The sequence below is a fragment of the Grus americana genome, chromosome 4 (assembly GCF_028858705.1).
Source record: "Grus americana isolate bGruAme1 chromosome 4, bGruAme1.mat, whole genome shotgun sequence".
In the NCBI taxonomy this organism is placed as follows: Eukaryota; Metazoa; Chordata; class Aves; order Gruiformes; family Gruidae; genus Grus; species Grus americana.
Genome location: NC_072855.1, coordinates 12,030,432 through 12,978,649, shown reverse-complemented (window position 1 = coordinate 12,978,649; position 948,218 = coordinate 12,030,432). Strand labels below are relative to the sequence as shown.

Below are 948,218 nucleotides of genomic sequence, written 5' to 3'. Positions count from 1 at the left end.
GATCGCTGTTTTGTGATGTGATGCTGGTACAGTCCAATGGCTTGCCTATACAGAACACAGCAGAGAAAAAGGGTGTATGCCACGTGCTGTCCATACATGGAGTGGCTGTAGTGCTGTCAGTATCTGCTTTCTGGAAAGTAGATAAGCCACAAATTCCAAGCTTCACCCTCAGAAATACTGAAAGTAGTTGAGGAAATCTGTTAAAGATGCTGATAATGCTGAGGAAGGATCAGAACAAGGAGAAAAGTAGGAATAGCCATAAAGGATGATACTCACAGAAAGCCATGAAGAAGTGAGACAGAGAAATTAAGTGGATCTTTAGGTCTGATGGAAAGATTATTGGTTCCTTACAAACCCTAGACAAGCAGTCTGCCTGTCTCATCTTTCTTGTCTGTTTTTTTTTCCCTAACACCCTTAGCATGTAGCTTCCTATTTCAGCTTTTCTTCATTCCCTGCCTTCATTCCCTGCTGCCTACCATCTCTGAAAGTTGTGCTTGATTAATGATTGATCACAAAATCACAAAATTGATAAGAAAAGGTTGAGAAAAGTCCATTGCTAGCAGGTCTCATTAATAACTGAGTAAAATATATTGGACTCAAGATTTCTGAAACAAGTTCCTTCTTGTATTAGGACCCATTTACCCCAAATAACAGTTCTTAGACCTTTTGCAAGCAAATTTTGAAGATAGTCCACAGTGAAAATGAATTTTGTTGTGATTTTCTCAGCTTGAACAGCTGTCAAAAAGCCCCACTGCTAGCACAGATGGGTCAAGACTAAACAGCATGTGCAGCACAAGAGAAGAGCATGCGAGCTTACATGGAGCTTGTTTGCATCATGACTGATGTTGGCTGTAAGTACTGTCCCACTTTGACAAAAAACCCAACCTTTTTCATGCTTTGGCCTGACTTAGGCTATTGCAGTCTGGTCGGTTTTAATTGTAGTGCCACCTACTGGGTTGGGTTTTGTTTTTAACTCAACTTAGGAGTATTCAGCATCTATTGCTTGACTTGGTTGGCGGTCACAGATGTTCAGTAAAAAACAGTTTTGTTCCTGAGCAGTCCTCTTCATATCAAATGATCGTTTGCTCTTCACATAAATACCAGGTTTGAATATGATTTGATGATAAGTGATGCTTATCCTGAATTCTAAAACATTAACCAGCTGCTGCTTTTCAACTTGATGTGGTTAAAAATGACTCTAACCTCTAATTTCTGTGGACTAGTGATAGAATCAGGTAGTCCGGATATAATTCCCAGTTCCTCTAGTCATGCGCTTTGTGGTGTTGTGCAGTTATTTAACCTCATTTCCACATTTCTACAACTACAAATTAAGGGTAGTAATCTTTCAGTACCTTACAAGAAAGTTGTTTAGAGAGCATGAGGGAATTTCTGTGATATTTTGAAAATTCAAAATGTCAACTGAATGATAAGTCTCTTTTTTATTATTAACATTGCACTTGTAGTAAAGAAACTTGTAATCCCTTGAGATGAAAAATGCCATAAATGCAAGATTTGTGCTTGAAAAGTCAAATGAAAAATTAAGGCATTTCTGTTTCTCTAAAAAAAAAAAAAAAAAAAGCTAGTTCTATCTCCTAATGCTAAGATATAGTCTATTGATATTCAACCAGCAAACAGAATGCCAAATGCCATTACATGTGTGTTTCAAATATGAACTGTATTATTAATGTTTTGAGGGTAAAAGCAAAAGGGTATCGTATCTTCTCTGATCAGGTATATTATATGTCATCCTGATCAGAATCAGATATTGAGCTATGGTGGGAGTAAGTGGAAAAAAAATACCAAAAAATATCTTTGTAAATATTCTAGCAGTGACCTTTCAAGCCAGTTACCAGGAAACACCTAAATCAAATTAAAAAAATGTTAATTTAGCTGTAAGACTGTTACTCAACTATTCAGCAGTGAAGACAAACTTGTTATTCATACCTGTGCCCTTTAGAAAAGATCTCAGATAAGACCACTTAGCCATAGTATTCCATAGTCTGTTGTGGAAAGATGTGCAGTGCAGAATTAAGAGACTGATCCATGTGTATAAAATAATAAAAAAATTTCCTCTGTAAGGATTATTGAGGCTGAGGATCAGCTATACCTTGGATCCATTTCAGACAGAGGACAGGAAAGATTAATCATCACTTGAATCCAGAAACTTTAAATCATGAAATGCAGGTTGGGGTGTGGGAGGGAGATAATGTTACTTTCTTTTAATTAGAGCAGTACTAACATGGTTAATCTGAACGTTCAGAATTTATAATTTTTAATGCAAACATTTTAAGAAATCTCTCCCAAGAGAGAATATGTAATACCGACTTTCTGCCTAGTTTCTCCTTAGGCTGAAAATACAGAATCATACATCTTGCTCTGATTATAAAGAGTACTTTTTGAGTTCCCATAGCTTTTTGCTAACTAGTTTGAAAGGTACATTTTGTAACTATCTTGTTGCCTGGAGAATGCTTTGGCTGTGTTGGAAATCTAATAGCTATAGCCACAGGGCTCTGAAGAGAGCTAATTAGAGCAATTTAGAATAACAAAAGTTCTGTTCCTGGGAGGACACTGAAGAGATCCTTCCCAAAAGCAGCATGCCACAATTTCAGAGACAATTTATTGCAATATTCCTGCATAAGTTATCTAGTATCCCGAGGATTTACAAATCTGGCTATCTATTATGGTTTGTTCTCTTAGCCCTTATGTTATCAGGGGTACTCATGTATGTCTTGTAACATTCCTGGAGATAGAAAAATGGAAAAAATCTGTCAATCAATCATTGTCTATCTTACTTTAGTCTAGTTACCAGTCAGAACCAAGCTTTTCAAATGCACAAGAAGCAATCTTCTGTCATACTGACACGGCTTTCCACCTTGAGACAAATTTATTGAGCTTTGAGAGAAGAGTTTTCAAATCAATTGTGATTCTCTTAGTGTGGTGTCACAGATTTTCTTAATATTTTTCCTAAAAATGAATGGTTGCCTTTCAACTTACCAGAACAAGTTGATAGAAGAGGAGGTCAGCTCTCTTTTGTCACATTCAGATTTGCCAAGAAGACAGCAGTTCTTGGTATCTGTTTCTGTACAAAGGCTATCAATGGAAGTGCTGTTATTGGAATGGTGTTTTGACATTCAGATCTACATTTTTCTTTCTTTCTTAATTTTTTCTTTAAGATTTGATGAATTACTTGCTGTGGGCCTGTTCCTGCTGCCCTTGTGTACAACTGATTTGTATTAGTCAAAGGGAATGTTGTATGGTGAAGGACTGCCAAGCCACGTGCTAGGCAAATAGGCTGCCAGTAACGCTGTAAAAGCCTGAGGCCTGGCTATTTATTGCTCAAGTGTGACTTGTGCAAATGTTTCTTCGTTGCTTTTTACATAGTTTTTCTGATGACTGACAGGATATTGAACGGCACGGTTGGTTGGGCCAGTGCACAGAGCTGTGTTTAGGCATGATGTTTTAGTGCTCCGATTCACAGTTCAATCTCATAGGCAGGCTGTTCTTCGTGCACCCAGCTGGCTAACAAAGGAGGAATGCTCATTCCACTGACGTTGTGCAAGGATATTGAAAAGCTATGAATACAAGAAGCATAAAGCGAAATTTAAAAGAATTATCATTTAAAAGGATTATCTTCTGCTTTTATTAAACTCCTTGTGTTTCTCTGCGTAATTAATGAGTGGGTGAACACTCCTGTGGGACCATTGCTGTGCTTCATTCAATCCTAATCTAGCAAGGTGGGTCTGGCCAGAATGGGGACAAAGAGTTCAGCTAAAAATAGCTGGAGTGGGAGGGAATAAAAAGCTTCCAAAAGTCTGATTGCCACATGAGTATGATCTACCTAACAACTTTTTGGTGCTTTATGTAGAGGTCGCAATCTCTGAAACTGGACTTAAACCTGTCCCTGAAATGAGTGCTTCACATTTTGTTCCCTTTCCACAAGCATCTGTGAAGGCACAACTTTAACCCTGTTACCGGAGCTCATATCATCATTAAAGTTAGGCTGGTGAAATTGTTTTGACAGATTTTCTTCAAAATCAGTTGGGTTCTGTCGCTGATATCTGTGGTATAACCCCAGATTTTGGAGCTTATTTGTATGTAAAACCTGTGCACAGCAGGTACAGACAGAACTGAATGAAAGCCCTTGTTTTACATCCATAGTACTTGCAGCTTGTTCAGAAAGGAAGAGCGTGGCTGCCTTTAAGTTTTCTAATAGTTGTCACCCAAAATACTTTCACTGCTGTTTTAAAGGTCACCTCAGATTTATGAATCACTTCAGGTTAATGTGTTATTAATCAGTCAGAAACCAGTTGAAAATTACTGGTCCGGTACTGTGAATGCTGTTGTGCTAGATGTTTATGGAATAAAATACCAGGAAGGGAATCTGTACTTCCATGCTATGTGTTAAACAGGAATTCTGCTGCTGTAGCTGAAACCACGTAATCTTTCCCTCTGGCTCCATTACCAGCTCCTGCTCTCTGCACTGTATTCTGGTCTGACTGGATAAGCTGCTTCTCATTGCCTTTACAGCCCATTGTTGGTCCTTTGATTTTGCCCAGGCCTACACTGTCCTTTCTTTTTCCCTTTTTACCTTCTGCTTCTCACTTTCTATCATATCTGCTGTGTCTGGAGTGGAAGAGCCTCTTTACCACACTGCTTACTCACTCGTTCTCGGGTTTTGCTAAAGCTATACTTGCTTAAGATCTCATCATGATTTGTGATCAAGAACACCTTCACCTTTTGGATATTAAACGTTGCTTCAACAGCACCATGTTCATTTCCAGAGATGGTGTGATTAGTATCCCCTGCTCCTGTTCATGGTATTAGTGTTGGTTGATATTTAGGCTTATGCTATGGGGTACAGCATTAAGGTACAGCATTAATCCCTGCCCCCCCTGTGGCTTGTCTTTTAATTCATCTTTATTATTGAACAAAGCAGACTCTTCCATTTCAAAGAGCTTATAGCTTTTTATGATTAGTGCTGTCTGTAGTTTATTAGACTGCCTTTTTCTGCTTGCTTAATTTGTATTTTAAGTCTGTTTTTAAAATGATATTTCTATTGTGTCTTTTAAAATATGTTTATTACTTTTCTATGACTCCCCAAGTGCCTTGGCTGGCAAAGTCTTAATGAATAAAATTTCTGTCATGTTATAACTATAGAAATCCACTCCCTCCTTGGAATGGGGTGTGCAAGTTTGAAGAAGCTGAGGAAAATGAGAAGTATAGTTATCTTGGAGTTATTTTAAGTAAAATGGGATAAATACAGAGGAGAAATATTTGTAAAATTAATTTGCAGTTATGAACTGTAATGAGTTGATCCTCCTAATTGTACATTATGCATGTAAACCAAAGGGTATATCTGTACTATTATTACAATGGTGTTTGTGGACAGATCCCCTCAGGCTAACTTTGTAGAAGTTGAATGCTGATGGTAGTGTGGAAGAACCAAAGAATTCTATATATGCTTGAAAGCCAGCTTGAGTATCACCGTACGTTGTCATGCTAATTAGCTCTGAGCTGCTTTTACTTCTGGAAAGCAACTAGTATCTGAGGCAGCTTGTCTCTCATACAGCTCTATACTACTCTGCAGACACATTAGCGACTGTCTACGCATTGATTTGACAGCTTTTCTGTTATTTGGAACAGAAGGAACTGCTTTGGACTGCTGGTTGTTGTTTTTCAATAACAATTGTTAATGCCTTAGTGCAACACCAAGTGTATTAAAGATGTGCAAACAAGAAGCTGAGGCTTCAGAGATGCCTCTCAGAGCTGTAAAATAGATGCTGCACTCTTCTGCCAGAAGACGGCATGACAGACTCAGAGGATCTGTTCTCATGGTTCTTCACGTTGCAAATAACCGTGTTTCAGAGCCAGTTTTTCAGTAAACTCCAGCTAAACTATGTAGATCGTGTAAGCAGTTGGCCAGCACAGCTCAAGCAAGGTCAAGCAAGAGCATAGCACAGGAAATATTTATGCATTAATGGCAATTTCCTTGTTACAGCTCATGGTTTGTAAGGAATAAATTCCCAGTTGGGGCAATTCGGAGGCAGCAAGGAAATTTACCTAGCTTTTTACTTCTCACATATTACCTGCCTTTATAAGGGCTCTGCAGTTCACTAGGTAAGTGCAAAATGCTGATGAAGTTAGGTGATGACTTAAGGCAATCTCAGCTTTTCAGGCAGAGTCACTGCATGGGAGAGACAGGATACATTTATCTTCCTTTGTTTGCACAATGTGTTGACCCCGGCCAGCAACGGAGCACCACCAGCTGCTTGCTTATGTCCTCCCACAGCAGGAATGGAGGAGAGAATCAGAAGGGCAGAAGCGAGAAAAACTCATGGGTCAAGATAAAGACAGTTTAATAGGTGAAGGAAAAAAAAATCAAAAAAACCCATCAATTGATGCAGTCACCACCTCTCACCAACAGACTGATGCCCAGCCGGCCTCTGAGCAATGCCTGCCTTGGAAAGTCCCTCCCCAGTTTTATTGCTGAGCATGACCTATGACATGGAATAACCCTTTGGTCGGTTTGGGTCAGCTGTCCCAGCCATGTCTCCTCCCAACCTCCTGTTTGCCCCCGCCTGTTTGCTTAGGGGGGCAGAGTGAAAACCATAGAAGACCTTGGTGCTTTGCAAGCATTGTTCAGCAATAGCTAAAACATCAGTGTGTTATCAACACTGTTTTAGTCATAAATTTAAACCACAGCATCATACAGGTTGCTGTGAAGAAAATTAACTCCATCCCAACCAGACCCAGTACACACAATAATAGGTAGGCCTGACCCTACACAGTGCTAACTATAAATACCACTTGACTGTGTTTGCATCTTCTCATTTTCTTTAGTTAGTGTTAATGGTATGTATACAGTTGACATAGAAAAATACCAGTATCTTAAACTCCAAATAAGTTTTATGAAAGCTATAAGCAAAAATTTTCAAATGGAATGGCTGAAATTGTGCATCTGATCTCTATTTATGCACATAAATATTTTGGTCTTCAGACATGTACTTCACTTGTCATTCCAGAAAATTTGTAGTAGTCTGATCACTCTAAGACTGCATTGTGCAGGGCTTGTATATTCATAATTTTTTGCTTGCATTTTGTGATATATTTTTATTGTATATTTAGGTGAAATTCTAGTTCAGGTAAATCTGCAACCTAAATAGATATAAGCCTCTGATTTAGAGAAACTTATTCCTATAGGACCATCTCTGTTTTCTTCTAGAAAAGTCTGTGCCCTGTGGTGAAATCTCACTCTGCTTAGGGACTTTCTGGAATGTCATTTCTAGCATTCCTCCTGTTTTTATGTGAAATTTGTTACAGTTCTTTCTGGAAGAGATACTTGGAGCAGAGAAGCTGAGATGACATGTAATGTGGGATGGAGGTGGTAATAGGCTGGAAACAGTAATACGTTATAAAACCAAGAAGTGTTTTGACCTACAAAGGGTCAAGGGATAAGTTGAGCATCAGGCTTTGTTTTGTTTGGCCAGTGATATGACTGTGGAACTTTTGTATCTGTCATTTGGGATGGCAGCAGAGTTGTCTGTTTTTTCCACCATGGAAGTTACAAAGCGAGTGATTCAGGTGCTAAATATGTCTAGTCCTGTTGTAGATACCCCACATACCCCACTTGGCCTCCAGCAGCTGGTCCGGAAGTGCATGAGCCTTAATAAGTCTTATTTTGTTTCCACCAGCCCCATGCTGATGTCTTATTTAAAATGTTTTTAGGTATCTATTTTTAGGTACCTGAATCACTCTTCAAACAGCAGTTCTAGCAAATATGTCTACAAAAATCCTGTAAGCTGCAGTTCTACACCTAGTATATCAGCTATACCATTGCAGCTGGTGTACAAGCTCCTCTGTGCATGTCAAAAGAAGACCCTATTAAAGATATTTAAGGCCCAGCAAGTTGCTTTCTGTCTCACAGTCAGTATGCAGCTTTACATCATTGGGGCTTGTCTGCCTGTGTATCCCCTATGTTTGTGTGTCTGCTTGACTCTTGGCAAAATTATTTATGCCCTTTCTAGTCTGCCTTCCAAAATCATCTTGAGGCCTTTCTTTGGCTCAGTCTTCTGGCTTTCAGTCTGTTTTCCCTGGCTCTGCTCTCATCTGCTTCACCCAGTATTATTATGACTCTTGTCAGTGGTTTACCCAGCTATTTCAGGAGATACCCTGTCTTTTGACTCTTGTGTTTTGTGCTCTGTCTTGTAAACTGGCCAGAAATGTGAGGGTCACCGTAACCTTGATTTGAGGCATCTGAGTGCATCCCTATGTCTCCTGTTGAATTCCTAACTATATGTTGAATTCCTAACTATTTACTAACATATTCTTCTTGCTTTGAACCCAAAGACAACCTCAGGAGACAGGCTTTTAAACCAAACCATTGGCCTAAGAGGGCTTGGGATGCTCCTTAAAAGTTTGTTTGATAGCAAGCTCCTTAAGAATTTGCTATTTCTGTATCAGATCATCTTTCTTTGGCAAGATTCGTGATGAGCCAAGTGCTCTTTGCTTATTCTTGATGTTCCTTGGCCTCTCTAGTGTACATTGGTGCCAAAGATGAAGTGTGTATATAGTACATACAGAAATACGTGTAATGGTCAGGCTAACATAGTGTCAGGATACTACCATGTCTGATGAGCATATTGATGGGTATCACAGACTGAACTGAACAATTAAAATTTATTTCCTTGTTTAGAAAGCATGTAGTGCTAGTAATGGCATTACAAAGATCTCTTTTCAGCCATGTCACAGTAGGTGCATTTGTTCCTGCTTGTTAAAAAAAAAAAAAGTTCATCTATATGGTTTAACCATAAATACTTACCTCGTGCTCGGACCATATTGAAAATAAACCCCATTGTATTTTACAAGAAATGCTGCCCCATATGCCACAAAGAAGTGGCAGCCAGCATACAGCATCTTGGAAAGATATCCTATTATTTTTCTAAAGTTCTGAAGTGAAAAGAACATACCTGTGAAAATATTTAAGTAATATATTCTTCTTATACTGTACCTTGTGTTCTGTAAATGCCTCTGAAAATCAATAAAAACAAATTGTACCTAATGTATTTGTGTTTTGCAAGGAGGGCAGGCCTTTTCCCCTGATTTATTAATGTTTGGGAAAAAGTCCTTGCACATAAAAATCCTATATTAAAAATAGTAATTCATGATGTTTTAATATCTTTTTCCCCTAGATAAAGAAGAGTAGGAAGTATAAGAGTGATTGTTTTTTACTGCTATGAGAATATTTCTATTTTTTGACAGTAACTGGCATCAAGAATAACAATACAAAAAATATAAGCCATACTGAGTATTCCTCCTCTGATGTTTTATGTCTACTCAGAGAAGATAGGGTACAGACAATTGTTCAGCTGCAGTAAAGTTCTCATTTTTATTGTGCAGAGCTAAATTTATCCTTGCTGTAATTTTTCTGAAATCAGCAGAGTTACTTCTGCTAGGCATGAGAGTGACCTGCTGTGATTGTATTGCTGTTCTAGGAGAGACTACACTCGAGCAGAGTTTCTTCCCTTCAGTTAAATACGCACATGCATGTAAATTGTGTTTAGCTCTGCAACTGTTTGTATGATTATAGCCAGCACAGACAGAAGAGCACTGTAACTTGAATCTGTGGCTTTTGGGTAGATGAGATAAGCTTTTGTCATTTCAGAGGAAGGATGCTGTTCCATATCACGTACTTCATCTGAAATGCTTCACCACATACCTGATTAGGCAGAAGCCTTCTTTAGAAACAAATTGGGGTATGTACTCGTGAGATGTTCAGGCTCGATATCCAGAAATCAAGGGAGGTAGGGGTGGGGAAGGAGCTTTGATATTTTAATAAATAAGTTTCTAGCATTGTATGAGAGTATTTTGTGGTTATAAACGAAACAGGTGGTGCAAAAAAAAAAAAAGGCTGATAGGACTTTTTCCAAAGCTTCTATTTTAATGAAATAAATGTTTCTGAAAGGAATAGAGGAATATAAGGTTTACACAGAAGTAGGACCAAACTGAGATTGACATCCAGTTTCTATTTTGAGATTATCCATTTTCTCCCTATTAAGCTGTACAGACCCAAATTGAGCAAGTTCTCTGTAAACTGAAGATTCATAATTCACTCCCAACATTTCATGTTTCATTCTCCTTTGTATTGATGTGAAAATCTGCATTTTTAATAGAGCTGATTCTTTTTTTTCCCCTCCTCCCTTGGAAATATCATGTGTCCAGAAATGTATACGGTTCATTTCTATGCCTGTTATTTTTATTTATTTTTAATGCATTCTCTCACTCTGATCAGTAGCATATGTATGGTACAGGTTGCCATGGTAAATATGAATTTTTTATTAACGTCGTAAATATGAATTTAAAACATGAGAAGCTGGTAACTGAGATGTTAACAGCGCTTTGGAGATTTTCCTGCTCCTGAGGTGATAGAAATTATATTTGGGGTTAAAAATGTGAAAAGCAACATGTCTCGGGAAGGAGGTCCTGTAGTGAACAGCACAGCAGCCTAAGGGCACAGAAATGTAGGATATTTGGACTGTGAAGCAAAGACAATAGGAGGTCAGACATAAGCTGCTGAAAGTTAGTACTAGCGATGACATGGAACCAAGGTTCAAGTTTTAACCTCCTTCCTTACATTTCTGGACCATTTGTAGTCAGCTCTTAGCATCCGAGTATGACCAATTGGCTCAGCTGAATCCAACATAAAAGGGAGAGTGTGAAGAGACATGGTTAGTTTTGAGGCAGGGAGCAGCACAGGGCTGGCCTCCCGAAGTTTCAGTTATGACTTTGTATCGAACTGTGCTAAACAAGGAATTTTAGGCAAATTTTTGAAAACTCCCTGTTACCCAAATTTCATTGAGCTCAATGGGAGTTACCTGCCAGGAAGTTCTTGAGAATTCACCTTTCTAGCCATCTCATATCTCTGAAACTCATGTCCTTCAGCCTCTGTTAGATTGTTTGTGAAATGAGTCCAATGCTGCTTGCTTTCTTGGGAGGTGAGGAATCAGAAGTATTTTTGGTGGTAGTTCTGTCCAATGGAGAATTTTTTTTCTGCATAACCTGTGATGCCTAGTGAATTTCTGTTCATCCATCAAGTCCCTAGTGTTATGACTGAGTGTTAATTTTTCACTGTGTATTCATTTTGGAGCAGAAACTTATGAGTTTGCTGTCTTGCCCTGGGACTTTGACTCGTATTTGGTGCTGTCACTGAAGAGTGATTTTAGAAGTAGTTCCATGATGAGAGGTACTATCTTTCAGCTGGTATGTTAAATTGAGGTCGCTTCTGTCAATGGCCCTCTTAAAAATCACCTCTGTGTCTTGTCAGACATTCCATTTCCCAGTGAAATTAATTCGAAAAATCAAGGACTGTGTCTGAGATATTATGAAGCCCGTAATGGCGGCTCTGTTTGCCCCGTCTTTGTGGCGCTACTGGTATTTCACTTACTATTTTTGTCAGGACTTATAATGTAAAACTCAATTTCACTCCGTTCTATATCACAAAGCAGCATATGTCACACTAACTTCACTGAGCAGAGTAAGATTACTACATGAAACCTTATATCATCTTGTGATATATATACACGCAAGATTACTCAGAAAATAACTTGTCACCACTGTAGACACTTCATGGTTGCTGGAAAAAACACTCCATACTGAAGGTCACATGTATATATACACTGGTTTAACAGCTCTATTCACCCTTTGCTAGAACAGTGCTGCTAGCAGAATAACAGGACGCTAGTAAAGCTTCATACTTCCAAGGAAAGCTTTCTGATCACTTCTGTTTAAAGGACCAAAGTTCCTTATATTAAAAGGAAACAGAACTTTGTAACTATGTTATTTTGTGAAAATAAAAGCACTCTCAACTCTGTTTAACCTTGGACACCATTAAGACTCAAAATGTGTCACAAATTGTGCTATATAGCACATCATAGTGATTGCAGCATTAGATTTGATACTTCAAGATTGTTAATTCCTTGGTTTGAATCATGTTGGGGATATTTTTTTTAATGCAGATAAACAATTCAAGTAGTTCAGTGTCTCTGATTCAGCTGAGATGTTAAAAAGCATAGTCCTCACAGATTCTTTGTAGACTGAAATCTTGTAACTCATTCACAAGAACAGTACTTAGATAAGCTGATTTTGGGTGCACGTCCCTCCTCCATACCCCTGTTGACCGTACTGTATGCTTTTCTGCTTGATGCATTTCAGTAGTGATTTCAAAGGTAAGAAGGCTTCCTTTCTGCTACTTTTATGAAAAGCCACTTACATTTTGCTGATTTGTAACCTGTTGAAATATAACCTTTACTATTAGTATCCTGTGCCTTTGCGGTGGCTCCCAAAAGCCCAGGTCTTTCTGTTTCACCTTTTATTCACACTTATTATGTGTGTAGAATGAAAGTTCATTTTGGCTGTGTGACACTGGTTGATTTCTTGTCTTAAAACGTTTCACAAAACAGTAAGTTTCTTTTAGTTTTGTGGGATGTATTCAATAAGAAGAGACAACGTTTCACATTCTTCTTTTGTCAGTACACAAAAAATTATGTCCTGAGTGACTTGACTTCTAACAGACCCACATTCAGTTTTTCACAAGGTTCTGATCTGGCTTTGCGTTAATTGATTTATTTAATGTTTCCAGCAATATCTTACGACAGAAGAATGTTATATGTGACCCAGTAGTGTTGTGCTCTTTGTAGTCCACAAATCAATAAATGCACTTAAAAAACTAAACTCCAAAAACATTAATTATAGATATAGGCAAAGGTCACTCTGTCAAATTCCTCTCCCTATCCGATTTCTAAATACAGAAATTATAAAGCAGCATGCAATTTGTGAAGTCTAGTGACAATGTTTATTTTTGTATATAAATTAGACTGTAAGGGTTCTATTCTGGAAATAGAATGGAAAAAATTCAGTGAGCAGAATTCCCTGCCTGCTTTATAGAAATGGAGGTCTCTCCTAGCATGTTAGGTAAAAACAACAAATCCAGAAACATCATTGTGCTCACTGTCAGTATCTCCATGTGGAATTACTTCTTCATTGTAAAATGGCAGCAGAGTCTCTCAGCACTTTTACAGTAACCAAGCTGGGACTTAAATTGGTAGTCTACCACTTTCATTTAAATTCTAGCAATTATATAAAATAAATAGATAGACACCTTTTGATATTTTTTCAAGCCCTGAACATTGAATTAAAATGTGGAACTTCCTAATTATGTCAAATAATGCTGTCATGAAGAGTTCACTTGAAAGCAATTCAGACATTACAGCGAAGGGTATGGCTTAGCTTATTATTTCTTTCACTTAACTTGAGTTCTAATGTGATATTGCTTTAATAGCTTTGTTGCCATTTTACATGTTTTACAGGCTTTCCTTCACAGAAATTTTAGTCACCATATTTAATTTAGGAATCTTTCCGTAATGAAATTAGTATTTAGAAAAGTTGGCAACCTTGTAGGCAAAATTCTATGTTTATTCTCAGGACAGATGCAGCATAGATAAGAAGAATGTAGTGCTAGCAGAATAACTATAATAAGAATAATAATTGTTAGACAGGTATGGTCATCTGGATCAAGCTGCATCAATTAAAGTCATCACTACAGCCCCTGGAAATGGCAGTGCTGTGTCCTATGCTCTGCATTGTGCAGGTGCGCTCCAACCATGTCCTGGCAAAGTCAGCTGAGACAGCCAGCTTTGCATTGAAGGAAAGGAGAAGCATTTACTTGTTTCTTGTACTAGCAAAGGGTTGAGGGCAGTAGCCTATGGCAAGGGTTAGTAACAAGCCACTGTAAATTATTGATACCTGTCCTAGCATGCTTCCTTGCAACATGAGTGTGAATCATGACCTGAACTTCCGTTTCTCTTGGTCAATGATACTTCAGTCTTACTTTGGAATAGAAGAAAAACTTCTAGCATTACAAATATGCTCATTTTTTCCAGAAGTTTGCAGTCTGGGTTGTCTATACCAGTGTAATTTGATTGCAAAACACTTTTATTGTGAGTTAATAAAACTGAACACTTCTGCCTTATTTTAAGAAGTTGCTGAAAATTACACTGAGCTGTGGTCTATGGGGGTTTGAGGTCTTTCCACAGTAGGTAAAGGGATTTGTGCTAACTAACATGTAAAAACCCTAACAGTTATATGGTATGTACGAAGCCTGTTTTTGTATAGCAGACATAATTTTGTTTGTTTTTAAGGAAACATTTACAAGTAATTATCGTGCTTTTTTAAATCATAGAATCATAGAATTGTTTTGGTTGGAAAAGACCTTTAAGATCATTAAGTCCAACCATTAACCTAGCACTGCCAAGGCCACCACTAAACCATGTCCCTAAGCACCACATTTACGCGTCTTTTAAATACCTCCAGGGATGGTGACTCAACAACTTCCCTGGGCAGCCTGTTCCAAAATGTTAGCTTCTGCACAAGAAGTGGTCTACCTGCTTTGTCAATTTTGGTTTGACTTAAAAGGGCACTATTGAACCAGGATTTGAATCAGTGCTAGTCTCTTTAGATGTTGATGAAACGTGGGTAGACCTGCTATCCAAGGTGGATAACGGGACAGCTATACTCCAGCTAGAGGTTAGCACACCTGATGCAGAGCATCAAATCGGTAAATGTGTGATGTGGTGCAAAATCAGCCAGTGTAGCTCCAGCCACGACTGGTATGGTTTAAGGTGAGCTTTGACCTTGTCCTGAAGAAATGAGGAGGACTTACACATTCTGGCTTGTTGACTTTCATGCAAGGGGAATAACTTCCAGCCGAGAGATGGCAACATGCAGTTATAGGGCAGAGACATTGCCTAAGGCAGTGTGAGGGCAGTAACTACTCCAGACACCTGCTAAAAATCTAGTTTATATTTGTTAGTTTTGTACCATAAAAATGTAGATATAAACTCATAAACTCAAAGAAGCAGATGCAAACTACACAGGTGTAAGCCAGCTTAGATATAACACAAGAATGTCATAATATTAATGCATAATACTTCAAAATATCATTCATTAAGCCCATGCAAATCACAGAGAGAGTTGGGAGAAAGAAGGGGTACTACATTACAAAAATTACTAAGCTCCACTGTCTAAATCAACTAAGGCATTGGAAAGAATAAATGTCATGGAAAGTCAATAAGACGTGGCTCCTGGGTAACCCATGTTATTTTAAATGTCATGCTCTGTACTAAATAGTGACCCATTTTGTACATGTTACTGAATCTTCCTGGGAAATTATCTAGATTAAACTAATGCCTGTGAAAGGAGCAGTCACTCCCTGGCCATCCATTTCTGATTTTTTGATTCTTTAAATATTGATACCCCTGTAAGGGGTCTAAGAGAAAAAATGGCTCATAAACTAAAGGTGACCTGAATGCCTAGTAAAGATCTATGGCAAAGAAACCAAAGGTATCAAATGCCATATGAATTCTGAGACAGGAATGTTATGTACAGAGGCAGACACATTTGCAGCTCTTAAGTATAGTTCAGGTCTGAAAGAGGGTTTCATATGTACTTAAAATTTTCCAGGAAGTATTTCACTGAAGTTATATTTATGCTAAAATAAACATCTTTAATTTATTGAGCTGAATACTATAGTGTTTTCCAGTTTTTCCTCTCCCTAAACTCTGCTTGCGTCCTCAAAATAACACAGATGGTTTTGATTGTCAAATAATTAGTTGTTAACTTTGAATTCCAGATTGTTTTCTAGAGGAAAGTTGTTCTTCTGGTTCTGTCAGAACAAACAACATCAGATTGTATATGTGCTGGTGTCTACTCTTCTTTCATGTTAGTCTTGCACTCAGTGCAATCAACGGCTCAGTCTAACACACACTGAAAGCAGTAGGAGGCATTCTACTGATTAACAGGAGTTGGTCTTCTCAAAAAAAAAAAAAAAAATCATCCTCTCAGATCAGAATCTGGCATCCAGTTTCCTTTCTACAATTTTAAATATCTTTCCTGACTATTTTGTGAACATGAGAGAGATTTTAACCATCTTTAAGTCTGCAACAGGAGTTGAAGAAGCAGAAATATTTTGTCTTGTTTCTGTTCTAACCAGATACGTGCTTGATTATAGTGTTCTCCTGCATGACGCCATAGAAGAGATCTGGCAGTTAATAACTCTATTGTGAAAGCTGTGTACTTTGGCTGTAGATAGCATTCCATGTGGAAAATTGGCACAGCAGGTGTCAGCACAGGATACTCAGAATTCTTCCTCCCTCTGCTACCGAATCAGGCACAGGAAACGTTGTCAGGATTTTGTGGTTTCGTGTTCCACTGTGCTGTTTTTCATTCTCATTACTCCTGTTTTACCTCCTATCCAGCCTTCCACAAGTTTCTTAACTGAATGAGGATCTACAAAAATGCAAAAGGAGGACTATGTGATCTGCAGGCTTGGTAGTGTCACCTAGTTACTGAAGAGATTATGGAGCAAGTCATGTTGGAAGCTACTTCCTAGACATTTGAAGAGCAAGAAGATAATTGAGAACAGCACCGATTTATTGGGACAAATGATGCCTGACCAATTCATTATGTTCTAGAATGAAATGAGTGCTCTGTGGTTGAAGGAATAGCTGTGGATGTTGTTTACCTTGACAAGGCTTCTGACATGGTCTCCCATACCACCTTCGTAGCTAAACTGGTGAGACATGGGTGAGGTAGTGGATGAAAAATTGGACTGTTGTCTCAAAGAGGAGCGATCAGTGGTTTGGAATAAAACTGGCAGGCAACTACAAGTGATCTTCCTCAGTGATCGGTACTGGGGCTGATACTGTTGAACATCTTCATCAGCATGAAGGGGCAACATGCACCCTCACAAGTTCATGAATGATGCCAAATTGTGTGTGTGGGAGGGGAACAGTTGATATGCTAGAATGGAGCAGAACTTCCATACAGAGGGACCTCAACAAGTGGGAGGAATGGGCTGGTAGAAACCTCATAATGTTCACAATGCAAATGCACTGTTCTGCCAAGACTGATTAGTACAGGCTGGGGGCCAACTGGCTAGAAAGCAGCTCTGCAGAAAGCCCTGGAGGGTCCTGGTGGGCAATGAGGTGATCATGAGTCGACAGGAACACCCTCAGAGCAATGAAAGCCAATTGCAAACTGGGCTGCCTTGTCAAGACTGTAGCCCACAGGTCAGTTGTTTATTCCCCTCTATTCATTACTTACAAGACCCTATGTGTTCAGTTTTGACCTCCTGTGCAAGACAGAGATGAATAAAAAGTGGAGCAAGTCCGGGAGGGAGTAAGATGGTTAGGGAATGGCAGGATAGGAAAATTAAGGAAAGTTAAGGCAGCGCAAAGAAAGTTGAGAGTGCTGTGCTTGTTTACCCTGGACAAGTAAAGGCTAAGGGAGGATCTAACTGCAGTCTTCCACTCCCTTGAGGAGGGATATAGAGAGGATGGATCCAGAACTGCACAGCAAAAGAACAAGATACAAGGATACAAGTTGCTACATAGAAAATTCAAAGGCATTAGGAAAATTTCTTACATATAAGGTAGTTTTATTTCACAATGAGAGTGCTTAAGTACTGGAACAGGTTGCTCAGAAGTTGTGGAGTCTCCATCCTTGCAGATGCAGTAACTTGTTAAGTCCCTGAGCAACTGATTTCACTTTGGAACTCACTATGTTTTGAGGAGGAGATTGGGCTTTTCAATCTTCAGAGGTCTTTTCCAACCTAAACTATTAGGTAATTATCCCAGTCTGTAATCAGTCTTCACCTCTGGACACAACATCCTTCTGAAATGTAGGAGAGGTGTAATGAGGAAATAGGAAAGAAGTGTGAGGGTTGGAAGTTATTCTGTGGGCTTTCGTAGAAGATTTTTTAGATCTTAGGTTAGTTCTTGAGTCAGCTCTGCTCCTGATTTCCATGGGTGTATCGATCCTTAGAAGTATTGCAGAGCTCTGTTAATGCCTGAATAGCAGTATGGTCCAGCATATGGGACACAAGACTGCCACTCTGAGCTTGACTTGACAAGCTTGATAGTCTGGATTTGACTGTCCTGCTGAGTTGATAATGTACAAGTCACTAGTTTGTTTTCTTCTCCCATTCCTTCCCTATTTAGACTGCAAACTTTTTGGATCAGGAATTGATTTTTTTACTAGCTGTTTAGCATACAGCATGCCGGGACCTCATATTGGGTAGGTCTGGAAGTGCTATTTTTTTAAAAACACCATCTGAGGTGAACAATGCTGTAAAAATGAAAAGTGTTACAGCTGGAATTTCCCTCAGACTAAATTCGTTGTCTAACACTGAGAGAAAATGAAAGTGCTCAATGCTGTACTGCTCTCAGTAAGAGACTTAAACCTTGTATTATGAATGGAAATGTTAGCAACGGTGACTGGAGATGGGGGTTGAATTACAGTAATTTGGGAGGAGAGAGACTGAAGAGTCTTGTTACAATTAATGGGTCAAGACAAGGGAGAAGAATCTATTTGCTCGTAAGACTCTGCTTGTCCCCTGGCTCCCTTCTCTTTCATCCTCCCAAAATAAAAATAAAGGCATGGGCCTTTATTTGGGGCTGAAATCCTTATGCAACTTGGTGGAAGACCTTGTGTTGATTCTGTAGTGTTAATTCACGCAGGGTACTGTGAACCCTTGACTTCAAATTAATGTTGATGTAAAGTGCTCACAGGATTTATGAGCTAGAATTAAGAAAAATAACTGATGTGGACTGCTGCCATAGGCTCTTGAGACTCTCTTGTAGCCAACTTTGCTGCCACTAGAGTCGTTTCTGGCAAAGTACTGCAGCTTCCTTTCCTTCCTTTTCCAAAATAGAAGGAAATGCCTGTTCTGATGTGCAGCTTCTTACAAAGACAGCTGGGGCAACTGTTAGGGAGTTCAGAAACCCAGTGAATAGTTCTAGTTATGTTGCCACCCATGAGGCAGTAGAAGAGCAGCCATAAAGCCCACTCCCGCGGCAGATTAACTCACTCTCCAGCTGCCACACAGGTGATTTAGTAGCTCTGTGGTACTACTTTCTCCTAGGCTGTGCAACTGTGGGTGCAACTGGGACATGACAGGGGGCCTCAGCAGTTACATGCGTAATAGCCTCCCTGGCTCACACACACACAATGGCTGTCATTGGATGAGGGAACTGGGAACTGTGTCTGCTGATTTCCTTTCCTTTCCCAAACTAAAAGCCTACCTCTGAGACAGCTCAGGATGGGGCTGAAGCTTTTAAAAATATTTGTTCCTAGCAATTATTTGTCAGAATTCACCCTTTCCTAAAAAAAAAAAAAAAAAAAGAAAAGAAAAAAGAATTCTTACCTACTGAGAGTATAAAGCTGTGATTTAAATTACTCTGGAGGTGGTATTTCTAAAATAAATACTAGTCTTAGGTTTATATTAACTTGTCCTTTGTTCAGTTTTGCTCTGATAGAGCTACTACGAACATGCAGCAGGTGACTTGGAAGGCTTTGAATTTTATTTTGTTATTGCTCCTGCTTGTCTCATTATTCCTCATGAAGTTCCAGGATGTCATCTGTGAGTAATTTGTAATTATATGCAACTAGAAAGGTAATGCTGGTCTTGCAGATAAATCACAGGACTTGATGGCAGGAGATGTAGGTTATCAGCTTCATTAACTGTGTGGCCTCCAGCAAGTCACTGGATTTTGGTGTGTCAGGGTACCTATCTGCTTACGTGGGCTCAGAAGCACTGTCAAGTACAACAGAGACTCAATATTTATATAGATATGGTGAACTTTTAATGGACTGTTGTGTGAAAGTTAATGATATGATTTTGTAAGTCTCAGCCCAAAATTTAGAGCTCACCCGGGTAGCATGTTTCTGGTGAAAACATTGCTGCTCTTAGGTCTGTTGTTTGGAAACTGAATTAAAGTGCGTGCAAGGGAGGAAAAATAGCAACAATGCCTGAATTCTGTGAAGAGATATTCCATAATGCAGCTTCTGCCTTTATGTTGTAGCAACATTGCTATCTGTAGTAACAATAGCTGTTTTTATGATGGTCAGTATTACAGTGTAGTTTCAGAAGAGGAACTTAAATCCTTCTGAAATTAATAGGCTATAATCTGAGTACCTTGACTAAATACATAGTTGAGAGGAGATCTCTTCCAATAGCAAATTTTTTGACAGAAAATTCTTGACCTGTGATAATCCTGGGAAAACTGATCTAAAGCTTAATTCTGTACACAAAATAAATTAATATATGGCCAGAAGTAACCTGATGTCTTTATCAAAGACAGCATTCCTGTTGATTAAGGATTAAGGATTTTTTGGTTGGTTCATTCTGTTGTAGATTACGATAACTGGGAAACAGCTAAGTAAAGACAGACTATTATAAAGCTTTATCTATCATTTTTCCTTTTTTTTGTTGAAACACATTTGTGATAACGTAGCTTATTGTTATGTTGGCTGAATATCTATGCACGTACTTCTGTAAAATTTGGTTGGACTTTTATGAGGTAGTGTATTTTTATGTGATGAAGAGAGGGAGATAAAGTGATAAAGCAAGCCAGAAAGATCAGTTGAACTATACTGATCTCAAACTGTATGCTGGAGTCACAGGTCCATTTAACTGCAGTATGGAGAATTCTGATTCCTGAACACATTTTCTTTGGTGTGATGATTTTTAAATAAACCTTTAAAGTTACTGTAGTTTCAAAGGATTTTGTAGTTTTCTTAAAAGTATATAGAGCTAATGGATTGACTTATAGCATAGAAAAGGCTGAGTAAAATTTTTTCCTTAAGCTTATGATTCTGGTACCTTTACATGCCTGTCCTTCTGGTTCATTGAAATATGTGTTGATAAAAGTTGGATTTGAGAGCAGATACTAACCTTAGTGTCCTTGACATATTCACACTCTACAAGGATGACTCCTTACTCCTGTTTTTGACAAGTGGTCTAATTTCAGTGGAACTTGTCACAAGACTCAAGATTTTTGATGGGTTTAAGGGCTTTTAGATCGATTCTAAAATAGTGCACTTAACTTGCCTGTATAGTTTGACATCAATACGGTTCTAAGCTTTGACATAGAATAGCACAGCTGTGTGCTGTTAATCAGATGCTGTGCCCCACTCCATGTGTTTGCTTGTGATTCCTGTGCCTCCCTTTAATTGTTTGATTAACTAATGGCAGGTGTTATTGGTGTTTGTAAGTGCTTTGAAATCCACATATGAATGGTGTCATAAAAATGAAAAGTTGTTCTTTGGCAATGCCAGGACAAATGGGCATTGCTTTGAATGGCCCATGGAGTTATCCTCAGTCACTCCCTTATCATTACTTGGCTTTATGAAAAAATAAATAAAACAATGGGGTATGACTGAGCTCATTAAAAACATACTTTGTTATTAAGCATCCTATAAAGTACATACTATAATATCAATTACTGGCTTCAGCAGTTTTGGGAAATGGGAGCATCAAAGTATATGAAAGCCAATATGCACCAATGGTATAGTCATTGATTTTCATAGGACTATGGGAGTCAAAAATGGAAATTGATATTGCAGTGATGTCCTGGGTAATTGACCATTTAAGTGATTCGGTAGTAGTCCTGTAGGTAAGGGAAGAGGTGCCCTTCTTTGGTGCCTGTTCCATATTAATGAGTTTTCTACTTAGTCTTTTATGCTTATTTCGTTTATAGTAGAGCTCGAAGTACCTGATCTTGACTTGAGAGTACTTGGCATCTTGTAGGATCAGGAATTGTGCCTGCCGAAGCTTGCTGCATTTAATTTAATTGTATCATTTTATTCACTGTTACTCACTCCATCTATCCCAAGGGGAACATAGAGAAAGAAAAAGAGAGAGTGCCAGTAAACTGTAATAGGAGAAAGAAGGAACTAATTTTAAACTGCTTTGAAACATACTTTCTGTAAACAGTGTTGTCCTTCCAAGTGGCAAAGAGTTTAACTATTGAGAAGAACTGCAATAAACTTAGGTTTTCTTCCAATGGCATAACATAGCGTATTGATAACACCTACTTACAAGCACTGTCTAAAATGGGTTTTCTAACCTAGGAAAATTGTCAAGTGAATAGGACCCAAAAAACCCAGAAATCCTTATTATGATCATAATTTATAGTGAGGGTCATACAGAGGGTTAATAAAAGACTTAATAGATACTTGAGTAAAAGGCAAATCAGCAATTATAGTCCAGTAGGTTGCTTATGATCATTGCCTTTAACTATCCATTAGACCTTCTAATGATACTGTCAGCTGTAATATGTAAATCTTATAACTATACCGTCTTTGTAACATGTTACAGTCATTTAGCCTTTATAAAATATTTATAAATGGAACCTTATTATAAGTGTAGCCCATATTTTGTGTCTTTGGTTTCCACTCTGCGGCATGCTGCTTATTGTGCAGTTCAATATTGTCTTATTGCTTCTTTGTATTCCCCCATCTGCCTGTATGTAAGAAAAGAGGATTTTTATTTAGATTAGTATCCCCATGCTACTGTGGAATTGTGCAAATGTGTTTAATTACACACACACAAATATTATAAATGGCTTTGGAAAGATCAGGTCAGGAAATGCCAGAACGAATGTTACCATTCTGTCCCAAGAGAGGCACATGCCACCTGATGTGAAGGGCTCCCATCTCACAACATATGAAATTAGGAGTTAAGCCTCTGTGTGATGTTGTACATGAAACAGAGTTCCTCCTCTTCCTCCTGTGCCATGACATCCTACCATGTGGCAGGACCAGTATGATGCTATGGGTAGAAGGAAGATCCAAACTCAGTGTCATTGGTGGATTCACTGTTAGCCTACTTGGAAGCAGGACAGTATTTTTGAAGCAGATTTCCTAGCTGTCAATACTTATTGCACGTTTTTTTGCATCATAGAGCAGTTGCAGTTTGGATGAGCTAGATTGCTTTCAGAGGAAAGTAAACCAGAAGATCCACTGCAGGTATGTACCAAATATGCCCCAATCTCTCTCTAATAATGACGAGTGAAACCATGACTTGCCCTCAGCACCATGAAGTTCTCCAGCATGAATTGAATGCACAGCAAGAAAAGGCTCTTGAACATTTGAGAGTTTGTGCAGCACCCAGAAAGTACTTCTAGTGCTATATAAAGGCCCATGTGGCAAGTATGCCTTGATGTTTGCTGCTGTTGACCACCTTGAAATTTGCTCCTTTTTTGTTTTCTGGGACAACTCCTACCTCAAAATTATTTTCTTTCTTTATATCTCGTGTTGCAATCTGTCTTTGCTGAACCTAGTTCTGAACAGAACTTTGGTCTCTTTTACAGTGTCTCTTTTTTTCCCATCTTATTATTTTGGCCCACTCCCCGCTGTCTTTCCAGGTGGAAATGTTTTAGTGCTTCAGCCTCCTGGAAGATCCAAGAAGGTACATGCTGCGGCCCCAGGAATATAATGATGTTTATTATCTTGTAATGTGAGAAAGCCAAAAACCTCTTCAGTGGCAGAACAAAGAGCTTGCTAACCTCAGGATAGCTTCTAGGTGCAAGGGGACTGGCAGTCAGTGGTGTACAAAATGCTGGAAGATGAAGGTTCTCTTGATAACAGTAACTACACTTTTGGGGAGACGCAGTGGATGTACCCCTGCTAAGGAGATCCAAACAGCTTTTCAGGTGGGACTATACCTCTGAGGCTGCCGTCCACTTGGATCCTTGTGCCCTGTGTCCTGGGAGCATCATGCAGGTGTCCTGGAGGGGAACTCAAGCCTCTAATGCCATTCCAGGGAAAGCTGAAGCCCATGTATGACTCCCATGAAAAGCTGTCAGCATCGAGGGATATTTCTTTTACCCGCTCTCTGCTGTGGCCAGTATCAACAGTCTCTTGTGTCAGATTTAATGTTTTCATTTTAGGTAAGCATAGGTCTGCACAGCAACACTAAGGATAGCACCTCCTCCCCACGAAAACAAGGACAAGTGCAGGCTGGGTTTGTTTCAGAAATCAAGCCAAGGGTTAATCTTGATCTGCTGTTACATTAGAAAACTACAAAGTTTTCTGTTTCCGTTAATATTTTACCTTTAATTTCAACTTCATTCTAATAAAGGCAAACCATGAGAACAGTACCAACCTTAATGTTAGTATATAAACTGTGTATGTATTTTAGGTGACTAGCTGTAATTAAGACTTGGCTTGTTTTCTTCCTCTTTTTTGGCCTGTGTGATAACGAACAAACAATTCTGATGAGTTATTTATCAAACTTGCTTATAATGATAAAGTAGAATAAAACCCAGGTAATTTAAAATAATTTTAAAAGTGAAATTAAACATATTTTCTTGTTAAGATATATTTTTTAAACATACCTTTCAAACATGAGTATATTCTAAGCCCTGACTTTAGTAAAAAATAATTTTAGTTATTTTTATGCATTAAAAGTCATTATATTGTTGTCAATATTTTCAGTAATCAAACCACAGCAGTCACTGCGTAAGTGTTTGAAACCATAGGTTACTGAGGCTATAATACAGGATTCAATTTTTCTGCAGATACAAAAAAATGCTCTCTTATTTTGGCCTTTTCAAATAGTTTAGTTCAATAATTATTTAACTCCAAGCTGAGAAACTGACCTGTGCTGAAAAAGCAGAAAAACTTGGTTTTCTCTCCCAAACTGTTGATAGGATGAGAGGATGAGATCTACTAATTAAGCACTTAGAGACAACAGCTATAAGAGACAATCAGATTAGTTTGCTAATTTTAGATTAGTAAAGCCTTCTTTATCAATTAGAAAAATTTGAAAAGAAAATGTGAGTTGACAAACATCTTCAGGTATACAGCAGACTGAAGATTTTTACTTATGAAATAGCTTCAAATGATGCGCTGTGAATTTGGCATGAATTAGAATTTTTAATCTTAATTCAGTTTGACAGAAGTTACACAGAAGCAGACATTTAACAAACAAGACAGATGCTATTCACAAGAGTCTGACTCTAAGACCCTGAAGAGTCAAAATATTTGTGTATTACTCAAACAAGGTCTTAAATCAATTTATTTTTGTCAGCAAAGAGAAAATAATAATGCATGCCACCAATGAAAATTAACTAAGTAAAAAATACAATTGCAAAACAGAAGTAATGATTATTTAAGGTTTTCTACTTGGTAATTCAAATTATCATTAAAATCTGTGACTATCAGCATAGCTACAAATTACCAGTAATTCAAAGGCAAGCAGCATAACTTTCTTTGCTCTTCAGACAGTCTCAGTATTCAAAGACAGAAATTTCTGTGGCAAGATGGGAAACAGAAGAAAGATTCTGTGGAAGGAGACTGACAATTATGTTTTCAGTAATTCCTCAGTGGTAAAATGCTTACTCAGCAGTTAAAGCTGAATTGAAATGTTCTTATATATATTGAAATGCTAAGTTACTCTACAGGAAACCCCATTCATTGCAGTGTCCTGTTCAGTAATGTGGTGGTTAGTCAGTCTAAGACTACAGATGGTCTTTTGCTTTTTTAGTTTCTTCTTGCTTGCTCCTGGTAACACTTTCTCTGTATTTTTAACTGTAAGTAGATAAAAATAAACTGACCACCATAAGGAAATTGAGCCAACAAAAGCAGTTTACATTTGGATATGCACTTAATGGAGAAACAACAACAAAAGCCCTCAGAAGACCATTAATTTGGGCTGAAAAGGCTGAGCTATATTTTTAATTGCGACACTTTTAAATTCCGTGCTGTTACTTCAGGTTTTTTCTCAATGGATTTAAATGGTATGCGATGAATAAAATATTGATCGGTGGTTTCAGATGACAGATGCTTCTAAATCTGAACAAACATAACTAATATGAAATTCAAATTCTGATCAAACAAAAAATTAATATGAATTTCATATTTTCTTGCTTTTAATAAGCACAGATGTCTTGCCAGTGGCTCAGGCTCTGTCAGGCATCACTGCATCACGTTTTGTGGGCTCAGACATAAAGGTATAGAGTTCTTTCTATGTATGTGCCTTGCATGCAGAATCAAACTGGTTGATATTCAGGCATAACTGATGTTGATTTTCTCGAATGGCGATTGTGGTCTTTTCCAGTACAATATGCGTTTAGTAATTTAGGACCAGAAGGGTCCTCGCTCATCAGTGAATCGTGTCCCCCGGTCTTGCAGGCAATTTGATCATATAATCCCTTTAACAGACTGATGCAGCTCTGTGCTTCTTACTGCTTGACAATGGGTAAAAAAAGATAAAATTGCTGATACTTCTTTTATCTTCTCCCAGGTTACTGAAGATAAATAATGAAGTATCAGTTTAGTGCACAGTGAAGTATATGAACACAACAATTGCCATGTAGGTCAAAATAGTCTGTGTCTAGTCTAGTATCCTAGGTTTGACAATGTCCTGTTCCACAGTGAGGTTTAAGAAACTCTTTTCTGAATCATTGCACAGCAACCTTCCTCTGGGGGAGGTATTTTTGTAGTGGCTGTCAGTGAGAAATCCACCCAAATGTGAGGTTTCTTTTTTTTTTTTAACTCCTGCAGTATAACTTGTGTGTTCATCCTGTTTATATAAACATTTAAGTTTTGCTTTTAATGCCTTATAGTGATGAATTTCAGAGGTTAACCTGACAATTTTTATATTTTAAATATTTCTGCCTTTTACCTTCACTACTTCACTGAGTGAAGGTATACCAAACCCTGATGACTGTGGCTATACCATTGATTATTTTATATATCTCCATCATATGTCTTCTTGTTGGCATCTTGCTGAAGCACTTAGTTTCTTCCATTGTCTTTGAAAATAAGATGCCTAGAACTACATGCACTATATTTCAGCTGAAGGCATACTAATGACTAGAATAAAATGGCATGCTCACATTATTTTTATTCTTTTCTGTATCATTCCATTACAGAAAATAAGGCTGAGAATCTCAAGAAATCATCTTTTCCTCTCCTTCTCCCATTATCCTAACACAGTTTGCCTCTTTATTTGCAGTTGTGTGTTGATCAGAAGCTTTTGTATTCAATCTGTTTACAGTAGTGTTCCTGTCTCTTTCCTGAAAGGTTCTAATTAATTTAGAATTTATCAGTGTCTAAGTAAATCAGACAGGATTAATGTATAGTGTCTGGATGTATCTGTAACTATGTCTGGATTAAAATCCTCATGTGATGGATTGCTGAGCGGACTGGTGAAAGCACACAATGCCTTTCAGTTCTCAAGCAGTTTGATATGGTAATGGCCAAAAATTCTCATCAATGTGAATGGAGTTTGTGGTGGTGTCATCTTGGCACTTTTTTCATAATTGGTATGTTATTAGGAAATCTTCATCCAAAGGCCAAGGCTGGCATGAAGTAGAGCCTTTGTGGGTGTCTCTGAGAGGTGGGCCGGAGTGAAAAGGAGTGAAAAAGCTGACGCTGCTGCTCACTCTGCATTATTAATTCTAAAAAGGCCCTGGGGAAGGGCAGGGAAGTGGGTTTTTTGTTGGGGTTTTTTTTTGGTCAATCGGAGACTTAAATGATATTTCTGCCTCCCCAAAGTGATGTCCTGAGTGTCTTTTGCTCCTTGGGTCAATGAGTCAGACAACTGTGTTATATCATTCCTGTAATAACCCAACCAAACTCAGCCTAAAGATGTGCTGGTGACTGTGGCCATGGCCAAAGGATCCAGCAGTAATAATACATTCTGGTTAGGAGGCACCTGAGGATTGTAGCTTCATTAGCTGCAACTAGCATGAATATGCAACAAGCTGAAATATGCCCAAGAGCGCAGGATGAGAAAAATCTGAAGAAAATTACCATTTACATCCCATTGCCTCAAAACACTTAAAATGGACAATAAATATATGTCTGTACAGGAGCAATACAGTGTACAGCCTATTACCTGGTTGAGTCCTGATGTGCATATAGATACGGAAATCTCATTTCATGGCAAGAATGTACACAGCGTATTCAAAGAGTGAAACAAACACAACACACTGGGTACATGAATTATCAATATATGAGTAGTTACCTGTCATTTTAGCTTGATTGATATAGATAGTAGACATGTAGTAGATTGATATATCTGGTACATGTACATATATATTAGATGCAGGAATAAAATAAAAAAATCTTTGCCTAGTATATGTCTGAAATCTTATTAATTGCACAAATTTTATCTAGACAGCACTATGTGTGATGGAAAAAGAATTTATTCTTTCCAGAATTTTCATGTGCAAAGCAATAAAAAATCTGGGGGTTTATCACATACTTTCTGTGATTATAAAATGATCTTCACCTATTGCATGAGTCAACCTGTCATCACAAGTCTTACCAGAGATCATCAACTATTACTTACAAGTTCAGCATTCATCCTCAGTGTTCTCTCCTTATAGTAATAGTCCGTGCAAGACTCATCCTAGACGTATGCCGTTAGAAAGACAATACTCTGTCTCAGTACCGGACTTGTTCAGAACTGCCACTGATCACCATTATTAATCATGTCTGTCTCATCTGGAGGACCTGAAGAGGACCAGGGCTTTTCTGTGTTTAATGTTGCATAAGACCGGTAGGAAAGTGCCTGGCTTCTCCAGCCTAAGGTTGAAGTTGCCAAGGGAGAAGTGGAGAAGCATATAAATATCCAAAACAAATGATCATTAGATGTGTAGAGTACACACACGCATGTATCAGGGCACACACTTTTGCTAGTTTAAGTAGAGAAACCAGCCATTTAGTTTAGTTACATCTTGCATCATTTCTTCTAGGCATCATGGCAGAGGTGGGTAATGATAAAAAAGGAACAACAGGTGCAACTGCTCTAACCTGGCAGGCATTTAAATCTCTGTCAGATAGAGAAATTCTAGAATCATAAAACACTCATATTGAAAGAGACCTCCAGAGGTTATCAGTGCCATTCCCTTGTCTCAGTCTTCTCTGGGTTTGAATCCACAGGAGACCTGGCTATACTGACAGTCCTCATACAAATTGAGATTCGTTCTCTCATTGCTCTTAACTTCATGTACTCTCTTCATCTTAATTATGTGAAACATAGGTGCCCGAACTAGTAATTTTTCATGATGCTGGAAGATTGATCTGGCACACTGAATAAGCAAAATGCTGCTCTCTTTCTGCATTTCTCCCACTTTTTGCATGGTTCATCTTTAGATTGGCTCACTGCACAGCAAATGTTGTAGCCACAGTTTCTAGTGATATATTTAAAAATTCTAATTCAGTCTTGCTACTGCTCAATATGTCTGCAAACTGTCAAATTGATCATAGCATTCTCATCACTCAGCGGTCTTCTGCATAAGGCCAACATGTTGCAGCACTTGAGCAGCTTTCATCTTCTCAAACTACTTGTTTCTGCTTATATATATTCTGCATGGAACTCAGAATTTATCAGTGTTTTTATAAGAAGGAAATAAAATCTCAGGAGAATTTTTTTTTTTCTATTTTGTTTATTATGTCTTCTGTTGTGATGATAAAATACAGAATCAGCTATTCCTTATATTGGGGAACAGGGATATAAAAATAATGTTCATCTGAAGTTTATAGGAAAAGTTTTAAATGATTTTTCCATTTTAAATGCATGTTCGGTTTTTCTGTGGTGTATGATTGAGTTATTACGTTCCTCTTTTCCTTATCATAGAGTGTGAGGTTCTTGAGATGTTACAGACTCTGGTAGTTATTTGGCTAGTTTGATAATGCCATCTGCTGCATTTCCACTTTTTTTCCTACATGGACCTAGTGTACCTCCAATAAAGTTGCTTTTGATTTCAGTAGGTACCATTGCGATGAGACTTGTCTCTCTGATTTTGAAACTGCTGAAAATGATGTGCTTTTATTCAGAGATTTGAAAGGACAACAGTATGCTATAAATAGACCAAAGAAGAGAGCCACTACCAGATGCAACCATAATGTGAAGGAAGGGATGTTGCTGGATGACTGCTTCTGTATCATCTGACTAACATCACGTGCTCCTCTTGGTCCACTGCTTTCCCCATAGCCACAGTAGCAGATCTACCTTTGTGAAGTCTAGGGAGAGAGAAAGGAGTCAGTTAGCATGCCCAAAACCAGTCTCCCAGTGAGAAGCTCCTTGCTTTAGGGTCAGATGCGGAGCTATTAGGAATATTTCCGCCCCCCGCCCCCTTTTTTTTCCCCTGCAGCTATGTCTATTCTATTTTTCTAGACAGTGATGTGTTTTTGCAGATAGGTGTACCACTTGTGGTTTAACCTTCCTTTGTCCTTGGAGCAGCATCAAGAAATTTGTCAGGGTCATTTAGTGACAATAAATAATAACAGCCTGCTTTCCTAGGGCAATGACACAGCCAGGTCTGGTTTCACCAATAGTAATGCTTAAATCACCTGAATTTGAAATGGAGTAGAGCTACCAGAACTATCACTTTCCTGCACGTTTTGTGAGAAGAGGTTGGCTGGTGAAGGAGGCGTAACCTGTTAGTGCTGGAATACCTTTGATTCAAATATGTTCAGGCATCAGTGTCAATCCAACTTGAGTATTAGGTTTTCTAAATGCTAGTAATTGTAGAAGAACATATTTTAAAATAGGGAGAGTCACTAAATGGTGGTTTATTTTGCTTGTAATTGATCATTGGAAGGCTGTGTCTGGGAATAACTGGATTCTCTGTCACTTTTTCCTTAATTGCTCCTTTCTAAACTGGATAGCCTTTTGAATACAGCTTCTAAATAAGGCACAAGAAATAATCGGTGAAATTGTGAAGGATCTTAATGGCCTTACAAACTATTGAAAATTATAATATTTATATTATAATTTAAAATATTTATTTATAATTAATTTATTTGTAAAGAAGAGTTTCTATTGCAGGAGCTCAAAGTAGATACCTCAGGCTCCCTGAGAATCCTGTGCTTATCACCTCTCACGTACTTAAGACAGATATAGCACTTGTATCCTTACGTTTGATCCATTTTTCAAACTCATAGAAATCAGGTACATCATGATACTTTCGGAATGTAAATATTTAATACAGACTTCTTCCAGGAGATGGAACCTTATTGATTCTGATCTTAATCTTTGCAACTTTATCATTCGTCTGACTGAAATTTGAAAGCTATCCTGTGTGTTTTTTTGAGTTCTCTTTGAATTTATGCTGAACGACTTGACTAAACCCCAGATCACTAGGACTGTAATTTATGTAACTCAGTTTCTCAGCCTCTTTCTATCTCCTCATTGAAACACTGTGGTTTATTTCATTATTGAAACAGACTGCACTCCGTAACTCACTATTCAGTCTTTGAACAGGTAAGCTAAGGGTCTATGCGTGAATGAAGGGAAAAATTCTGAACTTCTTACACAGATGCTCTAATTCAAATAGCAAAGCCAACATTTTTCAGAAGGTGTAGTCATTAAATAGAGTAAAATCAAAGCTTCCAACACTCTTTATATGTTGAGATTGTACGTTAGGATAATAAAAGCTTCAGTAATGAGGATCGATTGAATGAAGTCATATGCACACCATAAGTAACAGAACATTCACCACCATTCTAATGAGAGGGCACTTGATTTTAGTAGAATGTGCTTTCTTTCTATGAAATTAATTATACATGTTTTTCACATTTTAGATCTAGAATATTTAACAAGTAGCAGCTACACCTCACTTCTGTTCAGGTGAGTATTAATTATACGGTAGAGACCATAATTTCTGGTATTATCAGTTGTTGACAAGACTTTGCCCAAATCAATCTGGAACAGACTTTGCACCTTATTATAAAGCAAAGGAGCAGGTAGGGGCCATAAGATGTTTTATAACAGCAGGCAATATAGAGAAGCTTGGTGCACAGCAAAAGCTCCAAAACTGAAGTTGTCACCCTGCATGGTGCTAGACCTTCGTGCTTTTACACCAAGGTTCTTGGGAACCAGATGTTCCCAAGATGTGGCTGATTTGCTTGTCTTGCAAAAAGTAAATTCTGTTCCATGAAATTAATGGGAATAGGACAATGATTTGCTTGTCTTGCAAAAGTGAATTCTGTTTCATGAAATTAATGGGAATAGGACCTAATTCTGGTAGTTATTTGGATAGTTTCATAATGCTGTCTGAAAGTAGTGGAAAATGACATGTAAATAATTGAATTTCACATGCCTGTGTTGTTATTTTGTTGTTGCTCCATATCCGAGTGTAGCTTCATAGAGATAGAAAGGTGTGCTTGCTGCTGCTCTCTCCGTTTATAGTTAAGCTACTTTGCATTTAAAAAGTTAAAATGGTGATACAAACAAAGCAAAGAGATATAAATAGAGCACTGTCTCTCAATATCCAGTAACAGATGTTTGGGGAAAAATAAAAGAAACAGGGCATATACTGAATAATCTTTACCTGGTGCCATCCAACCTTTCTGTAAATGACAACTTAGTCATGATGTTTCATCTGTACCATGATTCTCAAAAGCCTTGATGCACCATTACCTCTCTCTAATGTCTCTTTATAGTTCTGGCTTCCACAACATCTCATGTGGAATTTCATTATGTTAAGAAGTGTTCCATTTTGTATGTTTTAGACCTGCTGCATGCTGAATTCATGAGCTACTTTCTCCCTACCAATTATTTCACAGAACTATACTGTACTCCTCTTCAGTCATCCTTCATCCAGGCTCAAGAGTCTGACTAGCCTCTTCTCACACAGATGTTGCTCATACTTCCAGTCATCATTGTTGCACATTTCCTTCTTCTGGTTCTATTATGTCCTTTCTGAGATGGGAACATCACCACTCCACACAGTATTTAAAGTGTAGGCACAGCGTATATATGTACAATACTGAAAAATATCTTTGCATCTGTTCTCAATTTCTTTTCTAATAATGTGGCCATCCTAGGGGAAAAGAATGTTTGAATACCTTGTCATGACATTTACAAGGTCTTTACAAGGCATTTATATCACAGTCAACTGTGCAGTTCATCCAGGAAGAGGAGACCTTACCTCTTCGATCTCTTCTAATGCACCCTTTCTTGGTCTTAAAGAGTTTCAGATGACAGCTCCCAAATGGCCAGATTCTCTTCCCTGGATATGACTGGCTCTGGAGCAGATACTTCTTTGACCAATACTTCCTTGAGTCCTTTCACTTCTGAGCCTCACAAACAGCTACTGCTGGCTGCTTGCCTGGTGTAACTGCTGCTCCCCGTGTTAAGTATGCAAAGGTGCTTCCCAGCTTACGTGTGCCTGTGGTCTCTCCTTCTCCATTGCTTTGTTTATCTGGCTCCTCCTACTGCTTTCACATGCATGGCGTGCCATGTTTTTCCTTCACTACCTGCTCCCCTTTCAGGGTCTTCCACTTCTACATTACTTTGCTTGTATTATTTTTCCCCTTCTCATCTTTTTTCCAAATCAATGGAGAAGCATTTAATGAGATGGGAGGTTGGAGGTCTGTGGCCCATTTTGTCAAGCAGCATACAAACTTGATAGAAAAGGTAATCTTAGTTCATGAGAGCTTACTATATAAGTTAAAGGTAATGGGGGGCTATGACAAGGGAAATGGAGCAGAGCAGTGAACTGTAAAAACTAGAGGTAGTCACAATGGCACTAAAAGTAGACATAGGCCCAAGTCTAACCTAGAGACCTATAGTACTGAAATGTGGTGTGGAAGGAATAGTCCTTGTGTTTATAATAGGCAGAATCAAACCTTTGATTCGGATAACACTAAGCACTAAGGTAAGAAAGTGTTAAAGTTGAGACAACATTTTCTTGTGTCTGAGACCCATGTTCAAGTGAAGACTTTAAAAAAAAGTCTCTGCAGCTAAAGCAATAAAAATACTAAATAGAAACACTAACTAAAAACACTAAATACACTGTAAGGTTAATAATGAGCACTCCCTATCATAGTGTTATATTCATGGTTTTATGCACAGGAAGTCTTTTGTACCCATGACATGATAAAAAGTTATTATTGATAGATGAATTGTCTGCTTAAAAAAGGTACAAAATATTCCACTACTAACAAACTTCTACCTAAGATATACTTTTCTCCTCATAGTTTTTATAGCGTCTTAACGTAAGGTGCTATCTTAGACCTGTAAGGGTTTTTGAGAATAATAAATGAAAGTTGCTATAGATATAATACAAGAGTGCTTAAGAATGACTTTTAAATGGTTTGGTGAAGTAAATACTGGAACAGCAATCAAAATTCTATCAGACAAGGTAATGGAGGGTAAAGAAGCTGGCAAGCAGAGTGACTGGAAAACTAAATGATAATATAAGCCTAAAGCGTAGAAGAGCTCTGAAAAACTCTATGCAAATGGGCCAGGATACTAATGTGTACATGAAGGACTGTAGCTTGAAAAGAGTAAAAGGAATATCTGGTTGAAAAGGGGTCAAGGAAGAGCTGAGCCAAAGCTGTTACTGAGTGCTTTTGCTCTGGACGCGTGGCATCCATGCAGCTGAGGACTAAATTCCCATTTGTGGTGTTTTGATTTAAAATAAGGCCTATACACATACAAAATATGGCTGGTAATGGTCATCTGGTGAACCTCTTGGCTGCAAACCAGGATCAGCTGTACTGCAGCCATTCTCACAAAGCCTTGTTGTACTGGTCCTTAAAAACCTGCATGGAGATCTGCGGTCACCAGAGGCATTCTTTTCCAAGTGCTGGCAATTCACCTTAGGGAACTTTTCCTGATACCTCACCTTAACATTTCTTTCTGCACTTTGGACCCTTTACTTCTAGCCACATCCTCAGCTGACAAGAATGAGATCTTGCTGCCATATTAGCTTGAATCTCAGGCTTCACTTCTCTGCTCCCATAGTCTTCCCTAATGCCTGTATGATACCCTTGGGCTCTAGTCTGGAGTGACCTGCTCACCTCAGTAGACAGGGAACTCAGGTTGTTGACAAAATGGTATGGGTGCCATATTTCTGTCTAAGGTATTTTGCACAGAAATATTTGCACATTGGCCTGATAGCTACTAGTAGCTACTATTTTAGTTGATAACCTGGACATCTAGCAGCCAACCACAAGTGTATGATCCTCCATATTAAGCCTGGAAGAAAATCCTGGCTTGAAAAGGTGAACGCATCTTAGAGAAATCCATGGGAATACAACCTGGGGGGAAACATTCATAGCTGGTGAATTCCAGTTTGAATGTGTTTAGTCTAAAGTGTTCTGACAATGGAGTGCTTACTTCTAGTTATTTGAGAAATGCATAATAAAAACAGCAGAGATGCAATTTCAGTTCTCAATGGAACAATCACTGAGAAAGTTGTTCCCAATGCTTTTCTAGAACTAGACAAGTGTTCCCAGGTTTCTTTAGCAATAAAAAGTACTCTAAAAAGAAAGCTTAGCATGACAGTCCAGCCACTTGACAATGTATCCTGAGTGAATCAGTATATCCCATGCGTATCACAGGCGAATCCTGTGGGGGTGTTATAGATTTGATGTGTATTGATGATCTGGCTGCCATTGAATACAGTAAAACAGCAGATGCTATGTTGAAATTTTGATTGAGGAGAAGGCTGTTTTTAAGTATCTCATCCAATGTGGTTCCTTGAGGATTTGGAAGGAAGGATGTTCAGACAACGTGGCAGATGTACTGGTCAGTGCTACAGCTGTACTTGGTCTATAACCAAGCCTAAGCTTCTCAGCACATGTGGTGTTTGGAACAATTAACTCTGCTGAATTCAAAATGGATAAGAATTTGATGTAATTTGCTCTATTTTTAGCCAGTTGGATAGTACCACACATTATTTATTTTTGATTAGCTTAGTCAATGCACAGGGCTAGTAAATGTTAAACATTAATATTAATCATACAGCAGTGCCACTTGCAGGCTCTCTGCATTCTGATCTTTAGCCAGAAGTGCAGGTGTGCAAATGAGGAATGTTTTGGCTTTAAGAGCCAGACCTTTCTGCCTCTCACACCTGCACATATTTGGAAAATAAACATAGCCAACAATAACTGTTCTCCAATATTATTGTCCAAGGATTCCCTACCCAAACACATGTGAGACATGCACACATATGTAAAAGAAGCAGATGCTGTTCTGAGAAGTGTAAAGCATACATATTGCACAGAAGTTGATGCGATCTACTCATGCTCATCAGAACAGCAGCTTGCAGGAGGTATTTGATTACCTGCAAAGTCTGGCCCTGGCTCAGTAGACTGGTATATGATTATCTGCAAAGCCTCATCTTGCTCCCACTGAGGTCAATGACAATGTTCTCATCTTGTTGTCTTTAATGCGTCATCTCTTGGCAATATTTAGATTATAGTTCACATAAATGAACTTCCGATTACAATATTTGCATATATCTCCTTTCTTGTTTGCTTGTGTGAAAGGAGACATTTTAACCTTTCCACCTGCCTTTCTTCTGTTATTTTGGTTGTTGTTTTTTGGTGGGTTTTTTTGGTTATCTTCTTGTAGGTTCATATTTTTTTAACCCTCAAAATTACAGGGTCAAAGTAACTACAGGAGTAAGTGGTATGTTGCTCTACTGATTTCAGTGAAGTTATAACTGCAATTTAAAATCTGCATGGCTTTGTGTCTTCAAATGCAAAATCTAGCATTAATAATCTCAGGTTTTGTAGGAATACCTATTTTGAACACTGCTGCTTGTGCTATATTTTTGAAGATGTTGGTTAGAATGAAATAGGAATTTGGGAAGGTGTATTTTTAAAAAGAATCAGTCACACAGGGGATAAAATTCCCTGAAAGTTGCACAGACCCTCATGAAAGCTCTGCTGCTGAAAAGCAAGGCCCTCTTGTAGTAGAGGATACACAGATGCCTAATATGTATCTTCTGGAGTTCAAAGAGAAGATAAGAAGATCAAAAGTGGTAAGGAACATTCGTAATCAGTAAATGTTTTATGAAGAGAAGTTGGATCCTGACTTGCCCCTCCAGGGAGCTCCCAAAGGAAAAAGCAAGTGTGAGTGTGAATCTCTTGCTGGTGTCCAGGGAGACAAGTGATTTGGGAAGGAGTTAGTGCAGTTACTGTTAGAGTTTCAGCTGTGTAAGTCAGCATAAAGCACAGCAACCTTGGTAACATAGCTGGGGAAGGCACAAGTGAACTTGTTTAGAGCTAGTTTGGTTGTTTCTTTTAACAGTAGATGTGAATCTGGCTTAATATGTAAAACTTGGGGAAATCACAATTACAAGACGATGACGGGGAATACTGGCAGAACTATTTAAAGTGAATTTACATCATGAAGGGAAAGAAACTTTTCAGAAAGATTGAAAGGATATCTAACTAACTGGAAATAATGGGACCGAGTCAAAGCAAAACTGTTAGGAAACGTATCTCATTTGCATGGTGGCTCTAATGGAGTTGCATTTTCTTACATGTGAGCTCATTTAAGGCATACATCCACCTAAAAAGATCACTGTAGGCTTGGTTTGCATGGTAGTAAGTCTATCTAAGGTTCAGAAACAACATTTATAGTAGGAGAAGAAATAAGTGAATGGCAGTAACTGTTAAGACATGATTAAATGATATATATGTGTCAGAGGTGGTTAACTTCTGAATGGCTAGAGGCTACTTTTATTCTCTAGTAGGTGTTTGGTGACCAGAACTAGCACCTGTATTTCTGTGGCATTCCATGACCAGTCCTAGATTAGCAATCTCTGTATAACCCACACACAGAAATGCCCTTTAACTTGGCTGGTCTGTTGACCTGATGGCATTCCTGGAATCCAGGTATCTCTAACGTTTCAGCCCTGCAAGACCTAGAAACCTCAGATTACTAAGTGGCCATTCCTTTCAACTGTGCTACAAATGGGTTTCCAACCTAGGTTAGGGGTCACAGCATGAATAAGACTTTAGGGTAAACTGGAAATAAAAAGTCCAGATCACAAATACGACAGCTTACCTTGGGGCATCATTAGTATGGGAAATACTACTGTGAAGTCAATCCTTCTCCTTTGAAATGCTAATGCTTTGTGAATGCAATGGACATGAAGTTGGGATTTTCTCCATATTTAACCCTTTTAAAAAAATGTACAAAAGTGTTTTGTTTCAAGGGATGCAAAGGAAGATTCCTAGTTAAATCAGTGGATCCACTTGCATGACTTAAGTTAAATGTGTGCTCAAGGTCTGTGCTGATTTGTGAGCCTTGGTATAGGACCTTCCTTTCTTGCTGTTCTTTGTCATTGCAAAGTCAGTAATGTATTCAACATTTTTTCCATAATTTGTAATCCAACAGTGATAAGCACCGTGTCAAATGCTGCTGTAGTGACTGATCAAACTAATGAAGTCCAGGGGCTATGTGCAATATTCCACAGCTTGACAAGGATTTAGACTTTTTTTGGAGATGGGGGAGACTCGGCCAATATAAAAAAAGATCAGATCTGCACCCTATTCACAGTAATACTCATATCCCTAGGAATAACTGCTAATACAGCTAAGATGGAAAACCTAGAAAATGAAGGTGCTTTGGTGAAGGTGAAAATGAAGGTGCCCTCATAGCAGCCTTCCAGTACATGAAGGGGGCCTACAAGAAAGCTGGAGAGGGACTGTTTACAAGGGCATGGAGTGACAGGACAAGGGGTGATGGCTTTGAACTGAAAAAGGGTAGATTTAGATTAGATATAAGGAAAAAATTCTTCATTATGAGTGTGGTGAGGCACTGGAACAGGCTGCCCAGAGAAGCTGTGGATGCCCCCTCCCTGGAAGTGTTCAAGGCCAGGTTGGATGGGGCTTTGGGCAACCTGGTCTAGTGGAGGGCGTCCCTGCCCGCAGCAGGGGGGTTGGAACTAGATGGCCTTTAAGGTCCCTTCCAACCCAAACCATTCTATGATTCTATGAAAATAAAGTGGTAGAAATAAACTGAGGATGAGAAAAATTCTGCACCAAGCCAGCTACAACTGAATATCTTCACTAGTATTTTTTTTCTGCTGACAACAGAGACCCCATGAGAAGTCTTTTTTTTTTTTCTTTTTTCTCTTCTTCCCAAAACAGAAGATTTGTGTCCTCTGATGCAGTTCTATGCAGGCTAAAACTACAAAATCACTGCTGGAAAATTGCAGGAACAATGATTTATTCCTGGGTTGAAAGCTGAACAAGGGAAAACACATAAACACTGCACTATAGGCATAAAGGGTGATTATTTTTGCCACATGAAATAGTTTTAAAATTCATGGGAAAAAGTAATTTTTGACAGTATGGTGTAGGTGGTTTAGGTCTTATAAAATAGCTGTGGACGGTATGTTTGCTATTCAGACTGCTATCTTTGCTCTACCATTCAGGTATTTTTAATGACTTTTCTTGAATAGGACTTAGAGTAGTTATGTTTATTGATGGGTGAATTTATATGATTACAGCAAACTAAAATTGCAGAATCTTTACAATAGCAGAAACAAATCTGCAGCCTTAGTGTATTTTTCTTGAGCAAGTTGTCTTGGGAGAAAAGCCCTGATCATTCTGTTTGATTGATTTTTTTTTTTCCCCAGTTGTATTTAGTTTAAGTATTTTGGTGGAAAAATGTACTGCTTTTCTGGGTGCTACACTCTGAAGCTTATATGAAATTAGAGTGAAGTATGGGAATTTAGCAGTAGGTTTGTCACTAAAATACATACAAAAGTCATTCTCTGTTTCTTTGTCAGTTTTTACAGTTTAGGTGATGCAAATTCAAATTTCATATGCTCTTTCATGAGCCTTAAGCAGATTTGTTTTGTTAGATGTTTCTAATGCCCATCTTTCCCAGATTTCTGCTTCCATCTTCTGTAGATCAGGGACACAGAATTAACAACTAAAGATGGAAAAAAAAAATCCTAGTTAAGGTCCTTTTTTCTTAAAAATTATTTCCCAAGTATCATTTCAAAACCAGACGAAATCAGCTCAGGTCCTGTAATATAATAACCACTAAAAGCTTTTGCAAGTTTAGTCAGGCAGGAGAAGATGGTGAGAAAATCATGCTACCTTTCTGGCATAGCACTGCAAAAGAAAAACTAAAATGTTGAAAAATCATGAGAATGTCTTAAAGAGTGTGACATTAAAATGAAATTCTTGACTCCACTTTCTTTGTCTTCCAATATCTTGAGTCTAGAGGATTAATTTATTCTGTGTTTTCTGTCTTTGAAAACATGAGGACTATCACACTTCCTAAATGCCAACACTGAGATTTTTATGCAGTCTTCTGATTCCAACAGCTGGAGCTCTAAGAAAAACATTGTGACTCTATAAGCTGCTGTATAAACTTTATATATTGTTTCCTATGGATACCCATTTGCTCTTATTTACCTCGCAGACAGTACTTATTCCCAGTTTCCAAGTGAATAATATAGCAGGCATACGGAAAAACATACAAGTTTCCCAGACTTCTCTGCTTTTTGATAATCCCAAAGAAAATTGAAACAGCCACTCATGCCAGATTTCTAAAGGCAAATTCATTTTCTAAAGCATTTGGGCTCTTAGCTCCCATTGATCTTCGTAAAAGTCAGGAGCCAAAAGTATTGAAAATGCCTACCTGCATCTTTACAGATTTAGGCTCTTTCAAGATTCTGGATCAAAGGGAACTCCAGGGTAGGTAGAACTCCAGTTGTTTGGGATCGGAGAGAAACTATTGCATAGGAAAGAAAAAAGAGATAGAGAAGTGCTTTTCTTTTAGATATTTTTTCATTCTGTCTGTTTATAAGAGGTACTGGTAATGGAATTTATAGAGGGCTGTTCAAAACAGTTTGATATTTAAGCATCAGTTTGGGTTTTTTTCCAAGTTAGTTAGGTCATCCTCTATTCATAGGACAATACTAAAAGGTACCTTTTTCTTGATATAAGTAACCTGGCTTGGTGCCTAAAACAAGACTTTAAGGTATTAAAAATATAGGTTTTTATTGTTTTACTAGCTCAAGTGCAGAGCAAGAATGATTTAAAAGAAATTAATGTTTAAATGTAGAAATAGAATTGATAAGGGGAGCCTTGGAAAGTGCGAAGTCCTTTGTATTTCTCCAGCTTGTGATTCCAATGCCCTCCAGCCTTTTACTTACACAAAACATCTGCCTTTGGCTGTTCCATTTTTCAGGAACAATAGCTTGTAGGAGAGGAATTTCTGCCAGTTGTCTTTTATGTTTCTATTACTTTAATTTTCACTGTTACCCACACAACTTTTTTTGAAAATGGTCTTCTCCAAAATGTGGGAAAGGCAGGTTCCCTGGCATCTGATAGTCCACATTTTTCACAGTACTACATTACTTTCAGTAACTTGCTTTTTTGGGGAAAGGGGAGGAAGACTGATCTTTATCTGTTCAGCTAGACCATGCAAATCTGTATTGCAAACAAACAAGAAGAAAAAAGACATGAAAAAGAATAAGCGAGCTCAGAGAAAAGTACTACATAAACAAAATCCATGTACTATTCTGTTAATTATTTTAAGCATCTATTCCTGAAGGTTGTTACTTTAAGAAAATCTGTTTCACAGATTGAAAGTAGCGTGGTCTTCTATGATGTTTTAGTTGAATATGTCTTCTACACAAAACTCTCTCATTTTTGTTGATTTGGATTTGAACCAGCCACTGCTATATCTGCAGACCTCAGCCATGAGACAAAATTTAGCAAACTCCTTGGAAAACTTAGAGCAAAATCCTTCCCCACCCCTTCAAATAGGCACACAAGACCACACAGTGAGTACCCAGTCCCACACCAACTTAAACTTGTATGCTTGCAATAGAAAGGATTTGCTCTGTTTGTCAAAACCTATTAACCATAAATTGGAGCCTACTCCCATCTGCATTCCTCGCTAAGCTCTTCCCATGAAGAGTTCGAGAGGATCGAGGTAGCTGTAAACATGCTGTACTCATTTCCCACTAAACGTTTACCAGATGGGAAGGTCTCCTATTAGAAAATGGCGCCTTCAGGGATCCTTTGCAAAAGTCCAAAAGACTGATTTAGAATGGATTTGGTTTAGTTGAGCTTAATATTTATTTATTTTTCTGATACCGTTTTCTCAGAAACACAACCATATTAGCAAACTGATTAATAAAATGACACTGGTAAAAATGCTGGTAAGATTAGATCAGAATGGTCAGACATTAACAGTATTTGAAAATAAAAGGAACTGCATATGTGTACCTATATAAAGCTGAATGTAAACCTGAGAATGACATCCTTCACACCACATTTTACTTACCTAAATACCCAAATCTTTCCCAGCTTTCCATGTTTTTTCAAATAAGCTTCATGAAATTTTAGGACAGAAAAAGCATGAGTGCAAAGCTATTCTGTGAAAAACAAACTCCCACAGTCTAGCTAACCACATAAAAGAAAAAGCTCTTCTTGTTCTGTTTTGAGGTCTTAAGGTGTAGACAATTAATCCAACTCTTACGTTTTCAGAACTCTCCCCATTAATTATTGGTGAGAAATTATGAAGGCTGAAGACAGATAATCTTACAATAGCCACCACAACATTATGCTTCACCATATGTTTTCTATTTCAGACTAAGCCACTGTTTCAGGCTCTGTGGCATAACAAATTTATACAAGTTAGTTGTATTTTTGTTTTGTTGTTTGGTTGGTTTTTTTTTTGTTTTGTTTTGTTTTTCTGATTGATGGAAGATAAAACTTTAGGGGCTCAAGGCAGCTTGTATTCGTTGTCAGACTGTTTTGTAAGTGACAGTAATTTTACAACTTTTTTCTGTTTTGTTTTATGAGCTAGAACTAGAGAAAATTATAGCATATATTTACCTACTTACTAGTAGAAATCCTGCAAGGTGCTGAGCTGTTCAGTTACTTTCACTGAATTAAATGAGCGCTGAAGATGCTCAAAGGATGAGGTTTCTAGACAACCTCAGTGACTTCTTGTTTCTGGGCTACTGGCCTATAGAAGGGTGGGTGGCTGTGTCAGTTTTCTCTGCATACATGCTGTTTGCTAACTTGATACTGGTAAAATTAGAAGCTATTTAGCTTTTCCTCAAATCATGTACAGCTCTTCCAATTCTTTTTTCATAGGTGTATGTCAGTTAGTGTGCTCATACCTGAACACAGCTCTCTCTAATCATCAGAGATAATACACTATACTGAAATCCACTCTTTTATATTGTTCAAATTTGAATAGGATAATTGAACATGTACTTTGTAGCTTAGTCAGTCCTTCACAGAACAAAGGCAGCTACTCACTTTTTTGACTTCAGAACTGTCCACAGAAGGAGAGTTTTGTTTTTCTAGTGACAAGTATTGCTGCCTATTAATTAGGCTTTCTTCTGTGGGCATCTGGGCTAGCTGCTGGCAGCAATGTATCAGTGAATTAATGTGGACAAACAATCTGACATCTGCTTGATTTTTTTATTCTCTCAAATGGAACAACAATTGAGAAAAGTGTTAAGACAGCTAGATTTGTTGACTATAGAAAGATTTTTTTTTGTAATTGTAGTAATACAAATAGAAATTATTTTAGATCCCAAGAGGCCTAGCTAAATAAAAACTCTGCTGTTTGGCATAAAGGAAATCAGGGTATGGCATTATGTGTAATAATTTGTGTTTAACACAGAAGAAAGCATTTGTTTTTTATTAATTGGGTAACAAGGCAATAAAGCTTTGCCATTTATTAATTTGTTAGCTTAGAATGTGGTCAGAGTGAGTAATAAGGCTATTTTGGAGTCAGGCATTTTGATAAGACGTGTGTGAGATTGAGCTGTTTTCATTCATGAGCATTTTGTCTAAAACCCTGCAGGTCACTGTGCTCTTAATGATGTTGTTAACATAAACACAATGTAAATGGAAATTGTTTTGTATCTAATTAATAGAATAAGGTATCCTAAATGCATCTTGATACATTCATTTAAATCAACCTTTAAAAGAGGTAAACAATCTATGAAGAGCATGCTTAAATGGGTAATTCTTTTGTGATTTTCTACCGTGTTGTGCATCTGCGGTCATCTTGTGTTATCAACCTAAGAATGCTGTGAGTATGAAACATATAACAAACTGTTATCAATATTTTTATTTGCAAGAGTACTTCTTATGTCCAGTAGCAAAAGGAATATTAGTGTTGCATCTCGGTTTCTGCTCAAGCAGAACTTGCGGCTTTCTGTAGTACTTTCAGTGTTTGATCAGAAATGAACCTGGAAAAAATAATGTAGGTTAATTGAAGTCTTTTTAATCTTAATCTAATCTGACAGTCAATAAAAATGTGAGTAGACTTTATTAGTACAGCAGTAATAATTCTGCCATTAACAGGAAGAAACTTGCCTTGGATTTACAATGCACTAATTCTTTTTCAAGCTTTTTCTATTTCTATTCTGGGACTAGAGGAGCTCAGAGGTGTCTGATACGAGGTTATTTGTCTTTTTGTCTGCCTGTGTGTATTTGCTGAGCCAGAGTTTATAGGAGACATAAAAGGTGACAAAAATTTAGGGAAACCTCTTTGTTTTAGGAATCCTTAAACTCACTCTAAACTAGGTTTTTGGCATCCCTTAAGAAGTTCCAGTTAAACAAGCTTTGAAACTGGGAAAGCCCTTCGCTTCTCAGAGTTGGTCTCTTACATTGCTTGGCTTGCTTGGGCTTTCTAGACAAAATTATACTCACTGATCTGTAAATCAGCTTCTTTCCTTATTAACATACTTGATGTTATCAAACCTAGGAAAATCGGTAGCAATTCTATTCTCTTCTGTTTGCGTTTCAGCTGGAATAGCCACAACAGAGTAAGAAGCAATTAAATATTCTGGTCATGCTTTGGACTAGAAGCATGTTATTTTGATTCTCCTTTGCATAACCAAACATTTCTGTGAAGCTGGATCAACCTTTGTTTTCTCTTTGTGAAGCACCTACCTAACACAATTGGACCCTGATCTGTGATGTGGTGTCCTGACTTTGGACAAAACAAACATAAGGTTTTACCTCTTAGGTGATTTAGCTATAGGACTTTGACATTAATGGAAGTTATATAATGAAACTTCCTTTCTAGTTTTGCACACCTCAGCCTTCTCATCCCATCTGCTCAGTACTCATATTTTGAAACTATACTGTCATTTAAGTGTTCACAGTAGTGATATAATGCAATACGGGTATTGTTGCTACCATATCCCTAGTCTAGAGTTACATTTTATTATTGTGAATTACTGATACATTAAATATGCATTATTTATTAGGAGATTCAGTAAGTGTGTATTAATCTGGCTGATGTAAAACCAGCTTCCACAGCCGTTGAAGAAGTGGCCAGGTAAAAGCCTTTCACTTAGTGGCAAAAGTTTATCTATCCTGAAAATGCCTGTCGCAGAGACAAGAGATGGTGCAAATATTTTCATAGCATTGCCCATACATCTGTCTTGGCGATGTTAATCTCTAAAAGAGGAAAATAGAGAAGTTATGTTGTTTCCATTTAATTCTTGACCTTTTAAGAGCCCGATACCAAGGGATTCGTTTAGTGACAAGCACAGTGGTAGGTTGAGTGATTCACCCCCATGTACTCAAATCTCACAATTCATACAGAGAAATAAGAATTACATCCATTTCTCTCTGCTTTAGCATCCTTACAGTGAGACTTTTAATTGACTGGCCTAAGAATAAAAGGCCTGTGCAATTAGTCTTTGTCATGGACTAATCAGTTGGGTTGTGTGTCTGTCCATCCACCTTGGTGAACCTATAAGACAATTTCAACTAAACTGGCAAACAGGGGGAGGTCACAAAACTAAATGGCAAGTTTTGGGCAGACGAGGAGGACTTTATTAGGGATTTGTTAGGTTCCTGTGAAGATACATGGGAAAGAATTCTGACAGTAGGAAAAGATTCAAGCAGACCATGGGATGCCAGGCTGGAGGAAACCAGGCTTCATTAGTTCTAGAACTACTGCTTGTTTGTCTTTTTCAGTCTCATTGTGAGAAATGTCAGTTCCTGACAGCTTGACTCTTAGGAATGTGGGTGTTATGGTCTCTTGTCTTACCTGCTGCTCACTGGGAGCCCACTGTCAAACACAGGGGTGAATGCAAAATGGGTCAGCATGGCAAAGTCCGACTGCATTCATTCAGATGAAGTGTTGGTGTTTGAATGCCAGTTTTAATCTCCTAGGGACTCAGGCCCTTCCATCTACTCTAAGTATTTTTAGGATATTCTACAAATGTTGAGTAATCTTCACAATTTCATGGGAGATAGGCCATGATGTCAGAATCAATAACCTTCACTTCCCAATAATGGACAAATAACCCTTCAAGTTGGTCAGTAAGATTGTGGTCAGTCAGTGTTTTCTTAACAATTCAGCATTGCATTCTTATCCTGTTCCCTTTTGTGCAGAGGTGCAAAAGATGGAAGGTGACATGCTCAACATGCATGTGTTACCCGAGCAGGAATGACTTTCCACCCATGTTTTTTTCTGTGAGCGGTTGAATCACTGACTAATTTCTGCACCCCTGAAGAACATGTCCAGACAGCAATGATTCAAACAAGCGTTTGACCACCACCTTCCACTGAGACCAGTTTGCAAGAGTCAAGGGGGTTTTGTCTGGAAAACGAGCTTTCTGCTCACTGAAAACCAGGTGGTTTTGTCCCCTTACAAGGGTTGTGTTTCAGAGGAGTAAGACGCTGTGGAGAAACTGACTGCATGCAAAGATCATTCTGGTGTCACACTCGCGTTTCACTTCCTTTAGACAGCTCCCTGTAGCTTCTCCTAGGCCTTCCGAGCTTTCTGTATTGTCTCCAGAAATCAGGGTTTGGGGGGAAAAAAAAAAATTACTTGCTTTTTACACAAGATGTAAAGTGCTTCAGGAATGAATTTAATATACAGCCCCTTCAAGAGTCTCGGGGCAGCTTCTGGTGACCTGAGCCAGGTGGTGCTGCCTGCCTGAGTTCCTGCCGGCTGCCTGGGCTCCTGCTGCCTTGCTGGAACTAATTTTTACATGAATTTGGGATGACCAGGTTACTTTAGGTCATTATGGTAGTCATCTTAGGCCTGTAAATGGTATAGTTAAACCACTGGATACTATTTTGTCTATTAATCTTCCTAGAAAAGCCTTCGTAATCCTAATTTTCTAGGCCATTAGGGTAAAGGCAGATTACAACTAAAGCTGGTTTACTAACTCTACTCACCTTGGGTTTGCCCAGCCTAGATCTCTTCTGTTAGGTGTCAAGTAACGTGTCTGCCTGCAGCTGGAGTCATTATTTCCCTCGCTGGTCTTTCAAGCGTGTTTTCTGACATTTAGGCCTGAGCAACCTTATCTTACTGTGCAGTTAGATTCAGCTTCAGAGTTGGCCCTGGACTCCGCAGCAGGTTGGACCAGGAATCCTCTGGAGGTCCCTGCCAACCTCAATTACCCTGTGATTCTAACCTGCTCCCTCTCACAGCGTCAAACCGCTTCACAAGCACTAATTTATTCACAGTTACACAGCACGCTGCAGTGGAGCAGGAAGAGCATCCATCTGTGATGCCTAAATCCCCTTCCACCTCTTCACCCGTCTGTTTCGAGTTGTGCCACGCTGCACAGCCCCAGTTGTTGCCCCTCCTGGCCGTGACCACATTGCCCTGAGCACTTCCTGGTGCTGCCGTGGATCCGTCACAAGTCCCCACAGTGGGCAGTACTGGCTTAGCGATGGCTCTGGGCTAAGCAGGTGAGGAGCGTGGTGCCTCCTAGGAGCTGAGGGGCAGAAGAAAGGATGGGCTCCCAATCCTCACGGAACCGCTTCTCCTCTTCATCACAAGAATCGCATTTTTGCACCTGCTTCATTTGTTCCTCGGCTTCCAGCTGCTGACAGACCATTCTGACTCTTTCACTGCAGCCTCCTGGGACTCTCGGCCAGACCGGGCCACCCCCTGTGCCGCCAGAGGCGGGGGTTGCGTGCTTGCCCCCAGCGACTCTCGGCCCGTAGCGCACCCGCCCCGGGGAGCTGCGTGCATTTTGCTCCGAGCGCTCTCGAAAAGCCTCTTCCCGGAGCTCAGCGGGAAACTTCGCAAGCAGCGGGCTCTGCCGATGCCGGGTCGTTCCCAGCTCTCCGGGACAGACCTGTCCCCGCGGCTGCCCGCCCCGTGCCGCGGGCGGGTGTGCCCGTGACCCCGCGTGTGTCCCTGTGTGCAGGAGCCACCCCCCCCCCCCGCCCGGCGTTTCGGCGCGGGCCAGCAGATGGCGGCGCCGCCCCGGCTGGGCGCGCAGCCCCGCGCACGCCGCTGCCGCGCGAGCCCCGCTCCGGTTACAACCCTCCCCCGCCCCCGCCCTCCGCGGCGGTGTCTCCCTCCCCGCCACCTCCCCGCCTGTCACTACCACGCCGGAGAGCCACCATGGCGCACGGCGGGCCACGCGTGTCCGCCGCTGCCGCTCCGCGCGGGGCCGCCCGCCTGCCGCTGCTACTGCTGCTGCTGCTGCCGCCGCTGCTGGGCGCCGCCGCCGCGCTGCGCTGCGCGGAGTCCTGCGGCCGCCCGCGCCCCGGAGCCCTGACCCGCGGGGCGCGCAGCCCGCCGGAGCCGCGGCGCGGCGGCGGGGCGGCGGCGGGGGGCAGCCGCTCCAGGAGAGCATCCTCGGCGGCTGGCCGGGAGCAGGTCTCCCTCATCAGCACCTCCTTCGTGCTCAAAGGGGACGCGTCTCACAACCAGGCGATGGTGCACTGGACGGGCGAGAACAGCAGCGTGAGTGCGAGGGGCAGTGCGGGCGGGGCGGGGGGGGGGGGGTCCCTGCCCTTACCCCTGCCCTTACCCCTGCCCTTACAATTGTTTTGCTCCCCCAACTTGCGGGGCGCAGCCTGCCGCTGCCGCTTGCGCTCCGCCGGGCTCGGGGCGGTCGGAGCGCCCTGCTCTCGCCGCCCGCTGCCCGGCCGGGGGTGCGGGGGTCCCCGCGGGCCGCGCTCGGGGCGAGCAGCGCCCTGACGGCCGCTGAGGTGCCGCCGGGAGGCGAAGAGCCGTCGGGGTCGAGCCGACCCCGCGCACCCTCCGCCACTTCCCCAGAAGTTTGGAAAGTTTGCGAGCGCGCATCTTGCGGAGGGGCCGGGTGCGCGGTGTGTGCCGCGCTGCGAGGAAGACGAGGAGGAGGAGGAAGGCTTGGCCCCGGAGCGGCGAGGCGGTGTTCGTGTGCGATCGGCGTGCCCCCGGGGCTGTGCGAGGGTCTGCGGGCAAAGGAGAGGCAGGGGGCGAGCTGCGGCGCGGGGATTATCTCCTCCAGCCCCACGTAAAGTCCCAGATTGAATTGTCGAGGTTTAATCGATTCACCTCGACTCAGTCATTCCCGTGTCATCTTCTCCGCGCCGCGCTCTGCCTCCTCAAGCGCCGGGGAAAGAAAGACCCAAACCAAAAATCAAATAAAACGCAGCCCCTAGCTCGTAGTGGCTGTGAGCGGCGGGGCGGGGGGATGTGAGCGGGGCGGCCCCGCGGGGAATCCGCCCGGCGGGCGCGGAGCCTCCGCCGCGGCGCGGGCGGTGCGCGGGGAGGGCTGGGGCCGGGCGGGCTTCCCCCCGCCACGGCTCGGGGCTTCACCCCGCCGGGGGCGTGCGGGGGATTCCCGCAAAGGTCTGGGAATAGCAGCAATCCTCTCCGAGGATTTTTACAGCTTCATCGATGGATAAAAATCGCACACTGGGACCGGTGTTACTGCGTTAGAGCATCGGTGTTCACAACTTTTCGTAAAGTGCCTTGCCTTTATTATTTAATTATCTCTTTTAGACAGCAGCTCTCATGGTGAGCACCCATAATCTATTTTTAACTCATTTTCAATTTCAGCAAGTCTTCATTTCTTTATGTATCGACCCTTTAATGGTTGTGTACTTACACGGGTGGTTTCAGGGATTTGCTGCTTCTGATTTATCCTTCACTGAAACGTTATATCATAACAGCGGGTGTCGTAGGTAAATATTACATAGCACCTTGCACCGTCTGTGTAACTTCATAGGCAGGGAAGTACCATTATGAAGGCTCAAGATCAACTTTCTCCTGGAGGATTTTAGTGTTTCTGGAAAACTCTTGAGTGTTTTTACTACAGTTCAGCTAAGCTCCGACTCTGCTTGAACTTTGTGAATTTAGCATAAAGTTTACTTAAACTTGGCTCAGTTCAGAGAGCTTGTGTTGTACTTCTCATAAGTGTGTGAATTATCATCCTTTCTCTAGGCTCTCAAGTCCTGATTTTTGCCTGTTTTGCTAGGGAGTCACCCGGGATGTGGAGCTGCTCAGGCTCCACGGGTGAGGATGCAGTGATTCCCTTGAGCGTGCTGAGCGCTTGTGTTAATGCTCTTGTATAATCAGGTGTCAGAGTTGGAGTCAGCATCATAAAGCTTAACACTTTCAAAGGCAGTTTTTGATTCGCTCAGGAAGGAAGTGTAAGATGATGGCCATTTTCTGTAAAGAGAAAATGTTGCAAATCAGCAGCATCAGCTATTCTGATTCTGTCCTTCCTCCATTTCTCTGCTGTTAGACTGCTGCTGGTTTTTGTGGACAATGCTTGGAGGCTGTTAGGACTACTTCCTTGAAGAATTCAGTATTAAAAAGTTGGCATAAGTTCATTTTTTGACATAAAAGGCAAGTAACAGCTTTCATGCAAAGCGCTCTGCACTCTAAACCGAATATAGTAGAACCTTGCTAATCCACATTTATGACTAGTGGTCTCTCCTCGCCTCTCTGCAAAGATTTAATAACAGATGCTGCAGTGAGGGCTTGTATTGCTAAAATGTTATTATTTTTTCATAGTATGCTACAGTTCACTTAGTAGAATACTACCAAGTAGTCTCTTCAAAAGCAAAGATAAATGGCAACTGTCAGAATAAATGAAAGTGGTTTCAGTCTTTGCTGCAACTTCTTAATTCTTTTTTGTTTGCTTAGTTACTATCTACTAATTCAGTATTGCAGAATGACACTGTCATCATGAATGCCTGCAGACATTCTCTACCGTATTTACACATTCAATAAAAAATACTTTTGCAGAGTTACTTAAAAAGTACGTTGCTTACTCTGCCTACCATCAGATGATTACTGTCAAGCAAGACTGGATTTGAACGAGTGAGCTGGTATGAAAGACTCTTTGCTTTGAAAGACCCAAATGAGAGCAGCCAGTCTTTTTGCACTGGGTGTTTCACAGTTTTGTCAGCATTTTTTTACACCTTCTTTTCTTGTTAGCTTTGTTTTATTGCATGCTTCTGGTAGAAGAGCTGATTTTAACAAAGGCTTCCAGAGAAAAATGATTTGTAAAAGACAGTCTGTAGAATCTTTTTTTTTTTTTTTTTTGAAAGAAGTGAAAGAAATACATTAAGCCCAATGGAAGCAGGATGGGCTTAAAGGGTTTGGAGAGAATTTTGCTGCCTATGTGTATGTGAGATTTGAACGATTGAAAATAAGTACCTGATCCAAAATATATTTAAGGAAGTCTTGAATGTTTGTTTGTTTATATATGCCTGTATGTATTTATTTATTTATTTTACTCTGGGTTAAGTGATTGGAGGTAGGAATGCTAAGATCCAGTGCTTCTCAAACCTGGCACCTCACCTGCGTTCTTAAATCTGTGGCAAATCTTGCCTTGCCTCAGAAGCATGGGCTTGAGCCCTGAAGCGCTGTTCTGTCCCAAGCACGTTGCAGTCAAGGGGAGGAGGTCATTCCTAACGCTGGCGTTTTGGATCAGGCCCTGCCAACCTCAGGAGGCTCTAAGCAATCTCGAAGTGTCACCACGCACATTTGGCACCTCATTGGAGGTACTCAGCACTTTGTAAACCAAGGAGCTAAACTAGTTCCTTTACCCTTTACAGCTGCATGGCTGAAAATTTGACAGTGACGAGCTCCAGATGACCATATATCCTCTTAAACACCTCACCCAGTAAAATAAATGAAGAAGAAATATGCAGTAGGATTATTCCTTTGAGCTCTGTGATGGAGAGACAAATAACCATAAAAGCAGAGGGGGCAGCTGCTTCTCTGAGGGATGTTCACCTGCATGAAAAGTTCACTGAAAGTGCTACCATGGAGTACTCACGTGTGTGGATCAAGGGCAAATAAATAAATTTGAAAGGGGCAGAGGTTAGGCTGATGTGCACATGGAGCTTTAAAAAATTTATTTACATGTTGTAAATCCTCCTGTGCTGCAATAATAGGAGCATGTGATTTTTGGTTGCGTGAGATGTCTTGAAAGAAACTAAGGCAGCTATAAATTAAATTGTTCCTCTCTTGCCCCGTCTTTTCTGTACTGTAGAAGTCTGACACGTATTTTATTATCCTCTCATAATGCCGTTAGTTTTGTGAATTAGGGAAACGGTGGATTTGATAGCACAGCAGAGTATATGGTTGTACTCATTCTAAAGTGAGTTTGAGTAACTGACATCATGGTACACTTTCTTGCTTTGTCAAGAGAGAGCTGTGCACAGAGGTATGTAAATTGCTTCCTGTTTTGTGTCCTCATTACTTTTGTTTTGTATTCTAATAATTAATTATTTATAAATTCCATAAATGGTAAGCCTGTCCCCGACCTTCCTTGACAGTGGGATGCACAGTTAAAACCATCACTAGTGATGCAAGTCTTGCAAAGCTAGTCCTTGTAACATCAAGAGTGTTTCTGGTTAGTGAATTCCTACAATTAGTATTTCTGCTCTCTGTCCCTTATGCCCACAGAAATCTGTTGTGCACTATTACTTTCAAACAAAGGCTCATGCAAGTGGAACTAATTTCCTTTCCAGTCTTAAAATATCATAAACTGAAGACATGACAGGTGGGTGGTGCAGCGCACCATTTACTCTGGTAAGGGCTCGTGATTGACATTTGCGTAACTGATAAATAACATGGAGTTGTGCATCGGAATATGTACAGGTAGTGTGCTTACAGAATTGCCAATTACTGCGTTAAGCTGAATATGTATGTTCCCAGATTTACTAAAAATACAGTACCCTTTGTGATTTGGGGAAAAATATTCAATTGATGACAGCTTTTAAAAAACCTACTTTTCCTTAGAAGAGACCTTGTAGTCATCCCAGGAGCTTTTTTTGTGCTAGGTAAACAACTTTCTTTGAAAAACTGTATTCTTTTTGACCCTCCTAGAGAATTCCCATTGTGCATTAATACTAGCTGATTTAAAAAAAAAAATCAAAGCCAAAACAGAAATATGGGAAGAATGAGACTCGTATTCACCATTGATTTTGATTCATGGGCTGCTCTTCATGCTGTGTGCAGACTGCTGAAGTGTTGTGAACAGGACTTCAGCCAACTAGTTCTAAGTCTGCAATTTCATGGTGCCAGTATTTCCTTTTTTTTTTGTTTGTTGTCAAAATATTAAGTCCATGCAGGCACTTATTTGTCCAGTAAGTTGATGTCATGATCCCTCATAAACATGTAACTCTTTGTTATGGGAAATAAACAAAAATATACACACTTTTCCCCCTTTCCCCCCCGATTTAATATTTAGTGGCGGCTTATCAGAAAGGAAGGTTTATTGCACATCTACAGAAATTGCTACACACAAAAACTTCGACTGATACAGACTTCTCTGTGTCTGATATACAGATACTTTGTTTAATTTAAAAAATATTACTCTTTGCAGTACAGTTTCACCATGTATGATTTGTAGGGCCCAGCGATCACTAAAGGTATTCTTCTGGCAGATATTTTATTTAATTGGTTTTCTGTTTTGTTCAGTTTGCAATAAATTATGCTGAGGGGATCTATAAAAAGCCTTGACTTCAATATTACTGTAGCAGTATCTGTAACGGTAAATGTAATTATCTATCCAAACTGGGCAAAAGTCCATTTGTGGTAGGGTTTTGGTGCTGTTGCTCAAGAGTAGCCAGACTACTTTTTATGAAACTAAAGGGAGCATGAGGTCAAAAATCCTAACGGCTCAGACCTTTGATAAATGGCAGATATATTGCAAAGTGAAAGGCAGATTTCCCATAGGGAGTTTTTGTTTTTTTTTTTTTAAATTCCTTAAGATGATAGTGCGATAAAAAACAAACAGAAACCAAACCCAGTAATCATATTTGAATGGAACAGCCAAATCCCACACGGAAAACAGAATTATTTTAATCTGACTGAAGTAACTTTGGAGTTTAGCATTTTTTTTTACATTTTTTTTTCATGATTTAAAGTTTATGGCTTACTTCATTTATTTGTTTCTACCAGTCTCTGTTTTCCCTCTCTTCCCGCCCTACAGCTTGCTTGTCAAGTCACTGCCTGCTGAGCTCTGTCCACATTTCAGCAAATTCCAGCTGCTAAAGAAAAGAGAGACTCTTGTTGTCCCCCGAATAAACACTTAAAATTGATAGATACTTTAATTAGTAAGTGTGTGTTTCAAACACGCTTGAAAGTCCTCCTCCATGCACAGCACTCCACACCTGCAGCCATGCCTGGTTTTACTTGGTTTGCTGGTTTAACTGGCGTTACCTGGTTTGCTTAGCAGCAAGCTACTAGCAGCCTTAGCTTGCGTGGTTTAAATCTAGGAGGGAAATTTAGCAATGAACACTAAAGACAGACACCGGATTGAAATCCTGTCTCTGATGCTGCTGATATATTACCTGTGCATGATAAACCAAATCTGGCTTAATGACAATCATTAGATATGTGTTTAGTCTGTTGATAGCAGGTTCACATATCACAGTGGGAGCATAATGCATTCTTCCCAGGCTTGACAGTGTTAGGAATTTACTGATACAGATCTTTGGAGAAAGAAATGAGGACATCCCTTTTGATTTTATTAAAATTCAAGAGACTAGTAGATTCTTTTTGAAAGAACAGAAGGGGAAAATGATGAGCTTTTCAGAAAAACAGTAATTGTTCTGCTAAAATGGAAAGTTTTGTGAGGTGCGTACTGATTTATGAATTTAAAACATGAAACTGCCCAGATTACACAAGTTTTTATGCCAAGCCCTTTGCATGTCCAAATAAAATATTTGATGGTCCTGTCAATTAAGACCAAAGGATGATAGCATAAGGAGAGATAATCTGCAGTACAATCCAAGTGGGATTCTTCTAGGTTCTGAAAGCACAACTTCATTTAAGCAAAAGCTGGAAGTATAGGTTGAAAGTAGTGTGCAGTATATGACTGCTTCTTGTAGGAATGGATGAAACTTGATGACCTGCAACATTCCTTCAGCATTTTTATTCTCATAGTCTCACATTCTTTACCAAACATTCCCACCTCTAACCCCCGCCCCAGTAATTATAATTTAAAACTCTAACAAATCACCAGTGACAAAACCACTTTTGAAAGAAATAATGGATGGGATCCTTTGCTGTGCCTTACTTCAGCGATCAAGTCTAAGCTTGGACTTCTGCAGTAGGAAGGAGGTGGAGATGGTCCCTGGGTCGATCTCTCCCCTGACAATAACAGCCATGCTTGAGAAGGCTTGGATGAGTTGGCTTTTGAAAGCATGTATCTCTCTCCACTTATTGCAGAGGGGCCTAGATGACTAACTTTGATGAAACACAGTATTTATTTAAAGTTATCTCTAACCCAAATATCTGGAGTTTGTTGCTGCTGCAGTTATTTCCTTCCTTACTTATTGTAGCATGGCTGCTGGAGTTCCAATTATGGATTAAAAATCTGTTGTGGTGGGTATTGCACAACCCCAATGCAAAAATGCAGGTGCAGCTCTGAGGATTTTATAATTACAGTTTTACCTCCATACATCCCTGAGAAACAGAATTGTATGCTTAAAGGACGTACATTGATAGAAATTACACAAAGGTCTAAGTTTCAGTCCAAGGGCTGCTCCAACAGCTGTTTAAGTATTTTTTTGCTACTGACTTGTTGTATTCATAAATAAGCAGTCATGGGGGCAGGGCCTGCAATTTCCCCTCCGAGTCGAGAGTTTAGAAACACGCCCCCTCTTTGTGTATGTATGTAGGTATGTTTTTCTGTCTCTCTCTTGTCCAAACCAGTAGATCTGCAATGCGCTAAGAAAAAGTGGAACAGTTTTAGCAGTAAGGGTTGTGAGTCTCCGTTCTGGCAGGAGATGTGTATTTCAGGTCTTTGTGCAGAAGGGGGAATTAGACCCTTCTGCTGGGTGAGCGCTCTAACCCCAGTGCTGTTGTGCAAGTGTGAGGAGGGCACTGTCACCTCCCACGAGAAGCCGTGTTTCAAAGGGAGTTGCCACCGTGCACTGTGAAATGCTGAGTGCTGTAGGAGAGTGCTGGCACATCTGCCGTGTTTGGTAAGATGAGTGGAGAAGTGCCGTGTTTATAGGTCCTGTTGGATTTTGTCAGCCCTGGGTGAGGCTGCTGTGGAAAGAGAGATGCCGAGGCACTGCTGTCTTGCAGGACTGAGAGCGTGCGTGACGCCCTTGGCAGAGCCGGTGACGCTCTGCGCAGCCCCATCAACATGCCTGCGAGCTCTGAAGCAGTGCTGTGGTATTCATGGCGATGCCTCGGGGAAATTTGAGGCTTGGTCAGAGGCAGAGTGTGGGGTTTGAATGAACGGCTCATGAGTTAAATTGATGCTCAATAGGAGTACGGAGGAACTTTGCCAGTTACCTCACCAGTATCTTCTGAAATAGCACTTGCATTACATAGGTGATTTTGTGCCTCAGTTTCTTACCTGCAATGTGGCAATAACAGTACTTCCCTAGCTCTTCAGGTTGCTGTTGTTCTAAATAAGCTGTGCACTTTGATATTAAAGTAGTGGTTTTCACCATAACACCTAAAAGAAGCAGGACCATAGCAAATCACATCTATGGTTTCTTTGTTCCTTTGACTGTTTCACAGTACAGTCTAGGAATTAGAGAAGAAAAGGCTCTCACAGGTCGTGCAAAGTTCTCTGCTTGTTCTGATGTTTGTTTTGATCAGGGCTCCTTTTAATGTGTAGTCCAGTTTAATTTAAATGCCTAGACTCTGGCACTTCAAGATCATTGAACAGACTGAAGATTATGTGACCAAAACCATTTTCAGTGAAAGTTAATCTGTATTTAGCAGGATTTTTTCTGCCCTCGTTTACCAGTATACTGAAATAACTGTGCTTCTTTCTCAGTGTTTATACCTTTCCTACTCTTGTAGACTAGTAATTATTTCTGAATAACATTAATTTTCACCTTTAAAATTTTCTTTTATACCTCACTTTTGCTAGCTCTTTAGTTGCACCATCTGGATAGGGCAGAACCTACATATAATAGTATGTACCTACTGTGTATTTGACCGGCACATTTTAAGAAATGTGCATACACACAGAGGTTATTGTTCATTTCTGGCTTCCCTCTAATCTCGCTAATGTCCTCGTGATTATCTGTGTTTTCTGAAAAGAAAACTACAGAACAGTAAATAGTTGGGGTTTTTTTGAAGATAAGTCATAAAAAACATTTAAATAATTTGGTCATTAGCAAAAAAGATAATTTCTGTGGTTTCTGTGCAGTAACATTATTAAAAGTTTGTTCTAGTAGATGAAGTAGATGTATTTAATGGTTTTTTTCCCCATGCGGTTTATGAAATTTGTTTCTTTCATGGTCTTTGGAAGCTCATTGGAGATAGGGTAAAACTGCGTGAAGTGTCGTAGAAGCATGTTTGCAAGCACCAACAACTGTGATGTGTCCTTATTGCTACTGAGCAGTAGGCCCATGTTTACTGGCCAGCGTGTTCAGTTTTAGCAGATGGTAGGCTACACTGTGAAAACACATTTTTGATCACTGTTACTGTCTCTTCTCTGCTCCCCAGACTGAAAGTGCCACAGGGGAAGAGCAGTCTTCCCCCCTCACGTGTACGAGCAAGATGTGCTGTACTGGGGCTCTGCTCTGAGTTGGTGGCATTTAGCTGCTTCTGTAACACCAATAAATAACAATGATGATGACTGAGGATTGAGCTGTTCCAGCTGTAAATTCTAGCAGTGTGTAGCTTGGCCTCCCTAACTGAGCTATTTTATGGAAAAGTTGCTTCTCTCAGGTACTGAAGAACAGCCTGTTCATGGTTAGTGCATTCCCATGCTTGCCTCCACCAGCAATTGCCACTGCAAGACAGGTGCCCGAGGGGATGGAGCTGGAGGGTGAGTGGAATATGTTGGAATCACTGTTTGAGCTTTGGGCAGTGTTTCACAGTGTTAAATGTGACTTATTTTGAAGAAATAGTTGTTCATTGAAAACACAATTGTATTAGGGGATGGTAGGTTGCCATAAAAATCCTCCAGGGTCTAAGTTCAATAAGATATTTTTCCTGTGTTTGCTAGCAGAAAAATACCTTGTAGCTTGCTCTTTTCAGAGTATTGGAACCGCCTGTGAGTCTAAGGCATCTAAATCTGCAGCAGTACTCATTAAATCTTGTCATTCATGGAAAGCAGAATATTCTTTTCTCAGTTCTTCTTTTATGCTCCCAGGCATTGTGTTGGGTGTTCAGCATAAGCAGGTATCAGTGTTAACATAGGTAAAGAGTATAACCCTGAGGGAACTCATGAACCCCTTTTGTATGGACAGCTCTTTTCTATCCATGGTTTTTGAGGGGCTCCATGGATGAGGCATAAAACCGGAAATGAAACGAAAGCAACACGTGCGAGCAACAGGTGGATTACTTTCTGGGTGCCTAGAGGTCTTTACCAATCCATTACCCCCACAAAGCAATGGGGACCCATCGGGATGTAGTGTGTGTACACAGTGCTCCAACATTCAGCCTGTTAGAGAGCTCATGAGGTGAACTCCAGGGAGATTTGTAGCAGCAAATGCCTGGAGATACCCAGGGACCTGGTTGGTGGTGCTGGAGACTCGTAACTATGTGCAGTTGGATGGCACAGAAACGCTAACGCTCTTTTGCCCAACTCCCCTCAACCTGCAGTGATCTCTCCAGTGGGAAAAGAAGTCAAAATCGAATGACTGGGATCTGCTATGTGTTTGTGTGTTTGTACTTACAGGGTCTAATCTCGATGATTCTGAACTAAATAAATCCCGATATCCTACTCCACACGGGTTGGTACTAACATACTTCTGTCTGTAAGTTCCCAGCTGGTTTTTAGAGTGATCCCACTGTGCTCTTTCTGAGCACTTTGTGGGGCCCTGTTGAGACTAGTAAGGTGTCATATTAGATTTGGCTGCTACGTATTGGCTTGCAGATATTCTACGTGAACATCATTCCTTCTGGCCTCTCTCATTTTTGTCTTGTGAACTGCACAAGTTTAATTGGCATGTATAGGACTTTGGAGTCTTGGGTATTGCAGTATTTCATGTGGTTAGAGCATAGAAGCAAGCAGGCATATGAACTAAAAAGCTTTCCTCTCCCAGGCTCAGATGCTCCCACACAGGCACTAGAACTTCATCAGACTTGCAGCTTTTGATTTAGAGGGCTGTTGCTTATTTTGCTAAGTTGTTTGGCTTTTAATCAGTGGTTTCCTATGTTCCCCTGCCTGTTACACAACCACATAATGGCAAGCAGGTCAAAAGGTCTCAGCCGCCTTGAGAGCAGTCTTGAAACACGTTCTTTGCCCTGAGTGAGAAGTACAAACTGATTAGAAACTGTACAAAACCTCTATGTTGGTTTCGGAGTGGGAGCTGTGTCCTGAGCACCAGTGACAGGCTACAGAGGACTGACGGCGAACTCCCTGCTTACCCTTGACTGTGCCGGTGCTGGGGGTAGAGAATTGGGAAGCTGTTACTGTCGGTGGTCCTGAGCTTTTCTTTCCACTGGATGAGGGAGGCCAATACAGTCAACTGTTCTTTTTGAGGTTTCCCAGCCCGATAGGAAAAACAAATATGAAAGAATCCAGAGTTATTTTTTCCTCTCTTATATGTGACATCCACCAAGGTGCTGCTGAGCAAATGCAGGAGGGAGGAGGATGTGTGGATGGAGCAAAAGTGCCCATATTTTTGGAGCAAGCAGCCAACTATTAATGTTTTAAATTTCTCTTGGGTCACAGATATTATTATTAAACTCTGTCTAAAACCACTGTAAAGAAGAGAAGCACGGAAGTATGTTGCACATCAGCTGAACAGCATTTTTGTAGCTCTGTGAAACTCACTTTGTGATTCACTGATTAAACTGTTGGCTCCCACCAGCTTGTGCGAAGGAAGATGCAGAAGGAATGCATTCCTCTGCATATAGGCTGAATTGGGCACCTCTGCTTAAAAATTGTAAGATGTAGCTCAGTGAACACATTTTCAGTTCAAAATTAGATACATATGTTCATCCGCATGCAGCATCTCTCAAGGGCTACTGTGCAGAGCACTGAGGGCCACTCACAAGATCTCCTTTTCCTTCCTTCCTTCCTTCTCTTCCAACTGCTTTGAAACAGATGGTTTTTTATAAAGTGGGCTACATTTAGAAGGCTTTGAACCTTGGTATTCCTTTTAATAATCTCATTGTTCCTGGAGAACAGCAATTTTTAAATTCATTGTATAAGCACCTTGTGCCCTATGTTCCATTTCTTTCTTTAAAAAACCTTTGGGATGGAGGAGGAAGATGACTGGTATCACACTACCACATATAATCAGTGTGAGAGCTAGGTAGTTAGCTGGTGAATTATCAGTATAAAATAGTTGGTTTTAGTTTAGCTAACTGCAGAAAAGCCACTTCTTAAACTGACACAAGCTGGCACAACCTAAGGATTGAAAGAAAGGCAAGCTTCTTTGTCAGCGAGTGGACTTGGTTCGGCTTGGTCAGTCTGCAAGCATGCAGGAATGTTTGAGCTGCTTTCGTGTGTGCTACTGAGGCAAGAGATGTTTTATGAACATTAGAGCTGCGTGAAAAGAAGACCCTCCGCTTCCTGTTTGAATCAATGTCCATGTTATTGTGAGGGATTACATCTTGGCTCTAATGTTTGTGACCACGAAGAGACTGTTCCTGACGATGGGAATGTAAGGCTAGAGAAGGATATAATCTTTATTTTGTTTGCAGAAACTGCCAGCAAGTCTGGTTATTGCATTGCTGTATTTTGTGAAGTATATTGAGGCTCCCTGAGGGAGCAGGGCTCAGTCCAGCATGATGTTTCACAGGGGTCGGTAGCTCAGAAGTCAAGCCCATTGAGATGAGAGCACTGAAATTCACATTTAGGCATAGACTGTGTGCCAGGAAATAATATAAAGAGTTCATAGTCTTTGATCCACAGTCTGTTGTACGTGGAGGGTTTGCAGAAAATATGCAAGCTTTTTATTTTTGTAGCAACTAAATAGACTTGTATTTATTAACTGAACCTGATTGTCACAGTCACTATGACTCAGTGAGAAACTCTGCTGCCCTTCAGGCAACTTCTACATCTGTCCTTTGTTTCTGTTACTTTTCTGTCTGCTTTTTTGTATGTGTCTCATTCCTCCTGCCTCTTTTCTTTGTGTGTCTCCTTTGTTATTCTCCTTTCATTTCCTTCTCTGTATTGAATCACCTTTCTCACCCCTGAGAGCTTAAATAGCATCATCTTCCCTGTTCCATCTGGAAAAAAAAAATCTTCAAAGCCATGGTTATAATGACGCAGACATGTCATCAGTTTGGAGTTGCCATTCCAGTGAATATAGATGTGCACACTTGGTCACATGTCTGCAGGCTTGGACAGACAGCGCGGCATTGCTTAAGGAAATCTCGTGCTCATGGCAGTATCTGTAGCTCTAGAGGACAGCAGTAGCAAATGTTGAAAAAAAACATTGTCCCCAAAATACATCATCTAAATTGAAACTGGCCCAGGAGCAGTGTCTTTCACCTCATGCCCCCCGCCTACAGCTGTGAAGTAATCTCTTAAACTCACCTAGGGTGAGTTTTAGATTGGGGATGTGAAGTGAAATTCTGTGCCAAACTTCTGGGTGAATTTAATTGATCATAACTAGAAATGAAAGACTCAAAATCCCATTTCCAGTCATCGAGTTCTGTAATCTGCACATGCCATCTAATAAGAATTTGTATACTGCCCATCACTGGAATTACTCTGCAGCTCATCCAGGTTTAATTGAAAAATAATCATGATCTAGTCAGTGTTAGATTTAATGCATAAATGAGGTATTGTGAGCAAAATGCAACTTCTGAAACATCTATTACTGTAGGTTTTATTGTCTGGATTAAGTTCAGATATTAGTGCCTGTCATTCTGATATTTGGGTGGTGTCATCCAGATACGTGACTTTGCCAAGTATGCCTCGTGATTATGTTTTGCAACCTATAGACAATGAATTCTTTTTCCTTTAAATGAAAGGAAATATTTGCAAACCGTTACTTATTTCGGGAATTTAAATGAAAGAAGCTTCTTTTGAAAACAAACGCAAGCTGAGGAAAGCAAAGACAGCAAATGAGCGCGAAGCTGTTGTAGGAGGGAAACTCTGCAGCTCTTACACGCAAGCTCCGTGGCTTTAGCTGAGCCCTGAAAACACGGGAGTCAAAAGCAGGGAAGTGCTAAGGTCTTGGTGTCTGGCATAGCTTGTTTCTCTGACGCAAATGCACTTGCTGTGCAGTCACTACAGTTCATGGACTGAAAGAAGATGAACAGATTTAAAGTGCTTTTATCTAACATGAAATTGATACTGTCTTATGGGAATGACTTCTAAGAAGAACATCAGGATGGCTGTACTAGGCTAGACCCGTGGATATCTAGGGAAGAGCATCAGACTCTGATGAATATTTTGTGATCCTTCACCAGACAGCTTTTCTGGCCAACAGCAATTTGTGACTCAGGGGTAACTGTAAAAGCTTTTCAGGTGCAAGAAACATACCTTGTTTATAAACATGAAAATGAGAGGGAAGGTGAGCTTATGTACTTAAATGCAGCAGTTAGCCGAAATTGCTAGTACTGGATTTCTGTTGATTGCATCATCCTTTCCCCATACGTAAATGAGTTCAAATTTTGGGGTATGTTCTCTGAGTGATTTAAATTTTGTGCCTCTGTAGCTACATTTTATAATTGCAAAACTATTTCTTACTACATTGATTTAAATAGTATTTAAATTCCAACAAATTATTATATAAAATAACAAGTAGACCTATCAACACATAATTTTCTTCTTTTCTACAGCAAGTTTCTCACCAGTTTGGGAAGTTTAAAGGATGCTGTTTTTCTTGGGTAAATGTTGTTTCTAGAAAGAAAGATGCATGGCAAAAGTAGGTTTTAGATGTCTTTTTGTTTTTATGGAATTTATTAAAGCATCTTTTCAGAAGTGTTGGATGATGGTACAATCATATGGAAAAAATACTAAGTATCCTGAATGTTTTCCTTGGTTATTTAAAATTGAATAAATGTTCATTAAATGGACAACCTCATCTGAGCCAGGATTAATTTTAAATTCAAGCCATTATTCTCTTGGTACATAACCAATACAGTATATGTTCTAATCAACAAGTGAGTCTCATTTTTAATTTATGAAAGTTTACCTGAGAGTATTCAAATGTCTCCTCCTTTCCAAGTATTAAAAAAATGCCTTTGATGTCTCAGCGTTTGACTTTAAAACAGCTGATCGTCTGGTGTGCTGTATAATAAAGTTGTTTTGATACATACAAGAAATGCTGCTTGTTCCTTCCAAGTTTGCATGGCATAATTAAGCCAGGTTTTTTTTTCAGTAAAAATTGGTGATTCTGTTAAAATAAAAATCAATCCTTTTCTCTTAAGTTACTTTAAGGCCAATTACTAAACAGGCATAATCAAGTTTCTTTGGTTTTAAGAAGTGCTAAAGGTGAATTTTGAAAATCTTCTTGCTCATTCTTATTTACAAATAGTTCATGATTTTAAAATAAAGATTTCTAGTGCTCTCTTTTCATTTTTAATATTGGACTGAAGGATATCAATAAAAACATTCAATTATAGTCGACTGTCTGTAGGCTCCATGGGAACCCGAGCTGTGATTAGATTTCTCAGCTAGAGCAGAGCAGCACCATTTCATTGACTTTAATTTCACCCATTATGGAAGGATTCTTAACTTTGATTTGTCTCACAGTTAGTGGAGTGTTCACAGTAATGGAAAAGAGGAGGTGCAGGAACCTACAAAATGGAGAAAAGTAAACAGAAACAGGTAATATTACAAGAATGGTAATTTAAAAGTTGAATTCCATGCTGTTCTTTCTTACTATTTTTCCTCTTCGATTTTTTTCCCTAAACATTTCTATATTATCAAGTTTATCTAGGAAAAGCAAGCTTGTCAGGTCAAGCAGAGGTTTGTTGGTTTTTGCCTTTCCTTGTCTTCTCGCTCTCTCCTAGTCCTCTAACCTTCCTTTCCAGGGACTGGTTACTTTAATCTTTCCAGGTGCTGTACTGGTTTGTTCAGCATCACTAGGGTCAGCATGTTACATATGAAAGGCACATCAGCTGAGGGAAACTAATATCCTGATCAACTTACTATCACTACAGATAGAGGGAAACCAGCTGGCATGAGTGAATTGATTTCTGCATCAATCTCCTCGCACAGGCAATCAATTCAACAGAGAGAAACGAGACCTGAGTCCTCATCACTTTCCTGTTGTAGAAGGCTCCCTATATTGGAGTCTCATTCTTCCAAACTCAGTGCTGCGCTCCGCTGGCCCTTAGCTATGAGAGCAATGGTACTTCGTACAGCATTGCTGAGCCCAAAGCCTGTCCAAGGCAGCGGCAGGCTTCAGTGTGTTTCGGACCAGATCCTTGGGCTAGTGCTGCAACCGTACTAGTCACAGTATTAGTTAACAGGTATTTAAGCCCCAAAAGCATTAGGAGGGGTCTCTTATCTCTCATTGCTAACAGCACAAGGCTCATCCTGATAACAAAGCAGGACCAATTTTATTTGTAACTTTTTAGTATACTCAGTGGATTTTTGTACTTTCTGGACCATGCATGCTAATAATTCTGAGGAATGACACCCAGGTTTAGTACGCATTGTTAGTACATCTACATGGGGAAAAACCCCATGGTGCTTTCACTCTTCTCCCTCACTTTTTTGGTGAAGGAACAGTAGTGCAGCAAAGCAGGTCTGTTCTGTAATAAAAATTTTCAGGGCACTATAATGTATAACTTAGGTAATGGCTTAAATAGTCAAGTTAAGGAGAAAATAATTAGAAGGCTAATTTGGATTCACCCTTCCCTATTACCGCTTAAAGATGTTGACTGTAGAGTTCTGTTACTGCTTCATTTAGCTTGACTATTGCAATGACCTAACTCCTTGTGTGTCAGGCTGATCTTGTTCAGATATGAAGTAGGGTTTTTGTGTCACTGGATCAGAGCATGTAGCACTTTGGGCTTTTCTGATACCGTAGAATTAGGAGCAAATAAGCTGATGGTGGCTTACACAAGGGAACGGACTTGCTCTGCTTTGGTCCCAAAGGTGTCATTGATTCTAGTTGCATTACACGGCCAAATGGTTGTATATGGTGTCAGAGGGGCTAAGAAAAGATTGTCACAGGGCAGTGTTTATGTCACGAATTGTGACATTTACTTGTTGATGGGATAGTATAATGTCAGCATGTCATGGTGCGAATGTCATCATTTTGTGATGTGACAAATTGTCCCTAAGGAGAGACTTTTTAAGAGACCTTAATGGGTATTGGAAAAATGAATAGGTTTAGACTGATTTTATTTGTGTCATATTTAGGAACAATCACAAGTTTAGAAAGCAAAGCTTGTGGCAATTTGTATCACTTTTCATTCTTGAAGGATCTTTGCTAATGTCACAAACTTTAGTCATTATATACATGATGCTTCCTTAGCAGGCAAATCTGTTGACTCATCATGCTTCAAGGCAGCTCCAGAGATGACAATTCTTCAGTAGCTAAAGTGTTTAATTGGACCATTCTCCATTTGTAGCAGACTGGATCTTCTTATTTTAACCACAGAATAGTAGGAGAATTTGGAAAGTTTCCAGTCTGTCAAAACTTAAGTGCAATAGGAAGTGAGATAATTTTGTTTGTATTTATTCTGTCCTTCATTCAAACCTTGTTAGAGGCAATTGTGAAGCATACTAAGCAGTGCTGCTTATACCTTATCTACAAGGGAAATTCAGCTGGGATGGCTGTGCTTCGCTAACACAACTACACCAGACCAGAAGTATTGCAGGTGTTCCTGGGCAGTTCCCCCTGCATACCTGAGACGTACTGTAAGAAATCCAAGGAGAGGATGTTTGGTAGTTTCCAGAAGACATTTTAATAAAATTAAGACATGTAACTTGCACAAAAATCAGAGCCTTTGGGAATGTTGATCAGTTTTCTTAAATATGAAGGGAATATCCTGGCGAGAACTGAAGGCTGCAGCTTTTTCTGTGGAAAGAGTAGGTTTCTGCTTCCATAGAAATGGACTCAATGGAAAAATTTGTCCAAGCACAGAATAATGAAATCATAGATTTGCTCTTCAGGTGAGGCGTTTCTGGATTTAATGATGAAATCAGGTCTTAGACAGGCCGAGTCATACATCAGGGTGGTGGCAGCATGCAGGCTTATTCTGTCAAACATGGGTCAGAAAAGCAATATGTCGTAGCGCTAGCGGGCAGTATCCTGCCCTCTCTTCCTGCAGAGCTGTGTGCTCATTCTAAGCTGGACTTCAGGTGAGTGATTCTGTATGAAACTACTTTCCATTAGATTTGGAAAAAGTTCTGATGAAATCTGTGCTTTCCAAGTTCTCAACTTTGTGTTTGCATAGAAATTCAGTTTTGTTTATGTGCTGTATGTGAAACTATATATGCAGGGGGTTTCAGGCACTTACTCTGCCTGTATTGTTTGTAGATTTAATGCAGAAGTTTGAGCTGCTGTTCTTTGAAAACACAGATAAATATAAATAAATATAGTGTGTCCTCCGGTAAAATTTTCTAAGTGAGGCCGCCATAGGGAGTCCCTGGACAACTCCTCCCCGGAGTCAGCTTTAACCATGGCACTGCTGTCAGAGAACTCTGCTCATGCAGACTCTTCTTGCTATACCTGGCCAGTATTGAGCTAATGCTCTGTGATTACACCAGGTTGTAACTTGCTGCTAAGGAAGAGCAATTGAATAAAGAAAAAACATAGTGTTTGATGGAAATAGAACAGTGTTGAACAAACTTTGAACAGCTTTCTAATGAGAGATATTTGGACATCAGGTACTTTTTTCAAACCATTTGGTCTGGAACAGATTCAAAGCCAGTCTTTCTCCTGAGCAAATTCCTAAAGTAGGACATTTTTGCTCACATTACCAACACCGTAAGCCTCCGTTTCCGTAGTTTCTGTGTCAGTTCAAAGATGGACTCCAGGTGAGTTGTGATTTCTCTACAGAGGACTGTCAGTGGTTGCAACATGATGTGGTTCCTGCAGAAATGGCAAATGAGGCAAGTCTTGTTGGTTTTGCATCTCTAGGGCTTCAAGAGAACCACTTCTGGTTCGCGGGGCTGCCAGAGGCTTTCTCTTCAACCTTGAGCAGGTAACTTGAATCTTTCTATATCTAAATGTCACGTACGGAAGTCTTGTTCCGCCTTTTTGGTTATAAGGGCAACATCAAAGATCATGAAGTGTTTGGATACTTTGGAAATTGGTGTGATCGTGTTACCATAAGCAAACAGAAGGGAAAAGAGAGACGAGCTACACAGGAAAGTTATTTTTCTGATGTTAGTCTCATGTAAGAGAATCTCATTTTACAGTCGCTTATCCAGAGCTTTCATGTGGCTTTACATCCTACATGATATTGCTTTTTAAATGCTGTCCTGTAAAAACAGTAGAGCCTTATGAATGATTTTTCATTTACATATATTTTTAATGCCTGATACTTGCATTAGTGAAATATGCTTCTTACCAAGCTGCTTTTTATTTTGAAATATATTATTTTCTTTCATAATAACATCGACTTTAAAAATCATTGGGAAATTTTACCTTCTTTAAAGAATGTTTGGGATTTTTAAAATTCTTTTTCTCAACTATTTTTTTTTATTTTAATTTGGTAAGAGTTAGTTATAAATTTCTTAGAATCATTGCATACATAATAATTTGAAATGTGTCTGGCATTAGTTCTGTAAAAACAATCTGGATGTTCTCTGATCTGGATCTACAAAGCCATAAAATATATATGGCACTGTATTAAGTTTTATAATGCTCATTACTTCAATGTTGTACCTGTTGGGTAGAAAATCACTGAAGCGGATGAAGAGTATTGCTCTTTGAGCAGCAGAAATATTAGAAGTGCTTTTACATGGCCCTTTCTAGATACGAGTTTGACTGCAGGGTTCAGCAAAGAAATAATTAGTATTTAAACTGTTTGCAAAGCAATATGACTATTCCTCCAGAGCAGAAGAATTACAAATCAGTGGAGCGCTGCAGAATTTTTCTTTGGGCTAAAATAATTGCCATATGAGGTCTTCAGGATATAATGAGGGATATCTGTGGTCTAGCAAAGTGAGCTTAAAGCTTGATATAGTAGGACCCTGTTTTAATTCCTGAATCTTTCACATGACTGTTATTGTAATTTGGGGCAATGGTCTTTGTTCCTGTTCCAGTTGTTAGAGCTGTATTAGCAACGTAATCTGTGTGTCTTTAAAATTAACTGTGCCCTCATATTTAGTTACTTTCAGGGTCAATTGCTAAGCTACTAGGACAACAGATTTAACCTACCTGCTTTGTAATCACTGTAATCGGTCCTCTGGAAGGCCTGGGATCTACATGCATGTTGTACACTGTCGACTATTGTACTCCAGCAGTGAGCTCCAAAAAGTTAAATATTTAGATAGTGTTAGCTAACCTTCTGCGTATAATTATAACCCTAATAAACCTCAATATTTGTCTTGATATCTTTCTGGTTTTCAAAGGGATTTTTATTCATGATATGTAGAAAATGCATTTATTTATTGGGCATTGCATTAGCATTGCTAATAGTCATAATGTGTTTAGTTTCAAAGGATACTTGCTTTGAAATTTACTGCACAATAGTGGACGTGCCACCGTTCACTTGGGAGTGTCTAGGAGAAAGTCATGCTTTAATTTTAGAATATGTCATCGGAGCGTTCCACTTTGATTACTGAAGCGCCAGTTGTTTGGTTTCAGTAGAGACGTACAGGACATGAAACAGTCCTGTAAGTATCATGGTACAAAGCCATAAGAAAACATGGAAGTTTGTGGGGGGTGTATAATCCCCAGCTCAGTTTGACATAATGAGAGCTTGTTGTCTAGGTTTTGGATATAAGCCACTTCTGAGTGTAAAAAGTGCTATGCATGCCCCATTTATGTTCACCGGACTATTGTACGGGTTTAGATGCTTTGTAGTATGCTGATTTTGCATTCTCCCAGGTTATAGCCCTCTTAAAACAAACCCTTCAAAAGCAGGGTTATTTCTAAGCTGGCTCATTCCCTGTACCAGTGCACAGTGCAGCTCTGCAACCATTGTACTGTCACAAGGACGTGAGGGGCTGAGAACATGTGGCCAGAGCAGTAGGGAAACGGGAACTTTGGGAAGTAGCTTCACTGCTGAATCAGTGTATTGTGAAACAAATTCCTTAACGTGTAGTTTGCTACCTGTTTCTCTGGGTAGAAGTGCTGTCTTAAGCAGCCACAGGGTATTTCCAGGCCCGTAGAAACCCTCTCAGCTGCTGTCATTGTAGTTGTTTGTGGAGAACTGAACTGGAGAATTGATCCTGATAAGAAGAACCTGGACAGCTGGGTTAGACTATTTTCTTTAACATCTGATTTAAATCTGCCTTGCTTCAGTTTATTCTTTCCCTATCCACTAGGGATAAGGAGAAAAGTTTACTCCCTGTCTCTTTTCATCAAGCTTTAATATATCTGAAAGCCTTTATTATGCTTCTCTTACGTCTTGCGTTCTTTAGATTTAATAACCTCAGCTTCGTCATCCTTTCCTTGTTGCTCACTTGGTGCTGCTTTTCTAGACCTCTCATCATTTTTATTGCGTTCTTCCAGGCTCTTTCCAATTAATCCACATTACTCCTGCGATGCTCTGGCACGAGCACTCTCTTCCAACTGAGGTCTTCAGGCTGGAGTAGAAGTTTCCTCTCAGAGACTCACAGTCTGCATGTGTCTTGCAGCCTCTTTATGTACTACCTTACGGTGCCATGCTGCTATAGAAAAGGCAGACATTACTGTCTCATGATTCATTAACACTCACAGCTTTTCTTTTGCTGAGTGTACTTTGCTCTTGCCTATTCTGATTATGCGCACGTTGGTATTTATGATCATTGACTGCCGTTGTTCTTGCTGAATGGCACCCGGCCGTTTTTGATCATTTTTCCAATTTGTGAAGGTCACTTTGAGTTCTCATCCCATACCTCAGTCTGCATGTTTCAGCTTGGTGTCATCCTTAGCTTTAATAAGCATAGCCACTTCACACAGACTAAGGACGTGTTTCCTTGCAAACCTGCTTGGTAGAGAGGGTATCTGTTGCCTCTCTGTTATCCCTAAGGCCTGCTATATAAGGGAATTAGATAATTTTGATGGTATTTGCTTTTGAGAATTTCAAATTGGACTTCCCCCATTGCTTGCACACAGTTTATTTAGTGATAGCTTCTAGAATTTTCCTGGGAATTGAATCTACACTGACTAGTTGGTGCTTTCCAGACTCCTCCTATCCCTTGTCCTCTTTTAATGAAAATAAGTTCAATGTCCGTCCTTTCGCAGTCATCTGGTATGCACCCCAATTTCCATGAATTCTTTAAGAAGTGAGTGAAACAATCTCAAAAGTAATGGCAGTGTTTGAGAATCCGAGGATGATGTTCATCTCCACCTTATCTACTAGTATGCTACTGTGGCCTTGTTCTTTGTTAAAATACCACCTAAATTCTTCTTTCACCTTTCTCCGCCTCCAGGCACCCGTTACTTTTCGATGCATTTCACTTAGCTTTGCCCCCACAGCTCTTGGGCGACGTTGTGGTAAAGCAGATGAGTGAACTGATTTGGGTAAGAATAGCTCTGTAGTCAGTCTCCACAATATCTTTCCTTCTCATGCTTTGCATGTCACCCCCTTTCCCCCATCCCTTAACCCCCACCGCCATGTTGGGGGAACCAACGTGGAGAAGTCTATATCCAGAAGTGACTAGCAGGAAATTTTGGGACAGGTTGTGTCCTGCTGCATTCCTTTCCCAAAACAGGTCTTCGGGGTAGCTTTGTTCACTTCATTGGTAAACTCCGTGAGTTGAATTATTTTTCTTGCTGGTCAAAATAATGTACAAAGACAGGAATCTTTTAGAAAAATACAGATGTCTATATTTCTGTGGCTTTTGTCTCACATGGCAAACTCTGCTTTGAATTAGTGCATCTGCTTCAAGGCCTGCATAGTGTCGTTGGGTTTTGCATGCCATTGCCTGGGTATTCTTCCACAGTGGCATATGGGCACACAGCATATGGCCTCCCACGCCTCCTCCCACCTCTGCCTCACTGCACTTCTACTGCTGGGCATTCCCTTGGTCTTCCGTAATTTGTTTTTTCTTTATTTCTTCTTTTTATTCTCCTGACACTGCTGTCATTTTCTTTTTCTCCCCCTCTGCATCCTTAGTTCTTCAATCTGCATGAGCTTCATAATACATTTCTGGATTATAGACATTTAGAGGTAAATTTTGTATGAGCAAAATACACAGATGGTAAAAATAAGTTCTATTAAAATCAGGGAAGGATCAGCAGCTCTGTGTGTGTGTGTATATATACTTATTTGTGTCTCACTTGAAATACTTTATAGGTTAATCTCATTTATATTCTCCCCAGAAAAATCATTGAAATGTTTACAAATAATGACCTCTGTTGCCTTGCTTGTATGTTTATTTTCCCTGTCACTTTGCCCATGTGACCGATGTGAAATCTGTGCTTCTGGAACTGTACCTTATATGTCACTTTTAGTATAATTTTGATTTTGATCTTGGAGTAGGGCATATAGGTGCTAGGGTAAAGCAGGTAATAATATTCAGCAGATGTTAATGCATTAAACATAGGAGTTCAGAGGCAAGCTTCTCACTTTTATTATTATTACTGCACAGCTTTTAAGTGTCCCTGTGCCTTCCTAGGCAGATATCTGGAATTTATTGAGTAAATTCCTTCTGGGTGTTTACAGGAAGAAGTGACAAATGTGATTTGATAACATTGACAATTACATGATTCCCTTCCTGCTGGTGAATCTAAAACAACTTTTGAGAGCAATATGAAATTAAGTTATGACCAAGGCCAGCCAGTGTGAGTTACAGTAAAACCAAGCATTTGGTTAAACTCTCAGAGTTGCAGAATTTCTTACAGACATTCAGGCAACAGAAGAAGAATATCAGAATGTTAATGAGCTTTATGTCTACAAGAATTAAACTGATTTTTCAGATAAACAGAAGTGCATAGCTTGCTGAACAGAACAAAGAAAAACCATTGCTGGTGGTCATACCAAGCCATCGCTACGGACAGTGTGATGAAGCTGTTGATGAAAGTCTTTTGCAGAGTAACCAGTGGTACAGGGATTACTAGTGAGTGAAGTGTGTCTGCTGTGTACACAGGAATACTGTGGTGATTACACACAACATTAGGTGACTGCTTCTGCTGCAGTTCACGTGTAGCAAAATGCCTCACTGTCTTATGTGCTCTACATTGCAAGTTGAGTAGGTTTCATAGGCTACTAATGGCACTTATGTGGGTAGAAGAAGACTGAAAATGGGCAGGGCTTGCCACTAAGCATGAGGAAGCTGAAAACCTGAAGGTATGGAATTCCTACATGTATTTCCCATGTATTTCTACAGCGGTCAGTGCAGCTGTATCAGCAGTTGTGAACGCTGTCCTGGGGGACCTGTGTTGTAAAGCAGCACTAAGAGCTGTAATAGGAGAATTACCAGTGATAGGATCCAAAGGCTTCACTAACCAAGGGCTGTGCAAAGCCAGTGTTCTTCAGGAGAGTGCTGAAGGAAGGCGTAGCATGCCAGAAGAGAGAGGTCTTGGGTCTTCAAAAGACATCCTAAAATATTTGGTGTTAGGTGGTTTCACTGAATATTAAATAGGGCTCTGAATTTGACATTGTTACTGCTTGGACTGTTTTTTAATACGGTCAGTGAGTTTTTGGACCTCATGGTATTCTTGTTGTAGGAAGAAACAAAGGTGGAGTTTGTAGATGTGTACAAAGGCTCTGAAAATAATGTGGGAGAACTTTGGAAACAAAGAACAGAGGAGATTGTGCCAGTGGGAGTTGCCATTGCAATTTTAAGTCTGCCACCTCTCTGAGAGCCAGGAAGTTGAGCTCTGAGCAGGGTCATGTTGAAAGTGTGAGTATCTTTAGAGATGTGGGAGTTCTGTGATGGGGAAAAGTGATACTGCGTTGTGGCCATCAGGCTCAATTTTTCACTTTGGCTTTACTAGAGCCGGATTTGATTTTTGAACAAGTCCTGTAATCAATCTCTTTCTTGACAATCTACCTTTTATTTCCTTTTTTGATCCTTTTTGTCTATTCAGATAAAACTTCAGGGAAAAGGCAGTTTCTTACCAGGCATTTTTTCAGCACAAAGCACAGATGAATCCCAAATTTGAATAGAGTTTTGAAGTTCTACCATGTGGAGAGAGGAGTTCACCAAAAGCAGAATTGATGCACATTATTTTGTCTGCTGAGCCGTAGCAGATCTTTAGGAAAGTTTACAGAGAGAGCATTGGCTCCACTTGTCTAATAATCTATGCTTCAGTAGTTTGTGATCTCCACATATGTTCTGCTTCAGGCTAGATAATTAGCATTGCCAGTGGTTATTGCTTTCTGTGTGATAACTCATATCTGTCCTGGATTAGAGGATGATAAGCTTTTGTTCCATCTAAGGGTTGCTGTGCATCCTCATGCCACTTGCATATATACTACTTAAACAGTAATAATCTCTTTCCAGACTTTCTTGCTCTTGCTTTTCCGTGCTAGTGAGCATCTTTAAGGATTTGAGAGAGAGTGAGTGATAACACTTCACTGTGGGATGAGGACTGTTAAGAGGAGGTCACGCTGTATCATGCCACAGTATTTCTTTATCTTTAACTTGGGCAGGCAAGACTTCCTGTCACCTAAGGAGCATATTTTAAACTTCCAGGGTGGGAAAAAATGCCTGTGCCTTTGCTTGCTGAGTTAGAGACATGTCATACGGGACAACAGCTGTTGGTCCATATCAGCACACAGCAGATTAGCCTGTACAGTTTCTGGTAACTTGATGGTGGCTTGCAGAGAGCTTGTTTGAACCTGATGCTCTCTGCATCAGGACAGCAGCAGTGGCTTGGAGTGGGCACAGGTATGGCTCTATGCTCCCAGTTTTCTTGGGAGAAATGTTTACTGTCACAGGATCCAATTGTGACTAACTAAGGGAACAAGTGGGGAGGAGGAGGCCGTTATCATAATTTCTAATTGTAAATACTCCTACAGTTTGTCCTTACTCTGTTCTGAATCTGAGTCAATAAGGAATAAGCCATGAGGAATAAGCAGAAGTTATAAGACATACAATGTAACTGAGTCCCAAAATGTTTACGAGATCACACTTTGATTTTTAAACAATGGCTTAAACAGACAGTTTGTTGATAGTAGGACATTTCTTGAGGTTGAAAATGATTTATGATTTATACAGTAATTGAAGTGGCAGTTGCTTCATCACACTTAAGTTTATTGATTCCATTAGTACATTGACCTCCTTTCTGCTGAACCACCAGTTTGAGTGTCTGTGCTGCGTGGGATAAATTAAAAGGAAAAGATGCCATTTTCCTAACTATGCAGGACCCAGTTTTCTGCAATAAATAAAGAAATGAAAGCAAACAAACTAGTGGAAAAAGAAAAATCACAGGAGAAATGATGCTTTGAATCTCTTTAGATTCAATGGATTTTTCAAAGCAACTTTATGTTTCTCAGAGGATGCCTTTTCTGCAGGTCAGTGGTAGATGCTGAGTTTGCTTGCTCTGTTAAAGTGGCCAACATCCGTATTCCAGCAGTTTGAATAAGCAGAAAGCCTGAAGAATATGAAAACTATCACATGAATGGGAGAACAAGGCCAGCTGGAAAGTGATTTCTGTATGATTCCCCTTTGTGTACTCTACATGTTAAATAATAGTTTCTGCACTTTTATTTCCCCCCAGAAAGATCACTCATAGTTGGGCAATGCTCAAAGCTGCAAAATAAAAATGTGGAGCATTGGCATGGGAACTCGACGGGAGCTGAAAGACAGAAATCGCAGAAAGACAGAAATCTCTCTTTGCTTATGCTCTGTTGGGGCAGCAGCTCCCTTCTCCTCTGGCCTCTTCAGAGCAAGCTGCCTTCTGCTGCAGTCTCGCTCAGTCCTACTTCACCTTTGGGAAGATCACAGCTTTCCGCACCAAACAGTGCCTGTAAGAGCAGGAGCTGCTACCTTGCCAGGAGCAAGTGATCCTCCATCTCTCTCTGCCCTCCCTGAATTCCTGGCGTTGTTTAGCTTGTGGCAGTTCCCCTGGACAGGGTGGTATGAAAGCTGGTGGTCTGCCATGGCACTGAGTGCTCATCTAGTCCGAGCATGGCACTAAGGAATGAACATTTTGGCTTTTGTTGTGTGTCCCTTAGATTTGATAGGTTTTCTGCCTTCTCCCCTTAATCACTGATGAAAGTCAGCCAGACTAAAAGGACATGTTTTGCTCTTTGTAGCTGGGAAACAGAACAAAACAAAGTAAAGATTTGGCCCTTGGGATAATTGAAATGAGAATAACCCATCATTCTGTGTCTGGTGGAGGGATAGTTAATATTTTTACCATTGATAGTATATGCTGGGCTAATGGATGTAAAGCTTCAAAAGCACCTGTAGGATATTCTCACCATTTAATCATGCAATTCTGAAAAATAAAAGACTTTGATTACAACCAAGGCTCCATATAACATTATCAAGCTAACATTTAAGGTCTCTTAGCAGTAGTTAGATACCGGTAGAAGAGGTATTTAGTAAAGTCATCTTAGGAGCACCATATTTTTAACAGCATGATTTGTGCCTGGATTACCACAAAGTGAGTTTTGAGGTGATTCCAGGAGCACCTTTTCATGGGAATTGGCCCAGCTATGCCGTGAGCCTGGACAGGCTGAATGGGAGAAATAGAAATTGGGAACTGTCGTGCTCTTTCCCAAAGGTTTTTCAAGCAGATTTGTTTTCATCCTATTGCAAGATGGAAACTTTTGGATGCAGAGCCTGATTCATAGACCAAAGGGATTGCATAGCCTTCCATTTGTAAAATTGCAATGTGAGTTGGGCCATATGGCACAGAAGCAGAACAAGGGGATTGTGAAGGGTTTTCTCCAGGGATCCAACTCTCTTTCTTTGCCTGCAGTGGAGTTATTACCATTTTATGGTGCGGACATGCTCAGATGCTGCACTGAGAAGTGCAGTATAGTAATTCAAACTGGACTGAACTAATTTCTTCTATATGACAATGAAGTCTCTGGCCATATTATGAGGTTGGCCTCTTGTCATCTTTTCTGATTGTGGTACTCTAAATTTGGACCATCTGTGTGGGGTTGTATTAGTGTTGCTCAGAAGTTTACAAGCTTTCTAACAGCCAAGTGGAAAGGGCATTTCTCATTATTGAACTGATGGCTGAGACATTAAATGCTTGTTGTTATGTTCACAAATGACTGTACAGGTTTTTGGCAAAACCAAGGAGTCAGATTCACTCATGAGGAATAAGGTCTTATTACAGTATGTCCAAGGGGGTTGTATAAACCCAGGTTGAACCACTGGGTCTTTCATGTGAAACAAGGAGTAGGTTTTAGGTAAATGATAGCATTGGCATAATATTTAACAGCCCCCTTTTTTGTGTTTTGTTTTCATCAGTTTGATTAAAGAAGAAAACAGGATCTAATTTAATTTCCCTTCCTCCTCCCTGTAAAAATCTGTTTTACTGGCAAATTAGAGTGATGAGAATTTCTGAAAATTTTATCAAGCAAATACTTTCCATCTGACAAGGCTGAAACTCCAAAGTTGCCAGGAAACCAGAAAGCTAGTGTGATGTTAATTAGAGGAGATGGTCTGGCTCTTGCTTTTGCCATCTAACTCCATTTTTCTATCCTTGCATCATTTCACAGAGAAAGCCCAGTAACTATTTTAGGTTCAGTAGCCAGCTGATTGTCTTGTCTTTTATATTACATAGTATGAATAAAAAAAGAGTTTATTTGCAGAAGAAGTATCATGAAATATTTGTCTGTGCTACCTATGAAAATAAAATACACTTTAGATTTTATGTGGCCTGAGCTTAAATGAGAAAAAGGGGAATGGTGACCAAAAGAGTGGCTGAGCGCATAAAAACTGCAAGAAATACCTTCCATAAGCTCACTGTTATTATTTTATTAGAATGATGATTAGGAACCAGTATGAATACTTTGAATACAGAAAAGGTTATGCTTCCCACCTCCTGATTTAAGGAGATGCATAAGGATTAAATTAAATATGCCTGTAATTTACTGTATTGCATGCATTCAGCATACTTGCTCTTTGACAAGTATCCAGCTCTGTTCAGTGCCAGCTACTTTGTAATGAAGTAATAGATGAGGCTGGAAGGAGGCTGCACAGCATCCTCTGGTTGAGCTTTTGCTGGTGGGTAAAGAGGTTTAAGGGGGGCGGATGCAGAATAAGCAAGAGGAGGCAGGATGCTATAGCAGCATGGATGCTGGGAGGGTGCTTGAACTGCTTGTTGTAGACATTATTTATCCCTTTTCCTTAAAGCATCGTTGGTTAAAGTGCATAAATGGTAATTAAAGCAGTGGATTTAGTGTCTACAGTTATGGTGTAGATACTTGTCTCAAATGAAATGATCCACTATCTCCCTGACTAGGGATTTGTAGGACAGAATTTTTAGAAGTGGTAGTTTTGGATGCATCCATGTTGGCTTTGTTGCAAGCCTGAATATTAGTTACTTTTGTGTCATTTAGCTGTCATTGCAGTGGCCTCGTTTCTTGTGAGCTTTATAAACATCTGCTGTCAAAAAAAGAGAAAGAATTAAGATGTAAGTATGAATTTAAGTTAAAGCTTCCTTAGTCCTGCGATCACAGGGAGTGACTACATTCATTGATCCAGAGTGTGGGTGTATTAGGACTGCATCTTCTACATGGAGAATTAAACCAGATATTAGGGATGAGTTTAACCATCCTGTAGAACAACTGTGGAATAGTCTAAGTTTAGACTGTGCCATAAAATGTATCCATTTTTTCCTGAAGTATTTATATGGAATTTCTTGAGAATTTTGATTAGATGCTTGGCTTAAATGTAATCTTTTAAGTCATAGTACAAGCGATCCTTTGTGTTTGATGATGCATGTCATAGTTCTAGATCAGCAGAAGCCTTACCAAACTGGCCGGTCTCTGGGATCTTGAGCTGCTGCTGTGAATCTGTAAAATGGCAATAACGATGGTTCCTTATGTTCATAGATTTATCCTGAGAATTAATTCATTAACGTGGTGATGGGAGGTCTACAAGCATGTGGTGGGAGTGTTGGTATAGGGTATGGTTACATACATACTCTATCCATTGGATTCCATGGAACGCATAGTGATACTTCTGAGGATTTCTGAAGTTTGGTACTATGGACTGCACTGAGATGAGGGCAAAAGTGGAATCTGAAGTTCCTGTTTTTCTTCAAGACTATCTGTTCACATGACTCCTCCTTTGGAACCTGAGACTTTGTTCTTTCCAGCCATGGTCCAAGTTAAAACAAAAGTGAAATAATGTTTCCCATCGTCTCCCAGTAGGGACTGGGCATGCATTGGATACATGCCTATGCCTTGATTATATTATAAAATACATGTAATGGCAATAGCTCTGGTTTGTGTTAGAGAGCTCAGTCCTGCAGTGTGCCACTCCTGCCACTTATCAATGCCATTGCCATGGTTTAGAGTGTTCAGTGTGTCCCTTTGGACTATGTAACCAAGCTGAAATACATTGCAGTGCTCAGTAGTTATATTTTCATTACACTGTTTTTTCCTTTCCCTCTCCTTTGTTAACTGTTCCCTTTGCCTGGCTTTGGGCTCTGAATATTCTCAGGTCCATAACTGATTCTAGGTTGTTAACGAAGTTTTCAACTACCTGTCTACTTTGTATTCCGTAATGGGAAGCCTTCTATGTAGTAGTAGAAACTTTCAATCTGTGAAGATCTGGTGGGCCAAGAAGACTTTTTGCAGCCAAATTAATTTTTAATGGTGCATGATTCAGTCTCTAGCAGCTTACATGTCAGAGTGTATGAGTCTTACCCTTTGTCCCATCCATAATGCATTTCCCTTTGGCAGTCACTGTCTGTGCATCTTTTTTTTTTTTATTGATTTTTTGATTTAGGACCCTGAAATGCACCGGTGCTGCTTCATTAAGTTTTATTTAGTAAGAGGATCATGTTGGTGATCAGTTAGCTGGTGAACGCTGACAGTTCAGTGAAACTACATACATCCCTGGTGCGCCGTCACGTGTATGATGCTGCTATTCTGTCTGCTGACATACTCCAAAACAGAGGCAGTTTTAAGAAATTTTCCTAATTTTCACATTTAGTGTGGAATAACGTAAAGCGCTGTATCAGTCAGAACATGGAGCAGGAGCCGGCACTCCTGGGTCCAGTTTTCCAGGGAGATTTGTGAGATGCTAGGAGTGCAGACTTTGGGATGCTTGTGCTGGCTGTCCTGCTGATTTGTTATTGCTGTTTCTTATTTGTGTTGCCACAGCGTTGAAACATCCCAAGCAGGCAGCTGAACATCTTTGTTCTATATGTGCTTTGTACACACAACAAAAAATGTGGAACACTTTACAGATTCGTATGAATAAAATTAATTTTCTAAAATTTATGCTTAAATTTTTAGATGAACTTGACTTTTTTTTTTTCCCCCCAGAAGTGATACACTGCTTTTTCACTCTTACAAAGACTAAGGGCCTAGCTCTTATGGAAATAAATTAAGATAGTAAAACAAAGAGTTTTAGAAATGGTTAATTAGAATAATATATTTACAGCTATTTAATTATTTCAAATATTTAAGATTTTTGGATACCCATTTTGAGTTGAGGTTTTTTTTTTTTCTTAAAAGGATCATTTGAAAGGACTGAGAACACAATATTTTCTGAAAATTAAGTCTAGTTAAGGTTGCTTAAAATGGAGATGAGTGCAAGTCAGCTCACCAGTCACTTTTGAAAATGTTGAGGAGCCTAATTTCTATCTACTTCTAAATGTTGAGGACCCTAATTTGAGGTCCCTGTTTGGAAACACTGATGCCTTTTTTTTTCTAGCTTCATTTAATCTCTCTGTACAGGGGGCTGAAAGATATAGACCTCATCAAGTTGCTGTCAGAGTTAATACTTTTGAAAGACTCCACATACTTTACAAATTACACCTCTAAAGCATTAATTTGTTTATTGTTGGGGCCCCTGGTGGAGACATACTTTGCATTTCTGTGTCGATATTTCTTTAAAATGAGCACAATGGTATTATTTTATATTAATCTATATTTTTTCTGTGGGGAATTGAAACCAGTTGATGGAGGTAGGAAATTCTGATGAGCTCCCCCTTTGCAGGTTTTGTAGCTTAAGAGTTCCCTCTGCCAATTGCTGTTTCTTTAAGCTGAAATTTTAAGCTGTTTCCCTCTCTTGTTTTGATGCCTACTTCGTAAAATATTCCGATTAACATCACATTTGTGTCCAGCATTATATCTGGTGCTGCTGTGTAGCTGAGAGGTACAGGCATTTCAACCCAGAGCGAGTTTCTGGCTTGTATTCATATTCAAATTTTGGTATCATCTATCTATGAAATTATTCATCAGATTCCTGTGTGAATGCTTTTAATGGTTTAATGTGTTCAGCTGATAACAAACTGCATGCTCAAATGTAATGTTGCTCTTTTTAGACTTGATTAGACTCTATCCTTGATTGTGATTTAGTGGCTGTTCACAAGCTTGTTCGCTCTCGCTGTTGCATATTAAGTACTGAAGTATCCAGCCAGGTCTGCCAAAGTCATTCAAGGGACCATGGTTTCTCAAGGGAGATGAAAAGCCCTAAGTAGGCTAGCGTTCTGATTCGGGACTTGGATTGTATTTGATTGTTTTTGATCACCAAAGATTTTGTCCGTGAATCCCTCTGGAAATGTTTTAAGTGCTCAAAGACTTGTCTCAGTGCTGGATTTTACTCTCCTAAAATGCCATCTAAACAATCAAACAAAATCCTTTTTAAAGCAATTAGCACAAGCAATAGCAGTCAAAACAATTCCAAATAAAAGTTTTACTCACCTTCTCCTTTTCATTTCCCAAATGCCTATTGTCTGAGCTATTGTGCCAGAAATGATTAGAAGTCAGCTATTTATCATATGCTTTGTGCATCATCTCTAACATCTCGTATTTTTCTATCGTGGGTACTTGCACGGCCCCAGTTACCATAATCTCTGCTTTTTAGCATAGGTTATTTTTCACTGTGCCCTTACAGAAGTACCGATAGACCTAATTCACAAACAGGAAGATGTGGGGATTTTCACAAGAAGTCCTATGTTAATACCATTACCAAAGAGTCCCTTTTCCCATAAGTATCTAGTCTTCTCTGTTTAAATTAGGAGAGGATTAATAAAAGTGTGATAGTGATACACTAGTTAGGAGGTTGTTTAAGCTAGGCTTGAAGTTAATACGATATGCTTGAACAGCACAGTGAGAGATGAAATGTCAGTAGTTTTCTGGACAAAGGGTGAGATGAGGGAAGATGCCCACTGGGCAGTGGGAATGTGGGATCACAGAAGTATGTTGATGTATTCTAGTGATGTGCTCCTCACCTTTGGCTAATGCATCTTCTATGAGCCGTAGTGAACTTGCGTTCTCTGAGAAAATATCTGTAAGAATAAATCAGCTTTTAAAGTGTATGTTGATGATACCTTACCCTCAGGTGATGTTGAGAGTAGCCTGTCAGCAATGGCATGTTTTAAACCAGAGCTGATTTCCACAGCCTTCATTAACTGTTGCTTTTCTAAAGAAAGAAATAGTCTGAGGATTTGCCAGTGCTTTTTTATACCAGCGAGTCTGTACTGACTTCAATGAAAGTATTTCTGGTTTACTCCTGCTAGCTGAGAGGAGGTTAGATGCCAGTGCCTCCCCTTTTCTTTCTTGTGTCTGGCTGTGGTTAATGTATCTGCTGCAAGATTACTGCAAGATGATGGTTTCATTGTCGTTGAAATATGAACATGAATGGAGTGCTTTTGAACTGTGTTTTATTTGTTTATTAAGCAAAATATGTTGGTTATTAAAAAAAAAAGAACAAAATAGATTTATCGCCTAGAATAGAATAGAATAGGAATAGACTGTTTCAGTTGGAAGTGATCTACAGCGATCATCTAGTCCAACTGCCCAACCACTTCAGAGCTGACCAAAACTTAAAGCATGTTGTTACAGGCATTGTCCAAATGCCTCTTAAACACAGACAGGCAGCCCCTGCCCAGGGCTCTCCCAGCCTCATGCCAAGGCTGTGAGTCCCATGTCTCCCCAGCAGCCTGGAGAGACCCATCCTGGGGCAGCCATGTCACCAACCCCACCACCAGCCTGCTGCCCACTGTGACATGGCTGCTATATTGTTGGGGCTGGTGCCAGGAGCAGATAGCTCAAAAATGGCACTGGCCAGGTGTTATTTTGATTCCTTATCGTTATGTTGATATCCTTGTAGAAAGTCGCAAATCTCTCTGGCTGAGTGGCTGAGGACAGGAGTGTGCCATGGTCCAGTCCCGTTGTCTTTGGGGCCTCTGGTCCTGGAAGGCAAAGGAAGAGCAGCCACTGACTGTTGCACCACAGGCAACCCCTGCCTCCCTGCCTGTGGCCCAGCCGCCCCTTCCCTGCGCTCTTCCTGCCCTCTCACATCAGCCTTTGCTAACTTCTGCCGTCTCCTCCAGCCTCGGCTGGCTCACCGTGCAGCCCTTCCCATACCCTCCCTGGGCCGGCCGTGTCACCAACCCCCTGTGGCACGGCCTCTGCCCATGTTCTGCCTGCTGTGACAGAGCCGCCACAGAACCGGTGGGAGGGAGGTGCCAGGGGCTGATGGCAGGCAGGGAAAAAGGGCTGTTGCTCTTCAGATTGACTCAAATGCAGTGGGACAGATGATAACTCAGGCCTGTGAGGAAAATGGCCAACACGAACAGCCCAGTGTTGCTCCTGTCTCTGTGGGGACAGCCTCATGCCTGGGCTGCCGCCACATCCCAGCCGCTCATTGCTCCCATCCCATCCTTTTTAGATCAGCCAGGTGGGGTACACAAAGGCCTCTGAAATTGCACTAAATACTTATTTTAATTCCAGTTGTAATGCCTGGAACTCCACCGGCTCCATCTATTGACAGGTTGCTCACACCTGGCTGCACACCTGTGCTTGGGAAAGACACTGAGCTCACTAGCCTTTTATTAAACACGTTTAGAGATTAAATGCAGAAAGTTGGACACGAAAGAATGATTTGCTGTGATAAGTAATGTAAATGCCAGTTATCAGGGAAAAGCCATAGGAAAGACGCAATTTCGAGCCCTGGTAAAGAGGTGCAATCGACTTGTTTTGAAAGTAGTCTTACAAGGAGGCAGGTTCTTGTACTGTGCTTTAAAACACTTGCAAAGATGAAAACCTCCAACATGCCTGTTCCTGTCCAAGTGGCTCTTTTGTGCTTGTATTCAACCCCATGCCTTCATCACTGCCTGCTAAAAGTCCTTCATTTTTCCATGGGGAAATAATCACCAGCTGAAGTGGATCAAGAATTACTTTTACGTGGATCATACTCAGCAACAAGTTTAATTACAGCTGAAGTGGCAGATATTCCCCTTGTGACACATCCTCCCTTTATTGGCACCAGAAGAAACATTTAGCAGTGGAGGAACTCCGCACTTCTGGGAGAATAGTCTGCTTTTCTGCTGCTCTGACCAGGTGACTCTTAACGTTAGCCCAGCTGCCCCCTTCATCATCCTTTCAGGAGAGAAGCAATATATATCTTGTGATTTAATGCATATCCAGCACAAGGACTGGGTATGGGATTTTAAAATCAGCAAAATATTCTCCAAGCTTAAATTGTGTGATAGTATTTATTAAGGCAGCAACTCTGGATTTTGTTAAGATTTAATGTAGACATTTTTATTACTTATTAATCAAATTCCAGATATGTCAGGAACATGATTTAATTCCTTCTTAATGATCCTCTAAATTCAAATATTGGAACTCTTTAAAACAAGCTAAGTATTTTTTCACGAGCTTGATGAAGCTGATTAAGAATTACCTGCAATAAGTTGTTTTAGTTCCAGTGTAGACTATCTGTTTAATAAAATAAATTACCACCTCAGGGGAGTGTGAAGAGAAACACTGGAACATACTAATGGCCCTTTGTAGCGGCTTAACTCTGCTCTTTGTTGTGAATTTTACCTTTCACTTCAAATGGAGGAAGGTGAGGGAAACACCCAGTGTCCATCTTGGATAAACAGTGCACAGAGAATGCAGAAACATTTTTTCTCTATGTTGTCTATAACATGTTTGTTCAGCATTGCTATGAAGTCCTAGTTGTCTTGCTAAAATCAAAAGTCTTCTGCCAAAGGCAAGGACAGGTTAAACTAAGTGAGCTGAAAAACAGCTGTTCTACTCACTGGCAGTACTTTATTGTCTGTGTCTTGTTAGCTTTTTGTTGGATTTGGCTCAGTTCCTTGAGAAACAATCCCATCTCTTGAAGAAATAAACCTCATGTTACCACCTTAAAATAATATGAAAAGTACTTGATTCTTCTTACTCCATTCCTCTCATCTTCTTTTCTCTTTAAGCTGTGTTGTTTGGCCCTTTTTCTGTCGGCCCCTTTCTGTTCTGAACCTGATACCTGTGATATTTTTCATTGCCTTATCCCCTAAAAACTCAAGCATATCACAGTGCTTGCCAGAAGCCATTCAAGCAAAACATTACCAGTTTATGAAATACCTTTAATTAATATGCATATACTTAGGAGAAATAGGTGGTGTTAAAGACTGTTCAGCCAAACCAAGCATTGTGCTGTTGTTTTTATCTACCGATCTCCCCTCGTTCATTTGCCTGAATCTCTGTTGAACCGTAACATTGAGCTGCGAGTCCTTCAGAGGGTGGGAGATTCGGGTAGTTTGCCAGGGGCTGGGCCCCACCCTACCTTCTGGAGCCTGGGAAATAATAGACGGAGCTAGGGAAACAATGTGGATCCAATTTGAAGTCCACGAAGCGAGGACATATCAGAAATGCACGGCTTTTTAACCCACTTTCTCATGCCTGGCTCTTGCTGGTGTCCTTGAGAGCACAGTGAACAAGAGAGCACAGTGATCAAACATGACACACAACATGAACTACCTCAGCTAAGCACGGTGGCGCAGGGGCGGGCAGCGTTATGGCCTTAAATTTGAATTTTCCATGGTTTTGCAATAGATGGAGTGTAACTGTGTTGGTGCTGATTCACATGTGCATATTATGCATGCTGAGAGGGAATGCACCAGGGCTTCCCCGATGCTCTGTGTGGCTCTGGCCTCCAGGAGAGCAGGGTAGGGCTAGCAAGCAGCGGCGCTTTGCAAGCTTATGTTCCAGCAGCTGTTCACGGCCACCTCTTCTGCACGGCACCCAGATCACAGATTTATTAGTTGTTATTAATTGTCCTTCTTATTATTGTAAAATACAGGGCAAAAAATATACTGAACAGTAACTGTGGGGTTTTTTTCCTCTTGGGTGCTGGAGTTGGGTGCATCTCCTAATGTAAGTTGCACATTGTAGGAGTGTAGAGTAAGTAAAGTGTCCTCTGGAAGTTCATTGCTGGAGAAACTGAATGTAATTGCCTTGGAGAAGTGGATATATTCATTTCAGGACCTTGCTTATTAAGCTTCCATACGGAAGGAAAGAGAGCTTTCCATGCATGATCCTTTTCATGCAGATCAAAAACCTCTCCACAGCTGTCTTTTCTAACTGTTAGTTCTGTGCTAGAAGCTCACAGAGAACTGTGCATTTGCATGATGAGAAGGCTTTGGTTAGGCAGAGGCACCATAAGTGAGGTCATCTGTTTTCATGTCCAGCCCTTCACCCTGACTGTCTTTGCAGCCTTAAATAAATCATTTAGGCCAACTTTTTTTTAATTTTGATGTCAGAAGTTGGACATCCAAATTTGTAGTTAAGCACGTAAGTAGGACTGCTCTGATTTTTATAGACACTGACTCCCACGGTGTCTCTATGTGTTATATTGTGTTATATTGTGTGGGGGTTTGCAGCATTACCGAAAACTAAATGTGGATTTAGGAGCATAACATAAGACAGCCAAGTTTGAGTATGTCGGCCTTGGCCTACGCAAGCTTGATATTTTGCCCCTCTGTTAAGCTAACCTAGTAAGGCTTACCTGGCTGAAGGGGACGCCAGGAGGACTGATGGACAGTGAGTTTTCTGAGTATGGAAGTGTTTTGATCAACCAGTAGCTGATACTTTCAGGTTTATGAATAAAGACAGTTATTGTTACAATATAAGGAGGGAGATTTATTCAGATACATTGCCCAAACGTAGCGCCGTTGTCCTGCAAATGTAGCAATCATCTAATACATTTCTGAATATCAAGACTGGGCTGTTAAACACAACCTGGTTTGATCCACCCTCCACTAGAACAGATGAACTGCAGTTTCTTAACGAGCAGTTAGATAGCTTCTTAGAGACATGTGCAATATCATACCGGTGAGATAAGGGCTCCTTTGTGATACTGTAGATTCATAAGCATGCTGGCTCCATGGGCTGGGGCAAAATGTTTGAGCACTTTATTAAAAAATAAAAATTCCACTGTTTTGGTAAAGTTTTGGGGCCACATTCGAATCTCGTTTTCATCACATATCTCTGGCACAGAGAACAGAGGAGCTTACAGCTACACTGGGGGCTAACTTCCTTTTCATCACGTGGGGACCAAAGCACAGAGTTCTGCTTTTAAATCCCTCTGGTCCAGGTTTACGGTGGTAAGGACACGTTAATCTGGCTTCGTAATATAAAGGGAGTGAGTTTCGTGGCATACTTTAAAGGGCTAGATTTGCTGGTAGTAAGTGCAGTTGCAGCTTTCAACTTGTTTCAGAGTTAAACTCCAGAGCGTGCGTGTTAAAAAGGAAGTTCCCAGTGAATGTAATATTGTTTGCAGGCAGAAGCGTCTTCAAGTCTAGTATCCCTCTCCCTTCCATTTTGTGAGTGCTGTGACAACTCTGCCCCTTTTGGGGACAGACCAAAGTCTGCTGCAACTTTGTGTGGAACGTGTATCAAAGCCCACTTTTGTCTTGCTGAATTCAATGGGAATTTTGTCTTTAAGTGTAGTGGCAGCCCCACTGGATTCCTTCTGTTATAATTTATTCTTTAAGGAGTTTATGTCCAGAAGTACTGACTGCCTCTTGCTTCCAGTGACTTAAACATGAGCTGACTGCTTATCACCCTCGGAAGGTGGGGTTCTTCCCTGCAGAAGATTCCAGTTTAAACAGACAGACATTGCTCACAAACAATTTTTTCCCTTGGCTCCTGATAAGACTGCCTTAAGTCAGGCTTGGTTTGGTTTGGTGTGCTCTGATACAGAGGTGTGACAGTACTTTTCACGTAATTGGGTTAACTGTGAAAGTGTTGTCTATTTTGATTAACATGGTGCAGTTTTTCTTTAACAGGTAGAGAACCAGTACAGACACAGAATCATTTTGACTGCCAGAAAAACGTTCTTCAAGCAAATGAGTTTATCAAATACTTGATCAATCTTTCAAAATCCAGCTGTTGAGCAGAATCAGCACAGGCAAGTGTGTTTTCTGCGGTTTTAAGCAATGAATCAGAAAGGATCTTGACTTTTAAGAAATGCACTGCCTGTGTTGTTTTTTCTCTCTGAAGCCATGAGGCTGCTTTGCTCCAATTTGGATTCAAGCGTCTTGTGCAGCGCAGGGCTGTGTGCGGTACACAACTGCTGGAATTGTTTCTTTTTTTAACTAAGAGATTGGCAGCCACTTGGATGAGTCACAATCATGAGCCTAATTTTAGCTGATATAGATGTATTGGGAGAATCTACCAGAGACAGTTGCATCTCAAGAGTTGAGAGAGGTGAAGTGAATTTAGTTTTGGAGCTTCTTAGAAATCAGCTTTTTATTTCTTCTCTTGTGGTTTTGTACAGTCATATTATATGACCTTTCTGTTGGAATTCACCTAATTCCTTCACCTTCTAAGAGTTTATCAGAAGGAGACAATCTAGAGTGACAACATCAATACTTTGACTGATGCTTGTTTGGTATGTGCTTGACTTGTGTTTGTGTTTTGAACATAATGAAGTCCAGAGCTTAAGCTGTCTGTAGTGTCCCAGTTCATTTGTTAATTTATCCATATGTAGCCTCTGCTGGTTTCCTCTAGCTGACGTGGGAAATAGTTTCCAGGAAGGTGTGGTAGTAAGTCGTTTGAGAGGAGTTTAGTATATGCAGTCAGAGCCCTCCAGTCATTCAGGCTGCATAATCTGGCTGCCAGCACTCATGCCACTGTTTAGGGGCTGCTATTGTCATTTTAAGGCAGTAAAGGTATTCTGTTGAATACGACCTTTTGTTCTGTTGGTTCACCTGTATCAAAGTATTGCAGCCTCTGGCAGGAGCTGGTTCCTAATTCTGGCAGCCCGTTAGGAACGCAAACGTGAGCAGTGGTGCCTGCCTTTAAATGCTGTGTACGTGAGAAAGAAAAGGTGTGTGCTTTTTAATTCATCTTGCTGTTCCCTAATGCATTATTCCTGTTTCCTGTGAGACAAAGGTGTCAGACTGGATTGTGCAAGGAGGTGGAAGCCAAGTTGTCATTTACTGCTCGTGTTCAGAAAGCAGCCATTAGTAGTACCCAAGTCCCTCCTCTGCTTTGTGTTCTCCTCAGCCTCTGTGTGCACCTAGGTAGTAAACTACCATATGTTGTTTATAGAGAATGCAAAGGCAGTGTATCATTTTCCACTTAATCAGGATGTTCTTAATCGGGAAATTGCCCAGAGAACTAATTAAAGCCAAATGTACTCAATAACTACTGTTGAAGAGACATGGTAATTTTGCTTAGCAGGAACATCCTCAGGTGATTTACAGGTACCTGGGCCACGTCTCATTTTTAAACTGAATATGGCCTGGTTTCTCCTAGGAGACCTCTTACTTTTGTCTGAGTTATGATGCAGGGAGTGTCTGTACAAACAACTTCTCTCACTGAAGCTCTATCTTTTGTAGACCAGGTAGGCAGAGTGTCCCCCCAGTTGTTTCTGTGTCTCTGGGCAGAGCCGCTTCTTCCATTACCCCGAGGAGTCTTGGGCTGTGCGCTGGTGGTGGTGATGGTGATGGCCCCATTTAAGCTTTGCTAATGCTGAGCATAAACACCTCCTGGCCCTGGACACGTGTTCTTGATTTGTGCTGCTTCTTGTGTTGTCCTGGCAAACTATTTGTTCAGCTGTGCAGTAGCTAAATCTGAATACTGATCTGGCTGAAAAATAACCCAGAGAAAAGGGGGAAAAAAAGAAAATAAGAGAGCTGTCTCATCCAAATCGATTTTCTGGCCTGGTTCGCGATGTGGCTGCACAAACAGCTGTATAAGCACAAAGAAGGGAGTGGTGGGAATAAGTGGGTGAGGTCAGGGAGAAGGGAGGCTATTTAAGCCAGCGCTGCTGCCAAAGCATTACTTGCCTAAGTACTTGTCAGCTCCTCCATTTTCTTGAACATTTCCTCACATCTGCTCTGTCACAGTAAACTCTTATGGTTGTTACCACTTCTGCATAATAACATAACAGCTGTACTGATTCAGACAAAGACTTCATCTAGCCCAATATCCTGTCTCCAACAGTGGCCATAACAAGCAGACCCACGGGGTAAGAAGGGGACAAGCGTGTCTGACACTTGTTCTAATGTTCTTGAACTAATGTTCTCTCAGCCTCAAGCAATGCTTAGCTTAGGGGATTTCTTGAACCTGATATGGTTCATTTACACAGTAACTCTCTATGGATCTTTCAAGAACTTTCAAGTCAAGAACTCCTCTGAAGGCCATGTAAAATGCTTGCATTCATGACATCTTTTGGCATGGAGTCCCACAGTTTTCCTACTTGGGATAATCACGAAGTCCATAGACACAACATACCTATAGTACCAACCTGAATGGGGCTGGGACCATGTTTGCCCAGAGGACTGTCACTCCTCTGCTGAATGCACGCACCCTCCAAAACAGGGAGCTCCAACTGCTTCTCCTGTTTGGAGTGGTCCCTGGCCCAACGAAGCTCTCAGGACGTGTCTTAGGGGCTGTTAGCTGCTCTGGCATGAGCCAGGTAAGTGTGGCCCCCCTCAATGGCTCCCAGCACGGGCAGGTGAGTTCCAGTGCTCAGAGGTGATCCCTGGTGTGCTTTTAATTCACAGAAGGAGGTGCAGCCATGATGCCTTCAGTGAAGCATGTATGGACTAATATCATTGGGGTATTCTAGATCAGCATTTTTAACCTCTGAGGATTTCGGGGAGATGATAGTTTCCTAGAGGAGATGATAGTGCTTATTTAGTGTGCTTAAATGGATAATTGCATTGAGTCAGGTTTAATGCTCAGTCCAGTCATCTCTGACCTATTGTATTTTTTTATGAATGCATCTTTTTACATAGACTCCCTTATGTAACAGATAAAAATTTTGGAGAAAAGACTGCCTTGAAGAATTGGAAGTATCATGAAGTTGGTAACACCTGCTAGTTACTGCTCAGCAAAGATGAAATGTTTTGGTTGTCTCAGTCCAGTATATGAAAGAAAGATGTGAAATGTCCCTTTCCAGAAGCCAGTGAAGGGTAACTAAGTTCTCTGTTGGTGCACTGAGTTGAAAAGCCCAGGAAGGAGCAGTCGAGATGCACATTATATGCTCTCCTCTGAAGTGGACAGGTTGAGTTCATATCTGAAAGCAGACCAGCCAGTGGAAAAGCTTGCAGCCTGCATCAGTTTTGTGGGCAAATGAAAGTTTTTTACATCCTAATGCTTGTCTAATTCCATTGGGATTCATGCCAGACTATAAACTGGATGACTCTGGATACCATCATTTTCTGTGCGCATCGGTGCTTTGTCAAGCACAGTCAGTGTTGCACAAGTCAGTGAGTTGTCTGAGAAGAGTGAATCTGCTGAGACAAGGCCGTGTTGACTAACTAGGGCAAATTTTAAATGTTTGTTTAGAATGTGTTTGATGGAGATTATAATTGTTGCTAGAACGTACACACCCGTTTACTGGGATGAGAGGGAAAACTCTCCATCTCTTTTCACCTGACATTCATTGTGTTTCTCACAGCAATCCGTGCTTAGGCCTACCACGCAGTCCTGGTTGATGCAGTGTTTCCTGAGCCACCTGAATTTTTGTCAATGAGGAACACACAGGCAGAGAATAAAATTACCTAGTATTCATATGCACATTAAAATCTTTTTATGAATGGGCTGTACATTCCTTTCTCCTGCCCCCTTGGGACGTGATTCCCCCTTTGTAAGATATTCACAATTTATGTAAATGATTGTGATTGCCAAACTAATCAAACCAAGGACAAAAGCAATCACAGACGCTCATCTAGCATCCAGCTTCCTGACTCCAGCCCCCACATTAGCTTCTACTTCATTAAAATATATATGACCCAATTCAAGAGCTAATTTGGACGAAACCATTAGGCTTATGTCCTCGTCACTGGTAAAAGTCTGAGGTTCATTTTCACACATGAGTGAGCAGTTGCAGCTTTAAGATGCATGAAGGTTATCACTATGTATGTGCATATGAAAAGGAGAGGGAAAGTAGCAGACAGGGAACATACTCTTATTATTTCTGTAACGGCATCATTTTATTTGTGCTCTACCTGTGGAACACTAGGCAGGATATAAAAATATGTGGATGAGTTAGTTAAACACATGAAAAGAAAATTGAGCCTCTGAGAAAGGAGAGTGGCAGGATGCTCATGTTGCATTTGCTAATGCAAAACTTGGTGGTTGTCTCAGGGTAGTCCCTGGTGGAAGATGTCTGGCCTGATCTCCAGAGGTGTTTGGACCAAGCCCAGAGAATCTCTACACACTCTGCAAAGTTTTTTGGATTGGTTTGGTTTGTTTTGTTTGTTTGTTTGTTTTTTCATATTGGATAGCTCTTTTAAATGCCTTAACTTAAAAGAAGACCTTAGCAAGCAGACTTTGCAAAAATACTTAAAAGATCTTCAGATTCAGAATCTCAAGATATTTTTTAATTCGGGAAATCCAAGTAATTTATCCCAGTAATTTCCCAGTCTTGGAAAGGATGCCATGACTAGATTGTGTCAGTAATATCTACCGGCATGTGTGGCTGGCAGGGGTTTCTTCCCTGGAGCCACTGTCTGGGGTATCAAGTGACTCTCCGGACGGATGGATGAGTCACTAGAATCTCTGTTTTGTTTGTGCATTTTATCAGAGATCATCAGGCAACCGTCAGTATGATTGACTAACTCCGCGCCAAGTGTCAGGCAAAAGTAGCTGAAGTGAAGTAACACAAGTGACAGCTAAAGAATAAGCAACAATCTGTCTTTTCAAATGAGTTGCTCTGTTGGCAATTTGACAAATTGTATGGTGTAACTGAAAGTTCTAGTTAATGTGTTACATTACTTCATTTCAAAATATTCTGTTACGAATTGCTTATATTTAAATTCTGCCAGATAGAATGCTTAATGATATCAGTACAAATACAATAAAATTGACATAAAAATGCTGAGACAGTGCAAGTCGTCTGAGATTTATTCCTAAATATACTTGCAAAGTGCTGTTTCAGCATTTTTAAAAATAATTTGACATTTTTGTTTTCTACAAAATGGAATGTAGTAGGAGAGTTCTCAATATAAATGGACAAGAAGGAGAAAAGGTGGGACTGGAAACAATTTGTTTGACCATAGAAAACCTCCTGCAAACTTTTTCTCAGCAGATTTATTTGGGTGCTATACTACCTGATTGATCTAATTTGTCTGCCTTGCATGGGTAATTCATGTTTTTCCCATCCTAAGAAAACCTGACTTCTTTTTTGTTTGAGTTTGATCAAAATTTCTCTGGTTCCATGATATAAGGATGACATTTTAATGGGACATGTAAATAAGGAGTATCTCCATGAACTCCAGTTTTGTTGCACAAATATACGCCAGGAATGTTGGAAGAATATTATTCCAAACTTTTGTTTTTCCTGGCTGGTTAATGCCTTGGGAAAGCTCGCAGCTCTTGTGATCATCAGTGTTTCCCCATGTTTTTTGAAATTACTCTCATTCTATAAGAAAATGTGACTCATGATTAATTGAGCAGTGGCTGTATTAATTTATTGTGACCATACTTCAAGGTCTTATAATTTGTTTCTCACAGTCTGGCCAGTAAGTGTCTTGTGCATGGCTAGCTAGCGATATTGCTTGTAAAAAGCTTTACTGGAAAAATTAAAGTGTGATTTTAAACAATGGCCGTTTTACTGGTATATGTCCCTATGGGGATATCATTATTCTACAATGATCTGTTTTTTTTCCTTTTTTCCCAGACTGATAAATCAAATTTATGACTAATTTGAAATATTCTCCTCTGATTCCAGAGTAAGCATCCCCACATGAAGAGCTATTTGCAAGCGATCAAGCGGCCATATTTTTAATACTTGCTGTGAAGGTGCTTTAAATGTCTTTATTTTATTCTGCGTTGCAAAGGACTAGGAGTGTACATTGTCAGCTACCATGCTTGACTGAGAGTGCTAAGTCAATCACATGTGATCATTAAAAATGTCCACTGTCCATTAAATCACTAATATTCTGTCTTGGGCTAAGATTGTTTGGATGTTTGCAGCAGGTTACAAGACATAGGTGCTTTAGGTTTCCTGTCATGCTTGTTGTCTGATACAGTGTGAAGACACACAGTTTCTGTTGGCAGGTGCAGATTGTAGATTAAGCGCCAGTTGTACAGCAGTATGTCTCCTGTTTGTCTTCGTCACTGCTACCTCTCATGCGGTGGTGAAGATTTGTCTGGGAGTCTCCGTGAGAACAGCAGACAGCAGGAACAGATTTTCATTACTATCTCTTCTTTTAGGAGACCTTACAAACAGGAAAGGTATTATTTGCACATGGCATTCCTCAAGTTTTAATCTCATCCCTCGTAATGATACCTGCATGGTTGTTGCGAAGAAGCGTAGATTGCGGTTACCATCATTATGTTGAGGCTTGGGGCTATCATCGCAGAATATAGGGGAAAGCTACTTGCTAGTTGCTCTGTTGAAAGCAAGGCAGCATCTTCACAGTGTCACTCTGGTGGGGCTGGTACTCTTCCTGCTGATGTGAAGGCTGTCCCTCATGTTTTGGTCTGATTTAAGCAGCACTGACATCAAGATATGTTACTGTCTTCTAGTGTAGCTGATGTGACCAAGTTTCTTCCTCAAAATGGGTTGATACTGGAATTCAGATGGGGGCTAGGTGGTTACAGGCTAACATAGATGGGAAGGAGCAGAGACCATTAAAATAGAAGATTACCAGCAAGTTATTGCAGAGAGTATAACCACTGCTTGCCCTGAAGGTATTTATCTGTTCTCTAATAGCTGAATTTGCAATGACATCTTAGTGCCTGTGGCAACTGGCGCCATAAGAACTTTTTCTTTCAGATGCAGGCTTTGTATCTAAACCTTTCAAAGGCTGCGGTACCCGCAGAAGCTAGTGTATGTGTGCTGGAAGCACCGAGACTTGTGCTAACTCCAGCAGACTCTGCCGCAGCTGCAGCGAGGCTGGTCGGTGCCTGCATGGCCAGTGGCCCCTTGCTGCATTGTCTGACTTGGGACTACCTGCTGTGCAGCTGGGGAGGCAATTTCGGAGTGGAGCGGAGGGGAAGGGGAAGGGGGTGCTCTAAAGCTGTTTCCTCTCCCCTGCCCACCAGCCATCCCCATTCCTGTGCAGGGTTCTCCAACGATAAGAAGCTCGGGTTTTTTTGGAGGTCATATACCTGCTGGTGTCATTCCAGAAAGTGTTAGATATGACAGTGCTTTTGAGATCCATCATGATGAGCTGTAGGTGGAATCTCTTGGCAAGAGTTTAAAAAAGAAAAAAACACAATTGCACTAACCTCCTTCTCCTCCCCAATTTCAAACAACTTGGATGTTGGCATTTTCTTTTCCATTTTCAGAAGGATGAACACTAACCAGAGGTGATGATAATGGTTGATGGGTTTACTTTTGTTATGTGAGTCTTGTATTATCCTTTTGTTCTGTGATTTATGGTTAAAATGAAATTGCCAACAGTTCTGAGAATGCAGGGGAGGGTTGGCTAACATACATATTGAAATAAAAAAATAAACAGATGAAAAAAATTACATTCTTTCTTAGTGAGTATATTTCTTTCAGGCTAATTTCTCTAAGGAAGATAATAAAGTTATCTAAATTCAAACAACTGTATTTAAAATATTTTATTACTTTGTTGGCTCCCTTTTTTACTATATACCCCCAGACTTTTGAAACACAGAGGTCATCTTCTTAAAGAACCCCCACCATTGCCTTGGTTTGCAAATTAGGTCCTTGAAATATCAGCTGTACATATTTTGCATTTAATAAATTAATTTATTAAGGAAGCAAGGAATTGATTATTCAATTACTGTGGATCAGGCACCAAACATCCTAGTATGTTAGATGAAGCATGAAGCTGATCAATAAAATTCTATTTCATCAGCATTTCTTAGCAGTGAACTAGCTGCTTGGGAACAAACGAAAGCACACACATGCAAACCCCTCTCTCTCTCAAATGTTTTCAGATGATGACTGAAACACAAATGTCCTGTGCATTAATAGATCTATGTATAATCAGGGAATTTGTTATGTATGAAATGCAATTTGCATTTTTCATTTCATTCCTGGAAAAAGTTATATACATGTTTGTTTGTATTTTATACGTCTGAGTGAGATATCTGGATCACATGAGTAAGAAACACGTTGTAAAATCTACACGCAGAAAAATTTTGTGTATCTTAACATTAAAACTGTGCTGAACGCTGGCAACAGTCCAGAATCAAAACTGTCATGGTTTGTATGTGTCTGCCTGTTTCCTTCTTCTTAAAGATCCTTTAAATCTTTTCTTGAGAGCAGGCTTTTCCAGATAGTTTATAGTGGGGGCTGCCAAGCTCTTCTCATAGTGGACATATTAGAGGCCGTGCAAAACAAAACAAGTCTTTTCACTGGGAATTTATGTGCAGTGATTGCTGAACACTTTGACTACTTTTTTTTGGGGGGGTGCCAAAAACGTTCCTGTTGCAGTTGGTGGAATGGATGATGTCTTACTATGTACTGCATAAGAATGACAACATATATCTATTTTGGGATGCAGGCAATAGAATATGACCCTGTCACCTTAACATCAACTTCCTTAATGTTTCTCCACTTGGATTCTAAATATGCAAGCATCAGGCCACTGCTTGCCATTGTAACTGTCTACAAAATAACGATTGTGCTGGGTGGTAGTGTAAGTATTGCGCTTATGTTTGCATATTTGTTTAATAATCTTTAATTTGGATTCTCCAGGTCAAGTTCTGCACTCTTCTAGGTAAGTCTCAGACCTTTGCTCTTTGACAAATATTGAATGTGGTTTGCATAGTGCTGAAATTAAGGAGATGACACTGCTCTTACTCTGCTGGCTTCAGTGGAGTTCCTTTCCATGTACACTTGAATGACTAAGATCAGAGTCAGGCCATTGGTGTTTGGAGCCCTATTTTTTCCTTTTTTGTTTACTAGAATCCATCTAATGATATTCAGCTGCTCGAAGAATTTCTAGGGAGGCAAAGTATGTGTTGCTTGGTGGTTTGGGAGTCTTTCTTATCTTTGAACAGTTTTATTTTGAAAATAAAACTGTGCAAGCTAATTTTAATGCATTTTGCAAAACTCTGCTTATGATCTATGGTTTGTGTTCCTGGTACACTGTCTTCCAGCCTGAGATCTCCCGGCTAGTCCTGGGAGATGTTATAACAGCAGAAGAATCTTTATCCCTCTGTCTATGAACCTGTAAAAACTACTACCACCACAAATCTACACAGGTGAAGAAAGCAAAGCAAGTTAAACTCAAGGCAGGTTTATGTCCCTCTTCAGCCAAACACTTCAGCATGCATTCAAGTACAGACTTGGGTTTAATCCATTTTTAGTCAACAAGTCACTTAAGCGCATGACTAAGTTCCATTGCATTACCGTGAGAGGTGAGCGTGGGCGTACATGCTTTGCTGACTTCGAGTCTATTCCACACGTAAGTGCAAGAGTCTGGTAGTGTTGTGTGTGTGACGTTTGTGCCATGGTAGCTAGGTATAAAGCCACAGACTAAGGGTGAATCATCAACATCACCACAGCAACAAATTTCTTAATGCTCAAAACCTTTGTCTCTTGTGAGACAGAATCTCACAACCTTGGTAGAGCGATAAGGAGGTTTTTACTGGAACGAACCAAGCAGGGAGGCTTACATGTGCTGAAGTTCAACCAGCAACCCTGCTTTGCTTTGCACAGGAGATCTCAGTTTGGATTTCAAGCCCTGTGGTTGCCTCCTGGAGGCTGCCCTGCTGCCCTCATGCACTTGCAGAAAGCTGCAGCTATCCCTGCACTGATGGACGTGCGACAAGAGGGGCACCGAGCACCCTGCTGCTCCCTGGCACCTGCCTGCAGTCTAGAAAGCAGCAGACTTTGTTAAACCCACAAACATTTGTGTATGAGCAGCAGCTACATCTAACTGTGCCATGTAGGGCCATCCATGAAATTAAATTATTTGATATACTAGATACTCAACTGGTGAGATTCAGTACCTGAATTAATTACACGATGTAAACCAGCCAAGGGGAGGACCCATCTTCCTGCGTGTGTTTTCCATTCAGAGAGTTTGCTCACTGAAGCAGATATCTGAAGTCCTTTTTTTTTAATAACAACATAAATTGATTATTTTGAGAGAATGCAAATGTTCAGAATGAACTATTTTTAACCTGTTTTGGGATTTGAATGATTGTACCAGAAACTGGGGCTTGTATTCCTTCCAGTCTCCAGCAGGGCAATGAACTTTCTAGAATGAATTTTGTGTTGTCCTATTCTCCTCCTATTCTGGGTACAAATATTTCTGTGAGGACTTTGAAGAGGAAAGATACTTTTTGATTCTTTGCATAGTGATCTGTAGTCAGTCTGAGATTCCTTATGGGATATAGTTTGTCAAACACCTGCCAGTCATGTAATATTCTCCGCTTTGTTGAATTCTCAAAAAAGGCACAGAATTCTGTTTTCAACTTGGTGCTTTAAAGTGATTTAATAACCACCATGAGTCAAATGTTTTACAAGGCTTTTTGGCTTAGGTATGCTTTTCTTGATATGGATGAAGGTACTTGAAGCTGAACCGAGATTAAGGGTCAGAAGAGGGGTTACGATGAGATGACCATCATGGGAGTCCTTTTTTTTCCTCCATAGTATTTATTTTGATAATAGAGCTCTTGACAGTGGCAGAGAAGAGATTCATGGCTGTTTGCAAGCAGGAAGGCCTTGCAGGCATAGGAAGGTTGGGTGCCTGTATGAAGAATTGGCCAGTATTCTTTCATTTGTTGTGATAATTATGGTTTGAGGTTTTTTCTGTTGCTGAAAAGCAGCAGGAGGAAGATAATATTAAAAACTACACTGAGAAGATACCACAATGACGATACCTCAGTTGCTGGCTCTTGCAGCTGTATGCTTTCTGTTGTTCTCTACCTCACCAAGTTTATTTGGAGGTAGTAGAGACACTTCTAAATTAAAAAAAACCCAACAGCAACCAAACAACAAACTGAAAGAATTTTTTGTTGAATGGGGGGAGACAGAAGACAAATGTCTGCCCAGCTCATCTCTGTCTTTGCTTAATGACACTCTTTGTCCTGGCGGTTATCTTGTGGATCTGACTAGGCTCATTTCCCAAAATTTATATCCATCTATAATCGGAAGTTAATGTGGTAGAGTGATTCCAGTTCTGTTTCTGTGCTCTCTTAATTAAATTACTTGAGACAGGTTGAGGTGAATAGAGCCAGTGCTATCCAGAATTTGTAACCTTTCTGCTTGCAGGAAATAAGTGCTATTCTGTGGGTTTCCCCCTCAAGAATAAGAAGTTTCTTTCTTGGATGAAAGTCGTTCATTTTAATGGTTTACATTTACATCAGTCTCTGTTAAACTTTTATACTAAGATTTCGTGCCAGAAGAGTGCCAGCTAGTGCTGAGAAGCCTTTCCAAATGCTCTGCCCAGCTCTTCCAAACATACACTGTTTTTAATATGATACATTCGTCGGGGTTTACTGACTTAACAGGCTTCAGCTGGCTTTGGCCTGGCAGTACTTCTACAATGTAAGTGTTAAGCACATGTCAGCTCTGCATTTTAGTTCTGGGAACAAGATTTTATCCAACTTGCAAAGTCTTAGGCTTTGCTTGCTGACTATATTTATAGTTGATATTTTGAATTTTTAAGTGCTGGATGCATTACACAATGTGGTTGCCCTCCATGACTAAGTATTTGTAAAATTTGCTATCTATCATAGCGAGTTTTTTAACTGGTAAAAGAAGGAATACTTTCATTCCTGAGAACACTCTCTTCTATGTTAATGGATGTGAAATAAAGGGTGGAAAAATCTGTGCGGTATAAATCTGTTAATAAAAAATGCACAGGAGAGTTACAGAACATATAAGAGGACATTTTCCCTGGGTAATATAGCCTGTAGCTTGTTACTCTGCAAAGCAGATGATGTGTTAACTTGTATAGCTCAAGAGAAACACTTCCATTGTAGTTTTTGATCATTTGAACCAGTCAAGACCCTTATGACTGCTGGGTCTTGAAGAAATAGGTGACTTTTTTGTCTTGAATTAGCCATTACATTTCTACTTCAGCAATATTTAAGTACACTATAAACTCTCAGAGCTTTCATTCCTCTTTTGAGGTACACATAGTCATTTTTTTGAAGCAGAGTAGTCCTTTTCAGTCACAATATAAGGATTGCTGAATAGTTCACATTGAATTCCTGAAATACACGTTTCTAGGTATTTTCCTGGAGATTAGGCAAAAGTAATATAACATTATGGTTTTCTTTTCAGTCCACATGATTAATTTTTTCTCATGATATGGATACAACCCAAGATTTATCAGTTTCAATTTATCAGGTCAATAATGGCCTTCTCTCCAGATGTAATATATTCAGCTCAACAGACAGCAGCCTTTTAACATTTCTGTCTTCTAAATTGCTATTTACGTGGAGAAGACAAGTCAGTGGAATCAGCTGGATTCACATTTTCCCAGGTCTTCAGAATGGGAGACACCAGAGGAAAATAAACTTCTGAGTGCCTTCTGGGTCTAATCGGCGGAGATGGGTTATTCTCTGCCTACACTAATATATCATAAGATATTCTTTGCTGTCCACAAGCTAATAAATTGTACCATCTGCTATCACGGGAGTGTAAAATATGATCTCAAGAATTTGATATCCTTTTATATTGAGGGCTAGATAAGACATGGGTTCTTTATTTACCGTGAGGATTCAGAAATAGTTTCATATTTAATGGCAGCTATTGATTTACTAGGTTTTTTATTCTGTCCTGAGGGGTTGGAAAGAGGAGTGCTTTTACTCATGCATAAAGTAACAGCAAACAAAATTTTCAAATCCCAGGCACATCTAAAGGTACATCTCTAAATCAGCATAATCTAATCGGTAGTCTTTGGACGACTACTACTTCTTTCTTTCTGTTTCCCTGAGAGGAGTCAGAGGAGATGGGGATTGGCTCCTCCTGTACATGGAAAGTCACTCAGATGTGTCACTCCTGCATCAGCCCAGCCTATGAGAAGACCCCCAAAGCTGGGATGTGTAGTCCCTCTTACGTATGAGGTTTTATCACTCCCTCTTAACTAACTGACACACTCTGTATCAGTGCCAGGCACCCGTAGCCTCTGATAACTTTCATAACTTTCATGGTCTTCATCGCTTGGCAACAAGTGACTTATTTAGATAAATGCTTTCCAGCTTTAGGATGAAGCTTTCAGCATTTTAGCCTTTATTTCAGAGACTCGATCATAGACTTCAGTGCGGCATTCTGGAGCAGTCTTTCAGATGCATCATCTCTTCGGCCGTTCTTACCTCCCCTCCCTCCTTGTCCTGTCCCTCTCATCTGCAGTCCCCTGAGCAGTTACAGCTGCTGTTCTTGTCCTCTCCTGAGTCAGCTGTAGTGAATACTGCTGAATGAACACACAGCCATAATTCCTCTCCATCCCCATATTTTACTCTGTTTTCCAGAGCTACCTCAGAAAGCAGGGATGATCTGAACATCCCTGTGTAGGTACATTAGAAGTGTGTATTACTGTCTTCCAGAGTTCCAGCATCTCCACACTGTTGTGCCTCTGCCTGTGTTTAGGCCATTATATTGAAGTAATGTTCATTTTTAAGCTTCAGAATACGGTGATATCTTTGTTGTATGCTTTTGCTCCTTACCACATAGATGGTGTCACTAACAGTACTTTTGATACTGTTGGGATTTCTGACTGCAAAGACACCTTTCCATAGACAACCTACCTGGTTCAGTCTTTTAAGGTGGAGAGCACAGGTTTTTTATATCTACATTTGCTAACGCAGCATTTGTGTTGTACAAGTAATAGTGCAGGCCTGGCTTGATTCATTGAAGTAGCAGATTTCATGTGTTCTTTGATGTGCTAATGCTAAGTATTGTCTACTTCCTTATCTTTTTATGTTTTGATATGCAAGGTGACAAGGTAAGTTGAAAAAAATGAATTGATAGAAAATGTTAATTTTTTGAACAAATAATTTAACGGACTAACTCTTTCATGCTTATTACCAAAAAAGGAATACTTCAAATATATTAATCAAATTCTATGTGAACTTTGCAAAACAAACAGTTGATTTTCTTTCACTGAGTGTTGACGGTTTCCTGTAGCTTTGCTTACCTCATTGAAAGTATCTGCTTTGTGATGTACCTGAACTCTATAAACCTCACTGGGAATTTGGTCCATTCATGGAAGACAATTTATTAGGCAGCCTGGTGTATTCTTAGAAAGAAAACTTGAAGATGTCTATGAAGGATTTGGTATGTATTGAATGAGTACATGATTTGTGTACTGCAGAAAGAGGAACTGATTTATCTTGTGATTTCTTGCCTATACAAAAACTTGCGATATGTTAACAAGGTTGAGATATTGTTGCTAGCACATGTTGGAGGAAAGCCAAGCTCTGTTTGTATTTGGCTTCAATTCTAGTAAGTAATTTTTGATTATTTCAATTAAATTATTCAGTTTGTGTAATTCCATAATGCCTTGATAACACAGAGGCCTGTGCTGCACACCTGCAGTGTCAGCTTCACAGGAAAGCTACTATTTGGGAGGAACATAATAGAAAATAGTAGAATAAAAAAAGAGTAGAATATAAACTTGCTGGCTTCACCTTGTGGTTAGACCAAGAGTTTTACAGTGTGCTTGTTCTCTAATACCTCCCTGGTTTACACATTTTGTCAACACTCAAATAAAGATAACATTTTGGAAGAATAAGTGATCAATTTCTACCAAAAATAGCAGTTCGGGACATCTCATATTTCTTGGTCTCATGTTGGGAGTGCTGGCTGCACTTGAGGCAAGCCTGCAGCTTTTCTCCACACCATTTCAGGTCTGTGGTCTCTGTCATTCGGGATCTAGTACCATCCAAATACAAAGGCACATGGCCCAGGATGAAGCAATATCTAAAATACCAGTTTCAGAACATGAGCACGAGTTCTCTCTGTTCTTCAGTAACATCGAGGTCTTTCAGTGGTGCCTGCTCATTCAAAATAACCCTTTTCCTCTTTAAGGAACAGAATTACACCATTGCCATAACGCTCCTGCTGGGTTTGCTGACTGGTGTCCTTGTAAGAGTTGTGGCTGGAAATGCAGCTTCTTCTGCCTTGGGTGGTGAAAGAAATTGTACTTCCTAGTGCAGATACTGCATAGCTGTCCAGAATGGAAATTTTTAAAGGGAGGAATTTTCTAGTGAGTCATAGATATTAATGTAGATACTGATTTTTTTTCTGGCTGTCTCTAGTAATTATCTGATAGGGAACTACCCAACCAGAAGGCCAGGCTGCTGCTTTCTAGGCTTAAGATACTTTCATTGTTGGAATCTAAATATAAAGCTGCAATCAATAGGACGATCAGTTTTCTGCAAGCAAAGGGAGCATAGCGTATGTAATAATCACTTTGTGTATATGTAGCTTGTTGAAGTGATTACAAAAATGATGGCATCAGCCTTTTTATTAGAGCAGCTGGATTAGTTAGGGCTTCGGCTTGCAATATGATCTCAGAGATAGCAGATAAAGCAGCTGTTAGGGAAGTTTTGCTTATTCCCATTTACAAGAAGCTAGTGCTTGTACTTGTTTATTTTCCAGTGTGAGGAAAAGGCTGAGAGCATAAAGCCACTAAGTGGCCAGAAATGATACCAGTCCATTACAGTTTTCATGGTTCGTATTTTTTTACTGTGCTGTAAGTAGTTAATCCGAGCCACCCATGGAAACACACATAAACCACGTGCCTCCCGTGCTATAGTGGATGCTACTGTTTGCCTTCATCCTTCCCGAGTGATATATTGGTCCCGATCCTGTAGCCTTCTCCTGTGTTGAACAGTCCTTCCTTGTGCATAATCCTGGCTCAGCAGGACCCTCTCTGGAAGTAAAACTTTGTTTGTGGGAGAACCTGAAGAGTCAGGTTGTGATTTCTGTTTTAACTTCACAGGTGCATGGATTTCTACTGCTTATTGATCAAAGGCAGTAGAAATAAATATACGCATGTCAGGATTAAGACATACAGACACCATGCAAGTCTTCATTTCTTTGGGCATATATGATTTGAAGGGTAGATTTTAAGTTTATTTGGGTTTTGGGGTGGGTGGTGTGGTTTGGTTTTTTTTTTTTTTTTTAATTTACCTTCTTAAATCCTCTCTGGGCTTTGAAGTAGACATAGCTTCATTTTCAAAGGCACTCAATAGTGGGTCTCCTGACATCAGATGCTGAGTACTTTCAAAGATTTATAGGTAGAGATTTAGAAATCAAATTTAGTTTCCAATGAAGTATGAAGCTCAAGATGTTTTATTAAGTTTTGTTGGAAAAAAAGCAAGAGTATTGGTATGTATTCCTATCAAGGTCATTATTTCTTTGCATTCACAAGCATATGAATGAAACATTCCTTTTTCTGCTTGTGGTGATGATTTTTATTGATGCTTCACCTAGAAAAAGTTTTCCCCGAAACGTAGTTTGCATTTGGAGTTAAACAGCAGGCTTCGGCAAATTTCTTTTGACAAGGACTTTAATATTTGGCATCCAGCCACTGAAAATACACAATCCTTGCTGCTTCGCTCAAAGCTGCATTGTTCCTCGAGAGCAGAGCTATCGTACAACATCATGGAAAATGAAGGGATTGTAGAGGCAGCTTGGTTAACAGCTTTGCAGATTAAAACGGCAAGGCTTTAAAATATGTCTGAAATTAAAAGGAAGCATTCACGTACTGGTGAGATGTGTTTGTGTAGACTCCTGTTTGCCATATGTGTCTTCATAGTCATATGCCTTGAGCTAAATGTAGACAGGTAGGGCTGTATCCGATCTGTATAGGAACAATAGTCCACTGTCAAATTTGCTTCAATAAAAATGTCCTGCTGTTGGCATTATTAATTAAAACTAGGAGGCTTCCCTTAACAGTTACGGCACTCGGCGGAAGAAAGGTGATCTTAAAAATAGCTTGGACCTAACCCGTATAAATTCTTTCATAGCTCAGCATCAACATCTTGAACTGCATTAGGGTTAACAGGGCAGTCATACGGTCTGAAAAATTGTTATGTTGTGCTCCTTGTGGATAGCTGCTTTCTCCATTGCTTGTGACTCTTAAGTGATCCACAGCTGCTCCGTGTAAAAATCAATACAGTAATCCAGTCTGGAGGTCCTAAGGTGTAGCAGCAGTGGCAATTATGCTTTGACAATAGACTTCTAAAGTGTGTGGTGTGGCTTCATTGCAGTGAATAACTTTAAATATACTGCCAGTTTTCTGAGGCTCCTCTGATCAGGGCTGAGCTGGAGCAGAGATCTTAAGACAGCTGCTCTATCTGAGCAGTCCAAGCAAATAGGTCTTAATGGTGGCAGCTAGCGTGGTAATGAAAATCTGTTACACCTATTGCTTGCTGTAGCAGAGCTTTGGACACCACAAAAGGTTGTCTTCAGATAAGATAGGGGATTAGGATTAGTTTAAGGCGGACAGAGCAGATGGTTAAAGAAAATTAGCTGCTCTGTATTTCAGGGGAACGGCAAAGATTTCAGATTACTTTGTGCTGCCTTTGTTGCTTATTTTATTGTAGACATTTGCAAAGAGTACTTTGGATGTGTGCATACCAATAAAGAAACTTGTAGTTTATGCAAACAAGGAGTCTGGCTTGCACATTTATCTGAGATAAAGAAGATATTTAAGCTGTTAAGGAAATGAAAACATAATGATAGAAATAAGCCCATATATATATGGCATTATTGTATTTGGTCTTCTGCCAGATACAGCCCTCTGAGTTGTAGTGTTTTGCTGTCTTTATTATAGAGATGTGGCCACTGAGACAGTTGGTCAGAGTTGGAAGTTACTTAAATCAGAATGCAATATTGCCTGTTGAGGCTTGCAGTTGTAGGGGACTCTACCTTCATTGATCAGATCAAGATGGATGGCTGCGAAATTGGATCTCCAGCCTTGCTGAGCCACATTGGAGTGTGAAGGATGCAGGCAGGGGAATTATGCTCTGGTTCGGCCATACCGCTCCAGCTGTAGCCCCAGGGCTGCTGCTGCCATCCCAGCGGTCTCTCGTTTGGCTGAAGCCTAACTGCCTCGCCCTTAAAGAATTTAAGATAAAGGAATGTGTGTTCTAGTCTGAAGAAAAAAATGTTTCTAGCTGCCAGTGCAGTGTGTGTAGCAGGCCTTTTCTGCTTGAAGTTGGCTTCAGGTTCATATGGGAATTAAAAAGGTCAATCTCTTGCAAAGTAACCGACAAGACGATGTAAGTTGCTCAAACAGACATCCCTCTGTTTCTCTGAAGCATAATCTATCAATCATTTCTCAGCCTCTTTCTTTGCTGTCATGAGATGATAGCAAATTAATTGTAGGTCTGTACATCAAACTTTTAAGTGCCTGTGTGTGCTTCTCTGCAAAAATAGGTTTCAAATGGCTTGGAAATTGTAATGCTAGTGAGCACTCTCCTTCACCCATAACACTTTGTGTCTTTATAAAGTCATGAATAAGTATTAAACTTGGTTTTAAAAATGGATTTTTAAAAATTAATGATTGGTAACAGAGAAAGATGGATCTTAAGTGGGCTTCCCTACAAAAAATTCAACCCCCTGCTAAGGCCCCAAACCTCTTCATTGCCCAGGTTCTCTAGCAAGCTGTCCTTATCAATGGGAAGAAAGCTTCTATGGAATTGATTCGCTCAACAGTGTAGTAGAGGTGTCCAAAACAGGTCAAAATGCAATATCGCTTGCTGTTTTTGAAAGGGCAACAAGCTGTAGTGAGTTTGTGTGTCTCGCTGCAGCAAACAGGGATCTTGACTGCCTGTGCGCTTGCCGTAGGATTGACCTACAGAGCCACATAAAAGGGCATGGTTGTAGTTTCACAGCAAAGTAAGCCTTAAAAATCCCTTTCTTTATTGCTTAAACTGATGAGAGGACCAGAACCTTTTGCAGGGCTTTTTGTAAATCCAGTTCTGTAAAGTATCTAGGTCAGGAGCTAGAGGTGCCACCACCTGTTTTTTTCAAAGCTATAGTACGTTTGGAAACTCTTTAATAAAGTTAGATTGCTATAAGGAATCCAGTGGGTTTCTAGAGCACTCATTGAATTTCACCTTTAAAACTCAACTTCCAGCCGGGTAACTGAGGATTGTCAGCTGGTGCCTTCATCTCAACTTAGGCTGACATGAAAGTTTTGAGAAAAAGCAAAGAAAAAATTCTGTGTTCTCTTTATCCTATTCACATGCCTCTTGAGCTCTTCTCATTTAGTTCACTTCCTTCATTACATTGCAAAATTGAGCTTAACTGTCTGTCATTTAGCAGTGTAGGGCACCTGGCTGCGTGGCTTCGTTCTGCTGCTAATGAGGGTATTGACCACCGTGCTGATGAGACCATGGCCGCTGGTGCGTTGCCCACGGTGAGCGCATCCAGCAGAGCAGGAGATGCCGGTAGCAAGAGAGGGAGCAAAGTGGCAAGGCCAGAAGTGAGGTTAACTCCATGGAGCTGAGCCCTGGGCGCAGCGACTTTGCTTGGGTTGTGCAGAAACAAGACACCAAATGCATGCTTGTTAGGGCAGAAAACATGTCCTCCTGAAAGCTGCACCTTTGTGTGAAAGGACTCTTTGGGAGTACATATACTTTGGAAGTGACCGTACCTTTTTTTTGCTGTCATGAAGTGATACTTCTTGCTCTGGAAGTCAGTTTAACGAATCAGCTGTCTGTACGACTCTTCAGAAGATGAATCCTGCTGATATCAAAACACATGAATTCTGGTTCTTGTTTAGATGTAGGCAGAGACCTTGTGAAATTTTAAAAAATTACCTGTTCTTAGCCTGCAGTTACTACAGGTGCCTAAACGCCTTTAAAATCTGCCGTGTAGCTTCTCTACTCTAGATATTCCTTCAGTAAAATGAAAAGATAATCAGGATTAATTCACTAATGGAAGATGTGTGGCAGTTGGGCAGTGTGCTGAGAGCAAAAAGTAACTTCCAAGAATCCAGGAAATCCAGGAAATGTAAAATGCTCCTAATGCCTTTATAAGCCCAATATGAAATACATAGGTCTGACATGCTGGAGGTAGTAACCAAGAAGAGGTTGTTCCACACACCCTCTAAAGAAACAACATCCCCTTAATGGTAGAACTCTGGGGCCCTTCTTTGCAGAAAGCAGACTGACAGTATTTGTAGGTTAAATGAAATGAATTAGCAAACAAGTAATTATATTTGCATGTAACCTTGTTAAGATAATATCCTGTCCATCTTAAACCTGTCATATTAGACATATTTAATCTTTGTGACACATGGAGTGGTATATTATGTTTGACAGCTCCTAAAGGAAGGAGGAAGAGAGCCTGTAATTGGAATGCTGCCGTTGGATAATAATGATGAGCACTTCTCATCTTCAAAGGGTTTTCAGCCTCTCTAGCTAATCCACACATCCGCCGAGTGGGGAAGGTAAGTTTTATCCTTTTTTTACAGATGGGGAAACTGAGATGGAAAAAGAATCACTGGATTAGAACTTAAAGTGCCTAGATGCTACTAGTGCTGTGTAAAACCAAAATTAATGTAATTTGTGCACTCAAAACGAAGTAAATGCATTGTTAAGATTTAGATTACATACATTACATCAATCATCCTGATATTTGGCCCTTCAAATATGAAGTCAGTCTCATGCACTACCAATACACTACCAATGCACTACCCTGCACTACCATTACCACTACCAACACTACCAGTGTTCCCTAGTAATCATATTACTGTTGAGTTCAATAATCTTTACAAGTAAAATGTGCAGAGTTTCTGAATGTTCGCACTTAGAAGTGAAGTTCTGACCCTGAAAGCCTTCCGAGTATAGAATCAATTTTGTAATTAGTGGAATTTCAGACTCAGAAAACTGGGAGAGTATCACCCATTGCACTGGCAAAACTCTCACTGGAGTGTGCAGCTTCCTGAGCAGTTTTACTTGCTGGATTGGCATGTTAAAGCAATTTGAGTTTACTGGTTATTAAAATGGTAAAACTAAGTCAGTTGCTGAAGTGGATGTTTTCTTCTGTTCTTAACCCCCCTTTTTATTATAAGTGATTGCTTTTGGTGTTAAACAGATACAAGGTGATTTAAAAATAACATTTTATTTTGGTTTTAAGTATGTAACTTACATTATTAAACTGGAAAATGTTGTAAAAAATTAAGTTTGCCTACTACTGTTCATGCGTTATACTGGAATGTCTTTTATATAAACACCAAAAAGTGGGTCAATTATTACACATATTATTCGTCCCTGTGTGATTCTGTTGTCCCAATGGCTAGTGAGTATCAAATACACATTAGAGATTTTTACAAAAAGTCTTTATTTCATGAAAAAATAAATACTAAATTATTTTCTCCTCATTTTCAATTTAGTAAAGCTTCCCGCTTCCCCGATGTCACCAAATTTTAATGTACATATGAGCCATAAACTGAACCATATTATAGTCTTCCATTGGAATCCAATGGATGAACTTTCTACAGCTGGTGAACAGACATGAAAATATTCTGATTGATGGCATTTTTAATTACTATCTGGAGAATGCTTCATATATTTAAAAAAATGCAAGCAAAAATTGCAACATTTAAAAACTTCATTAATAAAAAAAGAAATACTACGTTTTCGTTTTCACTGGTAGTCTTCCCTCTTCACTTATTTTTGGGCTGTAGTGCTGCCCGGTCAGTTTGCGAGTAGGCACCCCTTTTGTGTCCTTTCCCTTGTGTATTTTCTGGGGAAATCCCTACATGCACTTGTTAGTTCCCAATAAAAGAAAACGTTTTCACTTAGTCTTTACCTGAGTTCTATTGGCTGAAATGACAATGCTGTAAAAATCAATGCACAGAAAGCCAGATCATTACTGAGTCTTCCCTTGAACAGTTCATAGAGACAGCAAGCTCAGGAAAACAGCCTGAGTAAACTACGTCGTGATTGATTTCAGGTACATCTGATGGAGTATAATTGTCTACCCATTCATTTCTTTTCATTCTCCTCTCCACATGCTTCCTCTTTTGGGATCAAATAATCAGTGGCAATAATCACTAGCAGCAAGAATTAAAAAAGAAAATACATAGACATGATCCTCCATCAGTTTTGGCTGCAAAACCAAATAGTGGTAACTTCGTATTTCATTTATGAATTCCCATATTCCACTATAATATCAGTAGCATATTTGGGAAAGCTCTGACTCCACTTTATATTAACTTAATAAAAATGCACACTTTGGTTTATATTGATGGTTTTGCTGTTAGTGGCATTGAGACTAGGTTTGCAAGTGTGTCAACATCATCACCAATATCTCCTCCCTTTTAATTTCTTTTAAAACGTGCAAGAGAATCAATACTGTGAAGGGTTAGGTTCCCAACATTTCTAGGTGGTTGGCTTTTTTTTGCTGTGTTGGGGTTTTTTTTTCTTAGTTTTTAAATTGACATTTATGGCACTCAAAATGGAGACTCTCCAATTCAGAAAATACGACTCTAACTGGCCTTTTTGAACAGAGTATTAATTGTGGAATGTGGTCTGATACCTACTCAATATAAATCCAGACTATTAAATTGGTATTAATAAACTTCCTTCAATAGGAGTCTCAATTAAAAGAAATTTAGATTTTACTCATATCCTTAACCTTGTAAATTTAGATCAGCACAAACTCCACTGCAAACTCTTAATATGAGAAGAAATTGTTCTTCTGTGATTATATGCCACAGGACATAAATCTGTTTTATAAAATCATACTCAAAATATTATTCTAAAAAATTATTTAATACATTGATATTTTTTGTTTCAGGCACAAACAAGTATCTAAAAACTACCTAAGCAAATTGTTTTGGAATGATTTAAAAAAAAATATTGTAATAATACTGTCATCTTACCTGTGTATAGTTACAGCATGTCTGTGTATTGCTGTACTGCACTGAAAGGAGCTGTTGTCATGAACGCAGACCTTTTTTTTGGTTTATCGTGTGCTCCTTGCTGAAACTGCTTTCCTACCATTGAGGAAATCATCTGAGCACTGTGATTTCTTGTGAACGTGTGCTCTAACATGATAAGTTACTTTTCAGTTTTGTTTAGTCCTAAATTCCTCTCTAAAATAATGCCTTTGTCAGAGCATCCTGGGGTTCTATACTTGCAACTTCTCAATGTTTTAAAAGTATCAAATTTAGTAGTGAAATACTCTTTTTTTTTTTCTTTTTTCTGCCAGACCCGTAAACTCAATTTGAAATGTGAGAGTTATGTTCCTCCTTTTTCTGTGTGCACGTGTGTGTGCGCTTAAATCTGTCTCCAGTAAGAGATAAGCTTCTTCAGGCAGAAGGTTCATTGACTGTCATCAGAAAACAAAAAGTCCACTTTTTTCAGATTATGCCTTCAGTGACATCACCGTCCTCACCCGCTGAAGGCAGTGGGACTGTGCAGTGAGAACAAGGCTATGAGGAATGAAAGCAGTAGTATTTTGTTTTGTTCAGGTATGTCTCTGCAAGGAGCAGATGCCGTGGAAAAGAAGGTGTCATTTTATTTTTAATCTCTTCAGAACAGAACAATACTTTTGAGTATCTAAAAAGTAATGTCTGCTTACATTTTTATAGGTAGATCATTATATGCTTTCTAGCTATTCAAACAGTTTCTCTTTTTGCGCTCAATTTTAGGTATGCTAAATTCTTCCCTTCTTTTCTTTTTACTTTTCATGTAGTTAATCATCAACTACATTCATGTTTCCTTCTCTTTCCTTCAGCTCAACCCTCTCAGGTTTAGCTTGCTTTGTTATTTCACTGCCAGTGAGTCCCTCCAGTTCTGATCATGTTTTGTTACCCTCGGTGAGAGCTCTCCAGCTTATCTACATCTCTCAAATAACACTGTGCATACAAGTGCTGGTTAGCCAACTAGATCTGTGTTAATACAGCCTGCTAAGAAGGGATTTAAACATTTTCAGTTGTGTTAATATGTTAATACAGGTAAATTTGATCAGTAGGGTACTGGTAAATACATTTCTTTATTACACAAACTTTTATATATTCTCATGCTGTTTCAGCTGTGATTTTAAGGGAGTGCTATTTACTTCGGTCATTCTAGATGAATTCTTACATTCATTTCAAAAACGCATAGGAGGATGTTACGGTAGAGAAGGCCCTATCCGCACTGAGACCTTCACAGAGAGTGAAGTTTTATGGGAAACAACAATGAATTGGTTTCTGATAAGGATTATAATTGCATTAATTAATTACTTAATTGTATTAATTTTTGAATACAAACTGATATTGTGAGTCTCTTCATTGTCTCAAAATGTACTTTCATTAATTAAGCAGGATAGCCTAAGGCTAAACCCCTGGTTTAAAATAAAGGAAAACATTTGAGTCTGATATGTGGACCTGAGATCGGTATCTATATTCTCCTTGTATTCTCTCTGGTCTTGTATTTCAGGGCAGTTCAGATGTATTGGTATAGTCTATGAAACTGTACAGCAAGAAAAAACTGTGGAATTTGACTCTGAATCCAAGATAAAATTCCACGCACAATTCTATCTCTATACTTAGTGAGCCCGCAGCCTATTTTTTATTATATTTTATTTATTATTACTGAAGTGTTTCTACAAGTAAGTCTCCTGGGATTAACTTTTTTTTTTTTTTTTAAGCTGTCAGTATGTCAGAAATAAACCTTCTGGCATTGGAGAAGAGGAGCTTTGAGGTGTGGTTCTCCAAGTAGAGATTTTGGGACATGATAAACCCCTTTTAGTTACATATCCATAATCAAATATCCAGTTAAATTCCTGGGAGAAAGACTCTCAGATAAATGTAACAGCTGATGCTGCATTGTATGTGAGTAACTCACAGGTCTGTTCCAACTGCATGTTAAAGCACAGGGACACACACTTCTGATTGCATCTGCTTCCAAGAACAAAATTACACGTTGTTCCTCATCAATAATATTCTTTTAAAAATAGTACAAGGATGAAGACAAAACCTGGACCATCTCTTATAATGATATTCTGGACCATTAGAGATACTACAGGCTTCTGATCTTGGTGTGAAAATAGTGAGCGAATCATAGAATCATAGAATGGTTTTGGTTGGAAGGTGCCTTAAAGATCATCTAGTTCCAACCCCCCTTCACTAGACCAGGTTGCCCAAAGCCCCATCCAACCTGGCCTTGAACACTTCCAGGGGTGGGGTATCCACAGCTTCTATGGGCAACCTGTTCCAGTGCCTGACCACCCTCACAGGGGAGAATTTCTTCCTAATATCCAATCTAAATCAACCCTCCTTCAGCTTAAGGCCATTACCCCTTGTCCTGTCACTCCATGCCCTTGTAAACAGTCCCTCTCCAGCTTTCCTGTAGGCCCCTGGAAGGCTGCTATAAGGTCTTCCCAGAGCCTTCTCTTCTCCAGGCTGAACAACCCCAACTCTCACAGCCTGTCCTCATAGGACAGGTGCTCCAGCCCTCTGACCATTTTTGTGGCCCTCCTCTGGACTCGGTCCAACAGCTCCATGTCCTTTTTATGTTGGGGTCCCCAGAGCTGGACGCAGTACTTCAACTGTGGAAACTGTATGTCAGGAAGGCAGTGAAGTCTTCCTCAATACTCTCCTGCACGCTTTCTCTTTATTTAGTTGGATTTGGGTCTATACCTCTGTGTTTTAACTCCTGTCCAACGTAATATATTTGTTTCTAGTTATGCTGCTCTTCAAACCATTGTAGATCTCCAGGCTGTTTGTAGAGGTGATGGCTTAATACATTAACACAGAATATCAATCACAATAGTTGTTTGTTGCTGAAAATACAGAATCTTGTGCTGTTCATAGACAGGAAAGACTACTTTGTGTCTACAGAACTTGAAAGACTGAGACTCAATTTCTTTCTCTTTCACAGGTTTTCTGTGCAACCATGGGCAAGTCTTTTAGGCTCATAAAAGCACTTGGGTCCTAGTACTTGCTTCTTGTGCTATTTATTTCACCTCTACCCTTTAATTTTTTTAAATTGTAAAATACCTTACAGGAGTAGTGCAAGTGTTGGACAATATCTCTGTTCCAGTGTTATTAATGACAGACGTGGTGGTTAGAGTACCTTCTACCAAAGCAAGAGATGCAGGTTTGACTTTAGGACCAGTATCTACTGGATAACTGTTTTCTCATTTATATTAATATACAGAGTTGTGAATAACTGGGAGTAGTCAATGACGGAAAGAAATCTGAGAATAGTGAATGTAAGTACATAACTGCAGAATTAACTCCTCTGCCAGGAAGCTTTGCATTTTCCTTGTTGCTTCCAGTGATTTAAACTTACCAAATACAACTTGTTCTGTACAACTTTCAGTGAAAAGAGGAAGAGAAACTGGTTTGAATGGGAGCCATTGGGATGGAGTGCTCTCCTCAGAGTCCTTGGGAAAATGCTTTTGGGAAGTCTGCCTATTGATAGAGCCAAAAAGAAAGCATAGGGGGGCTGTAACGACAGCAGTGAGGTTGGAAGCAAACAAAGACATTACTGGAGGGTAATGCGGGAGAACTGAAGTGCAAGATACCGAGGCAACCTGTCAGAAGAATTGTTCTCTTGCTGCCACGATGATTGTACGTACTAGACAAAGGGATGGAAGACTAAAACTGAGTCACCTGTGAGGAAGACAAAAAAGGCACAAATCTGGCAGAGTTGATATTTCTAAATTTAGATGCTAAGGCAATATTCTAGCTATAGAAGGCGAGAGGAGGCTTAATATGTATGGCAATGGACCCCATTGCTTTGTAGTGGCAGAGTAGAGATGTCTCTGGGTGGAAGGGAAACCTTCCTATAAGCCCTCCATCCAGATTGTTGCTAGAGCCAGTTGTCAAGAGAAACTGAGTCCTCAGATTTTGGGCTGTTTCCCAGCTGCAGTGGAGGTGCAGCTTGGAGCAGCTTCCCCAGTTGGCAGGTGTGCACGTGCACCTGAGCCTCTTACGCTTGTCAGCTCTGAGTACGGCAGAGCTGTCGGGCAGCTTGGCTAGGCTGGGACTAGCAGGACAGATCTTTGTAGGGGAAATATGTGTGGTTCTTACACGTGGGAAACTACTACTATGAAAACTGCCTTCAAACAAGAGGCATTGCTACTACAAAGCCACTATTCTTGTCACCAGTTTTAAAGACGCTGCTCAAAACTCCCAGTTCCTTTCTTGGTGCTTTGTTTTTTCCCCTTCTCTGCCAAGGTTGTTTACGTTTCATTGCTGTCTATGGCTTGTAGGCTATTTAGTCTCTATAAAGGACCTGTAGCAGAAAAAGGTCTAATCATGTGAGATACTCAGTTCTTGTTAGTGCAGCTGCCATCTGTGGGAAGGGAATTCTGCATGGGTGGCTGTAGGTGCGAATTGAAAAAAATGGGGAGGTGGTGAAGAAATCGAAGATGTTGTGAATGTGAACAGAGAAATTGGATTGTTGAACATTTCTCGTCCTGCAGCATAACATAATTATTGATGAAAGTTTTACTCTGCAGAAAATCTGTTTTGAGCTTCATGCATGTGAGCTTTTCCATTTGGCATGCAGGTTTAAGTGATGTGGAGAAATGCAGTCTCTTTTAGAAAGCAGCCGTTGATAACAATGGCACTAACCTGGAATTTGTTTCTATTTCCCGTGAGTTTGGCAGAACAGGCTAGAAAAGCACTGAGTATCCTTTGCTACTCTCATGATGAAGAGAACTGATGGTTTGCACTGCGCTTTGAGTTCCTCCACTCCGCATAATAGATTATCTGTTGCTTTTTCAGGAAGAAGTTACAATAATTGTATTGATTGTCTTTCATTTGACTCTTGACTGAGAGGAATAAAAAGCTTCAGGATTATTGATTTAGTTTTGCACTCAAGTATTTTACTTTTGTTTTCACTTCCCATAGGACCTAATCCCAAGGCCATTTAGGCAGTTGTGTAAGGCCTTAATGCAGTAGAGATAATGCAGTTTTGCTCTGCAGAAGCCTGAATCAGCAGAGAGCCCATGCGTCCATCTCCTTGCTCAGGCATTTATATCGTCTGAGAATAACCCTAAAATGAATTAAGAGAAGTTTAAACAAATGGATTTGTTTATTCTGCCTTTTTAGGAACTAGTCTTTTCTCTTAAGCACTTGAATGACTTCTAGATAGATCCTTGCTGTATCTCTCCCTGTCAGTGACCAACACCAGAGGGACAGGATTTAGCGCTAGAGATTTTCAAGTGCCAAGCACACCTTGATCTTGTTGCTACTGAAATGCTGTATCTGTCATCGCAGAAACGGTCAGCGCATCGTGCTTTGGAACATCCATGAGTAGGAGTTAGGCAATGTTGTTATAGTCAGCACTTAAATTTTAGTGTTTAAATGTTATTTTCTTCTCCTTACACCCTGTTTTGCATCCCCAAATAAATTGGAGCTTAGAGAAAACCAATCCAAACAATTCTGTAGGAGAGGCTGTTCAACTCCATGCTAACTACAGAGATGATGCCCGGCTCAGAGGCTGGAACTGAGAATCCTTTTTTCCAGTCTCTCAGTGCTTTAGTGTTTGTAAAAATAGTCTCCCATAAATGTTTTGTATTTTATGGTTAATACTTATTTCTCCAGTTCCTTTACTTGGAAAAATAATTATATAAACCCACAAATATAAACAAAACTTGGTCGGGCACAAATATTTAGGAACAAAATGCAGTAAAGCAAACACATAATACAATATAAGCACAGAAACATGCCATTCAATGGAACAAGTAAAACTTATTTCATGGATCAGGGTCTGCTGAGCTTAAAGGCCTTGTGGTTCAAAGACCCCATATAGAATCAACACAACTTCTATATCTGGCAGCTTGTGCACTGTGCCTATATATGTAATGCTAGCGCGTGCAGGAGGAGAGGAGTGGGGCACATGAATTGATTGTGTATATAGCACAGTTCCTGTGTTTGCTGTATCATTATTAAAATCACACAATCCTGTAATAATGTAAGTTTGTCTTAGACTTCTTGGCTGCATTTTTTCCATCACTTTCAAATGTTTTTACAAGAGTTACATTGGTGCTATATCCCTCTGCCACCTCATTTTCTCGATGTTGCAGGTAAGGCATATTAAAAACTAGGAAATGCTTTGGGACAAAAAGACGTGTGCATTTAAAATTGTTTTACTATATTAAATTCAGCTTCCACTCCACTCTGAAATAGTGCCTTATGCACACCAGAATTTTAGGAAGGCAATTAAGTCTGGGTCAGGTTTGTTCTCTTGGACAAAGTTGTTTCTCCTGGGATGGTTGGTAGCTAATAACAGAGTCTGGTTTTACAGTCTTAGTTTTGACTTACTGGATGACCTTGGCAGATCTTTTCTGTGTCTTGTCCTCATTTGTAAGATAAAGATAAGAAAGCAGAGATCCATTGCACGATGCTCTGACATCTCTCGATGAAAAATGCTCTGCTATTTCCAAGTTCTTGTTATCATCCTAGTGTGGTCATTGGTATACTGTTTCCTTGAGAACGTTAAGCCCTTCTCCAACCTGTTCTCCTTTTTTTCCTCAAAAAAAAAAAAATATATATATGTACACACCTTACATCCAGGAACTTTCTAGCACTTTATAAACATCAGAGGATAACATTATCTCTGTTTTACAGACGTAGCAACAGAGAATCTGTAAAGAGTAAGATCCTTCTTGGAGATTATACATTTTGCTCAGTGGTCCAGGTTCCTGTCTCCCAGCAGCTTTAATCGCTAGACAACTTTGCTACCCTTTGTAGGAGAGAGACGGATGAAAAAGCCATCTGCTGCTTGTGGTTGCTAGGGAGTCGCATGCTGCCCCCAGGTTAGGCTGATCCGCTTTCTCTCACATTTGTACTTGTTTGGGCTGATCCACTTTCTCTCACATTTGTACTTGTTTGGACCACCGCTCTGTACTGAGCTAAAGTTGATTTAGCTCTTGCTTTTTCCCTCCCACTCCCCGGTATGGCAACTGGACAATTCAAGGTGGGCTGCATGAATTTAAACGTATAACCTCTGAATATATGCATGCAGAAAGGGAGAGTAACTGTAGATTTTGTAACGTGTTGCTCTTCTACTTGCATGTTGTCTAAAGCTTGCAACACAGATGAGGGAGAAAACTGCTTTTAGTGAAGAATACTCACATCCGAGACACTGGCAGAATACTGAGGTTTATATAAATCTGTTCATTATGGCTCTGTGGGGAATTTCCAAGTGTATTAGCATTTTTAGGTCCTCTTATCAGCACTTCAAAGATAAAGTGGTGCGAGATGAACACTTCTCCCTTAGCGCACCGGGTTTTACATACACTGTGCACCCAAAATAGGTAGAAAAGTCTAAAAGGGGATTTACAAGCAGATGTTTAAAAATGCATTGAATGATTTTTTTCATATGGTTTTTAATTATAGTTTGTCAAATGGCTTCTCGTAGGAGCATAATCACAAGGCAGATAATCACTGATGGTTTATTTAAAGAAGAAAGAAAAGAAGAAAAGGCAGGCTGGCTAGTGTTTTTGTGAGGTAGTGCCGGTGGGGGCTCTGTGTGTCTCCATCATGTTTATCTCCCTGCTCACTGTCGTCATGGAAGCTCAGAGCCAACTGGGAGATCCTGCTCTGCACGGGACTGGATTACTGACCCTAATGCATGGAAAATTGAATGTATTAAGCGGCAGCCGCATTTTCAACCCTAAGGACTTCACAAGGAATTTGAAACAAAAGGCCAGAGCCCTCTGAGGAGATTTTCATCGCAGGGGGGAGTCTCATTTTTAAAAAACAAATTAGCATCACCATAGAGAAGCAACTTCCAATGACCAAAAATTAGAATACAAAATGAAAGATTTTTTTCATTGTCCTGGGCGCTGCTTTCCATCTTTTTTTTTGCCAGTGGAAGGAGCGCTCTTGTCATAGATGGTGAGGTGAGCTAAGCTCTGACCTCAATGCAGTTGGTTGCACTCACATTGGAAGTGGGAAAACTAGCGACATCAGAATGTCTTACCAGTCCATGGGTGAAAGATAAAAGAGGCTCATTCTTTTACAGAGGGTTAACAACAGAGGTCTGTTAATTTTTATGTATATAAATTCACTAAAGGTCCATGAAAGGAGAAGTCTACAGGAGTTAATCTAGCAGGGAGAGATAGGGGTTGGTTTTTTTTTCTCCTTTTCCTCCTGATGGCAAATAAAGGATTTCACAGACTAATAATAAAAGATAGTCAGAATTCTGAAAAGACCTGTGAAAGAAGGCTCAAGAGCTCTAAAAGCTTGGCTTGCACGTACTTGCATGTGGAAAATGTGGATGTCATATCCCTCAGAAGACAGCCAGGAGCTGTAGGGAGAGGGCAAAAAGGTTTGCATTTGGAAATGTAAAGGGTGGAATTGTGAGAGGTCAGGCATGGACAGTCTCCATGTGTCTCCTTAACTCCAGTTTGCTGCCTTGTCCCACAGATTTGTGTTGCAGCAACTGGGCGTTGAGTTGCACGGTGAGGTTATGGCAGCTGTGTGTCTGTGCGTGAGAGATGGATGGTACAGGGCAAGCCTGGGAGGCCTGTTTGGCCATTTTGCTCCCTGGGGTGATGGCAGAATAGCTCCTGCCAGGGAAGTCTGTGGGCACCATGTGCTGAATTAATGCAAAACGCGTTTCACTTACCTTTTCCTATGATAGATGCTGTCCTCTGAGTGCAGCGTACGTCTTTTGAACTCCTCTAAGGAGTTGTTTTAGCCTCGTTGCAAATGGTAGCCGATTTATAAGCTAACAAGCTTATATTGATGAGTGTTTTCTCTTTAAGCCTGGCTATCCAAACGTAATAATACTCTGCAGATTTTTTCCCTGAAGGGTGCCTGTGTAGCCTGTCACTTCAGAGGATATGCACTAAGACTGAAACAACGCTTCATTATAAAGAATAAGCAGATTTTAATGATAGCTGTTGTCGTGTGAGATTTTGCAAGTGAAGCATGCATTTTTGGTGCAACCAAACCAAGAGCAGACCCAGCAGTACCGTCACTGCTTTTTGACTTTTTGCTGTAGAAAAATACTAAAAATACCCACGGTTATGTGGTTTTATATGCAAAACACTTTATAAATATTAAATAATTAGTCCTCACGAAATATATACTCAGAGCCAAACTTGTGCCAAGGCCTCTCCTCACCTCTCAGGTTGTTTCTTAGTTTCTGTTATCCCAAAGTAATTCATGGAGTGCTCCATGTTGATTTGTTTTTTGATGGTATAGTACCTGATAAAATTGTGGTATAGGAATGAAATAGGTAACTACCCAACTTATTTTAAAGGATTATATGCTACAGCATCCTTCAGTATATTTGTGTATGAGTCTATATGTGGGTATGTCTCTTAGTACAATTAACAATACTGACACAGCAGTTTCACCACTGAAAGCTCTGGTTTTGGAGACTGTGTAGAACACAACAGGAACCTTTTAGTGTAAAGATGGCCACAAAATATCCTTTTTCTGCTCTGTACACTGAACACTTAAAGGGGACGCTTGTCGAGAACAGCAGCTTTATTTTTGCAGCACAAGTGAAGTGTTTTGTCCTGGTTTATGCATTTTACTCTGAGGAGTGAGTTGTGGCGCCTGTGATGTGACTTCGCACCGTCTCAATTTGGTAGGCGTTGGGTGACATACACTACAGCCAACAGGGGCTCAGGCAGAGGCACAGAACACCCTGGCGTGATTTTGATAAAGAAAGATGCTGAATCACTGTCTGCCCTGAAGAACTCTCCTCCAGCAAAACAGTAAGATTAAATGACAGTAACTTCTCAACTGTTCACTTTTTTTTTAGTGTCTACTAGCATAAGCATACAGTAATAGTGGAAAGTGGGATAGCCAAAACACTGCACAGGGTGAGATAGTAAGGGTGAATCATGCCAGGAGAGAGAATGAAGCAGAGATCTTTTCTCCAGTGCCAAAGCTATAAGAGAACATGGGGGAAAAAATGAAACAGCCCCCCTCTCCCCCAAAAGCCCCACGCTGTGATTAACATAGCAAAAAAGCAGAGCTGCTGGCATTCCTGTATGTGAATGAGGAGGAGACAGCGGTGACAAATGGCCACGCAACAGCCCCCCAGACATTTGCAGCTGATTAGAAGCACCACAGACGAGCAGCTGTCATGCCAATGAAATATTATGGAATTGAAATGAACTTACAGCTGCTTGGGGTGCCACCCCTCATACTTCACTTTTATCACTGCTGCTCCAGGCTCCCACTCTTTACCTAGTCAATGAGTCTATCTCCCTGCACGCATCCTATTTAATTAGGTTCACTTTAAATCAAAATGGGGTTCAGTTTCTGCAAACCCATGTTCTATAAGGTAGTGAGGGATGGAGCAGACTCAAACTGTTTTTCCCCAAGCACAGCTGAGACTGGGTGGGTTATCACTGGTGCAAGTGAGATACTGATCAGCTAATGGCTACAGAAGTTTGGAGACCAAAGCTTTCAAAAAATTCTGGTATCTCTCTGCTTTCTGCTCTTCATTTGTCTCGACCTTCTTTTCCATGCTCTTTTTCCCCTAGCCCTGTACAGAAATCTTGTTAATGTTTTGTTCAGCTAACAGGTTAAGGTTGCAAATAAGGGAAATACTTCTCCTGAAGTAGCTTTATCCTTAAAAATATATAACTATATACTTAAAATGCTGAGTCTTGGTATAACGTGTAAAATATATTTGCAGATCATTTAGCTCAAGCCATGGTGCGAAAGGTAATTCTAGTTGACTGCTGGGAAATAGGAAGTGTAGCCTCTCATTTTCTGCTTTCAGTGCTGAGCTATTCATGGAATCTGCAACTTTTTTTTCTCTTTTTGGTCTCTATTATTTTCCATTATTCTGTAGATTTAGCTGCTTCTAAATCCAAAGGAATACTCTGGATTTAAAATATTGCCTGCAGGAGCAGAAAGACTGTTTTCCTGTAGGATGAATGTTTTGCTCTTGAGTCTATTAATTATGGCCTTTTCTTTCAACGGGAATAATTGTGTTATTAATAGTCTTTTCATGAACAGAAGAAAGGCCTCTTTGGAAGGAGAATGCTCTTGCTTCACAAAAGGTTTCTGATAGCCTTAAGGTGGATTTATCTGGTGGAGCCTTGGCTAACCTTCATATTAAACAGACAGAAGCAGTTTAGGGAATTTGGGGATGAAGCAAATTAGAAAATAAATTAAAAGCATTATAGCTCAATAGTATAAATTAATGCGGCTGCCGTAAGCTTTATCCTGAGAGAGTTGTCAATATCTGCAAAGCTCCTGCTATGGGGAAGAAAATTAATGTGTACTTTAACATTTGTGTTTTGCCCCACAAGAAGCAATTTGAAAGAGTCCCCTGTAGCTTTGATGGCTTTCCTTATCTTAGCTCCTTCCACACCAGTGCCTTGGGTGTGCTCTGGGGACTGCAGAGTGAAGGGGCTAACAGCCCATCCCAGGCAAAGCGTGTTGTGAGTACAAGCTGTGCAAAACAGATGATGATGACAACACTGATGTCCAGGCTTCCCTCTGCAGCCGCTTCTCTGGGCTCCCCAGTGTGCAGGTTGTGGCTGGCTTGGTCCAGCAATTTCTCTGTCTTGCAGATGAACGGTTTGGGGCTAGAGGCATCAGCTGAGTCTGCATCCACGGAACAAAAGTCTCTTCTGTTCCGCTATGGTTTTTGTTGGTGTTGGTGGGAGAAGAGCACTAACTTCCCTCCCATATCCCAGCCCTCAGCAGTGCCATTCCCTCTGCAGCAGCAATTTGTGTCTGCTCTTGTCAACAGAGATTTTAGAATTGTCTCTTTCCTCCCTGACACCTGGGTGGAGGCTCTACCAAGAGATCAGAGAGGGTGGTGGCACATCTCTTTACTTACGGAACAGAGAGAGGAGTGCTGCTTGTCCTAAACCAACATGAGACAAACCTCCCAAAGCAGAAAAGAGCAAGATAGCAAGAACTCTGTCTTCAGCATGGACGGAGTCATTCAGAGTGGTTACATGAGAATTGAGGATAATAGAGAAAACATGTTCATTTGCTGATTAAAAATAAGATTTTGTATGGTATTTGTGTTCTCTGGTACTCTTAATATAAACAGGAATTGAAAACTGTTGTTGCTGTTGTATTTATATTCTAGTTGTGCTGAGCACTCTTAGTCAGATCTGGTCCGTGGTGTTCTGAGAACTGTGCAAACACATAGTAACTAAGAAGTTATGTTCCAGGGAGTTTGTGATCTTAATCAAAATAAGCTGTTTCAAAGCATATGGAGGGATGGAAGATGGTGAGGGCAACCATGATATGGCCCGTGGCTGGCTAGGCAAAATTCAGTCCCTGCAAAGGTAAGCAGGAGATGGTGTCTGGTCACAGTTAACTGTTGACCTCTAAGAGAAATGGATTTTAGAGTGGAACCTTTTCAGCTGGTCCTGAGCCAGCGTTCCTAGGGTTAGATGTGTCAGAGAGAGAGTCTGAGGTGCCAGAGGACAAATGGCTTTTTGAGGTTGCCATTATTGGTATGTTGGAGCATGCTGGAGTGAGACAAGTAGTGGAAATGCTTACTGCAGGGAACAAGGGAGGTGTCTTTGAATGTGAGCCAATGGAGAAACTTCAGTGATGACAGCGATGTGTCAGGGCTTTATGATGGTCCTCATGGAGATCAGGTGGGTGCTATGCAAATGGGAAGCATGCAACCTGGATGCATGGAGGATGCTGATATCTATGAGGAGATATCCTAGAGACCTCATTCCATGGCTGTAGATAAGATACAAGATATTTTTCTAAATTGTAGCTTGCTGGCTCTTTTCAGGAGGTTTTGTGTTTCTTAATTTTTAATAAAAAAACCCCATACTTGCTGTCTTTAATACATGCTACTACTCTTTAAACTTGAATTCTAATCCTAACACTGTGAAATAGATTATAGCGTGCTTCTGGCAGAACATGACTTGCCTCCAGAGCAAACAAGGAAACTCATAATCTTGAAAATCTGACCTTTGCTTAATTTCTTCTTACTTGTTCTCAGTATGTGTTTCTCCTGTAGTCTTCTCTTTATTTAAACCATGAGAGAGTAAGAATGTTAGCTTTGTCTTTCTGCCGCCTTTAAGCTACTCAGTGAACTTTGGATGCCTTGTAATTGTCTGCATAAGGAGAAGGGTCTGGGCAAGGAAGATGATGAATTGCACGTATGCGGAGGAAGATGTAACAGAGTATGTGGACTGAAGATGAAGTAGAAAATTCTGATCAAATGAAGGCTCACTTAGGCATAACTCTGCATCTGGTATGGAGCCTAAACTTCTTGCAGCCTCTGCTACAGAACTAGAAAAATACTGTCTAGGCAATTTGTTTGAGCTCCAAACATTACGAATGGAGTAAGGAGGCCTAACATGTGACAGCAAGTGCTAATATCTTTATTCTGCTGCACCTGAGACCCTGACATTCCCCTTCTAGTGCTGCTGAAAATGCAGGTCAATTAATAGGAGCAGAGTTCTCATTTTTGATCCTGTATTTAATTCCCTGAAGCTATTATTGCCTTGAGGGAGTCAGGGAAAAGTGGAGAAGATAATTAGACTTGACCTTGTGCTGTGGACTTGTGCAAACTGTTGGATTTAGCAATGAACACTGTCAAAGCTTGGTTAGAAAGCGGGGCGGGGGGGACACGACACACAAAACACATTGTAAAGCATGTTGCTGAATATGCAAGAGAATAAAAATTGAAATGGGAAGGACAAGAGGGAAGCTGTAAACAAATACTGAGGCCAACTCTAAGTGCGATGCTGTCAGGAGTTAATGTATTTTTCTTTTTTGTTGTCAGAACATCAGTGATAATCAGACGAAATGGTGTGTACTGCAGAGAAACAATTAAGTTGGGCCTTCACAGCCTAAATGATTAAAAAAAAAGAAAGGAAAAAACGAGAAATTACACTCAGGGAACATGTTATAACAGAACTTGTGATGTCTAAGCAGCAGCCGTACATCAAATAGATGGAGCAGAGTAACTGATTCTGATCAGCTTTACTTTTCCTTTCCCATTTCTCACTGCACATTCTCTCACATTATCCTACTATTAGCATTACCGGCTTCCATTTTGGTGTGGATTACAATGGCTTGAATAAGTCTTTTTTGGAAACCATCTGGCCTTAGACATCAAAGAACAGCTGTGGATAGAGCTGGCTTTTAATGTAGCTAAAGTTCACATCTCTGTGTAAAATAAAATGGAGCAGTGCCCACGTTGATGCTGACATGGTGACACTGAGCCTTGGGGAATTCCGTTCCTCATTTTCGGTTTCTTTGCCTTCAGCCGCTCCCCCCCATTAGGGATTCTGGGCCAAATCCTCTTCACCTTGCTCACGTGAAAATAGTTTTTGATATCAGTAGGATTCTTCGCTTGCATCTTTAGACCATGCAGCCTGTGTCCTAAATGTAGGCATTGTTCAGCAAGTAGGGGTGAAAGGAAGAGAAGGTGATGTGACACCCAAGATAATCAGAAATTTTGCTAAAAGCTTTTTTTTGTTTGAGTCTTTGCGGCACTGGAAATCCAAAGTCAAAAGCAGTTCAGCAAAATGACACAAGCCAGAAAACGCTTCAAAGGGTGCAACTGTAGGGCTGGATTCTGCTCTTATTTCTAGTGGTGTAAATCTAGAGCAATGTGGATATCTTCCAGATTTATGTAGCTGTCACAAACTGTGCCCAACCTAGGAAATGCAACTGATCGTTGTTTTGAAGACCAGGCTGGGTGCAGGAGGGAGAATTTGAAAACTTGACATGATTTATGAAAATGTATTAATTTTCTGAATTCCTAGGACTTAGCAGTAGCATTACAGCTCAGCTGGAGCTGTAATGTGAAGTCAGAAAATTTCAAAGGCAGCATTAACAGGCAGACTGCTTCCAAGAACGGGCATGTGGTTGTTGCATTCCCTGTGCGTGGGTCCACAGAAAGGAGAACAGTGCCACGACCCTTTCGTTTCCTTTCCTTCCTACCCCTGGGGCTTCGGCACGGCAGGCGATGCTGAGCTGGCTCAGCCCCACTGTGCAAGGAGGAAAGCAGCGCATAAAAAGATTCATCATCTTCATACCCTCTTCTGGCTTTTGAGGATCCAAATAGAAGCTGGGAATGACCTGGCTTGCTGATCATCCCTTTCTACTTCAGTTTCTGTAAGTAGAAGTACCTGTGGCCCCTGTGCACTGTGAAGCAAACAGAATTGTGTTTGTGTTACTGCTCTAGTAATGGGCTGCACTGTCAAAACAGAGCAAATGGGGAGTGAGCAATGAGAGAGGAAACTAATCCCCTGTTTATACCAAATCATCTTCCATAGCTCGCCCTGAGAGGAGCAAAGAGAAAGGGAAGGCGAGGGAAGAGGGTGCTGCAAAAACATGTTTCAATTACTTTTTGAAGAAGTAACTGTAAATGTTCCTCTTTAAAATTTGCTAAGCTTCATTGATTTAACATTGCGCTCAACATGGGAATTTTCCTCCTGAGCAGCTAGGTTACATTACACCTGACCTCTTTCCTGCTCTTTCTTTTATTTTTCAAGAGTGACTTTTTAATAATGATTTGCAAAACAAAATGAGATTTGCTTTTGTAAGTGCTCTCTCTCCTTTCCTGTATTCTTTGGCCATTGAAGTAATTGCTTGTAGGAGACAAATATATTAATGTTAGGGAAGAAAATCTCTAAGTATAGCGTATCCAATCTCATATCCTTATCCTGAGCAGATTTATTTTTAAGATAAAGTGCCCTTGCATACAGTCTCACATTTAACAAAATGCTGTGACTTATAAATATTCCAGTGAACATTAAATGAAATAGGTATTAGGCAGGACGAGTTCTAATATTTTGTACTTCCACCATGGAGTCTCTGAAACTTAATCCAAACTCTGCTTCCCTTGGGCTACCAAGGTAATGAGGAGCAGAAAAAAAGGGGGAAAAAAAAAGAAAAAAATCCCCAGCAAACTGTAGGGTAAAAGATTATTACAGAAGGGAATGAAATGCTAAAAGGAGAGGTTAAAATCACTGCCCAGCCACACTGTAGGTTTGTACTTGGATTACCCAATGAGAGCACAATGAGAGGAGTGTATAGGATGTCTGTAAGTGTGATGTAAATTAAATGAGTATCATCCTACATCTAATGGTGCTTTAGATACATTGGTTAAAGATTATACACAAGATATATTTTGGTATTATAACTAATGCATAGGTGAATTATCTGAATTGCAGGCAGGTTAAACGATGTGCCATGGCTACTGGGCCAGTCGCAGAGCTGGGATTAACTTTCGGTAACCTCAGAGTGAGGGACTGCGTTGTCCAGCTGTGCCAAGAGCAGAGCTGGGAACGGAGGGTCTCTACCCACAATGTTCATCTGGATAAAATTACAGGTCGCATACAATGTTCTGGTCAATTAAGGTAAAAAATTACCCTCTGATTGCTGAAGATTTTTGTCACTCTCTTCTGTTTCAGTTGTTCTTCTATATATCTGAAGTGTGGGTTACCTGAAGGTGGGGGGACTTTCTCTGGCCTCTTCACTAGGAGTGACATTGGTGCTGTGATGTGCCCCTGTGGCACATCTGTGGCCCTGTGGTTGAGACAGCAGCCAGCAAATGGTATTAAAGGAGTATTCATGAGCTAATTTGATCCTGAGGAGCTAGATTTCATACTTGTCCGCCTCTTTCAGAAAGGAACAGGTTGTGATTCTGAATTTCCTTTGAGAGGCTTCATTTCTCTTCTGGAGACTTCACCATCCATGGATGTGTTCGAAGTTGACTTTTCTCCCCAGGCAAGAATTTGCTTTGTTAATGTCTCCCCAGGAGTCTTGCTTCTGAAGGTGAGGGAAGGATAGATACCTGCTCTAGCTATTCCAGGCTCTTTGCTGTTATTTAACAGATGAATTTCCAGATTCAGGCTTTCTGGGAATTGAGTCTCATTTCTCCTTGCATCATAGTTCTTCAGAGGGCTCAAACACACCATAGGTGTTGTTGCTTAACCAGTTACTGTAAATCTGCTAAGCCATGGTGACCTTCTGTGAGTACCTGATCATTTTGTGACCACCTACGACAGTGTTACAGTGTTGGTGGATAAGGGGAGAGCAACTGATGTCATCTACGTGGACTTGTGCAAAGCTCTGGGGTCCCCAGTACAAGAAAGACATGGAGCTGTTGGAGTGAGTCCAGAGGAGGCCACGAAGATGATCAGAGGGCTGGAGCACCTCTCCTATGAGGACAGGCTGAGAGAGTTGGGGGTTTTCAGCCTGGAGAAGAGAAGGCTCTGGGGAGACCTTATAGCAGCCTCCCAGTACCTGAAGGGGCCTACGAGAAAATTGGAGAGGGACTGTTTACATGGGCATGTAGTGACAGGCCAAGAGGTAATGGCCTTAAGCTGAAGGAGGGTAGATTTAGATTAGATACTAGGAAAAAATTCTCTATGAGGATGGTGAGGCACTGGAACAGGTTGCCCAGAGAAGCTGTGGATGCCCGATCCCTGGAAGTGTGCAAGGCCAGGTTGGATGAGGCTTTGGGCAACCTGGTCTAGTGGAGGGTGTCCCTGCCCATGGCAGGGGAGTTGGGACTAGGTGATCTTGAAGGTCCCTTCCAACCCAAACCATTCTATGATTCTGTGAGTCTCAGCCCTTAGGTATGCTCCAGTTGCTTCACAGAGAATTCCAGAGAGATCTCTGATTTAGCTGACTGCCCTTGCTTGCTATCTGCTGTCTTTGTTTTTCATTGATGTATTAGTAGTCCAAAGTCAGAAATATGCTTGAAGCATTAAATCAGTTGCTAGTACTGGAGAAGACTTGGGTTTTGTTCATCTTAAGATTCAGTTTACTGTCTTCTTTTTTTTTTTTTTTAAATCTGAATGTATATTACTTGATAATTTGATTGGCACTGCAGCAACAGAGGCCGGCCAGTCCCTCATTGCCTGTTGTGCCCTCTGGTTTGAATAGTAACAGCACATTTTCGTGCTGACTTTAGATGAATTGGCTCCTGCCTGTGTGTGCCGGGTAATGTCCTTTCATATTCTTGGCATTGGTAATGAATAGGATTTTGAACACAGCTTGCAGATGTTAAGGCTTATTGTAGGCAAAACCCTCACAATAAACTTTAAGCTTCTAATATGTGCCTAAAAGCCAAAGAGGGTGTCAGAATGACGATACTAATTCAGTTGCTATTGGTTGCTTGCTAGATCTCTAATTGCCTGTACAAACACATAAATGTATTTAGTGATCGGTGGCGACTTTGTAGTTCCTAGATTTTTTTTTCCCCTGTCCTTTTGTCCATACATAACAGAAGTTTGTCAGTCTGCTTTTAAACCTGCATTTGTCTTTTAAATCCTGAATATCTTCTTGAGCGTTAGTGGTGTTCTTGCATATTAATTAAGATCAAAGTCTGACGTGGTTTTTTTTTCCCTGAAGTAACAAAATAGCTCTGTTACTGATACGGTGGTTTACTGTATGAAATCCTAAAAAAAAAACCCCAAACCAAAAACCAAGCCAAACAAAAAAACCTGAAAAAACCCCCCCAAACCCTAAGACCCTACTAAAATGTCTATTGCCTGAAGACAGTCAAAGTATTTGCCACCTTGTGATTTATTAGTTTGCAAAACCAGAAACTGAAAAAACCTTTGCAGTGTCAAAACTGTCAACTTCTTATTTTAATAGGGTGTATTTCTGAATAGTAACACAAATTATAAACAACTAACAACTAACAAATCTCTTTTTTTGAGGAATTATTGCGATTTGCAGATCCTATTTGATTTTTACAGCAGAGTGTAATGCTATTGAAAAGCCGGATTTAACACAGATGGTTAAGAAGGATTCTGCGTGTTGGGTATTTTTGACTTTTTTTAAATTTTTTTTTTTACTGCAAGAGGGATGTTTATTTCAGCTGTGGATTTAATCCTTCCTTCAAAGCGAACTGGAGGATAAAGTGAATGCCAGCGCAGCACCGTGGGTTTCTACTGTACTTTTGCTCTTTGTTCCTGCAGTGCTAAACAAGTTTCTGTTAATGTGGTGGTGCAGGTGAAAATGCTGGGACTTCATTAACAGTCCTGCTGATGAAGTGTGAGCCAGAATAAAGTCCAGTTCCTCCTCTGTTCGCTGAGTTAGATTTGCAGGACAAGCAGAAGCAGAAAGCAGCATGCCCTGCTTGTGTTATTCCGCTGAACAGATTTCATCCACTGAACAGATTTCACTCAGACTCTACATGGGCAGTAGAGTAAAAGAAAAATAGCAATAAAAATGTGAAATCTTTATGCAGTCACATTTCTGAGTAAAACCAAACACCTGAGACCTTCAAAGTGAGACTTTGCAGGCAAATTACAATGGGTCATCTGTGCTGTAGCCAAAATATACTGAGAAAAATAACTCCAGAATGACACATTAACAAGGAAAAGGTAAGGAAATGAGCACATCGTTTTACCTTGTAGGCTGTGTAATTCAGCACAGTGTCAGAGAAGGGGGTCAGACTCCGACACAAGTGCGTGTGTTTGAACCGATGCCTGGTTTGGTACCACTTTAACTCCAGCACGCGTGAGACGGATGATCTTGTGGCTGAAGACCTCGTCCAGGTCTTACAAATAAATCTGAATGAATAATAATGATTTTTCCAATTTCCTGGATAAAATGAATTAAAAAAACTGGAGACCAAATAAAATTTTTAAACCAGGTTACAGCCATTGATATTTTTTCCTGCCCTTTGGTCCCTATGTTCATGTGAGAGTAAATTCAGTGACGTGTGGGTACTGTTGCAGTGGGATGGTGTGAACAGACAGGCAGTGACAAGAGAGTCCCATCTGAATAGAAAGTAGCCAGCTCACTGAAGAGTTACAGATGATAAAGAAAACCTGGTTTTGTTCTGCCTTTCATAATCTCTCTGGTAGAGCTCTTTTCTAAACAGTGTTTTACATAAAACAATTTAACTCATATTAAAGAGAGTACCTCAACATGTTTTTTTGGCAGAGATGAACAAATAAAACCTTTTTTCAACAATGGGAAGTACATTTAACACTTCACTGTTCTTAAGTATCATAACACGCAAGAAGATGAAAACCGGGAGAAAATCAGAGTCAGATGAAGATGGTAACAACAGAAATTCTTTAAAAGCTGGTGTTTCTTGTCTGTTGGTAATGCAATCAATATATTTTCTAAAAGCTTTAAGGCAGTCAGAGTTTCATTAAATAGTAGTGTAGCTTTGAAATTCTCTTTCATACCTGGGTAGAGCAACATTAAATTGAGAGACAGCATCATAAAATTTGCTTTGACTGATGAAAGGAAAGGGGTGGTTGTCTGTGCCCAGTCCTTTTTTTTCTCCAAGAGAGCTTGCTAGGTGCAAATCATTTGAGACAGAAATCAGATTCTGCATCCATATTATCTTCCTAGAGAGATCTTCGCAGATCTGACCAGCGCTTTCCCTTTTTCCCTAGGAGTCACCAAAATCTTTACTGGTTTTCACTCTATTGTATATACTGGAGGCTTTGCTAATTTCCCATGGCAGACTTCAGATGATGTGTAAAACTTAGGTTGTGAACACTGGTGGTAATTAAAGATCCATGGTATGTATGTTCTAGGTTGTTAACTTGGCTATCTGGGCAAAATTCCAGCTTGGGTAATTATGTGCTGTCTCGCTGACTTCTGTCAGCAGGTTCCGCTGGGTAAGGTGTTGTATTCAAGTCTTCTCCTACATGAGTGTGTGGTGTTAGTTGCTCAGTCTCCTGGGCCTGTGATTCTAGGACCTGATTCCTTATTTCCTTTGGAAAAATCACTAATGATTTTACATGTATATCTTGTCGCCCCGTAAAAGCATCCAGTTCTGAGAGCACATCCTCAACACTTACCAAAAATCAAGTCCTTTCAGTATTTCTTGTTAAATGAAGCATGTGAAATCACCAGTTATTTTGGAAAATTTAAGCTTTCAGCAGAAATCCAGCAATTTCTGGGTAGGTTTTGTTCAATGGTAAATTTCAATGCATTTACCAAACCGCCCCCGTCCCCCCAGACTCCCTTTTTGACAAAATACCGCCTCCTTCCCCCAGTAATGCTGAATTTCCCTGAGAATACATGTATCTTTCTGTCAGAGAAGAATCGGGGAGACCTGCAGTTCACGCTGTCTTTATCGGAAAGGAGTTAATTAGTAGGAGAGAATTCTCATTGCTATTATCTTAATGTATTCATATATTTATAAATATTGACATTATGTTCCGCTGTGTTGCCTGAGTGTTAGGTGAAAGCTTTTGAATATCTAAATCATTAATCTGTAACAGATTCCAGTTTGAGGAAAATGCTGCTACTTTTTCTTCCATCAAATGCTTTGTGAGAACTGTATTTTGTCAAGTGCCTGCTCTGCTGTGTGTTACTGCTACGTACCAAATTCCTGACGACACTGAAGACGTAGTTCTATCAGCATCTTAAGCTACTCAGTTAGAACAGAGGACTAAATATAGCTCTGGTCATTTTTATTTTAAAAATTGAGTTTTATAGTAAGAAGACACTCCAGTAATGTATCCCGAGGGATTAATGTGATGAAGTTAATATAGCAGAGAATTTATGTCTTTTAACATCACCTGCAGCAAACTGTGTTGTCACCAAAAACATGCTGCCATTGTGGAAATAACCTCCTCGGGCATAATTTCTATGGTTTCTTGAGTAACAGGAGTGGAACTTCAGAATGAAAATTTCCCAAAACATAGGATAGATATTAATGGGATTAGATATATATATCTCTCATGCCTCTGAGAAGAGGATACCTAGGGACAGCTTCGCCATCTGTAAATCTGATGCTGGTATTATTGACTGCTTACACAGACTTTGCTTTCCGGTGTCAGGAAGAATCATAGAAGTGAATGTCAAGGATTCTGAGATGCCAAATAAGCAGAATTTTTCCCCCTTTTCAGGTACATTTTTTCCTGTTAAAGAGGGGAAAAAAAGAGGATACAGAATGTCATCATATCTAATCAAGAAACCTCTGCGCTCTCAAGGTGGGACTAGCAACAGTTCAGGGACATTCTTGGTCCTTTGCTGCTAACAAGAACATAAAAACTTCATACAAACTTTGTCACCAAGAAAACCATTGGTGGTTAAGCATTAGGAGAGGTGCCCAGACAAGTTGTGGGACCCCCACCCTTGGAGATACTCAGAGTTTGGCTGGGTACAACCTTCAGCAGTCTGCTCTAACTTGGAAGTTGACCCTGATTTCAGCAGGTTGTTGGAGCAGATGACCTCCAGAGATCCTTTCCCTTTTATTCTGTGATTCTAAATATGCATCCAGATATTTGGAGATGAATTTATGACTTGTTATTCCACTATCTTTACTAAATTTTATATGACAGATCTGTCTGCATGCCATTACAGCAGGTGGAGATGTTAAATTTGACTTCGGCTGGAATTAGTACAAGTCCTGAGTCGCTGTAGTCCTGTTCCAGTGCCCATTAACTTAGACCTTTTATAACTCTAACTCATTTCTGTACTTTCTCTAATCCATTTATACATGTGACATCTATAACAGTGTGTGGGAGGCAGTTCCACAGTATCACTGCATGAAAACCCCCACTATTCTGTAGCCTAAAAGTATATCTACTTTTTTATTTGCATTCCTTCCCATTGCCTTGCCTGTGCAGTTTGATAGGAGTTTGTCAGACCATTTATATGAAGCAGAAACAGTAAAAAAACTGCCTCTTGAATAAAAGAGCTTAGTACGTAACACTGGATCAGGAACTGTCAACCATGACAGAAGATGAAAGTGTTGAAATTGAAATAAGCATCCTGGGCAGTGTATGTCTACCTCATCCTCAACGCAAATACGCCTCGGTTGTGATAGTAAAACATTCTGCATGCAGAAGTTACAGCCTCTTCTAAGAGTGGGACTGGTGTGCAATGGATTATTTCTCAAAACTTGCTGGCTAGCAGCAAGCCCTCGGCTGGTTTAAGAGCATCCTTCTGCCCCAGCTGAGGAGCTTGCCCGGCAGTCTCATCACTCCTGAGAGAAGCCAGATTTGAGCCAGTGACCCAGAGGTGAAAAGCTCTGTATCCCATTAGCTGTTCTCTGGGGGATGTTCAGTATTTCCAATTTTAACTGTTCAAGGATTCCTGCATTTTCTGTGGTGGCTGCATTTGGCAGAAGGGAACCCTTGATGAGAAATGAGATCAGACCCATTCCCCTGAGGTTTCCTCCCTCACCCTCTCCACTTCTGGCTCGGCAGTTTGCATAGTGAAGAAATCAGTTATTTACTAATGTTTTACAGTAGTTGAGCAGAAAAATGTCACAACATCTCTCTGATACAGTCTTTAGCTCCACATCATGCAAGACACTGCTTTGAAATGGCTGGAAATACGCATGACTGCAGCAAGCAGGAAAATTGTAGCTAAAACAGCTTTGCAATCAAGTCGAGATGACTATATATGAGTATTGCCTCATATTTGCACCTCTTCTATTTTGAGAGCAGTATGTTTGCTACTTGTAGGCCAGGCTCTTCTTGTAGGTTTTATTAGTGTGAGGAAGAGAATGTAGCTGTTCGGGTCTATCCTTTGTGGTTCTCACTGTTTTACGATCTCTAGCTGTGTAACCCTTTTTGTTACTGGCAGGTGCTGCTGAGGTTTGTTAGTGCAGAGTCGAGTGGGACTAACTTCTGAACTGGCTGTAACAGCTAGAAATCTGATCAGTTATAAAAAGTGGAGTAATTCTCTTTATCTTAGTATTTTCTGCTCTGAGACAGTGGTTCTGCTTCCAGTGCGTTGCTAAAGGCAACCCAGAAGCTGCCTTTAAACCCAAACTTGTAGGCAGTACCAACAGCAAGCTGGCACGTGGACGCGCAGGTCTCATCAGAGTGCATCTTTCTGGACCTGCCGGGCTATGGAACCTGCTCTACCTTGCCCGCAAGGCAGTTTGCAGGTGGGAATGAAGTGCCTTGTGTCTGTAGCCACTTTGCAGCCTGCTCTGTAGAGCACCTAGCCGACGACGTGACCTCCCTGGGAGATGGAGAGTGTGGCATCTCCGAGTCTATGCAAGAGACTATTTGTTTCGATAAAAATAATGTTGGCTGTAATAAGCAAATAGTGAACTTTCCCATGAGTCTAATTCTTTTTCCCTGGAGGCTATACAGTATAGGAAATTACTTTTATTTCAGGCATTTCTGCCTTGAATGATGAGTGAGAATGGGTGATTTGAAAGAGCGTAAGATAAAAAATGAACAGCAATATTGAGAGATATATATATATTTAACGAACCAGCTGAATTAATTCTGTTCAGGTGCTCCTGAGTATGGCCACATTCAGCAGCCTGTTAGAAGGAAACCAAGCAAGACATCTCTCACTATGTATGGAGAATTGATTTGAGCCGATCGCCTGGAATGTGGGAATCTGCCACTATAGCCATGATGCCACCAGTGGAGCCGGATGGCATTCCTTGTGGAGCCTGACAGGATGCCTCCGTGCAGTGTCGCTCTGCCAGCTGTCTCTCTTCCATGGACTGTAGCACAGTCCATTTAGAATCAATTTTGTTTTTATTCTTTGATGAGTGTTTAATAACCATTTCCAAATCTCTGCACAGTTGGAAAGTGACATTGTCAAGAACAGGTGCAGCCAGCTGAAATTATGTGGTAATGCTTGTTGTAACAGCACTGGGAAGAAGTAAAGCGGAAAAGTTTTATTTCCTTCAGGGCAGAGTTGGCTAAATGGAATTGAGATATCCTGGGATAAAATAATTACCCTCTTAGTTTTGGTTTGCTTTCCATCCTGAGAGAAACAGGATGGCATTTTCAGCTAGGAATAAAAAGTCATATATTCTCATCCCAGCCTTGATATCAGCTTGCTGCATGACATTTGAAAAGTCACATGGACAAAATTTTCAGTTTAGTTGTTCTGCAACCAGGCGTTTATATAAGCCACCTAGTTTCTTAAAGTAAACCCACAATTCTGCTTTTTGTTTTGGACACTCGACGTTCCCAGCACTTGCTATTTGGGTGATTAACTGTATTTTGATACAGGCATTCGGGACTGAACATTTCAGCTTTATTTTTGCTGTAGGAACTCTCTGGGATGCAAGGAAAATTAGTGGAACGTAGAGGCGTGCAGCATCATCTGAAATAATTTCTTTTATTTCTTAGTTTCTTCCTTGTTAAATTGGAGACAATAATTCATATCTCATCGAGTTGTTTTGAGGCTTTTAATCAATTAGAGTTGGGTACTGCGAGATATTGAACGTCGTCAGCTCTGATGGATATTAATAGATGGGCATGCAGAGCACCTGGTGCAAGCAGGGATCTTAATATTTGCTATTGCTCTGAGATCTTTGCTTTGAGATGCTATTCAAGCTAGCAACCCACTGCACTGGCAGCAGGGACTAGCTGTTTGTGGCAATGCTCTTTTATTCATGATATGTTTTACCGCTTTTTCTCTGGTCTTTTCCACTGAGTGCTTCATATAAATGTTTTGTTGAACTCTGTGAGTGCTCAAAATCCTCCCTTCTTGCAACTCTGCACTACCCTTTTCTCTGTTTTCTTTTTCTGATACTCTACCTTTTTGCTTTGCTTCCTCAGTGCAGCAAAACAGCAGGCATAGCAATCTCTGGCCTTCAGAGCAAAAGGATTACAAGGGTTAGATGTTGTAAAAGTATACGTTGAATGAATAATTCCCCTTAGAAAATAAGTTTGGTGACTAAGGGGAAGTAGCTGGGGAGGAAGGGAAAACAAGCAAAGGGTTTACTTAAAATTGTTGTTCCCTGTTGAATCCTTGTTAGAGCAAACAGCTGATGTCTGTGGAAACTCTCTAACCTCCTTGCCTTAACCATGAACCTCCTCTTCATTGCTTTAGCTCCCTTTTTGCTAATAGAGGGGTTAACTCAGTAGATGGCAGTCTCTTTCCTCCGAGTCAGCGCAGAGAGGCAGTGAGCCGGAACTGCAAGGCGGTTCTGCAGATGTCCTCTTTTGGAGAAGATACAAAACCCACACCCTGGTCAACAGGTCAGTCAGGATCGCTGCACAGATTTCATGAAAGTAGATGTGTTCTCCCCCGGTAGGCTGTAACTCTCATGATTACATCTCATCTTTCCAAGTTAACAGTTGCTATTTTTATTATACCATAAAATTTGGAAATGATACAGATGTGAGATCCAAGCTTTGTCTCACTAAAGGTAGCTTTACATGACTGTGGGGCAGTGGAGCTGCTCTTCATTCACACATGGAAGTGGAAGGGGGGGCCAATCCCAACATGTCTTCTTTAACAAGGTGTTTGTCCAAGAACATGAGCAAAGGCCCATGAAGGTAAGTAACATGGGTAAAACCCAGATGACAGATGACGTATGAGGAGGTGTGCTGTTCCCGAGTGCACACAGAGACAGATGTCCTCATGGAATAGACGCTCCTTTTTTTTTGTTTCATTCACATTGCAATAGTTGCAGTGAAGACCGGCACTATGTTTAGTATAACGTCAAAAAATTATTAGTATTTTGTTACTAATACTTAATGGTTAATATTTTACTAAAATATTTGAGGAAAAAATGAAATTTGGTACACATTGCTAGATTTCTTGTTAAAATATTGAAAACTTTAAGTCCTAAATTAATTAATTAGACTTAAAAAGTCATTCATGAGACTTAAAAAGAATCCAAAATGTATTTTGAAGTTGAGGGGTTTTGGCTTCTGAGTGAGGTTCTGCATGGTTTGACTTACTCCAAAAGAAACCAGAGTGCTTTTAAACACTGCTTTGTGTTGGCTGCATGTTAGCTTGAGGAGGCAAGTCAACTTCCAGCCTCAGACACCATCATATGGTGGCAGAAACTCAGTGCTGGAGTTTCCAGATGAGGGTCAAATAGTAGGCTAGATATGAAGATAAAAACTTTGGGGTTTTTTAATTTTTTAAACTTTATTCTCATCAGCGAGCACAGTGACTAGAGCATCAATGTGCCTGTGAGACAGTGAATCCATTACTAAGTGGGCAGCTGCCTGTTACACCAGCTGGAGTTTGTTTAGACCTTTAGCTTTCAGTGCGCTGCAGCAGTGAGACTTGGAGGTCAAATATATGTGGATGATCCTTGCCTCTCTTCCATTAGTACAGAAGAACATACAGGCCTGAATGGATCAGTTATCAAGTTCACTCTAAAATGTTCTTGCTTATTATATCTTTTGCCCTCTGAGCTAAAAAAACCCCATAATTAAAAAAATTAGCTATTAATAGCTCTAATTTTGGAGCCTCTGAATACGTTTTGGTTAAGTATTTTGCACCCTGGATTTTGACATACTGTACACTGCCATAGTATTACTACAACACCTGCTTCAAATTCTTCTTTCTCCTACCTGTCAGTGCATCATTTCATGCTCCACTAAGTGGTGCGAATAGCAAAACCATCTGTTCATTACTCATGTAGCCATTGTGTGAAATATGAATGAAACATCTCATGTCTGAAAGAGTCATTGTCAACTGAGTCCAGCTGGTATGGCCGTATTCTGCCCAGAATCCAGAGTCCAGTTGCTTCCTTCAGTTGTTATGCTTAGTTTCAGCTCAGTATTTGTTCAAGGAAATATCTAATCCGTGATTCAAAATCTTGTGTTTATTCGCTTTCTCCCCCTTGAAGCGTACGTTAGGGTTGAGATCCTTGCTAGGACATTAACTGTGGCATGAGGTCATTCTTCGATTTTATCCTTGTAGGCACAGATAAGTGAATAATATATGTGTGTATACCTACAAATGAAGGAAAGAGATGAATTCGTTATGTATTACGGGAAGTTAATGAATGTTTTCAAGAACCCATTTTTTTTCCTCACGCTGCCTTTACTGAAATAACTTCCATCAAAAGTTTTCTCCACCAGGTCTAGAGTTCCATTTCCGTCAAAGCTATTTGTACTGTTCGTTCTTTTGGCAGAAAGAATTGTTCCTTGGGAAGCCATCATTGTCAGTACTGCACAGATCAGATGGCAATGGCTTCTAAAATAGCAGGTTAATATCCCTATCTGACAGGATTAACTGCTTAACAGTGATTCTTGCTTTTACAGCTATCGGGGTAAGTGATGTCATATGCAATGATAAAGATGTGACATTGTTCAGCTTGCCTTTTGGAGAATGATTAAATGACACGCTTAAATCCTTTGTGGCCTCACAGGTTTGATGGTACTGAGTGATACAGTGGAACAGAACAGCTATACCTTAAGTGAGGAACAATGGCTAAGTGACGTATCTAAAATTTAGTTTATACTTACAGGTTGCAGGCAGAAGGAACAGCACGTGCTATTTTCATTTGTAACTAACAAGCTGATATATTGTAAAACCTGTCTCTGGTGTAAGCTTTCCCACACTTCTCATGAAGGCAGTCATCCCTTTGGGGTGGAAAAGACAGGATGACAACACATTCGGTAAAACCTGAACCTGCATCATCTCTTTAGACTTCAGGGTAAGATTCTGTTTGTGAATTTAAATATCTGAATAGAGTTGTCTACGTGTGAAGCCGGAGTCTAAGCTTCTGTTATAAAGTCAGTAAAGATCTCATTATAAGAGTCTAAAGCTATTCAGCTTCTAAAGCAGTGCAGTCTGGGGCTGCTCAGCTAACCAAATGTAAGTGCCTATTTTAGGATGAGCTGAGCAGCTGACATGGACTCCGTTGACTGTAATGAATGCTCAGGTGACTTCACGTGTGAACGTGTCATGGTTTAGCCCCAGCGGTCAGCTGAGCATCACATGGCTGCTCACTCACCCCCCTTCGCCCAGTGGGATGGGGAGGAGAATCAGAATGGGACAATGCAATTTGCTCACTGCCGACCCGATGTCCAGCCCGTCCCCCGAGCAGCGACTCCTCCTCCCCAGCCTTTAAATCAGGACCATGATGTCATGGTATGGAATATCGCCTTGGCTAGTTTGGGTCAGCTGAGCTGTAGGATTTTGAGGCTGTCATAGGACCTCATGAAGTTTAACAAGGCCAAGTGCAAGGTCCTGCACATGGGTTGAGGCAATCCCAAGCACAACGACAGTCTGGGCAGAGAATGCATTGAGAGCAGCCCTGAGAAGGACATGGGGGTGTTGGTGGACAAGAAGCTCAACATGAGCTGGCAATGTACGCTTGCAGTTCGGAAAGCCAACCGTGTCCTGGGCTGCATCAAAAGAAGTGTGACCAGGAGGACGAGGGAGGTGATTCTGCCCCTCTACTCTGCTCTTGTGAGACCCCACCTGGAGTACTGCGTCCAGCTCTGGGGGCCCAGTACAAGAGAGACATGGAGCTGTTGGAGTGAGTCCAGAGGAGGGCCATGAAGATGAAGAGAGGGCTGGAGCGCCTCTCCTATGAGGACAGGCTGAGAGAGTTGGGGTTGTTCAGCCTGGAGAAGAGAAGGCTCCAGGGAGACCTTATAGCAGCCTTCCAGTACCTGAAGGGGCCTACAGCAAAGCTGGAGAGGGACTGTTTACACTGGCATGTAGTGACAGGACAAGAGATAATGGTTTTAAACTGAAGGAGGGTAGATTTAGATTAGATATTAGGAAGAAATTCTTCACTGTGAGGGTGGTGAGGCACTGGAACATTTTTGCCCAGAGAAGTTGTGGATGCCTCATCCCTGGAAGTGTTCAAGGCCAGGTTGGATGGGGCTTTGGGCAACCTGGTCTAGTGGAGGGTGTCCCTGCCCATGGCAGGGAGGTTGGAGCTAGATGATCTTGAAGGTCCCTTCCAACCCAAACCATTCTATGATTCTGTGATTCTATAACCTCAACAATAAATGTAGGTACTGAAACAGAGGTTGATGTCTAAATATCTTTGAGGATTTGGGCCTTGGCATTGCGCACTGGTTGCTGACATCATACTGAAAAAAAGTGTTTGGAGTGGTAGTTTGGTCTGCTTCCATATTTTTTATTGGTAGCATAGAATTAAATAGTTGTGTTGAATGATATTAATCTTTCATACTAGGATATTGCAGAAGACAGTGCTGGGAGAGCTTTCAAGTGCTAAAATGGCCATCCCATCTCCAAAGTCAGGATCATCTGTACCGGTACATTTGGAGGAGGTGGAACTTGGCTGGTAGGTGCTGGGAGAACGCACTCATCACTCTCACGCTGATAGTCTCACTAATCTGAGTTCTGTTACAGGTGTTGAAGGAGCTTCTATTCATGTTTAAGTTTTTCTCCACTATGGAGGTAGGAAAAGAGTGCTCACTCTGTCTTTGGTGTTTCCAGTCTTTTGGCTGTTAATCTGTAATCCCTTAGTATTTTTCTCTTGAGTATCATGTATTATTTCACATAGAAAAATGACATCATCAACGAAAAATATTAGTAGCATGAGCATTCTTAGACTGGATTTCAATGTAAGATGATTTTCTTTTAAAATGAGAAGTTGTAGCTGTCTGGCATAAACCATCAAGAGCACAAGCCATCAAGAGCAAAAAATGTGATTCTTTAGTCTCTCTGTTGCATAGATTTAAGAGACCCCTGTAACAGGAAGTTAACCCTTATATAATCAGGCATCTAACGCTTTACAGTAGGATAAACTATAACCTGCAGATCTGTATTATGTGCAGTTTCCAAGCTTGTAGGATGTGAGCAGGTTTGGGTCAGCCCTAACGCTACAAAATGACTCAAAGTTCAGAAATCTGGAAAGCTGCCGGTGTTTGCTTTGCTTAATAAAGCAAACTGTAAGTCAAACATTTAATCACAGCATTCTGGTAACAGGGGGCCTGTTTTAATACAGCTCTTTTATTGGCCTCTTTGTAGTTCAGAAATAATAAAGGCGATCCTGGTGGATAAGGTGTTTTCAATGCAAGTCTCATGTGGAACCTTTATTTTCAGATGCAGGCCTTGTATAACAATATGAATCACCAACATGAGAGCGGTTCTGATCTATGGTGGGTTTTCCAGTAGGGAAATAACCTGCTGAGTTTATTAATGTTTGTCTAATTTACATCATTAGGGTCATTTTTTTAAATAGCCCTGTCTGTTTGCTTTATTACCGGCGCGAGCGTTGGGAGGAGGGATGCCAGAGCATGGGCGCTGCTCCTTTCTGAGCAGAGTGGAAAGCTGAGCCTTGTGTCCTCCCAGGCGCTCCCTAAGCTGAGAAAATCTTTGAGGCTTTGAGCCTTGGAGGCCTGCACCCCACCGCAGCCATCTGTGTTTCAGTGTGGTTATTCTTGTTCCTCAAGAGACCTTTATGACAGCAGAAGAGCAGGACAGGAGAAGAGGGCTTGTGTGCTCAGCAAGGAGACAACATGACCCTCGTTTCAAGATTTTAAAGGGGAGTCTGTGCCATCTCTCGTCTACAGGTGTTGCACATACCAATTAGCAGAGGGGGATTTTTGCAGCTGTTTGTGTGCTGATTGTTTGGCAGTGCCTGCAGAATTCACTGGGGTTGTCCTTGTGCTGCTTGTGGTGGAGAGGATGCTCAGCAGTGGTGCTGGGAGTGCTGTGGGGTTTCTGAAAGGCTTGTCCAGCTCCTCTGAAGTACCCTGTCCTCTGAGGGATGGAAGATGGTTTTTGTGTATCATTGCAGGAGACAATATTGTGTCTGTTACTACCACTGTGAGCAGTAACACAGGTGAGTATTTAGTTGAAAAGATTGGTCTGCAGGTCAGACTGAAATTCTGGGTTTTTTTCTCCTTGTTCATTCTGTAAAGGGGAATAAATGAAAGGAAAAGGTAATACTGCAATTGAAGTGTAGCAGACTGAGTTTTGATCCTTGTCTTCCAGTGAAAATCTGGAATCTCTGGTATGCTGGTTACTCTGGGTTTACTATGATGCGATTGGAATTTGGTCAAACTGCTATAATTTTTGTGAACTGTTTTTAATTGATACGTGTCTGTGTATCTACAGATACATAGGCAATATGTGGACAGTTGCCTGTACCTGACTAATATTGTACTTCATTGTAGTAGTAGCAGAGCTAATTGAGTTCCACAGTTTCCGCAACTGAATCCTTTTTACCTGAGTGGAAAAAATTTAAGGCGTTGTCCAGTCTGAGCCGTAGCGCCTGTCGAGTTTGCCAGCGAGAAGCAGTGAGGTGCTCTGTCCTGTAGTGCAGCCAGCCAGGCAGGTAAAGCAGAGGCAGAGATGTGGAAAAATCCTGATCTTTGCCATTTCTGAGTTTATAACCTTTAAACTTAACTCTCTCAGTAGTAGAGCATTATACAGATTCCTTGGAGAAGAGTGTTTGAATGACTGATAGTTCTTGTGTAAATATATTGCAGAATTTAAGATTTTGAGATTATTTGGATTTTGGATAAAAAGGAACTCTGAAAGAGCTGTTTAATCTGGTACACTGACTGTACTACTTGGTTCTGTATTAGACTGTAAAGAAGAAGTTACGTGCAATGTATTTTCTTCTTTTTCCTGGGTAGGAAATTTTTTTCTTCTCTTTGTGTGGACAGCTGCTCAGCTTCAGGTAAAAAATGTTATAGTTTATGGGACTGCCAGCTGGAGCCAATTAAAATCTAATGGAGCAGAGTTGGCACTAAAATATCCTTTTCTGCCCTAGCAATGTAGAGTTTTTGTTCTGCTGCTTATACGTGATTTAAAAAGGTTTACAATGTTGTTAAGAAACAAATTTACTTACCATTTTGCAAACCAAGACATGTTTGAATTTAAAATCTGACACAGAAATATTACGCTTTGGGTCCTTTAATGAAGTCATAGTTCCACTGAGTGTGAAGAGTTGTGATGCAGGGACTTTCCCCACCTGACATTCTCCCCTAAATATATGAATGGAAGCAGAGAGCTAAATGACTTGTTTTGGTCACACCAAGGATCTGCTATATCCCTAGAAAAAAATGTGGGTCTTAAAACAGATGATCTGTCTTTTAGTTCTGACTGCCTCAAGCAAAAGAAACCTAGGACAAGACTAGGAACTTGAGTTAGTATTGGAGAGTGAAAATCATTATTGAGAGTAACGTGGACAAAGGGAGATGTGCATGTGATGTGCTAGAGGGACAGAACAGACAGTAAGAGCTCAGCAAAAAGAATTGATTTTTGGAAAAAGAATTTAGTTCATTTGAACTGGAAGGAGCTGTTGTTTGTTCTTGAGAGATATGATTCAGACTAGTCTCTGTGCAAACCTAAAGGCTTAAAAGGTGTTTTTGGCCTTTCCAAAATGACGTATTTGCAGAGATTGAATTGAGACTTTTTGAGTTAGTTTTGAAGGTTGGGAGAATATTTTTTCTCCAAAATATACAAATTTCACCAACACTGTATGAAACATGGCTGGTGTAGGCAATATTTCTATCTAGGAAACCTTTATATTTCTTTACTTTGTGGTAATTGAAATGCATTTCACTTCATGTTTTCAGTGAGAACACTTGATCGGTTAGTGACCGAGGTTCCTCTGATAAACAGGAACTCAATTGCTTGTGATTGTTTCTCCACGTTCTTAAAGATTGCTCAGAGCACAACAGATACCCTGATAACAGGTACAAAAGTAATCCTGTAGATGCATGAAGAAGGAAAGAGGTGATTCATAAGGAATAAACCTGGAGCATATTATCCTGTGGTTTCCACAAACAAACAGGGTGTGCATTTGAAAGAGTGAGAAATGTGAATAATGGGCATTGGAAAGTGTGATAAACTTAGGCCTGATTTATCTATTTTGCTATTCATGGGGCTGATCTAAGCTGCTTTTAAGCATTCTGCCGTTTATTCAAAGATTCATGCATTCACAGACTGGTCAACATGACTGATTTTAATCATGAGCTGGCCAGTTTTAACCCAAAAATGGGTTGTTCCATGTATGTGTTCATACATGTTGTGGGTGGTCAAGTTGGTCTAGAAGGCAGGCAGAAAAGAGGATTGGGAGAACAATAAAAGAGCATGAGAAAAAATTGAGTTTAGAGGTACTTGTATGGAACAGATTATACAAAGCCTGAAAAACCTGTATATTTGATGAGGTGCTTCAAAATGTCAAAGGTGGGTCACAAAATCAAGGGTGCACCTAGTGTAATGGTAACTACAAACAGTTGATGTTTGTCCTGCTTTGACTTATCACGGTGTTTTAGTGATTCCTGGGTGACCAGTCTTTTCATGGATGAAGATCAGTTTGTGTTGATGAGCATTTACTGTTGGACCACTCGGAGGTGAAGATGCAGATCTGAGAGAGGACTGTCCTCAGAGAAATGAGACTTGGCCCAGGCCTTATTTGTTCCTAATTTTCATTTCCCCTTAATTTTCCTTTTCTAAAGCCTTTAGGAACCATTTCTATGTGTTTTTTGTGAAAATAAGTTAATGAAATTACAGGTAATTTCTTAGAGCTTTACACAGCTAAAACTAGGTAGTTCCCCTCCTTATGATATATTTGGCTCCCCTCACTACTGAAACCAAAGAATCAAACAGAACTGGAGATTGTACAGCTGTAGGGTGGTCCTTGGGCATAGGACTGAGATAGACTTTCCAGAAACCATTAGAGATCCTGCACAGGTGGTGTTATTATGCCTGTATCACAGCCAGAGCACTTCTGTCTGTGAACTTGTCAATGTGTCACTTATAATGGGCATTAAATTTAATATTTGGAGAGACACACAACTTCATAATATTAATAACAGCTTCATAATGTTAAAGAGAAAGATATAACCTAATTGGAGAATGAATGTAGATTTTTTTTTTTTGGCTGCTCTTCAGGCAGGAGATTTATTAGAAGCACTGTAGTACTCCAGTTCCTACTCCATCTCCTCTCCCCCAGCTTACAGTAAGTTACTCCATTTGCCTCTCTCTCTTAGTACTCTTGAAATGGCATCTTTTAATGTACTTGGGTTTTAGAGAACATTGTGGAGGAGAAGGAAAAAGAAACCAATGCAAACCAGAATATGGATGATTCATAGTAGAAACTATTGAGGTTGTAAAAAAAAAAAAAAAAAAAAAAAAAACAAAACACCAAAAAAACCCACCCCAACCAAACAAAAAAAACCCCTAGTAGGGATTCTGATGAGTTGGCATATCTCCTTCCACATCGATAAATTTGTCACTGGTGAAAGTGGTTTTTTCCCTTCACAGTTGTATGATTTATGCTGGACCTTTTGTACTGCATACGTGGACCTATTGCTCATACTCAAACAGTAGAAGACGAACTCTGACTAATAGATCTCAGTGACTATCCCGCAATTTATGCAGGATTAGTATTTTAAAAGGGTAGTGTGCATGATTTAAGTAGGATTTGAGTATATAGCCGTGGTTTGTCCTTTGCTGTCAGCAAAGGCATGCTAAGTTCATTTCTTTAAAGAAGCTCCAGGCCAAATGTCAGGAAAAATTAAATCAAGCAGTAATGTAGTCCCGTAGGGAAAGTGTATTTCAATTGTGAGGTATTCATGGATATAATATGTCGTCCCATAGTCTGTGACTGTTGGGTGTACTTACAGGCAACGTGGCTTGGTAATTGCTACTTGTTAAGAAATTTGGCTATGATAAAAAATGACCAGCCAGGGAGAGAGACAGTTTTGTTAATTTTATTTATGAGACTTTCATCAAAATTGGAAGGATGTGTGTAGGTGGCGGCAAATACTCTGTGATACAGCGTCTTTAATAAACATTGGTTTTGTCTTCCAGCAAGGAGATACCATAATCTGTTAGAGCTTTGGCTTCTGCAGTGTGAGAAACAAGTTGGACACAAGCCCCTTATTTTGCTCAGCCACCAACATTTTGCTACCCAATTCGCCCTTCCTGAGGGCAAGTGTAAGCAAATTTTGCATCTTTCCAACAGATGTGGGACAAAGCTAGGTTTGTCGGATCAGCCTGGATCCAAACCTGGAAAGAATTAACTCCACCCTCTGTAGTCTTGTTTTCATAAAGATTTTCTTTTTTCTTTTTTTTTTTTTTCCTCCTGGCATATTCTAAATAAAATAAACCAGACCCTCAGAGTTCGGATAATTCTTTAGTGCAGATACCTGACCCAGGAGCAAGATTGGGTCATAATTAGAGGCCTGGCAAGCTGAGATGGAGCCACAAACTGCCTTTCTGTGAGACACCTCCCTGCCCATGCTGTTGTATTAGCTTATTCTCTAAGCTCTTCAGGGGGCATAGAGGCTTGCAGTGGTTTTCTTTATTGTCTTTAATTACAGATGGGTTAACTTTGTGGTATCAGTAGCCATAAGCACTGATGTATAGTATTCAAATGTCCACGTCATTCTCAGCCCTGCTATTTGATTACTGTGAAGCATTATATGTGGAGCACACATAGAATTTAGGAAGAGCATCTTTTCAGATGCAAATGGACGTTTAAATCAGAAGAAGCCAACACACATTTGATAGCAGCATCCTTCCAGAATGAAAAGATTTATCAGCTATCGAATCGTTAAGGAACAATAGACCCGCTCCCTCAGCGGGCCAAAATCATTGTATTGCTTTGGGCTTTAGTGAGCCTCTGACATTAATGATCTAGGCCAGTGTTGTTCCTGTATCTGAGGAAGACAGTAATGAGGCAGCGTTTCATGGATTTATTTTAAGGACATGAGAAATAGAAGGGGCCAGATTCTGCTTCAGTTTGTGCCACTCTAAGTCCGGAAGAGATGAATTAAATACTCGAAGTAATTTTATGGAGAGCACTTGTGTTATTCCACAGTAACACTTCCCTAGCCAGAAGCTTAAAACCAGTGACAGAACAAGATTGAATCATACAAATTTCTGAATAGTGCCATTGTGTGCTAGCACAATGCACGAGACGTTCTGGGTAAGGAAATGGGTTGCACGGAGTTTTGAATAGGAAAAAACGCTCATGCAGTTAACCCCTTGGAGTCTGCAAACCTGGGGAGGTGTCACGTGAGCTGTAGGCAGGAACATTAAGGGTGGGCTGTCACCAGACAGGCTCATCTGGCCCTTGCACATCTGGCAAGCCAGTCCTTCTGGGGAACATTTTGTTATTCATGGTCTATCTGCAAAATAGTTCTTTTCACGTCAGATTCAGCTTTGGTTTTTACTTTTTTGTGTGGATTTGTTGAATTAAAAGACCCATCTAAAGGAAGACAAAGGTTTTGTTGTATCCTTTAGCATGCATTCTTCTTGTATGTCGTAGAAAGATCATGAATTATTTGGGGTCTGTTGGAACTAAAGTACTTTGGGAGAGAGTTAACCAATGCCCCTTCACTGGAAGGGAGGTTGGTTGATAGATCAAAGCGCATCTTTCCCATAATAGTGAGCAAAAGATTTTAACTGAGCTGTCCTTATGACCATAAAGAGATGATCTCTTTTCCTGGGGAGTCAAGGCTGATTTTGAATTCATTGAATCTTTCCAAAGTGCATTTCATTATGGTGGCTTTCCTTTGTAATGTTGCTGGAACGCTTGGCTTGGCTTGGTTTTAGTAGTTTTCCCCAGGTCATTCTGGAGTCCAAGCTAAATCATACTGTGTCACCCACAGGCATCTGTTTTAACCATTTAGATTTCTAATGAAGATGCTACGTAAACCCGAAGTTACTAAGAGCATGGAAGCATGTCTATTGATGAATTTCTTGTATAAATGCTTTTCCAAATATTGGTACTGTTTGTTTAGACCAATGCCTGGTGTTCACAGCTCTTGGGTGAATAAGCATTTATTCCCATTCTGTATTCCCTAGGTTTTCCTTTATCTTGTTTCCTACCAATTTTCCTGTTGTCTTTAGTATTACTGCCCACAGTAGTTTGCTCCTTTGGTTTGTCTCGTTTCCACTTATTTCCCCCTTTGTGCATTGGAACCAGTAATTACTCAGTTGTTCCTAGCTTTTTTCCTTGTCCCCTCATTTTTTTTTTCCACGCTTTCTCTCTTTTTGTTTATTGGGAGGTTCTTTCCTCCATCTTGGTTATATTTTATGCAGGTAGTTCAAGTGTATTTCCCTGTTCTACCTTGATTATGTTGGACATGGTGCTTGTAGTAGCTGTTCCCTCTTGTACAGTTGTTCCGCAATACCTGCAGGTATTTCCTCACTCTTTAGAGACTCATTCATTGCCTGTTGGCCCTGGCTGAGGCTCTGAGAGATGGGAGCTCTCACTGAAGCTATTAAAAAAGGTTTGTTAAGAGGCAAAGAAAAGAATATTCTGCAATTGGTAAATGAAGCAATCTTTGTTGAAGAAGATTGAAGACAGTTGGCAGTTGTGATTCCTACCCACTCTTCTTTGGCAAAGCAATTTATGTAGATGTTGTGAAATGGCATTCTAGGTACGCTGGCCGTCTTGGAGTGACGGAGATCTCCCCTGCACGTACCGTCTGCTCCTGGCCTGGCTTTGCTTGTGGGAGGTGAGGAGAGCACAGCCCAGAGCCAACCTGTGCTGCAGATGGCAGTGAGAGCTGAACCAGCTCCTCTCACATCAGTGAGGTCTAGCTGTCCAGGCCTGCAGCTTCCTATTTCTTTCCAATGATCCTTTGAAAAGTGTGGTTAAAATTTTCAGACTCATTTATGTAGTTTGGTGCATAATGATAAACATGCTCTTTTACAGAAGCCATTTGTAGCACAATGGTTATGTTGCACTTTTATTTCTGAAGGCTTCAGGGATTCTTTCTGGGCCATATGACTCACAACTTTGAAGTCACTGAGCAAAGGGTCAAGCCCTTCTTCACTCAATAGATGCTTTCAGCTCCAAGTGCTACTAGTACATTCAGGGCTAAAAATCTTGTCTATTGAAACAGCTGTAGCTTCAAAATGTCGTGAAGCTGCATTAACGCTTCATTTCCTGCAGTGAATCATTTTGCTTGTGAAAGTATAAGAGCTAGGGACATTTGTAAAAAAAACCCAAAAAACAGACCCTACAAACAACCAGAAAGAAACAAACCCTCTGTGCTCTGGAATGGATCTTTCTTTTTTTTTTTTTCTTTTTTTTTTTTTTTTTCCATTGGATAACTTTATCCTATCACAGCAGTAAAATGCAACGATATGGAATAATTATGTGTTCCTAAGCCTTTCCAATTGATCTACTGTTGAGCAAATATATCCAGTAAATTCACCTGAGCGACTTTGGACAGCAAAACACAAGGACATTATGAATAAAAGAAACACCTATTTGCCTGATATAATGGAGTGTTGTGACCACAGGAACATCATTGTCAATCTCTATTCTGGATTAGAGTAGGTTTGTTGTCTGAAAAATGGGTGTATGGTTCAGAAGGTGACTGCAAAAATGACTTGTGGGGCTTCATATTTATTTCCTCCCTCTACTTTCTGGTTTTAAAAATTAATTTTGGATTGGAAAATCAAGCTGTTTTCCTCCTGTTACTGTAAGCAGGAAGGAGATTTTTTTCGGAGAGAAACAAAACGGCAGTTTTGCTGGGTGAGGAAACAGGAAAAATAAAGCCTAGCTGTCTTCTCTTGATGGGCTTTCTGGTACTACTTATATTTAAAATATAACTTAGTTTTAAAAATATTCAGATTTAAGGGAACAGATACTTGGAAAAAAGACTGTGCCATTATTAATTATTTGCTTCTATCGGTAGCTGCATTTTGAAGCAGCACAGTCTTCTCTGGGCTGTATTAGCACTGTGAACAATGAAAACAGAAAAATGCAATGTCATAGATAAAAAGTATACTCATTAGTATTCCCCTATTTTCCTCCAAGTATTCATCTTCTGCATTTGTCAGCCATACTTTAAAATACGAGGTAAAAATTGTTTAAATGTTTGTCAAATGGGGATGTAGGAGTTAGGAAATGCTGTAATGAGAAGTTACCTCAATACATGAGATAATATATATGCTATGTAATACACACGGTTTGATATTATTAAGACATTATTGCAGAATTAACAGATTTCAAAAAGGCACTATGTAACAGCCAACAATTATGATATATTGCAAATAAGGTCATCTGGTTATACAGCTAGAAGTAATAAATTTATACTGCTCATGATTGTTTTTCTATATCCATTTATCCTTTGGTGGCATTTGAATTTTTTTCTTTGTGTCCTAGAACAACAAAAGGACTTACTGTAAAAGCTCAGGAACAACGAAAATAGAAGGAAAACTGAGAGAAGAGGCAAAGAGCATTGCAGAGGATGGGTAGCAGAGGAGAATGCTCCTTCAAAAATATATTTTGATGTATTTTAATTTCAAGAATATAATTTTAATGGGAAACTGTAACCTGCCAAGATACAGAGTTGCTTAGACAAAGAGAAAAGGAAACAGTTTGTGCTTTCAGTTTTTACGCTGTTTGAAAATTTCAACAGAAAGCTTTAAATTTTCTGGGTTTATAATTAAGTGTTTGAATTTTAAATACCATTTCCATCTAGCTGCCTCCCTCTTTTTGATTTCACTACTGAGAAATGAGAAGATGTGGAAAGATTGGGGAAAAGGAGAAAAACAACTGTGAAGGAAAAAGAGAGACCTATAAGTTTTGTCAAAATAATTAAACAAAATCTCCCAACCTGTCTTCCAAAATGTTTTTTTTCTCCTCCATGTTTTTAATTACAGAGAAGTCCAATTTTGTCTACAAACACCTAATTTGAAAAAAAAAAAAAATTGACTAGTTCTACTTGTTAAATTATTATGGTAGAAGTGGGATCATCTAGCATGTTTGTGAATGGTGTGACAACTATAACCACACCAGGAATAATTTTTGAGTAGAGGGATCTTCAATCCAAGTGTCAAAGACATGGCAAGATGAAGTGGCTGGAAACCGAAGCTAGACAAATTCAAGCAGAAGGTAGAAGCACAGGTTTTTAGCAGGGGTGTGTGTGGGCGTTATCCATAGGAATGTCTCATCAGGGAATGCTGCTCTGTCTCCATGACTTGATGTCTCTCAGTGGTAGGATGGCTTTGTAAAAGGTGTACTGGAAGATTTCTGGAATTTATATGCTCCCTTCTCTCAGAGGTGAAGTCAGATGAGATATGACAGCAGTCCTTCTGGTCTTGAAGTCAGAATCTATGAAATGTATTTTCAGGCAGCTTTGTGAGTCTCTCCTCTATGGCTCTGAGATTCATCCTACATGCTGAGCCGGAGGAACCAGAAGCCTTGCAGAGAAAGGTTTATCTGACTGTTTGAAGGCGACAGTTCAGAAGACCCGCATAATCTAGTACAGCATGTGGTGCAGTCAGGGCTGCCATGCCATCTTCTGTGAACCATTTGACAGCTGTGTGTGTTGGCTTCTAAATGCATACAGCTGGGACACCCTCGTGGCTCCTCTGCATGTGCTTCTCTCCTCTCTATTCTAATTCCTGCCTCATCCCCAGCCAGCTGGTAAACACACAGCAATGTCTTGACATCCTCCCTGTCACCTGAAGAAGGTATTGCTCATATTGCTGCTACCCACTTCTTGAAGAAGTCTTCATTTGGGGAAAGGAATTTTTGAGCCCAACAGAGAGAGGAGCCTGCCTTATGCTAGGGTCATCTGTAGGTGGCTCCAGCTCCTGGTTTGCCCAAACTTGTGCTGCGTGATGGAGCAGCCCCGGTAACGTGCTGTCTGTCCAAGTCTTCCCAAGGACAGGGGAAAGGGAGTTGGTTAGAGCTGAGATGGTGACTTTGTGCCTGCTTGAGACTTGCTCTTGGGAGGAGACAGGAAACCTGTTAGTGGCTGAATTTTTGCTATCCCAGTGGACAAGAGGAAAGTAGCATCAGGTTAAATTTCATGCTCAAAAAAAAAAAAAAAAAATCATTAGTTAAATCTTGATGCATCAGAAGGTTTGTGCAGGGTTAGCTGGTATTAATACTGGGCCATTAGGAGTTAATTTTTTTTCCCAGAGTCTCAGAAAGGAGTGGAATCAGAGCCAGGATTTGAAGCCAGCAGTTGAAGCCAGGTCCTGTGGTTGGACAATGAGGCTCGGCTCTCTTTTCATGGGGTATGGAGCAGCTGGGTAGAAACATCTATTATTTGCAATACACATATTCAGAATATCTGCACAATTAAATTGTAGCATTGATCCTTCAGCAGTTGCATTTCAGACCTCTGTGGACTAGAGGATTCAGACCTTAGTAGATTTTATGTTTCCTAAATTGATTTTGTAATTATGTTTTCACTATTTCAAATTTTCCCCCTGAAATACTGACATTTGATATACTTTCTCCATCTGTCTCTGTCTGGATTCGAATGGTTCGTGAGGTAAATTTAATCTCTCTATTGCATCGTTAGATTCAACAGCTTGTCAGCATTTCCATCCTGAGCTGCGTTATGGAGGCCTTTGTAACTCATCTGTGTACTAGTGAAATTTGGGCTTAAATGACTAAGATGTGAGTGGTTTTTCCCCCTGTTGCTTATGGGTGATTAAAATAAATTGGTATGGAATGCATTTTTAAGTTTGAGGAAGACCTAATGTTTAGACAGGGAATTGCTTAGGACGTTGTTTTTTGCTGCTTACACTTAGATAAAGCCTATCTCATTAGTGCAGTTTGCAGTTATTGTTAATTAGTCCACGTAAAACAAAGCGAGGAGATTGCCTAATTCTCTTCTAAATCTCACCTTTTTTTTTAAACTGGTGTTACTCCAGCATCTCTAATAGGATTACTGTAGATTTACAGTTAATGACTACTATGACATGCTGAATAATGCTCTCCAAGTCAAATGTGTTCCTTGCGATCTTCAGTTGCACTGAGTAGTATCTTGGGTCAAACAAGGGTATACTCATTCCCCATGTGTACTTCGGACACTTATATTTTATTCCAGGTATTTACTGCTGTAAGCACTGTATGCCTGGAGGGCGCCAATTTACACAGCTGTGTGTCCTCTTACATGCAGTTCATTTCAGCTATTTGCCGCATCGACAAGTGGTGAGGCAAAACGTTGACCCAGGGCTTGTGGCAGCGTGAGGGCTGAACTTTGTGCTGGCGCCTAACTCAAGATACCCTCACTTGGAATAACTTCTGACTTTTGCTGTGATCGACCTTATTTGTACCATCTCATTCCTCTTTTCAAATCTAGGTATGTGCAGCGTGGATGTTAAGGAAATTAAATCAGCTGTTGAAGTCACAGCTTAGCGACCCTGCCTTGTGCGTGTAGTTCCATGCGTGCCCAAAGATCCACGTATGTGGTTACTCGATGTGAGATTAATTCACCAGGAATGAGTAGGACAGAGGTAAGGGTTATGAAGACAAGCAAGCAAATGTGGTCACTTAACGAGTTTTGAAATAAATCGCTGCCTGTACTAAGTACGTCTGGGAGAGATCTGTGGTGTGCTGAGATGGGCAGAGCCTTTGCACGTCGATGCAGATTGCACGGTATTTTCTGTTAAGACTGACGTAGAAGTGGCAATGCAGGACCATTAGAAATTGAAAATATAAGTAAAACTTTTTATATGCTTCCATTCACAATGCAGACAGTAGAGACCTAAAGGGAAGCCTCCTTCTTTTTCCCAGAGGGATTTTATGAGAGTAGCATTAATGAGGATTAAAAAGCCAAACACTTGCTCTAGAGGAAGTGGGAGCCAGCCTGTAAATCCCGTTCTGCTGTCTCTGTTTCACCGCTGCCTGTGCGTCGTGCGGCTGGTTGTACCAGTGTAGCTGCTGGAAGGAAAGAGTTACAAAATCTTCTTAACCTGATCACGGTCTTAACTCTGCTGGCCGATGATGCCCAGCTTAGAATCTCTTTTTGGTGGCTCTAACTGTTAAGTTTATAGCAACATATACTCTTCTTAGTGCTCTTGGCAATTTGCTGGGCTGTTTATCACTGAGAAGTGACCTGTGTTACACCAGTGCTGTATGTAGGACAGTCTGGTGCCCCTCTAGGTAATAGGTGCTGGATGATCAAGGCTAATAAAACACCTTCTCTGGAGACTCCTGCAGACTTGAGAAGTTGATGGTCAGCAATTGCATTCTGAAGCTGCATTTATTTACTTGCGTTGTGCTTCCTTCTGTTTGCTTACAAAATCAATCTTCCGTATTCAGTGTCAGATGAAGTGTTGACTCATCTGAAATCATCGAGGCCAGCATTTGACTCCAGATCTCCCCAGAGCAGAGGAAAGCATGAGGACTGGAAAGGACTAGGGATAGTTACTAGTGTCTGTACAGGAGCTGAAGATGAGCTCTCCCTTTCCACTCCAATTCCATGGGATGCTTATTCAGGAATAGTCCTGATTGTGTCAGAAATGTTTACTGTATATACTTTTGGTCTTACTCAAGCATAAATAATACTTTTTCTTCAGTTGTCAGGGTCAGTTGCATGCACACAGTGTAATCCAGTATTTGGAGGAGTAGGAAAACCCTCCAACGTGCTTCTGGCTTTTCAACAGTTTTAAGCTTTGAAAAATTACCTTAACTTTTGGCAGAAGTCTGGTATGAAGGGTCTGAGTAGAAAGTAACAATTATTGCATATTTACTGTCGTTGTTTCTGTGTTTGTTCAGTGCTAGTTTGGCAGTAAGTAATGTGCCGGGGTTTTCTTAATGTTTATTTTATTACATTGCAGTACACAGAGTAGTTGCAAAAGTACACTTGTTTGTTTTAAATTTCAGATGGGGGGTTCTCACTTTATTGGTAAGATGGGATACTTGTCAAAATAAGAAACTATAGGCTGGGACGACAAACGCAATCTTCATTTTGCTTACAGTGGTACAGCCAATGCCTTGTGTCTCTCTTGAGCTCACGCACATCTACTGGATCGATGACATTGCACTCGTGTACAAAACTGGTGAAGAAAAAGGGGTGCTGAGTTCAGTGGTGGTCTTCCAGATTTGCCGAGGTATCAATAGGTTTGATTGCCACACTCCTTTTATTGAACTCACTGAATTTACAGGTAATTATGCATGCAGAATAGAGCGTGCTATGTAGGAGCTTTGTGCTTGACTCGTTCTGTTGTACGAGGGAGTGAAAACTAGTGGCTGAATTAAAACAACCAAACCTCTGAAGAGGTCTTCAGTAACTTAAATTAAAATTAGTAAACTTGTAGTGTAGGCCTGCCTTATGCTGTGCATTTTGTCAGTCAAATGAGTGGCATCTTTGCATGTTTAACAGGTAAACTGGGTGAAAGAACGTGCCTCCTTAAAGTATAAAGCAGAGAAGCAGAAAGCTGTATTGGTGCTGTTGTCTCAGTTCAGCTGTAGTCTCTCCCTACAGACTGAGAATGTTATTGCATGACCTCCTGGTGACAGCAGTTATCATTAAAATAGTTAAATTCAATATGGCTCAAATCAAGATAGAGATTTTATGCAATAGTCACACAGAGGGTCTCTGCTGCTGCTATAACTGTTTACGACTAAATAGCTTTATATTTTAGATGACAACAAATCCAACTGTTCTGACCAAAAAACCTTCTAGAAATACAAAAACTATGGATATGACATATTAAAAGTGACCAACGCCTTAAATATAAGTAACTCGAATACAGCTTATATGTGCATGGAACAGACTGGTGCCAAAAACCCCAAAGCTGCGCAAGCCTTATCTTAGTTTCTTACTTGAGTTGTTTTCCTATTTTATCGTGAAGGCTGACATATTTTTGTCATTAATATCTCTGTAGTACCAAAATATTTCAGATAACAAGTTCTAACTCGATTTGTGGAACTTGACTGTATGTATTTCTTGGCATTGCCACTTTGGGTGAAGACTAGACTGCAGATAGGTCCAAATGAATGAAAAGGTATTAACTGTCCATTAATATTAACTTTGCATATGGATACTGCTGGGGAGTCCACTGACAGCTGTGGCTCCTGGGGCTTGTGGTGGAATAGGAAACTCATACCAAGAGATCCTCTAGTTTGGTTTAGCCTCGGGCAGAAGGGAGTAATATTTCTGAGGTCTGCTGGATTGCTGCCAGAAAGTGGAGCTGGGCTCAGTGCAGCATCGGGTGCGACAGACATCATTGTCAAAATCTTTCTTGCGCACTCAGGAGAGGTTTGAAAGAGCTCAGAGACCGACACGGAGGTGGACTCGGTAAAGGACTTGCCAATGGGGCAGTGGGGGGAGGCTTTTGCTTTCTTTGTATGCACTTCTAATTTGTCCTACTTCATTCGTCGGTATCAGTATGAGCTTACATTTATTTTGTATTTGATATGATGGAGCAAATCTTTTCAGCTTTTTAAGACTTTATGCAGCTTTCTTTAGGCATCTTATTTCTAAATGTATGCTTTTTGTCTGTGACAAATGCTGGGAGCTGGCAGCCTATAGGGAGAGGTAGCAGGAGGTGGGGGAGTTCAGTAAAGACAAGAATTTGCCTTCAGTGTGGAGAGAAAGATCAATAATACCTTTGATCACTGCATTTTTGTAAATGATTTGACACAGATCACTGGTGACTGGAGCATGCTAAAACCATGTGGTGACTTCACACAGACGATCAATACATAAATGCAAGGCAGACAAGAACGGCACGAGTAACTGGTTTTCTTGAATGTTTGGCTGCTTCTCGCCAAGTGCAATATATAGATGGCTTTTAGGGATTGATGGATGAACATAATTTTTGTGGTCTCACGTGTGGGAGCTTAAGCTACAATGATAAAATCCCATTTAATATTTTTTCTTTAGTGAAGGTCCAGCAAGGTTAGCTGTACTAGCAAGAACCAACTGTAGTCTCACCAGGGCTGGTGTACTTCTAGCTCATCAGTGGTGAGAGATAGGAGGATAGTCAGAACTCATCATTTTCAGTTCATTTTGACCCCTCCATTAGATTTCTTTTGTATTTAGTGGTCTGCAAGTGCCATCCTTGCCATTTTTTCAGGGTGCATGTGAGGGTGAGTGATGCTGAGAGGTGAAAATGAACTGTTCCATCTTCCCCCCTACACACTTTCTTCTCTCTCTCTTTTCTTTCTCATCAATTTTACTATTATTAATTAATCTATTTTCCTTTTATTAATTCTCCTTTCATTGCTATACGATGCCAAGGAATAGCATTATATTGAAGGCTTTTGGGAATTTGCTTAAAGAGTTAGGGAGTCTGACATGGTGAATACGCAGACAGAAGATGTGCATGTAGCAGACGTTTCTTCTTCTGCCGGTGAGCCCAGCTCCTGAGCTTTTGTATATATCAGAAGTCCAAACTCAGATCTGACTTGGCAGAGAGCCCCTAACTTGGGAGTAGGCTGACTTAAAACCTCAGGACAGAAATCTTCCTGGTTTCCTATCACCAACAGCTTTGAAACATAAATAAGTTAGTATTGATTTTGTGTGTGTGCATGAATGGGTGCTTACCTACATACTTCCTTCCCCCACCAACCAAGTATTTTAGAATTTTCTGTAAATTTTCTTTCGTTGTATTTCGTCCAAGGCCTTTCTGCCATTTCCAGCACATACAGGACGCTGTGGAATAAAAATCCATGTAGAGGTAAGCACCTTAAACCAGCAGTCTGCTCTTTACCTGCCATGTCGGCAGACGCACAGACCATGTGAAGGCACTCTAGTTTGAGGAGAAAGGCAGCTTCAGAGGAGAGGCAGTGTTTGAGAAATAAAACTCAATGCTTTCAAGGACTGGGGCAGAGGTTGGATGCCATTTGGGTTTTTCTTCAGCTTATTCGTTCTAAAATTTTAAATTTTAGGTCAAAACCATGTTTCTCACAGAACTCCAGCTACTTCAAAGTCATTTTGCCTGCAAAAGTTTCACAGCTTGGGCTGAAGTTGCTGAGACGATGGAAGCTGCTTGTGGGCTTTGAGATCTCGTGGGGTGTTCTAACCAAAAGGCTCTTGTTCATTAAAAATTGAAGTGGAGAGTTAAAAGCAAGCCATGGGAAAGAACGTGTAATGCTTTTTAAAAGTCTAGGCATTTCATGCTTCCTAAATTTTTTAAATTAGTGCATTTTATTGTGATTTTCCCAATGTCAAAAAATACCATGAAGTATTCAGAACAACTCATTTTACTATTTTTGTAATTAGTTATTTTTATGTTTGTGGCATCTACCTGTTCCACCATAAATTAGTACCTTGTCCGTTACAGACACGGATCGAGAAAGCACTGTGATTGAATAGCTTTGCAGCCTAAAGATACAAGTATTAGCAGTAGGCGAAGGAAATACTAGTGTCTCCCTTTTGCAGATAGGAGGTATGGGCATGGGGAAATTCAGTGATTTGGACTTACATATTCTGCATCTGCTCAAGGTCTGGATCCCCAGGAACAGAGCACACATTTTACAAAATCTCTGAAAACATGAATCTGTTTTATACGACTGGGTCTGCCATTGAACAGGTCAGAATTATTTAAAAATCATGCAGAAGGTAGTCTCCCCAAAAACCTGCCGGTATTCTAACCCCCATTTTGCTGAAAGGAGAACCGAGAGAAGTGAATTGGGCTTTCTGTGGCGTTCCCAAGCCAGACATCCCAAAGAGGGATTGTAAGGCTAATGTAGGAATTCTCTTGCTTTCACAGTAGTTCCTGCTCAACTGTCACCTCTGAGATACAATCAGAATCACATTCTTCAGTATTAAAAGCCACTGCTTAGTTAGAAGGCAGGTATGTGAAAGACTGCAAGCTGCTATATGCTTACACGTGATCAAAGCAGCTATAAAATTCCACCACTATTCTAAATAAAAAAATGAATTTGTATCTGTTCGTGTTGCGTTTGTCCAGGTTCAGACCATGAAAACATTACGCAGGACCCAAATTCCAGCCTTAGAACTGAACCACATAGCATTGTAATCTGATAAATAATATATTTTTATTATAATTTATATTTCTATTTGTTTGTATTTATTCCTATCTGTATGCAAAAAACAATCTTTTTTTTACTCTTAGCTTTGTTAATACTTTAATTGATCTCAAAGTCAGATTTTTATACATGTTCTACTTGCTAATATTTCACTGAGTTGGTTTTAAGGCAAATGATATCTACCTTTTTGAGAGCGATTTTCTTTTTTAGTTAATCATCTTTGTATATCCAGGAATTGTCTGAATGCTGCTACTTGCACTAAACATTTAGTTCATTTTCTTCCTTATTATAAAACCAATTTCTGTAACAAGATTGTGATTTATTTCAACAGTACAAAAATGTTCTGTATCGTTATCAAAGTAACCACCTGGAGTGCTATAAGTAATGCACATACATGGAACAAAACTCTGCTCTTTATTACAGATTTTTGAATTCAAAGTAGCAGCATGTCAATTTAAAATAACTATTGACTTCAGTAGAGTTGCTCAAGATTTATACTTGTGTAATTGAGAGCAAAATGCAGCTTCATGTATAAATCGTCTAATAATGCAGCACTATTGTGTGAGATGTAAATCTAAACTTTATTGCTGTCTAATAAATTATCGAGTAAGCACTGTAATTAAACTACAAACCAGTTCATTAGATGCAGGCAGTATCACTAGATTGGTTCTAATATAAGCTAGGTAGTTGCAGAATGTGAGTAGCTGATTGTGAATATTATTCCTGTGACAGCAACAGTTAATTCAAATAATGATGGAACTTTAATAGATGAGGTCGTGTGACAGAATTAGCAAAAGCAGATTTGCTGAATAATTGGTTCTTTCTTGGTACAGTAAGTCATTGATTTCTATTCTCTTCCTTCTCCTCCTTGCTCTTACAGCTGTAATCATCAATCTGATCATATGTGCGTAATGCCCTGAGACTTTGGCTACAGCCGTAGCACCAGTTCAGTGCCTATCGGAACACTGCAAGCCTGGCAGAAGAAATGCCAGACCGAATCCGTCCCCAGGCCAGCAGGCGCGGGGTCCAGGAGGTGCGGGTTGTGAAATAAACCCAGAGGAGGCACTCGGCTGGGACTAACAACCGACTGCACTGTGCTGGGGCAGCTAGGGGGTTCTGCCACAAGCCTGCTGAGCTGTGCAACCTGCTCCTCAGTTTGGTGGTTTTTTTTTTTTTTTTTTTTAAATGAAGTTGCAGCCTAATGTAGTGCTTTCCAAGTGTAAATTGCTGTGCCTGCACTGCAGATTTGATGTAGTTGTTGTTTTCTTCATTCACTTTTCCTTGACTTGATCTGTTGCTAAAAAAATCAGTCAAGCTATTTTACTCTCAGATCAAACAGTATTTCATGCTGTCCTTTTCTCTTACAGTGTGAATACTCGTACATCTTTATATACACGAGCCATTGCAAAATGTGTGCATGCGTATGAGCTCATGAATGTATACATCTGTAAGAACGCATGTGATACAGTGTTTTCACAGCTATAATGCCATAGGTGCTCAGCAAATGCTTTCAGGATGCGTAGTGTGATCCAGTACATAATCCTGTTTGATGTATTTTTTTAATAGCACCAGACTTTGGGTTGTACTGCCAGATTCAAATTGATAGTCGTTGTTGTAATAGCCATTTTAAGGAGAAATGAAAGAGATGAGCTAAAACACTGGAGGCAGTTGGTTAAAATGCGGCTCAATAGGCAGGTGTCCAAAGATCAGATGTAGCTCCAGACTCTGTATTAGGATAAATTAATTTTCTTATAATGTTTCTCAGAAAGTTTAGAGTTGGTGCTATATTTAGTACCTCAAGGGCCTTGCTTTCATTTTGGTTTTGCATGCTGAAGGCTTTGATTGGACCTGTGTGTTAACTTGCCGTCAGTTCAAGGAAGCGTTACATAGAATCATCAATACGCGTTTTCCTGTGCCTTGACTACCTGCCATATTCTGCAGCAGACCCGGGGGGGGAATAACAGCTCCCTGCTGCCGATGCCCCTGCAGCCTCTACGCTCCTCTCACGCAGATTCTGTTTTTTAATGCTGTGTAACTGCATTTAGGAGTTCAGTAATTTGGGACATCTACTATGCAAACTCTGACAGTGCTGAAACAAGGCTCCTGAATAATTCTTAAAAATAACATTTTTCATAGGTCTCTGTACGCTGGAGTTGCGGGTACTGACTGTGCAGGTACACAGAAAACTGATCCTTGTCTACGTGCTCTGCATCATATCCTCGCTGTTGTTACATCTTCTGGATTCAGGCATGATTCCGCTTGGATTCTAGAATTTTGGGTTAACCTTTTGGCTTCTAATTTCGTAGAATAATGAAATATTGACCCCAACTATGGACTTAAATGTCCACACAGCTTGCAGAGAGATAGACATGATTTAGATAATATACACATTTTTGGTTCCTCTTTTGCTAGCATGCAATTTTTTAATGGATTCCGGAGAGCTGAGAAAGTCAGGCTTTTTGATTTGCAGTCCATAGGACTCTTGCAGATGCTTTGCAAATAGTTTTATACTCCAAGAACTCTGGACTGATCTTCTGCCAAAATCCAGGAGATATTCTTCTGCTTTTTCTGATAAAGCTTGGTATCCTGTCAACCAGGATCTAGACAAGCATAATGAAATATGTGCTGCTCTATTATAATCTTTAGCAATTGGATGACATTTAAAATAATTTCCAAATGGTAAGCTCAGTTGTGGTTCATCATTATGGTCCTTGTCTTACAGAGAGACAAGATTAGGTACAACAGATTAGCAGCTCAAAACCTTGTTTAAATATTATAAAATCTGAATACTTTCTAAATCTGTAACGTTATGCCTTGATTCTGAAAAGAATTAGGCATATATTAGTTATATTTTGTGCAGACTTCTGTCATTCTTCCTTTCCACCTGAGGAAGGTTTTTAAATGACAGTGATTTTTGTTTCATAATCGTTTGTAATATACCCCAGACTCAGCTTTGACTCTGGACACTTGTGTTGATAAAGCATAAATAGCTGTTTACATAGGTGCTAAATAACTAACAAACATTTCATTTTCCAACTTCTCCCTTACAGACCTTTCCTTACCCATGCTGACTATATCTCCAGTTGAGAAATGCTGCCGGGTACCACTGGCACGGTACTTTGATAGTTTACATAGAGGCGTTGGAGTTCTTGGTTCCAAATTCTCTTCATGTTTCAGCTGTTCTAGAAAAGAGCAGATGTTCACGTTCCTTGTGAAAATCACAGATTTGCCCACACTTTCTCTAGGTTTAGTCTTTGCCTTCTGGAACGATAACAAATGTAAATTTACGGAGAAGTAGCTCTGGCACCAGTCACTTTTTCCTGTATTGTCAGTACTTGTAGACCAGGAATCCACAGACTCTTGTAAAAATACGTATCTTTCCTGGTTTGTTTGCAGGTATACCAATTTAAAATTGTAGATTTGCTGCTCGTACTATTGAAATCGTGCAATGGCGTGTTATACACAAACCTTACAGCAAATCACTAACAGGCAGTTCCTGAAGGATTTTTAAATTTTAATTCAACATTTCCTGGCTGGATTAGCTTTCATCTCCTATGTTAGTGTAATGAAGGTTCTCCTATAAAGTTGTATATAAAATAATATGATTTAAAGAATAGTGTGGATACTTGCTGTTTGACTCTGATAATTATTACGGTTGTTAATCCTTAAAGATCCAAGAAGCTATGTGAAACTAAATGGGTATTTTAGAGCTCTGCTATGTTTATCTAACAGTTTAAGTACTTCTAAATTTAGTTTGAAATTTACTTTTATTTAAGAATGGGTAAAAAGAAATGGATGTGTTTAAATGGATGCATATTCTTCTGTGCACAACTGTATATTGTTTTAAAACCAGCTACATCAATTTTATTTGCATTTGAATGTTTACTCATGGAAATTAAACCTACCTGAGTCAGATTTATTTTTCAAGGGCAACTGTATGGGGTTCAATACTGCAGTTTGAAATTACATTGTGTATGGTATGGACACAACTGAGTATGGAATGACTCTAATTGGAAGGTAAAGCAAATTGATTTAAACTGCCTGTAGGGATGCTTAATATAAGTGCCCAGACAGTACGGTTGGTAAGTGGTAACTTCTTAAGTGATTGTAGCTCCGTGACTCTCAGTGAAGTGCTCATATCTTCAGGAGAAACTTAGGGCTCAGACTTGTAATCAGTTTATTACAGCTTAATAAATTACCCTGCATCGTCTGAGGCACAGCAGTGAAAGACCAGCAACATAATCTACCTTAAATCTCGGTGTAAGAGGTTTGAGCTGCATGGGATTACCTGGCTGTGGGCTAAAAATGTGCAGAAGGATAACAGAGTTGTGGTAACATGAACTTGAGATGATAATGAATAGTGCCTAGGGTAAGTGTTTCTGTGTTTTTCCTAGTGCGTTAAAAAACTCAGTGGATTACAGCCACCGTTTTGTAAATGAAGAATCTGTAGTAGAATTTTTCCTGTGGTACTCTCCAAATCCCAGAAATGAATTACATAGATATTTATTTGATTTTTTTCTTTGCAAATTCCATTAAGCCTGTGTTTAGAAGCTTAAATTATACCCCTTGATGTTTTAAAAAATGTTGAACTTTCTAGGGCTCCATTCATTGTAATCAAATCACTGGAAGTTGCTATGGGTTGAGCGCTTTGTAAAAACAAGCCGTGTGTTTAGGCTCTTAATAAAATGTGTGACCCTACTTTTAGCACCCTCAGGATATGATCCAAAGTCTATTACAATAATAAGATACCTTCCATTTATCTTAAAGGTATTAACTCGATCTGTAATTGATTCTGAGCTGTTGCTGCATATTTGAAAATACCTCATACTGCAATGGAAGGGCTTCTAGAGAGGTATTCATGTACAGCGATCACCTCGGTGTAGCTGTACAAAACAAACCAGTGGCTCAGGTTAGAAAGAATTGTTCAGGGGCTGAAGTCTGTACAATGCAGGTCAGCAGGTGAAAATGCAGACTCTGTGTAATTGGTAGCATTTCTGTTATTTACAGATGTAACGTCTCCTATGAATTCTTCTAAAAGATAAAAGATGTTAAAACCCAATATTTTGTCTTGGGCTCCTCTCTGTGAGGTGAAACTGCTCCCAACTCACCTTCTGTTTCCCAGCAGTGTCAAAAAGTAGCCTACAATACGTTTGTTCACACAGTGCTTAATTTGAAAAAGTAAAAGGAATCAGGACGTCAGGACTGCAGGCATTCTCCCATTGACTTGAATCCAGTCATTCTGGTTACATACAGCCCAAGCTGGTGTACAGTGTTGTTATTTTCCCAGTTGGCTGGGTGGTATGAAGTAGGCATGAAGATCTTAGTATAATTCTTCCTGTATGTGCATTTATCTTGCCTTACAAAGCCGTGGCAGCCTGGCGGTGCCGCACTGGCTGTGGGAGCCAAGCCAAGCTCTCTTCTGTTGAAGACCCTTCAGGTGAGCTTGAAGGCTCACGGTTGGGTGTGCTGGACCCGCTCTGTTGATAGCCTGAGGACAGCAGACACTGTCACTCTGTCATCTCTGTCCATCTGGGTCTGGGGTGTCCTATTTGTCCGTGTATGGGGAAGCAAGGAAGTAGAAATCTAGAGCACTCTTTTGAGACTTCAGCAATTTAGGGCAGTGCTCAGGTTTTATGTTTCTTTGATTAAACTTCTTTCCAAATCCAAGTACTATGTGTGTAAAATTAAGATATATATATATAAAATCAAGATGAAGTTACAAGCTGGAATGATATTTTTTTAAGAAATTAACCAAGATAGCATCTTGAATGTCATGTAATAGAATATTTTATATTAATGCATTTAAATAGTCAAACTCAGATATGATCAGACAATTAATGAGATTACATTTGATGTAAATTTCAATTCATTATTACTGTCACCATGTTCTCAGACTCTGTAATAACATCTGTGTAGCGTGCTAGTTCAAAAGGATACCTCTGCCATGGAACGCATTGAGTGAGCACGCACAGTTGGGAAGTGTCTTGGAATGAGTCAGAATTGTGATTTTAATATTGAAAGATTTCTGTGATATTGCAGTGATCTGTAGATATTAAGACTGAAACAGTAGCTAATTAGAGGCAAGCCTCTCTGTCTTATGAAAAACAATTTAGGTAACAATCCCAGCCTGGTTAAAGGAGAGGTGTTGGGTGTGTGTTTTTTCTTTTTTTTCTTTCCAGGTTTCACTTGCTGCCAGTAATTTTTGAGCAGAAATACCAGACTGACCAAGCTTCATTCTAACTTTTCCAGAGGCGAATATCATCTCAGGGGAAAAAAAAAAACAACCATATAAACAATATAAGACATTTCTTTTTCTGAGGTTAACAAATAAGGAAGAGATGATAGAAGCTTAAAGAACTAATAGTTTCTAATCAATCCTTTACTTAGGTTTTTCCTCTTTTCACTTGTAAAAGTAATTTTGACTTGAGGAGCCTCCACATATATTTTACCTCCAGCTCAGGTCTTCTCTGACCTTATTTTAGAAGCCAGAAATGTGCTTGCATTTTCTTTAGTGGCATCTGTTTTCCTCCTCTTCCAAGGGATACTTTTTATGTTAGCATTTCAGTCTACAGGAAAAAGGGTCCAAGACATTACCTGAAAGCACAGGTTTAAGAGTGTGTGCTGCAAATGTCATTATGTGATTCTGTTCACTGGAAGTCAGTGTCTGTCATCTTTCCAAAAGGTTGATGGGCTTGTTTTAATACTATTTTAAACTAAATTACAGTAGGAGAATGGTTATAAAAACCCATGTGAGTGTTGAAAGTGTAGAGGAGCCCTTTCAGGCCAGTGCCTGTCAACAAAGTGAAGAGAAATAGGACTGCACCTGACCTGTTTCCTTTCACCATTTCTCGTCCTAGTTTTTCAGCAGCAAATTCGAGGCTGAAGCCGCTCAGTGGCACTGTACGCTGCTGTTGCTCTCCTGACAAGCCTGTTCCAGTACTATCCAGGTATGAAAAAGCCTTTGAACCCTTTAATAGACGTGGCTGAGAGTGACTTTTTCTGGTAATTCTTTTGCATGTTTTCTTATTCAGAAAGGGTGACAACTGCTTCTTTCCTAGAAGCTGAGATCTGAAATTGAGTAGCTTTAGTAGCTGTCTTTCATCATTCTGCTAGGAGGAAGAGGTCAGGCCACTTAAAGATGATGAAGACTGATGTATCACAGACAGGGTCAGAAGCAGAATTTGCTTCATTCTCATAGAATTATGTTAACGCTTGAAGGGCTGGATTTTGCTCCAACTTCTACTCTGTAGGCAGTATTTTCAGCTGACTTTCATGGAGCAGTTCACAGAAAGTGTCTACTGTCAAGCTGAATACATCACCTTAATCACTGATTATATAAATCTGTTCTTTCCCACCTATCATGACTTTGTGAACAACTATCCTACATTTCCCTTCTTCAGAGTTTTAGTTTTCTTTTCCATTCACTGTAGTTACTGAGTTGCATAAAAAGTCTTTCTTGTAGCCAAAGTAGGAATCATCGTAAAATTTCCTACAGTGCATCATGTGTCCATCGAAATCAGCAAATTCAGTTTTGTGAAGTCCATGGCATGGAGTCTGTGCTAAAACCTTTACTGATGGGAGGTTGGTCAACAGGCCCTTCTCAAATCTCTGGTAGAGAGAGCAGTTGGCAAGGTTGTGGTCAGGTAGTGACCGTGGACCCAGTGCTTGGCCAAACCCAGGTTTTGCCAAGAATCATCAAAGTTTCGGAAGGTTGCTGCCATATGATAACTGAGTAGTGACCTACATTATTGCTTAGTCTTTGCATGCAAAGTCTTTTGAAGCTAGTGACTTAAAAAGGTATGTCCTGTAATGTCCATGTGCAAGACCAGGTTGAAATGTATTGCTGGTCTGATACAGAAAGGCTGATGTTACTACAGCTTTACCAATTCCATGGCTGTTGAGACATTGTTGGTCTTTAACATCATTAATGTGCCATGTTTAATAAAAGTAACTACTTCTGTTCCAGTCTGATATCTTGACCTAGATCTGACAGTCTCAGTCATCTATCATACAGGAGTTTCCCATCTCCTCTTGTTGACAGGTCCTGCGCCTTTGTTCCAGACAGAGTTGCGCTCTCCTCTGATGCAAATGTACAGCCACTTGCCAGATAGCATGTCTACCCCATAAAAAAGATTAATTAATTCCAGAAGTCCCTCTCCAGATTTAATTAGTGACTCTCTTAACCAATTTGTACTGGCAGTATCTTTCTTATCCATTTGCTTCTAAAAAGGTTCATAAACTAACAGTGTAGTTGACAGTGAATCGACAGCGAATGCATAGAAAGATGAGTCGATGCAGGTCCGGAAGGTCCAAATAGTGGCACAGTGTTCTTGTTACAAAGATTTAATTGTTGAAATCAGTAAATGAAACTGGAGCTTTCAAACTGAATGTGGCTGCTACCTAGAACAGTTTAATCCTTTGCTTCCACTAACATGGTAGTGAAAGGGTATAGAAAGCTCATTTGCAATGTTCATATTCAGTGGTTCATAATGAACCATAGTGCAACAAATTTTGGGCTTCCATCTGAGGTGGTAATTTTCATGACTTCTGATCATGGTTGTATCAGAGATTCTGTCTCAGGGGTATGGAAATAGTTTGTCGTTAATCCCTATATATGTAGGATGGAGTTTTCAAAACTGTCTAGTATAATGTGCTCCCATTGGGGCACCAAAGGTAGTTTTACCTCTGACTTCGGTGAGAGTAGAATTACGTGCCTACTCTACGTGCTTTTAACAATTCAGTTCCCTAGTTGTTTTAGATTTGGATACACTTATCCCTGGCAAATGCACTTTGCTTAATAAAGTTCCTTCTGGACTTGGTTCTTGTCTGTATCCCATGACCAGTATACACTCGCTAATACAGAATTACAAACTTGTAAGTCATTTCACCTGACCTGACTTTGAGTCAGGCAGTGTCTTTGTACTCTCACTTTTACTATTTGATAATATTTTTGCCTTACTTGAGCAAAGACTCTTAAAACATTTCAAGTCTTAAAGTGTAAAGAGATTGGAAAAAGGTTTCTTCTTGAACATCCCATTATCCAAAGAAAACATAGAGGGAATAGTTACAGTACCGTGAGACTCTGAGAGTAATTTAATGGCAAGACTTCTGCTGTATAAAAAAACTTGACTGAGTATCGTCTTGCATTGAATAACCCAGTAGGTGAGATCATCATTTAGGTAGTCACAGAAATGACTGGACATAGCTGTGTCTCTCCTTGTTATTCTCTCCTTCGTTCTCTGCCATTCTTTTCCTCTAGGTCTTCCTATTCAAATTCACCATGCAGAACAGCCGCCCTGGGCCAGCTCCTGCTGAGCCAGGCTGATGGGAGAGCGCAGATTTTTGTTACTTTTCTGTGATAGTTTGAGGGTGGATGTTGGACATAATGAACCCAGACACACACACACACACACAAATAAAATAACATACTAAACCCAAAACAGAGCCTGAACACTTTTGAGGAGAGTGGGATGGTGTTCTGTGAAAATGCAATTGCTGTGTATTCCATCTGTGCCGGCATCCGAGAGGAGTGGTTATTAGAGCAGGACCCAGAGCATCACACCTGCAGTCCAGTCTCTGTGGGATCAGTAATTACGTGTTAATTAACAAGTCTGGAATGAGTGAGAGTTTGCATGTCAGCAGATAATCTGTATAGTGACTAATAAGCTGCAGAATGTTTTCAATTAGCAGGCTTGAAAAGGAAATCCCAGTGAGTGTTTTGCTTGGTTGGGAAAGGACTGAATGAATGCACTCCGTTGTTAGGACCCTCAAAACAGGAACGTGGCAGATTTAAAAACTACATTGTAAAGATTAAGATCTGTGAAACACACATGCTTAAGTTACTTGCTACTGCTGTGCACTGATGAAATCGTACAGAGTAAACTTCACTGAAATAAAAATTTTTCACTTGATTAAATAAGAACAAACATGGGAAAATTCCACTCTTAGATAGATTTGTTAAGGCATTATTTTTATGACAAGTTTTTTAATGGACTAAAGTAGGGACAACTCCAAAATCTGTTCACTTGGGATGGAAACAAATGTTGCATTCTTTCTCTGACACCGATTCTGGGAATCATTGACTACTCTCCACCTCTGTTCAGCTTTTCACTGTGATCTCAGGTGTTAGATTCCCTCCATTATATGTTTACATAGTAAAGTAAGGAGAAAAATTATTTCCCAGTGACCTGGCTTGTCTATTTTGACTTGACTTTTTCTGTTGTGTCCATATTTGCACTCAGGGGCAACATTTGGAGAGGTAATTTCTAGAAGTGTTTGAGCAATGTTATCTTCCCCCCCCCACCCCCCACCCCCCGCCCCGGATGGTATCACAAGGGCAGGCAATCTGGGACCTTATTTCTTAATTAGCTACAAGTAAGTAGAGCTCATACAAGGAAAGAATGATTAAAATTTGTTTGAGATGTTACAAGTTATAAAAGTGGTCTATAAAACTTTTCCATTAGATTGGACAACTTAAGAGCTTCAAGATATATAGTGTATAATTTTGAACAACTTTCAGGCACTGCAGATGGATCAGAACTGGTCAAGTTAACCTAAAGGCATGACTTTCAAGTTAATTCTTTGATAAGTGAGCTGTATTTAAAATTATAGTCAGACAGAAGACGTACGCTGTGATGGCCTTGGTGTATTGAGAATTACTGTTATAGAGGTATGCTCAGAATATGAGTGATTTTCAGACTTGTGAATATCCAGGACTACCTGGCTCTGGCTCCATGTTGCGCAGCTGCTTTTAATGTTTTCTTCTACTGAGGATGCTTTTTTGGGAAAGAAACGCTGATAGAGAGACCTGCTTTGTCCATTCCTCACCTGCCATGGCTCATCTTCAGCTGCTCCCAAGCAGGATTGGAGCTGTGCGGAGCCCACCTTGCCTGGGCTGAGCTATAGGAGCCAGAGTCCACACTCCACTCCTGTACTATTGCCACATCATATATCTCTGATAATGAACATTTTGCAGCAAGTGAGAGGTTTTTTTATGATCTTGGAACAAGTGTAGCTTGGATATGAATAATGTCAACAGTTGTAGCTTTTCTTAATAATCATCGGTCTTCAGGTTGGCAGTGAGCTGTTGGCATGTCTAAAGTGCAGAACACAGAATCCATCCTTTTCATCCCGGGTGATACCTCTTATCCCACAGAAACCACTGAACTTCTACTTGTAGTGTTCAAGGCTTGAGTTGCCCTCTGTGGACCTACTGTTAACTTCAGAGGCACTGCTATTTTCTTCTCCCCTATCCCTCTGTGTTGGGTTTGCGTGGCAGGGTTTTGGTGGCGGGGGGGCTACAGGGGTGGCTTCTGTGAGAAGCTGCTAGAAGCTCCCCCTGTGTCTGATAGAGCCAATGCCAGCCGGCTCCAAGACGGGCCCGCCGCTGGCCAAGGCCAAGCCAATCAGCACCTCTGTGATAACATATTTAAGAAGTAGAAAAACACTTAGAGAGGGAGAACTTTTGCAGCCGGAGAGAGGAGTGAGAAGATGTAAGAAACTCTGCAGACACCAAGGTCAGTGCAGATGGAGGGGGAGGAGGAGCTCCAGGCGCCGGAGCAGAGATCCCCCTGCAGCCCGTGGTGAAGGCCGTGGTGAAGCAGGCTGTCCCCCTGCAGCCCATGGAGGAAGGATGAGGGGGTGTAGCGATTCCACCTGCAGCCCGTGGAGGACCCCACGCCGGAGCAGGTGGAGACACCTGAAGGAGGCTGCGGCCCGTGGGAAGCCCACGCTGGAGCAAGTTCCAGGCCGGACCGGTGGACCCGTGAAGAGGGGAGCCCACGCCAGGGCAGGTTTGCTGGCAGGACTTGTGACCCCGTGGGGGACCCCACGCTGGAGCAGTGTGCTCCTGAAGGTCTGCACCCCGTGAGAGGGACTCCATGCTGGAGCAGGGGAATGATGAGAGGAGTCCTCCCCCTAAGGATGAAGAAGCGGCAGAAACACCGTGAGATGAACTGACCGTAACCCCCACTCCCCGTCCCCCTGTGCCGCTGAGGGGGGGAAGGTTGAAGCCGGGAGTGAAGTTGAGCCCGGGAAGATGGGAGGGGTGGGGGGAAGTGTTTTTAAGAGTTGATTTTATTTTCTCATTCCTCTACTCTGTTTTGCCTAGTAATAAATTAGATGAATTCCCTCTCTAAGTTTGGTCTGTTTTGCTCGTGACAACAATTAGTGAGTGATCTCTCCCTGTCCTTATCTCGACCTACAAGCATTTCATTATGCCTTTTCTCCCCTGTTTAGTGAATAAGGGGAGTGAGAGAGCGGCTCTGGTGGGCACCTGGCCCCCAGCCAGGGTCAACCCACCACACCCTCGGATCGCTGCTGCTGCTGTGCTTAGGGAAGCAGGGCAAAGGCACATGGAAGGCACTATGTCATTTCTACGTGGTGAGATGTAGCAGAGTTGGGCTGGTCACTTTTAAAGTCCAGATGCTGCAAGAAGTTTCCCCAGTTTCTCTTCTGTGTTTTCCTGCAGATCCCTTCCTGGCTGCTACACTGCACTGATGCTGGATGTAAGAGATCATGATACCATCTAAGGCATCATCTCCTTCATGGAGCTAAATTTTTTATTATCTTGTAATTAATTTGTAAGGTTCTCTCTAGTACCTGTTATGAAATTGAATTGGATGTACAGATTTGGCCAAGCTCCTTCTAGAGCAGGCAGGCATTCTGCCATGTCAGATAAACTACGATCCTTGACTTCAAGCCTTTTTAATTCTCACGGGGCTTATTAGTGCTCACCTCCATCAACTGCATACTAGCAGGTTATTGTTAATTAAATGAATCTAGTTCAAGATCTTCCCCTCCTCCCACCAATTTCTAAAGGATACCTGAGCTTGTATCTCACTCAGATCAGCCTGCAGATTTTTTTAGCCTTCTCCTGTCATGTTAAAACCAGGATTGGTTGGAGCCTAAAAAATGGCATACATTTTTCACTCTGAAAACAGTGTGTATCTAGAATTATGTTCTCACAGGTAATTGAAGTTGCAGTTGTTGTCCCAGCCACCTCTTTTCACACTGTCAGGGAAGAGAGGCACCATGGAAGACTACTAATATCTCAGATCAACTGTTGGTGTTTCTAACACGTGCAGACCACTGTGTTTTATAAATGTGAAGAGTTTTAAATACATTAGAGTGACTGTAAATTGGTTGACATCAGAAGTTTCTTTGTATAGAAAATGGCATTGCGGTCGTCTCATGTTAATCCTTCTGGTTTTCCATCAGTATGACAGCTGTCCTTAGGTTATTGTTTGTAAAGTGATGCCAAGTCACATTATTCCTCCCTAACATGGCTTGTTCCAGATTGAATTAATCTAATACTATTTTAAAAGTAATTTTCCCTCCTACTTTTGGGTACATGTAGAAATGATCTAATTACATGGGATTCCTCTTAGAAGGTACTGGGTGCATTCCTGCCTCCCCTGCAATTTGACAGGTCATGCTATACAAAGTGCTAAAATAAAAATGCCAGTGAAGCAATAGCGGCAGTTGCCAGCACATTGTGTTTGACACTGCTGTACCACCGAACGAATGGACAGAACTTTTAAATTACTATGAGATAAAAACACATTGGAGTGTAAAGGACTTGACTTAGACTTTCAGATGTTCAACTAACCTCATGGAAGTCGTTTAACTTCTCTTACCCATTTGTCTCTGTTTGCCGTCACCTGTGTGATTTACAGTTTCTAGAAGTTCCTCTCAAGAATGTCTCTGAAATGCTGTGAGACACCTGGATGCCAAAGAACTATAAATATTAGCAAATACACTTCTAATTCTTAGAGCATTTGTACTGCTATGTGAACTCGGGTCACCACCATAGCTTTAAAAACAGGCGCTCAAACCGTGCAATCTCAAATGAGAAGTAGTTTTAAAAAGCTGATGCTTTTCCCAAGGTCTGTAAAATCAGGTAGGACCAAACAAAAGCCAATGTCCTTAATTCATCTCCCTGTAATTTCTGCAGTGTTAATGCCTCTTGTCCTGGCTGTCAGCGTGGAGGCTGGTGGAAGTGATGTGGGATTCCTGAGCCGAGGTGGTTGGCCAAAATCCCATCAGGCTGTCTGCTGCCTGAGAGCGCGTTACCCCAGCCAGGCTGGGGTGGCACCTTGAGCCTGCTGGGTTTTTAACGAGGCATCGCGAGTCAGACACTTTACTGTTAAAAGTGCAGAGTTTGGGCTATTTAATTATTTGTTAGCCGTAAGAATCTGAGGATTCATGAACTGTCTCTTTTGAGGAATGCAGTGATTTCATCAGATGAATGTTTAAAGCGGGGCTAAGATAGTAGCCAACCACAGCAGAAAAATATTTTTTTCCTTTGAGATAACCTCTTAAATACATACATATTTAAAACCATTTTATCTTCTCTGTCTAATTCTAAGCACCCCTTCTGTCAGCATCAGACAGAAATAAAAAGAAAAAACCCTCGGTGGATGCCTTTATTTTTGTGTGAAACGTGTCAGATGATAAGCAAAATGTAGCTGGGTATTTATTTTACTTTTCATGTGCCCTGCAAACTGTGGAAGGCAGCAAGAGATAGATAGAGCAGCAACAGCCTGATAAGCATGGCTTTTCCCTTTTTTTGCCGGCTTTCTGTTTATACTGCCTTTAAGCGAACACTGGGCTAGAGACCAAGTGTCTTTACTCATCTGGGAGATTTCAGAACTGCTGGGAATAAACTGGTGCAAAAAGCAACTCCTTGATTACAAGATCTGTAGGTAAATGTTACTCTGCAATAATCGCCACTTCCCCTCCATCTCCTCCACAGCACATTCTGTTCTAGCAGTGCCTAACAAACAATAATAGCAAAAATAAAGCGTATTTTTTTACACTGGTTATTTTCTGTCTCCTTACTGAAAAGGACACATAATGGAATGAATCTGGCTTCCCATCTGTTGCTAGGTGCAATTCAAAGTGGCAGTTTTGACCTATAAAGATTTGGCTGGTTTGCGTCATGCTTACCCTAGAGACAGCCTCTCCCCTTTAATTTCTCCGTGTCTCCATTTTCCATCTGTGAAAAATCAGGATAACACTACTTTTCTACTTCACAGGGATTTTACAAGGACACATTTATTAACAGGCACAAGAATAGGCTCGGTACTAGACATCACACAAATATCTATGTCTGAAAACTTGCTGCCACCTTAGTCCCACTGAATCCCAGTTGGTTGACCTTCATTATGTGACAGAAGGTGATGCATTGTTCTAGGCTTTATTATGGATAGCCAGCTTCTAATCTTGTCATTTTTAAACACATGCTTAACATGATACTTGCAAGTTGCCCAGCTGAATTTGGGGTTTCCCATTAAATAGATTGGGACATCCCAGTGGTATAAAGTTAGAAGTATGTTTATATGTTGCAGTTTTGGGTCCCAAATAAAATAAGGGGCACAGGGGACCACAAATTTTTGGGTTGGAGGAGGTATATGTAGGATACTTACTTGAGAACAGTTTCCTCAGAGCACATATATCTAGAGTTGTGGTTGCCTGTTGTATTAGAAGTAGTTCTTCAGTTAGCTTCATAAATCAGTAGTTCTCAGGCACATTTTTGCAGTCACATGCAGGTCAGGTTTAAGCAGTTCAACATGCCTATTTGAGAGGAGACCTCTCCAGGGCATGTTGGTTGATAAAAGCAATATTTTAGACCTGTACTAAATTATGGACTCAGTCCTGCAAGAGTTTGGGAGATGGGTTAGGGGCATTTTAAGGAGCCTTGGCTTTACAGCAGCAACCCTTTGGTCCAGACTTACAGCATTTCATGCCTGTCCTATTTCCAGTGTGACTGTGGGAATGACAAGATTCAAGCTCAGCAGTGGTAGTAGTTCTGCAACTGAACAGTGGACAGGGCAGCAGCGTTTCTTCTGGGTGTTTACATGACATGGTCCATCAAGCTAGATGGATGAACTTCCTCACTGGTGTGGCTCTTGTATTGGAAAAAGTGGGATCTGTCCCTACCAGACCGTTATAACCCTTGGTAAAATATTCGACTTTTATTTCCCTGCTGTGCTAAGCATGGATAGGACAAATACTACCGTGATGCTAGCCCTTGGTGCGGATTTTGGTGGCTAATTCCCAAGCTCACAGAGACAGACAAGACGCAGGCTGTGCCAAAGTAGCACGTGGGGAAACTTATAAGGTCTATTAAAGATTATTGCCATATTTTATGTTTTCCAGCATATTACATCCAAATATTCTATTTTTTCATAATATCTTCATAACATTAATGAAATTTGACCTTGTTTGGTATGATACTGTTCTCTTAAAACTCCATTGCATTATGTATGTATGCATATACACACTTTGTAGAAGATGCAAAGTCTTCTGCAGAAGAGAGCTCCATGAGCTAAAAAAAAAATCAGAGCTGCCACTCTACCTGAGTAACTCCACTTTATTCTTTGTGATTTTGACAAATGTAGGATTTTACCCTTTTCAGGTCTAGCTACCCTTTAGGAATCTTGTTTTAAAAATTAAATAAAATTAAACTGCAGCAGAGTGGTGGTTTTTTTTTTCCCAACCTGTGTTTAGGAACATGTTAACAAACTGCACATAAGTGACAAATGAAAATTTAGCTTAAAGTGTATTCATTTTAGTTAACAAAACCCACAAGCCCCTTCATTTGAACATCAGTGATGTGGAAGCTGCAGTCTTGAGGTTTGGCAGTGATACAGCTTTTGAGAACTGGAAATAAGAATATCGGGCAAAGATAGAGACAGGGCCTCATCCTGCAAGGCTTTACTCATTTGAATAGCTCTTCTTGTTTCCTTAGGGCATGTAGCACTGCGTTCCAGTGGAAAGTCTCTTAATATTGCTCAAAGAGCGGGGTCAGGAGGAGGTGACTTCTCTCGGCGTAGGAGGGAGCAGGAACGTTGAGCTGTGCTGAGCCTCCTTGCGCTCCTCCCGCTCAGCCCGAGGAGCAGTGCTTCCATTTGACCATGTGAGCTATCGCACGGCACCTCGTTAGGATGGGATGATGGCTTTATGGGGGGAACGAGTCATAAAAAAGCTTCCTTTGGTTAAAAATGAGCAGTTTCATTTTAGTGCGATGACAGCCTGATACTGAGGATTGAATTTTTGTGTTCAAGCAAGTTTTGTGTGTGTGCAGGCAAGAGAATGGAACTCTGGACACACGTGGCTAGAAAGCAGCAGCTGCAGGGGGTAAAATAAAAAGAAAACACAAAACCCACTGCGATATTTTTATTTTTTAAAATTCTGATGGTTTTATTCCCCTGTCAGCTCAATGGGCATCTCTTTAAGTAGCAAAACCCTTGTGCAGAAGTCCTCTCCCTGAATCTCACTTAGAAAAGTGATCACTTGCAACTATGGATAAGCAAAGTACCAAGGATGAAGGTATCAGATGAGTTTTTTACTGCTAGTTGTAAAGGAAACAATTAATGTATTGCAGAGTCCTGTATCTTGTCATCAAGGAAACACAGTCTACAGAAAGTTTCTGTCTTATCCATTCCAGTGGAAAAAACCTAATGTGGGCAACCATGTCAAAAAACCTCCACGTAAACATAATACCAGTGTTTGTTTAAAAATCCTTTCATGTGAACATCCCTAAGTGCTTTTCAGATGGGGAAACTGGAACACAAATTAATGATGTGGTATTTCTGGCTCCCTATTAGAATATATTTATTTCATCTTTCTTTTGTATCTTGTTACCTAGGAAGCCAAGCTTGTTTCTTGCTACACTTCATACCACAGTAGTGCCCCCACCCTGCCCTGGTCCTGAGGTCTCCAGATGCTACTGCAATGTAAATAATGCATATCAGCAGGTCACCTGGTGAGGCGGGACAAAGGGAACATAGCCCAGGCTCCAGGGCATGTTTTCCTGGCCGCTAGACCATATTGGTTTTCATCATTGACATTGTATTGATTTCCAAAGGCAACGCCACAAAGAGGCAGCCATGCATTTGCTGAAAACAGGGCCAGCATAACAGTTACTAGATTTGGAAGCATAGTGCATGCATAGCTTACCCAAAAAAGTACGTGATTATCTATGGTCAATCATGGGCTAATATGTCTGTCACTGGATAACCACAGATATGCACCATCAAAAACAATATCTAAATTCTTCAGTACTAAAATGACAGACTTTTATCTGACAAGTCAGCATAAACATGAGAAGAAGTCAGCATATACATGAGAAGATATCTGACAACCTTTTATTAATTGCTGTTTATTTTTTTGTGATGGCAGCCAGTAGAGGGCAGTGGTAGATGTCTATATATTAGAGAGCTGTGCATTCCCATTCCATAAGAGCCCAAATAAACCCACACAACTTGATGTGACTTGCTGCCAAGAATATATTCCTCACTACAGTGCTTTAACTACCAATAGTATAAGTCTACTTGAGCTACCAGCAAGTGGATTTGGTTCTTGAGCAGATATTGTAGACTTCATGCTTTAGGTCAGGACATCTTCATCGAACTCCATTGACAACCAGAATGAAAATTCTTCTGATAAACTATTTTCTGCTGAAATAGCAAATAATATTTGCAGATAATGCATTGGGATATCCATGCATCCATAACTGGGATATCCAAATGGGATATCCATATTTAGAGATTAGGTAGAGAAGGGAAAAAGTGTTACATACTTCATACAGTTTAGCCGCCTTGATTGTAGATGGACCTAAATTGAGATACTGCTGTCCTCATTTACTAAGTTGTTTAGGTGCAGCTGTTGTCTGTGATGTCCCTGCTTGCTGAGATGGTGTCATGTACATCTAATATACAGATGTGCTACCTACAAGGCAGGGACTAATTTAAAAGGGGTGTTTGGTGTTGTGAGAGGGCCAGTAAATGGATTGATTGACTGTATGGTCCCAAATTTTCATATGAGACACTGCGGCCCTGAGCCCTGGCCCATTCTCTGCTATCTATATATTTAATATATTTTTATGTGATGGCTCTGTTTGTCCCATTCTTTTTAAAATAACTGTCACAGTGGTGCCCAGGCTGTGATCAGAGCCCCTGGGCGTTATTGTGTAATAACAGTAATGTAATTTCCACCTTTAAAGCCTGTCATGAACTCATCATGTTCTTCTATGAAATATCTGTCTTTTAAATGGTGTTCATTGTTACTCCTCATAAAGACCGCAGGAGGAACGTTGACTTGCCATTGAGAATATTGAATCTTAAAGCAAACAGATTGGTTATGGCCATTTTGGGGTGTTTTGGTGCCTTTGTATTCTTCAGGTTAAAGTGCTATTTATTCTTAGTGCTGTTGACCTGATTTTAATCCTAGCTAATGCCTTGCAGCCCTTGAATGGAATATATTGAGTAGAAAAATAAATTCAGTCTTACAGGATGATGTTATAAGAGCAGTTTAAAAAGGTCAAAGATGGAATTTATTTTCTCTGTGTTGCTGGAACTCCTGTGTTTGAGTGTTTAGAAACTTGATATGCCTTTATAGCAAGTGAATAAATCAGAGAAAAGCTAGAGCCTTATATTGGCAGTTCCTGAATACCTTGCTGAGTAGCTTCTCCTTGGAGGTAAATCAGGGAGAGGAAAAAGGTGTTGAATGTCTTCAGCTATTTGTGGATGTAGAACAGATCGGAGCAGGATGGAATAGAATCCATCCACGAATTAAGTCACCACAAGTGGTTTTCAGTCACTGCACAGTTTCTGCACATACTAGAATAATAAAGAATGGGGGTGGCTGTATCAGAGGTCATAAGAAAAAACTGAAGTGTGTTAAATGTTCACATCTGTCAATCCTGCTCTTTTGGAGTAGATGGAAAATAGCTGAAGAAATCATGATGCGTGTCCCAAATGACTCTACGCATGATCTGGGAAATCTCCAGGGATGGTATTTGATTCTGAACACACACTATTTTTTCTCATCAGTCATCAAATTGGCATTGCACACTGCTATTAAGCTATTACCCAGCTTTTGTGAAACACACAGAGTCATTGCAACAAGATAAAGCCCTAAGTGAAAACCTCGGTGGCTCACAACAAGCACTCGTTGAACAAAGCAAAATTCATACTACTGTTTGCTTCTGCTGATGTTCAGGGGCATGTGCATTTAATACACTAATGTAGCAGCAACTGTAATAAAAATGGAAGTAACAGAGAGTCAAAAGACATGAAAATATTTCATGAAAGCAACTAATGACAGTTAGGATTTTGTAGATTGCTCCCTGGAACGGTAAGATCTGTTGAGCACTTGGATGTGAGTCCTGTAACTTGATCAGGGCGCGTGGAGCTACGCTCACAGGAGAGGGGAAGAGGCTTCCTAGTTAATACAGTACAATTTGTTAAAAGGATAATTGGTGATTATATTAATTTATTGACAAATGCTTTCAACTGTACCAAAGTAGCAATTCACTTGTGGTTTTAAACAAAATGCTGATGACTGATGATAAGTATTTTTATTGTTTTGGAGACATTAAAGACCGTAGGTTTAGTATAATCTGACTGTGACATCCATTGAATTTTGTGGAACAGGCACAGAAAATGTTTCCCTACTTCAAGGGGAAAATACTTTGGCTTTTTCTCTAGTGCTTGTGATGTTTAAGTAACTAAAAATACTTTTGTTTTTCACTTTCTAAATGTGTATCATTTATCTTGTGCTGTTTTTCACTCAAACTAAATTGAATTTCAGTTTTATCCATTCTTCTCAGGAAGAGAAAGAGGAAGCTTATTTTAAATATATTTTTCATGTAGTCTTCAAAAAGTGTTTAAAATAATTGGTACAAAGTTTTAGAAAACATTTGTTCTCAAGTCATATTTTTTGTTAGCTCCAAATTCTTCCCAGTGTGAAGTCACAGGGGTCAGTAGAGTTAATCCATGCAAATGTTTTTGCCCAATGTCATTTTTGGTAACTTAATTTATGCTTAATTGTTCAACATAATTACAAAGAGTACTTCAGTGATGGTTTATGAGAAATAGTCTCAATGAACCATTGCTAACACCGTGGCTCCACAAATAAAATGTTGCATCACAGTCTGCTAGTTCTGGCATCCATTTATTTGTTAAGTAAATAAAAGGTGATGTGAGTAGATTTGGTACCGAACTCAACCTGCAAAAAAGAATAATTTCCCCCAACCACATCAAGATTTCTTGCTCCTTGTATGATTTCCCTGCACCGAGTGTAATAGGCTGGTATATTCCTGCTTGGTATCTGTGGACTACGGATGGGCTATAATAATGACACAGCACTGGGCACTGTTATAATCATATTGGAGAACCTGCTGCCGAAGGGTTGCATTTTTGTAGTGCATGTGTTGCAGGGGGGCTGTATGATGTAACTTGGGCACAAGCATCTATTACGAAAAACCATGCTGGCTTAAATTGATAGTGCAACTTGGAACACTAAGGAGGATGACACCACCAGCAGACGTGGAGCTTCATAAAAACTGATCTTCACGCTATTGTTAAAAATAACACAACAAAAGCTCGACACTGAATCGTAATGAATGAGATCTTTGCATTAATTCAGAGAATGTAATATGATTCTGTAGACCTTTTCAGGTGGCTGGAGTAACTTTCCGCTGCGGCTGTGAAAGGACGAGTCCAATTACTGGTGTAATACTCCTTTTCTGAAGTGCCAAATAGCTATTCAGTTCCTTGGGCCTGTGCTGTCCAGTGAAAAAGATATGAAAAAAGTGCTAACAATATTTCTATGTAAATGGTGGTATCTATTAATATAAAATTAACAGGAGTAATTCATACCTGCTCCATAGTTATCTGGAAATATACCTGTATATTAGGATGTAAACTTGCAGTAGATTTGTATTCTCTTGTCAGCTGGTCACAATATTTTCCTCTACTTCTCTGTGTTGCACACAGATTTCTGACGTTCCTTTCAAGCCATTTCATTAAATATTTGATCTAGTTAGTCTTCTGTAAGTACTAGCAGCCTAGAGCAGGATTCTCGTCTATTTTCATTTGCCAAAGTCTGGAGTATCTGTTCTCAGCTGAATTATTCTAGACTTGTGTGGTAAAGGAGATCACCATCTGGTCCCTACCAGTAAACATGAACTGCAGTCTCCCATTTGATTCATGTGTGTTGGTCTCATTATCCTTAATGGCTGTTGCACACATATATTAGGAGAATAGACCCTATTAGGAACCATCTAAGAAGTGAAATGAAAATGATAATCACTTTGTCTTGGATGAGGTATTGTATTTATTCTATGGGATTTTAAAGGATATTTTAGTGTTTAAATTATCTGGTGCATTAGAGAATGGTTTAGATAGGCTTTGGTTGATTGACAGTGGTGGGTATATTTTAGAAAATTATTATACGCATTGGGACTTTAATTTTGCTATGAATTCTATTATTTTTGGAGATGTAAATTGCTGTCTCTCCCATGAGACAGAAATAGCATGCTGCTTATTTGATTTTTAGCAATAATTAAAATGATGTGTTAAATTAGGCTCAGGAAGTGTCGTGAAACAGGACAAACCTACTTGTGCGTGAGAGAGTTCAGGGTCTTTGGCAAAGTCGTGATTTTTTGTAGTAAAATAAACTGGGTACCTTGTGGTTCGTATCCTAGAAGTCGCCCTTCTCCATGCGTCATCACGTAAGAAGGCCGAGTAGTCTGGCAGAGAGGCAAGGCAGCAGAGCCATTCACAGAGGGTGAGGGTGGTTGCTCTCCAAATGAGAATTAAACCAATTGAAGAACAGATGAGTGGACTCAGCTATTGCCTTGCCTTACACTTAGCTGACACAGATGAGTGTAATTTTGAATGCCGTCGATCCTTTAATTTTCACGTGTTGCCATTCAGATCAGACGAGGCTGGGACTGAAGCGGTAAGTACCTACGTAAGGTAGGTACTTATTTCTCGAGAGAGAATTCCCTGCCAGCTGAATAGTGCAGAGATCTGCAGGTTACATCTCGCTTTTCAGATCCTCGGGCTTTGCGGTAGGGCTGTAGGAGGGAATAAGGTTAAAAGAAAGTTCATAGGGTCTCCTTGTTGTTTGGACTTCATGGCTTCCTACCAGCAGCCCCAATGTAGTTAAGGCTGTTATTTTCTCCCCTTAGAGAAGAGAAGTCACAAGAAAAGTAAAGTGACGTTTGTTACATCTGATGGGAAGCAAATTGAGTGCAGCGGAGTGGGTGATCTTTATTGAGGACTAGGTGGCAATGTCACATATCACCCTCTGCGCAGAGCCTGGCAAGCGTAAAGATCCTCTTTCCTTCCTAACCGGAGCAGGGGACGGTTGTCACGCTAGATGGATGGAGTGGGTGTGAGAGGACTCGGGGAGTTCTTTTATGCCTGTAATTGAGGAGAATCTGAGATAATTTGTTAATCTCCAAGGGATGGCAAAGAAAGTTTTATCAGTCAGCTGGTCGACAGCTTTGTTCAGAGGAAGAAAAAAACTTAAGTGTGGGTACTATCAGAGCAGAGTAAGTTGTTTCAAAGAGGGGTGGGTGTGTTTGTGCACGTGCATTCCTTAAATGCTTGAAGCACAAGGTGTTTGTCTGAAGCACGGGGCTGGGATTTGGAATAGTATTCAAATAATTTCTTAAGTTCCAGCAAAGACAAATATAAATCTACTACAGAATTCAGACTTAAATTAGTTTCTGTTATACTACATTGTCTGCAGATGCACTATGTATAATGTTGTAAAAATGGAAATGCTTTGCAATTTAACCATGCCACTTCTTACTGAGGCCATCCAGTGCTTTGAGACCACTTATTATCCAGACACTGGAAGTAGCATCAAGAATAGATTCCTAGCATTGATTTTGAATTTCTTTCCATTTTTGTCATGGGCCTTACAGGTATGATCTTATCTCAAAAGGCTTGTGTTTAATTACAAATTGCTTACATGTTCTTTAATCCTACAGGTGACAATGTGTAGTCATAATTTAGGATGCTACAATTCAGCTATGGTAGGAAACTACAATCTTTGGGGCCTCAGACTATAATTCTCAGTGTTTTGAGAGTGTAAGCACAAGTTAGCAATGTGATATTCAAATTCTGTGGGATTAGGCATCTCTCTAGGCAAAACTCTGAACATGACTGTAAACCAAACACTGACAGGGAGAATGCAAAACTTGCAATGCTGCATGAAAGCTACTGCGTGATTCCTATAGTCTCTATTGCCAGCTAGCACTTGGTTTTTTTCCAAAGGCAGGGATAGAAAATGGCTAGTAATGGGTGACTGCCAAATAAACATAAATTTCAACATTACTGAGGCTTATAATATTCAAACCAAAAAAAGTAGAATAGTATTCCCTCCAAAACATTATTTATAACATTAACTGGTGTATTGATTGGATATCCTCTCAACCAGTGTTTTTATTGACTTTATGTTCTTACTGTTCATCATAGTACTTATTCCTTTCCTCGTTCCTTCCCCTTTTTCACATTTTGAGGCGAAAATGTCATTTCATCTCAACAACAATGGGACTCGATGATTTTCACATCCATAAAAAATAAAAAAGCCTGCGAGGTTCCCCAGCTCCTCTACATTCTCTATTCGGTTTTTTCTTTATCGCTTTCCCCACCCTCCTGTGCCTGCATCTTGATGACAGCTTCCTTGTCAAATCATAAAGTCTTCCTGCTGTCAGAGAAACTCCTTATTTCTGGCTTCTATTATGTGGAACAATTTCTTCACATCTCTCCACCTCATCAACTCACCTTATTGACTGTCCCTTGTGCTTCACATTTTGTCTAAGAACGTATTTTTCTCCCTTGTCCCTGTCTGTATCTTAATTTCTTTGTCATTCTGCTCTGTCTTGGTATTACAGTCATTAATTGTATAATTTCAAGGTAAAAAACAACAAGGGCACAGTTTGTTTGAAAAACTCGGTGTAAGATGAAGTTGTATAATATTTGCTTTATTCCGTTAATTCCCCAGGCTGCTTCTCTCCCTGCAGAAATGTCTCTGGAAATGTTCCCTATCAGTTCCCAGCTCTGTCATGCCAAATTGCATTGTGAGGTTGGCTTCTCTGTGTTGAATGTGGTTATGTAGAAGGGGAGGGCAAGAAGCCTTATTTGTCTACTATTTCTTTTAGACCAAGTGAGAATCATTCCTTTGCAAAACCATAAGCAAGTATTATGCGGCCATTTGCTGTGTAGCACATGGAAGGAAAAGCCATCACAGGAAAATATCTTGATCGGGAAATACTGATAGTATTTTTCTAGAGCTGAAACTTTAATACACTGTGTTACTAATATATCTTGCACCAAAACAGTGCTATTGACTCCTGTTTCACGTTAGTTTGCATGAAGACTTTGGAAATACTTGCAGAATTGAATGTGAGTAGAATGAATTTAAGTGTTTCTTGTGATTATTCCCTGTTTCCACAGTACAAAATAATGACGTGTGTGGGCTGTGAGTATCATCAGGTGCATGGTAGGTTTACATCCCCTTTGGACAGCCACCCATGGCCATCGACAGCGTGTCCGCAGGCAAGGTCTCTGTGACAAAGTACTGTTGGGTGGAGGCAAGGCTGGCAGCTAAGGTAGCTGTGCCAGTAACAGCTTGGGTAAGGAGCAGAAAGTGGTTTTGCCAAAAGAGTTGATATAGAGCTGAAGGGAAATTTGATCTGGAATAACCCCTGCTGACAAAAACCAGGTTTGTCGCTTTGAACCACATCTTCACCATGAGCAATTCTTTGCTGTAATACAGCAGTATAGCTGTAGTGGCAAAACTTTCCCTATACAGATGTGGCCAAAGAGGCCAGGGTCTGCCCCATCCCTACCTGAGCTTGCCCTGTCTGTTAGCACCCTCACCTGTCCTAGCTGTGCTGTAACCAAGAGCATTACTTTTCTGTCACATGAAATGGCTTCGTGTTAAGGAATTGTGCTGTCCTGTGGGCAAGCTGCATTTCAGACAGCGTCTTGGCACAGAGAAGCTGTCTCTGGTCTCGGGGAGTGATGTTTTCTTCTGCTTTTGAGTATATCATATGTTTTTCACAAATGAATTTCTTAGTCTGAATGTGATGCCATGGTGCATGGATCAATACTGTTCCTCTGTGGCAAGGTATGCAGAATGCCAAATGTGTTCGGCAGTCTGTTATTATAAGGCAACTTACCAGAGCCAAGAAGTCTGCAACCACCACTTTCATTAAGGGTAATTATCCTTGAGCAGCTGGGATAGGAGAAGGAGCCTGAATGGTAATTAGCTGCAATTGTTAGGAGATGCATTTTCAGGTTCCTATACCATTTTTCTCTCTGTTTAAAGAACAGACTGAGGGAATTGTGATAAATCCTGAGTCCTTGCTGTTGGAGAGGAGCTAGCTGCCTACTGATCAGCTCAAATTAGGATGTTCTTTGCATGTCCATGTGGTCTTGCTGCAGTGAGAAATCATCCTGCACTTGGATGGTTTGGGTCTGTGCGGCAACAGTAACATTTTCCTATCTGTTTTCTCAACAGATGTATTGCTTTATTGTTGAGTTTTATGTTGTAATAAATTAAAGTGGCAACTATTGCAGATCTGTTTCAATTCAGCTTTGTTATACAGGTAGAGAGATATGTATGCATGTCACCAGTGAACAGAATTACCAGACTGGTAGAAACAGACAGTTACAACCTCAGTCACAGATAAGATTGATGTGTTTCCATCCATCAACCTTTTCAAAATGTACATTTTCAGTAGAAGTTTGGTGCTAGATTTAAATGGAAGAATAACTTTTTATTTTTAAAACTTTTTTTTCCTGCAACCTTCTTTGCTATTATGTTTTGGTGTCAGTAAATAGCATTGGAAGAGCTTGACAAGTAGTATGTCCTTGCTGCAGTGTCTTTTCATGAAATGAGAGAATTTGTAAAGGGGGAAAAAGAATTAGTAAAGCTTTTATCATGCAGCACAGATCTGCTAGACACTTGATCGCCCCTGCTCTGTCCTTGGATAATAACAGCCATCCTTATCTGGTAATGTTCATCTTCAAAACTTTTCACAAGCATTAGTTAATGAACTCTTGGAGCATTATTTACCCATTAAAATGAGGTGGCATGATGGAAAACTGAAGTAAAGATGTTAGGTTGTACGTACTTTTTCTGTATTGTATTTCTGTGTAGGAAATACTACTTCTTGTTAGTTTGGAAATAAAAATAAAGGTCGACAACTTGCTCCTGTGCTTTGCAAAGGACCCCTGGGGAATTGTGTCTGTGAACCAAGGGCATTCAGCATGTCTGTGCTAGATGCTGGGCCCTGGTAGGATTTGTCCTGGATGTACAGTTGTCTTTTCTGGTTGCCCAATTATATTTTCTGTGACTGGCATTTATAGTGTGCTATATAGAATAATTATTGATTTCTTTTCAAATTGTGTGTGAGAATAAACGATAACAATCTCTCTCTGTAAAGCAGACATAAGTTTCATAATATTACAGATTTTACTGTATATCCTTAGAAATGCCTTTTTTTCCTGCTACTTCAGACTTCTTTCTGTGAGTTATGGTTTTTCTGCTTTCTGTTGGAAATCTAAAACAATGGTTTCACCCCCTCCTCCCATTCTCGCAGAATTTCAACGTATGCTATTTATGACAGGATTGAGAAACACCGATGCATTGCATCGGTGGGAGTGGAAAGGACTCCAGCAGAGACGGAAGTGTTTGAGGAGCCAGGCACAGGTCTGAGTTTTGCTGTATGCCTTGAGGGGAGTTTTTTTCAGAAAGCCTTTGTGGAAGTCTCCACTGTTCTCTGGAGGGGAAGCCATGCTGATCTGTCCATTAATCAGTAGCAGAAGTTTTTATCGCCAGGTACATTTATTTGACACTTTTCCTCTGCAAACCACAAAGTCCAGCAGTTCATGGTCTGTGGTAAGTGTGCTTTGTTGGTACTGTTTTGGCTGTTGCTTCTTTGTATAGAAAAGAATGTGGTACAAAGGCTTGGTTACAGTGAGGCCTAACAGAGAAGAGCTCAGGGGATAGAGTAGAGATGTCCTGAGCTTAAAATAATGATCCACTGATAAATATCAGAATCTATCCAAATACCTTCCTTTGCTTCCTCTCCAAATACCTACTTTTCCTACTCTTCTCCTTGGCCTCTTCCTTTTTTTTGGCTAATCTTCCTGTCCAGCAGCTATTTGGTTGTAGGTTGTGTGAAGTTACAACTTCATAATTGAAATTCGCCCATTTGTTGGCTACATATAGGCCCCCTGGTGCCTTGTTAAGTGCTCCGTTACCAGTGAATGTTCTTAATTATGTTCTGGAAGACGTTGTTCAAGTCACAAGTAATTTACTCAAGGTTTGGGCCCAGCAGGTAAACATTTTCAAATTAATTTAGGTTGCTAAACAGAAGCCACTTAGATCTCTTGAATGCTGATAACTTGCCCTTCCTACTGAATTCAGTGGAAGAAGAGATTATTTACCACATTTGAAATCAGGCTGATTGCTGGTTAAATGACAGGATCGGCTTTTACTAGTCTCCCAGTTTGGAATATGTTGACTATGATTTGAATAGAGAGAGAGGTGTCTATGAAGTGTCTGACTTGCATATTTAGAAGGGACATTGGGCATGTGCTAATGAAAACAGTTGCCTATAAATTACTAGGAACACCATCTGATCATAAATGACTAAACAAAGATTTGTTGTTCTCTATCTTACCAGTTTTACATAAAATAAGACAATAAAGCTGTCTTAAGAATCTCTATTATTCCTTTGTGCATGCAGGTATGTACTATAGCAAATGCTCTAAATATTGTAGATACTGGAGGTATTTATAGGTGAATGATTTTTCTTTTATCCTTTTATATAAGGACATAACTTTGTTTTTATAGATCTTCACTTAATGTAAATCTTTTTTTTTTTTCCCATTCATTGAAAGCCATAGAGTCTTTCTATTTCTTTGCTGTCATTATCATCATCAGCTTTGTCCTTGTGCCCTTACTAATGAATGACAGCCATTAGAAACCTAGAGTCAGCAAAATTTATACAGTACTATGTGCAGCATGAAGGGCAGGGCTCCCAGGGCTGCACTGCTGATGGACCCGGAGTTTTACAACAGCAGACTTCTATCTTGACCAGAACTAGACAAATAATGGGAGAAGGTGTTGCTCCCCATATCCAGTTGTAAATCAATCAATCAATAAATAAACCTAGCAAACGAGCAAACTAAAAAACCTCTGAACAGATATAAAGCTCCTTTAGCCTAGCTTAAATAATTCCATGAATTTTGAGTGAGAAGAGCATGCCCATGTCCTGCTGACCAATAAAGAACTGGAAGGTGAGGAGTTTGACATGAGCACGGCCTCAGTTTCTGATGCAAACACACATCAATTATGATGATGCCTGAATTTCCAGAATCTTAATTTCAGTAGGGTCTGTTGGCAGAAGCATAGCTTGTATTAAAAATGGTCATGGTGCTTTATGTAGCAAACGTCAACCTGGGCATGGGGGTTTTTGTAGCTGGAATTGGGGACTCCTGTTGTTGTATCTTGAAGTTCATGTAGTTTGGTTTTTATTCACTCCCACTGTTGATAATCTGTCCACCTTTGGGAAAACGTTAGCTGTTTTAATCTGAGCTAATAGTGCTGAATATCAATACTTTTTAGTGCTATACTTTGGTTTCCATCTGTGACTTTGTTAGTATAGAACTTCTGACTTCAGCGTAGCAATCTTAATCATAGAAAACTATTGAGCTTGCAGAAAAGCTGTCAACAACAGAATTTAATTTTATAAATAGCTGTAATGCTATACTTGTTAAGATTTCTTTGGGAAAATATCACTTCAATACACATCTGCACCCATCCACCCATAAAAAAAAATATGATTTTTTTTAGCTAGATAAAGCCAAAAAATTACTGTCAAATGTCATGCAGGTTGTTCTGTCAGGGTTTATGAAGTAAAATCTATCTATTTGTAAGTGAATTTACAATAAAAATCCAGATTTTCATCAATGAATCTTGCTCAAAATACTGTACATGGAGGGGAGGGACTGGAGACATCAAACCCTGGGGAAGCATACAAGAAATGCAACCCCTGACTGACATCTCCTGCAAGCAAGGGAGGTGTCTGAGGCATCTGACAGGAAAGCCATATGTGGATGGACTAACTTAGTCACCAGGAGGTGGGTGGTACTGAAAATGGATTTGTGAGACTGGTTGTGTGTATTGAGATCATACAGGTTGTGTGGGTATTTGAAAGCTGGGTGTTTGTGGAAACTGACAGGCTCCTATTGGAAGAACACACAAATAACGCGGATTTGGGCTACTTTGGATAGAAAAGCAAGTGAGTGCTTAGCAAAAAAGGGTACTGGGTGCTTGAGGGGTGCGTGGTAGAGCTGGGTTTGGAAGAACATGGGACTGCTAAGTCAGCACAGTAGACCCTCAGCCTGATGGCGCTGCTTCCATGTTCCTGTGGCCATTGGTAGGAAGTATTAGGCAGCTGGAGGGGATGTCCTGGCTGCCCTTTCTGCAGTGGAGGCTGTGGCTGGAAGTTCTTGCCATGCACTTGCCGTGCTTAGCGAGACTGAACTATGGGTCAGAACTGGTCTGGGGTGAGGAGTGGTGAAGGACCTCTCTTCTGAGAAGTGAGCAGCCCACCAGGTTTCCCCAGGTAAGTGGGCCGCACATACAGAGGTTCTGCGTAAGTACCAGTAAGCATTTGGATACATGGTTAAAATGAAAAAAATACCTTAGTAGTGGTGAGAAAGACAAAAGCTGCAGACATTGTGGATGTAGTGGTTGAAACAGTTATCAAATTGGAAACTGATTGATCTATCTTTGTAATAGAGACTTCAGCCTCTTTATTTTTAACATCTGAGATGCTCTCTTTAGTTCTCTTTCTAGGGAGAATAAAAAGATGATGTGCCTCAGTCAGGTTCTTCTGCCCTGCTGTCCTCCCAGGTCAATATAGATAAGAATTTCTTTCCGCTTTCCCAGCCACTGCTGAAATCTGTTTTATAAATAGTTGCCAACTTTTTCCCCTGCATCTGAAGTTCCATTTGCTTCTGCACAGCCAGCCATGATGTAGCTACCTCCCTGTGTGCCAGATGACTTCCTCAGTTGTTTTTCCCCCAGAGAATTCCCACTCTTTCTCCTCCACTTGCTGGAGGATGTAAGGATGTGCCTCCGCATTTCCTAAGTGACCTAGATCAAAAGGGACAGAGTTGACAAGAGTTATGGTAGCTTCCTCTTCAGCCTATTCTTCCTACTTGCCTGCTGATGTCCACATGCTTTCCTCCTCTGCCCATCTTTTTAGTAATTTCAATAGGAGAGTGTTTCATATAATATTCATACATTGATATCAAAGGGTTTATTGGAATTCAAGAAGCAGCAATTGCTGCTATGTATCAGCAGTAATTAACATTCTTTAAATCCTTGGTCTTCATCCATAACAATACAACATCAAAGACCCTGAAGATAAAGGGGCAGTTGCAGCTAATGGTGCAGAGATGGTTTTCACCAGGTCACATATCTACATTTGTTTAGTAAGAGTTTGAAAGCAAAATTAGAAGTTCTTTTATTTTTATTACTTACAGGAATCCAACTACTTCAGTCTATCACGTATGCAGAAGGTGTGTAAACCTGTCCAGTAGTATGAGCAAGAGCAAAGAGATCGTGGTTAGGCAGCAGAAGAGCTCTTTGAAGACTTCTGCGATTTGAGGGTCTGGGTTTATTCTGCCAGTCCTTCAGAGCTGATACCCCGCTGCTGTGTAGTGAAGCATGCCAGGGTGTTACCATACTTTCCTCCCTGCATCCCTGTGGGATGGTTCATCTTCTCCTTCCTTTCAGAGAATCCAGAGATGGTTTTTGATGTATGAACTCCTCCATGTTTTTAATCACCAAGAATATTCTAACAGCTTCTTAATGACTACGTGAAAGCTTTCTTTTTCTAAAAAAAAAAAAAAAAAAAGTATATTCCATTTTTCCCCCCTGCTGTCCTTAAGCCACGAGGTGCTGTTATTTGCCTGTGAGCAGAAAGGACCTTTCCCACCCTTGTTGCCTGAATAGTTAAATAAGGGGGGAACATATATTTAAAGAGGCCAAAAATAATCTGTGATGTGGGGAGGCAGCCTGTCCTGTGTTGGCTGGTGTCTGGAAGAGATGGCAAAAGTCTCTGTGTTAACATCTTGCTGGTGTCATTCAGACTCAAAGCCTGGAGTAAACGGTTTATCATCTCCCATCCCAAGCTACTTGCACTGAGGGCAGTTCTAATCTTGACTCTGGTTATTGGAACGGCACACTTTGTATAGTTGTTCAAATTCCTCTTCATTTATTGTATGAAGGTTAGTGAACCAGTCTGAAGTATTACATGTTTCACTGCTGTATCCATAGTTTTAGCCCATTTATTCTGTTCCACTCCATACTTGGACAAGATAGCAGGCCTTTCAGACCAGCTTATAGGAACTGATGGGGCCTCAGAAAAAGTATTTTTCTTGAACAAAACAAAACAAACATGCCCTGAAAAGCCCTGTACAACAACAAAATAACCCAGCTGATAGCCATATCTGAATAGCTGCAGATACTGAGGTCTGACTGAATATCTGCATGGCACACTCCCCATCAAAAACCCTATGCCATATTATGGAAACTTCCCCATACTGTTTTGGGTGACCTTACTGAGAAACACAGTCCTGTAAAACCTGCAAACAGAAGCAAATTATTAACTAGATGAGTAGACTGAACTGCTATTGAACTACTCCAGGCTCAGCAGCCTTAGTTTCCTTTGGTAGATATATTGATGAGCCAACACTAATTCCTCAAGCTGTTTATGCTTCATGTTGTCAGAAGACCAATCTAATACTTTTTCACTCCCTTCAGATGGCTGAGAGAATACTAAACTGCATTTGTCTTTCCAAGTTAGAATTACACTGAAAACCCTGTATTCAGCTAGTTTCAGCTGCTGCCATAGTGTTTCAATCTCCCCAGCTGTACCCACTGATCACTTGCACTAGTTTCCCTTACCCAGCCTTTATCTTTATCCACCTGGCATCAAGCATTGCTAGAAACAGCATTCTCAGCTGGAGCTTTTTAGCCTAAAAACACTCTTCCAGGTTCATTGCAGCAATATCCTTAGGGACATGACTTGATTATGCTACATGGAGCTTGTCTGAACCACCAAACAGAGCAATTGATCACTTAGTAAGGATGCTAAAAAGTCTCAGAATGAAAGAGGACCGCTTGGGAGAGGCATCTGGTAGGACCACCTTGAACAGCACTCAAAAGTCAGTTTGTTCTGTTAATATGCTAGGAATTCTTATGATGCTGTCATTAAAGGGTGAACTTTCTTTTTACTACAGCAGTATTAGAAATACTGGTTTTTAAATGTTTATATGCATATATTTATAGAGCGAGCAGAGACTTCTCATTCCACTGCAAGTAAATTTTTTTGCTTTATTGCAGAGGCTGGTGATGAGTTATGACTAATTTTTAACTTTTGGAAAAGTAAAGAAAAAAAATCTCAATTTATTCCCAATTCAGGAGTTTTACCCCACTTGCTTAAGGGCCTTGTATCAGACCACACTGTGTTTTTTGCAGCCTTCAGTGTCTCCCTGTGTCTAGCAACAGGTATCTGGGCAACTCCTCATGTAGGTTGCTTTATTAATTGCCACTGGTTACCCTTCTGCGTCAGCCACTTCTTGGTTCCCTAGCATGACTTGACCCTGCGGTTCAATCTCTGGTGTTCTTTGCCTTCACGTTATCTCTAAATGTCAGCTGGTCGGGGACTTGCCTTGTAAATGATCTTTCTCATCTGATCCTCAGGATACTAGCGACTAGCTTGCACGTGGACCTTTTCCAATTTTTTTTATCCACTTCCCTAGCAGTCATTGCTTGAATTGTTACATCTGGTGTGAAATAGTTGCCCTGAGGCTGAGAATTAGAGCTGATATCTTTAAGAAAACTCCAGCTTCGGTGTCTGCTTTATAAGTCTGCATACAACTTGGTCTGTAGGCTTGTGCAGTGTGTTTGCATTGCTCACCAGTGCATTAGGAAGCTCCCTTGCTAATTGTTTGCAAACTGACTTTTTACAGACAATCTCTTATGTCTCACATCTGGGCACAGAACTCTGGCTGGGATGCCCTTGCCAGGTCTGGCACAGCTGGCTTCACTTCACTTGAGCTGTCTCTTAAGACAACTGGCACGAGGAAAACTGCATGAAAGTATTTGCAGCGCATACAAATCGGCATACAGAATTACTCCTCCTGTCTGCTTTCTGGCTTGCCATCTCTTCCGATGTTTCAGAAAGCTGGTCTTTCCTGCCTCCTCCCCTGCTTGGAAGTGCTGTAAGCTTGCATAGCTATCTCTAAGACCCGCTGAGAAACCGCAAGCAAAAGAGTTTGGTAACACTACTGACAATTCTGATAGATACACCGCAGCTTTTTCTTTAGCATTTTCAAATATGAAAGCAATAATTCCAAAATTTAAGTATAGAGATGCTTGATTTTATCAACACGATCAGTAAACTCAGTCTCATGTGGAAATGCTTTTGCTATCTGAATCTGCTGGCAGCACTTGTCATTATTATTTTGAAAGATCAGAACTTTTGATCATAAAAATGTACAATTTCAGCAGACACAGGTAGGATGCAACTATTCGTTATCTACTGTTTAGGTAACCACTGTCTTGTTACTCAGCTTTGATGCTATAAGATACAGGTCCACGGGGTGTTTTGGCTGGGTAGGTATGGTTTTACTTGGCAGATGCAGATGGCTTGTTGTTTTTGTTCACCCAGAAGTGACACAGCACGTTATACTGGTAATCAGAGCCAATATGGTACGGGAAAAGTGAAGAATTTCAGAATGTAAAAGGAATGAAAGGGAAGAAGAGTAACTTTTGTGCAAGGCTACTGTTTACTCAAAAATGTGATCTCTCCATGCTTTGTATTGCACAGGTGAAAAGGCAAAGGGGCAAGTCAGCTTTGGGCTTGTGTTGGTATAATTCCATGGCAGAATAACAATATTTTCCCGTTATATGAAGAGATCGCAATCAAGTTGCATCCTTATTATATACAAATACATATAACCACATCACATTGGAAAACCTGCACTTCAGAAAACTAGCTTTAGCAGATGAGTGAAATAAATAAACCAGGAGAGGACAGAATTCTGGGTATTGGTGGTAATTGCATCATTAGCAGTAATCCCAATTGCCCAGCCATTAGGACAGACTTCTTGTGTCAGGCAGATGAGATGCATAAAGCAGTTTTGTAACAAGAGAGATGGCGCCTTTTACACTCCTAAAAACAAACTAGCCAAGGATGGAGCGTAGTCTGGTCAAATTGCACCATATGCTCGTGGGTTGTACTGAACCCCACTGCAGAAAACCTGAAAATCGGCCGGGCGTCTGTGCCTCAGCAAAGGCAGAGTAGGTGTTTGGATAGCAGGCTGATGGTGGTTACAAAATCGCTGCGATGTTCTGCCAGGTGCCATCCTAACACGGCTCAGGGCCAAGCCTGAACAAGCTTCCTGGCCCCGCATTCCCACGTGTAACTGTGGCTCCTGCTGCTTAAGGACGCAGCTTGTCTGCATAGCCTGCCAGCATCTCCTCGCTGCTGCAGTGGGCAGAGGCTTCCCGCCACGCTGGAGCAGAGCATGGGGCTGGAGCCAGCCCTGTCTGCTGTCACCTTGGCCAGTGGCGTACCCCGGGTTGGGAAGGCAGGGTGGGCACGTGCTCCCGGCACTGGTGGAGACTGGGGATGAAGGCAGGCGCTATGAGCGTGGGGGTTCCTCTGCTCTTATGGCCAAATGCAGTTTAGCCTACACTTCCCAGAAGCTGAAATATGACCCAGCTCTTCTGAAACAATTTAGCTTTGAAAAGCTGCACATCCTGCCCGCAGTCCTTCAGCTTCAGAGAGCAGGTCTCATTGGTTTGGGATGCTTTGGCAGCACGTATGACCTTGGACTTAGCTTAGTTTTCCTGTTTGCAACAGAGATGCTGTATGCATAATATACAGAGAAGAAAACCCAAATGTGAATGTGGTTTCACATTCACTGTGCATCTTAGTGAAATTCCTCTTCTCAGCTCAGAAGCTAGCTCCTGCTTACGGGGTTCTCACTGGGGGAAGGACAGGAGGCAATTAGTAGAGATCAGATTCCCATGACTTAGATATTAGGACCTCTCTCTTGACATAGTTTGCCAACATCTTCACAAGGGGATTTGGTTCATGTGTTAAAAAAAGCACGCTTGTTGTCCATACCCAGTTATATACCATTCTTTTGAAGTGTCCTTTTTAAACTGGTAGATTTTAGTGCACACAGAGGCCAGTGATTTGTATCTGTCACGCCGTACAGGAGCAGGGGACGGTGGTCTGAAGATCCTGCTTGCTTACAGACCTGAAGGAGCTGTTCAGTTTTGGTTTGGTTTTTTTTTTGTTTTTTTTTTTTTTTTTACTCATTGCATGCTTATAAGTCCTAATTATTTTTTAATTCATTGAAACAATACACTCAAACACATTTCTCAGTATTGCATTGCCTGGAGCTGTTAGATACTATTACAGAGTAATTAGGTAGTTAAGACACTGTTAAAGCATGTGTAGAATTTGAAAGGTGTTTTTTTACTCGTAAGGCTTTTTATATATATATCCACACACACACACTGCTGAAGGGGGGAAACCGACAACAAAAAAGGGAAATTCCACTAAGGAACACAAACCAACATTTAAGTGAAAGTGAAGACTTTGGCTTAAGCTCAAAAATTCAAGGAAATTCAGACTTAAGGCTGAAAATCCATGTTGATAATCAGCCCTGATTTTTATTTCTTTCTTTATTTTTACAGTAATGAGAATGGAGGCTGGAGTTGTCAGCCCTTTAGCTTTAGCCCAGAATCCAATTCTAACTCGGACACTTAATATTGAAGAAGAAGAAAAAGAAATCAGTTTCTTGTAAAACAGTTGTAAATCAGTTTTTCTTTTAACATGCCAGTGTACTATTTCCATAGAGAGGAGAAGGTCTTGAAAGCTATTCTTCCAGGTAACAATTTCTCCAGCCTGGCATGCTAAGATGTAAGCATGAACACGGTCTCTCAACAGCAGCAAATGTTCATAAGGAGCATACCTGGATCACCATGCAGGTAGAGGAGCGATGTGGAAGCAGAGAGGTTGCAGTATTCTGCAAACTGTAGGTGATCAAAAATCATAGAACCGTAGAATGGTTTGGGTTGGAAGGGACCTCAGAGATCATCTAGTTCCAACCCCCCCTGCCATGGGCAGGGACACCCTCCACTAGACCAGGTTGCCCAAAGCCCCATCCAGCCTGGCCTTGAACACTTCCAGGGATGGGGCATCCACAACCTCTCGGCAACCTGTTCCAGTGCCTCACCACTCTAACAGTAAAGAATTTCTTCCTAACATCTAATCTAAATTGACCCTCCTTTAGCTTAAACCCATTACCCCTTGTCCTGTTACTACACTAAAATCAGGAGGTTAAACTCATTCAGAAATCAGTAAGCATCTTACCGAGTGCATACATATGTGTATATATTCCTTCTATGTGATCAGTGTATTATATACGATCAGTGTAAATATAATCATATAATCAGTGGGTATGATATTTTTATCAGTGTTTACTTTCTAACCTCTGAACAGCTAGATTTACTTGCTGAAGTATTTTGAACTTTTCTTTGAGCTTAAATATTATGACATGACCAGTCAGAATTTAAAAAATAAATAATTTTTCTGTACTAAGTGTTTAGTTACAATAAAATCCTAAAATTTAAAAATAGTAGTTATAAATTATTGATGCTGAATTCTTTTCCATTTGGAAAGGTCACTTAAAACTTCTCTCTGATTTGCATTTTATTGATTGGGAACTGTAGTATTTACAAGAACTTGGGTGAAATGGGAGGCAGAGATGAAAAACTTGCATTTGTTTTGGAAGCCTAAAGAGGACTCACTAGTCTGTCTCGCTGTTTGGCTAAACAGTGTTTCCCACAGATGTGATGAGACCTCTTCCTACTATTTCAGTTTATTTTAGATGCTGAGCACACTCAGTGTCTACACAGGGGATGAAAATCTCAACCCTTTGAATGCGAAGTACTTGAAATCATGCAGAACAGCTAGTGCACATTGATCACTCATCTCATCCCGGATGGCCACGATCAAACCCTTTTCCCCAGGAGAGACGGCTTTCCCTGCCGGGCCCCAGTGCTTCCCATTTCAGTTGTGAACTGATGCTCTGATGGGAATATCTTTAATGCAAGTTCCTCTCAAGTCCTCATTGACTGGAGTCAGGGTTATTGGCATCCACTGCCTTTGAGATGGAAAATAAATCTCATGATCTAGAACTCAAAGAGAATGTCCTTTGGATTTCCCTTGAGAGGACTAATCCCTATTTTTAATTAGGAGGCAAAACTTTAAAAAGAGGATTTTATTAGGCCTCATGTGCCATGAAGTAAAAGAGCAATTTGCACAGCAACAGCTTTGTATTCCAGTGGTAGTGAAAGAAATGCTTGAAACGGGCATAAAGGTTGGGCAGAGACATGTTTCAAGTGCATTAAACGTCTTTTAGCAAAATGTTGCTGACATGCTGTGTTGGTGGTGTTTTGTTTTTTTTAAAATGTACATATCCCTCTAAAGAAAGAACAGGCTATATTTAAAAAAGAAAAGAGATCTACTAGCTACATTGCTAGGAGGGCTATTACCTGTTGCTGACTTCTTTCCATTTTTATTGAAGGCCATACAGCTTTCATATTGTGAATGTATTTGGGGAAACTGCCGTGCAGATCAGAGTAATTTCAGGATGTTTGGAGTTTCAATTCGCTCTATGCTCCAGCATGTTGGGGTTTTTTTTGGTCAAATAATATTAATACATTTCATTGGGAAAGAAATGTCAGAAACATCACCATTTCCATTGACGCTAACATCCCTGCGTGATGCTATAAACAAACTGATACCCGCAGTTCTCTTGCAGTACTAAGTGGTCTTGAGTGATGTTCTTCCTTCGCCCTCGATCCCGCTCCAGCATCGCATCTTTTATAGCCCCTGCAGATGTGCGTGGCTGCTGTGAGCTGGATGCAGGCTGGTCGTACTGCGACCACAGACATGCTCTGATAGTTTTTGGTTTTTTATGTAGAAGATGCATGCCTCTCGAGGATTTTTGTGGGTAAAGAAGTTCAGCTGCTGGAAAATGAAGGATAGTCATGCCAAGGACAAACCAAAGTAGCTTTGTCATCTTGCAGCATTCAGCTTTTTATTTGCAGAGGAAAATACTATATTGTGGTTTTGGTTAGTCTGGATCTGCGGGTTGGAAGGTTGACTTGAACTTCTCAAAGTCCCTGCTGTGGATAAGCATCCTGCTAAAGCTGGTCTTTTTTCCTCTTAAATGTAGTTGTAGTGAATTCTTAACTTTGGAGCTTGCAATCTTTCTGCCAAACTTGTTGCATGGGTGGTGAACTTTCAGCTGTGAAATTCTGAATGAAGGGTGATGCAAATCCTGAGCTAATTTCACCACATTTTTCTCCTGCCACTGAAAAAAAGGATGACAGACTTGCCTTACAGCGTCTCTTATGAGTTGTTCGGATTCTACATCCCCTTCTGCACCCCACAATACAGAGTAAGCAGTCAGGACTGATTTTACCTTAACAGGAAATATCTGTGTTTCCAGGGGAAAGGAGAATTTACTTAAATTCTTTGGCAACTCCAAGTAATTCATGGCATAAAACATCCCGTGTAGATCTGACAGCTGAACCGTGTATCAGAGAAACACAATTAAATGTAATAAAGTGTAGATTTGAATCACAGTTTGGCCTGAATGTAACCCTGAAGTAAGTGTCTTATATTAATATATTTACAATTGATATCAATCATTGCAATTAGTAATTACATTAATGAGACAGAAGCAAAATAGTAACCTTATTAAAATTCTCATTTCAATAATGTAATATGACTCAGGCATTTGAAATGAAAATGGATGCACGTTGATTAAATTTGAAAAATCATTTTTTTTGAGTCTGTTTTTCAAAAAAACCTCCTTATAGCTTGATTTGTCACTCAGCTTTACAGTTACCTGTAGTGGAAATGCAGAGCTCCATTAAAATAAATGGAGATCAGGAGAAAGAATAGCTGGAAGATCTAGTCTGGTAGCAGACTTCTGCTGGAGCAGGTTTGGTTACATTTGTCTCTGGGGTTATGTGTCTTGCAATTTAAATATTATTTTGCATAACCTAAAGTCATTAGGGATTAGGAATATTTATGATAACCATAAAATGTGTGATGATACTATCTGATGTAGTATTCATAGCATCAGGTGTGGTAAATAAGTAGTAAGGAAAATACTGAGGTTTCAGTTTTTCCTGAGCTTTTCCCTACTTTTCTAATCAAAACAGCACTATAAAATAGAAGCACTTAATTTTGTATTGCTGTTATGATATTTCTGCTAACTCAGAGTACAAATGCTCCTCACCACATCTTAGCTAAGAAATGCACATTTTAAAAATAGATTCTTAGTAGTTTCTACAGTGTTCTGTATTCTCCTGCCAGGAATCCTTTGTTCTGATCCTAATTATTTTCAAGCTGCAATCATGTAAGACATAATTTCTTCCCTGTGAGTGTGGTGAGGCACTGGCACAGGTTGCCCAGAGAAGCTGTGGATGCCCCCTGGATCCCTGGCAGTGTTCAAGGCCAGGTTGGATGGGGCTTTGGGCAACCTGGTCTAGTGGAGGGTGTCCCTGCCCATGGCAGGGGGGTTGGAACCAGATGATCTTTAAGGCCCCTTCCAACTCAAACTATTCTATGGTTCTGTAATGATAATGAAAGATATTTGGTCCTCTAAGAAAAATTCATAAGCAAGAGAGTAGAAAATTATTTCAGTGCTGTCTTGGACTTTGCAAGCTTAACAATGTGACCCATCTCATGACTGAAATATTTGCAAAACCACTTTGTCTCACAGATTCTTTTCTAGCTTTTCATCTTAGACAGCCTCTCCATCTTTTTTTTTCTCTCCATTTGAGACTTTTTTAATTGCTACAAGACCTAGTGCACAAAAGCCTCATCTGAATGCATCGTGCAGAATCTTCCTGGGGGTAGCAGAAATGTCTGTCCTGGGTTTTTTAGTTTTCATTTTAAACTCCTACTTCAGTAATTAAAGGCTCCCTTCTGTTTATATCGTAGGGATTGCATACAAAGAAATTAATCAGCTTCTGTCTGTCAGTTGTAAACCTGTCTTTTCTGTTACTAAAAATATGTTTTCTGTAGTGGCAAATGCTGTGGTTGCCTGCTCCTGTTGGCTGCCTACATTTGGTAAGTGTGGAGTTGCAAAATTCTACGTAAACTGGGATCTTTGAGCTGCTGCCTTTGGTTCTTTGCTATCGGGAAAGAACCATTACTGCTTGGGTTTGGAGAGATTTCCCTTCCAGCTCCCTATTCTGGTGTTTACAGTGTTCAGCTTTAAAGGATTTTCTTTTATTTTTTTTCCTGTAATTATATACTTTCTTTGGCTAGTCAAACTTCTGAGAAGGCCCAGTGAATGCTGCTTTTCCATTTCACCGCTGGCCACAATATTTGATTTTGAGGTTATTCTTTTAGAGAGGTGTTGTGTTATGTTCAGGCTGTTACCGTGCTGAAATAATTGCTTATGGAACAAGAAAGAAACCTGTACCGAGTCTTTGGGAGTTTCTGACTCCTTCTCTCCTTCCTTCTCTCCTTCCTTCTCTCCTTCCTTCTCTCCTTCCTTCTCTCCTTCCTTCTCTCCTTCCTTCTCTCCTTCCTTCTCTCCTTCCTTCTCTCCTTCCTTCTCTCCTTCCTTCTCTCCTTCCTTCTCTCCTTCCTTCTCTCCTTCCTTCTCTCCTTCCTTCTCTCCTTCCTTCTCTCCTTCTCCAATCAGATCCATACAGGTAGAACTTTATATTTTTCTCTTTACCTATCTTGTGCCAAACTTTAGGTTCACTGTCTTCTCAGAAAACCTTTGCATTTAAATAGCTCCAGATAAATCAAAAGCAGTATATACAGAACGATTGTAGAGGAGACACAGGGCTCCATACCACTCTTCAAACTAACCATCCTGACTGTCTTCCCTGTCATTCCTATTCATTTTCACATGCCCTCAGATCGCTTTCATCCTTCCACATGTTTGAAAATCAGTTCTTTCCTTTGTTTCGTCACAACAGTTCTGAACTCCCAACCTGTTTTTAGAGGCACATCATTGTTTTCTTGGGCGTAGGACAATTTTCCTTACCCTTGATTGGACTTTCATCGCTAACTGGGATTTTGACAGACAGGAGGAATTGTAATTGTTTTCTTGCCTTTCTTTTGCCGGTGGTTTAGAAGAAAAATTTCCAACTCATTGCGCAAGGCTAGTACCTGTATGTACCTCATACTGGTGTTCCATATAAATTTGGTCTTATTACTGCAGCCTTTCATTTCCTGATAGCTCCTGCAAGTCATTCCTTCACAGGAGATGTTTTGGTACCTTAAACTTTATTTACCTCTGGATATCGTGCCTGCAGACTTACCAAAGTAAGACGCTGACTGATTAAAAGTAGTCTTTTTGTATTCCAGTTGAAGAATTCACCATCTGTGATCTGTAATTAGACTTCTTACTAATTAGATATAACAAAGCTGCATAATGCCAAGTTTGAGGAAAAAATTATTAGAAATCCAATGTAATATATGGCTGATTGTTTTTATTGCAGAAATGTAAATAAAATGTTCCTCTCATGTCCTGGGCATCCATAGTTTCCTACCCCTGTAGGTTTAAAAAATTTCTTTCAGTCATTCATGACACTACTTTGGTTGCTATAGTGATACCAATTTCCTGTCTCGAATTATTGTACTTCAGAGGTACATGAGGCCTTTTCATCTTTTTTTTTTTCCTTCTTCTTTTTTCTTATTTCTTCCCGTTTCAGTCTTTGATTTTACAGATGCTCTTACTCAAGGACTGGAATTCCTATATTGTTGGTCTGTTTTTTTCCACTGTCTGATGGAAACCAGAATAAATATATACCTTTCCCCCATAGGACTAATGAAGATTCCTGCTGCTTTATTGGTACCCTTGCTGAACATTGCTCTATATCAAAGCCTTACAAAACTTATATTTAGTTTTGTTATGGGTCACTAAGCTAGAGAAGAACATTTTGTTCACCTTGACCAAATCAAGAGCAGCTGCACCCAACCAAGTGGAATTTACACACTTATGAAAGGCAGCTTGTCAGCCATGATAGATGTTAGGTTAGGTGAGATGCTACTAAAATCCAGTATGAGAAGTCCAGTTGGGCCAAGCCTCCATAATGTGACTTAATGGTGACTGAACCCCAACCTAGATAGTTTGCTCTGTCTGTGTCATATGTAATAGAAAGAAACCATAAAGCAGTATTAGCTGATCAATATTCCCGTTGTTTCTCTACATATGACAAAGTTCATGTGAATTTGGTGTAAGGATCAAGCTCTTTCTGTGGGGTTGTCACTGTGTTGGGCGCCTCTGTATTGCTTCATGCTCTTTGAGGGCTGCTCTGACCAGAGGTGTGTGTGTGCTTGGCCTGTTAGTCTTTTAATGGAATATTCCCGTTGATTATGTGGTCTAATTCCCTTTGCATTTTGTTCTCCTTCCCACGCTACGGCATTGCCGCCATGACCTTGATCATCAGCATATATGGAATTTGGTACACTTTGTGACACCTGTAGCCCTAAGCAGCCTCAGTTCAAAGGTCTGTATTGCTACATGCCTTTCTGCTCAGGAATCGCTCGTATAGATGAATGATGCCATTTCTGATACAGATCACATCCTGAAAACTCTATGGATTCAGACAAACTGCTAGAGTTTCGAAGCAGCGGGAAAAAATCGTTGAGGAATAAGGTAAAAAGGAAAAGATTCCAAGTGTGACTACTGGATTTCCAAACAGGCAAAAACTGTGCGGGGGGAAAAAACATTCAAGAAAGTTAGGAAAAGGAAGGGATCTGTGTGGCTGGAAGCAAGTGATATGTTTGTATTTTAGTGGGTAATACATGCTAAAACTGAAGGAGAAATGGGAACTGAAGAAGAGGGATGTGCGTGGATCCCAAGATGAATTCATATCCCGTGGAATTATACACTAATTAAGCTGCGTGGCAACGATGTTTGTATAACTGAGAAGGGATGCACAATATACTCTTCTTTATTGATGTCTTTCTTGTCTATACAGGATATTCTACCCTATTTTCTTTCTAATTTAGGCTCTCCTGCGATTTCTGTCCCTTGAGTGGCTGTCTAGCATGGTGGATTTATGCTGTTTGTTCACCAACATTCCTACTTTTCTGAATTTTGTCCTACATGCATTTAGCATAATCTTCATTTGCACTTCTACTTGCTGCCTGCTTGTTTCGCTTTTTCTCTCAGGCCATTAGTTCAGTTCTATTTTCTTGTGAGGGGAAAAAAAAAATTCTTTCTGTGGTAGAACTAATTAAGTCTCTTATAGTAAAATCGTCTTCTCCAGGGTACTCCAGAATTACTTTACTATCATTCCCTTGAAATATGTGATGCTATGGATTGGTGACAGAAAAAAAAACCTGGCTTCTCATGCTCCTTTTCCAGACCATGGAAGTTTCTGTGGGTGAGCTGGTTGGCAGCACGTGGGTCCCAAAACAGTACCTGCACCACACCATTAGCAGCTATTTGCTTTGGCAGCCAGAAACTTACCCTATGGTGGTGTTGGTTTTATTTGTGCTACTGTTCTTGGGTAGCAGCTTCTTGCTTCACTATCTGTTTTTAGCTGCCTGTGTGTGGGCATAAAACCCATGTGAGGATCACTCTACTGTGGTTCTAATAGCAGAAAATAGATGTATTTTCATCTCTCAAAAGATCTTTAGATCTTTTCAAACAGAAGTGAACTGTGATTGTGCAGGGTGAAAAGGGTCTTGTGCTTTTTAACTTCTATATGATGACACAAGGGACAACTGCATTTCTTTCTTTTTTTTCTGTTCCTTTTATTGACGCTGGGAATTCAAGGCTTGTCTGGCTCAGGGGAATCCACAGGATTTATCTTTTCTCGCTTTATTTTGTACTTATTTGACTTCATACCAGTGATTAGTTTAAAAGTATTCTTGTTAGCTTTTTAACATTAATTGAATTGTGGTGCTATCTCTCCAACTCAGCTGCGGGTGTATGCTATAACCACCTCTCAGAGCCTGGAAGAATATTGTAGAACAAGCTAGGAAGAGCAGGTCAACCAACATCTGAAAATTTTTAAACTTTTAATTTTTTTCTTGCTTTTTAAATTTGATGTGGGAATAGCAAACCTAGATAAAAAATGATGTAAAATGAGTATTTCCCTAGTTGCAGGCAAGATAACAAGTCAGGTCCAAGGTCAAGCCAGGAGATCCAAGCAATGATTCAGGAACATCAGGGAATGGTAGTGGGAACAGGCACACCCATGGCATAGCTCAGGCCAGGACCCTGTGCTGGAGCTGAAATGAAGATCCCAGGGCTGTGGACAAGAGCATGCATGGGTTGGGGCCCAAGGTGAAGCTGCCCAGGGCAAATAAGGCCTATTGGTGCTCTCAAGACCCTGACAAATTTAACTTTCTTAAAGCATTTACTGGGAGAATCTTCTGGCCAGAGTCACTGTGACAAGTTAGAAGTGCCCAGTAGAGCTGAAACATGGATGATGCTGACTGTGGTAAGAATGAGCATGAGAAACTCATCAGGCGATGAGTGAATGCTGGCTTTCAAATGGAGCAATTATGAGGAAGAATGGAGAGGAGTTAATATCATTGCAACAGCAGGGTGGATGAAACCCACAGAGACCTGTGATTCCAGTTCATGCCCTCTCTTACCAAGACTTCTTGTACAGTAGAGGAGCCTGGTAAGGTAAGAGGAGAGGTATATTTCTTACTCTGAAAATAAACAATGGACTTACATCACACTCGCTACAAAAGCCTGGCTTTCCGAAATCTTTTTGTGCTTTTGATTTGTGAAAGGAACTGCAGGTGATATTCAGGTCCTATTAATATCAAAATACCTGATTTCAGACAGAAATCAAGTACTTAAATAATTTAAATTGCTGGCATTATAATTTCCGTAAAAGATATGGATGCAAAAGGAGATGACAGTGAAGAACCAAGGTAAAAAAATCAGATTCTTAATGCTATCTGACTAATAGTAAAAATATTTGGTTTCCTGAGTCGTTTGTCTTTCAAAAAGAAGACTCTTGTGGTAGGGGTATTTTTTACACAATGCACTTGGCCTTCTGCCAACAGATGAGTGCTCCAGATTGATACTAATGAAAGAAATATTAATGCACCGTAGCATGTCAATTATCTTGAAAAGGTCTGCAGCAACCATTTATCACTTAAATTTCACATCTTATAGCTGGGGACCAAATTGTGTTACATGTTAGAATAGTTCTGCCAAATTTGATCCATCATTAACTTTCATTTGTTGATAATTCGAACATGAATTTTTATTTAAGTTATGCATCTTTGTCAACTTGATGGAAATGTCCTGAATTGTCATGTTGTCATAGATGAGTGATGCTGTTTCCCAGTTGAGACTCTCTATTCTGAAATGACTTTAAGGATATATACCCCAGGAAAAAATCCTGAGGCCAGGGACTTTGTTGCATTTGGGAAGGGGGTGGGGGTGGGCAGGAAAAGAGGAAAGAAAACAAAACAAAAAAAGACTTCTATGACTTAAAGTGGATTTTCAGTTACTGAATCATGCACAGAAACTTAGCCTTTTTTTTTTCTTTCTTCTTTAACCTCATCAGTATGATGGCTTTCATTGTTAGAGTTGCCAGGCTTCCAAGCAAAACAGAATAGTTATAAAGGGGAAAGGTAACACCAGAATAAATTTTATTTATCTGCTAGGTGGGTTTCAGTGGATTGGGGGACATATCTCAGGGGCAAGAAGGCAAATGAATCTGCTGTAGAGGATGTGATGCAGTCATGGGTCTCAGCACTAAGCAACGTTAACATTAATTGCCTCGGACTTCAGGTAAAGGCAGCTCCCGGAGGGGTTTGACCAAGGAGAGTCAGCACAGAAGCATCCCCCATTATAATACTGGGGGAAATCCTTTGGCTAAAGTAGCTAGTTGGGCTTGTGCAGAATGGGATGGATGCTCCTCTTGACTAGTATGGGGTAACACGTGGTAGGCTGTGGAAGTATGTATTCTTCTGTGTAATATTGGACCATTGCAAAGCTCATCAACTTCTTTTTCCCTGTACGAGGGATACTTTTTCCCCTTGTCTTTTTAGAAAGCAAACAGACAGCAGCTTAGACTTGTGTTGTTTTTTTTAAAGCTCTAAAATAAGACTCTTCGTGGCATGCAGAATTCTGGCTGGAGGAAGCTTGGAAAAGTCTCATACATAGCGGGTTTTAATCATAGTTTCATATACTTCTGTAATGTGCTCAGATACTGTTTTGAAGAGTGTGGTATAAGGGGCTTGTTTTGAATAAACAGAATGGGAATCAAATAAAATGTACTTAAGCAGCCAGTAGATAGTTTAACAAGCTCAGGTGACACCTTCAAATCATACAAATTAAAACCAGAGCGAAAGAGACAGCAGAGGGTTAGACACTCATCGTAACAATATGAAACACCTTGGAAATGGAAGCAAAGCCTTGGCATTGGGAAGAAACAAATTTGTTTTCTTTTTGGAAAAGCTGCATCTGATCAGTATTCTCACCTACATTTAAATGGACAGTACAAATGAATTCTTCATGCAAAGCTCAGGATTGCTGCATATGTTGTATTTGTGCCTGTGTTTGATTTAATTTACTCTTCCGAGCATTTGTAGCAGTATAAAGGCCTTAAGTAGCCTTTCTTATCACTTGATACAGTGATCAGATCCTTGCATTATAAGTCATGAGATCATGGCCTTAGCCATTTCTCCATTGTCCGGAGTATTGGGAGGTTGGTGTAGGCTTTGGATAATGTACCTCATCCAGGATATGCTTGGAGTGCAGTTTAAAGACCCTTGAATCACCATACGAGCTCCCCAGGTTTCTGGAAAGGCTAAGTAGCTCAGTTTGTGAACACAAAATATCTCTGTTCTGTTTCTAGGCAAAACTTGGGCAAGAAGCAGCAAAAATGAGTTGTTGCTGCACCTCAGTAGATAAACCTTAGCGTGCTCTGCAGAGAGCTACATCCATAACCCTGTACAGTTAATTGGCAGCTTGAATAATTTGACCACGTCTGGGCATAATTGACAGAGCTGCCAGCATTTTGCACCTTTGTCACGTTGTCCCAGCCTTACAGTGGCCAGTAGTTGGTTGTCACTATGTCTAGGAATTGTTCTGACCCCAGAACCATTCATGTGGCTCCAGGGCGTGCGGTTATTTCATGCTGCAGTGTGTGACGTCCCGGTGTCTGTCAAAGGCCGTCGTGCTGGGAACAGAGTGGAGACGGTTGTATTTCTCGAGTACCATGCTAGAGGAAAACCTGACTGTATGGTTTTATGGTGGTACCTATTTAGGGAACTGTGGTACTTCGAGGGAGTTTTTTTCTGCTTCCCTTGGCTTTTAAAACAGAGGGGCAGTGATATTAATGCTGGCTGTGTTCAGAGAGAGCGCTGCTGAGATGCAGGCTCAGTTACGGTGCTGTCACAAACGCACAAATGTCAAGTCGCCTACGCTACCGGGTGTTAACATCCCTGGACACTTAATGTATCTGTTCCTAATTTTATGTTGCTTTAAAAGCACCATGATTCACAAAAAAGCACCCCAAGTAATATTTCAATTTGCTTGTTTTGCAGCAAGTGCAGTAGCGCTCTGACAATGGACATATGAACATCTCTTTCTACCTAACAGCAGTATAAAGATTTCTGATACGTGTATCTTTCAAAGTAAACAGTAAGAAAAGCTTTCAAATTTTCTTAATAGTTTGTTATTTTCTGGGTTGTGTCTAAATGATTCTAGAGCCTATCTTACAGTTTTTGTTTGCATTTTATGCATATTTTATACATCTTTTTGGATTTCCTGATATTTACTGTTTATTACTTCTTAATGTTAGTATCGCACCTACTTAATCACCTCATCTACTTAATAGCGTTTTGAGTTGTGCTTCATGTTTAGATTTGTCAGAAAAACAAATGTGTGGATCATCAAAAAAACCCCACAACAAACAAACTGTTAAAATACTTTCTCCCCGGCCCTTTGCAAGAATTTAAAAAAAATATAAACATCAGCCAATGTATGCATATTGCAGGACTTTGTAGTAGTGTATAGCCCGAGGCACTACGTTGGTATTGAATCGAGAATGGAGATGCTCCTTTAGTCCATGTATGTCTCTGAAACAGAGAGGATTTGAGTCTGGCAGTCACAGTTTAAGGAAGAACTTTAGGATTTTTTTTGTAATGATGATGCATATATTTCATTTAAAGTAACTAGGGAAAGTTTTGGTGAAGCTTAGTTACTTACTAGCAAAAAACTATGTGATCCTAACATGAAAAACTCCATAGTAGGAGTAAGACTGTCTTTATACTGACATGCCACTTTGCTCATCACCGGATTACCTGATGTAACTCAGTCACCTTCATTCTTGGTGTACTACAGAAACCAGCTGGATGCAGAAACTGGTGTTTTTGGAGGACAAGTTCTGGTCAGTCACCTTAGCAGTGAGGCACAGGGGAATCGTTGTGGAATTTATTTTACTCAAAATAATCTCTGAAAAGGAATAATTTATATTTCATTTGTTAGAGACTTTCTGCTTATTTGGAACCTAAAGTAAATTTCGCAATGGAAGTGGTCCTTGGGGAAAACAAGAGTTACAACAAAACATCGTTACATCAAGCTGTTGCTTCCTGTACTCTGTGGAGGTTATGCTCTCTCCCCTTACACATGCTCATGGTTCACGTAAGTTTGTTATTGCCTCAGAGCGTTGCCATTTCTGTCTTTGCAGATTTTAAGAAAAAAGAAATTGAGATGCCAGGGATCTTCGTTATCAGCTTATAACACTGTTAAATTGGATTGCGTAATGGTGTCCCAGGCTGACAGTGTGTCTTGACGTTTTCCACTGAACGGCAAATAACCTGGGTGGTATCTGAAATACACGGCTGGATTTTGTGACGCTGTGTGCTCCAGGCTGGGCTGGTCAGAATTGTACATGTACAGCTCTGCTGAATCGAGGGTGGCTGGGGTGCGAATTCACCCACGCTTCTGGCTCCGCAGCGCGAGCCGATCGCTGTGAGGCTGTTGCTCTGTCCTCTGCCTGCCTTAGGTACAAGAAATTTGACTGCTGGAGCTGCATAGCAGTGAACAGGCTCTGACCACCTTCAGGTGCCCGTGACCGGGGTCTCCTCGGTGCACAGTCCTGGGGGAAGGTTTTCCTGCAGGCTCGGGGCACGGCTCTGCGTGCTCTCTTCCCCTTAGTCCCTGGGCTGTGCCAGCCCGCAGGACAGGAGCGTGCTGGCCGGCACACTGTTGCTCTTGTCCTCTCTGGGAGCCTGTTGCTTCTCCCAGGTCAGTGTGCATCAGAAATAAGAGTCCGGCTTTGTGATCGTTAATCCCAGACCAGGCACTCCTCCATCATCCAGCAGCCCAAGTGTGATCTGGAGCGGTGCTGTCAAATTAGCCCGGCAGCGCAGCGTGAAATCTGTGCTGGCTCCGTGCCTGATGCTGGAAGACAGATGTTACCTGATCCATAGGGGTGATTGGAACGGTGCAGGCGGATAATACCTGAGCCAACATAAAGCTTGACAATAGAAAATTAACTTTTCAGTGTTTGCTTGTCAGATTTGAACTGTCAGGATGAGTTAATACTGAAGCAGTGCTTTGGTGTTTTTTCTAAGAGCCCTTGGGGTAGTTCTGCTGTAGCGTCCAACTCCAGCCTAACTCCGATTCAGCAGCTGTTTATGTAAAGCCGGTGGTGAAACTCTGAAAGAAAATAAGTGGTTAAATGTCCTTGACTACTTTTGAAACCTTACCATGAGAGAGGTTTGCACGCAGCGAGCGGTGTAGCTCTTCCTAAGCAGCAACTGGACTTGGCTCATCTTAATTTTAGATTTAAGGTGAGCAGTCTGAGCCTGGGTACCGGTGTGCTGTCTGTATGCAGTGCCTTTAAATGAAACCAACTGCAGGTGAAGCACAATTAAACACATTGCTGAATACTTTATCTTTCTATCCTAGTTTTAATTTTTTTTAATTTTACTATTATTTTGAGCTTGTTCCTATATATTTTTTTTCCCCGCAGTGGGAGTAGGGGATTACAGTAAAATGACTTTTTCCTTCACGTTATCAGCAACACAATCTGCTATTTTAAGGGTAATGTTTTTAGTCTAGCAATGTATTAGGTATGTTCATAAAAGAAAGGAATGCTTGGAAATACATCTTTCCACCTAAAGAAAAAAACAGCAGAAGTGCTTATTATACTGATTTTGTGAGGAAAATCTGGTTGTAAATTGGTGCAAATCATATGCACAATTTTAAGAGGTGTTTAATAGTTTTCAGCTAGTTAATACTGTCACTTCCAAATCCTGATCAGCTGCAATGAAGCATCATTTCAACAGATGATAATTTTACAGTCTGCAGCATAAGTTGCTAGAAAGTCATCTCTGTGAGATAAATGTCCATAGCAGGCTCTCACTGGTGCAGATAATTTTTGTAAATTTTAAGGCTTGTTCTTTACAAAATTAGTTCATTTCCTAGGCTGAAACTACAGTGACTATCAGAACATTGTCTTAAGGATATAAATTGGTCTTAAACGATGAGTTGAGGAAGGAGTCCTTTTCATGGTGTGCTGTACTATTGCAAGGTTATAACCATTAAGGGAGACTTCTTGCTTTAACATATCTGGCATTTTCCTCTTGGAGACAGGCTATTGTCAGCTTTTTTTCTAGTGTGACTTACAGTACTTTGAGGTTACCAGATGTTACAGTGGTAGAATATATCATATTATTTGAGATTCTTTTAAAATATAATCTATAGATATGCTGAATGACTTGTGGACAGATGAGTTCTTAAAGATTTGGGTTTTTTTTCAAGCCACCACTGCTTTCTGTTTTTAAAGAAATAGTCTGGTTCAGAAAAGGAGATGCAGCTTTAACAAGGTACAGGGGGTTTGATATATTCATGTAGAATCTAATGGGACTTATTCTGATGCATCACAATGGACTGTATAAGTGATCACATTCATGTAACAGGAAGTATTCATATAACACTGACTGAGTCTGTAGAGAAGGAAAGAAAAAAGAATCAAACTAGCCAATTTTGGTTTTGTGAGAAGAATTTTATTCTAACTGCAACTGCCATTCTTATTCTTTTCCACCGAGACGTTCTTCAAAGCAGAAATTCATCAGTGTAATGAACATACAGTCACCCTTCTGGGGATGAGAATTAGATGCTGAAATGAAGTGTCTGTTTTTGTTTGGGTTTTGTTGGTTGTTTTTCTTTGTTTGTTTTTTGTTTTTTTTTTTTTTTTAAAAAAACCCACCAAACACACAAAAAACCTCCATGACACCTCTGATATTTACAGAAGCATGACAGAAACAACCTCACAGATTATCCAGTTACAGTTTAATACTATAAATAGATTTAAAATATTGGGTGCTTCCAAGGTGCTACAGGCATATATAAGATCATTTACAAAATTCTTGTGTGGGTTGTAAAAGAAATCTTAGTTGAGCATCAATTAAATGGCACTCTTCTTTATTACATTAACTTTCAGTCATGTTTGAAGAATTGACTCCTGCAGTAGGAATATCAGAATTAAAAAAAACGACTAACAAAACCCCCTTGTTGCAATGCATTTTTTTCTTTAATTCTAAATTGCAGCTGATCAATGACGTTCCCAATGAAGGGAATAAAAGTTCGTTTGGAACAAATTGCTGCTGTCTAGGTCAGGAACACAGTTGTCCTTTAGAAAATGAGCTTTAGGACTTGAGACCTAATTTGATGAATGCTTGATATGTGCCCGGGTGGTTTGCTGAATCATGGTTTCTGTGCTGGAAGTACAGGGTTGGCTTCTCCTAATTGATTCCCCTTTGGGCTGTTGCAGAACGTTGGGTGGATGGGATTCTGATTCTGGGAATCCTGCACACTTGGAGCTTTTTTTTGTTGAGAGAACGTCTTGTGCAGTATGGAACTATGTGAACTTGCCTGTCCCTTCTGTGGCACAACTAATATATTAAACTGCTTTTGTTGAATAGAAGCCTGTGTTTCCATGCTTCCTAAAGGTCATGATTTCTGTCCCCCTTGAGCACCCTGCACAGGGTGGTAGGAAAGGGTCATTTTAAGTTTATGATGAGTATTTGAGAAAGTCACCATTCAGGCTTGGAAAATGTTGCTCATGCAGCTGAACAAGTCCATGCTTGTTGCAGTGAGCTGTGGCCACTTGCTACAGCTGCATTGCTTTTCTTGATTTTTTTTTCTTAAGCTATGGGTCTTCTTGCTCTGAAAGGTTCTGAAGTCTCCTCTGTGTGTTTGTGTGCAGTTTAACAATAAAAATACTTTGTGTGTGGCTTTGCTGGTGGTGTGGGTTTTTTTTTTTTATTAGCAGTGTTGATTAAGACAGTGATTCATGACATTTTTGGCCATTAGCCACCATTGTGGTTTTCAAAATACACCATTATTTTCTTTCTTTCCTCATAGCGGGCTACTAGCCCAGACTCCTTCCACTTCTGCAGCAGCAGGATGGATTTAACAGAAATCTCTCTGGGCTCAAAAAGAAAAGTGACTCATCTCCTCTTGCTCATCCACTCATGTACCTCTTAATAAAAAGAAGTTTGTTTAATCATTTTGTTGTGAATATAGGGTATAGATTCAGTCTCATCTCTGCAGCCTGTTAAATTTTTCGTTTAAGCAAAGGTGTTCAAAAGAGTTAATGTTATCTTAGAGCCAAGCGAGTGCTCAGGGCAGATCCCGCTCACCCATCCTGCTATAGCAGCCCTGCTGCCCGGCCTGGCTGCTCCACCTCATTGCGGTAGGAGATGTGAAAGACATGCTTTGCAGCTACAGCCCTGGTCGCTCTGGGAAACCAGGCACCCTAGCTAAAAATAGTCTCCTCTAAGTTAGCAGCTTTGCTTGTGAATGCACAGGCATGAGAAGCTGATTTGGGTAATAAGAGACTCCATGGTAGACCGGGGCTATCTGGGAAGAGACAGACAGGAGAAAGACAGAGATGACAAAGACATAGTGGTTTTATTCCTAGCATCGCCAGTCTATGGAGTGCTTGATGTTGCATCCTTTAATTTTGCTAACCACTGTGTATTTCCGTAAGACCTCAGTCAAGGTCAGAATTCCATCCCACTAAATGCTTTACACATGTATGAGAGAAAGTGTTTGTCTCAAAGACCACACAGTTTTAGCAAACTAAGGACTATGTGAGGAAAACAAAGAATTGCCGTATCTTTACTCTGCTGATGGGGAGTATAGGTGAAGGACGCTTCCTTAAGAGGCTGAAAATTTACCATCAGAGGAACTTGATCTGAATTTTCTGTGTTCTGAATGTGAGCCTCCAGACCAATTCCCCTCTTCTCCCTATTCTGTTTGACCTGGCTTCTTCCCCCTCCCTCTGCAAAGCTTTCTGTAACCCCACTTCTTTTCACTTGTGCAGCTCAATGGAACTCATCCTGCTGCCAGGGGGAATTCCTCTGCTGTGGGGTGAAGCTGTACTCATCAGCGTTTCATTTGCCAGTGGAACCAGCTCGTTATGTCAGCTATGTAAGATTTTCAGCTAGATCATCTGTGGTACAAGGAGGAAAATAAAGATTGGGGTAGGGAGATGCAATAGATAAAGTCTTAAGTGGTCAGAATTTAAATCTTAAATTGCCAATTGCATGGCTGGCTAGAAAAAGGAAATGTGGGAAGAAAAAAAGAGGCAGTAAACATGATGATTAAGTGGATCTTAGTCAGAGTAAATTATAGCATTCCTGAATGAAAGTCTTCTCTTTAACAGAGAAATCATTAAATGTTAAACTCACACTATTATTTGCGTTTCATTGGGTAGACTTCCATGTGCAGAAATATCCATTTTAATTAGTGTTGAAAAGAAGTCTCGTGTACAGAGCACTGCCTAGTAGGTATTTTTATACTCTCTCTCAGTGAACTCATTTTATATGATGATGATTTCCTCTAATTTTTAATTAACATGTCTAAGTTAGAGTTGGGGAAAATGATCAGTGTTTCATTAACTGCCTCACACTTGGAGATCTATGCAAACCTAATTGATATGGTTGCTACAGGGTACTTTGTCAAAACGAGCCATCCTGCCACTACCTTTCTCCCCTTGCTTTTCAGTGATATGAACTTGAGCGAAAGGCATGCTGCAACAGCATATAGTTTTACCTCTAAAATGACAGCATATGATGTGGCGTTATATTTCAATGCAATGTTTCATCCAGAATATTTCAAAAGATTTTACAGACAGTGTAATGGAAGATCATTTGTTTATCACTGGTATCTAGTGCCCCGCCTTTGCAAAGAGTGTATATAACAGTGCTTAATAAAAGAAGTGAGAGTATTTCTTGCTCCTACTCTGTGGAGAATTATTGGCTCAACTCTAAACATCACAATTAAAAATATACTTGCTAGTCTGTAACAAATACCCCATAATTCATAATGTTTAATATCACAAATTATTAAAGCCTATTGTTGATATTTATTGATTTATTTAACCATATATACAAATGAATTCTAGTATCTCACTGGAAAAAGTGGTTGAGATGTGTGAAGGCAGGATGGTCTAGTGGTAAACAGTTATGAAGCCTCGGCTCTGGTCCCAGCTCTGCCACTAACCTGCTAAATGGCTGTGACCACATCACTGAGTACAACTGTTGGTGTACTAAAGAAACTCATTTTTGGGGAGGAAGGGACTATCATTAGTCATACTCATTAGTAAGTGAATAATTCATACTAAAATTCATATTTCTGCAGCAAAAGAGGTGTCAAACACTGGAACAGGCTGCCCGGGGAAGTGTCACCATCCCTGGAGGTATTTAAAAAACGTGTAGACGTGGTGCTTAGGGACATGGTTTAGTGGTGGACTTGGCAGTGCTAGGTTAATGGTTGGACTTGATGATCTTAAAGGTCTTTTTCAACCTAAATGATTCTATGATTCTAAATGTTTTTCAAGGGGTCTAGATTAAGCTATAGTTACTGTAGCTATAGGGTTTCTGTTGCCATACTGTGATAATGAGAAAGGATATGAAAACAGGAAAGGTAAAAAAGAGCTGAAACCTAGCAATGTACTCAATACTCTGCCCATGAATTATGCCATGAAACGGAGTTAGAGATTGTAAAATCTGAGTAGAAATGCTATCTCTGAACTTGCTTTATCTCGGAAAAACCAAGACCTTTTACCGTCTGCTTATCATACGTGAGAAGAGCTAACTGCAATAGCAGCAGTAGAGTTGATACATTATAAATTATTCAAATATGTTTTTATGGAAGGCATTATTAAAAGGAGAATAAAAACTTTGTTTCCTTTACCAAGTGGTGAAAGTGGTTACAGTAAGAAAATATACTTGGTTTCCTCTAAAGTTTTTGACTTAGAAATTTGATCAAGAAGTCTTTTGTCTTTATCTCACGTGAATATCCTATTTTAAGGCACATGAGATTAATTTAAAAACAGTTCATGTGACATAGAATTGCAAAATAATTGAGGTTGGAAGGGACATCTGGAGGTCATCTGGTCCAGGTTCCTACTTAAAGTAGGGCTTATATTAAAAGTGAGATGAAGTTGTTAAGGGCCTGGTCCAGGCACGTTTTGAGATCTCCAAGGATAGAAATTCCTCAGCCTCACTGGGTGACCAGTCCTACTACTTAACTGAAAATATTTTTCCTTTTATATCCCACTGAATTTACCTTTCAGCTTGTGGTTTTTCTTCTCTTCTTAGACTCTGAGAAGAGTCTGTCTCTTTTTTTCTCTTTAGGTAGTGGAAGATGCTGCCTTAGTCTTCTCTTCTCCACTAGACAAATGGAGCTCCCTTACTTTTCCTGTCATGTGCTTCAGCTCTCTCACCATGATGCTCTATGGGACTCACTCCAGTCTGTTAATCTTGGTTGCAGCTGGATCCCCCAAATGAACACAATATTCTAGATTTTGTATGGAGTTGCTGAATGATAAATATCATTGGTAGGATCCTGACAACTATCTGGATGTAAGGGGACTTAGTTTATATGCCAAACTTGCCACGTGAAGTTGAATGCAACCTGGAAGGATGAGATACCTAAATCTTTACCTTTACACCTTATATTCCAGTTCTGAGAAAAAAGGGATAGGAGAGAAACTCAGTTTAAAAGAAGAGAGGAGGGTAGAGAGTGCTCGATTGTAATGGTGATATTAAGTACAAATTCCAAAGCTTAATTTTCCTGGAGGGGTGACAAAAGAGCGAGTTATGGAGAGATGAGTGAGAGTATGTCTTTTGATTGGAGCAAGTACATTGCGAGCCCTCAAGCTAACTGAAACACTGGAGCCACTTTAGTGCTAAGCATGATGTAATGCAGCGAACAGTTTTCTTTTTTAACTGTTTCCAGTTCTACAATTAGAATTGTAGCCTATTGCATGATAAGAATAAAATTTATTTTTCCTGGTAGGCTTTTTAGTGTTGGGTAAATATGACAGTCGGAACACATGGTGTTTCCTTAAAAGCTGTGAATTCAAATGATGGCTTAGTGTTGAAAAATGGATCTTGGGTGTTTACAATCCAAGGCAGGTCTGTCAGCTACAGAAGTCAGAGCGTGTTTTCCACCAGCTAGAATAGCCCATTTGGGGCAAGTGCAGTGCCAGAAAAAAAAAAGAAATCTTAATTCACAATTTTGTGAAAGCTCATTACCTTAGTTTCTAGGTTTTAGTTCTGAGTCCAATGCTAGCCTTATATTCCGTATTTTCAATCACTGAGGTGGACACTGACATGAGTTTTGCTGTTAAGTTTGTAGATGACATGAATACTGCTAAAATAATGAAGGTTGTTGCAAGGATAATCTGAAATGGCCGATCAGAGGATGAAGTTCCAGCAATATTCATTGTAATACAGCCAGATGAATAGCAGTACATTGGGAAAAAAAAACCCCAAAAAACCAGCTATAAGACTCTGAGGGTGGAAGGCTGCTTTGGGAAGTAGCAACCCAGAAGTCAATGTAAGGTTATTGGGGGTAGCTTGCTCAACATGTACTTAAACTGAATTGGTATGGCAAAGAGGGCTCATGAGGTTTGTTCTTGATGCTGAAATTCCTATCTGTATTTGTTAAATGAACTTGGAAGATTGTTCTCTCTTTCATATTTTTTTTTTCCTGGCTGCAGACTTTTTCTTGACAAACTTGCTCTTTCTTCTGCAGAAAATCAGTTTAATTCTACTGGCAATTAGCCCAGGGAAGCAGAGACTAGTTAGAATAATTGTTGCTGGAGGTGTAGGTGGAGGTCTACAAAGCCTAAGGCTAAACAAGAGGAGACATTAGAAAAAGCTCTTTGGAGTCTGAGAGATGAATAATGTCTGGGCTTGGAAAGTTCTGGGATTCTTGGGGAGAACGTGGTGGTGTGGATGAAAAAATGCTGATTATTTTTGTATGTATCTGCATTCATTTAACCCCCCCCTCTGCATACCCTAATTTTATTAACCATGTTTGCCAAGTAGCCTTTCCCCTTTAGGGAAAAAAGAACAAAACGTTTAACGTAGCTCTCCAGCAGCAGCACCGTGCTGGCTTATCCCAGAATCACTGTTCATAGAAACCTGTGAAGAGGCTGCTGTAAGCTAACGTAAAGGGTCTATCAAGTACAAGTCTGAAAATTAACTTGCCTTTGCCTCTGGTAGCTGCTGTTGTTCAGATCTGGTGCCCTCGCCTCAGAAGCATCAATTCTAGAGGACATACTCTGAAGATCAGGGTTGAGGGGTGGGGAGAGGACCCACAAAAAATGATCCAGATGCTGGAAAATAAGCTTTATGAGGTGAGTTGTAGGGAGGCCGGTCGTTAATCTTACCAAAGAGAAAAGGTCAAGAGGTAATGTGATTGCTGTGTATAAGTACTTATATATGGAGAATACATTTGTCAGCAGGGGCCTTTTAATCTCCTATACAAGGACATGACAAGATCCCATAGCTAAAGATCGAAGGTAGACAAATTTAGTCTAGAAAAAAGTCATCATTACCCAGCTGTCTGCATAAATAAACACAGGGACTCTTTACTAGAGTGATGCACTTTAAGCATGTTTCTGAGTTACATGGTTTTGGGTCTGGAAGGGAAGAAGGAGAGGAAACTGAACAGGAAAGACCAGGTGATCCCTTCTAGCTTTGGACTTTGTATCTGAGATGCCTTCAGTTTATTCCTTTCATTCGAAGGCCATTTGAGTGTTCACTATGGCTGCAAATCTCAAGCAATATGATAATTATCTGACACCTCAGAGCATCAATCTGCAGGAGGTCAGGAGAGATCCCTTTTCCTCCTGGAGACGTGCTTGGCTCTACTCGCAGTCCCACCTGCCCAAGTGCGCCCCACAACAAGCGTTTACCTTGTAGCCTTTATCCACTTGGATTCATTATGAATTTAGGCAGAAAACACTTAGCTTTTGCGATCGTTATCTGCCATTACCTGCTATGAGGACCATTATACTTTACTGTATTGAAGGAATTAAGGCTGTAGTTGTGATTCCTCTAAGAAATATCTATTTCCATGGATTTGCAGCTCAATTCTAAGCATTCTGGGTAGGAAATATTTAGCTACAGGCAGTTATTTAAAATTTTATTTTCGACACTAAAGGAAAAGGACAGAAATAAAAAATTAAACAGCACCATCTTCTGAAACTATAAAACAAAAAGATTGTCTTGGAGGCTTACTGATTTTTTTCCCCTCTTTTTACTTTTGTCCATCCCCCCACCCCGCTTCCAGCTGAAGTGTGCTGGACCCTTTCTCTAGTCTGTTAGTGTGAAGAAACCATGGGAGTTACTGCAAAGCTGAATGGTAATTAATTATTAAAGACAGATCCAGAGGAATGTATCTATAATGCATTGATTTGTGGGGGGAGGAGTATGAGAGTTGCTTTTTCTTTTTTCTTTTTTTTTTTTTTTTAAAGAAAAGGAAGACTTAGCAGCTAGTCTTGATTTTTGACACCAATCCAGTTTACAAAGTTCAGACTAGGCTTCTTATTAGTCATAATGCCGCTTCTAGGTACAGTGAGTTAGTTATTCAGTTTGCAGATCTCTCAGTCCTTGTTCACATTAGCCAGTCATGCACAGCCACAGACCATTAGTATTCTTTGCTGTGAAAAAATAAAAAAAAAAAAAAGGGAAGGACAACCTTGGGTACCAGGACATTAAAACCAAAACAAAGACTTGCCTGAGCTGTGATCAGAGACCCTGCACGTTTCCCTAAGCTATTTCTTTTAAGGCACTGAGGAGTAAATATTTCTTAGGGACTGACAGTTCTCCAAATAGCTTAACCCGCTGAGAAAATGGACACTGCTTGAGTTGGAGAGGAACCAAAGAACTGAACTGATGTTTTTGAGCATCTGTTTTCCCCTTCCTGGTTGATGCATTTCCCTGGTAGCACATTTACTGTATTTTTATTTTATTCATAGGGAACTTTCCAGGTATCTGATGATTCCTATTTTTTCACTGTAGTCCTCTGTCCGCTACTCTGGACCTCTTCTTTCTTTTGTTCAACAATTTTTGATCATCATCCTGTTGTGCCTTAGTTAATTAGCGCATCTAATTTAAGAGCAGTGTGTTATGTCTCCTCCCTGAAAAATAAACTTGAGGCTGCTTGTGTCCTGATTTGGGGAAGGGAGAGGGAAGCTACAAAAAAAAAAAAAAATACTGCTTCAGGTAAATTGCTGTCTGTTTGTTGTCACAGAGATTAAAGGATGCTTTCACCTTCTTTGGACCAGGGAATATGGAGGGGACTTGATTTCTCTCCCTGCTGATAGGGAATCAATGCCCTTGAAATTGCATAGGTTCTCTGAGCTGGGTGGTTTGTGAATATAGGTAGGAAAGCTCTGGACTGAGTTAACATCTCCCAGCACTAAACTTTAACATTTATAATTTCTTTCTTCATATAGCAGTAATAACGATGCTGTATTAATTAACTAATATTGTAATGTGTTATGCTTGCTCATTTTAAGTCTCTGAAAGAAAGCCTGAGCCATTTTGATCCGTATTTTTCCTGTATGGTGCACAAGAGTTTTCATCTGGATATCATTCACACGTCTGACTGTTGAAAGTCAAATTGTAGCTGAAATAAACTTTTGTTTCCTTATTTTTGACACTGCTCTTCCTGAAGAAATGTCAGTGTTCTCCCATTGGGAGAAAGAGAGTTCATTGAAGAATTGGCAGGGAAAACAGAAGGTGGTTTTTTTTTGGTTTTTTGGTTTTTTTTTTTTTTTTTCTTTCCCCTAAGCTTTGATCAGCTTTTGACATGCTTCTGTCTTCAGGAGGTGGCTGAGTAATCTTGAACGGATGTTTTATTCATTTTATTGTGTCTACAAAATAAAATTCTATAAGCTATTTCTTGGGCTGGATTTAAAGTGTCTTTTCCCTTCTACTTGCTGTTGAAAAATACAGGCCTATTGCGCTATCTAAGAAGATAATGGGATTGGGAGAAGTTGGAATATTCTTTCTGTGCTGACAAAAGATATTATTTTGTTTCAAAGAGGGGAAATTAAAGGAGTTGAATGTTCGTTTAGATGTATTGGTGATATGTTTTTCTTATGGCCTTTAATCTTGTAAAATTCTTGCAAAATACAGTTTGTTTGTTTTTTAAAAAGAACAAATACATGTAGGTGATCATGGATTCACATAATAGGTCTGAGGTCATTTCCAGTAGTCTACCTCTGCTCACTTTCTCCTCTACAGTGTGAGTGAACTTTTACTTTAATAAATGTTTATTTAGAGATATCTTCAGAAGTGTAAGTTCCCCCTATAGGATGAAAGAGCTTGCATCATTAAGTACAGCCTTGGCTGTTCTCTTTGAGTAGTCTCTTGTCCCTTATAACTTGACATTTAAAGTCATAAATTTGTACAACTACGTGCATTTTGTGGAAAATACAGCATGGTTGTTTCTCCTATGCACAGGATGTATGAGACTTTTGCGAATACTGGTTTTATCAAAATTGGATCCTTCCCTTCATGAAATAAATTTCAAGATCTGATTTGTTTTTAATATGTTTAGAATGGGCTTAATCCAGATTCCCATTGGTTTAAATAGACTTTGGATCAGACTCAAAATAAATGCATGGGTATGGAAGGATGAGGAGAGAGCAAGAAAAACACCCATTAGCTAACAACATCGAGCTGAAAAATCGCTCTTGGGTTTGGGCTGTATCCTCTGCAATCTGGTTATTAGTGCTATTCTGTCATGGCATCAGTTAAACCCCAAACTCCAAATTCAAGGAAAACTATTTGCAAGAATTAAAAGGTTCAGATTTTTCTCTTTGTTTTGGGATAAGGTAATTTCCATAAGAAAAAAACCTTTTGACTTGTAAACAGAGAAGGCTATGCTGTAAGATTCAGAAATAGAATATAGAGACAGGCATTTACAATACAAATATAGAACAAACTCATTAGGGTTAATATAAATAGCAGTTCCAGAGAGATACTCAATATGATGAAGGACAACAGTAAGGGTTATGTACGCTGTACAGAAGTTTTAGCTGTTTAATAGTATTGAGTTCTGTAATAAAGTACCATGGTATGAAACACATCATAATTGTACATGCCATTTTGAAGAAACGAAATGTGGTTTTTTAATACTTACAAAAGCTAGTCTGCTGCCCCTTCTGAGACAATATATAGTTGCGTTTTTTCTAACTCTCTTCAGATTTCCATTTATTCCTTGGTGGAAAGGCTAGGAAGGGGAAAAATTAATTTTTCCCATATTGAAAATGTTGACTTTTTGGCACAGTTTATCTTACATGCCAGATAGAACATCACCTGTGGTATAGAAGCACATAACTGTACTTCAGACCTCCTGGCTCTGCAAAGTGTTGGTGCATTGCTGTAAGTCATTGGTACCGGTGTTAGGGTGAATGCATGCAAGACTTGAGTCTGGGAGCATCATGTATTTGAAAAGAAGATCCTTAAGGTTAGTGGTGCACAGAATTTATGTTGTGTTTGTTGATGCTGCTCCTTGGTTTTTCCTCTTTTTATATGTTGTTTTCTGCTCTTCCTGGACTACTTCTGCAACTCGTTTAAGCATGGATTCATCCAGTCTTTCTGAGAGGGTCAAGCTGGAAGTGTAGGTCCTCAGCATGATAAATTGAGAGGAAAAAAAGTACTCCCAAAGGACTATTCAGATCTAGATAGGCAAAACTGATCTCCAGAGGTATCTGTCTCTGTCCCTAGGGACTGGTACATCCAGGGATACATCAGAGTGATACATCTCTGCCTCCATTTCCCAACTGTAAAACAGACAGTACCACTGCCTTATGTTAAGGGCATGTGAGAAGCCTGCAATTACTACATTTGTACAGAAAAGAGCCGTGAGAAGGAGTGTTAGAGATAACTGTTCAGAAGTGTTCTAAGCATGAATTAAAAATATTTTTCTTCAAAGTCTGGTGCTGCTTAACCGTTGTACCTATCCTTGTATCTGTGAAGACAGAAGAGAGTAGTTCTCGCAACATAAAGACAGAAGTTCTTAACGTATTTCTAAAACAATCTGGGATCACAGAGGAGAGACCAAGCATGAAAAACATTGGTCTCTAAGGGGGAGAATTTCACATTAAGAGTTTGTTACTGAAACTGCTTTGTAGCCCTAACTACAGCCTGCTAAATGCTGACACACAAAAACTGTCTCCAAAGAATCTGTCGAATGCCTAAGTCTTTGCTGGAGTAAAATAAAGAAATATAGACCTCATTTATCAGGCCCTACAATCTTTTCCTGCTTGTATCTACTTGATCTGAAGGTCATTTAAAATGTATTAGAGGTTTAAGATTGGAATGCGAGGCTAATTTGAAACCTGGTTGTAAGATGACTGATTGTGTTAATATTCTTCATACTGGTTAAACTAAAGCATAGTGTCCATGTGACAGGATGGCATTAGCTAGGGATCCAGAATGACGTGGCTTTGCCTGGTGAAATAGCTATTTCTTTTCACAGATAATGCTGTATTATTCCACTTAGCTTTAATGGCCCCATGGCTCTTAAAGTAATGAACACCTTGGGCAGAGGCTGGGTGAGGAAATACAAAAAGCTGGTGAAAACTCAGTGCTCACAGATTGGAAACCTCCTGGTTTGGCTTTGATCTGAATGTGGAGAACTCTCCAGCACTCCCCCGGCCCCTTCCAATGTTTTCTCTGACATATTTGGCCCCTGACCAATTTTCCCAACTGCTCCCAAGCCCTTTCTAATAGTCTCCTAACCCAGTTGGATGTTCCCTCAGCTCCTTTACGCCCTTTCCATTGGCACGGATGTGAAGTTCTGCTGCTTCAGGGATAATGCTGAAGATAAATGTGCTTTCATCCTTCTTCCTCTCAAAGGGGGTCCTTCCCAGAATTTTACAGTAGTTGGATTCTGTTAATGTCATTTGCGGTGTTCCAAATTTATTCTGAACATGGCCACAGGGAGCAGATGGGCTTGGCGTTTGAGTGGGAATGGTCCCCTTTCACGCCACACTGGGAGCGGTGTGTTGGTACTTCTGCTGAAATTAATTATTTTAGCAAGATGAGTAGAGATGAAACAATTAAAATGAAAGGCAGATGTAGAGACACCAACGTCCACCCAGCAAAACGAGAGCGAGGGGGTGGCATTGGGCCTGGTCTGTCCCTGTGCGAAGCTGCAGAGCAAACAGTCCTCCCTCCGAGAGGCACCTGAGAGCATCCCCTGGGCGGGTGACCGTGCTGGGGGACTGGAGGGCTGTTTTAGACAGCACTTGACGTAACAGGCCCAGACCTGTTTTGTGTTATTCCTGTTTTACTAGGCAACCTCCTGACTTTCTCCCCCTCCCTCTGTCCAGGCCCGATTTTCTCTTTGGAATAAGGGGCGTTAAAGTACCCCTGAGCATGTTAATACCGTTCAATGCAATGCACGCTCCATATCAAAAAGGTGCGAAAACAAGTTTTGCATCTGCCTTTGCTATGTCTCTGGTCTTCTGACTAAAATATTAATCAGCATCACTCTGTCACAATAATCTGCCTTGATCTCTAGCATGTTTGTCCCGGTGGCACGCCTGTCAGGTAGGAGTGTGCTGTTGTCCCCTTCTGTAGATCACGTGGCCATGTTTATCTTTCTTATTTATAAAGAACAAATTCAGGTACCTACAATATTCAGGAAATATGAAGTCCAACCCTTATTCATGATAAGAAGGATATTAAAGATTGCAACTCTTTGGCTGATCTTGATGCAGTGTCAAAGTCTTTGCTCCCATATACAGTCTTATAAAGCCCCTTTATGATAGGCAGTTAGGTCTTATTTGAACACCATAAGCCATTCTCAGAGATAATTAAATGTAATTTTGAGGTCATTGTAGGTGGATGCAACTTCTGATAAAGATGATGTTATCAGGTACAATGATATTTAATCATTCTGGGTCTGGTGAAGACGGAGCAGCTGTGAGGGAGTGTAACCAGTATGAACATATCTGCCAACAGCGCTGCGTCAAATGAACAGTTTTCCCAGCTTGTGGTATCCTCTACAGATGTTTCCGTATGTCTTGCATAATAATGTCTTTTTTGAAATAAAGAGTGTAATTATTTTTATATGGTAATGTTAAAGGAAAGAAAAAAAGCTCTGGCTTTGTAAAAAGATTTAGTGATGCAGATTGGAAGCTCACTTTCAATTTTTATATCTTACTATTGGGCAGTAACACTGCATGACAGACTGGGAATATTTCACAAACAGCACTTAAAATTTGATGTTTCTTTTCTGGTAGTGAATAGCTATATAACAGTGATGACCAAGGTGAATTGCCTATCCCTAACACTGGATTCCTGAAATATCTAGAAGAGAGTAAGGATGTTTTACATATGTCTTCTCTGGATGTCAGCTCTGCTTCCTCTTGAATTTTCATGGAAATGGAAAAAATATTCAGAGAATAGGTTTGCTTCTGCAGGAAGGATTGGTAATTCAATTTAGAATACATTATTAGAGGAGATAAGTAAAGCTAGTCTATGTTTCAAAAAAATTTACAATTAGGAGTCAAGGCAGACTAGGAAAAAATATTCTTGCTTCATGCTTTAGAAATTTATTCTCTTGGCATGTTTGCATATGTGGTTTTAAGAGCTTATCAAATGCCATGTTAAATATTTAAACCTAAAAAATACTCTGGTTGTGTAGAAAAGGGCAATGGCAGAGAACTGGAGGTTTCTGTGTCAGAGATGACATTGTTTTTGACTCTTAGAAAAAGAACAGGAAGGTTAATGGAACAAGTAGTTAAAATGTTAGATGCTGTTTCCCAAGCTGGAGATTTAATCTAGAATTTTGGGCCCTGTAATTCTGTGCTTTCAAATTGAGCTCCCATTTGCATGAGCGAGCTCCGCATCTGCAGCGTGCCCAGAAATCTTAGAGCTGCATTCATTGATTGAGTAGCAACATGAATATGTTAAAGCAGCAGCAATTCAGATTGGTTGACCAATTTTACATATGCTTTGATTTTTGAAGACTAAACATGAAAAGTTACAAACACAATATTCTCTATTGTGCTGATGGGTCAGGCTACCACCTAGAAGCTTGTCCAAGCAGCCAACTGCTAAAACCAGAAATAACAGCCCAACTGCCTGAGCGGCAAATTGCTGAAGGCTGGAAAATATATTTGGGAAGCATCTTTATATGCTTCCTCTATTCTTATACTTTTATATCTTTTGTTTGCCACTGTTGGAGACAGGTTACTGATCTAGATGGATCTATGGTATGAACCAGTATGGCTACTTCAGCCATATGGCTATCTTTCTCTCTGTCAAAAATGATTGAAATCAGTCAGTGGATTTAGAACTATAAGGTAGGGATGAGCAGCCAAAAGCATATATGTGCAGTGTACCTGCAGTGCCATCACATAAACATAATTTTCTTAGGGAGCTTGTGCTGAAAATCTGACATCAGCTGTTGATGATGTGAAGACTTCTCTTTTTCTGAACTTGGATTGTAGGGTCCTGGAGGCAGTAGGTTGTCTCTTTGTTCTGTGTTTGTACAGTGCTAACAGAATATAATCCTGTTCTGTGCTAGATAGTGGATTAAATATATTAGATGTCCTAAAGTTACTCTTCTGTATAAATGTTTGCAGGGTCAATGTGTAAAGTACTGTATTTAACACTGTTTTGAATCCGGAAGCAATCGCAGCCACCACTTTCAAGACTATGCACTTATTCAGCTCTTGTGGATAGAAATACCTCTTAGAGAACAGGAATTGAGCCATTATTGTGTCTTGCCTTGAATTATGAATAAATTCACTGTACAGAATTATTACTAATGCTTAAGACAAGAGCACTGGTCCGGTCAGTGACTTCATACAGTGTACGTTCTCTCTTCTTCCAGTACAATTTAGTTGGATGAACTATAAATCTAATTCTTTAAGTGTTTCATGTTAAGTCATGGGTTGCTTTTATGAACTTTATTACCAGAGGGGAGTAGAAGCTTATACAGTGACTTCTTAATAGCTTTAGTAATGGTCTAAATGTCTCCTTTTTCACCTTTCATCATAATGCTGCAACAGAGTAAACCTACATGCTCTTTTTCCTTTTACAGTTCTCCCAGTGTAATCAAATTCTTATGAAGTTGTTAATAGTAATATGGCAGTTGGTCCATACAGTAGACCTGGGGTAATATACCTTCATGTTAATAATCTCTTGGTTTTTACTTTTCTCTTAAGAGTCTTTGTTTTAAATAATGAATGTGAAAAATAATGTCGATCTCAGCATGATAATTGAAGAGCCTGCTTCTGCAAAAGTGGAAATGGCTGGAGGGATTGTGGCAGTAGATGGTTGCCTATAATTTGTTAGGGAGATTTTGATTATTAGTTGTCAAGAAAGTTTTGGAAGTACAGGGGTTGGTGGTGATGAATTAATAGGCTGTACCTTGAACATCTTGATCTCCCTGAAATAGTTACAGTTTACAATGAAATAGTTATAGTTTAATAGCTGAAAAGGTGAGTTAGGCTGTGTTCTTGAACAAAACAGCAGCTTGTGTTCCAGCCATACAGAGTATTAAGTGCCAGTTCAGGTGACTCTTATTAACACTTCTCTTGATTTCAGTGTGTTCATTCGCATGAATTAAATTAAGCAGATGCTAAAAAGTTTGCAGGAACTTGAGTCTGTCTGAGCAGTATATTTTCCTGGTAGCTCTGGCTGCCTAGAAGTATTTACAGTGTGCTCTCACCTTCTAATAAACATGGGAAAACACAATTTGCAATCATACATTTTAAAGTATGAGTGTGTTGCTATTAAACTTCTGAGTAGGTGCAAAAAAATGCCCCCCAAACCAACAAGCTATTACTAAGTGGTAGGGGTCAAATAAAGCTTAATCCATGAGAATCTCCATGTAGATAGCAAAAGAGAGATCTGTGTTGAGAATGGTCCATGAAAGAAAACATCATCATGGAGTGAGGCGGGGGTGTGTGGGGGGGAAGGAATTTTTTCCGTAAGTCAGTTTTTATCAGAAAGGGAAGGATCTTAGCAAATCCTTCACAGGAAAGGAGAAAAAAAAAAACCCAGACCCAACCCAAAGATACAATATAAACACCAGGGAAAGTGATTGATCTAGAATTCATTCCTTTTTCCTTTCTCACCCCTCTTAGGTGACATGGTGATGAAAAGAGAGGATTAAAATGGACTTCTTTAAAGCCAAAATTTTATTAGGAAATGATTAAAAGCACATTGTTGTATCTCTTAAAGTGAAGGTTTGCTCTTTTTGGTCCAGCCTTGCTGCACAGCATTTTCAGAAGAGAGCAAGAGAAAAGGTGGGGCGGGGGGGGGGGGGGAATTTAGATCATTCTAATTTTAATTATTCATGGACAATAATATCTGAGGAATTTTCCATTTGTTTTCCCTGTCTGTGACTCACTGAAAACTGAAGAGAGGTCTGTATCCAGAAAGATATTTTGGGTCAGAAACTGCTACAACTCTTTTGTTTGGAGAACAGTTTTGAGCTGTAACTACCATAACAGTGAGAATCCACCCAGGCAGGAGCTAAGTTATGGAAGCAGGGGAGTGGCATGGGAGAATCAAAATTCTCTCTGTGCACCCCCAGCCCCCCCCAAAAAAGGTGGGGGGATGATGAAAAAATAGAGGTAGAGAAATTTCTGAACTTCCAGATCTCCCACTCTGGACAAAATAATAACACACAAAAAAGGTACATTTATTTTGGCTGTCCATGACTGAAGGTAGTATGAGCTGGTTAAGGATCATACCCTCGATCATTGCTCAGTTGCTGTTGTGCTTCAAGCTTCTCTCTATCTACAGGCCACCCAAGTGCTTTCACTAGGACGGCCGTGTGTATGAACCATTGGCTTCCATCCAACCTGTAAAATGCTTGTAATTATGGCATCTCGTTGAAATGAAATCAGTGAAACAGGGCTCTGCTCTTACAAATGACGCACAGAATCCAGAGAACCTGAAGACCTTTATGTTTTTATTGTGAAATGATTCCTCCTGTTCTTTGGATCTGTTTATTAATTGAGAAAAATCACTTTTCTGGTTAGTGGGATCATTATTTAGCATGAAAAGATGCCCATGGTCCAGAAAACAATGCTGTAAAATTTGTTAAATAGCTGACCTACATTTTTCAGATATTGAGTTGAAATCCACTGGCATAGTTGAAATAGCGGTCAGCCCCCCGGCAGCCTCGTACTTCTTAGGTTGCGACAGGAATCTGCTAACGGTGTTTAAGAATTCAAAAATGGTCCATTATGGTTTTGTTTTTACTGCTAAGTTGTTCTTCCTACTTCTGAAATGCAAAAATAAGGTATTTTAGTTTTTGAACGAATTTACCAGTCAGATTGAAAAATACTGATATCTGTTTCTCAGACCTGTGACTCAGATTAAGGCACCAATCCTGGGGTGTAAATAAGACATCTTGCTGCATATGGCTGCTCCTCAATGCAATTTGCAATTACCCGAAAGCCATTCGTTTGAAGTGTGTGGAACAACGGTAACTCTGTGAGTTGGTGTGTGCATCCCCTAGATGAGCTACAGCTACCAAGCAGTACAGTGAGCCCACTCCTTGTTCCTGCAAGTCTTTAACGCTTGGGGCGGGCGCTGAGTTACCTTCCAGATAAGCCATCTCTGTGCTTTCTTTATACTTCCGTAGAAGTTAAGTTCAAAGCAGGTGGACTGAGGACAACCCAATAGGATCTTCTATGTGCAATAATAACCAGGTTAATTCAGGAATGAAATGTTGGGCTTACCCTGTGGCAGAGTGGCTCCGATGTACATCGCTGAAAATATCTGAACTTAAAAAGTTATGGTCGTATGGTGTACAGGGATGAAAAAAGTTGGCTTACTAAGTTCAGGATTCAGTCTTTGGTTCTGCATGAATGTAAAGAAACAAAGCGTAATCTCTTACATCTTTTGATAATTTCTTTTTATTTTCGTATGCCAAATATGCATTCTTGTATCTCTTAGGAAAAACTCCTAGGTCAAATTTATGGCCTAAAAGGAATTTCAATTGTTCAGAAAAGCACAGTCTGAAACTTTTTCCTTAATAATTGGAGCCAATAGATGCTCCCAGTAGTGAAGTTTCTTTCTTTTTCTCCTTAATTGCAAGCACCAGCAGAAAGCTGTAGTTAAGACACTGACAATAGAATAAATAGCTGACCTGATGGAGCGTGCTTGGGCTGTAGCCAGGAATCTCATCAGTACATATTCTCTGCTTTGGGAAATGGTTCTTTCTCTTGGCTTTGTAAGTCTTGTAGTAACCTATTTGAAAGTAAAAGGTTTTGGGTATTTTCTTCCTTTATTTTAAATCAAGCCTTTATTTTTATAAATCAACAAATTCCAACAAAGTGGTCTGGTAGATTGTGACTCTTCTGAGAATAGGAGAGATTAATACTATTTGTGAATTATGGGTTGGTTCTGCTTTTACTTATGTCAATATACATCCAGCAATACATGTTGTGAATTTGTTAGGCTTAGATAATCCTGAGTGAGAATGGTATTATAGCTCAGTTCTGCAAAACGTTGTGTTATTTCCAAAATGCCGTGTACATAAGGCCTGTGGTCTGGAATGCTGTTCTCTCACAAGCTCCAGCTTACAGAGACTGCGGCGTAAATGTATCATCAGCATGTTAATTATCTGAATAATCGAAGTGAATGCCTACAGTTGCTGTTTGCTGGAGACCTCATCTGGTGGTCAGGAGCAGAGGAAGTGCCAGCTAAATAACAGCATGCTCCAAGCTGTTGGAGACTGACGTTGACCCTGTGTTAAAAAAAGCCAGCAGCTGTGCGAGGAACCAGAGGTTCTTCCCATTCTACCTCTGTGGGGTTGCTATGGGAACGTGGGTATAAGAACCACTAATATGGACTGGCAGCAAGTGAAGGAAATCTGGTTTAAATGATCTAAATATAAAACATAGCATTCAGCTGGATACACCAGTCCTGGTGCTTTGCATTGTCTGACCAGTGAATTTGTTGGATGTTGAGCAAATGGGAAGTGGTGCTTGCTGACTCTTCTCATAAGATGGAGACGTTTTGTGGATGAAACTTGTTTGTGTATTTTGTTGGCTGTTGGTGATGTACATGAGTAATTTACAGAGCACAGAGCTGGTTCTTGAAGGAAAAGAAACTGATGTTTCTAGGAACGACAAATGACAGACGTGAAAGTTGCATTTCTGATCTTGTAGGGAAGACTAGAGCTCACTTTCTGCCTGAATTTGGTATATGGATAATCAAAGTTTATCATTATTGTTTAACACTTTGGATTAAAAAAAAAAAAAATTGTCTCTAGACATCCAAGAGAGTTGTCTCCTAAATTTAAACTAGCAACCGGATTGGTTCTCCCTGCTGAGAAAGTCATACAGATAGCTTGGGGGCTGTCATGTGGTGGGGGGATTTATATGACTATTCCAACTCCACTGCTCATTGAAATGGGCAATCTTTCACAAAGTCACCAGTTTGCAGAAAACTTCGAGTGCTGAAATCACTCTTCTCAGAAAGAGAAAGGAAAAAAAAACCCAGTCCCAAAGCAAAACTGGTAAGAGGTAAAAATAAAGTGAACTACAATTCAGATTTTCAGAAGCCTCACTTTTTGTGTTCACCAGAATAATACTGCTCATGATCTACTTCTGTTTCTTATAGCAGTTTACATATATTTATTCTCATTTTCTTTTTAGGTGATCCTGATTCTTACCAAGTATTATCATACTGACATGGGGAAAGTACTGGAGAGCTCTCTGTGGAGGTAAGTTCTTCAGCTTTTCCTATAATCTTCCCCACTCTGTTCTCAGAATGGATCCATCTCTTTTCCCTTTTCAAACTGATGCTGAGTTGAGCTGGTAGTTAAGTGATGCTAATATAGCAAGATTATCCAGGATGTCATCAGCTCTTACTCCTTCTCTTAAATGCAGTTCCTGCAGTTCAATAAGAAAGAGTTTGAAATGAGTTTTAACAGTAGAGACAACGATAGAGAGTATAAGGTACATTCCTCATGCCGCTTTGCAAGATGCCATTCTTTTCCTTTTCTTAGAAATTTTGCATCAAATTTGCTTAAAATCTTGAAAATACTTACTGTGTTGAGAGGTGTCTGTTGGGAGCTCCTACTGCTCTTGAGATTGGCAAATAAACCTGATTTGGAAGCAGTCATGATTGGATGAAAAACAATACCAGTCCAGGTTATACTGTGTCTGATGACAACTGGGAATATGTAGTAATCCGACTAAATTTCTAAATTGATTCTCATTTCCTTAACATTCGTGAATTAAGATATCAATACGCTTGTTGCCTGTGTGTGCACAAATTGCATGCTCAGGTGTATATCAACACAAAACCAGGGCTAGGGTAAGCCTATGTTACACAAGTCACACTGGTTATATTCTCGTGTTAATTTTGTTCTGCTAAGTGGGCTTTTTGTGCTCTAATTTTGTGTGTATCTGTATAAATCTTCTACTACAAATTTTTGCTAGACCCATTATGTACACTTCAAAAGTGCAGCTATGTCACTGTTATCAATAAAGAGATTATTGCTCCAATGTTTGCTATGCTAGTTTTGGCAGGTTATCTGTAGCAGTAGAAATATTCTTGAAATATTCTGCTGGGATATCTAAATAGTAGTTATAAATGACAGGAGACTTATTTGAGGAGTCTTATGTGAAATTCTTATGTAGCCCATAAGCTTCAAGTCTAGAAACAAATGAGTTATCTCATACCTTGTGACTTAGGTACTTGTAAACTTCATACTGTCCCAAGAGCTTGTATGGGGACTCAACCTTCAACTGTAAGGAGCTTTACAGAGACAGTCCAAGAAAAGGAGTGGGAATGGGAAAGGTCTGTGACCAGGACGTGCTGCACACCAGCCTTGTTACTTGTTCTGAAGGAGGCTGCATTGCTTGAACTTTGTGGGATTTCTCATAGTGACAGCGTATCTTTGCAAGACCTTGTTCTCATACTAGAAGCTGAGTAGTGCAGTCTGCCAGGGGCAGTGGTCCGTGCAGCACAAGGGTATTTTCAAGTAAAAAAGAAACTTCTAGTCATAAAAAGGGGGTGTTCAGGAAAGAGAGTAAGATCAAAGGGAGGCTGCTTAATATTGGCTCAGGACTGGCCTTTTTAGGGCTATGACGGTTCATTTGTAATTATCCTTTAAAGTTACAAGATGCGAAATTAATTGCACATTTGTTTCTCTTTTAATTTTTGTCCAACATCTTGTGCAAAGAAGACAACCAAATGGCAATTTGGATACTCCCATAATTGCGTAAGCACACATTGCTTTCCTGTTATATGCCCCTGGCCTGTGCAACATGTGCAATATGTTTCAAGTTTTGCTATCCATGTTTCAGTGTAATCTATCATAAGAAGTCTTTTAAACTTACTCAGTTAAACTCTTCAAAATAAACTCTCTGCTCTTTCAAAATAAACATAAAACAGACTTCAGATAATGTTGCTTTCTTTTGAGAACATAAACACTTTAAACAAGGTCATTCAGACCTTGCTGACAGCTGGTGTAAAGAAGAGCTAGTGTGAACTGCATTCAAATAAAATTGATGCTAGCGTGCATCATAGGGAAATCAGGCCCTTTCACTTGCAAGTAATAGATGTACCAGATGCTTTGGTTGTTTATAAAACTAGGATGGAAGATGGAAAAGCTGAAAGGAGGCAAGTGCTCAAGATTAGCACTTGGGCCAGGGGTGGTAGCTGATCCATCCCTAGATACGTTCTGCTCTGGACTCACCTCTTCCTCTGCCCACTGCGCTGTAGAAGCGACACGTGCGGTCATCAGACTGGGGGAGTTACAAAGTGCCTGGATCTGGAAAAGTACAAATGATACCAACTGGTGCGAAAATAGCAAATTGTGCCTCTCTCTGCCGTGATGTAGCTCATTATTTGTCCTAAACAAAGTGAAAATAAATGCTGTCCGTGAAGTCAGGGAGCTTTTGTGGTTTTCCTCTGTGTAAGATGGTTGGGTGTAAATTGGTGAGACTCCACATTTGCTGATGGAGCTGGGATGATGCGCTAACATTGGCGGCCTGCCCAGAATGCACAATGTATATATTTTTAAACCTTTTTGTTTTATTCTCTTTTGCATTCCTCTCATTTGCATCAGAACAAATAAACAGTAAAACAGGTGTGAAAAATGTTACAGGGCTTTTTCGTCAGTGGACAAAAGCCATTAATCTTTGTGAGGTTTCTGTGCCCTAGTGGGAATGGATCCTGTCCAGTTATTTCCTGAATCAGTCCAATGTTTTTCTTCTTCCTGTCTTGCCCAGCTAGATAATACCAGACACTTCATATTCTCTAAGTCTCTAAGTGAAAATAAACTTGTTTTATAACCTGATCAGTCCTCACCAGGTTAATTTTTTAATGTTGTTAATCCGCTTTTATCTTGCCAATCCGTAAATATTATCCTAGCTTGGTATTTATTGGTTCTTTTATTTCTTGAAATAGATCTTTCTTTTCTTCTTCTAAAACATATTTCCTATTCATCTTTCCTTTTTATTTTTTTTCCTCCCATCACTCAAAATAATTGTTTTTTCCCTTGCTTAGTGGAACAGGGAATGAGAAGGGAAGGGTGACTCCGTGGTCCAGCGATACTTACTTGTTCTTAGTAACCTTGGAGTTGCAGTCTGATTTTTAAGAGTAACACAAACGGTGGGGACAAACACCAGTCAGAGGTACATGTCCAGCGGGGACTTCATACAAAGAAGATAGAGGTTATTTTAGTAGTAGATGTACGTGACGAATTTCTGTGCCTCTGCAGAGTGGTGTTAATTGGTGTAGGTAATTTATGCCTTCCAACACAGGTCAGGTTACACAATTGGGAGGCCTAAATTTTAATTACCTTGGAATCTTTTCATTGTTGAATAAACAGGGAAAATGGTGCTGGATAATGAAAGTCTTAACAACCTTTTACTAGTAGCAGCCTTGTCAGGTGGAAGGCATAAATCTCGGTGGAAGCATGTAGTTAGGAAACACCAGAGTGTGCTTCTCTAGTCAGCTCTTTCTGATACTTTGCTAATTTGCTTATTAAGTAATTGTTAAAGTTGGGATAAATTGTATAGTTATTTGACTCAAAATAAGGTAGGGAAATAAACAGAGATGACATCGATTGCCCCTTGAATATAAAGTAAAATAAGTTATTGACAAGGAACAGAGGAGTGTTTTTTTCAGGTTTATTTTTAGAGTTTCTAAACTGCAGTATGTATTGGGAATACAGGTTGGTGGTTGTGTTAGGCCTCATTACCATAATGAAAAAACTGATACTGTGACTAAAACTTAAAATTCAAGTACTGAAATTGTCTTCACAAATTGTGCATATATTGAAGATATTTTGCATACTAGCGCTGTTCTGTCAGAGTCCACACACATCTTTATTCAGCATGTTTACAGTATGAAGGACCAGCATCAAACAGACCATTTAGGATAACAGATACTCGAGTATGTATTCTTATATGCTTTATGGACCAGTTTGTGCATAAATATATAGCTGCACGTATTTTACAACCTTAGGTGCCTGCTTGCATATGTTGCGTGCCTGCAGCTTTAGATGTATATACTTGAATCTTACAATCAAATATTTTAACTTTGAATTGGTAGCCACTAACAAATTAATACTTATACTTATCTGCACATCTGAGTTAATTAGTCCTAATATTTCTTGAAAATATATATATATAATTTTTATTATGATTACATTTTATACATGAGACACCTGAGATGGTAACTGCTGAAGGTTATGCAGTGACTCAGCACTCTGTGGCCATGGAATTGGCTTCCAACCCAGTGCTTAGGCTGGCTCAGAGTCCTGTTTCTGGTATGCATACAGCCTTCCTCTTCTTAACTTGATCTAAGCAATGAATAATAGATGCTGATGATTGCTAATAAAGTTTTGATTGCATATTATCAAGCTCTAATGATATGGTAGTGCTAATGCGACTTGCTGTGTAATTGCCATTGTTCCCAATGGCATCACCATGTTGTTATTGCTTTGCCACAGCAAAACAAACGGCATTATTTGATGTTAACTGCACTGTGAAATCCTCTCAGCATTGCATGCTGAACCGCAAGTAGGCCTGTTCTCAGAGATGTTGGGATATTTTGCCCCATGTTGTCAATAATGAACTGCTAAATGAAGAAACAGACTTCTCCGACTGCTTAAATATGGTTGGATGCCCTATAGCTGAGCATCCTTGGACCCCCTACTCCAAACGCAGCCTGAGGAGGGAGCAAAGTCACAGCACTGTGCGAGGGTGTTCTGAGTCCAGGTCAGTGGCCGGGCAGCTGGAGGTGGGACCAGTTGGGTGAGCCTCATGGACAGCATGAGACTTGGCAACCCTCAGGGAGTCAGAAAAATCCTCTCTCTGGTGGCACGGCTGTTTCTGTCTGCCCCTACAAAAAGTCACGTATTCAGGGCAAGACTCGGTTGTACAAGCCCACTGGCCATCAGTAGCGATCAACGCACAGTGACCACATGGTGCTTTGGGCATTTACACAGAGGTGCATGCCTACACTAAGGTTAAAATCCTGAAAGAGCAGGAGATTCTCTTCAGGCAGATGCAGTGAACAACATACTACTCAGGAAAGTTAAATTTCCAGACTCTGTGTGACTCACAGAGTGCAAGAAAACAAGTTTCCAAACTTTTTGGACTTGTAGGTGCAACTCATTTCACCTGTTTCCTCAATTTAATTTAAAAAGCAAACAAAAAACACCCAATATAGAGTCTGCTGCCCCAGTGAAATTCTTTCTTGGCATGAAGTGCTGCTTACTAAGTGAGCAACTGTATTCTGCAGCAACTTGCACTTCCAGATGGTCTTATATTGTGGTTCTGCTTTGAAAAGTGACTTTGTAGAAATGGCCCCAAGGGATGAAGTTATTGAGCCTATGATTTCCATATCAAATTTGCTCTCTTTCCAAGTAAAAACAAAAAAGGAAAAAACAAACAAAAAAATAAATGGCTTTCTAATTATTAGCCCAGCAAACTCAGCTTGGGATCTAATGTCTAGCTGTGCTTTCTCTGGCTAATGCATCATCCTGAGTAATGCAAGTTCTGCAATCAAAATAGACTGTCCTCAGTTATACCTGTGCAGCTCTTTTGTCCTCATATTATATCCTTGTTTACACCCATTCCACTGTGAAAAGGTTTTGGGCAGTGCTGTTGAAAAGGCAGTCCTACAATTAGAATTTTATTTCTTTTATTGAACAACAGATTTTTATGCTCTCTTTGATCATATTTCCATATTCACCTAATAGCATTACAAAGACTTTCATTATCTTTGCTGCAATTTCTGTCTTGCTAATAATCTACAGTGCATCATTATGAGTTGAATTGTGCAGGAAAGTCTCTATTTTAAATTTATTTTGGGCATTTAAAACAAGCTGTAAAACCACAGTTAGAAAGTGAATGTAGTGGATTTCGTCCCAACAGCAATATTTTATTATGGGTGTCATGTAAGGAAAAAAAATACGTAAAAGACAAAGGAAATGAAAAGAACATGTCTTGACAAACCTTGGAATGTGCAAGATACTGAAGAGATGGTTATTGATGTTTTTGATGGGCAGTGGTATTGATTTAGGGACCTAAGGGGTGCCGATGTTGCAGTGTGTTTCTATGGTGTGTGCTCTAGCGGACACACGACCCACCATAGTCTTTCCTAAGACCAAGACCCGTCGCATTGGCAATAACCTTGCTGTTACCTTAGTGCTGCGCTCATCCTGTCACGTGTTTTGGCTGTAGCTTTTGGCTATTCAATAAAGGAATGAACTTTGGTCATGGATGTTGGGAACCATTCTCTGAGTTGTGACCTGTAGACCCCTCTGAAGGAGATGTCTTTTAAATGGCTCTCCAGGGCACAGACCTTAGTTTAAGGAGATCCTTTTATGTCTGTGTTACCATAATAACATTTTAAAAATTTTTTTATATCTAGTATGTATGAAGGTCTGAACTGAAAAAAAAAAAAAATCCCACAAGCAAGTAAAAGCTACCAAAGAAGTCTATCCAAAATTCTTTACTGAATATCTGTTGCTCACAGATGAGAGCACTGTGTCATAACTACTTTTCCAAGTCTTCAACAACTCGGGGTGGTGATGATGATTTCAAATGTTTATGTTTCTACCCTAGTTTGTGAATACACAAAGAATATATGACATAAGGATTAAGATCCAGTTGGAAAGCTGTGATTTATATAGTTAGGAAGAGGCTCTTGCTTGCAGTGCACTTGTGTTTGTTGGAGTGGGTTGTAGCATGGCTGCTGAGCATGTTAAATGTATCTGAGAGCATGGGAATTTAGCTACCTTACAGGTTGATTTCTACTTTTTTTTTTTCTCCTGGAAAAGGAGTTAAGTCATTGTGAGATATAACTCATAATGAGTGAGTCCATTTATTAAGAAAGAATAACAATTTAAAATAAATGGTTTAAGAATTTTGTTCTATTGTTTGAGTAACTTGAACCTAAGTCATAGAATTTCTGATTGCTTTAACTGGAACCTGGTATCATAAACAATTTTTATAGGCACAGACTGTGTGGGAAATATAGCACAGGTTCTTGTTTTAAGTAGTTTCCTTTTGGCTGGGACTGATGGTACTAGAATAAGCAATCTTTCCTACCCAAACCCCATCCAGGTCGGTCGCAGTAGGAAGTTCAGCAAAGCCACTTCACTGGCGTTTCCTCGGATCTGTCATGGTGTCTTATTGCATAAGCCTCCCTACAAGAAATGATCATCTTTCTTGCTAGCCTCAGCAGACAGGTTTAAGATGAGAAATAGAGAAACAATGTCCTTCTCTGCATTAGTCATCTGTGGGCTTTGCGATTTTGTGTGTGTGTTGCTTTTGCCCTCCCTCCCAGCATAAGAGAGGGAAGCTTGCCTTGGCACTTGCCACGATCCGCTTCTATATGATCAAACCAAGAACTGCAATCTCAGAGCTTTTATTGTGGCATGATTCCTCTGTACTAAATTCATATAAAAAGAGTTGAGCCATCGTTTTTTAGCTAATCAGAAGTACTTTGCTGCATTGTCATCCATTAACTCCCACTGTCAGCAGGCCAGCACAGCGGGGAGGCGCGGGGCCCGTAACCTAGGGGCAGATGGAATGACACTATATATATTTTAAGCAATGTTACTTTTGCCACTGTGCAAAAAGGAATAAATAAGAAACCACAATCAAAGCAGCTAGTTTCATTGCTCATCACATTTTTATGGTGATGAATGAGGTATAAAAACCTGAATAGGTATATTTTTAAAAACTGACAAGGGCGCAGTCATGGCTTAGCGGAGCATCTGGTGAAGCAGATATGACATTGCACTCAGCAACTAGTGACACTACTGGTTCCACCTTCAGCCTACTGTGTGACCTTGTTTGAAGAATGTACCGTTCCTGCTTGGTCTTTGCCTGATTTGTTTCTTTGACATATAAGTAATTTGGAGAATTGATTGTACAAGCACAGTGGGACCCCAGTCAGTGTTGGAGCTGTAGTGCTGCATTAATACACGTGATACAAATGAACTGTAATGCTTAGGGATATTTTGTGTTTTGTCTCCTTGAAGTTTTTGGTTAGAGCCTGAGAAGGATAGGAGACCATCAGAGAGCACTGACATACCATGACAGCCATCCGAAAACACCCATAGTCTTGCTACAAGGCAACTAATGACAAAGTGCCTTTTCTCTCTGCTATTTTGCAAATGCTGTTTTGCAACCCCCCCGTCGCTTCTCTTAGCACTGGGCACCTTGTGTCGCTGATGCGGTATGTGGCATGCGAGCAGCTTTGCTTGCTCATAGCATGTGTGGTTTGCTCTAGCACATCCCCTGCTAACTGATTGCAAATTAATTTGGTTGTTGGGGCTGAATGAATGAACAGCTGCATAGTTAATTATGCAGAATAGTATAGAAAAATGTAGTGTTAATGTTTTATGCTCTCATTATCCCTGCAGTATGGAATATATTTTTCAGTGTGAAAATAACAAAGGCAGTATTTCCCACATAACTTATTTATTAGGAACTTTGCATTGTTAGGCAGCTGTCTCTGCTATAACTTTGAAGGGATTGGGACAACTAAAAATTCCATACAGGCTAGTTTTTAAAATGGAAATACAATACTGAAGAACTTGGGAGTGTGAGTAGTTTACAAAAATTAAACCCATCTTACAGTAGGATTCAAATGTCATAATTCTTTTTGGTGTTCTGAAATATGGAAGGTTAGTTGAGAGATTTTTCCTTTGTTTTCCTGCCATCTCATTGAACAGGTGCATTAATCAATTAGTCAGTTGAAGCTCTGTTCCAGCTACTTCTGGGTTTTTTGGTTTTGTTGTTGGTTTTGTTTTCGTATGATATTTTATTCCTTCCTACTTCTGCTCCTCTCTTTCCACTTTGGCATTATTCCTTCCTGTTGTATAGAGGGAATGCAATATAAGGATAGCAACTTATTTTTCTTTGGCAAATAGCCATTCTTGAGCTAACCTTCAAAATAAGATATTTAGCTTTCTCATTCATTTCCCCTTCTAGTGGCCTTTTCTTTCTAGCTTTTGCCCTCCCTCTTTCATGGGGCTGGGTTTGTGTCTCTCTCAGGCCTGACTTTTCCAGTCCAGACTGAAGAAGCTGCTTTTTGGATGACATATTAAGTGTCTACCAAAAGTTTTTGCATTTTTACCTAACATGTCAGCTCCAGGGCTGGCTTTTGAGGCTGTTCCAGAGCTGATGTCCTCCTGAGGGCAGCAGGGCTTTCCCCCGTAGTTGCTTTGACAGACTGTAGGTATTTCCATGACCTGCGAGCACATTTGATCCCAATTTTCTATCATAGGATCTGAAATTGTAATTTCAGTCGGGGGGAGGAGGATATACCTATTATCGCCTATTTGTTGAAAAGCACCCCATCTTTTTTTTTTTTCCCCCCGAGTCTGGTATGTACTTTCTTGGCCAAATGAATATTGTTTTTCTTGAAGAGGGTGCATGCAGTTCCAATCATGCCTCTTGATAAGCTGACATTGCAGTATCAGTGAAATACAGCCACCTCTGGGCAAAAGCCAGGGAAACAAGTAAAGCAGACACGCAGTAAAGTGTGCTTTCTTAATATCAAAAAGATTAAAATTTCAGCTCAAGAGCGTCTACATCATTCAACCTTTTGATATCCAGTCTTTCAAGATTTCCTTTCTGGCAGGAAGAGGATGTATGGACGTGCTTTCCGTACGATTCAGATAGTTTTCTGTAACACTGATCCGTCCTTAGGATTGCTGGCTGTTCTGAAGACTTCAACATAAAATGTTAACACATGGGAGAGAAAATGATTTTACATTTTACTCTCTTCCAAGAATTTGGAGACTTATCACTGTTTTATCTTAATTCTTACCATATGCTGTCCACTCCTTAATTTTGTAATGTCTCTTTGGGATAGAATTTAAAAATAAAGTTGTGCTGTTCTGAAGTACACTGGCTAGAGTTTGAGATTTCTCTCCCTTTACCCTACCCCTAGGCAGTGTTTGTGCTAAATACTGGTGCCTTAGTTTCAGTAGTTTTTAATTTGCTTTTTCTTCAGCCTGACTTGTAAAATTAGAAAAATAATATTATTTTACTTTTTAGCCTAATTTAAAAATAATTGGAAGGAAGATATGCATGTGATAGAGTTTTGTATGTGTGATGATTTTGGGTGCACAATACTTAAACTCTGCGTGCTATTTTGGTGCAATTTTCAGCTTAGTTCAGACTGCTCTGTGCTAATGGGAAGGATGCATCAGTAAAATATTATTCCTCTGCACTGTGAGAGGGCAGTGCTTCAATATGGCCTCAGGTGAATATATGAATCTGTCGGTATTCCAGAGTGGAAAGCATCCAAGAAGCACATTTAAATAAAATTAAAGAGGGAAAGAAAGTTAATTATTTAAAGATCAGAAAAGCACGTTACAAGTATGCTGTATAAAGCACCCTGACTTTGTATCTATCACAGCGTTACCTTAATAGGCCTCAGTTAGAGGAGACCTTGACTCCTTGCGTAAATATACTTCAGGTACGACATCTCTTAACGTGCACTGGTATGTGAAATGCAGAGTTGTTTTCCAAAAACTTCATGCTGATAATTGGACGTAGCTTCTTAAAAAGCATGTTAACATTTGTAAAGTACTTCAATATGTAAATATGATTAAATATTTTTCTCCTGATTTCCATGTTAACTGGAAGTCTTGGTCTTTGTACTTCCAAATGGTTGAATTTTTATACAAATTGTTGAGATTTCATCTTGAGAATTGATACACGCAGATGTTGTTATTTCTTTTTTCTTTAGCATGTTTGGTAGGGCAGGGAATAGGACATAAATTTTCTGATTCTCAGTTAACCACTTGCATGTCTGCTTTACTGGGAAGTTTCTTCCGCATTGCACGCATTCAGAGAATAATTTTGTTTGCAAGGGAGCTCTGGTGGTCATCCAGTACAACCCCTGCTCAAAGCAGGGCTTGCTGCAGAAGTTAATCAGGTCTTTCATGGCCTCATCCTGTTCAGTTCTGAAAATCTTCCAGGCTGGAGATTCCACAGCTTCGCGAGGCGCCCTCTGCCCATGCTTTGCTGCTCTCAACATGAGTGATTATGTCAACTGGAGTTTCCCCATCTTGCAGCTTGTGCCTCCATCTGTCGCCTTTTCACTGTGTACCCTGGTCCTGCCTGGTTCCCAGACTAACCAAACCCAGCTCCCTCAGCTGTTCCCTGTACGTCATGTGCTCCAGTTCCCTCACCGTGTCAGTGACCCTCCACTGGACTCCAGGTTGCTGATCTCTGTCTTCCATGAAGTGACACAAAATTATTTTATCCCATTTGTAGACGTGGGATGATTTCTCCTCAGGGGGTCCCTCTCTGCTGCTCTCCCCACATAAAACAGGCTGCGCTTGGGTGAATGGTTTAGAATTGTTACCTTATGAACATGAAAATAAGTGTGAAAATCCCTAAATGCTGAAATTGTTAACAGTGGAAATTAAGTTTTTAAAAAACTACTTAGCCACCCAAGTCACTTCATTATCTCTTGGGAAAGATAACATTGGTCTTGTTTGCATTGAACCTCTTGGCGCGCGAACAGTGGGGATGCCAGCGTTAACTTTTTGTCCTCACTTTTGTTACGCAGTGTGAATTCTTGATGGGTTTTGATTTAGTTGCTACTACATTATTTATGACATCTCTTGGCTGCAGCTGCTGTAATCCACAAACCAAAGCCAAGCCTATTGTTTCTAGTCATAGAATTGTAGTTTGTTGTGGAGCAACTCCCAGGTAATTAGGCAGGATGTGCTGTAATTGGCTGTAACATGGGCTCTTCTAAATAGAGCATTAATCAGACTGAATGACAGGTTAAAGTATTTTTTTTTCTTTTGAAGATTTGTCTACCACAAGTAAATATTATTGTAGCCACAAACATTAGGAAGATTAATTTTGCCAGGAAAGGAAAGAGAATTATATTCTGTTTGTTTTTTAAGGATCCTTCACTTAGAAGAGAGTCCTTTTAAGTGAGAATATTGAAATATGCAAAGCAGAGTTTTTGTGGGCAAGAATTCATGTACTAATCCTGGGATGTGGGTACGGCTAAAGTATTATTCAAAGAGTGGACTTCATACAGCAGTTTTTACTGCTATTGGATTTACAAAGCTTTGGATATTTTTGGGTCATTTTTAGCTTGACCTGTACTTTCATGCATGTATAGTCTTGAATGACAGGGTTTCAAGAGTCAAAAGTAGACACCTGAAATCACTGGAGTAAAAACTGCTGATTGCTTTAAAAAGTGATTATGAACTGAGAAGAAATTGTAAGAGGTGCAATTTGGTGGATTTCTTATCTCTTGGCATCTTCCTATCGAAGCTGGATTCTTTTGTAGAGTATGCGATGGATACAAGCAAACTGGAAACAATGCAAAGGAAATGGGATGAAATTCAGCATTAGCTCTGAAAATCAGAATATACAGTAGCCACTCTAAAATCTATGAGAAGCTAATGGTTTTGCTTCAATTCATGCAGCAAGCTTATGAAACAATCCTTGCCAGAACATTTAGGACCAGGGATGGGAAACAAAAGGGAGTCAAATTGCATTTGTTGCATTGAAGGTTGTTCCCCTGGACATGCTGTTTTGCCATGGTGTTTTGTTAGGAGAGAAATGAAAGAATGAAAGGTCAAAGCTTTGCTCTTTTATGACTCTGTCCTGTTTTGAATCTATATGTTCAGTTTGATTGGCTAGTTGGGAATGGTGTTTGTGAAGAGGCTCAAGTCTGCTCTCTTGCAGGTGGCGAAGAAAAGTGAATTACTGTGTTACATGTTACAAAGCAAGTGTGGGGATGATGCTGAGGCAGACCCTAGATCAGATAGGGATTCTTCCAGTTTTTGTTTTGCTCCAGAGTGCTGCATATTCGGTATTTAATTTTCCTTTGCACCCTCTCTGTAAAATTCCCTTGAGAAGTAGCAGCTGTTGTTGCTGCCGTGCTCACAGTGAGCTGGATTTCCCCGTCAACAAGTCACAGAGTGATTTCACTGCCAGAAAACAGTTACTCCAGAAGTAGTGAATTGTGTGGTATCACCCTTGGGGACAAGCTAACCTGCATGGTCCTCCACCTTCTCTCCTTGAAAACAAACCATACTTTAGGACACAAATGCATGTGCTCTACCGGGGGACGAGGCACTAAATTGGTGTAAAGAGCATTAGTGCTTTTGGAAGCAGTGGGGCCATGATGATTTGCACAGGTTACAAGTCAGGTCCTACAACTAACAATAGACTTCAACTGCCGTTTATACCAATTGTGGATTTTTTAGAGCAAATATTTGTGGAGTGCAGTGTTATTTATTATGGAAGTAGTAATCATCTGTTCCCATTCTTTCCCCCCCCACTCTGCTTGGTGGCCTCTGAGGAGGCTTCCACAGATGAAGCCCTGCAGCAGAAAAGGGGTTAAACTTGAGCTCAACAGCAGGGATTTTCTCATCTTGACAGTTTGCACAGCAATTTTTTTTTGCATCACAAAGCATTTTAATCTAGGCAGAAATTGCGTGATCTTACCTTGGGGTGGGAGGAGGGCAATGTTGATTGTGTACAGGTTAGATTATTCGGAGTAAAAACTGTAGGATTGAAAGGCCTTGGGCTTTCTCCATGCATCTGATGATGATTGTGTTGGTTTGGACATTAAAGTGGAGAGAATTGATGCGTTAAAACTAAGTCTCCTCATCCCTTTGTTCTCAGCTTCCTGACATATTCTTTGCTCTGTCACAAGCAAGGATCCTTGTTGAGCCTCATCCCTTATCACTCATTTTTTTCTCTTAGTGTAATGGGCAGAAGATTTTGAGGAGGCACACTGGAGGCCAAGTGGCTCTGGAGTGGATTCTTGGCTCCTGGTTTCCTTCTGTGTTTGATAGCAAATGGCAAGAGTCCCAGTGTTGAACTGAATCCTCCCCGAACCAGGCTTAACTCAATCCTGCCTAGGCAGCTGAATGGTAGAAAGGCGATACTTTCTACCTGTTCCAGTTTGCTTACAATGCCTGGCTTAGCTCCGTGTTGAAAACAAGCAAATAGATCAGTCCCACCTCTGCTTAAAGATATCATAGAATGGTTTGGGTTGGAAGGGACCTCAAAGATCATCTATTTCCAACCCCCCTGCCATGGGCAGGGACACCCTCCACTAGACCAGGCTGCTCAATATGAATATTAAAAGGTAAGCACAAGAGATCTGATTGCCCCCAGCTGTCTGGGGCCACTGCTCAGAATTTGGTCAGTGGTAGGGCCAATGCTTGGCGTGACATCTGATGCTTTCGTATTTTATTGTAAAATTAGTATATGACTCACACCGAGTCTTGTAAGGCTCACCAAAGCTGTTATCAGTGCTCCATTCAATGTAAATGTACCTTAAGTTGCTCACTGTATTTGTTCAAATGCTAAATAAACACAAGTATTTCCATAAATAGTAAGTAATTACTGATAACCTGCCTAATTTTCAGAGGATGGGTGTTCAATACTTTCTAGTTACCAAGTTCTTCCCTCTAAGTACTCGGAATGGGAGTTACCCAAAATTTTTGTCATCTTTGAAATTAAATGAGATGTCCATAAAAAATCCCACTTGATGAACAAAGAAAATGTACTGTTCACCAAGTTTTGTGTTTTGGTTACTGAGCACAGAATTCTTGGGATCTGGTAAGGATGACAACTGTTTTGTTTATGCAATAGAACATGAAGTATCACAAAAAAAGAAATCTAGAAGTTGAACTGGTTTTGTTGATTTTCCACTTTGTTTTTCACATCTCTACCAAAATTTTGCCTAAGCTCTTCTCTTTATAAATTAGTCTAGGAGTTTTTTGAACTGATGTATTCTGCTTCATAGATTCTTTTCTGTATTGTATTCTGGGAGTTTGCTATCTTTTTCAATTGAAGTTTCCTGATACTGGCTAATTCACAGATCTTTTAAATTTAATTAACACTGAGTAATTGTAACTGCCTGGAGTTTAGCAGTGATCAGTGTCAGCCTTGCTTCTAGTCAACATTTTAACTAAACACTTACTTGGCAGTAAATACAAATTATTGCTGATTACAGCTATGGGTGACAAAAAAAATTTGACAAAGTTATGAGGACTGGACTGACAGAAGAGCTTTAAGTTGGCCCATTAAAACCAAGTTCAGCTTAATGGAATGCTGTTTATCTGGGAATAAAAAATGTGGGATATAATGTACAAAATATGTTGGCAGATGGTGGAAAATTGTGACGGTAAAAAGGCTGAGAGGATCAGAGAGGTGACCTCCATGGCTGTGTCTTGGGTGATGATGAACTTCATGTAAACTGCACTCATGAGCAGGGAGAAGAGCAATATCTAGCTTTCTGTGCACGTTGCTGTAAGGGTGATGCTGAAATATGTCAGGGCCTCTTGCCCATATGTTCAGATGCATGTAGAAAAGTGAAAGAGAGTCATGGGAACGTTGGAAAGCTGGAGAAGATGGCCTGCTGTGAGAGATACACAGAGTTCAGCCTTTCAGCTTATCAAAGGGAAGTAAAGGGCTTTTTAATATAATGGTTAAGTGTGTAAGAGGGCTTGATGTTTGCTCTGCTCAACCCTAGGTGACCCTGGCTGTAGCCAGTACGCTGCAGGGAAATGATGGCTGTGTCTATTTATTTGTTTCCTCTTTCTGGTATCCCCTATCTTATCTGTTTTGACCAAAAATACCTTTCTGACTCCTTGCTCCTTAGCCAAACAGATTTCTCTAAACTACTTTCTAGTAGTTTTCCTTGAAAAAAGAAAGGGAGGCAGAAACTGCTCTGTTGGATGGGCATGTTTGTTCTCTCATTGTTTTTGCAGGGGCGGGAGGATAGAGGGAAGGAAGGCCAAACACTAGTAAGAGGCGAATAAGAAAATAACTACATGGAAGTCATCGCTATTCTTTACAAACAGCTTTCTAACATTTTGACATGCCAAAAATGCCTTTTAAAGAACATTAACTTAGTTTATAAATTTCATCCCACCTAAAAATTAAGAGCACGTAGCACTAATTGTGCATTGGAAGAGTTGGTCGTCTCAGTCTGATTGCTCACAGCAAAGTTGTTAAAATGATGAGAAGCCCCACCAGAGTCGGTGCCAATTTATGTTCCCGTAGGCAGCTGCAGCAGAAGGACCAGGGAACTGCTACAAACGTAGCTGTGAAATACGCTCTTCTCCTTGGATGTGGGTGATTCAGATCAGAGCTTCAGCCATTAGCATGATCATTGGTTTTATTTATTTTTTGTCTGTTTAGTTTCATCAATATTAAGTTTTGAAACTCTGAAACGTTAGTCGATCTGTTTACAGACCATGCGAAGTAAGAGAACATCACCACCTCTGTGCATAGAGACAGGAGGGAATCCAGACTCAAGCGTGGGTGATGCTCACTGAGAGCCTGTGTAATTAAAGTGTCTTAGCAAAGTGCAACACGTACAGACTGTTTCTGTGTGCGTTCAGGTGCCTGTGCACCTTCAGGCTTTGGGATTTCCTTCTGACAGCAGAGGCAAGGATGATATTCCTGTTTTGTTTGCTTCTCAGCCACATATTCTGTCACTTTGAATGGGAATGGTTTCCTAAGAGAGTATTAATTAAAAGGAAACAAGATATTTTAAATTGAAAGGTTATCAGCAAATGCTGCATGAATGAAAACATTAAATGAGTGAATCTCCCACGTCTTCTGTGTCACTGCTGCTAATAGAAGCAATCCCCAGAAGGAGACGAAATGCCCAATAGCTTAGATTGGTAGCATTTAGGAGAGGGGTTGGTACTTGAAGGGAGAACAAATGCCTTATATGATTCAGAAACACTATAAATTAGTAAATGTGGATTTTGTTAAGGTTTAAAAAGGGATATTATGAAATGATGTTAGATGCTTGGATGTGGGGCATTTCTCTGAGTGGAGATTGTATGTTTTCAGTAGATTTTAATGGTCAATTTGAGTAGCATCTGTGCTGGGTAAACAGTCTTCTCTAATTTGAAAAATTATTCGAGTTTGTTCTGAACTGCACTGTTACATTTAGATGGATTGAAAATTATTATAATTTAAAATAAATGGGCAAGAAGGGGAAAAATAAATCAAGATGAATTCTCTACTGGAGGATAAGGTTTTGAAAACCCCTACTATAAATACTCTCCAAAACACCTTGTACATGCAGAGAAAGCTTTTTAGGAGATTATTGTTTTAGGAAAATCTTTTACATTTTTCCCCTTCTTGCCATTCATTTTTTTCCCTTTTTTCTATCAGATGAGGAGTGAGGGAAGGTGACAATAAACTCACTGAGTATGATGAGAGTCAGAGTAGTGTCATGCAATTTTAGCAATATTAGAGTCCTCCTCAGCTACACATTCATTATTTTCAGCCCTGTATTCTTCGAATTGGGATAAGGAGCCATTGGGTCCTTACGAGTCAGCTCCGAGCACCTTCTGCTTTAGGAGGAAGATAAGGAGGAAAAATAGATTCTTCAAATAACATAACCTCCATTTAAATCCTGTGGAAGTTATATTAAAAGGAGAATCACTCCCTGGAAAGCTTTTGGAATGTGAGAATTGAATTTAACAGGCTAAGCTTTCCATGATAATAATTGCACAGCTAAGGATGATGCAAATTTAATGGTTCTAATCAGATGAGGTGAAAGAAAGCAAACATTAGGTTTATGCTTTAATTTGTGATTTGCTCTACTGTTGATTCTTCCATGCAAGAAGAAAGGTGTGTTGTTCCCCCCCCCCCGCCCCCCCTTCCTTTTTTTAATCTAGAAAGCTTTGGGAAATATTAATGAAATTGAGTGCTCTTCATTAACATAAACTGATTCCAGCTTAAATGATAACATTTTACAACATTTAAATTAAAATATTTTGCTGAAAATTATAATCTAGAGAACAACCATAGTAGGTCACAACAGAGTAATGAGCTGGACAGTCCTTCGTCTCATACCAAATACATATGAACTGTAAGAAAAGGACACAATCTGTAGAGGAGTTTCACAGAATCACATAATGATTGGAGGTGGAAGGAACCTCTCAAAATCATCTAGTCCAAGCCCCTGCTGAAAGTACGGTTGACCATAGCAGGTTGCCTGGACCATGCTCAGCTGGGTTTTGAATATCTCCAAGGATGGAGACTCCAAAAGCTCTCTGGGCAACCTGTGCCACTGTTTGACCCTCTTCGTGTTAAAAGGTCCTCTTCTGATGTTTAAATGGAATTTCCTGTGTTTCAATGGGTACCCATTGCCTCTTGTCCTGTCACTGGGCATCACAGAGAAGAATCTGGATCAGTTTTCTTTACAACCCGCTCATCAGGTATTTATACACACTAATAAGGTTCCCCCTGAGTCTTTTCTTCACCAGGATAAATACTCCCAGCTCTCTCAGTCTCTCCTCCCTCAATGTCCCTTATGTGCCAGATGCTCCAGTCCCTTAACCACCCTCAAGGCCCTTAGCTGACTTGCTTCAGTATGTCTATGTCTCTCTTGTACTGGGGAGACCAGAACTGGACCCAGCACTGCAGACTGACTCACCAGTACGGAGTGGGAAGGATCACCTCCCTCGACTTGTTGGCCATGCTCTTCCTAATGCAGCGCAGGAGGCTGTCGCCCTTCTTTGCTGCAAGGGCACATGGCCGGCTCATCTTCAAAAGGTTGTTCACCCCTTGTTGAGTTTCATGAGATTCCTGTCAGCCCATTTCTCCAGCCCGTGAAGTTCCCTCTGAATAGCAGCACAGCCATCTGATGTTTCAGTCATTCCTCCCAGTTTTGTATCATCTGCAAACTTGCTGAGGTTACAGTCTGTGCCATCATACAGGTCATTAATGAATACATTAAGCAGTATTTGCCCCAGTGTTAACCCACTGGGGTCCATTGCTAGTGCCTCACCTCCAGCTGGACTTCATGCTGCTGATGACAACCTGCTGAACCTAGGATTTCAGCCTACCTCACTATCCACTTATCTAGCCCATTCTTCATCAATTTGTCAACTAGGATGTTGTGGGTGATGGTGTCAAAAGCCTTGCTAAAGTCAAAATAAACATGACTTTCCCCTTCATAAACCCATGCTGATTACTCCCAAACCTTCTTGTTCCTATATGTAGAAAGGGGTTTCAGGATTATTTGCTCCATCCTTCCTAGGGATGACGGTGAGGTGGACGTGCCTGTAGGTTTGGGGTTTTTTTCCCCCACATCTGGGGTTCCTCTTTTTTTTTTTTCTTTAAATTTTGGCACATTATTTTACCACGACTGTGGGTTATGATGAAACACCTCCTTCACTTTATCCAGTAAGCTTTTGATTTTATGGACACTACAGTTTTTGGTCCTTGAAGAGACGTCATTTCATTCCTTCACTTGCCCTTGTCTGTCTGTAGGTATATTTCTTGTGCTTCCCTTGTGTCCTGTTAGGGATAGGTAGAGCAGTATTGAACGCGGTGTTAAAGGTAAGGGCACAACGAAGGGGCTAATACAGTGCTACACTGGTATTTTCTGTTTTGTTCTCTGTTGCTTTCCTAAACATTTCTGAATGTGTTTGGTTTTTTTAATTGCTGTTGAGTGGCAGATTGATGTTTTCATGGTAGTCTGTATCATACCACTCAGGTACCTTTATGGAACGGTAGTAATTTGTGCAAAAGCCCTTGTATGTAATGTTAGAATATACCTTTAAATTTAATCTACTATAAATTTCTTTTGCCATTTTAATGACCAGTCACTCGGTATCATGGGTTTCATCTGCAACTTTTCATACTTACTGTCTTACTTGATATTTACTTGTCTTCATATTACTCCTTTGAATGGTGTAGTGTTATCAGCAGACTTTTGTCACTGTTTGCCCCGTTCCTGTGATTATATGTTAAATAGGATTGACCAAAGTACCTTGTAGGACTGCTTTAACTTTTCTCAATAGCAAAAATGAATCAAGCCTTATGTTTCCTGGGTTTAGAATAATTATCCCTCCAAGTGAAGACCTGTCCTCTCATCCTCTTATCCTCTAGCGATATTGTTTCTTGAGCACATTCTGTGGGCGTGCTTTCTGAAAGATTTTTAGAGTAGGCTGGTTGAACTTTCATTTTTATATATTAATTGATTCTGTTAAAAAATGAGGACGTTAATGAGTCATCCATTCCCTCTCCAAAGTCACATGGACTCTTGCTTGGTACCTCTTATTTCTCTGTGTGTCAAATTACAGAATTGGAATAGTTTTCACTAATTTGCCTAGTGCTGGCATCACAATTTACTGCCCTGAAGTACCTCTCTAAATTGCTCTTGGAGACCTTTAAAAAATTGGAATCTGTATTTGCAATGTCCATTTCTCTAATACAAACATTATTTTAAATGAGAAGACGCTCTGTGCAATTAATGGCTTAGTGATTTCATCCTTGAGTTCCTTTAGAACATTTGGATGAATACCATCTGGTTTGGGCAGATGAGTAGCATTGATTTGTGTAAAATGTCTTTCACTGACACTTTAATATGAGACGTATCTTAATACAGCAGCAGCAGAGAGGAGCTCTGACGTGGGAACCTTTCAAAATCAGCTCCAGGATGAACAAAGATGCAAAACATTAGTTTGCTTTCTCTGCTGTGACTTTGTCTCTGGATGCTCTTTTCTCCCCTTCCTCATGTATTGGCTCCACAGATTGCTGTGGCAGGCTCTGCATCTTTTGGTAGGTTGACAGAAGATTTATTATTACAGTGTAAAGTTTTTCAAGTTGTGTTTCAAAGTTGGGGTTTTTTTATTTTATTTTATTTTTGGCCTATTGCATTGTAGCAGCACCAGAAAACTTAGAGATGTGCTTGTAGATGAACAGCTTAAAAAAAAAAAAAAAAAAAAAAAGCTGCTGTTTCCACACATCTTCTCATGCTCATTTCATAATCCCTTATTATCTCCCCTAAAAGCTTTTCTGCTAACAGCTCTCTATCTTTCCTTTCCATAAGCGACTGTGGCACCAGCTTGTTAAAGTTTTCTGTCTTTCTTCAAGTAACATTTCTTTTCAATCATGCCTTTTTTTTTTTTTCTTCTTCTTCTTTGGTCCACTTTAGGTAGTATGCACTTGCATTGAAATTCAATCTCTTGCCTTTAAAAAGACATTTTTGATATTTTACCAATATCGTTGCTTCTTTCAGCTTTCTTTTTTTAATCAAGCTTCCTCCTTTTTGTGCAAGAATCCCGTTGAACCCGCTCCCATTGTGGATATTTTGGCTTCCTTGCTTATGCACAGATGTTGAATCTACGTCCACGCTGATGACGGTTGTGGAGTGACTCACTGACAGCCCTGCTGAGACGCGATGAAGAGTTGCTTCCCCTCGGAGTTTCCTGGCTAGCTGCTCGCGAAGCAGGGTCTGAAAATTTGCTCTTGGCATCGTGCCCCGATATAACATTTAAGCAATCTATGTGGGGTCATTGAAATCTGCCATTACTGCTGTGTTTCCTGATCTTTCGGTCGTTGAGTTCACAAAGCAAATCGGAGTCACTGCTCCCATCCGGGCCAGTCCCTTGGGGGTGTGCTAAGTACTGCATACTGCACCCCCAGCCCCGTGTGGGACTGAACTTCCAGTCCACAGGGACTGCGTGGTACTTCATACAGTTAACTTCTTTATTGGATTTAATTTGAAGCATTTCCTGATGGATAGCACCCTTGCTAGCTACTCTGTTTTTTCTGTATTCTTTTCCCCCCTGTCCAGATTTAAGCAATCTACTAATTTCTTAGATATCTAACATTTAAATAGAAGGACATTTACCTACTTTATTCTCTGGTTTGATTTTCTATTTTTTTCATGCTTGCTTAAACTGCTTTTAATCATCTGCTATTTCAGATTTGCTAACGTCTCTCCTGTTCTTTGCTTAAGAATACAGTTTTTTGACTCCTTTCTCAAAAAGGTGCATTTTCCCAAACTGCATGCTTTTCTGTGCCTTTCAGCATTCTTTTTCTATATGTCTCTTCTTAATTTGCTTTCTTATCATGTGGCTATCAACATTATTGACTTTAAATCTACTAGTAAGTTGAAAGATGAGATGAAGAAATCTGCATTTTTTTTCTCTTAAAAAGAAAAAGCAAGTGATGCTAAATATTATCACATACATTAAATTTTTTTACTATCAATATATTTTGGGGGGTTCTTTTATTTTCTCTTTTTCCTGTGACTGTGAGTTTACGCATTAGAGATGTCAAAAATGAGGCAGCACTACATTTCTTTTTAGGGAAGGGGGTCCTTAACTCAAAAGCATTCCTGCCTTTCTCCCTCACTCCAGCAGCTTCCCTGGGAAAATTCTCACTAAGAGCGAGGAAGCCTTTGTAAAATCCTTGGCCATGTGTTTTGTGTACATTTGTCATCTGGGCTTTTCCTTTTTTCTTTTTTTTTCTTTCTTCTTTTTCTTTTAGTTATACATATTTGGTATAAAACCAAGTTGAAACTAACCAGAATTCAGAGGCTTTGGCTGTTCTGGTGAATAAAAACAAAGATAGCGCACATGAATAAAACAGCTTTGCGTGTCTGCAGCAGCTTCCCACACTCCTTCCATCTAGCAGCCAACACTTTCCGTTGGCTTTTCAATTAAAGCTCTATGCATAGGGATGGATTTGCATCGTTTAAAATAAAACCGCTGTTTAATGCCTCATAGACATTACCTCCAGAACATTAGTATTCGTTAATTTTTATGGCTAGAAGCATCTTAGTAATCTGGATTGTAGTTCATCTCACTGCCACTTGTGCGTGTAATAGATGCTGCCTGTCCGTGATTTGAGCAGCGATGTTTGGTAGTCCTTTCTTTGCCGTCTCTGCCTCTTGCTTCGGCCTTCCCCTTTACAGGGAGACATCTCTGATGTTCTTTCACCCGAGGAGAGATCTCTCCCCATCTTCCCCACCCATTTTTTCAGGGTGTTTTAAAATATAAGCAGAAATGTTAGTAACAGGAGATCAGCATTTCTAAGAATAAATACAATTCTTCATTGTTTCTAAGAGCGTAATTGTGGATCAAATTTCCTAGAAATTTCTTAATGCATTTCCAAACATGTTTTCATATATTTTGAAGAAAAGGGCTTTTGTTTGTTTTAGCGGTAGTAAAACTCTGTCCATGACCTTCCTGTACAGCGGAAGGTCCTTTCCTTGCTAAGGAGCCCATTACAAGAACAAGTCTTTATATCAGACCTGTCAGAAAAAGAGAAGGAGGAAGGCTTATCCCGTGTCCCTGCATATCTTTCATCAGGTGTATTCTGTGTCTGAGGAAGAGGAGAGGATAGTAGGAGGTGAAAACTTGCTAAATAAAGAGAGGTGGGAGGAATTCCTAGGAGACTATTTCATCCTTTCTCTCGTTCTCTGTAGAAAATACTAATATACAAAATATAAATAAATGCTGCATGCCAGCTAAACACTGTATGAAGGCTTATACCATCATTAGATTGTCAGCTTGTGTATGTTAACTCAACTGTGTGCATTTAGGGGTATATGGTTGCACAAAGTGGCTACTTGGGAATGTGAAGTGCTTTGTAAGCAAGGACTGATTGTCCGTCACTTGGGATTTTGCACTGTTCCTCATCATCAGGACCAAAACAAGGTCTAAGCACCAAGGAGTCCTTTGTAATTGGCTTTTACTGCCAGTGTCAATGGTTTAGGATGGGACTTCAGGATGTGCCAGGCACATACAGAAAATGAACTTGTCTGCCACGAGGTGGAAATCTGTCATTCAGCAGTGGAACCGTAATCACGTCAAGCTGTGACCTTGTTGGATCCCATCACCAAGCGAGCAGGGCTAGGCCAGGCTTCCCTACTGCGATGTCAAACCCAGAGCTATGTGCTAAGTGTAGTAGGGAGTAGAGGTGGCCACTGAGTAACTGATACTGTTCCTCTGAGTGATGAAAACTGATGCCAGTGCTGTGTTTTTGATAAGGTGCTAAATAAAATCATTATCTTTCATTATTAGCAAGCCAATCTTTATAAAAGGAGAGGACTTAACCCCATTATCCTGGACACACTTCAACTGCTACATGCATGTTTTTCAGACTTTGTAGAGGTGTTGATCACAGGTAATGGTGATGTGATACTCTATGTGTTGGTATATGTGCATTTCTATATTCAGATATTAATACCATTTAGAAGAAATTCATTGTACTATCAAGCAGAGGAAATACCAAGTACTGTAGAGCGCGACACTAACAACAAAAAAAAGGCACGAATAGAAGGAATGGCTGGGAATTGAAGCAAGACAAATTCAAATTAGAAATCAGGCACACATTTTTAATTGGAAACATAATTATATCCTGAAACAAACCAACCAGAGTAAGTGATAGATTCCTCTAGTCAAGATTGGGTGGTTTTTGGGAAGACCTGCATTGGTCAGACAAGAGTTACTGTCCTCTCGTGTAGCTGTGCTTGAGTGAAATGCTCTGACCGGTTTTATGCAGCAGGTCAGGCCAGAGGCTCTAACGCTTCTTTCCAGATTAAAATTAAGTGAATCTAAATACTAACAGCGTGAGGCAGCTGTATCTAAAACTGGAAAACAGCAACCTTGTTACAAGGTAGAGAGGAAGGCTCATGTTAAATTCCTAGTTTAATTTCCTAATTTCTGGCTCTATTTGTGGTATGATTTTTTTTTTTTTAATTTTTTTCCCTTCTCATAGGCATGTTCTTTACCTGTGTTGGCAAAGAATCTGAATGTAGAACAGCTTTACAAGTTGGGATCTAACTGCATTTTTTAATGTACTTTTGTCATTGGTTGGATTGGGGGATACTAAGATGTTTTCATTTTCCAATGGAGAGGAAGGAGCAGCAATTTAAAACAGAATTTCTTTTCCTTCCTGTTTTTGGCACATTTGACCCTTTTCGCATGTAGACATAGGACTATTTTTCTCAGTGCTTTTTCTATTGAGTTCTGGGGCCTGTATCCTTCTATTGGTCATTATTTTGTGGCTTCTATATCGTCCACGAGCTTGGAATAGAAAATTAGAGAATGTGAATGAGAAATTTCCAGTGGCCTTACACTGGAGGAGGCAGCTTATCCATTTCCTACCCTGGCTGTTGCATCAGCCTTAACGTCAGAAGGAAGAAGCAGCATGCCAGCAAAGGGGGGACGGGCAATGCTGGAAGAACTGAACTGTGCCAGCCTCTGAGGAAATTGTAATGATTGTCCTTGTATTCTAGCAAACTCTGACTTTGTTTGTATGTCTTGGGGGAATGAAGGGAAATAAGGTTTGAACAGGCATTTTAAACTGTTTTTCTGTTCCTTCTTGTAACACTCACTGTTCTGCCTGACAGTATGTTGGCAGCCAGGGACTGCTGGCATCCCCTGGAGGGGGAGGAGGAATCCTGCCTTGAGATTACATGGACACGATCAACTTTCAACAGTTGCAGGATCTAAGCCACCCTAAGCTGCTGTTGCCATCCATCTTCTTCGTTTAAAAAATTTGCTTTTGAATACGTTTCCTTAAAGCTGCAGGAAGACATCATATAGCTCTTAGTACAATAGTATGCAAGATTTTATGTATGTGGTACTCTGGGAGACTATGAAATATATAGGATCTCTCGGAGGGTGTCTGGTTTTTGGTTTTGTTTGTTTTTTTTCTCTGTTTTTTTTTTTTTGTTGTTGTTTTTTCTGTGGGGCTTTTTTCCTTCCTTTTTCCACAGGAAGTAACAATACCTTTCCAGCTGTTTTCCCAAATTGTAAATAGGTTTGGAAGCTTCCTATGAAGTCATCAGTCACCTAGTTACTACACATAAATGTGTTCCTAAATGTAACAGGTTTCAGATTTCTGGCTGAATTCCTCTTTGCCTGTGTCAGAAAAGCCCCAAAAACTACAAACAGCTGGAGCTAAACAGACATAATCATTCTCTGGAAGTGCCTTTACTGTGTATGGCAAATGGACCGCAGTTACTTAACTACTTCTTAGGTTTGTCTGTGTATTTTTGTGAAGACTGTACACAACATTAAGGAAGTTATAAATTTTAAATTGCCTTTTTGCTACTTTCTTACAGTCAGAGTAATTTGGAGTTGGGGAACTTATTAATAGGGGCTTGAATCCATTTGTTCTGCCTAGCAGAAACTATCTAAAATATTTAGCAGTGCTAGTAGAAACAAAGAGGAAAGCAAGGGAAATACAGATACTTAAGCTTTAATGAGCAGAGTTGTAACTAACTCCAGTTCCTTTTTTTCTCCTCCATATAAGTTTTATTTTTTAGAGGAAGAGCTCCCCTCTAAATGCATTGAGTGACTGTGAGCCCCAGACATTCCTAGTAACTTAAATGCCTAAATTAGGTAGGTAGTTGCCTGAGGTCATACGTATAGCTAATGGAGATGAGTAGAGGCGTCCAGAGGATGCTTGGGAAGATAGAAGTGATGACCTGACCATGGCAGTTACCTTTTTCTGACCATTGATTTCTGCAAGGTGAATATTAATTGGGATGTATCTGGATCATAAGAGACCCATTGGGAAAGGAGAAATCAGTAGGTACCAGCTCTCCAATGCTCTTGTTTTGGAATCAGAGGTGATGGGGATACATTTAGGGGAAAGCAGGAAACAAAAATAGAACATGAACAATTCTGGGGAAGTAGGATCCATGAAGTTCAGCTGGTGCCTTGTCGAGCACGAAACAGTAAAGAAGGTGTGAGGGATACAGTAGGGGAATGACTCAGTCAATGAGTGAGAAAAACAGCAGCAGATCAAATTAATCTCTTCAGAATACCTTTCAGATGATGCTTATGTCTGGTTCATTCCCATCACCTGGTCCATGCAGGACATTTCTGGAGCAGGGAAAGATTTGCTGATGGTATGTTGTATACTTGGAGGTCTTGCTAGGTAGCTGATGATAACCACAACTGTAGTCTTTTTGATGCAACAGGGATGCTGCTGCCATTGCTTCTTGCCTTGTTCAGCGAGTTGCTGGATTTTTTTTCTTTCCAAGAAGTAGTAGTATACAAAAGACATGGACACTGCTATCCTCCCCAACAAATTCCTGGCTGGGTAGGGAGACTTCCTTTTCTTATGGAAAGAAACAGCTTAGTGTGCCATCTCCATCTGCTGGTTGAGCAGATTGGCAACAGGAGTATCTGAACTGGTTTCAGAAGAAAGAGAACTAACACATTGGAAAATATGAGTATGAAAGTAGAAAGTGTAATGTATACTTTAACTCTTATTGAAAAATGGAATTTAATCAACAATATATTAAAAATTGCAGCTGGATGATTTAAATAAGCATTTATATTTTCATGGCAGGGGTATAATTACATATTATTTGATAAATTGTGTAAGATATTACTGTGGAATATAACTTGACTGATACAGGTATATCAGTATATACTACTGAAAATATGGTAAAATACCTTCTTCAAGTAAAGATCTGTATCATGGTTTGTTTTAAAATTTAACCATGTGTAAAGCAATTATATACATTGTATATTTTGCAAACTCTGTGTGTTTAGTTTCTGACAATGTGTTTGATAATTTCATTGTTATCCTTAGGGTGTAAATTACTTAATTGCTAATGGAAATATTCAGCCCACCTGAAAAAATGTATTACCGAAGTAATTCTATTAAATATTTTCTGTTCTGTACAGAGCAGAGGAAGTTCTCATTTTTAAACTGGTTGTCATTGAAGCATTCACTTCCTGTTGCTACACTTCATCATTTGAAATGTGCTTAGAGGAGGAACTTAGGAAATGTATTTTCCTTTTCAGACTTTAGTACATAAAATAGTCTGAGTGGCATGCTGATAACCTTCAGGGCAAAGGGATTTCTTCTGTGTACATTCAAGGCTTTCCTGGAGCAAACTAGAAACCTTGAAAAGGGTAGAGGTGAGCTCTACCAGCTGGCAAGTTTTCTTGGCAGGTTGACTTCACTAAAATAGTGTATTAACGAAGTCATGATCTGTAACTTTGGAGTTCAATCATTAAAAGGTGCATATTTACATATTTTTAAATTTGTGTGTGTGTATTGCAAGTACGTTCCTAAGTTTAGCATTTGGATCTTCAGCATAACATTATATGGATGTAGTTTCCCTGCTGTTGTTTTAATCTATATTCAAAGCTAAAAAAGGTAAAGCTTGTGTAAGCACTATCCTTTCCTTATTTCTAAGGAGTATGATTATCTTGATATCGATCTATTCCTTTATTCAAGTGTGGCTTTTTGTATACACACGTATATGTAACTACAGAGAGAGGTAGACTGAGGCGTGGATTTCTCAGCTGCACATTTCAGTGAAAAGAGAACCAAAGTGACACAAGAGCAATTACTGTCATCATCTTCTGATGTCTCTGTTTAGGGTCATGGTTTTGCATCTGGATATCATAGTGACTTTTTGATGGAAAAACAGTGTGGCTTCATCTTTACTGAATCCATTGATTTGAAAACAGTGAGAGTCCAGCAGGTTTCAAGCACAGGCAACGCATATTAACTGCACATCTGAGGACAGAATTAATGTAATTTTTTTTTTTAACTAGAGGACTAAATTAAAAAAAAATCAAACCAAAGCAAAACAGTAGGGGTGTTTTAGTATTTTGGAAAATGTTTGAGGTATAGGCCAAACTGTTGCTAACTGTAAGTAAGGAGCAAATTAAAAAGTTATTGTGGTAGGTAGAAACTGAAAATAAACCTTGTGCTTTGCTTTACATTCCTTCTCTTCCAGAGTGGCAGGCAATGTGGTCAGTATTATGTAACTGCAACATGTGACATTAATATTTCAGTATAACTAGAATACAAAAACTTCATACAATAAGGAAATGTTAAGTGTTTGGACCTGAAATCACCGATGCTTAGTTTTCAGTGTATTACCTATGAGTAGTTCTTCCAAAAGCAGCAGGATATGGGAAGGAATTGGTGTTAACCTGATCGGCTATTCATTCGTTAGGTAAGTTCCTCTGTGCAATCTTTGCCAGTTTGTAAACTGTGACTGGCAAGAATATATATATCCAGTATCAAAAGGAATTGCCCTTTTCTTGAAGTCTCCTACAGCTGGCTGGCTGATACACATCCTTTTACCCCATTTGAGTTTCTCTCCTGTGAGACAAGGAGTTAGTTTTGCCTTCATGACAAATATTTTCTCTCAGTAAGCACACCTTTGATTAAGAGACCATTTCTGTCTTAAAAAAATTCAGCCCAAATAGAGTGTGAATAACTAGCATCAGCTGCCCGACGTTTCCATTTCGTCCTATTAGAATATGCAGTACGTACCCTGGTACTGAAAGCAAGAGAGTAGAATACATCAATGCACTTTGAAGAGTAATAACAGTCAACCTTTTCATATAACAGTTGATTGTATATTCTCTGATAACATATCACTACTAAGAACTTCAAAACCTGTTATTTGTTGCTGCCTGGATTGGTGGAAAATATTTTAGCAATGCTAAAGCCTATGAATGTTGGGTCAATGGACCTATTAGTGGCATTTTGTGCTAGCTCCCGCTTCAGAGCCACTCACCAATATTCCTTCTTCAACCTTGTCTACAGGAAATTTAATTAAAAAATGAGAGCTTGTTTTGTTGTTCCAACATTTCAAATGCAAAGAGCAGAAAATACACTCAAAGGGATCTGAAAGGATATCCTGGTATGTCTGCCACAGAAATGTCTGGTTATGATGTCTTTTTGGGAAAGTAAAATTCATTCTTGCAATACTCCTCGTGCTTTTGAAGTCTTAAGCCATTCTTCAAGCCATAGATTATTTGAACAAATGATCCATGTCTCTTTAGTGGGCCCTTCCTACAGGGGTGATTGCACTGAACATTTTTTTTCCTTTGTCTTGGGTTTATTTCAAGTGAGGATAGTGAGTTCTGGTGATGTCTAAAAGAGTCTAACCATAGATCATATACTAAAGAACCACCATATTTTCTATATTATATGCCAGGTGCTTTTTATAAACTCTTCTGAAGGGGAAGATCTACCCCAAATCAAGATTGCAGCTGATGTTGCACCCTTGCATGATATCTGGTGTTGTCTTGGCTGAGCAGGCCAGAGGCAGGATTCCCACCTTTGGAAATGGTGACTAGAATGAAGCCTCAGCTCTGAGAATGAGAATTCACCAGAGGATAACTGTGTTATGTAGCTGAGTTGTGGACCTGATGTAAATGGAGGGGTGATGTGGAAGGAAAGGAGCTTTCCCAAGGGTCCTTTATGCTGCTGGATTTCTTCCTCCATTCAGTGTCAGAACTGAGAGTACAATGCTCAAGTTACTCTTCTTATTGCTGTCTTTCCTTGGAAGAAGTATGTTTGAAACTATTGTTATTATATCTTTAGCCTGGGAACTTGGGGACCTGGACCTCCTACAAGATGAGAGAGACTTCTGTGTCAATGTATTACAGAGTGCAATGGAGGAAGCAGGTGTCAGGATGAAGCTGAGCTAAAGGCATCTCCAAGGACATCTCCAAAGGTGGCTTAAGGAGAGTTGGCATGGGACAGAGGTAGTGCAAGAAGTCTCTTGACATCAAATGAACACAAATTCCCTTTGTAGGGAGTGGAAACGGATTTGTTTGTGTGTGGTCTAGTCTCTGACACTTCGTTAACCACAGTTTAAAGCTCATGGGAAGGGGTAAGCGAGCTGTAGAAGCAAGATCAGAGAATCACAGGCATGTTGGCTGGAAGTGACTTTTGGAGCTCATGTAGTGCAGCCTCCTGAGATCTTTGCACAGCTGCTGATGGTGAAATTGCCCAATGCAGAGGTGAGGGATTATTGCTGACCTATCTGTGGGGCTGGGTATTTAGCTTATACATATGCATATGTTTTAGCATTTTCTTATTTTAGTGCTGTTTCTTTTCCTTGTAATAAAGGTGCCTTATAAAGGGCTTATGAGAGGGATCAAGCCGCTGAGGTATACTCATGTAAATAAGAACCCGTGGATGTTTGCATCCTTCCACCTTTGTTGCTTACAACAATGCTCTAAACAAGAATTTCAGGACTTGGCTCCAGACATTTGACTTTGAATGAAACTAGATTTTGGGAGGAGTTTTTCTGGAAGGGACAATGGCAGTATTTCACCAACGCATGTTAGGTGAAGACAGACTGGTTTTAGTCTGTCCATATAAGTAATAGAAGTGCATATATGAAGTGATAAGGGAAATATGGAAATGGAAATCAGGCTTGCATACTTACAGGGCACTCCAGGATTTATTATGTATAATATACATTTATCCCTTAATGTTATTTTGAAGAAAAAGAATAGCTGAGAACTCCCTCTTGCCCTGTTTCCAAAATACCTTATGGAATCTGAAGGATAAATATTTAAGAAACACGTAGTGGTCTTGAAATAAGAGAGAATCATAGTGTTGGGAAGTAAAGGCTGCCTTTTATCTGCAGAAGTGCTTCAGCAGAGGTCATGGCAGGAACCGTTTCTCAGCTCAATGCTGTTTGGAAGGACCACCTTGAGCAGAGGGAGGGTGCAGCCTCCGTTGCTGTTGCCCGTTGAACCACTAACATCTAGTGTGTGATTGCCAACAAGGCTGTCAATTAGTGCTATTTGTGTTGGTAGTTTTTGTGAGTCTAATTAACTTTTTCAAGCCATTCATACTGCTTTCCTTGGTCTTGCTGGGTTATTTAATGTTACCCACAGTCTGTGAGAAGACATTTATGCTTAGGCTGCACTGGAACCAAATCAGATGGTTTAATGTCTATACCTTGTTGAAAACTGATGCTTGTGGCTTAGGAGTATGTGGATAGAAATAAACACTAACAGCATCTAGGAATAATCATTTGGTTTTTTCATTTTTAGCTGAGGATTTTTGCACACAGATGACACTTACAGGAATTAATAAGCCCATCTGCTCTCCCAGCATTTGTTCACCAACTCAAATAAACCAATATTACAAGCAACTAGAGATAGATGATGGGCTATGTCTTTGAAGATGTGAGCTTGCCTCCATCAGGTCTGATGAGTTTTATTTTAATTTCTATTATCTAAAGATTTGTCTGGGGGTGGTGTAAGCAGATGTCTGTGTTTCCGTATGTACTGGAGTAGGGACTAGGGCTGAGAATTTCCAGGATATAAAAGTGAGATCTTGGGGCAGGGGGAACGGTGCAAGCTGTTAGTCTTCTGCTTCCTACTATAGTTCAGGATTTTTCTTCGTTATTGAAGGGATCCCCGCGCTGACAGGAGTGCTCAGCTGAGTGCTCTGGCGTGTTGCCATTTAGTAACTTTCATTTGAGTCTCATCTGCAAAGTAATACTAATTTTTCAAATAAATGTTTTAAAGCTGCAGGATGTTCCCACACTTAAAGAAACCCCAGAGGGGTCATCTGTTTCCTCTTTCCTGCTACAGCAGGGGAGATTATTTCCACCTCTTTCTTTCGATGCTGGTTTTTCCAACAGTACTTATTGTCCCTAGCTATTCAGTAACCTATGTACACAGCACTGCCAGTCACAAGTAACTCAGTAACTCAGCGTTGCAAGTCATAAGCAGAATGAAATATTTCCCACCCTGTATTTAGCTATACAGTACTGGATGGAAAGAAAAAATGTTATTTTGCTTTAGGAAGTGGTAAACCTTTATGCTCCATATATTAACTTGCTGTGTATTCAGAACTTGATATATTCTGGCTTTATGTCCTTTATAGAACCAAGTGTAAAATTCTTATTCCATAGAAAGTTGTTACAGTAAGAGGCAAAAAGCCTGCTTAGTTGAACTTTGAGGAAAGATACCACAGAAATACAAATATCCATTGGTGTTTTGCTTATGCACAATTTAAAAATGAATAAAGGAACTAGAAAGTGTATAAAGTTTCTTGTTTGAACATGTTTTTTTTTTAGATGAACTAAAAGTTCCCATTACGCTTGTTTTTTCTAAGTAGTGATCTCTCCAAAATAAACAATTTTACCCTGAATCCAAATGCAGTTTGTGAACATCCTTTCTTACTGCTAAAAGCCAGGGAGCCAGTATTGAATCCTTAAACACTGCCTCTTTGAGGGCTTAGGGCACCTTCAGAGTGTGGGCTTGAGCCCAGAGATTTGTCTCCTCTATTTTCAGATTTGAGAACCTTTAAAAATTCCAGGGTTTTGCCTTGTTCTCAGCAGTTCTTCTATTGCTTAGGCTTATTTTGTGGAAATGAGTCAATGGAGCAAATTTTTCCTTCCTTCCTTTCTCTCTCCTTCCTTCCTCCCTTCTTCCTCATTTATGAATACTGCTTTTGCTGTCAGGGCACAAGAGAGTTTCTTTAAGGAAATTTATTGCTGAAATAAGGGAAGAAAATGAAATTCTGCTGGCTGCCGCTTAAGACTTATGGACAAAGAACATACGGACAATAATTACTTTTGAAGTCTCCCTGGAAAATATAAAATCTCTTGCTATTAACTAAACTGCCTTTAAAACGAAAGAAGGCATGTGCAAAGCCTGCACAATTTTTTCGTGTGTGTCCATGCGTAATTCTCTGTAGATTTTTCATTTCAGGTTTACATTTGCAATATTCTGCATCTCTTTCCTCTTCTCCCTTTAAAGAACTTCTCACGCCTGTTTAGACACAGACAACATGCCTTGTAATTCAGAATTCCACTACTGAGAGTGTTTGTTTATTTTTCATTTGATTATTATGTTTTATTATCATATTGCATGGGCATCTTGGTTAGCTAAGTATGCGTGTGTTGGTCTGATTAATTTAAAGTTGGAGCATGTGTGTTAATATAGGGAGTTCTTCTTTCGCAATGACTTTTCTGGTAGCTTGCAGTCTATTTGTACTTTCTTTGGTAATATTTCCCAGAGGTGGGATTTAAGGAAGGAAATGGAGCAAATCTAGATTCAGACTTTGCTTTTGGATCTCCTCTCTCTAGAGGATCAGAACAAATCCCTGAATTTAATGATGCACTCGAATGTAATGAAAATTTGGATATTAATCATCACTGGGAACCTGTGTTCTGTGCTCATTAAATAGGCAATTTTGGTGAGTGCTCCTCATTCCCTTATGAGATACTAGAACAGCAGGTAGAGACCAAGCAACATCAGGTCATAATGCAAATTTTCTTTGAGGTAGAGCAGTGCATATTGCATTAGTTTTCAATGAAACCTCAGATTCCACTTTTACTGATGTCACTTTAACATCATAAATATGCAAAATGGCTTTATCAGATGCAATATGGGTTTTTCTTCACTTTTGTTAGTGAAAGTCTGGACTACTTAGACCAGTTGTTTGAGTTGACGTGTGAATTAGATTGAGAAACAGATTTCAAGAGTGAAGAATAACAATTCAAGTGGTATTAGAAATAAGTGACTGCTGAAATTTTCTTGTCTTACTAGTGAAGTATACGTTTTTTTAATTAATTATATTTGTATACAAGGATGCAACATGACCTAAATCTTTGGGGTCATACAGGACTCTCAGCAATGTTGTCTATCCGATGCATTCAGAAGTCAGAAACAAGCTTGACTTAACAAATTATGAATTCTTTTTGCTTGTCTTCTGGCATTTTTGCCTTTAGGACCTGTATTTTGAAGGTTTTTTCTACTTTCATAAAGAACAGAAGTTTTCTTCTGCAATGCTTTAAAAAAAAAAAAAAGCTGGAATTTTTGGGTGATTATGTCTCTCCCTGAAAGGAAAAAGATCATTTAAAGGAAAAAAAAAAAAAATTATGTCTCAGGATGATACTCAGATTCGTCTCAAGGTTCCACAGTATGAAGCAGAAGGTAATTCCCACGGCTCGACCTTGTCTTGTCTGTTCCCTGGACAGGGTTCCCTTCCCTCTCCATAATGCCCCACACCTGGTGCAGCCATGGTACGTTGACTTACGGCATAGGTATTTCCTGTTCCGGTGGGTTCTTACACAGCAGGGCTGTGGGAAGACATTTGGAATCCAGCTACAACTCACGCTCCAGGTCGCTTCACCTGCCTCCATCCTCCCTCCTGACCCCAACTAGCTCTGGCCTTGTAACGTGTCCTGGTACGGGGCTGTCACATGCATGGAGACAGCAAGGACTTGCGATTTTTAAACGCTGAGGGCTACATACGGATTGTGTCGCTGAGCCTTTCTGTAGAAATACAGTATTGGTGTGATGGCTCTTCCACCATGCAAAAGTCTAGTTTTTTACATTCTGCATGGACACCTGGGATTCCACCGAGATATTGTTTGGTTCACATTATAGGAAGCAAATAACTGATTGAAAAATTATTTGAGATCCATGTGTTGCATGAGACAACAAAACAAAAAAAAAGAAACCAAAAACCTGAGGGAGCAAAGCAAATACTACAGTGAGTTTAAATTGTCTCTTCCCAAACCACTTTAAAGTTGGAAAAGCAATATCTATGCTAACCTATAAGAATGCAACTGAAGCTGTGTAATATCTGAAATGGTGTGCCAGAGGTAAAATTGCATTTTTAGAATACAAGTATGAAGTCACAAATGCGTATATTTTTAAACATGCAAAACCGCCCTAGATTAGGAGCAAGCAATATGATTCACGCCACTGAATTCCCTGTAAACTTTGTGAAGTATCACATGGGCAGGGTTTGCTCAAGTGGATCTGGGGTGGAATCTTGTTTTTGTTCATTCACCAGGCAGGTGTGATGTTCTAGGTTCAGGACACTGCAGTGCCCTGCAATGGCTGATCAGCTGCATGTGTGTAAGGCTTGCAATCCCAAATCCAGAACTCAGCAAGGATGTAAAGGACCGTATTTTTAGATGCATTCCCATATACAGTATATTATGTAATAAGTTTTAAGACTGTGTTTATAAAGATAGGTTATTTCAAAAGTTTAAAAAATGTAAATCAGAATAGAATGTCATTTTTAATACATATTCTGTACTAGCTAATGTTATTTTAAAGCAGACTGAGTATGTATACATTTTATATATGTATGTTCTTTTTATAGAACAAAAATGCAGTTTAAAGTAACTTGAATTTTTAAAGACTAATTACCATGTTTGTAATCAATTGTGCATTAGAACATCATGTATTAATACACTCTATGTTATACATTAAAAATGAAGCCTCTGAAGAAGATTTTAACTGCTCATTGTTTGTTACTGATCTTATGCAGTGTTACTTGGATATTCTTACCTTCAAACGCTGAATGGGAAGTGGTGGAATGGAATAGCGTTAATTCACCAGCAGCATTTTCTAATTGTGTGCATCTTTTGGCTCTTTTGATTTAAAGAAGTAACATTTGTTGTGGAAATATTAGCTATGTGTTTATGTTTGTTGTGGGTGCTAAGTAGCTCTCCTTCCAAGACTGGTCTGAGCTTGCAAAACTATCTGTGCATTCTTATACTAATGAATTTAATATTAGATTTTATACAATCTGCTTAACAAAACCCAAATGGAGTAGACTACTGAAGATATCCTTCCAAATCGTCTTGTCTTTTGCAGTTTCAGACTGATCTATATAATTTATAGTAAATGAGTATCTGCAATTACTTGCTCAGTTTGCATTCCTTCCTAAATGCCATCTTCTTGTTTGCTTGGTTTGTATGCAGGAGAGGACTTGGGGAGACAGTAGCCTTATTTATTTTAATGTCATAATAACATATTTTAGTTTACTTGGGTACATCAGCAAATGTACATTCATGCCATAGAAGGAAAAAACTGAAACCTCTTTTTTTAGTATTTAGCATGAGTTGGTTTAGTTAAGTCTAGGTTTTAAAAACTGATATCTTCTGCCCTGTAAACCCATTTGTCCGTAATTTACTAACTACAAAAGCCTGTTATTTGCTTGTCCTTCCCGTCCTGTGCTGACTGACTGGTTTGAATTTCAGGAGTAAACCAATTTGTGAGCAACGGTTTGTTCCATTCTGGCTTTAAGGCTTAATGAGACTGTAATGTATCCAGGCTGAGGTTTCTGTTTGATCTTGTAATAGTAGGAAACAGACAAGTAGATTGCACTAATCATTAACGATTGCGAATACATTTGTTTCTCTCTAGTCTGACAGAATGACTCTTTAATGCATGGGTTGGAGTCGAGCATGTGGTAAGACCAGAAGGGTTACATTATCTTACTTATGTAATGTCACTAGCAAAAAAAATACATAGTTGCTGATGGAGAAGGTTGGCCATCTTTCATGTCTCTCTCCGTAGGACTTGAAAATAGGTCAGTACTGTTTAGAATACCAGGATATTTTTATTGGGAACCTCCTCCTCCTGTGAGCTCCTCTGCAGGTGTGGCAGAGCTGATCCTAATGCTCGTGGAGGAAGCAGGATGCTTTCAGTCAAGCCCTGTGGGAATTAATAGTCTAGAACATTGTGCTGGAACTGGTGGGACATTCGTCCTGTGCAATGAAAGATCACCTTTAACGTAGTGACTCTGGTGCTTTTTGGATTAATTCCTGGACTCAGTCCTTTTGTTCTCTCATAGGTGTTGGGGTGAGTTATCTGTCCTGCCAGAACAGTCTGAAATGAATATACTTCCTTTAGGAAAATCGCAAAATTAAATTAAGCTTTAAAGAAACCACAGAATCCCTTTTGAATATTTGACTTAAGCCTTCACTTTTTTTCTCCCACCCACCCCCACAGCTTGGCCCAACATGGGACAGAATCAGAACTGAGGAATGGAAACCAGAGTTGGGAGGGCAGCCCTGAGCTACAAGTTGGGTTTTTGAATGGTGGCCAATCATGGGAGAAAGCCAGACTGGAAAACTTGCAGAGGTGTTAAAGGCTCAGGGTCCACAGACCTGTGGCTCACTGATCTAAGCTAGAAAAAACTGCTGATCTCAAAAGGTAATGCAAAATGTGTCGTAAAAATCAGGATGATGAAGTAATATATGCGGTGAAATGGGAAACAATCTTAGACTTTTCAAAAACATCTGGATGTTCTGGGGTGGTTTTTTGTTGTTGTTTTTAAGTTAAATAGGACTTAAAAAATCTGCAGCATATGGGAGCTGCAAATTCCCACCATGTGTTGCTGCTAACTGTAAGGATGTATGGTTTGTGCAGCAATTTTTATTGTTTGTAAAGTGTCCATGTGATTTAGCTGCTCGCTTTGCTTTCCCCCGCCCCAGTGAGTGAAGGCTGTCGGCTCATGGCGGGAGAGAGCATTAGAGCCGTTGCAGGTGACGCTGTGGTGATCTGGACATGGACATAGATCCCAGCAGAAACAGACCCTGGGAGCCTAAAAGTTTCCAGTGTAACTTGACTGCCCAGCTCGATTTCCACAGCCCCTGTCAGCAGCACTTAACTGTGGTGCTGATAAGTACTATAAATTGTCATGGATGTTGTGTAGAGCCAGATCCTGATGGTGTTGCATTAGATTTGATCATGGGAATATGCATTTTCTTAGAAACAGTTCTGATATTAAAAAATGATCTTTCCTTGCACCAACATTTGGCTGGCAGCTATATAGACACTTCCCAGTAACAACACAGACGGCTTTATTTGCTTTTGGAAGGTTTTGCTGCCTGAGTTCATGCTCCTTCTCTGCCTTTCTCCACCTGATTTTTTTTCTAAAATAGGACTAGATGAAGGCACAGTGGGTTTTGCAAGCAACTTTATGCTTTTTGGTGACAAAACATATCAGGAAGTCAAGTGTCTTTTCCTGGCACATCAACATTTACTGACTGGAAGAAACTGTGTGCGGGGAGTATCCAAACATTTACCTGTAGAAGAATGGCTGTGGCAACTGTGCTGTATTTTATAACTGATAAAGTTAAAATCATTTTGGTGGTTTTTTTGAACCTAAGGAAGTGATTTAGTTGAGGAAAAGAAAAGACATTTTCTGGTGTGTTTGAAGAAACTCATATTGTTGTGGTTTAACCGCAGCTGCTTGCTCACCCCTTTCTCCCTTCCTAAGGGGATGGGGAGGAGAATGGAAAAAAAACCCTGTGGGTTGAGATAAAGACAGTTTAATAGGATAACACAAGAAGAGAATTATAATAATAGTAATAACAACAACAATAGCAAGAATAATAATCCAAGTGATGCACAAATGCAATTGCTCACCACATACGGAAAGAAAAAAAAAACAGTCCGATGCGCAGTCTGTTTCCGAGCAGCAATCCCGCCTCCCGGCTAATTTCCCCAGTTACATTCGGAGCATGACGCTGTATGGTAGGGAATATCCTTCTGGCCAGCCTGGGTCAGCTGTCCTGGCTGTGCTCTCCCAGCTTCTGCACCTGGCAGGGCCTGGGAAGCTGAAAAGCCCTTGACTTAGTGTAGGCATCACAGCTACCTGGCAACAACTAAAACATCAGTGTGTTATCAACATTGTTCTCATACTAAATCCAAAACACAGCACCGTACCAGCTACTAGAAAGAAAATTAACTCTGTCTCAGCTGAAACCAGGACACGCATGCATGCTATGCTTAAATTCTAGTGCAACAATTTCAGCAAGTTTAACAGCTGGGAATGTTTTCCTTGGGACACAACGTTCCCTGGGGACGCACAGAGCAGGCCCTCACAGCTGAGACAGGGTGTAGCAAGTTGAAGGGAGTTCAAGATGAGGTGATCTGGTTTTCAGGAGTGAGACCTTAGCAATAGGCAAGCTTCTTTCTTTGAAGCTTTGTCAGTTTTTGAAATGCTGGAATAGCTTCACAGTTCGGAGTGTGTTATGCACATCTTGATGGTGCAGTGAAAATAGTAGAAGATGCCAGATGGGCGATAAGATATTCTGGGCAGATGACAGGGACTGTGACTAAGACTTGTGGAGGTCCAGCCATAATGGAGACCTTCAGTAACAGATGCTGTATAATTTTCTAGTGCAAATGCAATGCAGAGTATCTCCCTGTAACTCTGAGTATTAGCATCCTGTTGAGTAGGCAGATGGTTCTGGAAACCACCAAATGAAGGCATTAGCTACCTGTTGTACATGCTAGTCTTTGCTAGTAATGATGGTTTATTAGTCTTAGAAACATGGCATACGTTTTCTTTGTTGTTTCTTTTGAAAAATTTCTTTGTATGTGATGACTAATGTTTTCTTTGCTTGGAGTTTTCATTGAGATTGTTTTTTTTCACTGCTTTATAAGGCACGAAAGGTTGTTAAATAGCCTGCAAAACAGTCTGCTGAGTTAAGAGATGTATCACAGGATTGCACCTAGCCCTGAATAATGAAGACTAATCAGATGAGAACAAAATGCAGTCTATTTTTTGCCTTGTATTCTGGGAGATAGAATAGATGGATAATCTTCTAGTTCAGGCATAAATCCTGGGTTTGGCTCTGCTATAAATTTCATACATGGTGCTCTCAAAGGCTATTCAAGGGGCTTTGTCTAGGCATCTACAGAAGATCTGGATGGCCAATTTTGTGCATTTAGGAAACATGAGGCTTCAAGGTCAATCATGGCTCTGGGAAAGTGATTCCCTGGGCTGGGTACACACCTCCCATCACTGACAGCTTAAGTGGTACACAGGTACTGCATTTCTCAAATCCCATGCAAAGTGCTTACTTTTGTGCAATCCTATCTTTTTGGGCATTGTTCTCGGTTTATAATCGTTATAGTCTCAGTACAATTACAGTGTCTACCAGGGCCACTCAGAAAATGTTACCTATCTTTCACGTTATACTTTGACACGCTGAAACTTGATACAAAAGCCATGGAAGCAGCAGATTTGCTATCAAGATATGAGCTGTACTTCACAGGGTTTCAGGCCCAAAGGAACCACTTCAGGATTTAGTTCTAATTTTCTTTAGAGAAAATCATAGAAAAAGATTATTTTTTGTTATACTCGTACTCCTGTGTTAAGACTAAAGCATTTTTGTCTTCTGGAGACTAAATTCTTTGTGCTAGATTGCAGGAGAGATCATGAAAGCTCCAATAGTTGATACTCTTGGAATGGTAAGGAATTTATTAGGTATGATTACATGAGTCCATCAGAAAAGAAAATGAACTCAGCATCATTTTTCTAGCTTTATCTTTTGTTTGTGCGTAATCTCTGATGCTGCAGAAGAAGCTAAATGGAGTTCTTTCCTTTTCTGCCTTTGGAGTAAGTCTAGGAAGCTGCATGGGAGGGAGAAGGTGTTATTTCTTTGTTTTTGACCTGAGTAGGTGATTTTGGAAGCCCTAAAATACGACAATTCAATAAAATGCTTTTCTTAACGGAGAACAGAAGTCATTCTGACTGTTTCGGGAGAAAGGCAAGAAACGCTTTTCCTGTGACCTGTGAAGGAAGAGACATGACAGACAGAAGTTTTGGAGTCTGTTTACCTTTATAGTCTTTCTGTCCCTGAAAGTCAAAACATGATCTTTTCTGTCTAGCCCAACAAAGCACGTTAACTGCAGAGAATTTCTCCAAGAATCTGCGGGGGAAAAAATGAAAAAGAAGAGGAGAAATATATTCTAGAACAATAGCACAATTTTCTTTTAAAGACTTCAAGCAATGCAGAGTCCCCTGGTAAAATATTTCAATTTGATTTTCCCAGCTGTGAAAGTAATCAAAAGCTTCTTTCAAGGTTTAACTTGCTAATGAGATCCAGTGACTGGAAGTTAGTTATGCCATTGTCTGCATGATTAACTATTTCCATCCTGTTATCAGATAGCTTTTATGTGTGAAAATACCTGTGCGTGGTGATGAAGTCAGCCTATAACATTCTCTTTGATGAGCTGAATATGTTGAGCTTCTTAAGTCTCACATCATAAATCATGTTTTCGAGGCTTGAGTCATTTTTGTGGCCCTCCTTTGAATGTTTTCCAGTATTTCCACATGTTTCTTAAATTGTGGATGCTATGCTGGCATTCTGTCAGAGGTCTCATGAATAATATAAAAAGAAGTGAGATGATTTCTATTTGCCTAACCTTTATTTGATTCCCCTTCCCAAGAATGTCATAGATGCTTTTCACTAAGAGTCTTTGAAGAGTTTATCCTGAAGTTCTCGTCCTTCTCTTTCCCCTAGCTTCTCTCTCTTTTTTTTTTCTTTCTTTTCTTAGTCTCACTTCCACCAAAGCTCTTCTCCAAGTTCCCAAAGTGGGTGGCTGCCATGGCAGTGACCAACTGATAGCCATGATACTCTGAAGTATCTTTTTCCGTAATTCTGTAGGAAACATAGGCTCTTATTTTAAGAACTTTGACAAGCATCTAAACTAAATTCCTTAAGTAGGCAAGTCAAGTACAATCCTGAAGTTCCTACTGGGCACATAAATACTCCATTCTTAATTCTCTTTCTATTGCCTTGCATTTGCTTCTATTAAAATGAATTTTGTTAGATTCTCCTTGTAGGCAGCAACTCAGATCGCTTCTCAGACACTACATTTTCTTTCCTTACCTTTGAGAAGCTGTCTCACCTACTGCTGTTACCACAGGAAGTCTTATATTTTTGATAAAAATAGCTTCAGATGAAGAATGAATCCCTTACGGCTCCAGTAAATGAGGAGTTGTCGGTATCAAGAACGTTTTGAGACCTGTGAGTATTCTACAATTGAATCCAACTGAAGTACACTCTGTTAATTCCACATCATCATTTTTTAATTGAGATGTCATGTTGTACTAAGTCAAATGCCATGGAGAAATCAAGTGCACTATAGCATACAATTGCCTTTGTCTACCAGACCTGTTATCTCTTTACAAAAAGACAATAGATTTGTTTTACAAGACCAACCTTCCATTAAACTAACTGATTGACATTAATTAGATTTTTAGCCTCTAATTCTTTGTTGATGAAATTCCAAATTAATCACTCCTTTTACTGAATGCTAAATAACTATTCTAGAGGTCTGTGGCCCATCTCTTTTATCCTTGTTTAAATATTGGATCTCCTTTGGCAGTCCTTTATTTCTCTGGAATTTCCCCAGTTTTCAAAGGTTTGTTTAAAAATTAATACTAGCAATTCAGGGAAGCTCCTCAGCATGTCCTTTTAACACTCAGGGGTATGTGTTATCCAGGCTGCTGATTTGAACGTTGTTTAATTTTAGCAGATGTTGCCTAACATCCTTCTTTATCGCATATGGCAAACTTTCTATTCTGTCCACAACTTTGCATGAGGTGAATGCATCCTCCTGCTTCATTCTGAATACAGAACAGAAAAACAAATATATTTGAGGATTTCTGTGCACTTTACATCATCCTTTGCAGTTTTATCACTCATCTCTTGCAGATCTCCCGTATCTTTTCTTCCCACTATTATCTTTTATGCCTTGTCATTCAGTTACTTTTCTTCAACCTTATACATCCACATACTCTCTTTTTTCCATGTGAGTTTTGTATGTTCTAGTTTCTTTACTATTTTCATTGCTAATTCCATGTCTCATTTTAAGGAGAATACTTTCTTGGCCTTTTTTTTGTGTGCATCTGGGTAATAATGGCTTCTTGGGAATTCAGAAGTTTTTACTTGTAAAGACTCCCTCATATTTTGTTAAAACTTACAACTTAAATTTATTTTGGTGATTTTCAGTTTTCATGCCAACTGGTGCTTTAAATTTTGGAAAAATGATCCTCCAGAGTTTTCAAATTTCCTGTAAAATACGTGCTTGTGCTTTTAGATAGAATTTGTTTTTCTGTATGGAGGTGTTTTGCACAAGGTAAGTGCAGTGAAGTCACAATTATGAGTATCGCCGTCTGATGTTGAGCATATTTTGTTTAAATAGTGTTTCACATTCAGGTATCTGAAACAGATCGTGGGTGATGAACCTGGAGTTTTTGGAGTTCTGACACACTGATTTTGTCAGTGGATGAAGGCAAATATTTGTCTTTGCTAGAACTTCCTTTACTTTTCCCAGCAGAGCTGAGCAAATCGGCTGGTGCAGAGCCCGCAGAGAGCTGCGCCTCTGTGCCAGCGTGGAGGCTCCGTGCTGTCAGCGAATTCCAGCAGCTGGTATCTGCAAATATGACATCCTTTTAACGATACTCAGTGGTATTTACACAATATCACAGTGAAAACCATTCATTCAGACCCTCTCGTGTATGAGCTGTTAATGCAACATGCTAGATCTCCTGCTTGCTGTCCCTTCTGTGTTACAACTGCAATGGTATTAATATTACTTCCTACTATCCCAGTGTTTGCGGAGGTGTGGTTTTGGATCTTGTTAAGCTGTACTGGCTCCCTTTGGCATCTTCCATGTGCTGTCCTGGTACCTGCTGCTGCCCTCAGCACTGTTTCGTCTGCTTGTCAGCAAAGATCTCTCTAGCCCCACAGGTTTAGATTTACATTTAAGAAATGCTATAGAGGGAAAGCATTTACCCTGAAGCGGTTGATGCCTGGTGTGAACCCAAGACAGATTGCATGGCCACCCTGCAGCAGAGTCTGTTCATGATGGGGCTCCGATCACTCTTCTTTCTGTCTCCTCTGGTGTGCAAGGAGCCCAGGTAGGCTCAGGATGCTGCCACGGCATGAGAGCTGTGTGCAGGGAGGTTTGGTGGGGCTGATTGGGAAATCTGCTCCTCGGAGAAAGGATGTCTGTTGAGATTTTGTAAGAAGCAGGAAGGAGCAGAAGAGGGGCTGATAGTTGAGGGTGGAGGGTACATCTGAACCAGGGAAGCTCATGTGCACAGAGCAGCTTGGTCTCACAAATCTTCCTGTAACTCCAACTGGATGGCTTCCAATATCTGAGCTGTAGTTACGTATCTTTAATACCTATTTCATGTAGAAGTGGCTCACATAGCTGCATGTTACTCTTGGCACCAAGAGAATGGTTGGGGATACAACGTAGAGTTTGAAATGTAGAGACTTAAGATCAGTGCAGACTTCATGTCCTAAGCGTGACTGCCTCCTTCAAAATCTGACAGGTTTACCCCGATATTTTCTATTCATCTCATCCACCTCTGCAGATTTTGGCTCCGAGTCCTGTGCTTTCTTCCCTTGCTCATTAGTAGTCCTGCATCCTCGACTGCTCTGAGTACTGTGGTAAAGATGACTTTATCATGAATGCAATTACAAATGTTCTTTATGGTTTGTTTGACCCTTTTAAATCACTTTAATCACTTCCCTTCCCTGAGTTGCTGGCTGCTGACAGATGGACTTTGTTTTCTAGCTGTCACTGAATGTATGGAGACTAAATAACCTTGTACTTCAACCACATCTTCAATGCTTGAATCTCTAATAGAAAATTGATTGATCAACTGATTGATAAAATCCAGCTAAGAATTCACTGAAGTGCTTGTGGATACCAAAGAGGAGAGGAAAAAATGGAAAAGCTATTTATTCTAGTTAACTCACTAAAAAACAATTTTAGGAAACAATGCCTGCCTTGGTGGTGTGGAAACCTACAGATATAGTCAAAATAGCTTTATATAATGTTTCTCATTTTATTAGAGAGGGAGTTTCTGATTTGCCAGAGGGACTCACTTTGCAGTGTTTTTGCTATACAAGTAAGGTAGAAGAAGAAAATTAAAACTTAGAGTCCTGGCAGCTTGAATGTAAAGTGTACCACCAGTGGTCTTTGTTCTCCTTGCAGCCCCGAGCACAGAAAGTCTCCCATGCTGTTTTATTTCTTGCCTCAATGCATATATTTGAAGTAACGCTGAGAGTCAAAGTCAGTGGTAAAATTCAGTGTGTGAATTCAGGGAGTGAAATGGAAAGAAGCTGCAAGACATCAGCCCTGTGATTCTAAATCTGATTGATTTTATCTCCTTCTTCATATGCTAAAGTTCTGGAGCAGCTTTTGCCCTTGCCTCCTGCTTCCTCCCCAGGAATGAGAGAGAGGTTGTTTTGACCTGTAAATGCTTCGGAGTTGGAGTATATGTGCGTGCATGGATAATTCAGTCATTTTCTACAACTCTTTGTGCAACACATAATATGCTGCAGTAGATTCCTTGGGTTAAATCTGGTCCTGCAGCTAACCTTTTATTTAAAAAAAAACCCCAAACCAAACAAAAACCACCACCATCACCCACAAACAAAAAAGCCCCAAACGAAAACAACAACCAAAACCCCCCAAACCAATCAAGCTCTTCTTTCTTCAGTAATTTCTTTCAGTTGTTAGAAGTGTAAACCAACCACTCTTTGCTTGTCTGATTTTAAAGCCTGAGTGTAAGAATAGTCTTTAAGGGATGTAAACATTCATTTCCCTGAGATGCCAAACTTTGAAAAAAATCAAATGATACCAGTGTAAATAGCAGCTCTTTCAAGTTTAGTTAATTATTTCATTGCCTAGATGAGGCAGTGGAATAATTAACTAAATAATATGCTTGATTTCCAAACTCAGATGGCTTCCTCAGGTATCTAAACCTTCCAGTATTTCCTCTCCATCTGTCAAATTTTCTGCTTTCCCTATAGCCTTTTCTGACAGGATATATAATGACCTTGTGCATTTTCAGTGCAAAACTTTCTCCGTGTTGCCGTTTAAATCTTCAGAGCCACCCAAGTTAATAAAATGTAGTATATAATTAAATACGGGAGTAAATGCAAACCTGATCATTTACTATTTAGTTCACTTTAAAATTTTATTTTTCAGTGAGCTACAAGATTTTCCCCTACATTGCAGTAAGTGCTAGACTCTTATCTTTGAATTGAGGCATTTTCCCCACAGCACGTGGCGCTCGCACGCAGCGAGGTTGTTCCCCGTGTGCAGGGCTGTGGTATGGACAGCAAGGAACACTCGCTAACTTGAGCTGTGATTCACTCCTAGCCCTAAACAGGGTTGTTATTATCTCACTTTGGCATCTTTTGCAGATGTACTTTACAGATCAGACATAAAAGATATATATGTGAGGGGTGTACAGGACATTTTCTTCCTAAAAATCTTTGATTCCTCCTCTCCTTTTAGAACAGAACAGGGCTACTGCTGTTACTCAAGTGCTGCGTTGAGTGGCAAAGCAGCTCATGCAGTCCAGCTGCTTCCCATCCCAAAATGCCTTCACGGCCCTCCTGGTTGCTTCCGATATGCCCGGCTATTGGAAAACCAGGAGTGATGTTGTGCTGTTTCGACTAACCTTAATTTAAAAAAGAGGGAAATCTTTTTGAAATTAAAGACTATATTTCTACCAAACGATCTTGGATTTTCTAAAAGAAGCATTACTGTATTTTTATAGCTATATCACAAGTATGAAATAGGATTAGATTTAATACAGAGAGACTGTGATCTCTTCAAAGAGTTTGTCTCATTATGCTTCTGTGTACCATGAGCTATATATTGTCAAGTGAGTATATTGTGTCATGGAAGTTACAAGTTCAGTTCAGGATGACTTAGCTCAAATTGCTGCAAACTGAATAGTTCTGGTTCAAGGCTCTTATAAGCTCCTCAAGTCTGAATGTTCTAGCTCAAGATATTTATATCTCCTGTCTGTGAAGGCCAGGGTAGTTTGTTCTGCAAGAAGAACAGCTTGAGACTTCTTTTCTCCTTTTCTATTTATTTCATAATGTATTTGCTTGGTGTTTCTTTTTTTTCTCTAGGTTTTTCTCACTTCTGCACACTCATGATACTGTTAAATAAGCAAGTCACACACTCATGACTTCTGTTCAGTATGGGTGAAAAAGAACATACACAAACATCTAGAAGCTGAAACTAAAACTTGAATATCCAACTTTAATTTGACCTAACTTGTATATGCAAGAAGATAATGTGTCAGTTTTTAGCATTTACTACTTATTGTATTATAAAATAGATCATGCTCTAAAAAGTTAAGATTGTCAGAAACATCATACATTTATAGCAGGCATTCAGGGCAATATAAAATTTCATTCATAGACAAGAGAAAACGAGTCAGTCTGGGAAACTTTTACATTCTTTGAAGTTACATTCTGCAGACCTTTAAAATAGCATTCATTTCTTACAATTAAAAACCTAACTGATATGGATATTTAATAGAGGAAATTATATTTAATATTTGGAATGCATTAGTAATTACTGATTATTTTAACAAGAAAATTTGAAGCAATGTTCAGGTTAACCTTGGAGAGTTGGTATAATGTGAGAGTCGGGGAGTCGTACTGGGGGGGATGGGAGAGCCCCTGGGAGGCTGTGCAGCAGCACGGGGCTGCAGATGCTCTCTATAGGCACCACGGATCCTCTGCGGTACCCGCAGCTGGTGCCTGGTGCCGGGGCATAACAGAAACCCTGCACCAGAACCACAAGTTCCCTGTGCCAGGGCGGAGCAGTCACAATCCCAAACTAATTTTGGGCAAGCTGCTGGGTACTCTTACTGTCTTTATACATCTTCTACTGGTGAAACCTATAAAATCCGTTTTGACTCACTTCAGCTACCTGTGGAGACAGAGCAAGCAGAAGAAAACACCTTTTGCAGGTGCCCCCTGGGAAAGCAGCTGTAGGAGGGAGGGAGCAGGGTTGCTGGGTGTACTGATGCCAGGGATGCTCAGGCACACAGACTTCGTGGGAACCTTCTCCTAAAACATTGTGTTTTCCTTGTGTGTAGGTCAGACTCCTGCCTATCTGATTTCCTTGAAAAAAACCCTGGCTTTTCTGTTTAAAATTTCAGTCTTTTTGGAGTTTCTTAGTTCGGCTCATTTGTCTGAGATTCCTGCTTTACAGACGGCGCAGACACGAGTCTCTGCCCTGAATTCAGAGCATTTGCAGTTCAGAGAAATGAGCTGCTTCACCTTTAGCTCCTGGTGCAGAAACTGTTGTCCAAATACAGAATTCAAAATACATCATCTCTGTGGGAACTTTACCTGGCTTTGTACTAATGAGACAAGGAAAACAGGGAATGTTAAGAAGTCAGAAAGCTTCCTTTTCTTGAAAGCCCTGTGTAAGGCATCAGCAATGGTGAAAAAGGGAAATGGTATTCTACATGTATACTTTTCCCCTAAGCAAAGCCTTGTCAAAAGTATGTCTTACATAGCTCAGCAATTTTTGCTTTATTTGGGCATTATTGTATAGCATTATTTACACATGTTTATATAAATAAGTTTACTGATTAAAGCTGACACATTTTCTTTCCTGTTATTTTCTGATACTGCCTTCTCTCTTTCCTTCCTATTCCATTAGTAAAAAAGAAATGAATGTTCTTGGAATTCAGACTAAAGGATGAAGATAGTATCATGCCCTTGCACATTATCATTATCTATATCTATATATGTATATAGATATAGATTTTTTATTATGAGTAAATCTTTCTGATGTTCCAGAATTGTCGCTGGGAGCTTTTGGTGAAAAAGGAAATAAAAGTAAAGGTGAAAATAGAAAGACAAAAGTTGGGCTTTGTCCTTTGATGTCTTACAAATAGGAGGTATGTATTTGGAGAATGACTGCCTTCTGAGGCCTCCCTCTGATTCAACTAATCTTTTAAAATTGGTGCTGATACTCACTTTTGTTCAAAACTGGGAATAAAACCTGTTCTAACAATGACCTGTGATCTGCTTCTGTTTTTCTCTGCTCTTTTCTCTGCCTCCTCCCCTTCACATAAAGCCTGCTTGTAATGGAAAAAATGGTCAACATGCTATACACAGCTAGTTTTGAAAAAAATGTAACTATGTCAAAATGAGTTCAGTTTGAGCAAACTTACCCAGTTCCTCTGTTTTTCTATTAATGCCATGCCAACAACTTACATGCACGCTCCCTATGTAGCTGAGGGTCATCCATTGATTTTTTTTTCTTAGACTTGTGGGTTGGAAAGATATGAAAGATCAAGTGAATGCACACCTGTTCTCTGTAATAAAATGTGAACTGGACACAGATTAAGCAGAAATTTGTGTATCTGAATTCTGGGCAGAATTCTGAAGTGCACACACTTGTGTGCAGACATGGGCCCCATGGTAGTTCCTGTTTGTTTTGATTTCTTTGAGCTCTGGTTATATGGCTTTGGAATACTACAGGTGACAAAATGAGTTGGTGTTTAATTTGGTTGATGGAGGGATCAGCGTTATTCTTTCAGTAAGTGTCCTAGTTATGGTAAGTGGGCTATACAAGGACTAAAAATACCCTCCAGTGTATTCCTGAACCTCCATGTGAGTGGTGACGAATAATTCCCTTTTTCTGGATGTCCTTGTTTTGGCTAGGATAGAGTTAATTTTCACAAGGAGCTGGGGCAGGACACAGCCAGGACAGCTGCTGGCTGGGGCTAAACCGTGACACTGGATTAAGTCTAACCAAACTTACGTTAAAGCCAGCCAAACATTTAATGGAAAACTTTGGGTTTTAATGTACAGCCAAGACACAAATGCTGGTTTGTATTTCATAGAATTTAACACCACTCATTGTCCAAATGTTCTGCTCATGTTGTTCCTGTTCCTATTAGAGCAGGGAGGACGGAAGGAGACCCACATATAGTGGGAACATGGTTGCCCACAAAGCTAGTGTATTGAAGCTTGCTTTCCTTTCCATCACTTACAGTGTCTGCTTTAACAAAGCAGACAGACTGTGCATATCCTTAATGGATCGGTCTAGGAGGCAATAGTAAGATAACTCATCGTCTGTGAAACAGCTTTTTACAAAGCCAGAGCACAAATGTTGAAGTAGTTGGGTGTTGGTGGCTGATTGTATCCCTGGGAGTGGAAGATGAAAAATGCTTTGGTGTAGAGTGTATGTTGGGGTAGGCTGCCGGTCAGTGTAGCCTTCTGCAAAAAATAATAATAAAACACAAAATAGGTGTGTTTTGCATAGCTTAGAAGTAGCAACCTTTGGTAGCAGCTGTTGAAGCAAGGAGAGCATGACGAAGATGAGCGGGATGGTGGCACTGTGTCCCTGAATTCCAGGCTGATATTGCCCATGAGTGGAGCTGGACCTGTGAGAGCACAGGATCGTCTGGGTTGTGAACAGGCACTGTTACGTCTCATAGATTTGCAGAAATGGTTTTGTTTCAGTGGTACCCACGTACAGCTGTCAGCTCTGCTGTGCTGCGTGTTCTGGGGGAAGGCAGTGTGTTAATACCATCGGTTAGAAAATTCAGCCAGGTGTGAAGTTGAACAGGAGTCAGATGGTGATCTTGAACAGTAGGTTTTAGATGGAGGTTTTGGCCTGTTATTTAATGTCTTCGTACAACACGTAGCACTGAGCGTCATACCATTTGCATCTCCCAACTGTTAAGACTTTTTATATGCGCAGTCTTGATGCAGATAATGATATCCATGGAGCAGATACTGTCTGTGCTCCAGCAATCACCGTTACATCTCAAGATAACCTTTCCCCAGGAAAAAAGAAATTTCATAATCAGATGTGTCTTTCTCAGAGTCAGTTAGCTATATACCTAGTGTTACTCTTGCAGAAGGTAATATTGAATAACTGCAGATGTGATTACAGCCCTGTCAATGTTGATATGAAAAGGTGTCTTAAGTTCTTCTCAACAGTTTTTTTTTCTGGCTCATACTCTTATTCCTTATAACAGAATTGTTATCCTTATGATACTGTCCCTAAATGGTCTTGATACCTAAATGGGATTATATAGCAGAAATTGAGATGGGTGCGCTTTTGTGCCAACAGTGTGCAAGAGAATTAGTGTCTTTGCATCGTGCCCAATTTCACAGGAAGTTCACTTTAACCAAATTAAGGCAACACAATTGTAAGTGATTTAAGAAAGCTAAATCTTTTTAAAAACTGGAAAATGTTCAGCACAAGTGTTTTGAAGCCCAGTGTCCTCTCACTGGCAATGACGGAGAGCCAATGCTTAGGAACAGTATGAAAACAAACATGGGTTGTACATTCAGAGGCACCTCCTGCTTCTGCCATCAACATTTTAGGCTCATTGAACCAAAGGTTACATCAGGATTACTGCAGCCATTCATGAATCCTGGTTTGCTGATGCAACACAAAGGAAGACGACCTACAAAAGAACCAGTAAGTTCGAGGTCATTACATATGTGTAATCCTGGAAATGCACAGGACAGACTTCAAACTTACATAGGAATTTGCTGCCTCTGCTATGAGCACATCTTTTGGAAAGCTGTCCACCTTTCTCTATAGCCTACTTTATCATCCCTCTTTTGTGCATACAAATTTTGCTATACTACCTCTGTGAAACTTCATCTTCCAAATCACGTTTTCCAAGGGTATTTATCTTTTATTTAAAGACAAAGGTTTGGCTTGTGCAGCCTTTGTCCCAAGTACTTAATTCTCAACTCCACCAATGATTTGCTTTGATTTTGGACAAGACTGTTTATCCACTTTCTGAAAGCAGCAGTAATGTTATTTTTCTAGAGAGACAAGTTTAAAATTTTTTAATGTTTAAAGATACTGCACTACTAGGTCCACACTATATCATAGTATTTTATTCATGAACTGGACAGTGAATAAAGCTTATAGTACAATGAGATCATGAGATACTGCTTGGGATCCAGCTTAAATTTAGCTAGTGGTGAAAATTCAGTACACAGCTGGTAGCTCTGTCTGGCATTTCAGAAATACACAGCTGAAATACATAGAGCTTTTTCTTTAAACAACACTTCATTGTGGATTTTTTTTTTCAGTAGAAGTTCTTTGTTATTGCTGTACTTGCAAAGAACTTGACTCTTATGGAATGATGGTTAAATATGCTCTAAATTTTCTTATGAGCTGTTAAACCTCTTTTCTTTCAGGCTTTGCTCTCGTTTTTAAAATGTAAAAAGCCCTTTGGTGCCATCAGCTTGCACTATCCATATTTGCCTGCTTACCCAACCTGGCATGCCAAAGTCAGCTTGCTGATTGCAGCTCTTCTAGAAACTGTTGAAAGAGCCAAGCTATATTTTTGCCTTGTAACATGTCAGAGAAATAATGATTTGTTGCACTTATTTTCAACTTGAAGTATGGTGTAAGAGGCTGGTTCTCATCATGTTTTCTTCTTGTCTAAAGCAGCACGCTAAAATGGGTGTGTACTTGCGACGCACAGAGAAAATTATTCCCATTAACTGGCATAAGTGGCTACTTGCATGTGGACAATGCTGAGCAAATGCTTCTAAAATTAACTACTGAAATGTAATAAGAAGAAAAACCTCCATCATGCTGTAAAGTTCCTGTAGGAATCCATTCTCTCTGATCTGAAATGTGGAAAGGATGTTATCTCCTTATAGCCACTGCTGCTTCCACCTCCTGCCTCGTGGGGTGATTCTTTTTTATGATGGCAACATTTTTTAGAAGACTGGGAAAATGTAGAACATTAAATTAGAAAGAAAGATCACTTGCTTGTCTGGCTATTTTTAAAGGGATATTTATCCTCTGTTGTGGTGTAAATTAACTGAAAAACAGCTATGCTAAAAATAAATGTAGTGTTGTGGTGAATGAGTCAAAACTGTATTGTTTCTCCTTGCATTATTCTAAGTGATGCATTCTATCCAATCCTATCCTGTCCTATTCTATCCTGGTTTTTAAATGATACTACGTTCTTTAGATGATAACACTGAGTTTAAATGCAGCACACAATGTAGTCGGGAATTGTGTGAAGCTGCTGCTGTGCCAGTTCTCTGTGCCAGCTCAGGACTGAACTACACTGAGCTGAACAGCCTCTGTTTTCATGTTCTTCAAGAACAAAACTGAGAAGTGTTTTAATTGTTGACCTTCAGAGTGAAAAAGCATTAACTTAAAATGTCCCCTACTATACCATGCTTATGGATTCATGGGGCCAGAAGAGTAGATAATAACAAAGTGATGTGCTTTAACAGCAATTTATTGTAATAACTAGTCATGATTGTTTGATGGCACCTCTTCTGCTCCTTTTCCTTCCCTCCTGCAATACTGTCTCATCTTCTATATCTTTGCTTCATCTCCCTAAGTCCATTGGTTCCTCTGACCTCCTTATTAGTGCCTGTTTAATGCCAAGTGTATGGATTTTTAATCCCTCATTAGATAATCAAAGAATTTTGTATGCACCAGGACAAAACACAGATTTTTCATAATAGCATATTTGCAGTTCTTCTCTGGGTCAAGTTCAATAGGAAAATACAGTACTTACTGGATACCTCATTTTAAAAGTTGTTTTGTATCTTCAAAGTAGTGCAAATACTGTTTTGCTAAGAAATGAAGAGCCATTTTAGACTGACTTGTACATGTGTCAAACTACATGGGTTTTTTTTCATCTTTGCTCCTGATTTTGGTCTTGGCAGGTTGAGAGCTCTGCAGGGAAAACTTCATAAATGCTGTACAAATCTTTAGTAAATTAGGCTGTAAGTTACATCAAAGTAACATACGATCTCATTATCTAGAAAAAGCATGGCTTGTGGCAGAATTTAATGGTGATTGTTGTGTTAGATGATGGGTTTTATACTGGCTACTATAATCTCTGGTGATGTAGATGGATAAGCTATTATCTAACAGGACATGCAACTTAGGGAGCTGTAGAGTAAATAGCTCAAACTTGGACAGAAAAGTGCTGAAGATGTTGGGGTGGGGGTGGGGGAAAGCAGCTATTGATTGGTGAAACTTATTTTTGATGCATTTAATCATTGTCATAATGTATGTAGTATTACGTAGATCTGGCAGGCTTCATTTTGTAGATAAAATGTTTAAAGAGGAGAATGCCTAATTAATTTACATGTGAATGGCCTGAACTCCCACCAACAGGACGTGTGGATGGTCGTGTCTGCTAAGAACTAAAACCTTGAAAACACAAACAACTGTGACGTGGGATGACTGCAGCTGCTGCAGGTGACTAAGCCACAGTAGGGAACTACGATAATTGGTTTTGTCATTTCTATTAATTCTTGACTCTTTCCAACTGAGAATCAAACTAAGTTTTAAGGGTATTTTTTTCCAGTGTGGAGAAATGTTTCCTTGTCTGGATTTGAAGACGAGGCAGTAGAGTATCCTCCTTATCAATAATATGAAAAACCGCAAATTACTCTTTTAATTCCTTGTCTTCTATGAGAAAAGATAAGGCAGAAAGCTTCTATAGACATGACAAAGAGGTTAGAGCAGACTTGTAAAGTAATTTAGAACATTAGTGATTTACTTGTAGCTTCCCAGAAAACGTCTTCCCGCATGCAAGGCTTTTAGGCAAAATTTGCCATGTGGTTTTGATAACTGGACATCAGAGTATAGTGATAGGTCAAAGCAGAATTTAATCCAGATACTAAAGAATGCATTCAGCTGTGAATTACCAAATTGCTGACTGTGTCTATTCTAGCATTACCCACTAGGTTTCTCTGAAGCTCTGCAGTGAAGAGAATGAAACCAGCGCGTTTGTTCGGGTATGACCATTCGTCACTTCTGGTGCACGCAGTTGAGGCTTTGGAACCTGTAATGACCATAATGTGTCAGTGGAGGTGGGTAGTAAAGGTCTCCGGAGGTGAAATATGTTTCATGACCTGCAAGGGCTCTAGTGAAATCTCACCAGCACTATACGTATTATGTTTCTAGTGCTGTGTGTAGCATAACTATGAATTGATTTATCATGGGCCTGTATCACTTGTTGGGTTTTCATTATATCACTCCAGATACAGAGGTATTCTGATATGACTTCTGGATCAGTTATTTTGCAGTTATTTTACTGGCTTTTGAGTTGTGCAATGTATTGGTTAAAGCACCTCCAGAAGATCTTTGTTTTCCATACATTACTGCAAGAGAAGATAATATTGTAGTGCAGCTGCACTACCTGCTAAATTCCTTGATGGAGGATGCAAAGTAGTTATGCTGAGAGCAGAGAAGAAAGTTTTACTAATGTGGTTGCAAAGTATTTATATTCTGATTCCTCCTTTCCAAGACTTACTCTACAAAGGCTGTAATTGTCTGTGCTTGGTCTCTGCCCAAGAGCAAGGGTTTTGTTGCTGTGAGGGTGGGATCTGTCTGCTTTTGTTTTTAAACTCAAGCCAAAATTGTTTAGTCATACAGAGACATGAGAAAACTAAATAAAACAATTGTCCTAGCTGTCATTATACAGAGTTAGAAAAAGTTGAAAAGCCTAAATAAAAAGAAGAGTGAAAGCTAAAATTTAGGGTTGAATAATCCTTCCCTTGGAAGGATAGTAGGGTGTTTTGATTAGGTTCAGCAGTGAGAAAAATGTTCATTTTTGTGTTGACTAATACAGTTCTTTTTACCCTCATATGTCAACGTTCCTAGTGAAATCTGGCTCAAGTACATATGCTTGAGTATTGTTCGCCACAAGTCATGAACCTTGCCTGTGATGTACTTCTAGTCATATTGTTTGTTATGCATACAGAAGGTGTTTTTCTCAGACCAGGGAAGAATAAAAAATTCAATTAAGACCTTTGGCTGTTTGCCTCAGTACAGGGCAATCTACCCAGTGTGTGTTGTTCTCCGACCATGGCTTCTGCTCAGGACATAGGCACATTTCTTCTTAGAAATGTTCTTCTGAGCAGCCCTGTGGCAGTGGGGCCCTGTCAATGCGAGGGTGGATCCTTGAAGAACCGGGGACAAGGTGGGCTCTGAAACATCTCTGTTCCTGTGGACCCTAAAGAAGGGGCTGGCCAGGGAGGTTCAAAGAACCTCTGTATGATAGGAAGACATTAGGTGTGAAGAGTGTGACTCTAGGATGACAGGGTTCCTAGAATTTTTTATTGAGCTGTACAAAATTTCCAAAATGTGGTCGATTTTTACAGTTCGCTAAGGGTAATGCCCTTCTGATCTCCTTAGTGACGTGCCAAATGGACAAAATTGATACCAAAAAATGCCCAAAAGAAGATCAAAACAAAAGCATGTTTTGCATTGGCCCAGTACGTGTTTTCCTAATACAGAGCTTTGATTTTGGTTGGCGTTGGCGGGGGGCTGGGACGTTGTTTGCTTTGATTCTGTGATTTGAGCTTGGTTTGAGAGCAGTCAATTATTGACTAATTGAGACGATTTAGTCTTAAAGCAAACTATGAAGCCAAGTGATCATAAATGATAGTTGCCTCATTTCTTAAATAAACCTATTCACAAAGCACTTTTAAAGATGTAATTTAAATCTTTGTGATATTATGCTTGTTAGTTCTCAAAATAATAATCATTTCCATTTATAATACTAGTGTGCAATTGTTATACTATAGCACTATGCTCTGGATAGTATTTATTCAATGTTTTTAATTGGAAGAGCTTAAAGCATTTCACAAAGCATTAATAATCCTTGCAATTGCCCTTAAAGGAAGTATTCATAGCCCCAGTTTCCATATAAAAGAAGTCAGAGACATTGAGTCATTTGCCCTGGGTTACAGAACAAGCCAGTGGCAGAGCGAAAATACAACCTCTGGGTCCTGATCTCTGAGAAGTGAAATAAATCTTCTAACACAGGCAAATGTTTTTCACTGCATGGGAATTCCTTTATATGAACAGGGGGAATAGAACAGGCGAGTAGGTTTTATGAGTGAGTGCTTATGGAATTATGTACTAATTTTCTTGGACTCTTTCTCATATCTTTTTTTTTTTAAGTTCTTTTTGAAAGAGTAGAAGTAAAATTTGCCAATAGGGCTATATAAGAATGGCTATCTTCTGTATTGTGTTTTTCACTACGGTATTACAAAAAATAAAATAACGTGCAGTGCTTTTGTGAGCATTTGAATTGTAGATCAGTATTTAACTGTTCCGCTGCAATGATATCAAGCACTACCAACCAGGGCTGACACAAGTGATATGGAAATATAGAACAATGCAATTTTTACATCTCTGAGGAGATTCAAATCATTAGCCTGTGTAGAAGAAAGTATATTTGAACAGATATCAGCCATACGAGAATAGACATTTTTAACTGAGTCAAGCTTAGTCCTTGAATATAAAAATGCTTTGTTTCCATAACCAACGTTATGCTACTGTAGCATTTTTTCTGTATGTGAGGAGTTTCCTGTATTTAGAGCTATATAAATACTAAAGTTCAAATTAGTGTTGTAATTTTAATTATTAACATTCTGATGTAAATCAAGTGTATAGCTTAGTTTGGTTTTATATCAGTTTCTCAAAAAGTACAACTTAAAAAATTACGCTTCATATCACAAAAAAGCAATGCCATATTAAAAAGGAAATAACTATCACGCAGAGATCATGTGTCTGAATGAGATTTTCTTCATCTAGCACAGGGCATTTTAGTCTCGATTTCTACTTAGCAAAGCAAGATGATTCCAATTCCATCTATGGTCTGTATTGAAATAATAACGATGGCTTTTGCATTTTGTAAGACAAGCAAGGTGTAACCCAATTGCTCTTGCCATCTTCTGCCTTCACTGTTGAAAGAATAGTACCTGGTGCCGTATTGGTTTCCAGTGCAGACCTTGCACAAGTCCATTGCGTTACATGGCTGCAGCGATACAGTGGGAAATGAAGACTATTTTATAGCCCCTGTGGAGAAAATAGCCTAGAAGGGTGCTCTGCTCTTGGGGTCCTCAGTCCTGTGCTAACAGTAATCTTGTTTCTGCTGTTAGTGATTTTAGAAAAATGCTATTACTTCACATCACTGAGATGCTTTGTAAAAAGAAAAATACTGAGTTTAAAAAAAAATAAAAGTATACTCAGTGATGGCTTTGGTCTCTTTCTGTGGGGTTAGGCATCTCACGGAAAAGAAAGTCTCTGTGAAATGCACTAAAACTGGTTTTGTACTGACTTTAGGTTATGAGAAATGAGTTGTTGGTATTTAAATTTTCAAAGTCAGTATTCAGTCTGCAGTACTGTGTGAAGAGTTATAGATTGAATATATTATGAGTAAAGCTGTCAGATCTACTTCAGGAGAAATAATTAATGCTAGTTGCAAGGCATGCTGTCATCATGATGAAATCCAAACGTTAAGTTGAATATACCTGATCTAGTGACCACTGAGCTTTGTATGCACCTTATTTGGGGACTGATGTATGTTTGTGGCCTGTGCCTGAATAGCTGCTGTTCTTCTGTGGCAAAAGAACAAAATATTAACAACAAAAATTTTTCCCTTTTAGTGGTATACCTTGGAAAAAAGGTCAACTATTTAAGAACAATAGACACAAGATTGGGGATGGGCATAAGAAGAGACAGAGAAGGGGAGAATTTTGCAACAGTACAATTACTTTCAAGTAACCAAATTACTTTTTCTTGCTGATAAATGAAAATCTGTATGTTGATCTTCAGGCAGCTCATGCTTACTAGGTGACCAGTGATCCAGTTAGTCCTGTGCTTAATGTCTGAGTACCAAATACTTAAAAAAAAGTGCAGACCATGTTAGAGGTCTTTTTGGTATCTAAACTGATTGAGACCCTAAAGAATTGGGTTCAATAAGGTTTCCAAAACATGTTGGAACACTTGCCAGCAACTCTAGAAATTGTTATTTCTCTAAATATCATGCCATGACCTAAATATCATTCTTAGTCTTTCCCTGCTTGATTTCTTTACTATGTGACAAGGAGATCCATGGATTCGTTGCTTGAGAAAGATTGTTTTGCTTGATCAGGTTTGATTTGATGCGTTCTTTGTTTCGTTCAGTATACCTTTGTCATTGTGCTGCATTAAAAAAGTGTCAGATCGGCCCTCCGTAGCCTGTGCTTTTGTTATACAGCGTGCTTATTATGTCTCCTCTAATTTTATCATTGTAAAATAATCTTTCAGTCTTTTAAGTCACTTTTTTTGAGGGGGTACTGCTATCACTCCATAATTAATCTTATACCCCCCCCCAAACCCCCTTCAGCTCTTTAATTAAAGGATTTAACAATTTGGATTAAGCATAAAGCAGACTAATTCTGCAGCTAGAAATGGATTTAAACTTGTACTGTAATGTTTTGCTGAACCTTGGCCTAAATGAATACATTGGTTAAATCAGAAGTGTTTCTTAATTAGCGTGCAGACACTGGTGAATGAATATTAATTTCTTATTAGCTATTTTTGGATTAAGTTAATAAAATTACTGAGCATTTCATGAAGGACTATTTTTAATGTTTTTACTCTTGTGCACTGCCATCTAAGTATGTGAGGTTTTTTTTCAGAGCTTAAGTTTTCTTTTGCTCCTTAGTGGATCAACACCACATTTCAGAAACAAACTTACACTTACTGTAGGACCCAAATCATGTTGTGCTAAATTTTGGCATATGAAGAGTACGAGAAAATAAATCCTCCACTTATCAAAGGCTGTAAAAGAAACCTTCACTGACCTTTAACTATAATGTCGTAATCATGACTATATAGCGTAGAACACCATATTGGATTTCAGGTGAAATAACTTAATTTATGTTCAAACCGTTTAGGACATTGGAATAAATCTGTTTCCTTTGGTTCCAACATGCCGCATGCTGTAGCAGCTTTGTTAATCTTCCAATATATGTAAGGCGCACCACAGTTTAAATCTTTGCGAGGGATAGGTACACATACACAAACAATAAAATGATTGTATGAATTATGCGGAAGAAGTTTTATAATGTGGATGTTAGGATTACCTCCTTTGAAGGCCTGAGCTGCCTGTGCAGTGGGAAATGTAATACGGTTTGGCGGGTGGGTCTCCTCCTCTCCCCCGCTCCCTCCCCTTTTTTCTTCAGTTTCTAGCCCGAAACCTGAAGCTTTCCCAAATCCACGTCCAATCCACAGGGATAAGTTGCTGGGAGTCGGTTAGCCTTCCAGTGAAAGGTGGCTGGTCTGAGGCACCGACATCTGTGTCCATGACCTTCCTGTGAACCCTCTAACAAGTCTATCGCTGGTTTTCTGCATTTCATTCAATATACGTGGCAAAGATTCACTAATCGCGTTTGCTGGGCTATGCTACCTTTAAAACATTGCTTTTACAATGTCGTTTCCCCTCATCCGCTGTTTTTTTTTTTTTCCCTTTTCTGCTGTATCTGGAGAGTATCAAACTGATAGCTGCAAATCGAGTACAAGCTTTTGAAGTCCAGACATTTGGAATATTGCTTGGCTTTAATAGTGAGAACAAGTATGTTACTGAGAGATATTAAAGACAACTGGAGTCCTAATGACGTCAGGCCTGAAAAAATGATTATTCTATCAGTAGAACATTTAATTTCTGAAAATTAAATTATGCATAATTTCCAGATTTGTAATAAAATAATTAGTGCCTGCACTTTCTCATTATTGACTGGTTTGCTCCAATTTCTTTATATGAAAGGGGCTTTGTCGTTTAGTGAGGAGTCATATTATAGTCAAGTTTTACACATTTTATTGTCTCAACTTCAGCTCCAAGAATTACATGTCTGCTTGGGAAATGAATTCACAGTACCACAGAGGCTGGCAAGCTTCCAGATTTTAATTGCTTGCCAGTGAGGTTCAGGGCAGACTGTTCTTCCTAGGGTGGGAAAATGAAAAAGAAACAAACCTCAGTTTTGCTAAAGAAAAATTCACCTTCTTTAAAAGAATATTCACTGATACACAAAGAACTTCATCGTAGTTATCATTTGCATAGTGGGCTCTGTGGCTGAATTAGCAAAATTGGGGAGCTAAGCAGAGTTGAAGCTGTCATGGTACTTAGCCAAGTCTCACGGCTTTTTGTAACTAAGTTCTTTTATGCAAACCAAGGTAGCTGAAGGGGAAAAAAGGGACTTAAGATCACAGAACCACAGAATGGCAGGGGTTGGAAGGGACCTCTGGAGATCATCTAGTCCAACCCCCTTGCTAGAGCAGGATCACCTAGAGCTGGTTGCACAGGATCGCGTCCAGGTGGGTTTTGAGAAAGGAGACTCCACGACCTCTCTGGGCAGCCTGTGCCAGTGCTTGGTCACCCTCACAGTGAAGTTTTTCCTCATATTCAGGTGAAACTTCCTGTGTTCCAGTTTATGCCTTTTGTCCCTTGTCCTGTCACTGGGCACCACTGAAAAGAGTCTGGGCCCATCCTCTTGACACCTGCCCTTTAGATATTTAGAAGCGTTGATGAGATCCCCTCTCAGTCTTCTCTTCTCCAGGCTAAACAGACCCAGCTCTCTCAGCCTTGCCTCATATGAGACATGCTCCAGTCCCCTCATCATCTTTGTAGCCCGCCACTGGGCTCTCTCCATTAGTTCCCTGTCTTTCTTGAACTGGGGAGCCCAGAACTGGACACAGAACTCCAGATGTGGCCTCACCAGGGCAGAGTAGAAGGGGGAGGATAACCTCCCTCAACCTGCTGGCCACGTTCTTCTTAATGCACCCCAGGATACCATTGGCCTTCTTGGCCACAAGGGCACGCTGTTGACTCATGGAGAGCTTGTCCACCAGGATTCCCAGGTCCTTCTCTGCAGCACTGCTTCCCAGCAGGTCAGCCCCTAACATGTACTGGTACCTGGGATTGTTCTTCCCTAGGTGCAGCACCCTACACTTGCCCTTGTTGAACTTCATTAGGTTCCTCTCCGCCCAGCTCTCTAGTCTATCTAGATCTCACTGAAGGGCAGCGCAGCCTTCTGGTGTGTCGGCCGCTCCTCCCAGTTTTGTATCATCAGCAAACTTGCTGACGGTACACTCTGCCCCCTGGTGCAGTTCATTGATGAATATGCTGAATAAGGCTGGACCCAGTGCTGACCCCTGGGGCATGCCACTAGTTACAGGCTTCCAACTAGACTCTGCACCGCTTATCACAATCCTCTGGGCTCTGCCATTCAGCCAGTTCTCAACCCACCTCACTGTCCATTCATCTAGCCCACACTACTTAAGCTAGCCTATGAGGATGTTATGGGAGATGGTGTCAAAAGCCTTGCTGAAGTCGGGTTACACAACATCTGCTGCTCTCCCTTCATCCATCCATCCATCCATCCAGTCATGTCATCATAGGAGGCTGTCAGATTGGTCAGGCGTGATTTCCCCTTGGTGAATCCATTGTGAATCAAATACTTGGTGAATCAAAACGCATGGGAAAAGTTGAGAGGAAGGATGGGCTAAAAAGCTCTGTAGCAGCAAACCAGAGAAGTAGACCAGAACACATCTGCTGCAACACAGAGGTATGGCACAAGGAGGTTGAATGATGAGATCCTGTTACTGAAAGCCAAGAAATGTCGATTTCGATCTGTGGCTCCACAAGAGGCTTTTCTCAGGATGTCATATCTTGTCTCTGGTGTCCTCTGTCTGCAAAGAAGGGAATATTTTTCCACCTTTTGCCTGAAGATCTCTTCCTCTCTCTTTTAAAGAAGCATTTTCCATTGTATAACTTCATATCATTGCTTTCGTGTCTCTATCTTGTAGTGTGCAACCATCATGATACCAAAAAAGTAGTGAGAATAACAGAGTAAAGGACTGGTGAAGGGTAAATATCTGAAGTGAAATAGTAACTGTAAGTGTAGGAAGTTCTTTGCAATTTGTTGCCATCAAGCTGTCTAGAAAACATGTTATTTATTTGATACAGCTTCAAAAGGGATCATTGGCATTTTGAGGAGGAGGAAGAGATTGTGTTTCACCTGCTGACACTACTGCAGCAGCTACATAAGACTGCAAAAGGGAGAAAAAAGAAAAGAGGACAGTGTGGAACAGGCTGAAGTCTAGGCTCTTCTAAAAAGAGTGATTCCACAAAGTGAATAGGTGATAAAAAAGTAAATTTTACATTTGCTACAAAAGTGGGTAGAGAACTAGTGGAGCTCTGCTAGGCAAGATTTTTATTGCACTGTGCATGAACAGATGAAAAATAACATGCTTGAATTTGGGTATGAGCCACTTGGGAGATTGTGGAGGAGGTGAGATGTGGTAATCAACAGCTGTAGGTGAGCTTGGCAGCTGGAAGGGTGGCTGGATTGGTGCGGGGGGGTCTCTCTTTCAGGACTTGTTTACTTGGAGTGTGGACAGCCAGACATCTGGTTGTCTTCTAATGAAACTCGGAGTCTCAACTTCATTGCCTCTCCTGAGCTTTCATTTCATACCTGTTAATTGGTTTGTACTAACATTTGAGCAACCTCCGTATTTTTCATTCTTCTTTTCATTGCCAGCCTGGTAAATGACAGGAAAGAGATCAGTACAGTTTAGCTGAGGGAAAGATATTTCCATGCAGTGCAACATGGGCACTAAAATATATTCACCAAACAAGAGGAAACATACTGTTTATATGACTTAAGATCTCTTTATCTGTCAACAATTACGTGCTCCAATAGGTACTCTTTAATCTCAAGATACTAATAATATGCGTGCTACAAAGAGCTATAGTTAGATTTGTCAGATCCAAAACTTTACAAGCCTTGCTATTCATTCACTAATGTTCACACTCACCAGTGTTCATGCTCGTTAAATGTAACACTCATTAAAAATATATAATTCATATTCATCATTTCAGTTATCCATCACTAAATCAGATTAATAGATCACCATACAATTTTACATTCTTTTTACAACCTAATGGATATGATCCATTATTCAAATACTGAGCATTGCCCATCTGCACTCTTTAATTTTTTTTTATCCAGTTGAGTCACCCATTAATGAGTGACAAAAAGAGTAATGCTGACAAATGTATTTAGAGATCTTCAAGATGTTGTTGCCAAGACCCCTTACAGGGCTTGGTCAGCCTTCTGAATCACTACTCTGTGCTTCTGGCTTCTTGTGCATCCTCGGGTGGGGTACTCCTGTTTTGGCAGTGCATCTGAAGGACAGGATCTTTGTGATTGGATTAATGGATTCCCTTATTATATCTGATGACTTTTCGTATTTCTCATTTTAATCCATTTTTTAAAAATGGCCTCATGTACTGGTAGGCTCTTTCCCATGAGAGGAGGTCTGTTGGTCTGTTTTAATCAAAGCACTTAATTAAACGGAGTTTTTTGGTAAATATCTCATTATTTTGGCCAGTAGTGCCATATAAATACCACATAGTATTGTCACGTATTTTAAAATTCTGTGTATCTGAGATAGGCAGGATGTTGTACATGTTTCTATGCCAGCTTATGATTTCTGAGCACACTAAGGCGGCAAAAAATAATACAATATCATACTTAACTTTAATATTAAATCACAACAATAAATAACTACAAGCATATCCCTCACTGCTTTATTTCATCTGGGTTTAGCTCAAGCAAAACCTTCACTCTAAGAGATTTCTCCCTCAGGATTTTCCTGCCTCTGTTATTAATTCTAATTGTCTTTGTCTTGAACAACATGTCCAGAGGAGGTGGTCGCTGAAAACCAGTGTGTAGCAGTCAGTCCTTAGAAGACAGTCTCCATCCCCCAGACCTGTCACCATGAGGCTTGGGGAAAGAGTCCAGAACCTTCTAAAAGTATTTTCAACTTCTCAGCCACTATCAATGCTAAATGGTGCAGTTGTAGGAGAAACTCTTGGCAATCTGTTCTTCTGTTCATAGTCAGCAGCGCACTAGCAGATAGCAGGGTGCCTCAATTCCTGGACAGTTCATGTCACTCCATGCACAGGGATGAGCAATACTAACCAGGCTTAAGAGTTGCGCAAGAAATGCTAAGGGAGAGGGATGAAAAAGTGGTGGGGGAGAGGTAAGTCTGGGTCCGGTCATTGCAAAAAAAATTAACTCTCCAGCACTTGTGAAGACTTACACAGATCATGACGATTCTTTCTCTCTTTGTAGTATTTTTGTTTGTGTGCGTAATTCCTTTGGCCAAGGACTGCCAGGTTGTACGCACAATATATTCTTTTAAAAATACCATTTAGTAAATCCAATGTGTTCCCTTTTATTCTTTTGTCCTCCTTTACCCTTCATTTTGCCCCCCCACTTCATTCTGTTTACACTTACCAAAGAGCTGCACATCGTGGCTACTGCCGGTAGGAATGCTGGGCAGGTGATGTGCTGGGGGGACAGTGGGGACACCCTTTGCTTCTGGCCTGCTCTCGCTCAGCCAGTGCCCAGAAGCACTCCCAGAAACAATGTGGTACCCTCCCAAACCTGCTTCCCACTGGGCCGACGGTCTCAATTGGCCATGCACGGAGCCAGGTCTTCAGTTTTCTGAACCTGCTCTTTTCCCCCCCGGTTTTCCTTTTTCTTTCTACTGTGTTTCCCGTGTCTGCCCTCTGCCTTCCCTCCCTGAGAGCTGCTGTTAAGGGGAGCAGGTGCAAGCTGGGCTTCCCAACTGTGAAATCTTTTCGCAGAGGAACCTTGTAGGAGGTGGAAAGGTGAGAATTGTTTCTTTTTCTTCAGTAAACACTTGAAAAAAAGCAGCTTTGACAATGAAATAAACCTTCACAAGTGATACTAGAAGTAAAAGTGAAAATTTTCCACTGTGTGGAAAACATATCAGGCAATGTGTGTTTTAATTACAGTTACAGGAAAACAAACAAAGAAACCTGTGAAGTCTGCAGTTTTTTGATTTGATAATAGTAGCTTTGTGAATTGCTGAGACAGAAGTGTTGCCATGCTGGGAAATCATTGGATTCCCCCATGCTTGCCCTATATCTGTAAGGGAAAATCAACTCCACTTTATGGATTTATCTAAAGCTTACTCGCTGCTTCTTCACAAACCAAGAGTGGATCTGAGTTATTGATCACTGAAAAGGGAGATACTTTAGTAACAGAAAAATAAAGGAAACAACAGTAGATCCTATATCGGTATTTTACACATTAAACAAACATATTTCATATACTATAGAATCACAGAATACCAGGTTGGAAGGGACCTCAAGGATCATCTGGTTCAACCTTTCTTGGCAAAAGCTCCGTCTAGACAAAAGCACCGCCTAGGCAAGATGGCCAAGCACCCCATCCAGCTGAATCTTAAAAGTGTCCAATGTTGGGGAATCCACTACTTCCCTGGGGAGATTATTCCAATGGCTGATTGTTCTCGTTGTGAAAAATTTTCTTCTTGTGTCCAATCAGAATCTCCCCAGGAGTAACGTGCACCCATCATCCCTCATCTTTTCCATGTGACTCCTTGTAAAAAGGGAGTCTCTGTCTTCTTTGTAGCCACCCTTTAAGTACTGGAACATGGTGATGAGGTCCCTAAGCCTTCTGTTCTCAAGCTAAACAAACCCAGTTCTCAGCCTTTCCTCATACAGCAGGCTTCCCAGTCCTTTGATCATCCTGGTGGCCTTTCTCTGGACCCTCTCCAGCCTGTCCACATGTTTTATTTTGTATAGAGGGGACCAAAACTGAGCACAGGATTCCAGGTGGGGCCTGACAAGTGCTGAGCAGAGTGGGATGATGACTTCCTTATCTCTGCTGGTGATGCCCTTGTTGATGCAATCCAGCATCCTGTTGGCTTGCTTTGCCACTGCGGCACACTGTTCATACATACTGAGCTTGCTGTCCACCAGGACCGCCAGGTACCTTCCCATAGAGCTGCTCTCCAGCCAGGTGGATCCCAGTCTGTGCTGCACTCCTGGATTATTTTTTCCCAGGTGCAAGACCTTACACTTGTCCTCATTGAACTTCATTGAGTTCTTGTTAGCCCACTCTTTCAGCTTATCCAGGTCTTCCTGCAGGATGGCTCTCCCCTCCAAGGTGTCTGCTTCCCCACTCACTTTGGTATCATCCGCAAACTTCATCAGGGTGCATGTGATCCCATCATCCAGGCAATCTTTTCCTAGTCGTGCATTTAGTAGCAGATTTTTTCTACACATCTCTACACATGTAGTGAGTTGAATTTGTTCGCATGTTATGGAACAGCATTTGTCTTCACCTGCATGTCTCCAGCTCAGGAAAAAGTGATCAGATAACCTGTACAAATAGGAAGTGAGCTTTGTCCTATAACTAAAACATGATGAGCCAATTTGTACTGACCTTTTGAAGTGTTTGGACAGGCTCTTACAATATGAACATTTTGTTTTAATGTTCAGCGGTTTGCTAAGATTACTATTTGCATTTCCTATTCTCATCTCCCTGTCTGCTCAGCCTTCATATTTCCTTCTCAAGTATGTCTTTTCTGTATGTTCTTCTGTCTTTTTTCTATGTCTTTTTTTCCCTTGTCCTCTCTAATTTGAATTCCTTTGTTCTCTTTCAGCATCAAATAACCTCACCCGCATCCTTACCCCTGACTCTGTAAAGCCTTTCAGGAGCAGTCCTCCTCTGAGATCCCCTAATGTCAGAAAAGAAACAAAACAACAGAAGAGTGAGCCCAACTTAATGATAAATGCATCTTTCTGAGTTTCAGTGTTTAACCTGCATTGTTTCGCTGGGGCTGTGTGCTTTGTTCATACAGTAGAGACACTTCCTTGCAGAACTTACAGGCTGAAAAGCACCACTGGAGAAAGCAGTCAGTTAAAGAGGTTACCACGTACAAGCACAGTATGTTGGACAAAAAAAGCCCCTACTATAAAAGAAAGATTTTTTAATAGTCTAAATGGCAGTAGTGGGTCTTTAGGAGGGATATGAGCAATGAGAAATCTGTAGAGGAACTATTTGCTTATAAGAGCTTCTCGTGTATGGGGCATGGGAAGGAGGAGAAGGAAGTCGCATTATTGGTGGAGGAGGGAGGCAGGGGAGCAACTTCATGAGAGATCAGGACCATTTCCTGGACTTTCTGCTCCAAGTTCAATGGAGCTTCAAACTGGAACAAAGAATTTTGGGTGACAATCTAGCCTTTTCAAAAGGTGAAGGGGTTTGTATCCTCCTTAAATATTTAAAGAACGTGGGGAGCACTTTGAAAAGACTAAAGCATTGAACTAGGCAATTAAAAGAGAAAAGATTCTGCTGAGACCTTGTTTTTGAAGATGTACTGGAGAGGTAAAAAAGCAGGCTGGTCCACATGCTTAGTACACAGAAGACAGCAGATAGTAATTGCTTAAGCAAATGTGTGTTGTAAAAAAAAAAAAAAAAGCATGGAATGCAAAAAAGGTCAGTGTTCCAAATTTGCCGTTGAGAACCTGAGTACAGTTGTGCATGTTTGCATTAGACATCCGTGCACTTGCATGGCAGCATGCAGTGCCCCTCTGTACTGCTGAAATTAAGGAGCCTTCCAGCATCGTTCTACTTGGATAAAATCATTTAATTCAGTCTCTTCCCATTCTGTCATTGAGAACTGATGGGATATCCCAAGATTTATTGTGCTCTGTAGATTTTTGAAAACTCACAGATTTTTCATGGCTGAAAATCTCTCCAAAGGAGTTGATTGTAAGATTTATCAGTCATCAACAACCCCACACCCCCCCAACCCCATTACTGCAAGGATTTTTGTCCTAAATTAGGAGATGTCTGATATAGCTAGTAGTACCTGTAATGTGCTTCAGAGATGCATAAATGGGAAAGGCATAGGTCATTCAGTACTGGGTATTCACAAGTGAAAGAATCCTAGGAAAATAATTGGCTTCAGAAGACTTTTGATGCGTGATTAATTATTCACAGCACAATTCCTCTAGCCCATCTTGGTCTTACACTTTAATCTCTTCAATTTGTCTGGCCTTCGTTGGTTTTATTTGTAAGTTCATTAAAATTAATCTTTCTGGAAAAGAAGCCTGACTTTGAATATAATCTTGCTTGCGCGATGAATGTGGACATTTTGCTTTGTTACATGCATATATATCTGGGGGAGCGACATATGAGAAGGTACTCGTATGGATTAGATGAATGTGCAAGCAGCTGTCTGAGAGTGTAATGTGTTACACAGCTTCCCTTCTACAAGACAATGGAGCATCTGTGTGGACACGTTCCACACAGCAGCACTGCTTTCACATTGCTGTACGTTTTTTGAAAAAGATTAAAAAAAACATTACTATGAATGGCTTCAAATTATTTGTAAGTGGACTGCAAGCACAAAGCTGGGGTACGCTTTAGATGCTGTATTTGGTTTCTTAGTCCCCGTTAGATCCCGTGTGCTCGCTGCTGGCATCTTAGAGGTGGGGTTGCACAGGCATTTTAACGATCAGAAATTCCTCTGGCGCAGAAAGGGGCAGCTCCTTCCCCAGCTACGGGCCACGCGTACCCGTATTGTCCCCTGTGCGGGCACTCGTGCTCGTGCAGCTGCGGGGCGAGCAGGGCAGAGCATGGGGCTGGCCAGCGGCTTTGGGAAGAGGAAGCAGTATGCAGCCAGGTTTTTCTGCAACAGTTTCTTGCTCTAGCTCACTTCTCTTGACGGGGGTTTTGGTACAAAGGTGGAAGCAGCAGCCTGTGGCAGGGACAAGGGCTACGGACAGCCTGTGTACCTGCCTCTGAAGGCATCAGTAAGCAGTACTTTATAGAAGTAGGATAGCATTGCAGTTTGTCAAAGGCAGCTGAAAGGATGGATAGCATAGGATGTTTAAGACAGTATTAGTGCTAACGAATTTAGGTACTAATCAAGATTAATGCATGGTTTGCTAGAGTGGTGTTTTAATACATTGGTTGACAGAAAAAAAGCTAAATACTGCTTTGGCAATTTTGATATTCTTGTTCCTACATCTCCTCTGGTGTATTTGACTGGAAAGTGGTGTAGGATCCCCTCTGATTTGGGACTATCTTTTATAGCTTGAGTTTCATGCACCTTCTTTTGATCTCTCTAGAAGTATTTCTATACCCATCAGCAGATACATTCTTGATCAGGTACCAGTGTTTCATCTGAGACTTTTTCAAAATTATAATGATGGTCTGCTAGTTCATATTCCAGGAGGAGTAAGTATCACCTTGTTTTAGTTGCTATGAAATTATTACTTTGGTTTTGTCCTCTGTATATTTTTTAAGCATGCTTTATGGCTCAGCTGAATATAGTTGAATTTGCTTAGCCCTTTTTTGTGAACAAAATAATAAGCCTGAATTAATATTTCTTAATTAGCAGTCCCTAGTCTTTGCTGATAAAAGTCATTTTGAAAATTAATCCAACCAAGGTTGCTATAGTGCTAGAGATACTCATTAGGTATTTCTGTCTATAAGACTGTTCCAGATGTTTCCTCCAGTTTTAGTGCAGATACTTGGAATGACGGGCAGCAGATGGGGAGGAGTTTGGGGCGTAAGTCCTCAGAACAGCAGAGCTGCAATTTTGCAGTTGGCCACTCTGGACCTGAAGCAAGGGAAAATAGAGTGGAGTGTGTAACCAGCATGAAGGGAGCTATGGCAGACTGGTGGTCACGCTGTTCAGGCATTCTGTTTGCAGCCAACTCAGTCAACGATCAGTTTGCTTGCTTCTTGTATTTCAAATCTTTACTTGGCATGAAGGAAGAAGGGAAAAAGTAATGCTTTCAGGGTCCTGTGATGATGAACCTCACTGCAGAATGTCTGGCTTTAACCCATGACACATCTTAGTAGAGCATTTCGGAATTGCACAAAGACTTTTGGTCTCAGGTCCTAAAATCTGAAAGCACTGGTGAAAGCCAGTGTTGAAAGCTTGAATCTCGAAAATGGGTAGAGAGATGCTAAGTTGCATGTTGGAGCATTTGGATGCCTAAAGTAGGCTGCAGCCCCAGGTTTAGTAGGGCTGTGAATGGGGCCATGGTAGAGTAGGTAGTTTCAGGAAAGAAACACCATTCGTGGCTGGGAAGTTTCGCCTGGGAGCAGGGCCCAGACGTTTGCAGTTTTGAGGCTGGAATCTCGAAAATGGCTAGAGAGCTGCTAAGTTGCATGTCGGAGTTTTTGGATGCCTAAAGGAACCTGCAGCTCCAGGGTTAGTAGGGCTGTGAATGGGGCCATGGGGTGGCCCCATTCATCACCCCATCACTCTGGGGTGATGAAAAGTCCCATGGAGGTAAGGGGATGTTTTGCAGATGAAAGAGAGAAGTTGGAACTGTCCGAAAGCTTCTAGTGGTCGCCTGGGTCTGGTTAGGGGACAAGTGAGGAATCACAGGGTAATCTGGGTGGTATGAGAGGTTTACTTGCAAGATGCAAGACAGTGCTGTGCTGCGTGGTCAGTTTGCTTGTTCCTCTGTTCTAGGAATTTGTGGTGGGTTGACCCTGGCTAGAGGCTAGGTGCCCACCAGAGCCGCTCTCTCACTCCCCTCATTCACTAAACAGGGGAGAAAAGGCATAACGAAAAGCTTGTAGGTCAAGATAAGGACAGGGAGAGATCACTCACTAGTTATCGTCACGAGCAAACCAGACTGAACTGAGAGAGGGAATTCATCTAATTTATTACTAGGCAAAACAGAGTAGAGGAATGAGAAAATACAATCAACTCTTAAAACACCTCCCCCCACCCCTCCCATCTTCCCGGGCTCAACTTCACTCCCGGCTTCAACCTTCCCCCCCTCAGCGGCACAGGGGGACGGGGAGTGGGGGTTACGGTCAGTTCATCACACAGTGTTTCTGCCGCTTCTTCATCCTCAGGGGGAGGACTCCTCTCATCATTCCCCTGCTCCAGCATGGAGTCCCTCTCACGGGGTGCAGACCTTCAGGAGCAAACTGCTCCAGCGTGGGGTCCCCCACGGGGTCACAAGTCCTGCCAGCAAACCTGCCCTGGCGTGGGCTCCCCTCTTCATGGGTCCACCGGTCCGGCCAGGAACTTGCTCCAGTGTGGGCTTCCCACAGGCCACAGCCTCCTTCAGGTGCCTCCACCTGCTCCAGCATGGGGTCCTCCATGGGCTGCAGGTGGAATCTCTACACCCCCTCATCCTTCCTCCATGGGCTGCAGGGGGACAGCCTGCTTCACCATGGCCTTCACCACGGGCTGCAGGGGGATCTCTGCTCCGGCACCTGGAGCACCTCCTCCCCCTCCACCTGCACTGACCTTGGTGTCTGCAGAGTTTCTTACATCTTCTCACTCCTATCTCCAGCTGCAAAAGCTCTCTCTCTCTAAGTGTTTTTTTCCCTTCTTAAATATGTTATCACAGAGGCGCTGATTGGCTTGGCCTTGGCCAGCGGCAGGCCCGTCTTGGAGCCGGCTGGCATTGGCTCTGTCAGACACAGGGGGAGCTTCTAGCAGCTTCTCACAGAAGCCACCCCTGTAGCCCCCCCGCCACCAAAACCCTGCCACGCAAACCCAACACATTCCACCCCTCGCCTCTGTGAATCACATATTTAAGAATTATTAAAATATACATTCAACACAAAACCTACACACACTAATCACATCAACAAGAAAAAAAGAATTCCCCCCACCAGAATCAAAGCAACACTATCACAACACCAAACAAAAGTGGACAATACACACAGAATCCACCTCTCGTCCCTTCACCACTATTTCACTCTCAAGCTAAGTTCAGTCAATGTTTTGCCCGTTACCTCTTCTAATTACTGTCCTTATCTCGATTTTCTTGCCCCACGTTGGGCGCCAAAAAGAGGACTGACGTGGTTTAGCCCCAGCCGGTAGCTGGGTGCCACGCACCACTCACTCACCCCTCCCCCGGCGGGCTGGGGAGGAGAATGGAAAAACAACGGCAAAGCCTCGAGGGTTGGGATAAGGGCAGTTTACTGGGACAGCAAGGGAGAGGGAAACAATCAACAACAGTGCTGATAACAGATATTCACAATGGGTGATAACAAAGAACAATTTACCGATCCGACTACCGACCGAACGCTCAGCCTGTCCCGGAGTCACCAAACCCGCCCCTGCCCGACTAGCCCCCTTTTATGGTGAGCATGACATCACATGGTATGGAATAGCCCCCGGCCAGCTTGGCTCACCTGTCCTGGCTCTTTGTGAAATTAACTCTATCCTTGCCAGAACCAGGACAGAATTTTAAAAGGAGTTTACAGAGACAAAGCGACCGTGCCTGAGGTGAAGTGAATTAGTGTCAGAAGTAACCTTCCTTTTGGGTAAAACTTACGGGATCCTGGAGAGAAGCATGTAATGTCCAACAGATAGGTACGAGTCAGTACTGCATGGCTGTATTGAAAGCTTTATGGAGGGACAGCATGATGCATACAAAATGCATACAAAAGAGGAAGTGGCTGTTTATGTGTGGTCACATGTTTATCGATCTCAGCTGTGATGATCTTAAAGGGTCTTGTCTCACAAGATACAAACACTATCTAATAAGAATTCGAAATACTCATTTTGCCTGTCCGAGATGTGCCATTTAAATCTGAGCTGGGATTTGAGACCTCTTCCCAGAAGAGCTGTTCATTAATTTTTGCTGATAAATAACACTTGGAACTTTACATGTAGGATGTAGCACATACTTTTTTCTTCTTCCCGATGTTAATATTAAAGACTGTAGAACTGAGGGGTGGGGGGGAACCCAAACCTTAAACTCTCTTGAATTAGCCCACTATCTCAATATTAATTTCTTGGGAATTACAGGTACCACCACAAACACATGGGACCACAGGTTAATCCTAACATCTTTTAATTTTGGAATGTGATTTGGTAAGGTGCAGTACCTGGTGATTGCTTAAATACTGAATGCATTGCTCAACTGTGATGCCATCAGATATTCCTAGTATTTTGCTCTAACAGGAGTAGAATTTAACTTTTCAGAGGTTTGCCTTAACTCTTAACTTTTTAGCTTCCAGAATCTTTGCTAAACTTGCGATTCAGAAAAGAGACATGATATTATCAGGCAATTAATTATTTTGTTACAAAATATTGTTGTCAGCTCAGCTATTTACATATTACCAATATGGAGTTAAGCAAATACTTAACATCAGCTGTACTTGCTTTGCCAATTGCCTTCATGAGGGAAAATATTCAGCTGAAATAGTCAGCATTTCACAAATTTAAGGACTTGTGAACGGCTAATTGAAGGGTTTTTTGATTTTTTGTGTTGCTTGTGTGGATGTATTTCAGGTGTGTAAAGACTAGAGTTTGCTTTAGAAGTCTTCAGTAGCCTGTGTCTAGAGATTGAAACCTGCTGTGGTGGGTTGACCCTGGCTGGAGGCCAGGTGTCCCCCAAAGCCGCTCTATCACTGCCCTCCTCAGCTGGACAGGGGAGAGAAAATATAACGAAAGGCTCCTGGGTTGAAGTAAGGGCAGGGACAGATCACTCACCAGTTACTGTCAGGGGCAAAACAGACTTGACTTGGGGAAATTAATTTAATTTATTACCAATCAAATCGGAGTACAGCAATGAGAAATAAACCCAAATCTTAAAACACCTCCCCCCACCCCTCCCTTCTTCCCAGTCTCAACTTCAGTCCCGATTTCTCTCCCTCCTCCCCTCAGGGGGACGGGGAATGGGGGTTGTGGTCAGTTCATCACACGTCATCTCTGCCGCTTCTTCCTCCTCAGGGGGAGGACTCCTCACACTCTGCCCCTGCTCCAGCGTGGGGTCCCTCCCACGGGAGACAGTCCTCCACCAACTTCTCCAATGTGAGTCCTTTCCATGGGCTGCGGTTCTTCATGAACTGCTCCAGCATAGGTCTCTCCCATGGGGTGCAGACCTTCAGGAGCAGACTGCTCCAGCGTGGGTCCCCTGCAGGGTCACAAGTCCTGCCAGCAAACCTGCTCTGGGGTGGGGTCCTCTCTCCACGGGTCCACAGGTCCTGCCAGGAGCTTGCTCCAGCATGGGTGCCCCACACGGTCACAGCCTCCTTCAGGTGCCTCCATCTGCTCCAGCATGGGGTCCTCCATGGGCTGCAGGTGGAATCTCTGCTCCAGTGCCTGGAGCACCTCCTCCCCTCCTCCTTCACCGATCTTGTTGTCTGCAGTGCTGTTTCTCTCACGTTTTCTCACTCCTCTCTCCAGCTGCAAAATTCCTTCTGGTTTGTTTCCCCCCCACCTTCTTAACTCTGTTATCCCAGAGGCGCTACCACAGTCGTTGATGGGCTCGGCCTTGGCCATCAGTGGGTCCGTCTTGGAGCCGGCTAGCATTGGCTTTACTGGACATAGGAGAAGCTTCTAGAAGCTTCTTGTAGAAGCTCCCCCACTACCAAAACCTTGCCACACAAACCCAATAGACCGGGTTTGTGTCTGAATATGTTAGTAGCATTTTCTTACGACAGCATATTTAAGAAACCAGAAAACTGGAAATCCTTGATTAGCCATACATTAATATTCTCCACAGAAATTCTTCCATTTTGGCCTACAGGTAGAGGGGTGGTAGAAGGATGGTGGTTGTTCCTCTTCTGGTCAGTGGCTTCATCTTGATTCATTGAGTTTCTCTCCCCACAAACACATTGCGTGTGAATTGCTACTCACCATGTGTCCCAACCAATCTAGCCAATATTGTCTCCTTTTTCCAAATGGGCTGAAATTGGGCAGTCAAATGGAAACTTCTATTCACAGTATGTGATGAAAAAACTAATGAAATGCTCCATTAATCATGTAGTTTGACCTTCGTTCCCACCGTAATGAAGACTGAGAGGCAACATTAGTCCATCTGAAAGCTTTAAGCATTTGGGATTGATCTTGAATGGGATAAGGCCATCAGTGATATGATACAGAGTTACTAAAGGCTTAAAGAAATAACTCATGTCTTATAGTTGTATCAGTCATATATAGTCCTTCTAGGTACTGTATTTAATTTTCATTATTGAAATGCCCCTCACTGCGAAACTTGGGAAGGCTGTTTATTTTGGCTATCCAGTATTTTATTGCACTGCTTACCGTGTTGTGAATGTTAGCAATGCCAACTGAGGCAGGAATTATTTTTTAATACCTCTAAAATAAAAATACTGCTGCTTTGGGCAGAATTCTATCAGTTGGTGTCGGCAGCATTCTTCTCTTTGTGCCAGATGATCCCAGATGCAAATTCTGCTTAGAAACATGGAAAAACTCTATCGATTGTCTCAACTTCTCGACATGGTGTCTCGTGTTTTGGGTGAGACATTGAGCCCTATCCGTGCTTGAAGTATGAATTCTGAAATTACAGGCACAATATCTGAAAAGCATAGAGGAATTGAGGGTATGCTGTAATTTATATTTTTCTTTTGCAATACTTCTTTAAGAACCTTTATAATTCGGATGGAATCTCTACAGAAACAAGCATTGGTATTCAAAGGGCTTTCTATTATAAGTGTCTCCATTAAGTAAATAGATGTAGGAGTCATAGCAAAGCAATTTGTTGTTTAGCTGTATAAAACAGTAGTGATTTGTGCTTATTGAATTTTAAAACCACAGAAAAGTTACAGCAGAATTTAGGAAATCGCTATGCAGTTCTTGTTCACTGTTACAAAAAGTTGAGTGATGCATACAAATAGCACTAATTAATTTTTCAGTAGGAAACCAACACTTCATGCATACTGATTCTTTCAACACTGGCATGAAATTGGTTACACTATTGCTATACTGGGAGCAAGAGGCATTGCTGCAGGGAATTATAATGTGTGGAGAAAGGCGTTATAGAATCAGCACTTGGACCTACAGTCTCATTGACTGAAAGCATTAAAAATGGGAAAATGTATCATTCTGGTTTTACCTGTTACTTACTTTGAAAATGTATGAAATTGAAATGTAATTTTCTGATTTTTAACTTTAGGTAAATTAGACTATGATCAGACTGTAACAAATGGGAGGATTACTGTGGTGCTTGAGTCGGGGTTGACGGCAAGCTCTAGGCAACGATAGTCTTTAAATGAGCTGAACTTGTTGCTTGTCAAACAATATTTGTCAGTAGAGCAACTTTAGTGTGATATTTTTAATAACAGTAAGACTTTGTGGTTTTGTAGAATTCTGTTTAAAGATCTGTAGAGTTCCCTTCCTCCTATTAATGAACGAAGATTAAGAATATTTTTTTTCTTTTATCAGACTGCAGCATTCAAGGTAATAGGCCTGTAAAGACCCATAGGAGGCAGTTAAGGGCTGCAACTGTTACTGCTATTTCTTTGCACTTTTTTCAAATGCAGTCAAACGCGGAAACTTATATGAAAGTTTTGTGCAGCAGGAAGCTGAATTGATTGTTCTGATGATATGGAGAGTAAATTTTCTGATATGTTTTTACAACAAAAATGTGTTAAAACAATAAATGAGTCATGATAGCTAAAACTTCAGAAGATTGAAGCAAGGCCTCTGCACATTCACTATGGATTTGGCCCATTAAGTACTTCTCACCTTTGGATGGCACAACACAAGAAGGTGGAAAAATTACTGGTAGAGGATAGAGTATAAAATCACAATCACTGTCACTTTGCGCTTCCCTTTGATATGGCTCTACCTGCTTTTCCTGGGACAAAAGTACAGTCTACAGAATTAGCAGTTGATTGGCACCTTGCACCAAAGAAAATCTTTCTGTAGCTCTTCTATTGAAATAACTTGGAACTAATTTAGAGTGGGCATGCTTGTGGCTTTATGAGTTGACCAAATTGTGTTTCTTCCTTGGCAAAATGTCTAAATTACAGTCCATGGCTTGACTGCAGCCCCTGGGATGATTTGTCCAGACCTGGAACAATCAGAAAGTCTTTTTCTTCCCCTGCCCATGTCAGAGTGCTTGCTCTGCAAGCTGCTGCTGTAATCTCATGTTTCCCAGGAACGAGGTGACTGGCTGTTGATATATAGCACAGCCAACATTTGGCTCAAAGACTTGAAGATGTTGAACAGTCCGACCACAGAACGCAACAACTGAATTGTAAAATTTTGGGTGTTAGTGAAATAATTGCTATTGATTTCACTGGATGCAAGCTCAGGTGTTAGAAATGTAGAGTACGATACAAATTTCAGTGTTAACATTGCCAGCATCCTCTAGGAAAAGAGTGATTTTTAGCTCACTCCCAGCTTTTCTTCATGTCTTTAGAATATTCCCGTTTCTTAATTGGCTAATATAGAACGGTTTGGAATATTTCTGAAACTTCTTTTGTAATTTTCTCTGGAATAGCAATTCATCTTGCCAGGCAGAGGGCTTGAACAGTTTTCACCAAGCTGATGTATCAGGACCATTCTTAAGTACTGGCGTACGTTGCTGCTGTGAAGCTCTGGGAGCAGCAGGGAATTTCATTTCACAACTCCAGTGCTCTAATGCATAGCCAATGCCTTTTTAATAGGGCAAGACCTTTCCCCAACTGGAAAATTTGAGCCAAACTGAGAATTAGCTGAGTGTTTCTAATGATTTTTCAGCCCTACCTACTTTGTAACAAAACACCCAACTGAACAGGCTTACTGTCTAATATTACATTTCTTGATCTGCTCTATCAAATTTTGGGTGCATTAAATGATTAAATGACTCATTCTTTATACTACTCAGACTGCAAGCTGCTCTATGGTGGTTTCTCCTGATGTAAATAGAGTTCAGGAGGAAGAACAAGATTCAAGACCCCTTCTTTGAAGGGAACAGAATGTTGTTGTTGCTTTTTAGTTGGACTGTGTTAATCTTAGAATGATACAAGCTCAGAGTAGCACAATTTCTATCTGAAAGAGGAAAGGAAAGCACTCCAGCCAACCCAAACAAAGATTTATTGTCAAATGGTAAGGATATGGGGTAAGGTAACACTGTTGAAAGTGATATTTTACTGTTAATGCTAGAGCATTAATAGAGGTATTGAAGTTGCAATAAAAAGTCATCTAAAGACTTCAAATCTGTTTTATGAATACAATTTTATTTCTATCCCAAAGCTTTTGATGAAAGTAATTATTATACTCAAGTAAAAGAGGGATACAGTTTGTAAGAGAGAGGAGGGTTTTGTCAACTCTCACTGGATCGCAGACCCACTGGGAAAGTATGTAGAACAAAAGATTTCTTATGAAAGAAGTGAATCTGTAGCCTGGTGATTTGCTCCTCTCCCTGTTTGAGCTGTATTAGTAGTTTTATGCCCCGGTATATTTTCTGATACTATGTTCTAAACCCCCTACGTGAGATCCTGTAGCTATCTGACACTCTGTCCTGTATGTTGTACAGACAAGTCTTTGTGTAGTATGAATCCCTCTAATGCCTTTTGTGGCCAGCTTTCCCCCTCCTTTCACAGCAAGTCTCCTTTTATTGGGTATGACGCTGATTCGGACTGTCTGATCTGTTGTTTTTAGACTTTTGTCACTTAGATTCTTCTCCCCAATGTCTTGTGGCAGATGATTACTAAGCTTATTCTTCTTCCATGCTTTTTGTAATTGTAACTTAGGCTTTGTAGCTTGCATTTCTCTGTAGAGTACAGCAGAATATCTGATATACTTACCTCACCATGTCGCTGTATTTCTAAGTCATTAACAATTTTATTACTGCTTCTGTTTCTCTTAACCGTAGGTTTATATTATCAGTATTTTTTTTAACCTGAATCTTAGCCTTCTGAATCTTTGATCAGCTTTAATATTGACCACTTCTAGGTTCAAGTTATTACTTCTTTTAGTTCTCTCTTCTACCATTGTAAATAATCCCTTACCAGAATGGATTGCTCTTAAAAGGTGTACTCTCACCTTTCCTGCCAGGTATAAACGAAGCATTCTCATTCCCTCTCCTCTGGGCTTTATCTTTACAACCCTTCCATTGTTTTGCTTGCCTACTTTAGATTTCTCTCGAATTTATTAATGCCCTTTTGTAGTAAGTGCCCAAAATGGCATGCAGTACTTTAAAGCACAGGTGCTAAATAATTTATTTTCCATTAATAATTCAGTCCATACACTGTTAATGAACTGATCCTGCCTCCACAGAAACATCCATTGTTCGTAAGTGTGCGCCAAATTGTTTGTGCAAACAAATTTCAGGTGATGTGATCTTGAATAGTTCAGCTGTTTGGTTTTGGTGGTATATGACTATTAACATAAGGTCTTGTCTTACCACAGTCTTCCTTAGTTAAATTGGTGCAAAGGGCTTATGTCTTAAGAGGGCTTTAACATGCTCTTGAGTTTTTGTAGTGCTACAAGTTCAGCCCATCAACTCATTTTCATCAGTAGAATCTATGCTTTTAGTCCATCACAAATGTGAGATGAGATTTTTGCCTGTGTTTCAGATAAATAGGTTTAATCTAAGACCCTGAGTACAGCTGTTACTGCTCACAAGTTTTCGGCACGTACATCTGTATTCTTGGTTGCATGTCTAAACTTAATTTACCCTAAATGTGTTCCTAAGCAACTTCAGCTAAATTGAAATAAATACATGGCTTAAGCTGAAATGAGAGTAGATACAAACACCTTGCAGAAGTGCAATGCAATTCTGCAATCCAGTCCTGTCCATGTGCCAGGATTGCAAGAGTGAAATCTGTCAGTGCAAGAAAGTAGGATTATAGAGTGCCATTCAGTGAAAAGAAACCAAGGCAGGCCTGCTAAAACAGAGAAATAGTTATCACCAGAATCCTTTATCTGTTCCAATAATCATAATCTGCATCCTGTTCCAAGAATTAAAGCAGAAGCAACATCTATCAACATAAGCATAGTCTTTCACAGATTAAGTGTCAAGAATAAAATTTGGAGAGGTTTCATTTGTGATTATATCATTTTTAAAATACAAGATTTAAAAAAGCATGTAGCTGGGACCTCATCATTTGTCAATGAGTCAATGAAGGATAACAGTGCATTACATTTTCTGTTATTAATCTGCTTGCCACAGTCTGTGGGACTGGAGACATTGAATTTTGACAGGGACATTGAATCTTGTAACAAGCTGTTACAAGAATATTCTAAGGAAAGTATCACTTAAAATTATTTAACAAGCAATTTGTTATTTTGACTTCATATTCAATGGCTTAATTGCCTAGACTGTAAGACGTTGTGTCAAGAGCATCTTTCTCTTCTGTGCTCTGCTGTCTGCCTCAGATTGGGTGATACAGATAATGTAGTGATACAGACACATGGTAGTACTGAAATTCTGTATGAGTTCAGCTCTGTAGATAATTTGCATTTTTTTTATTCTGCTGCTATAAAAAAGCCCCACGAACAAGCTATAGATTTAAGAGAGTCTTGCAGCATGTAATATACCTGAATTTAGAGATAAAGTATCCCTAATACAGTATTCTGAAGGCAAAATTCAATAGACTTTTGTCCTGAACATTAGATCTCAGCTAGGCAAATCAGTTATAATTCCTCTTTATCTGTTATTTATCATCAAAGTGAAACAACATTCTGGTCTTGGTTACTACCTTTGGTTTTAGGATTTCTCAATTAAGGAAGCCATTTTATAATACACTTCAAAAGTAGTAGAAAAATTCCGTCCCATCCCTCATGAACACTTATAGGAGATGGTATTTTTTTTGACTAATGGGCTGATGTGCACTTCCAGTGAGAAAATGAATTGCAGCCTTAACTATGAACATTCTATTTCTAATTCCCATAAGTGCCCTTCTATTGTATATTTAGGACCTGAGATCTGAAGGAAGATTTAGTAAGGAGGACTATAATTCAGAATTAATAGAATATCTGGAGTTATATCAAGGTATTTGATTGGCTAGTGTACAGCTTATTATTTCTTCTTTAGAGTTCATTTGAAACACATTGCTCCAAATAACCCTATGTCTATCACATTTTTTTTTTATGACAGCAATAAAGTGAGTAGAAGTAATTTATGTGGAATCAGTTGTCAACAAGGGCTAAATGTCCCAAGAAGTACCTCATGTCTCAGTCATTGTCCCTCAAAGAGGTGTGGTTAGCTTAAAAACTTGAAAAGTGTTGGCAAGTACACAAAAGTTTGCTCTAAGACATAAAGAGAAGAAACCATATCAAAAGGAAGAGGTGGGATGGAGTATAAAGCGGTATTCGTATTTGGACCAAGAGGAATTAAATAACAGAGCTGTTCTACAAATAGTTTCCTGCGAAGCTTCAGGTCGGTGTAATGAAAACCAAGCATGTCACACTGAATTTTAGTACAAAAGCATAGCTTGGCTTTATTATGATTTGACAAATAGAGAAAAGCAAAGAAAATTGCAGGAGAAAAAAGGTGAAACTTTAAAGTATTCAGAAATGGCAGAAGTAAAACAGAGAGCAGCATTTGAATCCTTTTATAGTTATTTGAGATTTTTAAAAAAAGTACTTCAAAGATTTGCTTTAGCATATCTGTGGTGGCATGCAGCTCCCCGCACACTAGAATTTAGGTTTTTTGGAATTCTTTGTGTTTGATGATGGTAAAAATACTTACTGTTAATGCACAGATTTGTGAGCAAGATTATTTGGCAAACTGGTATAAGTAGGTGACAGAAAATTGGCTGATTTACTTGTGGCAAAGTAGTTTTCCACTTTTTGCCCACTGGGCCCAATTTTGTAGTCCCTGTAGAATGTTACTCATTCAGTGTCATTTCGAGAATCTTTTAATTATAATTAAACAATGACTTTCAACTGCAGAATGACAATAATGCAAGACTTTCCCCCTGATTAAAGATAATATTCAGTTAATGCTCCATGATTATCTTTTAAAGACCTGATGATATGTGGGTTATTTTCACAACAAAGCCTTTGAAATTTTGTACTGATTATGTTATGTAATCACAAATTGAGAATAACAAATAGTAGCATCTTCTGTAGGAAAACACATATATCCTTTTATTATTTCTAGAATATAAAATATTCTAAAAGCAAAGCAAATTGAATCCTCCAGATTAGGTGGATGTTAAGAACTCAGTTCAGGAAAGTGCTCAGGAGAGTATAAGCATGATCTCCTCAGCTTTCAGTGTTTTTAAAATCAAAATCAAAACAACAAAAAGCATTCAGTCCTCCTAGAGTTGTATGCCCTGAAGGCACCAGTGGGCCTTGGTGGCCCTGACCAACAATCCCATGGCCCCAGGAGCCCCATTTCAGCTCAGCCTGGGATTGGCAGGCCCTGCCTTGAGCTGCACCACGGGTGAGCCTGTCTTCAGCTCTGGCACCGCGTGCCCCTGCCTGGCCGTGGGCAGACCACAACAAACCAGCTGACTCGTTGGCTAGGCCTTCGACCTGCCTCATCACCATGACATTGCCTTTATGATCGGGACTTATGATTGGACCTGGCCACCATCTGCAGTCTGTCCAGCTGACTTCAGTTGACATGGTAGGACGGGGCCATGGTCAGTTAGATTCTTGCCCTGCTGACCTTGTCCTTCAGGGAGCAGTCACCTCTTGTTGCTCCTTGACAAATTAAGAATAATTCCATATATTTTACAATAGCAAGAATTACATCTGCATGAATTCAAACACTGCAATGTTTCAATAGTTGCTTTAGATTCACTGTATTATAAATCCTGGTGAGGGAAAAAGGAGACAAAATACACAAACTACATGCTCTGTTGCCTGCTTCTGCAAAACAATTTAAAGGGAATGTCCTATCTGAAAATGGAAGTCTGAAAAAATCACTTTTCCTTATACTGGTAATTAACTTCCTGCTGGGAAAAATGCCATGTATCCTGTTGGTTTCTGGAACACAAATCTGAGAAAGAAGAGTCATCAACCCATCCGGGGAGAGAGAATACACTGGACTGAGGAGTTTCAGAAGATCATAGTCAAAGACATATTTTCCAATATTGAAACTGCAGTAAGTACAAAATTGCATTTGTTATGTAAATACAGCGCCAGGGATGGTTGAACTTTTTTCCTTACAGGATTTTTTGGCTCTGTCATTTTTCTGCTATTTTCTTGTGTGACTCTGTAAACCCATTGGGATGTTGGCCTTGATTTTGTTTCTGAAAAAAACCACAAACCCCAACAACCAAACACACAAAACACAAAGAGGTTTCTGTTGTGAAAGAAAAGCAAATGATTAAGCAGTTTTGCAAAGAGACACTGTACGTTGATCATGCTTATTTGGGCTGATTTATAGTAGAAGATACAGCATGCTTTCTAATCCAGGTAAATACTGATAAATTCATAGCCTATTCCATGGAGATTTTGATAGGTGAATATGTAAAGACCAATGTATTGAGCTGCAGGCATCTTCAGTGTGCTACTTGTTTTTATATTCCTGGTAAAAGAAGAATGGGAAATTCAGCATGCAGAATGTGGTGGAGCTTTTCAGGGAGATGCAGCAACTCTTCTTCGATTTATCTAGCTGCTGAACAATGTTGTGGTAGCAGCATAGCTTCATCAGTTCCTTCTCTGAGCTGTCTCCTTGATTCTCCCTGTGTGCTGCTATTGCCCTGGTAATAACATTGATGGAAATTTCTAATGGAATTGTTCTACATCTTGACCAGTTTCTCTAGTCTAGTCATCAGACAGGCACACAAACACCTCCTTGAGCACAGCGCTGCATGCCGTGGAAGGGCAGGAATAAGTGGCTGGGACTGAGGAGATGATTACTTAAGCTGCTGTAGGCAGTACTGCTGGTGAAGGTGTAATTGCAACCTGGCTCCCATTGACTTTCAGCTCCCGTCACTTGTGCTTATGGAAATCTGAATCATTGTGCATGGCCCAGCAATAACTCCTGTTGTATACATCCAGCATGTTTGATTTGACTACTTGGTGTTTTCAGACTGAAATACCTGACCTCTTTTCGGCTTATATGTCTTTATGTGCCCCCGCCCCCCCGAGTCAACGATGGCTTATTTCCCCTACTGTGTGAAGACTGTGAGCCAGCTGTAATGACTGGCTTGCTCAGACATTTTGGAGGATCCGAGCTGTTGTAAACAATTGCATTAGGTGGGCACTACCCCTGCTAGTGAAACCACATGCAGTCACTTATCACAGCCTGCTCTTGTTTCTCCACCTTGGAAGACCTGAATTTTTGCAGATTGCTGCTTAACAATTCTCAATCTTCTTTCAGCTCCTTTTCCCCTGTTCCAGAGGGGCCATGATCCATAGTGTAAGAGTGTAAGACCGTATTCCTATACATAAATTGAATGTATGAAGTGTGTAACTTGAAATGAAATTGCAAAGAGGAATATGAATTTTGGAAGAGGGAAAAAAAGCCTTTCAGAATCATGTAATCTCTTTTTGAGCTTCATCATTATAAGACAATACCTTGAAGAATATGTGTCTTTTATTAACCTGAAGACCATATTGCTTGCACCTTATATTAAGGCATCCTGTTGCTTTCACTGGGGCTATTTAAGAAAGTAAGACACAAATCAGTGTAATGTTGTTCGAATCTTGCTGTATTCAATACTCGAAATTATATTTTCAAGGTGTTTTGTTTTTCTTCTGACTTGGGCTGCCTTATGAACACTCTTGTTTTTAAAATTATAAATGACCATTTAACATATTTTTCTGAATCAGCTATGGAAGCTTGCTATGTTTCTTTGACCAACCCATTAGCAGGCTTGAGACCACAATCTGATAGCCCAGGAGAGTTTGAGAATAACTTTCTATGGTTTGTGCTGAAACTCAAGGTGGGATTGATTATAGTAAAGGTAACACTATTCTTGTTCTTTGGTTTGCTTTATGATCTGTGAAGGTTAAGAAGCAATATCTCAGTTATCTGAGCCAAAGACAAAATGCATTTATAGTCTTTAAACTAGTTCAGAGTTTATGTTTGTTAATATATAGAAAGTTCCTCTCTCTCTTGCTCTCCGCCCAAGGTGATGGTTAGCTCATTATCAGCCACTAACGATTAGCTCTTGGCTTCTGCTAGTTCAGTGTATTTGCATTTCAAGGTGGATAATGCTCTGGTTCTTCTCTCCCCGATTTATTTTTTTAATTGTAAAAATCAGCTGGAATAAACTTTTTCTAGAGATGTTTGGGCTTTGAGGGATCCAGCCAGTTTTTCATTATTACGTGCTCTTACATTACGCTTTATGCAAACGAAATACATTGTCTGTCAAGGTTTACCCATCATCGTTTTTTCTTTTAAATATACAGTTACACTTTGGAACATAGCATGGAGAGTTTCTTATGAGTCTGATCGAAGTGCGATGGCTCCCTGTTGGCTCATGCAGGACATGGTAATGGAAATCTTCACACCTTTGTCTTCAGCTTGAGCCGGGGCCTTCAGCGTCTTCAATGGTAGCCAGTGTGTACTGCCCAATGCGTTAAACGAGCACTGTAAAACTAGATAACGATCTTTCCAAGAAGTCAGTAAGGTCTGGACTCCATCCTAAATAAACATTAAAAAGTTTGAAAGGGACATAGTCCCAAGATGTGCTTTACATTTATGAGCCACAGATTTTCACATGGGCCAGAAGTAGGTTTTGATGATGAAATGGCAGTAGTTCAGCTGGTGGTGCTAAGAAATACATTGATTGCATGTAAGCAAATAGAGATTTGACTAATGTGTGGCCACATAGAGTCCTTCAGGCTTACATAAGTTATTGATAATGAAATGTTTCATGCCTCTGGTATATTTTATCCTTCAATTGGAAGTATTTGTGATCTAGTAATAAGGTCTACTGAAGTTGGCACATATATTTTGCCATTTTTAGGGGACATAATGTGTGTGCAAAGCAAAGAACTTGTTACATTATAGTAGAGAGGTAGACAAGTTCTTTAACTTTTATTTCTATAAGAAATATTTTATGGGGCTTACAGCTGAAAGCCAGTCTCAGCCGCTACTGTGGAGTGATACTTGCTCTATAATAAACTTATGATGCTGTCATAAGATGAAATATATAGATGTGGGCACACAGTTGTGTTATAAATATTTGATTCTGTGGTTTTTTTTCAAAGACTCACAGCTTGAATCATGGGCTTTTGTTGGTTTCCTTTACAGATTATATGAGGATAAGTTGATTCCACGTTGTACAAAAAAATACCTTTGGAGGAGAAAAGAGAGATATTGAATATTGAGCACAAAAAGGTTTATAACAAACAGTAAAAGGAAGACATGCAGTAAAAAGGAAAAATTAAGATACAGAGCTTGTGAGAGTCACTCCATCAAGCAGTGAAATAGACTTGTTCTTCTCCAGCATGCCTGCTCAGTCTTTACTGTTTCAGGCTACTGAATCCTGTACTCTGTCATACTTCCCAGAACTTTGACTCTTCTGTTAATTTTTTTGTTGTTGTTCACAGCAAAGAAGTCTTCTCCAGAGGACTATAGTGATAAATGAATAGAAACCAGGATATCCGTCTTAGTTATAATTATGACCTTGCAACTTTTAAGGAGTATTGGAGGGATTTCTTGCTCAAAAATTCCCCAGAAACTGCTTGTTCATAGTAATGATGTTCCAAATGAAACTGGCAGTGAACACAAGGTTAGTGAATCATCTAATGCTAGTTAGCTGTGGAAAAAAGTATTCTCTAATGTAGATGCTGTTAGCATCTTAATAGTTTATATTTGTAAACATGACATTGAATGCCCGGTATCCTTTGTGAATTATCATTAGATACATGGGAAAAAAAAGTCTTCCATCTAAGTCATATTCCTGCCTTCACATTAGTCATGGTTAACACTGTTTGTCACCCTACATGGAGGCTAAGCTCTGCAATATTGAAACATAATGCATCCCTTAATAATGCCTGGGGTTGCAGAAAAATTTGCTTTAGAAGTATGTGATGCCACTTTTACAGCACGAAGTATTTGTACATGCAGGTTGCATCCTCCTTGCTGTCCAGGAGCAGCCTCAAGGCCAGACTTGAGACCAAATTCATCACCTGTATACTTCACTTTCTCAAATGCCTTCAGGGTTGCCTCTGAGGTAGCTCAGTGGTGTTTCTGGGACCTCCTAGGTTTCAGCACACACTCAGGAGTGTATTTATTTGTATGTAGCCTGGCAATCTCTTGTGGCTCTGGCACACATGTAGCAGACATTCATGCAGTCCTTCTTACATGGCCACCTATGCCAAAAATGTAGATGGATTTCTGTGGGTAGCAGGAGTTCAGGCTGTCCACAAAGAAAATGTGGAAGGACGATGCAAGCCTAAGTATAGGCATGGTCAGAGCACCTCTTTGATGAGATAGGAAAAACAATAATAAAGAAGGAATTGGTGGTGATAGGCTGTGTGCCATCCAGGCCTTGGAGTGTGGAGGAAATACAAAAAGGGTCAAGCTAGGCTATTGCTTCTTGTTCCTCTTCTCTCATTTTTTCATTTTCAATATGATGTCTCCTGTGGTTTTCCACATCCACCATCTCTCTGCCTTTGTAGAGCCTCCCCAGGTGTATTGTATCCAATAGTTTTTCTCTGTATTCTTTTGTGTAGCTTTCCTTGCCGCTTCTATTATTTGAGCTACTTCTGGTCAAATATATTGGTCCAGATGAGGGAATTACTTCATGCCTCAAACCCTAAAATAGTAATAAAAAAGGAGTACTGGAGAGGGAAATCAATCTTTTCCCTTAATCATATCTGTTAACTCTTCTCCAAACCATCTTTTGTTTGTCAGCATAACCCTACATTAGAGTTACTGCCAGCAAGAAAAAACCCCACAAACCCCTACATTAAAAAAACCAACCAAACAAACAAACAAAAACCTGATAAAATTACCTGCAAATATATGGCATGTGTCTGCCTAAACAGTACAATATAAGTAGTAGCACAAGAGTGAGATAGCAAAATGTTTCAGCAGCCGTATCTTTCACTGAAGCAAGGAGGAGTCACATTACCTTCCCTACAATCATTATGACAGCAGTAGGACTGGCTTGGTTAGTCTGGCAGCTGTCCCTAAGTGTGTGAAATGAGATATGGGGACAGAGAGGAAAACTGTGTGCGAAGAAAACACATCTCGTAATTGAGCTGGGACTGCAAGTGAAGGAGTCTTTGTGAGAACACCTTTTATCTCTTTGCATCAGGTACAAGAAATGACCTGGAGCACTTTGTGTTAGAAATATTTTCCACTGTTAGCATAAGCATAGCAAACAACATAGCACAGCAGTCAGGACACTGATGTGTATTGGCAGTACATGCAAATGCTCTAAAAAGAAATTTTCATTTATTTATATACACAGCTATCAGTGTGATGGGAATTGAAACTAATAACGTCTGAATTGTTTAGTTGTTTTCTGGATAAATAAAAAGCATCAAATGTAGAAACCCAATAGTATATATATTAGTTTTTTAGATGGGATCGTTTAAAAAACGTTTTTATATATTGTGTTCTAGAAGATACTTTGCCAATGAAGAGACTTGCTCTGTTCTCTGAAGAATTGCCATACTAAATGAGGCTCTATTTATTGAGGTGTTATCATTTTTCTACTAGAAAATGAGGCGTTCCTTTTCTAGCTACTTGGAAGCTTATTCTCTAACAGAGGATGGCCATTACTCAGGCTTGTTGTCCTGATTCCAGCACCGTTTTCTTAATCCACGAACAAGTCTTGAATTTGCAGGACAGAAAAAAAGGAGGAGGATTGATGTAGCTCAAGCTAGACAAGAAGAAATTAAAGCTTGACTGCTTTGAAAGATGGATGCCTCCCAGCAGGAGCTCAGAGAAGAATTGCATGTAAGAATAGAAAGTGGGGACAGGTTGCTGGGAAACGGATTAATGAGCTGGAAGATAAATTGAGAGGAAAAATTAAACAGCAGATAGACCCTGCCTTTAGTGTCACAAAGACTGATGTCCAGTTCCCTGTAAGTGAAGAAGCTGTGAGTAAAACTTCCATCTTACATACTCATGCTCCTCATTTCCCGATCAAAGCGTGTTCTGTGATCGCATCTGGTGGTGGGGCAGGTTGGGGTACGTTGCATTGCATGTTCGTGCTCCTGCCTGCTCGCAGTGATTTCAGGATGTGCCATAGCACACAGATGATGACACTGACAGCATTACATGGCAGAAAGGCGGAATCGGGCCCTAAACTTACCAGAAGAGCCGCCAATGATGTCCTCTGGTAAATTGTGTTTGGATGCACGTACTTTAGTTCTGTTGAGCAGATGGGAAACTTTAATGTTTTCTGACATGTTTTTAAGGGGAAAGCAGTGCTTTCTTAATTGATTTCAAAGTTTATCTGTAAAAATGAACAGAATACCTAAGCGATTGCTTTTGAAAACAGACTATTAAGATGCTATACATGATGTACATGCATTGGTACAGAATCAATTTGTCATCATTTTACAATCTACACATTTGGGACTAAGGTTAAGGCAGCCTTAAATTGCTGGGGAAACCTTTGACTATCGCAGAAGTCCTTTGGTTTGTCAGAGTAATGGTGCTGGTACGTCATTATGAGTGAGCCAGTGATGAAACTTGTAAGCAAGAAGAACATTTTGGATATGCATGGGAGATCTACTGCAGATTCTCAGACAAAAGGAGAACGTGTCCCATTTGGAGAGACAACAGTGGAAAAAGAAGATTATGGAAATGGGTCATGCTCTGCAACAATATGTAATGCCTGAGGGAGTATCCAAGAAGCGTCTAAGCGCTGGAAATGTAATGACATGGTTATGGATGGAGCAGCTCTGCTCATCCAGTGGAGCAGAAAGCAAATACATCACTTTTCAAGAGCAAGAGAAGACAGGTGCAACAAGAACTGATGGGAATTGAGTTGCATACTGTGTAAAGCTCTCCTGTGCTAAGGCCTTGGTGTTGAGTCCTTTTGTACGCATTTCCCAAAATGTAAGTCGTAGGAGTTTTTTGGTAAAATCTTACATGCCTTGATTATGCTTTCAGTTATCCTGATGCAAATTTAGCATCAATCTGTTTAGTTCAGTAGAGCTACTTGCCATTTCTAGTATGGCAACTGAAGCAATGTCTGACCGTTACATACATTATACATTTGAATGCAGAAGAGGGCAGCTGTGTGAAATGATGCTCTTGTCAGAGCATGACAACAAGAATGTTAACAGGAAGGAGGTCATCCTTCTAAATTTATAATATTGCATTAAATTATGTTTTCTAAAATTCTGGCCTTTAACCCAGGTGAAGGCTAACATGGGACTTAATTTTGTAGGCTGCATAAGCGGGAAGGTGAAGAAAGCTGAAAAACAGGCTGAGGTGACTGGGTAGAGAAAAGTATTACTTACTGGGTTTTGGCCTAAATCTGATTGCATTGATCTCAGTGGTTCAGTATCTAAGCTAGAGAGGGCTAGAGATGGAAATATTGTGGAAAGTTTGGGCAAAAGCTAGGTGGCAGACTAGTCTGAAAACTGTTTAGACCATATGGATCTAGTAGGCAAAGAAAAACAAGAGAGAGGGAAGCAACACTTGTAGTATTTTTAGACAAGCTGGAATATCTTACTGCTCTATTTGCTCATCTTCCAGATGAGAGAAGGAGGGAAAACATGGGGAGTTTATTTCATTTAACCATGCTACATATAAAGATAACTCAAGTAATTTTAGGTTTTGTGCCATTTTCCCACTTGTCAAAATATGCAAATGAGCCCTCTTTGTCCTGATGGTTGATGTACTGCACAAACTGCAGCCAGAGTTGGGTGATGCTAAAAAGGTTGGTTTTGAAAATACAGATAACTTCTTTGCTGTTTTTGCTCCCCCGGCCTCTTTCTGTAGCCCAGCAAAAGATTGGAGGCAGCATTAGCTTTTACGGGGTGCTCTCAGAGTTCTACTTTCTCTTACTGTCTGCTAAGTTATGAACAGTAATATGCCTGGTGAAGCATCTGGTTAATCTTTAATTCTGTAGTGAATAAATTCTCCTGCCTTTAGCGCTGATGCGAAATAATGGGTCTGACCTTTAATTTCAGACCCTAGTCTTGTGGGATGAAGTGAAGCATAATGCTTTTTTCGCAGCTCCAGGAGGTTCCCTGTTTAGTATTGCAAACCTACAGTAGGATCTCATGTCTCATTATCATTGGGCAGTTTTAGGGATTTTATTAGGAGCATTTAGAACAACAACCAGAGATGCCCTTTGTAGAAACCCATGTATAGCATCCTGATGAAGCTTTTCAACAGAGGCTCCCTATGAAGCATCTCAAGGCCCATCATTGGGAAGACACCTGTCTCTACTCACGTAATTGCACCATTTTTTCCTCACTCTATTGTATGTAAAAGTCCTAAGAACCACTTCTGTCCTTCAACTGTTTTTTTTTTTGTTCCCCCAGTATAGTCCTGTGATTGATAAGATATTCACCTGGCATCAGATGTAAAAAAGAAGCTGAGGTGAAGATAAATTTGCAGGTATAATTCAGAGCTCTGAATTCTCAGATCCCTCATTATGAAAATGAAATTCCCCAAATGCAGACACTGTAAATGTGGAATTAGGAATAACTTTACTTGAAGAATATAAGAGAAATCCTCAAAGGAAGTGCCATTGTATTAGGATAGTATGAGGAAACGCTATCAAAGGATCAGAAAGATGCACTAGAAACTTGCTTTTGAACCCATAGTTATCCTAACAAGCTTTAAAAATGTAAAGTGTTTATAGAGGACTCTTTGAAAAATGGTCTTGAAATTGAAATTGCAGAGGATTTAAATATGAACTCGTCATCTTTTCATTGTACTGTTAGGCAGAAAGTTTCCAGTCCTACTAATCTGGACAGATAGATTTTTTTTCTGATTTTCTCTTCACACTGATTTGCTTATGCTTCACATTTCTACTAATGTGTACTGTATTGCTTGTTAAGAATGCAGTCATTTTTGGTAACACTGATACTGGTAAAGTAAATCTCAACAGTGTAACCTAATGTAGAGATGAAGTATCTTGATCTCTATATCTCTGCTGTTAAGAAGTCATATTATAATTATGGCAGTACCTAATAATGTTTGTGGTCAGTACCTAATAATGTTCGTGAAGATTTCTTTTGTATTGTGAAATACACTATTAGGCATCAAATTAAAGAAGAAATGACAACGCTCAACTCATTCAAAGTATGGTGGCTATGGGAGAAGACCCCTTTATTTCATTTGTATTTTTTAAGGATAACTTCACTTATTTTTAAGTCACACATTATAAAATATACCCTCCAACGAGTTTGAATTTTACTTGGTGGTGTTAGTTATATATTTTTAGGTATATATCAGACTAAGATATTGTGGTGGGTTGACCCTGGCTGGAGGCCAGGTGCCCACCAGAGCTGCTCTCTCACTCCCCTCGTTCACTAGACAGGGGAGAAAAGGCATAACGAAATGCTTGTAGGTCGAGATAAGGACAGGGAGAGATCACTCACTAATTGTTGTCACGAGCAAAACAGACTGAACTGAGAGAGGGAATTCATCTAATTTATTACTAGGCAAAACAGAGTAGCGGAATAAGAAATGAAATCAACTCTTAAAACACCTCCCCCCACCCCTCCCATCTTCCCAGGCTCGACTTCACTCCCGGCTTCAACCTCCTCCCCCCCTCAGCGGCACAGGGGGACGGGGAATGGGGGTTACGGTCAGTTCATCTCACGGTGTTTCTGCCGCTTCTTCATCCTCAGGGGGAGGACTCCTCTCATCGTTCCCCTGCTCCAGCATGGAGTCCCTCTCACGGGGTGCAGACCTTCAAGAGCAAACTGCTCCAGTGTGGGGTCCCTCCCACAGGGTCACAAGTCCTGCCAGCAAACCTGCCCTGGCGTGGGCTCCCCTCTTCACGGGTCCACCAGTCCGGCCAGGAACTTGCTCCAACATGGGCTTCCCACGGGCCGCAGCCTCCTTCAGGTGCCTCCACCTGCTCCGGCGTGGGGTCCTCCACGGGCTGCAGGTGGAATCTCTACACCCCCTCATCCTTCCTCCATGGGCTGCAGGGGGACAGCCTGCTTCACCATGGCCTTCACCACGGGCTGCAGGGGGATCTCTGCTCCGGCACCTGGAGCACCTCCTCCCCCTCCTTCACTGACCTTGGTGTCTGCAGAGTTTCTTACATCTTCTCACTCCTCTCTCGGGCTGCAAAAGCTCTCTCTCTCTAAGTGTTTTTTCCCTTCTTAAATATGTTATCACAGAGGCGCTGATTGGCTTGGCCTTGGCCAGCGGCGGGTCCGTCTTGGAGCCGGCTGGCATTGGCTCTGTCAGACACAGGGGGAGTTTCTAGCAGCTTCTCACAGAAGCCACCCCTGTAGCCCCCCCCCCGCTACCAAAACCTTGCCAGGCAAACCCAACACAGATATATATCTCCTTTCCTCTTCTGCTTGGAGTTTGCTGCAGAAGACAATGGCAATTGCAAAAGCCCCCTTGCTTTCAGGGAGGCCAAAATTTCACATGTTTGTGAAAGGTTATTGAAACCAACAGAGACAGTTGTCATAAAATATTTTGTTTTCTTTTCTTCTGATTTAAATGGCTGTTAAATAGAATTTTCCAGAGTTTCAACTTTAAGAAAAGATGGCAAAAGTGGAAATTTGAGAAGAAAATAAAACAGTGGAGGCTTTCTTCCCAGCAAACCAGTTTTAGTATCTGTAATCCATCAGCATGGACAGAGGTGTATGGCCCTCATTCATAATCCCCCCAAATGCTCCATTATAAGCAAAAGTTATAAGGACACAGCTATTATAATTTACTAAGAAACATTAATATTTCCCATTAATTTGGCTGGAATTTCAAAAGAGAGTAAGTTTCCATCAGTTGGTGTATTGCTAAGACATTGATAATTGATTAATTTGTTTCCAATTAGACTTGTTCTCATTTATGGATGTTTCGATTTGTTTGACTGCCAAAATGGGATGAGATGCAATTTATTCCTAGAATGCCTTGAAGTCTATAACATGTCTGTCATCTTTAAAGCCAGTGGGGAGATTCCTTATTAATTTCAATAGGAATTGGGTTGATGCAAAAATTATTTGGCTTTTAGACTTACTCCTACTTTCTTTTTACCAGCATATATTGAGGGTTGTGCATTTTCCCCCATACTTCTCTCTCATTGAAAAACCACATTATTTGGAGAGAGGTCTGAGCATTGTGTGGTTGGGAGACAGGAATTCTGCTTTTTGGCTCTTAATTAGAAGAATGTCTTTCTGTCTGAGGAGACTCATTTGTCACCTATGAAGACATTTCAACTTTGTCACGATCAGCAGTTGCAGTTAATATTGTTTGTTCTATTTAATTTTTATTTCTTTTCAAGAAAGGAAAGTTAACCATGAGATTCCTAAAGTGATGAGATAGAAAGCAAAGAACTGAGAATACAGATGGAGAGCATTAGGGATGGGTTGGGGTGGGCATTTAGAATTTTGGGTCTGTTTTAAAATCTATGAACAGATTACTGACTTCTGCCTTTATAGTTTCTGAATAGAAAAAACAATTGTGCTCTACAGGAGTCTGCTTGCCCTAACCTAATCTACACCCGGGTTTAGAGTCACAACACTCAAGTTTCAAATGAATCCATAAATTGAACTAAAATCATATCTATCTTTCAAACAATAAGAGTATAAATTACATTCGTTCTGTCTTGGAGAGAAGGGAAAAGTCCATGAAATGTGGGTGGTCCAAAGTCTGTGGAACAGACGAGAGCTCTAATTTATACAGCGGTCATGATTTTAGGGGATAAATGTTTATAATCCCAGATGGGAAAAGGTCTTAGAAAATAATTTTACAGTCATGGGATTGCCGCTCAGAGAAGAATTACCTTCTTCTGGACATACCGTCAGTTATAACTCAGTTGAATATGTGTATGTACACTAGTAATAATTTAGCACCTTGTTCAGTTGTGTTTCACTATGCTTGAGAAAGACTTTAATTCTTCAGTGAAGTCTCTGTCTCCCTGTTTTTCCACCTCCATTGGTTCTTTCAGATGTCGGTAATAGATGCCATGAAATGATAAAAGGATTAAGATTTTAAACCATCTGGCGATGTAAGTCTTCCTAGCATTAAAAATTCTAATTACACATCTCAGTGTAGTACACTTTTTCCAGACTACCTTTATTTCATTTTCAATGCTTTCCTTGTAGAGTCTTTTAAGACACAGATTTACTTTTTTTACCCATTTTAGAGATCAAACAAATATTTAGTACCTTGGTTATTTGGCAGTCTTCTCTTAGTATTTTGACTTACTGAAATGTCCTTACAAATATTGGAATATTTCTCCTATCTTTTTGTTACATAATTTGAATTATGGAGCATATTTATTTAAGCTTATTCCATATTCTGGGTTCATTAACAGCATTTTAAGTAATCTGCCTTTTACTAAAACTTCTAAGGTCCGGATTTTTTAACTGCCTCCTTTTGAAGATCTGGGCACGATTCACTGCAAGGTCCATGGAGTTCACACAATACAGTGTGATGGAAATGAAATGAGAGTTAAGCTTCTTACGCTGTACTTCATACAGTTGCTTTAATAAGCAAAATGTTCTCAGTGTAACCGAAGCAGGCAGCTCACAAATGGCTGAGAATTGTAATTGTAAAATTATCCAGTCCTTCAGAGTGGATCTTCTTTGCGAGTGCTTCTGAGAAAACAGCAGCTGTGGATTGACTCTGGAGAGCTTACAAACGCATACCGCATCTCTAGGGCTCACTGGAAACACCCAGGCAACAGCTCCCACCCAATTTGCAGAATGGGAAAACATCTCACGGGTTGCAGTGGTGCAGGAAAGCATTGCAGGCACAGGAAGTTTCTAAACATAAAATGGTCAAAGTTATTCGAGGCCATGTTTTGGTATGTTTACTCCAACTAATAATTTAAATAAGTATGAATAAGTTGGCAATATTGGCCAAAACCTGCTTTTTGGTGTAAGGGTATTGCCATCGGATAATTTATGATCTAATCTAAGTGTTGATGATGTAGGTGTCCTTGTTCGTTGTCTGGGTTTCTGTTTTATATGTATTTGTATAAAGACTGTGTGCTATTACCATACTCCTAAAGCAGCTTTCCAAACCAGAGTCCTTGTATGCCTGTTTCTCCCCACTGGTGATAAAGCAAGCCCAAGTGCCTGTCTCAGATATTGGCATTTGCATTGTAGAGGCATAGTGTTTGGCAGGATGAGTCCCACGCTTGGCATGGCAAAGTCAGAAATCCCCAAATCCTACTTGATTGCTGATTTTAATATGCAAGCTCACTTCTTAGCTGAGAAAGGTATATAAAGGCCACATAGAATATAAATTGCGAAGTATTTTGTTGCAGTGACACATTGCGCTTGTGTTGAAATGGACTGTGCCTCATAACATGTTTTACAGAAGAGTAACTTTGAGTTCAGTTATTAAGGCTCTAAACCAGCGGGGAATCATGTCTGTGCAAGAAGTCATCAAAGCAACTATGATGTGAGAGCCACTGACCACAGTGCCACGCGACTAAGAGCTTCTTAGACTCATCCACAAGGACCATTACCTGCAGCAAATCAAGGAAAGTTGTCAAAACTCTAAGTAACAGGAAGACTTGAACAGTTGAGTCTCTTTTCGGAAATGCCGGTCATAGCCATTTATAACAGAAATGGGATTCGACCACATGAAATTCAACTGCAGCTAAAATTTCTAGACTGAAGAATGATGTTGTGGCTAAAACCCAGATACAGAGGAGGTTCTGGCTGACCTTTACAAAATAAATTACTGATAGATCTTCCTTGCTTTACTACAGCCAGTTAGTCATGTAATATCAGTTGTTATATTCTATACCTAGACTCCATCTTACTTTTTCTCAAAATGGATAAAGTCCTAACCTGAGGCATCTGCAGTCAGCCAACAGTAAATTTTCATCCTCTCTTTTAAAGTTCAAATGAAACCACTATCCTGTCGCGTACATGAAATTCTTCTCACCTTTGTTAATGAACTTGAGCCAGGTTTTTGTTTTGAGAAGTTTGACTTTTTCTAAGCTGACTGTTCAATATCTTTTTTTACCCCTAGGATTTTAATCAGAAGGCTGTATTTTCATTTTAGGCTTTAGTATACCACTCATTCCGAAAGACACAGGATATCTCTTTGCTGTAATTAGGAAAATGGGGCCTTGGGCTGGGATTTACATGCAGCCCCTGGATGACTGTCAAAACCAATCCATAGCTTTTGTAATCCCTTTCCTTTGGGAAGGGGAAAAATGTTTAAAGCCCCCCTGCTCAACTCATCTGTTAGTCACTTCCGTAGTTTCGCTAGGCTTAACACTTACCAGTGACCCCAAAAGGGAAGGGATAGACCTGGATAGGGCATGTTACTGGTCTGAATTTGACATAGCACTGAAATATCAGAAAACATGTTTTAGAAAACTATATTGGAAATATGAATGACTTCTTAATTTGCCTGTTGGCTTTTTTGTTTGTTTGTTTTTTAATTTCTAGCTCAGATGATTCTGTGGCATATACAGTTTGCTTTCTCAGGCTTCCTTTTATAGGTGGAGAATTTGCATGCACTTGTTAGCAGTAAATTGGGATAGGACTTGGTACGTGTTTCTGTTGGCCTCAGGTTTGCTTTTCTTGGGAATACTTCTACTTTTTAAAGATTTTATAAATATCCTGGCCCATTTCAGTAAAACTGCAAGATCACTAGCAAGGGCATTAGCCAGTTTCTCCTTCCCCTTCTAGTAAATCTGAAGTTTAAGAGCTTCTAAGCAGCCTTTCTCTGCAGATTGTGTCATCTTTTTTTGCTCACGGTGTCCTAATTTCGCTCAGGAAAGAACATAAGAACTGCTGCTCTGGTCAGGACAGGGGTCCTGCCAGCCCAGTTTCCTTCTTCCAGGAAAGATCAGTACCTTGTGGAGGAATAGAAAAAATGAGGCATTGAAAAGAAGCTTTAAAATACATTAATTTGTTGAATTTATTCTAGCCATTGATCCAAACAATACAATTCTCCCTTAGCAAATAGCACTCATATATGAAATAGTCTCTCATAGTTTTAGCAGCCTTACACACTCATTAGCTCTGTTTTATGCTAAAGCATAATAGGTGCGTACTAACTTTCTCTCTGGACTCATATAAATTGGTGTATGAAATATAAAATTTTGATAAAAATGCAAATACATCACCTACACACTCCTCTGTTCATAGTAGAAAGTTTTTAACTTATTAGGTCCATGTACAATAAATCTTAATCTACCCTCTTTGCTACATACAGAAAATATTCTCCAGCTGTTGAAAACAAGTGTAAATAATGTTGGAGAAAGCTGAAGCTGACATAGATTAAATGACCCTTCTAATAAAAGCAACAATAATTGTAAATTAAAGTTTCAATTACCCAACATACCTATGGATCGATACCTACAGATGAGTCTCCTGTTGTGGCAATAAATACTAAGGAAAAGGCCCTATGTACAAGAGGAGTTTCTTTTTAAATTCTCTTCCTTCAGCTTCTGGGATTTTTTTGCATTTTTTTGACTGTAATTTCTTGTGTGGAATTATGTTTCTGTCCACCAAACTAGAACTTCTTTTCCTTATCTTCATTTCTGTTGACATGCCCTTGGCTTCTCTCTGTTCTTCATCCCTCTTCCTGCCCTCACTTTCTTTTCCCCTGAGTCTCTCTGCTAGCAAAACTAATGTCATCCATTTATATTCTGCTCTCTGCTGCTGTTTACATTTCTGATTTTCTCACTTTCTATTTCCATGCATGCTCTTCATATTAAATAATTTCTTTTTATTTTATTTTATTTTATTTTATTTTTCTTGAACTTTGATCTCTTATTTACACCTGGAAGGTTTTCCCCATTCAATGGGGAAATAAGCTCTCTTCATTCATACCCTTTCTGAGAACTCATCTCCTGTGTATGATTGATACTGATAAGCCATGCAAATGATTTTAGGTATTCTTAAAATGATTTACAGTTTGAGATAAAGTCATCTGCAACTTTATAATGTCTTATGTGTCTCTCTTGTATGTGATTATAGCTACCTTGGGGCAGGGTTCCTGTTGTTTCTTTTGCATGCAGCTCGGAGCGTGTTACCATCACTGAAGGAGTCATGTTGTTATTGACTAATAGACGGGGCATTTCACTTCTCTATTTTCTTAATTTGAACCTGTGTGAAAGTCGATCCCCTTTTTTAACTATTGAAAAATTATCTTACAGCTACTCTTATTCTCAGCCCTATGGAAACAAACAAGATATTTTATCGGCAGAAGCATTTTAGATGAAATGTACTGTTGGCACAACTCCTGCACCTTGATTTAGAAGATTTTAGAACAGGCATTTTGAATGATTTTTTAAATGAAATGCAATGAAAGATATGCTGTGTTTGCTTCAGAGAATGACTGACATGCAATCTAGAATTTCTTCATAGTTATATAGTTATTCTTTTGATTTTAATGTGAAATTCAAGCCACCACTATCAGTTTGATTAATGGGGTAATACAACTTGTGACATTTAAAAAAAATTAAATGTTGATAAAGATAGCATTTTCCTAGGAAGCTGAAAATATATTCCAGTTATTGCTGAAGAGTTATGAAGTCAGGTCTCTTGAAAATGTTAGCATGATTCTTAATTTTACAACTTTAAATAATACTCGTCATCTGCATATTTGTGCAATTCTCTGTTCTGTAAGACTACACTGAAATCTTAATCTCTGCAGGGGCAAAGAATTTTGCTACATAAACTAATTAGTTGTGAAGAAAGGAAAAGGGCATAAAATTAACACAATAATAAGCAGAAATACCACTCCTTTTGAAATCCACTGATTAGAACAGTTCTGAAAAAATTACATCTACAATACAAATATGTAAAAAGCATGTTGGCCTTTTTAATTTTAACATATCATTTTCTTTTTGTGTACAATATGTAATATTTTTATTATATTTGACTGTCGTGATAGAACAAAATATTGTCCATTTATAAGCAAACACACCATTTTCTGTATGGGTAGAGTAAAAGAATGCAATTACAGAGGAAGACAGCAGTACTCCACACAAATTGTAGTTTAATACACACTCGGTTCCAAGAGGTGATGGTCTTTCAACTGTAGAGGTGAAACAGGGAAAAAGAAGGAAGATTTAGAAGGAGATTAGTGTCTAAGGGTAGATGAAAGTAGGGTATGTAACAGGAGGAGTGGTAGAACTGAACCCTTCAATATCTGTCAGGTTTATAAATCCCTCTTTCTAGAGACAGCGATAATAGTACCACAGAGAGACCTCCTCAGTGATACCGTCTCTATGTGGTCATTCTTTTCTGTAATATCCCCTTAAGTATTCTAGCAGTGTTCTTTTAAAATACAGCCTCTCTTCTTTCCAAGGCAGATCAGTCTGGCCATCATTACACTGTAGTCATCCAAAATCGCATATTTTCACAGATGGAGAAAAGCAGTAGTGGTGGGAAGGCAGAGGAGATCACTGAACTAGGCACTCATCTCAAGAGGAAGAAATATGGCCATATGCAATGACTTCATTTAGTATTCTTTTGCTTTCATAGTAGAGTAGAGCTATACTCTAAGAAAAATAGTTTTGGTAGCTGTGAAAACGATGTTGGTTCCCATGTGCTGTACTACCACGTCGATGCCCATTAGTTAATATTTCTTAGCACACATTGACATGAAGTGCTGCTCTGTGGGAGAGGGAGTCCTCTATGCCAGAGCGTGCAAGTATTTTGTGGGTGTCTGTGTGCAACTCTGACTTTGTATTCTGATCAGGCAAGAGGAGTTGGGATTGGGGAAAACCAAGATTCTACCCCCATTTACAGCTGCAAAGCTGAAGAACAGAGAAATTAAGCAATTTGAGGCCAGAGAACTAATCTCTGGTAACAGAACTAGGATCTCCTGAGCCCATAAATTCCCCCCATAGCAGGAGTGTTATTGCTGCCACTCCTCCAGCTCTCCACTTGTAGAATTACAGGCCTTGGATTAATCTTGTCCATGAGGCACGCTGCAGGGCTATTAAGATGCATATCACAAAATACTTCAACTTTTAGGAAACAACATCATCCTCAGTGTTGTCATCTTGCCTTCCATCTCTTCAATGACTTGATTAATCTAAACTTGTATTTAATACAAGATTGGTACTCCTTACGGATTTTGTGGTTTTAATTACCCTTGGTTGGCTTGTTGTTTCAGTGCTCATGTAAATTCTTTATAGAAAACAAGGCGCCTCGAATGGCATAAATTGCATGTTTTATAGTCAGTTTTCTCCAAATAAATTGACAGTTTTGGAGATTTAAATACTTACAGTCCTACTCTCAGTTAAGACTGTGAGCAGACCCAATGGGATTCATGACCATGTTTGAATAATAAGATATTGCACAGAATGAAGGAAAATGGTAAATGCCAGCCCTATGCTGTTACTAAAATGTTGATGCACCGGAGGCATATAAAGTTGAGGCTGAAAAAAAGACTTTGAAAGGAAAGCAGAATATAGACAACTATGAATGAAGCTTTAAAAGGACAAAGTAGATGACCTGAAAGCACAGCAGATTTAACGTATGTCTTGCAGAATGAAAATTGCATCCCTCCCCTTCTCCCCACTGATATTTTGCTCACGTGCTTTTAGAAAACAGCAGTGACAAGTTAATGCTGTACACCAATTAACATTTTCTCTTAGACTTCAAAGTTTCTGCATTCTTAACAAAATCTAAATTGCATGGTAAAATATTGAAATGATATTGTTTAAATTCAGTCATCTTATGCTTGTGGCAAATGAGAACCCATTTGCTTCTGTATTTTCACTCATTTCATTCAGTAGTTGCTCCAATATTGACTGTCAGTTCCCGTGCCTGGTAGGCTAGAGGGCTTTCATATGATGTTTGAATATGTACTGGTACTATCAGACCCTAAATCCAAAATATTTTCCAAGATTGAAGCACAGGTGTTGCATTCGTTTCACTGAATTTTTCATTTCCTCTTCAATTCAAAGTTCCATGGGGTGGGTTTCCATCTGCTTGATCCTGTATAAGAATTTCTCTTAGACTGTTGAATCTAGTATCTGTCTCCAGACAAAATCCATTCTTCAGAGAAGCTGTTGATATGCTGGCTCTGAATTGACTGATGCCATCTGTATGTTGATTTTCACATGCTCTATGTGCTTATGCCCTGAAATATGAAAGTTTTCTTTATTATATAGATAAAATCAACAGCAGAGATATGTGGAATTATATTGCTTTTCTTGGTGTGTAGTAGTCAAGTGTAATGAATCTTTATTTTTTGCTTTTTAATCACTAGCTACTGGTATAGCAAACTCAAAAGTAAAGTTGAGCACTAATATGTTTTAATGTAGCACTGCATCAGGTTTTACTATTGTATCTTTATATCTAAATGATTTCTTCTTCCTATTCCTGTCCTTGGTGTTCTACATTTTTATGTCCAGATGAAGCAGTTTTATGGTTGAGAGGGTTTTTTCTAAAGCAAATGATGAATGTAGCTTTACACAAGAATTTTAATGCAACAGATGCATTCACTTATAGTAGAACCTCTAAGACTCTTTGACAGTAAAATGAAAATGTATTAGTTTGTCATTAAAGGAATTTTGAATTTCTTACTAACTTAGATAAATGCAACAAAGTATATTTTTGACATCTCATTAGTTAAGTTGATTCCAATAGAGTTGTACATTGTTAAATACAATAAAACATAACATTAGACTCTTGACAGGAAAATACAGTACAGAACAAACTGGAATTGGTTTGTTGGTTTGGTTTTTTTTTTTTTTCTGCACCCACATTTTACATATGATCAGCATGATTTTAGGTGAGTTAACTTAAAATCTTACACAGATAGTAAAAAAAAAAAAAAAAAGCCACAGTTTTTCTTTTAAGTGCAAATACAACTATGAGATAAATCACCCTCATTACCCGATGGTCACACTAAGCCTGCTACAACCACATCACCTAGCCAGCAGACAGACACCAGTAATAAATAAGAATGTTTTTAAAGTTTTGGGGGTTTTTTTTGTTTGGTTGGTTTTTTACTACCTTTACTACACTGTCCTGCTTCTATGATCCTGCCTTCTTTTGGTTCATCAGTGGTCCTGACTTTCTGGTCTTGTTTTTGGAGTTTTTCTTCTGTCAGACATATCCCAATACTCTTTGCTTTTACAGTTTTAATATCATGGAATCTTCATGCATTGATAGGCATTATGGTGGTAGTGAAAGCTCAAAAAGATGAAACCCTTTAAATGCAACAAAAATAAACTAAAGAATTAAAAAAAGTAGACCCCAAATTCATCATTAAAAACAGTTGTATAAAATCCTACTTTTGAGAAACCTGACTTGTGATTTTTATATATTTGGGATTCACATTTTACATGTAATCATTGATTTTAATCAATATCAACAGTATGTTGAACATTGCCTATGCTATTTCTCACTTAAATAAAATGTTTACCTCTGGATCAGCTTCACCCTTTGCCGGACAGCTGGCTAGCTTTCATTTCTGCAGTGTCATTTTATCAGATTTGTTACTGGTTGAATGTATCCTATTCAGAAATGACTAGGAACATAAAAGTAACCAGTGATACCAGAGTGTCGTTCTTTAAAATGTCCTTGTAGAAAACTCAAGAGCAAAAGAATGGTAAAATTAATTAACTGTATGTACTGTGCAGCAAGCGCTTCTAATGGTCATTAGTTCTCTTCATCAAGGTTGTAATACTATCCCTGAGAAACAGGGATTTTTGAGCATTGTTTTAAAGGAGATAGATGATAATAGTAAAATTATGTCTGACAGTAACATAGTAACACAAGCAGATGGAACACTTCCAGCAGGAAGAAAGAATAGTGGGAATGACATGACTTGCCCCAGAACTCCATTTCATAGAATCATAGAATGGTTTGGGTTGGAAGGGACCTTCAAGATCATCTAGTTCCAATCCCCTGCCATGGACAGGGACACCCTCCACTAGACCAGGTTGCCCAAAGCCCCATCCAACCTGGCCTTGCACACTTCCAGGGATGGGGCATCCACAGCTTCTCTGGGCAAAAATGTTCCAGTGCCTCACCACCCTCATAGAGAATTTTTTCCTAATATCTAATCTAAATCGACCCTCCTTCAGCTTAAGGCCATTCCCCCTTGTCCTCTCACTCCATGCCCTTGTAAACAGTCCCTCTCCAGCTTTCCTGTAGGCCCCCTTCAGGTACTGGAAGGCTGCTATAAGGTCTCACCAGAGCCTTCTCTTCTCCAGGCTGAACAAGCCCAACTCTCTCAGCCTGTCTTCATAGGAGAAGTGCTGCAGCCCTCTGATCATCTCCATGGCCCTCCTCAGGACTTGCTCCAACAGCTCCATCTTCTTTGTTCATGTCCTATTATTCATATACTGTGTTTTTGAACCTATGAATTTGACTAAAATTTATGTTACCTTCACCTAATATTATGTTCTTGAAACCATTTTACATCTCTGCAGATGCTTTTGAACCTACATCCTTCTGTAGCCATGTCCAGTCAGTCCTCTGTACACAAAGCAGATTCATCAGAAGGATCTAAGAGGAATTAGGGTTTCTTGGGGGCTTCTTGCAAAAGGTGTGCAGTGCTTATTTTGAAATTGGTATATTTAAACATGTAATGCCAAATCGTTAGTAAATATGGAGAGCTACAGTTTAAATTGTCCTTTGTGAACATGTGAACACATTGAAGATACCAGGCTATTAATGTTTTACATTTTAGCCTTTCGTCAAAGACAAACTGAGGGTAGGTCCAGTTCCCAACAGTACTGCTTGTCCTATTGAAAATATTCTGTTGATCGTCTGATGATTGGATGTCCCTAGGCGTTTTTTGGTTTTAAATCAGAAGAGACTCACTATCGTTTATTAATTTGTCATCACTAATTAATAATTGCTGATAATGTTGTACCTTGAGCATCTTTTTCCTCTTTCGTTAAATATAATTAGGGAAGAGGTCAGTACGTACTCTTTCCCAGGCTGCCAGTACCACTGGTAGTGATTGATTGGATATACAGGTTCCCGAGGAGCTGGCAGACTGGTTGGTGATTGGTGTTATCTCCAGGGAACTGGCTTTGTGCAGGGACAGCTCAGAGCAATGAAAAGTTTAGGACCTCAGGAACACATTGCACAAATGCATCTATCCTTTTTTTGGGTGCGAGGAAGCGACACCTGGCTTCAAACTGACTGTCTGTACTCTGTCACCAGCTTGGATCAAAGATGGGTTGTGAACGCCTCAGTCCTGACCACATTGACCAGTTGGAGCTCTTGCCTCTGATCTCCAGGCTCTGGGGGCCTTTGGTAGGGCTTCAACTTGCAGTTTATATAGGCCACATGTCAGGAAGTTGATACTTATCCAGATCCTGCTAGGATGTCCATGTGTGCGTTCCCATGCTCCCATTTCTAGGAGGATTTTCGTTTTCTCCCTTTCACAATATTGTGCCTATGGTAATATAATGCAAACACCCAAGCCAAGCTAGCTTCCTACAGACAGGAGCAAGTCAAACCTCCTAGAGTGTCTGATTATCTGGGGCTTTGCCCTTCTTGGGAGTGTGCCAGCCCCCTTCCTTACCGTAGATGATAATTGGCTCATTTAGAGGACCTAGTAAAATGATAGGCGTGGGACTCTTTCAAAGATGATAAAAACAATTATTGGTGCCAGTAGTTACTCTCTTTTGTCATATTTTCCTTTACAACCTTGAGAGAAGTGGAAGAGGGCCTACAAAGGATTTTTTTGTGTGTATGTCCAAAGACATTTGCACTTTCATTAAGAATATATAGGGGACATATTACAAAACATGACATGGAGACATTATTTGACAGTATTCAGTCTTTCCAATGCAGACAAGATTGAATGGTGCTTCGGGTATGTCATTGAATCTTCCCAAGATGACATAATGTTCAACTAGTCTCATTCTTTATGTAAAATCAGAAAATGTGCAGAATTACTGAAATGTTCATTGCTGAAACATAAAGCATAATTCAAGGGTATGAGTAAAATGCAGATCAGTCCAAACTACGTGGAAGTACTAAATTTATTTTTACTTTTGTGCAGTGAACCCACAATATGGTTAACAATGTGTGCAGGAGCATGGAAGCAACTCCCTATAATATGATTTAATGATTGTATAGCTTGGTTTTATTATTTCTATATGTATATGTTTCTAGAAATAAGAAAAATGAAGAAATTCAAAATGGCTCAACAAACTGGCTAAAAGAAAGGAAGAAATTGAGCAGAGATGCACAGTGTTTTCACAATGCTGCAGAAGGGCAGGGTGGACAGCATTACAGGAGTGACCAGTTTCTGGCAAGAGAAGTAATGCGCAGGGAATGAAGCAGCATAATGATAAGGTGGAAAAGAGTAGATGTGGAAGGAATGATGCAAAAAGAGGGTATGCTGTTTGGCAAGAGAGAAATTACATGATGATCTATGAAATTAGAGAGGAAAGAAAGATATGATGAAGTGAAATTAGATTTAATGAGGTAGAAAAAAGGTGATTAGGGACAGAAGAAAAATAGAATTTAGTGATGAGAAAATCCTATTAAATTATCCAATATATCTTCTTGCCACTCAAGGATTTCCCTTCTTTCTCTTCCTTCTCCCCAGGATATTTTCTGGGATAGTTGTGTCAATATCTAACCATAGAGGAATGCCATTTTCCTTACAAAGCACTTCACCATCTCTCCATAGGACCAGGAAAATGACACAAGTGTTGTCCTGGCACGTAGTCATAGCCTTCAGGCTTGTAGTCTATGTAGTGTGTTAGCACTTTGTCAAGACCATGTTTAAGAGACTGGGAAAACGTTTTTAAGGGCTCTTTTGTTTACGGTGTGTTTTGAGGGGGATTATATCCGTTCGTTGTATCAGATATTATGCATGAAATAACCATCTTTCCATTTTTCCAGTAATCTCCATTGCGTAAGTTAAATCTCTGGACTTTGTACTGTTTGCTTGCTTTTAACATCATTCAGTTCCGTATTACAGCTTTTTAAAATCTGAGCAAAGTAAATAGGAACAGTAATATAGTGCACATAGCAGATGGCTTTCTATTAGGAAATGATCAGTTTATCTGAATTATACTCAAAAGGTAAAGCGCACAGCATTTGTGCAGTCTCTTTGCTTTCCTTTTTTGATGGATAAACAGGAAAATTCAGCACTTCATGCCTTAACAAAGCCACTCCTAAGACAATCCATCAAAACAATTACAATGCAGCCACTATTGCATTCTCAGTGTGTGACCTTTCTGTCATGTCACTGAGACCTAATTTGGCAAGAATTTGCCTGCTGGTTAAAATTGGATATGTTTGGACAGAAGGGTGGAAACACCAGCAAAATCACAATTTTTCCACAAAAAGTGGTTAACGAAACAAGCCTGGAAAGACTTCAAGGACGATTCACTCTTTACTGGTCTGAAACAGGGCTCTCTGCAAGTCAGTGAGCTAGTAGAGATGGAGAGGTGTCCTGAAAAAGCAGTACAACTAAACTGCAAAGTTTTACTGTAGTTTAATTTGCATATAGAAAGCTTTCCTGTGAAGTTACAGTAGGTCTGATGCATCCGCTAAAACATCAGTCTTAAGGTGGTGTGTTTTACAGAGTGGGAGGCAGCTAAACTGACCAGCATTTCTGGAGGTCTCCTGACCTTTTAGTGATGACTAGTCACCACTTTTTAATTTTTTTTTTTAATTTTTCCTTTGGCACTAGTTTTAGATCTTCTAAAATGCTTTTTTTGAAGACTATTTCAGAGGAAAAAGGAAATACAGGAACTAAAGTTGATGCAGTTGTCTTAAAAGAAATATGTTGGCTTAGTCAAATCATAAAATTTTTTGGAGTGTACTGTTACGCTTATCCTATGAACTGGGACTACTGAGCAGAAATAAATGTATACCAACCAAGAGTGTTGCAATTCCACAAGTCTATTTGTTCTGCTTGAAGTACATTTCAAAACTCTTCTGGTCAATTAGGTAAGCCTGATGTTGCTCAGCAAAGTTCTTAATTTGGAGTGCCGTAAAGTTGCAAGGAAGTTCACTTAAGCAGTAGTCCCCATGACATGGAAGGTGCTGGAATCAAAACTGAGCAAACTGCTTTCCTTTCCCATGGTGTCTGGCTGGTAACCCTGTGTCCGTGAATTTGTGTTACTCACCCATTGTCATGCTGAAGATGCAATTGGCAGCATTTTAGAGAACAAGAACTGTTAACTTACTTTAACAAGAAAGCCAATATCCAAATAAAGCCCATGCACCAGGATTTTGGAAATGTGTGTATGAAGTAAGGGCATTCCTAATGACTGTGAAAAAGAAAAAAATGCTGAAGTAACAATGTAATTTAAAGAGAGGAATAAATGTACACCTTTAGCTCTGTGCTGTATCTGTTTCTTAAATACTTGGTATTAAACAGTAAGGACTCTGCACATTAATCCTAAAACCTTTCTTTACTGGGAAGATGATGCACAGAGAGGCTGCTGTGCCAGCTGTTTTTCCAGCCACATGAGTACAGTCTGGTTTTAGTGATGGACCAAACACCCGTTCTTTTACCAGTGATTCCTGCATCGGGTTCTGGGCAGGTTCCTGCTGTGTGTGTGTACCAAAGAGTCAAATTGAATGTGAAGTAAGATTTGAAAAGAAGACAGCAAGAAAGAATTCTTTAAGGAATATAAAGTAAAACATGATAGCTGTTGAAAGCTAAAGGAAGCTTGAACTGACAAGAAGAGAGGAAGTATTCTAAATTTATAATGAAAATTAATTATGCATTCATTGCATTTGAAGAGGTCAGACATGATGAATTTAAATAGTACATGGGAATGAAGGCCATCTTTTATATTAAAGGCATTACAACAGGGTGATGTGAGGAGAGGCAGAGAAATAAAGGAAGCAAAGGGGGAAAATTGCAACACTGAGGCAGTAAGTAACAAGAACATTAAATCAAACAGATCTGCTTTGTGACTAAATTGATTCATGATTTTCAGGCAATTCAAAATAGTGATAAATTATTAGCCATAAAAATATACTGGAAAAATGTTTAAAGCTGCTGAGGAAGTTAATAAAAGAAGGAATTTCAAAGTGTATTCTCACCAGCTTGCAGCAACCTTTACAACTTCTGTACAGCGGAATAATTCTTTCTCAAAACTTTGTTCCTTTCTTACAAATAGTTGCTATATATACTTATTTTTTTATGGGGAAAATACTATTTTTTTTTCTGTTTTTCACTATCTCCTGTCACATCTCTCTTGTTTTCACTACCCCATTTCATTTGTGAATATAGTGTACAAGCAAAGAGATTAAACGCAAGCCTGTGTAAATGCCTTATGGGCTGATTAGCCGTAGGGCTAAAGCAGAGCGTGTTGCTCCACTTTCCAGGTTACTGGAGCAGAGAGTTATTCTTAGTGGGGATAGACTATTCTGAATATCACCAGTAGAAATACAGCTTAATTTCTGCTTAACACTGTTTTAATGTACATATTCTGGGGCGAATGAAGATATTGCATTACTAAGCCACCTTTGTGTTTAGAAATGCAGATTCTTTGGAGCTGGGGACCCTATACTTTCCATGTGAAGTCAGGCAATACTTATATTGATATCTAAACACTGCTGTCAGACCCAATAGTTTTTTTGACTCAAAGTATTGCTATGGATCTTGAGGAGACACAAATAATATGTGTGTAGTAGTGTGACTAGGAAGTCAGAAACTCACACAGACTTTCCTACCAAAGGCATACCTTTAATTACGGAAATTCCAGGTGAACGGAGTCCTTCAAGAATTTCATTTCTATGGCCCAGAGCTAAGCATCGTTGACAGAAAGTGAAATCAGAGAGGCTTAGTGGTTAAGAAGGGGGGAAAAAAGGTAGAACAGCAAATAGTAAATTGTCACCTCAGGCTTTTACAAAATAGCACATAAGAGAAATAAAGAGTATTTTTCCCTAGAGGTGGTTTCATGTACCTAGTTGTCCATGGGATGCAAGGTTACCAGAACAGGATCCAGTACCAGATAATTCCCCTATGGCAGCTGTTCTGATTCACTGTTTTTAATATTATCCCCAACTTCACTTGAGGGAATTCTCCAGGCAACCTTCTAAAGCATAGCATGTAACCTAATAACATTATTGTTTTTATTGTTTTATCACAGGCTTGTTCTTCATTTACTTACAGTCTATCTCTGTACTGAAAATGGTACCATAATTCCTATAGCCACAGTTAGATAACTACAGTTAGATTGAATCAATACCCATTCTTCTGAAGAATATTACACTGAAATTGTGGAGTATGGTGCTCTTCTTTGTCCTGACAAATACAATTAACACTAGAACCCTGGTCCAAAGTCCACCTAATTCATATAATAAGTTATTTACCAATTAAATAATATATTAATAATAGATAAGTTAGTATTTATCACATGTATGCTGTCCCCGTATTTTAGAATCCTAAGTGTTCAGCGTGGTTATCTATTGATGACTAATTATTGCTTATTAGTTATAATTTGGTGAAAATCCTAAGAAGATTAACAACCAAGAAGGAAGTTTTGATACCTAATAAGGAGTGGGGCTTTTCATGTTATATTTCCTTTTCCTTTTTATTCCCCTTATTCTTTACCCTAGAAATGAGGGTACTTCTTATTCTGAGGGTAGAAAATTTCTGTGGTATGTCTCCTTAGCCCCAAAGTGCTTGGTGTTACTTTTCTCTCAAGCTTTGCATTATGTTTTGAACTGATAAATGGTTGGGCTGGCATGGTTCTACTAAAATCATCAACAGTGAAACCACTCATATTAACCTGTCATTTCTTCTTTGAGGACTTCACAGTTCACTCCCGTAACACTGCAAAACTGATTTACATCAATTTACCACAAGGAAGATTTCCTTTGCAAGGCACTTCAGCACAACTGGGTGTTAACCTGCTAGCACCTATGGATGTTCCTAATTTACTGATAATTTCATAGAATCCAAATATATTATCACGTGTAGGTCTTGGTGGGTTCCTTTTGATGAAGTCTCAGAGTCTTCACTGTGATTATGCACTGTGATTATTTAAGCTTTAAATCAGCTTCCTTTGAGCAGCAATCAGTGCAGTATATAAAATGAGATTCACTTATATTAGTTAGTGCCTTTGCAATATAAGTCAGGTCTGTCAGCTTTTCATTTGCCCCATGAACAAAGTGCTCCACTAGCTTCTCAGTGGTGGCCAGCATGTGGAGTATGGAAAGTGCAGAGAAGCTGCTGCAGCTTGGGAGCTGCTGATCTTGTGGTCGGAGATGAGGCAGGAGCCAAAGGAGCAAGTTGCAGGCAGAAGGCTGGGTATTTGGTAGTTTTAGGAAAACCAGTTATAGATGTCCATGAGAGAGAAATACTAAGAATATGGTGGGCAATCAGCAGACCAGATCAGGCAGAGGTTTGTTTCTTGGAGAGGCAATACATATAATAGGACAATTATCTCTTGTTTTCAACCTGCCATTTTAATGCTCTCCAAGGGCAGAATTTGATTCCAATCATGACTTAAATTTTGCCTCAAGTTTGACTTTAAAATTAAAATCCTATCCTTTTTCAACTTCTTTGGGGTTTTAAAATGTTTCTACGTATTTTTTCTCATTTTGATACCTCTGTCCTCAACCAGAAGTGGGTTTTTTCTTTTTAAAAAGGCACAACAGGGATAAATACTTCCCTGCCAGGATCGAGTCAAATTTTCCTCATCAGTTAGGCTGACAGCAGGTTTAGCACATTTATTAATTATGAGTGCAATTTGTTAGAACAAACAAGATTCCAAACCTTTAGGAGGCCTGGCATGATTATAAATAAATAAAAAAACCTTGAAAAATGCTTCAAGGCAAGAACTTAGCAAACAAAAAGAAGGGACTCTACTTTGAGATTATGCCAGTAAAGTGGAGAGTACCTTCCCTTTTTGAGAAATTATGCAGGTTATGTTAGCAGTACATTAATGGTCTACAAGCATAGACACAGGTTTTTGCTTGCTAGAGGTTCATCAAAACAGAAAATGTTATGAACTTGCGTATGAATCTCCTTGTGAACATCATCTGCTTTCAGGACTGGCAGTAGTTCTGTTCTCTTTCTTATGTGTCTGTATTTCCAGCTTTGGACCATCTGTCTGTGCTACTCAGCAGATTATATTCTGCAAAAGCAGTGAATGCACTGGGAAGTTGGTTCTGGGTTGGCACATGCTCTTCTTTTTCAGGAGAATGGATGCTCTCCAGGTCCTTAGAGGGATCTCTGGAGGTTATCTATCTGGTCAAAGTCCCTACTCAAAAAATGCAACCATTCAACTTCAAAAATGCAACTTCAAAATTACCATCCATCATAATTAACTAAAAGGGGAAGGTTAATTTTCAGACATCATTTTCCATGTTGCATTTGTTACCTAACAGACTACTTATTGAGCAGAACCAAAATACTAATGCTGGGGACATCAGTTGTTATAAATTACTACAGAGCTGCTTTTTGCGTGCCAACAGATACGAGGGATTTAGGTGCTTATCAGTTGTAATGGTCAACTACTGTATTTGGAGACTCTTACTTGTTCCGTGTTAGAGGCAGGCAGTGTGGCAATTGAGTTGGATAACACTAAGATTATTGATTTCAGATCTTGAGAGACTTGTTAAATGAAGGCCAGTATCCATTTATTTATTTTTTTGATGAACAGACATCAAAACTGAAACAATGAAAGTGGAGTGTGCAGCAGTCATATGAATAAACCTCGTGTTAATGTCTTCAGAAGCAGCAAATACCTGTTTGTAACAAGCACAATCATATTTCCTGCCCTGCCCTGCCCTATGTCTCCCTATTTACAAATATTTATGATTTCCATGATTTCCAATTTTATATACCTCACCCTGTGAACACATATGCCTTCCAGTAGCTGTAGCCACTCCATTCCTTGATACAAAACCAATATGAACAGTTGTGTCTTGTCTTACTGTCTTGGGATTAGTATATCTGTATTTTCTTCTAAGGCAAGGGATTTGCATCCAATAGTTGCCGTACCTCTATCCCATTGCTATACAATCTGCCATGAGAAGCAGAAAATAATGTAATGCAACCAAGTAATCTACTCATCACTGACTGTGGAACTTCAGAAATGAAACTATTTTTTTCCATAACTAACCTGGATACCCTTTTGTCAAGGAAATGTAAAAGCACTTGTGCAGTGAACTGGGCTCACCTCTTTGTTACACTGATGTTTAAAAAGGTTCTGTTCTTGCATTTCTGGGACAGCTCCAATGAACTTCAGGGAGCTACTCCAGCTATACAGCTTTGTAAAAGAGTTGAATTTGAGTCATTAACATGTTTTTCTTCAGATGTAAGATCTGATTTCGCTGATGTGCTACTGTAGTGTGCTGCTTTTGTAACTGTGTTTGTTTCTTTGAAGTTGCGTGTATGACAATGACATACTGTCACAGTAGGTCAGACCCACAGAGGTGTGTGAGCTAGCCAAGAGGAGGATACTGTGGGCTGTGAGAGTGTCTGTGACCCAGAAAGTAGGACAGAAGTGCATTTACTCTGTGTGCTGATGACATACTCACTTTTTCAGGAACTCGGTTACTCATTTTCCCACTCTATTATGTTTATTGGACAAGTTCCACATAGTTCACGATCAGCAGAAAACTGAGGTCATACCATTAACATTTTTTGGCATTCACAACTAGACACATTTTTCCCCCTTTTAATAGAACACGGCTTTGAAATAAATAAATTTAAAACCCTAAAGCCAATTGTAGTACCTTGTAGGTCAACGACTTGGTTTTCCAAAAAATGACGATGCCTGACAACACCTATCAGCAATTGCTCAGCCATCCTGAAAATCAAGGCATCTGCTTAGGTACATGAGTGTAAATGCCACCGTCTGACTTAAGGATTCTGTTATTTGTACTTCTTTTCCTATAATTTCTTTATGGCTTGGAGGGTCTTTTCCCTCACACATAAGTTAACGACCAGAGAAAACAGACTCACGTCTGAGCGTCTAAGTATAAACCACCAAAAAAGTGCAGGAGTCTCAGATTTTGGACATTTAATATCTGAGCTGTTCATCTTTGTCTGTCTGTGAAGTTGCTGCATTGACCCAAAGGTCTGTGGGATCAGTTGAAAGGCTGATATGTATGTCACAGTTTTAAAAAAGCCCTGAACGCTTTGTGCACCACTCCTGATTTTCAGTACGATGTATTCACATTCCGAATATACTGAGATTCCTGAAGGACCAGATGGTAGAGGATTCATTCAGTGGCTGTCTTTCAGGCTGCCCTGGACTTTGTAATTTGCGATTTCAATTCTGTTTTAGCTGTGGGCATTTATGACCGTATTAACAAAGTAGGTTCGTTTAAGTATGTTTCAGGTTTGAAGTCTACATTGGTCTTTAGAGTTTTAAGACACGAAGTAGATATATAGTGAGTGTAGTTACAAACTTAATGGCTAGTACTTGAAAAACTTCTCCAAATAAGTTTGGTTTTTAATTCTCAGGTACTCAGGAAGATGTTGTTCTATTAGCTGGGTATTCTAGAGGTTGCATTGTTTTATACTGTATTATGTGTATATATAAAATATTCTTATAAAGATAATTGTATTATTAAAATGGCTAACATCTAATAAAAGAGATGTTTTAGGGATTTTGAGATTAATTCAGTATTCAGGAAGTTGGTCCTTTATCTCACAGCTTTGTGGTCTGCCTTGCATTTGCCCAGTGAAGTCGTCTTCCTCCACAGTCCTTTCCTTCCTGTCCTTGTCCTTGGTGACTGTGTCCTGCCCTGGCTTTCTCCTGTGGCCTCTTCTTGCTCTCTCGGTCATTTGTAAAGGCTTGGGTTGGGAAGGAGGCTGTTCTGCATTTGGGTGATTACAGCTTTCATTTCGGGTGTGCAGACCAGATATGATGCTTCCCAGTTGCAGATCATTTTTCCCCTCTGCCACCCACCCTACCTGTGGTCTGTGCTGCAGGATGGCTGCTCGGTCCCTACCAGGAGCTCCTCATTCGTTACCTTTTCTCTCGTTATGCCTCGAAGCCAGAAAGGCATCATTTCATCTGCTGTCTGCTCCTGTGGTTCAGGAAGGTTTCATAGGACTCATCTGTGGACAGGTCTGTTTAATGATGCTCTTTGGTGGATTTTGAAAGATCCTGTAGTTAAAATGATCATAATTCAGTCTCTACAAATGCTTTTGTGAACATTTCGTAGCCATGCCCAAGCCGTTCTCCATGTTTTGTGCAGACAAGGCAAGATAATTTCAAAGGAGATCTGCCTTTCTGGATGACATCCTGCTGTTTCCCAACCATTTTTTTGTTTGCTCTTTTTTTTTTTTTCTTTTCTTCTCCCCCTTCCCCCCCATCATATTTTAATTCCATCTCTTCCTCCTTCAGAGACAGATGGTGAGCTGGTGATACTAATGAGCTTCCTGCTGCCCGGGGAAGGCAGCCTGAAATGCTTTGTGTTCTGAGAACTAACAGGCTGAGCACCCTCACTAAGGATGTAACACATGCGATGAAAGGTTTGATGCACAAATACTGTAGCAGACTTTCTTCACGTGCACCTATGAACCGTGTTTCCCCAGGAGAACAACTTCCCGAAACAGCCTACCTAATAGTCCGATCCTTACTGTGTTTATTGGGGTATTGCTCTGAATGGTACAATAATCTCTCTGTTTTATGGAGATGGAGACAGCATTAGGTTGTGGACACATGGCAATTGAATGCCCAGCTTCTCTGGCATTAGCACACTGAGAAATAAAAACAAAGAGCACCTGCTGTTCCTCAGAATGAGTCTTTGAACATTATAAAAACTTTTTTGGCAGAAAGCCATTCTTTTCTGGGCTGACTTTAAAAAGAATGCAATTAATTATAGGAGCTGTAGACCTCTAAGGTAACAAAATGCAATTATCCAGGGATTCACGATGGATTCAGTTATGTCTTGTTTAAACTGTAACAGGATTGTCAAAACTGACGTGCTAAGTACGCAATTAAGGACGGGTCCAGTTGGCCTGGAAGTCTGACGGTTGCAGTCCTGTGGCCGGTTCAAGGCTGACTGCAAAGTTCCCCAGTGGTGGTAGTTATGCGGATTCAGCACGATCATGAGGAGTTTTTCAAAACCTGATGAATTGGTTACGATTCTGAGAACTTTTGTAATGGATTCATTAAATGTTCTCTCTCCAGCAGAGATCTCAGAGAGATGTATCCCTTTCTCCAGACTCAGCAAAAAAACTGTAGTGACACAAGATTTCTAATTAAGTGACTGTGTAACATTCACTTTTTGTGTTTAAAACCAAATAAATACTAGTATCAGAGTATCTATCTTTTAATGTGAGATCTCTTTCTCAAGAAACAGCATTTTGCCACTGGAATGGAGAACATTAAAAAACCCAGACTTTGCTTTCAATTACTGCATAGGGATATATCATGTAAGTTTAGGGGATGGATAGTAATTCTAACTCTAACCTGACCAACTATTATAGCTGATAAAGAGGTGTTGGTCTCTTATCAAAGCAGGTGCTTTGATATCTGTTGATGCAGAATAGTACCCCGTCCACATTTAAGTTAATTACTGTATGCTAGCAAGTAACAGATGTGCTGCAGATGGCTAGGGTGATTAAAATAAAAAAGCTCAGAAATAAAGATTTTACAGGTTTGGAAGCTAACAATAAATAAATGGGTTAAAAAGCACTATATTAAAACTCAAATATTTTAGTAATTGAACTAAAACCATATTTGTTTCCTTATTATCAGTCAGTTGCTGTGAATAGGTTTAAAACAAATTAATGAGTTACAGACTTAAACAGAGATATTTTCCTCGTTTGAATTTACTAGTACTATACCAACAGTTACTCTGGGAAAATGCGTGTGTACTCTTTTCTTGGTTCTCTGCTTTCACCAGCCTGCAGTAAGAACATAAAATGAGGGTCAGTCTGAAAGTAGCTGACGGTCTTTTTTTTAGAATGTACATTTACATTTACTGAAATGAAAGCTTTTTGCAGGAAGGTACTGGTTTCACCAAGAATGCTTTTACAAGCGTTTCTGGTTTATGACTGGAATTCCACCCTGAAAGGAGAGGGAGCCACATCTAGGCAAACACGTATCTCAGAAAAAGCAAGGTGATCCTGGAGGCAGTGTAGGATCAAGAAGTTGAACCAGAGGTTCCCACAGGACTAGGGGGTATCTTCACCAAAGGCTTTTTTCTCTTCTGGGATGTTGCTCCTTCTCTGTTTTTTGTTGTTTTGTTTGATTCATTGGTTGGTTTTTTGGGTTTTTTTGAGAAAACTTTGACAAGTCTTATTTCATCCTTTTTTTTTCATCCTAATTCAAACCATGGCAATTTATGGGATCTCAGAACTTTCATATGAGAAGAAGATGGTTTCCTGCCTCACTGTGAGAGGTGTCATTGTAAAGTGAGAAAGATTTTGAAATGTTAGTAAAGGAAACAATATAATCTTAGTAATTTAAGCATGTATGCATAGTTTGATACAATTTCCAAATTAGTAATAAAAATGTAGACCATCTTGCTGTGAGATCTGATCAAGAAGAACCACTTAGATACATGATGCAACATTGAATTCGCTTAAAGGAGCTTAGTATATTCAATGTACTACATTAAATGACACGTAAAGAAGACCCATCGTACTGTGGTGCTCTGGACTGGATTAAAAAAAAAAAAAGGAAAAGAAAAGTCATCTTTGAGAAATTGTTCATACATAAGTTTTTGTTCCTTTGTTTTTGTTTTGTTTTGTTTTTCTTGTGGGATTGCAAGTGATACTTAATCAGCAAAGCAGTTTATGAATGTTTTGATTTAAGAGGATATTTTTAATATTAGGTGAAATAAGTACTTTTTGAAAGACATGACTAAACACAGGTGAACTGCTTATTTCTGGATTTTGCTATAGCTATTTTTGCAACTACTTATTACAGAGATCATAAATAAGAAGAGAATACTCAGCTTCAACTATTTGTGGAGTAGACTGCTGTGTATGAGTGGGACATCAGTTAACCCCACTCACTGCACAGAAAAGCCATGGAAGTTTCTCCCCATATCTTAAGGCATTCTGTATTATTCCAGTAAACCTCTGCGCTGTATAGTCATTTACACCATATTCACGTGGAAGTAGCTCTGGTAGTAGAATCACAGAACACTTTGCTTATGGGTTTTTCTTCTATCCACTCTAATAACAAACCTCCTTGCTATGTTCCCCTGACCCTTCTCTTTGACTCCTGCAATACCCCGTGGTCATCTCCACATGTTTCTTGGAAGGGCAGGAGTCAGGACTTGCTGTGGCCGATGATGAGCTGTGTGGCTGCTAGTGAGCTAGCCGGCTGCTGCCTGCCAGACCCCCTGATGGTCCTTTTCTGTTTGCCTTTCCCTCAGTGGAGATCCTAATTGGGTCTGTATCCTTTATCCAGCTATTGCTATTCATAAAACTTGTAGGAGTTCAGGATTTTTAAGGTCTGTCTTCCTCTGAAATGCAGGGCCAAAAGCCATTTTGGATGGGGAAAGGAACTGGAAGAGAAAACAAATGATCATGTAAGTCTTTTTTCCTTAGGGAGCCAGACTAAAGATGTGTATCGAAGATGTCTCGCACATTGTAGATCAAGCAGAATGCATCCTCTGGTGTATAGGTATAGTGGGGAAGTTTAATTACAGGGGTGATTAAGAATTTAAAACTGCCTTTATTGCCATGTGGTAACTCTGGGTTTGTATTATTTCAGAAATGCAGTTGTCATTTGTTCAGTCATTTGTTCATATGTTCCAGGTAGTTACCTGTTTCCAACTCTTTCCTCTCAGAACATAGCCAGAGATGACATAATTAAATGCAGTTTATTTTTATATATATATCATATATACATTATATTTTATTTGCCAAAAAGTGTTGCACTGTACATTGTTCTGTCCTATGAGAAGGTAAGCATGAGATATGCTACAGAAATGTTTCCTTGTGGTGCTCTCTCACTTACTAAATTTGGTTTCTCTTAATGCTTTCTATTAGTTTGGATTTATGGATATGGTGGAACACTATCAAGTATAATGCAGTTGTGTTGTTCAGACAAGTTTTAGATTTGCATCATCACAAACACCCCCTTAAAGAATTAGACAGGAAGGAAAAAGAACAATATTGCCTTTTTCTGAATTTGCATCATGAAGCAAGTTCTTAGAAATCACTTTTAGATTTCCCTCATGTCATTGAAAAACTCCTCCCTTTCCCTTTAGTAGTGAGGCAAAGACCCCACCCCATGCCCAGATGTACAGAAAGATATAGGCTGAGGAAGTATTTAGAATTGCTTAAGCTTTTTAGTTTGAGCATATGCTAGTGGCACTGTGAAAACCTGGGAAACTCTCTCCCAGTAAAGATAAAGTGAGAGAAGATGCCTTTTCAATGCTGAATAAACCTCCTCTGCTTTAAATGTGGAGAAGCTTTGGTATTTTGGATTTAATGAGGCCTAAATATGTCAACATTGGAGGCTGTTTGCTTTTGTTAAATAGTTGGCACACTATACTGGCTGGCATTGTTGTATTTGCTCTGTCAAAATCCTCTGCAACTCATTGTTCCCCAAGCTATATGGATTCAGCTCTTCTGGCCTGCCTTCATATTAGATTGTTCTGGTTAGTTTTAGGATGAACTACATCTACTCTCTCTCTCTTTTTTTTTTTCTTTCCAAATATCTTGCTGTTTCTTCTGTTATGCATCCTACAGGCATTGATATAGACACGTTATTGTGAATAATTCTTTTGAATAAAGCCAGTGCAAGAAAAGTGATCCGTTTGAAACATGAACTGTGGAAGTTTGGCTCATGTGGATACGCTAATGCAGTCTGATCATATTCAAAATTGGCTTCTGAATGTCCAAGACTACTATTCTTTTGACCAGGGGTGTGAGGCTTTCATGCATATGGAGCTGGATTGCTCTGCAGTCCCAAATCTGAAATCTCCTGAGCTCACACTACCAGGGATTATACTTGTTACAAGTGACAACTGTATAATCCGCTATAAGATTTCTCCACCAAAAATAGTTCTAGTCATGAAGCGTGCTTGAGTTAGTGTCTAGAAAATGTATTTTCTCCACAGTTGCTCCAGTTTTTTATTTCTCTTTCTGTGGTTAGCGAGTAAAGAACTACAGTAAATCATCACCTTTGCTGTTGTGTACGACATCTCTCTTGTAAGTACAATGCCAGAATTATAATGTGCATTGTTAATATCCCAATGCTGAGCACTGAAGTCAATGGAAACTTGGCACGTAGGATGATGGGATTATCAGTACAAGTTGAGTAAAAGACATGGACATTTTATTGCTTTACTCAGTCATTTTCCATTAAGTAGTTTTGGAGTATCCAATTCTTTATTTTTGTCCAAAGATTTTGGTGGCCTCCTGAAAGAAACACAGCATCTAGGGGATGATAATCAAATGAAGCTTCTACAGAGGAAATGGATAGCTGGTCAGGAGACTTTTTCAGAAAGTCATTGCTGCTTCACTGGCAAAACAGAAAATTTAAATGAATGGGATTCTCTAGAGATCCGTTTGTGTTCAGGGTCAGCCAATTTTTATTAGTGATTGGGTTGATGGGGTAGGCAGTGTATATATATTAAATTTGTAGATGTCATGGAGTCTGAAGGGATTGTTATCATGTTGGAAGACAAAACTGGAGTTCAGAATGACCCTGCCAAACTGAGGAAATGATAGGAAAAGGAGACAGGATTAATTAACAGGTGTAAGTGCAAACTATTGCACTTCAACAGGGATTGCCAGCTTCACAGATACTGATTAAGTGGAAATTTTACAGAAATAAAATTTGAGTATTAAATGGACCACAAACTGAACTTCAGTCCTGCCTTAGTGATGCAGAAAAGTCAAAGCTCACACTGGAATATATGTATATCTGAGTTTACATGCAAAAGATGCAAAGTAGTCCTTCTGGTCACTTCAACCTTGTAGGGCATCAGATGGGAGCAAGCCTAGAGAAGAACATCAGGGATGAAGGAGGGTTTAACTTGTGACTATGATAAAGATCGGAAGAAGGTGGGTTATTTATTTTGGGGAAGAGCAGTCAATTGGCAATGTGTTAACGGCCTTCAAATATATTAAACAATGTCATCAAAGAGGATAGTCTCCAGTTGCATAGTGCTAGATGATGAAAACCAGGCTTACATGTTAGCAAAGAAAATGCAAGTTAGAAATCAGCGAAAACTTTATAAAATGATATATCATTTGGATTATTTGAAACAAACATCTGTTAGGGATGACAGAGATACAATTCACCAGCCTTGGCAGTGGTAGAAATGCAGTAGGCTTCTTTTGAAGAAACTTGCAACCCGGTTTCCTGGATCGCTGAATGGTTTTGTGTGTTTGTTGTGATTCTGTCGTGGTTTAGCCCCAGCCAGCAGCTCAGCCCCACGCAGCCGCTCACTCACTCCCCTCATGGCGGGATGGGGGAGAGAATTGGAAGGGTGAAAGTGAGAATACTCATGGGCTGAGATAAAGACAGTTTCATAGGTAAAGCAAAAGCCGCACACACAAGCAAAGCAAGACAAGGAATTCATTCCCCACTTCCCACGGGCAGGCAGGTGTTCTGCCAGCTCCAGGAAAGCAGGGCTCCGTCATGCGTAATGGTTACTTGGGAAGACAAACACCGTCACTCCAAATCCCACTGCCCTCATCCTTCCTTTTCCCGCAGCCCCTTATACGCTGATCATGACGTCACACGGTATGGAACATCCCTTTGGTCAGTTGGGGTCAGCTGTCCTGGCTGTGTCCCCTCCCAACTCCTTGTGGCCCCCCCCCAGCCATCCCACTGGTGGGGTGGGGTGAGAAGCAGAAAAGGCCTTGGCTCTGTGTAAGCACTGCTCAGCAATAACAAAAACATCTCTGTATTATTGACACTATTTCAGCACAAATGCAAAATGCAGCCCCATACTGGCTACTATGAAGAAAACTAACTCTATCCCAGCCAAAACCAGGACAGATTCTAATGACAAATTTGTATTATCAGAAATAAATGTTGATGTTTAGGGCTACTTACTGCTTTATGTACTTAAAACCTGAAAAAATTAACATGTATGGGTGATATTGCTTATATTTAAGTGATGAGGGTTTCTTAAATTAGGCAGATCAATACTGGTATGCTGATTGATAATTATTTAATATCTCTGCAATAGGTTAAAATCAGATGTTATTTCCCTTTCAGTATGTGGTAAATTGTATCTTCCTTCTGGAGAACTTCCTTTTATGACCGTGCCTAAAATAAACACTTTTATCTGCTCTGACATCTTGATGGTAAATAAAATATATTGTTAGTAGTATGGTTCTTTTTTAAGTGTCAGATTTATTCTGATTACTACTGTGACCTCTTGAAAGTGGTAATTTGGAAAACACAGTAAGAATGTTAATTAGCTCCATAGGCGCATTAGCCTATGTAGCATTAGAGTTTATTTCTAACTTCAGTAGAAGTTTGTACAATAAAGCAGAATTTGCCTCTGTGCCTTTGGTCTCATTCCTACTGATGTGCCGTTCTATGTGGCATGATAATTCTGCGTAACCTATTATAAACTCAGATTGGAAAGCAACGCGGCATCTTTATCACAGAGAGGAATAACCTACAGCAGGATCTGATGGGAATTTGGGAGAGGCAAAGATTCGGTTTCTTTTGTCCCTTACCCACGACGGAGATGGGCACAGCAGCGCAGGCAGGGCACCCTGTGTTGATTGAGGTGGGACACCGGAATTAATCCTCTGTAGAGGTGAGCAGTTCACCGGTAATCCCAGAGATCAGCAGCTGTTCTGCCTGCCCCCAGGACCTTTCATTTTTCAGAGAGAAAGCAGGTTTTTGACCCTGTGAGTGCTTCCTTCATTGATGCTGGAAACCTGTGTTTAGCTCCACAGTTCAGTAATGGAAGGATCGAGGACTGAGATACTTTCACTGAGAAGAAAGTTATTTTTACAGAAGTTGTATATACGAGATAAATATTTATAGGCACTGTGACAGGAAATTGGAATCCTGACTGTTAATTCTGATTTATGTTCAAATCAAGAAGCTGCTTCTAGATTTTTCATGCTTTGCATATGTTCACATTTGTGCCCTAATGCATTTTCAATTCCTTTTGTTGCCTTAAATATCCTATATCTTTTAGATTTGGAAGAATGGACAATTTCCACCAGGCTCATTTGTTCTGAGTCGCAGCATTACCTCATGGTTTCATCCCATCAAATATAGCTCTGTTAGCTAACTTGGTCCGCGTTCAAAGTTGTAAATGAATTTGATCTTGTACACAGATGTCAGCTCTGTGTACGAGATCAGTGTTATAAAGGTACAATGCTGAAATCAGACCCCGTTACTGCTGAACATAACGCTCACTATCATTTTAAAAAAAGCAAAGCTCTCAATGGCTTTAGTATTACCAGTAGCCCACTGCAGTTACTGGAGCTTGTGAGCATCATGTATGGCAATACTTGCAGGACCAGACTTGAAGCTTGGTTTATATGGCTGTTACGTTTTACAACCATTACCACTTGAAAACATTTTCAGACAAATATGAACACTCTCCAGATGTATGTGAAGAAGAGGAGCCAAGAAGTGTTTGTGGTACTGATTGATGACATTTGTAATTTTCTGTAGTGAAATGAAATTTTTATGAAAGCTGGAGCATTCCAAAATACATTAAAACAAGTAATTCCAAAGTTAAGATTGAATTTGGGATGTTTCCAAGTGGCAAAATATTGCCAAAGAGGCACAAGTGTAGACCAGATGAAGAAGCACTCGTTCTGTGGTTAGGTTTGTTGGGACAGGTACGGCGGCAATCTCTGGTAAACGGCGTACACATCACCTGTGTGTCTTACAATTCTGTTCAGTCATACGATCTCTTATGTTTCTTTCGGTCACTATTAGTTTCAGAGAGTAGCAATGTGTTTGGGGAGTACTTAGGCAAAAGGACATGCATTATTCAGTGCATACACAGTGTGCGAGGATTAATTGAGAGGCCTCATTAAAAGGTGGAAAGCTCTGTTGCAAGTGAACTGCTTTTGAACTGTTCTCCCTGCACTCTTGAGTTGGACTCAAGTTGTTGGGGAGAAGAAACAACGCTCTTTAATTATAGAAATAACTTTTGCTTTGAATGGGACTACGTTCGCAATTGAAATGATTCTTAACCACTTGGATAAGCAGATTTCAGGATGAAATCATGTATTTATAAATGTCTCTCTATGTTGAATCACAATAAGAAAATAACATTTACATTCTGAAGCACTCTTTGGAGAACGAATTGTTAAATTAAAATGTATTGTTGCTCCTCATCAGCAGAGATAGTGATAGCTGGTAGAGAAATGGAAAGATAATGCTGGAATATTAACTTGGGTCTGGAGGAGCAAGTGGCTTTCCTCTGGAGCACAAAGTGACCAGGAACTCTGGCTCCTGCGATAAACCTCTGAATGAGAAGGGCTGCTGTCTGTAGATCTTGTCTCCTGCAAGTTCTTCCAAGCTCCTGTGTGTACTTCAGCTTCTGTGTGACATTTAACAGAATCAGCCCCACTAGTAGTTGTTGCCAAGTTCTTTATGGCATGTAGTGCCAATTCTGGTTTTTCATATCACTGTTTTTCTTGGTTCAGAGTGTTTTCTAGGAGCAGACCGGACCAAGCGGTGGTACTCTGCTTTTGTCTGCGGGTGCTTATTCTGAGCTTAGGAGCTGGCATTGTTTTTCTTCTATGGATGGTGTGATTTGATGGACAATATTCCCTGCAATGCAGAGCCTGTTAGCAAAACCAATGGCAAGACTGGTAGCATTCCTCGCATGCTGAGGATTAACTGACAAGCCAAATGATACCATTGTGGAACCAGTGAGGGTGAAACTCAGAGGAACGACTATAGCCATTAATTATCCCTTGGAAGTCTTCCCCATATTTGTGTTTGGGGTTGTGATTGAGTTTGGTTTGAGGAAGCATATGGCGGTGGGCTGGGGAGCTGAGACTTTGCTGGGACAGAACACAGAAAAGACAATGCAGAAGTAATTGAATCTCTTGTTCTGCTTGAGTCGAGCAACAGAATATTGCAAGTTTTTTGTGAATATTAGCTCATATTTGAGATTTAATTTATTTCAGTCCTGTCTAGACCTGTTCTGTGTTCATTTTCTACAAATAGACTTCAGCAAATGGCAGGATTTGCCAAATCAATACATTTTAACTATACATTACAGAATACTTGAGGATGGCAGTTGGAATTTATAATCACAAATGCATAGGACAGAAGTCTAATTCTACAAGTAGCAAGTTGGTCAGGCAAAAATGAACTTAACGTTATCTTATGCCCTGTCAGAGCTCAGGTATTTTACAGCTAGCAAGTTACAGGTCAATAATTACTTTACAAATAATCTGAGACGACAATTCTTGATTTTTCAGATAATTTACGAAAAGAAGAGTAATTTGTCTGAATAAATAATGTAATGCAACGTTCTGTGATATTCTTGTAAGTTGAGATGAATGTAGTATTCTTTTACATAGAAAGTACAGAGCTTGATTCCAAGTGATTTATTTATTGGGGACTTAGAGGATGGACTGTTTTCTACCTCTCAGCACCTCTTTCTTTCTTGCATATATCTTTGCAGAATATTTACCATTTTCGGAAAATGTAATTTATCACACCATTCTCAGAGCTTCACTTTTTCTCTGTTATAATGGAAACTAGGGTGGTGAGGGTGGCAAGTGAATTCAGAGAGGATAGGCTAAATCCAGAGTAAGTACATAGAGATGATGCAGTTAAATAAGCAGACTACTGTAGGTTTAAATGAACAATTTTCCAGCCATCTGTCCTGTTTTTCTCTCCAGAATTGATGGCAGGGTATCAAAACTGTTCAATAGTTAGCGATAGCTGTTAGAGATATCTATAAGCTGCCTATTGGGTATGGACCACTGGTGATCTGCAAGTTCATGGGCCAATGCTTCAGAGCTGAGCTGTGGAATGACATTGCAGGTATGTTGTTTTCAGTTGGAAGCCAAAGAAATATTTTGACAGAGGTCCGCTTATCCAAAATTTTTAGACTAGTTGTCTGCAGATAGCATACCTGATACTTAAGGTATTTGTTTTCTCCTCTCTGAGATGGGACAGTAAATTGACACTGAGCACTGATATGCTAAAAGAGAACATAACAGAAAATTCCAAAGCAAATACAAATAAGCCTTCTCGTCTGTGTGCCAGGGATGCCTGACGTTTCTATCAGTACTGTTAGTGATGCTTTACCTACAATTTAGATTAAATCTGTGCCTAGCATGTTCAGCTTTCAAAATAAGGAATAATGCATTTCTCTCTCTTTGCTGATGCTACACACAGATCCTTGTGTAATCACTGCCAAAAGATAAGAATGAAATGGGAGGAAAAAGTAGCAAAAACCAATGCTATTCTGATGGGGAAGACAAAGAAAAAATAGGTATAAAAGAAATAGTGTATGTGCAACTGGTGCTGTGATATTAATTTGAAATGCAATTACTAAAGGTCAGCCGTCTCCAAAGGCAAATTTTGCTCTCGTGCTTGTGGACTTGTAAGCAGGAAGGAGGCTTACGGAAAGTAACAAGCAGGCATAGGGTGGGCAGCAGAGGATAGCAGATCATCTTTTCCTCCTCAGGACTTTAGATCTTCCGATGATGAAATCACATACATCTCTAGTTATCATGTACCTGACAGTATTGCTTATTCACTACACTTCAAGGTATGGATGACCCTGCTTCACTCCTATTTCATTATACCTCAACCTTTGTGTATCGGCTGCTTGAGGGATGGGGGGTACAGCAGAACTAATTCCCTCCCGCATTCTTCTATGCCATTTGGCACATTTACTAACAAAGACAACTTTTTTTTTCCCCAAAAATCTATACCTAAAGATTTGATGAGACAACTGCAAAGAATAAAATTGAAGCCTGAAAATCTGCCTACAGTATGCATAACCCAAGCTGTATTTTCTTTAAGATCTCCATTGAAAATATGACATAAATGTTCTTTTCTTTCCTCTTACACTTGACAGTATGTACGTAAAGATCTGAGAGTCTGAATGTGGTGTTATTTATTATTATTATTGTTGTTGTTGTTGTTATTTAGTAAAACCACAGAGCTGAAATGATAAGTAACCAAAACCTCATAAGTAGGCATGACTCATGGCTTGCTCATAAAGTATTTGTTCCATTAATCCAGCTCTATCATGTGGTTTGAAAGTAATTACATTTTGAATATCAGTGTGAATAAGTTAATGCTTTGGAATCACTTGAAATTTCTTATCAATCCATCAGCTAATATCCCTTACTTATAATTTGCATTCTTAACAGAATAAGTGACTCAAAGCTACTTCTTATTTTACTTCATTTTATAATCATTTACAGCTTCCTTTGATCAGATGGTAATATCCTTCACTTTTACATCTCTCGGTGTTTTAGAGGCAACAGGTATCAACTTTGTTCTATTTTTTATGCTTTACTGAGGCAAACCCAGAAGTTTGTCTCACCTCTTGTAATATTTGTGGAAATTTGAGGAATCTGAAGCTCAGTTGTGTTGAATGTACATTTATTTATCTATGTAATACATGCGAAATATTAGAAGAATCTGAGATAGATCCAAAAGCTATAACAAAAGAAAAAAATTAGGAACTTTAAGTGCTAATCAAAATGCTGTCCACACACGGCTGCCGAAGAGGCCATATGTGGCCAATGCAAATACAGGTGTGACGTGACTGTTCATTGTTCTGCTAGATTAGTCAGTTCCTGAAGTCACAGGAGTAATGTTGGAGGACAATTTCTCTGGGATTTGATGGGTCATCTGATTATCATATTTTGTATTATTCTTACTAATCTCATGCTGTAGAATAGGTGAAATTTTTAGAAGGTAAATAAGGAGAATGCAACTATATTGGAAAGAACAAAAGATCACTTTTCCTCCTGAGACAGTTATGCAGCAAAGAAAAGGGTCTTTAGCAAACGCAAGAGAAAATTACTGCCATGTGTAATTTTTTATGTAATATTGCTTATAAAGGAACGAAAGTATTACCACTGGAAAAGATTTCCTTCCTTCATCCCCCTCCTTAAATATAAATGTCTCATTTTCATAAATCTGAAGTGCAGGAATGCAGGCCCCATGTTAATGACAGAGGGACAAATAGACCCTTTTCATACATTGTACGTAATGATAAAAGAGTAAAATAGGTTTAAGTCATGTAGGCTGCTTCTCAAGCTTGCCCAAAGCTTGCTCAATAAGAGATCACTAAGCTTTTAAGGTTCTGTAGTTGTTTCTGGAAAAGGTGTTGCATCTGGCAAATTAAGTCCTTTATTTGACAGTATAGCTTTTTTTCTTGTTCTCCTGTAATGTGGTCTATGTTGGCCTCAAAAAATAATGTTCTTCAATTAAAAAAACCACCAAAAAAAAAGTAGTAGTTTAAAAATTATTTTACTTGCCTTTAATCATAAAGTGGAATAATGGAATTTGTCTCTCTTTCTTAAAGTACATTACAGATGACCCTACTGTCCAAACTCATTTACTATTATTATATCTTTTCAAACCTGAGAAGTGCTGACATCCTGTCATTAATACTCTTGTAAAGTCTGAAGTAAACAGATTTCAAAGACGCTCAACTGTTAGTGTGAAGACAAGGTCAAAGAGTTGAATGACATGTCCTCCTGGTACAATAAGACTACCCATCAGTCAGTTTTACTAGCAACTTCTTAATAAAGAAATCAGAACATGACAAAAAATGTATGGAAAATATATGAGTGTGATGTCTATTTTGGTATCCTTGGACTAGTAGTTAATGAAGAACGACTTCTATATATTGTCAGGAAATATGGCAGTCTCCTGTAGAAGAACCTCTTCTGCAAATTAAAAAATTCTGAAATTCAGAAATTGAAAAATTCTATTATGCAAAAACTTTCTGAACTTGATGTATTAAAGTAACTAAAATCATAGAATCATAGAATGGTTTGGGTTGGAAGGGACCTTCAAGATCATCTAGTTCCAACCCCCTGCCATGGGCAGGGACACCCTCCACTAGACCAGGTTGCCCAAAGCCCCATCCAACCTGGCCTTGAACACTTCCAGGGATGGGGCATCCACAGCTTCTCTGGGCAAAAATGTTCCAGTGCCTCACCACCCTCACAGTAAAGATATTTTTTTCCTTATATCTAACATAAATCGACCCTTTTTCAGCTTAAGGCCATTCCCCCTTGTCCTGTCACTACATGCCCTTGTAAACAGTCCCTCTCCAGCTTTCCTGTAGGCCCCCTTCAGGTACTGGAAGGCTGCTATGAGGTCTCCCCGGAGCCTTCTCTTCTCCAGGCTGAACAACCCCAACTCTCTCAGCCTGTCCTCATAGGAGAGGTGCTCCAGCCCTCTGATCAGCTTCATGGCCCTCCTCTGGACTCACTCCAACAGGTCCATGTCTTTCTTGTACTGGGAGCCCCAGAGCTGGACATGGTACTCCAGGTGGAGTCTCATGAGAGCAGAGTAGAGGGGCAGAATCACCTCCCTTGACCTGCTGGTCACGCCTCTTTTGATGCAGCCCAGGACATGGTTGGCTTTCTGGGCTGCAAGTGCATGTTGCTGGGTCATGTTGAGCTTCTCGTCCGCCAACACCCCCAAGTCCTTCTCCTCAGGGCAGCTCTCAATCCATTCTCTGCCCAGGCTGTGTTTGTGCTTGGTATTGCCCCGACCCATGTGCAGGACCTTGCACTTGACCTTGTTGAACTTCATGAGGTTTGCATGGGCCCAACTCTCCAGCCTGTCAAGGTCCCTCTGGATGGCGTCCCTTCCCTCCAGTGTGTCGACCACACCACACAGCTTGGTGTCCTTGGGAACTTGCTGAGAGTGCACTTGATCCCACCGTCCATGTCACTGACAAAGATATTACTGCTGGTCCCAATAGCGGCCCCTGAGGAGCACCACTCATCACTGATCTCCACCTGGACCTCAAGCAGTTAAGAGCAACTCTTTGAGTGCAACCATCCAGCCAATTCCTTATCCACCAAGTGGTCCATCTGTCAAATCCATGTCTCTCCAATTTAGAGACAAGGATGTTGTGCAGGACAGTGTCAAATGCTTTGCACAAGTCCAGGCAGATGACATGAGTTGCTTTTAGCTCATCCACCAGTGCTGTAATCTCATCATAGAAGGCCACCAAATTTGTCAGGCATGATTTCCCCTTAGTGAAGTCATGTTGGCTGTCACCAATCACCTCCTTATTTTCCATGTGCCTGAGCATAGTTTCCAGGAGGATCTGCTCCATGATCTTGCCAGGCATGGAGATGAGGCTGACCAGCCTGTAGTTCCCCAGGTCTTCCTTTTTTCCCTTTTTAAAAATGTGGTTTATGTTTCCCCTTTTACAGTCAGTGGGAACTTCACCAGGCTGCCACAACTTCTCATATATGATGGAGAGTGGCTTAGCAACTTCATCTGCCATTTTCCTCAGGACCTGTGGATGCATCTCATCAGATGCAATAGGCTTGTGCACCTTCAGGTGCCTTAGATGGTCTTGATCCTGATCTTCTCCTACAGTGGGTGGTTCTTCATTCTCCCAGTCCCTGTCTTTGTTGTCTGTGACCTGTGCAGTGTGGCTCGAGCACTTGCCAGTGAAGACTGAGGCAGAGAAGTCATTGAGTACTTCAGCCTTCTCCATATCCCAGATAACCAGGTCTCCCATTTTCTTCTCAAGAGGGCCCACATTTTCCCTGGTCTTCCTTTTATCACTGACATACCTATAGAGGCTTTTCTTGTGGCCCTTAACATCCCTGGCCAGATTTAGTCCTATGAGGGCTTTAGCTTTCCTAACCTGATCCCTGGCTGCTCAGACAATTTCTCTGTATTCTTCCCAGGCTACCTGCCCTTGCTTCCACCCTCTGTAGGCTTCCTTGTTGCATTTGAGTTTGGCCTGGAGCTCCTTGTTCATCCATGCAGGCTTCCTGGCATTTTTGCCAGCAATATGGTTAAATGCACTTAAGAATTATCAGGTTTTAGTATTGATAACTCAAGGATGGTCATTTACAGCCATTAAAACCAATTTTATTTCAGTTATTAAATACTCCTTTGTATGAGTGTGCAAGCTTCACTGTCAATGCATTTGGCAAATATACAGCTGAGAAGCTAGGTCATTGTCCTCTAACTTCCCGCTGAAAGTTTTTGGGACTTTTTAGCCTGCCCTGTGGTGCCACTGTATTTCTTTTTCTTAAATCTTCTGTGGCTTTTGTTCTACAGGGTTAGATGTTACAGACAGGTTAATCAGTGGTAATGTTAAATACAGCCAGTCTACCAGTTTAATACGACATGGTCTAAATTTAGACAGATGGCTTTAGAAGAAGGATTTCTCTTTATCTACTAATTAAATGTATAGGAACAACAAAATTATGACTCAGATCTCTCATTTTTATTAGCACGGGATGTTAAAAATTAGCCAAAATATAAAATGCCTGCATGTAAAAGGACTTCAGATGCATTCAACAGCCAAGATTTTACATGTGTCTTTTAGATATATCGTGAGGCCTTTTCACTTGTTCATTGTCTCATGATGATAATGAGAGTTTGTCTCAGTAAAAAAAAAAACCACAGAAGTTAGTTCATATCTGGAGATACAGTCTGATCCAGTCAGAACACAGGATACATTTACATGTAAATTTACTTTACCATATGAGGCTGAGGGGAGAGCAGACTGCAGTCTGCTGTGTTCCATAGGATTACCCACAAATGTGGGGCAACAGGCATTGCATTGTGCGACTCCTCCTAACCACCCTCCTTTTGCTTTCTCCAATGATAGCTAGAGTCTTGCTTTCTTTGAAAAAGACTGCCTTGGCGTGGATACGATTTGGAAGTAAGAACAGCAAATGTGTCATAGTCTCTCCTCAAACACTGGCATGTTGGTTTTCATTTTATTGGTGTAAGATCAAGCTGTTTTCTGAGCCATGTATAAAAGGTACTTAATATGTCTGGTGGGACTAGTGGCTAGCATTTGGGATCTGTACATTTATTTGTAGAGTAGTGGTGTTGTGATGAATTTTCACTATGAATCTGAGGCTTGACCACAGATACCAAAAGGTTTGCCAAAGCTTTCATAGGTTAAATTCCCCAAAGTGGTGGTTTTGAGTGGAATCAACAACAGCAGAAAAGAAAAAAAAAAAAGTTTTGTTGAGCAAAACCACTTTCTTTTTTTTTTTTCATGTAAGCTTGAGTGCTTTGGGCAGTTGAATAAGACTTAGCTATATGACTGCAAAAAGAAATTCAGATAAGATGCTTCTGTGCCACCTTTCAAACTGCAGTTGTAGAGTTTGGGATACAACTATAATTTCAGACTTCATATCCTAAGATTGTGCAGGCCCTATGTTGTAAGTACGCTGCCTATCAGAAAATGGGAGGGTATCTTTTGGTGGCTTAACCAACACTGCTGCAGTTTGGCAGTTCTTTGGCACAAGCAGATTCCAGGCAGAGTTCTGATTCCAATGAACTTAAAATGACAACGCTTTTGTTTTTAGTATGGTCGAGACTTTATGTGAACTTGGGAATTTCCTAGAAAATATTCAGATAAATTCTCTCTGTGACTTGGTGATGCTCTAATTGTGTTGGTTGTCTACAGAAAATGATTTTTGTTACACAGTATCTTCAACAAAACCAAATCATGTTATGTAATTTTCAGTAACTGCAGAATTGCAAATTGATTGAGGTTGGAAGGGAACTCTTGACATCACTGACTCCAGCCCCCTTGCTGAAAACACCTTGTCCAGTTGCGTTTTGAGTATCTCCAAGGATGGAGATTCCGTAACCTCTCTGGGCAATCTGTTCTGGTGTTCAACCACCCTTATGGTAAAAAAGATTTTTTTCTTACATTTAAATGGAATTTAATGTATCTCAATTTGTGCCCATTGCCTCTTGTCTTGTCACGGGGCACTGCCAAGAAGAGTCTGGCTCCATCTTTGTACCCTCTCATCAGGTATTTATATATATTGATAAGGTTTCCCCTGAGCCTTCTCTTCTCCAGGCTGAACAGTCCCAGCTCTCTCAGCCTCGCCCTATGTGGTAGGTGCTCCAGTCTCTAATCATCTTTGTGGCTCTTTGCTGGGTTCACTCCAGTATGTCTATGCCTTTCTCGTACTGAGGGACCACAGTACTGCAGATGTGTCTCACCAGTGCTGACTGGGAACGATCACCTCCCTTGGCTTGCTGGCAATGCTCTTCCTGATGAAGCCTGAGAGACTGTTGACTTTCTTTGCTGCAAGGGCAAATTGCTGGCTTACATTCAAGTTGATGTCCACCAGTACTCCCAGGGCCTTTTCTGCAAAGCTGCTTTCCAGCCTGTTGGCCTCCAGTACGTACTGATGGATGGGGTTATTCCTCTCCAGGTGCAGCACTTTGCACCTCTCTGTTGAGCTTCATGAGATTCCTGTTTGCCCATATCTCCACAGGATGTATCACTGATGTATCAGTCACTCCTCACAGTTTTGTATCATCTACAAACTTGTTGTCATCATCCCATGGATCTTTTTCCCATCATCTCAGAAGCTGTGAAGTCTGCTGACCTCCATCTGCAGCTCTTCGCTTGGTGACCTAGATCTTCCACTACCACAAGGCTCCTGCAAGGAAGGAGCCCATCTCCTGCTGTCCCAGCCTCAGTGGGAGACCCAGACACCCCAGCAGCCCCAGACCTGCAGAGTTTCATCCTCTGCTGGCAGATCCATCTGAGCTTGAATGGTAGATGCTAGGGGAAGTAGAACATGTAATAACTTTCACTCCTACAAAAAGAACTCTTCCTTTGACGCTGGGTCACTTTTTTCTCCTCCTAATCTCCTTTAATGCCAGACAAGAATGTGATTGAAGTTTACAGCTCCTTGAGTGCTTTGTGTTGTTTTGAATGTAGAGAACTCTTCTTATTCTGTGGGGGTTGTTTTCACTTCCATTTGAAGTTACATGGCAACAATATATAATGGACCAAGCTTCCGTTAAGAGCAGTTAATCATCATCAAGTGAACACATGTATTAGCATGTCACCCTGGTATACATCAACCCTATCTCCTATAAAGCACAGTGTCAGCTGTAAAAACTCTTCGTGTGACTTTTTTTACAAAATAGATCCAGTGTGGCATGTATTCAGAAGATTTCTTCTGCCAAGGATCATCTCCTTGCTGTTTTATTTTTAGAACATTCATTAACATGGTGTGGAAGCACCGTAGATCCACGTGAAAGTGTTAATGGCCATAAAACTGCCTGCTTCCTCTACTTGTTGCTACAAAGTGTGATCTTCTCTGTTTGGAAACTCCTATGTAAATGCGTTTATTTGTCTTAGGATTCTGTTTCCTAGCAAACTGTGAGGTACTGCAAAATGTGCTGCATTTGCTGTGGCTGGCCCTCGTAATCTGTCTGCATAATTTATGGGAACACTTCATGGCACCTTCTGCTGCTAATGGTCTCTCAGAGTCCTGCAGAAAAGGCTGGTTCTGCCTTCTAATTTTAAGAGCCATGATAGTGGCACTGTTTGTCTCTTTTCTGGATCCATTTTGGATTTATGTCTGGCCAAGGGTTTGGAAGAGCTGCTATAAAAGCAGAAACATCTGCTGGGGCTTTATGTGCTGCTGGCTTGCCAAGGTCAACAGCAGGCCAAACTACAGCTGATGGGCTCGGCCCTCCCCAGGTGTCACTGCAGTTACAGGAGAATGACTACAAGGGAAATTTGGCTGCTGAAAGCTCTAAACAAAATAAATTAAAAAAAAAAATGCTTCAGCAATTGCAGAAGGCTATTAGGAGATTATGACTGGGGTCATTAGCTAGTAACAGAAACAAATCCTGCTGAAGTGGTTGTGATCATTTGAATTCCCCCAGTCGAAGCATCCTCAGGTGTCATTAACTGCAGGCTTTCTCACCATATTCTGCAAATTGCCAGTTCAGGTGGCACAGACATACGGCTATTAAGAAAACTTGGGGGAAAAAAATAATAAATTTAAAGGCTGTTAAGAAGACTTGATCTTATTTAACTGTCCAAGTTTTCATGATTTCAGACACATCATCTCGTTCATGGGCAGATGTGGGTGAGGCAGGCGGTATTTTTGACATGGACAGTGAACTGTTGCAGCAGAGAAATTCAAAATGATGCCTTAAAATTCCTTGTAAAAGTTTCGTTCCTGATGCAATTGTAATAACTTAGAATAATCACTCCTTTGACACTGGGGACATGGGAACTGATATCCTGGATGAACTTGTGCTGCAGCTGGGCATTGCTCAGCCTCCATCCCTGATGTGCACTAGCAGTTTCAGAGAAGCATGTCAGAAAACCCACAGCAGACAACCATGGGGCAGCTGATAGGTCTCCAATACGCTCAGTATAAGGCTTGATACCTTCCAGAGTCTATTTATCTGTGTTTACTTACTGTTTGGGGATTTTTTCATTCTTTATAAAAATGTCCAGTTACTTCCTTAGTTCTGCCAAGCATTTGGCTTCAGGTGCAGAGTACCACAGTCAAATTACTGACAAAACATTGACTTCATTTACCTTTTTATAAAGTGCTACAACCTGGCCATATAATTCACTCCCCACCCACCTCCCCCAGAGCAACCATAAAGTTGAGGTCAGCACTTCAGCAGCAAAAGCAAAAACTTCTACAATTGGAGTTAGAGTTCCACTTACTCAAGAGTAAGTAGCTGACTATTATAGTTGGCAGAACCCATTACTAGAGGAATACCTAATCGTGTGTGAATGTGCACATACAATTTATTAAATTATTATCAGTTCTTTTTTAATTTCCTAAATGTTCTTGTTGCAGCCGGATCTATCCAGCGATTACAAAGCACAAAGCCAAATTCTCTCTTCTCATACATCCCAACATCCTTCTTGCCTTCCAAGGAGCTGACTGACTGAAAATAAAGTTGTTTCAGAAATATTTCAGCTGTGTGTAGTGGTTTAAATAAAAAGCCTGGGCACTTGGAAATACCTAGCATTTTTCCATGGTGGAGAATTTTCATGCTCCTTGCAAACCTCAAGAAAATGTTCTTAAACTATCCCCTTTCCCCAAAGAACACAAGTATGTGCGATGAGAAATTTTCCTATGTAATTACTCATTTCCAATCAGAGCACACACAAAAGAGGAATCGTGCTGGAGGTGATGTAAGGGTGTTTCTACTTTTGGCCATCTGGTTTGTAAGCATAATTTTGGAGTATTGCATTTTAGCACCAAAGGCTTTTCTTTCTTGTTTATTTTCCCTTAATTTTCAACAAACACAGCTAAAAAGCTGTGGTGGTTGGTTGTTCAAATTGATGGAAGGCTGGTAGCACTATATTGGATGTGAAGTATTCATTTCTTTTGTAGGTAGTAATGAAATGGTTAAGTGAAGCCACTAGTTTTTTCCCAACACAGAGAAATAATAAATTGAGGTTGTGAAGGAAAGCCTTTTTATTAAAAAATGCATACCTAACGGTAAAATCCTTCCTGTAATCTAATCCAGCTAGCATTTTTATGGTACAACACCCCCCACCCCCAATTAATATTAATCATTTTTGTAGCACTGAGTTATCAGTTCAGGTATTTTATTTATGTTTCTAATATGCCAGAGCTGTCTCTCGGTAGCAAACCCCTCAAATGCTCCGTGATATACTCCATTCCTTGCTGAGACCTCGTGCGATGCTGGATTTGCAGCAGCTGAAACTAAATCCACACAGGACTGTTTCTTAGGATAAATGCTTGCATACTAACAATTAATTACGTGATATGTTGAATTCAGTGAAGAAAGTGTGGTAAGGAATTGATCTTTCCTTATTTCCCACAATTTCATTCTCTTTTTCTACTCCCTTATTTAGGTCATTGCAATTGTTTGTGGGGCTGAGTTGTAAACAGGATTACTGAAATGATCCAGGTTAAAAATAAGTCTTCAAAACCATTAATCTGAATGTGGATCATTTCAGTCATTTACTGCTGCCTGCCCCAGCCCTGCCTGCGTTGCAAAGCTAAGGAGGAAGAAATAACACAGAGCTTTTACTTTTTACAAAAATAAGACATAACCCTGTCTTCCTGGCAGTGTCTTGTCTGCTTTGTCACTGTGACGCTGCTTGTTTCATGGTTGAACGGATTCATCACAAATATCTGTGTACTGGAAGCGTGGCTACAGGCTGTACCTTCCAAGACGTGCCGTCAGCGAGTGCTGTGTGTTGGTGATGGAATTAATGCACCAAGACAGTAGCTTCAGAATAGGTCTCCTACCTAAAGTAACTGTTTTCTGGGAGAAAAGGTGATGGCTGCAGCTAATAGAAGCTAATGCAATGTTTTGCAGGCCTGTAAAATATAAAGTCTAATTATTGGAGCTGTGCAGCAAAGTAATGAGGAGCTTGAAAATGTAACTGATAAGCAGTGTGATTATAGGCTAATGAGCAGGATGTTTGTGGTATATTGAAGGTCTAATGAAGAGCTGCAAAAGATAACTGTGGTGGTGTACAGTGAGAATATGCAGAGTAGGACTGTTTAAATAAAGCACTGAAGATATGTAGTATATACTAAAGACACAATGCTGCTAACTATTGGAGTTTAAGTGTGTCTGTATATTGTACAGATTAAGTAATTACCAAAACCAGTACACGATAAATACATGACAGGAGATACCAGTAAGGGCAAACATGATACAATATGTAAGAAAGTATTATATAGCTTGAATTTCTGTGCCAAGTAACACCCCCATCCGTACACAGAGCTCTGTTTATCACCTTCCATGTTCCCCCATAAGAAAACATGAATGGTTCCTGTACATGCAAAGCTTTGTGTTCAGACAGCTCTGAGACAGGGTAATTCCTGGGAAAAGTGGGCTTCGAAACATTTCTTGCAAAGGTAATTGCAACATCACGATAGAAAGTTGTAGCCTGGCATGCCAGTATGGGGCACGGTCAGCCCAGGTACCGTGTAACGTCAGGGGAGCTGGTTGTCGAACCCTCAGGGGAGAAACCAGATGTGTAGCATCATTTAGCATTTGTCTTGTCTGATTTTTAAGTATCCGAGTGATTTTAAGGTCCGAGGAAGGATGTGACTCCCTGAAGTCACCTACCAGGGTAATCCTTGCTTTTAGTATCTGCTACAGAGGACTGGTTTTCCCTCTTGGTGCAGCCTATTGAATTGGGTGTATTTAATGCATTGAATAAAAGCCCAGTTCTAGTATTTGTGATGTTTTGATCCTCCTTGAGTTCTCACTTGATACGAATGTGGCCGTTCAGTGTTTTGGTTTAAAGTGGGGTTTTTTCTGTGGATTTTTTGGAGTCAGTATTTTACAATCATACATGTTTACAGGTCACTAAAAAGCCACTATAAAGGGCCACCTGTCCTTTGTAGTGCACCCATGTAGTGACCGAGACTGTAGGGCTCTTCATGTGCACATAATACCTGGAAGTATGGGAAGAAATCTCTGTAATTCTATAAATGCAGAGTTGCACCGTGTTCTGTACTCTTCAGAGCATTACAGAGTAGGTCACTTCAGCTAAAAAGGCTGTTGTGATAATCCACAGTTCTAAAAATATCTATGTTATCAGCATATGTGATCAATATATGTTATCAGGAATGGATTGGTAAGTAAAACCAGGATACAATCATCTTAGTAGTGCTTTTGGGGAAAAAAAAGAGTTTTGGTAAACTCTGTATTGCCTAAATGTGAAGTTGCTAAACTGTTTCTTGGTTAGCTTTTGCCAATGCTATTGATTCCATAGTATAAAACTGGATTAAGTAAGAAACATTTCTGTATTTCTGTTTTTAAGAGGAAAAATATGTAACTTCAAAAAGGCTCCACTTTTCTGGAAAGCAGAGAGAGAGGTATTTTCAGAAAGTACTCCAGCAGAGCTGATAGCTGATGAGTAATCTGTTAATTGGATTGCTAGGAGTCATACTCTTCTACAGCCTTTGAAGAAACTTCCATCTGCACGAATTCCTCAATACATGAGTCAGGTATTGGAACCCAACGTTATGATGTGTTTCCACTCTGAAGAAAGACTTTGGGATTCTGGAGGGGTTTTGTTGCTGTTTAAAAAGGTTTTATGAGGCTAAGCAGCATCTCTGCAATTTCCATATTGTATGAGTAACAGCCCTTGAAGTCTTCTGTTTAAATAAAGAAGTTACATTAAAGTACCACTTCTTTAATGACATTCCTCTGGTTACATCCCTTTCAGGTTTGTCCTGGACTTTGTTGTTAGAACTTCTGATATATCTGTTTTAGATACTCCATCAGCCAGTTCTTCATTCCTCTGCTGTTCTCTAGATGTCTATTTTCCTTACAGACATTTGAGGTATAGGAGACAGTGCTGTCTCTATTTTTCAGGTGAGGGACCAGAACATAAAGGAAATCCTGGTGTTAGACATAAGGCCGTGATAGAGCAAGAACCTGAATTAATTTCTCTTGCACTTTAAATGGTATAAATACAGGATTGTTCTTCTAACCAAAAGGAGAGGAAGGCAAGGAGATGACATTTGCCATACAGTCTGGAGAAAATTAAGTGGGAAGAATTCTGGTGAGTGTTATGCACAGATCCACTCTTCCTTGATTCTGTAACGTGCATCTCAATTGAATCTTTTTTTTCCAACATTTTATCAATAATCTAAACCAGCAGATCTTTCGTATTTGTTTTTTTCCAAAGGCTTTCTTTTTGTTTCACTAGTTAAATAATCCATGAGTCATTTGAAATCTCTTCATTGTTGTCTTCTAGGATTTTCAGTTAATAGGGCTTGTATGGCTCATTTGGCTGGAATGGAGCTTGAATTAATCTTGAATTAATCTTGAATTAATCTTCAAGAAGAAATGATAGAGGAAATCCGATGAACATGTGTATTAAGTGTTCCAACCATTCTCTTTCCAGTGTGTCTCTTCAATTCATTAAGAATAAAAGAAAACAGGGAAGGAAGCATTTGCAGTTATTTTCTTTGAGTGTTAAATTTTACTTGGGAATCCAATTTCGATCTTTCTAAAATTTTCCTTAACATCTTACTTTATACATTATAATGCTTCTCATATATATTTTAATATACACTTGTAAATATAATCTGGAAAAACAACTAACAATGAGCAATACTGAATCATAGATGTGAGTCATCAGTGGAGAGCTGTATAATGATAGTGAAGTTTGGAGAGGCAAACATTTGGTTTGTGTCTCTTTTGATATCTCTTAAATTTCTTCTTTCTCAATATTTCTGTTGGAAGATGTCCAGACTCAGCATTTAGGTACAGTTCCAAATTATGTTAGGCATACATTTATTTTAGCTCAAATATAAAAAAGTTACATTTTTAAGGACGAGACTCAAATTTCTCAGAGTTTAGGGGCTTTGGAAGTTTTGTTTCATCAGGGTACATTTCTGTACCACTTGGAAGTTTTCTCAACTATCATTTGAGCTCACAGTATTAAAACAAGCTAAAAAGGCATAATTCTGTCTGTGCAGTAATATCATTTTTTTATTTTGATAATTGCTATTTCAACTTGACGTTGTTACAGTGACAAGTGATTTTTCCTTAAAGAATAAAAAAGAAGAACGGCACATATTTCAGCAGATGTACACACCTTCAAAGCAGCTATTACCCAGCCACAAGCCCTGTCAGAAACAGGTTGTGTGATGTCTGCATCAGTACATGAGTAATCATGTCATTCCAGCCTCCGATGGTCTGGCCTGTCTTGAGTGGCCTATCACCTGAATACTGAAAGATGTGTTTCTGTGAGTCCTCTGCTGAGTTTTGCTGTACTAGGAAACATCTATACAATCTGTAGCCTTTAGTGCCCAGGTGGATAAGCAGCAGCGGCAAGCAGCCCATGGATAGCTTGCTGTATCCCCTGGAACATCTCACAGAAAGCCAAAATGGTCCCTAGCTGCATCCAGATCACTCAGAACCACAGGTCAGGCCCATCTTTATGAAATCAACCTTGAAACTTCTTGCTCTGGTTTATGGAGTTGTGCTGCTGTGCCACCACTGCAAATAAACCATGCTATTGAAGGATGTTTTACTCTTCTTATCAGATACATGTGTATCCTCTTTCCATTATACCTTGACATATCTTTTCATGAATTTTTAGGGAGGAAAGAGAATGTGTTTATCCTGATAAACACAGATGGTTCATTTGTGGATTTTTTTTTCCCTTTCCTTAACATTTTTGGCACAGCACAAGTTTGGTTTTTAACACACAGAAAAAATCTCTATGACTGGAAGAGCATAAAGGGCTGCTTCTTTCCTGAATTTGGTACAAAATACATTTTGTGCTTCTTAATATATACTTGAAATATGCATGCTCTGAGATCCCAAAATTCATCCTCCTCAGCCCTGTCTGTAGCCCTGTAGTGCAATCACAAGGAATTCTGTTCTAGCTATGTGCTTCAAAATGTTAATTCTTTATATATGCAGAGTCAGGAACTTGGAATTTCTATCTCAAGCTAAAAAGTTGCGGTAACCTGTTTTCTCTGGATTATAGCAGATTTGGAAAACCAATTATTTTGGACAGTGCTTCCCTTCAATGATATCCTTGAACTATGTCCTCTTGTATGTAAATGTCTCAAAGAGTAGCTGATGTTCCTGGACTCGCTTAAGGCTGGGTTATAGTAAAAAAGACTTGGGAGTCTGAATAAATTTCTCCATAGATCCACAGATCTTCTGCCAATCCAGTCTTGCTGCTTAAGCATGGTGTATCTTTATGGATGTGCATTAGCCTGCTGTCTCAGAGTGGAATTGTTTGGGGTTGTTTTCCCCTTGAGATAGCTAATTTGTACCAGAAAATAAAAGATTTTTGACTATATAGTTTTTTCTACCTTTGTCTCAAAATACCTTAGTTACCTTAGTGTACTCTTTTTGTTACAACTTTATTCTTTTCTTGTAGTACATTTATAAGCCATGAGAATTAGAAGAGGAAGTTTTAGACTGGAACTTTTTATCTTTGAAATGGCTTATCCTCTTTGGGCTTCCTGCTTGTACTCTTTTCATACCTTGATACAGTTGCCACCACTGTCCCTCCTGCAGCGTCACTCTCCAGTGGTCCCATTGTATTAATTCTGGAACTGCCTCTTCAAAGTAAATTGGATCATCTTTAAGGTTCAGAGAATTATTTCAGGATGTTATTACTGTGCAAACCACTGACCTGATATTCTTTCCTCAAAGAGAATAGACTAGGTTCTGTTTCCATCATACATACTTGTTCTGCATGATTTCAGTACATCTGGCTGAAGTCAGTATTTTAGTCCGCTTTAATTTCTTTTCTGTCAAACACCTCCGGCAAATTAGGTTTAGCATTGTCCATCCTATTCCCCTTAGAATTTTAATTAGCTCGGTGCTGAATACCCAGCGCTGTGCAATTGTATGTATGTGATTTCTACATAATTATTTGTCAAAACAGAATTGCTGTGATTCCATTAAGTTTTGTAATGCATTGCTGTATATCTGCAGGTGAAGCAATATTATGGAGGAAAAAACCCCAGATGAAATCCATTCAGATGTCACTATAAAACAGATGAACTCTCAATTTTAGACTGTGAGTGTGGTCTGTGTGTCATAGGCTTATGACCAGTCATTTTTTGACTGGTAGAGAGGGAAGAAGAGCAAGGTAAACACGAACCCTTCTTTACTTGGTGTCCCTTGGGACCTGATCCAGGCATATAGGATTCTGTGCCCAGTATGCATGGTGATGCCAAAGACATAGAAGGCTGCTCCACAACCACAGCTGAAAGTTCTCGTAACACGTGGAAAGCTGGATGTGTGATTGCAAAGTAGCCACCTCTGGCTTCGTATCACATGCCTTCTGACTTCAGTGACATCCTTGGCAGGACTGGGACATGGGTGGATGGAGGGGGGGCACACAGTGCTCATGGCAGCCTTCTGCAGGCACCAGCCCCTCAGGGACCGTTCTGCCTCACGTGGCTTGGAGGAGACCTCAGGCTCTGGGCCACCTCCCGGGGTGCACACACTCAGCCAAGGATTTGGTTTCTCACTGTTCTCTCTCGCTGTACTCAGGCATGTTCCTATGAACGTCAGCAGTGATTCCCCTGGGCGAGGAGTATGTGACGACAGAGCTCACCCAGGGAGCAGTGGAAATGGTAGAAAGGGGTTATAGGGCAGAAATTGCTGTATAGGCAGTCTCGGTGTCACGCTGGGAGGGACAGAGGTCTCATCCTGATTCTCTTGGTTAGGAGAGCTGCTGCACATTCCCACTTGTTTGAATAACACAGAGGTACCGGACAGGGCACTTTAAGCCCCATTTCTTAAAGGAGATTGTTATTGCCGTGAAGAAAAGGGCATATAGAGTGCAAGTCCTCCCACCAACCGTCTGTCCTAGGGAAGACTTCTTGGTGACGAAGGGACAGGTGCCTTAGATGCATCTGAGTCCCCTTCCAAACGAGAAAGGAAAAACTGTAAATATGGAGAGACCATATGGTGCATTTTGATCCTATGTAGAACAAATGAGGCTTCATCCGAAGTCATTTAATTTTGGATACGATTTGCTTTGAGTTTCACTAACAAACATTTTCCTATGCTAACAATTTACTTGTGCATTCTTCTTGTATTAGACATTGCAGATACAGGTGCGTAGCACCGATGCCATTGTTCACTGTAGGTTTTTCAGGAATATGAAACAATTTCTGCAGAGTACCCAGGTTCGAGATATTCATAGATTTCTGTGTGTGACATACTGATGGCCAAGTACCGACTTTGTTTTTATTCATTCAAAACTTAAGTGATCCTCTGAAAAAGAGCTGGAGGAGTGGAAGGATACCTTTATAAATTACAAATTTTGGTAGAGGTCCATTGCAAATCTTCCAGATCTCAGGACAAATTGTTCTCTTACGCATCACCGGGCTCTGAAGTCAGCTCTTCTTTATCTGCACAGCCAAGGAAGTGCTGTTAGTACTTGCAGACGAGCCTTTCCTCCGCTTAGCTCTTTTTTCCCACCTTGTGGGTGGTGATGGAAAGGTATACGTGTTGTGCTTCTGTCACTGCACAGTGCAGTGTCAGGATGAAAAATAGCACCGCACAGAACTGCGAAATACAGACAGAACTAGCCATGTTTTTTCAAACCTAGAAAAATATTCTTAATAGTGGCATGTTTCTTCTAGTTTCTTTTAGCCAATGAGCACTGAAAAGAACAAAAGGATGGTGGAGAAGCATTGAAAATGGATAGTTAGTGCTACAAACTGGGGGGGGTTTTGCAGAGTTTCAATGCTGAAGCCTTTAGAAGAGAGCACTTACGGATGTTTGATTTCTTTCAGGTCCTCAGATTTTGGGACGTTATACACAAAGCTGAATCTACAGCCCGGGATTGCCACTGTTATTGACAATTTCTACATTTGTCCCACCAACAAAAAAAAGGTATGTGGCAAAAAAATGACTTTTTGTAGTGCAGCTGAGATTCTGCAACTATCTGAAGTGTGTTTTACAGGTTTTCAAAATATAGGGAAGTGGTTTTCACAAAGTTCCAGGTCACCTTAGATGAATTTGTGACATATGGAGGTGGCATATTTATTCTTGCTGAATAGTATAGAAAGGAAGAAATGCCTTGATGGACTATGAAAACTTTTGAGGCCATTGACTCCTGGAAATGGAATTTCCATGGAGCTTTCCACGGAAATGGAAAAGCAACTCCTGCAGGTTTTCACACATCCACCTAAATTCTGAGGCTAGCGCTCAACCTCTTCATCCTTTATGCACAAAGTCCTTTGCACACTCTTTAATATAAAGCATAGGGATTGGGCAGGCTGTCATCGAGAATGGTGCTTATCCTGTGAGAAACCTTAATTAAAAAATAAAAAAACCCTCTCCTTGAAACTCTTTCTTGAAAAATGTTCCTGCATCCTTACCAAACCAAAAAAGCTTTTCATGGAGCCTGGGAAGATTAAGTAGACTTTATAAGTGAGAGCCAAATCGACCCACTGAGTGTATTTACAATGGATGTTATATTAGAAGCAACAGGAAGAGTGATTATGAGAAAAAAAAAAAAAAAACAAACAATAACAACCCTTCTATGTCTGCAAAATGCCTGTGATTTAAACGGCAAGAATTGTGAAATACATGGTGAATAACACAAGCACAGTAGGTCTTTCATGAAATAAGAATTTTCTCTTGATAAGGGTCTTTTAACTCCAGTGTAATGCAGAAGCATTGATTTCACGCAGAGGCCACTGATTGGAAGGACAATGTTAGTTGTGTTTATCTGTCTGTTCTGCTTAATCAAAAATCAGTGGAACTCAGTGAGGCTGCCTGGATGATTAAGTACATATTTTATTTCTCTTGCAATTGTCACTGAAGGTTTTGTGCCCAAGCCATGGTACACCTGAGCTCGGTGATATTTTTTTAATCTGCTGCAAAGTCAGAAATTATTTTTTTTTCTTGAAGTGGAAGCACAAAGTTTCAACAGACTCAGTGTCTCAGAGATAAGATCTGCTGGTGATTTCAAGAGCAAAAGAATTAAAAAAGTCTTTACCCATTTCAGTTTTGGGAATAAAAGCTAAAAGTAAGAGACAGATGAGAGCTCTGTGGAGGATTTTTCTCGGCTCACGCAGCTACACTACAAAAGCCTGCATAGCACAGGGGGGTCAGTGACAATGTGGTTGTGCCAGTTATCTGGCACAATAAACAGTGGTAAGATCACTGCTGAATTTCAAGCCTGAAGGACACACCAACATTCACAAAAAATCTCATGTTAACCCTGTCTTCGAAAAATCTATATTCTGCTCAAGACAGTTTGAAGTTCTTAGAGATACAAAGCCTGCTCAGTAAACTAATGTCATATGGAAATCCATTTGTTAGAGAAAGTCTCTTTGGGTAGTCATTGAAGACTCTGGTTTTATGCTGAGGTTTGCTTCTGTGAAGATGTTGTTCAATAGTATACAAACAACAAAAAACAGCAGAGCAGAAAGGATTTCTAGGGCCTGTGAATGATGCCAGAGGGAGACCTATTTATACATGCAAATATACATACATACATACACACATACATGGTACAAAAATGCTGAAAACATTGGAGTTAAATTGTGTAGCCAACAGCTTCAAACTAGTCTTGGAGGTGTTGCAGTCATATGTGGCAGGTAAGGAGGAAGTCTCCACGTCGTAAGAACTTTGTCAGTCAGAAACATTTCTGGTGTTGAACTTTTGATTAGGATGCTAACTTAAGACTACCAGATGATTTCACAAAAGTTATTCAGAAAGAGGGAAGAAAATGTCTCCCTATCCATCCATTTCAGCCCAATTGCAGTAAGGTGGGATAGAACATTTAGAGCTCTGACTCCCTTCTCTGAGCTGAGCAAAGGTCTCGGGGTTTCACTCGTTCCTGATGCTACTAGACTTCAGATCGTTATGGTATGGGTTTTCATCAACCAGTTCACATCTTTTGAAATGTGCTGAAAATGGAAACTGCTGGAGTGCTGACCATGTGTACTGGAACTGAGCATGTACTTTAAATTTAAAGCGTAAGTAGTCCCATGCTACCACTTAGCATTTAGAGACTGGGAATACGCATGAAAGCAGAGATAAAAGACATTGATGGGGATTTTTTGAATGCTTTGCATATTAAGCGTTATGCTTTCATTCCGTTTATCCATTGTAGACCTCATCTGTGGAAGGATTGATAATGCAGATTTAATGCTTATCATTTCCACCTCAATGTCATCAGAGCATTAACCTTACCTGGTTTTAGCTATGTGGGATTTGGGTGTCTAGTCAAGCCCTCTCCCTCTGCAGTCAATGGAGAAACGTGGGTACCTCCAGGTGGTTCATCCTATTAAAGTCATAGTTCTTTGTAATTGTGAGAGTAAGATTCAATGATCTTATGGAGGTTACTATAAACGACTTTGTGGTGATCGTGGGTCTGAACAGAGTCTCACTGCAGCTTCCTACAGAGACATACAAAGAGATGGAAAACTATTGTTGTTTTGGAATGCAATCAGATAAAATATTTGCTAGAAGGCTCCAGTCTAGTTCCTGGACTGACATTATTTCTTCAGTTTATCTCTGCCAGTATACCAGCTCCTGGAGTGACTTAGAGTTTCACTCAACATGCTTCTGCTCTGTAAGCTGCAATTGTATCATTCAGACTAATGGACTTATAAGTGAGCTTTGTAGAGCAAGTGTGAAATCATACTGGAAACTTTCAGTCCCTATGAATTGCTCTGGCTTGCATTTTCTTAAGATGGATTGAAAAGGAGCAAAAGTTTATACATCTTATCTTCCCTACCCTGATGTTTAAGAAGTTAAAATTCCACAGAATTATAATGCTGTTCATGAAGAAGTGCATTAGCAGATGAAGAGAGTACAACAGCATCCTTTTCACATAGTGTTCCATGGAAAAGAATTTGTATTAAAAAAAAAAAAAAAAGAACAAAATTACAAGGTAAACTACAGGAATGCTGAGGAGTTTGAACAAGCTGGTGGGAGGAATTTATAAACCCTACTAAATCCATGCACAGAAGTGGCACATTCCTTTTCTCTCTTACCCTTCTATGAACAAGTTGCAATGAGTACTGTTCACGAGTCTAAGACAAATCAGGAAGGAGTTATATCAAGGTCATGTCTGCACAATCTTTTGATGATTGAGGTAAATTCACTCAGTCTGGATCTTTTTCTGGCTCAACACAGCAGAACTCTGACGCAGAAATTGTGTTGCTGCGGTTACCACAGGACTCAAGCTATGAAAGCCAGTTTTGACAAGAAATGATGACAAACCTCTGAGGGTAGAGCTTTAGAGGGTTTTGTGTATCGCTCTGAATGAGCCTTTCTGATGAAATCATGGGATGGAGGCGTGAACTGTGGCTGTATTTTTTGTGATTCAGAGCTGAATTGCAGTCAGCCAGCAGCACAAGCAGAAGACAATTGCACCTACCTGCAAAAGACCACGTAGGCTCACTCTAAATGCTATGAAACAACAGACTAATAGGCGAGGTAACACTGTAATTAAGAGTTCACGCTTCCTAAGGATACATTAATATTTGCATTCTGTCTGTTTTTAATGTAGTATAAACCTGCAACCAAAGACACTGAAACAGTTATTCTGACATGGTTTTGGAAAGTTGTAGAGTAATGAAGGTGAGTTCTCCTAGGTAAGGTCTCTGATGCTAACTTCTCCATTTGAAGCACTTCTTCATTGATCTGTGGCATAACATAGCCTTACTCTATGCAGGCCTTGAAGTGCTGTGCATTTATAAGGGATGTTCCTGCACTTTAAACAACAGAACTTACGTAATTATCTTCCTTTCAGTAATTATTCTATGCCAATATGGATCAAGTAGCGCAGGCATCCCATCATGTACCACATGGGGGAAATAACTTGATTTGTATCCTCTGTTTTCCAAAACAGCATTATAATTGTGATTTGGAAGTGATGCACATGGTTCATGGAGTATGGGATTATGCTTTCCGTAGTGTCAATCTGGAGTCAGCTGAACAAAGTAAATTCTTTCTACAGAAGACAAATGTTAGCAGAATTCAGCTTCACTGAGCTAAATTATCAACAAAATATTTAACATTTTTAGGGCATATATGCTGTTGGATGTAGAAATTACATATTTGCTTTAATTCTGTTTGTAGAATGTTGCTGGGGAGGAGTTAAATGAGCACACTGATATGCCCTACATTCAGCACATTTTCATTTTCATTGGTGCTGATGTAACTGATGCATCCATCCTTCTGTTTGTATGCTTCTGGAAAACAGGTAGCTAAGCAGTGTATATTCAGGCTTTTCATATTAAGAGAAAATAAATGTTGATTGTGCGTACACTGACTTATTAGTTAAATGGGTTGAACACTTGCATTTCCCAGCTGTCACAATAACCAATAGCTGCATGTTTTTCCAAACTAAAAGGTGAGATGACAAATGTGTATTCTTGCTTGACAAACCACGCGGAACACTTAAGATAGTAATAAGGATATAGGCTATCCTGTACAATATTTTAACTCCTGATACTTTAAAATAGTATAAATTACACATGATTGCAAAAGGGTATTTGCCACAGCTAAAAAAAATTTCCTGAGATGCAATTGGCTTGAGCAATGTTTGTAAGCACTTACAGGTGAATGCAGTCCTAAAGCATTTTGACATTTGTCTTTCAAAGCAAAACAATTGGTAGTAGAAGTTGTCAAAATGCAGTACGACTGTATTTACTTGTGAGGAATAATTCTACTCAAGTATCAATTTCCTTAGGAGCCATTCCAGAATTATCTTACACTTTTGTTAATAGAAGTTGTCAACTATGGAATATTCCTTTCAATAACCCGAGTAGTTACTTTGGGAAGGTTTCACTGTTAAATTGCAGAATATGAGTCTGTATGTTGTGATGCATCATCTTTCTACCACGATGCATTCTTTCCTTATAAGCAGTGTCACCATTCAGTTTTATTCTAGTGATGCACCACCAGAGCACTGATGTAACCTGACTGCATCATTTTGCTCAAGACTTCTGTCCAGGACTTTTCAGTTCATTTTCAGATTTTCCAGATGCTTCCAGAAGTATGCCCAGTAATCACAATTTTTTTCCACCTGTATTTCCTATGTGGAAATCCCAGAATTTATTCGCACACAGTTGATGAGCAGTTGCCTAGTTGATGGTCAGTCTGGGAAGCTATTAAACCCAAATGGAACTAAATAGGTTAAAACAGTCAGGGCTTTCACTGGGCTGTTAGCTAGGAGTCAGAGGTTCATGCAGCACCACTGAAACCAAGCTATATGGGGAGAAGATTTGACAGATGCCATTTGATGGGGTGTGAGCATGTGTATGTGGAAAAGGTATGATAAAGCTTTGAGAAGCAGAGAGTGGAGTAGTTGAAAATTAAAAGCATACATGGAACAATCACTAGGAATCTGGTTATTAGAAAAATATTTGAGCTAAGTACTGGTGAAATGGTACTAGGAACTACAGCTTTCCCTGTCTGACTGATTCCTGCTATCTTTGAGAAACCAGGGCTTTTTCACACTTTGTATGTAAGCAGGGCTGTATCAAAAATGTGTAACTCTTATGTGATTTTCGTATTCTAACTCCTTGTAACATCTCCAGTAAGACAAAGGTAGTAGCAGCACTACTGTTTTATTTAAGTATACCCTCTCTCTTAAACAGTAGACTAGGAATGAATTTTTCTATATAGTGTGGTGGAGATAGGTTTGGTTTGTTTCCCTAAAAATTTTGCAGAGACTTTCTGTGCATTTCTCCGTCCTGGTCTTCTACATACAGAAGTACAAAGGAATCCCCAGCTCTTGTTGATTAGATGCATGGTTGCCTTTGAATACTTTTCTGCATGCCTGTCTACCAAAACATTGACCCATGCAGTCTGAGGCTGCCTCTAAACATTTTTGTTTCAGTTCTGCTCCCTTTGACGTATAAATGTTTTATAGTCCAGCACCTGGAGTAGACTGTGGTCAAAGGCCACACCTCATTTAAAAAAAGAAAAAAACAGTCCACAAAAAAACCCCAACCCAACAAACTTGGCTAACAATACAAGCGAACAGTAGGCTGCCATGACTACTGTGTAGGTTTGGCATAGATGTAGGATAATTACTCATCAAGGTAGAGGGTGTGTGGGCTACATGGGTGCACACTTGAACAGACATTCTGTGGTATTATTCTATCCTGTAATTTATTTGATGTTTAATGTAGAAATCTCAATTGAAGTTTTTGAGATTGACCTTCCGCTGTGATTTTATAGCCTAATGTGCAACTTTCGCATTCTTTTGTGCTCCGGCATACAGTTATTCTAAGGAAAAATAGTCCTGTCTTTACTGCATGCTTATTACAGATTCTTTTGTTCTGTTTTTATGAATTTCCTGTCTAAAACTCATTAATCATAAAAGCAGACCAACAACTACCAAAATGCCGTAATGTTAAATTAAATTTACTGTAGTGAAGCCAAAAATAAAAAGGCTAGTTGGTGGGAGTACAACATAAAAAAGATTTATGTGAAAATGGAAAAACCTGTGAGCAAGTGTTAAGAGACCATTGTGCATACGATTCTGTACTTGAGACACATCCATTTCCCTCCCAGTAATTCTGGGAAGAGAAGGAATCCAAGCATCATATTTTCAGCAAGGTTTTATTTCCTATTATGATGAGCAGGGGTCATTGCTTGGAGAAATAGGAGTAGTCAATCAAGAGCATAAAGTAGAAAGCAGGTCTGAAGCTCCCTCAGCACCTGCGGCAATGTGTGCTGCTGAGTGGGTGGCTGGTCAGGGAGGAGCCGTAAACGGGAAAGCGTAAAGTTCCACACTAGAAGGTTTGTAAGATCTGGGATTTTGATTTGGTACGTCTAAGAATAAGGGCAATTTTGCAAAACTTAGACCAGGCTGTCGTTTCAAATTTCTTTATTTTAAAATGTAGATTCTTATACTTAGGCCCATATCTAAATCTGAGCCTGATGCCAGAGAAGAATCCAAGGTGGGACGACAGGGGGTGGTGCAGGACACTAGGCAGGTTGTATGTTTACCTCGTCCCGCCTGCCTCTGGGCTCTTTGGCCTGAAAGGGCTTCTTAATTCCTCCTCTGCTTGAGGAAACAACTAGGGGGAAAACCAAAATCAACTAATCAACCGAAATTGTCTGCGGTAGGTCGCTAGACCTGAGTGAGACCTAGGCTTTTCTCCAGCATAACAGAGGCTTTCTTGTGTCCTAGCTAGAGCTACAACTGTCTTCAATCAATAGCTACGAGGACCATGCACAGCTTTTTTTAAGGCTATGCATTCCTATCATCCTGGAAGATTTTCTGATGCAATATGGAGCTTGTAGAATTAAATATAACGAGGCAAATTACAATATATGGGATAGTGTCCAAAGGAGAAGGTGTCCATATGAAAAGTGAATAGAGAGTTACCGTTCAGGGTTGCATGAAATCTGTGACAGATAAAACCAGAAAGGAAGAGGTGGTTAGATCAGTGGAAAGGAAAGAGGAGAAAAGAGAAAGAAGCTAGTTGTAAAGAGGAAATGGTAAAGGATTAGTAACAAGCATCTTACAGTACTTAAGTATTTAATTGGTTGCCCTGTGTGCTAGGATGAAATGGATACAGTTAGGTCTATAGAACAGAGTCAGGTTTCTGCTAAAACTGGCATACACAAGATGAGGCTTTTCTGTGATTAATCTGGATTGTTTGTATCTATTGCAATTGTTCTCTGTGTTGAGATTACTTTTGTCTAATTATTTACTGAGCACCACAACATGCCTAGAGGCTTGTATCAAGGTTCCCACGTTACAGAAGGGAGGAAATCGGGAACTCTTTTCATCTTAACGCAGAGTGTAACCACAGCAATAACTAACCACTAGGACAGTGTTAAGGAGGTTATATGAAAACTTCTAAACAGTATTTGAAGAAAGATGAGTAATACCATTCAGGAGGTCTGCAAGGACAATGTACTGTAGGCATATTCCCCAGACAGCCCAAAAATAATGGTGTAGTGTGTTTGAAACATATTCATCATGCTTGCTGATGGATCTTCTGCATCTCCTGGAGACTTGTGTGTTTCCTCCTCATTTCCCCAATGATGGAACAGCAGCACGAGTCCCACCTTCACCGCTTCATGCTCTGCTAGTGTTTTCCAGTCTACTGGTGTGTCAAATTCTGCTTCTCTTCGCTGCAGCTGTTCAACTTCCCTCTGCTCGTGCCGACCACACAAACTCCTCTTGCTCTCTCAGGAGCAGAGATGCAGCAAGATTCTTTTTCCCCAGAGTGTGCATGGAAGCACAGTGGAAATGAGCGGGGTTTAAATTGCTGCCACAACCATTTTGCAGGGCTGGCAGCGTGCTCGCCCCACTGAGAATCACCGTGGCTGCTGCTGCCCCCCTACATGGCTAGGAGTAAAACTGCTGCTTAAACCAGTCAGCTGCTGCAATCTTGCTGTCACAGCACTGATATTTGTACAGGACTCCTAAACTACTGTGAAAGTTAAGTATTCCGGTGATTTTGTTTATTGCACCCTCTAAAACAACCCTCTGTGGCATTTACTAGACAGGATGAATCTAACTGTTTGCTTACCTGTTTCTAATTCTGAAATGAGCCCCATTCCCAGTAGCCCCAGCACCCTGCAGCAGCAAACTTCTCCTGAAAAGGCAGGATGAGTGTGACAAATACATTTTAATCATGTCCTTCTCATGCAGCCTGTACCCATTTATTTGAATATAGTAATCAAAAAATCATGCAAACATAAAACAGGATTTATTTTATTTATTTTTTTTCCCACACTATGTTTCTGTCAGGCAGACAAAGATTCTTACTCCTGGAAACTGAGATCTCTGATGTTTAACTAAGCCACCTCTGAAGCCTTTTTGACAGTGGCCTCTTTCAGTCTCTTGGTAGAGACAGATTTTTTCCATCTGTGGGAGCAATGCACTAGGTTGCCGTCATCCCTTCATACCAGAAGACTGCTATCAGATGAATGGTGGATTCTTCATAATTCCTGATTTGTGTTTGAGGTGGGATCTTCTGCAAGCTTGTTTTGTTTTGTGTCTAACCAATATTTCTCTGTCCTCATTTATTTTCATAATGATTTTTTGCAACCTTTCAGCACCTCTTTCTGTCCTTCCATCTTTTAATCTCTCCAGTACTTTCTTGGTTTCCTGCTTTTCTTTCTTCCATTTCTGAGCATTACTCCTTTTTACACCTCACAAGTCATGTCTAGGCCAAATTAAACCGTCTTCTTTCACTGTTACAGTTACTGAAGAAAAATATTATTTAGAAGAATGTAGCTAATGGTCTATGTTTCTATTAAAAAATCATAATTTTCTTGGGATAATAATAAAACTGCTGACACATCCCTAACTGTAATTCATAAAATGAATCTCTTCAACAGCGGTAGTGGGATGATTTGATCAGGGAGCTGTTAGCCAGGAGACCTGACTTCAGTTTCTATGACCTTGAGCAAGCCTGAGCCTCCCTGCAGCCTGACTTCCCATTGCCTCACACCTTGTAATATCATTTGCCTTGTACAAAACCACTGTGACATGACATGATTTGACAGACTACCTCGAGGCCAGATTACAAGCTTTTTGCAAAAAGTACAGAATTAGTCTGGTTTAGTTTCCTTATTTATAAACTTAAGACAATAATACTGAAGTCTGCAGAGCACCTGTGATCCCTAAGTAAATGCCGAGTATTTTTATGGTCCCATTTCAAGAGGAATGCATATTTATAAGGTATTTTTTGTGTCACATCCCTGCAGTACTGAACAGCATTTTAAGATTTGCAGCATGCTGAAAGTAATTGTTATAAATATGTTCCTGTGTTTTTCAAGATTGTTTAGCACTTATCAGGCATGGCTGGTTCTGGACATATGTAATAATCTGAATATGATGGTAGCATTTCTATTCTCACACAAATGAGTTAATTAAACTACCTGCCCAAAATGGAACAGGATTAATTTCTGCTGCAATTGCTGGGTCTACGCTGTACAGGTTTACAATCCTATTCTCAGTCCTCTAAACAATATTACCAGTCTTGACATTGAAATGGAGTCCAGATTTGACTTTAAAATGCTCTCGCTCTTTTCTAGAAGACACTGAGTCTACACGAGGAGATCTTGTGGAAAGGTCTGGCAAGGGAAGCGCCTCAGGTAGCACTGAGGGATTGTGGAGTGTTTATCTTGCAAAGCTTGGTGCCAAAAGCGGACGACGGCTAGTTGCATAAAAAGCTGTGCTTTCAGTGTAACTATGACTACAGGAATCAGACCGGGATCACTGGGAATAAGCAAACATCTCCTGTCAATTTAAAATATTAAATGTACTGGTGTCGTTCTTCTTTAGTGTTAATATATGTCCTGTGTGTTTCATTCAGCCATACCTGTGAACTAATTCTTTTCCACATTGCGTCACTTTGTAGGATTTTCTGTGTCTAAGTGCTTTTACAGTTTGTTTGCGATGCAGCACAGGCAGACTTAAATTAGGGTGGGTTTGGCGAAAGGTTCGAGTCTGTCCAGGAGAATAATAGTGTCTCGCTCTTCGTTCTTTCTGTGGGCTGCAGCAAAGGCAACGGTTCTGTTGCTGCGGCTGAAGGGTCAAGAAATGCTTTTCTGCTCTGCAAGGTGCTCTGAGAGGAACAGATCTGGACCTCCATTTTTTACATCTTTGCTAGGTGGAGCTCGGGGATACAGGGTTTCTGCTGCAATTTGGGATTGCAAAACCCAAAGGCTCCTCTGAAATTCTCTCACGCTGTATATTATTGCAAGGTCCAGCCATAACTTTTCACTTGACTTAGGCAGACAAAGTCTATAAAACTGTCCTTTCTGGAATAAAATGTCGTTCAGGAGGTAGTAATGTTCCATTCTAATATTGCTCGGTATATTTGTAAGACCACATTAAAACCACTTGTGAGTTGTACTTTGCCATAAGGTCTCAAAATTTTATATGCACGTAGATGATTTGGTGTCTCCTGTTAATAGCTTTGGGAATTCTGAAGAGGTTATAGGATTTCCCTTTTACAGATGTGGAAACAGAAAGATGTAAATTACTTGCCTGGGAAAGAAATGAGAGAAATTTAATAATATGCCATGTGTCTAAGCCACCTTCTCAGCTTCAAGCGCAAAACTACCCTTTTGCCTCTCAACAAAATAATAGATTAATTAAAGCAAATGCATTTTTACCAGTTCAAGAGAGAGTATAGGCTTGTGGAAGGTCTATTGATGCCATAAATATTATCAGCAGTCATATATGAAAGCTTATTTTTGAAAAAAATCAGAATGGTTAATATTTCCAGAATGAAGGACTGAAATATGGGAAATACTTTCAATGGTAAGATCATAATTAGCTTTAAGCAAGGACCAAATAGATTTTTACACTTTTTGGGGTTATTGTTTTGGAAGACTGAATAGATAAATGCACAGAATTTGAAGATGTGACTTCTGAGCCAAATTTCATAGTAACTTTATAGAAAGCTAATCTGTGATGATAACGAAAAAAGTTTTAAAGCTTTTCTAAAGTGTTAGAGACAATTTGAAATGCATCTTTAAAACGTTACACTCAGGAAGAAAGAAGGGACCTAAATTTACCTCTAGGACCTTAATTTTAGATACTCTGTTGGAAAACATTGGCCCTGTGTTTCTGCACAATTCATAGAATTCACTTTCTATTAACACATATGCTATAAACCAGTTACCATGTAAAACATGGCTGAGTTAGGATAAGGTCAGAAATGTTTACCAGTACTCTGAAATTTTCAGAAAAAAATTATATCTTGATTTACAGATGAATATTAAAAACTTGGAAAAGAGTTGATGTAGCCATGATAAGGAAAATAGATGAGATTAACTGAAATATTTTGTCTGAGTTGTGATCCTCTAAAATGTAGTATGTCAAGGTTTACTTATAAAAATAATAAATACTCCAAATGAAAATTAATATTTGAATTGGGAAACTTGTCAAAATTAAAATGTGTATTGGAAAACATTGACTTTGCCACTTCAGCATTTTCTGGCCAAAATTTATTTTTTTTTTGAAAGTGCCCTGGCATTTTAATAATTTTAATTTTTAAATTTTGGAACATTTTGATAGCACACTGGGTTTTGTTTGTGGTGTTTTTTCACCCTCTTTCATGTCTGCAGTCTCTGACTGGAGCAACTACTGCAGGTTGTCAGCGGCTGACGTTGGACACTTCGCTGTTCCTTAAATACTACTGTGTCACCTGCCACTGCCTTAAACCCACGTTCACAGACATAAACTAAATAACTCCCAGTTAAAATCCAAGGAGAGGCTAAGGCTCTAAATGTTCATGCTAGCAAATAAGTTTGTTTAAAAGTCACCAAGTGATACGGTGGCAGAACCCTAGGGTCCCCCTTTCTGCCTTCTTTGCAGGTCAGTTTATAAGCTTCAGCTAACAAAATTACCCCAGAGAACACTGCAGTTGTAAACTGGCAATGATGCCTACTGTGGTGGGGGCTACAGGCTTTTACCAGAAATCTGAAAAAAAGGTCTATTCTCAAGGCTGTAGCCATTTTTAGTAGATCATAGAAAGGTGAAGAATAATGTAAGAATGCACAGTAAGTTTTCAGTCCACTTTTTAATCCAGTAAATGTATGTTGATAGCTGCACAGTAAGATGTTATTGTGCTTTTCCCCCGAAGGGTTTGATTTTCCAGCTTATTTTGATTTCTTAAGGAACAACAAAAATCAGGAGGAAACCTCCAAATTAGGTTTGCCCAGCTCTGTTGTAGTATACTGTATGGTAATCAGGGGTACTCCAGCTTGATGACGTTTCATCTAGGGCTATTGTTTAACAGTGTACAGTGCTGCAATCTGGGCTTTCCTGTGTTTAGAGTATTGATTTTTAAGATAGGGAGAATTGCAATAATAACCTGGGGAGGTCTGGCATCACTGTGACCTGGTTTGCTTTTATTCCTTATGGCTCTAGGCAAAGCAGTCAGTTCCCGGGAGTGGTGAGCTGCTGGAAACGGCATGTCTCTCCCCACTTTGCTTGTGTGGAAGCCCTGAAGAAGTGTTTCCCTGGTGTGACTGGCTCTCCCTCCAGCTTTCCTTTCCAGCTGATTTCCATTCCACTTCTTTTTCTCCTCCCACCCATCCAGTTGCAGATTGGCCTGGAGGGGACTTTTCCCGGCACTCTCACCCCAGGAGCAGCAGCGTTCAGCTCAGCCCGTATTGCTGGGCAGCCTTGCACGGGCACTGCTAACAACAGCAGTATCAGAAGCTGAGAGGGTTGCATGTCAGCTGCAAAATTGTATATCAGATGCAATTTTGGTCAAGAATCACCTCAAAATGGTGCTCTGCTTTCACAGTGTATTCTTTCTTTCCTTAGGACAAAGAAATGTGCTGGCATTATCTTGTTCAAATCTCTATGTAAATTCACTTCTTCCCTTCCTAAAGCTCTAGGGTATGAATCCTGTTCACACTGGGGTACCATGGTGATGGGTGGCTTCCAAATACCAAATACAAAAAGTGTGATAATGGTTGCTGTGGTGTTCTTAATCCCCTCATGATCCTCTTTATATGAGACTAGTTCTATGTGAAGAGCCTCTGATCCAAACTAAATGCTCTCCGTGGCAAAGGAATGACAATATGGGGAGCAGTGGTGCCGTGTGGAGCTGAGCTTGTGACCGATGTCAGTACTCCAGGTTTCTAAAGCGATGTCACCAGATGTCTTTGTAATCTTGGATACGTTTACTCCATCTAAAAGACTCTTTGTAAATGGGGTTCTCTCACATGAATGAGGTTACTTACCGACTATTTCGGAATACAGTATATTGTCAATATTTGTTCATGATATGTAATGGTGGGTATGCAATATTTATAGTCTTTCCGTAAGGATTACCGTTGGGAATAGCAGAGTCACAACTGATTGCCTCAGCTGCTACTTATAAAAGCCAGCTCAGTTACCATACCTTGGTTGGAATAATCTAGCCCGGCGTTCAAAGTATATTACCCAGTAAACATAATGCAGTTGATGCCTATTTGAAGAGATCTCACTCATTTCAAAACTCTCAGGAGACAAAATAAGTTATTTGTGTGGCTGAATTGCTGAACAGAAGAGAAGCCGTTTGTTATCTGAAGTAACAGGACAGCATATGTTTCACTGCCATGTGGCTGGCAGCCTAGAGCCTTGAAAATATGTTCTTGTCTTCAGGGGAGCATAGACATCAACTTCGTGCATCTCAAGAGGTGTTAAAACAACATCTGATGAGTCAAGTTGCAATCAAATGAGCCTTACCAGGGAAGAGCAAGCAACATATTCAAGATTTTGGCAACTGCCATTTTACCTTTGCCTTTTTTAATCAGAGAAAATCCTCTGTGATTTCTCCAAGTTTTATTGAGCTATACAATAAAGAAAGTTGCCCTGAGCTATTCTCTCTCTCTCACCCAACCATCTTTAAAATTTAACCTTAGAAGTAATGTGTTGGGTTTGTGTGGCAAGGTTTTGGTAGCGGGGGGGCTACAGGGGTGGCTTCTGTGAGAAGCTGCTGGAAGCTCCCCCTGTGTCTGACAGAGCCAATGCCAGCCGGCTCCAAGACGGGCCCGCCGCTGGCCAAGGCCAAGCCAATCAGGACCTCTGTGATAACATATTTAAGAAGAAGAAAAACACTTAGGGGGAGAGCTTTTGCAGCCGGAGAGAGGAGTGAGAAGATGTAAGAAACTCTGCAGACACCAAGGTCAGTGCAGATGGAGGGGGAGGAGGTGCTCCAGGCACCGGAGCGGAGATCCCCCTGCAGCCCGTGGTGAAGGCCATGGTGAAGCAGGCTGTCCCCCTGCAGCCCATGGAGGAAGGATGAGGGGGTGTAGCGATTCCACCTGCAGCCCGTGGAGGACCCCACGCCGGAGCAGGTGGAGGCACCTGAAGGAGGCTGTGGCCCGTGGGAAGCCCACAATGGAGCAAGTTCCAGGCCGGACCTGCGGCCCCGTGAAGAGAGAAGCCCACACCAGAGCAGGTTTGCTGGCAGGACTTGTGACCCTGTGGGAGGGACCCCACGCTGGAGCAGTTTGCTCCTGAAGGTCTGCACCCCGTGAGAGGGACTCCATGCTGGAGCAGGGGAACGATGAGAGGAGTCCTCCCCCTGAGGATGAAGAAGCGGCAGAAACACTGTGTGATGAACTGACCGTAACCCCCATTCCCCGTCCCCCTGTGCCGCTGAGGGGGGAGGAGGTTGAAGCCGGGAGTGAAGTTGAGCCCGGGAAGATGGGAGGGGTGGGGGGAGGTGTTTTAAGAGTTGATTTTATTTTCTCATTCCTCTACTCTGTTTTGCCTAGTAATAAATTAGATGAATTCCCTCTCTAAGTTTGGTCTGTTTTGCTCGTGACGGTAATTAGTGAGTGATCTCTCCCTGTCCTTATCTCGATTTTCTCGTGCCCCACGTTGGGCGCCAAAAAGACTGTGGTGGGTTGAGCCTGGCTGGGGGCCAGGTGCCCACCAGAGCCACTCTCTCCCTGTCCTTATCTCGACCCATAAGCATTTCGTTATGCCTTTTCTCCCCTGTTTAGTGAATAAGGGGAGTGAGAGAGTGTCTCTGGTGGGCACCTGGCCCCCAGCCAGGCTCAACCCACCACAAGTGAAAATAAAACAAAAAGTTAAAACACAATTTGTTTTTTAGCTTCTATTCTGTTACCTATTAAAAATTACTGAGTTTGTCACCAGAGGGGAGACCTGTGGAACCTGTCTGTATTCTGGAAAAAATAAATTGTCAATTTTTATTTTTATCATTTTGAAGAACACTTTTACTGCCAAACAAATATCCTAAAGAGTCAATTCTGCAGATGTACGTAGTCCTAAATTTGTCATGTTTGTGTTTGGATATGACATGCCATCTGTCTTCATGATTATAAGAAATCTATTATGTGTAACTCTTTGGGTAGGCTAGAGTTTGTATTTTGTGGTGGAAGATATCAGTGATGCCCACATTTTTAGCACCCTCCTGCTAGTAAAGAAGAAAAGATGGTAATCATTACAGACTTTTTATGCCCAGAAGCTTGCAAACACTGTGGAAAATAGTCGGTCCTTGTACAAGATAAAGATGAAAGGTGCATGAAATGGTTTTCAAAGTCCATATGTTTTCTAGAAGGTTGAGCAATTTCATCACCAGTGCTAGGCAAGGATGAGGGACTTCATTTGATGGTGATGCCTAGTCAAAAGAGGTAACAGTCAGGTATGCAGAGGTGTTACGTGCTTTGGTTGGATCTGTAATTCCACTATGCTTTCCGACTGAAAGGTGTGTGGTAACGGAGTTTCACAGCAGAGCCTGAACCACTGATTCTTCTCTGGAAGCACAGGGAAAGATAAACCATGTTCTACCCAGATCTGGCTGGCAGAGGTTGGAAGCAGAGGTTGGTTCCACAACACTCAACTGTGGATGGTTCACTGGAAGACCCTCAGCTGGGACTATGACACATTCATTAATGGAGAAATCCATAACCATGTTGATATCAAAGGCTCAGACTGCTCTGGTCTTCTGGAATAATTAACAGCTTCATTGCTTGAACATATCCACCTAGTGCTATGGTGAACCAGTCAACTGCTATAGTGCCGTGCGATACTTTAGAACTGCCATTTATAAACCATTGCAGCATCAGGTAAAAAGGTAGATAACTTAGAGACCTGATCCTGTTTACTTTTGCTTGATCTTAATCAAACCTGCTATGCTGAGTTTCCTACCTTATCCTTTGCATTAATTTATAAAAACTAGTGCCTGCTGAACAGGGTGTAGGCAAATGGGAGGAGATGCCTTGGATGTGAGGCTTCTCATTTCTGATGATTTTTCACCTCAGAATTCCTTTTTCCTCACAGAAGTCATGTTTATAATGGAAATTATGAAGGATTTAAGAAAACCCTTTTATCTTTTGTGTTCTTGCCATGTTGAGAAATTATCACCAAAAGCAGCAAGACTGACCTTTTCTTCATTCAGAAAAAAATACATTTTTAATTCAGAAAATTAAATCCATCAATATAGATTATTTCAATGTATGTTGGCTAAAACTGCTTAGTTGTGCCATGGCTATTACATCATGGGGAAATTGTTACATTAGGAAGGCTAATAATTGCCTCAATGAATGATACCCTATTTCGTTAGCATACCTCATTCTGTTGACATTTTTATATCAATACTTGGTTACATTCTCAGGGCAGTGGTTCGACTGGTCCATGAGTGACAGCGATTAGTGGGTAAGACAATATAGACAAATCTTTTAAATATTTTTACTTTTTTTTTTTTTAACTTTTCCATGGCTGTGAGCGACATGGAAGAGCATCACAGGCAGTGTCTTGCTCCCAGTGCTGCTTTACGAGCTGACCTAAAGAGATTGGTAACTAGCTGAATATTGTTTAAAAAAAAAAAAAAATGTAAATTAGGTGGATTTACTCTTCAGGATATAAGCAAAAGGGCATTTATCAAAATATTGTACAAAACTTCTGCTATGTTTACTTGTGTCACTTCATTCACACCTTATCATCCTTCTCGAAGCTTAAACCTGTTGTCTGCCACCAGAACTTGAGTGTTGAAAATAGTTTCTTAATTGTTCTATGCATTATGAGTATCTTTATTATCAGATTATGTCCTTATGACACAGAATATAGTTAGAGATGTATGATACACAATATAAATATGATAAGAAGTGTCACTAGAGCTCATCCTTGATTAAGAATTTATTTTACTCTCCTCTTAACAAGGATTGACTGGATCACAGGCCATTTCATTTAGGAGGCTGTGTGTGAGAGCTTTGTTGATTTTTAATTTTCCTCCATTGATTTTCAGCATCCAGAGAGCACTTGTTCTCTAATGGCTCTCTGTGTTGGTGTTTGCTTGCAAATTGAAGTAAAAGATAAATGGCTTTCAGGGTAATATCTCTCCAAGGGCTTCCACTTGAGGGCTGGTAGCTGTTAGCAGAGCTGCAGTGTGTTTAGAAAAGTTCTGTGCTCAAACAAAAACATTCCTGAGCCTCTAAGTGCACTAAAATTGTTTTAGGCCTGGTTTGACAACTATCTCTAGCTGATTTATAAATCTACACAAGGAATACCTCAATTTGTCCACATTTTTCTATGAGAGTGAAATGCTCTGCACTTTTCTTAATAGGGATTCAAATGTTTTCCTAGCACATGTTTTTCCTTAGCAAACAATTGATTTTTCAGTAAAAGAAGGGGAGAAGAGCTGCTGGTATTCGGTTAGTTATGAACGAGTATTTGTACTAAAACGCTAAAAGATTACTAATCTTTTGCTTGTGCTAAGGTTGAAAGCTTTGGCCGGTCTATTGGAAAGCAATGTTTTGAAATGGCTATAAATTTAATTTTCAAAGTCTTTGCTTGCTTAGGAATATTAAGCTCATCTATAGTGTAAGCTTGCTTTATATTTCGATATATCAAGCCTGCTTGTACGCTGTTGCTGTGACACATCCTTGCATTGTGTAACAGTGTTCTGTCTTACAACCATTGCTAATGAAAGGGTCCTACTTAGCGCCCCTTACCCATCGCCTTCTCAGGCCAGGCTTCACTGTTTAGAAAAGACATATCCTTACTCTAAGTTTGAGTTAGAAAGCCCTGGAAAAAGGGGCGTGAGGCTCTTGGAGCTACAGGGAGATGATCCCATGGATCATGAACCTCATCCCCCACTGGTGCTGGGCAGCATCTCTTCCCATCAGCTCCTCTGGAAATGATTGCTGTTTGTTGCCTCAGAAAGTTGTAGCTACGTGTCAGATAGCTTTATACAGCACATATACACGGACTGTAGTATATATTTTCTTACATTTAAATTTTAAAATTGGGCTAATACAATTTTTTAAGAGAGTTCACTTATGAAACACATACTACTTATATAACATCTATGTATGTCTTGTTTTATTTAGGTTTTGAGCTTTTCAAGAATGTCCTGTAAAATCAGTAAGAATTTAGCTTAAGGAACTTGTGATTCATTCTTGTTACTCTCTGCTTCTCACGCCACTTACATTGAGCTTAATTCAAGCAGCTTCAGCAAAGGTCTGGAGTAAGATGCATGTTCACATGTCCGGATCAGTACGGAACCAGCTTCATAAACTACTCCATTAGCATGTAGCTCTGAGAAGTTAAAGACTTGGTCTGAAGCGAAGAGCAGCTACAAATTTTGGGCTCTTCTCTGTTCTGCTGCCGTATCATTTTGTGTTTCCAAGCCGGGTGTTAAGGGCAGTCTCCTTAACAGTCACCTCAGCCTGCAGCGACCAGCATCAGTCGGAGTTTCATCAAAACTGAAGAATGGAGACCTGGATTTCAGGTTGGTTTCTGTGGTCTGATTCGGCAGAAGTTTAAACTGTTCATGTTTGGCATTAAGCGCATGGATGACACCATCGACTTCAGTTCAGTGCATAAGGTTAAGCATTTGCACAATTGCATTTGGGAACTGGGTAATAAAATGGAATGCACAAAAATTAGTGTTTACCAGAGGAAAAGGACAGGAAGCTCTCCATATTTTAGTTTATAAATGAGATGAGTAGCTATTTTCCAAGCAAATGAAGTCAGTTTTATAGCAAAATGCAGTTTATCTGAAGCCTTCCCTTAGCTCTTCTTTTTTTAAAGTCCTAAATTGCTGATGGCTGTGTGTGCCACAGGGCACACAAAAATCTTTTGCTGGAGGCTTTGTTTCAAGCTTGTGGGGCTTTTCCTTCTCAGTAGCTCAGCTTATTACATCAGATGTGCTTTTGTTTTGTTTCTTCAGTGCAGCTTTCAGGGTGACCTCTGCTGAGATAAAAGGACTAAAACCACTGTGGATTTTCCTGAAGCAACATCTTCAGCAGCGATGGGCAATTCATCGCTCTGAAAGCAACTGCACACTCCAGAAAATAGCCCAAACCAGAGCAGACCTGGCAGAGCTCTTGCTTTTCTCTGTCCCTCCTGTATTGCTTGTGAATCAGGGCAATGTTAAATCTTCAAATATAGTAGGATATATAATGACCATAGAAATGACTGAGAAAAAGTGTTGTCTTATTATTTTCTTGAGTAATTTAAGGAGTATTGTAATATGGTGACATTCCTGGTTGGCTGTTCAGTTGGGGCTCTTCTGGAAGACCTTGAATTTTGGGCTGTTTCTTCACTGTGTGGTTCAGTGTTGTTTAAACTCAAGCAAATCTAATGTGAAGGGGTTTAAAATGCTGCCAGTAGTAAGGACTGGCTTTGAGCTACTGTTACGAGAAGCACCACCGAAATAGGGAAGATGAGCGGGTTTGGACCATGCAGAGGTGCCACTGCTGCTCTGTGATGAAAGGATGTGTATATGCTGGGGATCCGTCCCAGGGCCCCAATTCCCAGTCAGTAAGTTTAAATATGAGTTTAGGCCAGCACAGAGCTTCAAAAAAGGATCTTTCTCCTCTCTCTCCCCCCGCAAAAAGGGGGAGCAGCAGGTTGGGCTTGAAGAAGCTCTTCTCATGAAGAGAAATATATATATCCCCCAAATGACTGAAGAGCAAAGTTGCAGACCCAAGGGACATTAAATGGAGTGAATCCTGGTGTTTCTTCTGTTTGGTTTTAAAATACAGCCTGATGCAGCAGCCTTCCTGCAAGAGAGGCGGTGGTGCTGATCACCTGGGATGGCGCGATGAGGCTGGCAGCTCTGCTCGCGCTGTAGGAGCTCAGTAGAGATCCAGCATTTTTTGGTGAGAGGGTAGGGTGGTGTGTGTTTAGCTTTGTGTAGCTGTGAATGGCTAAATTGAAAGTCAGGGAGTAGAGAAATGAAACCTCCATCTCTTGTGGAAGTGGCAAATAATAGTCTGTATTGTGAAGGTGACTCTTTGTTTACTTTCATTGCCATAGAAGGTAGGTGATTTTGTAAGAAGTATTAGACCATTTTGCAATCCATAAATCAATCCACATTCTTTGAAATGGGGGCGGAGGCGGGGGTGCATGTGTCTGTTTGTCAGCAATGGATGCCCTAGAATATTCCCTGGGAAACAGGTAAGGCTAATATCAGGGAATAGTCCTGGAATGAGACTCAAAATAGTGAATATTTTTCATAACACTTCTTTTTAATAAGAAGCCTAACAAGGGAGTTGAGGGAGAGCATTGGAGTGGTTTGAAGCTGAAAATCAAGCATTTTTATGGAAATAGACTTATTAAAGCTGCCTGTTACAGAAATGCAACTATTTTTCTATTAATGTGATATTTGTTCAATAATGGAAATACATTTTTAAAAATGATATATACTGTCAGTTTACTTTTATTTGGTTACGTAATTCATAAATGCCATTTATAAGTCGACTAGATACCTTGGCCCTGAAAGCCTAGAACACATCTACCTGCTTTTTACTGGTCTGGTAATGTAACCAACCTGCAAAACTAACATTTATTTTATTACCTTTGGGTAAATTACTAATGTGAATCAGTAACTAGAGATGAGTTTCTGCAGCACAGCATTTATTGTCTAATGTTGATGAACCAGACTCATGTTGCTTTAAGTTCTTTGCATTATTTAAAATACCTTCTACGAACTAGTAACTTATTTTACAAAATATTTTAAAAATTATTTTTTTAAAAGAAATTCTTTCACTTTGAAACTTTTCTTAGATCTTAAACAATAGACCTTGCTATCGCCTTTGCACGCAGGTTTGGGGAAGCCACTTGATTACTTACTGTAGTTATACTGTCATCTTTTTAACCCTCGTATTAATACTTAAATTCTACAGAGTGCTACTGAGTTCTTATTTCCACCATACAGAGTGACAGCCATGGCTTACGGAAGTCTCTGCAATTTATTCCAGCTTCAATGTGGGACAGGGAGCTGGGAGCCGAGGGGGATCCCGCAGCTGGCAGGGCAGGGATGCCGATTGCCAGGCACATCCGCGGTGATGAGGCCATGGTCAAGGGGGTCAGCCCTGGCTGCAGCCTCCCCGCAGGGCATCTGGAAGCCTCTTCCTCCCTCCTACCCCACAATTTTCAGAAATATTTTCAACCTGAGTTAGCTATTCTGCTAATGCCATCAGTCAGCCCCCAGACGGGTCTGCTTGAGCAGGAGGCTGGAGTGGAGACCTCCGGAGGTCTGCTGGGCTGCTGTGGTTACTGAGAGCCACACACGGTCCGGTTTCAGTTCCATGGTTCTTCCAGGCAGACGTTATGATTTACTTAATGTGTTTTTATTTTACATGTCCAGTTGTTTGACTTAAATTCAAAACTGCTAAAGACTTTTTCGGATAAGACGAGCAGTATGAATCATGCCATTTATGTATACAATCTGGTTATATATCGTAGAGTTAAAGACACCACGAGAAAGGAAAATGCTATGAAGCATGCAGTATAAATCCTTGAAATAGATCCTCTGAGTCTTGAAGTCACCAATTTCTCACTGCTCACTGTACAGAAATGTGTTGATTCAATCCTCCAGTTGGCCACAGATCCCATTTTAAACATTTATTTCTCATTTCCTTGATATCCTTACTCTTTTGTAAGTATCTGAACTAGACTTTATAAGATTGTAGCATTTCCTTCCTCCCCTTCCCCTAATGGGACAAAAAATCACTCCTGTTGTGCCCCCAGAACCCGAGTGAGACAAGAATTAGTGCCTTGTTAGGCTGAGAGCATCTCGAATTCTCCAGGGATGGAAAGCCATGCTGTTTTAAGCAAGATGACCCCAGTTCACTTGGTTTTGTTGCATTATGTATATTGATATTGGTTCTTTTGTCACTCGGCTGACTTGTCATTTAACAACCTCCCTGTTTTGAAGTCTAGTGGCACGCTGGAGACCAGTTGAACCCAAGTGGCACTGGTGATGTATTGTGCAGGAGTTAAGGCTGTATGAAGCTGTGGTTTGCAATGCAGTGAATGCTGCTCAGATCCTGTGGCAGATGCCATTAGTTATGGTTTCCCTATAAGCACAAGGTTTGCAGGCGCCTTTGCACCACGTTCATTGGCAAAAGAGAAAGCCGTAGTGTGCACATGGAATGGGTATTCACCCCCTTCCAGAGCGGTCCACGCTTCTGCATATTTTTTCTTTTTCTATACATTGCATAATTTGCTGTTTATTGATGCATTTTTTTCACCTCTTCCACCTAATTTTGTCTAGAATATGGCTATCTGGGTAAACTGGTTTATACATTTCACTTTAGGCTGTTCATACAAAGACATCAAAGCGTGCTACAGAGTTATCTAAGCTGTGGCAAAACTGAGAGTGAGGTGCTGGAATGCAATTTTTCATGGAAAAAGAGACAGAGAAAGGTAGAGTCAGTCGAGGTCAGTCACACCCCATGTGTGACAGCATCGGGGACAGATTGCAGACTGCTGATTGCATTCCAATTAATAGACCACATTCTCAACCTTTAGTTTCTTGGGTGCATATCATCAATGTTAGTGCATGAACTGCTGGGTCTCCGGCTGTTCACACAGAGTATTGAAGGTAGACTTGTATAGGACTTTTTTTTTCCTTTTTTTTTTTTCCTGATGTCTTTCTAAAGCAAGCAAGCTGTGAGAATCTGCAGTGTACCTGTAGGCAAAGTACATTCTGTACAGCACATTTGGTCACCCTTTTCAGTTCTCCCAGTAAACAGTAGAGCACCTATTGATGGACTTTGCGTTGGCATTTTCATCAGGTTCCTGAAGAGGCAACATTGCTGACTCGATCGATAAAACTCAGTTAGATTTACTGATTACACAATTCTCTTTTCCCGAGACATACGGTGAGTTCATAATTGCTCAGCGTACTATATTTTCTACCAGCTATATCCAACCACACCTATCAGTTTGCATGTGTGACGGGACAGGATTCAGATCGCTTCAGATCTCTTTCTTCTCTCACACTGCTGTGAGCTGGTGGACTGTCTTCAGCAGAAAAGGAGAAACGTGCTTTTTATGATCTGAGCCTGTCACTGCACTCTTCAGAGAAGCGACCGTAATGTGAAACGTGTTTTGAGATTTTAAAAGGGTAAATAGTGACAACTGAGTGTTCTACCTTAAAAAAGAGATAGACTGTCCCAATATAGCATACTAATCCTACAACAGAATAATTACAAATGAAGTTGTTATAATATGTCCAACTGACCTACACTGTCACTGATTTTCATTTTATTTCTGAATACAAATATACTTTTTGTTGTTTCCAAGACCATGCTAGGAATTGTGAGATGCATTATGTGTTGTTACCTTTACAACTCTATACCTGCTCTTTTCTTGTACATTGACAGACACGTCAGTCTTAAGTTTTGAGAGTCTGAAGTCCCCGGTACACATAAAACTCTGGGTTTAGTGTAAGTGTTGGGCCTCTTGTGTGAACTAAATGCCAGTCAAGAAAAGCTGATAGTTAAAGTCTTGGAACTGAGGGTAATTAATTCATTTAATCAAGCCTATCTGAATATCTGCAAACCACTGTGCTACATGTTAATGGGCAAGCTCTCGAACTGCCTGTTTCTCCCTGGGCTTGGTAAAGCAGGTACTTCTCCTCTTTGAAAATGCAGGTCATGTAGGACTTGGAAAATACGTGCTAAATAACACAAAACAGTTAGATGAGAATTTCCATTCCCGTAATCACATTTTCCCCAGAATCGCTGTTGCTTTTTAGTAATCTATTTACTGCTGTAAGAATGCTGCAATTACTGGACTATGGTGTATTTACTGAAGTACTTCATAAGTAGCTCTGTTAGAGGTATGTCCTTCTTTAATTTGCCTGCCTGCTAGGGAATTACACCCATTCCCTCCGTTTGCTTTCTTCTGGAGCACAGATTCTCTGTTGAGATGAATAGAAGAAGCTTCATTGATAACAACATTCAATTTTGAGCCCTGTCTTTGCTATGCCCTCTCCCGCACTTTGGTTGTTATTGCTGCAAGAAACTCTTCTCATCAGCTTGCATAATCTGTTTTGGTAAGTGTAATAGCTTTACCCTCCCTCTTGCTAGGTGTGCAAACCTGATAGCCCTGGAAAATTCATGGAAAAAGAAGGGAAGGATTCAATGATGCCAAATGTCTGGAATTGCCCTCCTTTAGGTGTTATGTCCTTTTTTCTGCATGATTTTCATACTCTTGGGGCTTGGTTCTCCACTCTCTGGAAAGCTGCTGAGTGACTTCTTAATCTGTGAGGAGAAGCTTCAAGCACACAAGTACTCCATCAACTCTGTGACAACACAAAATGGAGGCAGCAGAGAAACAGGACTGGTTTTACACAGCAAACAGGATTTGAGCATCCTAATACAAGGGTTAATAAATGTTCTGAAGGGTAGAAACAGCCTGAGTTTCCTAATTAGTATTTTATTGCATTTCAGGCAACCATTTCACCAAAATTATCATTTTTGCTTTCTTCGAAACAGACTGACCTGCAGCTGAACTGTGCTAAGGCACAGTTTTAACAGAATTATACCAGCTGTTAATAGAGGGTTAGATAAAAACACGTGCTAGATTCACAGCTGGTATGAATTGATGCAATTACATTGTGTTAGGGGAGCTCCGCTCGTTATATGAACTTGAGGGTCTGGTGTTTGGGGCTTTTCTGAGGCTGATGGGCAGCACGTGGCTGCTGTTTTCCCCATGTGCTGTGCTGGTTTGCTTGCTGTGGGGTAGTGCAAATAGCTGGTTGTAGTCTTAGAGATTCTGCTCTTGGATTTTGAAGAGTCTCCTGCATTTGACCTTTTGCCACCTCTGATGCTTCCCAGCTCTGGAAGAGCGCAGCGTGCCGACTGTTTGGCTGGCTGGAAGTGCACCAGCTGGTTGCAGATATTGAACATCCCTGAGGTAGGAATAAGTACATGGGATATGTTTTTTTTCACTTCATATCATAAAAATGCTTTACAAGGAAGTCTCGTTTTCAAGGAGAAGCTGTATTGTAATGTGGTGAAGGTATTTATATGTGAGCAATATCTGCATTGTGGTCTTAGCCACTGGTTTGCAGGTAGGTGGAAATAAGAGAAAGAAATTGGTGGGCTCATCTTTTCCGGGTTGCTTGCTGCTTAGGAGGACTGTACCTGCAGCATTCTCTTTTAGACAGATTTGCCTCCTCTAGAAATTAGCTGTTTGTTTGGTTTTTAACATCAGATAAATTTTTAATTCAATAGTTTAATCACTTTAAGTAATTTTCTTGTAGTTCTCTTAAATCATAAAATTCCTAGGAGATAAGTCCTATGTAAGTCCAGAGGGACCTGAAAAAATGCTAAGCTGCTTCTGTCCAAAGTTGCATTTTTTGGCATCTGTCTACATTAGTGAAATGTCTGTGATAATTTGAGGGTTTTCCCTTGTTATTTGGGCACTGTGAAGTAATAGCTATATGTTCTAGGTGCTATTTAGTAGCCCTTGCTTACTCCTATAGGTAGAAGTAAAAGTCTTCAAAAGAAATAAAGGTACATAAATATACACTAAAGACATTTTGAACATCTTTTTTTGATGTCTAAGCTGAGGCATTTTTTCAAATTATTACTGCTTGCCATTTTCTAAAGTAGGGATTGTCTCCAAGTGAATATGCTGGAAGGAGATATCAAATTCATTTTGTCTTTGCTTCTCAGACAGCCTATTACAGCTAGAGGGAAGGGCAGCCAAATGTTAAATGATGTGTCTCAGGCCATAGATACGAGTTTCAGAGACAGGATTAAAATTCAGAAAAAATTAGTACCCTTCCTTGGACTGATAGCTTTCAGTGAAGAAAAAAAACAAAACAAAACACCAAAACCCGAAAAACCTCCCCAAAACAAAACACCACCAGATTTTTTTCCCCCCATTGTAATACTTTTATATTTTTGTTTAAAAATTTTGTGTGTGTGTGTGTGTCTGTACCTCCTCTAAAGTTAACTCTCTCCCCGAATATGTCGCATCCCCTATGATGAAGGGGAGCTATTCCTTGTGTCTGAGATTAAAATAGTCTCAAAATACATAGACTGTAATGTGGTTTAGCAGGTGGTAGAGGGAGCAGAATTACCTTCAGGTGGCCAGGTACTCCTCGGTGTAGCAGCAGCAGGTGAACTGCTGGCCTCTAGTGGTAAAGGGGGAGTAATCTGAGAGCCTGAGTGTGTCTTGCTCAGAGACGATGTCTTCTGATGATACTTTGTGTAAGTTACACCAAAACTTGAAGTATGAGCGACACCATGGTTGTGATTTAGTTTCAATTACATGAATTATTTTCAGTATGATTGAGATAATCTTCAAATTAAATACTCTTCATTTTTACTGGTGTAAATAAAGTTCAAGCTGTGTGTGAGCACTGGAAGAATGAAATTCTTGAAACGAGAGCTATGTGTAGAGTTATTTTAAGAGAATATGAAGTCAGTATTTTATAACCTCTGTAAAGAGGAAAAGCCTCTGTGAAGCTTCTTATGACAGAGAAACACAAGTCATTGTAAGACATGTCATCCTTTGAAGATACTTTTTTTTTCTTAGTGAATCTGTAGAGACATGGCTCTTCCTGGACTATATGGGCACCTCTCTTTTCCTACAGTTAATAAGGACAATAATATAAAGGCGAGTTTGGTGGCCTACAGTAAGTGCTGTGTTACAGGGCTGATCTCAGCCCTCCTGAGATGGCAAAAAGCCACAGAGGGGATGAGCTGCAATATTCCTATTTTTAACACATCATTGAGCTGTGGTCCAGTCCAGCAAGTGTTGCAGTGGTGCTTGCATGAGCTCTTCTGATGAAATTTAGTTGTTGTCACATGGAAATTATAGCCAAAACATGCTGAATCTGTCCAGCAGTCTGCAGGATAAATGTAATACCTTAGAGGAATTCAAAGGAGGCAGGAAAATGCAAACCTTTTGGGACAGTTGAGAGGAGAAAAGGTCCTTCATTAACTCCTGAAGCAACTGGCATGAGAAGAGAGACATTTACTGATTTGTGTATTGTCAGATGTTTTTACATTGCTTTAATTTTCTTCAATAAATATATCTGAGTTAAAACTCACCTGTTGCCAACATGTATTAATACTAAATATAGTTAGTCTCAGCTCAGTCTTTTTTTTTTTTTTTTTTAAAGGACAGAAATAATGACCCTGAGTCTTAAGCACAGAAAATGGTGTAATTCAAAGGTAGAACCAAAGGATCTGTGTCAAGGTAAAACCAAGAATGGAATCCAATTCCCTTGCTTTGAATGGTGAGTTAGACCTTGGCATTGAGGTTGAGCTAGCGTTTTCTGGTTAGCCCAGACTAGCTGCCGTTGCTGCAAGGCTATTCCCTTCTGCAAGACATCCTTCTTCCCCTTTTTTCTCCCTCTTCTCAGTCACTGGAATGACAGAAGGGATCTGCTTACGCTTATATGCACCTCAGTAACAGTATTCGCCAAGTGTTCTTTGGCAGGACGTTTTGTGGTGACCAGAAGTTTCTTTTTTTGTATCCATTTACTCCCTTTTTCTGGTTTGCTTGGAGACATGTAAGGCATCTGCTGGGTTTCTGGATGTCTTCTATCCAGCAGAAGAAGGTACAGCAGCTGGAGAAATCCCAGGAATACAATTTTCTTCATAAAAGAACACTTTTGGTGCAGATGGTTCAGCTGCAGACTCAAGGCTGTAGAGCCCAGCTTCTCCCTGCCGGCCTGGCCATGGGCTGGCCAGTGGCATTGGGGTTGTTATGACCTGAAGGAAGAAAATGGCAAAAGCAAATTAAAAAGCCAAAAACTACAAGAAGCTTGAACAGCCAGGTGTTGTTTACACAGTGTAGTTTCTGTGAAGCTTCCTATTATTGTAGAAGTTTCAACATTTAAGATTTGCCTCTGAAAATTTCTGTATTTCAGCAGCTCTCAAGTCTTTTGGAGCTTTTTCCCCGGGTGTCCCCACCTTAAAAGAATGTGTGGCTTTACTGTAGCTGCTGGAGATCAGGCTTTGTGTTTGGTTCTTAGTGTTGCTGCCCTCATTCATAGGGAGCAGTGGCTTGGAAGAAAAGGCTGATGCCCCTCCTGGCATTCATAATAGGATTTCCTTCCATTTACAGGCCCTTAACATTACTTACTCAGCTGTGCAGGGGTTGATGTCAGTGAATAGCTGGCTGAGTTATTTTTGAGTTATTTAATGTGTTGAGAATAAGCCTGAAGCTGTCAGACAAGTAACATCTACATAGGCTTTTTCTAGCTGCAGCCATTCTTAATTTCTCTGCTATATTAAAGCTAAGCTAATAATAGTACTTTGGGTGATACTTTGATGGGGAGCTTTGTTAATGCATTTGTGAGGACTAAAGAGGCCAGTTAATTCAGTGCTAGAAATGTTAGAGAGGCAATGATGCTAAACTGAAGATTGAATGAATAGATGGAGCAGCTAGTTGTTTTGCTAAAGAAGATAAAATATCCATGCGTAGGTCTTTGCAGCACATTAACTGGTGAATAGGCACAATAGCTGCATTGTCATAGTTGGAGCTGCTGCTTTGCTGCTTAAAGAATGGATGCTCAGTGTTTCAAGTAGAAACTGATTGTTAAAAGTAAGACTAATTTTAAGAATATGGGTACGGATATTCAGTTCTTTAATACCCATTAGTAGTCATTCCCACACTGACTCTTTTTTTCAGAAGTAGCCTATTGTTTAGCACAAGTTAATTAGAAAGGAGGAGAGTGGTACATCTCTGACCTGTCAGCAGATGATGTACAAAAGGCGCCCGTGTCTGCGCTACTGCACAGCAAAACAAAGTAAGGCTGTCTCCAAACTAATTTGGTGACTTGAGAAGGTTAAGAGAAGGGTGGTGGCAATGAGAGCTGCATCTGAGAAGAGCAAGTGATGCTGGAGAGGATAGCGAGGCATACTGGAGAGCTTAAGGCTACTGTTGTAGCAGAGTTATGTGTCAAATGCCTCTGTGTCTGGAGAACCAGACCCCTTTTTGGTGGTATTGATGGCGTCAGTGGAGCTGTGGTGACTCACCACATTGGAGACTTTTGTCTCAAGTGATCAGCTGCTTTACTGAGACTTCCATGGGCTCAGAGGTGTGGAGTAGCTGACATCCACCACTGACTAATCTGAGAGAGACACCATGGTTAGGAAAGTATCATAGAATCATAGAATGGTTTTGGTTGGAAGGGACCTTAAATATCATCTAGTTTCACCCTCCACTAGACCAGGTTGCTCAAAGCCCCATCCAACCTGGCCTTGAACACTTCCAATGAAGTGTTACCCCTTGTCCTATCTCTATGTGCCCTTGTAAACAGTTCCTCTCCACCTTTCCTGTAGGCCCCTTCAGGTACTGGTAAGCCGCAATTAGATCTTCCTGGAGCCTTCTCTTCTCCAGGCTGAACAACCCCAACTCTCTCAGCCTGTCCTCATAGGAGAGGTGCTCCAGCCCTCTGATCAGCTTCGTGGCCTCCTCTGAACTTGCTCCAACTGTTCTGTGTCCCTTTTGTACTGGGGCCCCCAGAGCTGGACGCAGTACTCCAGGTGGGGTCTCACGAGAGCAGAGTAGAGGAGCAGGATCACCTCCCTTGACCTGCTGGTCACGCCTCTTTTGATGCAGCCCAGGACATGGTTGGCTTTCTGGGCTGCAAGTGCATGTTGCTGGGTCATGTTGAGCTTCTCGTCCACCAACACCCCCATGTCCTCCTCCTCAGGGCAGCTCTCAATCCATTCTCTGCCCAGGCTGTGTTTGTGCTTGGTATTGCCCCGACCCATGTGCAGGACCTTGCACTTGGCCTTTTTGAACTTCATGAGGTTTGCACAGGCCCATCTCTTGAGCCTGTCAAGATCCCTCTGTACAGCATCCCTACCTTCCAGTGCGTCAACTGCACCACACAGCTTGGTGTCACTGCAAGACTGTAACCCTCTAGAAATCATTGGTTTTTCTATTAAAATTCAGTTAGATGTTAACTGGTCATAAAAGCAAGACTTAGATATATGGTTTCTTAAAATGAATAGTTTTGTATTTGTACCAATAAGCTGATAATAAATATTGTATAGTATATATTGAAGTCTGTGGCTATGTGTTTTTTATGCGTGGAAGGAGTTGCAGGGTGAGATCTAAGCGTATCCTGCCGGGGTTATTTTGTTTACTTTCTTGCTTTTCCTTACCCTTTGGTGTCTCTCTATGGAGTAACTGTATTGTATTAGATAAATTCTGTTCCTTATATAAAATTCTATAGATAAGCTTGAAAACTATTTTGAAAGAAAATACTTTACTAAATTCTGTGGATTGGCTTTTATTTCCTTTGTTCATACTGAATAAGGCTATAGAGGAAGAATTATATGTTATATGGTATTGCTTAGTAGTGGTAATAGTGGCAGAAAACAACTTTATATATTTGAGTAATATTTCCTCAGCTAAGTCTGTGAAAGCATCAAGGGCAGCACAAAAGAACGGGCTAGGGTAAGAGCAGGAGACAGAAGTGCTGAAAAGGATGATTAAAAAATGAAAATACATTAGTGCAAAGAAACCAAGCTTGGGATAGCCTTTTGTTGCCTTCTCCATCAATCCCTGTGTTTAAGGCGTAAGGTAGTGTGTGAAGTCCTGTGGCAGGAAACGCGATGCGTGTGTTCTTGTTGGTGACTGCTGCTGTCAGCTCGTCTGTAGCGCTTCCCATCTGAGCATTTTGATATACTTCTGGTACAGTTTTCAAGCAATATATAGAGAAACTACCACCCAGACAGGTTGAGACTTGTCTGGGGCTGTCCAGGGATGCGAGGCAGATGCAGAACCCAGCCTGTGGGAGGGTTTCTTCTGTCCTCCCCTGTGTAGCTCAGGGTGGCAGCCCTGTGGTGGGAACCACAGTATCTTTGCCTTTGGGTTGCTTACGTTCTTTTGATTGCAGAAGATTGGTTGGTGTTGAGTCACAGAATGTGTCCTGGAGAACACTGATGCGTGTTACCCTGTGAGAGACAGTGTCTGTAATGTGCCTACAATAAACAAAGGGAGCAGAGCCAGATCTTCAGCCCACCTAGCAGTGGTGATTTTCTGTCCAGATCGGCTCCTGCTTTAGATGTGAGGAAGATGGGGTCAATGCCTCGTACTCTCTGTATCCCCCTTTGCTCCAGTTGTGCAGTTTGCTCACAGTGTACATAAGCAGGTGAGCTCCTCTCTTGTTTTCTCTTTGTGATTTCCTTGCATGTTTTGGGGTTTATTTTTTTCTCTTCGTACATGGACCAAGTGATAAACCTTGAAAGCAGGTGTGCAAGAATAAACAGATTGTCCACTCTTTGTATCCCTTACAGACAATGCAGACTTTGCAATGTTTTTTTCTTTCAGCTAGAAATGTCAAAACAGTCACTGACTGGAAAGCCACTGCTTTGTATTAAGGGAAAATGTTCACACAATTTTCACTTGCATCAAGGCTCTTAATGAGCAACTGTTAAGGAAGAGGGAACCAACAAGTAATTGTATTGCTCATTGGGATTACCCTGTCAGCTATAGTTCTCCTTTTCAGAGAAGCAGAAGAATATTTTTATGATAATTAGAAATATAAGATATATGGAGACTGTCTTTCTACACCTGGAATATGAAGCTTCCAATCAGCCTGAAAAATTGAAGAACCGTTTCTGCCATGGTGTGGTGAGAGGAGGCTTGCAGATGTGCTGCAGGGCTGTTAATAAGTCGATGGTAGATCATTGTCCTAACCTTGTTTTGGCCTCCACGTTATTCACCTGTGAAGTGTGAATATTTTCAGATGATGTAACTGTATAGGATGCTGCCTCTTGAGATTTCTAAAACTCAAATAGTCTCTTCTTGCCTAGTACAGTTATTCTTGCAGGGGCAGTGGAACAGGGACGTTTCTAGCAGTTAAAGCTTTGAATAATGGAAGGGAAGGGAAATATTCTCGCTTCTCTTTCTGGGATTTAAGCATGCAAAGTCTGTTAATACTAATGCTGGTAGTTCTTTTAAATTCTGCTAGTACTTCAATGTAAAAATATGCAAACTGGTCTAAAATATGTATCTCTTTGGCCAGGATTGTCTGAAAACTGAAATATTGCTGTTCTAGAGTTTACTGAAATAGCTTTTGGGTTTTAAGGGGGGGGAAGAGCAATCACAAGGTGTACTGTGTGATGTTTTGTGCTTTCTCTGCTGATTCCACTGTCACTATCTCAAGTAGAAAGGCAGTTCGTGCAGGATCTGTACACAGTGTGAAGAGTTGGGGGTTTTTTTTATACATAGACCTTTGTAAGATAGCTTTGTGCAAGAATTGGTGTAATACTGGGACAGAGTCAGAAGAGAACACCAAAGTCGAAATTCAGGTTCTCCAAAGACTGAAAATTTTGGTAGGTGAACTAACGTAGATGTCCTTGTTTCCCTGAGAAAAATGTCCTACGTATTTAGAAGCAAATTTTTTGTTGTTGTCTTGGAGGTGGTAGTGCTGTTTTTGTTATAGAAGCAGATTTTTGTATTACAACTACTGCTGATAATATTTTAAGCAACACACAGAAAACAAAATATGTCAAGGGACTGGATTAAAAAAACCAAACATGACTCTCTCTCGACTCTCTCTCTCTCATTACTCTTCTGCTTCCTAAATGATACTTCCAATTTAATTTCCTGATTATATGATGATTTTAAAGAACTGTCAACTTGGCAAAACTTGGAAATTGGATTTGCTTATACACATCCAGGATATTTAGATTTTTTTGTTAAAGCTTTTGGATTTTTTTTTATTATTATATTATTGCTGAGGGCCTAATTCTAACAGCTACCATTTTTATTGGATTTATATTTTCATTAGAGCCTCACTTGTAGAAATTGGATTTAAACCTCATAGCAGTAATAAGGACTGACTTGTTTGCTCCTGAATGCTTCGGTTGTGCGTCCTCATCTCTCAGAAGGTCACATGTTCTGGCTGTCCCTCAGATTTCGAACAAAATGAGATCCTTTAGATGCATTTTGTGTTTCAGCCTAACAAATAATATTTGGTTATGTACTTAATGAAAAAGATTGCTGGTGGATGCTCTCGCTCTACTTTCAGTTGTTATCTGTGCTCATTGATCCATGAGGGCAGTTTAATTACGCTAAAAATGAATGTCGATGGATGTAGAAAGAAATAAATCTTTTAAATCTGTATAGCATACTTCACTGAAATAACCGAGTTTACTGCCCTTTGTAAGACTACCTTTAAGAAAGGTTAAAATGGAGATATAATGTGCTGTGTCTGCATCCTTCAGCACTTGCATTTAATCTGTCACTACTCTTAAAATCAAGGGCTGGGACAATGAGTTGATTCGTAGATGAGAGCTTTGTAGTTTTCAGGTGATCTGTCTTTCTGTGATATCTCATGTTTATGTTGGGTTGATTTGCTGTAGATTTATTTTTGCCACACTTAAAACAGCAAGAATTAGCTATGAAAGGGTAGGAAGTGGGCTTAACTGTTACCCAGATGAGATATCAAAGAGAGTTAGTGACTGAGCTTAGCTCTGTCTCTTAGCTCTCGGCGTGGCAACGTTTTGGTTGAGTGGGAAATGTAGATTTTATTCTCTTTTGCAGCAAGGGAGTGAATTCTGGAGGTTTTTCTTGAACATAACATATTGTTCAACCATCAGAATCACCAGCTGTGTTTCCTAAATTGTGGGATTCGAGACATTTATTTGTATTCATGCGAGGCAGAAGGGTAATTGATGTTTAGGTCAGTACCTTGAATGGTCTCTTAAAATAACATAGTAGTAGTGTGATCTGATTGTTGCTAATCTCATTTACTGGTCTAAAAAGTGTTTGAGATTTTTGGCTGCATTTTCTGGCAGTCAACTGAATTGCTGGGTGAAAATACAGTAATTTAGAACAACTCACATTTCTTTAACTGCATTCGTAAGTGAATTTCTCAAAAGGCTTGATAAAGCCTTTAATTACAGAGTAGCTGTGGAATAAGTATCCATAGGACAATGCAGGTACCATTTAAAGCTCAGCTACATCACCTTTATGGCAATCGTGCTTAATGTCAGCTAATGAGCATGGTGTTCATGAGAGAGTAGATATTGGCAGGATAACACAGCTGTTGCTGCAAATAGAAAAGGTCATTGGATTTTTAAGCTTTCAGTTAGCAAACAGCTACTTAAATGGACAGGAACCAGGACTGATGTTTCAGCCATTATTGCTGTAAAGTCACTTACACGTATGTGCAGCTGGTGAAAATCTAACTCTGACAGCTTCTACATTCACAGCAACCGGGGGAAAGCAGACGTGACCTTGGTGGCTCTTACCTTCACCACATTAAGCGCGTGGCAAACACTACTCAACGGGGTTTGTGTTTGTCACCCTCCCACGCGCTCAGCGACTTCAGACACGGACTCGCACGTTCAACTGTCCATTTAGAACAAACCTCCAAACCTTTCTATTAAACAGTAATCAAACCATTTTTTGAGATGTTTTTGGCCCCCCTCTCTAAACGTTACAGTGTTTAACTTTAAAGCAAGACTGAAGTGATCTCCCTGAAGTCAAACAGGAGCTGGGTTGTGGAGATAGAAATTATAACTTGGATCTTCTGGCCCTAGTTTGTTGTCTTGTCCATTGGGCTGTGCTGTCCGCACCAGCGGAGCGTGTCCAGCTCGCTCCTGTACTTGGTTTTATAGTCACTGTAATGAGTGTTGCTCATCTTGTTTCCTGCTGGACCATTTATTGTATTAAAATCTGTGTGCTGCGTTATCCTCAAGTTGAACTCAAGGGTTGGTATATAACAGTCCAGTGTTTCTGGCTCATTTAACTTTGCAGTTTTTAAACACGGTTATTGATACTCCTCTGTCCTTTATTTGTAATCGCTGCAAGGACTCGGTGGTCCTGTCTGATCAAGTGTGTTGTACAGGGAAGTAGCTTGCAAAATATTAAAGAAAAGTTGAATGGGAAGAAGGAAAAGTTGCTTGTTAAACTGCACCTCTAGTTCCTCATGATTTAGCAAAAGGAGAAAATCTTCAACTGTATGTGATTTATTTTTTAAAAAATAAAAAGAATGGCATTTCCCCATAATTCTTTGATTCACTGACTTGTAAAGAGGAAAAAAATAAAATTACTGCTACTGTAGTTCTGCGATCTTGTATACAGTAAGCGGGATCCGGAAGTGATACAAATCTTGATATTAATGAGGGACTCACTTCCTTCAACCATAGCAATCCAAAAAGTTAGGTATTTAGTACATTTTAGCTGTCGAAATTAATTAAAAGCCAATGGCATCTCAGCATGACATGTCACAGAATTGGAGTGAGCGATAGTTGAAATATATCATTGAATATGGAGGTGACCAATATATAATTGAAGCGTGGGGTAACCAGCTTTGTCTCGAGACTGAGAATATCTTCACCGAAAGGCAGGTTTTTAGAAATAACCAGTGAAGAAGATTTAGATATTGGCCTTTTATTGTCATTATTGACTACTTCTTTGTGTGTGTTTGTTGTTAAAACCTTAAGCATCTAATCCTGTGTTAAGTTTGCATTTCTAAATCAATACTACCACAGGAGAATCTTGCTTGCAGAGTTTACTCCATGTCTGGCAAATGAAAACTATTAATGGGGAATTCCTAATTTCCATCTGCATTTCTACTGTGTATCTTAAACTGACTTGAAATGATAGATCGATGCTACTGGTTGCTCAGTCATTCGTGTCTTCTGCTATAAATTGCCATTATTATTACTCTTAAGAATATGTTAGGTGTGGGCATTTGGGTGTCTGTTGCTGTTGGTACTTCTTGCACCAACAGGCACGTTGAACACCTCTCAAAGCAGTAAAGTATGATTTCTGAACCTGGGGAGCTGAGATGCAGATTGCAAATTGCTGTAACGAAGGTGTGGCAGCACAGAAAAGATAGTAAAACTAGAAGGGTCCCTTTATTCAGCAAGATAATAGCATGCCTGGAGATGAACAAAGTGAACAGGGGTATCTATTGTAATTTTTAGTTTGTTAATAGCTGATCTCCCTACAATCCAGGTCTTTTGTCTTTGGAAAACCTATGTTTTTTCTCAATTGTGTGTGCACTGTTAACCTTCAGGAAGAAATTACCTGGAAAAAAAAAAATCAATTATGTACGCACACGGCAGATTAGACTTGAGCTCCATCTCTACTGAAGTGACTTTTCACTCCTACTAAGAGTAATTTGGTTGTGTGGGTTTGGTTTTTTAAATTTAATAGAAAATATGCAGCAAGAGGATGTGACACCATTTTAAATAGTCTTCATTGTCCATTACTGTTTCCTATTGATTACAAGGGCATAAAAGTGTTTGCTTCATGCTCCCCTCAGAAGGGCTCTGTTGAAGTACAATCCGTATCTTTTTCAAGACCATGATGGTATTAATATTAAACAGGTTTTCCTGCAGACATGGCAAATAGAGGACAATAACAGTTTTGTGTCTAATGTTAATCGAATAGGGATGTTAAAAATGAATAGGCAGGTGGTCTCTTGATAAAGATAACTCTGTAGATCTAGAGCGCTTGCAGGTCATTTGAGCTAGGTACGAATTTGCAGTGGGCATCGTTTTAATAAAGCATTGTGGTACATTGCCTGAGAAAGGTGGTGGTTCTAATAAGAAACTGTGGTCAATAAGGTATGATTGAAGTAATTAATTTCCTTTAGAATTAACCTTTAATGAAAATCTCAATGTGATTAATGAAGAAAGGAGATTCTTCATAAAGGTTATATGTTAATAGTATTAACACTTAAGATATACTGAAAAATATTGTGATATATTTGTAGAACTTGAGTGTCTTCCTCAGTTGCATACCAATACATGCTTTCTGGAGTACATAATAATCAGTGGACTGCTTTAGTGTGGTACACACTGGATTTGGCAGCAGGTGTGATTATCATCTCCTTTCTTACGCAAGTTAATTGTCAATTGTTCAATTTAACACATAGGTATTTTCCACGGAAGGTGAAATATCAGAGTGCTACCTGCTTGATGAGGATATTTAGATTCCATGGCTCTTTTAGCAAGGGTGGGTTTTTTTCTGTCATTAAGATTGTAATCTGCTGAAGTCTGTAATTGTTAGGCGCATTCTTTAGCTGTCAGCTGTCACTCTGTTGCAGAAGCTGGAGCTTTTCATTGGCACTGTACGTGACTTTGAAGTCTTCTGGGGTGAGCTGTACTGCTGTGTTAAAGTATTGCTAATAGAAATGTAAATACCAAAAGACACATTATCTAGGGAAATTTGGATCTGCAGAATACGCAGATCTATGCGGTGAACCTTTGTGAGGAGCAGCAGCAATAGAGATTTGGGTATTGAGATGAGCAACGTTGGCTTTTGACTCTTCAAAGTGTCACAGATGGCAGAGAGGCAAATTAACAATTCTTTGAGAAAACAGTTATGTGTGCTACCAGGCTTTTGACAGATGGGTTTCTGCAGTAAGGCCTGCAAGCTATAGTTTCTGCTGCCGCTGTTGACTTATGAATTCAGGGGAGTTAGCACTGGATCAATAGGGATTTCAGAAGGCTTCAAGGCTTATACTGGGAGGTGAGCAAGTGATATCCTTGGACATTCAAGAGGTTACCCACTAATAAATCAGGCAAAGATATGAATTTCTACCACAACAGTAACAGGAAAGAATGAACTCTGTAGCTTGAAAGACGTTAATTTTTCCTTCTTCAACAAATGTGCGTATGACTGATTTAGTTAATTCAGTTTGGTAATTGGATAAGCAGTTTCTGTGCTAAAGCCTGACTACTGGTAGTGCTGACGACAAAAACACTGATCTGTTATTCCTCCTGAGAGCCGAAAGGCTAATCCCTTCAGTACTGTTTTCTGTGAGGTGGCCGAGCCCATCGCTGATGCCCCTCTGGATCTGTGGGAGCAGCACCCCGTGGATCTGCCATGTGTCCATCCCGTGACACAGGCGTTGAACCACCTGAGCTTCTGGAGGGGTGAAGGAGTAAAGGCTTTAAGGACAAGACAGGTACCAGAAATTGTTAATGACTCGTTAGAATTTCTTTCATAACCAGTCTAAATCTAAACTTGATAAAAACTAGAGAGAGGGACCAGGGCAGGGTCTTTGCTGTATGCATACCAGCTCATCTTATAGGAAGCGGAGAAGACAGGTATATACCGATATTCTAATGTCTTTATCTTAAACTTCTTTTTCCACATGTATTCAGGTATCAGATAAAGGGGGAAAAAGAAAAGAAAGAAGAAAGCTGGATTAAACTGACCTCAGATCTTCTATACAATGTCATACCCAACATAGAGGGAGAGTGCATTTAAGACAATTGTGTTTATCTGAATGGTTGTAGAAATTCTTGTCATGTTAGATAAAAGCCAATGTGCAGAAATGAAGAATTAGGAAGCAAGGAAAAAGCCTAATATAAATAAGAGCACTAGGATTTATTGGTGTCAGAGACGTCAGTAAAAGGCTTGTGCCCCTTCAGGAGGCATGGAGAGGGTTGCATGGTGGGGTATTTGGTGGGCATTTCCTCTTGGATTAAAAAATGTAGGCAGAATACAAGCCAACCTACTGAAGTTTCCAGGGGTTGGTGGTGGACCGGGGGGGGAATCCTTTTGCTGAGACAAGAGCAGCAAATGGGGGCACAGCAAAGTGGGCAGTGTACCACCCTTGCTGTCCGTGTTCTGTGGCAGGTAACTCGCTATATCCGTTTCCTAGACCACCTGTAAATGACCAGAATATCTAACTTCTCAAATGAGTAACCCGGTGTCACCCTTCAGAAAATCCTCCTTAGAGCCTCAGGAGCGCAGGTTGGGAAAGCAAATCTATTGGAAAGCAGTGATTTTGCACATTAATGCATGACTGTGTTGGAACAGTTCTCTGTCAGCATGGTCTGGGGTACGATTCCTTCCCAATCCGAAATCTCATGAAAATGTGGAGGAGATGAAACCATCAACTTAAAAAATGGTTGATTTTTTTTTTTTTTACTGCCACAGCTTCATGGTTTTTTATTTCTGCTTTCAGCTATCATATTGTAACATACATATATCATCAAAACTGAGCATTTCTCTTCCATTACATCTTTCCCCAGTCTAAGTACCAACAGTTTGCTCTTGCTGAATAGATTGCGCTCTGGAGCTCATGGAGCACATGGTAAAGGTGACTTTTCAGCCCTTAGAGCACTTCTGTGGCTTTTTTTTCCCCCCTTACAGTTCTGTGGCATTATTACATTTGAGCAAATTTATTTGCTAACTATACCCTGTCCTACCTACCTAATACTCTATCTCTTTTTATGTCACTTACAAACAGTACCAGCAAAGAATCTGTATAAGAATCTATATGATCAGTGACGGTGACTAGTTACTGGGAGATAAAGAACCCTGAATTCTGCTTAACTGTATATGCTACAACTAGGGCAGCTGACTATTTCTTGAGTTCCTTACAAAATTTGTAATTGTAATTGTGAGGTTGGCTTTTCAAAGACTTTCTTGCTGGCCTAGTTCTGCTCCTGCTGGAGACCATAGTAAACTTCTCTTACTAGTCAGTGGGAGCAAAGTTAGGCAGGCAATGAGAGCTTTAGAAAATCCCACCCTACAATTACAACCAAAAATAATTTTCTAGCAAATGGTTGTCTCTGGTTTCTTTTTTTAAAGCTAAGCCACCCACTGGGAGTTTGATTCTGTAGGACTCTGAAAATGATTGGGGGGAGGTGGGTGGAATTCAGCCTAAAAATAACTTAGAGGAGCTCTTTTATGCCTCAACAAAGACACAGTTGTAGGCCTGTCATTTCTGGACCTCCAGGGCTGAGAAATAAGTGTTGGATGCTCTGGGAAGAGAATACGTGCATGTATGCATGTGCCTGTGTGCTCTGGATGGATGCACAGAAACTGTCAATTTTTGCCCTCCTTGGAAAGAGTTAGAAATGTTTATTCAAGAATCTGAATTACTCTCTTCTTCAGCATCCTTATTACATTTTTTTTTTGTAGGTAATACCCAAAGTACTGCAATTCTTTAAGTCTATTGTTAGCTCAGTTATAGGAAATCTTTTAGTTACAGTTTATGAAATAGTGACACTGTTGATACAAGCAAGTGAACCGTTGTCAGTGGAACTGCAGAAAAAGCTGGATTTTCAGAAGGAATCTGAGGTGCTGCTTTCTAAGTAGGGCAATAGGCATGGGACCATGTTGTGCTCAGCACTTACACCAGAGTTGATCCTGATCAGGTCCACTAAATTTACCAAATCTGTGCTAACCTCACGGTGTGTTTATGTGAGAGCAAAATATAACCTATGGTGTCCTCCTGCTTGCTGTACTCGTGGGTGGGTTAACAGGGTTCAGCACTCAAGTTGTTGCTGACTTGTGACTCCCAGTAGTGCATCTCCCCCTTGCTGCACCATCGTAGGAGGCTGATGAAAATGTCACTTGGGAATGAGGTGGCCAAGTTCCTGTGGGTAAAAGGCTCTAATATTTTTCCTTGTAGGAGACCAAATGTGTCACCTGTTGGTTGCTTTCAGTTTTCAGAGTCTATCTGGCAAGAGTGCAGAAAAGTTTTTTGTTCTTTTTTTTTCTTCTCATGTATTTGAATTGAAGGACTTGGGAATACAGCCTTTCGGCTTTTCAGGGTGGGTATTGTTGGCCTTGCAGTGCAAATGCATGGGGATGTCTGCAGCGCTCTGCTGCTGTTCTGGTGGAGAAGCTGGCCATAGGGTGTAAGGTAAATCCCAAGCCAGAAACATAGCTGATCCTGCTTGAATTCTGTAGTTCTTTCACAAAGAGTTAATATTCTTCCATTTGTTTTGAAGTGTGATTTTTGCATTTATCTTACTTTGAGCCTGCAGTAACCCACATCAAGCCTGACTATGTGAAGGGTTTGCAGTCAGATGCTGCTCGGGGAGAAGGAAGGATGTAAACATTGCTGCTCGCTTCGTAAAGAAGCATATTCCTCTCACTCTGCTAGGTCTTTGTAAATCTTTGCAGTGGCTAAATGATATTACAGTTCTTCAAGCATGTAGAGAAGGGAAAGCTGGTCACTTCACTTGTGCTGTCAGCTATCATTGGCAACTTAAAGTCTGTATTCCTACAGCTGCTGACAGTTTGTACAAGTCATGAATAAAAATATGCATTTTTAGTCAAATTGTGCTGCCTAACCCCAGTATGCTGTTAGTGTGATATCCTATTTCTGGGTGGAATATAATAATTTGATTGAATAATTCTGGTTTGAGTTTAGTATTTCATCTTTCTGCCTGTATTTTCAAGGCTATAAATAAATTCTTATGATCATTTAGACATTATCTTACAATAAAAATCTATGGTAATTCCTGGATAAGAGAGAAGAATTAATTTTTAATTTTGATCAAATGTTAAATGTATACTTATGTGCATCCACCATTATGCAATATAATATTTCTGTCACAATATTGCAAAAACTTATAATTGCACTCTAAGACTGTAATTTCAAGAAACATTCTTTGTGGTAGTCAGCGTTGGCTGGTGCTATAAAAGGTAGATTACAAAAAAGATTCCATTCTTGCTTTCTGGAGGTCATAAATAGAATCATAAATATACCACAATAATACAAATTCTGATTCATATTTCTGTGTAATTATGGAAAACATAGGTGGTTATTTGTCCCCTGTAATTTTCTAGCTGTATTTCCTGTAAATGCCAGCTGGACCATTTTTCTATATGTTTTCATTTTCTTAGCCGAAGGAAAATGTCATTTCCCAGTAGACAGAATCCTCTGTAAATAAAGTAAAAACAGAAATGTAAAACATCAGCAACTGTCTTCTTTTAAAGAAGGCCATTTTGCTTGTGTGTTTGCATGCAGTGAGTAGGGAAAAGGAGTTGCTGCTTTTTTTTTTGCCCTCCCCCTAGTATTGCCAATAAGGATGATATTTCAAGCAGCATTTCTAATTTATTCTTCTCCAGGGGCTAACTGGTATAAAATGGTGATAATGAATTATTAACAGTTTTTAACAGAGATGCTGCCAGTTCACAGTGTACCTGTAATCCAGGTCGGGTCCTGTCCTCCTTGGAGGAATAGGACTTTGTTCTGTGAAATCAGTGGGATTTCAGCTGTGGTCAGATGACCTTTGAGAAACAGCTGTAGTGGTTTAAGGTGTTATCATCCCTGAATTGTTCATCTTTTGTGTCAGAGGTTGGGCTGGAAGACAGCTGAGGTAGCAGAACAAATTGTCCGAGTGCTGTTCAGCAGCTTTCATGCAAAATTAACTATCTTTGTTTAATTGGGTCTAACTAGTTATCCAAGCCATCTGAGTCTGTGCTGAAGAAGAGGAGGAATGTTTATACAATCAGCTCCTCAATCAACAGTAGAAGGGGTGTTCTACAGCCCAAGAGTCAGCAAACAGCTTATACAAGGGAAAGGCTTACACCTTGTAGCCATTGGAAAAGCCAGCCTTTGATTTTTCTTGGGTTATTTAATATTGGAGAAAAAAATTGGGGAGGGTGAGATATGTATGTTGAGGTCCAGATTCATTCCAAAAACTGCATAGCTATCTTAGATGGCAGGTTAGGAAGGTAAATCATAGTCCTCCCCTGCAGAGATGGACTGGCATTTTGAGGGTGCGTTTCCTTCCATCTAGGACGTGAATAGTCCTGTGCTTGGTCTTTTCACACACTGTAGAAGGACCACAACATAGATTAAGTATTACCCTGGGTTGTCTACAATTAAGTGAGATGAATTTGGTGTTAACAGCTCAGACACACAATCAAGTTGTTATGCTAACAAATTGCCTCTGACAAAGTCATGGAAGTTATCTTTAACCACCTCTCACTGTGTATTAAGTTGTAGTGCATTAATTTGCATTTGTTATGGGCTAAGGCTATGCCCACTGATGGGTCAGCTGATATTTGGTAGCTGAATAAACTAGAATAACTGGATGTGGAATCTCATTCCAAGCTGAAAGTGTGTATGAAGAGTGTTGTTGTTGTTTAACTTTCCGTGTGCTAAGAAACCAAGATTTACATTAATAGATGTGATCTAAGGTAGATAGATGTGATCTGCTTTAGTTTAATATCCTGTCTTCAAGAGAAATTTGTTTGGGAAAAACATCAATATCTCACAACAAGGAGTGAAGGGGAAAGAGTTAATGTTTCCTATCCCCCCCCCCCTTTTTTTTTTTATTCTGCTAGTCAGTTATGTTGAATAACCCTACCTCTTCTGTCATAAGACAGAGAACTAAAGCTCACTCTCAATATAACTCATTATTTTTTTATACATTAATTATGCATCTTCTTGTTTATTTCCCTTCTGGGATAAACACTATCAATGTTTTCAAATCCTACTTCAAAGGAAGAAACTCTGTTTACAAAGAATTCATAAAAATATGGCTAATCTTAAAAGTATTTTCCAGACACAAACTCTTTGCTAAATGTAATGTTAGTGTTTATTACAAAGCATCTTGGAAAAAGACAAAGTCAGAAAATAATGCCTTATCTGTATCTGTTCATTGACCTGATGCTGCTACCTTTAGACTGAAGATAGCTGGAATTAATATGAGAAAATCTATCTTGTTATGTTTTGGAGGATAGGAAAGAGCAATGTCTTTCCTACAAAATCTACAATTTGTGTCTTCCAGTCTTTGAATGGAGATGCTGGCCTGCCCGGCTCCTCAGCAGTGGGTTAGAATCAGATAACAAAAGGAAGCGTAAACCAGGCAACACAGTCACTGGAGGAACAAAGATAATCTACATATTTATGAGAATAAATAAGGACAACATGTGGACTACTTCTTTTTGCTGTCTCAGTTGCTTCTTCCAATTATAGCATCCCTTTTTATCTGTCTTCATCTTTTACTTAATTAATACGGGTGAAGTCATCCTCATCCATGTTGTCTAGACATCTTTTTTTCCATACTTAAACATTTTAATTTTTAAAAAATTTATGTTGCCTAACGATTGCAACATACTCTGAGATGTAATGTTTGCCTTAGGTTACTTTTATGGTATATTGAGGATCTGCAAGGTAGGTATGAATCAGAGCACTGGAGTTAGAGCCTGAGACTTCTGTGTAATGAGCAGTGAGAGCTATGTGACCTTGAGGGTGGACGAAGGTAAATGCATCAGGAATTTGAACAGAAAAGTGGCTCCTCTGTAAAAATCTCAGACTTTTTTCACATCTCAAAACTTTAATATTTCAATTAGAAGTCTTTTATGCCAATGATGGTCTTTTAGATAAGTTTTGTGTGGTTTTTTGTTTCTTTTTACTTGAGCACTGGCACTCAATTTTTTTTTTATTGTAGATGAGAAAAAGCATTGGAATGAATCTCAGGATGTTCTTCAAATCACAAGATTTGTTTCGTTTGCTGTTGCACAGGCACAATGATATTCTGAAAGGAACAAGGCATTAGAATAATTTTAAATTTCTTGCGTAGCAATAGATTACTTGTTTTACAATACAAATAAAGTTATTGGAATTAATCGTGGGGTATGAAATTAAACATGACCTTGCAGAGTCCTGGCAGAATTGTGGCCTAACAATTATTATATCCTGGCAAATTATTAGATTTAAGTATATCTCAAAACTTGGCTTTCAGTTTGGGAGATAGATCTGAGCTGTCTGACTACTTGATGAAACACATTTTATATAAAAATTGAAAAACCAAGTTTGATAGGAACAGTTGTTTCCATATATCAGCATTCATTTAAAAAATTGCTTCTGATTGTCAAATTCCATGTAATGAAATCTTAGTCAAAACCTGGTAACTGTTATGAAAAGATAGGTCAGAAAGAGGCAACTTATGACCAGCCCAGGGTCAAGTCAAAAGTTGTTGGTACATCTGCGTATATACTGCTTTTTATTGTTGTTTGAGGAGTCAGAAGATGCTACAAGGAGAATATCTTCCGTAACTAGTGTCTGTGCTGTCAGGCCATGGCTGTGTGCAGCAGGGACTGCACGTACCTTGTTTGAGGTGTCTTTACATGGTAAAGAAGAGGAAAGGAGGACTTAATCTTTACTGTGTCTTTGAGTGTACATTTCCACTGTAATCTGGAATGGATTGCTGTTGCTGCTGTAGAATAACTGTAAAGGTTGCTTGAATTTTGTATTAGGTCATAGAATCATAGAATGGCTTGAGTTGGAAGGGACCTCAAAGATCATCTTGTTCCAACCCCCCCTGCCATGGGCAGGAAATTTAAGTAAAATGGGTGCAAATTAGACCATGTTCAAACTTGTGTTCTATAAATATAATTCAACTTTTAATATGCATTTTTGTAGACTTTTCATTGTGGTTATATTTATTAGTATAATTTTGCTGCAAGAAAACAGTTCTTGAAGGATAACTAGAAGGCATTCTCTTCTGTCACTGAAAATAAAAACACAGTCAATGTTAATTTGATGGGAAAATGCAAAAACAGTGTGTGCCATTTTTATATTTAAAGGCTGGATAAAGTCTAATTTTGCGTATTCTTTAATTAACTTAAACTGAGTAAAGATTTCTTTACTAAATCTTGTGTTTTGTTGCTCATTGATGTTGTATTAGGTGAAACACCTACTTTATTCAGTACACCCAATTGTACAGTTAAATTAATCTGTAATCATTGTGTGGCTGTCCTTTATTTGGGAAAGAAACCATGGCAGTCTGCTTCCATATTGGTTCACATATTGGGCCCAGGACTTAGGATGATGTAGCTGATGTCTGGCTTCCATTTAAATAGAAGAATCAGTGTTCCGTTTCTGCCATCTAAAGATAAGAGCGTTAATTGCTATAACAGGTTAACATTAATGCTTCTCATGGGTAGTATCTCCTTTTTGGTGATGGAGAAATCATTGCATCTTCAAATATTTCCCAAGATAGTCTGAGATTTTTAATAATTCTAGCAATTAGTCAGTTACTTAATGATTTAAAAGATACCGAAGCTGTATGGAAATGCTCAAGAAATTAAGTAACATTGGTAGTAGGAGACTTTAGAATAGTTTTTATTCTATAATAAAGTATAATATATTTGATATACTTCAGTATGACAGTAGTTAAAATATCTAAGAATGTAATTCTCAGTTATATTTTTTCCTTTTTCTTCTGTTCTAAGACTTCTCCACTGTTAACCAGCAGCTACAAGAATTGAAAATTTGGTGGTAATTTTTGCATTCTTATACATGGAGGAAAAAAAGAGAACTTTTAAAAAAGAAGAAAGGCAACAGCAATTAGTTCAGCTTGTAGCACTTTCCTCCATGGCTGGACAATTTTAAAGTGACTGAATCAGTTTTTCTTAGCAGAGATCAGATGAAGAGAGACCAGATCACAGTTAGTACAATTTGACTATCAAAAGCCTAAACCCAGGGTTTAAAGCGCACAATACTTGCTAACCCCACAACAGGTTACTACTGCGTGTTACTCTATTCGTGTATCTCCTGTTTATATGAAGTATTGATTTCTTTGTCAAAATTCTCCCTAAGAAGAGCAAATATGCTTAAATTTTATTGATAACATTTGGCAACTTGCCTTTCCCCTTTCTATTCTTTTTGCAATTCCTTTTTGGTTGCGTCGTTATATACTGTTGATAGTCAGGCTGATGCACTTGAAGGCACTCCTGCTGTTGAACTTGTTCAACAAGCTATTTGTGATTGCAGCAGATGTTCCTTGTCTTGGGGTGCATTTCACTGAGCATGTTTTGCTATTTGTCCTACTCCAAAAGTAAATGCAGGCATGGTTCCTTGAAATCACGATTTGGCAGCAAGGGCTGATGGCAGGACCAACCTCTCGGTGTCCAAACCAGGTCTTCTAACCATGTCCTTGCTGATGGTGATGCGGACTTTAAAGTTAGGAAGGAGCTGTGTCTGTTGTGAAAAGTATTTGACTGCCTTTTAGAACTAGAAACTTGAATGGGCAGTGTGCTGCCTGCTGCTTTCACGTATCTAAACATGTTAGATCGCAGACTGGAAATCTGACCATTGACTGTACATCCCAAATATGTCATATAAGTGCAGCCGGAAGAACATTTGTCTGGCGTTTAACCAAATGGCTCAACTCTTTCAGACAGCAGCATACATATAACAGTTTCAGATCATTCATCCGTCTAGTTTTTGATCTACTGTGAAAAGAAATGCCGGAATTTATGCACTTGGTCACACTGCTGACAGATTCCTCAGGATGCTTTGAAGAAATCTGACAGCTCCAATTGAAGTTTACTAATGTGATAAAGTGCTTTTTAAAGGGAATAAACATTTTATATGGGGAACTGCAGTCTTGCCTGGGAATGTGTTTGGCTTTACAAAAACATAAAGCAAACAAACTCCTCTCCATAAAATAACATGGCTTTACAACAATATCATTAGAGAAATTTATGTAGTTAAAGCTACTGAAGAAACTAAAGGATTCCATAGGCCATTGGATTTCCGGGGCAAAGTCCGGAAAGTCCAGAAATGCTCTTGCAGAAGAAAGGTTAAATTATATGATTAAAAAAAAAAATCATCTGTTTTTTTCAATTTTTTCCCCTAAATTAAACATTAAATATTGGCTTAAAAATTATTCTTTATGGAAGTACCTTTACAAAGGTCAAATCCAGTTGTTTGATATTTTTTTAGTAATACTCCTTGGTTGATAAGAAATTTTGTGTTTAAGCCCTCAAAGTTACTGATGTGTCCAAACCAAGCAATTTGGTTCAGGACTATCTCCAGTTTTACATCAGAGTAACTAGTTTAATATCTTGCTTCAATCATTTTGAATATATGGAGCCAGAGTGAGAGTGCAGTTAGTGTAATTGCTTTATTCAAATGTAGGGAGCAAGAAGTAGTTCAGAAGAGAAAGCTGCTGCAACGTGTCTGTGGGTGTTGTAGTGACCTCTCTACTCCTCGACAGTGAGGAGAAGGAAAACTGACCTCTTTCTTCCCATTCAGATGGGACCAATTTCCTTAACACTTAAAGCAGAGAAGAAATGGATTTTTAACTTGAGTTTGTGAAAGAACTTAATTGGTGTTTGGGATAATTACTTGTTTTCTGCAGTACTGTAATACATAATGTCCTTTCTGCAGTAAAATAGCATCTTGGTGTGAGAACACTTAATAGCAATTACTCTGATTTTAAATTATAACCATCAATGGGAAGGTAAGCATCATGTCGTTTCCTCGTTTCACAGATGTACAATGGAGATAATCAATTGGTTTGATTGTGTCTGTTGTGTCAGGAGTAAACTTTGAAATAATCAAGAGGATAGAAGAAACTTGTATTGCCTGAAATGAGTCAAGAGCTCCTCCTACCAGCACCCTTGTTCACAGAGGACATCTGAGAGGATGAAACTGAAGTGTCAGTAGAGGAGATACTAAAATAAATTGCCAGGAGATGATAGTGTTCACCCAGGAGGTGGAAAGAACTTGGGGATGAAATAGGTCTGCCTTGTAACCTGTTGCTGATGCACCACCGGAGGACTAGGAGGTGTCAAATATACCTCAAAATTGGAGGGGGTGGGGGGAAGGGAGGATGTGTGATCTGTAGAACTACCCAGTAAGCCCAATACCCACATCTAATTCTTAGAAACATTTTTAAAGAACAACAACAAAAAATCATATCAGAGGGATTCTATATGAATCTGGCTCAAAAATATGTTAAAGGATTTTTGCATTTTCTGTTTTTTGAGTGGGGTTTTTCTTGTGGGTTTTTTTTTTTGGAGTGTGTCTTTTTTTTTTTTCCTGGAATAAATCAATATTTTAACAAGAGAGATTTGGTTGATAGTCTACTTGGATTTTCTAATGGTCCTACTTTCCTGCTTCTGCCACTGCTTTGTGTGTTTCAGTATTGGCACAGGAGTCTGTGGATGCTAAAAATTTGCATTGGTTTAAAAAAAGATCGAGAAATTAATGGAAGAAAAGTACATCTAGCTGCCACTCTTGTCTTAGAAACTACTGAACCATGAATTGCGGGAAGATGGCAGTGTAGAAAAACCATAGGGCAAAGATTTACTTTGCTGTAATAGGTTCCCTCAGAAATATATTCCTCTTCAGTCATGGAGAAAGGACATTGACATGGACCCTCTGTCAACACCAGTGTGGTGAATCTTATAAATATTTGAAGAGTATAAAACTGCAAAAGCCCCTGTGTAGTATCTGCATCTTACACTTGCCAGTGCTCCCTGTGGCTATTTGTTTTAATGTGAAAGGATAAATGCACCTGATAGTTATTATTTGAATAGATTATTATTGAGTGTTTACTCTCCTATAACTGCAAATACTTAATTTAAAACTGTTCCAGTAGTTGAAAGATGTATCACGCATTTTATGATCCTGTTCAGAAGGAGATATAGCAGAATGCACCTGAAATGATTCAACATACTCTTTCTCAACATTCTGAATGGAATTCCCTTATAGCTCTATCATGTAATGTTTTCTATGTATTCTTTTTGTCAAGTGATGGATTCACTGGATGAACATGATATTGGGTGCTAAACTTTCCCATAGCTTTCTAAATCTTCTCATTTCTTTTAGCAGATAGATATGGACTCAGTCTTCTATGTGAATATGACACACACCTCTCCCCATTTATTCATTTCTTTGTTGCTTCTTATAGCATGCTCATCATCTTTCTCTTCAGCCTAGCTCAAAATTTGGCATCCAAACACAATTTTGATGGAATCAAAATGTAAGAAAATGTCTCTGGGTGAGTTACAATCCCTAGAAGTCCAACTTTTTTCACTAGTGGAGTTATAAAGTGCCAAGGCTTTTACCAGCACGCAAGCCCGGAGGTGGGCTAAGCTAGGCTGAGTGTCTTGGCACCTGCCTGGTGCCTCTGATTCACACAGCCGGCATCCCGCTGCTCAATCCCCCAAGCAAATAATCCGATAGGTATATTCAGCACATGTCTGACCTGTACTGAAAGCATTGCAAAACTACGGCTGGTGTAATTGCTATGAGTGGTGGTTATAGCTGTAGGTAAGTGATAAGGGCATCTGCCCAGGGGATGAAAAACCAGGATCTTAGGACTGCTTTAGCTAGAGGGAATTCAAGCCAGAGTTTGCACTTGTCAGAGGTGTCCCCTGAATTTCCATTCTCCTAGGAGGGTTTCTGTTTTATAATAAGTGATCAGTGAATATAAAATGTAATTCTAAAAGCCAGGGCCAAAGCCAGGACTTTGCCTTCCCAGATGATTCCCCAAAGAGGGGAGCCAGAGACAGGATCCTGCTACTCTCCTCTTCTTGCTGACACCGTGGCCAAGCATTAGCATGTGCCCTTGTCCGCTTTGGCTGAAAGCTGACGGGTAGCGTAATCTTTAACCTTGTGAGTAGCTTACCACATAGTATAGTAAATAACAATTAATACAGCCCGTCCTCCAACTTAAAAAGAAAAGCTTATGTCACTTCTGTCTATAAAAAGTGAAACATTTAATTTAGGGGGAAGCTGATAATCCCAGTATTCTGTAAATATCCAGCTGGAGCCTTTCATTCAGTGTACAATCTCTAGAAAGAGGTGATATTTTTCACCATTTTATCTCACTTTAGGTGCACCCTTGATCCTCTGCCCTTTTCGGTGTATTAACGATAGTTGAATTCCACTTTAGATACTTCAGTCTCCACATTTGGTTTAGAGAGTGGGTTTTAAAAATAAAATATTAAAAAACAAAATTTAAGACAGATCCGAGGGAAATCCAAATGTCAAGGCACAAAACCCACACGTTTACCTTTTTTTACCCCTAGAATTAATATGTCTGTGTTTGTATGATAGGCAAGAGAGTCAAATGTCTTTGCCTCCTGATTCTGCTTACAGGACTGGCTTGGGAAGCCCTGTCAGGGCGCTTGGTTAAAAAAACTTTTATGCCTCTAAAAAAAGCAGGGTTGTTAATTCTGCATTGGCAAGTAGGTGTCTTGCTTACCCTTGCAGGCATGACCAAAGGACCATGTGGATACCTATGCTGTAACACAACAGATTTTCATCCTCTTATGCATTTCTAAAGTACGCCTAAGCCTTTTCCATAAGGAAAGTAACTTAAGCTGTCGAAGTTTTAAAAGTAATTATGTTGAAAATGCTATATAGTATGAAGAAGATTTGAAGACATGGTTCAATATTTTGTTTTAAATGGATTTATAATTACATATGGGGATTCTTTGCTTCCACAGTCCTGAATGAGACAGAAGGAGAAGAATGACAGTGTGTGTGGGAGTATTGATTTTATATAACTAGACTATTAAATGATAGCAAAAAATGCATCACTCAGTAGATACTGCTAAGGATGATACCACATTCATCTGTCACTGTGGAATGAAAAGAAGTTTTAGACTAATACCTCGGCTTTTGATATAGATTTTATGGACTTTTTTTGCTTTAATAATTGGATTAGAATTGTTGCACTTGTAACCTTTTTAGTAACTACTCATTCAAGTATTGACACATGTATGTGTTTTATTAGTATCACCCTTGTCGCACAAGAGCCTGCGCTGCAAATAAATGGATATCTGGCTCCCTAGAAATGTCTCTCAATGACTGCAAATTCCAAGAAAACATATAACTTATAATAATATTGATTTTCATTTTTTTCCCTTTACTTGAATTTAGCAACATCTCTTCAGGTTGATGGCACTGCCTATTAAAACCCTCTGTTCAGGTTCAGATGGAGCCATGGTTCAAACAGTCTCCCTGTATGATGCTTAAATCATGTCAGGCCCTCTGCAAGATCTTTTATGACTGTTTAGTAGAGTTGGGAGGCATTATATTGCCTATAATAGTTGTATGCAGCAAAAAATGCAGAACTTTGCTTAATAAAACGAGTTTTAAATTTGTGTTGAATTAATATCATTCTTAATTAAAGAGATTGAAAAAAGTGGTTATGATATTGTGAGGTACTGGTTTATTTTTTTTAAATTGAGTTTCATTTTTAGGTTGTCCTATCCGGAAAAATAAAAATGCATTAAGGTAGGTGATTGTATTATGCACTAGTTTTTAATCCCTTTCTGACTTTATCTGGGAATAAAGGAAACGTGTCTTAGAACCTTTTTCTTCCATAGCAATTTCTAAATCTCTCTAATTTAGAGATTTAGAAATTCATGATCAGGAATTAGGAATTAATAGCAGTGTGTAGATACAAAACACATTGGAACTGGAGAGCAGGCACATTATCGTATTTCATCCAGAAATATGATGACAGAGAGGCACTCTGAATTATCATGTAGATACAGTATGTATTTGAGTTGGTAAAGAGGCAATTCTCTAAAGCAAATGCAAACCTTTTATCCTAAATGAATAAGTGATATGAGAGTAATGTTGATCCAAAGATGGCCTTTGTGATCTCAGAGTAATTTGTTTAGTATGTATGCGCAAGATGTAACATTTTGATTTTTTTTTTTTTCTGGTGTGCAGAAAACCATATAGCTGTCCTGTATTATAAAATCCTGAGGGATGAAGTTTAATGCGTCTTAGTCCTGGTAACACTGCTGGGAGCTTCATGTGAGAAGGTGATGTAACACCTTCCTAATGCAGAGAAAGAGGTGGTTTCCAAACACAACATATTAAGGCCTAATCCTGTACTTGACTTGAGGTGTGCCTCAAGTGGGACTGTTTGTATAGGCAATGACAATAATTTCCTATTTGCTCTTTCCCCAAATACAACCATCAGGAGTTAAACTGTGCAATGCCAACAATATGGAAGTGCTCACTTAAAGAACAGTTTTCATTCCTATTTTAAATCATTTCACATTCTTCTCAACCATAACTTTTTCTGTATGTTTTGCTGAAAATACCTGAGCTCAGCTGGGGAAACCATACCCGTGTAAACAGTCCTATTAAAATCAAGGTTTGTGGCTAATTATGCTACAGAATAACCGAACAGTCGCACAGGCTCATGGTCTCATGGGGTTCCTTTAGAGATAGGAAGATTTTCCCCCTTCCACTCCATCCTCTGCCTTTTCTAGTGACTTTTTTTTGGTGGTTTGGGGTTGGGGTTTTTTGTCAGCCTTTAACCTCTGAGTAACTGTTCTCTTTGATATAAATGGTAACTTTACACACATGAGTAGTCTTTTTGAATTCAGTGGAGACTACCTGTGAGTTTAAGACTGCACATCGCCCTCATTCTCTGGGGCAGGGATTACTTCTCATCCATGACAGTGCAGAGCATATCGTCAGCACTCTAAATAAACAGTAAGTAGTAACTATACATAAAATACCAGGCTTAGATTTATCAATGTGCAGAAAAGTACAGAATAGTTGTGTGGGGGGGGGTTTTGGGTTTTTTGTTTGTTTTTCCAAGACACAACTGCTTTCTCCCTTGTGCTTAAATAACAAAACTGGCAAAATGATCTTGTGTTAACCTTTCCAAATTATTTTCTTTTGGAACCAAGATCAGGCAGGAGAAAGATCACCCCAGACATATGCTTTTTGAGGAGGTATACATGACGGAAAAGACCCAGTTAGAAGTGAAAAATGCTATTTCAACTTGACCTTTAACATCCATCCCCAGATGATGCTCTGTGAATAGCTCTGGTGGTTTTTGCTTTGGAAAGTCTTGTTTTAACCTAGTGCCTGGCATGCCAAGGCTCTCCGCAGTCCGCATCCTTGTTTTGGCTGATGCATTCTGATAATACAGGCTTTGGATAGAAATACGCTGGCAGAAGTTGTGTTGGTGATGGTGACAATCTCTTTGCGGTGGTGAGAATCTGGTTGTGGTTGTTTAGTGGGGAGAGCAGAGGTCGTTCACCTGGGAAACATGGATGAGGTGTGACTATTTGTTCTTTTTTCCATTCTTGTCTTCCTGATGCATTGCCAGCATCTTTCTATTAGCGTTTCTAAGATGTGCATCTCTCCCGCAAGACTCTATCCATGCTGCACACAAAATAGAAATGACCTTTCTCTGAATCAAAGGCAGAGCATCTCCAGAATAATCACAATCTTTATACTCTAAAAAATGCTTTTTTTTAAACAAGTCAGGTAGGTAAGAAACAGATCTCTTTCTGGATTGTTATGTATTTCCTTTCCTGCTCTCCCCTGCTCCTTGATGCGGTGTGCATGATCACGTGTAAGTTAGTGATGTGACCTTATAGCTGCTGCTTGTATTTTGTACAGCGTGTGGTGACAGTGGGAACGAGCGCCACCGTTGTGACCCAACCTCTCCTTTCCTTCCTGGTGGCATTCCAAAATCACGTCCAGTGGCAGACTTGGCAATAGTTGTTGAAGTGATGCAGGCTAATAATTTAGGTCATTTATGGTGGGCTTTTTTTAATCTTCCTGTTAAATTTGTTTTCAAATTACAGAAGGCTGCAGCAGGAGGCGGATGTGGAGTCCAGCAGCAGATGTTGCCTGCTACAGAAAGAGGGCTGGAAGGGAGTTTGAGGACACTAAATGGGGATAAAGAGAAAAATAAGTCCATTTTGAAAGCTTTTGAAGCCATAATCCATCTCCATCATAGGAGTTTTGTGGTGTTTAGAAACCCATGTCAGGGCAGCTTTTTCAGCTTCAGATACTGGTGATAGCAGAAGGTTAAATTAAAAATAAAAAAAGTGGTGTGAAGTTGTAGTAACTCTAGTAGCAGAAAAAAGTTGCAGCCACAGGGGCGAACAACAGCTGACATATCAAAGTGTAAAGTACGTTTTATCTCAGTTCTCAGTCCTTTTGTAAGATATTAATGGTTTATTTGAAATGCAAATGAGAAAGGACAAAATTTTATTGCAAAACCATATTCCACATCAAACTTTGATGTCTGATTATACAGAAAGAGCTTCTAAAATTTTTTCTCTAGTCTTTAAAATCACCTCAACATATTCTTAAAGGGCCTGCATTTAAGATAAAAGACTTGGTAAGCAAACAGCACTCGCTGTTTTTAAGTGCAGTTTCCTATTTTCCAAAGCATCAAGCAGAAGAATCATTAAGTGTCCTTTAAGTCGAGTGGAAGGAGAGGGCGGGGGGCGGTGCATAAAGACATTGCAGTTATTTTTGCAGAGACTGTTTTATACAGCCCTCTTGTACCACCTGACATCAATAGTACTTTATTGGAAAACAGACAAGCAAAACAAAAACCCAGGAAAACTCATGAGCACAGCTTGCCTGCATTGCCATGGGGAAATGAAATCTTCCTTCAACCTTCAGCATTTGCACAAAAGGGCAGAAAAGCCGTTGGAGTTTTACATTAAATTTGACTTCTTTTTAGGACCTTTCTAATTTTTTTTCTTTCAGAAAGCATAACCTACTATTTTTGTGGAATATAAATCACACATTCTTGTATGTGCTGTATGATCCAGTAATTTCTACTTGGAAAGGCTTTACTTTTTTTTCTCTTTTTTTATTCAGCTCTATGTTCTTGTTCCCTTCTTTTTTCCCTCTGCTTCCATCCCCAGCTCCACTTCTTTACAACAGCATAAATGGCAACCAAATTGCGAGGAAGTGGAGAAGTGTTCTTAAATGACATCATCTCAGGAAAACTCTTGATCCCTTTGGTTTGCACTTTGAATGTCTCATCTGTGTGCCCTCCTGCACTCAGAAAGCATTACCGACTCAACAAAGTCGCAGAGAATTCAACTCTCTAATTGAAGCTAGAAATTGTCAAACTGAAATAGAAGCTTTTTCCTAAGAAAAGAAAAAATTTGAACAGTTCATTGGAAAAATGTAACAAAGCTATGATAATTTGTGAATGGGATAACATAAACTTCTGAATGTTGTCATCAAAATAAACATTGTTGAACCATTCTGCTAATCCTCTTTTTCTTCGGTTTGGTAATGACCACTTTGCAAAACTCTGGCTTCAAGCTTGGGAGGGAAGTCCCCTAAAACTAGTATTGCAATTTTTTTCTTTCACGTGCTTTTTTTAGTTAGTTCAAATTTTTTTTGATAGTTTTTAGAAATGCGAATGGATAGAATTGTAAAAACTAAGGATGGTTAACTTTTTTGGGTAGGGTTCCTCAGACCGAAGGTGTAGATGTCAACATCTCAGTTATAATTGGTGGAAGGAACTGCACTTTTAGGGTCCGATTCAGTTCATAGAATGGACATTGAATTTGTGCCTTAAAAGTGCCTGTTTTTCTTCATTGCCTAGAGAAACTTGGATAACTTGCGTCTAGGTATTTATGTAGATATCTAAATTTAGAAATTAATATTATGCTCTAACTTGACAGCATCCAGTCAAAAATAGACCTTGGCATCAGTGGAGACAGCTGAATTCAGGCTTCTACGTAGTGTGCAACAGCTGCCAAAGAATAAACAAATATTCAAAAGTTGAAGGAATGGGAAAGAGCAAAATGCTGAAAACACTATGGCTGTGACTTTATTTAAAGAAAGGTCAGTGCTGTGCCCTTACCTGGAGTATTGTGTTTGGTTTGGATTGTTGCATCAGAAAGACACATTGGAGAAATAGAGTGGTTGAGAGAGAAGCTGAGAATGCCAGGGGTATGGAGAAAGTGTTTTTATATCAAATGAGATTGAAAAGACTTTGACTATTTAGGGAGAGATGAATAAGAAGGAAACAGTAAAACGAGCCAAAGTAATGATTACAGTAAAGAAAAGCAGGATGGGAATTTGTATTTTTTATTTTTAAAGCATGAATATAAGAACAAGGAAACACTGATTGAAACTGGAAGGGGAAAATTGAAAACTGATGAAAGAAAAGACTTTATTCACACATTGCGTAATTAACCCATGGCAGTCATTTCTCTAAGATGGCACTGAGGCTAGTGTTTCATCAACCTTTGAAAAAGGGACTGGAAATATATCTATGGGAACAAGGGAAACATCTACAGCAATGATAATACACAACTTCCCCCTCCCCCCCCCCCCCCCCCCCCAAAAAAAAAAAACCCAAGAGAGAAGATTTGAGTGTTTTCAAAGCAATTTTAGTGCTCCTAGAATAGTGTGACTTTAGGATGATTTCAGATTTCACCACTTCTGAACCGAGTAGAAATGAAATGGTTTTGAGGAATTTTTTTTTTTGGTAGTTAATTTGTTTATGCAAAATAAATGTGCTGTTTGAAACCATCAGATTGGATATTGCTTGGTTATCATCTGCTCTCATTTATTCAACTTTATGCAAAATCTGTTGTGGCCCTCTATCAGAATGAAGGCATATTTTTGTTTGTGATATATTAAGGACAAAACAGCAGCAATATTTCAAAAAGAGTGGGCTAAATCAGTTCCAGTACATTGTCTGGCTGGGAGATGAGCTCAAAGGAATCTCAAAGCAATTCAAGCAGGTTGCAGCCTTTAAATGCTAATTGGGTTTGTCTGCAATGTTATTGATAGAGCCTCTAAGGAAGAGAATGAGAATTCATTATTCTTTATATGAATAACTGAAGGAAGAGGAAGTGAATTAAAGGAAGATGTACTTTTTCTTCCTAAACTCTAGATTTATCAAACCAATTTCAAGCTTGTGTCTAGTGGTCAATGTGCAAGGTTTTGTTCTCTCTGAAGGTCATTAAATATCTGTTGCAAATATCAGTGTTTATTTTACGTAAGCAGCTAGCGAAAATGTGATCTCTTGTTGATTGCTCTGGTTGTGGGATGGAACATGGCAATGCAGTCCGTTTCCCTGTCCACTTTGGTCTATTCCACAAGGATTATATGAAGTCCTGTTTCTCTGAGTTAAGAAAAGCTAAGTTTTTTGAAAGCCTAAAGATTGTTTTGACCGGGACCTGCCATCAAGGGTCTCCCTGAACCCTCTCTTAAGTGCCTTCGTGTCCCTTTTGGCCAAGGAGATCTGGAATTTCTGTCCTTGTCTCATCACCTACTCCTCTTGGGGGCATTGTGTCGTGCTGTGCAATTCCCTGATTCCCAGCTCAAGCCGGGATGGGGTTGGGGCTGTACGGGACTGGCGTGAGAAGGCAACGCCGCCGCTTCCTGCTGTTATTTTGTGGTCCGTGGAAAAAAGTAAGGAGAGACCACTTCCAGAAGAGTATGACAAATATGCATGAGGTAGCACAACGATTAGAGGTGGTGGGAAGCAACATAAAAAAGAGGTGCTTGGAACTAAATTAGGGAGTATTTTTGTCCCTAATCTGGAATGCTGTTCTGGCTGTGTGTGCTTCTCTCCCCTTTCTCAGTGTAGTTTGTTGTGGTCTGATCCTTAATGTTGTTGTTAACCGAAAATTTCCATGAAGCTGCTGCTGCTGTGAGCGTCGAATTGGGTTAGAATGTGACTTGGAGTGAACAAGGAGTCGTCCAAAACTGGGAGCGATGGGCTGTATTCATTAGTGCATACCAGCTGCTCTGTTTTGATGTGAAGGGTATGAAAACATCAAACCGGGAGATGAAGCTAGGTTTACGGCTGCTTTCTGTTACTATCAAAGAGACGGCTGTACTGTACTGGTGAATCCCTGTAATTTTGAGACCGGTTTGAAAAAGGAAGGCTATTCCTCTTTCAGATTTATTTTGTTAAACCTAGGGAAAATGGATGTCATGGAGAGGACTGTTATTTTTCACAGACTTGCAGTAAAAACTGGAGAGCACCTGTAAAGATCGTGCTGGATACTGTATGTCTGTACCATGGATAGCTGTGCCCCAAATATCTTAGGGACCATTTCCTGAAATTAAATTTTTTTTTTCCAATTTCAGTGATGATCTTTCTATTTACTGCTCTGTTCATAAAACAGATTTAAAACAAAGAGCTTGCAAGCTATCAGATATTCACTGATGAAGTGTTGTTGGGTTTGGTTTTATTCCTGTATTCTTTTTTTTATTGTGACATTGGAATAAGCGATGTAATTACGCTCTCCTAAACCACCCCAAAAAGCATTTCCACATGGCTGGACAAAAGTTAGTGCCCTTCTCCACAGCACTGTGGACCAGAGCCCATATGTATTTCTTGGCAGACTCTCTTAATCTTAAATTTAAAACAGAACAACAACAAAAGTTGTAGTAGTACAGAACTTTGCCTGAGTGATTCTGGTTTCCTCCTTGTCGCATCCCCTCCTAGCTAATTTTATAGGGTTTCTCCAGCCATTCTGGCTATATTTCTCTCTTATGTCTTCATACTGTTGATATAGGTATAGTGACACCTGTCAGGGCAAAATGATCTTGGCACAATAGCTCTTTATCTTTGCGTATCGCAAACCTGTCTTGAGACCTTACATTAAATCTCTTTAAATCCTTTGGGGGTGGCACACAGCAAATAGCGCATGCATTTGCAAGGGTTCCAAAGAGGTCTTGTTTCTTGGGACTTCCATGGGATGTAATGCTGGTTATCTTCCCTGAAAATCAGTCCTTATGTTTCCAGGCCTTAATGCAAATATGTTAGACTTAGTGGGATGGGAGCCTCTGCCTGACATTTATTAACCTTCCTGTAGCCAGATGCATCATATCTAAAACGATAATAATTTCCTCTGAACTATTTCATTTTCACAACAAAATATACTTTATGTACATTTGTCTACTATGCTCTGTTATTAAGTAAAGAGTGCTAATAATGTAAGTAAACAAAATGCAAAACCTGTAAATATTCCTACATTCAGGTCCTAAGTGATTGGGATTAAAATATAATCACTATATAAGACGTTATATTTACTTGGTAGCTGCCAAATGAAAAAAGAGTAGATGCATATTTAAACTGAACTTGGTTTGAATTCTGCAAGCATCAAACATAGACAGCTAGATTCATTGCAGCTCTTTGTATTACAGTTCTTGAGAAGAAAGGGTGTTTAGATGGAGGGGGAGAGTTTGTAGATATATAACTCTGCACAAAACCCAAACTCTGAAATTAATGAGGATACTTGGCAAAGTTTTTTTTTTCCATGCATGTACTTTAGTAATAGTAAATTTATTCTGCCTAATAGGCACCCAGAAGCTGTCTAAAATCAGTATGTGTATGTAGATATATATATAAATGAAAGTTTTACATCTGTAGCAGAAGAAAAGTTTCGGAATGAAGATGTAGGAAACACGGATTTAAAAAAGAGAGTTGAGTTAGAGCAAAAGAAAAAGACAACCTGTGCTTTGCCGCAGGTAGGCTGAGAACTGTGTCATGGCAAGTGTTGAGGATTAGGGGATGATGAGTAGCATGGTTATCTTAAATTGTTAGTGCTCCTCTGTGTATCGTAGTGACTGGCCGGCCGCAGAGCATGTCCGCTTGGTCTGTTCAGCCAGCAAAGCACCTGTCTGTCTTGTTCAAATGATGCTTGCTGCTAATTGCTGTTGAATTGAACCCTGGCGTATTTTTTGGAGGGCTTTTGGACTACTTAATATTGAAGCTTTTTGATACTATCTATATAGTATCATGTTTGTGTTTTTAGTATTCTTTTGGTGCCAGTTCAGCGATGATGGGATCTGCAGAGCACACAAAGTGGTCACAGCCAATGTGGAGAAAAACAGGAAAAAATGTCAGTGTGATTTCAGAAGTAAAAGTGGGAGCAATAAAAACATATGGCTGGTGCAGGTTGATTTCTAAATAGCTGGATTTAATTTTTTTTTTACACTATTTTAAAATGTAAATTATTTTGATGTAAATTTGATGAGAAAGCAGAATATCACCCTATCTTCTTAGTGCCTGGTATGCTTAAGTGATGCAAACTGACTGGAAATCTGGTTTAAAGTGAGTCTAAAGTAAAATAAAGCCTATTTCTATGTCATTGTTGTTACCAATGGAGTACTAGTGACCGTAGCCCTAAACTTGTATTAATTTCCTTAAAAAATAAAAATTGGGAATGGAAATGTCATTAAAAAAATTTGCTTTCTTTAATGGCTAAATCTTGAGAATCAGCAGAAATAGGTTAAAGATAAGCTTATGGTGGCACTAATGAAAACTTGAAAATTATTGTTTACTCTCTTTGAAATGGTGACCAAAGCTTTCTTTATCACCTTTGGTTTTGCCTGCAAGGGAGATGATTCTTTTTTCATTGTTTTCCAAAGGGAGACTCCACAAACTGGTAACATTAGGAGAGAGGCTCATTAAATGAGAATATGATGATGTTTCAAGGCATTCAAAATTAGCTGTACATGCTTAAAATTACTCTCTGCTTTCCATTATGAACCATATACTGAAATTAATTGGACAGCCTTTGAGAATATTTCCAGCCATCTGGATATCTACAGAAATAGCTGGATATCTACAAAAATGGTGGAAGAGCTTTATCTCTTCAGGTTAAAAAAAAAAAAAAGGCAAGCTCGAGTTTAATATCAATTAGGGCTTTAACATCTGTTACTAGAACTAATAGTCTATAAACATCATAATTCCGAACATCAAATGTTAAAGGTTGGAACATGTCTGACTTAGTGTTAACAGTATATAAGTTATGCATCTAGCTAGAACTGATTTTTTAGTGTTTCTGCCTGGTTGATGGACAGAGGCATCTATGGAGGATGATTTGTTCCATCCTGAAACAGATGTGAAAGATGACTAGCAGAAGTCACCCTTTCAAGATGCCTACCTCTACCATAACATTAGAGAGAAACTAGGTGCTTGTCTTTTTAGATTGCTAGGGTGAAGTCAGATTAATTCTAATCTAGGTACCAATGCAGCTTATTTAAAACAAACAAACAAAAAAAGGTAGTGTGAAGTGGTGATGGATATCTCATAGAATGTGTAAGTCAAGTGGGAGTCTTTTAAATCAGCCTGGCTTTGCAATTAGTAGGGAAGGGGCAAGGGAAAAGGCTGTTTGGAAGTAGTTAAATAAGACATGCTGTTATAACTGAAATACTATGCTCTTATGTTTGTTGCCTTCCACTTGTCCCACTTAGGCCTGAACCCCAAGAGAGCTATGCAGTATTGTCTTGGCTGTTTAAGTCCAACCATTTTTTAGACTGAATTTTTTATAGCTACTCAAGTGTAGATGCTGATGGTTCTGTGCTGTAAGGGTAATTACCATTTTCTCACCTTAATAAAACTTTTTCTAAGAACGCTCCTATCTCCATGCTTCTTTCTCAGTGATTTAGCATATCCCTGGTGTATTTGAATTGTTCATTAACCAGATGCTACCTAGATTAGAAGGCAAAAGGTAATTTACCATGCAACATGACCCAATACTTGCTTAAAAATGAACTAAATTTGTTCCACACCATAGCAAATAACATGGGCTTGTCCCTTGGGCTTTCAACTGAAAATTTCATCCAGAGCTTATAAATGTCATCTGTGTCCGTATGCAGTTTCTACGTATGCCATTTTGTATAATGAGGTGTCTTGTCAGTTTTGGACAAAATTGGGATAATATTGTAGGGACAAGCCACAGGCCATTCCTTCTCTCTCTGGGTTTTTTGGGGGTTTTGTGTGTGTATGGTTTTTGGTTGTTTGGGGTTTTGTTTGGGGTTTTTTTTTTTTTTTTTAAATCATGTCAAACAGGGAAAATCAAATCAAGAGTTCAACAGAGATTCTGGAATTAGATCTGTCTCCCTTCTGCATAGACCTGTTGATCTGTTTAGGACTTCATGAAGCTTTAAGGCCATGTGAATAGAGCTGGAGACTCTGGTTACTGTTCATAAAGAGATTGAGGGACCGTAGGAAGCAGACACACTTCTTGCAGAATTTGCATAAATGCTTCAACAATTTGGTGATTAAACCCAAAGTTTAGCTAAACCATTGTAAGCACTGCTATAGATCACTCTAAGCACATATTTGTATTTCAGTGCTTTCAATGTCTTCACAGCTCTGACTATAGGAGCTAAAACCTCTCATGTATGTATACTTCTGGGGATGATTTTAGGGGGTTTTTTTTAAGTATTCTCATTTACAGTCTGTAGCAGCATGGAGACCACTGGAAATGTGCAGAAAAGAGCGAGTGCTAGGGGAAGAGCCACAACTCGGTTCCACATTTAAATTCTTATGGTACCATTCATAGTCTTTAAACTTTATGCCACACAAGGCACAGGAAAAGACAGGGTACTTACCTTAGAAACCTGCAACTTACTGGAAAAAATGCAAGTATATTTACCATAAGTTTTGCGTGATGTCAGTAGTAATGTAACATAATACAGACAGAGATAGATACCCTCTTTTCATCTGTTTTCCATTAAAAAACATCTGTAGCTTCTGTGCCTGTTTCGCTGTTAAACCTAGCTAGAAGAGTGGCACTGAACTTCATTTTTGTTCTTTTATATCATTGCCCAGTAACGTAGTCCTGATGTTTCAGATATTTCATTTTTTCTGCTCTCTCTCACAGAGCAGGTAAGTGCTGCGATGTTCAAGATCAAACCATCATGATGGAGAGGGTTCAACTTTGGTGAAATGACTTCACTTGTTTTAGATAATGATATAAAATATATTGTTATGATTTTTGAAACCGCTATGCATATATATCGGAAAGGCTGAATTACTCCGTGATCTTATGACTGTTAAATATTACAAAGCAATCCTTTCTTCCTGGTGAAGTTCTAATGTCAACATGCTGTGGCAGTGTTATAAGCACATGTTTTTTTCTGTAGAAATCCTAACAGATGAGTATATTTTTGATATTTTATTCACAAAGTTGTTCAATAATTTATATGCTACTTTGCATCCAATTGTAAAACTGCTCAATGAGCAAATTAAAGCTTAAGATGACTGTTGGGTTTGTGGAACAGAATTCTGTTCATCACTTCAGTTCTTTTATCTCCAGCTTTTCTCATTTTTTCCATCTATCCTTACAGCTGTTGCTTCTCTTGTGTGATGCCCATACTTTTCTGACCATCAGCTTCTGTCTTCCACTATTCATCCTCTTTTCTGTCTACAGCGTTTCCATTTCTGTAAAAACATCTCAAGCTTCCACGACCTATTCAGTTTTCACATTCTATTTGGAGTCATGAATTTACAGGAAAATGGCAAGCTTGCACCAACTGCAATGTAGGGAGGTAGAAGTGAAATTCCTGTTCTCCCCGTAACATATTGGCAGATGCCTCAAGAGGGAGTATCTGCTGAGTAGCTGGACATTCAGCCCTGCATTCCATCTTTAGAAATGATGTTTCTTTGCTGCACGTAGCTTTAGGCAAAATTTCTTTACCTCGTTTGCACAAATGTCCAGCATAAAATACTTCCATTAGAGTCAAAAAGGTAAATGATACTTATATTTGTGTATTATTATCTGTTCTGCAATTTGACAAGATGACTCTCATGAGTTCACAATGAAATCAGAAGTTTAGTGTCTTGGAAAGCTCTGTGACCTCAGAATTAGTGAAGTAAAGACCATCAATTTTACGGGGAATAGTGCCATGTCAATTAACAAACAAATTACTTGGTTATATGTATGATTTGAGAAGATCTGAAAGGCATCTAGAAAAATTCAAGTTGGCAATTTCTTTCTCAAATGAGGGTTTGTAGTGATACCCACTACATTCAGCGCGTGAACTTCTCCCAACTGGAGTATGTTGCAAGGAAGGAGAAGTCGTCATTCTGCTGCAGATAATATTTCACCATGTTGAAATGTTAATAAATGTGACTTAATTTTGGTTAAACTGTGAAAATCAGGAAGGTTCCGTTTGTAGATAATTTGATGCTAAAATGTACGCACTCCCTAATGGTAATTACTTTTTAAATGTGTTAAACACACGTGAGGTACTCAACTATATCTCAGAGCGGGTGGAGATAATTTCAGTAAGATGCCATTGATATTCTGTTGGGTTTTACTAGTAATCAATAGAAAAGGTTGGCAGCATGTCACTTAATTAGCACATGGTTTTGCTTTGTTTTTCTATTTATTGAGAAAACAAGTAGTTCAAATTCTGTTCTAAAATCCTTAAATTGTTGACAACTCCTGACCAATCTTATGACTGACAGTAAATTAATCATGCAAAGTCCTGTCAGACCAGTGTCACCAGTTAAAGTCTTTTCCGGTTGTGGTGGATTGATTTTTGTATTTTTTTTCCTCCGAAGATATTTGCAAGGGAGTGCAAGTTGGAGTTGGGAGCAGACGTCTCAGCAGTCATTGAATGGTCAAAGTTGAGGTAAAGGCAGCTTGAAGTCTTGAAAGTGAAGCCAGGAATTTTGTAGATCACATGGATAGGAAAAAAAGCCAGAAGTGGGGTGCGACGAGGAGGATACGAAATATGTTTGGACGAGTATCAATGGGAGAAGACTTCATTTGCAAAGGCCAGGAAAAAGGAGTCTGCAGTAATAGTCTGACAATTTAGCATATTGAACAAAGCTGAATAATATGAAAGGAAAGTCATATCTTAGACTTGACACACAGTGCCTGCAAAATGTAGATGCATGATAAAAAGGTGCCTGAGTGGAAGGCTGGGTCTGAACCAGGATAAAACAGTGTCATCTCCTAATCCAGAAGCTCTCAAATTGCTGAACTTTGAGTTTAGTTTAATAAAACATACATTTTACCAAATAAGCCTGTTACTTAAGAGAGAATTTAGTTGGTTTAAGCATGTATACAGTGGAGATTTATAACAAATTAATGAGATCAATTTTAAATTGATTCAAGCTAAACCAGTTTAATTTCTCATGAAGACTGAGTTTCAGATGGGTCAGCTACTGGAACAAGAGACTAGGGCAAAGTTTTTCCACAAAGAGAATTTCCAGATAGGTGGCAGTTAAGAAAACCAAACTTCTTATTGATGGTTAAATCAAACCTAGGAACGTAACTTCATTCTGTATTTGTCTCCTGGCCTTAGTGACTTGCCCGAGGTCACTCTGTGAGTCAAGGGCAGAGCTGGAAATAAAACCGAAGAATTATTACTCCCAGTCACAGGCACTAACCACAAGACAATCTTTCTCCTCACTTCCCTTTTAATGGACTATGCTTGTATTTAGCATTCCACACCAGTCAACAGGGGAAAATTATTGGCTATAGTTAGACAAGCATACTGAAGAGTACCTCAGAGTTTATGGATTAAAACAACTATAAAAATGCTCAGTTTTATTATTATTTATTGTTTGCAAACATGGAAATTCGATAAAAGTTTACAGAATAAGGAGGCCCAGCACAGGACTTAAGTTTCCCAATATTTCTTTTCTGTTCTAAAAGCAATATGCATTAGTTAAAATATTTAGCTGAAAGAAGTTGTTGCCAACATTTTTCTGATATTTATTCTTGGAAAAATATATTAAAATATGGAAGAACTCATAATGAAGAATTATGTTAAATTATCCTGTTCCCATTCTTAGCTTCTCTTCTTCACCTAGTAATTGTTACGTGGTTCTCTGCTAAGAATATAAAACAGGACCTATTAGTGAAATCAAGAGTACCTATAGTCCTGAGTAATCTATGAAGGGTTTTCTTTCATTGCCAGATCATTTTCACTAGTCTGAATGCCAGCTCAGTTCTCCACGCTTAGGTCAGCTTCCAGATTTTTTAGTTGATTTGTCTTCCTGTCGTTGCCAATCAGTATGAGTGAGTGGTGGGAATGAGTTTTGTTATCAAGTACCATTCAACATGAACAACCCATAAAAATTAATGGCTATATTTTTCTTTTGGGGATTCCATTAATTTAAATGTGAACCATATTTGACAGCAAACATTTACACCGTGAATTGGAATAATTGAGAGTTGAGATGAAAAGCTAAGGTTAGCAGGTCATGAAACTTCAGACGGTCTGACTGCACAAGTTCAGCAAGGACACCACAGCACGTCCAGCAGTGGATAAGACACAAGATGACTCTCGTCTTGGAGACGTAGTCGCAAAATAAAAGAAATAGATCCGCATAACAAGCAGAACCTGGCAGTGGTTGTAGGGCCGCAACAAGAGCGTGGGGCAGCTAAACACCAGGCCACAAGCAGCGTTGGTTTTGCATATCAACTGCCAATCTTGTAAATGAGCTGCAGAGATGTGCCATGCAGCTCACCATGGAGAGCAGAGAGTAACCTTCAGGACGTGCAATAACGAGGCTTATGGCAACACTTTATCATGTTCAGGAGCTGCAAATTCCTTCCATGAGGAGAGGACTTACCCCCATGCGTTCAGGGTGCTAGGGGGGTGCTATGTCTATCCAGTTGCAGAACAAAGAGGCAGTGGTGTAAAAACTTACTGGTGCCTCCAATGGCCACGAGGCCCTGCAGTAGTTGGTGTATGTTTTTGAATTCAGAATCTCTAATACCTTATGGAAGTGGAATGAGCATCTATGAATGAACCGAGGGTGGTGAGATGGGGAATTAGTGATGATAAGAAATAAGATGCTGGTACTGCTGGAAAGGGTGAATAAATTAGCATGAGCAAGTAGTCGAGTAGTGCCACTGCAGAAATGAGACAGGCACTTTCGAATGCTGTACTTGGGGAAGCAGTGTTGTATGCAGAAGCTTAACATATGCACTGGTGTGTCTGGTATTGCTACCTATGCTAAACTTGAAAAATGTGACCAAAAACTACAGTTTTGTGAGGATCTGCTGACAAGTACAAGTGTGTCAATGCGCCAGGAACTATGTGGAGCTTCTTGTCATTCATCGCATCCACCCTGTGCTTTTTTGATTTAAAGGACTTTCTGTCTTCTCTTTCTGTTTGTTTATTTATTATCAAAGGATTGAGTATAATCAACCTCAGCTGGCAAAGAAACAGCAATTTTAAAGCCTCCTGTTCCTTGGTCGTTTGTGTGACCCATATACTTAAGTTTTGTTCATTCCTTCACGCTAAATCCCAGTAGAGTGAGCAAAAAGCAAGCAAGCGAGCCTTGGAACCTAACGCAAACCACAGTCAACAAGTAGCAGAATCCAATAACAGATTTCAGGCTTCACTTGACTGCAAATTAATTCTGCATTCTAACTGTGCTCTCTGGTTCATTAACATTCCAGTTTCTTTTGTGTTTTCGGAGCACTGCATTTAACTCTAACACATCCCAGTTTATTTCTGCATAACCTCATTCCACCACAACATTCCAGTAGCAGGCACTGGGCTTAGAGAAATGCATCTGCTTGCTTCTTTTGCCTTCCCCCCCCCCCCCCCAATGTATTTCTCATCAAAGGAGTTTTGCCATCAGCTTCCATAAGGCAATATTCCACCAAGGGTGCACTAAAAATGAGGATAAAGTAAGTGTGAGTACATCAGTGAAAATAGCTTTTTTTTTTCTTTCCCCTTTTTTTCCTCTCTATTTTTTTATTTGTAAGCCATTTGGATCTTTCAGAACTCTCTTAAAAGTCATTAATATTGTTATGGTTCTCCCTAGTCTCAGTAGAGGGACTTAACCTATTAAATAGACTCAAGGAGGTGGGGAACCCTTCCATGATAGCAACAATGCCAGGCTTGTTTTGCAAGATTCCTCTCGCACTCTCCACCCCTTAGAAAGGTATAATTTGTAACTAGTAATCTGAAAATAACATGAAGAATTGTTTTTAATGCGAAAATGACTACAGTAAAATTTACTGAATGTGAAATCATCATGTACTCTTCTTATATAAAGTACAAATGACGTCAACTGTCAAGCTTTGGGTTTGCAAGCTGATCAAGTGGAGTAAGAGAAATCTCCTAATCTCCAGGTGCATGAGGTTTTATGCATTCCTCTAAAGCATTAGACCACAGCTGGAAACAGATGAGGATGATCTGTGGCACTTAGTGTAACAATTCACAGAAAAATATGCATTTAGCATTTGCAGCCATGAAATGAGTACATTTATTTAATGGATTTCTGGGTTTTTTCTTAGACAAATGGTATTCCAAAAATGAAATGTTTGGCAGACTGCAATACAAAGTGTGAGGCAGGGGTTTTTTAATTGTTGTTATTCTTTAATAAAAGGCAAGAGATGCAATGTAATTATTTCACTTTGTTCTGCTTCGTGCACCTCAGTCACAAATACATAACGGAAATGCGGTGCGACTCATGTCACCTTCGCAAGCTGCTCCATAGTCAAATGGCCAGGGGCTCAGACCTGACTTTTCAGAGCCCTGCTCCTGGGATTATTTCTGTTTTTCATATGGTGGCTGTGTAACGTACAATGCATACACCAAGCAGGGAGTATAACCTAGTTTGTCCCACTCCCCACTGGGTACCTTGAGTACAAGGTCATCGAAACAGCCCCCTCTGCCTGCAAATACCTTCACCCCTCTAATGTGCAGCCATGAAATGCATCTTCACCAGACTCTCCTGTACGTGGTGGACAGGCACTCTGACTTGTATTCCTCCCACTAAATTCTAGATGCTTAACTGAAATGTTAAAAGGAGTTCAGGACCTTGCCTTAGTAATGAATGGGAAGAGAGAAGCAGTTTTCCATTAAACTTATTTACAGGCAAATTGCCCATGGGATGGACATACATACACACATGCCCTCTCAACCACAGCAAATTCTCTCCAAGTTTAGCAAAGCACCTAGAATTAGATGGAGGAAGATGTGCTTATCTGAGATGCATGACAGGTGGGTTTGAATTTCTTCTATCTAAGGGAAGACCCAGATCCCACCTCTGCCATTCTTGGTTATATATGCTAACCTACAGGACACTGTGCAAGTGATTTCTGTCGCCCACTATTGGACGTGGCTTATAGGTACAAGTCCTACCTGCAGGTGTGGCATCTGCATCTCAAGCAGAGGGAGCCACCAAGCCCTTACGCAGGTGCCTTTGCTTCAGAGCGTGGCAGGAATTTGGAGACAACCCTGTTGTCTAGCTGTAGGTTTCTTCTTGCAAACTTTGGGGCTTTCTAGGTCATTCTTTGGAAGCTTTTGCTGCTGGTGATTTTTTTTTTTTTTTCCCAAGGGATACAGAGTCATTGGTTAAAAGCGAAACAGGAACGCATGTACTTTACTGCCTCTCTCTGCAAACTGGCCTGCGTAGCAGCGACAGTTGCAGGCTCAGACTAGGTGGGTTTCTGACACATCCCAGACCCTTTCAGATCTTCAGCTCCTCCGCTAAAGCTGTTCTTTCTCCTGCTCCACAGGATAAGGGGTAATACTCGTTTCACTCCTCCTTCCTGTTCTGGATGAAGTGAGTGTGAGCAGGGCTGAGTGCACCCACAGAAGATTACTAATCATTTCTGGCAGCTTGGTATTAATATACCCGTCACAGCGTCAAATCCTGGTGCTGTGAAAAGGAAATGCATCTTCTTAAAGCTCTTAGCCTGGAAGACACAATTTAGTTGTGAATAGGGATATTTCTGCTGGCAATATAATCTCCTTTCCCTGATTTTGCACTGAAGACAGTCACCTAGTGGCTTTTATTTGCAGTTATAAGTCTGTAGTAAACTGTGTGACATAAGTATGTTGCATATCTATGCAATACGTAAGTTACTCAATACAATGTGCAATACGTTATTCACATGAACAGAAAGATCATGTTTGCGTGATGCTTTTTTCTCTCGCTGTAAGCATTGAAGAGTGAGATGCAATTCTTGATACGCGGTTATGCCATTTAATATTGTTGAAACTTGCTGGATTTGTGAACAATCTAACACTACAGGTTCTCAAGAATTATTTTTTTCTTCACCTAAAGAAGTGATGATATAATACCAGAAGATGTTACAGTAGTATTTTGGCCAATGTAGTATGAAGTGCCTTGCTGTAAATTAAAGTAAAGCACGTGTTAAACATTCTCTGTCAAGCATGTAGTTAGGTGGCTTGCTGAGGAAAGAGGTCCTAAAGTAGGAAATCAAAAACTGCCTGTGCCTTCTTATCATGTCCCTAGTTTGGTGTCTGAAACTTCTCAGGAGCTGGGTATTTGGGGGGTTTTGGTGTTTTGTTTTTAAATAACGGGGATGAAGTGATCTGCCTCACTGTATTTTGTAGTAGCAATTCCACTGACATCTTTTTAGTACAGCTCTTTTACAGATCTTGTAAATAAAGCAAGGTGAGCGTTGTCTCTCTCATGAAAGATAAGGGATTACAACTGATGCAAAACATATCACCTGAGCTACTTTTGTGCTAATTCCACCTCTGTTCATAGCCATGGTGTGATAACAGCTCTTTGGTTTGCTGTAGAGCAGAAAATAGGCATGCGATCTCACACGTCTTCAGTACTAGTACTTTCAAAGACTCTCTTGATTTTAGCAAAAATCATAATGATTTAGAGCTCAATAAAATCAATCCGTTAAAAAGTTCAACAAATAATTGGCTGCAGCGTGCTGAAACCCGTGTCACAGAAAATTGGGTAGGTTTTTGAGTGTTATGTTTTTATTATGCTTAAATAAGTGAAATATTTGAATAAGATCATTTTCTCCAACTCTTCAAATGTCACAACTGTATGTCTAAGAAGAAAATGGTTTGGGATTAAGAAGCCTAGGTATTTTAGGTTGCATGAAAATTGATTCAACTAAGAATTTAAAAACGTTCTTCGTTTTAAATTAATAGCTGATATATCCATTCTACACAGGGCTTCAGCAATTCAGTGAGATTTATTACACACTTGACTTCAATTCCTGGAAAAATACTGGAAGAAGTCACTAAAAGTACCTGTAAGCACCCAGAAAAATAAAGGAGATGAGGGATGGTAAACATACATTTGCCAAGAACAAAATGTGTCAAACCAATTTAATTTTCATCTCTCATAAAAATAACAGGTCTTGTGGGTAAAGGACAGGCAGTAGATGTCATGTTTTTTGACTTCAGCAGAAGAAATTATTGTAGGTGGATAGAAAACTGTTGAAAAAGCTATAATAGGGCAGTGGTATTAATATTTCACTGTCAAAAAGAAGCGTGTGTCAAGAATGTGCTTATTAAATCTGTAGGTGACACCAACCTGAGAAGTACTGTAAGTACTTGGAAAATAGTGAAGCAGAAGATCAGGAAAAAAAATTATAATGTGATTACATAGGGAGAGGTACCTGGAAAACGTAACGATGTTGCAATAAGTAGGGAATGCCTCAGTTTTGCTAAAGCTTAAAATAAATTGTGGCTGAATTAAAAAAGCGTGGCAGATCATTACATTTGCTATTGAAAAAGATTTGATTTTCAGTATTCATGTTGATACTTAAGGCGTGATATTTTTATCTAATGATTTGGGTGAAAGAGTCCATACAAATGAAAAGGCACATAGGATCTTTTTGAGAGAAGTCCAAATCTTTGATATCAAACTTTAAAGCTGTTTTATATCAGAACTGCCAAAACCTTCAATTTCAGTGTTGCAATTGATATCTCCACTCTACTCAGCCACAAACTTTTCTTGTATTAACTGATATTTTATCACTTAAGTGGGCAAAATACAATTTATTTGATAATTCGAAAATATCAGAATAGAAGTTCTGTAATGAGGCAATTTTCATCTCTTTGTAACAATGAGCAAGGAAATATTCTTGGTAAAAGTAGTTTAGCATCATATTTGAATATTGTTGTTAAAAGGATGTTATCCACTTTGTTACTTTGTCTTTATATCATATATTGCTTCTGACAGAAGTATATTAACATCTGTATATACATCTTAATATACTGTCTGTACGTGTATCTCTATATGCATGTTAATTATACCTGAAAGCTTTACATTTTGCAAAAGTCTGCCCTTAAACTGTCCTTCAGGAAGCTATGATAATTTTAAGAAAAATTATTTACTCACATTCACAAAAGTAGTATGGAAGGACTGGAATTCAAATCCCAATTCACTGAATAACATTGTGTTAACCTCATTAAAGAAATTCTGTTACGTGTAGGAACACTGTGGGGTTAAGTAAAGGATTGCTGAACTGTTTCTTTTCGTCATATCAAAATTATTGGGCTTAAGTGATCAAATCTCAGCAAAATAAATGCTTCCAAAATTTGTTTAACTTCAAAATAAATATGGAGAATCTCTTTTAAAAAAAAAAAATATATATAAATCTGCTGTTTGGTTACCACATTAACATTCCATTTGTTGTGTTTCTAGACAATGCATCTTTAATATTGATCTCTTTAATATGTTTTGCTGTCTTTTTCTTAGTAAGATTGTTTTATCTTCACTGAAATCATTATATTTTCTTTAATAAGATGAACATTTAATGTGCTCTTGGCATGAATTAATTTTTAATAAACCATTAATAAGTCAGATCTCTATGGATTTCTTTCCCCTAAAAATCAAGCCTCTTCCAGCAGGGAGTATTTGATAGATCCTGGCATTTGAATTTATTGTAGCATTTTCAACATTATTCATAAGAAGAAGAAAGGAAGAATTCTGGTTAGTCAGACTAGAGATGATTTTTTTTTTCTTCTTTGATACATTTATGAGACAGTGTAAAATTTGTATTGCTAGAGAAACTGATTCTTTTAAGCTGTGCTGAAGCCTGGTTTATTATACCTTGAGTTCTAATTTCCTAGCAGAAATTAGCAAAATTGTAAACTTTATTTGTCTATCTGTCAGAGTGTTTGTGTTGCACTCGACTGAGGTTTTTTGTTTTGTTTTTCCTGGTCTTTTTGGTGTGTGTGTGTGTTGGTTTTGGGATAGGTTTTTTGTTCGTTGTTTTGGTTTTGTTTGTGTGGTTTGGTTTTGGTTGTTGTTTTTTTTTTTTTTTTTTTTAAAGCACTAATTCACTCTTCAATTGGTTAATGAGCTGCTGTGACAGTTTTTGCATTGATGCTTCAAAGATCTGAGTAGCAGAACTGATATGGTCCGAGTATGGAAACAGGAATTCTACTTAAAACTTGCAAACTTACCTTGGTAAACTACAGACCTAGCCTTCTGCCTATTCTGTCCAGGACTTACCAAGGAGATAGTGTGAATATATTGATGGTTGATTTAATATTGTCAGCCATCAGTCTTCAAATGATAAATTAAACATGCCCTGAGTTTGCATGTGAAGTCCATGAACAAGCTATACGTTCCTGCTCTCATGGGTGGATGGATGCTCCGTGAAAAGACCATATCTGGGTTACTTTTTGTTGCGCTGACCATAGAGTTGAGAAGAGGTGAACAAGTTTTGAGCTCAGTTCAAAACAAATTTTTTTTTTTTGTTCTTTTTAAAAAAAAAAAAAATTGCTAGGGTTTAGTTATGCTGATATCAGGTAGACCATTTGGGAGAAGGTAGTTTGGTACTTGTGGGATGGAGTGGAAAGGGCTGAGTTGTTCTCTCCAAGGAGAAAGAGAGCAAGACTGTAGAAATGTAAACTATCCTTTAAAAAGAAAGTGACTTCTATGCTAATTGCTCTGTGTAAGTTTAGGAAATCCAGCAGTAGGTTTTATCTGCTCACAGGTACTCAACGTTTACTCCAGAGGCTTTTTGTTACTGCACTTAACTGAAGTCAGTGACTTTTCCCATTCGGTGACAGTTGGAGCTGTGTAACCTCTTACACGTAGCCATTTGTTTTGGGGATGGTATTTCTATTAGCAGAGCACTTAAAGTAGTCAAGTGGAAGGCTTCTCTTGGATCATTTTGTGCAGCTGGAGCTCAGTTTCAGTATAAAGTTGATGCAAGTCTCATAGATGTTTGCTTAAAACTTACAGAAAAATTAGCTTGCTCTGAGTTTTAGACTCTGTGGTATTACAGACTGGAAGGAGACAAGCAACTACAAAACCACTTGGTCAGGATCTGCTCTGAGGCAAGAGCAACCTTTGGTTCTACTTATACCTGATTGATTGTAATAACACTTTGAGGGACTAAGACCTCATTGCCTCACTCCAGCATAACACCTAGTCATCAGCTCAACTCCAGCTGTGCTACCAGCTCCCTTGAGTTCCATGGGCTACTGCCAGCACTGGGCGTGCTGCACGGGATCAGGCCAGACATAAACTGGGATTTGCTGACTTTACTGCTCCCTGGGTGTTGGGTGTTTTGTTGTTGGGGTTTTTTTCCCCGCCCCCCAAAAAACCCAGTGTGTTATTAATGAACTGGTGGTGAATCTGAGTTAACTTCAGCATTTTAAAGGAACTGCAGCAAAGCAGAGGAACTAATGCGCATGTATGGCAATATACACGCTGTTATATTCTGCAAAACAAATGTGGCTGTTTCTTCCTCCCTTGCGTTATGGAGACAGAGTCCTCCTCAGGTTCCTCACTGCACTCAGAAGTGTTGCTCTGTGTGTGGAATTCAAAGACAAGATGGGTGTTCCTGTGCTGTTGTGTGTTGAAGATGTTCTCAAGTCTGAGCCATTAAGAGGAAACTTACATTTGTTTTTCTTAAATTGGAGCTAAAGGTTTTTCAAATAGACTTCAAAGAGAAATGGATAAAACAGCCTGAAGAACTTATAATTGGCCTGGATTTATAAACTATGTAGTGCTATATATATATCTCTCTCTATATATATATATCTCTCTATATATATATCTCTCTCTCTATATATATATATATCTTGTGGTTACTTCCAAAAAGCTCATCAGCTTCTTGCTTCAAAGGTGCTGACAGTTTCTACTGTAGTACAGTTTGAATAAGCCTGCAAACATGCAAATGCAATCCAGGATAACCTTTTACTAACACTAGCAGCTGATTGATCAGGTCAAGTGACAGAAGCAGCCATGCAAGGCTAAACCAAAGTCAAAGAGGGTTCTTATTCCTTTATTTGTATTCATTTTAATTGCTGCTAAATCACAGAGGTATGAGGGGAACACCCACAGGCATTCCCTTGTAATGTGGTTCTGTGACCATGAGGATCATGTCTCTTGCAAGCATCTTTTCAAAGCAATTACTGATGGCTTGTACCTTATAATTTAGCTGTTTTTATTATTTTCCAGCTTAGTTACAGTACATTTCAATGCTTATGTTACCTGCTTTCCTTGCTCTGCCTGTACTAATTCTGTCCATCCTGAAGTAAGCAATCTTGAACAGTTTCCATGTACTTCTGTTTCAATAGATGCAATGTTGTGGTTTTGGTTGGGGTTTTGGATTTTTGTTTTGGTTTGGTTTTTTTTTAAGATTTAAAGCAATCCAGCACAAAGGATGAGTATGGTGTTCAGAAAATTGCTGTGTTATGTTAAACGTGGAGTTGTATTGTCACTGTTATGAAGCAAATTAAAAATACCATAGACAGATACCATTAAAAGTTGTTTTTTTTTTTGTCGGGGGTAGGGATTGTGGTTTTTTTGGTCGTTTAACTACTTCTCAGGCTCTGTTGTTTGAATGTGATCACTGCTTTGTGTATATTGGTGCATTGAGCTAGGTATTTTTATGTATTAGTAAATTAATATAGTGTTTGTTCTTGTGGTTTATCTAAGGAGCAAGTAAGCATTCTTGTAGCAATTTTTTTTTTTTTTTTTTTTTTTTTTTTAGGCACACAGAGTAAGTCTTTACTTTTAAGAGTATGGCCCCACTCTGTTTTTCTGGCAAGGTGATTTCAGTTCTGATGACATAAATGCATCTAATACACTGGGGTGAAATAGAAAATACTGTTCTAAAGGGATTTGCTAAATATTAGCATTAACTTTAAGAATATATATGTATAATAATTGGTATTTTAAAATATTTTCAACTGTAATGATTCATACAGACAACATAAGATGTGAAACCTATGCTATAGGAAGAACTTCAACTTTCAGGATCCTTTAAGTATGTAGTCTTCATGGCTGTAAGTGAAAGAACGAACTGTCATGAATCGTGGCAAAAAACAATACCAGGATTGCTAAGAAAGGACTTAAGCAGGCTACCATACATTGCAATGCTTGCATTCATTGAGTTTGGCCAGTACAATAACCACGTGCATGGATGTTTTGCCTCGCCTGAAACAACAGTGCGGGAGCTGCTGCAGCAGCCTGCTCAATGGAAATGGGGCCAGGTGCGGAAAGGTCGAGCTGAGCGCTGGCACCTAGCATTCAGTCTCCTTGTCTTTGGCGTAGAAGCCGTACTGCTAGGTGCACCATAGGAAGGCTAAGGAAATGGACAGAGCTAAATGTCCCAAACGAAAGGTGGAGCATGTTGGGCAGGAGCAGTTGCTGAAGTACACGTTCACTTGTTCACAATTCCTTTGCGCAGTCTAATAGGAAAAAAGTGAGGAAAATAGTCTTAAATCAGATAGTGGTCTTCTAACTGTAGTTTGAAGGTATCTTCTGAAGGTAATCATGTCTTGTGAGCAGCATATTTGCTTAAGAGATGAAAGAGACCGGTTCAGTGCTGTCATCAGCACGTTGTGTAACTGCTGTTGTGCAGAATGTAGGGCACAAAAAGCAAGAGAGAAAGTAAGTGAGGAGGAAAAAACAGGAGGGATATCAATCCTTGTGACTCAGCTTCTGTACTAAGCATTGACTATTTAGTATAAAATATATGAGTGGTCTTGTAAACAGGGATGTAAGGTTTCATAATCCCTGTTTCTCCCTGCTCCATCCTCCCCATAGGTAATGTCGTAGTTACAGCCACTTTGATAGGAGACATGGATTTGAATCCTTTCGGGTAGGGGAAGACATTGGACTTCAATCTCCTACTCTGTCACAACTGCATTTTGTGCAGGTTTTTATGCTGGTGGTGAATGTTACTAGTGCTTTGTGAACACCTACCAGACTGAGGCTCCAAAGGCATATAGACCAGAAATAATCTAGCTTTTTGAAACTGGCTGCTCTTCATTGCCACCATACTTATCCAGCAAAGCCTGAGTGGAAAGGGCAAACACAATGCCATCTGCAAAACAAGGGAAGGAGGAAGAATCTTGGCATTACAAGGTTGTCAGTTTAACTCATTTTTTGTTAGAAAAGCATTGGAACAAATAAATAAATTCTTCATAAGCAACTAGAAGATTACAACGATGCATAATAACTGTAATCAAGAAGTCAAGATTAATCAAGAAAAAATGTCATGAATTTAATTCTATTCTGACAGCTTAACAGTTCTAGTAGCTAGAAGAAAAGTAGTAGATATCTGTACATGTACACGATAGAAAATCTGTCAGAATGGATGGATACATCAAATGGGACTTTTCAGGAGCCTGACTTCAGCCCAATTATTATTCTGTATTTTTATTAAATACTTTGGATGGAGGACTGCAGTTGTTGGGTGACAACAACATGAGAAAATGTACAAAGATATTTGGGAGGCAAGGTCTCAATTCTGTGAATATAGAATCATTCTAGTCGTTCTGTTACTGAAACACTATGAAAAAAATAAAATAAGCTTAGCTGGGTTGCTGTGTAGAAAGGACAGATTTAAACTTCTATATTTAGATAGGAATAATTAACTGTACAAGCACAGGATGGGTAATGACTCCTTAGGCATCAGCAATTACAAGAAAAATGTGGGTTAATAGCCAATTTTAACTTGAACTTAGGTAAACAATGTCTTGTCAATGATGTCAAACACCATCTGGAGTGTGTGACAGGAACATTGTGTTAAACAGCAGAAGAAATTCTTTAGTCCTCCTTGAACCTCCTGAAGTTAAAAAGGATATGGACCAATTTAGGAGAGTTCAGAGAAGAATAATGAGTGTTCTCAGAAGTCTGTTAAAAAAAAAAACAACCAAACAAAACCCAACTAATAAGAAAATGTTGAAGGAACTGGATTTTTTTGAATACAGAGAAGGCAAGACTAAGGTGTCATGGTTAACAGCTTTCAAATATATAAAAGGCTGTTGCAGAGAGCCAGAGAATACATTCACAGATTTTCACAGGAAGATCAGTGAGTAACAGACTTGAATTGCAGCAAGGAAGATTTAGGTTGTACATCAGAAAAAAAAATTCTAACAATAAGGATGGTGAAGCTTTGAAACAGGTAGCCTAGAGAGTGCGAGATTTCCATTATTTGAGGTTTCAAGAGCAAGTAGCTGTACATGGTATTTGGGGAGTACAGCAGGGGCACGGGGAGCTCTTTGACCTAGGGTAATAGATGCATACAAATCTGAGGCATCAAGTAACATCTATTAGGTTTATGTTGGATTCTTGGAAACAAGGTATTTATAGTAGCAAGTTTGTTGTATGATACTAATAGGTGAAAATACTAGGATGTTATGCAGTTAAATATGTGTTGAACCTGAGAAGAGAAGCATAACTTATTCCCTTGCTCTCTCATTCATCTGCTCAAAGGCATTTCTACCTGTTAGTCTTTCAAAGGTGAAATAGAGAACAAATCTGAATTGCTTTTCTTACACATTTTTTCCTTCTAAAATGCTGTTTCAGCACTCGGCAGCTCAGAGCACGACATTTCCACTGGAGAGCTGTAGTTCTGTCCCAACCCCGTCCTAATGGCACCACTGGGCCCAATGCTTCTCAGCCAGTGCTTGTTATTGACTTTGATTTTGCAGAACCTGACAGCAAAGGTCCTGCAAATTCCAGCCTTGTTATACTCTTGTTTCTGTGTCTCCATAACTTCTTTAGCAGGCATGGAGCTTTTTTGGGTTTTTCCTTTTTTTTTTTTTTCCTTTACCCCCCTCTTGCTGGTGTAACCCTGTTTGGGATCATATCAAATGGTGTTCCTAAACATCAGGTCCAAAGCCACCTCTCTGCTTGGTCCTGCTTTTTATGGGAAAATAGATGTCTTCTGGTTTTGTTTTTAAACAGCAAAGAGCTTCACTTCAGGCCAGACTGTTTATCTGAAAGGCACTTCAGAGATAAAAAGAAGAATGCCGTATTTATCTTGCAGCAACAGCAACATCCAGCAAATAATGCAGCCATCTCCCTTGGCTCCTGTGCCTGAGACACAAACAAACCAGCTGTAGAAAGCAGTTCATGTTGCTATAGACTCTCAATTTAAGCACTACCTATTAAAGAACATCTACATGGCCAATTTATTCTTGTTTTCCTCCCTCGGGAGGAAAAAAGACCTAGCTGGTTTTCAGTCACAAAGGTTCTCAGTCCCAACAGATGGAAGAGCTGTCATCTCTCTTCTCCTTAAGTGGAAAAAGGGCGTTCATCAGCTCTTGGAATTGGGTGCAAAAATCGATAGCGCCTATATTGTTAAAGCCATTCAAAACGGTAGTTTCAGCATATTTGTAAACATCGTAATGCAGTGAATAAAATAAAAAAACATGGCAATAGGAAAACCTCAGTAATTTTAGTATTTAGCCAGAGTACTCACTATTAGCCTACTTAAATATTAGTATAGATCCAAAATTCAAGGGTTTTTCTTCTAATCCAACACACGCCTAATTTTTAAACCCAGAATGAATTTCTTGCATTTCTTATCTTCTAAACACTTACTTACCTCAAAATTCAATTTGTCACTAGCTTAGCTAGTGCTGTATGCATTGCAATCTGTGACAGAATTCCTAGTACAACCGGGGCTGCTCAGAAGTGACTCAAAAGGCAAGAAGGAGGCGGGTGGGTGCTGCTTCACTGAGTTTCTGATTTTGAACTGATCCGTAGTGTGTAGCTGAGCCTCTACTGCAATATCCTCCAGTAGGGACTTTTCAAGGTACTGGAATTAGTCTAGGATAAATACATCAAGTCTTTTGGCAAATATAAACTTTCTTTGCTCAGGGAAGGTGAGAGCAGCAGTGGGAAATATTTTTTTTTTTTCCCCAGTAATTAACATTGGGTCTTTCAATGAAATTGGTCTGTATTTTTTTTAGGATATGACACACTGATTCTTTGCTGACGCTGTTCATTTGAGACTTCATGACTATCTGTGACTCTTTAGTTTTTCTAAATCTTAAACTTTCTTTTAAAGATACTTAGGCCTTTTCATCATTATGCAAAATTCCGTTTAATCTCAGAATTAAGAGCTCCTGGTCCCTGGGTAAGGAAATCTGGAATTATGTTGTTCAGGCCATACTATGGCAATAGGCTTTAACAGAAATATATTTCACATCTCGTTTATGATAAAGCATGTGTAAAAAAAAAAAAAGTTGGAATGTATATAATCTGTGAGAGACTGAGATCCGAGGTTTTTTCTACACGTAGAACTGAGATATGAATGTTTACTTCCTATATAGCAGATGAGTGCCCAAAGTTCTGTGTATTGGGTGGTCTGCCTTGATGAGGCTTTAACTCTGGGAAGATCTTGGGTAGTCAGATGTGTAATGAAAAGTTTCATGCCCAGCACAAGTTCAGGATTGTAGGCACTCTTGATAGTGATCACAGAATGGTTGTGGTTGGATGGGAACCTCTGGAGGTCATCTGGTCCAAACCCCCTGCTCAAGCAGGACCACCTAGAGCTGGTTGCCCAGGACCATGTCCAGACAGATTTTGAATATCTCCAAGGATGGAGACTCCACGATGTCTCTGGGCAGCCTGTGCCAGTGCTCAGTCACCCTCACAGCAAGAAAGTGTTTCCTGATATTCAGAGGAAAACTGCTGTGTTTCAGTTTGTTCCCGCTACTTCTGGTCTGGTCACTGGGCACCACTGGAATGAGCCTGGCTCAGTCTTCTTTGCAGCTTCCCTCCAGGTGTTTATATACATTGATAAGATCCTCCTGAGCCTTCTGTTCTCCAGACTGAAGAATCCCATTTGTAACATCACTCTTATGCTGTATCATACTAAATTTTACTATCTTCATGAAAACTCATTAGTTTCTGTTTATATGTCAAATTGTTTACTGACCTGAAAGCAGTTGTGCCTATAAAAATCCATTGACATATTCATAAAGTCAGGGTTGAGTACTATGTGTCTGAATAAATGTAATCATAATTTAACATATGAAGCTGTATTTCTGGTGATGACAAACTTCTGAGTAATTCAGTTTGACTTTGAGATCCCAGATTGAGTTTGGCATGGAGGAAAAGTAAATAGTTGTGAAAATGTCTGAAAGAGAATGTCTTCCATTATAAAATTTTGCGGTCATATTTATAATGCAAATTTCACTACATATGTGTACTTTGGGATAAGCAGGAATGTTCTTTCCCTGTTCAGACAGCTTTATCCTACGCTACAGGGAAAACACTTTATCTTATCACAGGTTTTCTTATGTGGTAACAAGGAATTATCAATCACATTACAGTGACATCAGATTTTGTTTTCTTCAGAGGAATAAATGCGCTTGCAGTAGCAGATCTTTTTCAGTGTATTGTTTTCAAGGCAAAGCCTTGAGGTACTTTCCTCTTAATAAGAAAGCTTGAATTCTTAGATCTCATTATTGCTTAGGTTTAGAGGAAGTTGTGTTAAAATTTGATTGTGTTAGTAAAGATGGTCAGCTGGTTAAAGAATTCACTCGTATCTGTAGCATCTCTAAAATTGCACCTTTTCTGGTTTTGACTTTAAAGATTAAAGGTGACTTATGGGGTTGTTAGAAGTGGATTTCACTTAAAGCTTTGAAGAAAATCCTGGTCTACTAGTCAAAGACGACACAAAGCTGTAATTCTTTCTTTGATGAAGTCCACCACTGTGAGATTTGACACTTGAGTCCCCATTGCATTCTGTACACGCATGATGGATTTCTGATAAAAATATGTGCTGCTCTCTCATCTGGCTTTGTGTGTGTTTACGTGTGGTTATTTTAGAGGATGTATGACAACTCTATCCGTTCTGGCTGTCAGTGTTCTCAGGGTAAATAATAGAAGATCTTCTAAAAGTTTTATTGTATAAATTAAACTGTAGGTAAAGAAGGAGCTTAGTGGCTCATTACTGCAGAAGAAATAAAATTTCTTTTTAATTGGCAGTAGCATTAAGAAATATGTATGCGTAGTCTTTTGAGAATTTTATAAAGTTATCCTTGATGTAGTGTTTCCTCTCTTCCTTAATACTTTTCAATAAAGATGCAGAATTTATTTTGAGTACTTGATATGTGGCAGTTAAACATAAAAATTAACTAAATTTAGCTTGGTCAGATACTTCATAAGAATACCACAGGAAATTTTCTGCAGACTGAATGAAAACTGATTAATACTTTATTGTGACTTTGCCTTACATGAGCAGTGTTACTGATGGGAAGATATAATCTCTTCAACTTGAAGAATTTTTACTGAAACTTCTGCTTCTTGATCCTTTTAAAAAAATAAGTAAAAAAGGCAGTATTCTGAGGCCAGCATATCTCAAATGATTCGTTCATGGCACGTACTCAACAAAAATGCCAGAGTGCAGTCTTGTGCTTATGGATTATCTTAATGTTTTCTTCTGTCAGACGTATTGGCAGGTATGTTGGTTCTTCTCCTTTCTTAACAACTATTTGCTGCTGGCCTAAGGTACAACTTCAATTAAAAGGAGTGTGTTGGAGAGAAATCAAAGGAGCTACAGTTCCTTATGGGCATGAGAGCATAGCCACTTGTATGATGTCACGTCTGCAAGGTATGTGCAGGAATTTGGATGCTATGCAGTTTTGGGGATCTGAATGCATGATACCAGACTATTAACCCTTAGTGCTTCAGCTGGGGTGAAGGCACATCATGCTGAACACTGACTGTCTTTACAGCTGGATTAGAAGAAAGGGAAAATTATCACTACACTGGGGGGATTTTTTTTTTTTTTTTGCACTTGATAGTTGATGGATTTTCTGTTGGGCATTTAGGGGGAGGGAAGATCGCGGAGGGGTAAGGGAGAAGGCAGATGGGAATTGCAGGAGGACTCAGACCCTGAGCGTAGCCAAATCATTTGTCGGAGAAATAAGAACGGATTAGGCAACTGAGCGGCGGGTGTGGAACAGCTGCAGCTCTGGGGCTGTAGAAGCTGCGGCGAGGAGGAAAGGTGCTAGAGGCGTACCGCCTGTATGCTTTGAATGCTCGACACCAGCTGAGCGTGCGGGTGAGGATGCAGCACTTCTTCAGTCCTGACAGGTTCACAATAAATCTTTCCGGTGTGTTTTTCAAGTGGCGCTTGTGTGTTGTTATCAGGATTTCTAAGTGTCCACCCTCATTCATGGTCTCTTGCTCAGCTGCAGCTATCCATCCTGGTGATGGCTTCTCAGGCTTTTAAGTAACACCAGTGTACTAAAACCTTATCAGCATTTAATGTCAGCAATTAAATAAAAGGCAGTACCCCAGTATTTCCTCCTATTCTACTCACTCAGTTCCTCTTCTCTTTGGCATCAGGGAAAGATTTGCGTATCTTTGTTTTATCTGGCTCAGAAAGTAGGATAAGAGGGACACCTAGACTGAATGCCTGCAAATTTTTTTAAACTTTACTGGTAATACTCTCAAATTAGTAAAAATCACTAGTAACCTCCATTACTATTCAATGGACTTGAGAATTAGATGGCAGATTTCAGTTACCTGTGGTTCACCTTGCAGCTCATGAGTTCATGCACAGCTGGAATCTTTTGCAGCATAATAAAAAAATGTCCAGATTGTCACAAATTAGGTGACTCTCTTGCTGCTAGAAAGCTGCATATTTTGGGTTTTGGGTTTGTTTAAACAGTTTTCAAGTAGCACAATGTCACTAGTTTATCAAAAGAAATACCAAGATATGATTTGACTATGATTTATAAGTATACAGGAGGTAGTTTTCAAGAAACACTGAGCTAGACAACTTAAATTTCATACTGCATGCTAATGTTTATGGGTTATGACTTTCACCTCTTGAGGTTCCTGGCTTGAAACTGGTGCCTTATTCTATAATATCATAGAATCATTTAGGTTGGAAAGGATCTTTAAGCTCAAGTCCAACTGTAAAATATATATTAAAATATAAAAATAAATATTTTTATATATAAAAATACATGAAATATATTCTAGGCAAATACTAGTTGAACTTGAGAATAGTAAGTGGTATTGCATAGTCATTACTGCACTGATTTCAGACTAGGAGTTCTGATGGTCTCTTCCCTTAGAAACCTGTGGATCAATGATTCCCAAGTAGTGAAAAAGCTCTGGCAAAACTAAGCTAACATTGACCTCTCAAATTCTTATTAAAAATAAATTGGCTCAGTTAGACCAAAAAATGAAACTCAGCTTCATTTGCTGAATAAAAGCCTTTCTTCAGTAGATCTGGAAAAATAGAGGACTTGAAAATCATAAACTTTTCATGAGATCTGGGCAGTTACACCTGGCTTGTTCTACACTCCTACATCCCAAACAGAATAAGCAGTTGGCACATCATCTTTGTTACAGTACGTGGGGCCGTCTGTGTCACTGGTAGTGGATTCTATCCTGAACTTTGCATCTAGTTCTTTAGAACCAACTGAACGCTTTGTTTTCAGTTTTAAATTTTCCAAGTCTAATGGTGAGCTCTCTCTGACTTTTCATTTGTTCTCTATCAGACTTGACCAACTCTGACTTAAATGGATGGCTGCAAATTTGTCCAAATTATCCCTTTTTAGAAATTATGTTCTTCTGAATCTTTTCTGAGCTAATGATAATGTTAAGACTTGATCCTCTAATAACATGGCTGTCACTCTCATCACTAGATGTTGGACCTAACCTATTCTTAAGGGTTTAACTCCACCCCCCCATTCATGCAGATGTTGTCAGCTTTTACGTGTGTAATATTGGTTGAATTGCAGCTTCTAGAACAGGCCTGTCAATCCATCAAGCTTTGGTTGCTTTCTGCCAGTCATTTGTGCTTCTTCCTATTGATCACCCTAACCAGGGATATTTCTCCTGCAAACTGTTATAATAATGTTGTGATTTATTAGTTGCCTGCTAATTTGTGAATGGTATCGAACACCAATCTTTCCTGTCATCCCCATCTACTGCTCTTCAAATCACTGGGAGGATTTTTTGGATTTGTAAAGGTTAGGGAAAGTGATATTAAATGAATGGTAAGAGCAGAATATCCCAGGAGATAACAGACATAGAGGAAAGTGCCTAAGTAAATTCTTGTGTCTAACAGAAAAAGCTATCCAAGAAATGAAATGAAGTGACGGTCATTCAATAAAGACATCGAGAGGAGAGTTCTCAACTATTTTCATGCAGTGTATTAAAAAACAAACCTAGTGAAGTGTGTCAGAGCGCTCTCTTGTTTTTTGCTGAAAGATGGCTTTTGACCACTAGAATTCATCAAGTTACCAGGTCAAACTCAGACATTTTTGGGGTAGAAAGAGTTATTTAAGATCAGTGGAGAACATGAGACCTGAAACCCTTTGTGAGGAGGCTGTAGCTGCTGCTGCTGTTGTGTTGCTTTTTAAGGGAACTGCATAAATTAATAAATCTTAGGCCTGAAGGTCCATTGAAATTTTTTGTGTAATACAGATCACAGAACGTCACCAGTGTGATGAGCTGAAGAGCTTGTCCAGAATCTGTAGGCAAAGCAGTTTGTTTACAAGATGCCTTGCGTATTATTAAAATACTAGATTATTAAATCAAAAAAGTCTTACTAAAATATTCTGATTTATGAGGCATATAATACCTAAAATGCAGAAGTACTTTGGATAATATACATAAGAATTATAAAATGTCTGCTATAGTAGAAGACAGTAATGATAATAATAGCTGTTCTTCAGTAAGAGACGTTTCCTGCTTATTGCAGGCATTTGTTTAGGTTTTAAAAGAATTTATTTTTATGTTTAAATATAATTTTATACAGAGGTTTCTAACTCAGAACATCTATAATTTCAGTGGAAAGAAAAAAAAAAAAATCAGTAATAACCAAACAAGAAAGTTCTTACAGGAGTGATTTCCTGGTACTGCTAGGCTCCTACATCTGGAAATTGTCTATTTTAGGACAAAATCCAGCACCAAGCTATACATCTGTACAAAGACATTTTCTTTTGTGTTTTGTTTGCTTTTTAAATTCACACTGAATCAGTGCTGCTCACTTTCAGTCCCTGACAACTTGTTGATTTTCATTTTTCCCCTAACCCTTTGCAGAGCGCAGTATTGACTCCCATTTAGAGCAAAGGGATGCAGTCTGTGCATAAGTTTTCTTTCCAACTGCTTGTCACTCTCAACAAGGCTGAGAAGTCTGTTGCTACCTTATTGCAGTTGGTTTTGGAAATATGCTCTATTGTTTTTACACAGCAGTAGAACCAAGAATTCCTTCACGTTGTGGATTTTCTTGGTAAATTAAGGCAAACAGATGAGTTGTGAAAGTGTGTTGCTGTGTACTTGTCAGTGGGATACTCTAAAATACAATTCAGAAATACTCCCTTGCATCTCTGTTGTGCTTCACGGGGAAATACTTGTACGGGAAACACTGTAAATCAGTTTGCTAAAGTATGTCATCCATGATTCCTAAATTCCTAGTTCTCAGCTGGTAGCAGGGTTTTATTCATCATGACTCACTTGGGAGGTTTATAATAATCTATCATCTCCCTTTCCTCCCCACCTGTCCTGTCTGACCCTTTTCTTCTGCTAATCAGTGACTGAGATGTTTTTATTTCCTTGAATTTTGTCGTCTTGGTGACTCCTCTGGAGGTAGTGCTGAGTTCAGATAATCCATTTCAGCTCAGAGCTCCAGACAAGTGCAGAGGAAGACAGCGGGGAGTGATAGAAAATGGCATTTGGAGGAACAGAGGATAAGCAATAAATTTTTAAAACCCAAGTGATGAAGAAGTGGGAACACACAAGGAAAGAAATAGCAGCAAAAATACTTCCAGAAATGAGACATCTTTTCAAGTCATGGAATGGAAATGATGGTTCGTGTTACAATGTCCTAAATCCTTGCTGCACCTTTTAAAGAGACATTGCACACATGGCTTCAAAAAAGGCACTGCAGTGTTAACTGAGTAAATTCTTTACTAGATTGATTTCTCTTTGATAAGCATCTACATCCAATCCTACAATGTTACTTGTGTTTCACTGCTAAGCTCATGAATTCATTACATCAGAACTGTGAACAAGAAGGATGTTTACTTGTACTCAGCTTTTTAGTACACCATAGTTTGCACTAATTGAAATTCTCACAGTGATTTTGAAGTTCAGAATGCAAGTTTAAAGAAATACAGTGATTTAGCAAGCTGACACTGGTGACTTATCAGGATCACACTTAATGTTTTCTTGCAGTTTACTGCACGCGTAATTTATAAAATTGAAATCCCAGGAGTGCGCTCAGCCCCACAATAGGATGGTGTCAGAAGGTGAGCTCAACTGACATGTCACCTCCAATTTTCTGCAAGACCTGAGATTGTTTTACACAGTTGTTTTTGGGCTTTTTTTTTTCTTCAGATAAATTGGAAGAATCACAAGAAAAAGTTGTCTAAGGTCACCCAGTAAAGTCCATGGTTCAGTGCCTTATTTTTCCTAGGCTTTTTATCCCCTGATTTAAGTACCTGATTGCATGGTCTCATTAAAAATGAACTGGAAGCAAGAACTTGTAGAAATCCTATCAAAAACAAGTGCTGCAATTTGGACAGTTACACTAGCCAAATGGTAAGCTGTAATATTAAATAGAGATGCAGTGGCTTTCCAACACTTTTGTTTCAGGAGGATGTAACTGGTAATAAAAAAATGATTACTCAATACTCAAAGTGATAAAAGCTATCGTATGACGTATCTAAGTGCTTTTCAAGCAGTGACATAGTGGAGGGTAGATGAAGTACATTTACTCTGCCTCCCCTCTTGTAATCATTGCAGCAGTGCCTTGGAGAAAGCAGAAATTTATTGTCATGTTTGGATCTTAAATAGAAGCAGTTATTTAGTGGTAGAGTACATTAACTGCGCTTAATATGTAAACATGGTGGATATATCTAACTGCTTTCAACTAGGAAAAACTCAACTATGATAGCCATTGGTTGCCTTGTACTCAAGCCTTATAGAAAACATGAAAATAATTAAAGGTAAAGGATATATTTTATTAATTGAGGTGGTAGGACTCATTTGATACCTTCTCTGTAGTAACTGTTCTTAAGCATGAACAGTGTCTGTGCTGGAGAAGGCAAAAAAACTCTCTGCAAAGCTTTTGGTCTGAACCAGCCAGCCATTGAACAGGGCAGTCTTCAAAAAGCCTAGAGAGGGGTTGATTGTTGCTGATTTGCTTCTCATGAGTCAGTAATCCAGATTATCAGACAGTAAATTCTGCTAATATGCAAATGAACCATGCTCTCACAAGTTTCTTCTCTTGAGGTGTTAGAATAATCGCATGGTTTGGGGTATTTTATGTATTTGTGAAGTAGTGAAAGCAATAGCATTTATTTTCTCTCAGTTTCATTTTGGCACAGTGAACAACTTTAACTTTTTGTTCTGGATGTTTTTTCGTTGTACTGTGAGGGACAAAAATGGGGGGAGGGGAAGGCCTAATCCCACCACTGGTAAGGTCAATAGCAAATAGCTTTCTCAAAGAAACTGTTGTCTCTACAGGTCTTCTTACTGACCTCTGTGAATTTTGGACCAACTCCATGGAAATGGGAGCAGGTCTCTAGCAGAAGAAAAGCAAAAAGAGCAGAAAAGCTGTTTTTGTCTTGAATTAAACGAGTTTGGAATAAGGACCTTGAAGTCTTGAATCCCCTAAAGGGACAGTGAGGTATCCTCACCTTCATTCCCTCAAAGCGTTTAGTGTCACCCAGGAGGTCTGCAGATGACCTCAGAGAGAACTTGTAACCTTACATCATCACAGTGGGTTTTTTTTTTTTTTTTTTTTTTAATATTCAGCTCCAGGAATGGAGCCCACAGGCCCATCTTCCAGCATCTGCTCTTTATAAAGTGCATGGAGAGTCAGGTGTCCAAGCATGTGAACTGTGCAGGAACATCTAAGCCAGCTCAAAGCTGCAGCCAGTTGCCTGGGGCTGTGGGAGGCAGTGCAAGTGTGTCTCGGCAGCAACTGCGGGCTGTCAGCTCTGTCATGAAGAAGAGAGGGGAGGGAGTGAGATCCCAGAAGGGAGGTGGTTTAGGGAAGGAGAAAGAAAGAGATGTGCACCCATCTGCAGTTTAAATAACTGTGATCCCTGGTCCCTCAAACCCAGTTCCTCTGAAGCAGGCAGATCCCAGTACTGTTCCTGCATCCTGCTGTCAGTCTTTCCCACACACCCCCACCAGCCCCTCTAGCCCTTGGAATGCTGATGACTGCTTCTGCCCCTTCTGTGGTTCTTAACCATTGCCACTGCAAAATTGAATTGTGCTGATGATATTGAAGCCTTGGAATCACCTGTGAGTCGTTTGACAAGAAAAGGTGAACAAAGATGGGGGCAAGAACGTGCCTGTGACCTGACTGGAGTGTTTCTGGGGTAGGCATTTGTTGCTTCAAATTTCAGGAATTTCATTATGTTTGTCACCATTTTCCTGATACGTTGGGATGGAAAGAAAGAGGATTCTGCCATTTGTGCAATGGCCTCCTGACTGCACCCCTTCCCCACAAGCAGGCGGCCGGGTTCGGTTTGTCCTGTGTCTCGGCAGCGCAGCCCCGTGAAAGCTGGGCCAGCCAGCAGGAGAGAGGGCAGCAAGGAAATTGGGGTGCAGCTCCTGTCCGACTGTGGTTTATGCCTTTTATATTTGTACTACACAGCAAAAAATCAGTTGGTAGCTTTTGGGTGAAGGTCTAGAACCCAGGTTTTGTATTTCCCGGGCAGGAGCCCCAGCCGCACGTGCTGTTAGGAAAATGTAGGCACCGCTGCTGTCTTCTGCTCTTCATTTTCCTCCTTTTTGAGCTTGGTGCTGTCCATGCTCGTTGCCATGTGTTGAGTACATCTCCCGGATTAGTAGATGCCCATGGGTGCCTGAATCTATGACTCTGAGCCGGAGTTGGCATGTGTTTAAGAACACAGCTGGGGAAAGACAAACTGAAAGCACCCCAGTAATTTTTCTGGGGCAAACAGTTCAGGAACCACTAGGTATGGAAGGTGTTAGGATGAAAATTATTTTGTAGCTCTCAGGCTTGGATTTTTTTTCCTTAAATTTTGCCTGATTTGGATGCCTGAGTGTTTCTTGTTTTGGTTATTTGCTCCCTAAACATGGATGAATAAAGCATGTCTTGGGGAAAATTGAGGCGCACATAAATTGTACATATACATTGCTATAGAATGTTGTCGTGGTTTAGGCCCAGCCGGTAGCTGGGTGCCACGCGGCCGCTCACTCACCCCTCCCCCAGCGGGATGGCAGAGGAGAAGTCTAACAAAAGGCTTGGGTCGAGATAAGGACAGGGAGAGATCACTCGCTAATTACCGTCAGGAGCAAAACAGACTGAATGTAGAGAGGAGATTCATCTAATTTATTACTAGGCAAAACAGAGTAGAGCTATGAGAAAATACAATCAAGTCTTAAAACACCTTCCCCAACCCCTCCCATCTTCTCGGGCTCAACTTCACTCCCGGCTTCAACCTCCGCCCCCCTCAGCGGCACAAGGGGGCAGGGAATGGGGGTTGCGGTCAGTTCAGCACACATTGTCTCTGCCGCTTCTTTGTCCTCAGGGGGAGGACTCCTCTCAACATTCCCCTGCTCCAACATGGAGTCTCTCCCACGGGCTACAGTCCTTCAGAAACCGCTCCAGCGTAGTCTCTCCCACAGGGTGCAGACCTTCAGGAGCAGACTGCTCCAGCGTGGGGTCCCTCCCACAGGGTCACAAGTCCTGCCAGCAAACCTGCCCTGGCGTGGGCTCCCCTCTTCACGGGTCCACCGGTCCGGCCCGGCCTTGCTCCAGCATGGGCTTCCCACGGGCCACAGCCTCCTTCAGGTGCCTCCACCTGCTCCAGCATGGGGTCCTCCACGGGCTGCAGGTGGAATCTCTACACCCCCTCATCCTTCCTCCATGGGCTGCAGGGGGACAGCCTGCTTCACCATGGCCTTCACCACGGGCTGCAGGGGGATCTCTGCTCCGGTGTCTGGAGCGCCTCCTCCCCCTCCTTCCTCACTAACCTTGGTGTCTGCAGAGCTTCTTACATCTTCTCACTCCTCTCTCCGGCTGCAAAAGGTTCCTTTAACTCTTTTGTTTTCCTTCTTAAATATGTTATCACAGAGGCACTGATTGGCTTGGCCTTGGCCAGGGGCGGATCCATCTTGGAGCCGGCTGGCATTGGCTCTGTCAGACACAGGGGAAGCTTCTAGCAGTTTCTCACAGAAGCCACCCCTGTAGCCCCTCCTGCTACCAAGACCTTGCCACACAAAACCCAACACAAATGTTTTGTGTTAGAAATTAGTTCTCAAATCTACAGATCTCTTTTTTTTTTCTACCTTCCTTTCATTAGAAGTGTGTTAGGATCCAATAGGAGCTGATGATCTAAAGATGTAATAGGCACTGAATTTTGCAAATTAGTGAATGTACAAATTCAATTTATTTCAAGAAAGAAAAAATAATGCAACTCAAAATGTATTTCAGTTCTTTATTTGACAAATGTAGATTAATATTGAATTAAAGGCTTCCTAGAATGCTAATAAATATTATTTGATAAATTTCAGTAAAGCTTGAGATTCTTACAGTAATGTACAGTAAATTGCAAATCTCATTATGTTGGTCTTTAGAAATCCTTTCCGAGAAGAAAGTAGATGGTGATTATAATGCAAATTGTAGAGTGCAAACTAGATATTAGCTAGTAAGGTGTTATTCTGTTTAGATTCTATGATTCTTATTTTCTCAGATAAACCTACTGCATTAATTTTAAAAATAAATAGTGTTATGGAGTTTCTGTGCCTATTGTACATTAGGTTAAAGGGCTAATTCTTTTTTATTTTTTTTTAATTCATGGGATTGTTTAATATGATTCCATTTATATGGGGAGATACAGAATAGTGCTCTCCTTCACTCTTTCCTCCTGCTCTGAGTTTTTTTTTATTCTCTGCAGTGACTGCTTACTCTGGAGAAATGGAAGGAAAGGTGATTTGAACTGGTGTGACATGGTTTTCTGGGTTCCCTGGCACCTCTTGTGGCCTTAATTTCTCTAGATTGGTCATAAGTTTCCTATTGAGCTGTCATCCCCTCTGTCCCCAAGCTGATGATGCTCACAACTGCTTTGACACCCTTTTCTGACGATGCATGCAGTTGTCAGATGTGTAACTTTTCCTTGGCGTATGCAGTAAATAATGAAACTGTCTTTATGTCCAGGGTGGGTTCCCATGGTAACAGCAACGTGTTTGCTGAAAGGTTAATTACAGTCATGTTGGTAAACGAAGCGCTCCAGAGAGCTGGAGCTGTGTGGTGAGTTATCCCATCTACCTGTGCCCGCCTCTGAGGTGATGCTTGGTTTAGGAGAGAGCATCATTCCCTACGATTTTGAATTATGCAGCCCATGAAACAACACCTTCTACAACAATCAAGGCAGAGCAAATTTAATCAGTCTTATTTGGATCAGATTTGGACTCAGGACACAGTCCAGGGGGCTGCCCTACTGATGTCTGGTCCCACAGGGCTGGGGGCAGCTGGTGCCTCTGAAGTGTTTTTTCTTGGCCAGTGTTGTACCTGCAAAAGTTTTTTTTACTTCTAACTGAATATTTTGTGAAGGTTTTCTCTAGTTTTATTAGTGCAGAAATATAATGTCAAAATTCATAACCATTCTTGACAACAGATGAACAAGGAGGTAGCAGCCCAGGGTTTGTGAGCAGCCAGTGTGTTATCCCTTCCTCCTTGTTTCACCCCACCACCAGAGGCTGTGAGGACCTGGTACACAGGGTGAAACGTTTCAGACCAAATTCTCACAGACTGACTAGAATCCATTTTATTGGTATCTGACAACAAATACGAGAAAGTGTAATCTCTGCGTTAGCCCAACAAAGGTATCCATGCATGATGAATATATTGAGAGAAAACTCATCTGAAACACCATGGAGGACAGTCTACAGCTGTCATCTTTAAGCTGTAACTAAACTTTTCAAGGACAAAAAGGTTTGAATCGTCAGATGAAGTTTAATAAATACATTTTATATTTCAGTTAGTTACCTTTTCCAGTTTCACTTGTTTAGTATCATAGAATATCTTGAGTTGAAAGGGACCCATAAGGATCATCGAGTCCAACTCTCTGCGCCTCACAGGACTACCTGTGTCCTTGATACTACCTGTACCCAAAGATACCTAGTATCTTTGTAACGCTGGTCACCATATTGAATTTCTACAATATCCTTTTGAAAGCAAAGACTGATTCAGTGATTTTTTTAAATTTTTTTTTTTCTCTTGACATAATGTAAAATGTAAGTAAAACCTCTAGTAATGTAACTTGAGCAAAACACAGAGGTTTTTTGCAGTAATAGGCAGCCTGGGAATGTATTCAGGTGAGGCACTGGGGTAGTATTCTACTGTTTAGTCCCAGCATGGATGATACCAGGGGAGTGTATGCTGCAGGATTTGTATGCATTGCTGCCTACCTTTTATCAGGCAATGACGTTATTTACAAAGAAGTGTGCGCAGATGTGGAAGGAAAAGCAAATATAGTTGAGCCAACAAAATGTGTGCTGAACTTAGGCATGCTTTTATCCATTCTCTTTTTCTTTCTTTCCCTAGTTTGTTTTTATGCCCTTCAGAGTAGTGTCCATCTGTCTGTAGGAAGTACATTACTGTTTCTTTTTGACACCGTGCAAGTGATAAATACTAATAAAATTTCACCTGACCTGCAGTGAGAAGTCAGGGACACTTGGTCAGAGAAATTTACTCAGCAAGATAGAAAAAAAAAAAAAACCCAACATACAAGACAATTGGAATTTTAGACTTTGGAAGACTGTAATCACAATTTGCAAATGCCTTTGCAAATTTCCTTGTGGAAATAATCAAGAAGATACAGAATGTTTAAACTGGATGCACAGAAGGGTTTGATTATTATTTTTTTTTTTGTACAAGGAAATCTGTTTTGTAGAGATCAGTCTTTTAAATATATCTACTATGAAATGAGATGGCTTGGTGCTTATTTCTTAGTACAAGATTAGATCATTCCAGTGATGGATGCAGAATAGTTAGATATCTTGTTTCTAGTGTGACTGAAGCCTTGTGAGACATCATAGCTGCTCATCAGCAGCGATAGCTAGCAGTATGTTTGAAGGACATGACAGAGGTCACTTGTTTAAAAAACTAAAGTCTGTCAACATTTTTGTGTAGCCACTTAGTTTATGCTGCAGCATTTGAGTTTGTTTAGCCTCAAAAAAAATAGACAAAATTAATAAGAGGTAGAGGCAGTGATTTTTTTTCCTTTTATTTTATTTTTCCCAATACCCTGTCCTTTTGCACAGAACAGAGTAAGCCAGGTAGAAGACTACAGAAATATGCAGGAACTGGATGGGCAGTTGCTATTATCAGTAATTGTTACTGAAATAATCTACGATAGTCACACTGCAGATAACCGCCCTGGCAGAGTACTCTCATCCCTTGAGAACAGAGTCAGTCTGATCTTTGGTGGGACAAGGAGGTGAATAGTAATAATATACGGCATCTGCATGTGAAACAAAACCCATGTGAATGAAGTAATGCCATGCCCCCATTTTTAGTTTAGTATCTGGAAAACAAATGTAAAAGCCGTGTCAAAGCAATGTGGGGAAGGCACGTCATGGGTTACTGCTTTGTGTGGATAATGTAGATGCAGTGTTGAAGTAATGCTTTTGGACAGCTAAACCAGCATGTAAAAAATTGTGTATGGTCTGTCTAACACTAATTTTATTTCCAAAAACTTTCAAAGTTTCCTTGGGGGGACAGGATATGTCCAGCAGAGGAAAAAACCCACTGTAGCTGTATGCTGTTATGATGATGGGGAGTGACTTCAAAGGCAGGAACCTTTGTCAATTGATTTTGACCCAAAGCTCCACTTGTCCTTACTAAGGTTTAGTCTCCAGACTTGTACGTAAAGGCTAGAAAAGTACATATGTTTACGCAAAAGACACGAACATTGGCTGCTAAGTAAGTGGCTGGACTGCTGCCATCTTTGGGTAATCTACTACAATAGCATATGTTGGCGAGAAAACATGTTTATGTAAATGACCAATTTGTAGACAAGGAATGCTGAGTGGGATTTGTCTCGTCTGGCATGCCTGACGTTAGAAGACTGGAAGATTAGCCCTGTCAATAGTAATTACTCCCTCTACCTCCAGCCCTTGCAGGGGAAGAATGATACCCCGAGCACGTCACTGCTCACTACCTGCTGCTGTGTGATAATTGCTTGGCCGAATCAAACCTTAATTAAAATGTTATTGATAATTTGTCTGCAAAGAAACATTTGCTCACATCTCTTAATGAGAGGTCAAATTGTGTCATTGCTTACCTTTATCAGCTAAAACTTTAACAGAAAATAACTAAAATTTACCTTGGTCTTTTTGCTTTACTTTGGAAGCGTTGGTCAGTAAGTTTTCACCCTCTTGATTTCTATATGCAGAACTAACTGGTGAAAGCAAAGAGTACAGGATGATATGTGAGGACACCCAGGGGTGACATGATGTTAGTAGATGCAAGCAAGAGCCTTTAAATCATCGATGTATGTAATGAGTCAACTTTTATACACCAGATATGAACTTACAATGCCGCTGTTTTCATTAAGTTGCCTAGCTCGCGCTGATGTTGGTAGCGTAAATGTCAGTAAATACTATTGACGTATTATATGTGTGTGTAGGTATATATCCACATATATATTTATATACATATGAATCTCAAAATTAAATTGGGGTCATAGAAGAAATTTGTTAAAAATCTGACAGTGATCAGATGTTTGCCCAAGAAATCCTGCAGCTTTGCTCCCTGGCAGCCCTGAGTCCCACTTCAGAGAGCATCGCCATTAGGTACGTACCTGAAGGGAATATGCCTTGGCAAAAAGATTAGTGTGTGGAACAGTGCCAATGAATAACCATGTTTTTGTATTAGCTATTATTATTATTATATATACTTGTTTTGATTTCTGGTTGGAAAAGTCCTTTGGAGAAAACCTGTCATTGACTATACCCAGTCTGACTTCGGCTTAATCTTTCAACAAATGTGTGATCAACTATCTTTGGATATATTTTGGTAAACTGTGGCTAGTTTTTGTGCCTTATTTACTGGTCTTTCTTTGAATACACGTCCTGGAAGTGTATAGGATGTTGTCTCAGTGGTTTTTAGCATTACATTGTAGCTACTTTGTGAATTTCTATATTAAAGTATTTTTGTTCTGAGCAATTTATGCTTTTAAACAACCAGGTAAGAGCAGTAGCTCGACTATGAGCTTGATGGAGCTCGTGAGTTTGGTTCTGTGAAAGTGGTTATTAAGTAAAATCTGACTAGGAAAGGTATTGATGCTGCACGAGAATATTTTATAGCACTTACTCTTAAATTTCTTCCACTACATGCACACAAAGGTGTGATTCAGTTAACCGCAGTTGTCAATGTCCAACCTTATGTGTGTGTCCTTTTTTTTCCCCAAAAATCCCTAAATTAGTGTGTTAACTTAAAATGACGTTTATTCAGAGCATATAAGCACTTTCAAAAGCAAAACAGTTGTGCCCAGAAAAAGCATTGGCTAGCTTCTGGTCTGGGACATCATTACTCATTATTCATGCCGTGTTGATTATAGAATTTTTTTCTGTTATTTTAGAAGGCGTGGTTTTTAATTTGTAGAGTGATTTTCCTCTTTGGCCTCCGTCTTCGCATCAAAGCCTAAACATTTTGATTGCTTCCATGATTGAGGCAAATCTCTGTGGGAGGAGATTTATTCCAATATACATCTAGCAGATAGGGTGGGGATTTTCTTTGCTCACATAAGTAGGTTATGTAAAAGCAGGCATAAATTGAGTCTCATTAGTGCTGGATACGGGAAGGCCAGTTTCTTCATTCTCTCCCACCCATGACTAGCATAAAATGTTACTCCGTGCTCCAATATGCTTTTGTGATCTCTTTTTCATAGCTGACATAAACTCAATGTTATACTTAAACGGTGCTTCATATTATCAGTGTTGTACAAATTGTTAACAGTCCTTGTCACTCCCTTTTCATTTTTGTGATGAGAAAGGTATCATCATCTTTACAGAAAAGTCTAACAGATAGGAAAGTGAAGAGGCTTCTTCATCACAATTCACTGGCAGAGAGTCAGCCCCAGATAATGACAACGCCTGGAGTAGAGCGGGTGGTCACTAGGGTGCAATTCTGACTACTGAACTGTGCTGCCTTGCTGGGAGGAGAGGTAAAAAAGGATTTAATAAGAACTGCTAGGTGGCCAGAGGCAGCTACTTTAGGAAATGAGGCAGTATTTATTGGAAGATGCATATAACTGTTGCATTTTCTTGCCAGGGAAGTGAAAGCATAAATATTCACCCAGATTTCCAATTATTCCTATCCAGTTAAGGGGACAATGCAATCTGTTGGGAGCTAAATCTCTGTGAATAGGATGGCTATTTTTAGTTGCAAGACAGCTTCCTTCTCATATTCTGTTGTCTTATACAGGATATGTGTCAAGCATAGCCATCAGATTTCTGTAATTCCTCATCGTGCTAGTCCTGTTTGCCTGCTTTGAATTCACCCAGCAGGTGACCAGTTTCCAGCTAGATTTTTTGGAAGTGGTTTTGTTCCATTTGTAGCATGACTCAATTTTTGAAGTAAGAAATCTGGTTGCGTACCAAACATAGAATAGAATATTTTCAGTTGGAAGAAACCTACGACGACCATCTAGTCCAACTGCCTGACCAATGCAGGGCTGACCAAAAGTTAAAGCATGTTGTTAAGGACATTGTCCAAATGCCTCTTAAACATGGACAGGCTTGGGGCATTGACCACCTCTCTAGGAAGCCTGTTCCAGTGCTTGACCACCCTCTCAGTAAAGAAATGCTTCCTGATGTCCAGTCTGAACCTCCCTGGTGCAGCTTTGAACCATTCCCACGTGTCCTGTCACCAGACACGAGGGAGAAGAGCTCAGCACCTCCCTCTCCACTTCCCTCCTCAGGAAGCTGCAGAGAGCCATGAGGTCACCCCTCAGCCTCCTCTTCTCCAAACTAGACAAACCCAAAGCCTTCAGCTTCTCCTCACAGGACGTTCCTTCCAGCTCTTTCACCAGCTTTGTTGACCTCCTGTGGCCACATTCAAGGACCTGTACTTTATGACTCCAATGAAGTCCTACCTGAGGAGATTTCTTCCAATTCACGCTAGCCTTCAGTCTGTTGTTGTGTTACAGTGAATATTTTTGTCACTGATACATAAAGAAATAAAGAACTAAAGACTATTTATACATGGAAATCAAGCAGTAGAAGTTAGGTTAAAAAGTAAATGTTTGTTTTGTCTCTTCCTCTTCTCTGGGTTTTGGGTATGGCACATTCTGGGTTTTTTTCTGTGTGTGTAAGGGAAGGATAGGTGAAAACAAGTGTGACTTTGGGGATTGTACAGTTGTGGATTTTGGACTACAAAAGTATGAAGTTCCTTTACTCAAGACATGGATCATTAGATGGACTCATTTCCCTTTACTGTCTGCAGATCTCCTTCTATTTAAATCTTTGCTAAGTTTGTTCTAAAGAATATGTCTTAACTGATCTCGGCTATAGAAATGAATATTTTTTTTTTGTTTTGCTAATTTAAAACAATTACTTTTCTCTGAAAGTAGCACTATTCCATCTTCTCCTTCACTCTTCTGAGGACTGTAGCCTTAGTAGGTCATGTTCATTTACTGTCTTGTCTGTTGTCTCGTCTGTTTTCAGGCTTAAGCCCATCTATCCAGTTTATGAAAGTTTTTCTTCATTAGTTTTATCTAAATTCTTTAACATTTGAAATGTGAAGCACACATACCATGCCTTGGGCTCATCTGTTATAATTTGTGTTTCTTTCTGATTTCATGTTTCCAGCTAAAAGCAGATGAGGAAAAAATCTCAATGTTGTGAGCAGAAGTAGTCGTCCAACATGAAGGCAAAAATGGAATCCAGAACAGAAGTCCTCTTTATAGTCTAAGCACAAATCAAGCCCAGGCTAAGAAAAAGTTGATTAATCCTAAAGGACCTTTTTACATTTTTAATCATTGTGACAAAAACATCATAAATAATAGTAGTGTCAGAAACTAGTAATCTCTCATTTTTTTTTCCTTAGGAAATCCCATTGTTTTACCATTAATATAGTATCTTATTTTGTGTTAACTACAGTACTTATAAAGAAAAAGTATATTATGTATAATGATAGCTTAGCATAAATGCTTCCTATTTACCTATTAATTTAAGATCCTGTGTTATCAGTGTCTGACACATTTATGTGTCATCCTAGTTTGACCAACATGACATAAAAGTATTAGCAAATTTCTTGAAGCTGCCTGACATACCTTTCTGTAAAAGATGAGCCTTTCCAGTGTCTACCATGTTGAAAGCAAAAAGCTGAAGGGCAATATAAAGCTGTGCACGGTGTTTTGGATACCTGTAGATGAAAAGTCCTAAGGACTTTGTATAGTGAAATTTTATCATAAAAAAACCTACCCAACTGAAATTCTCCCCAATCCACATATACCATTTATCTGTAGTTGTCAGATAATACAGCATCCAACTGGTTCAGTCCTCGACAAGCTTGGATGTGTGTTAAAAGTGATGAAATAGAGTAGATGATAAACCAACCCTAGGAGATTCCAAAGCTCCATAGTTGGAGGTCAGAACAGAGTTACCTAAAATTGTGAGTGTGGATTTGTCCCAGGATACCATCTCATGCTGTGGATTGAGGTCATCCAATCTGCCAAATTTCTGCTGTATTGTCATGAATAATTTGTTTCATGAGTGGTTATAGAATAAAATCTTAAACTAGGATCTGCAAGGTGCACCAGTATATTTATCCAAGTACTGATCATACTTGGTTTTACTGGCTGCTCGGGGTTGGAACTTGCCTTTATCTGTGTTTGTGATAGTGTTTAACTTGCAGATGACATATAGAAGTTTTTCAATAACTCTTCTTTATTACACTTTATATTCAGCCTTGTGTTCTTGTTCTAATAGGCACATTCTTTCCCAATGAATCAGAAATACAGATCTTCCAACAGAAGGAGTTTTACAGCAGTGTTTTCCTGCCTGGGCCACTTATCTAGTGTACAACTGTCTACTGAGGAAATTTCAGAGTTCCAGAAATAATCATCACTGAAAGAGAAGGGAATGAAAAATTGTTACAGAAATAGAAGAATGGAAAGAGAGTGCAGAAGCAGATGAGCTTTTCTTTTGCTCTTCTTGCAAAGGTGTTTTATTTTCCTTCAGATGTTTGTTTCCTTTTCAAATCTGGCCTGTAGTTGAAAGTTTGTTTTACATAATTGATTTTTTGGCAGAGAAACCCCAGATGACATGTCTAATGTGTACTGCAGGCATCTGTTCTTCTCTGGTACTAAGTCCTACTAGAACATTTTAAAGCCTTTTGACTACCAGATGGCTGCATCAGATTTTGAGAGAAATTTCTCATTTCGAACCTGGACTCAGGTTATCTCATTCCAGTCATAGTGGGTCATGAACAAAGCATTGGAGAAATACACAAGTACAAAGCTACTTAGTTTAATGATACATATTCATTGAAGTTTTCCTTTTTCTATGTACTAACATTTAAAGGAAAGACAGTCACAGTGGCCCATTTCATGATGGCCTGATTTCCTTAGTATTACATAATTTTTGGAGTTTGTGGCAATTGTTTGGTCATTTGGCAAATAAAGGCTGAAAATTGTTCAGGTTCCATAAGAAAATAACCATTGGGCACAAAGTGATTTGCCGTACCGAGCAGAATCATTGTGTCTCTTTGTGCCTTTTAGGATAAGGTTGTGGGTTAACTGGGCTTTTAATTTAGTGATATGCCTTTTAGTTTAAGAATTTCTACCATTGGTTGTTTGGAGGAAGGGAGGAAAAAACCAAGCAAAAAACCCCAAACAAAACACCCAAAACCGACACAAAGGGAAAAATGAGAAACAGTCTTTATATTAGGACTCGATTACCTTACATATTAGGTTCATTCTGAGTTTTAAAAACTTCATTAAATAATCACAGTAGATATAGCACTGAGTCACCCTGTTTGATTTTTTCTATTGCTCATCTTAATTATCCATAGCAATGAGAATTTTTTTAAGTGACTAAATGACTTACAAGAACATGTAGCAGTGAAAATGGTGTGCCTCTGGAAATATTGTATCCTGTGTTTACTGTAATCTGTGATAACGATGAATTTTACAAATGCGTGGGGCAAAATGTGCTACAATTAAATCGAGCACTCATGCATTTAGTAATGATTTTGATAAAATCTTCATTTCTGGAGCATAAGCATTGCTTGAAAAACATTAAAAATATTAAAAATGAGTTCATGAAACCACATGGAGCCTCGGACGTGTTGTCCTTTCTGTGAGATTTGCTGTAACACTATCGGTTGTAAGCAGAACCAGAAGTAACAGGAATGTTTTAAACAGCCAGAGGAGCTGGAACATCCATAAATAATTGAGAGAACAGAATTGACCTTGACTGAAGTTTGGGTTGCTATATGGTTTTAAGTTAAACAGAATCTTATGTTTTGCTTTACTTATCTGTTATATGAGAACCTGATTCGAAGCTGAATCTTCCCATGTCCTCTGCTGGGTTTTGAATAGGTTTCAGATGAATCTCCCATGGTTGTTCTGAGGGTTAATAAGTTAATGTTTCTGCAGCGCATAGAAAATGTAAGGTAATCCCTATGCAGTGAATATGCTGAATTCAGAAGTGGCTGTAGTCCAGGTATGGATGGAGAGAAGGGAGGGTGAAGGGTTGAGGCAAGCTACATATCTACACAACTGTGATGATGTCACGTGATTCAGGAATATATACCGCTGTGTGTAGTGATAATTGAGGAGCTATAGCCTCTTTAATCTTCCTTATCCAATAAATCTATCCTATCTGAAATAAGCCTTCCAAAAAATTTGATGAGCAGCTGCCTCTGAGAAGACAACCATTTTACACTCCTTGTACCCCACATCTATGCTTTTACTATTCTTTAATAAGAATGAACTGTTTCTTTGTGGAAAAAAAAAAATTACTCTCTTTGAGCAAATGTATAGATAAGAGATTGCTGGTCTATGCTAAATATTAGCAATTCAATGTGAATGCTTTTATCTGCATCTAGGCAGGCTACCTAGTGATGCTAGCATGTGGATTTTGTCTTACTAAGCTATTCTAGACAGGCAGAAGATTTGATTATTTACAAGTGTGTCCAAAGACCAGCTGTAAAAGTAAGGTGGCATCATGGAGTGAGATACTTTCAGGTTGACTCTTGTAAAACAGAGTTTATACCATAAGTTAAATAAATACAGCCCCGTTGCATTTGGGTTCCCAGCCATAATATGCCACCTTTGAATCGGAAGGATTCCCTTTGGGGGAGGAACCCAGAAAGGGAGGGTGATGAAGACTATTCAGAGAAAACCTGTGTTTTCATGTGGTGATGTTGTGCTTGGAATAGTGAAACCAGTTAGCAGTATTCTGGGCTCATAGAACAGTCCCTATGGGCATGTTAAGAGAGGAAAAAGGTGACACGTTAATTCTCACTAGTGAGTATCTTTAAAGATGCTTGGCTTCCTGCTCTCTCTGCCCCTTCTGTGTTGAGATTATCTTAAGAGCCTGTAGCATCAGAAAAATTAATTGTTTATTTTAATATGCTTTTGATTGGAAACAGAGATACTGTTAAATTCTGCATTAAGCCATGAAGTCCTTCCTTTTTGTAGTGGATTTTTTAAATACAAAATTGTTGCCAAAAGGATGTTCCCTTGTTTTATTACCTGACCTTTCTTTGCCTCATTTTTTCAGTAAAGTACAATTGAGATCAAGGAGGATAGTGAACTTTTGAGGTAAAAATCAGGGACAGCTGCTAGGTATGTTTTATGGCTAAAGAGAATCACTTATCATTTGTGCTACTAAGAGCCATGGGGTAGCTTCTGTCTCTATACACGTCTTTGCAGAAAAATTTAAGGATGGCAAAAAATGCTGAGAATCATTCTTTTAATCCTGCCTCTTACACCAGAAGTGCCTGAGAATTGAACAGAAGAGCTTAGAGAACACACTGAAGTGCTGTAATAAACAAACATATTTGGCTGTGGATAAAGTCTGCTGGACACATCTCCCTCCAGAGGTGAATAATGCAGCCCTGTGTGGCAGCCGGAGGGGCCAGTTAAGAGTGATCTGAGCTGCTTGCAGCCCCCAGGAGATATTAACAATTGCATTTAATGCTTATGTAGCACTTTCCCAATGTCTAACTGGATTACTGGAGGCTTGTAACTTAAAGGCTTCTGGTGACTTAAAACAGAAGAATAGCTGAAATCCATTAAAATAAAAAATGCCCACAAAAAACCTCAGTGTTCCTTGCCTTAAACCTCCAGCTCTGCAACAAGAGCATGATAAAGAACAAATACAACCGGAGGGCAGAAACATCTTTCTCCTGATGGACGTCCCCTAGGACAGGAGCACTCAAACAGGAACAAGAGAAGACACGAGTCCTCGCAAACTTGAGCTTCACCAAATGTAGCTTGTTACATATGGAGTATGCACCAGGTCTTACACATAGTGATCAAACAAAAAACTAGAGGTGGCATCATATAGATAACAATAGTAGATAAAGGGGGTTTTTTTCAGTGTGATAGTAATAAATTAAACTGTATTCTTGCTAGCCAAAATGTGATCTGGCCCAAATATGCCTGTAAAAGGGCCAGTAGGGAAGACATAAAATAAGGCTGAAATAAAGCCAGTCCATGTGAAAGGAGATACATATTGCAGTCCATAAAGTGAGGAAGAACAGCTAAAAATTTACTTTTTCATTAAGTGGAAGTGAAGAAGTTGGTAAAGGATTCTGGTGGTGTGAAGTAAGAGTCCTCTCTCTGGGTTCCTTCCAGGCTGATGGAGCTAAGAGTTGGCTCATGAACAACACACTGAGCAACAGCATCCTAAACAAACCTTCCGCTAATATCAGATACAGACTAGATAGTAAGGGTTTGAAGCAAATCACACCAGGTGTCTTTCATAACCCATTATTGGCAGTGCATTATTGCCAGCAGATACCATGGCATTAGAAAATAAAAAGCATAGATACCAAAAACATGGGATCATGTTGTCAGAAGGATGATCCAAGTATTTGTCGTGAAAGTTGCCCAGTATTTCCTAATACCAGACTTATTTTTCATTTGCTTATAACTCTAGTTTGTTAAAGCTTAGACTGAATTTTTATTTTAGGTATCTGCTATGTGATTGTTTTAATTCATTGTGAAAGTTCTATCTTTTTTTGTAATATTAGCCAGTAAATGGCCTTTGAAGATTAAGTATGCATCTTTTGCCAGTGAATGAAGGAGGTATGTGGAACTATGTGCAAGAAAGGATTATGTGCTCAAAGACCCATTTGTAATATATACCCAAGAAGCTGAGCCAAGGTTGTGCAAGCAATGTCAGCATAAGTTTTGGCAATTACAGCTCCAGCATTTCTGGTCCATATCTCTGGGATAGGAGTGCTCGAGTATTAAGAGCTCAGAGTAAACACATCTGTGTGGTCCAATGTGAATTCAGCTCTAGCTTTCTCCCACAGGAACACTCAGTTGCTCCTGTGCCTTGTTCCCCAAACCCATGAGTCCTGGAGGCCTCTGTCAGCTCAAGTGCAGCACTGCCTGAGATAACCAAGAGGCATTCCCTGGTCCTTGGAGTGCCCAAGAAGGCAGTGCTGAATCCCGTGGGTCTTCTCCTCACGTGCTTCACCCTCCTGTGCACATGTGGCAACAGGAGTATTATTTGGTTTTCCTTCCTCCTCCTTCCTCCCCCTCCCAAAACTGGAGACTTGACTCTAATATTATTTTAGGCAGTTTTCTGAAGAATATGTTGCTTGCTCAACTATTTATGCTTTTAACACAGGACAATTATGTGAGAGATGTTACCTCTTTAATCTTTCCCATAAAGTATAAGTGAAAACAAGTGTGGTTTTATTGTCAACAAATAACGTGTTGGAGCCCAAATTTGATGACTTGACTCATGTACATTAGCATCTGGCTCCAAAAGTAGCCCTACTGGATTCATTGGGTCTGCTCATAGAGCAAGAGGCTTCTCACCATGAGTAAATGTAGAGAAGTGGTTCTCTAGCACTAGAACAGACAGGAGATCTGTCAAGGAGGAAAAAAAAAAAAAAAAGATCTTTGGTATTTCTTTCTAATTTTGACTTCTAGCAAGTTCTGTTAAAGCTAGCAGGAATTTGTAGGAATGTGGAGGGAATAAATACTGAGGTAGCATATCAGCGTTTGGCTTCTCTTGGTAAGGGGAAAAAAATAGTCTGATGCTAATAGCTCAGCACGTTGCAAATATAGCAACGTGCAAGCCACGTGACCAGTTATGTGCATGCTTGACCAAACAAATATAATTGTGCTCGGTCAACCTGATGTGATGGTGACACATGATGTGTTCCTCTCCAGCAAGGCATGATGTGCAGTTCCATCATGCCAAGTTGCGTGGGCCAGAACCTAGAAATGCTTTTGGTATAGGAAATCAAGTGGTTCTGTTGTAAATACTAAGGAAAATGTACTGTAGCTGTATTTCTGCTTGAGGTTTGTGCATCCATTTTTCTATCAGGTGAAATGTTTCAATTTTATAAACCTTAAATCACTATCTAATCCAATATGCGTTGTCAGTCTTAATCATAGTATTTTCTATTCTTTGTTCTTGATTGTTTTTGTTTGCTTTTTTTCTTCCAAACATATATGAAACTAGAAGACTATATTTTGTCTTCGGTAACTTTATTCCTGGGTTTGGAACACACACACACACACATATATGTAAAAGCATATAGATCTCTGAGCACAAAACTAACTTGTGTTTGTAGTGATGATGAAAATTCAGTAACTGCTCTTATAGACATGTAGTTACATATCTGCATCTACTTGCATGTGTAATTATACACGTGACTTTTTAAAAATAAGGTTATTAATAATTTTGCTTACTCTACCACTGACAAAACGGTCATTCATCTTAAAGTTTCAAGAGCATGCTTGGCAGCATGCCCATTTGTATAATATAGTTTAGCGCATTTATGGTTACAGGAATGCTTCGGTCCTGGGATGGCTGGGAAAGCTGGTTATTTGTAAGTGGTGCAGGCAGCGCTTTGGAAGTGTTGAGCACCTCCGTCTTTCTGTGCTGAACTCAACTGTTGAAAGTCTATCTGTCCTTTGGGGACCAGTTCTTTGGAGAACCATCATTTGCTTTGGGGATTTTTTTTTTTGGTGGTGGGTTTTTTTGGGTTTTTTTCGTTGGTTGGGGTTTTTGTTTGGGGTTTTTTTCATGGAAAAGATGCAGAAAAGTAACGTTTCTATGCCGTAGTCCATAAGCAAGCTGAGTAAAAGAAGGCTAGAATCCTCTCATGTTTTCTTTATAACTAGAGAAATTTTGTTAAAAGGCTTAAAATAACCAATGGTTTATGAAGAATCTTTCTTACTTCAAAACTTTTGTCTGCAACAAACTCCAAGACTTGCATTTTGCTTAATTTTCCAAGCAAGGTAATTTGGCCCAAACATCACACAAAGATATTTTCAAAATGCTAAGAGAAGCTCATAATACAATTTTCAAGATTTGAATCATATTATACCTTCAAGACACTAATAGTCATCTTATAGTAAAAAGGTTCCTATTCTATGTAGGGTACTGAGTTTAGTGTTAAAGTTCCTCATATTGGAAATGTTTCTAACTGTGTTATTGTGGCTGAGTTGCATACAATCAGGTATTTTAGTTGATTCTCTGTATTACTGCTGTGCATCAGGATAATAGATTGCAGATTTATCTTTCAGTAATTTTCCAGTCTGTATATGAACATGCCGAAGCATTTTACATGTTACCCAGTCTAATTCCTTATTTCTGAACTAATTAGTATACAAATCCAACGTGAAGTTTACTATCTCTGAGGTTTTTGAATTGATGTTATTTCTCAGCTTGTTTGATGTCGGATATTTTACCTAGATATTAATGGGCTGTCTTTGAAGGAAATTGTTGTTGTTCTTTCATTTCTAATTCTGCTGTAAAAACAACGATACTAATGCCCAGTAGCTCGGTGGAGGGTGTGCCAAAGTTACGCTTTTCATGAAGTTTTCTAGCAAGTATTTCTATTCAATGGTGGATTCTCATAGCAGAGCTCATTGGAAAGAGCTTGGTGTCTTAGTTTTTTCATCATTCATTCATTCAAGTCCATCATATCCTACTGTGAGTCCGAGGGGACATCCTGCACATTGCCAGTATTTTTCGTTCGTTATTCTAAAATGGTGTTAAAATTAGGGATGTGCTCAGTGGATTGCTGGTTGATTTCATGCCACGTGTGTAGCTTCTATGTATCAAATGATGAATTTTTCTCTGGAATTTTGAGGGGGAAAATTAGGTTTAAAGGTGTTAAATCTATTCCAAAAACATGCTTCAGCAAAACTTCATGCTTCTCTTCCATCTTTTTTTTTAATGAATACCTGCTGAGATGGAATCTTATTTTTATTTCTTCGGTGTTTTGTTGGTTGGTTTTTTTCCCCTGCCACCTTGATTAAAAATGTGAAGTGGCAACGAATTCTTCTCTTGGAATGTATCTGCACAATATTTGGTAGTAATCATGTAATCTGTCTGATTGCATGGGCTGATTACAAAAGCAGGTGTTCAGATTGATTGCATAAAACAGCTTCCCTTTTGCAAATACCTGTCATTAAGGGGCGAATGGTGCTCTCATGCTAGTTTATTACCAAAGTCACTCCATTAAAATTAATGGAAAGTCTTTGGATTTCAACCAAGATAAGGTGTTTAGTGAACAGTTCAGATGGCAAACTGACAGCCATATGTATTTGGCATCTTACTGTATTTCCCACCCCCGCCCCCGCCAGGTGTTCTCCTAAAGCCAGAGAAAATGTTTTGGGGTGATTGTGCAGAGGTCGTCATCTGAAATACAGATTACAGAAAGGAGCTATGTAAAGCGGAATTTTAGTTTGTTTTGTAGAGTGGGAATTTCAGGGTGATATAGACAAAGTATTTCATTTCGTTGGTGTCATTAATGGCACTGAAAAATTTCTTGGAAATAGGCCCCATGCAAAAAATATAGCGTACTTCAGGAGCACCATTTATTTGCCACGGCTACCTCTGCGATTCCTAATGTGGGTAGTACTCTTCCTTGACAGCTGTAGACCTTTCTTCAGTTGAAATATGATGCCATTAATGTAGAGATGCACTGAGGTTACTTGGATACTAATAGTGTCCTAATATCTCCTGATAAGACCTGAAGTATTCCTACAATTCCCTATAGGGGATTCACTTGCTGTGATATTGAGTGGGATGGTGTTAGTTTGACTCTTACCAGTCCCTCTCGATCTTTGGGTGGTTCTGCTTCTGGAGATTAACAACATTTTATAGCAAAAGCAGAACACATGCAGTGAACCTTAATCTAGGAAATAAAGTTGCATCGTTTTGAAGTTTTACCCTACATAAGTGTTTTTATGTAACAGGTATAGGCAGCATGGTATTAAAGAGATAATTAGTAGAGATCTGGGGGAAATCCAGCAAGCCAGCAAAATTATGCCAGGGTAAAAGTGATGTTAGAAATCTACACTACTATCACATGCAGTTTCAGCAGTGTTGCACTCATAAGAGACTGTTGTAGTGGCCTCTCTGAGCCTCAAAAGGTACAAATCTGTGAGGGAAAATACAGCAATTGCTCTGTGGTTTTATGGTAAATAAGTACTTCTAAAAATTGTTTGTTATCAATAATTTAATGCTTAATTGACTCAGCTGTGTACATATGGGTTGCAGTCTGCCTTTTAGATCACTTCCTCCGAGAAATGGAAGCCTCATAATAGGTATATTTGAGCACTGTGTCGTGCTCAGAGTTAATATTGAGGCACACAGCAAAGCATTTTATGATTTTCTTACAGGGCTTCATTGTCTTTTTTTATGTCCCAGAAAGAGAGATAAAGGTTTTTATCCTTCAGGTTTTTCAGTTACTTGACTTTCTCGAGCATGCCCTGCATTTGAACAGGAGCACTGCTTAATGCTGTCATACTGCAATCCAAGTTCATTGCACTAAAACCAATGCTGTCATGATTTGAGCACATCTGAGTTGATTCTGTTGTCTAATCTGTAAATTCACAACCTGCTGTACAAGCGATAGCTTATCAAAACTTGATTAAGAGGTAGAAACTGGGGAGGGAGGATAGGAATCTGAAATGCTAAACCTTTTGAACTCTCGCTCGAAAGCCCCGGCGGCAAATAGCTGATAGCGGCAGGTTGCTATCGCAAGGGCCTGAACAGGTCCAGTAAAGGGCAGTGGTGCACATCTGTGGCAGCTGTGTATCGGCAGGGATACCTCCCTCTCAATTACACTTATCTCTGAAGTTTCATGGGTACATACCACCCTCATAAAACATACTAAACAAGGATATTCTGTGCACGGAGCTCAGTAAAAAGTTGACTGTCTTGTATGATGCTGAGTGGGAAAGTTACTGATGGAGGATCTGTAAAGGGGGGTGAAATTCAGAAGAGAAAAACACTTTAATAAATCCTAACTCTTCACTCTAATGAATGTTGATTGACTGTGTAACTTTTAGGTAGGTTTGAGTTGGAATAAATGTCAAATATAATTCAGTTCACACAGCAGTGTGAAAAGAACTGTTACTTCCCTCAGAGAAAACCTGACAGCCCAACTTTCTTAAAGGGCTTTTCTGTCTTGCTCATTCGTTCTCTCTTTTTAATGAAGCCTTTCACAGTTGACACTTCCCTAACAAAAGGTAACACAGGTCATTCTATTAAACAGAATACTCTTCCATCAGCGACATCACAGATGTAATCTGAGATCAGAAACTATTATTTCTCTTTCATCTGATGGAAAGGATGAGTTGTTACTCATAAGAGTAGTGTGGTGTTCTGAAGTGATGTCTCCAGACTGCGGGTGCTTGGTATTAATGGCAAATGTTGAGAACAGGTACTTAACTACCATAAATATAATATATATATATATGAAGCTAACCAATGCATGGTATTCAGTTCTTGAGTGAAAAAGAAATGCAATGCATTAATACCCAGCTCTGCGACAGACTTCACGTTTACAGAATCCTTTTGGGAGTGGATTTGGGGGATGGTGGGAGAGGAGAGAAAGGATCAAAATTGCTTAGTGCCTATGATTAAGATCAGATTTTCAAGAGCTTAGAGAACTGAGTTCTGACATAATTGGAAAATGTACTCATGGGGTCGCAACAGGAGTTGCTGTATGCTCAGCATTTTTGAAAACCGGGTCTTTATTTATATGCTTCAATAGAAGGTAAAGTTTTTTGAAAGCCAGTCTTTGTTTTTCTCCATCAATTCACAACATGAAGAGTGATGGTAATATTTTTCCCTTGTCCTTCAGTCTGTTTTCTTTTTTACATTACAAATGATGGTCAGGACCTGTCCCCCCTTCTCTGTGCTCACATTTCTGATCTGCTGTGGTTGGTACAGAGTCATAGAAGTATTCAGAAGTCCTGCAGATCCATCTGTTGTATTTTAGTCTTCTGGGGCAGGATCACACTGCTTTTAATTGTTGGGGATTTCTGAGAAGATGACCAGTATATGTGCCAGTCAAAGCTAGGAGGATCAGGAGTGTTAGATTTGCTTCTAACAGGGGAAGGACCAAGCCAGGGTGGGTTGAAAAGGAAGAATTTCTCTCCAAGGGCAATCAAGAAAGGTGTAGGAGCAGGGAGAGAAAGGAAGAGGAGGAGCAGAAGGTTGTAGGAGCTGGAGATTGCTTTTGACAAGTGATTCAGGAAGCAACTGTCATGTCAATAATTCAGTCACGCTGAACCAAGCCACCTACAGTGCCACCCCTTGTTGAATGCTGGGATGTGTGTTAATTCAGTGTTGCAATGAAAATAAAGAAATAAATGTGTCTCAATAGCAGGGAGCTGGGTGGAACTACTAAGAGCCACTACTGAAACGTAAAAAAGGTTTGTCCGTGTAAAATGTAGCAAGTTCTGTTCTGGCTGTAATTAAATAAGCAGGATTGACAGATAGTAAAGAGATGATGAAGGAAGAAAAAAAGCCCCAGTATTGTTCTCAGGTAAAACTAAGAGTTAGTTTGTACCTGTATTTGTTACAGAAAGCAAGGCAAATAGAGATGCAGTTTGGTGAAAATGGAATTATGTATGTATAGAGTAGGAATTGTGAAGAAAAATCTTTTCTATTGCTGGCAATGGGGTTTTTTTATACTTCTCTTGAGGTGATTAAGAAAATCATTTTGGTAGTCCAGTTGGAAGATAAATTTTGACACTTTCCAATCATTCCTTGATTACAGTTGTTGATGACTTGAGAGAAGCTGGCTATGGGGTGCAAGTAATGATGATATCCCGTGATGTACTCAGAAGGCAGCAGGACTGTAGGGTTTCCTGCAGTTTTTGTCTACACGAATTGTACAAAAGCTACTCTGGGATATAATGTTTCTCAAGCAGTCAAATACTGTTCTTCAAAGGTTCTTATTATTGCTCTAGTAAATACGTTTTCTATGTAGATAAAACCAAAATAACTTAGAATGATTTGCACTGCTGTATTTCTCTGCCATGTTTTGCTGCCGTGGTATATATTCCCACTTGCATCGGAACACGCTAGTACTGCTTTGAAGTAAGAACCATACTTGATTTTCCTTCATTTTAGCCATTTGCTTTTTTACAAGATGACCATTGCAAGGTGGAAGGCTATGGTGCACACTTACTGTTTTCCAAATTGCTATTCAGAATTGAATGGACTGAATTCAGAATGGACATTGGGGAGTGAAGGACACAAATATTCTGATAATTCAGCAGTAATTGCAAATCATGCATTTATTTGCAGTGAGTGTATTGAAGTCCTGCTTTATCAAATTACTCCCTAGCCCAACAGGTGAAGCTTGTCTTTGCAGAATGCAAAGCTTTCTTGGGAGCTGGTCTGAAGGAAGGCTGAGAACCACCAGCAACCTCTGTGTTTTCTCATCCATCTGCAAGGAGTACTCTTGATCTTGCATTCTCCAGGGCACAGAAGCGTGTATATTTTATTAAAACACCAGATGGAAACTGTGCACAAGTGCCTCCTTGAAAAGTATTTTTAAGGATCTCTGTGATCAGACTGTATCATTCCGTTAATTCAAATACATTGATGCAGAACTCAGCATCCAGAAACACCGGTAACTCACAGTGCTGATGGAGTGACCATTTTTCTGAGGCACAGAATGGTTTATACTGACTTGTATTCAGCATGATTTGACATGATGTGACTTTCGATTCCTTTTTACCAAGTAATTCAAATACGGTCCATTCAGAATTTGTAATATAACAGTGAATGCTGTGATTTTGCTTTTTCTTTAGAGTGGTGAGACTGCTAGAGGTAATTGCTAGATCTAAAAATAGATATATTGGCTAACTTTCAGATCAGAAATAGAGGGGGGAAATGGAGTGCTAATACAAGCGTTAACTTTTCACACTGAATCAAGTACCTCTTGTTAATATGAAAGTCACAGAAAACTGGTGTGCTATAGAGGATAAACCAGCTCCAAGGCCTGAATTCTTACACCTCTGAAAACCAAGACACTCATCACAAATTATTTTACTTCAACAGATGGTCACAGAAAACCTGTTTCTGCAGCCTCCTCTTACATAAGAAAGGATTGCTTATTTCACTAAAACACCTCGTATGTTAAAGTGAAGAAGGACTGTATAGGGAGCTACCTCCAACGGTCTGTTTTGGGGGAAAGTTGTGTTTTGGTTTTTTGTTTTGTGGGGTTTGTTTTGTTTTGTTTTTTTGAAAGGTCAAAATGGAGGATCTGGACTTTATAGCCTTAGCCACAATTTTTACACTGGCAAATGTGATTGAACCAGATTTCATAGCAAGGGATTTTATTTCTAAGGATAAAGATTTGTATCGGTTAGACTGAGCTTCAGCAGATTTAATGGTCTTTATATTTGGCTCTGTCATTTCTAGAGGCATCTATGAAGTTGAATGGGTGGAGGTTACACTTACTTTATGGAAAACCTGCTGTTGAGACTTCTTTTGACAGCACAGAAGAGGTTTATTTTTTTTCACTGTACTGTTTGTTTCCTTGTTCAGTGGCTACTATTTTGATCTATATTATGCCCATTAAAACAGCAGTTTTACATTAAATGGTCAAAATACCAGCATGGAAAATGAGAAGAAATTCACACAGCATGAAACCTGTGTGCTTTTTTGGAGAAGTGTAAGTAGAGACATTCTAAAGTACTTACAGCAGAGGACAATTTAATGTTAAGTCATATTTTAATTCCATCATCTTAGTCCTACAGTGCACATCAGTATTATCTCCATTATGTTGATGGGTATTATAAAGCACAGAGGGGTGAGGTAAACAGTCCCCCAAGTCTTATAATGAATTGCTGAGAAAATCTTAAAAGCAGCTTGAGAACCTGAGTCTCTAATGCCTGGTTTTGCTGCCTGCCTGTCACAGCCACCTCCTTGTTGGGATCCAACAGTCATTTCCTTGTGAACCTTGTTTGAACTGTCGATGGTGGCAGTTGTCATAATATACTGGTCTATGACCAGAGCAGGCATTTTTGCTGTTGCTTTTCTAGGGCGTAACCTTCAGCAGAGAGGTTGCAGGCACGCATCTCAAAATACAGCAGAGTTGGCATAGCTTTAGGGCCTTGTGTTGAGGGGGAAGGCTTTGTGAGAATGTAATTTTATTACAAATCTTCTTTTGAGGCTGTGTGCCTTTTGCAGCCATGATCTATGTTTGCGTAGTGCAATGTGCTTTGGGGAACAGTTACTGTACCTCGTCAGCTTGCATTATGTTATAGGATTTACAGCAAATTGTTTTGATGCCATCATTTTATTGCAAAAAGTACTCTTCGGTGAATGCAACTTTTGAAGGTTCATGTTTAACAAGGTGAGTATTAATTAATAAAGGTCGCAGCTGATTATTTTGCCTAAAAATACAATAACTGGATTTGGGAATAGATACAAAAAATGGAGTGCATTCCTAAGTTCTGAAGGCAAGTGTAGATGGAATACTGACATAAGACCAAACCGTTTTTCATTATACGAGAATTTAGAGTGTCATGGGATCAGCCATTCCTGTTGCGCTACATAATGGGAACTACAGACCATCAAATGCTTTTCTGGGGGGCCCAGATGTGACAGAGACACAGGGCAGCACAGAAGTCACTTTAACTGCAACTTTTGTTGGAGATGCTTATATGAACGTTTAAATTACCTATAACCTACACTGCTCATTTTCCTTCTTCCCTGATAATTCGTCAACTTGCAGTTTCACTTAGACGTGAATATCGGAGAGAAGTCAAAAGGTGTACCTGGGGTTGGAGGAACAAAATACATAAATTCCTAGCCTAAGTATGGTAAATCTTGGACACTAATGACAACACAGACTTGAAATGCATATTGTAACATGATCTGTATCCAATGAATGTTTCCATAGTCTTGCAGATATGTAAAGACTTTGTCCATACTCATTCTACTGGTGAAAAACAGAGATAACATCTGGTTAATCGGTGGTTATGTGAACATTGTGAGTAGGCTGCAAAACTTAGCTGTTTTGTGTCTAAGAAATGTCTCCACATGAGGCAGAAATTTTGAAGTGGGATTAAGGAATTACTTTACTGTAGAAGTGATTTTAGTTGCAAAAACAAATCTGCACAACATGGCCCCAGTTCACTGAGAAGTGTTTCATCTATAGCAGATGTAGATTCCATACTCCTTAAGAAACTTTGTGGCCTAAATCTGAATTAAAAAATTCTCCCAAAACCCAAAGATTGAACATACTCACTAACTGTAAATTTGAATGTGGATAAGAAACGCATCACCAGTTGTTTTGTATTAGAATAATATTGGCATTGTGCTGCAGCTGCCCTGCCTGGTTGGATTTCTGTAAAAATGTGCTGGCGATCTGTGCCCTGTTCAGCAGAGGCACCTGAGACACCCCTGATGTCATGGAGAGCGCGAGATGGGAAGCGGAGGAGCAGGACTTACCTGAGGTTTGACGGGTTGTGTATATCGTTGTTGAGAGTTTGCAGGGATTTACCATTCCCCAGGATTGATAGAGGCCACTGCAAAATGTAGCTTCAACTTCTCGTTTTGTCCTGTTTCAACTGGCTGTTGGTAATCTCGCATTTAGTTGTCAGAGCTTGTTTTCCAGGTGAACAGTTCAGCTTCTCAATGGCTTGCAGTGATTACTGTCAGTTAGCATGCTGCCACAACAGGTTGTTCGGGCATGAACCTGCATTGTTCTCTCTTACTCTCTTCCTCCCTGGCTGCAGCGATTGAAACAGCCCGAATGACATCTGACCTTTCATTAATACCCACTGCCACAATTGTTTGCAAAGTCACATTCATAGCTCCAAGATACTGAAAACTCTTCCTAGTGATAAACCTTGAAAAAGATGCTCATAATAGGAGGTTTAGCAGACTTGGGCTTCTCTGTAGGCATAAATTTAACTTCTCTGAAAATTGTGGAACACATGAAAGCCGATGATACGATTGGGAATTTCTGGTGCTTAGCAGTTTGCAAATCACACCACTAGTATATCAGCAGTAATATAACGAATGAAATTAATGGTCTTGCTTTCTGTATATGATGGTGGAAATGAGGGCAGTGTGTAGCTCATTTGAATTCATTTGCCATAAATATTTGATGTCTCTTTAAAAATTGCCAAATTCTCATTTAGGGGTTAAAAAAAAATAGAATTGAGTTCAAGAAACACTAAGCAGCTCTCAGCATTTGGTGTGACCGGTCTGGTTTTTGCAGCTGTATTTATTTATTTTTATCATGGTTGCACCAACAGGCAAAGGTATGATTGAGCTCGGCACTGTCCAGATGTGAAACAGAGGGACAGTCTTGCCCTGGGCAACGTGTAATCAGGCTGACAGAGGAATGAATGTGCTGAAGTCTTCTGAAAACTTAGCAAGGACTATAGGCATGCTGACGGTGTTTCAGATGGTGGGATCCTATTGCTGCTTTGTTCATGAATCCTAACGTCAGTATTGTTTCTGCATCCCCAATCACCGCCTTGATTTATGCAGCTAGAACTGACAGAAGTTTCAGTTATTGCCTTCTGAAACATTTTGATTTAGGATCCTTTGGTTCTGTATAAACATGCAATATTGTTTAGTAATCAAAGAAAAAATATTTCACAGACCACAGAGGTCTGTTTGCAGGCAATTTGGGAAGACTAGCCGTCTGCCTGGGCAATTTTTCTTCTTGAATGAGGCTTGTTTTTTCATCGTTTTGAGTTTTTTGGGTGTTTGGTGTGGGTTTTTTTGTAAATGTAACATCTTTGATGTCTTTTAAGTCCCACAGGCCCTTTTGTTTTCAGTAGCAAGAAATGAGTTGTAGCCTTTTCCTCTAAAAACTTTTTCTTGTCTGCTTATTAATTCTCTCAAAGAAATGCCTAGGAGCAAGCTGATGAAGTGAGGTAGATTTGACTGTGAGAGACTGTCAAGCAAGAGAGTATATAACCCTCTCTTTTTTTTTTTCTTTTTTTTTTTTACCCTGCCTGTCACTGAACTGTTTAACTTGCAATAAATTATCGAGAACTGTTAGTAAATTAGTATGCCACCTGGGACAGGCTGTTGATTATTGTGTGATTTCTATTTACTTTTCTGGAATGGGCTGCAGTCTCAGATGAGTGCTTCTTTCAGGAAACTCACTTGTAAAAATGACAAAAGGCCATTTTTTCTGGATATAGATTATACTGAGAGTTTTTAATTAACTTTTAATTATGTGAAAGAGGATCTTCATATCTCCTAGTGTTTCTTTTTTTTTTTTTTTTTTATGTCTCATCCTATATGGCTAACTCACACCACCCTGCCTCTACCCAGTTAGTTGTGTTGTATTACAGTGAATTTGATGGTGCTTACAAGTTTTTAGGATCATTATCTCAAATACAATTGGTATAAAAGACTGTAAATCATCTTACACTTTTTATCAGTAGTTAGCTATGGTTCAGCGCTGCAATGGATTAAAACATAAGATTTGAAGGACAAGGTGTCCTGGAAAGTTATACTGGAAGGGATTTTATAAACATAAGAAAATACACTATGTTGTTTGCAAGGCTGATACCAACAGAAAAGAGAAGAACAAACAAACAAAAAACCCCAACAAATCTTTAAACAAATCTGAGGACCAGAAAAGGTCATTTGTATGTATTCTGGAATAGAGATGAGCAATTAAACATTCCTAATATTTATAACTGATGCCAGAAAATCAAGGGTGGAATCTCATCATTCTAATTCTGGAATCTGAGATGCTGTCTCTTCAAAATGTTAGGGGCTTGGACTACTCAGGGCAATAGACCCCACTTTACCTAGGCATCTGGCTCTCTCCAACGAGATAAATAGAAACCTCTAGAAAAATCCAGAGGGCAATCTAGTCTTCCCAGCTGCAGTGCTTGCCCTTCGCTATGGGTTGTACAGGGAGCAACAGTTGTGGGGGACAATGAGGTGGCCGTTGTTGAGACAACAGCAATTGTTACGTTCTTCCATCAACACACATTTTCAGGATGGTGCTTTCAGAGTCACATTCACTGTGCAGGCTGCAGAAATGAGCTGGTAGGAAACATGTAAAGTTCAAAAAAAGCAAATACAAAAAAAATCCTCCATCTGGGATGGAATAACTTCAGCAACTGTATGAATGGGGCTGACTGGCTAGAAAACAGCTTTGTAGGAAAGATCTTGGGTTCCTTGTTGAACTCCCAAGGGCAGAGCAGTGTGCCTTTACAACAAAGCAAGCCAACCACATACTCTTTCCAGAGTGTAACCAGCAGGTCCAGGGAAGTGATCCTTCCGCTCTATTTTGCGACTGCATCTGGAATAGGCCCTCCAGTTGTGGGCTGCTCAGGACAAGAAAGTCATTGACATACCAGGGGGCAGCTAGATCCAGAGCTGGGCACAAGAGACATGAGGAGAGGCTGAGGGAGCTGGGCTTGTTCAGCCTTAACAAGGCTCAGGGGAGATCTTATTGACCTCCAGAAATCCCTCCCTACCTATATGTTTGTATCATTATCTTCTCTTTGGCATTCTAGGAGTTATACTGGGCAAATAATTCCCAGTAGCCACATAGCCTGTCCCTTAGCACAACAGGTGATCTGAGGAGCATGGGCAAAGAACAGGAAAAAAAACAGTGAGATGAGCTGAAGTTCTTTCCTAGGAATAGAACATGTATATTTGAAAGGAGAGAAAGAAAGGAGGAGGTGGTAGAAACATGCAATAAATTGCATCCCTACAGTAAAAGGATGAGATTTGTTATTCAGTCATTGGAAGTGGATGGTACTTTAAACTGAAAGTTTGAAGTTATGTTTTAATATGTAACTTTGTTCATAAATAAGAAAAACTCCTATTATCAATATATATTGTTAATGTATACATACTGCTTCCAGTAGCCCCATATATACTTCCAATATTCTTGAGACAGTCCAGTGGCTTGTATGGTAACTGGTGCTTTCTGCTAATGAAATCAAAATAGGAACAATATGGAGATTTTGAGGAGAATGGTGGAGAGGTGTTTTTCCCTCCTTTTTTTTGTTGAAATGCAATTGTTCTTGCGAATATATCTCCTTCAGTATTTTATGCACGTTCCTGAGTTTCTGTGGTTTTGTAGTTCCTCCATTCCCTTTTAACACCACCTGTAAGCACACATATATTTTTATTCCCATCCTGTTGGTATTGATGTGAAATGTAGAGAAACTGTGATATATGTAAAGTCTCAGAAGACATTTGTGTTACAGCCTCAAGAACTGCTACAAAACCTTTTGTTAAATGCCAACGTGGTGGTAGAACAATGTTTTGTTTGGGTTCTGCTTTAGATAGGGTCAGTCCCAGGATCTGCAAAATGGTCAGTTTGCAAAGTTCCTGCTGACCGAGAGCAGAATTGGTACCCCAAGACTAACCTTGGTATGATGATTTTAGAGCTCTGTGTAGTTGTCTGTCTTAAAAGAAAATCCAGGTGATATCATTATTTTGTCTTTTTCAATATCAGCCATAGTTCGTAGCTGAATGTCTAGCCACGTTCTTGCCAAGAGAGAAAGCTCCTGAAATCTTCCTGGCTGCCTTCTGTGTCTGTTTCCAGCTTCTCATTTTCAGTAAAATATTATGTTAAAAAAATATAAATCCCCTGGATTAATTACAAACTTTTCATGAGGATTAAATGTTAGTAAAAGTGAGAGGAAGGGGATTAGTAGAAGTGTTTGTGCATTCATTTAATTTACTTTCCTATTCGCTTTTCAATTTTTCATTAAAACATACTGAAAAAGGGCCAAAATAACACGCTTGGGAACAAACATAGAAACAATAACCCTTGCCCCTAAATTTCACAAATCTAGCAAATGAGCAAAAGAGCATTGTTTCTATTTCTGTCTTGGTTTTGCTGATGGTACAGCCTTTTCTCTCTCATATATATGAGAATGTCTACAGAATTGCCTAAGGTTTAGTAATCACAGCATTCAACTGGGAAGATACCATGACTTGTTCCTGCAACGACATACACAAGTGCTCTAACAACTCATCAATAAAGTCATTGTCTCCGTCCCAACAAATATTTTCTATGTATCTGCATAAGGTGGAACAGCCTCAGAAGGAATATCTTCATCCCCTAATTCCCTCATAGGCTTTAGGAGTCATGCTGATAAATCTTCTGATGGAAGTTTCCAGCAATACATTTCAGTTATGGAAAAATGATGGTTTTTAATAGAAAAAAAAAAGTTTTATACATCATCTTTCAAAAGCTCAAATCAACACCCATCCTAAGTACACCTGGAAAAAAACTACTGCAATGAGTGCCAGGTATGTGCATTTACTAAAACCCTACCTCAGTATAAAATGGGTACTTTTTACAACTGCAAAAATCTAAGCCCTGCTGGAGAAAGGTTTATTATCTACAGTGCTGCTAGAATCAGGCACAGCAGTAGTGTATACTTCGGAATATAAAAACTCTATTCTTCAGTGACGTCCTTTTTCTACTAATGAGATTCACCCTAATGGGACCAAAAATTACTTTAAAAGACATTTCCTTTTGCTTTTCAAGGGCTTTTTTCCAGTCCATTTGGACTGGATATCAAAGATAAGGGGAAATATTTCAATAGCAAGAGCTTTTATAATTAAGCTTTGTAGCCTACATAATGGAGATATGGCCAAATTCAAGTGAAAAATAATTACTGTTTTTCCAGCTCTTGCTGCTTCTGCTCTGCCTCCCTTTCTTCCCCCCCCCTTCCATTTTCCCCTTCAAAACCACATAATCAGTTGTGCCTTACTATGAAAGACTCACTTGATGCAGCTCTTTCCCCCAGGTTTGTATTTTCCCCTGTGGTCTAGGAGAGAAGAGCTGTTCAATCTTTAACTGTACCCAGGCCTCCATTAAGAAGAGCACCTACAGTTCTCAAAAGGAAGCAGGTGCTTCCTGATGGGTAAGGACTTTAATAACTCACTTGGCAGTGCCAGCTACCCCTTTAGATATGGGAACAGACAAATTCAAAATACAGCATGAGATTCATCTGAAAGACTTTATAGATGATGCTAAGATGGCCGTGATGGATGTTGTTCTCCAGTCTTCAGGAATCTCCCCCAATCGCTGGAGCCTTTCAAAGCTCTCAGTGATTTCAGCCAGCTGCTTCAGGAACTTTGGATGTAGCCCATCTGGTTGCATGAACCTGTGTGTATTTGCAGATGTATACACACACACGTGCACACAGATAGATATACACGCACACACATCTCCAAGTCTGGAAGATGCTACTTATTCTTTATGATTTGTAACGGAGTTGTTAAGTACATTGATCTCCATAAGAAGTGCTCTGTAGAATTTGGAGAGAGAGGATTAGAGGGGCTTGAAGTTGATGCCTCATCTGGCGTTAGGGATATCTTGGAAACATTATGGGATGGCCTTTGGCTGTGAGAACACTAGGAACCTCTTGAGTATTTGGGATTAGAGGGGACAATTTGTGCAAAGTGATATTCCCCAGAGTAATGTTTCGAGGGCTTCCTTTTCCAATCTCCCCAGAAAACTCTCATGTAGCCATATAATAGAACTGAGTTTCGTAATAAAAGACCAAAAGTGTACCCTAGTAATATTTTTAAGGCAGATGAGCTTTTACGTATTACACAAGATGCTGAGGTCTCGATCAATCCCATATGACTATTTTTAACTACCACAACTGCCTTTCTTTCCTTCATATTTTCTCCCCATCTATTAATTACCATCCATGTAATTTCTCTTTGAGCTTAGTGCAGTTTTTGCTGCCCACAAATTAATTGCTGGTGACTAGGAACTGTTTGACCTGTTTCTTCATTAAATTAGATCAACACACATATGCAGTTATTTGTTGTGCATCCATTATCCTGTTTGGGAAGCATTGTTTTACATTTTTACTCTGTAATGTCTTCCGGCAGAAAATATTTGCAGGTTTATTGGAGGTCTGCAAAATAACTTCTTCAATTAGATTAGTCTGCGAATGCCTGAGCTAAAAAGATCAGTATGTGCCTGTTCTGTCTGGGAAATACTAATGTTTGTGGAGATGTTGGTGATAAAGAGTGAAACTTACCCATTTCTGCTGTGCAATCCAACTCCCTTTTTTTCCTCCAAGTCATGCAAAATGTCCTTGTTTTATGAGCAATATAAAACCTGGTTAGGGAACATTCCCCTGCTGTGACAAGAGCACAGGGATATCGATACAGTGATCGTCTCACAAAACATCTCAACATTAACTTTTGCTGCTCTTAGATGTAGGAACTGTACAATGGGTACATTAAATGATCACTTTTGCTGAAGAATTAGCAATAGCCAGGCTAACATTGGACCTTGCAGGAAGACCAAAGGACTCTTCTGGTTTTGCTTTAAACAGAGACAAAAAAGTAGTATCCATAACAAATAGCATTACGTTGCTTTATGTCAACCTTAAGTACCTAATAAAGTTTCTGTTCTATGCAGTGTAAGTTCAGTCTGTGCCGAGAGATCCACTGGATATATTATACTCCCTATTAATTAACTACTTGCTTATAATAGCACCAATGTATTTTGCAGAAGATTAACAATGTATGTGTATCTTAGCTCTGCAAGACGTGTGCAAATAACATTAGAAAAAATAGCTATTAAAGAAAGGACTGTCCATGAAGATGTTGAGTACTGTTTCTCCTCTTCCTCTGCTGTGACTTTTGGCATATTCACAGCTCTCTTAGCATGTTGCAGGAATACCAAATTTGCCTAACATATGTGAGTTTTCTAGAATTCTTGAGCTGGCGGCACAAGTTACTGCTCTGAAATGTTTTTGAACAGAGATTTCCTCATGAAAATTTGGCCTGCCACGCTAGCCAGGTGGCAACAATTTTTTGGTTCCAGCAGGTTATAGATGGATTTGTTCCCGTGGAGGAAGAGGTAATGATCTACTTGCTTATCCTAGCCGACACTTCTCTAAATAAGATGACTGAAGAATTGAGCTGTAATTGGTATCCCCTAGAGAGTTGGCATAGTCAGCATCTTTGAGGTGTTTGGCTACAGAGATCTGGCAGATTTAGATATATGCAGGTTGCCAATAAGTGCAACAGGGCAGGATTTTTAGGCTGGTCGTCAACATCTGTCAGAACTTTTGTAGCTGTTTCTCTGTGGGCATTCATTATTATGATATGTAACTACCCTTAAACTTGCTTCCACTGTAGTGAATGCCCTAAAGAAAAGCCAACTATTTCAAAACTATTTCTTTTTACGATCAAATTATATCATTTCAGGCCTGGCTAGTTGCCGTATGATCCAGTTGTTCTCCATCCAGTTGCTCTGAACACATTTTTCTGTCAAGTTGCTAACTCTGATGTTCATTGCCTCTTCAGCATGTCTGATGTGTTACCAAGTGCTCCAGTTGGTTACCAACTCATTTTAAGATCCTAACCTCTTAATATTCACTCCACATCCTAAAGCGCCTAATATGTTACTGATACTACATAAATAATATTAGAGCTTCAGATGTGATATTCCAAATGATTAATGAGCTGACCACGATGCAGGGGAGATGAAGCTGTAATACGTGCTTTTTCCATTAGCCCCACCAGGATTGCTTCATATGGCCTTTGATTGTGTCCTGAGATTATGTGATCAGTGTAGCAGATATTTCTCAGGAGCCATCCTTAACATTCCCACCTTCCCTTCCCTTATGGCGGTTCTTACAGGGACTGTTGCTGTTCTGAAATGCATCTGTGTGACAGTTTGGAAGGGGTTCTTCAACAGCAAGTAAATACAAATTCTAGAGGGAGCTGTGAATGCTTACCGTGAAAAGTAATATACTGTTCTGGGATGTATGTACATTCATGTATGCATGTATTCCATGAACGTCCATTTATATAATTCAGTTGCACACAGAAGCTGATTTTCCAGCTCTTGTTAGTTTTCAGTGATTCATTAATGATTAGATTCACTAATAACTGACATTTGTGAGGAGTCATTTTTGGGGGCAACTTCTAGGGAAAATCTACAAGATTAAAGTGCTATCTGGAAGGCATTTTATTTTACTCTCTGCTTGGAATTACTCCAAGTTGATTATTTAGATATTGTTTTTACCGCTATGAGAGTAAAGGGACTATATTTCACTCTGCAGCTGTGCCACTCAAGTTATCAGGTCTTTCATACCATCCAAGATAAAAATCATAACCCTTGGCAGTCCACTTTGTGTGTTTTATGTAATGCCATCTGAGAAGCAGCATCTCATTTACAATTGGGACCAAGAGCTAGAGTAATTTCTGTATTAGCCAAGCATATCTAATAACACATAAATTATGTAAATTTTAAACCCAAGAAAAATAGATGAGTTAGTTACTTAATCTGAAGAATGTTGAGGGTGTGACTGCAGAGCTGTGAAGGTCTGTGAATGCCGCCCTGAGATTGGCAGTATTGCCACAAAGAATATTTATCTTCAGAACTCACGTAGACATGCAGCTTTATGCGATGGCGTCACTAAGAGTTTGGTCCTGCCCTGTGCCCAAGCAGCCTTGTCTCCAGTTTAGCGAAGAACCTTCGTCTGGGTGTATCGTTACCTGTTCTTAATGGAAATTAATTGACCTTAGTTTAAAATTAGTTGTGTCATGAAGATTTTTGCTGGAATGAGTCCAGCACTCCTTAGGATTGAATGCCCATAGCCAAATCCTCTATGTCCGGTGGGAGTTCTGTCTACTGGAGGGCACTGAAGAGATGTGAGCGCTTCCTGGGCATGCTTGGCCTCTCAATGCACGGCTGCTATCTGCTTAAATGAAGAGTTTCTGTATTTTGATTTTTTTTTTTTTTTTTTTTTTTAAAATCAGCCCAAAGGAGGTTTTTTCTTTCAAGGTCAGTTTAGAATGCTGAGGAATATACAGTGTCTTGATTTCTGACCATATGCAGGATTATAGAATTAAAAAATGGTGTGTCTCATCTGTCTCACCACTTCATGCAGAAATCTCCTGTGGCAAGTCAGATGCTGCGAGTCTAGAAATTTCTTCGTGATGGATATTTTGACTTTTTCCTTTTTTAATACTAGAAAAATGGAAAGGAAAATAAAAGCTAGAATTAAAATTAAGATCAGTTGCTGAAGCTGAAAGAAACAGCACAATTGTAATATGTTAGAAGATTGCCTTGTTTTAGAGAAAGTGCTGATTAAGATCAAATTTATCTTGAGTTTACATTTTGATTGGACCTAAACTGAAGGGAGGGGGGGTTATATTTCAGACATAGTGCAAATGATGCATGTTAATATCCTGTGTTTATTGCCACTTGAAATTACAGCATAGCTTTGAACTGCTGCCAAATCTACAGTTAAGACTCCCTAGTAATCATGATTATTCCAAGTCTTCATGGTAATAGTGGAAGAAGCAGTATGACACACAAGCTACTGTAGCCTAAGCTGGCAGAGTCTTTTTATCCTTTGGGGCTCAGATTGTGATTCTACCCAGTAGAGGGAATGGTTAGACGCGCGCATTGGTCAGTCAGTCCTGAGAGATTAAATAAATGGATTTAATTATGTTATTTTCAGATTTATTTGGCTTTTATATTACCTCCTGTCTCACTAACTTTTCCTGAAGTGAGGAAAAGCATAGCTTTTCTTTATTTCTGGAATGCTTTAATTCATATGTTGGCATGGTGTAGTATTTTTTGTTTTTATTAGAAATCTTCTTTGCTTTCCTCCCTGTTGATTTAAAACATATTCTATTTTTACTCATTTTCTTTACAATCCATGGGGTACTTTATCTCCTTGAAATGTTCTTTTACCTCTGCTTAACTATTGGAAGTTGTAGATTTACATCTGATCTGAACGTATACACATGTGTTACTGTGGTTTATTTACTGATGGGAGATTAAGAAGTGAGGGCAGGGATAAACAGCATAATATAAAGTTACAGTTTACTAAAAAAATATTAGAAGAGTCTCACAGGAGGGACAAATGCTCTGTAAAAAGTTGTTTAAAAGAAGCTTAAGTAAAATTTAGATGTGATTAAAATCTGTTCTGGTTTTTGGATACACAATTATTCAAGCAAGTAGTTGTTTATTTTAAGTTAAAACCCTCAGCAATCGCTGTTAGTCAGCTCTCCAGATAGCATGTCCCAGTTGCATCTCTTCATCAGTTGTTAGCAGGAAGGTTTGGCTATTTGTTCCACTTACAAAGTAAATAAAACTTGTTAGGGAAAGCGTTGCATGCGGGTACAATATTTACTCTGGAATATTTTCCTCAATAAGTAGTGTTAGCCAGCAGGCAAATCTGAGCACCCAGTGTGTTAGCTGTGGGAAGCAATTCTGTATGCCTGGCACATAATGATCAGTTTAAACTATTGAAATATAAATCAGAACACTGAGTGAAATTCAAAAATATTTCATTAAGTATAATGCGTGTGTGAATAAAAGTATAGTTAGGGACTCTGCCATATATGCTTAATGTCTACAATCTTTAGGCTATTTATTTTTCTGATAGATTTAACTCTGAAAGATGCATCGTATTTTTGGAGGACAGCATTAGCAAATAGCACAGTGTGTTTGCATTTCATTGTAGCTAGCATTTTTCTTATGACTTCAGTTTCTAAAATGATGCTCTCTGCAAGCCGCTCTTGGGTCCTCATTGTGAAACTTAGACTCAAGGCTCACTAACAGTGAAAAACACTCCCAATTTTGTAATTCCTTTATTATTTTGAAGCCAATGTTTTGGTATTTTTGGAAGTGTAAGATTTATTGGACCAGAAAAAGAAAGCAAGACTAGCTCTGTAGTCCAGAGATTACAGTTCTGTACAAGGGCAGTTCATGCCTTTTCTCGACTATATGCTATACTGATTTGTTGTCTTAGTTGTATACATTTTTAAAAACATTAACAGGAGAGAATGGAATGAATGATAGTTACAGAAAGTGTTATTTGGACTGGAAGACCATATCCAATGATATTAAGCTTTCTATATGGAATTACTACGGTACTGCTTCTAGTGATAGAGCATGGAAGGACTCGTACACGTTGCGAGCGTAGCATGGGTCTCAGGACCAGCCTAGTGCACGTGTTAAAATGCGAGGCCGTGCCTGGACACAAGCTTCAGCAGGAATTGTGGAGCTTGCATTGTGGCCTTCCTTGCGGAGTTTACTTCAGTGTAGGACCAGGTCCTTCTTTCTGTGGTCTGGTCAGGAACCAACAGGATTGAGTGCTATGTAGCTCGCTCAGCATGCAGTTAGTTTGAATTAATTTATTTCCAAGAAAAAACAGATGTTTTGAGCCTGAGTTGCAGATGGTAGTGTGGTAAAGAAAGTACAAATCTCTCTGCTGGGCATAAATGCTTCTTCGCTCCACCTTGCCATGCAAGCGAAGGGACAGGGCAGCACATGACAGCCCGTTCACCGTTAGGTTGGTGGTGTGCCTTCTGCAGAAAACCTGCAAGTGAGCGTGTTACAAGAGCCTTTGAACGCTGTATCTGTGCCACCAGCAGCATACTGGGAGCGTATATAGCAATAGATAGATACCGTTTGAAGAGTTTACCAAGAGACAGGAAGCCATTGAATACAGTAGGAATGAGAGGTGGTATTTATGAAGGCATCATTTATAGAGACTTCCCAATAAATATGACACAGATTCCTACTCTTGAGTAAAATATATCATTAAAAACCTACAAGATCATAGAAAGTTATGGGCTATTATCTTGCTCTTCTTCCTGACCTAGTCATGCAACCAGTAAAAGTAGATTTGGTTTAATATATGCTTTAGCATGGGGTTTCAGTGGTGAACCATAGACCCTGAAGTATGTGCAGTTCTCTCTTTTGTTCAGCAGTGTAGTTCAATATGTGCCCCATTTTAGGTATATGAAAGCTATTCAGAAACTAGCGCAACTGTGTATGTGCTTCAAGTACAAATGCACATGCTTAAGTAACCTGTCAAATTAGAGCATCTACAAATGTTGCATTTATAGTTTTTCCCTAAAGACCAAATGCAGTAAAAGCTCAGTCCGGCTGCCATATGTGTGATTCTTTAGAAATTTCAAATTTTTAATTTCAGCTTTACTCTTAAAAATTGACTAAGTCAAATTGTACTGTTTTGTCTAACATAAATCCTTCTCCATATTCACAATATTGTAATTCTGTTTGCACATTTGTTGCCATTTATCTCTGTAAGCAATTTACAGTCACTGCATCACAGTGATCAGGATTTTGTGGTGTCTTCTGCATCATTTGCTGAATATTCTAAATAAGTTTTGAATCCAGGATGATTTTTTTTAATTGTTTTTGAAGTGTGAGCCAAACAGAGCCCAGCTGGCCTTTGAAAATCCATGTTTTGTTCATAGGCTATCAGTTGATAAAGGCACCTTTTTGAATGCAAACTGGGCCTGATCTGGAAAGACAATAAAAATGGATCCTCACATTGGCGTTTTTAAAACGATGCTATAACACACTGGCCAACTGCAAAAGGTGAAGAAATTGAAGAGACTGAAATTCTGATTAAATTATGTGGGGAGAATTTCTTTGTTTCTGAAAGCTCAACATGAAGTTCACACAAGGAAACAGCTCAAACTATTACTGTGTGTGAGTCAAGGTATTATATGGGCCTGAGAAGGAAAGTCAAATAATTCACTGGCATGTTTTTCTGCATCAAAGTGAATTGCCATCTTATCCAAAATATGGCAGCAGGAGGAGAATGGTGAAACAATGGAGAGATGTTATAAAGTAGTACTTTCTCCTGGGTCATTCTTCTGATATAACAGTGATTATTTTTACATTTAGGATTTATAAAGGCAACCTCACTAGATAAAGTGATGTATTTAAATGGACATGTTAAAATGAGTCATTACTAGCGTTAATTCTTTTTTGGTTAGTCTGAAGATTTTCTCATGCGACCACAAGGACCAAAATCCAAGGCAGTCATTTTAAGTAGAGATCAGAAGTGTGATCAATTTGGTGTGATTTGCAAAAGAAGTGATAGAATTTAACATTCACAGATTTGGTCAGGGAAGATCAATAGGATCTTGTAGTCCTTATCTCTTACGTGCTTTTGAGTTTCTTGTTCACAAACTTTTTATAGGTAAGGTAGGTAAAAAATCTGACCTTTACACAGGAAATGTAAGGCTATGTTGTCTGTTACAGAGAAAGCAATCTTCTGAATATATGTTGTCGGTTTTGTCTTTTAGATAATTCTTGTAAGTTCTTCCCATAATGACCGTGACCAAAGCCTTTTCATAAGCACCGATGAAGGAGCCACTTTCCAGAAACAACCCATTACTTTCTTTGTGGAAACTCTCCTTTTTCACCCAAAAGAAGAAGATAAAGTACTTACTTACACCAAGGAAGGCAAGGTAAAGCTTGAAGATACTGCATTTGTTTGAAATTTAGGAATTACTTTGTTAAGGAGCTATAAAGCAGTTCTGATATACTGATTACTGTTGAGTTTTATGAAATACCAGTTGTCCAGAAGGGAACCATATTAGTTTTTTTGAGAGGCTTATTTAAATATTTGCTGTATTCATGTCCAAATCTTTGGTTTTCACAATAATTTCAATCCTGGAATTTTCAGTTGATACAGATATCGGTAATATTTATTCTCCTGTATAATATAGTTAAATATTACCTCTGAAATGTGCTCCTCCCTAGAAAGTGACCATAAGCAATTGCGCTGTGATTTATAGTGTAGTAGAAAGTTAATGAAGCTGAAATAGTGCCTCCAAAGGCCGTTTGTGGGATGTAAAATAAAGTAATATAAAATAAACAGCACAGTGGTACAGCAGAAGAGGATTTTAAATCTGTAGAAATGTAGAATAATTTTCTCTCTTATGATGTAATTATACGACTTTCAGATTCAGGAGTTGTATCATGTGGTTTGTGAATTTTGACCATCTTTCAGATTTCTCCTGGTTAATTTATGAAGTCATTTTTCTGAATGGGTTAGGCTAAACACAGACGAGTGAGTCCCAGTCCGTAAGTGTGTAGTTCATCACTTTCATGGTGACAAAATTGCGGCTGTAAAGTCACTGTGATTCTGGTCCTAGTAGTGGTCTTGACTCACCTCAATCATTACTGGTGTTATAAACTGAAGTTAGGTAAACTCTAGTCCGTTTTAATCTTTGTCAGAGTTCACAGAAGCTTTATATTTAGGTGGTGAGAGTAGTCAGAGCAAGTTTTTCATGCTGCAGCTAAATACTGCACTGATTTCAATGATGTTATATCAAGTCATCATCCTTTGGGATATTTTCTGGGATATATAAATTAATAGCTGATCCCAAAACAATTCATATTTGTAGGCAATTGCAAATAAGGAAAGAACTACAATAAAAAATATAGCAAAGCAAACTCAGTGACAAATTACATGACAAATTTTACTTAGCAGCTTCAATTTGAAATCCTAACACAATTACAAATGCTGTGTAAACAAAATACTTCAGGGAAGCTTGAAGTTAGGAAAAGCTCTTTTTTCACTTTGAGTTTTGTTTCTGATGATAGATATAATTCCTGAATTTTGTAAGTTAGGAGATCAAATGTCTTGAAAAACCAAATGGCAAAAACTTTAAGTGTAAGAGTCCAAAGAAGTGTATTGAAGAAGTTGACCAGCCACAAGAAGTGGGTAGAAATATTTGCCAGAAAAGAGAAAGGGACAGAAGCACCAAGTGAAGCATTTGCTTTGTGTCTCGATGAGCTATGCACGATATGGAGGTTTTCAGGCAATTTATACTTGGATCATCTTCCAGAGTGGTGATATTATTTTGCCACATTTAAAATGTGACTGGAAAAAAACCAAACAAACTACAAAATATTCCGTAAAGAATAACTCTGCATTAGTAGCAGGAAGGATTAGGCCATCTGACAGACTTTTCTCAGGCTTTCAATATGACACCATGAAGACTTACTGGACAAGTCCTCCATCTTTACCTAAGATACAAGGAACGGAGGATGCTTTTGACTATAACCGAGTCAGTAACTTGCTTAAATTTTGTGTAAGATCTGATATATTTGGCCTGATGGGGAGAGGAGGATGAAGCGATGTTGGTAAAGGAGGAGCTGAAAATCAAAATTGCAGCTTGACATAAAAAGAGGTCACTGTATTAAAATCAGTGGTCTTGAGAGGTAGTGTTGATCTGAATTTGGCCTAGGGAGGTGGTATATTCTAGTTTTTTGAGTTAAGTAACTTTACCTTCAGTGGAAGAAAGTAGTATCAATCTAAAACTCAGGAGAAGCCATTACCTCTTGTTACTCAAACGATTTCTTACAAGTGCACTTTTGAGAACACAAGGAATACAGGATCATGTCCTTCATAAATAGCAATTTGGCTTCTCTGTCTACTGGAGCATCACAGCCTTTCTCACAACTTCTGATTTGATTTAGAGCTTATTTTATATTGCAAAATACGCATTGTTCTTTCATTCAGAACCCTAGATTTTGTTTAAATAAAGCTCTACCCTCTAGCTGACACTATAAATGAATGCAAATCCAGCCAATGTGATTGGATTAATCAATTTACTGCCTTGAATCTATACTCTCTTTTTCTGGCTACCTCAGTTAAAATGAAAACAATCAGCTATTCACTGAGTCTATATAAATGCTTCTAGATCTTTTTAAACCTCAACAGGGATGCAGTAGATTTTAATTGTTCCTTTGGAAGCTGAAAGGATGAAAAAAAGGCAAAACTGAGAAAAGCATTTTCAGTTTTTTTAAGAAAGTGATTCCACACATTTGTTACATGGGTGGTAATAAACAGAATTACAAGATCTATTAGATATGTCTACTGAAGCCAGAGATTTTAGCTGTCCAGTAATATGACTGTTTTCACCTCATATCTAACCTCATTTAGTAGTTTGATCAAATGTACCTGTTAAAAACTACAACACGTACGGGTCATTTTTTTTAATTAAAGGAAGTTGAATGTGTGCATAAATTAGTTACACATTATTGTTTATTTCAAATACTGCATCAGTTAAAAATTCCTCTCAGTTTGAATCCGCCTCATTAGTCATACTTCACTCTCTCTTACAGTAAGATTGCAAAGGCTTCCCCTTGCACTAACCCAAACTGTTCATAAGCTCCCAGACTTCAGTCTTAAATGTGTGTGAGAGGAGGCCGTTTGGGTTTTGGGGGACGGTGTGGGTTTGGGTTTGGTTTGGTGTTTTTTGGCCCCTACTGCACAGGCATCACTGTTCTAATGGTGGGAATCTTCTCTCATTTTCTTCTGAAATTCATCCATGACAAAACTATATCCCTTTGTCCATGTGCCAGTGTTGTCCCTTATCCTAAGTAGCTCCTTTCCCTCCGGCCAGGAACCTCCGAATTTCCTGGCTTTCTTTGCAGCTTGGACACCAGGGTTAGGGCAGGGCATTAAACGATCATCTCTTCCAGATTTATAGCAGTCTGCTGAGGCAGGTAACTAGCTAAGCAGGGTCGACCCTTTTAGAAAGATGGTCAAACCAATGGCTATCTTTTCTGTGATGCCTGTTGGTGACAAACGTTTGAAGAAGTGAGAAGCTTAGGTTCTCTGTTCTGCACAGTCTAGCCCATTCAAAGCCACATCCCTCCCTCCTCGGAGGTTGCTCTAAGCTATATGCTATAAAATACACTGGTTGCAGCAAACCCTAACCCACATCATAAAGCTAATATCAGAAAGTTAGCAGGCAATCAGGAGCCTGCAGCCCTGTCAGTAATGCGTTTAGCTCTGAGGGCGAAGACTTTTTGATCCCTGATCGTTTCTGTCTATACAGTGACTGGGTGAATGCTAAAGCAAGCAAGCAGAGTCCTGATTGTAGTTTCTTACCCGAACTGTGGTCTACCCGCTTTAATCGAGTGTGCAGCGGAACAAAGCACAGTCATTGTGAAGTGCAGAGAAACTGGGAAATACTGTTTTATCTCTAATTCAAATTTTAGTAAATTTACCTGTACAGTTTATGCTGACATAAGTTACCTCAACCTTTATCCTTACGTATTAAAATTGCTGTTTTTCTCTAGTAAAACATAATACATGATCATGGGAGGTTTTTTTCTTCATTTGTCATTGAACCTGTCATTTTAAACCAAAACCATTTCTTACTAATCCTCATAAGACACTCTTCCCCAGAACAATCAGCACCTGAACTGGTAACTTATTCCCACATCAGAGAACAACAATTTTACTTGCCTTTTTTTCCCTATTAGAGATATTAAGAGAAAACCCATCATATGTAAATTGGATCAAATAAGAAATGCATGCAGACAGCAGGGGGCTTTAAAGCTGTCTTTTTAGAAGTCTGATAGATATTTCCTGTTTTAACTAGAGGAAATGCACTATGAAGGCAAATGCTGAAGGAGGGAGATTTTTTAATAGCTATTTTATATCCCACTTTATTCTGGGGAAAACAGCTTTCATCTGCACTCTTGATATCCATCCATATCATTTGCTTTTTTTACCAGGGTGATCTGTTAAGAGGGAAGGTGGAGCTGGAGTCGTCCTCCTCCAGGCCATCTTCTGCCTCTCTGTTGAGTGTCTGTTTCTCATGGATCACAAATTGGTATCCATGAAGCAGGCTCTTAAGTGCATCTTTCCTCATCAAATCTCCTAAACATTTCTCTAATATCTTTTAGTCCTATTTTAGCAGAGTTTTAAATCCATTGTCTTCCTGGCATAAGTATTTTTGATGAAATTAAGGCTTAAAGCATAAAGGAAATACTTGTCCTTGTTTGGCCAATGAATGGGAAGAAGCAGCAAAGTGTCCTTTTACCATCCCTCTTGTGTAACCATGCTGAGGTAAAAAAGAATCTGACCCAAAATGAGCTGTGAATTATTTTCGTGGTAAACAAGAAGATGTTGTCACTGAGTTTTGTTTACTATAGATTGTATTTTAAAAGCTTTTCTCTATGAAAGCTTATTACTCTGAAAATCATTATAGTTTCTGGTAATGTGTTTTGGTTTGGGTTTTTTTGATTTTTTTTTTTTTTATTGGTATGCAATCTGTCATTTTAATAGTGACTTAGGACCTGTCTTTGAAGATGTACAATATTAACACTTTCCTATCATCTAATTTTTCTTTTTATTGTTTCTTTTGTAGGTTTATGTATCCGTTGACTTGGGGAAAAAATGGATCCTTCTGCAAGAACGAGTTTCAAAAGATCATATTTTTTGGTAAGAAGGCTGTTATTTTCCAAATAAAACATGAAGAGCAAAATTATTTAATTCTAATCAAGAAAGATGTTTCCAGAGGTACTGATGGGGACAGTACAAGCCTGGGTGTCTTTTGCAGATAGAGTATGTCAATCTTGCTGCGTCCATTATTGCAAATTCACGCTCATGCCAGTGATCATACTGAGTGTCAGCACGTATAAGGGTTATAGGTCTGGATCTATGGAGCCCAAGATTTAAAGAGTGCTGTAATGTCCAATGAAATTGCTCTTCGTTTTATTGGGGAAATTGATCTTAAGAAAGAAGAGCAGTCTTTTTGCAGAGAAAAATCTATAACGTTTTTTTAAGAGAGGTTGAATCAGATCTATTAACTGGAGTCATATATAAACTTATGCTGTTAAGGAAACGGGTGAAAAATATGACTTTATGGAGTACACATATATCAAATGATTTCATTTTCATCTCAGATATTTTGCAGTCTCTCAAAATGTTTAAGAAGTGATTTAAGCAGGTTGACAGAATGTTAAAGAGTAAGTCAATGCCTGTTTTTTATACAAATTAATTTGAAAAGTATATAACTTCTTTTACACCAAAATTAACCTTTTGATAATGTTTTAATTAATTTTATATTTAAAAATGGTCAACTTGCACACTCAACATTTATCTGATTTCTATTGAAAAAGCTGGAGACTTTCCCCTGTCACATTTTACTTCAGTGTGTAAGTATGGACTGTGCATAACTGTGTGATTACCAATAACTGCTATTTTTATTACAGGATTAGTCATAACACGCTAGACACTTCTGTTTCCTAAGTGATTTTTTAATTTTACTTCTAGAAGGACTCTGATCTGTGTCAGTTGCATAAAGTATAATTATCCATGTGTCTATGGAGCCATAGCTGGCTTTCAGCACTGTTTTGTGGTTTGCTAGTGGTGTTGCCAGTATTGAAATGGAATTACCTGATCTTGGCTGCAAGATTTGCGATGTGTTTGGCATTCATGTTATGGTCCTCCCTTGTTCTTCACGTGTTTGCTTCTCTCTTGAATAGAGATAGATACTCATCCTGGCCGTACTTAGGGAAAACCAAACCAAACCCCAACCTGCTTAAACTGCTGGTGTAGAGGTTACAAAGCATGCAGAGCTGTTATGGTACCTACAGATACATTGGCCCCCAAAAAACCCCTTGGCGAGTCCAAAGGTGTGCTGGCACGTGTGCTGCTGCTGACGCTGGGCAGGGGGGAGGCTGTGACCCAGGGCGGGGACACGTGGACAGGGTAAACCCTGTTTGAAAGAGCTGGGAGCAGGAGACCAAACATGCCCTGCTGCCCGCTTGGTGTGATTATCCCTGGACATGTCAAGGGAGCTTTTTCACACTTCCAAGTGCCTCTTTTTCAGTCTGCAACCTACCTACTGTCTGTACTTCTAGAAAACCAGCCTGCGGCTGGTTTGTAGTAACACCCATCTGATTTATTCCACTTTGTCTCAACCTTTTCTGCTGAAATACTTGAGTCTGCCTGATGCCTTCTGCTTACTTGCTCCTGAAAATATAGCCTTATTGAAGAACTTATTTCTATGCAGCAGCTGGAGTTTCATAGGCAATACACGTTGCAGGTCTCTCAACTACCATGTGAAAGGGTGTAATCCTTTAGAAGTAGCACAGTGGGTCAGAAATGTCATGTCTGCCTTATAACTGATTCTTTCTTAGTAAGATTATTTAGGGTGTAAATCAGGAGGGCATGTGGCTTTCTGTCTTTAATTAAAAAAAAATTTCAAATGTATTAGGTCTGAAAACCATCAAAGTCACTAACAAGTAAGAAAGAACAGCAGAAGCTTCTCTTGCAGACTTATTTAATGGTGTTTTTCTTATCCGAGTCTAGGTATATTTAGCACACTTAAATTATGAAACATGTAGCATAGCACTGAAATATGTGTCAGTTTTGCTCTGACTCAATCTGTCAATGATTTTTGTATGTAAGAATTAAAGCCAACAAGTGCATGTTTAATATTAAGTCTGTATTTTGCTATGTTTCAGAATCCTTATGTTTCGTTACATCATTCAGACACAAGCAGGGAAGTGTCCTGAAGATTCAATAGGAATAACTCTCATGTAGTACTTCAAAGTCACAGTTGTTCATAAGCGTCACATTCCTCTCAGATAAGAGTAATAAATTCTAAGAGTCTGTACATTTATAACCATTAGAAATATTTTCCAGGTTTTTGTTTTCCCCTTTTCTGTATATAGACCACTCTGATTTCTCTCAAGAACTTTACCAGCCAGCAACAGCAGCAAGGATTTGGGAGGAGAAGTTTAGTGCCTCATCAGTACCAAATGATCCTTCTCTTAAACTTCTGTAGAAATAAAGATATATAAATATATTTTACTTCTATTATCATATGGGACATTGCAATATAGAAAGAATCTGCTGTGAGTGGAGAGTTGGACGTGATGTTCTGCTACTTCATTGGCTTCATCGCCTGAGTTATCCGAGTGCTGGATAGAAACAAGTATTTGTGTAGTTTTCAACAGATGTAAGAACATGGGCTTTCTCATACCTTGAACATTAGGACATTAAGCCCGGTATTGACAATATATAATATCAGATGTGTTGAAGATAGGTGAAATTAAGTCAAATCAATTTTACATCTCTCTGTAAATGAGGACATGTGTCTTGCTGATACTGGCTGGTTGTGCCAAGAACATTTCACTGGACAGGTCTTTAACAGATGTTTCTTCTTTGATTTCAGTTGAACTTTGCCACTGAAATTGATAATATAGCCTAAGATTTTTATTTCAGCCTGGTAACTACAAATATTATCAGTCATAATATTTTCCTGTGCTTTATAAAACCAAAATTTTTTCTGTGCCTCCAACAGCAGCCAGATCTCCATGCATTTCCTGAAGAAGTATTTTTTTTTTCTCTCAATGAAAATCTAAATGCAATTAATTTAATGGAATGCCTTATGTATTTATATTAAGGGAAGGTCAATAGGGACAGAGTATTTTAAACTCTTTATGTTCAGATTTTTTACTGTAGGTTTATAAGCAATATATTAAAATCATCATCTAGGCTTTATTTGTTTTCAAGTGTTCTGGACTATCCCTTAAGTATCTTTACTGTATGGATTTGGTCTTTCATGATAGTGGAACTGATGGAAAGATTATTGGTATCAGTACTACCATCTCTGTTTTAGGAGCACAGACTATTTTCTTCGTGTCTGTGGTACAGCATGGCATTTTCTTACCCCTTCCCTACAGTTTCCTAATTTGTTTCATTTATCCTTTTGGAAAGGAAAGTTGACCAATCCTGCGTAGCAGATTGTCTTCTCTTAGCATCTCAGGAGGCAAACCAGGCTTCCTAGAGAGGTGGTCAACACCCCAAGCCGGTCCGTGTTTGAGGCATTTGGACAATGCCCTGAATAACATGATCTAACTTTTGCTCAGCCCTGAAGTGGTCGGGCAGTTGGACTAGACGGTTGTTGTAGCTTCCTTCCAACTGAAAATATTCTAGTCTAGTCTGTTCTAAAACAAAAGAGCTGTAAGGCTGCAGATAGATGTAAAGATGGTTCTCATTCAAGTTGAAATGAAAAAATCAAAATATAGAAAAAAAATCCTGTTCATAAAATATGGAGATACTGAAAATAAATGCTCTGACACTATTCATTAAAGAGCTTTTTTTAAATTTTCAAAGCAAAATCATGAAATGTGGATTTGAAATTAAGCTAATAAAATTAAATACTAAGTCACACTAATTCAAAACAAAAAAATTTCATTTTGTATCAACATTTAGAAAATAAAGCTCTTATTTCTGAATAAATACTAGCTAGGAAGATTCAAATCCTTTTTTTTTTTTTTCTAACGTGAAAAGTTTTAATTATGAGGAAATTCTTGTGCTTTAAAGTTAAGAAACTTCAATTACCGTGACCGATTTTACTGCTGTATACAAACTGGAAATGGCCATGCAGTATTGCCCCAATGTGATGATTTCTGCTTAAGGGATGTTGTAGTACCCAACCTTTACAAGTAATTTTTCCAGTTCTTGGTGTATTTGTAGGAGAGAATGCAATGAGTTTACTTTCAAAATAGAATCATATGACGTATCCCAGCCAAACATTAAACACTCACACATCACATGGTATGTAATTGGTTTTATATATCAAGCCCATTTAAAAAAAATAGTGGTGTATTATGTGGTAATCCTTGAGAAGAATAAAGTAGTGCAGTTTGGATTCCTCTGGCTCTGCTGCTATTCTTCTCAGTCCCCAAGGCTTACATACCAGTTAAGTTCCTTTTTGATTTCTCAAAATAGAGCTTAGTAATACAGAAGCAAAGAATTGATTGTGAATCAGCTGTCTAGACCAGCGCAAATACACCCTGGACAGTACGTCATGAATCTGTAATTACCAGAGAATTAGACCCAGCACATTTCCTTTATGACTCTGTCTAGAGCCTTAGAAATGCTTTATCCTCAACTCACTAGGACACGTGAATCCTGTGCCATGGGTATCTGTTACTCTTATTTTTAGCTATAGGTTCTCCATTTTCATGAGAGGTGAGAACATAAAAATAAAAAATGACAAGCTTATTTGGGTGGAGCAGTTGTTCTCAGGGGACCAAAGTTCTGTTCTCATCATGAAATACCATATGAGTAATCAATCACAGCTGTACCCATTAATGACAAGTGGTTCCTGGTTATTCAAGTGTCAGGTGAAAGAGGGGATTTCAGTGATGTTATGCCCTGAAGGAGAGAGAAGTGCAGAGAGGATTTCAGTGAGCCTTTAACACTGAATATTGTGTGAGAAGGCTCTAGCATGGGAAGCCAAGAATGTGTGTGGGCAGTCATTCTTAGGTTTGACTTAATCACTTGGGATGGTATTTGTTTCTATTTCTATCTGTGTGGTGGTGTGCATGACTGTATTGGGTTTATGTGGCAAGGTTTGGTAGCAGGGGGAGTTCAGGACTTCTGTGAGAAGAGACCAGGAGCTGCCCCATGTTGGACAGAGCCAGTTCCAGCTGGCTCCAAGAGACACCCACCACTGGGCAAAGATGAGCCTATGAGTGACACTGGTGGCACCTCTGTGATAACGTGTTTAAGAAAGGGTAAAAAAAGCTGTTCAACAGCATCTGGCAGAGATGAGTGAGCAGGTGTGAGAGTAACAACTCTGCAGACATCTAGGTCAGTGAAGAAGGAGGGAGAGGAGGTGCTCCAGGCACCAGAGCAGAGATGATTCCCCTGCAGCCCGTGGATGATGATGGTGGAGCAGATATCCACCTGCAGCCCATGGAGGACCCCATGCCAGAGCACGTGGATGCCCTGAAGGAGGCTGTGGCCCTGTGGGAAGCCCGTGCTGGAGCAATCTCCTGGCAGGACCTGTGGCCCCATGGAGAGAGGAGCCCGCGCCAGAGCAGGTTTGCTGGCAGGACCTGTAACCCCGTGGGGGACCCACGCTGGAGCAGTCTGCTCCTGAAGGTCTGCACCCCGTGGGAGAGACTCACGTTGGAGCAGTTGATGGAGGACTGTCTGCCATGGGAGGGACCCCACGCTGGAGCAGGGGCAGAGTGTGAGGAGTCCTCCCCCTGAGGAGGAAGGAGCGGCAGAGACAATGTGTGATGAACTGACCACAACCCCCATTCCCCGTCCCCCTGTACTGCTGGGGGGGGAGGAGGGAGAGAAATTGGGAGTGAAGTTGAGCCTGGGAAGGAGAGAAGAGGGGTGGGGGGAGGTGGGTTTTTTTTAGTTTGGTCTTTGTTTCTCACTAATTGGCAATAAATGAATCTTCCCCAAGTCAGGCCTGAATGGAAACAAAGGTGCCCTGATTTCCGTCTGCTTCCCATCGTGTTTTATTAGATGCAGCTTTATGACATAAACGAAGTTAGACATGCACAAAGGCTGTACCGGGGCTGAGGCAATTTCACCTTTGGCCCACCAAAAGGGACTATCTTGCTGCTTCTCTTCCACAGGATTGGTGCTCAACTGCTGGCATGATCCGGTGATTTAAGAAACACGAAACTAATCCCTCTAAAAAGTTCTAAAATTCCATTCTGCGGGACTAGTTTTCCCAAGAGGCTCAACATGGTGTCAGACAAGCACAAGGGAGATGACGGGAGCTTGTGTTCACAGGAGAGGGAAGAAGCATATTGAGGCTACCACCCTACAATCAAGTTGGGCTATTTTAATTCTGAAGTGTTGTAACCACGCTGTTATGTGATCTGAAGTGCTGATGTGTTGCACTTGCTTTATCCAGCATGGTATATCTTTTCCTAGAGGAAGACTTGTCTGATCTAAAATTAAAGTTAGTCTGAATTTCATTGGAAATTGAAATGGTTGAATGTATAAATCTAAAGCAACCCAAATCAGAAAACCCTAAATTGAGTGGCAAGCCCTCCTTTGCCAAAGTAAAACAAATAAACAAAGAAATGGTCTGAAATTGCTGAGATATGAACAGATTCATTGCAAACTACTGTGAGAAGAAAAATGGAGGAATTCTAACCAAACCGAAAACCCTGCTGAAATTGAGGAAAATAGATAGTTCTTGAGAAAGTGCTTGTTCTGTTTGGGGGAAAGTAAAAATAAAAATCGATGCTGAAATGTCAACTAAAAAGGAAGAAGCTGTTGGATTATCAGGGCCCATTGCCTCTGTGCTTTATAAGACAGAAGAGGTCCTATCCTAAAGCCAGCTGAGGAACAGTAAGCTGTGCTTGTGAATGGATGTGAGGACACAGTCCTCACACTGGTACAATGCACTTATGTTGTAGTAGTAGTAAGTTTGTAAATTAATATGTAAAAAAAAAAAAAAAGTCTTATTTCTCCCTCAATATGAAAAAATCATATAATTGAGCCTTCCTTTTAAGTGGATCATTTACTGTATGTGTTCCTGTACATATGTTGTTTGCCCATCATTTTAAGAAAGCTATATCACAGGGGCAGAGGTACCTAGACTGTGTTTAGTCTGCATGGTGTCATACAGCTTTTCCTTTGGTTTGTGATTTAAGCACAAGTGAAATAACAGTATTGCTTTTTGAAGTACTATGTGCAGAGGAGTCCACTGAAATGAGTAGATTAGGTTATTCTTCAGGGATATAGCTTCAAGTTCTCTGCATTAGTTATACTCTGTTCTGAAGATTTTCTTAGCAGCCATAATAGATGGGGTCTTTTTTTCAGTAAAAGAAGAAAGGACTAGTCCTAAGTGTTTGTAAAGCTGGGTAAAGAGACTTCGGGGTTTGGAAACTGCTCTATAGCTGACATTCAAAAGTAGACTTTGGGAATGTAACATCTTCCATGAGTAAAGAGTCTCTGCTGCTATAGCTCATCTGTACAATTAGAGTAATGAAAAACACAAAACATATTTTTGAAATATTCTGCTTGCTTGATTTGTGCCTTTCAGAATGGATAAATTCAGCAATTTAGGTGCATCTTGCCTATTAGTCTTGTGTAAAGTTAGAGATCTATAGGTATAACTTAGTGATCATTTCCTTTGGCAGCCTTGTGGCTTATATCTTTGTAGGGTCACCTTTAAATTAGACAATTCCCAGTGCTGGGACCTGGCATGTTCAATGGGATGGCTGAGGCAGTGAAGGAGAGGCAAGATTTGAGACATAGGATGGGGTGGCTTAATCTAGTAGAGCAATGAGAAGAAATGCTTGTCAAACTACAGCATGGAGCTGTCATCCTAAATCATCTTTATACTCCATGGACACTGTAGGAAGTGATCCAGCTGGTTTAGGAATAGAGGACTTACCTTTTGGAAGTAACTGTTCTCCTGGTTAATAAAGGGTAGATTTAAAAGGAGGGCTAGGGGAAATGTCTGAACTTCAGGGGGAAAAGAGGTATTACTTTTTCCTGGCTGGGTTAAAAACCCCAAACCTTCCTTGTGATTTATTCATATCTACTCAAAAGTCTAAAGGAGAAAAGTAGTCTGGGTTGGAAGCTTCCATTTTCTGTGTCCGTGCAGTGTTCATTAGAACAGATCAGTTACACCCTGTTCCATTAAAAGATTGCATTGGAAATGAGATTAGAGGCTACTTGTGTCAGCTGCCACTGTTAGGAGGAACATGGTAGACATGAGATCATTGTCACTTCTGAGCTGTTAAATATGAGAAGGTAAAGGTATTGACAAGTATCTCAAACTGTGCTTATGAAATTGTGTGTGATAAATTATAGATACCAGAGGTTGTTTCCTAAGTACCCAAAACCTTTCTTCGCATTATTGATGCTGATCAGTGTGTCAGGCTGAGCCTCAGAAAATTTCAACCCTAAACTTTCTGTTAGTTTGTGATTCAGCTGCATGAAGTCCAGCACAAAAAGTAAAATATTCAGCAGACATAATTTTCTTCCTTCAAAAAGCTGACTGCAGAGTTGATAGCAGGTTTGATTTGGTGTTGTGAATATCTAGAAAAATAGACGCAGCACACACAGCAAAGAAGTTCACAGATCCCTTCCCTCTGGAATATACATGAGCAATCAGACCTTAGTGAATATAACATCTTCTTTGACTTAGAATCATAGAATCATTTTGATTGGAAAAAGACTTTTAAGATCATCAGTTCCAAGCATTAACCTAACACTGCCAAGTCCACCACTAAACCATGTCCCTCAGCTCCACATCTACATGTCTTTTAAATACCTCCAGGGATGGTGACTCAACCACTTCCCTGGGCAGCCTGTTCCAGTGCTTGGTAAACCTTTTGGTGAAGAAATTTTTCCTAATATCCAATCTAAACCTCCCCTGGCGCAACTTGAGGCCATTTCCTCTTGTCCTATCACTTGTTACTTGGGAGAAGAGACCACCTGGCTACAGCCTCCTTTCAGATAGTTGTAGAGAGTGATAAGGTCTCCCCTCAGCCTCCTTTTCTCCAGACTAAACAACCCCAGTTCCCTCAGCTGCTCCTCATAAGACTTGTTCTCTAGACCCTTCACCAGCTTCATTGCTCTTCTTTGGAGATGCTCCAGCACCTCAATGTCCTTTTTGTAGTGAGGGGCCCAAAACTGAACGCAGTACTCCAGGTGCAGCCTCACCAGTGCTGAGTACAGGGGGACGATCACTTCCCTAGTCCTGCTGGCCACGCTATTTCTGATCCAAGCCAGGATGCTGTTGGCCTTCTTGGCCACCTGGGCACACTGCTGGCTCCTATTCAGTCAACTATTGACCAACAGCCCCAGGTCCTTTTCTGCCAGGCAGCTTTCCAGCCGCTCTTCCCCAAGCTTGTAGTGTTGCCTGGGGTTGTTGTGACCCAAGTGCAGGACCTGGCACTGAGCCTTGTTGAACCTCATACAGTTGGTCTCAGCCCATTGATCAGCCTGTCCAGTTCCCTCCAGCAGATTAGCTTGGAGTTGCCTGCAAACTGACTGAGGGTGCACTCCATCCCTTCATCCAGATCATTGACAAAGATATTAAAGAGAACTGGCCCCAGTACTGAGCCCTGGGGAACACCACTTGTGACTGGCCACCAGCTGGATGTAACTCCATTCACCACAACTCTTTGGGCTTGGCCATCCAGCTGGGTATTTACCCAGTGAAGAGCATGCCCGTCCAAGCTGTGAGCAGCCAGTTTGTCCAGGAGAAAGCCTTAATGTGTTGCCTCCAAGATGCTAGACTAGTTTGTCTTTCAGAGACCAGTTTCTTAGTAAATGCAAGATTTTTCCATGCATTTACCATAAAATTCCCACTAGAAGTCTCCTTCACATCTCATGGCTTGGCGGGGGCTCATCCCTCCTCCTTCCCTTCCTTCTTTGGACTGATCATTTATCTTATTAGGGGAAAAACAGCATATGTGATTATTTCTGGTTGTTATGCAGCAGTGGAAATCATCCAGTCTCTTCCCCCTGGCCTGCATTCCCAAGGAGCCACCAATTACTGAGTCTGAGTTTTAACCGCTCCTCATAAATCAATGTTATTAAAATCATTAAACACTGATGTAATTTCAATCCAAAGTATAGCTTTATTGCATTTGATTATTAATAATTGTATCAAAATGATCATTTTCTCTTAAGTATTTTAATGGGCTTTTTTAATATCTGCATCCAGCTGCACTTTATCACTCGATGTATCTCCTTTGCGTGTCTTCAACTCACATCTGCTGACTCGATGGACTCTTACCGTGCCAGCGAAGAGCCTTGCGAAGGGGGATGTAGCTATGGGAGTGGGGCTGGATTCTGCTTCATTTGGTGACAGCACAACTGTCAGCCCAAAGCTTTCTCTGCGGAACCTGCCTGACTAATGGCGATGGAGGGGCCAGAAAAACGTGCAGCTGGGGCTGCTTTTCCCAGGTTGGGATGGAAGCCCTGAGGGTAGAAACCTCGTCATTTGCCTGAGTATATTTAACATGGGAGATATTAAGAGAAAAGCAGCCTGTATTCCCATTACGCCTTTTTGAAGTTAAACTACACCTTGATCAATTCTGACTGAATTTCTCTCTCAGGATATTTTTCTCAAAATTATTCTTTGCTTTCTTCCTTTGTCAAAGTAGAATCTACTCTTCTCTTGAATATACTAACCAAAGATGTATCAATTCGTTATGGAAGCTATGTGTCAAGTTTAAGATATTGCTAGTAAGAATGGAATCTAAGTCTATTTTAGCACTAAATCTGATTTGTAGTCTCAAATGTCAAATGTAATTGTAAAAAGACACTCTAGCGCTTGCCAGTGTATGTGAGTGTGTGCGTATCTGTGTGTATTTATATATCGATTTATGATTATGAAGTTTTGTTTCCAATTTCATACTTCTGTTCTTTTCTCCAATTAATCCTATTTACATATTTTAGTAAAAGAGATTCTAAAGAAATTTAAAAAACCTGTGATGTCAAGTACAGAAAAAAATAGTTTCCATTTAGAAGTTAGTAATAGGACATTATTAATGGGGTTTATTTTAATTTCCTAGCTAGAATGTTAAAGTATGAAATCCTCTCTTTTCTTCCTTCCACATAATTATTATTCTGTAGCTGGCTCTGCATAACTTGATTATATTATGTTCTCAGGTCTGTTGCTGGAGTTGACGGAGACCCTGATTTAGTTCATATGGAAATCCAGGACCCCAGTGGAGGTATGCAAATGAAAATGTTATCAATTGATTCCCTAGCGTATAGACATTTCTCTTTGTTTTAGAGAGTACTTTCTGGATTGTTTTAAAAACTAGTCAGAAGAGAAATTGTGCAAGTCAAATTCTTTCTCTGTTTATCTGTAGTCAGCAAAGCTGTCCTGTTATATAAAAATATAGTATAATTTAAAATTTACTTGTTTTCCACTCTAAGACGAATTGACGTCAAGATGCTATGCTCCATTGAAAATGTCCATTAATAGTGCAATTTATTCTGGCAGTTAAACATTGAACATTTTTTCCTGATTTCCAAATAGAACTGGCAATGCAGTATTAGTGCTGGGTAAGTGTCTGTTACAGTGAATTGTTGCATATGTCAGTCCTACTACACTAACCGCCCTCTCCCAGAATTTCCTCATGTTTTGAGACTTGGAAAGGAAAATAAACAAAAAAACAGATTAGCAGTCAGGATGTGCTGTATGAAGAGTCACCGTGATTCCAAAAGTGCGTGTAGTTTCTTGTTATCAATTTTACTATTGAAAGATAATTTAATTTCTTGAATCAGGTCATCTTAAATTCCTGTGCGGTCTTAAAAATGAGTTGTGGAGAATGCACAGTTTGACTTTTCCTGATTCCGTAGCTTTTCTTCATTTTAGCTGTATTAAAAAAAATCAAAGTTGCCACATTAAAATCTGGATGACAAAGTTTCTAAATCTTTTAGCAGTGAGATTTCTGAGACTTGGTGACCCCTACACAGCCCCAGCAACTGCTCAGTTTAGAGACAGTGTAAGAAGATTCTTCAGGAGCTGGATAGAAGGAATTTTTTATATAACAGAAACAGCAGAAAAAGAAACTCTCATGAAATATCTCTTGGCTGGGTTCTCAACAAACTGACTTTGTGCTCTTACGGCCAGTACAAGCATCAGCATTGGTTTTAGTGGAAACAGCATCTTTCTACTATCTATATGATAAAGAGCTATAATGCTTGTCATGTGAATTATGAATAGCTGCAAGGCTTTTCTGTGGGCCATTGCTGTGCTTGCTCAAATATCCTTGTGGTGATGATTTGGACATAACCGGAGAACTTGGATTGAATCTAGCTGCCTCTTAAACAGATCCAGATTTTAAAACGAATATTTCTATCTAGTATACTGGTTTTGCCTTTGCTAATTAAAAGTCATAAAGTGTGGAATGCATTTCCTATTTCACTGCAAAAGTAATGAAGGACATACATGGGGATGTGTTATTTGGTCTTTCATATTGTATCTGGAGCACGGAGAGAATTAGTGATCTGGACACAGGATTGTGTATATAATATTTTTCTCACTGCACTTGGGAAAGTCACTTTGTGCTCAAAAGCTTGTGAGGAAGGGTGAGCTGTGCAAGGACTTGAATCCAGGAGAAGGTCTTTGGGCCACAGCTGGCATACGATATGATTATTGGCTCTGGTCTCTCTGATAAGAGCAGATTGCATCAAAGATGCAGTGATGCTGTTCTGGCAGCCCAGGCAGAGAGGATATTCCTTGCCTATTGCTAACGGGAGAGGAAGAGAGAGGCCACAGCCTCCACTGATATAAACCAGTCAAGGCTTTTTCAGCAAGGTATTAACTCTGAATATAGAAGTCCTGCCCCAACAGAGCAGTTCCACCAGTGTGTTAATAGTGTGTCCTAACTTTCCTACAGAGCTTCGAAAATAACCTTTAAAATTCCGCACGCTGTCTATTAAACAGAGTCTGATTGTCTTCTCACTCATCACGATTTTATACTGGTGCTGATCTATTGATTTCAGTTATGTTGTGTCAGGCTGCCATTTCTCCAAGTGAATAATTCAGCTCTGTACATAGCTTAAGTGAGAAAAGAGGCTCCTTCTATTATCCCCACCCATGAATGTCTCATTCGTCTAACCCCTAATCTCTCTGGACCGGCAAAATTTAGATAATAACAGGCTGCCTCCCGGGAATGATCTGAACTGTAAGCAGTTAATATATTCTCACTACATCGGAGATTGAAAAACTCTTGTATGAAGGTTTACTATAATAATTTTAGAACTAACTCAGCTGGCAAAGGCAGCGCTTTCCCTACATGAATAACATTTTATATTGCTTGCTTCTTTTTCCCTTGATAGCCCTGTCATATGTTTCTGTCTCTCTTCCCTCAGGTTATCGCTACATCACTTGCCAGATTCAAAATTGCTCTGATCAGACAATGACAGTCCAGTTTGCTGGTGGCACTGATCGGGATTCCCTGACTGTGCAGGATGACTACATATTTCTTCAGGTACTGCCACTTTCTGGAGAGACAGCCCATTTTCAAATTCAAAAATAAAATTTTAAGCAGTGCAGCAACTCTATAATTTAGGAGCATGGAGAAACCTGTTCCAGAGTATGAATGATGACATATGAATTTTTACATGGAACAAAGCTTTTCTTTTATCAGTCAGAAAAAACCCCAAACCAATGCCCCTTTAATTTGTGCAACCAGTTGCCTGGTTTTTTGGTTGATTTTAGTTTATCATTGACCTAGCTCTAACAAGACGGAAACTTTCAAATAGATTGTGTCGTTCAAAATTCCATTTTATAAATACTCTCGTATGTTAGGCAAAATGCAACCCTTTTGTTTTTATGCTTACAAGCTCTTTGGGTTCCTTTCCAGTACCTCCATAGTGCAAAAAGGTTCCCTAAGAAGAGTATCCGAGGAAAGTCACTGACATAGTGGCTCAGCTTCCTCACATGGATTCTCTTGTGAAGAGGTTTTCCTGGGAAAGAATTTATACAACTGCGCTTAGGAAGCGAAAGGGTGAAACAGCCATAGGTGGGAAGCTTGAAGCAGCTTCTGACGGTCCAAATTACATTGGGATTATTTCATTCCCAGACTACAAGACCTGCATGCAGAAACCTGGGCTGGGGCTCCATCAGCCTTATGGCACCACGTACAGCTCAGGCACACTTGAAATTCATGTCATTTTATATGCTCGAGACTGGTTGCAACTTGAATCTGTCAGAGCTACAACCTTCTGAAAGAAAGGTTATGTCTTACCTGTTTTTTCAGATTTTCCTAGGGAAGTTGCTTGTACTTAGTGGTTGGCCATCGTTTTTCCTTTACTTTGATATGATTTGCCTGTTGCAAAGGCTTGTTTATTGACTCTTGCGGGAAAGCAATGTCGTGGTGATGGATAGCTCTCCTCGCTGCTGCCTCCGTGTATATCAGATTGGCTTCTTTGCAGCTTTCCCCCGTTGTGGCTGTTTCTTCCAAAAGGATCCGTAAATTGACAAAGAAACAAAAGATCTGTCCTCCTCTTGTTTGCCATAGCATTTTCGAAGGCCTGCATGGTTTAGAACATTTAGCACCACAAAGAAACAGCAAAATGGATTTGGAAAAGTATTTTTGAGTTAAAGTAGGTGTTTTTCATCTCAGGTCTAGCACTTATGGCACCCGTTTTGCTCAAAGGTGGTATTACCTGTGGCTCCCCCAGGCACCCTCTAAAATCCATTTCACAGCGTGCAGACGGTGAGAAGTGCTTCTCACCACGTGAACTTCCAGACTGCCGTGCTCAGCAAAACACAGGCTGCTTCCCCTTCAAGCATTTTTTTTTTTTTTTTTTTTTTTTGCTGGACATCTTGTATAATTGCATCTTGAGCTGTTTTTGTCTGTCTCATGCCAGGCATGGGCAGACACGAAATGGAAGTGCAACCTGGAAATGTACGTATAACATGATGGACAGTTGCTACTAGCAAAATGATGCCACTAATAACGTAGTCTCTGCAGATTTGAGACATGTCAGTGCCGGTAGATGAGATGTGCATGTATTCCACATAAAGGGGAAACGTCTCTAGTCTTTTTCTTTCAGACTTATCTGCAGTAATTCACAGTATGTAATATACATCTTTTATTGCTAAATTGGTTTACAGTTAGCCATAGATACATTACTGGAGGATAGAAGATAACTCTGGGATCCTATGGTCACATCTGAAGTGCAGCCACCCCTGAGGTGTGATGCAGGGCACTACTTAGCCTTTCCAGTGAAACCACACAGCCGCTGCGCATCTGAGAAACAGCATACGTTTGAAACCACGTGGAAATTTGAGACTAAAATATTGCTATATAAGTTAGAGTCAGACCAAGGACTCCTCTGAATATCACAGCAATATCTGTCAGAAAGAAGCTGGGACAGAATCACCTGTGCAAAAAGAGAGGTCGGTTTGAGACTGTCTTACTGCCCCTGGCATCGCTCACTTCCCCTCAGCAGTGCAGCTGTGAAGCAGAGAATTGCAGGTCTCCACTGCTAATCCTGGCCCAAATCTCAGACTTCTACTCTCTTAGAGGAAGACCTCAACTCCATTTCTTTAGTACATCTATCTACACCCAAGATGATCAGGAACTTTCTAATACTCATTTCTTTTCCAGTTTGCACTGACAGTCAGACAGTTTCAGAGGTGATTTTAGCAGGAGGATTAAAGTTTCAATGCTGGTTTTAAGCACAGACCAGCCTTTAATGTCAGTGAGGCTTGACATGGCTAGCTGCTTCAACTCCAATTCTCTGCTGCCTTGCATCATCTTCAGCCATTTAAAATGAGTGACATAAAATAAATGCATAATGAACAAGAAGGCTATGATAAGATGGATGAGACTGCTTTTTAACACTAATTAAATAAATGGTGAGGTTTTTGGTTTAATCCATCATTTAACAAATCACATTCTTAAAGGGCATCAAATTCTTTCTACCACAAAAAAAGGAAATTGGTTTAAAGAAAGAGTAAAAATTATTATAATGTTAAATATTTTGATATCTTTAAAATATTCAGGTAGGTGGACCTGCTGTCATGCATCAACTCCATTTTTACCAAGCCAAGTCAAGTTTGCATGCTTCAGCACAGGCTGTTTTCCAAATCAGGTTCCATTTTTAAACACAAAAGTTGAGGAGAAAAACAATGGGGTAGGATTTTAAATGGATTTCCTAAGTCAAAGAAAGAAGATGAGTCTGTTTATGCTTCTGTTCCACAGTCTGATTTGTCCACCAGAGAAAAATTTTGCACGTTTCATTTCACTTCTTCCCTTTTCTTTTTTTGCCCAGTTCATTCCTGCAAAGCAGCCACCTTTTATAAACTTAGTGAAAATGACTGAATAGCCATTACCTAGCTGATCTCCTGGAGGGAATAAACGTGAAAAAAAATGTGAAATATTATTTGCCACAAGCTAAAACCTTTGCTAATCTAATCTGATGGTGCTGAAGAGACTTACTTGGAAATGTGCCAATTTCTATACCCGCACAGATTTTGGTGTTATATTTCTAACTAGAAAAACCTAGAGAAGCTGTTAGCCAAGTGTTTTCATCAATGTTTATTTAGAATCTTCCTTTTGCTACTTTGGAACAACATTTGCATGGATTTTTTTGTGAATAAGGTGAAGTCTTAAAATGACCAGCGTATCTGTTATTACGAAGAGGAGAAAGGGCTAACGGGTAATAGTCATACAGCGGTGTTCCTTTCAATGCACATTTCTGTTGGCTTGCTTTGGTGAAAATCTTCATAAGCCCCCAAGTATTTTACATACAACCTAATTGTCTTCAGTTCCATATATACAAACAGTTGAAATATGTGTTTTACCTCTCTATTTAAGCATCTAATTGTGTCTTCAGGACATATCACAGATTTTCAAACTAACTGACTGACCAGTGGATTCAGAATCCTCCATGTGGCATGTTAGCATCTTGCACTGGGAAGTGTTTTATTCTGTATAGAAAACATTAGTCAAAATAGTGAATGCTTTACGCAATGGTAGCGTGATTTATTCAGCCTTTTGTGCTTTGCTTTGAATAGTGCTGTTGGAGTACGGCTTGCCCTTGAGGTACCAGATGTTCATGGCCAGTGTACCTTCTCCCCACCTCTTACCTGGAGGGTGCTGCTGCCTGGGTTTCTGCGAAAGGGCAGAAATGTGGGAGGACAATGGGTACAGAGATATCAATAAGGACTGGGGACAGTGAGATGCTGAAGTCTCAGGTATCACTCAAGACAGCTGAAATGGCAACAAAAGGAAGTAAATCACTTTTTCTCTCCCTAAAGAGAGGGAGAGCAAAAGAGTTTGAGTCTATTCTCACAATTTTTGATTTATTCTTTTAAGAGTACACTGTGCAAATTAATTACATGCAATAGAAGTAATAGATATGTATTTCATTTGCAGGTTAAAAAAAAGTCTTCCATTGCAAACTCTTTAGATTGAACATAAATTATCACAGATTCTGTTTTTCATTTGTATAGACAACATCAGCAAATCGGACCAAGTACTATGTGTCTTACCGTCGCAATGGCTTTGTACAGATGAAGCTGCCAAAGTATGCATTGCCAAAAGTAAGTATACACATTTTTTATATCTGTTTATATATTTTTCTTCTTCTCTTTCTACCTAAACTAGTTTTATTCTTCTCTTTTTTAAACCTCTTTATTCTGAGATCACAATTTCTCCTTGTAAGGATTTCTGAATCCCATTTGTGGTATATGCTTACCCTACTGTTTTTATTTTTATTCTAGGAATATAGTAGCTCATAAACCATAGATGGCAAGAACATAGGCTAGCTTATTTGTCATCAGTTACCACAACAGTTTTTGAGCTTTGCTTCCACGAAGCAGTGCTACACACCCAACAGCAACGTAATGATTCAGAGCGAGTGTTCTTTCAAGAATCTATTAGAGTTTAATTCCACATGGTGTTTTCTGGTATAAGTATGAATAGTAATATAAGAGAATTTTACCAGTTGATGGTGCTCTATTTCATTAAGGAATCCCAATATGGACTTTAATTACTTACCAGAATGGCAAGGACTGTTAAGAGGTTCCTTCAGTCTAGCATATTTTTATAGTGACAGGGTTTCTATATTTGCATAGTAAATTAGCAATAAAGCACAGACAGATATTTACATGTGGTATAACCAATGCAATTGAATTTCTGTGCTGCACTTAATGTGTTTTATAACTTTACGTATAGTTAGAAGGATCCTACAATCCTGAAGAAAAATGACTTGGAGGTTTTAAAGACCCGGCTGGATAAAGCCCCAGGTAACCTGGTCTGGCCTCACACCTCACCCTGCTCCCAGCAGGAGGTCGGTCTAGAGACCTCCTGAGGTTCCTGCCTTTTTTGTGTGATTCTATGTGATTCTGTCACTTACGTAGTAGAGAACTAACTAAGACATGTTATTTTTGCATGTCTTGAAATGCACAAGTTTAATTCATTGCTCACCTAATGAAGGACCATGGAGTACAATGCATTTCCTTCTTTTGCTGTAATTGTTCTAAAACAAAGAATGCGTTTATGTTGCTTTTTCATCTTTGATTTTTTTTTTTTTTAAATAATCTAAGCAGTGGTCTGTAGTCTTCTGGTTTTAAATATACAACATATTAACAAAACCCTTAAATGAAATTCTCGGATATTATTTGGGATATGCTCCCAGTAGCACTATGGAAATAGCTGTTTATGTATTTATCTATTTTTACAAGAAATCTATAGCTAAGGACAGGTAAATATATCAACCCTTCCGCATAACCATTTCAGTGTTTTTAAGGCCTTCAGTGTAGCCTTTATGTTTCCCTGGGGAAATATTTAAGTAGGAAAACAACAGGAGACGGTCCAGTTCTAAATTTTAAAACATGCCAGATGTGCAAACCCTGAGGGACTGCAGCCCTTGGGCAACTCCCGCTGGGGCAGGGACACCCCAAGGGACTGCAGCCCATGGATGACCTACGCTGGGGCAGAAGACGACAAGTAAGGAGCAATGGAGGAAAGCCAAGAATAAGCAATGAGTGGCAGAAAGAAACCCTTCCGCAGGTGACCCCAACCTCCTGCACAGCCCATTGCCTCACTGAAGTAGTTGGGAAGAACCAAATTAACACAAGGTGGAAACAAGGGACTTGAGAGTAGGAAGTGGGGAGAAGAGGTGTTTGAGCTGATTCTGGAGAAGGGCGAGGAAGGATGTTTACCTAAATGTTTAATTATTTATGGTATTTTTTTCAAATACCCAAATCAGTGATTAAAAGTGTGCATGAGCTGGCAATAAATTAAATTATGTAAAGATTGCCAAGTTGCGAATGTTTTACCCACACCAAATTTCCTAAAGAGTTGTCGGCATGTTAGTGCAAGTGTTGACTTTGCTAACTTGTGTGGGAAAATATTGTCTGTTGGGAAATGGAAGGGCAGAAATCTTGTAAGAGAAACCTGGGCATTTCTTCCTTCTGCTTTTGGATGACCTGTGCAGGAATCTGTACCTTTCCATTGCAGTTTCCTTCTCTCTGCCAGTAATCTGCTGCATTTGGCCAATGCAGCACTGCCTTCTTGATACTGCCATCAAGTAGAAGATGGACATACTAACTCAAATTTTTAAGAGTTGCATTAAGTGTTACAATTATAGACATTAGTTCTTATTCCATGTGTGGATGATTACTTCAAGCGTTCAGGAAAGTGATATTTTTTTTCCTTTTTAAAGTTGGATGTGTACTATACCTGCTTAATGACACATGCCTCTGATTTAAATATCAATATTGCAGCACACTATATTAATAAAAGGCATGTTATTTGGGTTCAGATCTAGCTGACACATCTCAATAAATGGGCGGAGGTTGTCAGAACTCAAAGAACTATATGAGACTATTGTCCAGTTCTTGTAGGCATCCATGTTTGTAATAAGTGAGCTTGCACTGGTTGTGAAAAACAGCAGCAAATCAAAAGTTATGGGAGAGCTGGAGATACAGCATACGGTGGAGGACCTAGATCTCTGTCTCGTGGAGCTTTCCTTGGCAGCAAAACCAGTTTAAGAAGTCTTCCCCAGTCATTGCCTTCTACTGCTCTTCTGCAGTCGACTATGACCCATGTTGTGTTTGTAGGACTGCACTGTAAACAAGATCAGTGCAGTGATCTCAGTGAAAAAATAACCCCGAAAAAGTATAATTTGTTTTTCAAAAAGGCAAATCAAGAGGCAACTTGATTGTCGTGGAGAAGCCTCCTTATGGGGAGAAAACACAGAGCCTTAAAAGCACGTTAGTAGAGAAAGACCCACTATAGCTGGGAGCTGAATCCAGATGCATTCAAATTAGAAAGTGAGCTCAACTTCTTAATGGTGTTGGTGATTATGTGTTTGAAAATGTGCCAAGGAAAGCGACAGATATTCTAGTTTTTGAAGTTCTTAAATCATAACTGAGTGCCTTTCTGGGAGATTTGTTCTAACCATATAGAAGTTATTTGCTCCTCCTGTATCTTATAAAATATGCAGAAGTAATTGTTGGAAATTCTCTGGTTGGAAAGATAGCAGAGAGTGAACTAAGGCATCTAATTATCACTTTTAGTCTTAAAATCCATTAATCTGCAAAGGGCGTGTAGTTTACTGGGCATATGCTCTTACTAAGTGCATTTCTGACATACTCGAAAAATGTCAGTCATAACTCACTGGTATTTCTGTCGTGTAGTCTGGATTGTTTGAAATAGTGCTGCATGCTGAATTCTTTGTCTTGGAAAATAGGGGGTTTGTTTATTTGTCTTTTTTTTGTTGTTGTTGTTTTTTCCCTTGCTAAGCAGATTAACTCCAGGCTTGATTGAATAAATAAATTAGAAGTTAATGGTTTCGTTTTGGATAGAGTCAACAGTAAGCTAGGAACAGGATGACTGCGTCATTTAGAAAGGGATGGTTTTGTATTCTTCCCAGTTCAGGCAGTACCCGATGAGTGGAACAAAACAAACTGTATCTCTTTAGCATTTTGATGATGCCTCCAAGAGGAGTTTCTTGGGTATCTGCACACAACAGAGCTGAAGATTTCACTAGGAGGGTTTGGAAGCCAGACAGCCATTAGAACAGTGGTGAATGTGAGAGATTTTAACCTCTTCTGTAAAAGATGCATTTTTTTGAAGTGATTTGGTACCGTGACATTGCAGCAGAAATTTTAGATACTGAAGTAAATAAGAACACAGCTCTGAAATTCTTCATCACACCATATTTCAGTGAGAATCATCAAGAGCAGTAGAAATAAATCTTTCAACACAATTTGAACAGACAGGAAAAGATTCATATGAACAAATTACTGATGAAATTTTGCAAAGAAGCAGGATATCAGCAAAGACGCTGGCACATTAAGAATACATCTAGAACATGTGACTGTGGAGTTGCTACTTTTATGGTGGTAGGAGATAAACAGAATGAAAGAATTTACAAAGAACTTGGGTTTTGATTAAGACCAATAGCTTTTGAAAGAACTGAGTTTCAGAGCTTTTAAAGCATTAGATTCTGCCTAACCAGGAGATGAAGCGGGTCTGAAATAGGCTCTATTTCATTTTTCTCAAAAGAATTGAATGAGGCTTCAAAAAGATCTCTTTCCAAGTGGTCTCTGTCAACTATTTCATGTTACTGGCCAGAGTTTTTGAGCAGTGGTTGTGTACAGAGAAGGGAAAACCGTAGCTAAGTCAGAAGATACTACAGGCTGGTTAAGTACGTGGCTGACAACATTAGGAGAGCTGTGCTGGAACACCAGGCTCTAGCCTGGGGGAATAGTGCTGGGCTCTTCAGATATTATTCTTTCACAACACAGAAGCTTTTCACGGTGATTTTATATATGGAGATGGAGTGAACATTTTCAGACTGAGTAATTAAAAAAAAAAGTGTCATTGAAGGATGCTTCATGTTTTCCTTTCGATATGAAGAGGTCGAAAATCTGCAAAAAAATGATTCCATTGTTTTATATTGTTTGTATTCGCATTTGTGTTTGTATTTCTCCGAATGTACCCTCAAAGAGAAACCCAGAAGAGGATAAATATTTTTCTTTGGACATATCTCAAGGGCCCCTTACTTGTGAATAAAAGGCTGCTAAGAGCAGCTTCCAGCCAAACTTTGCATGTGCTAGGTTTCTAGGCTCCAGCTCCACCGTGTCACCTGGATTGCATCATAGCTTCATATATGTACAGAGAGCAGGCCCATTGGGGGCCATCTAATGAACAGAATTCAGGGGGTTTTTTTCTTCTTTTTTTCTTTTTTGCCTGCTCTTGAGAGATTTTTTTTTTTTTTTAGTAGCGTGTTTGATACTGACGCTACATTGAATCACACAGCAGCCTCCTGCGTTTGACAGGGGTCAAGTGCCAACTGCTGCCAGGCAGCGTGGTAGCAAAGGTTGGTAAGACCGTATTAAGGGCTGCCTGTATGCTTCCCGAACAGAAGAGGAAATTTAGAGCAATTCTTTTAAAACTGAATTGGCTTTTATACTATATTCCATTTTACCAAGATTGCTTGTTCTCTTCTGCTAAAGCTAGATTAGGAGTGAGTAAATCGTAGGAAATGAATACCAAAATTCAAATACCTCCTCCAAGAGGAGCAGGGTTGCATTTGTGTCGTGCAATGGCTGGCTAGGCACGCAGGTGTGTTCCGGGGAGATCCAGTGTTCCTCTCTTGGGCTGTTTGCAGCCTGGAGCAGGGGTTCAGCCGCCGGTGCTGGGAGAGCAGCTCTGCCGAGGGCGCAGGCTGCAGCCCCATCCGGAGAGTCATCACGCTTGTGTTGCACAAAAGTTCCTGCAGCTCTGATTGCCCTCGCCTGGAGGAGTCTGCTGTGGAGAAGGCGTATGTTGGGTTCTGGTCCTTATTCAGCATTTTGAGTTATGCTCTAATGCGACCAGCGATAAAACTGGGAACTAGTTCATTCTGAGAGTTTAAGCAAAAAATTCGTTAACAAAATTGCTGACCAAATCAAGGAATCTGCTACAAATCATGGTAGTTTTACTGTTGCAATTTGGAAGAATTTAATAATTCCGAGTCCCCTTCCCACCTCTGGTAAACAAATCTCCTTTTATGAACTCATACTAGGCATTCATTGATTCTGCATTTGTTCATGCGAGCTACAAAATCTTAATAACGCAAGAGCTCTATTGTCTGTTATATTCAACTGCGATTCAGAAAGTTTAGTTCTGAACAGATATGGTGTGGAAAAAGCCGTTTTCATCTGGTTTGATCTCTATATGTCTTTTCACTCTTCAATTGTGAAATAGGCAATAACTGTAAAATTTTTCAGGTAACCAAGATAAAAGAGAGTACAGGGGAAAAATAAAAATAAAAGAAGAAAAAAATCCTATTGCCTTGGAAATAAGATAAAGTCTTTAATGTATTCATGGTAATACGAATCTCATATACGTGCCTTTTATCAACTCCATATATTCTTTTTGATTATCCCCTCGTGCCCCCCTGAGGGGCTCGAAACAGGCCCACCTCTTCCTTGCCTTAGTCTGAGATATACATCACTATTTTAACCACAGCTTTTCTTCCAAACTTGTCAGTACAATCCCATAATAGATATAACACTATCAAGAGTAAAATATTTTGAGCAGTTTTACTCTTTGTCCCTAAATAACCATCAGCCTTTTGAAGCGTGTCTTCCCTTCTCTATCAAGCTCCCTCTTAGCATAACTTTTTCAGGGATTCCCTAAATGAGTCCGTTGATTAGCAGCAGAGATGGCAGGAAAGATTCCTGCGGCCCTTTTGTCAGCAGACAAAGTTCTCTCGAGGCTCTGGCTGCGTGATGGTTGGCTTACGAAGTACTGAGGCTACAAGGGCTCTTTTAGCAAGGCTTGGAGTCTCCCAAGAATTGTTTCTCAGCTTGGGTAGCCCCTTCACCATCTCTGCCGTCTGCCGCCCTGGCTGAGGTTGTTCCTCTGCGCCGGGCAGAAGAGCAGTTTGCAGCTGCAGCAGGACTTCTATTCCATCCTTTTGAAAGTCCATTGGAGTGGCTGTTGAACAAAGAATAAAGGGAAAGATAATAGAAATAGCGGTAGCAGTGTCCTTTGGAGTGGAAGTGTTCCTTTCCCGGGAGGTGTCCCAGCACTAGCCAGTGAACCTGGGCTGTAGCAGCTGTCTGGCTCCCTCGTGTACAAATCCATCTGAGGTGGATTCGAGGAACTGTTCTTTTCTTCACAGTGTAACTTGATATTGATTTCTCTCCTTGCACCATTTTACTCAGCCGGGCAAAGAAGATTAGGGAGATTATCTTTGGTATATGTGCCATCCGGTTACCTTGATTGTGCTTAGGAGATTACAGGGGTATAAATGTGGTGCATCTGGAGGTCAAGGCTGAGACTACACATCCTTGAGTGCTTACATCTGTTGTGCTTCTGATACATTTACTTCTCCTGATTCTCTGTTTAATTTATCGCTTGCTTCAGGTTAACGTATTGCCCAACTGCAACATTAAAAGATTGTGGAGGGGCAAAATTCTGACATTGAACTGAAAATTGTACAATTTGAAAACCAGGAATTTTGAGTGTTTTTTTTATTTGCCTTAGTGATTAAAGCGCCACAGTCCTGCATGTGTAGCATTTTATTGGCTATGCTGAACCTTGCCTACGATGTTTTCACTTAATGATATTTCCTGTGTCATCAGCACATTTTAATACACAAAGGAGCGCTAGCTTGCTGTATGATCCTTGTATCTTTTATATCCTTCTGTCTTCAAGGTGTAATTGTATTTATTTGTGTCATAGGGTTTCTTATCACAGTTAGTAATATAGTAAACCATATAGGGCATTTCTTGAATATAAAGTATTAGCAGACTTATAGGCTGGTGCATTACTAAAGGTAGATGGTATGGGGCTGTATACAATAAAAACATTTCTCTTCCCTTGCTCCTGTAAACCTCTTTCTTTCCTCCCTCCTATCCTTAGCTCCCCAAAAACATGACTCTCTATTCTTTAATGCTTTTGGGCTTCTTGACTGATTTTTTGATTTTTTTATTTGGTGTTTATTCAGCCTTCTGTGAAAACAGACTCAACTGCATTAAAAGCAGATTATTTTGGAAAAATGTTCAACTGATCTGTGTTAAAAGTAAAGAAATCGTTCTCAAGCAGTGTGGATGTTTTTAAGAAGACATATTTGATTGTTACTCCGTACCTGCTGGAAGAGTTCTTGGGTGCTCGCTCTCCATTGCACGGCTGAACATGCACAGTACTTTGTGTCACATGCACACCTTCAGACTCTTTTATTTTGTTTAATAGACCAGGTCTGTCCATGCGATATGATGTTTCTTTGAAGCAGTGCTCATCTGTTGCACAATTTGGCCTTCTGTACATGTCCAATTATTTCTAGTATCACTTTGAAACTGTCTTTGTGTTTATTTGAACAATTGTGTTCTCTGCTACAAACATAGCAGCTTACAAGTCCCTGAGAGAGTAGGAGTGGTATGACCTGTCACTGGATGCCTTGTTTAATCATACCAGTTTTTAATATGCAGTCTTTGATTGCTTTCAGGATTCATTTAGCATTTTTGCAGAACAGTAATTCTGATTCAACAGATTTCCAGCTGCTCTTAATTCTAATTCCATTATCAAGTTGAAATTCTTATTTGTCTGGAAATTGTTTACTTTCTTTAGCATAGTTAAGAAATTATAGCTCTTGAATTAAAAAAAAAAAAATACCCAACCCCCATTGCCCAAAAAAACCAGAACCAAAAACCAAACCCAGAACAAAACCCCCAAAATCAAATCCTATCTTTTTAATGACATTTCCATTTGTATCTGTAACATTTCAAGTGATCTCAATAAGGCATGTTTTTACTTTCCCCTGTTTTCACAGGATCATAGACAATAGACATGGACAGGATCTTGAGAGGTCCTTTTCCAAAGCATAGTCATCTGCCTAAACCAGTCCTGACAGACGTTAGTCTTATCTACTCTTATCTACTCTTAACAACTCCTGAGGATGAAGACTGCGTTACCTCCCTAAGCGTTGTATCCTCAGTGTGTATGGCCAGGCCCTACTGTAGAAGGATATTCTGATGTCTAACCTAAATCTCCTTAGCTGCGCTTTATACCCAGTATTTAACTGCAAGTAGACTTAGAAGACAGTTTATTCTTTTTTCCTTGGGGTGGCTGTTTACATTATTTGAAGGCTGTTTTCTGTCTACTCTCCGCCCATAGGGAAATGACCCCGTGGACTTGATTGCATAGTGGATTTTAGAGCACTTTGCAGGCTTCTTTGGTTGCACCTATAGGTAGACCTATCCCTGGCCCTGGGTTGGTACATTGTCTTGTACCTATGAGTAGTTCCACAGATTTTTAGTGATGAACATACAGACATCTGTGCTTAATGTGGTATAACATTACCAAGTGAAGAGAGGATGGAAGAAACATTGCGACAAAGGAATTCACAGAATATAATGCACAAGAAGCACCTTAGCAAAGAGAACAAAGAAATCTCATGGGGATTTAGATTTAAAAAAAAAAAAAAGCTGTGGACAATACAGCTAGTGGCATCGGAAGTATTCTCAGAGCTGTACAAAAGCTTACAACCTAAAAACATGAGATAAAGCTAATGGAGAAAATTGGCTGGCAGACCATAGGATGTTGTATTTGGGAATGACAGTCTATTTCTGATACAAAGTGCTGTTGGTGAGCTTTGCAAAAACAAAAAAAGAGAGAGAGAAGTGAGAGTGATGAGAACAGGGATGGCTGGGTCAGCCAGACATGGGACAAAGCAGACTGGCAGACTGCACAGAGCAAAAGTAGTAGAGATGAGAGAAAGGATGTCCGTGGAGGAACGGGCATGCCACAGAGGAAACGACATGGTTGTTATGGCAAACCTGGAGAAGGATTCTGCCTTGGGACACGCAAAAGTACACAGACGCTCTCATCTGAGCACAGAAATGAAAGGGAAGGACAAGAACTCAAATACTGAATGTTTATAAAAAAGCAGCCTGGAGATAAACAAATATAACAAATTTGAGTAGTGACAATAAGAAACGTTCTAAATTCTGAAGATCTCTAACATCAGTAAAGAAGATCTTTATAAATTAATTTGAATAAATCATGTGTGAATAGCATCATTACTGAAAAATTAGATGATCAGCGGGACATTGAGTAGCCTGCAGAATGTGGAGAGAGAAAGCAGGAGGTCCAGCAAGAAGGCAATTGCGGTAGTCCAAGCATGAAATCATCAAGGAATGAATGCTTTCCTTAGAGGATCTGTGGAAATTACAGCCTGAGGTAGTATCTGTGGCTGTGAATTAGGTAAATCGATAAAAACGTGGATTCCTTGAATCAAGATATTTCTTCTTCTCTCAGATGTCCTTACTATTTAACTCTTTACTGACGGTAAGTTCTGTCTAGCAATATTTGCTGACATCCCATCTTCGTGTGTTTGTCATCTGTTCAGCAGTGGGTATCATAGCAGTAAGAGTGACATGACAATTTAGCTTTGTTTCAGCTAGATTTTCAACAGTCGGTGTCATTCAGGAATTTAAAAGATATTTAAGTGTCGTGCATGAAATTTGCACTTTTCCTTACTTTGTCAGTTAATTTTCCCAGAGGATTATGTTATGACTGTTGGCAGAAAGTGTTGCAGGATTATTGCAAGGTAGTATAACTGAAGGGCTGTTTTGCTTCTTGAGAGGAAAAAGAAATCACTGCAAAAAGAAAGAGCGGTAAGGCTGAACTAGAAATCTGAAAGTGTAAATTCTAAATGGAAGGAACAAAGTTCAAGGAAGTGGAAACGCAATTTGACTTGCTAAAACCAGGATCCATTAAGTTCTTGCCACAGAAAAAAATTGGAATCAAACAGTCTGAGTGGACAAACCTGTGTTTTGGTAACAGTCACTACCAAGAGAAGAGTAAGCCCTCATGTGTTGCAGTAAACTTCTCCACTCCAACCATTCCTTCTTTCACCTGATCATTCCACTCTGCTCAAAATTAGTCTTCCTGTCCTTCTGCACCACACGTTTTTGCTCTTTGTGCACTGCATCTGCTGACTCAGCATCTCCCTCCCCACCCTGAGACAGGAGAACCACATCTGTGCCCATCCTCCCAGCTCTCACCTCTGCCACCACGGGCCACCCGTGCCACCACTGCCACCCCACCAGCGCTTGGGGCAAGGAAAGCACCTTACCTACTTTCACTGGAGTTTTACATTTTTATATCACTGTATAAATGTTTCATTATAATAATGTAGATAATTTTGCTGAAAGCTCCTGGCCTCACAGGAGGGTAAGGGTTTTGAGGAGATTTTCACGTGAAAACAACAACTGTTTCTTTACTCCCTGCTTCACTCCCTGCTTCACTTCCATCCGTACTTAACGGATAATCACGGGAGCTTTTCTCACACTGTGAAAGCAAAGGTGAATTCAGTATTAGATATGGTGTAGTGTGGGCTGCCCAGCCATATATTTAAGGCAGGAGGTGAAGCGTTCTGCACGTGTAAGAGGCTTTTTAAAGAACCTGTTGGGATCAGTTGCTATGCTTTGCTGGCATTTCTGTGTTAGAACAGTTACTATTTCGTACTTGGAGGGAAAGAATTGAAGTTCTGCCAGACTCTCTGCTTCTGAGTAATTTTTGAGTACAAGAGAAAAGAGATGAACGGGATGCTAAACAAAAATCTACTTTAATACACAGTTCAACAAGAAAGTCTTTGAAAATAGCATTGAGCTGTCATTGATAAGAAACTTCACTTAGGTTCTTTTGTGTTGAGATGTGTCAGATATCTAAAAATACTTTAACTAATGGTTAGTTATTTAATAATCATAATAATCATCTTTTGTTCATATTAAAATCTTTCCATTGTATTATTTTATTGCTGTTCATGTGTTTTGGGTTTTTTGTAATCTAAGTTCCTCAATTGGATCATGCATGTTGCCTAAAGCGTGACTGCCATGCTTTGCCAAGTATTCACTGTTTCTCAGTGGTACTCACATTTTCTTCGGTCTTACCTGGATTCTTACAGAATTTTTTTTATTCTTTCTTAGTGGTCTACAAAGATATTTTCTTGATATATATATTTTTGAAGCCAATTTTCTCCAACTTATATTGTCTTGACATTTTGGCAGCTTTATTTCATATTCAGTCCATCACCTTAGTTATTTTTCCAGTAATAAGGTGACCAGGATTGTATACGCTTTCTCAGTTAAGTACCAAGGTCATAAAAAGTTTACAAGCTTTCAATCTCCACGACTAGATATCTTTTCATATGTAGCCCCAATATCTGCCTTTATGCTGCCATATCCTGTTGCAAACTCATGATGGTTTTTTTTTGTGTGTTTGCTAAGCTTAGTTCAGTGTTGCTAGTTCCTGATTTATTTCTTCTGTTTAATATTAGTGTTAAATTATTTTCCCCAGCTGTGCATTTTTTGTCTGAGAAGTTTGGAGTGAAGAAGCTGGGAAAATTGAAAGAAAGCTATTGCAATATCCACGCCTGAAATTCTTCAGAAATGAATGCAGAATGTTGACTCTTATGTTATTACTGTTGAATATTTAAGTGGATCTGTCTACATAGATAAATTAGCATTACGTACTATAGTATACATGAGCTGTGTGCATGATATGTACTACTTCCTATGTGTAACTGCTGTAAATTATATCTGATCCTCTTTGTCCAACATTGTACTTTGCCCTCGATAAAATAGTTCTTAATTCTCTAGGTACCTGAGGATGAATTTTTAGATTAGCTTTGTTTATGTTGTTTTGGTCTTTCATTGACTCTTATCTGGATCTTGAAAAATCATTTACTTCTGTTTCCTTTCCTTTTTTTCTGTCTTTTCAAGAAGTCATTTCCCACAGAAGTCAAAGCAGATCACAGCTCTTGCACAGTCATGACTTTTGGTCTGCACTAACCTGGTTTGCACTCTGATGACCTGTAGCCAGAAGGCAGTGACTGACCACCTGCGAGTGGTGGGATACAGCATGTTGATCAGTATTATGTTGAGATCTTACCATCACTGAACTTTCAGGTGCATTCCCCCCGCCACCGCCCACCACCTTGTGTTCAACTCTCCTGGCCAACTTATTGTTTGTAAAATAGAAATGATGGAAAAAGGAGTAATTTTGTATCTTATTTTTCTACAGGATTTACAGATAATCAGCACAGATGAAAACCAGGTGTTTGTGGCTGTTCAGGAATGGTACCAGACAGACACGTACAACCTGTACCAGTCTGACCCGCAAGGTGTTTACTACTCTATTCTGCTGGAGAACGTCCGGAGCACAAAGCAGCCAGAAGAGAATGTCCTCATAGATATTCTGGAGGTAGGTTTTTATCTCTTCCAATGTGTGTAGTCTGTGTGGAGTTTTAATTATTTTTTTTTTTAATTTTGATTGAGTATAATTAATTCTCTATTAATATATTTTCACAGTTACCTCTGATGTAGAAAGACTAGGATTTCTTTCTGATTGATAGTGCTTGGTTACTACTTGTGTGTTTCCATCTTGCCCTGCTGACGTGCTGTGCACTCTCAGAACTAGATTCATGGTGTGGGGTTCCATGGGTGCGTAAACCCAGAACTGGCTGAGGGGGTTTTTTAAGATACTGAAAAGTGAAGCTGGCAGCACAATTTATTATGGACGTAAGAAGTTATGCAGCTACCTCCATACAGCTTTTTTCTAGTAGGGGACTGAGTGATACACTTCCTGACTTAGAGCAGGACATCTTTTAGCCAGTAGGGTGTTAAACAGTAATTCTGCAAGCCTTGTGCTAGGTTGTGTCAGCTCTGACAAGCGAAGCAGCAACAAAATTAGATATTAGACAGCAAATCCCCTTGCTTTCAGTAGGAGTCTTGCATCAACAGCATTTGCTGTGAGACAAACTCTCCTGTAAACAAATCTATCTTGGATTTTAACATTGGCAAAAGAAAAGACTGAAGAATATAGCATTTTAGAAGAGTAGCGCAAACTGTTATCAATTCCATTCCTGTTGATGATGACATTTAAATGTAATAAGGTGTACATTTGCTCTGGTTCTGATCTTTCTTGTAGCACGTAGGAGTGGCCATTATCAGGATATTAAACTAACGGACCTTTGGTCAGACACAGTTTGGCTACTGTTGCTCTCTAATCTGCCTGGTGTTACTTAAAAAAAATATATAATTGCACCAGACTTCTCTGGGAAAGGTTTGTAATAATTCAGGGTACAAGTCATACACTTACAGAGCTGTTAAATGGCTGTAATTAGACTCTTCTTGGTGGGGGGAAATTGATAGTAGTTTTTTCCTCTTTATCTCCTCCATCTTTGTTTAGCTTTTTCTTTCCAAATGGCTGTAGTAAAACAAAAAGGTGTATCATTAGCAATGATTATTTTCTAGACTCCACCTTTTTAGAAATGAGGCTGCTTAATGAGTGTAGCCACATTCCCACAGGGTGATTTACTGAGAGCATTAATTTGCAGCTCTGTGCTCCTGGTCACTCCTGCGGGATGCAAAACTAAAAGGGAGTCAGGTGCAGTCTCTGCTCTCTGCGTCACCTGTAGCAGGTAATTTCAGATAAGTTGTACCAAGGTGCCACCCCTGGCTGTTCTTTTGTCTACCAGAGTTATTTCCTTAATTCAGTTTCACTGATGATTTCAGAATTTCGCAATGTTACTGAGGGCATATTTGATAATGCACAAAAGAGATCCTAGATTATTGTGTGTGCTGGATTAATTTGTAGGGTTGCACATGATAAAGAGTAATTGAAAGACAATAAACATGGATCCATACAATTCAATTTTTTGAGTTATTTTTGGAATACAGTTGCATTATAGGAGAAGACTTTTATTTCCTTACAATAAGAAAGCCTACAGCTTCCAGACAGCTTCTACAATAAATATTTGATGTTCATCTTCTTTACTAGAATGTGATCAAGTACTCATATCTACAAATAATGTATGGATTATTTACACAGTACAAAATAGTTTCTAAATATAACACATGTTGCATTTCTTGAGGATGGGATTTTTTTTGTCTAGTCTGGGTTTTCTCTCTGGGCATTTTAATGCAAGTATCCTGTCTTGGGAAGAGGAATCTTCAGTGCAATACCGAGACGGTCCTCAATGACTGACAATTTCCCTTTCCACTAGTGCATAATTCTCCTTAAAATTTGCATTGTTCATCTTTCTTACCTTCTGCTGACCTCACTTCATCTTTTACTTGCACATCTACTATAAAAATCTTCTATAGGTTTCTACCTGCCTGCATTAATTTTCTTTCATATACTTTATCTCTTTTTGTACTGTATTTCTTTTCATGTTGTGCGTGCGAAAGGGGAATAATTCCCAAATACCTGTTCAAAGAAAAAGAAAGGTACCGTGTCCTTGAAATTGTATCAAGTGCTCCCAATGCGAGCCAGTCAGAAATTTGACACAGACATATTTGCAAAATGGGCATACTAATGTAATACTTCTAAACTGGATCTTGTTATGACTCCTCGTATAGATAAGAGCTACACAAGTTGCAGTACACATTCTTCATGCTTTTTTTCCTAAAAAACAAATTGTATATATTAAATTTTAATCACTCTCTTCTATTATATTGCTGTATTTTTTTTATTTCAGTGACTGCTGCTGATAAACAGTGTGGGACTATCTGAGCTGTGCTTCTTGCTACCAACTAGTACAGAACATTGTTTGGCTGTAAAATCAGTCATGTAACAATGCAACAATTAATTTGTCACAGAATACATAGTCATAGTAGAAAACCTGTTTAGAAAATAGATTTATAAGGTTAAAAGTGTTTTTCTAAGACTATTGGGGAACCACTAACCCCTGAAAAATAGGTGCTCCAAGAACTAACCAAAATCCAAAGAAAATCAAGGAAAGGTACTTTTGAATTTCCTTGTGTTCATCTGTCTTGAGTAGCTACTGGACTGCTCGTCAGAGTAACTGAACACTCCACAATGTTTAAATGTCATCCTCTCCATAGCACCTTATTATTAATGTGAATCTTTTCCCTTCTTGGTAGAAAGACACTAATCTCCCAATTTTAGATTAGGGAACTGAGTCAAGGAGAAGAAAGTAGAGAAGAATTTGGGTGCCTTGGTGTCAGAGTTGAATCCAGAAGGTAGATTTGGCATACAGTATTTACAGAAAGAGTCAGGCCATTTACATAGGTCACAGGACAAATAAAACAGAAAATGCTACAGAGCAGGTGAGGTGTTTTAAAGTTGCCATTTTTTACACATCATATTTTTATATTAGTTGTTCTTTTTTAAGCTAACACACCACTCCAAACATCATACTTCTGAACTTGCTCTGACGATAGGTGCCTGAAAGTTATTATTTCAAGCAGAGTTTATGCCTTTCATTCAAAACAGAACTGCTGAAGTGCTGGTCAACTTTTATCTTTTAGAGCAGTAGTGAGAGACGTTAACTGAGACACTGGAAGAACCTTTCTGTGTCTGGTAGTTTCAAACATGTCCCATATTCTAGGGAGGGGAGGTTACCCTGGCACTTGATTAGGTTAGAGATGGGAGTGGGAATGGAGAAAAATTTTCGCCTGACTCCCATTGAATGATTATATGGAATCATTAAATATTCATTAAACAAGAATGAGAGAAAAAGAGAGAGGACACAAAAATATTCATGATGTAGCACTGTTTTTGTCATCCGCAAGTGAAGAGGGAAACCTCAGTTGCAGTCCTTGATCTAATTATTGTTTAAATATTTGATAGTGTGTTCACTGGAAGACAGACATGCACAGACATTGAACCCCATGTCTACCTTCCCACACAAATGTTTGAACTGTCAGGCTTTTCGGTTGTATTCACGACTGTGCCATGAATATTCTGGAAGGTAGAATAAGTAATAAAGCCCCAGCAAGATGAAAATGCTTTAAAAGTAAAGAAAGCAGGTTCCTTGCTTCTTTCCTCCCCTCCCTTTTCTGACCTGCACTGCAAAGCAGTTGACTTTACAGTATGTTAGACTTGGAGATATTTCTGAGCTTCCAGTGTCCTGGATAAGTAAGCCAACCACACATGCATGGGATTTAAGGAAGAAGTAGCTCATGAGAGAGCGGGGTATTAAAATGTCTATACAGAATTTGATTATCTAAACTTAAATATATTTCTAAGTTCTAGGCTGCTACCATAACCAGCAGAACATTCTTATTCTTTGTAGATTTGGGTCAGTTCCTTAGAAAAAAGCATATATTTATAAACAATAGGTATCAAATCTGTAGCCTTCTGGAAGGGATGCCTTCTCTTCACCCTAAAGGCAGACTTTTGTTAAATGAAGGGGGTTAATAACTGGTAGATGGAAAAAAAGGAAAGACTATTTCAGATACAAAATAAATAGTAAGTCCAGGAATTAATCATGTCAGCAAGAGGCAAATAGCCAGCTCTTTGCATGATCAGGAATATCTCGTGCATTTAGTTGTAATGAATGCTTCACTTTTCTTAAATGCCAGCACATAAGTGGATTAGAGAGCTGTACTATGCTGGAAATGGTATATGAGTTGATGTACATTGTCAAGAATATTTAAAAAATTGAAGAAGCCTCATAAATAATCGCAAGGGAAACAAGAGCACTCTTAAGGAAACCTTCAAATTTAATACAAGATCTTCTCTCATGCCATTGGGTGGAATATTAATATATAGCATAAGTGTTAGGGCTAGAACTAAACGTATTAAGGGCCAATTACTGTCAGACTCCTTCTAAAAATTTTTCCCTTTAACTTTGACACTCTGAGTTGCAATAATTTTCTAAAAGAGATTGTTTTGAAATAAAATAACTACATGTGCCCAAGAGAAGAGAGCCTGTAAACTTTTTTTCTTTTTTTTTTTGTTCCCCAGAGTGTAAACAGGTGAAAGGGAGGCTAAATGTATGGAGGTAGGCTGGGTGTGAAAGCATTTCACATGCTTGAGAGGTTGATTCAGCCCTCACTGTTTCTTCCCCAGATGATCTGTCTGAATTTATTTCCTACAAAAGATAATTGTGCTTCCGAATTCACTGTTATTTTAGAGGATATTATATTGTATTTTGTTGTTGTAACCTCTTTGTGTACTATTTATATGATGTGGGTCTCATGACTTTGGTGTAAAAGTCAGGTTGCTGTTACAAATTGCTTACATCATTTGTAGAATAATATTTTAGAGATGTCCATATTTAAAAACAATGCAGAGCTGTAATTTTAACAGTAGCGTACAGTAAGGCCATGCTATTGTAATTTTTTTATTTTGCTGTATAAACTACATGTAATTTGATTAGCTTGACATTGAGAGAACTGAATGTCCTTTTTAAATACATTTAGAAATACAAATCAGTTAGTAATTATCCTCCCTTTCTCCCTCTCCTGTTATCCTTTTGCCTTCCTTATTTTTTTAAAGTATCATTCACTTTCCTAGTGGACAAACTGCCTGAGGTACACAGTTCAGAGCCACAAAAGAGCAGCTAATCAGGGATAATCCTTGTTGAAAAAATTGTGTATGTGCTGGTCATTAACCCTCTCTCATGTATGCTTCAGGTCAGAGGTGTAAAAGGAGTCTTCCTGGCCAACCAGAAAATTGATGGGAAAGTTACAACTCTGATAACCTACAACAAAGGCCGTGACTGGGATTTTCTAAACCCTCCAGACATTGATATGAATGGCAAACCGACAAACTGCAAACCTGTAAGTGGTTCTTTTTAGCCTCTCCTTTCTCTAAAGTGCACAAGAATTATTTGTATGGTAGGATGTACAGTAGTTCCAACAGCCCAAGAGCTTGGTGCCAAGCTGGCCAGCCAAACTAGCAGGCAAATCTACTTGCATTGCATAGCAGTGGTTTCACAAGCTGTTAGTCCAGTCGTCTTGTAGAGTGAGTAGTCACGACTCTGTTGCACGGCATTTCTTACAGTAGAGCTTACTTTGACACAAGGAGGACATGTTTTCTTGTGTGTCAACCACACAACCCAGTTCAGAAAAATCATGACAACAGTCATTTGTGTCTGGATATAAGGGGCACATCGTTAATCAAATAGAGCTTGCAAATACATTTTCTCTTCCATCTTTCATTTTAAACCAAGGTAGCCCTTGGTTCCCTGTTAAAGGGAACTTTTTACAGTTGCTTTGAAATAAACACCACAGTTAATTGCATGAAAAAGTCCTTTCTTTTTGATGTTCGTTTGTTTAGATGTCCCAGCTACCCATAATATTTTGTTATTTGCGACGCTGTACTGAAAACCTTCTGTTTTTCTCACTTGACTCTCTGCTCCTGGGGACTCCAAGCTGGGTGAAATAAATGTTTTTAGTCCTGCTGCTGCCAGAGATTTGATCCCTCTCCACGTAACATCAATGCGGGGCTGGAGCTACTGGTTCCCTTTTGCGGAGTTCAAGACCTTGATAGATGGTTCAAGCCTTCAGGGCCTGATCTGGAGCTTTCTGAGATGAGTGGAGGGATGGCAGTGGCAGCGGCTCCCAGGCGGTTCTGGCAGCCTGCTCCTGGTAAAGCTCGTGGTCAGGTTGCTGAGAACTTCACTGGGAGCAAAATGACTTTTGAGAGCTGCTGCACAAAGAGCAAGCAACAATAAGTTGTCACAAGGAGAGATGATCAGATGTGTCCAAAAGTCATTATGCTATGTTTCAAATGAATTTTTTTCCTTAAAAAAAAAATAAAAATTCAGTACAAGCAATTGGTTTTAATTATCATTTTACCGATTACCTGGGACCAACAAACATGCAGTACTTGTTCCTGTTAGTTAGCATTTTTAAGCAATTGTTTTGTCAGAAGGGTTCTTGTTACACAATAATTTTATTCTGACTTCTTTGAGCTTGGAAATCTTTTTGCTGAGACAGTGGCACACTATGGAGACATCACCAGAGATTCTTGTTAGAAAGCTAGCGTTGGTATTTCAGACTGGACTTTGGCTCCAGAGGAAACAGCCATTCCCTTTTTCTACAGACAGACATTGCTGAAGCTGCTCTCTGACTGGGCTCTCATTATTGTAGGAGCATAACTGTGACCAGTCATGTTTTTTTAAAACCTGTTGTCTTCCTCCCCCACAAGCCTGATTGCTACCTTCACCTCCATCTCCGCTGGGCAGACAATCCCTATGTGTCAGGAACAGTCCATACGAAGGACACTGCACCAGGGCTCATCATGGGAGCAGGTAAATACATGAAATTATTTTTTAACACCTGAAATGTGGCAGCAGTTCTTTGTAGATCTAGTCTTTTGGTTTATAACAATACCCTGCTAGAAACATTGCCAATGTAAGGCTTTCCCTGCAGAATAACATTTTATGGGATCTCTTCATCAAACAGTTTAATAAGAGTTAATTGAAGTGCCAGAGCTGTGTCTTCTAGGACAGATGTATAACAGGATCCATTACGCTTCTCTGTGCTGTGCAATATCTCCTTCCCCATTGGTGCCATGCAGAGGAGTGGTGGTGGCTGAAGGACTTGTCCTGCATTCTTTGTCTCTGGAAGTGGGCTGTAGGGTCTCCAGCATCATCAATGGCCCAGCAAATCCAATAAACTGATGTAAACAGTGGCCAAGCCTTTGTTCTTTATCCTTAGATGCAGATAATGTGTCTTGTCATTTTTATTAATTCCCTTTTTTTCTAAAGAGAGAGGAACTGAAAGAGGCAAATGTGTCTCTGTGTTGGGAACTATGCTGGTTGTGGCTTCCCCATTATAACATACATATGGAGCCATGGTGCTGTGAAGTGGCATTTAATAAAAGAAATTCCATTGCAGTGTTGACTACTCATCAAGAAAAATATTCACATAACTGTTTTACTTTGTATCCTTGTGATTCATCTATTAATTTCATTTAATTTTCTGTTTCTTTGTTTAAAAATTATTGAAATGTTAACTGTTCTAAGAGCTTTTTTAAATTACTTTATTCTTATGTTATGGAATGTTTTTAGGGGAAATACACACATGTACTGCTTCTCTTTTCCTAAAAGTGTATCTGTCTTTAATCAATAATGGTTTCTGCCTTAGCTTACACTAGTCTCTTAGAAATGGCTTACTGAATTGAAAATTTCCTGAGAATATCAAGGTGAACATATTTGGTGTTGAAAGAGACTGGCAGCTGTCATTACTTCAATATAACTGAAAATTTCAATTTTTCCCCTAGTGTAAATGGAGTTTGAAGTATTTTACTGGAGGCAGATGTATCTGGTGAAATGTTGCTATGTTTTTATTGACACAAATGACACTAAGAATTTATACAGTACCCTTGTAGATACATTTATTTTAGTTGTTTAATTAACAATTTATGTATTCCAATATTTCAAAAAATTACTTCTGTCTCCGGGATCTTCTTTTTACATAAAGGTGCTCCTGTTTTAACGTGGGTTCTTACTTTTGGCCACCTCATATTGTACCTGAATGCCTTCTAGTAGCAGATTAAGCAATGTGGTTTAATCAATTAGTCCATTACTTCTGTTTCATTTGTCTCTGTACTTCCATTATAGTCTGATGTGCTGAACTGATATTTGTTGAGATTTTGGGTTGTTTTCATTTGGTTGGGTTTTGTGGGTTTTTTAAGTGCACTGTTCTCTGAGATGATATGGATGGCAGGTTGGAGAAGAGTATTTTGCCTTTAATTCCTTCCTAGAATGGGGTGAGGTCACTGTGACATTCTCTTACCATACCTGCTAGGTAAACTTGTCAACAGCTTTCCTCAACATGAGGGAGCCTTTTTGATGGCATCCAGGTATCGTTAAGAACTGAACTAATACGTTAAATCTGACTTGATTGTGGAGCAACCTATAATGTAATGGAAATTGTAGAGGCACCATCACTCTTAGCAGCTGGCTAAAAAGCCGGGAGGGCTGGTGTGAAAGTGAGAAAAATTTGCCCAAGAGTAGTGCAGTAGGTCCTTAATTTGGAGTCGTCTTAAAAAATCTGAGAACAACCGCATCCACTTGCAAACAGAGACCTGAATCAACTCTGATTTTTTACTTACATTTGTATTATTTGGATGCTCAGGTCATCTAGATTCAGCACACATGTTCAGTCTTATCTGGCAAACCTGATATCCTTGTAAACTTACACTTCTTATCAGAAATACTTTACATACAATGAACTTGAATTTCTTCCGGCCTGATCCTTGAAATTGATAATCCTATGCAAATCAACAGAAGTACTAGGTTCTTAGCACATACAGAAATCAGATTACTTGGGCCACATCACCCACTTTTGGAATTTCACGTATCTTCTGGAATGGCTGAAGATGATAAAGATCCATGAATGTCAGTTGATCACAGTGTGTCTAGGACCCATCAGTGCTTTGTGCTGTGAAAAGGGGAAATGTATTTTGAGGGTGAAGTAGGTAAATGATTGCCAAGGGAGAGAGGGAAATACTAATACTCTCGCAAAATACTGTACAGTGACTTTATTAAGAAGAATGTGTACAATTCTGATCATCAATTTTCAGGACCAATGAGCAGATGCTAAGAAGGACTTCTTGGCAGTTGATGGAAATAGAGAATATTTACAAGAGGAACCTCATTAGCTGAGAAAACTAAAGGACAACAAAGAATATGATTTTTTTTTCCTAAAGTCTAACCATGGAGTAGAAACAAGTGATATAAACAAGTGGATAAGAACTAGAAATTAGAAAACCGTTTCTAACCATAAGAGCCATGAAGTTCATCCTCTCAAAAGAGCAGTGTGGCTCTCAATCAAAAAGCCCCTCCTTCCCCCCCCCCCCCCCCCCCCCCCAAAATCAAAAATCCCTTTAACATGGAATTTAGCTACTTTATGGGAAGCTTCTACAACAGAGCTGCTTGTGGTAATGGAAAACCTAATCTGTGACTTAAGGACAGTTTTGATACTGTGCTTGAAAATCGGACTACAGAGACTACTGAATATTGTTTTAATTATAAAATAATTAAATGGTGAACAGCATTAATGCCTAGAGCATTAGGGAAAAATGCAATAATAGGATGTTAAAATTGCATCTTTTTAAGCTCATATTTAAAAATAAAAATTCCACTGTATTAAAGTTGCCTAAATAGTTCTGAGGAATGCATATTTTTAGCGTATGTATATGTATAAATTGTGCAGACAGAATATTAAATTTTATAGCTGCATATTAAAGTGTTCTTTTAAATAACTGCTTTGCTCCCTTTAAGAAATGTAATAGGATTTTGCATTTACATTTGATTTTTGTGCATTTTAATCTTGGCAATAGTTTCTATTTCTCACAGCATCAGCTATGAAATGTGTGTCAATTGATGTGTAAATTTTTACTATAAACTTGCGAAGGACTTTTCTATGAAAAATGTTTAGAGAAGTGTAGATTTTTCAGGTGCTAGTTTACAATAATTGTCTGCTTAGCTTCCAATCCAGATGGCAAATCAAGCAAGCAGTAAATTCTGCACATTCACACAAATTGAGGAAGTGCTGGAAAGTTTACTTTTTGTCATATCAGGCCCAAATACCTTGCTTATGTTGTGATAAATTTATATCATTTTTAACAAAAGTAGAATACCAGGATGCCTCTGTAAAAAAGACGAGGGAACAGGGAGATGATTAAGCATTTCCCATGCACTTTGGAGTGAAGATCCTGCAATTCCCTTGGATTTTTCTCGTGTCAATGTGTTCCCCCATTGTGATGGCGTGAATCACGCCCTCAGCCGAACGCATCTCCAGCTTGCCAGGCAAAACCTGTCTGTCTGGGACATTTAAACACAAATTGGTTGTATGTTTGTTCTACGGTGTGACTACAAGTTTACAAACCGTGAAATTTTAACTTATTGCGCTTTGACTGAAGGGGTGTTACGACTGTATTAATCACCAGTAATCTAGGCAAGGTACATCTCTCTTCTTGGAGGAGGTGTCTGCCTGTATGCTAAATTTCAGTGGCTGGAAAAGATCTTCCATATTAGAAGGATTATCAAAGTGTTGCGTATGGGAATTATTTCTTCTCACGTTAAGCATGTCTAAAGTCACATACAAAAATGTGGGCAAATGCAGTGATAAATAGTGCCTAAAACCTGTAAATTAATAGTAAATTGTAAATTAATCTCCCATGTTTGTATGACCCAGTAGGAACCTGCCAAAATGCCTGAGCAAGGACAAACTTTTAATTACTCTTTTGAGATCTGTATGTTTTTTTCACAACTATACCACCTTTCCTGAGAGCTTGGCTGGCCACCAGTCATCACTAAAATAATTGCTTTTTTTCCACATCCTTGTGCTACCAACACCATTTTTGTGGCCTATAACATAACCCACATGTTATTTCAGGTAATTTGAGCTGCAAAACCAAACAAACTAAAGAAACCTCACAAAATACATCTTCTAGCCACGGTAGCATCACCTGGGGAGAGCCGGGGCCGAGTGCTGTGTGGTGTGGAGGTGGTCGGGTGGTGCCAGCTGGCTGCGGGGCTGCAGGGCAGTCTCTGCCCTTCCCTTATTTCATGTGTGCGTGGGGTTTGCAATAACGCCATCCCTTTATTAGGGCCAAAGTAGGAACCTCTGAAAGTGCCTTTAACAACAGTGTATTTAAAGTCGGATGAGAAATGTGGACAGCAAAGTTGAAGCAAACATTCACAACAATTTGAAGAGTCTTATTTCCCGTTCCTGTCATTTAGCTACAAAAAGAATATAAAATAAGATAAAGCAGAGAATCTTCTATATTACAGACAAAACTTCTTGAAACTGTATGGCAAAACAGTCTGTGTCATGTGTCAGAGGAGCTTTCAGGCCATTTAGATCAAAAAGTGATGTTAAAATTACACCATTTCTAGCTCTGGCTAATACAGCCTGCAGTTGATTACCCGTTCCAGATGCAGTAACTTTTTCAGTATGAACCTGAATTGCCTTCAGTGTATTAAATTACCTTTACTAGTTACCACAGATGGATTTGGAGATCTAACACAGACCCACTAAAATGATAGAAAAGTTTCCGTGTTGCAGTGGCACACCTGAGGAGTTACCGCAGACATTTACGGCTGTAATGAGCAGCACAGATTTTGGTGTGATTCAGCAGGGAGACAGCACACTGATGCGTGTGGGTGTGCGGTACAGTCTGAACACCTCAGGATGTGGTGGGAATGGTACTTACAAACGGTAAGTATTGGCTTCTAGTCTTGGGGCTGAGCATAATTTGGCTGTTTCTCACCTTCTGTGTCGATCACGACGTCAGCTGTGCACATGTGTTATTGGCTGCCACACTTACCACAAATAAGGTTCATAATTCCACTCGGATACAGCATGGAAACTTTCAGGGTGTTTCAGCTGTACTTTCCGAGTGCTCCTGTGATTTTGTAGTTGTTTGTTTGTAATGTTGTTAATGCCAGGATTTTTTTTTTTTCGTTTCATTTGATGTGAATTGGAGCTGTTGTATGGGGTTTTATGGGGAGCTATTACACATGCTTTGTCTAGTTAGCTGGCTTAATCCAGTAACATGACACACTGCAAGGTAGCTAGATCCTTGAAGTAAAATTGTGCACTTTATTTTAAATCTCAAAAATAACAGAATGTGCCAAATCTTTGAAGTTCTTTTTTATTAGAACATAAAGTTAAACCAATATAACTCTCTAAATAGAGAAATCTTGTAAATCTTGTGTGACACATGTTAAATAGAAAGGTTTGGAAATAAAACTGTGGTGAGTCCGATAAGTTCATTGAAGGACTTTGTTTTATTCCTGTTCTCCTTTTTCAGGCTAACAGCTCTCAAAGATATCCTTAGCTTAACAAACTCATCGCACGCCCCTGTGTGTTCCTGCAGAAATTTCCTTCTGCCTGCCACCTCTGAGATTTGGCTGTGGGGCTGCTTCCCGCTGCCAGTACCCCTCTGCGCTTTGCAGGAGCCTCCCTGTCTCCGCTGGTGATGCAGGTTTCCTGCTTGCTGCCTCACCTGCGTTTTCTTTCTGAATCCACGGACACTGTTTTTCAGCAAGACGTTGTCGGCAGTACCCACGTAGCAAACCGCAGCGAAATCGAAAAGTTTTATCCTCCCTTAAAGAAAGGGTTTTCTTACATGCTTGAAGACTTCACTTTATGAAGTTTGCAAAATTATGTAATTTAATTGTCTCCTAAAAAATCTGGAAGTAGTGGAAATTGCAGCCTTCGTTGATGCACAGAACATTATGGCAGCAATGAGAAGTCCCCGCATGTGCCCACCACCCCGGGGTGTTCACCCTTGGCCTTTGACTTTCAGAGGTCAAAGACCAGTGAAGACCTTTTTCCCAAAGCAGTACACCAGCCTCTATGTCCAGTTTGTCATCAGCTGTGGTTTTTTTGACAGAATGGCATTTCTTTGTAATTATAACTGAGTCCACCAACTCCTTTTGCTGATTTACCAAGAAAAGGGAATAAAGGTAAAACCCAAACTAGGAGAAGTCATGTCTCTTATTACAGAGCTGCAATTACGAAGCTGTTGCTAATATCTTTCAGTCATTACCGTATCAGCTGGATGTAAAAGGTTTTCTGATGAAGCACAAGTTGATGCTGTTTAGTTTACAGACTAATTCTCCATTAGCTAAGGCAATTTACCACTTCACTTTTTAAAGTGCAGATCCATAGCGATTCTCAAAATAAAAGCCTACTTATATAAGTAGATTTCAGTAAGTGGTAAAAAGAGGCAGAATAAACAGCATTTATCCAGGAGCAAAACTAACAACGCATTTACTGAAGGTATCTGTGCAAAGAAGGATGTAGACTGACAGCAACACTTTTGATTCTAGCAAGGAAGTAAGTATTTCTGTCCCCAGCTATCCCATTTTCAAAGTGACACAGCCAACCAAATCAGTGCTGGATTACTTGATAAATGAGAGAATGGGGAGTGGTTTGGCAAGATGAAAATCCAAGAAGGGGCAGTGGCATCTTCTGAAACATTAGATGCAGTTGAAAGACATGAACTAACTCCTATAAATTCCCTGATTCAATATAAAGAATATCCTAATCCAATCTAGGCTGTATTTAGGGTTAAATAACGGAGGGTTATATATACCATTAAACAGTGGAGCACATGCAATCTTGATGGTCCAAATAGAGCGTGTATTCTGGGCAGTGGATGCTGTCATTCCTCTCAGGAACCTTTCAGCACTAATGAGTGCACTCTGCATAAACAGATCTGTTTTGGTGGTAAAAAACAGCTACTTAGGTAACACAAGTGAAATTTCATACTGCTAACCTAATCTCAAGTGTTTTCTTTCCTCATCTCTTCTGCTTAAGAGGATCTGATAACTATTATCTTATTTTTACTGTAAAAACATGCAAACCATATATTTAAGTCAAAATCCCCTGGAAGATATCATTTAGAAGGAATATTGTGCTATGATTGCTTCTCCCCTAGAATACTGTAAACTGCCCAGTGGTTTAATAGTTTGCTGTTTGAAATACTGCATCTTAAAAGATGGAGATTTCACTATTTGGGATGGTATCTGCTAAGATCTTCTTCCACAAATTTGTTTCCACACTTCTGAATGCTAGCTGCTGCTCCTCAGTGTTTTTTGCAAAATATTCAGTAGCTTCGTGGTCAATATTTAGGTAAATCCAGTAACTCTGCTTTAGATTCTTTTGTATTTACACACTTTTTCAAACGCCCTGTCCCCTGTTTTCATATGTCTCCGTAGGTTTTAGATTTTGCTAACACTTCATAAAGTCTTACAGATAGAACATTTTTTATTTTAACAATTCAAGTTCAAGATGAGTAATTTTACAGAATGTGATTAAGCTTAAGGTATGGCTTCTGAGTTTATGCGTGTTTCGGGTGTACATCTTAAATACGTGTTCTTTTCTAATACTTTTTCAGCAGGCAGCAACAAAACTAAAATGTCAATTTGCCCTCTGTGTTTCAGTATTAGAATTAAGCCTCATTGCTCCCACCTATAGACAGCTAGCAATGCAAAGAAAGAAGTTAAAAGTGTACATAAATGTTTTTAGAGGATTTGTCTGGTGCTACCAGTAATGAAGTAAGCCTGCAGATCACCTGAGTTGATTTCTTGCTCTGACCTAGAAGCAGCAGGGCTAGAGCCGATCTCTGTTGCTCATGCGGATGCAACCCTTGTTTCCTCCTGTTTCGTGACAGGTAACCTGGGGTCCCAGCTGGTTGAGTATAAAGAAGAGATGTACATAACGTCTGACTGTGGGAACACGTGGCGTCAGGTAGGAAACAGAAATCATCAAAGGCACCTGGAAATAATTTTAATGTACCAAATGTGATTAATTTTATAATGTTTAACTAATCTTTCTATACCCACTCTTTTGAGGGAGGTGGCTATTATTGTCACCGTTTCGCTTGGAAACTGGGAGAGATTAAGAAGGTGATTTGCCAAGACTCAAATTGGTCGGGCTGTCAGGTTCTGCTGAAACTTGAATATTTGAGATCTTATAAGTATATTGCGTAACAAACGTAGAGTCTGTTTAGGTTTTTAATAATTTAAGTAATCTTCCTATGCTAATGATGAAGTGGACTTATGCGATATCTTGCAGTACAAATATTCCAAGCTAAAAGACATGTTTTAGGTAACGAGGCAGAAATTCTTCTGCTTCATAGTCTGAAAACTGGTATTTGAGCTTCAACTTTGTTCTTCATTGAAACTGAGAAAGTAAAAAGAGAATTTTTAAAAAAAACAACCTTTGAATGTCTTTTAGTATGATTTAATCAATTCCAGGACTACAAACACTAAAGTATTAGAAGAACGATAGTCGTGTAGTAGCTGTAATGCCATTTGAATTCTAGATGGCTTTTGCTTCCAATCCCTAGTGTCAATTTAAGCATTGCACCTTTATTATGTTTTTTTTCCTAAATTGCTCTGTCTCAGCAGTGCTTAATCACAGGGATATTTTATCTCTGTGTGTATATAGCAACAACACACAATATGATCTAGGATCTACTTATAATGTATATTCAGAAGAAAAAAATAAATTCCCCAAGGACCAAAATGTATCAAAAAGTCATTTAATTTCAGGTAAAATAGTGGTTTAGTGTTCAGCTGAAATAAAATGAAGTTGTGTTCTTTTCTGAGAACAACTAAGTGTGAAAATGTTCTCACCAGTGTTAACTGAGCTGGGGGAGTTTGAGATTAAAAGAGGAAAATACAGACAGTTTCTTATATTGCTATCATAGGGTGCCATTAATACTCCACAGAAGGACTTTTTGTCCTTTGAAGTTTAAAAGATAAAATTTTATGCCAAATTCCTTCTTGAAATCTAGCATATGATAAATAGGTGCTTAAATGCAGAAGCCTTGCAGGATTTACAGTGGGTGCTGTGTTGTCTTCACAGAGACCTCTCTAATAATTTATTGTCACCATTTGCCACAGTTCTATAGTTTTTTCTGATGTGAAAAATAGGAAGAAAAGAGTGAAGGGAATCAAATTCATATTTTTGCTGCTTCTTTATTTGTGAGACGCTCAGGGAAATGATATGTGATGAAACTTGACCTTAAGATGACTATTCATGCTGTAAAACCAACCACAAACTGATCCCTCGTTATGACAGTCAAAATGAAAAACATCATTGCTAGCTTTATTTTAATTAAAACTGCTACGAAGCCTTTGAAAGAGCTTATTCAATCTTAATATTTGTTATCAGAATGAAAATGTAGATTATTGTATGTATTTTGTGGCCTCACTGTTGATAATCAAACAGTTCTTCCAGAGGACAGCAGTACATTTCCTTTCTCTGTTGGAGTTCATGCAACAAAAGACAAAGCTTCAGTCAGATGATACGGGAATTATTTAGGCAGTAAATTACAGGTTTCCTGAGCTGGCAAAAGTAGAGCGAAGCTCATGTTTTGGCACAACTCTTCGGGTGGGTTTAAGTCACTGACTTGGAAACTTTGCGGTTGTCATTAGCGAGTGCCTGTCACCTTCCTTATGTGCCACGCACAACATTGCAGAGCTGTCTGCGGACTAGAAGAAGAGCAGTCTGTGCTTGCATGGAGTGACAGAGCAACGCAGACAAGTAAATATAAAAGACTTAGGAGAAAAGGCGGTTCAAGGAATTAATTAAAAGCTTTCCTGAAATAATAGCAGTATTGGTTCGTAGGAATATAGGACTGGGAGGAAGGACAAAGATCACGTAATTCAACCATGTGCTCTGAGACATCATCAAACATACTAGGAACATTTCTAACAGAAGTTTGCTAGACTTAGTTGTTAATCCACTGTAGGAGATTCTGTAGTCTGTCTACGTGGTGTTTCACCATCTTCATAGATTTTTCTGAATATTTAACATAAACTGGCTGTGCTTTTTGGTGCTTGTAAATACTGGTGATAAATGGAAAAGTAAACCCAAGGATTCTGATTATAAGTAGCCACAATACCACTTGGGCTGGCTTCAGTTGCTCCTCTGCCTTTCTGTTGCACGATCCCTGAGCTGCTTGTTGGTATCTCTTGAAACCGTCGTTCCACTGCATATCATTTTAAGGCAAACTGAAATTTGTGACTGTGTATTGTACAGTGTTGCACTGTAAATAGCAGTAATTTAGGAGCTGATTGATAAGTGGCTTAAACGTCCATGCAGCAGCAGTGATCTGGCCTGCAGGAGAAGGGAATCTCACCTTGACGTTATCATGAACTACGTGTGCTTAGATCATCTTAAGTGAACCATGAAAATGTAGCCTAAGGTGAACTTGGGGGAATAGATATGTCTATTTGGAAGATTTCTCTGTCTATTATACTGGGAAAACAATATCATAAAATGTGTTAATGAACATGATAGGAGTCAGATAGATAAATAAATCTTGCATCCTGGGAGAAATGGGCTACAATTTCAGACCATACAGGTTTTAAACATTTTTCCCCTGTGGGGCCTGTTTTTCAGTCCTGATTTTTAAAATCGTGGGATACTCTGTCAAATGCTAAGAATGAACTTGTGTATACATATGAGTGTGTTTTATTTATTTCTTTAACAAAACTATTTCTGTTCACAGTTATGGTTGCTGTTGCTATTTTAACAGCATCTCTTACAACACGGTGCTTGAAATAGTTGCAAACAGAGTAAGAAGTCTGGCTTTCAAAAGAAATGGCTTAAATAAAAGGAAAAAAAACAGCAACAAAAAACCTTTCATATTTGATCTACTACCAAAGCAGCTAGTGTAGCCACAAAATGCTTGATTAAGCTAATAATGTTACACAAAAAGTCTGTTGTATGTCCAGGAATGGAATCTAGATCTCTGGAACTTTAGTCCAGTGCTTTGTGTGTTGGAATATTATTTCCTCTATGTCAAATCCTTTCATATCAAAGCAATTTGGAAATCCTTCATTTAAGCAAGACTACTTGTTTTTCTGCAGACACCTTAAGAGATGAACGGTAACACCTTTAAGCACAACAGGAAAGGCTGCAACCCCAGCCTTTCACCTCTGGGGAGGTCCAACTGGCTTATTCTGTGTAGGAAAACTTCTGTTTCCAGATCTGAATTTGGAAATGGGTGTCACTTTGTGGGAGAAGCAAGTGGCTTTGGGCATTTTTGGTTACTCTTGAAATTTGTGTATCTCAGAGTAAAATTGTGTGGAGTATATTTCTCTAGGATCATTGAAACATGTTTTCATTGATTTTTATGGAGCTCTCCTAATTGCTCCCGACAGATATCCTGGCCCGAAATAGCTGCTGAAGTTGTTAGGACAGACACAGGAAAAAACACAGAGAGCAGAGGAAGGGGAAAGCAGGAGAGAAAAAAGTTGACGTTACAATTGTAAAGCATGTAACATGGTCCAGAAATTACAGAAGAAGGAAAAAACATAGAAACATGCTATCAAAGTCTACTTATGTAGTTGCTGGCTACAAGTAAAGATCGTAATAAATTTATTACCTGACTTCAGTGGAGAGACATATATCAGAATTTGTGGCTGGCTGTAAAGCTACATATCGCTTGTTCCTGGGTTCGAACTTCAGCTCTGATGCTAGGACCACTTTTGCCTAAATCCTTTGCAAACTGTTTGCTGTGATTCTGTTTCTAGAAAGCAGACATAAATATTTGCTTTTCTGCTGAACTCCACAGGCATGAAATCGTTAATTCTTTTCAATTTACTGAAGATGAAGAGTTGCTTTCATCAGGAATGTTGTACATTTTGGTTATTAAACGTTTGAAACGTGCAAGAAGAGCCTGATATAAAGATGGCATTAATGTGCCCACTGTGCTTTATAGTGTGCCAGGTGGATGCAGGGTAAAGCTGGGGTATTGCATGAGGAAGTGCTGTGGTGCTTTTCTGGGAAAACCTAATTTGGATAAAATGATGCAGCTACCAGCTTCATTTATCTTCAGTGTGATGGTGAAGCTTTCGGAGACTTCGTGTCCCAGCATATACTGTTCCATTTTGATTTGAGCAAAAAGTTCAGACAAAGTTTAGAGGAGGATCAAAACTCTGCTTGCTAATCTGACTCCAGCTGATCTCCTCCTTTTGAAGTGCATCTGAAATTAATGTCTATCCTTTACTGAATTCTCTTCTAAAATAGGCAGCTGTGTGGAACAAGTAGATAGGACTATAAATGCCACGTATCAGGGTTTTGCCTGTAAATTGGCAACACTGAAAAGCTGATCAGACACTTGAAGCCCTAGGATTCCCATAAAATATGCTCTTACTGGAGGAGAGCAAGACTGAATTCTGAACCCAAATTAAATGCTTACTATTTTTGAAGTAATTGTGAATGTGCTGTAAGACTCTTCCCCCCCACCCCCAGTTCAGTCTTGCTGATAAACCCTCTAAATATAGTATTAAGTACTGTCAAAAAAAAAAAAAGCATTTAGTATTGTCAGTGTTTTTTCATTCACAAGGCAAAGTAAAGCTAACCTTTATGTTTTTCACCTTTGCTTTGTGAAAGCGTGTAGGAGGCTGCATGTTCGTCTATTAACTGCTAAGTGTGTGTAGTAACTCTCACTTTATCACCTGCTCTTATGTTAAATGTACTTTCACAGGCTAATAACATAAGTAAACCCTGTCTTAAAACAGACTTCAGATGTAAAAAAGGGAAGATATCTACCTGTTAATTTATTTTAGTACTGCTGATGACCTCTAGAAAACGAATGAAAAGAATTTAGACAATGTTGAATCCTTTATACCATTAAATCAACATTACATGTATTTTGGTTCAGAACTCAGAGCGGCCTCTGTGTGAGATCACATAAAGTTGGAAATTAAATAAATCATTGATGCTGGAAATGCAGAAAACATGTTTGCACCAATTATTTCAAGTTCTGTAGAGTCTGGAGAACTTGAAAGTCAAGGACAGCAATAGTTTTCCTATTTTTCTTAGAGTTAGACTACAAAGCATTTTATTCTGCAAGATACATAGAATATGGCAAATACCGAAGTAAGGTGATAGGTCACTTGGTGATATATAGTAGGAAGGAATGCAGAATGCATACTGTGAGAAATATAAGCTTGGGCTAAAATCACTTTAGACAGTTTAATCTGACTGTGATTTGAACCCAAACATTTTCTGATTCACCTGCTTAACTTTCTTTTATTTCACAGCTGGGAGGAATAGAAGAGTAAAACTGACTTTTATGTCCTTTTCAATTTGAAGTGCGGACATTATAAAACATATAAGTCCTTTAATCCTGCTTTGTTTGTACATATTATTTTAGCTGTTTTATACATTTCCTTAGCTGGTCTTTTTTTTGTCCAACTTGTAGGTCTTTGAAGAAGAGCATCACATCTTGTACCTGGACCATGGTGGAGTTATTGTGGCCATCAAAGACACCTCTATCCCTCTGAAAATACTCAAGTAATCCTATAGTCAATTAGAGTAAAGCTATTGTGTATTTGAGACCTCGGGAAAGTTCAGAGTTTAAGATGAACGTTTCAATGCGATCATGTATGAAATGCAGGTTGAGTGAGCTTAATTTAACATTCATTAAGTCAACAAAATGCAGGTGGCTTTTTTCTTATAGATTACTTCATAGTGTTGTAGGTATCATAGCATCATGCATTAATTATAATAAAATTTTCTTGAAACAGTGTAGATAATTTTGCTTAAAATGCTATCCTGAAACTCCACAGTACAAGCCATGTTTAACGTGATTGTTTCTTGGTACTGGTTTGCACCAGGAGAATATGGCAATGATGCTCAACCTATGATGCGTATGGGGCTTAGGTATCCAGTCAGGATGGTTCATTCATACTGCAGTAAAGCTCTGTCCCCTCCAAGGGCCAGAGTGAATGAAAGTGTTGGAGAATAGCCCTGAGTTGCTCCGGCAAGAGCAATATAACGTAAACTTGGCAGCCAATGGGAAAGGGCTTGGTGTGCTTATGTGCTGTGTGATATGGTATGCAAGAACCCAGTTCTTTGGAGTAATTGAAGCACAAATTAACTGTATTATGCCTTCAATGTAGATCCTGTCATATAGTGATAATGCAGCAAATGGCCTTAGCTTGTTTGGCAGGAAACCTTTGTTGCACAGAATTTCGTTACAAAATACCAAGTGTTAAACTGCATGGTAGTGAAGCAGAGTACGGTAATGTTATGTAATGGCATACAAAATTATCATCTTTGGCATAAAAAAAAAGGCAAGAGATCTTTGTTTATCACTTGTGACTAGGCTCACTTTTGCATAATAGTCTTTACACTAATAGGAACTAAGCTGTGTACTCAGCTAGAATGAAAGCCGTCGTTAACCCAGTATCCAAAAAGACCTAAAGGAAAGGTACACAAGAAGAGAGACTTTGAATCGTGATTTTGGGGTGCACAAGGTATTTGAAATATATTTTGCTGATTCATCAGCATCTTTTGAAAATTTTTAAGTGGATGGTGGCAGCTGTGAAGGACCATCATCCTGGGGCCAGCAGTTACTGCACCTCCCACGTGTTTTAGCAGTTGTGCTGGTCTGCCTCTCATGCTTCACTGACCTCTGCTTAACAGGTCTCTGGATCAGGGACTGCCAGAAAGAATGAAGTGTAAATTAACTTGCTCTTGAACCTACAAGGTAGCCAGATAATTTGTTGACAGACCTTGTTTTTTATCTGCCTGAGAATTTCCATTCTTGTTGCAAGTTTATTATACACCTTCTAATAAAGATGTGAGCCCCTGGATATGTTGCTGAGAAAAAAAATCACATTAAAATGATATCCTGTCCGGGCATATTGTATTTTGGTGATCGTAAATCCTGGGCTTTAGTAGTGAGGGGATTTTTTTTTCAAATGAATGAATGAATTCTGTTTTGTATAATAATAGTTGTAAATGAAATCCGTTTCTGCTTTTTTACAGGTTCAGCATAGATGAAGGCCAGACTTGGAGTACGCATAATTTTACCAGCACTTCAGTCTTCGTAGATGGATTACTTAGTGAACCTGGAGATGAGACACTGGTCATGACGTAAGTTTCTGTTGTTTTCATGTCTTTTTTCAGGGCGCTCTCTGCTGATGCAGTTGAGCATATTTTTAATTGTGGATGTTTGAGATACTCCTTGAGCCGGTGACTTTTGCCTCTTGCAGTCACACAGGCTCTTACACTGATGTCCAAACAGCCCTAGTATGCAGCCTGTCTTTGAAATTATCTGAGTGCAATGTTACAGACTGTCAAGATGAAGTGTTATGTTCATATGAAATTTCACAAAGTTACCACCAGGAAGAGTGGAATAATAGGACTGCAAATACAAATCTGAGAAGTATAGATAAAAAATAACTATTTCCTGCATTTTTTCTGTTTTCTACAGATTCTTAGGCAGACTTAAATACTAAATATCTATCCCTTCTCCTTGTGAAAATTGTCTTCACAGTGTAAACAACTATATTGTTGTCCTAGTAACTAGCATTGCAGTACTTTGTGTAACCAAACACTGTGCTAACAAATACATCTTTGAATTCTGTGCAGTGACTGAGGCAGATGCTGTCAACACAGTTAAAAATAGCAAATTCTGCAACTCAGGCCTTTGTTTATCTGTCTTTTTTCCAAAGGGCCAGGGACATCTGGATCTAAGCTGCAGGTTTTTGCTCTGTCTCTAGGATAAATGCTAATATTTTAGAAGTGTCTGAGAGTAAAAACCACCGGTCCAATTAGGAGGAAAGGCACATGCTGATTGCAGCAGGGAAGGGAAATGCACTCAGAGATGGGCAGGTTGTTACGTGTGCGCCTACCAGAACAGCTTGTGCGATCCTTTATATTGGAGCTCTGTGTGTTCATGACAAACTTTTTCTCCTAGGAGTTACTGGAACATGTCAAAGACAGCTCTATTTGTAACATTTTCCCCAGGAAAAAAAGAAAATAGCCCAGCCTGCAGTTGTGTAAAGGAAGACAGAAATCTTACTCAACGTACTTAAAAGCATTGCACCAAATTCATAACGCTGGACTGTGCAGGAGTGTATTTGGTCTGTTCATTCATTCTTTCTTTCTCCACTGTCCCATTTATGCTCCATTATACATATATGACCTGAGAACAATATTACTCCACCATCTTCCCCTTCTCTCAAGCGCAGGGGTTTTTTTAATGGTATAATATATGCCACATGGAGATACGCTTGTCTCTGAATGAAGGATTTCCATTGATTTCAGTGGAAGTAGAGGGATCAAAAGCTTATCCTAAACTGTACTTACTGGCAGATAAAAAGATGTGTGATAACTATATGCTCTGTCTTTTTTTTTATTATTTGTCATTAAAACCAGTGATTTTGTGAAGATGTACTTAAATATCTGGCTGAATAGGCTAAAGAGCTCATGTAAAATGATACCTTTTTAAAATCATCCATCTGAAATATATAAAACTGTAGGTGGATTTGGTACATGAGCCCAGATTGATAAAAAAGCATCATATGACTTTCACGTTTCTAAGGGCAGAACAAGAGTCTGACTCCAGCATCTCAGTGCCAGGCTCGTAAGATCTTTCTTTGCAGCTACTTCTACCGAACACAGAGGACATCGAACAGTTACTGCCATAGACTGGCCCTGAAAAGTCTTGCAGCTTTCCTACCAGACTCTAAAGATAACGGGAAGAATAAACTTACAGTAGGTGTTTCCTCGTTGCTGTTACATCAGCTTCGTTGTCTCTCCTCCTGCTTTTGATTGGGTTTTACTTTCAGGGTGACATTGTCTGCCCGGTGGTGCCCTCTCTGACTTTACATCAAGGCCTTTTGTCATTCTGTCTGGCCTACGTCATTTTCTCTCAAAACTTCACACTTGTACTGAGTTGCTGGGCATGACTTAATCTTCAGTGATTTGCTGCTTTTGAGAAATGTCATCCACTGATACACACTCCCTGGGAAAATTACATAAAAAAGTGTTTTTTCTTCTGGGTAGAACATGGTAAGATGAACTTGTGTATGGTAATTGGAATAAATTAACAGTGTCTTTCACCCTAAAGAATCCCCAAATCCATTATTTAGGACCTAGTCTGACTTTTTTTGCTTGTACAGGAATTTCATTTTTCCCTTTGGTAGCGAGTTTGTTTGAGTAAGGACTTTGAGTAAAGAGCCCAATGTCAAAATCTGCATAAATTAGCAGAGATAACATAATTCTGCAGTGGGAAGGTAATAACTGAAAAAGCGTACAGCAAAATGGTGGAACAGACTGTTTTATTTAAAGCTTCTAGAATAAAATCACAAAAGTGTCAAAGACTATTTTACTTGTACAGAAAGCAGCTGTTACTGTAGTGTAAAATCCTGGTTCCACTGAAGCCAGCTTAGGGATTTCCTTAAAGGTTTTTAATTTTTATTGAAAAAAAAAAAAATCTCCACAAAAATATTATCTGGGAAAGACATTAAGGGACTTGGTAACACTGTGTGTAAGAGAGACTTCTCATTCTCCAGCATGGTGACTGGGGTGTTGACCTGACTCATAAGGGACTTCCATTTGAATTCCTGTTCTGACCTAACTTAGCCAAAATTAGGTGATCTGGAAGGCTTTACTCAAGAAACAGGAGAATGTGAACCTGGTTACCTCAGGTCTTCATTTCAGAAAGTTTTGTGTTTTCTCCAAAACAGAAAAAAACCAAATGTTGACTTGTCAAAAGTTTTCATAAACTGAGTTGTCATCTGCCAGTCGACATTAATCTAAATCATTCATCCAAATCCCCTGCAGTATTCAAAATATGTGCACTCAAATGCCAAGGAAAATATATTTTATTCCATTGTGCTCTGTGATAGACCTAGGTAAGATTTTTAGGACTTTAAAGCAGTAAAGTATTCAAAAACTTTAGGAAACTCATTCTGTGTAAAAATCAATTTCTAAATAGGCCTAGTTAAGAGTTTTAGGAGAGATAAACGATAAAGTATTCATAAAGTTTAGGAAACAAAATCAATTTCTAAATAAAGAGCTCAAATCCACCATTTATTGCTAAATGAATAAGTAAGGTTTTCTAAGGAATTTCCCCAACTAATTAATATATATTCATCAAAATAGTGCATGGTCTAGTAGGCTTCATTTTGTTCTAAATTCTTTAAGAATGAAAGTTACTGCAACCCAGTGTTAAAAATATATTATATTTGGGAAAAATTACTTAGTGATGCTGGATTGAGTAATGGCCTAACTGTGGAAAAAGGAAGGGGTTTTGTGTGTCTGAAATACTGATGTTCCTCTTCAAAGGAAGTAGTTCATATAATGAAAGTTTCAAACCTGTTAAAATGACTTCAAATCACAATTCAGCTTCTGGTAGAGTTTCTCAAACCAGGTTATTTAGATTGCAATATAAACCCATTAGGCATGATGACCATGGTACCACAGACCATGGCCCTTTTAAAAGGCCGATAAGAGGTTATATAAAATAACTGCTTTTCTTTATGTCAGGTAGAATCAAAATTTTCTTTATGGGTAATTGTATTTTTTTCTGGAGATATTTTTTTTCTAAGGTCTCATAGAGATGCTTCTGGGAACTTTATGGCATCTCTGAACTGCAGAACTCCTCTGTGTGCGTCTTGCTCTCTTGAAAGTCCATTGTTGCATTCCTGTTGGGTTCCTAGGTGATAATGGAAGCAAGAAAATAGTTTAATTTAAACTTAATAAAAACAAGTTGGATATGATATTAACAGGTGTTAGATATTAGGGAGAACCATCTGGATTTTTGCTTCTGTTGATTCTGCTAGGAATGTCAACCTCAGCTTTAACAACATCAATAACAATCAACATTACATGTAGTTTGTGGGGCTTAATCTTGTGCAGCACATGGCAGCACACTACCTTCCCTGTTGTCTTCGAGTATCTTACTAGGTGGAAGGTACTTTTCTGTGTTGTGAATTCTTCACTACTAACTTTCTCACAGTGCAACCTTTAAAAAAGGTAGATAAACACTAGATAAAGCCTCATTATGTAAGAGAATAGCTGGTTTCCAAAGGAAAATTCTAGGTTTTATTTGCAGCTGATTAATCTCTTGTTTGAGAAGCATTGCTCAGTTATTAAATGGCTGTTCTGCTCTCTGCATGATGACAAATGTGTCTATCTCTCAATAGATGGAGGAAACATATAGAAAGACAGGAAGAGAATGATGACCTTGCTAGAAGGGAATTGAAAAAGTCAACTGGCTGCTCTTATTTCAATCTAATCTAAATGTCAGCTAATCCAGGTGTACATGTGCTTGTTTAGTGGCAAGTCTAATGCTTTGGCTGGCATCTTCATGGCCACAGATGTTAGAAGAACAAGTTAGTGCGTTGTAGTGGCACTGCCAACCTGTGGCCTTGGAGCCAAGTCTGTGGGACTGCCCCGTCTCTCCCTCTGCTCAAAAGAAGTCCAATGTGTAAAGCTTTGTTTTTTCTTTACTTTCCATAAAGCTCTCATAACATATTCAGAAGCATGGGAACATGATGCTTTCAGTGTCTGGCTAAAGGCCATTAGTACATTTTAAGGGCAGACCATACATTTAAATAAGAGGAACTGAAAGGTCTTTTATCGCCTTACCTCTATTTAAAGGAAAGAAGGAGAGAAAAAGGGTGACACGTGACTTTTTTTGTTCAGATAGAGTCTTTGTGTCATTTTGAACCCCTGTCACTGCATGAGTGCCTGCAGATGTGTTGCTCTAGCTTCTCTTTCAGGGAGACAGTTCCATTGTAGTGTCTGGTTCTAATGAATGGTGATGATGAGGTAGACATTGGAAACTTTGGCCAACAATAAAATTGTTCAAATATATTACTTAAATTTTGGTGGGGCCTTGAACTCCGTTTTGCTGTATTTTGCTCTCAGAATGAAGGAACTACAATTTAGGTAACCATAGGCTTTGCCAGGTGGAGTCTGAATGAGAAATTTCCTACCTGTAACAAAAAAGATCTGATTTTTAACTATGTGAGTAAAAAAAAAAAAAAAAATTAGATCAAGAATTAATTATAAATTTTTGTAAGTATCCCAAATTAATTTGATCTTTAAGTAAGATGACAGCAAAGAGCCAAATGATGCAGAGCTATCCTTTATAATGTCATATGTTTTTCCTTAAATTAATCCATTTTGTTCACCGTCCACCTTGTATTTACTTCTACATAAAGCATCAGGCTAGGCATTAAATCTGCAATTTTTTCCAAACAGCTTACATGTAAAAGATTGTTCTTGGATGGGAATTTACCAAATAGATGGAAAAAATGTTGGAGGTAATTCTCAAACATCGTGGAGCCACTGAGCTTCTGGGTAAAACAGGAACACAGTCATCCTGCTCCTCCCCAGCACTTCTCAGAACCTAAGCATTCATTTCCATTCTTTTTCCCCAAAAGAGCCGCAACCAAGATGTTTTGGCATAAAAGAATGATTGGCAGTTATTATTTTTTGGGGACAGGAAACAATGGAAAAACATATTTTGGTTCAATTTCAACTAAATTGTTTCCTCCCCTCATTTTTCACTTTGGCAGCCAACCCTCCACCCCCTCCGCCCAAAAAAAAGAAAAAAAAGAAAAAAACCCTATTCTTTTCTTTAGTGCATTAAGTATATGCATGTGTTTGTAGTTTGAGGCACTTAAATTGTGTCTCAGCATTTTGCACGTGATCTGTTGTGTACACAAGCACTGTTTGTCTGCAGTTGCTTTGTGTAGGCAGGTGTCTACTTTTGCACATGGAAGCATTCATCATTTCTGTAGTTGCAATTTAGGAAGGCCACTGAAAATGTGACCTCTGTTACGTTCTTTTGGGGAATTAGAAAAATATGCAGAATTATAATCTTGATGTATAACAGACCACAGCTTGAATCTTACATTACTTTCATCCATTTTACTAGTACGAACCCTTTGACTTATCTAGTTTTTGTTGATTTCACAATGGTGTAAAGGAAGCAAAGACAACTGCTAGAAGGAAAGCGTGTCTGTAATGATTAATCTGTCATTTTCTCTTTGAAAATGGTAGCTTTTAAGTAGCACTGTAGACAGTCATGGCTAACCCACTCTTCCAACCCATATCCCCTTGAAAATCTTTCCTTAGTAATGTTACTGTTTCTGAGGTACTGTAATAATATGAAGTACAACGGGCAAAACCAAAAAGACAACTGTCACATTTATTTGCTTTTTCAGTTATATTGTCATTATTTGTAGTAAAGGTCTAAGTGAAGCAAAGGACTTGGCTGTTTGAGCTCACCATACATTGATGAGAAACTTCTAACACATTGTTCCTTTTAGGCAAAAGACAGCTGAGAAAGTTGCTGCTGTTTTAATGTAAATGGTCTCCAACATCTAGTGAACTGTAAGGTGGATTAAGTATTTGATCTGAAATTGCAATTGCATTACAAAAATAATCAGGGAGGTGTGACAGTTAAAAAATATTTTAACAGTCCAGTAAGTTCACTGACAATTGTGATTGCTACTGATATGATTTACTGCTGGAGAGGAAGCCTTATATGGGGAAGAAGATCTAAATACCACTTTTTAGCAGAGCTCTGTGACAGCTTCCATTTAAATGAATACTTTCCAAGAGACAGACTGAAAGTTGTTAAAATAATTAACTAGCGTCTCTGAGAGTCTGGTTTCCTTTCCCACCATGATCACATGCTCACTGTTGGGTTTTGAGGTTTAGATCCACAAAAATTTCAGGTAACTAGCTTTTCACACATGCTTGGACATCTTTGCTTAGGTGCTGCCCAGAAGAAATGAGACATATTATCCAAGATAGAGCTACTGAGATTGCCCACATCGTCTGTACGTGGGGTCCTCAGCTAATCTGATGCAAACCCTAGGTAGTTTGATACTTTTGAAGGCTCTCCCAAAACACTTGAGGTCCCGTTCCACCCCCAGCTGGCATGGCAAGCTAGCAGAGTGTGTCAACAGGGCAGTACAGGACTGTGCAGGCAAATTCTGCTACCTGGGCAGCATGCTGTTTCAAACATCATGGTTAATGACAAAGTCATGTAGAGGAGAACAAAAGCCAACGCAGCACTAGGGAGATTAAAGCACCACGTCTAGAATGAGAGAGGCATCTGATTTCAAACAAAAGTAGCTATGCATCATGCAGTTGTCATCACTAGTCTTCAGCAGAACTGCAAAACTTGGACAATTTAAGTTGCTAAGTTAAACATCTGAATAAATTCCACATGTGCTGTCTTCATGACCTTGGTGGGGTAGTACAGCAGGATCACTTCCACCACTCTGAGCTCTTTGAGTGTTCCTAGATATTCAGCAGTGAAGCAAAATTGTTGAAGATTCAGCTATGCTGCTCTGATTAGCTGGTGGGTATATCGGACATCCGGCTGCTCAAAGCCATTTGCTTTGTCCAGAGGCAGTATGGCTAACAACTCAAAGGTAAATCAGCGTAAATTTACTCAAGGTGTGTCTTAATTTATATAGCATTAGGTCCATGATATGGGACACTATAGCTAAAATCCATCTGCTGTGACAAAGAATGTTTTGATACTGTGAAACCCTACGAACCAAGTCCTGAAGAACACAGCAGAAAAGCTAAAGAGGAATGCAGGTGTAGTGGTTATAAAACGATGTCTGCGGCATCTGGGATGAGCAGTGTGTTGTCAAGATCAGGCTTGTTTCTCCTGAATGAGGCCGTGGCAGCTGAATGTTTAGCTGGTAAGTCTTGGGGAGTCTCCAGCATTAGCACCATCACAGCTTCAGTCAGGTGGTTTGCCAGTGACACAGACAGCCGGCGACACAGCTATTACTGTTCCTCTGAACTAAGAACGTCTATTGAATAGATGCTCTTTTCTATTGAATAGAAACGTGAATTTACTGGAAGAGATTATCATTGCATATAATTTCTGTTAAATTAGCTCCCCCCGATTATGAGCCTTATCAGGAACAGAAATAACCAGCAATCCTCCAGCAAATAGTTTAAATGAGCTAGCTTAAAAACTGCATTAAACTGTCTTAGCTATCAAATGATGCAATCAAATTAAAAAATGATGTGCTCATAAATGAACTGGGAACAAATGTACAAAGTTGTTATGGCAGCTGAAACACTGAAGTTAAAATTATGGATCCCAAATTCTTGCAAATAAAAGTAAATGAATTTCCAAGGTAATTGGAATTTCTTTCCAAAATTATTTATCACAGCATCGTCTTTCATAGTTTCAACAGAATTGATTTGATGGCTTGCTAATGCAACATAATTAATCAAGAGGAAGGTTTTAGTAGCTTGTGAATTACTATCATCTTGATATTTAACTTCTAATCATCAGTTACACTTGCTGTAGCATTCCGGTTTCTTCCATTCATATGATTTTATTGGACATATATATTTTGCACCTGAGCAATTAGATTGTGATTGCTGTTATGTATTGCTTTGTTGTAGCTCATATTTTTGTCTAATCCATTGAATCCTACTTAATACATGCCTTTCTTACTTAGGAAAAACATTTCATTTTTATTCTAGTGATATTTGGCAATACCTTTAAGTGGGCTCCTCTGATGTGTCTGGAAACCCCTGTCCTCAATGGGGCAACAACTGTTATTGCAGCAACAGCGTTAATAATCATGAGGTCATGTTTTCAAACAGTTTGCTAAGCTGAGTGCATGTAAGGTGCTGGATTCCTTAGGAAAATTTCCCCAGGAATTCTAAAGCTGTATGGCTGCATTTTTCATGGGGTTTCTGGCTGCGCTGAGACACTTGTGTGAATCTCAGGAATTTTACTTCAGCCAGTGATAGAATCGGTGGTACAGTTACTGTGCTCTGTCAGAACGTGGGTTTCAGTCTGTAGAATCACAACAGCCATAATGCAAATGAGTTGGTTTGGGTTTTTTTGCAAGAGGCTGGACCAACAGGCAGAAAGGTCATTTCTGTCTTTTGCTAAAAATCCAGAGAGGAGAGGCTTATAATTCGCCCATTGAAGCAGTGTCTTTGCTATATAAACATATAGTTTACACGTAGCTTCCATATTCTTCTAGTAGAATTTGCATAATTTCTAGAATAATTTCTAAGATTTTTATAAAATTATAGGATGTGAGGCTGGGCAATATCTCAAAAGTTTATTTTCTCTAGCTCCAATCCTGATGTTTCACTAATTTCTCCCTCCAGTGAGGGACAATAAACCTCAATAGCTTGTACCATTACAGAATCACAGAATGGTTGAGGTTGGAAGGGACGTCTGGAGGTCATCTGGTCCAACCCCTCTGCTGAAGCAGGGCTACTGAAAGCCAGTCACCCAGGACCGTGTCCAGACTGCTTCTGAGTATCTCCAAGGATGGAGACTCCACAACCTCTCTGGGCAACATCTGCCAGTGTTCGGTCACCCTCACAGTAAGAAAGTGTTTCCTGATGTTCAGAGGGAACCTTCCGTGTTTCAGTTTGTGCCCGCTGCCTCCAGTCCTGTCACTGGGCACCGCTGGAAAGAGCCTGGCTCCATCTTCTTTGCACCCTTCCTCCAAGTATTTATATACATTGATAAGATCCCCCTGAGCCTTCTCCAGGCTGAACAGCCCCAGCTCCCTCAGCCTTTCTTCATAGGGACAGATGCTCCAGTCCCTTCATCATCTTCGTGGCCCTTTGTTGGACCCCTCCAGTCTGTCCGTGTCTCTCGTACTGAGGAGCCCAGAACTGGACCCAGCACTCCAGGTGTGGCCTCACCAGTGCTGAGGAGAAGGAATTAGAGAATTGTGCAGCTGTATCTTTTAAGTTTATTGATCCTTATCCTTCCTCTTTTTTGCCCTTCCTCCAGGTCTCTTTGAAGACAATTCTTCAATCTATAACAAGACTCTAAATTCATTTTGTTGTACTTCTCAGCTTTATGTTTTACAGAGGAAACAACAATTCTTTCAATCTTTCTTCACTGATTACGTTTTCTAAGCAGCTTATGAGTTATCCTTGCCCCTCTTCAAATTAATTTTTTAGTGGGTGTGTAAATATGCATATAACATCCAAAATTAGACACCATATTCTTCCAGAATTGGCTCCACCAATGCCAGGTTTATCAAAATAATTAATGTTTTCTGTTTTCCAGTTCGAAATACAACCTAGAATTAGTCTTTTTCCTTTTGCAGCAACATTGCATTCTTGTTTTAATTCCCTAGAATTCCCCAAGCCTTTTCTTCGATATTTGAAAGTTATTCTCCATTTTGGTTTTGTGCCTTTATTGTGTATGTTGGTTTTTTTTTTTTTTCCCTTAGGAGAACTTTTTGCAATTGGTTTTGAAGTATTACATCATGTTGATTTCTGACCATTGCTTCCATCAGGTAGTGTCCACCCCCTTCCTTCTGTGTTACCCCACAAAATTTTGTGTATGTTTGTTATTTGACCACATGGGTGTTAATGAAAATATTTCCTGTGGACCCATCGTATCTTTGCAAAACATATCTCAAAATATTTCCTTGTTTGATAACTACTTTTTAAAAATGAATTCTTCTAATTGGATATGTACTCCCATTCCTCATTGCAATGAATTTATCTGCAATGATGTTTTCTTTTCTACACTGAGACAATGTCAGCTAGAACTGTGTAGCAGTTTAACAAAGGTCAAAATATGCTACATTTTCTCCTTTCCTTTATCCACTAAGCCAGTTACCCTGTAAAAGAAGGAAATTACTTTAGTTTGACATGATTTGATTTTGACAAATCCGTGGTGGCTGTTTGTTATCATTTTAATTATCTCCAAGGTTCTTATAAGTGGATAGCTTAATAATTTGTTTGGTATCTTTGTGGTTATCAAAATTAATTCTGTAACTCCCTGGGCACTTGTTTTGTTGCTTTATATATATGGTCATATATACACACATATATGTGTGTGTCTATATGTGTGCATATATATACGCGCAAAATGTTTCCTTTTCCATAGTCAGCTGGAATCACCCTCCTCCTCTGTGAGGTCTCCAAGACAATTATTAATAGATCAGAGATTTTGGGTTATACTTTCAGGGGAATTTAATTATTCTGTTCTGCATTGAACTCAACCAACCATCTCCTTTCTTCTCCTTTCCTGTCTAAATCTGCCTGAGATAACTAACATGAACGAAGAAAATTTCCATAGAAAATACTTTTCTTGAGGCAGGAGTGAAGCTTTGACAGGACTTGGATCCTTTCACTTGAACATATTTGTTGATTAATGAGTTAATAAAAGAAATGTAAGCAATTTGTAATGTTTTGTGGTGTCTAAAGAAGCATTCAGTGAGGTAGGTAGCTGCATAAGCATGCGGTGAAGTCTGCCTTATGTTAGTACCTTGTATGGAGAAAAAAAGAGATTTTTTTTAAAAAAAAGGTATAGGTATTTAGCATGCAAAAGACACTTCATGCCTGTCAGCAAAGCCAGTCATATTGAAGCAGGCATTGTGGAAAAAGCATGAGACCACCTAAGTAGTCACTTTATTGCATATGTAACTACAAGTGAATAAGATTATATGGTGACAGCAGCTCTCAGGATCCAGCTGAACCAGAAAAAGGAACCAAACCTGTAGGTCTCAATATAAGACAGTCTTCCTGCTGAGAGAAGTGGGACCACACACCTATATGCACATGCAGCCAGTGGACCGGGCCATGTTTTTGTGTATTGTTTCTACTTCTGAGCCATGGGTAGATTGAAAAGGAAAGAAAGGTAGATGATCCAAGTCCTTTAATCTCAGAGCCTTACTAAGAAAAGGGTAAGACATACAAATTAAATGCACATGTTTCTGTTTAATTAGGTGTACTTCTGATGGTGAAGTTTCCTGTGTGCGTTTTGGGCATTGTAATGTGGGTAGTATGGGCAGTGATCTGTAGATACCTACATCTGCGTGCTATGGCTGGGAAGCAAGGACACCAGAAAGGAAAGGGGGAAATCACTGTACATCTTTAGTCTCTGCAACTCTTTCTCAACCTCTGTAGTGGACTTCAGAGCTCTACGTCCATCTGCCAGGGAGGAGGCTTAGTGTGATGATGTTGCCTCTGTGCTGCAGAGAATCCACCATTTCCTCCCTTCTGGTCTGCCCTAGTTTCACTTTGAACCTGATATTCAGGACAAGAGAAATGACTGTGCACAGCAGAAAGCTTTTAGCAAAACTGTACCATTCCTGCTGTGTCTGGATTTGGACAAAACTGAGGGCAAAACAAAAGGAATGAATTAGTTTGAAGAATGCTACTAAAGCTTGGAATATGAACTCTGTGCAGTATGAACTCCACAGAAATTGTTGGCTTCAGAATCAACCTTAAATTCTTTGGCAAGTAAGCCACATAAGCCTGATACAAACCACAAATACATTTGACTTTTACCCAAGTAGAGTCTTTATCCTTTCTAATTTGTTGCTAGATGTCATACTTACCCATTTTGTTTTGGAAATAAACATTCTGACTTTGAAAATGTTGGCTGCTTTGAAAGTGCAGCTTGTTTTTTAAAGGAATGAGATTTCCATTTTTTTTTTATTTTTTTTTTTTCCAAAAAGAAATTTGTAGTTTGTGGCTTTTTTTTGTTATACATTGGACTATCTGAAATGAAGAGGAGACTGAGAGTTCTTCAGCATAATGTGTAGATTCAGTGGATTCCTTAGAAATGAATACAACTTCATGATACTGCTGTGAGTTTGAACAATAGAAAATTGCCATCTGAAATCTGTAGAAGTGAAGAAAAAACCCACACAAACAACTGAAGAAGTTGCAGCATAATCTTGAGAAATGAGTGACAGAGCTGGAAATTGAACCTGGTGATCCTGGTTTCTGCTCCCTGTCAAAAAATGTTTCATATAACAAGATAATAGACAAAATTTGGGGTTCCAAATTAGAAAAGGTAGTATAGTGCCATTTAAATTTCTGGATAGTTTGCTGCGGGAAAAAAATCTCTAATCTATGAGCTATATTTTTTCATGGTAGAGTTCCAGAGACAATTGCTTGTATGTGAAGAGGAATAAAAGTGGAAGAAAAATTAACCAGGGAGCTTCGAGTAGGGAAGCATGACCATGGAAAGAAAAAGATAAAACTGAACCTTTGAATCTCAGATGTATAGTATTTCTTCCCTGTAAGATTTTACTTTTGATCTTTTTGTTCAGAGTCTTTGGACATATTAGCTACCGTTCGGACTGGGAACTGGTGAAGGTGGACTTCAGACCATCCTTCCCCAGGGAGTGCACTGATGATGACTACGAATCTTGGGAGCTCACAAATCTACAGGTATTCGTGATTTTACGTTAACTGCCACAACTTTTCCGTAGCTTTCAGATTCATGTAGAACTGTGTGCTAGGCAAATGTTTTCAAATAGAATTTGGATGCTACATCCCCATTTTTCTTCTCCTTATGTTGGTATTTGCTGATTTTACAATAGTTTAAAATGGAGGAGGATTTTGTGTTCCCTTTAGTTGTATGATCTGTGTCCTGGGAAAGGCAGAAGTATATTTGGTGGTCTGCCATAATAATAGGTGGTCTGGCTGGATTGTGAAGCATATACCATAAACTGAAGTGTGTAATATTGATTGAAGCAATTTCAACATGCCGTCATATGTTCTGCCAACTTCCTGACCACATACCGTACTCATATATAAATTGCCATAAGTAAAGCCTATTCCAGAAGTAATTTAGGATCTCAGTGGACCGCTCATGTAATGAAGTCCAGTTGTTTTGGGCAATACCATTTCTGTAGTAATGTATTAAGGCTGTACTAATCCTGGTTCTCTGGCCAAATCCAATTTTGGGAAGCTACGTTCTCTATACAATGTATTGATTAAAGAGACCTAAATGAGGGGGTTTTACATTAAATGAAATATGTCATATTTATTCATAATAATTCTGATTATTATGTTTGTGCTTCTTCCAGTACATTTGTTCTCTCGCTCTCCGCAGGGTTGGGGTTTTTTTGCATACTACTCTGTGTCATTCCAGCTCTTCAGGTCTCATTTGCTGCTTCTCATGCCTAATTTTATACTTCTTGTTTGGGAATGCTGTGAATTTACTAAGAATGTTATGCAGATCTGAGCCTAAAGAGTAACAGTATCTAGGGTTATTGGCATTGAAATGTCTTTCAGGAATTAGAAACTACTGAAATGACTTTGACAGAGTGCTTGCAGCTGCCCAGTTACCAGTGGCGCGTGTTCAGATAGTCTTAATTCTACCTGTGTCCACACGACCGCCAACACGAGACATGGTGATTTAGATAGAACTTCAGCCATCTGCACCCACACTGAATTTTTAAATGGCCAGCTGTAGGGTTGCACCTAGATTGTGCACACATGAAACATTAAATGGCACTTGAAATTTTCGTGTACATCTTTGGATTTGCGCCCTGAAATATAGTGTATGTTACAACACTGTAATGGCCCGTTAGTGGACAGCAGTGGCTATGAGAGCTTCGTATACCTATACATTTGAATATGGAAGAGTCGATAAAGTCTGTAGTCTTGGCAGCAAGACCAGCCTTTCTCATGGCAACATAAGGTGACGTCTGTGTGGTGTAGGTTATGGTGTGCAATAAATCCGGTGCTTTGATGTCCAGGGTGATCGTTGCATCATGGGCCAGCAGAGGAGCTTTCGGAAGAGGAAGATTTCATCGTGGTGCATTAAAGGGAGAAGTTTCACATCAGCTCTCACATCCAAAGTTTGTGAATGTGTGAACTCTGATTTCTTATGGTGAGTCTGTCCGTGGACCTTTATTGCTGGTAAATAGTTACTTAGAGTTTGAGCTGGGTTTATTTTTTATTTTGGGTTTATTTTCCTCCTTTCGCCCCTCTCCCCACATAGCTGTGTATAAACAAATAGGCAGCCTGTAATTTGAATAACAGGTTGCTGTTGCATTTGCCGTTGTTTAAAAACATTGCCACGCTTTTAGTGTTTGTTTCACCTGACTGAACAAATCCTCGTGTTTTTCTCTATTGATCAAGACTTGAAAGATGACCATTGAATTGATTTATAAGGCAAGCAAACCCTTTCTATTTGCAAATGAAGCAAAAAGCCAGAAGAAGTGTGTTGGCCTGAGTGGCACAGGAAACCTTTTAAAAATCTAAGCTTCCAAGAGAGTTAATTTTGCAGAACTGACAAAGTAATTACAACCAGCTTTCCCCCAGGTGTACACAACTCCCGTTGAAATTAGACTTAGAACAGAACTGGCTTCTTCAATGTGTATGTTCAGCTGGTAGAATAATACTAAAAAAAATCTTTTTACCCTTAAAAATGTAGTCTCATCCACCCCAAATTAGACTGCTGAATGAAGTGGGGATAGTAACATCCTTGGTGTTGATGTTTTTCAGTGATTATGGGTTTGAGCGCTCTGCACCTCTGAAGTCGGAGTCTAGCAAATGCTTTGCTGACTTTTGGTTTAACCCAGAAGCACCTCCTGAAGACTGTGTGCTGGGGCAGGCGTACACCAGCAGCACTGGGTAAGCTGATGTTGTGTTCAACTGGCTTGCAGAGGCTTCCAGAGCAGGGGAGGAGATTCCAATTAAGCACGCAAAAGTGGTTTTCAGTACAAGAGAAAGAGAATGTTACTTTACATGTTCACAGCAATGCAAAAACTAACCCATTTGAGAAAAGGGGAGCTGTCTTGTTCCCAGTATTTTTATTTTTTATTTTGTAACTGTGTTTTGTAACCATTGCTACACTTCTGATAGGAATATCCATTCAAAGGCTTTTTTTTTAGCCCATTGCTTGAATTCAGACCAATTTCCAGTTTGAATCTAAAGAATTACTCTGAGGAGCCCGTAACATCTCACAGAACTTCCCAGTCTCTCACTTCCATAGGGGTAAGGAGTTCTGTGGAGAATAGATTCTTTTCCTGACCATATGGGACACTCAGAATCAAAGGAAAGCTTTAGTAACTGTAAACAATACCACATAGAATATACACTACAATGTAGTCTGACGTCTGTGCTGAGAATAACTTGCAGCTGGCATCTATTCTGGCTTATCATAACATCATCTCTGTCGGTTGTGGAGATGAGAACCAAATGACGAAATGTCAAATCTGGCAATAGAATCACGATCTCTGTGTATATTTGCCTTACCAAGGAAAATGATGTCTGTTGGGTTGCGGCTGACAGCTGTGATATACAGAATAGGAGTTCAAAAGAGCGAAATCTGACTCCAATTTTAAAGGATTTTTAAAAATAACATACCTGAGTGAAACTGATCTGTAAATAATTGCTGTACATATCCAAGTATTTCAGTATTAGTTCTTTAAAAGTGTGGCTTTTCATTCTTTCATACTGTTATGTTAAATAAATGCTTTAAGTGTTTTAAGAAATGCATAGATTTGATAGCAGCAGATAAGCAGTTGGTTCTGTGTTAATGCAGAAGCTGCTTGATCTAATTCCTTCCTGATCTTTGGGGTTTGAACCAAGACCTCTAGAGCATTGAAGACTATTGAACGCTAGGAAGGGCTATGGCAGAGAGGTCAGCAGGCTATCTACCTTCCTGGAGGGCTGATCAAGTGTGCTTCTAAATTTGAAAAGGCAATCTTGTCTGTTCGTGAACCCAAGCAATATTCATTAGCTACCATCACAGTCATGTTCAGTGCCTCTGATGACATTGTCCTGCTCACCTCTGATTCATTGTGCTCACCGCTTACTGTTTTTGCAGGTACAGGAAAGTTGTTTCCAATGTGTGTGAAGGTGGTGTAGACCTGCAGCAGAACTTAGCACAGCATATGTGTCCATTGATTGCTCCCAAGGGACTTCAGATCAGCATCAGAGAAGAAAGCCTGGCTGTTAAGCCTGGGGAAGACATCACCTTCATCGTCAGACAAGAGCAGGTAGTAATGAACATTGGCTTTATGGAAGTTTCCTCACTATCGTTATGGCTCCTTTCTCTTCTAACTGCTTTGCTGCCGAATGAGATTAAGTTGTGCTTGAGACAAAGCCAAATGACTTGGAACTTCTGTTTCAAATGAATCGGACAATCCAGTAAGCTCAGTGAACCACCAAGTTCTGTCCACAGAATGGGATTTGTCTCCTCAGCAGTGTGGTCAGTCATGATTCCTTAAAGGCATGGGCTTCTTTGAAAATCAAAGGGACTAAATTACCCAAGTCTCCTTGGACAGAAAATTTCAACTGCTGTATCAGAGAAGAACAGAAATGCAGAGAACATTTAATATTCTGGTTTAAGTGTTTTTGAGAATCTGCCTTTTAGAAAGGAATTAGGCAAAGCTTTACAGAAATCAACAAACAGCACAGCATAAGAACATTTATTATATATTGGTTGTGTTGCCAAAGGTACAGGGGGGGGTGTGTGTTTCTGTTTATTGAGAGAGACAGTGCCCTAAGGCCCTGATCAACGGCAGCGAGTACCTTTTGGATTAATTGTTTGCCGTGGGTGTCTTCCTTAATGCTTACTTTTTAGTATTAGGTTCTAACTGTTGTGCTCAGGTTACCAGAGTAGTGTACTTCCTGGCTAACCCCACTGATTTGCAAGAACGTGAAGAAAGTTCACACATTTTGGCAAACCCACGCAATGTAAATCAGGCACTTGGGATTTATTTCTGTAATGGAATCAAGAAGGTTACATGCAGAACACCAGGTTGCTTAACGCTTCTCAGGCTCTGCGTCCCAATGCTTGCAGTGCCCCAACAGTTGTGTGGCAAGTTATACTGCCTTCTCTTTTTAGAAGTTGTTTGGAAAGGTTTATTGTAAGAATAGAGCATTTGGTAGCAATTTGGACTCTAATGATTTTGATTGGCAGTTTGATTTATTTTTTTCCTACTACATAGATTCTGAAGCTTTCGTGAATCTCTGCGGCAATACGTAAAACATTTAAAACTATTGAAAAAATCTTCAGAAGTCAGGGATCTTGAAGGGAAACCTGTGCTGTGTGTTTTCTGATGAAGTCTTTGCTCCGTAAATCAAACTGGAGGGCGGATTTAGAAGAAATGTAACAGTTTGCTGCCCCCTATGGCTAAGAATAATATTTATACTTAAACGTCTGGAGCGTTGTTTAGGATCTAATCTATACAGCAAAGTCTAATGAGAATTCATAACAATTACTGAGTTTAAGAAACAGCTCTACTAGGATAAAGCAAAACATACCACTTTGCTGAACAAAATTAATTTACTAGTTTATGTGAATGCATGTTACTAGGTGCAGGAATGCCAGACATCGGGGAGTAAAGAAAACAGGCTTTGGGTGTGTTTGGGCAGTTTGCAGTTGACCTTAGAATTAATAGTAACTTATAATCATACTTATTTTTTCCCAATATATGTTGGCTGAATGTATGAATAGATAATGTCATGACGACAATCATCTATTTAGCATGGAAGCGGAAGCCCCAGTTGCTTTTAAATTTAGCTGCGTTTTCCCTTTGTGACTCTTGTGTTATCTGTCCACTGCTCTCCGTCTTTCCTGGTCAGGGAAACAGAAGTGCCTTAGTGTTTTGAAGACAGCACTCTCATCTTTGCAATAGGGAACCTATTAGAATAAAACATTGAGAGAAGCTTGCATCTACTGGCTTTCAACACTGGTTTCTGTCTCACCTGGAAAAAATATGCATGTATACTTGTTAGCATAAGAAATGCAAGCTAATGTTGTCTAAAGAGATTCCACTTTCTAGCACATCGCTGGCAAGAAGACATCTCTTCTGCTTTAAACTTTAATAACATATTATCTCCGCTGCTAAATTCTACCCATCTGTTGTCAAAAGAAAGATGTTATTTGGAAAAAAATATTCACAGTGAAGAAGCTTTCAAGGTCCTTTATGTGTGTTGAAATATGGTGTTTAGGTATTTGATAACCCTACAGGTTCCTTATTATGGGTATTCTTTTACATTACAAGCAATGCTCTTTCATCTGATAAAACATGGAAGAAAATCAATCAAACTGCAAAATAATAAAAGGAGGAAATAATAGTATGTTTTCCTTCCCTTTGTAATGCCGGGGTACATAAGTTCTAGGTTTTGTTCCCTCCTTTGATTTTACATTAGTGCTGCCTTTTGGGATTAGATTTTGATATAAACCTATTTCAGAGAGTGGCTTATGGGGAAGTGAAGTGATTTTGGAATACCTCGATGGGTGTCAATCCTTCTCTGCTCTGATGGCCATTCAGGTCACCTGACCAGCATATGGATGTATACCTTCCTTTCCTAGAGGCAATGAAGATTTTTAACCAACACTGTATTTTCACAATACAGAGGATTTTCTACCAAGCCTGGCCCTGCACCCTGTTTTAATTGCATGACTGTGATGGCTGTGTGCTGTGGCAAGTGAGCAGGAACATATTGCTGGAGACCGAGGAAGCAGGGCAGCTCGCTAAGGCAGTGCTGCCAGTAGTGTTGAGAAAGTGTTGCTGCTCACAGCTAAAATGAATTTCCCTTTGACTCCGTCCACATTGCTAGTCCACATAGCACAGGCCTGACTTCTCTCCTGAGCAGCCACACCGTGACAACATGAGTGATGAGTATATGTTTGTCCTCTGACAGTAGTATCAGTCTTGCAGTATTTTAGGGCTGAGTTCAGGAAGACGGTGTCATTTAAAGGAGCGCTTAGAAGAAGTGTAATGAATTACAAATTCTGTGAGATGTTTGACAGGACGGAATTATTTGGCTGGACTTTTACACCCTTTCCCAAACTCAGCTCAATAATCTGCTTCATTAAGCACGCATCTAATTTTACAGTAGAGCACATTAGTACCAGACATGCTGATAGCTCTGTATAATGCAGTACAACTCGGTGTGAAGATCCCAGCTTGGATCTTGAAGGCCATACGGTTGACACTCAGAGGATGTGGTTAGAAGGTGCTGTGAAGAAGGTCTAAACTAATTATTTTTGCTTTGTAATTGCATAGACTAGAAGTTCACTGGGTGAGTGGTAATTTGCTGCAATAACAATATTGAGTTGTTTGCAATCATATGAGCATCACTCCAGAACTTGGGGCTGCCTTGCACCATCATGTTATTTAATGTCCAGCTGCATTAAGGCAAGAGTGATGGTTTTTGTGTCATACAACTTGGTTAGTGGTCTGGGGTGTCTTATTTTAAGGTAGCACCTTACTGTGGAAATCTAGTACTATCATCTCCATTAATGCACACAACATCTGTTGCACTAAAATCTTTGCCATGGGTGTAATGGTTTGACTGCAACTATTGCGATTGAGTCAAAATATCTGGCTGGGGCTAGAAATGTTGTTGTGATTCGGGAAACGGTTATAATCATGTGTCCTGACTATTTCGGTTCTGGCCATTTAAAATATTTTTGATATATTTTCCTTTTAGGGTGATACATTGAATACCAAATACCAGGTAGATCTTGGAGATGGCTTTAAGGCGATATATGTGAACCTTACGATGACTGGAGAACCCATCCGTCACCGCTATGAGAATCCTGGGATTTACCGTGTCTCGGTGAAGGCTGAGAATGTGGCTGGGCATGATGAGGCTGTGGTGTTCATCCAAGTCAACTGTAAATCAGCTCTCTTTTTTTTTCACTTTTTTTACTTTTGCTGCTATGAAGTAGTAAAGAAAATTACTAGTCACAATTAGGAAAAATGCATATTTTTTCAATAACCTCACGCAGTCTTGCAGTGCTGTATGTTGTTAATGCAGAGGCTGTAAACCTAATGTATTAGGAGGTCAGAATTAGTTTTGTTTGGATGTGGGAGAGGGATGGTGTATTAATCTCTTAAATAGCAAGCACGCCTCAGTTCAAATCTCAGGTTTGATCCATCTTCCTGACTCAAGACCCTGTTGGCAGTCTTAGCAACTAAAATTTAACACTTCAAGCTATATCTTTTTAGGAGCTTCTAGGTGCTGTGTGAAACAAGTGAACAGATGTGTTCAGAAACATATGAGCTCTTGTATGATTTTAAAAAATAATCAAAATCTCAGTGTTTCTAAAAGTACTAGAACCTAGATTTTAAGTAGTTAATTCTCACAAAGTTTTAAAGTGGTATTTGGGTATAATTTCATGTTGGCAGGCAGTATTACTTGACTTAGACTTCTCTCTCTCTCCCTCTCCTTAATTAAGACCTAAAAACCCCCATCAAATAGATTTAAAAGAAAAGAATAGCACGGCACAGGGAATATCATGCACCATCACAAGCTTAATGTACCTCAGTCATCTCATAATTGAAATGAAGAAGGAAACTCATAACTGGAACTGAATTTTCCTCTTCCTTTGAGATTCAAGGCAGCTATTGCTTTGCCTCTTTTCAGATGTGTAAAAAATTCAGAACCACGTAACATCCAAAGAAAAGGTACTCATCTTGCATTCTCCAGGTGTCCGTTTCCCTCTGTTGTGAGTGGTGTGTCTTCCATCCTAATCCCAAAGCAGTGGAAATCGCTGGAGCCTCACACATGGCTGTGCACAGATCCATGTGCTTTATGTCAGCCTGTCTGGTGACTGCTGATATTTATGTAGTTTGCTGGTCAGAGTCCTTGAGTCCAGACTTTGCAGTTCTGCTTTGATTAGCAGGTGGAGCCCAACCCATTAATGCTAATTGCCAATCTCCTGTTAAAATCAAATGGAAAGGATCAGAATCGAATTTTCCACCTTAATTTCAGTATCTATGTCTTTGTTGTGTTTGTTTTTAAATTATTGGACAGCTCCAGAGAGCTCAGATAAATCACTTAGGGCTTCACTGTTACTTTTTAGGAGCTTCTAGTTGCTGGAAGTAGATTAAGCACAGGACCGGTAGATCTGTACAAGTAATGAATGGCAAAAAACTCTGTGTAACATCCTTCTCTCTGGGGAGAACAACTTCTTACCATTCAGAGAATGAAGTGCAGTAGCAAGCCCTGATGGAAAGCAGGACAACAGCTTTCTCAGAATGTGCTTCTGATCTGGCCTACATCAGGATAAACAGTAAAAATGAAAGATACCGATTGTGTTTTACGCAGTGGATTTACAAATTGCAGAAGCCAGAGGTATTTTTCCCAAGTAAAATGACCAGTGCATTAAGAGGACGTTGGTGCTGAAGTGCAGAGGCAGCAGAGCACTGAAGCAGACGTGGTCCGTTCCTGAGCTTCTCTGAGGATGCTGCGCATAGTCTAGAAGACTCATGGAAACATGTTTCCCAGTCTGTTTGAATAAATGCTTTCTATGTGATTTGCTCTGTTTAATTTTTTAGGTAAATGACAAGATTTGAGGAAATTAGCTGGCACTAATTAAACTACAATGTCTACATTCTAGAGAAACACTAATAGCTGTTCAGGGACATTTTTCACTGTGGAATACCGTGAAAGCAGAAATGTCCACAGAGTCCTGCTTTCACTCCATCTCCAGCTGATGTATTCCCAGGGAATTTTTTCAGGGACAAATGGTAAAGGGAGTATTTTTCACTCCTGCCAAGTTCTGTTGCTATGGGATGCCCTGTAATGCAGGACAATTTAAGAACTTTGGCCTGTCATCCAGATTATGCTTTCTGATCCAGATCACGCAGTCTAAAACATGTTAATGAACTGTAAGAGAAGTTAGAGCAAGTCTGATAGTATAAACTTGAATAGGTAACCCAGAATAAAAAGAACTGAAAAAGAGCTAGGCGTACATTTTCTTTGTCACAAAACCATGATCTCTATAGTGTGCGAATAATCAGGGAACTTTGAAAACTGTAGCTTCGTTAACCAGAAATCACGTAAGTCAACTTCATTCCTAATTGTACATACTTAAGGGTGCTATGAAGCTTGTTCAAATGCATTACGGAACTGTGTGACTGAGACAAGCAGAAGGGCTCACAATAATTCTTTTTAGCTCCTTAATATATAGGAACGGCAAACTTGAAATAACAGTCATCATTCAAGTACCCAACAACTTCCTCTCTAAAAATTTTGGAAAAGAAAGTAACCTTCTTCAGGAGCAAAACTGTATCTCAAAATGATCTGTTTCCTCTGGGAAAATGTAAACTTGTGGCAAAATCAAAACAGTGATGCAGATTCCTCCAGACTTCTTTAACTTGCCTCATCAGAAGGAAAATCTATTTCTGGAAGGAACAAATTTAATGGACTTTGTAAAATTTCTGAATTGTCCTCAAGACACCAGCAACAGGAGCAGCATTTTAACTGTTTCAGTAAAGATTCTATTGAAGGAACCATTTATTGAAGCACCCAACAGGTCTTGAATTTACATAGTTGGTGAAAAAGTCATTGAAGAAAATGCGGAATGAAAGTAAAGCCTTATGTTGGGATGAAGCAGCACACAGGCTGGTTGAAGCGAGGTGGAAAAGGAGGGTGAATGGACCGGTGTTAATTACCCTGAAGTTTGCACTGAGATGAAAGACCTTTGAATGAGTTAAAAGATATTTAGAATGGAACAAAAATGGATGGGCTAGTGTTCATTCTGTGTATGAATGCACGTTGGACCATACAGCGGTTTGGTATCCTGGAGAGCTGGTGCAGCTGAAGTTAGGAAATTCTAGTTATTGCGTTATACTATTATAAAGCTTTTACCTTCAGATATTCTGAAAAAGACATACTTGGAAACGTCCGAGGGAAGGATTTTCTTTCACTAAAGTTATGGTACTGTGAAGCAAAATACAAATTAAGCAGCAGATAAAATCATTGCAATGATGCATTTCTTCTATACAAATAATAATGTTTACACCCTTCATAGGCAAAAGTTCAGAAAGGAATAAACTTACTCTAAGGCACATTTTGTAGTGCAGAGGGTATCTATTTTAATGTGCAAACAAATGCAACCCTGATGTACACATCTATTTTAAAACATGCGTTAATGAGAGTTTGTGTGTGGTGTGAGCCTAACAGCTGATACTTTATAATGAAAATGAGTAGTCAGCAACATTCTTTCTCAGTTTTCTGCTTTTCCCTTACCAGTCTGAGATTTGCTAGATTTCTATTCATTTGATCTTTTATTACTTCAGGAAAAAAAAAAAAAAAGCTGAGATTGACTTTTCCACTTTTTAACTGAGATATTTGCGTATGTTTTCTACAATTGGGCATGCAGCAAAAAAAAGTGCACCAGAGGCGCATTTTCATGATCTGTCACACTGTTCTAGGATTTTGTTTGTGGGGTTTTTTTGGGGAGTGAGGTGGGGGTTTGAAATGAGGTCCTTTCAATTATGCCTGCAGCTTTCAACACAGATGTAGAAGCAGGAGGGAGGGAAAAATAAATTCAGGACCTTATGGTGTGCAAGCGAGAGGCTTTGGGGCAAAGAGGAATTAATAAATTGGATTCTTGTTCAATGATATTTTGGGAACTTTGTTCAGCTCCACTGCAGGCTTTAAATTTAGAAGTGGTTCCAGTTGTTGGGAGAAACCAGGAGGTGAATCTGACGGCCATCATACTGCCTAAGAACCCTAATTTGACAGTCTTCTACTGGTGGATAGGAAACAATCTTCAGGTACTTGAATGGTTTTGACTGAGATTATTTTCAATCTCTTTCCAATAAAGGCTGAGTGACACCTTTTACTTTAATAGAAATACTGCCACGTTGCATGACTTCTTTTAGATCATCTTTCATTCCAAATAGACAGTTATATCTGGTGGCAAGCAGTATCTACCTTCCCTTGTTTTATCACCTACATTTAAAGTGTTAATTTCCCTTTATTGCTACTTACATGCAAATGCAAATTTCTTGTCTAGAATTGGTTTGAACTTCTGAATCATTTTCTTTTGGGGGGAACAACAATTTATTCTATTCCATTACCTGTGGAAAAAAAACTTGTGGAAGGGGATGCGTTTGGCATCATAGCATTGGTGAATGATGAAGTTTGGGTTTATGCACTTCCATGTTGATAATGTGAGTACTGTAAATTTAAGTGCTGTACAGAAATATATATATATTCATTGTATAGATAAATATTTTCTGGGAGTATAAAATAAACTGGCGTATCAAAAATAACTGGGATATCTAAAAGGATATCAAAACAGTGAAAGCACTCAAACAATCTGGTGATATGCATTTGGGAACAGAAAGTCTAGATAAACATATCCTAGAGCAATAAATATCCAAGTACTTCTATTGGGAATATTTCTGGTCTAACTGGGTTAATTTCTTTTAAGGTAATTCTTTCAATTACAGATAAGTAAAATGTTTTCTTTATGAAGGAGACTAAGTATGACAGAGGAGTGCTTCAAATAACCACAGTGTACTTTCTTCTTGTAAATGGGCTGTCTACCATAATCCCAGCCTGTATCTTTTCATTATTATTGACTTTGTCATTGCTAGAAGAGGCACTGCAGATCTGTGTAGTCTTGTGAAGGGTTTTGTAATTCATACAGATGTGGTCAGGTAACACTATCTCAGTGCTGCCTTGAAGGTTACGGTGAGCTGATGCACTTCCATGGGTCATGCTCTAAGTTGACAGAATTAATCCTTTTGGCCTTGACTATACCCCACATTTTTTGAGGCAAATGGCTTGCTATATAGAATGGTTTGGGTTGGAAGGGACCTTAAAGACCATCTAGTTCCAACCCCCCTGCCATGGGCAGGGACACCCTCCACTAGACCACATTGCCCAAAGCCTCATCCAACCTGGCCTTAAACACTTCCAGGGATGGGGCATCCACAACCTCTCTGGGCAACCTCTTCCAGTGCCTTACCACCCTCACAGGGAAGAATTTCTTTCTAACATCTAATCTAAATCGACCCTCCTTCAGCTTAAACCCATTACCCCTTGTCCTGTCACTACACTCCCTGATAAACAGTCCCTCTCCAGCTTTCCTGTAGGCCCCTTCAGGTACTGGTAAGCTGCAATTAGATCTCCCTGGAGCCTTCTCCAGGCTGAACAACCCCAACTCTCTCAGCCTGTCCTCATAGGAGAGGCGCTCCAGCCCTCTGATCAGCTTCGTGGACTCGCTGCAACAGCTCCATGTCTCTCCTGTACTGGGGCCCCCAGAGCTGGACGCAGTACTCCAGGTGGGATCTCACAAGAGCGGAGCAGAGGGGCAGGATCACCTCCCTCAACCTGCTGGTCACGCCTCTTTTGATGCAGCCCAGGACACAGTTGGCTTTCTGGGCTGCAAGCGCACGCTGCCAGCACATGTTGAGCTTCTCATCAATCAATACCCCCAAGTCCTTCTCCTCAGGGCTGCTTTCAATCCATTCCTCGCCCAGCCTATAGTCGTGCTTGGGATTGTGCCGACCCACGTGCAGGACCTTGCACTTGGCCTTGTTGAACTTCATGCGGTTCACACGCGCCCACCTCTCCAGCCTGTCAAGGTCCCTCTGGATGGGGGATCTTGTAGAGATTTGTGACCCTGACTCAAAATCTGTTTATTTCATTGGGATCTGAATGAAAACCTAATACTCTACCGATTAAAAGGAACGTTTGCCCCATCTGGCAGCTATTCTGTTTATAAGCATTCTATTTAGGGAAAGAAGCATCCTGTATTGAAAATTGTAATTGAATAATTTGATAAAATGTGGATTAATTGAATAATTTACGTGAAACCTTTTTTGCTAATATTTTTAGTGAACGTCTCTTCAGACACTATTCTTGTGGTTCTTGCTTAAATTCTGTTTTCAACTTTTCTTTGCTTTTTAAAGCCACTCCTTACATTGGACAATTTTCTGGTGACAAAATTTGCTGAGACAGGTGACGTCAGAGTTACAGTGCAGGCTTCCTGTGGGAGCTCCATGCTTCAGGACTCAAAAGTTGTCCATGTTTTTGGTGAGACATTACTTTTGTTAATTTTTTGTTTGTTTCTTTCTTTCATATGTACTTGTTTCTTATACCTCTTAAACCAGCCCTGACACAACTCAACCTGTTGTAAAATTATATCTAATGCCATATTTAGTTGTTAAAATTAGAGGGTTGAACTGTCCCGAGGTAGCCCCATGAAGTTGAACAGTGTGATTGTATGGAAGGGTTTAATCTAAAATGTTTTGTTTCCTTTGCTAATTTTAAATGTTACTGTGTTTCCCAAATGCTATACATAGCAATAGTGTTGAAGTAGTATTTTGGTCTACGACCAGAGAGTTTCTTAGAATTTCTAAATAAAGTAGTTTAAATCCCTCTAGAAAAAAATAATTAGTTGTGTATATACTCTCAGCATTAAAAGGAAAGTGAAATAATTGCCTTTTATCACAATATATCACTGTTCCTTTGCTGTTTATCTGAGGGTTTGGATCAAGTATAGCTCCGCTGTAGTTATTGAATAACTCTTCAGCTCGTTTCACGTTGTGTCTTATAACGTGGTGGCAAGGCATAATATACTGTGAAAAATGTAGTGCCATCGAATTATTTACATTTGTATTTGTGCTGTCACATGTGGGAATTGTGATAAGTGAAAAAGCTTCCTTCTAATGCAGAGCTAAAAGCCTTCAGGTATCATGAAATACACAACATGATACATCTCTGTTGTCTAAAGAAGATTCTGTTATTTTTGCTTTTGGTATACTTATTAATTTAAAATAATGGTAAGAACCGCACTCATGCTAAATGAAGCTTTTAGGAACCTTCTTCTTTCCTAAGATAAAGGGATTTAATGTTTATGCTACCACTTATAAGTGCATCCACTTTTTCAGAAATCTGTAGAAGTTTAAGCCATCTTAGTGGTACTAGGTCAATGACTTTGGCTTTCAAATGCTGCTGCTGCTCTTAGTGTTGGCCAGTCCTGATACCAAGAGCAAGAAAGTACTGGTCATGGGGGAAATAAAGAACCCTCTGGAAAAGAAAACCACATGAAAATACAATTCTGTCGGAAGCATTGGGGAGGCCAGGTTTGACTCATGCATTCCAGAGGATCTCTTTCTCTGCTTTGCATTAAGTTCCCCAGGTGTTGATCCAAGAAGCCTATATGGAGAAAGGGAAGATTTTAGAGGCTGTTTACTGAGGAACAGCCCATTTCTGGTATTCAAGGTATTTGCGCAATATCCAGAAAAATGTGGGTGTGCCTTGTTTTTGGTTTTTTTGAAGAGAGCAGTAGTTAGCCTTTGGAATATCATTTCTGTTCTTATTTTTGTAGCTAGTTGATGGAATACACAAAGTATTCATTTTTATGAAAAACAGGAACATTTAATAGGCAAAAAACACATGTTTATGATTCAGTGAGAATCCATTGGCGCATTCCCATTACAAATAAAAGAAACCAACAACGTCTGTGTGGTATATTGTCCGAAGGAAAAATTATTAGGAAGGTTTTGACCCCAGAGCATGTATGTAAATCTGCTTTGTTTATTTTTTTTCTTCCTGCTTTTTTATCTTTAGGCACAAATTTGATGATGGTGATGAAAATACAGAAAGAAATTGAGTGCCTGACAGGAGTGCACTCTTGCTCTGTGTAAGAGTACACAACACAGAGCAGTGGGGTTCCTAGATACTGCAGCACTGCACAGCAAATAATGCCAAATGTATATTTTCAGCTTTTATTTCTGCAAAAGTATTTTTGCAACCTATTTTGTTATTTTTTTCAAAAATGTTTATTTTTGTTTTTCTAGATCATTTTCATGTTCTTCCTCTGAAGTTTACCAAGCACCTGGACATGTACAACCCTGACATACCGGAGTGGAGGGAAGACATAGGGCGGGTAGTAACACGACTTCTTGCGAAGGTGCTCTTTCACATTGCTCGTAAAACGTTCCCTCGCCAGTCATAAAGCTTGAAGGTTAAGTTAATGCCTTCTCATTTAGAAAAAACGAGGCAGAGCAAAATAATAAAATGAACCTCATGAGCCACATTTCAAACAAGTTTGAGCCTAGTGTCGCTTTTACGTGCAGGCTATGGACGATGATATTGTAACATAAGAAAGTTTAGGTCTGTCACAGCCTAATTGGCAATTAATGCTAAATACTGCCTTCTGGGATTAGGGATAGAGGTATTAGCAAATACTGCTGACACCAAAACAGGAAGAGTAGCTTAAATGTGATATATTTAGAAGTTAGGCAAAGGATGCTGTGTAATGTAAAAGACATAGGCTTTGTGTAAAAACAATGCAGAAAAAAAAATTGTTTAACTTTGAAAATTATATATAATATATATGCAAACAGTTCCTATAGCTGGTTTTTTAGATCATATTCACAAAAGAAATGTGAATTGGGAGCAGTTGAATCCTGTAGGTTAAATGGAGCACAAAGCCGTGCAACGGCTCTGTGAGAGAAGGAAAAGCACCCCATGAAAGCTGTGAGCTCTAGAGCTCTGCTCTTCGGGTACGCGCGCTGCCCGCAGCTGAGTGTGCGCACACTGACTTTTGGTGAGGACATTAGCGCTGAGCTGCAGGTTGGTAATGCTTTGACAATGCTTGTGTTTGAAATCACTTGACTTTTCCTGGATTTACAGTAGTCCAAATCAGATTCTGGGATTTTGACTTTATACTTTTCCCTGCCTTTTTTAAGGTTCACATCAAATGTCAAATTAAAGTAAATTCCCACTTTTCTCAACTTAAAACTATTCCATAACCAGAGTCTATCAAACAAATGTTTTAATCCCTTATGAAATTGCCCTTGTGTTTTAGTGTTTTAGTAATTACCAAATCTTTGCAAAAGAATATGAGCAATTTAATGGAATTTTGGAATCTGTTTGAGAAAGGAAGGCTACGGGAAGTGCCCAGGGTGTTGTCATTAGAATTGTGTGTCTGTATTATACATCACATGGAGGAATTTGGGACTAAAAGCAAAATTTGCACAAACTATTTTGAAAAGGAATGCACTTGACTTTCCATGGGGGCTGCAGGCATTCATAACAATTTCAGGAACCGAACCTAGGTGCTCTTAGTCTTGTCCTGGAAGACTTCTCTCTGTCCATTAAACACAGATGGAAAAATAACCTCCCTAAGCTAAAGTTAAGTGTAATGAATATGCCCTTCTAAGTCTACTAAGCGTTTGAATGGTCCAGAAAGGATCCTAAATTGTTACCCTAGAAAAGCACAGCCATTGCAAAATTTTGCTAAAACTGCATACCACTTCATTTTGCATCTTTTCATGATGCCGCTAAATCTCTTTAATGCGATAACAATGCTTAGCTCTACCAATCTTCAAAGAGCAGCTCACATTTCAGTTAATTTATGTTTGGCTTTGTTCATGTTTTAGCTTCTGGTGGAATCCCCTCTAAATATTAAGGATCTGAACACCAAAGACTAAAAGACATGTGTGGAGTTACTTATGTATTTTCTACAAAATATAAAGCACGGTGTCCTGTAATTTGCCATATGCCTTTGTCTTCACAGGAAACCAATATACCCAAAGAAACACTCATGACGGTTGTGAAACCTGGTCTGCCCACAACTGCTGACTTGCATGTGCTACTACCAGCAAACCAACCAAAAAGGAAGAGAAGTGTAACTAGCGATAAGGTAACCAGAGCAATGTATATCTAGTTGGGACAGTCTTCATCCTGTTTTGCCATCAGTGGCTGTACTCTCATTGTCTTTAGGTGAAATTAAAGGTGCTCCTTAACTATGTAAGGATCGCACCCCCACCTGGCAAGAGACATGTAAAAGCTAGTAACAGTTATGACTGCTGTGTCTGACAGTGTATAGCCCAGCATAATCCAGTGCTTACTGGTATTAGTGTATTTCTCAAGAATAACTAATATTGATCTGGTTTAGAAACAGAAACAACAGTGATGGCATGTCAGTCTGTGAAGATCTGATAGAGCAAAGAGTGTATTTAGAACACTGATGTGTTTAAAGAGGGATGAACCATCTCTGCACTGTCTTCAGAAGCAAATTAGATTTCAGGTCAAATAGAAACAGAACCTTAATAGTTAGCCTGTAATGTAAAGAGCATCAAGCAGGTGGTTTCTGCCTTTAGGAGCAAATGTCCTTTTCAATTGGCAAGAAACAAATACAGTGAACACAGGAATGAAAATCAGACGTTAGTTTCTCCCTACTTATTTCCAAACCATATTTCTTCCATAATAAAAGACCTTATGCCGGTTGAAAATCAGAATACCGGCACTTATAATTTATGATATTTGTCCTTTTGCTGTGATGGAGAAGGAACGGATCCCAACATTCTGCCTGTATCTTGCAGTTCAAGTCCTGACAGTTACAAAGAATCCCAATGTAAGGCATTGTTAATTTTGAAGGGCATTTTACAACTTTTTGAGACAAGGTCACAGTATCCAAAGAGCTGGAGACATAAGATGACAAAGCTCTTCATATTAACACAAAACCAGTAGATTGTGTTTGGAATTGATGGGGTACACTTTGGAAGGTCCAAAGGAGTATGTTGATGTCCAAGTACTTGAACAGGTGTCGGTCTTTAAAATGCACAGAGTAGAGTGTGACTGCACAAAATTTTCTGCTCTGTGGCAACCCCGAACCCTTACTGCTCTCCCCCTGTAATCACAGTGGGGGTTCCTGGGAGTCTGAAATCCTGATGATGTTGCAGGAACCGATTAATTTTCACCAGTTGTTTCTTTAGTAGAGAGCCATTCATGAACTAAGGCTTTCAGCCAGGTGAGCATTAGCACTTTAAAATTCTTTGCATCTTTCCACTTCTTTAAGAAGCAAGGTGCAGCTTCTAAAGGAAATTCTTTCTCTTTATTCTGAGTATATATGGAATGGACTTCTTTAATTTAAGGGAACTGATGATAAATTCATAGGTTGTGTAAACTTTTTATTTCAGTGCAAAGTGTTATGTGTATTAGGTCCCTTTAAATCTCAACTGTTATATTAGCACTGTGCTTCAAGGCAGTTTAAAGAATGTCATCAGTTATAATCAAAGCTATCTCAAGTTTGGGGTTTTTTCATGTTTGTGTATGAAATATCCTGTGAGTTAGTCCAAAGCATAAAGAAGAACACTCATAAGTTGCAAATGTTTTGGGAAAACTTCTGCTCAGGGGGGCGATGGGGAGATTACAGTAGTTTAGCAGGGCACAGTTTCTGTAATAAGTAGTCCTGCAGTAAGGCCTTGCAAAGGTTTACTGAAACTAGAGCAGCGCCGAAAGGTGGAAGTAATTGTATAACATGGAGAATAGATCAACATTTCTGACGTTGTTAAGAGGGACCAGGTCAGACCAGTGGTGGTTGAGGATTTCATGTATGGAAATACCAACTACGGTACAACCTGCCTTTGGTTGGCGCAGGAGCAATTACAGCAACCCGTGCTATCCAATGGTAAAAAATCATTGGTTGCATTCTGACAAAAGCCCTTTTTCTTTCAAATTTATGCATGTAGAAATAAAAGCTGAGTGTGACTTAGCCTGGTTTTAAGCACACAGCAATTTCAAAAGTATTTCATTCTAATCATTGACTCTAGAGGAAAACTCGGTCACTTAATATATGCACATCTATTACATGTCCAATGTCAGGTGGGACGAGTCCAGTTGAAAAAGTCAATTAAAGTGCATTTAAACTATAGCCTGGAAAGCAGTGGCACTGAGGAAGATTTGGGGCTCTGTCTAAACTACTACGTGACAATCCCAGTGAGTTCTTTGGCAAAAAGGGCAAGTCAGACCCCCAGAGGTATAAGTAAGTGGGTAAGAGCGTGAATAGTGTTGGTATTTTTGCATTCTTATACCACGGTGCAGGAGCCATTGTGTTCACATGTTCAAATATTATCATTGGAAAGGATGTAGAAAAAGAAGATAGAAAATTCAGATGCTAGTATAAGAACCTTAACTTAGAGTCTAGAGAGGAGCTCCAAACACTGGATTCCTTTTTAAAAAAAAAAGTTGTGCTCAATAAATACCTTGGGGCAGAAAAAAACCCCATGAGCACTGAAGCAACCATCAATCTAACAATGGAATAAATAAGGCAGAACCTTTGTCTAGATTCACATGAGATTCAAATTTTTGCCCTGTGGAAGTGTAGTTCATATAGCCTTGGGTGTGAACTCAGGGGCGGGGAGAGAAATAACGAACAAGTGTTAGTCACTTAAGTGAAAACCAGAGCAAATGTTGGATTCCTCAAACACCTGCCAGGAAAATATGATGTATCCAAAGTTATGGGGCTCAGTAATTTCATTTACTGGCTGAAAGTCAGATTAGCCTAAAGTACTGGTCCCTCTTGCATTGTATACCATGAACCTGGAGTGAGACCAAGTAACTATTTCAGTGGTGCCAGCATCACTTTGAAGGCTGCTAATCAAGATAGTTGTCATATCCATTCTCTTTTCAGACTTTAGGCAAAAAGATAAATACTTAGGAGCTATCTGGAGTAATTGTCTTGTAAAATAACTGAGGCCATGCTCACATCACCCTAATGTTGAGTCATTTCCCCACAAAAAATGTAATAAAGTCGGTGGAATGGCTTCAGAAGTTAGGTATTCCTCAATATGAGTGAGGATATTTGAACTTTTGTGTAGTCTCTGTCCATAACGAGAGAGACTACAGGGATTTCTATCTATTATACTGCAAAGGCTTGTCAGAGATGAGCACCGTAATTGATAATATCATAAAAGGAGTTACTCGTGAAGGTTTCATGGATATAAAGCATATTTCTAATTTGGCATCCTGTGGGAAGTCATATCCTAAATTATAAAGCATAGAGTATAAAACTAGCTTTGATCTTTTAGAAAATTACCCATGTTGACGACACCAGCAAGTAGAAGGGAAAATTCAGACAATTTGTCATCTGGGGTTAGGATATGATGGTATATTTAATGGATCGGCTCCATAAAAATGTGAGAGACCATATTTTACTGTGCTCTATCCACTGGAGAAAAATAAGAGGAATCCTGATTTTTTCCACATGGATGGATGTATATATTTCTAAAGAGTATTGTTAAAAATTAGATATAAATAGAATCCATCCCATTATAGGTAAGGAGATGAGGTAAATTATGACATGCAGTTCATTATCAAATAGCAGTTACTTTTCATAGCAAGAAATCTAAAGTGACATCACAGGTTTTCTTCTGATATGTTAGAAGAATGGAGAGTTTTTAATATGGATTATACATCGTGTGAGTTATGACCATGGTAAACCCAATAGTGCGTGCAAATTACATGCTGTCTGTCACATACTGGGTAAACATAAAGGCTTAGGTAAGCAGAAAGAAAGATTTGTCTGTAAAGATTGGACATTTTCAGCTTTTATGGCTTGTGGATTTTTGCATGATTTTTAAATGTGGAATTTCTTTAAGATTTCAGCTCATGGTTGATAAATGCTTTCTGAGTTTCTCACCATTTAATGAACCAGAGGTTTTTCTTTTTAGAGCATTGAGTATCTCAAAGTGGAACGGAGTGCGAGACATCTGATATTCTCTTTGTTGTATTTTCAGAGAATAGCGGCTATAAAGCAGGCCTTGAATGCACACAACATCAGTTTCTTTCTGAGGGGAGGATACTGGGTCCTAGTGACTTTAGCTGACTCCGATTCAGGTAAATCTATAAACAAAGCTCCCAACAGACCAACCTTTGGATGCCTGTCTGAGTTCTGATAAGTTGAGAAAATCTCAATATGTAACATCAGTATATGTATGTACATATACACATGTATATATATACTTACTTGGTACTTTTTACATATTTTTGTGTGTGTATATATGTATGTAAATATATACACATACATGCACACATGTATATATGGATATATTTTCATCTGGTATTTATCAACAATCACCAACAAATATTTCTTACACATTTCCATTTTGTCATACCTCATCCTTTGTTTCAGAAGCTTCTTGCTTTTTTCTGTGTAACCATGACATCAACTAAATACCTATATTATACAAAACAGCGCCCTGAAGGATGAGCCAGCCAGGCTTCAAAACACCCACCTGGTGAAGCACTTTGGCTGCACCGGCTGCCAGGAAACCGGCGCAGCTTTGCTTCGGCCATTAACCCTGTAGATATAACTCCTGGGGTCTGGGGGACAGCCTTGCATCTCTGTCTTGTATCTCTGATCTTCACATCAACGGACGTGAAGCTTGCTGTAGGGTCTCTACATTGCTAATCCTGTCCTGAGAGAGATGATATGCTTTTTCTCTGTTTAGAACAAGTGGAAACGGGTTTTTTGGATGCATTTCCTGCATCTCTGGATTCACTGTCTACCTGGAAACTGGTTGAAGAGAGTATGTGTGTGTACGTGTGTGTGTATTTTGAACAGACACACATTAAAATGATGTTTTAACTAGAAAGTTCAGCTTTGACTTGAACCTCGTATTAGAATGTCCTGTAATTTTTGTTTGTGTATCGTATCCCACAATGATACACGCTTCCTTCTTTCTTATTTCGGTGTGTTCTGAGAGAACAGCTTAGCTGACCACAATCAATTTATGTAAATACTGGTGTGATATTTTATCTGTCAGCTCTCTGTAGAAGACAAAGCTCTTTTATCTAGTCTCTAATGTAGGATCGTGCTACAGTCTCGCTGTGGTACCTCAGCTGGTTTAAAGGGCTAACGTTCATTAGGCAGCACAAAAGGCTGGGACTGAAAGAAGCCCGTGTTCTTTCCAGCCTTTACCAACGTACGACCTTGATGAGTTCATTTGTTGTTCAGAGCCTTAGCTTCTCCATCTGTGAAATTAATACAGCCCTGCTTTTGCAACGCCTGTACGTAGGGTATGTGATCATTTCCGATGATAACTTTGGATTCCCAGAAAACAAAAACACTGAGTACGCAAATAATTAAATTTTCAGGGTTTGGGGTTTTGTTTTGTGTTTTGTTCTTTTTTAATTGGTCCTCTGTCTTTCAGTCACAAGTCACCAATTAATTTTGTGTTGTTGCCTTTTTGAAGAGGCTACAGACGGAGCGAAGAGAAGTTGTTACACAAATAACAATTAAATAGAAAAGAAAACCCAAGAATGTGACTGATCTGACAGAGGACGTGCTAAGCTGTTCTTTTATTTTGTATTTCAGACTCTCAGAGGATCGGAGGAGGCAGTGGCTACTGGGCTATTGTGGTTCTCTTTGTCGTCTGTCTAGTCGCAGTTGGGGCTTTCATACTCTACAAGTTCAAAAGGCAAGTAAACCTTAATCAACAACATACATGTTTTAAGAATTAGACTTATCGATGTATCAGCAAAACAGAGTTTGTTATTTGAAAAGAAGATTTCTTGAAGAACTGCAAAAAGTCCACTGCTTTGAAAGTTGTGGTTTTCTGCACTTTTCAGACATCAAGGTACTGCACTGATGCTTGCTTTCACTTGCTGTGTTCCAAGATAAATAGCAGCAATATGGGAACTATGGAGAGTTAGTTCAGCTTGTCTAAATAATATAATCAAGAAACAGAGCTGAGCTAAAATATTATTCCTGATTAATTCCTACCTCATTACTCCTAGCAATTATGAATAAACTAAAGCTATCGGGACAAGGAGTGCATCTGCAATGCCGATTTGCTTAAAAAAGTAGTTTTATCAAAACACGCAGTGCTCTGGAGTTTCTCTTTGCACACATTACATTTTAATTGCTGGGGCTATGCCATGTAGAATGACTGATGGAAATAGATTAGCGTTAATTTGACACTAGAGTGTGTTGAGGGGAGAAATAGTTCTGGAAGTGGCCCTTATGCGAGACATATTCTCAAAATTGACAAGGGATGCCATGCCAGCCTTTGACAATCCAATATATCCTTAGTCTGCAATTGATTTTAATCGGAGCTACTAGGGTGCTGTGCAATTTAAAGAATTTTGTTCTTGTTCATGAATCTGTGTTATCATTGGCTATGCTTTTGGTAAAGATGATTTCTTTATCTCTGGGGCATTTAGAAGCTATTGGCTTTAGCATGCTGGAAACAAGCCTTCATCATCATCAGATCCTGATGTCCTTACTCAGTGAGGATTCCTATTGATTTGGCTCATTTTTTAAAGATTGGTTTTTATTTGAAATAAAAGTAATTTTACAGATATGGGTGCGGCACTGAGTTTGTGATAGCAATAAGCATAGATAACATTTAAGTAAGAGTTTGTTTAGATAAAGATTTTTTAAGTCAATAGAGAAACTCCCTTTTTCTCCAAGAATCACTTCATTTTCTCACTGCAGCACCTAAGTTTCTTGGAGCTCATAGTGGCTGATTGCTCTAAAGGACAAAGCACAGAATGCTGTTTCAGACTGTCTACAACTGAATAAAAAAATCCATTTTGCTATTTTAGGTGCCTGCAGCAAGGAAAAGCATAAAAATGGTTGATGTGATGTAATTATATTATTTCAGTAGCAATACATGAAGGATTTGCTGTTTGTAGTGTGGAATCATAAAACTTGCTCGTGATATCTTTTGAAAGCTGTATGATTTATATATTTTATAAGCTCTTAAATGAGAGCAATTAAATAACAGACACAATTACTGCATGGCAAAAGTAGTATAAAATATTCAGGAAAGGAAGAAGAAAAATATTTTCCTTGAGTTCTTTCTAAAATGCCCAATGAACCATTGCTTTATAAATAGAGCTTTTATTAAGGAGGAAACTATAGTACAATTTGCAAATTGCAAGCTTTAATGTCTCTCGCACTTCTATATATAATTTGTGGAAATCATTTGCATTTAAATTTTGTGGGGGTTTAATTTAGGTGTGAGTGAAGAGAATTGTGAGATACATTCAAATATTTCTCAGTAGCCTGAAAACTGCTGTTGGCATTGATGAATGACCATGCAATAGTATTCAATTTTAGTCCGTATCATATCTGTTTCTGAGATATTTGACAGAATTATTTTTAAATATTCCTGCTAAGCTTTTCCAAGGTGATAATTTTTTTTGGTTGCATCCCTCATTTGCAATTTGATCTTCAAAGAATTTTGAGCACCTAACCGGTGCTACGTTTGAAAAATCACTTTTTTTCCTCTGTGCCCCCTGTGAACTCCTCTCCCACCCAAATCTTTAATCCCTTAAAAAAAGGGGGTTTTCCTGTGTTTATAAAGATGAATGGTGAATTGCTGGATCCCCATGGAGTACTTCATTGTGAGTATAGTCCCTTTAAAGTCAATATAGTGAGTCTGTAAGTTTACAAACTGGTCCGTAGGGAGCGAGGATATGAAACTGAGTGTCCTTTATAGATATAAAGGTTGCAGGTTGTAATGGAGGAAGGCAGCTTGTCAATATTATATGCCTGTGTATTAAAAATTAATTTGCTGAAAGAATGCCGTAGGTAACAAAAATTGTTCAATTTCAGGAGATAATTTCAGCAGAATAACACACACTGGGCCCTGTGGTAACTTAGACAACACCTGCAAATATAAATATGAATTATTTCCACACAGAAATTGCAGACACGTATGAGGTGTTGAAATGTTAATACTGTCCATAATTTTTAGGTATGATTCACAAAATTGAGGAGGACATGGAAGACCGCCCAAAGGACAGTTCTTTACTTAAGGTTAAGTTTGATACCTGGAAAGACGCAAAATGGAAAGACTGGCTTGCAGATCAGCTGGTGACTGGGTTGGCGGGGAGGTTACAGCTTCATACGTGAGAGCGTTCCGTCCATTTGCAACGAGCAGAGGCACTGTTCAGGACTTGCGATGCACAGTAAAGAGAAGAGAGCAGACTTCTCTGTAGACCATAGTACAGCTTTGATAGAAAATGGAGAAACCTGCCCAAACTGCCTGATGGTTCCTGAGTGCCGAGACCCCTTGTCCCAAACGCGGTCAGCTGCCCTCCCTGCCCGGATTAGTTCTGAAGTTCATGTTACAAGAACTTGGGTCTTAATTTACACTAGTTTTTGTCAGGCAGAACTGCAAGATGACAGGCGGTGTTGACAAGACATCAGGGACTAATCTAATAACTCTTTTTTATTAATCTTTCAAGGCAATCAGGACAGCCTTGATGGAACTTGCTGCTCCTGTTTAATTTCTCATTTTTTGAAAACTGCAATACCCAGCACTAAAAATTGGTGTCCCTTGCAAGAAGTAAATCTCACCAAATTAGTTTGGGGGAGAGCGGTAATCTAAAAATAACGATCCTGCATGAGATTCTGTGTCAGATGCCTCCTATGTAGAAAACAGAGAGAGCATTTTATCTAATGAAGTAGGGGGATAGGGGAAAACAGAGGCAGATTCATATAGAGGTAGTGGGATTTTGGTTGATTAGTTATATGCATAGTATAAACCAACACAGTCTCATCACTCCTGAAGGAGTGCCCATTAAAAATAAAAGATTAAAATCGTATAATTTCCCACTACTCTAATCAAAACTAAAATTGTAGGATCTGCTGGATAATCAGAGCTGTCCTGGCTGTCTAGCTAACGATTAGGTTACTGTAGGTTACATGGGTTCTGATACGCCCTAATCCCAAATACTTAAGCACTGACTAGGAAGGCTGCTGCTCTCTGTTCTTATGCGCAGTAAAATTGCAGCATTTATCATTTCATCTCACACACCCGCTGTATCTAATGGCCTATTTGTGCATCCAGCCACTTCTTGCCAGGAACATGTGCTTGAAAAATTGGTGCTGGAGTCCCTGGAGCCCGCAGAGTGACTCCTGGCAATCCTGAGAGTAGTTAGTTGCTTTAGATTAAAAACCAAAACAAACAAAAAAAACACCAAAAAAAAAAAAAAGTCTTGAGACGCACAGGGTTTTAATCCTTTGTGAACAGTGTCGGTAAGCAATTCAGATTAGGGCTAATTTTACCCAGTAAATGAAAAGTTAATTTGAAATAATAACCGCTGATAGTTTTAAAAACTAATTCTAGTTGTATCCCACTAATGAACAAAGATTGGGTTAGATAGTTTTGGGGGAAATTTTCGGGATGGTAGAAGGGAGCAAGAGGTAATATCCCAGCTGTTAAATCTGACTGTGGCTGTGGCACAAGAGACAATGCAGACAACGAACATGGATGGCAGGCAAGCCAAGGATATTTTGCCTTTTCTTTGCTCTTACTTTCTGAGTATGGAAATCACTGATCTGATGCCTCAAGCAAACAATATGTTACAGTGCTCACTAGCATGCGTCAGTTGTTTAAGCATCCAGGTAAAATGGACTACAGCTGCTTCTTTCGACCAGAACAATATGAAGCAGCTGGAAAATATTTTTGAGAAATCAGGTCTATTTTTAATGCAGATCTGGAACCTGCATATATATTTTCTATACCATACCATATTTACTAAATTTGGTTCAGTAAAAACACACTTATTCCATTCCCTTTGAAACAATGTTTATATTTTTTGGGGGTTTCAAGTTGCCATGCAGAAAAGATTTCTTCATCCTTTCAGAGCAAGCTTTGATGGTGCGGGGTCCTGGGCGACAGTACAGACAAGGCAAATAGCACTGTCTGCACTAGGCAAAGCGGAGGAAAGGAAAATTAGATTTTACCCACATCAAAGCTGCCATGTAATCTTCATGTTACTAGTGGAAGATCGGAAATAATTCTTTTCTTATTTTTTTACTCCTGTATAACAACAGGATATTACACGGTAGCCAAACCAAATAGTTGGCTTTTCTGCTTAGGTATTTCACCTGATTATCTAAAAGAGTATGAAATTCTTCATCTTTTAATTTGTATGCAAACTACTGCCAGTGTACTTAAAGCTGTGAATCTACTTCAGCCAAATTTATACCATTTTGTGTGTATTCCTTTTTTCCCCACCACTATCAAGTGCCACTTTTGGTAAATGAACCCCCTCCTGGGTCATTTCCACAATCTGGAGCAGAACTGTGTTATCTTTCTGCCTCATTGACTTACTATCTCATTTTCAGTCTCTGAAGAAAAGCTATCTTTTTTCCCCACCTTGCTTATACTACTTTTATGTTCCATGAGAGCAAGTTTAGTCCCAATCCATGCCATTTAGTTATAAAAAAACAGGCACTAATTTAATGATCCATAATATTTCATAAAAACTTCCTCAGAAATCAAAGTAATAGCATGTAGAAAAGATTTCTGGAATGAAAGAGGCAAGTAAATCAGGAGTGCCTTAAAGCTCAAAGAAGTCAGTCATCTGAACATTAATCCAAACACAATAAAGCCAACACCACAATAAAATACTCTATTTAATGTATTATTATTGTTGTTTGGTTTATTTAAGTGCCAAGAGAATGCTACATTATTCCATATCCTTTGCCATGTGAATATGTTCCTGGTTTTTTTTATACTAAACAGAATCTTAATCAAGCCTCTGGAAAATGAATGAAGTTGCATAAAGGCCAGTGAATATTGGCTCCACAAGGAAGAAATTGAAAGCCAAATAAACTAGAGAGTTTAAATGACTGGGAATCAGTATCTCATCCCCCTCCTGCTGTTCCTTACTGCTGAACATTTTTAAGTCGAAACAGTTTTGGGTATGAACCAATTAGAATTTGTGAATATAGAGAGGAAAAAAATGCCTTCTGGAGTATCTTCTAAAAGGTGCGGGACCTGGAGAGCTTGGTGAAAGCCATGTGCTGTGCTGTTGGTTAGTAGTTCTGTGCAGAATTATGTCTCCAGTTTGTATTTTATATGGTCCTCAAAGCCGGCATGAATATTTGTTCTTCTTCATGATTGAAATAAAATGCTACAGAGAAAACAAAAGAAACTAAAAATGTAAACCATGGAGTGCTGCTCAGCAGAGGTAATTGTCTCCAGTGATGGATGTGAAGCACATGCATTTTGCAGCTGAAGAGTAAACCCCCAAAAGAAACTATTGCATAATCTTTTTCTCTGTTCTTAAAAATGTGCTTTCAATTTTCATATTGCTGATATAAATCTCTTGGGTCAAATTTCATGTCTTGTCATATTTTCACAGTAGTCTTTTATGTAGACCCAAGCATTTCAGCTCTGCCTACTTCAAACAGTTACAATGGACTCAACAGAAATTGCTTCCTTAAGAAGAGCAAAGCACATCAGGGTACACCAGGGGTTTTCTCGGTATGATTAGGGATAGCAGCTTCCTTCCTACATGTTAGAGCAGTGAGGAGCGACTGGAAAATTGCCAGAATCAGGCCCATCTTTAACAAGGATTCAGTATCCGCATCCTGTTTCATCCCACAGTGTGGTTGTCCCTTATAAACAGAACATCTGGCACATGTGTTAAAAATATTTCTTGAAAAGGCTTGGACTGTCATTTTCTTCAGTCTGGTTGAGTCTCTTCCTTGTAAAACTGAACCAATATGAAACAAGTAGAGATCTCTGTAATGTATAAAACGTCAATGCCTACAGCATATGCCTTCACGAGACCTGTAGTATTCTCCTTCTTCCCATCATACTCCATGTTACAATCTAAGATGCTTTCCTCTGTAAGTGGAGGAGCAAAGGAAAGTACAGAAACGTCACTCAGTATCTCAAGTTTATACTGTCCGCAAAGGATTTGTGCTTAGCAGGATTGGGCTCATGAGGTTTAGGTGAGTGAGAAATAACAGTTTGCACCTTTTCTCCTTTTATCCATAACCCATAAAGAATTGCTCTTAACAACAATACGTTTAATGGTTATTTGTGAACTTGTGAATCATGTTTCTTCATTCAGGAACTCCTTAATATGTTTAATAGTGTGTGCTGTGATTGTGGTGATCTCTAACTAGTAAGTCTTACAAGAGACGTGTGTTGAAGCCTCAGGATTTACGCCAAAGGACGCACCTTGTTAACCTGGTTACAGACAGGTCCTTCAGCCTGGGCAGACAACAGTTAGACTAGCAGCTCTGTTCCCTTTACTTAACTGCAAAGGTCTGATCTGCCACATGGGTTTGAGAGGGATAACGTTTTTATTATGTCAAAAATATTTTGATAATGCCATTGATGCTTCTACAATCTGTCAGAAATAGTTTTGAGAAGGTCACCTAATTATTGCAGAAACATATGTGCTAATTGTGCAGATGTGTTGCAAAGAGATTCTTCTGGGATTTGTTTCCCTTAGGCATTTGGCAGTGGACTGAAAGTGAGCAATTTGACAGGTTTGATGCAGGTCTGATTGAGAGGGATATTGTTTTCCACATGACCAGTTTCATTAGCAGACACATTAAAAACAGTCTGGAGTTACTGGCCCTGGAGAAAAAAAATCAAAAATAATTACCTAATGTATTTGTTTTGGTAATGAGGAATGTCCTTCCCCTTTTCAATGTGGCTTCTTTCATCCAGTTAATGGGAGGAGAGTGAAGCAGGGCTTGGCTTTATGTGGGTGTCTGTGTTGGAGGAGCCCTCGGGCCTGTTGAAGTGGTCGTAACAGCAGAGCGTTGTGCTATCAGACCTTCTTGCCGTCCTTGTCCTTTGCGTTTGGTTAGGCCCGTGCTTTACTCCGTGCTCACCAAGATACGGAAAAGAGCAAGAGCAATCAGATTTCTTTCTTTGTGCTGCTTACAAATAATGGGATATAGTACCTGATTTCTGTATATATATAATTTTGTGTGTGTGTGTATACACATATCTATACAGGTGTGCGTGTGTACATATGTAGGTATACAGGATGTCCTTATGTGCCCGGGCAGATTGCAGGCGAATGCAGCTACAGTGAAGGGTATGGCTCTCGGGAATTGTTTAAACCATAAATTCTGTTGCAAAGTTAGGAGTCCCTGATTATTCCCTTTGATTTTACAAAGTGTAATTTAAGTTAATCTAGTTAAGAACTCTTTATCAATACTAAGTCTTAAGCCTCCCAGTCTCAGCCATGGTGCTAATTGTTCATTAGAGCTGATAGAGCCATTTGATAACATGCTGCTTTGTTTTTCTAGATTCAGATCAGAATGAATGAATTAAATACTGTCTGCTATAGAGAGTTTTGTCTAATTCAGCAGTTCCCAGTAGTCCTGGGCCAAGCTTTGCACTCCGTCTCCTTCAGTGCTGCCTGCTTAACTTCACCTACCTCCCCGTCATCTTTTTGCCCTTATCGATGCCTGTTTACCTCCTTACTCCTTGGTCCTGGCCTCCTGGTTCTTCACTCTCTGCTCCCTTTCCATTCCCTGTCTCCTGGATTTCTCCTTCTTCTTTCTCCTCAACCCTGATGGAGTATGAGAGTGCCATTCGATGCTGTCAGCCCACCTCACCAGGGAGATGCGATGATGATTGTGACCCAGCTTAAAGTTTGTGAAGACACCTGGAACCAGGAATGAATGCCTGTTGGGCCTTTTTATTGCTTGAGTTCTTAAAATAGCTTTTCTGTGGTTTTAGTAATTGTTTTTCAGTGTTATTCATTGTCTGTCAGTCTTAGAAATTGATGCTTAATTACTACATTGCTGTGAACATCGTGATAAGGCGGTTACATAAACCTGTGACTGCAAATAAGGAGTTGATAAGTTTTGATTGTGAACACAAAATTAAGGGAGGGTGGGATTGGTGCTCTTTTGTGATTCAGGAACAACTTTGCTTTGCTGTAACTCTGCTCTGATGCTAGAGTGTGCATGACAGGAAGTAACTCCATCATGACTTTTTCTCCTTGTCTGATTTAGGAAACTGCCAGGCAGAAATGTCTATGCCCAGATGCACAACGAAAAAGAGCAGGAGATGACAAGCCCTGTTAATCATAGTGAGGACACCCAGAACATCATCCAGGGTGAGGAGTTTATTGATGATGATCTGGACTCTCAAACACTAGGTAACGCAAGAGGTAACTTCATCTTTAGTTTATAAATTTTCATAAGTAATTGATTTTTAATTGGTGTTTGTTTTCATTTTAGCTTTTTTTCATTTTCTGCTCAGTCTCAGGAAGAAGCAAATAGTACACCACTAACAAAGGATTATCTCAGTTATCTTCTTTTGGCTTGCTTGTGATACAGGCTAATGTATGGATGACATGCTATGCAGAGCATGAGTACAGAGATAGCACAGTTCCAAGTCAGGAGACCTACCTGGACAATTTTAGAGAGAAATTGTATTTGGTAGAACAGGATATAATAGGTAACAATTGAATTAACTCAATAATCCCCAGAATTAGTGGAAAATGGCCTTTAGGCCAGAAGGATTTGTAGAGTCAATGTTTCCCTGATTTCAGATGGATTGTATCTAGATCCATTGCTATATTTGCCATCATATTCTGGTGGCATTTAAAGTTTTCATGATTAGAAACATTGAATTTATTCCTGTACAAAAAGTATCAGAAGTCTTCCCTAATTTAGCTGGTAACTTTCTAGTGTTCATGGGGTGGTCATAAGGAACCCATGAGGGAAACTTTCTGTGAATATCTCTCAGTGCAAATCATTTCGGTGTGAGGTGGAAGTGTATAACCTGGCACCCTGTGGTTATTTTTAATGTAACATGGAGTGCTGATCTATAAAGTTCATTTCTTTTAAAATTTACCATTGTGTTCAGACTGCTCTCAGGTCACAGTCTGAAAAGCGTAGGACAATGGAAAAAGCTCTCCAGTTCCACTTCTACACATTTTGTGAAAATAAATCAGATAACACAAAGCCTTTGGGATTTGTAGCAGTAGAGTCATGGTGTAACAGGCAACTGTAGTGTTTTCATGAACCCACGGAAGAAGATGTGTTTTAGCTGCACCAGAGGTAGCCTGGGGAAGGACAGAATTTTGGCAGAGGAGACATTTCTTTATCTTGGGTCTCACCTTTATCGTTTGTTGTCGATGTCTTTATTTTCATTTGCTGAACTGTGTGCCACTTCTAGGTTCTTGGAGGTGTTAGCTTTGAGCACAAGGGAAGAATCCAGCTTCCTGCTTTGCTTTGTGTATTTCTGCCTTTTCTTTGACAACCTTTGTGTATGAGTAGCACTGTGTTTTCATTCAGATTTTGCAAGACGACCTTGATTGAACTCCTGACTCTACCGGAGTTAGTTCCAAAAACAACCCTGGAAAAACAAAGTCTCTGTTAAAATTGTTTGATCAACTGATCTCCAGGGTCTTTAGAGGAGAAGGCTGAACGCTAACAAAGTCCTTGCAGACATGCCTATTAAAATGGAACATTCGAACACCTCTAGTAATGTACAAAAGCATAACTTCTTTTAATGGTAGAAAATCCCTTACGGCCTATTTATATAAGGCACCTTGGGATGCTGGAATGAAGAAATGCTACCCTGATTTGTAATGCATTCAGAAATAATCTCTACTTGCCCTGCACTCTTTACTCAAAGAAAAAAATTCCTTCTATCTGGGCAGAGCATTATTAGGGTTAAAGAGTGCAAGATCATGATGTTCTGATGTGAAAGTTAAGACAGTTAGCAAATGCAGATCTTAAGGTGATTTGTGCTTCTGCCAGGTTGTCAACACCAGCAGCATTTCCAGCAGAGCGTAAAGAGTTCATTTCTGTGGATGATAATCTTTCATATTTGTCAGCTACTGTACAGCTTTCAGACACAAGACTTTATTTAAGACATTAAACTATACTTCTGCTGGCTGTACTGTTTTGTTACTTGCAATACTTTCCACTAGCTCCGGTATCACTCAGTACTGCCAAGAAAATATTCCTGTTAATGATACTCCTCTATTTTGTCTGGCTGGAGTATGAAACATGCTATAATCCCTGCTTTATGTTAAATTCTGTTTTACGACATTATTTGCAGAAGGTTCCTATGCTATGGAGACCCTTTCTAGTTCTGGTGTGCTTTCTTCCTCGCTGTTGGGAGATGTCGGTAGCAGCCTCCGCTCCATGCACAGCAGGGGGTTACAGGCCTGGGTTTCTGTTTGTTCTCTCTCTTCTCATAACTTTTGAATTTCCACAGTACAGTATTCCCAGACTCACCCATCCGCTTTTTTTGTTTTCTATATATTTTATGTTGCCTACTTTATCGCAACCCCCACCTTGGGACTCCTCAACACCATTACCTTGCAGTGACTCCTTCTGGGAGAAGTGGCAACTTGAACAGCTACAGAGTTCCCTTATTGCTGATGCCGGTCAGTGTCCAGTCCCAGGTCAGTGGCATGTCGAATGGACGCCTCAGGTTCCATTCTCCTCCCTCACCTGCACCCCTCGAGACAACTACACCTTTTTAAGCCACAAAGAGAACAAACTTATGCTGTCACTGGGATAGAAACCCTAGGAATTTGCCACAAATCCACCACCATGAGCAAAAGCTTTGCGCGAAAGTGTGCTGTAGGTACATGGAGCTGTTGCACCAACCTTCACCTGACCTGTTGTTTGATAAAGCCACTCTCTTATGCGATTGACTTGTCCCTGCAATAAAAAGAGGATTTATTGTGAAGTGCCTGAAATACACTAATGCTCGCCTTTTGTTTCTATATTTTCATAGGCAATCACTCAGGCGTGGTTTTGAGCATCAACTCCAGAGAGATGCACAGTTACCTGGTTAGCTGATATTGACAGCTGAACACAAAAACCGAAAGACTCTTCTCTGTATCGTTTTATTTTTCCCTGGTGATGTCACAAAATTGCAAATATGGCTGTAAATGCTGGTGGAGAGGAGGTTTCTTATCAGTCCCATGGAAAAAAAAAAAAACGTCCATCATCAGTTACCGAGGGAGAAGGATAATACGTCTTGTGTTCACTCTATGGCCTGGGAACTCGTTGCGATTGAAACTCCAACTATGGTAGCAAATTTGTAGCCCTAGGCACCTTCAATGCCACCTTATTTCTTTTCTGTATATGCTCTAGTTCTTTATGTTTATTTTTAGAAGGATTGACTGTAACTTTTTAATTATATTTTTAATAGAGGTATTCAGCAGAAGGCTGGGACTCTTCAGCCCCAAAAGGTGATTTTTACACAAGTGACTAGACCAGAACAGATGGTTGGTTGATCACGATGACATTTTTTTAGGAGGCCGAGTGTTTCTGTACTGGGAGAGGACTGAGCAAGGAGACAAATGCACTGCTAGTCGATACGAGCTCTTAACTTAAACATGTGTGAGACAATCTAATGAATTTAGGCTTAGGCCCTTCTGTGGATGAAAGGAAGTAAAGTGTTAATTAAGATATCTCATAATACAGGATAATGCTCTTGTAAGTTTAGCAAGTCCTGACAAACCATCAGCACCAGTATCTCCCCTGACCCTGCCCCATGTGAAAGAAAAACACCAGCTTGATGATATTTCCAGACCAGGTGCCTTCACTTGCAGACAGTCATTTCAGTTGCTCTCTTCTAAGCGAGCACCTCTAGGACGATGGCAGCTGCCGGATGAGTTACCCTGTAAAACCCCGTGCTGGTGGCCTGTCTCTTTTTAAATTTCCAGAGAGTGTAAATACCTCTTTTAGGTCACTTTCTTTGTATCGTTATTTTTTTAAAACTTCCTGTTAGGGCAGAGGTGCCGGGTAGGTCAGAGCTCCCCTCCGGGCAGGGCTGGGCAGCGCACCACCGTCCCCTTCCCTCCCGCATCCTTCTTTGGGATTTTCCCCGGCTGTCTGCGCTTGCAGGCAGGGATGGGCAAACTCTGACCGACCTTTTCCACTGGGGTTGGTTTGACGGTCCGGAGGGTGGTGGGGAGGATGGGCTCTGATTCAGGGGTTCGTGTTTCCTTTCCATCACCACGGGGTGTCACTCGGCCCCTACCACCGCTGGCCCCTATTTCTGCAGGGAAGGCGGTGGGGCTTCTGAAGGACCTGCCTGCAGAAAGGCTGGTGAGCCGGGTCAGAGTTTCCTAATCCCGGTTTTGTGAGTTGGGTCAGTTTCCTAGTCCCGACCTCTGCATCCCTAGGGAAGCGGCAGTGCGGTGAATCCACACTCCGCTGGTCTTTTCCCTGTGGTTTATGGAGCTGTGTAGGAAGCAGACTGTGGTGTGATGAGTTTCTGGCATCCTATGTGTCACAGCTGCCTGGAATTAGGATGCTTCTCTCAGAAACCTATATAATCTCTTCACTTTTTGCCTTCGATAGAGAACAAATAGCTCTTTACTCACTGAATGTCATATGATGCTAGTGGCAAGCTCGCACACCACCTTGCTTAAGGAGGATATAGATAGCTAGCTACATCTTTCTGAATAAACAAACAGAAAATAATGAATACTGACAAGACAGAAACGCACTGTCTTAAAATTATCGTATGCATTGGACTCATTCTTCCATGTAGCTGTGGATATCCTAGAGCATATTGTCATTGAATGCAACGGACTGGGATGTAATATTTCAGTGTAGTACTGTAGGCTGTCACAAACCCCACAGGATGTATGTGTAAAGCACAACAAAATCTAGATTATAAACTTACTGTATGGAATTAGATGGAAAAGTTTAAGTGAAGATTCTGAAAAGCACTTGCAAACTGCTCAGGAAAATAATTTCAAAAATTGTTCTAAAATTTCTGCCTATGTAGTTAGAGTGCCATGCAAACTGATTTACAGAGAAGCAATGTTCTAGCTGACTGTTGTATGCCAGGCCGTGTAGAAATCCAAGGTGTTCCATGTATCTGAGGCTGGGTTTCTTGAAGAGAAGTGCAAATACAAAATGTGCTGTGCATTGGAAACTCTCAGGACCGTTGCACCAGAGGCTTTCTGTTCTCACCAGCTCTTTATGCTTTTTCTAGTGGAAATGAGCTGGAACAGACAATAAAATAGTATTGCAAACAGCTTGCTTGTTCCTGTGAAATAAATCTGAAGTGGGTTATTTGTATAGGGCAGGTGAGTGACAGATTAGCCTCACGGACAAGGGATGGGGTGGAAGTTCTAGCTTGGGGTTGTTCTCCCATGGTTCCTCTGGTTGGCAAAGGACACTGTTGGAATTAGGTCACACGTCTAATTTATGCTTTAACAGCTACTTTTATACATCTAATACAGGGTGATTGGTGTCTCTGATAAGAGGAGTCTTTTGGAACACCATAGAATATTTAACTGCTTGGTACTCTAATTAACACTTAGCACAATATAGTGCCTGTAATAATGTTTTTCGATGCTTATTAATTTGATTCATGCAGCATTCCTGTGAGGTTGGTTTGTCATGTCTTAAAAACACTGTTTTCTAAAGAGTTGTCAGTATTGCCGTAACTGTATTAATAATACCCAGCAGATAATAAAGGCAACCTTTCATTCCCTGGCAAGAATAACTTAAAATGAATTATTTTAAAACTGAAAAAATACCATTACTATTTTCCCATTCATGGTGTCTTGGTTTATGTTTAAATGAAGAGTCTCACTAGTGCTAGGTTTCAAATCTCTTGAACTACGACCATGACATCTTAGCATTTTATCCTTTATACATATCTAAAATCCTGATACACGCTTATACAGAAATACAGAGTTGTTTCCGCACACAAATGCTAGTCACACATGCATGCACACACACATGCAATATTTGTACATATTCCAGTTAAATTCGTTAGTGAGGGAGGGTGATTTGATGGCTAAGAAATGGAAGATGCTGTCAGGAACCTGGATTCTGTACCCAGAATTTGGGCAAGTTACTTAACCTGTATGTGCCTCAGTTTCCCCACCTGTAAAGTGGGGCTGATAGTAATCACCTACCTCACAGGGGTATTGTGAGGCTAAATTAATCTCTGTTTGTTCAGGATCTTCAGACTGAAAGAATTTTGTGAGCATAAATTATTAATAGTTTTGCTTTCTTTGTTTTACTTGTAATTATCGCTGCTATTAAAGGTAGTTTACTGAAACCAGACACAATTATGTATAAATGTAAAAAGTGTGTTATCTGAAGAAGGTGCATCACTGTTAAAAAAAAGGTAATTTACATGGTAGCATTGCAACATTGGCTGTGATTTTGCCAAGTTACACACTAGTCTCTTAAACTGACTTTTCTGCAGTGTTATTTAGTCAAAAGCCTTATAATAACGAGTACAGTGGTACTTACCAACATTGATACCGAACTATACTGAAACCAAGAAAACTGGCGCTCTATTGGCCTCATTTATGTCTTTTGCCCTTCTTAAACTTTTATGTATTTGCAATTTCAAAAACACCCCGTACTTTTCAGAGTGTTCCAAGCAGTACTAATTTGAAGCATTCTAACAGCCATGGCTGTTATCTTTGCTTTCCCTTTTGACATTGAATGTTTTCTATGGCTTTGGAGTGGTCCATCCGAATAAAGTGCTCAGAAATGCTCAGAAGACATTTAGGGAAAATCCCCACACAGTGTAAATTAATTTCTCAAAAGTAAAAGCAATATAAACCAATGTATGTTTTTATAACCTGTAGAAGAGGGAGGTGGAAATGGCCGTGAAGAAGTAGAAGGTGCCAGCCGGAGGCAAGATGTTATCATCTCCAATTCACATCCAATTTCTTTGAAATGTTTTAGGATATTCTCATAGAATTATATCCTTCATAAAGAGTTTTCTGCTTTCAGTGACCAGTGTAAAGAGGACTAAAGTGTTTATTCATATAAGGTAGATGATTTGTTAAATTACTGTCCTCTGGACAGACAGAGACAAATCAGTGCTTTGCCATTGGCACTTCCTCGTACAAAGCGGATTTTGTCTGACGTGGTTATGATGGTTAGCTGTGTTTTAGGTCCAACGCAACATCCCTTTAGTGGGAGTGCTCTACTACTGCATGCTGCCTCTTTAACAGAGGTCAGTAGTATAGAACTGCAGTGGTTTCCACCCTCCTTACAGAAGTACATGCTGAAATAAATGCGGGGTTGAGGGTGTTACTATTTTTAAGAAATTAAATACATGCATTCGCAGTAACTTTTTGATGATGAACCAGTGGTTCTGATGTGCTTTGAATTTCTAGTGTTATTTCAAGTTGAATACAATGTTGCTAAGTTGCTAGAATCGATGACAATTTCAGTCACAGGTTTTTTTCCTATGTTTCCAATAAAGCAATGTTTTGTAATTTTTTTACTAATGAGGCTTGGGGGGGGGGGGGGGGAGAGGCTAAAATTTTTATTTCATTGCAGAATCTGTGACAGTTGGAGTCGTTACTGTATATTGATTGATACAGCTGTATTGTTTCCATCTTCATTTTTATTTCAGAGTTTTAGATGAAAGTAGGCGCACATTTCTCTCAAAATATTGGTTTTCCACCAGGAAGAAATTTATAAGCATTTACCTTTATAAATATTGATTTTTGAGATGCAAAATTTTGTTGTGTCTTCTAAGTCCATCCAAAAAGCTGCTTCCTAAGCTTGTTTCCTCTGTTTGAGTCCCACTTGTACATTGCTTTACGAGACTGGCATATAGCCTAATCTTACTAGTCTGAGAGAGTCTTTCTAAATCTTCCATTAGAATAGCATTTAATTGCCAACAAGTAGTTACGGGATCTGCTCAGACTGTTTTCCTAATGTTAAGCCTGTATTTTCATGTTCCTTAATTCCTTTCAGCATTTCAGTATTAGCCCTCTCAGTACTATTTAAGTGCGTGTTTATTTCTGTTGTGGATATATATGTAATGTTTTTCACTTATTTTCAGACTATAATCATCAAAGTGACAAATTTTGAAATAACTCAGACCCCCAGTTAGCTTTTGCAATTAAAAGCCTGGCCCTGCAGTCTTTGGGAAGTGTCAAGCTGCGCACTCTTAATTTTTTAATCTTCTTTTTTGAGCATCTTGGCAGTTTTTCTTCTAATTCTTTTCCTAACCTCAAGCTGGAGGGCGTGCAGAAGGGTTTCGCACTGTTGAGATAGACTAGAACAGCTCACTTCCCAAATCTGAACAGGAATGTTGTGTGGACAAAGTTTTGATTTTTCCTTTCTTTTCAAGTATGTTGCGTAGAGCAGAGAGGATTATACATACCATCAGGGAAATAAGGACCTGTAATACTACTTCGGAATGGTGTGAGGACTATGCGTTCCTTTTAGAAATTTTTTTTTCCCTGCCTTTGATACATACAGCACGTTAGTTTCACAGTTTTTAATATGTAAGATCTCATTTCTGCAAGTTTTCAGTCCTGCCCTTTTTCCTCCTGTTAAATGAAGTAGCAAATTGCTTAAAATATGAATTGGGGAGCCATGTATGACCGAATGAAGGATGTTCATTCTGTTCATCTCTTTTTTCTTTTCCTTATGTGAAGCTTGTCAGAATTACTATTTTCAGATAGTTTATGTGCTGGTAGCTGAGATGCTCTTCTGGAAGACAGTGTCTGAGACAAGAAATACTGGAAAGCTTAGAAATACATCCTCTGAAGTGCAACACTATAGCTATGTGAACAGTGCTAGGCGATGAATATGCCGGACAAAACAAAATCCTTATCAAAGAGCTGTTATGGTTTGTATTGAAATACTTTTTTTAATAGTATCTCTAAAAATACATGTTCTTAATTGCATACTCTTTGTCTGTCTCTCCTTCCAGATTGATTTTCTTTTAGGAATGACATTTATTAGCCCTGAAAAAAGTGGATTCTTTCCCTTACACAAGTAATTCTGTTTAAAATTATTTCCTTGCAGCACTTGAAATCATTGCACAAACCTGAGTTTTATTGATCAGACTTGATTTCTGAGGTTCTGTAGAATTTGCATCTTTACACTAATTTGTTGCAATACTGTGGATATAATGCCCTGTTGGGCAGCAGTAATACATGCAGAAGTATAGGGCACTACTTAAACAATGTGCTTTTGTTGCACATATTTTTAATGGTATAACGAGTATATTAATCACCAGGGAGGCCAGGCATTCCAAATAATTTCATTTCTTACCATGTCTTCTATTTCTATGTTATTTGTTGCTAATTTTAGCCAGCTTTTGATACTTACATTTAGTTCTTACTGACAGTGTCTGCTCTTGCAGATCAAAGGGCAAGAATTGGCTTGTTCCCGTTTTTTTAAAAAAAAGTATTATTTCACACTGTTTTCTTATTAATTAAAACAGTTTAAAAAGGAAATCTTTCTGAAACAGTGAAAGAAATGCTTTTTAATGAGAACATCTCATATAGGAAAACAGCAGACTTGTGTCCACACGTTTCTTGAGACATTCTTGTTGTGGATTACGAGGAGGCAGGACTATGCAGAAGGAGAAGTGTGCACCCCAAACATCAATAACATGTACACAGGCAGTTTGCAAATGATAGAACTACTCTAAAGGAGAATATTTTAATACACTATCTGTATGTCCCATATTCAAGGAAGGGCATTTAAATGGTTAAGATTACAGAATATCATCACAAAGATGGGAAGATGCCCAATTCACTGGCTCCCTTTGCTTGTTAAATACGCTCCTCTCTTTGTTTAGGGTTCATCTTCTGAGATGCTGAACTCTTCAGAGGAGTGACCAGCATTGTTTAATGCTTCCAACTTTTTGCTAAGTAATTGGTGATATTTTATAGAAAAAAAGTTGTCTGAATTTCCATTCTCTTCTGTTTCTCCTTGTTTCTCCCCCCCCCCTTTTTTTGTCCTTTTGTTCTTTTCATTATTGCTGCTGTTTGTTGCTCTGCCTTGCCTGCCGCCTCCTCCTGATGACAGTTCTCTGCTGTCCACTTTTTTCTTCCTTGCTTTTTGTTTTGCTTTATGTTCTGTTTCCATCTGTGTTTCACTTTGGTTATGCACCCTACTGTGTCCTGAGTGATAACAGGAATCACGGTCCCTTCCCCATCCCTGTCTCTCCTCTGAGCTCTGCTGTATTATCGGTGTTGATGCACTTCCTGTGCTTTGTCTCACTGCAGTCCTTCTTCCTGTTTCTTTCCAACTTTTGCTTCTTTTAATCCTTTCACTTTCAATTTTGGCGCTCATTTTCTTTAAATCTTTCTGGAACGCTTCCCTTTTGCCGTTCCAGGACTTCTCTCAACTGCTTCTCGCAGAGAGCACATAGTTCTAGTCTGAGATGTCGATGAGTCTTGTGCTCCCTGGAAGAATAATAAACCTATAACTAGCATTTTCCTTTCTCATCCACGTATATACTGACCTTGCTGTCCCTCTGTAGTGGAAAATATATATTTAACTGACAGACAGCTATACCCATTATCTCCCAGATGCCTCCTCCTGCCTCATTTCAGGTTGTGGGGATGAGCCATGGTGCTTGCACAAGTTTCCTGGAGCACAGAAGGGCTGGCTTGCCTTGACAACCCTTCAAACTGGCAGGGACGGAATCGCAGCAAGGCTGGGCAGAGACACCTTCCCAGACCATTGGGCTGCATTCGTATTTCAGTATGGGAAATACCGAGGCCCAAGCTAGTACGTAGCCTTTTGGATAAATTGTTACAACCTGAAGCTGAAGAATAGGTGAGGTAAAGAGGGTCCATTGCCAGTGGAGGAACAGGACCATTCTTCTTCAGAGCAATTTGACTTGTCAGGTTAGTGGGACGAGTCTATGTGCAACCTTTCCTGGAAGCAGAGGCAAATGGCTTGCTTTCAAGTTCTAGAAAATATGAGTTTGAGCAAAGTCACCATATTGCTTTGGCAGAATCTTCTTGTTGGAGGAGCTTGGAGAAGTTGATGAGGGCAAGATAATTGAAGAGCTCAGTGGTATCTTTGAAGGGTAGAGCCTGTGTTAGAGAGGGAATGTACATGAGAGAGATGTGGGAGGGAGGGAGGGAAGCACAAGACTAGACAAGGAAAAGCAGGGAGAAAGTCAGTGTTACCAGTGTGTATGATTTTGCCCTGAGTTGTTGATTTTGTTTTGCTTAAGCCTTGGAGTTTAATTTGTAATGGCAACTATTTTCAGCTGTTGATTGCATACAGAGACTTTAAACCATGAGTCTAAATTGATGCAGCACCAGGAACATGCAAAATTATCGGCATTTCTACCTATAAGTGGAATCTGACTCACAACAATGTCCCATTTGAGGTAGGTAGAAACGAGGTTGCTTCCCAGGAGCCAGGATGCAGGTACGTGCGCTCCAGAGGTAGCTCCACTGTAGGCTTACTTCTGAGATGATTGTAGACAGCACTGAGCCAGGAGGCAAGGGAGAAGAATTATTTTATAGGGTCTGCGTCTTGGATTTATACTGCTTAAATGTAATTTGCTAGAATCCCTCTATGAGCCATAATTTTATAATGTTTAGAGAGGATGAATAGAGTTGGTATAGTGTTCCTGAGGGTAAACACCAGCCACTGGAGTTTACTGAAAATGTGACTAGAAATTTTAATTTTAGGAACACAGAGTTCCTCCATTTCACATACACACCAGGCATTTGAATACAGCTCCTTTTTTTATTTGTCACTGACAAGCTATGATTTATTTCCTCATGGGTGTAAGTCATGGGCTGTGCTTGCTGCAGTGCAGGAGGCTCTGGAGGGAAAGCGTAATCAAATGGAGAAGTACACTTGAATTCTCCCCTCTTGATCCCAGTCACTTCTGAGTTGCTTTTCTCTGATTGTGATTCTGCCAGTAAGCTGGGTTGATGTCAAAAGGGGATTAACTCATTTTATCCTCTTCTGTGTGGTTGAGAAAAAAATACAAGAAAAAATTTGCAGAGGGATAACGGATTGGAAGAGGTGGGGGATTTGATCAGCTGGCGTGGTGCTTTGGGAAGCTTCCACTTTTGTGCTTTACTTACCACTTATTTTTACAAATACGTACAGGTACTGTGAGTTACCTTTCCGTTAACCATAGATAAAGTTTCTTTGCAAAAGGGGAGATGGTTCTGAAGAATATTACACCAGTGCATTGCAAGTGTGGTTTTAGGAGACATCAGCGATCACCCTTCTTCACCTCAATAAAATTATCGTAGCATCATTGCTCTGTATTTATGAAGCTGCACTAAGAATATCAGTTCACCCTGGATTAAGTATTGGAGGAAGATTTGGAGAGATAATGAGAGTTGGAATGGGAGAATTTTCCATGTTAAGAGTAAAGGATGAATACTGGCATATTTACAGTGCATCTGTGGCTGTTTCAGCACAGGTGGGTCCAAAATCTCTCGTTCCAGCCTCAGATAGATAAATCATACAGATTTTGCTGGCATTACCCATGTGAACAAAATGAGAAAAAATTGGCCATTAAACCAAGCCCAAATCATATTTTTTGGCTAATTAGAGCTACAGCTCTTGGTAAGAATATGAAAAGCAATAAAATAAAAACTAGATGGCATACTTCTTGTGAAGGTTCAGAAAGCATTACTTGTTACCCTGTTGTTCATGTGGAGCATTATTTATCTGGCATTGCAGGGCCAAATTCTCCCCTAATTTATGACCATGCAGTTCCACAGACTTTATCAGTTCAGCTTTGCATTACGGAATAAAGGTGCTCACCCACGGTGAGTTTGAAATGTAGCTGCAGGCTAAAATCAGTCATCGTGTTGCTGCGTCTGTACTGACACAGGTAACGGGCTGATTTTCATTCGTAGTTCTTATTTTGGATATACACTTTGGATAGATGTAAGCTAATTGTACAAGCAAGGTAGAACTTAGTTTTTTAACTACTTGCAACTGCTTTTCTAGAATATGATCAGCAAGTGCTTAACACTGTGTTTCTAACTGAATTTCTGACAAAGGGGCCCCTTCCAATCCGTGTAAAAGCTCTTAGCGGTCATCAGTATGCTGTAGTCCGTACCTTTAACATAGACGACTATGTAGTCCTCTCCTTTTGCCTTTGCACATTCTCTAGTATTTGTGAAAACAGTACATGCCTTTGCCTAATTTTGTTTCAGGAGACCTTGACTTGGAGCGGGTTTCTTTGTATACGGTATCAGGGCTCAAGGGAAGAATGAAATTAATCCATAACTGGTGCATTGTCATAAATGGGGAAAAGTGTTATTTGTATATTTTTGTAAATATGTAACATTTAATGGCAGTTTTGTAGTGATGTGCTGTTTTTGGAAAAAAAAAAGTTTGAATATGCTTAATGTAACACTTAACTGTGATTCAATTGCACAATTAATAGCTTAATCAAAAGTCTTGTGCAATATGTAGTGCACACACATAACCAAGTATCTGTTAGTGATCCACAACCAAGTTTTTGGCAACTTTTAATGATGGTGATGAACTGTGCAGTACAGTTTATCACACTGTCTTTCAGCTTCCAAACATGTAGCAGGCAAACTACTGTATACGTACCTGTGTACTCCACTGCATCCAAAGGTATGCATTTGTCCTGAGAACCTGCACTACAGGTTTTTCTTTAATAAAATTTGGCTCTAAACTATTGGTCGCTTTGTTTTTTCTTGGGAAGCATTTCGCGGGATTTGTGGAGGGAAGATGGTTTAACCAGTCCCCCGGGTTTGTGCGTGTGTGTTGATTGTCAGTAATTAGCGGTAAACTACTCAACTTCAGCAGCACTGAACTCGAAGGCTGCAGTAAAGCTTCATCCTCCTCCACGTGAGCCCCTCCACTTCATCCTCCCCTACTGCAGCTCAGCCACTCCCAGGGAAAAAAGGGAGAAGTCCGTTTTCCACAGGAGTGGAGTTCCTGCAGGAAAATTGGTGGAGGGTGACACTCTGTGGTGAGACTGAAACCCTGCAACTGCAGTTGAAAAAAAATGAGTGTTCTCCTAGAAAAATAAGCGTTCTCCTAGAACTCCCTTGAATCAAAGGCTGAATATTTCCATCTAGCTAAAGAATTACAGAATACAGCAGGTTTTAACCTTCCTCTCCCTGTAAGAAACAGCCATAGACAGAACAAAGCTCTGTGTGTTCTTCTGCCCTTGCCATGTCTTTGTTCCAATCTCTTCCATTTTCATTGGCTTCTTCACACACTACTTGCTCCTTATTTATTCTTTTTTCTTTATTAACTACATCATCTTTCCTTTATCCCACTCTCTTCCTGAAGACTTGCCTGTGCTGTATAGAAGCTGCATTCTCCTCACAAAATTGAGGTGTCTGCAGATCAGACCCTGCCCTTAAGCCAGTCGCGTGCAAGGATGGAGCCCTGGCTCTCAAAACGCTCCGTTACTCATCCTGGCAAGTGCGCTCTGTCTTCGTGAAGGTCACTGAATTTCTAAGGTCAGAATGCGCGGTGCAGCCCTGAGATTTGGATATTCTTCCCTGCTTCAAAGTTTTGGGGTGAGCTGCTGCTGGCTTAGCTCAGATTTTGGGTTGGAATACAGTTTACGGTGCGCTGAGAGGCGGTTGGTGCCGCGCGGCTCGGCCTTCCCAGGGAGAGCCTGACGCTGGTGAAATATTCAGCTTGACAGTTCTTGTCGCTGCCTTAACGCCCACGACAGGGAAGAGCGGAGGTGCTGCTAAGCGTTGTGGTTGTGGATGTGCAATGTGAAGTGTCACTAAACCTCATACTGGAACAAAGCAGCAACATAAAATATTATCTACTGATTTTTTAATTAGCCATAGAAATTTTATAGAGTGAAGTGGAGTTTTAATAGTGCAACGAATGGATAATTTATTCATGGAATGGGCGTATTTTGAGGATCAGAAAATGGGCAATTAGAAGGAAAAATTTCCAAAATATAAGTTTAAACTTAATTTTCTCAGTCTCCCCTAGTTCAGCACTTTCTCATCATCCCTGCCGAAAGACTTAGCGGCCAGAGGAACTCCACTATATGATCCTACTCTGGGGCACGTCATGCTAAATGTGAGGCTGTGTTCAGAAACGAAGCCTGAGGCTTTCCCTGCTTGTGTAACTCAGCTAGAAAACATTTTGATGGTTGTCATTTTAGGTTGTCTAATCCTATATTGTGGCTAGCTGAGACTTTAAACTGCAATTTATCACTAAAAAAGCAGCCTGTTGAATCTCAAATGGCTACGTTTTGTTTTCCAAATTTAGTGCTCTGATACAAACAAAAGCAAACCCCAAAGAAACCCTAAAGTCTCTTATTTTTAATGACGGTCCAATAGCTCTTGCTGGGGAAAGCTCCTGAGTTGGAAGGGCAGGAGTGAGAACAGACGCAGACAAGCTGTTCCCATAAAAGAGACACCAAATGAAACTTGGTAACACTTAACCTGAAGGGCTACTTTGCTTCAGAAACCAATTTCCATGGAAAAAAGAACAAGATAATCACTTCACTTCTGTTTCCTTTGCTGTGCCCATCAAAGCCGTATTAATTGCTATGCTATTTTGAAGCCGAACTGGTTTCAACATCATCATAAATTATGTCTCTATAATAAAACTTCTGAGTCATAAACATCAGCCAATATTTTTTTCCTGTTTTCCATGAAGACACTCATTTATTTTCCATTTTTTTCTTTTTCTGATTTATGCCTTGAAAGATGCTTTGCTTTCAAATGAATCCAGCTGCTGTGGTGAAAATGTTACTGTACTCTGACCCTCATGGTTTTCAAAAGCTGAAGCAAAATGCTATAAATGCTGCTCAGTGTATTATTAATGTGATAAAAGGATCTGTTCTCAACATGACAGCATCACACCACCAGCTGACCTCCGAAACAATCAGAAGCAGCAGTACATGCTAAAAAAAAAAACAGGTTAAAAAGGTAATAATTCCAAGAAATAATTCAGTGGCAGCAATTATCAGTCTATTTAAAAATTAATAATGAAATCAGGAATGAAGCTTTTCACTGAAGTTTGACTCAGGACTGTGTAGTTGTAATTCTATTGAGCTATAATTCTACACAATCTAATAGGAAAATTATTTCCTTGTCATCGGAAGAGATTATTGAAGAGGAATATCCTTGCTGTAATTTAATTATTTCAATTATCTAATACATTGTGAAGGAACAACACCGCATTGTCTTGATCTTAAGATAGATGCTGGCTTTAAAAATGAAATTGCAAAGGCGAGACATTATTTTATAAAAGAGAATGCTTCTGTAACTGCTAGTGCGAAAAATTAGTCTTTTATGAAAGAAACCAGTTTCATTTATCAATACCAATACGGCAGGGGAACGGGGGAAGCACACCAGGACACCTACCCAGCATTGCGCTTCCAGCCTCCGTGCGCCGTGGAGCTGGACCTTTCTGTTTCGGAGCTGGTAGCTCTGTGCTTAACAGCCTGAAGTAATTCTTTTCTGCCATCAATTTTCTTTGTTGTTTATGGACCTGTACAAGCTTTTAGCATCCATAAAATTCTGTGGCAACAAGTTCCATAGCTGAATTAGGCAGTGAGCGAAAGTGTGGTTGTTTTGAACCTGGTCCATTAATTTTGATACCCTCAGAGTTTGTGTCATTAGTGACAAGGACTATTTCATTCCCATGTCATGTTCTGTTGCTGATTTTTATAACATTTTAACTTATTCTTTCCCTTCCTCAAGAGGTTTGTGTGTGTGTGTGTGGGGGGTGTTTCACACTGAAAAAGCCCTTATCTTTGTTTTCCCTTTGAATTTAATTGTAAAATCAGTATTATTTTTCCTATACTTTTCTGTACTTTTGGATCTCTCTGTTGCTCTTGTACCATCAACCATATGAGTGTATCTATATATGATGTTCAGCGCCCAGATTTTGGATAATGTGATAATGTTCTATAGATCCTAAAGCAGACAATGGATGGATCGGAGATGGTAGGTGGGTGTTTTTCTTCTTTTTCCGCTTGTTTTGTAAGTTCTTGTGCATAGCAGTTGTTTCAGGGTTATCTTTATCAATGGGGGCATTTGGTGCCCTGGACAGCCCAGGATGCTGTGATGTTACGTGCGTCTTGGTCAGGCAGGGTCTAGAGCTATTTACTGCATTTTATACCACAGGGGTTTTGCTATGGGATGTTTTTTGCCTTTTTTTTTTTTTTTAAATTATTGTCATTATGAAGTACATGGATATTTTCCTGGTATTAAATGTTAAAACTCCATGATCATCTTCAGGTGTAGTCAGAGCTATTTCGATGCTCATAATTGTCTAGATTTTTTTTTTTCCTTCTTTTCTTACCACAGACAGTTCTTTCTATATTTACTACGTTTAATTTCTTCTGACATTTTAATCACTGGTGAAGTTGTGAAAGATATTTCTGGAAATCCTTGTAGTTAGCTTTTAGTGTTACTACCCAGAATAAATTAGTAACAGCAAATTTTTCATCTCACTTTTTTTTTTTCAAGGCTCAGACGCCAGCCTTGTGGGATCCCAAGGCTGACTAGAGAGGCTGAGGCCACTGGAAATACAGATTTTATGCTCTGGTTTTTTGCTTGTTTGCCAACCAGTTATTTATCCTATTGGGATATTTTTTTCCCTTTTTCCAGTAGCTACTTAAACCTCTTTAGTGACAGACCTCGTCAAACGTGTGTTGAAGAAATCCAAGCAGAACATGTTCTTTTCCTGGATGCTCATTAACAGCCTCACACACCTCTTCGCACTTCATGAGCAAAGACACCCCAGTATAAAACCTGTGTTGACTCTACCCCAGTGCAGTGATTTCTCAGTCTGTTCACTAATTCTTCACTTTATTAGTCCGTCTGTCAATTTGCCCAGTACAGCTGTAAAAGTCTGTTTCCTGATTTTTTTCCCCTCTCGATTCAAAAATTGGTGTCACATTTGGCATCATTCATTCTCTAGCAAGGAGCCCTTCTTTACAAAGCCCTGTGCTTAAGTACCGTCATGAGGGGTCTCATGGTGCTCAACTTATGCACAAATTAAAAAAAAATATATAAAAAAGAATTTAACATTAAAGCACCTCAAGGCTTACAATGTGGGTGCCCACCTGCAAGAATAAGCTGCAAAGAGTGAGTAAGGTGTTGGGGTAAGTTATAGGTCTTTCATATTGAATGCCTTTGGGATGCAACTGGGTAAACCAAATATTAAATGTAGCTTATAGAAAAACACTAGGATCCTCTTTAAGGCTTTTTTAGGCCCTGAGCCCAAGTAACTTAAGGTGTTCATTTTCTAGTTTTTGCATATCTGCTGTTATACTACAATAATACTATGTATAATACAGTACAACTATTCTAAAAATATATTTTTCTATAGAACATATATTTTTATAAAAGTTGTCCTACATTTATCTTTATATGCACATTCTTTCTCTAGAGTTATACTAATAATTTGCTTTACTTTTGAAAGCTTTTTAATTCACAAAAGGCAGTGAAGGGTTCTAAGCTTTGATTAAGCAGACGAAATGCTGTGCCTACTTGAGAGACGATTCTTATTAGTTGTACCACCGTGACATGTTTTACATATGCTGACCGCCTTTTTCTCCTGAGGTCAAGGAGGCTGTGAGGACAGAAAGCAAACCAGTTAGACTACTTTATAATATTGCTACCCTGAGTTTGGTAAAATGAAATGTATTTTCTATTTAAGCATGGCGTTTGGTAATAATTTCAGTGTAATGGGAGCAAGAGCTAAATCTAGGAAAAGCAACAAGGAGTAGTTATGGCTTATCGGTTCCCAATCTAATCTGTCAGTCATCTGCAAGGAATTGCTATATTCCTAGTTAAGTAGCCTGATAGTTACTTCAGTTTGATTTTGATCCACTTTAATTTCTTAGGGATATTTTAAAATGTTTTTCAGTTTTACATTATTTATGAATGGGGTTGACATCTAAGCAAACTGATGCAGTAACGCTCAATCAGCTGTAACTTCTGCTACGAGCTCTGACTACATTGAACTTCCATTTCCCATTGCTGGACTACCCCTCCGATAGACGGCATTCAGGTTGCAGAAGCTCACCACATAGTTAAATGAGGGCAGAACTGATAGCAAAAAAACCCCTAATTTTAACCTGTCCAAGCATTTTTCAACCGACAGGCACGGGAGAATGGTACTTGGCTGAAGAGGACTATTGTCCTGCTAAGGTGCCACCTACTTATTATACAAACAAATACTAAGAAACAAGAATGCAAATACTTCTTTTTTTGACAGGTAACTTTATTAATAATGATCTTGGATCTGTCGCACCTACCAGGTGCCAGTCTTTTTTCACACTCTGCAAGACTTTCTGAAGAATAAACTAGAAAGGCATAAAGTTAGTTGAAGCTACTAAGACACACATTTGTAGGTGGGTCTATTTTGGATTTTTTTTTTTTTTTTACAGAAGTTTCCATGAATGTGTGTCAAAAAACTTAAATACATTGAGAAAAACAGTAGAAAGACTATATTTACAGTCAATTATAATGGGCACTGCCAACATATCCAATAACAAAAATAAAACAAAAACTTTTTTCATGTTTCTTTCATGCTTTTTTTTCACAGAGATTTTTAAATATGATTTTGTTTTTTAAAAAATACAATAAGGAAATAATTACATTCTTAATATGAGAACATTATCTTACAACATACAGCCTGGGCCAATTAATTTGAAAGTGTCTTTAACAAAAATTTCTAGTAAATTAAGTATTCTCCATTTGAAAAATCAAATTGCCACAATCATCTCATTAAAAAAAAACAAAACAACCTTTGATCCCCCAAAGTTATGATCTCTTTTTTTTTTTTAAAAAAAAAGCATCACCCATAAAAAAACAATTTAAAAAAGCACCTGGTACAGTAACAGGAGTTTGTTGAGGAAGCACAAGTGTAACATTTTCTTAAAAGACATAGAAATGCAATGGTTTAAAATACGAGAGTTTTCTTTAAAACAAAAGTCATGCTGCTCTATGGCTGACTTCGCCCGGTGATCCTGAAATCTAAAAATGGTGAAAATACAGGCTCTGTCGCTCTTTATAAAAAATTGTACAGCAATAGTACTATTCAACAAAACAGAATATATTTCACAGCACTGAATGTGGTCTATAGAGAGGTTATTTCCCGAGGTCTTTTGTTTTCCTCCTTTCAAAACCTTGGCCGTGATACAGAATAGACATACCACTAATGCAAAGTGCGATGGTACCAATGTACTTACACATTAGAGACATGCAATTACAGTACGTGCCGGGTTGGGGGCGAGCGGGCGGTGGTGGCTTTATGGAGCCTTTGCTGGAGGAAGGGTGAAAGATGCTTAATTTTGCCGGCAGCCCCTGCTGCAGCAGGCGCTATAGGTGTCAAGGGCAACCGGCAGCTATGGCAGAGCAGAAGACTTGCGGCGCTGGGGTCATGTGCACGGCCCCGGCACCGCGCTTGGACAAAAATTTGCACACTTCTATCTCAGGCATGGATTAAAACCTAAAACCTGTCCTTGCCAAGGATTTATATATTTATTTTTTTTTCCCATGGGATATAAGGGGTGGAAGATACAATGCCAATATTGGGTAAACAAGTGATTTGGCTTTTGACTACTCTGCATTACTTGATGCGGGACCACTTCTTAATGGCAACTGTTACATCATTGCAAACGTTGACTAGAAGCCTAATTTGCATCATAAATATGTACAGATATAAATTAAATATTTATTGAAATATACAAATAAATAACTTAATTTGAAATAAAATGCCTAAATGAACTTAACTTTTGCTTCAAATTTGTTTCTGCTAATATCTATGGGAACTTGATACCGTTTCGTCCATAGTCATACAGCATAGAATGTGCCCTTCACTTGTAGAGTTAGTAAGTAAGCAGATGACCTAAAATAATAGAAAAAAATCCTGTTTTCAGTGAAAACCACACTGACACTTGCTTCCCTACTGTATCTGCATTCCTGCGGCACTTTGTACAAAGCTGAGTCCCAAAGAAGTAAAGAGCCTTTTCTCATTTTGGGCCCCATTTCTACTCCACTGAGGTCAATGAGATCCCTGGAACTAATTGCATTTGGGAACAGGACACAGGGTTGTGTCCTATCAGCTATCAGGTGTTTCTGATAGCTCTGTGCCTTCAAATCCCACCAGCTCCTGCGGGAAGTTCTCTGGCATCCAGCTCAGCTGGGAATCCCAGTGTACCCATCAAGAGTTACACACACCTATTCCTAAAGGCTACAGGACTATAGGCTGGGTCATAAAGGGATGTGATCCTTGATAACTGCTGTCTTGCCAACGTCTGTGGTTTTAATTGCAAGTTTTAACTAATTATCAAGACATCCACATCTGTGATTATCTCAAAGTATGAGTAGTATTTTAATTTTTTTAATTAAAGCAATTTTCTAGTCCTCACAGTTGAGGAGAGAAAAAACCTTCAGAATGTGATTGAAGGCTCTCCAAAGGCTTAAAAAAAACCACAGAGAAAAAAATTAGAAGAACCCAACCCATTATATGTTTTTTCCCCTCTCTCTCTGCTGATTTTTTAAAGCCAATCTTAAGATTTTGAAGGACTTCAGTTGGCAATTTACTGCATGTAAGTTCTCAGGAGTGACATGGATGGAGGCAAAGAAGAACAGATTTCTACAATTTCACAGACTAAAATGCAAGACACTGTTTCTTAGTAAACAGAAATGAACTCCTGTCTGAGAAGATCCCCAATTCTTTGTAAAATTGTTTATAAAAGAGTCTGGAAACTATCATCTTTTCAATCCATCTTCCTCAAAAATAATAGCTGAGGTCTGAAAAGACGAAGGAAACTAAATACAGCAGTGTTCTATAACTCAAGTTTAACAATACTATATTATAAAAAACAAAACAAGACTGACTGCATAAGCTATTCTGAGTTGCCATTATCTGTTCAGGATTAATTTCAATTACGTTTTCTTTTCCTAGAAGTATAGAAAAGAAGCAGTATCTAAAAATACCTTTTGCCTTTTAAAAAAAATGAGGAGCAAATCATAGTTCAACAACATGACCTTTGAGAATGACTGGTGAACAACTGGAATACTAATAAAGAGAATGTACTAAAATACTTTTTTTTTTTTTCTTTTTCAAAGTATGGCAGCTTTTTATCTCCCAATGACAAAAGCATCTGTCTAAATTGTATCCAAAAAATGCTTCACAGCTGAGTCGCGTCATCCCACGGTCTCGCACCAGCGTAGAGGACGGCGGCACTGAAGAGCTCCTGCCTTCCCGGCCAAGGAAGCCGTGCCATTTCTGTGAATACTTTTCTTCACTTTTCTTTTGCCACGTGAACCGCCAACAGCAAGGCGATTGCTGATGAGCAAGACTTCGCTCAGCCACCTCTGTGGCAGACCTTGCAAAGTCAGTTTTAACCTGTAAGAGTACTTCTTATCCATAATGATTTCACATCGGTCTTAACGCACCAGTCTTCAACGGCGTTTAGGCAATCTGCTGCGATATAATTAACATTGCTGCTCTATGCTGTTTCAGCAAAGTAAACGTTCAACTGAGACTTTATGCTCCTTTTTACTTACTATGGATGGTTTGGTGGTTTTGGTTTTCATTTGCTTTACCAGTGAAGTTGGAAATAAAGAGTTACAGCTAATAAAAAGGGGCACACGTAGTTACACAGCAATACAGTAGAGGGAATACAGGCAAATTAGCGCCAAGCTACCATTAACTTAACAGAATTATAAAACCTCTTGTGTTGTATCGCTTGATACCACCTTTCAGATGAGTCTTTTGCAGCCTACGTCTTGGTCCATAACAGGTAAGGCCTTTATGGAAAGTGAGTGGTTTTGCTATACTTATGTTCCATTTTTCATCTCCCATTCCTGGAAGGGGGGAGGGGGCGGGGAGAAAAAAAGATATGGAAAATGTTAGAGAAATCAGGATATTTCACTGATGTCATCAGTTCTGCTAAGCCAAAGCCAACTGAGGTCAGTAACAGTTTTTCCATTAACTTCACTGGATCCAGCCTTCTGCCCACAAATTAGTTTGGGAATGCTAACAAGTATGTCCTGATAGCGTCTGTGCACGGCTTCCGCCCCTCCGCAACTATATATGGCAACTTTCTCTCTCGCGCAGTGCAAATAAGCCATGTTTGTTTTCTGCAAAGGGTGCTTGTGGAAAAAATTCGCACACCACAGTTGGTCTAAAGCACTCAGCTGGAGCCGAATAAGAGAGGCTGATTTAGCATGTAGGGCTTTCTAACTTACCTGCGTGAGACAGCGGGGAACACTCAATATCTCTCATAGCTGACACCAAGTGATAACTTTACTACTCTTCAATTTTTTATTAGAAAACTCACGGCAGACACACGTTTCTATGGCTAAAAAGGGCAACTTACTGAGGTAGAGACACTTACAGGCAAGGTAAAGAAAAATGAGTTAGTTTACACTGCATTTGTTTCCTGTATACATAATCCAAGTTGAGCTATTGCTTGGCAAGTTCAAGAAATCACTTTGCCTTTCTGTGCCTCAGTTTCCCAGTCTGTTAGCTGAGGACAATGACACCTACCATCCAGAGCAAAGCATGTAACCTATAATGCTTTCATCCATATGTCTCAGAGCAAGATATCGCCGTTTCTTCTGCCACATAAGTGAAAATCGTGCAGTTAAATCAAACTTGTGGCTATTGAGCGACACCTACAGTATTTCCTAGCAGTACATAGGAGCAGAAGAGCTGAAGAGGGATGGGCTCAGCCTAGGACATCCACACGGTACCTACTCCCTGAATCACACCCTTGGAGTGATCAGAAAATAATGAAGATACGAAGGAGTTGGCCTCTCGCTGAAGTAATCCCTGTGGAGCAACTGCCCAGCTGGCCCTAGCCAGGTGCTGGGGTCTGCAGATTCCTCTCCCACCCATCTACTCTGCAGAGCGACTCTGCTGACTTGGCTCCCAACCTGAATTCCTGAATTTAATGCTCATTCCACAACGTTTAAGAGCTCTGACTGAAACCTGTTACTTGTCCATGTAACTATCTGTTTCTGCTGCTGAAAGCAGCAATAGCATTAGTTTGGCTAAACAGCTGCGTGACCGTGACACCTCTTCAACCATTGTTAAGCAACAGTAAAGGTCACGGTTGGTGGCTGCTTTAGCAATATAAGAAAAAAAGTCTTGGGTTTAAAGCAGATAGACAATAGCTGGGTTCGGGTTTTTTTAATATTTTTTTTCCTTCATTTAAATGGTACTTTTATTAAAATACAATAAATTTTAAATATTTAGTTTTACACTTCAAATTATGGTAAACCTAAACTTAAACCACAGTATTAGTAAAACCTGAATTACTTTAAAATGGGTATTAAACATATATTTTCTATGTATACGCTGCCAAAGCTCTAAAGGAAGTCGTTGGCTAAGCAACTGGGTGGAGAATTTTTCTAAGTGTTAAATAAGCCTTGAAAGCAGTGGCTTCTTTTGCAGGTGCAGAAGGAACTTTTTCTTTGTTTCCATTTCTCCAGCAGGTTCACGCCAATGAAAGAATGTTTAAGTCAACACTGACAGGCTGACTGGGAGCTGGGAAACCGGGAGAGCTCCTTTTCTTCTCCCGTCCCTGAACATAAACAAAATGTAAGCTGCTGATATTCACCAATCCATCAGTTTTGAAAACAGATCAGAAGTGCTCATTGCAGTTTCCTTGCTACACATAACAATTTGGTTTTATAAATTCATTTGAAACGTGACATATTTAAATAATTATTTTTCTTGTACAGCAAGGATATTTGGAGCACTATGCTTCTCTAGGAATGCTAATGCAGAATCTTGTTTTCCACAGTTTAATATGGTCTCCATTTCCAGCTGAGTGGACATTAACAAAATTGTAATTAAAATTCCTTCTGGCTCCCTAAAAACATGCATTATTACTTTCTAAAAAAATTAAAAACGTATGTTACAAACAGAAAAGTTAAAAAAAAAAATCCAAACATAAGTATGCATATATGTGCATACGTACAGTGTATGTTGTAAACTTTCAATCCCCAAATTGCTGCTAGCTCTTAATTTACCACTAGGTGTACGTTCTTGCATCGCTCTCTATTTCCCTCTCATGTCAGCACATCTGAAAGGAGAGGGATAGGAGAGGGATTTTGGTGGAGCGGCTTCCAAACCTGCTGTGCCAGGTGCCTTGCCTCCCCTCGGGGGCATTGCTGCGCCACGCAGCTCTCACAGAGCAGGCTGCTCAGGGCACACGCCTCGCAGTGCCAAGGGCTCATGAGCACGACGGTGACACGAGGGTGGCTGGCTGATGAGAGGCATCGAGTGCGTTCGAATACATACTGGGGGGAAAAATAATACCCTATTTGGACCGCTTATACAATTCCGTCATAACATTGGGAGGTTTGCCAGTTGCTGAAGATGCAAGCATTAGCAACGGACGTGAAATCTGTTTCACGCCCACGTATTGCACCGACATCCATGTGTGGAGAGCCAAGTAAGTTCTGCTCTGGGATACTCACGTGTGAGGCCTTTTCTTTAGCCACATCTATAAGGCCTGGGCTCACGCATAACTGCAAAAGGCCAAAAGACTTGAGAGCCAAATTCCACCCTCGCGCATGTACAGTTAACCCCCCCCCGCAAGCGGGGTGTGCTGCAGATGCATACCTGATGGCAGACTTTGGCTGCAGCTCCTTACGAATGGGCTGAGTGCAGCTTGGGTTGCACTATCTAATTCAGCAAAATTTCACTCTTAGTATTTAGTGCATGAGGTTTTAGGAAAAAGCTGTTAAAGCTGAATTGGATACTTTGAGTTGTTTTTCCCAGGATGGGAAATATGCTTAGTAGCTCCATATCCTTTCTGATTAGCCTACTCTTATATCCAAGACCCCTCTACAGAAGAGCTCGACCAACCTATCGTGCCATCCAAAGCAGAGCGATATCAAACAACACAGCAGGGTTTTTCCTGTACGGTATATGCTGAGCATAAAAAATGTACTATGGCTGGAAGGTGTTCTTTACACCAGAAATGTTTAGGTTTTTATAGTGCCTTGGTTTCTCCAGCTCTAAAGATCAAATGGCTGGCTTTAATGTTCCTGTCCAGCACGTAGCAGAAATCCACGCTCCCTTTTGTGAGGTCTGTGCTCTCACTGCTAGACAACATCCCCAAGTGATGCTGTGCTGACACGCAAATCTAAGATGAAGTGTATAGTTAGAGATGATATCTTTATGAGACAAATTAGGGTATAATTGGATAGGTTTTCAGAGCACATGAATCCTTCTTCAGCTTTGCAACACAAGCAGAACATTTCAAAGTTAAATAGAACTGAAACCTATTACTCTATTTATTCCTAGTTGAATTTAAATGAATCGGGCTAACTGGCATGAAAAGCAGTTGATGTCCATGGAAAAGACGGTGGAAATGAGGGTAGAAGAAGGGTATGAAGGCTCTCACATAAAGTACAGCAGGAGAAGTAATTCATGGCCTGGGCAATGTGGAGAGGTTAAGGGGCTGGGGAGATGGAACGAAGAGATTAGGATGTGCCAAAAAAACCCCAATCATTTCTTGAGATGATGATTTTTTTCAGTATCTACTACATTTACATGCCAGGCTCATGCTCAGTCACTGTAAATGTATATAATAAATGAAGACATGTAACAAAAGTTACCTAAAAAAATCCCTATACAGAATACTTCATTGTTTTGAAAAAAGAAATGGACTGCATGAAAGACAAATGTGTATGACTATTATTGTTTATAATTACAATTAGCAGTGAACTACTAAATCAACAAAAGTTTCGGCCAACATTATTACTTTCACCCTTGGATATGTGCTGCCCACATGCTTATGCTGCTAGCGAGTTTAGCCCAAAAGAGTGGTCATAAAAATCTCATTTAAACTAATGAATTAAAATTAGAAAACTCTAACAATACAAGAGGAATGCAAACTTCAGCCTGGCACTTGTGAGACTAAATTGAATTAATTCAATTTCTACTTTAAATGCACATTGAGAGTAGACACTTGCACAACACAGTGTAGATTATTATAATGTAGAACTATTCTTTTCTTGCACCAGGTGGCAAAGATCAGACCCAATCTTGTGTTGTTTCACAACACTTACTATAACAGTGCTTTTTTAACCATTTCTCTGCTACACAGATTAGTGTAACTTTATGAATTTTAGATGTACTGTCTACACCACAGACCACTTACCTTGCAAATTAAATCTGTAATGGAACAGAGGAAAACAGGAAATGAAAGAGTAGAGTCATATCTGTCTCTCAAACTACTTACCAATTCTGCAAAAGGTTCCCCAAAATCAGCAGTGTTTATGTAGTAATACAAATAATTTAGATATGGCGCATTCTGTTCTTAAAGCTAAATTTTATCCACAGAAGCAGCAGGAATCAACTTTTCGCTCTTTCCTTATCACAGAATCACAGAATCACAGAATGGTTTGGGTTGGAAGGGACTTTAAATATCATCCAGTTCCAACCCCCCTGCCGTGGGCAGGGACACCCTCCACCAGACCAGGTTGCCCAAAGCCCCATCCAACCTGGCCTTGAACACTGCCAGGGATGGGGCATCCACAGCTTCTCTGGGCAACCTTCTCTGTTGTCTCTGTCTTGCCACAAGCAAATAAGAATTTTTTGAAAATAAGGACAGACAAAGAATATTAAACACAAGTCTTCTCACCTTTGCTTTTCGAAGGACATGGCCTCGACATGGAGAATTATTTGATGAGGGAGGTCGTTTCAGAGCTGCCGCGCTGTTCACAGGTATCGAGCATTCAGTATCACTGGTATCACAACTGGAGATTGGAGAATTTTCCAAAGTTCGGTGCTTGAAAATTGGAGACTAATAAAGAATGAAAACCTTACATTGAGTTTCCTCCAAATAGTCACATGAGCAATATTTTCTATCTAGACTTAAAATTGAAGATTTTTTTTTAAAGAAATCATATTCAAAATAATGATGGATAAATAAAAAAGAGGTTAGAACAAAAGAAAACAAAATAAAACGTGTGTTCTGTGATGAAAACTCAAGTTTGTTTTCTGGGATTAAACAACACTTCGTCATCTGGAGGATCTGACACATCCCTCTGATACGTCTGATGCAGCTACCCAGCGGCTTCCGACACAGATCCATAGCATTAGCCAGGGCCGCCATGCTCCGTGTGAATGTGTGCAATGCAGCCCTTGCACAGGGTGACAGTGATTGATAGGGGACTGACGCGTGTAGGTCTCCATGCCTGCACGATGACTTGGTGCATTTAAACCTCCCTGGGATGGAGCAATGTCTCAGTTCATGCTCTTTTACAGTCACTGAGGACAATGAGGTGTCAGCTTTTGCACATCATCCTAACACATACTGCGGGTGATTCCCATGTCTACCTGCTCCCTGTTGCTGTAGAAAGTACATCAGATGTGGGTGAAGAACGCAAATAATGCAGAAAGGCATTTAGTTCTGCTTTTATTTCCTGGGCTTAATAAACCTTTTGAAAACTCTCAGTTCCCACTCTTTTTACTGGAGCTGAGAAGCTCGTGGTACTGGAATTTGTGTCTTTAACAGCTTTGCCTACCTGTGGGCTTGATGTTCCTGACTTGGGCTCAATAGCCAAGCCCAGTGTGATGCCACCAGCTAAGGCTTTCTTAAGGCTCTCCTTCACCTCGGTCAGTTCTAGCTCCAGGTTCACACGCTCGGCCTCCTTCTGCTTACACTCCTCTTCCAACTTCTTTAGCTTGTCTTCAAGGATCACTTGGGTCTTCCTGCCTGTCACCCACAGCAATGTTATTATTTCAATAGAAGCTTAAACTGATGCTTACAGAAATTATTTTCTTTTCAAAGAAGGTACAAGGTCTCTAAAAATCAGCGACATCACAAAAAAGTTAGGTACTTTGCAAAACCCACTTTTTTAATGTAAAAAAGTTTAGCAACAGAAATCAAATGGTCCCTTCCCCAGGTTTCTAGTCTAGTTTCAAAACAGTATTTGTTTTGTGATTTTTTCCATGTAATGAAAATATGATTAGTCAGTCACAACAAAATTATTTCCATATTCTGCTTGTCTGAAGTCCCCATCAGTGTCATTTCGTAGGTATGTATATAAATACCCACACATATATAAAATATGTATAGAAAATAAGTATATACACCTATACATATATATAATATAAATATATTTATATATTTTATATTTATATAGAAAGCAAACATAGACATTACAGAGTATTGCTTAACATCAAAACCAGACCTTATGTAGTGGCATGTCGTCAGCACAGAATACAAAGCTATTCGGAGAATTAAGCCTACCCAGGACAGACTTCAGCACAAAAAAGCACCTCATACCAGCATTGACTTCAATAGCAGCACGTAGATCTTTTCTTTCTTTTCGGAGCTGGGCCAGCCTATTCCGGAGCGCTTCTTTCCTCTTTAGCAGCTCCTCCTCTTTGCTTTGTAACCTCTTTGCATCTGCCTCCACGCGATTCTTGCCGTATTTGTACTGCTCCGCATCTGTATGTATTGGATTGTAGTTATTTATGGTTAAATTAACAGTGAAACTCTGTTCCCTGAGACTGAACATCACATGAAGCATTTTGTGGTTTGAGAAATGAGTTTACCATCCCTCTTCCACCGACTTTCTCTCAAGGTCCATGATTCCTGCTGAGTATTGCAGCACAGCTACAGAAATGACATGGGCTAGATAGTTTGTTCTCTACATTTAGAGGGGGAAGATGAGAAATACCAGTTACCTTATAGTACATTGGGTTTTGAAACAGGGCCTTGCCTTTCTCTGTAGGAAGGAAAGGCGGCTCCTCTTTATCTTTGAACCCTTGATTTTTAATTGGAACAGGTCAGAGGAAAAGCTACCTGTTTGCCCTTTTTGACTGCTTTCCATTCCTACTTCAAGTACTTAAAGCACGTATTTTTTTCTCACCTGACATAAGAGAAGACAATGATGTTCTCACTTTTTTGATACTTGAGATGGCTTTTTTTTTTTCCCTAATGGCCCCATATAAACGCTTTGCTTTCATGGCCCATATGTAGCTGTGGTCTAATTTAGACCACAGCCCCCTCTATACCTCTGCCCCAGCTGCAGACTCAAAGAAAATAGGTCAGCTAACACTTCACTGTCTGTCTGCATGAAGGCAAAGTCAAGGGCACTAAACCATTCCTGACAAATAGTTGTCAAACCAGTTTTAGTTGGTCTTTAGTAACCGAGATGCCTTTACTCCCACAACTATCTATTCCAGTACCGATTGACCTGCCTGGTTAGAAAGATACATACTTTTTTCCTAAAGTCTAACCCAAATTTCTCTTGTTGCCATTAAGTCCACAACTTCTTAAAAATGTATCGTGGGATCAAAAAACCACATTCATTCCTTCTCTAGAAGCAGCTGTGCTTTTGGCTCCATATTTTAAAAATACGACTATAGCTCTTTTTTGTCTTTTCTTCTCTAAACAAAGCAATCCCTGTTAGGGATTTCCTACAGGCAATCCACCTGCCCAGGAGAACCCTCTTTCTGAACGTGCCACTTGCCAATTCAAATCACCTCTCTCTGAGGAAGCTTTTCAGCTGTGTGGTTGTTTTGCTTATTTTGTTATATCTTTTTCATTAGTGATAAGAGTAATTCCACTTTTGAGCAACATAATTTCTCATCTCTTTCCCAGCTCCTCATCTTCCTCTTCCAACAGGAATACAGAATTACTCTCTGTCCCAAACGAAGAATCATTACCCTTTTATTTTTTTCCTGCTGCCCTCATGACTTTGCAGCCACGGGTCCACAATTCATATTTATGGTTGTCCGTATGACAACCCTTTATCTCGTGGCACAGCTGGAGTACTAATGAGTCACCAATGCACACAACATCTCCTATTCAAAGTCTTGATGGGCATCTCCTGCTCAGCCTCTCAGCCACAGAAGAACCACAGTGGTTCTTTATCTCCTTTGCTAAGACGACAGCTATTTTGGGTATCCTCATGACTCCATTCGCACGCGAGGCAGCAGCGAGGAGACATACTTACTGGATGCGGTGCGCTTCACACATGACACCGATTCAGCTTTCTTCGGCTGGCTATTTAAAGGTCTCCCTTTTCCAGTGATCCCATTAGCAGTCGCAGGAGGCTTCTTGCCTTTAAACTGTTTGAAAACAAAAGTACAAATGGGCTTCAGTTATTCCTGTGCCACTGGCATTACAGTCACTCTTTCATCAAGGGCAAAGCTTGACAAAAAGCCGCCTGCTCGGAGAGCCTTAATACAGCGTATTGATTGAGCTGGAGACGGTGCTTCCTCCAGAGATGTCGTCTCTGAGAGCTGCCTGCTCAGCAGGAGCTACGCCAGCAATCACAGGATAACAAGGGGATGAACTCCCCATCTCTGGTGGCATTACAGTCTCCAAATTATTCAAAACTCTGGCACTTCTTATATTGAGAAAGCCGTTGGGAGGTGGAAGAGTTGTACCTTTGAGTAATTTTATACAGTAAAGATTCTTGAAACACAGGTTTGTCAGAGTTAATTTCATACAGAAAAACCCAACATGGTTTGCCCAACAAAAATTCAACACTGTTTCTTATTTACTATATGACCTTGTCATCCTTGTGGTGCATGGATTTATTTTGTTTTTCAAAGCAATATAACTATTTCATATTTTTAAATGTTAGGAGTTAAGATACCAATTTCCTCTGATACAACTTCTAGCTACTAATTAAAAGTTTTTCTTGCTTTTAGAGGGCTCCCCTGCACTGAACTGAACCCTGGGAAGAGCAACCCTGTCCTTGACGAAGCGCAGTGTTTCCATGGGGGATGCCTGAGCCGAGCGCAGGGCATATGTGTGCCACGCTCTGGTCACCTGCTTCCAAAAGCTTTTGAGGACCGAACTGGGAGTGCGACGAGAAGCCTACCACTGCAGCCTAGATTGCTCAAATCTACCTCTGATCCTGCAGCTTCACTGAATTCTGATATTCCGATATGAAGTTTTTATAGGGGTTGAGTTAAAATGCAATATGACAGGTGCCTTATTCAAGGGAACCACTTATCTAACTGTTCCATTTCAGATAAAATTGAAAACCCCCCATCTTTGTGATATAGTCACAGGCTTAGGCCAATGACCAGCTTTTGGAGACTGGCTACAGGCTTTAGAGAAGGTCCCTGGCAAGGCTGTGAGTGAGCCAGGGTTTGCCTCTGCTCCCCAGCTGGGGTTTGCCTGTCTGCTATTGAGGCCGAGCCTACAGGATTTCATCGCTCTTTAGCTTCACTTTCATTTCAGCTGCAGTCCAGGAGCCTGAGGCCATCCTCAGAAAGCAGCATAGACATAGGCTTAGGGTTTTTTCAGGGGAAGAAAATAACAGGCAGTAATTTAAATATGGTATATACACACTATATACAATATCCTTTAGTACAGATATAACATACGTTATGATATATATGTATATTCACAATATATACAACCATAGTATATACAATATACAGATTAGTAAAATTCCAGAGATGCAAATTTGCTGTCACAGCCAGGTCATATTTCACTTTTCTTATGTTTTTTTAAAGTCATCACTGCCTAAGGAGACAGAATGTGGCTAGATATGCATTCAGGTTAAGTTTGGAAGGCCACATCTATTTTTTTTTTTTTTTATTATTATCCACAATCTGTAAATCATCAAGAATTTGTAGGGAAAGCCTTTCCCAGGTGCCAATACCTCCACATCAGAATTTACAACTTAGCAAACCTGTTTCATTTGCAGTGGGCTCATGACTAAACGCCAAGCCCTTCAGTGCTAACACTAAGGGACTGCAATAGCCCAAGGCCCTCAAGATAACAACCAGATAAACAGCACAGCCCAAACATAAAAAGCTTTGTTAAGTATTAAATAGTACAGTACCTGCGAGCCAGATCCCCTCCCCACAGCAGAGGTATTAGTGACAGACTGAGCAGAAGACAGATTGGATGAGACAGGGTATTTGTAATGGTTAGAGGAGAGTTTGTCAGTAGATAACCTATTGGGTTTTCTGTCAGCTGGCGGATAGCGCGCAAAGATTTTTGGAGACGGCAAGTTATCGTACAGGCCTGCGTTATCATAAAGCATTTCTTCTCCAACGTTCCTGCTACGAGAAGAAGGAAAGCCATCTTCTGGTTCCCACTGCAACACATACACTTTGGCAGTTAGTAAACAATAAACCATGCAGAACCTCCTAAGTGAAATTAAAACATTAGTAATTCCTTTGACCGTAGCAAGCCCTCGGCATTTAGCAAGCATATGCTTATTGCTTACATTTGAGTCAAACTACTCAGAAAGGGGGAAGGACGCGGTGTGGAAAGGAAGCATTGCATTACATGGCTCGTAGCCCCAGTCCTGTGCACTTTCTATACTGTGAGCAAACCGGTACTGTCCTATCACCCGTTGCTGTTTCATGGACTGCACCTTCGCTTGTTAGCTCCAGCACGGAGGGGGCACAAGCAGACTGTGTTAACAGGGGCATACTCACAGGATACACAGATGAATCCGCTACACAGATTACATCTGGTACATGAGTTGTTAAAAGTAATAAGGCCGCCTAACGGTTAGCAGAAGCCAAGGTTTTTTTTTTTTTCTTTCTTTTTTTTTTTCTTTCTTTCTTCAGGCTTTATGTCTTTCCAGTGAATACCAGCTGCTGGTATGCTAGCATTACATTTATTTGCTGGAGAATTATTATTCTGAGCTAACCAGCTTAAATAGCTACAAGCCATTCTTTTTTTTTTTTTTTTTCTTTTCAGAAAAATGGAAAGCTCAACAACAATAGTCCAGTGATTCATTCAATTAATCTTAAAAGAAACCAACCCGGTTGCCAAATATCCTTCCTTAATCCACCCTGGCTGTGGCAGTACACTACTCATAGAAAGGCTTGTGCACGTCCAAGAACTACACATACAGAGTACTCACCACACATGTGGTCGTGTGTTGTTCCCAAGAGGGGCTTTCTACCATCTTTCTGACATTACTAAGACACGATAGAAGACTAGACTTGCAGTCCACTTAACACTTTGAAACTCTGAATTTCTCTTGAGTTCAGCCATAGGGGGGGGCTTTATGAAGCAGCCCAAATGAAGAGCTGACACAGGTTGTAGCTCCCCTGTAAATCTTCCTGAGAACCACATATTGCTATGGGTTAACATCCAGTATGTGTTAAACCCTATTACACATCTGCCTACGATCAGCTCTGCAATTTATGAAGATGGAAGTGACCACTGTGGTTCTCCTTTGGGATAAGCGGTACCTGCTGTCATGAGGAACGCAGCCCCAAGGACTGAGAAGTGTTTGGGTTTTGGGTTTTTTTTCAACAGACACCAAAAAGTGCCTGGTGTAACTGAGTCCTTAATTTTGCCAGTCCAGTGTGATCTAAAAAATACCCCCTCAAGTGAGTATTAAATTCAAGGACTTGGCAACAATCGTCAACAGGCGACTGCTTTCTACATGCACGTTGGCTCACGTGCAGGTTAATGTAAACAATATGTCCCACACCCCTAATACTCTGTAGGTGTGAGAGAAGTTTGCAGCCCCCAATCAAAAAACCAGGAGTTCATTTGGAAACTGCCCAGTGGGGCTTTTTAGATAATATAATTTTCAGATGTCCATGCATCCAACACATGCAAACCATTTGTTCCATGCAAATTCAATTCTTACCGATCCATTTATGCAGGGAACATCATCGTAATGAAGTGCCATTCCACTCGGACAGGCGTACCCATTGGCAGTGCTTCCCCGATATGGATTTGTAGATATAACTCGCCTGTTCATAAAACTGAATAAAGCAAAATAAATATAATAAAGACCAGTGCTTGAACCGAAGTCTAAATGATGATTCAGTGGTATATTCCCTGTATCTGATTATGTAGCCTGGAAGCACATATCTTCTCACCTTCTGCAGGAAAGCTGCAGACAGCGTTCCTTCTTTCGCTACTCACATATTGCTGCTAGCAGCCAACATTACAATATATGGTCCTGTACTCCATTCTTACAGTGGGGATAAGACTGTGTGAAAGCCAGGAGGGCAACAGCTGTAACTGCTCAGTGGCATGTTTACATGGGAACCTGCTGATCCGTGTTATAAACCAGCTCACCAGTGTCCCATAAAAGTTCCCTTGTTGTCTGCATCGGGGAGAAGCAGGTGTTTCTGGGTGCATGCATGCTTGGGGGGGTGAGATGTGGACTTAGGAACTGGGAGAAACAATTACACAATCCAGTAAAAATCTGTAAAAAAAGTGGAACTTTGATGAAATCTCAGTTCAAATATCGATCAAAATCTGCTGAATATTTTCATCCTCAAAATCTGGGAGTTTTTCATTTCCATATCAGAACTTTTGGCTGGGTAGAGTGTGCACAATGGCACTGTGCTTCCCAGCTCTCTGTCTGGGTAACTGTGCATGCAAATACTCTGTATGCTCGTGTTTGCTCTGTTTCACACTGTGAATCTGAGACCTCTGAACACTTCAAAAGGGAGATATCTCTCTCTCTATATATATATATGTTCATGTTTGTTTGTTTGTTTCCCCCCCCCTCCTGAAAAATCAACATTGCAGCTTGTTTTACTGGAATTCTGCAGAACACATGCAAGATATCATGGACTACAACGGGCTTTGCGTTGGGAGCAAAGATCTGGCAATGCAGAAAATGGCAGAATCAGGCCCAATAGCAATAACAACTCCAAGGGTGAGTTTTCCTTTATAGCAACCACTGAAATTGAACACGGTACAAAGATCCCAAATAATTCCTATAGCTTCAGGTGTAGGTGAATGGGAAAACAAAGCTTTCCATCTCAAACAATGGAACTATTCAGGCTCCATGCTGACATTCATAAAATATGATAAAGCCCTACTAAAGCAGAGAGGGTCTTCTGTAGCGCTGGCTGGAGCTCAAGAATGCTGTGGTTTCAACAGTTGCTTTCTTTTGGCTTTGGAATAACATGGAGTCCCTTGAATTTCTCATTCAGAGGGAGACAGCCCCCATCCAAGTGTGGCTCACCTGAGCCGCGGGAGATCTGGGCTCACAGGAGGGATGAACCTGCCCAGTTCGGTGTGAACCTTTCAGGGCAGGGCAGGGGTGGAATAATCATTCCACAGAAGCTTTTCTTACTTCAAACAAACAAACCACAAAAAGCCTAAGATAAATTCCATGATAAAAATGTTTTTAACTTTATCATATCTCATACTTTATTAGACGTTATTAAAGGGCTGCCTTTGTTTACTGTTCCTCTTAATGAAGAATATTACTCAAGTGTTTCTGGTTAGTCTGAAGGACTGCATTTGGAGCCGTTATTGCATTTCCTTCTATTTAAGTAGCTTCAATAAGAGTGATGCATAATAACCATGCCTGAAAACTGGATATTCATTAATGACATCTGATGCACCTGTAGTAACTATTTCCACCACTAAAGGAAGCTAAGATTTATCTAAGTATCTGCAAATACTTCATAAGCATTATTTCACTAAGCATCATTAATCCTGTTTACAGATGCACCCATGTAAGTTAATTGTATTCTGAAACTGCTAGATGGGAAAGCAAATGGAGACGACCTGCTTGGAAACATTTTTTTCTTCAGCCTTTCCTAGATACTTCATGATTTAGGCAAAGAAAATTGATGGGAACATTAATGAAGAGCCAAACATTTTGCAAAGCATCAGTCTCAGGAAATGAATAACCAATAATCCTGAAGTGATTGTGTGATAATCAAAGCTTTAATGATAACTGCAGTTGATTTGGAATGCTGATAGTCATTCTATAAAGGGCGGCAATAGTATTTTATTAATACTTAAGTATTATTGTCATTTCTCCTCATTTTCTAGAAGTAGTTGAAAATCAGCAGACAGCTACTCTACAAGAGTAGCTTATCAACAAGCTCTTACAGTCTTTTAAAGACACCCAATGAATTTTAACTAATTCTTAATAGGGGAATTCTGCTATTTTGCAAGTTGCTTGACATTCCTTTCTAACATGTGGTCTAGTTGCATATGTTTTTTCACTTGGCTCCAATTAATATTGCATTTGTTCAGTATTCAGGAGGAAAAGGTTTCCATTCTATTTCTTTCTTAAATGTGGTTATTGCTAGATGCTGACTGAAGCAAAAATACATGTCAACACAGGATAAATGTTTTGAGCCCTGTTAACTTCTAAACAAATATTAACATAAATCCGTAAGCTAAGTGCATTTTGATTCTACCAAAATTATCTGGTTTTCACCAAACTGGGCTTGTAGTAACACCAAGTCACTTTGATTTCTATCAGAAGTCATTCAAACCAGATCCTGTATGAAGCTGCACATTTTCCCTCGTTAAAGCTCTCTTAACACCTCGCAAATGGCAGGAAAGTCTTCTTTTGAAAAACTGAAGTTTTTGCCTGGTGGTTGGGGCTTTTTTGGCATTTTCAGTCTTCTTAAAGTTATGATGGGCAGATGGGGTGTGATTCTTTAATATATTAAGTCACACGAATTCCTAATTTGTGTGTGGAGTCTCATTTTGCAGCGAGATGAGGTATGACGCCTTTGCCAGCTGTCTTCTCAGGCCACCCACTTTCTGACCCGGGAAACCACGGGGTACATCGGCAGCAGGACATCCTGCCTCTCCCAACTGTTCCTTCACTACCGGTTCTAAACTATAGCTCATCCAGCCAAGGAAAAATGACAGTGTCTTCCCACCAAAGACTGCTTTAATGCTTAAATTGATTTGAACATGTAAATCACTATATATGCTAAGTATGCATTACTTTTCTTAGCACAGGATCAGTAATGGGGAATTCAAAGTACTGATTTGTAATTTAAATAGGGTTCCTGTGCTACACCCTAGACAGCTTCCAAATTTCCACCTCCTAAATTAAAACCCAGAAATTAATTGGACTAGTGTGAGCTTGATGAAGTTTTTAATTAATCAAAAAAGGAACTTGAGAAGGAAACAGAGTATGCGACTATCCAAGACTTAAATCTGCTATACATTTTTAGTGTACAGCATACATTGGCCAATACATGCTGTACATATTGGCTATCTGTACAGCAAATAAAGCCAATAGATAAATGTGAACTACATAGCTGCATATTTATTTAATTTTCAGCATATTTATCCTCTTCCAGGGATAGTTCTAAGTATTCAGGCAAAATAAAAGATTAAAATATAGCATTTGATAAGGAGACTTACTGAAAAAATGAGTAAAGATTTGAGTAAAGTTGGATGGTGTCTGCAACTTTTACAGAACTAGCAGGATGCCAACACAATAATCATAAACACATCTAACATGCTGCGATGCTGAAACACTTCAGGAGTTCAGTATCTGGCAAAGGGGGGGCGTGTGGATTTTGATAAGGTCTCTTGGCACCCGAGTTAACATACGGATATAAATTCTCAGAGTACTGGAAACACCCGGGTAGCTGAACGCCTCTCACCAGAAGGTCTGTTTTGCAGCCTGGATGACGCTTGCCGTCATTTCCACGTCGATGTAGTCGTAGTGCAGAGCTCCAGGGTCTGTTGAAGATCCCGTTTCTGCCAGCAAAATTCCTATCCATCTGCCCATGTCTTCGGAGGAGGTTGCCTGCGAGGAGAGGGCAAAAGCGTAGGTCAGGTCTTTAGTCTGCCACTGAGCTGAGCGTTATTTCAAAACGGCGCATTCTTCTTGGCTGACAAATTGCTGCCACATTGTATGAGAGGCTCTGGTTTCTCTCTGCTGAACTCCTAAAACCCCAGGATTTCTTATTAAATCTGCTTTGCTAGAAGGAGTGCACTTTAAGTAAGCTACGTGCTGTTCAGTTATGATGTAATACAAAGTGGGCAATCTCCAAAAAAGAAGAAAAAATAATTGTTTAAGGCTAGTGGATTTAGATTCAAATCGTGCTTACTTTAGACTTCAGAAAATTGAAAGCTATAACAGAATTATTTCCCTATGCTAGGCTGGAGGATTTTTAGTTACGATGACTCCTGAGAAGCACATGTTAGTGCTAAGCAGAAACGAGGAAAAAAGTGACGATATAGTAGAAGAAATTTTAGTGTTGCTTTTTGAAAAATTCCAATACATTTGTCTAGATGATAGCATTCATTTTCCTAATGGCACCAGTACAAACATGAATACTATTAAAATAATGTTTAATTTTTCATATTTTCCTCAAGTCACCAATTACAAAGTTCAACAGTAGCAAAATAAATAATGGAAAAAAGGGGAGGGAGAAACTGCGGTTTCTAAATTTCTTGTTCTTTTAAAATATTTCATTGCCTTTCGCAGTTCCTTGAGCTGCTTTCTAGTTTTTTCAACTTCTCTGAACTGCTCAGTTGTAACAGGGCTGGCTGCAGGGACAGGGGACTAATGTGACCTGCAGTTGGAAATCCAAAGTAGTCAAAGTGTCCATCCTGCCACTGAAAACAAAAGGTTGTCTCCTCCTATATAGTCATTATATCTGGAATTAAGTGTGTTCTCATTTCAGCTTTCAAAATATGATGAATGAAGCCCATCAGAAAATCCTGACCCTCCTAATGCAGATGCAAGTATGACCTTCGTAGTGCGAGGAGTGTGCCAATTTTTACATGTGCAGTGCCTCAAGAGACTCACCAGGATGCTGGCACACTGAATTTTCTTACTGCAGAATTACCTTAATACGGAAACAGACTGAGCAAAAGTAGTTCACATAAGTAGCAGACAAATCAGAGTTAAGAGCTCTAGAGTTCCCATCAACAGTGATCCATTATTTAATTATTGCTAAGTTATTTACTCAAAGTAATTATATCCCTGATGTAAAAGTGCGTATAGAGAAGGAACAGGGATATTTAAGTAGCAAGTCAAGGGAAGGTCAGTGTAGAGAAAAGCATCTTATTGAGAAGATATCTGAACTGCATTAAATCTCAGTTCTCGCTTTGCCTACAACTCTTCATATTTTTTTTCTCCTTCCAGTATTTATTATCCAGCTCTGCAGGAATGTTATTCCAAAGATTAATTTTTTTAATGGCTAGGTTGTATAAAAGTGCTTCTCTAACTTAGCATGTGGGTGTTCCTACAAGTCATAGCCATTAGCAACCACTGCACCTCGAGCACGGCAACCTCCTGCCCGTTCCGGAGCAGACGGAAGGTCAGGGGATGCTTCGAATCCAGTCCCGGGATGACTTCACAGCCACGGAGAGGGATAGAAACAATGTGCGTCTTCAGATCTGTCCTGTCCTTGTGGAAAATGAGTTTATTATCTTTCACTCTGCACCAGCGCTCACGCCAACGGTTGTTTGAGAGCACGTTGAGATATCCTGCAATAAAACGAAATGTGAGATATTCTACTTCTGACATTTTTTTGAAAAGAAAAAACCCAACAACTTACTTTCCAATGTAATGCTAGCACTTAAAGAACTTTTTTCTCTTATAATAGAAAGTTCAGATGGATTTTAGGAAGACAAGTAAATGACCCTGCCCCACTTCTTTTAATGAAAACTTTCACTGTGCAATAACCTAGGAAAAAGCATGTAAAGCCGTGATCCTGCTCACGTGCAAATGGCTGTTCTGTGTTAGTCACTGCAGTGGCTGGATGAGCGGGAGCACACCGATCCCCAAACCTTGGTAAGAATGGGAGAGGGACAGTGATAAAAAGGTATGGATACAGCCGATGTGCTCACACAGAAGATCCACCTTCTTCATCTGTAATGGCTTTGATAACTGTGGTTGATCAAAATTTTCTGGGAAAATCACAGCTCATATTATATAATTAGGTGATGAACTACCTTTTGTAGCGTCCAAAAATCAGTGTTTTAAAGACCTACTAAGCATTGATGTTATATCTTCTAATTTCATTTAGAAAGAAGAATGCACGCTTGGTTTGCAACACTTTTAAAGCAGAATTAAAAGATCGCTACCGATGCCAATAAAAATAAAATTCATATTGGTTTAAAATTCAAGAAGTAAATGTATATGAAATTTAGCTAAACTTTAAGACAAAAGTTTAAACAAAGATTTATTTTTTTTCAGGAATAAGACAGTACCCTTACAACAAATCAAAATTTCACGAACAAACTGCCTTTTAAAAAAATCTGCTTTTCTTATCATGCTCTATATTGGTTAGAGTGTCTAGGTATATAATATCATTACATGGGAAGTGTTTTGTGTTTTTCCTTCTCTGTCCCATAGCAACAATCATTCCAGACTCAAACCTTAAAATCAAGACAATACCCAATTTTCCTGCCTTATTTAGTTTGGGAATGAAATAAATTAAAAATAATTTACTTTTACTTCCACATTACGAAGGGTACATCAATTCAGCATGCTGCTGCTTCCAAACAGGCTATGAGGAGGGAAACAAATGATATCTTGCACAGGCCAGAATTTATGTAAAAAAAAAAGTCTTCTATCTCAGGTCTGATTTTCATTTAATCCTGTTGAATAGCTATCTCTTTGGTTTTCATTAAAACTATGACTTATCATTAATTTTTCTGTGTTTCCCTTCCAACATTATGGTTCCAATGTCAAAGCTTGATCCAACAGGATATAGCAGATCAGAATTGCGCACATCTTGGAAGGTGCCATAAAAAAAGGAGGATGATTTTGGCTCCTTGTGATGATGACTCTCTCCAGCTCTCCTCTCTCCTCCTGTAACGAACCCCTATATAGCTGTGCATTATAATATAATCCCTAGAAATGGAAAACCCTTCACATGCAAGCCAGCTGGCTGCTTTTGGAGTAAGAATCCTTTTTTTCAGACACTACTTTTTTCCCCCTCTGCTCCCAATGCACCTCTCAGAAAAGCTCTTCCAAAACCTCCTACTTCACTTGAACTAAGCAGGATCCCATGCTTTTCCTCCCACATATCCCTACTTAAACCTTCAATAGCTGAGATGACCAAAATGCCTTGAGTGTGTTCCCAGTTGGGGCATCAGCACTTCGGCTTAGCCCAGGCGGTCAAAGACCAGTGATGCCATAGGGAAGAGCTTTGCCATGACTCCGAGTGCAGGTGGGTTTTAGTTTCCACTCTAGCTGGGTGTCCCCTGCAGCCCCGCTGGGCTTTGTTCATGGGAGGTAGAGCCTTTTAAAGTGTAAAAGCCTTCAGCTATGGAGCAACCTCCCAGAGGCCATTGCACTGAGCCAAATTTCTGGTGGTGAGAAACTCCTGCTGCAAAGACTTCCTGCAATGACCAAAGCCTAGACACTTATATATTTTCCTATAAAACCTGCAAGTGCTGTTGAGTAGAGCCAAATGCAGGCAATAGTAATGGCTATATTTATGTCCATATCTGAAATAATTATAGAAATACTAAGAATTAGATTGTACAGCTGTGGTTAAAGTCTCACATAATACAGAATAATCAACAGAGTATGAGACCCCGGAAGTTTGAGCTTTTATGGAAGCCAGATGCTTCGGACAATGCATGTGGCTGGACACAGCTTTTCCCAGCTGTTCTTTCAGTTGATAAATCACATCTGTACTTAGCTGATGTATGGACATGTACACACACACTTATTTAATCAAGATTGCTTATGTGAATGATTCCCAAAGTGTGGCTTGAGAGCCACCTGTGATCTATGACGTTCTCGCTGGTGGTCTATGGGTCTGCTTCTTTCTCATTGGGCAAGCATCTATCACACTTCATGCACCAATGAGTTTTGTCAACTGCTGCCTAATCACAGATTTCTGGGTTTCCCAAAGTCTTCCTAGTCGATTAAAGGGGAAAAGGCAAATCCAAATTCAGAATCTGGTGCAACTGCTTCACAGCTTGCTTTCTATGGAAATTTTATTTGGAACGGACTGGGAGAAGGGTGGGTTCAACCTTATTCACGTATGGAAGTGAATTCACGTACTGGAGCACCAAAAGGCAAACAGGAGAATGTAAATACATTGTATTGTTTGAAAATACCAGAGCTATGAGGACATCAGCTAAGTGCATTGCACAAGTCCTAAATTGTGAGCAAACATTAACAGCTAAGATATAAACCATAAGCATTTTCTGCATCCCTTTTTATATACTTCCTTGGTGCTGTCAAGCACTACAGCTGTCGTATGGATTGATCAACACTAGGAGTTAAAATAGCTTACTAGAAATTTGTTACTTCACTCAAGTTTTGCCCAATATGTGCCACTTTATGAACCCACAATTAAACTCAAATCACTTTGGCTGAGGTCAGTCAACCGTTGTCTTGATTGCTGTCCCATAAAACCTCACCACAGTCCATCATAAAAGACTAGATCCCTTCCCACAAACCTTCTTCTAGTTCCTAGACTAAATTTATTTCATAGCGCAGCCTATATTCATTTTATATCCATCTGTTTGAAGACAGGTCTTGTTTCTTTCTGCTTTTTGTCCACACTTCTCTTCCCCCTCACCTTTTCAAAGAGCAATGATTCCTTCTGAGCCTGTGTTACCATGTTATTTAAAAAGTGAAGTTCTTTTAGTCTCTTTTCAAATGATAAGCTCTTGATTACTCCTCTTTCAGTCTAAGTGCATCCTTCTGATGTTGGGGAAAGAATTACAGCAGTAAAAGTAATTTTAGAGGAATTTCTAGGTTAGAATTTTAGAAAGTTTTAGTTGCAATGTGCATTTAAGACTCAAGGAGAAAAATCATTTACCACATGTTGGAACATCTTCTTCAGCTGATGAGGTCTGTTCATCTGTTGATGGCTTTTTCTTTCCTAAACCAATGATCTTCGTTATTTTTTTCCCTGTTACTTTAGTCACAGTGCCTTTAGCTTCTGATTTTGAACTTTTTTTCCTCTTCACTATTAAGAAAGCAAAAATGTGTATTTTAGTGTGTTTAAATTAACCAATGAATAGAGAGAACCTGAATAAAGATAGTAGTTCAGATAATCTTGTGCAAGGTGGACACTTGTACGAAAGTTGCAGACTGCAATGAGATAAACATTATATGCCCTCTCTAATGCAGATGACTATAAATAACCTCTGTGCTATAAAAATCACAGCATTCATAAGGTTCAGAAAAACAAAAATCAGGCTTGTAATTTAATTTAATGTAATCAAGCTGAAAGTCTCTTTCCACAGCAGTCATGATCTAATTTATCAGTATGACTAAGGTACCTGCATATAAATTTAGCTCATATAGACAAGAATAAAAATCCAGCCAGATGATCCTAAACATTTACCTCAAAATACTTCAACAATTAAGTGCACAACAAAGACAGGCTATGCTTGCCTAGCAAAAATACTCCTGCCATGTACAATTAGGTTAAGGTATCTTATCACACTGGACCTTTTAGAAAGTCAAGACTTATAAATTAACTACTAACAAGTAAATTAGTGGGATCAGTATAAGCATTCAATGGTTAGAAGCTGGCACTTTTTTTGATCATGAGGGCTTGGAAAGAAAAAGCTCTGCTGAAAAAAGGTATTTTGCTAACATCCAGTCTATGCTTCCATTAACTTAACACGATACTAGTAATATTACGGCTCTGTGCACTGAGGCATGCTGAGCTGCTGAACACAACATGGCCAGGACTATGGATATAATTGTAAAAGTGCCCACCTGACTAAAATCCTAACAAATTAAAGAAAAAAAGTTTCTAAGATTAAACAGAATCAGAAAAATAGACTTTTTATTTGCAAAACAGAACAAACAAAATAAACTTTCAGAAATTGCATTCAGTGGCCTAATTTGGATTCCATCAGCAGAGCAAAAGTCTCTCTGCTGCCTGACAGGACAGCAAAAATATCCATCAACTTGCCCTGGTACATGATTCTGATGAAAAATACAATTAGGATAGTTACCGCTTGAGCTGCTGTAACTTTATCCCTGACATATCAATTCCCTTTGCAACAGAGAACATTTAGTGGTTATGGACTTGTATAAACTGAGGAAAAAAAAGGCCAAAATGTTCATATGAGAAATAACTGTATGAATTGATGAACTGGGAAGAAGAATGCATGGAAAATAAAGAAGCAGTTTGGGACTCACGATGGGATAATTTATCATATTTAGTTTAATTGTTAGGAATCAGGGAACATTATTTAGAAATTGTGTCTGTAGCCAAGACTGTATGAATCTGTCACTGCTGCATGCGGTGCTGAGGGGGAAAGGAAGCTCGTGAGGCGCGGATAGCTGTTCACCAGCAACCTCCAATACAGCGACGCGCACGTGCAAGCAAAGGTCTAATTCTCTCTTCCTAAGGGAAGGGTGTTCACAACTTATGCTGTGCTCTCTAAAAGTGCAACGCGCTCCAGTGTTGGAGGGAGGAAGGCCACCCGTCCCATCTGCTCTGCCTGAGGGAAGACGCGGAGGAAGCACCTGCCCGCAGACAGGTTTCCATCCCACACCGCGGCAGCCGATGACTGGCTGTGGCTGTTGAGTGGGGAGGAGATGAAAAGCACTGAAAAAAGCCAGTGACTGGGAAAAACTCATCTCTCTCAGACAGAATCCCAAAGGAACCATTGTGAGGAGCATGAACAGGCAGTGGAATAAGCCCATTTCAGTGCTTTTTTGTTTTTCTGTCCTATCTTCCCTTCACACTGCTGTTTTATTTGCCTACAGAACTGAGAGGCAGCAGAAGTCAGTCCTTCGTGACTTAATCTTTTTGAGTCTAAAGAATATATTGATTGCCTGACTGCCAGTGATTTTTGTCACAGAAGCCTTTTCTTCTCATTTCCTTCCCCGCAGCAAAGCGAGCAGCTGGTTAAGAGCGGAGTAGAGGCTGGCCGATGGGTGATGCCTGGAGATGACTGCTTTCCGAGTGTCCCTTCCCACGTACTCCCTCAAGCGTTTCCTATCCATTGTTTAAAAAAACAGTGTAACTTCATCCAGAACCACTTACAATGATGCCAGGGATATTTCAGTCTCCTTGCAGTCACTAATGCCTATTTTTTTTTATTACTACATATTGAAGGTCACAATTTTCAAAAGCAACTGGTATTTTTAATTATCCTCCTTAAGACATCTAAGCTGGGCTGGTTTTCCAGCAGCACACGCTCAGTCAGCATGTATCTTGTGGGGCACCTGAGCCGCCAGGCACTTTTGGACGTCTTGGACAACACAGCTTTTGGGTCACAGATGTTTCTCAGCAGGTTTCAGAGGCTAAAACAGTAGTGTGCTTTTTGAAAGCTTAGTAGAAGATTTTATAGGGTGAAATCTAACCATGTAGCACAACTTCTAGAAACCACAAAAACCGACTTTGTTCTATACTGTGGGGTATGTCAGAGATCCACATAGAGGAAATGCTGGAAAATGACCCAGGGAGAAGACGAAGGAAATGAGTCAAAAGGCGAGACAGCGCTGGCACCAAGGCCACTATTGACATTGTGCTCACTGCAGCTCACATTACCCTCCAGCTTGACAGCTGCAGAAAAAGGTCTTATCTAAACGATACTGTTGCTCTATGGCAAGTTAACAAAGTCATAGAATTTCTTCCACTTTGGGGAGCAGAGGGGGGGGGTGTGGGGAAGAGGGTTGAGGTTTTCAGATATAACTCAGACAAAATTCCCTCTGAGCTTGGGATGTGCCTCTGTTAGCTACAAAACATGCATGGCTCCAAAGTAGCATATGTAAAATTATATACATATATTCTCACAAACCCACTGATATTACATGATTATATACATTTTAGTATGCCAAAGTACGTAATCATACATAACAGTTTATAGATCTATGTATCTGTGTATACACACACATATATAAACTGTGTATATATTTGCATAAATACATTTATATATAATACTCATGATTCTTTCCCTCTAGTATTCAGTGATGATAGATTTTTTTTCTTAGAAGCTATACACCCACTATTTATGTTGCCACTATACAGTTACTAAAAGCAACTGTTAGTTGCCTATAGTGGTCGCCCAAGCTCTAAAAACCTGTACTTTTGAACACACAAAAGGCCAAATCAAAATGTCTATATTCTGTTTCCTTATACTAACTATATTGATTTTACCTGCACAACGACAACATCAAATGCCTTCTCTTATTGCTAAATTTTAAGGATTCTCACTTGACATAATTCAGCTTTCAAATTAAATTGAATCCTTATAAAAAAATTCCAAAACTTTACTGCCCATTTTTAAAAGACAAAAGCCAGGTATTTCACTACCTATCGCTCCCTATACGCACATATTATTTACACCAAGCATCTCTGGATCTGAGACGTACCTTGCTCTTTCCCGTTGCACACTGTAGTGATGCCATTTTCCACAGCACCCTCCCCATCTGAGCTTGGCCTCTCAGATGACAACTTCTGCAGGGACAAAGAGGTTAGCTGACATGAAATGCTGGCACCTTCACCAAAGGAAGTGCCATGAGTCAATCTAAAAGTATGCTTACTGTGAAATAAAACACATTTCAAGCTCTCAATCACTTGGAAGACAAAGAGAAGATAGAAAAAAAATTCAGGTTTACAGGGTTTTTTTACATTGCCATATAGGCTTTAGAAAAGCACAGAAACCACAAAATAGATCTATATTTGAAAGTACAGTCAAAACAGGGAAATAATCATAATTCAATACCTCTTATTACACAATACATTTGTAATTAATTTCTAGACTCCAAATGTTGCTGTTTATTAATCTGCTAAGCAATGAACAATTGCATAGATGAGATAATAATAATTTTTAAATTATTTCTTTAAAACATGCTTCACATACATACGCATTTACAATTACAACTTGTCAGAAAATAGTGCATTCCTACATGGTGCTTCAGTACTTTCAATATCTCCAAAAAAGAGGCTTTTGAAATAAATTTGTACACCGATCATTCTGTAATGCTTGCGTACGAGATATAGGATGATGCGGTAAAGAGCTTATACCAGCACAGTTTTGGTAACCACATTACTCCTGAGTGGTGAGGCCATGAAGAAGATGTACACATTATCACAAAAAGAAATGAATGAGAAGTTTTGCTATCCTTTTTCGTGGCATGCATTTTAGAAAACAACTATTTTATGACACTTTCAGTTACTTTGTTAATACAGGTAATATTGCAGGTGTGTGCAAGCATGCAAACACCACAGCTTTTGCTTAGTGAAATCAAGAGGTCTGAGCTGTCATGGAACATGCTTTGCTCTTACTATCCCAGGTGCAATGCAACGTTACACTACTGACTGTAGCAACCTTCCACCACGGGAAGGATGCCATCAGGAATTTGGTGACAAAACCTTTGTCAGTGGGACTTTTAAGCAGGGTCTGCAGAGAGGTTTGCTCACATGGGTGCCTTAGAGCAGGGGCTTAAGTCGGTGCTGGTAATGTACTGATCATTCACTGCAGGGTTGTTCTCCTTCCTAATTCTTGCTGTCATATCCTGCTGAGTCAAGGCAGCAGAGACAACCCCATGTGAATAGCCAAGTTTCTGTGTTGAGGCATGAATGCTTGAAAGGGCCTGCCAAAACAGTGACATCAGCATGCCCAGGGAGCTCTTCAAGAACTCCATTATCAAAACCAAAAGACTTTCCCTTAAAACTTGCATATAATCTTCAGTTATTCTTCCCTGAGGGTCACATTCCTGCTTGCTCTTTGCACTTGACAGAGAGCATCTCTGCATCACAGCACAGGTATCAGACCTGCTTAGTCTGCACCACAAATGGATAAAGAGAAGCTGCCAGTGCATACAAGCCAGTTTGCTGCTTGGTTGTGACCAAATGAACAGACACGGCAGAAGTCTGAACTCTGCAGGATGCGTGCACGTATCCAAACAAACAAAAATGACACAGCGGCTAATAGCCTAAAACAGGAGCACGAGTCAGCAAACAGTTATTGAAAGTTGCCCCAGAAAATGGTCTAACATGAAGAAGTTAATACAAGAAATCCAGAACCCAAATTCAATTTCAGCTTTGTGCTCTGAACATCCCCTAAACCACGCAGTGTGTAGCAGTGCTCTATAATAAACAATCACAAGGAATTTTGTATTCATCATTCTGATTACTTTACCTTTTCCAGCTCCGTCTTGTGTACTGGAGAACTAGACAACGGCCCATCAGAGTCTACTGCTCCTGCACAGTTGCTGCACACATCTCTTATAACCTTGGGAGACAAGGCAAAACTTACTAATGATTCATAAAATACAAATCAGAGGAATTACATATGCATGTGAAGGGAGATGGGAAGGAGGATCCCACAGACATTTACTAGGCTGGCAGGTGTCAGGCGGGCTGCCACTACACCAACTTCTTCACGCTGCCTCCCTAAGTCATTTCATGTACGACCTGGAGGAGACATAATGTCTAGAGGTGGAAGGTTTTGGTTTCTAGACAAGCTAAACTCCAAGGCTCTCCTGAGTAAAGAAACCAACAGTGCTGCTGATTTCCATGTGCTAGTTTTGCAATACAAACTCAGCTGACACCATCAAATTAATTTCATTATGATGATGAAAAAGTGGGATTAGATCCAAGGTCCCACATGTCAAAGGACAAGAGTTTTGCATAATACACTACCCAGCTGGTGGGGTTTTTTTTGCTATTGGAGAACTAATGAAGTGCTGATTGACTTACAGTTAATACTGCGCAGTGGTATTTTGTGGTATTTTTGTATTATACTTGCACGTTGACATAAAGGTATAGGTCATGGTAATTGTAAATGTGTTCTTGGAAATGGGAATGGCATTAAGTCTGCTTTTAAAAAGTTAAAGAAAAATACAGAACCAAATTCACTGAGATTTTGATAGAATTTGAAGAACTTCAAAACTTGAGACTATGTAAGTGTAAAAATATGCGATGAGTAAAGACATTTGATGATTCCCTACGAGCATAACTAAGTTTTTTTATCTCTCGTGCAGTTACCGCCAGCCCATTATCAGTCTGAAATTGCTGGTGCTGATCAGAACGGGTCCCGACTCTCCATCCAGACTCATGCTGAGGGGAGGCTGAGCTCCACACGCTGACTACAGCCATGCAGCCACGCGAGGACAGCAGAACCAAGCGAGGTAAGGAAGGCATCCTACTCTGCTGGAAGCACTACCGCTACACATGCAAACTTTCCCCTTTACATGCACATGTACGGGTTTATATATTCAGCTCCTCCCTTCACGGTGTTTACAGCAAGCCCGGCTGGCAGAGGGGAGGATCTGGCCTGAGAACTCCCAGTTCCAGGGAAAACAGCAATTACCTAACTGTCAAAATCCAGATTTCTTTAAAGGAGAGGAACACCAAAACAACAAATAACATGTTTTCAGTTTTGAACTGAACAATTTTGATGTGGAAACCATAAAAGAGCTACGGATGGCACCAAACAGTCCTTTCACAGCACTGCAGTTCCCTTTAAGGGCAAAGCTAAACAAATCAAATGTTTATGGGCTTCCGAGATCCTATTGCTCCGACTCATGAGCACGTCATAAATTACAGGCACTATATGCCATAAAGAAAGAAAGAGCACCAGCCCCATTTTACAGATGGAGAACTCAGGAACAAAAGAAAGATTTAATCACTCATTCAATGTCACATAAAAAAGTCTAAACAGAGCAGGGCAATGAACCTACACTTTTATTTCTGAGCTAGTATCTTAAAACATGTCAGCATCCTTTCTTGACTGAACTTCCCTATGTCTTGTCCCAGAAACATAAGCACAGTATTTCATGGCACTTGGTGTCCTTTGTAACAGAAAATTTAGATATATGTGTCACAGAGCATTTGAACCTCAGAGTTAAACATAGCCCTAAATTCCCCAAAATCATAAGGATTTGAGTGTGTGTTGTTTTCTTTTCAATTGCTGGTCCTCAGTATGGTGTAAATACATTGCTGTTTTCTTCCTAGAGAAATGTGACCGTACAGTTTCTGGGAACATTCATTTCTGTCTCCTGCATGACCCTGACTCAATGGCTCATGTTTTCAGCATCTGCTTACACCACACAGTTAGTTAATTTTGGCAGAGGCATATAGTAATGGGAGTTACAGACAGAACAGAGGGAAATGATTTGGCACCACTAACTGAATAGTATGTGTAAAGTCATGCACTCAAGTAAATCCGGTTCTTATCATACCTCACATATTTAAGGAGAAGCTCAAGGGTTTAATTGGGTTGTAATTAAATTTTTATTTAAAAAATGACACACTATCAAATGGAAGTTCATGGCGAGATCTGAAGTAAATGCATATTCAAGGATCCAATGCTTCATTTCAGTTCAAGGGGTTCACCGGCACAGCCTTGCTCATCACCTTCTATGTGCGGTACAGTTGTGTTTGATGCACAGCATAAAACTCATACCTCTACAGCTCACCGGGATGAAATGCCTTTAATATATAATGGTTGCCTGGATGCACTCTCTATAATTACGTTTGCAGACAGCTGCCGTTATAAATGAGGTTTTCACATGCTTATAGCTTTAACTCAAAATTTTAAGGATAAAACATTCCACCAGTGTTGCCAACTTGCATAATTTCAATCACAAGACTCGGCGTTTTTGTCAATTTTTTTCTATGGAGTGTCCTGGAGTCATATGAAAACAAATCACTGTTTTCATTAAAAAAATAGTTGTGAGTGAGAGTGGGGAAAGGAGGTCAGCAAACTTTTATCCCTTGCAATGAAATGTGTGAAAATATGAATAAATGTATCTCAATGGCTCTAACACTAGAAAGCAAATAAAAGGAATCCCCAAATGTGTTATTTTTAATAAAATGGCATAATCTGGAAGGCTGTACTGAGAATACTTTGCAATGGCGCATACTCCATTAATAGTTTATGTTTTCCCACACATTAGAAAAGGGAAATCATTCTCTTTTTCTCACCACAAATGCCTTTGTACATTACACATACACACACAGGGTGATCTGCCAGGAAAATCAAACCGAGATCATGAACAGACTACGTATTCAAATATTTAAAATACACAAGCAAATGTAATCAGAAAACCAAAGACCTTTCATTTCTTTGGATCGCCCAAAAAATAAATAAATTTAGAATAATCTTATGTTATGCCATCGCAAGAATTTTAAATACTACAATTACCATTACAATGTTACAATTAGTAGACTTCAGAACTGCCTCTTTCAAATGCAGACCTGGGAAAAGCTTGTGCAGCCTGAACTATCTTATTATTATTCCTCATTTATGTTATAGAAAGGTCTTGAATCCCCCGCTGGATCAGGATATACACCAGTGTATTGCATTGACTGCACTGACAGGAGGAATAGAGGGGAAATATTTGCAGGTACAAAGCTGGAAAGATTCCCTGCCCCAAGCCATTGACAGCGACGGGTGAAGTCAGTGGAATTTCTGCCACGTGGTGCGCCTGGAATATTTCTCTCTTTAAAACTATCTTACTACACAAGCACTAACATTTACTATAAAACCATTATACCTACTGTCACCTACACATTTCTGTAGTTATTATATCTTATATTAAATGACACACCATGACTGGAGGCAAAATCCCTACCCTACATGCGAAGTCAGAAGAATCAAATCAGATTTTTCCAGCTACCTTCAAAGATCCAGGCTTCAGATAAAAAGCACAGGTTATGCAGTAAAAGCAGAAAGCCAGCCGCTTGCCAGCCAGACCCTGCCACACAGAAACCCAACAAATTCTGTGTAAAAGTACTAAATTTGTAGCTGGTTCCTTGCAGCCGATCTCTTTGGGACCCAATAAGGAGTAAGAGTGAGTCTTCCTGCGTTTGAGGAGGTGGCAGACCTCTCTCCTGGTGGATACCATGGGATGAGGTTCTGCTCACCACAGAGGTGTCATTACAGCACCTCATCTCGTCTTTCCATGGAACTCACAGGAGAAGCTCACACATTTAATATGATCAAGTCCAAAAGTGATTAGGGAGAAGCTGATGGCCTGACTGCACATTTGCTTCACTTCTGTATGTAACCAGGCTAGAAACCCATCTGGGCAACCACCCCCTCATCCCCATCTAGCCACGTGTTTCACAAACACAGGAATTGCTAGAAATAGGACGGGCTGAATCCCCTGTCTCTTGCTTAACTCTGAAGATAGGAACACGGTAAAGCTGAAATGTGCTTATGCACAACACAGCAGAGGGAAAGGGGTCTGGCTCCAGATGTGACTCGGTGTTTCTCATTCCTGAAACACTGCTTTTTCAGTGCTGGAGGAGTACTGACTTTCTGGGACTTTTTGTCATTTTGGCATGACTAAATTCTCATTTTCTCTCTTTTGGACGCTTACACACTACATACATTAGCATCAATCTCCTCCTCCTTAAGAGAGCACCAAAACTCTCTCAGCATTTTTGCAGAGAAGAGATGCCCCAAGGAGTTTACCTAGATAAATTAAAGGAAAAGTAGAAATTATTCACATCATAGTCTATGCTTTAAGTCTCAAAAAGAAACCTCCTTTACCTTCTGTACTGCATAACATCATTCTCAAGCATCCCCTAGCCTGAACAGATTAACCTTTCTGCCTTATTGCCATTTGTCTGAGCAAAGTGTGGATGAGATTCTAGCAGACTAGCAGCCAGCAAGCCTATCTTTAGTGCCTGTATATCCCCTGAAAAATACTTCTCTGACATATTCAACCAAGACAAGCCCTGCATCCTTTCTCCTGCGTTATTACCATGAAGTCTATTGCCATATATGGCCACTGGATTGGGCAGAGCCCAGGGAAGGAGGCGCTGGGTGGCTGGGGAGGGCGGCGAGGCATTGCTGCTGCAAGGGCAGAGGTACCCCGTGCAAGGGGAGCTGCGTCCCCAGCCCGGGCGGTGCACAGATGCAGATCACACTTTAGGCCATAAATCTGAGCTAGGTATGATTTAAATAATTTTCCATCCAAAGCTGGAAGTAGGAGAGTGGAGGAATATTATCTGATGGTGAAAGCAAGGGATCAAGTCGCAGCCCTCCTGGGTTCTGCTCTGAGATCTGCTACAGCTTGCATTTGTGATTTTAGCAGGAACTTAAAGAAAACTTATCCCTGAGAAAATAAGCAAATGGGATGTTTGTGGTTCTGTTCACTGGTAGGTTTTTGATTTTTTTTTTTTAAATTTACATATTCATCTGCATTGTTTTCCATGGTGCCGGTCACACAATGACACCCTGGTTCACAGCCAGGATGGGGTCCTCGGCTCTGTCAAAGCACACTGGGAGCAGTCCTGCAGGCTGGTCAAAGCTCTCACACGCAGCTCAGCTGTCACGTTTCCAGGTCATGCCCTAAACAGTTCTTACGCAAACATACTGACCTTGCCGTGGTTTGCACCAAGGTATCTAAAATCATCTCTTTGAGACAATAGGGGTGTAAGTCCTGGGAGGTTTAATTTAGTTTGCAAAGCTTTCACTGCTGGTGATGATGTGCAGTGAAGAAGGAACCCGGTCTGACTGTCTCGGGACACAGTATGTTCCTGAAGTTACTTATAAACTAACAAATACTGTATGGAAAACACTTGTACCGAGTATGCATCCCCAAACACGCTTTTTCCAGTCCGTTTTAAGGTATGATCATTCAGCACTTGACTCTACTCAGCTACAAAATGGAGATAATAACCTCTTTGGGGAACATTACTTAAGCCAAGAAAGTAATGCTTGAAGTGTTTTGAGATCTCTAGCTGGAAATTCCCCTAGAAAGTAAAACCAGCCACACAGTGTTTACAGTTACAAGCTCAGTTTTGTGCCGATTTAAGCTGGTAAAAGAGTTCTGTCAGTAGTTTATTCTTCAGTAAAACTCAGTCCACATTAAGACCAGAGCCCAGAAGTTACTTGACTCCCCTCACTAAGCTCAGGGCAGTGAAATAAAAAGATGCTTTCAAAGACTTTTATGAGAGACAACGTGGAGTTATCAGAGATGGAAGCTGCGTAGGACAACCGGATTAACAGCCCTACAAGAGGGCTTTGGAGGGTCTTTGGATGACTGGATACAATCACAACCTTGGTTTTCTTCTCTCTTCAGGGCAAAAAAAATCCCTCTTATTGCAACAGGTTCAGAACTGACTGGCCATTGTCAAAATGATAGGTGCAGAAATGTCTACTTATGGCTGAAAGATACACTGCTCATTGCAGACCCTCGACTGAAGAGACTGCTGCGAAATGGCTGCACACCGTATAATGAAGAAAAGTTAACAAAGGGTGCCTAATGTTAAGGAAAAATGAAAATCAAGGCCAGTACTCATAAATGATAGATTATCTCTCATGCATGATAAATCAGAAATACATATTTGCAGGAGGCAATGCTAAGAGGAAGAGAAGGCCTTGGGACCAGATACCATGACCATATCCTCTTTCTGCCGGTCTTCTACAAGAAGCTACTTCAGAACTTAATTTCTTTGGCATCCATGTATTTTTAATATTAAAAGCAGTTTTCTGTGGCCCAGTCTGAAGGGCCTGCACACAGAACACATTCATCTGTATGAATGAAGCCACTAAACAAGCATCTTCTTGTAATGTCATGTTCTTAGTAGTCCTTTTATTTTTAAGGTAGCGTTTCCCAGGGATGCTGACAAATAAATGCAGTTTCAGCCAGTCCGTTGGATGTGCTGAGACAAACAGGCAGATTTAAGACATTACTTGACCACAAAAGCACACACAGATGCACATATACTCAAGCGCGCATGGAAAAAGCTCATGTTTGGGTCTGAGTGTGTAACTGCACACAGTTTTTCATGTACATTTTTGTGGGAACATTTTAGGACTCAGGTCTGGAAAATTCCACCACTTTATGTTGCCCACCATATTACTGCTATGATCTCAGCTCTAGCCTGAATTTCTGCTAGTTATGCTCCTTGCTCTGAAAGCTTGACAGGCTCTTTGGTGACATCAGCTATCTTTTTTTTCATCAAGCATTTGTAGCTGGTAAACCTGAAACTCCCTTTGTGGTTTCCAGTCTAGACTTCAATTTTCACCAGGTTTATCAGCTGGCTTTTTTGGTGTCATCTTTACAAAAAAGGTCTAAAATTTATTTCGCATTTATTTCGCACTTGTCTTCCAATAGATTTTTTTTTAAATTATTTGCTTAAGTAAACGAATTTTATACCGATTACATCTGACTTGAAAAAAAATCATCTGGTTTAGCTTTCATGGGAAAATCTGGCCTCCAAAGCCATTTTGAGCTTTTCAGGCTCAAGAGTAAAGCTTTAATTTGACACTTATATATAAATACATGAGAACCCGTTGTTCCTGAGTGATAACCTGGCTCCACTGGCACGTACTGGTAAAGTATTTTTGACAGAGAAGGCCTGTTATGATTTAAAAATGTGGTTGCAGAGACCCTTCTCATTGTTAGTCACTGAATCTGCCTGTTTTATTAACTACAGAAATCCCACGTAGGTGACAGAGCACTGGGGAGGACCCTGCTCCTCTGAGCAACAGGCAGGGAAAGCTCAAACCACATCTCCCAGGACAAAGCAGTGATCTTTTTCTCACTATAGGAACTTCCTAAACAAAGCGAGACATGATTTTCAGAAGTTCATTTTAAGTAAGGTTTGAATGAGCAAAAAATAATCTTTTTCATAATAATAATTAAAAAACCTTTAAATTTTGCTACATTTTTAAAAAGTCAAAAACAATGCTTTATTTTTCTGAAAAAAACATACTACTTCTTGTAAACATTGGAGCTGTTGCAAGAGCTGCACAGACCATTTTTGGGTAGCTGTTGGATAGGCAATTTGTACTGCACAGAACAGAGTGTTGCTGCAGCAGCGCAGAGGACGTGGAAGTTCAGCATACAGTAGCATTGCCATGTACTTGAAAGAGTTTTATTACCAGACAGCTTTGCAGCATGAAAGAACTAAATGAAGTGCTGTCAGGCTGTCTCCAAATGCTTTGCAGATAACACACTGTCCGGCCATTCACCCTCAGCACATACAACTTCGTTAACATGCAACTGTACAAAATCTTTTTTATTTTTTTTGAAAGGAGAGGAATGCATCTGGGATATGGAAAAACCTAGCACTGCTCTGTCTGCCTGTGTGGGGAATGCTCTATGTACAATTTGAAAAAAAAATAAAAAAGAAAACAATTTTTATGAAAGAGAGTCTGATAAATGCCAACGAATTCAGCATTGCTAAACCCAAGTTTAGAACAACACAGGAAATAATGGTGCAGTTACTATGATCCAATCATAGCTGAATTCCCTTGGAAAAGAATATGACTTACGAATTTCTTTTCACTCCAATCAGTGTTTTTGAAACTCTAGGTGAGTTAATGAGACACTTAGATGGTGCTAGATTTTAAAACTTAAGATACTGATGTTAGAACAAGTCCAACAAATACATGTATGTGATTACTTTCTATTAAAAAAGACAATAAAGAGGGTATTTTCTAAACTAAGATACAAACTCACAGTCAAAACCAACCACACACAAACCGCAACCCCCCAAAAGGTATATTCAAATGTTGCAAAATAGGAAATTACAGATTAATTTTCCACTAAGTAAATTAGCCCACAGCAGAACTCAACCCTCTTAAGCTGCATTTTATGTCTCCCTCTTCTGCAGAAAAACTATCTACCATCAGGAAATTCCTACGTGTTTAATTCAATTGTATTTGGAAAAATAGAATTTATTCTTAGAAAAATAAGTACCATATAAGGTTAGATCAGAGCACAGCATGGAGAATGCCTGATGAGTCTTATGCATTCAGACTTTTACATATGTTTAAAAGGCTGGATTTCAAGGTCTTAAAACAAGCTACTGAAACTGCAATGGTAGTTTCCCACACTACTTCACTGACCTCCACATTTGAGACTGGCAAAGTCCAACGTAAATACTTGTAATCTGGTTAGGATCTAAAACTGCAGCCCTTGCATTGGGATTTTCCACTTTTGCAGACACTGAACAGAAAGGGGTGGCAGATGACAAAATCCCATTTCTCAGAAGTCTGCATTCCCAGAACAAACCATAACAGATGATATCCTGCTAAACCAGGATTAGCAACTTGAGTTGACTTCAGCAAGCTGAAGGACTTTTCTCCATCTAGAGCAATTCAAACAGTTATCTCCTCAGAGATCCTTCGTTTTTAAGAAGGTGACTGTGATGTTGGAATGCTCAGTTTTTGCAGGGAAGCCTACGGCGGTTATGTATATATACAACTCCAAAAAGCAACCTGGGTGTCAGCCCCCTCCACCTTAGGGAGTTTGAACCTTCAGCTCACTACCGGTGTGCCCTAACCACCAGAGCTTTCTGGAAAATGAGCTGGAGATGAAAATGGAAGGGTATTTGCCACCTCTCCTCTTGTTGCCAGATTATTTTGCAATTAGCAGTGAAAACCATAGGCAGCCGCAGCAGCAGCAGCAGCTGTGTAATACTGAGCCACTGGCTGCCCCAGGAGTTGCTTTGACGCCTGAGCAGTAAGTCTGTGTTTCTGCAGTCCCAAATGAGATGGATTTAAGTGGTCTGGATCTGCCTGAATGGCACTGTCCGTATCTCAATTTTTAACAGCAACTGAGCAGGCAATGGAAGCACTTTGTGGGTGGAAAAGCTCCTGGTCAGAAATGCCCCCTTACCTTTAGCCACTGCTCCGCCTGCTCTTTGCTCTGGACGGCCAGAACCAGGGCATCCGCTCCTTGGTGCGAGATTTTCAGCTCATGCTTCTTCTTTTTGCTGTCTTTGGGAATGTATGTGATACTGCAGTCATTCAGGAGAAGCTCCATCTGGGGCTGCTGGTCCTTGGAACTTTTGTAACACTAAATAAAAGTACGGAAAGTTCACAAGTTAGATATCAACTTTCTGAACCCTGGGGAAAATGCTATTTTTTAATTTTTAATATTTTCCGTGCCCCCCTTTACCACATACCACAGAGTTCAGCCAACACCAGCTTTGCATTTCTCCTCCTCATCCCCTCTGTAAAGCAAAATTACTTCCAGACTGACATTAATAGATATCTTTTATTGCAGGACAGATACAACATATGGAGAGCATTAAGCTTCTCTGCATTATCCTTATGACTCAACCTTGACCTTGATCAGGTAGGAAGAGGGTGATTTAGGATATCTCTTCACATGTAGCAGCAAAATAAACTTGTACAGTTAACGACTTTAAAGCCTAGATGCTTTCGCTGCCCTGTAGCAACAGCCCAGCGTATCAAGGCAAACCTCCCCCAGTGCCCACACGCTGCAGCTACAAAGGCGCTGCCACGTGCCCTACTCCACCGTTCTTTTTCTTGAGCTAAGTGAAAAAATAGTCATACTGTGGAAAGGGGACAAAGTTGCAGTATGGTAACTTTTTTAGCTAATTCAATTTAATCAGTCACTGCACAAAACCGCACACGTCTCCATGTTAGTTTACTCTGTGAGCTCCTGGATAAAACTATATGACTTAACCGATGTTTTTTCCCTCAGTACTAAGTGCTGTCAATGAACAGCCATTTCATGCTGGATCACTGATGACCTGCTCTATGTTTAAATTGGTGATCTAAGGATTAGGGGTTTCACGTTACATCACTTGTCCTTTAGACCTCGTCCCTATTCCCATCTTCCAGCACATCAGTATCGCTGAGGTTCACCAAGCTGTCACAGAGTGCCAGACTACACAACAGTGTTTAATTGTGTATATGAACCTCCAGTTATTTTATATACTTATGTAAACCGGGCTTTTACTCATACAAATAAGCACAAAGGCTAAAAAGGTATCTGAAAATAAAGACTAATTACTGTATGCATACATAGGATAGTTGAGTATAAATGTGAACAGAGAAAAGCACATGAACTTCTGCATGTCTGTGGCAGCATTCATGTCATGATGCAACTGTCAGGAAGACAGTAGCTGTTAAAAGTATGTTATAAACACCACAACTTAGGCTGAGAAAATACAGCCACTCTAAACCAGCCTCTGCAAATCACTCATAATCCTCCTTCCCTCTCCAAAGCCCATTAACTCCAAGCTTCTCTACCTTGGTCACAGATTTGTAAAAAGTTTGTAACATTAAAAAAAAGTTAAGTTTTCAGGCTATGAAATCTTGAAAACATACAACATTAGTCACTTTAAGAAGCAATAAACAGCATTTAATTCCCTTTATATTAATTTAAATATTTTATTTAAAATTATACATTACTAAACCTGAAGTATTTATAAATCAGAGGACTTTAAGTGAAAAATGATTCCCTACTAAAAGTTATTTCTAATGTCTAATTCTAATTAAAATATTTTGGTCTTATGATGACAACTGCATTTATAACACAAGCAATTACTAATCCCTAAGAACATATATTTGTTTTACTTGCATGTCGCATAAGTTGAATGTCTAAGTCCTCCTTCAAACAATAAACCAATCTAGTTTAACTTGGTCGTTAGACTCCTATTGTGATTTTTATTTTCTTAATCCCCATTACAGAGTTACTGAAAGACAATCCCTCTGAGGAAAAAAAAAAAACTTTTCAGAACACACATGTGGCTAAAGGAAATGAAAATAGAAAAAATAACGTATTTCTATAGAGAAAAACATACATAATTGTAGAAGAAATATTGTGTGACTTCAGAGAAAATCTATTTTTTCCCCCGCTTTCTTTCTTTTCTTCAAGATGCTATCAGATGGTCTGGAAATTTGATATGATCCTGGTATATCGTGACAAAAATGTGGACTAAGCATAATGGCATTATGACAATATAATACAAACCGAATCGAAATTAACATTCTTGTTGATACTTAAATAGAGGAGGATAGAAAAATTAAATCCTGAGTAACCATTGAAAACTGGCAAATGAATTCCAACTATATTTTCAGAAACCTTTTACCCAGATACCTCTATTTCATATTCCGTTACTTCCTACACTGCCATAAGCATAAATGTACTTGGAAAGTGAACACATCTAAGCTATATGGTAAGTGAATGTAAGAATAATGAGGTTCTACAGAAAATGTTCTATCACCTGCTAATCAGCTTTTTTAACATTTGAGATACTGCAGTAATTCTTAGCTACATAATTAGTTACAAGTGTTGGAAGCACCAGACAGGAAGACAGGAGTGCCTAAGACCCCAACTCATTTATTACTGGAAGCATCCGTTTGCTCATAATGACACAGAAACGAGTGTTTCCCTCAATTGGGCTCTCTTCTCAGAAAACAAAGACATCTATGAGCAGATAATTTCCTAACTTATGGAATGTTTTACTGGTGCCTCCAATCAGAAAGAAACATAACAGATATGCTTAAGGAACCAATACGTCCACTTGTTTCTTGCCTTTCTATAATGCAGCTGTGCATCATGTGAATACTGCATCTGTAATTACCGCAGAACAGATGGCAAAGGTTTAGTTTCCAGTGTATACATTACCACGGCATATGCTGCCAAGTGAATTCTCAGTCTAACAAGGGACTTTTCTCTCCAGTGGTCTGATCCAACAGTTCATACACAAAGCTCCCTGTGAGATTTTTTGGGTCCGCAGGGAATGAAAGATTGGATTTACTGTTTCAGCAATTTTTTTTTTCCAAATGAAATATGTTAGAAGCTAATAGGCCAGACTTTATTTCCCGTATCAGGGAACTGCCTAGGTTTAAGTGGAATAAAAATCAAAGTTCTAAGTGGCTAAATGATACACTTATAATTTCAGTGCTTCTCTGCTTCTTGGGTAAATCATGACCAAACTCTTTGGCCACTGTTTGCAGAACATATTCCAAAAACCAGATTCCTGTAAAAATAAATACATCGTCTAAAAGGTACAAAGAAAACACAGCTAGATAAAAATAAAAATTACCAGTAGTTTGTTTTCTTTGATAACACACAGTAGTTTGGTCCATTGCCCAAATCGTTTCTTTCTAAGGAGGAAGGCACAGATTTTGGCATCCTTCACCAGATCCATAGAGGCCTCCTCAGAAGGCCACTGATGTCTCATTTTCTTCCCCTTTCCATCCTCCTCTTCTTCATCATAGGATTCGTAAGAGCTGCTCATAGCATCCGAGTCATAATCTTGAAGAAAAGCATAAAAGTGTCAAGTTAAAACATTTAGTAATGAAGCATACTAAAATAACTGAAAATCTCAACAGGGTTCATTTTAAGTTAAGGCTTTTGAAAGTCAGCCATGAACAAATTACTGTTTCAGTGCTTAGTAATATCAATACATTAAGTTAATTGAATAACAGATGCTGTTCCATCATTTATAGAAGACCCATACTGATACCTTGGGAATTTTAATTGAAAGAGTGAGCTGGAAATAAATAGTTAGAATTTATGTAGTTTTTTATTATCTTCAAAGTATTTCTTAGCAGATACCTTCATCTTTTGTAATTCTTTTACAGAGAAACATCTTCATCTTGCCTTATTGCATAATGCAAAATGTAGGCACAGAAATGTCAATATTAGCACAGCATGTTAAGAAGCGAACATTGAATATGACAAAGGTCACAAGAGTAAATTATGAGGCACTATCTACCTTTCATAACATTTTATACAATTCTCAAATAACAGCACCTGCACTGATATAATTAATGATGAATAGACAACACTGTTCCTTGAACTAGGGATTTTGCTGGAGTTAAAGGCATTCTGCAAAGAAGTCTTGTTATGTTAGCCTTAACAGTTTAATCCTGCTCTAAGTTCGGCAATGTCATGGCAAGATTCCTTTTTAATTAAACGAGCTTTTGTTCAGGCCTTTCATTCTCAATGACACAATCAGCTCTAGCAGTCCCCTCAACTACAAAACTCCTTTGCCATTATCACAGAACCCTCTCTTCCACCATCCATACTTATTTATTTGCTTATGTGGGCATATAAGTAAAGCTCCTCAGTTATCCACTGGCACATGCTCCCACAGAAGAGACTTGACTGGAATATATTCAATAGCTGAAATTTCATCCAAATATTTCAAGTAGACTTTGATACATTTTTAGGCCAGAAGGTGGAAGAAAAATCTCTCATTTGCTTTAGCTAGGTATTTAGGACACAGCTGGGATGTAGGAAGGAGACCTGGGACAACTGGGAAAAGGACAAGAGAGTGGATTGCTGGAAAGCTCATTCTCAATCAGTTCTTCCTATGTGCAGACTCAGAATGGGATATACCCAGACCTCACATCTCTGAATCAAGACTAGATATTCTGATCCTATTTGTGTTTTCACAAACGTGAACAAAATAGTTTATCTTCATTTCAAAGTAAAATTAAAATAAAATTTCAAGCCCTTGAAACATTTTTTTTTTTTTTTTTTAAATTTAATTGAATTGCCATCTTCTCGTCAATTCTACTACAGAGTGTTTGGTTTTGGGCAGCTCCATACGGGCAAGTGGTAAACGCCTCAGATGATTAATTAAATTAATTGTAGGAAGCGCTGATTGAGACTTCAAAGTAGAGATTAAAATTCTGCACGTTAAATATCCTACAGGTAGTCCTTATGTGGCTCACAAGCAGTCCAAGTGCAGATTTCAGTTTGCAATAAGTTGTATGCTCAGCAGAGGGACTCTGCTGGCACAGCAGTTGCAGGTTCATCCAAATCTCTGTTTATAGGAGGATGAAAGCCAACAGGAGCTTCCGAAGCTGACGTTTCTGGATTCCCATCTTTGCACAGTCTAACGGGATCTCTGGGGATCTGTTGCCATATCCTGTCCATTAACTACTACTCATGTTTCTCTTCCCCTTGGGTTGTGGGATTCTTGGCCAGAAGAAGAGTTTGCTGTGTGACTCACACCAGGAAGGATGACCACCCTGGAGTACCCATATCATCCCGCTTGAAACTTTTGCTGCTCTTTGCCACATTCTGCTTCTATTCTTTGTTTCTCCAAACTGCTGTATCATGGCCAAACCAAGGCTTTCAGGCTGTGGACACAAACTAGCTTCTGTTCACATTGTAAATTGACAATTTTAACATAAATAACATAGTCTACTACCCATACATAACAGCTTTAGCAGATATTAAGAAAGTTATGCAGAGAAATTCAGCATGTATGTACAATTTCAAAGGGTTTGAAGCAGTATTACCTCCAGCTAATATTCAGTGCGAACTGAATTTAGGAGGCTGTAAACTTCCTATTAAAAATGCTAAATTGTGGAAGCAAACTGTAAAGGTAAGCTGTGGAAAGGCTACCAGTGACTAAATCCTGTTGTCTCTTATTGTCTCATCACAACAGGTAATGAAACAGGCTTGACAGGAAACTGGTAATAGGTAAGACCTGAAACTTCTTGTGTATATGTTCAAGTCAACACACTCTTTGGGTCTTGGAGTGGGGAAGGGGCGAGAGAAAGGAGAGAAATACAAAACATGCAGAAAAAGTGAAGAGTGTCTCTCCAAAATAAAGTTATTTTATTAAGTCTACTAAAGTCTCAGAGACTGGGATTCACTGATACAACATGTTCCAATGCTGCCGATCTACCTTTCTTGCATCTTCCGTGTTTTCTGATTATTTTAGCTTCTTTTGATACTGGCTTTTCACACTTCATCAAAATTTTCCACTGTTAGGGGGTGAAAATCACAGTGGACTTTCACATTATTTGTAATAGCATATTCAAAAGATTAGACTGTAATAATTTAGGCATATTGTACAGAACAGTAGCTTTTAATAAAGAGAAAGAGAGTTAGCAGATAAGGTATATATAGGCTTGTTTTCATCGAAATGCAAGTGTTCATTTACAAACAGATTACAGGAACTTGGAGAGGTTGTGGATATTTCATTTGCATGATCTATATTCTTCAATTTTCTTCTGCTGCTGTTCACCTTTATAGGTAGGACACATGGTATGTAAGCCTCCTTGCTATTAATGACATTACAAAAATATTCCATAGGAATATTTACTTAAGATAATGATATCTGTCCCTTAACAGTTTATTCTTGCACTTTTTACACTTTAAGCAATTCTTTGTTACGGTCTTCTCCACCTCAAACAGTCTGAACAGCTAAGGTTACATCGTTGGTTAATACACTGCTTTGGTGGCTTATTTTAATTACCACAGACGCTGGAGTTAGTGGAAGTTTTGGTTGAGTGGAGATTATTACTAATGTCATATTGGATTTAAAAGCAACTTTATTACCAATAAAGAGAGGAACACTTTTAACACAAATTAAAAGAGGTGATAAGGAGTTCAGGACATAAGAAATTACAGCAAAATCACAGCAAGTGAGAAGATATGTTACAGTAACAGAGATTTAAATGTCTGGAGATGTATGCTTAAATTATGGAATTATTAATGAACTTTTAAGGCTGATAACCTAAATATTTTAGGGATTTGGATGGTTAAGTACAGTAAGAAATCAGTTTCATATTTTGTCTATTTTTTCCCTAGGCCATCCTTTAGCAGTGCTGTTAATACTTGTTCTATTAAAATCTTCCTGCCTGAGCATGGCTCTTGTTTAATGACAAAACACAAATCAGCAGTTCACCGGATTACAGGGTGCAGCAGGACCACCCTGCAGCATTTTAAGGGAGGAAATGAAGGAGTGATTTTGCTGCTCTGCTTCATTGGCTTTACAGTATATGAAACTCTTTCTTACCTTGAATTTCTTACCTAAATTAAGATAACCTCAGTTTGTGCAGTGTGCAAGTGAATAATTAATATTCTAAGGTAGCTCCTATGCAAGTGTTTTAAGAACACAGATATTTTATTCATTTGTTCTGGTTCAAATAATAAAAATGGCTATAAAATGGGGGAAGATATGCCTTTAATCTTTGGTCCATAGAAAATAGTGATTTGTGATAAATCAGCCATATACAAGTAATAAATTACCCCGGCCAAGACAAAAGCAGCAAATAGGAAAATCTTCGCAGTTTTTTTTTCCTGTTGACTGACCCTGCATAAATGCTCACAGCAGTCATTTCATCGGCTCATCAGCGTGCTCTCAGCGTAGTGTATAGGTCTTTGGATAAATATTTGGATGCAAGAAAGAGCATTTGTGTGTTGCAGCAGGACGTTCTGGTGGTGTTTTTTCCTTTTATTTGTCTACTTTAGCAAGTAATTCAGTGCAACAGAGACATACCAGTAGATCTGCAGATCAGCACCAGTTTCCGAGTCCTCTACATTTACAGTATCGCCAGTTTAGAGGGGTTTACTCTGGACAGTACTTAACTCCGGGCTCCAGGTTCCAATGCCCCCACCACATTCATGGTTCAAAGCTGTCCAAAAGACCAGTGACTGCTTTGGACCGTCTGCCTCCAACAGAAGCTGAAATGTGTTTATGTGCACCTAACTTGAGCTCCAGGTTTAATTTCCTCTTTAAGGAGCCTGGTTTGTACACACCAAAACAGTTCTGCAAACCAAACCAATGCATGGACAGTGAGGAGAACCAGAACTGGCCCCAAATGGCCAAAGCCACACTCACGAGACATCACCACAGCACTAGAAGAGATGTAGGTGTTGAATACCAAGAAAGATGAAGGACACTGGAATTACCAGTTGCTCAGAAACTGATCTGGATACATATTACTCACTGGAAGTGATGTACTCGGGAGCCTTGCCAGGACTAAGTGGCACTGCCTCTTCATAATAGCCTTCGGGAAGGGAAGATGTTGGTAATGGTGGAGGCCCATTATCTGGTGGCTAAAAAAGAGAAAAAAGAAGAAGAAGAAGTGAACATCTATCACTCATGATAAGGAAGCAGAACCTTCTTGTGTGTACTCCAACTGAGTCCTTTGGAGATATAAACACAGTACAATCTTACTTGCCATTGTTAAGGATGGCAAAATCAAGATAACTCCATTAAAAGAAGTCCTTTCTACAACAGCATTAAGTGGTAAAAATGTTGAAAAAATATAGCTTTCTATTTAAAAACTAGAAACTTAAAGGTTCTATGTAGGAAAAAGATTTCTGTGCATAGACCATTTTACAGTGTTAAGGTTTATTTATTAGTATTTTACATCTAAAATTATTCTGATTACAGCGGTGAACAACAGTTTGATTGGACAGTTTAGAAAAGCTAAATAGCCTGGGCTGGCAGACATAAAGGACAGATAACTTAGATCATTATTTTCATGAAGTGTTTTGTTTTTCAATGGCAAATAAATTCTTAAAATAGACATTAATTTTTAAAATGCTCTTTCCACATAGTAAAAACTGAGATACAGCCAAGGAAAAGTTTGGAACATCAAGAAATTAGTATATGATAAAATAAATATTTCAAATACCAGGTCAAATTCTAAAATGCTTCTTTTCTAAATATAAACCTGTTTTAAATTTAAAACTGACTGACTGCTGGTATGTTGATATAGTAAAGTAAATTTAGTACTCTATGACTTCTTCCATATGACTTTACTGTTCTATTTCCTTAACAGGTACCAAAACAACTGTATTTTATAGAACTTATTCATATTTGCCACAGGTTTTTAGTTCCGTGTTTTCATATTGGAGAAAATACTGAAGTCTTTTTCCAACACCAGTGGTTTATTGTACGACTACAAAAACATAATTTGTAGTCAGAGTCTCCTATCTGCAGTAACATTCTTTTTCAATACATCTTTCTCTTTTTTTCATGTAATGAAAGAGATGTCACGGTGTTTGTCCGCATTGGAATGATCCAGTCTAAACTCGGCGAATGAACAGAGATACCCAAGTGAGAAACCAATCAGGGTGGGCTTTGCTCATGGTCAGATATGGACACTTCTGCAATGCAATTCAATGGGCTGAACAGTAGAGGCATAGAGTCTTCTTCCACATAATACAGATCAAGCCACAGTGACTAGACTCCTCTTGTGCTACAGACCTAAAGTTACCCAGGAGTAAGGTGAGCTTTAAGAGAACGGGGCATTAGCTGTAATGAAATTACTTCTGTGGGCACTTTCAGGGCTGGATTCATCTTTGCAGATTTGAGAGCTGGACATCTCCAAATCTCATTATTGATTACACACCTGCACCGGACACCTAATTCTTAACGACATCAGCAAGAGGAGTCCCACACTTAGCGTGCTCTGTAGTTAAATTCATATCGGGTAGGTTATTCCCCCTTGCAGGTAAGTGCTTGTGTATTCCTGATGCGCAGGAAGGCAAGGAGCTGGCGAATGAACCTGCCCTTCAGCTCGTCCAGCACTGGCTTCCCTTTGTGCACTGAGCAAAATCAGAAACTTCCTCATAAACAATGAACCAATTTGTGACTGAACACAGAAAATCTTGGTCAGATTGCGATTTACACTAATATTACTTTTGTATCAAATGATACAGCCAACTTCATATGTTGCACTCAATTACAGATAAGAAATGGCAATTACTGTTATCTACGATGTGAACCAAATGAGTTTTCCTCACAGACCAGTTATACTAGAGAAATTATCTGTCAAAAAAATGCAAATCAATGAAAAAATACAACTTTTAGCATAGTTTCCCTGTGATTCTGCTGAACAAAAAACCCCCAATTGCAAATCTGCACATAATCACAAAATAAATGAGTCTTTCCAGGTTAGCTGCTGCTGTGCAACAGGCGTTAAGGGACATGAACAAATATTGCGTGTTCGTAAATATTGGAAAATTGACAGCACATTATGAATTTTGCCCTCCACACCTGCACACATCAGCTCTGTGTGGCCTGAACTGCTAGACGCAACAGGGGAAACTGCCTCCGAGGAGTTTGTATTTTCTCCCATCACGCAGGTGGGCAGAGCCTTGCTCAAGTGAGTTGGGGTCAAGGTTTGTTCCTGGGGCAGTGTAGATTCATACCACCCCTTTCATAAGACAGATATATTAATGTCTTGGTCTAGCCTTAAACTATTTTCCCCGTCAGGTGTATATATGATATATGAAATTCCTATCATTATTAAACCTAATTCACCCAGGAAATACCCATCCTGAGAGTCAATCCAATTTTGACTTGACAGAGCAGCAAGGTTTCAAAGCTATCTTTTATCCAGAGACAAATAAGAGGTTCCAATAAAGATTGGGGAGGGGGGGAAATCCTTGTTTTTAGACAAAATGTTATTCAGAAAGAAAGAAAAAAGGAAATGAAACACAAATGGTGCTTGTCTGAATTCGACCCTGCTGGAGCACCAGTTACTTCATACAGCTGGGGCGGGCTGGGCTGTGCAGCCAACGTCAACACAGATGGAATCCATTGCTGAATTAACCAAGCCCTCCTTTCTGAAATGCATTTTGCAGTGCTTGCCATAACAAAGTTGAAAACAATTATAAAAAAGATTTTTTTTTTTTTTTCCAAAAAAAGAAAAAATTATTAGGAGACACAGAAACATCCAACATTAAATACTCTCTGATTAAAGCAAGGCTGCTTTAATATTGAAGGAAAATCCAACTGATTAAATACAAAATAAAAGTACTTCACTCAAATCTGTACCATAAACAGCTACATCGTTTGGGAGCTATGGAATATGTAAGTGTTCGAGCACCGAGAAATGTAAAAAGTACATCTGAGCATTCTGACATTACTTACTAATATTTACAGTGCTTTAATTTTTTTACTATTGCTAGCTGTATTGTTTAATTCTTACAACTTGGCAATTTTTTAGTGGAGGAATTTTGATGAAGTTATGAATTATGAACTGAAATAATTCTTGATTCAATAATTTCTCATTAGTTTAACTGAAAAATAAAAACGCCATAAAACCCACAAAACTATTTATATATTCCATGAAAGGATTAAATGTCAAAAACCCTAGAATATGTGTAGTTTGAGTGGTATCAGGAGGAAAGACCTGGCAACCTGCAAAGAAGGCATTAGCACGAATTTCTACTTTTTTTTTTTTTTTTATGACATGCCACAGGGAAGAAAACTAGAGAATTCTGCCTTTCAAGACAAATAGCATTGCTCAATCACAGGAATAAGAACTGAGTTAGAAAAAAAAAAATCACCATTATTTTTATCTCACTGGAGGGAAAGGGACAAAGATGAGTGAGATGCTGTTGCCCAGAATAATACCAATAATACTGAAACAATACTGATAAAGGTGTTTGTCAGGTACTGGGTCTGAGACCAAATGAGACATGCTTTATTTGAAACCAAGAAGCGGACGGGGTGATAATTACACTACAGAACTGAGACCTCTGGAGACATTAAAGACTGGATTGTGCACAGGATGCTCAACTCCAGCTTACAGAGAGGATTGTTGAGAGAAAGAAAAAAAATCACCAAATAATAAGCAATATTTACCTGGACAGTAAAACTCATTGTTCTACTAGACACTATGAAACAGTCTTAATGGAAATATTAATTTTACGGCACACTATGGTCTTCCACCTGCTCCACTGTGTTCCACAGACCACAAATGAACTCTTTCTTTCTTTACCCTAAGAAATAAAATACTTTATTTCCCCCTTCTGTCCAAGGGTACTTACCAAGACAGGTAGGAACATTTTTTTTTAGGGATAGCCTAGCTGATATCTGCTGACGATATGGAAGTGTATAGTGTGGAAAGCAGCATGAAATACAGAGGAAAATAAATGTCATCGTATAGGGACCTGAGTATATAAAATCACTTTACACCCCAATGAAGATTTACACTATGCAGGAAATAGAAAGAAACACCTCCCTTTATGCAATTATTTAGGACGTGGAGATTTCCAGTGGAAAGCAGTGACTTTAACAGAGGCACAGCCTGTCAGTACGCCCGTGCTGCAGGCAAAGGCTGCCAGCAATTCAAGGGCCATGCTCGCACGTGTGTTATTAGATCAACCACCAATTCGGATCCAGCCGGACTGTGGAGCCAGCTGCTACGTAACCCCTCAACACTGAAAAGCAGCAACATGAGACTGGAAAAGTGGTCACACACTGGTGATGCATAATGAAGCTATTCAGAAGCCAGCAGGCAAATGTGGGCTGTCAAGAAGAAATCTTGACACACGCACATGCCATTTGCTTTGGAGCAAGCTTAGACCTGACCTCCGTATAACCTCACGGCATCCTCAGCTTGGGACAGGGAACACATTTATGATTCCTTGCCCCACATATGAAAAAATGGATGTCCAGAAAGGAAAATAAAGCAACAAACTGAATACCCATACAACTGGAAAAATTACTGACAGCACATTTCAAGCAGGCTTCTTCATACCACTGTAAAGGCTGGAAATTGGGCACCGATACTTGCCACACGCTTGGTATGAAAGCCTTTAGGTAAACTCGAAATCGCCAAGGCACTAAAAAGAAATCACCATTTATTGCCAGCTGTTGAGGACCTGGATGGACCTTGGATCTAATCAGGACAAAAGTGCTGACTATATGGGAGGTTAAGACCATATTGAGCTGTGCATGAGTGAAATACTAGCCTCAGCGTAGACAAGCAGAAGCTGAAAAGAATTCTTCATTTGATCTCAGCTCCCTATTCTAAGGTTATTAATTTCTCAGCTTGTTAGCTGGACCCTGCAAAACCAGGAGCCAAATAATGTGAAAGAAGTCTAACAACTTCTCTTTTCAGGTTATGAGCACATTTGACAAAAGACAGTAAACCAGCCAGCCAGACACAAAACCTCATCTTTTTGGAACAGAGTAATCCTGTCAGTCCCCCCACAAGGTGCATGACAGGCTCTTGGTATAGTCCCACCCAACCAGCGCTGAGTGTACCCAAGCAATTACAGCACATGCCTCTGGAACACCAGTGCTACCAGGAAAAAAACGAAAGGTATTGCCCAAGAAATCAACAGCCAGAGTCAGACATGATGGGAGGGCCAGCAACCCCCAGCGATCCTATGAAGAGCTGAACTGGTAATCCACCAGCTCCTACCGTAGTGCTGAACAGATGAGGGCAAGGCGGAAACGCTAGCAGAAGTGACTGCCAGGGTGGAGGATGAGTACAAGCACAAGCGAAGCTTTTGTTTAGGGTTTAAGACCAAGAACAAAAGAAGATACACGCTTTATACACTGTCCTCCAGGGAGTGGAGGTACATCTGACACAGCCTAAGTGTGTGTCTGCTGACGCAGGGGTGAATACCTAATGAAAGGTATCTCTGGAAAAGTGCTTAGTATGTAGAGTATAGTGACTATAAACAGATTGCAGCCTCAGAAAGCACAGAGTGAAGATGGGAAAGGGATCTGAACAGACTTGCTCACATTTAAAGAATGAATCAGGGCGTACTATGGCTCCAGAGTTTGATCTGAAGATTGTCTGAAGACCATTTACACAGGAACCTCACCAGGAACTGAGTCACCATTTCACAAAACACAGCACATCTGAGTTCTGCTTAGATAACCCGACAGCCCCTTTACGTAAGCAACAGGAAGGTAAAGATGGCAATGAAGAGGACCAAAGGAAACGGTAAGAAACCAACACAGTGTATTGACTGAGCAGAGAACCCAGTTGGTTCTTCCATCTTATTGAATCTGATGGCAATGTCAGCCTGCAACAGAACCCAGGCATAAGCTTAAGTCTCAGTTCTTGCCATTGTATTTAATTAACATTTGAGATAGTAAATAAAACTGAAGAGACTGGAACACAGAATGCACCACTGAAAGGGTAGATAGCTGGAAGGAGTTACACCCAAACTCAGTGGAAGATAGGAGTGTAAATAAACTTCAGACTCCACAGAAGTAACAGAAGATCTAAGTAAATAATTCAAAAGTGAAAAAGAATGAGCCGGAAACAAAACCATGATATTGCTATATTATTCAGATTTTATAATAAAAGATTATTACACAGCCAGTTGGAAGCATCACTCAGACAAAACAATAGAGTTGACTCATATCAAGCAAAGAGTCTGGGTGTAGCAAGAAGAGAAATGGGCTTTAATTAATGCTGGGGAAGACTTTCGTGCATTTTACATGAGAAAGACGAATCTGAATTTTAAGCAGCATGAGGCCCGCAGTCATGAGGTGGTTGTTATAACTGTGCTCAAAGAAGTGTCTGTATTCCCCAGCAAAGACAAAATCATCTTCCTGTTCCAGGAATTAATAAGCTCATCCAGGCACGTGACATGACAGTGCTGACAAGACAAGGCAATCTGGTGAGAGAAGAGTGGGCAACACCATTTCCATCAGAACAATATTCTCTAAGGGCCTGAGCACTGCATCAAACGAAAGCAAGAGAAGACTTTGGGACTTAGTGGCCTAATTCCTTTCCCATGTGTTTGTTCACAGCACACTAATGAGCATGTTTAGGAAAGTAAATAGGCTGGTCCCTAACTATCACCACAGGAAGGGTGTTTTTTGGACAGGTATAGCATAGAAACAAGAAACCAAAACCCTGAGGCCACAAGTGTGAGCATGTTAGAAAAATGGTGGGACAATATCCTACAAAATCTGTGGCTTTAGTAATTTAATAGCTTTCTTTTATGGAGGTCAAAGATCATCAGCATCTAGTAAAGACAGAAAAGAGGGCATACAGCTTCACAATGAAGCAGTTCAATCCTACACTAAACCTGAGCTGAGCTGATCCAGTTTAAATGTGCATTCCAGTTAAAGGTAGTCGGGAACAACTCATGCTGGCAGCTTAGACATGAAGAAAACTTTGAAATATGGTGCATTGTTATAAAGGTATATTTTAAGTGAAGCGAGAAGGAAATCACTTTCACTAAAACTTTTCTGTGATACCACTTGCAAATGTGAAATAAATCATCAACAATAAGGCACCAACCCCACCCAGGCGAAATGGGAATGGCAACTACAGTGTCCTGCAAGACACGGGCAACAAAAAAGAGGCTGCAAACAGTTCTTTGTCCTTAATTCTTATGCAATCACTTATGATAACCGAAAGTAAGGCTCCGCTGTTCTGGTCACTCATGACCAAACCAGAACCTGAACCTACGGCAGGTGCATACAAGAAATACTGATAGGGGAACTAGTTCAATAGAATTAAACTACAGCTCAAAATGCAACTGATAGAGCTTTTCTTACACGCAATGGAGTGAAATGAAACCTGAGAAGAATATGATTGTGATTTCAAAGGATAGCTGAGGCACAGGTACCAAGGTGAGGGAAAAAAGCTACTTAAACACAAGGGCAAAGGCTGGCAATGAACACTGCGATGGTAGAACAGCCTTTCAAACTGAAATAGTTGGTTAAAGAAACTTTAAGTGCTAGTAAATAGATTTCGCTAAGTTTCAGAAAGGGTTACTATTTTGTGATTGCCTGCACTAAGAGTGACTGCACTGAATAATTAAAAAGGCACCTTTAGGTGTTCCTTCATTACGGAAAAACTTTTTAAGATTTGTTCAAACTGAAGCTATTAGTCAGCTCTGAATGAAACAACTGAATTTTTGTTGAATTTATTTTTGTGGCTTTTAAAAATTTTCTCCAAGGAGAAAAAGTCCGAGGCTAGTACTGTCTTTTAAGAAGAATAGAGAATAACAACTGACTTTCAGTGTTAGAAGAAAAAGCAAGATGAAATAAAGATTCATGCGTACCCACCTGGCACATAAGCCCCTTGCTTTTGTTATGGCACTAGCCTGACTGCACATTTTAGAAGAATCTTTAAGAGTGACACTTTTTTGGTTGTTGCTCAAAGAATGATTAATGTAATTGGTGATGTATCACCTTAAAAATCCTTTTGATTTCAAGATGATTTTTTTCTTCTCCAAGGACACTGTCTCCTTTCAGCATTTTCTAATAAATATCCGAGAGTATACCTGACAGGCAGCCAGATAAAGGGAGGCTGTCAAATTGCTTCTCCACAATAGGAAACTCATTTATATGAAACACTCCTACAGAGTGACTGTGTACATTGCAGGAAAGGGTTGGAGGAAGATGACCTAGCCTTTTGATTTATATCTACAGGGGTTCTGGCATCTTGCTGGACACTTGTTGCGGTTAAATAATTATTGAATTGTCAATATTCCAAGAAAAATAAAACATATGCTCAATTTCACTGTGAAAATCATGCAAAATAGCTAAGTGTGCTGTTTGTATTTGATTTTGTTGGCCTGCACAGTGCACTGAAATCACCGGCTGTCAGATGTAATACGACAACCAAATGCTTGGAGGCTAGAAGTATTCTGTCACTGCCATGCTGTGGATAATTTTTGCCAGTAGTCCTCACGCTCATCTGCAGGACACACTGGATCTTATTCTATCGCCTCAGTGGGAAATGTACTTCGAGGCAACTTGGTGCTCGTGCAATGATGGGATCCCAGGTGTTAAACCACCAGCAGCACGGAGAGGTACACACAGAGCACTGCTTCTGTTATTCCTCCAAACCCACCACCTAGCACTGCTGCTTGCCTGGCAAGTGCAGGGAAATATCATAAAAGTAGCTGCAGACGTAGAGATGGAGAAAGCAGGCTAAAAGACACAAGCCCTTGCAGTAGGAAGGTTCAAGAGAGGTGAACCAATATGACTTTTATTTCAAACACAGTCATCCCCTCCTCTGCTGCTGACCCAGGCAAAGCTGCCCTAGCTGCGGCGCTGTATTCATGCTAGCAAGGGCATATTAAGGCACCCAGGCAAGTGGCATTTCCGTTCTGCAGGAGGACTCTGAGTCGTCCTTAAGTTCCCATCCTTTATCTGCAGCTTTTACGTTGCCGGCCATCTGAAGGAGCTGTACGCACAGGCTAAAGCAAGCGAGTGTTTGTGCTTTCCAAGCCTGACAGAAAGTCTGCTAGACCAGATGTAGGCAAGGGAATGTATACAGAAAAAGAGAATTACTAAGAGATCGTGTGCTCAGTGATTCGCTTTATTCAAGTATATGCAAGGTCCAACTTTGTCCCTCGATTTTAAGACCTCGTCCAAAGCCCACTGAATCCAGGAAAACTCTCTGGTCTTTAATGTGTTTTAATAACCAGAGACTTAATTTAAACTATTAACAGCATATCTCTAAATAAAATGAATTTTATACTCCTTGTTCATGGGTTGATGAATAACAAAACTGATACAAGATCTGGCCTGAGCAAGCATGCAGGTCTATTTACAGATTTACAAAGGAAACCTTGCACAGCACCTGCCCACACATAATTCTGGCTCCTGGCACTACTTTAAGGAGTATTGAATTCCTTCCCACCCACACATCTTTACATAAGTAAAAGCTTAAACATCAATTCAGACTAAACAGTTTTGAATGCAGAATCCCTTGAGTGCTATAAAAAGAAACAGTGGTGTAAATGAAACTTTAATTTCCATCATGCTCAATAACTGATGTGCTAAAAACACAGATTTTAAAACAGTGCAGTTTATTTAAAGTTATCGATTCCCACTTCCAGTAAATTCCTGTGCTCCAGCAGCACATTGTGCTTCCACTGGAGGCTGAGACCACCACTAGATGTTATTCAGCAAGTGGAAAAAGTTTCTGTCCCGAATGGCTGACAAAAAGAGGTGCCATACAACCTGACTTCCAACTTGCCACATGAAGAAGGGCAACCTGGAACAGAATTTCCTAGCTTCTGGTAGGCACAGGGGATTTCTTCCACTTGACTAGGAAAGCAATGAAAAGTGGCTAGGAAAGGTAGCTCAGTATTTGTGTCACTGAGCAACATAATTATGTACACACTGACATCATCAGCTACAAATTTTTAGGAGTCCATTGATTAAGGGCAGGTTGCAAATCACCATGCAGGTGCATTAATGGAAGGGAAAATTAGGTCTTAGCCACTGTCACTGATGTCCAGCCTCGTGTGAAAAGAAAGATAATACAACAGTCTCTGATCATATCTAATAATAATGAGGGGCTAACAAAGAGGCATCTAATAGAGAAAGGTTTCCAGAAAACAGCTGATGATCAATTCCACTCTTTCAGCGTGACTTCAGGACACGTTTTTAAAGAGTCAGACTGGGGTTTGAGCTTGCCCTGGTGTTCAAAGGTCAAGAAGCTGAAGGTTTGTCATTCCCTTCTGACTCCACCTGGTCTTTTGCAGGATGACAGCAGTCTGTCATCTTTTTCACAAATTACAATGTGCTACCATCTTAAAACAGTGCCACTTGTAACCTGTATTTGGATAATGCAAGACAACGAGAGGCCTGGGACATTTTCTGGCTGATCTCGAAGTGGCACCAACACCAGAAAAGGGAGGCTCGAACCACCCCTGCCTGACAGCAGCAACAGAACTGCAGAAAAACTGGCAAAAATCAGCTTCCGTCACTATGGAAAAAGCAGCTCAGCTTGGTGACTTCACCGAGATGAAAACATCCGCAGCATTACGGGCAGGTCAGAGGGGAGGGCCGTGTTCAAACTCCGCTTTGCCAGGCTCAACATGGGAAGACCGTGCTGTAGACCAGCCAACTCTAACTGTGTCAGCTTCCACGGTAATTCCCACTGTATCTCAGAGAAATATTTTCGTTACTCCAAAATCCAAACTGAACTACTGCAAAAAACAGTGTTGACCTCCTGGACCTAATTCATGCTTCACACCATTTCACTCGCTGCAGCTGTACCAACTTTATGGGAATTTACACATTAGAATAGGAGAAAGGAAAAGTAGGTCACTTGTCTTTAGAAAAACAACTTGAATCTTCAGATCCAATTTATTAAACTGAACCTACATAAATATGAAAGGAGGATCTCAATTGGCTTCAGTTTATGAAGCTAGCACCTGAAGTCTACATTTCAAAGGCATGTGCATTTTGCATAATTTTTCTGCCTCTCATCAACCCCTTCCCTTGTAATTTATGCTATACGCATCTTGAATTAAAGAAAAATAATCATTTTCAGGCACTGTTAACCATGAAATGGATTCTCCAGGTTTCACTGCATATTAATACAATCACCTTTGCATCCATTCAAATCTTGCATAATTATTTTATAGCATCCTTTTTATTTGAATTTTCCTAGAATATGTATACCAACTCTGGGTATGAATGTTTCTATCATAAATACTCCCTTCCTATAATGATTCCAGCATATCTCATTACATTAGGTAGAATTAAAATAAAAAAAACCCAAACCAATAATCCTGTTCAGGTCACAAACCAAAAGCTCGCAGCACTTAGATAGAAACTGTGATTAAAGTATTCTGTATAATACATTTGTTGGTTGTTTTTTTTTTTACTTTGTTCTGCAGTACATAGCATTATTCACCATCCAATAAAGGTTATTATGAAAGGCTGGCTAAGAGTTTGATCTGATAAATTATTTCTTCTGTTCATAAGATGCTACTGGCTTATATATCTCTTAGAACTGTCCATAAATGCGATAACAGAGCAACACACTAAAATGAAGCAGAACATTGGTAATTCAGTTGTTCTGTCCCCATACACTGCATCTGTATTTCCTGCTTCAGCCGATGAACATGGGTGTCCACAGACTGTCCTTATCATCATGCACAAAATTTTTCACAAATGAATACAAAGATGGATAGTTTATCAGTATTAGAGCTAAGACTGTGTTCACCTTTCAACAGGCTAACCCATGATTTGCTTACGCTTCGCTCAAAAAAATGTTGAAAATGTTTTCTTTAAATCTACTGTAAAGTCAGTAACAGAGGAGAATCAAAACTTGTTTATAGTTTATTCTGTAACAAGACAGCTGCTCCCAACTGGAGGAATTGAATTCCAGATCTCAAACAGTATTTTTGCTATAAACATCTCTGAGAACACACACTTCTACTTGTTCTGCAGGGAATTTCTTACCCAGAGGCTGAGCACAGAAAGGCCTTAAAGACTTTATAAAAAAAGGAAGTATTCTTCCATCGGTTTATTTTCATTTTTCAGCTATCAAGAGGGAATCTTCTCAGAAGACTTGCTCCAGGGAAAGCTGATCCTTAAAATCGTAAGAAACTGGCTGGGACCTGTTGGCTTGGTGAGGCCAACCTCCAGCACAAGTTAATCTTAAGTTGCTCAGGCTTTTGCCACTTGAATTTTGAAAATTGCCAAAGATTGTGATTCCACAGCCTTTGCATGTGATCTATTCCTGAACTTGTATCACCACAGGGAATTTTTTGCCTTCTCTTCTGCAATTTGAAGCCAATTCACTCAACCAGAGTGGAGTTGAGAGGAATAATCATTTCCCTGGACCTGCAGGCTCCTTCCCCTTTTAAACATTTCTATTAGTGCTTATCACAAATATATTCTCTCTTATACATGTTTATATATTTAAATTAACACTCACCAGCCACTGCTGAGGTATTTCTGGCAGAGGCATTTGAGGAGGCGCCGGCAAACTGTTGGCAACTTCTTGCTTCTGTACATGTTCTTTTATTTCAAAACCTGTGAAGAGCAACAGACATCACTTAACACTTCGGTGGATGCAAACAGGGCATTTTTTCCACACGTGGACACCATGTCTGACTGCGACAGGCTGAAATCTGGCACCCAGTGCTGCTTACAACCTACCTCCCAAGAGCAGTTACTGAGGCAGGACTGGAAGAATGCTGGGAATTCAGGAATTTAATCAAGCAGAACAAACACATACTTACTGTATATGATAATGACATATATGCTATTTGGATCAACAAATACCAGACATACTAAAAATTTACAGGAAATCATTCTGAACTGCCTATCCATCTGGAACTGAAAGACTTAAACAGCTAAAATTCAAACATGTTGCCAGGCATCTACCATACAGATAAAGCCATTTATGGGGGGAAGATACAACACTTGCAAACATCACAGTGGTACCGTACAGTGAATACAACGCGGTCAGCCTGTGGGCAGTATGTGGCTGGCTGCCTTTTACCAGCGGAGATGAGCAACAGTTGTTCCCATGGCACGTTTTGGATGGGCAAGGCCACCATGCAGAAATGAGTCCAAAACCACCTTTTGTGCCAGAAGAGTGGGGAAGAGGGCAGAAGAAGAGACCCTGCCTCTCTCCCTCCCCTGCAGCAGTGGTGACAGCTATTCAGCCAACCCCACAGCACCCGTGTTCCCTGGGCTCCCTGCTGCCATCATCATCTCCGATCATGGAGCCGTGGTGTGAGTCTGCACAAGTCCTGGGAGATGCAGGATACTATGACACCCCAACCTGGAGCACACTGCTGCTGGGGGGGACATTGCCTTAACCAGCTCACCATTAACAGAACTGCACACTGAGCACATTTTCTCACAACTTCCTCCTTTCTCTCATTTTTTTTTTAATAATCTCATTGTTTTTCAGGTGAATTTAAAAAAGAAAAAGGAGCCAAATGTAAAAGCTGCTTTGACAGTCCTTTGTATCATTATTGCATCTCCCTCCCAGGGAAAAAGAGGAGTGACACACTCGTTCTGAGGTTTTGGCACAATAATTTAAATCCCAGTTGAACTCACTTCATAGGAACATGATATTGTTTATTTTTCTAAATATCAAAAGGGGGATTAGGGTGCATCTCCTCAATGTTCTGGCAAAAATTCAGTCAATGGATTGTACCCTGCTTACCCCTAAACTGAATTTAGCTCCTAGTGTTTAGTTTAGTTTTTAAAATATATATTTACATAGCCAAATGAATGTCTTTTGGTCAAGATCATATAATTCTCAAAAATGTAATCAATGATGAAATGTTTCTTGTCATAATAACCCAGTCCCACTGGCTGTGAAGTCATGGATTGAAAAACAACACTGATAAAATAAACTGGCTCTAAGGGCCACAGATTCTTCTTTCTTCCTACAAATCGAGAGGGGGATTAGTCTTGGGAAACATTCCCATTTTTATTTTTTTTTTAGTATAACTTTCACTTGTTCCCTTTTATGGAGGATGAATCCATATTATGACTGCTATCCATATCCATGTCTCCCATGCTTTCCATAACAACCAAAAGTGTGAAGGGCTTTTTACTGCAAAGAAAAGTATTCCAAGTGAATTCTATTGACTCTGTAAAACTGTTTTTTCCCCAGTTTTAAGCAAGAACCTGCTCTAACATTTATTTTCATCTACCAAATTACACAGCAAAGTCAGCATTATAGGTTTATGGCATCAGGTCCCTTTAAGGAAAACAGGCAAAGTTTACAGTCATATTAAATGACTAAATCCACTAACAGTTCTTACTCCAAAATAAACTATTTGTGTCTTTGTTTTTCAGAAGAAAGTCTGAATTTCAGAAGGAAATGCCAAGTGTTTTGTTCAGACCTACAATCCATTGGGCATGCCAAGGCTCAGGAAGAAAAATAAAGTTTATCATTTTGCCAGCAATTCAGAGTAACCACTGGTTTGGATGTGGGGCAGGTCAAGGCCAGGCAGCTACAACCTGAAGAATACATCTGCCTGGCCCAGTTCTCTCTGCTGGAGAGATATTAAATGAAGAAAACAGTGTACATTTGGGAGATGTAACAAAACAAGGCAAAAGATTTCCAAAGAATTCCCCAAGTAAGAATTTACTGAGGTTAAAGTGTTTTACTAAAAGCCAACCAGCCCATTATAATAATTTCCACACCTTTACAAAGAAAAACATAATTGTCCATTTCCAGATGTTATAAAGAACCCAGCCAGTTCCCAGTTGCACAGATCCTTCATTACTGTTCCCCGTTGATCTTAAATGGTTTGCTCCAGCCATTGAAATATCCTGTTGGATTCACACAGTTGATTTTTGCAAATGCATATAAAGAGTTTGAACTCAGCATAGTCCTCAGGCCTCTTAAACTGTGCCAGCGACCCAAGAGCTCTTGTGGAGTTATGGGGGTGGAGTAAAACAACATTTTGAAAAACAGACTTCGAATGACAGTTCAGCTTAGTTACAGAGTACTGAGGGTTTATGCATCTTTTATTGCTTTTAATTTTAATGAAGAGATGAATAGTTTCAAAGGGACGGGAGTACAGAATGTTGTAACTGATAAAAAAAGCAGCAGGGTCAGCTCCAGTAAAGTACACGACTCCCCAGGTAGCTTCGTACACAGCTGAAGCCAGCCCAGGATGGCAGAGCTCCCAAGGAGGCAGCTCCTCTCCGTCCCTGCCTTGTTCCTGTCCCTGCACCAACCTCTCCTTCGTGCCAGCTGAAGCATGTGTGTGGCCTCAGGTTGAACCAGACCAGGGAAGTGACACTGGTTAGGACTAAGCCAGCAAAAAAAAGCAAATAATGCTTGTGCTAGCAGAAAGGAAGATGCAATACATGATGAGCAAGAATGAGTAGCCTGGGGAAAGAAACGGGATGGTTTTTTTAGAGGCCATGCTGGCTTAAACTCTATTTAAACTGCAGTTCCGTAAAGTAAATAGGCATATAAGGCATAGTCCTATGACTTCTTGCTTAACTGAACTATGGGCTTTCCTTAAATTAATTCTTGTTTGAACTAGAGCATATCTTTTAGCAAAATATTCTATCTTGATAAAACGCCAGCAATGGCATGCAGACCTTACAAAGTTCTTCCATTAGTTCATAACTTCAATGCCCAAAACATGTGCTTTATTTCCACTTTGAAACAAACATTCTGCCATTGCACACTGTGTTGTGTAAGTCTTACAGCTCATTCTGTCATTCCTTCCCTACATCAAGTTTAATTATGCTACCTCATTTTGGATAATTTGAAGGCATATTTCTGGATCTTTTAATCACATTTATCACTTTTCTTTGAAATGTCTAGATTTTATCTCCTTGAATGTCAGTTCTAGAACTGGGTATAAAGTTCCAGTAACAACTGCACTGAACCAAGCTCCACCACTTAATATATGGATCTCATATGGATCTTGTTAATGGATGGATCCTGTAATAGGATGTAATGGTTCTTGTTATAGATCCTGTAATAGGCTTTAAAACCTAAACAGTAGGTGTCGAAATGTATAAAGCTATGGTCCTTGGGTCTTTTTATCTTTGGCCACATCTATAGTCATAAATTAAACATGCCTGGGAAGGTGCTTTGGTATGGAGAAATCCATATCCATATGGTTAAAATCTCTCACCCCTCAAAACCAGGGTGGAGGGTGATGATCCATGTGGCAGCAAAGATGCGAGGGTTATCGATGTGTTAGAAACCACAGAAGCGCTTGAGAATGATCATGTAGGAATTAGGGCTTCCTCCCAAAAAAAGATGGCAGGATCAATAGCCCAACTGAAGTGCACCTACACCAATGCATGCAGCATGGGCAACAAACAGGAGGAGCTGGATGCTATTGTGCAGCAAGAAAACTATGAATAGTTGTCATCACGGAAACGTGGTGGGATGACTTGCACAAATGGAGTGCTGCAATGGATGGCTATAAACTCTTCAGTAGGGATAGGCAAGGAAGGAGGAGCAGTGGGGTAGCCCTATATGTTAGGGAGTGTTTTGATTGTCTAGAGCTTGACGACGGTGACGATTGGGTTGAGTGTGTATATGTAAGAATCAGGGGAAGGTCAACAAGGCAGATATGGTGGGATGCCGTTAAGGACCACCCATCCAGGATGAAGAGGCAGATGAAATATTCTATAAGCAGATGGGAGAAGTGTTACAGTCGTTAGCCCTTGTTCTCATGGGGGACTTCAACTTACCAGATGTCTGCTGGAAATACAATACAGCAGGGAGGTTCCTGGAGTGTGTGGAAGATAACTTCCTGACATAGCCGGTGAGTGAGACAACTAGGGAAGGAGCCCCACTGGACCTGTTGTTTGTGAACAGAGAAGGACTTGTGGGTGATGTGACAGTTGGAGGCCATCTTGGGCATAGTGATCATGAAATTATAGAGTTTTTGATTCTCAGAGAGGTAAGGAGAGGGGTCAGCAGAACTGCTACCTTGGACTTCTAGAGGGCAGACGTTGGCCTGTTTAGGAGACTGGTTGACCGAGTCCCTTAGGAAACAGTCCTGAAGGGCAAAGGAGTCCAGGAAGGCTGGACATTCTTCAAGAAGGAAATCTTAAAGGTGCAGGAGCAGGTCATCCCCATGTGCTGAAAGACGGGCTGGTAGGGAAGAAGACTGGCCTGGCTGAACAGAGAGCTTTGGCTAGAACTCAGGAAAAAAAGGAGTTTATGGCCTTTGGAAGAAGGGGCAGGCAACTCAAGGATGTTGTGAAGTTATGCAGGGAGAAAATTAGAAGGGTCAAAGCCCAACTAGAACTTAATCTGGATACTGCCACAAAAGGCAATTAAAAATATTTCTATAAATACTTTAGCAACAAAAGGAGGGCTAAGGAGAATCTCCAGTTTTTATTGGATGTGGGGGGAAACAGTGACAAAGGATGAGGAAAAGGCTGAGGTACTTAACGCCTTCCTTGCCTCAGTCTTTAGCAGTAAGACCAGTTGTTCTCTGGGTACCCAGCCCCCTGAGCTGGAAGACAGGGATGGGGAGCAGAATGAAGCCCTCATAATCCAAGGGGAATAGGTTAGCGACCTGGCACACCACTTAGACACACACAAGTCTGTGCGGCTGGATGGAATCCACTGAGGGAGCTGGCAGAAGTGCTCACCAAGCCACTTTCCATCATTTATCAGCAGTCCTGGCTAAATGGGGAGGTCCCAGCTGACTAGTGGTTAGCAAATGTGATGACTATCCACAAGAAGAGCCAGAAGGAGGATCCGGGGAACTACAGGCCTGTCAGTCTGACCTTGGTGCCAGGGAAGGTTATGGAGCAGATCAGCTTGAGTGCCATCACGCAGTGTGTACAGGTGATCAGGCCCAGTAGGCATAGGTTTATGAAAGACAGGTCCTGCTTGACTAACCTGATCTCCTTCTATGGCAAGGTGGATGAGGGAGAGGCTGTGGATGTTGTCTGTCTGGACTTTAGTAAAGCCTTTGAAACTCTTTCCCACAGCATCCTCCTGGAGAAACTGGCTGCTCACAGCTTGGACGGGAGTATGCTTCATTGGGTAAAAAACGGGCTGGATGGCTGGGCCCAAAGAGTTGTGGTGAATGGAATTACAACCAGTTGATGGACAGTCACAAGTGGTGTTCCCCAGGGCTCTGTACTGGGGCCAGTTCTCTTTAATATCTTTATCAATGATCTGGATGAGGGGATGGAGTGCACCCTCAGTCAGTTTGCAGATGATACCAAGTTGGGCAGGCATGTTGATCTGTGGAGAGTAGGAAGGCTCTACAGAGGGATCTGGACAGGCTGAGGCCAACTGTATGAGGTTCAACAAGGCTCAGTGCCAGGTCACAACACTTGGGTGTTGTCACTTGGGTCACAACAACCCCAGGCAACGCTACAAGCTTGGGGAAGAGTGGCTGGAAAGCCGCCTGGCAGAAAAGGACCTGGGGGTGTTGGTCAATAGTTGACTGAATAGGAGCCAGCAGTGTGCCCAGGTGGCCAAGAAGGCCAACAGCATCCTGGCTTGGATCAGAAATAGTGTGGCCAGCAGGACTAGGGAAGTGATCGTCCCCCTGTACTCAGCACTGGTGAGGCTGCACCTGGAGTACTGTGTTCAGTTTTGGGCCCCTCACTACAAAAAGGACATTGAGGTGCTGGAGCATCTCCAAAGAAGAGCAATGAAGCTGGTGAAGGGTCTAGAGAACAAGTCTTATGAGGAGCAGCTGAGGGAACTGGGGTTGTTTAGCCTGGAGAAAAGGAGGCTGAGAGGAGACCTTATCACTCTCTACAACTACCTGAAAGGAGGCTGTAGCCAGGTGGTCTCTTCTCCCAAGTAACAAGTGATAGGACAAGAGGAAATGGCCTCAAGTTGCGCCAGGGGAGGTTTAGATTGGATATTAGGAAAAATTTCTTCACCAAAAGGTTTACCAAGCACTGGAACAGGCTGCCCAGGGAAGTGGTTGAGTCACCATCCCTGGAGGTATTTAAAAGACGTGTAGATGTGGTGCTTAGGGACATGGTTTAGTGATGAACTTGGCAGTGTTAGGTTAACAGTCTTAAAGGTCTTTTCCAACCTAAACGATTCTATGATTCCATGATTTTGAACTGTCTGTTGGGAACAGATCTTTGCCTGTGCTAACTCCCAAATCATGCCTAGGAACTGATGGAAGAGATGATTCAGCTCAGGCCAAACCCATGCCAAGGACCACTCCGCAATTTAACAGCATAAATAATTGAGTTCCAGGGTCCAGAAACATACCCAGCACTGTTTAATTTACTAGTACAGCTGTAGCTTTTGTGTCCTGAAACACTATGCACAATCCAGAAGGAAAGGATATGACAACCCTTCCCTGTGTTTGCAAAGTTGGCAACAAAAGGTTGCCTGACTTCTTAAGGAAGTCAAATGTTTTTCTTAAATCTAGTTGAAGAGATTACAAGAAGAATATCCAGTGTCGGATCAGCATTGTTGGGGTTTTTTTGAACTCCTGTAAAATATAGCTGTTTCTAAACATATCAAATTGCAAGTTCTCACCTGCAGATTTTGGTTTTGAGGGGGTTTGGTGTATTTTAATCAGCTTTTGGAACCTGAAGCCTCCTTCCACAATATGTGCAATTGGTACCTGCCTCCTTCTGTCAGTAGTAAAGTAAAAATAGTGATGGGTCTTTAAGAGTATCAAATCAGAAAGGAGGACAATCATTATTTTCAACTTGATCTCCTTGGATTTGAATCCTGTGGCAAAAATGATTTCTTTACTGAACGGGGGAAACACTGCATCAAAGAAGATCATATTTTTTTAGCACTGGAGAAGAAACAAATCATGAGAAATGCAACTGCTCACTGTGTGGAATTTTTCTTCAACATACTCCATATTTCTCAAAAATCTAAACAGTGAGGGTTTACACTGACAGCATTTCTGTCAAATGTAGGAGAGACAGAGGTCTTATAGCCTAAGTGTCACTTCATACAGAAAGGTGCTGTAAGGAAATATAAGAGTACTCTTAGAAAAAATAGTGAGGAATATTCTTCATATAAGCTCTGTGGAAAGGTTGCTGTACACAGTGAATCATTTATATTGTATTCAGTTCCATAATCTTGATGGAGACAAAAGTGATTGTACAATCAAAATGGTTTTAGATAGGAAGAAAAGGGGAAAATGAGTATTACTCTAATTGCAAAATGCAACCAAACCTTCTGGCAGCCATCTCCTAGCTCTGGCTTGGCGCTCCTGTCAGCCATGCACCAACTCAGCATCAAGCCTTTTGATGGATTTGGGTCATTTGACAAGAGATGCAGCAAGGAGCACCCACGCATCTATAAAATGGTGCTGTGCCCAGCACTCCCTGACACGGTATTACTTTTCCATCAAAAGTCATAAATAGCATTACTGCCACAAATAAAATGAAGTAACTGCTGTATCAGGAGAAGTGAAATATTCTGTCTAGCACATAATTTTGTGGCTGGATTCACCGATGTGCACCCCAGATACTTCCAGTATGCCTTTTGCTATATTTTATTGCTGAACACGAAGGAAAACATTCAGGAAAGTTACACTTTGGCTTCACCCTGTCTTTCTGTCTTGCTTCAATTTGGGGCTTGTCTTTAGCCCTTAAAGCTATTTCACTGAGCACAGACTTATTCTGTGCATTCTGCAAGCGAGAAAACCCACCCCTGACACTGACCTTTTGATGACTGTATCCTCAGGAGAATGTTAGTTATTACTGCCTTCTTCTCCCTGACAGTGGAAGTTAGATATTCATGGTCCAGAAGTTCAAGAAACAGGCGCAGCTCAACTATTAACTCTTCCATGGCTGAAAGACAAAACCAAAAAGATAATTACTTTTTCTAAAAAGTCCCATTAGAAAAAACACAGAGTTAATTCTCATTTATTCACATTCCTAGTTATTTTCTAGCATTTCTTAAAAATGTATGTTCCTCCCTGCTGGAAAGAGACTGCATTCGTTAGTAAAACCAACAGACTAGTCCATTAGTGAGGACTTGTAGCAGTTACCTTGAAATTGATGCAGGAAAGACAGTTCTTTTCACATTTCATATCATCAAGCCAGGACTAGACAAAAGTAAGTGCAGGAGTGGTGGCCATCTGCTTTTCTAGCAGTGCCACTCTGGTTCCTCTCCTTTTAACAAACAATTTTGAACTGCAGAACAAAATTAAAGCTTCTAGACAAATTGATATTTTCCTAAATCTTTAGGAAAAGTCTCTCCCTCATCTAATTTCTTTTGTTTGCTACAGGGAAAAAAGAGCAGGTATTCCTTTTTTACAGTGATTTGTCTTTCTTATAACTTCCAAAGACAAGCTCCCAACCCGTCACATAATTTCTTATTACTCCCAGATTCCTGATGATGCACTTCATATTTCGTTCTATTCCTACTATTCCAGATCTCAAGGCTTTCCAATTCTTTCCACAAAAAAATGACATTTCTGCTCTGTATTTCCATTGCTTCTCAATTTTTTATCAACAAACTTCATAAGCACATTTCCACTTTTTTCCTTTCAAATTACCTCTAAAGTCTTGCATTGCCTTAATAACTGCAGTAGCTCAGACCATACACATAAACACATTTGTTACAGCCTAATCATATGATACCTATTCAGCAGGTTTTCGAGAAGCCCATATGAGGTATTGAACCTCATTTTCATGCCTCAGTTCTCTCATAACTCTGAGATTCTCTGGTCCTTTCACTTAAGTGGTTTGCTATTTTTAGTTCAAGTTTCATCTTGGATAGAACAGTTCACATTTCCATACTGTCTGTATCTGATGGCGTTATCCTCATTAAAAGATGAGGAGAAACATGCATTTCATTGCAGGGCCACACCTAGGATTAATCTCAGTGCTATCCTCATTCCAAAATGCCTCTACTTAAATTTTTCTCTACTTATTCACATTTGTTTTTACAGTCTTTTCAAGGCCTAACAGGGTGACCACTGCTAAGCCTCTTCAGATCTCTAAAAAGCACATTCTTTGCTGCTTAATCCCTTACCAGCTCTTCCCTACTCCTAAAACCTTTTCTGATATGGTTGTTTACCCAAGTGAACCTGGAATCCTTTTTTTCCATTTGTGAGACTGTGCCTGGATGTTTAAACAAGCCTTGGTCTAGATGCATTTGTTTTATCCGACACTTGAACACAGCACCATGCAGGGGAACCTGCAGACGGCAGCTATGTTCCTGCAAGGGGCTGTTGGCCCCTTCTTGTCTCCAGAAAATGCAGATTTTCCCATTTATTTGCAGACTGTACCTGCCAGTACGCTCTGGCTACTTTGGCAAGAAGCTGTCTAGAAGTCCATCAGAAATCCAGAGTATTGCACGTCAACCATATTACTTTCAGTGTTGTTCACGTTATGGAACAACACCACCCGTGCATACAGCTTTGTGAAGCAACAAGGTACAGGTTCGGATTTGCAAAGCCGTAAGTGATTACAAGACTCAAGGAGGAAAAAAGAAAGAGGACCTATGGCCTAAAAAAAAGTAATACCCAAATAATCAGCTCTTAGTTATTTTATAAATGATACACTTTAGAAATAAGATGTATATTCCACTAAAAGTACAGTGGTCTCTTGCTTTTAAGTATGCTTTGAATATAACATGTATTACTATTGTTGCTACGAGCTTTATTTTAATTATGGAATATGTTAATCTTTTAATATTTATTTATTATAATACATGCATTTCAAAGGCTATCATTACCATAGAATCTAGGCAGTCATTGTGAAATCTAATCAGTATACAGTACAAAAAAAATGTATATTTTTAAGTAGTTCTACAGCTCTATAAATTACTGTCAGTAATTGCATGTATTACTGCACCAAAATTTCTTTGCAATGGCATGTTTTCTGTATTCTTTCAGGCAAGGGACTGTAAATAAGCTGTAAGGGAGCTCTCCCTTCTCCTCTTCACCAACGAATACCCTGTGCCACAGTAACCCCATTTCTTTGCTGAGAACCTTCACCTCTGGGAAGGAAGAGAAAAAAGGATGAAAGCAGCAGATACCATTGATGTGCACAGTGTGCATAACTGTTTTCAGTTATTAAAAATGATAAGATCCTTGTACTCAGGACCTTATAATCTAATATAAACAGATAGATTGCAAAATGAGAAATGAAAACAGACCAGGAAGGAGGTATGAGGCAAAGAGACAGCGAAGCAAGAGAAGAGGAGACAGGAAATCGCTGCTGGAGAGACTCCTGGGAGCTAGCATCAGCCCAAATCTCTCCTGAGGCCTCATCACATAAACGCGTGGCCTTCTCCTCCTCCTCCTCCACCATGTCTCTGGAGGAAATCTGCATTGCAGTCACAGGTGACCACAGCCCATTGACCCACAATGACCAAACCACCAGTTACTGGAAGCAGTTTAACTGCACCCAGCAGAGGATTTAAAAAAAAAATCTTGATTAGGACCGATAGAGGATGACAACATGAAGCTCATACCAGTGAGATAATGCTTAAAAAATCCTGAAACCACTGCCTTAGTAACGCATCCACCATAAATGCATTTATATTTGTCCTGGTGTCCAGCATCGTTGTTCAAACGTCTAACAGTGTATCATAAAGGAATACAGAGCGTAAGAAGGCTTGTTCTTTCTGCCTTTGTAAGCTTACAGGTATATGACACTGACTTCAAGCAAGCAGTCATAAAAGTTAGTTTAAAATGTTAGTGTGACAACAGAATAAAATTGTTAGCAGCTGTTGTAAAATGCTAGGCATAAATACTAAATACTTAGATGTTGCTTCTCTTATTTTTCTACTAGGATTAAATTGGGATTGTATTTTCTTTGGTGGCAGTTAATAGCATCAAAAAAAATCAAAGTGTGAAGGAAGTAAGTTCTAAGTTTCACTTTATATATATGCAATGATGTCAAACATGCAATAAGAGAGAAGGAAAACACTGTTCCCGGCTAGTAAGAAACACTCTTCCCATGTCTCTTAAAAATGCATTTTTCTTTTTTACTGGTTTTGCTGCTTAAGCAGAGAACAAAAGTACTGTCATGGAGTACATTTAAAGTATTTAAAACAAGGAACTGAAAACTTTTTTTTCTAAGATGGTAACAAATAAACTTGTATGTACTCAGGAAAAAACAAGTTTGGCTGTTGTCAATCCTTGGTTTATTTTCTGGATTAAAGAATCTTCTTTTCTCCTTCCTAGAAATGTAATGATGTGCTCACAAAAAGTAATGGAAGTGAATAATAGAAAATCCACATAATGCATATTTTCAGCAAGTAATCATTACTTCTGAAATGGAGACTAAAAATGAGAGGGTGATGCATGTCCCAAAGAAAAACATACTCCTCCAGTGAGAGATTACCCTTGGAAATCTGACATCACCACAAAATAAGAATAATAATCAGAAGGCTCTCAAAAAGGGGCCAATTTATTTGACAGTTTTGGCTGTATTCTCATTGCCAAAGGAATTACTTGTAAGTGGCAGGTGGTGAAAGGCAGGGTGGAGCCCAGGGATGGTAATCACAACAGTAAGCAGATTTTAGCTTGACTGAGGAGCAAAATCACATTCCATATTAAATGATGAGAAGTCCATTCTATGCTCAATAGGAATTATAGGCCCCTAATGGGCTGCTGCAATTGCCATGCACAAATAAAAAACAATGATACATCCAGAAGGGTTTCCAGGACTGGCTCTCAAGAGTTTTAAAATTTTTCAAATGACAGCACATAAAAACTATATACACAAGCCAGCACCGGAATACACCAAGGTAAAAATAATCAGAGGAAGGCAATTACATCACACTGTAGTTTTTGTTCCAAACCAGAACTAAAACCAACTGGGACTGAAAAACCATGATGATGCAATTATCCCAAATCTACATTTATGGGTACTAGCCTGTAACCATTTTTTTAAAGAATATAATGTTTTCACTTCAAATTGATTAAAAAAATTCTTAGCAGCAGTGCTATATCGCACACATGATCTTCAAACTAGAAGAAAAGACAAGGATGAGCTCATTAAAAGAATGGTTCAATTGGGTTTTGGTCACTCACAGCAACTGCAGTATCTCTTAACCTTACCACACCACAAATGACCTGAAAGGGTTTTCCAGTTAACTAATATCTACTGAAAAACTGTTAAAGACAGACAAATCCAGGAAGGAAGACAAGTATTTTTATTAATTATTGTCTTGCTCAAACAATACAAACCCCACACAAAGTAAATGCACTTCCATGCTTGCATGGCTATTATAAATGCATGTACAAAAATATGTCAGTGTAAAAATCTGTCATAGAAATACGAATTAAAATTCAGCTTCAAATTTTTAGAAGATCCTCTTGAACAGTTCCTTGCACGCTACTGAATCAAATTTCTCTAGGCTTAAATCTTCCATTCGCCATTTAGTTTGTCACTTACAGATGTTAAAGGCCGGAAGAGTCCATGTCAGTGACAGCCACTAGAAGAAATCACCTAATCTGATTTTCTACATACAGCAATACAGGCCAGAGACATTCATCTACCTGCTCCTCTCTTAGTGGATTTCTATTTACCTAAAGCACGTATTTCAGGAAAGCCAAAAATCTATGTCAGCATTTTGAGCCCTACTTTCATGGGGCGGGATCCCATTGAACTTCCCAAACCAAATTTGATTGCATTTATGGATAATACTGATGCCAATCTTCAAGCTATATATGAAAATCAGGTATTGAGAATACGTGTGCTTCAGTCCAACTACAACCCAATACAAATGTGCACATGCACGTGCATGGGCACACACACACACACGTGCACACACACACACATGCATTATATTTGGTAACCTCTAAGAGGTTTTCAAAGTGGGTGTCTCAGCCTTAACCTTGCCTTTATGGTCGTTATTGCAAGGCTATACTAAATTAAATACATTCCTAATCCTATAATAGTATTTATTCTCCGAAAAATGTTCATGCTGCAATTTTGTCCTACATAAAAAGATGTTCTCTAACTCATACACCACATGGGCCAATTTCAATGCATCTATGTTCTCACCTTTTAAAAATCTAAGCCTCCATATTCTGTTGGCAGTATGATACTTTGGGGCTTTCTTCAGGAAAAAAAAGTTAAAGCTGGTGATGGCTGGCTGAATGATTAAAAATTACTCTGTTTCAAAATCTGATTAAAGCCTACTAAGATCCAATGTGTAAAAACTTCTTGAAACATACAGACTCTCCCACCTGCCAGAAAAGCCTCATTGGCATTTGGGTACACAAGCCACAGTTGAGAATCGAGACATATGATCTAGTTTTGAATGAAAACCAGAGCATAAACTGCATGTTTATACCCATTTCTATTGAAAAAGCGTCATCATCCTTAGTTTTGGATGTCGTCATTTGAATATTTTACTAAAAAGCTCATAACAGAATACCACTGGGGAAACCATGTCTGTATTTTATAAAGATATAAATATGAGAAGACACTATGAAGAATGTAGAGCCACTAGGAGACAAAAATCTTTAAATTATGAAGTAATACAGAAAATCACTTTGACCTGCTTCTACTCAATCCTATATTGCAGTTACAAAAATCTAGTAATTAATGAAAAAGTTATTTTCATGACTACATTACCATTATCTAGGAAAAGAATTTCCACAAAAATCTGGAAGCAGGCAGCAATATTATAGTTAGCACTAGGAAAAAAGCTTTACTTTCTTCAATACGCTACCAGAAACTAAATGACATATTTGAAAACTCTATCCAAATCCTATCCACCGAGAAATGAAAAGGTCTGCTGTTTGAAGAACACAGAGTAAAAAGACAAGTCTTTTCACTAGAAGAGTTTTCTCATGATTGCCCTGGCCCTTCTTTGCCGCTGTATTAATGATGGTGTATGAGGTGTGATGAATTCTACCTGCAAAGTATGCTAAAAACCTGCTCCAGAAACTAGAGATGATCATCTTGGGGGTTCATGGTATTGCAGGAAGGAATGGTAAAAGTGTATGAAAAAAGGGTGAACCCTAAATTGCAGATGAAGCCCTAAAGATGAAGGATTAGCACGGAGCAAGTAAAACACGTACAAGGATTGTCATCAGAGCGTTTTCACATAAAAATAATGATATTTGAGCCTCTCTAAAACCTCATAACAATCATCTTTTGTTTAAAATTTGGAGCTCCCCAGACTGTCACAAACTCTCTTTCCAGACAGCTTGGGGCAAGAGAGGCAAAACACAGCTACTAAAAACTCCTCCTGTCTCATGCATATTTATGATCAACCTCAATGAGTGTCAAGGGATCATTCCAGCCACAGCCCACATGTATTCCTCTTTTTCTTTCTTCCTTCTGCTTCAGTTTTCAAGGACTTGGCTTTTAGAAAACCAGCTCTCCGAAAAAGCTACCAGAGCTCCAAATGCTGCTGTTGCAATACTTGGGTGATAAAACAAGAGGTGGGAAAGCATTAAGGAATGTTTGTACAAGAAACAAGCTGCCAAAAATCCTACTCAATCAGCTACAGCCATGCAATGAGTGACAGCAATGCAGAAGTGCAATCCATTAGCATAAGGCAGATGGATAAAGGCTTTATTTTTTGAAGTCCAGACCAGTGTTTAAGCACTGCCACAGACTTTGGAGAGGAATGCCTCCTTTTAAAAAAGTTCATAAACTCATAGGAAAAAAGAAGACATAGATAAGGAAGAAGAAAAAAAGAAAAAAGAAAAAAAGAGGAAAAGGAAAATAAAAAAAAATTAAGAAAAAACATAAAAAAGGAAAAAGAACAAAGAAGAAATGAAAGAAAGAACAAAAAAAGAGGAAAAGATAAAGAAAAAAAGAAAAAATTAGTATTAAAGGCATTTATTTTTATTGAAGTATTAAATATCTACATTGAACCCGTTAGAAAACAAAATATGCTGATAACTAGCTACAGAAACTTACAGTGGACCTTATCAAGTTGCTGAAGGCTTTCTCTAAAAGTATATTTTCCACATGAGATTCTTTTGTTCCCAAAATAAATGTAACATACCTTGTAAAGCAAAAGAACATGGATTTCACTCCACTGCACGCCCAGCAGCCTGGGCGAGAGTCTCGCCCTCCCGTCTCTGTGCTCACTGTGGGCATTCAGGTTGAGTTTTCTTTTCAGACTCCCATTACCCTACTAGGGCAGAAAATGGAAATTTCTTCCATTTAACCATCTCCAAATGTATCAGCTGACATCATCTCGTCAGGACAAGACATTCCAGGTCTTGCTCGCTGGCTCCTGCATTAGCTCAACTCCTCCATTACTCCAAACCACAAAAGATAAGCAGCCACTACGGAATTAATAAACGGGCTCTGATTCCACAAAAGAGAAGCAGTTTTCCCTCATGATGCAAAAAAGGAGACAGAAAATCTGTGGTAGGAGGTGAAAGGCTGCCCCAGACTCCAGGTCCCAGGAGGAGATGGGGCTCAGTTAAAGCTGAGACACGCTGAAGCTGAAGCTGAAGCAAAGCATTGCAGTAGATCTTCTGAGTTCTTCACTCAGGTCCTCAGCTGCACAGAGATCTGGTTTTAGGTTAGGATTTCTTTCAAAGTGGTGAATAATTACATATCCAGCAGAAATGGGAGACAGTAAGTTAATGAACTTAATGGAATGGAAAAACAGAGTAGTAAAACAATGACAAAGAAATACAAGTATGGCAATAGTAGGAACTGCACGGTTGCATTTGGTATTTTTTGTATTCAGCGATACAATTTTTATATATAATACATGCAAAATACCAAACTTACAAATTGCTCAGAAAGTCCTAAGGCTGATCATGTCAGCCATACCTGCAGTACAGTCCAAGAACAGTTTGCACTCTGTGAATCTGGTGTTACAGGCTTCCAGTTTGCAGCTAATTTAAAGCCAGAAATGAGATAATATTGCATTTTATAAGAACAGGCCCAGAAGTCCTCACATTTGTATGTGAAGATGGAAAAAAAAAAAAATCAATTTTTTTTTATCCAATAACACTTCTTTATACCACCATTCTCACTGCTGGGTCCATTATGCAATGAGTAACTTCTACCATACATTGCTTATTGTTTGATGCTCTTCCCAAGGAGAGAAGAGCTTTTCCTATCAGGCTTTTGAAAATTTCTTTAAATAGATGTACAATAGATACAGATTTATCTTAAGAAAATAACACCAAAGAATCATAGTTTACACTGATAGACAGTAGAATGGTGAGAGCTGAAATCTCTCTTGAAGTGGAAAATACATCACTCCCCACTTCACACCAGTGCCCCAAGAAACATATGTCTCCTTTACTGTCACCTCATTCTTATTTTGGAGAATTTCAGTATGTGAGAACTAGATCGTAGTCAACAGAAAAAAAAATATTAGAGCTTAAGGTGGCTTTGAAACTCAAGCCCCATAGATGAAGAACCATTAACATAAAAATGCAAATCTTCTTTAAAAAAAAAATTCTGTAGGGAATGCTCCACAAGGTTTCAACAAATCCTTCACAGTAAAAGATGCTTGAACACTGTGAATATCATGGAGAGAGATATATATACACATATATCAGTAATTAAATATCTTGTGAGCTCTGTTCCTTATCCAGGGTGGCTCTGGGGCTTAGGGACTTCACACTCTTTTACATGTTGCATGGAATGCTAAACATTAGTTTTCTTATGAGCTTTTCAATGGCATTCACCCTTAGATTGTCCAAGTGATTCACAAATAAAGTTTGCTACAAAGCACAATTGCACAGGCAGTATCACCTGATTTTAGATAAGGAACTAAGATAAAGCAAGAGTAGAGACAGAAGGAACTCCTGATTCTGGATCCTGTTTGAAATACCCAATTTTTCAAAGTGCTTAAAACCATGTAGAATGTGACTCGTGCAAGCACAGCTCTCCTGGACACCAGCTAATGAGTGCTCTGCACTTCTGTTGGGTGGCTCACAGGACCTCGATTTCCATGCGCAGGGAATGAGGAACACCTGGTCACTGTCAGTCTCCTGGGAAGTCAGGTCTAAGATGCTTGGCTGATCATGCAACTCTGAAGACACAGAGGATCCAGTGCTCTAAGGGAATGATGGATGGCCAGAAAAACGAGAGTATCCTTTCTCTGCTGCAATTCTTTGCCTCATCCAAGGCATTCTGGAGGACACATAAACAAGTGCCCTAAAACCAACACCTTCTCCCACTATGCAAGTTGACTCATTCCTAGACTTCTGTTCTGAATAAGGACAGAAACACAACAGAAATTTCATAAAATCCCACCATCGTGATAAATATAACCATAAAACTTGCCAGTTAATTAGGCTGTACCCTTACACGGATTTTCCCAGGCAAGAAAGAAAGGGAGCTTTGCTGCATCTCCAACACAAACCTTTTATAGACCAAAGGGAGAAGCAGTTCCGAATGTACGGGACCTTAAGGGAAAATATCCTGGAGTAAGCATCTTCTTACATAACACTGAACTTCCCTCACAAGCATCCATCCAAACTATAATTTTAACAGCTTTTCACAGTCCGATGCTCAAAAAGGAACTATGTCTGAGACAAGTTGCCCCAGGACATTCATGGTTTTATGGAGAAATGGAAATCAACATGTTGAAAGCAGCTCATAAACCAAGACACAGTCAAGATGATAACAGGAAATGAAGTGTGCACAAAGCAGCACTACATATAATGTAGTAATGTAATATTAATATTGTATTCGGTATTTAGCCCCTTGCATTGGAATTGCCTGGTACCAATGGAAAAAAATTTTGGTACCAGATCTGACGCCGGTCTGCAGTGGAAGAGGAAAGCAGGGTTTGAGGTGCCAGGCAGGTAATGAAAGCGAGAACCTACTGTTTGGTGATGCACAGGTGGGGCTGGTGGCAGAGCCTATATGCTAAGCAAATCCATCAATGGGTGACATGGAACTGCTCTCCTCCTAAGCTATGCCTGCAAAGATTTTTCCCCAGCATGCACGCACACAACTTCTGTCACTTCCCTGAACTCGTTCGCTGTACCGTTCACTTGGACCCGTCTCTGACACACACAATCTGTAAATGTAACCATGACATATAGTCACCTGTTGAAAACAGCAGTGTCTGCATTTCAACAGTGGATTCAGCTAGGTGTGATAAAGGAGGAAAGTTGTAATTCCAAAATTGGGAATTTCAGTTCCCTTTGTCCCTTGTAGATCTCAAGTTAATTCTCTGAAATACATCAATATCTCTCTGATTTCTCCTCTTTCTGGTTCTCCTTCATGATTAATATGTAGACAGGAAAATGAAATAAACTTTTAATTTTATAGTTTCTGACCAAAAAAAAAAAGAGAGTTTTAAAGAAATGCAGCTGTAGGCATGAAAGGTTCACCGCCCGGGCAAAACACAGGCAGTATTGTCACGATGGGGCCTGAAACTGAGCATGCTGTAGAGGAAGGATCACAAACGTTCTGGAACAATTTTCATGAATGGATTTAGATCCCACAAATCTGATGTAAGACATTGCCACCATGTCACCGATGGCCACCCAGTGAACCACATGAAACACGCTAATTGCAAAGCCAAATATTTTCAATAATCAGAGTACTGATAGATGGTGGGTTTTGTCTCCAGCACTGATCAGGCAGAAAACAAGGTGTCAGACCATTATATTTCAAAAGACTCGAGGATTTCATGGCATGAAATACAAACCATTAACTCCTCTTTTAAAAATCAGATACATCATTTTAATTACTGACTATATAGTGTGTCATAAGATGGACAGAACCACTGAAATTAGTGAAGTTATTTCTTCATGGTAGCCTTCAAAATGCAGTCAGATCCTTGAAATATTAAATACTGGATACTGCGCAAGCTTTTAAAGAAAACTTCATCTTTGTCATACTACCAACAGTTGTTCTGAAGACTTATGATGAGTTGGATCTGCAGAAAGATGAAGTGCAAATTTTTTTAACTACTCTTTTGTGGTGGTTTTTTTTTTAATATACAATCTGCCTGAATACAAAACTTGGACTTAAAATTGAATTTCTCTCATCAAACAAAATAAACATTAATCTATATTTATATTCTAAGGATACAGAATAAATAAACAAGCAAATTCCCCTCACAACAAAATAAAAAAAAAAAACCCTGATTAAAAACTTCGGGTCCTTATCTGGTGCAGTTCTCACGGCTTCAGTGATGCTCAACTAATTCATTGCAACGTAGGATATACAGCTAATACTTGTACGTTACGGAGGTTTCATTTTAATTATAGATGTGCTTTGAATTTATCATGAAACTAAAAAACATATGTTTAACAAAAACTAATAAACTGCTGCCAACACCCTTCTCTCAGGCTACTCCAGCCTCCTTTCCTCTTCTCTCCGATCACCCTAGCACCTCTTTGTCATACAGACTTTGCTAGACGGACTGACTACAAGATCTCAGGGAAAATTTACCTCCACGGTTTTCACTCCCCTTGGCCGCTTTCTGTTTTCTGCACATTATCCAGTTTTTCTGCATCTGGTTACTCTGCCCCATATGTTTGGAAGAGCCTCCCTTCTCCCTGCCAAGCAACCTCCCTCTCTCCCATGAAATCCCTCTTTCTTTCAGCAGTCCCTTCAACAATAATCCTCACGTTCCCCCTCACCTAACAGTTGCGCCATGTCTCATCATGCAGCTGGTTTTTTTATCTACCTTTAGGCCAGACCTTGCAAACATTTTCCCATGGTTAAAAAAAAAAAAAAAAAAAAAAAACCCAATCCTTCTGACTGGTTTCGCTAACCACGACAACAGGATGAGTTCAGAGAAAAAAAAAAAAAAGATATCTGTGTTTTAGTTATTAACAGTAACTTCATTCCTGTGCAACCGGAGCAAAGTAGACAAACAGTCGGATGTCTGTTCCTCCTGCCAGCGGTGGGAGGACGCAGGGCAGAGGATGGGAGAAGAGGGCAGCTGCTGGGACGGACCCTGGCGCCAGCATGGGCACTGCCCGGCTGGCTGTGCTTGCTCCTTCCTCCCCGCTCACAGCTGGCCCTTTCCTACAGGGAGGTGACATTTCAAATTATTCTCCCATACAAAAATATTTCAAGGCTCTAAGGATGTATATCCAAAATGTTACCATTACCAGAGGCTCTCGCTCACCCTGAGCCTGGGTGCATTTTTTGAGGTCAATGAGATAATTTACAGTTTATAAAATGTGCTGCCACGGAACTGAACAGCACAACCACCACCAGCTTCTCACTGTTACAACATCTAAAAACTTCCTATCTGGCCAGATATGAAGGGGGGGGGGGGGGAGAGAGAGGAAAAAAATGCATTTTACACTTATCTTCAGCACAGTCTCCTCCTGACTGCCCGCTTGTGTCAGATGATGGATACCATAAAGATAAAAATGGACCACTGGATCCAGAACAAATCCCTCTATTCAAATTACACAGCTACCTCTGAGCATACTTCAGCAACATGACTTGGGCAAGGAAGTCACCTTTTATTTCTAGGAGGACCGCTGTGACTCCATCTGTCCTCATCAGACTTGTGTCCCAGCTGAGGGAACATCCTGATCAATGTGAGCTTTACCAAGGGTTGGGTGTGCCATCGATCTTGTGCCTTGTATTGCTCGATAAGGTCCTGGATGGCTTGTTTAATAATATTTGCCAAAAGGTGCTTCCCACTTCTTCCTTTATTCCTGAGTAACAAAGAAGATGCACTGCCAAATGTCCTCCCACTGAGATCTCAAACCCCAGCACCCTCCCCCAAGAAAAAAAAAACAAAACAAACCAGTAAGGATTTCTGCTTATAGCAAGTTTGCATATTTTCCTGGTTTTATGTGCTTTGTTTTTCACAGACTCATAACCTAACTAGGAAACCACAGACTGTTGCATCTGTTGGTCTCAGTTATTATCAAAAATGTGCTGACTCTATACAAAAGTTATCCCATTGCATCATAGCACAAACAATCCGTGTCACGCCTGTAACCGTGCGCAGACGAGCCCTGTGCAGCATCCCTCCGCAGCCAGGCTGGGGAAGGACCAGCTGGTGTGGCTGGGCAGCAATCGCACCCCGCCGGCTTAGCCCAGCGTCAGCCACAGCCACTACACCAAGGTAACAGCTATCGATGGCAAACATTTGCATCCTTGCCTCATCTCACCATCTGCTTCTGCTGCTGCTCACTTGAAAATTAATACGGCGGTTGCTTGAATCAGAAGCTAATGCTACATCTGTCTTCCTTAGCATTACAGATAATTATTAGACTACCCATGCAACCCTCAGATAGGGCAACAGTGGCCTCTAACCTGACAGGATCCTTCCTTCATCAAGAGAGACCAAAATGCTTCATTTGCAATTGTAGACCCTGAAATAGATTGGACTGAGTCATCCTCCTCCTAGTCTGTGCTCCTTTACTTTCCCTTCTTCTTCTTCTTCCTCCATACACTTTCATCAGAGCTAAAAAGTAAACTAATAAAGTGTAAATCTCCTTCAAAGAACATAAAAAGGTCTTTCACAAGCAAATGTATGGGAAACTCAGGGCTGGTCTTGCTTGTATAAATTACACCTCCTAGTCCAATGTTTAGGGCTGTTCGCCAACCACGGACGTTAATGAAACAACTAAAATTGCATTTTATCATCTCGATCATTTATTCCTAATAGTTTCCTATTTGCATCTGATTTGCACTGCATGAAGAAAAGCAGAAATGTGAGAAGAATCAAGTATATACTGCCATAAAGTCCTTGATGTTAGCATACTCATACAAATCTTAATTCTGTGGCCTTTAATCCAGAGAAAGTCTCAAAGAGGTATTCCCTATATATAAGTTGGAACATACTGGTTTCAGAGAAGGACTAATTTCACAGGCTTCAGGGGAAAAACTCTGAGACAGATATCTGTTCTCTTCTTTCCCATGTAAGATATGCTGGAAACTGCTTATAGGAAAATTATCAAGTTCAATATTTTTAAAAGCCTCCTAGTAAAGTGATTTTACCCTGTGTGTACTTTTCAACATTCGAGTTAGAAAGTATTTACAATAAGAAAGCAAGCAGTCAAATCCACTTTGATAGTTTTTAGGGGATTTCTAGAGAAATGTATATATCTAAACAGAAACCAAAAGCCCCCTCCCTCCTGTTCAAAGCAGTTTGAAAATGTAGTGAGGAAACTTGTAAGATGAAAGTTTTGAACTATTTTTCATAATCTATACTTTGAGCACCGTGGTTAGAGCAAATAAGCTGCTAAAACTAAATAAAAAAATATAGGAAAGGATAAAATGCTCCATCGTGTCCTAGTCCTTTCCAGTTCTGTCCCCCTGTCTGCGCCTCATGACATATATACACATTAGCAATGAAATAATGCAAGATGACCTCCCTCACCTCCTATCAACGGGACAACGACAGACAATTGGCAAAAGGCAGAAAAGGCCAGTGGAAAACTGGACACTATTTAAATAGGCCTTTGTTTTGGAGCATTTGAGAATGGCAGAAAGGTGCTTCAAAAAGACCAGGCTGTCCGTGCATAGGCGCAAGAGAAGAGAAAGTAGAGAGAGATGGGTCATTTGGAATCCACGAACCTTAACAGTATTCCTTGAAGAAAAACAAAATGGTTTATCTCAGTTAAACAGGTTATTTATAGGAAAGATGCAAACATGTACGTGGGGTAAAGAGGTTTTTTCTCTTCTATGTTGCTTTAATCTGTTTTCCAATGATTACACTTTTTTCGCCCCCAATTTTTCTTAAGACACAGACAAAGAAAGGCAAAATCCGCTTACGCTTTCTTTTCATTCCAGATGGTAAACTGATGAAAACTGACTAATAGCCAAATCAAGAAATGAATTATGATGAAGGCATGGATCCTAAAAAAGCCTTTGCAATTTTTCAAGTGAGAAAAGCAGGACAGCAAGTATCATCACATAACTTTTAGAAAGTAATTCACATTCTCAAGGCAATGTAGACCGATTAACTATTTCATTTACCTACCACCCTTTTGGGTTATAAAGTAGCACACTCTCTGGTTTACAGATGGGAAACTGAGGCAGGCTTAGTACCACAAAGACCTTCACGGAGCGTAACTCAGCGCTGCCACCAAAAGGAGCAGCCGTGCGTCCCCTTCCCAAACCCAGAATCTCATTCCTGCCTCCTCTCTGGGCTGGCACGTGTGCTTCTGCAGTCCCAGGACAGACTGGAGCAGGGGACTGATACAGTTTTTAGGTGCAATATCTAGTTATGCTAAAGTAACTTTATGGTGGAACACCACCATTGATCTACTTGTACCTAAATTAATGTTCGTGGAGCTCCATGGGGCTGTAGTCCCAACTTCAGGGTGTTTAGAAATCGCTTTTATCTTAGTATCAGGCAATAGTGGGGGCATCTCACTATGAAAGAATCACATGGTCTTCGCTGCCCAATTTCTTGACATATCACAAGGAGAGAGATGACATGTCACAGAGATGATGACCCATCCACACTGCACGCAGGGGCAGTTTTGTGCATAACCTACAGCAGGAATACCTGATGTTCCCCCCGCCGGGGATACTAGCAAAGGACGGGGGAAGTTGCATGTTCTGCAGTTCTCTAAATCCACAAATCTGGTGTCAACATAATTTGTGCGCTACAGCATCAAATTAGCCCTATAGACCAAATATATCCATGTTGAATGTGTAACACTGGATGTTTGAGACAAAATCTCAGATCCAAACAGCATTTGTCTAATGATTCCCATTAATGGCAAAGTTCTCCCAATGTCAACGGCTGCTGGGATAATCTAACGCTTAGCACATCCGAAAATCCAAACCAAGCTTTGGCCCTCTCAAGAAAATCTGACTAATTTTATCCTTTTTTGACAGTGTTGTCTATTTTTGTCTTTGGCTTTTGTAATTAAAATGTGGATCTAAATCATGTGACCTGGATGCAGTGGAAAGTCCTTAAGGACTTTTTGAAAAAGAGATAAGCTTTCCTTAAACCTTAAAAGACCCCAAAGCCCTACACAGTAAATCTGTATTAGAGAATTAGAAAAAAACATTCAAAGCATATAGAATTTACTATTATGCTATTAATAACTTTAATAATATGTAATTTTATTAATAAATTTCTACACCACTTTGCAGGTTTCCCTGATGTTGCAGGGCTGTCCCAGGGCAGACCCCGCTGGCGGGAGCTGCCTCTGCACATGCCGCAGCAAGGCTTGACCAGATGTGCAGATGCTAATAAATAATAATAATGATGATGATGATGGCAGAACCATGTAGGCGTTCATGATTTTCTAGTTTCCAGCCTCTCCTCAATCTATAACGCCAAACTGCCTCAGATGGCTGGCGAGAAGTCAGACGCTGACAGCCATCCTGGCAGCGCTCTCGGCCCCCGGGGCCCCTCACCTAATTAGCCTGACACGGAGCAGAAGGATGCTGTGCTGCTGCCAAACAGGGAGGTGCGGGCTCAGAGGGACACCCAATTTCAGCATACGATGCTCTGCACCCAACCCAAGGAGTCTGGCCTGGGAGGACAATCCCAGGCCACGTTGGGCCCCTAGATCTACATTCCTGGCTTGCACTGGCCTGCAGGCAAATGCTTTACCTAAGTCCAGGAGTAGTCGGGAAGAGGATTGGATTTCAAGCCAAGCCAGAGATTATTTGCAGCATGGATTAATTAAAACTACTCAGATTTCACTTTTTACCCTCCCATACTAAGAAAGAATAAATGCTTCAGAACAAAAATGCTCAACCACGCCAATACATCTCCCCCACGAATGCCACCAACTGATTGCTGCACGTGCCAGGGCGCAGCCTGGCCATATGAGGCTAGGGTAATTCTCTGACATGATGACACTGACAAAAATTATTTCGCAGGCTACGGTGAAACTGTATCCCACTGTATCAGCTTAGCCTACAGGTCTGAAACAAGACGAACATGAAGAAGTAAAACAAGAGGTGAAAATTGTCATCATATTCCAGCAAACCACATGCACAACTCTGAAATGTTCATTATAAAATTCCAAGCAATGGTCTCAGTTCTGCGGCACAGAGAGACTATATTTTGAAATAATGAAAGAGCAAGAGTGGAAGGGGGCTTGGAAGAAAAGTCAGCAGGTGTGATTATTATTTGGAAAATTCTTGTGCACTTATTCTTCAGAGCACTGCATGAATATTCATTAAGCCTTCCAGCTTAGGAGGTTTCAGATTGGAGTGTTGATATCTTCCCTTTATGGAAGAGAAAACAAGGCATAAAAGCCCAGCTTCAGACAGCTAAGTGGAACTTGAGGATTGTAGTTTCTCCATAGCCTCATCAAATCTTTTTCTAATTATCTTTCTTTCAGGTAAAAAGAGCAACAAGTGACTGTGGAGAAAAGCAATTGCCTAAGACCACTACAAAAATAAATGGCAAAGCCAGAGATTAATTCAGAGCTCTGAAAACTCAGCCCAGTACCCTGGTCCTTTGGGAACACTACTTAAGTGTAGCAAATCATGAGCTAATATCACTCTTTCGAGCTCTGGTAGCAGTTTCCCAAAGCGTGCTCTGTGAGGCCACAGTTCAATGATCCATGCAGCTGATCAATGGAGCAGCGCTGCCAGCAGAGCTTCAAATTAAAAGCTAAACGAAAAGGGTTCAGTGAGCTCTTGACATAAATTTTAGGTTCAGCAACAGTGTCTCAAAAACACTGCTCTTTGGCAATTATCACAGAAAATATTTTAAGAAAATGCCTCAAATAACATTTTGTCAGGGAGTTTCTTGCAAGCCTCATATGTTCTCATTTGCAATTCAGGACTATGACAGCAAACACCTCCCAGAGTACAAGTTAGACATGGGCACCTAAGTGTAAATTAGAGAATCTGCATCCTTCAGCCAAACACTGCAGCAAAGAGTTTTGCTTCAAGAAGCTTCGATAACATCTCAAAAACTTATTTATAGAAGAAACAATCCTGGCTACAAAGCCTGTGTGGAAAGCCTAGGAAGTAGTCAAATGATATGCTGTGCCCCAACATCTTTGCTCTCCAAAAACCAGAGGACTACAAGGAAGATACTAGAGGACTCAGCAGACTCGCTTCTGGTTCTTGATGGACCCGTGAGATGCACTGAAGCAACTTGCATCTTCTCTCTATCCTCCAGGTTCCCCATCACTGGAGATAAAGATAATAATTTTAATGCCTTTTGTTTTGAGCCTTGATATCCACTAAAGAAAGACACTACATTAGAGTTAGATATCATTGTATCATGGTTTTAAAATACACATATGAAAGCAACATAAGAATCCTTGCATATGCCATCTAACAGTTTAATGGTTTTGTAACCATACAAACCTGAAAGCGTGGCAAGAATGAGAAAGTGCTGGAAATGCAGCTAACCAAAGGTCTGCCAGGAAGCAACTAAACCTGTCTGTCTTATTTGTTCAGTCATTTCTAACTTTCCCTGCATCAGAAGAAAAGAAGTTGCTATTTATTCTCATTTACACTATATTTCTTTGAGTAAAGGACACAGGAAGGGTCATTGGTATCCTGGTAGAGTTTAATCTTCTAGGTGGTCTAAGTCATGGTGAAGTTTTTCCAAATGAACAAATAAATACATATCTTCAAGCCTTTCCCACTTAAAAGTAAACAATATGAAGCTAAGTAACTTAAGAACTTTAAAGAGAGTAAAAACAAATCAAAGAAAAAGACCGAGGCAATACAGAGAGTAGAAACTTGAAAGTCTAGGAAGGGGAAAATTGGGAAGAAATTTTAGGAAGGAGCTTTGAAAAGCTGCTCTCTCCACCGCCTTTTCATACAGGGTCCCTTAACTGCGGGCTTGCCTGATGCTGCTGGGGAGGCCTCTGCCATCATTCACCCGGGAGCTGACGCAGAAACCAAGAAATGCCCATTCCCACCAGCTCTGCTGGGCTGCGGGCTCCCCCGTCGTTCCCTCCTGCTCTTCCCCAGCATGGGCCACATGGAGGAGAGCGCGCCATGTCACTTCTTAGTGACACCCCAGCAACTCCCGATGTGCCCTACGGCACCTCCCCAGTCTCTCTCTGTCCCTGCCATCTTGACTCCACACTCCACACGTGACAAAGAGGGAAGTTCAGTGTACCACGACCAGCAACAGAACAGGGAACGTATAAGCAGTGGGACAGAAACAACACTAATTTTTATATAGCTACCTGCTGCTCACAGAAACAACATATAGCTGATTAAAATGCTTAAAAGATCAGGTAGACTTGCTTCAGAGAAAAACAAAAACATAATCCATTTGTCTCAGGAAAGGAAAAAATGTAAAGATAATGATGTAAAACAGGACACTGGGATTCTACTTACTCCTCTTAATAATTAAACAGCAAGAAGATAGTAAAACTGAAAGACAACAGATAAAAGGAAATAATACAAAATTTTCATGTGAAAAATATGAATGTAAAGTATCAGCAAGGATGCAGAGAATATATTTTCTGCTAATAATTCTGGATCACTGGGTAGGACGAAGACCAAAAAGGGTCATCTTTTCATCAGGGATTAAGATGAAACTTCTGGAAGGGCAGGTTATGCCAAGATCACCGGCAGGTGATGCCAAGATCACCAAACAGATGGATTGAGGCATCCTCGTTTTGTGTGTTTGTTAGATGAGGTGGATCTCTGGCAATAGTGCACTCGGGCAAGGGCAGACAGGAGAAAAGTGTTGCATTTGCGTTGGGAGCATCTTAGCAATATTTGATTCCACCATCACTAACTGTCCCTATTTCTGCCTTAATTTTCCTGGGCCCCTATGCTGGGAGCATGCCTTGGTGCCAGTGAATCAGCAGAGAAGACAAGGGGGAAGCCAAGTGCAAGTAATTGTCTAGGTCATAATTCATTTGTTATTTAGTGATTCACTTAATTCTATGAAACTCTTTTCTAATTTGCACGTTTTCCATGTTTCCTTTGTGTTTTCTTACTGATTCTGCATATCTTAACGAGCCTCGTTGCTGCCTTTTGGCTTTGGACAGGCTGCAGCCTTATCTTTCTTTGCAAAACTTTATTTATTCTCTTTGCAAAACCTTATTTATTGTTGGACACTGGTAGTGAGATCAACCTCCTCAGAACACAAGTGTGGATACAGTCCAAACCCCCGTAGAGTTTACAATCCAAACATTCACTCAGCAGAAAATCCTTGTTAGCTCTGTTTCATCCCTGTCTCCTACCCCCTATTTATTTTGGCATTGTAAAAGAACACACCGTGTTCACAAAAACAGAAGTCTCCTCTATGGTAGGATTTAGGTACATTCAAGCAGGTAAAGTGTAATTTTGACGAACATTTATGTAGTAGCCTAGTGGGAGTGCAGCCATTCAGCTATGCTCTTTGCAAAAAAGAGATGCTGAACTGTGTGCGATAGCCACCAGCTTCACTGTGGCAGCAAGAGGGATGGAAGAAAAGGAACCCCGTCCCAGAAATACAAAGTTTCCCTGTTTGTAACACCACACTGCTGTGAAGCCAGCCCTTGTGAGACCCTGCAGTAAAAGACAGTCACCTATAAACACATGCATATTAGATCACAGCCAAGGGTCTTCAGGAGCATCACAATCATTTGAATTCAGCCGCACATCCCACTCTGATGGAGGTATGTCTTGGCGTACGAGGAGGAGGCAGCGGCTGTGAGGAGTTAGAGGACAATTTCCTCAGCAGGAATTGCATGCTGTGATGAGGAGCAGGTGATCTTCTGCACTTCCTACACCATCCTCCCTTTTTCTCCTCAAGCGCGTAAGAAGTTGCTACACCAAGAACAGTGATTTGCAACATGCCAAGCATAAACGGCAGGATCACAAGGGGCGGCAAGAGGCCCCCTCCGAGACACACAGACCTGTTCAGAAGTCTTTTATCGAACTAAAATACAAGGTCCCACCAACCTGAGGTACAGAGGTAGCGTCAGAAGGTCCCTTCATTTATAGCCAGTGCTCCAGAGCCATTTCTTCATGCCTTTAAGGCACAAAAACATTTTATTTCACCTCAGAATGATACAGTATTAAATATTAAAAAAAGATGCTCTGGAAACTTACCATGTAGGTTACCAGCAAATATCCACTTCTTGGCAGCCTTGAGTATTTGGAGAGGTCTTTTATTTAGTTAGGAATTTTTTTTTTTTTTTAACTAAATCAACATACACACGTTATTACTCACATCCAGAAGGAAGTGTGACTTTTCAGGAAAAATGAACTTTCTGCTCAGGCAGTTTCCAATAAGACCCCAGAAGAATGAGTATGCTACAAGTCAGATTCATTAGAAATAAATTAAAATCATCTGTCATAAGAAACTTTTTTCTCCTCTAAACTTTTGTTCTGAAGTAGAAATCAATTTCAATTGTACTTCAACACAAAGTAAATAAAAGATTTTGCAACTTGCACTACCTCCCTAACTGTAGAGTTTTTAATGAACAGAAGTTATTTATTTTTGGAGGGTAAAAAATTAACATCCTGGTATTATTTTTGGCTGTTTTGTGCCTTTTTAACAGCAATGTATTTCATTCCTTTCAAATCCCTATTAATTTTTGGCATTACAATACCTTTAGGTAATTTTGTAAATAGAAAGATACTGAAGTCTGTATCTTTACATCACTATTTTATATATCTCTTTAAAAATTAATCTCTTTGATTCATTTTGAAATTCCCCAAAAGTTCAAAGTTTTGAGTACTTTTAAGAACTGGCCCCTACTATCAGTTAAAATATCATGATATATTAACCTGTTTGGAAACCAGAGCCTCTCCACTTAATCATAAGCACTACAACTAAAGTCTGACCTCAGTAATCTGCCAAATGCTGTGCAGGAGCTGGTGCCAGTTAGGAAGATAATCTAATTCTCCCTGTTCCCAGCGCTAGGCTTTATCCAGAGGACAATTTTTTTTCTTTGGGTTGTATATTTTTTAAGTTAATTTGGGGCATTTTGCCTTTGGCTTGGAACATTTTCTAAATAAAATAAAAACATTAATTTGGACATAGTATTAGTGCCAATCCCATAATGTACTACTTTTATATCATTTAATGTGAAAAAAACCCCAAACCCTCCGTTACATCAAAGAGACAATTATAATAAAAAATATAGTCTTAAAAAGCCACCTCTTTCTTTCAGGCATGTGGGAAATGTCACTCTGAACAGATCTGCAGAACCTATAGCAAACCCAAAAGTTAACTTGAATCACCTTCCTATGGCACATCTAGCTAGAAATGCCATTCCTTGTTGTTCCTACTCCAGTGTGTCTGTGGGCTGCTGGGAAAGGATGGAGCCGCTCTGCCCTCCAATTTCTGCTGCGGGTTTCTGGCTTTTCCTTGCATCGGGGACTAGATCGAGCAGTGGTAGAGTGCCTCGATTCAGTGAAAAAGGAAGGATTCCTTTTCCTTGAGTAAGAGCCATCTCACCCTACAGCTGCACAACTCTTAGGTCTGGTGCATCCATCACGACCCCAACCAAGTCACTGGTAAAGCAATCCAGGCAGGTGCTGTACTCTTCAGGTCTGCTGACTGTAATTTTACAATGACTGCAGCTACTCCGTTTCCAACTGCTTTTTGTTCTGCTTGCTCACGTCTTACTCTGAAGTCGGGAATGCAATCTTTCAGTAGTTGGGTTTAATCACAAAACCCATTTAGATTTAAAAAGTGCATTCCTCCGGTATTTTTCAATTGTACTGCCCCAAATTTCGTTAGATAATTTAAGACAGAGGGCAGTTAAATTTTGTGCCAGAAGCAGTTCAGGAGGTCACTCTTATTTTAAGACAATGTTTTGCTAACATGGAGATACAGAAAATTAAGAGCTGTCTTCATGGAACTGATTTCTAATTTTTTATTAAATATTTCCTGCTAGCAGTTTTATAGTAGGCCACTGTCTGTTGGAGACTACAGACCTGATCCTGGTACAGGTTGCACCTCCTTAGGCACAAAACAACTCTGCCAGGGTCCAAATGTCTCTGCTACAGACCCCTCAGAGCGCTCTGTGCACATGTGTCCATAGGCAAAGCCATGCCTTGAAACCACCCTTTGTGCTGCAGGGCCAGTGCTTGCCTTTTCCCTAATGCTGAAATAGTTAAGGAAAAAGGGAAAGAAAAAAAAAAAGGTTTCTAAAAGTGAAAAACATAGTTTCAAATTAGAAACAGAATTAGATCTGAGATATTAGATTAGACCAAACCATTCTATGATTTTATATTTTACAGGAGAACTGCTGGAGGGTGGATGGCAGCTGGGGAACTTTCATCTTTACCCTCTGTTAAGATTTGCTCCTACAAGATACTACACAAAATACACCAGACACATGCATAATTATCTGGATTCATAGAATCCTAGAATGGTTTGGGTTGGAAGGGGCCTTAAAGATCATCTAGTTCCAATCCCCCTGCCATGGTCAGGGACACCCTCCACTAGACCAGGTTGCCCAAAGCCCCATCCAACCTGGCCTTGAACACTTCCAGGGATGGGGCATCCACAGCTTCTCTGAGCAACCTGTTCCAGTGCCTCACCACCCTCACAGTAAAGATTTGTTTTTCCTTATATCTAATATAAATCGACCCTTTCCAGCTTAAGGCCATTCCCCCTTGTCCTATCACTCCATGCCCTTGTAAACAGTCCCTCTCCAGCTTTCCTGTGGGCCCGTTTAGGTACTGGAAGGCTGCTATAAGGTCTCCCTGGAGCCTTCTCTTCTCTCAACCCCAACTCTCTCAGCCTGTCCTCATAGAAGAGGTGCTCCAGCCCTCTGATCAGCTTTGTGGCCCTCCTCTCATCTCACTCCAACAGCTCCATGTCTCTCTTGTACTGGGGGGCTCCCAGAGCTGGACGCAGTTCTTTAGGTGGGGTCTCACAAGAGCAGAGTAGAGGGGCAGGATCACCTCCCTCGACCTGCTGGTCCCCCTTCTGATGCAGCCCAGGACACGGTTGGCTTTCTGGGCTGCAAGTACACATGGCCAGGTCATGTCAAGCTTCTCATCCACCAACATCCCTAAGTCCTTCTCCTCAGAGCTGCTCTCAATCCATTCTCTTCTCAGCCTGTAGTTGTGCTTGGGATTGCCCTGACCCACATGCAGGACCTTGCACTTGGCCTTGTTGAACTTCATGAGGTTCGCAAGGGCCAATACTTAATATTGGATTTTCCCCATCTCCTCTAGTCTTGGTGGCTGAAAATTCTGCAAGACTCTTTCACGTGGTTCAGTCCTCCCATCCTATGCCACAGACTGTCCTCAGGTTCAATATGCTGTCTGTACATCACTGCTATTAAACTATATCGCTGTGTAACAATTTCTCTGTAAGGTGAACAAACGACACGTCCGATTTGTAAATCAGTTTTTCCCTCTACTATCTGTGACCTTTACATGGCTGTAAAAGATCCCATCCTGTTAACTGGTCTAAACTTCAAAAGGTATTTAATTCTACATTTTTTGCAACTACAATGGCAAATGGGTGGGTTTTTTCAGCTTAATCTCTTTAAGTTCATTTAACTGAATGCCAGTGATGGGCTACACACAGAGATCTTTCTGCAGAAGGCTCATGTCCTCAGAACATGATGAAGAGCCAAAGGCCTCAGTAACATTTGCTGACAGCTATAGCATATTGACAATACTTTTATTATTTTCATTACACTAATACCCCAAAAAATTGCAAAATAGGGTGAAATCAACTTAGGTTTTATTATAGCTAAGAAGACAGCAACACTACTTGCAGGATTGGATGCTCAGGTTGTTTTTTTCCACATATAATCTCATCTGCCTCTAGTATTTATTTTAGTGTCAGAAGAGGGTCAGTTCTTATATCCTTTCCATTCTGGATCAAGGTTACATTCATCTCAAGGTTTCATTCAGACATAGACACAGTAATTATAGTCACAGTTATTCTACTGTGTCTGAAGTGTACTGCAGGCATGAAAACTGAAGTCTTCTTTCTAAAAGCCGAGCAGGTACAGCATGATAACGTAATGGAAAACTCCAGAGATACTCCACCAACAGACCTCAAACACGATACGGAGAAAAAATTTCTAGGTAAAAAACTTTTTACATCCTGAGAAGTTGCATTATTTTGTTATTTATGCATTTAATTATACGCACTAGACATCTATTTTCTGCACCAGTTGCAGCAAAAGCATTTTACCGTCGATTCCTATCGATAACTGGAGAGACTTCCAGCTCATTTCACACTGGCTACAAAAGGCCTCAGCCATGTTAATGACTTCAAGGTTGGCTGGATTTCAACTAATAACCTAAAGATGAACAATCCTACATATCCATTTACTAACTGAGTTCCTTCAAATGGACACTAACTGAATACTCATCTTTGTATTCACAGAGAAAAAAACTCTTAGCCAGGCTGGCAGAAACCATGTATTTGGCAACTGAACTGAATAGTAGATTTATTGGTTTAAAGAATAGTCTAAAAATTACAATTGCCACGAAATCAAACACACAGGAAATTGTAATCTTATTCCAAATTTTTACTATAATCTTTCAAATGACATGCCTGACTCAATTTTCAAATCTTAAAAGTCCAAGAAAGACTTGGTGGCCAATCAAAAAGATATTCAGTAAAAGCAAGTACTAATACAGGATAATAATTGTAACAGTTCCCAGGGGTGGTTGTGTGGTCCAACTTTCCTTTCTCATTCTTGAGCATCTACTGAAAAAGTACACAGACTACTTCACATATTGTTTTGATACAAGTAAATAATTTATGAGTAAACTGTTTTAACAGAAAAAGCAGTATTTGGTAAATACGAATTGCAAGAATGAAAAACCTGCAGAGATTGTTTATGATGTGAGTGCTAGTTAAAGTAACTGCAGATTATATGGCACCAAAAAGAGAGCAATCAAAACTAAAAATACAACAAAAACAAAGACAGAATTGCATGATGATCTACTATTATATATTTTAAATGATAGGTTTTGACGTAAGTACAGCTTTCTTTAAACACTAAAGGTTAGTCTAAGACTGCTTGCTCTTCTGTTTTCCCTAACTTCTTTGTTTCAAATTTATGAAAGTCTGTTGCTATTTTTGGACTTATTCCCTTTTTAATGCTGCAGTGATAACATGCTTCCTATCCTGCAAATAAACATGCTCACAGAAAGCGGCGACTGAGGGAGACACAGAAGAGTACAAAAAAGTGATAAATGAATCACTTATGAGCATACCTGGACTAAAGGAGTTCACAATTTATGACAAAATATGAATATGCTGTGCAAACATTGGCTTTCCCTAAAGTTCTGTTAATTCTAAGACACACGAAGGAGAAACCACTCCTCCTTTTTGCATCGTTGTGTTTATACACATTTGTTGCTTAGGAAGTATGTCCCCGCCGCCCGCCTTCGCTGCCCCTGGCAGACGGGACGCCCGCTCTGCACACAAGTGTATTTTAATCACAGTAGTATACGGGAAGGTGTATTAAACCCCAAAGATATCTTGCATGTGTCCCACTGGCATACATATAAAACAGATACTAGATGGCAAGGAAATCAAAATCTCAAGGTTTTTGTTGAGTCTCAAGGTCTAACAGAGCCAAAAAAGGGTCGTTTCTCTACCGCTAGTAAGGGGTGCCCCTCGGGGTGGGTACAAGGCAAGAGGTCAGTATAACTCCAGCTCCGCTTACACTGATGTAAAGATGGAATAACGCTGCTGTGTTCCTGGTGGGTTTCAGGATTTATTCCTCTATAAATCAGGAACCAGCGGTTTCAGTGATCACACAGGGGAGGCTGGAAATTTAGATGGCAACATTTTAGTCCCAGTTCTTCATGGTCTTCCAGTACAGCCCATGCTGACATCATTCAAGGTCTCTGAAAACACTAACACATTGCCACCTTCTTTTCACAAGTGCTGCAAGATGTTGAAGTCCTCGGATTAAAGCAAGAAGTGGTCAGACTGCCAATATGCCCCTTTGAACCACCACATCAAACATTTAAGAGTCTGCTTCTCAGAAAGGACACCAGAGCCAACCTCGTGATAATATAACTTCTACAGATACGAAATTCTCCAACAGCTCCTCTACAAATAGGCTTTCATGTGCCACATTAGCTGATACCATGGAGTAAACAAACCAACACTTTTAACACACTGATTTTAAACACATAATATTTTGTTAACATTGATGCCTTTACTCCTTGCTCTATTTCTACTCCCACCTACGAGAAGATCCAGCTATATTCCTAAAATCCTTAGCACAATACAGTGGCAGCAAGAAACCAGTTCCTCGTCCCTTTGCAGTTGTGTGCTCTCTCACTCCTCGTCTCAGCGCTTCTGGGAAAGTGTGGCATCAGTGACAGATTCTGCTTGTCAGGAATTGTTAATACTTACTGCCAAAAAACACACATACCAAAAAGAGCTGGGGAGCAAATTTAACAGAAAAAACATCATGTTATTCATGTCAGAATCATGTAGGCCACATTAAACATTTGGAGATGACAGTTCACATTGACATTTAAATATTTAAGGAAGAGTGGTGAGATTTTTTTTGATGTTATTACACTCCCACAATTTCCAGGGAGCACTATGTACCTTTTTGACCCTTATATTAAACATACAAACTCTATCCTAAACTAGTTGTCTCTCAGTTACTTCCCTGTAAAAGTAAGTTTGGGATTGGAGAACTAGTACATACTTATCATTATTTTTTCTAAGTTTATAAGTAAAGAGACCACAATTTTTTGCAATCATTTCTAAACAAACTTTTCTAAACCAAGATATTAACAAAACAGTGCAGTCCATTTCTGCCAAATCAAATCATCCACCTCCATGTAAATATAAGAAAAAGTAAGGCGGCTCCCCATGGACTCCTCCAGCATTACCCTTACAGACCATCTATCTTTTGAAAGAGAGAAACTACAGGAATCTCCTAGATAGTGAATAGCCTCTAAATATCCACATAAAAATTAGAAAGAATCCTACTTTTTGCAATGCAGAAAAATTTATTACTCTTACCTCATTATTACTAAGACATTAGCATGGTTTTTGCAAAACATTCCAGTGGCCTTCCAAACTGCAAAACCTGCCAAATTCTTTGACTCACTTGCCATAAAACGTTTCTAAACTGCTGGAACCAGATCCAAATTTTGTTTTATAAAAGTATAAAAAGGATATGAGTAAAACCGTGGGTTGATTCACTGTGAATGTAACATATGTTAAAGGGTTTCCGGGTCCTGTTACTCATTATGAGAAAAGAGGGATCCAGATATGCAGATATATTATGGTGGCTCCACAGATTTAGTCTCATCCTATTGTTTCTGGTAGTTTTCCCTTTCATCTGATCATCTGCATCTGGATTTTCCCTAAGTAAATCCATGTCTTCCAAAACCAAGTAAACTAAAGCAGTGCCATCAATAAAAGTGTGTACTTTCTCTAGTAATATTAACCACACACTTTCTTCTTCATCAACAGAGCAAATTAGATCACAGAAAACGACCCTTTGGACGTCTCAAAAATTCAGCTATATTACTATGAAATTTGGAGTATTTTTATCCTTTGAGAAGACAATAATGTAACTTACAATTGAATTTATACCCAGGTTGTACAAACAGCTAGAAAGGATCCTCAAGTATTTATTTTTTTTTACTCTTACTCAGAATGTTTCAGTGAAGTTCTCTGTGAGTTCTACAGTTTAAACAAATCTTTAGAGGCTGTTCAGTAGTTAATACCTTCCATATAATCAACCACCCAACCATCATGAAACTCATACTTAAATATCTGCTAAAACATGTCTTTTGCTGCAAGAGCATCTGCTTTACCGCTCAACAGACTAACCCGGTTCAGGTGTGGGAGGTCTATCGAGTGTACGTAAGACACCTCTTGTCTTTCCGGATGGGTTTTGCAAGAGCTTCTGGGAGCATACCTTCACAGGTTCACCACATCCTTTCAGGCACATATAGGAAATTCTGGGAATGCACAGGAAAAGTAACAACTCATCTGTAGCTTGCCCCCATCCTCACTGGGAAGCAGCAAGAATAGCAGCTCACATCCACGACCCACTCAGCTATTACCTTATCTGCTCATGTCCACCTGCTTGCCTATACCGCGAGCAGCACCAAGCTCCGTTCAGGGGATTTAAAGTGTGTTTGGGAAGTGAACTAGACAACTTCACACCTGGGCAAGTGTAGGAATGAAGTCTGCAGAAGCAGCAGCAGCTAATTCATGTCCATCAGTCCCTTCTGGAGCCTGAGCAGTCCCAGAGCTGCAGCTTAATGGGAGGTAAGGCAAGGCTTAATATGACTGTCTGGCACAGTTGGGTTTTTGTCTAAACTAAAGGCTGGAATTACAAAGACAGATACAAAGCAAGTTAAATTCTTACTACAGCTTGCGATGTTCGTGTAACGTGCAACTGGGTTTTCTGAATTTCAGGAAGTATCTTTTAGAGAGTTCAAGGTTGGGCAGCGCCGGGGGAGTGATGAGGCCGTTTTGACCTCATTTGCAAGGAAAAACATTTCCATGCTTTTAGTGTCAGTTTTCAAAAAAGCAGAGGGTTGTTTTTTTCCTTTGGGCCATTTCTTTAACTTTCAAACAAAGCCTAAAGTGATCCATTGCTTTGGAAGGGAGGTGTTTTTAACAAACAGCCCAAGATCCTCTTTAAAAATAAAACCTGCAATCTCATCTGTCCCATCACTTATGGGTGGGTTGGGGTTTTTTTGCCTGCACACTGATTTTTTTTTTTTTAATTATTTGTCAGTTTCTTTTTTTCTTTGACTGTACTGTAGAACAAATATTTACTCTCAAACCTCAACATAAAGCAAATGTATTCTTTGAATTGTTTTGCTGATTGTGTTCCTTCCACAACATATTTTGGGTTTTAATGCTCACCACCCCTATCAAGCTGGTTTTAGGCAGCAGCACAAGGAACTTCAGGATTTCACTTAATATTCAGTATTCCTCTCCCTAAGGAGTGGTGGTGTCATATTTAAGCCTTTGTTTTACATTTCCCGTTGTCATGTGTCTCTGCATGTTTTTTAAGACACAACTGATGCAGAATCTACTTCTGAGGGGTTTAGAGTAGGAAAAGTGTGCTTTTAGCAAAAGCAAAGAGGATGACGACAGGACAAGATGCAAGAGCTAAAGAACCAAAAGGGGAGAAGACTAGCAAGCAGGGTGTGATTGCCACTCCAAATCATCATTGCCAGCCCAAAAATGTTTATAAAAAGTGTAATCCTAATCTTAGTCATTATCTCTGTTTCTTGTTTTTGTAGCTAAGTGATTATATTTAACACAGCTTGAAGCCAGTTATGTTTATACAAGTGTGTGGGTCTAACACGGAGAACCGAAGTCTGCCAAAAGTAATTGAACCGTAAAAGTCACTGAAAGTTTTCATGTTTCACCAGAGGGGCAAAACCACAGATACCAGTGCTGTAGTCTAACAAGATAGCAGAACAAGAAAGTTGGACATTTGCTTGTCACGTTTTCTTAGAAATGGTATTTCCACAGTACTTCAAAGAAAATCTTTTTTGTACTATTTCTAAAGCACCAGCAATCAGAGGAAGCAGGATGAGACAATAGCCACAGAGGGGAGGAAAGGACATACCACACCACCAGAATGAGATGTCCCCTCAGCCAGAGCCTCTCCAATGTTCGTTCCTTTGAATGCCCAGTTGGATACTTTTTTCCTAAAAAGTTAGGCTTTAATAATCACAGACTTCTACATGACTTTGAGCAGACTGTCTTTTGCAAGTCGTATCGCTCAGAGGCTGCATCTCGTAAGGAAGAGTGGTGGGCTGACTCAGTACAATGATGTAGGATCAGGGAGTGAGAAGTGCCAGACACTAAAAACCGAAAGAAGGGGACAGTAAGCCTGACAGCAGCTTCATCAGATGGTTTTCTCCAATTTCTGCCCATTTCAGAGGGAAATGGGAGGGAGAGAAAGAGAAGGTATTGCTGCCAAGAAGAGGTGACGAAGCAACTAACCCTGCAGCTGTTATCAAATGCAAAAAGTCTGTGTCAGTTTTGATAAAAATTGCAGAATTCAACACAATAAAAGAAGAAAACAAAAAAAGAATAGAGTAATTCCAAATTTTATAAAAAGTTATATGGAAAAGCTTTGGGTGAATATGAAACTGTGATCTGAGAAGACAGAACTAAGGATATGAAAGTGAAGCAATGGTATTCAGTAGTTAAAGCTTCCTCCGAGATGTCAAAATCATTTTGCATTAGTTACTGTATGACCATCATACTCTATTTAAGATGGAGAAACAGGAAGTGTCGGGTCATCGTCCGAAGAGAGCAGCCAGGAAATTCAAGCTACCCTCATGAAAAATATTCTTTACTGTGTTTACGTTTACTTTGTTTAGACATCATTAAACATTAGCCTGAGGAAAGCCATTACTAAAGAAACAGAAGAAAAATGCATCTTTTGGGTGGGAGAGGGTTAGAAAAATATGAGAATTCACACACCATAAACAGGTCTTCTTCAATCAAAGAACATGTCTGAAGGAAACAGCAAGGGAGTGATGTTGTTCATCATTTTCATCCAAGGTGAGATCAGCTATACCTATGTCATTCCAAGTCAGTCCAACCTTTCACCTCTGGGCGTGATCAAGTCCAACCTTCAACCGTTATTAACAAACAGTGTTTCTAATATGTACTATCAATGTCCTTTGCTGACGTTCAAGCCCATTTTTTCTGGTTCTGTCCACAGAAGACATGGGAAACATATTTCCTTTCTCTTTGTAGCAGCCTTAACATATTTGAAGACTATATTATCATGTCTCTCCTCAGTTTTCTCTCTGCTGAACAACTGAAACCTCAACCCCAGTCTTTTGCAGGCTGCCTTTTTCAGCGCTCTGATTACTCCTGTTGCTTTCTTCTGAACTGTCTCCCATGGCCCACATTATCCCTCATGTACAGCACCCCACATGACACACTGCTCCAGCTGAGGCTTTCCCAAGGTTATTTGGTCCCAGGAGATTATTTCACATCTCTTCCAGACAACACTCCCAGTAAAATGTTTCCTTGTTTTTCTGGCAACGGCATGACATCAGTCCTTCAGACTTGGCCAAGATGTGGCGGTCACATCTACACATCTTGCAGAGCACACAGCTGTTTTATTCTTGCTATAGGTAATGCAACACTTTCTTTTACCTTAAACTGTTTCTATTACTTAAAACATGGAGAGGAGGGGCAGGGATGACATTATATAATGACAGTGGCCTTCAGCCTCTGCATAAGGAACATAAAAAAAGTCTTCAGGGTTTCATCACCAAATTCATCATACTGAAGATGAAAAACAACTGAGGAAAACTCACCATGACTGCCTAGAATAATAAATCTTTTTATCATCTGGGCATGAGACAAGACAACAGAAGAGCTGTAAACATCCCAGCTGGTAGCTGTCTGAAGAAACTGCTTTGCTCTAGGTTGAGAGCGCCCTTTCCACATGCCAAGATTTTATAGAAGACCTGCTAACTCCTCCTCCATGTTATAAAAGTCAGTTTTATGAGAAACAGAATGATGGAAAGAAGAAGGATTGCAAATGGATGAAACAAATGAGGTGCTCAGGAGTCCAGGAACAGCCTTCAGCCTGGACTTGCTGTTTTTCTGCCTAAGCAATGTTTTAGTAACAGTGTCAGCGCTGGGGGAAAGAACATGACATTATCTATCACCTCCTGATATTACTGCACATCATTTTAATCAGAGAAACAGCCTGTGTCTGTCTGAAGTATTAACAGTGACAATATATACACAACCCAGCTGACCCTACCCTTTCATGGTAAAAAAGTCATTATGAGGAAACATTGCTTTGCTAATATGACACATTAGTAGGTTGCAAAAAAGCAGATGCATGACAAAGCCTAATTACGGAGTGGAGGTTATAGGCTCCTTTCTGTCTGTCCTGAATTGTTACAAAAGTTCAGGCAGGAGGAAAAAAGAGGCAGAATATTTACAGGATGAGACTCTTTAAAGGCCCTCCAAAATCAGCGCATCCCAAAAGAATGACACGCATCTCTTACGGCTTGGACATACCTTGGCACAGTGGCCAGGGATATTGCTCTCCCTCCTCCCCACGCATGGAAGCTGCACCGGTACTATTTCAGCTGGTGAGCTACTGTGGCTGAGAGAGTCACGTTAAGGCAAAAGATCCCTAATTCTGGTTAGTATTTAAATGCCACAGCAGTTCAGCAGCTGAATCCCAAGTAGTTCGACCATGCACGGGTAGTATTATCTTCAGTCAGGCATGAAGGGTACGCCACAGCTCTTTATCAAGTAGGGTTTGAAAGGCTTACCAGTCAAGAAGCCTGTGCAGAGCTTCAAGTAACTGATCTTCTTCTAAGACCCTCCTCTTCTTTCTTGTTAGTTTATCACATGATATAATTTTCACAGGAAATAAGTGTTTCTCATTAATGATTTAGATCTAATCATGCCGAGTGCTGTTTAAGTAGGAAAAAATCAAGCTCTTAAGGAATCTGTCTGATGCTTGTCAAGGAGTAGCAGTTATTTAGACATTAGCTGTAACGTATCATCCAAGTAATACTCAGAAAAATTAGAAAAAGGTAATTTTGACATTGCTAAGAGTTTAAATTCAAAATGTATTAATCTACTTCTTTTCACATTAGCATCAGACAAATAATACACTCTGTGAGAAGATGGCATGTACAATTGAACAGAAATAAAAAACTTCTGCTGATGCTCTCTCCACTTTCCTCCTACCCTTCCAAGATCCTCACAGGGTGCTTTCAGCTTAACTATTTCCTAATTAGAGAACTTGCAATCCTTGGGCCAGCCTGGATGTTCTCCTTAAAATGAGTTACCAGCGCTCTGAGAAAACAGTAACTGGAGAGTCACTTTCTGGGATACTGAGATGACATTCAACGCAGTTTGTACAAGTGAAAGACGCACGTACAAGTGTGCAAATACGTTCGTATGTCAAATTACGTGGTTATTTCTGCTTTTTTTCCTCCCTGCCTTTCCTGCAAGCTGTGCTTTTGCGAAAACTTTCAGTTAACCCATGTTTGGGCGGCTGCTGAAGGGCTGATCTCATCTCTGATCCTTCATTTTCACGCCTTCCTTTGGGCCAACATTAGCATTTCTGGGCCAACATTAGCTTCTGGGCCATGGGGTGAGGCAGAGGAGCGCGCAGAGCCAGCTCACTGCGTGCCTGCAGGAGCTTCTGCTGATGCCCAGGCAGGGCAAGAGCAAGGAAGGATGAGCTGGATCCTACATTTAGAGTTGGAGCCTACGCTTAGATTTAAAGCTATTGTGGAACATCAGTCTCCGGTGTAAATGTGTATATATGCACACACACAAGTATACGTGTACATACGTGACCTTGCTCACGTTGCTGTGGGTGGAAGCACGACAGCTATCGGGAGGCGAGTGGTGGGAGAAAACATCTCGGTCCCCTGGGTCAGGCACTCGGGGTACGGCAGCAAAGCTGCAGCGCACCCTGAGCTCCTCAGAGAAGAGCCCCTATTCCTGTGGGGTTTCATGTGTTTATGCGTAGGACTCAGTAGCTATCTGGAAGCAAGAATAAGGACGTTTTTATTATGCAGTGTACTCAGCTTCTTGGAGCACGCATGACTCGGACAAAGCAAACACTTGAAGGTAAAAAATGGTATTTATTAAACACATATGCAAAATACTTGTGTGTATTATATGTGAAACACACTCAGGCACTCTAAACTGCTGAAATTACTGGAGGCGACGTCACCAATAGCCTGAATGTTATAATTATTTTCAAATGAAAGCAATAGCTGCAAGTAGGCTCACATTTAGCTTTCTCCTCCCTGGGGCAGCGCATTCCTAGCAGGGGTGTTATCCTGCATCTCTGTGGAAAGCATTAGCTGCTCTGATAACAATGCAGCTCTGTGCTTTTAAAGACTACAAAGCAACCATGCAAAGAGTAGTAAAGTTAATTCTAAATATTCCTGTGAGAATTAAACAGCCCGGTAGTGTTTTGTGTTTTACATTAGGGACATTGTTTATTTTCCCTTCTGAAATTTGTCTTAAGGTCAACAAATAAAACATCAGAATAAAACATCAGTAGAGACTTTTTTTTTTTTCCCAAAAATAATAAACCAGTGGGGACCACACCTACCCTTTACTTTTTATTCTTTTTACTTGGTGCTTCTACCTGATAATTAAACAGAAGAGACTGAAACTGGATAAGCAAATGTCATAATGGAAGAATGCACACAGTTATTCACGTCTTTCGTTTCAAGGAGACTTATTTAATTTTTTGATGTATTTTAACTCTCAGGATATTGTTCTCCAGATGAAATCAAGTTAAATGTAGTTCCTTCAACATTCTTTTTTCAAGAAGTATGCTTCAAACATATTACTCAACCCTTACAAAGCAGTAATAACAATAAACACATACATATTCTTACACCGTTAAGATGAATTTAATAAAACTATTTATTAGGAAAAAAGCTGACACATATTTTGATTTGCACTGACATGTTACAACCAACAGAAGTCAGCATTTTTAAAGTACCTCCTGGCAAGGTTTTGGAATCCACAAGCAGCACAGAAAATTAATGCAGTAAACAAAATAAAATAAAAAAGGAAAAGAAAAAAAAACCAACCAAACAAAAAGAAACTATACCCTTTAAGGATAGAGTACGGAAAGGTGGAAAGCTTTGGCGCTTCCAGTATATGAGAAAATGGAAATGTATCTATCTGAAATGACAGGAAGAAATCTCTCCTGAAGGCAGTCAGAATTCCACTGCAAGAGGTTATGTACAATATTGTATTTCTAGTTGCTCATCTATGGATGTCTGTTACACAGTATAGATGTGTGCAGAGGCATTAATGCAAGAGACTACACACGCATACATTCATACATAAGACCAGCTGTTCTTAACACAGTTTAAGTAACTGTGCCTTTCCTATCCCACAGCTCAAGCTAAAACAACTCATCAGCTGGAAGCACTAGCTTACTTCACTTAAGTGTTTCTCCAGCAAAATCCCACCGTTCCATCACAGACTCATGAAAAGTGAGAAAGCTTGCCTAAATTAAGAGGAAAAGAGTCAGGCCCACTGCAAAGCCCCAGGGGATATATGTTACTAAGGAACCTCAGTGCCAGGGATGAGACAGCGCAGTCCAAGAGCAGACACAAGATTCGAGAGGCATTTCACAGCATGGCTTCTCTCAGCCATCCTTCAGTGACCCAAGAGGAGCCCCTGGAGTATATATCGTTATATATGTACACACACGTACATATTCCATAGGACATTGATAGTGGAATAGCAACAGAAGGGGCAGGAATGATGGGCACCAGCCAGGCATCTAATAAGAAGCCTTGGCCAATTCTCCCCCAAATATTTTTGTGGTCAGCAAATGAGGCTGCTTGAAGAAAAAAAAAATTAAATGCATCCACCCTTTTGAAACTGAGAGTCTGTGCTCTCTTGATACAGGCTTGTTGAACAGTATATGGTTTTATTCCAGAATTACACTTGCAATATACTTTACTAGATTACTAGGTCAGACCTCACTACTCCTCAGGGGAGAAGACTAGTTTCAAATAAGTTTTAAGTCAAGAAATCCTATTTATTAATATCCTCAGGAGGTGAAGAGGTATAAGCACCTGTATACTATATGGCTGCAGGTACAAACCAGTTTCTTCCAAATCAAGGTCAATAGTGAAAGGGAGGCATCTCCAGAAGGTTGTTCCTTGCACTTAAATTCTTAATCCCTGCCCAGTCCTTTAAATTTTGTAGCATCTAAAATCTTTATCTGTAAGAGATATCAGCAGTTCTCTGGATAGTAAGGTAAGAAGGGTTGTGTGAATATTTACTACAGCTGTCTTCTGCCAACATCTGTAGCAACTGGTGGTGTTTTGCTGGGGATCTGGATACAGTTTTAGGGAAAGCATTGAAGCATCTTCCAAGGTTTGATGCCCTCATTTAGCTCCTATCTTGCTTCTGTGGTTAATACAGAATGTTAACATAAACTCCAGCTGCTCAGCATATCATAAGCCCTTGTAAAGAACATGTAAGTGCACGCTTGCCTAAACTAAACAGCAACCATGTGGTGGTCTGCACTTGAGTGAATGTGATGTGTTTATGAATAGCGCTTTCTAATAAATGCTCTACCTCTCCAGCTCTTAATAATATTTAACCTACCTCTTTCTTTCAACAAAAATTATTTAGGTAAAACAATACAGCAATAATCATCACGTTTCAAAACGAATAATTCAATAACGAATCCTTCTGGGAGGTCACCTACAACAGGTAATTTAGGCAAGATGTAGCCAGATAGCAATTATTCAGCCTGAAGCAGTAATGAAGAACTACATTCTTTATAAAACCAGCTTAAAGTATTTTTAAGTCTTTGAACTATTTTTAAGACTTAAACAGCAACAAAAAGTCAGACAAAGGCTGATACCAGTAAACACATGTCAACAGGAAAAGAAATACAGATCACGGGTTACGTACACTGTCTGCCTGATGGGTGAGGTTAACCCCAGGACGAAGCAGCTTCACAAGGCGCTCTGCATCTTCCATGTCTGCAGTTTTATTTGACCTTCTGGTGCGTTAATAGGCATATTTAAGTCTCTGAATTTTCCCATTGGCTTCGATGCAAACACACACATGTGTAAAGAACTTTGCTTGATTGGGTCTCATGGGCAAAACCCTATTTTTATAGGTGTTCCCTTCCTACTGGAGTCATTTGAGTACTGTTGCATGTTTACAGTTTCCAGCCATCTCTACATAAATCTCCTCACTAAATTCTGTGGAAATGATTGCTCTACTAAACTACCTGAGAATGACAGATATATATAATGTATTTAATATGTAATATAATGTAGCATATAATAAAAAACAAAACAAATAAAAGTTTGGTTAAAACCCAGCCTTTAAGGAGATCAGCTTGCAATACAATACTTTCTGTATGGATTTCTGCTACAGAAAGCCGTATTTCTCAATTATCTATATCTATACTTCCTGTCTAAATCTGAAGTATACTTATAAAAAAATTACATTTTGGCAATAAATTCAAGTCACTGGTTCTCCCTGGCCTTCCTTTCAAAATCCCAAATCTCTAACATTAGTCAGATGTAGGATTCATGTTTAAATGGATTAGTAAATTATTGGTTAAACCCAGATGCTTCCTCTTCCCAAAAATTATGGCCTCTAACGTGCACTTTTTCTAAGGACACAAGCAACAAAATTTTCCCTAATTCTAGCTGTAGTTTCCCATGTACCTCCAAGTGATGACTCCCAAGGCACTACACAACCAGCTTCCTTCTCACTTTTTCTGTCTTCAGAACATGTTTTCCTGTGATTTAACGACACTTTTTTTTTTTTAAACAGTGGTAATAAAACTAATTATTTTTGGTGTCTATTTAAGATTAAGAACCACAGTCACCCAAATGCAAGACATCTTAACTAGTGAGGCACTCAGCACTGCAGTCTAAATAAAAATCTCAGAGCTGAATAAACCAACATTTGCTATACAATTGACCTTGTATGAGACCAATATGGCAAATTTCTCATAAAAGAGAGAACTAATATTGTACAGAAATTCTCAGAAATACACAGCTAACAATTTTATATCATAAAACTAATTTTCCAAGAATCTCTCCCTCGGTCATCATTCCTGCATTTCCAGGCTCTATTCAAAGATGTTTTCACTGAGTCCCTTGAGCTTTCAAAGCATTGAAGTAGCCACACAAACATGTTGTGGCAGACTTTTTTGTAAGAACTGAGTAAACCTAAAGTAGGAGTACAAATAATGCATCTATCTATGCAAATCCAAAGAATGATCATCTTGTTTTAAACCTCCTGAATAAATTCTTTTACTTCAGAAAAATTACTCATTTCATACGGCTGGAAGTGAGCTTTGGAGGTGACATTCCTCTGAGTAAATGCAAATGCTTACAATGTAGACATCTGTAGCTGAGCTAGTTGCCCTAGGTTCGATGCAAAGTCAATGGAGAAATTTAGGCTTCCTAAAATAGACATCTAGAACAGATCAGGTTAATTGCATCCTAGAGAAGCAGATTTCTATCCCCTGATTGTAAAGGAAGTCTACAGGGAACGAGCTCAGCTATAGACCTGCTCTCTTGTGTGTGGCTCGAGTCTGGCAGGAGGTATCCCGCTCTAAGTGCCTATCAGCTTTCACGTGCATTTAATTTGAAAATATGACTCATGTTTACTGAACCGACAATGAAAAAGAGCCTTCTCATTACAGTAAAGCTATTTAAATACAATAAAAAGTTGTTTAAATCTAGACGTGTTATTTTCACATGCATATTTAATAGTGCTATTATTACTTATCGTTTTTATGCCATCTCTGATCTGTGCTCAACCAGTTTTACTGAGAATGTAAGAGAAATACCTAGACTTACATTTTCAGAAGTACACATTAACTGGCACCATAGGGAGCCACAGCGGAGCTCACACAGAGTCTGCTTGGTCTCTGACTCACTCCGCATGCACATGAGGCTGCTGTCACAAGCACCAGGGATGGGCAGGACTTGTGAGCACATGATCACACTTAGCTTCATATTCTCATTTTTTCAGTACAGATGGGCCAAGTGAGTGCTTTTCTTAGTGCCTTGCAAGTACCAGTAGTTGAGTCCTAATTTAGAAGTGAACAGATTAAAACAGTTTCTCCTCAGTTAGAAAGCACATTGCCAAATGCTAATCTTCAAGATCAGTAAATATAACATTACTTCATAAAAATGCATTCTCATTTCACTCTAACTTCAGCTTCCATGCCATCCTTCTGTCACAGCTTCATCACGGGTTCTCCCAGCCTCAAAACTCTGGTGTGAAAAACATAACAGATTTGAATCATAGAATCATAGATTCACTGAATAATGCAGTTATATATGCCACCACTACTTTTCTGTATCCCATTACTACTCTTCTACACCTGATGCACACAAGCATTGATGCATTTATTTCACAAATCTTGTTACTATTGGAAATCATTCTCCTCTTCGATCAATGACCAAGTTGGTTGCCCTCTGCTTCACTTTGCCTTTGGTTGCACATGTTGGGTTGCATTCTGTCCCTGAAGGATAGTGACTGAAAATAAACTGAAATGAAAGCCCCTACATAATTACTGCCCATGGTCTTTTGATAAGAAATCAGACCCAAACAAATTCCCATTGGCAAGACTCTGAAAATCACCATGCTGGAGCACCTTGGTCTCATTTCTTACAAGGGAGGACTTTCTCACCATTTGTCTTCTAAAGCAGTTTGTCAAGATACTGACTCCATCATACTTTCCTCTCACATGAAAGTTCACAACAGATGCAGGTACTCGATGAAATACAGAGTAAGGTAAGGCAAAAAAAAAAAAAAAAAGGATAGCAGCCAATTAGATAGAGGATAGGCTGCCATTCAGTCATGAATGTATGCCGAGCCCAAAAACCCTCCAGCATGGGGCAAGCTTTTGCTTAAGAACAAGCATAAACATAAATAATAATGAATATGATTACTATGGGGTAGGATATTTACAAATGCAGTGATTTCACTGTGGAGACAAACCTGTTTAATGTTTTCCAAGTCCAGCAGAAATATTGTCATCTTTGGACAGTGCAGTCAGATTGAGCTCACCCTGCACTGTCGAGTGCCCTGTATGAGTAGATGCCGATCGATGATCATTTGGAAATGTGTTTGGAAAAGCAGCTGTCACTCACAAGCAATACACCATTTTAAATTTTCCCTTCAGAAGTTAATATTTGAATCTGGGAACTAATAGCAATCTGACCTAACAAGTATCTTAGCAAAAATCCTGCAATAATGATACAGCAAAAGAGTGGTGACACGTTATTTATTTCTTACCTAACAGAACACACAGTTCCTGCCTTGAAAGATTCTGAAAATGGGTGTACATGTGAAGAAGGTAGGAGAAAACCTCTGGGAAGACAAAGAAGCTAGGGCAATACAAACCTATCCAAATCAATTCCTTCGCAAGTCTTAATACGCATTTTACAGTCATTTAGCTAGTTTAATAATGCCATTTCTTAGCTCTCACACTTGGAACAGATGGGATGCAGCGCTCTGATCCTTAAATTAAAGAACATGCAACTTTATGCTGACAAAGCTTTTAATCATCCAGGACACACAGTCTACCACCGTCAGGGTTTTAATTCAGTGACATAGTTCCATGGTGCCATCAGGTAAAGAAAGGAAAAAAATGGTATCCTCAGAAGTCCGGATTCTAGTAATTTTCACTACTAGTCGCAAGCCAGCAGACAAGCTGAATGTAAAACAAGATAATGGCAGCAGACAATGAAAATTCTCACTGAAAGGGCTCTCTGCTGGTGTTCAGTACTTCCCAGCAGTCCTGTTATTAGGGTCCCAAGTCCCTGATCTTCCTCTTATTAGTCAATGACAAAAATCCACTTGCCTACAAGCAGAGGAAAAGTCATTGTAGGCATAGATGATATTTCTTAAGCACAGGAAGAAAGAGTCATCACTCTGATCGTATCTCCAAATTAAAATTTGAATAAAATTATTAAATGCTCTATTTGGTTTACTACAGCATAAATAATCACTTAAAAGTCCATAGGAAAATGTGCTTTACATGAGAAATCAGCAACCACTGAACAATTTATTTTTCCAGGTGGCTTTTATCATTCTGTTCTTAACAGTTTGAAGTGGCATTTTCCCCCTCTGCTTTGGACACGTTCCACTGGTGAATGCGGAGTATCTGTTTCCTCCTTACAAAAATCTCATTGGGAAGAAATTCTCACTTTAAGAAAAGAAACAATGACAGAAGGAATTTAACATTTTCCTAGATAGGCTTACCTCAGAAAATGTCCAATAATTACAATTTTGGAGAATTATGCCATTAATAATGACTTCTCCAATCCAAGGAAAAACCCTGTGTCCGCTTTCATGTAGTTACACCTCGACAGACTCTACCAGCACACAGGTACAGTTGCCCAATATTATGTTGTGCCTTTCTGAACTATGCAAAAATGTTTTTTTATCATTGACTGTAGCCAAACTACCCTGTGAAGTGCTAAGGTACACACAGAGCCATGCTTCATTCCACCCCTCCCAGAGCTCACAAAAGCCTTCGAGAATTACACACATACTTTTAGTTGCTTCATTGCACTGGGTGCAGCTGAACTGAATAGGGGAAGGATTATTTTGGCAGACTACTGCAACGAAGTGAACTGATCCGGGATGGTCATGACCCCCTATAGCTGACCCTAGCGAATGCAAAGGAAAGTGCGCGTATGTGCGGAGAGTTGCAGCACGTCTCACGTCACTGAGGTAACTTGCACGGCCCTTCTCCACTGGCTCGCTGGGAGAAGAGCGCAGTCTGTCATTGTAACAGCAAACAGTATAGCACTACGTGACGCTGCTCACGCCAGGAGTACACGGCTGTACAACAGCAGGTGAGACGTCTGTTCCATAGACTCTGTGGCAGAAGGGGAAGGTGGGCAAACCCCCGTAAACTGCAGTTCAAAAGTGGTGTGACAAATGGTCTTATGGATATAACACCTAGCATTATTCCAAAAATTGTTTCACAGGTAAAGTAGATAAATGCTTGCTTATGCCAGAGATTAGGAGAATTCCTAAAGTCATTTGAGTTGCAGGAGTTAAGATGAAAGCTTATAAAATGAGGGTGACTATAGAAAGAAAAGGGAAAAGATGCTATAGGATTCTTACACGCTTCTCTCCCTTCTAGGTACTTCACTGAATTGAAGTTGGATTACGGTTTTGTACTGAAATCTTGGAAGTGTTGAGGCACTAGCAGGGCTGATGAGACAGATGACCAGTGTACCAAAATTCTTACAACTTACGCATTTTCGTCAAGCATTCAGGGAGATGAAGTCAGTTCTCCCCTTCCCTCTGCACCCTCAGCATCTGCCATTTCCAGTTCCTACTGGAAGCCATTAATTTTTCATGAGTTATTAACATGTGAAGAGGTGCTCTAGGGTACCAAGTGCCCTGTAAGTCACTGATGACAACTTACTAGAAGGGCACACACTTCTTTGGCTCATACATATATATATATATAGCTCAAGCAAGGGAACATTCCTGCTATGTTGTCTCTGGGCATCTTTGGTCCTGGCTCAGCCAGGTGACTGGACCATCCAGGGGATGCCTCCTGGCCAAGAACAGCTCTGCAGTCATACCTAGGAAAGCTGTGCACCTTCATTTCATGTATCTTTACTTTCAGATATTTACATTTAGATCTAGCTCTGGGTTGTCTGGATCCTGACTCACAGAGGAAAGCACTTAGATCTCAGTAGGAAGCAGCCCTTGCCTACAGTGATGTACGGGGAAAGACCTGGACTCTTTCACAACTACTGCTTCCAAGTCACCTCCCTGAAGGGAAAGAAGAACTTAACTAGTGTAAATGCAAAGACTGAGACTACTTAAAGCACACTCAAACCAAGCTAAGGTTTGATCCCTATTTGGCAGAGTATTTTTTCTTGATTTGGTTGTTTTTCTTTAAAGCTGGCAGAATGACAACCCCAGAACAGCTGGTTTTTTGCAAGGGCTGGTATGTCAGGAAACCTAGCCCAAATGACCCCGAGTCTCAAAGACTGATTTCACCCTTTGCTCTCATAAAGTGCAATAACCTTCAGGGCAATCTGAGTTCACACTTAGATCTTGGAGCCTGTAGATGTACTGACCATAAACCAGAATTGAATCCCCAAGTGCAAGTACAGCAGAGCCAGTCCCATAATGCTTAAAAAGATATTACTGTGGCAGGGAAAAGAAGTTGAAGGAGTTGAAAAGGGTTGAAGAAGTCTAAAAATCCCCAAACATCATAACTCTTCAAGACGGCTTTTGCTTTCCTTGTAATTTAATCAATATTTCAGTTGTTTCTTTAGGGGAGACAGTTGCATGGACCTTCTGCACATACCTGTAATTGCCCTGATGTTGTACAGAGAGCTACTGTTTACAGGGAAGCCTTCAGTATAGCTTATTTTTAACACTCAAATTACTTTTGAAAAGTTACATAGTTGGACCATAAGCAAGAGAAGAAAAAATGAGAGATCTGGAGAAGATGAGGTCAGAGGGGTGACAGCTCTCAGCAAGATTTTCCACATATGCAAAATCTAGACTCGGCATTTTGTAAACAATAATAAAGAAGATCCAAAGGGATGTGAGGGAAATTGCAGCGTGGAGATGCTGTGAGGCTAAGTCATTGCAGACAGACAGACGGGAACAGCAGTCACCAAGAGCCTAATTGGGACTTGAGTCAGGTTAAAATTAACTGTTGCGTCTTTTTGGCTTCTTGGGTACAGTTTGATCCAGATCAGCTCCAGGATCAGGCTCAGGACGTGGCTGTCACAAGGTGTCTCGGTGGCCCCAAGCCGCAGCAGTGGAGGTCGGTGGGAAGGCTCCTTTTGGGGTCAGAAAGGTTGATGTGAGGTGGGCACACTTACACCCCCTGAGCTGACTCCTGTCCGTGGGGGCTCCCGTTCAGCAGAGCAGCGCAAGCACGCGCACAACCCAAAGCACTAATCTCACCGACACCAAATAAGATGATTCATTTATTTAAAGCTGAGCGCTTGCATAAACACTTCTTTGAGCTCCCGGGAAAGAAGTGCAGGACAGACCAAGAAGCTGCAAAAAGTGAACCAAGGACAGCAGAAAAGTCCCAGAGAAGATGAAAAGTTCAAAAGCCAGAGGGACAGACAAACTTTCCCAGAGAGGGAACAACTCTTCCTTTCCCCAGAGGACACTTGTTTTGTTTATCTGAGGTTTTTGGTATGTGCTTTCAGCTGTCTGCATGTTTGGGGGCTTGTTTTCATTAATTTCTGAAGTGAGAGACTTTTAGGTTTTTTGGTGTTGGTTGGTTTTTTTTTTTTAAGGTCTCTAACTGTTTTGTTGGTTTTTTTTCTTTTAAATGAGACCTTACTTGTTAAATATCCCTTTTTTCAGCAGAACTAACTAACCTTGGAAATAGAATTGTTTTTGTAACCAGGTGGGATCCTACCCATCTGCACTCAGCATTATTCACTCTGGCCCTCATCCAGAATTTTCCCCAAGACTCTTCAGGGTGGATTTCATTCCTGTTAAGCTCGAAACAAAATGCCGTGGCCTGACCTAGTCTCTATCTCCTTTCAGCTCTCCTGGCTCTTCCCGCAGGACCCACCATCCACCCATCATCCCCCATCCAAGGAGACTCACAGCTTTTCATGGTCCAAATGGCAAACACATGGTGCAGATAGAGGGATCAGGCGAGGAGAAGAGCTCTGTGTACTCACAGAAGCTCCTCAGCCTGAACATCTTTTTTCCCCTCCTCCAAGAAGCGAATCTTTTCATTTTCCAAAGGGTATTTTTTGATAACGTTGTGTGTTAACACAGTTGAAAATTGGTTAGCTCCTGACATTCTCAGGTATTTTTTCCCCTGTCTCTATCTCCTACGGCCAGCGACAATATCCAGTAAGTATTTCACTCTATTCCCTAGCACAGATTTGGCTTACACGAATAAATCCCACTCTCCACAAAGGGCAATTTCTTTCGGTTTGATCTAGGCTAAGCTCCAGCGGCAGAACAGCATCAAAGAGCGGCCCCTCTGCAGCTCAGCTCCCGGCCACCGCTGCCCCGGTGACACTCAGCAGTCCTACTTCTCCTTATCTAACGGCTTTGCCTTTTACGTTATCTAGCTTATTTTCAACTCCTGCCATTTTATCATTTCCTCATTGCGGCCCACCCTGCTTGCAGGGCTGAAACGGTATCTTTTCGTTCGGTCTACGCCAGCAGCAGGCAGCCAGGGGGTTTGCTGCGTGCTCAGCAAGCAGGAGCCCCCCAACAACAGCCAGGACTCGTCTCCCAAGGCCGGTTCCCGCTGGCAGCTTCCCCTCTCCCCCTCATCCTCCTGCTGGAATGGGACCACTCATGGCTTTGGCCTCTTAAAACCCCTCTGCAGAGCAGCTGTTGGTGCCTGGCTGCTGGAGCTCATGGTCCAGTGTTTCAGCCTCTCCCCGCCCCATCCTCTGCTTGGGCAGAGATGCCAGGATGGGACCCAGGAGCTGAAGCTGGCTCAACAGCAAGGACAAGCAGTGCGTTGGCTGACAGCACCGTCTGAAACCACCCAAGGATGTCTGTCTGTCAAACGCTTCCCCTCGGCTGCCAAAATCCTCAGGGAGAGCCCCGGTATTTGAAGACGGATGATGCACAGCATCGTTCTGGACAGGCTCCTCTCCACTCAGGTTTGCTGGTCTCCAGGGCAGGGGCTGAGAGCTGCGGCCACTGCCCTGCCTAGTGCCAGTTCAGCAGCTGGGGCCATAAAATCTGTCAAAGTGACATGGCACACACAGAGGAAAGCCCTGAAGTCATTCTTTCCATAGCCAGCTAGCCAATTCACGTGATTTTCTTTTTCCTGACAGAGTAGGTAACCATTTTGCTAAACATATTTCATGTTTTATGAGCATTTTCCTCACACCTGCTATTGCACCTTTCTTACAGCATTTCAAGCTTCCTTGTCCAAATCTGGTACCAAGGTAGCTTCTGCCAAGAATTAGCTGCTTAAAACCCACAAAAAATATAGATCATACCCTGCTCTTGGCCATTAGCATTACTAGTCGGAAGCTCAGGGTCTTAACCTTTTACTTGATAGTATAACAGTAAATATATATATTTATTAACAATTAGCCATTTTCCTTTCAAAACCTGTGTGACAAAGGCAGCTCTAATACATATTGCCGATACATATACACACTATCTACCTACATACATCTACATATATATCTGTATGTATCACATATGCACACAACCATATGCCCGTGAAGGAAGTTAGAACTACACACTAGCAATTCCGTCTGTCCCTGTTGCTTTTTGCTCTCCCATCTACCTGTTAGCTAGGACTTTGCTGCAAGGAAGCCAGGCATGAAGTGACAACCTGTTACTGTACTGAGACCTGGAAAGGAAGGCAAGAATGTTGTACTTGCTGCAGCAGGTAAGAAAAGGAAAACAAAGGAATTTGAAAAAGGCAGTGAACTTGGTCTAACAGTGGAAAAAAAAAAATCTAAAAACACAAGATGTTTTAAATTTCAGTACAACTTCAAAACCAGACCAAGGTCAGTAGGGAAAACCAACCAACCAAACACAAAACAAACAAACAAAACACTTGCAGGGTGTTAATAATGTTTTGCATACTTGAAAGTGGGATGTTGCAGCTGATCAGCTGCCATTGGCACTATACAGCAAAAGGCTGGAGCTGCAACGGCTCGGGAACGATTTCCCAATGCCATTGAGACTTAGTGGAAGTCTCTTCCACTGCTTTACAATCATCATATTTTCTTAATCAGCCCAACAGCACAAGGTAAAAATTTAAATCTGCCTACAAAGCTGGCGCAGATGGGAAAACCTCAGTCCTGGTTGTTTTATTTTAAACAAAACCTACAGTAGCTCCCATTGTTTGTTTGTTTTCCCCCCCAGACTCGACAGCATGTGGCTGGTGAGCCACACTGATAGATGCGATAAAGCTCCTGCCAGATCTGATTGATGACTGCTCTAGGAAATGCTGTGAAGGTCACGCTGTAATTTTCTGTTTGCAGCTGCTCCTGGTAAGAAATGGTACAGCAAAATAAATTCTGGATCAGCTAATTGCTAATAACAGGGAAATTCCCTCCTTACCTTGCCTTCTCTTCCAGTTTTGAGCAACAGGAATGCCATAAGCACGTGTAACCGATGAGAGACCACAGAAGTTTCAGAGAGATACTTAAACATACTTTAATGGACAAAAAAAATCCACCCACAGCGACTGGCCAATTATTGAGACTTCATAGATTTGAAGACAGTGCATAGTAGTTTAGCTTGAAAGTGGCATAATAAAGAGCTTTTACTATTTGCTTCTCTGCAAAACTGAGATAACCTACCACTACACATTCTCTGTGAAGGAGTGCTATCTATGATAATGTGAATACATGAATTAAGCTCCTTTCCCAAAGTTCGTCACTTTAGATGAACCAAGCAAGCGTGCTCATTAAAAGTGGCTATGAGCTCTGGATAAATTCCGTGAGCCAGAACATCAGTCAGTCAAGTAGGATACCAAAAGCTTGTTTTCCATAAATGTTTAGATGTGATTAGGACAGTGATAAGAGACTTTGGGGAATTCACAAACATGATATAATGACAGTCCCCTAATGAATAATATATATTTAGTGCAACTCATAGCGATTACCTCACATTCACAAAGTGCTGTATTTCTTGGGGGTAAAATGCTGTTATCTTTGAGACATCAGCTACATTACTGATTAAATTTGAAACCACTTGTGTACTCTTTTCTGGCACTTATTAATGGATGGAAATATTTTTATTCAGCATTTTGTACTCATAAAGATTTTGGCACAATAAGGACATTACCAACATCTGTACCAGAGAAAGACAGCCTTTAGCACTCAGCTCAAAAATACACGATGGCAGAGAGATGCTGGCAGCAGAAATCCCCCAGATAGTCAAAATATCCCACCACTATGTCACCATGAAAGGAATAATGCACTGATTTTTTTTTTTAAATGTTTATTTCTTTTTCAGATTAGGAAAGAGATTTAAAGACGACAGTCCTATGCAGTTCTGCTTGTTTTACTGCCAAACATACACCACCAACTTTTAAGATACCACTACACGTAAGGAGCAGTATCTGTACAAAACCAAACCTATAAAAAAAGTCCTCTTAGGAGTTTCTTTCCCAGATTTCTTGATGAATAGGGGTAAAAACATACAACTGATATTGATTCATCCTTTTCACAGCCTAGCGTATTCTCCCAGGGTGACTCTGAGAGAGGTGATCACCATCAGCTCGTTTGGACATTGCTATGTGTTAAGGGTGCTCAGCAGTCAAATCTTACTATGCACCGACTATCATGAGTGACTTTCTGTCAAGGTGGTGTAGGGATAACGGACGGCAGACAACTCTATTGTTCTGCCATTCAGGATTTAATTTCTTACCACATCTCTGGAAAATAGGGCTTGTGTCCCAAAAGGTTCATTTGTTACGCGCTATGAGATATCTCCTCTTTGCACAAACCCCAATTTTGTTCCTGCAATACTATTCATTAACATTACTAGCATCAGCATGTGTTTCATGACCCAGAAAGTGAAGAGTTAACTTTTAATCAGATAGTAACAGCCATTTAGCTATACATAGTATTTTACAGTGCTGCTGCATATGCAATACAAATACAAGACCTTAATGTATATGTAAATGGGTGAGTGCAGTCCAAACACCTGCACACCTTACGCGGGGTCACCCCCACGCGATTGCAGCTACATGTTTTCCTACCTGCTCACAGTGTTGACAGACTATTCTTGGTATTGCTTTACACAGACACTCCCCAAAAAGACATCTGGTATGATGTTAAAAACTTATATTTGCTCTAAGGCCAGCTTAGGATGCTTCATAGCAGAAAAGCTAATTCCTCCTAAATTTCAATACATAACCTTGCGAGACATAGAAGAGGAAGGAGTATATTCAAGAGTTAGTTTTTTCAGTCCTGGTTCAGAGTTCACAGTAAGTCTGTGCTGTGGTTGACTTCCATTTTTCTATTTTTTTTGTTGGGTTTGGGTGTAAGAGTTGAACTGGGAGCCTAAGAACATTTTATATTATTTATATCTATTAATATCTACTGGATATGTATATATACTGGAATAATATCTACTGAGTATGTAACACACTCACCTGCCCAGCCCAGACAGACAGTTCCTGTGCCAGATGGAACACTGTATTTGTCAATAAACTGATGAATCAGAGGAAATTCAGGGTCATACCAGTAGCTGGGTGTCATTCACATGTAAAACAAGTTGAATTGCATAACTGGAGGTGATGCACGAATTTTTCGAAAAGTTGACACAGTAGGCTTTAGTGTGACTAAAACCATAATAATATAGAGTGAACTAAACTATGTGAGTTTGGAAGTGCAAGTCCTTGCATCCCACCCTCCCACTTCAGCAAGAGATCTCTTGCAAATGAATATAAAGCCAACCATTCCTCCTCCTCGCCCCCTCCTTGCAAAACAAAGAGCACAGCTTTGAACAATGCAGTTAACCAGACGGGCTCCTGGATACCATACTCCCATTGACGGACGTATCAGATACGAAACTTTTGAAAATGGCCGGAAATTAAATCAGTCGAGTCCAGATTGCATAAACCAGCCCTGAACCGCTGGCTCTTTGTCCTGGGGCAATGTCTCAAGGAAGTCTGCAGTGAGCACCACGGCAAGAGAGCGTCAGGAGATGAAAATGAAAAACCTCTCCACTAAGGTTATAAGATTTTAAAATATTGTGAATGGCTGACCTGTGTCTTTGCATTTTACCCCTCCTTGTTGCCACTGCTTCAAGAAACACTGCAACTTCAACCCCAAATATCTTCTAAATCCCTTGATCTAAAAATCTACCTGAGACCCAGGAACATCACATAACACTTTGAATTTTGCTGACAATTTCCTGGGAAATATATTGCCATATATTACCAAAGGCAGTGAGTATGTGCTCATTGTTCTGTGCACAGGCTTGCCACCGTGACCACTGGGTAGCCAGACACAAAGAAAACATTAGATGCTTCTTTTCAGAATCCATTTTAAATTCTTCTTAAACCCATCTGGTGCCCTATAGCCACAGAAAGACAGGACTGCTCTCCCTCCAGCTCTAATGCAGGATTCGCTCCTGTTCCACCCAGTTCCAAAAGGAAAAAGGAATTGTTCAAAAGGAGAAAGTAATTGTGCAGCTCTTCCTATGGAAACCACCAGGAGGCATAAGGGATGACTGAAGGGCACCAAGTGCCCATATAGGAGAGCGCTGATGGATGGATCCATCTGGCTGCCAAGCTGTTCCCTTGTCCCCCTGCACCGACCCTTCCTGGAGAAGCAGAGAAAAAGAACTTCATAATACTGCTATTTTCAGAAAAGGAAAAAGTGGTCCTGTAACACTGGGAGCAAGCAGTGACAGAGCACCTGCGAGGGCGAGATACTACAGATATGGAAAATACCTCCGAGAGCCGAACCGAGCCACGCCGTGACATTTTTTTCCCCTATGGAACAAAACAAAGAACTGCACAAAGAACAGCAGAATCCGTTGGCTTAGAAAGCCCTGGACTGCAGCACAATAATTAATTAGATCTTTCTGGCTTTGCAATGTATTATTTTCTAGTCAAATCTCAGCTGAAAAGATCAGTCATCACAAAGGTATGATAAATAAAACAGGCACAGACACACCAAGTGTTTGCATCAAACTGATCGTATAGGATCCAGAGGGGAGATTAGCTCAATACTTCCCTGTTCCTGACATCTGTCTTGTCTCGCCGTTCAGAAGTGTGCATTCATTCATCTACGCTGCCTTTCTGGGCAAGCGAACGCCTTGGTTTCTGAGGGATGCCTGCCTGAATCCATTCACCTCCTCTGACTCCAGAGCTTGTAGTTCATAAAGCGACATCTGCTTTTGGCTCTTTATCTGGCTCTTTTGCCGCCTATTATTTTCCTACCGGCTAAATCTTTGGCAAGTTTTTTCTCCCCCCCCCCCCCCGACGCATAACGCGCGCAGAACCGACAAAGTTAAAATTGAGTTCCCAAAAAAACCCTCAGTGGAAGAAATCAAAATACGTCGCTGTGAACTGAACCGTCGCCTACCAATCGCAGGCTGCTTTTTAGTTTTAACCTCTCTGTTAAACAGGAAATAAAAAGGAGGGGGTCGGATGGGGAAGCCAATGGGACAGATCTGGAAGGATGGTTCTTTTCGCCTTTGCCCTTACTGAATCCAGGACTGTAACATGATGCAATCTCTCCGCTATGATGAAACGGGTTCAAATGGCAAAGTCTGGAGAGAGACCACCTCTTCCCACCCTACAAGCAGAAAATAATGAAACGCTCAGCGGTACAAAGAAGCAGCAGCCCGGGCTCCCCCGGCTGCCAGGCTGTTGCCCTTCCCCGGGAAGAGATGCGAGTGTCGGGATCGCACACAGAGGGGTTTCACCCCACAGAAGCTCAGCCGGATTTTTGGTCTTTCAGAGGCCGGGCACGGGCCGCACCGCGCAGCGATGCCGGGGCCCGGCGGGGGGCGGAGGGGGACGGCAGCCGCCGGAGCTGCCGCCGCCTGATGCTCGGGTTCCCTCACAGCTTTTTCCATGTGCTTCTCCCGGCCAAGAAAACAAGCGAACCTTTTTTTTTTTTTTTCGTTTAGGCTTTTTTTCCAGTAAGCCCACAGCTTTCCTAGCACGGGGCTGCCTGGAGCAGCAGCGGAGCCTCGGCAGAAAAAGCCCTTTTCTGAATCCAGCCCTTCCCCTCCCTCTTTTTCCTCCTCTTTTCCCTCCCCGCCCGCGGAGCTCCGGTGAGAGAGATGCTGCCTGGAGCTCGGGGAGAGCCGGCGGGGGCCGCGGGAGCCGTCCTTACCTTTCCGGCCGTCCTGCCGCGGCTGCCGGCACAAAGCGGGCTCCGCGCAGCACCGGGGGCGGGCGCAGCTCCGGCCGCGCAGCGCAGCGCCGCGGAGCGCAGCCAGCACCGCGCCGCGCCGGGGGCGGGGAGAGGCGGGACCGGGCGGGCCGGCACCTCCCGCCGGCACCTCCTGCCCGCCCCGTCCCACCGCCCCCGGGCTGCCAGCCCCCGCCCCGCGGGGAGGGGACAGGGGTGAGGCGGAGCGAGCGGAACAAAGGCGGGGGGGGTGTGGGGGTGTGGGGTGTGTGCGTGGGGCGGCTTTGTAGCCCCCTCCGGGAGGGGTCGGGGTGCGGCAGCCCCCGAGGATGGGGCAGGCGTGTGCGGCATCCCCCGGGCAGGGGGCTCCGGGCGGCGCAGCTTTCCCCCCCCATCCGGACAGGGGCAGGTGAGCCCAAGTGTCCCCACGCGAGGCAGATGCTGGCGGTTCAAACGTGGGCTTCCTGCCCCTGCGTGAAGCATCGGTGGTGGATCGGAGGCTTCTTCCCCGAGTAAATGCTGAAATACTGCAAGTAACTGGAGCTTCGGTGCGGTCCATCCCCTTCCCATTTATGCCCAGGAGATGTGTCACTCTGGCATTCAGCTGTGGGGGAATAACCCAAAGCGGGGAATTGGAGCACACCGAGCATGTTGCCATGTGTCACAATTTAAGCCCTTTTGTTAAAATGGTGTAAAATCATGCACAGACCCAACATCGATTTAAAACTGGGTTCTATCATCTTAATTTAGCTCGATACAAGCCACATTCAAATCAAGAGTGCAAGGTGAGACAGTTTGTGTTGATTAAAATTTATACTGATTAGAAGTGCCCTCTGAGAGCTTAAAGCAGGCTTCAGTTTTTAACAAAAATTCCGGTTGAACTAGTGCAAACTTGCATACAGACAAGTAAACATGTTTCAATTTTGACAAGTTCACATATTTATTTTCTTCTCTGTCCAAGAAACTGGAAAACTGAGGCCACAAAAGAATGCTACTAATGGAAGAACATCAATTAAGGCAACAATATTTCTTCATCTTTAGTCCAGCTGGGTTTTAGAGCATCTTTTCTTATAATTAAACTATAACAGTTGGATGCACAAATGCTCTCTGTAAGAAGTATTTGTGAAGCATGCTATATGCAAGTTCATCACTCTGTACGAGCTCATAGCTTATGTTGTTGTGCATCTTAGAGTATATAACTCATTAAGCATCTTTAATTTTGGTGAAGAAAATTTGGTTTGATCTGGCCAGGTTTAATGTGGTCTTCTGTCCTGTTTTATCATCCTCAGTCATCCCAATAGGGTGATACCCAAAGTAACAGGTTCAACCAGAGAAAATTTTATTTATTCAGCATTTACACTGCATGACCAGCTAGAATATGCATGAGAACTCTAGCCTAAACCAGGAGTGCCAAATTCACAGCCCAACCTTTTAAGGACAAATTTTTTAGCCTAAAATCTCACTTCCAGCTGTTCTCTTTCTTGTGTGCCTTTGGGTATGGGCAGGGAAGGACTTGCCTACTGGATGAGCTCTTCCAACAGCAGCAGCCTGCTCCTACCTGCCTTTTTTTCATTCTGCTTGTTGGGAGCTGCCAGGAGTGGGGTTTGGAGTAGTTAGTAGTAGTGATTTTTTCTGCCAATATTAAAGGGCTTAGTCGGCCTTGAAAAATTAAACCATAGCTCCTCTTCTCCACAGCTCAATTGCTTTCAGCTATTGCGGTCTTAGAGCTACTCAATTTGTATCATGACCTGTAAAACATGATCGCTAGAGAGAACAATCCAGAAGTTTGCTGTAAAAGCACAGCTCTTGGCTGCTCTGGTGCATGCAGCGTAATCTGTGCATAGTACCACTGATTTGTATGCGTGCAGTGAGCGCTTCCAGGATTTGGTGGCTTTACTGCCTCTGGTTTGATAAATTTTAATGCCCACATGACAATGAGTAACACTTTAGCGTACAGCCTCTGCCTGCCCTAAGACGCTGTGTGGCCCCTCTGCAGTCTGTGTAAGGAGGGTGCTTGGTTCTAGCAACACGGAAGAGTATTTCTTCCACAGAAATGTCCTGAAGATGTTAGCAAGCTGATCAGCAAACACAGATGAGAAATAGTCATCACAAGACAGACAAGAAAATAAGCACTTTGTGCCCTACGCCAGATGAGAAAGTGAGATAACAGGGAGTTGTCCTTAGGCTGTGGGAGAGATTGGTAAGGACTTCTTGTCTTCTGGTGGTAACCCCATAGGCACTAAAGAAAGGGCCATCTCTCACAGATACAAACATCAGACAGCACAAAAGTTCCTCTTGAAGACAAACTCTCTCTAAAGTTGAAGGGCTCAAAAGAATTTTTTCTGATTTGAATTCTTAATTTCCACAATGCTGCATTTTAAAATGGCATTCTCCGCCCCGCCTCCCCCCCCCCAATTCTGAGTTTGGCCATATGCATTCTGTAAACTACTTCGACTGCAACATAGACCTTAGTGATTCAGTGAATTTCTTTCCCATGAGTCTTTAATGACACTACCTAAATGCAAATTCTGTTTTATAGAATTAAAAGGAACAGCATATAACTCACTTCAAAAACAGTATGAGCAAAGTAAATCCATTGATTACTAAGGAGTTTCTTGCATGGAAACTGAAGCCATGTCATTAATAGGAAATCTGTGGTTCACAGTAACTGTACGTCATACTTTGCACCCAATAAACTTCTTAAACTAATCGTCTTCTAACACAAAGTAGTAGAAGGCAAATTTGTATAAATCTCCCTATTTGAAACGCACATCCTCCATGTGTCACAAAGTGCCTTCTAGCTTTAAGACCAATTAGCCATGCAATGCTCCTTGTTCTCAATAATTCACAATAAATTCCCACTCTGTCAAGGGTAACTTCAGTACCATAGAAACAGTCTTCACAAACTTAGTCACAAGGATGCCCTTATCTTCCTGTAATCTTCTTAGCACTGGCTATCACAAAAAAGAAAATAATCAGAGAAGAAAAAAAGAAAATAATCGAGTAGTCCAGGCAGTCAGGTATCCAAATATAGTTGTTTACAAGATTGGGATGTTAACCATCAGATAATCCTCAGTGTGTTGAAGGAGAAAAGTCATGACAATGACAGGCCATATTTATTATTTTTAGGATGTGTCTAGAAAAGTTATTATGCATGTTTTAAGATATTTTTTTTCCCCTTGGAAAATCAACATTGGATGAAATGTGAGAAATACAGGCATGAGAAAAAAAAAATCTCCAATGATTTGTTGTGATTTATGTCTTGTAAGGAACTTCAAGCAATTTGGACTTGGCTCACTTCAATAATGTAAAAAGGCAGGAAAACAGTACTTTAAGCATTTAAAAGTATGGGTCAGTTTTTAAAGATACACTCAATTCCACTTCAAATCTGCCTTGGACTGAGTCCATGAGCAGGCAACTTGCTAATTCAAGAGGCCCCAAAACCTCAGCAACATCCTGGTGAGAAAACAAGTGTAAGAAAAGCTATTGGATGATGTAAGTGATGATTGGTATCCCTTGAAAGTCTGCTCAGTGCTCTTCAATAAGACCCTTCAAGATGCCTCTACAAGAATACGTGGTTTTGGGGGTTTTTTTCATTATCTGAAAGTGAAATCATAGCTATAAGAAAAAGCCTGTATGTTCTTGTCATTTGGTACCAGAAAGGCTGTCAACACAATCTGCCTCTTTGGGGTTTTTTGGGGAGGAGGGTTGAGGGAGTTTTGTTGTTCGAGCAGCCATAAAACCCTACAATTGTCAAAATGTTGACTTCACGTAGAGACCAGACCCTGCCCCGTGCAGCGACACCAGTGTGTGGGGCAGGGGAGACGAGGGGTCCCTGGGGCGAGCCTTGCTGCGGCTGCCTCCCGCCGTGTCCGACCTCCTGCCCTCGCATCCTGTTGGCACGGGGGAACGGATAGTCTCAGGGAACAGTGAAAAGCAGGCAAAAATACTGCGCAATCTGGGCTGTCAAGAGATGGAGTGACATTACAGAAATTGCCGCTCTCTTCAGTAAAACATAATGATGGCAGGATTTCAAAAACAGAAGGCAAGTTACAGCTTTTTAGAACAAAAATCTTCTGTTACTTTGAAACTGTGATTTTTCTGTAAGGAAAACATCAGTGTTTCTACAGCTGTCTCAGATGGCTGAAGCATTTACAAACTAGGAATAAATGTCTTTTATCCACAACAGAAAGCTCCTGATAAAGGGTTTTTTTCCTATCATATCCTGTGATCCTGTTACTGCATAATCTATTGTTATTACTACTTTAATACTCAGCACATTTCTGATTTTTTTTTTAAGATAATATCTTTTTTAAGTATTTCTTCAACAAGCTGTTTTTTCTTGGGTCCCACATACTTTCCAGGTTTGCTGGGGAAAAAAAAGAAATCATATTTCACATATACTTTTAAAATTTGTTTCAGGAATCTCCCAGTGCTGAGTACATACATGTCCCAAAAGGACTTCTTATATAGGTAAAACTTATTTTTATAGAAATGCCATTCACCTTTCTGCAGAAAGCAAATTTGGAACAGCGTGCATTAGGGAAACTTCAAGAAGAGGAATTATGCAGCTTTTATATAATGCACGGGCCTCTTCTTACTCTCTACACAGATAGGTCTTCTGTGTAACGAAACTATTTGCAACTATCTTCCCTTCACAGAGATGTAAAATATCTTAAATTAGGTTGTTCATTCCACTGCTAATTGATTTAGAATCAGAGTGAAAGAGGGAACACGTACAAAAGGATAATACATACTTTATAGAATCTTAACGTGTAGCTAAAAATGGGTTTCCCATTCATACTCTTCTGTTGGAGCTAAAGATAAACACACAATCCCTCCTTCTGATTTCAGTTTTAGAAGAATTTCTGTAACCTGACCTTTGCAGTCTTGCGCAGGTAAGATTGCCAGCGAGTTCAGTGGGCTTAGCATTTAGCACCTGACAATTTCAAAATACTATGCTAACATCCTTTTATTAGTTGCATATCAAACCCCCACCATCACTGTACAGTAGCTCTACCATTGGGTAGTACAAACTTCAGAAAAATATATCCTAATCTTGTTATTTTTATTTTCATATTAAGGTTGAACACAGTGGGAGAAGATTTCCAGTAAATCTCGCCTCCTTGCCCCTGCTTTCTTTGAATTCAAGCAAGATTAGGTCAAAAGTGGAATCTCAGCCCTTCCCTGCCTCTTCTCCCCCTGGCATTGTTCAACAATGTATGAAACTCTATACCTTCCTTCTCCGCTATCATGAAGATCAGGGAACAGCCAGTTCTTAAACTTATCATCTGTCAAAATAATGCCTGTGTAATTCTGCTGAAAAGCTCAACCGTTCAGACAAACCCACTGTGTTGTTTTGCTCGTGCATTACTTTGCACTTTTTCCTGCAGAAACACACCTATGCAAGCACTGGAAAAGCTACTTCAAGTTACGCCTTATTTACACCTTATTTACTCTCCAGTTGACTGACTGTGATACAATGTCACTTTTTTACATGAGTGATTTTCTTATTCCTTCAAGAAACCTTGGCCAGGTTTGCTTTTAATGATACTTTCAAAAGTAACAAAGCCATACTTCTTCTGGTCCAAAAACCCTTTCCAATTTTCCCATTTAAGCCAATAAATTAGAAGCATTTTGAAAGAAAAAGCCCTTATTTACAGTTGGGTGTGGTGGGTTGACCCTGGCTGGGGCCAGGTGCCCACCAGAGCCGCTCTCTCACTCCCCTCATTCACTAAACAGGGGAGAAAAGGCATAAGGAAACGCTTGTGGGTCGAGATAAGGACAGGGAGAGATCACTCACTAATTATCGTCACGAGCAAAACAGACTGAACTGAGAGAGGGAATTCATCTAATTTATTACCAAGCAAAACAGAGTAGAGGAATGAGAAATAAAACCAAATCTTAAAACACCTCCCCCCACCCCTCCCATCTTCCCGGGCTCAACTTCACTCCCGGCTTCAACCTTCCCCCCCTCAGCGGCACAGGGGGACGGGGAATGGGGGTTACGGTCAGTTCATCACACAGTGTTTCTGCTGCTTCTTCATCCTCAGGGGGAGGACTCCTCTCATCGTTCCCCTGCTCCAGCATGGAGTCCCTCTCACAGGGTGCAGACCTTCACGAACTGCTCCAACGTGAGTGTCTCCCACAGGCTACAGTCCTTCACAAACTGCTCCAATGTGGTCTCTCCCATGGGGTGCAGACCTTCAGGAGCAGACTGCTCCAGCGTGGGTCCCCCACAGGGTCACAAGTCCTGCCAGCAAACCTGCCCTGGCATGGTCTCCCCTCTTCACGGGTCCACAGGTCCGGCCAGGAACTTGCTCAGCGTGGGCTTCCCACGGGCCACAGCCTCCTTCAGGTGCCTCCACCTGCTCCAGCGTGGGGTCCTCCACGGGCTGCAGGTGGAATCTCTACACCCCCTCATCCTTCCTCCATGGGCTGCAGGGGGACAGCCTGCTTCACCATGGCCTTCACCACGGGCTGCAGGGGGATCTTTGCTCCGGCGCCTGGAGCACCTCCTCCCCCTCCTTCTTCACTGACCTTGGTGTCTGCAGAGCTTCTTACATCTTCTCACTCCTCTCTCCGGCTGCGAAAGCTCTCTCTAACTTGCTTTTTTTCCTTTCTTAAATATGTTATCACAGAGGCGCTGATTGGCTTGGCCTTGGCCAGCGGCGGGCCCGTCTTGGAGCCGGCTGGCATTGGCTCTGTCAGACACAGGGGGAGCTTCTAGCAGCTTCTCACAGCAGCCACCCCTGTAGCCCCCCCCGCTACCAAAACCTTGCCACGCAAACCCAACACATTGGGCACCTGCTACTTTATTGCTTACCTTCTGTACAGTGTTTGGAAATCAAGGTCTGATGATGTAAAGTATCTTTGTAAGGTTTGTTTTGCAATTACTAGGTCTCTTCGTTTCTTACTGGATTTCTTACAGTAGATGTTTCACTATTTTTTAGTAAGCAAGATAGGGTTCAAGAAAATTTTCATAAATACTTCTAATTTCAGCACAATAGCAGTATTGCCAAACTGGTATTAGTATAGAAATACTATTTTTAGTCATTTCATGAGTGTAGAAGGCTTGAAGTATGCTAATTTATATGTGAGCCTATTTCAGAGGTACAAAGGTAAAAGAAATGTGAAAGCACATAATCTGATATTTATATTTTCAAAAACATTTATAGACCCTGGAGGAAGGTGTCTGCCTTGAAATTCAACACCTCATAATAACCTACAGCAGCAGAGTCCTCCCACTGATGACAAGAGGAGAGCATTCTTCTGTAGAACCCTTTAATTTTAGCCCCTACTAAAAAAAAAAGGATACTTTTCAGCTTCTATTCTGTATTTATATTCTCTTCTGTGCCATTTAAAATGGAATAAAGTATTTCAGTAGCCTTTGATTATGATGTCATTTTTATTGCACTATAAAAATAACCAGTTATTACACTGAAAAATGGATTAAGGAAAAAAAATGCAATTTGAACAATTTGATGCTTATACAGTGACTCATAAAGTCCTGCAGGCACTTCCATCTATCAAAAACTAGCTGGGAGATGAAAAATGTCTAGCATAACATTGGCAAAAACTGGGGAGCCCAAAGTATCTATACTCAACATCCTTAACTTGAGAGATTTTTTTTTTTAAATAACTTGCAATAGTGAGAGTAGCTTAAGCAGGGCTTCAGCATAACATATATTTGTAGTAAAAAAAAGTCAAAAAGTCATTCTTACCTTTCTTCTTCCCCTGTAAAAAAAAAATATGTTATAATGTTTGACATAACATAGGGAATATAAAGCAAATACTGTAACGCCGTCATTCTGTCAGACCACCTCCTGAATACAAAGTACAATGGGCTGAGAGGAACTTGCAGAAGAATTATCAAGGGGAAAGAAAGGTTTTAATCTCAAAAGAAACTGAAAATATTGCAATTTTTAGTGGAGAGAGAAGTTAGAGGATGTAATAAAAGAGCGCATCATAGCAAGTGGAGAAAACAGGTCAACAGCAAATCATTCAGGACACATATGTAACAAGATTCAGAAACAGAAATCAAGGATATCCAGACTTCTTCTAACAAATGGTAAATACATCATAGCCACGGCAGTAAACCTCTTCCTTAAAGCCTTGAATCTTTATACATTTAGATATGTGGCACACGTTGCTTTTGTCCATTTTTGGTTTCCTGCCGATCACTCTGGAGCTGCTGCTGTCGGGCAGTCTGGCACAGAAGGACTACTGGCTGGTCCAAACTGCTTGAGTGCTGCATAGATTTGTTCGACCATTTAAAAAAATATGGAACCTACCCACTTACAAATACCTGCGTGCATAGTAGTCAAGCATCAGACACAGTGGTAGGAAGAAAATGTGCTAAATCATGAAAGTAAGAGCACTTAGAAAAACACGTAACTATTTACTTCTCTTAGCTGTAACTCACAGCAGGTGGTTGTGAGGAGGGAATAATAACCAGCTGCAATAACCCAACAAACTTTAATTTGCAGTGTGTGCTTCATTACTAGAGAAGTAAACCACTGAGATCTAATGTTTCAAAGGCATGAATTTTTACTGAGTACCACCTTTTCTAGCATGGCTTTTCACAGAATAGAAAAAGTGAGAAGGGATACAAAGACTCAAACAGCCTGAACCGGCACCTCCCGCGAGCCTTTGAGGATTTGGCCATACCTCAGAGGTGGCCTGGATATGAAGAAATACAAGCCTCCAGTACAATTTTACATGTACCAGAGGGTTGCAGTCTGTCACTGATATTAAAAACATTCGTCTTTCTTTCAGATACTCAAGATATCCAAAAAATGGTAGCCACACCTGTGAGCTACCAAGTAATCACATTGGTCAAGGGCCAGTCTAGATCTTCGGAAGCTTGGAAAAACATGATCCTTTTCCTCACGCACAAGTCAAAGGGATAGGAGAATATAAGGACACTCTGGAGCCCATGGGCCATACAGCCGGCAGCGCCTGGGATCTCACCTAGCTCATCGGCAAATAGTGGGACAGCACTTTCCTGCAGATCTGTGAAAAGGCTAATAAAGGCTACTAAAATTAATGGTCTGCCTTGGTCACATTTGGGAAATGTTAAACAGATGGTTCCTCATCAAAATGAGGAATGTAAGACAAGGCATCTCCCTCGGTCTGAACTATCTTTTTTCTTCATGTAAAACTAGCCTTGTCTCAGAGGGTTATTAGATTCCAGGTAGCTTCTGACAACTATGTATTTTCTTGTTTCTGCAATTCCATTTTTCAGAGTTCTCCCCTGTACCACAAGGAAAAGAAATAGCAGAAGGTCAGACAAAAATGTCCAGCCTCCTCAGACAGCTATAATGGTAATCTGGCACGCCTGGTTTCCTATCTGGAATTGTTGGTCAGATATTCCTCAGCAACCACAAAAATCCATGTGTTCCTTTGTCTCCAAGACTATGATGATGAAATAAGTTGGCTCTTTCATTGCTGTGTTTGAGACATGCCTACTTTAAAATACATGAGGTGAGAATTAGGTCATACATCACGGTTGTCATGAACAGCTGAGACATACAACTCAGATCCAAATATGAAAATGAACTCTCTGACAGAATTCCTTTGCTTCTTGTATACGTATCAAAATAGGTTCCTTCAAGAACTATATTGATCCTTCCGAGCTGCATAGCCACATCCACACTTATCAAAATGCTGAAAGCCAGAATTCCTTTGAAAACAAGACTATTGAACAGTATCTTAATAACTCTAAAAAGAATTATCTAAAAAAAAAGCCGATGATTTGTTGAGACTCTCAATTACTGCCAATGCTGGACCACACTATCAGATGGAATATTCTGGCAAAGATTTATCTCATTACTCTGAAATGCATTTTCCATTTCATAATGGTATTTAAGATTAGCATATGGAACTCTAGAAATAAACCAGAACATTGATTATGCACATGTTCATCTATTCACATTTAATAAGATATTGTAAGTTCCTGAAAGAAGACTACATGACTAAAATTCCAATTTGCAGTTTTTAAATGGGGAAAATATGACAAAATTTAGAAACAGAAATGTATACTCTGGTATGCCATGTTCTGGTGTATGGAGGTTAGGTGATGTACAAAAAACTTAGTAGTGAAGTCAATTGCAACACTACTCACTTTATGGCCCTTTCACACTGGTGTATTTGGCTGGTGCCAAATCCAGCATACAATATCATACTGTAAATGAGAATTTAGTTAGGCTAGAAAGCATAACTAAATAGGTCCCTGTGCCATATGACAGTAAATGCTTTAAATATAGAGTGATACACTGACATGTATCATCTGAAAAACAGAACGGCTCATTGAGTTATACCACCTTTGCACAGAACAGACATCTACAGACCATTTCAAACTTTCAGGAAAACGAAATAAGGACACAAAAGAGTACTTGTTCATCTAACGTCAGCAAAGGTTTTGTGTATGGAAGCCAAAATTCCTTTTTGGTTTTGGCTGGTAGTAGGAACGTAAGTTGATAAACTGACTGTCTTCTAAAACATTTTTGCGTGTTTGGCATCGAATACGTGCCTGTTTGGTGAATAGTATAATGAACACAAAGAATTACTGTGTTAAGGCGTTTTGTGAGATCTGTGCAATTCAAAGTCCTGTCCTGATGGCTTGAAAGTGATTTGGTAACATGGTTTAGGAACTGCCAATGGTTCCAAGAGTGGTATTCCACCAACCTGGTAAGATCTGGCTTACTGTTTTCACTTACAGACTGTAGGCATAGAATTAATTTCATCTAAGATTAGACAGCTTGCAATGTGTACTTCTGCAGTTGGATTAGCTTTCTTTATATTCAGTGGACAGAAATATGATAGGCGCAATTCACGTAACTAGTTTTGAACATCAGGATGTGATTGAAGTGCTTTTTTTCTCTTCACTGACCATAAAAGGGAGCACAGAATGACAAACTGACTTGTAAGCAAATATAGATAGATGATGGGGTACCACTCCTAGGTACAGTTGTGCGTTGTGATAAAAAGTGATGCTCATGAGCTAAAACGTATACATAGGGGTATGTAAAACAAGAGTTCTATCTGACTTAGCTCAGGTAGGACAAGGGTCTTCAGGAAACACTTTTAAGGCTGTTGATGTTATAACAGACTAAATGGCTCAGAAGAGCACAAATGAGTCAAACAGAGCTCACATGCTCTCACTGTCCTCACTTGTCATCAGCTATACATCTGCATAATAAAGAACAGCAGCATGGAGCTCTCGATCACATGTATTGCTTAGTAATGCATGTTTTCCCTGCAGCAGAGGTTGAATCCTGCACCAGTAGAACAGCTGCTGTCGTTAAGCAACTTTCAAATTATCTATGAAGCTCGACATTGAACCTGATCTGCACCAGTATATGGATTTCCTTGATTGACCTGCAATTTTTTTACTCATGGATAAGATGCCTGTAATCAATCTGATGTCCCAGGAAGGTGTTAGATGAAAAGGGTGGTCTTCACCAACATCAAACTTATTGATCATCATTCTCCAGCCAATTGTTCTTCTGGATTTAGATTGTCATAGTACCCATGGGCCTTGCTGATCATGTTTTAGACTGGCCCATTTCAGTGCGCTGCCAGTTTTCACATGTAGGCAAAACATAACAAGCTGTTCTGAGGCTGAAAAGCATTATGGATGCAGTCTACAGGTGATCAAGAGCTCTCAGTTTAGGCTGGCCGATGGTTCTGTACACTGAACATCACCAGTGAAGGAGCTTTTGCTTGGTGAGATGTGCCAGTTGCTAGATGGATTGTTTAAATCATGACCAACTTTACAGTAACTTGACATTCAGAGGTACACACCACTCTCCTCACTGAGAAGACTAATGCAAAATGCGTATTATTTACATTAATATCGTGGGAAGACCCCATCCAGAGCAGCAGTGCAATCTAAAAATTATACACACGTTAGCAAAGTCATTCAGTTATGTCTTTGTTTTAATGAATTTTTTAAACATTTGTATCATCAGACAAAACATTTAGGTCATGAGAAAATATTTATTTCCAACAGCATGGATTTTGAAAGTTAGTTGGAAGAAGGCATGTTTGATGCTATGGTTTTTCCGACACTCGGTCAGTTGAAACAGTGTGTTGTAGTGCATATATTAACCAGTTACTTTAAGGAAATGCAAAAAGACATAGTGAAGTAGGAAGTGAGTACAAACATTCAAGGCAGTAAAAATGCAGAATACTGACGCATGGCTGAAAAACATACTTTTTGTAATACTCTTTTAGTATCACACAAAACTAGCAACTCACTTTAAAACATTCTTTGTCAGCAACCATACTTCTGACCATATGAAATTATTAAATTTAATACAGTCTTTCACCTGGAAGAGATATTAAAGTCTAATGCTCATCAAACACTTAGATTTTGTTAGCTTTGCTTGTTATTTAAGATAGTTTCAAGGTACTGCACCAGTATCACATAGTTGTTTCTTTAAATTGATTTGTATAGAAACATGCAAATAGTAATGCATGAGGATTTTATATATTTGATTATAATTGGATGTATTATTGATAGAGCACACCAAGCTTTTTTTGTTACATTTTATGCTGAACTGTTTCATTTCCGCACCTACCAATTGCCATCTCATGGCTTACTGTGTAAAGCCAGAAAGTGGAAAAAGTAAGAATGTTTTTACTTAGGACATATATTAATGAAAATAATTCTTTTATAGATAGGCATCTCTATCTACATATAATTAAGATTTCATGGTATTTTTATCAGCATGAAATGTAAAAAAAAATTTCTCCAAACACCCCAAACTAGTAGGAAAACACAGTTAACTGGCACAATACACTCCTAAACCAGTTTTGTATAAGGCTTCAGTTTTCCTGATGAATGGGACTAAATTTTTAAGTAGGTCTGCATACATTTTAGTCATTATAACTGTTTTATGTCACAATATATTCTTAATAAAATAAAAACTCTTGTGTTGTAATTAAAGATAGCTAATTACCTTCTAGACAAATATGACCTTTTAGAGAGTAGGCTGTGTCTAAAGTATAAGAAGTAGAATTAAGGTGCTTCCATATTTTTGCTTTCATTCTTAAAAAGTACCACACATAAACAATTGCAATAATTGCTTGCACACATGCTTTTCTTTGGCTTTTACCATATTTTCAATAGCATGTGATCCCCCATTGGAGAATTTTATATTCATTACTTACTTGATTTTGTAAAAATTGTGTTGTAAAAATTAATGGAACAAAATGTTGGATGCATTTCCTTTGTCACAGCAACACTTTTTCTCTTCCCTTCATAATTTCCATTTGCATCAAGCAATAACTGCAAGCAACAATAAATTTAAAGCTAGATTTTTTGCACATTGTAAACTGGGTAGGACCAGGAGTTACTGACAAAACCATCTGGTCATGCACGATTAGCAAATTCTCTGTATTCCAATGCGTTGCCATCTAATCTGTCCTGTTTCCCCCGACACATACTAACACAATGAAGCTGGACAGTGGTTCAACAGCAAGTGCATGTGATAGTTCTGGCAAGACTATTTTTGTTTTGATTAAGCACATATTTTATCTGGGAGGGGCTAGAAAAGCAGGGCCTTTTTCTTCAGGTCGTTCCGCTTCCAAAGTGCCAGACGATCAAATTCCTCAATGCTCATTTTGAAGACTTCTTGGAACTCTTCAGGGGACAAATGCCTCTTGAAAATGAAAATACAAAAAGTATCATTAAGCTCTTCTGTGCACAGGAATATTTCTGCCCTTCCTAAGTTTTAAAACACACCACAAAATAATGCATTAAGATTTGCATTTAAATTCCAAATTGGTTCTGGAAAAGACTGCATCAAAACCAAATGAGCTCAGAGCAGCTGGGGAATTAAATTATTGATGGCAGTAGTGACTTTTGAAAAAAAAAATCTTTTCAATATAGTTCCAACTGAGCAGAAACTGTGGTCTTTGGGAAAAAGATGTGTTTATACGTGGTGCTTGATGACAGAGCACGCTGAGACAAACTTAAGCTATTCCAGGACTTTAAAGAGATTGATAACAATGTAATTTCAGAGTTGGATTTGTTTTGCCTTGATCTTTAATGACAGTGGTGGACGCCACACTGATCCACTAATAGCAGCCTTGTAACAAAGGAGAGAGCACACTGATAAGTTCTTAAATCCAAAATATGCTTATCCATGGGGACAGACTCATATCAGAAGTCCAAGTTGGATAAAGTTGTTTTGTTTTTTTTTTTAAAATGCCAAGAACTACGCTTCTATTTGATGTTTTCATGATTCAATATTAAAAAAAGAGAAATAGAGAAAAAGGGGAGAATACCAACATAAAGAATTGGAAGGAGGTAAGATAACAATTGCCTAACAAATATTACCATACATGCACATAAGGCAGAAAAGATAAATGTGTGAATTGGAAATGAATATTATATAAAATTCTTCTGATCATTGTGGACTAACTGTTGCTCGAGCATTTCAGCAGTATCAGTTATCAGTGCAATGAGAATTACAAATTGCAATTTTTAAACATGGACTCTCCTCTTCCACAAAGATTTCCTTGAAACCTGGGACCAGCCCTGCAATCTAACCCTCTCCTCCCCAGCCGAGCTTTTGACAAAATTCCCATTTAGTCCACACTACTCACTCTCAAGACGCATGCCAGTAAGCCAGCCAGAGGGTAATTTCAAAGGAGACACAGTCCTCATGAATGTGAATAATGCTGCCTCCAGATGCTGAGTGCAAGATGCTCAAGGTAGAGGGGAGCCCAGCACTCTCCAGGGATGCTCTGTTTTTACTGGTAGTTCAAATAGGCCAAGGTTGTCTCTCATTTGAATCAGGACCCAGCATCGTCTGGAAGAGTGCTTGCTGCTATCAGCCAAAGTTGTGGCACAGAGCATGCTAACGTGCCCTGCTAATTCCCTGATGGTTTACCTGACCGGGATGGACACAGCCCCATTGGCCTACCTTACAAAGCTATTTTTTTGGAGAAATTTGAAAGCAAAATTTTACTTTCCACTTATTAACAATGCATTTATCTTTGTAATGTAAATTACTCAAGAAAAATTAATGAAATTGTTTCTAAGAAATCACTACATTTAACTACCTTGAATGGTCATTATGGGCCCTTGTGGTTTCTTAAAAAAGGACAGCCTTGGTTTTTTTCCCTTGAGATTCCACATATTCAGAACAACAGTGACTAAGAGTTTGGAACTGAGCCTTCATTTTTCATTTGACCAATGATAGCAACCCACCATAAGCACTATGCATAGCATGGAACAAACACGCCATGCATATTTGGCAAAGGAGATCCTATTTCACATGGAAATGAGCAACATCTGACAATGTATTTTAGAAACAATCTCTCGCTGACAGAATTTAATTCTACTGTGTTTGGAAAGAAAAAGTAACTTCTCTCTGCATTGATTTTTTTTTTTTTTCCATATCTTCCTGGTAATCCAGTGGACAAATGGGAGCAAGCTTACCTTCAGCAATTTCTCACAGCAAGGAACATGTCTGTACATTGTGGGATTGAAAAAGAAGTCTGGATGAGCAAAGTGTATCATTTTCTTTTACCTTGCTTTCTAGACTGGATAAGACATGAGATGTCCCCTCACTCAGGAGAAAGCAGTGGCAAACTGTAGTTCATACTCAAAGAGAAAATGAGAAAGCCTATACTCTACAGGTAAACTCACTTTGCCAATCATCCAAAACCATAGAAAATGTAAAACTTTAAAAGGAATGTTTTCACCATTTTTTTCCTTGAGGTAAATGACACCATTTCTTCCTAGAATTTGCTGTGGTCTCATCAGGTCCGTTTCGGCACTGAAGGTCAATGGAGGGAGTCAGCAAGCCCTATGTCAGGCCCCAGGCCTTTTCTGCAGGGTGTCGAACACTCGCTGCACTTCACCTCCTGATGACACTTGCCACCAATCTCTCCAGTACGAGCTTTGCAACTCCCCCTTTCCTCTCCAAGGCCGTACTTTGCCATTTATCACTTTGCGGTGCCCTCAGGCTTAGCGAGCATTCAGTCCGCCTGCATCTATCCAAGCCAGTACGAATTAGATGTGTGCTCTCTTCCTCTGCTTGTATCCAGATGGCATCACCTTCATTCCTTGCATGCAGTCCTTTTCTAATTATACTGAAGTTTTGGGTCACACCAGCAGCTTTTTTTTTTTGCTCACAGCAGTTCTCTACTGCTGCTGCCTGGTCCAAAAGCAGTTGAGAGTTTTCAGCCCAGGAATGCAGTAGCAGAGATTGAGATGGGGAAAGCATGAGCTCATTTATTTCCACCTCCCATTCTCTACCAGGCACTTTCTTTGCTTTTAATTCTCCTCTGCATATTGTCTCTCATCTCAAGGACCAACCACCAGACTGCAATATTAGCAACATTTCTTACTCCATCAAGGCATTACTCACATGCAAAATTAAATCTAGTAGAAGGCAACACTTCCCCTTTGGTCTGAACCCTCGCTGAGGACACCAGTATGTGCCCAATGCAGCATAATTCCCACTGTTCTCCTTGCATCTCAGAAACTTTCACCATCCCTTTCTTACACATCATGGGCTCCAGCTTAGGGACCAACCCTAGAAGCAGCAATGATTACAGTTCTGTCTGCAAATTTTGGAATAAACCTTGATCCCAGAAAGATGTCATCAAACTGGCAAAGCTTCAGATAGACGTAACAAAAGTAATCATGGGTTGTAGAGTTTGATTTATGAGGAAGGACTTAAAGGCCTAAGTATGTATAAACTTAGCCAAATGATGACTAAGGGAAAATATGGTAAATGTCTACAAGTATTTGAAGGGTCTAAACACCATGGGAATAGGCCAGTGTGGGAAGTTTATGTTCATACTTTTCTTTGTATGTGTGATGCTAAATTTTGTCTGCACTATTGTTGGGACTTTCCTAAACCTTATAGCTTTAAGACCTAGAGCTCTTCCCAAACAAAGGCAGAGAAAATGCACCACTAAGAAATCTTAGATTGATTTATCTTTCTTCTCAGCTATTTGAATATTAATTTGTCTTAACTGAAGTGTTACCTTGTCTCATTAGTCAAACAAAAGAAGGGAAATTGAAAATTATGCATAGGGAATAGGGATGATATTAATTTTGAGGTATGAGAGAAGATGTGTATGTAAAGCTATGCTTTTCAAGGCCAAGAACATTATTTCTTTTTTTTTTTATTTCTTTTTTTTTTTAGGATTGAATCAGCTTAAAATATCTAGCTAAGTTAATAGTGCATCACTGGGCCATTAAATGAATGGCCCAACTTATTAGCAAATGTAACAGTCATTCCTTTTTTTTTACTAGTGTTGGCCTTGTTTACATAGGAAGTCTGGGTGTTTTACAGTGTGCTAGTAACCAATTCTTAATTCCCTTTGTGACAATTTGGCCATATTTAGGCAGCTTAACTCCATCTACCTCTCTGCTCTGCACCAACGGCAAAGCTGGGCACACTGCAGACACCGAGGAGAGTACAGAGGACCAGATTAAGGTCCCCTTCTGCCCACGCTCTGAACTGACTGCATTTAAGTGAGCTCAGCTTGGAAGCTGCATAGTGATGTTAACATGATGCTGCCTGAAAGCCTTGCCAAAAGATAAGGTAAATAGTTTAAAGATGGTTCTTCACTAAAAAACCTGCTATACTGGAGCTCGCAGCATCAGAACATCAGGATTTTGGATACATTTGTGAAATGGTTACACTAGAAAGGACTACCACATCATATTGTTTTGAGAAATTTGTATTAATCTGTGGTTCGTAAAGTTCATAGTGTTCAATCTTTTGTTCTGGATAGCATTTCATGACAGCTTGCATAAGAAATGAGAGAAAGACAGTGAGACTCAAGTTCAGTAAAGCGCTGGTCCCACCAGCTGCATCCATGGGTGGCAGCAATGGCTTTGTATGGGAGAGGAGAGTTGTGTCTCCAGAAGCACAACCTCTCACCTACACTGACAGAATTTTGGATTAGAGATGTGGAATCACAACCTTGGGATCCCACTTTGCGAAGCCCAAAGGTGGCCTGCAGCTTGGGAACCAAATGCTGCTGCTGTAATTCCTCACCTGAACGTTACCTATAGGGCACAGTGCTGTGTGAGAAGGGTCACCCCACCTTGCTGTAATTATGCAGCTAGCTCTCCTAAAACATACACGCACACTACAGAAGAATTAAAACACAAATGTTTCTTATTAAGATATACAGAACTAAGCAAGGGCTGCGCTAAACCTCTCTACTGCAAGGTAACCCCTGTAATGGAAAATCCTCATGCTCTACAAAACACAATCATTACAATGAGCGGTACAGATACGTGCTCATTTTTGAGCCTCTCAGAACAAAAGTAATTAATTGCACAGTAATTAATTGCACATACTTGCTCCACAGTGTTATCTCAGGAAGAAGTGATGCTTTTCGCTGTAAATTAATGAGGCTTGTCTCTATTTTTCTGTGGCCTGCTGAAAAGCCACTAATCATTTTAAATAGAGTTATAATGTTTATTTAATTCAATGAGATTTCTTTTCCCAGAATAATTGTACTTTTAATGAAATTCAGAGATCTTCAAAACTAATACTTAGGAACACGGCATGGGTGTGAATAAGTCACAGGAAGAGAAAATTGCAATTAACCTACAAGTGTACTGCAGTAAGCTGTGACCTGGTCATGCTGCACAAGCATGTTTATTCTGTGTCAGTAATTGGATGGGAGTCCTCACATGAAAACCTGCTGATGTAGGAAATGCAGAGGATATCATACTTCCTCATCAGTCAATACTGAACCAATGAACCAATGCAGTGGATGGCAGGAGGTGATGAGTTGAAGATGAGAAAAATCAAAGTCCTAATTCCTAGAGGTCATTTAAAACTTCGGGTTTGTTTCTCTCTTGCTTTTTGTTATGTTATGTTATAGGAAATGACAGCTGAGCATTACATTGCCTTTGCTTGAATCTATAGTGAACCTTTCAGCTAGTCTCTCTCTGAAGCACCACTGTGCACTCTGTTTTATAGAGTGTAATTTTAAATAGTTGTCCACTTCAATTCATTTTTGTTCAGAGTCATTGTAACATTTCCAACCTCTGATCCACAAAATCCAAAAGTAAAAGCTACAGGATCTTTTTCAGAGCCTTCAAAATGCAAAACAGTCAAACTAAACTGGGATTTACTGGGAAGGATTTATTCACAGGTAAGCAAGCATTCATGTAAATATCCAGATCTTGCTCCTTAGGGTAGTTAGTGCAGAGGCTTTGCTGGTGGGACATAGTCTTTTCCTGTATTCATTAGGATGTAACAAGTATCTCAACTAAATACATCTGGAACAATAATAGCCTCCTCCCTTCGCCAGTTTTTCTCCTCTCCCCCTCGCTGCCCCATTCCCTTCTCCTGTGCCTCTCAAAGTTAGCCCAAATATTACTTTCGGATCTCCAATCATAATTTTCTGGAAAATTTTCTCTTTTATCATCTACTGAATTTCGAATCCTCATTTTGCTGTCACAAGGTTTTCACTCTTCCCCCTTCTTTCTGTTGCATTGCTGGGGCTCAGCAGGCTTTTCAGAGGTTTCTTCTAAACCTACTGCATGGCTAATTACAAAGCTGTAATTAGCCATGTGCCACATTCCCAAGGGAGTATTGAATGTTACACTCATCCATGGAGTAATTAAGCTTCATGCTCAATAAATATTTCAAACTATTAAGTAATTATGTGATAGGGGAGGGAACGTTAAGAAATGGCATGAGTTGCCACCTAATGAACTTCAAACGGTATCAAAAGATAACTAGAGCAACTCCATTGACCAGGGGATGAGGCAGCAGGCACAACGATTGCAGATACGCTGGATTACGGCACTTAGTTACAGCACTGAACAGTTGGAGCACTTGTGCAACTGAGCCATGGCAGGAGGTGTAGATCCCCCTCTCTCCTCTGCTTCCAGATAGCGATGTGGGTCCCCAAAACCGCTCCCAGGAAAGGTAGTGCAACATAAACAGCAAGGAAAGGAGTCTGAAACCCTTCCCCCGCTGATGTAACCCCAAGCGTCTATACAAGATCTCTTGGATCTGTGGATGTATCTCATTTAGTATCTCAGGGTACCATGAAACTTCACAGAGAAGCTGCATTCCACTCAGCACTACTACTGTGGGGTACTTACAATCTAAGTACCTCTTACGAAGCATCACAAGGCACATGCAAAATACTCTGTAGTAGCATTATACATTCAATATTTTCCCCAGCTGAGTAACTACGCAAGAAGCTGAAAAGCTACAAGTATTTCACTCAGGGATACCAATATATTACCTACACAGCGGTACACAGTAGAACATCTCTGAGGATAACGTGTGCCATCATTCTGTCATTCAACAAATGAGCCTTTTGAAGTATGAAAATATATAGAGGATCTTGAGTTTCAAAATTTTAAGACATGTAAGTGCAGTTTTAACTTAAGAGATGGATGACTATTAAACTGGAGAATCTAATGAAGTTATTTATTGTGGGTTCATGGATGTTAGTGCTGGCACTTGTTTGGATATTTGTCCCAGACTCAGAGCTAGGGCTCAGAGGTTTAGTTTCAGGTGGTGTGTCTGTGGTCTTTGGGCCTGATCCAGAAAAGTATGCTGTAGTCAACATGAAATTTTCCATATTCATTTGCTTCAGGTACAAAATACCTTGAAGCAGGTTTTCCAGTTTCCCTTAGTTTCAGCTTTAATGCATCCATAATATGAATGCTCCACATCTAATCCCTGATCACTCCCACAGTGTTTCCACTCTGATAGGTATTAGCTTTTGTACATACCATGTAATTTCTAAAGTGTATTTTCACTTTACAGTGGCTCTTTTCATAAGGGCTTTGAAAACTGATATAGGCATCCAGCACTAATCACAACACAAGCATATGCCTAGAATAAGAAACACCACGCAGACGTTTTGTAAATCAAACATTGTGAAGCTCCCCTGAAGTCAATGAACTGCACGTTTTCACTCCAGGTTATGAGCTTCACCATGAAGCGAGCCTGTAACCTTGAATTCCGCCCCAAACTACAAACTGCACTTCTCTATGTTCAAACACACAGCATTCCAGTTTTGCTCTGATTTTCCCCATCTGAGCTCCAGAGGAGGTGGGACACACAACATTACTAGTATGAATGACATCTAGGAGCTGGGGCTGTTATAAATTCAGGCTCAATTACTGGAAACCAGTCCTAAAATGGTTGCAGCCCAAATGGCTAGAACCCAGGGTGATTGTTGAATAGAAACTAGTGGAAAAAATGTCATCCCTAAAACAAATCCAGACAAGCAGTTTCAGGAGGAAAAGCATGTTTGAATTAATGTGAGTGCTCTGTTCAAACAAGACCGCACCCATGTTTAAATCTCTCATTTCTGTTTACAAGAGAACAAGGTGGCAGATGAAGGTTTGCTACTTTACATTCCAGAATATTTTTTTTCCTTAGCGATTGTTTCAATGTATCCTTCTTAAACACATAATGAAGAGGTTCAAACAAAAGTGGAATAATTTACTTTCTACTGTATTTCATAGGCATGAATGAATAATGCTTTTAACGCTCTGACATTCAAAAGAAAAGGCTAAAGAAACTAAGATACATTAAGATAAGAAAATCAAATGAACACATTAAAAGATGGTTTCCAAATGCAATACGCTAACTATGTTGGCTTTCAAAACTACCAGCCTGTGACCACAAAAGAAATCTTATACTCTGTGATAAAAGCAACTTGAGGAGAAAAGAAAATAAATAAATCTATTCAGCTGGGCATGAACCATCAATTTCGATGTGCAAGCACTGAATCACATTGCTGTGACTGGAAAACAGGCAAATAATAGCCAATCTAAGATAAAAGTATCAAGTGTATGCTTTTAGGAGCCCAAGGCCTAAATTTTGAGTACTTAAAAGAGGTATCAAGACTTTCAAAAGTGTCCATAAGCCCAACTCCCTTTGCAAATTACCCCAGACCATGTGGAACACCACTGGGAAACCAGCAGGTAATGTGTACCATCCACAGGTGATGCCTTAGTCCCTGGAAACTCATGCCTTAAGTTGTCCAAAATAGGGAAGTTGGCTCCAGGACACTTATATTTAAGCCCCTGCATAATAAAATGATCCTTTTGATAAAATGTTCTAAGACAGACCAAATTATGTATTTTTTCAAATTCTATTGCAGCAAGAGTACCAAATAATCCCATTTTGTAATTATATTATGTTAAGGCTTTGTCTTCACAGAATATACCAACCTAAGCACATTAGGAACTTATGGAGGTCTTCAAAGTAGGGCCAACTTTAAAATTAGACCATGTCTCTCAAGGACTTGTCCAGCTGAGTTTTGCTGGAGTTACCTTCGTTGAACTTCATGAAGTCCCTGCCAACCAGTTCCTCTAGCCTGGCCAGGTCCCTCTGAACAGAGGCTCTGCTCACCAGAGCATCAACTGCTGTCCTCCCCAGTCTGTGTCATCTGCAGATGTGGTGAGGGTGCAGTTCCTCTTCTTCACCCAGAACGTATAATCCACTCCTGTCCTACTGCTTTGTTGTTCTGTAACACCATCTGAATTAACTTGCTCTTCACCATTTCCCATTAGAATAGCTCACGGGAGTGCTGCTCCGTTCATCTAACGTTAGAATAAACAGCACTGTGGTAGTGAGAAACTTCCAAAAAAATTCCTGGGCCAAATCCTTATCTAGTGTAAATTCCTTGCATTTCTAATCAGCTTATCCTAAAGGAAGATCCAGGCTATTAATTCAAAACTCTGAGTGCCAGTAATGTATTTAAAAATAAGCAGGTTGTTTATTATAACTAGTTCTCAATGCTGCATGTATTAGTTCATTGTTGGCATAAACATCTCCTCGAGGAGCACAAGGAACCGGGCTACTTCTGCCTCACTGCTGCATTAGAACAAGCAAACAAAAACATGTTGAGTGTTTCTATATTCAGATATATGTGCTTTTGAAGAAAGAATTCCTATTATTTGAATGCATTTATTACCATTTGAGCCTTCCTAATCTCTAGATACCTCTTGGGCTTAGAAAAATATGCATTTTTACAAGAAACTATTTTTTATAATCCTTAAAATAAAATTGTTACACAACAGCATAATCTAAAAAATACTCACAATGGGAGCAAAGCTAGGAAAACACTACCACCCATTGAAACCCCACCCTCCTGCAGTCCCTGACCATTAGGCCAGGCCTTCATTGCAGCCTCCCTTGTTTGACCCAAGGAGCTAATACCATTTCCTTGAGTTCATTTTTCATGACAGAAACACTCAATATAGGAGACTTCCCTTGGAAGAGGGAATCAGAGACAAACAACAGCGCCTTTTCCATGACATCCATGCTGGATCATTCAAAGTTCACAACAAACTCTGTTTCACAAACAAGAGCCCATTTCGAGTCAACTTGCAAGAGGGCTGTTCAATAACTGTAGCTCATGCAGATTTAGTCACCTTATTGCTCATCAGAAACATCACGTGTGAGATATTCTAATCACACTGGACACGGTAAGACCGCTTTCAGGTTTGATAGTTGATGTAAAACACAATGGTTCTAGGTCTCCTTTCACTGACACCACCTGCACCCTGTGTCCACAGCCATCACAGCCAGGAGCTCGTTCTGATTTGCAGCAGCGAGAGCAAGGTGAGGCTTCAGCCCACAGAACTGATCAAAATAAAACTGGAATATTAGAACATGGATTTTTTTCTTAAAAGATTTTCCTAAATAAATCACTCTACAGTTTGGATAATACATGGGCTTAGCAGTGCTATCACTTTCACCATTTCTGTAGGCACAATCCAGCCCTTTCAAGAGTGACATTGGCTGTGCAGGATGCAAACAGACCATCAGCTGGCAACCCATTCTGCCCAGAGAGCACTTGCCTCCTAGAGATCTGTGAGCATCGAACCGTACACACCCTGTAGCGAATGCGAAATGGAGCTCTAGAAAAGGTGAAATCTAACCTTAATACCTGCTGCCAGTATTCCCAGTGTGTGTGTGTCTAATCCTGGTCTGTTCCTGTGCAAACCTGTAAAGCCGTGTGTCCTTGGGCTCCCTGAGTCCTGGGTCTTGCCCAAGCCTGAAATCTGCTGAATGCACAAGTCAGCAACTAAGTTACACTCTTCTTCTTCTGCCACAAGAGGAAATAATGATAAACTGCTTTTCTATGCAAAGCTACTTATTTCCAGCAATTCTGTAATGCAGAAGGAAGGGATGGGGAGGAGGGGAAGAGGCTGGTGGGGAAGGTGACGGTTTGTGCCTGTCACTCCATTCTGCATATGGTTTGAATGTCTAGATGAGCTGCTGCCTCTGGTTTTCCAGTAGTTACAATCCTATTAAAACGCTGCTAATTTAATTGTTTAAAAAACTACCAATCCCTAATAAACATAAGATGGTCTCCAAAGGAGTCCTTCCTGCAGACGCACATGTTTGACACAGTGCAGCAATCAGCAGGATCAGCCCGGTCCCCTTATCGCCTTCCTGGCGCAGGTTCGAAGCAGAGATCTTGTTCATTGTTCTTTTTTTTGCAAACCTCTGTGAGATCTTCGAAGCGGCCGGGCTCCTTCAGCCATCGGGCGCTGGGCTGCCCCTGGTGCGAGGCAGACTGAGCAAGCCCAATGTGACACAAACAGCAATCCCAGCCGAGGCCAGTGTGCGAGTTATGGATAATGGCAGCCAGGACAGGCATGATCCATCCAAAGCAAACTCTATGTTGTCTTAAAAAAAAGCAATTTGGAGCTGCATTTGCAATTCAGACCAGCCTGATGTGTTTTAACGAAGACTCTGTTCTTCAATGCACACACACACACACACACATATATATATGAAAATAAAAAAGAATCTTTTATAGGATGTGTCCAGATGAGTATCCCTCCAGCTCTTCTTTTTCTGGACTCATTATGCTTTTTATTATTGCCATCATGCCTTGCTATACCCCAGGCTTAAAACAGCATGCGTTTGAGGCTCCTTTTTCCTTACAATCAAATCAATACCGCTTGCTGTGTAATCAAGAGACAAGCACATTGAAGTATTTAAGAACATAACACCCTTTTCAAAACATACTACTTGTATAAGAATTTGGTAAATGAGTTTTTTTAAAAAAAACCTTGATCTTTTCTGCTACTTCACAGATTTTCTTCCTTTTTTGCTTTAAGATTAAAATTTCTTTCTTCTTTTCTTGTCACATTATCAAGTTAAAAATACAATAAATTTATTTAAATATAAATCTTTCTAAAAGTCCAATTTTGTTAACAGCTTAATTTTTATTGAACTACCTCTTCTTCTTAAGAGTAATTCACACAAAGATATGTTAGTTTATTAATTTAGGTGAGTCTTTATTCAGTCCTGTCATCACTCAGTCAAAAAAAAATCAACATCATCAGTTTTGCCTGAACATCAACTTCAGGATCTGGCCTTTGGAAACTAAGCTTTCCTTTACAATAAATTATATCTGCATTTCTCTCTCTTTGAGAGAGGTGGATGTTACAGCAAATCTGTAGCACAGTGATCATGGATCACACAACCAAAGGGGTGGCTGAATAAGACAATGGCCCAGAAACATAGGTCCATATATTTGTAGGATAAATGGAGCTTTTTTATAATACTCAGGTTATTCTAGGAGGGTGTTTTGAACAGTAATAAAAAAAAAAAAAAAGTTGCCACCCACCTCATTCCAACTTTCAATTCACTGCATAATCATTCAAAACTAAAGGGTTTCACCAGTATCTTTGTAAAATATTGTGTGGTCAGACATTTGCCAAGTTTTTGGCTATTCTTTTTTAGCTAAATTGCCTACATACTATTGTTTTGAAATAAAATATAATATATAATGTCATTCCTCTCTTCTCTCTTCTTTCAGTGGTATTACTTGGGCACAGGAATATCTAAGACGGTAAACAAACAGGACAAAGACTTGCAAAGCCATCAAGCAAATATCATTCCTACCTCCAGCCTGGTCCTGTCCACATCCTTAGGCAATTTCACACGAACTCGGTTTGTTACAATAAGTGTTTCATAAGGATAAATCTGTTAAAAAGACAAGAGCATATGAACTCCAGCCAAATCTGGTTCTGATGTGCGGAAATGACAGTGTGGGGAACTTACTAATATAAATGGTACATACTTGCATCCTGATTTGACAAATATTTCACTGGGACAAGAATTAACAAAATAAAATAAAAAAAGGAACACATGTAACCTTGCTAGGAAGTGCTGAATCTGATTGTTCTTCCAGTGTTGGAAAAGCCCTTCTTACCTTGTATTCTGCAAGAGAACGAGAACAGGTTCACAGTTTAGAATTTATAGGCTGCTTTTGGAGTCACCGCAATGAACACTTAGGTACATCAGCAATTTGTTACGCTACTACATTTCTCTCATCCCAGTAGTTGTTGGATAACTGCATGCACAGTAAGAATTTGACCCCCATGCTCTGAATGCCTATAACACTATTACCGAAGCAATAGTCCTCGAAATCAAAGGCTTATTACAGAAAATCCATCTCCTGATGCCATTGGGTTACACAGTGAGCATGTCTGGCAAAATTGGGAATTTCTTTTTACAGGAGGCTTTTGTGCAGAGTTAAGTCAGTCTGTCATCCAAAAGTCCTGCCCTTATTGTTCTTTTACTGAAAATAGTTAAAATATATGGATTATTACAGGCATGTCAGTTTGGGAACATATATGAAAATCATTGAGTTAATACAATAAATATTCCAAGATGCCAACATCCTGCACTTGGGCTGACTGCAGTGGGAATAACGACAGCGAAGAAAAGATGATTTGGGGGTGTGGGGACAATGATTCCTGGATCTAAACTAGCACAAGAGTATTCTAGTTAGATCAGTATAGGACTATATATGATAAGACTACCACAACGTCATCTGTTCACATCAATGATTAAATGCAACCAGGATAGCTAGTATGTTTTCACAGACCTTTTTATGGTCTGAAATGAAATCACAGATAAGTCTGCTTTTCAAAATCTGTGCTTTAAACTATTCAAACATAGAGACAAAGATTTGTATCAACACAGAGGCATGAAGTGAAGCATTAGAGTAAGATTTTTAAAACAAGATTAAGTGTCTTGGAAACAAACTCCTACTCTTCCTCATGAGCAGATGCATGTTCCTAAATTGCTCAGCTCTTTGGAAAATTCCAACCCAAGTTCCATATTAAGTTCAAAGTCCACTTAAACTGTAATAAAAAAAATGAACGCAAATAAATTCTGCTTTTTGAATTCTGTACATTTTAACCACACTGTAGCACAAACAAGAAGCACAATGGACTTTTTTATTAGATACGTCTTGAAGGAGTGATTATCTTAAATTTCTCCCTCTCTTTGATATAAGACCACCACCTGCTATGCAAAGAGAACCAGAGGCTGTTGCCACATATTGAGGACACTGGGATTGACTCAACACGGTTGCATCACTTTATGATGCAGGACTTCAGTCAGGCCTTTATGTTCAGTCAGCTAAAAAGAAGATTCTCTGTGATAAACAAGATACTGAGCTGGGTCTCTATCTAGTCATTATTACGTGAACTATGGGAAAAATCTCAGAATAGTAACCCTTTATGGCAAGATGTTAATGAGCATCCTAAAGGAAGAAAACACGAATTGGAGTGGAAATGATATTGCAATGTACCTTTCATTCCCCAGCTCGCCTCCTGGTTCATTTCGTATTGGCCCATATTTTCAGGCTGAAAGAGAAAGAAAGAAGCACTGTAGCAGCAAAATACACCGCAAAATCACTCTGCACGTTGTTGAGAGAAAAAAGAAAACCAGCTGGTACCACACAATCACAATACGTAACCCTGTGAGACAGAAAGAGAATAAAGTTTCATTCAGAGTTGACCCAATTGCTCAAGGCAGGAGTCCCAAGTGCTCCCACCGCCCATCGATCTACGACTGCAGAGACGGAGCTCTGCCTGTAGGTGAGGATGGAGTGTCGGCTGGACGCCTGGGTCCTCAGAGGCACTGCAGGTGCAGTTTGCTGCCTGCGCTGTGAACTCCCACAGACCAGCGAAAGCTGAAGCTTGGCTGTCACTCCGAGAGGCAACTGCAGTGTCATATCAACCCACCTCACCCCTAAGACCTTTGGATGTTTTTGAGCTCTGACTCCTCGCAGGTTTCAATGAGGCAGAAAGGTGTCAGAAAGCCACCAGGCACCCCTGTTTGAAGACCTGGCACTAAAGTTAGACTGAAATTGCCTTTTCCTGTGATGCAGACATCTTACTGCAGTCGTCACAACAGACCAGATCACTTATGCTGCACTGAAACTTGTCTCATTCTGCTTTCTGCTTCACACTGCTGATGCCGCTAAGACCAAGGAGAACTGTGCATATGTGCCATGCTTTGTCTGACCCACTGTCTTTCTTCTTTGCTGGCAAATGCTATGAAGACAAACGTTACAGGGTATCAAAAAAGCACTGTTATATGATTTATTTTTTCTTGAATCTCATCTTTGCCTGTTAGGGTATCAATGGTGTGCACAGCTTCACTCGCAATAACCTGCAAGGCTCCTTATTGTTTGGTTTTGGTTTACTTTGTTATGCAGCGCTGGGATGGCTGATTAAAAATAACAAACCACAAAAACTGGTATGAACCTGCAATCCAAACAGAGGACATGCATTCTGAGAAGAATTTTGGCCTCAAGGATTTGACCATGAGCAAAAAACCTTTTCAACTTTCCTACAGTTTTCAGCTGTGAGGTTGGACCCTCTAGGCGGGACAAATGGTGCCATCTGCTGCTACCATGCTGCATTGCATGGCCTCAGCCTCCAGCCAGCTCTGCTGCTGCTGCTGGAGCCTGCTTTGGCCTCATCCGTGCGGAGCCTTCTGATGGCTTTGGTCCCTCACCAGCGCAGTGGCTGGGTGCAAGTCGGTCCCTCGCTCGCTTCAGGTTACTGGTAACAGTTATTCTGAAAAGTCAGAAAAAACCTGCTGGCTCCTAAGTGGGGACAGGTTTGTCTAGATCCTGAATCTCATTTGATCGAGTTACAGTGCCACTGGTTCCTTCAGAGAGGAATTCAAGCAGGCGGGTATTGAAGCAATGCAGGCACAATTGTTTTGTAATATTAACTCAAAGGGATGGACACGTCAGTAGCTGCTGAAAATCAGTTTATCTTCTCTCTGACAGTTGCTTTCTTGTGGCTCATTCCAGTGACCTGCAGTTTGACCCTTATCACTGGGGAAGTTTAATCCTGCTCATATACTTTTGCAGCTTTCACATCTTCCTTTGGAGAAAGGAAGGAATTTGAATGAGGTTCTGTCCATGTCATTTAGACACAAATCAATCTTCAAAATCTAAATGCCCGTGCATCTATGTATTGCCAACTTATCACCATTAACCACACTGGGTTTGTAGAGAGAACCCATAATGCTGGATGCCAGAGAGAAAGAGAGACCACAGTGTCAAAGATGCCTTTTTCCTGAGGAATTGAAAAAAAATACAGTAAAGGATTAGAAAAAGAACCCCTAGTCTGATCTGATCATAATTTTGTTATGCATTTTGCTTTCTAGATTGCTGCCTGCCATTCTCTCTGTATTGCTCCCTCCCTGCCTTTAAAGTATGATGACTGTGTGTGCATATATATTTTTTTATATATATATATACACACACATACATACTGGAAAAAACAGAACAGATGGTTCAAGAAATGCAATGCATGTGGGCTACTCCACCTTTGCTCTAAGATCATTGCTTGCCTAATTATAGGCCTAACCCGCTCTACCATTAATTCAAGCTATACTGTGACCTATTAATATGTGCAGCCTGTACATTTTGGAACTTCATTTGTTTTGGGAGGAGAATCAAGATTCCTAATGCTCTTGACACACAATTAAAAGGAGAAGCCTCTGTCTTACTCTTGCAGACAAACTGTAACCCACATAGGGTACGAATCTGTCAGACAGGGCTGGCAGCCAAAATACCATTGAAGTGTTATTACTGTGTAGATTTTCAACTAGTTACTAAGCTGCCTATTTATGATACACTATTGCCTGGAGAATGCATTTAAATGCATACCTACCTGATGTAAGCCATTCTTTCCATAGCCAGGTAGAGAAGCAGATTTAGAATATGGAAATCCTGTAAAAGACATAACATACAGTGATATTTCTGTAAATCCTTTACAGCCTACCGAAACACAGAATTCAAGAAAACAACCAGAAACAGCAAGTGCAAGATCAATATGTACATTCTATTAACGGGATGAAATATAACTGAGCAATGCTTATCTGTCCTCTATATTTCATGTGCATGAACGTGTGAACAACGTCTATAAATAACAGCATGCCAAGATGCAATCACCTTACCAGGCATGACATGAAGAGAGCTGTGGGACTCATGTTACAGGAGCCTTGTGCAGCTACGTGATGCAAAGCAGATCTGAGAGCTTGTGAAATCCCTGCCCTCCACCTTGGTGTTAAACCATGACTTGAAAATGAGATTAAAGGCACCACCATTTTAGAGTTACATCACTTCAGATCATGATGTATGTGGTCTGGTTTTGGGTTTGTTTCTTAAAAAGAAGGGTTGGTAACCTACCACTTAAAAAAAAATAATGCTTTCTTTAAAACAACTTCTACTGCTTCAAGTGGACAAAAGCATAAATGAAAGTATGGCAATTGATAGAGTAAGCAGTGAGAGTATAACACTCAAGAGAAAGAAAGTTTTAAAATAGACAAAATTGTCCAAGTGGTGTTACCATGAGCAAACTGGATGTAATACGGTAATGAAATTGTGTGAGGTCAGTATGAAACAACTGAAGAGCCTTACTTTTAATACTGAGAGTCCAGTAAGAAAGTTTGGAAATTGCTTTTGTCAGTGCAAGGACAAAAAGTGTTTCAGGGGAGTTTTTGGTTAATAAAAATAACGCTGTATGGAAATGACAAGCTGAATCAGTTTAAATTAAACAGAAGATGAACAAACACGTGTGTAATAAACATTCTTGATTCCAGTACAGGAAACTTTGATAAATTGATGCAAAGAGTTAGAGAAGTCAGTTAGCTCAAAGAACTGAATGTACAATGCTTTTTTCTGTCAAAAATGTTAGCAATCTGTGTCCAAAGGGGAATGCGGGAAGGGAATCCAGACCCCACTGGATTAATAAATACCCTAAGGAGATGATTAGGAATAAGCATACAGAAAGAAAAAACAAAAGATGGATCAGCAAAGAGCTCATGATGTGCTGAGATAAAGTGAGAAATGCCAGAAGTCAAGCTGAGTTAAACACTGAAAATGATATTAAAATAAATAGCAAAAGGTTCTCCAGCTATCCAAATAAAAAGAGAACAAGGAAAGAAGAAATGGGATTACTGGGAGTTACGCTATGTCAGTGCACAGCAGAGGTGAAAGGTAACCTAGGTGGGCTCCAACATCGAAGGAGCATTTCAACTCTGTTTTTAGGAACAAAAGGCAGAGTACTGAGCAAGGAGGGGAAGCTAACGGAATAAGGGTACATCGATGAATCACAGTCGTGACGGAAACACAATTCAAAGCACTTAATGTACTTAAACAGGGAGCAATAAGCTCACATCAAATTGCAAATCCAATACCTCTTACCATTGGAGAACAGCGTCTACAGTTTTTATATTTAAGAAGGGAAAAAGATAATGAGGAGCTATCAGTTTGCTTCCAACAGAAAACTGGAAAGGAAAGACTGAACAAAAACATCGAAGTAAACAGAAAGTCAATTATAGTCACATAGATTTTAATTGGTTTGGCATAAGTTAAAGACACAGTGCCAGACTCGCCTGGTAGCTTTCTTTGTTAAGAGAAATTACTTCTGCACAACATAAATTTTATTGGATCGCATTAAAATGTTTGGTATGTTGCCTCATGTGGAATTAAATGCTAATCTGGAGAAGATGAAGTTTATCAGAGGAATTATAGGGTCAGTAAGGAAATAATGAAATGCAAGAAATGGGTAGTGAGAACTGAGCAGTGCTGATAAAGTGTCAGCATAGACTGGCGCTGGGCTGAAATTGCCTGATATTTTCACTAATCATCTGGACACCAAAAAATAGTAAGGGGCTAATAAACTTTGCTGCTGAAACAAAGTTATAAAGCACTGCCAATATAGAGGACGATTGGGATATCATAACTAACTGGGATAACCTTGAACATTAGAGTAATAGAAATGGGATAAAATTTAATAATTCATGGTAGAAGTCATGCATTTGGGGACTAAGAAATACCCCAAACTTCTACTATTTAATCTGAGAGCTCATCATTTGGAAATGATAGGGAAAGTCACTGGCTTAGACAAACAGCTCAACCATAAGACGACCTTGAGTTGCTAACGTAGGTATAAAAAAAGGCAAAAGTTGGAAATGTTTGGCTTGAACATATAAGACATGGAAATAATTGTTGTATTTTGGGGCAGTGACAGGAGATGCTGGCAGAATCCTTTGTGTTGTTCTTGTTCATCAGTGTTCAAGCGGGTTAAATTGACTCCACCAGACCACTGGCCTATGGCATAACTGGGGCAATGAAAGCTCATCACAGGAAAGAAGGCTTGATAAGCTTGACTTATTTAAGCAAAAGGAAGATGATCTATAAAAGCAAGAGATGTTTTAGAAACATAATCAAACACTCTCTGAGGAGTGGTATAAACTACGAGCAGAACTTCGGCAGGGGTTTTCCACATCTTATACAGGGACATAATGATGAATATCGAATTAGATGGATCACTTAGCTATTGCAGTTTAGAAACTGGAAATTTACCATTGCTTGTTATCTGAATGGTAATGACACTAGAGGACAAAGAGCATATAGCACCTTCGAGACAGAGCAAACAGATCTGCAACAAAACTGTCATCTCTAGTCCTGCCTGGAAAAAGATGCTGGTGTTGAACATCAGCGCAGAGTTCAATTTCTTGGCCTCTTGGCTACAGAGAAGATGGGTGGGATGGTTTTGTTCTATTGCCAAATAGTATTACTCAGTTACCAGCGAAAAAATGCACTAGGGTACAGACCACAGCTTGAAAACAAACACAGTTGCCTCTAGCAGGTAGCAGCTGAGGAGCTGCCTCCCAGGCTGCCAGGACTGAGCCCCAGCCGCGGGCACAAGCGACATCGTGTGGCCGGCTGGAAAAAATCCAACAGGCACACAAAGCCGAAATATCCCAAAACAAGCTAGCAAGAAAAGACCCGCTGACTCCAACGGGAACTGTATTTCACTTAGCTTCTGCTTCCCATGAACTTAGCTGCAAAGTTAAACACGTTTTATTTTGCTGCTTCTTTTTTTTTTTAATATAAAGAAAAAATATAACACCAAAAGCCAACAACCACATACTACTCATTATCATATCCAACTGCAGTTGTACCATTACCGGGAATTTTCTGGAGTAAGTGGCCAAGATAAAGCAATCTTTCACTCTAATTAGGCACTGTCTGAACAACAACTCCTCCCTGCATGGATGTGGCTCCTGCTTTCTCCAGTATGACGCTCACTCTAACCTAGATATTTTGAGGGGTTTTTTCAGCACATCAGGGACACATGAACAGCCCCCTATGCCACAGAGATGATGCTGAATGTCTGAGTTCTCAACCATAAGTGCAAGAGGCAGAGAAGCTACTCCTCCATGGCCAACAGGGCATGTGACAGACTACAAATGCTCAGAACTAAATAGGGAAAGACTGAGTAAAGAAGGAATTACTGAGGATGTCCACGGGTAATGAAACAGTCGAGTAGCTGAATAAAATCAGAAAGAAAGGGGAAAAAAGAAGCATGAATGTCAGGAAAAGAAAACTTCCTCAATGTCATTTCTGTGTAGCTACTAATTGGGTAACAGGGCCACCTTTCACAAGGGACGGAGAAAAGCTGAGAAAAAAACAATGGAAAATGAACTACACAAGCAACATTGTATTGGCACAGAGGTGATATTGACCCTGACAGAGGTGTGAACCATCTTTTGCATCTCTAGTTTTAATAGTTCCACATTCCCAAGATAATAAAAAACCAGAAAAGAAATGCTAGTATAGAAGAGTGACAGGTGTAGCAATATTCTCATGAAAAAAACTGACACTGTATTTGTTCCTGTGTAACACAGTTCTTGGTGTGCTACGTACTTCTGTCTACTTAAAATTTGCACACAAGGCCTATTCTCTCAATACATATGTAGAAAAGCATCAGATCAACTCCAGAAAGCTTCCAAACATACCTGACGTGTGCATAACAATGAGAGGTTTAGGTGTTCATTTCTGGGCAATGACTTATAGATGTTAGGTGTGTATGGTGGCCAGACTTGGCTTCCCCTGCACAGGGAATCCTACAATACACCTCGCGCACATGTACCCGATGTCAGGTGAGGACTAAAGAATCAAATCCCTTCAGGTTAGACCAGTGAGACTGATGATCCAGAGTAACTTTTCTTCTTTATCTCGCTACAGCCTTGTGACAGACTGTGTAGCATCTGGTTTTCCTCTTCCTTGCATAGCTAAGCCATAATTTCCTTAATATAAGTTGATGGAGCCAGCTATCACATTACCAAAATGCCCACAAGACTGACATCCTAGCCCTGCTGCCAGGCATGCCTCGCATTGGATGCATTCTTTTGGAAAACTGCTTCCCCAACTTGTTTACCCCAGATGACCTCCTACTGCTGTATGGTGTAAAGTGGAGGAGGCAGGGAGAGGAATGGCCCAGTTATCCGTTAAAATTCATCGAACCTATTTCTTGTCATTCATGTAATCTAAAAGTAAAATTCAGACTCAATTCTGAGGATCATTTCCTTCACCTCCTGACTTGCTGAAATGCGGAGCAGGAAGCGTGTAGGACATGCTTTTTGTACTAACAGCAAATCTGGACATATGGTCTTCAGACCAGTATTTAGCTACAAAATGATCCCATTATTCCACCTGGTTACTCAATGGCTTATATATCTGGAAAGTTTCTGTGAACTTTAGAGGTATAATTGTAAGAAATAATAATAAATGCCTATTCTAAATTAACCTGTGGAGCAAAGCATTCTTTATCACAATATGGAAGAAATGGCTCTACTAACACTCAAAATACACAGTTTGTATCAAGGAGCAATTAGCACAAGTCACCCATCTGCCTGACCCTACCATCCTGTCCACTGAAAACAGGTAGCAGTACTCACGGGAGTAGCCGGCAGTCGTGCCCTCCTGCGCCCTCGGGAAGTTTTCTCTGTCGGTTCCAGCAGTAAGAGACAGGGACCGGGTGTCTGGGTCCGGGGAATTAGTTCTGGTGTCCATATCCCCTTTCAGGATAAGCCAGCTGGTTTTTAGCTGGAGAGAGTAAAAGCCTGTTATAGGATTCAGGATTTAACATCTGAATGCTGTTCTTCTACTCCACCTGTCTGTGAAGTCTCGTGAACTGATTGCGTATTTAGGCTCTTTGTACCATCCTTTATCAAATGGTAAAAGCTGACTGTATCATGGGACTCCCTGTTAGCTGCCACAGCTACCAAAAACTTCTAATTTTCAGCCAGGCTGAGGATTGTTTCTCTGTTAATTAAGCTGCCCACTGCACCCCACAGTAGAAGATGCACTATGTCATCTTATAATTAATCTGCTGTTAACATTTTTCTTGTATGTCAATATGCATCCTAAGTAAAAGTCTGCAGGCTCAGCTGAATCACCAAAGTATATACTGAGACTGAGTGAAAATCCATACCCTTATTGCTCTTAATCTCAATATCCCTATTTCTTTCTTTACTGTAGAATGTAGATTTTAAACCCTCTGCGTGAGAGATTAAGCTTTTCTATATCTTCTTGGAAAGACCCAAAAGTAGTAATGATTATTTCAGTTAGATGAAATAATACCTTTATGTATGAATATGTTTTAAGAAACAGTTACTTCAAGAAAGTTCAATAAACTACTCCCTTTTGTTCTTTTTGATCATTACCTTCTTACTGTCCTGATCCAAGCTTCCATCCTCCCCTTCTGATCTTCTTGCTGCTGGAAGATTAAGTTAATTTTAAAAATTAGAACAGATTACATCTTTTTTGTCTTCTGTTTTGACTGTGGTTATGTTCCAAATAAGAGGAGGGGGAAAAAAAATTAAAAAAAAAAACCAAAATCAAAACAGCTGGGCAGAAAATTCCATGTGTAGAGCTATGGTATTACAGAATTACTTAAAATAATATTGAAATTATTACAGTAATACTCATCCTTCAGACATACAGTCAATTTACAATCTATTCCTGCTGGATTTTGAACCTGTCTTTTTAGGAAGAAACTACTTTTGAGGAAGGATTGGTGGAAAAAAACCCTACATCATAACTTAGGGACAGATTTATACGGTCACTGCCCACAGGAGCAAATCATTTCCCCATTCTCCTGTGCTACCATGACCATGAATGTACATACGGTTACACAGATACTTTGTGGTCTGCACACCTGGGTCTCCTACGTTCCCCACAAGGATAGGCAATGATGGTAAAGAAGATAGAAATAAATTTGGTATTACCTCTTCATGAAATCTGCAAGAGAGGCTGTGTAAGACTCTAAAATTCACAATTCTGTGACCAACCACTTTTCTGACTATATTGTCCTCTTAAAGAGTATTTTAACAAAAAAATATTGCTGATGTTTTTACTGTTGGTTTCTTTTCTTGTAACTTTCCAACTTGCGGAGAAGAAAACCTCAAAATTGAAAACCTAAAAGCTAATTAGATAGATCCCAACCATTAAGTGTGTTTTTCCTTGTCTTTTATGTCCCAGCATATTGTTCCAGACACCGAGTTACACCTTAGAATCTTACAGAAAGATTTTTGTGCCAAATTTCACACCACTTCTGGTAACTTCCCAAAATTGGAGTCCTACTTGCCTTTGTATCACTTTATGTTGTTTTGGGGAGAGTTTAATACTACAAAACTGGAGTAACGCAATGACCTAGCATAATTTTAAGCCCACAAGAAGTCACCATTACAAGGGGGTTGTCTGCAATGCCTGAGTGCAAGAGCAACACAAGAGCCCCATGCAACACAGTGCAGCCAGAAAACATATTTATTAACGATAAAAATACTATGATAATACAAAAGCTAAGGCTCAGATTAGACTCTCAGAGACAGAGGAGGGCAGGAGATCAAGTTGCTCCGTGAAAGCGCTGTAACACCCCCAGCTAGCTGGGAACAACTCTGCCTTCTTCGGTTCCCCTGCCTGCACGTTTGCAGGGGATCTGTCCTGCATCTAAACCACCCGGGCAAAAGGCCACCACCGTTAGCATCACAGTGCTATTCTGCCTCATTTTCTGGTGCTATCACACAGCTCACATCCAGACCTTAACTGGGTTTTTTTGAGGATGTGATACTTAAAATATGAAAATTGCAGTAAGGAAGAAAATCTATGCGTTAGAGGTGAAAATCTGTAACTGTAGAGGGTTTTGGGTTTTGTTTTTGCTTTTTTTTTCCCTTCTCAATTTAATGTGGCAAAACAAAGCTAGATCATAAAATAAAAACAGCGTTATGAAAAAGTTCAAAGTTTTTACAGTTAGCTAATAGCATCCTGACAAGGGCATTTTCCCAGATGGCAAGTTGCTTCTCTGTGAAAGTAATATCCATGTATGACAGATGAAGAATAAAGTCTCTACATTGCAAGAAGGACTTAAATCTGGTTCACTGATATTTTGGGAGCATACCCTAAATCACCAGTCAACAAGTCATTCCATTATATGTATGGATCTTGCTCTCACTAAATCAGAAATCCATGTAGAGAATCTGATGCATTTTGGGAAATTGTTTTTCCTTCATGATGTTGACGTTTTCACAGGGAAAAAAAAGTTTAATCCAAAGTGTTATTCAGAGATTTCAAATGTTCCATGGGATCTTGAGAGCATCTGACTTCAAAATAGTTGAACACTGAGGTTTTATACAGAGAAGCAGAGGAGTACGACAAAAACCAAGGGGGGCCATGAAGGCCTGCTGCTCCCAAGTTCCTGGGAGTGCTTTTACAACACGTGGCTGGCAGATAAATCCAAGTGGCCTGAATTTCATCAGTACTGAGCACTGAGTTCACTGATACAAGGGACACTTGGTTCTGCTGTGAACCCCAATGTGAACTGCATGTCTCACATGGATCAGTGCTAATGTTGCTGAAGAGCAAACCTCTTCATTTTCTTTTTTTAAACTTTGAACTATGTTCAAGTATTTTTGAAACATGAACACATACAAAAGAACAACCACACAGGCTCTCGCACTCTTCACTTTCCAGCCCCAGCTTTCAGCCTGATCTCTCATACGTCCCATTTTTCCACCACCTTTGTTTCATTCTGAAGTTGGGTGTTTATAATAGAAACACAGAAGCTGTAGCTACAGAAAATCTGTTGGGCACTGCTGTAACTGAAACCTTTCAAAGCCAAATGTTTTGGAAAGGGTTCTTGCACTTTTTTTGTTTTAAAGAACATTTTTGTGCTTGTTTGTTCAAACTTGGTCTCTTCAACAAAGGAATGTTCTCTGGCTCCCTTTCAGCACGTTCAGTGTCCTGTTACCTTGAGGAGGTGAATCATCAGTTGCTCATGTCTTCATGCTTTAGCCAGGAGTTCTTCCAGAATAAAAGGTAAATTTTATTTATTTTTATTTTAATTGAAAGGAAAGTTCATTGATTTTTTGGTTTTTGAGTTAGAGTAAATTGTGTTTTGCATGTATTTTCAACACAACCTTTCAGAACATCTATAATCTATAAAAGAAAGCTTAAAACATATATCCTTGTTAACCTATAGAGATTGCTGACTCGATAATTTAATTCTCCGCTGACTCCAGTGATTATGAGAAACAACTCCATACAGCAGTGTAAAATTGACATAAACCAGACTTCGACTGCATATCTGCTGGACGGAAAATTGATATAAAAATGCCTGGCCTGGAACAAAAAAAAAGCTGCTGCTTAGAATCCTCTTTGCAAACAAAAATTATCTATAAAATAAAATGACACAGCCAGGATACAGGACATCAGAGCCATATCATCAGCTTGCGTAAATCAGTGAAGCTATGCTGATTTACACCAGATGATTGTAACTCTGCGTTTGTTCATGGTCTTTCTTAAACACCACTGTAATATTCAACTTTTTCCTTTGACAGTAGCTTTTTTTGCTCAGTCTGAGTAGTTGCCTCAAATATATCTGAAGACAAGAAGAAATAGGAGAGCTTGGGCAGACTATAAATTTGGCAGATTACATTAAATCAAGCACTAAATCAAACAGGTACTATCTTTTTGCCTTAAGGGTAACATTAGTTTGTCCAAGATTACGATACTGGGAGCAGAAAATGTCTTATCAAAGACTGACACCTAAAGTGCACTGAAACATCAGCAAGTCTGACTTTGCTCAAAACCATACCCAGAAAAAGCAGAGGTTATCTAAATCTGGATGATTTGAACGTACAGTTACTTTAGCAGAAATCACCGGTTACGATGAATGCGCACAGGCTGACTCGCTCAGTTGGGAGACATCAGCTGACAATTTTCTTTCTCCTATTACTGTCTCAGATCCAAACTAGAACTTCATCCAAAACAGAAATAACTGTTGTTTTTCCGTGAAAGATAGTAAAAAATGATAACTACATAAAAGCATCATTTTTGAAACTATGTTAATTGGGTATTTTAAAACCAGTTAAAGCTCCCTGTTACCACCAAAGAAAAAATATGTAAAATATATTTCCCTTGTTCTGACCATGAAACCAGTGATGTGTCTGCAGTTCCCTGACCTTTCACTCAGGGAAAGTTATCAGCTAAAGCCAACGTATGGGAGAACAGACAACACGGAGCTTTCTGACTCTTACATACAACAAGGGACGTCATGTCTGCGTGGACAGTGCTGCCGAAGGAGTAGGATGAGAGGAGCTGCTCCAACAGAGACACTGCTCACAGGCACAGACTGGACCTTCCCTTGCCATCAAGAGTGTCATAGCTTCGCTCTCCCATCTGCATTCCCAGGGAGACAAGCTTTCATCCCCAAAATGCCTTAGCTACTGCTCACAGGGCGATAAACATCTCTCATGTTTATTTATTCTCTCATTCATTCCCAAGAAGGGGAGTAATCATGATTATAATACAATTTTTGGTTTGGGGAACATTTACATTACATATTTCATTTTTACTTTTTGTCCTTTGCTTCTGAGTACAGGAGTACCCCAGTCATGACTCTTAATCAGACGTGTACTTCTGCACTTTTCAGGTACCCTATTGCAGCAGAATCCATACATACTTGATTCAAAGATTAATAATGGAAATCAGTTTAGAAAAATGAATTCTGTATTCCTAAGCTTGTATCATGAACCAAGATCATTGTCAGACATCACTGAGAACACAGTAGGAATTGACACCAACATGGAAATTGCATTGATGTTAATCAGTGAAATGTACAGTAACAATAATAATAGAAAAATGCAGACTTTATATATCTATTTTTTATATTTACTAGAGCCTTAAGTCAGATCCTCAGTGGTATAAAACATCACATATTTCTTTATGTTGTTTAGAAACTCAGACAGCAATTTTGTTGCTGGGTTTACCAAAGTTTTTCCAATCGTATCTTGCCAATGTTATAAGGTACTGAATTTGTTCCTTACTGCCATGGTGTGATTACATTTGTTCCTGATATTTTACATCTTGAAGAACTTGCAGATGAAAAGTAGATATTTCATACACATCACTTATCAATGAATGGTTTTTTCCCCAGCAATGTAGAAGTCAGAATTATTTACAAAAACTAGATACCACAAAGCATTGTCTGAAAAGAGAAGAGCAACCTTCTACATTTACATGTTTTATATCATTCCATCAATAAGAAAACTGCTCAGAATTACCAAGACAAATCAAAAATATCATTATCCCACTTTTAGAGAACTTATGGAATCCCTGGATATCATCTTATACAAAATGCTATTGAGTGTTCACGTTACTTTTTTCCTTTTCCATTTGAAATTATGGGGACATAATGAAATGCAAAGACTACAACAAACTAATTCAGAAGTCAACATGCATTTCTTTACAAAGACATGTAGAGAACACTGCAGCAGAGAAAAGCAGACTGTACCATGCTGTTTGTAGATAGGAGGTTTCCTATAGATGTTATCTTTTACGCCAGTGTCTGAGGGAGAGGAAAGAGAAAGGAAAGAATAAAAGAGTAAGCAAGCAGTTCAGACCATGCTGCTCTTGTCTTTTCTCAACATCACTCAAAATGCAAACTCTTCAGCAAAGACTATGCATTCATTCAGTGGTTTGTCATTCACTGATTATCATAAGAGAATGAAGCCTTCCCCATCACCTTTATATATTTAAAACACTGGCTATACCTACCTATGCAGCATAATCCCCCCTAAGTCTCTCAGAGTGCTTTAAGACACCGTGAATGGCATCCGTTTGCTGAAATGTAGGTGGTTACATCTGCACTACCAATGTATACTTCATTGACAACAAAGAGAAACTGGCTACACTTGTCACTACTTAAAATAAAATCCATATACAGGTACAACAGACTACTATAATAGTCACACTTAAAAAGGGACTTTCTCCATTAATTATGAAGAAGTGTACATGTTCAGATATAGATGTTTACACTGGAAGTGCCCAATATAGGAAATTCTATAGTTTGCCTGTATTTTGAATTGTACAGCTAATCTGGCCTTCCAGGGAATTTTTGAAAGCCCCAGAGCTACAATCCAGGGTTCCCATATCATGTTGTACAGACAACAGATTTACTTAGTACTACAGCTCTGAGCAGATACAATTCCTAATTACGGTGTGTTTCGGAAATGTTAACCCCAGAAGCTAAACATAAATAAACAAACGATTCCACTGAGCAGGTAGACGTGCTTAGCAGTCAAAAAGCTAAAGAGTGTGGACATAAATTTAATGTGCTTGTTGACTGAATGTGAACTTGAAAAGAGTATAGTACATATGCAAAGACACAACTATAGTGAGCTTCCCAGAGGTCTAAAGTCTTCCAGCTATTTTTAGTCTATGTTAATATGACTCTCTAATTCAGAGAATAGATGTATAAGGAAAAAAAAAACAAAACCAAAATCCCCTTCAGCCTTCCCTCCTGCACACAAATTCAAGAGACCTATGCAGCCATGGCACTATAAATAATTGTATCTTTGCAGGCTTAATAACATTTGTCACTGTGTGCCTCGTCTAATGCATTTTTTTAATATACATAAGCACACAGGTCTCTAACTCCTTTACTTCTGAGACCAAGTTTAACAGTTAACAGATTTTCACTTATCAGACATTTTCTTCTCTTGCAGTTTGAAGTTCACAAATTAATGCAAAAAAAAAAAATTACATAATTCAGAAGAGAATAAACAGGTGCTGGCAATTGAAGATCAAAGCTAAGCAGTGAATGCCTACCTGGAATATGGAAATGCCTAGGAGCCTGCTGATAGACAGAAGGTGAAGATTTGCTGTCTGAGTACATGGATAAGCTTGGAGTGCTCCGACCACTTTCACTGCCTCCAAGGGGAAGAGCAAAGAAAGCAGATAAAAGAAAAAATGGAAAGCAAAGTAGAGTATTTCAAGCATAAAAGCTTGTTCAGAATGACTTGTTAATCCAACAGTTTTAAAAATACAGCTTTTGTAAAACCCATTATTTTTCAGCGCAGTCTCCAAACATCTCATCAATAATGAATATCTGATAGATAATATCAGATTAAACTGCCCTACTTGGAAACCAAAGCTTCTCTTTTAACAACACTTTAACGAAGAAAATAAAAGGATAAGAACATCCAGAGTCTTGCAATGTGTTTTGCATTGCCTTAACTGAATAATCTATCAATCAAGTTTTTGAAAAGTTTAATGCTATGGCTCACAGCCTGCCCCTGAAACCAGTAATGAAATCATTCAGTAGTGTTTAAATTATTTCAAAGCAGGACTAGACCAAAAAAAAAAGTTATGGTTAAGTCAAATATTCCTGCATGTATCAGTGACAAAAAACAGATGTTGAACTTTGGTTCTTAATTGCAAACTTTTCCCGCAGGTAACATGCCACAGCATTTTATATTTACGCAAACAAGGTTGGATTATCAAGTCATGAATCTATAATGCCATAGTCACTTCACCCAATTTCAAAATATAGATAGGATTGATCCATATTCATTTTTCCACTTGTTTTGTCAAATGCTCATTAGGTGCCATTCATTTCCTCACAACTAATTTCCCTGAAAGTACGCTCTATGGCATTATAGTGCTGCTTGGCAAACAAAAAAGTAAAGCTCTACTTTTTTGGGACTTGTAAAATCCAATTAATTTACAGCACTGTTAAGCAATTGGAAGCCAAACATGACATTTAATCTAACATAAAATGGTTGTTAATTCGCTGTTATTATTTTAGTGTGGATGGAGCACAAATTTAATGGCTAGCAGTGATGAAATTATAGCAGGGTTTTTTGGGGGTAAAGAAAGTGCAGCAGCTCAGAACACTAGATCTGTCACTGAGTTCTGCCTTCAGGGAGGGGAAGTTTTATAACCATAAAGCTACTAGATTACCATAACTGTCTAGGCCATGCCCATGGAGGTGGTCTCTGCTGAGCCCTTGCCTCCGTTGACAAGCAGTGGACACATGGTCATCGGTCTGTCACCAAAGCCAGCCTTGACATGCACCACTGAAGCCAGCCGGGTAGTGCCGCTGAGTTCAACGGGAGCAGAAGCAGACCAGACGAGGTCAGAAGAGCGTGCGTGTGTATCTCATAATGATACACTAACTCATCTGTTCTAAATTCTGTGTCTGATATTTTCGCAGGTGGTGCAAAATTAAAACTCTAAAAATATTCAGCCATTACCACCATGTACTCATTTCTCATTGAAAAATGTAAGCAGAGCAGTTGAGAAATTGAAATTACAACTGCACATGCCGTTAGACTATGGTCCTTCCAAAACATAAGGGAAGAATTATGGCATTACTAAAAATCTGGTGCATCACTACCAGCTTGCAGTCAAGTTGTCCTCAGACAAGGAACCAGACAGGTATTCAGTTTCTTGATTCCCACTTTGCTCTTGGAAGGAAAGAAGTGGTGACAGGTTTTCACTGCACATTTATTAATTCCCTCTTTCTTTGCTGCTTGCTGCCCAGATGCTTGGCCATCCCTACTAAATGGAAGAAGCCTCAGTGTCACTCCAACTTTGAACACAAATAGCAGTGGTAGACACTTATTTAAGTAAGGTCCTTTACAATTCCAATAACCTTAAAAATCTTCATCCCAAAGTGATGTTACTATTGGAATTTTTTAATTTAAAAAGAAAAAGAAAAGTTTTCAGGGTATTAATTCCTCATTTACTTAAAATTAGCACAGTATTAAAAAGCCATATTCACATATAACTTGGATGAATAATTACTTCATTGAGTAGTGACCCCAAGGGGCTGGCATCGTACAGGCGTAGAGTTATTCTTCAGGGATGGGGTAGGGTGTCAGCAGGGAATCAGGAGGAAGCATTGATTAAGAGGAATAAACTTGTAAGGAAACAGGATGTAAGCACAAGTACCAGGGGACAGCAAATCCGCAAACTGCTCGATGACAGGATCACCTGGGTGGAGCAGTTTGCAAAGCCATCACCTCTAACTTGCTCGAAAGGGAAGAATTAAGGATGAAATGAGGGAAAAGGTTCTTCCTGCAGCCCACTTGTACAAGCTGATGCACATTTAAATTATATTTATAACTCTGTCACCGATTTGGACGAACACAGAAGAGCAGCTGTATTTCACATTTTGCATGTAGAAAGTTCACGTGTAGGAACTCCAGACATTTAATCTAACCTATAATAAGAATCCCTAAAGTGAGACTTTGCCAGAGTTTGTCTCTTTCAAGGTTTGCCTGGTATACATTGAAGAAAAACTTCAAATAAGATCTCAGAGAAAATAAAACTACCAGAGAGAGTGATTTTTCAAACTTTTGGTTTTGTCTTCTGCCACAAGCAGCTGCAGGCTGTGATCTGCTCTACTGGTCAGTGCAGAGCAAAAAAATCCAGAATCATGAACTCTTCCCTGTTTTTGTTTAACTTGGAAAGAATCTGGAAAAGTTTACTTTGAACTTGAGTATCAACCACAGAAACTTCCTTGTGTCTTTTGGCTGCTGACAGGGTAGGCTGCTCTTTTAACCTTGTGTGTGTGAAGTCAACTGACCAGAGCTCAGACCGTGCTCCCTTTTCAAGGGATTGTCAGGAAAAATATCATGTTGTTTATACCTCCTTCCTAGTCAGCTTTTATCTTATCTGGGAGGATGGGGAATTTGATAACAAATTACAGTAAGAGCTGTCTTAAGTTTGGGATTGAACAACAAACAGATACCACTGGTCTAAGGAGGAAGATGTCAGAGCCTACTCCCGAAACTGGATCCTTTAATATCTCTGCACATGGTGCATTAAGCTAGACAAAACGTTTTGAAGTTTGATGACTAATTCTTTTCAAGCTCTCAAAGCCAAATAACTGGGCTTTGAAAGCTGTGCTCCTGCACCAGAAAGGCAAGATACTTTCCACCACATTTTAAGTAAGCATTTTTTCCGTAGGGCTCAGCACAGCCTGCATGCTCACCGACTCCATCACCTCAAGAGGAAGAGTTACACCAAGTGTAGGTGCTTGGAATATCACACCCTTTGATTTGCAAGGCCATGAACTGCGAAGCTTTCTTGAAGTGAGGCTGCCACAGGATTTATTCTGAAGACAAAAATCCTTAAAAGAGCACAACCAAATAATTTGTCTGCATGATAAAGAATAGCTCATCCTATTACACTTCATGGGAGCTAGACTACAGTATTCTAAAGAAAGAACAGGAACTCAGTAATCATATTTTTCACTGGAAAAATGATGAACCACGTTAATTCTCAAGATGAATATGATGCAAACTCAGTGAAGTCAAAAAGAAGATTCTTCCTGTATTAATTTCCCTAGGGGAGTAACATTTCTGTCTCCTGGAAGCTTAAAGAAATATTTTTTATGATGGAGTGCTGGTTTTACAAAGATTACTTCTATTGTTATTAACCAGTGTATTATTTTTGGATTTAATAAAAAATTCTTAAATGATTTAACTTTTTTAAAACTGAAGTGGCAACATTAACCTTAGTCTGGATACAAAGCAACTATTTCTACAATCCTACTCTTCCCACACTAACCACTTTGATAAGAAAAAAATAGCACACTGACACCCTCAAAAGGCTTCTCAAGATAAGGAGAAAAAACCAGTCTGCAATTCAGAGAAAAGAATTCAGGGAAGCTGACGAGGATGGGGGCAAATCTGACTCCTTTTGGATTGAGACATTAACTCTTGTGTAAAACAGTGGATAATCTATATAACCTCTGCAGGGCTCAGGATTACCTGTATAGGAAAATTATAAACAGGCTCGCCTGCCTCACAGGAGCGCAGTGAGGCACTGGAAGCTACTGCTTGCAAAATATTTTAGCTCCGTGATAAAAAGTGCTGCAGAATTGCAAAATATTATAATTTTGATCACACTACTAGTAATTGTTTGGGCACAAGGTGCTGCCACTTGAGGTTTTCATCCTCCAAACAGCACCGCTAAGTAATTGCTGCTGCCCTGAGCAACAGCAGGTAGCACTGAACAGAAACTCATTTTAACAGGAGTGCTGCTAAGCAACTGCAGGCGGGCTTTCGAATAACAGCTTTCCATACAGTGAAATCGTGCACTGCAGCACACCGAAAAGGTTTTTCTTATTCAGTACATCAGGTTGGATAATGCTGTCCAAATTTAGAGGACGGATCAAGAAAGTGTTCAAGCAGTGCCTCAGGGAATACCAGGATGTGTGCCAGCCTTCCAAGATATGCGTGTCCTCCAAAAATTTTCTCTTGGGGATCACATTTGGAAGACCTGAGCCTGATTCTGTTCCTGCTTACCAGTGAAATTCAGCTGACTTTGGACAGAACTGTTTCTGGAGTCATTAGGGCTCACTGAAGATGCATTTGTTATTTTTCCCAAGGCAATGAGTGCCTGCTACTCATTTGAGTTTGTATGTCAGACCTGTTTGTAAGTCTGGTTCCTGCAGAGGGTCACTTCCTTTTCTGTAATGGTTACGACGGCAAGAAAAACAGTTTTGCTTTATTAAATCAAACAGTACATGAGAGTCAAGGAACAGGCACTGAAAATGTTTGGCATTCATCATTCATGTCTCCTCCCCACTTGTACTGTTACTAGAGAGGACAGACTCGGGGGAAGAGACATGTGGTACCTGAATGACGCCTTTCTGACATTTAACTAGCTAGCTAAAAAAATAGCCTTTGCCTCAAAAGTTCTTGGCATTTCTCATTACTGTCTCACATCCGCAACATGGAGGTCATTAAAAGTTAATATCCACTGCAGAAAAATTTAATGGAGGAGACTAGACTCAGATACTTTGTTGTATTATGTTATTTGCTAATCAGTGCAGGTGTATTGATTTAGCCAGCTTATCTGGCATATTTTTTGGTAATGCTACAAATAATATAACGAATCCCTAGATGTAGGTTAGGAAGTTAGATAACTGATCATCCAATGTTGGATCCAACATACAAGCTTGTTATAATACTTATGTAGTGTCACCAAAATAGGGTAAGCACTGTATTTTAGAACAAATAAGACTTTTAACTTACTTCCCTCCCTCACTTTGATTAGAAAATCTAATTCCTTCCCTCCACCCCTTTGAAAAACACTTAACACTCACTGAAAAAAAGCAAAAATAAAACAACCCATACCCACTCAGTTCTTAAAACTTACACAGTACATCAAGAAAGCACTTGCACAAAATTAAGACAAATTTTATCCAAGTGGAAGCCATGCTTGCACAGACATAAAAGTGAAACACATCTGAATAAGTCTACAGTACCACAGCACAGTTTTGCATTCCTGGACCTTACCTTTGAAGAAAGGGATGTAATGATGTCTGAATGTAGATGTAGGGCTTGGGTGTTGGGGCAGGGAGATGCAGCTACTGGTACCAAGACTCTGAGTACCAGCTGGGGGCAACAGAGAGTAAGTGAAAATAAACTATTTAGTTCACTTACTGAAAGCCACAGATTACAATGCCATCCTTTTTTTCAGGAACATTTTCCTCCTGATGCTTAGAAAACATATAGTTTATATTTAAGACTTCATCTTTCTCTGGTTATTGCTAAAACCCTCACAGTGGCCATACTATGCGATCGGCCAAGGGACACGGGCTTTCCGCAGACAGAAAGAGTATCATATAAAATGCTGATAATGTAACGCATCAGAAAATATTCCAGAAAAGGCACCACAAAAAGCATAGCTGCACTCAAGGGAAAATCTGCATATTCAAAAGCTGCGAGAGGGAATGATATATGCTCATAATGGATCTAATGAAATGAAATGGGGAGAGCCTTGTCTCTGCTGAGAACTGTGCTATGAGTGGGTCCAGTTCTCACTGCCGTCGGTGCACACTGGTAGGATTTAGTTCACAACGCACCAGGGCACTCAAGTGCATGGCTAATTTAAGCGTTTGAAGAAACATCCTGAAGTTATTTGAGCTCTGAAAGTTAGACATGTGATTACACACTTTGAAAAACATTCTCAGAAGTCATCTTTGTTTGCTTTGTTGTAATAATGTCCCAGATAACACATTTTGGAGGACTAGTAGCAATTATTAGAAGTGGCAATTATGATGACTATCTTCTAAATTTTCAATGAAGCTGTAAAACATTAGAATAAATTTGGAATTTCTTTCATCTTTCTTCCTTGCTTTGACAGTGTGCAGCTAAGCTTAAGCATGACACAGCTGCCAGACCTTCAGTGGAGACTAATCCTTCCTCTCTTTAACAGATCTTTGATACTCAATCTCATTTCCACTTCACCAAAGACTTCATGTAGTACAAATATTCAGTTCCTGTAAAAATTGTGTTACCCATAATATTTTCATTTCCACTGGAAAGATTAAGAACTCCCAATTTTCCAAACTAGTTTATGTACTAATTATAATGTATCCCCAATTAAATTAAAAGACACCAAGAAAATAATACAAATGTTCTGCATTTTCCACCCAAATGATGGAGTGGAGAAAAAATGGAATTAATTTTGAACAATTTAGTTGATTATTTCTAAGGATAAATCTCTGTACAATGCCCAAATACAAATGGGTCTTTGTATGGGGCCCCCATGCAAAGATCAAAAGGGGGTGATCCCTCCTCTCTGTGCAACAAGAACACCAGCACAGCTGTCACTACAGCCCAAAGCTGCAATAAACATTGCCGTAAGCTTCGCAACTAAAGGAACCTGGCCTTCAAAATCCAGTCATTAGAACCACTAGTCACTCCTCCAGCTCTTGCACTGTGGAGAGGAGACACGGACCATAACCCTGCGGTACAAGAAGGGATACGAAGTTGTCCAACCCTCTTGGCCTTGTGTGCATTCACTGCTACCACGCCGCACCGTGAAAGAGCTGTGGACTGAATGTGTAGCTTCAGGCAGGATGGGATCAGAAGATATAAAGTCAATCTTTTTAGATGCCTGTTTTCATTTTCTTAGGTGCTTATTCCTGAAGCACATGTTTCCTTTCTCCCCACAGGACCCTCTCTTCAGAGTAAATAAAACGCTTCAATGAACTGCTACTCCACCTTAAATCCCTGCCTGCTGGAGTCTACCCTACTCACAACATAAGATAAAGTAGTGGAAAAATCTAGAGAATAAATGCCTGCTTTTCAATTACCTGGTCTGCTGTAGTGCTGAGGAGAATGGGAGGTTGGAGTGTAGCGACCATAGCCCAGCGAGCCAGCAGAGCTAGGGCTTGACGTCCTGTACTGCTTGAAAGATCTGTCATCTTGGTCACCCTGAGAGGAACAGAGGAAATATATGTCATTAGGGAAGAGAAGTCACTTCAGAAACAGGCAGAATTTGCCATTTTGCATGTTTCTGTGCCACGTAGATGGAAGTCGATGCTGTCGTAACACTCCATGCAATCCCATGAAATGAGGTGGCTTTCAGCTGTAAGCACCTCCGCCGCAGCATGACCGAAGGAGCTCTGCCAAGTATCAGAGAACGGTCATGTTCCCAGGAAAGTCAGCACATACATGAATTTAGAATGACAATACCATCTGAACAGCACGTAACACTGTAGAAGTGTTGTTTCAGGACAGTGTAATTCCCTGAACATACATGGGTGGGTGAAAGATGAGATCCAGTTAGCATGATAGTACTATGGTCACTTTGTACCCATATGAATGGTTGCGTAATAGTTGCAGGCAACACAAAAATCAGCATTTGTTGGCTTCATTACATCACAGAAACAACTGTGCCTGCTGTATAAATTGCCCAGCATACCGTATTACAACATAGTCATTACTAGCTAGGTGACCGATAAAAATGCTCTTATATAGCATGAGCATTAATACTGCAGCATTGCGCAAAGCAAGTCATACAACCCATTTCTCACTAAAACCTTGGCTTCAACCACTTAAACCCATGTACACCCATTCCAAACCCCTCACTCTCTATAGCTAGTTAAATTACAATTGCAATTTGCATGTAGTGTCTTAACAGTAAAAGCATTACTGAGTGACTTAGATGTGGAAATGACTTTTTGTAAACTAGCTATAAAAGCAAATTCAGATTTCTTGTTTCCTTTAAGACAAACTAGAATTGGCTTGAGTTAACTTCAAAGTAGGACAAATCAATGTTCAAATTAGAACAAATCAACCTGTTCCCCTACGGAAAGTCATAGTCCAAAAAATGCTTCCTCTCTCCTATTCCAATAGGGGTGAGTGAAGACAGACTATACCGTAGCAGGTGTTAGTCAAGTGTCATGAATCCTGGGACATCTTCAGACATCTGTGTGACTCCCACTAGATCATTCATCATTTAAACACACAGGACATCCTACTTAGCCCCATCATCATCTTCCAGATTCCTATCAGGACAACCTAATTATATCTATCCATTCATCGTTAGATGAATGCAGTTTTCCATTTGGCTTCTCAGGGATTATCCTTGACTCTGTGGAGACGTACAATGCTCTCCTATCATCAGTTTTTCTCCTCTGGCTCAAGTGTGCCCTGTTCCTTCCACCTCACTCCAGACTGCATTTTCAAAAATAGAAAATCTGTTTTGTATAGTGGTAAGTAGCATTAATGCTTTAATATACATTTCAGAAGAAATTATACAAAAAAGGGAGAACAACCAATGCCTTCCCAAGCATGCAGTGTTCTGTAGGCATTCTGCCACCAACCCCTCTATGCCCAGTTTGAGATGTTTCCCTCCCAAAGCAGCTACATTATTTAACACTCATTTTAATCCTTGTGAAGAGAGTTACAAGCAGTATAGAAAGTCTTGCAATGATATTTAAATCCCATATGGTGTTAGCTAATGGTCTATTATGTGTCCAATTGTGTGATACAGTGAAATTTTCCTCTAATAAGAATTCCTGCAACAAAACTGGTGACGAGTCTTCAAATGATGATGCCTGAGCACCTGATCATAGACTCGCTACAGGCAGCAAACATGGCAAAGCTATATAACCTGGAGAAGTCATATAACATGAACCACGGCACCACCAACCTCTATACCAGTGTCACTTCTGGAATTTAATAGTATGACTGTTTGCTAACTGATAGCTAATTTAAAGGAAGTTATTATGATCCTCCAAAACACCAAGATTTCATATTGATTATTTCAGACCTTACCTCTTGCGTACTTTGTGTCTCTGTAAGGAACAGTCAATCAAGTTCATGAAATCCAATATTAAACAAAGTACATTTTTATTTTTAAACTATCAATGAAATTATATCTCTATTGGTTAACTTCTCTGCTTAACCAATGCTTATGGTGATAGTTGGTGATTTACAATCCTTAGTGAAAATTCACAGTTCTCCACTATTACCAAAATTTTGCAATACAGTTATCTTAACATAAAATTGGGATAATGAAGAAATTAGCCAGGCCTGTGATATGTAATTGAGTTACTAGCTGGGAAGCTGCGTGAAATGTTTTCACTGCTTCCAAGGTGATGTATCTTGAAACAACGACTGGCTTTGATCAGTAATGCACATCAAAATACACAGACCTAGAAGTTCATATATGTGCAAATGATTTAAGAGTATGTCTGCACAAATAGTATAAATAGTTTAACTATTTGTGGAATAAAAAAAATAAAAGGAAAAAAAGAAGAGAAAGTTATGCCAAGCATTATTTCAACTCACACTGGCAGCTTTAAATGTAAACATAAATCATATTTACCAAAGTAATTTATTTAGTAGAACTTGAAGAAGTGACCACAATACAACCTTTATTTTGGAAAGCAGAAACATGGATGACAGTGGAGATAGATGCATACAGATGACAATCCAGAAGCAGAGCACGTATTCAACACAAGTAACACTGTGAAAAACATAAATTATAAAACCCCATGCACTGTAGAGGCAGGAGGCAAACCCCACATTTCAGACGCTGCTGGTTATCAGTATGACCAGGTTTATGCATGACAAAAGGGGTCAGAAGAGGAGAACAAAGGCATTGGGGATTACCTCAGTAGGTGTTGGAGAGAGCAACTGAGGTGACTGCAAACAGCAACACACAACAAATTAGTGATACAAGTTCATGCATGATGTTACTTGTGAGAAGAACTACTCTTAAATTATCAATATCCATGTATAACACATGATACAGTTAGGAAAAACACCTGTCAATTAAGTTAGGGCAATTTTTCTTTTTATTTAAAATAAATACATATGGAATAAGATATAAATAATTTCATATAAAGCTTTTGTTGGTTTCTTTACTACAAAATCCTGGAGTCTGGTGAGGCCAGTCCCGTACTGCAGAGAGTGCTGCTAGTAGGGAAACTCCCATTTAAAGCAACTGCCTGAAACTAGACACAAGCCCTAGTTAAAGCTGCACTGAAGCAACTCCAAAATCTGGAGCAGAACTTGGTTGCTCAGAGCCTGCTGTTTTAAGGGAAAGAAAAATATCTGTAGTATTTAATTTTTAATTAAACATCATGTAATTTGACAGTTTGCTGTTCACTCATTTTCCTTTCAAAATTAAACACTACGTTTGGTTAATTGAACAAATCGACTGGAACTATTGCAGCTGCAGGTAGTAGCCAGGATGCTGAAATTTGGAAGACAGGATTTTTTTTTCCCCCTGGCAATATCAAGCACATAAATATTTGGAGCGCCATGAAAATGTGCATGTTGGATTACAAGCCATCGTCATTAGTCCTCCTTTTTTTTTCTTTTTTAAGACATCACTGAGCTCTCGCTGTCGTGAATGCCTATATCAGCACAGCCCTGCCTGAGACAGCATTAAGCTGGTGGTGCAAACACTGGGGAAAGAGCAGACGTGGCCTGAAACTCAGCGCCCGCTTTAAGAGACACCCATCTGCACAGGCAGAAAACTGGCTGGTCCGTGTTAAGGCTGGTGTCGTAATCGTAATTGTTATGTACTACACCTAGCTTACAGCTTACTTAAATATATCCATGTGCCAGCAACTGCAGCTGCAGGAGACACCCATTCCTGGGCCCATGTGGGTTTTTGGAAGCAAGCAAGCAAACAGATGTTTTCCAGGCAGGTTCTGGGCTGCTTCTCCTGGGTGAACCAAGATGTTTCCTCCAGCCCCAAGGTAAAAAGTCCTCTTTCATAATGTGGTCCCTTTTATCTTCTGTTAAGGTACATATTTTCCAAAAAGGGCAATGACTCCAGTTGTCCCAATAAACCCCTCCTGTCGCAGGCTAATCACTGAGCTACCCACTAAAAGAAGGTGACAGCAGCAATACCTTCTTTGCTGTGCTTTGGGTTTGGTTTTTTCTTTGGTTAGTTTTTTTTTTTAGAGCTCAACTGCAACTACCTTCTAAGCCACTGCTGAAAAGTACGATGCTGATGTTCCCAGAGGTGACAGCTGCTGGGTCCCGGCAAAGGCCAGAGGGCTGCCACCAAGATGGGCAGTTTCAGGGCACCACTGGATGGTTGTCCCATCTGCGGGATCTCCAGCCTTCAAGTGACGGCACAGGGTCAGATCACGCCGGGAGTCCAGAAGAAACCTCAGCCCTAGCACAGCCACACGGACACTTGCTCTGGCAAAAAGAGGAGCAGCAGCAAGTGGCCAAGGAGATGCTGAGGACAGGCAGGGGGAAACTCCCTCCTGCAGCAGCACAGATTTATGCTGGGTATGATGGTTTTATAACTGTCACCTCGGAGTGGGTGCAATGAGTGAGTCCTCACAGGAACTGGGTGGAAGGTTGTTCAGTCTACGTGCCTCTGCCAAGTCTAGATGTCACCTCTGCCAAGTCTAGATGTTAACTGGCAGTTGAGGGGTGCCGCAAACATTCTCAGCACCCACAAATTTTGACATAGAAAGGAAACATCTATACTCTGCAAGTTCAGGGCTAGCAAGCAGCTTTCAGTTTTGTGAATTCAGAAACCTAAATACCATTTAAAGCCTTTACCAGATACAATCTTAATTCTTTTAGCACGCACTATAACAGAGCTACTGTGTACAGAGAGGGTTTGGAAGAGAGTCTGCAAGATCTAATATATGTGCTGCACTCTACCTGAGAGTAGTACTGAGACTTCAGTAGTAGATTAAGTGTAAAAGGTGTGATAGCAAGACTGGGGCTATTATAAACAGTATGGCTACTCCGTATAGTATTTATTTCTACCCATTCACTTACACCTGTAGAGAACAAGACTTCCATCCTAGACCATATATATCTTGATGATATACCTAGTATATATAAGAAGATTGATTTGTAAAAAAGTATCTAAAATTCTAAAAGAAATCAGAAATTCAAACAAAAGGTAGATACAGTTATGGAAGAAAAGCTAACTTGCATGACAGGTGTTATATACAAATATGTTTCACAAAAAACCAGAATTAGTATTAGTAAGAGTATGTTAAATTAGATTTCATTAGCACAAAGTGTATAATATTAGCTCTGCATATGAATAGGTTGAAATGCATGCATCACATGAGGATGAACTTTAGTAAGGGACAGTTGAAAGAAATTTGTACATAGGAAAGTGATAATATTGTTGTGTTACCAAAATACCATGGTACACTTAAAAAAAAAAAAAAATCATGAAAGACATTTGGCTTCGCTTCTGATTTTTGCATTATCATTAGTAATGGCTCCTATTTCCTACCACATGCATGTAGAATTCCTCTCATAGAAAACGTATTTTAATTACATGTCATCTGTTTAAAAAATGATCACAGAAAGCAATTCCTTAATTTCCACAAACTAAAAAGTGAAATGAACATCTTGCTTGTTTTTTGGAAGGCTAAAATGCCTTGTGAATGAATGGATGACATGACTTATTAACTGAAGTTATAAAAGTTAGTGTGTGGTTTTGTTTTTTTTTTTAAATTATGAACATGTTTAATGATGCACATAAAATCTCAAATTCAAAGTAAAAAAAAATACCCATATTTCAGTACCTCCCCGTAACTATGCCTGTCATCTGAAGAGTAACTGATATATGGAGAATAGGAGATCATATCTGGGCGGTCAATGTTATAGATGGCTTTATTTTTAGGAAGAGCAGCCAAATCCCTGTAGTCAAGAATTTCATCTCCAAGCTTTGCCTAAGAAAAGGAGGAAAGAAGGCAGTGAGAATAAGAAAGAATATGGTCAGGATGCAATCAGAAAAGGACAGATAAGTGTAGGTAGAAAAGTCATCATCATAATAATAAAGCACTTTTTCTGTTTGTGCACATTTAAATCTCATATTTACTACACAATCCTAAATATTACTGCTGTTTTCTTTTTTACATACTGGTGCTTTCTACTTTTCTTTGTCACTCACATTTGGCTAATAGGACTAGCATGGCATCATTCCAGTCCCCTTGGTTATATCCCACTTACGGCTAGCTGCGCAGAGAGACATGGGGGACGCATATTGTAGTCTTTTTCAGGCAAAACACCCTTCATTTTAAAGTGGTTTCGGTGTGCAGGGTTCCCCTACCATAAGCAGTAGTGAATAATCAAGTATGTATTTCCAACATATACTCTCCAGATGCTGAAAAACATTAGTCAGGTCTTTAATTTTTCCCATTCAGCCGTGTCCCACAGCTTCACCTCCTTTCCTGACTATGTCGAAGTCGCCCTTAATTACTGGTCACAAACCAGCAGATGATGGATTTGCACTGTGGTGGATTAGCTGGAAGATCACAGATGCCACTTAAGTAAAGTTCAAACCCTTTCATGAGACTTACACAGCCAACAGAGGGAAAGGGCTGTGTCGCTCCCCATTCTCCTCTTACTACGCTTATTCCAAAAGTATAATTACCAAAATGCCACATTTGCACAGATTATCCTTAGGATAATGGCAACTTGCACCAAAACTGTATCGAGTACATACTGTCTTGTAGATAGAACCACAAGCTGGCCACACTGAGGCTGGAGAAACGGGCAGTGTAATTGTCTCATTCTCAGTTCAGGCTTTGCAGAATGATAAGCTCCTTCTTGGCAACAAAATGATGAGTGAATTTTGCTATTCTCTGAAAATTTCAGTATGATCAGCTGTAAAACTGTAATAATGTTTTCCACATGCAAAAATATGAAAGTATCCAGGATTTATGTGTGCAGTGATTATATTTTTTCTTAGTATGAGCTAAGACAAGTTCAACAGATTTTCTAGGGAAGTTTTCTATTAGGAAAATTTAGTGTGACAACTTTCAGTTATTCCTTCTTCTAAAACAATGTATGAATTTGTGCAAGTGAAAGCAACACAGGAAGGAGAAAGATTCCTCTTAACTAAGAAAATGGAACAAAGCCATCATAACCATCACATATTCTCATCCTCAAAACTAATGAAAACATGTGTTTTAATCAAATACGTGATTCTTCAGCGATCTACAGATCTCACCTTCCTTGCAGCTAATTTAAGAAGCTGCAGAGCAATGAAATAGCCCCTTAATCAAAATAAATCCCTCCCTACTGAGAAGCCAGTGGCAAGGTCTGATGCAGGGACAGGTCATGCAAAAATAAGGAGTCTGTCCACCAGGTCTGTTCCAGGAAGACTTTGGGCAGCATTGTACCTAGAAGGAAGACCAAGGAGCATGTGATAATTTCTTTTTTAAGGTATCCAGGGCTGTGGAGATTATTCCAGTGAACCCAAAAAGTTCAGAATTGGGAATATTTAAATGTGAACTTACGATAATTTTAGCCCCTATCTCTCCAAGTAGAAGTGCAACTTGAGAACCTCCTACTAGACTTCAGAACTGTCAGGAGTAAAACTTACCTAGTTACATAATTCTTTTCAGTTTAAATATCAAAATGTAGGCAAATTTGGATGAAAAAATGCCTTAGAGATACAGTTGCTTTCTAAACATTCAATTCTACAAACATTCAGCCTACATTGGGTTTTATTGTATTTGTTTCACCTACTATCAAATACATGAGTGGAATTCAAATATGCTAGGGAAAGCTCAAATTACAGCTAAGAGACTTTAAGACATTTCTTCAATAATCTGGTATTTGGGATTCTGTTAAAACCATGCTCTAAGTTTAGAGTATCTATTTCATTTGGAATATGTAATTTTACAATTGTATAATTGCAAATACAATCTTGTATAAAAATATAATGTGATTTCTATTCCTAGTATGAGAACGTACAACACAGCTATGTAACCTAACGTAAACCTTCCAGACAGATACATCTTTGCAGGGAGCTCCTAATTCCCTCTTCATAAAATTTAGCTAAGTATAAAGAAAGGCTTTTATTTAAGCCCTATTTAATGGCATTAATTTAGAAATGGACCGATTTTTAAGTGGTATTTAAGGACTCTGCACTGGGGTAAATTTCAGTCTAGATATAATCCAGCCATCACTAAAGTTAAGAAAAGATGCCCATTAACTTCAAAGGGCATTGGTCTATGGCCTCTCTCAGTGCAAGAAGACACCAAAGTCTGGTATCAACAGAGGAAAAAAAGAAGTACGGCTTTAGTAAAGGGTCTGCATGAACCACATTCAGGTTTAGTCAAAACATACTTTCTTCCTCTTCCCCTAGCTGACCACTCAACCGTGACCCAGGAACATATCTCCCGTGAGATGGCATGTTGTTCAGAACGATTGTGTTGCTCTGACTGATGCCTTTGAAAGTATGAGCACCACAAATTCACTGTTCCTAAGCTTTAACCATTTGCTCTAAATTCTCTTCTGTCCAACACAATACTTCAAAGACCTCACCAGTTGTTAAGGTACAGTTTCACTATTGGTTTTAATGATCTGAATCCATGCTACTGCTACTGTCCTGTGTGTGCCGTCCCACTCTGCTCTGCCTTCTACATTAGTGTTAGAGACATGTAGATGGCTGGGTCTTTTTTTTTTTCCTCCTTGGTTGGCTGGAGGTTTTCCCCGGGTTATTTTTTAGCTGAAATTGGTCTCAAATCTGACTGATCATACCTCTGTATCCACTAGTACTAGTACCAAAGAGGAGATGGGAAGACATGGCCGGAGAGGGACAGGGCCACATGTGGGTGGGACCTTCATTTCAGTGGCAGCATGAATTTACATTTGGTAAAACCAATCACAAAAGCACCCAAGAAAAATCTTGAGCATGTCTGGATGTCATAACATTCCTGTAATAGAAAACAGATGCAAAAGATAGCCAAAGAATCATTTTGGTAATATAGAAGTCCAACAACATGTTTTTAATTCTTTTTACTTTCCTGTTCATGAAAGCCAAAATAGGATTTAATCAACCTCACAGCTTTGACAATTAAGCAGTCAGAGATGAGACAGATATAGCAAGAACTTGCACGCCTCTGGGGAATCTTTTTTCCTAATTGACTCATATTTGCTAGAGAACTTTATTCTTTCACAGTCCCAGCTGCCTCTAAAGTATATTACAGTAACAAACATTAGAGTTGTGTGCTGATTTGATATCTTTTGGAAAAAAAAACAGAAAAAGAGAATGGAAGTTTGTCCTTGACTTTTAACAGCCTGTGAACCATATTTAAAGCTGTAATCACAAACATCAAGAAAAATGGTATCATCCAACAGTTAGATAAATGTCACTAAAAACATAGAAAAATGCTCATGCTTATAAAAACAACCAAGTGGTGCATGTCTGGGGAGATACAGACTATGTGGCCAAAGAAAGTGCTTACATGACAACAGGCTCCTAGCACAATGAACTGTCTTCACAGGAGTTGAGGCAATGACATTTTTTTTACTAGGAATATACCACTGGTATCCACCAGCATGGAGCTCTACTGGAAGAACTCAGAAACACCGATGAGCATTTACATAAGGGGCAGTTCCTCCACTTCTAGTTCAATCTTACTCAGATAAAGTGTATATTGCGTTCAAAATAAATTTTTCCTTGAAGAAAAAAGACGAGTTTGGCTCCAAGACACTCTTTTGCTTGTCTCAATGTGGCAGATGAAAGCCCTTAATCTTTGTGTAACCACCTCCCCGGCAGTCAATTGCATCTCCAGCAATTTCCTCTGCATCTGGTCTTATCTGATGAGAATGACCTGCCTACCTGAGGGATACCTGGACATGACAAAGAATAGCCTTGGGAATACTGAAGCTCTCCAAGAGATGTTTGTATGGAACATGCCACACTTTTTTACCTATTGGTGGTAGCCTTGAGAATTTGGCCATGAACATTAGCTACAGCAATTATGACAAGCAAGGTATTATAACCTGGTATTGAAAAAAATACCCAGCATAAGCTTTTATCATGCTGGTTATTTTAAAGTCTCTCTATGAGCTTTCCAGAGCTAGCACTTCTTAGACCATAAACACATCAAAGGTCCTCTGAGGTTAGGGACTGGCATTCACCACAGCCCGAGTCCAGCAATCACACGCATGAGTGTTTCCATAAGCAATCAGACGCAGGCTCAAGAGCTCGATTTAGACAAGTTGTGTTCAAATCTAAGCTTGTAATCTACCTGTGGGCTGCACTGTTTACTTAAACTTTTCTTTTTTAGAAAGCACTGTGGTATTTTGCATGCTTTGGTATAAGCCAGTTCTAGTGGTAATGTTAAGTGCTATAAATACACCACAAAAAATAACAGGAAACTGCCAGAATTCTGTTATGGTAAATACAGTATTCAAACATTTTAAACGTGAAAAAGTAAATCCCGTTTTAGAGGAATCGCCAACAGCAGTGGTTTGGAGACACTAGCTTTCCACACAACGTGCTACACTGTAGGAGGAAGCACAAGGTTTTCCCCATCCCCAGAACAAATTGCACCACGAAATACTCACATAGATCACTCGGCTTGGGGAACCTGATGTACTTGAAGCAGGTACAGAAATAATACTCTCAGATGAAGTCCTTGTTTCCTACGGTAGGAGAAGTGAAAACAGGTAAGAAATAGAGAAGAGGGAGAGAAAATGTAACTCTTACTTCAAAAAGTCTGTGCAAGACATTTAATTTAATTTAACCTTTACCACTCAAAAATGGCATATTACAGCAAGCTCAAAACATACAGGCATACCAAAGACTTGAAAATAAAAGAACGCCTTTAGTCAATCAAATTGACCTTTGGAAATGCAAAAATTATTTTACATATGACTTTCTTTTCCCCTCCCTTCAGAATGAAACAGCCCAGAGCACTTCTGGCCTGCCAGGACCGCCTTTGGGCACTACCAGGGACAGGTCAAGTTACTGCAGCTCTCAGTCTGGGGTCATGAGATGATATGGTGGCAATATTTTTCTCTAAGGTTATACCATCAAACCAATTTACACTGCTTCTGGAACATGCTACCGTGTCATTCACTCATAGCAAACAGCATGACATGCTGCAGAGCATCCTGAACCAGACACCCAATAGGTTAGCTTTCCCCTCTCTGATTGTACTACTACCACATTAATTTTAGTATTCAACTGGTTTTGCTCTGTTTTCAATCATTCTGGCATTCAGAGTGACAGACCTTTATTGCTTTCTTTTTGGTAGATTCCTTTATGATGAAAAATATAATTACTTTTAAATAACAAAGGGTTGTGAGACACAATGATATTAACCATGAGTGAACAGACCTGACATTCATAATTGAAGTTTAAACAAATCTTACTATGAAATCCATGGTTTTATACCCTCTTTTATCCAGATATGTTAATTAAACATAAAATACTTCTTCCCACCCATGGAAAAAAACTGTCCCTGATTGCAAAAAGTACCTATTTTTCCATGCGCTCAGAATGACCATCATTTACTGTCTCACAAAGGCTGACACTTCTCACTTGGAGGTTACAACTGTTCAAACCCTTAAAAGGATTTTAGCATTATTAAGCTGGCACATCAAGGTGGCATCCTTTCTACTATTCCAGTCTTCACTTGAAGTATCTGCTACCTGTTAGAAGCAATATGTGAATATATCTGTACTAAACTGTGTTGGCAGAGCAATCAAACTCAATGATCACAACTATCCTTCTGCTGACCTTCTTTAGCCCAAATAGTCGTATGGATTTCCCTAAGACTGTATGTGGAGATACTTATCCATATAAAAAAGATCCAGTTTAATTGTTTTGGCATGTCTGACTGGGATTTTGGAATTTTCTCTGTCTCATTTTCAGTTGTCTCACACTGAGGCTCTGGACAAGCTCAGAGGGTCTGAGGGGACAAGCCAAACACCAGCACTGAAATAGAGTATTCTCTGAGAAATACTTGTGGCTGCCATTGAGCTGATCATTCAACACGGACAGCGCAAGCATATTCCTCTTATGCACATTGAAAGCACATGGCAATTTTCCAGAACTTGTGAAATGACATGAAAGTGTCATCAATGCAGTGATGTGACATGCAAACCGTACTTCTTCTTCAGGATGCCTCTACAGGAGGTCCGATGCAACAGAGAGAAAAAAACTCTGAAGAAAACTGCACTATTTCAATGTTTTAAACCCTGTTAAAGTCAAATGACAGTTTTGGATTAACCTCAGAACTCCTAGATAAAGCTTCAGAGCTTCTTTCTGTGTCATGTGGATGAGTGGAGTGTGTTTTAAGACCACACAGTGTAGCATGATCTTAAAACACATAATATACCTGGCCAAATGTATTTAATAACCCTTAATAAATTCCTGGTGTTCTTTCAGTGGCTTTCCTCAATTTAGAGGCATCTTGTTTTTAAGAAGAACTACAATTCATTGAAATTTCTAACTTTTGCAATCAAAGTGTCGTCTCATCTTTCTAAGGTACTTCTGCAGATTGCTTCCGTGATTCCTTATGCTATTCAGCTACTCCCACAAATTGCCCCATTTCTCCTCCTGGTGATTAAACCCTGCTCATTCCACGTCTCACACATGCGCTTTATTCTCTGCATGATCCATTACCCCTTTTAGCATCCCCAGTCCATGCCTGCTGCACATCATCTCCTAGTTTTTGAAATAAAACCTCACATCTCAGTTGACTCCATTGCTTCTGTTCAGTTCTTTTCTCTGTACTACGCATTTTTATTCCCCCTCCAGCTACCTCTTTTTCATTTATGCCTTTTGATAACCTTTATTCTTTCTCATGCTACTTTGATTTCTTCTGTCTTTTCCAGCTTCATCCCTTCTGCTTACAATCTCACTCTCCCATCATTTTCCTTTTTGCTGTCACGCTCATAACTTCTTTTTCCCTTCCATTCCATCTCCAAAGTTTTGGAGAGTGCTGCCACTTATTCCTTATGCCTTTGTCACCTACTTTAATTACATGCTGTGCATGTATCTATATAAATATACAGAAAGATAACTCTTAAAAACAACAAAGGTTGACCAGAAAATTTCTCAACCAGTATATCCCATTCCCAACTTTAAAAGTTATGTTGAAAAGTCCATTACTACCCTCTTTGAAACAGCATCCTTTCTTCTTGGTTTATTTTTTCAATAATGAGCATAAAGACCAAAGAACCCAAAGAAAGGGAAAAATGACTATAGACTTCAAAAAATTCTTTGAGCTCCATTCTGGTTTTTTCCACACTCAGGCGAAACTCGCACTGCCTTTCCGTTACCGAAGTCTTCCTCTCTGTTGGGGAAGGGTCAGGCTCCCAGCGCTTGGAGAGATGTGCTACAGATGAGTTAGCCTTTACACAATAGCTTACGAGTACACTTCATTTGCCTTTGTGAGGAAAAGGCAGCCAGCAGGAACCCAGTACAACCTTGTTCACTGTCTGTCTTTGAAGGAGGAAAATAACCCCAAACCCAACTACATTTTCAATAAATTAGATGGGGTTTAGCCTTGCAATTTCAGTTACTCAGCCAGAATAAAATCCATAGGAAGCCTGAAACACTGCTTAATAGTGTTACGCTGAATCAGCAGCACTTTTGACAATTTAAATACATATGTATTAAACAATATATTTCATACTGAAATGCTACTTATTTGATATTCAGAGCTTGCCATAAAGAATACCAGAGCAATTGCTTCCCAAACACATCAGTACAAAAAATACAGCTAAGATCTTCAGGGCAAAGCTCAAAACAAGATTTTTTCAAAACTGTGGTTTAGTCAAAGTTGCACTTGCGAACGCACCAGATTTGTAAACACTCTTTTTATAGCTGCTGCCTGCTGTTCTGACTTGTCCCATGTGCCTTGCGTCCAAGCCTTGATGAATCAAAGCAAGGTTTTTTGAAAAAGAATACCAGGGATACAACTTGGAGCATCAGAGAACATTACGACTTAAAAACCCCATACTTGCCCTCCACATTAAATGCGATAGTTGCATCTCAGTCCCACCACTTCAGAGAGATCATTTCCCCAGCCACAGATTAATTCTTCATTTCCTAGGGGCAGCTTATTCATCTGCTAACCTCGTAATTATTAAAGTTGCCAGAACTCCCCCCTTTTCCCCTTGCACACAGACAGATGCACAAATCATCCAACTTAAGGAGGTACTTAAAGCCAGAGATTAAATTAAGTTGAGGCTGGCTTGCCAACATTTTGCAAACAAATAATAAAAAAGAAATTCCAAGGAGAGATTTTTTGTAAAAACAAATACAGTGAGAGTCCTCTGATCTTTTAAGTGCAGAGCCACATAAAAAGAGAAGAGGTCGTGCACTGATCACATCATAATCAGACAGAAGTTAAAAATTAACATTTTTTTCGTATTCGTATTTTCACATTTTTCCTTATTCAGCTTATATATAACTCTTAGGTCAGCATTCTTCTAAAGTTGTAGCTTTAATCACTAAGTAAAAGCAGAATATTTATATTACATTATTACATTACATTAACCTACTAGATTTCTGTAATTTAAAATTTAAAATTACAGTAGTGAAAAAATTCCAAATCCTTCCCTCCATGCCCACTGCAAAAAAAGGGATACAGAATAATAGGACAATGGAATAACATTGAGTAAAAATATGGTCTTATTACCTTGTTTTTTTCTTCAGCCTTTGCAGCCTGTCTACAAACTGGATGCCAAATGGATGTACCTGGAAAGTAAATTTAAAGTTCTGCTTAATTCAGTTCCCCAATAAGAACCTTAAAAGGTTTAAAATAAGAACCTTATTAAAGGTTCCTAGAAGGTTTCATAAGACACTGCATACTGACTGATTCCACTGCAGTCACTATTTCATGGATACTTTCAAAGTGAAAACTGACAACTTCTCAATATCAGTAAGCCCGATCGCATACATTTTAAAGACTAGGCACACTTCAGAAAGCTATGTATACTTCAATACGTGAGATTAACGTCAAAACCTGAGTCCTAAGAAGTGTGAGATGGGATTTTTAGAGCTCCTCCAACCCAACCTCCTGCTCAGAGCAGGTCCCACTACAGCAGGCAGTTCAGGGCTCTGCGTACCTCTGAGGATGGAGATCCCACAGCAGCTCTGGGCAACCTCGTCCACTCTCATTGTACTTATTTTTTTTCTTCCTTATATGTAGTCAGAATTTCCTGTACTCTTATTTTACATGTTCTTGCAATAGTCTGGCACAGGTCATACTACATAGCCCACTGTGATGGGAAGGAACAGCACTGTGGCATTTAACACTAGCTGAAAATCCAGTCTATCTTTCTGAATTATTCACTGTACTGATCTTGCACTTCCTATATGTTTGTCTCTCGTAAGTTAAATACTAAAGAACTGCATAAATTCAGAGGAATATCCATCCTAGAGGAAGCAGGAAATACAGAATGAACCAATTCTCTACTGCATGTAAGTATTGAAGAGAGGATGATGAACTCCAGAGATAAAAGTAAACATAAGTGTGAGAATGAAACTTAATAGTTTTGCATCAGTCACAAAGAAAAAAAAAAACTTTTAAAAAGTCGAACACAATGTTCAATGTTCAGTGTTCAATGGAAGTGGAATGTGTGTAACTGTAAAAATAAAAAAAAAAAATTGTAAATTTTAATAGTAAAAAGGAACCTTTACATTTATGCCAGTCTGAGCTCGGACAAGCCACAAACTAAAGCTCCGCACAATTAAATAATGTGAGTGCATTGCAACTTCTGCCTGACTAAATGGGAAGTTGAGAACTTCTATGTTATAAATATTTAATGTTTATACTGGGTGGAGAGCACCAAGAAGATTTATTGGAAATGCTTTGTTTTCACAGCAGTTTGACAGTTTTCTAACCAGTGGATTTTGGAAACAGGATAGAAACAGAAAGTCTATTTCCCAGAAGACACATGGAGACCATTAGAATTTATTTCACAAAAATAACCCAGATGAACCCTGACTCAAGCAGTAGAAGACTATCTATAAGTACAGACTGGATAAATTATGTTTACTAAGTTACAGAATTGTTTTGGGATTGAACCACTAAGAAACATCTTTATAACACCTTTAAATTCAATGTTAATTTATCTTCTAATTATGAGTGGGTCTGAGCTTGCCCACTGAAAGCATTTGTCCCAACTGCTGCAGAAGTTGATATAAATCGTCCCAATGGTCTTAAGAAGTATTTAGATCAACTTTTTAATTATTCCTATCTGTAGTCAAGCAAAACTGGCTAGGAAGCTCTTTTACACAGAAGAAAAAGAGTCCTTTCACCCAAAAGTCATCTGCTGGACGACCACCAATGACTCAATTCCTGCTAAGGAACATGCAAGACCTAAAGGAACTTTACAGCAGTTTATTAAGTAGTTCATGAAGAACAAGATATAAAATCCTGGGCTCTGACATTTTTTATTATCTAACACATCAGGTCAGGCAGTCCAAATACCTAATCACAGATCTTTCATGAAGTTAACACCAGTTTCTAATGGAAACTGCTCTTCATGTGAAGACAAAAAGTGTATGATTGTAAGCTGGTATGAATGTTTCATGCATCAGAAAATAAAGTGAATAAGATGGGTCCAAATTAACAGGATCTGAGCATACTTTGTGATTACTTGAATCTAAAATCAGCACAAAACCTAGAAAATATTCACCCTTATAACAAACCGAACTGAAAAAAAAGATTCACTGCAACCCTGTTTCAGAGAGTTTGAAATCTAGAAGCAAATTTGTAGTTTGATATTTTTTAAAAGCATTGATTTCCCAGGGGATTTTAGTACCGCTAAGCTACTTTGCAATTGGAAGAACCACAGCATTTTCTGGCTCCTCAGGGAGAATCCATGAGCACAGACAAGGATCATTATGTCCTTTAATGAGCTAGTTCTTGTTGTAAACCGAAGTGACAATAAAATTGTCATTTTAAATAACATACTAAATTATAATTAGATTGTACTGAGACCACTGTTGTGTTTTAAATAAAGTCTAACTTTTCCAGCTTAATGAATGATTTCAAAGGACACTTCTAGAAAACTGTGGACGATTGCAAAGTTGTAATACAGATCTGGGAAAGCATGTGATTTTAGGATAATACACCAGCCTTGCAGTTCCCACATCCTACTGAGTTCCTCTTTCCTGTTTTCCTTTGAAAAGATATTGCCAGTCAAAGACATAGGCAAAAGCCTTCATTTTCTCTGGTGCCTAACCCTGTATTTAACTGTGTAGACGTTGTTTTCTTTGATGAGTTTAGTACAGCTAAAAGTTGCTACATATGAAACACAGATTTTGGCTCATATCTATGTTAAATAACTTTTTTCTTCTTCCATTGAATAAATTATTGTGCAAGTTGTTCTCTATTACTACTGAAATTCCCTGACAAGAAAGACTTAATTTCTCCCTGCATAGCTTTCTCCTAAGCGATGCAAGCTGACGGCTACATGAAGTATGGGCATATTGTCTGGTAAGGGCTTCAGCTCCATGGCAGCTCCTCTTCTCCACCGTCCGAGGACAGTTACGTCTGACTGAGGGGAGTTCAGGTAAGGACCTTCAGATTTTCTTCTTGTTCCCAAATGGGCAATGGGTACGGAACTGGACTTAGGGCTGCTTTAAGGAACCTGCTGTCCCATATGTGTGTTAACTTTCATCTGGATCATTTATCACTGCACAAAAATCCACGTTTTTTTTCAGTAAATGGAACCTTTTATATTCTTCACTGTCAAGTACTTCCATCTGCAGGAAATAACTGCTACCACTCATCCTTTCTGTGATTCACACTTTTTATTGGATTTCAACAGAGAGAGAAGTAATAGTGAGCAAGAAGCAACAAGCGTTTGGTTTTGCTTTTCTTTAGCCTACACATTGCCGTCTTCACTTTCTTTGGTGGTTATGAAATGAGAACATGTGCAAAACAGCTCAGCCATGCTAGTGGGTATGGGCAAAAGGGCCATGCTGCCAAGTGTGACTGGTTTGGTTTTGGGGGTTGGTCCGTTTGTATTTACCTTGAAGATACATTTCTTCTCCTTCTGCAAACATCTGACTGCACCTGACACATCGTGCGCACGTTGGGTGATAATGTTTTTCTCCTGCCTGTTTGGGAAAAAAAGGTACAAGATGATTAAGTATAGTGATCAATTTAGTAGCTTCACTATGAGTAGTTTTTCTTTTATCCTCTAGAATATGACTAATTAGAATAAATTATCTAATGCCAATTAGCTCAACAATCTCCTACAACCACAATGCTTATTTTTTATTATAGACGATTCATGATTTTAAATGTAATTATGGTCTTGCCTACACCAAAAAACTTAACGTGCAATAGTTAAGTCTCTGAATTTACAGAATGGAAACAATTCTATATAGCAAACACATTTTTCCTGTGGACTACCATACCATGCACCAAGTGCAAGGTAGCTTAGGACTCACCTGCAGAAGGAAGCTGGGAGGTCATAACCTTGAGCATGCATTTGCATTTCACTGTATGCTCTTCATGATCCCACTGAATGTATACTGTTAATGCACAGCAAGAACCATGTTGTTCAAGGAACGTTTGTATCTGCTTTGAAAGTGGCTTTCAGGTAATGGGTACTAAACAGTTTCCATGAGGAAAGTGTGTGGTGTGCCTATAGGACTGTAAGTTGAGAGCTGCCACTTTTGGGTACTGTGCACCAAATCCCTCACGTGGACAAGCCAGGAGCTTTGCCATTTTTTCTGAGATTAATCCTCGCAATTTAATACCACTATTTTCATTGATTGGAATTAAGAATAGGACAGAGCCCTAAATTTGCTCAGAACAGTTTAGTAACTCACCAATTTTCATAAATTTATATTTCCAATTACTTTATAACCCCATTAATTTAACCTGTTTCACCATTGACCTGCGTGTGTTTTTCAAGAGGAGACGTCTACCTGCTAAAAGGAGCAAGGGTTTGTCTGTGTCGGAACATCAATGTCTAACACAGACAAGGGTCAAGTTAACCTCAAATGACTGTCAGAAAAGAAACCCAAAATTCTTGGATCACAGAATAAATGCAGGACTCAATTTTGGTAGCTTGGCCAACAGAGTTCAACAGCCCAAAGCTGGCTCTCGCGCATGCTCCCAGCACTCCTCACTCTTCAAAATCCCTACAGAACTGAAAGCCAAATCTTGGCATCTCCGTCCTCCTTTTTGACCCCACACTCTTGTGTGATAGACAGAATGGCCCATGGTTTAATTGGCTTAAGGTCAATGCCACTTCCATTATGAACAAAAGCCAGGAAACAAAATAAGTCTAAAGCTTAGAGCTAAGTTAAACTAAGTTTAAATTAAAGTTAAGCTAAGTCTGACTTCAGTAGAAGTTCTCCTCCTGGAATTAAAAATAAGCAAATTTTGGTCCATGTAGAATGTGTCATAACCTGTTTATCTGGAGACGGTTAAAAGGACATTGTGTGTACCTCTAAGAAATTACTATCAAGTACTGCCCCACTGTCTTTGGCATGTAAATATGCTCTCACAGCATTGCACTGTAAATCCTCCTTCTATTAATTTAGAAATTTAACACTGTTACTACAGGGATGACTTGTTTTACTCTTTTGCATTGAGTGAATGTCGAAGCCTTCAGAGGTATTTATACTAAAGAACATAATCTGTGTCTGGGGGCTATTTTGCCATTCACACTATCAAGTACAGAAGTGTGATAAACTTAGGTTAAAGAATCTCTGATTTTACTTCATCGATGTTAACTTGGTTCACCCTTGAAAACCAGTCGCTGTATTTTAAGTCAGCAATAAGGAAGAGCAACGCATCACATCAGAATTGCCATTTTGCAAACAGCTTTGTTCCAGTTCACTCTTCTTTTTCTGGTGTCATTTGTGCAGACTGCTGGGTGATTTCTGCAGCTTTAGACATGGAAGATGGTCACCACTACCTGTGTCGACACACTAAAGTATCAGACTGTGAAGTATCAGTACCAGGTTTAAAATTAAACCTCAGGTTTAAAATTGCTTGACTGAGTGCAGGTGTTTAAGCACACAAGGTTGTTTAACTATCATGAGATAAACTTAAATTTGGAATATTAAGCTGAAAAGAAATATAATTTCCCTTGGAAGATTTGTACTGTACAAGCATTGCTAATGCAATGCACAACCTCAATAATTCAATTGATTTAGTACAGCTGATACAATTCCCAGGCTAACAGTCTCTGGGGGAATTCAATTACTCCTTTGCTAAAAGAAACTGTCAGAACACATTCTCAGATAACCTGGATGTATCATAGAAGAAAATATATTTCCCTAAATTTAACAGCACAACCAAATACATCATTTTAATTCATTCTGTAGAGTAAGTAATATCAACTAGCTGTAGAATGACACAAAGAAACCTCTTTTTATAACTTAGACACAATTATACAGAAAAATCAGGGGGAAAAGGTGTAGTGATCACACCAGCATAACTCCAATGGATTTTGCATAATTAACTCTGATTTAAAATGGGCCATACTCAAACTCCACTCTAAGTGCTGACAGTCATCTTTTTTCCCCCTTTTTAGGTTTTTTTTTTATGATGTCCCTCTTCTAATCAAAGCGCAGAAGACAAGACATGGCAGAGTCTTCATCACTTTAAGTATTTATAACAGATCACACCATCTTTCTAAATGAAAGGTGACAGCTAAATCTGAGGTTACTTACTTGATGCAGGAATTTAATAATATTCTCTGATATGTTTATACAGTTAGCCTGATTTGTGATACCATAAATTATATTCTAACCTATGACCTGGGTGTGTTGGGTCTGAACGTGAATCATAACCTCACTCGGGTACATGGCAAGGAGGCTTTCATCAGTGCCCCTTTCTCCTCTCTCTTCAGACTGTTTCAAAGGCTTCATCTCATAGATGAACATTCAGTTCCAGCAGAACTCAGAAATTTTATAAGCTTACGGCAGCAATTGTTTTATGTTTTCAGTTTAGTTCTAATGATGGCCTCATTATTTTTTCTTTTCTTGGTTATATTGATGTGGAGGAGTTTAATGCAGCAAACAAATTCCTAACCATATGGTTACTTCTTTGCACAGTTTGAAAGCTTAGTTTGACAGATTGTTGTCTCACTGTTTAATAAAATATCAACACACACATAGCACAGAAGAAGCGACATTCATCTCTAAGAGACCTCTTATGATTCAAGTGGTAGATTGCAAGAAACCTTCTCAATATCCTACATTTGCTTCAAGACTGCACCAGGTCTTCGTGCCCAGGGATCCGGATGTGAAGATAGTATTATTACAAAGATCAATTTAAAGATTAATTCTCAACTGAGATTTCCTTAAATCTGCATAGCAGAACGTGTCCTTAGCAACACAGTACACTACCAACAGCTTAATTTCTCTTCAAGTGACTATACCAGCTTTCCACAATCACCGAGTCAAAGTCTTGATGTGTAATTTAAAGGTGGAGTCAAAACAGCCCTTAACACTCTGAGACATTATGAATTACTTCATCCCCTTTAGGTATGAGGGACCGCTGTGAATGGTAAATCTCCTCTGCACAGCAGGTAGAGCCTTCTGGGCTGGGTCAACGTGAGGAACGTGCTTCACTTAAAACAGGACCAGAAAGCTCTGCAACAAAGTACACACAACTGTCTTTTCTCATTTCTTCTAACTTCAGGGCTTGAACTAGATAAAAGAAGAACCAATCTGATGCCACAAATGTGAATCACATTATTTAAAGCATACTTTGAAGACAGTAAAGGGTGTTATTCTAAAGTCTGCAAAGCAGTATGAACACCAGGCCTGGGAAACATGCAATGCTAGCAAAACTGCAGTAATTCATACTGGAAGGAATAACCTTAACTAGCCAAAGTTGGATTTTAAATTAGCTGTCATCACTCAGGAAAAAGATACTACATTATTGCAGACAGCTCAGCGAAAACCTCTGCTCATTCTCTGGCTATGGCTGCGATAACTGATGAAGTGGTAGAATATATAAAAGATGATATGTATAATAATTGTAACTCTATCACAATGACATTGCTCGTCTGGCCTCTCATGCCATTGCTAGGAGTGTGACTGATGTCATTTTTTACTGCAGTTGATGAGCAACAACTGCCTAAGGATTGACACATGAGGGACTGAACCAGAGCAGCCTAGAGCTCAAAGCACGAGCTGAGTCCTGGAAAGAAGACTCAAGATTTGTGATGTCTCTCTCACCAGTGAAGTCTAAGTACACGCTATCTCACTGCATTATTCACTTAGTAAAGTAGCTAGTAAAGGGAAGAAAGAAAGTAGGCAAAATCATTTAATGTGTTCCTTTCCTGAGAATGAAAAGTTTTCAGTAAAATGTTTCCTGTAAAAAAAGTAAAATAAAAAAAAATAAAAAATCTATCTCGTTATCAAAATGCACAGTGGTAACTGACATCGTTTACTGCTGGGAGTAAAGACTTTGTGGAAGTGAGACAAGGTTAGAAGGTTGCAATGATTCAATGATATGCAAGCATATTTTCCATTTGAAGGGTATAATACAATACAGGTTGCTGTAATAGTGCATTATTACCACCCAGTGTTATCTATTGAGGTAGGTCTAAATCCTGCCATCCTCATACTCTGAAATCTCCTAATGAAGTTCCAACTGTATCCTATCCTGAACAAAGCTAATGGCATTCAGCGTACAAAACACTGAGCCTGCTGGAATGCCAAGGCATGGTGCAGTTGCATGACCCAGAAACACAGCCCACAGAAGACTGCTATAAAGCATTCTCAGTTAAAAGCTTTTCACATGGAACAAATTTGCTGGAGAGCTGGGTCATCACCAGACAACCACCTTGTTCAAAAGGAAACAGAATAAAGCACAAAACCACTGACAATGAATAAGCCTTTCCATCAGGCAGCTTCTCACCCTGAAATGAAGGACTAAAGCTCTTATGAAAGACATACGACTTGACTGCTGCTGTTTAAGTGGAAGGGAGTTACTATTTGTTTGGGATGGGAAGGGGAAAAATACTTAGGTACTGAAGTAACTGGCAGAAGTTTAAAACTTCAATTAGACAATAAATTATTCTCTTTTCTATACTTTGTCTGATTTCCTTAATAATTTTCACTCACATGGACTATACTAAAGGGTACTGAGATCTCTCCAGGTGCGCTTCATAACACAGCCAATAGTAGAAATAGAATTCACTTTAAAGTCAGGAAGTATGCAAGTGCACCACAGAATGACAGAATAATTCAGGTTGGAAAGGACCTCAGGAGGTCACCTGATCCAACCTCCTGCTCAAAGCAGGGCTGACGCTCCGTTCAAACCATGTGCTCAGGAAATTGTCCAGTTGGATATTGAAAACCTCCAAGGATGGAGACTGCACAACCTCTGGGCAGGCTGCTCCAATGCTTTGTTATCCTTACAGTGATTTTTTTCTTTTTTCTTTTTATCCAGTTAGAATTCCCTCTCTTTCAAGTTATGATAGTTGCCTCCCGCTCTCCCACCATGCACCTCAGTAAGGAGCTCATCTCCACATCCTTGAAGGCCTCCTCATAGGTATGGGAATGCTGCTATTAGGTCCTCCTAAAGCCATCCCTTCCCCAGGCTGAACAAGTCCAGCTCCCTGAGAATCTCCTCTCAGAATATGTGCTCCAGCCCCTCAACTATCAACGCTCCAGTTAATCAGTGTCTTTTGGTATGGGAAGGCACAAAGCTGGATGCAGCTTCCTGCATGTGGACTAGCGAATGCTCAATAAAAGAGGTTATCTTCAATCTCCTCGTTGTGTTCCGTTGAAACTGCCCTCTGTGCAGGTGGCTTTCATCACTGCCAGGGGCCACTGCTCTCAGGTTTAGCCAACTGTCCACTAGGACCCCAGATATCCCATATGCATCTCCAAGCACTTATAATTGAACATAAGACATCAAAATAAATCAAGATGTGCTTGATGTACATACATCATATTGAAACATAACATAAAATCAAGACGTAACTCCTTGATAAATGAATCCCCTACCACTTTCAGCTTATGTCCATCGATTCATATGAGTAGATCTGGGGAGAAAAACATCTTAGCACTGGGTAAGAGAAGTTCATTATCTATAATTTTAAATTCAACATTGAGGAGTACGTACCTTCACGGGGAATTTTTTTTTCAGAGTATGCAAATCAAAAAAGGTGGAAAACCACTTAACTCCTTCAGTGGATATTTAATTCATCCTGGTTATACTTCCTCATTCATTCCCCAAATGACTGTTTCAACTATTATGTGAATGAACTGTTCTTTTTCTTACGTGGCAGAACTGTATAGGAAACTGATAATGAAATACAGGTATAAAAAGGAACTCCAGATATTTATCTTTATAAAATTTAATAAAGTTTTTGAATGAGATACACCATTTTAACATGAAATGGCCCAACCGGTCACTGCATTGATTTATGGAGGCATATTCACAATTTCTGTAAGTAAATGCAGTTCCCTGACTTTGGCTGAGCTAAGGGTTTAATTTCTGCTCTCAGAAATAAATTAGTTATTATTTAATAACTCTCTGACCTAACAGCATAGAACTGGCCCAGGAAATCTTCCTATCAAGTTATTCCACCTACTAGGCTGAAATCAGAGAATGTTCTTGCTTATTCCTGATCTGGTAATACAATCCTCCTGTTCTTGGCTACTGCTTAAACATGGGGTTGTGTGATGTGGGTTTAATCCAAAAGGCTGTGTAAGATCTAGGGCTCAGGTGTTTGCCCTTTTGCCTTTATCTCAAGAGTACCATGGAGAAGGTGCGCAACTCTGCGCCATCAAGTGTTGCTCAATGGCCACACACTCATAACTGCCATTGCATTCACATAGTCCATGTTATGTGGACTATACTGGCTCCATAAACTGGATTCTATGAGGTATTTTCAAATTAGAGTGGTGATATTCAGAAAATCAGATAACCATTGCTGCTTGGAGTAGAATACTGTACTCAGTTACCAGCTTTAAGCATAACCAAATAAAATCTCCATTCACATTTATTAGCAAAGCCAGAGTTTTGCATATGTTACAGAAGAACTTGAAGGATAACTCAGTAATAATTGTATACGATACTGGTTAAGTTAGTAAACAGCTGTCATGTCATCTACTGGGCATGAAGGGACAGGCAACATTATCAAGGTAAAATATCTATTGCTTATGTTATGCAACAGTGCCGAGGAGGGAAAAGCATGAGAGCCAGGAGACAAAGAGAGAATTATGTGGAGGAAAACTCTTACTAATTCTCTTAGTCACAGTGGACCTGACTCACCACTGAGTCACTTCAGCAGTGTGCCAGGGCAAATGAACCATTTTCAATGGGGATTACACCAGCATAAATGTAGTGTAATGTTTTGAATCAATCCTTTTCCTCATCTTCTTCTCCTTACTGGATTCATTTATCATCCCACTAGATACCAAGAAACAGTCATGTGAGATGTTCAATACATGCACCTGAAGCATTACTTACAGCTTTAGCTGTCTCACATGTACGGCTATTTCATATTGTCTGGGTTCTGGCTCATCCCGCTGTACTTTGCAGAGCCTTGAGACTTCCCACCCACATTTGAGTCATTTTTACTGCCTCCCACACACTCTTTATTCTTCCAGGTATAAAGTGCAGATCGAATGTTACCACCAGGGACATTTATCTCAGAATAATAGTAACTTACTATATACTGGACTCTCAGGAGAAGTTTCTAATGCTTGCAGGAGAAATAAAAAATAATTAAAAAACCCTAAAGGGAATAATTAAGAAAAATCAGCACTATTATAACTGTAATCTCATTCTGTGACATCTGCAAACAAGTTCTGACTAAGGAGCAAATTCAGCCCTGCCGCAGTCAGGAAAAGGCCAATAGTGCATTTTTTCTACAGAATTTGTACATGATCTTGTAAACCAAAGTGGTATGTCATGCCTAAAATCACTGATTTTGTACTCAGTTGCTTTTGTTATGCAATGACTGATCTGTTCCTTTTGTCTTTTTCTTCTCAGCTTTGCAAATTTTTCTTGCCACCCACTGAGACTGGAAGAGGCTTCTGTTTTCCATTTGCTCAACAACCTCCTTCATTTCTTTTCCACTTTCCCACTCCTTAAAACCCACTTACGGACCAAGACAAGCTGCAGCTGGCTCTCACTTCTGCCATCCCTTGATAGGGGAGAGGGAGCAAAGAAGGAGAAAGATGACTTGCAGACATATTCCCCTTCGTTTTCGACTGCAGCTGTGGATTTAGCCCACCCATTTCAGACGGGAAGAATGAAGCTGCAACCGACACCAAACAGCGCTGGAGAGGTGGCATGATCTATCAGATGAAGCCAGCACAGCTCTTCTCATGTTGGTTGTGGTGATCCGGGCTGCAAACATCTGAGGACAGAAGCTATCTCTCATTCTGTGCCTGAATAAGGACTGATATTTTTGATCCCTAAATTTAGCTGGGACAGGAAACGCTGCTGTCTTATGCAGAACTGACATTAATAGTCCTTCATGGAAGTAGGAAGTTGCTACTTTCAGACTCATCAACACATTTCCAGTTCAAGGTACCACGCAGAAGTTCCTACTTTGGGGAGGAAAAAAAAAAATCTGAAGCAGCACAAAAAATGCTGAAGGTTGGCAGGATGAAAAATCATAAAGATACAAGAAATGAGTCACACAGGCAGCTTCCCTGCTATTAGCAGACACACTGAACCACTGTCACATGGTCCCGAGCATCCTGGAGATACTTTATCAACAAAGCCAATTGTCACTAAGTGCACTTACTGCTGCACCACTGTCATGGTTACGGGAGCGAGCTGGAGGGAGGCGCTTGTGCTGTTGGCCGGCTCGTGGGTAGGTACAGGGCACTGCAGAGCTGCTGGCCGACCGCAGTGTGCCCCAGGCGTGACTCAGAAGACCACCAGAAATGAAAGAAATTATGCAAAGTAACAGGATTAGGAACTGAAGACACCCAAAAAGTGCATCGTTTCACATTGTCAAAATATTCAAATGCAGGCGAATAGTACTAGATAATAACGCATCACCACAGCAACACATTGCTTAGAGAGGCATTGTAACCGGCGTACTGTGTGCTGGCGGTGTCTGAGGCTCAGAGGGTATCGGTGACTACAGGAAGCACAGCTCTAATGCTTTCATTAATCAATTAAGATAGTTTAAGAGAGTTAACTGGTACTACACTTTTGCATAATGGGACAAGGCAGTGGACAGCATTCATTCACCTGCCTGCCAGGCTTAAGAGTCAAACTACGCACTAAAACTGTCACACACAAACCCACACAGGCACAAATGCACTACTGGAACGCTACTGGGGACTTTTTCTGTACATACGAGGGAAATCCTCAACAGAAAAGAAAGCAAGCAACTGGAAAAAAAAACTAAACCAAAGCCTGCAGTAGTCATTCTTTCCTCTGTATCAATCAGTTCAACCAGTTTCCCTCAAATTCTGAGCTGCTTTATTCTGTGATTCAGAAATAGTTTGCAAAATCCCTTACTTTGGTAAAAATGTAACAGGCTTAAGCTATTACCAAATGCTACTCAGTGCTCTTACTCAATAAACCTAAAAACTTATTTACAAGGTAAATACTATGCAAATAGTTCAGGAATAAATATGGATAGGTGTAGCTCGGTGGCTGTTTCTGGAGAGAAGAGGTGGTTGAAAAAGGGAAAGGATGAGGCTGGAAGAAAGGTAAGGTGAATGTATCTAAACCAATACAACTGGGCTACAGAAAAGGCTAGAAGCTAAGGTCAAAAATATTTTCATTGCTATTTATATGCTTGCTGATAGTATTTTTAATGATGCCTGTTTAAAGAAGAAAGTCCAACTCAACTGTCAATTAACGCTTACCCAGCCAAGTTCAGATACTACGCACTGATGATTAACCTGCCTTTGTAAACCAGCAGCCCCAGACAAATGCAAGTGGCACCAAAACAGAGACTGTTCTCAAGCTGCAAAATGCCTGGCATCTCAGCAAACACTATGCATTCAAAGTGCTAGTTAATGTTTCCTACCTTAGATGGTTTCCTTTTGCAACAGCTAACGCTGATTTATTTAGATGTATCTTTTCCAACAGTTTTCCTTCTTCTCATGATGGGAGAAAACTGGCGTAGAGAGCAGTTTCTAACTGAAGATTAGTACCGACACCTGGATCCTTTTGCTGCTCTGACAACCTTCACAAGGCTGTCCATGCTACAGGAAACCCTTCCGCCGTATAGACGGAGCCGCTTTTATTGCGCGTTTCAGTATTAATGCCTATATTATAAGCTGCTCAAGTACCTTTCACACATCACTAGGTTTTGTTGTTAGCGAAACAGCAGGGTAACAGACATTTCAGAATGAACCATTCTTCCACACTGCAGGCAGAAATTTGTACACCCTGCTGTAAAGAATTAGTCTCGTCTCTCTGCTATACCGAGACTTTTGCAAAGGGAAAGGCAATTGATTTACAAAGTAGATGTGGCTGCAAACAAAACCAGCCCAACCCTAGGGCAAAGCAAAAAACAAACTACAAAAAAATAAGATTCATGTTTTAATTAATAAATCACTGAGGTATAAGTGGCATTTAATTGACGTGTAAATAATTGATGTTTCTAGTCTCATTCCTGTCTAGTGCCTACTGCATTTGTTCCCTTATTTTAAAGTAACACCCAGTTACAATTAATAGATTTAAAAAAAAATATCTTGACTATGCTTTTCTAGACATTTACACATACATGTAAAGCAGAAATATGTTAACTCTTTCTTCCCCCACATATACCGAGTGCCATGCTGCCATGTTAGGATGTCAGATACAGCAGTTGGATCCATCTTTATGTTTATTAAGTGATACAGCCATTGTCACCAGCACTTGTAGGAAACATTTACACCACAGCCGTGTAGCTGTAAATCACGGGACAGTTGTAGACAGAAGTCTAGTCAAGTACTGAAAAATACCCCTCAGTACTTACAGAAGCAGTTGAGTTGCACGTAAATAAGCCCCAAGAGACCTTTCCAAAAGCATAACTTCCAACATGCTACACTGTCAACTTTTATTCACATGAAATTAAAACCACCAGCTAGTAGTGGTGGAGATCCAGCTTCTTCATCAGCTACCAGTACAGCTGGTCGTGGAGGCTGCTGAGGCCGCTCAGCCCAGCCGTCACTGCGCTGTGGTCGCCTGTCCAAGCAATCACACCTGATCACCTCACAGACTGTACCATGTTGGCCATCAAAACTTCCCCAGGAGGTTATCTTTGGATATGAAGGCTGCCTCTAACAACCTAAGCTTCCTCTGACATCATTAGCTGAAACAGCAGATGAAGAGACACCACCCTCCAAGTCGTATCTCGCTACAGGCTATCAATGGTAACAAAGCCACAGGAGAAAAACAGGCTTAGTGTGAGATACACCAGGGAAAGTACTTTCTTTAGAAACAGTGGAAGGGGTTACTATCACGGCACAATGTAGTGGCGAGGCATCATCTGGAGTACAATGTCCACCCATGCTGAAAGAAGGTGGTTCCAGCTGAGAACAGATGGTGAGAAAGTCCACCAGCACCACCAGAAAAGCCTGAGGCTGACTTTATGAGAGAAGAATTTGGCTCGCTGAAGTTTGCAAAACAAAAATTGAGAGGAACTAAGACTGTACTCCATAAATTCTCCTTAGAGTTCATCAATTAAAGGGGAGAAGATCAAAAAAGCTAAAAATGAATCTCTATCAGAAGAATTAATAACTATACAGACACCAATTACCAATACGTAGTTTGCTGCAATTGAGTTTCTAAGTATCAGATATTAAAAAAACCCAGGCATGTTCCCCAGGAGGAGTTGCTGGCTGCCACACAGCTCCTCTGCACACCTCAGCAGCCTTGCAAGCCTTTGCACGGCTTGTCGTGTGGGAAGCACCAGGAGGTAGGCAACCCTCCTCCGCCTCCTCCCAGCAAAACTCAGCTAGGAGACTGATTAAAGATCACGAAACGAATGGAAAGTGTTTTCTTGATTGGAAGAGGTTTGTATCAGGCTCTGAATTATCATGTGAAATATAGTATATTTTTAGAAAAAAGGCAATTACATTTATTTTGTCTATTTTTATGATATGCTCATTAGCCCAAGTTGAGATTTTAATTAATAAATAACTGCTTGTGATAGAAAAGGAGAGAAAAAGTATTTTTAGTGCCAAATGCAGAGAAATAGATTGCAACATGACAAAAGGGAAATGGCTGGTTATAAAAATCAACAGCTTGTTATTTTAAAATGTGTTTATTTTCTGTGTTATTGCATGATTTTAGCTACTGCTGGACTGGGAACAGAGCTACAGCATAAGCACTAAAATAACCCCCTTTTCTCCCTAAAGGTTTCCAGTCGCACTGCATTTTAAGTCAAATGAGAAAGTAAATTCCAGCCTCCTCTTGCTCCCCATTCAAGATGGTAGGTTTGACAATATATATGGTCAGTCCTGTGGGGAGGACTGATGTTGCATTAAACAGCGCTCCGCATGCTTCACAAGCAAAGCAAACCTTGCCCATAAAAGCACTGGTGGGCAGAGTTTTTGTAAAAAGAACAGCAAAACTGTTGCCTTTAAAAGCAATAGAAGAATTTATGGTCTCCGTAAATTAGCTGCTCAGCCCCTTTTGTAGCTTTCCCAGTACAAGTTCCCTGGGAGACTGGGGGCAAGCCAAGGTGGACTGAAGGGGAAGAAAAAACAAGAAAAGAATTATAAACATGGAATTGATCTGGCCCTCAGAAAATGGGCTGAAGGAAGAATTTAAGTAAGTAAATCATCACTGCATTTGGCTGGCAACCTACAAAACCAGTCATGTTTTTATAAGTTATCAGTAACTCACACTAGTTGACTCTCCCTTCCTGCTCTGCTGAATAAACACTTAAAATGAACAAGTGTTGGAAAGGGAGACAATACTATAAAATCTGGGCACAGAATAATTGTGGAAGCAGCTGTCCTCCTGACATTATCACAGAAATCAGAGATGGAAAAAATCCTATTAGGTCATATAGTCCCTCCCTTTGTCATTGCAGGACTGTTCCCTAACGTAGATTTTCCATCGCCTTGTCCAACGTTGTTTTAATACGATCTAAGTGATAGCTTCCAGCAGCTCCCTTGGGAGACAATTCCTCTGCCTAATAAGTATCACTGTCAAGATTTTCCCCCACTTTAAATAGCAATTTGCCCTATTAGTTCTGTGTACCTCCAGATTTTATTCAGGATGGTAAAAAGAAATACTGAAGTTTTGAAAAATGTTTCAGGATTCCAGACAATTCCACAAAAAAATAGATCCTACAACAAAAAGCAGCCATAACTACTTTTTATTTTTTCTGTCCTCCTGACCAGGAGATACACAAACATATCAACAAGCCATCCAGCAACAAACACAGCCTGAGTTTGATACCAGACAGATGGAAGAATCAGCCCCAATTCCAAGCCTTTTGAGCTAGTTTCCATATTGTTGTAACAAGCCTCCAGACATTAAATATCATTGTACCTGTTCAAATCCATTGCCTGCTTCACACTAACTTCATCCTGTCTTTCCTGTCTGATAATGACACTAGCTGACACTGCTGTGCTTTTTACAGATCGCAAAAGTCCTTTCTCCTCATCTGCCCTTCTCTTTTTTAAAAAGTTTTCAGAATCTTGCATCAGTATTTTTTCCACAGATGAATGCCACAGACTTCAATCGAAGGCGCTCCCAGCCTGCGCCAGTACCAAGGTAAGAAGAGAATCGGTGCTACAGCACTGTCATCAGGGCAACATTGGGGAAGCGGAGAGGAGGGGGCACACATGCACCAACCAAAAACATCACCTAGAACTACAACGATGGACGTAATCAGCCATGGTAAAATTCCTACAACAGCTATAAAAGAATTAGTTTTGTTCTTGGTTCATCTGTAATGAAACCAAAGAATTCTCATTATGCTCAGTACGCTCTCACCAAGCAGTCAGAGGAAACCGATACAGCCACATGTGCCCCCAGGTCCCACAAATCCAACTGAGCACTGTTACTGTACCAATCTTCTTTTTAATCTTTTTTTTCTTTTCATTGTCCACAGAGACAAGTAAGGACCCAGTTCTTAATCACATCACACCACATGCTAACGTTTAACCATATTGTGGGTAAAATACTACCAAATAAAAAGAGTACTTTTGTATAGATATTTCAAGGCAAGAACCAGGACAGAAAAACACAATACTGTGAAGCCAAGAGTCAGTAGAGAAATTGGAGCTTCTGTTCTTCTCCCATCTTCATAGTAATCACTCCCTGCAACCTGTTGTGGGTAAGCGCACCCCAAATTCGCTATAGCTTTCACCATGACTTGATGATCCTAGAGGTCTTTTCCAACCTTAAAGATTCTGATTCTATGATTCTATGACACTCTTCTCACGGCATTCACCTCTCTCATCTATCACATAACTAGTAAGGTAATTAGCTCCACCTTCAAAGCCCACCCCCACTTACTACTTTTCATTCAATGCCAAAGGCTGACATCTCTGAAAATGTAGCAGCTTCCACTGGTCACCCCTTAAATTTTTGAAGACTTTTAATGTTTCCTCCTGTTTTGATGCTCCCGCTTGAGAGAGCTGTCTGCAAATAGTGAGAAAGCTGTCTTTAGGCTCTTTCAAATCCCTTATTAGAAGTCTGTTTTCTGAGCTGTCTATAAAAACATTTGATGATGGAAAAGCCACCCATGCACTAACCCATACCATGCCACCTAGTATGGACTCATTGTTTCCTTCCACTTGCTTCTCAGTCCCTTCCATAGCTATAATTGTCCGCCACTTGGATAATTAAGTCTTTGCATGACTCCTTTCTCTTGTGGAAGTCCTTAGGGATTTCTCCAGGTGCTCTGAACTGATGAAGAGACAGGATTAAACTGAGCGATCTGGGGAACCTCTTCCTAACTACAGTACTGCTAAGGCTTAACAAGATAAAGGGAAAGGGTAGAAAGAAAAAGTGGGTAATTGCTGACATTGACTGGATAAACAAACACTTAGATCTAAAGATAAATTCTATTCGGATCAAAGGAACATGTTCATTGCTGACGCTGGGTCAGTTATGTGGAAATCTCTTTTGCATAAAGCATAAACATGCACCTACACTAAACAACCTCCTTGCTTTTTAGAATAACAAACTAAAAAACATCCCTGCAACACAGCTCATTTCTGCGTGCAAAAATACATTTCAAATGATTAATTTTAGTTTTTCCAACAGCTTCATCCTAACTCTGGGGAACATAGAACGGAATCAAAGAGCAGAAATTACAAAAGGAATTTAGGGTATTAAAATGTGCCTGATAACCCATTCACTCATTACTTCTGCCACTTGAACGTTCTCCAGTACCACAAATATCCATTTAGGGAGTATCAAATCATTAATACAAGAAACAGGAAAGAATTATAGAAAAATTTTCTAGTATTTAATAAAAGTGACATTAAACTATTGCATTAACACTCATTTGTGAGCATTCAACTACACAAAAAAGAGCAAGTCTCTTTGTACACTTTGAGATGTGTTTGAATGACAGTTTCTCCTTACCTCAAGCACTCTTCCTGTGATATACTTTTCACAATTGTCACATCTGATACCAAACTTTGCATGATAGTCCGTTTCGCAGTACGGAACACCATCCCTAGGGAAGAACAGCAGGACATTCAGAGATTGCTTAAAGTAGGCTCACAGGTTTACTAGGAGACGATACAGCTAAAAATTACTAATGCTTCGAGACTTCACAGGGTGTTTATGGACTTGCCCACCTCCCAAATACTTGTATTTATTAATTTTGTAACAAATTGAACTACTTCAGCCCTTCCAAGTCTACCATAATTGCACTTTGCTACTTCGTCAATGAATTAAGCTGTCATCATCTCTCTCCTGGTTATAACACTGGGTCTCTGAGACCCAGTGCCTCACATCATTTATTTTGGTAGTGTTACTCATTAACTTCATCCATGTGTTTCCCACTTTTTGGAAAAAATAGTTATTTCTACATATTATTCTCTCCTTCTTTACTTATCATGTAATTGTACTTTTAGCTCAGACTACACAGAGTAATTTCTCAACTGACTATCTTGACTGTGAACCAAGCTTTGATTAACACTTGAGTCTTCTGACATTCTTGACTGGACTTGCTTAAACACAGTCTTGGATTAACCAACTTGGGAACCTGCTCCATGGAAGCCGGTAATAACTAAGAGACTTCAGCCTGAGCAGCAGAAGAGATCTCGCAGTATGTTCATGCAGACGTGAACAGTTATGTCACCACCACAACTGATTTAAGATAATGTACAATTTAAAAAAATGAAGAATAAAACAGAAGTCTTAGCTTTTATTCTAAAAAGTCAGAATTAGAACACTTGGGCTATTGCTCTGAAATGAACCTATTTGTTAATTTTACATTTAGATCACAATTTTAAAAAAATTTACACTTAAGACCATTAAACTGATGAATGAAAATAAATTACTCTAGAAGAAACTGGAGACTCTTCTCCTCTTTCAAAGTGGAAGTTAAACATAGTAAAATATATTTAGTGTGTTATGTTAAAACAGGCCATGATCAGACAGATTTATTAGCAGAGGCATAATTTTAATGGACATTTCCATGGAGAAACATAAAAATTAATTTTATAGCATACAAGTTGGATTACTTAGAGACTAACCTATAAGTTATCACAATAACTAATTGAATTAATTGAAACCAGGATGTTTCTTGCCTTGAGTTATTTTGTTTGGCATTTAGCTGAGGATTTGAAAAGAGGATTTCAAAATAACTAGATGTTTATAATTTATGGGGTTTTAATTATTAAATAACAAGCAAAAAAAAGCGCTGTACCAAAATACAGCAGAGTAGCATAACATTTGAGATAATGCAAAGCCTTATTTAAGAACACCCTTTTATTAAATGTTGTTTCTCCAGTGCAAGCTGTGAAATTAAATGTTATACCTGTACTAATCTAAATTCAAAGAATTATTGAAAGTCAGTGGCACATCGCCTCTGAAATTCCACCACCTCTGGGCACTGGTGATTGAGTTGCTTTGCTGTTTAAGAAAATTTCATCATATCAACACACTTCTCCAAAGCAGAAATTAATCCCAGGTGCCTTGGCTGGAGAAAGCCCTGTATCTCACTGGACTGATACGAGTGCTGACGTGGGACTTGGTCTGCATGTGCTTTGTGCGCCCTCTCATCGCTGTCATCATAGTCAGTCCAAATCTGACAGCATAAGGGTCTGGAGCAGCACAAAAGCATGATATGTACCTCCTTAATGAACTTTTTGACAACAGTTTTGCTTATGTGAAGCACATGGAAGGGATAATATCTGCCTGTTCACATTACAGCATCGCACAAAGTCAGACAACTAAGGGTGTATCTATGGGACTTTGAAGCTTACTCCACCCATTGCCTTTCCATAGCATAGCTGCTTTGGCAAGTCCCATTCCAGGTAAATGGACAAATTTGACTTCTACTTTTCTTCACTGGATTTTTTTTCTGCTTTTAATACCATTTAGATAATAATTTAGATAATTTTTAATCTTTTATATATCTCCAAACATTCATAAACAAAAACTAAAGTATATGCAATGCTAAATTAATTATTTGGTATGAAAAGAATGCTGAAAACGAGTGAAAATGCTCCTCTACTCAACTTACTTGCTGATGTATTCTGCATTCAGTAGCTTGCCACAGGTACTGCACTTAAAACAGCCCAAATGCCAGTGTTTGTCCAAGGCAACCAATGACTGCCCATTTTTTATTTCTGAACCACAGCCCCCGCAATCTGCAAGACAAAAATCCAATATGAGTGAATCACACGCTTTAGACGGTCACGCAACAATACTGGTTACTGCAGTGTGAGGATCCATCGGTGTCCTAGTAACAGCTCGTGCAGGCTCCAAAGCTTGCTGCTGGCTCCTCACTGATGGATGACAAGAGGTGCTGCCCTAGTATCACCCTGACATTGCTAGAAGACATGAATCATTTCAAAAAACCCCTAATGACTTAGGTTTCCTAGTGACTTTGGTTTTATTTTAATTAATTTATACTGTATCTAAAAGATAGGAAGTTTTGCTGATTAAGTTTCCAAGCATCGCAGATCAGCCCAATAAAATTAATAAAAAAGACATAAAAGCAATGAGATTAAAACAAATAATTGAACCTTCATATTAGACTTGGCTTCTGGGTCTCAAAGCTTTACTCATAGTTCAAAATTCTTTTTGCAACTGTAGAAAAAAATTAAGCTGAAATTCTAATGTGAACTTCTGTAACCAGGGAAAATACACCAAGAGTTGACAGTTACAAATTACTGAGTAGTAGTGACATTGCAACACGTGAAAGTGATGGCCGGCTACATATTTATTATAGAAATTCACTTATATAAAGCTCCAAAAAGTTCTAAGGAAAATTAAATGCAAAACATGTCATAAGTAGATAACACAGGCTAGGCTATGCTGCTTAAACGGGCTATATGTGAAGTAGCTATACTGCCTGTGAAAAATAGCTGAGTACAAGTTTGGAGGTTTTTTGTTTTGGTTTGGTTTTTGTTTGTTTTTTCTAAATGATGGATGCTCTTAATTACGGTAGCAAAAGCCACATCTACTCTCAGCTTCCAGGCCAACAGTCCACTAGTAAGGGCCCTGCTTAGGGATGCTACATAGACATGGGATTTGACCCTGGGTTTTGATATCCCAAATGAATCCTCTAATACCTGACAGGGTCCAGCTCTCAGTCACTCTTCACTCTGTAGATTCTGGTCTATATATAATTTTCTTACAAAATTTTAAAATAAAATATGTGGAAAAATAGGAACAAACAGCAGTAATAAACTGATTCTAGTATCAGTATCTCAGCAACCCTTCTAATTCTCCATATGATTAGATTCTGCATCTTATCTGAAACCATATTTATTAATTATTTTTAGGAATTCTTCATGTATACCAACAATTTGCTAGACAAGATACAAAGAAGAGTCATTTAGAGAAGCCAGAAGAGAAAAAAACCACAACAATGTCTTGCATGGAAAAGCAAGATACACAGAAGCATTAAAAAAAGACTTATCTAGTTATTAAGAAAGAACTGCAAGCATAGGATCTCATTAAAAGATTTAAACAGTCCTCTTAAAAACTTTCTGATTTAAGAGTCTATTTAGTTGGTTACGTGACCCTAATGAGACGTTCTGCTAGTGCCATTGTAAATGTTTAATTTCTGAGCGCACAACAATAACAGATAGTTCTTATTTTCCTTTCATGGATTTGGAATGGATTAAGAGAGCAATAATTGCCTCTCTAATGTCACCCTGTAGAGTACCAATATGTGGAAAAGTGTGTGTGCACCACAGATCAGAACATTTGAATTTTGCTAATAAAAGAGAACATTTGGGGGTGTGTCTGGATTTAGTCCTACAAGACAATAAATACTGCAGTATCTATCCTTTAACTGCAATAAGAAATTTGGTTGCGATCTCCCCTGCACCAGGAGTTCATCTGCCAATCTAATTTAATCTCACTGGTTTAAGGTTTATTTCACAAACTTAATACAACATCGTGTGCTGAGATGTCATTCACCTTTCATCAGGTTTATGCCTGGGTGCGCAGAAATGCAGCATTTTGTGAGCTACTTTTTTATTCCTAACTGTTATTTTCTCTGTTAAGTTCCAGATAATTAAAAACAAATATTGTGGTTGCTATGCCAACAGTGCCTATTGATGCAACGTCCTTGTCTTCCTGTCTTGGATGCAGCATCCTTTGGTGACTCACCTAATTTCAACCAATAACTCTGCAGAACACATCAATTTGCTGCTATATGTCAATATTCTTCCCCGAGTACTCTTTCAACATCAACACTGCCGCAAGAGGTTTTCACAGCTAGCATTTTATAAAAGAAACAAAACAGGTAGGTAGGTATTTATACAATAATAAAAAATTCAAGGACTCAGGCAAAAAGCAAATATTAGACATTCTTCATTTCTTCCAAATGTAATGCATAAAGGATGTCAAAACTAAAGTGGGAGGATGAAAATAGGACTGGTCAGAAGGGGCAGTGATGTTGGTGCTGAGTCCCAAGAGATGTCCTAAAAGCATTCTTGAGCTCAAGTCAGAGATAAATAGGCCAACAAATAACATACATAGTATGTATCAGGCAGTTCTGAGACAAGAGGAAAGCTGATGTAACAGTGGGTCAACATATCACTCGGTCCTTGACACAGCTTGCTTGAAGTCACGTGTTTTTGTGCACTACTGTTCTTTTCTAAAAAGAACTGTTCGGTTAAAACATGAAGGTCTTTTCCAAGAAGAGTGTTGTTAAAACAAGGAGACACTAACACTATTTATTGCTTTGTGTAATATGTAGCATAGCTACAGACAGCCATTCTGGACTTTCAATTTTCCAGTTCAAACAAGATGTCTCTGACACTGCTTGTTTATTCCTCAAACACTGGTTCTAGCCTAGGGATTAGGTGCTTGGAAAACAGGTGGTATTACATATTGCTCCTTCCCACATTACATATTAATCTGAACGTTTCCCAAATTCTTTATTATCTTTTTAGATATTTCCTTAATTTTCTGTGTATTGTCACTGGTCAGGCTCTTACATATCCTGCTACATATACATGCATGCACCTCCATGTATTTGTGGCTGCAGTGCTTCCCATTGACCCATCAAAGCTCTATTCATCACACCAAGGAAGGATTATACCATTGCTACCCGATTTCCTGAGTCCCATGAGCTCTACAGCTCCTGGGTCAGCTGGGTGCTGCATGTCACCATGAAATCAGAAGATGCTGGCCTGCAGCTGCACTGCAAGACACTGGGCAAATGGGAGTAAGGAAGAGATAAGAAAGGATATAGTCTACAATATAAGTCTACTCTATAAGGAGGATATTTATCTGGGATCCTGGCAACATCATGGCACAATTTACTTGCAGGCCAGATATGGACTTCAGTTTGCCGTTTGAGAAGTCATTATATCTATCAGCTCACCCCATCAGTACATCGTTGGAAAAGCAGAGCTGGTTAGTCGCGGGTGAAGATGAGAACAAATTCCTTTAGAAGTCCAGTCTACAGCATGGCAGATATCATGCAAGTTTGAACCAAAGCTCTTAACTAATTCCACTGAAACCTATCAAAAGACTTCATCCATTTCTAATGAGATTTAAAGCAGACCTGTATCTGAGGTTTAAATACAGACATTTGAGATTTTATTTGGGGAAAAGCTAAACTTCTGTTTTCGAAGGTCAGGTTTTGCCACAAAGACATGCTTCCAGTGCTGTTTCCCTGTGAGGTAAGTGGTTTGCTGAGGTTTGCAGGTAGGTACCTCTGCACTGAGAAGACTCGGTGCAGCGACCTGAGAGTGCTGGGGAAATGCAATGCAAGAAAAACTCTCCATGGGGTGCGTGTGTGTACAGAGAAAGGGAATGTAAATACGTTACAAGATTCTGTATCACAGATAATCAAATGAAGCTGTTCTGTCAGTACTCAACCATGCAAATAATGTTCATTAAAGTCAAAGGCACTTTTCCCATATGACAAGGAGACAAACAGACGATAGGCCATTAAAGTATGGATCTGCAAAATGCAGCCAGCCGACATGGCTGAGGATGATCCATTTCTGGAAAAAGTGACAAGAGAAAGCACCTGAGATGGCCATCCCCTTCCCAAAAAGAGAACGGCATTAGCGAGAGAGGAATCAGCATAGCGTCTCTCACTGCATTTACACAGCAGCTTTTGCTGAGAAACTGGAGAAAGAGGATGGTGAAAAATTCTCTAGAGAGATGCAGGGGGAAAAATAGAAAAGAGGAAAAAAAAAAAAGAGATTTCTTCCTGAAGTGGGCTGGATTCCTTATATACAAAGATGAGCGATCTACGGGGCCCTTCCTCAGCCATGTTAAATCCAGCTCGATGTGACGTGATATTCATCAAAAATATTTCCATCTTTGCTGTTTAATTGAATTGCTGTTGCTGTTTAATTACATAAAGGCAGTGGTTGACTGTTAAAGCACAGCAGCTCCTTGTGAACAAATCAGCAGAGGAACAGAGTTCACGGCGACAACGCCACTCTATGATCTGCTGCAAAAAAGGTGGTATGAGAAGACCACATTTCTCCTCTGCAGTGTTTGTATCTTCTGATAGTACATGACAGCACTGAGGTCAAGGCAAATGTCCCCTGGTCACGTTGCACACATTAACGCTTCCTGTGTGGTATTTAGCTATGCAGCCCTGTCACTGATATTTTCTGAAGCAATACTGGAAGACTTACAAATTTTTAAATCTCATGTTAGATTTTATTTTAGCTGGAGATGGACTAAATCCTCAAAAATATTAACATCTATATTACACCTTTCTCCAAATAATTTGATTTACTCCAGTTTTAATCAAATGTTTTGAGAGGTTCTATGTATTGTTAACCCTATAATGGCACCATTTGTGTTTCTTTTTAATATCAGACTTTCTGAGAAAACGAGCATATATTTTTTCATATGACTACATTGTATTTCTTGACACCTTTTATGCAGCATAGTGGCAGAAATTCCAGTTACACACATTGGTGTAAAATTTTATTCTTCAAACCTGCGCAGACTAAGAAGTACCAACAGAAAAGAGCAGGAACCCCTACTTACTTCGCAGGTTCTGCACGGGGAAAGAGCTGGTGCTGCTGGAAGGGGGCAGGGAACATTTCTGGCAGATGCACTCCTTCCCGTTAAAAGTTACGCGGTCGCCCGCAGGGAAAGGCAGCCTACAACAGAGGAAACAAAAGCAAACAGGTTACAGTCTCACGCCTTTATCAAAATGAAATATCTTTCCGTAAAGGGACTGTTTATTACTCTGGTTTCTTTTTCTCTGCTTGTCCAGCTCTCATTCACAGTTTTTCAGCCGCTTGGAGGCTGCAGTATTGAAGGGACATTCAAACAGACAATTGCAAATACAGATGTTACAGCTACTTAGAAAAAAAAATATCTAAAGCTACAAAGACACATTGAGCACTCAAGTACAAATCTTAGTGTATCTAAGAAATGTAGTATCAGCAAGGGTTGATCACTAACAGGATCAGTTACAGAATGAAAATAAAATTGGCATTACAGGGAGTAAGAGCAGGCAAAAGCAGCTGCTTTTATGTTGTTAAAATGCTGCATGAGAATGACGACTTTTATATGTTAAACAAACAGCACTTGTCCTCCCAACTTTGACCATATCAAAGTCCTTCTCTGCTCAGAAAGCAAATGCTGGTGAACTCTCATAGGAGAAAATCTATCCCAGTTATAAAACCCAAAGCATCTACATTACTTGTTTGCGCCACTCAACAACCTCTCTCCTTACACTTAATTAAATCCTTCCTTTTTATCAATGTTCTTAAAAAAACAAAGCTTTCCACTGTGAGCTTTCTTGTCTGGGCACAGAAACTGCTGAGTTTTTTTCTCTAAGACGACCAGATGGACAAATCACTTTGTAATGCAGCAAAAGATGATGAGGATTTAGAAACACATTTCAGTCCACCCAAAGCTCATGTCCAACTAAATCCCAAGTGAGCATGAAAATATGGCTTAAGTGGGGCACAAACATAATGTGGGCCTTCTGCCTCATGGTGAAGTCCATCTGATTGGATTATTTCATTAACATTTCCTTGAAACTCTGCATGACATTCCCCCACAAACGCTACCAAATTCATACCGAGAGGTTGTCTTCACTACAAAGGCCACACAGGTACTTCTTTCTAAGCATAAATATTATTTAGCTCCCTAAACCACCCAAGAGTGGCTTATTCTACATTAGTGTTGCATTTGAAAGAAATTTTTTATTACTTAAAAAGATAAAAAAAGCAATGCTGTCCTTTGTTTCTAAATAGTGTTACTAAAATTTATTTTAAACCAGCTAAATAATTGTTCAACACAGTCATCTGTTTTGGATCATAGGCAATACTTTAAAAATTATAGGGATGCATACAGTTTAAATATTTTTATATCGTTGGATATATGATAATGAATTCTGCTTTTCACCTCTTTTTTTTTTCCTTAATACTTAATACTCTAAATACCTGCTACTTTCTTACTCACCTAAAGTTAAGCTAAGGAAAAATATTTTATGGAAATAGCCTTTAAAATTGTTTTGCTCTTTGACAAAACTAAATGCTCCAGGTGTGATTCTGACACAGTCTAACGCCATGTTAGTACAGATCCAGGAGCCCTAAATTTCCACCTGTTCAAGAGAGGATTTTCTACCATGAACTTTGCTCAATAACCTGATCAGAAGAAGTCAATTCTCTCTCTACTATAACAGACAGTATTTAGATTAGATGTTAGGAAGAAATTCTTTACTGTGAGCGTGGTGAGGCACTGGAACAGGTTGCCCAGAGAAGCTGTGGATGCCCCCTCCCTGGAAGTGTTCAAGGCCAGGTTGGATGGGGCTTTGGGTAACGTGGTCTAGTGGAGGGTGTCCCTGCCCATGGCAGGGGGGTTGGGACCAGGTGATCTTGAAGGTCCCTTCCAACCCAAACCATTCTATGATCTCATCTTCACTTACAGATACCCATAGACTTATGACCACTGGTAATTTGCTCTAAATTAAACCCCCACAAAAATGGTAACCTGCTCCATGGATACAATCACACAACTACACTGCCATACAACTACCCTGACATCTTTTATTCTTATGCACAGTTGCATGCCCTGGGTAGGACATTACCATCAAGTATGTTTTGCCATGGTCTTCACAGGGACCGAGACTGGGACTCAGATAATAACTGGACTCTGATGAGACATCTCAGGAAAATGGCAGGCTTTGCCTCATTAATAGTCCTGGAGATGGTGATGTACTGGAAGTCATGAACTATTCACTGCTCTGAAGAAGTACCGTGATGACTGAACATTCTTGTATCTAGTATATTAGGAGCAGTAGCCAGAGGGAAGGTCAATATATTTTTTGACTCAATGATTTACCTAACAAAAATTCAGCTGAACTTCCAGCTGAACACAGAAGCCCATCTCAAACAGATGCACCAAGCATCAAGTAAAGCAGAAGCAGGGACCGATCACTTTGAACTGGCTCATCTCCGTTAGGCAATTAGACAATGTGAAAGAAAATAAGTTAAAACTAGAAGAGAAAAATAGGATAATTGATCTCCTATGGCACAAAGACAGAGCCAGGTAGATGACACCCAGAAAACATGCCAAAGCTCACAGGTACCACAGCATGCCACAGAGCCCCCTTAGGGGGAGGGCACGTAGGGGCTTTCCTGCTCCATAAACATATCTTCTTTGGTTTACTTTCTGAAAGTTTAGAAACTAATCACTGTGCCCTTCCATTCAGAGAGGAGAGGGCAACAATTTCACTTCTCAATTAAGTTTTCCATGTCTGCAAGACACCTTGCTCTATGAAAGCAGGGAAATCCTCCTTGGAAGTTGTCCACCCAAAGGCACAGGCAGACATTGCCTTCCCTTGCTGGTCTTCCAAACCCATAATTAAGTCTCATCATTTCCTTCACTATTTTGTTCATTGGGAATCGAGAATTCATACACAACACATTTGCCAGTATTTCTGTAACATCTGACCTCTCCCTTTCACAAGCAGTCCTGCTCGAGGATTTCAACACCATTATGAGTGAAGGCACAACAGAAGGTGGTAACAGTCAATTAACGAGGTTTCAGTTTCCGAGCTGTTTAACTTGTGAGCAGGACTATATATAGCATTGTAGGTTAAGAGCAATGTATCTGCCTTTGAATATAATGACATCTCACCACCAGTCACCCATTGAACATTGCTAGGAATGAGTTTTAATTAGCTACTTATCCTTTTAAAAATATTCAGTGTTATGTTCACAGTTGGCTAATCTATTTTTAAAATGAGAATTAAAAGCATCTTTAAAGGAGCTCTCTGAAATAACTTGTAGAATTTTAATACATCTATGATTCTCTTCCCAGTGAATTTTGGTTTATCCACCTGCCTACAATATTTGTAAACCCAGAAATGACTGGAGCTGACCAGAAAAATTATATTGTAAAACATCAAACCACTGTCAGCCTAATCCGGGATAACTGTGTACTGAACCTGGAAGATCTGGTCCTCGTTTTGTCCTTCTCGGCATGATGTCATAACCTATGCAGCTGTGGGCAAGTCATTCAAGCTTTCTTGGCCAAAAGAAAACGTTCAATTTTTTTCAGAGCGGAAGGATGGCCTTCTGTTCTTTAAGTTACTGATCTGACTCTGTGGCTGAACAGTCAACTAAATTTGATATAAGAAAATTAATAGAAGCATATGGTCAGGGCTGTGGGGACAGCAAAGCTATTCATTTCAGTAGCAAACTGCAGTTACACTGGGTCAGGTGTAATGTCAGACTGCAACCTAAGGATCTACAGGATCAAGTTCTGCTCTAACTTGGACCTGGTACAATCACATCCCTCAAGGTTGCTCCATAGAGAAGAATTTGACCCAGGGTGTTAAACCTGATGAGACAAAGTGGACATTACTTGCTATCTACTGTCTACATGAATTTCAACAAGGGTAAATGCCAAGTCCTGCCCCCAGGGAAAAATAACCCCATGTACCAGTATGGGTTTTGTTGGAAAACATAAAAAGATGTAGGGGTCCTGGTGGACACCATGTTGAACATGAGTCAGCACACTGTCTCTGCAGCAAAGGTGGCCAGTCACATCCTGGGCTGCGTTAGCGTAGTTAGCAGGTCCAGGGATGTGATCTTCCCCTCTGTTCATCATTTTAGAGACTGCATCTGGAGCACTGTGTACCATTTGGAGCTCCTCAAGACAAGATTTACTGGAGGCAGACCAGTGCAGGTGGCTAGGTCCAGAGCTGGCGCACAGGACACATGGGCAGGGTCTGAAGGAGATGGACTTGTTCAGCCTTAAAACGCTCGGGGAGATCTTACTGCTGTCTAAAACCACCTGACAATGCGTACATGAAATTGGAATCATGCTCTTCTCAAAGCTACAGAGTGAAAGGACAAGGGGTAGCAGACATAAGCTGGAACATGGGAAATGTCACCTCAATATTAAAAAAAAACCTGCCATGAGCATGCTCAAATGCTGGAACAGGCTGTACAGAGAGTTTGTGGGATCTCCATCCTTGGAAATATTTTACATGAATGCTGTCAGCAGCCTGCTTGAACTGGACTTCTTTTGAGCCAGGGGCTGGACCACAGGACCCTCACAGGTCCCTTCCATCTTACATCTGACTCTAGGGCTATAGGTATGCTCCATGCATAAAGCTGAAGAGCAGGACAGCAAGACTCCTTTGTTCAGGAAGCAACATATATTGATAAATATATTTGGTTTAGAACTAAAATGCCCAGAAGAAGACTCAGTCTGATTTCAAAACTTTGGCCTCAACATCCACATGAAGAAGCCTGTTTCAAGAGATGCTTTAAGAAGTACCTAGTACTGCTTAAGTGGGAACCAAACCCTTTCAAAATTCAGCAGCACTAAAAAAAGGGAGCAATTGAAAAGGTTTAGCATATTTAAAAAGTCTGACATGATTGCTACGTTTCAGAACAAACTGAATTTTAACTTTTAATTTTCATTATTATCATAGAATCCTAGAAAGGTTTGTTCGTCTTCATTCTCCCAGTCCCTGCCTTTGCCTTCTGTGACTTGAGTGGTGTGGCTAGAGCACTTGCTGGTGAAAACTGAGGCAAAGAAGTCATTGAGTACCTCAGCCTTCTCCATATCCCGGGTAACCAGGTCTACAATTTCCTTCCAGAGAGGGCCCACATTTTCCCTAGTCTTCCTTTTATCACTGACTTACCTATAGAAGCTCTTCTTGCTGCCCTTGATGTCCCTGGCCAGATTTAATTCTATCAGGGCTTTAGCTTTCCTAACCTGCTTAGACAATTTCTCTGTACTCCTCCCAGGCTACCTGCCCTTGCTTCCACCTTCTGTAGGCTTCCTTGTTGTGTTTGAGTTTGTCCAGGAGCTCCTTGTTCATCCACACAGGCCTCCTGGAATTTTTGCCTGGCTTCCTTTTTGTTGGGATGCATCACTCCTGAGCTTGGAGGAGGTGATCTTTGAACACTAACCAGCTTTCTTGGGCCCCTCTTCCCTCCAGGGCTTTGTCCCATGGTACTCTAAACAAGCAGGTCCCTGAAGAGGCCAAAGTCTGTTCTCCTGAAGTCTGGGGTAGTGAGCTTGCTGTGCGTCCTCCTCGCTGCCCTGAGGATCTTGAACTCCACCATTTCATCATCACCGCAGCCAAGGCTGCCCTTGAGCTTCACATTCCCCACCAGCTCCTCCTTGTTGATGAGAACAAGGTCCAGCATGGTATCTCTCCTCGTTGGCTTCTCTATCACTTGGAGAAGGAATTTACCATCAATGCATTCCAGGAACCTCCTGGATTGCTTATGCCGTGCTGTGTTATCCCTCCAACAGATATCGTGGTGATTGAAGGCCCCCATAAGGACCAGGGCTTGTGAACTTGAGGCTGCTCCTATCTGTCTCTAGAGGGCCTCATCCACTTGGTCTTCCTGGTCAGGTGGCCTGTAGCAGACCCCCACTATAATGTCCCCTGTCCCTGCCCTCCCTTTAATCCTGACCCATAAGCTCTTGGTCAGTTCCTCACCCATCCCCAGGCAGAGCTCCATGCACTCCAGCTGGTCATTGACATAGAGATGACACCCCCTCCTCGTCTGCCTTGCCTGTCCTTCCTAACGAGCCTGTATCCTTCCATCCCAACACTCCATATGTGTTGGAATACACAAAAGCTTTCAGCTTCTTTCTAGAAATAATACTGCTCTACGTAGGACTATAAAACCCTTTGCTGAAAAAAAAAAAAAAATCAGTTTTCTGAATTTTTATATTCAACTGCCTGGTCACAGTGAATTACCTTCTTGAAAATAATAGAAATACAGAGAGAACTTTCAGATCTGTGTGTAGCACAAAATCCCTTGGAGAATATGTAACTGCCTCTTGCCCCTCCACACATTATTCACCTCTACATGGCATATATTCAACCTCTGTTGATATGGTGTTTCAAGAGAAAACTTCCTAAATTCAGACAAAACATAGAACTTAGATATCCAAATTCTGTAAAGCAAACACGAACCTGATTGGTTACTGACTAATCTAGATCCTATGTGCTAATTTATCCCCCAGCTAAGAGGCAAATTTTTCTTCTCTCTTCATTATTTACATGTCACAAAAAGCTGTATTTTTCCAACTTATAGTTACAACAATACTTAAATTAAAGGGATAACAATTATATACATTCCTCCAACTGGGTGAATAAACACACCACCCCCTCCTGAACTTTACCAGTTATATTAACCCATAAAAACAAACGCCAGATTTTTGATACGCTAGGCACACACAGGACGTCAATACCATTTAAATCAAATATAGAGTCCATGTATAGTACAACCTAATGCAGACCATACATCTTACATGTGATTAACTTATCACACTAAGACTTCTCCTGAAAATTCCATTTTCAAAACTAATATCACAGGTACAATTACCCATTGTTTTTTGAAAGACTCAATTTCCTGTCCTTTCCTATCCTGCATAAGATACTCCTGGGAGCCGTACAGTCCTGTCTCTGATAGCCATCTAAGAACTGTGTGCACAAGTTCAATAAAACTCAGCTTCTATTGCTACAGATAGCCCTAATTTTCTCCATCTCTCTATTTCACTCTTACAAACACATGGACCTTTCAGAGGAAATGTCTTTGGCAGCCCTCTGCAGGGCACAGTCCCTTCCAGTTAATGGAATTGTAAGAATAAGATCGCTCATCCACTTCCTGGGAATTCAGAGTAGGCAGTTAATATGCAACATTTTTGAATCTATGTTGTTGTTATTCTACTCATTCCTAGTTTTAGGCATTATCATCACAAAACACAAAAGCAGAAAACAAGTTTCACTAGACTACGAACAGCACTGGAAGAAGAAAGGACTAAGCCCTCAATCTTTACGCCAGCAGAGCAAACATGCAATTAAAACCTGAATTTCTTTAAGAGCCACCTGGTCAATGCAAGATAGAAAGAAACAATCCCATAGGACGATACATTATACTATACTTTTAATAGTTTTTCTCTAAATACTACTTCATTTTTTTCACACTTTGACCTGTGGCAGCCCAGGGCAATAGCATTTGAGTCCCAAGGGATGCCCAGGGAAGAGCTGGCTTTCTGACACACAAGGTTTTTCAGAGAGGAGGGCAGCAGCTTATCACCGCAGTGCAGAGAGCACCAGGGAATACAGCTCTTTTCTGGGACACCGGGCCACGTGGCGTTCAACAGTAGTAATATCTCCAGAAAATGTAATCGCTCCAGAAAATGAATGGGTTTGTGTTATGGCTTTTTCCCACTGCTCCAGCTAGCTTTTCTCACTGATTTTACCATCTGAAGCAATATACACTCCCCCCACCAGTTTCTATTAAAATCTTATCTTCTCTGAAAATAAGAAAAAAAGGAGTTGCTACTGTGACTGGTTCAACGCAGGAACAGTTTAAAAGCATTACTTCAGAGCTACAGAAATACAGGTTATGAAAGTGCTCATTTAAAGCGCTTAACAATCCTGCACCACTCTGGAGACCCAAGTCATGAGTGCACAGTGCCTTCTGCTGCCAGTGTTTGCCTGCTGAAGTTGGTAAGGGTCTTGCTTCGTTTCCATGAGAGCAGGATCAGCCCCACTGTCAGGCCATCATCACCTCTCAAGTTCATACCACTCTAGAAATCAGATTTCTAACAGAGCACCCACATTAAAGTCCAGCTGTAAAAGGCAACATCAGATGCAGTTTGCGTGATCAGCCAGCTGCCTCAGACAGCCTGCTTTTGGCCCATTATTTAAGGTTTCTGCCCATCTGTACGCAATGAGGACACAAATGGTATTCCTGATTCTTCCCACCAAAGAAAATGCCAAAGTAGAGCGCTTTACAATCCTGTACCTCAAATCAAATGGTTCTATTTTTTTGCCTTTTAATATTTAAAAAAAAAAAAAAATTCTGCTTATACCACTTGCATTTACAGTCTACCTACCTTATTTTTACTAAGGATATCACTCAATAAAATAAATGCTGATGATGTGTAGATAGGACACTCTTTCCTGTAAAAAATATAAATTATGTCTGGCTTGTAAAGACTGGGGTAATTGAAGCAATGCTGATTTAAAGCAGTTGAAGACCTGGTCCAGTTTTTTTACTCTAAACAAATGACAGGACTCTTCTGTTGCTCTGCACCACAAGTCAGTGTTATAACCCCCCTGGGAGACACTAATTGAATCCTGCTAATCAGCAGGGCATTAGTTGGCTCTGATGAAGACAACACGAATTTGTGTATCCGTCTAAGGAAAGCAACGCAAGCAGATTTGCATCTTTCTACTGAAGTTTTAGATAGCAGCAAATGGAAACTTCATCAGTGAAATAGCTTTTAATCCAACTATTTAGTTATACAGAAGGTTAGGGAACATGTCTGAATATATTTTTTTGCTAGGAAATACTGTTGTATCAGGAACTTCATTTTTTAAAAGCTTTAGCATGTCTTCAATATATACGGTATGTGTAGTGTGTTCTAGTGAGTATTTTCACTGTATTGCAATGCAGCTCACCTGAATTGTTAGGTACCTAAGAATAAGTAGCTAAGTCATGTGAAAAATTGTTCTGAATTTCCAAGGAAACAAGACAAATTGCACCACCAAGCTCCAAACTATCAGCTGAAGGACTGACCAAATAAAGCAGGAGGTTGGTATATCCAGCGGCCTGACTGAACCCTGAGGGAGGTACTGTGCTGCTACGTACAGGAGCACACAGGTAAATGATTTATGCCTTGCTGCTAAACCCTAAGGGTGCGGCTGAGGATACAAGCACATTTAGCAGGAAAATGGAACCAGCCAGTTTTTCTCTTAAATGAAGAAGTACCTCACTTTACAGAAGGTACCCGTGCTAAGAAGAAAGGTACCAAGAATCAGGTGTGCTTATCTGCAGAAGATCTGTAATACTGACAGGCTGCAGGCCAAGAGCACGTGCAGTCAGCAGTTAACTCAGGAGATCCACAATTAGCCAATTAAATCATCTTTCCTCCTATTTAAAAATAATAATTAAAAAGGGGTTTTTTTCTTATCTTTACTCTTCATGTTTGTTTAAAGTATCCAAAAGGAAAAAATCTCCTACTAAAAATAGCAAAACTTGGACAAAATTTAATATAACAAAGGCTTGTCAGTCGCTGAGTCTTCCCCTTAACACGGCTATATAATTATTCCTGCAATTGATATATTAAGTTGATATCCTGCCATGAACCACGGCTGTTCTGGAATTCAAAGTCCTGCTTCTGCACCGGCACAGGAGGACATCTGAGCTCGGCAGCCCTACGAGCTGGGCAGATGGCCACAGTGACACGGACATGCTGGTTTTGGACAGCACAGCCACCTGAACGTGGCACCAGCACATAAAGCATCTACAATGCGGTGCATCAGTGCCCTGCTGTGCCTTCTCTTTGAACATGGGGTTACTTCTCTGGTACTGCTAAAGGCTCGAGTTTAGCCAGAAAAATTATAACAGCACTTCCACTTCCTTCAAACTACTACAACAGTGCATATGTGAAGTCTTGGTGGACTTCAAGTTTCTTCCTGAAGTCTTCAACAGATTTGTTTGTGCTATTTCCACAGAAGAGGATTAAGATACAGGTCAAATGGACATCAATCGCTTGTACTGCAGAGCCCGCAAACATCCCCACCAATACCGGGTCACAACATCGCGCACACCCACGTGGGGAATGATCCCACTTAACTACGCTGGGCTGTAGCGGGGGAAAATGTTGTGTGCTGTGTCACTTGTCGCCTCCATGGCTGCTGGAGACCCTCAGTGAAATCTCACACGTACGTAAGTGTTTGTGAGTCCAGGACCTTTCTGTCCTATTTTAAATGACTACTGCAGTTTCTGGGAAGCAGCACTGTGAAACTTCGGGTTAAAGCTATTAATACGGTATCCACTCGGCTCACTGAAGACTCAGCCACTGCCATTGGAATCCTTTGTAACTTCAGTTAACAAAAGACAAAATAGTCAACAAAAGACAAAATAGTCAACAAAAGACAAAATAGCAGACAATGGGGAAATAATGCAACATTTGGGGCAAAAGGTCTGATGGCAGAGGCGGCAGCAGTTTCTCAAGTGCTTTGAAAATCTCACACCATAAAACAGAAAAAGCATTTGAAAAAAACTGAGGTACTAAGAATATGTTTTTTTTTTAAAAAAAAACACTATTACTTTTTAAGGAGTGGATAATAGAAAACAGAACTATTTTTTTTCCCATCTATATGTTATGAGTTTGAATGCCTGGCATTCGTCTACAAAATCTAGTTTTTAAATGAAAACAATGTAGAAAACATACCTGCAGACAGCACACACAAAACAGTCTGGGTGATAGGTTTTGCCCAGTGCTGAGACCACTTCTCCCTCAATGAATTCATCACAACTGAAGCACCGTGTGCCATAGAGTCTCTGGTAGTCCAAAGTACAGATGTAGTCTCCCTGTCTCACAAAAAATCCTCCTTGAGCAAGGTCACATCCACAAGCTGCAGGAAGAGAAAAGGCAGACTCAGAAGGCTGGAAAAGGAAAACTCGCTCTCTAAGACGATGCTGATTTTTCAACGATGATCAGTCTGGTTTCTAGTGGAGCATTTAAGCACTTCAATATATGGGCTTATGATCACAAAACAGCTGTACGTCTGAAAAACTTTTATAGTAAATTACTTTTATAGTAAATTACACCAGCAATGTATTTTGTACACTAATAGTTTGGATTTATTCCATGCAAAAATATGAACCTTAGTGCAGATCTTGCTAATACAGAGTTAAGTCTTCAGGAGTTGAGTTCAAGGCTAGCATATACATTACCTGCCATTATGTTTAACAGGTTAAAGGAAATGCATAAAGGATATAAATCTTCAAAATCTAAAGCACCAATGTTACAAAGAAACGTCTCTGCCAGATTACTCTACAATTGCCTGATATCCCTCCTGGACACAAAAGTGGTTAAAATATTGCTCCCTGTAAGCAGCAGGCTGATGTGCACGGCAATTGCTGTAAACTTCCACAACAGTTTACAAGATCCTTTTTTAAAATCAGATCTTACATTTAGCTGATAAACATCACGCACCAAGTATGAATTGGAGGGATCTCCAGAACCATCTGCTCCTGGCAAAAGTAGAGCTTTTAATTCTATCTGTCAATTTATATTTTTTAAGCTAAAGCTGTAGGAACAGGGTAAAGTTCATTAACCAAAGGCTTGTGAGACTTTTTGGGGGCTTGCTCCATTGCACCAGGGATGGAGCTAGGCTGGCATTTTGAGAACAGCTGAGATGGGAAAGGAGAGAAACAACAGTCTGGCTGAAGTCATACAGAAAGAGTCAGATGCAGATGATCCGTATTTAACAGGATCTTTGAAAACAGAGTTGAATTGATTTATTCACTTATTTATTTATTTATAACTGAAATCCAAAAAGGTGATTCTGCTGCTCTGCTGACTACTACTTTACTCAAAGTCACAGTATCACATTTGTTACTACGTACTTCTGCTCCTGGGGACATGCATGTAGGGGAGTGCTATCAGCAGCAAATGGTGCTTTTACAGTCAAACGAGGCTGAACAGACGACCGTGGCAGTGTCACTACTCACATGCAGCACGCAGAAGAAGAGTGGGAATGTTGCTTGTCAGATTTGGGCTGTATGTACAAAACTGAGCTGATCAGTCCCTTGGTCCCAAAATAGCAGAGGTATCTAAATGTCTAAAGTTCAAAGCTGAGACTTCTGCTTAGGTACCTGAGAGTCCACAGGCACTTTGGTTTTTAAATGTAAAGCCTCCCAATTCACACCAAAGCCTGTTCACAATGCCAGAATCTGTCGTTGTGCATCTAAACGATGAGAAACAACTCTCCAGTAGGCCTGCTCAAGGCACAATCCAACACATACTCACGGCACAGAAACCCCAAAAAAGCACAGGATCCCGTCACATTCATTCATAAACACATCCAGTCACCTGCCGGTTTTTTATCATCTTTCTAAGTGGCTAGAGACGGCAGCACAGGAGGCCCTCTTTAAACTGAGTGGGCATTTAAATCCTGATCTTCTCTCTCCCTGGAGATGGTCCCTACCACTAAGTGACAGAAAACAACAATCATACTGGAGTTGTATTAGTATATGACCAAGAAATGAAGAACCATGAGTTAATTAACCTTTCTTATAAGTCAAAATAATTCCAATTATATTGCATTTGCCATGGACAACAACTATGGGTTAGATGATTTACCTTACAATACATTGTTCATGTGCTTTATCACACAGGATCACACACATTTTAATTTAACACACGCTTCAATATTTTTCTTTCTCACCCTTGCTCTTATTTTTAGTAAGGACATGCTTTTTGAACAGTCTTCAAAAATACGGCACGACCTGCTAAATATTATGGGTTTCTTTTAGTCTATGTATTTCACCTGGATATGTACTGGTGTGACAAAACCACACATCAATTACAGATTTAAGATGAGGCTGAGCAGCACACTGAGCTGATACTAACAACGCACCAGAGCAGTTCGAAACTGCACCATACAGTGTTTAAACTTGCAGAGTGGAAATAAGAGAAAAACATTAAAGGACAAAATTAGGTTTCTTAAGTGAGCAGGGAGGGTTTACTTCCCTATAGAACATTTCTTTATGCCAGTAGTGGCACATCTTACTACAGCTACTACTCACCCACGAAAATGAGCGGTAAGCACAAGCAAATGAACTGCATGCCAAAGTAATGTTCTTCTAGTGGCTTTTGCTACACAACACACTACGGTGACATTCATGCAAGAAATACAAGAAATGAAGTGGACCATGAAAAGGAAAAACAACTTACCAACATGCTTGCTCCACAATACAGAGTCAATGATTTCATTCCTGCAAAGAGCTATTTCAAGATACATGACTTTCTAGATAAATAAAGTGCTGTAAATCTCACCCACTTGCAGCTCTAGAGCAATAGACAGGATAGAAGAAATTCACAGGATAAGATTGCAATTAGGAAATTGGCCAAGGGGAAGATGACAGTGGTTTGTGAAGAAGTAGAAGCCCAGCCTCAAGGAAGGCTATTAGTAGAGCTGATTAATGACTATGGGAAACACCAATAGGAATAATGTTCTTGCTACAACAAAGCAGACCCATGGCAATGAAGGGTGCTGATGACCCAAAGCCCATAGGCACTATCAGTGCAGAGGGGGATCCGGATCGAAGGGAAGCTGGATACCTTGAGACACAGAGAAGGGATTTACTTTAAATGCACAAGGTGAAACATCTTCCATTCAAACAGGAGCAACAAAAAATTTCCCTTCTGAGTGGCAGAAGAACAGACAGACCTGCAAATACTGGCAATCACAGGACAACTACAAGTTATTAAAAGTTTGGAAGCAATCAGTCAGGATGCGCCGGGCCAAGCAGTTCCCACAGAGCTAGACAGTACTAAGGACAGTGTACCTTGTGAGCACACATCGATCTTGCTCAGTTATTTTCACAGAAGACTGATTCACAGCAGAGTGGGACTATCAGGATGACAAAAAGAAAAAAAGCCTGTTTTAAGAGACAAGCAGAACTTGGCTTGTTTAGCATAACAAAATGAAATAGATCTTAGGAAACAACTAATATCTCAACATACATCTGAGGTTTAAATAGAGAGGGTTAAAGACAACGTGAAGAGCTATTTAAACCCAATGAGAATGCTGTCACAAGAACAAGGGAAGAAACTCTGGCTGTGAATAAACGGAGGCTGTAAATTAATTCAAGTGTTTCTGGCCATCACAGGAAAGAGGTTGTGGAACAGCATCCCAGTAAGAAGGAAAAAAGATGGGAAAAAAGGCCTCAGATCTCTATACCTTTGGAATGAAGTTTGAGCAATATTAAAAAGGGATAATGAGATACGGTTAAAATATTATCTTAAAGAGACAATCTTTTAAGGGATAATAAGAGAGAGATCACAGAACCATAAAAAGTATCAAATGTTAAACAAGTTTGGATGAAATGAGGAAAAAAAATTTTTTTTTAAATTTCTTAGGATTTGAGTACCTTAAACACAATACCATCCAGAAAATATAGCAACATTGAAAAATACAGTTCTTCTGTTTAATGCTTCTACTTAATTAAGCAGATGCATCTGTCTTCATAAAATCAGCACTTCACAAACATGACAATATAACAAACACCTAACAGTTTTATTCAACTCTCCCCTTGTTCTGCACAAAATTTCAAGTCCTTGAAATCTATGGTTACAGCAGAAAATCCATGGGAAATAAGGAAACAAGGTCTTTCTTTTCCACTGACAGCACTACTTTCTGTGTAATACAGTAGTAGAAATAAACTGACATATAAATAGGTTATAGTATAAATTTATTTGGAACCAATTAGATCCGTAACAAATTAAATTGAGACTAGTGGCCGACATGCTTATTGTTCGGAGATTTGATATCCTCTTCCACTCAGCAAGGCTATTAAATCTCCTGAAGTACGTCAGTATGACTACTGATTCAGTTTGGTGCAACAACATTTTTAAGGCAAAGGACTGTCATTTTCTTGAATATTTCTTTCATAAAGCCAGCTGATTTTTTGTCACTAAAAACATAACTTGCGAAGATTTTAGCTGAAGCAATCTTACATGTGTCATACTACAGAAAAATATTTTTTTTCATTACAACTTTTAAAGAAAAACAGGCTCTTCATGCAAAAACGTTAGGTACATTGTAAAATATTTCTTCAGAGAAAAGAGCTGGGATGAAAAGATTTCATTTAGGCTCAGCCATCACAGAGGTTATCTGTACCAGTGATACAGGTTTTTAGTATTTCAGTATTCCAAGAGGTTTCAAAAATCATTTCTATCAGACCTTGATGCCACATTTGGCCCCTTGATCTCAATTCTTGCCAACAGTCATTAGTTCTTCTAGCGTTCCCTCCAAAATTATTAGCTATAAGCAAAACTCCTAAGAAAGAGTCCATTAATGCATTTTTTTGGCACAGAAAACTGAGCAGGGTGGACTTTTGGCCCTTTCTTTACATCTTATTTTGGCATACGCCCGTAACAGAGACCACGTACGTGACAGTTCAGAGAGGTGCTACCCTCTGCAAAGTCCTTAAATGTATTCATGAATTTAAAAGATCTAGCTCATGAGTGAATCTGGGGCACAGGAGGGAGTCTCTGTGGTTATGCCCTCCCTCTTACCCACTGACTCTGCAGGCGGGGGGGAAGTCACAGCTTTTCCACAATCCAAATACTCCTGTCCTGCTCTTCACACATCCCTCCACCACCAGCTATGCTCCACCAGCCACAACCTGAGTCACAAACCCTCATGTGTTCCTGCACGTTTTGAACGATCTGATACGATTTAACTTGACACCCAGCTGACCACAAGAGAGCACAGGGATTCCACTTAAACTTTCTCGGATATTAAAATAGTCCCAATTTAAAGCTGAGAAGAGTAGCTCTGAAAACAGACCTACTAGCCATCCCTCGGGCAAGATGCTGTGCCCCCTTGCCAGCTGGTTAGGTGGACAGAGAGACACTGCCCAGCTGAGATGATCCTGCACTCCTGCAGAGACAAGAATTCAGGGAAAAGAAAGCTGGAGGAAGTCTAGGGAGCACATTTGAAGGTAACTACCAGATCTTACTCTTCTAGGATAGGAAATCAGCATTATGTCACAGATCCACTCCCACCCAACACTTGTCATCCAAAATGAGTATCTGGAGGTAGGGTTATTTAAAACCTAGAAACAGTTTCCAACCATTACTGAAGTTCATCTTAGTGAAACAAGAAAAGCACTCCAAACATAGCACTTGTGATAATGAAGAGACTAACACGGAGTAACTCAGCTGCTTGTCTTGGTATTACCCTGCATACCAAGGCAATGCTCCATGCAGAACAGTTATAACCTTTAGGAGTAATTTTTAAGTAGTGAATAAATGTTTGTCTCCTCTTATGGTATTTAGCAGCAAGCCCATACCCGGACATGCTGTGGGACTTGAGATGGAAGATATCCACACAATTTCTGAGGAGGGTACCTCAGGACGGCTTCTCTGAGAACTCAGTAATTCCACTCATTAAGATGGTTTGCGGTTACCTGACACTGAAATACCTCCTATAGATCTGAGAGGTTCCTCTTCAAGCTGAATGTGGATAGATTTAGACTGGATATTAGGAAGAAATTCTTCCCTGTGAGGGTGGTGAGGCACTGGAACAGGTTGCCCAGAGAAGCTGTGGAGGCCCCATCCCTGGAAGTGTTCAAGGCCAGGCTGGATGGGGCTTTGGGCAACCTGGTCTAGTGGAGGGTGTCCCGGCCCATGGCAGGGGGGTCGGAGCTAGATGATCTTTGAGGTCCCTTCCAACCCAAACCATTCTACAATTCTCTGATTCTCTACTTGCGTAGAAACAGGCTACTCTTCCTCCCAACCCAGTGTCTGTAACAGCACCCAGAGCACTGTCATTTATGCTGTGTGATTTCACAGTCAATCTAACTCCATAATCCTTTATTGCCTACAGTAGATAAAAATAAATAGCAGCTATAGCAATTAATTAATGCACTTGAAGCACGTTGCTAGCCCACTATTGTATGTCATCAGTATTCCATTTGCACTGTATGAATACAAAATGCATCTCTATTTTCCTTGCTGGCAAATGAGCCTACTGAAAGTAGATTAATTTTCTGGCTGTGTGCTGGGCCTGAAAGTCAGCTGTGTACTGAAAGGCTCGGAGGATGCTACGCTTGCTGTGCTGCTGTACACTACAGCAGGTTGTAACAGTTCTTGTCATCCAAACAGTGCTGTTTTGCTTTCAGCCTGCCAGAAAAACAAGCATTTTACTTAACCTGCAACTGCATGTACGAAGCTTGTATTTTTTTCTCCCATTTGTTGCCTGATGTAAGCAACTAGGTGTGAATCCAACACAGGAGAGAGAGGCAGAGACCCTGAACGTAAAAGAAGGAACAAATACCCATTAATAACGTTGTTACAGAGAAAACAAGATCTCTGCTTGCCCAGAGCTAAAAGTTTCTTCCTCAGCACTGTGCCTTTCTGTCCCTTTCCAGTATCTCCCTCCATCTCTGAGATGGATGCTGGTGGCTGACTAAGATCCCAAGAATGACACATTTTATGTTGTTGACATAATTCTCTTTTGGCAGCTAAACTGCATGTCTTCATACACTCTTGATGCAGTCTAGGAGCCCATTCTCCACAAGCCCATGATTATATCTGGAACATTTCTCCTGGCCACTATTCCTGTGAGAAGCAATCTTCCACTGCTACAGCTTTGACTCAACTTCAAACTGACCTACAATTAATTTGAAGCAGTCTAAGCCCACTTCCAGAAGGTAACTGTGACTGTGATACTCTTTCTGTTACATGCTTTGGTGCAGGTGAGTCCACGTAAGGTTTTCACCATGGTTTTGGGGAAGTCTTCCCCAGCCATGGTGAAAAGTCTGCATGGGAATATCATCTTGCTTGCCCTCTTGGACAATTCACACCTGAAACTTCTGTCTATAGGTGAGGCAGCAAGACAGAAGGAACCTTGTGATGGTATATAATCCATATAATCAAATCACTCTTCCTAGGCAGCAATGATTATATCTAAGTCTTTCCAAGAAGATGTCTGTGAAATCAAGAATACTCAAGCCTGTCAGTCACTGGCAGCATTTCAGCTATAATATCTGAAATACTCGCTATAATCTCAAGGACTGGAATCTCACCTCATTTTGTTACAGTCGGGGGTGAACAAAAATAGGAGCATGCAGCACCAGGAAAGCCTGGGGCTGACCTGCTGCCCCCTCCCCAGCTCCCAACCAGGAACTGCAGGAAGGCAGACAGTTCTGCCAGAGGAAAACCAGAACAACATCCTGGAGGGGGTATGACAGAGAGAACTGTGGGCTCTGTCTCATCGATCTTACAACACTTCACCATGCACGTGTAGCACTGGTAAAGCTACAAAGGATACAGCGTACAGCACATCTACACAAGCTCTCAGGCTGGACTAGCCATGGTACCTATGAATTAATTTGTGGAGTACACATTTCAGTGCAGGAAAACTCTTAGAGATTCAGAATGCTCTTATGAGACTGACAAAACAGTAACGACTCAGGTGTACTAATTAAAATGAAGGAGAGTTTGGGGAGTTTCCTGTGCACTGTGTAACTTGACTCTTATAATTTATGGGAACTAAACATCTGGTATTTTTGCATTAGAAAGCGTATTTCCATTTTCCCTTCCCCTTTTGGAAAGCAGAATGTCCCAGTAGCTTAAAGACAGTTACTGCCCTATAAAAGATCTCCTATAGTGTTAAGGGTGACAGAGATCCTCGCAGCACTATGCACATGGCTGTTCCAAGCTACCGAAATAACACCCAGGAAAATTGGAAAAGTTGTCTGGTTTATATTGATTTATTATTTTAAGGAATCAATCTGGTTATTTAAAATTTACAAGCATGCTAAAGAGATTTAAGAAACACAGTAATGTGCTTTAACCCATTTTGAACTTACTAGCATCTTACGTGTTTATGATAAACTACTGCTGTCATTTGCCAGACTAATTAAAACAGTTTGCTTTTTAAAAAAAAAACAAACCAACCAACACAAACATGTAAAGCAACAACATTAAATATTTTCTGATTTTTCATAATGATGCTTTGGGTGCCAGTTACAGGTTTGCAAATTAAGTGCTTGCTCTGACTATGCACAGATATGGCAGATGGTCTCGTGTTAATGAGTCGCAGAAAGCGGGAGGTGGATTAACACCACTGTGGCAGTGATGAACTTTATGGAACAACTCTCTTTGGGTCTCCATGCAGGCTTCACATCCCCTTAGCGCATTGAAACGCCCAGTAACTACACCAGTGTGCTGGCTGTATCCCTGCTGTATCCCCGTGTGAAAGAGCGTGATACAGAAAGTCCCCCTGCACGAAGGCATTCCTGCACTGACATTTTTTGCGTGGGGAAGAACTTTACCCTAAGAAGAGAACTCGAGTAATTCAAAAGAATTACAGGCTCTTCACAGGGGTGACACTATCTAACGTGGGCTGAAATTATGTATGCTCAAAACTGCCTTATCTGAATAATAACTTTACTGCCTGCAAAGCTTATATTTCCATCCAAAACTTTATCTAACCAACATCAGGCATAATTTTTAAATGCATTCAGTTTTTTCACGGTTCTACTTGGATTTCAACCAGGGCCAGTTTTATACTCTCCATTTATTTGATATCTTTATCTAAATCTACCTCAGTATTCCCAGCACGGTTAAGCACCTCTCCCAGGTAGCTTTTCCCAGTGTGGAACCAGCCCTCCGCCATACAAACTTCTCCACGTGGCTGTATCTGCAGTTTGGATCGTCCCCCACAAATTTCAGCAATTACTTCTTTGAAAACTCCTATCCATGTTTTTAATGAGCACTTAACTTTCTAGCATAACTCCTCAGTCTTCGGACTAGAAGGATATAAATAAGGAGAAAAGCAAGGCAATGAAAAGACTAAAGAAAACTGTATTTGTCTATTAGTAAGAAAGTAAAGCAGGGGTATTATGTAATATCCTCTGTATAAAGATTAGAGTAAGCATGTATAGCTTTACTATGCCCTAAAAACCTGAACACCCAGAAACTTCACGTCTTTCCCTGAGATAAATCAAGCTGGAAACCAGAAATAACAGAAGCTTGGCTTCCTGTGGTGGATAGATAGATAGATAGATAATCTTTATTGAAATGGTAGGAAGATACTCCTTTTCCAATACTCTTAACCATGATTCCTCCCCTGTCCCTATCCCACAATTTACTAATATTAGGTAAATTCATGAAAGATACTCTTAAAAAAATTATCAGACTCTGGATGAAATATATGCTATGAAATAAAGCTTTCACTAAAGTGCTGGTGTGATTGGTATACAACTAAGACATGAGGGGTTGCAGAAGTTCTTCATGAATCCAAAGAAAGGTTGCAACTAACAAGGATGTGATCAAAACAACAGAAAAATTAAAAATTACTTCATGATTGTGAGAGTTCACTGATAGATTTTTTTTCCACACTTTAATTATTGAGTTGTTTTTAGAAAGCTAGTGATTAATGATTTTTAAAGTTTAAGTTTTAAAATCTCAAAACCACAATGACCATTAGCCACTGCATTAAATCCCTTTTGCACAGGCAAAAGTGATTATATTTGTCATTATTATTATAATTATTTCAATGAAATAAATTATTAAGCTAACATGACATTGGCAAGTCCAACATACTGTCCAAGCCAGACTCTGAGAGTATTGCGTCAAAAGCGTGGTTTTTCCTATTATGCCGAATTAACATGATCTGGGATTGCAAACTCCTAAAGTCCTTGGGAAGCGATGGGCCCGTTGCTGAGAGCACCTGATGAACAAGAGCCGCTACACTGCATCCCCGGTGCCCAAGATACCGCACATGCCATCAGCTGCTGCTGCTTTGCCAGAAATTGGGGCTCAGAAACCTTACTAGCGAGCTTCCCGTAAACGACTCCCATTCCGAAATGGGAAACCCCATAGCTATGTTCAAATGCGAGTCCCTCAGATTACACTGCACGGCTTTTAACATATTTATATCCTAGCAGATGCATTTGATCTAACAAACAAATCACTATTATCAAGTTACTTGATGTTTTTAACCTTCTCGTTGAATATTCTGTCTTAGCCCTTCCTGTTAACACAACTTCACGATAAATGATGTAACTCTGTGTTGTGTTGTATGTTCTACTGAAAAAAATGGTACAGAAGTGATATATCCAGCCCAGGGCTTTTTCACAACTCCCAGGAAACTGTAGTGCCACAAGAATCTGAAACGCTGACCCACAGAAACACATACCCAACTCCAGCTGAAGATATGATATGTTCTAACAGGTTAATTAAACAAGTAGATGAAAATTCATGGGGGAAAGAAGTATGCTTGAAACTGCTAGCCACGCTGCTGTGGAAGACTGCACGTGCTGCATCCATAGCAAGACAGCAATGCAGGGAATTTTCATTAGGGGTAAAACAAGACAGACATACAAAGCGAAGCTGCTATAGCACAATGGTCATGTTTTTACATCTGTGGCTCAGATTGCAAGCTTACTTCATTTCATCAAGACCAAACCAGTGAAGGACAAAGATACAAGTTACGGTATTTCTCACATATGAGTAATCTTGTACAAAGAACAGCTTTTTGCAGGATTGCATGGATTTCCCCATTCAACTAGGGTGGAGGCTGCAAGATTTTTGCATGCAAATAGACTTGCAAACATACTAGGGATTGTCCATTACTTGGTGTGCTAGAGTGACTATATAAAATACTGTAAAGTGTGGTTTCTGATTTTATACAAAGCTGTAGTAATCAAATTATCCAGACCCCCTAGAAACACTGGGCTTTGATTCACGCTTCCAGTATTTCCTAAATACTATACTGGACGTAGGTTACTGCTGCTTTGGAAATGCCAGGATGCAATCACATCACAGAAAAAGAAATACTCGACAAACACTCCTAAAACAAGGTAATTTCTGTCTTTATGAAAGATCAAAGAGGCTATCCAGGATAATATAATTGCAGCACCCACATCTCTCCTATCCACAAGTCTACATCAGTCTTTGCCTCTACTGGCTCACTAAATTACGCTGTTGTAATCGAGTTCCAGGTGAGTATTTGCCTAATACCATACCCTGCATGAGAAGCAGTCCTGACCTGACAGACATCCTCAGAATGAACTAGATAATACAATTTGTTTTAATTTGATAGTCTGAGTCATCAATATTTTATCACCTTTTGCCATTTTCCTTGGTGCTTTCATTACAGTGGTAAGAAATAATAAGAGAATTCACAAACATGGGAACCAAAGCCCTTGAAGTCTAATGAATAAAATGTTTCCCTTATATTTTAAAGGCATCTACTTCTATTATAAACACATTTTGATTAAAATCTATTAAAATGGGAGATATTTTAAAGACTGGGTAAAAATTTTAAGTGAGACTAGATTGCATGTTCCCTACAGGCTTTTACTAACAGATTAGATGTGCACTTTAACAAGAAACAATATATGAATAGATGTGAGTATAAACCTTTTTTATAATGCCTATTTACCTCCATAAATCCTAATAAACTTTGATACTGAGCAAAACTAGCAAATGCTCACAGTATTGCTATTAAATTTTTTAATCTGGATGTGTATCTCAGTCTTGAATAATAGGAATAATTATTCAGTTTTTAAAAAATTTCTTAGAAGCCTTTAGAATCATTATCTGGGGAATGTAAGAACTGGATGGGAATGAGTGACTTTATACTAACCTTCCTTGGTTATATAATTTAATTTAAATACCAAAGACACCAAGGCACCTACATACTTGCTGTTACCATTCTGAAACTCACAGTCCTCAAAGGAATAATCAGACAGCAGTATAGTACACAAAACTACCTTTCTACACTAAAATAATGAAACAATTAAATGTCTCTGCCCCCCTGAAACCTCGTAATTTCTCCAACTCTATCAAATAAATGGTTTCACATACCACACATATTCAAAAGGGTAAGTGTGACTTCTTCCAGTGTAATATCATCTGTCACCTATCAGGTCATTCAAACAGACCTCAAATACCTCTAGACACCCTCTCAAGACACAGGCATTTGTCATTTTTCTTCATGGGCTCTTTGCCACTTTGTGGTCTCCATCATGGTACATCTGTAAACACTGTGAGAAGGGACATGATTCTCTGCAGGTTTACAAATGTCTAAGGTTTTCGGACGAAGGCTACGAGGTGGTTTAATACGGAGGCAGTCAACCTAAGCAGGCAGGCAGCTTAGCGGGGCAATGCGGCCAGCCCACACGTGGGATGATCTGTCCTGGGACCGTCCTGCGGCTGTGCTGGGTGCTGGACACACAGCCTCTTTCAAGGTGCAGTCTTTGGCAGGTGAGGTGAGAGAGGGCAAATTGCACGGCTGAATACCATCAAAATAAATGCACCGCAGGGAGGAGTCAACTGTAAGGTAAATATATTCCTAGGATCGTCACCCTGCCCGTGCGCAACAGTCCAGCAGCACGACAAGAAAAGGGGTTCAGAAAAGGGGTGGTGGCATGAACCTCTCCTCCAAGGCTGAAAGGAGGTAAGTGGTCAACTGACCAGGAGAACTGAGCACTATTTTATTGCTAAATTCTAACACATTAACTACATTTTTTCATCCACTGGCTTGAACACATGATTAAAAACCCAAATCACATTTGCCTAACCTGATTTTTTTTCCCTTTTGTGTTAGCTAGTGAAATGTATGTTCAGCACTCTGTTCTGTTCCGAAGCCCTTCTCCCGTAACAACATGGTAAATCCAAACTAGAAAGCAACTTATGCTTCTTAAGTAACAAATAAAACCCAGAAACAAAACAAAAACAGATACCAGAAGGATGCCAGCAAACTGATGGAAACCCTTGAAAAGTGATAAAAGAAATTATGGCTTTTAGATAATGAGGGCGGGGAAAAAACCCAACCATGTGTGCAAACTTCGCAAAATGATTAGTAAGGGGGAATGTAAGTACTCCGAGAGCCCTGACACCAAGAAGCAGTTTAACCATGCGTCTCTGACACTACCTCCTGTGCCAGCTGCGTCTGACAGACGCTACCCTGCTTCTCCCTTGTTAACGTAGTGATTTTTTTTTTTTCATTTTATCCAAGATCTGCCTGAAGCGAACCAACTCCTTTTTGTCTCTTACAGACAGGTGGGGGTAATACAGCTTCTACAGTACATTCATCATCACCTTCTGCATGGGGGTGGGAAAAAAAGCCTCCGCGCTGCCTGAACTTGGGATCAGTGAATAGTTTCAGAATCCACTCGCTGCATTTGCGGGTGGGTGACCTGGCAGCCTCTAAAAGGAGACGCCCTATGAAATGAAACTGTGGATGTGTAACCGTGTCTGGTTCCTCCCGTAGGACTTGTCAATGTTTTCTCAGAGCAGATCTGTGTAAAAGGGGGCTTGGATTTCATGAAGATAATTATATAGTACACGTATCAGTGTGTTACTGAGACTTCATGCAGGAGACAAGACTCCTGAATAACAAATTAGCTGCTCTGTTCCTGAGTTAGGTTTGAAAACCTAATTTGATAATAAAATTTGCCATAAGAACAGATGGCTTTAAAAGAGTTTGAAAGATGTATGTATGGGCTGTGTTCTGCTTTAAATACCGTTCTGGTTCTGAATAGGTGACCAAAATATTTTTGCTATGTAAGACAGTGCACTATGCTTATTTTTCTTGTTGTGTAATTTTGCAGAGAACAATTACTGAGGTGAACATTTAATCCTGTCTAACTCATTAAAGACTGACTCAGGTATTGAATATTATACACTTAATCCCATGGGATTTATAAAAATACCAGTGTAGCTGACAGATAATGACAGTTTTCTTTCTGATAGTTTCCTCTAAATAGAAGTGGAAATAGTCACGTTGACACAGCTGGGACTAGAGCCACGCTCGTGTTTCTAGGCTGTGCTACAAGGATTAGTAAATGTCATTTGACATACTGCTTAATAATGAAGTAAGCAGGTTGTCCAGTAAACATCAGTTAACATTTACTCATTTGTATATTCAAGACAAATTAGATCTTTGCAATTTGCAGATAATCTTTCAACCAACTAAGTATCTACAGGAGGGGTATCGTGTCGGTTAATTCCGTTTCCTTGGTCATCCTTCCGCCATTCACGATGTGTCAATATTAGATCACAGCCAGGCAGCAGCCTGGAGCAAACCACGTAGTTCCCCCCAAAAAATGGAAAAGCACAGAAGGTCACACTGGGATTCAAACATCACAGTCCAACACAAGAGAGTCTCAACAGACGTGGTCATGGCTCACACCGTGGGCCTTAGAAGGGACACCTTCTAAGTTACTTTGTAAATGTTAATTCTCTCCTAACCCCGCACCGTGTTTCACTTCCAGTTCTCCCAACCTGTTCTTCTTCAGGTCCCAACTCTATAGTAAACTCCACAGGTTTATATCCATTCAAAACATGCTCCACTGTTAGGATTTAGGATGTTTATAATCTTACAGTAAGCAGTCATAGAGTTTACAGTAAATCCTTTTGGGCATGGATTGGATTGTAAAACATGTTTGTGAAGTTTCCAGGACCATGAAGTCACATGCCCAGTGCTAATGCCCTACTCATAGGAACCGCCGTCACAAACACTTACCTTTGCAAACAAAGCACTTAATATGGAAATATTTGTTCTGAACTCTCAAAACTTCTCCTTTGCATGGGTTTCCACAGTTATTGCAGAGAATTGCAGTACTCGATGGCTTCTCCAGTTGGCTATGTACAGCCTGTGGTTGTGAAACTGCAAGGGAAAACAAAAGGTAGAGCATTTTAAAGGCCATCAGATGCATCTTCTGTAAGACCTACAAATAATGACAATTAACACCTGGGTCAAACCAGGTCACGCTGATAAAACAGTTTCAACTTCTGGTATTGGCCAGCACAGGAGAAAAGATCTGCTACAGGAGCTAAGCCAAGCTTCTCATTTCATAACGTTCAAAGCTCATGCCTGCAAACATTTCAAACATAAATCAGAATTGCTTATAGAGGGAAGAATCCATATGATCAGGTCTTGAGAGCCTCCACCTGAATTTCAAAAAATGCTTTGTTGCATTTCCTCTTCAAGAAAACAAACACTATAGCTAAAAACAATAGCTTTTATCCAAAATACCTTTCATGGGATTTAGTAACTATTACACTGTGAGCTACTGATCCTTAAAGTTAAAGGTAATTGCCTTTTTAATTGATTTTAAGATACAAATACACTTCTGTAGATGTTTTGACTTCATACTTCTGAAACATTGACATCTCTGTAAATACCACACGCATCTGATCATTAAACAAAGGTTGCTGTCATTTTGTAAGAAAATCATGATTTCAATATATTAGGTTTATCTAGGCTAGTAAAATATTAAGTGAATTAAAAATTTGCTGCCATCTTGTGATATAAATTAGAAATTGCATTTATTGGGCTGTTGATAATAACAATATAAATGTGTTATGTGGAACAGGTGAGATACGACCTTATTCTTGCAATTCTGCTGCAGTACTTGCATGAATTTTTTATCCCAGTGTACTTAGGACTCTAGAGAACAAACATCAAGGCAGTTAATTATAAAGAGGCTGTACTATAACTCAACAGACTTGGCTTTTTTCCTATGTGAAGAAGAACTAGTAACAGGAAAATATATCAAGCATTTTAAGTAAATTACATACTTAATGACATTCTTCTTCTTTAATGTGGCATGCTTATTCTAAGGTTGGATTGCTTCTTTCAAAGTGATTGAATTTTTTAAAATTCTAGCTTCAAAGTAAATTTACCAACCAACCGGTCAAGATGGGGCAACCTCTCATAGGACAACACACTAAGTATAAATGGGAATCAGATGTGTCTCTTTTCAGGGTTTAGTCAAAGGATAATGTCACTCCTGTGTAACTCTTTTCTTTCTTCAACATTCAAAAAAAAAATTGGGATGTAATTTTTTGTATGAGACTGCTGCAACACAATTAGTTAATTTATAAGAGGCTGGATTAAACTCAGATGAGCCAAGATCTTTATTTTCTATTTCTACTGTAGTATCAGAGTTGCTATTTCAGAAAAAAAGGCTTCTCAAAGAAAAAAAAGATGGGCAAAAAACCTACAAAATTTACTTCAATAAAAAAAAAAAATAGTAATGTCTATACCTTCATGACAGGTAGGGGTGATACAGAGAGACAGTGATGGTACTGTCACTATGACCAAATATGATAACAGACGATACCAAAATCAGTAAGTGAGCATCATCCAAGCTTTTATTCTCTAATATCCGACCTTGCTGCTCTTCCTCCTCCATTCTCACCTCATCCCTACCGCTGGTACCTTGTGGTGATACCTAAAAGACCTTTCCACATCCACCGACTCTAAGAAGTCAGTATTTCAATGAGATGCTGAGTCTCTCACCGAGTCTTCCGGGACAGTTTCTGCAGATTTTGCCCAAATCAGCACTTTCTACTCCTGTAAGTGTTTGGGTTTTTCTCCCAAAGAGTTACATGGGATTAAGCTGCCCACAGCGTTATTCACCATTCATTAGCATTCTGCTTTGTCTGCTGAAATTATGCATTCTGGGATTGTCAAAAAGTCCTGCTCAAGGCGATGTGAACCCTGGAGCTATTCCTGAAGCCCTGGCTATAATTAAGTACATCTCCAATAAAAACAACACAGCACGTCAGGCAGTTATAAGTTTACAGAAAGGCAGATGCCTGAATTTACACAGGGCAAACGGCGCACGCAGTTCAAGCTAATATGAACATCTGCCTTACTCCTCAAAACAAAACGAAGGAAACTCTGAACTTTGCGATACTTAACTTTTGACATGAGAATTTCTTTTTATTGTAACCTGCCCAAGACAAACTACCCACCCTGAAAAAGAATCAACCCTGTAAAAAACTGAAACAAAGTATTTTCCCTGAGTTATTTAGTAGAGTAGCTGCTAGTAGTTTTCAACTACGCAGAAAGAAGGTTTGCCCTCTCCAAAATTACTAGCAAGCATCAAATCTGTAGCATTGAATTCATGGAAGACTTGACTTAAAGAGCTGACAACAGTCAGAATGTTTTGTCCCAAAAAAGTTACATTTGAAATACAAAATTCTGACTGGAATGATTAAACATTTGACTTTTTTTTTTTTCTTTTCTATGCTTGACTCTTCCCATGGCTAAATCTTTCTGAACGACATCTCCCCGGAGGCATCAGCACCAGGCCAGTGCAGAGGCGCGTAGACAGCTGTGACATCATGCCGCGGTGCATCCCGTGGGCAGGGCTGCGACCTGGACCAGGTGTCCCAGCCGAGCACAGAGCGTGTGCCACAGCCACCCGGACTGGAGAGCCCGAGGGCAGCCCTCCATGTCAAACATACCCCCTTTCCCTAATGTGAAAATATGGTCCCTTTTCCAGAGAAAACCTCATTTCTCTGATTGTTCTCTTGCACCTGGGAATTCAGTGCTGCGCCTGTTGCAAAGCTGCAGAAAATAGAAAATTGTTGCAAATTTGTTTTGTGAATTGTGAAACAATTGGGACAATTGTTGCAAACTGAAAATCGTTGTAAAGCGGCAGAAAACTGAAAGTTTTGCTTTCCACGTTGCATGTGGTGCTCAGTGTCCAGGTCTACAGGGCAGGAATATTTAGTGCATTTGCTTCTCTTCAGGCCTCTGGATCAAGGTTTAGGATTTTTTAAAAAAAGCAAAACAAAACAACTCAGATATATAAAATAAATTCAAAAAGATGTAGTATTTCTGCTGGAATTCTTCCATTAATCTTGGAGTAACACAAATCATATTTAAAATATGCATGGTAGCCAGATGAATAATTATTTTGCTTTCCTCTCAGTTCAGAACTAAGCTAATCAATATTTCACACAAACCCCCAGTGGGAATACAGGGCCTTTAGACTCATTATAAAACTGTGCTTCTGAAGACAGTTTTAAATACTTATTCATTCATCTAGCAAAACATAATGATGTAATTAATGATATATTAGTTTAAGTTTGAATAGTTGAAATACATTGTGCTTTATGGTGAAATTGCAACTACTGACACAATTTTGAGAAACTATATAAATCAACATACAATTTTAACTTATGCTTCAAGGAAACATATTTTTAAGGAAATATGTTTACATGGTAATTTTCAGCATTCTACTTTTATGCCTTTATGTATCAAAATCAGTCTTTGAAGCAGCAGAAGATACAATCAACATATTAAATGAGTGAAATAGTGAATTACTGATAGAATGTAATGACCTGAGACTACTCATTGGATCATAATTGACTAAAGACATCATTTAAAATTAAATGCTTACATTATACCCTGATTTGTAGAATTTAATGAAACTAGAAATTTCCTTCTTAACTTTAAATTGAGTTTTTCTGAAGTGAAATACAAATGAATGCCTGATTCTCCACAGTTCCCTTTCTCCCAGACTCATTCTGCTCTAGCAGAGCTATCTCCACCAATCCTTAAACTCTAAAATGTTCTGACTGCACACACTTTTTGACAAGGACAAGAAAAGAACTAGCAAACACTGTTTCCGCGGCACTTCATCAGCATACAAGACCTGTCTGCCCTGGACATCACTGCCAATAATCTCGCCAAATGTCCAGTGATCACGTATTTCTGATGTTAAAAGTCAATCTCTCTCCAACAGGCTACACAGTACATAATTCTGTAGTTCTGGATAAAGCCAGGCTTATTGAATTAGCAACGGTTTGTCAAATAAACTGTCAAATAAGATACATTCCTTAGATTTACTTCTATACTGCTTACTCAAGACATATGCACTTGCTTAAGTATCATGGGGAAGAGAGGACAGCGGTATTGCTCGTTATTAATCTTATGGCAACTGTAAAATGATGTTTTCAGTGTGCCTGTAACTTTGCCAAACTTCAACTATTTTTATTGACATTCTTCATGTTTGGTGTTCTTGAGCTCATTTCTTCAGGGAAAATTTCAGACAGATTGTTTAAGCTTTTTATAAAAGTGGAAAAAAAGGATAGGATAAAATATATTGGTTTTCAATGTTAAAAAGAAAGCATAGCACCTTGCTTTTGGAAGCACTTTGGAGTAAAGGCTGAAGCCTGACAGAGATGGACTCTGTGAAAGGTACACTGGATCCATGAAAAACCACAATACATGGTCAAAAAAAATCCCCCTTTGAATAAACACAGCTCTCTCGGCATTGCTAGACTAAGTAGGATTTAACAGCAGTGGGGACCAGGATGAGGTGCCAGGGCTGAGGACGAGATTTGGCCAAGACAACAGTGTTTTGGAAACAGCACAAGACAAGCTGATGGTCGTGGCAGAAGGGAGAAGATTTGCAAGTCCCTGGTCATGCTCCACTCCAGAGCCTGGCACGGAAAATGTCACCATGCTGTTGTCACCTCTCTGCTGTGAGCAAACCACTGAGGGAAATCAAACCCTTGGCAAAAGATCCCGTCTAGGATCGATCCACACAGAGGATAACAAACGCCTTTGCTATCAGGCTTCGGGTAGCCAAATGAGAAAAATCTTCATGGTAGATTACAGACCTGATGAAGAAACATATGGCCAGAAACTGTAGAATTCGACACAGTCCTAATGCTTTTTCCAGTTTGGTGCCTTCTGGTTTAACTTAGCATAAAGATGCATAGAAGCCGTTACTGAGCTTAGAAATCAAGTACTGAAAAGTTAAGAAGTCTCATGCTTAAGAATATACATTCAATCTTGGATCAAACCTCAAAAATGAAGCTTAAAGACTTTCACCTGCTTTGTTCAATATATGGACACAAAAAAGGCCACATATCCCATTTACTCCACGCTATTTAACCCTGTTCTGAAAAAACAGTTTATTAGATGTACTGGTCTTGGTGATTACAGAAGCCTGAAATGACAAAGGGCCAAATGACACAATTTAATATTAGAATCACAGAATCCTAGACTGGTTTGGGTTGGAAAGGGCCTGAAAGATCTAGTTCCAACTCCCATGCCATGGGCAGGGACACCCTCCACTAGACCAGGTTGCCCAAAGCCCCATCCAACCTGGCCTTGAACACTTCCAGGGAGGGGGCATCCACAGCTTCTCTGGGCAACCTGTTCCAGTGCCTCACCACCCTCACAGTAAAGAATTTCTTTCTAACATCTAATCTAAATCAACCCTCCTTCAGCTTAAACCCATTACCCCTTGTCCTGTCACTACACTCCCTGACAAACAGTCCCTCACCAGCTTTCCTGTAGGCCCCTTCAGGTACTGGTAAGCCGCATTAGATCTCCCTGGAGCCTTCTCTTCTCCAGGCTGAACAACCCCAACTCTCTCAGCCTGTCCTCACAGGAGAGGTGCTCCAGCCCTCTGATCAGCTTCGTGGCCCTCCTCTGGACTCGCTCCAACAGCTCCATGTCTCTCCTGTACTGGGGCCCCCAGAGCTGAACAATAGGTCTGACAGGTGCCTTCTGTTCTCTGATATTTCCTATGGACATTTTAAAGAGTACTGTGAACTAAACTAAGGTGTAATTTGAATGGATAGACAACATTTATGTGAATAAATACTTTATTCCTAAATAAAAAGTTTTTGTAATCCCAAAATTACCTCTCAATCCAGGGAAAGTGCTAATTCCTCACCAATGCTCCTGGATGGATAGTGCAGAACCAAAGCCAAAAGACAACAGTAAAAGGAAAACCAAAGGGGTTGGGGGGGGGGTGTTCCTCTCCTCTGTTCTTTTTGTCTTTTGTTTTGGATTTTTTTATTATGTTCTTGAGATTGGGTTAAAAAAAAGTGCAAGCCTTTCATTTCAGGCTCACAGAAATATAGTATCATCTGCCTTAAACAGCAACCCTCCATCAGCAGAAAAGCTACATCAGCACTACTGGCTCCTCTACAAATTCACCAGAAACCTCCCTCTTCACAACCCATTACATTCACTTCAAGAGATGGAAATATTTTGTTTGAGCAAAAGATATTAATATCTAAAATTACAAATATCAGCTGTTTAGTTCATAAAACTGTTCAGTTTTCTCAACAAAAACACAGGCCACATTCCAACCCTGAACCAAAAATGCACAGCTCTGATAATGGATATTATTCTGCGTGAAGGAATTAGCAGAAAATTATCTCTGTGTCGACACTGAAACCTTTCATCTCTATAGCTAGAGGTGCTGACTGAAAATCAAAATAAACAAATATGAGATCCAAATGCCGTTTACTCACTAAGTATTTGAGAAACAGGACGAAGTATTGACTGCTGAAATGCTGTTATCAAGAGATCTGAGGAGGGTGTGGTTCACAGCAGCCCAGAGGGGAATTAAATTTTCAATCTTCTCTGAGCAGGATTAAAGGAGAAGCAGATGAGTGCAGCAGCACCTGACCCGAATTAGTGATTGGAGTTCAAGTTGTTTTTTTGGCAAACCCTTCTTGTGTCGCCTCAGTCAAAACACTCAGGGTTGGATTTAAAAACACACAGATGAAAGCAAAGAAAACAAGCGTTTAAGTGACTCTAAATAACCCTGTGAAGAGTTATTCCTGTTTTTTAAGTGCCTAAAGCTGGCCCCTGCTCCCTCCCTGCCTTGTGTCTGTGTGGAAAATACAGTGACTAGGAGTACTTGAGTGCTGGCGTGGGGGTAAGGATAATATATCACAGTAATTATAACGGTAATACATGCAGTGTTCAGAGAACTACATGGGTGTGAGCTATAAATTTACTTTAGATAAGGGGTTTGGGTTTGGGGTTTTTTTCCTAAAAACTGATGATTCATTACAGAGCCTTGTGGGGCCCTGAGATCTCGATGGTCTCCTTTCCACAGAAACGATGAGAGAAAGGGAGATTGTGAAATGAGGATTCCACGAGCTTTCCCCACCCATTAATCCATCCATTCATCCATCCATTCATCCATCCATCCTTCCTTCTGACCACGCTCAGAAAGAGCAGTTCCCCGGCCTCAGCCCTGCCAGGCCGTGCACCCCGGTGGTCCAGGCACCAGGGCAGGAGGGAGCACAACTGCCCAAATGGACAGGTACCAAATCTGCCTGAGCAGCACACGTGGTAGAAACAGATGCTCTGCAACTGCACTTCAATATCTAGTGGTAACCTGTTTTACCATATTTCTCATTTAGCAGCTTGTGTTAAAAGCTATTTTAAATGTGTTTGCATGCTTTATGGTGCCTCGTCATTATAATGCAGTACCTTTTCCTTCCATACATCTCACAACAAAGCAGAAATTCATAAGGATGAAGCAAAAGCTCAAGAAGTTTTGCCTTGAATGTCCGCATTACATAGTCCCTCGAGCCCTCCAGCTGGCTGTACAGAGGGCCAAACTGTCCCCACGCCAGCGCAGGGGAGTGAGCTTGCTTCCCCAGCGGGGCTTTTCCACACCGAGCGGGTCCAGCCGCTCCCCCGAAATGCTCACTGCTCTTTCCAAGACCTCCGCTGTAGGTCCTGCAGCAAAGCACAATTACTGCTTCTGTCTTTAGTTCCTATACCATACGACAGGCAATTCAGCAAATTCAATAAATCTTTATGTCAATAGGTCTCTATTTAATTGAATTCATTCACGTAGTCCAAAAATACAAAATACACGGTTCAAGAATCACATTTCTTTTTGAACTCTATACCTGCGTCTACTACTTATAAACAACAGCTTTCACAGTGCCTTTCCTTTGGCACCAAGGGCTGCATTTTCCAGCACTTCCTATCGATCACGATCAAACCAGAAATCTATAGCTGATACAGCACAACAGGCAGACAGCACAACTGAAGCAACCTCTGCTTTTCCTGCTAATTACAGAGTTTATGGGATCAGAGACAAAGGAGAGGTGTTACCCAGCAGAACGTGAAGTAATACAACCATGCATGAGAGATGAAACACAGCACAAGTACTCGGCACACAAGAGCTCCAGATCTCACCATATGTTCAGTGAAAAATTCATGTCACATAAACAAGCCTAGCATGAGCTAACCTCCTGCCCTCATTATTATAATTAAATATTTACCAAATGCAAAGGCAGTTAGTAAAACACTCTGCTGCATTTTAGGAACCGTTACTGCAGCAACGTAAAGGCTATTTTTGTACGGGTTTAGCAAGATTACAATAAGAAAGGATATAGGAACAGCACTCCAATATATCTGCATAAAGCAATAGGTATTTTTTTTTTCATTACAGGCTAATAGAAAGTTTAAAGTGAATTTACATTAAATAAAATGAGGAAAGTTTTCAAACTGAGCTGTCAGCTAAGTGCCAGTATCATTATAATTTCCAAATCATCACTTATATGATTAAAATAATATGAAGCATAATTTAAAAATCAATGTTTAACCATCTTCCTCCACTCTGCTGCATTTCCACATAAACACAGAATAATTATTCTCACGACAGTATCAGTGATTTAGTTACCGCAGCTCCGGATGAAAAACAAGTCATTTCAGCTCTAGGCTCTCCGAAATGTGGAGTCATCACACTGTACCTGTATCTTCCGGCATTCCCGCATTAATTCCCCACCAGAAGCACCGCTGCTGCGTGTCCGGCCAGCGGCAAGAAGCACCGCCGGCACGGCGGGGGAGCTGCGGCAGCCTGCCGTCACCGAGCGCTCCGACACCAACGCGCCCAGGGGTCAGATGACTCCTGCAGCACCCACGCACAGGCGGGAGGCGAGCCAACACCTCGCCGACGTGTAAAAATAGTGTCCTGCAGAAACCTACATATCATCACGTCCATGGGGTGGGCCACCACTGGCAGGGTCCCGGAGGGACCGGACGCAGGACGTGCCAGCGACGGCTGTCTTTGCGTCTGGTGATGCCACCTTCCCTAGCCACTGCAGGGTTGTGCTGGGCACCTGGGGAAAAAGGCTTAAAGAAGGAAAACCTGCAAACTGCCTGGCCACAAATTAAAAACACAGGCTGGGGCAGCTGGGAAACGCCTCTAGCCATCACCCCATCCAGGCGGTCCCTTCCCCCTGGTGCCGGAGGACACAGCACTGATTTCGGAAGGAGATGCTGTAAGCATGTCTCTCTCTCCCAAAGGTGGTTGGTGAGATACCTGGCAGCCAAAAATCTCTCCCGATTGCTCACACAGAGTTGGACTGCGTATCACTGGAATAACAGCAATGTGTTGAGCTATTTAAAGCAATACTTGCTTGCCCGGTTATGTTGCGCATATTGCGCGAGGATTAAAATCTGTAGCTCTTACATGCTTTTGGACTGAATTTGTATGAAGGTAGTAACGTGGCTTGGGCGTCGGCAAGGGGACTGATGGCTTGGAGAACAAGCTGGGTAAACCTGGAGTAAAGTGCTGGGATAGGAAGAGGATTGCACCTCCCTTTTTCATAATGCAGATTATTTTTTTCCCCTGCAGGCTTCACAGAAGCCAAAACACTCTCCCTCCTCCATTGCTCACCATCCTTTATCCAGCCATTGCCTCTTTGGTTACAAAGCAGCAAAGAAGCAGCTTTTTCTCTCTTTTGACAAACAGAAACTATCAGGGATGCAAATGTGAAAACAGGTCTGCAGCTTCTGATGCTGCGGAGGGAGGGCAGCGAAAGCAACACAGCTTGTGTAGCACCGTGAACAAAAAGCACAGCAAGCTAACTCTGCTACACAGGTTGAAGAATATTTTGCACTGAATGATATTTAAATCTATTGAACTGATTGAATCGGCACGTATGTTGAAGGCTGAGTCTCCATTGACTTCAACAGTCAACGCTGAATCATTTCACAGAAATCTCAATACCTTCCAATCTCCATCAAAAAACAAATTTTTTTTTTGCAACTTGAAATACTGCTTTTTTTCTTTGTTTGGAAGAGACAAAAGGGCTTATTTATGTAGAATAAAGTGCAAATTTTATGGCTTAGTGAAAGTCTTATGAATTTTTTTAAGCTCCTACCATCTCACTATGGATGAATTCTTATAGCCACTATATAAAGAGAGGGTGGAGGCTCTTTATTCCTTTTTTTTGAAAACAAAAAGCATAAAAGCTTGAAAAGCATCTATATGCAATTATGATCAAGTTTGAAAATATTTCGTGATGAGAAGCCAGAAACAGCTGATGGTTTGTAGATCTTACGGAAATGCCCATCAGCTAAAGCAGAAATCAAGAACTCCCCTGAGTTTCAGAATGTTTCCCTTTGGTTTCTTACTTACAGAAAGTATCTTTACATTTTGTAACAAATAAGAAGGAAAGCATTGCTTTGTTTGTCCCGTATGGACTACCAGGAAAGGAATGAGCATTTCTCTAAGGACACCTGAGGAGCTCTGACCGCAGAAATCCATATGGCGAGCACACCGCTGTCCCAGGCCATGCAGACGTGGTCCGTAACTTTAAGTAGCCCTCGGCTGACATGGCCTGGGACCCGGACAGCAGATCCGACGATCCCAGGTCCTGCACATTGAATCAAAACTATGAATTATTCTTTTTAACAATTCACATATATGTGCTATCTTGCAGCAACTAACTTTTTGCATTAAAACCTTACAGCAATGTTTTGTTCAATCCTGTTGTGCTATCTGCATGAGGCCAAATCCGTCCCCGCACTCTTTTGGATCATCACCAGCCACCCTGGCTGAGCTCTCCAGATATCTGCAGAATTTGGCCTACTTAGTTTTTCCCAGCGGCTACTTCAGCTTGGCGGAAACACAGAAGGCACTTTGCTAAATAGCAGTGTTCTGAAGGAACGTAAATTAATAGGCAGGAAAAGTGAAAGCGCTTTCACTCTAACACAGCCTTTCCCTCTGCTCACCAAGCTTTCTCCTTTTCAAGGCTAAATGCTATATAACTCACATTTTGACATTATATGATCATAATGCAATCACATAGTGTACTAATTCGTATTTACAATTCTAGGTGTAATCCCCGAGCCTCCCCTGCGGTCTCACCGCTTGGCTACAGCCAAGGAAAAACCACTCTCAAAGACCTCAGAGGGTTTTGATGGTGTTTCTGTGAAGCTCCACCACTACTCATGGGCTTCACGGGCACAAAGTAACGAGACTATTGCACTTCATTAGTGTGATGGGCTGATTCAGGGAGTGCAACAAGAGACGGCAGTGACAGCAGCAGTGACAGGAGCAGCGACAGCAGCAGCGACACAGGCGAGACAGCTCAGACACCGCCTGCCGGCACTCCTGCTGCAAATGATCTAGAAAGCAGAATAGCTTTAACCTGATTTCTTAAATCAGCACAAGGCAAACGCCTGTAACTCCCCTCTTTTACAGGTAATAGCAGCACACTGCCCTTGCTACAGAAAAGGATGAGGCACTTGGCTCCTCTACAACTTCAAGCGAAGTTCTGGTAGCCACAGCAATGCCCTCCCTTGCCCACCCTGTTTCAGGTTTCCTTTCACCGAGGTGACGTTACCGAGGTCAATGCCTTCCCTGATGCCTCTGTGAGCAGCAGCCAGACAGCTTAGCAACGAATTTAGGCCACGCTGAAATGGATCAGCTGGCTGCAAACTCTTTATAGCCTATGGTACCATCGGTTGTAAATGGCATTTTAAAAGATTTCAGATCCATTCCTAATTAATTCATGTTTTTTTCCCATACTCGCATCTCTCTTCCCACTAAAAGTGAATGTCAATAGTAACTGAAGGCGATGGTATACGGTCTAATCCTGCTCCTTTCTCCCATGCTCACAGCACCTCACTAGACCCAGTTTGTGCTTTTTCTATAGCCTGTCTTTGAAAACGTTTAGAAACATTTATTTTATTAAATATGGAAGAACGTAGAAGTTTTTCTTCGCTATAAAATATGAAGTACTTTCTAATAAATATTTTTTTAAAAATCAGAGCTAAAACAACACCTGAGAGCCAGGGACTTTGCAATATACTACATGCATGTACTTGCTGGCATAAAGTAACTCTTATGGAGACTATAGAGTCCAGTCTCAATAGAGGTTAAGAAATTTACTTTTCATAAACAATCTGTAATTAATGAATTTTACTTTGAAAATGCTGGAAAATACAAGCAATCATCATATTTCACAGATTTTTCTCAGTATGCTTTAAGGTATCTTTCCCTCTAAGTCGCAAAAGCTGGCTGTACTGCTGCTTCCCGTTCTTTTTGCCTTACAGTGGTTTTGATCCAGGTTAGCCTTTATTTGGATTTTCTATTGAGGATAATATGAACACAAACAAACAAACGAAAATGCAATAAAATTAAGTATACCTCTGTATGTAACAATAGAGATTTAGGCAATGCTTTATCACTAGGACAAAAATAAAATTAAGAAACAGATGTTTCTTTTTAATTATCATCATTTATTAATTGAACTGATGTATTCGTTAGTGGTTGTGTTCAAAGTTGGCATTACTGCTGAACGGTCCTTGCCCTCAAGCACTTATGATCCAAATAAACAGGACAAACCCATGGTGGAAGTGAAAATGAACAGTGAAAGGGTAAATTTTTAACAAGATAAAGTTGGATAAATGGCATCTCTACAACTAAATCCGTGTCTTCCAACTTTCTGCCCAGCCTGTCTTGCGTCCATCCCATCCCTGCTGGGAATGGACTTAGAGTCACCCAACCATCCCTTGGTGACCAGTCGCACCCCACCAAAACCTGTCCTGCTCAGAAACAGCCTGAATTTAAACTTCTGGCTCACCAACACCTCCATCCTCAAGTCCACGCATGAGAAAACATTTCTCATCACCTGAGCGACAATGAGCTGGATACATGGTCCTCTTTAATTGAAACACTCACACAAGCAAGTCAGAGAAAAATAACGATTTGTGGGGTCCTGTAGTACAAGGCACTGAAGTGTAAGACACCGACAATGCTGCATATTTATGAAGCAGGAAAACTTAAAATGTAAATCAGGCTGAGAATCCACTCTGAGCTCTGCATAACGGCGAGGAGGCAGCTGTGTTTGCTCCAGAGGTAACTGGGTCATGAGTCCTTCTCTGCTCCCTGCTATCTCTTCAGAATAAAAAGCTTCCTTCAGCCCTGAAATTTGTGATGACAGCACTTGTCTGCTGGCCAGCAAGTCGAATGAAGGAAACCAGAACTTCTCCCACTCCCAGCTCCTTTCTCCCAGGAGGACCTCTCTACCGCAGATCTAGACCCAGACTGAAGGGTGTTAGCGCTTTTTACTCCTCCAACTAGAATAAAAGCACCATCTAGTATTCTTCAGAAAACTGCACACATGAAACAGAGAACAGAAATCAAACATAGAGCCTGCAAAGCCTTTAGTGGAGATTTTATAACGGCAAAAAGTGGTATATCAAACCCACAAATAGGGTGCAAGAAAATCCTTAGAGGACTGAAAAATAAAAAACCCTGTCTCATTGTGAGGTGACGAGAGTACCAGCACATCCAGAAAGTGTTTTGCAAAGTGTCACGGGTCAGAAGGTAAAGGGGTACGGTCTGGTTAGCAGTGAAGGTGATGGCACCGCAGGTCACACACCTTCCGAAATGATCCTGCTGCACAAGGAACCTGCAGACCTTATGAAACTGATAGGAATGGCCGGCAACAAACGGAGTAGATGTCAGATAAGAAAAGATCTGCTGAAGTAGAGGTCATAGGCTACCATTTAGTGCAGAAAAAACTGCCATGTAATAAAAATAAGGCAAGCAATTAACAAAAGGTATTAGTTTCTAAAAGGTCGGGTGCTACAAGGGATTAATCGGAGAAAGGACTTGAGAGCACGAGAGGGAAACTTAAACCGTCTGCTGAAAACCTGGTGGTAAGCTGGGAAAGCGAACAGGATAATGGGATGTATCGTACTAAGGGAAGGCATCCCGGCTGCAATAGAAATGGCACCGTAACACGAACTGCCGAGATAAAACCCAGAATCCGAGCCCGACATTTTATGGGAGGGAAATTGAAGAAGCAGAACGAGGCAATAAACCTCCATTGGTGTGGTCAAAAATTGTACGTAGTAGGCACGGAAGTTAGAAAAGCTAATTTATATCCTTTAATACGGGAGGAATTAAACTACAATATTAATTTGACATTCAGGGGATCACAAATGGTACAAGAGAGATGACAGGCATTGCAAAGACATGAAGATCATTTTGGGGTATTTCTTCTGGGAGCAAGTTAATGCACAGAACAGGTTTTTAAAGATGGGTTTTTCTGTGTGGGCTGAAGCTACACGCACACAAAGAGACAAAGAGATCACTAAATGTTAATTTTTCAGTTTTACTTACACAATTACCATTTAAATGGTCTGTATTTTTAATCAATAGAAATTTTGAGTGCTTCAATGGAGAATAAGCTGAAGTATCAACTAAATAATTAGGTAGACTTCAAGGATCTTTGGTGCTTCACTCTCTTCTGGAAAGTTACACAGACATTCCCATAATTCTGCAATCACAAGCTACCCCTCGTGCAAGATTATCAAATGATAATGTGGGTTGGGTGCTATTTGGAAAAAAGATTCAACCTGCTCTCTCATGTGTTGTAATTAGAATCCAGAAATTTATCTTTGGAGGCGTCTTATAAAGAAAAAGCAAAAGCAATGAACGCACACAAAAATCCTGAAAAAATGGAAGATTTTGAGAGTTACGAAGCCTGGGACTAGGTCTAAGGAAAGACTCCTGTGCCTGAAATGCCATTCATTTTAAGCCGCAAGTCCAAAAGCCCCCTTAGCAGCCTTCTCACGCCTGCTCCTCGGCACGTCCAAAGGCAGAGAGCGCCGATTTTTCACTTCCCATTTCCCAGCCGTCCACGGAGGACTGCAAGAAAGTGCCTTCAGCTTCCCCCTTGTCCATATGTAGTGGATGTTAAAGCAGCTATATGTACCTGTTTGGAGCTTAAATCCTTTGTGCAAATGTGGGGTACTGAGTGCTTTTACTCAGTGTCACCCAGCAGATCTAAGGATTTTCCATTTGAAGAGCTACCTTCCTTGCTTCCCAAGAAAACATGACTATAGAGACTTTGTTGGGTTCTCGGCATATTTGTTGGACGAAACCCGGGGGACACTTCCTGCCCCCCCTGCCCCCGAGCCCGGGCTGCCTTGCTGCAAGGCTGTGCAGCTCAGCCCGTCTCTGATGCGTGGCACCACCAGGACAGGCGTGCACGGCCAAACACACACGCAGAAACCACTCTTTGCAAAAAAATTGGCTACAGCCTCCTGATTAGGGCACTCTGGAAAACTGGCAAGGTGAGTTTAACCCCAACAGATCCTATAGGGAACCACAGCTGCAAATTTCCACTTACTCGTGGGCTTGAGCGGCTGCGCACCTGACCCCAGCCTTTGCACAGACAGCTCTGTTCTGGTTCTCAAAGGTGAGGAGAGAGACACTGAAATCAGGGACAGGATCCAGACTGAGAATGCCAAGCGTCAAGCCCTGAACAAGAAACCTGCCCCAGAGGGCAGAGGGGATTTCAGCCACATCCTCATCTGCCGCTCGCCACATCCCGTGCGCCCGCGCCCGACTCCCAGCCCTTTAATCCTTCCATTTAGCCCACAGCGACCATGCCAGAGAGTATTTCTCTGCCGGCTTTCCAAATCCCGTTCTCTATAAAGGGATGTCGCTGCAAAGCAGCGGGTCAGATCCAAAGCCTACTTAAATACATTCATTTTGGTTGATGATCACTGAGGAATTTGTCAACAACGTGAAGTGCTGTTTTGAAAGTAAAAAAAGAAGATAAGAAAGAAATCATCATCAGAAATGTGATGCTGTTGGACTTCACCCTGTCCCCAGTAAAGCCCACTAGTAAAACTAGTGCTGATCTGGGTGGAAGGCTTTCAAGAGCATTAATTTCTGACCTCAGTTCAGCCAAGTTTTGATTTTAGCAATTTATTCATCACTACCACAGAGTTCAGCCATTCCCCTGTTTGCCTAAGGTTACAATTTCTGATCAGTAACATCTGAAATTAAATTATGTCTCTGAGCTCACTTTAATACCAAGAAACAAAGCAGAAAGATTTTTTTTTTCTTGGAGTATGTCTAAATTAATTGATATTCTTTATTGCTCAGTTCCAGCATAAGTAGCTTTGAAATTCTAAGAATCAATTAAAATAACCACTGGGCTCGATGTCCATTACTGCTCTGCAGCTCCCTGGCTACCCGATGATCTCTTCTAGCACCTCTACCAGTGACTCAAGCCGTATTCCTGCCAGTGCCCTCATCTTTAGGGCATTAAGCTATGGAGAACTGCGACCCTTGGTCAGAAACCGGCATTTTGGTGCTAATTCCGCCCCCCCCTCCCCGGTCTGTAGCACCGACCCGGCTGCACCCCTGTTTGGCATCACTCTTCACGCTGGTATTTGCTCCATCTGTGTCATCGAATGGAGGAGGGGAACGAGCACATTCCCTGGCTCGGAAATGAGCAAATGTTTGGAACGGGGAAAAAACAGTTTAGAAGCAATTTCCACGGCTCATCTCTCTTTCCATTCCCTGGTACAAACAGCGTAATAACAACAATGCCTACTTGTTATAGCAACACCAAAAAGCAAAAGCAAGATAAAATAATGTAGAAACCAATAGTTCATTTTGCTAGCCAAGCCACAGTGGAGCACCTCCAATCATTACTTAAATTATAATTTACTAACTTGCCACTAACATGGTATGAAATTGTGTTTCTAAAAGGATTACAAACCATAATTTAAGGACCTTTCCAAAGGTTCTTTCTTTTTTTATGTTGTATTCTACAGCATATAAAAATGTCTTAAATAATTACTCTGAAATATAAAACTGCACTCCTGTTTTTATTTGCTCCGTGTAATTTGGCATTAAGAGGGAATTAGCCGCTAGTTTATTGCAAGCATACAGTTACTTCAAATATATATAGGCACTGACATTATTGAAGTGCTGGTGCTAAAGTCACAGTACTTTAAACAGGTGCAAATCAGTTAACTTTGGTGAACTTGTCAGAGCATAAGAATTTCTTCTTAGATACAAATCTAACTGCGCTTCATCCCCATCAGGTACATCAGCACGTTGCCTTGCTTTTCACATGCAGGCTACACAGTTTCTGCAATCACTTATCTTACGACACCGCATTCATAGGAAAAATGTGTTCTATTCACACAAACTCAGCACCCCAGAGCCACTGTACTACTACTGGCACAGTCCTGCAACTAACGGTCCGACTGTCGATGGATACATTTATGAGCTATCTATACCATCCACTTTTTGACTAAGTTTCGGGTTGCTTAATTTGCAGCCTGCCACCTTATTCAGACAATGAATGAGTTTTATGCCAAACTGAATATTTTGGTCTGAAGCTTTATATTCACCTTTTGCAGATAGAAGGGGAAGAAGCAACACCATCTGATAAAATCATGTCTTATTTATAAAAGGAAGATATCACACCCCATTTTTCCCAGGTAATGTTCATAAATGCAATTCAGTGAAGGATGGATGAAAATGCAATGCCAAATCCCACGTTAGCCTCACTCCCCTGATGTCAACAGGGTTGAAACACAAGTATGTACATTGTGCCGAGGGAACGAGAGTGGGATACGTGCGGTCTGGAGATGCTGGAGCCCGCTAGTCCCCATCCAGCCTCTGTACCCAGGTTGCTTTTGCATGGTGACCTTAGTCCAGAGGAGGAGAGGGGAACTGGTGGCCAAGGTCTGGTCCCAGTGCTATGTCAGGGTGAGGCTGCGGTGAACACAAACAGGCGTTGCCACAGTCTTCACATTGCCTGTATCTACTTAGTCCAGCTCACTGGAATAGAAGGAAGAAGAGCAGGCTCAGGGTGGATCTCATCACAGTACTGAAGTATTTAAAGAGTGGCTACAAACAGGACAGAAGCTCTCTCTTCACAAGAAGCCACGCAGAGAAGATGAGGGACACTGGGTGCAAGTTGCACCAAAGAGGTTTCATCTTGACCTAAGAAAGAAATTTCTCACAGTGAGAACAATCATGCCCTGGAACAACCTCCCCAGGGATGTGATGGAGTCCCCATTGCTGGAGGTTTTCAAGACGCAACTGGAAAGGGTGCTAGATAATCTCATCTAGGCTCCCTTTCCAACAAAAGACTGGACCAGGTCATCTTTCGAGGTTTCTTCCAACCTGAGTTGTTCTATGATTCTGTGAATAAATATAGCCCCACATGATGAAAAGTGTGATTCAGACATTCATTTCTGTTCACCAAGGGGAGAAACTAAAATACAGTTGGAGGAAAGCACCAAGGAACACTTTTCAAGTTCAAAACAAGAGAAAGCAAAAGAAACCATTTTGAGGTACTTTCTTAATCTAAATTGGCTTTTAGTTTCACTGGGACTCAACCTGGTAAGTCCTCACATTCCGAGGAAAAAATACAATTAATCTAAAATTGTAGCGAAGACCTGATGAACACCAGCTACCTTTGCAAGAGCATTAGAAAAATCTTTATCACCTTCTGTCTCAAGAGAAGCCGTTACCTCGTCCCAGAAAAGCCTAGCAAGTTGCTGCGATGTGGAGGCTGGCAGCCCCACTGCACGCCCCACTGGGCAGATGTAGGTCACTCCTCCTCTACACAAGGGAAGGAAACAGGGAGTTTCATCTGGCTGCAGGCTGCTCCAATTGCCAATAATCCTACCGATTCAAGTCTTTAATAACAACCTACTAAGACGACAATTATGTAGGATGCTATTCCTTGACCTATATGCCACTGAAGTGAGACTCAGTCTGTTGGGCCATCATTGACGCAGCCATCCTTGTTCATGGACTCAGCTCGTGACACTACATGTTTTACCACATCCCCTTCTTGCTGTATGTGTGGCTCCGAGGCTGTTTGTTTTCACAGTTATTCCTCCTTAACCACTCAAGCTCCCTTCCACTTCCGCACAAGGGATGACTGCTTGTATATGGTTTTGTCTATACATTGATGACTGCTGTTCAGCCAGTTGGCATTATGTAGAAGCAGGATAAATTATGCATAGCCAAACCTGGGGACCATGGGATGCAGGGATGCCTCCCATACGCAGCCAGCAAGGAGGCTGGGTGCCAGTCCCCAGTAAGTACACCCCCCCCCCCCACCAAACCCACACACACAATTTAAGAAGACAGAACAGACTGTGGCCATCAGATGCTGGGCTTGGCCAGAGAAGGTACACTGCCCAGTAGCCACCTTACCTGTAACCAGTCCCGTTTATCCCTAATTTCTCTCCATTTTCCCACAAATGTGCCTCCCTGACCCACCTTGAATCCTCCTTTCCTCACCTTCGATCCTTCTCCTGGACATCTCCCTTCTCCTGGGCACACAGTTTCTTCACGTGTTCCTTCCACCAGCTCTGGGACTCCCCATGGAGCAGAAGGCGGTGAGTCTCCCTTACTGGTTTGCGGGGTTGTGACAACACGGGAGCTCTTTCTACTCTTCCCCACTGCAGACCGTATACCAAAGGAGCATCAGGGCACAATTTGGCTCTGCTCTACTCCCAAAGCATCACACAAAAATATTGGTTTTAATGAGAGAGAAGCCCAACTTTAATTTAATGCGACACACAGAAAGAACAAGTGATCCATGCTACCACAGCACATTTCCAGTGTTTATTTCTAAAACGGAATATAAGCAAAGATAATTCTCCTCCCACTCCAAATACTCATAAAGTAAATGATGACTCAGATGGTAAATACCCTTTCTATGACAACCCATTTCTCTCTGTCATTTAGAGGGACAGCCTTGCTTTCATCAAATTAAAAAAGGACAATTCTGCTTTGTAAGGAATTAAATCAACAGTTGCTCTAGTATGACTTGTTTTTCTGCACTGCTAAGTACTAGCAGTATCTGTACTTCAAAATCTTTTGTTTTTAACAGTGTTTCTGTAGGAACAGGCTTGAATTTCAAAAAGTTATTTTGCTTTTCTGGGTAGTCTCTTAAAACATGGATATGAATGTAGCACTAAGTAAGCTACCTAAGAAAAACACAGTCTAATGAAGTTAATGTGATCAAGCTGGAAGAAGTGAGTATCAATTTCATATTCAAAGCATGATGTCCAACTCCATGAAAAGACTGATGAAATCCTCAGGGTCTGAAAAATGATAGGATGCAACTGAATTATCTCAGCAATATAGTTTCTTACATAAGAGCTAGAAAAAGGACACAGTAAGGGCTAACACGTTAAATAAGCAGAGAACTAGGAGCAATTCCTTAATGCAATCCAATCCTTACATTTGCAATACATTTAGCTACAACTGTCATTGGGGCTGTGTAAAATGAGACATCTTCTGGAAGTGCTTCTCTCTGCTGATTAACCAACTTGCTTACACAAGCCAGTGAGATATTAGGTGCCAAAAGCATAAATCTCTAAATTAGCCACTGTGACTTGCAGAAACCCTTAATTTGACCTAGCTCCAAACTCAGTCACTCTAACAACATTTTTCATACTGTCAATCACAAATCAGTCCCATCTCTTCAAGCTACTCTATCAGTAAGACTTTCCTGTATCACTAAGCATTAGAAATTCCAGCGCTACCTCAATTTTAATCCCTCTTCTAAAACTGAGCTGAAACAGAGTTGAAAAGTCTGGTCTGAAATTCAGTCTGGAAGATGGGAATGACACGCACTTATGCCCCAAGCCATACAGCCTGGTGACCCCCATCATGTCACAGTTTCACCGTCTGACACCACGCTGACAACCCAAGGCAGACAGGTTTTAATACCATGCATTGTATCACTGAGTTCATAACGACAATGCTTCTAGACAGCTTTATATTTCCAAAGCTCTGTGAGGAAGGCTAACGTGGCATCTTTTCCAACAGCAATTGTAATCGTCAAAGGAACAAATTTTCAGTTCTTCACTCTCTGAAAACATGAGCTTTATATAAATACAGAGATGAGGTAAAACTTCAGTCTTCCCTTGTTTGCTAGGGTGGGACTCATCTCACCTAACTCCAGACATCCCAAAATTAGGAAAGTAGTTATAGCAGGTTCCCACTATCATAAAAGAGACAAAAACTTCTCACCATGAAGTCCACCAAAGGTTGGCACAGAACGTCCTCTGGAAGAGTCTCCATTCCAATCAATGTTGGACTAGCTCAGGCTAGACACCTAACATTGAGATATCTAAGGTCAGATGAGATAAATCCAAACCTGAGCATGTAACTGCTCACTCTATTTTCTGTGCTTGTTTAAAATTCTTGTGGGGATTGTGAGTTTATTTCCTATGCAAACCATGTCAGAATCTTCTATATCTCATTGTCACTCAGCTGCCAGCTCTCCCGATCCTCCTCATCAATGCTTCTTGTATTTCCAGCATGGGAACCCTGTAAACGTGTGAAAATCTTATCCTTCATTAGAAAAAGAAAAATATAGCTTTCTAACCCACACAAAATTATTTGAGAATTGTGTATAATAATTTTAAATAAATACAATGTTTTTTTGAAGTTAGATTTTTCTAACAATCTGGGGAGGCTGGTAACACTTCAGTAGCAAGTGTCAATCCATTACTTCAGCAATGCACTGTACCATTTTCTTCCTTTTTGCGCTATTTTCCCCCTTCAAGTACCTCTACATAATTATGAAATTTTAATTGTGAATTATCCCAATTATTGGCTATTTAGTCTTTTTCTAGCCTCTTTCTTTAATTTTCCTCTGCAGACAAGAATCCATTAACAGTCTTTCGTATTTTGGATGCTCATACTAGTAGAGTGTGTACTACTATGAACATCAGCAAAGAATGAAAAATATTAGCACAGTATTTCAGCTGTACTGAAGTCAACTGAAGTACTCCTATGTATAGAGTCAAAGACTTTCATAGATATTTATATTGGTGGGTTTGGCAGGTAAAACCACAAACTTTTTGGAAGAAGGATCATCATTTGTATGTCTATACAATGCCAGCTTTTGTTTGCTGAAATGCTACTGCTAATAGCAATGCAAGTTGAATCAGAAGAAAGTTAGTAATTCCCAAACAAAATCACTTAGTGAGAACATTGTGTATGAAACAATGTGCAAATTTATTTTATTCAAAGCAAAGATATATATAAGGGCTTCAGCACTGCTCTTGGGCAAGAATTAACAATATGTGGCATTGTATAATAAAAATGAAACATCTTTAATCTCTAAGCCTTAAAATTAGGCAATGGAAGAAGAAAGTCTCTTTCTGAATAGGTATTCCCACAGTGTTACAAACTCTTATTTCCAGATTCTGATTATGCAAGTTCTGGATATAATCAAATATTAAATACACGTGCCAACTATGTCTTTAATGTAGACTCCTATCAAAACTTTACAGTTGGGAGAAAGGGCCATCTCTTTTAGAGGAAGGTTTGTAAAACAATCAAAAACCTCTGCATATAAACACCTGGGAACTCCTGGCAAACACAGGTACCGACCTGAGGACAGAGAAGAACCACCAAGGGAAAGGCGAAACCCACCAACTACTAATGCCAACGGGAAGAGCAGAGCAACAGGTTCTCTGGAGTGGAGAAACAGCTGAAAGGGGTGATTGCCTCTTGTCCTTTGGCCCTGGTATTCACAATAAAAATGGCCTTTCTTCATCTTCTTTTCTTAAGAAAATGTAAGTTTGCAAGGCATACCTGCATTTGTTATCAATTCTTCCTCTTAACTAAAAGAATAAAAAGCGCCAAAAATGCTAGCTAACCATTTGCAAATAAAGGAGCAGTACTGTGTCATTCTATGATTACTACCAATTATCTAAAAACCAAGATTTTTTTTGACAAGATATTCTTTGGTCAAGATGGTGTCATGGAGGTTTTCTACACACATAGTAATAATAATATCTTTATTAATAAATACAGTATTAATACAGTGCCATTCAGTATGGCACTTGAGAAAGCAGCAGAATCTCTGCGCCTCTAGTTCAAGAACATTTTTTGCTGTGCTTTACAATTGCCTTCTTTCAAGCCTCCATTTAACTTTCTTTCCAATTACAGGACAAATCCATCACCTAATTCACGCCATCAGACCAATTACTGACAGCCTGCTAGCAGGGTTATACCTATACAGATGTAATCAACACTTATTTACAAATTGATTAGGCCAATTCCAGTTGTGAGTTTCACTTAGCAGCGGGGAAGGGTAAAGGAAACTTGCTGTAACTCATCTCTTTGTCCTCCAGGTAGGCAGCCGATGTGCCCGATGCAACAGCACTACAACAGCAGTCCCCAAGGATCCTCCAGCAGACTGACAGATTTCCCACTTCCCTATTTGGTCTGTTAATAATTACCAGAAAGTGGGGAAAGACAGAAGATAAACTCATTATAATCAACCTGAAAGCTACTGAGACAGAGTTTTTCATTCATTCTGTATGCTCCCTTTTTCAAGCGGTGAGATCACGTTTGCACAAAGCTAGAATTATAAGAATCACTTAAAAGTGTATTCTTCTGCTCACACAGTAAGATTCAATTATTTTACCTAAAGCACTGATCCAAAAACTTTCAAACACACTCAGACCTACTCAAAGGCTTTAATGCTTATGTGCTAATCCTAAATTCTGGCATGTATCAATCCATTTATTAGCTGTATGATGAGGTATGGACATAATTAGAAAATGTAATAAAATAAATTTTGCTTTTTTAAACTTGAAATTGCTCTAATCTTTAAAAAAAGCTCCTTTTCTTCACTATCTTTTGCAATCATTTTACAGACAATTTTATACTAATGAGATTCTACCTCTCCCATCTAGGAATTCACTATATATTTTACATTCAGTCCACAAGAAAATAACAGTCTCAAGATTCAACTTTAAACCAAGACACTATCTTGACAAGTTGGATACTCTACTATGCAGAAAAACTACAGAATATTGGAAATGTATTGTCTTTATTCTCAGGTCAGCTGTACAAGAGATTAAATCTTTTAATTATCTGCCACAGAATGGGAAATAGAAGCCTTGAATCCATTCAGCTGTTCAGTTTATGACCTGGAGAATTAAATCTGACCCCTTACAAAGTACATCTAAGCATCACACACACCCCGAGACATAGCTATGGTTTTAAAATAGTCATGAAACTCTCAGCTGGTATATCATTATGCTACAGAATAACTGAGTTTCCATTGAAAATGTATCTATATTTTGAAAATGTATCTATATTTTTTGGAGGTGCTGCATGAGAGTCCCAAAAGCGTTTCCTTGCTGTCCTGCTCTAGCTTTAAATGTAATTTTAATCATGCCAAAGTCAAGTTTAGCACTCCCACGTGCTATATTTAGAACCACAGAATAATTTGGGTTGGAAGGCACCTCTGGAGGTCATCTAGTCCAGCCTCCTGCTCAGCACAGATCCTGCTAGATCAGGGTGCTCAGGGCCTTGTCCCATCCTGATCTGAAAACCTCCAAGGATGGAAGGCCACCACTTCCCTGGACAACCTGCTCCAGTGCTTTACCATCTTCTTGGGAATTTTGTTTCCGCTTATATTTAATCCGAACTTGCCATGTTGCGAGCTGCCAGGGTGTTGACTCTCGTCCTCTTCCCATGCACCTCTGAGAAGAGTATGGGTCCATCTTCTCCACAGCCCACCAGTAGGGACACGAAGACAGTGATTTTCTCCCTCAGCCTCCTGAAGGAGCCTTGGTCCCGCAGCCCCTCCTCATACACCCAGCCTCTGACTGTCCAGGCAGCCCATCACGGACCTGCTCCACTTCATCCCGGTGGCAGGACCCTGGCATGAAGGCCAGACACGTCTAAAATCCCTCTCTAACATGAACATCATCACAAGTGAGTGAGGAGACACACTTTAAAGCAAGGTGATTAAAATTAGCCTTCCAAACTCATACTTAGCATCTACCGAAACGTGACCTGGCGTTCGGTGCTGCTGAACACCTTTAACTCGCAGCATCTTTGCCCATCCAGGTTTTTTTTACAAGGCCACCTGCCATCGTAATATCTTACTACATACCGTAAGCAATAAAGCTAAACTTTCTGGGTCTGCCATACGGAACTTGGCATGTCCTGGGGGGTCAACATTTCTGATCTGAACGAGTAGCTTTAGACCATTGGATTCTAACAGAACAGAAGCTAATTTTAGGCATGCTCATGTATAAATGGCTCAATGAATGACATTTTTTTTCCAGATATAAATGTCAGAATAAATTTCTTGTCCCATTGTGCTATCAATCACAACGAATATGCCTATTTCCATTTACACTTCCTGCCTTCAGATTTGCAGCAGCCTGGCCTGAGGACTGACCCTCAGAATTCAGGAGGAATTTCATTACAGTCCTACAAACCAAATATTAGACATACAATGACCTTGGCGATCCCACCACCAAAAGGTCACCGCAAAGCAGAGAAGCCAAGCTGTCTTTTTAAATCTATGTGTACACCAAACATACAGAGAAACCCACCTGGTTTACAAAGCTACACATTTGACATTGCAATTTGCCTTAGAAGTCGGGATTTTGTTGGGACAGTAAATACCTAACCACATGTCCTGTGGCTCACAGGCATTACTGCACCGGTACCCAGTTTCCAGCCTCTATGCCCTGCACTGGTTCCTTGCAACTTAATGAACAGGCAACGTGACTAACACTGCTAGTCTGGCTGCATTTTAAATTTTGGCTGACTCTTCAACACGGGAGCTCTGGGAGTTTTGACTGCAATATAAGAAGTATTGTTAAGTCTTGCAATTTTATCACAGCCTTGAAAGACTTGACATTTTAAATTAAGTAGGATCACTGGGAGATAAGTGATTATGCAGCAATCTGTTCTTTGTATTTTTATTATTTTAATTTGGTTCTAGCTGTCATGGTTGCAGAAAAAGGTTAAAGGTTTTTAACATTTTAAAAAGTCTCCTCATCCCCTTCTTGTATGAACAACATGAACACAATCTAAATGGTAAAAAAGAGACTCCAACTTGTATTCTTGCTTTATAAATACAGATGCTACTGCTTGCAATTTCTCCCTTAATTTTCTTGTGTGTGTACATGGCCTAATTGATAGAGCCCAAGGATATGTATAAGGGGTTTGCTTCTGCTTATATACTATCTGGTAAACTGATGATATTACAGTAATTTAAAAGAAAAAATAGTATAAGATCATTTAAAGTCCTAGAGATACAGTACAATATCTTGCTTCGGAGCACGAACGCCAATCACGTGAGTTTTGTTGTGAAACCACCTTCCCAGGGTGCTGGGAAGAGCAGGCAAAGTAAGCAGGGCAGTTCCACTCCTGGCGCAGCCCCAATGACAGGGAAAAATATTAGGGGAAAAAAAAGAAAAAAAATACTCCCACAGCAAATGACATTCCTCTTGGAAACACCAGAAATGGCCCCTTCATTCCAGTCACCGATTTTACTGCTGTGGTGGGGGAACTAGGACGGCAGTGACAACGTCCATAGCTGAGCGTCTCCTACCAAACCAAGGCAGGGGCCAAAAGCATCTCACCAACACGACTGGTACCAAGGGTCCTAAAACCGGCCCCCAGCCCTCCACCACTTGGAGTGAATCCTGAGCTGCTGGATCCATCCACATAGCTTTTGCCATAATACTTCATTTTCCAGCCCGTAGGCAAGTGACAGAGCAGATGTCACTGAAATGACTTAATGCATTAAGCTGTGATTTGTTTAATTCTGATGAGGAAAATGTGTCACACTCCAAATAGTTTAGTATGTTAACGTACCACTGCAGCAACCTACAGTAATCTTTTATAATTTTATTCTAGATCTATTTGCTTATTGCTTTTATTTTAAATCATAATTAAAAGCTGTTTTCTTGCTTCCTACCTACTTTTTTTAAGTGTACTCTTAACTTCACCTTTAGTTTCCTCAAGCTGAATAAACAGAACTATTATCTCAAATAAACATTTAATGTCCTAGCATAGTTTATCTACAATTCATTTATGTTAAATGACATAAAACAGATGAAAACTTCCCAGAATAACGTATTTTGTTAATAATTTGCAGCACAATTGTTCATAGATGAGGGGGCTCTGGGGGTTCAACTTTAAAGAATAACATTTTAGTATCTATGTTTGCACAAGAAAGCTGATCAAAACTATATTTGGAATTAGTGTCTGAGTAATATTATCAATAAAAATCTCTGAAATCTACAATATTCTTATTTGTCTCGAACTTTTTCAAAAAAAGATCCTTCAAATTTTCAATTCTAAGGTAAAGGGCAGCTTTTAATAACTGCAGCATGAAGCTTCATTTCCTATATTAGTACGTAGTTCCTTACGCTTCAGTGGGACTATGCATGAGAAAGAACATATCTAGTCTTGAATTTGAAAATTATTCATCTCAGAAACATTTAAGGGATCAATTTTAGAATAACTTTTAAAATGTTATGATGAGCACTACAAATGAGGAATTCCAAGCTGTAAACATGAACACCGCCCATTTCAAACTAAAGGTGCAATATAACGCCTACTGAATTTAACTCCTTTGTGGATGTGCATCAGATGTTGCGGAGCTTTATTAGCTTGACAAACTATAAGCATGTATTAGTAAAATTAATCCTCTTGCATGTAGCTGCACTCCTTTGATAAGTCAGCATCCTTAGCGTTAGCACTTCTGATTTCTTGAGGCTCTCTGGGCACGCGTAAGACAAATTTAACTTGCCAGTGCCTTACCCCGATGCTCCGCCACGGCGCGTTTTGACAGGCATTCCCTATGGGGGCTGCGGGTTTCAGGGCTGGCTGCCCTTTCATCAGTGGCTTCATGTCAACAGCTCAGAAAATAACCCTCATGAATTTCTTAAAATAAACTATACATTTGAACAAATTTTGGTGCACACTTTTCAAAATACAGCTTCTGAAACATGAGCTTCTGTGGTTTGAAGCCCGGTTAAAGCCCATTATTGTACGATATCGAGGATTTCCTGCAAAGAAATGTCTGTCTGCGTTTTTCTTTACACCAGGTCCATACAACTTGGTGGTCAAACGACCGCTCCTCACCACCAAGATTGCAACGACTCGTAAGCACGACAGGTGCAGGTACAACCCGTTGTGAGCTACCTCTGGCCAAGTGTTGGAAAAAGGCTTCAAACAACGCAACAGCTGAAATGTGTTTGTTCATCAAAGCAGATCTTCATAACCACCCTGTGCTGGTGCTGTGCTGGTCCCCAGTGGACACCCCGGGGTTTAACCTGTCTGTTCCACATCTCATTGGAACGGTTCTCGTTATGCAGATGCTCCTTCCCCCAGTATTAAATTATACCAGTGGTTATACTCTTCTGGAACGATGAAATGATCAAAACCTGATGACAAACACATGAATACAGGAACTTGACGCTGCCACAGTTATTTAGAGAGCGCTAGGGGACAATCAGTGTGGTGTGCTTTGGTCAGATTTTTCTTGAAATGAACTTGGTTGTTTCGATGTATTTTAGACAGAAGTGCTATGTGTGGCTTGGAGTAGGTCCGCTTTATCTCGACAAATGTACCCAGTAAACAAGCTTGAACTAGTACAAGCCCTCAGGCCTGGAATAACCTTCACCCCAATAACTAAGCTTTCAAGTCACCGGGGGATACAAAAGCTGACACGCGTGATTGGTCTGATCTGGAATGGATCACAAGAATTTTCCAAATTACCTATTGTATTCATGTGATCATGACTGCTGAAAGCTGCAGAAATTTAAAAACTGGAAAGCTGCCTACGCGGCTGGGAAAAGGAGATGGGCGAGCAGAGAGAAAAGCAGGGGCTTTTCCGCATTTCCGCACTTATCTCTAACACCGGCCTTTGGGGAAATATTAACTTAAGCCTGCCTCTAAAAGAAAAGCTGCGTGCTATCTCTTTGCTGCATTACGCCACCTTTAAAGAGCTTTAAACAACTGGCAAGTGACAGTGGCAGCTGCTGGCAGGGGTCTGCTGGGACAGGTGTCACTGTGGGCTGCACAGATTCCTTGGTGGGGCTGCACGCTTGCAGCTCGGGTGCCAGTACGTGCAGCCTTTTCCTACCATGAAAAAAAAACCAAACCCAAACAGAAAACATTTTCCAGGGTTAGGTCCTTGTGGGATTTTTTTTTTAAGTTTTTTACATGTGCAGTCTTATCTGGTGGGTGACATCAGTTGCAGTCTTGATTTCTTTTTCGAATGAAATCTACTTGTGGATACAAGGATGACCCGGCAGTGTGCACTTGCAGCCCAGAAAGTCAGCTGTGTCCTGGGCTGCATCAAAAGAAGTGTGACCAGCAGGTCAAGGGAGGTGATTCTGCCTCTCTACTCCGCTCTTGTGAGACCCCACCTGGAGTACTGCGTCCAGCTCTGGGGGCCCCAACATAAGAAGAACATGGAGCTGTTGGAGTGAGTCCAGAGGAGGCCAACAAAGCTGATCAGAGGGCTGGAGCACCTCTCCTATGAGGACAGGCTGAGAGAGTTGGGGTGGTTCAGCCTGGAGAAAAGAAGGCTCCAGGGAGATCTAATTGCAGCTTACCAGTTTCTGAAGGGGCCTACAGGAAAGATGGTGAGGGACTGTTTATCAGGGAGTGGAGTGATAGGAGAAGGGGTGACGGGTTTAAACTAAAAGAGGGTCGATTTAGATTAGATGTTAGGAAGAAATTCTTCACTGTGATGATGGTGAGGCACTGGAACAGGTTGCCCAGAGAAGCTGTGGATGCGCCCTCCCTGGAAGTGTTCAAGGCCAGGTTGGATGGGGCTTTGGGCAACCTGGTCTAGTGGAGGGTGTCCCTGCCCATGGCAGGGGGGTTGGAGCTAGATGGGCTTTGAGGTCCCTTCCAACCCAAACCATTCTATGACTCTATGATGATTCTAGGATACAAACCAAAGAGAAACAAGAAGTAAGAGGAAGGGATATCTAGGCAGCCTGGGGCGTGGAGTTAACAGTAGGAAACTGGCTTTGTTGCATTTGGTTTTTATACGCCCAACTCTTCCCTCCCTCTTTCCCTCCTTCGGCTGTTGGATAAGCTAAGGACCAGATTTTATTTTTCAAAACTTAGTGGAAGACAGCAAACAAATTAAGCATTCATTTCCCTTTCTTACTTCTGTAGACAAATGTCAGCCACTCATGCCAATGCCAAAACCAACCCAAAATGTATGAAGCTTTACACCTCTGAAGTCAGAGTGACCTAATGGATGCAACAGTTAATTCAGACTTTGGTATTTCAAATTCTTTTTCTCTTGACTAATCCTACCAAACACAAGTCACAAATCTGTTCTCAGTTCCCATATGTGCACAAATGAATTTACTTCTCTTCCGAGAGCTCTGCAGTCAATTGATGAAAAGTACAATTAAACAGCTAAACATATTTATAAAAACACACAGCACCAACAGTACTATAATGAAATTCTACCAAAAGGAAACATTGACATCAGAGAACATAAATGTAAAGATCCTACCAAAACATCCTATCAAAAAAGGAAGGAGTTCCTGCAAAATATAGCAGGAGTTTCCTAAAGAATTGATGTCATCTTTCAGCCCGGGACTAAAAACAGTACGGCTGTTTGTAAAGTACGCAATGCCACCGACAGCATCTCCTCCCCAACATTTACAAACAACAAAAACTGCAGTCAAATGAAATACAGGGAATACTAATATAAGAGCAATTACCCTATTAATTACATTATTTGTATTTAAAAGAGTTTTCCAATTTTTTATTGCATTAATAATTTCTTCAGGGCATAACATTTTAGGGTGCTTACACAGAAGTATGCAACAAAATGTCTAAATAAACTCATAAAACAAGACTTTAGCACTGAGAGCGAGATGCAATGGTCTTCTCGGAAGCAGCCGCAGAGATCGCAGGCTAGAGACCAAAAGGAGTGAAACACGTAGGGCCACTTGTTTATGGGTTAGTGCAACAGCTCTCCTAAATGCCCAGCTCTTACTGCCCCTCCAGTCCTCCCTCCCTACAGCTCAAGTGCTATACATAGCTGTCAAGTTGAAATGCCAAATAGCCTGTGACCAATATAGGTTCTTTGGTAACTGTTAATTCTTCATAGTCCAATAATATCAATGCAGTAGAAATACTTTCCATACTATAATTTTTTTCCAATAGCATAATTACCATAATTTCCCTAGAAAATTCACAGGGGCTACCTGTTAAACTTCAGTTCTTTGCCTTCGAGCACACCGAGAGCACAAGAGTCATCATCTGCCTTCCAGATCCACAGCAGAGTCACAGGGCAGACTGAGTAGGAAGTTTGCTTTAACACGTCAAGGTTTGCTGTTCACCCACTGCTAAGGTCTCTGTAAGCAGCACCGGATGCACAACTCCTTAAAATACATCCACAGGTTGACTTATAGAAAATAGGTTCAATTAGGGAAAAATAGAAATTTTTTTTTTTAAACCAAATATAAACCAGTACAGCATTTTCTAAGCAAGCAGAGTAATTAGTACAGAAAGGGACTATCAGGAGAAGTGATGTTTGTTATCTTTTGCTGTCTTGAGGGAAGACAGCTCTGCTTTTGCAAACAACTCAGCATTGGGATATGTGAGTGGAAACAACCAGCTATACAGAGAAGTAGTAGAAGATTAGACGGTTTAGCAACTGAATTTGACCTATAATCTAGACAATGTCATAAAAATAGTTTACACAAGTAACTAGGATTAAAGATGAATTTCAGAACTAAAATTGGTGAGCTGTTTTATGTTCACAGTGCAAAGAGCTATACTGAAAGCATACATCACTCTATTAAATACATCATTACAGCACCTAGGAAACACATGTATGAGATCAAAACTACCAGGACTGAAGCTGGGACTGCCTCCAATATATAGCATTCCTATATATTTCCAGAAATATTAAGTACCTTTGTATTTAGAAAGGCTCCGAGAAACTGCCTTTTTCTAATTCATAACAGGACGGGTAAATCAAGGAGTATCCACCCAACGTTATGGCAGTTTCTGACAGCTTTAGCTTAACAGCCAGGCTTCTTCTGCCAACTTAAATTTGCAGCTCGTGCTGTTTGCTGCTTTCTAAAATAGACATGACTATGGCATGCTTCTAGATCTATGTAGACCTTATGTGCTTCAGAGACAAGATGCAGAAAGCCCAGCCGAGCATTTCTTCAGAGCTGGCAGCATCACCCTAACATCAGTCTCATATTCTTCATGGGACACAGACCGTGTTGTTCCCACGGAAAATCGGCCTTGACCTTGGAAAAAGCTCAGGCATATCACAAGTTAAAATTAGAGATCTGTCGAAAGAAACGTGAAATGGCTGCCTATCGCTTCAGCAGTTTTCCTGAAAACGTGACGTATCACTTCAGTCCAGAAAGATTATTTAACGCCAAAGTTTAGAAATAATGAGAGTCAAGAGTCTTCAGCACAACCTAGGTCTCAGTCTTAGGTCAAATCCAATCAATAATATAGACATAATCAAATCTACAGCAGTGTAACTGGGTAGCTCTATTAAGATATTAATCTCTATTAAGATATAAATAGACATTTATTGTTATGCTGGCTTTCTACAGACAATGCAATTTAGGCCACACTACCAAAAATGAGCTAAAATTCGGCATTTGAGGTGACGCATCACTTCGTACCGTCTTGAAAAACATTCAAGACCAAGATGGACACAACCAGCCACTGTTATCGGTGGTTCCCAGGTCAGGATGATGGGCACAGCTGGACACAGGCTACTGGGCCTCACAGATGTTTAATGTGAGCTGCTACAGACAGCGTTATGATCTTAAGTAACAACAACAATAAACGTGGCATACAGCAAACTGAAACACAAATGCTTATTACTAAAGGTCTTACAGTTCATAAGGACAGAAGCCTTAAAGAAGATGCTGGAAAAGCTTTGGCTGTTCTCACAGCCGACAGCACATTAAGACAGTCTCTGACATGCTTGTTATCTTAATTTGTACCATGAAAAGCCGTGGCTACCAGAATAAAGGTGTTAAAATGTTTACATGTAATTCTGTACTAAGGCACATAAATAAATGCCCTCGTTTCAGAGTGACAAAACACTCAGCAGTTCACAGTGATTTCATCCATGGGCGATGGATGCTTAGTGCTTCCCAAAGTCCCAGCAGTGATGGAGAAGCCAGATGTTCACACCAAACTCTCCGTCCCAGTCAAGGAGGGACTCTGCAGCTGCAGATACATAACCCGTGGGAGATGTCTGCATCTTTTAGACAACTGTTCAACAGATTTGTGGTACGTTAAACCCTGTTTCTCCACAGAGCCTGATGCAGGAGAGCTTACAAATGTTCATACATGAAGATGACACTAGTTTTTCTCCAATTTTCCAAGGCAGGAATGAGCCATCAAAACATGGCCAGGAAGACTTGGTTGGTAAATGGTCATACAAAACATTTGACATCAATCTGCCTGTAGATCTCTGTAGCAGCTCAACAGGAGCTCTGCAGCCACGCTTCACATACCTACAGAAAATGTTGGACCAGATGCCCAGAGGTCCAACTCACAGTAGGACAATCTTCAAAGTTAGGTCAGGTTGCTCAGGCATTTGCCAATTAAATTTTGAAAATTTCTGAGGCTGGAGATGTCCCTGGACACCCTCTCCCAGGGTTCAGGCACTCTCACTGTGATTTTTCTTTTCCTTACAACCAGCAGACATTTCCCTTGCTCCACCTCCTGACTGTTGCCTCTCACCCTTTTTCCACACACCTGTGAGAGGAGCTTGGGTCCATCTTCCCTCTACCCACCCATTAGGGGGCTGAAGACCACAATTCCATTCCCTTGGCCTTCTCTTCTCCAGGTGGAACAAAAGCAGACCTCTCCACATCTCCTTGCACGCCACATGCTCAGGGATGCACACAGCAGCTCCTCTCATCATGCTCGCTGCACGAACCCTGGTAGGATTTGGGGCTGGACTCTGTTGTCCAAGCAGGTGGGAAGGCCATACCTAAATGCACAGGCACACTTCTGTCGCTGCTCCGAAGCCAACAGCGGAGCGCAGGGTTCCCTTTAGCCTGAGCAGGGCAGGAGCCGCTGAGCACACCGAGGCTCAGAGCGCAAGCAGAAACCCTACAACTGGCACGCTCCGAGCCTGACTTACAGCCAGGTGAACAGACAGCAGAACGGAGAGCATACGTGCGAGCCGCAGGGGTGAGGTGCTGGAGTCACTGCCAGACACTCGCTACGACTCGCGGTGCAGACATACGCAGTCCCGGCTGTTCCCGAGTGCCTTGTATCCCAGTTACGGGATTTGGCTGCAAACCCTTTGCCATTCCCGTCTTCCCGTCATCAAGGATAAGAGTGGCAACCCGGCCCATTTCTACGGTTTCCTTCGGTCTCTGTGCCCTACACAATATGCAACCTTAAAGATCAGATCCTCTGTATCTGTGTTGCATCTAAAAGTGTAACCTAGCGGTTGCTTTAGTGCTGCTGGTATTGCAAAGACAAAAGAAACACCGGAGCAAGGCAAAGCCTCCAAGGCTCTGTAAAGCCAAACTTGTCAGCTGAACTCTATCAAAAATCCTCACCGGGCTGTTACAAGGTAAAGAACAGAATCAGCTGTTTGACTTGCAGATCCCAGCTAAGTTTGCAATACTGCCAACATCAACGGGAAAAGAGAGGTGAAGAATTTGTAAACAGAGCAAAGCAAACGAAAGTAACCGAGACGAAAATAAAGATGAAACTGTAACAACATTTTTCATGACTTCTAGAGCATTCACATCCTTTTAAACAGCAATATCTGCAGTAATCCGGGATTTATAAATGTACCTCAGTAAACTCTCTTGACAGAGGTAAAAACAAGACAAGCAAAAACTGAAGTGGTCTGTGATGAAGAACTCCCCATGTTAATCACTGCGTATAAGGCTGCCTCTTCATTTAGTGCCCCTTAGCGCTGCTCTGCAGGGAAGATCCCAGTCCACATTTAGACATCAACTAGTAAACTGCCTTAGGTATTACTTCGGAAATTCCCGGCTATCCATGAATCCTCAAGTCACACACCTGTGAGGGGAAGGAGGTACGTGACCTGTTTTCTAAAGTGACAAAAGCTCTTGCATGACAGGTTCTGTGGCTGCTTCTTCATATGATACGTATCAAACTTTAACTCCATATGTTGAAATCCTTGGTGAAGTAGAAGAACAGTGTCACAGGGATTCAATTTTACTTTGTCATCCTCTGAAACAGACTTGAAGGAACATAACTACTGTACGCTTAGTGCTCCACATTTACACTATATCCAGTTATTTCACTCCATAAACCAGTATGGGTGAGGAATTATTTTTTTTTTTCCCTCCTGAAGCTCAAATGAACTTGGCAAGAGGGAAGAGGAAGAATGTGGGACAATAGCATTTCATCCTCTTCTAAAGTATCAGAGACACGAAATGATAGAAGAGGTATGCGAAAACTTCCGAGGAACTGGATGCTGTATTTGTGAGCAGCTACTATACAGTAACAACCGAGATACCACACTTGTTTCTCACCTCCACCATGAGGAGCAAATGCAATCTGTTATTGCTTTACAATGACAGTGTTACTTAATTCTAAAAATAACAGCTTCTAAATAACAAAAAGAAAAATCCATATTATAAGAACATTAAAGCGTTTTTAAAATATCACTAATGATATCTTACAATTCAGGAGTGTTTATTTTCATGGCCAGCTGCATTTAGGCTTGGTTTTCCTTCACCTACAGATCAGGCAACTTGTCCTATAGGATCAGAAGAATCTCCAAAATAGAGTTATTGATCAATTTGACTAATGCCAGTTGAAGAATGATTTGCTTTTACAGAAAAAGGGAGGAAAACGGCTCCTAAAGCAGACCAGAATATTCACTGGAGTTTATATTCCTCTCACATTCCCTGTCTGAAATGGAAAAAATAACTAACCATGCTTCGTGTAAAACAATATTCCATCTAGATTTCAGAGCACGAATAACAACTAATAAGCTGTGAAAAAAACATTCCAACATTTCAGATGATAACAGTTAAGGACCTTGACACACTGCTAATGGATCTTGACACGGGGAATAATCTAAATTCAGAAATATTTGCCTTAAGGTTGTGTTCAAGGATGCAGACAGCGAGCCAGCAAATTGTCCAATAATCCCAAAGGCCCATCCGCTGCCCTGCTCGTGAGGAGACACAGTTCTGCCGGCTGTGCCTGCTCTCATCCGGGCACTTCAGAGCTCTGCTTCCAAAAGCCCCAAGCAGCAGAGCCCATTTCCACGCCAGTATGTTTAATTCATTCTTGTGAGTGCTGGATGCTCCGTTTGAGAGCCCAAGGTCTGAAGGTGAGTTAATGGCACCAGCAATCCTCTAGCAGGACTGGAAAACGCAGCGGTGAGCCCAAACTTAACAATAGTCGAGAGAGATGTTTTTGCAACACTAAAAATCTGGATTTGGGGGTCTGTGGAACATACAGGGGGAATGATTTGACAAATTAGGCAAAACTAAAATCAGGGTTTCCTCACCTATTGAATGTTGACCAACCCATTGCATAGATGAAGGTAAGAGAAGGAAAAGGTTACCTCCATAGCCATGCTTTAACTCATTTGTCAGTCTTCTTTACATTTCTTAGCCCTCTATGGTTTTATGACAAAGTTGATTATTGGGCATTAAGTACATAAGCCATTAATGTCCTGAAAAGCAAACCTGAAAGTTTAATGAGTTTAACGCTGTATTGAAACGGCAGCCAGATGTGTACAGATACCAGCCACGGAGGATGCTCGTTACTGTACAGATGCTGCACTGCAAACAGGTAAACTGGTAAGAAACAGAACTCACTCAGAAAGACAAATATCTGGGGTTTTAAAGCAGAATGAGCCCTTTTTCCAGAGATGTGCTGCAGCGCTGGGGCAACACGTGAAGGCCTGTGGCAGCCAGGATGTCCTGCAGTCAGGAGTTACCAGCTGATTGAGGCACTATCACCTGATAATCTCTTTTGACCTATTTCATCCTCTCGTAACCATGCTGTATGTTCTTACAATCCAAGAACATGATGCCATTTAACAGATGTTATACACTGAGCTGAAATCCTTTTCTAGAGAGCTGCAAAGAAGAATCTTCAACCAAAAACCTTAAAGAACCCTAAGATAATGCTTCCTATTTTTTACAATCGAAGAAATTCTATCCATTCCATGCAATTCCACTTCAGGGAAGAAAATACCATCAGGAAATGGTGTGTCATTGCTTATTTTTTCAGGGAAACACAGCTAAAATGGCAACGAAATGAAGTAGTTCTGCTCAATTACAAAACTTGGAGGATTGCACGTTATCATCTTCACACATTCATCAGCTGGAGAACTCCAAAGCAAGTCGACCTCTTGCTGCTCCTATCTTGTAATTCAGTGCTCTCTTCTACTAGTGCTCAAAATGAAAGTAAAACACTGTATCTAACTATAAAATATACTACAGTCTGAAACAGTCGTACGATTGTCTCCAGAGAGGATTGCTATTGGCATATTTGCATGTGAACTTTGAACAGGAATTAAGCATCTCCCAAGCAGAGTAGGACCCTGCGTGACCAACCTGCGTAACCTCTTCTGTAACCAGAATCACTATGATCCTGCTCCGTTTGGGCCGTGACACTCCATTAGCTGTTCTCTGATCCACGCAATCAAATTTTCCCTATAATATAATAGTTTAAAGACTAAATAGCCATGTGAATTTGTGTCATGACATTTAATTTAATCTAATCTAATTCACCTAGTATGTAATTAGCTCTGCGATTCCTTTCTCTTGCACTTAAATAATAGACACCATGTTACCCTATTTCTGGGAATTCATTGGGAACCTAATTTTCTCAATCTCATATTTTTAACCTGCTCTGCTCTTCTTGCTATGATTTCAAAATGGCAAAGACCTGAAATATTATAATAATTGTATTATAAACTCTAAAAAGTACATCTAGATTCCTAAAAGCACAGCCATGCCATGTAAACCTCCTAGATATAAAATGCAGTGAATGGACTCTTAGAAATAGTTTCAGCCAAGATCATTGGTAAGTATATGGAGGAAAATCATGTGTGGAAAAATCTAATTATAACATATGTAATAATGTATTTGAGCTGTGTTTTACTATGCCACATGATCATATGGTTTCTAGAATGAAAATTGTACCGTGAGTCTGGAGTCCATTAATACAGAATGATGTTTCAAAGTATGTATTATCAGGCCACTTTAAATGCTACTGTCTGTATCTATACGTTACAAACTAAATTGTGTTTACCAAATATACACATTTCTGTAAGTGAAGCCAAATCTTATGGTTAAGATGGCAAGGCAGGGTCACGGGGTTGCCTGAAACCCTCCTGATACTGACAGCTAATGATGTGTTGCATCAGCACAAGAGGGGGGACAGACCGAGCGAAGGTTTCTGGAGGAACAAGCACAGATTCACAACAGTTTATTCCATCTCAAGAGTAACGGGAAGAGCGGGGATTTCTCCTGGATCACCAAACAGTGCAGCAATTCCTTGAACCTTACGCGGGGCTGATTTTAATACCACATTGCACCCTTGTTTTCTCGGCAGAACCAGAAACATCCTTTTGTTACAGTAAACGCCAAACTTCGAATTACAGCCTTTCCACAGTAATTTTGGTGTAAATCTTTTGGAAAGTGATTTTAGTCAAATTGTGGCATTAAAATTTGCTGTACAATACTTGATGTATTCCATCAATGTAAATGGAAAATTTCCATTGATTTTGCAGAGTAGGTGTGGGCTTCTCACATTTAATTTATCGTAAACATTGAGTGTAAATTGTTTACATAGTCCAGATAGACATGCCAAATTGAAATTTGGAAACATCAAAGCTAAACCTATACCAAAAATTGATACTCCTAAAACTGCCAGTTATACTTTCAAATGAGAGCTAAGAACTCTCAGGGGTTTTTTTCCACTCTCTTTTTTCCCAGGATGTTATTTTTATCTTGGCACTGTTCATTTTTGCTATTTCATTTACACCATGTTTGGTGCAATTACTGAGATAGAATTGTGTCAAGTCTCCTCTGCACTAGGCTGCTATGCACTAACTTTTCTACTGAGTTTATAACTTCACAGTCTATTTAACTGGCATTTAGCATTTTAAATACTACAGGGATACAACTTCGGACTTCAATACTCCCTCTACCAGCCTCAGTTCGATCACTACAGAAATTAAACGTTTCACAGTCTTTCCTATTCTTCAGTTCAAACTTACAGAGGGGTAACTGAGGATAGGATTCTGTGCTGGAGTTTAATCATCTCCAACACAGATGTCACCATCTGCGTTAACCATCTCGATTCCCTTTAGAGACAGAGCACAGACTCAGGATTTCTAGCGCACGATTCAACTCGCCCTGCAATACACACTGACTCTGCTCTCACCTGCACCCCTGGACACCGGCCTTGGCCTGGGCACTTCCCCAGAGAGGACCGGCACGCTGGCAGCGCATGTTTCATCCACAGACCACGCGGGAACGTGGGTGATGGGCACACGTGGAAACATCGACACCTTCATCAGACATGAGAAAATGACAAACCAGGTTTTTAGCTGAAGTCTCTGGCAGGTGCCTGACCCCAGGTCTCGCACCGTTCTATCAGGGAGCTCGTTTTCCTCTTTGTTTGCACTAGGCTCTCATTTGGCTCGCTGTGAGGATGTGATATGATTAAGCATGTTGACATACAGAGTCACCACGTAATTGTAGCTGTTCAACGTCTCCCTGTTGTTGTGGCAGAGGGTATATTTAGCAGCTACAGTTACCCTCAGAAACGAAATACACAATCAACTCTCAAAGCCTCCCCCTTTCCCCTACGCACAACCCTGTATTTGCCTTAAAGACTGTAATATTTTGCGATCAGCTGTGCTCTGAAGTAACCACCCCCCGCCGCCACACAACACAGACGAATGCTGAATTGCTGGAAAACACGATTCCAAGTCAGTTCTCAAATTCTGCATGTATCACAGGATAAATTACTTTCCTATTGCCCTAGGCAACTGGATCTCTCCGGGTGGCACTCCTAGCTAGGGCTCCACGAACCCTCCGTGATTTTCACCACCTCTATCACCACTGTATCTCGGCCAGCAGAAAAGGCCGAGCTTTTAACCTAAATACCCCCGTCTGAGAAACCGCGTGCGCCCACCCCTGGGACGCCGGGCGGGAGGGGGGCAGCACCCCGCCAGCCGCCCTGACCCATATGCCGCCTACGGGGCCGGGCCGGGCCGGGCCGTGGGGGGCCGGCGGTGGGGGTACACAGCCCCGGGGCGCCTCCCGCTGCGGCCGGCCAAGCCCATCCCGCGGGGTCCCCGCCGGGGGTGCGGACGACGCCCGGGGCGGGGGCGGCACGGCCGGAGCATCGCACGGGGTCCCACCGCCCCGGCACCGCGGCGGCAGCCGCAGCTCCTTCCTCCCGCCCGGCAGCGCCCGCGGCTGCGGCTGCGGCTGCGGCAGCGACAGCTCCCCTCCGAGATACGCACACATGCACAGACGCGTATTTTCTGCCGTTAGCAATTTTCAGCCGGCTCCCCCTGCCCGCACCGCAACGTGACGTGACGGACCCCAGCGGGACAGCGGCAACGTCCCCTTCCGAAATACAAGGGGGGGGGGGGGGGGCTCGGCTGCCCCCCGCGCCCGCCTACCTGTGCCGGTGCTCATGGCGTGCAGGAGGGGCCGCGCCCGCCGCCGCTCCCGCCGCCGCCGCCCGTCACCGCGCCCCCGCGGGCGGCACCATCCCCGCCCGCCGCCGCTCAGCCCGCAGCGGGGCAGGCGGCGCCGCGCTCCGCCCCCGTCGGCAGGTGCCGCGCACCCACAGCCCCGGCTCGGCACGGCACGGCACGGCGCGGCGGGTACCTTGGGAAGTGTAGGCAGCTCAGCGCCGCCCCGCGCCGCCGCCCGCGGACTACATCCCCCTCCGTGCCTTGCTGCGGCCCGGGGGAGGCTCCGGCCCCGCCGCTTCTGCGGGCAGAGCTGCTGCAGCCCGCTTCCCCCCACACACACTCTCCCCCGCCGCACCAGCACAAACTTCCCCGCCGCCTCGGCAAGAGCCGCTGGCTGCTCTCACCCGCTCGCCCACCAGCTCTCCATCCAGCCCCCCTGTGCTCTGTGGGTGAGGTCGGCATTTTCCTGCCCTACTTGTGCCCGGTTCGTGTGATGCCCGAGCGAAGCAAACTGGCGCACAGGTGCTTTAGCATGTCCCCGAAACGGCCAGGGAATGACGATGAGGATGTTGGCGTTGTTCCTCGGCTCAGCCTTGCCTCCCGGCAGCGCTGCACCGCACAGATGTTTGGCAGCAAGTCTAGTTGTTCGGGGGGGAAGGTAGGGCTTTCTGGAGCAGGTGAACTCCCGCTGATCCTTCATATTTGAGAGTAGGAGGACACAGAATGTTTTATTAAAGCCAGCTTATTCAGTATTTCACCAATCTGAAAAATCTGCTATAGTTCTGGAAGAAAAAATGTTTTAAAAACCCCAAACCACCTGTTTTAACAAACCCAGAAGGAGCCAGCTGTAGTTACATAAGCGTGTTGTATTGCACAGCTCCTCTGGTGCCAAGTTCAGACTGGGCTCTGGGCAGCTTGGAGTTACAGTCACAGCATGAGGAAATAGGGGTGTGAAGACTCGCTTTGCATTTATATCAGCCTGCTTATCATGCGTTTTTCCACCAACAGTTATCTAAAGTTAAAACTTAACTAATAGTTGTAACCATAAAATCCTACACAGCTTTCCCATCCTACACCAGTAACTGAAGTGAGATGAGCTCTGTAGCAGTGCTTACGTGTCATGATTCGATAGGGAATCGTGATCCTCAGCTCTGTGTACATACAGCAGTACAGTATGGCTCTCATGTCATTTGACTGATGCAAACTGAGAGCCCCTGGAGATAATTGCTGCCCTTGGGATGAATGTGGAGCTGCCCTCAGAGATTCAACCCAGTTTCCCATTTCTGACAGTCACCAGCAATGGGTATCTGCTGAGGGGACTTCCCGAGCCAGTGTGTGTTCTTTGTTGTCCTGGTTTCAGCAAGGATAGAGTTAATTTTCTTCCTAGCAGCTGGTACAGTGCTGTGGTTTGGATTTAGGATGAGAATCATGTTGATAACACACTGATGTTTGTTGTTGTTGCCAAGCAGTCAGGGACTTTGCAGCTTCTCATACTGCCCTGCCAACGGGGAGGTAGGGGGTGCCCAGGAAGCTGGGAGGGGGCACAGCCAGGACAGCTGACCAAACTGGCCAAAGGGATATGCCATACCACACGACATCATGCTCTGTATATAACTGAGGGTTGGCCGGGAGGCGACGCAGCTTGGGAACTAGCTGAGCACTGGCTCCAGGTGGTGAGAAATTGTGCTGTGCATCCCTTGTTTTGTATATTCTTTTATAATCATCATCATCATTATCATCATCATTATTCTCTTCCTTTTCTGTCCTATTAAACTGTCTTTATCTCAACCCATGAGTTTTACCTTTTCCTTTTCAATACTCTCCCCCATCCCACTGCAGGGGAAGGGGGAGCAAACAGCTGTGTGGTGGTTTTAGCTGCCTGTCAGGTTAAACCACAACATCTGTATTGAAGAACCTTCCACGGATTTTCTTCCATTATCTTGTACGGCTGTTTGAACCCATGCACGCTTCAGGCAAGTACAGCATCATGTGTGGTGTGAAGAATCACCTGCTTTTGTTTTGAACCAGTTATTTGCTATCTTTATTTGATACCTGCTCATTCCTTTGTTAGAAGAGATAGGAAGCGTCATTCCTTATTCACTTTCTCTGTGTCACTCATTAATTTATCCTGCTCTATCAGATTCCACCCTTCACTCCTACTCTACTTAGTCATTCCTTAAAACCATCGACTTTTAACTTCAGTACCACACTGCTATCTGTCACTTTCTGTCATTTGTTTTGGAGTTGCATCATTGATTGTTTACCACCATGTTTTGCTAAGCGCTTTTATTACCTGCTTTCCATCCTGCAATCTTCTACCGCCTATTTTCCATTGACAGCTCTCCTCAGCTGCCCAGCAGTACTGAAGCATGCCAGCTGAGTTGCTGTTGGCCTTGTAGAACTTCATTAAGACACAGATGATGCATGAATATCCATGTTTGTTATGTATCGCACTAGCAGAAATGTGTAGAGCATCTCACCTGTGGCTGTGCAGCAGCGTCCATCTTGTCTGTTTTGCATTCACACCAATGAGATCTGGCTTCCACCATCACTGCAATGAACTATGTTTGCATCTAATAACCATTGTGAGTTCAAGGCAATCTTTCAGTGATGCTCGTAAGCCTGTGGCTATGCAGAGGTGTTGTTTTAAAAGCTAAATTAGACATAACTTGTTGTATTGAAGGTGGTGGGCATGCAATCCATATTGGATGTATTGACGAGGAAACTGCCTTGGGCTACAAGGCTGCTAGAAAACAGTTTGTCCTTTCTACTGAGCAGCAGTGAAGGAGGAGACTGCACTCTAAAGCCTTTGCTTATTCATTGCATTGAGAACCCCAGGGCTACAAGAGGATTTTGGAAGTTCTCTCTACCAGTCATGGAAACAACTGAAAGGCCTAGGTTACTACACAAATGCTCCAAGTGCCTACATGGCACCGGACTTCAGGGAACACTGTGAGAAACAGGTCATGGACTTCAACATTCTCCTTGTTCAGGACAATTTTACCTGCCAGGAGCTTAATTGGGAGACCTTGTGACCCAATGGAAAAGTCATATTCTGCCACCATTACTCCAACCAATGAACCAGGGAGTAATCACCACTTTCGAGGTCTACTACCTAGAAGAGACCTTCTCCAAGCTTATCCAGGAGACAACAGGTAGGGAAAAGCCCCACTTGAATGAAATTTGGAGGTAGTTTAATATCATGGATGGCATAGATAACATTAGCATTACTTGGGAAGAGGTCACAATTCAGTGTATAATTGGTCTATGGTAAAAATAGTTGCCAGAGTTTATTCTGAATTCCGTTGGATTTGATGTTATCCTTGCTCTCCAGAAAGACATTGTCTCTTTTGCTAAAGTAAGTTGGCTTTGATGACATTGATGGGAAAAACGTGGTGGAGTTGTTGGCTTCACGGTCAAAATGAAACCATCCAGAAAGAGCTGTCAAGAAGGTTTACAATAAATGATTTACACTGACCATCCAGTCATGGAAACTTAATTGGGAGACCTTGTGGAAGAGCTGAGATCTTTCAGGACAACGATCCATCCTGAGAATGGGTGGACACACTCATAGGGCACTGTAAGATTCAGTCTTGTGTTACCAATCCAAATCTCAGGCTAGCAGGCAGTCATCTCTTGATTTTTGTTTTTAAAAGCAATCAGCGTGTCCAGCCACTGCAAAGGCGGCTGAAAAGTCAGCTTCTAAACTGTCAGCACTTTGCACCACTTCTGTCGTTACTGGAAATTGAATTGGCACTTGACAATCCTGATGGTCCTGCTTCTTCCTCTGCATCCTCAATGTCATCCTGAATTCTTTTAAGAGCATCACTATTTTTTGGAAGAGCTTAAAAAACTCTATGCAAGGCAAAAAAAGTTTACTTTTTAATATACAAATGTTTTCTAACATTTCTTCACTAATGTTATTTGGACAGTGTTATGGAAGAACTTATTTTGCAATTTACTGTCCCTGTGCATTTAAACTCCACGTGTTTCTTAAGTCCATTAGTGCATCTTGCTCTATTAGCTCTATTGGGAAAAAAATCTTCACTATCTGTTGAATTGCTAACCATCCCAGTTACCTGAAATGCATCCTCGATGAGTAAGGGAACATATCTCAGATTTCCTTTTCTCTGCATCCAGGGAACAGATAGATATAGACAGGTTCTTACTCTGAGGGAAGCTCTGCCTAAATTCTGTGGTTTCCTGCTATGATTAACTTGGAATTATGTACAACTTCATGTAAAGGTAAAAGGAGTGAGTACTTTAAATGTAAAACAGAACAATCAATATAGCATATATTCTTTAATAGATATTAGAATTACACTTGACGGTATGCTTCTAGATGTTTAGTACACTGATGATTTATGGACTGACAAAACATATATGCTGTTGTAGCTCAAGCCACCAGAAAGTTTGGGGTTTTCTTCCCCTGTGTATTTAAGTGAAGTTAACCCCATTAAAAAGTATTTATCTTTCTTATTTTTTTTTATTACCTTTAAAATTCATATAATTCAACTGGAGTATATTCATTTAATAATACTGGCATTTTATAATTCAATTTCACAGCAAAGTTGTCATACAATATTTTCATTTACTGCTTTTCTTGAAAAAGTCCAGCTGAAGCAAGCACAAAGGATTGTTTCTAATATTTCTGAACTTTCCAACAATGGGGAGGCCATGGGCTTCCAGCACAATAAAATTCTTACTTTTATTTGATTGTTTGTCTGTAAAGCTTTTTAGGTCATTGCCAATTGAGTATGAAAGAGGTAATATTTTAAAAGTATCTCAGTGATAGAGGGTGCAGCAAGAGGGAGATGAACTAGAACTTCTGCACTGGAAATGAAGCAGAACTGTTGTCTCTTCAGCAAAAAAAAAATATTTGTGAAAACCTGTCATCCAGCCAGTTGCCAGAAGTGATTTACGTGCTAATCCAGAATATAGAAGACCACAAATTCAAGTAGTTGTTTAACCTGATGAAGGAAAAGAAGTTGGCCCTTGGCTTCATGTTCAAAGCTGACATAGTATCACAAGATATTTGGGTCAAATAGCAAGTTGGAGCGAAACCTAAAAGAACAATTAGTCAGTTTGTGGCAGCTATACTACTTGTCCAAATCCTTCTAAAAATGTCCTAAATGGATATCTCATGAAAAAAAAAAAAAAAAAGTCAGAATAAACCTTCATAAATGCGATTTCCTTTTGTAAATCCTGCTGTGCATATTTGTATATCTGCCTTGAACTTCTATTAGGTAGTCCTGAAAGCTGAGCTTAAGCTCCTAAGAAACTTTGGTATTTGTTTACTTTTTAACCTGAAATCTAATTATTAGGCTCATATTCACTCCAAGCTGCTGTCTTTTGGCAACTATTACATCTTTGGGAAGACAAAAAGTAATCTTACAATTTATATTAATTTATTTTGAAGTGCTTATGTTTCAAATGACAAATTATCCCTCATATGCGTTCCATAAATTTCCAGAAGTGTGTCATTTTCCTATTACTTCAAAAATAGTAATTATTTTGTATCATCACAGAAGAGTAAGAACCTGGCATGACATGCTGTCAGGACCCCTCTTTGCTTTTTACTGATTTTCTTTTGTGTGAAGAAACCTCCCTAAAAATCTGTATGTTAAAAACATTTCTACTTTGTTGTTGTTGTTGCCAAAATAAGCCTTGCTTGTGTTTGTAACCTGTTAGTGCCTGTGATAGTAGTTACCTCTCTACCACCTTACTGTGTTGTTTGTATTGATATGACATTGATAGTAATTAAAAGTAAAATCTGAAATTTCAGAAGAATAACAGACTAGGATCTTAAAATGAGATTCTGGGTATGGAAATAAATTGTCAACTATTCACTGAGGCAGTGTTGTGGATGGAGTCATGCACTTCACTCATAAGAGAGAAGCAACAATATACTTTATTGATATAAAACAGTGAGTTTACAAAGTCGAATGGTAAATGCGACAGTGGTTTAACAAGATTTGATGGCCAGATAATACACTTGGTTATTTCCTGCATAGAGGACAGGGTCAGACAAAACTGTCAGGGAGACCCTCCCATTGAGTCATGAGGTTCAGAAAGGGCCCCCTTGCTTTCTAAACTCCTTCTCAGAGAGGAGTCTAGGTGCAGCTGGATCCAATCCTGTCCCAGACTTGGTCAACGGTTTATGTCTAAAGGATTATATATGTGCAATCAATCCTTTCTATCACTTAGCTAAGATTTCAAAGTTTCGCATGCCATTAGTCACTTATCGAAGATCTGTTGCAGCAAGGAATCTCTCAACCTCGAGGAGTAACCTTGAGAGGTGTCCCCACTCAAGGGGAGATCCTGGCGTGCAGCCCACTGCCATGCAGGAGACCTCAAAGGGCTCCTGGGCTGCTCACTGTTTATGGAGTAAGATGATTGACTCATATTTGCGTACTGACTGCAGATGTTAGTTTCTTCCAAATTTGCCTTGAGCCAGACATTGACCAGCACTGTGGTTAGGTGGGCTCATTGCCATAAATTAGCCCTTGGCTATTGTGTTGTTATCTGTCTCCCCTGAATCCACTTTGAGCCAGATGCAGCCATCACGACCAGACATCCGTCACAACCAGACGCATCCATCACGACCAGATGCATCCATCACTACCGCCACTGGTGGTTATCGCTTGAGCAGGGTAAGAGGAAAAGGTCAGGTCGGGATGGGGGGCAAGCACACCGTCACAGCCAGAAGTACACGTTTATAAATAATGAAGCAGCATGAAGCAGCTGTAATGAAACTGTAACGTAGCACTATATTGAGTTGTCTGCACTGCCATATCGAGATGTCTGTAACAACTTTTATGCAAAGCTCCTCTCACACCGTAGGCGGAATATAAATATTGCATCAGCAGTTATAACTTAGACATCAGTTACCCATTACAAACCTAAATGCATTATGATCAGTAGGTCAAATAAAACTCCCAGGCAAACTTTGAAAACAGAAAGAATGAAATAACATCAAAGGGAACAATGGCTGAGGATGAAAGAAATCTTTGTTACAGTGAGACAATCAAGGACTGTTCTCTCATGTCAGCAGTCAGCTTTTGGAAAGTTGGTCAGAACAAATAAATTTTAATATTGCAGACTGCTGCATATTACAGGAAGTCTAGCAGGTAATGATTAGCATCAATATATAATTTATACACAAGAATGACAACCACCCTGGTTACAGCAATGACATGTGCAGAAATTTGAATGCAAAGGACGGTTTGGGGAAGAGCCAAGAGAAAGCATGAATAATATAAAAGTCACTACACTTGGAAAAACATTGGCAAAAATTTAATTTTAATTTGAGAACAGCAGATGAAGCTTGCACGGATTTCGGTGCAGTGTTACACAGTCTGCGTAGCCAGTGAGAGCTGTACTCGGACTGTAAACATGTAAATAATGTTGCGCTTTCTGTAGTAAACAAGCGAGAGCTATACTACTGTCCCTTCTGTGCCTGTTGCAGAGAGGTTAACGCTTATTAAGCATATTGTGATTTCTTGCAAATGTGACTCCTTGGAAAATCGCTCTTTACGTGAAGCTACATCTTCTCATGTCAAGTAGATGATACTCCATTGGCCCTGAGTCAGTCTAACCCTGTTTTGCAGTACAGGCTGATGTATGCCCATTTCCTGTTGCTTATCCTACATCGCATCTCTAACACTGTTCTTATGTAAAAAAAAAATAAAAAAATAAAATACAGTACCATGCTAGCAGAATTTAGACTCTTCCTGGGTGAATAAAATTCTTAGATAGCTCCATCTGCAAGTAAGGCTGTGCCTGGTAAGATGCATGGCAGTTTACGGAAGCTTTTGGCACCCTCTGCCAGGGAACGTACCTGGGTTTACGGACATCAGTCCCTGGGGGAATGCAGCTGTGACCAAATGCTCCAGTCTATGTCCCCAGCTGCATCAAAGCTGCCGTGTACTATCAGCGTTGCCTTCCAGGCTTGCTGACACAAGGTGAAGGTCCCAGTCTGTATGTAACGGCTTGGACCGAGCCTAACTAAAAGATAACTTAAAGGTTTTAGGTGAGGTTTGTGGATAACGTATGCACAGATGTCACCTAGAAAATAAAGAGGAATGGAAACATAGTATTTTTTTCCAAACATGGGAAAAATGGAAAAAATATTACTGAATGTAACGAATGGATATGACGCATACTGTGCATTTAACAGAGTGAGCCCACAATGTGTTAATGCTTGTTATCATTTTTCTTCTTATTGCATACTCTGAAACATATTAATAATCATTTTATAGCCCGCCCCCACACATTCACACCTTAACATCATTATTGTCTGTGATGGCAAATGAAAGTATATTTCATTGAATTGAAAGTCCATAAATGGAATTGTAAGATGGCTCAGTGGCCAAAATTTAAATTGGAAGCATCTAGAGCTTTGACAATTTTCAGATCTATATTGACAAAAGCTCCACTGTGCCTCAGATCTTCTCTATGAAATAGAAAATCTTTCCTCATATTTCTCAAGACTGTTGATTGCACTATACCTTTTACAGACTCTATTCTTCTTATAAGAACGATTGCATCGAGCGTGCCAAGGTTGGATACTTAAGAAGCAGAAAGTGTTGTGCTTGTTACGTTTGTTCCCATCTTTTTATATACTTAGTCGTGGTGCCTGTGGCCAAGTGGTCTATAGAGACACATATAAGAAGAAAGATATTACTAGAAGTTGTAACTTCGATCTACAGATAAAGCTGCAAAAAATGGGCACCATTTTGCACACGTGAACCCTTCTTCAGGTCTCAACTAGAGGGCAGCAGTAATTTGGAAAAATCCCAGTTGCTTTGCTAGCTTTACACGACACAGGCTTTTACAGTTATTTGTTAAAGTCAGAATTATCAATATAGGATTTTCAACACTGTAGACATTTTGGTGGCTGGAGGTGTTAATCCCATACTATAAGAATATAGTATTTAGGGCTACCTTGATCAAAGGGAAGACCCTCACGTGGCATGCCTACCACCAACATCCATTCCATTTTACACAGAAAATACTGACACTAAACTGTGTTGCGCCTCATGAATGGCATAGAGATTACAGGATGATAAATCACAATTCTATGATCATTTCTAGCCTGGCGGTTCTCTTATCATTTTGGGTCCTCCAAGTATTCTTTCAGGCGTGTCCTTCCACAGAGCAATTGCAGATGCATAAGTGAATCTTCCTTTCCACTGAATCCGTATTGAAATACCTTTCCTCCACTTTGGATGGCTAAGTAAGTAAGAACTTACTTCCTCAATACCAAAAGCAGCTCAGGAGATATCTGTATTCCATGCATAATCAAGCTCACATAAATAAAGTTCCCTCACCCTGCATTTTCTAGCACTAAGCAGAATCACCAAGCAGATGGGCAAAATTTCGGTACTGCAAATTGTTTCAGTGTACAGCTAAGGATTGTAAGTGGTTTTTCTGTTGAAAGTCTTTTTATCCATCCCAGAAATGCTTTAGCACCCTAGTTAAAAAAAAAAAAAAAGCCTGAATATAGAAATATAAAAATATATTTTGAATAGTATACATTTATGCAAATCCTTAGAAGGAAGAAGTTGAAGCAGAGCTAAATATTCATTGCTGCTGCTCCTCCCTCTTCTTTTTTAAAATCATGGAGCCATGGCTTTATACTTCAGTCCTCACAATAAACAGTTTCAGATATACTGGCATAGTTTTCTCTGTTTTAAAAGCTAGCAGGAAAACTGTGACAGAAATCTCACGCAGGAAAAAACCTTGATTAGTGCCCTTTTCTGAATGCCTAACAAGGAAAACAAAAGATTTCTCAGAAGGAAAAGAGACACCAAATTCATTCAAACCACAAAATAAATTATCTCAAATCAAGGTATCATTACATATGCATTTCCTGGGTATCTATAAGAAGGTTACAAATCTTTCCTTAAGAATAAACTCTTATTTTTACTTGCAAACTTCAAACAGCTGGAAAAAATTAACCTTTAATGAAAAATCAATACACCTGGTTATAAAAGGAAGTACCCATTTTCCTTTAAATCTCCTGCAATGCTATAAAAGGTGGGGTTTTAGTCTGAAGGGGGTAAAAAAAAAAAAAAATTTTTTTTAAATGTAGGTGTTCCATGGGAGCTTAAATATAAACTGAATTGTATGTGGACCTTTTTCCCCTTTTAATAGTTGGAGGTTTGTAGAAGAATAGTGTTGTTGCTTCCACATCAACATGTGTTACCTAATTTTTTTAAGGCTTTGCAAAATGTTTTAGAGGCCTTGTTTGCCAGGTGGTTTGTTATATCTTTTTCTATCTACTGGGATTAAGGAAATCAATTTCGCTTTCAAAGTTTAAAAAAAAAAATAGAGAAAGATCATTCTCTTTACTGGAGTTTGTGAATACAAGCTCTCTGAATGTTTTTGGAGAAGTAAAAGCTTTCTATGCCTTGTGTGACTCAAAAGTTGGTGCCTAATTAGAGGAGATTGTTATCCCTGCGGGGCAGAAAATATATCCTGGTGATCCAGAGAGTAAAGGAAGGAGGTGATTCATCTTCTAAGTGGTAAGTGCTAGTTATCAATTTTTCTTCTGAGACGATGAAACTGTTTTAGAAGGTTTTTCTTTCTCTAATACACGGAGGACTGCAGTCCATGTCATGGCTGAGGCAGAACGGGGAATCCTATCACAACCTTCTTGCCTGCTGGGATTTGGATATGAGCCCAAGTCATTTCCTTGGTAGGAGCATGTTGCCTTTTTGATCCATGGCCAAAAATGTCCTCAAGTGAGTAACAGTGGTTCTTGGGAGCTGCTGAACTCAGGAGGAAGCTCTGTCAGGTGTGCACCATGTTATGCCTTGTGCTGAAGAATAACAAGCTCAGTAACATCTATTATTAACATTTGGTAATTGTAAGTAAACTTAGCTATTATTTAGTGAGCTGTGTAAATAGCTTAGGAACTGTTTAAGCGGTGTAACAGCTGGATGTTTTGACTCAGCATTTTCCTGCAGACTACAAGGCGACAGCATTTCCGTACAGATGGATGGCAGTATATTTTTCTTTTTGTGTTTTCTGTTTTTCCTTTCTCAACTAGACTGTGGGGCTGGGGTGGTGTTTTTTCATGACCTGGGGGAAGTAAAGCTATCTGGGTTCCAACCAGGCAGTCAGAAAAGATGACAGGACTCCAGGAGAAAACACTTTAACTCTTTAGCTAACTTTATGTGCAGTTACTGGGGAGAGATAACACGCTAATCAAAAGGAAACACAGGGCTAAACCTATTCTTGTGGAAGTTGTGTGAACATAAGGCAACTAACATCCATGCATGCTGCTAATCCTGCTGAAATTAATGTAATTATTTAGGTAAGTTTGCTAAATATATGGCTGCCACTTCAAGTTCACACTTCGAGATGTATAGATTTCACATCTAGGTGCTCAGTTGATATTTCTCTGTGAAGTTTGTAGTCCGGATTGCATTACGCTGTTGTTTGGGGTTTTTTAAGTGAATATACCTCAGTCACTGGATGAAAGAAGAAACAATAAAGGCTAATTTAGCCATGAAAGCAGTATCTTGTGTGATTTCAAATTTGTTTTGCCAGCTGTAAACAGTGAAGAATGCTAATTTCAGCGAAACATGAAACAAAAAGGATCTTTTAATGATACGGTTCAGCAAGGGGAAATAAGCTTTGTAGTGTTTAGTGGGCTCGAGATGAAAGAGACCAGACAGGAATTTAGTAAAGGGGGTAAGACGACCCCTTGCCTAAATCTGGTATTTGCTGTCAGTAAATGGTCAAGCAAGTTACATGTCAATGTGCTTACTTGTTAAAGTTAGCCCCTTTGGCAGTGGACTATTCCTTCATCAGTATGTCCCCTGCTGTGATGGAATAATAGTTATACTGGAAGGTATAACTCGGCCTCAATAATAAAATGTGTTGGTTTTCCTAAAACAAGCTGCCGTAGTGCAAAGTGGTCAGACAAACACGCAGCTGCAGAAGGCAGACAAACAGGATGATGAAAAGCAGTGCCAGAGAGAGACAATTAGAGGAAGCGTCTCCTTGTAACACACAAAGTCCTCCTCGGCCTCCTGGCAGTTTCTCTTAATAATCCTGAAAAGATCAGGGACAACCAAACATAAATGGGGCCATCAAGTCTTCATGTAATTTTAATAGTTAAAGAAGAAGTATTGTCAAGCCTATTTTTAGCATAAAGAAACCTGAAGAGGTAGCACAATTTCTAGTGATTAAAATGTAGTGTAATTTACTAATACGGAAGCTACTCTCTGCTGCCTGTGTGGTTTTCCTGTTTGCTACAATATATTGGTCTCTGGAGTTATTTCATGAGAACGGCTGTTCACACCTTCAACAAGGTTATTCACTTACCAATCTGCACGACAGAAATGTGTGTTTTAACGAGACAACAGGAAGTCCAGGGCCACCTTTTGATGTCATTACCCCACAGCTGAAAACTTTGTTTTCCTTGTTTCCACTTAAACTACATGTCAATAGACACCCCCAAGGATCCAAGTACTATGCATGGTGTGATGAAATACGTTTTGGAGTAAAATCATAGAGGACAGCTGATGAAGCAGGTATTGGAAAGGGAGCTAAGGAGCCTGGAGTTCAGTTGTTGCATTTTTGTTACTTGTTTCCTTAAAGCAAGTTGCATCTCTCCTAATTTCACTTCTCCAAAATAAAAATTGGTTATATTTTTTTGGTATTTTAGGGACATGCTAATCAGTGGTAGATTCTACAATGATTGGGCCATAGAAATAGAGAAGGGAAGATTGGTATTCCTTAGGGAAAATATAAGCTTAGATGATTTATTTTTTTGCAAAACTACCTTGAGTACACATAAAAGGTGATAGGAATACCAGTGAAGAACTGAGGTTGTAAAATGTGACCAAAGATTATCCTTAAATATACAAATAAAATATGTGATTAAAAGATTTAGACATTTATAAAACTGATAGAACATTAGTCAGTAAAATGGTGACAGAAATGTGGTATTTTGTGCTGTTGGCATAGCTACTACATAAATTATTTAAACCTGAAGCAGCATGCTTTGTGTACTGTATTATAGTGGAATATCAAATTAATTCCAGTGGGAAGAGAGCCCCTGTGGGATGATTAGTTAGTTGTGATTTATACAATTACTTGAATACCTTCCAACTTCATCATTTCTGGAAAAATGGAGAGTTCCCCAGCACACTGCAGGAACAGATTGGCCGATCAGTGTGAAGCAGCATTTATAATTCATGTTAACATGGTATGATGGGACTTGAAGTAAGGTAAAATGAGAGTATAATTTGTAATTAATCCCTAGTTTACAAAGTCTAAACCCAACTTTTAAGTGCATGTTCTTTGAGACAGGTTTAACAGGAGTCATAACTAAAGTCTTGAAGGGTCAGTCTTTTCTACTCCCCCTGGCAGGAGCTGTAGGAGGGCAGCAGTGCTGCATGGACAGCCCATCACCTCAAACCACCTTCTGCAGGTGCTGCCCAGTCCCACAGGTGCTCTCTGATGTGTGTCAGCACAGCACCAACCCTGCCAGCACACACAACTGGGATCTCAAATGCTGGGATTTTGCCAGCCAGAGATGTCTGAGATAAGAGATGTGCAGTCTTTGGGGCAGACACTGTTCTGTTGCCTTGTAATGCCTGCTGCAACGCAAGCCACACCGATGGCATGCAGGGTACTCGGTGCTCACCTATAAGAACAGTAGCATAACTGTGACTAAATGTATGTGAAATTGTCGGTATGCTAGGGAGGAAAAGAATATTAAGGACATGGTAAGGTGTGGAGGAAAAAAGCAAGCAGATTTAAAATAGGATGGGTATTTTCAGTTTCTCTCATCCATGTCTTTGTGGGTCACTTAGGATGTGGCATCTGGATCAGTGGTGAAGTCTTGTGATATAGAAGATGTGCTCTGCATGTATTCCACAAGACTTGCTTAACTCCCGAACCTGGTATTTAATGCTGCATGACTGTATAGTGCATGATAGATGTGTGAGACTCTACAGTTCTGCAACTTAAAATCAAGCATATCAGAGTGAATTCACTGTCAAACAATTCTTCATCAGGCTTTTTGTAGCTGGAATGATAGCAAGAAATCTAATTCTGTCAGGAAAAGCAAAGGGGCAACAAAGCCTGGTAGTCCATCTGAAGGACTATTTGTCACTTGGTCTGAACAATGCTCGCTTAGCACAATGGCCTGGATGTGTCCTGGGGAGCCTTTTAGCTGCTAATGCAAAATGCCAACTTGAATTATTGCTTCGAAAAGCAGGAGTATGTGAATGAACCTTACAACACACTCGATACATTTCTGCTTTGCATGATGAACTTTAGTAGCTCAACCCCATGCTCATGAATGTTTCTTTTTTTTAAAAAAAAAGTTTTTGAATTAACAGTATCAGTTAATAGACAACTTTTTGTACTTGCCACATCCAAGCCAAGCTGTGCAATCAACAGGAAAGATAAGAAGGTCAAACAGGAAGAGCTGTGCTGCAGTCAGTTTTGAGCAGAGCTGAGGAAGGCACGCATCTGTCTGCTCTTTACCGGCATGTTATAGCAAATCAGACTTGGAAAAGGTAGGAGAACTCCTGTGCTCTATATCTGTGTGTCTGTCTTTCGCTCTGCTTTAGGTACTTGTGGTCTGGTATTTGACTGTAGGTTTATTGTCAACAAGAATTGCGGCCAGTTAAACAGGGGTAACTTCAGTAGTATTCAATACGTTGGTGTGCCAATAATGAAATGACTGGAAAATATGTGTAAATGTGATCTGTCATGTTTATGGGAACACGCTGGGAGTTCCTGTGCTGCTTTGTGTTTCCTCTTCTAGTTAGCGTTGTGTGAGCTGAGCTACTGTATTCAGTAACAAAGGCATTCCTCCTACTTTATTCCTCTGCATTAGCTGCCACAGGCCAAACTCTGTCAAATCTAGCACTCAAAATGAAGTACTGAGGTTCATAGATGCCTTTTATAGTTTTCTAACAGTGGTCTGATTTTCTTTTAAAGCACCCCTAGAGTTTATGCTTATTTTTAGTCAGCTATGAAATTATGGATTTTAGTCTACAGTTTTCAGTATCTAAACTTGGAGATTTTGGACTTACGGTGCTTTCGGAGCTGAACTGAGGGTGGAAAGTATATTTTGGTGCTACTGAGGTATGAAGAAAATTAATCGTAAGAAAGGGTTAAAACTTCTAAAGCAATCTATTGCACCTTTGAAGCTTGCTAGGGCTTTTTTGTTTGTAGACCAACCATGAACAATGATACTGCTTGCAACATAGTTTACTAAGAATTGCTAACTAACCTAGAGTTACTTCAGTGATAAAGAAGTCAATCTTCCATTTTTTAGAGAGGACTCAGATTCCTAAGTCCATTTACTGACTACGGATTTGCTTTACCTTTCTGTGTAATACATAGCAGCCCTGGAGGAAAAAGCGTGAAGTGTTGCCTATACAGTCTGTAGTATCGGGTTTTTAATTCATGCCTGTGACTGAATTTCATAGAGATCAAGGCTGTGGTTTAGTCTGAGGACAAGGTTTATAATGATCTTGGCTGTAAGATGTTTGTAGCCTAATACAGAACATGTGAAGCAAATGTGAGTTGAAACTGGGGAGAAGGAATAACAAGAACCACTCTAGCATCAGTTTGGGAAAATGACCTAGATTAACTTACGGCAGTACTGTCGCAAGACTGAGGTATTGTATGACATGTGGGATGTACAGGCGATGAAGCAGAGCAGATGATCAAGGGTGTGCACGTGTTAAATGTCCTTTAAACAGAGGCAATGTAGGCTTCACTAACTTTCTTGGCTGGGTTAGAGCCCTGAATGCAACACACCACATGAGATGAGTGAAAATTTGGGGGCCACCAGGGTTCTGTTGTCTCCGGTACAGCAGCAGGGGTTAGAAGAGTCTGGAGATTTTAAATTTAGAAGAGTTGACCAGCAACTCACGTGAGAGGAGAGAAATGAACAGTAGCTGGTGCTCATTTTCTTTGGATGAGATAGGAATCGATGCACAGAGGAGCAACAGCAGTAACCTGGTGCCATCCAGGAGGTTTCCACTGTGTATGAGTAATCCTTTTTGGACAAATGAATTCAACTTTGCATTCACCTCTGGACTCTTTGGCTATTTCTCCAGCACTTCTATAGCACTGCTGTGTGACTGCAAATAATCTTTGTCTCTATTTCCATCTCTGTGAAACTAGAATAATTATAGTTGCCATTGATAACTTCAGGCTAGGTGTTCATAAGTCGTCCTCAGCCTCCTAGAGGGAAGATGGTGAATGAAAGAAATATTGTATTGCATGCAGGTTTTAGACAACTAGTTCAACTATAACCCATTTTTATATACTGGGTCCTATTCTCATACTTAGAAATACACCTTTAAAGAGAGAGACAGAACCTGTTCAGTGGATGTTATTAGTTTTTTCAAGTCCCCTTAACAGGAAGGAGTTGGTGGGAGAGAAAGTGTTCCTGTCATCCACAAGTCCTCTTAAAACTACAACAAAAGACAGGGGAAAAGAAAAACCCTCAACCTGCTTAGTTAGGGAAATGGAAAATGTCAGGCTATATGTTTTCTTCTGGTTAGCTGTGTTTTGAAAACAGATACAAGCACTCAAAGAAAAGGAAGCAGCCACAGAGGGGAAAAGCATGATAATGGCATTGTTCTATTTAACTTGCAGTAGGAAAAAAAAAGTGTCTTATTTCCACCTCATGTTCAACAGCTGTTGAACACAGACCTTCCAGCCTGCTGTGCCCTGTGAGAAGGCAAGAAGAAGGTGGAATGACCTCCTGAGCCTCGTAAGCCTGGACAGGTGCTACCAATAGCAGCATGCCCAGGGAGCTCAGACCACCAGGAGGGATGACACCAGTGAACCTGGTGGCACTCCTGTAGGAGTTGTTGAGCTGTCCAGAGTCTGCCTCTCTTCCCCCACTGCGAGTGCCCGCCTTAGAAAGTGAGGCTCCCCCCGGATCAGTGGGGAGTGCCACCTCTTGCCTGCCTAGCTTTTGAATAGAAGTCGGCTCTTGGTTTGGGAAAATGGGAAGATCATTGAGTTTTCTGACCAATGTCCTGCACAAAATATGAATTTCTTGGTCAAGCCTCAAAGAGCATGAGATAAAATCATTTTGTCTAAATTATAAATAAAATCCTTTGTCAGTGCACATAAATGTAGATTGTAAGAACTAGTTACAGAAGACAAACTTACTTTACAAGGTGAGTGTTAGATCTTTAATCCATTTCTTCATTTTGCATTTGTTGCTATCAACAAATGGCTAGTTGCTAGTAAGCATTATGGTAAGTTAGCATTATAGGTTTATGAGAAGTCTCACTTGAGTAACTCAAGCACTGAATTTAATATTCTCTAAAACTGTTTTATAGTGGATGAATGCTTTGCTCTGAATATGTTTTAATTTGTACTGGAACAGATTAATAATTGATGAGAAAGTATTGCCATAATAGAGTGATTATACCACAGCATTGCTTGTGTGTTAGTTTTGCTCCTTGGGGTACTTAATGATAGTCAAAGGTGAATAGTAAAAGGAGAGAGATGTAGTACAAATTTCTCAGTAATTTGTCACTTGGGACCAAATTTGTATCATTTAGGATATATGTAGATGCTAAATGAATATTCAAAAGGGCCTAGGTAGACTAGGTGCCTAGCTACGGGAAGGTTATTTATTATCTTGTTCTCAGTACTTATGCAGAGCCACATGAATTGACATTTGATAGTTAAGGCAAACATTAAAGATGGGAAAGGAATCTGCAGAGGAGAGCATGACTGTTAAACATGTTTTTGAGTTTTGAATTTTCATTCTGTGTATCTTGGAAGAGCCAAGAGAAAACATTGATAAGAACATACCATTTTTGCTTTTCTTTCATTCATTCTGATTTTTTTCCCTTGTCTTAGGCTCTGGGATACTGTGAATCCTCTTAAACAGATCATATCCATTTTGATTCATTCAGATGTCCTACTTGCTCTTGCAGCACCAAGCTGTATAGGTTCATTCACAATTCTGTTCATATATGGTACCCTTACCAACATGCACTGATGCAGAAGACAGGAAAAGTTAATCAATATTTCCTCTCCAACTCAACTGAATTCTAAGAATTCAAGTCACAGTATATCTGGTTTTGTTGAGGATGATATTTCTTCTTGTAGATAGGAGCTGATGGAAAAATTAATATTCTGAACACTGAATTTCTTTTCTGGGATTAAGGATAATCTTGATCTAAAATTAACAACTGACTTTGGATTCATAGAACAATGTAATTTAAACAACCACTTCTGGAATTAAATTATCCTTAATATGGCAATATTTGTCGTCTTCAACAGGAGACACCAGTATTTACAAAATATATGTAGAAGAATGTTTAATTCTTAAGTGTGAAAATTACATTGCATTACATATAATCCTGGTACAGTACTGAAAAGAATGGTGTTGGCTGCTGCCATTACTTTAAGGAAAAGATCAACTATGTAAATGGAAAAGCATATCCCTAGCAAAGTGAGTTTGGTCTCTGGCAGGCCTGTATTTTTAATCATTTATAACTAGGTCAAGTCTGATAGACAGTTTTTCAGGGAAGTTAGCAAGAGAAACTGAGATCTGAAGTGAGAACTGCAATGTTAATTAAATATGTTAGCAGACATACTCTTTTCTGAGAAAAGACATCAAACTCTCTTGTGTTCGAGTTACTATCTGTGTTTTATAGGTATATATGAATTTATACACATAACTTTATATGGAGAACTGCGATGCTACAGCATAAAGCATCCTTTGAAAATCAGCCTTACCACTCTGATAGGCACTTTTGAATAAATGGCAAAACGGGACAATGAAAACATTAAACCAACATCCAGCCTAGATTTTTTCATACCTCACTAACTTATGTGCTCGTGGTAGATATGGTTATCATTTAATTATCTGAGCTGGTCATACCACCTGTTAGTATACAGTATTAATTTTTTTATAATTGTATAACATGTTTCTGTCTGTAGTTTACTGCTTATTCAAGTGCTCCATGTGTTAAAGGTGTCACTGGCTGCAAAGCAGAGTATGAAAGTTGTGCAGGCAGATCACTGCCTTGTCCCACGTACCTGCCTCCCGTGGCAGACAGCTAGGAGCTGTTGGTGCTCAGTTTGCTCGGGTTTAGGGATTCATGACATGAAGCTTGGAGGGTGAGAAGTGTTGGAAGGCATTTATGTGAAGGAGCGAGCCAGAACAATGTGTTTTGGGATACCCCATTGCATGGTGAACAGAGAAGGGAGAAGTTTCCAGACCAGTCTGAAGGCAGACCGTAAGGGGATACTAGGTGACCCGGCACGACTCTGAGGTTTTGGCAGAGTGAAAGCAATCTTCCATCAATGGCTTCAGTTTTAACCAATTTCTGCTGGAAAACAAATGAGAGAGGAAATTTCACAGAGATTCCAAGATTGTATACTCATAATGAATGTAGTTTGTTAATGAGTATGGCTGGAGTAAGCACAGAGGAATTTGGATTAAGTCCAAGTGACAAGACTAAAGCAAAATCTATCCTGTGGCTTTATAAACTCAATTAGAGGCATGTGAGAGCCCACTGAGGAAGAGGGTCTAAATATCAGAGAGGCATGTGCTGAGTCACGTCCTTTGCGGATGCATTGGCTGACGGTCTGGCTGCACTTCTCTGAAGCATCTCGTGCCTGAGAAATGGGATTGCAGGATGTCTCAAGTCAGTGACTGTAGAGAGAGCATCAAAGCTTGCAACTACTTGTGCTCTACTTCCATTTCTATTCCTTTCTCCTAATGTTCATGCCAAAAACAATCTTGCTGCCAGACTCGGCCTCTGGCTTCAGTAGATCTCTTCTGCTTTACTGCAAAGAAATCTTTGCATCCTTGCATGCCAGTCTTCCTGCACTGTGGGTTCCTCCAGAGGATTAATTCTTTAGCTGGATTTATAAAAACCTTCCTGCTTGTTTGAAATAAGCATGCAGTACCTGTTCCATTCTCATCACCTTTAGAAAATGATGTTTTTCCCCTGCATTGCCTCTGTTAATGTGAATGATGCTATCCCTTGGAGGCTCTGCATTAAAGCTGGCCAAGAATGAATAATTAGCAGTAGGCACAAGTACATTTCACTTCAGGCTTTGGATTGTTGCTTTTAGTCAAATCTATTGCTTTATTGCTAAAGCAGTGATGCCACCTGATTGCAGGGGCTTTCTGGGATAAATTTGGGTGTTACAGAACAATTCCTCTGAAAAAAGTCTAAGGCAAATAATTTAATGTATATTACAATTTAAAAATAAATCCTGCAGGAGAGGGACAGCTCTTGAATATATGCATGTATTCTGAGACTTTTTTTAAAATATATTATTGATTTATTTTTTTCCCTTCAGATTGTTGATAATGTTAACTGCATCACTGTGAGGAATTGCAAATTATGGAGAGTTCAGCAGAGGCAGGCAGCGCATCCGTGCCCAGTGCTAACGCCACCACCCCTAGTCCAGAGGGAAAGCGAGACAGGAACTTGGAGACGAAAGATATGGAGCAGGGAAGGTGCAGGTCTGGCTGGAAATGTGCAGAGGCCAATGCTGCCATCAGCGCTGTCAGGGATGGAGTCAGGACGAACATGTTGCAAGAACAAATGGGTAAGACCTTAATATGTTCGGGTCACTCTGCTCTTGATTTTTCTTTGCATTTAAATTACTGTGTTCTTTAAACATTGCTTGCTGTGCACAAGCAGAGCACTGTCACATGTTTTTCAGTTTTCAGCCGAGCTTTTTTTTAAAATTCATGTACAACTGTTAAATGCAACAAACCAAACAGCTGTATTTCCTCCATGGCAATGCTGCATGGATTGGACTATTTAATGATCTATACTGAAATTCACTTTGGGCAGGCAAATGGAGTATCTATTAGTTAAGCTGAGATGAAAATTATCAGAAGCCTGGGGACAGAATATTGAAATCTAAGTTCTTTGTCTAGCACTTCTTGCTATAATATCTAAGATTCAGAAGCAAAGAGGAGTTTCTAGTTCAATAACATTCTTAGATTTCTGTTTTTCATCGAAAGATGTAATACTATCCATTTTTCTGCAAATGAAAGCGTCATGCAGTAAAAACATGCAAGTCAGAAACACTTTTTGGGTGGAAGGTGAGCAGCATAGGTGGTTGTGTCTCAAAACCAGTGGCCAGACTTTGTAGTAGGTCCGCGAGCTTTCTGAATGAGAAAGTACTTCAAGCAATCATGGAAAAAACTATTTTATTTTAAATTGCATGTCCTATGGCTTAGACAATGTCTTTCTGTTCACAACTGCAACTCTGCTGACATCAAAGAATAGTGGGTACGAGCATCCCAGGGCAGTATAAAGTTTCTCTTTAGCTTGCCAAGAAGTATGCAAGTCATCCTATTAATTAGGAATGGGGTACGGAGTTCATGTTAAGTCTTTGAATCTAATTATAGGACTTTAAAGAGTCTCAATGTCTAAAATGTATTTATAGTAACTCTTATGCTTTTGCTCAAATTTAATAGCAAGCTATTATTTGTAATTAAACTCTCATGAGTAATAAAATGCTCATGGTTTTTGCCTTTCTAAAAGTCATAGAAATTAGGTTTAGTTTTTAAATAACATGAATACCCAGTGGGTAATATTTTTCAATAACTACCTTTCAAGAAAAGTCCATATCTGGTAATATCATCATGCTTTGATCATCATTTAACAGTTGACAAGGACAATTAATTAGCACATAGTTTTGATATGTGAACTTGCCATTACTATTACTTTGATAACACATTGTCCAAGTTTTGACAATTCCTCTATGCTTCTGACTGAAACAAGAAAAAGCAGAACTACAACTAAGCATGGTCCCAGAAGTCATGGGGAACTTAAATTTATAATGTTCCTTAAATACAGTCAGCCTACACTGAAGTGAGCTTACCATCAAATTTCTCTTTTAAAACAAATATCGTTGAATCTAGATTTAAAAAAAAAATCAAACAAAAAACTCCAACAGCCCTGTCAAACACCCAACCAAAACCCAACAAAAAAGAAAGTGCTTGGGAACTGAAATTTCTAATTCTAGTATACACTAATAATTGGCCTTGAAGACGATGGTTTTACTGCTTACTGCCTTTTTTCTGAAGTAGGAAAATTTATCCTTATTTATTTACATGACTTTGTTCATGTAACATCAACAGGTGTACTCGAGGAAAGATACAGAAGACTTAGAAATTAATACGTCCTACTATAAGTTTTTTCTTAAAAGCATAGCTGCAGAGGAAAATGTCTTAGGATACATGAAAATTGCCTCAAGAGTTTTCTCTTAAAAATTAAAGGTCTATTTCTCCAACTTTTATTCTTAGAAATATCAAGTCCTGTCTTTGCTGATTTTTGGCAAGGGAACTTTGAGAAAATGGAATTGACTGGAGTGGGTGTTTCTTCAGCATTAAAATGTATTCTCTCCAAAAAAAAAAAAAAAGAAGGAATAAGGGCTGAAAAAGAAAAAAAAGCAGATTATTATTATCATAAAATATACTTATTTTGTGGGGTTTTTTGCTGAAACTTCAAATCACTTGTTAATACATTACCCCCTCCCAAGTATTAAGCTTGTAACGAAGAGAAGGATTATTTCTCTCCATGTATGAGTTGGTACAAGGCACTCCTATCACTGCCAATTTCTACCACTGAGGCTTCAGTGGAGGCCACTTTTTAGTAGAGGTACAAGGGAAGAGAAAATGAAGTCTGACCTTCGTTCCCTCCCGAATGGGAGTTCAGTTTCCTGGGAGGCTATCTTTCCACCAATTCTCCATCATCTTGAAGCTTCACATCAAAATGATGAAATCAAGACTTAACCTCCTCCCCAGTAGGACAGAAATGATCTTCAGATACTTTTTGTGGTTTTAGGGAATTATATAGCAGGAAGGGGAAAAAATAGAGTTATTTTCCTTTAGTAATTGTCCAACGCATCAAATGCTTTGAAAGTGGGAGGTGTTTTGGTTTTTTCCCAATGTGATTTATGTGGGCTTAGAAAATGCACTTAATCATTCCTTTCATTTATCATAATAGAGTGTTCTCAAAGTGAAAAATGCACAAATGTCAGTTCAAGGACCCTTCGCAGTCAACCAGAGAATTTTCCAACTGGTAAGACATTTTATTCCATCATATCTTATAAATATAATGCTTTTCTCCTTGCTTACTTTTTTAATTGAGACTACATCAACATTTGCAGTCATCACTCCTGTAACTTTATAACATATTTCATGGTACATGTGAAGTTTCCAGCTTCTACATAAGATTTGTCAAGAATTTCTCATAAAGAGAGAAGCAACTTATTAACTGCTATAAAAGCCAGAAACAATTTATGGACTATATTGTAATGGCCAATTAAAAAAAGAAAAGCAAATAAAATGTTCATTGCTTATTTTATGTACGGCTTTCAATTCTTCAAATGTCTTATTTTTTTAAGTCTGTGGCCTTTCCAAGTCTTAATTTAATTTTTTAATGCTGTATTTTCAATGAATTTGCAAGTGAGTGCAATTCTTCAGAAAGTAGGTGCAGCAGGCTTCCCTTCTGGAGAGCTCATGGCATGCTCTGTGCATTGAGGATCTAGTCATATTTCCCTTCTCTTGCCTGTGGAGGAAGGGAAATAACCATCAAAAAACCCAACACTGGGATGCACTCTGCTTTCTGGCTTGACCTGACAAATCAAATCAGTGGTAGACAGCCCCCTCCGCCCCGGCGTATGGCTATTTGTGCTTATGTACTTGTTTCACTCTGTACAGAACTTGGGTTCTTAACTGGGGGGGTATGAGTCAGAGCTCACAGAAGCAGACAGGAAGATTACCATAGGTGTAATGGGTTTTTTGGACCGTGTTTCATTTCCATAAGGCATTATTAATAGTTCTTTTGGCAGAAGCAGCTGTATTTCAGTTGCTTTAATTCAATGTAATTATTATTTCAGTAGTATTAACTTTTTAAGACTTGTGTTTCTACAGTTATATATTTAACTTGGAGTCAATTTAATTAGGTAAAACAAAAATTTGAATTTTTAAGTAAGTCTTCTCTTCTGCCAGTATCTTTTATGGCTTCAGGTGAAATGAAAAGGTCAACAGTACTGTTACCTAACAGTGATCCGAGTAACATTCAAAGACTCTGCTTTGTGTTCTTTGTACTAACAATTGACTATATGACCACACCTTAAACAGAGAGGTCTTGTAATTCAGTAACACCGCTTTATATTTCTGAGCCACCCTTCTTGACCTTAAAGTAATGAGTAATTTAGGCACAAGTCATCATAAAACTCCTGGAGACATACATAGGAAGCCCCCTGAAAACATTAAGATGCAGCATATTGGACTAGAATGTGAAAAATATCTGTTTTACCTGATTAAAAGGTGAAAGTCAGGAGGTGCAATATTTTAGGATGTACAACAATCCCATTTATTGCTGGAAGCTTGACCTATTTACACACTTGGAATTCTTCCTGAGTGGGTATTATTGGCTTATGTGCCCATCTGGGTATCTGAAAACTTATGAATATGATTTACTGTTATCAAGTTAATTTAACAGACATGCAGAATGAAAGCAGCTTTATCAAAAATCCTCTTTATCTGAGAGAAACTGACTAAAACTACCCTTGGCTGTAGTAAAAGCTTCTCAGAAACAGATGTCAAGATCTGAGAACAGGTATCTAGGTTCTTTCAGGTGTGCTGGGGAAATCATGTAAGTGAGCTTTTAGTTGGACCATTTATCTTGGTCAACCAGCTTAGCTGAGAAACAGCTATTTCAATATTCAATTTACAGAAGCCTTCTGAAGTAGTGGGGGTGACATGTCAGATAACCGTAAGTTTAAGACCAGCATAAAGAATTGTTGTAACATGCTGAACTATCTATGTAGGTTTTGGTTTGGTGGTTGTTTTGGGGGGGGGTTTCTTGTTTTTTAACTCAATTCCCTATCTGTTTGCCTCAATTCTTAAAATATGCATAGGATATTTGGAAATCTGGGCATGTTCTCAGTGTCCATAGAGCTGTCTAATTTGACAAATTACCAATCTGTTTGCTTTTTTCCTCTCCTCTCTGAATTTTTAGACTTCACATCACTCTCCTTTGTATAGCTGTAGCCTTTATTAAGCAACTGAAAAAATCTTGTGTTTCATGCTAGGCTACCATCTCTACTGGATAATAAAAATGAAAAAGAAACATGCAGTAGATCAACTTTCTGTGTGTCTGTCTCTGAAGCTGAAAAAATAGTTCTTAATGTGGATTCTATGATTTTTGAGGGATTTTCTGATTCTCCAGAGGTGATTCACAAAACTTGTAGCACTGTAAATGGGTATCTTTCTCCAGATATCTTCTTGAAGTTAACGATGGTAAGACGAAAGAGTGGATGTCCTGATCCCAGACTCCAAAGACAGCTGAGAGGGCAGCTCCGTCTTCTGGAAAACGACAGCAGGGAGGTGATGGCAGTTTTCAGTGTAAGTCAAATGCTTGGGAATTGCTTTATTTATTCAGAGAATACACCCTGTGCCACTGAAATACCTTGTGAGATATTTGGGTCCCGTTTCCATCTGCATGCTGTTTGCTTGAATTTGAGTGACCAGAGTTTCCCATGGCCCAAAACTATTTAGAGATGTTAGAAATATTGAACTATTGAAAAAGACTGGACCACCAAATTGATGCAAAACAAATAAACCCAGCTAAATAAGGCATTGAACGTTTTTATTTTAAAAATATTCTGCTTTGATGTACATCAAAGGAAATAATGGATTTTTTTTTTAATTTGTCCTCATATTGACACTTCAGTTTCCAGTGACTTGGAGTAATTTGGCATGAAAGTTACCCAGGAAGCCCACTACTAAGCCAAAGAGGAAGTCTGAAGGAGAACAGCATAAATATTGGACTTCCTAAGGCTGCATGGCCATAACTTTAAATAGCACACAAGAGGGTTGGCCAATTTTTATTACTGTCTTTAATATGTTTGTATACAGGAAACACATCCTCTACAACCAATGAGGTTTGCTAGAAATAAAATTTTCAGTCTCCTCTTCCCTCTTGATGAAAAAGCAGGATGGCACCATTTGACCTTTGGTATCCGTTTTTCTGAGCCATGAGTTCCAGCCTCCTTCGCTAGTAAGCCAAACACTGAAATCTTAATTAGCTATGGCTTTGACTCTTGGATGCGTGTGTTTCTACGTGATTTTCCCTTCATGTGTTGTGAACTCTCCATCACCAGCCTGCTGATTCTGTGGCTGTGAAAACAGTCTGTAGTTCTGCTGCTCTGGCTTTTGTTTAGGGGGAGATGAAGAAAGGGAGAATCATGAGGAGAAGAAAAACAGCACACAAATAGACTAGATTTGTGGTCTTATTAGAAACAGACTGGGAAAAGGACTTTGAAGGAAGCAAGATTTATAATGATAAGTTTCCTTAGAATGTTGTTTTGATATTCAGCAGTGCATAAAGCCCTTAAGGCTGAGATATTTTAGCATGTGTTGGCAATTTATTAATAGATTTCAGGCTCTCGTTAATATTTAATCTAGTGTAGAAAGGGGCATGCAGAAGATCAAAGCAGTGATGAGGCATGTCTGTTGAAGAGGCTTAAGTTGCACATTTTTCCCTTTTCAAAAAGGGATTACTATTTTAATCTGTTCATGTTATGTTAATTGAAAATATGGAAGTTAAACAGAATTAATTCAGAGATCTTTTAAAATCACAAGGTAACAGTCAAAAACAGTGGATCAACTCCATCTTGCTCAGATTACAGAAATTGTTTGAGGGATTTTTTTCTTTTTTCCCAGAGTTAGAATCAGTTTCTTGATCAGTCTTTAAATTGTTTTAAGATGCATTTCAGTTTTGATGTGACAGGAGCAAAGGTAGAGTAAAGGGAAACGATACAGTAGTATTATATCTGTTAGCTCTGCATCTGATTTATTCTGAGATACTGGTTCAGATACTTGTCTCCTAAATTGCCACAGTTCTTTGCATTTCCCTGAAAGACAGTAGCCAGCATTATCGGAGAGCCTTGTTTTTAAGCTACTAACTGAATTGCAGCCAGATTGTGTTACCTGCTCTTTGGCTAGAATCCATCAAAATGTGTATTTCTTTCACGTATTTGAAGGTTTATGTAGTTCTCCATTTTAGCATTTCTGAAATTCTTTATAAAAATCCATCATTATCATTTACAACTATCACTGCTCATCTTTGTTAAATGCATAATTTAATGCTACTGTAGCAACACAAACCAGTACAAATGAGAAGAGGAGGATCTTACTGCATTTAAAAAAAAACCTCAAAAAAACCCCAAACCCACAAACTCCAGTTTATTTAATGGTCTTAACCATGAAGAAAGTGAACTAGGGAATGACTGTTCAGTGTTTGCCCTGGAACAACACTGAAGCTACCAGGTAGCAGGTTCAAAGATGCATCAAAGGAGTTGTGTGTTCATATGGGTCCGGAGCTCTGAGGCTAACCTAGAGGAGGATGTTGTGGATCCTAAAAATTTACAGTGGTTCAAGTGACCTAGAGAAATCTTAATTATAAATATCCAAACCAACAAACAAAAATAAACCCTTTCCACTATTTAACATCAATGCCCAGGTGTCTGGCAAAGGCAGTTCCCAAGCTGCAAATTGCTCTGTGCTAGGAGGGTATTCTTGGAAAGTACCACTGGATGCTTGCCTGGCTTTCACACTCCAAATAGAGAATACTGGCCACTATACGTGGATGTGTCTGAACCCGACAGGCCTTTAGTCTCGCTCACTATGGTCAGTCCTGAGGTCTTAATTCCTCTAATCTCACTGGAACTGTTGGTACAATTGGTAAGAAAAAAATCAGATTAAAACTTGGCTAACAGGATGTTGTAGGTATGTGTTAAAAACCAGATATCTCATAGGTAAAATCCTGGATGATTTTTTTTATCCTTAATATGTGGCATTTTAGCATAAGTGTTACCTAGTGAGAAATTGTGCTCAAGTCTAGTATAATAGTAATTAAAATATTGGGTTTGATTTTTTTAGGAGCTCTCTGCCAGACTGCTGTCTATTCACAGTGATCAAGATCTAATAGTGGTGACATTTAAAACTTTTGAGGAAATATGGAAGTTTCAGACCTACCACTCACTGGGTAAAGCTGTTTCACCATACAACAGTTCAATATGCTTTTTTATTTCCCTACGCACAATTTCTGATTGACTGGGAACTTGTTGAACAGGATTTTGAGATTCTTCTTCCTAATAGCAGTCAGTGATGTTCCTGCACTGGGTACTAGTGATAGGGCTGGAGAAACCCTCCACCCTCCAGGAGAACCTGCCTTTGTCCCAAAGCAGACAACAGCTATTGTTCTTGGCAGATGTCTTGTCTAAGTTAGATACTCCAGAATCAGGTCATATCTTCTTTCTAAAAAGTCTATTCCAATCCAGGTGGTTTTGTCCTAAAGTCTAACCTGTGCTGCAACTTAAATGCTTTTACAGCTTTTTCTGCTGTAGACCTGTCGAGGTTACTCCTCTTTCCTTGCACCATGCTAATACCTATTTGGAGACTTCTAACCTGCACTTCCGCTCAGTGTTGTTTTCACCAGGAAAATCAAGCCCAATTTCCTGTAATCCTTCTTTGCACAGTGTGTTTTCTAGACCTCTGATCATGCTTCCCACTGGACTCTTCTAGTTGCTCCACTTCTTTCCTGAATAGTAGTGAGCAAACTGGACAGAGTTGGTAAAGCTTCAGAGGAAATACCAAGCAAAACAACGATTGCTTCATATGCTTTGCATGCTTAAGTTTTGTTTCTAAATCTGAGCATGCCTCTTGTAACAACAGGAAGCCATTGATTTGAGTTCCATTTTTAGTATCCTATAACTTCACAGGTCTTTTCTGAAGAATAGCATTTGAATCAGATCTTTGCCTCCATTTTATTCACTTTATTTCTTCTTCTATGTATGGCGAGCTTGTGTGCATTACTATTGAATTTGCCTGTTTCCATCAGACTAATTTAAAATAATTTTATTTTTAATTTAATGTTTGCTATTTACTTGCTCTTTTGTGTTTTAAAATGCTCCTTAAAGAACTAGAAAAAATACTGTCTCAATCCAATTTTTTAGAGAAAGCACAAGAAGTTTCTTCTTAGGCAAGGCTGTGGCTAACAGGGAATTGATTCAGCATCTTCCAAATAGTGGAGTAGCATCTTAATCAGTGATCTGCCCACTTTCCACTTCATCATGACTTTTTGCACAAAGGATTTGCTAATGTATTAATATTGGCCCTTTAAGTAATAGTCTACTATGTATACCATGCTGATTATGATAAACCAATCCAGATCTCCTTGCAACTATCATACAGCTTTGAAAGCCCAAATTCCTAATGCAAGGAGTCCCAGTTTCCAAGGTCAAGCATTACCTTCTTGTGATTTACGTGACTCTGGTATGCAGCAGCATCTCCGTCCCAAAGAAATTTCAGGAATCTAATACTCAGGCTCAGTATTTGCATAAATTGGCGCAGCTGAATTGGGCAACAAATTTATAAAGAGATTATTTTTGAGATTATTTCCAGTCATCTGTTATTAAGTGGTGCTAAGCACTTGTTGCTCAACGCTCTCTAGTGATTACCTCTTTCAGACTCCAAACCTTTCAAATATAGCTAAACTATGGGGAATCCTCATAAGGGGAGAACATGGTCTGCTTTTTCAGCAGGATTAGGCACAGAAAAGTTGTGTGCCTTTTAGCTGTAGTTTGAGAGCTAAGCATTACAAGTAGTTGTAATGCATGTGACTTAATGGATGTAATTTTGCCAATACTACGTAGTGAAATTAGTTACACGTTGTGGGTTAAGCAATAATAGTTATCTGAATGCCTACCCCAGTCTCTGACTTTCTGAAAGGTTATTTTCTTGTATAATACTGTAAAACTGCAAAGAAAACAAATCAGATTTTTTTTCCCCTAGGTTTTATAAATCATTGCATGGAGAATTTATTTCTAGATGAATCTTTCTGGCTCTATCCTCAAGAGGAGGAAGAAGCAGGCATTGAAGTCTGTATAAATGAAAAATCATTACATTTGATGTACAGAAGCCTGCTAGTACAGGAAGGTAAGGAGACTGTATACGCCAAGGCTAAGTTTAGAGAAGCACCTTTCTTTTAAAATTCTAAAATCAAATATTAAGACCTATTCAAATACTTAATGAAGCTGAAATTTAAACATATTCACTCCAAATGCACCAGAAAGAGAAGATAAAGGAACAAACACAGATTGGGTTCAGTAGGATCATAGGGGGATTAGAGAAATTCATGTACAACTGGTCCACAAATGGATACCAAAAGGATTAGGGAGGGATGTACATTCCAACTTGCTTAATATTACTGGAGATGTATGGGAGAGGGATTACAGGTAGTTGCCAGGCTCATGTCCTTCTCCTAAATAGCATCACCTGCTGCCACTGGTGATGAGTGTTGGGCTAGATGGATTGTTTATTGCAATAGGAACATGCAAAATGTTGCAGTAGAAGAAGGTTCCGCACTTTGTCAAACACCTCAGCTCTGCATCTTTTTTTACTGAAAGAGAAACTAGACAGAAAAGTATGAATATCTGACCATCAGAAAGAAAATTCTTGTGAAATCTCAGATTTTCAATTTCTAATTGAATATTACTGATGTTTGTGAAGCCAATTTTAAAGCTTGTATGACTTTAAAACATTACATAAAATGACATCTGCTCCACTGCTTTCATTTTAGGGGCATTTTTTGTTTTATGTCCTGACAATCTGATAAGAAAGATAATGGCTACAGACAATGAAATAAACACTTATTTTGAGACTGGGGCTTTTACTAAAGATGGTGGATCTGTGGATGGTGACAAGACAGTGCTGTCTAATGCTTCTCCAGAGCCGTTGATCCCTTTTCATCAGTAGGTACCTGACTCTACCTATTTCATATATATCTGTTTCATATATACACATCTGCTTAGACAGAGATGTCTCTAAATGGTAGCTTGTTATGGAAAATTCATCTTCTGTTAACACTGAGAACAAAGTCTCCATTTCCTTCCATACCACACAACTGAAATTAATCCAGATACCTGCAGAATAGTATTAAAAGATGGCTTACCCTCTTGTGAGTTAGATATTGCTCTCTTTCCTGAGTCTGAAATAAAATCTATGAACGTTTCTAGACTAACATAGTGAGAATTGTCATTTTTCAGGATGCTTGGAAATGTGGATGATAACAGGCTAACAGTGTTTCTACTCAACACTATTGACAGGAGCCACCCACTGCCTTAATGCAGTTTGTTTCAAGTTCATGTCCAAGCTCATAATTGCTATAAAGCCAAAATTACATCAATGAACGTATCAATGGACTCACTTTAGGAATCACCAGAAAATCATTCATTCTTGGTGCCTTTGGCAGTTAAAAAGCTGGAATTTTTCTATGACCTTGGGCAGGGAGAAATAGCATGACTTTCAGTCAAAGGAACCTAACTGAGACGTTACACTTCTCTTATTACTAAATTACTCAAAACATAGGTATGTCTGAAGTGTATGGACAGTGCTGAAATTGAAAGGCAATTGTGGGAGGGGTGCATCTGTTTTCAAATGGATTTAAAATATCACTGTTAGTGTCACAACACTTAGTGAAGTGTCTTATACACTAACTTCAATTTCTTTTTCTACTTTCAGGTGGTTTCTTAAAGGGTATTCTAATCCTGTTGATTTTGCACACAAAACTGAATCTAAATCCATCGGTAAAGTTGGTAAGAAACTCCATCAAACATCAGCATTAAAAACTCCCAAAGTTATTCTATGTTTTTGTTAGGACAGACTTGAAAGGGTTCAATAAGTTTTTTCCATTGTATTAGGATAGGAAAACAGCTTTCAAAATTACATTGCATAAAATTAGTGAGACCATAAATCTCTGCCTAAGTTAAGTTAAACTCTAAAGGCTTACCTCTCCCCTTTTTCCTCCTAAATACTGTATGAAGTAGATGCAAAAAGTAGTGAAGAGTAGTAAGTTGAGGATGCCTTGGTAGATTTGATGACAAACTTTAAAATAAGAACATGCACCAATGTAATTATTGTGGATCTTTCACACTTGTATTGCTTTATCTAATACTACCAGAGAAATAAAATTTCTACAGATGTTCTGAGGCTAAATAGGGCTTATTTTCTACCATACGTGTCAGTTTTAATACTGTATTTACTGGTAAATAACTGCATATTTATCCAATAGGGATTTTATCAGTTGGTTCAAATGTTTTTACTCTGGCCCGTGTTCAGACCTTTTTATAAGAGGGAAAGTAGGGACTTAAAAATTTTCTTTTTGTTGCTTCATGATGGAATTTGCTAGAATTTTGAAAACATTTTAGACTTTGCTTTCTAATGGCTGGGAAATGATGATTCTTATGCTGTTATTTACAATTCTAATTGCTCAAACCAAACCAATTAGGTTTGGATGCTTTAAATCTTGCCCTATCGGATGTGCAACTCACAAGTTCCAGGAATGTCTCTTGCTAAGTATGTTCTTCTGCTGAGTTTCAATCCTGTTAAGTGTATTTGTATTGTTGAATTACTTTATCTGCAAATATTATTTATTTCCTTATTACACAGCAATGGGATCCTGTCTAGCTGTGATGAATTATGAAAGTATTGTGCTGGAAGAGATTAGTTTCCAGGAAGGGGACAAAATTGAGATCCTTGGCTACTTCATTGAATGCATGGAATGGTTTCTTGGAAGACATGTGTTTACTGGCCAAATAGGTTTTGTAAAGACAAGTCATGTTAAACTGGACTTATCTAGAAATAAGTAAGTCATATGTGTTTAACTAATAAACAAAAAGAGACAGTCTCTTGAGCTTTAAAATACTGTTAAACTTGAGTTTGTTTTTCTGGTGGTTTTTAAATGAGAATTGTCATAGTGTGCATCAGTCAAAACAAATGCTAAGAAAATGAAATATGAAGTCTGCTTAAATGTTGGGAAATATTATCAGCCTGTACCTGAGTTTCTTACGGGGAAAAAGGGTTGCTGTAGGTGTTATATCTGGTTCAGTCTCTATTCTTTGGATCACAAGATCCAAGAAGCTTTACTCTTACAGAAGATTCCATTTTTGCTGGTGTCTCAATCTAAGTTAAAACATCCAAGTTCTCTTTTTGCTAGCACCCTCAATTACAGGCCTTAACTTGCTTCAAATGGGGCTCTTCTTACAAATAACTGCTTGTGATGCAGACAGAAACCTGGAAAAAGTCTTCATTTCAGCATGCATTGGCACCATGCAAATAGGCTGCTCTTACTAATACGTTTGCATGCTGAAACAAGCAGTTCTTAAATGTTGTTTGCAAGTCCATTTGATGTGTAACTTTAAGGTTATATTAGAAAATCAATACCACAATGTCCTTAAAGATATGTGATTTAATAAATTCTCTCATAAAATGGTATGCCATGACACAGACATAAAACTTACTCTGATATGGCAGAAACTGTTAGCTGCAAGCATAGCTACTATCAGTTTGTAAGTATGTTTAGAAATACGACTGATGCTAATTTTGAACACAACAGTACCTACAATGTTAAGGTTGTATTAGTTTCTCTAACAAGCTCCAATTTGACTGATGTAGTGAGCTCCTCAAGCCCAATCTACTTTCAGACAGCTTCCAAGTTGCTCCTTTCTTTGTTAGGCCACAAGACCTGGATTTTCTTGAAGCAGAAGAGCTATCTTTTTTCTCAAAAGAAAAAAATTTGGAAGAAGTGGTACATTTGTTGAAAGAAACCTCCATCACAGATGTTTGTTCTGTGTATAGAATAGGTAAGTATGAGTTTTACTCCTTTTTACTGCACAAGATACATATGCAGTTCCTCTGTACCTGTTATAACTGATTTTATTATTATTTCAATGAGATTCCAGCATTTATACCTACTTTGAAATATCTTGGTATTCAGTTTGATCATAGATTTTGCAAGTAAAAATCCTTTATATGGTCTCCGCTACTTTTCTGCTGATGTAAGACTTTTCCCAGCAGAGCATTTACAATTCTGTGTCCTTTTTTTGAGTGAATTAAACAGTGGAGTTTTTTTAAAACTGTTTCAAATGTCAGAGTGCTGTGTTATAAAAGGCAGTATGTTCACCCAAATACTGCTGGCTTTTTATTCATCTTAGGAAAGGTGGCGTAATAATTATTGACAGCTAATGCAAACAAACCTCTTTGTGCTTGATTTAACTTTCAAAGGTATCAAAAAATAGAAAAATCTGTTCATACAAAGAGAAAAATATACTTTTAGCTACATTATCTCAGATACAGCTGTTATTGCTCTAAGTGCTCATGCTTTACACAAACTAATTGGGATAATTGAGGTTACAGACTTAGTGTAAGGTAGTGTAATATAATTGTCTTGCTGAACTGGAGCAGCAATTTCTTATCCCACCACAGGCTGTTCTGTGGCAATGCTTATGCTTGTCAAATATCTAACAAATTTTATCTGCATTAGTGCCATCCTAAGAGACAGGCCTCTAGGCTCCAACTTGAAAGGGGTGGGTGTGTAGGTTTGACTCAGGTGCATTGGTTTAATTCCGCAGATCAGCATGTGTGTGAACAGTAACTAAGGCATGTCAGACTTGAGTAGCAAAATGTAACTCATGTCAATGTGCAAAATGATTTCACATCTCGCCTTCCTTACTCAAATGAAAAGCCTGGGAACAAAAACTCAGACCTCCATTAGGCACTAAAACAATCTCATGGGCTTCATGGGCATACTGCTATTTTTGCCTGCTGCGCGGTTTTACTACATCTCACTTCCTCTCGATCTTTACAAGTGCCAACTTCTTTTCACATCTTCTCCAGCTAATAGTACCATCTTTATCACTTTTTTCTCTTAAACTGCACAATTAATCAGCATAACTTGACTTACCCAGAGCAAGTGTCTTCAATGTTTACTTGATGTTTTGTTGTGCGATCTGAGTAAATGGGTTTTTGATTCCTCCCATCTACATCAATCTAATGAGAAGTATTTACTTATGAGCACTTCCCCAATTAGATATTCAGAGCATTAAGTTACAACTATTGTAAACATCTGTGGCATTCTTCCACCAAATTCAGGAAAGCATTTAAAGAAAGGATATCCAGAAGTAAACAGTCAGTGAGAGGTCATTCTTAAAGGCTAGTAAAACAGCTTTCCCTCAGCTTAAATAGATGTAGTTCTGTAAGCCTCTGCTTTGAGAGATCCTTCACACACTCAGTACCACTTATATTGCATCTAGTGCATGAAAGACAGTGAATATAACCCTGAAATGCAGCATGACAACTGAAATACTTTGAGAAATATCTTCTACACAAAATAGTTAATTCTTAAATGTTCTACAGATGTGCTATGTTAGACATTTAAACCTAGATTTATAGTAGTAATGTCTATAGCATGTAAAGCTACACCTTTTAAAAGAAAAGATAGATACAGGGGTTTTTCATCTGCATGCTATTGGAATGGCCACAAAAATCTGACACTTATCTACACAAACTACCCTAAATTATTTCCCCCCACCCTCGGAGGGATGCTAAAACTTGTTTCAGTAATGTTAAGGGCTTTTTGTTATCTTGTTTTAGGGGCGGGTTGTGGGGAATGATTGTGTCTACGCTGCCCACTTGTATTCTAATGCAGCAGTGATGCATCATCCCTCATGCAGAACAGATAGGCTTTAATTCTAACTGCAATATGCAGACGCCTCCCCACCTGACTGAGCAGTGGTAGGTTCGTGATGATAACTGTGTAGAAAGCAGTGAATTGTATCAGTAGAAAGCAGTGAATTGTATCAGCAGGAGAGTAAGTCCCTAGTAACCGTTAGCTTTGGAGCAGACTTAGAAATTTCTTCTCCTCTAAATTTCCAGGACACATCCAATTCTTCTGGCCATAAAGAATTCTGAACTAAAAAATAGCCTTATTTTAGGATATGTAAGACTGAAAAAGAACTAAGATACCATAACTAAGATGGCTTTTTTCTTTCTTACAGACCAATTAGAAGAACCAGAATTTCAGAAAGCTCATGAATGTGGTAATTCATATGCATACAATTTTTACATACAATTAAATGACTCCTGATATTTTTGGTATCTTTGGCAGCTTTTCTCCTTCTAATGTGTCTTTGCATTCTAACTTTATTCTCTTATTGTTTGCTTTCCTAGGTTTTGCTGTAACCCTTTCTCACTAGGTTTTGCTGTAAGACATTGAGAGTTTTCACTGATATCAGATGTTGGTCTTGGACCTTGCTATCCAACTGCAAACTGTATGACTTATTTTTACTGCTGTGACGCACATGCACCACCCTCTGGTGTGTGTGTGTCGTGTCCGTCCCCCCCCCCAACATTGTTTAACAGGGCAAAATACTGTTTATGGGGCACCTGGCAAGTGCTGGCTCTGAATTCCAGCAGATTTTCCATCTGCTAGAAAACTTCATCCCATAAATATATTTCCCAAAGGAGATATTTTGATGAGGATGCAGATTTCCCTTTGGCATTTAGTTGCTAAGCTGTCACTATCATTACTTGTATTGTACTACATTTTTCTAAATACCAATTTTTGTATTTATGATTCTGCTGAACAGTTTCAGAAATGGCATTCTAAGGAAACTGAGCTCTAAATCTGCAAATTCAATAAGCTCCTGTTGATATGCAGCTGTAAGCTTTACACTGACTATGACTAACTACATCCCTAGGCCCTCCCTATGGCCTTGGCTGGATAACAGTGGGAGGACTAAAGAAATGATGGCATGTTTGTCTTTTTTTGTATCTGTAAGATATTCAACAATGTCAGTACTGGGAGAATTTAGATCAATGGCCACATCAATCACCATGGACTTGGTAATTTTGAGAAAATTAATCTGTGCTAGCAATCAGGTTTGGTATTTGATTGAAGGAAGAAATCTGATTACACATTACATAGGCACGGCAGGGCACACAGATAACATGGACAGGAGAACAGGACCTTTGCAGGCACCCTTGTAGCACCCACATGAGACTTCAACAACTCAAATAGCTCCATCTTACCCCCCTGGCTAACCTGCCTTAGCTTTCTATCAGGACATAGACATATACTTACTCAACTCGCATGCTCAAAGTCACAGTTCCCTTTAGACCTGAAGTCCATCCAGTATCCATGCCCTGACCTTGGGCCCTTTATCCAGCCTCCAGTTCAGACTTTGAGTCTTTCCAGATTGTGATCTTCTGCTTACCAGCTAGTCTGCATTGTAATTCACTGGCAGATCTCTCATGCTCATATACACACAGAAAGAACAGTATATACGCTCAGAGTATACTTTTTGAGATACGCTCAGATACAAACCAGTTTTTGGGTTGGACTTCAGCTGAATTACCGTTGGATCAGGCACAGGGCCTGGCTAGGCAAATGTGCTGATCAGCAACCTGCTTACATGTGGCAGGTCCTGTTTATCACCACACCTCCAGTCTCCCACACTTGTTCCTCCCTGATTCTTCCTGATCTCTCACTTTCCCCACCTTGGCTTGTCTCCTAGACATACTGTTAAGAAAGCGCAGTATGTTTACAGAATGTTTTCTTCACAGCATCTCCTACTGATAAATGTTTTTGTTGGTCTATCAAAGATCTTTGTGTGCATGCACACATGAAGTTGTGATCTGTAATTTATTTTTGAATTTCAGAAATTCCACATTCACATTCTCGCACAGGATCCATTAGCAAGAATGGCAAGATAGAGGAATTCCTGAAGAATTTCAAGAATTTGGAGGTCACTCAGGCAGAAGAGCCAACTATTGAAGGAAAGGATTCTGCTAGCTCTCCAAATACAGAAATCTTTCTTCCACCTGAAGGACCTTGCTTTCACATACATCAAGATGATGTTCCAGCATCTGACATCCTTGACTCATTGTTACTCTTCTTAAATAGGAAGGACTATGAGAAAAACTTCAGAAACCTGTATGATTTCTCTTATCCATTTATCAATAGCATGTTTTATGGGTTTTCAGAAGAAGAAGAACTGGTTAGCTTTTTTAGATTAGCAAGGGAAGCAGCAAAGAAAGCAGGTATGTCCTGGGCACTAGCAAGGCTGTGCTTTCTCTTAGGCAGGCTCAGTGTTAAAAAGCTGAAGTTTTCCCAAGCTCGGGTGTATTTTGAGGAAGCGTTGGGAGCAGTAGCTGGAGGGTTTAGTGATTTGTACTTTGTAATTGCTCTTTATACAAATCTCACAGTCATCTACTTGACACAGAAGAACAAAGAAAAATGTGCTCATGTTTTTGACAAGGCTACATCTCTTCTCATGGGAATTCCCAACTACATTTGCAGTGCTGACCTGGAGTCAGATATTCTAAAGTATGCTCTGAAGAGGACAATTTTAAGCCAGAACAAACATGCAGAGGCAAGGGCATGCTTTCTACTGGCAAAACATTACAGTGCGCGCAAACAGCATGAGGAGGCACTACCGTTCTTGGAAAGGTTTCAACTGTTACTTAATGACTTGGGTTTACAAAACAACTTATCTAACAACTGTTATTTCAAACTAGCAGAGTCCTACAATGAAAAGTGTTTGCCACACATTGTATTGAGCTGCATAAAGGTCACCTCTTCCCAGAGCTCCAGTACTTTAATGGATTCCTTGAAAAGGATTGATTTAGTCATCAAAAATGCTCCCAAGCTCTGTGGCCTGAGAAAACTCAGGCAAATACTCCCATCCCAAATTGCACCTTACCTCATACAAGCACTTTCCTCTGTGTTTACTAATGAGCAGCAAGGACTATGCAGTATTATCTATCTTAGCTTAGCAAAACTGTACAGCCACCACAAACGGTACGGAAAAGCCATTGTTTACATGATGAAAGCACTGGATGCTAATGTTTCTGCCAAGCCAGAGGAAACTATTAACTGTTTGGTTTCACTTGCTTGGTTATACATTCTTTACAGGCAATATGATGTGGCTTTAGCCATTTTAAATGCTGTTGTAGACTCTTCATGGAGCAGTCCTCAACAACTAGGCATCGCTTATAATATGCTTGCTATTGCCTTGAAAAGAACAAACAATACAAAAGAAGCTGCTGAGAGCTACTACAAAGCACTGCGTCTTTCAGAACAGACCAATGTGACCCACAACCAAGCTATAGCCCTGGCTAACTTTGGGGCACTCTGCCTGCATGCAGCAGCCAGCAAGCTGGCAGAACATTATTACATCAGGGCAGTGAAGCTATTCTCCAAACTTCCAAGTATGGACTGTGGCCTAGACTTTATCCAAGTCCTCCTTCAGCTAGGATGTTACTATGTTGGTGGAACTCAAAGAGAAAAAGGAAGGTTTTATTATGAATGGGCTTTTTTAGTTGCAATGGAGACAAGTCATCTGGAAAGTAAGTATATTTTTTCTCTCAAAGTTATGAAATGTACCCTGTTTGGGAATATTTGTTATATAGGTATGTTATAGTTGTTCCTTAAGCAAGACTTACATGCAGTTATGTGACAGCTGTTGAAGTGATTGAAGTCTTTGCTCTGGCCCATAATGGTAGAGAAATAAATAGATGTTGGCTTGCTCTTCTGGTCGTACTTAGGTTTGTCAGAAATGATAGAGAAAATGAAATGTTAAAAAAAAACCTTAAGTAATTTAATTAGTAAAAAGTCTAGAGATTTCTAAGTTCAATAATATTTACAACAGTTATGATATCATTGGTAGTACAAACAGCACCATACTTGAGTTTAAAGGTATGAAAACATTCAGTAATCTGGATTACTTTTGCATAAATTAGTTGTATTTAGAAGACCCATGCTTTATTTATTCTTGCTACCATGATCGAGGCAGCTTATACAGGTAAGGTGACTATTTTATCATTTTATTTTGGAAATCATGTTTGAAGTAACCTCTAGCCTTCGTTAATTTGGGGAATGAAGAAACTGGCAGTGGAATCTTCTTGTTATGACTTTCATATTGTTATTCATTGACTGCTGAATTTGTAAAACAGTAAGAATGAATTATTTTTAAAACTAATATAACTTTCATTTTAAAATAGATTCATTTTAGTATTTCCAATCTATTCTCCTAGGTCAACTACAAGCAATTAAACTGCTGTGTCAGTTCTACAGTACAGTTGTTCCCAATGAGGCTCAGTGTGTCATCTACAATGAATATCAACTATCTTTAGCTAGAAAGATGTCCAACAAAGTTCTGGAGGGACAAATTTTGGAAACCATTAGTCAGCTCTATTTGTCTTTAGGAACAGAAAGGTAAGACATGCTGAATGATTTCGCTGTTATTCAGATTGTAACTTTTGTCATGCTAAAGGATCTCAATTTTTTGCAACAGCCGAATATAACTGATTTTTTCATTCTGCTTTGCCAATACACTTTATTAGAATTGAAGAGTCCAGAATTCTCTTGTGGTTTTTTAAGTAACTATCATTTCTCAAGGGAGACAAGCTGTTCAGCAGGGATTAGCTCTACTTCAAGAGCCAAATTATTTTTAAAATCTATGTAAATAAATTTAAAAAGTATTATGTGTTATGGAACTCTTGATGACTGCTATACCTCTAAGATTACTGCTGGCAGGTGACTTGTTTGAGATGGTAGATTTTTACAAGACAATTTTTCCATTTGAAACAAAATGGCATATTCCAAACAGGCCAGACATCAAATTGTCTCTCTGTAAGTGCTTCTCTTTGAGGAAATGTTTTTTTCAAAACTTACATAAACACAAAGACTGTGCAAAACTGCATAGTGTCAGTCTCAGCAGTTTCTATACTGCTCTTATTTTCGGAATACCAATTTTTTGCTTTATTGAAAAAACAGACTGCACAGGTTAATTTATAGTAACTAACAGGTGCTGGGGAAACTTACTTTAAAAATTGTCCAGAGAAACCTGTGGGTTTTTTAAGGCAGCTTTGTCTGATTTTTTTCTTACTATATCTCACTTCAGGGAGTCACTTTAGATTCAGGTATTTTCCAGCATACCTAAGTATGGAAAAAATATCCTCAGTTTTGGAAAGAGAGTAGATGCTTATTTTAGTTTTAAGTGGCCGCAGTCCAAGGATCTAACTTTCCGAATGTCTCACCTAATTTATTTTGCTTTGTTCACTGCTGTTTAATGATATAGCTGGTGAAAATCCTTCAGAGAGGCTGACAAAGGAGTTATTGGTTAAGATTTCAAACTACCTGGAATTTATAGGATTTAAGTAGCTGGAGAAGCTGCTGCTTTGTGTGCATGTCGTACATGGAATTGATGTATCCTAGGAACCTCCTAATGAAATGTGTGATGACTTCTGAGAGCACAGTGCCCTCACACTTAAAGAAAATTGCACTGCCCAGTGATCTGATAATTTAGGTGCTTCTAGAACTAATCCTGTCTTGATTTTCTGCAAATGCTGATTAGTTTGAATTGTGGTTAAGTCTGAGGCCTAGATGATATTTAGAAAAATTTACAGACACAATTTCTTTCTGAGGCTTGTAGGAAAAAGCTATAAATGATAATCATTAAAGACAATGATAAAGAGCTAAAGATGAAGAAAGATTTTTTTTTTCCCCACCTATCACTAGCATGAAGTGTCAGTGAAGGACACACCTAAAATAAACTATCCTGAAATAACATAATGTGATAACAATCTAACAGGAAACAGATTGAACTAAAAAAGGAAGAGGAAGAAGACCAAATTTGCTAGTTACTAATGGAATATAGCTGAGAAATTATAATTGTGCATTAAATAGAGGAAACATTGTTTTTTGCATTAACATAAAGCTTTTTTCGTTATGAAGAAAAACAATCCCAATTCTGAGGAGCCCCTCTGTAATTAGCAGTTTTCCCCTGTTTCAGGGCTTACAGATCAGCGCTGGAATACACCAAAAGAAGCCTTGGGATATTTATAGATCTCCAGAAAAAAGAGAAAGAGGCCTATGCTTGGCTACGTGCAGGAAAGATATATTATGTTCTGAGGCAGAATGAGCTTGTGGATCTTTATATTCAGGTATGTTGTTAACACTTACAGGCACGCACATGTTGTTAATGTGGTGCAGGTGGCATGGTAAGAGTAATTCAATATAATGATCCCAGAGATTTTGCTAACTGATGTTCTGAACATATAGCAACACCATTCATGTAATGTTTAACAGCTGAAAGTCTCAGCAATTTCCAGTGGTGCTCCATTTTAATTTGTTGCTTGACTCTGGAAAGATTTTGGGCAGTGACCTTTCCTAGCGCCTACTCCATTGTAAACTCTGTGTATTTCTTCATCTACCAGCTCTACAGCACCACAGCAATCAAACCATGTATGCGTGCTACATGCTGGTGGATAATGGCTAATAAGCATCTTGGCATACCGGCTTATGGGCTAGTTCCCCGGGAAAACGAAGAGTAGCTTTTTCAGGAAGCATTTCCAAAGCATCAAAAGCTTTCCTTCTCTGGCTGTGCCTAGCCCAGCACCAAGCCAGCTGGAGCTGCTGCCGCCTTTGCAACAGTGAGACAGGAGGCATGTGGCTCGTGCACCTCGGACCCTCTGCAACCAACTGGGACCTGGTGCTGCTTCTACTGCTGTGCTATAACGCAGGCTGAAAGATGACCTCAAACAGGGATCTAGACCTTGTGGCTGCTGAAACTGGGTGATCTGAAGTCTTTCTCAGAGCTGCACTGCAGCCCAGATCTGACTCTGTCTATATGGCTTCTAGCCATTCACTGAAGTGTTTGGGGAGTTAGTTTCTACTGCCTTGTAGTGCAGGATGTATACAGAACCTGATATAGTAAGATCTGAGTCTTGGCTGGTACCAAAACATGATCTCTAAATAAATAACTACACATCTGTTGTTAAGATGTTTTGAAAAAAAGTCTACAAAGAAGCAGGAAAACATAGGAAACACATTCATGTTTTAAATATACTCAGACTCAATATGTGCAGCTACTTTAATGATTTTTTTTTCCTCTCAATTAAGTTAGATTTTTGAATACTTACCAGGAAAACTGAATAAATGTGCTTATAGGAAGAGTGTCATAGGCCTGTTATTTCTTTTTCTTTTACTAAATGATTTTAGCTGATAGCCCCCAAGTCAGTTACCTAGTGGCACAAAAGCCAAATCAGCATGTGGAATGATTTTCTCTATCTGCTTTATTTCCTCCAAGAGGAGGAGTGAGTCAGGGACATGCATGTGTGTTTCCATACTGTGCACGTATGGAACCTGGTATTTAGAGCAGAGTCAATGCCTCTCCATAAGGAAAGTTTCAAAGCAGGAATCTGCCCACTAAAATGCCCACTAAAATGTTGACCGCTATGCCATCACATCTAACTTGCATGTAAAACAACTTCCAAAACTGTGATGCAAGAGTCCTTAGGTGCTGAAGCCAAAAGAGGCTGAAAAAGGATTGCTACCTTTGTGCTCAAGGAGAGAGTTGGACTTGTATTAATTGAATGCAACTTGAAATCCAAAGATTCCAAAACCAAAGCAAGATTCTTTGACTTGCTTCACGTGTGAATCCCCTTTCTCATTACTACTTATCCTATCAGTAACTGAGTATCCTGGTATCCTTGCTTTGGGGAGGATGCATGCTGCCTTTCATGAAGTCCTTTTTGCAAACACGGCATATATTTATTTCAGAATAACAAGATAGTGGAACTGCATTTATTTACAGAATTCACAGGCGTTTAAATCTGCACTGCTAGCAATGTGTAACTTGTAATTACAATTTGTTTCTCTAAGTGCAATTTAATTCAAATTTAATGTTGCAGCTATCAGATGCACTACTGTATGCGTGCCGTGTGCTGACAAAGGTAGCAAGGTACTATTGCCAGAAAAAGGGAGACCATAACACTACATGCCTTCCTACATGTAGAAGGACTACATGTCCCTTCTTCAGCATCTGCAACTGGCCTGCTCAAAACCAGGGTACCAAAAAGACAGAGCACGGTCTCACATAGCCTTTTCTGTCTTATAATGAGAGGCCTTAACAAGATCTTTTTTCAGTTGCTAATGTTTATGATTTTTTTTTTACCAAGTAGTAACCGAGTTTTTCTTTCTTTCCCCATTACCTGTTTTCAGGTTGCTCAGGATGCTGCTCTTTACACGGGAGATCCAAATTTAGGAATGGAATTATTTGAAGCTGCCGGAGACATATTTTTCAATGGTACTTGGGAAAAGGAGAAAGCATTGACTTTCTACAGGGTTTGTGCAGTTTTTCTACTGCATTGATAGTTATGTACCCTCCCATCACAGCAGGTGTTCAACAAATGCTGAACCAAAAGCTGATCCCCTCAGTTTATAACCTATTGCAGCTGAATACTTTGTCATGGTGTTAATAGATTTCACCTGTTGCAACTCCTGGGTGTAAGATATGCCTTATGCAAAGAGCAAAATAAAACCAGAAATTGCCTGACATAACAGAAATGGAAGCCTGTCTTGGGGTTCAGCAGTACTAAAGCTGTTTTTATGCATTTCAGGACAGGGCTCTTCCACTTGCTGTTAAGACTGGCAACAAAACCACTGAACTCAGATTATGCAATAAACTGGTGGAATTACTGGTGAATCTGAAGATTTATGAGGAAAGTCTGGAATACGCAAGAGCATCTCTTATACTCAGTGTAAGTTTAGGTAAGACCAATTTCAATTACAGCTGAATATTACTTATATCTCCAAAATAAGGCAGAACTTTAAAAAGCTTTCTTCCTTTGAATTCAGTTAGATTTCTTGCCAGGATTTCATAATACTACCATTGCTATTTTTGCTTCTATTCAAGAATGAACAACTTTATTGCTCTCTCTTCTAAATCCAAGCTCATATGGAAAACCTTTGGTAGAGCACAGAATTAAAGCTGGGATTCCAAGTCCCAATTCAGTGTTCTTCTCACAGCTAAGCTATAATACTAATGAATAATATTGTCCCAAGAGGTTTTGAGTGTCATATTTCTTTCAGATTTACTCATAGCCTTACTGGTAAACTGACCTAGGAAAAAGTAGTCAAAAATGCTAGAGCTAGTTTCCAAAATTACTACTCTTTGAATTTGAGAGCTGTTCAACTCATTAAGAACCCTCTCATCCCTCCATACATGCACAGATAAGTAATTTTGATCAGTCTGAAAATGATCTTTTTGTCATAACTTCTGAGGTAAAGTATGTACTGGGAGGGGCAAGGGAGTCTTTATACCCATTAGCTACTATACTTTAAAAATAATCTATTTGTGTTCTTTGTAAGTATGCACAGGGTGTGTGTATCTATACATGATATGAATGTAGTTATTTCTTAAGAAAGTCCCAGACACTGTCAAATCTTACTGCAAAATTCAGGAATTCTGTGGGATTTTTCTTAAAGGGCATGTTTCGTCCATGTATCTCTTGAGCAAAATTTCCTTTATTCAATAAAAGATCAGCAAGTACCATATAGAAATAAAACAAAAAATAGCATAGATGTATTTTGGCTTGAGACAATTTGACTACTTTGTCTCTTTGGTTTTATCCTGACTCATACATTATCTCATTAGGAAATCGGCTAAATGAACGAATAGCTTACCATCGGCTGGCTGCCATCCATCATCATTTGGGTCACTGTGAACTAGCTGAACACTTTTATTTAAAGGCCTTGTCCCTCTGTTCCTCTCCTCTGGAGTTTGAGGAGGAAACGCTGTATTACGTCAAGGTGTACTTGATCTTAGGAGACATTATATTCTATGACCTTAAGGTAAGAAATACCAAAAACTGCTGCAGAAAGTTGTTATACTGAGTAATGTTTCACAACATCAGGTTTCACCACATTGTGGTTTTACGCATTTAGAATGTAAATAATGAAGTGGGAAAACCTACTGAAGTTCAGAATCTGTATTATTCTTGCTTGATACCTAATAAACTGAGTTTGAATGTCCTCTTACACCAGTTGTACTATAGAGGGTACTATCTCTCTCATTTCAGGATCCCTTTGATGCAGCAGGCTATTATCAATTAGCACTTGCTGCTGCCATGGACCTGGGCAATAAAAAAGCTCAACTGAAGATTTACACAAGACTTGCAATCATCTACCATAACTTCCTTGTGGATCGGGAAATGTCTCTCTTCTTCTATCAAAAAGCAAGGACCTTTGCAACAGAGCTGAATGTTAGGAGAATAAATCTAGCTCCTGATCAGTGTTACAAGAGTTCATAAGCATCTTTGGAAAATGCAGTCTACTACAGAAGTACCTAGAGAAATATTGCACTGGCTTTGTAGGAGGATACAAAAAGCATTCAATGTCTCATTATGTAAGCTGGAGCTCAGCGTCCCAGACTAAATTACCACTTTATATGATAGTGAACTACATTTTATTGTCTCACAAGATATACAGTCTTGTACTTGTTTAAGTCTCAGCCTGTGAAATAAAACCAAAACCCAACAGTCTTTTTAAACTAAATTATTCTTTGTTATCTGTTTCTGCCTAGCTGGATAATGGAAAAAGATCAATGCATAGATGCAATGAAAAAATATTTAATAAAGTGTTATAGAGAAGAAATACTCTGTACAAATTGTGGCTTTCTTTGTGTGGCCTATTTCTTGTATGACCTAGCTCATCAAGTATTTACTTGATGTCATATAAATACTTGCACAAGCATGGTAGGTGGGATATTTGAGAATTGGCTTGAGCCAGTTCCCCAGACATCACCCCCCATTTCCTATCAAATTCACTGACTGCAGTACTTGCAGGCAGTAGTTAAGATTATCTTCTAATTCCTGAAAACACCTATGTACATGTTATAATAACTAGCTTGTTTCCAGAACTGAAGTCTCTACTAATATAAGTTGCAGTTTTGTGGATTTCAGTGGTCATGTGAAGGCTTGCTTTTCAAAGACAAATTATCTGTTTTTTTAACTGACCTTTTTCAGAACTGACAATATTGTCTGCAATGACTTATTACAGCATTTCCTACTGCCTTACATATTAACTACACTATGTTCAGAGAAATGTACTATTTTGCTCTAGTTGCAAAATTCTAGATAGTTAATTTTGATAGTTCTAAATCTTTGTGCCTCAAAAGATTTTCATATCAAAGCTATGGTAGAAAAGATATATTAGATCATTTTGAGATGTATATTTTGAGAAGGAATGTTAATGTTTTAAAGTCTGATAATCTTGCAATTAAATATTCAGTATTCAGGTACATTTTGAAATGATGCCTTTTCTCTAAAAAAATCCATACAGAAACTGCTAGTTTATTTTTAAGAGACACTACAAAGGATGGAGGTGTCTTTGGAAAATGCATACACAGTCTCAGAAACCAGCTAGGGGTTGTTGGCTACATATTGTATTTTATTTGCTTATACTGCCAAAGCTGGTGCAACTCCCCCCCACCCTTTTTTCTTCTGGTCTGTGTACTATGTACTCTCATTGCTTTGGTTCTTTGCCTAAGAATCTTTCTTTTCCTAAAATCTGTCACTCACAGCATACTCTAACACTTTTACCATATATATATTCAGGTATCTGACTTTTGTTGTCTTTTTGACCTTGTGAATTAATTTTTTATTTTTTTTACTTCCTCCCTAGAGGGAGAGAGGATACTTATATATATCAAGATAGGCTGACACTTAGGATGCTCTCCAGGGAGGTGGGAAGTGCATCTTTAGCCGATATGCTAAAGAGAACTTCAGTGCTTCTGTGTTTTCAGTTTCATGCTGAGGAGATGGCTGAAAATAACAAACATGACAGTGCCTTGCTTGTAAATATGCAGCATCATTAAATAATCTCAGCATTTTGCTTTTAAAAAATAAAAAATCCTTATGTTGGATAGTGAATCAGACCTTTAATGTCTTGATTGTAGAATGTGTGTACTGCTCAAAGCAATTCTGTGCACAATTTTTTTTTTTGGGGGGGGGACACTCACAATTGGAGTGGGACTAAGCATTAAAGTTGAAAGTTTTTCTGTTCAGGTGCCTTAGGAACTTACCTTGAAGACTGAGATTCAGACTGGTGTCATATTGTCCCACTAAGCATGGGAAATTAATTATCCCATATCTTCTTCCTTGACTTGACCTGAAAACTCACCAAAAGTCCTACATGATCTCTGCAGAGCTGGGAAAATTGTGGATGTTGCTCTCTATTCATTATCTTGCTTTTCAGTGCTTGGCAGTCTATTTTCCATTTCATTTGGCTTTCAGACTAGGTAATTTTATAACCTCTCTCTGCTTCTGATTGCTGTAATCTCAGACAGTCTCTGTATTCTGGGAAAGGAAGCTGCACTTCCTAATCTGGAATTCAAATTGCTGATAAGACTTATCTTCTTTCTTGCATTGCTACTTCATCTTGTTGCCCTGATTCCACAGAATTTTTGCTTTCATAGCAATCCAATCCTTTATTATTAATTCACCCTTTAATGTTAAATTGTGCTGCAGCAGTGTCATAGCACATTGAATTTCTTGGGCATTCCCTTGAATGTACAAAAATGCATCTGGCTTTTGAAAAGGCAGTACCTGAATTCTCTCTCCTTGCTCTGATGACACAGGAATTCTGTATTTTCCTACTCAGTGTGGTTAAAGTGAATCATAGGCATGGGATTTGAAAGAACTGCA

The 948,218-nt window shown here is 39.8% G+C and overlaps 4 protein-coding genes across 29 annotated transcripts; 2 read left to right on the top strand and 2 right to left on the bottom strand.

The window, feature by feature from the left end:
- The first annotated feature begins 47,922 nt into the window (after positions 1-47,922).
- Positions 47,923-610,263, top strand: SORCS2 (sortilin related VPS10 domain containing receptor 2). Of its 6 annotated transcripts, none has more exons than XM_054823227.1 (28): positions 47,923-48,325; positions 230,231-230,298; positions 374,471-374,570; positions 503,931-504,095; positions 508,803-508,876; positions 519,848-519,912; positions 522,065-522,183; positions 526,161-526,250; positions 538,738-538,917; positions 544,101-544,247; positions 545,620-545,722; positions 553,609-553,685; positions 559,162-559,253; positions 560,733-560,840; positions 573,806-573,926; positions 575,243-575,376; positions 575,994-576,122; positions 577,321-577,492; positions 580,941-581,127; positions 584,886-585,019; positions 587,168-587,291; positions 589,061-589,173; positions 590,785-590,910; positions 594,788-594,887; positions 596,368-596,470; positions 604,789-604,892; positions 607,120-607,199; positions 607,538-610,263. In XM_054823227.1, exons 1-28 carry the CDS (start codon positions 47,981-47,983, stop codon positions 607,559-607,561), a joined length of 3,384 nt encoding a protein of 1,127 aa, XP_054679202.1. In that variant the 5' UTR covers positions 47,923-47,980; the 3' UTR covers positions 607,562-610,263. The 6 variants fall into 6 exon arrangements, with proteins under 6 accessions (XP_054679202.1, XP_054679199.1, XP_054679198.1 ...); XM_054823224.1 differs by having other exon boundaries at positions 604,789-604,934; XM_054823223.1 differs by having other exon boundaries at positions 604,789-604,946.
- Positions 610,264-623,730: 13,467 nt separating this feature from the next.
- AFAP1 (actin filament associated protein 1) lies at positions 623,731-743,731 on the bottom strand. Of its 2 annotated transcripts, XM_054824061.1 has the most exons (18): positions 743,593-743,731; positions 691,228-691,356; positions 683,033-683,130; positions 670,568-670,676; positions 665,914-666,125; positions 662,727-662,906; positions 653,279-653,371; positions 651,507-651,591; positions 647,983-648,132; positions 644,469-644,680; positions 642,844-642,989; positions 639,099-639,216; positions 637,320-637,577; positions 635,469-635,583; positions 633,791-633,955; positions 633,027-633,217; positions 632,141-632,302; positions 623,731-627,341 (listed from the first exon to the last, which is right to left on the bottom strand). In XM_054824061.1, exons 2-18 carry the CDS (start codon positions 691,352-691,354, stop codon positions 627,315-627,317), a joined length of 2,448 nt encoding a protein of 815 aa, XP_054680036.1. In that variant the 5' UTR covers positions 691,355-691,356; positions 743,593-743,731; the 3' UTR covers positions 623,731-627,314. The 2 variants fall into 2 exon arrangements, with proteins under 2 accessions (XP_054680036.1, XP_054680037.1); XM_054824062.1 differs by lacking the exon at positions 637,320-637,577.
- An 11,796-nt stretch (positions 743,732-755,527) lies between these two features.
- On the bottom strand, positions 755,528-899,994 carry ABLIM2 (actin binding LIM protein family member 2). Of its 14 annotated transcripts, none has more exons than XM_054824035.1 (22): positions 899,801-899,994; positions 859,197-859,340; positions 844,370-844,553; positions 833,669-833,784; positions 828,708-828,834; positions 826,595-826,688; positions 811,119-811,206; positions 807,773-807,831; positions 803,685-803,762; positions 798,902-799,048; positions 795,990-796,022; positions 793,181-793,301; positions 791,376-791,474; positions 785,890-785,991; positions 784,574-784,627; positions 779,448-779,500; positions 778,680-778,827; positions 773,600-773,658; positions 771,214-771,268; positions 769,768-769,832; positions 769,515-769,595; positions 755,528-757,280 (listed from the first exon to the last, which is right to left on the bottom strand). In XM_054824035.1, the coding sequence occupies exons 1-22, from the start codon at positions 899,814-899,816 to the stop codon at positions 757,167-757,169; spliced, it is 2,037 nt and encodes a 678-aa protein (XP_054680010.1). In that variant the 5' UTR covers positions 899,817-899,994; the 3' UTR covers positions 755,528-757,166. The 14 variants fall into 14 exon arrangements, with proteins under 14 accessions (XP_054680010.1, XP_054680012.1, XP_054680011.1 ...); XM_054824037.1 differs by having other exon boundaries at positions 779,448-779,497; XM_054824036.1 differs by lacking the exon at positions 899,801-899,994 and adding an exon at positions 868,001-868,129.
- Positions 899,995-914,278: 14,284 nt separating this feature from the next.
- On the top strand, positions 914,279-946,158 carry SH3TC1 (SH3 domain and tetratricopeptide repeats 1). Of its 7 annotated transcripts, XM_054824912.1 has the most exons (18): positions 914,279-914,364; positions 920,156-920,407; positions 922,825-922,899; positions 925,105-925,232; positions 927,771-927,876; positions 929,685-929,828; positions 930,472-930,643; positions 931,413-931,486; positions 932,340-932,535; positions 933,405-933,532; positions 935,726-935,767; positions 937,389-939,077; positions 939,765-939,945; positions 941,525-941,675; positions 943,735-943,857; positions 944,133-944,283; positions 945,170-945,366; positions 945,594-946,158. In XM_054824912.1, exons 2-18 carry the CDS (start codon positions 920,200-920,202, stop codon positions 945,822-945,824), a joined length of 3,996 nt encoding a protein of 1,331 aa, XP_054680887.1. In that variant the 5' UTR covers positions 914,279-914,364; positions 920,156-920,199; the 3' UTR covers positions 945,825-946,158. The 7 variants fall into 7 exon arrangements, 5 of the variants coding, with proteins under 5 accessions (XP_054680887.1, XP_054680889.1, XP_054680888.1 ...); XR_008577024.1 differs by lacking the exon at positions 945,594-946,158 and having other exon boundaries at positions 943,735-943,819; positions 945,170-945,303; XR_008577025.1 differs by lacking the exon at positions 945,594-946,158 and having other exon boundaries at positions 943,735-943,819; positions 944,133-944,273; positions 945,170-945,298.
- The last annotated feature ends 2,060 nt before the right edge of the window (positions 946,159-948,218 follow it).

Excerpts from the sequence above, each read along its gene's own strand:
- SORCS2 (XM_054823223.1), top strand. The coding sequence starts at position 47,981 with ATGGCGCACGGCGGGCCACGCGTGTCCGCCGCTGCCGCTCCGCGCGGG. Across the intron at positions 545,723-553,608 it reads AGGGCTCATCATGGGAGCAG|GTAACCTGGGGTCCCAGCTG; the intron begins GTAAATACATGA and ends GTTTCGTGACAG. Across the intron at positions 585,020-587,167 it reads GGATAGGAAACAATCTTCAG|CCACTCCTTACATTGGACAA; the intron begins GTACTTGAATGG and ends TGCTTTTTAAAG.
- AFAP1 (XM_054824061.1), bottom strand. The coding sequence starts at position 691,354 with ATGGAAGAGTTAATAGTTGAGCTGCGCCTGTTTCTTGAACTTCTGGAC. Across the intron at positions 651,592-653,278 it reads ACAAGACGGAGCTGGAAAAG|AAGTTGTCATCTGAGAGGCC; the intron begins GTAAAGTAATCA and ends TTGTCCCTGCAG. Across the intron at positions 632,303-633,026 it reads CAGGAACATCAAGCCCACAG|TCTCCAATTTTCAAGCACCG; the intron begins GTAGGCAAAGCT and ends ATTCTTTATTAG.
- ABLIM2 (XM_054824035.1), bottom strand. Across the intron at positions 844,554-859,196 it reads TAAGTGCTTTGTTTGCAAAG|CTTGTGGATGTGACCTTGCT; the intron begins GTAAGTGTTTGT and ends CTCTTCCTGCAG. Across the intron at positions 807,832-811,118 it reads AGAAGAAATGTATCTTCAAG|GTACATCCATTTGGCATCCA; the intron begins GTAAATACAAAC and ends TTTACTTTCCAG.
- SH3TC1 (XM_054824912.1), top strand. The coding sequence starts at position 920,200 with ATGGAGAGTTCAGCAGAGGCAGGCAGCGCATCCGTGCCCAGTGCTAAC. Across the intron at positions 929,829-930,471 it reads AAGCCTGCTAGTACAGGAAG|GGGCATTTTTTGTTTTATGT; the intron begins GTAAGGAGACTG and ends CTTTCATTTTAG. Across the intron at positions 941,676-943,734 it reads TTGTGGATCTTTATATTCAG|GTTGCTCAGGATGCTGCTCT; the intron begins GTATGTTGTTAA and ends ACCTGTTTTCAG.